Source organism: Typopeltis vanoorti, chromosome 13 (assembly GCF_054136105.1).
Source record: "Typopeltis vanoorti isolate ZY-2024b chromosome 13, IOZ_Tvanoo_1.0, whole genome shotgun sequence".
NCBI classification, from domain to species: domain Eukaryota; kingdom Metazoa; phylum Arthropoda; class Arachnida; order Uropygi; family Thelyphonidae; genus Typopeltis; species Typopeltis vanoorti.
In genome coordinates, this window is record NC_143561.1 from 52,695,435 (window position 1) to 53,848,867 (window position 1,153,433).

Consider the following 1,153,433-nt stretch of genomic DNA (forward strand, 5'->3'; position numbering starts at 1 on the left):
TGCTCCCCACCCTCTGTGCTCCCTGGTTTATAGCAACACCCCAATAAATATCCTGTCTTGGCCACTTCTACCTCACACCATATGCTTTCAAAACCATTTGTGTCACTGTCTTCCAAAGTCTCTACTCTAAGAGGACATAAATTTCCTCTACTCTAAGAGGACATAGATATACATCTGAGAGAGAGAGTTGTACCAAGCAGCTTCAGGAGCCAAATTAAATCCACACAAAACTATAGACTGTGGTGCAAAACAGAAACTGAGATCTCGAAAAAGATCAAAATTAATCCATGCTTCAAACAAATGCTAAGAAAAAGATATAGAAAGAATTGAAATTGTTGACAATTTCAGCTACTTTGGAGCGATAATAACAAAAAAAAAAATAGATGTAAAAAAGAGATCTGCATCAGAAGAAGAAGAAGAATAGTACTAGCTAAGAAAGTGATGACTGATTTAACTAAGATCTGGAAAGACAGGCACATCTCGAAAAAGATCAAAATTAAGCTTGTAGAAACCTTAGTTTTTTCGATCTTCCTCTATGCTTCGGAGTTTTGGACAATGACAAAAAATGACAGAAGAAGAATTGAGGCTTTCAAGCTATGGTGCTGGAGAAGATTGTTAAGAGTGTCTTGGACAGAAAAAATGAACAAACAAAAGTATCCTAGAAGAACTGAATATCCACACAAGACTGATAAACATAATTGACAAGAGAATAGTGCAATAATTTGGACACATATGTAGAAGGTAAGGCAACTGCCTGGCAAAAATAATCATCCAGGGTAAACTGTGTGGGAAAAGAAAAAGAGGAAACCCCCCCAACAGGTGGATTGACCAAATATCAAGAAGCACAGAGGAGAAAGAAATGGTGAAGCATCATCAGGAAAGTCACGGAAAGTCTGATGAGTCCTCAGAGATGAGGAGATCTGAGAGAGAGTTGTACCAAGGAGCTTCAGGAGCCAAATTAAATCCGCACAAAACTATAGACTGTGTTGCAAAACAGAAACTGAGACACATTAATCCATGCTTCAAACAAATGCTAAGAAAATGGGCCACAGTACAAGCCACAGCAGAGTTTATAAGGGGGAGAGTAATAATCATTAATCAAATAGCAGCACGTGTACTCTGGCACACACCAAAAGTGCAAATAAAAAAGTTAGCATTCCCTTTTTAAAGCTTTGATATGGTCACATCTAAATATTATTGTGCACAGGTCTTGCCAACTGGATTTATTTAGGATAAGGAAATGGTTCAGAGGATCAGAGGCAAGTAACCAAGATGGTGATTGGTCTGTGGGATGCTACATTGAGAGTTTGTGGGTTTCAGAAGTTGGTGAATAGGAAGAAAAGAGAGGATGTGATAGAAATGTTACCAAAAGGGTTTTATAGAAATGAAAGGATTCTATAGAATTGATACAGAGGAAAAATTTCATTAGAGGGAGCAGAGCTCAATTTTCAGGGATGGGTAAAAGTGTAGTTATCAAGGGTATAAGTGCTAGATTTTTTGTTGAAGAGTGTCAGATGTGCAGAATGGATTATGAGTACTTTGTTCACTTTGCTAATGCATTCAAGAAAGGTGAGATAGGTGTTGTGTGGATGGACTGGGCTTCCACTGATGAGTCTTTGGACTCCATTGAGATTCACATACAGTAATAATGATAATAATATTGACAATTAATAATGTTAATCATATCAGTAATGATAATAATAATATCAGTAATGATAATAATAATATTATTATATCAACTGGTCTAGATTGGAATAAATTATAACACAAATCATAAGTTATTCAGTAAATCATTAGTAACTGAGTACTCTTCTCTTACTCTACTAAATTGCTAAAAAGTGGTATGATGGCATGTGATTTGCTGTATGTTATAATCTATTGCAGGCATTCACCTGATTATGTTATGTGAATGTACACAATTATCCACTTTGTAATTAAAATATTTATATGAATATAAATTTTGATAATTTAGTTATAGATTACTGTAGATGATAGAGTGATACTTCTGACTGCAATTAATTTTATATTTTATTTAGATTATTCAATTCTATAAAAATGGAAGAGTCGGAAATGTTAGGAAGTAGATTAGTTCAACTAATAATCCAAGCATCAGAAAAAGCAGCTCATATTGCACGTATATGCCGTGCAGAAAAAGAGTTATTTTCTTTGTTGGTAGAGGAAAAAAAGGAAGATGAGAAAAATAAAAGATTTGTGCAGGATTTCAAGACATTAGCTGACGTATTGATACAGGAGACTGTTAAACATGATCTTGAAAAAGAGGTAATGACTTGATTTTGAAAGTTCAATGAATTGTTGCAAAAAGGAAAAATGCATTGTTATAATGAATAGTTGATAAGATATATTATTATTATTATCACTAGGCTTTGGCATCAAAGGGCTCATTGTTTGATAACCTAACTGTCAAATGTAATACTCATTGCTATGACTAAACTCATTTTCCACATTCTTCCCACCTACCATTCTCTAAGCAAAAAAGTTCTACCTCATTACTTTTCTCACACTTTCTATGAACAACCTTCCATGAATGGTCAAACCATGCCTTAAACTCATTCACTACATTCAAGTCAGTACCACTGTCTGAGTAAAAAAACTTGCCCATCACTCCCTTGCTTGCGTTCTCTGTATGCAATTTCCAGCAGTTTCTTGTTCCTGTATTCATCCACTCTATAAAAAAATCTCATCTGCATTAATCTGATACAAATGTCACCAACTCACATGCCTAATGACTTACATGTTCTTTTCTTTCTCCTATCTACTAGTTATTCAGTATGTATACTTGCACATCACTCTCTTGCTTGCTCTCTCCTTATGCAATTTCCAGCAGTTTCTTGTTCCTGTATCCATCCATACTATAAAAAAAATCTCATCCACATTAATCTGATTCAAATGTCACCACCTCATATGCCTAATGACTTACATGTTCTTTCTTCCTCCTATCTACTAGTTATTCAGTCTGTATATTCCAGAAACCTAACACTACCTTAGTCAGTCATCTGTAATAACTGTTTCCAAAATCTCTTTATCTTCTCAAAAACTGAATGTTAAAGCTCTGTACAGTTATTCCAGTTATGGTTTGATTAAAACCTTGTGCATTGTATCTATACTGGAGCTTGAGTTCTCCGTATCAGTGTTCTCATTTATTATTATTATTATTATCTGACCTCCATGGAGTCTGAGACTCATTGTGGAAGGTACACACAATGAGTCTCTGTTGCACACAATGCTCATCCAACCATGCCTTGAACTGATTCAATATGTCTACCACAAAACACTCAGGCAATGCATTCCACTCATCAACCACTCTCCATGCAAAGAACCTTCTCCTCACACACCCTCCTTATGCAATTTCCAGTGATGGCCTCTTGTTCTACCCATCCCTCCCATTCTATGAAAAATCTCTTCCATGTCAACCTGATAACAACTCCTGACTAGCTTATATATCTCAATCATATACCCCCCCCCCCTTCCTCCTATTCACAAGGCTTTGCAACTTACATTCTCTCGATCTGTCCTTGTACTCCACATTCCAAAGACCACAGGCCACCTCCGTGTATTTTCTATGGACCCTTTCCAACACATCCTTGTTACCAGAAAATTTGGCAACCAAATCTGTGCACAATAATCCATATGAGGGCTGATCAAGGCCTTATACAATGCCATCATAACCTCTCTATTACTGCATGTCAGGGGCCTCTGCATCATCGCCATTATCCGATGTGACATCTTCACAACTTCTGCAATGTGGCACCTAAATTTCATATCCTTGTCCACCATCACTCCTAGATCTCTCATCTCATCTACTTCCTTTAAAGTTTTCCTACCAAGTGTATGCTTTGCATCCCATCATTGCTTACCAAATCTCAAACCTTACACTTTGCAACACTGACCTGATAGTTCCACTTACATGCCCATTCATGCAATCTATTCAAGTCCTCCTGTAAGGCCATAAAATCTGCTTGATCCTGCGGATTTTGCATTGCTCTCAATTTTGCATTATTTGCAAACAGTTGCATATCACTAGTTATCACATAAACTCATCATCCCGATGTCATTAACTTACAAATTGAACGAGAATGGTCCCAAAACTGATCCCCCCGCCCTGCAGTACACACACTAGTGACCTTCTTTTGGGATACTGCACCCCCATATACTACTTTCTAATACCTGTCTGACAGCCAGTCACTGATTCAACTCAGAAGTATGTTATCCAATCCCATCTGTTTGATTTATTTAACAGTTTGTCGTGTGGCAGTCTATTAAAAGCTTTTGCAAAATCCAAGTACACCACTGTATATGCATCTCCTCTGTCCAAGGTATTTGACACCTTGTTATAGTACATAAGTAAGTTAGTAAAACATGATCTCCCTCTAACAAATCCATGCGGATAACCACAGAGAATACTGCTGTTATCAACCCATTTCTGTATCCTACTTCTCACCAATGTTTTCAGTACCTTCACTGCATTGATTGATACAGATTGGCCTACAATTTGAATTTTCAGCCTTATCACTACCTTTATGCAGTGTAACAATTTTACCCTCCTTCCACTTCCTAAGGAATCTGTGTTGTTGTAAGACTTATTAAACAGGTATGCCAATTCCCTGAAACATTCCCTTAAGATGTGTGGTGATATGTCATCAAATCCTTTTGCCTTGTTGACATCAAGGTTATCATCATCATCATCATCAAATTCCTGCCATGTACCCTCAAGGGGTGTACAGGATATGATAGTACTACATGAAAAAAATTACATCATTATTAATTTCCTATCTACAATTTTCCTCCAAATCAGTCTGTTACTTGTCAAGACTCCAACATTATCAGATCTTATATTTCTATCGTCTAGAGCACTTTGTATCGTATCAATCCACCTATATCTTGGCCTTCCTCTGGGTCGTTTTGCTGCCACCCTGGCAGAGAACACTTGTTTTGCTAATCTTTCCTCGCCCATTCTATTTAAGTGACCATACCACCTGAGATTAGCTCTGCTAACGCATTCCTGGATGCTGACAATGTCAAGTTCTTTCCTAATATCCTCGTTTTTAATATGATATTGCCATTGTTGCCATCTGTTCACGCCTATAATCTCAGGACTCTCATATCTGTGGTCTCTAGTCTTTGGTCAAGTGTTTTACTTCTGACCCAGCTCTCAGATCCATAAGTTAAAACTGGTTTGAACACTGTCTTGTATACAGCTAATTTAGTGTTCCGACTAATTTCTCTCTTATTCCATATGAATTTATTCAATTGACTTCCCACCATACCAGCTTTGCTGATTCTGTTGTCTATTTCTATATTTAATTTACCATCTTCAGTAAAAATCGTGCCTAAATAGCTGAAATGTTTTACTTGTTCCACAGGTTCTCCATTCACAACACAGTTGACATTTTCAATGATTCTGCCTATTTTCATTGTCTTTGTCTTTTTATTGCTGACCTTCATACCATATCTATTACAACAGCTATTCAATTTAGTCAGAGAATCTTGCAGACTTGTAGCAGATTTATTTAGAAGTATAACATCATCTGCATAAAGCAAAGAGCTGACATTAACATCTCCAATTTTGATATCATGTTTAATACCACTTTCCTTCATAATGTGATCCATATAGATAATGAATAACAGAGGGGATAATGTACATCCTTGTCTCACACCAGATTTAACATTAAACCATCTTCCTGTACTTCCTTCAATTCTGACTGCTGACTTACAACTCAAATAAAGACTAAGTATTGCTTGGTATAATGCCCCATTCACACCATATAACTGCAGCGTATTGAATAGCTTCTCTCTTGGCACCTTGTCATATGCCTTTTCCAGATCGACAAAACTTAAATACAGATCTTTGTTATATTCCCATGCTTTCTCGACTATTTGTCGTAAAGTGAAGATCTGATCCTGACAGCCTCTATTTGGCCTGAATCCAGCTTGTTCTTCACCAAGCTTTTCTTCCACAATTCTTCTCAACCGTTTCTCAAGTATACTTGCATAGATCTTGCCAGGAACACTCAGTAGAGAAATACCTCTGTAATTCTCACATTCAGTTTTATTTCCCTTTTTATATATGGGTACTATGAGAGCTCTACTCCAATCATCGGGAATTCGTCCCTCTGTCCAGGCTTTCTGAACTATGCAGTGCAGCCACTGTAATACTCTTATACCACCATACTTCAGCATTTCTGGTCGAATATCATCTACTCCTGCTGCCTTTCCACATTTCAAGCCTTTGATGGCTTTTTCTACTTCAAGTATGGATATGTATTCCTGACTGCATGCCTGGTCAGTGTTTTTTACCACTGTGCTGTCATCACTGCTTGTTTCATTTAGCAGTTTTTCAAAGTAATTACTCCATACTTCAAGGATATCTTTTTCTCCCGTTTTCATGTCACCTTTATCATCTCTAATTCCTTTTACAGCACTCTTTCCTCCATTCTTAAGTTTCTTCAACAACCTCCAGAATATTTTGCCACCTTCTTGATATTTATTTTCTATATTCTTGCCAAAGTCCTCCCATGACTTTTGTTTAGCTAGTTTTACACAGTGTTTAGCATTCTTGCATTTGTCTCTATATTCTCTAAGAGCCTTGTTGACATCAAGGTTATTTATTTCCTCAAATACCTCCTGCTTACTCACAATTAAGCCATCCCCTCCTATGTCCTCTAAACTTAAGTTCCTCATGATTCCACCCTGATCAGGATGAAACACCCTTATAAATTGATCACTGAATATCTCAACAATGTCTTCTGCAGCAATTACCATTTTCATCCATTAACATCACCTTACTATGATCATTCTTCCTTCTACTTGCCACATATCTAAAAAAACTTGCTCAGGTTTTTCTTCACCTGATTTGCCAATTTCTACTCATACTGCACTTTTGTTTTCCTTACTAAGTGAGTCACTCTCCTGGCATGTTCTTTATACTCTTCCTGTAACTGATTATTACTATTATTCATCTTGTACTGCCTCCAAAGTACTTTCTTCTTCTAGATTTCATGCTTAAGTTCCTCATTCATCCATTTTTCCTTACTAAGTGAGTCACTCTCCTGGCTTGTTCTTTATACTCTTCCTGTAACTGATTATTACTATTATTCATCTTGTACTGCCTCCAAAGTACTTTCTTCTTCTAGATTTCATGCTTAAGTTCCTCATTCATCCATTTTAAGCCTATCTTATTTAGCCTTTTTAGCCTTCAGAATGCATTCACACACATTGATGCTGTTATGTATTTCTTTGTCAGTTTCCATGCAGCATTTATTTCCTTACAACTCAACTCCTCATTTCATGTTATAGCTCTAAGCTATCTCCTAAGCTTGTTATAATTACCAGCCTTATAATTCCACATATATCCTTTCCTCACAAAAGTCTGCATATGGCTAGCTACAACCCAGCTGATCACTTCATGATCACTCTCACCAACTAGAGGAAAGTGCGAAACCACACTCACAATTATCCTCTGATGAAATGATCATATCTAAAACTCTCAATCCTCGCATGCCCCTCCTTTTACATGCTGCCTGAGATAGTTTTCTCAGGTAGCACATAAAGCCTCTATACAGCCATAATTAAAATCGCCCATAATAATAATAATGACCCTTCCTTTTTTCACTAATTCAAGTTGTTTATACATTTCTTTATCACCACCCTTCACATTCCCAGGCCTATAGCAACATCCAACTAAATATGTCTTCCTATTAACCTCCACATTACACCACACTGCCTCATAACGATTGCCAGTATTTCCCTCTTCCATGTCCACCTTATGTGAATACAATTCCCCTGCTATCATCAGTAGCACTCCCCTTCCTGTTCTTTCTATCCTTGTGAAAAATACTGTATCCTTCCATTTCTATTCCCATTAGAATATCATCTTCGTTCAACCATATTTCACTTATTCCAATGATTTTGGGGTGAATATATTTGGGGTCTCAATCAGTGAGACCATTTCATCTCTCTTATTTCTGATACTTCTGGCATTTGTAAACAAACACAGTAATTCATTTTTTGGTCTATAAACAGTCCTATCCAAGCCATTTGTTTGTTGTGACTTCTCTACCACACTTGCCCAATGAGATGTTAATCTCATCTCTACTTTATGCAGATGTTGTTATACTTCTAAATAAAACCAGTACAAGTCTGCAAGATTCCCTGACTAAATTGAATAACTGTTGTAATAAATTTGGTATGAAAATCAGAAATAACAAGACAAAAACAATGAAAATAGTGAGAAACATTGAAAATATCATCTGCATTGTGAATGGAGAACCTATGGAACAAGTAAAACATTTCAGCTACTTAGGCACTATTTTAGTGAAGATGGTAAATTAAATATAGAAATTGATAAAAGAATCAACAAAGCTGGGATGGTAGTAAGTCAACTGAATAAATTTATATGGAATTAGAGAGAAATTAGTCAAAACACTAAATTATCTGTATACAAGACAGCGTTCAAACCAGTTTTAACTTATGAATCTGAGAGCTGGGTTAGAAATAAAACACTTGGCTAAAGACCACAGATATGAGAGTCCTGAGAAAAATTTGAACAGATGGCATCAATAGCAATATCATATTAAAAACTGAGGATATTAGGAAAGAACTTGGCATTGTTAGCATCAAGGAATGTGTTAGCAGAACCAATCTCAGGTGGTATGGTCACTTAAACAGAATGGGAGAGGAAAGATTAACAAAACAAGTGCTCTCTGCCAGGTTGGCAGGTAAAAGACCAGAGAAAGACCAAGATATAGGTGGATTGATACAGTAAAAAAAGTGCCCTAGAAGACAGAAATATGAGATCTGATAATGTTGGAGTCTGGACAGGTAACAGATTGATTTGGAAGAAAATTGTAGATAGGAAGTTAGTAATGATGTATGTTTTTCATGTAGTTCTTTCATATCCTGTACATCCCTTGAGGGTACATGTCAGGAATTTGATGATGATGACATGCCCAACTTTTATCACCACTTACCACATATATGTGCTCAGTTTCAACTTCCCCACCCATATCGCAGTATACTTCATCTTCATACAAACAATCACTGCCACTTTCAACATTCACTCTTCCTATGCTATGTCTTCCTGTCCCCCCCCCTCATTTCCCTGTTCCCCTTACATTCCTGTTCTCTATTCATCTCTCATGCTACTACTGTTTTCAATGCCAAATACTTCTTCCTCTTCAATACCACTCTCCTGATTTTCACTTCATCTTTTGCATGCATTAGACTGTACTTCCACACACACACTGTACTTCCATCCAGCAACACTTTCTCCAGTGCACACTCTCTCTCTCCAAAGCCATTCATATACAATCCATTGCACCTGTATACTTTCAATCATCCCTCAAACACATGCAATATATCCACAAATTGTATTCCCTTCTCACATAACTCCACTAGCAAACCATTCGTGATTTTTAGCTCTCTGTCAGACCTCATCATTGTTATACCTCGGCAACACACTGACAACCTTTCCCATTACACTGTTATCTTTCGCTCTTCTCAATAACCTCCTGATATTTGCCCTCACATGCTCCTTATGTGCACTTAGATCATTTGTCCCCACAATCACCACTAACTCTCTTGCTCATTTCTTCCTCATGTTCAATGCCTGAATTATCCTACTCATTCTCCCTTCTGGATAGCAGACTCTATGGACTCTCTCATTAACTAATCCTCTAACTATGGAATCTCCATATACTGCTATCCTGGAATCCCTTGTCACCTGTGATTCTAAGGATGAGTAGTGCAAAGATTCAATATTGTGAAGTGTAATATTGTAATATCTCTTGTAATTTACTTTCTTTTCTTAAGTTTGGTGATGATTTCACATACTCAGCAGGTGATGTCATTTTGATGGGGTTTATGTACTCTGTGTGTTTCAGCATGCAATGTACCCAGGTGTGCACTTGACTGATGAAGTCTTGATCCACATAGATGTAGTTTGGGCTACACCATCAGCAAAAGCTTCAGCTTTGTCATGGTAAACGATACCACATTTACCATGGATTGGTGAGAGAAGTTTATGGTCTAGCTTTTGGTTCTACTGTTCTATGAGGGTTCTACCATTTGGTCATTTTCCAATGCGTCTGGTCTTCTGTGTTTAAGGACTAAAGTTTTTGTCTCCCACTGTTGATCTCAATACTTTTTTAAGCACATTTTGAACTTCCTTTGTAGCCTTGTTTAGCACTTGTTGGTGTTGGGGCAGGATTCTGTGATATTGGTGCTTGGCTCTGTTCTTTTGTTCTTTCTGTGGATCAGGATTTTAATCACATCTGGAAGTCAGTTGGAGTTTGTGCATGGCACATCTACAGTGGCAGCTGTTAAAGCAGTTATCTGCTTTTCTATGCTCAAAATTGAATAATCGATTTTTTCCTTTCAGTCGATGGCTGGAACTGGGCCAACAGATTCATGTGGAGTAGTTATTTGTTTTGTCCAGTTGACAGTTGGGACTCAGTCTGGGTTATTTTTATGTTGTAAGCCCAGTTGGAGTAAAACTGGGTGGTGGTCAGATATGCGATATTTTATAGTATCGCTATATATGGATATCAGGAAGTCCTGCCACATTGTTGTGTGATAGGACTTCCTGGTATCCTTATACAAATAGGATTTCCACATGTTCCTGGTGGCTTCTATCATTTTGATTTGTAGTTCTGCTGCTACAGACTGTATGATAAGTGTTTAGGTCTTCTGTTATTAGCACTACTTCATTTGTGTCTAGTAATTTCAGTCAAGTCTGCTTCCAGTAACTGTTTGTTTGGATAGTTATATAGAGTATATTTTTAGATGACCCACATTTGCAGTTTGGACCTCCACTCCTGTGATTTTTATGGTAGTAGTGGTAGGATTTACAATTTTGTTGTGTTCTGTATTGAGCTTGACAAATATGACTGTACTCCCCCCCCCCCTGCCTCCCAGCATTCGGTTTGTCATTGCACTATAGAACATAGTTCCTGAGCTTTGGGTTGTCGGCTGGTTGAAGGTGCTTATTGTTTACAAGGATTACCTCAGCTATAGCTGGCCTGGTTGGCCGAGTGGTTAGCGTATTGCTCTCCAACCAAAAGGCAGCGGGTTCGAATCCTGCTGTAGACGTGGATGTTTGTGATTGTCTGTGAAAATACTAGTGGTGGTGGTCAGCAGTAGATGGCAGTGGTGTAGATGAAGATATTTGTAGTTATTGGAGAAAGAGAGTTGTAGAGTAGGTACCCTCCCTTGATGAGTCCTTAGACTCCCTGGAGGTGTTATATGATAATAATAATAATAATAATAGCATGCCGTAAATTCTTGTAGCTCATACATTTTGTTTCCTAGACCATTAGCATTCCAGAACACAATCTGCAGAGAGTTTAGCCTTCTACGCTGGTTAACCATCAACTAGTGCAGTAATGATTGTTTGAGACATATCACAAAATATTGTGATATGTCTCACAACTTGTTTGTGGAGTCCTGGCTGGGATTTGCTTTGTTGAACTGAATTAACATTTGTCCACCGTGTCTGCTATGACTGCATCTTTTGCTGGGTTTTGTTAGACATTGTCACTACCTCTGCATACAAGACACATACTTGGGTGGTTTGCTGTACCATTGGGGGACTATCAGCATTTGCTGTGGGTGCTCATGCAGTTGTTGATGGGGGCTCTTAGGTTTTCTTTTGTTGATTTTTGAGTGGCCAAGTATTGTTTGCACCCTCTGTAATTGGCAAGATGCAGTCCACCACAATTGGCACATTTAGCTGGCATTTTTTGCAGGAAACCATTGTGTGGTTTTGCTCTGCATTTAATACAGTGGAAATTGGTCTTGCAGCAGCATTGCAAGTGGCCAAATTTTTGACAATGGTGGCATTGTCCAATTGATGTGTTCTGTTGTAATGGTGATGCTGGTTTTATAACCAGGTCACAGATGGTTTTTAGGGCATAGATTTCTTGTTACTGTTTGTTAATTTCCACTAGGACAAGAGTCACTGGCCATTTATCTACTCAAACATACAGCATACTTTAATAGGGTTTAAATGGTTTTGGAGGTCTCCTGTGACTTCCTCAGTGGTGATGGATTCTGTAATACCATACAGTACCACTTTGAAGTTTTTTTTTTTTTTTTTCACTTTTTAAAGCAAACATGTGGGATTGAATGTTTTTATCATCTAAAAGTTTAGTGAGTGTGTGATAGTTGGGCTACTGTCTCTGGCTGTATTTGGATCCCCCCCCCCCCCCCGATCAGTGTTCCTGGCTGTCATAAAATTTATTTTATGGTTTTTGAGGGCCATGTCCATTTCTATCCGTTGTTCCTTGGCTTGCAGGATAACATAAGGAACTCTTTCCTTACATTGGTTTGTTTCTGCTTTCATGTGGTTACAATTTCATTTCATGTTGGTTTTTTGTGTTGTTTTTTCCTTCTGACTCCTCAGAATCTGTCTTCTTCCTCAGCTGTTTTTTGGATTAAATATGAGCCTGTGAGTACAGAGTCTGGGACTCTGATGGTCTGTTGTCGATGGTCGGAGTGGTTATTGACTTCAAGCCGAACCTGGAGTCGATTGGGCCATTTGTTTGCAAGAAGTCATAAGAACTTCTAAATTGTGTAAACACCTGCTCAAACTCTAAACTTTCCCTCTGGGGATCACCCATTTAGAGTTCATAGAGCAATCCTAAATTCTAAGTTAAGAGACAAGATAGAAAAAAAAAAGAAGAGAGAAATAGAATAAATCTTGTAACAAGCTGGTATTTACCTCTGGAGAAGCCTGGAACCCAAAGTCACTAAAGATAGGATGAGTCATCATTTATATTGCTGTTCAGGCTTTGTATGCTAGTGAAGTGGATATGAAACTTTTTTTTTTTTTTATTTGGCAAGAATTAATGTTTTGCCGGGTTTTTTACTGCTTGTTTGATTTTTTTGTTGTTGTTTTTGTTGGATTTTTGTATCTTTTTGGTTGAATTTTTATTGCTTTTATATTTTTTTGGAATTGTTTTAAGGAGGATTTAGCACTAGCCAATCAGAAATCCTCTGGATTGGTTATTGTCAAGTTTGGGCCTGTAAACTAACTAATGGTCAGTCTGTGGAACCATTTTACTGCTATATATATTGGAATAAGGAGGATCTGGGCTTTTACAGAGTGATAGGCATGTCATTTCATGTGAGAAGGAAGGGGAGGGACTAAAACTGGAGCCCTTTTTCTACTGGTGAGCAAACATAGCTGTAAACCACTTCAATGTTTGCAGCCATGATTGGTCTTCAGGCTTACACAGTGCCATCAACAGGGTGTAGCATACAGGCAGCCTGCCTCGCGGCGCGGCTTAATAAGGGCACTTGTTCAGCCATATTGCGGTAGGCACCGTCATAACAAGTATGGAAAGAAGTTTTTCCAAGCTTAAAATGATTAAAAATTATTTGTGAATAGCAATGACAAGATTGGTTGGTCTAGCAACTATATCGATAGAGGCAGACATTGCTTATAATTTAAATTTAGAAGAGTTATAAACAGTTTTATTATGCGATGTCCCCATAGAGCAAACATTTATTATTATTATTATTTGACACTTCCAGAGAGTCCAAGGACTCATTGATGGAGGGCATCTGCTCTACAACTCCTCCATCTCCACCATTCAATCACCAACTGATCGCAACTACACCAACACCATCTACTGTCGACCACCACTGGTATTTCCACAGACAATCACAAACATCCATGCCCACAGCAGGATTCGAACCTGCAGGCTTTTGGTGGAGAGCAAATATGCTATCCATTTGGCAACCAGGTGGCCATTTAATTAATGTTATGTAATTGTTTTGCATTAATGTTTCACTTAATAAAAACAAAATAGCAATTGGATATTTTCTTATATTTTTGTCTTATAATCCATCAGAGGTGAAATTTAAAACAAGATTTCTAAAGCATGGCAGCGACAGTGGTGGTGTTTCACCAGGTGATGAATGACATCTACCACCTTGAGCTGAATGGTAGTGGTCCTAAAACAGTCTGCAGTAACCCACTAGTGATGACTTTCCTCTTCTGGAATATTGTTTTCCTCATGCAATTAGGTAAGAGATAAATTTAAATAACAACTTTGTCATTTGGCAATGGCAGTTTGGTATATAAATTTATCTTTTACTTAATGCGTTTGCCACCATATTGTAATATGGAAATAAATGACTAAAACACGATCCCATAGCAAATTTGTGGTGATCCTCATAACACTTAACCCCCTCCCCACCACCACACACACACACACACACACAGAGAGAGAGAGAGAGAGAGAAGAGACTGTGAAAAGTCTTGATTGCTGTTCATATGTCTTCAAAACGTTAGAGCTAAAGAATCTCTGCTTACTCATTTTGGGGCATAAAGATATTAGAAAATTTATTTCATTTATTTAAAGTTGTTATTGCCAAAGCTGTTTAGTCCCCTAATAAGGTTTCCACGTTATCTAACCCTTAGCTTACTGAAGATACATATGTGCAATAAGTTTTTAAATATTTCATGGGTAAGTGCCATAAAAATAATACTACTAATAATAATACATAAATCTAAAAAAGCAACTTTGCAGTAACCTTTTTTATTTTTAGATTTTTGGAATTAGTTCTCGAATTCAAGGTGAAGAAAGCAATCACTTTACAAATGCAGTTGGATATTCTATTGATATAGAAGTACTTAATACAGTGCAAGAGACTGCAATCTTACTACAGAAGGTGCTAGATGGCAATGAAAAAGCTGCATCTCATTTGGCATCTGCTGTTCATTGCATTGTAGATGTGGTTCCTGATGTTTCTGTTATAAAAGATTTCAAGGTTCCAATAAAAGACTGTTGTATTTGGATTGATCCAATAGGTTTGTGTAATTTAAAAGTTTTTTATTTTTTTTATTTTTTGATAAATTCAGTTAATTTAGTATTGATATTATTTCTAGGATTCCATGGAATCAGAAAACTCATTGTAGGTGGAATCATGATTAGTTCTTGATCATTTGATACTTTATCCAAGAAACATGAGCTGTTTCTTGGATATCTTGTAGACAGACATACATGTTGGACATTAATTATATATTTTTTCCCAGTATTACAACACAAAAAAAACAAATCAAATAAAGATATTTGTTAACTGGTTTATATTTTACCTGGTTTAAAACCAGCACTGAACCCTGTGGAATGCTACTTATAACCTTGTTACTCTGTGATATCTATCAAAAAGCCAGTTACCAATCCAATCACTAACCTGACTGATATTCAAACCCATATTCTTAAATACCAACTTGTCATGAGGCACCCTGTCAAATGCCCCTTTCCAAAGTTCAAAAAATTACATCCACTGCTCTTGTTACTCTGTTATAAAAGGCAACCAGATTTCTAAAACAAGAAGGAAACAAATCCATGCTTGCCTACGTTAATAATATTGTCCTCATTTGCCCAATCCTGTATATGAGTTGTTATCAATTTTTCCAAAATCTTAACAACTATAAAAGAAATATAAACTGGTCTGTAGTTTGATACACTCTATTCTACCACTATTATGCAGTGGCACCATTTTACTATCCTTCCACCTCTCAGGAACTTGCTCCATTGCAAAACTTTCATTAGACAGCCAGGTTAATTGTATAGTCAGTTCCTTGGCACATTGCCTTTGAACATAGGGCAAAATCCCATCTGGTCTTTCTGCCTTACTAACATCTAGAGTGTTCAATATTTGCCATAATCTCCTTTATTCACTTCTAATTATTCATCTTTCCCCTATCTCTCTAGGAACATCTAAAGCCTGCTTTACCAGGGTGAAACACCCTAATAAAGTAATTATTAAATAGGTCAACTTTGTTATCTGATTACTGTCTCCAACCAGGAAGGTAATCTGTCCACAATCAGTTTTCTTCTTACTGGTCACATTAGCAAAAGAAAACTCCTTGGTATTCTCCTAGGATTGCAGTGTTAGTCTTCTCTTGTATTCTAATTTTTCTCTCCTTACTATACTAGTTCACCTTCCTAGCCTGAGCCTTATATTTCTCATGCAAATGTTCTCCACCTATCTCTTTATATGTTCCATAATTTCTTCATCTGCAATTCCTGTTTCTTTTCTCTGGTCATCCATTTCACTCTAGACCTTCTTCACTTGTGCTATATAATCTGCCACTGTTATCAGGAGTTTTTTCCTTAACCATTTCCCATGCACTACTGACCTTTCTTTCTTCCTACAAATTCTTTCATCCATTATACTGCTTAAAACTGGTTTCTTAATCTATTATAGTTTTCTATTGTACATGTCTTATAGTTCGACATAAATTCAATAAGGGGCAAGTATGACATCTTAGTCTCAATCAGATCCTCTTATTCTATATCCAAGTCCAAAATTTTTGATCCTTGCGTTCCCTCCAATGCTGCCTAGAAATTTAGTTCTGTTATTACTGTATGCTGCTTTCTCTGCCATCTAAACAAACAAACAAATGCATACAATTCACAATTGAGAATTAAAAGCAGAACACACTTCTGTTTCTATATACACTTGTGACATCTCTTCCTTCTGACAGTCTTTCCTTCACTGTTTATCAGAAAACCGACAAATATTGGCCAATACATACACATAAACTCCTACCACCACCACCACCCAACACAAAAACTACAGGTCATTAATACACTAAAAAACAGGGCTTTGAAGATTTGCTCCAATGAACATGCACTTAGAGATGAACTAAAAGTTATCAGCAATACCTTCCTAAAAAATGGTTACAGCCAAAATACTATCAACAAAATCCTCTACAAGATCTCACTTAAAACCAAAAATAAACTAGACTACAATAAAACTGTAACCATTCCATACATTAAAGGGATATCAGACAAAATAAAGAGAATACTACAGAAATACAACCTTAAAACCACCTTTAAACCTCCTGCAAAATTAAAGAACTTACTCAACTCATCCAAGGATCCACTCTGTCACCTGTAAATCATTGACAGGATATCACCTGTAAATCATTGACGTGCCAGCAAAATTCTCGGACGTGCCACCTCTGGCATGCATGCCATAGGTTCGTCATCTATGTATTACAACAGTTATTCAGTTTAGTCAGGAAATCTTGCATACTTGTACTGGATTGATTTAGAAGTATAACATCTAAATCAATGTATATGCATAAAGTAAAGAGCTGAGATTAACATCTCCAGTTTTGTATCAGGTTTAATATTTGTAATGTGATCCATATAGATAATATAACAGAGTGGATAATGTACATCCTTGTCTAACACCAGATTTAACAGCAAACCATCTACCTGTACTTCCTTCTATTCTAACTGTTGACTTACGACTCAAATAAAGACTAAGTATTGCTTGATATAATGTCCCATTGATACCATATAGCTATAACTTTTTGAATAGCTTTTCTCTTGGCACTTTGTCATATGCCTTTGCAGGTCTATAAAACTTTTATTATTATTATTACTTAAATATAAAGAGCCAATAGGCTTCATTTCGGTGATATAAACTTTATTTAAATTAAGGGGATATTAAATCCCATATTGTTTTAAAACAGAAAAAGAAACTCAAAGATTGGAATCAGAGAGTTTCATGCTGAATATAGTATAATAAACTATAAAAGTATCGGCGATTACTAGCCTGAGCTAATGCAAGTAGTCCTAGTAGTACAAACTCAGGCAACTCGCAGCAAAAGTAGGTAAAGTTCTGATCGCTATTCTTGGTATTTTCCATAATGTAAAAAACACATTTCCTATTTCCTAGCAAATGTATGCTGTTATTACATTATGGTGGGAGGTCACTACCCAGACCGGTTTCAGCCTTTATTAAGGCTTCATCAGTGAGTAGCTTGACCAAAATTAACACCTATTAATTAATTAATACTAATTAATATATAATATATAATTAATTATATTATTATTTATTATTAAAAAAATTATTATATTATATAATTAATATATAATAATTAATTAATATTTAATAAACCTATTAATTAATAGGTATTAATTTTGGTCAAGCTACTCACTGATGAAGCCTCAATAAAGGCTGAAACCGGTCTGGGTAGTGACCTCCCACCATAATGTAATAACAGCATACATTTCCTAGGAAATAGGAAATGTGTTTTTACATTATGGAAAATACCAAGAATAGGGATCAGAACTTTACCCACCTTTGCTGCGAGTTTCCCGAGTTTGTACTATGTACTAGGACTAATTGCATTATCTCACGCTAGTAATCGCCGATACTTTTATAGTTTATTATACCATATTCGGCATGAAACTCTCTGATTCCAATCTTTGAGTTTCTTATTCGGTTTTAAAACAATGTGGGATTTAATATCCCCTTAATTTAAATTATTATTACGTAATACCTCCAGGGAGTCCAAAGACTCATCGAGGGAGGACACCTTCTCTGCAACTCTCCGTCTCCACCAACTGCAACTACCTTCATCATCTACACCAATGCCATCTACTGCCAACCACCATCACTAGTATTTTCACAGACATTCACAAACGTCCATGCCCACAGCGGGATTCGAACCTGTAGCTTTTTGGCTGAAGAGCAGATACACTAACCACTTGGCCAACCAGGCTGGGTGGTTCTTTGTTTTATTCCTTCAGCTCTTTGTTATATTCCACGATTTCTCAACTATTTGTCATAAAGTGAAAATCTGATCCTGACAGACTCTATTTGGCCTGAATCCAGCTTGTTTCTCCACAATCCTTCTCAACTGTTTCTCAAGTATACTTGCATGAATCTTACCAGGAACACTCAGTAGAGAAATACCTCTGTAATTCTCACATTCAGTTTTATTTCCCTTTTAATATATGCATGCCATGAGAGCTCTACTCCAATCATCTGGAATTCGTCCCTCTGTCCAGGCCTTCTGAACTATGCAGTGCAGCCACTGTAAGACTTTTATACCTCCATACTTGAGCATTTCTGGTCGAATATCATCTACTCCTGCTGCCTTTCCACATTTCAGACTTTTGATGGCTTTTTCTACTTCAAGCATGGATATGTATTCCTGACTGCATGCCTGGTCTAGTGTTTTTTTACCACTGTGTTGTCACCACTGCTTGTTTCATTTAGCAATTTTTCGAAGTAATTACTTTATACTTCAAAGATATCTTTTTCTCCAGTTTTTATGTCACCTTTATCATCTCTAATTCCTTTTAATTAAAAGAAACACACATATTAACCACAGTGAAAATTATTTAATTGTAAATAATTTCAATATAGAATTACTAACTCAAAAATTTCCGTCTGATATAGTTGAATTGTTCAAGTTTGTTATTGCATCAGGTTACTTCACCTGGAAAGGTCAAATTTACAAGCAAGAAGAAGGAACAGCAATGGGATCTCCTTTATCACCAAACCTAGCAAACTTGTTTCTAGAACACCTTGAAGAAAAAATATTCACTTTTGAACCCAAACCAAAAATTTGGTTAAGATATGTCGACAACGTATTTGCAGTCTGGGATCATCCCGAACACGAATTACAACTGTTTCTAGATAAAATTAACCTTCTTCATCATCGCATCAACTTTACGTTAGAAAAAGAATCTCCACAGGGTATCTCCTTTTGGATTTACACATCCAAAGAAAAGACGACGGTTCCATCGCCACGTCTGTCTTTTGCAAGCCTACATTCTCAGGTCGCTACATTCACAATTCTTCCGCTCATCATTCATCTCACAAATCTGGCATTATTAAATCACTAGTTTCCAGAGCACACAAATTCTGCTCCTCTGAAGAATCTTTAAACCAGGAATTAGAAGTAATCAAAAATACAGCCATCCAAAATGGATATAATCCGAAAACAACTCAAAAAATCATCAGTCACTTCTCCACACATCAAACCAGACAGGAAGAAGTCCATAGGATTCCCAAACCTTACGTCAAAGGCATCTCCGAAGGTCTTTCTAAAATTATGAAGAAATACAATTTTGCCACCACTTACAAACCTATCAACCAAATTTACAACTTGTTACCTTCTCCTAAGGACAAACTCTCACCTTTGATGTTGCCTGAACGTTTATGAAATTCCATGCTCATGCAAATTGTCTTACTTTGGACAGACAGGTAGGTCTGTTCAGAAATGTATCTCGGAACATCAAGACCACATTTGTCTTTTTAAACCGCAGAAATCTGGCCTCTCTCAACACAGAATTGAAAATCCAAACCATAGAATCCATTGGGAAAAGTCTGAATTTTTACATAGATCTTTATATAAACATGAACATTTATACAAAGAAAGTTCTGAAGCCCTACTACACAGACACAGACCAAACTTAAACCGCAACGAAGTTCTTACTATTCCTAAAGTATGGGAAATTGTCATACAAAATTGTGTTAAATAATTAACTTTTTTTTCTGTAACGTGTTATGCAAGTTTAATGAGATCCATTGTAATCATGTGCCCTAACTGGATGTTATTCCTATTATTGTTTTAAACTACTGTACTGATGATATCCTAAGATACTTAGGACGAAATATTTACAATTAAATAATTTTCACTGTGGTTAATACGTGTGTTTCTTTTAATTATGATCACACCACAGGTTTCATTATTAAAAAAAAAACACTAATTCCTTTTGCAGCACTCTTTCCTCCATTTCTGAGCTTTTTCAACAACCTCCATAATATCTTTCCTCCACAATATCTCTCTATGTTCCTACCAAATTCTTCCCATGACTTTTGTTTAGCTAGTTTTACACAAAGATGTTGGAAGTTTTTTCCACTTGGTTAGACCATAATAAATTTAGCAAAATCCTTTATCCAAGTGTAAGCAAACAAAGTTTGCACCTGAAGTATCTTCAGGACTGAGGCAACTCGTGGTAAAGGTGGACCAAGCTCTCATCACTCCTTGTCTTAGTATCTCCCATAATGCAAAGCACATCTCCTTGCGGACATGTGTAATGTTATGCATTAAGGGAAGGGCTACTACCCAGACCAGTTTTGACCTTAATTGAATGTTCAAGTACGGGTCAAACTCCAAAACTAAGCGTTGTTCCCCTCAGTAACAGGCTCACTCTGCCACTGAGAAGAACTCTCAGAACTGGTTGGCTCTACACCTTGGCAGGCTTACTCCACCACTAAGAGAGTCGCTTATTTGCTCATATCTCATTCAAGGGGTAAAGCAACAACCGTGCCTCAGTTAACTTCACATGCTACAGCATTGCAATTGATTACCCCCTCCCACCCAGGACCTGGGATAGCAACAGCCTAGCCTCAGTTAAAACTTCATGGGCTACAGCATTGCAATTCATCATCCAAGCTTCCAACCGGTTTCGACCTTTATTGAGGTCCCATTAGTGGGAGCCTGACCCGAGGTGGTGATACCAAGGGGGAAGCAATGGAGCAGTCATCTTTACCTATACGAGTTGCCAAAAGATGTCTCACCTTATTATTAAATTACTCTGGATTTAGAGAAAGATATTGGAAGTTTTTTCCCCACTTGGTTAGACTATAATAAATTTAGTTTAATCCTTGATCCAAGTGTAAGCAAACAAAATTCGTACCTGAAGTATCTTCAGGACTGAGGCAACTCGTGGTAAAGATGGATCAAGCTCTCATCACTCCATGTCTTAATATCTCCCATAATGCAAAGCACATCTCCTTGCAGACATGTATAATGCTATGCATTAAGGGAAGGGCCACTATCCAGACCGGTTTCGACTTTTATTGAATGTTCAAGTAAAGTCAAACTCCAAAAACTCAGTGTTGTTCCTCTCAGTAACAGGCTCACCCTGTCACTGAGAAGAACTCTCAGAACCGGTTGGCTCTACACCATGGGAGGCTCACCCCCACCGAGCAGAGCCACTCATTTGCTCATTCTCATCTGAGGGGTAACAGCAATAGCCGTGCCTCAGTTAACTTCATGGGCTACAGCATTGCCATTCATTAACACCCCCCCCCCACACACACACACACCCTGGACCTAGGTGACAGGAATAGCCAAGCCTCAGTTAACTTCACAGGCTACAGCATTGCTATTCATTAACCCTCCTCCCCCAGGACCTGTGCGACAGCAACAGCCGAGCCTCAGTTAAAACTTCATGGGCTACAGCATTGCCATTCCTCACCCAAGCTTGCAACCTGTTTCGACCTTTGTTGAGGCCTCGTCAGTGGGAACCAGACTCAGAGGTGGTGATATCAAGGGGAAAGCAATGGAGAAGTCATCTTTACCTATACGAGTTGCTAAAAGGTGTCTCACCTTCCAAGATGTTGGAAATTTTTTTCTACTTGGTTGGACTATAATAAATTTAGTTTAATCCTTTATCCAAGTGTAAGCAAACAAAGTTTGCACCTGAAATATCTTAAGGACTGAGGCAACTCGTGGAGGTACTAAGACAAGGAGTGCTGAGAGCTTAGTCCACCTTTACCACAAGTTGCCTCAGTCCTGAAGATACTTCAGGCAAAAAACTTTGTTTGCTTACACTTGAATAAAGGATTAAACTAAATTTATTATAGTAACCAAGTGGGAAAAAACTTCCAACATCTTTCTCTAAATCCAGAGTAATTTAATAATAAGGTGAGACACCTTTTGGCAACTCGTATAGGTAAAGATGACTTCTTCCCCCCCCCCTTTGGCAACACTACCTCTGGGTCTGGGTAGTGGCCCTTCCCTTAATGCATGCATTATACATGTCTGCATGGAGATGTGCTTTGCATGATGGGAGATACTAAAACAAGGAGTGATGAGAGCTTGGTCCACCTTTACCATGGCTTCTCTCAGTCCTGAAGATACTTCTGGTGCAAACTTTGTTTGCTTACACTTGGATAAAGGATTAAACTAAATTTATTATAGTTTTAAACAGTGTTTAGCTTTCTTACATTTTTCCTCTGTATTCTCTAAAAGCACAAGCTGATTTATTCACCAGGAACTTTCAGTATGCTTTCTTCTTTTCATTCACTGCCTCTTAAACTTCCTTTGTCCACTATCTATCTATCTATCCCACTGGCTTTAACAGGCCTTTAAGGCCCACAACCTTCCAAGCATGCTTGGATTTCGTAACCGAAATACGAGGATAGAATGGTCACTCCTATGCCTCAAGGTATTCTTGGCTGTATCCGTGTGTGTTCACGGGGCCGGTTTGCCTGCTTGCGGGATGAAAAACGCCAGATAAACTGGCGGGAAAAACCCTACTGCCCGCGCCCAAGACCGGCTAACTTGGCTATGGCTGAGGAAGATCCTTCAGCTCCTCACGTCTCCGACGGGAATCGAACCTAGGACACTCCTTCCCCAGGCATATGGTTGCGAAGCACAAAGCCACTAGGCTAACCGCGCGGACTTTGTCCACTATGGATCACTGATTTTTCTATCCTTGCAGACCAGCTCACCACATGCCTCTCTGGCTGAATCAGTCAATGTTTTCTTCAGGACTTGCCACTGAATCTCCAAGGTTTGGTTCCTGTTCTCAAGCTCCTTCATTTTTTCTTCAATAATGTTTGTGTAGTTTAGTCTACAGTTCACATCTGAGAGCTGCTCAACTTTTATTCACTTTAAAACTTTCTTATATGTGCTTCTTTTCATTATGAAATTTAATTTTATCCTGCTCAAGACTAAATGGTGATCACTTCCAATTTCAAATCCTCTGTATACTCTGGTGTCCTGTACCAGGGGAAAACATCACTATCAACAATAACATAACATAGTCAATGAGACTTTTCTTATGCCTTGTCTCTTCTCTCCATGTGAATTTGTGCACATTTTTATGTTGGAACATGGTGTTAGTTATAACCAGTCCATAACCTGAGCAAACATCTAACACTATTTGCCATTATTATTAGCTTTGCTCTTTACTCCAAATTTTCCCAAAATATTTCTGCATGTCTAGCAATCATTTCCTATTCTGCTATCTACGAGATTGGTTTGAAAAGGTTCTCGTCCACGGCCATAGATGGCAACACTATTGGCAAGATTTTTTCTTTTTTAATTTCGTACATCTGTCATAAGCATCCATGTGAAATTGCAAGTCATTCTATCAAGTAGTTTGTTTAATACAGCTGTCTGAATCAAAAGTTTTGTCTGTATCCCTTGAAATGGATAAAATTGAGTATCGTGCAGTTTTAAAATTCTTCGTAAAAGAAGGTTTAACGCTAAAAAAAATTCATTCGAAGTTCATAAAAGTTTATGGGCACTCTTCTCCTTTGTTTTCAACAGTTAAGAAATGGGCTAACGAGTTTAAATGTGGCCATAGCAGCCTTGAAGATGATCCACATGAAGGACGTCCAAAAAGTGTGACAACACCTGAAATCATTGATCAAGTGCACGATATGGTATTGGATGACCGGCGAGTCAAAGTGCATGAAATTGCTGAGACTATATGCATTTCAAAAAGAACATGTAGTATATATTTTGCATGAAGAATTGCAAATGAAAAAGCTTTGCACAAGATGGGTACCACGCTTGCTCACAGCAGATCAAAAATTCACTTGCATGAAAATCTCTGAGCAGTAGTTGGAGCATTTTATCAAGAATAGAACTGATTTTGTGTGTCAATTTATTACTATGGATGAGACTTGGATTCACCATTACACACCAGAATCCAAACAGCAGTCAAAACAGTGGACAGAAGCTGGTTATTCAGCGCCAAAGAAGACAAAGTCAGTTCCATCAGCAGGAAAGGTTATGGTATCAGTGTTTTGTGATGCTAAAGGCATTTTGTTTATTAATTATCTTGAAATGGGTAAAACAATAACCGAGGTATATTATTCCAATCTTTTAATCAGACTAGACAAAAAAATTTGTGAGAAAAGATCCGGTTTGCAGAAGAAATAAAAAATCATCTTTCATCAGAACAGTACACCTGCCTACAGAGGTATTTTGGCAATGGGAAAATTAAGGGATCTGAACTATGGATTGTTGGAACAACCACCCTGTTCCCCAGATTTGGTTCCCTCTGACTTCTATATATTACCAAAACTAAAACTCTTTCTCGCTGGTCAGCGTTTTTCTTCGAATCAAGAGCTGATTGCAGCTGTAGAGGGATATTTTGCAGATCTTACTGAGAACCACTACAGTAATGGGATACATTTATCCCAGCGATGCTCCAGCGCTAGAGCATCACTGGCATAAATGTATTAGTCTTAATGGAGATTATGTTGAAAAATGTAATTCATTTTCATTGTTAGGCCGAGAACTTTTCATACCACTCTCCTAGATCTCCTACAAGGACTTACTTTTCCTTTTTCGTTGTGTCAGTTACTTTCTCTAAACTCTCAAAAAATTCCTCCACTTCTGTCTTAGTAGAGCTTTCTGATTTTGAACTTTGGTGATATTGAGTTGGGATGTTTCAGAATTTGTTCCAGTAGCTGACTTTTCGCTGTTTGCTCTGGTTTCCTGGTGAAAAAACTGAGGCCTTTTTTTTTAACCAGGCACACCGCAGCTGGTATAAAATTCTGTCATGTTGTATTATTTTACATTGTGGTTTAAGCAAATAAGAATACAATTTGGTTGGCAAAATCCCAAATTGCCAGCCCATTCTCTTTCATTCAGTATCCAAGTAGACATCTAACAGGGTGCACCATGAGAAAGTGAGGGATTGGACATTAGGTCAGAAGCCTTGGTTCCACCCCCCCCCCCCCCCACCCCCCCCCCCCCCCACCCCCCCCCCCCCCCACCCCCCCCCCCCCCCACCCCCCCCCCCCCCCACCCCCCCCCCCCCCCACCCCCCCCCCCCCCCACCCCCCCCCCCCCCCACCCCCCCCCCCCCCCACCCCCCCCCCCCCCCACCCCCCCCCCCCCCCACCCCCCCCCCCCCCCACCCCCCCCCCCCCCCACCCCCCCCCCCCCCCACCCCCCCCCCCCCCCACCCCCCCCCCCCCCCACCCCCCCCCCCCCCCACCCCCCCCCCCCCCCACCCCCCCCCCCCCCCACCCCCCCCCCCCCCCACCCCCCCCCCCCCCCACCCCCCCCCCCCCCCACCCCCCCCCCCCCCCACCCCCCCCCCCCCCCACCCCCCCCCCCCCCCACCCCCCCCCCCCCCCACCCCCCCCCCCCCCCACCCCCCCCCCCCCCCACCCCCCCCCCCCCCCACCCCCCCCCCCCCCCACCCCCCCCCCCCCCCAAACAGAACCTTGTTGTGACTACAGCTATAGGATTTCAACATGTGTGTTTTGTGTCCCTAAATTCTTAATATGAACAAGGAGAAATGTGACCAGCAGGCAGATTAGCAGTACAAAACACAGGCAGAAGGGTAATCACTGTAGTAAGAAAGGCAAAAGCAGAGTATAAAATGAAACTAGCAGTACAGGCCAAAGATAATCCCAAAGAGTTCTTTTGGTATGTTGCAAGTAAAAGGAAGAATGTTTATGGCAGAAGGATATTAATGAATTCGGATGTAGGGAAATAACTGAATCAGGCAAAATAGTACAATTATTAAGTGAACGCTTTGCAAGAGTATATCATCCGAGTGGAGATATTGCAGTAATAAGAGAGGTAAAGGCTTATATGGAAACTGAGGTAAATGAACTGGAGGCGCATAGCATATTACAGAACCTTGTTGTGACTACAGCTATGGGATTAGATATAATACCAGCTTAACTTTTATGAGAAGTGCTAGGGAATTGGCAATGCTTTTGACTTTTGACCTTGCTGTTTAATCTAAGTCTCGGTTCTAGGTTAGTCCTGGGGGGGGGGGGTTAATTCCATTGCATAAAGGAGGCTACAAGATCTAGCCTCCTTTATGCAATGTAGTTGGTCAAGAGCAATATCCAGGAAGAATGGATAGATAGAAATGGGATGCTATATGGGGGGGGGGGGGGCAACATGGTTTTGTGGAGGAAAGGTTGTGCCTCAGTAACTTGCTCATGTTTTATTATATAGTGACAACTGAGTTAGATAAAGGTAATGGGTTTACAGTGATACTGCTGGATTTTGCAAAGATATTTGACAGAACACTGCATAGAATTCTAATTAATAAATTGCAGGACATAGGGATGGATATAATGTTGGTGAAGTGGATAAGAGGGTGATTGATGGAGTGATATCAGAGAATAGTTTATTCATGTTCAGTAGAAGGCCTGTGACTAGTGGTGTGCCACAGGGCTTTGATCTTGGGCTGCTACTATTTAATTTGCACATTAATTATATAGGAAAGGATCTGAGAGGAACTATTCAGTTGCTTGCTGATGATGCAAAATTGGCTAAAACAGTAGTTAATAAAGACAATAAAATTTTGTCAGATGATTTGGATATACTGAAAGTTTGGACAAAAGAGAATGGATATCGGTTTAATGTGGCAAAGTGTAAGAGTATGCATTTTGGGATGAAAAGATTACCAGCTCTGTACCCACATTAAACTGACACCCATTCTCTTTACAGAAATTGGTTGGCAGGCAGAAAAAGAGTTATTTGATTGAGACATACAAATTACTGAAGGGGTTTTTTACAAGATTAATATAGTGGAAATTTTTCAGAACAGGTCTGGTTGGTGGTGGGAGAACTAGGGGGGGGGGTCCCCTCCTTGGAAACTGAGTAAGAATGAAGTTAGTAGGGGTGTCAGGACTAGATTTCTTACTTGGAGAGTGGTGAAGAGTGAAATAGGTTGCCAGAGTCTGTTGTAGGTGCTATGACTGTGAATGAGTTCAAAGCAAAGTATGATAGATACTCCACGAATGTTGGATAGTGCTTGGCATGATGTTTAGGGCCTCCCTCAATGAGTCTAAGAAGGCCATAATAATACCATTGTGTATTCATCTTCCTCATCCAAAGTAGCTGTCACCTTATTGTAATAAGTAAATACATCACTAAAACATGACATCTCTTTAACAAAATGAACAGCAAAGATTTCCTAAACTAGGATCCAATTTCAAATCTGGTTCTCTCTAACTTCTCCGACACTTTAACTGCAAACCTGACACAAAGATTGGCCTACAATTTGATGCTTGAGCTCTGTCATCTCTCTTATGAAGCAGTACAATCTTCCTTTCTTTCAACTCCTTTGGAACTTAATCCAGTGTAAGACTCATATTAAACAAATATGCCAAGGCAGATGTCAACTCCCTGGCACATCCCTACTAAATATGTGACAATATATCATCAAGTCCCACAATCTTATTCATATCAAATTTGCTCAATTCCCCATATACCTCTTGCTCACTCACAGTAAGTCTCCTCCTTATTATCGTCCACTGCTCTCAAACTCTCCATGACGTCACATTCACAAGGATGAAGAACCTTTATGAACTGCTCATTAAACATTTCAACTATATCCTTTGCAGTAGTAGTTGTCCTTATACTATTTTCTGCAGTTTGCTGGCTACATATCAAAAAAACTCTCTAGGTTTTTTTTTTTTTTTTTTTTGGCTTCATTAGCTAACTGCTGCTCATACTGTTCTTTTGCTACTCTTACCAACTGTTCGTGAGAGTGACCTCTGTCACTCTCACGAACTGGAGGGAGATTTGACACCTCATTATAATGACCTCTTCTGATGAGATGATCAATTCAAGACCCTCAGTCCTCGTGTGCCCTCTGTTACATACTGCCTGAGGTAGTTGTCCTTCAAAAACTCAAGAAACTCGTTTTCTTTACTTCCATTTTTTTTATTATTATTTATTTTTTTTTTTTTTGTTGGGCCCATATACGAGAGGTTGGCTGGTCAACCTATAGTACGTTAGTACCATATATGGGTAGTGGGTTGGAAAAGGAGAAACTTGTTGACATTTGATTCAAAAGCCTGTATGGGAAATATGTCAGGGGGAAGACTATTCCACAGTACTGCAGTAGCAGGGATGAAGGAGGAGGAAAGGAAACTTGTTCTTTGGGTTTCAAGGTGTACTCTGAAAGGATGTTGGGTGGCAGCTGTACGTGTTTCAATGGGCTTAGTACAGAGTGGGGGAATTATTGATGCTGTTTCAGATGAATATTTCCCATGGAAATATTTATAGAATATACAAATTGCAGAGACCAAGCGTCTATGTGAAAGTGAGGGGAGCAAGTTGGTGAGAGATGGGTCATTTATCAGTCTATTTGCTCCCTTCTGTATTGAGTCAAGCATTTTGAGGGAGCTTTTAGGAGTCCCACTCCACATGTGAGAGCAGTATTCGATAGCTGGGCGGATTTGTGATTTGTATAATGTTAACAGCTGTTTAGAGGTGAAGTAGCATCTTGAGCGAAAGAGAAAAACCTAGTTTTTTGGAAGCTGAGGATGCAATGGTTGTGATGTGTTTATGCCAGGAGAGTCTTGATGTCAGGGTAATTCTGAGAAGAGAAATCTCATCTTGTCTGGGAATTTGAGTGTTATCAAAAACAATGTTGGGGAAAATGGTTCTATTTTTTTGAGAAATAAGACAGAACTGGGTTTTACTAGTGTTGAAGTTGACGAGGTTATCTGACCCTCATTGGAGGATGGCTTGGAGATCAGAATTAAGGGCAGTGGTGGTTGATGTTCTGTGGGTCGAAGTGAGTTGTGTAGAGTAGGGTTTGTCAAATGAGAGGAAGGAGTGTAATGTACTGTCGTCTGCAAAACTGTGTATTGGGTTAGAGGTCAACTGAAGTAGGTCATTGATATAGAAGGAAGAGGGTCGTGAGAGAACTGAACCTTGTGGGATCCCAGCATTAGTTGGATGGTGAGAGGATAGGGAGCCATCTACCATCGCACATGGTGTTTGTCCAGACAGGAAGCTGGCAATCCATCTGCAGAAGTCCTGAGACAGTCTAAATGATGGGAGTTTGCTTAGTAATCCTTTGTGCAGACCTGGTCAAAGGCTTTAGAGATATCAATTGCAACTACTTGGGATTCGCTGAATTTCTCCATGGCATTTGTCCACCGATGGGCGATGTATGAGAGTAGATCTCCTGTTGATCGGTTTTAACAGAATTCGTACTGGTGGTCGCTTAATAGTTGGGTACCTTCAAGGTAGAGTAGGAGTTGAGAGTTTATGTTTTTCTTCATCGCTTTAGATAGGACTTGAAGTGAGTGAGATAGGGCAGTAGTTAGATGATAGTGATTTATCTCCCTTTTTTAGGAATGGGCTGAATGTGGGCCAGTTTCCAGGCTTTGGGGTATATACCAGTGGAGTAAGAGAGTATGTACAGACGGCATAGGATAGGAGTCAGTTCTGTTGCGCAGACCTTCATTACAATTGGAGGAATGCCATCAGGGCCTGGAGACTTTTTTGTGTCTAATTTAGGCAACAGGTTTATGATATCTTTTGACAAAAGGATACAAGGGGCATTGCATGTTGGGCAGTTGGAATGACTGGAGGGCATTTGCCATTTGTCAGTTATGTATGCATTGGAGGCAAAGTGTGAGGCCAGGAGGTTAGCTTTTTCTGTGGGTGATGTTGCAATTGAGCCATCCAGGTATGATAGAGGTGGGAGTAGTGTAGGGCAAAAGTTACGACCAATTGCCTTCGCAAGAGACCAAAAGGCATGGCTGCCATTTGGACAGGCTGCAAGCTTCCTGCCTTTTTGCCCATTCAAATTCTGTTTTAAAAGCATTGATAATTTTCTTGCATCTGTGGCAAGAAAATTGACATTGAAATTGAAAATGGCATGACAAGATAGCATTTGCTATCTTGTCATCCCAATCTATGTTGCTGTAATTAAAATAACTTAAAATCAATCATAATGATCACCCCTTTTCTATTTGCTTGGCTAATTTGCTTATACTTTTAATGGTTGCTACCTTTTACATTACCAGGTATGTAGCAACATCCAGGATAAGTATTTCATTCTGTTCACCTCTATCTCACACCATACTGTCTCAAAATCACCACCCTATTTCCCCTTTGCATCTCTACTTTGTATGGCCAGAACTCTTTTTTCTAGCATCAATAGCATCCACCTACCTTTTTTATCCTTTCTATCATCACAAGAAATATCATACATTGTGATATTTCTTGTCAGGATGTCATCCTCATCCAACCATATCCGACTTATTCCTGCAATTTTTGGGTGAACAAACTCAATAATTGCACCCATTTCATTTCTCTTGTTTCTAATACTTCTAGCATTTGTGTATAAATATAACGGCTCATTCCTGGATTTATAACAAATTTCACTGATGCCACTTATTAGATGTGATTACTTTACACCCTCCTTGAGCCATTTCTTTTTCTCCTTACCAATCTCAGAACATTCTACAAATCCAGATGTTCTCCCTATACCCTCAACCATCCTATTCCATTCTTATCTACTCACATATTCACTTCCTCTTTGAGTATCAACCTTTCTCACGTTATGTACCCCCCCCTTCATTCTGCCTCGAGTATCCCTGTTTCCTTGTTTGTTTTGCACACTTGTGCTCTCATTTCCTACACTCGTGTTACCCACTTCTCTTTCATAAGCCCCACTGCAATCTCTCCTTCCTTACTATCTTGCTCTTTCACATCACTTCTTATTTGCCCAGATTCATTCTCTGCACTTATTACTCTCCTTTCGAACAGCAGTCTCTCCAAATGACTCGCACCAAAACCATTCAGGTGAAGTCCATCACTCTTATACAGTTCAGTTTATCCTTCAAGCTCATTCCACATATTAACAAACTTCACACATTTTTGCTAACATTCATAATCCTTGCTCATATTCATACCAATTTAAAGTATGGAGCTGAGAGGTGTATTAGAAACAAAACCCACTAACCAAAGATTGAATAATGCTTAGAAAAACCAGAGAAGTGACAAATGATTTCCAAACCATATATTAGAGGAACTAGAATGTTATTAGTACTTCAGATTGGTATGCAGCAATAATGTAAGGCAGCATGATCTTATTAGGATGTGATATATCATATAAACTATATTTTGAAGCATAAATGGTGGGAAATTACTAAGATCTAATTGGATTGATCCAATTAGGTATGGTTTAGAACAGTGCTTCTCAAACTTATGGATGTAAAGGCCCCCTTTGGAAAAATTAAAATATTTCACGGCCCCATCGAAGGAAAAAAAATCATAATACAGACATATATTATTATGATATTTATTGTTATTATATTCAATACAAAACATACACACGTGAATATTGCAAAAATCAAATGCAAATATTACATTTTTAGCATCTTATATATACATTTGACATTGTCTTAAAACATTTCAAATTTGTTTTCATTATTTCATGCTCCCCCCCCCCCCCCCAAACAAAACTAATGACCCCCAAGGGGCTGTGGCCCACAGTTTGGGAAGTGTTGGTTTAGAAGACTGAAAGTAAAAATTGAACGAATAAGAGACTTGATAAATAGCAGACTAATTTGGAGGAAAAACTACAGTTTTTCTTTTGGAATGTACTAAAGAATTGACTTTTCTTTTCTTTTTTACCCCATTCAAGTGAAAATTGATAATGCCTATTAGCAGCAAGTATACTCATATACTTTTTAGTAGAGCAATCCATAAGATGTCATCCCATAAAATCATTGGATATAGCAGGGTTTTTCCTCCCAGAAACTTTGGTTTTCATTTTGCATAAGGTAAATTGGCCAGATGGCACATGCAGTTAACGCATGATATGCTGGTCTCATGGCATTAATACTTCAGCTGTAATTCAGAACACCCAACCTACCAGCCATGAAATAAATATTGAACAGAAATGTGCATTCGTGATATTTTTTCACACCCACCAAATTTTAACCCACTTTTTTATTGCATATTTATGTTTTTGTTAGAGATTTATTTTTGTTTCCAGTTAGTCAGAATGAACACATCTTCAGTTTTCATGTTTTCTCATGTGGCATAACAATATATTATGCAGGTATCACCAAAGTGAAAAAAGAGGTACAATAAAATATTCTATAGTCACATGTGTATGACATTCTCATTAAGTAAGGTACTTGTAGTGTATTGAGATACACATCATGGTTCAACTGTGGAAGATATTATCATTAGTAAGAACTTGCATAACATGCAGGAAGTTGCATAAAAGTAGTTAAACTAAGGGAGGAATTTTTAGTGCATCTTGAAAAGAAATTGCTAAACTGGTTTTGCAGATAGATGTGAAAAAGATACAAACTTTTCAAACAGAAGGCTTGGGCCATATTTTCTGATCCAAAGACGACAAGTTGCACACTCAAATTTAAAGCAAGTTATGGGTGGCTTAGACATTTTAAGAATAGAACTAGGATCACACCAACTATACAGCAATGGGATGCAGCATGGGTAGATACAAATTTGTGAGAAATTTTAGTATTCCAAGGCACTTCGAAAGTGTTCAGCTTCAATGAAAAGTGACTAGTGGTGTGCCACAGGGCTCTGTTCTTGGACCACTGCTTTTCAATTTGTTCATCAATGATACAGGAAAGGATTTGAGAGGAAGTGTTCACTTGTTTGCTGATGATGCAAAGTTGGGTAGAGCAATTGTGAGTGCACAGGATGTCAAAATGTTACAGGATGATTTGGATAGTTTGGAGGACTGGACTAGGAAAAATGGATGTCAATTTAATGTGGCAAAGTGTAAGGTTATGCACTTTGGGGTGAAAAGAATAGCAGCAGTATATCGCATTGGTGGAACCGTACTCTAGGAGATTGTTGAGGCCAGGAATTTGGGAGTGTTGGTGGATAGGGAATTGAAGTTTAGGGGACACATTGCAAAAGTGACTAAATCAGCTCATCAAATCACTTGGTTTCTGAAAAATACTTTAACATGCAGAGACAAACAAGTTGTTGTTCCTCTGTATCGAGCCTTGATAAGACCCCATCTGGACTACTGTGCCCAGTTATGGGCACCAGGGTTTCTTCGTGATGGGGAGGAAGTGGAGAGGATCCAGAGATGAGTGACCAAGATGATAGAAGGTCTGTGGAATGAACCTTATGAGAATAGGTTGAGGATTTGTGGGTTGCAGAGATTGGACGATAGGCGAAGGAGGGGTGATATGATTGAGACATTCAAATTACTTAAGGGTTTCTACAAGATTGATCCAGAAGATATTTTTGAATATATGACTGGTGGTGGGAGGACTAGGGGCCATGCATGGAAGCTGGGCAAGAGCATGGTTGACAAGGGTGTTAGAGCTAGGTTTTTTACTTGGAGAGTGGTGAATGAGTGGAATAAGCTTCCAGAGTCTGTTGTGGGTGCTACGACCATGAATGAGTTCAAGGCAAGGTATGATAGATACTGTGTCAATGTCGAATAGTTGTTCTTGACATGATGTTAGGGCCTCCCTCGATGAGTCTGTCGACTCCTTGGAGTTGCCCGGAACAATAATAATGAAAATGATCTCTTCTGGGAAAAGGATGCCCAAAAGGAACATACATTATGGAGGATGAATGTAAGCTGCCAGGATACTAGGATATTTATTGAAAGATTGTTAAATATTGATATTGTGATCAAATGTCTCATGATACTTTAAAATTAAGCCACTCATTATCTATCATTCCAAAAATCTGGGAGAGTTGAAGAAATTAAGTCTTGACTCCCAGTAATTTTGAAGAGTAGTAATTAAAAGACCTGTTTGACCTGTGAAATCTTTCAAGATTGGTTTTGTGAATTATTTTGTACCAGCAATAAAGTAGTATCTTTAGACTAAGAAATTAATGAAGAAGGCTGTCCTGTTTGTCAATTATGCATCATCTCATAGCTTCAACCTTGAGCATTTCTCATTTCTCAGGAGTCATAAAAGTGAACCTTTTATCCCCAAACACTACCTTATCGATCCAACCAGTGGATCAGCATGTCATCACAAACTTTAAGATGAAGTACCACAAGCTGAGACAAGAACAGTGTTGTGTGTGGCAATTGATGAAGGCAAGCTGGCATTAAGGAATTCTGAAAAAGTTTTAACATCAGGAATTCTATTAGATAACATTGGCAATGTGTGGAAGAATGTGAGCCAGAAATCATTGTCAGTGGCATGAAAAATTTTATGACTACAAATTGTTCCTGATTTTGAAAGGTTCAAACAACAACAAAAAGAAATGGCAGAGTGTAGAGCAAATCTCAGCCTTGAGGTGATCCCAGAAAATATGAAAGAGAAGGAGCTGTCCAGCATCATTCCAGAGACCTCTTTGAAGAAGATGAATTCCTCAACATCGACAAAGAAGTTGTGGTGGGAAGAAGATACAAAAGAATGTACAGAATACAAAATCTGAATGTTGATAAGGTACACAAACTGAAGTCCAGATTATTTTCATATGACCATGAAAATTTCAATTCAGTTCATTTTAATTTAAGTTCAATTTCAATTCTCATTATTGAGCTATATGCATAAATTTGTCACAACTGAAACAGATGAGAGTTGATTCTTTCTTTAAGAAGATGACTCACTCATCTTCGCCTTCATAAGAATGTTAAGAATAATCAGGCAAGCTTTCAAAAATTTTTCCTGTTTGTCACATGCCATTGACGACAAACTTTTCCCATTAAAACTGACTTCTCTTGTAGTGAATTGTCCCTCGCTTGTCTCACCTAAGATACATTGTTCATCATGTTAATGAACTGTGATTCCATAGATGGAGTTGTGTTCAGTTTTAGAACGAGTTACTATAGAAAATATTTTTTCGTTAAAATTTTTGTTGTAAATTTCAAGTTTTCTTTTTTAAATTAAAATGCAATAGATGTTGTGTTTATGTGTTAATTATATTTCATTTTTTGAGTAGGTTTCCAGAAAAATACATTTTTCATTTTTCTTAAGTTTTCAAGATTTTTTATTTATTTAATTAAAAGTGTAATTTACAGTTGCTTATTTAACACCATTTTCTTGACAAAAGAGAGCATGTTGTCTACACATTCTTTATTAGAAAACACCATCTATATATTGTATCATTATAACAGTAACATGGTTATTATTATTATTACCCATGGAGTCAAAAGACTCATCATGAGAGGTACACACTGTTACACACAGAGCCCATCAAACCGTGCTTTAAACTCATTCAATGTATCTGCATTTACCATCAAGCAATGCATTCCACTCTCCATGCAAAGAGCCTGCTCCATATGCTCCTGCTCATACCCTCCTTATACAGCTTTCAGGTAGGATGTCCCCCCCCCCCTTGTTCTACTCCCTTTTCCCCAATTCTATGAAAAATTTCTTCCACATTATCCCAGTAACAACCCTTTACCAACTTAAAATGTCTCAATCATTCCCTTCTCTTCCTCCTATTCATAAGGCTTTGGAGGGAAGTGATGAAGAAATTATAAGCAACTTGGGTTAGTGGACAAAGGAAGGAGTGGGGGGGGGATTATTATTATTATGGTATATTTTAATTATGGCAGCATAGATAGGAATGAAAAGATAGCATTTATGAATAAGGAAAATGAAATAAAGGAGAGGAGTTTTTGGCATTGATTAGCTCAACTTGGCCAAAAGTTATAGGCATTAGTGAGACTTGGTTGACCAAGGATGATATGGTCATAAGAATGGAATGCAAGAAATATGAGTCTTCAGAGAAGACAGAAGAAAAGGATGGGAAGGGGCAGAAGTTTTGCTAATGATAGCAGAGGAATTGAACCAAAAATAGTAGAAGTATATCAGGAGGACAGGGATTCAGAGGGCAGTTCATTTGAGGCTATGTGGTGTGAGATAGAACCAACAGGATGAAATATATAATCGGTTGCTGTTATAATCCAGCGGGTATATGAGAGAATGTAGTTACATGCATTGGTAAATTAGCACGATGAGTGCAAGCTGAGCAATTATTATGGGGGATTTTAATTATGGGGACACAGACTATCAGGAAGAATATTTACAGGAAGTGAAGGAATAGAATTTATATAGCTACACTGCCTCTGCTTGTGGAAAGTTATCATGTAATCTTGATCTGGGTGATTGCCAGACATGTAGAATTACAAAGCAGGTGATTATGACAAGCTGAGGAGTCAGCTTCCAGCAAGTCATGGCATAAGAACTTGGAGGAGTGAAATGGTGGTAGTGCATGGGAAGTGGTCAACAGGGTGTTTGAAGAAAGCAGCATCAGACCATACCCAGAGTCAAAAAGATAAATCAGATAGAAGTTGTGGAGGGAATATAAAAAAAGGCAATCAGCATGCGCATGACCAGTGCAAGATCCTGGCAAGAAGGATGACCTGTGTATGGTAAGGAAGGTCAAAGCTTTCAGGAGAGAAGGCTAGCTGATGAAGCCAAAAGAAATCATAAACAGTTCTTTCACTATGTTGCAGGCAAAAGGAGGAATGGCTATGGAAGGATGACTAAAAAATGCTGATGATGGTGGTGGTGGTGGGGGGGTACCATCTAAGTGGTGGCATTGCAATCAGATGTTACATTGACTGATGGGAGAGATTTACTTAAAATATTGCAGAACCTTAATGCAAACACAGCCATGGGATTAGATGGTGCATCAGCTCATGTATTATAAGAATATGCAAGAGAATTTAAGCCTCAGTACAGGAAAGGTGCCGATGGAGTGGAAAGAGAACAAAATAGTCCCATTGCATAAAGGAGGAGACTCCAAGACAAAGGTAGCAGATTATATGCCAGTCAGCATCCCTGGAGTGGTGGTTAAGGTATTGGAGAAATTGGTAAAAGACAGAATTCAGGACTGAGTGGATAGGAATACATTACATTATAAGGGCCAACATGGTTCTGTGAAGGGTAGGGCTTGCGTTAGTAATTTGCTTGCTCTTTATAATAAAGCGATAATGGAGTTGGATATGAAAAATGACTAATCAGTAATATTGCTAGACTTTACAAATGCATTTGACAAGATTCCACATAGAACTGTGTTACATAAATTGGAGCAAATGAGGAAGGGTATGAATCTGGTGATTTGGATGAGAGTGGTTTATGGTGGAGTTGAGGCCAGGAAAGAAAAGGCACTCGGCCAGTGGTGCCACAGGGCTTAGTACTTGGTTCTCTTTTGTTTAATTTGTATACAATGATATAGGAAATAATTTGACAGGAAATATCCAGTTGTTTGGTGATGATGTTGATGATAAACTTGGGAGGAGCAATGGTAAATGAAGGTGATGCAGAGATCCTGCATTAAAATTTAAATAGACTAGCAGTATGAACAAAGATAAATGGCTGCCAGTGTGCATCTAAGTGTAAGGTAATAAAACTTTGGGAAGAGATCACAATCTGTGCACTGCATCAATGGAACTGAACTGCAGGCAACTGTGAGACCAGGGGCTTAGGGGTGATTGTGGACAGGGAGTTGAAGCTTAGAGGGCATATTGTGAAGATAGCCAACATTGCTAACAAGCAGATATAAAGAGTTATTGCTCCCCTATATAAGGCCACATCTGGACAACTACTGCATGCAAATCTGGACACCTGGATTCTGTGGGAATAAGGAAGTGTGTGTGTGTGGGGGGGAAGTGACAAAGATTGTGACAGGTCTATGGAATGCTCTCTATGAGAATAGATTGACGGTTTATGGGTCTATTCTTTCCATTCAAAAACTAGCTGATAGACGAAAAAGAGGAGACACGATAGAAGCATATAAATTATTAAAGGGATTTTATAGGATTGACACTGATGACTTTTTTCAATATATGGCAGGTAGGGAGAGAGCAAGGAGTCACCTGTGGGAAATTATGTAAGAGTATGGTTAGTGAATATCATCAGTGAATGAGTTTAAGGAAAGGTATTGTGTGAATAATGGATCTCTCATGATGAGTCTTCTGATTCCATGGAAATACCTGTATAATAATAATATTATTAAAATTCTTTCCATTAATTTACTTTTATGTTGCATTTTAATTTTTCAAAACATTTAAAAATTATTTTTTAACAAATAAATTTGTTAATCATCTGGTCGTTAAATTTATTGTTAATAAATATTATGTAAATGTCCTGTTAATAAAATTGTATGACCTAGTGTAATTTTTGAATCTGTAAATAAAAATATTTTGATATTATACTGCTCTGGTTAAAAAAAAAATGGAGTTAAAATTGAAATTAGCAAAATTTCTATGCAGTCAGTAATGCTTACTAAATCTCATAATGTTTTATTATTATTACAAACATCTCCATTGTGTTGAGTTATTGACTTATCATGGAAGTTTGCCTAAAATGTCAACACCTGTTATACTGCATTGCACATTCATTTATAGTCCTTGCACTCACAACACAAGTGTTCGCTACTCTCTCCATACAAAAATCCACCTATCTCTCAAAAAAAACAACAAAATTACATGACAACCACAGTAATAAACTTTATGGAAAGTACAAATATTTCATACTGAAAATAATAGTATACATCAACAGTGTATGGAACCAACAAGCAATTCAAAGAGCATAAATACAAGATACAGCATTCAATTTACCAATTAAAAATGGTTGTCGCATGAAAAAAAATTAATCTTAATAAATAATATTAAAACTATTTTTGATGTTTTCATAAAATGAGAATCTCCCAAATTTTGGGGGAGAGAGAATTATTCCAATTCAGGCTAGGCATTGTAAGAGGGCTTCACATCTTTCTTTGAAAAGGGATTCATATTTAAAACTGCTTCTATGGAGAAGATGAACTTCATCCCATGGGATACTTAGGTTAGTGTCAATAGTATGCTGTGCCAGACCAGACTTTTGAGGTTTCATGTTTCACTGTGATACTGATGTTCATTAATTATTCTTTCCAAGAATGGGGCCTGTCTGTCCAAAGTATGTCAAATTACATTAATAATGATCTGGTAAACACTATATAAAATAGAGGAATGAGTTTGTCTTTTGTAGATGATAACAGATGAGAATTTCTTTTAAATAGTTTTAATATTATTTATTAATATTAATTTCTAGCACACAGCAACCATTTTTAATTGGTAAACTGACTGTTGTTTCCACACAATGATAATGTACTGTTATTTTCAGTACAAAATATTTGCACTTTCATTAAAGTTTATTACTGTAGTTATCATATAATTTTATTGTTTTATAGTTATGCCACAGGTACCTTTAATGATACCATCTCTCTCTCTCTCATACTGTTAATTATTTCACCTTTATGCAGTTTCCAGGGATGGATTTGATCTTTTATTTGTCTGATATCTATCTAATAAACTCTTCTCATTATCCTCCTAAAAAGAGGGAAACTGGCCAAAAAGAACATGCAGATAATGCACATAGTATACTCTTTGTAACTTTAATACTATACTTTGTTCTGTGATTCCAACCAACCAACCAACCTAATCTTCTCAGTAATTTACATGTCTCAATCTTATCCCCCACTTTTTCTGCTGTTTAGTAAATTTACTCTCTCAGTAGTCATCCTTCATAATAATCAAAATCAAACTTTCACAGATTTTGACAAATTATTAATATAATATTCATACTCTGCATGATTTCATCTAATCCAGATGTGATCAAAAAGTTTCTCTTCTCATCCCCATTCCCCAGATAATAGCATTTACCTGCTGTTCCACTCTCTTCTGTTTGAAGTGGTTTCCTGGAAGCTTGGTACAATGAGCCACGTATTCCCCATGGTTAAAAATATTTAACAGAAGCCCTTATTTTAAAATTAGCAGGAAGAGCCTGCAGTTTGTTTGAATTGCAGTATCATCAGATCTTCTTCCTTTCAGTACCAGCTTCAGTTTTTGAAAAAGAAAAATATTGCAGGATGCCAGATCTGGCAATCTAGGTTACAGCTAAACAGTATTATCATTTTTTTTCCTAGAAATTCTAACTTAGGAAAGTGAGCAGGTTTTATATCTTGTCTTAAATTGTTTCGGTATGATGCAGATTAGATCTCTAGCTGATTTGCAATTCACATTTTCTAGGCTACAGTGTCATCTGTTTTACTCACTGATGGACATTGGTAGTGTTTAACATGTGAATTCATTTGCTGAACATTGATATAGTGCAGTCAAATCAACACTTTATCAATGTGTTGGAACTTGGATGAATTTGGAAAACAAATGGATTGCTTCGATTATATTAACTATATCATTTACCCCATCTCCCCCCCAAAATAGTTTTAACATCTCACATGTTTTAGTTTTCTCATTTTAAAACAGAACTTGATTATGGACTGTTCTTTAAAACTTGTCAGGAAAAGTGGAGAGTACAATGGACATAACATAATCAGACTTTACTATTGTATTGCTTCTTGGAAACACAAGTAATGTCATCTTGATGTAAGTCTGGAAACGTTTTGATCAAATCTCCTACTTACTTTAACAGATCTGTACATAACTATGAAAGTGATTAACTAATATCTGTCTGTTAATAGTTTGAAATTCTTCAAATAATTTGAGTACTTTTAACCTGTCATTTCTTACACATTATTCTTTTATTTATTTAGTTATTTTTATTAGAGCCTTAAAATCTACTCTCAGAGTACTTTAGTCACTAATTGATATTGGTAGTGTTCAGCATGTGACATTGCAAAGGCTTTGCAACTTGTGTTGATGAGTGAGTTGAGTTTATTTTCACAAAAATGACAGTATCTTACCATCTGTAATGCATATGTCAATATTTGTACCACTCATTAAAATTATAATTTTATTTCTATAAACTAAGGAGAGGGAAATACATGTATCACAAAAGAATTTTGAAACATTTAATTATATAAAAATAATTAACAGCATGTCTCATTTTGAGCTGTTTCAAAGCATTGAAGCAACATCATTGAAAGAGCTAAGAGAACAATAGGAATTTCAAACACAACTGATTACAATTGCAGGAGTAATGGCATGGATAGTGGATCTCTATTCACCCACAGATCTCTTATTACCACCACCTCCTCCAATATATCCCCTCCAAGTGTATACTCAACATTCCATCTTTCTTTTCTGAATTTCAAAACCTTACAATTTACTACATTGAACTTGAAACCCCATCCACTCAGTCTATTCAACTCCTCTTGTAAAGCCACATCTGCTCTGCTCCTCATAGTTTTTCCCAACTGTGGTTTTAACCTAGTGCTTTCTTCTCTAGATTAAACCACACCATTAGTCACTATGAGATCAACAACATTTAAGAGTACTAAAAAAAAAATATATAAAAAAATTAACTCAATGCAGATAGAAATTACAATTTCCCACTCCTTTGGAATGGAAAATCTATTTATAGCAGAATGTAGATGTGAAAATGTTTAGGGATCCACTTCATAGTTGAATTTCCAGTTTGACCTAAGATTCCATGAATGTGGGATTTGATAAACACCAAGTCCATATAAGAGTCATGTTTCTCTTTAAGCAAGGGAAATAATTTTCACATTTTGTTGATAGGTTTGAAAGTTTGGAATTTCTTGAGAATTTTGATTGCAGACTTATTCCTTATGTGAACAGTTCTACCAACACATTTAGAACCTTTTACACAAGAAATAAAGTCTCCATAATTCACCTTGTTTGACTGGTTGAGTAGAGAAACAATTTATTTTTTTGAGTCACTATGATATTATAGCTATTTAAGGATATTATTTTTACGGGAAACTCCAAGGAGTCCATAGACTTATCGAGGGAGGCCCTAACATCATGTCAAGAACAACTATTCGACATTCACAAGTGTATTTGTTTAACACTTTGATGACGGGTGGCGTCTGTATGTGACAATACTACCATAGGAACTCCCTTCAGTATATATATATATATGTTGCTTCTGCTTCAGGTAGGGGAATTTTCACACGGTTTATATGGCATGTTACGTGCTACTTTTTTGATAGAATTTTATTTGTAAAATTAGTCTTAATGATATCGAAAATCTCAAATACAATTCAAATTGATTTCAAGTTATATATGATTGTAAAGTCGTGCAACCCAGAAATAACATATCTGTTTTAATCAAGTATTTGAAAAATAAAATGGCTACAAATACAGGTTATAATCAGACACTTATAACAAAAGAAGAATAGGAACCTCATTATTATTATTATTACACGACACCTCCAGGGAGTCCAAAGACTCATCGAGGGGAGGGCACCTACTCTATTTCCACCACTCGTTCACCAACTGACCGCAACCACACCAATGCCATCTACCGCCGACCACCACCACTAGTATTTCCACAGACAATCACTAACATCCATGCCGACAGCTTGATTCGAACCTGCAGCCTTTTGGCTGGAGAGCGGATGCACTAACCACTTGGCCAACCAATCTGGCATAACGTGATAAAAATGGCCACCTCCTTGAATGCAAACTCGCACTCTTTTTATCAGATTTGATTCCACTTTTTGAAATACCTGCATGCTGATGTTTTCAATCACTGTTGAAATGTTCATTTTTAGTTCATCCAGTGTGTGAGGATTATTCTGATAAACAGCACCTTTGAGATATTCCCAAAGAAAAAAAATCTGGCGAATTTGGAGACCATAATTCTTTCGAGATGAGACAGTCACTGAAAAATTCTTGCAAAAAATGTATGGTACTATTCAACGTGTCGCACATGACACTACCTTGCTGGAAAACCAACAATGCCGTTTGTTGACTTCAAGGAGTGCCACAAACTATGTGATGATGTCATGGTAGATGGAACTATTTACTGTCGTTTCAAAGAAAATGAGTCCCACTATACTATGATGGCAGGATATCACACAGGAAACTCCAATTTTTTGAGAATGCAAAACATTTTAAATGAAAAACATGTGGATTTTCACATGACCAAATCCTATCATTTTGACTATTCACATACCCACTGAGGTGAAATCAGACCTTGTCACTGAAGAAAACTGTATCAAGTATCTCTATATATTCTTCAACGACTGAGTGTAACCATCTGCAGAAGATTATTCATTTACCTTTATCTGGGTCCTTCAGTTCATGGACTGAGTGCACACAATATGGATGAAGGTGTAACAATTTCACAGTTTTATGAGCCTCAGCACTACCATATGACATTAATGATTGCATGGCAAATTTCCTGAGGTATTTTGTTGGGAACCACCAGTGCTCTACCTCATCCATTTTATCATCAGTCAAAATGGAGGATCTTCTAGGACAAAGATCTTATGAGGGACTGCTGTACCCAGATATTTCTCATGAAATTCCTCAGCAACACATGTTTAAGAATGATTAGCACAATAACTTTCCAAAATGAAAACTTGCTGTTGGGAAAAAGACATTTCACTTCCTCAGTGAACAAAGCTACACTGAGGAAAATCTGTACATGTCATAGTGAACTCGGTGTCTCCAATCTGCCCCCACAACGAGTTATATATTTGTTGCTGGTATAAATTGTCAGAATGTGATGCTCTCAAGTCAATGCAACTGTATCTGGGTGAAATGGCTGTGAGAAGGGAACTGACAGAGTTTGAAAGAGGCATTGTGAATAGGATGCCATGTTCAGACCCATCTGTTCTGCAAGTTGTTGAGAAATTGTACCATACCAGGTCAACAGTCAGTAAAACCATACTGAGATGTAAGTGCAAGTGTTACCTGAAGTAGATGATTCACCTTACATCACCAAAGGGTGCTACAAAGGATAATATGTAAAAAAGTGGCATTCATCAGCCATCATGTTGAATGTGGAGTTCTGGACATCGACTAGAACATGAATCTGCACAAAAACATTCAAAACCGAGGTTATGACATGGTATGACCGCAGTATTCAAGTCCCATGTTACCCAAACCATCATTCAGCATCATCTTCAATGGTGCAAAGAGCATGTACAGTGGGAAGTGGAAGCTTGGAAAACTGTGTTATGGAGCGAATCACACTACACCCTCTACTAAGATGAATGGGTGTAGGTGTGGCAGATGTCCAGTGAACATATCATACTAGAGTGTGTAACCCCGACTATAAAATTTGGAGGCAGTGGTGCGATGGTATGGTCCTGGTTTGGGCTTGGACCTCTGTTTGTGGTGCTACTAACATTGAACTCCGAGAGGTTTCTGAACAATGCAGTACTTTGTGGCGTTTCTATGGAACATACCATTGTCGGCCAAGCGGTTAGCATATCTGCTCTCCAGCCAAAAGGCTGCGGGTTCGAATCCTTCTCTGAGCATGGATGTTTGTGATTGTCTATGAAAATATTGATTGTGGAGACAGTGAGCTGTAGAGTAGGTGCCCTCCCTTGATGAGGCTTTGGACTCCCTGGAGGGATCACATAATTTTCTCTATCAGCAAGACAGTACTCCCCCCCCCACAACCTGACTTGAATCCACAGAGCCCTGATCTCAATCCTATTGAATATCTGTGTTTCAATAGGGGTTTTGAGCAGTGACACCATAGTGTCACTGCTCAAAACCCCTATTGCAACATTTAGGGATGTCTACCCCCAAACTGTCTGGGACCTCATTACATGCTTGCAGGAAGAATGGTCCAAAAATCCCATTGATCACTGTTGTACACTTGTCAAAACTATGCCCTGTAGGATTGCTGCTGTCACTACAGTGAAAGGAGGTCCTACATCTTATCAAGATGGGCACCATGCTGTTTGTTCCTCACACTATGGTGTCCATTGACTTTCCAATCAGTATGCAATTATGTCTGTCTTTGCCACCCTCTAAACTTGCTACTCCTATGCATTGCCTTAATTGCATATTTGGTTACAATGAAGGCTGTACAGTACTTACACATTCCCGAGGCCCTAGAATGCTTGCCTAGAGCAAACATTTTGCTACTGCTTCCCAGGCACCATGCAGGATTCTCGGGCTTCCCACTCTTTATAAGGCTGCAGAAAAAAAAATCAGCTAACACCTTTTTATTCCCGTATAGGGAGTAGGCGAGGCTGTTTAGCCCTATCTAACTTTTGGAGACAGTGGGCAGTTCAATCTCCACTGGCAGCCAATCAGAGATAGCTGGCCCAAGGCTATCACTAATTAAGCGGCACACAGTGAAGAGAGTTGGCTCAACAAGTGCCGCCATCTTGTGGTCCCTTACCCTAACACAATATATTGATGTCTGAAATAATGTGGGTTCTACAGTCGATTTTCTTGAGTTTACGGGATGGAAAAGCCGCTTGCCCGTGCCAGAGATCGACCAACTCGTGAACCGGTCGAAAAAAGGCTTAGGAAAATTTCCTCTAGTCGACGGCTAGATTCGAAACAGTCTTCCTTCGTGCAGTCAAGTGCCGTGGTGTGCAAATGCCACATCCACTGAGCTGCACAAGCTGCCTCATATCAGAAACAAAATAAAATAAAACCGTTTATTAAATAAGAGGTAAAATGAATTCAGAATCAATCTTAAGGAAAAATAAATTACATATATATAATATAATATATAATATAATATATATATATATATATATAACAAGAGCACCAAGGCATGAGCAATAATAATTAAATTCAGTTCATTGATATTTTGCCGACATTCAATCATGTAGAAACTATAGATATACACATGTTTATAAATTTTTGTCATTATGAATGTGTATTTGTCATGGCAAAATGACAAAATTTATTTAATGGTTTGTTAGCATTTTATTATTATTATTATTATTATTGTACGGGCACCTCCATAGAGTTAGAAGATATTGCGGAAGATCTAAACAATCTAACATACCTCTCCTTGAACCCGTTACAAACAAAAGCAAATTCCACTCATTCACAACTCCAAGCAAAAAATCTTCTCCTCACACCCCTACTGACCACGCCTTTATTCAACTTCCAGGGATGACCTCTTATTCTGGCCGCCAGTGACGCACCCAGGGGGGAATGGGACCTGGTCCCCCAAAAGAAAAAGGAAAAAGATGAAACACTAGAAAATTTTCAAAAATCTTTTCCTAATTAAAATTTATTTTTTTATTTATGTTGTGTCGTGTCTTTTTTTTTCTATACTACTTATGAATTAGCGGTCACGTAAGGTGGGAATACCCTATAGCTCTCGGGAATCACGGCCGCTGTGAATGCAAGGCGAACGAAGTAGTGCTCGGGCGGACCGAGCGCTACTTCGTTTGCCCGAGCCGGGCCAGAGAAGAACACGGGCATCATGTATTGGCGATCACTACAGACACTCAATCATAGGTCATATGTAATGTGTATTCTCAAATCGTCTACTCAACCCCCCCCCCAACACACACACAAGATTAAGATTAAATCCTGAGTGTGCCACTGCTGGCCACCTCTAGCCAAGTGCTGACACATTTCCCCTGCATCAATCATATAAAGCCTTTTAAGCAACTTAAATGTTTCTATCATATCCATTTTTTTTCTGCTAATGACCAACTTCTGCAATCCACACACTTTCAACCTATTCCCATAGGGAACATTCCACAGGCCATACACACATTTTAGTCACTCGCATCTGAATCTTCCCCACCACTTCCTCATCCCCGGGAGACCAAACTTGAGCACAGTAATCCAGATGTGCACGTATCAAGGCCATACAAAGAGAAATAACTTCCTATCTCTACTTTTTTGTTTTCTTCAATAGCCAAGTAATTTTAGGGGGGGGCTACCATACCTTAGCAATATGTCCTCTCAACTTTAACTCTCTGTCGACCACCACCGTCATCACTTAATCTCTAGCGTTATCTGTTTACTGGAATACAGTTTTATCAATATGGTACACAGCTTGCTATCTATCCCAATATGCATAACTCTACATTTCCCCACAGTAAACTGATAGCCATTATCTTTTGCCCATACTGACAGCCAGGGTCGGATTAAGACCCATAGAGGCCCTAAGCACTTAAAAGATTTTGGTGGCTCATATATATGTAATTCAAAATATAAACAATAACAAACCATAAAATAAATTTTTATTTTTCAAACTGAAACAAAACTTATAGTAAGATGGAAAATGATGTTTATTTTTGTATACTTCAACTTTATTTAGATTTGAAAAGTTCTCTCCTACTTTTTTAATTGCAAAGTCTTTGATTAGATCCTCAAATCTTATGTAACACATCTGCTTCTATACTTAGTAGAGATAAAGCATTCAACCTGCCTTGTTGCATAGTTGTTCTGATGGATTTTTAATATACTCCAACTGAGAAAATGAACGCTCAGCTGAGCAATTTGTGACCATTAATGTTAAAAATATATGAAAAGCAATGTCTACATTTGGAAAGGCACACTCAATATTGTCTTCTACAATTATTTTATAAAGTTCAGCATGACTGAATCTTGTTTTTACATTTTTTTGTTGCACAGAACTTATGATGCACATATGAGTGAAACTGCTGAAGTTCACTGAGAAATTAGTGTTCAAGTCCTCTGGGTAAGCATCAGTCAGCTTTTGACAACACTGAGAATACCTTTCAATTTCAGTAGATGATGAAGTAGCATTATGTGGCACATCACTTAGAAAAGTAAATCTCTCTGATATTTCTTTGTATATATCTCTCTCCTCTTCTCATGTCAGTTTCAAGTTTGTCAACAATTGTGTAAAAGGTGGTGATACGAAATTTATCTCTGGCATTCAGATATACTTCTGGAGCATCTGTCATTGGGTATCTTCTTTCTGATACGTTTGCGAGTTTGAGCTGCCTTGTAATCAACATCTGGTAGCACTTCCTTTCTAGCTGCTTCATATCTTTCAAAATCATTTTGTGAAGTGCACAATTGGTCAGCTAATGATCCATATAGATCTGCACATGTTTTTAAGATGATATCCTCATTCTGTAGAACTTGGCTTACTCTATGAAAATTTTGTAAAATCTCATCCCAAAAATTCAACATAAAAACGAATTCTAGCTCTTGCATCTTATTTGCAATATTATCTGCTTCTCTTCTAGTATCTCCTTTTTGTGACTAGTCTTCGTCTATACAGTCTAACGCTTCTAAAATTTGAAGGAAAGATTTCAAAATTGCTGCTGTTGCCATAACATGTGCCTCCCATCTGGTATCAGAGAGGGATTTTAAGACATTTTCATTTCCAATACAACCTTTAAGAATTGCCCACCGGCTGGATGAGGCTGAAAAAAAAAAGGTATAGAGCAACCGCACTGTAGAGAAGAAATTAACCGCCTGTTGACAGCAGTAACAGCACTTCGGCCTACCGAATTTAGTGAATGAGCTGCACAGTGCACATATATAGCAAACTTGTTTGTTTCTAAAATTTTTTGCTGCATCCCCTTATAATGCCCATACATGTTAGCAGCGTTGTCATAAGACTGACCGCTACATTTTGAAAAGTTTAGCTGACAAACTTTACGTAAGTACTGCAACACCTGATTTGCCATTTCCTCGCCGGTATGGCTTTTCATTTCCAGAAAGGTTAAAAAGCGTTCAATATGCTGTCCATCTTTTAAGTACCTAAGTACAACACTTAACTGGTCGATATGTGACAGATATGGTATTGAATCAACTGACAAACTAAAATAACCGGAAGATTTTACTTAATCAACAATAAGCACGTGGTGAGCCATCAGTTGAATGAGTTCCTCGCAGGTGGCTTTGGACAGATAAGAAGGATTTCCTTTGCCACAATTTCCGTATTTCGCAATGTGACCTGCTAAAAATGGATCAAACTGACTTATGAACTCATGCAACCTTAAAAAGTTTCCATTTTGCAATGATCCAAATCTTTCTTCTGTTCCTCGAAAAGCCAAGCCACGTTCAGCTAACGTACGCATAACAGCTATGACACGCCTCAGGACATGTTCCCAGTAATCACACTCTTCCTGAATTTGTTTTTCCAACTGCTGTCCCAACCCTACACTTCGTCTGCGCGTTAAGTATGTTAGCATAGAGTCTCGGTGAGTAGTGCTTTTTTCATGTTGATCAATTACAATAGTATTTCGCCAGTCACTGAACCCTTCTCTTGTAACAAAATGTGAGAAATTTTTAGGAGCAAACAGTTTATAAACAAAACAATAAACTGATCCCGTTAATGGCGAATACAATAACCACTCTCTCTTGTATTCCTCACCATTGGTCCCAACAAAAAGTTTCTGCGAACAGTATCTTACTGGTTTGCCACTACTGAAATGTCGGTAAGACTTGTCAAATGGCCCATTATGGTGTTGACAGTCACTGGGTCCACAAGCAGTCCAATAAGCCACGTCATCAGCAGAGAAATCAAGCCACAACCCTGGGTCTTTTGCTATATTTACTTCATTTTTTGTGCAAACTGAATCATTTCACTACCATCACCATGGCCCACTAAACTTTCATTTGCAGCAATTATTTCAACCTCAAAATGTTTTGTAAAGCAACTTGCATTAACATTTGCAGTAGAGATATCAAGGGAATTTACAGACAAAGTGAGGTCAGTAGTGAGACATGTGCTAGATGAACCTGCTTGTGACACCTTGATGATTCCAACATCATATTTTGATTTTGAAGTGATCAAAGTGGTATTTGTGTTCACTTCTGATGACGGAGATTGACTCTGATCAGGAATTGGTATATAATGTTGTGGAACTTATGTGAAGAAATCAGTCAGCTTTGTACTCTTGAAATCTAATTCCAAAGTCCCCTCTTGTTTCTTTTTTGACAGTTTTCGCTTTTGTGCACCACTTAACTGAACACGTTTCATCTTGGTTCCTGTGATCTGTTAAATACAGAAATAAAAAGATTATTTCGTTGAATATTAGGTGGCAATCAACACAGTTACACATATCACAGACAAAGTCATACGAATAATTTAATTTTCGGCTTACATGCTTTAATTAACTCTTATTTTACTGGATTCACACTTCTGCGACAGCTATGCCTTTTACCGGAGGCGCGTTTCTGAGACAACCCGTGATTTGTTTTATATTTGCTTCTGGAGCCTTTTATAAGACATAATTTATTAAAACAATACCTAAAACAGACAGGAAAATAAAAAATAAAATGGTTACGTTGATCATAAAAAATTACCTTATTTGACGCGATGGTAGTGCCAGAAAGCGTCGTGAGCGATAATACGGTGTAAACGAACCGTCATGCACGTGGTTAGAGTTTTATTAGGCCTTCTACACATCATTATTTATTGAAACAAAGTAGGTAACAGTAAGAAAATATAAAAACAATGAAAAATTAATTTAAATTAAATTCGTCATCTAACTAAAGCAGAAATTCTGTGGTTCCCCCTTTCCATGATGCCCTACGCACGTGCTTATTTTGCTTAATGGTTAATCCAGCCCTGCTGACAGTCTATTTAAATCCTGCAAATTCTCTACATCGCCTTGATTAACTATTATTATCTACCTAATTTCGCATTATCAGCAAACAACTGGTTATTTCCTATATCATTTATGTACAAATTAAATATGAGGCCTGTGTAGCTCAGTGGAAGTGGCGCTTGTGTCCTCTGTGCTTGGCCGCTTGAAGTTAGACCTAGGTCCTAGTCTAGTCGCTGACTGGAGGAACTTTTTCTAAGCCTATCTTCGACCTGTTCCCGAGTTAGTCGATCTCTGGCACAGGCAAGCGGGTTTTTCCTCCCGGAAACTCGGGTTTTTTGTCTCGTAAACGCAAGAAAATCGACCGTAGTACCCACATTATTTCAGACAGTGACATATCTTGTTAGGGTTAGGTACCAAGAGATGGCAGCACTTATTTGCCAGCCTCTTCATCGGCGGCTGCTATAATTAGTGATAGACATGGGCCAGCTATCTCTTATTGGCTACCGGTGGAGATCGAAATGCCCACTCAGTCTCCAAAAGCTAGATAGGGTATAAAAAGGCCTCGCCTACTCCCTATTAGGGAATAAAAGGCGTTAGTTGATTTTTTTTTTTTTTTTTACAAATTAAACATAATTGGTCATAATGAACCTTGCAGCACACCACTAGTCACTTGGATTCTGATTCTATATGGAGGAGCAGAATCCAAGCCATTTCCTTTATCCAACTCAGCTGTTACTCTATTATAAAAAGTTAATTACTAAGGCATCACCTACCCTTAACAAAGCCATGTTGTCCATCATACAATATCATATTTTATTCAACCGTTGTTGAATTCTCTTTTTGACCAATTTTTTAAGCACTTTTACTACCACAGCTGTAGTGATTGGTCTATGATTTGCTACTGCAGTCTTAGAACCTCACTTATACGAGGGAATTATTTTGTCCTCTTTCCATTCCCTTGGAGCTCTAGCAGAGATAAGACAAATTAGAGAGGCTAGTCAGAGGTATTGCCAATTCCCTTGGACATTTTCGCAGCTGATATCCCATCTAAACCTACTGCTGTATTTACATTGAGATTCTACAATATACCAAGAACGTCCAATTCCTCCAAATATGTTCCCACATTAGTGTCTGTCACATACTTTAACGCAGTAACCTACCCTTGACAAAGCCATGTTGTCCATCATACAGTCCGCCCATTGTTGAATTTTTTTGACCAATTTTTCCAGTTCTTTTACTACAACAGCTGAGATACTGATTAGTCTATAATTTGCTACTGGTGATATACCCTTGCAGAATGGTCGGTCAGTAACTATTTTATCTGCTTCTGTCACCTCGTGACCATGATCACTCATTAACGTTAATCTTTCATAGTCATTCTTCCTCTTATTTGCCACATAACGAAAGAACTCTTTGGGATTTACTTTAGCCTGCTTGGCTAGTTTCTTTTCGATCTGATTTTGCCTTCCTTGCCATGCTGATCACCTTTGTTCCCTGACCCTCGTACTGTTCATGAGTTTGCTGGTGCAGTGTTTTATGCCATGGCACAGATTTAAGCTTCCTCCTAAGGTTGCCATAATCAACCTTGCACAAAGCTTCTTCATTTGCAATTCTTCATGCAAAATATATCCTACACGTTCTTTTGAAATGCCTATAGTGTCAGCAATTTCACGCACTTTGACTCGCTGGTCATCCAATACCATATCGTGCACTTGATCGATGATTTCAGGTGTTGTCACACTTTTTGGACGTCCTTCATGTGGATCATCTTCAAGGCTGCTATGGTCACATTTAAACTCGGTAGCCCATTTCTTAACTGTTGAAAACAAAGGAGAAGAGTGCCCATAAACTTTTATGAACTTCGAATGAATTTTTTTTACCGTTAAACCTTCTTTTACGAAGAATTTTAAAACTGCACGATACTCAATTTTATCCATTTTAAGGGATACAGACAAAGCTTTTGATTCAGACAGCTGTATTAAAAAAGCTTCTTGATAGAATGACTTGTAATTTCACATGATGCTTATGACAGATGCACCAACTAAGAAAAAAAAATATTACCGATAGTGTTGCCATTTCTGGTTGAGGCCGAGAACTTTTCAGACCACCCACGTACATCAACAAGCAGCTGTATATTTTGTCTTACTGTCCTTGAATCCCACACCAGTCTGCTTCCAATGAACAGAGACCTCCTAACGTTTTTGGCTGCTATTCATGCGTTATCATCAGCAGTACCGTCCCCCCCTCATCGTATCTCCTCTATCTTCTATGAAAATATTAAACGCTTCACATTCTATCCCTGTAACTTCATCATCTGCTGTTAGCCAAGTCTCATTAATGCCTGTAACTGTTGGCGAAGTTGAAGTTGCACTAATCATTGCTAAAAACTCCTGCCTCTTGTTTCTGATACTTTTGGCATTAGTGTATATAAAAACTGCAGCATCTCTTTAAGCCCCACCTATTTTTCCTGAATTTTCTATCCTATTCCGAATCATGAGTGGTCAAGATATTGGAGAATCTAGTGAAGAAAAGGATTCAGAACTGGGTGGACGGCAGTAGAATTCTCTTTAATGGATAGCATGGTTTTACTAAAAGAAGATCGCATTTTACCAATCTGCTTACTTATTATAAGGTGACGAATATATTAGACAAGTGAGATGCATATAGTAGTTTAGATATTTGGATTTTGCAAAGACTTTCGATAGATTACCACATGACAAACTAGTAGTTAAATTGGAACAGATGGGATTGGATAGTAGAATTAGTAGATATAGGACGACACGGCGGATTATGGGAATGATGCTGAGAACACTGACGTGTAGAAGTAAAGATGTGTTGATCCCATTGTACAAGACATTGATCGGGCTAATGTGGATTACTGTGCACAGATTTCATTGACCAGTTTTCAAAAGGATGAGATTTTGGAGAGGGTTCAGAGGCGATTGACGAAGTTATTTTCTGGAATGTGGAATATGAGGACAGATTGAGATTATGCAAATTATAGAGCCTAGTGGATAGAAGAAAGAGGTGAGACATGACCGAAACTCATAAATTGGTAAAGGATAATTGCCAGATTAGCGTAGATGATTTTTCATAGAATATCTGGAGACAGGTGAAGAATGAGAGACCATCCTTGGAAGCAGTATAAAGTGGATGTGAACAAAGGGGGGGGGAGTTTTTTTTCCATGAAGAGTATGGGTGATTGGAATGCATTGCCGGAGAATGTGGTGGGTGCAGCGACAGTGGATGCATTTAAGTCGAGGTACGATGAGCTGTGCATGTGAGAGTGGGATTTCCCATTATTAGTCTTGACTGCATGGAGATCTGTTGATGATGATGATGATAATGAATTGCTTAAGTTTTCCTGAATTTCGCTTCAGCATGCACGGTGAACAAAGCTCTCTCTAGAGACCTAACACCAAAACCATTTAGATGTAGTTCGTCAGCATTATACAAATTCTTTCTGTCAAGCACAGACCACAGATCCACAATTCCTACATCATTTCTTCTACATATTGATTCATTAGCTGTCAACATCCTACTCAATTCGCTTGCATCTTTACCTTCTCGCTCTTCACGTTTGCCTCTTCTAACAACAACTCCTTTACATACTCTGTCATAGAATACTTCTCACCTTTCGAATCATTTGTGCTAGTCCAAGACAATCATTTCCTTCACCTTACGTTTTTGCACCGGGTGACGTGACTAATATCATGAATTTTTGCACCAGGGAATCACGATTTTGTCACACTTTCATTGAGCTTGATATATGCACGCATAATTGAAAATGGAAAATGTCCCCCAACCATTCCAGATGCCCAATATGCAATGCCCACTATATCCTTTTGCCAGAAAAAGATCAGCAAAATACTGTTCAAATTAGACACATAAAAAAAAGTCTCCTGGCCCTGATGGCATTCCTTCAATTGTCCTGAAGGTTTGCACTTACACTGTTTTACTACACTGGTATCTATCCCACAGCCTGGAAATTGGCCTATATTCATCCCATTCCCAAGAAGGGAGACAAGTCACTGCCGCCCCATCTCGCTCACCTCAGTGCTGTCTAAAGTAATGGAAAAAATCATTAATTCTCAACTCCTACACTACCTTGAAGCTACCCATCTAATAAACGACCGCCAGTATGAATTCTGTTGCTGCTGGCCAACAGCAGATCTGCTCACATATGTCACCCATCTCTGGACAAATGCCATGGAGAAGTTTGGCGAATCTCAAGCGGTTGGACTTGATATCAACAAGGCGTTTGACCGGGTCTACAGTAGCATAAGGGCTTACTAAGCAAGCTGCCATCGTTTGGTCTATCTCAAGACCTCTGTAATTGGATTGCCAGCTTTCTGTCTGGATGCACACTACGTGTGATGGTGGGTGGCTCCTTATCTACCCACCATTCAACTAATGCTGGGATTACTCAAGGAACTCTGGCATTAGTTGAATGGTGTCCACTCACCAATTTGCTGAGGAAGACGGTTGGTGAGTTCACTCACCAACCCTCTTCCTACTATATATCAATGACCTATTTCAGCTTACCTCCAACCCAATACACAGTTTTGCAGACGACAGTACATTGCACTCCTGCCTTTCTTTTGATAAGCCTTACTCCACACAACTCATATCAACCACCACTGCCATCAATTCAGACCTCTAAGCCATCCTCCAATGGGAATTCAGATAACCTAGTCAATTTCAATGCAAATAAAACCTCAGTACTGTCTTTTCCCATAAAAAAGAACCATTTTCTTACAAATACTTCATCCCAGTATTAATTTTGACAACACCCAAATTCCCAGAAAATCTGAGATTTCTCTTCTTGGAATTACCTGACACCAAGCCTCTCCTGGCATAAATACTTACCAACCATTGCACCCCAGCTTCTAAAAAAACTAGGATTTCTCTTTTGCTCAAGACGTTATTTCACCCCTGTACAGCTGTTAACCTTATACAAATCACAGATCCACCCAACCATCAGATACTGCTCCCACATATGGGGGTGCGCCCCCCAAATGCTCCCTCAAAATGCTCGACTCAACCCAGAGGAGAGCAATCAGACTTATTAATGACCCATCTCTTACCAACTCACTCCCCCCACTTTTGCACAGACGATTGGTCTCCACAATATGTGTTTTCTACAAATATTTCCATTGAAAATGTTCATCTGAAATATCATCAAAAATTCCCACATTATACTAAGTCGTTGGAACACGTACAGCTGCTGCTGCTCAACATCCCTACACAGTGCACCTTGAAACCCACAGAACAAGTTTCTTCTCCTCCTCCTTCATCCCTGCAACTGCTATAATATGGAACAATCTTCCCATTGATCTGTTCCCTGAGGAATACAATATACAGTCATTCAAATCCAATGTAAACAAGTACCTTCTTTCCCAACCCATTCACGGTACTAATGTACTATAGGTTGATCTTCCAACCTCTCGTGCATGGGCTCAACATAATATATATATATATATATATATATATATATATTTGTCTAACATGTTCTCACTAAAAGAGGGAATGTTTTCTTTCCGAAATATCTCATTCGTCTTATCAATAAACGTGTTATTTTTCCTGTGTTCGCATGTTTATACAGATGTTAAGTATATCAGAAGTTCCTCTGAAATTACATATGGACGTCTCGTTTTCCCTTTCATATTAGGCTTAGCGGCCTGTCACAGCTAAGTAATTTACTTGCTTGAAATTTAATTAATGCTCTCATAAATCAGTTCATTCTATCTGTACGGTATGCTGTAGCAGTCATTTGCATGTGTTCTTTTAGCCGGTTTTCATATTTTGTGGGGGGAGAAAAAAAACGAGTTTTCGAGAGAGGGAAAAAACCCTCTCGTTCTGGTATGGCATTGGCTAGCTCACTTTCAATTGAAAAGCACAATAAAGGTTCTTCGTATCTCCGATGAATATGAACACGTGTTTCCAGCCAAAGGACATAATCGAAAATCGCTGGTTGGCCGAGTGGTTTGCGCATCCGCCCTCTAGCCACGATGCTGCGTACTCGAATCCTGCGATGAGCATGGATATTTGGGATTGTCCTATTAACTCTGTGTGGAAAGGTCATCTGCGACCTTACTCTTCTTCTAGCAGAAGAATAGGTACCGTGAGAGGTACGGGAGTGACTATACAACTCTAACTAATACACTATGCTTCTTTCTGCCACAAAGGGATGTGTGAATTTATAGTTTAATACTCTATGAAAGAATGCCAAATCTTGAATCCCCTGCTTTTGACATTCTGTAATATTCATCTGCTGGCTGCACCACTCCTTAGATTCAAATTCGAATCCATACATTTACTGTTGGCAGTATACTCAATTACACCTACTTGACGAACCTAGCAATTTTCAAGTAGTTTATGCTTCATGATCAACAAAGTGCCTTAAATGCCGATCTCCATACGATTCTTCAATAGGATAATGACAATCTAGTCACTTTCAATATTACCAAAATAATGCACTGTTCTGTCTTTTTTCTCCATATTTTGATATCATGCTCTACTAATACTAGATCTTTTTTGGACTCACGTTACCTCCAGCCTTACTTGGAACAAACACATCTGTACCTTCTTCATTCTAATAAATATTTTTTAAAAAAAGTTTCCTTTCCGCATAATACCACACTTTCCACTTTTCCAGCTGCTAACCGCATGCAAATTCGAAATCTTCAATCCTTGAATATTCTTATTATATTTAGCATGGTAAACCAATATTCTACCCCAAAATTCTTCACATTGTCCAAAAGAGAATAGTTCAGTAATCGATGATGATATCACTCTCACAGATTCATTAACCCGAAAAATTCTGAGTTTTTCCGGGATCGAGATTGTCCTCTTGTGAAACAGATAAACTGGCCAGAAGAACACCCAATTAATAGTCATAACATTGACCTCATAGCCTTAGCTGCTTCAGCCTTAATTCCGAATAGCCTGTAGTTCCAAATACCACAAATACTTAGTGAGTATTTTGGACCTAACTACGTAATGAACGGAAATGTTAGGTATTTGTTTTATCCTAGGAGCACCATGAAAAAAAGTACTGAGAAAGTTTGGGAACCTCTGACTTACAGCTTATTTCACTGAAGTGGCACTCACATCTCTCCCACTTCACTCACACACACACACTTTGCTAGGGGGCACGCCAGTAGTGTCCGGCGCCTGTGTGCAAACCTTTAGTGGGCGCCCCAACACCCCCCCCCCCCCCCAATAAAAAAAAAAACTTTATAAAAACGTTATTTTTAATACTTGTTGCCAATAGAGTGAGTATTTCATTTTGAATTTTATCTCCTAAATAGGAGGGCATATTTTTAAAGTCAGGATCATTAGCTACACGTCGCGTGTGTTCCGATATAAAAGGATTAAACTTTTCTAACATCTCAATGCATTTTAAAAAATTGCCATTGTTGCGATCGTAAAGTTTATTACTTTTACCAAGAAGGGCTAGATTTTGTTTGTCTAAAAACTGTACTACAAAAATTATTATTTTTATAACTTCATACCGATGTTTCCTTTCATTATCTAAAACTGTTTGTTGCAAATGATCAATACAAGTTTTATTTTTTAAGGATGTAATTAATTCTGTCCATTTATTGTAATTGTTCAAATGATTTAAATTTTTCTCATGACGATTCAGGTACATTAGCAAGATGTTGCCTGTATTCTGCTGATAACAGCAGAGTATAGAATAAATTTAAAAAACTGCAGCAGATTTTCTTATATATGTTTAGAGCAAATGCGAGTGTAAACAAGATTAAACAAATTCAAACGCGCGTCACCCTGTAAACAGTAATCTTACGCAAGTTCAAGTATTTAACTTGTTTATGCTAAATTGCTTGTTAGAACTAGGATCAGAATAAAATAAGATTCTAAGGAATGATAATAAGTGATTATAAATAATTTGTTTAAGACAAATCTATGAAATATAATTAAAATTTAAACAAAATGTAATTTATTTTGATATAATTAATGAATAATATTTTTTTAAAGTATTTCCTCCTCTCCTGAAATCTTTGGCGCCTGTGTGAGTCGCACATATTGCCGGCGCGCCCCTAACTTTTGCACTAAGACTATAATAACACGAACAACTGCCCAATCTTCGTTTATAGTTCCCCAACTGAAGTTGATTCTTTCACTCTTCATTCAATGTAAAAAATTCCAATTTTCCAATAAATTCTAATTTCCAATTTTTCAATTCCACCCAATATGCTTTTCTATTTTTGTTGTTAATAAATTTCTTATACCAGTGCACTCATTTCATTTACAAGCTCCATATACTTATTCGAATTAAATACCCAATAATTGCATCTTTCACAACAAAATTCTGATCCCCCCCCCCATTTCTCTCACTTGTCCGTAAACATTCCAGCCTGGTTCTGCTAAACTTTTTTCCAGCAGTTAACTTTTTTTTTTTTTTTGTTATGTAAGTATAATAATAAATAAGACGCCCTTCCCGCCTTTTTATAAAAGAAACCGTAGTAACCTTTTACAAATTCAATAACTCTTTACGCATTCTACTTTTGCGCACAACTGTTGCAGACTACAAGTCCCTAAAGATTTCTTGACAACATTGGGAGCCTAACGAAATATTTAGTTCTTTAGAAGAAACTCTAGAGAAAAGAATCTTTTATTGTGCTCCTGACGTTGCTAAGACTACAGTAAACAACTACTGAACGGCTGCATTCCTGTCATTTCAGTACCATTTGATCGAAATAATTATGAACCTTTGCTTAAACCACGCCTTCATTTTGTTACATACGTCAGTTTAATTGCCAACAGATTTATGTGTGGCTAGTCTATTTCATACTACAGCTCCAGTGATGACTGGTTGCTATAGAAACATTATTGTATGAGACCGACAGATTGCATGCCCAATCGCAGGCTCCGAGATCAGTGCCTTTACCTGTTCTTACTGCGTATAGGATACACCCAGAAGAAAGAAAGAAAATATCCCTTTTTCTATAGTTTAGCGATGGTTTAAGGAGCTATTCTCATGGTAAGTAAAATTCATTTCTGTTTTCATGAATTCATTAAAGTATAGTTGACTTTTGATTATGACAAGAAATAGGTCATTTATTTCAATATAATTTCATTTCTGGAAAAATGTAGAATTAAGATTTTTATAAGAAGCTGCAAGATAAATAAACACATGTTAAACAAGTTTATCGAATATGAAGCTGGACAACTCAATGAAATCAAGCGTATGTCTCGTTGCATTGCAGCTTCTATTGACGTTTCTTACAAAAGACAAAAATAAAGTTGTTAAGATCCAAGAGAGAAAAAAACGAGTTAAACCTATTATTAAAACCTATTATTATTAAAAAAAAAAATAAATAAATAAAAAAAATCAATGCATAATTTGTATTCAAAAATAACTACACTAATGTTACAAGTTTTCTTTAGATGCTATAAGTTTACGCTACGATATTATTTTTATTAATAATGAAAACAATAGTAAAAAATACCAATTCTTTAAATGTTTGTAAAAGAATTCACTTTAAAGACAACTTACATATAAAGCATAAGTTCTTGCATTAAGTGGTGAGTTTTCCGGTCTAAGAAGTTGGAAGGCTTTTTCAACCGTAAAAGAAACACACTGCCCAGAGAGTATATGCTGAATAGGGATATGTAGATTGGCTGCTTTGTATGTTAACAATCGCATGATGAGATTAACCGTCCCATCATGACGCCAGCCTTACTGGTCTAGTGCCTAACGTAATTACTCTCCAACCAACAGGATGTGAATCGTAATCCTAATTATGCGGACACTTGTGAATGTCTTTAGATGGTCTATGAATTTCATCGGTCCGGTGTAACACCACCTTCTCATTTACTGGAGACTGCAGTGGCTTGTAAAAGTTCCATGTTTAGTCTCTAGAGCGGGTTTCTAGATTATGTAAAAAAATAAATAAAATAAAACGAAATGCTAATCTCACCCATGGTACGAATGTACTGTAGGTTTACAATCGTTCAACTTTTCAAAAGTTTTCGTGAAGCCACATTATTTAACTGTGAGCTTAACATGCATGTTAATAGAAAGTGCAGCTTCATGACATCATCCGCAGAACACGTTTTTGATCCACAATTATTATTTTTTTTTGACAAAGTTTATTATCCTCTTCATATATACAAATTATTTACGAATATACAATTGAAGTATTACTATTACATTTTTGTTCACTAGAAATATTCAGTATTTAATGTTAAGTGAATATCTTATTTAAATACATAAATAATAATAACTAACAATGTATTTTCCATTTTTGCATACATATATACATAAATTATATTCATAGTTTCTTTTTGGTATCAGCAGGGAATGCTGAATGGATTCATTTCACTTTTTCATAATGCTATTTTTAAATTGAAAATAATATTAATAACAGTTTTTTATTAATAATAACACTGTATTTTACGTTTTTTCACATACATATTTACAATGATTAATATAATATGCTAAGAGTAATCTCTTTCATTTTGACAATATTGGTTATGGATTAAATTTGTATAAATATATATACAATTTTTTTTCTACATTTTATCTATTACATTTATATTTCAAAATTAACAACAAATAATAATAATAGTAATAATAATAATAATAATATATATATATATATATATATATATATATATATATTTTTTTTTTTTTTTTTTTTTTTTTTTTTTTTTTAATTTTTTTTTTTTACTTTTTTTAAAATGTATTACATTACATACATTTGTTACGATTATTACATATATTTGATTACATATGATACTTACATTACGTACATTTGTTTACATATAATACATACATTACATACTTTGGTTTTCATGTGATACCTACTTAACATGAATTTTGTTACATATTTATGATACATACTTTTTTTTTTTTTTTTTTTTTTGTCTTGGATGAGATGTAATTTCTCAGCTTTCATCCTCGAAGCTTATTTGTAAGCTTATCTGAGGATGACACCAGTTGGTTTCATTTATTGGTTTGTTTGCTGTGTTGGGAAGCTATGAAATCTATGATTGAGAAATTATGATTGAAATATGATTGAGAAAATAATAATAATAATAATAATAATATTATGTGACACCTCAAGGGAGTCCAAAGACTCATTGAGAGAGAGTGTGCTAACAGCATCGAACGATAATCCCTTCCAATTACTAACCGGGCTCAAACTTGCTTAACTTTTTGCCGAGCCATTAGTAGCAGAGGCTCTACCAATCGACCAACAATCCATGGATAAAAATAACGAACTGACGGCTTTCCAAAGCCACAATCTAATCGATGCTCGTCTTGCTTATCATAGTTGACTGTTTTGAAATGTACATAAACAACCTTTCATGCTTTCTTCTTCTTCTTCCTTTTTTCGTTTAAGTTATCATCTCATCAGGGGCGCGCTGTCAATATGTGCGAGGCTCACAGGCGCCAAAGGTTTCCGGCGAGGAGGAAATACTTAAATAATTATATCAAAATAAATTAAATTTTTGTTTAAATTTTAATTATATTTTATAGATTTGTCTTAAACAAATTATTTATAATCACTTATTTGTTATTATTCCTTAAGATCTTATTTTATTCAGATCCTAGTTCTAACAAGTAGTTTAGCAAGTACACGTAAAAACTTGAACTTGCGTGAGTTTACTGTTTACAGGATGATGCGCGTTTGAATTTGTTTAATCTTGTTCGCACTCGCATTTACTCTAAACATATATAAGAAAATCTGCTGCAGTTTTTAACTTTATTCTATATTCTGCTGTTATCAGCAGAATATAGGTAACATCTTACTAATGTACCTGAATCGTCATGAGAAAAATTTAAATCATTTGAACAGTTACAAAAAATGGACAGAATTAATTACATCCTTAAAAAATAAAACTTGTATTGATCATTTGTAACAAACAGTTTTAGATAATGAAAGGAAACCTTGGTATGAAGTTATAAAAAGAATAATTTTTGTAGTACAGTTTTTAGGCAAACAGAATCTAGGCCTTCGTGGTAAAAGTAATAAACTTTATGATCGCAACAATGGCAATTTTTTAAAATGCATTGAGATGTTAGAAAAGTTTAATCCTTTTATATCGGAACGTGTAGCTAATGATCCTGACTTTAAAAATATGCCCTCCTATTTCTTTATTATTATTATTATTATTACTACTACTACGGGCGACTCCAAGGAGTCCTAAGACTCATCGAGGGAGGCCCTAAACATCATGTCCACACAACCATACGACATTCCCACAGTATCTATCATACCTTGCCTTGAACTCATTCACTGTCATAGCACCCCAACAGACTCATGCAGCTTATTCCACTCATAAAAGTAAAGAACCCTGCTCTAACACCCTTACTAACCACACTCCTGCCCAGCTTCCATTGATGTCCCCTAGTCCTCCCACCACCAGTCCTGATCTCAAAAATATCCTCTGAATTAATCCTATAGAAGCCCTTCGGCAACTTGAATGTCTCAATCATACTCCTCTTTTCCGCCTATCAACCAATTTCTGCAACCCACAAATCTTCAACCTGTTCTCATGAGGTTCATTCCATAGACCTGCTATCATCTTGGTCACTCACCTCTGGAGCCTCTCAACCTCCTCTCCATCAAGAAGAAACCTAGATGACGAAATCTAGGCACAGTGGTCGAGATGAGGTCTTATCAAGGCTCGGTACAGAGGAACAATAACTTGCTTTCTCTGCTCCTCAAAGTATTCTTCAGCAACCATGTGATTTCATGAGCTGATTTAGCCACTTTTGCAATGTGCCCCCCCTAAACTTCATCTCCCTATCCACCAACATTCCCAAGTTCCTGGCCTCATCAATCTCCTGGAGTACAGTTCCACCAATGTGGTATACTGCTGCTAATCGTTTCACCCCAAAATGCATAACCTTACATTTTGTCACATTAAATTGACATCCATTCTCATTAGCCCAGACCTCCAATATATCAAAATCATCCTGCAAGATTTTGACATCTTCTGCATTCACTATTACCCTACCCAACTTTGCATCATCAGCAAACAAATGAACCGTTCCTCTTAGATCCTTCCCTATATCGTTAATGAACAAATTAAACAACAGTAGTCCAAGAACAGAACCCTGCGGCACACCACTAATCACAGCCGTCTTTTGGACTCTACTCCTGAATAAACTACTCTCTGATATCTCTCCATCAACCACACACACCCATCCATCTCACCAACCCTTTATCAATTCCCATATGTTGCAGTTTACGGATTAGAATTCCATGTGGAATCCTGTCAAAGGCCTTAGCCAGGTCCAGCAGTATCACTGTAAACCCATTACCCTTATCCAGTTCAGTTGTCACTGTGTTATAAAACTTGAGCAAGTTACTGAGGCATGATCTACCCTTCACAAAGTCATGCTGTTCCCCATGCAGTATCTCATTTTCATCAATCCATTCCTGTATTTTTTCCTTGTCTACTTTCTCCAAAACCTTGACAACGACTCCTGATATGCTGATCGGTCGGTAATTTGCAACGGTAGTCTTGGATCGTCCTTGGATCTTTCTTTCACTACGCGTTATTCCCGCTTCCTATGCAGCGTACGCGTGTTACTTAGATGCGACTTCTTGTTAGTACCACTCCCAACCGACCCGTCGCCTAGTCTGCCGCTGGGGAGATATTTATTTTTGACTGTAGCAGCGTATGTTCACGGGGCCGGTTTGCCTGCTTGCGGGATGAAAAACGCCAGATAAACTGGCTGAAAAAACCCTACTTCCCGCTCCCAAGACCGGATAACTTGGCTATGGCTGAGGAAGATCCTCAAATTCCTCACGTCTTCGATGGGAATCGATCCTAGGACATTCCTTCCCCAGTCATATGATTGCGAAGTGCAAAGCCACTAGGCTAACCGCGCGGACATAAAAATATGTCCTCCTATTTAGGAGATAAAATTCAAAATGAAATACTCACTTTATTGGCATCATATATTAAAAATAACGTTTTTACAAAATGTTTTTTTATTGGGGGGAGGGGTATAAAGGCGCTAACTAAAGTTTTGCACACAGTCGGTGGACACTACTGGGCGTGCCCCTGCATCTCATGACGTTTATGATTATTGTAAATCGTTCCATCTTTTCTTGAGTCTTACCCTTAGTCTTAGGAATTAGTTTCTTTTTATTTTCATTATACTTTCGGGCCCCCCATTTCTTTGTATTCAGTGGATTTAGAGCTGGGTTAGAAATAAAACATTTGATTAAAGACTGAATTGCATAGATATGAAAAGTCCGATGAAAATTAGGAGATGATATCATAAGTGGCAACAACATCATATTAAAAATAAAGATATTAGAAAGGAATGTGACATTATTAACCTATGAAATAACTGATACTGATAGCCATTAGCCAGATATCAGTAATTGGGGTGAAGGTTAGCTGCCCACTGAGTTAGTCGATCTTCAAAGTTAGGACTAAAACTGTCTTGATTATTCCCTTTAGGGAATAAAAGACGGTGATGGATTTATTATTATTTTTATTGTTATTGATGTTTTTACGTGACACAGCCATGGAGTCCAAAGTCTCATCGTAGGAGGTCACTATACTCTACTACATCCAATTCACCGTCTTCACTGCTTAATCCTGCAAAGCCCGCCAACCCTACTAATAGCATTTTTTTTTTTTTTATCTGTCAGCAGTAGAACTGCTCGCAGCGAGTTGCATGCCTTGGGTTACCACAGCAGAGCTGCTGCGAACAAGCCACACATCATCTCTCCCCCCCGTCCTTTTAACACCAAAGAACCTTTTGGACTGGTGTCTTTCACACCGTTACTTGACCGTAGATGAATCACACTTCCAAATGTTTCACTCTGTTCCGGCAGGACTGCATCATTCCAACTGTAAGGTTTAGTGGAAGCTCGGTAATAGTATGGGTGTTTCAGCTGGATGCAGTACCGTTGACAGGGTGTATCATAGAGGCAGCCTGCCTCACGGCGCCACTTAAAAAGGGCGATCGTTTAGTCAAGAGAAAAATGGTCCTCACCAAATTTCATCATATATATACAGGGTGTTCGGGATAAATTTGACATATTTATAATTAATTATATTTTTCCGTAAGTTACATGTATTAACACACACTTCTCTTCATTTAAAAGTTTGGACCCTTCTTCATTCATATACAAGATGTCAGAAAGGATGGATAGCTGGAACCCACCTGAATCATGGAAGAGAATAACTTGTATCATGATGATTCGTGCCCGCCATCAAAATAAGGATATTACGACTGCTGCCCAATGCTCCCTGAATACAGTAAAAACAATCAGGCATGAACTAGAGACTTGCAATGGTGACTACGAGGATGTAGCAAGAAGAAAGATCCCTAGCAGACGATCTGATTGCGTTCGTACAGCAGAATTCCTCGCAAATCTGCAGGAACAGATGTTGAAGAACCCTGGCATTGGAATTCGGGCTTTGTTCGTGGAATTGCTAACTGTAGTCAAGCCCTGGATAACAAGGGTAGCCAATGGTAGGCCGTATGTATGGCAGCAGGATTCGGCCCCTTGCCACACCTCTGGGAAAAGTCAAAAATGGTTGTCTGAAAATTTCTACGACCTCACCAGTCCAAATGTTTGGCCTCCAAACTCCCCAGACCTTAACCCCATGGATTATTTTGTATGGGGCGCAGTTGAAAAAGACACCAATCGCACTTCCAGTAATACAAAAGCCCAGTTAATGGATAAAATTAAAACAGTTTTTGCGGCCCTTCCCAGGGAGACTGTAGCATCAACTTGTTCGAGGTTCCGAAGCAGAATTGAAGCTGTGATCGATGCTAATGGTGGTTATTTTGAGTAAATCTTGTTGATAGTATTGTAATTAACTCTGCCTGTAATGTTTTTTTGTCAATTCATTAAATTTAATAGATACAAAGAAGATTTTCTTTTTCCTTACGAAACTGTCAAATTTATCCCGAACACCCTGTATATATATATATATATGATGAAATTTATATATATATATATATATATATATATATATATATGATGAAGGGGGTCCGCCCCCTGGCGCCTACAACGCCCAACCCCCTGAGTTCCCGACTGGTAGGCCAGTTCTCCTTGAATTCTGATGACTCAAAGGGGGGTATCCCCCCCTTGGCGCATACGGCGCCCAACCCCCCCCCCCCGAGTTCCGGACTGGTAGGCCGGTTCTCCTTGAATTCTGATGACTCGAATTTTGAAGACTCGAAAGGGAGTTCCTCCCCCCCCCCGTGGTGCATACGGCGCCCAACCCCCTCAGTTCCGGACTGGTAGGCCTGTTCTACTTGAATTTTGAAGACTCGACACTCAGAGTAGTCCTGAGTTTCAAACGTTTTAAATAACTTGACAAAAAACGTGACACAAAAACGTTACAAAAAAAGCTAATCATTTTATATTACAGAGTAGATATATGATGAAATTTGGTGATTACCATTTCTCTCTTGTATTATTTTTGAGTGAATTTTTAATTCTTCAAATAAATCTATTGTATCTACATCAGATGTTATAAAATATCTTGTTGCCGTAAAATGGCTAAACGAGCGCCTTTTTTAAGCGGTGCCGTGAGTCAGGCTGCCAACCTGTCAACGGTACTGCATCCAGCTGAAACACCCATACCATCACCGAGCTTCCACTAAATTTGACAGTTGGAGTGATGTAGTCCTGCCGGAATCAGAGTGAAACATTTGATAACCAAAATCTTGTAGAAATTTATCCCAACGTAACCACCGCCCTAAGGATATTGTTAACAATTCATGTTAGCGTAGCAAGTGCGGAAAGAAATTTTTTTCCAAGCTTAAACTGATTAAAAATTATTTGCAAACAGCAATGACCCAAAAAAGATTGGTTGATCTAAAAATTATATCAATAGAGGCGGACATAACTCATAATTTAAATTTAGAAGAGCTTAAAAACAGATTTATTGTGCGATATCCTCATAGAGCAAACATTTAATTAATATTCAGAACACACGCAATTTACAGACAAAAATTACTAGTTGTGGTGGTGTTGGAGGTGGGCGGTAGATGGCGTTGATGGAGATGATTCGTAGTAGAGGTTAGGTGTAGAGACAGTTGTAGGTGTCCTCCCGCGATGAGTCTTTGGACTCCTTGGAGGTATCAGGAATAATAATAATAATAATAATATTATTACGTAATCGTTTTGCATTAATGTTTCTCTTGTAATAAAAGCAAATTAGCAATTGGAGATTTTCTTATATTTTTGTACTGTACTGTATTATGATCCAAATAGGGGGTGATATTTAATTGTTTGCCTCAGGGCACGATCTAATCTGGCGACGCGACGGCCCTGGTTTGATGGGGCATGGTTCATTGGTGAGCATGCCCAACACCATGCCTTCTGATGGATACCTGGACATCGTAGGCAACTTCATGTCTCCAACGCTGTGGAAGTAAATCGTCATTGATCCTTGCATGTTTCAAAATGACAGCGCTCCATGCCACACCACACTGCGTGTCCGAGACTGGCTTTCACAAAACAACGTTGAGGTGTTTGAGCTGGCCTGCTCACAGTCCAGACTTTAACCCCATAACATCTTTCGGACGAATTAGAACGCCGAATTCGCTACAGAGCACAACGGCTGTCATCAATATCATGAATGGGGGGGGGGGGTAGCTTAGCGCGAGGAAATGGAAGAATATTCCTGTTGCGACGTATCAGAAATTGGTTGAAAACATGATCAGAAGGAGTTGCTGTCATTCAGGTAAAAGGTAGTCCCACTCGGTACTAGAAATGTAATTAAAACGCTTTTTTTTTATCCCCAACGTGGTATCCAAATACTTTTGTCAACATAATGTGGTATGTGTGTGTGTGTGTGTGTGTGTGTGTGTGTGTGTGTGTGTGTGTGTGTGTGTGTGTGTGTGTGTGTGTGTGTGTGTGTGTGTGTGTGTGTGTGGAGAGAGAGAGAGAGAGAGAATTTTACTCAAAATCAGATGTTATATCTAACGTAACATGGGCATCATCAGGGAGACAACCTGGTAACTACATTCGAAACATTAATCATAAAAATGAGTTATGAAGCATGTGCCTACTAGATTGTGTCTCGATCGCAGCTAAAGTGATAGGAATATACTATTAGAGTTCAAAGGAACAATTGCACACATAAAAAATTAATTAAAATAAGAATGAGAATAAGAATAAACATTATGTACAATTAATAGGAATCCCTTCTCAAAACTTAAGAGGTTGGCACACAGATAAGGAGCTTAAGGTTCAGACGAAAATTATTATTATTACCTGACTCCTCAAAGGTGTCCAATTTGTTAAAAATTATTAAAATTATCAATTATTATTATTAATCACCAATCCCAACAAACAACTTCCTGGTAGAGATCCCTGTGCTCTGCAGCCTGGTTTTGCTCTTCCTAGGAAGATTTGGTCATCAGTCAACAGGATCAGAACTAACCAGGGCAGATGTGATTACCTACTACATAAATGGGGGCCTGTTAGACCACCCTTATTGTGATTGCTCTCCCGTGGCTCAGACAATTACTCATATTGTGAACGACTGCTCAAGCCGCCAATTTCACGATGGTGGTATACAGGACATCTACAAGGTGACAGATGAGGCCTTGGATTGGCTTTCCAGACTGGGCATAGACCTGTAGTTGTTCTGTATTCCTTTTGCCATAAGAATAAATTAATTAATTAATCACCAGTTAGATTATTAATTAAATTATTAATTAGGAGATTATTGATAATTATCATCAGTGTACATGACTACAAACCGATCGGAAAAGAATTTCAGTACCCTGCCTTAAAGTAACCTCCGAAGAAATAGCATGGCTTTTCCGCAAATCCAATCTAAATCTTCCTTTAAACCAGCTTGGAAACTGTCTTTCTTCTTTCCATCTGTAATGGATACATTATTACTTATCTCTTTATGGGTGTTTATTAGGCACCCTGCCAATGTTATCTTTGCCATTTTGGACCGACTGGCCATTCTGCTTGATTATAATCCAAGAACATCAAGAGTTCTTTGAAACCAGACAAAGATTCTTGTTTCCAGCAGGTTCAAATTGAATGAATCGCCTTTTGTTGAAACATGTGAAACGCTACGAAATCGTAGGAACGTTAATCGCTCTGACTGCGTGCCAATCTCTAAGTTTGGGGAAGCGATTACCATTAATTGTTCATAACTTTTATTATTATTATTATTATTTTAATTCATTTTTTTTATCTAAGCAACTTTTACAATTGATTTACGCAAGCTAGTAGAAACGGGCTTCATGAATAATTCTTATGATTCATGGTTTTCAATGTAGTTATCGGTCTGTCTCCCTGATGATATTCCTGTGACGTTGAGTGCAGGGTCGTCCCGTGCAGTAGCATATTTTGCCGCCCCTTCTCCCTTATTTTTCGTATAGTTTATGCCAATTCTGCCACCCCAAAAAAACTTATCGCCCCGTGCAAATGCACTTCTTGCACCGTCAGTAGAGCCGGCCTGGTTGAGTGAAATATATCGGCGTGTTTGAATAAAATTCTATATATTTTCATGTTTATGCCGTGAAAGTTTATATCAATAAAGAAATTCCAATATTCTTAGTTTATTTTATTTATTTTGCTACATTTTCAGTGCTTAATTCTTTATAGAATTCATCAGGATTAGTTTTGGCAATGCTTTTTCTTCTCCTTTGCTTTGATAATTATTAACTGTCCTCGAATACCATGCAGGCCACTTTTTCACTTTTAATCAACTTTGTATATACATGTTAAAGATACCAAGTAATTTTATAACCTTAGTTTTAATCCTTTTCCCCATGTAAGAAACAGATAAGTTTGCGCTTGAACGTAGTTCAAGTCTCATGGTACTGCAACACCAAGGCAACTCGTGGTAAAGGTGGAGCAAGATCTGATCACTATCCTTGATATTTCCTATAATGTAAAACACATCTCCTAGGAGATGTATGATGTTGTACATTATGGGTGGGGGGTCACTACCTAGACCGGTTTCAACCTTTTTTTGAGGTCTCATCAGTGAGTAGGCTGACCCTGAAATGCAAAGGTTTTAGTAATACGGAGCTTAAAGGATTAAAACCAAGGTTATAAAATTACTTAGTATCTTTAACATATATTATATCCAAGGTAAAAAATTTGTATATACATATATATTATATTCTAATTGTATTCAATGTTGTCTTGTGGATGTTATTTATCAAAATTTTCCAACAATCTCTCAAACTCGTACGTAGCGCAGCTAGAAGAATAACAAGACATTTTGAACCCTTTGCGGGATAAAGACCCGAGTTCAATTCTCATCTTGACGAGAGTCATCCTTATGTGTCTTTTCAATTGAAGGTGAGTTAGATTATCTCATCCGGAGATAACAGGAATTTCCCGACGGAAACTCTGTTTTTTATTTCGCATATAAGGACAAATCGGAAATTGTGAAGGTTCGCTCCTCTCTCTCTCTCTGTTATTATTATTGTTATTATTATTATTATTATTATTATTATTATTAAAGACGTACCTTCGTGGAATCAAAAGATTCATCGCTTGTAGTCTCTACTGTCACATACAAACTTCATCAAACCACAATCAACATTTCCGCACTCATCAGACGCTCACGTGGTGCCTTCCACTTACTAACCACTCTCCATAAAGAAACTTTTCCTCACCCTTTGCACATATTTTTCTTACAATTTTCAGCGATAGTTCTATTATCTCTCTATTCTATGAAAATCTCTTCCACATATTAACTCGGTAAAACTTCTTTCAAACTTGTATGTCACAATCATATATCTTCCCTCCCCCACCCCTTCTTCCTGTTATCGCGAGGCTCAGCAAGTGACATTCCCTCAATCTGTCCACATTCCACAGACTGAAATCTTTTGCAATATATCGTCATCCTCATGAGAACTGGGCGACTAAATCTGTGTAGAGTAATCAATATGAGGCCTAATTATGGCTTTATACAAATAAACTATGACCTCCTTACTTTTCCATGTCAGAGTCCTCCTTATCACTGTCATAATCCGATCTATGATTCTACAAGTTGAACAATGTGACTCCTAAACTTCACTTGCTTGTTCATTATGACTACTCTCAGATTTCTCATATTCCTACCTCTTTCCTACAGATATATGCTTGACTCCTATGGGCATTGTAATAATGCCCATAACTTTTCATTTGCTAACAACTGCATATTTCCTGTTAAACATTCTCAGTATTCTAATACACACATAAAACAATAAGGGCTCCAGTATTTATATTTTATATGTTTATATTTTTATTTTTGTAGTTCCTACGGAGTATCTTATTTAGAAATCTAATTTTAGCAATAAGAAAAGTTATGATCTGTACCTATGTCAAATGATGCCGGAGTTCTTGTATCTATTATTTCTTCAGTCATCTTTTTCTTACTTTATTTTTGTATTTCCACATTCTCCTTGTTATTATGGAATCTGTTGTAGATGTGTTACTTAAAATATTTTTCCGTGTTATTTTATGTTGATATTTATGTTTGATAAAAGACATCATTAAAGTGTTAAATCAGGAACAGTGTCAATTTGAATAAAAATAGTTAAATTTTAATGAATGAATCCGATGTATAGGAAGATTTTAATAGTCACAGTCCTTTACTTGACTGTATATTCGAAACAGATTCATATTTTTAAGTGCCAGCATTAAAATTTATGGCGATTATATTTCAAGAGAGTTAAGGAATATTTTATGCAGGTTGCATCGTCATGTTACTCGAATACGTTTGCCTTGGTCTAGAATAAGTGATTTAAATAAAGTTATCTATGAAGAAAATCACAGCAATCACAATAATTCTGACGTATTTATGTCACTAGGAACAAATGAACCATAACTGTGGTTATTTAAAGGACTGTAGGGAGATGCTGTTGCACATAAGCGCAAAAATATTAACTATACACGTAATAATAATTATAATAATAATAATGTATTGTTATAATGCCCAGATGTGATAGCGGGCAATCCATGATCAGAGCTTTGGAAGTTAACTGGATTCTAAACAGGTTATGCGCAGCACATAATTATGGATTTATTATTTTATGAGGTCAGTTTTGTCAATAAGGATATGGTTTAGTGGCGACGGTATCTACTCAAATACCTTTGGATCCAGGGCCGCATTTACCATAAGGCGAATTAGACGCAAGCTGGAGCCTCACTCTCTATGGGGGAGTCACATTTTAAAACCTTATTCCCCACAAACAACACTATAAAAAACAGCCTAGTTATAGTTGCAAAATAAAATACTTATTTTTCAATATTAAATTCGCAATATAAAAACTAGAGGGCGCTGAAAAATTTTTGCAGCAAAAAAGGGTCAAATATCATAGGGCAGTAAAGAAAATTCCAAGTAACACAGTACACGTAAAGACGAGTGACACTTAAGTCATTCCTCGCTGGAAGCCGAATGTAGAAACTGTGATTCTACATTCAGCTTTGAAATAATGCTGGATTTAATATCCACTTTATTTATATAATTTTTCATCGTCAAACTGAAGCCTTTTGGCTCTTTATTTTTAGTAAATACTTTACGCACCGACCGAGAGTTCGTTTAGGAAAAATACACCTCTCCGACACTTCGCGTTCCTTAGTACTGATCTCGATTATAGTCGTTGTGATCGGACGTATTCCTTTAGACTCTGCCTAGTTGAATTTTATATAAGGTTTTTCGGGAAGCTCGCATTGCACTGGAACTAACACAGTTCGAGACCTACTATCTCCCCCTCTGTATGAAATATGCAGAGGTCTAATAGCCGGCAGGCCCCACCTGCAATGAGGACCAGTGGTGGATGAATGGTATTTTAGGGAGGTAGGTCTCTCCACTGTGTCCAAGTAAGTTCCCGAAACTCCTTTTTTCCTTGTTTTTTAGGATAGTCACCTATAAAAAACTAACTTTTTGCTGGTAGATGCTTACGCTAAGCTGTTTACGGGATTAGCCAGCGGACTCTCAAAGTCTACAGGATCATTCTTAAACTACTCGGGAAACCCGAGAAACTGCTATTTTCTCTTAGGCCAAATTATGGACTCTGCATATGATGAGATCGACTTCAAGCAGCTATTGGCAATCTTCAAACATGTAGGAAGCCTGCTGCAAAGGAAATGGCCAGGAAAAGTAGCAATCCACGAAATAGAAGAGGTTGAATCAGAGGACTGCCAATCCCCCGACCCTCTTTAAGATTCCAGCAAAGAAAATACCACATCAGCTGATATTCACACACTAGAGGATAATGACGACTTTCAGGTAGTCAGTAGGAAGAAGCGAAAGGAGTCTCTAGCTGCAGAACCTGAAATGCTGCCTCAGACCTCAGAGAGAGCAATACCAATGGACACTACAGCACAAACTGAAAGAGTAATAGAGACGGATACAGTAACACAGCCTAAAGAGAGAATTCCATCAGTGATCTTACGATCCAAAGAAAAATGGTCATCATTCACTCAGTTGATGAAAAACAACAGTATCAAATTCAATTCAGCAAAGAACACTGATGAAGGAGTTCGGATTCAGCCTGAAGGTGCATCGGACTACCGTCTGCTCACCAGATATTTAGATGAATTGAAAGTCCCATATCACACTTTTCAGCTTAAAAAATATAAACCTTAGATATAAAGATATAAAGCTTAGAAACCATACCATCTGAAGAAATAGCCAGTGATCTCAAATCGCAAGGATTAACACCAATAAAAATATCACGCATGTACAGAGCGGATAAGCGATCCATGCCTCTGGTCTTGGTGGAGATCAGTAAAGACCAACGAGAGATTTATGACCTTAAGATTGTCTGTAACTTGGTTATCAAGACTGAACCCCTCAGAAGGAAGACATCCGCCGGACAATGCCATCGCTGTCAAAAGTATGGTCATGCGCAGAAGCTTGCAGGGCGGAATACAAATGTGTAAAGTGCGGAAATAATCATCCCTCGCATACATGTGTCAAGCCAAGAACTACTCCTGCTAAGTGTGCCAACTGTGGCAGCCCACATCCAGCTAACTAGAAAGGCTGGTTACTCCACCCATCTAACCTGACAAGAACTAAGGAGGCAGTGGCCCCGTCCACCCAGAAGCGAGTCACACAACTTGAATTGAAAATTAAAGTGCAGGCTATTACACCTGATAAATCGTATGCTTCTGTAGTTTCCTCACGCAACAAATCGGCAGAAACCATACCAAGCAGCCAAAACTCTGCTGCAATGTTTGCTGCCACTTTGGGAGAAATGCTATCAGCTTTTAGCAAATCAAATCCAAACCAGGCTGACACAAACAGATTTCTTAAAAATACCCAAGTCATATTCTCGTTGATGAATGGATAATCCGGCTATCACAATAAATTCTATACAGATCGCATTCTGGAATGCTAATGGACTCAGCAACAACATTCTAGAACTCCAAGAATTTGCTACTCACTATAAAATTGATATCCTGTTAGTTAACGAGACCCATATGCGGCCCTGTGATAATCCCTAACTAAGAAATTACTCTTTGTTAGAAATGATAGACCTAATGCCAGAGGTGGAGGTGCTGCAATCTTTATCAAGAAAAACATCCGTTACAATGACATAAAAAAGATTCCTACACTTAATCTGGAAAAAAACTGGCATAGAAATTTACACCATTAATTCAGGCATCTTAAAAATATATTCCGTTTATAACCCTCCAGGCAGAACTCTGCTATCCTCTGATCTTTCTCAGTTGCTTAACACTACGAAAACAACAATAGTAGCAGGTGATCTAAACTCAAAACATCCCTTATGGAACAGCAGGTGTGCCAATTACAATGGAAAAATCCTTCACAATTTTGCTTAGCTGAGAAATATTATCATCGCAGGCCCGATGTATTAGATATAGCCATATTCAAAAACACATCTCATCAATTCCAGCTGCAAGTAGTTAACAACCTCAGTTCGGACCACAACCCAGTACTTCTAAAACTGGGAGAGGATCCGGAACTTATTCCCAGTCAGTCATTTACTAATTTCATAAAATTCAAGGCTACATGGATTCAGTGCCGATTATCTCCACTTGTGAAGAAATTGACGCAGCAGTCAACAACCTGGAAAGCAAAATTCAAACTAGCTTAACTGCAGCCTCTTCTATTTCCACTCCGGCTCAAGTAAACCTACTTCCAGAAGAAATTCTTGCTCTAATCAGAAACAAAAATAAAATCAGACGTCGCTTTCATAACACGCTATCTCCTCAAGATCGCCAAGAGCTGAACAGAGCATCAAACTTACTTCGCTATGCACTAAAAGATCACAGAAATCAACAATGGGAAAGAAAATTTTGTTCCCTGAAAACTGAAGATAATTCCTTGTGGAAGTTGGCAAAGGCTATCCGTAAGAACCGTTCCAATATCCACTCCATTCACGGAGAAAGAGGTATAGTTTATAGGGACGATGAAAAGGCAGAAGTTCTCTCTGAATCTCTTCAACTTCAGTGCAGTCCTAATTATGCGCATGCGGATTTAGTCTTCATAGAGAAAATTCACCGTCGAGTCCGTACTGCGCTCCAGCAGCCTAACAACCGTAAAAATATCTGTCCCACCTCGCCTAAAGAGGTCTACTCAATCATTAGGAAGCTTAACAACAAAAAAGCCCCTGGCCCAGATGAAATTAACAACAAAACAATCAAGGCCCTTCCGCACAAAGCTGTCATGCATTTGGTACCAATCATAAATGCAATACTCAGACTAAAATATTTTCCAACTCGATGGAAACAAGCAGATATAATCCTCATTCATAAGCCGGGAAAAGCGCCTCAGTTACCGCAAAGTTACAGACCCATCATTCTCTTTTCATGCTTGGGAAAAATTGCAGAAAAAATCATCCTCAATCGACTTCAAGATGTGGTGAACAAAAACGATACAATACCGAAAGAGCAGTTTGGGTTTCGAACCGGGCATAGTACTACACAAAAAGTTCGCAGACTGGTCGAATTCATCACTACTGGATTCAATTGGCGACAACATACAGGAGCTGTTTTTCTGGATGTAGCAAAAGCCTTTGATAAGGTTTGGCACAAAGGCCTCATCTATAAATTATTTATGGCCAACGTTCCGCTTTATCTTATCAAACTTATCGACTCCTTTCTAAAAAACTGGAAATTTCAGGTCAAGTTGAGAGGACTCAAATCCTCTTTGAAAAGAATCACTGCAAGTGTTCCTCAAGGCTCGTTGCTATCTCCGCTGCTTTTTAACATCTTTGTTGCTGACGCCCCTAACACGACATCAACCACCACAGTTTGCTATGCGGATGAAATGGCAATTTTGAGTAGATCTCTCAGGCAGAACTTAGCTACACAGCGCTTGCAAACCGCAGCAACAAACCTAGAAAAATGGCTCAGGAAATGGAGAATAGCTGTGAATGCCAACAAAAGTACTGCCATTCTCTTCACAAGACGGAAGGCATTCCACTACGGAGAAGTCAAACTTTTTAACACAACTATTCCTTGGAAATCCAGCACCAAATATTTAGGTATTGAACTGGACAACCGCCTCAACTTTAATTCTCACATCGATTATGCCTGCAGCAAGGCAAACTCCGCAATTATGCAACTTTAATTGCGCAATTCACCATCTTCTCAACCGAAGAAGCCGTGTCAGCACCGAAAACAAACTACGGATATACAAAACAATCATTAGACCCACATTAACTTATGGATAACCGGCTTGGGATCACACCTCTCCTGGCAACATCAAAAAACTACAGGTCATCCAGAGCAAATGTCTCCGTATGATATTCAATGCTCCGTGGTTTGTCAAGAATGCTCTCCTCCACCGAGATGCTGACATTCCTGATATTCACATGTTTCTCCGTGATACTGCCACTACATATTTCACCAAAGCAGCTAATCATCCCAATCAACTCATTCGAGAGTTATCTAACTACGATGAAAACGATAGGTGGAAACACAAGCGTCCGAAAGCGGCTCTGCTCATCGGTACTCGTGATGAATGGGTGAGCCAGGTACTCGATAAATTCTCATTAATTTAAGCCATTTTTCATAGAGATGAAGGGATTATAATCCAAGGGATTGAGGTCCATCCAGCCACAAATGTTAAGTGTTAAGTGTTCCTTAGTATTGAAGAATTTTACCGTTTATTATTTCTAAGCGACTCTCAGATCACTTTCATTATTATTCCATGCTTTGCGTAATCACATCGTTCGCTTTCCTCAGCGCACTGCGTATTTTGGGTTACGTGTGGCCTTGACACATCCGTAGCGTGTACCTGTAACTTCATCTTATTACAGTATTATAAGAGTGCTTCCTGACAATGCAACTTTTTTAGGGATATCAAGATGGCGGCTTGCGTGTTAGTTTCGTGTATTATTGATGGGGAATTGCAAATTTGATTGATAACGTTTTTTAGTGATTTATGCTTTCGTGACGAATATATGTTCACATTTATTGATCAAGCATTTTGATTACGAAACGTTTTTGTAAGTTACAGGTTAGTAAATACTTTAATTTCAATTTTTAGTTCCATCGGAAACCATCTTCTAAGCCTAATCACAGGGCATACTAAACTATATATCGTACTTCTGGAAAACACCAGATTGTGTCTATGGAATTTGCTATGGCAAAAACCTATAAACCACCTCCTCGAAAACGAGACCATTTTCGAGGAGGTGGTTTATAATGAATTCCTCAGATTAGTAAAACTTCTGAGTGATAGTTGGCCGGGAAAAGTTAAGCTTTTTGACTCATTCCCACCCTCTTCAATCACAGAAGATAACTCGGACGATACAAGTGAGGAGCTCATTACTCAGCTGCAGTCTTCCACAGACTTTGAAGAAGTTCGTGTGCGCAAAAAGCGCAAAACCACTGACACAGAACTTCCCATAGATTTTGGTATGGAAGAGGATACTCCCAGTTCCAATCCTTCGACCGCCACGAAAGAGAGGGTTCCACCGATAGTTCTCCGGGAAAAGAAAACATGGACACAGTTAAGATCCACCATGATAAACTCACAGATACAGTATCTCTCGGCCAAGAACACGGATGATGGTATAAAAAGTCAGCCAGCTACTGTATCAGACTACAGAAAACTAACCAAAGTGTTAGACTCTAGTATTATTCAATACTACACCTTTTCTCTTAGTTCGGAAAAAAATCTGAAAGTAGATTCTTCGGGGTGTCACGGAGGATATAACTATAGATGAAATTGAGGCTGACCTCCACCACCACCAGGACCTGCCACTTGTTAAGATTAGCAGAATGACTACAGTGGACAAATCCCGTATGCTTCTGGTCTTAGTGGAAATCCACAAAGCCTCTAAGAACATCTATGATTTAACATCAGTCTGTGGACTTCAGATCACCCCAGAGCCACTCCGTAAAATGGCAGCTACTGGTCAATGCCATAGATGCCAGAAGTTTGGCCATGCTCAAAGACTCTGCAAGGCAGAGTACAAATGCCTGAAATGTGCTAAGAACCACCCCACTAACACCTGCATAAAGCCGAAAACCACCTCGGCTAAATGTGCTAACTGTGGTGGCCCTCATCCAGCAAACTACAAGGGATGTACTCAGCACCCAAAAAAACAGAGGGATGAGACAGCTAAACCGCCCTCTTCCTCTAGTAAAATAACACCTGTGGCCCCTGCTCCACAACCTGAGACTAGGCAGCAACAGTCGGTGACCTTCAAAGATGGTGGAAGCCAAAGGCAAACAAGACATTATGCTGATGTGGCCTGCACAAACAAACCATCATCAGAACATAATCAGACAACAGCACCTACTAACCTGACAGCTGTTATTACAGCCTCTCTTGCTAACATGCTACAAGATTTCACCCTTCACTAACTTCCACTAAAAGATTCCTACGTGAAATACAGGCCATCTTCACAGCAATCATTAATGAATAAAAACAAACTCATTCCAGCCTCCCTTCAGATCATTGCATGGAATGCAAACGGCCTAAGGAACAAAATTCTGGAGCTACAGGATTTCACCTACAGATACCAACCAGATATTGTACTGATCAGTGAAACACATCTTAGACCCTCAGACAGCCCTAGAATACGAGGTTATGTCATGTACAGAAACGATAGATCCAATTACAGAGATGGTTGAACTGCCATCTTCATTAAAAATTATATTAAGCACCATTCTGTGAACAACCCACCAACCACTCTTGAAATTATAGGCGTAGAAGTTTTCACCAGTTCTGCTGGCAGATTGAAAATCTACTCAGCTTACAATCCACCATTAAAAACTCTACTGCACACTGATCTAAATGCCATTTTAGGAGTTAGAGTACCAATATTTATTTCTGGGGATAGGTTCAAACCATGCTGTTTTGGTTGGACCAACTGATCTCAGTACGTCTGGCACAGCTGACATCCTGGATATAGCTATCCTGCAAGACATTAAACTGCAGTACAGCCTTAAATCACTAAACGAGCTGTCATCAGATAACAACCCAATTCTACTACAACTGGGAGAACAAGAACACCTGTCCCCTTCCTCTCACCCATGCATATCAAATTGCACCTGTCCCACAAATATGCTCAGAAGAAGATTTGGAATCTGCAGTTACTAGCCTCACCCAACAAATTAAGTCCGCTATAAAAGTTGCCGCCTTCTACAAATCTGTCCCCAAGCCTGGTCTTTTGCCCGAGGATATTATGGACGTGATCAGAGAGAAGAACAGAGCTAGGAAGAGATTTCGTAACACTCGCGCACCTCAGGACAAAACAGTTCTTAATAGATTGAACGGGGCAGTGAGAGATGCCCTTAAAACTCATAGAAACCAAGTTTGGGATGAAAAGTTAACCTCCATCTCACCTACTGATCACTCTATCTGGGGATTATTGAGAAGCATCAGAAATAAAAACAGATCCCCCCATATTATCTTTAACCAGGGCCAAGTTCATACAGATGCAGACAAGGCAGAATTCATAGTAAAGAATCTAGAGGAGCAGTGCAAACATGCATATGACAACTTAGATTTCACTCACTTATATAAAATCCACAGACATGTCAGACACGTATTAAAACTCCGAGATACCAGTGCGGACCATATCACATTACCTGCTGAAATATGATAAAAAAAAAAAAATCAGCTAACGCCTTTTTATTCCCGTATACGGGGAGTAGGTGAGGCCATTTAGCCCTATCTAACTTTTGGAGACTGAGTTGGCAGTTCAATCTCCACTGGTACCAATCAGAGATAGATGGCCCAAGGCTATCACTAATTAAGCTGTACTCAGTGAAGAGAGACGGCTCAAATGTGCCGCCATCTCGTGGTCCCTAACCCTAACACAATATATTTAATGTCTGAAATAATGTGGGTTCTACGGTCGATTTTCTTGAGTTTACAGGACGAAAAACCCGTGTTTCCGGGAGGAAAAACCTGCTTGCCCGTGCCAGAGATCGACTAACTCGGGAACCGGTCGAAAAAAGGCTTAGAAAAATTTCCTCTAGTCGCCGACTAGACTCGAAACCAAGTCTTCCTTCGTGCGGCCAAGCGCCGTGGTTGGCAAATGCCACATGATATTATTAAAAACCTAAAGAACAATAAAACTCCTGGACTAGACGGCATCTCAAACAGGGTGATAAAACTATTGCCCTGCAAAGCTGCAGTGCACTTGACTATAATCATTAATGCCATCTTATGGTTTCACTATTTTCCTTCCATCTGGAAACAGGCTGACATAATCCCAATTCATAAACCAAGTAAGGACCTGCACCTCCCCCACAATTATCGTCCAATCAGTCTCATCTCCAATCTGGGTAAGGTTGCGGAGAAGGTCTTCCTCTCTCGACTTCATGCCTCTATAAACGAATTAGACATCATTTCTAAAGTGCAGTTCGGCTTTCGTCAACACCATAGTTCCACCTTACAAATCCACAGAATTGTGGAATACATCACCACCAGCTTTAACTGGCACCAGTGCACAGGAGCTGTTTTTCTAGACCTATCCAAAGCATTTGACAAAATATGGCATTTCGGACTGTTACACAAACTCATCTCAGTCGGTATCTCTCTGAAAATGACACATTTAATCAGATCATATCTTCAAAATAGAAAATTAAAATCAACGATACTACCTCATCTCAGCGCCATATCTTGGCCGGAGTACCACAGGGATCCCTACTGGCTCCATTGCTGTTCTCTATATACATGTCAGATATCCCACACAACCCAATGTCATCCACCATGGCCCTATATGCAGATGACACAGCATTGTTAGCTGTGGTCAGATCTCTCCAACCACACCTCATTACCAGAAAGCTTCAAGAAAACCTTCTAAAGTTGGAGTGTTGGTTCTCTAAATTGAGATTGGAAGTCAATCCCCAAAAAGCTCAGCCATTCTCTTCACAAAAAGGCCAATGCTTCCTGCAGGAGACGTATTGTTGTTCAACACTAAAATTCCCTGGCAGACAGAAACAAAATGCATGGGTATAATGCACAACAAAAAGCTAACTTTCAACCAACACATCAAGTCTATGTGCTCAAAGGCATCTAAAGCCATCGCTCAGATCTATCCACTAATTAATAGAAATAGCAAGCTAAGCAACAGAATCAAATACCAAATGACAATTCGTCCTATAATTACCAATGCCTCTCCAGCCTGGAGCCACACCTCTAATACTAACATTATCAAAATACAACGAGTACAGAACAAGTGTTTGAGAATGACTCTGAATTGCCCATGGTATGTCAGAAACAATCAACTTCATCGAGACACAAATATTCCTTACATCTTCTCTTTCCTACAATCTGTAGCAACTAAGTTCTTTCTAAAGACGTCCATACACACCAATGATCTAGTTCAGCAAGCTGTAGCATACGAGGCAACGGATATATTCAAATATAAAAGACCAAAAGCCATTTTAACTTTCTGTAGCGATGAATAATCTCCATGCCCATCCAGGGCGAGAAAACTGCTCATAAATTCTTCCTTCATTGTAATCACAACAGATAGCGGGGAATATGAAAAACATCTTGCTTCACCCCTAAAGACATAAATGTCAATTGTCAAATTGCTTATTCCTTAATACTGAACGAGAGTTTTTGCTCTCTTAGGTTTCTTCCGAATCTAGTTCACGGTGAGGGAGACTTAGATTTCGGGGGGAGGGGTTTGCCTTGAGAGAGCATTTTGAGTCTTCAGGGGAGACTGTTTTCTAGCGTGGCCCGTGAGGGACCTTGTCGGTGGATGTTTTTTCCTGGAATATGAGCGATTCTGCTCAGTGGTAAGGTGAGCCTGGCATTGAGTGGAACCAACGCTGTGTTGGACGATCTTTCGGTCACTCGTAAGGAGTGGTCTGGGAGATCGCCTGACTTTTAGCGAGTCCCTTTACTTAAACATCGATCTTGTCCTGCTGAGGGAGCTTAAGATTTCAAAAAAGTTTTGCTTTTGGAGAACATTTGAGTCTCTGGGAATTGGCATTTTCCGGCAGGGCCTCTATCGGCGCCGTGGAAGTGGGTTCGTTTCCCTGGAATAGGAGCGGTTCTGCTCAGTATTGGGTGAGCCTTTCACGGGATGGAATGAATGCTGAGTTGGGCGATCTTTCGGTCACTCGTAGGAAGTAGTCTGGGGGATCGTCCTAATTTTTAGAGAGGGCATTACTTAAAAATTGTCCCTGCTGAGGGGACTTAAGGTTTCAGGGGAGTTTTGCCTTGAGAGAGCAACTTGAGTCTGCTGGGAAAGTGTTTTCTGGCCTGGCCCATGTGGGGCCTTGTCAGTGGATTTTTTTCCTGGAATATGAGCAGTTCGGCTCAGTGGTAGGGCGAGCCTGTCTCTCACTGAGTGGAACCACTGCTGAGTAGACGATACTTCAGTCACTCGTACGGAGTAGTCTGGGCAATCGCCTAATTTTTAGATAGGCCTTTACTTATAAATCGGGTCTTGTCCCCGCTGTGGAGGGGGCTTAAGATTTTGGATTTGGGAGAATTTTATCTTGAGAGAGCAATGTGAGTCTCTGTGGACAGGTGTTTTCTGGCAGGTCGGTGGGTGCTTTCCCCTGGAATATGAGCGGTTTGCTCAGTTGTGGGGGTGAGCCTGTCACTGAGTAGAACCAACGCTAAGCTGGACGAACTTTTGGTCACTCGTAGGGAGTAGTCTGGGGGATCGCCTAATATTCTTAAATAGTTGCCTGATCTTTGAGGAGAACCAACCAGTTCGAAACAGCTGTCAGGCCAGTGAAACGTTATCAGAATGGACCAAGAGAAGGCGAATATATGGATCATGTCTTCTATAAAGTCCGCGCTAGGGTAACTCGTAAATGCTGGCGAGTGTATTCCCGTAACTCTCTGGTCAAATTTCGTACGAAACTTTCATAGTTTCTACATTCGGCTTTGAAATAATGCTGGATTTAATATCCATTTGATTTATATAAACTGATAGTAGTCTGGGGTATAGCCATATTCTTAAATAGTTGCCTGATCTCTCAGGAGAACCAACCAGTTCGAAACAGCGGTCAGGCTAGTGAAACCTTATCAAAATGGACTAAGAGAAGGCGAATATACCGTTATTTGGCTAGTACTTGAAATTATATACAAGTGTATATACCTGATTGTTCAAAGTAGTTGTCGCAGTCGGTAAGAATATATTTTTCAATTAATTTATTATTCTTATTTTACTGTTACTTGTTTATTTTAACAAAACCAAGATACTACTGTTTATATTTTTGTATTTTTTTTTAGGCTTTAGCATAATTATTTATTTATATGTTTATTTTGGATTTTATAAATATTTATTTCGCTTTTAATAGTATAATACACAAAGTGATGCTAAGAAAGTTTGAATCCGGAGTTAGTAAAAGAGTACGACTTAGAGAAAAGGAGAAACAGCTTATCGAGCATATTTTAATAAATATGCCTCAGAATGTTGATAAAATCGAAAGTTAAAAATAAAATAAAAAAATACACAGAAAGCAATAGAATATATGTCAGAAATGTAAATGAATCACATTTTTACTGTAAAAAGGCAAATGGAACGAAGGAGAAACGAGGGTTGCTATTTTTTTATTTATTTTCAGAAGCCAGCAAAGCAATTTACCGCTTTTTTTGCAAATTGTTTTCTAAGTCAAATAATAGTTTAATGAAGGGTTTTAATAACTGGAGAAATATAACACAAACCTTATGTGATCATGAGCGTTCTACTGATCATATACGAGCGATGTGCAACATATCGTAAAAGAAAATCAAGTTCTGTAAATAGTCGAATTGCTTCTGAATCGACGAAACAAATACAATCTGAAGAAAATTATTGGAGAGAGAGAGAGAGAGAGAGAGAGAGAGAGAGAGAGAGAGAGAGGGGTTTTAAAAAGAATAATAACTACCATTAAGTTACCGAGCAAACTAGGGCTAGCATTTAGAGGCAGTACAAATGATATATTTTATGACTCTTGCGGAAATTATTTATCGTGTTTACATTATTTAAGTGAATTTGATGATTTTTTTAAAACATCACATGAAAATGTACGCCAGCTGTGGTTCTAGCAGATCAAATTATCTTTCTTACCACACTTGTGATGAATTCATAGCATTAATAGCTAATAAAACAAGAGAAATATTAATATCAGAAAGTAAGGAAGCTGCTAATTTTGCAATAATACTCAATTCTACACCAGACGTTGCTCATAATGACCAACTGGCTATTATATTTAGGTAAGTTACCGCAAATTCTGACATTAGAGAAACATTTATCGGATTTTCCACATCAGTATTACACAACATAATTCCTTATATTTAGAAGAGATAGCATTAAAAAAATTAGAAGAATTATCTTTGGAGATAAAAAATATGCAGAGGACAAAGCTATGATAACGCCGCCAATATGAAAGATGTCTCTACAGGTTTACAAGCTAGGCTGAAAAAAAAAAAAAGTCCCTTTGCACATTATATACCATGCTCTAGTCATTTTTAAATTTAATTGGCAACTGTGCTGCGGAATCTTGTCCGGAAGCAGTGCAATATTTTTATTTTATTCAAAATGTATATAATTACTTTTCATCTTCAACAAGATGATGGGGTATACTTCTTAAACATTTAGAAAAAAAAAAAATCTTTAACATTAAAAGAATAAGTGAAACGAGGTAGTCCGCAATAGCTGACGCTATATTGGCTTTGAAACGTGGATATAAACAAATTAAAGACGCATTACTTGAACTATCCATTCTCCTCATGAAAAACCTATTTCTAAATTAGAGAGCTCATCATTGGCTGAACATTTTGACAAACCAGAAACAGCAATTTTAACAGTTATGTGGGACAAAATTTTACAACGAATAAATGCTACTAGTAAATTTCTACAAGATCCCCTGTGTTAGCTAATAATTTATTACAGTCTCTAGTTGGTTTTATTTTAGATATAAGAAATAGTTTTACCGCTTTAAATGAAGAAGCGAATTTATTAACAGATGAGACAAAATTTAAAGATGAAATGGAAAGTGAAAAAACGAAAAAAAATATGTGACGAGGTTTCACAATCTATCGATGAGATTATATTACGTAGAAAGAAAATTTCATTGTTAATACTTTTAATGTCATTTGCGATAAGCTAATTTTGAAAATTAATGAAAGAACAAAAAGCTATTTAGACATATTAGATATGTTTGACATTTTTTTGAAGAAAGATATAAATCAAGACAAGTACAAGACTGGTATTAAACAAAATTTTACAAACTTATAATATTGATTGATATTGGCTCAGATCTTTCTCAGCCATAGCCAAGTTAGCCGGTCCGCAAGCAGGTAAACCGGCCCCGTGAACACACGCTGCTGCAGTCAAAAATACATCAAAAATACAGCGGCAGGCTCGGCGACAGGCCGGGTTGGGAGTTGTACTAACAAAAAGTCGGATCAAAATGTAACACGCGGACCCTGCATTGGAAGCGGGATAAACGCGTAGAGGAAGAAGAATTGGCTCAGAAAAATTTATCGAAGTTAAGCAATTTTTAATAATGATAAAGGAAGAAAATTCTTCAATTAAAAATATGTACAGATTTATAAATGATGGGTTAAGGTCTACTTTTCCGAACGTAGAAATAATTTTAAAAATATTTTTAACGCAATTTCAGTGTTGAAATGAATAAAAAAATATTTAAGAAGCAATTTGCACCAAAATAAAATAAGTGACCTGTCGTTATTATGCATTGAATCAGATGTAATGGACTCGATTAATTATGATGACATTATAGATATATTTGCTAAACCAAAGCCAGAAAAAAACTTTTAGTTATTCATATTTTTTTTAAATTTAAATTTGAACTGATTTATTTTTACACTTTTTTTTTTAAATGCAAATATATGTATGCGAATGTTGTGTTATTTTTATTTTATTAAAATGAATTATTATGGAATTGTCGACTTTGCGTATGAATTTGATTAACCGAAATAGACTTGTTCTTTTGAGCCTCATAATGATATTGCGCCTAGGGTCTCCAAAAGTATAAATGCGACCCTGGTATTATTATTATTATTATTATTATTATTATTCGTCACACTAGAGGAAATTTTTCTAAGCCTTTTTTCGACCGGTTCCCGAGTTAGTCGATCTCTGGCACGGGCAAGCAGGTTTTTCCTCCCGGAAACTCGGGTTTTTCGTCCTGTAAACTCAAGAAAATCGACCGTAGAACCCACATTATTTCAGACATTAAATATATTGTGTTAGGGTTAGAGACCACGAGATGGCGGCACATTTGAGCCGTCTCTCTTCACTGAGTACCGCTTAATTAGTGATAGCCTTGGGCCATCTATCTCTGATTGGTACCAGTGGAGATTGAACTGCCCACTCAGTCTCCAAAAGTTAGATAGGGCTAAATGGCCTCGCCTACTCCCCGTATACGGGAATAAAAAGGCGTTAGCTGATTTTTTTTTTTTTTTATTCGTCACACCTCCAAGGAGTCCGAAGACTCATCATCGCGGGAGGGCACCTATTATACAACTGTCTCCACCACTATACCGAACCTCTACCAATCATCTCCATCAGCGCCATCTACCGCCCACCACCACAACTAGTATTTTTTGTCTGTAAATTGCGTGTGTTCTGAAGGGCCGATTTGTCTGTACCTCTGTCACTGTCTCCACCTTCACAACACTCTCAGGCAATGCATGCCACTCTCCATGCAAAATCTGCTCCTCATCACCCCCCCTTCCTTATATAGCTTCCACAAAAACATCATCGATATTACTTAAGTATAAAGAGCTAATAAGCTTCATTTCGGCAAATAAAATAATCATCGATATTAATTTGACAACAACCCTTAATAACTTACAATATATGTCTCAGTGTATATGAGTGTATACACTCACTGTATACATGTCTCCTCTTCCTATTCACTACTCCCTACAATTTACATTTCCTCAATCTGTGTCCATATTCAACATTCCAGAAACTAGAAACCGCCTTACTAGTCAATTGTCTCTGCCTTTTCCAGTATCTCCTCATCCTTTTGAAAACCAGGTGATCAAATCTGTGCACAGTAGTCCATGTGCGGCCTAATCAAAGCCTTATATAGTGGAACCAGAACATTCTAACTTCTACACACTAGTGTCCTCCACATTATTTCCATAATCCGTTGTCTTGTCTTCACGATTCTAGCAATGAGTCCCCAAAAATTTAGGCCCTTATCCACAATCACTCACAGATCCCTCATCTCCACCACTTTCTCCAAGATGATGCCACTTATTGTATGCTCTACATTCCATCTTCGCTTCCCAAATTTTAAAACTTTTCGCTTTGCAACATTGAACTGATAATCCCAATGACTTACCCATTTAGTCAGCGTATTCAAGTTTTCTTGCAAAGCCACGACATCGACTTCATTTCTAATTGTTCTCCCCAACTTTGCACCATCTGCATACAACTGAATATCACCATTCAGACCCATCCCGATATCATTAACATAGAAGTTAAACAGCAACGTCACCAAAAGAGACCCTTGGGGTACATTACACATCAATAGTAACTATCCTCTTCTGGAATATCGCTTCTCCATACACAACTTCGCTGTCTGATACCTATCAGACAGCCAATCCCTTATCTAACATACTAACCTACTGTCCAACTCCATGCTTTCCAGTTCAATCACTGATTTGAGGGGAGAGATGCGTCCCTGTTTACCTCTTCTCCAAAGAGGTATATCCAGGCTTCTTCACCCAGACATACCGTCACAGAGTATGTGAGCATCTCACCCCTTCATCCAACTGCTGAAAGTTTATGTAATTTACCGATGTAACTGGGAGATTATGAATTTAATTGAGTTGATAATGAGGATGATCTAGGTATAATGTTGCAAGCAAAACATGAAATATATAATTTGAGAAGGAAATCAAAAACTATCAATGGAATATTATCAGTGATATTATTATAAGTTATTGTAAATCTTGATGAAGCAGAGCAACAGTTTAACTATAAGAAATATTGGTGGGATTGACTTGAAATATTGCTTGAATGAAATTGTTGTTGTTACTTCTCTCGGGATTATCTTTCACCTTATTCGTGAACTTTTCTGTAGTTGTAGGCTGTGAAAATGCTTCTATTTTCCTTCATCATTAAGTGGAGGAAACCACAAGGGACGTTCAAGACATCTCGCGAATATATGGCTGAATAAGACCAAGCAGTTGGTGGGCCATTTCCACACAAATTTATCAGAAATGTCTTGAACCATAGAAGGATCACTGAGTTCAATAAGGAAAATAGTACACTCTGAAAGAGGAGGAGGATATACCGGTAATTCAAAGTAACTTGTATGGAATTTAATTTCCGTACAGAAAATTCTGCCATGGGTCAGTCCTTGTATTTTGATTGCAGATGTACTTAAAATACTTCTATAACAAGAATGTGACAAGAAAGATTACTTTCGAACAAATAATTCATTAAATACTCCATTAAGGGCAATGAAATCTTTATTTTCTCACTTAAATTGATGATCAGTTATTTAGGAATTTCTGTGTATATATACAAAAATATATAAGTTTTATTGATTCATGCAACAATCTAGTGTATTGATGATATTATGGCTTTCTTCTTCTAGTCAACCATACGGCAAGATTTCTAAGGTATAAAAATAACTTTGGCTGCAAATAAACTTGGATGGCCACATTTCAAAGTTTGTATATCCCTACATGTTTACATGGAAAAATTGTGAAACGATGCCGAATTCAGGAAGAAGAGTGCCCTTCCCCCCCCCCCCTCAAGAAGTAGATATTTGAAAGTAACTTGGATGTGCGTTTTGATTTCCATACACAAAATTCGGTTTCTGTTATTTTTGATCAGATATTGTATATCAACAAATAAAGACATTACATTTGTATAAATGCTGTTCGAATTTTAAACTTCTAATATAGCTACAATAGGAATCAAATTTTCAGAAAAGAAAAAAAAAAACGATCTTAAAGGGAGAACACATGAAGTCGATGAGGTAACTTTTACTCCTGGATCCTCTCTGTTTTGATGAAAAGATCTCTTAGTAATGTCAAGAACCATAAGACTTTCTAGACTTACTTTATAGCCATATCTCATATCAAGTAACAGAAACAGGTGCATCTCATGGTTTATTTTCTCGTTCTTTCTTGCACGGTACCACGTGGTGTCTAGTTGAGCAGATCGAAAAGACGCTGAGTAACGCAGTTACCTGTCAAAGTGAAAAGAGCTCGATGAATAATCGTTAACCTTCCGTAATGTATTTTCTTTTTTTTTTTTCATAGGTGAGAATCGAACTTTGCGTGTTAGCTAGCTGCACGTCAAGATGTCTTTCAAGAAGAAGAAGCTCTGCCGGCTCATTTTCTGGAAACCTTCAGCTGATCGAAATTACAACGTGTAATGACGGTGGTTAGCTTGGCTTTGCTGCCCTTATTGACACGGAGTAAGTATATCATCAAGTTACTTATCGATATATCCTAGGTAGAAAGGGGTTGGTGGTCGAGGAAACAAAGGCGATATCTCTCCCTAGTGAATAAAACAGTAATTAATTGTCTCGGCAAAATAATAATTCATTATTAATTTAAATAAAAAATACAAATAGTCAAGTTATGGATATTCAACTTTTGTGGATGAATAAAATGACTTCAGATACTTAGAGGTTAGTATGATATTAGGTAAAGGAGATCTCATTTATGATTCCGTATTACCTTGAGCTTCTCTTGAGGGGAATTAGGAATCGTACGAATATGGATGAAATATTTCATTCAAACTATTTTAACGTCTATTATTAAATGAGAAAAGTGATATTCTTCTGTAACTGCAAGCCATTAAAGAATTGGATGATTCTTTTTATTAGTGGATTGTTCAAAAGTCAGTGTAATGCTTGTAGAATACTATAGAATGAAAACATATTTTGAACCTCTGTGGGCAAAAGAAATTAATATTATAGCTATATTTCATTATAATCCACTTTGTAACTTGTTTATTGAGTTAAATACAATAATTGTTGTGATAACAGAATTGCTAAAAACAGAAAAACACTTAAATTCGCTTTATATAATTTCGCAAAGATTGTATTAATCGAATTAAAGCCAATTGTCAGTCAAAATATCTAATTTGTTATGAAATCTAAAACTTTTTTATAAAAACTAAAATCTCCTTTCGGATTTTTTTTAGTTTTGCAGGGAATGAATGCAGGAGGTATTTTGATATTGGAACGATTTAGGAAAGAGCAGTAGTCATTTTAAATTTATTGATGTTCCAATTTTTCCTCAATTAACAAGTAAGCCTCAAAGACTTACTTGCCACTACGCTAATATTATTAACACCCAAAAGCAATGTGTTTTTCGCGGGCGATTTGAGAAGAATGGCAAAGTAGATTTACGTATGCTAGGCAGAAGAGGATAGCAGAGATGGCAAAGTAAACTGGTCAGAAATGTTTACCCAAAATTGCCCTCGGCCTCACCAGCTTAATATTGTGGTTATCATCATCATTATCGGACTTCCATTAGGATACCAGTCTGTGAGTTTATGCCAACAACATAAACTCACACATTTGTCCAAATTTATATTTTATACTTTTACAGAACATGCAACTGTTACCAAAAGAAAGGATTTTTATCAAAACTACAAGATGTTGTCAAAATTAACGTGACATATATACTAATTTCACATGAAGTGATCTGAATACTTACTAAACAGTCTATGTTGCCGGGGAGGACGATAAAGTGGTTTGTGCAACACCATTGAATGAGTTTATGCATGATGGGCATTACGTGAGTTGCATGGGTCGCACATGAATGTTATTGCTGTTATTTTAAGTAAATAAATAAATCTACTAACGCTTCCCCGGATACGTTATTAAACTAACTGGTAGCCTTGGGCCAGTTATTGTAATGGTGATAATAATTAATGACGTATGTAAGATGAACATCCTAAGGATGAGTCGCGGATTTAAAGTGCTGTAATAATAATACTCTAGCTTAAAGCTTTACCTTATCTCATAATAATAATAATAATAATAATAATAATAATATAAGTAAAGTGGATAACTAGATCCAGCATTATTTCAAAGCCGAATGTAGAAACTATGAAAATTTCGTAAAAATAAGTTGACCAGAGAGCTTGGTCAACATTCATTCAGTATTCAGCAATACATTCTCCGGCATTCACGAGTTGTCTTACGCGGACCACTTAGAAAACATAGCTGCATTTCAATTAGTGCATTTGATAATGTTTTACTGGCCTAATAGCTATTTCGAACTGGTTGGTTCTCCTCAGAGACCAGGAAAAAACCTTAAGGGAGCAAAAACTCTCCTTCAGTACTAAGGAACTTGAAATGTCAGAGAGGTGTATTTCTCGTAAGCGAACGCTCGGTCGGTGCGTAAAAGCATTTACTAAAATAAAGAGCCCAAAGGCGTCAGTTCTGCGATGCAAAATTATATAAGTAAAGTGGATATTAGATCCAGCATTATTTTTGGGTGCTACCTATGTTTTCTAAGTGGTCCGCACTAAGGCAACTCGTGAATGCCGGTGAGGGCATTTCCGTAAGCTCTCTGGTCAATTTTATTTTTATTTTTATTTTTTTTTACGAAACTTTCATAGTTTTTACATTTGGCTTAAAAATAATGCTGGATCTAATATCCACTTTACTTATATAATTTTGCATTGCCGAACTGAAGACTTTTGTTTTTTTATTTTAGCAAATAATAATAATAATAATAATAATAATAATAATAATAATAATAATAATAATAATAATAATAATAATAATCTCCTTAAATTGATACATCAGATTAAACAAATGTGTCACTGAATAGTTTTTAAAGAAAAAAAAACTTCAGTTTATTATATTAACTGAAATTTGAGAAGTAAAATTATGAAATAATTAATCTCTTCAAGAACTAAGAGTTAAAAAGTGATCAATAAATAAATATATACATAAAATAATAATTTTTTTTTTTAATAATAATAACTGAATTAAGGACCGAGCAATCGCTTCAACTAGTGCAGTAGATGAATTCGACACCAGTGTTCGCCTGAATAAATGTCGTGTATTTGAAATAAAGGATTTCAATGCGTAGTTGAACGAGTGTTAGATTCGTTATTGATTACTACTACTATTTGTTCTTTATACTTTTCTACCCTAGCATGCGCATTTTATAGGTAATCATTTTATGGAGGGGGAGATATGCACACATTCCTTGCAAGATCCGTAACTAAAAAATGCAACTATTTCACGACAGGCGATTTTTGTTCCGTATTCCAAACTCGCCTCAGGTGAAAGTTCCATGAAACAAGCAGTTTTTGTTACCGCATTTCTGTTCTAGGAATGAAAACCAAAATTTGACTATGTTTGCATTATTGGTTTCTGTGCAACATAAAAATAAAATTTAAAACATCTGAAATATACTAACGTATATTTTAGATGTACTAACGAATATACTGAGGTATATTTCAGTTTTAAAATTCAGATTTTTTAAAAAATATTATTATTACGCACTATTTTGAAAGTCTCGCATTATGTCTGATTTGTTAACAGTTTTATGGATTAAAAAAACATACCAGGAAAACATAAATGGTCTATGCTGTTTCAAAAATTCATTAACAATTAACAATAGAATAAAATAAAATAAAATATAAATATAAACGGCATAGTAAAGGAAACTAATATAGTGAAGGAAAACTTTCAAACGTTCTCTACACTAGTGTAGTTCAATAAATATATTATTTATTTTTATATTTTGCCTGAACAATAACTTATGCTTTCTGCTGTTTATGTCGGTATATAAGCAGAACTGAATGAATTTCTTTCCTTCTGCTATCTTTACACCATCTTGTCACAATAAAAATAAATATATAAATAAAACATAAATGTCAACTATACCAAAACAGTTTATTATATTACAGAAAAACTCACATTGCACCATTCATTTGGTATAAAATTCTATCGTTGAGGTTTATAGATACGAAGACTTTTTCTCAAAGTTTTTGACTAAAACTATATCGAGGGATGATTTACAAGGACTTAGTGGAATAAACTATAGAGCACTTTCCATTGCTTCTACATCTGCACCCACGGCAGGATTGAACATTTCTAGTATTTTTAGCGGATGCTCCTCCACAACACAACTGAAAGAACGATAGAACGTTATATTTTTTTAGATGGAAAAGACTTGAGTTCGATTCTCGTCCTGATGACCAGATGAATCTTTATGTGGGCTTTGTCAGTAGAAGGTAAGTTAGCCAATCATCTAATATAGAGAGTAGTAAGGTTTTTCTTCTTTCGAATATCTGTCTATAGTTCACTGGGCATCTACAAATGCCGTATGGTCACTCCGATGTTCCATACGGATGTGCCACACCAGGCCTCGCCATGTAGTTTTGTTGTTGTATGCTTTGTATGCTTTTCTGGCGGCCTAAACTCTCTGATGATCAGTCACTCCACACACACACACACACACACACACACACACACACACACACACACACACACGCACGCACGCACGCACGCACGCACGCACGCACGCACGCACGCACACACACACACACACACACACACACACACACACACACACACACACACACACACACACACACACACACACACACACACACACACACACACACACACACACACACACACACACACACACATTCATTTGTCTCATTGATGGCCAACCCTTTCCTCTTTTTCCAGAAACTTTACCTTCTTTCTATGTGTCCAAAATATTTTAACTTTCTTCTGTCAATATTCTTAAGGAATCTGAAAGTTCTACTGATCATTAATTAAATTAAGGGGGATATTAGATCCCACATTGTTTTTAATTTAATTAATGTTTATATCGCCGAAATGAAGCTTGTTGGCTCTTTATATTTAAGTTCTACTGATCTTTTCTAACACCCATTCATTTGTATGCCTTTCAGTATATGATATCCTCAACAGCCTTCTGTAACACCACATCTCAAAAGCAGATATCCGTTTCTTATCTGACTTCTTTAGGCAGTACAGTAACGAGGGTATGAAGCACCTGTGGCAAGTGTCTAACTTGCGACCCCCCCAACCCAAAAATGACAAAAATTTTGAAAAATTTAAATGTAACAAGTTAAATTTTACTAAATGCAAAATACTTACTATTAACCCCATCAAAATGAGTTGCAGTGTGTTGCAGAATTTGTGTGTCTAAAGCTGCGTATTGCCGAAATTTAAAAATACATTATAAAATAACGGACTTTTATATCTATTTTTTTATTTTTATTTTTTACGTTTTGCGCCCCAAACCAAGTTGCGCCCGTGGCGGGCGCCTCTTTCGCCACGCTCTCGTTACGGCACTGTCTTTAGGTTCCAAGTCTCACATCTATAAGATAGATCCATCCTTCCAGATTTTAGACAGGTCTCTGATTGTTTTAGCCATTCCTAACCTTCTTCTGACGTCTTCTTCACATTAATAATGGATCCCAGGTACTCAAACTTGCTGAATTCCTCGATTCGAAAACTTTCGAATCTTCTTTCGAAAACTGGGGTTTTTCACTCTTCATATAGGCAAATTGGATAGAGAACTCATACGATTTACAGACAAAAAATACGATTGATGAGTAGTATATGACATTTTGTTGTGTGTTAATGGTAGTTAGTGCTATTGTATATAAATTAAGGATTAAATAGTGAAGACGGTGGAAAAAATTCAGTTAGTACAAGCAGACGAAACCTATCTGTGCAAAATCTCGTTGTAATGATGAGATGGAGAAAGCAAAATGGACAGCAAAACAATCAATAATAATAATAATAATAAATAATAATAAATAACAACGCTTTCATTTCCGCGCTTATATCCGCCCTTAGGAATAATGGACACCTTCTGTCATTGTCCAGAAAACAAAAGTACATAAAAGAATATAACACAATAAGTTAACCGAGCGCCACTAGTCAACTAAAAGTATTTGAGATTCTTCTTTTGATGGTCGAAGTTCACCGTATACCGAAGTTAGTGGAACTTTGGTATACTGATTAGATTGCGTTCATCTATTATAACCGATAGCCGATATTAATTGTTATCAAATTATGATGTGCCAGTTGATGTATACTGTATCATAATCGTCCGACACAATTAAGATTTTATGACACGTTTTTTTTTGTTGTTTGTTTGTTTTTCTTGAGGAAGTTGAAATGGATCTGATTTATTAATATCATTTAATTCCATTTTCAAAAATAACATTTAGTTGAATTTTTAATTACAACGAAAAGTATATAGATAATAGGTTCCTTTTTTTTTCTTATTTAACTAAAAAATCTCAGTACTTTTCGTGTTGGGAAGAACAATAGCCAAATATTTCGAAAAAATTCCGATTGCATCAGCCCATTTAAGCTATTGGTTTTCTTTCAATTTTTTTCTGCTGCTTTGGATGCAGTCCCTTCTTAAATTATCTCTGGTAACATATTTATCGAGTATTAATGATGATACGTTCTTTTTATATCTTCTTTTTAATATGTTTTGGATAATGAAGTTATCTGTTAATTTACCTCAGAACTCAGCCATTGATTTCTATCTTGCATACTCATTTATTTCTAATCCAATGAAGAGATCCATAATAAGTAAATCTGAACACTTTTGCATTGGATAGGTTAAGGATTCGGTAATTCTAATCCAGAGACCAATCATTTAATTGTTTCAAGCCACTTCAGACCTCCAATAAACAGCTTGATAGTTGCACACAGGTAATTCAAATCACCTATCACCTAAAGATTACAAACATCCATTCCCGCAGTGGAATTCGAACCTACGAACTGCTCTGTCAACTAAGACAGTGTATGTATTGTTCTTCTAAGAAGGACAATACATACACTGTTCTTACCCAATTAATACATCCAAATGAAATCGAAATTTTCTAAGAAGAACCAGTATAACAATCGTAAAGGATTATGAGAATGCAGATGTCATGCAGAAACAGGGATACCCCCCCCTCCTCAAAAAATATGATGCAAAAAAATAACGAAGTCAAAAATTATTAATATCATTCCAGAATCCATATATTCTTCTTTCCCAAACGTTATGTTTTCTGAGTATATTTATTTATAAAATTTATCACTCTACCGTTGACGTGATTCCCTACTAGAAAAGTAGGCTAAAGCATATAACTTTTTTCTTTCTTTGTGTGAGAGAGAAATTACACCAGAGAGTGGAAAGTCTTTTTTTTTATTCCCTCTAAAAAAAATTCCGGGATTTCGTTTTTGAATCGGGTGACCCGTGATCCTTGAGTTTTAAGGCTATTCAAAATACGTATTACTCGATGGAGAAGTTATATAGCAAATTTGAAGATGTTCTTGCATTAAGTAATAAAAACAAAAATAACTATATATATATATATATATATATATATATATATATATATATATATATATATATATATATATATATATATATATATATATATATATATATATATATATATATATATATAATAAACAGAATTTTCGGTCACGAACTTGTATCATAACCATTAAAAGAGAACAGAATAATAATAATAAAAACTAGAAAATCAACTGTTACAATAATTTTTATGTATACTTTTTAAAATGTTATTCTGTTATCTTTTTAATCATGAATATTCGATGAAAATGGTTATGATACAGGTTCGTTGACCGAAAATTCTCTTACATAATATTTAAGAGAAGGGAAAGAACACACGGATGCTCGAATTTATCAGTATCCGATGGACTGTGAGGTTGGATGGTTCCTTATCTTCTCACTATACAACTAATTCCGAGGTTCCACAATGTTCTCTCACAGCATCCATGATTCCTCTACTCTCTACTAAATCCATTGAAACGCCTGCAGTTGCCACAAAACACCCGCCCCCCTTTCACACAGTAGTTCAACTCAAAACTCTCAGTACAAGTTTCACCTCCTTCTCTATATCATTCATTTCTTATGCTTTATTTCTATTCTGGAGCAGTCTCTTCTCTGATGTGTTTACCCAGGAATACAATCCACATATAGTATCTTCAAATCAAAAGTGAACAAGTTTTTCTTTTCCCAACTATATGTCCATCCCTGATCTAACTTACTGTAGATTGATTAACCAAGCTCAAGTGAACAGCATCAACATTAGAATAAATAAATAAAGAAATAAAAAATACGGATCGATAATCCTTTTATTACATTTTCTGACTTCTGCGTAATAGAGCTTTCTCAGTATTTACTACCTCCTTAATATTTAAGTATATCATAGTATATCTTAATATGAATATTCATGAAAGATGACATTCTTGTTGTGATTTACTGATATCTGTTTTCAATTTTAGATGACGGAACTTTGATAACAGAAGCACTAAATATCCAATTAGAGACAATAGCAAAGTAAACAGCAAAAAATAATTTAAAAAACTTGCATTCAAAATGTAATCATGGAATTAGTAAGAGACAAAAGTACTTTCTTAAGAGGAAGTAATTCACTGCAAGAAAAGCAAATTAAAATAATCGTACTTAATAGTTCCTCCAATGAAAATGAAGAGTGCTCATTCTAGTTCTGCGAATTGTTCCACGAGAAGCAGCGCTTGTTCGGAGATTATTCGCATCGAACAGACTTCTGCAAAGGAAGACCAGCGACCTCAGAAACTTGTTCACGAGGTTGCAAACAGATTAAGAGTAAGTAGTTCGCAAACTTTTATGAAAACTTTATAAACTGAAGGCAGATTCTCTCCCCCCCCCATATTTTTTAAAAAAGCGAACTTTATTGTCAACACTGAGTCCAATCAAGCATTTCTGTAATACTGATATTCGTTTTTTATTTGTTTATTATTATTTTTAAATAAAGTAACTAAACTTCAAGACGCTTCTTTCACTTAAACATTAAGACGTTTCAGTATCCCCCCCCCTATAAACAAGTAAAGACAAAATTTGTGCGGTGAAGCCATAATTTGCTCGTGAGAACCGATATTCCCTTGAGATATCTTAACCCTTTCAGCAAGTGTATACAATGATTCTGTTTATGTCTCGAAGGAAACGATCGTGTTCGAAAACGTATTTCCGGTTTGATTGTTTATAAAGATGCAATTTTATCTGCCAATCCGTCTGTCCAAAACATCATGGTTGGTACTTTACTTGAAACGACGTTCCTTCAAACAAGGAATTAAAAAAAAAAAAAAATCTTTTTATTAATCAGAGACAAACAAATCTTTCACGTTACAACTTATATTGCTGTAAGATAATATATCTTACAGCAATATTTTGTTACTAGAATATTTTGTTTCGGATATTACGTGTTTTTTTTTTTTAAATTTTATTTTTATTTTTATTAATAGCATAAGGCAGGCTGCAGGTTGTTCATAAATCCTATTTTTTTATATTGATCTCACACGAGAGGTCACAAACCCAATAACCGAATCGTGCTGTATGTGTGTGGACAGGTGGTTAAGGATAAAGAAGGGATCTATATGAACAAGTGTCTATAAAAGATGGCGTTTATATTCATTTAGGAAATGGTATGGAAAAAAATGGTATGGAAAAAACATTAATACATGGAATGAAGAAAGAAGTAGGGAAACACCAATAAAAGTACTTATAAAAAAAGGCATAACGCAAAAACAGTGTCTATGGAAAAGCGAATGGAGGGAGTCATGAAGGGAGTCGGGGTCACCTATTAGGCGAATTTTCCTCTTCTGCATATAACAATTGAGAATTCTTAGAAAGGATTTGGGTGTACTACCCAAATGTGAGAACAATACTCTAAGGTCTGTGGCCTTTGAGATTTATAAAGTGTCAGAATTTGAGCAGGCAAGAAATAGTGTTTTTAAAAAAGAGTACCATTCGAAAAGGATTACCATGTTTTTCGGAAGCTATGGATGTGGTATATTCATGCGAGGATGAGCTCAATGTGAAAATCAGTCCAAGAAGCAAAAACTGATCTTGAATGGAAATCAGAACATAATCAAAAATAAGAGGAAGTGAAGTAGGATTTTTCTTCTCCATAATAAGACCGGAATGTATTTTGCATTAATCATGAGATTTTTTCACTCCACTTGAGAATGGTGAAGAGATCAGTGTTTAACATATTGGTTATGAAAGATCTTGAAGATTGAATTATTTGGGTTCATGAAGAAGAGGAATGGGAAGCATTGTCATCAGCAAATCATGGATAAGTTAGAGAGAGAAGGTCATTGATTTATAGGAAGAAGAACATGTAGAGAATACAAATCTCTGTGGGATTTCAGCATTGTTAAAGAAACCTGATGCGAGGAAGCCATTCTGCACGACACTCAATGAATGACCAGTCAGGAAAATGGCTCAGGAAGACCATCTTTCTCCTCTCATTAGAACTGTTTTCAGATCTTTAAATAGGGACAAATTGAGCGGTGTTAGTCGTACAGATTGATGCATAATTTGGCCCATTCAAAAGCTAAAAAAACCCTACATATTCTTATTCATTCTTTTATCAATAAATGTCGAGGGGACTGAAAATATTTATTTTTCCATTAATAAAATGCATAGGCCTATATAGCTGAGTGGAAGTGACGCTTGCATCCTTTGCTCTAGACTGCCCAAAGATAGACTTAAGTTCAAGTCTAGTCGCCGAGTTCAGGAACGTTTTGTAAGCCTTTTTTCAACCGGTTTTCGGGTTAGTCGATCTCTGGCAAGGATTTTTTTTATCCCAAAAACTCCGGTTTTTCGTCCCATAAACTCAAGAAAATAGTAGAACCCACATTATTTCAGACAGTAACATGTCCTGTTAGGGTTAGGTATCAAGAGATGGCAGTACTTGGTTGCCTGTCTCTTCATCGATGGCCCCTTACAATTAGTAATAGTCATCTATCTCTGATTGGATACTGGTGGTGATTTAACTGCCCACTCAGGTTTCAAAATCTAGAGAGGGTTAAAAGGCCTCACTTACTCCCTATAAGAGAATAAAAGGCGTTAGCCGATTATTATTATTTAAAATGCATCCAATTAGAACTTATTAAAGTAATAAAAAATTCGTTTTACTTTCGCATGCAATGCATTGTTTATGAATGGATGGGTGCCAAAATTAGATTTCTTAGGACACAAAAAGGTATCTTGAATGGCTACAGTACTAAAACTAAAGGGTTGTATGAATCTGATTCTTGCACTTCAACAAATGTCACTAAATTTTTCCTCGCAATCCTCAATTCAGAAATAAATCATTCGTTGCGATGTTTGAAGTAGCCGAAAACTTAAAAAAATCACATAAATTCAGTATTATATTTCAATAATCATTTCATTTTATTGATAATTAATTAATAATTAAAGACAATATTTAAATTACACTGTAAATAAGTATTAATTAAGTAGAAAAATGGAATTTTACAGAAAAATATGACTAAACTTTTTACATATCATTTTTAAATAAATAACATGATAAATAAATAAAAAACACTTCAAAAGTGTATAATAACAAAAGTAACTGAGTAAGAGGCGACTACCTCAGAGCGATACTTTATGGAAGCTTAAAACTGCCTAATCCACATCCTGTTTATTATCCTGATATTTACTTCATGTAGCCAAATGCCTTACCCAGGTCTTTTCTATAAAAGTACGTTATAACTTCATTATAAATTATAAATTAATTGAGATTTCAACCAGCCAAATCAATTTTCTTTTTAAAAATTAAAAGAATTTGAATTCATTTTTATTCATTTAAATTGAACTGCTCGTAAAGGCTATCATACGACTTCCGTTTGTTTTGAAATCTCTCTCTCTCTCTCTGTCTCTCTATTCTGCACCTAGAAAATTGACTTTAAATTCGCTAAAGGCAATAAAGGCCATATAAAGGTCATTAATACTACGAATGTCAAGTTGCGAGTGATCTCAGCCGATAGTCATTGAATTAGGAACTTTTCTATAAGTTAGGAAATGAGAAAGATTAGTGAATAGAAGTCAAGCTGTTCCAAGAGAGATTTCAAAATCATTGCGTGATTGATACGCGTATGCTATTTCTTCCGATTGCTGTTTAAGGCTAGATTACGAAGTTGCGTGACAGAGGACACTTTCTAAGAAGACATATAATGAGCACTCCAGACGGACACTAAGGATATCAAAACGAACAATTTTCTTCTACAAGCGAACCAATAAAACAACAATGATTGCACCAATTTTCGATCTTGAACACTTATTGTTACAAAATTCATTCGCAAATAGGAATAACTGATATACACACACAAAACATGGACAGACAATACACATATACAGACTTTTATTTCATATTTCGACATCCGGCAGAAATCGGCAATATATTGAAATTTGCTGGTCTTTTTCATTAAAAAAGACCGACAAATTCTATTTTTTTTCTTCCTCTGGCCAATCTCGTGCCCCTCCAATAACCGTAGCACACAGCAAATAATAATCTAGTTTTCTTTCGTTCCTATGAATTTTCGTGTTATTTGCCTTCAGTACTTAAAACGTAATTTCAGAAATGGCAACAGTTATTTTACAGAAATCGATTTGTTTCATACAGTGATTTCTCTTTTTATCTATTTATTTTTTAGTTCATCTACCGATGGATGAATAAGAGAAAAAACATACAGTCAAATGGCAGACCAGATTCATTTCTTGAGAAATTTGCTTTAAGCCAGGAATCCGAAGGTCAAGATGGTAACAGTGATTCTTGTTGCTACAGGTAGAGTTCCTTCGTGTCGTTTAGTTTGCACTTTTTTGTAAAGAAATAAATGCCAGCACTTTCTTTGTTAGCATGAAAAATTTGAAAATTAAACCGATATAAAAAGAAAACTAAAAAAAAAAAAAAATACTGATTTTTTTAAAAAAAAAATTCATAGTGCGAATGTTTTTGGAATAAGAACAACAAATCAAGTATTATAACATAGTTTATTGAGCATAAATTTATTGTGCTTTCTGTCAAGTATCATCTCCAATCAGGAGGTTGGCTATTATGGATCTCCAGCCATTTCTGTCTTGGGTTGATCTCTTGTTCTCATAATTCAAGCCCAGTCAATCCTTTGTTTCTGAACTATGTGTGTCGCTGTCTTCATTCGCTTGCCTTTATTTCTTCCCTCTAATAACCTTTCTGAAGACTTTCATGACTTACAATATGTTATATTTTTGTTTTTTATATGTTCCTTATTAATTCCAGTTTAGTACCCGTCACCTCCGAAACTTAATTTTCTTCTGGATCCATGCAATCGTCAATTCTCTTTTGTACGTCCACATCTCGAATGCATAATTCTAGTTTCCCTTGTTTATTGTACATATTCCTGCTCCAGGGGGGGGGGGGTACACTAAACAAAGCATTTAATCATTCTTAATGTAATTTATTTTTTTTTTTGGCGTTAGTATAATCCTCATTCCGTTAAAAGTTAATTCTACAACTTCTATTCTTCTCCTAATCTCTCTTTTGTATAAGTGTAATGCTTGATTTGTTCTATAATTTGGTTGTCTACTTTGCTTTTTAACTCCGATATATATTTTGCTCTGCTTATATCATAACTTTATTATTTTTTGGAATTTAATGTAATGCCATTTTTTCCCATCTGTATTTATTTACTCTAAATCTTTCAAGTCTCTCTCTCTCTCTCTCCCTCCCTCTCTCTCTCTCTCTCTCTCTCTCTCTCTCTCTCTCTCAGCAATCATAGAGTATCATCTGCATAGAGAAGATGATTTATATTTATTAATATAAAAATGTATGAAAAGTAAAATGAATGTAAATATATACTGTATATAAGTAAAAGTTTTACCGTAGCACTAAATACGGTGCAATGCACTAATAACGTATTTCAAAATAATATATAAGGGAAGTTTATTCATTCATATGTATCATATGTAAGCAGTGGTGAACTATAGAGGGCACGCAGGGGCTCGCGCGACCCCTTTGTTAACTTTTTCTCAAATTTTGGAGCCCCTTGTTCTTGTTTAATAATCTTGTAGAACTAGACAATACCACCGTGGAATGTATACATGCTATTATCTTTAAATTCATATGGATTTTCTATATAAATATAGCTATATTTATATATAGTTATAACTATTTAAAATAACTATATAAACTGATAACTATATAAAAAATAATTTCATTGCATTTTGTTCTGATGGAGCTAGTGTAATGTTAGGAAACAAATCAGGTGTTGCAATCAAACTTCTACAAAAATTTCCCAACGTTATGATTTGGCATTCCGCTCATCGTTTACACTTAGCATTAGATGATTCGATAAAAAACATTAAAGAAATAAATAATTTTGAAATATTTACGGATAAATTATGCTTTTTATCATCAATCACCAAATAATCAACGAGAATTAAATACGATTGCAAAAGCCTTGGTATCGAAATTTTAAAGATCGGCTGTGTGTTTAGACCACGATGGCCAGTTTGCAGTTTACGACGGCTATTGCTGTGTGGAGAAATTACCCAGCTTTATGAAAGCATTTTGCATCGAACGATAAATATAGGGGCTTCTTAAACCGACTTCTCAATTTGGAATTTTTAAAAGATCTAGCATTAATGATTGATATCCTACAGGAATTATCATATCTGGCAGAAGCTCTACAAAGGCGCAATATAAATATTATAAGGGTTAAATTAGACTTTTTTTTTTTTTTTGCTCGTTCTGTTGGGACACTTAAATAAATGCTTATTTAAGTGTCCTAAATAAGTCTCTCCCTCTCTCTCTCTCTCTCTCTCTCTCTCTCTCTCTCTCTCTCTCTCTCTCTCTCTCTCTCTCTCTATATATATATATATATATATATATATATATATAGAGAGAGAGAGAGAGAGAGAGAGAGAGAGAGAGAGAGAGAGAGAGAGAGACTTATGCATTCTTTTCATTCAACCCTACATTAGGTCACAACAACTACATTCAGAAAAAAAATATTCATAATCTCTGTAAAAACTGAAGTTAATTCGACACGATTATAATAAGCATCATTTTTTATTTTATCTTCATACTCTTTACACAGAAAATGACTTTCCGATAAGTGAAATATTATTTTAAAAATGCCCATTCTAGTAATTATAGAATAATTTTACTAATCTTGATTATATTCCAAAATTAATATTTAGGAACATCACCAATCAACTAAGGCTACAAAGCCAGTGGATTATGTACGTTAAGTGGCTGGTTTGCTTGTTTTGGGAGATGAAAAGCTCGTTTTTTTTTTTTTTTTTTTTTTTTTTTTTCATTTCGGCTAACTCACGTTTGGTTGAAAATCCCTTAATGAGGATTGCCCGATTCCTGTGATGAATTCGAACCCATGTCTTTCCAGCCAAACATGATGATACGCAATGAGAGGAGCTGTAAACGTGTAAGGCATTTTGAAGGTATATTTTGGATTAGTGCTAATCCATTTAACGAGAACTGAGTGTGCTAGATCGATAAAAATAAATTGATGAAAGTAAATCTTCTTTTATGTGACATCGGTGCTGTGTAAACTGAGGTCCTTCATCTCGAATCCAGCAAAGTCTGGGGAGCAATAATTTATACAAATTAGAATACAGAAAAAATGTTTGTTGATGTTATTTTGGGTATTAATGCGTTGTTTTTGAATGAACAATTTTATTAAATAAAAACTAGCATGAATTCTTCAATTAGACGACATGCTTGGGTATCGTGGCGCCAAATTGGCCAGTTATGGTACTAAATTATATACCTTTGATTCTAATTATTTTAGAAAATTAAGTGGTAAATTAATATTTTATGCACTCCATCTTGTTTTCTTTTCACAGATGCGTAAGGTTTGTCCTGGATCCCTCCGGCACTGCTCATTATCAATGGCTAGGTGTGATCAGCAGTGCAGTTCTGTATAATATTATTATGATAATAGGACGCAGTGTCTTCTGGGAGCTACAGAATCTTTGTCCTAGAGCATGGTACTTCTTTGACTATTTATGTGATTTCATATATCTGATAGATATTTTGCTCCAGTCACACACAGGTAAGTACAAATTGCTAGTAAAATCGAATTATCATGAAATGATTTGCTTACGTTAAACATGTTCAGTTTTGTATACACATGATTTGTGATTCGTATGTAATCTCATTTGATTTATCCTCAAATGTACAAATTAAAAAATAATAAATAAAATTAGCAGAGACTAATAATGTCTGTCTGTGTTGTTTTTGGCATTTTCTTGTTCACCAAGATTTTAGGAGAGGAAATTCTTAAATGTCAAAAACAACACTGACAGACATCATTAGTCTCTGCTAATTTTATTTATTATTTTTTAATATGAATAAACTAAACCTTATTTTATCTTTCCTCCCCCTCCCCCACCAAATACTTTCGGGCTGTTAGTCTATAGTATCATAGTACAGAAAATTAAAAAGTTTTCTGCTTCAAAGATCAACATTGGAACTTTTTCAAGACGTCAACTCTCTATCGTGATGGTCTCGCTGTAGTATTATGAAACTCATCTACAACCTAGAATAAAATTACAGTAAAATGATAACTTCCAACGATCTGCGAAAGTGGTTCCTCGGTCATTTAATCTCTGGCTGATTCTCTCAGAAAATTTTTCTCATGAAGAGGAAGTGAATAGAATATGATGATAGAAGAAGTTAGGCATGATGCACTGATAATGAATGAATGTAAAGAAAAATATAACAATCATCAGCGTAAATATCATGTTGTAAGCTATGTGTGGTTAGAAGGCTCGGAAAATAATGAGGGCTCTACAAAAAACTCTAATGGCATCCTTCTAAATTCTTGAAATATTGTTATCAGAAGAGTTGAGAAATATGACAGCGACGCTAATCGTCTATGAGCAATGATGAGTCTCCTGCGCAAGAGTTATGTGATTCCATGTAAGTACTCAATTTAATAATAATAATAATAATAATAATAATAATAATAATAATAATAATAATAATAATAATAACAACAGAATTAGGAAATATTGAGACAGCAAATGTATATGTAAATATCGTTGAATTTTTCATGTTGGATTACGCACCAGTGAAAGAGAGACAGCCAGTCATCAAAATAAAATAGCTATAAAAAATCTGCTAACATCTTTTTATTCCCCTATAGGGAGCAGGCGAGGCCATTTTAGCTCTGTCTAACTTTTAGAAACTGAGGGGTAAGTTTCAATCTCCACTGGTAGCCAATCGGAGATAGATAGCCAGAGACTAATTATGAACGACGTCCGGTGAAGAGAGGTGGCTGACAAGTGCCGCCATCTCGTAGTCCCTAATCCTAACATTATATTTATTGTCTGAAATAGTGTAGGTTCTACTGTCGCTTTTCTTGAATTTGCGGGATAAAAAGCCCTAGTTTTGGGAAAGAAAAAAAAAATCGACTGCTTGTGCCAGAGATCGACTAACTCGTCGAAGTTAACCGGTCGAAGAAAGGCTTAGAAAAAGTTTCTTTAGTCGGCGATAGAATCAAACTTACAATATTCTTTCTGCAGGTACCTATCGCGATGGACGCACACACCACTGAGCTACACATATATTTTATTAACAACAAAGCATCTATGTGCAATCTGAATAGGAATAAATATATATACATCTATTTACAATTAAATACATTTTGTACATAGTATGCTCATTTTAATTGGCATTTTTTCTTTGACATTTCTTTATAGTTTTTTTTTTTCACATTGTGTCTATTATCTGTGTTCATACAATCTTTTTTTACATGATAATCTGCTCAGTGCCTTGCGTTTCCTAAAGTCCTTATACTTCATCTGAACATTTTTTTTTCCTCTTCAATGTGTCATGCATTGATATCATTCTATCTTAATCACTCATATTAACATTTAAATTACTATTTCATACATCGTATTTTTCATCTATTTACAATTATATACATGCTATATTCTCATTAGTATTCTCATTCTAATTAGTATTAATTAGTATTCTCATTCTAATTGGCATTTTTCTTTGACATTTCTTTATTGTTTCACATTGTGTATATTATCTGTGTTTATACAGTCTATTTTTTTATTTTTTTTTTGCATGATAATCTGCTCAGTGCTTTCTGTTTCCTATAGTCTTATGCTTCATCTGAGCTTTTGATTTTTTTTTTTTTTTAAATTTAGTGTGTCATACATTCTATCACTCTATCTGAATTATTGTTGTAATTTTATCTTAAGCACTTATATTAACATTTTGATTACTATTTCATAAATCCTATTTGTTTCTATATGTAGTTACATTTAACTGTTTGCTGGTAGTATATTACGTCTTCCTTCTTGGGTTTGTGCTATATTTTTTTTGTCGTGTTAGGAAGCACTTCATGAATAATTTCTTCTCTAATAAACCTGTGTAATGTTTGTTTTTAAAATATAAAGGTTTGGTTCATACATTATGAACTTATCGTAGAACTTTAAGTGCTATTTACATATATCATATTTAAACAAATACATATAATTACTTTACATATCATACATCATTAAAATGTGGTCAAGCTCTTCCATTATATATATTGTCATTGACATTTTTGAAACATAAAACTAAACTACAATCTCCATAATTGACCATTATTATATACAAGGCTACAACCAATTATAGTATAAAGCAATTAATATACAGGTGGTTATACAGCTTAATGAGAAAGTATATTCTATGTGTTTCTTTTGCTTATGTATATTTATTTTATTTCTTCGCGTTCTACAACAAGTTTTGTATGGTTTTGTTTTAAGTTTTGTATTTATGGTGGGTCTTTTATTTCTATGATCTGTAGTTGTTCTTCGAATTCTGAGATGAGACTCATTTGCTGCCATTGGTCTTTGGTTATTTTGTTTCTGTTTATGGTATCTGTGATTGTGTCTTTTAATATGTTGTTTATTTTCCTGAGTATGTCTGGTCCTGTTTCCCTTCCATAAATTTTGTCGCATCGCTATGTCCATATCGAGTACATGGTTGTCATGATGATGATTGCTTTAGTTGTGTTAATGGTACCTTCGTTTAACCAGAATGATGTGTTTTCTGTTATGGGTTCTTTGTGTTTTATGAGTGTTTGAACGGTGTTCCATATTCGGGAGGTGTGTGGGCAATACATCATTAAGTGATAAAGTGTTTCTGGTTGGGGGCAAAACTGACATGTGGCGTGGCCTTGAAGCGGGATCCCTTTCGATGTGCACCATATTTTTGTGGGCAAACAAGCGTGGTGTACTTTGTAGTAGAAGGTTTTTAATTTGGGGCTTATGGGCAGACTGAAAGCTTTTTTAAGTGCGTTTGATAGTCTTAATATGCCTCTTTCAATCTCCCGGTGTTGTGGTAGGGGTATAACTGTGCGCGTGAGTTTGGTGTATGCAGCTTTAGGTCTCATCTTCAAAAATTCGTTTATTCCTATGTATGTATTAATAAAGTTGTAACCTGAGCTACACAGGGATCCTTAGAAAAGCTACAATATTGTTAAATTATCCATATTCTCACTGAAACATTTTTTATTGTGACATAAATCCCACTGACGAAATTTGTAATCTTATTATAGATTATTACTACATGTAGGTGAGTTAAAGCTTAAATAATCCAGAACTTCACTTTATCTACTTTAGCCTCCCATAAGCAAGACCGTTGTCTCGCCCTGGCATTGAAATTTATCTACCACGTATAGAGATGCAAAAACACAAACAAACTGTTTGTTGAAAAGCAGAAGCACTATTGGCTCGGCCAGCCAAAACAGGGCTAAAAATCAATGAATACTTTTTTTTTTTTTTTTTGCTTAAATCTACAATAATATTTCATAAGAGATTTGTTGAGCTGTTGCATATTTTCAGTAATATTTTTTTTTTATCCTTGTTACTGCAAAATAGAAAAGCTATAGTGTAACTTCGCAAATTAAAATAAATCAAAGCAGAATATATACTACTTTAGAAAATAATATGAGTTATGGGGGTACTCCTAGTTACCAAGAACGGCCTCTGGTTGGAAATTTAATAACTTTGATTTCATCCATCTGATGAAGTGATCGTTTTCCACGGCATACGCTTTTGGTTCATGTAAATAAAGTCGTCCTACATTTCCAAAATACTGGATCCCGCACTGACAATAGATGCTATAAATTCCAGAGAAGTATAAAAGATTGTGGCAGTCTTTTATCTGCCTTAACAGGAGGAAACTTTTTTTACATTTTCTAGAAATCTTCCACATGAATGCTACTAACAACTTCAAAATTTAAATATGGAAACCCTATTCGTGATATCCATTGCATCCTTATGTTATAAAATAGTCCTAAGCAGTGATGAGCTATAAGCGGCTCGCCCTTTGTTAAATTTTTCTCAATTTTGCGAGCCCTTCTTGTTTAATAATCTTGTAGAACTAGAAAATACCACCGTGGAATGTGTACATGCTACTTTAAATTCATATGAATTTTCTGATAACTATTTAAAAAATCATTTCATTGCATTTTGTTCTGATGGAGCTAGTGTAATGTTAGGAACTAAATCAGGTATTGCAATCAAACTTCTACAAAAATTTCCCAACGTTATGATTGGGCACTGCACTCATCGTTTTCACTTAGCATTAGACGCTTCGATAAAAAAACATTAAAGAAATAAATCATTTTGAAATATTTATGGATAAATTATGCTTTTTATCATCAATTACCAAAAAAATCAACGAGAATTAAATACGATTGCAAAAGACCTTGGTATCGACATTTTAAAGATCGGCTGTGTGTGTTTGGACCACGATGGGCAGCTTGCAGTTTACTAATGACTCTTATTTTGTGGAGAAATTACTCAGCTTTATGCAAGCATTTTGCATCGAACGATAAATATAAGGGCTTTTTAAACCGACTTCTCAATTTGGAATTTTTAAAAGAGCTAACATTAAAGGAATTTGTTATAACGTTAAAGGATGATTTTTTCCCTATCGAATTTTTTTTTTTTTTTTTTCTCGACGATGCCATTTGTTAAAATTTTCATAGCTCACCACTGGTCCTAAGTAACTAGTTTCCATCATTAGCTGTCACCAAAACCTGTGTCTATTTCCATCGATGAGTTGAGATGCAAGAATGTATGGCACATAACAGCTACCATGCGATTCTAAACCTTAAAAGCCATGTTTTGCCTGAAATAGTGCGAATTCTACAATCAAATGTTGAAATTAAATGCTACATTTTTTTTTTCAAAATTCGATAGGGAGAAAATCATCCTTTAACGTTACAACAAACTCTTTTAATTATAACATGCCAATAATAAAATAATAAAAATTTAAATGTTAATAATTATCATTAAACTGAATTATACATTTTTTAAATCTTTATTTATTTATTTTTCATTCCAGGTTATCTAGATCAAGGACTTCTTGTGCGAGATATGAGGATGCTGCTCAAGAATTATACTCGGTCAATTCATTTCAAACTAGATATTCTGAGTATGCTTCCAACAGATCTTATATATCTTTTCATGGGAACCACGTGCGATCAAAAAGTGCCATGCTCGGTCATAGTGAGAATGAACCGACTGCTTCGTTTCCATCGAATGACCGAATTTTTTCATCGAACAGAAGCAAGAACGAGCCTTCCATATGGTTTCCGAATAGCTAAACTTATATTCTACATCCTAGTAATCATTCATTGGAATGCCTGCTTCTATTTCGCTATGAGTTACGCTATCGGTATGGGAACAGATTCGTGGGTATATAAGAATGTCAGTGATCCCCGATTCTCTACATTTACTCACCAATACATATATAGTTTCTACTGGTCTACTTTAACCCTGACCACTATAGGAGAAGTACCAGTGCCTGAAAGAGACATCGAATACGTTTTTGTTGTTTTTGACTTTTTGATTGGAGTGTTGATTTTTGCTACAATCGTTGGTAACGTAGGTAGTATGATTACCAGCATGAATGCCGAACAAGCAGAATTTCAACACAGAATGGACAGCGTAAAACAGTATTTAGAATTTCGAAAAGTTACCAAGGAATTAGAAATCAGAGTGATCAAATGGTTCGAATACTTGTGGATAAACAAAAAATCACTTGATGAAGATACGGTGACCGCTATGTTGCCCGATAAATTGAAAGCTGAAATTGCTATTCATGTTCATTTAGACACTCTGAGGAGAGTGCAACTGTTTCAGGACTGTGAACCTGGTCTATTGACCCAACTGGTTCTTAAGTTGAAACTACAAGTTTATAGTCCAGGAGACTACATCTGCCGAAAGGGAGATGTCGGAAAGGAAATGTATATTGTAAAAAAGGGCAAATTAAGTGTCGTTGCTGACGATGGAAAGACTGTATTTACCACGCTGAATGAGAGCAGCGTATTTGGAGAACTAAGCATTCTTAACATTTCTGGTATAAAGACAGGAAACCGGAGGACAGCTAATGTTAGAAGTATGGGCTATTCAGATCTTTTCTGCTTATCGAAAGATGATTTATGGCTTGTGCTTGCTGAATATCCAGAAGCTCAAAAGCTACTTATTGAACGTGGACGCCAGATCCTTATAAAAGATGGTCTGTTGGATGAAGAGGCTGTACGGAAAGCAGAAATAGAAATAGAAAACCTAAAAGACAAGTGTGATAGACTTGAAGCAGAATTAGATGGTCTCCAACTTCGATTTTCTCGCCTATTGGCAGATTACACAGCTTCAGAGCAAAAATGTAAACAACGACTCTCTAAATTGGAAAGGAGTGTTTATAACCACGGAACACCAAGAGAACACGTGAAAAAATAGAACAAAGTACCAATAGCATTCACAATATGAGCATAACATAAACAAGTTCATAACATAATTTTTTTGATATTTACTTTATTATTATTTTTTTATCTCTCTGTTTTAAGTAAGACGCGATCTGAGAGGCACGATTTTGTGAAGTATTTCGAAATAATCAATACATGTATATCTGATAGCTTAGGCTGAGAAATAATAAACATCTGTTTCTTCCACTACCTAGAAGAATAAAGTTTTATGAACTTAATTAGGAACTATCGATCAGTGGGAAAGTCTGTTGTCTCAATAATCAAAGAAGATGTACAAAAAATAAGTTAACACCTCTTTAATTCTCCTATAGGGAGTTGGCGAGGCTGTTTCAGTCCTATCTAACTTTTGGAGACCGAATGGGCAGTTCAATCTCCACTGGTAACCAATCAGAAATAACTGGTCAAAGACTATCACCAATTTTAAGCGGCATGCAATGAACAAGTGCTGTCATCTCGTGGTCCATAACACAATATATTATTTTCTGAAACAGCATGGATTTTACCGTCATTCTTGAGTTTATGGGTCAGAAAATTTACATTGTATTCCTAAGTTCGAAGCTCAGTACTTCCCTAATTTTTTTATGCTCCCAAATATTTTAATTCGTCACACCTTGTTTTGAAGAATACTACCACCTCTCTAAGATTTAAATAACATTACGGTTCATACTGGATTTTGAAAATAACTTATAAAAATTAAAAAATTTTTTCCTGATATATGTTGCAAAATTTACCACTGTTAAATAAAGGGAATTAAAAGTAAATGTTTATAAATCATTTTTCCAAAGAAACAAAGGGAATGGTGACATATCTGCAAAAGCGAATAATCTAAAATAAGAATGTTAAAATAACTCAACAGAAACATCTAAGAGAAATTTTTATTTCTTGATCCTTATTTAGCAGCAATAACAATTTCGCTGGTTTTGTCAAGGGTCATAAGAATATTCAGATGAAACTAGAATGTTTTCTAAAACGGTGACATGACTTGAGTATTATCTCATGATTCTGACATGAGATAATACTCAAGAAGTCAATGAGAACAAACAGCTGCAAGAACAATTGCAAACTGATAAGAAACGATAATTGGGAGGATGTAGAGACCTAGAAAGGAATAAGCTGATAGAGATGAAGTTGAAACTTGCAATTACAGTAGTATATGTGTATATAACTGAAGTTAATGCAGGGTATTTTTGCTTTGAGAATTGTTTCTTATTATTCAAAATTAAGTGGATATTGAATACCACATTATTTCTTAGCCGAATAAGAAACTCAAAGATAGGAAATCTAATCTAAGAGTTTTATGCCGAATATAGAAAATTATATAAACATCGGCGAGTCCAAGCGTAAGCCAACACCTGGTAGTGCAATGCTAGGGCTACTCGTTGTAAAGGAGGAGTAAGCTCCGATCACCGTTCTTAGTATTTTTCTTACTTCGCCGAAGTGAAGTCTGTTGGCTCTTATTTCAGTAATTGTTTCTTATTGCTTGCTACTCGTGAGCCATAGCGAAAACTATCTGGAAAAGAAAATGAGAATTACGGAAATAATAATGAGACCATCTCAGAGATTAACATCCCTGAAAAACACCGCATTATTAAGAACTCAAACGGATATTTTGTATATTCTCACTGGGAGTGTTACTTGGAAGTTAGAGAGAAGGAAGCCATTAAGACACCGTGATTACCAGCTTGTCTATGACAAGGTAGACAAGAACGTTTATCACGGTGACTCGTAGTAAACGTTCATTATTTAATTTAAAGTAGATGGTAGTGGTTTGCTTACAGCCAAATCTGTCAATACAGTTGTACATATTTTTCCACGACTCTGATCAGATTCTGAAATTTTGAAAAAAAAAAAAAAAAGAATGAATCAATGCAAACAAATTTGCTCGCTTCATGAAATAATTACCGAAAATTGTGGTGAATTATTAAAAACTAATTTTTGCATCTCATCTAGTAGAGATGTGTAATGCCTAGTTTAAACTATTGTATACTCGTATATTAAAATCATAAAGCTACCATATTTCCGATATATTAATCTGTTTTTCCTCTCTGATTTATACGACGTATATGATGGAGGACATAATTAAGCGATCTTGACTAGTAATTCCACTTTTTCAGGTTAAGACAGCTAACAAAAAGTTTGCGTTCATCTGTGAACCCCAAGAGAAGTATATTTATAAGGATACCATCCAGAACTATTAAATCCATCAGATGAAATAAACTGATAATAATCAGACACTGATTAATTCTTAGTGTAAAAAGTCAACATAAACATTGAAATGAAAAATAATTAGTTTTAGTTAAATTATATTTCACTTTGATCATTTGTCAGTTTTAGCATTCGTTATAAGAGCTGAAAACATATCGAAGATGTTTGAAAAATAATACATTTTTTTTTCGATTTGTTGTGTACTACTGAAATTCAATTTTCAGAGTAGCAATGGATTTTTGATCATCCTCTTTGGCATGTATATAGAAGCAAACGAATTTTACGTTTAGCATCTAGATCCTACGCTCGTTGGCCACTGAAATACAAAACTTCAGCCCTGATGAATAATGGAACTAGCAATAAACGAGGCGGAAAGCAACATAGACTGAAAATAGTGGTTAATCTTATTGAATTTATAAGAGCTGTGATTTAGAAAACTTTGAAATTAGAAAACTGAAATTAGAAAATTTATATGTGGTGCGTCCGAGATTGAATGCACCACTTATCCCATTTGGTTAAGGTATAATAATAAATCAACATAATTGCATGGCATTGGTATCGAAAAGCAGTAGAGTTTTTTCCTCCTGAATATCTAGGTTTATATTCTGATGAACAGTCAAACCGGGAAGAAGAACATTCGCGCGCACGCACGCACGCGCACACACACACACACACACACACGTTGCAATTGGACCATCAGTAATTCAAGGTATACTGTTTCCATGAATCATATACCATAACGACGGCCCAGTTCCTTATTGTGGAAATAATATCTATTAATGAACCTATGTGCATAGTACAGCAGTACGAGTTATCTTCAATGATAACTCGTTATCCTGTACTATGAGTTATCCTGTCACAATCGCCAGGATATCATTTGAATCCTTGATCATGTAATACATTGCTTCCCAAACTTCTGGATGTCAGGGTTACCTTTGGAAAAATTAAAATATTTCATCTAATACTAATCGTAATCTAGACATATATTATTATAATATTTATTGTATTTATATTCAATACAAAACATACACAGCGAATATTGCAAAAATCAAATCCAAATATTACATTTTTAGCATCTTATATACACATTTGACATGGCACATTATCTCATATTTTTATATAGATAGATATATTGTTATTGAACATTTGCAGTACAAGCACATGAAACGTAAAACGATTAGTAATAAAGAAAGAATTAAAAACTTAAAAGAAGTTTAATAGCAATTTAATGTGATGGATGTGTTTCAATACTGCTACACCAATATCAGGTGAAATATTTGTAACTGCAATTCTTAGATTTCAGCTTTATAATGAAACTCATATGAATAAGCATATATTTACTAATATTCATTAAACGCTGAAATACGCAGGAAGCAAAATTTGTGAACCTGCACCAATGTGTGATTTTTTCCCATTAAAATATAAAGATTTTCCCATTAAAATATAAAGAATAACAAAAAAGAAATAATGAATAATAAAAATTAAATACGTTTCTTTTAAGATAAAAAAATCTACTTAGTCTTAAAAGATTTTAAATTTGTTTCCATTATTTCACGCCCCCCCCAACAAAAACTACGGGCCCCAAGGGGGCCACTCCCCACAGTTTGGGAAGCGCTGATGTAATTCATACACAACAGTACCTAATCTCAGTGGCCTACATTTACACTCTAGAGATCAAATAGACTCTTCAGTTTTGTTCAAGTATGAACAAATCATCTAATAGAACAATGCTGTGGGCTTAGTTTGTAATAAGCTCCATCCATCCATCCAAGAGTTAATAATATTTGGATACGTATGCATTTCTTTACACTTAGCCAAAGATGCCTGTGAACAATTGCTATTAAATATTCATAGTATGAGTTTTAAGCAGCTAGTTAACATTTAAATCCACCATTTTCCATCGTCATTTGGACTATTTAGCATAATGCCAAGCATACAGTAGATGTGTTCATTTGTTTGAGACAAGACAGTTGTTTATTATTTGGGATCTAGACCTTTTCATCTAGAAAGGTTTAGATGAGTTGAAGTCTAATTCCTGTAGGAATTCCGCCCACACACACACACACACACACACACACACACACTTGAAATTCGTTTTTTTTTTTAAAAAAATGTCAACCTAAGAACTCACGCAAATGATAAAAATAACACATCAGTAATTTTACCTCAAACCTTTCGTATCATGTAATGCTTGACATGCAGTTTCTCGCTGATGCCATCACACTGAAAATTATAAACTATCATATTAGCTTATTACATAACTCACGTCACTAGCAAAAACAAATTTATTTGTTGATGTGTTGTAAGTATATTCTACAACCAGGGCCGTCGCCAAATTAGATCGCGCGCTGAGGCAAGCAATTAAATATCGCCTCTGATGGATTATAAGACAAAAATATAAGAAAATCTCCAATTGTTATTTTGTTTTTATTACAAGAGAAGCATTAATGCAAAACATTTATATAATATAATAATATTAATTAAATGTTTGCTCTACGGGGATATCGTACAATAAAACTGTTTTTAAGCTCTTCTAAATTTAAATTATGAACTATGTCTGCCTCTATCGATACAGTTGCTAGACCAACCAATCTTTTTTTTGGGTCATTGCTGTTCGCAAATAATTTTTAATCAGTTTAAGTTGGGAAAAACTTCTTCCCGCAATTGCACTTGCTACACTAACAGGAATTGTTAACAATATCCTTACGGTTACGGTGGGATAAATTTCTACTTGCTGTTTGATGTCTATGGTTGAGAAAATGTCATTTAAATACTTGCACGTTTCAGTTAATGATTAAGATATTTAAACTAGGCATGATTAGAGACATGTAACAAATCATCGTTTTTCTCTCAAGCTTTTGTCATCCAGTACAAAGCCTCAATACTGGGTAGTCTCTCGATATGAGAAAATACTCCATAATTATCTACAAGTCAGCAGATAACGTATGGTCAGGCCACATGAAAAAGTCAGTGCCCTTCATTATAATAATGAATTTTTATTATATGAACCAATGATCAAGGTAATATGCAAACATGCATCGCGACACTGGTCATTTGTCGCTAAGAACATGCGCGGCTGTAATATTAATACGCAGCGTAGAATTTGATGATCTATTCGAACTACGTAGAAAAACTTCGAAAAACGCCTTGTTAAATAACATTAGCCGGATTTTAAGAGTGGGGACTTTTGGTAAGATATCCTCAAGCCATCCAAATGTGGATGATTATATGCGACCCGTTGGCGAATGTAATGGTTCATCTTGACCCTTGAAAGTCAACAACAATATCAATTTATTGCAGCAAACGCATGCAGCTGAAGAATGAATTATGTCCATTTCGGAGTGGGAAGAAAGAAGAAGTAACCAACCCTTACTCATTCTCCGTATCATGTTTCTGCTGTCTATTACCATAAATATTTTTTAATTACATTTGCCATTTATAAGGATATTCAATGGATCAAATTCACCAATTTCGTAAGCACTGTTTTAAAAAGAGTTATAGAAAGCAGAATCATATTGGAGAGCTGATTGCCTCAAAATTACTATTATTTTGATAATAAAAATTGTAATATCTCCTGTAAGAATTTTACAGCAAAATCGTTTAACATTACCTTAAGCTATAATATTATAGAGCTGTAATCATCCACTATTCATAAATTTCTTTCATTGCACAAACGATTCGTTTGTACGTATTCGTTTATTAATATTAGAAGATCAAAATATCATTTTACGGTATGAAATAATGAATTTCAGACCTGTTAAATCAGTTATAAATAATAATAATTAAGGCATAAAAAATCAAACCGATATTCCAGAATTCATTTTCTTGCTTCATTTGGTGAAGCAAGGCATTTCTTGGAAATATCTCATGGAGAAATAATAATAATAATAAACTGAGTTGAGATTTTCCCCACTCCCTCTTCAAATCATATATTGATTTGGTTAAAATTCATTAATTTCTTTTATCTATTACATTTTGGTATTACATATTCATAGCACATTCCTAAAATCTTGGCTTTGCAAGCGATGAAACTACGAATTGCTATGAATTGTAGAGCCTAGTAGCGCACTCAGGATCTTTTTTTTTTGGGGGGGGGGAGCGGTTGAGTAGACGATTTGAGAATACACACTACGCATCGCATACGACCTATGACTGAGCATCTGCAATGATCGCTAATTCATAAGTACTATAGAAATAGAAGACACGACACAACATAAATAAAAATAAAAATAATGAATTTTAATTAGGAAAGATTTTAAGGAAAATTTTCTAGTGTATTTTTTTCTTTTTCTTTGGGGGAACACAAATTTATAATTTCAAAATTATTTTTATTTTTCAACATAATCTCCATTAAGACTAATACATTTATTCCAACGATGCTCCAGCGCCATTATCCCATCTCCGTAGTGGTTCTCAGCAGTACAGTAACGAGGATATGAAGCGCCTGTGGCAAGTGTCTAACTTTCCCCCCCAACCCAAAAATGACAAAAATTTTGAAAAATTTAAATGTAACAAGTTAAATTTTACTAAATGCAATATGTTAAATACTTACTATTAACCCCATCAAAATGAGTTGCAGAATTTGTGTGCCTAAAGCGGCGTATTGCCGAAATTTAATAATACAATATAAAATAGCGGACTTTTATATCTGTTTATTTATTTTTATTTTTTATGCACCCCAAACCGAGTTGCGTCCGTGGCGGTCGCCTCTTTCGCCACGCCCTCGTTACGGCACTGGTTCTCAGTAACATCTGAAAAATACTCCTCTACAGCTGCAATCACCTCTTGCAATTTCACATGGATGCTTATGACAGATGTACCAACTTAGAAAAAAAAATCTTGACGATAGCGTTGCCATCTATGGGCGAGGCCGAGAACTTTTCAGACCACCCTCGTATATTTTGCATGTTTTCACTTATTTTAAAATTATTGGATTCAGGTTCACAGTTGCTAAGTCATCATTTGATTCGGTAAATCATTACTAGTTTCAGCGGACTGGATTATAGTGTTATTGGGATGGTTCCTTACCAAATTTTCTATGACAGCACATGGGAACGTGTTGCAAATATTGTGCATAGTCCAGGAATGGATAATTTGTATTTGTGCCATTAGACCATTTTTTCCAATATCGAGACATTCTCACTACAACCTAAATCTCTTAGAAGAGATTTCTTAGTTCTTGGTTAACCCAGTTAAACCAAAAAGCCGAATCATTTCCGAATCAAAGCCGAAGCTTATTTCATTTCCATGGAATTATAGCTGAAATTTAGTTTAACTGGGTTGAACAAGAACGAAGATTTCTTCCGACAAGGAGAGGAAAGATATTAAATTGCTCGGACAAAATAACTGGAATATATATCTCAATGGATAAACGGAAAATTCACTAAAAAGGAAACAAATACATAATAATAATAATAATAATAATAATAATAATAATAATAATAATAATAATAATAATAAATTGAAGGACAAATTATAGAATTTTCTTTCAAAAAATAATTTTGATTTATAGAAATAAAAATAATAAAAAACTATTTCTGAAGAACTATTTATGGAAAAGACTATCTAAAGAGACGAAATTTTAATTATTGACAAGTGACTTATACAGAAAAACATTCTACTTTACAAGTCTAACGTGGCCATTGGAGTGGGGGAAAAAATATTAAAGTTGGGCATTATTTCACATGACCATCCACCAATTCTGCGCACTACGCCATTCATTTTTTACCCCACCCACTAATATTATTTATGTCTGTAAATTGTAAAAAAAATGCATTAAAAAATGACGGACAAATTATAGAATTTTCTTTCGATAAACAATATGGATTTATAAAAATAAAAGAATTAATTAAAATGCGGAACAACTAATTATTGAAAGGATTAATGAGTCTTGACTCCAAGAAGTGTTTGTATAATAATAATAATAATAATAATAATAATAATAATAATAATAATAATAATAATAATAATTTAAATAAAGAAAAAAATATCTACGAGTGTATTGAAGTTTTTGATTGCCTATAAGTGGAATAAAAAACCTGAGATTACGGAAGTAAAACGCCGCTATCCTTATATGAGATCGACTATCTATAACTTTAAATGAAACAACTTATATAAAGATCTCTTTCGTCATGAAGAGAATCGCATCATTTTTTTTTTTTTTTCGAATCGAAGGGCGCAATATCATATTGTTTTACATTAAGTAATTTTTTTTTTTAAAACAGTACAGATATGAGGTGTTGTTTTTTCTGAAAATAGAAGAAAGAGAATTGAACACTTTTTGGTATAATTTTATATTATGACTGTAAATAAATAAATGAATAACAGCGCCACCCCATTTCGATGCCTCCGGAAGCAAGACAAACTTTTATTTATTTTTTCCTTCTGTGTTTATTACTTATGCAACCAGGTTTTTACGGTGTTATACTACATAATTCAACACGTTTATCGTCTTCGACTAGAAAGTTTTTGGTTCTCGGATTTGATCACAAAAGATCGTCAGACATGCTTTTTATTGTAGTGCTCTCATAATACACTGTGTGCTTATTTTTATTTCTGTGAGGACACAAGCCGACTTAAAATCTGCCAACACTCGTGTTGCGGTTGTTACTATTAAAAGATGTGTGGGGCGTTTGCACGGTAATTCTCTGACTGGAGCATTTGAGAGCCGCATGCGATATATTATTCATTGTGAAGATGTAAATTAATTTATTTTGGCATTATTAAAATCTTACTTTAATATTTAATTTCTCAGTTGAAACTATGTTGCCTTTTTCTGCTATTATTATTTACTGTTCTGCCCTATTCTTAGGATATTCAGCTTCGATAATAATATTACGTCCTAGAGGTGTGCCACTATCAAGTAAGAAAGTGATATATATAGTGGTGAAATATTACTTGGAATGAATTATATTTACAGTGGTAAATATAATTCATTTACCACTGTAAATGAATTATATTTAATTGAATTTAAATGAATATAAGTGAATCAAAATATATTCGATTTTTATTATTATTATTATTTAATTTTTAATGATATATACCTAAACACTTGTCGCGAATAAAGTTGTCAGATTTTTGTTGACATGAAACCTAGACAGTAATATGATGTGATTATTAGTTAGTAAAAAAAAGGCTTCACAGAGTTATATTTGCAAATATTTTCTTAATGAATACCAGTTTATGAACTCACAGTAGTTACGGAAAATTATAGTAGGAGGGAAAAAAATGAACTACAAATAATCTGGGAAACAATGCAATAAATCACATTTTAAATCGCATTACACGAACCGAATATTATTAATAATAATAAATTTATTAATGTTTACAGTTTTTTAGTTATATACACAAAATCCCTAAAAGGATTAGAAAAATGAATTCATCGTTATGAGGAAAGTTGTTACATAAATCGTTACTTATTGCTATGTTATACTCGTATTGATACTTAATCTTATCGCATAATATGTGGCGCTGGTTTTCAAACTGTGATTCCGCCCCCCCCCCCCCATGAGCTCGAGCGCACCTTTTTTGAGAGGGGAACAAAAAAGCAATGTTCACTATTATTATTTATGTTCGAGCTCATTTTCCATCTGATTATTTCAATATCATATAGCATTAAAAACAAAACAATTGCAACACTGGTCATTAATATCGTATCGTAAGTTAAATAGCAAGTACTGTTTTACTTTTTTCTGTATTTTTATATATTTGTTTATTTATTTTATTATTGTCATTTTTTGTAGTTGTTGTGTCGTAGCATTACCATCTAATGCCGCAGAGGAGGAATATTTAGAATATTTTGCCCATGAACTACTTTCTATTGGCAGCGGAGAGTTTGTTGCATTTGTAACTTGCTATTTGCAGGTTGCAAATACAAAATTTCCCTTCTCACCCTCTCTCTCTCTCACACACACACACGTTGTTCAGTTTCTGCATTTTGTATCGAGCTGTCGCTTCGTATAGCCTCTGAGAGGAATTTTATCAGGGGGCGCAAAGTTTCTTTTGGGCACCTTACCTTTATTAGTCATTCAATTTTAATGGCTCCCGGACCCACCTTTTAACCCCGGGTTCAGGTAAGATGTAACCTCCGCACCCCCCCCCCCCCCCTTAGAGTTCCTGGCCTGGCCATAACGGATACCGCTTCACACAAAGGGTTTTGATGTTGGATCAGACTATGTCTCTAATTTAGAACAATTTCGATGAGATAGTTTTCAATGTGACCACCCACTTCATATCGTGACTTTCAATAGATGGTGATTGAATTCTTAGATTTTTAGTGAGCATCATATGTGCCTCTTCTCTGTTGAAGTGAATGAAATTGTGGAACCCCTTTGAGAGTCGAGTTATATCTTCTTGTGCTTTTCTATTGCTTTCTGAAGGCTGGTATAGACTACGATCAGCGCCGTCTTCATACAGAGGGTGCTATTTACGTATGAATATAGGCACTGTATGAATGTCATGTAAATATAAACGACGAAGTTGACAAAACGACTTCTTTCCTCAAGCCGCAGCATGTTCTTATTGGTGCACTAAGTTTCCTGTCTACTCTCGGGCACAGCTTTTTTTTCTGATGACGACAAGAACAACAATTATCAATTATAGAACAGTTTATTATCTTTCAAAGAGATTACATATTTATGACGTGTAAAATTTTAAACACTTACTACATAATTACAAATTCAGTGCCAATCGCCCCTAAATTCAAGAAAATATGTAAAATAAAATAAAACGATGTTTTTATGGTTGAGATACATTTTTGCCGCTCTCCAAACTTGCCTTAGTGGATTGAGGCCCGACTGATGAGAATGATGTTATTAACACTCTTATAATTAGTATATCTAATACACCAATATATATTACAATAACATTGATTTTATTATACTATCTCATAAGGCACGTAATTATGCAGTTTAAAAACTGTACAGTGCTATTAAATTTTATGCATTAAAATATACATAATGTATAATGAATACCTTTATCTGGTCTCTTTCGACGAAAGGTGAGTTAGCCGGTCTCATACGAAGGTAGGGTTTTTTCACCCGGTAACTCGGGTTCCCTTTCCCCGGAGAACAGGCAAAAAGGCCCTGTGAACACACGCATCTACATAGGACACACCGGGAGGCATAGGGTTAACCACCTTGGGACCGGTATGGTTTGGAAGGGCTAAGGACAGCTCCGTAACAGGCCACTAGGCCTAATATGTAAAAAGGAAGAAAAAGAAGTAGAATGAATTCGTTTTATAGTAATATCTAATCGATTACAGGCATATGACGTGTTAGGTTCCAGACGACCGTCGTATAACGAATCACTGTTTTTATATATGTTATATAAATCTATTATATTAAATAACTTGTAGATGCATGTAATATAATATAGGTGCATGAGATATAATTAACGGGTATATGAAAGAAGCAATATCGGAATGTATTCCCATGGTCAAGAAGATAAATAAGATAGACGGATGATAGTAGTAGTATTAGGCTGATCTGCGAAAACAGAAAATGTTATGGAGGATTTACAAGGAGAATGGTGATCGGCACACCCACGAGCAGTACAAAGCTCAGACTAGAAAAGTTAGCAGCATAGCAAGGAAGGCTAAATCAGATTGAGTAGACCTTAGCCAAGCAGGTCAAATGAAATTCCAAAGAATTCTTTTATGTGGCAAGTAAAGGGAAGAATGACTTTGGAAGGATAACTTTAATAGGCGCTGATGGTAGCGAGGTGACTGAGTCAGACATAATAGCAATATCACTTTTCAGTATCACCAGTGAATATTTCTGTGTCTTATGTAGCAATAACTGATATGAAAATTGAAGTTAATGAATAAGATGTATATACCTAGAATATTACAAAAGTTAAATGCAAATACTGCTGCAAAACAAAAGTGATGGCTTCTGGCAATTTAAATGAGTTTATAGTATAGTAGAGAGAGAGAGAGAGAGAGAGAGATGAATAGAAATCGTTCAGAATTATGATTTACTCGGGTCCAGAATATGAAATGATCGTAAATGTGAAGATGAAATTAAAAGAAGGATAGTCATGAAGAAAAAAAAAAGAAAAAGCGATGTTCATCGTGACAAAAATTATGAAAGATAGAGATGTCAGTAAGGCCACGAAAGTTAGTCTCAAAGCGATGGTATTTCCGGTAGTGATGTATGGATATGAAAGCTGGATTATTAAGATCCAGCTTTCACATCAATACATTCAAATAAATCAAAACAGATCGATTTTTTTGAATTATGGGTGTGGAGGAGACTATTAAGAATCTCATGGACTGCAAGAATGACCAATTAGGTTTTAGAGAATATAAAGACAGAATGCTCCTAGGAGGGCAATGATCGCTAAACAGAAGTTGATGTACTTTGGACATATTATGCGAGCTGATGAATCAATGGAAAAAGCAGTTATGTTAGGAAAGATTGAGAGAATGAGAAGAGGAAGACCACAAAAAAGTTGGATGGGCAACATAAAAGAACTTACCAAGTTGAACATACAGTTACCGAAAGAAAGGGCAGGAGACCGAGTGGAAGGGAGAGCCTTTGTTCACTTTGATCATCAAGAGTCGAAAACGACTGGATGGCACATAACAACAACACTGCTGTAGGATTGAATAGGATATCAGCTCGGGTGTTGCGTGAATGTGCACAGGAATTGTGAATGCCTCTTACTTGGCTGTTTAACATAAGTCTGAGATCTAAGACTGCCACAGATTTTTTACAGACCAATCACATTTCGGTAGTGATATTACAAGTATTGAAAAAGTTGGTTAAAGACAGAATCCATGGGGTGGATGAGAATATGATACTGTATGGGGGGGGGGCAACATGGTTTTGTTAAAGGTCGGTCTTGCCTTAGTAATTTCTTAACTTTTTATAATAGAGTGACTGATGAGTTAGACAAAGGGAACATCTACACAGTTATACTGCTAGATTCTTCTAAAGCTTTTGACAGGATACCCCATGGAATACTGTTGCACAAATTAGAACAAATGGGGATAGGTATTAAACTGATGATGTTGATGTTCCCTGTCTCCTTATGAGCAGATACCAAAAAATAGAGTCCAGGATGAAACAGGTAACCAGTGATGTGCCATAAGGCTCTGTTCTTGTTATTGTGTAATTTGTACATAAATTATATATAGTAAATGATTCAAAGGGAGATATTCAGTTGTTTGCTGATGGTGCAAAGTTGGATAGTTCATAGTTATGCATTTTGGGGTTAAAAGATTACAAGCTGTGTACCACATTGATGGAACTGTACTTCAAGAGATTGATGAGGCTAGGAACTTTGGAGTGTTAGTGGATAGAGAGCTGAAGTTCAGAGGGCATATTGCCAAGGTGTCCAAGATAGCCCATAGGATTACTTGGTTATTGAAGAACACACTAACATGCAGAGATAATGAAGTTATTTCTCTTTATAAGGCGTTGATACGTCAACGTCTGGATTACTATGTTCAGATCTGGTGGCCTGGATTCTGAGGAAGTGGTAGAAAAGATTCAGAGGCGAGTGAAGTTGGCGATTAGTGTAAGGAATGCTCCCTACATTCATAGATTGAGAGTTTGGTTGATAGGTGGTGAAGAGGAGATATGATATAAACATTTAAGTTACTAAAAGGTTTGTATAAGACTGATGCAAGGGAAATATTTCAGCATTGGGATAGTGGTGGAAGAATAAGAGTTCATCCCAGGAAATTAAGCAAGAATGTGATTAACAAAGGTGTGAGGACTAAATTTTTCGCTTGGAGAGTGGTGAATGAATGGAATACGTTGCCACTGTCAGATATGAATGTTTTGCCTGTTAAGGAGTTCAAGGAGAGGTATGATAACTCGATACCTTCGTATGAAATCGGCTAACTCAGGTTCTGTTGAAAAAGCCCTTATAAAGATTCCTCTCGTTACGACGAGAATCGAACTGAGTTCTTTTCCAATCTAAGGTCCTAATGTAAGGGTCTTGCAATTGAGCTACTTTTCCTACTTTTCTTTGTCTTACATATATAATATTCACGTTTTCTATCTCCATGCAGTTGCATTTTATATTACTTTTACAATTCCAGTTATGTGGGAATATATGGATGAAAATATTGATTTTTTTTTTTTAACTGGTGTATTTCGGAGTTTAAAAATTGTAAATTTTGTTTTTTCAGGATTGAGAGTAAGTTCATTCACATGAAACCAATTTGTCACTAATTTCAGATCTGTGTTGATGGTTTCCATTTCCTTTACAGCATTTGCAGTGAAAATCAATGGATTGTCATCTGCAAAGCTGTTTACTTTACTTGATAAATGTAGGTTACAGAAGTCGTTGATGGAAATTACAAATAATATTGGCCCAGCACAGAATCTTGGGGACACCACAATTTAGCAGAATGATTATTTTAACTTTTGTTAATTTTTACTGTTTGTCATCTAGACGTTAAATAACTTTTAAGCCAGGCGTGAGCATAACCTGTAATTCCTATAATTTCCAGTTTGTTTTAAATAAAATATCATGAGATATTGCGTCAAAAGCTTTCTGGAAGTATAAAAAAACTGCTGAAGTTAGTCTGTGTCGTCTTATAAGTTTGTGAAGTTCAGCATCGCTTTCTCGGTACGTAGTTTATGTCTAAATCCGTACTGGTTCTTGGAGAAGTAGTTTCTTTCTAAAAAAATAATACTAATTATTTCTTTAAAGTACCGTATTTTTCGGACCATAAGACACACCTTTTCACATAGAAAAATCGACTTAAAATTGGGGTGCGTCTTATGGTCCGAAGGTAATATTAAAATATGAATCTTTACACTGTACCGAAGCTGTTAGCGAAGTTCAATTACTGGCGCAATATGTTAATAAGTACGTTAATTAGTAAGTACGCCACTGAAGGTAGGTACCTAAGTTATTATATCTCGCCGCATGTGGGTGAATCACCGATTTAGAGCGTCAATAGTCATTAGTGTGTAAACATATGTGCTTTCGTACGGTTCATTTGAATTATTTTTTATAAGTCGTTAAAATTTTTATCTTAAAATTAGAAAAAATGAGTATAAAACAAAAAAGACTTTCATATGACGTGAGTTATAAATGAAATGTGATAAATTATGCAAAACAATATGGAAACAGAGCAGCAGAAAGACATTTTGGTCCACCACCAACAGAAAAAAATGGTTCGCGAGTGGAGAAAACAAGAGGAACAATTAAAGCTGCTATGCAAACACAAAAAAATTCCTTTCGCACCTAGAAAAATGGCCAGAATTAGAAGTACAAATGAATGGGCAACAAATAATCAAAACATGGGAATATCTGTTTCTACGAAAATGATAATTTTTGAAGCGAAACGATGGGCAACTGCTAATGGAATTTTCGATTTTACCGGATCACCGTCTTGGTGCTTTAGATTTATGAAAAGACACGGGTTATGCATGCGTACAAAAACCACTCTAGCCCAAAAAATGTCGGCTGACTATGAAGCTAAAATTATAGAATTCAATAGATTTGTCATATCAGCGAGAAGGAAATTTAACTTTGAGCTTAATCATATTGCGAACATGGATGAAGTGCCTCTAACTTTTGATGTTCCTTCAAATCGGACAGTAGATTCAAAAGGCACCAAATCAATAGTGATCAAAACAACAGGTTACGAAAAAACTCACTACACTGTAATTTTAGCTTGTTGCGCGGACGGAACAAAACTACTCCCCCCCCCCATGTTAATCTTCAAGAGAAAAACGTTACCGAGAGATGAAATTCCTCGTGGCATTATTATCCACGTTCAAGATAAAGGCTGGATGGACGAAACAGGAATGAAATAATGGATATAAAAGATATCCCCAAAAACGTCCAGGTGTTTAAAAAGCCTGCGATGTTACTGCGGGATCAATTCAGAGCACATAACTGTCATTCCTGGAGGCCTTACAAGTAAATTATAACCCTTGGATGGATCTATTAATAAACCATTCAAAAATTTTATGCGGGAAGAGTGGAACAAAAGGATGGCAAAGCCAAATCACGATGTTACAGCAACAGGACGTATGAAACGGCCAACAATTTCAGAAGTATGTACTTGGGTGAAAAATTCATGGAAAGCTGTGAAAGAAGAGACGATTATAACGTCATTTAAAAAATGCGGGATAAGTAATGCGATGGATAGCACCGAAGATGACAGTTTTTGAAGGGAGTGACAACAATAGTTCAGACGAAAGTAATACGAACGGTGACATTAACGAGACCAGTGACCGAGAGTGAAGAGGAACTGAATATTGCTAATACAAAAGATTGTAACAATAAATAAAAATTAAGTAAGAATTTCTAAATATCTTTATATAAAATATTTGTTTCTAAAAATCGTCTCATAAATTTGGGGTGAATCTTATCGTCCGAAAAATACGGTAATTTATCTTTTTTATAGAAAACTGGGAGAAGGGAGTTCGGCCTATAATTTTTGCGCTTTTTTTTTATGAATTGGTATTACCACAACTTTTTTAAATTCTGTTGGAAACACTCCAGTCATTAGTGATAAATTAAAGATAGTCATCAAAGGATCCAGCAGATATTTCTGACATTCTCGCGCAATGCTGCCTTTAATACCATCGTGACCCGGAGCAGATAATTTTTAAGTCTCATTATAATATTATTGATTTCATTCTCACAATTAGGAAAAACACATGGAACTTTCATGTCTTTTCAGAAGGTAATTTACTGATTGGGTATTAGGATTATTTATAATTTTTTCATTGGCCACTACGAAATAATTATTAAATTTATGTATTATGCGTATTATTATACACATTATCACATCAGATCTCTGTATTATCAGTCCCGATCTCCTGTCGTCATTATAAGTATACCGAGTGGGATGATTTTTATTCCTTATCTTGTTTATTTAAAGTTATTGTTTTCAGTCTTCTGATAACGTTTGCATTGAACGTGTTCATCATCAGCAATGGCTCTAACAGACATTTAAGCGTCCATGCCACGCCAAGTATTCTTTGATTTCGTAACCATAACTCCAAGATAAGGTGGTTAGGCCTTTGTCTATAGGTATTGTCTATAAATTGCGTGTATTCTACTGGCTGGTTTGCTTGATTGGAGGAAAAACCCGAGTTTCCGAAAAGAAAACCCCTCCAATACCGTATGAGACCCGATAACTGACCTTCAGTTGAAGAGCCCTGATTAAAGTTCTTCGAATTCTAGACGGGATTCAAGCCCTTGTCTTTCCAACCAAAGTCTGCGTTTATACCGACTGAACGTATTACGGAAACGAGTATAGGTATTGAAACATTCCACTTTTCCTTCTCCGTCATCCAATTCTTTGTTCTCCAAAGGGTGCAGAATAAGAAGAGAAGAATGACGATAATGCAACTGGCTTTCATTGAAATCTTCATTCATTTCTACATATATAGTGCTATAGATAAGCTTATTTTGAATTGACCCAAAAGCAGGAAATCTGTATCACGATCTTATGATAATCGTATTTGTTTATTAAAGCTAATTAGTCTCTACTCCCCCCCACCACATTTTTTTGCATTTAGATAGTTCTGTTTCACAGAAAAGCTAATCTACTGGCTTATATTCTCACCAATTCTTGCATGTATGATGATAAATGGTGTCCTAGACATTCATTTATCATCAAAAAAAAATCAAAAACACACGCATCATGGTATATGCTTTTGATTTTTTTGGCAGAACAAGATCAGAAGAATTTTTCCAGTTGTACTGAATATTTTGTGTGTCAGAGCAAACTCCTGGTTTCTTCTTTCACTATGTGTTATTCCTGCTTCCTTTGCAGGGTCTGCGTGTTACTTAGATGCAACTTCTTGTTAGTACCACTCCCAACCGACCTGTCGCCTAGTCTGCGGCTGGGAGGATATATATTTTTGACTGTAGCAGCATATGTTCACGGGACCAGTTTGCCTGCTTGTGGGATGAAAAACGCCAGATAAACTGGCCAGTGGCACACTCAGGATTTAATCTTGGAGGGGGCAGAGCGCTCAGGATTTAACCTTTGGGGGGGGGGGAGCCGAGTTGAGTAGACGTTTTGCGAATACACACTATACATCGCATACGACCTATAACTGAGCATCTGCAGTGATCGCTAATTCATAAGTAGCACACAACATAAATAAAAAAATGAATTTTAATTAGGAAAAGATTTTTGGAAATTTTTCTAGTGTTTTTTCCTTTTCTTTGGGGGGTGCCCGGGCCCCTTGGCCCCCCCTCTGGGTGCGCCACTGAAACTGGCAGAAAAAACCCTACTGCCCGCACCCAAGACCAGCTAACTTGGCTATGCCTGAGGAAGATCCTCAAGTTCCTCACGTCTTCGACGGGAATCGAAACTGGGACACTCCTTCCCCCATATGGTTGCGAAGTGCAAAGCCACTAGGCTAACCGCGTAGACAGTAAACTCCTGGTTTAACGTGTCTTTTTTAAGACTTTTATTCCACTTGTATTTATCCTGCTGCTTGGAAATTGCTTTATAACAGTCAACTTAGTACCCGGAAACTTGTCAACTAATAAATAATCATTAGTGTGTCCGCTACTCTTTATCAACAGGGAATCTTCTGGCTTATGCCACCCATCTTTCGATAATTGTCGTGGAAATATATACAGAAATGCAACTTTGCCCTTTAAATCTCTAAGACATTTATCAGGCTACCGGCTTTCTCTTCAACTGCATAACGTGTGACAGTAGACGGATCTCTATTTTTATATTTGAAACCGCACATTGTAGTTCTGGGGTAAAATAAAGGGACAGATAATCCAGGACCTGTTCTTGAGATACATAATTGGTGCATGCTTTTGAAACCGCTTCTGGCCTCCAGTAGGCGTCGGTTTCACACTAGGCTGTGATTTTCCTTTACCAGTTGTAGACATCAATATCCATGAAACAATGAGATTCTAACAAACAGTCCTTTTGTTGAAAAGCGACGACATTATGCACTCAATCAGTTAAGCTGGCTGATAATTTAAAATAGTTCCAATATAACCTGACGCTTTTTATTACTACAGCTTTGAAAGAATGTTATGCAGTGGAGAAAATGTATTGAAAAGGAGGGAGAGACTTCAAACCATCTGTTTTATTCATTTCATTGATTTTTATCTTTTGGATGGGGGAGAAATCAAAATGGAGACTTATGGAACGTACCTAGCAGAATCAGCAATTTTCCTCGCTTTGTTCTAAATGTGTAAGACACATGTGGTGGCTAGTCACTAGCTTATTCACATTTCATCTGCAAACTCACAGAATATTCTTTTTCACTTTTCATTACAGGAGTACCTCTACTTACGAACTTTCACGATATGAACCATTTGCTTTTATGAACACTGCACTGGCTAATAAATTGCAACTCTAAATCGTTTAAGGAACACAAAGCTCTGCAATTAGAACATTTTATGATGTCCAAAGTTCACCAATATAGTACATATATCTTATGAAAAAAATAAATCCAACTTATGAACACATTTCATGGAACGCATTATATTCGTAATGTGTTCCATTACGAAGTGTTGTTTGAACTACCTTCCTTTGTATTTATTTCATAAAGAGTATAATTTACAGGTTTTTGACATTTACAAAATACAAATTTTCAAGTTTCTTTTTTTACATTTTCCTCGTTTATAATGATACCTCTGCACTATGGGTTAAACATTGTTTCGAATGTAGAATTCCATAAAAATTGTGCAAAAAAACATCAACTTCCTTGTATAACATATTATTACCAGGGCTGGAAAAAAGTGATATACTTGAGTACTTATGCAAATATCTGAGCAAGTTTATGGGTATTTGTAATTGACACAATATTATTTGTCTTTCTCTTATATACATAATATAGCATAATTGTATTGTTTGTGATATAAATTAAATTGAAAACATCACTTATTTTTAAGGAAAAGTATTTTATGATCCATCAAAGAATTTTACGTGCTTGGATGGTTCAAGATCAATACCGTTTTATCATGTAAATGACGATTACTGTGACTGCACGGATGGCTCAGATGAACCAGGTAAGTAAATTTAATGTTTTGAATAAATTGTCTGATAACTATCCATATGACTGATAATAAAGGATAGAATTTTTTTTTTTAATTTTTATTTATTTTTTCTAAATTTTATTATTTTTTTCTTTATTATTAATTAATTTTTTTTTTCTGCATGCACAGTTCTAAACCAATACACACAAGTGAGCCCTATTTATAGTTTTGCTTCTTTAACTCAAGTAATGTCCCATTTTACTGAATGTACATATTTGTTGATTGCATGGAAAATTTCTTTGTACATGATTGTGTTTGGCTAATGTGAAGTGGTTGGTCATTACTTTGCAGTTCATCTCCATATTCAGAGAGTACTGTCACTTTTACACAAAGAAGCAAATAAATATTTGCTTTGACTCTTAATACATTAATATGTATTAACTGTTGAGAGCAGGCGGTGGGCCCCTCAGCCCACTCTTTTAAACAGTTGCTGATGTAATGTTTGCTAGAATGGATTTCGGTCTTATGTATTTTAAGAAGTCTCCAAGGCTGTAGTTGGCAGTTTAACGGATTAGTTGGTTGCAGTGGTTGTTGGTGTAATAAACATTTCAGTGGTTTATATCGTATGTTTGATATCTTGGCATCACGACACAATTGTTATTCCTGACGAACCAAGAAGCGTTCAGTGCCATCCTTAGGCATTTATTTTGAATTATTTGTATCTTCTTGATATTCCTTTCAATTCCTATGACGTTGTTTGCTGGTTTGTGGACTGCTATATACTATTGGTAACTATGTGCATGTCATGATGAATTAGTGAAGACCAAACCTGATGTAAAATAATTCCTTGTTTTTTGTTCCACTGTAGAGGGTGTTTCATCATCTCAGCTGATTCTTGAACGCCCTTAAGAAAAATCTATAATTATTATTATTATTACGTGACACCTCCAGGGAGTCCAAAGACTCATCAAGGGAGGGCACCTACTCTACAACTCTTCACCAAATACAAATACACCAATGCCATCTACCACCTATCACCACCACTAGTATTTCCAATGACAGTCACAAACATGCATGCCCATGGCAGGATTCGAACCAGCAGCCTTTTGGCTGGAGAGTGCATACGCTAACCACTCGGCCAACCAGGCTATGCAGAGAATTTTTGTTTGTTCTTTTTGTACTTGATGTTTTGTTTCAGTTGCATGTGCTGCCAGTCTTGATTTGTGTTTTCTATCATGCTCAACGTCCTTGAAGTATTCTTATCGGCATGCCTCGCCTGACCTGCGTGTTTGTCCTATGTACTAAACCACAATGACAGCTGATGTTACACATTTTAAGTGACAGGTGGGAAGGTTTCAGGTGATTAGAGATCTTGTTGATTGGGTTTCTAGAAGGCGATCTTTATGTTTTGTTGCTATTTTATCTGATTAGAGGACACTATTTTATCTTATTGATTGGGTTTCTAGAAGGTGATCTTTACGTTTTGTTGCTATTTTATCTGTGACTGTTTGTATATATGGGAGAATCACTGCTCCCCTAATGTCTTGGTTTTCCTGTTCATTTGATTGTTTTGGAGCTCGACGTAGGATTGATGTTCTATTGTAACTATTCTTTGGTAGAATTGAACTCTTTGGTACTATTGCAACTGTTTGTTCCTCTTATCTATATTATTGCAAAGGGAATGGATGATGCCTATTTTCTGAGCCGGGTGGTGATGGGATTTTTCATGTAGGTAACGCCAATATTTGTTAGCTTCCTATAGACTGAAAAATTGAGTGTGTTCTGTTTGGATACACAATAAATGTATCCAAAACAAGAAGACTTATTTGCCTCTAATTCACCAGTGAATTTAATTTGAGGATGAGGGTTGTTGAGGTACATGACGAAAACTTCTAATTGGATAATACAGCTAGGCCAGAAGATGAAAATATCTTTGCAAAATTTTAGATACTGGAAAGCTATTATTTTCAAACCACTCCATGAATAAATAGGTTTGTTAATAAGGGAGAGAAGGAAAAAACTGATTTCCCTCTCTTAAAGGGTTAAAAGGCATCTGGAGGACGCAATATCAGTTTGTGTACCTAATGTCAGGAGGGTTAATCAGGTAGGAGTTAGATGGATGAGTAGTATCATTAAGCATGAGCGAAAAAAAAAAAAAAAAAAAATTTATGCAGGGTATATAAGGAGAAAGGTGTCCTGTAAACTCACAAACAGTACAAGGGTCAAAGGTGACCAGCATGGTAAGGTAGGTAAAATCAGATTATAAAAAGAAACTAGCCTTACAAATAAGATGAAGAATGACTATGGAAGAATAATCTTAATAAGTACCGATGATGGTGAGGTGAAAGAAGCAGAAAAAATAGTTGAGCTACTGAGTGATCACTTTACATGGGTATATCCTCCAAGTGAGGATATACCCATGAATACTGCTGTGACATACACAACAGGGATTAGCGTGGAAACAGAGGCAGATGAATTGGAGGTTCTAAAGATATTGCAGCATCTCAATGTAAATACAGCCATAGGATTAGTTGAGATCAGCTCGCATTTTACGAGAAGGTGCAAGGGAACTGCCAAAGCCCTTGACTATGCTCTTTAATTTAAGTCTCAGCTGTGGTAGACTTCCAGCAGAGTGGAAAAGAGGACAACAATAATTCCTTTGCATAAGAGAGATTCTAAGAATGCAGTAGCAAGTTATAGCAATCAACATCTCAGGAATGGTGGTAAAAGTACTGGAAAAGCTGGCCAAAAATGGGTGGATATGATACTCTATGAGGGGGAAACATGGCTTAGTAATTTACTAACTTTTTGTAATAGCATGACACCTGAGTTGGATGAAGGAAATGGCTACACAATGATACTGCTGCATTTTGCAAAGGCATTTGGCAGGATAACAGATGGAACTGTAAACTGCAAGAAATGGGGATAGAAATAAAACTGGAAGATGGCTAATTACTGAACTGAAAATGACTGTTGGCTGATTACTATAAAGTAGTATATGGAGGAGCAGAATCCAGTTGAAGGTAGATGACTAGTGGTGTGCTGTAAGATTCTATGCTAGGGCCATTACTATTTAATTTCGATAAACGATAATAGGAAGTAATCTGTAGGGAAATATTCAGTTGTTTCTTGATGATGCAAAATTGGATAGATATGGAGATCACGTAGAATGATTTAAATAGGGTGTCAGTTTAATGCGGAGAAATATAAGTTACGCATTTTGGGATAAAAACATTACAAGCTATGTACCACATTGATGGAACTGTATGCTCCAGGAACTAGATGAAACTAAGAATTTGGAGGTGATACTTGAAATTTAGAAGGCATATTGCTAAAGTTTCCAAGGTAGTTCATATGATTACTTGGCTACTGAAGAACATGCTAACAAGTAGAAACAAAGTTGTTATATATCCTCTTCAAAAGACCTTGATACATCCATATCTGGATTCCTGTACTCAGGTCTGGTCATCTGGGTTTCTTGAGAATTAGGAAGTAGAGAGGATCCAGAGGGGGAGTGACCAAGATGGTGAGTAGTCTGTACAGATTCCAGTGGGGATAGATTGAGGGTTTGCGAGTTGTAGAAGTTGTTTGGGCAAAAAAGAGTCGATATATTACATATTTTAGTTACTAGGATTGATGCAGTTGAAGTGTTTCAGCACTGGCTACAGGGGAAAGAACAGGAGGTCATCCCTGGAAGTTAAGAGTGTAGTAGAGATGTGAGGATTAGATTTTTGCTTGGAGATGAATGAATGGAATAGGTTGTCAGAGAGAGTAGTGAGTGATTTGTCTGTTAATGTGTTCAAGGAGAAGTATGATAAATATTGTATGGACAGTTTGGATCTCCGGTGCTGATCTTTGGACTCCATGCATGGATATGCCTGTACAATAATAATAAATGGGGCATTATATCGGGCAATACATAGTCTATATAGCCAACCTGGTTGACTGAGTGGGTAGCATATCATATCTGCTCTCCAGGCAAAAGACTGAGGATTCGAATCCCACTTTGGGCATGGATGTTTGTCATTGTGTGTGAAAATACTAGTGGTGGGTGGTAGATGGCATTGGTATAGATGATGATTGTAGTTGCAGTTCATTGTAGTTGGTGAATTGAGTGGTGGAGACAGTGAGCTGTAGAGTAGGTGCCCTCCCTCAATGAGTCCTTAGACTCCCTGGAGGTGTCACGTAATAATAATAATATTTGAGTTGAAAGTCAGCATTTAGAATTGAAGTACAGGAAGATGTCTGATGTTAAATCATGTGTGAGATAAAGATGCACATTATTACCACTATTATTTATTATCCATATGGATCACATTATGAATGAAAGTAGTATCAAATTGGATATCAAAATTTGAGATGTTAATCTCAGCTCTTTATTATATGCAGATGATGTACACATACCAACCACTGAATTAGAACTTTTATTTTACGTATAGGCATGTGATTGCCAATACCGATCCTCTTCAGTTCCCTGTGCAGAGTTCAGTGAGATATGGGTCAGGAAAAAGCCTTCAATCGATCAATTACTTAACACAGGAATTTCTGTTTATCCCTAGAAGCATTCTCAGATGACAGCCACCCCGTTCCTGATAGACTATCTTAGGACCACAGTTACACCTCTTAGACAAGAATTTGTGTTATTTTTCCAAAGATTAAAACACCCGGGATATTCCACTTTTTTTTGAGAAATCAATCACCTCTGCTGTTTTCAAAATCGTGGCTCCAGCCAGACACCTACAATAAGCATGTCGTCGAACTCTGAAAGATCCTTTGTGTTTTCCATTGTGATAAATTCTGTTAATGATTACTGACTAGCAGCATTCTTAAATAGTTGCCCAGAACACATAGGATGCACGTGACCAAATATTTTTGACATGGACTGCTGCAATGCCTACATCTATCTGCATAAAGGTTTCTAATTCTGTGGCCAGTATGTGTGTACTTCTAAACTACTAATTTCCTAAAGGAAATTAGTAGTGCAGGCCAAAGATAATCTCAAACAGTTCTTTTGATATGTTGCAAATAAAAGGAAGAATGTTTATGGCAGAATGATTTTAATGAAAACCGATGGTAGGGAGGTAACCGAATCAGTCGAAATAGTAGAATTACTAAGTGAACACATTGCAAGAGTATATCATCCAAGTGGAGATACTGCAATAATGAGAAATGCAAAGGCCAGCCTGACTGGCCGAGTGGTTAGCACAATATTTAGTGTGTCCCCTCTCCAGTCAAGAGGCTGCGGGTTTGAATCCGGCCATGGGCATGGATGTTTGTGATTATCTGTGGAAATACTAGTGGTGGTGGTGGTCGGCAGTAGATGGCATTGGTGTAGTTGCAGTCAGATGGTGGATTGTGAGCTGGAAGCAAAGTTGTAGAGTAGATGCCCTCCCTCGACGAGTCTTTGGACTCCCTGGAAGTGAATTTGAAGAATATGAAAGAACATGTGAAATAATAATAATAATAATAATAATAAATCCAATACAATTCTGCAGGATTATCTGATTACATTGAATAACTGCGGTAATAAATTTGGCATGAAATTCGGCAATTAAAAAAGACAAAGACTCATAAAAATATGTAGAAACATTGATCCTGAATGGAGAGCCTGTAGAACCAGTAAAATATTTCAGCTATTTAGGCACAATATTTAGTGAAGATGACAAATTAAATATTTAAATAGACAGCAGAATTAGTAAAGCTGGTATTGTAGGAAATCATCGGAGTAAATTTATATGGAATAAGAGAGAAATTAATCAGAACACTACACTAGCTTTAAACAAGAATGTTCAGACCAGTTTTATGGATCTGAGAGCTGGGTTAGAAATAAAACACTTGATCAGATACCAGAGACCACAGATATGAGAGTTCTAAGAAAGATAAGGGGAGTGAACAGATGGCATCAATAGCACTATCATAATAAAAACAAAAATATTAGCAAAGAACTTGATGTTGCTAGCATTTAGGAATGTGTTAGCAGAACTAATCTTAGGTGGTTTGGTCACTTAAACAGAATGGGAGAGAAACAGCAACACAAGTGTTTTTTTTTTTAATTACCAGAATGACAGGAAAAAGACCACAAAGGCCTGGGTGGATTGTTACAGTGAGATATGTCTTAGAAGACAGAAATATAAGCTCTGATAATATTGGAGTCTTGACATATAACAGATTAATTTGGAGGAAACTTGTTGATAGGAAGTCAGAAATGATCTAACTTTCTCATGTATCTATCATAATATCCTGTATGCTCCCTGAGGGTACATATTGAAGAATTTGATGATGATGACAAAAAAAAAAAAAAAACCTTAGCCAACTATGGTACTAATTTACTATAGGATTATAGCCATTTATGTTGAGAGTCATAAAAAAAAAAAAAGAAAATTGCTTACACTACACATGCCAAAAAAACTCAATAGTCATTCATGACTTATTTTTCATGGTATTAACAACACCACACACACTTTTATCACAAAGATGTTTTATTAATGCTTATATAAACACGTTTTCTAGACTAGCTTAACTCGACCGCCACATTTACCAAGGACACTAGCGCCACCATGATGATATATCATGATGATAGACATGTGAAGGAGAGTTCATTTGAGGCAGTCTGGTGCGAAATAGTGACCAACGCAACCAAATATACAGTTGGATGCTGCTATAGGCCAGGGAGTACGGGGGGAGATATTGAATTCATGCATCAGCAACTTAGTGCAATGAGTGAAGGCTTAGTGATTATTATGGGGGATTTTAATTATGGTGATATCAATTGGAAGGAGGAAATATCACGTAGCAAAAAGGAAATGGAGTTCATACATCTGCTACGAGATAATTACTTGAAACAGCACGTAACTGAAGGGACACGTGGTGTGAGAGTGTTGGACCTGGTTATTGGTTCAGAGGTTATATGCATAAGTAAGGTGACCTCGTTACCTCCAGTTGGTGAAAGCGATCATGTGGTATTGACTTGGGAGGTTGCAAAATCTGTGGATTTTTCTATTAAGAAGGGGTATGTACGAAACTACAGGTTAGGCAATTATAACAAGCTTCGGAGTGAGCTTGCAGCCATCCCATGGCAGAACATATTGCAAGGGAAAGATGTTAGCAGTGCTTGGGATAAAATCAGCGGGTATCTGAGGAAAGCAATATCAGATTGTGTCCCCATGGTCAGGAGGTCAAACAAGGCAGGCATTAGATGGATGAGCAGTAGTATCAAGCTTGAACTACAAAAAAAGAAAATGTTATGGAGAATTTACAAGGAGAAGGGCGATCAGGACACCCATGAGCAGTACAAGGCTCAAGCTAGGAAGGTTACCAGCATAGTAAGAAAAGCTAAATCAGATTATGAGAAGACCTTAGCCAAAGAGATCAAGGGTAATCCCAAAGAGTTCTTCCGCTATGTGGCAAGTAAGAGGAAGAATGACTTCGGAAGGATAACCTTAGTGGGTGCTGATGGTATTGAGGTGACAAAATCAGATGTAATAGTCGAGTTACTGAGTGATCACTTCTCAAAAGTCTATCACCCAAGTGAGGATATCTCTATACCTATAGCAATACCTAATGTGAGAATTGAAGCTAAAGAATCAGAGGTATTAAATATATTGCGAAACTTAAATGCAAACACTGCGGTAGGCTTAGATGGAATATCAGCTCGGGTGTTGCGTGAATGTGCAAATGAATTGTCAACCCCTCTTACCTGGATATTTAATTTAAGTTTGAACTCTGGTATGGTCCCTAGGGAGTGGAAGTTAGGCAAAGTGGTTCCTTTGCATAAGGGTGGCTCTAAAACTGCAGTATTGAATTACAGACCAATCACCATCTCAGGAGTAGTGGTAAAAGTATTGGAAAAGTTGGTTAAAGACAAAATTCAAGAATGGGTGGATCAGGATATGATACTCTATAGAGGCCAACATGGTTTTGTTAAAGGTAGATCCTGCCTTAGCAATCTATTAACTATCCATAATAGAATAACATCAGAGTTGGACAAAGGAACTGGCTACACAGTGGTACTTCTGGATTTTGCTAAGGCTTTTGACAGGATACCCCATAGAACACTGTTACGCAAATTGGAGCAGATGGGAATGGATATTAAATTGGTGATATGGATAGGAGAATGGCTCAGGGAGAGATACCATAAGGTGGTGTATGGAGGAGCCGAGTCCAGAATGAGGCAGGTGACCAGTGGTGTGCCTCAGGGCTCTGTGCTTGGGCCAATGTTGTTTAATTTGTATATAAATGATATAGGAAACGGCTTAAAGGGAGATATTCAGTTGTTTGCTGATGATGCAAAGTTGTGTAGTGCAATAAAAAATCAAGCTGATGTTGAAAGTTTGCAGGAGGATTTAAATAAGCTGGTAAAATGGGCAAAAGAAAATGGATGTCAGTTCAATGTGGAAAAGTGTAAAGTCTTGCATTTTGGGATTAAAAGATTACCAGCTGTGTACTACATAGATGGAAAGGTACTCCAAGAGATTGATGAGGCTAGGGACTTAGGGGTATTGGTAGATAAGGAGATGAAGTTCAGAGGACACATTGCTAAGGTGTCCAAGATTGCACATAGGATTACTTGGTTGTTGAGGAACACACTGACATCCAGAGATAAAGAGGTTATTATTCCCCTTTATAAAGCATTGATACTTCCACATTTGGATTACTGTGCTCAGGTCTGGTCACCTGGATTCCTTGGAGATGAGGAGGCTGTGGAGAGGGTTCAGAGAAGAGTGACCAAGTTGGTGAGTGATATAAAAAATGCTCCCTACATTGATAGATTGAGAGCTTGTGGATTGCAGAGATTGGTTGATAGGCGAAGAAGAGGGGATATGATAGAAACATTCAAATTACTAAAAGGTTTTTATAGGATTGATGTAGGGGAAATGTTTCAGCTGTGTGATAGTGATGGAAGAACAAGAGGTCATCTCTGGAAATTAAAGAAGAGTGTGGTAAACAAAGGTGTCAGAACAAGGTTTTTTGCCTGGAGGGTGGTGAATGAGTGGAATTCATTGCCTGACTTTGTTGTGAGCTCTTCATCTGTAAATGAATTCAAGAAGAGATATGACAGATATTGTTTTGCTAGTTTGGGTCTCCCGCGATGAGTCTACTGACTCCATGGAGATACCCATAATAATAATAATAATAATAATAATAATAATATTTCGCTGATTTTCAACTCAGCATCATCAGAGCACAACACACTTGTATACGTGACAGTGAGTGAGTGAAACAATATAATTGCAAAAGACAAAAGATCTAAAGTCCTATTTTTGGCGCCCTCTAATGGGAAAAAAAAAAAACAGCTATCCAGGAGTTTTTCTTAGGATAACCGTCTCCCAAATTTTTGGCAAATTAATGCAACCATATTTGTTAAGGTTGGGAGAATAATTTCTCCCTGATAATTTTTGAATTATTTCAATTTACCATGGATGCAGGTTACTTTACATGGGGAGGAAAATTCTACAAACAGATTAATGGTACTGCTATGGGTTCCCCCCCCCCCCCCCCCCGTTAGCAAATTTTTACATGGAACACTTTGAAAACAAAGTACTTACCACAGCTACATACAAGCCACAAGTGTGGTTATGCTATGTAGATGATGTGTTTGCCATCTGGCCCCATGGACAGGACACTTTGGATGCTTTTGTCACCTACCTAAACAGCCAACACCTCAAAATTCACTTCACAGTAAATCACAGTACTATATCAGATGAACCTCTGATATAGGGAATAGAAATGTGGGGCGTTATTTATTGGGAGTTCTATTTTCTTGATATAAGATATGAAGTAATAGCAGCCCCCCCCCCCCCCCACCCCCCCCCCCCCCCACCCCCCCCCCCCCCCACCCCCCCCCCCCCCCACCCCCCCCCCCCCCCACCCCCCCCCCCCCCCACCCCCCCCCCCCCCCACCCCCCCCCCCCCCCACCCCCCCCCCCCCCCACCCCCCCCCCCCCCCACCCCCCCCCCCCCCCACCCCCCCCCCCCCCCACCCCCCCCCCCCCCCACCCCCCCCCCCCCCCACCCCCCCCCCCCCCCACCCCCCCCCCCCCCCACCCCCCCCCCCCCCCACCCCCCCCCCCCCCCACCCCCCCCCCCCCCCACCCCCCCCCCCCCCCACCCCCCCCCCCCCCCACCCCCCCCCCCCCCCACCCCCCCCCCCCCCCACCCCCCCCCCCCCCCACCCCCCCCCCCCCCCACCCCCCCCCCCCCCCACCCCCCCCCCCCCCCACCCCCCCCCCCCCCCACCCCCCCCCCCCCCCACCCCCCCCCCCCCCCACCCCCCCCCCCCCCCACCCCACGCTGACGTCATGTATGTTCGCACCCGGTTGGTATGATTTCGTCAAACTCTCAACTATCACACCTCTTAATAACGAATTTCCGTACAGCACTCGCTCCTTCATTTTATTTACGTTTACGAACATTCTCTTATTTTTTGTATCAGACTAAAACCGTTTATTAGTCGGTATGTTCGGTACACATTTTTGCATACGCTGCAGTTGCCGCTTTGCTTATTGCTCCGCTCACCCACGCGATTTCACTACTTGCATCTGTCTCACCATTTTCATTATCATTTAAATCATCCATTCGTTCTGTATTTCTATCTTCATTTACACTTTCAACGTCGCTCTCACACCTATCTGGTACTACCTCGCAATTTCGTATCACATCACCATTTTCTATATTCTGACTTTCTTTAACGATATCACTCTCTCGCCACCCAAAACACGCTTTAGATCCTCATTCTCCTTACACTTTCTGCACATATTTACTCCACTATCACCATCTAACCAGACTCCAACCGCTCTTTGCAAAGCATACATCTCACAGACAGCACGTTGCATAAACTCTTTTATATCAAAATTCTTAAACGAACATGGCGACCTGGTCACCATTTTTTTTTAATCGGTGCCATGTGGATGCTATCTTATCTTAAAAATAATAATTAAAATAACACAGAAAACACACAGAAACACTAAGATACGAAAAGCAAACAATACTACGTAAAATTCTAGTAAAATTGCCAATGATAACATAAAATACTACTGATCTTTTCAGGAGCTCTCGACAAGCCAACGATCACTGTTGGAGGTGGAGGAAATAAGAGATCTTGGGGTGATAGTGGATAAGGATCTGAAATTTAGGGAACAAATTTCCCCTAAAAAACAAGAAGTAAGGAGATTCTTGTTCCATTGTATAAGATTCTGATTAGGCCACATGGACTACTGTGGAGATTTGGTCACCTGATTTTCAAAAAGGATGAAGAGATGTTGGAAAGGTTCCAGAGATGACTAAGATAGTTTATGATCTCTAGAATGTCAAATATGAGGAAAGGTTGAGAAGATGCAATTTACAGAGTCTAGTGGATAGGAGAAAGATTGGGGGTGATATGATAGAAATCTACAAGTTAGTACGGGGTTGTTATAGGATCAATGTTGAAGAGGTTTTACAGAAAATGATGGAAATCAGGGGAGAACAAGAGGTCATATCTGGAAGCTGTATAAAGAGGGTGTGAGAAGGAGGTTTTTTGGAATGGAGAGTTGTGAATAATTGGAATGCATTGCCCTGAGAGTGTGGTGTCCACAGAGAATTTAAATGTGTTTAAGGCACAGTATGATGAGCTGTGTGTGTGTGTATGACAAAAGGGACCTCCTAGATAAGTCAGTGACTCCATAGGGTCTTAGGATAATAATAATAATAATATTCAACTGGTAGATTCTGAGCAGTTGTCCAAGGGATCGAGTCTTAGGACACTTGGTTGCGACGATGTCCTAGTTTCTGTCATTGTAACCTGATAGACTGTTTGCATATGCATGTACACTAATCCAGGAGATCCTAAGATAGTCTGGATGGCCAAGTCATTCTAGCTCTTTAGCGTTACCCAGGGTGCACCACGTGGAGGCGAGCTAGAGTTGCACCCCATACTAATAATTAACACTAGTTGACTAAAAATACCAAGATACCCCTTTGTAGTAGTAGTAGTGGATATGGCTATATACATTACAGCCATGGCTCATAGAAGTATAAAAGGGACACACAGCCTTGCAATCTTCATAGACACAGATTCAAAATGGATCCTACGAAGAGCTCAGTAGTAATTTTCAATGTGACATTATCATTGGATGCCATGTTTGCAACAATTCAGTTTGGGAAATTTCTGCCCTACTGCAGCATCCACAACAACTGTAAGTGATACAGAAATGCCTAGGAACACCACCACCAACAACAACAGCACAGTTATGACCTAGCAGAAGTGCCAATTGCTGAAGCATGTGGCATGAAAAATTTGCCTGTCCTCATTTGAAAGACTCACCAGCAAGTTCCAAAATGTCTTTGCAAGCAATGCCAACATTACAACGTTCTTCGCAAGCTGAAGAATATGGGTTTCCATGGTCAACACACAAGCCTAACATTAAGCTTTGAATGAAATGGTGTAAAGCTTGCTGCCATTGGACTCCAGAGGAGTGGAAATGCATTCTGGGCCACCTGGTTCCAGTGATGAGAATTTTAATGCTGTGGCCTATTATGACATTCTAGATAATTCTGTGCTTCTAACTTTATGGCAACAGATCAGTGAAGGCATCCCCTTTCCTGTATCAACAGAATACCCCATCCACAAAGTCAGGGTCGTCTGTTCAGGAGTGATTTGATGAGATGATTTCTGAAGAACTTGACTAGTCTACAGAGAGCCCTGATCTCAATCCATCAAACACCTGTAGGATGAACTGGGATGTAGATTATGAGTCAGGATGAATCACTGGGTGAGAGTTAGGATAAAGCAGGCATCCAAATATTTTTATTCAGACAGTGTACAGATTTGTTTGATTTATATTTTATTTTTATTTTTTAAAATTTTAGATTTCACGAATGCTAACTGAATGATGTCCTTTACAGACCAACACTGCATTTCAGAAATTTTTGTGGGTTTTATTGAAAATAAATCAGCACAATGTACTCATTTTTAAAAAATAGCAGGTATTTACATTAATTTGTGTAAGTTATCATAAATTATTATCTAGTAGTACCATACATGGGGTGACCCATAAAACATCTAGAGTGGGTACATCTCTCTAACAGATGCCTTTCCAATAAGATATCCTAAGTGGTCTATGAGATCCTTACAATATACCTTGAACCAAATTATGTTAAACCTGTAATGAAATGATCATAAAATGGTGTGTTTTGAAATTGCATTTTACAAATTTAGTGACAGTTCCACACCTAATTTGTCAATAAATTGGTCCTATTGAAATGACTTTATAAATCTTTATACAGATTCCAATTATCAAATTTCATTAAATTTCATTCAGCAAAAGAAAAATTAAGATCATCATCATCAGTTTTCAAGAATTTAGGCCTAGAGTGGCCTGTTCCGGCCTTAGAGGTCATTGTTGAATCTCTTTAGAGGACATCCTGGTTTTCTTTTCCCTAATGGTTTATAATTTAAAACTTGTTTTGGTAATCTTTCTGTTTTCATTCTTTCAACGTGATCCATCCATTTATGTTTATATATTTTTATTTTTTCTATGATCAAATAATAATTATAAATTCTGAAGATAAGTTACAGAAAGATATTTTAAATTTAAATGAAATAGCAGATTATGGAATGATAATATAAGCCGAAAAATTACTGATTCCTGGTTTTATTCTTTCATAATTTCTTCATTTCTTTTGTGATCGAATAGGATATACTTTGCAGTTTTTCTCATAAAATTCATTTCAGCTGTTATTAATCTTTGTTTGTCTTTTTGTTTTATTGTCCAGATTTCACTTCCATACATATAGGACTAGTAGAGCTAATGTATTGTATACTTTTAGTCTGTTTTTGAACTAGGTTAGGTTTAAGAGTTAAATATTTAAATATTTTATTATTATTATTATTATTATTATTATTATTGTCACACCCTCCATGGAGTTGACAGACTCATCGTGTGAGGTACATTTTGCAATTTTTAGGTTTATATCTTTTTTCATTTTCATATGTAATCTATATCCTAGGTAGTTAAATGAATTCACATCTTCTAAAATCTTATTATCTATTACTATTTTAGTTCTTATTGGATCTTATCCTTTAAAGGCCACTGTTTTTTATTTTTCTGCTGATATTATCATTCCATAATCTGCTATTTCACTTAAATTTAAAATATCTTTCTGTAACTTATCTTCAGAGTTTATAATTATCTGATCATCAGCAAAAAAGGAGAGTATAAATTAAAGATACCAAGAAATTATATTATTATTATTATTATTATTCAGGCCTCCTGGAATCAAGAGACTCATTGTGGGAGGTCCTTCCTAGGAAACACGAAGTCTATTATACCACTCCTTGACTGTTCTTGCTCTCACCACTTTATCAGGCAATGCATTCCACGGTTCCACCACCCTCCACGCAAAGAAACCACTCCTCACCTTCTTGCTCACAGCTTCCTTTCGTAACTTCCAGGGAAGGCCCCTTGTCATTTTTCCTTCCTGCTCCTTCACCAAGTGAAAGAATTCCCCAGTGTCCACCCTGTAACTGCCTTTCAACAGTTTAAAAGCCTCAATCATATCACCTCTCCTTCTTCTCTCTACCAAACTCTGCAGTCCACATTCCCTCAGCCGATCCTCATGACTAACACTGTACAGTCCTGAAACTATCTTTGTTTCCACAGTTAATTTATCCCCTTCAAATCCTGGGGACCAAATTTGAGAACAATAGTCTAAGTGTGGTCTGATCAGGGTCTTATACAACAGAATGATAATTCTTCTGTCTCTGCAGGTCAACTTCCTTCTCAGTATTGCAGCAATCCTCTGGGTTACCTTCACCACCTTTGCAATATGTCCCCCTGAATTTCAGTTTTCTATCAATCATCACCTCCAGATCTCGTGTTCCCTACTTCCTCCAATACAGCTCCTCCAATCGAGTATGCAGCCTCCCATCGATATATCCCAAACTTCAACACTACATTTTGCTGCATTAATATACTTGGTTTAATATATAAAACCATATACTTGGTTTAATCCTTTATCCAAATGTAAGCTAACAAGTTTGCACCTGTTGATTGGATTTTAACAGTATAGATGTGAATACAGATTGATAAGAAAATAATTATTTATTGACTTAATTGCTAATATTTCACTGGTATTCTATCCAGCATCTTCAGAGCACACAAACAAAGTTTGTTACAGTAGCGAGACAACCGCAATCCAGTGTAACAGTGGAACTAGTATGAGTAATTGATTAAATATTTTGTGTTGCAGCACAAAGACTAAAGACAAGAACTTTAGTCTTTGTGCTGCAACACAAAGACTAAAGTCCTAATTAGGCGCCATCTAAGTAGGGAGAAAAAAAAAATGGGAGAGACAAAGCAGGTATTAATTTGGTCTTAGGATGACTTCTCTCAAATCTTTGGTAGATTTATACAGCCATACTTATTGAAGTTTGGGGGTATGTTTCAAGTTATGTGACCCCTGCACACAGGATCAATTGGAAAAAAACAAAAGTGCTGCACAGAAGCTTTTACAAGTCAGAGAGTCAAGGGTATCCAAAGCATGGTCTGCAGACCCGACTTGCCATAGTGAAAGTGCTGGATATATTTTTTGTGTTCACTGAGGCAGATGTCCACAGTTCTTCCTTCGTCCATAGTAGGCTCGATGACATGAACAGGGCACTTCATAGACTCCTGGATGTAATAAAGGAGAGAATCTCTTTTATCACATCCAGGCGCCATCTAAGTAGGGAGAAGAAAAAAAAATAGGAGAGACAAAGGAGGTATTAATTTGGTCTTAGGATGACTTCTTCCAACTCTCTGGTAGATCCATGCATTTATACATCCACAGAATTAGCTGGCATATCAGCCCATGTATTACGAGAATGTGCAAGGGAATTATCAGATCCTCTGACCAAGCTGATTAATTTAAGCCTCAGTACTGTGAAGGTGCCAATGGAGTAGAAATATGGCAAAATAGCTCCATTGCATAAAGGAGGCTCCAAGACAAAAGTAGCAAACTATAGACCAATCACCATCTCAGGAGTAGTGGTTAAGGTATTGAAATTAGTGAAAGACAGAATCTGGACTGGGTGGACAGGAGTATGATACTCTATAAGGAAAACATGGTTTTGTAAAGTAGGTCTTGCCTTAATAATTTGCTTACTTTTTATAATAAATAATAGGTCTTGCCTTAATAATTTGCTTACTTTTTATAATAAATAATAGATCTTGCCTTAATAATTTGCTTACTTTTTATAATAAATTGACAATGGAGTTGGATAAGGGAAATGTCTCTTCAGTGATATTGCTAGGGAAAGAAGAGAAAGGGGATCACCAGTGGAAGTTGTGTAGGAGTGTAGTTAGCAAGGGTGTCAGGACTAGATTTTTTGCTTGGAGGGTGGTGAATGGGTGGAATGGGTTGCCAGAGATGGTTGTGGGTGCTTCATCAGTGAATGAGTTTAAGGAGAAGTATGATAGGTATTGTTTGAATAATGGCTAGTGTGTGAATAGTAGATCTCTAATGATGCGTCTTCTGACTCCATGGAGATACCTGTATAATAATAATAATTTGAGTTTCAGATCTGATATAGCCAATAGCAGAAAAAAGGGAAAATAGTTCCTTTGCATAAAGAAGGTTCCAAGACAGAAGCAGCAAATTATCGATTCATCAGTACCTCAAGACTGGTGATCAAGATATCAGAGAAGTTGGTTAGAGGCAAAATTCAAAAATTGGAGGATAGGTTATGCCTCAGTAATTTAGTCACTTTTTTAATAATAAAGTAACAGCCAAGTTGGATAAGGGGAATAGCTACATGATGTTATTGCTAGATTTCGCAAAAGCATTTGATAGGATACCACATGGAACTCAGTTACATAAATTGGAGCAAATCAATCTTATGAGGAGGATAAGAAGGTGGCTAATGGTAGACATCAATGAGTAGTTTATGGAAAAAGTGTGTGACTAGTGGTGTGCCACAGGGTTCTGTACTCGGCTGCTGTTATTTAACGTGTACATTAATGATATTCAGTTATTTGCTAATGATGTAAAATTGGATAGAACAATAGTTAATAAGCATGATTTAGAGATTTTGTAGGATGATTTATATAGACAAGGAGTGGCCACAACGTGGCTCGCGAGCCGCATGCATCCATGCATTACGCGGCTCTTCACACTCTATCAGGTAAAAATAAACAAAACAAAAAAGGGTATCAAAATGAAAAAGAGAGAGAGAGAGAGATGAGGAAGAGAAAAACAGGGTTAATAAAAATTACTGCAATAAAAAAAGTTTAATTTGAAACATATTAAATGAGGTTTACTTTGAACTTTCTCCTTTCAATTGTATACCATGAGACTGGCATCTGTTCAGTCAGTTTGAGTAGTTTTTTATTATCTGGGTCTAAAGATGAAATTATTTGTGCAATATTCTACAAATTCTCCTTCTGTGTACAGATGTTTTGCCTGTGCAATATTAAGCATAAAATAAAACCAACCTCGGTAGTAACATCAGCCTCTTTAGTAAATATGGATATCGATTTACTCTGACCATGGAGTTCTTTCAAAGTTGAAAGAATTTTGTGAAAGTTGAATTACATGTAACAGCAGAAAGAAAGTGGCAAAGCATTACTCAGACAGGTTGAATCCCTTATGGAACTTTACTGAAGCTTTTTTTTCAGCTGATTTCAGATATGATTGTGCAGGCAAGTAGGTTCTTCCTCCCTCCAAGAAGAAACTTGAACTTTCTTTTAATTACACAACTCAAAAAGTTAGATTGCAAAATCAATGTCTAATTGCCAGAGGGTGAGGTTATAGTCAGACTTGTTATAAGGTAGCAGCATAAAAAGATAAATTTTCAATATTATTTATTAGAGTTTTTACTTTGAATTATGGGAAATCTAAGCTAGATACATGTATAGTCTGTGGGTAATTTGCAGTGGGAAATTTGCACTTAAACATAATATTTCAGCAAGGTTTGTAGTATTCTTTGTGCAGTGTTTAAATAATGGTAGCAGCCACAGCTCAGTTTGCCAATGGCTTATCACCAAGTCTGCTTCCATTTAAGGACTTCATTTTACACAGCATTCTATGGAATTTTGTAGTATATAATGCTTGCAGCATGTATGCATCCCAGCAGTTAGAAATGTGGCAGGTGAGAGATCAGGGAGTGCATGTCTGCAGAAAATGTAGAAATTGGGAAGAACTTTGTGATTTAGAAATTAGCATATTGACTTTGGTAGTGTTACGTCAGAAATGGGTGAATACTGACCGAGAGAGATGAGTCATGTGATCAAGGGTGAGGAGCACGAGCGGAATGTGAATGAAAAAATAAAAGTAGGTAGTGTAGTGGGTTTGAAACATTCTGAAGCTTCTGAAGATGGTGTTAATTGAAAGGATGAATGTTGAGCAAGAGTAGGTAGCTTGCAGAGAGAGACAGGTGTGCTGAAAGAAGAAGTGGAGTGTATCAGGAATGAGAGTTGAGAAGCATGAAAGATGAGATTAGTAACTGGAAACAATGAATGCAAAGCGAATCATAGTAGGACTGAGAGAGAGTTATGGGAATGATGGAAAGGGAGAATACGAGAACCAGTAAAAGAGAAGGAATGAGAAAAAGGTGAGCCAGTGCTGAAATCAAGGATGGAGAGATGACAGGAATATTGATAAGTGAGAGAACAAAGATAGAAAGTTAGAGGAGAGAGAGAGAGGGATGCAGGTAGGTAAGGAAGAAACAGAGGTAAGAGGTGTGATGTATAGAGACTCGATTACTGGTGGTGTACAAGATGGAATGCCAGAGGAGTGTTTGTCTGTCTGGAGAAACGATAAATAGTATGACTATGGTAATTAAGAGAGGTGAAAGGGTGGATGAGATTATTGTGATGGCGAGCACAAATAAGAGGCAGTGTGAATTGGGTGGCAAGCGATCTGAGGTTCATGCTCGAGGTTGTACAGAAGAAGACTGAGAGAGGGAAGATAGAGAGCATGTTGCCCAGGTATGATAATACTGAGCTGCAGAGAGCAGCATCAATAATGAATAGTATAATAGCCAGAATGTGTCAAAAGAGAGGCTTGAAGAGCATTTGAGGACAGAAAGGAACTGTATGTGAGAGAGCTTGCATTTGAACGAGGAACGATGTAAGCATCTGGAGAGAATGTTGTTCTCTGAACAAGTCATTGTGTCATTGTAGGGAAACTAGAATATCAGGGTGGATGGTAGCAGGGGGTGGCCTCTTGTGGGAATAGGTGCTTGGGAGAAGGAGGAATACATCGTGTGATGGTGAATTCAGTGGAGTCTGGAGGGGATAATAATAGGTATAGAAACAGTGACAATGCCTTGATTCGTTATACTAATGCCAAGAGTATCTGGAATAATGGAGATGAATTAGTGGCACTGATAGCATCAGCCAGTCCAAAGATTATTAATATCTCTAAGACATGGTTGATGATAGATGATATATGGACAGGAAAAGAAGTAGCAGGGTATAGAATTTTTTGACTGGATAAGAAGGGCAAAAGCAGCGGTGGAATCAGGGCCCCACATCCTGAAGCAGGCCCGCAGGTCAGGATTTTTGGCAGGCCCCCCCTATCTGTCACTCAGGTTACGGACAACACATTGCTCTACAGGGTTTAGGATCAATTAGTTTAAATGATAACACAAAAGCTTAGCCAAATCATTTTCGATGCACAAAATTGCTAGGGGATTAAGTCATTCTTGGCTATATCTAATATACCTAAGAAATTCCCATTATGAACATCTCCAATCTTCGTGTTCTCTCCTTGAAACGCTAAACCTCTGGATGATAAAAATAACGTTACATCTACAATCCATTGCAGAAGTGCTCTCCACTTATTTGTTTCATATTGAATTTGTAGTTGTAAGTCTTTATCGATTCCATGTCCTTTCAATGACTGCAAAAGGGATTTCCAAGCCAGATGTTGTTTTCTGTGTTCGGCACTATTTTCGTGAAGGGACAACAAACCATACAACTTTTTCCAATGCTTATTTCTAGGTGAAAATCCTTCTTGGGCTAAACTGCTTAAGTTTTTGTTATTAGAGTCGCAAAAAATACGACATGGTAGACAATAAAGATTTTCTTTCGATAATACGCACAATGTTAACCATTCTCTTGGAAAATGTTCTCTCTTGTTCTTTCATCTTTTCTATAGAGCAAAAAATCTTGAAATTTCATATTAAGATCTCTTGGCAATTCCTTATAAATCTTTTGGAATTCTTGAAAGCTGATAGATCGTACTGTCTCTTGCCACATATTGTTTGAGATTACTCTAAGCCAAATACTAGGGTCATCATATTTTATATCAGATTTTTCAACAGGGCCTCAGTTGCAGGCCCTGTTGAAAAATCTTGTACATGGAAAAATACGGTAAGTCATTGCTTATCATAAGATTTTCCATGTACAACTGTATCATATTCTTCCATAGTCACTCCTTGTGCAGATTTTTCACTTGCGACCTTTTCTTCCGTTGCAAGAGGTCCACATGTAACAGTCGCTTGAGTTTCGACTGCTTTATGAGTTTCGATTTGACACTGATATTCTGTTTGGATTTCAATGTCCCAAACATTATCACTATTAAAAACAGTACTGGGAACTATGTCCTTTTCATTTTTAGATTTTAAAAATTTGGTTATGAATTGACGACTTTGTGATGCTTTCGATTCTCTCTCGGATTTAAGTTTCCTCTTCTGAGCTCTGGACTTATGTTGGTACTTTGAATCAGACATTGGGATTTTATTTATTTTAACTAGAACGTCTTTGCTTGCTTGAGAGCAATTTATTTAAATATTTTTAATATCTGGAAATATTAAATATGTATGATCTGGAAAAAAAAAATTGTTTGTTTCATACAAAAAAATCATAACTAATAAAACTTTATATTTTCTTTTACTTACCAACTAGCAAAATTTTAATTCAAATAAGACAAATTCTTCTCAGATAAAGAATTTTGTAGAAAATTTTCAGTTTCTTGAGATCAACTTAGCCAACTAAAACTATCAAATAAAGCTTTCTCTTTTATGAATAAAATAAAATTCTCTCAGCATCCGTAGCATACACACCAGTAGGGTAGTGTGCTGGTAACATCGGGGCAGTGTCGGCGTGCATAGAAAGCGAGACGGGCGAATGAAAAATGAAAACTAAAGTAAATCCTTTCAAATTCAAATGGGAAGTTCAGAAGCGTAATCGTAAGTCTGAAAAGATGGATAATGGGTTGGAAAAGAATGCAAAATCTAATAGTCCCTCTCAGCACATATTCATTCTTATTTTATAAAGTTTCTTTTTGTCTTTTGTTAACATTCTGTTAACTGGCCGACCCAACAAGACGAGCCTCCCCTAATTCCGAGTCCTCAGGCTAGATCCCTGTCAGCGCTACCCTTGTGGGGGGGGCCATGGGTGGAGTACTGCTTGTGATAAGCAATGACTTACCGTATTTTTCCATGTACAAGATACCCCCATGTATAAGACGAACTCTACTTTTTCGAACCCAAAATTAAGAAATCAATATTTTAAACATCTCCACTGTCTAATCATACACTCAGTGGGAGGAGGTCCAAACCGTCTCTCTGAAGCTTTATTTCCATGTTCTTTTGGATAATTGATGACTTTTAACTTGAATTTTGAAGAATATGACAATCATTTTTTATTTTCGGACTAGTGCTCAAAATATTGTTAATGCATTAACTTACCATGCCAACAAGTTGCAGACGTATGAATGCTTTCAGAGTTCTGATTGGTTTATTCAGAATCAGCCGTTAATGACATCAATTGACAGAGTAAACAAAGGTGATTGGTGGAAGCCTGTTCACGGGAACAAGGTACAGGCAGTTTCACCATTGCAACCATGGGTCTCTCGACTGGTTACCCCCCATGTATAACATGACCCCCAATTTTTGGTCTAAAAATTTTAGAAAAAAGTATCATCTTATACACGGAAATATATATGGTATGTCCTGTCATAGTAGAGAATTTGGAGGACAATAGCACTAATGAGGGGGAAGAGCAGGAAATATGCAGACAGTTGAGCTTGGTGAGTGCAAAAAGAATGATTATTATGAGAGATTTTAACTACAGCAGTATAACTTGTGAAGAGGAAACTGCATGTAGTAGTAGTAGTAAGGGAAGGGAATTTCTGGAATTCTTGAGGAACAAATGTCTTAGCAGCATGTAATAAAAGGAACATGAGGTTCAAGAGTTTTAGATTTGGTGATAGCATCAGAAGATCTGATTATAATTGAGATTGCATCTCTTCCCCCAGTGTGAGAGTGACCATATGGTTTTGACTTGGAAGATGAATAAACATGCAGGAGTATCAAAGAGAAAGGAACATATGTGGAATTACAAGGCTGATGATTATAATAGTCTTAGATGTCAGCTTGGGGCAGTTCCATGGATGGAAGAATTGGAAGGGTGAGATATCATCAGTACTTGGGAACTTGTCAAGGAATATTTATTATTCCTTCACAAGTTAGCAGCAGTAGCAAGTTGTATACTGTGAGTGAAGAAGAAAAACACAATTTGGTGTATAATAAATTTAGTTTAATCCTTTATCCAAGTGTGAGCAAACAAAGTTTGCACCTGAAAGTATCTTCAGGACTGGGGTAAGGTGGTACAACACCTTACCCCCAAAGGTGGAGCAAGATACTTGCAAAGGTGGAGCAAGATACCAACACTCCTATCTCAGTATCTCCCATAATGCAAAACACATCTCCTTGCGGATATGTCTAATGTTATGCATTAAGGGAAGGGCCACAACCCAGACTAGTTTCGACCTTTATTGAGGTCTCTTCAGTGGGAGCCAGGCCCAAGTGGAGATACCAGGCAGAAGCATTAGCAGGTCATCTCTACCTATAGGAGTTGCCAAATGGTGTGCCACCCTTTTTTTAATAAATTACTCTGGATTTAGAGAAAGATGTTGAAAGTTTATTTTTCCCTTGGTTAGAGTATAATAAATTTAATTTAATCCTTTATCCAAGTGAAAGGAGTTTCAAGGAGTGCCCCGGTGTTGTACCATCTTACCCCAGTCCTGAAGATACTTTCAGGTGCAAACTTTGTTTGCTCACACTTGGATAAAGGATTAAACTAAATTTATTATACTCTAACCAAGTGAAAAATAAACTTTCAACAATTTGGTGTAAAGTGGATGACAATCAATATCAAATGGGAAATGCAGGTATAAAGAGGTTATGGAAGAGAGATATAAGGAGAGGGGTAGAGAGCAGATGCATGAAGAATATATGACTCAGGCAAGAGAGTGATGAATATGGTAAGGAAGACAAAACTGGATATGGGAAAAGATTGGACCTGAGATACAAAGAAAATCCTAAGGAATTCTTTCGTTATGTGGCCAGTAGGAGGGTTTGTGGAAGAATGGTATTGTTGGATAAGAATAGGAATAGAGTGACTGATGCAAAGGACATTGTGGAGTTCAATGAGCACTTTATTGGGACAACTAATTGTTCAGTGAGCACTTTATTGGGACATTTCATCCTGGAGAAGTAAGTTTTAATACTAGAGGGATAGGGCAGGTACAGGATTTAGAAGTGCAAGAAGAGAGTGTGTTTCAAATACTGAGTACTCTGGATGTCAATAAAGCAATGCGACTGGATGGAATTTTACCACAGGTTTTGAGAGAATGTGTTAAAGAACTGATAGTTACATTGACCTGGCTTTTCAATGCAAGTCTGGATATGGGAAAGGTGCCCAAGAAGTGGAGATAAGGTAAGATAGTGCCATTGGATATGGGTGATAGTAGACTGGAAGTGTCAAACTATAGACCAGTTTGTATTTCATCAGTAGTTAAGATTTTGAAGAAATTAGTGAAGGATCATTTACAGTGTTTGGCAGATGAGATTAATGTTATCTGTGAAGGTCAACATGGATATGTTAAGGGATGCTTTTGTTTTAGTGATATGGTTGCCTTTTATAATAAAGTGACAAGAGTGGTTGATGAAGAAAAGGCATATCCTGTCATTTCTGTTTTTCATTCTTTTATTTATTTTTTTTCTAAAGGTGATAAGCTGTTATTTATGTTACAGTATGGGTATAGATGTTAGGTTAGTGAACTGGATTCAGGATTGGCTATCTGAGCAGTATCAGTGAATTGTGTATGAGGAAGCAGTATCAAGGGAGCAGAAGGTTACAAGCGGGATCCCACAGGGCTCAGTACTAGGACCTGTATTATTTAATCTTTATATCAATGACATTGTCAGTGGATTGCAGGGTTATTAGTAATAGTTCAGATTTGATAGCCCTGCAAGAGAATTTGAATAAGCTAGACAGATGGGCAAATGACTTGAGGGGATGTCGGTTTAATGCAGCAAAATGTAAGGTCTTGAGGTTTGGGACACATCGATGGGATGCTGCATACTCTATTGGAGGAAGTAGGGGAGACAAGAGATCTGGAGTTGATGATTCATAGAAACCTGAAATTTGGGGGACATATTGCAAAGGTGGTGAATGTAACACAGAGGATTGCTGCAATAATGAGAAGGACGCTGACCTGGAGAGATGAGTTGTCATTCCATTGTATAAAGCCCTGATCAGACCACACCCAGACTATTTGTGCTCAAATTTGGTCCTCAGGATTTGAAAAGAGTGCAGAGGCAGATAACAAAGATGATATCAGAACTGTACAGTGTTCGTTATGAGGAGAGGCTGAGGGAATGTTGAGTTTCATAGACAGAAGAAGAAGAAGAAGGGATTATATGATTGAGACTTTGAAACTGTTGAGAGGTAGCCACAGGGTTGACACTTGAGAGTTCTTTCATTTAATGGAACATGGGAAGGAGTGAGGACATGGGGCCATCACTGGAAGTTGTGAGCAAGAAGGTAAGGAATGGTTTCTTTGCATGGAGGTTGGTTGAACCATGGAATGCATTGCCTGATAGAGTGGTCAGAGCCTGAATGGTTAATGAGTACAAGGAATGGTATGATAGACTGTGTTTTCTAGTGTTGACCTCCCATGATGAGTCTTGTGACTCCATGAACTTCCAAATCATAATGATCATAATAATAATAAAAACAAAACAAAAAACCTCCCATAAAGGAATTAGAGGAGTTATTTATTTTTAAATTACCATTTGTAAATGACTGAACTGAATAAACATGTATATAATATACTGCTACTGTACAAATTGTTGTTCATTCATATTTATTCCAAGTTTTCTTTCCTGCTTTTAGATTGTTGTGATGCAAGTGATGAATATGGCAGCACTATGGAATGCCTAAATAACTGCAAGTAAGTAGCAAAACTTGGGATCATTTATGAAAATTAAACTGATATTGACTTCAAAATTTATTACAAGTACTTTCTGATTTATATCGTTTCAAGATAACTTTTGTTAGCAAAGAGGCATCGGTAGTTTTTTTTTTTTTTGATACATTGAATCTCGAACTGAATAACATAAATGCACAAATAAATCCTCTAACATCTTTTCATTTCCTGAAGAGATTAGGCAGCATTCGTGTTTTTTCTAATTTTCTGGAAATCAGTAGACAGACAGTCTACTGATTTCACCATCATTCCTATAGCATATAGGAAAAAATATAAGTGGTGATGCTCATAATACTAATTATCTATTTCTATGCATGGTGTGTTCTATGATTGACTTTTTTAGAATTACTGACTTAAGAATTTTCCCTCCCCTCTCCCCCAGATACTTCTATCATTGCTAAAGATTGACTAATTTGGATATCAGCGCTGAAATGGTCCTTCTTTTGTATACTGGCTTAACATAATGGAAGTTACTGCAGTGCTTCAAAATCTGGTTTGCCACTGAGGACATAAGATTCTTTCATCCTCTTATTGGTTTCAGTGGACTTCACTGGTGAAAGTCAGTAAATGGCTCCCTACTACTGATTGATTAGTTATCATGTTTTCCTTTTTTAATCTCCTGTACTGATTTAATCACTTTTGGAAAAGAAAATAAACTATAAATGTAATGTAAGAATAACTGTAGATTGCATAATACATCCAGCATTGTATCATCTATGAGCTCAGTATGTCATTTAGAAGTGTTGTCGTTAAGACTAAGGTGGTAAAAGTGTTGTTATTAAGGTAATAAAATTATTGTGCACACAACAAGTCCACTATGACTGCTAAAACTATGTAAAAGTTGTACCTGGAGGTGGAAGGGAGAGACTGCTGCAGAGTTGCTACCACCATTTGACATAATTATCACCTCAGAATTGTAAGACTAGGAATGAAATGGACTGAAATTTCCAGTTGACTCCTGTAACAATATTGTGGAATGTGTTATGTAAGTGACAGCAGGCAGCATTACTGTCAGTTACTGGAGTATGCTATTTATGAAAGCCCATTGTACTACTAAAAATCCATTTTCATTAAACTGTGCATGTTTAAAATGGCAAAAAATAAATAAATAAACTTGTTAAGTGAATTCAGATCAGTGAAACATAATTTTTTGATGAGACAAGATTCAGCTTATACAACACAGATGGAATTTGATCAGTGAAACATATACCTGATGAAGCTAAAGATACCAAGCAATTTTATAAAACCTAAGTTTTTAATCCTCTTTCCTAAGTAAGCAAACAGACAAGTAAGTCAAGTTTGTGGCTGCATGTAGTGCAACACTAAGCAACTCATTGTAAAGGTGGAGTAAGCTCTGATCACTTTCCTTAGAATTTTCACCTAATGAAAGCACATTTCCTTGCGGAGATGTATGATGCTATGCATTAAAGTAATGGTCACTACCTAGACCGGTTTCCCTTTGTTTAAGTGTGGGGATACCTTTCCAAAAACTCGTAAAATCCCTCGGATCACCCAATAATGAGTGACCCGCAGGATCAGAAAGTCAGAAACTCAGTTGGCTCTACGCTGGGGCAGGCTCCCCCACCACTGAGCAGAGCTGCTCATTTGCTCATCTGGAAGGGTAACAGCAACTACCGTGCCTCAGTTAACTTCACAGGCTACAGAATTGCCATTCATTACCCCACCACGTAGGCCCTGGGTGACAGCAACAGCCGAGCCTTAGTTAAAACTTCACAGGCTACAGCATTGCCATTCATCATCCAAGCTTCCAACCAGTTTCGACCTTTATTGAGGTCTCGTCAGTGGGAGCCAGACCTAAAAAATGCCAATGGTGAAGTAATACAGAACTTATAAATTTTACCTAAACAAGTTGCCATAAGGTGCTTTGACCTCATTAAATAAAAATCTCAGGATGAGAGTATGATGTAGAAAGTTTTTTTACCTTGGGTATATATTATGTTAAAGATACCAAGCAATTTTATATAAGCTCCTAGCTTATATTTTTAAGCTTTTTTCCCAAGTAAGCAAACAGACAAGTAAAATTCTAAGGAAAGTGATCAGAGCTTACTCCACCTTTATGAGTTGCACTACGTGCAGCTGCAAACTTGACTTACTTGTCTGTTCGCTTACTTGGGAAAAAGGATTAAAAACCCAGCTTATATAAAATTGCTTGGTATCTTTAACATAATATATACCCAAGGTAAAAAAAATTTCTACATCTTACTCTCATCCTGAGATTTTTATTTAATGAGGTCAAAGCACCTTATGGCAACTTGTTTAGGTAAAATTTATAAGCTCTGTATTACTTCACCGTGGCATTTTTTAGGTCTGACTCCCACTGACGAGACCTCAATAAAGGTCGAAACCGGTCTGGGTAGTGACCATTACCTTAATGCATAGCATCATACATCTCCGCAAGGAAATATGCTTTGCATTAGGGGAAAATTCTAAGGAAAGTGATCCGATCTTACTCCACCTTTACAACTAGTTGCCTAGTGTTGCACTACGTGCAGCCACAAACTTGATTACTTCTCTGTTTGCTTACTTGGGAAAAAAAGGATTAAAAACCTAGTTTATATAAAATTGCTTGGTATCTTTAACATAATATATACCCAAGGTAAAAACTTTCTACACCTGATGAAGCTGTTCACCAACACTGTTTTTTTGAAAAATAAAGTTGAATTTCTTGCTTATCAGATGGCTTACTTCCATTAGAAAGTAAGGGATTGATGACACAAGCAATTTACAGACAAAAATTACTAGTAGTGGTGGCAGGCAGTAGATGGCATTGTATGTAGATGATGATAGTAGTAATGGCTTAGTGTAGTTGTTGGATTAAATGGTGGAGACGGAGAGTTGTAGAGTAGTTGCCCTCCTTCGATGAGTCCTTGGACTCCTTGGAGGTGTCATGTAATAATAATTTTTTTTTCTGCAGTCTTTGATTATGAGGATTATGTGTAGATGAGTGAGGAGTATTAATCCCACCTACTTCGAAGCTTGGGTTAGTTTTTATGAAGAGAGTGGGATCAGCCTTAACTATTTATTCATATTTGTAGATTTAGGGACTCAAAAACACACGTGTTGAACAGATTATTTTATTAATTACAAATAAAATAAAACTTGATGTTTCGACCTCTATATCGAGGTCATCATCGGAAGAATACAACTGTATACAGAACCAAGCTACATGCTCATGCTTTCTATATCAGTAAACTAAATCTACGTAGTTAATAAATCTTTTTTCTAGCCTGACCTCTAGTGATAGAAAGGAAAAACATAAATAAATAAAGAAAGAAAGAAAATTATAAAAAAAAAAAAAAAAAATATATATATATATATATATATATATATATTATAAATAGATAAATGCAACTACAATAAACTGTTAGAGTCCTATGTATTAATATTCTGGATAGTTACAAAATGATTTCTTTCAGTTGCTATTGAATGATCTAAACACTTCACCAGGTCACCAGGTTGTCTTCTTGTAGTAAGAATTTTTCTAATGCTAGTTTAGGATGTTATACAGGTTGTAGATGGGTCCTCCACATTCTTGAAATGGTGAGGCCATCATTTTTGTTGAGATTTGGGTTGTGTTTGAGCATTTCACAAGACTCTTTAAATTTTCTCTCAAACCAGGTTTTGGTGTGGTGTAGGGACTTGGTATTTTTCCAGTCAATTCTATGGTATGTTTGGAGTGCATTGTCAGAAAGGCCTGTTTTACCGAAGTGGAGATATTTAATGTGTCGTTTGTGTTCGTCTTGTCTGATTGGGATAGTTCGCCCTGTTTCCCCTATGTATGGTATGTTACATGTGCAGTGTATTTTGTATACCCCTGGGTGTGCTAGGTGTGGAAGAGGATCTTTAGAGGAACCGAGTAGGTGTCTTAGCTTATTTGGGGGTTTAAAGGTGGTTTTAATGTTGTATTTGCGAAGGGTTCTGTCTATTTTTTCAGAAATGCCTCTAACATAAGGAATGGCAATGGCATTCTTGAAATCTTTTTTTGTTCTTACTGGTATCTTTATGGAGGATCTTGTGAATAGTTTTTTTATTTTATCCATTTTTGATAAATGTTTGGTTGATGATTTTGTATTCTTGGTTTAGAGCCTGTTCATTCGAACAAATAGTTAAGGCTCTGTGTTTAAGGGTGCTTATGACACCTAATTTTTGTGTTGGCTGGTGGTAAGAATTTTTGTGTATGTATTGACCTGTGTGTGTAGGTTTGCGGTAAACTGAGAAGGAGAGACAGCCAGAGGGAAGACGTGTGACAAGTGTGTCTAGGAAAGGAAGAGAGTCGTTTTTTCCCATTTCAATGGTGAATTGGATACGTTTGTGTTGTTTGTTTAGGTGGCTAAGGAATGTATTTAGAGCTTCGTGGACGTGGGGCCAAACGGCGAAAATATCGTTGACGTATCTGAGCCAAATTTTGGGCTTTAGACATGCTGTCTCTAGAGCACGTTGCTCAAAGTCTTCCATATAAAAGTTAGCTATTGGGGGAGAAAGTGGTGAGCCCATGGCTGTACCTTCTTTTTGAAGGTAAAAATTGTTTTGCCATACGAAATATCCGGAGCGGAGTACGTGGGCAAAAAGGGCCGTGATGTCATGTGGAAATATGTTCTGTAGTAGCAAGATCGTGTCATTGATTGGGACATTGGTGAAAAGGGAAGTTATGTCAAAGCTGACTAATAAATCTTGGTCGGTGAGTGTAATGTTTTTGATTTTACTGATGAAATGTTGTGTATTTTTTATGTAGGAAGGGGACTGACCTACCAATTCCTTGAGTGTGGCAGCTAATTTTTTTGCTAAGAGATAATTTGGGCTGTCAATTCCTTCAACAATTGGGTGAAGTGGTGTGCCAGGTTTGTGTATTTTTGGCAGGCCATAAATTCTGGGCGCACGGGCATACTGAGGTATTAATTTTTTTGTCGTTTCTTCGGACCATGTGTGGACGGATTTGATTAATTCAGTTGTTTTCTTTTTGTTACGTTTTGTGGTTAACCTTTTGGTAGGTGTTATGGTCCGATATTAACTGGTTCATTTTTTCAATGTATGTCGTACGGTCTAACAGGACGGTGGAATTGCCTTTATCGGCTTTCGTTATTATAATATCCTGGTTATTTTTTAAGGATTTAAGGGCTAGATTTTCGGTTTTGTTTATGTTGGTGTTTAGTTTTTTGTTAGAATTTAGTATACACGATGTTTCCATTCGTATTTTATCAGCCAGAATGGTGGTTGTTTTTGTAGTTGTATTTATCTATTTATAATATATATATATATATATATTTTTTTTTTATAATTTTCTTTCTTTCTTTATTTTTGTTTTTCCTTTCTATCACTAGAGGTCAGGCTAGAAAAAAGATTTATTAACTACGTAGATTTAGTTTACTGATATAGAAAGCATGAGCACGTAGCTTGGTTCTGTATACAGTTGTATTCTTCCGATGATGACCTCAATATAGAGGTCGAAACATCAAGTTTTATTTTATTTGTAATTAATAAAATAATCTGTTCAACATGTGTGTTTTTGAGTCCCTAAATCTACAAATATGAGTGCTGATCACCGTGTAACCCTAAAAGAAAGACTTAACTATTTATGTTGTTGTTACTGTTTATGTATGGGATGTAGGCATTGGATGCTGGTGATTTGTGTATATTAGTGTTAATGGTATATTAACTTTGTTAAGGTTGTTGAGTTGTGTGGGTATCTGATGTGATCTCACAAAAGAACTGTATGAGTTGTTGAAGGTCGTGTTATACAATATGTGTCTCTGTTGTTTCGATAGGTGATGTTGGAGTAATTCCTTATTAATGTTATGTAGCATTTCAGGTTTTTAATGCTCAGGATTCTATGTGTCACCATGTGCTGGTCGGATATTGGTTGCTGCGTATAAGGTGTCTAAATCACTGTTGACACAATTTTCCTATGTAATATTTTTAATTTTGTTAGGTGGCTGTTTGATGTGTTTGCATAGATTGTTATACCATATCTGAATAGGGATTCGCAGATACTGTGATATAGAAGTTTTTTTTATGTTGGATGGAATAATGTCTTTTACTTGGAAGAGTTTTGCTGCAATGATCCAGAGTTTGGTATGTAGGTATTCTATATGTTTTGTCCATTTAAGGTGGCAATTATCTATGTAGAGACCAAGGTATTTTGCATGTGTTAGAGGTTTGATTTTGCGACATTGGCAGGTTTTTTTTTTTGTTAATGTAGCGGCATGTGTGTGACAGTGTATCGATAGTGGTGCGGGGCGCATGATTCTTGGGTTGTGTATTATCAGCATCTGTGTTTTGGTGCCGTTGATTACAATTGCACTTTGGTAGAAGTATGTTGTGATTTCATTTAGGCCTTGTTGTGCTTTGGAGAGAGCCATGTTGATGTCTGTGTGTGTATTGCTAGTAGTGTGGTGTCATCTGCTTACTGAAATATTTGACTTCTTATGGTCATGTTATGAACATCGTTAATGTATATGTTGAATAGAGTGAGTAATAATATGGTGACTTGAGGGACACAGTGTTTTATTTGTATACCCCGGCTGTGACATGTACCTATTTTGGTTACTTGTGTTCTCTTTGAGAGGTAGTTCCTGAACATTGTATGCAGTGTTCCTCTTATACCTATTGAGTATAGTTTGGTGAGTAGTATGTCATGTTCAGGTGTATCGCATGCTTTGGTTAAGTCAAGCAGTATAAGGATGGCGTACTTGTTTTTGTCGAGAGCTTTCTTTATTGCGTTGGCAATGTCTTCTAATAAAGTGATGGTGCTTTTTGTTTTCTGAAAGCCGTATTGGTTTTGTGAGATGATGTTGTACTTCTGTAAATAGTTCTGTAGTCTGGTGTGTGTTATTTTTTCTAGAATTTATTAAATGACTGGTAGGGTAGCTATTGGTCTGTGGTTCTGAGTATCGTTTCTTTTACAATGTTTGTAAATTGGCATAATTATTGCAGTTTTTAGTTGTTGTGGAATAATGCCAGTGTCGAATATTATGTTCACAAGTCTCAAAAGTATTGGATTTATTTGTTCAAAGTGTGTTATAAGGTCTGTGAGTCTTATTTTGTCTACTCCTGGAGTGGTCTTTGGTTTTAGTTGTAAGAGTGCTTCTTTCAGTTCCTGTTTTGTTACGGGTGGAAAATACATAGTTGTTAACTTTGTGTCGGTAGTTTTTTGTTGATCATTGGTAGATTGTCTTTTTTGAGTTGTGCGATATTGTTTGTGAAGGCATGGTTGAATGAGTCTGCTAGTTCCTCTTGGTTTGTGTCCTGACCGAAGCATATAATAATAATAATGGATGTCCTGAAACAAAAGTCACCCATAACTGAAATAAAAAGTTAAGCATGCTACACATCTAATGATTACTAACTAAATGTGCAAGGAATATTATTGCATACCCCCACCCCAACATTTTATCATCTATGTACAAAACAGAATGTATAGCTCCTAGTAAAAGAAGAGACATTAAAAGATTACTTACAGAGAAAAAAAAATCAGAATGCTATTATTGCCTGATCCTAATCCATCCAGATTTTATCACTGCCATGTTAAGCATTACTGGCAATTCCTATGGCATTATTTCCTGCATACAACAGGCAGTTCTTTTTGTTCTAAGAGAAATGCAGGAAATAATGAGTATGGCATCATGAATATTTGGTACATTGTTCACAGACTGATTTCCAACATGCAAGAGAGAGAGAGAGATGTGCTGTGATAATAAAGGCAAACATACCAAAGTGAGTTGGTATGTTTCAACTCTATAGCAACTCAATGAGTTGCCTCAGCTTGCACTACCTAATGGATCAGGTGCTGCACTATCCAGGTATTTGCTTACGCTTGGAATCACCGAACTTTATATAGTTTCTATATTCGACATGAAACTCTTTGAGTTTCTTATTCGGCTAGGATATAATATCCCTTAACTTAAAAAAGGCAAACAGTTATTAAACGAGCTGCTAAGAGGTAAAAAAAAATTGATCATGTAGAATTCTTGTATTTTTATAATTGCACATTACTATTTGTTTAATGTATTTACTTTATAATGTACAGATAAGCCAAATAGCAGCATACAGAAAGTATGCTGCTATTTGGCTTACACAATACTGTTTTACATTTTGTAATTCCTTACAATTACACAAAAGCTAATATTTTCAACATAATTTTCTTTTTTTATTTTATGGAGAAGTTTCACAATAAAAATTTTACTTTCTTTTACAACATGGTATTTCATACACTTCTTTTTTTTTGCATTATGGAATCCTTTCTGTAAAAAAGGGTGTATATATCAGAAATAAAGGGGTAGAGTTTGTTGCATTGGTCAATATGTTGGGACCTCAGATTGTAGGCATAAGTGAGACCAGAATCAGACATGCAAACTGCTATCAAGTGTAAAGGGTACAGTATTTTTAGGAAGGATAGATAAGATAGAAGAGGAGGGGACATGCTGCTAATAATATCAGATGACTTGAATCCAGTTAGTATTGAGACCTATGATTGTAGTACAGTATTTCATGTGGTAGTGAGTTTGAAGCCATCTGGTGTGAGTGTGAGGGGAATCTAACACAATCAAATACATACTAGGGTGTTGTTACAGAGCTGGTGGATTGGTTGCTAGTGATAAAGAAATGCATCACCAAATAGAGAAGATGGATGCAAAAAGAATAATCATAATGGGAGATTTTAATTATCCAAACATCGATTACTCACTTACTTAATCCTCTTCACTCCACCTAGAAGCATAGATCTTCCACCATCATTTCCACCGGACACTGTTTTTTGCCTCTGTTTTTATTTGGTTCCAATTTTTATTAACATTTGTTATTTCTTTCAATATTGTTCTTTTCCATGTTTCTCTTGGCCTTCCCCATCTTCTTCTGCCCTGCAGGTTCCAATCTAGAGCCTCTTTTACTATTATTTTATCCTCTTCCTCAACACATGACCCAACCACCTTCATTTCCTTTCACATATCTGTTGCAACATGGGTTTCTGATTTGGTCTCTACCATAGTTCTTAATTTGATATTTGTTTTGGCCAATATATTCCCAGTATCATTCTTAAACACTTATTTAAGAAGACCTAGACATTATTAACTATCTTATTTTTTTATGTTTAGCATCTATGTTTCTGATCCATACATAAGTATTACTTTTACATTTGAGTTAAATATTCTCATTTTAGTTTTTATAGACAAGTTCTTATTTCTAAGTTGGTCGAAAGTTAAATAAGCCAGCTGGTTCCTTCTATTTATATCTTCAATAGTTCCTCCTTTTATTGATAATATTGAACCAAGGTATATAAACTGTTCTACTTCTTTAAGTGGTATATCTTCTATTATTATGTGTCTATTTTGATTTGCAATTATTTTCATCAACATTGTTTTTCATCAACAGAGGGAACAAGAGGTTCAAGAGTTTTGGGTTTGGTCATAGCATCCGAACAACTGATAATAACTGAGATTACATCTTCCTGTTGGAGAGAGTGACCATGTGGTTTTGACTTGGAAGATGAATAGACATGCAGGAGTATCAAAGAAAAGAGAACATATGTGGAATTATTATTATTATTATTATTATTATTATTATTACAATACAGAGCCAAGAGGCTATTTTTTACCGGCGGCATAAATTAAATTAAGGGGATAATAAATCCCTCATTATTTTAAAGCCGGATACGAAACTCGGAGATCGAAATCTAAGATCTAAGAGTTTCATGCCGAAGAACTATTGGCAAGTCCAAGTGTAAGTCATCACCTGGGTAGTACAATACTAGGGCAACTCGTTGCAAAGGTGGAGCAAGTTCCGTCACATCCTTAATATTTTCTCATAATGTAAAACTAAGCTCCTAGGAGATGTACTACTGTTTTACATTATGAGGAGAGGTCACTACCCAGACCGGTTTCGACCTTTATTGAGGTCTCATCAGTGAGCAGGTAGACGTGGAATACCAAGGTTTAAGTGAATCGAACTTACATATGCCCCTACTAACGAATTGCCAGACCGGTGTACCCATATATTATTATTACTACGATAAACAGCCAAGAGGCTATTTTTTTTTTCTGGCGGCGTAAATTAAGTTAAGGGGATAATAAATCTCTCATTATTTTAAAGCTGGATATGAAACTCGGAGATCGAAATCTAAGATCTAAGAGTTTCATGCCAAAGAACTATCTATCTATCGGCGAGTCCAAGCATAAGTCATCACCTGGGTAGTACATAGGGCAACTCGTTGCAAAGGTGGAGAAAGCTCTGTCACTATTCTTAATATTTTCTAATAATGTACAACGCAGCTCCTAGAAGCTGCGTTGCACATTATGAGAATTATTCATTAGTAGGGGTATATGTAAGGATAATGTACAACGCAGCTCCTAGGAGCTGCGTTTTTACATTATGAGAAAATATTAAGGATAGTGACGGAGCTTGCTCCACCTTTGCAATGAGTTGTCAATGTGTTGTACTACCCAGGTGATGACTTATCCTTGGACTCACCGATAGTTCTTCGGCATGAAACTCTTAGATCTTAGATTTTGATCTCTGAAGTTTCGTATCCGGCTTTAAAATAATGAGGGATTTATTATTTCCTTAACTTTATTATTATTATTATTATTATTATTATTATTACAGGTGACTCCAAGGAGTCCTTAGACTCATCGAGGGAGGCCCTAAACATCATGTCCATCACAACTATTCAACATTCGCACAGTATCTATCATACTTTGCCTTGAACTCATTTACTGTCATAGCACCCACAACAGACTCTGGCAACTTATTCCACTCATTCACCACTCAAAAAAGTAAAAAACCCAGCTCTAACACCCTTACTAACCACACTCTTTACCAGCTTCCATGGATGTCCCCTAGTCCTCCCACCACCAGTCCTGTTCTCAAAAATATCCTCTGAATTAATCCTATAGAAACCCTTCAGCAATTCGAATGTCTCAATCATTTCTCCACTTTTCCGCCTATCAACCAATTTCTGCAACCCACAAATCTTCAACCTGCTTTCATAAGGTTCATTCCATAGACCTGCTATCATCTTGGTCACTCACCTCTGGATTCTCTCAACCTCCACCCCCATCAAGAAGAAACCCTGGTACCCATACCTGGGCACAGTAGTCTAGATGGGGGGTCTTATCAAGGCTCGATACAGAGGAACAATAACCTGTTTGTCTCTGCTTGTTAAAGTATTTTTCAGCAACCAAGTGATTTGATGAGCTGATTTAACCACTTTTGCGATGTGCCCCCCCCTAAACTTCAACTCCCTATCCACCAACACTCCCAAATCCCTGGCCTCATCAATCTCCTGGAGTACAGTTCCACCAATGTGATATACTGCTGCTAATCTTTTCACCCCAAAATGCATAACCTTACATTTTGCCACATTAAATTGACATCCATTCTCCTTAGCTTAGACCTCCAATCTATCCAAATCATCCTGCAAAATTTTGACATCTTCTGCATTCACTATTGCTCTACCCAACTTTGCATCATCAGCGAACAAATGAACCGTTCCTCTCAGTTCCTTCCCTATATCGTTAATGAACAAATTAAACAGCAGTAGTCCAAGAACAGAACCCTGCGACACACCACTTGTCACAGGCCATCTTTTGTACTCTACTCTTGAGTAAACTACTCTCTGGTATCTCTGCATCAACCACTCTCCTATCCATCTCACCAACCCTATATCCATTCCCATATGTTGCAGTTTACGGATTAGAATTCCATGTGGTATCCTAAGGCCTTAGCCAGGTCCAGCAGTATCACTGTAAACCCATTACCCCTATCCAGTTCAGCCGTCACTGTGTTATAAAACCTGAGCAAGTTACTGAGGCATGATCTACCCTTCACAAAACCATGCTGTCCCCCCCCCCCCCCATACAGTATCTCATTTTCATCAGTCCATTCCTGTATTTTTCCCTTGACTACTTTCTCCAAGACCTTGACGACTCCTGATATGCTGATCGGTCGGTAATTTGCAACAGCAGTCTTGGATCCTCCTTTATGCAGTGGAACTATTTTCCCCTCTTTCCACACCCTTTGGGACTAAACCAGATCCGAGACTCAGATTAAACAATATGGTCAAGGGCACTGACAATTCTTTAGCCGCTTCACGTAAGACCCATGCTGGTATAGCATCCAATCCCACAGATGTATTCACATTAAGGTTCTGTAATAGACTATTCACCTCCACTTCATTCACCACAATTCCCATATAAACTATTGGTTCCTTCATTCCTTCAATGTCACCACCTGGATGATATACTCTTGCAAAGTGCTAGCTCAGTAATTCCACTATATCGACTGATTCGGTGACCTCCCTACCATCGGCATTCCTTAAAATCATTCTGCCATGTACAGTTTTTCTTTTACTTGCAGCATATTGAAAAAACTGTATGGGATTCTCTTTAGCTTGCATGGCTGATTTCCTTTCATAATCCACTTTTGCTTTTCTTACTACACTCGTTACCCTTCTGGCCTGCGCTTTATATCGTTCTTGTGCCTGCAGGTCATCTTTCTCCTTAAATTTCTTCCAAAGTTGTTTCTTTCTTTTTTTGCAACTCAAGTTTAATGGTGTTATTCATCCATTTAACCCCTACTTAATTTACTATTCAGACTAGGTATACAGTGAGCCATAACCTCATTCCTTGCAAATGCTCCTTGACCACTTCCCGTGCCCTATCAACATCCAGCCCTTGGAGTTTTGCATGCCATGGCACTGAACCAAGCAATCTCCTAAGCTTGTCATACTTGCCAGCATGGAAATTCCACATGTACCCTGTCTTAAGTGAAAATTTCACACATTTAGCCACCTCCCAGGTCAAGACCCTGTGTGATCACTCTCACCAACATGGTCATATTCATTACAGTCAAATTCTCAGATGCTATTACTAGGTCAAGCACTCTTGAATCCCCTAGTATTTTCCATTACATGCTGTTGGATTCTGAATGAGGAGAACTGGAAATTATTAATACTTCATTCAGAGTCCAACATAATCTGCCATTCCCTAAGCCAAATTTGCTCATCAGACTAATAATCTCTTGTTAATAGTATGCTATTCATATGATTTCTTTCAAGTTATGTTTATTAATATTTATTTGTTCATTTATTATTTTTATATGAAGTACTGTTATAAAAACTATGTGTTAATTATCACTTGTATATTATGAGATTAATATTACTAAAACAGAGATAAAAACTGTAAAATATGTAATCTTTTTATGTTGGTAAAATGTAATGTCAGAACCTTGTATGAAGCAGGTAAGCTAAGAAATGCTATCCAAGAAATGAAAAGACTTGAAATTGGAATTTTAGGAATGAGTGAAGTTAGGTGGCCAGGATCAGGCAAAACTCAAGTCAATGACATGACAATGTATCACTCTGGAAATTGCGAAAACAACCATCAAAACGGAGTTGGAATAATAATAAACAAAGATATCAATAAGTCACTGTTGAGCTTCATCCCTTACTCAGATAGGATGATGTTATTAAAACTGAAAGTACAACCACTAGATGTTAATCTTATACAAGTCTATGCCCCTACTGCTGACAAGAGTGATACAGAGATTAAAGGATTTTATGATCAATTAAAAGAACTAATGAAAAACACAAAAAAGCATGATATTAACATAGTCATGGGTGATTTCAATGCTAAAGTTGGGAAAGGTAGAAGTGGAGATGCAGTTGGTGAACATGGACTGGGCTTCTGCCAGGAAGAGGAGCTAATAATCACAAACACATGGTTTAAGCTACCACCTCGAAGATTGTATACTTGGCGATTACCACAGGATAATAATGGGAATATAGTCAGAAACCAAATTGATTACTTACTAATTAATCAACGATTTCGAAGTTCTATAAAGAGTACAAAAACCTATCCTAGTGCAGATATTGCTTCTGATCTTAACCTACTGGTGGCAGAGTTACAACTTAGACTGAAAGCTATGCTTAAGAAACATCAACAAAAAAGATTTGATTTGGGAAAATTAAAAAACACAGAGATAAGAAGCAAATTGAGTCAAGATCTGAATCAAAAGCTAGCACTTATCAAGAAATGACATCATGAGGGTTGATGAATCGTGGGACAAATTGAAATCTGTCTTCATAGAGAAATGTACCAATACCTTATGTCCTAATAGAGCAGTAAAAAAGAAAGATTGGATGACTGATGAAATTCTTTCTCTCATGGATCAACGCAGATCATATAAAAATCATAATCCAACAAAATATACAGCGGTTCAGAAAATTATTAAACACAAGATCAAAAAAGCAAAAGAAATCTGGATGAATGAAAAATGTAAAGAAATAGAAATTCTGCAGGAAAAACATGACAATTTTAATCTACACAAAAAGATGAAAGAGACCTCAGGTATATATAAGAAAAAACAATTCTGTATCCTTCGAAACAAAAAAGGGAGAAATTATATCCAAAAAGGATGACAAAATACAAGAATGGGTGAAATATATAGAAGAACTCTTTACTGATAACAGACAGAACCCAGAAAATACTTATGAACATATGGAAGGTCCATGCATTCTAAAATCAGAGGTAGAATGTGCATTAACCTCAGCTAAAAATGGTAAAGCCCTAGGACCAGATAGAATACCAGCAGAAATAGTAAAGTTATTAGAAGGTGACAACATTAACATATTAGTAAAGCTATTTAATAAGATCTACGATACAGGCATAATCCCTCAAGACTGGTTACAGTCGACCTTCATCATGCTACCTAAAAAAGTAAATGCGAAAACTTGTAATGACTATAGAATGATCAGCCTAATGAGTCACGTTCTCAAAATGTTTCTGAAAATAATTCAAAAAAGAATATACAGAAAACACCATCAGTGATACCCAATTCGGCTTTAGAAATGGCTTGGGAACAAGAGAGGCCCTTTTCTGTTCTCAGATCTTATTTCAAAAATGTATTGACCAAAACAAGGCAAAATTCATTTGCTTCATCGACTTCGAGAAAGCATTTGACAAAGTCCAACATGCTAAAATGATTGTACTATTAAAAAGAATTGGATTAGATGGTAAAGTTATCAGGATCATTGAAAACTTATATTGGAACCAAAAGGCATCTGTTCAAGTTGATGACATTATTACAGACTCCATTAACATCAAACGAGGAGTAAGGCAAGGATGTGTGCTGTCACCTCTTCTTTTTAACATCTACTCAGAAGCCATATTTCAAAAAGTCTTGGAAGGAAGAAAGGAAGGGATTAGTGTAAATGGTGAAATCATCAGTAACATCCGATATGCTGATGATACAGCTCTTCTGGCTGACAATATTCAGGATCTTCAAAATCTTTTGGAACTAATAAATGCAGAGAGTGAAAAAATGGAATTAAAAATAAATATCACCAAAACTAAATTCATGGTCATAAGTAAGAAACCAATTCTTAATTTAGCACTTTCTTTAAATAGGAAACAAATAGAAAGAGTGGCAAAGTTTAAATATCTCGGATGCTGGTTAAATGAAGATTGCAATCCAGAAATGGAAATAAAAGTTAGAATTGAAATGGCAAGAAAAAATTTTCTCTTGATGAAATCAACACTGTGTAACCGCAGTTTAAACTTAGAGCTTAGAGTACACATGGTTAAATACTATGTATGGTCTGTACTGCTGTACGGTGCAGAAACTTGGACCTCGAAGACAACATCAATAAAAAGACTTGAAGCCTTTGAGATGTGGTTATACAGACGAATGTTAAAAATCCCATGGACAGCAAAAACGTCCAATCAGGAAGTACTGGAACAAATGGGGAAATCACATGAACTTTAAGATACCATAAAAAGAAGGAAAACTGCATATCTTGGTCACCTACTTCGTAATGAAAAATATAAGATACTTCAATTGATTATAAAAGGGAAGATAAATGGAAGAAGAGGACAAGGAAGACGAAGAAAATCTTGGCTGGCAGATATCAGACAGTGGACTGGTATGAACTCTGAGAGACTGCTCAGAATAGCTGAGAATCGCTCAAAATTTGCCAAGGTGGTCGCCGACCTCCGATAGGAGATGGCACTCAAAGAAGAAGAAGAAGTAAAATGTAATGTATCCAAGTAATTCTTCAAAATAAGACTTGTTTAGTTGTTGTGAGAAATTATGTTATTTTTAGCCAGCGCATGCTTTAACGTGAGTTACTGTACAGTATGTAAGAAGCAGTTCGGTATCAACAAAAACCAGTCAGAACCAGATTTTGGCGGGAAAAGAGAGTAGGATGTTATGAGCAAGACATGAAAAAGAAGTAACACAGGAAAGAGGAAAGAGAAATAATCTGTGGTCGAACGGAGTAGAAAGGACTGGGAACCGCTCTGTATTTTGACTTATCTTTCTTTGAGCTCTTATTCTTTTATAAATTCCTATCACCTCGCAGAAGGATAGTGTTGGATGAAAGGATAATAAGAATGAGTAAGAAATATTGAAAGTTAGACAATTACGAGCAAGAAGATAAATTCTCCCAAGTTAACTAATCTGTTACTGAAACCCAGGATCCTATAATATTTGTGTGCTCTCAAAGTGTATGTATTTCAGAACCAAAGAGTGTTTCTAGGATTCTCGATAATGAGGAAGCTATACTGTTTATACCAGTAAGGATATCTTTTTTTTGCCTCGTGTGAAGTAGCAAAGCTTGTTTCTGGAGAACATGATATAGTCATATTGCTGAAATTAACTGTCAAGATTGAATGTGTGATATAGTGAAGCATTTCCTCGTAAACGTAATATATGAAGTATCTCTGGATTAATAGTTCATATTTGAATGTGTGATATAGTGAAGCCTGTTATATGAGAACGCAATGTAAAATTGAGACTGATCTTTCTGAGAACTATTAAGTTAGATTGATAAACTTTAAAGTTGCTAAACGAATGTCTGATGACTCGTGCTTTGTGATTGTTCTGAATAGTTGAACTGAGTCAATATTTAAATGCTTGAACAATAGCTTTGTTTAGAGTGAAGTTGTGTTTGAAATATTGATAATAAGAAGAGTAGAATATATATGCATAAACTCTAATCGTAAATGATATACTCAGCTGAGTAAATTACTAATGTCTTAATGAGAACTTATCCATTCTTAATTGTATTATCCTTACTAGAAATCCTTGTTGTAATGTAAATTTATGTGTTAAAGCATTAAATATTTTTATTTGAGTTGAATCTTGTGTTTGCCTGATTTCTTTCATTGCACCACTCATTAAAATAGTTTGAATCTTAGCAGGAACCCTATATATAATAAAGAGAATTTCGGCCTGAATTAAGTTGATAACTATATGGTGCTAACTGATGGTTGAGTTCACAACGTTGCTTATGCAAATTAGAACATAGAGTGGTGCAGTTAAAAATAAATCTTCTCTGTGTTTGAATGTGAAGTCAGTCAACAGCTGGAATATACAACGAAGTAGAAAGTATGACACAACAATGCTGTCTCAGATAGTTATCCCATAGTACCTGAATAAAATCCAGTTCCTTCCTCACATGTGTCCTCTCCTCCTTCCAATCAATGTTACCATAGTTGAAATTCCCCATAATAATTACCCTCCTTCCACTCATTTCATCAATTTGTCTATGCATACTATCTCCACCATCTATTCCATCACCTGGTCTATAGCAGCACCCAACTGTACATTTTGTTCTGTTAGTCTCAATCTCACACCAAATAGCCTCAAATGAGCTCTTTTCACTATCCTGCAATACAACTTCTATTCTCCTTGGCTGCAGTTTATCAGTTATCATCAGTAACACTCCTTCCCCCATTTTATTCTCTCTCTCTGTTCCTCCTGAACACACTATAACCTACACATTCTATCCCACTAACTATATCATCTTCTGTAGCCATGTTTCACTAATGCCAATAACCTGTGGTCAGGAAGCACCAACCAAGGCCAAAAATTCTTCCTTCTTGTTCCTAATACTCCTGGCATTAGTATACATGAAATGCAGGTCCATTTGTCCCACCCCTATCTTGATGCATTATACTAACTATCCCATTCTGATTTCTTGTCGTTCGTACTGGCTCGGGCACATTATATACATTCTTACACTCAACTGCCTCACTGATGTCTGTATATCCACTTCCTTCTTAATAGTTCTAGTTTCCCTAATTTTGCACATCCACATATAAGGCAGGTGATTATAATAGTATTAGATATCAACTTGGGACAGTTCCATAGAGGGCAGGAATTGGAAGGCTGGGATATCATTAGAGCGTGGGAAACTGTGAAGGAATATTTGTTGGCAGCAATAGTAAGCTGTATTCCATGAGTGAAGAAGAGGACACAATTTGGTACCAATTACATATTTGGTTTAATCCTTTATCCAAGTGTAAGCAAACAAAAGTTGTGCCTGAAATATTTTCACTACAGGGGCAACTCATGGTAAAGGTGGTATAAGTTCTGATCATTGCCTTAGTATTTCATAATGCAAAGCACATATCCTTATGGTTATGTAAAATGCTATGCATTATGGAAAAGATCACTACCCAGACCAGTTTACCTGTATTAAGTGCGGAGGTTACCTCTCCAAAAACTCGTGGGATCCCCTGGATCACCCAACAAATGAGCGACCCAAAGAATCAAAACTTAGCATTGTTCCTCCCGCAGTAACAGACTCACGTTGTCACTGAGAAGAACTCCCAGAGTTTGGCTCCACCCAGTGCAGGCTCATCCCACTACTCAGCAGAATCGCTCATATTTTATCTAAGGGGTAACAGCAACAGCTGTGCCTCAGTTAACTTCATGGGCTGCAGCATTGCCATCCATTACCCCCTCTACCTGGCTAACAGCAACAGCCAAGCCTCAGTTAGAACTTCATTGGCTACAGCATTGCCAACCATCATCCACGCTTCCAAACAGTTTCGACCCTTAGGGGGGGGGTCTCATCAGTAGGAGCCAGACTCAGAGGTGGTGATACTAAGGTGGAAGTAATGCAAAAGTCATATCACCATATACCAGTTGCCAAAAGGTGTCAACACCTTATTATTAAAATTCTCTGGATTAGTGACAGTTGATGTGAGTTTTTTCACTTGGCTATGTTACCAATTACATATTTGGTTTAATCCTTTATCTAAGTGTAAGCAAACAAAGTTTGTGCCTGAAATATTTTCAGGACTGGAGCAACTCGTGGTAAAGGTGGTATAAGTTCTGATCACTTGCCTTAGTATCCCATAATGCAAAGCATATATCCTTATGGGTATGTAAAATGCTATGCATTATGGAAAGGATCACTACCCAGACCGGTTTTGACCTTTATTGAAGTCTTATCAGTGGGAGCTAGACCCAGAGGTGGTGGTGGTGGTAATACTAAGGTGGAAGTAATGTAGAAGTCATATCACCATATACCAGTTGCCAAAAGGTGTCAACACCTGGATGACAAACAATATCAAACAGGAACTGCAGTTGAAAAAGAGGTTATGGAAGAGATATAAGGAGAGGGGTGGAGAGCAGATGAATGAGGAATATAAGACTCAGGCCAAGAGAGTAACTAAAATGGTAAGGAAAGCGAAACTGGAATATGGGAAGAGACTGGCACTAAGATCCAAAGATAATCCTAGGGAATTTTTTAGCTATGTGGCCAGTAGGAGGAGAAATGATTGTGAAAGAATGACTTTGTGGGATAAAAATGGGAATAGAGTGACTGATGCAGAAGATGCAGTGGAGTTGTTCAGTAAACACTTTATGGGAGTATTTCTCCTGGGGAAGTAAATTTTAATACTAGAGGGATAGAGCAGGTTCGAGGTTTAGAGCTGCAAGAGGAGAGTATGTTCCAAATACTGAGTACTCTGGATGTCAGTAAAGCTGTGGGATTGGATGGTTATTTCACCATGGGCTTTGAGAGAATATGCTAAAGAACTGACAGCTCCATTGACCTGGCATTTCAATGAAAGTCTGGCTACAAGAAAGGTGCCCAAGGAATGGAATGAAGGTAAGATAGTGCCATTGCATAAAGGTGGTAGCAGAAAGAAGTGTCTAATTATAGGCCAGTTTGTGTTTCATCAGTAGTTGTAAAGATCTTGGAGAAATTAGTGATTGGGCATTGGGCATATACGGCATTGGGCAGATGCTGTATACATGGTTTATGTTTATATATATGTAATGATATTTGTGAGAGTCAACATGAATTTGTTAAGGAGGCACTCTTGCTTTAGTAATATGATTGCCTTTTATAATAAAGTGACAAGAGCATTTGATGAGGGAAAGGCATATACTGCCATTTTTTTTTTTTTATTTTGCAAAGGCATTTAACAGGGTGCCACATAAGCTGATATTTAAGTTGCAGCACATGGATTTTAGATGTCAGGTTAGTCAGGATTGGCTGTCTGATAGATATCAGAGAGTTGTGTATGGTGGGGCAGTATCAAGGAGGCAGAAGGTTACAAGTGAGGTCCCACAGGGCTCAGTACTGGGACCTGTATTGTTTGATATAAAGGTTAAACAATACAGTACTGGGACCTGTATTGTTTAACCTTTATATCAATGACATTGTCAGTGGATTGCAGGGGGATATTCAGTTGTTTGCAGATGATGCGAAGCTGGGAAGGGTTATTAGTAATAATGCACATGTGGCAGCCCTGCAAGAGGATTTGAATAAATTAGACAGATGGGCGAATGAATGGGGATATCGGTTTAATGCAGCAAAATGTAAAGTCTTGAAGTTTGGGATACATTAATGGAAGGCTGCATACTCGATTGGAGGAGCTGTACTGGAAAAAGTAAGAGAAACAAGAGATCGGGGGGGGGTAATGATTGATAGAAAACTGAAATTCAGGGACTATATTACAAAGGTGGTGAAGGTAACCCAGAGGATTGCTGTAATACTGAGAAGGACACTGACCTGCAGAGATAAAAGAGTTATCATTCCATTGTATAAGATCCTGATCAGACCACATTTAGACTATTGTTCTCAAATTCGATACTCAGCATTTGAAGGGGATAAATTAACTGTGGAAAGGGTACAGAGGCATAAACAAAGTTGGTTTCAGGACTGTATACAATGTTAGTTATGAGGATCGGTCGAGGGAATGTGAACTGCAGAGTTTGGTAGATAGAAGAAGGAGACGTGATATGATTGAGACTTGTAAAGTTACAGGTTGACACTTGGGAGTTCTTTTGCTTGGTGGAACAGCAGGAAGAAGCGACGACAAGGGACCATCCCTGGAAGTTGCAAAGGAAGCTGTGAGCAAGAGGGTAAGGAGTGGTTTCTTTGCATGGAGGGTGGTTGAACCATGGAATGCATTGCCTGATAGAGTGGTAGAGTAAGAACGGTCAATGAGTTCAAGGAGTGGTATGATAGACTTTGTGTTTCCTAGGAAGGAAAGAGTGGATATTAAAATGAGAAGAACAAGAAGGCATTCCTGGAAGTTGTATAAAGATGTGGCGAAGGAGAGTGTGAAGAGATTACATGAAGAGTTGTTGGCAAGTGAAATGCTTTGCCAGAGTGCATTGCGAATGAAGGGAGTATAAAAAATGTTCTAAGTTCAATATGATAGATATGTTGCTGGTTGAGAGGGCCTTCTATGATGAGTGTATTGACTCCATGGAAGTTATTGTAATAATAATATCTTTCAATTTAGTACCCTTAAATAACCAAAAACATAGATTAAATTTACTTTAAATTAAAGATGCCAAGAAATTATGTTCTTGGTTTAATCCTTTATCATGAGTGAAGTAACTTCACGACTGGGCAACTCGTATATAGATACTAATGACTTAACATTACTTGCTTTGATATCCCATAATGCAAAGCACATTCTTTACAAACATGTATAATGCTATGCATTATACATGTACACACAGACTGGTTTTGATTTTTATTGAGGTGAAAAGTAAAGGGGTGCTCATCATAGACCTAGAGTAGTTAGTATAAGGGTGAAAGAGCCTGATAGTATTAGGAGAAAGAAAAGACAGATAGATAGTATAAGAGATAGAGTCAAGGCCTCAGCTGTTTTATATCATTATATAGCCAAAGGCTATCGGTTTTTCTTTTTCACCAATCTCATAGATAAATGACCAAAAGAGTAATTGAAACTAAAGTGCAAAGATGACTGATACCCAGGTGGTTAGCCTTATCTGAGTTAAATGCCTTGAGTTGGCCCTCACTGCCTGGAATTGCTCTCCAGTCATCCCTGCAATTGTCTATAAGACCACATTAAATTAAGAGGATGTAACTATTTAAAAAACCTCTCATTGCAAGAATAGACAAAATTTTATCTACCCCTTGGTGAATATTGCATAATATGGGTGTTCTACACCATCTAGTCAAAAATTTGATATCCCCTAGAATGCTTCTTTCTAAATACAAAAATCATCTGACTGAACAATAAAATTTCCACATTACAATATTATCAAGCATTTGGATGTCATATTGCTGGTTTTTAAATCCATGTTTCTTTCTAACCTTCCATAAATGATATTTTAATTCATTTATTATAAAAATCAAAATTCTCTTCCCATTGCTGACAGATGGTGGGTACTACAAAAAAAATAACCTGTTCTGTTGTAAGTAATGGAATGCCCAACACATTACATAATCTCTTCCAAACACGCAGGGCAAGAGAGCAGCTGTAGAATGCATGTTCTACTGTTTTCAATTGGTAACAGATGTCACAGATTGGATCCCTGAGGTTAAAGTACCACCATTTGATGATATTGACTGGAAGGTGGCCATATGCAACTCTCCAAGCAAGATCTCTCCTGTTAGGTTATCCTTGGAACTTCAATAAGTTATGAAACAAAAGCATTGTTGTCAGTACCCAACTGTGGAAGTTTGCGACAAAAGGGATTAAAGATTTCTTTATACCAAAATTTTACTTTTTTTTTAATGGAATGAATGGCAATGCCATAGTGTTGTAGCATTCTTAGAGTTAAGCACAGAGTGTTGTAGTATTCAAGAACAATCTCAGCTTTTGGACCTTTATAATCATTTACTCCAAACAGGAGAAGATGAAAACCCAGGTAGTACAGGAGAAGGTCTGTACATGTGTGATTGGTTTACAACATTTTATGAATTTTTGAAGCTATATTGCTTAAATAGCAGAATTTTAAGACTGGAAGCCCAAATCCTCCATGCTTCTTCGATAGTTGAAGAAATTCCTTTTTAACTTCTTGGCATCGACTGGACCAAAAAAATTGCACAGGCTTACTATATTATTGCTTTTCTTTAGCTTCTGTGATGTCTGTAATATTTATTATGTACAACTGAGCAGGAAAGATACATATGGTTTTTGAGTACTCTGGCTTTAGAAGAAAAGGAAAGTGGCCCTATTTTCCATTCTTCTAAGGTGTCAAAGTTCTTGTATATAAGTTCTTGAACTGGTAATATTGGATAAGTGGAGAAGAAAATTTCCAAATACAATTAGGGCTTCTCTCTCAGGAGTTAGTCCAAAATGAATGTCTCCAAGATTCCACTTTCCAAGAACTTTTAATTTTGTTTTTGTCTGCATTAGTAGTTAATCCACTAATCTTACTGAATTTTTCCAAAATATCAAGAGAGATATATATGGAATTATTATCCTTCAAAGTGCCCACTACATCATCGGCATATGCTAATACCTTATTTTCCTTCATAACTGAAAGAACTGTTATTCCTTGCACAGCATGTGTATTGTCAACTTCCTGTAAGAAATGTTCAAGAATCAATGCAAAGAGCAATGGACTAAGAGGGCAACCTTGCTTGATTCTTTTTCGAATTTTGACCAGGTCTGACAGGAACCCATTAACTAGGAGGTAAGTGGTTGAATTGGCATAGGCTCTTTTGATAATGGATAGCAGCTTTTTACCTATACCAATTTGCTGGAGTTTGTGGAACAGAAAGGGATACTGGACATTATCAAATTCTTGAGTAAGGTCTACTGATAGCACCGCCATCAACTGCCTTTTCATATTAACTAAGTGGATTAGATCTCACGTAGCAGAAATGGACTAAATTCTACTGCTTGGCCTGGAACTCCATACACCTGTGTTTTTTTAATTATATATCTCATTCCCACTTTGAGCCTGTTATTGATAATGCAGAAAAATATCTTATAGTCAGTATTAGAGAGAGAAATAAGTCTCCAGCTGCTGATTAAGGTGTGATCTCTATTAGGTTTAAGAATGAGGATGGTATGGCTTGCTACAAATTCACTTGGTATGTGTCCTGATGAGAGAAAAGAATTAAATAGTATAACCAGAATGAGAAGAATAAAATCTTGGGCCTCGCAGTAAAGTTCTATCCCGAGACTATCAGGTCCTGGGGATTTTCTTGTCTGGCAATCTTTATAGGCTGTGGTAACTTCAGATACTGTAATGGGTCTGTCAAGCTCATCTTGGATATGAACAGGAAAGCCATTAATGTTTTAAGAGTTATAATTTCCCACAGTACTATTGTCTTCAAACAGATTTTTGTAGTGTTTTTGAAAGGAGTCAAGAATGTCTTGAGTGGTGGACATGTCTTCACCACAAATTTGAGTGATAGTCCTTTCTTCGTGGAATTTAGTGAATTGTCTATTGAAGAATGCAGCTGAAGGGCAATCTGTTGTATTCTTACTTTAAAATTTCTTTCTTCTACTTGTTTCTGCTTTTCCACTTTTATCTCTATGTTAATTACATAAAATATAGAGCCATAGGCTTCATTTCGGTGATGTGAACATTATTTAAATTAAGGGGATATTAAATCCCACATTGTTTTAAAACTGAATAAGAAACTCAAAATCGGAATCAAAGAGTTTCATGCTGAACATAGTAAACTATAAAAGTATCGGCGACTACTAACGTAAGCTAAAGCATGTAGTCCAAGTACGTAGTACAAACTAAAGTAACTCGTAGCAAAGGTGTGTGGAAGTTCTGATCACTATTCTTAGTATTTCCCATAATGTAAAACCCATCTCCTAGGAGATATATGATGTTATACATTATGGTGGGAGGTCACTACCCAGACCGATTTCGATCTTTATTGAGATCTCATTAGTGAGTAGCTAGACCAAATTAATACCAAGGGTATAGCGAAAAGAACTTATATATTTTGCTATACGAGTTGTCAAAAAGATGCACCCATTCAATTACATAAAATATAGAGCCAATAGGCTTCATTTCAGCGATGTAAACATTATTTAAATTAAGTAGATATTAAATCTCACATTGTTTTAAAATCGAATAAGAAACTCAAAGATCGGAATCAAAGAGTTTCATGCTGAATATAGTAAACTATAAAAGTATCTGCTACTACTAGCGTAGGCTAAAGCACATAGTCCAAGTAAGTAGTACAAACTAGGGTAACTTGTAGCAAAGTGTGGAAGTTCTGATCGCTATTCTTAGTATTTCCCATAATGTAAAACCCATTTCCTAGGAGATATATGATGTTATACATTATGGTGGAAGGTCACTACCCAGACCGGTTTCAATCTTTATTGAGATCTCATCAGACCTTTTTTGAGGTCTCTATATTAATGTTTCTAATGATGTTGTTACATTTTATACTATTGTTTTAGTTTGTTATGAACCAGCTTCTTTCTATACAGGTCTTTCAACTTTTTTTCTTTTGAGGAAAGCCTGTTCCTTTCTCTATTCCATCATATTCTGTATTACTGGTTGTTTGAATTTTAATCACATATCCCAATTCCTGGTAACATTATTCCAATTTAAACAAAGGGTCTGGAATTTGGTCTTGAAATTTGGTAGACGTCTCCATGGTCCAGAATTAATCTCTACTTGTTCCCTGCAGTGGAACTTAAGTAGAACTGGATTATGATCTGACATGTTAATGTCAAGATGTTTTATCTGAATTACCCTATTTATAAGGGAAGAAGAGATATAAATTCGATCAAGACAGGTACCAATACTTTGATTCATGTATGTGTAAGCCTGAAGATTACGATTGCGAATCGTCCATATGTCTACTAGTTGAGCATTGTCGAGACATGTTTTTAACTGTGCATCTCCCATTTTTCCACTCCTGGGATGTCCTCCTATTTTGTCTAATGTTGAATTTTCAATACAATTCCAATCTCCAGCTACTATGATGTAGTGGGCACCGTATAAATATGGCTCCAGTTCCTGGAAGAATTTTTTTCTAATTGTTCCATTGGATGGAACATAAACATTTATAAACTTTATTACACATCCACAATATTTCCAGTCTATTTACAAGATTTTCTCTTCTGCATCCCTTTGGATATTACAGAATAACCCAAGGGGGGGGGGGACAACAATAAGAACTCCTACTCCAGCTCTGTTAATTCTTCCAAAGCTTCAATAAGAAAGAACTGGATATCTATCTGTTAAAGTTTTTATATCTTTACATTTGTAGAAGCATGTTTCTTGGGGAAACAAAAACCTATATTATGGTGTAGCATAAGTTTCCATATAGTTTCTTGTTTAATTTGCCTGTGGAATCCTCATACATTCAATGAGGCGATGATATGATTAGTGAAGTGTCACTGGTAAGTCTTTAACTTCTAGATTTTGAATGAACCTGATGGGGTCTTCGATCTGTGAAGGAGGAGCAATTGTGTAGCCTGTTTCTTGTAAACTTTTTTTTTATTATAGTTTTTTTACAGTTGCTTTCCATTATTTCAATTTCATGCCTATTGTTCTTGATTTAGAATCTAGTTATTTTCTTTTCATGTAGATAATAATTGTACTGAGAAACCTTTAAATCAGTAAACTTTATTTATTTTTTCTTTAATTGTATCTCTTAATTTCCTTATATTGCATGAGATTGGTTCTTCATAGTCCATAAACTTTTCTGAGCCTGAAGAATTTTCATTTGACGATCCGCAACCTTTTCCATCTTTACATTTTTTATTGCTCCTTTTTCTTATAGACGTACAGGTATCCCTTGCTTAACGCGGATTTGATTATCGTGGCGAAATTAATTGAGGCAATCCCTTGATATATGCGGTAAGAGTTTTGATTAATGCGCCTTCAAATTTATCATGCTCACGCCACGAGGCTGCTAGCCTTGTGGTCATCCAAATTCTCTTAATGATCTGTGTGAGAATGTGAAAGTTTTATTTTTCCCACCAAATACAACATCATAGTTACAACCCATGGACATGGGAGTCATTGCAACTTTCAAAGCTTATTTTCTTAAAAAGACATTCTCAAAGGCAGTTGAAACAACAACGGGTAAAAATCATGAAAATCATGCCACGAGGCTAGGAAAATCACGCCACGAGGCTGAGTGTCAGCCAGTTACTTCGCTGCTAGCATTAAGAGTGGGTGCATTACAAACTCCAGTTGTTCTGTTGTATGTATTTACAAATTATGTTCTTCATAAATTTTACAGCCCATTGATCATGTCAAAGAATAAGAGCAATCCCACAACCGGATCATTAAGTGAAAAAAAGAAGAGGAAGGTAATTACCTTAGATACAAAACTTGATATAATTAAAAGATTTAAACGTGGTGAAAGTAAAAGTAAGGTTGGATGCGAATTTGGTTTTAACAAGTCTACAATACGGACTATTTTATCCAAAGCTGATGAGCATTGTGAGCAAGGTAAACTGGCATCTATATCTGCAAGTATGCAATGCACACGTAACCAGAATGTTATAATGGTTGAAATGGAAGATCTGTTGATTATTTGGCTGGAAGACTGCAATCAGAAGAGAATTCCAGTTAGTGCCTATAATATCACGCCAAAGCTCTAAGCCTGTTTTCAAGACTTAAAGAAACTAAATATAAAGAAGACAATTCAAAATTTGCATCTAGCTAAGGCTGGCTTGAAAATTTTAAATCTAGAACTGGACTAAAGAATGTGAAAATAATAGGTGAAGCTGCAAGTACAGATGAAGATGCTGCATCCACATTTCCTGCTGAGCTGCAGAAAATTATCAAAGAAAATGATTACGATTACCACCAAATTTTCAATGTAGATGAAACTAGACTCTATTGAAAAAAAATGCCATCTAGAACTTTTATATCAAAAAAAGAAGCAGTGCAGTCTGGCTATAAAGTATCAAAAGATCGCTTAACTGTTATGCTTGGAGGGAATGCTAATGGAGATTTTAAATTGAAGCCGCTGCTTGTCTATCGAACTCAGAACCCAAGGACTTTAAAAGGATGTAACACAAGAACTCTTTACCTGTAATTTGACGGGCGAATCAGAAGGCTTGGGTTAACTAAAGTCTATTCGGTTTAAGTCTTATTTTTGCCCGGCAATTGAAACTTATTGCAAGATAAATAATTTAGCTTTCAAAGCTCTTTTGCTTTTAGACAATGCACCTGGCCATCCAAATTCTCTTAATGATCTGTGTGAGAATGTGAAAGTTTTATGGACATGGGTGTCATTGCAACTTTCAAAGCCTATTTTCTTAAAAAGACATTCTCAAAGGCAGTAGAAACAACAACGAGAGAAAATACGATTACGTTCCACGAATTTTGGACAAAATTTAACATTAAACGCGCAATTGAGAACATTCTCGTGACTCGTGGGAGCAAGTGTCTTCTAGTTGCATGAAAGCTGTTTGGAAAAACCTGCCAGAATGCGCTAATGACTTGGGTTGTTTTCAAAATCCTGTGAACAACGTAGTCAAAGAAATCGTTGCAGTTGTTGAAGACCTCAGTTTTGATGGTGTTGATGCAGATGTTAAAGAATTATTGGATTCAAATTCAAAAGATTTCAGTGACAACGATCTTCTTGAAATCGAACAATGCACATATGAAGACAACGAACAAATGGAATGTGAAGATGAGGTTTCAAATGAAACAACAGTCAAAGAACTGGATGGAATATTTCGCAGTTTAGAATCGCTTAAGCAGCAAGTAATGGATATGAATCCAGATGTTAATCAAAGAATTCTTGTTTGCCGAGGTCTAGAGAGTCATTTTGCTTGTTTCGTAGAATTTATGCCAATAAGAAAAAACTAAAACTGTTCAAATGACTCTTTATAACTTCTTCTGATTAAAAAAAAATTGCAGTAACTAATGTAGGTACAAGTATTTATTAAACATTTACTTTGCATTCATTTTTTATCTTTCCTAAAAGAGTACCATATAAAACAAACTATTAGTACAGTAATCGATCAGGGACGAATTGTACTTTTTACCATTGATTATTAGATTTGATTAATGCGATTTTGATTTACGCGGTAACATCGAGGGATTAATTAACCGCGTTAATCGAGGGATACCTGTAGTTGATTTTTTAATTTTTTTCTCTATCTTCAATTTTTTTTATTAATTCATCTTTCCTTTTTGATGATCTTATCTGCATATTAAGTTCTTTCAGTTGTCTTACTTGTTTTTCTGTTTCTTCTCCAGTTTCTCCTTATAGAACAGTTTCATGTTTTTGCATTTCATCTTGTATCTGTTCAGTTGTTATACTAGGTTCATTACTGATAATTTCAAATGATGTTCCATCCATATTTAACTGGGAAAGTGGCTCCTGCCGTTTTGGGATTTTTGAACTAATTTGTAGCTGATTTCATTGCACACTTTTTGTCATTTTACCAAGTGTAATTTATTTAAAAGCATCAACATTTATCGTCTTTACTAGACTGAATTGAAAGATCTGGGAACTCTTCATTATGTCTATCTGATATATATGTACACATTGTTCTAATTGGCTCTACTGGTGCTCCCACTCTTTCAGCAAAAGTTCTAAAATGACAGGTGTTAATGTGGTGTTTCAGAACTTTTGCATTTCTAACAGGGGTTTGAGACACTAATTAGCGATATGTCCAATTTCCATGCAGTTGAAACATTTAGATTTGGGGCAGTTACCACCCCAAGTGATCATATGAACCACAACACAGGCACTGCCTTTTATACTCCAGGATAGTTTATGATAACTTGGGTTGTACTGCTGTTGACAAAATTTGGTATGGGTGTCGTCATATCCATTGTGAAGGTGACATCACCAGAAAACCAGTTTGGATCTTCATCTGATTAACACTTTTGTATGTTACTAATCTTACTTAATTTCGAGAATGTTTGTATAAGAATTTCATTACTGTTCTTTATATATTCCATTGGAAATCTTTCAATTTTTACCTGGTTCCTGACCATTACAGGAATAACTATGCTGACTTCGAAAGTAAAACACTGTAATGGTTTGTCCCTTGTTTCCACATCTTTTAGCTACAATTAAATATTTATTGAAGTCTCATCAGTGGAAGCCAGATCCAGTAATGATACCATGGTTGAAGTAATGCAGAAGTCATATTTCCAGATACAAGTAGCCAAAAGGTGTCAAAATCTTATTACAGAAATACTCTGGATTAGAGATAGATGTTGAAAGTTTTTCCACTTGGTTATACTATAACTTAAAGATGCCAAGAAATTATATATGTCTGTAAGGGTATGTGCATTGAAAATGGGATACTAAGCAACTGATGTGAAGTCATTAGCCTCTGTATACAAGTAGCCCAGTCGTGAAGTGACTTCACACGCAAACTTTGATACACTTGGATAAAGGGTGAAACTAAGAATATATTTTCTTGGCATCTTTAATTTATAGTATAACCAAGTGGAAAAACTTTCAACAAAATAAATTTACTTTAGAAAATGAGAACAAGATTTGAACAACATGGGACCAAGGAATGATCCCTGTAGTACTGGTGACCTTATATCCTGCAAATTCCTTCTCTCCCTGTAACCCACTTTTTGATATCTGTCACTCATCCATCCTCTTATCCACACTGATAGTTTATAATCCAATCTTACATCCTCCAGCTTATGAAAGAGCCTTCCCTTTCAGAAGTCTTACAAAGTCCACAAGTATTATGGTATCTTCAGAGGAGTAGCCACCTCTTCACACAATATTAGATGGAAAAAAACAAAAGTACTACATAACAGTCATTATAAGTCAGAGGGTTATTTTTGGTATTAGCATTATCTTTAAAACATTCCCCAAATCTCCACAAGTATGGCTGTATCAGTTTACAAAAATTTGGGAGATAGTCATGTTAAGATCAAATTAATACCTATCAAGCTCTCTGTCTGTACCCAACTATAGAAACAATAATGGTGCCTATTAGGAATTGTCTTGTCTATTACAGTTTTTAACTGTTCTGGTTATTAACTAATTGTTGCTGTTTGAGTACTATGACAAACCATTTGTGCTCTGAAAATGTTGGATATAAAACCAACAAAATTTCAGCAAATAAGTAAAAATACATTTTCTTTAGTTTCTTGTGGTGTGAATTTAACCACCATTATGGGTACAGCATTTTTCAGCAGGACAGGAGGGGAAAGCGTGGTGGTGGGGTACTGCTTATGATAAGTGACGACCTATGTCCTCTAAGAGTGGAGGCTTTGGAAGGAAGTGAGACAAATGATTTTGAGAGCATGTGGTGTGAGGTAGAGGTAGGCAAGACAGGATATTTAGTGGGGGTGTTGCTACAGACCCAGGAGCACAGAGGATGGGGACCAGGAGATGTTTAGACAGTTAAGTTTGGCAAGTGCAAGAAGAATGATTGTTATGGGAGATTTTAACTACAGTAGTATAAATTGGAGAGAGGAAGATGCATGTAGCAATAGTAGCAAATGTCTTAGGCAACATGTAATACAGGGAACAAGAGGTTCAAGAGTTTTGGATTTGGTTATAGCATCAGAAGAACTGATAATAACTGAGATGACATCTCTCCCACCAGTTGGAGAGAGTGACCATATGGTTTTGACTTAGAAAATGAATAGACATGCAGGAGTATCAAACAAACAGACAGGAACGTATATGGAATTATAAGGCAGGTGATTATAATAGTCCAAGACGTCAACTTGGGGAAGTTTCATGGAGGGTGGAATTGGAAAGCCGGGATATCATTAGTGCGTGAGAAATTGTGAAAGAATATTTCTTAGCAGCAATGGCAAGTTGTATACCACGAGTGAAGAAGAGAACACAATTTGGAGTAAATTGGATGACAAACAATATTAAACAGGAATTGCATGCAAAAAAGAGGCTATGGAAGAGATATAAGGAGACAGGTGAAGAGAAGATGCATGAAGAATATAAGACACAGGCCAGAAGAGTGATTAGTATGGTAAGGAAGGCGAAACTGGAATATGAGCGGAGATTGGCCCTAAGATCCAAAGAAAATCCTAGGGAATTTTTTAGCTATGTGGCCAGCTATGTAGGATTTTTTAGCTATGTAGGAGGAGAAATGACTGTGGAAGAATGATATTGCGGGATAAAAATGGGAATAGAATGACTGATGCAGAGGACATAGTGGAATTGTTCAATGAACACTTTATTGGAGTATTTCATCCTGGAGGAGTCAGTTTTAATACTAGATTGATAGGGAAGGCTCGAGGTTAAGAGGTACAGGAGTAGAGTGTGTTTCAAATACTGAGTACTCTGGATGTCAGTAAAGCTGTGTGACTGGATGGTATTTCACCACAAGTTTTGAGAGAATGTGCTAAAGAATTGACAGCTCTTTTGACCTGGCTTTTCAATGAAAGTCTGGCTGTGGGAAAGGTACCCATGGAATGGAAGGAAAGTAAGATAGTGCCATTGCATAAGGGTGGTAGCAGACTGGAAGTGTCTAATTATAGGCCAGTTTGCATATCATCAGTAGTTGTTAAGATCTTGGAGAAAGCAATGAGGGACCGTATACAGCACTGGGCAGATGAGGGTGGTGTTATCCGTGAGAGTCAACATGGATTTGTGAAAGGGCGCTCTTGTTTTAGCAATATGCTAGCCTTTTATAATAAAGTTACAAGAACATTAGATGAGGGAAAGGCATATGCTGCAATTTTCTTAGACTTAGCAAAGGCATTTGACAGGGTGTCACATGATAAGCTGATATTTAAGTTGCAGCACATGGGTCTGGATATCAGATTGGTCAACTGGATTCAGGATTGGCTGTCTGATAGGTATCAGAGAGTTGTGTGTGGTGGAGCAGCTTCAAGAAGGCAGACGATTACAAGTGGGGTCCCACAGGGCTCAGTACTAGACCTATATTGTTTAACCTTTATATCAATGACATTGCTAGTGGATTGCAAGGGGATATTCAGTTGTTTGCAGATGATGCAAAGTTGGGAAGGATTATTAGTAATAGTGTAGATGTGGTAGCCCTGCAAGAGGATTTGAATAAGCTAGATAGATGGGGAAATTAATGGGAGGGAGGGTGTCAGTTTAATGCAGCAAAATGTAAGGTCTTGAGGTTTGGGAAACATCGATGGGATGCTGCATACTCTATGGGAGGAGTTATACTGGAGGAAGTAGGGGAGACGAGATCTGGGGTTGATGATTGATAGAAACCTGAAATTTAGGGGAAATATTGCAAACGTGGTGAAGGTAACACAGAGGGTTGCTGCAATTATGAGAAGGACACTGACCTGCAGAGATAAAAGGATTATCATTCCGTTGTATAAGTCTCTGATCAGACCATACTTAGACTATTGTTCTCAGATTTGGTCCCTGGAATTTGAAGGGGATAAATTAACTGTGGAAAGGGTACAAAGACGGATGACAAAGATGGTTTCAGGACTGTACAATTTTGGTTATGAGGATCGGCTGAAGGAATGTAGACTGCTGAGTTTGGTGGATAGAAGAAGGAGAGGTGATGTGATTGAGACTTTTAAACTGTTGAGAGGTGGTTACAGGGTTGACACTGGGGAGTTCTTTTGCTTGGTTGAACAGCAGGAAGGAGTGATGACAAGAGGCCATCCCTGCAAATTACGAAAGGAAACCGTGAGCAAGAGGGCGAGGAGTGGTTTTTTTGCATGGAGGGTGGTTGAACCGTGGAATGCATTGCCTGATGGAGTGGTGAGAGCGAGAACGGTCAACGTGTTTAAGGAGTGGTATGATAGACTTTGTGTTTCTTAGGGTGGGGGGACCTCCCCTTGATGAATTTTGACAGACTTTATGTTCTAAGGAAGGATCTCCCACGATGAGTCTTTTGACTCCATGGAGACCTGAATAATAATAATAATAGTGTGTGTGTGTGTGTGTGTGTGTGTGTGTGTGTGTGTGTGTGTGTGTGTGTGTGTGTGTGTAAAATCATGGTGTCCATTCCCCCTTGTCTAACTCAACTGTAACATTATTATTAAATGTAAGCAAGCTATTCAAACATGACCCTCTCTTAGTAAACTCATGCTGTTCTTTGCAATGTATAGATTTTCTATCATACTCTTTCTGTATACAAATTCTTACCAACTTTTCCAAAATCTTCACCACTATATTTTTACTTTCAATTTTGCTATTTAGGAAACTTGGACAACAAGCACGAGAATCACTTGAACAACAACATGAAGTTTTTCTAAGAGGATATGAAACACGACTAAACTACATAAGTATCGCCAAAGAAATGAAAAATGAGCTGCAGGTAATGACAATGTTTTTCTTTCCGTTATTTTTTATTGGAAGAAGAAAAGGCTAAATTTCCTTTGACTTATAAATAAAAGTGATAAGAAATTAATATTTTTTTGTTCATTTCAATTAAACATCCTATAATGACTACTAAAGCAGCAAACAGCACTGTTATTGTATAAAGTAGTAGCATAAAATTGAATATCATTTAATTTTATGCTACTTCAATTAAATTTTACAAAAGCTCTGATTCGAGAGTACATTTTACTTGAAGCCACTAAAAGTAAATTTTAGCCCCCACCCCCAAAATCTTAATTTAGCATTCTTTTTAATAAAGTAAAAATCAAATCTTGCTGTCAAACAAAATAGGGAGAGCCTCCATAGCTTAGTCAGTATAGACGAAGCCTTTTGGTCGGAAAGACCTAGATTCAATTCCCATCTATGAAGTGAGGAACCTTTATCTGGTCTCTTTTAACAAAAGGTGAGTTAGCCGGTCTCATACAGAGGTGTGTGTGTGGGGGGGTGGTTCACCCAGAAACTAACCCCCTCCCCCCCCGAACAAGTAAACTGGCCCCATGAATACATGGATTACAATCAGGAAAATACTTAGCAAACTGTCCCTCCCAGCCATAGGCCTGATTTGTCAGCTATGCTGGTTCCGTGCCTGGATAAAATAGGGAGAATGAGATGGTGCTGTATCTCCCCTTAAAAAAGGGACTCACAGCCATTGTATCATCATACGAAATAAAATAAATAAATAAAATAAAATAGAAGCAACAGTGAAGCAAACAATACTGAGGGAATAAAGGAATGATATAGCAAAAGTCATTTACACCCGAAGTAACATTACTTAATCCTGTTGGGAATGATAGTTTGAAAATTATTCAGGTTTGACAAAATTACATTAGCAAAATGCAACAGAAGTTTTTACTTAAGCATATGCTGCAAAAACTATGTGGACATCTCATTGTTTCAAAAATCATAATACACTATTGGCAACGGATACATTGCATCATGGTAAACACTTCTGGTATCACAATGCTAGACCCAGAAGAAGGAATATTTTAGCTGACAAGTGGAGGAATTTTTCTAGGCTTTCTTTCAGCTAGTTTCCAAATTAGTCGAATCTTTGTCACAGGCAAACTACCCCAGAAACTTTATTTTTTAATCTCCCTAGTAAACTCAAGTGTAGAATTCACAAAGTTTCAAACAACAGTATAGGTGTTAGAGTGTAGGATCATGAAAGTAGTTATCTGCTTCACTTCCCCTGCACATACACCATATCTCTAAGATCATCGGTACCACTGGGCTAAGCCTCCCTTTGAAAAAGTAAATGAAGTTAGATGATTTTTTTAACACATTGCTAGCCCATCATCATATGGACTTTCCACGAAGTGGTGATGAATGGAAAACAGATATTTTAGACATTTCTTCCCAAAATGGCAATCAGTTTCTTTAGTGAAGTTTCTTGTCTTGATCTCATCTTCAAACAATGCCTAATTCTTCTTAGAGGTCTTCTGTGATAAGGGTTTTTTGCTGGACAGTCTTAACTTTTGCATCCCCCTTTCCTCAGACTATTACTATAGCTCTAATAGCATGGCACTGTACATTATGACTGATTCTGAACATTTCCTACAGAATTACCACAAGACAGGTAATACGTAACCATCTGAAAATGTTTGACATTCATTTTTCTGGAAAATAACAGCTCTTATGCAACATAAACTGATGGAAAGATATGATAATTATTTGAGCATCCTAATTTTTCTTGAAGAATGTGTGCTGATTATAAACCACATGGCACAGCAAGATATAAAGGCAAGGGTCCACTTTAAATGAATGTAGTACTCTAAATGGGGGATGGTTTAACTGAATTTCAGCAAGGTGCTGTCATGTCTACTTAAACCCTGCCCATCAGAGTCAAAGCTGTGATATAATGGTGGCAAAAGGTGGACAACAGTGAACTGAGATTTACAAAACACGATGTGGGTAATGTGAGTATAAGGCAACCACATAACTTCTGCCATATGGCATGCATTCTATTTTCTCTAGTTAGTTCCCAAAGAAGGATTTTCTTTCAACTTAAATGTATTTCATTTAATCTCTTATGGAAATGAACATTATTGATGAAAAGGTCAGTATGATTTCAGCTGACACAAATCACACTGATAAATACACTGCTTGGAAAGAAGTCAACAGACATCATAGAGTGAGGAATAAACAGCCATGGCACCCATCTTAATAAGATGTAGGATCTCCTTTCACTGCGATGACTGCAGCAATCCTATGGGGCATGCTTTCCACAAGCGTATGATAGCAATCAATGATTTTTTTTGGAATTTTGGACCATTCTTCCTGCAGACATGTAATGAGGTCCTGGACTGTTGTGGAGGCAGATATCCCTTGACCTCACTCCAGTTCAATAAGGCTGAAATCATGGTTTTGTGGAGGCTAGTCAAGAGTGGTGAAGTTTATGCCCACAAACCATTCAGTTATAGCAGCAGCTTTATGACACAGTTTATTGTCTTGCTGAAAGAGACAATGATCAGTTCTGTAGAAATGCACAAAGTAGGAAGCATTGCCTAGAATATTCAGATACCTATCTGAGTTCAGTGTTCATAGCACCACAAACAGAGGTCAGAATCCAAACCATAAAAAACAGGACCATACCATAACACTGCCACCTCTGAATTTCATAGTTGGGATATGCACTCTGGTAAGAGATGCTCACCAGGCACCCTCAACACCTACACCTGTCCGTCTGCTTGGTAGAAGGTGTAGCATAATTCGTCATTCCATAACATAGCTTCCTGAGCTTTCACATCCCACTGTACGTGCTCTTTGCACTGACAACAATGCTACATGTAGGTTCGGGTAATGTAGAGATTGCATACTGCAATCTTACCATAGAAACCCACATTGTGAACCCTTGATCTGAATGTTTTTGTGCAATTCATGTTCCAGTCAATGCCCACAACTCTACATACAACATATCAGCTGACAAATGTTGAAGAGGTTTTTCATAAAATGGTGGGAGATGGGGGAGAGAAAAAGAGGTCATCCCTGGAAGCTGTATAAGGGGGTCTTTGGATTATAATAATAATATGTAAAACCATATTATTATTATAATCCAAAGACCTCATGGAGTCACAGACTTATCTAGATCTCTTTTGTCATACACAAATTCTCTGCAGAAACCATACCCTCAGGCAATGCATTCCAATCATTCACAACTCTCCATGCAAAATATGCTTCTTAGTCCCTTATTCACACCCTCCTTTCACAGCTTCCAGGGACGACCTCTTTTTCTCTCCCCCCCCCCCCCAATCTCCCACCATTTTATGAAAAACCTCTTCAACATTAATCCTATAACAACTCATTACCAACTTGTACATCTTTAGCTTCCACCTATCCACTAGACTCTGCAGATTGCATCATTTCAACCTTTCTTCACATTCACCATTCCAGAGATCAGAAACTATTTTGGTCAATTGTTTCTGGACCCTTTCCAACATCTCATCATCCTTTTGAAAACCAGGTGACCGAATCTCTGCACAGTAGCCCATTGTAGCCTTATACAATGAAACCCAGAATCTCCTTACTTCTGCAAGTCGGTGTCTCTGCATCATTACCAGAATTCATTGTGTTGTAATTACAAGTTTGGCAATATGTCTTCTAAATTTTAGATCCTTATCCACCATTACAAGATTTCTTATTTCCTCCACCTCGAACAATATATCCTCACCAAGAGTAAATTCTACATTCCATCTTTGTTTTCCAAATTTTAAAACCTTACATTTAGCAACATTGAACTAGCATCCCTATTCATGAGCCCATTCAAGTCTTTTTGTAAGGCCACAACATCTGCTCTACTCCTCATAGTTTGTCCCAACTTTACATCATCTGCAAACAGCTGTATATCCCCCACTGAAATCTTTCTAGCATAACAGGTTAAACAGCAGTGGCCCTAAAACAGACCTTTGTGGCACACCACTGGTGACTTTCCTCTCCTGGGCTATTGCTCGCCCCCTATTATACTTCATGGCACTCTATTGTCATGTTCGGCGAGTGTGGTGCAGTTGACTTCTGTGCTTCCATCTCAGTATGGTATCACTGATTGTTGACAAACTGGGCCATCCCAGGTCAACAATCAGTGATACCATACTGAAGTCTGCAACATGGTATCCTATCAGAACACCTCTTTCAAACTCTGTCAGTTTCCTTCTCACAGCCATTTCACCCAGACACAATTGCACTGACTTGGGAGCATCATATTCCTCTAATTTATACCGGTTACAAATATGTAACTCGTTACATGGCACGATGCACCTTGCCAATAGGTATGTTCGTTAACTTCTTTCCAAGCAGTGTATATTGCCACGTATTATGTATACTGATATAAATAGATTATATCATTGACTGTGTAATTTCACAAATAATCCATATCATGACTGAAATTTCACTGTTCTTTTAAATCCAACATTAAGCCCAAACACTACACTTACTTATTAGATAATCTGATGCAATTCAGTTTTCAAGGAATTTGTCTCCATGAAAAAACACAAGACAATTAATAGGCAAGATTTTATTTTCTCAAAGGAATATTTATAAATTATCAATACCATATCTCTAAAAATAAAGTATAGTTCAAAGTAAAAAACATTTTTGGTAAAGACTTCTTAACACTTTTAAACACTATGTGAAAAATCTGAGTGTTTTTTTTTTAAATAAAGACTTCATTGCATGACAGAAGACTAAAAAAATATATTAACTTTAAATGTATATTTTGCATGCATTATGTGTGAAGTTTCTCTGTCCCTATCAAAATGATTCTTAATTTTTGAGAATAGGTCAAATTAGATGACTTGAAGAAAAGAGAAGAAGAAACTCAAGCAGTTAAAAGAGACTTGGAAGGTAGGATATGATTTTATCAGAGAATTCAATTAGTTTAAAATTGCCTCGGGATAACTCAAAATAAAAGTACACACACAACAGAAATCCTTCAGTGAGCCTATGTTAACATCTTAAATAAGGAAATGAGCATTGAAAACTATATAAATTCAATATATTAAATGCATCATGACAATAGATTTAAAAAAAAAAATTTGTAATTTGGAATTACCAAACATTTATTCAAATACTGCATTATCTGCAGTGAAAATATCAGTAAAGGTTTTTCATTTAATAAAAATTAAAGTTTCATTTAATCAATTTTGGTTAAATGAAACTTGATAATATATAAATAATTCATAATAGTGGGTAAATGTTTTGTTTATCAGGCCATTCATTATACTATTTAAATCATTAGTGGGACACTGCTCAACTCACCTATATACTTGGTAACATAATACAGAAAAAGATGAGACAGAAATATAACACTGAGCTCACATTTTATTTCCAAAATGACTGACTAAACTTTGCAAGTGAGCAGATGTTCTTAGGTTGGGGTTGTTCATTTGCAAATAGTTTAGCAAAATGTTCAGGTAGGGTTGAGTGGAGTTGCTTTGAGGTTATTGAACTGCATGTGTTCTCCTAGCTAGTGCACATTTTACAGTATGAAAAACATGAGTTCTGAGGAGGAAAAACCCTGTCACTTTCACATAAGGCTAGCTAACTCACCTCAGTGTTAAAATGGCAGGCAGCACAAAAAAGAAAAAAAAATCCTTTAGCAAATCCATGATATCTTTGATGATAGCAAGGATTTGCTAAAGGGAGGTCATGTTTTAGTAATCTACTTATTACAATAAGGAAACAGTTGCGCTGGATGAGGAAGATGGATACAGAGTATACTTAGATTTTGCAAAGGCTTTTGATAGATTGCTGCATGATAAGTTGATAGTCAAACTAGAATGGATAGGATTGGATATTAAACTAGAGCATTGGATTGGAGATTAACTATCTGATAGATGTCAGCAAGTTGTGTGTGTGTGTGGGGGGATTAATATTCCAGTGGGGGATTAATGATATTTGGAAAAATTTGAATGGGCAGATGATGAGCAGCATTGAACTAGCATCTCTAGAGTGGAGATGCTAGTTCAATGTTGTGAAATGTAAGGTTTTAAAATTTGGAAAACAAATATGGAATGTAGAATTTACTCTTGGTGGAGATATAGTACTGGAAGTGGAGAAAATAAGAGATCTTGGTGTGATGGTGGATAAGTATCTAAAATTTAGAGGACACATTGCCAAAATTATAAGGACAGCAATGAATTTTGGCAATAATGTGGAGGACACTGACTTGTAGAAGTAAAGAGATTCTGGTTTTTTCATTGTATAAGGCCTTGACTAGGCCACATATGGACTATTCTGCACAGATTTGGTCACCTGGTTTTCAAAAGGATGAGGAGCTGCTGGAAAGGGTCTCCAGGTTGAATATGAAGAAAGGTTGAGAAGATGCAATTTACACAGTCTAGTGGATAGGAGGAAGAGCAGTGATATGATAGAGATGTACCAGTTGGTAAGGGGTTGTTATAGGATTAATGTTGAAGAGGTTTTTCATAAAATGATGGGAGATCAAGGGGGAACAAGAGGTCATCCCTGGAAGTTGTATAAGAAGAGTGTAAGCAAGGAAGTGAGAAGCAGGGGTTTCTTTGCAAGAGTTGTGAATGATTGGAATGCATTGCTTGAGAGCATGGTGTCTGCAGAGAATTTGAATGTGTTTAAGGAATGGTATGATGAGCTGTGTGTATGACAGAGGGGACCTCCTACATGATTCTTTGACTCTATGGGATTTCAGGATGATAATAATAATAATAATAATAATGAATGAGAAATGCAACTGCAATGCCTAATTTAGTAGTTGAATTTTATCTTTCATTATTTTTTAGGAATAAAGAGAATTGCAGAACAAAAGGAAAATGCCTTATTAACAGAATACAGAAAGCAGCAAAACAGTAAGTGGTATAAATGAATAAGTATTCGTTTCAGCTGTCAATTAGCATCTTTTAAACTTTTTAAAATTAAAGAAATATTTCATAAAACATATTACTTTGTGAAAGTATTAAAATAGAATTAACATCTAAAAAAAAAAGTAAAACTTCCTAGTAGTTGATTACCAGATCACTTGAGAAAATACATGGCCTTTGACGAACTGGATCTTTTTACTAACAAATTATAAATAAGTTTTACTGTCTAACATGGTAGTGTACTGTGGAGGCAGAGCATGTAGGGAAACATGTAGGGATCAGTTTCTCTCTCTCTTTGCAAAATCTTCTTTAAGTTACATGTTCAATGAAAGTTGGTAATATCCCTCAGACTTATTTACTGAAAGGAAGGCAGTGGTACCAGCATATAACAATCAGTGTATCAAAGTCTACTCTGTTATTGGGAAGTGTGAATAATTAGTCATTCTGTTATTTTGAACTTGCATACAGAGAGTGTATTTTTGTGACATGATGTAAGTTTGGAGCTGCAAAGTTGTAAGAACTCTGTTCTGTACTTTATTTCTGCTGGCTGATCGGCTTATTAGTGTACCTGCTTTCCAAACAACAGGCTGCAGGTTTGAATCCTGCTGTGAGCATTGATGAATGTATTGTTGTTAGGTGGGAGATGAATTTCATCTTACTAGAGGCCTGAAGTGGCTTAAAAAACTTCATATTTAGTCTCTAGAGTGGAGTTTCTGGACTATGCAAAAATTCATTAAAGACACACACACACACACACACACACACACACACACACACACACACACACACACACACACACACACACACACACATGTATTTATAAAAGTAGAAAAAAAAATCCTCAGCTCATCCACAGTACAAAATGCACTACTGGTTTGTAAATAATATTTTCTGGGTGGAGCAACATCAAAAATAAATAAATAAAAACTGCAAAACCACTGACTAATATTATTATTAAGTAATTTAAATAACATGCTGATAACTAGAATTATTTATTGCTTTTTTACTGTTGAAAGCTAATGTGATTTATTTTGCACAATATTAACACTTTCAAAAATACCATTTTGAAGTAATGGTTCCATCAATTTTTGTTCTCTTCTTATGCTTTTATTCATTAAATCAGAGCATCCTGGCTGTTCAAATGCACAGCTAACTTTATTCCACTTCATAAAAAAAGCATAATACAAAAGGATGCATGAAAAGTGATAATTTATTTTCACTTTTCTTGTCCATTTTTGTTATTTATCAATTTTTTGTTTATTTAAGAACATACAATATGATGATATTCAGAGTACATTTGGGGTTGGTAATGTAACATATAGCTAAGCCAAACACCTCCTCTCAACAACTTCCAGCAGTGTTGTCCATCGACTGGTAGTTCTGATGAATCAGGTAAATATTGCTTACATAAATACATACTTATTGTTATTATTATTAACATCTGACCTCCACTGACTCAAAGGACTCGTTGTGGGAGTCTTATACTCTTTCATGACAAATGATCATTGAACCGTGTCTTGAACCCATTCACAGTTCTTGCACTCACCACACTTTCAGGCAATGCATTCCACTCAAAAATCACTCTCCATGCAAAGAAACTACATCTCACTCCCCTGCTCACACCTTCATTATAAAGCTTCCATGGATGGCTTCTAGTTCTATTCTTGCCTCCCTCTACTCTATGATATATCTTCTCCACATTAATCTGGTTAATGTGGAGAAGATATATATCATCCCCCCCCACACCAACTTATATGTGGCAATCATATCCCCTCTTCTTCTTCTATTCACAAGGCTCTGTAAATTGCATTCCCTCAATCTCTCCTCATATCTGACATTCCATAGACCTGACACTAACTTAGTTAACCTTCTTTTGACCTTCTCCAATACATCTTCATTCCCCTGAAAACCAATTGACCAAATCTGTGCATAGTAGTCCATATGTGGCCTGATCAAAGCCTTATATAAGGGAACCTCAATCTCCTTGTTTCTGCATGTCAATGTCCTCCTCATTATTGCCACAATCCATTGTAATATTCTTAAAATTTTAGCAATATGACTCCTAAACTTCAAGTCTCTGTCCACCATCGCTTCCAGATTTTTCATGTCTTCTACTTCCTTCAAAATTTCTCCATTAATCGTATACTTGCATTCCAACCTTGCCTACCATATTTCAAGATTGTGCACTTTGCAACATTAATTTGATGACGCCACTCACATAGTATATTCAGATCCTCCTACAAGGCCACAGTGTCTGCTCTACTTCTCATATCCCTTCCCATATTTGCATTGTTGGTGAACAACTGCCCATCTCCAGTTAAGCTATTCCCAATATCATTAACATAAAAGTTAAACAATAATGGTCCCAAACAGATATCATCATATCTGTTTGGGACACTCCTGTGGCACTCCACTAGTGTCCTTCCTCTTCTGAGATACCACTCCTTCATATACAACCTGATGATACCTGTCTGACAACCAATTAGCTATCTAACATACTACTGTTATCTATTCCCATCTGTTTCAATTTAGCTACTAGTCATGTGCAGTCTGTCAAAGGCCTTTGAAAAATCCAAGTACGCCACTGTATATGCATATATACAGTGGTGTACTTATGGCCCCTAGAGGGCTGTAAGTTGTGTAGTGTTTGAAAAAGCTCCAGAAAGATAAGTGCTATTTTGAGTAATAATTGACAATATTTCATGAATTTTAGTGTTGTACAAGTTATTTTTGATGTGCGACTAGGCGATGCTGTGGAAAAAATGAAATGCTGAATATGCGAGTGATGTTAGACATTTACTGTAAACTAATGAAAGTGTGCAAGAGAATAGAATGAAAGGAAAAGGAGTAAAAGGGGTGACGAATAATTCCAGGATAGCAGAATATGGAGATTCCATAGTTAGTGAATTAGTTAATGAGCGAATCCATAAGTTTTGCTATCCAGGAGGGAGAATGAGTAGGATAATTAGGTGTTGGACATGAGAAAGAAACAGGCAAGAGATTTACTGGTGATTGGGGATAAATGATATAAGGGGACATAAGGAGCATGTGGGGATGAATATCTGGAGGTGGTTGAGAAGAGTGAAAGATAACAGTGTAGTAGGAAAGGTTGTCAGTGTATTGCCAATGTATGATAATGATGAGTTGCCAAAATCATGAATGCCAAAAACAGAGAGCCAAAATCATGAATGGTATAATAGCGGAGCTGTGTAAGAAGAAGAGAGTACAATTTGTGGATGTATGGCATGTGTTTGAGGGAAGAATGATGAAATTATACATGTGAGATGGGTTACATTTGAATGGCTTTGGAGTGAGTGCACTGTAGAATGTGTTGCTGGAAGGAAGTACAGTGTGTGTGTGTGTGTGTGTGTGTGTGTGTGTGTGTGTGTGTGTGTGTGTGTGTGTGTGGAAGTACAGAGTATGATGCATGCAAGAAATCAGAAGCAAGAGATGAATTGAAAAATCAGGAGAGTGGAATTGAAAAGACAGAAGTGCTTGTCAGTGGAAACAGTAATGTGAGAGATGATGAGAGAATGGGAATGAAAGAGGAACAGGGAAATGGGTGGTAGCTTGGGTGGATCACAAAACATGGCAGAGGGGAGAGTGGATGTTGAAAGTGGCAGTGAATGTATGAATGAAGACTGAGTATATTGCGATATGAGTGGGGAAGTTGAGACTGAACAGATATATGTGATAAGTGGTGATAAAAGTGATTGGACAGGTGTGGTGGAGAAATCACCACCAACAAGTGGCTTGGGTAGGACTGGTTATTGACCTACAAATGAATTACTGTGTTTGTTTACAAATGCCAGAAATATCAGAAATAAGGGAGATGAAATGGTTTCACTGATTGAATTTATTTGTCCCCAAATCATTGAAATAAGTGAAACATGGCTGAATGAAGATGATATTCTAATGAGAATAGAAATGGAAGTATACAGTATTTTTTGCAAAGATAGAAAGGAAAGGAGGGGAGGGGGGAGTGCTGTTATTTGATAGCAGGAAAATTATGTCCACATAAGGTAAACATGAAAGAGGGAAATAGTAGCAATGGTTATGAGACAGTGTGGTGTCAAGTGTAGGTTGACAGGAAGACATATTTAGTTGGATGACACTATAGGCCCGGAAACGTGGAGGGTGGTGATGAAGATATGTATAAACAACTTGGATTAGTGAACAAAGGATGGGTGATTATTATGGGTGATTTTAATTATGGCAGTATAGACTTTAATGAAGATATAGCATTTGGGAATAAGGAAAATGAATTTATCAAGTTCTTGAGAGATAACTGCAACATGTTAAGGAAGGCATGCGAGGATCGAGAATTTAGATCTGATCATTTCATCAGAGAATGTAATTGTGAGTGGGGTTTTCACACTTTCCTTCAGTTGGTGAGAGTGATCATGAAGTGTTCACCTGGGTTGTGGCTAGCCATATGCAGACTTTTGTGAGGAAAGGATATATGTGGAATTATAAGATTGGTGATTATGACAAGCTTAGGAGACAGCTTGGCGGAAAATAAATGCAGATTGAGAACTGACAAAGAAATACATAACAGCATCAATGTGTAAATACATTCCAAAGGCCAAAGGCTGAATAAGGTAGGTGCAAAATGGATGAATGAGGAGTTTAAGCATGAAATCTGGAAGAAGAAAGTACTTTGGAGGCAGTACAGGATGAATAATGGTAATAATCAGTTACATGAAGAGTAGTATAAAGAACAAGCCAGGAGAGTGACTCAGTTAGTAGGGAAAAAATAAATGCAGTATGAGCAGAAATTGGCAAATCAGGCAAATCCCAGAGTTTTTTTTTTAGATATGTGGCAAGTAGAAGAAAGAATGATCATGCAAGACGATGTTAATGAATGATAATTGTAGAATGGTAACTGCTGCAGAAGACATTATTGAGGTATTCAGTGATCAATTTATAAGGGTGTTTCACCCTGATTAGGGTGGAATCATGAGGAACTTAAGTGTAGAGGATGGCTTAATTGTGAGTGAGCAGGAGGTATTTGAGGAAATAAATAAACTTGATGTCAATAAGACAATAGGATTTGATCACATACTACTACACATCTTAAGAGAATGTTCCAGGGAATTGGCAGTAGCATTAGCATGCCTGTTTAATAAAAGACTTACAATAGCACAGTTCCTAGGAAGTGGAAGGTAGGTTAAATGGTTCCACTGCATGAAGATGATGATAAGGCTGTAGGCCAATCTGTATATCTGGAGTTGTGGTGAAGGCACTGGAGAGATTGGTGAGAGGTGGGATACAGAAATGGGTTGATAACAACAGTAATCTCTGTAATTATCAGCATCGATTTGTTAAGAGGAGATCATGGTTCACTAACTTACTTATGTACTATAATAAGCTGACAAATCCTTGGACAGGGGTTTAACTACACTGTCATGCTTTGATTTTGCAAAAGCTTTTGATAGGCTGCTACATGACAAACTGTTAAATAAATTGAAACAGATGAAATTGGATAACAGACTGCTGAATTGGATCAGTGACTTGCTGTCATGAAGGGGGTTCAGTTTTGGGACCATTGTTGTTTAATTTGTATGTTAATGATATTGGGATGGGTTTAACTAGTGATAATTTTGCATTCATCTGCAAACAGCTGTTTGCAGATGAATGCAAAATTGGGGAGAACAATGCTGAGTCAAGCAGATGTTATGGCCTTACAAGAGGACTTGAATAGATTGCATGAATGGGCAGGTAAGTGGAACTATCAGTTCAATGTTGCAAAGTGTAAGGTTTTGAGATTTGGTAAGCAACAATAGGATGAAAAGTATACACTTGGTGGGGAAACTTTGCACAAGTTGTGAAGATGTCACAACATCAGATAATGGCAATGATGCAGAGGACCCTGACATGCAGAAATAGGTTATGATGCCATTGCATAAGGCCTTGATCAAACCTCATATGGATTATTATGCACAGATTTGGTCGCCTGGCTTTCATGGTGATGAAGATATGTTGGAAAAGGTCTAGAGAAGATTCACAAAGGTTGTCAGTGGTCTTTGGAATGTGGAGTATGAGGACAGATTGAGAGAATGTAAGTTGCAAAGCCTCATGAATAGGAGGAAGGGGAAGGTATGATTGAGAGATATAAGCTAGTCAGGGGTTGTTATCAGGTTGACATGGAAGATATTTTTCATAGAATGGGAGATGGGGGGGGATAGAACAAGAGGCCATTGCTGGAAACTGTATAAGGAGGATGTGAGCAGAGGAATGAGGAGCAGGTTCTTTGCATGGAGGGTGGTTGGTGAATGGAATGCATTGCCTGAGTGTGTTGTGAATATAGACAAATTGAATCAGTTTAAGGCAGTGCTTCCCAAACTTCTGCATGTCAGGGCTCCCTTTTGAAAAATTAAAATATTTCACGCCCCCCACCCCCCCCCTTGGAAAAAAATCATAACATAGATGTATATTATCATAATATTTTTTATATTTATATTCAATACAAAACATACACAGCGAATATTGCAAAAATCAAATGCAAATATTACATTTTTAGCATCTTATATACACATTTGACATAGCACATTATCTCATATTTTTATATAGATAGATATATTGCTATTGTACATTTGCAGTACAAGCACATGAAACGTAAAATGATTAGTAATAAAGAAAGAATTAAAAACTTAAAAGAAGTTTAATAACAATTTAATGTGATGGATGTGTTTCAATATTGCTACACAAAAGTCAATATCAGGTGAAATATTTGAAACTGCAATTCTTAGATTTCTGTTTTGAAATGAAACTTATTTACTAATTTAATGAATATTAGTAAATAACATATATTTACTAATATTTATTAAGCACTGAAATATGCAGGAAGCAAACTTTGTGAACCCGCACCAATGTGTGATTTTTTTCCATTAAAATATAAAAAATAACAAAAAAGAAATAATAAATAATAAAAATTAAATACATTTCTTTTAAGATAAAAAAAAATCAACTTTGTCTTAAAACATTTTAAATTAGTTTTCATTATTTCATGGCCCCCTCAACAAAACGTACGGCCCACAGCTTCGGAAGCGTTGGTTTATGGCACGGTTGGATAAGCATTGTGTGCAATAGTGTGTACCTCCCACAATGAGTCTCATACTCCATGGAGATCAGATGTTAATAATAATAATAATAATAATATTAATATCCTTTATCGAGTGAATTTGTTACTCACATTACTGAGCTCCTAATAACCCAAGTTGACTATTAGAAAAACTACTTCTATTATCGATCCATTTCTGCATCCTGGTCCTCACCAACTTTTTTAATACCGTAAATCCCCATACACACAGAGTGACTTATAATTTGTAGCCTTAGTCTTATATCCCCCACCCATTTGTGAAGTGGAATAATTTTTCCCACCTACTATTCCTTTGGGACTTACTCTGTTGAAAGAGCAAGTCCCAAAGGCCCTCTACTGTGCCATCTTTCAGATTTCATGCTTAATCTCTTCATTCATCCATTTTACTCCTACTTTATTTAGTCTTTTTCCCTTTGAGATATAATCAGATATTGCTGCTTAGTTAAATAGCTATTCATCAATATCTGCGTGTCATCTGTTTCCTTCCCTCTCAACTCCTCTTTCCAAGCTATAGCTCCCAGTTGTCTCTTAACCTTTCCATAATCACCAGCCTCGTAGTTTCACATATATCCCTTCTTTATAGCAGTTCTCATGTGACTGGTTACAACCCAGGATCGCTTCATGGTCATTCTTGCCAACCAGGGGAAGATTAGTCGCTATTCACAATCACTTTCTCTGATGATATAATCAGATCTAAGACTCTTAATCCTCATCTGTCCTCTATTACATATTGCCTAAGAGTTGAAATCATCCATAATGATGATTTCATAGTTGAAATCATCATTATGAGCATCATCTTGCTCACTAAGCCAAGTTGCCTTGAAGGAAATGTCAGTAGGACTAATATTAGAAACTGTTGTTTCCCAAAACTTAGAGACAGACATGCAGTCATTTTTATTTAGATTAGGATAATTGCCATTTCTGTTTTGAGAGACTATACAGAGAATCCTGCTTAGTCTCTCAAAACAGAAATGGTATTTGCATATAATTTATCTTTTGAAAGATAACAACAGCATGATTCCAAATATTTTACCTATCCTATGAAAATATATAATGGCCTTTTGTTTCTTGAAGATGGATTTCAGTAAGTCTGCCAGTTCAAAAGCACAGAATCAAGGCATATATACACCTGAAAAGGAAAGTCCCCCATTTTACATTTTTTTTTTTTGTGAAAAGGAAAGTATAGAGCTTTTTGGTGGAACAGATGAGTAGCATAAAAGGATGGTTTTGAAGTACCTTTGATGTATGACATGACAACTTGATCTTGAAGAGGTACAAAATTTCTGTATGACATGATTTATAAGAGATTGAACTATAGTAATTATCAATTGTTAGTAAGTTTGTCTTCTCTGTTGGGAGGTCCTGTTGATGTAGTTGCTTCAGAAACAGAAATCAAGTGGCATGCATGATTCTCCATGAGTGAGGGTCTTGAATGAACCTAGTTTCTGCTAGTGAGTGAATTCAAGTATGGTATGGATATCTGTGCAAGTCTTTAGATGGGAGATGATTTCTTTTGCCAAGTGTGAGACTATCATCTGATGGTTGGAAGCTTGAAGTGGCAGTTGCTTCAGAAACAGAAATCAAGTGGCATGCATGATTCTCCATGAGTGAGGGTCTTGAATGAACCTAGTTTCTGCTAGTGAGTGAATTCAAGTATGGTATGGATATCTGTGCAAGTCTTTAGATGGGAGATGATTTCTTTTGCCAAGTGTGAGACTATCATCTGATGGTTGGAAGCTTGAAGTGGCTTGAAAGAGTACCATGCTGTTTGATCTCAAGAGCAGGATTCCCGGATATCTCATGATAATAAAATGTATGACAGGTTTATAATGTATAACCAAATGATATTGGGACTCTGGAGTGTTGGTTATGCAGAGGGTTGAGGGAATGAAGATTGCAGAGTTTGGTTGATATGGGTAAAAGAAGAGATATGGTAGAGACCTTCAAGATTTTAAGGGATTTTATTTTAAGGAATTATAAAAAGGGTGGACGGTAAGAATGAGAGGTCATCCCTGGAAGTTGTATAAAGATATGGTGAAGAAGGGTGTGAGGTGTAGATTTTTTAAATAGAGAGTTGTTGGTGAGTGGAATGCATTGTTGGAGTACACCATGAATGCAGGGAGTGTAAATGTAAATGATTTCATGGTTCAATATGATAGACATGTTGCTGGTTGAGTGAACCTCCCACAGTGAGTCTACTGACACTATGAAGGTTACTGCAGTAATAATAATAATAATAATTTCCTGGTTGAAACCTGGAAGTCAGCTGGTGAGATAGTGTATAAGTTGGAGAATTGATGCTCTATCCTCTTAGCCAACCAGTTAGAAAAAAAATTCCTTGTTGAAACCTGAAGTCAGCTAGTGAAACCAAAATTTACTATTTAAGTCAGAAGTTGTAGGCACATAGTTAACTTCATTTTCAAAAAAATACAGGATAACCCCGCTTAATGCGAATTTGATATGTGCAATAATCAATTAGCATTAACACGATTGAGTAATGATATGATACCATTTCCTGCTTTAAGCAAGTGATTAATCAGTTAACCCGATTTTTTTACATTATGCGAAATTTTTTGTTGCCAATCTGCAGCGAGCGGAAAAGCTGGAAATCATTAAGAGACATGAAAGTAGTGCTAGTAATACAATGATGATTGTGCGAGACGTGGGATACAGTGAGTCTACATTTTGGACTATATTAAATAAGAGCAAAGAATACAAAGAACAAGGAAAAGTTGCTACTGTTTCTTTAAGCATTCAGATCACCTGAAATAGGAGCCATTTAATGATTGAGATGGAGTGTCTTCTATCACTCTGGATTGAGGATTATAACCAAAAAAAGAATATCTCTTAGTACAGGGAATATTCAGGCAAAAGCTATCTATATTTTTATCTAATTGAAAGAGACCAAATTTCAAGAGGAATGGGAAAGCTTTACTGTGAGTTTAGAATGGTTTAACCATTTTAAAAATTGAACTGGACTTCATAACGTAAGAATAACTGGGGAATCTACTAGTGCTGATAAAGATTCTGTGGCCAAGTTTCATGAAGAATTGCAAAGCATAATTCAAGAAGGTGATTATGACGATCGGCAAATATTCAACGTTGACGAAATTGGTCTCTTTTGGAAGCATATACCAACAAAAACTTTCCTAGCTAAAACTGAAGCATCTCAACCAGAATACAAAGTATATAAAGATTGTCTTACACTCTTATTAGGAGGCAATGCAGAAGGTGACTCAAGCCTCTGTTAGTTTTTCATTTTGACGAAATCAACACAATTGGAAAAGAACTTGGATTTAATGAACTGGATAATAAAGATATGAGAAACTTGCCCGATTCCCATTCAGAACAGTTTAGCGAGAATGATCTTCGACTAGAAGAACAGGGTGCATGTGAAGAAGAAGAAGATATGGAGTGAGAACAAGAAGAGAGTGTTATGACTAAAAAGCTAACTGCAAAAGAACTTGAGCTGGTTTTCAATCACACTGAATATACTAAGGAAATTTTGTTTGATGGTGATCCTGATACGGAATGAAGCTTCAAAGTCCTTTTTTCGAAAAAAAAAAGTTTGATAGAGACTTGAGGAAGTTTTGTGGCTGGTAAAGGATAATAGTGTTGTTGGAAAAGTCAAAAGCATGTTAGAGAGTAGAGTTAATGTCATAGGAGAGCAAAGATAATGAATAGTAAGATGGTTGAATTGTGTTGAAGGCAAAGGGAGTTCCATTTTTAAATCTGTGGAGTGAATTTGATGGAAAGTTGGAATGGTTTAAAATTGATGGATTGCATTTAATATTTGAATGGGTTTAGTGTTCAAAATTTATAAAGGCTATTTTTTTCTGAGAAGGCACAGTGTCAAGAATTTAATATACTGTAGTAAACGATCAGAATCTATTTGTGAAGCAAGCTAACACAACTACACGGATTGTATGACAGGAGGAAGATGGATATGAGGTTGAAGATGTGGTTGCAGAATACAAAGTGATGGAATGCATAAAGGTTAGGATGAGACAGGTAGGAATGGAAATCAATCAGAGTCAGGATGAGGGAAACAGGAGTGGTCAGACCGGAGAGAAAGAGAGAGAGAGGGGTATGGCAGAGCAGCTAGAATAGAGAATGTTGGTGCTTATTTCAAATATTGGTGCACAGTATTCGAAAAAAGAGCGCTGAGTTTGTTGCATTGATGAGTCAGTATGCCCAAAGATAACTGGAATACGTGAAACTTGCTTGTCTGAGGAATAGTAATAGAAGGATATATAATTTTCTTGAAGGATAGAAATGTGAAAAGAGGAGAGGGAGTGCTGTTAATGATTGCATGAAAGCATGAAGTTCGAACCTCAGTTTGAACTTCAACCTTGGTATCAGTACTATGTCTGGCTCCCACTGATGAGACCTCAATAAAGGTCGAAACTGGTATGGATAGTGACCTTTTCCATGATGCATAGCATTATACATGTCTGTAAGGATATGTGCTTTGCATTATGGATACTAAGGCAAGTGATGTGAAGTCATCAGCTTCTATATATGAGTTGCCCTGTCCTAAAGTTACTTCAGGTACAAACTGTTTGCTTACACTTGGATAAAGGATGAAATTCTTTATCCAAGAACATAATTTCTTGGCATCTTTAATTTATAATCAAGCAAGCTATATGGAAAAGAAAATGCTATAGAGGAGGTACAAGACAGTTGTTGGTGAATGGATTCATGAAGAGTATAGGGTGCAGGCTAGAAAGGTGATGACAAGCATGGTAAAGAAAGAAAAGGTGCAGTATGAAAGGTGATTGGCTGGTTCAGGCCAAGGTTAACTCAATGGAAATTTTCCGCTATATGGCAAGCAAGAGAAAGAATAATTATGGCAGGTTGACACTGGTGAATAGTCATGGCAGCACAGTTGCAAAGGATATAGTGGAATTATTGAATAAGCACTTTATCAGCATATATCACATGAGTGTAAATGATGCAGTGCAACATACAGAAGGAAGGCAAGTATTAGCAGAATTGGAAGGGAAAGAATCAGAGGTGCATCAGGTGTTAGTTGGGTTAGATGTTAATAAGGCTGTGGGAATGGATGATATATCACCATGTATTCTTAAGGAATGTACACAACAGTTGGCTATGGCCTTGACCTAGTTATTTACTGAAAGTCTTGCAGTGGGTAGGGCTCCTAGGAGTGGAAAGAAGACAAAATAATACCACTTCATAAGCATAGTTCTAGGACAGAAGTTTCCAATTATAGACCAGTCTATATAACTACAGTTGTGGTCAAGATGGAAAAGAAAATATTATGGAGAGATTAGTTAGGAATAAAATACAGGATTGGGTTGATGGACATAGCATTCTTTATAATGGTCAGCATGAATTTGTAAAGGGTAGGTCCAGTTTTAGCAATTCACTTGCATTTTATGATATAGTAACAGGTGTCTTAGATAAGGGAGAATCATATACAGTGATATTCTTTGACTTTGCAAAAGCATTTGATAAATTATCACATGATAAGTTGCTGTACAAGCTACAGAGAATGGGAATAGATAATATATTGGTTAGATGGATCAAAGATTGGCTCTCTGAACATACCAGCAAGTTGTGTATGGTGGAGCAGTGTCTCAAAAAAGGTGGATAACTAGTGGGGTGCCCCAGGGTTCTGTTCTTGGGCCCTGCTGTTTAACTTGTTTGTTTGATATATCATGTGGGCTGACTGGGGATCTTCAATTGTTTGCTGATGATGCAAAGTTGGGAAGAATTATAAATAGCACTGCTGATGTTAATTCTCTTCAGGAAGATTTCAATAGACTTTTGACTTGGACAAAGGAGTGGGATTATAGTTTTAATATCACTAAGGGCAAGGTGTTGCATTTTGGAGTGCAGAAACATAAGGATGTGTACTATATCGATGGTGCCATAATGCAGGAAGTGGATGAGATTAGAGATTTGGGAGTGATGGTTGACAGTACACTGAAGTTTAGAGGACATATTGCTAGTGTTGCAAAGGCTGCACATCGTAGTGCTGCTAGGATAAGAAGTTCTCTAACATGTAGCGATAAGGAAATGGTTGTGCCACTGTATAAAGCACTGGTCAGACCACACTCTCACTACTGTGCTCGTATCTGGTCACCTGGTTTTCAGAGTGATGTGGAGACATTGGAGAGGGTCCAGAGGTAAATGGCTAAGACAGTATCAGGACTTTGGACTTTGGCTATGGAGAGAGGTTGAAAAAATGTGGATTGCAGAGTTTGGTAGATAGGAAAAGAGGTGATATGATAGAGACATTTAAGTTAGCAAGAGGATTTTATCGGATTAATCCAGATGAGATAATAAAAAGAGTGGAAGGTGAGAGAGGAAAATTCAGAGGTCATCCCTGGAAGTTATGTAAGAGTGTGGTGAAGAGGAGTGTGAAGAGTAGATTTTTTACATTGAGAAATGTCAGTGAATGGAACTCATTACCAGAATGTGTTGTTAATGCAAGGAGTGTTAAAGATTTGGTATGATAAATATGTTGTCAGTTGAATGACCCTTCCATGATGAGTCTTTCAACTCCATGGAGGATGCAAGAATACTACTACTAATAATTATTATTAAAAAAAGAACAGGAGATAGGTGGGAAGGTGGCTGTTCATTTGAAGCAGTCTGGTGTGAGATCAAGGCAAATAAGACAAAATATAGAGTTGAATGCTGTTATAGGCTAGAGTGTGCCAGTTAGGATCTGGAAGACATGCATCAGCAGATTAGTACAATGAGTGAAAGTCAAGCAATTATGGGGAGGGACTTCAACTATGAGGATATAGATTGCAAGGAAGAATAATCACGTGGTAGGAAAGAAATGAAATTTATACCCCCTTACCGAGAGATAATTACTTGAAATAGCACGTAGAAAGTTTTTTTAACTTGGGTACATTATGCATTAAAGATACCAAGCAATTTTATATAAACTTGGTTTTTAATCCTATTTCCGAAGTGAGCAAACAGACAAGTAAGTCAAGTTTGCACCTGCACGTAGTGCAAGTCTGAGGCAACTCATGGTAGTGCAACTCATAGCAATGGTGGATTAAGCTCTGATCACTTTCCTTAGTATTTTTCCCTTAATGTAAAGCACATCAACTTGCGGAGATGTATGATGTTATGCATTAAAGGCAATGTCACTACCCATACCAGTTTCGACCTTTATTGAGGTCTCGTCAGTGGGAGCCAGACCAGACAAGGCTAAGGTTGAAGTAATGCAGAGCGTATATGAATTTTACCTAAACAAGCTGCCACAAGGTGCTTTGACCTTATCAAATAAAATCTCAGGAGGAGAGATAGATGTAGAAATTTTTTTTTTAACCCTTTGACATATAAATTATTTTTAAAGTTGACTCTAAATTCATTTGAAATTGACGCGAACTTCGTAACGTCTGCGACACATCAAAATCAATTCTGGTGCAATAAACAAAATATGTGTCACAGATGTCTTTGTATGAAATTCATTTGAAACTGACGAGAACTTCGTAACGTCTGCGATACATCAAAATGAATTTTTGGTGCAATAAACAAAAGACGTGTCACAGACGTCTTTGTATGTTAATGGGTTAACTTGTGTATAATATGCACAAGTTAACAAATTAAGTCAAGTTTGTGCCTGCACGTAGTGCAAGACTGAGGCAACTCACTGCTAAAATTGCTTGGTATCTTGAATGCATAATATACCTACCCAAGTTAAAAAAACTTTCTACATCTATCTCTCATCCTGAGATTTTATTTAATAAGGTCAAAGCACCTTGTGACAACTTGTTTAGGTAAAATTCATATAAGCTCTGCATTACTTCAACCTTAGCAGTGTCTGGTCTGGCTCCCACTAACGAGACCTCAATAAAGGTCGAAACCAGTATGGGGTAGTTACCATTGCCTTTAATGCATAGCATCATACATCTCCGCAAGGGGATGTGTTTTACATTAAGTGAAAATACCATGGAAAGTGATCAGATCTTAATCCACCTTTACCACGAAGTGCACTACCATGCGTTGCCTCAGACTTGCACTATGTGCAGGCGCAAACTTGACTTACTCGTCTGTTTGCTCACTTGGGAAATAGGATTAAAAATCAAGTTTATATAAAATTGCTTGGTATCTTGAATGAAATAGCATGTGTTGGAGATAACTTAAGGTGCAAAAGTATTGGACCTGGTCATAGGATCAGAAGAGCTATCCATAACCAACATGTCCATGTTGCCTCCAATAGAAGAGAGTGACCATATAGTTGGAGAGAGAGTGACCATTCAGGCTTGAAGTGGGATATCGTAAAACATAAGGTATATTCTGTCAAGAAGCGGAATATATAGAACCACAAGGCAGGTGATATGATAAGCTTAGCAGGATGCTTGAAACTGTGCCATATAATAAAATCCTGCAAGGGAAGGATTAAGTTAGTACTGCATGAAGATAGCTAAGGGACACCTGTAGGAAGCAATATCAAATTGTATACCCAAGGTCAAAAGGGTCAGTCAGATAGGAGTTAGATGGATGAGTAGTAACATTAAATTATGCATGAGCTGCACAAAAAAAAAAAAATGTTGTGCAGGGTATATAACATTTGGGTTGGTTTATTGGCACAAGGCCAGCAAAAGGTCATACTGTGCCATATCAAAGGTTACAGCAGTACACAAGGTATTAATAAATAGCCATAAAGCGATAAATTAGTAAATATTATATTATGTACAGAAAAGAAAATTATTAATTAAAAATTTAAGTTAAACAATGCAGCCTATACATATGAATAGAGATTATAATCAAATGTGATTGTATAAATTAATTATTTTTAAAAAGTTATAAACTTTTTAACACTCCACTAGAATATGACAAATGGTGAGATGCATGTTACATTTTTCACACATAGATGCTTCATCAGCCTGCACCCTCAGTAAATAAGAATGCGCAAGATAACTGTGACCTGTGCAGAGCCTGGCAAGAACAACTTCCTCCCTTCTGTTTCTAGATTGCTATTAACTAGATTGCTAATGCTTAATTTCAGGTTTAATTTTATGCAGTTTGTTTGTCAGCACTTCCTGCCATGATGACTGCCATTGGGTAAATAGCTTTGAGCTTATAAACTGTCTGTAGTCTGTATATGGAACTGTCAAACAGTACTTCGAAAATGTATGACTTCTAACAGCTGTATTTGCATTCTCACTTCCTGTAATTCCAATATGGCTTGGAATCCAGCAGAGTTGGGTATCAAAATTTAGTCTTCATTTTGTACAACAGCTGTAAAACCTTACAAAGCATTAAATGTGGATTGTACAAGGAGAGGAGATGGGCTGTAAAAAATCCACTTTTTGGTGATGATTTTCTTTAATATGAGTACAAGCTGAATAGTATGCAATTCTACTGTATATTTACTGCAATCAAGTCGATCTGATTGGTTATGGTAATATCAGGAAACACAGCAGGACAGCTAACCGAGGTCTCGGATCTTGAACCATCAGTATAGATGAGCAAGAAATCAGAGTGAATGCTCTGTGTGCATTCAACAATTGTAGGTAGACAGTTGATGGAGTATGAGACTTCTGTGACAAAGCTTGCAGGATGCAGTGCGAACCTGCCATGGAAGAATACTGTTATATATATAGTGTAAGTAATGTTGTCAACATTCATGCCAATAGCTTCCATAATCACTTTAATATGCATACCAAAGGGATGTTATGGCATTCTGACATGTGCAATATCGAGTTGCCCAATGCAGTGAAAAGATACTAGTCCATGTAGTATGCTCTGGAAGGGACTTTATTTTTTCCTTAAGACCCAGTCAGAGGATAAGTCTCAGTAGATCGCAGTATGGCAGCTGCTCTTCTAAACATACATCCACACCAGTACCTAGGTTGTCTGCAGGTGATCTGATGTTTGCATGTCACACCTGAATGGTGCGGTTCAGGAAGCAGCAGCCACATAATCTCAAATGTTGCCTTAATGCTTTACCTTCTAGTGTCCTCATCACCAGAGCAGTCGCATTGTAGATAGCAATGGACTCTGGTGAAAGTATGGTTACAGAAATGCACCAACTATGTAATATGGTATGGAAAGAAGGGAAAATGCCAGAGGAGTGGGTGAAATCAATATTAGTAACATTATACAAGAAAGGAAATAAGCTAGAATGTAAAAATTATAGAACAGTTACCTTGATAAGTCACCTTGGTAAAGTGATGATGATCATATTGACAGAAAGATTGAGAACACAATTGGAAGCATACCTTGCAGATGAGCAAGCAGGATTTAGGAAGGATAGAATTACAATTCAACAGATTTTGACAATGAGATTAATAGCAGAGAAAGCTAGGAGAAAAAACAAAAACATATATACTTGCTTTGTTGATTTTCAGAAAGCATTTGACAGTATTGACCAGAAAGTGACATTAGCAGTTCGAGAACCCTATGGAATTGATAAAAAACTAATAGCTATATTAAAAGATGTTTATCAGAATGCAGTTGCAGCAGTTAGAATAGGTAATGATTTGGAAAAATGGTTTAAAACAAGCAGAGGTACTAGACAGGGAGACCCAATATCACCAAGCATTTTCATCGCACATTTAGAAAGAGCAATGGACAAATTGAAGGAAGTTGCCAAAGGAATATCTGTACACGGAATGAGAATTAACAATCTGAGATTTGCAGATGACATTGCTATTATTGAAGAAGACGAAAGAGAACTACAAAAAACACTGAAACTGTTCAATGAGGAAGGGAAGAGATTTGGACTTGTTATGAACTTGGAAAAACCAAAGACAACGGTATTTGGTGAGAAGAACATTATTATTATTATTATTCAGGCCTCCATGGAGTCAAAAGACTCATCGTGGGAGGTCCTTCCTAAGAAACACAAAGTCTATCATACCATTCCATAAACCCATTGACCGTTCTCGCTCTCACCACTCCATCAGGCAATGCATTCCACAGTTCAACCACCCTCCATGCAAAGAAACCACTCCTCACCATCTTGCTCACAGTTTCCTTTCGTAATTTGCAGGGATGGCCTCTTGTCATCAGTCCTTGCCGCTGATCAACCAAGCAAAAGAACTCCCCAGTGTCAACCCTGTAACCACCTCTCAACAGTTTAAAAGTCTCAATCATATCGCCTCTCCTTCTTCTATCCACCAAACTCTGCAGTCCGCATTCCCTCAGCCGATCCTCATAACCAAAATTGTACAGTCCTGAAACCATCTTTGTCATATGTCTCTGTATCCTTTCCACAGTTAATTTATCCCCTTCAAATCCTGGGGGACCAAATCTGAGACTTATACAACGGAATGATAACCCTTTTATCTCTGCAGGTCAGTGTCCTTCTCATAATTGCAGCAATCCTCTGTGTTACCTTCACCACCTTTGCAATATGTCCCCTAAATTTCAGGTTTCTATCAATCATCAACCCCAGATCTCTCGTCTCCCCTACTTCCTCCAGTATAACTCCTCCCATAGAGTATGCAGCATCCCACCGATGTTTTCCAAACCTCAAGACCTTACATTTTGCTGCATTAAACTGACACCACCCATTCATTTGCCCATCTATCTAATCCTCTTGCAGGGCTACCACATCTGCACTATTACTAATAATCCTTCCCAGCTTTGCATCATCTGCAAACAACTGAATATCCCCTTGCAATCCACTGGCAATGTCATTGATATAAAGGTTAAACAATATAGGTCCTAGTACTGAGCCCGGTGGGACCCTACTTGTAACCCTCTGCCTCCTTGAAACTGCTCCACCACACACAACTCTCTGATACCTATCAGACAGCCAATCCTGAATCCAGTTGACCAATCTGACATCCAGACCAATGTGCTGCAACTTAAATATCAGCTTATCATGTGACACCCTGTCAAATGCCTTTGCTGAGTCTAAGAAAATTGCAGTATATGCCTTTCCCTCATCTAATGTTCTTGTAACTTTATTATCAAAGGCTAGCATATTGCTAAAACAAGAACGCCCTTTCACAAATCCATGTTGACTCTCACAGATAACATTACCCTCATCTGCCCAATGCTGTATACAGTCCCTCACTACTTTCTCCAAGATCTTAACAACTACTGATGACACACAAACTGCCTATAATTAGACACTTCCAGTCTGTTACCACCCTTATGCAATGGCACTATCTTACCTTCTTTCCATTCCCTGGGCACCTTTCCCGCATCCAGACTTTCATTGAAAAGCCAGGTTAAAGGCACTGTCAGTTTCCTAGCACATTCTCTCAAGACTCGTGGTGAAATACCATCCAGTCCCAAAGCTTTACTGAAATTCAGAGTACTCAGTATCTGAAACACACTCTCCTCCTGTACCTCTAAACCTCGAACCTGCCCTATCCCTCTAGCATTGAAACTGACTCCTCTAGGATGAAATACTGCAATAAGGTGTTCATTGATCAATTCCACTATGTCTTCTGCATCAATCACTCTATTCCCATTTTTATCCCACAATATCATTCTTCCACAGTCATTTCTCCTCCTACTGGCCACATAGCTAAAAAATTCCCTAGGATTGTCTTTGGATCTTAGGGCCAATCTCCTCTCATATTCCAGTTTCACTTTCCTTACCACACTAGTCACTCTTCTGGACTGTGTCTTATATTCTTCATGCATCTTCTCTTCACCTGTCTGCTTATATCTCTTCCATAGCCTCTTTTTCGCATGCAATTCCCGTTTAATATTGTTTGTCGTCCACTTTACTCCAAATTGTGTCCTCTTCCTCACTCGTGGTATACAACTTACCATTGCTGCTAACAAATATTCCTTCACGATTTGTCACGCACTAATGATATCCCGGCCTTCCAATTCCTTCCTCTATGAAACTTCCCCAAGTTGACATCTTAGACTATTATAATCACCTGCCTTATAATCCTGCATACGTTGCAGTCACTTTGATACTCCTGCATGTCTATTCATCTTCCAAGTCAAAACCACATGGTCACTCTCTCTCTCTCTCTCTCTCTCTCTCTCTCTCCAAATGGTGGGAGAGATGTCATCTCAGTTATTATGAACTCTTCTGATGCTATAACCAAATCCAAAACTCTTGAACCTTTTGTTCCCTCTGTTACATGTTGGCTAAGACATTTGTCCCTCAAGAATTCTAGAAATTCCATTCCCCTATTGCTACATGCATCTTCCTCTCCCCAATTTATACTGCTGTACTTAAAATCTCCCATAACAATCATTCTTCTTGCACTTACCAAACTTAACTGTCTAAACATCTTCTGGTCCCCATCCTCTGTGCTCCTGGGTCTGTAGCAACACCCCACTAAATATCCTGTCTTGCCCGCCTCTAACTCACACCATATGCTCTCAAAATTATTTGTCTCACTGCCTTCCAAAGCCTGCACTCTTAGAGGACATAAGTCGTCACTTATCATAAGCAGTACCCCACCACCAAGCTTTCCCCTCCTATCCTGCCTAAAAATGCTATATACCCGGTGACTTCTATTCCTCTTATTATATCCTCTTTTGTCAACCACATCTCAGTGATCCCAATAATTTTTGGCCAGGCTGATGCTATCTGCACCACCAATTCCTTTCCTTATTCTGGATACTCCTGGCATTAGTATAAAGCATATAAATCCCATTGTTTCTGTACCCAGCATTATCCCCCTCTAGACTCCACTGGGCTCAGTGTTACCTGATGTTGTCTCCCTTCTCCCAAGTATCCATTCCCACAAGAGGCCATCCCTGCTAGCATCTTCCCTGGGATACACTGACTCGTTCAGAACAGCAATCTCTCCAGATGCCTACGTCCTTCCTCATTCAAATGTAAGCTGTCTCTTGCATACAATTCCTCTCTTTCCTCAAACGCACTCCAAGCATCCACATATACCAGTCCTCTATTGTCACACATTCTAGCTATTATGTCATTCAATATTGCTGCTCTTCTGCTCAGCTCGTCATTATCATACCTAGGCAACATGCACACTATTTTTTCTCTCTCTGTCTTCTTCCGTACAGCCTCAAGCAAAAATCTCCTATCTCTCACTGCCCGACTTACATTACCACTCAAGTCATTTGTTCCTACCATCACAATCATCTCATCCACCCTTTCACCTCTCTTAATTGCCATAGCCGCCCTTTCTATTGTTCCTCCTGGCAAACACTCCTCACGCATCCTATCTTGAACATCACGGATCATTTCGCCATACATTATACCTCTTACTATGAAACAAAAGATACAAGTGGATGGAACCGATATTGAAAATGTAGAACAATTCACATATTTGGGAAGTAAACTGACATATGACTTGGACTATAAAAAAGAAATAAAGATCAGGATTGCAAAGGGAAAAACAAATCTGAAGGCCATGGATAACATCTGGAAAAGTAAAGTGTTCAGTCTGCAAACAAAACTAAGAGTACTGGAAACATCCATCTTCAGCGGTGTACTGTACGGATCTGAAACGTGGGTAATAAATAAAGAATCAAGAAAAAGAATTTTGGCATTTGAAAGAACTTGTTACAGGAAGATTCTAAGAATAGGATGGGTACAGAAAATCACCAATGAAGAACTCTATCAGAAGATACAACCAAAACAGAATCTAATGCATAAGATTATAAAATGGAAGCTGCAATTATTTGGACACATCTGTAGAATGAGTGAGGACCGGAAGATAAAGACATTTATGTTTGGTATTTTGGATGGTTTAAACAGAAGAGGTAGACCATACGGAGAATGGATAGACGATATAAAAGACTGGTGTGGAATGGGTGTACAAAAACTGCGACACTGTGCACTGGACAAAGAAAAGTGGAAGAAGATAGTGAAACAGGCATCAGACATCAACGGGCAGTGAGCCCATGGTTCGTGATGATGATGATGATGTGTACTACATTGATAGAACTGTACTCCAGTAAATAGATGAAGCTAAGGATTTTTTTTTGGGGGGGGTACTTAATGGAGAGTTGTATTTTAGAGGACATACTGCTAAGGTTACCAAAGTAACTCATAAGATTATTTGGCTATTGAACAACACACTGAGAAGTAGAGATAAGGAAGCTGTTATTCCTCTTTATAAGGCCTTGATACGTCCACATCTGGATTACTGTGCTCAGATCTGGTCTTGTGAGTTTCTTGGAGATGAAGAAGTGGTAGAGAGGATTCAGAAGTGAGCAATCAAGATGGAGAGTGGCGTGTGGAATGCTCCCTATGAGGACAGACCGAGAGTTTGTGTGTCGCAGAAGTTGGTTGATAGGCAAAAGAAAAGGGGGGGGGATATGATAGAAACATTTGAGTTACTTACTTAATGGGTTTTAGAGGATTGATACAGGAGAAATATTTCAGCGCTTGGCTATAGGGACAGAAAAAGAAGTCATCTCAGGAAATTTAGTAAGAGTGTGGTTGGTAGGGATGTGAGGACTAGATTTTTCACTTGGAGAGTGGTGACTGAATGAAAGAGTTTGACAGAGTCAGTTTGAGTGTTTTTCCTGTTAATGAGTTCAAGGAGAGGTATGATAAATATTTAGTGGGTAGTTTTGGTCTACCGAGAGGAGTCTCTGGACTCTGTGGAGGTGTCTGTACAATAATAATAATAATAACTGTTATTATACTAATACAATAGAGGACCAAACCCTGTGGTACACCACTAGTAAACCTGTCTTCTCCTACAGCACTGGTTGCTCCAATTTATGCAACAGAATTATATGAATCCTTTCACATGCCTTTGCAAAGTCTAGCAGTATTACTAAATAGCCATTTCCTTTATCCAAACTCCGTTTTGACTTTATTATAAAAAAGTAAGCAAATTACTAAGGCAAGATCTACTCTTTACAAAAACATGTTGCACATTATAAGCTATCATATTCCTGTCACCAGTCTTGAATTTACCAATTCCTCCAATATCTTAACCACAACTCCTAAGATACTGAATGGCCTATAATTTGCTAGTTCTGTCTTGTAGCTTCTTTATGAAGTGGGACTATTTTGCCCTCTTTCCAATCTTCTGGACCTTTTCAGTAAACAGTATGGTCAGAGGAGCTGATAATTCCCTCACTCATTCTTGTAACACATGGGCCATTATGCCATCTAATCCCGTGGCTGTATTTGCACAGGTTATACAAAATCTATCTTAAGTATCTCCATTTGTTTAACCTCTATTCTCCCATCAGTCAGCATCACATCCACCATTGCAGTATCACCACTTAGATGGTACACCCTTGAAAAATGAGCATTCAGTAACTCAACTATTTGGTTTTCTTTCGTTACCTCCCTACCATCAGCACTTTTTAAAATCATCCTTCCATAGTCATTTCTTCTTTTATTTGCAACATAGCAAAAGAACTCTTTAGAATTTCTTTTGGTCTCATGGACTAGATTTCTCTCATAATTATCTTTGGCCTTCCTTCCCTACCATAGAGATTACCCTTCTTCCATGTCTCATGTACTGCTCATGGCATGCTGATCACCTTTTTCTTTATATTCCCTCCACAACTTTTTCCTTGTCTGCAACTCCTGCTTAATGATGTTATTCATCCATCTAACTCTTATCATTTTTAATTATAACTCCTATCTGATTTATCCTTCCAACTCTGGGTATGCATCATGATACTGCTTTATTCTAACATCCCACTGACCATCTCCCATTCACCACCAACATCTCTCCCCTCAAAATTTTTATGCCATGACACTGCTGAAAGCTGACTCTGCACCTTGTCATAATCAGCTGCTGTGTAATTCCACGTATATACCTTCTTAACAGAAAATTCTGTTAAGAAGATATAAAATTCTAGCAATCTCCCATGGCTAATAGACAAAAAAGGGAGAATATGATAGAAACATTTAGGTTACTTAAAGTTATAGGATTGATGCAAGGGAAATGTTTCAGCACTTGGCTAGAGGAGACAGAATAAGAGGTCATCCCTGAAAGTTGAGTAAAGGTGTGGTTAGTAGGAGTGTGAGGACTAGATTTGTTGCTTGGAGAGTTGTGAATGAATTAAATCGGTTGCCAGAATCAGTTGTGAGTGCTTTGTCTGTTAATGGGTTCAAGGAGAGGTATTATAGATTGCGTGGATAGTTTGGGTCTCCTGCGATGGGTTTTGGAAATTATTTGAGTTTCTGGGAGGTTTTACCGCCCAGAAACTCAGATTTTTCATCCCACAAAACAAGCAAATCAACAAACACACACACACACAGTTTACAGCTAGAGCAGGCAATGTAGATAACATTTAACCACCCTATCATAAGGATCAGATTTCTAGAAGCTGATTCACTTGACCAGAATAGGCCAATGAGCCTAACACAAAAAGAGTGAGAATAGGACAAAATATGTAATAGTTATAGAGGCCAAGTTTGCAAATTATTTTTGAACAGCTGCAATGCATTTTGTGGGATGATATCTTCTCTTTCTTCAAGTTTAGGTACAGTTTGCAGTTTGTGCAAAAACCTGACATTCATGATTTTCACAATCAGTGTACGTTTAGTGAGGATATGAAGTTCAAAACTCATTCTTTGTTTTTTGACTGTGATAGGTCCTTTCCAATTTTAGAGAAAGATACATTTTCTTTCATAGAACTAGGCAAAAAAAAAAAAAAATAAATAAATAAATAAAAGCAAAGTGAATATTTCTGGGCTAAGGAGAATGGATGTCAATTTAATGTGACAAAATGTAAGGTTATGCATTTTGGGGTGAAAAGATTAGCAGCAGTATACCACATTGGTGGAACTGTACTCCAGGAAATTGATGAGGCCAGGGACTTGGGAGTGTTGGTGGATAGGGAGATGAAGTTTAGGGGGGGGACATTGCAAAAGTGGATAAATCAGCTCATCAAATCATTTGGTTGTTGAAAAATACTTTGATGAGTAGAGACAAGCAAGTTATTGTACCTCTGTACCAAGCCTTGATAAGATCTCATCTTGACTGCTGTGCCCAGATTTGGTCACCTAGATTTCTTCTTGATGAGGAGGAGGTGGAGAGGATTCAGAGGCGAGTGACCAAGATGATAGCAGGTCTATGGAATGAACCTTATGAGAATAGGTTGAAGATTTGTGGGTTGCAGAAATTGGTTGATAGGCGGAAAAGTGGAGAAATGATTGAGACATTCAAATTGCTGAAGGGTTTCTATAGGATTAATTCAGAGGATATTTTTGAGATCAGGACTGGTGGCAGGAGAACTAGGGGACACCTATGGAAGCTGGGCAAGAGTGTGGTTAGCAAGAGTGTTAGAGCTGGGTTCTTTACTTTTAGAGTAAATGAATGGAAGAAGCTGCTAGAGTTTGTTGTGGGTGCTATGACGGTGAGTGAGTTCAAGGCAAGATATGATAGATACTGTGAGAATGTCGTATAGTTGTGTGGACATGATGTCGAGGGCCTCCCTCGATGAGTCTAAGGACTCCCTGGAGTCGCCTGTAATAATAATAATAATATGGAAAAGAAAACTGATGACATTAAAAATGGACATTTCCTTATTTCTTTATGTAAAAAATACACCGCTTTTATTTATTTTTATCAATCAGGAGCCATACAAAGCCATTTACCATCATAAGTGATTAACCCTTAGAGCATTTAAGTGATTAAAAAACAAGTGTTTTTTTAATTGCTTATCTTAATTTACTACATACATTTTAATTTACTTTGTACTTCAATTTCCTTCATACACTATGATGCAAATTACCAATAGTTAGACAAGTCATGCATTATTTGAAGCAACCAATATTTTCTTTTCTTTTTCTCGGTAGCCATTCGCAAGAGACAACAGGCAGAGAAAACAGAATTACTTGAACAGCAGAAACTGGAAGAAAATGATGCAAAATTAGCATTTTTAGATCTGGATAAGAACAATGATGGAATGTAAGTGATTAAAATTTAAAATAATTGGTTGGTTTCTAGTTTGAAACAGAATACAGTAAATACATATTGGTTATCTTTTCATGGATAATAATTCTTAAAGAAGAAAATATTTGAAAATCTTTGGGTTGGCAGGGAGCCTGCAGGGTGCATGCTGACAAACGTGTATTTTTGGCAGCCAATAAAAAGTTGACCGTACTTACATGGCATGTGGCCCGTATATTGAAATATTTAAATAATGCATTTTATAATATATGAATAATAAATTAAAAATAATTTTATACTTATACTTTATGATATCGCCATGCAACTTGGTGCAAGTCAACCGTATGAGTCATCATTAGTTGTGATAACAAAGGCAACTTCATCCCATGACAACCGAGATTTTGGCACACTTTTGCAGTTTCGTTTCCTGGTCCGTCTTTTAATATAATTCAATAATATCAACTATTATTTTCAGAGGATGTATATTTGTTAAAAATAATTTCAAAAATGGGTTCAAGAAAACATAAAATTGCAGATGAAGGAAGAAGGTTTAATGATGAATGGAACAGCAAGTACTTCTTTATTGAAAATGGGGTTAAGCCTCTTCGTCTTATTTGTCAAAAAAGTGTTGCTGTTATGAAAGAATATAATACCAGACGTTATTACGAGAATTAACATGAAAGCCAATATAAAGATTTGAACTGTGAACTTAGAAAAAATCAAATTAATAAATTATAAGCTTCTTTGACTTCTCAGCAAAACATATTTAAGGAGTAAGTATTCATAACAAATCAGTTGTTCGTGCTAGTTATGTCGTAGCAGAACTGGTTGCGAAAGAAGGAAGGCCTTATACAGAATCAGAATTTATTAAATGATGTTTATTATCTGTAATTGAACAAATATGCTCAGAAAAGAAGAAGTTATTTCAAGATATTAGTTTATCTGCCAGGACTTGTGGCCTGATTATTAAAAATAAAAGTTGAATGTGGCCCACAGGTCTGAAAAGGTTGCCGACCCCTGCTTTTATATATTAAACCAAATGCTGTAAAATATTGACAGCTCTGCCCACTGTGCTACTTTTAAAAGTTTTGATTTTATATAAGAAACAAGTATATATATGTATTTATATTTTTTATACATACATATATACATATTGCTGTGTTGTCAGTTGTGGAAATATATTCTCTGGATAAGCAAGGAAATGATTGCAGACAGTAATAAAAAAAAAAGTGGGTTTCTTAGATATAGCGAATGCCAGTTATTGCTACAATTTAACATACTGTCATTCTTGATATATGTACTATACATGGAATTACTTTTTCTCAATTTTGTCATTAAAATTGTCCAATGGAAACAACAAATTGTTTGGTGATTTCAAATGTGCCACAGTTCATACACTTCCATAAATGAAGTAAGAAATAATATAATCTCTGTTGCTTAACAATAAGATTCAGTAGTATCACTTGATCAAAGATAAGGTTTATTTTTTTGGGATATTTTTGAAGAATTATATGCATTTCACCAAAATTTTATTTAATTACTAATATTGAGACTGAATGCACATTAATTATCAAAGTTATTAGTAGGTTTTGTTCAGAATTTTTTGTATAACAATTAATGAAGGCAAAAATGGCAGTAAGAGTAACCAGATGAGTGGCACAAAAATTGAGTGAAATGAGCAGTGTGGAGTTTACTAATATGGTTCGTTGTCAAGTGTGTAATATGTATGCATAAGTGAATGTGGCAGATGTGTATGTTGAAAGATTAAACAAAAGAAGGAGAGAGTGAGAGTCTTCAGAAAATGTGATATATACTGGACTGAAGTGATTTGAAGGAAAGTCATGAACGAAAGTGAAGAATATCAGACAAAAGGCGAGGCAGTGATGGGGGTAAGAATGAAAATGATAGGCATAAAAGTGAATATAAGAATGTAAGTATGGAGTTTGTGATAGTGAATACAGAAATTTATGAAAAAGGAAAAGAAAAACAGTAAATGTGGAAGAGGAAATGAGCCTGACTGATGGTGCAAGAGCTGGTGTGAATGCAACAATGGAAGAAAGCATGACCTACAGAGAAATAGCAGGAATGATAGTTGGAATGGAAGAATTGGAGAATTAAATGATTAAGATGTGAAATGAGATGAGGCATATATGCAAAATCAAATTAGGTGTATGCTAGATAGGAATGGAAGAGTGTGAAATAATAAAATTAAAGATAGTGGAGGAAAAAAAAGTAGCAAATGACTCACGAGTAGCACTATGTTGAGATTATATTACAAAAAGTGGATTATGAGAAATAAGAGTGTGAGGGAGTTAGTGGTTGTGGTGTTGGAATAAATTATTTAGTTAGGCATAAGGAGAATATGAGGATGGATATAGATTATGGAAGAGAGTGAAAGACAACAGAGTGGTAGGAAGAGTTGTTTGTATGTTGCCTAAGTATGACAACAATGATGAGTAGGGGCAGAGAGCAAAGATCTTAGGAATGTTAGAGGAAATGTTTGAAGAGAAAGGAGTGCAATTTGCAAATGTGTGGTATGAGTTTGAGGGGCGAGTGGAACTGTATAATAGTGATGGACTGCATCTGAATGGTTTTGGAGTGAGTGACATGGAAAGGCTGCTGTTGTAAGTGTAAGTCAGAGAAGATGTAAATGAGCAGGAGAGTGGACTAGATGACCAATGGGATTTTAAAATCCCATTGGTCATCTAGATTACAGATGAGCATGTGAGACACACTGTAAGGAGAATAGATTCTGAGAGCAGTAACAAATGCATGTATGGGAATGGCAAGCATAGGAATGAACAATTTAGAATACATGGGAGGTAGTTGAGTCTGGAGAGTATATGGCACAAAGAGTAAGGGTGAGCAAACAGCTGCATGTGTTGAGAAGCCACAAATGAGGGACAGTAGGAGTAGTACTGGTTTTAGACCAAGAAATAAATTGTTGCTAATTTATGAATGCCTGGAGCATAAGAAGGAGGGAGATGAAATTCTTATGTTGATTGAGTTTAAATGCATGAGCAGAAGATACATATAAGGTAAGTAAACTTGATGAATAAGGCATTACAATTTGACAATATATTACTGTGTATCTCAAAGGAATGTTCTTGGGAATTGATGGCACCCTTGCCACACCTGTTTAACCTGAGTCTTGCAATGGGACGAGTCCCAAAGGAATGGAAGTTGGGAAGAACTATTCCACTTCAAAAAAAAAAAAAAAAAAAAGGTGGGGGGGGTTGTGGGATACTATAGCTACATACTACACATAGGACAATCTGTGTGTCTGGAGTTGTTGTTAAGGTGATAGAGAGGCTGGTGAGGGCTAGGATTCAGAAATGGGTTGATAATACCAGTATGCTTTATGATGGTCAGAATGGGTCTGTTAGGGGGAGGTCATGCTATAGCAATCTGCTTATATATTACAACACGGTGACAATTTTACTGGATGAAGGAGATCCATATAGGGTGGTACAATTAGATATCACTGTATATATGGCTTTTGATAGATTTCCACATGAGAAGCTAGCAGCTAAATTGAAACAGATGAAATTAGATCATATACTAGTGAATTGAATAGCTAATTGGCTGACAGATAGGTACCAGCAGATTGTGTATGGAGGAGTGTTATCCAAGAAGAGGAAAGTCACTGGTGGAGTGCCACAGGGATCTGTTTTGGGACCATTATTGTTTAACTTGTATGTTAATGACATTGGGACAGGCTTAACTGGAGATGGGCAGCTGTTCACCGATGATGCAAATTTGGGAAGGGCTATGAGAAATAGAGCAGATGTTGTAGCCTTGCAGGAGGATCTCATTAGACTAGGTGAATGTGCAAGTGAGTGGAGCTATCAGTTTAGCATTGCAAATTGTAAGGTTCTGAAATTTAGTAAGCAAGGTTGGAATGCACAGTACAGTCAATGGGGAAATTTTGAAGGAAGTGCAAAAGACGAGAGATCTGAGAGTGATGGTAGATCAGGGCTTGACGTTTGTGGGTCACGCTGCTAAATTTTAAGAACATCACAATGGATTATGGCAATAATGAAGAGTACACTGACATGCAGAAGCAAAGAAATTATGGTTCCCTTGTATAAGGTTTTGATCTGGGCATATATGGGCTACTCTGCACAGATATGGTTTCCTGGTTTTCAAGGGAATGAGGATGTAATGGAGATGATCCAGAGAACATTTACTAAGTCAGGGCTATGGAATGTCAGATATGAGAAGAGATTAAGTGAATGCAAGTTAGCCTTGTGAATAGGAGAAAGGGAAGAGATAGGAACGAGACATGTACTCTATGAAAAATTTCTTCTACATTAATCTGGTGAGAGGTTGTTACCAGATTAATGTAGAGGAAATTTTTCATAGAGTACAGGGAGATAGGGGTGGAACAAGAGGCCATCCCTGGAAGGTGTGAGCAATGGAGTGAGAAGCAGGATCTTTGCATGAAGAGTGATCAGTCCTTTGACTCCATGAAGGTCAGCTGTTAATAATTATAATAATCTTTTCAAATTGTTCTACCAATAAAAATATCCCAATTATAGTGTTTTGCATATTTTTATAGTTTTTTTTTTTTCATATAATTTTGCCAATAAAAGTGGAACTATAACAGGATGGGGGACTTTATCAAGCAGCCATGATTAACGTGACAGAAATTGTTCATCTGCTAACCAGATCCCTGGGCTTTTTCTAAACCAACTTTTCCATGAAATATTCTGTAGATGTTAGAACTCCTTTTTAGTAACTTTCACCATATTTTTGTTCATTTTTGTTTTCTATGAAACCTACTTTGCAAACCATTCTTAGTGTTTGTGTCCTTGGCACTAAATTACTGTGGTACCAGATGAGATGACTTCTAATTTCTACCTGCACCTCTCTGTGATCTAATTAGTGTTTATGTTGTTCCAAATCAAAATACTTGCTCCAAATGAATAGCTGAAATATTACTTACTGGAATGATGGCCTTCCCCTCCCCACTCCACACAATCTCTACCCAAGCCTTGTTTCTAAACCATTCTTTTACCAGGGTGATTTTACCATACATGCACATAAGGCTGATCTATGATATCAGTCTGCTTCTCAAACTCATAGCTGATCAAGGAAAATCAGCTTCCACTATGCCAAGATATGCACAGCATGCATCCGCTGATCTTTTGCTAGAAAAACAGAGAAATCCTCAATAATCTAGATCAGAGGTTGGCAACGCAGTGCCCACGGGTGCCATGTCGCCCATAGTGAATTTTTAGTGTACCCTCAGAGAAATTATTGTAAACTGCTTTGGAGCTCGCAGTGGTAATTTTGCAGCATAGATCGCAGTATATCTGAGAAGTACATTCATTACTAGTATGTGCTAAAATGCAAGAAAACATAAAGAAAAAACACTGAAAATATAATACATGATGGTACAAATTAAGTGAATATTGAATCCAACATTATTTCATAGCCGAATATAGAAACTACAAGAGTTTCGTGCCAAATATATAGAAACTAAAAGTTTCAGCAGATGCAAGCATTAGTACCTTATGGGCAACTCGTAGTAAAGGTGGAGCAAGCTTCAGACCTCTTTCCTTAGTATTTTCCATAAATGTAAAGCACATCTTGCAGAGGTCAGCAACCTTTTTAATATGAAGAGCACAATATAAAATTTGAAAATTATGAAGGGTTCATGACACAGGCATTTTTTCTCTCATTTCAGGCTTAGAAATTCTATGATTAGTTGTTTTTAAGAAAAATGAGATTTCAAATTTTAAGATTATTTTATTTACCTCGCTTTTTACAACATATTTTTGTCACATATGAATAAATATAAAATACCATAAAAAAATAAAAATAAAAAATGAATACAAAGTGAATGAATATTCATGTTAACAATTAGCATGTATCTGTCAGATCAGATGCGAGCGCCTTGCTTTATCAATCATAATGGCAAATGTATTTGTTTATTATGCAATAATAGTTGGGTTATTTCTAAAAAAAAAAGTGATATAGAAAAACATTTCAAAACCATTCATGCCAATTGTAATTTTAAGTTTAATTATTTAAATCAGGAGGAGTCGGCAACACAGAGCCCATGAGCATCATGGCACCCCAGTTTTGCACCCTTCATATGAAAAAGGTTGCCAACCACTGATCTAGATAACAAGAAGAAGTCTTCCAGTCCAGACAGTATCCCACCAATTGAACTCATAATCTACACTTCAGAATTAACATTCATTCTATGTTACCTATATAAGCTGTCATACTAATCTGGCACATACCAACAGCATAGATCAGTGTTTCCCAATGTGGGCAATTTGAATATTTTGAGGGGCAATTAGAAAATGATGTTGCATTCGTCACCTCATCACTGATATACTAAAAAAAACTCGCCATTGTTGGCGATAAATTGTCGATGTTGCAACCCTGACTTTCCGAACTGACATCACTAGTACAGCAGTCAACATAAATATAGTATCAAGCAGAACTCTCAGAAAAGCAAAATGATGAGTCTATTACAAATTTATTTAACCTAAAAGGCACAATGGCATGGCTTTCTGATGAGACAGAAACAAAATACTGAAATTCAACTAGTTTTGCAAAAAAATACTGTTGCCCTTCCCGTCGTCATATTTAGTTGAATGTGGCTTTAGTCTGTAAATGACTTGCTACTGAAAAAAATAAATCATCTGGATATCACAAACCATGGGGATTTGAGATTGAAAATGACTAAATTAGTACCTCAAATAAAAACTCTTTGTAGCAGACATCAAGCTCAAGGATAGCATTAACTTTGATTTTATTTTCCTGAGTTCAGTTCGATTTATGTTTTATAATATACAAAGTATAATATAAAATTTATATTCATTGAAGAAAGTCAAATTAAAAACAGTTTTACATATGTTCCTTTTTTATTTAAAGTTCATATTTATATTATACTTTTTTCAGAACTTGGCTGACTATTATGCTAGGGGGGGGGCATCAAAATCTTTGAGGCACGATCCAAAAAACGTTAGGAAACACTGGCATAGATGTAAGGCTATATTCAGCCCATTCCTAAAAGTCAAGCTATCCTCCCAATATCCTCTTGAAGTAATGGATAGTCATCAGCAATCCAACTTTGCTATCTGGTGGTAGTGAAGAAAAAGAATCAATGGAATATGGATTCTACAATTCTTGCTCCACAAGATATCAAGAGTGACATTTCTAGGACATCTGACACATATATCTCTTTATTAAACTACCATCTAATGGTCTTAATGGTCTTTTATTATTAAAAGACCAGAAGATAAATGATAAAATATACAAAGAGCCAACAAGTTTCACTAGCCACTGTCTAGCATTTTCAAGGCTGAACTGGTGTGAAAACAAATGCATTAAGTTATATTTCAAACATACACTTTAGTAACTGTTAGGCCATTACATTTGATCATTCTGTTTGAAGGCGTGCATGTGTTCGAAAGCTTCAGTCAGATTCCGGTACATGACCACGTGTTGTGTAGTTTTTTTGCATATTGTAATTCTGTCGAACTGAGAGAGATGATGAGATTTTTCCATATGTCTTTAAGAATGATACCCTGATTTCTATTTAAATTATTGCCTGTGCGTAGTACCACAGCTGCATGTGGGGGATGTCAATCATAATAGAATCATCACATCTGGTTTAGCTCATCATTTCTCAACATCAAATCACGTTATAGATTGGAAAAACAGTTCTATGCCTTACATCAAGAATGACTACAGATACAGAACTTTAAAAGAAGCAGCTGTGGTACTACGCACAGGCAATAATTTAAATAGAAATCAGGGTATCATTCTTAAAGACATATGGAAAAATCTCATCATCTCTCTCAGTTCGACAGAATTACAATATGCAAAAAACTACACAACACGTGGTCATGTACCGGAATCTGACTGAAGCTTTCGAACACATGCACGCCTTCAAACAGAATGATCAAATGTAACGGCCTAACAGTTACTAAAGTGTATGTTTGAAATATAACTTAATGCATTTGTTTTCACACCAGTTCAGCCTTGAAAATGCTAGACAGTGGCTAGTGAAACTTGCTGGCTCTTTATATATTTTATCATTTATCTTCTGGTCTTTTAATAATAAAAGTTCTTTATTTTAATACATCAGACCAAATATGTACAATTTAAGGTCTTAATGGTCTTCAAGGATTGGATTGCCATATTTCTCTCTGGCCTTTCACTTTATGTTATGGTGGATAGTTTCCTCATCAGAATTTTCTATCAATGCAGGAGTATCAGGCTATGTGCTTTTATATTCTTCTTCATATACATTAATGACCTTTGCCAATTTCAAATGTTATCCATATTTTGGTTGATGACAGTACACTTCATTACTTTTCTTCATTCGACAGACTTGCAGCAATCAAATACTTAAAAGATCCCTTAGTACCTCTCCAATGCAGTCGGAAGAATGATGGTACAGTGCACCCTACAATTGACCTGAGTTCGATTCTCATCATGATGAGAAAAATTTTAAGTTGTTTTATTATTTTTATTTATTTTTTGTCATTTGAAGATGAGTTAGCCAATCTCATATGGAAGTAGCAGAATTTTTCCTCCTAGAAATTTGGATTTTTAGTCAGCAGTAGATAGCACAGTGTGTACATGTGGATAGCATCATATTGAGTAGTGTAGATAGTGGATGTGGTGTAGAGTGCTCTACAATGAACTCCTTGGAGGTGTCATATAACAACAACAACCAATGACTTAAATACGTAAACATTGACATCTTATAGTGATCTTGTTTCTCATCAAAATGAACTCATTCACTCTGCCTTAGTGTCAGTAATCTTTGATTCTCCAATCAAGATCAGACCACACTTCTTTGCATAAACACATCGCATCTAAAGCTTTTTCAGCATCCAAAATATTTGCTATAATAAATTTAGTTTAATCCTTTACCCAAGTGTAGGCAAACAAAGTTTGTGCCTGAAGTAGTTCAGGACTGAGGCAGCTCGTAGCAAAGGTGGACCAAGCTCTCATCACTCCTTGTCCCAGTATCTCCCATAATGCAAAGCACATCTCCTTGCGGACATGTATAATACTATGCATTAAGAGAAGGGCCACTACCCAGACTGGTTTCAACCTGTATTGAGGTCTCGTCAGTGGGAGGCAGACCCAGAAGTGGTGATACTAAGCCAGAAGCAATGGAGAGGTCATATTTACTTATACGAGTTGCCAAAAGGTGTACCACCTTATTATTAATTTATCCTGGATTTAGAGAAAGATGTTGGAAGTTTATTTTCCACTTGGTTAGACTATAATAAATTTAGTTTAATCCTTTACCCGAGTGTAGGCAAACAAAGTTTGCACCTGAAATAGTTCAGGACTGATATAAGTAAATATGACCTCTCCATTGCTTCTGCCTTAGTATGACCACTTCTGAGTCTGCCTCCCACTGACGAGACCTCAATAAAGGTCGAAACTGGCTGGGTAGTGGCCCTTCCCTTAATGCATAGCATTATACATGTCCAAAAGGAGATGTGCTTTGCATTATGGGAGATACTGAGACAAGGAGTGATGAGAGCTTGGTCCACTTTTTCTACGAGTTGCCTCAGTCCTGAACTACTTCAGGCTCAAACTTTGTTTGCCTACACTTGGGTAAAGGATTAAACTAAATTTATTATAGTATAACCAAATGGAAAATAAACTTCCAACAAAATATTTGCTGTTCTCTTCCATTCAAGACACTTCTTCTCAATTGTATAACTCCTAACACTATATAAATCCCAAATTCATCAGCTCTTAGACCCCTATTAAGCCTTCCTACAAAAACTTAATCATATCTATAAACTCCCATGAGAATGCTTGATGCTATTTAGTAGAGGGCAATTACTGAGTAGATCTCTCTCTCTCTCTCTATCTCACACACACACTTTCCAGTCACTTTCTCATAGACACTTGTTTCTACATTGTGTATTTTCTTTTTGATAGTTTCATTGGCACTGCCATGTGGAATTGCTCACCACCATTCTTTAAATTTCTCCTAAATATGTAAAAATATAAGTATCTTCTAGTAAACATCAATACACAGTTTACCTTCAAACTTATTAAAACAACTTCTCATTCTCTTCTTTCATTCTATTTATTTGTATTCTTTGGAATAGCCATCCCACATAGTTTTTTTTTTCAGGGATTATCATTTGCTCACAAATTATTATTATAATTATTATTATTATGGGCTATTCCATAGAGTCCTTAGACTTATCAAGGAAGGCTCTAAACATCATGTCAAGCATCATCCAACATTTACGCAGTAACTATCACACTTTACTTTGATCATTCACAGTCATGACACAACAGACTCCACAACAGGCAACCTATTCTACTCATTCACCACTCTCCAAGCAAAAAATCTAGTCCTTACACCTCTGCTAACTACAACCTTGCTCAGTTTCCAAGGATGGTTCCTAGTTCTCCCACCACCAGACCTGTTCTGAAAAATTTCCTCTGTATTAATCTTGTAAAGTCTTGTTGGATGGACAACATAAAAGAACTCACCAACTTGAACTTACAATTTCTGAAAAAAAGGACAAAAGTCTGAGTGGGATGGAGAGCCTATGTTCACAAGATCGCCATGAGTCGAAAACAACTTGATGCCAGCCTGGCTGGTCGAGTGGTTAGTGTATCCGCTCTCCAGCCACAAGGCTGCAGGTTCGAATCCTGCTGTGGGCATGGATGTTTGTGGAAATACTAGTTGTGGTGGTTGGCGGTAGATGCCGTTGGTGTAGTGCAGTCAGGTTATAATAATAAAAATAATAATAAAAACCCTTCAGTACTTTCTATGTCTCAATCACATCACCCCCCCCCCCCCCTTGTCTGCCTGTCAACCAATTTCTGTAACCCACAAATCTTCAACCTGTCCTCATAAGGTTCATTCCATAGACCTGCTTCCATCTTGGTCACTCACCTCTGGATTCACTCCACCTCCTCCTCCTCATTGCCAAGAAACCTGGGTGACTAGATCTGTGCACATTAGTCAATATCGGATCTACCAAGGCTCTATAAAGAGGTATAATAACCTACTTGTCTCTGCTTGTCAGGGTATTCTTCAGCAACCAAGTAATCCAATGAGATGCTTTAGCAACTTTTGCAATATACTCTCTAAACGTTAACTCCCTTTCCACTACCCCCCCCCCCCCCAAAAAAAAAAATCCTTGGCTGTGTTAATTTCCTGGAGTACAGTTACAGTTCCATCAATGTGGTACACAGCTGGTAATCTTTTTGCCCCCAAATGCATAACCTGATATCCAGGTGGATTGACATCCAGCTGGAATTAAGATTGGTGGCAGAAAAATAAATAAATCAAGATATGCAGATGATACAACCCTCATAACAGAAACTAAGGAAGATCTGGAAAGGTTCATTCTATTAATTAAGAGGGAAAGTAACAAACCCGGGCTTAATATAAATATCAGCATAACAAAAGCAATGGTTTCTGGCAATTTAAATGAATTTATAATAGAGGGAGATAAAATAGAACTTGTTGAAAGTTATGATTTACTGGAGCCCAGAATCAGAAATGATGGTAAATGTGAAGATGACATTAAAAGAAGGATAGTCATGGAAAAAAGAAAAAAAGCTAAGTTGAACCTGACAAATTATGACAAATTATGAAAGATAGAGATGTGAGTAAGGCTACAAAAGTTAGAATTGTCAAGGTAATGTTATTTCTAGTAGTGATGGATGTGAAAGCTGGATTATTAATAAGAAAAACAAAACCGATTGATTCATTTGAATCATGGGCATGGTGGAGACTATTAAGAATCCCACAGACTGCAAGAATGACCAATAAAGACAGAATGCCTCTTGGAGGCGATGTTTGATAAACAGAAGTTGATGTACTTTGGACATATTATGCGAGCTGATGAATCAGTGGAAAATGCAGTCATGTTGGGGAAGATTGAGAGAATGAGAAGAAGAGCAAGACTGCAAAAGAGTTGTATGGACAACATAAAAGAACTCACCAACTTGAACTTACGATTGCTGAAAAAAAGGACAAAAGTCTGAGTGGGATGGAGAGCCTATGTTCACAAGATCGCCATGAGTCGAAAACAACTGGATGGCACATCAACATAAGAAATTGGTCAGACCACATATTTACTATTGTGCTCAGATTTGGTCACCTAGTTTTTTTGTGATGTGGAAACACTAGACAGGGTTCAAAGAAGAATAACCAAAAGTGCTATCAGAATTTGGGAGTGTTGGATATGAAGAGTGTTTGAGAGAATGTGGCTTACAGAGGTTGGTGAATAGGAGGAAAAGATGAGATATGATAGAGACCTCATGCCCTTCTTCACCACATAAGATGTGTTGAAGAAGGACGTGAGGAGTAGATTTTTTACATAGAGAGCTGTTAGTGAGTGAAATGCATTACCTGAATGCTTTGTGAATGTTGGTAGTGTAAATAACTTCAAATCTCATTATGATAGACATGTTGTTGGTTGAGTGGGCCTCCCATGATGAGTCTGTTGACTAAATGGGAGTAACCAAATAATAATAATAAAAATAATAATATTTATCATACTAAATCTTAAAATCCTTAACACTCCTTGCATTAACAACATATTCTGGTATTGTATTCCATTCACTTACAATCCTTCATGTAAAAATTCTACTTCTCATATCTCTCTTCAGCACACTCTTACATAACTTACAGTGATGGCCTCTGGTTCTTTCCTTCTCACCGTCTACTCTTTTTATAATCCCCTCTGGATTAATCCAATAAAATCCTCTCAACTTAAACACCTCTATCATATATCACCTATTTTCCTCCTATCTACCAAACTCTGCAATTCACATTTCTTCAATCTTTTTCCATAGCCAACATTCCACAGTCCTGATATTGTGTTAGTCCCACTTGCAAAGGCTGCACATCGTAGTGCTGCTAGGATAAGAAATACTTTGAGCATAGTAGTGAAAGTGTGGTCTGACCAATGCTTTATACAGTGGCACAAACACTTCCTTATCCCTACATGTTAGAGTATTTCTTATCCTAGCAACACTACGATGTGCAGCCTTTGCAACATTAGCAATATGTCCTCTAAACTTCAGTCTACTCTGAACCATTACCCCCATATCTCTAATCTCATCCACTTCCCAGTATGGCACCATCAATATAGTACACAGTCTTATGTTTCTGCACTCCAAAATGCAACACCTTGCACTTATTGATATTATAACTTTTGTCCAGGTCAAAAGTCTATTGAAATCTTCCTGAAGGGAATTAACATCAGCAGTGCTAATTAAAATTCTTCCCAACTTTGCATCATTAGCAACAACTGAAGATCTCCAGTCAGCCCACATGATATATCAAACAAACAAGTTAAACAGCAGGGCCAAGAACAGAACCCTGGGGTGCTCCCACTGGTTACCCACAATTTTTGAGACACTGCTCTTTCATACACAACTTGCTGGTATTCAGAGAGCCAATCTTTGATCCATCTAACCAATATACTATCTATTCCCATCCTCTGTAGCTTGTACAGCAACTTATCATGTGCCGGCAAAGTTTGGTCGATTGGTAGAGCCTCTGCTACTAATGGCTCAGTTAAGTAAGTTTGAGCACAGTTAGTAGTTGGAAGGGGTCCAATCGTTCAATGCTGTTGGCACACTCTCCCTCGATGAGTCTTTGGACTCCCTGGAGGTGTCAAATAATAATAATCTATCAAATGCTTTTGCAAAGTCAAAATCATAAAATGCAAGTAAATTGCTAAAACAGGACCTACCATTTAGAAATCAATGCTGACCATCATAAAGAATGCTATATCCATCAACCCAATCCTGTATTCTATTCCTAACCAGCCTCTCCAACACTTTGATCACAACCACAGTTATAAAGACTGGTCTCCAATTATAGACTTCTATCCTAGAACCATACTTGTGGAGTGATACTATTTTGCCTTCCTTCCACTCCTTTGGAACCATATCCACTGCAAGACTTTCAGTAAATAACCAGATCAAGGTGATAGCCAACTGTGGTGCACATTCCTTAAGAATATATGGTGATATGTCATCCATGATTTCACTTGCAGATTTCACTATTCATCCATTTCACTGCTGCTCTGTTTACTTGCTTAACTCTTGGTATGTAGTTATACGCTGCTTGCATTAGATACTGCCTTTTGAATTTCCATGCACTGTCAACATCTTTATTGATTAGCTGATCTACCCAATGTACCGATGTTAACTGACTAGAGCTTCCTATAATCACCCGCTTTATACTTCAACATATATCCATTTTTGGCAGTAACCTTTTCTTGTTTCACCACTTTCCGAACAAGTACCTCATGATCACTATCACCAACCAGCAGTAGTGTTAATACCTCTTTAACAACTACATCTTGTGAAGTTGTCACCAAATCCAAAATGTTAAAGCCTCTAGTTGCTTCAGTCACATGCTGCTTACGATATTTATCTCTCAGAATTTCGGCAAATTCGCTCTCCTCATTGCCATACACTATCTCCTCCTTCAGGATCACCTTCTTTTTACATGCCCAGTCAATTTGCCTAAACAGTATCCTCTACATTCACTGGCTTATAACAGCATCCTATTAGATATTGTAGGATATAGCATTTTTCCTACAATATCTAATAGCATCCTATTAGATATTGTAGGAAATAATATTAGATATTATTTCCTGTTAATTTCAACTTCACACCACGCAGATTCAAAATCTGTGCATGTACTATGAACTTCCACACTTGGCAGACACAGTTCCTCTGCAATCATTAACAGTACTTGTCCTCCTCTTTTCACATTCCTATCCTTCCGGAAAATTATATATCCTTCCATTTCTATTCCTAACATTACATCCTCCTCAGACAACCTAGTTTCATTTATTCCAATTATCTTTGGGAATGACTCAATCAATACAATAAACTGAGTTCCCTTGTTTCAAATACTACTTACATTTGTGTATAAACATAATAATCCCTGTATCTTTGAAGCCATTCTACCAGGATCAACATTCTCTATTCTAGCTACTATACCACACCTCTCTTCAGTCTGACCACTCCCGTTTTCCTCATCCTGACTCTGATTTCCATTCCTCCCTGTCTCATCCTCACCTTTATGTATTCCATCACCTTGTGCTATTGCAACACATCTTCAATCACTTAACCATCTTCCTCCTATCATACTATCCATTTAGCTGTGCTATCCTACTTCACAAGTAGACTCTGATCATTTGCTACATTAATTTCTTAATTTTGTACCTTCTCAGAAAACAATAGCCTTTCTTAATATCCAATACCAAACCTATTCAAATGCAATACATCAACACTTTAAACCACTCCAACTTTCCTTCAAATTCACTCCACAGATTTGAAAATGGAAACCCCTTTGCTGCACACAACTCAGTCATCTTGCTATTCATTATCTTTGCTCCCCTTCTTCTCAACTCACTATTGTCATATCTGGGCAACATGCTAACGACTTTTTCAACAACACTATTATACTTTACTTGTCACAACAACTTCCTCAAGTCTCTCTCTACATTATTTTTTTCTCCAATTAAGTCAATTTTGCCCATATGATTATCCTTTGACTCTTTCTTCATAATACTAACATATCTCCTTCTCATTCTCATTGGCCAATCTCCTCTTTAGATGTTTAATATCATCTTCCAGATATTTGATTTCACTTTTCAGTTTCACTAACTTTTGCCTAAACTTCTCTACTATGGTTCTGACTTTTGCTCCTGTTTCTAATCACTCTCACCTATCAACACGATTTTCACATATGTTAATGCTTTCCTTTTTTTGTTTATCCTAACAGTCCACAAAGCTCTCACAGTTTACTGTGCATACATGAAGCAGTTTTCACAATGCATCTACTGGGAAAAATCCAAGACAGAACTTGATCATCATGCTGAAGCTTTCCTTGCCACCGACATACACTTGTTTACAGACTTCAGAAGCAGAAGCAGTAAGAACAAACAAGTAGCAAAATACAACATAAACAAACAAAAATTCCAACAAAAACACTACTGAAGGACCTTTGTATCCAGTCTGAAAAAAAATGCAGCACAATTTACAATAAAAAGCCACACTGTGTTACTTTTTATTAATGTATATGAAATTTAGAATTGGTTTTTCATTTCAGATAAATAACGTTTCCCCCTCAATTCTCCATCTTTCATTTTTCTTTTCATTACTCCATGGAACATTAAAATATAATTGAATTACCCAATCTTTTACTGAAAAAGATCAGTCTTTACTGAATTTTTAATTGCATTTTTTCCCAGTCAACTTGAATGCAGTAAGTGATGGAAAAAAGTTCCATCAATATGTATCTACTATGAAGCTGTAGGAATATAGCTTCTGGCTTCTTGGTGAGACTCTACAAGGTGTGAATTCAAATTGAAAATGTCAGCCAAAAAAAAAATAATATGTCTAATTTTGTAGTGACTGTATTTCAGTTTTTTTATTCAAAATTTTCATATGAAGTTTTACATAATCATAAAGAATATTATTTACTTCTCTCTCTCTCTCTTAAATGGTATTTTAAATGTTGTTTAGTGAGTGCTTGATAATAATAATTGGGTATTTTTATAGCCTAACCCTGAAAGAACTCCAGCTTTTCCCCCAGTTTGACTATGATTATGATGGCAAAGTATCAGAAAGAGAAGCAAAGGTATAAACCTTTTAACACTATTTTGAGATATAAATCCAATAAAAAAATTTCCTAAAATATGTATGCTTAATTCATAGCTTGGTAATAATTACAACTTGTTTGCTGTATGATTTAAACAAAAATCAGACCTTGACAACATTTGATAACATGTACTATCCAGATATCAGTATGAATTTGGGTACTCATAATGCTGCTCAAATTGTAATAACACACAACAATAAGTGGACGTAATTAGACTATTTTAAGCCTAAAGTCCTATGGGGTGTTGGCTAGCTCAACACCAAGCAGAAGGCCTAAGAATTAATTTCCCAAATATTGGGAAGTTTAACACAACCATATTTATTTAGATTAGGTTGATTTTTTAAATTTGCTGCCGATTCTAAAAAGAGTTCTTTCAAGTTTGCATTTTGCTATAATGAAGCATTATAGTTTTTTTTTTTTTTTTCCATTTGATCCTATGGTATCCATATGGCATGGTCAGCAAGACCTGATTTACCACAGTTGTGGCAGCAGATACAGTTCTTGTATCTGCCAAGGCATGGATGTTGGTAGATCTCCAAGTTTAACCATAATATTATTATTATTATTATGTGAAATCTCCAGGACTCATCGAGTGAGGGCACACTATAACTCTCAGTCTCCACTACTCACACACAATGCTACTGTCCACTACTAGTATTTAAATTGTAAATTGTGTGTGTTGTCATGGCGCTGATTTCACTGTACACAGGATGAAAAACCTGAGTTTTTGAGAGGAATAAGAAACTCTGCTACCTCCATATGAGATGGCTGACTCACTTTCAGTTGAAAAAAACCATTTAAAGACTCCTCCTGTCACAACGAGAATTAAACATATGATATGATAAGTTGCAAGAACCAGGAACTCTGTAAAAACAGTTCTGGGGTAGAGGAACTTGTATATTAATGGTACTGAGGAAGGTTTGAATGGGAATATTCAACTCCACTCTACCTTATTTGCAAACAAATGAATATCCCCATTCAAACCTTCTCCAATATCATGAAGAGTAGAGCAGATGTTGTGGCTTTACAAGAGGACTTGAATAAACTGAGTGAACAGGAATGAAAGTGGGACTACAAGCACAAGATTGCAAAGTATAAAGGTTTTAAAATTTGCAAAACAAAGATGGGATGCAGAGTAAACCACTGGTTGGGATATACTGGAGGAAATAAGAGATGAGTGCGTGTGTGTGTGGGGGGGGGGGGGAGCATAGAAGGATCTAAAATTTAAAGGATATATTTTAAATTGTGAGGATAGGACAATTGATTCTGGCAATGATGTGAACACTGACTTGTAGAAGTAAGGAGATTATGGTTCCATTGTGTAAACCTTTATTATTATATTATTATTACTGCATGACACCTCTAAGGATTCATCATGGCAAGACACACTGTTCCATTCCATAGACACAACTCACTGTCTCTTCTACTTAATGTTGATGGTAGTTGTGCAACTACACAACTACCATCAACACACAATGCCATCTACTAATCAACTCCACTATCAAAAGTAATTTTGATAGTGGAGTTGATTAAATTGCATGTATTCTCATAGCCAATTTGCCTTCATTGTGGGATGAAAAACCTGAGTTTCTGGAAGGAAAACCTTGCTGATTCTGTATGAGATTGGCTAATTAACTTTCAATTGAAAAAGTCCATATAATTCCCATCACAATGATTCCTCTCATTATGATGAGAATCAAACTTATCTTTTTCTAAGAAAAGGGTGCAATGTTCCATTGCTCTTCTGATTGCACTACAGAGGCTTTTTAGCCATAGTGACTACTACTGCAATTAGGCCATATATGAACTACAGTGAAAGGGTTCACAAACAATTGGCTAAGATAGTTTCTGGTTTCTGAACTATTGAGTTTGAAGAAAGGTTGAGAAAATTGGACTTTGCAAAGGCATTTGATAGATTAGCACATGACAGATTGGTGTATAAGTGACTGAAGATGGGATTGGATAACAGATTGTTTAGATGGACTGAAGACTGGCTTTCTAAGCGATACAGCAAGATGTTTATGATGGAGCAGTGTCTAAGAAATGGAAGGTGACCAGTGGTGTGTGTGTGTGTGTGTGTGTGTGTGTGTGTGTGTGTCAGGGTTCTGTTCTTGGGCCCTACTGTTTAACTTATTTGTTAATGATATATTATGTGGATTAACTGAGGACCTTCAAGTGTTTGCTGATGATGCAAGGGTAGGTAGAATTATCAGGAGTATTGCTGATGTCGATTCTCTACAGGAAGATTTGAACAGGAAGATTCTAGCTTGGACAAATGAGTGGGGTCGTAGATTTAATATTAATAAATGCAAGGTGTTACACAAGGTGTCTCTAGGGTACAGAGATATAAGGTTAAGTACTGTATTGGCAGAGCCATACTTCAGGAAGTGGATGCGATTTGGGATCTTGGGGATGTAGACAGTGGGCTAAAGTTCCAAGGGCACATTCCAAGTGTTGCAAAGACTGTGCATTGTATTGCTGCTATGATAAAAAGTACATTGACATGTAGGGATGAGGTCAAACCAATGCTTATAATTGGTCCAACCACACACACACACATGGAATGTTGCACTCAAGTTTGGTTGTCTAGTTTTTATTGTGATGTGAAAACACTAAAGAGGGTCCAAAGACAAATGACAAAAGTGATATCAGGACTCTGCAGTGTTGGTTATGCAGAGTCCTGATATCACTGATATCCACAGAGAATGTGGATTATAGAGTTTGATGGACAGGAGGAAAATAGGAGATTATGATAGAGAGTTAGTTAAGGATTCTACCAGATTAATAAAGAAGGAATTAATTTTATAATGCTGGAAGGTTTGTGTAAAGAAGGTTCCCAGTTCAGATAAGTTTTTTTTTTACTAATTATTTGTAAATAAGTTGTGTGTTTATGTGTAACAGTTGTGCACTTGCAGTGTTTGTAATGTGTGGGCTTGTTTGTTTAAGTTTGTTTACAAAATCGTTAAATTTAGCAAACTGATACAACATGGCATTGAAAGTCAAATCACTGCATAGGTATGCATGAAAGACAAAAGTAGACTGCATAGATTTCTCAAAAATAGTACAGTGCTGTGAATGTAATATATATATATGTGGGAAGATGTTATTGATACTTATGTAGAGAGGCTGTTATGGTGTGGGTATGTGGGAAATGCAATATTGTGCATGGCAGTTAAAGATTGTGCGAATGTTCAGGGTGTGTGTGTGGAAATGACAGCACAAAAAAAGTTTGATTAACAATAAAGAGGGTGATAATTTATACAGTGTTAAAAAACAGAGTGAAATTGCTTATAACTTGGGAAATAGTGATGTGAAAAAGCAGAGTTCAGTTAATGGTAAAATGATGAGTGGGAATGATGGTGAACAAGTGTGTGACTGGCGATAAAATAATAACTAATATTTAAGGAATTGACAGCGTATACTGGAAATATAGATTAAATAAACTTTAATATACACTTTCCGATATTTCGGCGAACGTTACGTTGCCATCTTCTTGGGAACTTACTAAAAGGACACGTGCACACAAGTACTAATACAACAAATGAGACTGAGGCTAGGACGCTAGCGTTTTCCTAAAGTCCTGATGGTGCCCCCTGGCGGGCTATATTGGTAGTTCTTGGCCTTTGGGCTGAAGTTCTTTTGATAAAAGTTTCCCAAATTTGGGGCAGTTTCATGCATCCAAATTTGTTGAGGTTTGGCATGTTCCTAAGGGCCGAGGCTGATTCCATGAATAGTCTTTCATACTTGAACTTGCTGCGGTGTATTACTGTGGCTTTCTTCCATCTTATTCTGTGGCGAGTATCCAGAGCGTGGTCTGCAAGCCCAGAGTGGCTGTACTGGTGGAATCGGATGTAATCCTTGTGTTCTGAGATTCTGATATTTGCTGTCCTGCCTGTTTGGCCAAAGTAGGACAGTTTACAGCTGCAAGGGACCTGGTATACACCAGGTAGGTCTAGGGGAAGTGGTTGGTCTTTGGTAGAGCGGATAAGGGATGCCAGTTTTTTATGTGGTCTGTAACAAGTGGTCAAGTCATGTTTTTTTAAGATTTTATTGATTTTTTCTGAGGTGCCTCTGATGTAGGGAATAGTGATGGATTTAGAGTAATCTTTTTTGTGAGGGGGAGGGGGTGGTGGCTTGTGGATGACTGGGTTAAGTATTTTTTGGATTTTTTGGAGGGGGTAGCCGTTGGCTGAGAAAGTGTCACGGATGTGATTTAGTTCAGAGGTTAGGGCTTGATCATTAGAACAGATTATTTTTGCCCTGTTGAATAATGTTTTAATAACTCCATATTGTTGTGAGGGGGGGTGGTGGGATTGTTGGTGGATGTATCTGCCAGTATGGGTGGGTTTTCTATAAACTGAGAAAACCAAGGTTCCATCAGGTTGGCGGGTGACTAGTGTGTCTAGGAAGGGGAGGTTATTGTTTTCCTCTTTTTCCAGGGTGAATTTGATTCTAGGGTGTTGGTTGTTCAAGTGTGTTAGGAAGGAGAGGAGTGAATCCGGGCCATGTGGCCAAATAGCAAAAACATCATCAACATAGCGAAGCCATATGGTAGGTTTTTGTGGGGCTGAGTTTAAGGCTTTCTCCTCAAACATCTCCATGAAAAAGTTGGCCAAGGGTGGGGAAAGTGGTGAACCCATGGCTGTCCCCTCTATCTGTTTGTAGAATTTTTCCTGCCAAACGAAATAGCCTGAGTTCATTGTAAACTGAAATAGGGCTGAGATATCGGGAGGAAATTTAGCTTGGATTAGCTCTAAGGTTTCTTTGAGAGGGACATTCGTGAATAGGGAGGAGACATCAAAACTGACCATTATGTCATTGTGTTGGAGTGTAAGGTTTTCTATACTGGCTTTGAAGTGGGCTGAGTTTTTTATGTGTGATGGTGTATTGCCAGTATAGTGTGAGAGCGCTTTGGCTAAATGCTTGGCTAGTTTGTAAGTGGGGGAATCAATGCCATCCACTATGGGACGTAATGGCACATTTTCTTTGTGTATTTTTGGGAGCCCATATATGCGGGGGGGGTCTAGAGTTATAGGGTTTTAGTCTGTTGGTAATCTCCACAGGCCAAGAAGTAACCTTCTTAAGGAGCCTATGGAGTTTTCTAATTTGTGAGCTGGTGGGATTGTAATCAATGGGGAGGTAAGTGGAGCGATCTAATAATAAAGCCTTGAGCTTACCTGTGTAGTCTTTAAGATTGAGTACCACAGTGGCGTTCCCCTTATCCGCTTTGGTGATCACTATTTTTTTGTTTCTCTTCAATTCTTGTAGTGCCTTGTATTCACTAATGGATATGTTGGATTTTGGAGGTTTTGCTTTATTGAGAACACAGGCTACATCCAATCTAATGTCGTTGGCGATGTGGGTTGGAAGTTGGCGGATCCCGCGTTCAATTTGAATCATTAATTCCTCGGCCGGTAATTTCCTAGGAGCAATGGCGAAGTTGTGACCACGTGACAGAGCGTGGATTGCTTCTGGCTTTAAGGTAGCTGACGATAGGTTAACAACAGTGTTGGTTTGTAGTTTCGACGCCGAGTTCTTTGTTAGTTTATCAAACTTGTTGATATGTCGGCTTCGTACTCGTTCAAATTCTTTTTTAGCTGCCGTACACGAGACGTCATGTAAGACCGACCAAAGCTCGTGATTCAGCGTATGTGAAAGCTCGTTTTCCAGCGTTTTCCATTGGCTCCTTAAGAAGGTTACTTCTTGGCCTGTGGAGATTACCAACAGACTAAAACCCTATAACTCTAGACCCCCCCGCATATATGGGCTCCCAAAAATACACAAAGAAAATGTGCCATTACGTCCCATAGTGGATGGCATTGATTCCCCCACTTACAAACTAGCCAAGCATTTAGCCAAAGCGCTCTCACACTATACTGGCAATACACCATCACACATAAAAAACTCAGCCCACTTCAAAGCCAGTATAGAAAACCTTACACTCCAACACAATGACATAATGGTCAGTTTTGATGTCTCCTCCCTATTCACGAATGTCCCTCTCAAAGAAACCTTAGAGCTAATCCAAGCTAAATTTCCTCCCGATATCTCAGCCCTATTTCAGTTTACAATGAACTCAGGCTATTTCGTTTGGCAGGAAAAATTCTACAAACAGATAGAGGGGACAGCCATGGGTTCACCACTTTCCCCACCCTTGGCCAACTTTTTCATGGAGATGTTTGAGGAGAAAGCCTTAAACTCAGCCCCACAAAAACCTACCATATGGCTTCGCTATGTTGATGATGTTTTTTGCTATTTGGCCACATGGCCCGGATTCACTCCTCTCCTTCCTAACACACTTGAACAACCAACACCCTAGAATCAAATTCACCCTGGAAAAAGAGGAAAACAATAACCTCCCCTTCCTAGACACACTAGTCACCCGCCAACCTGATGGAACCTTGGTTTTCTCAGTTTATAGAAAACCCACCCATACTGGCAGATACATCCACCAACAATCCCACCACCCCCCCCTCACAACAATATGGAGTTATTAAAACATTATTCAACAGGGCAAAAATAATCTGTTCTAATGATCAAGCCCTAACCTCTGAACTAAATCACATCCGTGACACTTTCTCAGCCAACGGCTACCCCCTCCAAAAAATCCAAAAAATACTTAACCCAGTCATCCACAAGCCACCACCCCCTCCCCCTCACAAAAAAGATTACTCTAAATCCATCACTATTCCCTACATCAGAGGCACCTCAGAAAAAATCAATAAAATCTTAAAAAAACATGACTTGACCACTTGTTACAGACCACATAAAAAACTGGCATCCCTTATCCGCTCTACCAAAGACCAACCACTTCCCCTAGACCTACCTGGTGTATACCAGGTCCCTTGCAGCTGTAAACTGTCCTACTTTGGCCAAACAGGCAGGACAGCAAATATCAGAATCTCAGAACACAAGGATTACATCCGATTCCACCAGTACAGCCACTCTGGGCTTGCAGACCACGCTCTGGATACTCGCCACAGAATAAGATGGAAGAAAGCCACAGTAATACACCGCAGCAAGTTCAAGTATGAAAGACTATTCATGGAATCAGCCTCGGCCCTTAGGAACATGCCAAACCTCAACAAATTTGGATGCATGAAACTGCCCCAAATTTGGGAAACTTTTATCAAAAGAACTTCAGCCCAAAGGCCAAGAACTACCAATATAGCCCGCCAGGGGGCACCATCAGGACTTTAGGAAAACGCTAGCGTCCTAGCCTCAGTCTCATTTGTTGTATTAGTACTTGTGTGCACGTGTCCTTTTAGTAAGTTCCCAAGAAGATGGCAACGTAACGTTCGCCGAAATATCGGAAAGTGTATATTAAAGTTTATTTAATCTATATTTCCAGTATACGCTGTCAATTCCTTAAATATTAGTTATTATGTCTAACCAGCGTATAAGCCTCTCAACAAGAATGGCGATAAAATAGCGAGAGTGAATGATAGCAAAAAAAAAAAGGATGCAGGAGTTGAAACCTGAGTTGGTGAAGGTAAGGCCAGATATGAAGCAGATGCAGACTGAAATGAAGAGAATTGTAGATATGTAGGGAAGAGTGAAGAAGATGAAAACAAATGATGTTGGTATGAAAATGTAATGAAAGACCTGTGAGTGGTGTTCTATGGCAGTTTGATTATTAGAGGTATGGTAAACGAGGAGGTGTTTAGGTGATTTAGGCGTTGTATATGGGGACTAAATGAGCAAAGAAGTTGGTAGTGGTAATAGAGACAAATGAGTTGACTAGGAACAAGGAGAATGTAAGACTGGATATCAGGAGGTTGTTAGGAAGGATAAAAGATAATAGTGCAATAGGAAAGGTAGTCCATGTGTTGCTTAGGTATGACAGTGATAAGATGAGGTGGAGAGCAAGAATTATAAATGATATGTTAGCAGAAATGTGTGAAGAGAAAGGAATGCAGTTTGTTAATGTGGGGAATAAGTTTGAAGAAAGAATTAAAACTGTATAAAAGTGATGGACTGCATTTAAATGGTATTGGGGTGAATCATTTGGAGAGACTGCTGCTAGAAGAGAGAGTATTGAGTGAAGCGAATGAATCTAAGCAAGTAAGAAGTGATGTGAAAGAGGAGGAGAGTAAGGAAGGAGAGATTTAACTGGTGGTTATGAATGAAGAAGTGGGTATCATGAGTGTACAGAATGAGAGAACAAGTGTGCAAGACAAACAGGGAAATGGGTAGACTCAAGTTGGACAGGGGAACACAGTATGAGAAAGGTTGATGCTCCAAGAAGATGTGAATGTGTGTAGACAAAAAGGAAGGGGATGACCTGGAATGTAGAGGAAAAACAGTTGCATTTCCAGAGGGTTCTGAGACGAATAAGGAAAAAAGAAACGGCTTGAGGAAAGTGAGAAGTCACATCTAATAAGTTGTATCAGTGAAACTTGTTACAGATCCAGGAATGATCAATTGCCTCAGTATCCCATGATGCACAGCACTATAGTGCTGTGCATCATGGGAAGGGCCACTACCCAGATCGGTTTCGATCTTTGAGGTCTCATCAGTGGGAGCCAGATCCAGAAGTGATACCAAGCTTGAAGTAATGCAGAAGTCATATTTACATATACAAGGTGTGGCTATTAAATAACAAGACACTTGAGGTTCTGGCAAAGCCGAGAGAACGAGTGAGGAAGAAGAGATCTGATCTGTGGAAGAACAACACTTGGATTCTTCATCAGGACAATGCTCCAGCCCACTGTCTGTTAAGCAGTATCTGGCTTTACCTCAAACGGCAGCACTACTAAAGCAGATAACACCTGATGACTTGCAGTACTGCTTCCAACAATGGAAAATTTGTATGCAACGGTGTATAGATAGAGGGGAGTATGTTGAAGGGGATAACAATTAAGTTGTACAATTGTAATAATAAACCACAATTTTTCAACCAGTCTTGTTATTTAATAGCCACACCTCATACAAGTAGCCAAAAGGTGTCATATCATACGATACCATACACATCATTAGCTTCAATATACAAGTAACCCATTTGTGAAGTGACTTCATGCACAAACACTAATTTGCTTACACTTGGATAAAGGATGAAACCAAGAATATAATTTCTTGGTATCTTTAATTTATAGTATAATCAAGTGAAAAAACTTTGAACATTTTTCTCTAATCCAGAGTATTCTAGTAATAAGGTGTGCCACCTTTTGGCTACTTATATAAGGAAATATAACTTCTGCATCTTTAATTTATAGTATAACCAGAATATAAAAGCAAGATCTTATTAGAACACAATATATACATCTAACAATAACACGGTATGCAGCATGGATTTAGATGCAATTTGATTGATATATATAGAGATAAGACTTTGAGATTTAGATGCAATTTAGGAATTGTAGTGAATTCTGAAAAAGAAAATATGTCATTGGATTTTAACGGTAGCTATCGCAGAAAGCAAACTTGTGGAAAACTTTACCAGGTGCATTCGATACGAAGGAGTGGATTTTGATTGAGATTTGCTCAGCAGAAGGTAAGGTTTTTCTATTAATTTTCAGTTTTAGTAATTGACCAACCCCCATCAAAACCTACTAGACGTAATTATGACCGAAATAGACACCGACGCCCTGATAGAAACACTAGACAAAGGTCTGGCTCTAAGCCTACTCAAAAAATTACTAAAAAAATTTGAAGTGGAATGGCCAGGCTACTTGAACCTGTACTCCACAATGAGGGATGATGAGGAAAGCAAGGATACTGCTAATACAGAGGATTTGGTGGTCTCCAATCCCTCCAGGAACAAGGAGAGACCCACCCGCAGAAAAAACGCAAAACACAGACGACAGAACCACCCACAGATGAAGGTATTGAGGAAGACGGACACAACTCTGACCCTCCTGCCTCCACTAAAGAGAAATTGTCTCCAATTATCTTAAGAGAAAATAACAGGTGGACGGAACTAAGGGCTACTATGACTAGTCTACAGATAGCATACACAACAGCAAAGAATTTAGATGATGGCATCAAAATTCAACCCGCCACTATAATGGACTACCGCAGACTCACAAAGGAGCTAGATAATAAAGGTGTACAATACCACACCTTCACCCTCGACTCCGAGAGGAGCCTGAAAGTGGTTCTCCGTGGAGTATCAGAGCACATACATAGAGAAGACATAGCCACTGATCTCTGCTACCAAGACCTACCACCCATCAAGGCCAGCACAATAACCAGAGCAGACAAAAGTCCGATGCCACTCATCTTAGTAGAGATCCACCAGGCATACAAAAACATATATAACCTAACATCAATTTGCAGGCTAAAAATCCCAGAACCACTAAGAAAAAGGACCTCATCAGGACAGTGCCACAGGTGCCAAAAGTATGGTCATGCCCAGAGATTATGTAAAGCTGGATACAAGTGCTTAAAATACGGTGAGAGCCACCCCACAAACACCTGCACCAAGCCAAAATCCACCCCAGCTAAATGTGCAAACTGCAGGGGCCCACATCCAGCAAACTACAAAGGATGTATACAACACACAAAAAACAGACGATCTGCTCCCTCTACTAATCTACAAAAAACCAGTAGCCCCCAGCTCCTCAACCCACCAGAGGTCAACAAAACACGATACAGGACCAACTGCCACAACCAGAAGCCCCGATCGAAGCAAACCTCAAACGGCAGACGAAGACCTACACAGATGTAGTCCGCTCAACAAAGGCCACTCAGGAACAATACCGCCCAAATTTAGCAGCCGTCATCACAAACTCCCTCAAATATGCTGCAAGACTTCAGCAAATCTAACCCCACATCAGACTCCAGAAAAGATTTCTACAAGAAACCCAATCCATCCTAGCAGCTCTCATAAATGCATAAAAACAAAAGCACCCAAGTTTCCCCACAGATCATCGCTTGGAACGCGAACGGACTTAGAAACAAGATTCTGGAACTCCAAGAATTCGCAGTGAGATACAACCCAGACATCATCCTAATAAACTAATCCCACTTAAGACCAGCAGACAACCCCAAAGTTAGAGGATACCTCCTCCACAGAAACGACAGAATAAACTACAGAGGAGGTGGCACTGCCATTTTCATAAAAAGCCACATCGATCACCACTCTGTAACCAGTCCCCTCAACCAGAAATCTAGAGCTCTCAGGAATAGTAGTACTCACTACCTCAGCTGGGAAACTAACACTTTATGCAGCTTACAACCCTCCATCAAAGAATCTACTACATTCAGATCCGGATGCTGTCCTGGGCAATAAAGAGCAAGTCGTCATTGCCGGTGACCTAAATGCGAAACACCCTGCATGGAACAGCAAAACCACCAACAGAAATGGCTACACCCTCTTCAGCTACTCCAGTTCAAATTATGCAGTGGTGGCAGGCCCCACAGAACCAACACATCATAGTATGTATGGCACAGCCGACATATTTGACATTGCTATCCTGCAAAATATTAAGCTACAGTATAGCCTAGACCCTTTAAACGAGCTGACATCCGATCACAATCCAATCCTGCTCCAGCTGGGAAAGCAAGAACAACTGCTGCCTCCCCACCCACTCTATCTCATGGAAAAAACTACCAGAAGTACTGTCGGAACACATTGGACCTGTCCCTCACATCAGATCCATAAAAGAAATTGAAAATGCTGTCAAAAGCCTGACTCAGCAAATCAACACAGTCATAAAGGTTGTCACCTCTACCAAAACCACTCTTAAGCCAAACCGATTACCCGAAGACATCATGGATTTAATTAGGGACAAAAACAAAGCAAGGAAAAGGTACCACAACACCCGTGCACCTCATGATAAAAAGATCCTCAACAAACTGAACAATGAAGTTAGAGAAGCACTTAAAGCTCACAGGAACGAAAAATGAGAAGCCTCTATATCACCCGGCGAACACTCCATCTGGAACATATTAAGAAGCCTCAGAAACAAAAACAAATCTCTTCCCCCACTCAAGTCAGACAGGGGCCTAGTACACATGGATGCAGAAAAAGCTGAAGAGATAGCAAAGCACCTAGAAAAACAGTGTAGCCCTACATACGACAACTTGGACATCAAGCATGTCTATAAAATTCACCTCCCTGTCAGGCATGCACTAAAACTCACCAATTCCTGCAACAACAAACCTGCAAACACCTCACCAGTGGAAATCTATGAAGTTCTAAATAAGCTAAAGAATAAAAAAGCCCCTGGCCCAGATGGCATAACAAACAGAATAATTAAACTGCTGCCCCAAAGAGCTGTCATACATCTCACCACCATAATCCATGCCATGCTCCGATTTAACTATTTCCCCAGCTATTGGAAAGTCGCAGATGTGGTCCCAGTGCATAAACCAGGTAAAGATCCACACCTGCCTGAAAGCTATCGACCCATCAGCCTAATCTCAAACTTAGGCAAAATTGCTGAAAAAATCAACCTCTCCAAACTCCAAGCCTCAGTAAATGAGTTAAATATCCTTCCTAAGGAACAATTTGGCTTTAGACAACATCACAGTACTACTCAACAAATTCATAGGATAATTGAGTACATCACCACCGGCTACAATTGGCACCAACACACTGGAGCAGTTTTCCTCGACACAGCGAAAGCTTTTGATAAGATATGGCACTTCGGATTACTACACAAACTCATCTCAGCAGGCATACCATCAAGAATCGTCCACCTAATTAATCTTACCTCCAGGACAGACACATACAAGTCAAAATAAAGATACAGTTTCCAGTCAGCGACGGATCTCTGCGTGAGTTCCCCAAGGTTCCCTACTGGCAGCAATCTTATTCTTGATATATATGGTGGACATCCTACACAACCCAATGCCAGCCATCTTAGCACTCTATGCGGATGACACAGCAGAACTTGCCAGATCTCTACAACCACATCTCGTCACTAAAAAACTGCAAGAAAACCTACTAAAATTAGAACAATAGTTCTCCAAATGGAGATTACAAGTGAATCCCCAAAAGAGTATAGCGATACTTTTCACCAGAAGATTGGCAACTCCCAAGGGGGGGGACCTTTATCTATTCAACACCAAAATCCCTTGGCAAACAGAAACAAAATATCTTGGGGTAATTCTAGACAAAAGATTAACGTTCAACCCACCCATCAAAGCCTTATGCGCGAAAGCATCTAAAACCATTGCACAACTTTACCCCCTAATAAATAGAAAAAGCAAGCTAAATACCAGAATCAAAGTACTCCTCTACCTGCTGATGATCCGCCCCATAGTGACATATGCATCTCCAGCCTGGAGCCACACATCCAACACCAACATCCTCAGGCTACAGAGAGTGCAAAATAAGTGTTTGTGCATGATCTTGGATGCACCGTGGTTTGTAAGGAACATCCAACTGCATAGAGATACAAACATCCCTTACATCTACTCTTTCCTACTAACTACAGCAGAAAAATTCTTCTCAAAGATCTCTACACATCCCAACGATCTAGTTAAACAGGCAGCAAACTATGACGAAACTGACCTCTTCAAATACAAGAGGCCAAAAGCCATTCTAAATACTAGCAACAATGATTAATCTCCGTGCCCTCCCCCCCCATTCCAACTCATTCACAACTCTCCAACCAAAAAATCTAGTCCCCCACACCCATACTAACCACACCTTTATTCAACTTCCAGTGCTGATTTCTTGTTCTGGTCCCTCTAGCCAAGTACTGAAATATTTCCCTGCATCAATCCTATAAAACCCTTTAAGCAACTTAAATATTTATATCATATACCAGTGCTGATTCCTTGTTCTGGTCCCTCTAGCCAAGTACTGAAATATTTCCCTGCATCAATCCTATAAAACCCTTTAAGCAACTTAAATATTTATATCATATCAACCAACTTCTGCAATCCACACATCTTCAATCTGTCCTCAATGGGAATATTCTACAGACCATTCACCATCTTGGTCACTTGCCTCTGAATCTTCTCCAACGCTTCCTCATCCCAAAGAAACCCAGGAGACCAGACTTGAGCATAGTAATCCAGATGTGGCTGTATCAAGGCCTTAAGTTCGATTCTCATCATGACGGGATGAATCTTTATGTGGACTTTTTCAATCGAAGGTGAGTTAGCCGATCTCATATGGAGGTAACAGGGTTTTATCTCCCAGAAACTTGGGTTTTTCATCCCACATACAGACAAATTGGCCCTTCAGAAACGCACGCAATTTACAGACAGAAAATGTTAGCAGTTGGTGGTAGTGGGCAGTAGATGCCACTGATGTTGATGATTTGTCGTAGAGGTTCAGTGGAAACAGAGAGTTGTACATGTGTAGAGGCTTAAGTGCTGTAAGGACATCATGTTGGAGGGTTAATGGATTTTTAAAAACACTCAGAAAGGATTAAAACAGAATAGGCTAGCCTTTTTAAAAAGATGTTGGATACAAGAGTGATACTCAACTGCATTAAGCTAAAGGTTGGTCGATTGGTAGAGCCTCTGCTACTAATGGCTCAGTTAAGTAAGTTTTAACGCGGTTAGTAGTTGGAAGGGTACCAATCGTTCGATGCTGTTGGCACACTCTCCCTCGATGAGTCTTTGGACTCCCTGGAGGTGTCAAATAATAATAATAATAATTATAATAATAATAATAAAGATCAACTTTCATTCCAAAAAAGCCCTCCGCATATATAGCCGCACCAGCTTTGCACTAATGTGAGACCAAATCGCAGCTACTTGTGCCACCCTCTCCATGACGAACGCCCCCATTGGCTCCTTACAAATCAGAGCTCTCTGTGGTACTTAACCCGGAACTTTGGTCTATTCTCTCTAGCATCTCAGAAGCTTCCACACAGAAAGAATTTCAAAAAATAAAAGAGAAATATATCAAGAAATATAACAACCTCGTGAAAGCCAAACTGCAACTGCAAATTCAACCTCCAGACAGTCGTTAACCTATCTTCTAAAAGGCTCAATGATGATGCTGTCAGTGCCTTAAGCCTCGGCCACAATTTTGCGGGTGCTCCAAAAGAAGTGCGGTGCTTGACATAATGTTTAACATCGAAAGCGGATCTGTCGCTCAGCACTGGAAATAGTAAATAACATCAGGCTTGATGTCACCAACATCCTTGCCCAGTCTTTGCCTCCAAAAAAGTAATTTATCATCTGCCCAATGCACTGCTCTCATGAAATTACGGAAAGAGAAAAGTATCGTCATCACCAGAGTGGATAAGGGTAATGCCACAGTCGTTCTTAATGCTGCAGAATACAATCGGAAAATGGGAATTATTCCCCGAGATCGCTCAACCTATACCCCGATAGAACACGACCTACAAAAACACAAGTTAAAAACTTAAAAAACTTACTAAAAAAGTATCGTCCTGGCCCCCGAATACCGAATATACAGTTTACCAAAAATTTACAAACCCAATTCTCCATTAAGACCTATAGTAGATGCCACTAATGCACCTTGCTACAAACTGTCAAAACAACTGGCCAACTCTCTGAACCCCTCCCCCCCCTTGCTGGATTTTCCACATCCTATGTAAAAAACTCTCTACCCATTTTAAAACCCTCATAAAAAATTTACCCTTCAATAACACAGACATATCAGTAAGCTTTGACATCTCCTCATTGTTTACCAATATCCCCTTAATTGATACCTTAACACTCTTAAAAAACGTTTTTCCTTCTGACATCTTAGATCTCTTTTCCTTTGCCATCAATTCTGGGTATTTTTCTTGGAAGAACAAAATCTACAAGCGGATAGAATGAACCAGCATGGGTTCCCACCTCTCACCCCCCCCCTTGCCAATTTTTATATGGAAGATTTTGAAAAACGAGCCATAGACTCAGCCCCTTTCAAACCTTCTATCTGGCTAAGATATGTTGACAATGTGTTCTCTATTTGGCCTAATGGCCCAGACACACTAGACTCCTTCCTCAGTCACCTCAACAACCTACATCCAAGAATCCAGTTTACGATGGAAAGGGAAAAGAACAACTGTTTACCTTTCCTACACACCTTAGTTACACACCTTCCTAACGGTACACTTTCCTTCACTCTATACAGAAAACCCATGCACACAGGCAGATACATTCACAAACTCTCCCACCACCACCACCCTGCTCACCAATATGGCATTATTAAAACTCTTACCAAGAAAGCCCACAATCTTTGTTCGTGGAACCGCCCTTACTACTGAACTTGACCACATACACAACACTTTCCTCGCCAATGGCTACAGCAATCACAGTATCAAAAAATAATCAGTTCCTCCCCCATTCCCCGGTCTTCTCGTCAGACAGAGTTTAGAAATGCCATCACCATACCCTACATCCATGGCACATCTGAAAAAAATAGCCAAGATTTTAAACAAGTACAACCTACACACAGCATTTAAGCCCCACTGCAAACTTGCTACCCTTATCCGTTCTACAAAAGATCAGCTCCCTCCCCTCTCAGTGCCTGGAGTTTATAAAGTACCCTGTTCCTGTAAGCTGGCATACTTTGGACAGACTAGCAGATCAGCAACCATCTGCCTGGAGGAACACAAGTCATACATCTGCAACCACGACTATGGGCAGTCAGGCCTTGCTGACCATGTCTGGATACAACCCATAGGATCTCATGGAAAAAACCAGCATGCTCCACCATAGCAAATTCAAAAAAGAGAGACTATTCTTAGAATCAGCAGCAGCAGCAACTCTCAGAAATCAACCAAATCTTAATAAATACAGTTGCATTAAGCTTCCTAAGATTTGGGAAACACTTATCACCAGAGGTCCCACCCTACATTCCAGGCCACCTACAACTGCCCTTAGAGTGCGCTCCACCTAATTAGTACGTTAGTGTCATCCACATGGTTAGGCTGAGTATTGTCTGTTATTTGTGTTTATGTTACATTAGTTTTTTTGTAATCCCTGAAGATGTCTCAGTGACTGAGACGAAATATAGGAAGCATTAAATTCTGTTTTAATCTTTTTTGAGTGTTGTAAACAATCCATTAAGCCTCCAACACGAAGAGTTGTACAATAAGTGTCCTTCCGCGATGAGTCTTCGGACTCCTTGGAGGTGTCAAGAGTAGTAGTAGGAATAATAATAAAGAGGAATAACAACTTCTTTATCTCTGCTTGTTAATGTGTTCTTCAATAGCCAAGTAATCTTATGGGCTACCTTAGGAGTATGTCCTGTAAACATGAACTGTCTGTCTACCATCACCCCTAAATCTCTAACTTCATCTATTTCCTGGAGTACAGTGCCATCAATGTGATACATGGCTTGTAATCTATTTTTTTGTAAAATGCATAACTATACATTCTCCACATTAAGCTGACACCCATTATCTTTTGCTCATACTGACTGCCTATTTAAATCGTCCTGTAAGCTCTCCACATCGTCTTGATTAACTATTACTCTACCTAATTTCACATCATTAGTAAACAACAGAATATTTCCTTTCAGGTTATTTGCTATATCATTTATGTGCAAATTAAACAGCAATGGTCCACTGAACCTTGAAGCACAACACTATCACCTGTTTTTTTGCCTCAATTCTCCTCCTCCATATACCACTTTTTGATATCTGTCCAGCAGCCACCCTCTTATCTACTTAATCAGTGTCATGTCCATCCCCCATTTGTTCTAATTTGTATTCATGAGCAATATGAATATAGCATTCATATCGAGCAATATGAAACCAAAACAGTCAGTGATATGGGAAAATTTAGAATTTTTGGTGTATCACAATTTGTATTCTGTTTTCATCCCCACCTACTAAAAATATACAACCAGATATGTCTTTTAATTATTCTTTTAGTATAAATTAAAATTTCATAATAGCCATTTATTATTATCATTATTATTCAGGCCTCCATGGATTCAAAAGACTCATCGTGGGAGGTCCTTCCTAAGAACATAAAGTCTGTCAAGACTCATCGAGGGGAGGTTCCCCCCCCCTAAGAAACACAAAGTCTATCATACCACTCCTTAAACTCATTGACCGTTCTCGCTCTCACCACTCCATCAATCAATGCATTCCATGGTTCAACCACCCTCCATGCAAAGAAACCACTCCTCACCCTCTTGCTCACAGTTTCCTTTCATAACTTCCAGGGATGGCCTCTTGTCATCACTCCTTCCCGCTGTTCAACCAAGCAAAAGAACTCCCCAGTGTCAACCCTGTAACCATCTCTCAACAGTTTAAAAGTCTCAATCATATCACCTTTGATATCATGAGCAATATGAAATGAAACACTTGCTTCACGGATGTCTTTGCACAAACTAACTTACTTCCAATAACCTAACTGCTTAAATTTCCCTGAATTTGCACTTCAGCATGCTCAGTGAACAAAGCTGTCTCTCTAGATACTTAACACCAAAACCATTTAGATGCCATCCATTTATCATTCTTACTTACCAATCTCATAATTTTTTGCATCCTGCTAACCTCCCCCTTTCTCTCCCTCTCTCTCTAAAAGTATCACTTATAAACAATGTAATATTGATATATTTAATGTAAAATTTTAATATTCTGATGATTAACAGAATGCAAATTTTGTTACACAAAAATTCTAATTTTAATTGCTAAAAGAGTAATTAAAAGACATACCTGGTTGTATATTTTTAGAAGATGGGGATGATGAAATATTTGGATCCAAACTTGATTGAGGTAAGAGAATGGTGTTGATAATTACACTTTGCAACACTTTTCCACTCACAGTCTATTGAGATCCTCCATCAAGGACACAACATCAATTCTAATTGTTATAGTTCTTTCTCACTTTGCATCTTCCCAACAGCTGCATATTGTAAGTTAAACAATAATGGTCCCAAAACATATCCTTGTGGCACTCCACTAGTGACTTTCCTTTTCTGACTTCACTCCTCCATACACAACCAGCTGATACTGTTTAATACATGACCTGTGGAAGGATCATCATTTTTTTTTTGTCGGCCTGATTGGCTGAGTGGTTAACATATCAGTTCTCCAGTCAAAAAGCTGCGAGTTCAAATCGCGCTATGGGCATGGATATTTGTGATTGTCTGTGAAAATACTAGTTGTGATGGTGGACAGTAGGTAGCATTGGTGTAGATGATGATGATAGTTGTGGTTGGTTGGTGGTTTTGAGTGGTGGAGATGGAGAATAGTGCCTCCCCCTCAATGAGTCTTTGGAATCCTTGGAGGTGTCATGTAAGAATAATAATATCATCTGTTTCAGTTTAGCTGCTAGCTCCTCATGTGACAGTCTATCAAAGGCTTTTGAAAAATCGAAGTATACCACTGTATACACGTATCTCCTTTATCCAGTGAAATTGTCACCTTGTTATAATACGAAGTAGATTGCTATAGCATAACTTCCCCCTAACAAACACATTCTAACTGTCATAAAGAATAGTGGTATTATCAACCCTTACTTGAATCCCACTCCTCACCAACCTCTCTAATACCTTAACAACTCCAGACAGGCACACAGATTGGCATATAATTTATAGCTGTCTTATCTCCCTCCCCCATTTTTTTTTTAAGTGGAAAAATTTTTCCCACCTCCATTCGTTTGGGACTCACCCTATTGCAAGACTCTCATGTTAAACAGGCGTGCCAAAGGCGCTGTCAATTCCCTAGAGCATTCCTTCAAGACACACAGTGATATATTGCCAAATTTATCACTGTGTGTGCGTGTATTCCTTACGTATCTCGTGCTCAATCAGTTCCTCCACCATACCTGCTACACTCAATTTTCTCAGGAGGATGATATACACTGACAAATTTCTCATTGAATACTTCAAGTATATCTTCTGCATTAGTTACCAATCTGCCAGTATCATCAACTAGCATTCTTTCATAGTCATTTTTCTTCTACTTGCAACATATCGAAAGAACTTCAAGGACTTTTCTTAGCTTTTTTCTTTTTAGTTTGCATTTACATTCATAATAATGATTAAACAGTATAAACAACACCTAGAGTTAAAATACATTTATTAATCTCACCAATATTTTGCTGGTTTTCTATCCAGCATCATTAGAGCACAATGATAACTGTGATAGGCACATAGCACTAAACTAAGTAACTGTAGAAATTATTTAAATTGTAACTGACACCTAATGTCCCTACATGGAACTCTCAAGATGGATAACTATAAAGTTAATTTAGAGAAGTCCAGTTATTATGTCTTAAAATGATAGTCTCCCAGATCTCTGGTAATTAAGGCAATCATACTTGTTGAGGTTGAGAGAGTGCTTCATAATTGATGCTGATTCTAAGAATAGCCTCTCAGACCTGTAATGACTTCTATGTAATATAGATATTTTTCTCAATCTGATTCTATGTGAAGGAGTATCCAGAGCATGGTAGGTCAATCCTGACTTGCCATACAGATGATCTCAATGTAATTTTTGTGTTCTTCAAGGCAGTTGTTAACTGATCTACCTGTCTGTCTAAAGTAGGCTAAACTGCAGGCACAAGGAACTTTATACACTCCAGGATGTTCAAGAGGATGTAGTTGATCATTAGGAGAAGGTAGCTAGCTGAATGACAAATTTGCAAGTGGTATGGAGATCATAATTGCTCACAACTTTGGCTATATATATATATATTTTTTTTTTTTTTTGGTGTACCCTTAACATATGGGATAGGAATGATTTTGCTGTGATCTGTGTTGGGTGCAGAAGGGATTATGGGTACATGTAATATTTTATCTATTTTTTATGGGTTCTAACCATTGGATAAAAATTTGCAAAGGTCCCTGAGCTCAGTTTCAAGGGTTGTGTCATTTGAACAAATAACCTTAACTCAGTGAGTAAGTGTTTTGAGGATGGTAGCGTGATTGTTTATGTACATACTTTCCACTATGAATGGGTTTTATGTAGTTGGAGAAAGATAACAAGCCATTACAAAGTTGGTTTGAAAGTTTTTTCACTTGGTTATACTATAAATATGTACATTTATATTTATACTATATATTATACTTTACATCTCATCTCATCTCATCTTCTTTATACCCTCTTTTACCTTGCGGTGTCGAGGGTCTATTGATCATCGGACCTCAATCCGTTTACAGGCCATAGGATATACCTATGCCCCGGTATATCCTATGGCCTGTAGTGTTAAGTTCTCAAGGCCAGTTTGTCTGCTTTGCGGGATGAAAAACCCCAGAATAAACTGGGGGAAAAACCCTGCTGTCCATGCCCAAGACTGGCTAACTTGGCTATGGCTGAGGAAGATCCTTCAGCTCCTCACGACACCGACGGGAATCGAAACTAGGACACTCCTTCCCCAGGCATATGGTTGCGAAGTGCATAACCACTAGGCTAACCGCACGGACTTATACTTTACATTTATACTATAAATATAAAGGAATGCAGAGAACTGATCAGGGCTTCTAACCTAATGTCCAATCCTCATCTTCTCATGGTGCACCCTGTTAGGTATCTACCTAGATACTGAACAAACAAGGATGGGCTGGCAATTTGGGATTTAGCCGACGAAATTGTATTCTTATTGGCTTAAACCAAAGGGGGTGCTTAAGGGTCAAAGCTGTATAACTGAGAGGAGACCTCCACATAGCCTTTAAAGGAATGCGTAGAACCGACCAGGGCTTCTGACCTAATGTCCAATCCTCACCTTCTCGTGGTGCACCCTGTTGGGTATCTACTTTGATACTGAACGAACGAGGATGGGCTGGCAATTTGGGATTTAGCCGACCAAATTGTATTCTTATTGGTTAAACCAAAATAAAAAATGATGGTACAATATGACAAAATTTCATGCTGGCTGGGGCGTCGCCCGGTTAAACAAGGCCCCCGTTGTTTTCGCCAGGGAACCAGGGCGAACAGCGAAAAGTCAGCTACTGGAACAAATCTGAAAACAAACCCCAACTCAACATCACCAGAGTTAAAGATCGGTACTATCAACATAAGAAGCCTGAATGGCAAAGAAATGGAGCTAGCTGAGGAATTAGATAAGTACCAGATCGACATAATAGGGGTGACTGAAACAAAAAAGACCAAAACTGGTGAGATCTTTCTGAGCAATAAATACAAAATGTTATATTCAGGCAATGACAATCAAGGAAAAGAAGGAGTAGCCATAGTATTCAACACAAAATACGAGGCTAATCTTCTTGAATGGCAGTCAGTCTCAAGTAGAGTAATGTGGGCAAATATGAGAATGGGGAACTGGACAATGAGACTTATTTGTGCCTATGGTCCCACAGAAGGTTCTACTAAGGTAGAAGTGGAGGAATTTTTTGAGGCTTTAGAAAAAGCAACTGACACAATGAAAAAGGAAAAGTTGGTCCTTGTTGGGGATCTAAATAGTAGAGTAGGAAATGATTGTGAGACATACAAAAATATTTTGGGAAAATTTGGAGAAAAGAGCAAAGCTAATAATAATGGCAAATATCTGTTGGATTTCTGCTCAGGACATGGACTGGTTATTACTAACACCATGTTCCAACATAAAAATGTGCACAAATTCACATGGAGAGAAGAGGCTAGGAATAAGAAAAGTCTCATTGACTATGTTATTGTTGATAGTGATGTTTTCTCCCTGGTGCAGGACACCAGAGTGTACAGAGGATTTGAAATTGGAAGTGATCACTATTTAGTCTTGAGCAGGATGAAATTGAATTTCATATTGAAAAGAATAACATGTAAGAAAGTTTTAAAGCGAATAAAAGTTGAGCACCTCTCAGATGTGAACTGTAGACTAAAATACACAAAGATTATTGAAAAGAAAATGAAAGAGTTTGAGAACAGGAATCAAACCTTGGAGATTCAGTGGCAAACTCTGAAGGAAACATTGATTGATTCAGCCAGAGAGGCATGTGGTGAGGTTGTGTGCAAGGATAAAAAAATCAGAACTCCCTGGTGGACACAGGAAGTTAAAGAGGCAGTGAAGGAAAAGAAGAAAGCATATCAAAAGTTCCTGGCAAATAAGTCAGCTTTTACTCTTACAGAATACAGAGACAAATGTAAGAAAGCTAAACAGTGTGTAAAACTAGCTAAACAAAAGTCATGGGAGGACTTTGGCAAGAATATAGAAAATAAATATCAAGAAGGTGGCAAAATATTCTGGAGGTTGTTGAAGAAGCTTAGGAATGGAGGAAAGAGTGCTGTAAAAGGAATTAGAGATGATAAAGGTGAAATGAAAACAGGAGAAAAAGATATCCTTGAAGTATTGAGTAATTACTTTGAAAAACTGCTAAATGAAACAAGCAGTGATGACAGCACAGTGATAAAAAACACTGACCAGGCATGCAGTCAGGAATACATATCCATACTTGAAGTAGAAAAAGCCATCAAAGGCTTGAAATGTGGAAAGGCAGCAGGAGTAGATGATATTCGACCAGAAATGTTGAAGTATGGTGGTATAAGAGTCTTACAGTGGCTGCACTGCATAGTTCAGAAAGCCTGGACAGAGGGACGAATTCCCGATGATTGGAGTAGAGCTCTCATAGTACCCATATATAAAAAGGGAAATAAAACTGAATGTGAGAATTACAGAGGTATTTCCCTACTGAGTGTTCCTGGCAAGATCTATGCAAGTATACTTGAGAAACGGTGGAGAAGAATTGTGGAAGAAAAGCTTGGTGAAGAACAAGCTGGATTCAGGCCAAATAGAGGCTGTCAGGATCAGATCTTCACTTTACGACAAATAGTCGAGAAAGCATGGGAATATAACAAAGATCTGTATTTAAGTTTTGTCGATTTGGAAAAGGCACATGACAAGGTGCCAAGAGAGAAGTTATTCAATACACTGCAGTTATATGGTGTCAATGGGGCATTATATCAAGCAATACTTAGTCTTTATTTGAGTTGTGAGTCAGCAGTTAGAATTGAAGGAAGTACAGGAAGATGGTTTAATGTTAAATCTGGTGTGAGACAAGGATGTACATTATCCCCTCTGTTATTCATTATCTATATGGATCACATTATGAAGGAATGTGGTATTAAACCTGATATCAAAATTGGAGATGTTTAATGTCAGCTCTTTGCTTTATGCGGATGATGTTATACTTCTAAATAAATCCGCTACAAGTCTGCAAGATTCTCTGACTAAATTGAATAGCTGTTGTAATAGCTATGGTATGAAGGTCAGCAATAAAAAGACAAAGACAATGAAAATAGGCAGAATCATCGAAAATGTCAACTGTGTTGTGAATGGAGAACTTGTGGAACAAGTAAAACATTTCAGCTACTTAGGCACAATTTTTACTGAAGATGGTAAACTAAATATAGAAATAGACAACAGAATCAACAAAGCTGGTATCGTGGGAAGTCAATTGAATAAATTCATATGGAATAAGAAAGAAATTAGTCGGAACACTAAATTAGCTGTATACAAGACTGTATTCAAACCAATTTTAACTTATGGATCTGAGAGCTGGGTCAGAAGTAAAACACTTGACCAAAGACTAGAGACCGCAGATATGAGAGTCCTGAGAAAGATTAGAGGCGTGAACAGATGGCATCAATGGCAATATCATATTAAAAATGAGGATATTAGGAAAGAACTTGACATTGTCAGCATCCTGGAATGCATTAGCAGAGCTAATCTCAGATGGTATGGTCACTTAAATAGAATGGGAGAGGAAAGATTAGCAAAACAAGTGTTCTCTGCCAGGTTGGCAGGAAAACGACCCAGAGAAAGACCAAGATATAGGTGGATTGATACGGTACAAAGTGCCTTAGACGATAGAAATATAAGATCTGATAATGTTGGAGTCTTGACAAGTAACAGACTGATTTGGAGGAAAATTGTAGATAGGAAGTTAGTAATGATGTAATTTTTTCATGTAGTACTGTCATATCCTGTACACCCCTTGAGGGTACATGGCAGGAATTTGATGATGATGATGATGATTGGCTTAAACCAAAAAACAAAATGATGGTACATCATGACAGAATTTCATGCCAGCTGGGGGGCGTCGCCTGGTTAAACAAGGCCCCCGTTGTTTTTGCCAGGTAACCAGGGCAAACAGCAAAAAGTCAGCTATTGGAACAAATCCAAAAACACACCCCAACTCAACATCACCAGAGTTCAAGATTGGTACTATCAATATAAGAAGACTGAATGGCAAAGAAATGGAGCTAGCTGAAGAATTAGATAAGTACCAGATCGACATTGACATAAACAAAAAAGGCAAAAACTGGTGAGATCTTTCTGAGCAATAAATACAAAATGTTATATTCAAGCAATGATAATCAAGGAAAAGAAGGAGTAGCCATAGTATTCAACACAAAATACGAGGTTAATCTTCTTGAATGGCAGGCAGTCTCAAGTAGAGTGATGCGGGCAATTATCAGAATGGTGAACTGGACAATGAAACTTATTTGTGCCTATGGTTCCAGAGTAAATTCCTCCACTTCTGTTAATGTAGAAATGGGGGACTTTTTTGAGGCTTTAGAGAACGCAACTGACACAATGGAAAAGGAAAAGTTGGTTCTTGTTGGGGATCTAAATAGCAGAGTAGGAAATGATTGTCAGACAGTGGCACACTCATAGGGAAGGCAAAGGGGTCCTGGCCCCCCAAAGAAAAAGAAAAAACACTAGAAAATTCTCCAAAAATCTTTTTCTAATTAAAATTAATTTTTTAAATTTATGTTGTGTCGTGTCTTCTATTTCTGTACTACTTATGAATTAGCTATCATTGCAGATGCCCAGTCATAAGTCGTATGCGATGTGTAGTCTGTATTCTCAAATCGTCTACTCACCCCCCCCCCTGACGACCACCACCACCAAGATTCAATCCTCAGTGCGCTACTTGTCAGACATACAAAAATGCTTTGGGAAAATTTGGAGAAAAGAGCAAAGCTAATAATAATGGCAAATAACCTGTTAGGTGCCAAGAGAGAAGCTATTCAGTACGTTTCAGTTATATGGTGTCAATGGGGCATTATATCAAGCAATACTTAGTCTTTATTTGAGTTGTAAGTAGTTTAGTAATGGTTATTACAAAAACCATGTTCCAACATAAAAATGTGCATAAATTCACATGGAGAGAAGAGGCAAGGAATAAGAAAAGCCTCATTTATGTTATTGTCAATAGTGATGGTTTCTCCCTGGTACAGGACACCATAGTGTACGGAGGATTTGAAATTGGAAGTGATCATTATTTATTCTTGAGCAGGATAAAACTAAAGTTCATATTGAAAAGAAGAACATATAAGAAAGTTTTAAAGCTAATAAAAGTTGAGCAGCTCTCAGATGTGAACTGTAGACTAAAATACACAAACATTATTGAAGGAAAAATGAAAGAGTTTGAGAACAGGAACCAAACCTTAGAGATTCAGTGGCAAGCCCTGAAGAAAACACTGATTGATTCATAACGAGAGGCATGTGGTGAGGTTGTCTACAAGGATAGAAAAATCAGAACTCCATGGTAAACACAGGAAGTTAAAGAGGCAGTGAAAGAAAAGAAGAAAGCATATCAAAAGTTCCTGGCAAATAAGTCAGATTGTGCTCTTAGAGAATACAGAGACAAATGTAAGAAAGTTAAACACTCTGTAAAACTGGCTAAACACTGTCCTCCCATGACTAAACAAAAGTCATGGGAGGACTTTGTCAGGAACATTGAAAATAAATATCAAGAAGGTGGTAAGATATTCTGGAGGTTGTTGAAGAAGCTTGGAAATGGAGGAAAGAGTGCTGTAAAATGAGTTAGAGATGATAAAGGTTACATGAAAACAGAAGAAAAAGATATCCTTGAAGTATGGAGTAATTACTACGAAAAATTGCTAAATGAAACAAGCAGTGATAGCACGGTGGTAAAAAACACACAACAGGCACATAGTCAGGAATACATATCCATACTTGAAGTAGAAAACGCCATCAAAGACTTGAAATGTGGGAAAGGCTGCAGGAGTAGATGATATTAGACTAGAAATGCTGAAGTATGGTGGTATAAAAGTCTTACAGTGGCTGCACTGCATAGTTCAGAAAGCCTGGACAGAGGGACGAATTCCCGATGATTGGAGTAGAGCTCTAATAGTACCCATTTATAAAAAGGGAAATAAAACTGAATTGTGAGAATTACAGAGGTATTTCCCTACTGAGTGTTCCTGGTAAGCTTTATGCAGGAAGTTTATTTTGCACTTGGTTAGACTATAATAAATTTAGTTTAATCCTTTATCCAAGTGTAAGCAAACAAAGTTTGCGCCTGAAAATATCTTGGCAACTCGTAGCAAAGATGGACAAAGCTCTCATCACTCCTTGTCTTAGTATCTCCCGTAATGCAAAGCACATCTCCTAGCGGACATGTATACTGCTATGCATTAAGGGATAGTGGCCCCTCCTGATGCGGATGTCCACAGTTCTTCCTGTTTGACCATGGTAAGCTTGATGACTATGGTCAAACAGGAAGATAAGCCCTTCCCATTATCTGTACCTTATTTATTAATTAAAAGTTATTACTGTGGACTTACGTGTTATTTAATAATTATACTATACCACAGGTACCTCTAAAAAACATGGAGAACTACAACAAAACAGTCACCATCCCATACATTAAAGGCACATCGAAAAAGATATCTAGAGTTCTCAATAAACATCAACTATGCACTGTATTCAGACTGTGTGTCAAATTAGCAACTCTCATCCGTTCACCCAAGGACAGCATCTCTCCTTTATCACATCCAGGAGTCTACGAAGTACTCAGCTCATGTGATGAAGCTTACTACGGTCAAACAGGAAGTACTGTGGACATTCGCATCAGTGAACATAAAAAATACATCCGGCACTAACGCTATGGCAAGTCGGGCCTAGCAGACCATGCTTTGGATACCACTGCACGCAGGATCAACTGTAAGAAAACAAAAATACTGCAACAGAAGCCTTGAAACATACTCTGAATCTCAACAAATATGGCTGTATAAATTTGCCTAAGATTTGGGAGACAGTCATCTTAAGACATAACTAGTGCCTGCTTTCTCTCTCTCTCTCTCTCGCTCTCTTTTATTTTTTCTTTAACATAGAGGGCACCTAATTAGGACTTTATTATGGATATTATGGGTAGTGGTAATACAACACAGTATTACCACTACCCATAATATCCAGTGGGATAAAGCTATTCTCCTTCATAGATGCAGGTTCAAAAATGAACGCTTCTTTAAAGAAAGTTGTGAAGCTATTTTACACCGACTGAATTTAAATCGAAATGATTCTCTCTCTCTCTCGAAGATCTGGGAGACTTTTATTTTATGTAATCATTAAAAAAACAATTATCTTAAATATTAATTATTTATTAATTTCTTTCATTTCCTAGCTCGCGACAACGATATATTTTAATAGGTGATCCACCGAATGTTCATCACTTGTATTCCATTCCTATCTGTTTGTAACACTGAAGATGTACTATTAATTTTAGTATGAAGTATCTGTACCTTATTTATTAATTAAAAGTTATTACTGTGGACTTACATGTTCTTTAATAATTATACTATGCCACAGGTACCTCTAAAAAAAAAAAAAGACAAAAGATCAGCAATAAGTCAATAAATAATTATTTACTTATCATTCTGTGTTCTAATATATACTGTCAAAATTAATCAACAAATAAATTAATTGATGTGAAATCATCAGCCTCTATATACGAGTAGCCCAGTCGTGAAATGACTGCACATGCAAACTTTGTTTGCTTATGCTTGGATAAAGGATGAAACCAAGAATATCATTTCTTGGCATCTTTAATTTATAGGCAGTTGTGTCACTAGCATATCTAAAAAGGAGAGACTATTGTTACTTTCTTTTTTTGTGGCAAAGCTTATTTTGGGTGTCCTCTCTAAATTGACTTTGTAGTTATCCAACCATGTGGGGACATTAGGTATCAGTTACAATTTAGATTGTTTCTACAATTACTTAGTTTAATGCTGTGTACTTGGCACAGTTATCATTGTGCTCTGATGATGCTGGATAGAAAACCAATGAAATATTGATGAGTTTAATAAATGAATTTTAACTTTTGACATTGTTTATACCATTAAGCATTATTATGAATAATGAATGACACCATCCCTATTCTCACATTCTCATCTGTATTGACATTGGTCTCACTTCACTTTCCTGCCTATTTACATTTTCTCTGACTTCTACTGATACCTTGTTTGCATTACTGACTGCACTTCTTTCCAGCAGTGGCCTATTAAGATGCCTCACTCCAAAACCATTCAGATGCAATTCATCACTATTATACAGTATATTTGTGCCTCAAACTCATACCAAATGTTCAAACTGCACTTGTTTCTCTTCACACATTTCCGCTAACATTCCATTCAGGATCTCTGCTCTCCACTGCAACTCATCACTGTCATATATGGGCAACACACAAACTACTCTTCCTACCACTGTCTTCAATAATCTCCTGATATCCATTTTCACATTCTCCCTATGCATAACCGAATCATTTGTTCCCACCACAACGCTGACCTGGTTGGCCAAGTGGTTAGCCTATCCGCTCAGCCATGAGACTGCAGGTTGAAATCCTGCCAAGGGCATGGATGTCTGTGATTGTCTTATTAACCAATTACCATATGTACTGCTGTGACCTGCGTTCTGGCACAGTATGACCTTTAATGTGCCAGACCTTTAATGTGCTCATATCCGATGCCTCAATCACCCTGTTCATCCTCCCTTCTGGAAAGCAGACCTTCTGCACCCTCTCATCTATCAAACCTAGAGAATCTCCATATAGTGCTATTCTTGAGTCATTTGCTACTTCTTTTTCTTCCCAATCTTTCATCTCATTTCTCATCCTAATCATTTCATTTTTTTTTTAATTCTTGCATTCCAGCAACTGTTTCCACTATTGCTCTCTCAGTCAGGCTTTGTTCTGTTCTGGCAGAACAGAACTACATCAGGTATTGCAGCACCAATCAGGCTCATTTCCAATTCCACATGGTTGCTCTCTTTAGCTTTTTTGAATCATTTCTGCATTACTGTCATATTCTCTGCATTCATGATAATATGAATGCAGAGAATGTGATATCATTCATATTATCACTCTTCTGCCTATCATTCTAAATCTTACATCCATCACCACCTTTCATCTGCTTTTCTTCACTTTCTGTTCATGACTTTCCTTCAAATCACTGCAATCCATTAAAATATCACACCTTTCTGCAGATCTTCACCCTCTCACTTCTTTTGTTTAATCTCTCAACAAACACATTAACTGCATGGATAGGCTTATGTGTTCGTCACACATGTTGCATTGGATTTAAACGGTATTGATGTGAACACAAATTGATAAGAAAATAACTATTTATTAGCTTAAAAGAAGTCACCTTAACCAAAGAAGCCACGAGTGCATTAAGTCGTGGACACAATTTTGCAGTTACTCCTAAAGAAGTTCCAAAAACCAAAATAATGGCTTCTGTTGAACACGGAATATATGACCTGCCTCCAGCAATAGCCAATAATATTAGGTTCGACGTGGCCAATATCCTAATCCATTCTAAGCCTCCCAAAAATAATATCTCACATAAAGGCAAATAATGGCTCTAAAAGAGCTATGCAATAATAATCACATTACAATAACCAAATCAGACAAAGGAAACGCAACCATAGTAATGGATACAACAGAATATAAAAGCAAAATGCACACACTTCTCCAAGACCGGTCAATATATCAAATTATAGATCGCAATCCCACCAACTCGCAAAAGAATAAGGTATGCAAGTTATTGAAAAGTCACTTCCTGGCCAAAAGAAACAGTCAACAAACTCAAACCCTTTCATGTTAAAACATCCAGAATATAGCCAAACTACTAGCCACTTGCACAAACAATTCTCCCTCTTTTGTTAAAAATTCTACACACCTAAAAAGTATTTTAGAAAACTGCACCTTAAATAGTTCAGTTTTGATATCACCTAATGGTGAGTTTTGATATCACCTCATTATTCACTAATGTACCATTGACTGAAACACTTAACTTACTAAATTCACAATTTCATCCTGATATATTTCAGCTATTTAAATTCACAATACAGGCAGGTTATTTTACATGGAAAGGGAATATATACAAACAATTAGATGGGACAGCTATGGGATCCTCCCCTTTCTCCCCCCTTAGCCAACTTCTACATAGACCATCTGGAAAAGCTAGCTATCAACACAGCCACTCTCAAACCTAGTCTCTGGCTATGCTATGTTGATGATGTGTTTGCTATTTGGCCACATGGCCCAGACACATTGAATACATTTCTAGTGCATCCAAATAGCCAGCACCCTAAAATCCACTTTACAATGGAACTAGAAGCCAATGACTGCCTGCCCTTCCTGGACACACTGATCACACGTCTTCCAGAAGGTGCCTTATCATTTTCGATTTATAGAAAACCCACACATAGAGATATTTACACAAACAATCACACCATCACCCTTCTCAACAATATAGTATCTTAAAAACACTAACCCATAGAGCTAGAGCAATCTGTTCCAATGACATTACTCTCACTGCTGAACTTTCTCACCTGCGCCACACCTTCCTAACCAATGGCTATAATCCCCATAAGATAGATAAAATACTAAATGCTACCCAGAAATCCCCCCCCCCCACTATCTACCAAAGAAGATTACAACAAAACTATCACCATCCCATACATTAAAGGCACATCTGAAAAGATATCTAGGGTGCTTAACAAACACCAACTGCACACCGTATTTAAACCTTATGTGAAATTGGCAACTCTCATCCATTCACCTAAGGACAGATTCACTCCTTTATCACATCCAGGAGTCTATGAAGTGTCCTGTTCTTGTCATCGAGCCTACTACAGACAGACAAGAAGAACTGTGGACAGCCTAGTGAACACAAAAAATATATCCGGAACTTTCGCTATGCCAAGTCGGGTCTGGCAGCCATGCTTTGGATACCCCAGCACACAGGATCAATTGGAAAAAAGCAAAAGTACTGCACAGAAGCTTCTACAAGTCAGAGAGGTTCTTCCTGGAATCAAAACAGAAGCTTTAAAACATACTCCAAACCTTAACAAGTATAGCTGTATAAATCTACCAAAGATTTGGGAGACAGTCATCCTAAGACCAAATTAATATTTATTTATTTTAATTTTATTTATTTCAAAACTTTGGACTACTGTTTTTTTTTTTTTTTTTTTTTTTTTTTTTTTTTTTTAACTTAGATGGTGCTGTAGTAAGACTTTAGTCTTGTGTTGCATGCTGCAATTACTTATACTAGCCGCACTATCCTATCCTATCCCAATGGCTTTAACAGGTCTTTAAGGCCCACAACCTTCCAAGCATGCTTGGATTTCGTAACCGAAATACAAGGATAGAATGGTCACTCCTGTGCCTCAAGGTATTCTTGGGTGTATCTTTGTGTGTTCAAGGGGCCGGTTTGCCTGCTTGCGGGATGAAAAACACCAGATAAACTGACGGAAAAAACCCTACTGCCCGCGCCCAAGACCGGCTAACTTGGCTATGGCTGAGGAAGATCCTTCAGCTCCTCACGTCTCCGATGGGAATCGAACCTAGGACACTCCTTCCCCAGGCATATGGTTGTGAAGCGCAAAGCCACTAGGCTAACCACGCGGACCTACTAGCTCCACTGTTACACCAAATTGTGGTTGTCTCGCATTTGTAACAAACTTTGTTTGCGTGCTCTGAAGTTGCTGGATATAATACCAGCAAAATATTAGCTTTTAAGTTAATAAATAGTTATTTTCTTATCAATCTGTGTTTGCATCAATACCGTTCAAATCCAAAACACATTAACCACATTTGCCCATGCATACATATTGCATACTCCTGACAACAAACCATCTTAGTAAAATCCACACTGTCAAACACACACACAATTTTTACACTATGCATGTTGTTGTTCTTATCACTATTTTTGCTTCATTAACTGTAAACTATTGAAGCTGGTTTGTTTGTTCATTTTGGGTGCAGTGGAAGTGGGGGGGGGGGGAGTATTATTATTATTATTAACTCCAGACCACCATGGGGTCTAAAGACTCATTGTAGAAAGCCAACATTGTTACAAACAAAGCCTATCAAACCATGCTTTAAACTCATTCATATGCCTGAGTTAGTGTTGGTACATTTTGTAGATTAATGCATTTTTTATTGTGATGTTTGAATTAAGTAGGTTTTGCTATTAATAAGTAATTATATTTGATTTGAAAAATTTTTCCATTCCTCTGTGGCCTAAAAGAGGTCTTAACAATTTTTGTTTCTATCTATATAATTACATGACTATGGTTTAGTGTATTTTCCCTTTATTAAAATGCTTGTTTTATGAGAGATTTTGATGCATGAGAGCAAAATGCATAATTACATAAAAATGGAATATGTAATTTTGGCTTAAAGTATTTTAAAACCATGTTAGTTCATTCCTATTTGCAATAGTGAATGCAAAGTGATAGGAGAGAAAGAGTGAAAAACTTATGGTCAGCTTTATATGTATATGTGAAATTGAATTTAGTAGCCAATGTGAAGGGGTATTGAATAAGCAAAAGAACAAGATACATTTGACTGCAATTAGAGAAACAGTTGGGTAAATAATATGCCATAGTAAATTTTATTTTGTTTCAGTTTTACCTACAGATGAAAGAAGAAATTACTCGTGAGGAGTTTCTGACAAGTGTATGGAAGATGATAAAACATGCATATACAGGAGAAAAGGTATGCAACTTTTTTCTTCTTCTTCTTCTTCTTTTTTTTTTTTTTGTAATAATAATCCTATCTACTATCCACTAATTGTGAGACATGGTCGGATGAGAATGACATCCTGATAGGAATAGAGATGGAAGTATGATATGTTTTGTGAAGACAGAAAGGGAGTTTGAGTGCTATGAATGATAGAGAAAGAGTTATGTCCATATAAAGTAGAGATGCAAGAAGGAAATAGTGCCAGTGGGTTTGAGGCGGTGTGGTGTGAGATAGAGGTGAATAGAATGAAATACTTAGTTGGATGTTGTTATAAACCTGGTAATGTTGATGGTAGTGATTATGAAATGTATAATCAAATTGACCAAGCAAATAAGAAAAGGGTAATCATTATGGGCGATTTTAATTATAGCAGTTTAGACTCGGATGATGAGATAGCAACTGGAAGTAAAGAAAACAAGTTTCTCGAGTTTTTGAGAGGACACACGAGGATTGAGGGTCTTGGATTTGATCATCTCATCAGAGGGTGTAATTATAAATGAGGTGTCATATCATCCTCCAGTTGGTGAGTGTGGTCATGAAGTGATTACTTGGATGGTTGGCAGCAGTGTGAGGACCTCTGTGAGAAAAGGGTATATGGAACTACAAGGATGGTGATTATGAGGAACTCAGGAGACAGCTTGCAGGTGTAGCATGGAATTAGGAGTTAGCTGGAAAAGAGATCAAAGTAGCTTGGGAGATATTCAAGAACTATCTAGCAGAAGCCATGTCTAAATGTATTCCAAGGGTCACAAGGTTAAATAAGGTAGGTGTGAAATTGATGAATGAAGAGATTAAGCATGCAATACAGAGGAAAAAAAGGCATTATGGAGGCAGCATAAGAGAATTGGTAATAACCAAATCCATGAGGATTACAAAGATGGCAAGGAGGGTAACTTGGTTGGTTAGGGTAGCAAAAGTGAAGTATGAGCAGTTAGCTAATGAAACCAAAAAGAATCCTAGAGAGTTCTTTTGATATGAAGCCAGCAAAAAAAAGAATGATTATGGAAGGATAACACTGATTGGAGAAAATGGTATAAGGACAACTGCTGTGGAAGATATAGTGGAGATACTTAATCAGTAGTTCATAAAGGTCTTTCATTCTTGTGTATGGGACACATAGAGAGATTGAGAGCAGTTGATGATGGGGAGGAGAGACTGCCTGTAAGTGAGCAAGAGATGAATGGGGAGTTGAGCAAACTTGATGTTAATAAAGCTGTGGGACGTGATAATATATCACCATGTATTCTGAAGGAATTTGCTAGGCAGCTGACATCTGCCATGACATATTTGTTTAATATGAGTCTTGCACTGGGTCGAGTTCCAAAGGAGTGGAAGGAGGGCAAGATTGTGCTGTTTCATAAGAGAGGTAGCAGAACTCAAGTATCAAATTATAGGCTGATTTGTGTGTCAGGTGTTGTGGTTATGTTGGAGAAGCTGGTGAGAACTAGGATCCAGAATTGGGTTGACAACAATGGCATCATCTTGGATAGATAGCATGGATTTGCTAAAAGGAGGTCATGTTTTAGTAATCTTCTTACTTATTACAATAAGGTGATGGCTTCCTTACACAGCAGTATACTTAGATTTTGCAACGCCTTTTGATAGATTACCACATGATAAGTTGACAGTAAAACTAGAGCAGATGGGGGTTTGAATATTAGATTAATACATTGGGTCGGGGACTGTCTATCTAATAGTTATCAGCAAGTTATATATGGGGAAGCAATATCCCGGAAGAGCAAAATCATTAGTGGTGTGCCTCAGGGGATCTGTTTTAGGGCCATTGCTGTTTAATATGCTAATGATATTGGCGAAGATTTGGATGGGGATATTCAGTTGTTTGTAGATGATGCAAAGTTGGGATGAATTATGAAGAGTAGAGAAGGTGTTGTGGCCTTACAAGAAGACCTGAATAAATTGAGTAAATGGGCACTAGAATGGGGATGTGAGTTCAAAGTTGGAAAATGTAAGGTTTTAAAATTTGGGAAACAAAATGGGATGTAGAATTTATGCTTGGTGGGAATATATTGTTGGAGGTGGAGGAAATAAAAAATCTTGAGGTGACAGTGGATATGGATCTGAAATTTAGGGGACACATTGCCAAAATTGTGTGGACGACACAAAGAATTCTGGGAATGATGCAGAGGACACTGACTTGTAGATGTAAGGAGATTCTTGTTCCATTGTATAAGGCTTTGATTAAGCCACACATGGACCACTGTGCACAGATTTGGTCACCTGGTTTTCAAAAGGAAGGACGAAGAGATGTTGGAAAGGGTCCAGAGGTGACTGACTAAGGTAGTTTCTGATCTCCTGAATGTCAAATGTAAGGAAAGGTTGAGAAGATGCAATTTACAGAGTTTAGCAGATAGGAGGAAGAGAAATTATATGATAGAGACCTACAAGGTAGTAAGGGGTTGTTATAGGATCAATTTTGGAGAGTTTTACAGCAAACAGTGGGAGATCTGGGAAGAACCAGAGGTCATCCCTGGAAACTGTATAAGGAAGGTGTGAGCAGGGGGAGTAAGAAGCAGGTTTTTTTGCATGTAGAGTTGTGAATAATTGGGATGCATTGCCTGAGGAGAGTGGTGTGTGTGTGTGTGCAGAGAATTTGCATATGCTTAAGGCACGGCTTGATAAGCTGTGTGTGTGTATGATGATAAAAGGACCTCCTAGATCAGTCTTTGACTCCATGGGGGGGGGGGGGTCTTGGGATGATAATAATAATAACAATAAAGTAGTGTTTTCCAAACTTACAGTACTTGCATATCAATTTTAAAATTTCAGCAGCACCAATATCAACATCAGACAAAGCCAATTTGGGAGATGTTATAATAATATTTCATTCAAACACAAATAATTATACAAGTATTTATGAATTTTTTAACATTTGTTTTATAATAAATCACAAACATGTGAATCATTTTTTATAATTATTAAATTATTATTTGACGCCTCCAGGGAGTCCAAGGACTCATCGAGGGAGGGCACCTACTCTACAACTCCGTCTCAACCATTCAGTCACCATCTGACAGCAACTAAACCAATGCCATCTACCACCAACCACCACTGATATTTCCACAGAAAATCACAAACAAACATCCATGCCCACGGTGGGATTCGAACCCACAGCCTTTTGGCTGAAGAGCGGTAACACTATCCACTTGACCAACCAGGCTGGCTGGTTGGCTGAGTGGACTAAATGACTAAATGCATTTTAGTTTAATACAATATACATACGTAGATTATTATTATTAACATTAGACTTCCATGAAATCAGATACTCATTGTGAGAGAGTGCTTTAAACTGATTCAATGTGTCTACATTTACAACACACTCAGGCAAAGCATTCCAATCATGCACAACTCTCCATGTAAAGAACCTTATCTTTACTCCTCTGCTTACACCCTTCCTATACAGTTTCCAGGGGGTGGCCTCTGGTTCTACCTTCTCCTCTCCTATTCTATGAAAAATCTCTTCCATGTCTGCCTGATAAGAACCCCTGACTAACTTATGTCTTAATCATATCCCCCCCCCCACCTATTCATGAGGCTTTGCAATTTACATTCTCTCAATCTGTTCTCATACTCCATATTCCAAACACTACTGACCACCTTTGTGAATCTTCTCTGGATCCTTTTCATCTTCGTCACCATGAAAATCTGGCAACCAAATCTGTGCAGAATGATCCATATGAGGCCTGATCAAGGCCTTATACAGTGGCATCATAATCTGTTTATTATTGCATGTCATGGTCCTCTGCATCATTGCCATTACCTGATGTGACATTTTCACAATTTGTGCAATGTTTCCCCTGAATTTTAGGTCCTTGTCTGCCATCACTCCCCAATATACTTGGTGCTTATTCCACTTACCTACCCATTCGTACAATCAGTTCCATCCTCCTGTAAGGCCATAACATCTGATTGACTCTGAATTGTTTTCCCCCATTTTGCATCATCTGCAAAAAGCTGCATATCACCAGTTAAACCTATCACAATATCATTAATATACAAAGCGAACAACGATGCAGAGGACCCTGACATGCAGAAATAAAGAGGTTATGATGCCATTGTATATAAGGCCTTGATCAACCCTCATATGAATTATTGTGCACAGATTTGGCTGCCTGGCTTTCATGGTGATGAGGATGTGTTGGAACGGGTCCAGAGAAGATGCACAAAGGTCAGTGGTCTTTGTAACATGGAGTATGATGACAGATTGAGTGAACGTAAACTGCAAAACCTTATGAATAGGAGGAAAGGAGGGGGTTATATGATTGAAATGTATAAGCTAGTCAGGGGTTGGTATCAGGTTGAAATGGAAGAGATTTTTCATAGAATTGGAGAGAGGGATAGAACAAGAGGCCATTGCTGGAAACTGTATAAGGAGGACGTGAGCAGAGGAGTGCAGTTGGTGAGTGGAATGCATTACCTGAATGCGTTGTGTGTTGTGAATGTAAACACAATACTGCACCCGATATGCAACTTTCTGATACCCCTATCTGATAGCCTCACTGATCCAACTCAGAAGTCTGTTATCCAATCCATTTCAATTTATTTAACAGCTTGTCATGTGGTAGTCTATGAAAATCTTTTGCAAAATACCACTGTACGAGGTGGAGGGGATGAAAAGTTCTGATAAACACCTAGAATAAAAATTATATTAAAGTAACTGATATAACCATAGGAAAGAACATCTTAAAACTCTTTAGCCCCTCACGTTTCAGCAAATTTTAATAATTTGTTCTTTTTCTTTTAGGATATATATAAGAAAACATGTCAGAGATTTTCAAGAAATTCAAAGACACAGAGGTGAGGGCTGTCATCAAGTTTTTCATGTTGCAAGAAAAAGTCTGCAACTGAGATTCACCAAACTTTGTGTGAGACTTTAGGAGAATGTGTTGCCAGATGGGTGGCCAAATTTAAAACTGGGCATCCTGAAACAACAGATGTCCCCAGGTCAGGAAGAACTTCCACAACGATCACACCTGAAAGCATCGATGCAGTGCATGCCATGATGCCTGATGATAGACAAGTACCAGTCAAAAACATTACAAAGACTAGGGATATCCAGAGAATGAGTCAGAGTCATTATCCACTAACATCTGGACATGCAGACGCTCCCAGCAAAGTGGATCCCTAAATGTTTGAATGTCGACCAAAAGAGAGAGAGAGAGAGAGTGTGATGTCATCTCAAGGGATTTTGGGTTATTTTGAGAAATCAGGTGCAAATTTTTTGGCTCATATTGTGACCATTGATGAAACATAGCTTCAACACTATGACTCACAGACCAAACAAAAGTCAGTGGAGTGGAGACACAAAGATTCTTCATGGCCAAAGAAGTTCTGAATCCAAAAGTCAGCAGGGAAGGTTCTTGCCATTGTCTTTTGGGATATGGATGGTGTAATCCTTACCAAGTACCTCAAAAAGGTGAAACTGTTACAGCAGCAGTTTATTCAACAGGAAACTGAGCAGAGGCATATTGCTTTTACAGGACAATGCACCTGCTCACACAGCACCCAACAGACAATACACAACTTGGGCTTTCGTTGTCTGTCTCACCCATCCTATTTACCAGACCTGACCCCATCTGACTATTTCCTATTCCCAAATTTAAAAAAAAAAACACTTGAAAAAAACACAACTTATCACAGATGATGAAGTCATATCATATCTGCAACTGGGGACTGGTTAGTGCAATAAGGGAAAGACTTTTTTCTCAGAGAATTGCAAATGATGCAGCAGCATTGTAACTAGTGTATAACACTTCATGGGGAATATGTAGAATAATGTGATTATTCTACATATTCAATTCCTTCATGGTGATTATCACAACTTTTCAGCACACCCTCGTATATGCATCTTCCTTGTCCAAGACATTTGTCACCTTGTTATAGAACATAAGTAAGTTAGTAAAACATGATCCTCCTTTAACAAGCCCATGCTAATAATCACAGAGAATACGGATGTTATCAACTCATTTCTGTATCCTACTTGTCACGAATCTCTCTCTCTAGTACCTTTACCACTACTCCAGATATACAGACCAGCCTATAAACTGTAGCCACAGCCTTATCACCACCTTCATGCAGTGGAACAATTTTACCTTCTTTCCATTCCCTTGGAACCTGTGCTGTTGTAAGACTCTTATTAAACAAGCATGCCAATACTACTACCAATTCTCTGGAACATTTCCTTAAGACATTCGGTGATATATCATGAAATCCTATTGCCTTATTATCCAGCTTATTTATTTCCTTGTATACCTCCTGTTTGCTCACAATTGACCATCCTCTTCTATTTTCTTTACACTTGAGTTTTTCACGATTTCACCCTGATGTGGATGAAACACCCTTATGAATTTTTCACTGAATACTCAACAATGTCTTCTTCAGCAGTTAACATTCTACCATTTTCATCCATTAACATTCATAATAATTCTTCCTTCTACTTGGCACATATCTAAAAAATTCTCTCTAGGGTTTTCTTTTCCTTAATTGCTAACTTCTGCTCATACTGCACTTTTGTTGTCTTTCTTTACTAACTGATCACTCTTCTGGCTTGCTTTTTATACTCTTCATGTAACTGAATATAACCCTTATTCATCTTGTATTGTCTCCTAAGTGCCACCTGCTTAATCCCCTTATCCATCCATTTTACACCTACCTTATTCAGCCTTTTGACCTTCGTAATACATTTGTATATTGATGCAGTTATGTATTTCTTTGTCAGTTCCCAAACAGCATTTACTATTTAACTTACTGCTTAACTCCTCAATCCATTCTATAGCTTCAAGATGTCTCCTAAGCTTCTCATAATCACCAGCCTTGTACTTCTTGTATATCCTTTCCTCACAGAAGTCTTTAACATGGCTAGCTACAACCCAGCTGTTCACTTCATGATCACTTTTACCAACTGGAGAAGGTGGTGCAAAACTCCGCTCATAATGATATCCTCTGATGAAATGATCAGATCTAAACTCTCGATCCTTGTTTGTCCTCCTTTACGTACTGCCTGATATAGGTATCTCTCAAGAACTCGAGAAATTCATTTTGCCTTATTCTCAGATACTATCTTTTCATTTGAATCTATACTGCCAAAAATTAAAATTGTCATAATAATCACCCTTCCTTTGTTCACTAACACAAGTTGTTTATACATTTCTTCCTCACCACCCTCCACATCCACTGGCCTATAGCAACATTCAACTAAATATTTCTTCCTGTCAACCTCCACCTCACATCACATTGCCTCATAACCATTGTCACTGTTTTCCTCTTTCGTTGTCTACCTTATGTGGACATATTTTCCCTGTCATCAGCAGTACTCCCCCCCTCCCTTCTTGTCCTTTCTATCCTTGCAAAAAATCTGTATCTTTCCATTTCTGTTCCTGTTAGGATATCATCTTCATTCAACCATGTTTCGCTTATTCCAGTGATTTTGCAGCGAATAAAATCAATCAGTGAAACACTTTCATTCTCCTTATTTCTGATACTCCTGGCATTTGTAAATAAACACAGCAGTTCACTTTTAGGTCTATAACCAATCCTACCCAAGCCAATTGTTGTTAATATTTCCCCACTATGCTTTCCATTGCCCAATCAGCTTTATCACTGCTTACCACACATATATCTGCTCAGTCTCAACTTCCCTACTCACATCCTGATCTATTTCATTTCTGTTGCGATCCTTCACACACATACATACACACACACACATCCATTTACTACTACCAACATCTTTCTTATGTAGTGAAAACTGTGGCATATTCATAACTATAGAATTAGAAGAGGAGAGAATAGGATAAGTGGAAGAGAGGGAATGAGAGAGAGAGAGATATGGGAATGATAAAAGAGGAGAGAATGGAAACAGTAGAAGAGAGAGAATGAGAAGAATGTCAGGGAGCACTAGAATCAGGGATAGAGGGATATCAGGAAGGCAGGTAAGTAGGGGAAACACAGAGAGAAAGTGTTAGAGGAGAGAGTGAGGGCTGCATGTGAGCAATCGAGAAACAGGGTGGTAAGAGGTGTAATGTATGGGGACTCAATGAGCCGTAGTGTGCAAGATAGGATGTGTGAGAAGTGTTTGCCTGGAGGAACGATAGAAGGTATGGCTATGGCAATTAAGAGGGTTGAAAGGGTGATGAGATGATTGTGATGGTAGGAACAAATGACTTGAGAAGTAATGTAAATTGGCCAGCAAGAGATATGAGATTCTTGTTTAAGGTTGTATGAAAGAAGACACAGAGAGGAATGATAGTGTGCGTGTTGCCTAGGAATGATTGTGATGACGAGCTGAGCAGAAGAGCAGAAATATTGAATAATATAATAGCTAGAATGTGTCAGAAAAGAGGATTGGAATTTGTGGATGCTTGGAGGGCATTTGAGGACAGAAACGAATTGTATGCGAGAGACTGCTTGCATTTGAATGAGGAAGGATGTGGAGAGATTGCTGTTCTGAACGAGTCGGTGTGACAATGCAGGGAAACTAGAATGCCCAGGGAGGATGGTAGCAGGGGTGGCCTTTTGTGAGAATTGGTATTGGGAGAAGGGGGGGACGACATCAGGTAACACTGAGCCCAGTGGAGTTTAGAAGGGATAATGTTGGATATAGAAAGTGGCATTTTTATGTTTTTTACTAATGCCAGGAGTATCCGGAATAAAGGAGAGGAATTGGTAGAGCTGATAGCATCAGCTTGGCCAAAGATTATTGGAATCACTGAAATGTGGTTGACAGAAGAAGATATAATAACAGGAATAGAAGTAGCAGGGTACAGCATTTTTCGGCAGGATAGGAAGGAAAAGCGTGGTGGTGGAGTACTGCTTATGATAAGTGACAACTTATATCATCTAAGAGTGGAGGCTTTGGAAGACAGTGACAATACTGATTTTGAAAGCATATGGTGTGAGGTAGAGGTGGGCAAGACAGGACATTTAGTGAGGTGTTGCTACAAACCAAGGAGCACAGAGGGTGGGGGACCAGGATATGTTTAGACAGTTGAGCTTGGCAAGTGCAAGAAAAATGATTGTTATGCGAAATTTTAACTACAGCAGTATATATTGGGGAGAGGAAGATGCATGTAGCAATAAGAGAATGGAATTTCTAGAATTCTTGAGAGACAAATGTCTTAGGCAACATGTAATAGAGGGAACAAGAGGTTCAATAGTTTTGGATTTGGTCATAGCATCAGAAGAGTTGATAATAACTGAGATGACATCTCTCCAACCAGTTGGAGAGAGAGTGACCATGTGGTTTCTTAGAAGATGAATAGATATGCAGGAGTATCAAAGAGACGGGAACATATGTGGAATTATAAGGCAGGTGATTATAATAGTCTTAGACATCAACTTGGGGAAGTTTCATGGAGGGAGGAATTGGAAGGCTGGGATATCATTAGTGCTAGGGAAATTGTGAAGGCATATTTGTTAGCAGCAATAGTAAACTGTATTCCACAAATGAAGAAGAGGACACAATTTGGAATAAAGCAGAATGACATACAATATTAAACAGGAACTGCATGTGAAGAAGAAGCAGCTATGGAAGAGATATAAGGAGACATATGAAGAGCAGATGCATGAAGAATATAAGACACAGGCCAGGAGAGTGACTAGTATGGTAAGGAAGGCGAAATTGGAATATGAGAAGAGATTGGCCCTAAGATTGAAAGAAAATCCTAGGGAATGTTTTAGCTATGTGGCCAGTAGGAGGAAAAATGATTGTGGAAGAATGACATTGTGGGATAAAAATGGGAATAGTGTGACTGATGCAGAGGATATAGTAGAATTGTTCAATGAACACTTTATTGGTGTATTTCATCCTGGAGGAGTAAATTTTAATACTAGAGGGATAGGGCAGGTTTGAGGTTTAGAGGTGCAGGAGGAGTGTGTGTTCCAAATACTGAGTACTCTGCATGTCAGTAAAGCTGTGTGACTGGATGGTATTTCACCATGAGTTTTGAGAGAATGTGCTAAACAATTCACAGCTCCTTTGACTTGTCTTTTCAATGAAAGTCTGGCTATGGGAAAGGTGCCAAGGGAATGGAAGAAAGGTAAGATAGTGCCATTGCATAAGAGCAGTGAATGGAAGAAAGGTAAGATAGCGCCATTGCATAAGAGCAGTAGCAGACTGGAAGTGTGTAATTATAGGCCAGTCTGTGTGTCATCAGTAGTTGTTAAGATCTTGGGGAAATTAGTGAGGAACCATATACAACATTGGGCAGATGAGGGTAATGTTATCTGTGAGAGTCTACATGGATTTGTTAAGGGGCTCTCTTGTTTTAGTAATATGCTAGCCTTTTATAATAAAGTTACAAGAGCAGTAGATGAGGGAAAAGCATATACTGCCATTTTCTTAGACTTAGCGAAGCCATTTGACAGGGTGCAATATGATAAGCTGATATTTAAGTTGCAGTACATGGGTTTGGATGTCAGGTTGGTCAACTTGATTCAGGATTGGTTGTCCGATAGGTATCAGAGAATTGTGTATGGTTGGCAGTTTCATGGAGGCAGGGGGGGGTTACAAGTGGGGTCCAACAGGGCTCAGTATGGGGACCTATATTGTTTAACCTTTATATCAATGACATTGTCAATGGATTGCAGGGGGATATTTAGTTGTTTGCAGATGATGTGAAGCTGGGAAGGGTTATTAGTAATAGTGCAGATGTGGTAGCCCTGCAAGAGGATTTGAATAAGCTAGTCAGATGGACAAATGACTGGGGATATCAGTTTAATGCAGCAAAATGTAAGGTCTTGAGGTTTGGGACACATCGATGGGACGCTGCATACTCTCTTGGAGGAGCTATACTGGAGGAAGTAGGTGAGACAAGAGATCTGGGGTTGATGATTGATAGAAACATGAAATTCAGGGGACATATTGCAAAGGTGGTGAAGGTAACACAGAGGATTGCTGCAATAATGAGGACGCTGACCTGCAGAGATAAAAGAGTTATCATTCCCTTGTATAAGACCCTAATCAGACCACACTTAGACTATTGTTCTCAGATTTGGTTCCCAGGATTTGAAGGGAATAAATTAACTGTGGAAAGGGTACAAAGGCGGATTACAAAGATGGTTTCAGGACTGTACAATGTTAATTATGAGGATCGGCTGAGGGAATGTAGACTGCGGAGTTTGGTGGATAGAATAAGGAGAGGTGATATGATTGAAACTTTTAAACTGTTGAGAGGTGGTTACATGGTTGACACTGGGGAGTTCTTTCGTTTGGTTGAACAGCGGGAAGGAGCGATGACAAGGGGCTATCCCTTTAAGTTACAGAAGGAAATTGTGAGCAAGAGGGTAAGGAGTGGTTTCTTTGCATGGAGAGGGTGGTTGAACCATGGAATGCATTGCCTGATAGAGTGGTGAGAGCGAGAATGGTCAATGAGTTTAAGAAGTGGTATGATAGACTTTGTGTTTCCTAGAAAGGACCTCCCGCGATGAGTCTTTTGACTCCATATAGGCCTGAATAATAATAATAATAGAATTGTATATGCCATAGTTAATAACTTTTTAGTATGTAAATATTTCATCGTATGTATCATAAGACATCATTAGTACATCTATCAAACAACAATAGAATTGAATTCAAAAAACAGTAGCACCCATGCTTAAATTGGAATCCCTCTACATATACATTTATGTGTTCATGGATTAATCCTAATTTACTGTAATTAAAACTAATTAAATTAAAATATAATAGATAAATTTATTAAATACATCTGAGGATAACAATTTCCCAAACTTTTGGGAGAGCGAGACAGTTGTTCTGATTAAGATTAGGTCCATGCAGTAAGGGTGTCCAGTACTTTCTTTATATAAACATTCATGTTTATGTATGGATCTACGTAGCAGCTTAGCGTTTCGCCATTGGATCCTGTGGTTACCATTTTCGATTCCATGTGCAAAGCAAGATTTGTGATTTTTGATAAGCTGGATGTGGTCTTGATGTTCACAGATATGTTTATTTATAGTTCTTCCTGTTTATCTACAGTAAGACAAGTTACATGATTATGTAACTTGTCTTACTGTTGTTCTTCAATATAATGATTATGTAACTTGTCTTCCTATTGTTGTTCAATATAATAAATTTAGTTTAATGTTCAATAATTGTACTGATGATGTCTTATGTTACATAAGATGAAATATTTACAGAATAAAAAAGCTATTAACTGTGGCAAACGTGTGTTTCTATAGTTACTTCCAACATCCAGTCTCCTTATGCTACTCCCCCATTTTTCTGTTCCTCTTTTATTCCCATTCTCTCTTCATCTCTCACACTACTGCTGTTTCCATTTCCAAGCACTTCTGTCTCTTCAACACCACTCTCCTGATCTTACACTTCATATCTTAATTCTGATCATATTTGCTTGCATCACACACTGCACTTCTATTTAGCAACAGTTTTTCCAGAGTGCACTCACTCCAAAATCATAATTTCTTCCCTCAAATACATGCCATACATCCACAAACTGCACTCCCTTCTCCTCATACAGCTCTGTTAGCATACCATTCATGATTTTGGCTCTCCATCTGAACTCATCATTTTCATACCTCGGCAACACATTGACAACCTTTCCTACTATACTGCTACCTTTCACTCTTCTCAATAACCTTCGATATTCATCCTTACAGTCTCCTTATGTTCACTTAAATCATTTATTCCCACAAGTACCACCAATTGTCTTGCTCGTTTCTTCCTCATGTCCAAAGCATGACTTATCTTGCTCATTCTCTCTCCTGGATAGCAGATCTTATGGACTCTCTCATTAACTATTAGTTTCCAGTTTCTAGATTGCAAGGACACTTCCTGTCCTTGCACTTGATGAAATCTAATCCTGTTCAAAATACTTAATATTTCAAATTACACCCATTTCATTCACTTGGAACTACTTCAAGAATTATTCTCATCTTCTAGGAATAAAACCTGGTCCATAAGAAAGAAATAACTTGACAAAATGATTATTGAACAGCTATGCTATGTCATTTGATAAATCATCTGATTTATGCAAATGATAAGGTCCAACAAGATCACGATTCTTTTATAGTCATCCCTACTCCATCTGGCCATATTAAGAACTCTGTAATTTCTTTGGCCTACAGTGCTAGATTGCTGACAACACTAGTTTTCCCTGACTTCACACCAATTCAGAGAACAACCTCTTCAAATGCCTACATCCATAACTATTAAATATAACTCACCTACTATACACCTTGCTTCTATTATCAAATGTATTGCAGATATGCATATATTCCAAATCTCTCTCTCTCTCTCTCTGTCCTTTTACATCTAGCTATGATGTCATTCATTATCAGTGCTTGTCTCCTCAACTCCACTGCTGTGCTGAGATCTTGTCATTATTATTCTCTTACACTCTTCTCTGCACAGCCTCTTACACTGCACTAATTTTTGCTGTCATCTCATTCACTTTTTAACCTCTGACCCTATTTTCAAGGAAAAAAGAGCAGATGGCATATCCATAAAAATGGTCTACCTCAGGAAAGTGTGCTATCTCCCCTCCTCTTCAATATATATACTAATGACCAACCTATAAACCCACGGTCAAGAACCTTCTTATATGCAGATGACCGGGCAATAGCTTATCAAGCAAAATCCTTTGATGACATTGAGAAGGAGACTCACACAAGAGCTAGAAACCCTTACAGTTTACTATAAGGAAAACCAACTGAAACCAAATCCCAGTAAAACCCAAATGTGTCTTTTCCATCTCAATAATAGGGAGGCAAGGAGAGAGTTAAATATAGAATGGAATGGTGTGAAACTGGTCAATTATCCAAATCCAACTTACCTAGGTGTTACACTAGATAGCACCCTAAATTATAAGTGACACATAGAGAAGACAGCAGCTAAAACTCAAACACGTAATAATATTCTGCGTCGATTAACACCATCTTGGTGGGGTGCAAATCCACAAGTACTGCACAACTCTGCACTGGCATTCTGCTTTTTGACAGCTGAGTATGCTAGCCCTGTTTGGGAAAGATCATCACATGTCAAAATTATTGATAAGGTTCTAAGTGACACATAGAGAAGACAGCAGCTAAAACTCAAACACAATAATATTCTGCGTCCATTAACATCATCTCAGTGGGGGTGCAAATCCACAAGTACTGCACACTTCTGCACTGGCACTCTGTTTTTCGACAGCCAAGCATGCTATCCCTGTTTGGGAAAGATCATCACATGTCAAAATTATTGATAAGGATCTTAATGAAACATGTCGGCACATTACCAGCTGCCTTAAGCCTACAAAAATTGACCATCTATACTCACATCAGAAGGACTTCACAGAGTAGATATGAGCGGAAATAACAACTAAATGATGAACGGCATCCTTTGTATGGACATGTTGCAGTACATAAGAGGCTAAGATCAAGGAAAAGTTTTATTCACTCAGTGGAACCGTGGAATAAAGAGATATTGGAAAGGGTCCAGAGATGGCTGGCTAAGTTGGATTGAAACTTACAAGTTGGTAAGGTGTTATTATAGATTAATGCAGTAGAGATTTCATAGACTGGAGGGAGAATGAGAGACAATCCCTAGAAGCTGACTAAGGAGGGTGTGTGAACATGAAAGGTGTGAGATTAGTTTTTTTTTGCATTGAGTATTGTGAGTGATTGAAATGCCTTGCCTGAGAGTGTGGTGACTGCAGAGATGTGGAGTGCATTTAAGGTATGGTATGATGACCTATGTGTGTGATAGTGGGACTTCCCACAATAAGTCTTTTGATTCTATGAAAGTTATATGATGATAATAATAACTGCTGACCCTAAAGAAATTATGAAGTCACCCATGACTTTCTTTAATCAACTGATTTTGTTTCTATAATTTGATATATTCAAAATATATTCATGCTTTTAACTTTTTGATAATTATATATATACTGGGGGGGGGGGGGTTATGCCCCCTGATGCCCAACCCCCTGAGTTCCGGACTGGTAGGCTGGTTCTCCTTGAATTCTGATGGCTCGAAAGGCCCCCCCCCCCACCCCGTGCCTAGGGTAACCCTGAGTGTCGAGTCTTCAAAAGAAAACTCACATTTTCTATGTGAGTTTTGCTTGGTTTTTATAATTCTTTATACAGGGTGGTTCAAAATTCCACCTACAAACTTTGAGGGGAGGTAGAGAACATCAAAATCAACCATATTCACATAGGAAAGCATGATTGGAAATGCCACCAGAAAGTGATAGGTGGAGCTGTTCGCCAGTGCTCCAGGTGAGCAATTGGCGCTTCCTCATTCAAGTTTTTGAAATCGTATGAAGAACATGCGTTGTTTTACGAATGCTGAGATGGCAGACATGCACCTCATTTACGGATTAGCTGACGGTGATGGAGTCAGCTAATCCGTCAGGCCATGTTCTAAGCGAAATCCCACCATGGAAGAGGAGATGTTGCATGCGATGGACAATAATCCAGAGACAAGCACATGTGCTTGTCTTTGGATATCTAGCAGAAGCAACATCTAAATGTATCCCAAAGGTCAGAAGATTAAATAAGGTAGGTGTGAAAAGGATTAATGAAAATTTAAGCATGCAATAAACAAAAAAAGGCATTATGGAGGTAACATAAGAGGAGTGGTAATAATCAATTCCATGAAGAATACAAAGAACACACACACAGGTGACTTGGATGGTAAGGGTAGCAACAGTTCAGTATGAGCAGTTAGCTAATGAAGCCAAAAATAATCCTAGGGGGTTCTTTTGATATGTAGCCAGCAAAAATAAGAATGATTTATGGTAGGATGGCACTGACTGGAGAAAATGGTATAAGGACAAGTGCTGCGGAGGATATAGTTGAGATATTTAATGAGAAATTTATAAAGTCTTTCATTATTGTGAATTTGACATCATGTAGAGTTTGAGAGGAGTGGATGAGGAAAAAGTGAGATTGACTGTGAGTGAGAAAGAGGTGTAAATGGAATTGAGTAAACTTCATGTTAATAATGCTGTGGGACTTGATGATATATTACCAAGCATTTTGAAGAAACATGCCAGGGAAGTGACATTTATCTTGACATAATTATAAAGACTTGACCAACTGGGTCAAGTTCAAAGGAGTAGAAGAAAGGCAAGATTGTACGACTTCATAAAGGAGCTGACAGAATTCAAGCATCAAATTATAGACCAATTGTGTGTCAGTTGTTGTGGTTACGTTGTTGGAGAAGCTGGTGAGAACTAAGATCCAGAATTGGGTCAACAACAATGGTATTATCTTTGATGGACAGCACAGATTTGCTAAAAGGGGGGGGGGGTCATGTTTTAAAAATCTACTTACTTATGGTGACAGCAGCATTGGATTTGGGAGATGGATATACAGTAGTATACTTAGACTTTCCAGAGGCTTTTGATAGATTACATGATAAGTTGATAGCCAAAGTAGAGCTAATGGGGTTGGATATTAGATTGGTGCATTGGATTGGAGTTTGGTTATCTGATAGGTATTAGCAAGTTGTGTATGAGGGAGCAATATCCCAGAAGAGGAAAGTCACTAGTGGTATGCCTCAGGGGTCTGTTTTAGGGCCACTGCTGTTCAACCTGTATGTTAATGATATTTGCAAAGATTTGGATGGGGATATTTAGTTGCTTGCAGATGATGCAAAGCTGGGACGAACTCCGAAGAGTAGAGAAGATGTTGTGGTCTTACAAGAAGACTTGAATAAACTATGTGAATGGGCATGGGAATGCGAGTTCAATGCTGCAAAATGTAAGGTTTTAAAATTTGGGAAACAAAGATGGGATGTAGAATTTATGGTTGGTGGAAATATATTGTTGGAGGTGGAGGAAATAAGAGATCTTGGGGTGATAGTGAATAAGGATCTGAAATTTAGTAGACACATTGACAAAATTGTGAGGACAACACAACAAATTCTGGGAATGATGCAGAGGACAATGATTTATAGAAGTAAGGAGATTCAGGTTCTCTGATTAGGTCACAAAATGGACTACTGTGCACAGATTTGGTCACCTGGTTTTCAAAAGGACAAAAAGATGTTGGAAAGGGCTCAGAGGTGACTGAAGGGAGGGGTGTTATGATAGAGATGTACAAGTTGGTAAGGGATGGATTGATATAGGATCAATGTTGAAGATGTTTTTCATAAAATGGTGGGAGATCAGGGGTCATCGGGGGGGGGGGGGGATCAGAACAAGAGGTCATCCCTGAAAGCTGTATAACAAGGGCGTGAATAAGGGAGTAAGAAGCAGGTGTTTGAATGCAGAATTGTGAATAATTGGAATGCATTGCGCCTGAGAGAGTGGTGTGTGTGTATGCAGAGAATTTGAATGTGCTTAAGGCACGATATGATGATCTGTGTGTATGACAAAAGGGACCTCCTTGATACTCTATGGGGGTCATTGGATAATAATAATAATAATAAATTCAGCTGAATATACTTAGTATTCTATTATTTAATTTAGGAAGTTCCTGGAATCAACAATGAATCTGAAGGAATTGAAGTAACATCATCTTTTAACATTCAACTGCCAAAGGTACTGACTGATATTGTAAAACAGATACTAGAAGTTAATTTCTGTCGTAATTTTATATAATTACATATATGGTATATATAATAACAATGGATTATATATACCATATATGGTATATATAATAGCAATGGATTAATAATATCTTTAACATCCAACAATTCATCATCTTTAACAGTTTAAGTTTATTATTTATATTATTTGTCGATTGCTTACATGATATTATCATTTGTTGTGTACATATTATAACTAGTGTTGCCAATTTAGCTCTTTTGGAACTAGATCTAGCTCTTTTTTTTTTTCCCTAGCTCCAAAAATTTTAATCTAGCACCTAGTTCCAAATCTAGCTCCTTCGGAACTAGTTTCAGCTCTTTTTAGTTGTTTTTATAACTTACTGTTAAAGAAATTGTTTTGAAAGTTTTCCAGATGTTTGCATTTGATAAGGAATTGTATTGTACGTTTGGTGCGAGCATCGTACATGTTTCAAATGCATGATGACGTCAGTCAGTCACGTGGCCCAAACAGCCTACCATTTTGTCACCTTAAAACTACCAACCAGAACACTTTGCACAGTGTTCTGGTTGGTAGTTACGATAGCGAGCGGGAAGTTTTCAAAGACTGATCGTAATTCGTGGCAGTAAAGAGTTGTATACCCTTCTTCAAAAATGACAAAGAGAAAAATAAAGCTTACAAGCAAAAATTTAGGAGGGAGTGGTTGCAAATAGGAATATTTAGAAAGTGGTTGTATGAAGTTCCTGGTGATGCTACAAAAGGCCGCTCTAAGTTTTGCAGATGTGAAACATCTGCAAAACTTTCAGTGGCCTTTTGTAGTGTTAAAGTAAGAAACATCTTGCTGCAGTTCCATATAAGGCTGTTCCTATTACAAATATGCTTGTGAAAAAGTCTGATGAGACTGCGAACTTTGAAGGTAGGTTAGCATTATTTCTTTGTTGTCACTCATCATTCGACAGTTGCAATCATCTAGTAGATCTTTGCAAAAATATTATCGCAGACAGTCAAATTATGCCAACGGTAAAATTGCACCGAACTAAGTGCTCTGCAATTGTAAAGAATATTCTAAGTGAGCATTTTGAAGATCTAATTGTGGACATTGGAGATGAAAATTTCAGCTTGCTAATAGACGAATCGAATGATATCACAGTGAATAAGATTTTAGGAATGGCCATTTATTACAGCAAGAAATTCAACAAAATTATGCATACATTTCTGAGCATGGTGGTTCTAGAAAAGTGTGATATTGTGGCTGCACTGAAAAAAAGAGCTTTTGACCAAGAAACTGGACATTAAAAATCTCATTGCAATTGGTACAGACAATGTCAGTGTTATGGTTGGTGTCAATAATGGCATTTATGAACTACTGAAGGCATATTATTCCCTCCTTAATTTTAATTAGATGTGTATGCCATTCATTACAACTGGCAATGTCTCACACTTGTGCAGAATCTCTCCCAAGAAAATTAGAATTTTTAGTTGCTGAAACGTATAAGTGGTTTTTACATTCTTCTTCAAGACAAGCAGCATACAAAGAGCTATATCAAACTATCAGCGAAAATGATGCTCCTCTGAAAATTATAAGCAATTGTGCAACAGGGTGGCTCTCCATTGAACCTGCAGTAGACAGAATTCTCACCCAGTGGTTGGAATTAAAAACTCACTTCGAAGTCATGAGTGTGACTGAGAAATGTTACAAAGCTCAAATTTTGTGGGAGATGTACAAAGATGAAAGGAATCTGTTGTACCTTTTATTTTTGCATCCTGTTCTAGTTCAAGTTTAGCAAGTTAACAAAATTTTCGAATCTAACAGTGCAGATAAGATGAGATTATTTGAAGATCTTTCTTGTTTGATTCATTCTATTGCTAATATGTTAGTGCTACCATCATCCACAGTCGACCCTCTAGAGTCAGAGATTGATGACTATTTGGATCCCAATCCAAATCTTGGTTATAGATTTGAAAGAAAAATTTCAGAGTTGATGATACAAAAGAAAATAATGCAAAATGATGAGCGAAATCTTAGAAGTAGAGCAAGACAGTTTCTTCTTGGTCTCTTCAAGCAGCTTAAGCAAAGGTTGCCTGAAAACTTGAATATTTTAAGAATGATCTCGTCTTTTTCTGTTGACAATACCCTAAAACATATAAAAGAACCTATTACTTCCACCTTAGAAATAATGATGAAAACAGAAAAAGATGTTGCTGCTGCTGAATACCAGTACAGTACTATCCACTTAAATAAATGGATAAATATAGAAAACATTGAGCTATTCTGGACTGAAGTACGAGAATATAAAGATGCATCTGGAATGAATCCATTTAAAGAAATTGCTCAGTGTGCAATAAATTTATTAATGCTGCCAAATTCTAATGCGGAAATTGAATGAATTTTTAGTTCCATGAATGTAGTTAAAACTAAATTAAGAAACAAGATGGAATTGTCAATGCTGACAGCTATTTTGTCAGTCAAGTATAGCCATAACAACCAGTGCTGTACAGACTATCATTTACCAGCATCTACACTGAGTAATATTGGAACAATTGCCACATATAATAAAGCTGAAAATCTAAGTGAAAACATGGGTGAATTAAGCGCAGAAGACCACATAGAAAATGTATTTAGCCTTATATGCAAGTATCACTTCAACTTGAATAAAGTAAGTAACTTAAAAGTATCAGCTACTACTTTTAAAATTTTAGTTTCAAATTTTTATTTTTAACTCCTTTTTAGCTCTTTCTAGCTCTTTTTTTTAAAAGATTTAGCTGTTTTTAGTAATTTTCATTTGGCAACACTAATTATAATAGGAACAAATGTAGATAGAACCTATCATATCTCTCATTGAATTCACTAATTGATGAAACACCCCACTCCCACTTGTAGCTGCTCCACTTTTTCATTACATTTCATATGAAAAACTTAGATCTCAAACGCTTGCTGACCACAACACTCTTAACCCAGCCTCCAGGAATGACTTATTGTCACTTCTTGATATCTCTTGAACTTTAAGAATTGAAAAAAAAAAAAAAAAATCCCATCTATCTGTATTATAAATCCTCTTACAAAGGTGTATATTCTATCATATCTTATTCCCCTATCTGCTTACCAGATTTTGAAGTTCATAATCCTTCAACCTATCATCATAATCAACATTTCACAGACACAATACCATCTTGGTTACACAGCTCAGATTATTTTTCATCTATTTCCATTGAACCCTGGTGACCATACCTGATCACAGTAAAAAATTAAAGCTTTGTAAAGAGGAAGAATAATTTCTTAGTTCTACAAGTTAAGTGTCTACTTCAACATTGTAGTTATTTGTTATGATGACTTTACCACTTTAGAAATGTGGCCCTTGAATTTCAAATCCTGTCTAATTTTCACTCCTATGCTTTTAGCCTCATCAACTAATTGAATTTCCATCAATACAGGTACACTGTCTCTTAAATCAAAATACAAGGCAACAAACTTAAATCAGAATGCAAGGCAACAACCTTAACCATGCTACTGGCCAGGACGTATATATATATACGTCCACATTACTATGGATGCGAAGTGCATATTAAAAATGTAATACCATTGATATTACATTGAAATTGATGATGAACACGAAGCTTTTGAGGATGCGTATTTGATCTTTAATGGCCGGTAAGGTGGTTAAACCAGAATGCACTTGGCAACAGTGAACTATATGTCATAATAAATTTAGTTTAATCCTTTATCCAAGTGTGAGCAAACAAAGTTGGAGCCTGAAAATATCTTCAGGACTGGGGTAAGGTAGTACAACACCGAGAAACTCGTAGCAAAGGTGGACCAAGCCAACATCACTCCTATCTCAGCATCTCCCATAATGCAAAACATATCTCCTTGTGGATATGTATAATGTTATGCATTAAGGGAAGGGCCACTACCCAGACTAGGTTCGATCTTTATTGAGGTCTCTTCAGTGGAGTCAGGCCCAGAAGTGGAGATATCAGGCAGAAGCAATGGCAAGGCCATCTTTACCTGTAGGAGTTGCCACAAGGTTGCCACCTTTTTATTAAATTACTCTGGATTTAGAGAAAGATGTTGAAATTGCTCAAACAGGAAATCATATAAAATCTTGTAGGAATTACATATCCAAATATTTTCTTATCACCTTTCTCAACCTTGCATCATCATCAGCAAACAATCAGATTTCATCCTTCAGCATTCCACCCACTTTATTAATATACAAGTTGATTAGTAGTAGTAGTAGTAGTGGTGGCTTAAGGATAGTACTACTGGTTATTCATTCTTCTGACTGCTTTTCTATACAGTGCTTTTGTGGTATCTGTTGATAACTACTCTCCTATTTTTCACCTCTGTTTGTTTCAGTTTATTTATATCCCTTTCACAGTGAAATTGTCAGTGAAAGTGTTTCACACATTGCAAAGTCTAGTAATATTTTATGATAAAATTTCAGTAGATTGATCCAAAGATCTATCCTTCACAAAGCAGGTAGTAGATCTTTATAGAGCAGAGCATGGCTTTTGTCAAGGATGGTCTTAGTCTCAGATAGCATGGTTTGGTCTTGACCCATCTGAATATGGACCATAGCTAGCTTCTTCAACATTTTAATTGCCATTCCAGATACTGACTGATCTGTTTTTAGTTGCAGTTATCAAAGCAGTAACCTTGTGCTTTCTTTCACTTCTATAGACCATGATGAGATTCTGTTAAACAAACATGTTTAGGACAATTCTGATTTTCTTGCTGACTTCATACCTATTAAACCAACTGCTGATCCTCCTCTTTTATTCCGGTTGCCCTGTGTTTGCACGATTTGTCTTTAACATATTGCTTTTACAAGAATTACAAACTCAGGCTGTTCAAGAAATATATGAATAGATTCCTTCTTTCTCTTGAACTATATGGCCACACATGGTATGATGTGTTACAGGTTTTACAATCTCTCACATGGAGTTAATGTGAAAAAAATACATTGTGTTATCTCATGCTGTTTTCTTAGAATGACAGGCTAATATCTAATCTTATAGATGTATCTGCATCCAGATTTCATAATATCTTAATCACTTCCAGTTCATTATTATTATACAGGTATCTGCATGGAGTCAGAAGACTTATCATTGGAGATCCATTTATTCACACACTAGCCATCATTCACATACTTATCATGCTTTTCCTTAAACTCGTTCACTGATGAATTACCCAGACTACCTCTGGCAACCCATTTCACCCATTTACCACCCTCCAAGCAAAAAACCTAGTCTTAGGACTTGGTGTGTCTTAACCACACTCTTATACAATTTCCACTGGTAACTCCCTTGTTCTTTCCCTTCTTGTTATGTACTGAAAAAATTCTTCAGTGGCAATACTATAAAAACCCCTTTAATAACTTAAAAGTTTCTATCATGTCTTCTCTTTTTCTTCTATCAGCTAATTTTTGAAGTCTACATACCATCAATCTATTCTAATAGGGAGAATTCCACAGACCTGCCAGAATCTTTGTCACTTGCCTCTGGATCCTTTCCACAACTTCTTCATCACCATGGAATCTGGGAGTCCAGATCTATGTGCAGTAGCCTTACATAGGAGAAAAAAAAAACACTCTGTCACTGCTTGTTAGTGTGTTCTTCCAATAACCACACGACTTGATGTGCTGTTTTGGTTACCTTTGCAGTATGTCCTCTAAACTTCAACTCCCTATCCACAATCACAACTAAGTCCCTGGCCTCGTCAGTTTCCTGCTGTTTAGTTCCATCAATACAGAACACAGCTTCTGATCATTTTCCAAAGTACATTACCTTACACTTGACCACATTAAACTATAATGTGACCAAGTGTAACTATTCTCAAAAAGCCATTATAAACAATTACTTTATAGTCAAGCCATTATAAACCCAAGGAGATATAGACGTTTGTCCAGAGCAGACTTTTACAAATGCTCATGTTCATAGTGGGACTCGAACCAATGTCTCTTGGTTGGAGAGGGAGTGTGCTACCCACTTGGTCAGGCTAGCAATCTTTATCTTCCTCTTAATTAATAGCTTTAATAGAGCATGTGCACTAGACATATTAGAGTAAGTTTCACAGCTTATACATGAAACAAAAATTATATAGAATTTATTCAAACATTCCAATATATTTCTTCCAGCATTATGTGGGCATTGTCAGGAAGATAGATTGTTAATTACATTCAAAAGATGAATCAAAATAATGAGTTATAAATCATGTGTATATTTGCTTGCGTCTCGGACTTATACTACATATTGTCTGAAACATTTCTTCCTCGAGAATTACAGAAATTCCATACCCTAACTACAACATGCTGTTTCCTCATCCCAATTTACATGGGTGGTCTGAAAAGTTATCTGCCTCTAACAATGAAAAAAGAATTTATAATTTCAAAATTATTTTTATTTTTCAACATAATCTCCCTTAAGACTAATACATTTATTCCAGCAATGCTCCAGCACCATTATCCTGTTCCAGTAGTTCTCAGTAAGATCTTCAAAATACCCCTTTACAGCTGCAAACACCTGTTGATTCGAAGAAAAACGCTGACTAGCAAGGAAGATTTTTAGTTTTGGGAAGAGATAGAAGTCAGAGGGAGCCAAATCTGGGGAATAGAGTGGATGTTCCAACAATTCATAGTGCACATCCCTTAATTTTCCCATTGGCAAAACACCTTTGTGGACAGGTGCATTGTCCTGATGAAAGATGATTTTTTTCTTCTGCAAACCGGGTCTTTTCTCATAAATTTTTTCGTCTAGTCTGGTTAAAAAATCGGAATAATATTCTCCAGTTATTGTTTTACCCTTTTCAAGATAATTAATAAACAAAATGTCTTTAGCATCCCCAAACACCAAAGAATACATTGCCTTGTATTCTTTGGTGCTGAACAACTGGCTTCTGTCCAATGTTTTGACTCTGGTGTGTACTGGTGAATCCAAGTTTCATCCATAGTAATAAATCGACACACAAAATCAGTTTTACTCTTGATAAAATGCTCATTTCATTCGCACGAAAATCTCTTTTCAAGAAAAGAGATTTTCATGCGAGTGCGTTTTTGATCAGCACGGTACCTATCTTGCGCAAAGCTGTTTCATTTGCAATTCTTCGTGCAAAATATATTCTACACGTTCTTTCGAAATGCCTATAGTCTCAGCAATTTCACACGATTCGATTCACCGGTCATCCAATACCATATCGTGCACTGGTCAATGATTTCTCGTGTTATTACATTTTTGGGATGTCCTTCACATGGATCACCTTCAAGGCTGGTATGGCCACATTTAAACCCAGCAGACCATTTCTTAATTGTCGAAAACGAAGGAGAAGAGTGCCCATAAACTTTTATGAACTTTGAATGAATTTCTTTTGGCGGTAAACCTTCTTTTACAAAGAATTTTATAACTGCACAATACTCAATTTTATCCACTTCAAGGGATACAGACAACACTTTTGCTTCAGACAGCTGTATAAAACTAACTTTCTACTTGATAGAATGACTTGCAATTTCACATGGATGCTTATGACAGATGTATCCACTTAGAAAAAAAAATCTTGCTGATAGTGTTGCCATTTATGGTCAAGGCTGAGAACTTTTCAGACCACCCACGTATAGTGGTGTAGTTAAAATCTGTTAAGGCAGTTGAGTTTGCATTTAGCAAACTCAACTGCCTTAACATTTACTGCTCTTCAAACTCTATAATCTCTGACCTATAGCAACATTTCACTAAATATCCTGTCCTTCATACCATATATTCACTATATGCCTACCTCACACCATATACTCTCAAAACCATTAGTGCCATTTTCCTCCAAATCCTCTGCTATGATGGGACACAACTCACAACTTATCATAAGCCTCTACCATCACATTTGCATTTCTTATCCTGTCGAAATACATTATACTCTTCTATTTCTATTCCTGTCAGTAAGTCATCTTCCGTCAATCATGTTTCAATGATACCAATAATCTTTGGACTGGCTGAGGCTGTCAATGCCACTAATTCATCTTCTTTATTCCTGATATTCGTGACATTTGGATTAAAGAAACATCATTGCAGAGTCAGTATTTTTATATTTATCATTATTCCCTGAAAAGTTCTTGGCCTTGACCATAGATGGTAACACTATCGGCACGATTTTTTTTCTAAGTTGGTACATCTGTCATAAACATCTATGTGAAATTGCAAGTCATTCTATCAAGTAGTTTGTTTTATATAGCTGTCTGAAGCAAAAGTGCTGTCTGTATCCCTTGAAAATGGATAAAATTGAGTATCGTGCAGGTATAAAATTCTTTGTAAAAGAAGATTTAATCCCAAAAGAAATTCGTTTGAAGTTCATAAAAGTTTACGGGCACTCTTCTCCTTTGTTTTCGACAATTAAGAAATGGGCTGCCAAGTTTAAATGTGGCTGTACTAGCCTTGAAGATGATCCACATGAAGGACATCCAAAAAGTGTAACAACACCAGAAATCATTGATCAAGTGTATGATATGGTATTGGATGACCAGGAAGTCAAAGTGCATGAAATTGCTGAGACTATAGGCATTTCAAAAGAACATGTAGGATATTTTGCATGAAGAATTGCAAACAAAAAAGCTTTGCACAAGATGGATGCCATGCTTGCTCACAGCAGATCAAAAATGTACTTGCATGAAAATCTCTGAACAGTGTTTGGAGCATTTTGAGAGCGTATGGTGTGAGGTAGAGGTAGGCAAGACAGGATATTTAGTAGGGTGCTGCTACAGACCCAGGAGTACAGAGGATGGGGACCAGGAGATGTTTAGACAGCTAAGTTTGGCAAGTGCAAGAAGAATGATTGTTATGGGAGATTTTAACTTCAGTAGTATAAATTGGAGAGAGGAAGATGCATGTAGTAATAGGGGAATGGAATTTCTAGAATTCTTGAGGGACAAATGTCTTAGGCAACATGTAACAGAGGGAACAAGAGGTTCAAAAGTTTTGGATTTGGTTATAGCATCAGAAGAGTTGATAATAACTGAGATGATGTCTCAGTTATTGTTTCTCTGTATATAGTATATATATGCTCCAGAAGATGACCTTGATATGAAGATCTAAATGTCGAATGTGGATTTTGATTTATATTAAACTAATATAAAACAAAAAACTAAAACAAACACAGTAGTTGTCTCCATAATTTTCCAAAATATGTAAGATCTATTAAATTTGAATAAATAATAAATTTCACGATAACCACAGCAATTAACTTTAATGAAATGAAAATACAGATATTTCATACTGAAAATAACAGTACATCATCAGTGTGTGTAGAAACAAGCAATCAAAGGAACCAAATTACAAACTACATACAGAAGTTGGTGGTTTACCAATTAAAAACTGTTGCTGAATGCTAGAAAATAGTATTAATAAGTAATATTATTAAAAATATTATGAAACAACTATTTTTGATGGTTACATAACATAAGAATCTCCCAAACTTTGAGAGAGAGAGAGAGAGAGAGACAATTGTTCTGATTCTGATTTGGCTGATATAAAAGGGCTTCACAACTTTCTTTGAAAAGGCGTTCATATTTAAACCTGCATCTATGGAGAAGACAAGCTTTATCCCACTGGATATTGTGTTTAGTGTCAATACATTGTGCCAGACCAGACTTTTGAGGTTTCATGTATTCAATATAATATTGATGTCCTTTTTTCTACAGAATGGCTTGTTTGTCCACAGTATGTTAGATTACATTCACACAGTATCTGGTAAATGCTAGCTAATGATAGAGGTGTCAGTTTGTCTTTTGTAGATAGCAACAGACGAGAAATTTTATCGATCGGAAAATATGTGGAAATGAGATGATGCTACTTCAAAATTCTGCCAATCGGTTCCGAGATGCCAGGAATATAAGGGATTGGAACCCTGCAGTCTGTTGAAGAATCCTGAGGTATTGAAACATAGGAGTCCATTATCTGCTGGTTTTGATTCAGGTTGTAACCATTAAATTCCATTAACCTTTTGATAGTGAGAAGTTCTTGTTGTAAGCTTGAGGGAGAGGAGCACACCTTATGTGCTCTATTAATTAAGGTGGAGACAGAGGGCTACCCATGGCAGTACTTTCAACTTATCTATAGATCTTGTTTTTCCAGCTGAAATATCCTGAATGTATAACAAATTCAAAAATCTTTGCAATATCAATAGGGTAATTATCATAATAGTAAATTAACAGTGTCAGATAATGGAATGTTGGTAAAGAGGGAAACAGTGTCAAAGCTGACTAACAAATCCGACTCTTTGTATTTGAATATATCCTTGATTTTTTCAAGAAAATGTGTGGAATTCTTGATGAATGATTTGGATTGTCCAGTGTGGGCAGTTAATAAACATGACAGAAATTTAGCAATTCTATAGGTGGGAGAGTCAATACAGTTCACAATGGTTTTTACTGGATAACCTTCTTTATGAATTTTTTGGAGGCCATATAAATGAGGAGTTTTTCCAAAATGAGTGTGCAACTTGTCCACAGTATTTTGATCTCAGCTGACAACTTCATCAAACAGCTTATTTAACTTCATGTTGGAGGCTTAATGGATTTTTTACAACACTCAAAAAAGGATTAAAATAGAATTTAATACTTCCTATATTTCGTCCTAGTCACAAGGACATCTATGAGGATTACAAAAACAACTAATGTAACATGCACACAAATATCATACAATACTAAGCTCAACCACATGGGGTGACACTAAAGTCCTATCTAGGTGGAGCGCTCTCTAAGGGCGGTAGGAGGTGGCCTGGAATGTAAGGTGGGACCTCTGGTGATGAGTGTTTCCCAAATTTTAGGAAGCTTAATGCAACTGTATTAATTAAGGTTTGGTTTCTGAGAGCTGCTGCTGCTTCTAAGAAAAGTCTCTCTTTCTTGAATTTGCTGTGGTGGAGCATGGTGGTTTTCTTCCATGATACCCTGTGGGTGGTGTCCAAAACATGGTCAGCCAAGCCTGAATGACCATAGTTGTGTTTACAGATGTAAGACTTGTATTCCTCCAGGCAGATGGATGCTGATCTGCCTGTCTGTCCAAAGTATGCCAGCTTACAGGAATAGGGTACCTTGTAAACTCCAGGCAGAGAGAGAGGAGAGAGCTGATCTTTCGTAGAACGGATAAGGGTAGCAAGTTTGCAGTGGGGCTTATATGCTGCGTGTAGGTTGTACTTTTTTAGAATCTTGGCTATTTTTTCAGATGTGCCACGGATGTAGGGTATGGTGATGGCATTTTTAAAATCTTGTTGATGAGAAGGATTTTTTTTTTGATACTGTGATTGCTGTAGCCATTGGAGAGGAAAGTGCTGTGTATGTGGTTATGCTCAGTAGTGAGGGCAGTTCCACTGGAACAAAGATTGTGGGCTCTCTCTTGGTAAGAGTTTTAATAATGCCATATTGTTGAGATGGGTGGTGGTGGGAGAATTTGTGAATGTATCTGCCTGTGTGTATGGGTTTTCTGTATACAGTGAAGGCAAGTGTATCATTAGGCAGGCATGTGACTAAGGTGGCTAGGAAGGGTAAACAATTGTTCTTTTCCTTTTCCATAGTAAACTGGATTCTTGGATGTAGGCTATTGAGATGACTGAGGAAGGAGTCTAACATGTCTGGGCCATGAGGCCAAATAGAGAACATATCATCTACATATCTTAGCCAGATAGAAGGTTTGAGTGGGGCTGAGTCTACGGCTCGTTTTTCGAAATCTTCTATAAAGAAATTGGCAAGGGGGGGTGAGAGGGGGGGAACCCATGGCGGTTCCCTCTATCTGCTTGTAGATTTTGTTCTTCCAAGAGAAATACCCAGAGTTAATGGCAAAGGAAAAGAGATCTAAGATGTCAGAAGGAAAAACATTTTCTAAGAGAGATAAGGTGTCAGTTAAGGGAATATTGGTAAACAAAGAGGAGATATCAAAGCTTACCAATATGTCTGCATTATTCAAGATTAAATTTTCTGTGAGGGCTTTAAAGTGGATCAAGTTTTTTATATAGGAAGTGGACTTTCCGGTTGGGGGGGGGGGGGGGTCAGAGAGTTGGCCAGCTGTTTAGACAGTCTGTAGCAAGGTGCATTGGTGGCATCTACTATAGGCCTGAGTGGGGAATTGGGTTTGTGGATTTTTGGTAAACTGTATATTCGGGGGGGGCGGAAAGGTTTAAGTTTTTTCGTGATGTCAGGGGGCCAGGAAGATACTTTTTTAAGTAAGATTTTTAATTTCTTAACGTGTTTTTGTGGGGTCGTGTTATAGCGGGATGTAGGTAGCGCGATCGCGGAGGATAATATTCATTTTACGATTGTATTCACTGGTATTAAGAACGACTGTGGCATTACCCTTATCTGATGATGATACTTTTTTCTTTCCATAGTTTCAGGAGAGCCGTGCGTTGGGCATACGATAAATTACTTTTTGGAGGCAAAGAATGAGCAAGGATGTTGGCTACATCAAGTCTGATGTTGTTGGCTATCTCCGACGGTAAGCGACCGATCGTCCATTTGATGTTAACCATTACATCAAGCACCGGCACTTCCTTTGGAGCGATGGCAAAATTACGGCCGAGGCAAAGAGCGCTGATGGCATCGTCGTTGAGCCTTTTGGAAGAGAGGTTTACTACTGTCTGGAGCAGTTGAATTTGTGGTTTATCTTTAACCAGGTTGTTATATTTCTTGACCTGTTTATTTTTTATTTTTTGAAATTCTCTCTGTGTGGAAGTTTCTGAAATGCCAGAGAGAATCGACCAAAGTTCAGGGTTAAGAACGGTGGAGAGCTCTGAATGTAAGGAGCCAATGGTAGTGTTCGTCACTGAGAGGGTGGCACGAGTAGAGGCAATTTGCTCACATAGTAATGCCAGGCTGGCACGGTTATATATACGGAGTGCTTTTTTGGAATGGAAATTGATTTTCAGTTTAACGCAGTTCAGTATCACTCTTGTATCCCGACATCTTTTTAAAAAGGCCAGCCTATTTAGTTGCCTAGATAGTCGCAGTTTTGACTTACCGTATTGCTTGGATTTGCGTGCTAAATCTTCTCCATGAATGATTAGAATTCATGTGTAGAGGCTTAAGTGCTGTGAGGACATCATGTTGGAGGCGTAATGGATTTTTTACAACACTCAAAATGGATTAAAATAGAATTTAATACTTACTATATTTCGTCCTAGTCACTAGGACATCTACGGGGATTACAAAAACAACTAATGTAACATGCACACAAAGTGCATGTTACATTAGTAACATGCACTTTGTCATAAATTGAATATCAGATGCTTTGCATAGTAGGAACGAACAGGCATCAGAATTAGCGGTAGTGGTGGGCACAAACGACTTGAATAGTGAGACAAAGAATGTGGAAAGGGATTTGAAGAAGTTGTTGCAGGAAGTGAAGGATGATAATGTCATTGGGAAAGTGACTGAGAAGGAGAGCAATGATACTGAATGACAAATGGCTGAATTGTGTCAGGCAGAGTGTGTTCAATTTGTGAATGTATGGAATGAATTCAAATGGAAGTTAGAATGGTTCAAGATGATGGGATGCATTTGAATGGGTTTGGTGTTAGTCGTTTGGAGTGATTGCTGTTTAATTTAATAAGAGTGCACAGGGTTCATATAAAATTAGTACCTCTAAGAGAGAAAGAGAGAAGCAGGTTGGGGAAGAATAGGAATAGGATGGATACAAAGGTGAAGAAGTGATTATAGTAGAGCAAAATGATACAGTACAAAATGGTGGGGATAATAAGAATATAAATGAAAATCAGAGTCAGGATCACATGGTCAGAATGAAGACAATAGTGTATACTAGCAGAGAGAGAGAGTAAAGAGTGATTGTGTGGATGGGATGGCCTCAAAGAGTGGAGAATTATTATGTTTGTATACTAATGTATGGAGCATCAGAAATAAAGGTGCTGAGTTTGCAGCATTGATTGAATCAGTATACCCAAAGATAATTGGCATAAGTGAAACTTAGTTGAATGAGGATAATATACTGTCAGGACATGAAATGGTTGTATATCGAATTTCCCAAAAGGATAGCAAGATGAAGAGAGCAGGTGTGTGTGTGTGTGTGGGTCGGTATTGTTAATGGTAGAGGAATTGTGTTCTTCAAGATCGAAGTGGAAAATAGTAGTATGTGTGAAGATTTTGAAACTGTTTGATGTGAAGTTGAGATCAATAGAATAGTATATCTAATAAGATGCTGTTATAGGCCAGGGAATGTGTAGAGTATTGATTGTGAAATGTTTAGACAAATTAGTTAGGCAAGAAAAAGGAAGATGATCCTAATAGGATATTTTAATTATAGGAATGCGGATTGGAAAGAAGAGATAATGTACAGCGACAAGGAGAGTGAATTTGTAGAGTTTCTGCTGGATAACTGATTAAAGCAGCATGAAGTTTATCAGTGTTAGATTTGGTGATATCCTCACAGGATGTGGTTGTGAATCAGGTGTTAACACTTCTATCTGTTGATGAATGTGATCATGAGGTATGTATTGGTTTGGAGGGTAGTCAAACAGGAAAAAGTTATTATCAAGAAGGTCTATATGTGGAACTATAAGGTGGGTGATTAACAGAAGCTCTGTAGTCAACTAGCATCAATACTTCATAGATTGATGAATTGTGTAGAAAAGATGTTGACAGTGCATTGGAAATGATAAGGCAGTACCTAACATAAGCAATGCATAACTGCATACCAAGAGTTAAGTGAATAAAGAGAGTAGAAATGAGATGAATAAATGGTGAAATCAAGTAAGCAGTGTTCCAAAAGAGGGTATGATGGAAGTACAAGACAGTTTGTAGTGAACAGATGCATGAAGAATATAAAGTGCAGGCCATAAACAGAAAAGTAGAATGTGAGAAGAGATTGGCCAGTCAGGTCAAAGCTAATCCAAGGGAATTTTTCTGCTATGTGACAAACAAGAGTAAAAATAATTATGTTAGTTGTTGATGATGATGAATAGTTATGGTAGCAGAGTAACCATAGCAAATGACATAGTGGAATTACTTAATGAACACTTCATCAGTATACATCGTAATGGTGTGAATGATGCTGTGCAATATGTAGAAGGGAGGCAAGGATTAGGAGAATTAAAGGTGAAAGAATCAGGGGGTGTATCTAGTGTTTCTTGGATTAGATGTTAATAAGGCTGTTGGAATGGATGACATACATCATGTATTTTTAAAGAATGTGCAAAAGAGTTAGTGATGCTTTGGTCCTAGTTATGTAATGAAAGTCTTGCAATGGGGAAAGTTCCTAAGAAGTGGGAAAGTGGAAAGAACGCAAAATAATACCTCTCCACAAGCACTGTTTGAGAACAGAAGTTTCCAGTTATAGACCAGTCTGTATATAATACTATGTTATACTGGCTTTATACTAATGCCAGGAGTATCTGGAATAAAGGAGAGGAATTGGTGGCGCTGATAGCATCAGCATGGCCAAAGATTATTGGAATCACTGAAATGTGGTTGACAGAAGAAGATATAATAACAGGAATAGAAGTAGCAGGGTACAGCATTTTTTGGCAGGATAGGAAAGGAAAGCATGGTGGTGGAGTACTGCTTATGATAAGTGACGACTTATGTCCTCTAAGAGTGGAGGCTTTGGAAGGCACTGACACTAATGATTTTGAAAGCACATGGTGTGAGGTAGAGATAGGCAAGACGGGATATTTAGTGGGGGTGTTGCTACAAACCACGGAGCACAGAGGGTGGGGACCAGGAGATGTTTAGACAGTTGAGCTTGGCAAGTGCAAGAAGAATGATTGTTATGGAATTTAACTACAGCAGTATAAATTGGGGAGAGGAAGATGCATGTAGCAATAAGAGAAAGGAATTTCTAGAATTCTTGAGGGACAAATGTCTTAGGCAACATCTAATAGAGGGAACAAGAGGTTCAAGAGTTTTGGATTTGGGCATAGAATCAGAAGAGTTGATAATAACTGAGATGACATCTCTCCCACCAGTTGGAGAGAGAGTGACCATGTGGTTTTGACTTGGAAGATGAATAGACATGCAGGAGTATCAAAGAGATTGGAACATATGCAGAATTATAAGGCAGGTGATTATAATAGTCTAAGACGTCAACTTGGGAAAGTTTCATGGAGTGAGGAATTGGAAGATCGGATATCATTAGTGCTTGGGAAATTGTGAAGGGATATTTGTTAGCAGCAATAGTAAGCTGTATTCCACGAGTGAAGAAGAGGACACAATTTGGTGTAAAGTGGATGACAAACAATATTAAACAGGAACTGCATGTGAAAAAGAGGCTATGGAAGAGATATAAGGAGACAGGTGAAGAGCAGATGCATGAAAAATATAAGACACAGGCCAGGAGAGTGACTAGTATGGTAAGGAAGGCAAAACTGGAATATGAGAAGAGATTAACCCTAAGATCCAAAGACAATCCTAGGGAATTTTTTAGCTATATGGCCAGTAGGATGAGAAATGATTGTGGAAGCGTAACATTCTGGGATAAAAATGGGAATAGTGTGACTGATGCAGAGGACATAGTAGAATTGTTCAATGAACACTTTATTGGTGTATTTCATCCTGGAGGAGTAAATTTTAATACTAGAGGGATAGGGCAGGTTTGAGGTTTAGAGGTGCAGGAGGAGAGCATGTTTCAAATACTGAGTACTCTGAATGTCAGTAAAGCTGTGTGACTGGATGGTATTTCACCATGAGTTTTGAGAGAATGTGCTAAAAAACTGACAGCTCCTTTGACCTGGCTTTTCAATGAAAGTCTGGCTATGGGAAAGGTGCCCAGGGAATGGAAGGAAAGTAAGATAGTGCCATTGCAAAAGGGTGGTAGCAGACTGGAAGTGTCTAATTATAGGCCAGTTTGTGTGTCATCAGTAGTTGTTAAGATCTTGGAGAAATTAGTTAGGTACTGTATATAACATTGGGCAGATGAGGGTAATGTTATCTGTGAGAGTCATCATGGATTTGTGAAGGGGGCGCTCTTGTTTTAGTAATATGCTAGCCTTTTATAATAAAGTTACAAGAGCAGTAGATGAGGGAAAGGCATATACTGCCATTTTCTTGGATTTAGCAAAGGCATTTGACAGGGTGCCACATGATAAGCTGATATTTAAGTTGCAGCACATGGGTTTGGATTTCAGGTTGGTCAACTGGATTCAGGATTGGCTGTCTGATAGGTATCAGAGAGAGTTGTGTATGGTGGGGCAGTTTCAAGGAGGCAGACGATTACAAGTGAGGTCCCACAGGGCTCAGGACGGGGACCTATATTGTTTAACCTTTATATCAATGACATTGTGAGTGGATTGCAGGGGGGATAGGATATTCAGTTGTTTGTGGATGATGTGAAGCTGAGAAGGGTTATAAGTAATAGTGCAGATGTGGTAGTCCTGCAGGAGGATTTGAATAAGCTAGACAGATGGGCAAATGACAGGGGGGTTTCAGTTTAATGCAGCAAAATGTAAGGTCTTGAGGTTTGGGATACATTGATGAGACGCTGCACTCTATTGGATGAGCTATACTGGAGGAAGTAGAGGGAGACAAGAAATCTCGCATTGATGATTGATAGAAACCTGAAATTCAAGGGACATATTGCAAATGCAGTGAAGGTAAAACTGAGGATTGCTGCAATAATGAGACAGACACTTTTTATCACTGGTAACTCTTTTATCACTGACCTGCAGTGATAAAAGAGTTATCATTCCGTTCTGTAGATCCTGATCAGACCACACTTAGACTATTGTTCTCAGATTTGGCCCCAGGATTTGAAAGGGATAAATTAACTGTGGAAAGGGTACAAATGCAGATAACAAAGATGGTTTCAGAACTGTACAATGTTAGTTATGAGGATCGGCTGAGGGAATGTGTACTGTAGAGTTTGGTGGATAGAAGAAGGAGAGGTGATATGATTGAGACTTTTAAACTGTTGAGAGGTGGTTACAGGATTGACACTGGGGAGTTCTTTCGCTTGGTTGAATAACAGGAAGGAGTGATGACAAGGGGGCCATCCCTAAAGTTATGAAAGGAAACTGTGAGCAAGAGGGTGAGGAGTGGTTTCTTTGCATGGAGGGTGGTTGAACCAGAATGCATTGTTTGATAAGAGTGGTGACAGCGAGAACGGTCAATGGTTTAAGTTTAAGTTTAAGAAATGGTATGATAGACTGTGTTTCCTAGGAGGAACTTTTCATGATAGACTTAAGTTTCCTACGAAGGACCTCCCCGTGATGAGTCTTTTGACTCCTTGGAGGCCTAAATAATAATAATAATAATAATAATAGTAATAATAATATATCTGCAATTGTAATCAGTGTTGGAAAAATTGGTTAGAAAAAGAATACATGATTGGGTTGATCGACCATCTCTATGCTGGTCGGCATGGGTTTGTGAAGAGCAGGTCTTGTTTTAGATAAGGGAGAAGTTCAAGAATATCACTGTATATTTTTCTCCCTTATCCAAAACAAGACCTGCTCTTGTTTTGGATAAGGGAGAAAAATATACAGTGATATTCTTGAACTTTGCAAAAACATTTAATAGATTACCACATGATAAGTTAGTCTACAAGCTGCAAAGGATAGGAATATATGCATATTTGTTATATACATCGGAGATTGGCTCTGTGAACGATACCAGCAAGTTGTGTATCATGGAGCCACGTCACAGAAAAGGAAGGCGACCAATGGCATGCCTCAGGGTTCTGTTCTTAGGCCATATTGCTAATGCAATTCTACACATTAATAATGTGTCCTAGGTACTAAAATCTGCTGACTTTATCACTCCATTAAGGTACACATGTTTCTAAGGAGCTTCTCTGTCTGTATTTCCTTTGAGAGTAATAATCTTTCTCTTGCTAGGATTGAGCTAAAATCCTCTGTTCTTACTGATCTCAATAACTTTGTCAAGGATTTGTCCTAGTTCTTGTCATTACAAAGGAGTACATCAGTATACCTCAGATTATGGATCAGCCTGCCACGTATCCTAATTACTGTCTTAAGCTCACCCAATGCTACAGGCATGATGTCCTCAGCATAGATACAAAATGGGTGAGGAGAAATTAGACATGCTCCAGTTTACAAAAATTCAGACTTGCATAAATTATCTTCACAAAGCTATGGAAAAATTTTGAGTTATAAAAATTTTACTTAACACACATATATTATTCTTTTGTCACCTAACTGCATTCTTTTGCAAGCAGACAACCATGGTGTGCTCCTTCTTCAGTATTACTTTATTACTATTGAACATGGACATACTCTGCATTTGTATTCATACAGTTGAATAATTTTTTGTGTTTGATGTAACCAAGTGAAAAATTTTTCACTTGGTTATACTATAAATTAAAGATACAAAGAAATTGTATTCTTAATTTCCTTAATTTATCCAAGTGTAAGCAAACAAAGTTTGCATGTGAAGTCACTTCATGGCTGGGCTACTTATATAAAAAGGCTAATGACTTCACATAAATTGCCTTAGTATCCAATAATGCAATGCACATATCATTATGGACATGTATAATGCTAGGCATTATGGGAAGGGCCATTACCCAGATTGGTTTCAACATTTATTGAGCCAGACCCAGAAGTGATTAAGGCTGAAGTAATGCAGAAGTCATATTTCCGTATACAACTAGTCAAATGGTGTCACAGCTTATTACTAAAATACTCTGGATTAGAGATAGATGTTGAAAGTTTTTTCACTTGTTTATACTATAAATTAAAGATGCCAAGAAATTGTATTCTTGGGTTCATCCTTTATCCAACTATAAGCAAAGTTTGGACATGAAGTCACTTCACGGCTGGGCTACTTGTATATAGAGGTTGATGACTTCATATCAGATGCATTATGGGAAGGACAAATTCTGCATTATTCCAACCTTGGTATTATTTCTGAGTGTGGCTCCCACCGATGAGACCTCAACAAATGTTGAAATTGTTCTGAGTAGTAGCCCTACCCATAATACATAGTATTACACATGCCCATAAGGATATGTGCATTGCATTATTTTATTATTATTATCATTCAGGCCTCCATGGAGTCACAAGAGTCATCATGGGAGGTCCTTCCTAGGAAACACAAAGTCTATTATACCACTCTTTGAACCATTCTCGCTCTCACCACTCTATCAGGCAATGCATTCAACAGTTCAACCACCCTCCATGCAAAGAAACCACTCCTCATCCTCTTGCTCACAGCTTCCTTTGCAACTTCCAGGGATGGCCGCTTTTCATTGCTCCTTCCTGCTGTTCTACCGAGTGAAAGTCAACCCTGTAACTACCTGTAACTACTCCCCAGTGTCAACCCTGTAACTACCTATCAACAGTTTAAAAGTCTCAATCATATCACCTCTCCTTCTATCTACCAAACTCTGCAGTCCACATTCTCTCAGCTGATCCTCATAACTAACATTGTACAGTCCTGAAACCATCTTTATCCCCTTCAAATCCTGGGGACCAAATTTGAGAACAATAGTCCAAGTGTGGTCTGATCAAGATCTTATACAATGGAATGATAACTCTTATCTCTGCAGGTCAGCATTCTTCTCAGTATTGCTGAAATCCTCTGGGTTACCTTCATCACCTTTGCAATATGTTCCATGAATTTCAGTTTTCTATCAATCATCCCCCCCCCCCAGATCTCTTGTCTCCCCTACTTCCTCCAGTACAGCTCCTCCAATTGAGTATGCAACCTCCCATCGATGTATCCCAAACTTCAAGACTTTACATTTTTCTGCATTATAATAATAGTAATAATAATATATCTGCAATTTTAATTAGTGTTGGTTACACTGATACTCCCATTCATTCGCCCATCTGTCTAGTTTTATTAAAATCCTCTTGACTTCTTCATTACTTCAACCTTCGTATCACTTCTGGATCTGTGCCCTACTGATGAAACCTCAGTAATGGTCAAAACTGGTCTGGGTAGTGGCCTTTCCCATATTGCAAAGCATTATACATGTCCATAAGGATATGTGCACATTTTGGAATACTATGGCAATTGATGTGAAGTTATTAGCCTCTATGTATACAAGCAGCCAAGACATGAAGTGATTTCACATGCAAACTTTGTTTGCTTATACTTGGATAAAGGATGAAACCAATGATCCTTGGCATCTTTAATCCAAAGTGGAAAAAGTGAATCCATAAACATATCAAAATGGAACTAGAGATGAGATTGAAAATTATAAAAAAAATCTGAATGTGGACAAAGCTTAAAAACCATCTTAGTGTCTTGCCATCAACAGTGAATATAACTGGATGCTATCCATCATATAAAGGAACATGTAGAGGGATCTGCCTCTTTAAAGTCAAGAATAAACAACAACAAAAAAAAAACATTCTGGTGCTATTTATGATTGAAAAATTGTTAACTATATGGATGAAAGACCAAATCCACAAGCACATTCTGCTAATCTTAATGAATGAATCAGACAAAGCAAAGAATTTTTTTCAGAGATGTAAAATCAAAATATCCAGATGGTTCTCAGTCTTTTGTGGGAAGTAATGGTCAATTTGTTAGATTTAAGAACTGTGCTGGTTTTCATAATATTAAAGTGTTTCTGGAGACGCTGCTAGCGATACCAATTGTGTATACTTAACCAGTATACACAAGACCAGCAACATAATGGTGTATCAGTAAGTACACCATTATGTTGCTGGTCTTGTGTATACTTTAAAACTAGTAAAGTTTTAAAACTGCCGCTTTAAAACTAGTAAAGTGTATACTTTACTACTTTTTGTTTCCTTTTATTCTTTGAGTTTTTTCAAAATTTTAGATTTCGATTATTTTAGATTTGAAATCCATAGTTCATTCCATTTATGATCTTCATTTACTGTTTATATTTATGTTTCATTTTAATATCTTGTCATCTCTACTTTCTGAAATTCCACTACAAGGTATGTTCTCTTAACTATCCCTGAAATAATCTAAATTTTATATTATATTTAAATTTGCCTTTGGTTTGGAAGGGGGTGGGGGTGGATCCATCACCAAATATGCTTAGTTATTTCCATCATTAACAGAAATAATTTTTAAAAGATGATAATGTGCTACTGTATGCACATACACTGAATTAGTTTTGAATTAGGAACACCAACGCAATAACATGTTGGTCCACCTCGCTGTGCAATCACGGCTCTCAGGTGCCTAGGAACAGATTCTACCAGGTGTTGAACATCTCCCATGTGTAACTTGATCCATGTCTGTTGAAGCAACTCTGTCAATTCATGTTCATTCCATGGAGCAGGGTCAGCAATTCTCACACCTTGTTCTAGCATATCCTGCACATGTTCAATAAGGTTATAGTCAAGGGAGTTTGAGGGACAAGGCAATGTGGCGAATTCGTTGTTGTATTCCACCAACCACTCAGTAGTTGTATGAGCCCAATGACAAGGTGTGTTGTCCTGTTAAAAGATGGCACTGTGGTCAAGTTAGACCTCCTGCAGATATGGATGGAGATGGTTGGCTAACAGGTCCTTGTACTGATCACCATTCAATGTTTGCGAGATGATAATCAATGGACCTAGGGCATGCCAGGAAAAAAGCACCACCTCCACTGGCTTACTGAACCTGAAATATGCAACCAAGGGATAGGCTTCTTGCAGTTTATGACAAATGTGAACCCAAAAATCAGCATGGTGCAGCAGGAAATGGGACTCATCACTCCAGATGACCTTCTTATATCTGTTGAGGGTCCACTGCCAATGTCCTTAGCCTATAAGAAGCACTGTTTGTGATGTATGGTCATCATCATCATCATCATGGGCACCCTTGATAGTCTCTGGCTGGAGAACCCCAGACAAAACAAGGTATGACACATGGTGCGCAAGGTTGAGATACAAGGAGAAAAAAGTGGCAGTCAAGCAGTATGGTGTGAAGTTGAGGTTGATAGAATGAGATATTAGATGAGGTGTTGCTACAACCAGAAAATGTATAGGCAACTTGGCTTAGTGAGCAAGCAAAGGATAATCATTATGGTGATTTCAACTATTGCAATATTGATTGGAATAAAGAAATAGCATCAGGAAATAAGGGACAACAATTTTAGACAGTATGTAATGGAGGGCACACGAGGGTCAAGGGTCCTAGATCTGGTTATATAATCACAGGATGTGTTTGTGAATGGAGTGTCTAATCTTCCCCCAGTTGGAGAGAGTGACCACGAAGTGATTATATGGGTTGCAGCAGTTGCAATGATAACTTCTATAAAGAGAGGATACATGTGTAACTACAAGGCCAGTGATCATGGAAAACTTAGGAGACAACTGGGAGCTATAGCGTGGAAAGAGAAGTTCAGTGGGAAGGATATAGATGCTTTGTGGGCATTGATCAAGAGCTATTTAACAGCAGCAATGTCTGACTGTATCCCAAAAGTGAAAAGGCTAAACAAAGTAGGAGTAAAATGAATGAATGAAGAGATTAAGCATGAAATCTGGAAGAAGGCACTGTAGTGGCAACAAAAGATGAATGTTGGTAATGATCAGTTGCATAACTGATCATCAATGTACAAGGAGCAGGCCAGTAAGTGACAGTTGGTAAGGGCAGCAGAAGTGTAGTATGAGAAGAAATTATTCCATCAACGTAAGAAAACTCCTAGTGAGTTCTTTTGACATGTGGCAAGTAGAAGGAAAAATGACTATGGGAGGATGATGCTGTTGATGACACTGTCACATTGGTGACCAATGCAGAGGATACAGTTGAAATTATTCCGTGACCAATTTATCAATGTATTTCATCCTCATGATGGCAACATCAGGAGAAGTTGGAGTATAGAATGTATGGCAGAGGAGGGACTTATGGTAAATGACCAGGAAATATATGAGAAATAATTAAACTTGATGTTAATAAGGCATTAGGATTTGATAGTATATTGCCACATGACTTGAGGGAATGCCCTATGGAATGAATGGGTGCAATTATTTAACAGGAGTCTTGGGACTGGGTGAATCCCAAAGGAATGGAAGGTGGGAAAAATTATTCCACTTCACAAAGGGAGGGATAAGGCTACAAATTATAGGCCAATCTGCATGTCTGGGGTTCTTATTAAGGTATTAGAGAAGTTGGTGAGGACTAGGATTCAGATTTTTTTTGATAATAGCTGTATTCTTTATAGTCAGCATGGATTTGTTGGGGGGGGGGTCATTTTTCAGCAATCTGATTACATCTTACAAGGTAACAAACTCACTTGATAAAGGAGATGCATATATGGTGGTATAGTTAGATTTTTTCAAAGGACTTTGATAGACTGCAATATGATAAGTTGGTAGCTAAACTGAAACAGATGGGATTAAATAACAGACTAGTAAGTTGTATAGCTGATTGGCTGTCAGACAGGTATCAGCAGGTTGTACATGGAGGGATGGTATCCCAAAAGATGAAGGTCATTAGTGAAGTGCCACATGGATCTATTTTGGGACCATTATTTTTAAACTTTTACGCTAATGACATTGGGACTGACATAACTGGAGATGTGCAGCTGTCCATTCCTGGATGATGCAAAGTTTGAAAGAGCTATGAGAAGCAGAGCAAATGTTGTGGCCTTGCAGGAGAATCTGAATATACTATGTGGGCAAATGATTGGAGGTTTAATATTGCAAAGTGAATGGGCTTGAAATTTGGTAGGCAAGATTGGAATGCAGAGTATACAATTAATGCAGAAATTTTGAAGGTGATGTAGGAGATGAGAGATCTGGGAATGGTGGTGGACAGAGACTTGAAGTTTAGGGGTCACATTGCTGAAATTTAAGAACATCTAACAAATAATTCGGAGGACACTGACATGAAGAGGCACAGAGGTTATGGTTTCCCTATATAAGGCTTCAATCAGGCCACAACTGAAAATTCAATGAGGATGTATTGGAGATGGTAAAGAAAAGGTTTACTAAACTAGTGTCAGGTCTATGGAATGTCAGATATGAGGAGAGATTGAGAGAATGCAAGTTACAGAGCCTTTGAATAGAAGAAGAAGAGGGAGATATGATTAAGACATATAAGTTGGGAGGGATTGTTATCAGATTAATGTAGAAAAGATATTTCATAGAGTAGAGGGTGGCAAGGGCAGGACTAGAGGCCATTCATGGAAGCTTTATAAGGTGGTTGTTAGCAAGGGAGTAAGAAGTAGGTTCTTTGTGTGGAGAGTGACTGATGAGTTCAATGCGTTGTCTGAAAGTGTGGTGAGTGTGGAAACTTCGAGTGGATTCAAGGAACAGGTCGATGAGAGATTTTGGCATGAGAGAGTACAGGCGTCCTACTGTGAGTCCTCTGACTTTGTGAAGGTCAGATAATAATAATAATAATAATAATAATAATACAAAATAACAGCAACAACATCAGAAATGTCTGTTTAACCAATGTTTTTTTTTTAAATTTAATTCCCAAAATGTCTGTTTAATGCAGATGGCATACTCCTTAAAAATTATAATGGCTTAATTATTTATTCCACTGAATATGTTTTTCATTCTCTTACAGAAAGAGTCACCTAAAAAGAAAAAGAAGAAAGCAAAGCTTGAAGGGAAAGAGCTAATGAAGAAGAAGAAACAGGATGTCATAGATGAAAGAATGCTGAAACAAACTGCCAAATGTTTGTATAGCTGATTGAATCATAATCTTATACATATACTCTTACTATTGTTTTTAAATTCTTATTTAAGTTAAAATAACTGAGTCAAAGTGAATGGGATGAAAGGCAGAATGATGTTAGAATAAAGGTAAATAAACTGTAAAATGCTCAGGATATTACCAACTCTTGATGCAAATATAGCCATGGTATATCAGCATGACTATACAATAAAGTGCAAGAGAATTTGACAGTGTCCTGATCAATATCCATCCAATTGTCTAATACGAGTTGAATTTCCTAATTAGGGGTTTCAGGCAATTTAATGCAGCCAGCTTGACACTCCTCTGCTGCAGTCCTTAAGGGCAAGTACAGTATTTTTTCTTTAAGGAAGAAAAAATCCTCCATCTCCATATGAGACTGGTTAACTCACCTTTAATTGAAAAGCTAAGGTTCTTCACATCATAGACAGGATTTGAATACAGGTCTCTACAACCAGAGGATACCATCAAATCCAATAGAGGCATCTCTGACAAAAGTAATTAAATTGATTCTCAGCAGCAGTAGGGTATCAAGGAGGGGAAAGAAGGTAAGATAGTTCCTTTACATAAAGGAGGCTCCAAGACAGATTGCAAATTATACTAGTATCTTAGGAGTTGTGATTAAGGTACTGGAAATATTTGTTAAGGCCAGAAATCAAGAATTTGTGTGGATAGGGATAGAATGGCTTTATGAAGGGTAAATCTCACTTTTACAGCTGAATTAGGTAAAAGAAATGGTAGCAAAGAAACTGCTGGACTATACAAAGACATTTAACAGAATCCTATATGAAAATCTAATTTACTAGGAAACTGGAAGAAATGGGAATGAATATAAAGCTGATGACATGGATAAGGAGGATGACTGATAGACATTAAAGATTAATATACAGTGGAACAAAATCAAGGAGAAGACAAGTGATCAGAGGCATAACACAGCTCCCTGTCACTGTTAGTCCACTGCTTCATTCATGCTGATGTTTATTGGAATAAACATGTGTCTATAGATAATAAATACTAACGAAATTGATTTAGTTCATAATTTATTATTCCAATATTTTTATTATTATTATTATTATTGTTCCGGGAAACTCCAAGGAGTCGACAGACTCATCGAGGGAGGCCCTAACATCATGTCTGGAATAACTATTCAGCATTCACACAGTATCTATCATATCATGTCTTGAACTCATTCACGGTCGTAGCACCCACAACAGACTCTGGAAGCTTATTACACTCATTCACCACTCTCCAAGTAAAAAACCTAGCTCTAACACCCTTGTCAACCATGCTCTTGCCCAGCTTCCATGCATGGCCCCTAGTCCTCCCACCACCAGTCATATTTTCAAAAATATCTTCTGGATCAATCTTATAAAAACCCTTCAGTAATTTGAATGTCTCAATCATATCACCCCTCCTTCGCCTATCGTCCAATTTCTGCAACCCACAAATCCTCAACCTATTCTCATAAGGTTCATTCCACAGACCTGCTATCATCTTGGTCACTCGTCTCTGGACCCTCTCCACTTCCTCCCCATCACGAAGAAACCCTGGTGCCCATAACTGGGCACAGAAGTCCAGATGGGGTCTTATCAAGGCTCGATACAGAGGAACAACAACTTGTTTGTTTCTGCATGTTAAAGTATTTTTCATAAGCCAAGTGATTTGGTGAGCTGTTTTAGTCACTTTTGCAATGTGCCCCCTAAACTTCAACTCCCTATCCACCAGCACTCCCAAATCCCTGGCCTCATCAATCTCCTGGAGTATGTTCCACCAATGCGATATACTGCTGCTGTTCTTTTCACCCCAAAGTGCATAACCTTACACTTTGCCACATTAAACTGACATCCATTTTTCCTAGCCTAGTCCTCCAAACTATCCAAATCATCCTGTAAAATTTTGACATCCTGTGCACTCACAATTGCTCTACCCAACTTTGCATCATCAGCAAACAAGTGAACACTTCCTCTCAAATCCTTTCCAATATCATTGATGAACAAATTGAAAAGCAGTGGTCCAAGAACAGAACCCTGCGGCACTCCACTAGTCACAAGCCGTCTTTTTGACTCCACTCCTGAATAAACCACTCTCTGGTATCTCTCCTTCAACCACCCTCCTATCCATCTTACTAACCCTATATCTATCCCCATCTGCTCCAGTTTACTGATTAGGGTTCCATGTGGTATCCTGTCAAAGGCCTTGGCAAGGTCCAGTAGTATCACTGTAAACCCATTACCCCTATCCAGTTCAGCCGTCACTGTGTTATAAAACGTGAGCAAGTTACTGAGGCATGATCTACCCTTCACAAAACCATGTTGTCCCCCTTACAATATCCCATTTTCATCTATCCAATCCTGTATTCTTTTCTTGACTAATTTCTCTAAGACCTTGACAATGATTCCTGATATGCTAATCGATCAGTAATTTACAACAGCAGTCTTGGAACCACCTTTATGCAGTGGAACTATTTTTCCCTCCTTCCACCCGCTCGGGACTAACCCAGACCCGAGACTCAAATTAAACAAAATGGTCAAGGGTACTGACAATTCTTTAGCTGCTTCTCATACTACACGAGCTGGTATACCATCCAATCCCACAGATGTATTGACATTGAGGTTATGCAATAGACTACTCACCTCCACTTCATTCACCACAATTCCCGTATAATCTACTGGTTTATTCGTTTCTGCAATGTCACCACCTGGATGATATATTCTTGCAAAGTGCTCACTCAGTAACTCAGCTATCTCAACTGATTCAGTTACCTCCCTACCATCGGCATTCTTTAAAATCATTCTGCCATGTACATTTTTCCTTTTACTTGCTACATATCTAAAAAACTGTTTAGGATTTTCTTTAGCCTGCATGGCCAATGTTCTTTCGTAATCCTTTTTTGCTTTTCTTACCACACTCGTCACCCTTCTAGCCTGCGCTTTATACCGTTCATGTGCCTGCCGGTCACCTTTCTCCTTAAATTCCCTCCATAGTTGTTTCTTTTTTTGTAGCTCAAGCTTAATGGTGTTATTCATCCATTTAACTCCTACTTGATTTATTATTCGGACTCCAGGTATACAGTCAGCCATTGCTTCATGCAAACACTTCTTAACTACGTCCCATGCACTATCAACTTCTAGTCCTTGCAGTTGTACATGCCATGGCACTGAGCCAATCAAACTCCTAAGCTTGTCATACTTTCCAGCCCGATAATTCCACATGTACCCTGTCTTAATTGAAAATTCTACACCTTTAGCCACCTCCCAAGTCAAGACCCTATGATCACTCTCACTGATTGGTGGCAATGTGGTCATATTTGTTACAGCCAAATCCTCAGATGTAATTACAGGGTGTTCGGGATAAATTTGACAGTTTCGTAAGGAAAAAGAAAATCTTCTTTGTATCTATTAAATTTAATGAATTGACAAAAAACATTACAGGCAGAGTTAATTACAATACTATCAACAAGATTTACTCAAAATAACCACCATTAGCATCGATCAGAGCTTCAATTCTGCTTCGGAACCTCGAACAAGCTGATGCTACAGTCTCCCTGGGAAGGGCCGCAAAAACTGTTTTAATTTTATCCATTAACTGGGCTTTTGTATTACTGGAAGTGCGATTGGTGTCTTTTTCAACTGCGCCCCATACAAAATAATCCATGGGGTTAAGGTCTGGGGAGTTTGGAGGCCAAACATTTGGACTGGTGAAGTCGTAGAAATTTTCAGACAACCATTTTTGACTTTTCCCAGAGGTGTGGCAAGGGGCCGAATCCTGCTGCCATACATACAGCCTACCATTGGCTACCCTTGTTATCCAGGGCTTGACTACAGTTAGCAACTCCACGAACAAAGCCCGAATTCCAATGCCAGGGTTCTTCAACACCTGTTCCTGCAGATTTGCGAGGAATTCTGCTGTACGAACGCAATCAGATCGTCTGCTAGGGATCTTTCTTCTTGCTACATCCTCGTAGTCACCATTGCAAGTCTCTAGTTCATGCCTGATTGTTTTTACTGTATTCAGGGAGCATTGGGCAGCAGTCGTAATATCCTTATTTTGATGGCGGGCACGAATCATCATGATACAAGTTATTCTCTTCCATGATTCAGGTGGGTTCCAGCTATCCATCCTTTCTGACATCTTGTATATGAATGAAGAAGGGTCCAAACTTTTAAATGAAGAGAAGTGTGTGTTAATACATGTAACTTACGGAAAAATATAATTAATTATAAATATGTCAAATTTATCCCGAACACCCTGTACTAGGTCAAGCACTCTCTGACTCCTAGTATTTTCCATTACATGCTGTCGCAGATAGTTATCCCTTAATAACCGCATAAAATCCAATTCCTTCTTTGGATTTTATGCGGTGTCCCCTCCTCTCTCCAATCAATGCGACCATAGTTGAAATCTCCCATAATAATCACCCTCCTTCCACTCATTTCTTCTATTTGCTTGTGCATACTATCACCATCATCTTTTCCATCACATGGTCTATAGCAGCACCCCAATTGTATACTTAGTTCTGCTAGCCACAATCTCACACCAAATGGCCTCAAATGTGCTCTTTTCCTCTATCCTGCAATTCAACTTCTATTTTCCTTGGCTGTAGCTCATCAGCTATCATCAACAATACTCCTCCCCCCATTTTATTCTCTCTATCATTCCTGAACACACTATACCCATCACATTCAATCCCACTAGCTATATCATCTACAGTCAGCCATGTTTCACTAATACCAATAACCTGTGGTCTGGAAGTGCCATCCATGGCCAAAAACTCTTCCTTCTTGTTCCTAATACTCCTAGTATTATTGTACATGAATTTAAGACCCCCATTAGCCCCAACCCTACCTTGATGCCTTATATTAACTATCCCACTCTGGTTTGTTGTCCTTATTTGCTCTAGCATATTATATTCATTCTTACATTCAACTGCCTCCCTAAGGACTGTATATCTACTCCCTCCCCCCTTTAACAAATCTAGTTTCCCTGAATTTGCACATCCACTACATTCAGCAACACTTTCTCAAGCCTTCTTACACCATAACCATTCAAATGCAAGCCATCCATCTTATATAGATCCTTTCGCCCATCAAACTCACTCCACACGTCCACAAATTCCACACCACTCGTCATACATAACCCACGCATAAAGTCATTCGCAATTATGGCCCTCCTTTTAAACATTTCACTGTCATACCGTGGCAAAAGACTAATCATTCTAACTCTCTCACTCTTTTCTTTTGCTACCTCAAATAATTCATTCAGGTCTTCTATAATTTCCATTTTATCTCCTTTCAAATCATTCGTACCTGCCACAACAATCATTTCTTTCACCCTTTCCTTTTGCTCTCTAATACACTCAGTTACATCCTTTATGGTCGCACCAGGTTGGTATGATTTTGTCAAATCCTCTACTAACACACCTCGTACTAACGAGTCTTCATACAGCATTCTATCCTTCATTTGGTTCATGTTCACATTCATACGCCTATTTTTCCTGTCATACCTTTTATTATTGGTTGGTTCATTCAGTCGACTTTTGTTCATGCACTCTAGCTGCTGTTTTGCCCTTTCTATCGCACCATTCAACAATGCGATCTCACTCAATGCATCTATCTCATCTTTTTTATTCTCTGAGAAACCATTAATACTATCATTCACACTTTCTACATTCACACTCTCATTATTCTCATGTACAACCTTGCCGTTTCTTGTCATATCGCTATTTTCTTCATTCTGAAGTTTGACAAAAATATCACACTCACGATCCGAAATACACTTCAATTCCTCATTCTCCCTACATTTTCTACACACATTCAGTCCTTTATTATCATCTATCCACACTCCAACCGCACTCCGCAAAGTGTACATTTCACAGCTAGTACACTGACTCATTTCTTTTATACTACCGTTCTTTGATAAAGACGGCGAACCATCATTACTGGCCGCCATTTTCCTTCGTACAGGTGCCATAATTATTGCAACGTGTTTTATCAAATAATAAGTTATAACACACCAAAAACACACAAATAGACGCACTAAAATACGCAAGGCAAACAAAACTACGCAATATTAAGTAATTTTATCAACGATAACTGAAAATAATACTTATCTTATCAGGAGCTTGCACGAACACTACACACTACGATATAACCTCGAACCGATCGTCCTTGGTCACCAAGGCATTTTCATGGGTACAAAGAAAAAACACTGAGCATGTGCATGCAGGCACACTGGCAAGAAACTAAACACAGACTGAGTCTTGATGGCTGGATATTGGGTATCCTACAGTCCTCAGTGGACATCCTCTATGAATGTAATGACGGCAACTTGCTGAAGGTCTCCCAGATTTTAGGCAGAATGAAGCAGCCGAATTTTTTACAATTTGCTGTATATTATAATGCTGAGGTCTGTGCAGTTAGCCTAGTGGCTATGCACTTCGCAACCATATGCCTGGGGAAGGAGTGTCCTAGGTTCGATTCCCTTTTGACGATGTGAGGAGTTTAAGGATCTTTCTCAGCCATAACCAAGTTAGCCGGTCTTTGGCATGGACAGCAGGGTTTTTTCCACCAGTTTATCTGTGGTTTTTCATCCTACAAGCAGGCAAACCAGCCCCGTGAATACACATTGTGCAGTCATAGGATTATAGTATGGCAAGGAAGGCAACAAGAAACTACCTTGCTCATAATCATTTCCTTAGTATGGTAGCATATAGCTACCCCCACCAGCCGTATGTTAGAGGGAATAGAATAGAATTAATACTGAGGCAGATTTTAGGAACAGTCTCTCAGATTTATATCTGTGCTTGTATAAGAGGGAGGTTTTCTCCTACTGTGTCCAGTAATTCATGGCATGTTCTGCTACTCTAGAATGGCTGTAGTATAAGTAATGGACATAGTTCCCATGTTTTTCCAGGCTGATATTAAGTGTTCTTCCTGTTTAGTCCAAAGTATGATAGTTAATAGGAGCAAGGATGCAGCACACCCCAGTATGGTCTAGATCAGTGGAAATCAACCTTTTATGCTCCCCCCCCCCCAATGTTTATAATCTTATAAAATTATGAACATTTTACTGGGTAATTAGTGAGATGGTTACACTTTGTTACGCTTGCACAGTTCATCAATGATTGAGGTTATCTTGCTAAGGTAGAATCACAAGTCCTTATCAACATCCAGCCTGTTCCTATATTTATTTTATAAAGCAGTTAAAGATGAAAAACCAGTTTCACATAAACAAGTTGTTGTGAAAGGTAACAAATATTTGACTGGAATATTTTACAAAGTTGGATATTTGTATAAAAACAAGTAATTGAGCTAGCCCAGCTACGTCTGTCGACTCATCCATTTGTATGGCAAACCATGGGCTACATTGAATAGCTTGAATGAGTTGGTCCTTAATATTACAGGCCATATCTTAATTCTCCTGGAAACTGGGTCATTTGACAAAGGAATTGTTCTGACAAGGTTTGCCTCTTTTTGACCAAACATACAAGAAGCTATTTCTTCCGCTGCTGGAAGAATGAGGGACTCGCCTATTGTGTGAGCCTTTCCGGCTTTGGCAGTTTGAAAGCTTACCTTGTAAGATGCTTTAAGTGCACTTTCATTTTCTTCTATACCAGAAAAATTATTATTTATGGTTTTTCTACTATTTTGAACGTCCAAAAGACGTTCAAAATAACTCAAGGGCTTATTTTTTAAATGCTCATGTTTTGTTTCAAAGTTTTGCCATAAAAGAGATGCTTTCATAGAATTTTGTGACAGGACTTCAGAGCATGCAATGCACTGTGGATTTGGTTCTATTAAATTTCCTGTCCATGTAAAGCCAAATAGTAAATATGATTCATGATATTTACGTTTTTTTAATTTTTTTTATCACTTGATTGTTTAACATTTAATGTTCTTTTAGTTACTGCTGAATCAACCTCTTCACTCACATGGGATGATGACATAGTTGTAGATGTAGAAGCATTCGGCTCTGGGTTCACATTACTTTTCTTCTTAATTATCCATTTATCCATGTTTCAATGCACTTTAGAAACACATTCATTTAACTTCACAGTAAATTGAAGATTAAAAATAACTTTAAGCACAGCAAGTGAAATAAATCACAAGAAATACATAGAGCACATTCACTCACTTAGAATGGATGTTTTGACTTGGTGGTCAGCTGTTCAGGTAGGTTCGACTCTCAAGTAGGGAAGAGGAGGGTGGATTGACAAATGTGTATAGACATGAACTACAGCACCATGTTTCATTACTCAGTTCTCAGAAATTAATCAGTATCAGTGTTGCCGACTTAGTGACTTGGTTACTAGATCTAGCGATTTTTGAGCTTTCACAGCATACCCATAAAATTTTTACCAAGTACCCCCAAGTCTCGATGATGAACAGAATCTTCTGGTGAGCAGATAAGGGTAGCCAGTTTTTGGTATGGTTTGAAGAACATAAGAAACATATCTGCTGCCACAACTATGGTTAGTCTGACCCAGATGACTTTTGGATATCTTGCACAGAAACTGCTATGCCTCACCACAACAAATATAAACTTGAAAGGCTTTTCTTGGAGCAGCTGATTTGGTAAAGCAGCCTAATCTTAATAAATATGGTTGTGTCAAACTTTGCAAGATTTGGGAAAGTTTTTTAGGCCTCCTGCCCAACAGTTAAGGCTAGCCAACAGCGCCCACAGATGACCCCCCCCCCCTCTTAGGACTAGGTTTTTAGTCAAATTTTTTTCCACCTATTATTTTGAGTATTTTTGTGTGTGTGCATTCACCATTTTGAGATTGTATCCCTGACTATGTCTCTGTGGACGAGACAAAATATAGGATCCAATAAACTTGTATTTTATTGTTACTCTGTTCTGTATTCATTCCATTATACCTAATAATAAGTGAGCAGAAACAGGGATGATGTGATAGTGATCTATAAACTTTTGAGAGGGCATTATAGGATACTAGTTGACAAAATTTTTCATTACACAGAAGGTGGGGAGAGAACAAGGGGAAGTTAAGTTTGTGTCATTATGGGCCATTACAGGCTGGTGATCATGCAATATGAAGTGTCTCCCAGTCAAGTCATCCCCACCTTCCCATGGTCATGAGAAAGCTGGGATAAGTTGAGCATGCCTGTTTCCACAAACAAGGATCTGGTGAAGCTAGTATTGCCACCTTAAATGCATATCTTTCCTAGTTGTGAGAAAATGCCATCTAGACCTCTAGGTGGTAAATATCTTTCAGCACCTGGTGAAACACTACCACCATACTTTTTTGAGGTGTGTGAAGTGGCTTTTACCATGTTTCACTCCCAGAGTAGAGAGCCTCTGGTTTCTGTGACCCTTTCTTCTCACATACAGTTTGGGTGATGGCCTTGCTGGGCATACTCATTACACCGTTATCATTTTCAATTAGAGAGCCAGTTTCTGCTCCATTTGAGGGTACAGCAGTAAAACGGTTTTCTGCCAGCTGGCTACCAGGCAGTGCACTGGACCAAATCCGATGGTAACGCAAATGTTGGAGACTTCCCGATCAGTTGGCGAATAATCCTACTGCTGCATATTTTGCCACATTATGCTTGGATGAAGACAGGTCAATAGCATGCAAGGAGCACTGTCTGAAGCTACACTTGGACTGGAGTCTGGGTGCTCCCTATGTGTGAGTTATGTACACAAGTCCCTCGCCCTGGTTGCATGCCCTTTTTCTTTGTTTTCTGAATCAAGTATTCTACACATAAAAGTCAATCATAAAAATATTAGTTTTAACTGCAGATACAAAAAATCTCCCATAAAAAATAACAAAAATATTAAAAATATAACAAAAAAAAATTGGAACAAATAATAAAAATACACTCCAACCCACCCAAAATAATATCAAAACTTTTTCCAAAATGAAACACTTCCATATTCATTTCACCAACATTCAAGGCATTAATAGAACATTAGTGACTTACATCACCACTTACAGACAGACATCAAGACGTCTCTTTTTTCCTAACAAAAAGTTTGCATCACACAACCAAGACCACCGTCTGCCTTGACTAACCTAGCTATATCTTACACGATGCATTTCACAAAAAAGGGCAAAACTTGTGCTTTTGTGAAATTTGATATCTCCTGTCAAAGGCTATCCAACTTAGAATCCCTAGTTTTTGATCTGCTCTGTGTTAAGATTTCCTTACCTCAGTTTACAGCCTGAGGATATCAGCCTAATCATCCTTCCTGCATCTCAACAATGATACTGCCTAGAGTAGGGGTCGGCAACTGGTGGCCTGCGGGCCGCATGCAGCCCAAACTTGCATTTTTGGTGGCCCATAAAAGGTTGACCATACTGACATGGCATGTGGCCTGTATGTTGAATTATTTAAATAATACATTTTATAATATGAATAATAAGTTAAATTTTTTTTTTATACTTCGTGATATTGTCATGCAACTTGGTGCGAGTCAGCCACGTGAGTCATCATGAGTGGGGATAACAAACGACTTCATTCGATGACAACCGAGATTTGTCGCACTTTTGCAGTTGCGTTCCCTGGTCCGTCTTTTAATATAATTCAATAACATCAACTATTATTTTCAGATATATAGTTGTTAAAAATAATTTCAAAAATGTGTTCAAGAAAATGTAAAATTACAGGTGAAGGAAGAAGGTTTAATGATGCTATTATGAAAACATAAGCGTTGATGTTATGAAAGAATATAATATCAGATGTCATATTATACAATGTCAGACGAGAATCAACATGAAAGCCAATACAAGGATTTGAACTGTGAACTTTGAAAAAATCAAATTAATAAATTACAAGCTTCTTTGACTGCTCAGCAAAAAACATATTTAAGATGCAAAGTATTCATAATGAATCCGTTGTTCATGCTACGCTTGCGGCACGATTATTAAAAATAAAAGTTGAATGTGGTCCGTGAGTCTGAAAAGGTTGCCGACCCCTGGCCTAGAATATACCAAGCCCTGTGCTCATGAAATCTGTCATACTATGGGCAAACAGGAAGATCAGTCTATAAACATATTTCTGAACATCAAGACCCCATCTGGCTCATCAAACAGCACAAATTGAGCCTGTCACAGAATGAAATTGAAAATGCAAACCATAGGATCCAATGGGAAGAAGTAGAACTACACAGGACTCCCATACATTACATCAAAGGTATCTCTGAACAAGTAGTAAAGATTATAAAAAAATCCCAACTCATTGCAACCTTTAATTAATTAATCTCTGAACAAGTAGTAAAGATTATAAAAAAATCCCAACTCATTGCAACCTTTAAGCCCATTAACCAAATTCATAATATGTTACCCTCTCCAAAAGATTCCTTTCCTTTAGTGTTACATGATGATCAGCATTCATTTTACACAAATTATGGACTCTACTCTCCAAATGTTAAACTCTCAACAATGATGCTGCCTGGAGTATACCAAGCCCTATGCTCATGAAATCTGTCATACTATGGGCAAACAGGAAGATCAGTCCATAAACATATTTCTGAACATCAAGACCACAAATGGCTCATCAAACAACACAAATTGAGCCTGGCACAGAATGAAATTGAAAACACCAACCATAGAATCCAATGGGAAAACAAAGATTTTACATAGTTTTATGTACAGATACAAAAGGCTATTCAAAGAAAGTAGTGAGGCTCTACTTCATAGATCAAATCTTAGTCATAACAACCGCCTTAATATCCCAAAATTCTGGGAAGTTGTTTTACTCAATTGTGTTAAATATTTTGTATCATAATAATTAATTATCACTTCAGCCCAATAGTTTTAACTTAACAAATGCAACTACTTGTACAGAGGGATTCAAATTTAGCACATGTGTAATACTGTTTTATTGTTCAAATTCCTTACAGTTCTCCACTCTTGATAATGTCTTACGATACATAAGACAAAATATTTGTAAAATAAATATAATTTTCTCTGTGGACATGTGCGAATGTTTAATTACCCTTACACTTTGTATTAATTATCCATTTTGATTTGTTACCTGAAGAACTATATTCAGCATTTTTTTTTGTTGTTCATTCTTACATTGAATTGACACATTGATGACTACATACACACATATGCATTCTCACTCCATTCAACAGCACTTTTCCAAGACTCTGAACATGTCTTTTTGTCCATGGAACTCATTCTACACATCCACAACTGCATCATTATTGACACTGACTCATTTGTAATCAAGGCTTTTTTTTCTTGACTCACCTATATCTTACCATTGGAATAGACTCAGTATCTTTACTCTCACTCCTCTCTTTTGCTATTTTCATTAACTCTTTCATATGCTCTCTCATACCATACTTGTCTCCTTTTAAATCATTTGTACCTATCATAACAACTGAAGTCTTTCACTTTATCTTTATGCATTCTAAGAGCTTCACTACCATTACCTGCGATGGTAGTGAAGATGAGTATGCTCTCATCAAGCACTTCTCTTATCAGGCAATCACAATTTTATCATGCCTAGTTCAGCACTCCTTTCTCTTCCTTTGTTTCTTTTTCAACTCTTTCTTTCTTTTTCCTCTCAACTGTATTAGTCATTAGATGTTTCTGCAAACTCTCAAGCTCATGCTTCATTCTCCCATTACAGCTAATTCTTCACATCATCCATTCTATCAATCTTATGCTGGTTTTTTTCTCTTTCTCTGTTTCCTATCTTCCATCTCTCACATTTTCATACTTGTTCACATGCTGCTTCTACCGTTTCATTCAACGTAACCTGTACTTTTGGCATTTTCAATATGCTTCCTGCACACTCTCAGTTTCAAATCAAATTTCACTCACTCTCAGTAAAGAATACATTCTACAAACAACTTGGTTTGGTAACTTTGGAACTGGACAGTAAATGGATGTTGATTAGCAGCTGATCATGATTTTAGAGTGTTGAAATAAAGTGGAGGAATGAATATGTCCAGTTTAGTAGAATATTGTCCTGGAAATACCTACAGAAGAGACATAAGGTAGAAATTGAATATATCTGGGAGTGGTTAGAGTGAATCTGTGAGAGAGAAGCACCAATTAATTTAATTGTCCTCTTCTGGATAGCATCAAGTTATTCAGACATCAAGCTATCACACCTCAAATATGTGAACATTATTCCAAGATCAGGAAATTTGGGATTTATATAGTATTAATATTTGTAGAAGAGTTAAAGAAACTGTTTAACCATATTTATGAAAGTGGATATGTTCCTAACGAGCTCCGGAATTCTATCTTTATAAACATCTCAAAAAAAAAAACAACAAAAAACAGGAGCAGTTTAATGTAAAGATTACAGACCAATAAGTTTAATAAGCCATGTAATAAAATTACTATTAAAAATTATATTGAAAAGAATAAAATCAAAAACAAAAAATGAATTAAAAGCTGTCCAGAGTGGATTTATGAGAAACAGATGAACAAGAGAGGGTATACTAGAAAGGAACCTGGAAATGCAGAAGGATGTTTATCTCTATTTTATAGATCATAATAAAATATATGATAGTGTTCACCTTAAGAAGTTAATAGAAACATTAATATAGAAAAGAACAGACAGGACATAAGGCTGATATCCTACAGATATTGGGACCAAGTTGCAAACATAAACATCAATAATTAAACTGTCAGAAACTTTCCAAATACAAAAAAGTTTTAGATATGTGCTTTCTCCTCTTCTGGTCAATCTCTACAGTGAAGAAACCTTTGAGAGTATGGAAGAAATGGAGTGAGTAAAAATAGGAAGAAGAAATATAAATAATCTTTGTTATCCAGATGATACTATATTGATTGCTGAAAAAGACTTTCAGAAGTAGAACAAATAAATACACATAGTAAAAAATATGGCTCTAAAGTTATGATAGTAAGCAGAGAAAAAAATATACCCAAAAGTTACAAATTAAAGTACACTGGTGTCCAATAAAGACAACACTATTCCTGAAGATTACAACTGAAAATTCAGAAAAATTAGCTCATGGCAATTTGTATATCTGATGAATTCAAGTAGAAAGCAGATACATCTTTAAATTTTTGAAGGGGTTATATGGTAGCACTCAACAGGACAAAAGGCAAAAAGAGGCACTAAGTGAATTGCATTTAAAGAAAGTTCTTTTTGTGAAGGAATAAAATTACAAACTTGGATATCTTGTAATGTCTAAAAGACATCACTAGATGATTTCATGCAGGGAAAGAATTATTGGAAAGTTTGAAAAAGGTCACAGAATTACTGATATTGCCAGAGAGTTTGGAATCTCACATAGCATTGTATCCAGGCTATGGGTAGCATTTCAAACCAATGGAATGTGTTCCAGACGTTTGCTAAGAGAACATCCTCAATCTATCACAGAGCATGAAGATAAATTTTTGGTTATAACAGCAAAATGTAATCAACATCATGGCAGATCAGCTTGTGAGTTGGCTTCATTCAACCACACAAATATCTTGCCAAACTGTGGCAAGACATCTGTGACAATTGGCTTATATGCCCAAAGGCCTGTAGTCTGCATCCCTTTATCCACAGCTCATTAGAGGATGTTTTCTGTTGTGTTATATTTATAAAAATTGGACAGGACACCATTGGACTAATGTGCTCTTTACAGATGAGAGTCATTTTAGTCTTTCCTCTGATTCTAGATGATACTTGATCTGGTGTGAAAGTGATACTGCTTGCTTGCCGTCGCAAGAATGTTCTTGAAAGGAATAGATATGATGGTGATGGTGTCATGGTGTGGGGATGCATTATGCTTAATGGACCACTGAGCTACAAGTGCTGGAAAAAGGGATTATGACTGGTGAACAATATTGCAATGAAGTTTTTCAATGTCATGTTCAATCGTTCTGTGGTGCTGCAGGCAAAGAACTCATCTTTACTGATGATATTGCCACACCACATCATACACAAACAGCAGAGATACTTCTAGAGATAGAGGATATTGATTGAATCGAGTGGCCAGCATGCAGTCCAGATTCTCAATCCCCACTGAAAACATTTGGGATGCAATAGGGAGATGCACTGCTACTCGAAGCTCTCCTCCAGAAAACAAACAAGGCCTTATCCTTGCTCTCAAAGAGGAGTGGGTCAGTTTGCCTCAAGAACTCTTGAGTAACTGTGCTAAGCATGATATGATATTGTGAGAGCTGCATTGCAGTTCAGGGTGGACATATTCCATACTGAAATGTCTCTCCGCATAGTTCTCTTAAACTGTACATTAGTTCCTTAATTGCATCCTTAGAAAATTTGTATCTTTTGCCAAAAACGTGTTGCACTTTAATTTATACAAAATTTATAACACATTTTATGTAATATAATTTAATAGTATGCTGGCGATAAATTTATGTCCACATTTGGCTGTAGTTTGAAAATTTTTTCATATAGAGGTAAAAATATAGTTTGTTCTTAGTTATTGGATACCAGCATAGAAAACCATATTAAAGAAAAAGTGTTACACTTATTTAGGTCAATTAATTACAGAGGATGAAAAATTACCGGCCTGGTTGGCTGACTGGTTAGCATATCCACTCTCCAGCCAAAAGGCTATGGGTTCAAATCCCACCAGTTTTATTTTCTGAAATATTTTTGAAGAATTATATACATTTTGCAGAAAATTTATTTAAATAGTGATATTGAGACCGAATGCATATTAATTATCGAGGTTGTGTGTAGGTTTTGTAGTGAATTTTGAACTTTTGTATAATACATTTAATGAAGACAAAATGGTTTTAAGAATTAGAACAACCAGACACATGGCATGAAAATCAAATGTGGTGAGTGGTATAGATTTTATGAATGTGATGTGTTTGTTGTTGAGAGATTAAACAAAAGAGGTGAGAGGGTGAGGATCTGTAGTAGTGATATATTAAGTGAGAATGATAGCGAGAAGAGTGAGCACGAGAACACGAGTGCAAAGAATGTGATGGTGAATACAGAAATGATTGAAAAAGGAAAAGGGAGCAAAAATGTGGAAGTGTGCCTGACTGACAGTGCAAGAGCTGGCACAACTATGAAAATAAAATGAGGTCTGACTGACAGAGCAATAGTGGAAATTATTGCTGGCGTGCAAGAATTGAAGAATGAAATTATTAATATGAGAAATTAGATGAGGCTTATACAAAATGAAATTACATATATGGTGGATACAAGTGGAAGAGTGCAAAAGAATAAAATGAAATATAGTGGAGAAAAAGAAGTAGCAAATGACTCAAGAGTAGCACTATATGGAGATTCAATTCTAATAGGTGTGGTGAATGAGAGGGTGAACAAGGTCTGCTTTCCAGGAGGAAGGATGAAGAGGGTGATTGAGACAGAGGATATGAGAAGTAAGAGTATGAAGGAGTTAGTGGTTCTGGTTTTAATGAATGATTTGGTATTGGGAGATTTCTTTCACTCTTCTCAATAATCTCCTAGGATGGATACTAGGAGATTATTGAGAAGAGTGAAAGAAATCAGATAGGAAGAGCAGTTTGAGTATTTCCCAGGTATGAAAAGTTAACTGCAGTAAACAGCTGACATCTTGAATGAAATGTTAGCAGAAATTTGTAAAAAGAAAGGAGTGCAGTTGTTTGCGATGTTGGATAATAAAGCCAGGAAAATGAGTGTGAGCAGAAATTAGCCACTTAAGCCAAGAAAAATCCAAGTGAGTTCTTTTGATATGTGGCAAGAAAAAGAAGAAATACTATAATAGGATGATGTCCTCAACTAACATCATTCTACCATAGGATGTTATCATCATCCTATGGAAGAATGATGTTAGTTGATGACAATGACAGATTGGTAAACGAAGCAGACGATGTAGAGCAGTTTATCAAATATTTCATCCTCATGGAGGAGGGACTAATGTTAATGAGCAGGATTTATATGGGGAATTAAGTAAAGTTGATGTTAATAAGGCAGCATGATTGGACAATATATTATCGCAGATCTAGAAGGAATTCTCTAGGCAATTAACTTTTTCTTGCTACATATCAGTCTGTAGTACCTTTAGCACAGTCATTTAACATGACTCTTGCAACAAGGCAAGTCTCAAATATGTAGAAGGTGGGAAAATTTTTTCCACTTAACGAAAGAGGGAGGGAATAAGACTGAGGCTACAAATTATAGGCCAATCCATGTGTCTGTAGTTCCTAAAGTGTTAAAGAGAAGTTGGTGAGGAATAGGATTCACAAATAGGATAATAACACCAGTATTCTTTATGATGGTAAGCATGCATTTTTTAGGAGAAGGTCATCTTTTAGCAACCTGCTTACATATTACATTTGGATTTTTCGAAGGCATTTGATAGACTGCCACATGAAAAGCTGGTGGGTAAATTGAAATAGATGGGATTAATTCATGGATAGCTGATTGGCCATCAGATAGGTATCAGCAGGTTGTGTATGTAGGGGTAGTATCCTAAAGGAGGAAGATCACTAGCAGAGTGCCACAGGAATTTGTTTTGGGCCCAACTAGTATGTTAAAGACATCAGGACTGGCTTAACCCAAGATATGCAACTATTTGCTGATGATGTAAAGTTGGGAAAAACTATGAGAAGTAGAGGAGATGTTCTCACTTTGCTGGAGGATCTCATTAAACTATGTGAGTGGTCAGGTAAGTGGAGCTTCAGTTTAATGTTGAGAAGTGCAAGCATCCCAACCATCCCAACCATGCAAATTTGGTTGGCATGGTTGGGATGCAGAATATACAATTAATGAGGTAATTAATTGAGTTGAGATTCGAGGAGGAGTTCAGATTCGAAGGTATTTGGTGAATGTAGTTGATTCATAACACTGTGGAAAGATAAGTAATTTTTTCAGATTTTTTCTAATAATACTGAGTTAATTTATGTATTTATTTGTTTTCTAAGTGTGCAAGATAGACTGAGTTATTTAGTCATAAGTAATGTGTGTGTCTGTGTGTATTTTGTTATGCATAGTAGAACAATGGTGACAACATCTTTGTTGGCTGAGCTAAATTTACGTAATTTTGTCCATTGTAAAACTTATGAGATGTACTCATTGTGAAAGTTGAAAGATTTGTAGGAGGAGAGCAAAACTGATGAGTGAGTGAGTAAGAAATGTTTTGAGAGTGAATGTGGAGAGAACAAATTACATGATTGGAGAGTAGAGTAGAGTAGAGAGTATTGATAGTAGCCTGGAAAATGTAAATGTCAGGGATAATACTGAAAGTGCAGTGGTGGAAGTTCAAGAGAATGTAAAAGAATAAAGAGATAGTGCACTTCCATGTAATCCTTTACAGGACAAAGCATGAGATTGAAAGGCTGCAGAAACAGTGAGAGATCAGTTGAACTGAGAACAGAAAAAGCAAGAGGTCTGAAGCAAGAATAAAAGCTACAAATAATAAAAGCACTACAAAATTTTGTATCCCTGGTTTGAAAATTAATAATATTAGTAATGCTGTTAGAATGCAGAAAGAGAAGGTGAAAGAATTGATAATTTTGGCTGGAACCAATGACCTGAGAGGCAAGCAATAGTGTATGATGGAGGAAATGAAAGAGTCATTGGAAGAATAGAAAAAAAGAAGAGTGAGAGGGTGAAGTTTGTGGGTCTGCACCATGCTATTGATAGAAGTGAACTGAGAAGGAAGGCAATGATAGTTAACGAATCAATACGTAGGGTGTGCAGAAGGAATAATGTAGAGTTTGTGGACCTATGGCCTGAATTTGATGAACAGAAAGATTTGTACAATGCTGATGGACTGCACTTAAATGGATTCAGAGTTAGGGGATCTAGAGAGAGCTTTGTTCACTGAGTGTGTGTGGAAGCGCAAAGTCAGGAAAGAAATTAGGGTGGATGCAGATGTGTGTGTGTGTGTGTGTGAGAGAGTGAAAGCACCCATTAAGGGAAGGGGAAGGAGTGTAAAAATGAACAAAGGCAACAATATCAAATGGGATAGTAAATTCAGGATGTGAGATGGTATGGGGCCTAAAGGGATGCCACAGTTTCTATATACTTATGCTAGATGCATTAGGAATAATTGGGAGGAATTTTTGGCATTGGTTAGTGCAATCTCGCAAAAAAGTTATAGGCATTAGGAAGATTTGGCTGACAACAAATAAGATAGTTGCAGGGTTAAAATATGATGGATTTAGTATTTTAAAGTTAATATAGTGTGAAGTTGAGGCCATTAGAACAAAATATAAAACTGGTTGCTGCTATAGGCAATGTTGCGGAAGTGATGATATGAAAGGCATTCATCAGCAGATTAATATAATTACTGCAAGTCGAGTAGTTATTGTGGGTGGGGGGGGACTTTAACTTTGGAGGCATAGATTGGAAGGAGGAGAGATCACATGGCAGGAAGGAAATAAAATTTATACACTTACTGAGAGATAATTACTTGAAGCAGAATGTGATTGAGGGGGGACTCAGGTTTTGACAGTGTTGGATCTTGCTATAGGATCAGAAGATCTGTCCATAACGAAGCTGACTACATTGCTTCCAATTGAGGAAAGTGATCATGTGGTCTCTGCTGGGGGGGGTAGCAAAACATGTTAAAATCCCAGTTAAGAAGTGGGTATATGTGTAACTACAAGGAAGGTGATTGTGATACATTTAGGAGGCAGCTTGAAGCAATATCCTGGCATAAAAATCTGCAAGGGAAGGTTGTTCACTGTCCATAGAGGATAGTCAAGGGTATTTGAAGAAGCAATATCACAGTGTATATACCCATTATCAGGAGGGTAAATCAGCTAGTAGTTAGATGGATGAGTAATATCTTTAAGCAAGAGCTGCAAAAAAAAAGATGTTGTGGAGGGTATATAAGAAGATGACCAGTTAACTCATAGACAGTAGAAAAAACAGGCAAGAAAGGTGACCAGCATGGTAAGGAAGGGAAAAATCAGATTATAAGAAGAAATTATTCCAGCACAAAAGGAACTACCAAAGAGTTTTTTTGTTACATAGCAAGTAGGAGGAAGAATGACTATGGAAGGATAACTTTAATCAGTGCAGGTGGTAGAGAGGTAACAGAGGCAGATGAAATTGTTGAGCTACTGAATAACCATTTTGCAAGTGTATATCGTCCATGTGAAGATATTGTTATGAGAGAGGTAAGAGGGACAGATGTGAGAACAGAGGTTCATGAATTGGAGGTATGTAGAATATTGCAGAATCTGAATGCAAATAGAGTTGATGGAATATTGGCTCATGTTTTAAGACAATGTGCAGAGAAACTGGCAATGCCTTTGACTAGGCTGTTCTTTTTAATTTAAGTCTCAGCTTTGTCCTAGTCCCAAGGAGAACAAAATAATTGTTTTGCAAAATGAGGATCTAAGTCTGTAGTAGCAAATTATAGACCAATTAGTATCTCAGGAGTGGTGGTAAAAGTACTGGGAAAGTTGGTCAAAAAGATAATTCAGGAATGGGTGAATAAGAATATGATATTCTATGGAGGCAGTATTGATTTGTAATTGGTCAGTCATGCCTTAGTAATCTACTATCTTTTTATAATAGAGTGACAACTGAGTCACTCTATTATGATAGGGGGTAATCTTTGATTACAAAGCTTGTAATCTTTTTGATGAAATTGATGAAGCCTGTGATTTGCAATTAGTTGTAGATAGTGTGTAAGTTAAGAGGGCATATTGCTAAAGTCACTAGGGTAGCTAACAGGATTACTTGGTTATTGAAGAATGCATTAACAAGCAGAGATAAGGGAGTTATCATTCCTCTTTATAAAGCCTTGATATGACCACATCTGGATTACTATGTTCAGGTCTGGTCACTTGGGTATCTTGGGAATGGGGAAGTGGTGCAGAGGATCTTGAGATGAGTGACCAAGATAGTGCGTGGTCTGTGCAATGCTTCCTCTGAGTATAGATTGAGGGTTTGTGGATTGTGAAAGTCGGTGGTTCATAGGGGAAATATGGGGGATATGATAGAAACATTTAAGTTACTTAAAGGATTATATAGGATTGATGCAGGAGAAATGTAATGTTTCAGCACTTGGCTAGAGGGGAAGAACATAAGGTCATTCCTGGAAGTTGGGTAAGATTATGGTTAGCAAGTGGATGAGGACTAGATTTTTCGCTTAGAGAGTGGTGAATCTGTGATCTTTGAGATCTCCGATCCATTAAGGGACACAGCTGTAGTCACTCTTAAGGGAAACAGGGAGTTAATGTCATGTTTGCAACAAGCACTGTGCTAATTCTATATCAAAATCAAAAGCCAAAAAAAGCAATCTGTATTACTGCATACAAAATGTTTTACAGTGATTATTATTTTTTCGAAACTAAATTCTGTTTGTGTTCATTCGAAAAGGGAAATAAAATCATAGAGCTTCCTTTTAAAAATATATTTTAAAAAATTCATTCTCTTAAACAGCTGTCAACTACTTTTCCTTTCTTTTAGGCTTACACGGTGATCCAAATGCATTTTTGAAAATTATGGAGACAACTACCGTGTTTGAATAAAAACTTTAGTTTAATATAATTAAAATCTACATTCGACATTTTGATCTTTATGTCAAGGTCATCTTCTGGAGCGTACAAATATACACAGGAAACAAGCTATACTACAATCAAACTGGTTCGTTAAAGACACTGACCAACCGCTACCACAATTGTTGGCCTGGTGAAAAAAAAAATAAAAATAAAAAAAAAATAAATAAATAAAATAAAAAAAAATAAAAAAAAAAAATAAAAAAAAAAAAATTATACATCAACGCTAGAGTCCTATTATTAGTGTTGTCTAATATATATATATATATATATATATATATATATATATATATATATATATATATATATATATATATATATATATATATATATTAAGATCATTCCAGCCAGTTGGTATGGAATGGTTTCTAATACTAGTTACGGATTGGTTTATCAGGATTTCGCAGGATTCCTTAAATTTCCTTTCGTACCAGGTTTTTGTGCGGTGTAAGGAGCAGGTACTTTACCAGTTGATTTGTTGTAAGGTGCTGAGTGTGTGGTCTGAGAGGCCTGCTTCACCATAATGGTTATATTTAATGTGTCTAATGTGTTCTTTCTTGCGTATAGGGATTGTCCGTCCTGTTTCACCAATGTACAGTAAGTTACAGGTGCAGCGGATGCAATAGACTCGATGTGCTAATGGGAGGAGAGGATCCTTAGAGGAGCTGAATATGGTTTTAAGTTTAGTGGGTGGTTTAAAGGTGGCATTGAGGTTATAATGTTGTAGGATTCTGTTGATTTTTTCTGATAACCCTTTAATGTATGGGATGGCTATGGTTTTACTGTAATCTAGATTCGTTTTTGTTGTAGTTTTATAGAGTATTTTTTTAACAGTATTTTTGTTATAGCCATTATTTATGAATGTGTCACTAATGATTTTTAGTTCTTGTTTCAGGGCTTGCTGGTTAGAGCAAATAGTTGTGGCTCTGTTTTTAAGGGTGTTAATGACTCCATATTTTTGTGATGGGTGGTGGTATGAATTCGCATGTATGTATTGGCCAGTGTGTGTGGGTTTTCGGTAGACCGTGAAGGATAGACTGCCTGAAGGAAGACGTGTAACTAGTGTGTCTAGGAATGGGAGAGAATTTTGGTTTTCGATTTCGATGGTAAATTGTATGCGTCCGTGTTGTTTGTTCAGGTGGCTGAGGAATGTGTTTAGTGTTTGTTGCCTGTGCGGCCAGATCGTGGACACGTCATCAATGTATCTGAGCCAGACTGTTGGTCATAGCGTGGCGGAATCAAGAGCCCTTTAGTATTTAGGACATGTCCTAAATACTAAAGGACGGAAGATGAAACAGGACGGACAATCCCTATACGCAAGAAAGAACACATTAGACACATTAAATATAACCATTATGGTGAAGCAGGCCTCTCAGACCACACACTCAACACCTTACAACAAATCAACTGGTAAAGTACCTGCTCCTTACACTGCACAAAAACCTGGTACGAAAGGAAATTTAAGGAATCCTGCGAAATCCTGATAAACACCCAAATATCAATAACAAAGATGGCATGAAAATTCCAAGGATCTGGATGGCACACATTCAGCCTACCTAATATGAAAGATCCAGCATAAGTCAGGACTCTAGCCAATCCGTAACTAGTATTAGAAACCATTCCATACCAACTGGCTGGAATGATGTTAATATATATATATATATATTAGACAACACTAATAATAGGACTCTAGCGTTGATGTATAATTTTTTATTTTATTTTATTTTATTTTTTTATTTATTTATTTTTATTTATTTATTTTTTATTTAATTTAATTTTTTTTTCCACCAGAGGTCAGGCCAACAATTGTAGTAGCAGTTGGTCAGTGTCTTTAACGAACCAGTTTGATTGTTTCCTGTGTATATTTGTATGCTCCAGAAGATGACCTTGACATAAAGGTCGAAACGTCGAATGTAGATATTAGTTATATTAAACTAAAGTTTTTATTCAAACACGGTAGTTGTCTCCATAATTTTCAAAAAGCTGTCAACTACCATAAAATGATTGATAAACCAAATTTGATTAGTTTCTCAGTGTTGTATAACCTGTATGATGCAGTTGAATAAAAAATTTGGACTAAGACATGTTTTACATTAACAAGAACTTAGATTAGTTCTGCTCGGTCACCATAATACTGCTGTTCTTCTGATAACTTAGCCTGGCATTAGTAAGGTGGGGTGTCACAGACCCCCAAAGATTTTAAATTGACTATAACATTTTAACAACGTGTGGCAGTGAGTCACGCCTCAGTATAGCTTCCCCTCCCATAACCCACTACTCGACACCATAGATGACAGACTGTTGCCTGCAAGCAAGTTTAGTGTGCAGAGGTGTAAAGTATGCTGGGGTCCCCACCCCATCCCACCTTATTAATGCCGGGTTAATCGTACAAAACCCAGGAAAAATATTGCAAAATTTTTGGATACTTTTAAAGTATCCAAAAAAAGATTTGACATTGCATCTCCATATATGTGAGTATGAATGAAATAATAACAAAAGAAAGTCATTTTTTGTCATACTCAGTGCATATGGGTGTGGCAAATCCAAGGTACCTGATGCTGGACCATGCCTTACTTCATGTAATATACAGGGTGTTCGGGATAAATTTGACAGTTTCGTAAGGAAAAAGAAAATCTTCTTTGTATCTATTAAATTTAATGAATTGACAAAAAAACATTACAGGCAGAGTTAATTACAATACTATCAACAAGATTTACTCAAAATAACCACCATTAGCATCGATCACAAGCTTCAATTCTGCTTCGGAACCTCGAACAAGCTGATGCTACAGTCTCCCTGGGAAGGGCCGCAAAAACTGTTTTAATTTTATCCATTAACTGGGCTTTTGTATTACTGGAAGTGCGATTGGTGTCTTTTTCAACTGCGCCCCATACAAAATAATCCATGGGGTTAAGGTCTGGGGAGTTTGGAGGCCAAACATTTGGACTGGTGAAGTCGTAGAAATTTTCAGACAACCATTTTTGACTTTTCCCAGAGGTGTGGCAAGGGGCCGAATCCTGCTGCCATACATACGGCCTACCATTGGCTACCCTTGTTATCCAGGGCTTGACTACAGTTAGCAACTCCACGAACAAAGCCCGAATTCCAATGCCAGGGTTCTTCAACACCTGTTCCTGCAGATTTGCGAGGAATTCTGCTGTACGAACGCAATCAGATCGTCTGCTAGGGATCTTTCTTCTTGCTACATCCTCGTAGTCACCATTGCAAGTCTCTAGTTCATGCCTGATTGTTTTTACTGTATTCAGGGAGCATTGGGCAGCAGTCGTAATATCCTTATTTTGATGGCGGGCACGAATCATCATGATACAAGTTATTCTCTTCCATGATTCAGGTGGGTTCCAGCTATCCATCCTTTCTGACATCTTGTATATGAATGAAGAAGGGTCCAAACTTTTAAATGAAGAGAAGTGTGTGTTAATACATGTAACTTACGGAAAAATATAATTAATTATAAATATGTCAAATTTATCCCGAACACCCTGTACATCAGTTATATTATTTTTGTAGACTAGTCCTTCCCCTTTTTTCTTTCCTTCTTCCATTTATTCTTGCTCCCCCCCCCCAATGCTATTAGGTATTTGAGGGCTACATTTCATCTTATGCAGTGGGAATCTCCCTAACCTAGTAGGCAGAAGTTCCAAGTTCCAACCCACCTGGCCAATGTGGAATGAATTGGCGGACAAAACTTCCCAGATATTTGGAAAGGGCCTCTGCAACCCTTCCACTGTTTTTCTTGCAGTGACTTCACTCCAAAGTGCTGATATGGCTGTGCCTTATAATACATCTCATGCTGCATCAGTTGTTGTGCAGAATAATCACATTCAGAGCTTAGGCAGAGGATCCTGTTCGAGAAGAATATTACAGTCTCCAACAAAAGTCAATGATTTTGTGAATGAGGAAAGGAATTTCACAGAGGCACATGGAATGTTTCGGGTCTATTCTTGAGATTGCCTGTAAAGAAATGGACAGGTATAAAATTGACATCCTGGGAATTACAGAGACCAGATGGAATGGAGAAGGTCACTTCAAAAGATAGGATGGTAAGCTATTTGTTTACTCAGGAAGTGACTCAAAGCATCATGGGATAGCTGTGATACCGAAGACAACTCGGGCAGGATGCCTTCTTGGGTATAACCCAATTAATGACAGGATACTTTCTATTAGACTTAAGGCTCAGCCTGAATATTATTATTAGTACAGGCAACTCTAAGGAGTCCTTAGACTCATCGAGATAGGCCCTAACATCATGTCAAGAACAATTAACCAACATTCACACAGTATCTATCATACTTCGCCTTGAACTCATTTACAGTCATGGCACTCACACAGGGCCGGTCCGATAGTATCTGATGCCATTAGGCAAAGAAAATTTAGGCGCCCCATACATTGCTCTATATATTTTTTCCCCGAACTATGTAGCAAAATCTGGTGCTCCGAGGCTTATCGTCCCTAAGCGATTGCCTAGGTTCGCCTAATGATAAAACCAGCCCTGCACCCACAACAGACTCTGGAAGCTTATTTCACTCTTTCACCACTCTCCAAGTAAAAAACATAGCTCTAACACCCTTGCTAACCACACTCTTGCCCAGCTTCCATGGATGGCCCCTAGTCCTCCCACCACCAGTCCTGTTCTCAAATATATCTTCTGAATTAATCTTATAGAAACCCTTCAGTATTTTGAATGTCTCAATCATATCATCCCTCTTCTGCCTATCAACCAATTTCTGCAACCCACAAATCTTCAACCTGTTCTCATAAGGTTCATTCCATAGACCTGCTATCATCTTGGTCAATCGTCTCTGGATCCTCTCCACCTCCTCCATTTCAAGAAGAAACCCTGCTGCCCAAATTTGGGCACAGTAGTCTAGGTGGGGTCTTATTAAGGCTCGATACAGAGAAACAATAACCTGTTTGTCTCTGCTTGTTAAAGTATTTTTCAGCAACCAAGTGATTTGATGAGCTGATTTAGCCACTTTTGCGAAATGCTCCCTAAACTTCAACTCCCTATTCACCAACACTCCCAAATCCCTGGCCTTGTCAATCTCCTGGAGTACAGTTCCACCAATGTGGTATACTGCTGCTAACCTTTTCACCCAAAATGCAAAACCTTACATTTTACCACATTAAATTGACATCCATTCTCCTTAGCCCAGTCCTCCAAACCATCCAAATCATCCTGCAAAATTTCGACATCTGTGCATTCACTATTGCTCTACCCAACTTTGCATCATCAGCAAACAAATGAACATTTCCTCTCAGATCCTTTCCTATATCGTTAATGAACAAATTAAACAGTAGTGGTCCAAGAACAGAACCCTGTGGCACACCACTAGTCACAGGCCGTCTTTTGGACTCTACTCCTGAATAAACCACTCTCTGATATCTCTCCATCAACCACCCTCCTATCCATCTCACCAACCCTATATCCATCCCCATATGCTGCAGTTTACTGATTAGAATTTATGTAGTATCCTGTCAAAGGCCTTAACAAGGTCCAGTAGGATCACTGTAAACCCATTATCCTTATCTAGTTCAGCCATCACTGTGTTATAAAACGTGAGCAAGTTAGTGAGGCATGATCTACCCTTCACAAAACCATGCTGTCCCCCATACAGTATCCCATTTTCATCTATCCATTCCTGTATTCTCCTCTTGACTATTTTCTCCAAGACCTTGACAACGATTCCTGATATGCTGATTGGTCGGTAATTTGCAACAGCAGCTTGGAGCCTTCTTTATGCAGTGGAACTATTTTCCCCTCTTTCCACTCCCTTGGGACTAACCTAGACCCGAGACTCAAATTAAACAAAATGGTCAAGGGCACTGACAATTCTTTAGCCGCTTCACATACGACACGAGCTGGTATACCATCCAATCCCACAGATGTATTGACATTGAGGTTTTTGTAATAGACCATTCACCTCCACTTCATTCACCATCATTCCCGTATAAGCTGTTGGTTCCTTCATTCCTGCAATGTCACCAAATGTTTCAATTGTGGTAGTTTATGCACCCCACATGGATAGGCCTGATGAAGAGTAAGGATTCTATGAAAACTTACATACTGTTTTGGACTGCCTACTAAGGAGAGACATACTTTACATCTTAGACCACTTTAATGCAAAAATGGGGAAGAGTATGAGAGTTAGGCCTGAGTGTTGCATACTTGGTCTGAGTGAACGTAACATCCGTGGTGTAAGACTGGTGAAATTTGTTCATGCTAACAGATTAGTTATTACCAATGCTTCCAGAAACACCCACGATGGACGTATACTAGGATATCTAAATACAAAATTAATAACGGAAAAATTCACATAAAAAGATTATTTAATAGTATAATTTTCGCATGTATGTCACAGGCATCTTCAGTACATTTTAAGCTCAAATTAAACAATAACTAATAATTCCAAAAAGTGTCACCTAAGTAGCTAGTGTAAGATAACTAAAAAGGTCAATAAATTTCCTTAAAAAAAAAAAATTATATATACAATAAAAAGTTAGGAAAGATTAGCTGATTTATAAAGTACTATCTCCCATAAAGGGGATAGACGTAAACCATCGGATCTGTTTAAGTTAGGAGAGTGAAGTAAATTTCACTCTCCTAATAATTCGATGCTTTCAGATAAACGAACATTTGTAAATAAAGAAACAACATCTAAACTGATCATGATATCCGAAACGTCCAAATGAAGATCTGAAATTTTATTTTTGAAATCCAAAGTATTTTTTATATAAGTGTCTGTTCTTCTAGTTGAAGAAGTGAGTAAATTTGATAAAACTTTTGAAATTTTGTAAGTGGGACAACCTATACAATCTACAACTGGCCTCAACGGAATGCCTGGTTTATGAACTTTTGGAAGACCATACAATCTTGGTGGATGACCAAAGAAGGTTTTAAGTTTTTTCTTTTGATCTTCATCCCATGTAGATACATTACATATAAGAGAAGTAAGTTTCTTCAATTGACTCCCGGTAGGATCCGATGCATGAGGCCTATAAATTGAATAGTTGCAGAGTAATACAGACATTTTTCTCTCATATTCCTTCCTATCTTGAATAACTACAGCCTTCCCTTTGTCAGCTTTTGTAATAATTAAATTATTGTTATTCTTAAGTGATTTCAATGCTTTAAATTCAGAGTAAGAAAGATTAGGACATGGAGGTTTGGCGTTAAAAAGAATTTTCGCACATTCAGAACTAAACCTTGGCTGTTTTTTGCGATAAGGATTGAATACCTCTGTCTATGTTTTGAAAAAAATCCATCAGGGGCACCTTATTCGGAACAATGCCGAAATCACGTCCTTTTGATAAAAGGATGTGATTCTTACTTAATTATTACAAAAGCTGACAAAGGGAAGGCTGTAGTTATTCAAGATAGGAAGGAATATGAGAGAAAAATGTCTCTATTACTCCGCGACTATTCAACTTATAGGCCTCTTACATCGGATGTAAGAGGCCTATAGCTTAAAATTTACTGAAGATGCCTGTGACACACAGGCAAAAATTATACTATTAAATAATCTTTTTATATGAGTTTTTCCATTATTAATTTTGTATTTATATGTCTGCTCACGGTATTCCATTATTAAAACTTACTAGGATATCTAACATTGATAGGTCAAGGCACAGAGTGATTACATCTTGGCTCTCTAGCAGTGGAAGACAAGCATCTCTGATGTGCATACTTGTCCTGGAGCAGATTGTGGTACAGACCATCAGCTAGTAAGAGCCAAAGTAAGACTAAGACTCCAAAAACTTCCAATGCAGACACATCCCACTAGACTGAATGTTAGAGTAATTCCTAGTGGATTCACAGAAGAAAAATCAACTCGATTGGATGATTTTTTGGAGACCATTGAGGAGAACTCACCTGAAATGCTTTGGGAAGGAGTCAAGGTGACAATACAGAATACATCCAAGAAGTATCTCAGCCCAATAAGAAGACCAAGAGACCGATGGATATCAGATTCAACATGGGAACTAATAAAAAAAAATGCAGCTGGAAAAACAAACAGAAACTTAACACAAGGACTGAAGAATATAAGAGATTACACAGAGAAGTCAGAAGAGCTATCAAGCAGGACAAGGAAAAGTTTTATACTAATAATTTTATTCTAATAATAAAAAAGGCAGGAATGGAGCATTGCTAACAGGAGAATGGAAATCAAAAACAGATGGAAAGAATACTGTGAGGAACAGTACAATAGAGTAGATAAAGAAAATTTGGAGCAGGCTTCTCACCAGTAAAATTCCAATTTGGAACCTCCTCCACTTAAGCATAAGTTGAAAGAGCAGTTAAGTAGTTTAACAGCAGTAAGGCCCCAGGTGCAGATGGAATCCCAGCAGAGTTAATTAAGGACACAGGGGATGGAGGGATAAGAGTGTTTCATAGATTGATGACAAGGATATGGGAGATAGGATCATGACCTAGAGACTGGAAGAAGTCAGTTTTCATACCACTACATAAGAAGGGGGATATGAAGGCTTGCAAGAACTATACAACTATTAGTTTAATATCTCATGCAAGCAAAATTTTATTGAAGATGATGCTAAATAGGATTGAGGTAGAGATGCCAGAAGAACAAGCAGGTTTTAGTAAAGGTAAGAGCACCAGAGATCAGATCTTTGCCTTAGACAGATCATAGAAAAATATAAAGAATTTAGACTCCCTCTGGGAATGTGTTTTTTGGACTACTCCTCAACACACTTCAGATTGATAGCCAACTTGTACAGGGAGCAAGAAGCCATGGTAAGAACAGATGTTGGATTACCTGATTGGCTTCAGGTTGGAAAGGGAGTCAGGCAAGGATGTTTACTTTTTCCTTACTTGTTTATTATACATGCTGAGGACATCATGCGTGAAGCACCAGATGAGCTCAGGACAGTAATTAGGATAGGTGGTAGATTGATCAGTAATCTGAGATATGCTGATGATACTGTACTCCTCTGTAATGACAATGAAGAACTAGGACAAATTCTTGATAAAGTTAACAAGATCAGTAATAATAGAGGACTTCAACTCAAACCTATCAAGACAAAGATTATGGTTCTCAAAGGAAATACAAATAGGGAAGCTCTTGAGAAACAAGTGTATCTTATGGAGAAAGAATTGAGGAAGTCAGCAAGTTTGAGTAAGTGGGATCCATTATTAATGTGAGAAATTGCTGTTCAGAAGACATCAGAAGATTAGAATGGCTAAAACAACAGTCAGAGACTTGTCTAAAATCTGGAAAGATGGATCTATCTCCATGGGAACAAAGTTGAGGATTTTTGGATGTAGTTGCCTTTCCAACAGCAACTTATAGATGTGAGACTTGGAACTTAAGGAAGTCAGATAAGAAAAGGATAGCTGCTTTTGAGATGTGGTGGTGCAGAAGGCTGTTGAGGAAATCATACACTGAAAGGTGTACAAATTAATGGGTGTTAGAAAAAATCAGTAAAACTTTAAAGCTCCTTAAGGATATTGACAGAAGAAACCTAAAATATTTTGGACACATTGAAAGGAATGGCAGAGGACTTCTCAGAACAGTAATAGAAGGTAAAGTTCCTGGAAAAAGAGGAAGAAGTAGACCATCAATGAGATTGATGGATAGTATGTGTGTATGTGTGGAGTGACTGATCTTCAGAGAGTTGAAGCCTCCAGAAAAGCATACAACAGGACTACATGATGAGGCCTGGTGTGGCACATCACCAAGCATTGGTGACCCTATGGCATCTGTGGATGCCCAGTGAATAGATGATGAGTGGTGAATGAATGGAATGGTTGCCTGAATCAGTTGTCAGTGCTTCGTCTGTTAATGGTCTCAAGAAGAGGTACGATAGATATTGTATTGTAGTCTGAATCTCCCATGATGAGTCTGAGATGAAAGATGTGAGTGTGATGGCGGACAGAGAAAGAACATCACTATAGATTATGACAATAATGAGGAGGAGGATATGGTTATGGTGCCCTTGTATAAGGCTTGATTAGGCTATATATACATTGCTCTGTGAAGATTCAGTCACCTCATTTCATGGGAATGAGGACGTATTGGAGAAGGTTCACTAAGTTAGTGTCAGGTCTATGGAATATCAGATATGAGAAGAGATTGAGAAAAATGCTACTTGTGGAGCCTTATGAATAAAAGAAGTAGAGAGGGATATGATTGAAACATAAGTTGGTCAGGGGCTGTTATCAGATCAACGTGCAGCAGGTTTTTCACAGAATACTAGTGATAAGGATAGAACAAGAGGCCTTCCCTGGAAGTTGAATAAGGAAAGTGTGAGCAGCAGAGTGAGAAGAAGGTTGTATACCTGGAGAGTGATTGAGCATTGCCTGAAAGTCAGTGGGGAAACCATGAATGGGTTTAAGGTATGGTTTGATGAACTTTTTGCATGTGAGTATGGACCTCCAATGATGAATCTTTTGACTCTATGGAGATCAGATGTTAATAATAATAATAATTATTATTATAGAATATATTAAGTCAGTGAGCTTTAAACTTTTTAAAGAGATGCCCCCCTTTTTTTTTTTTTATAAAAAATTTTTTGCACCTCCTGTATGTACGTTTCATGAAATAATTTCACCTATAGTTTTCTTAGCATGTATTTTTTTTCTAGTTAAACTAGATGCTTTTAGTATTTTATAGAACACATTTGCAATTCAAACCTAACTAAAAGTAAAATAGCATACAGAGATATTTATTTATTATTATTATTATTATTATGGTATCTCCATGGAGTCAGTAGACTCATCGCAGGAGACCCAAACTAGCAAAACAATATCTGTCATATCTCTTATTGAATTCATTTACAGACGAAGAACTCACAACTAAGTCAGGCAATGAATTCCACTCATTCATCACCCTCCAGGGAAAAAAAATCTTGTTCTCACACCCTTATTAACCACATTCTTCTTTCATTTCCAGGGATGACCTCTTGTTCTTCCATCACTATCACACAGCTGAAACATTTCCCCTGCATCAATCCTATAAAACCTTTCAGTAATTTAAACGTTTCTATCATATCCCCCTCTTATCTGCCTATCAACCAACCTCTGCAATCCACAAGCTCTCAATCTATTAATGTAGGGAGCATTTTCTTACATCACTCACCAACTTAGTCACTCTTCTCTGAACCCTCTCCACAGCCTCCTCATCTCCAAGGAATCCAGGTGACCAGACCTGAGCACAGTAATCCAAATGTGGAAGTACCAATGCTTTATAAAGGGGAATAATAACCTCTTTATCTCTGGATGTCAGTGTGTTCCTCAACAACCAAGGAATCCTATGTGCAATCTTGGACACCTTAGCAATGTGTCCCCTGAACTTCATCTCACTATCTACCAACACCCCTAAGTCCCTAGCCTCATCAATCTCTTGGAGTACTGTTCCATCAATGTAGTACACAGCTGGTAATCTTTTAATCCCAAAATGCATAAATTTACACTTTTCCACATTGAACTGACATCCATTACTTTTTGCCCATTCTACCAGCTTATTTAAATCATCCTGCAAACTTTCAACATCAGCTTGATTTTTTATTGCGCTACCCAACTTTGCATCATCAGTAAACAACTGAATATGTACTCAATGGAATATTGAGTATATGTGGGATTTATGCTCGAAAGAAACAATAATATTTATAATTGCTTTGTGCCCCTCCTCGCAAAAAGGATCTCATGTCCCCTTAGGAGTCATGCCCTACAGTTTGAATAACCACTGAATGAAATAATTCAATCAAAAATTTCCTAAGTTTTAAAAAGTTAATCTAGCAGACCATCATGGAATGCCAGACTCAAGTCTTTATTAAAACTTACAGTTGCTGAAAAAGCAAGGGAGCAAGTTGAAGAAATCAGTTTAATTTTGGAACAGATTGCTGAGGAGATAAGGTAAGGATAAAAGTTTATTATTAAAAATACTATATATGAAATCATTCTAAATGCAGATTATTTTAAAGTAATTGACATCTTCATGAAGTAAAATGGTATAGCTGGATTCTCTTGAATTTTTCAAACAAGCACTCTAGTTATTTGAAATATATTTCAGATAAGTACAAGATAATGACAATATTAATTAGTTATGGTTCTCTATATTGTCATAAAACTCACTGTAGGATTTCCAAAATGTAACAGGCTTCACTGGTCTTTGCAGAATATAATGCAAATACATGCGAGAGAAAATTGATATGCATCATATCAGTTATACAGCAGATTAATATTATTATTCAATATGTATAGCACTAAATTTCTGGGCCAAATATGTTTGTCAATATAGTTGTAATTAAAAAAAAAACATTATTACACCTCAGTAACTTGCTCACGTTTTATAACACAGTGACAGCTGAACTGGATAATGGTAATGGATTTACAGTGATTCTACTGGACCTTGCTAAGGCCTTTGACAGGATACCACATGGAATTCTAATCAGTAAACTGCAGCATATGGGGATGGATATAGGGTTGGTGAGATGGATAGGAGGGTGGTTGATGGAGAGATATCAGAGAGTGGTTTATTCAGGAGTAGAGTCCAAAAGACGGCCTGCGACTAGTGGTGTGCCACAGGGTTCTGTTCTTGGACCACTACTATTCAATTTGTTCATTAATGATATAGGAAAGGATCTGAGAGGAAGTGTTCATTTGTTTGATGATGATGCAAAGTTGGGTAGAGCAATAGTGAGTGCACAGGATGTCAAAATTTTGCAGGATGATGGATAGTTTGGAGGACTGGGCTAAGGAAATTGGATGTCGATTTAATGTGGCAAAGTGTAAGGTTATGCATTTTGGGGTGAAAAGATTAGCAGCAGTATATCACATTGGTGGAACTGTACTCAAGGAGATTGATGAGGCCAGGGATTTGGGAGTGTTGGTAGATAGGGAGTTGAAGTTTAGGGGACACATCGCAAAAGTGGCTAAATCAGCTCATCAAATCACTTGGTTTCTGAAAAATACTTTAACAAGCAGAGACAAACAAGTTATTGTTCCTCTGTATCGAGCCTTGATAAGATTACTTTTAAGATTGACTACTGTGCCCAGATATGGCGGCAGGGTTTCTTCTTGATGGGGAGGAGGTGGAGAGGATCCAGAGGCGATTGACCAAGATGATAGCAGGTCTATGGAATGAACCTTATGAAAACAGGTTGAAGATTTGTGGGTTGCAAAAATTGGTTGATAGATAGGCAGAAAAGGGGTGATATGATTGAGACATTCAAATTACTGAAGGTTTTCTTTAAGATTATTCAGAAGATAATTTTGAGAATAGGACTGGTAGTGGAGGACTAGGGGCCATACATGGAAGCTGGGCAAGAATATGATTAGCAAGGGTGTTAGAGCTAGGTTTTTTACTTGGAGAGTGGTAAATGAGTGGAATAAGCTGCCAGAGTCTGTTGTGGGTGCTACGACTGTGAATGAGTTCAAGGCGAGGTATGATAGATACTGTGTGAATGTCGAATAGTTGTTCTTGACATGATGTTAAGGCCTCCCTCGATGAGTCTGTCGACTCCTTGGAGTTGCCTGAAATAATAATAATTATTATAACAGTATAATGGCAAGGAGAGTGTGCATGCCTGCTGTAGATGGCATATCCAAGAGTCTATCTGCTCTCACTGCATATCTCCATTCTGTCCTTTCTAAACCAATAAGAATGAAACATATATACACTGACAAGTGACAATGATGCTGAAATAAATCTTCCTCAAAAAGTAATTCAACAAAAAAAAAAAAAAAAAAATCCAAGCCAAGCACAATACATAACTGTCAATATCCCTACCCAAAAAAACCCTTACCTTCACGAAATTCACATTACCAACATTCCGTGGCATAAAAAATGGCAACATAAATGATGGAAATCATCACTTGCGGTCATCCGGCCCAGACCTCTTATCTCTCGACAGAAGCTCAAATTGCAGCTGTCTAAATTACATGCCTCATGATTCCTTTTGACAAACAATGCCTTTGTGAGATCAGGCATTGCTTTCTAAAGAATGGAGAATTTAAAATCCTCTACTTTTTTTTTTTTTTTTTTTTTTTTTTTTTTTTTTTGAGAATCCATGGATTTTGACCTCCTAGGATTTTGATTTTGACTAGGATTTTGACCTCCTAGGATAAATAAGCATATGAATCCTAAGATTCATATGCTTATTTACCAGTCTTCAAACACTGAAAACCACTCTGACATCATTATCATCATTTTCCTATCTATGAAGTTCAAGCTTCTGCAAATCAGCTATCCAAATAGTGAAATCATCTTTCTAGGTGACAATATCCACAACTTCAACTAGCTCAAATTTTCCAACAATACTGACTAAGCAGGTCAAGATGCAAAAATTTTTGCTATGAAAAATGACTTGACAGAAATTGTACATATACCTACTTGAATTCCTGATAATCCTCTTCACGCTCCCAATGCTTTTGATCTCATTTGAATCAGTTCTCCTTTGAGATACATCATAGGAGTAACTCAGATCACAATTTTGTGCAAGTCTCCTTTCACAAAGAATGCCTTCTTCCAACCACACTCCCAAGCTTGTGTCCTTTGGAACTATGAAGGTAACAAGTGGAATAGCCTACAGAACTTTTACTGTACTTTACTTTGGTCCAGCTATTGTGTCTGTTCTTCTGACTCAAACTCCTGTGGCAAGTGAGTCAGAAATTATACACACTGGCATGAAGGCCTTCATCCCCCATTCTATCCTAAATATTTGTCAACTTTCCAAGTCCTAGTTCAACAGAAGGTGTACCAAAGCAGTTCAAGAAAAAAAAAAAAAAAAAAATCACAGGCGGCTTGCAACAAGAACCTCAGGTTCACATTCAACCTATGTTAAAGCATGCAGTAAATGAAAAACAACCATCAGCAAATCCACATCTGACTTCAAGAAGGCCAATAGTAGAAACTCGACTTCTATACAAATGGAAGCCATGCCCTCTAGTCCCTTGCAAAGGCTATTGGACACAACTTCTAATTCACTTGTGCTTCTACCCCTCTCTCTCTCTCTCTCATCCAGATTGCACTACTGTACCTAAAGATAAAGCTAACCTCCTGCAGAGGTGACAAAACAAATTGCTTCCTGTGATACCAGAAGCTGAGCACCATATCCTGTGATTTTTTGATAAAATTATACCAGAAAAATACTAAACAACTTGGATACTAAAAAGTCATCAGGTCTTGATGGCATCTCTCTCCCTATCAAACTATACTTAAATGTTGTTATCATGAGTTAACAATCATTTCTGTACTCTTCTATACTTAACTGACACTTATCCCAACGTGTAGAGGACAAGCATATATCCATTCGAAAGAAAGTAAAAGTCTCCCCCCTCCTTCATACTACTGAGAAATGGGCATCAGTTGAATCTCCTCTCCAAAAAAATAATCGAGAAATTCATCAATAGTCCTCTTCTCCACTACCTAGAGACCCACCAGTTAATCAGAAACTACCAATATATCTAATTGCTCTTGACATGTCCAGAGCTTTTGATCATGCTTGGCATTGAGGATAAATGGAATGTATACTCCATCCTACTCATTTGACAAGCCATACAGTTTGTCATCCCAAGCTACCATCTCTGCAACCAGTGTCTTAAATATTGATCTCTTTATTCTTCAATGAATGCCTAAAACACAATCTCTTTTCTTTTACAAAAGAGATTTCAGCTTACCTATCCTTACCCTCAGTAATAATCAGATCACCAGACAGGACTAGATCTAACTGCTTGGACTGATATTTATGTCAATCATCTCCTGGCTTAAACACATCATATCGATAGCATCCTCAGCCTCTGAAAACTAGGTATTCTCTTCTGCTCAAGATGCTTTTTTTCACCACACAGCTACTAATCACATATCCTCCCATCTTAAATACTGTTCACCTGTTGAGGGCAGTGCACCTAAAACTTCCTTAAAATTTTTTTATTTTATGCTATCCAGAGAAGAGCAATTCAGCTCATAGATTATCCCACTCTCACAGATTTACTTCAACTTCTATGTTATAAATGCACTGTTTCAACTTTGTGTCTGTTCTGCAATACTTTCATGATACAACTGGAATTTTCTAAAACAAGAGCACAGCAACACAACACAACATCCCTTTTTAGTACAACTACAAGCATATCAAAATTTGCTTCTCTTCTTTTATTCCATATGTCTCTGTCTTATGGAGAAGCCTTCCTCATGAAGTATTCCGAAACAACTACAACTCTTCATGTTGTAGTTAACTCCTTCTTTCTCAACCCTCAAATGTACTTCACACCCAGCACTGATATTCTGGGTGAGCTAAGTGTGCACCGCACACCTAGCTCAATACTTTGTAGAATAACAATATCGCCGATATTATATTTTTGCATTTATTACTGGCAAAGAGTCTTTAACAGGAATAAATGCAAAACACAATATATTAATGCTTCATGAAGAAAGCACTTTTTGGCACGTAAACATTGCATCACATTCGAGTCAATAGCCCTGGCGTGTTTTCACAAATACAGACACCTCTGAGTGCCCTTTCAAGAGACATACAGCATAGCAGGTCAAATTCTTAGTGTTCCAGTGGTTTTAAACCATCCAGAAAGCGAGGCAAGGTGTATGCTGAGACAATACCATCCAGAAATCAGTGGCTGTGATTGGTTATTGTGTTAACCAATCCAATTGAACATTGTCGTTTGAGTTGCTTTTTTTTTTGTTTTCTGAGTTTCATCTGTTTTGTGTGCTTGAAGTGTGAAATGACATTTTAGGACACTGATATAGACAAGTTTTTAATATATAATTTTCTATATAATAATTTATAACTTTTTGTGTACCAAATTTGTGTCCATATTTACAATGAGAAACAGTGTTGACGATTTACAGAATGTCCCTGTTTCTGACAGAGCTTTTGCAGATTGTATGATTATAGTCGAATGAGGTTGTACTTGTGTATAATAAGTAAGTAAAATTTGTCCTTTCAACCTTTCTTTGGTTAAATCTGGAAAACCCCCCCCCCCCACCCCCCCCCCCCCCCACCCCCCCCCCCCCCCACCCCCCCCCCCCCCCACCCCCCCCCCCCCCCACCCCCCCCCCCCCCCACCCCCCCCCCCCCCCACCCCCCCCCCCCCCCACCCCCCCCCCCCCCCACCCCCCCCCCCCCCCACCCCCCCCCCCCCCCACCCCCCCCCCCCCCCACCCCCCCCCCCCCCCACCCCCCCCCCCCCCCACCCCCCCCCCCCCCCACCCCCCCCCCCCCCCACCCCCCCCCCCCCCCACCCCCCCCCCCCCCCACCCCCCCCCCCCCCCACCCCCCCCCCCCCCCACCCCCCCCCCCCCCCACCCCCCCCCCCCCCCACCCCCCCCCCCCCCCACCCCCCCCCCCCCCCACCCCCCCCCCCCCCCACCCCCCCCCCCCCCCACCCCCCCCCCCCCCCACCCCCCCCCCCCCCCACCCCCCCCCCCCCCCACCCCCCCCCCCCCCCACCCCCCCCCCCCCCCACCCCCCCATCCCGTTATTTTAGATTTAAAATAAATATTTAAACAGGTCCTATTATTTACATCCTGTTTTAAAAAAAAAAAAAAAAAAAAATATATATATATATATATATATATATATATATATATATATATATATATTTACCTGGAATAAAAATAAGGATATATCTAGTAACATAAAAAGAACCTCCATTAATACTGGAGTAAATCATTACTTTAGATAAAATAATATGAGAACTATAGACAAGTCTATGTTTAACCTTTTCTGAACAGGTAAATTGAGATTATATGTTACAGACCAATTAGCCAATAAGGCTAAACAGGTTGACTGAGGCCTCTTTTTACCTCCTACTATCCTACTCTATCTTATATCATACTCCTCTTTTACTGTCTGCTGATCCTCAGCATGCTTTATTCTCCAAAGGCCAATGATGAGAGACATGAACTCCCATTCTACCTCAATAAAGGTCGAAACCGGTCTGGGTAGTGGCCCTTCCCTTAATGCATAACAATAGACATATCCGCAAGGAGATGTGTTTTGCATTATAGGAGATACTAGGATAGGAGTGTTGGTAGCTTGCTCCACCTTTGCAACGAGTTGCCCTGGTGTGTACCACCTTAACCCAGTCCTGAAGATACTTTCAGGCGCAAACTTTGTTTGCTCACACTTGGATAAAGGATTAAACTAAATTTATTACAGTCAAATTGATTTGAATTTTGTAGTGCAGACTGCATAAGCACACGACAACATACACCCAATCTAAATGGACATGCGACACCACTGACTTATAGGTTCTTTTGCCCTCTCATGTGTGGTGGGATCAAAATATAAAAATATGTGTGTGTGTGTGTGTGAGAGAGAGAGAGAGAGTGAGTGAGTGAGTGAGTGAATGAATGACTATAAGGAAAGTAATTGTAATGAACTGAAAACATAGCTTGAAGCAGTACCTTGACATGTGAAATTGCATGGTGAAGATTCATCTGTGTCTGGAAAGTGGTCAGAGGGTGTCTGGAAGAAGTAATATCTGACTTCATCCCTGGTGTTAGGAGAATAAATTGCATGGGATTTAAATGGATGAAATAAAAATTTTAAAGAAAATTAACTGCATAAAAAAAAATGTTGTGGATCTGCTATCAAAAGACAGGCAATTATAGCCTCAGAAGCAGCATAAAAAGCAGGTTAGGAGAGTGACAGTCTTATTTTGTGGAAAACAAAATAAGACTATGTATGATAAAAAGTTATTGGAATGGGCCAAAGAAAATCCAAGAATAAAAGAATAACTATGGAATACCTTTAATGAATGTGGATTGTAAGAAAGTGTCAGATGTACCAGAAACAACTGAGTTATAAAGTAATCACTTTAGTAAGTGTGTGCATTCCAGGTGGATCCATTCATTTTCTGAATATTGATGAGTTAGAGGTAGGTATTGAAGATGCTGCAAGAGCTTGATGCAAACACAACGGTAGAGATAGACAGGATATCAGTACTAGTGCTTCTTTAGCAATGTCCCTAACCTGGTTATTTAACTTGAGTCTAAATATGCATATAATCTCTAATGAGTAGAAGAAGGACAAGATAATTTTATTATACAAGGGTGGAGCTAGGACTGATATAATCAATTACAGACCAATCAGTATTTGGAGAGTCATGAAGGTATTGGTTATAACCTACATCCAGAGGTGAGTAAATGGCACTTAGATCCTCTATAGAGGATATAGCATGCCTTTGTTTCATGTAGGTCCAAAAGTCAAAGTGACAGCAAGGTTGAATAATGAGAATGGACATACCACAATACTATTGAACAAGGCATTTGATAGGATTCTGCATAAGAGGCTTTGTGTAAATGAAAGAGATGAGCGATAAGTATGTAAAATAAGTTGCAGCATAAATTGGACAGTGTCTGAATGAATGACAGGTATCAGAAAGTGATGTATGATTATGTTTGTCTAAGAGAAGAAGAGTAACCAGTGTTGCAACACAGGGTTTAGTGCTTGGATTGCTGCTGCCATTTAACTTATATATTAATGAGACTGGAGACTGTTTGAAAGGTAATAGCCAATTATTGTCTGATGATGCAAAGTTGGAAAGAGTGATAAGGAACAAATCTGATGGAATCCCTGCAGACTGATTTGAGTAGAATGGCTCTATGAGCAAGTGAAATTGAGTATCAGCTCAGTTTTGTTGAGATTTGCATGAGACTGCCCAAAATTTGGGAAGCTTGCATTCTTAGAACATCAGCCCAACAGCCAAGACAACTCATAGCCCACTAGGGGACATCTTTAGAACTCTAAGACCAATGCCAGTTGCTTTCTTCAGCCTCATTTGCTCGTTGTTAGTGCCTCCATGCACATATCGTAGTTCTATGTTCCCAGAAGATGGCAATGTAACATTACCAAAATACTGAAAAGTATTGATTAAAGTTTTTTAATTAATATTTTAGTATACGTTGCCATTTTCTGAAAAATTTAAAGTCATGCATGTGTAACCAATGTATAAGTTTATCTACAAGAAGAAGAAAGAGAGATTCTATGATTGAGACATCAGTTGCTGAGGGGTTTGTATAAGATTAATTCAGAGGAAATTTTACATAGAATGGAAGAAGAAGAGGCCATCCTTAGAAGTTGTATATATGAGCAAGGGGAATGTGGAGCAAGTTTGCAGGGTTTTTTACTTTGAAAGTAGTGAGTGTGTAGCATTCATTTTCCATGAGAGTGTGGTGAGTATAGAAACAGAGGTGTGATTTGATGAGAAGTGTATTTGATAGTGAGAACTACCTATGTTGATTTTTGACTCTTTTGGAGGTCTTGGGTGATAACAATAAAAATCATGGCACATTTTTAGGGCAATATTGATGTTTTAAAAATATTGATACATGAAGAATATAAGGAAGGAATAATTTTGGACATACCTTTGTAGGATGTTCCTGGTTGTCTTCTTCTTTTCTTTCTTTTTTTTTTTTTTTTTTTGAACAGCATCTGGCACATGGCAATAAACATTTATATATTACTGTGGAAGAATGACTGAAAGGAAGGGTGGGGGATGGAAATGTAGAAACAGAAAGATGTGGGAGAATTGCAGATAAGACAAAAAGGTATGTTAATTTAAAACATGGGTTTCAAGGATGGATTGTGAATTCTTTGGGAATAAGGTGAAAGATAGAAATTTTTTGGGGAAAGGAGAAGGATAAATTATGATGAAACAAGATTAGGGATGGGAGTAACAAGATGTGAGCTATTTCATCTGTGTGTCATCTTCGGAGCTCGTGGGAAAAGTAGAGGCAATGTCATGTTGGCTTATTGTTTTGGTCTTGGGTGTATCTGTGTTGTTTTCTATTGGTTGAAGTTGTGACCTTATTTTTATGTTGCAGAGCTTCCACTCTTGGAGATTATATAGGAACATTGAGTGACATAGGGACATAGGCACATCGAGTGACAAAAACTCAATAAACATTTACCGTCCCTATATAATCTCCGAGAGTTGGAAGCTCCACAACATAAAAATTAAGTCACAAGTGCACAGATTTGGTACTTGTAAAGAGGGAAAATGAACTTTCTTATCCTTACCTGCCAAGGTTCATTTCAACATCTCAATTATCCTCTATGCAACATAGAGGATAATTGGCAATTTTTGCTGTGCTACCTTTGAATTTCAAATTCCTGTCCACCATAATGCCAAGATCCCTAGCTTCCTAATCTCATCAGTTTTTTGTGACATAACTCTTCAAATACAGTATACTGTTGGAAATCTCATCACACCAAAGGGCATAACTTTATACTTAATACTGAATCAATAGCCTTTATTGTTTGCCCATATTTCCAGCTTATTCAAATAATTCTGTAACTGCTGGATATCAATAGCATCCCTGATTGCCCTGCCTATCTTTGCATTATCAGCAAACAACAGAACATCTCCTTTTATATCCTTCCTAATTGCCAGTGGGTTAAGATGATCATAAATCTAGCATATTCACACTCACTGTTTTGATGCCTGTCTGTCAACCATCCACTTATCCAAGTCAAGTATTTATATTACATACCCATATTCTCCAGTTTATGCAGCAGCCTTTTTATATGGTATCCTATCAAATGCCTTACAAAATCCAACAATATCATAGTGATGTATTCTCTTTATCCAACTCAGCCATAACATTGTAAAAATATATGAGGAAATTGCTAAAACATAACCTCTCTTTTTAAACCAATGCTGTTCCTTACAGAGTACAGCTTGTCTGTCAACCCATTTCTCTGTCTGAGTACTTATGAAATTCACTAAAATCTTAACCACCACCACTCTAGAGATACTGATAGGTCAGTAGTTAAAGACATCAGTTTTTGCACCACCTTTGTATACTGGAACTATACTGGAACTATCATACATTCTTTCCGTTCCTGTGGCATCTGATCTTAGCTCAGAGTCAAGTTACAGTTATGCAAACGTGTCAAGGAAGTCAGTTAGACTGAATATTCCATATATGCTGATATTCCATCTGTCTCTATCGCTGAATTCTTATCCAGGTTATGCAACAGCAATTCAACCTTATTCTCATGAGCCTGTCTCTTCATCCAATGTAGTAGTAGCACTGTGCACCATGTTACGTACACCTCATTGATATATCTTAATAAAGTGAGCACTCATTAACTGAATAATTTCATCAGCTTCTGACATAAGAGTAGTATCTGTATTCCATAAAGTTATTCTCTCACATTCATTATTTCTTTTTTATGACGTATTGATAAAATTCTTTTGGATTGCCTTTAGGCTGCACAGCAATTTTATTTTGTACTTGTATTTAGCACTTAAGTTAGCAATTTAGGCTGAAATATATGCAATGTTCGTGTGCTTGCTTGATAGTGCAAAGTTGGTTAGAGTGACAAAGATATGTCTGTAAGCGCTTCTGAATGCATTAGTACTTGATCGATGTCACTTCAGTACTGAATACAGCGCTATGCATAGTGGGTTGAAGAAATTGCAGAAAATACATAGATGTGATTTTATTCCAAGATGCTAATTAGGTAGTGATTATAGGGAGCTTGACTACTATGTGCAAATCATGTCCTCAGAAATCTAAGAGGATGAACAAACTGTGGAGAGGGTACAGTCAAGTAACCAAGATGATATTAGGACTGTGGAATGTACGTATATGAAGAGAGAGAGAGATTAACTGAATATGTACTACAAATTCTTTGTTGATAAGCAGGCGACAGTATAAAAGAGTTATACAAACTAACAGAAGGATTTCATAGGATGCCTGGGTCATTATTGTTGTTTTTATTATTATTACGTGACACCCTCAGGGAGTCCAAAGACTCATCAAGGGAGGGCACCTACTCTACAACTTTCCGTCTCCACCACTCAATCTACCAACTACAGCATACTGCATCATCTACACCAGTGTCATCTACTGCCCACCACCACTAGTATTTTCACAGACAATCACAAAATCCATGCCACGGCAGGATTCGAACCTGCAGCCTTTTGGCTGGAGAGCAGATACGCTAACCACTTGGCCAACCAGGCTGGAAAAATGTTCCTCTAATCGGTGACTAGATTTGGACCCAAGTCTTCCTCCATGCAGTCAAGCACCATGAGTGCAAATGTCGCTTCCACTGAGCTATTTTTATTATTATTTTTTTTTTTATGTGAATGAGAAGACTGGGCTAATGGTTAGATTGAGAAGGATCAAAATCAGTGTTCCACAGCTCAAGCATTACACTATTTTTCAAGCCACACTTGGAAAAATGTGGCTTTTCAATCAGGAAGTGGTACACTAGTAGGTGAAAAAACACCTGAGATAGGAGAGGTAAAGAACAAGTAGTCATCCCGTACACACATCAACCACTGAATTATAAACCTTTATGCAGATGTATGTAAACATCACTTACACAGTGTATATGCCACACATCATCACATATTGTAGGCAACTATTTAAGAATGCATCTGGTCAGTAATTGTCAATAGTGTTGATCATAATGGGAAAAACAAAGAATCTTTTGGAGTTCGATAAAGGGCTTATTGAGGATGCCTATCTGGTTGGAAGGCACAATTTTGAAAACAGCAGAGCTGTCTGGTTTCTAAAAAGGTGAGATATCATAGGTGTTTAATCAGTGGAAAAATAACCCACATTGCTTGTCTAAGAGGCGTAACTGTGGTACTAAGGCAATCTGCCAAGAATGAGATTGCCATCATCTGAGAAGGCTTGTATGGACAAACAGAACTTCCTGTGTGAGCCAATTAAGGCTGTTCCTGGCCCATATCTCACCAAATTATGTGCAGAGAATTGAAGAAAATCAATATTGGCAGTCTCATGCCGATATATAAAATAAAAGTTTCTAATTCAGTGGCTGGTAAGCGTAGTTAGCAAGCATGTCGTGACTAGTTTTCTTTGTGAGTAGTGTGAATTGTTGTTGGAAGCGGTGAGTGTGGTGAATAAGTGGAAGGAGCTGTCATTGGAAGTGGTGTATGTGTGTGTGTGCATCATCTGCAAAAGAATTTAAAGATAACTATGATAAGCGGTGTGTGAGGAGGAGATAATGAGTTGTTAAACTTCTGGGAAGTTTGTTCTCATATAATAATAATAATTCAAGAGATAATTTGTAATATTTCTTTACTTCAAGTTGATAACCATGGACACATAAATGGATAAGTAATCTGGGAACACCACTCTAGAGACCAAACATCGAACTTTTCTTTGGCTTTAAAAAGTAGGCTAGTGATCCTACACTAACTACTGAAATTTATCTACTACCTAAAGAGCTTCAGAAACATTCATGTCACAATGAGTAGGATTTGAATCCACACTCCATGGTTAGAGAGCAGAGCTACTATCCACTCATAACAAGGAAAGGACACTCATCCCAGATGCAACAGTTTATAACCATTTTGACTCAATGGACTTTACTGGATGACATATGGTCACTCCGTTCCTCAGTGATGTGCCACACCAGTCCTCACCAGGTGATCCTGTTATATTCTTTTCTAGAGACTTCCACTTTCTGAATACTAATCATTCTAGACATATCATCCATCCCTCTCACTGAGGATCTACCAGTCCTTCTTTTTTTCAGGTTTACCTTCTATTACTGTTTTGAGAAGTCCTTCCATCCTTTTAATGTGTCCAAAGTATTTCAGCTTTCTTCTGTCAATATAAGATGATATTAATTGATGAAAGTTGGAGATTGGTAAGTGCTGCAGAGGACATGGTCATCAGTGAGCATTTAATCAGGGTGTTTCATCCTCAGTGTGAAATCAGAAGCTCAAGTGTAGAGAACAAAATGAGAGGAGAAGAATTAATGGTAATCAAGCAAAAGGTATACGAGGAATTAAGTAAGCTAGATGTCAATAAGGCAATGTTCCAAGGAGTTAGCAGCAGCCTTGGCCTAACTGTTTAACAAGAGACTTGCAACAGCACAAGTCCCAAAGAAGTGGAAGAAAGGCAAAAATTATTCCTTCTTTATTGGCCGATCTGTATATCTGGAGTTGTATTTAAGGTATTGGTGAGGTTGGTGAAAGAAAGGATATAAAAGTGGGTTGATAACAGTGGTATTCTTTGTGCTTGTCAGCCTGCATTTGTTAAAGGGAGGTCATGCTGTACCAACTTCATTATGCACTATAACAAGGTGACAACTATACTGTACATGGGAGATGCATATACAAATTTTGCAAAGGCTTTTGATAGATTGCCACACCACAAGTTGGTCACTAAATTGAAGGAGATGGATTGGAAAAGAAACTAGTGAGATGGATAGGTGACTGGCTATCAATAAGGTATTAGCAAGTTGTTTATGGGGGGGGGGCACTATGTTGAGAGAGGAAAGACACTAGTGGTGTGCGGCAGGGTTTTGTTTTTAACTATTGTTATTTAATTTGTATATTAATGATATCTGGGTAGGTTTAACTGGTCAGCCAAGAATATAATTTCTTGGCATCTTTAATTTATGGTGATACACAACTATTTGCAGATGATGCCAAACTGGGGAGAGTGATGAAGAATCAAGTATATATTATGGCCTTACAGGAAAACTTGGATTATCAGTGGGCAACATGGAACTGTCAATTCAATGTTGCAAAGTGTAAGGATCTGAAATTTAGCAGGCAACAATGGGATGCAAGTATACACTTAGTGGGGAAATGTTAAAGGAAGTTGAGGAGATAAGAGACCTTGGTGGAGGAGGTGGACAAGGATCTGAAGTTCAGAAGTCACATTGTACACAAGATGTGAAGACATCACATCAGATTATGGCAATGATGCAGAGGAACTTGTAACAGTAAAGAGGTTCTGGTTCCATTGTATAGGACCTTGATCAGGTCTCATATGGATTACTATGCACAAATGAGGATATATATTGGAAAGGGTTCAGAGAAGACTGACAAGGTCGTAACTGGCCTTTGGAATGTGGGATATGAGGATAGATTGAGGGAATGCAGTTTACAAAACCATGTGAATAGAAGGAAGAGAGGGGATAGGACTGAGACATTTAAATTGGTAAAGGGTTGTTACCAGGTTAATGTGGAAGAAATTTTTCTTAGAATGGGAGAAGGCAGTAGAAAAATGGGACATCTTACCTGGAAGCTGTATAAGGAGGGGGCGAGTAGGGACATAAGGAGCAGGTTCTTTGTAGAGAGAGTGGTTGGTGAGTGGAATGCATTGCCTGACACTGTAGTGAATGCAGATACACTGAATAAGGATCGAATACATTAAGGCATGGTTTGACGGGTAACAATGTTTGCCTCCCATGATAAGTATTTTGACTCCATGGAGATCTGGTGTTAATAATAATAATATCCTTAAGGAGCCGTAAAGGTTTTGCCAATCCTTTCTAGCACTCATCCATCTGTCTGCCTTTCAGTATATATCTTCAACAGCCCTCTGTAACACCACATTTCAAAATGCAGCTATCCTTTTCCTATCAGACTTCTTTAGGTTCCAAGTCTCACAGGTCACTGTTGGAAAAACAGCTACATCCAGAATCTTCAGCATTGTTCATGTGAAGATAGATCCATCATTCCAGATTTTACACAAGTCTGACTGTAGTTTCAGCCATTCCTTATCTTCTTCTGATGTTTTCTGAACAGCAATTCTTTGCATCAGTGTGATTCCATATACACTCATATTTGCTGACTTCCTCAATTCTTTCTCAATTAAGATATACTTGTTTCATCTTTCCTGTCTATGTTTCCTTTGAGAACCATAATCTTTGTCTTGCTAGGATTGAGTTGAAATCTTCTATTCTTACTGATCTCATTAATTTTGTCAAGGATTTATCCTAGTTCTTTCTTATTATTATAACCATGTACTGCATCATCAGAATACCTCAGATTACTGATCCTTCTTCCACCCATCCTAATTCTTAAGTTCATCCAATGCTACATGCATGATGTCCTCAGCATGTAGCAGGTGAGGTTTATATAGAACAGTAAAAAATCACAAAAAGTAAAAGTATTTCTTGCATTGTATGTATGAAATGATTAATGTACTGTTTGAAGAAACAGCCTTAATAAAAATTAAAAATCAAGAGGTTATTTATTACTTGAAGGGTTTGCATCATTTGAATGTAGCAATAAACATAAACATTTTGAGGAAAATGGATAATTTTCAATTTATATCATACAAAATGACTAGTTACAGTTATGGTGCTCTTTGCACTTATTAATGTCATTTTTATTGTAGCAGTAATTTTCTCTTTTATCATTATTCATTTCGCAACAAGATCCTGAACTTTAGCATTTGGTAAAATGGGAGCAAGAATTTTAAAGAAAGAGGGGCAAGGAATTAAAAATTAATTCATTGATTTATATTGTTTTTTCAAGATGTAATAAATTATTTTTTCTGTATGTTGTTTCCTATTTGTAATTTATATACAGGTACACCACTGACTTTGATGCATTCTTGGTTCCAAAGCCCTGATGGACCAATGGAGGTCAAATTATCATAATTTGTTAATACACCTCTAACCCACTAATCATATCTCCCTTCATTGTTCATTGATGCACTTAAGTGATTAAATGAAAGTACAAATGATACACTACAAATTTATTAATATCAGTGAAAAAGGTTACTAATTAAACAGGTATCAAAAGTGAATTAAATGATTTAATGAAATACATATATTAGTACAAGAAGAAGAAATGATACAGGTTTATCATCAGAGTATAGTATAAATGAAAGCACTTTTATTAACTGCTATACTTGTAGAGAATGTTATATTAGTACTATAACTAAAGTGGCAAAATTTAGAATTTTACTTGGATTTAGAGCTAATAGTTCTGGAAGTTGAAGGCTGTCAGTATTACTACCTGTTTCGTAGCTAACTGATTCATCATAGATCTGTGATGTTGAAGGGGGATATATCTGCAGTATTTTGAAGCCACAGAATTATCAGATGTAGGCCTACTGCTCTGACACACATTCTTCTTGGTTATGTTTTTAAACATATAATCTAAGCAAAGTTGTTTAAATGTGCTGTTGTTGTTTAATGTAATCTGTGTGATTTCTCATAGATTAAATGACAATTCATTAGCCTCTTGTTCCATCACAAATGTCTATTGGTCTAGCATTTTGATTAATTTTAGAGGGCGAGGTTATATTCGGACATGTTACGAGGTAGCAGCAAAAAAAGGATAAGTTTTTGTTATTATTTATTGTAGTTTTTACTTTAAATTATGAGGAATCGAAACTAGATACAATGTATAGTTTGTGGGTAATTTGCAGTTGGAGAATTTGTACGTAAACGTAATATTTCAGTAGAGTTTGTAGTATTCTTTGTGCAGTGTTTAAATAATGGCAGCAGCCACAGCTCAGTTTGCCAATGGCTTATCACCAAGTCCACTCCCATTTAAGGACTGCATTTTACACAGCATTCTATGGAATTTTGTAGTATGCAATGCTCGCAGCATATATGCATCATGGCAGTTAGAAATGTGGCAGGTGATAGATCGGGGAGTACATGTCTGCGGAAAATGTAGAAAATGAGAAGAATTTTGTGATTTCAAAATTAGCATAATGAACCTCAGCAGAGTTTTGTCAGAAATAGGTGAATACCAACCGCGAAAGATGAGTAGCATGATTGAGGGTGAGGAAAACAAGCAGAATGTGAATGAAAAAATAAAAGTAGGAATGTAGCAAGTTTGAAACATCATGAAGTTTTTGAAGATGGTATTAATTGTGAGCAGTGCTTTTTTTTCTGGCGGCACGCAGTACTGGCACCTTTTTTCTTAAGTTTTTTAAAAATTTGTGATTTATTGACATCAAAATGTATTATAAATATTCTGTTAGGTGCTACTGCGTTCACGAATTGAATTTTCAGTTTTGATTACTCATAAGTTGGTACCCTGCTTTCCTGTTTCATAGGTTGGTACATAACTGGAAACAGGAAGTTGTGTTCACTTCCGATTGCTTCCAATATCGGTTTATCAATTCTATATTCACTCTGCAATAGGCAGGTGTTCACATGAGTTTTGAATTAATCTAAGTTAAATCAGTGCAATCATTGTTCAAAATGAGTAAAATAAGTAGTTACTTTATGCCAATGAGAAAAAAAGTAAGGCCAAAGAAGAAGAAATTGTTGAATCTACTTGTGATCTTGTAAAACAGAAAACCAGCACCAAAAATATACTTGGTGAAGAGGATCACGAAACCAAGATGAAGATCCACGTGGTCAAATGGAAGCAGCTTCTGATAATAATTGGCCTGAATGTTGGACATTTTGCAGAAAAATGACTTCTGTGAGAGAAACGAGTGGCTGTATGTCAAGAATAAAATGTTGGGCTGCAAAGCTTGTTGTGATGTCGGAAGTCTTGTTGTCGATAAACACATGGGAACAAAAGTTTCAGCGGAGTGGTCAAATGGTAAAATCAGTCATTTTGGAGAATCTTGCAAACAACAGTTAATGTCATTAAGAAAAAAGATCATAAGGAGAGTGCAGCGCACAAAGCATGCCAACAAATCGAGACGACGAGGGTATATCGGAGGATATGTTAAAAGTGTGGAAGTTGCTGTAATAACATCTTCATGGTGAGTGCCGACACCTTTTTTTCAGTATAAATATACTTTTTTTTCCAGAAAAAAAGCACTGGTGAGGATGAATGTAAAGCAAGATTAAATAGCTTGCAGAGAGAGAGAGAGAGAGAGACAGATGCACTGAAAGAAGAAGTGGAATGTATCAGGAATGATTTGAGAAGCATGAAAGACAAGATTGGTTGACTGGAAAGAATGAATGCAAAGCAAATGAGTGAGAGAGAGAGAGAGAGAGAGAGAGAGAGAGATATGGGAATGATAGAGGGGAGAGAATAGGAGAACCAGTAAAAGAAAGGGAACGAGAGAAAGGTGAGACAGTACTGGAACCAGGGATAGCGAGAGAAGACCAGATGACAGGTAAGTGGGGAAACAAAGAAAGAAAAGTGTTAGAGGAGAGAGATTGAGGGATGCAGGGGAGAGCAGGGAAGAAACAGAGTAGTAAGAGGTGTATGTTGTATGGAGACTCGATGACCCATGGCATACAAGACAGAATGTTAGAGGAGTGTTTGTCTGAAAGAACAATAGATAGTGTGACTATGGCAATTAAGCAGGTGTAAAGGTGGATGAGATCATTATGATGGATGGTGGGCATGAATGACTTGAGAGACAGTGTGAATCAAGTGGCAGGAGATCTGAGGTTCGTGCTTGAGGTTGTATGGAAGAAGAAGACTGAGAGAGGAAAGAGAGTGAGTGTGTTGCACAGGTATGATAATGCAGAGCTGTGAGGAAAATCATCAATAACACAGTCCAACACAATTTTTGCGGACTTTTATATGAGACTTGTTTTTTACTAATTTGGGTGCGCTGATTTCAAATATCAAACACATTTTTCTCTATCACGTCAGGTTTTTCCTCTATGGCATTTTCTTTTTGCTAATTTGTAAGTTTTTGATAGTTTTAAGGAGGCAGTACTATTTAGAGGATCAAAAAAATCGATTTTTTAATATTATTTTCTAAAAGTATGTACTTTTAAAAATCTGTTCCTAACTTTTTATCAAGAAATTCGAAAAATTCCCGAAGATGTAGCCTATTATTCAAAGCGGCCTCAGATCAGAATCGGAGCGCTCACCGCTCTCACTTGTTAGTAAACGAATAAATGCGTAAGAACTTGCAACAGCACATACTGGTGCTTTGAATGAGAGAGAGGCCGATAATTAGATACATAACTACTTAACAATATTCATTCAAAATTACAATGCAAGAATATTTATAAAAAAATAACAATTTTACTTACACATGAGTTTCAGGGAATAAATTTTTGTTTGTAGCAATTTTTGCTGTGTTCTGTTTTGGCAATCCCTTTGAATACTCCAACAGTAGTCGGCCATCATGTGAGAATCCCATCTTCCTTGGCACCGATCTTCCATAGTTTTTAAGTCTTGATGAAATCTTTCGCCTTGTTCATTGCTTACAGTACCTAAATTCTCCGGAAATCTATCAAGATGACTGTATAGGAAATGAAGCTTTATGCTCATGTTGCAACCTAGGCGCTGGAAATTTTCAAGCATTGTTTCCACTAGATCTTTGTAATTGCACGCTTTTTTGTTTCCAAGAAAATTATTCGCAACCATTGTAAATGAAGTCCAGGCCTCTTTCTCAATTTCATTCATAGAGTTGATGAAATTTTGGTCTCTCATTAAAGTTCTAATTTGCGGTCCATCAAATACACCGGCTTTAATTTTTTCATAACTAAGTCATGGAAATTTTTCACATATGTATTGGAAACAGCCACCTTGTAAATCTAAAACTTTAACATACTGCTTCATAAGACCTAGTTTGATGTGTAGAGGTGGAAAAATGATTTTTTCTCTGTCGATTAAAGGTTGATTTATAACATTCTGTTCTCCAACATTTAAGGATATTCTAAGAGGCCAATGTTTCTGACTCCAGTGTTGGTTTCTGCTCGACTATCTCAGAAGCATAGAAAACACGGAAACTTTGTATATCCTCTTTGAAAGCCAAGTAAAAAGTTCACCATTTTAAGATCCACACAGATGATCCAGTTATGGTCTGTATATTTTAATAACTTCAGAACCTTTTTAATGTCCTCATATGTTTCCTTTAAGTGGACTGAATAGCCAATAGGAATTGAGCCATATACATTCCCATTGTGTAGTAAGACACACTCGAGACTTCTGCTTGAACTGTCGATAAATAAACGCCACTCATTTGGATGATATTGTACAACACTCATTTCAGTTAGTAAACCTGACACATTGTTACAGTAAACAAACCCACACTCATGTTTAAAATATTGTACAAGATTACTTTCCCTGCTACGATAAAAGGTTATCTTCGTATCTTGCTCCAGTAAGTTTTTTCATTTAATCTTGAAGCTAACAATTCCGATGATTCCTTTGATAGGCCCAAATCTCTTACTAAGTCATTCAATTCCGCTTGAATAAAACATTGTGATCAGGAACTAGAAATTAAATTTTCATTGTCTAAATTAACACCCGGGTCTTGCTCCTCAAGAACATCTGGCATATCCCGATCATGCTCGTTCTCAAGTAAAGGAAGTCCTTTATAAATTGGCACAGCTATTTCATTGGAATGAGCAACTGGCCGAATTGCTGAGTCGAGATTTGGATACACAATTTTTTCTTATTCTTCTTATTATAACCAGAAGTCTGAACTAAACAAAAATATCAATCATCTACGTGATTTTTCAGTTCACGCCAAATCATTGGAATGCCAAAAGCTAATTTTTGGCGTTTTCCCTTGCTCCACTGTCGTAAATTTTCTACACATGACTTACACACTTTATTTGGAGCCCATGACTTGTCCTGATCTGCAATTTTTACATCAAAGTATGCAAAGTACACTTTCTTAACGAAATCAGTGATATTTGTCCTTTGACTGGGAACAGTAAAGCTGCCACAAATGTAGCAGAAGGAATCTACACTATTGACACAATTTCGAGTAGTAGACATGATGTATTTTCTTCACTGCCGACTAACATGCAATTAACAAGACAAAAAAACCAGAGACTTTATTGAAACATTATAAGTGCTCATTATACTTCCACGGTCGATTAATGATTGACTGATTTCGATCGTTCTTTGTCTGCTATGACGCATATAGCATTCATTTGTTTTAAGCAGTTCTCATCGCCTACTTTTCATCACCTAAATGTATTAGGTCGGTTATCAGCCTCTCTTGCATTCAAAGCGCCAGTACATGCCATTGCAGGTTCTTACGCATTTATTCGTTTACTAACAAGCGAGAGCGGTGAGTGCTACGATTCTGATCTGCGCACTGCTTTGAATAATAGGCTAAATCTTTGGGAATTTTTTGAATTTCTTGATAAAAAGTTAGGAACAGATTTTTAAAAATACATACTTTCAGAAAATAATATTAAAAAATCGATTTTTTTGATCCTCTAAATAGTACTGCCTCCTTAAAACTATCAAAAACTTACAAATTAGCAAAAAGAAAATGCCATAGAGGAAAAACCTGACATGATAGAGAAAAATGGGTTTGATATTTGAAACCAGCGCACCCAAATTAGTAAAAAACAAGTGTCAGATCATAATCAGCAGAAAAACATTTTTTTTTTTGTTAGCCAGTGTAATGAATAGTATAATAGCCAGAGTGTGTTGAAAGAGAGACTTGGATTATGTGGATGCTTGGAGGGCATCTGGAGAGAATGATCTCTGAGACATGGTTGACAGAAAATATGATATACTGAAAGGAATAGAAGTAGCAGGGTGTGTGTTGCATTTTTTGACAGGATAAGAAGGGCAAACATAGTGGTGGAGTACTGCTTATGATAAGTGATGACTTATGTCCTCTTGTGGGGGATTTGGAGGGCAATGAAACTAATGGTTTTAAAAGAACAGGATATTTAGTGGGGTGTTGCTATAAGCCAGGGAGCACAGAGGGTGAAGAGGAGGAAATGTTTAGGTAGTTGAGCTTGGCAAGTACAAAAAGAATGATTGTTATGGGAGATTTTAACTACAGCAGTATAAAGTGGAAGAGGAAACTGGATGTAGTCGTAAGGGAAGGGAATTTCTGGAATTCTTGAGGAACAAATGCCTTACACAACATGTAATAAAAGGAATATGAGGTTCAAGAGTTTTAGATTTGGTGATACCTTCAGATCTGATTATAACTGAGATTGCATCTCTTCTCCTCCCCAGTGTGAGAGTGACCATGTGGTTTTGACATGCAGGAGAATCAAAGAGAAAGGAACATATGTGGAAGTACAAGACAGGTGATTATAATAGTCTTAGATATCAGCTTGGGACAATTCCATAGATGGGAGAATTGGAAGGGTGAGATATCATCAGTGCTTGGGAACTTGTCAAGGAATATTTATTATTCCTTCACAAATTAGCAGCAATAGCAAGTTGTATACTAGGAGTGAAGAAGAAAAACACAATTTGGTGTAAAGTGGATGAAAATCAATATCAAATGGGAACTGGAGGTAAAAAGAGGTTATGGAAGAGATATAAGGAGAGGGGTAGAGAGCAGAGGCATGACGAATATAAGACTCAGGCCAAGAGAGTGACTAGTATGATAAGGAAAGCAAAGCTGGATATGGGAAGAGACTGGACCTGAGATCCAAAGAAAATCCTAAGGAATTCTTTCTTTATGTGGCCAGTAGGAAGAGAAATTATTATTATGCAACACTTTCAGGGAGTCCAAAGACTCATCGAGGGAGGGCATCTACTCTACAACTCTCTGTCTCTACCACAACTACCTTCATCATCTACACCAACACCATCTACTGCCGACCACCACCACCACCACCAGTATTTTCACAAACATCCGTGAAAATCCCGGCGGGATTTGAACCTGCAGCCGTTTGGTTGGAGAGTGGATACCTTAGCCACTCAGCCAACCAAGCCAGCAATGATATTGTTGGATAAAAATAGGAATAGAGTGACTGATGCAAAGGATATAGTGAAGTTGTTCAATGCACTTTATTGGGACATTCCATCCTGTTGAAGTAGGTTTTAATACTAGAGGGATAGGACAGGTAAGGGATTTAGAAGTGCAAGAAGAGAGTGTGTTTCAAATACTGAGTACTCTGGATGTCAATAAAGCAATACAATTGGATGGGATTTCACCACAGGTTTTGAGAGAATGTGCTAAAGAACTGATAGCTCCATTGACCTAGATCTTCAATGCAAGTCTGGCGATGCAAAAGTTGTGCAAAGAGGTAAGATAGTGTCATTGCATAAGGGTGGTAGCAGACTTGAAGTGTCAAACTATAGACCAGATTATATTTCATCAGTAGCTGTTAAGATCTTGGAGAAATTAGAGAGGGATCATTTTCAGCATTAGGCAGATGATAGTAATGCTATGAGAGTGAGCATTGATCTATTAAGGAGATGGGGCTCTTGTTTTAGTAATTTGATTGCATTTTATAATAAAGTGACAAGAGCAGTTGATGAGGGAAAGGTATATTATCCTGCCATTTTTTTTTGGAGTGTACAAAGGCACTTGATGGGTTACCATATGATAAGCTGATATTTAAGTTGCAGCACATGGGTTTAGATGTCAGGTTAGTGAAATGAATTCAGGATTAGTTATCTGATAGATATCGAAGAGTTGTGTATAAGGGAATGGTATCAAGGAAGCAGAAGGTTACAAGTGGGGGTCTCACAGGGCTCAGTACGGGGTCCTGTATTATTTAACCTTTATATCAGTGACATTTTCAGTGGATTGTAGGAGGATTTTCAGTTGTTTGCAGATGATGTGAAGCTGGGAAGGGTTATTAGTAATAGTGCAGATGTGGTAGCACTGCAAGAAGATTTGAATAAACTGGACAAATGGGTAAATGAATGGGATGTCAATTTAATTCAGCTAAATGTAAAGTTTTGAAGTTTGGGATACGTCGATGGAAGTCTGCATACTCTGTTGGAGGAACTGTACTGGAGAAAGTAGGTATGACAAGAGATCTGGGGATGATGATTGATAGAAGCCTGAAATTCAGAGAACATGTTGTAAAGGTGGTGAAGATAACCCAGAGAACTGCTGCAATACCAAGAAGGATGCTGACCTGCAGGGATAAATGAGTTGTCATTCCATTATATAAAGTCCTGATCAGACCACACCTAGACTATTTGCTCAAATTTGGTTCCCAGGATTTGAAGATGATAAATTAACCCTGGAAGGAGAGCAGAGGCAGATAATAAAGATGATATCAGAACTGTATGATGTTAGTTATGAGGATTGGTTGAAGGAATGTGGACTGCAGAGTTTGGTAGACAGAAGGAGAGATATGATTGAGACTTTTAAACTGTTGAGAGGTAGTTACAGGGTTGACACTGGGGAGTGCTTTCATTTGATAATGAGAAAAGGAGCAAGGACAAGCGGGCAATCTCTGGAAGTTACAAAAGGAAGTTGTGAGCAAGAAGGTAAGGAGTGGTTTCTTTGCATGGAGGGTGATTGAACCATGGAATGCAATGCATGATAGAGTGGTAAGAGCAAGAACAGTCAATGGGTTCAAAGAGTGGTATGATAGATTATGTTTTCTAGGGTGGGATTTCCATGATGAGTCTTGTGACTCCTCATGGAAGTGTAACTAGTGTGACTCCCATGGAGGTCTGAATCATCATCATCATAATAATGATTCAACTGTCAATTCAATCAAACCTTGTCAATGGTAAATCTTTTGGTGTACTCAAGCAACTCATGAACAACTTCATTCTCCTTTCATACAAGAAATCCTGTAAGGCCACTACTGATATTTTCATCAGGAAAATGATCAAATGTCAATTGGCTAAAACATATGCCAGCATTCTTTGGTCCTGATGCTTGTACTTTCTTCTATACAGTAGCAACAAATCAAAGTATTTCTTTCTTTCTTGTTAAATTCTTCAATAAGTCTCTCCACTGCTTCATCAGCATTTATAATATCTAAGAAACATTTCATGAAAAGTGAGTGATATTTAGCTCTCAGAGAGCTTAATATTCTTTGGTCTTGGATAAGGGATGGATAGTTTGGTGGTTAATACACTACTGCGTAAAAATATTTCTTACACAGAAGTTCAGCTCTGGGATGAACTGAAGTTGCCTAGAATTTTGCAACTTCTGGTAGACCTACAGGTATGCAGTGCTTGGGGGGGGGGGTTGAACATAATCTTGTGGTAATCTAGCCATGGTCATTTATCTGTATGGTATATTACAAAATAAATTTTAACACTTTTCAAGGCCTAGGCATTTAGGTCAACTGTAAGCAAAATAAACTAAGAATCGCTGCCAGCAACTGCATAAGTAAACAATGAAGTGAATGTGCACAATATGCAATGCTGTCCATAGCATCTCAGTGAATATCAAGTGTGCTTGCATAATTTTATCCAGACTAAAGGAGTTGCTGCACTATCCATTGCTGGAAAGTTGGTGGTGTATCTGTAATAATCATTTTACTCATATGTATGCAGCCAGTAACATGCTATATGTTTTGCATTCTCTAGTATGTGGGATTAATTTTAAAAAATAAAATAAAATAATTAATTTGTCTAAATATGTCATGGCTACCTCAACTGCACTTTAAAGTCTGTAATAATAATATGCTTCAAAGTATTTAGATGTTTCTGTTCAACTTACTGTCTTTTGCTTTATTTTTACCCTAGCCTCAAAGAGCTTCTAAGACCATTATCACTGCCTTTCTGTTGTTTCTCCATTTTGAGTGGGCTTAATTGCTCTGAAATATGACAATATAATATGTAATTAACATTTTTGCAGAAGAATAAACATGTCATTTTGCAAACTGCTACTACCACTACTACTAATAATAAAACTGGGAAACATCTGATAAGCATAAAGAATTCTAAAGCACAGCTTTAAAATTTTTTGAAACCTTATTTCTGAAAATCCTTAGATTAAAGCAAAGCTTTTTTCCTCCCTATTTTTATATAGAGATATTGAATCCACTCAAGATGCTGATTATGGAACAGAAAATGAATTCTTCATTTTAAAGGGACAATGCTTTGACTTCACAGATATGGAATATTCTTATACTTTCTGCCCATTTAATCAAGTGCTTCAGTACCCAAAAGTTGGAGGAACAGAGACTGTATTAGGGTATGTGAATGCATAACATTTATTTTAAAATTTAATTTTCATCCAGAAAATTGGAATATTATCTATAATAAGTAACATAATATGTTTATATGCATTCTTTTAAAGACAAGAATTATATTTATTAACTGTGGAATTCTCTCCCCCCCCCCCCCAGCTGAGTAATACACAGGGAACTTAGCAGATTCAGAGATTTGGTTACAGAAAACTCAACTACATACAGAAATGAAATACCACCACTGGAAGGAGATTGTTTTGGTATTCCAGTGGAGATTGGTTTATTGTTTATTTTTTCCTTTACAGAGACTGAAGTCTTATAAATATGAAAATAAACTTCGGGACAAATTTCAAGTAGAGCTCATGAGCTCTACTTGAAATAGGGCTCATGTGAGCAAATCTCAAAATGGAATGTTGAACAATTAGACTTACTTGAACCTATTTTCCAACAGAAGATTCTATTAAAGAAAAATAGATTTTTTTGAGATCTTAACAGCAGAGAAGATATTAAATAGCAGACATATAGACATGTTTATGGAAAATTTGGAAAAAAATGAAAAAGATAATAATAATGATAAATAGCTGTTGGATGCTTCTTCAGGATATCTAATAGTCAACATAAAAATTTGAAAAAATTCACATGGAAAGAAGACACAAGAATAAGAAAAAACTCTTATTAATTGTGTTATTGTTGACAGTGATATTTTCATACTTGTTCAGGACAAAAGAGTATGCAGGAGATCATATTGAAAAAAAATGTATGAAAGTTTTAAAAGGATGCAGAGTTGGGTAGCTTTCAGAGATACTCAGATATTTCAAGATAAGCTTTCAGAGACATGGCATAAGGACAACTGCTGTACAGGATAAAGTTGAGATATATCATGAGTAGTTCATAAAGGTCTTTCATCCTTGTGAATGTGACATCATGGAGAATTTGAGAGCAGTGGATGATGAGGAGGAGAGAATGACTGTGAGTGAATAAAGAAGTATATGGGGAAGTACATAAGCAAACTTGATATTAATAAGGCTGTGGGCTTTGATAATATATCACCGTGTATTTTGAAGGAATGTGCCATGGAGTTGACATCTGCCTTGACGTATTTGTTTAATATGAGTCTTACATTTGGTCAAGTTCCAAAGGAGTGGAAGGAAGGCAAGATTTTACTGCTTCATAAAGGAGGTCACAGTATGCAGAGGTGATTGGCTGCAGACTCAGGCAACAAATTATAAGCCAATCTGTATGTATGTATGTGTCAGGTGTTGTACTTAAAGTGTTGGAGAAGTTGGCAAGAATCAAGATCCAGAACTGGGACGACAACAATGGTGTTATCTTTGATAGACAGCATGAGTTTGCTAACGGGAGGTCATGTTTTAGTAAAGTGACAGCAGCATTGGATGTGGGAGATGAATACAGTAGTATACTCAGACTTTGCAAAGGCTTTTGATAGATTACTCCATAATAAGTTGATAGTCAAACTAGAGTGGATGGGGGGTTGGATATTAGACTAGTGCACTGAATTGGAGATTGGCTGTCTGATAGGTATCAACAAGTTAGGTATGGAGAAGGGGGGGGGGGGAGCAATATCCCAAAAGAGACAAGGCACTAGTGGTGTGCCTCAGGGATCTGTTTTAGGGCCACTACTGTTTAACCTGAATGTTAATGATATTGGGAAAGATTTGAATGGGATATACAGCTGTTTGCAGATGATGCAAAGTTCAGATGAACTATGAGGATAACAACAGATGTTGTGGCCTTATGAGAAGAACTGAATCGACAGCAAATGAGAGTGGGAATTCCAGTTCAATATTGTGAAATATAAGGTTTGAAATTTGGAAAAAAAAAAAAACGGGATGTAAAATTTATGCTTGGTGGAAAGATATTGTTGGAGGTGGAGAAAATAAGGGATCTTGAGGTCATGATGGATAAGGATCTAAAATTTAGAGGACATATTGCTAAAATTGTGAGAACAACAATAAATTCTGCCAATGATATGGAGGACACCAACCTGTAGAAGTAAGGAGATTTTGGTTCCATTGTATAAGTATCTGATTAGGCTACATATGGACTGATGTGCACAGATTCGGTCACATGGCTTTCAAAAGGATGAAGACATTTAGGAGTGGGGTCCAGAGGCAAATGACCAAAATAGTTTCTGATCTCTGCAATGTTGAATATGAAGAAATGTTCAGATGATCAATTTGCAGACTCTATTGGATATGAGGAAGAGGGATGATATAATACATACAAGTTATTAAGTAGTTGTTATAGGATTGATGTTGAAGAGGTTTTCCCATAAAATGATGGGAGATTGAAGGAGAACAAGAGGTTATCCCTGGAAGCTGTATATCTACTTGCTTATTACAATAAGGTGATGGCTTCATTGAACAGAGGAGAGTAATACACAGTAGTATACCTAGATTTTGCAAAGGCTTTTGATAGATTACTGCATAATAAGTCGACAGTCAAACTTGAGTTGATGGGGTTGGATATTAGATTAGTGCGGTGGATTGCAGACTGGCTATCTGATAGGCATCAGTAAGTTGTGTATGGTGGGAGCAATATCCTGGAAGAGGAAAGTCACTAGTGGTGTGCCTCAGGGGTCCGTTTTAGGGCCATTGCTGTTTAACCTGTAAGTTAATGATATTGGCAAACATTTGGATGGGGATATTCAGTTGTTTGCAGATGATACAAAGTTAGGATGAACTATGTTGTGGCCTTACAAGAAGACTTGAATAAATTGAATGATTGGGCATGGAATGGGGATGCGAGTTCGGTGTTGCAAAATGTAAGGTTTTATAATTTGGGAAACAAAGGTGGGATGTAGAATTTATGCTTGATGGGGATATATTGTTGGAGGTGGAAGAAATAAGAGCTCTTGGGGTGACAGTAAATAAGGATCTAAAATTTAGAGGACACATTGCCAAAGTTGTGAGGACATTGAATTGAATGAATTCTGGGAATGATGCAGAGGACACCAACTTGTAGAAATAAGGAGATTCTTGTTCCATTGTATAAGGCTCTGATTAGGCCACACATGGACTACTGAGGACAGATTTGGTAACCTGGTTTTCAAAAGGATGAAGAAATGTTGGAAAGGGTCCAGAGACATCTGACTAAGTAGTTTATGATCTCTTGAATGTCGAATATGAGGAAAGACTGAGAAGATGTAACTGACTAGTCTAGTGGATAGGAGGAAGAGGGATGATATGATAGAGACCTACAAGTTAGTAAGGGGTTGTTATAGGATGAATGTTGAAGAGGTTTTACAGAAAACAGTGGAAGATCAGGGGAGAACCCCGAGAGGTCATCCCTGGAAGCTGAATGAAGAGGGTGTGAACATGAGAGTGAGAAGCAGATTTTTTGCATACAGAGTTGTGAATGCCTTGTCTGAGAGGGTGGTGTCTGCTGACAATTTGAGTGTGTTTAAGGCAGGGTATGATGAACTGTGTGTATGAGAAATGGACTTCCTAAATGAGTCTTTGACTCCATGGAGGTTTTAGGGTAATAATAATAATAAACAATCATGGCCCTAAAACAGATTCTTGAGGTACATCACTAGGGGTTTCCTCTTCTACGATATTGCTCCCCCATATACAACTTTTTGATAGCTATCAGACATCCATCTCTAATCCAAAGCGCTATTCTAATTTCCAACCTATCCACTCAAGTTTGACTATCAACTTATCATGTGGTAATCTAACAAAAGCTTTTGCAAAGTCCAAATGTAATACTGTGTATCCATCTCCCATGTCCTGAACCAACATGAAGATATAGCTGTCAACAATGACATAGTCAATGAGGCTCTTCTTGTGTGTTTTCTCCATGTGCACATCTTTATCTTTTAACATGGTGTTAGTAATGACTAGTCCACATCCTGAGAACAAATCCAGCAGCACTTACTATTATTGTTAGCCTTGTCATTTTCTCCAAATTTTACCAAAACATTTATATTTGCCTGGTGGGATTCACCTCCTACTCTGCTGTTTAGATTGCCAACAAGTACCACTTTTTCCATTTTCTTTATGTCACCTGCCTGCTCTAGTGATTTGAAAAATTCCTGCACTTCTTCCTTAGAAGAACCTTCTTTTGGACCATAGGCATAAATAACTTTCATTGTCCATGTCCCATTTTGAAGTCTGTTGACATGACGATGCTGAAAACTGCCTTCCAATCAAGAAGTTTATCTTCATGTTTGGTGTTGAATGCTATCACCTCCTTATTTTCCTTGATCATTATTGTCAGAATATAAAAATTATTCAAAAATTATTGACTGTAAATTAGAAATTTTATGCATACACCTGCACACAGTTTAGAGGGAACATTGCTGTGGAGGTAGCACAACTAGAATAATAGCCATAATAAGTTGCATATACAGTATAAAGAGCAAGCCAGTAAGGTAACTCAGCTGATAAAAACCGAAAAAGTGCAATATGAACAGAATTCAGCTAATCAGGTCAAGAAAAATATTATAGAGTTTTTCTGATATGTGGCAAGTAGAAGGAAGAATTATTACAGTAACATGATGTCGATGGATGAAAACAGTAGATTGGTAACTGCTGCATACTTCATGTAATATACATCTGTTATATTATTCTGTAGACTGGTCCCTCCTCTTCTTTCTTTGCTTCTTTCTCCTCTCCTTGCTCCTTCCCTCTGATGCTATTAGAGTATTCGAGGGCTGGGGGGGGTGAGTCTTTCCTATCTTGCTAAGTCATTTCGTCTTATGCAGCCACCGAAGTAGGCAAGCTAGCCTCAATAGGTGCCGGTCCCAAGCCCGGATAAATGGCGAGGGTTGATAGCAGGAAGGGCATCCGGTCGTAAAACTTCAGTGCCAGCTCCAACTATGATATGAGTCAAACAGAAGATGATATAAGGGCTAGGTCGCTCCTTAAGCGATGTGCAGCCACATCGCCCTACAGCTGCGAGAAGTGGACGAGGGCTACTGCATCAAGGGTGGGTGCAGTTAAAGAAGCGAGCCCAGCAGGTGGAGAGGATGTTGCAAGTGGGAACACTGAATGTCGAAAGCATGACTGGAAGGGGAAGAGAGATGGCAAACATGATGAGGAAGAAAGAGGAAGTTGGACATTTTATGTGTGCAGGAGACAAGGTGGAAGGGGGGGGGAAAGGCAAAGGAACTGGGGGATGGATATAAATTGTTTCACTCTGGAGCGAATAACGAGGGAAGAAATGGTGTAGGAATTGTGGTGTGTGGCAGAATGAAGGGCGAAGTACTGGAAGTGGGTAGAAGGAACGACAGGATCATGTGAATGAAATTGGGTCTTGGATAAGAGCGGGTGGTCGTATTATGTGTATATGCCCTGCAAGTTGGTTGTACAGCAGAGGAGAAAGATGAGTTCTGGAATGTGTTAGATGAAGAAATGAGGGAACTGGAAGAAAATGAGATGGTGATTGTTGGAGGAGACTTGAACACACACTTAGGGAGACAGAATAGAGACTGTGAAAGGGTGCATGGTGGCCACGGAGTGGGAATGATGAACCAGGAAGGAGAGAGAGTTGTGGACTTTGCAGTAGCGTTTGATCTGGCAATTGTGAACTCGTTTTTCTACAAGAGGGAAGAACATTTGATAACATTTAAGAGTGGTAACAACAGTTCACAAATTGACTACATTTTGACTAGAAGAAAACATTTTAAGGTTGCGACAAATTGTAAAGTAATTCCAACAGATCAAGTAGCACAGCAACACCGACTGCTGTGCACAGACTTTAAAATAAGATCAAAGATAAGAACCTCTGGATGCCATGGGATGAAGACAATTAAGTGGTTTTTCTTAAAAGAAGAGAGTGTGAGGAATCGTTTTAGGGAGAGGGTGTTAGAGAGGATTTCGGATGGACTGGAAAGTGTACAAGATTGGTGGAAACATAATTCAAAAGTAATCCTGAGGTGCTTGGTGAGACATCTGGAAAGATTAGAGAGCAGAAGGAGGGTTGGTGGTGGAATAATAATGTACAAGTGGCAGTGACAGCTAAGAGGAAGGCAAAGCAGAAGTGGGATGAGTCAAGAGTGGAAGAGGACAGAGAGGTGTACAGAGAGAGAAAGCAAGAAGCCAAGAGAGTTGTGGCACAGGCGAAGGCCATGGTATATCAAGATTTGTATGATCAATTAGAAACAAAGGAAGGAAAGAGAAAAATTTATCAACTAGCGAAATAGAAATAAAGCAGCAAAGGACATCTTACATGTGAGGCAGATCAAAGATGCTGAAGGAGGAGTATTATGGAGGGATGTGGACATAAGAAACAGGTGGAGAATATACTTTGAGGGACTTTTGAATGAGGAATATGCGAAGACTCACAGAGAAGATGGGCAGCCTTCTGAGGGGATGGTGCAGAACATCAGTAGAGTGGAAGTGACGGAGGCCATGAAGAGGATGAGGAACGGAAAATCAGTGGGCCCTGACAGAATTCCAGTGGAGGCATGGAAGGCACTAGGGGAAGAGGGAATTGACCTTCTGTGGAACCTGTTCATGAAAGTTTGCCAACAGGAAAATATACCTGAGGAATGGAGGGAGAGTACTCTTGTCCCCATCTACAAGGGTAAAGGGGATGCACAAGACTGTAAAAATTACAGAGGAATAAAGTTGATGTCCTACACAATGAAAATCCTAGAAAGGGTTCTTGATGGTAGATTGAGAAAGGAGGTGGAGATTGCAAAGGAACAATTTGGCTTCATGCCTGGTAGATCAACAACAGATGCTATCTTTGGGTTACGACAGATGATGGAAAAATATCGAGAGAAACAAAGGGAGCTACATCTGGTATTTATTGATCTGGAGAAAGCATACGACAGAGTGCCAAGGCAAGAAGCCTGGAGGTGTCTGAGGGAGAAGAAGGTTCCAGAGATATATGTCAGGTTGGTGCAGGAAATGTACAGAAATGTGAAGACAAGTGTTCAGACCTGTCTGGGACAGACAGAAAGTTTTCAAGTAACAGTTGGCTTGCATCAAGGGTCAGCATTAAGTCCGTTTCTGTTTAATATTGTGATGGAGGTGATAACAGAGGAGGTGAGAGAAGATGTGGGAACTAAACTGGAAAGATGGAGAAAAGTACTGGAAGAGAGAGGTATGAGACTGAGCAGAAGTAAGACAGAGTATATGTCTTGCACAGTGGGTGGCGGACAGGAGATAGATCTGGAACTGGCAGGAAATGTCATCAGGAAGGTGAGAGACTTTAGATACTTATGTTCAACAGTGGAAGAAGATGGAGGAGCTGAGAAGGAGGTGGGATGCAGGATACAAGCGGGTTGGAGGAACTGGAGGGAGAGAGAGAGATGGCTGGAGTGCTATGTAATAAGAGGGTGCCGATCAATCTGAAAGGCAAAATCTATAGGACAGTAGTGAGGCCAGCTATGACATATGCTATAGAAACTGTGGCCCTGAGGAAAAATAACATCAGCAGGATGGAAGTAGCAGAAATGAGAATGCTTAGGTGGATGTGCAGTGTGACCAGAAAGGATCATCTGAGAAATGACTATGTCAGGGGAACAGTGAAAGTTACGAACTTAGGAGCGAAAATACAGGAGGCAAGGTTGAGATGGTTTGGTCATGTGACGAGGAGGGAGGATGAATATGCGGGAAGAAGGGTCATGCAGATGGATGTGCAAGGAAGGCAGAAGCGTGGGCGGCCAAAGAAGAGATGGAGGGAGCTGGGAGAAGAGGACTTGGGGAAGAACTTGGATGTGGTAACAGCCCAAGACAGAGGTGTGGAGGAGACTCATTATCAACAGTGACCCCACTTAAGTGGGAGAAGCTGCAGAAGAAGAAGAAGAAGGTAACTGCTGCATAGGAGATAAGGTATTCAGTGAACAATTCATTAGGATGTTTCATCCTCACCAGCATGAAATCATAAAAAAATTGTAGGGGGGAATAAGAGAGGGTGCTTACTTAAATACAAGCTCGTAAACTTGAAGCCAATAAGGAAATAGGACTTCATGACATATTATTAATAATAATACAGGCTACTCCATGGAGTCAGGGAGGCCCTAAACATCATGTGAAGCACTATCCAACATTTGCACAGTATCTATCATACTTTGCTTTGAACTCATTCACAGTCATGGCACCCAGAACAGACTCTGGCAATCTATTCCACTCATTCACCATTCTCCAAGCTATAAACCTAGTTCTAACACCTTTGCTAACTACACTCCTATTCAGTTTCCAAGATTTCTGAAAAATTTCCTCTGAATTAATCTTGTAAAAACCCTTCAGTATTTTAATGTCTCAATCATATCATATCACCCCCTTTTCTGTTTGTCTACCAGTTTCTGTAACCCATAAATTTTCAATCTGTTTTCATAAGGTTCATTCTGCAGACTTACTACCATCTTCGCCACTTGCCTCTGGATCCTCTCCCTCATCGCCAAGAAACCCTTGTAACCAGATCTGCATGCAGTAGTCAAGATAGGGTCTGTCAAAGCTCGATAATGTGAAATAATAATCTGCTTGTCTCTGTACATCAAAGTATTCTTCAGTAACTAAGTAATCTGATGAGCTGCTTTAGCCACTTTTGCTATGTGCCCTCTAAACTTTAACTCCCTATCCACTATCACTTACAAATCTCTATTTTTGCCAATTTCTTGGAGTACAGTTCCATCAATGTGATATATACCTGGTAATCTTTTCACCCAAAAATGTATAATCTTACACTTTGCTACATTAAACTGACATCCATTTTCCTTTGTCCGGACTGCAAGTCTATCCAAATAATACCTGCAAAATTTTAACATAATCTGTATTAACTATTGCTCTACCCAACTCTGCATCATTGGAAAACAACTGAATAATTCATCTCAGATCCTTTCCTACATCATTAATGTTCAAATGCAGCATGCCTGTGACTAGTGGCATGCTGCAGAACAGAGCCCTGCAGCACGCCACCTTCTTCTGGATCTCTCCATCAAGCACCCTCTTATTCACTTCACCAACTCTATATCCATCCCCATGTGCTGCAGTATTACTCTAAACCCATTATCTTTATCCAGTTCAGCTGTTGTCACTGTATTATAAAACATGAGCAAGTTAATGAGGGATGAGATACTCCTTCATAAAATCATGTTCCTCCCCCCCCCCCATACAGTATTCCAATTCCATCCATCCATGCCTGTATTTTGTTCTCAACCAACTTCTCCAGTATCTTGACAACTCCTGATATGCTGATCGGTCAATAATTTGTTATATCAGTCTTGGAGCTCCTTTATGTAATGGAATTATTTTACTGTCTTTCCATCCCCTTGGGACTAATCCAGAGCTGAGACTAAGATTAAGCACTGTGGTCAAGAGCACTGACAATTCCCTAGCATCTTCATGTAAAACTTGAACTGGTATACCATCTACTCCCATAGTTGTATTCACAACAAAGTCCTGTAATATGCTATGCACCTCCATTTCATTTACTTCAATTCCCATATAAGTTTTTACCTGTCTTGTCACCACAGTATCTTCACCTGAATGATATATTCTTGTAAAGTGTTCACTTAGTAATTATACTATTTTGATTGATTCAGTTACCTTCCTACTGTCGGCATTTATTAAAATCATTCTGCCATATATAATTATATATTCTTTCTTTTACTTGCATATCGAAAGAACTGTTTGGGATTCTCTTTAGCCTGCATTGCCAACTTCCTTTCATAATCTGTGTTTGCCTTTCTTACTACACTAGTTACCCTTCTGGCCTGTGTCTTGTACTGTTCATGTGCCTGCAGGACACCTTTCTTCTTAAATTCCCTCCACAATTGTTTCTTTTTTTTTGCAGCTCCAGCTTGATGACTATATTCATCCATTTAACTCCCACTTGATTTACTCTCCTGACTATAGGTATGCAGTCTGCCATTACTTTCCTCAAATACTCCTTTACCAGTTCCAGTTACTGCAGTTTCACATATCATGGCACTGATCCAAGCAATCTCCTAAGCTTGTCATACATACTTGCTCTGTAATTTCACATATACCCCCCCCCCCCTCTTAACTGAAAATTCCACACATTTAGCTGCCTCCCAGGTCAAGATCATATGATCACTCTCATGAATTGGCTGCAATTTGGTCATATTAGTTATAGACAAATTTTCAGATGCAATTACTAGATCGAACACTCTCAAACTCCTAGTATATTCCATCGCATGAGGCCTCAGGTAATTATTCCAGTAACTGCACAAATTCCATTTCCTTCCTCCCATGTATCTTCTGCTCCTTCCAATCCATGTTCTCCATAGTTGAAATCCCCACTTCACCCACTGAGCCTATTTGCTGATGCATGCATTTTCCATCCCATGGTCTATAGCATCATCCAACTGTGTATTTTGTTCTGCTGGCCTCTATCTCACACTAGATAGCCTGAAATGTGCTATTTTCACTGGCCTGCAGTTGAACTGTAATTCTCTTTAGTTGCAGTTCATCAGCTATCATCAATAACACTTCTCCGCCCCCCCCCCCACAATTCGTTTCTCTCGATCACCTATGGTGTAAGGGAATGTTTCATAGAGTTGGCGGTAGCCTTGGCATATCCCTATTTAATAAGTGTCTTTCAACAGCACAGGTTCCAAGGAAGTGGAAAGAAGATAATATTGTTCCATTTTATGCAGTCTGTAGCTATTAATTATAGGCCAACTTTATATCAGGAGTTGAGGTTATTGAGAGGTAGGATACAGAAATGAGTTGATAACAGCATATTCTTCATGATGAAAGCAAGTGTTTGTTAAAGGGAAGTCATGTTTAATAAAACTGCATAGGTACTATAATAAGGTGACAAATGCATATATAGTGCTATACTTATTATTACTATTATTACCCCAAGACCTCATGGAGTCAAAGTCTCATCTGGGAGGTCCGTTTATCAGACACATAGCTCATCATACTGTGTCTTAAACAACTCAAACTCCTCAGACACCACACTCTCAAGCAAGGCATTCCAATCATTTACAACTCTGAACAGAAAAAAACCTGCTTCTCACTCCCCTACTCAGACCCTCTTTATACAGTTTCCAGGGATGACCTCTAGTTCTCCCCCGATCTCCCACTATTTTCTGTAGAACCTCTCCAGCATTGATCCTATAACAACCCCTAACTAACTTGTAGGTCTCTACCATATCTCCAATCTTCCTCCTGTCCACCAGACTATGCAAATTAGATCTTCTCAATCTTTCCTCATACTCGACATTCCAGAGGTTAGAAACTACCTTAGTCAGTCACCTTTGGACCCTTTCCAACATCTCTTCGTCCTTCTGAAAACCAGGTGACCACATCTGGGCACAATAGTCCATGTGTGGCCTAATCAAAGCATTATACAATGGAACAAGAATCTCCCTACTTCTACAAGTCAGTGTCCTCCGCATGCATCATTCCCAGAAGCCTTTGTGTTGTCTTTGCAATTTTGGCTATGTGTCCCCTAAATTTCAGATCCTTATCCACTATCAACCCCCAGATCTCTTATTTCTCCAACTTCAACAATATATCCTCTCCAAGCACAAATTCTGCATCCCATATTTGTTTTCCAAATTTTAAAACCTTACATTTTGCAACATTGAACTCACATCCCGATTTCCGTGCCCAATCATTCAATTTATTCAAGTCTTTTTGTAAGGCCACAATATCTTCACTACTCCTCATGGTTTGTCCTAACTTTGCATCATCTGCAAACAACTGAATATCTCCATCCAAATCTTCACCAATATCATTAATATACAAGTTAAACAGTAATGGTCCTAAAACAGACCCCCTGAGACACTCCACTAGTGACTTTCCTTTTCCTGGATATTGCTCCCCCATATACAACTTGTTGATACCTATCAGATAGCCAGTCTCCAATCCAATGCACTAATCTAATATCAAACCCCATTTGCTCTAGTTTGACTGTCAACTTATCATAAGGTAATCTATCAAAAGCCTTTGTGAAATCCAAGTATATTACTGTGTATCCTTCTCCTCTGTCCAAGGAAGCAGTCACTTTATTGTAATATGTAAGTAGATTACTAAAACATGACCTCCCTTTAGCAAATCCATGCTATCCATCAAAGATAATACCACTGTTGTCAACCCAATTCTGGATCCTAGTTCTCACAAGTTTCTCCAACAACTTAACCACAGTATCTTCACTACTCCTCATGGTTTGTCCCAACTTTGCATCATCTGCAAACAACTGGATATCTCCATCCACACAGATAGGCCTATAGTTTGATGCTTGAGTTCGATCACCTCCTTTATGTAGTGGCACAATCTTGCCCTTCCTCCACTCCTTAGGAACTTGATCGAGTGCAAGACTCGTATTAAAAAAATATGTCAAAGCAAGTGTCAACTCCCTGACACATTCCTTCAGAATACGTGGTGATATATTATCAAGTCCCACAGCCTTATTAATATCTAGTTTGCTCAATTCCCCATACACCTCTTGCTCACTTCAGTCTCCCCTCCCCATCATCAGCTGCTCTCAATCTCTCCATGAAGTCACATTCACAAGATTGAAAGACCTTTATGAACTGCTCATTAAGTATCTCCACCACACATTCTGCAGCAGCTGTCTTTATACCATTTTCTTCAATCAATGACATCCTTCCATAATCATTCTTTCTTTTGCTGGCTACATATCGAAAGAACTGCTTAGGATTCTTTTTGGCTTCATTAGCTAACTGCTGTTCATACCTCACTTTAGCTACCTGCAACCAACCAAGTCACCCGCCTTGCCTGGTGTTTGTAAAGTGGAAATAACCATGGAATTGGTTACTTCCACTTCTCTTCTGCTGCCTCCATAATGCCCTTTTTCTCTGTATCACATGCTTAATCTCTTTATTCATACATCTCACGCCTACCTTATTTAACCTTCTCACCCTTGGAATACACATAGACATTGCATCTACTAGATGGTTTTTGAAAATCCCCCAAGCTGCGTTGATCTCTTTTCCAGCTAACTCCTCGTTCCCATGCTACACCTGCAAGCTGTCTCCTGAGCTCTTCATAATCACCCCCCCCCCCCCCCTTGTAGTTCCACATATACCCTTTTCTCACAGAGGTCCTCACACTGCTGGCAACCACCCAGGTAATCACCTCATGGTCACTCTCACCAATTGGTAGGTGATTTGACACTTCATTTACAGGGTGTTCGGGATAAATTTGACATATTTATAATTAATTATATTTTTCCGTAAGTTACATGTATTAACACACACTTCTCTTCATTTAAAAGTTTGGACCCTTCTTCATTCATATACAAGATGTCAGAAAGGATGGATAGCTGGAACCCACCTGAATCATGGAAGAGAATAACTTGTATCATGATGATTCGTACCCGCCATCAAAATAAGGATATTACGACTGCTGCCCAATGCTCCCTGAATACAGTAAAAACAATCAGGCATGAACTAGAGACTTGCAATGGTGACTACGAGGATGTAGCAAGAAGAAAGATCCCTAGCAGACGATCTGATTGCGTTCGTACAGCAGAATTCCTCGCAAATCTGCAGGAACAGGTGTTGAAGAACCCTGGCATTGGAATTCGGGCTTTGTTCGTGGAGTTGCTAACTGTAGTCAAGCCCTGGATAACAAGGGTAGCCAATGGTAGGCCGTATGTATGGCAGCAGGATTCGGCCCCTTGCCACACCTCTGGGAAAAGTCAAAAATGGTTGTCTGAAAATTTCTACGACTTCACCAGTCCAAATGTTTGGCCTCCAAACTCCCCAGACCTTAACCCCATGGATTATTTTGTATGGGGCGCAGTTGAAAAAGACACCAATCGCACTTCCAGTAATACAAAAGCCCAGTTAATGGATAAAATTAAAACAGTTTTTGCGGCCCTTCCCAGGGAGACTGTAGCATCAGCTTGTTCGAGGTTCCGAAGCAGAATTGAAGCTGTGATCGATGCTAATGGTGGTTATTTTGAGTAAATCTTGTTGATAGTATTGTAATTAACTCTGCCTGTAATGTTTTTTTGTCAATTCATTAAATTTAATAGATACAAAGAAGATTTTCTTTTTCCTTACGAAACTGTCAAATTTATCCCGAACACCCTGTATAATTACATTCTCTGATGAGATGACCAAAACCCCCAATCCTCGTGTGCCCTCTGTTACATACTGTCTGAGGTAGTTATCCCTCAAAAACTCAAGAAACTCATTTTCTTTACTTCCAGTTGCTATCTCATCATTCCAGTCTATATTGCCATAATTAAAATCGCCCTTTTCTTATTAGCTTTTTTAATTTGATCATACATTTCATTAATACCACCACTATCCACATTACCTGGTCTATAACAACATCCAACCAAGTATTTGATTCCATTCACCTCTGTCTCACATACTGCCTCAAAACCACTGGCAGTATTTCCCTCTTGCATCTCTATGTTGTACGGACATAACCCTTTCTCTATCATCAATAGCACTCCCCCTTCCTTTTTACCCCTTCTATCCTCACGAAACACATAGTACCCTTCCATCTCTATTCCTGTCAGGATGTCATCCTCTTCCAACCATGTCTCACTTATTCCAACAATCTTTGGGTGAACAGACGCAATTAGTGCAACCATTTCATCTGCCTTTTTTCGTATACTTCTAGCATTTGTATACAATCACAACAGCTCATTTCTGGATCTACAGCTAGTTTCACTGATACCACTCATTCGATGTGATCTCTCCATGCTCGACTGGGCCATTTCCCTTTCTACTTAGAGTTTGCAAAGGCTTTTGTAGATTGCCACAGATGGGATGATATCAGACTAGTGAGCTGGATAAGTGGCTAGCTGTCAGATAGGTATCTGCAAGTTGTGTATGGATGCACAATATTCCAAAAGAGGAAAGTTGCTAGTAATGTGTGACAAGGATGTTTTGGGCCCTTATTATATATCTTGTATATTAGTCCTATTGGATGGGTTTAAATAGAGATCTACAGAGAAGAATGAGGAATAAGCAGATGTTATGGCCTTACAGGACAACTTGAACAGATTGTAAATGTCAGTTAAATGTTGGGATGACTGGATGTAAGGAATGATGGGATGCAAAGCATACACTTGTTGGAGAAATTTTGAAGGAGGGAGAAGGGATGAGAGATCTGGAAATGGTAATGGACAGGAATCTGACATTGAGAGGTCACATTTGCACAAGCTGTTAAGTCGTCATATTGGATTATGGCGATGATACAGAGGACCCTAAAATTAGCATGATGGTGTGTACCTTCCATAATAAGTTTTTTGACTCCATTGAGGTCTGGAGTTAATACTAATAATTAAAAATACCAGTATGAAAAATCAGTATATAAACTTGACCACCAGACAAAGCATTATTTCATCCTCTATCATAGATCTGTGGGATAGTAAAGATTTTTAATTTACATTACAGTGCATGAACAAGATCAACCTTCAAGCCAAAGCTAGCTAAAAAAAAAGCATGATGTGAAGTGTAGGCAAATGAAATTATATGTATAACTTTGAAAACATCAAAACTTTATCACATTTATATGCAGGTAGTCCCTGACATATGTAAGAGTCATGTTCCACAACTTTATATGTATAACTTATAAAATTGTACACTTATAAAATTTGTATTTAGTGTCTTCACCTGGTAATCACCACTTATTATTTACATGTTTAAGGCACATTATGTGGCAGTACATTAATATGTTTTAAAGGTTAGTTAGTTTCTGTAACTTTCTGTCACAGAATTCACACCCAAATACCAAGTAATATAATATAGTATAAATAGATGAGAAAATAGAAACATTTTCAAAAAATGTTTAATTTGGCCATTTGACCTTTCTTATGAAATTGTCAAGAGATCAGAGCATTGGCAGCTTATTTCTTTTCATAAATGGTAATAACAAGCCAATGCATAACTATTCCTCTTTGACTTTTAAGAACAGTGAGGCATTAGGATCTGTGCAAATAGCATATCATATTCCTATCCACCCAGGCCTGAATTTTATCTTTCACCAATTTCTCCAATACTGTAACCACCACTCCTGAGCAGGTTAAGTAAAAATTTTATAATTCATCAGTTTTCTAGTCTTTTCACAATAATTTGCTTAAGGTGAAATTTATGAGAGTTGGGGACTGTATATTTATCAAGTGTAATTGACTATGCAAGTTGGTATTTTATTCACCTATGGTTGGCTTATTGTTAAGTAATACCTCCTGTTCTTATGTAATTTTTCTGAAGAAAATAAAGTTATACATGTCTAATCTTTAGAAGTACCTGTGGCATAATTAAAATTAATAACACATATAAAACCAACAGTAATAACTTTAATGAATTAAAGGTACAAATATTTCAAAAGGGAAAAATGTTTTGTACTTTGTATTCCATTCCTTTAACTGTTTGTTCTACACTGATGATGTACTGTTACTTTCAGTACGAAATATTTGTCTACCAATATTAAATGATATTTTTTTTCTTCACCACAGAAGCTATGTGAATTGAGTATTTGGGAAATGTTGATCGAGTATCCGAGAAAAAACTATTTTAATACCAACTAGTTTCACCAACTAAAGCTGTTGGCATCTTCAGGGTACATTTTCTGTACCCTGAAGATGCCAACAGCTTTAGTTGGTGAAATTAGTTGGCATTAAAATGGTTTTTTCTCAGATACTTGATCAACATTTCCCAATTAATTCACATTTGTCTACCAACTTATGTATAATCTATCGACTTCCTTTGAAAAATCTAAATATACCATGGTATATTTAGTCAGAGGTATAAATCAGGTAGCAATTAGATTAATGAATAGCTTCATTAAGCAGGAAATGCACACAAAGAAAAGGTTCTGGAGGGATTACAAAGGTGATCATCATCATGCCCCATGAGCAGTATAAGGCTCAGACAAGAAGGTTACCGGTATGGTAAGGAAGGCCAAAGCTAATTATGAGAGAAAGCTAGTTGATGAGACCAAAAGAAACCCAAAGGAGTTCTTTTGCCATGTGGCAAGTAAAAGGAGGAATGACTATGGAAGGATGGCTTTAAAAAGTACTGATGGTGAAAGGGGGGGGGATAACAGAACTAAACCAAATAGTTGAATTACTGAGTGAGCATTTTACAATCGAAATGGTGACATTGCAATGCCACATGTAACATTGACTGATAGGAGAATGGAGTTTGAAGAAATGGAGGTGCTTAAAATATTGCAGAACCTCAATACCAACACAGTCATGGGATTAGATGGCATATTAGCCATCTAATAACTGTAAGGAGAATGTGTAAGGAAATTATCAGCTCCTCTGACCAAGTTGTTTAATTTAAGCCTCAGTAGTGGGAAGGTGCGGAGTGGAAAGAGGGCAAAATAGTCCCATTGCGTAAATGAGTCTTCAACATAGAAGCAAATTATAGGCCAATCAACATCTCAGGAGTGGTGGTTAAAGTATTGGAGAAATTGGTAAAAGATAAAATTCAGGCCTGGGTGGACAGGAATATGATACTATATAAGGGACAACGTGGTTTTGCGAAGGGCAGGTCTTGTCTTAGTAATTTTCTTACTTTTATAATCAAGTGACAGTGGAGTTAGATAAAGACAAATGGTTACTAGGTTATATTGCTAGACTTCAAAAATGCATTTGGCAAGGTTCCACATAGAACTCTATTGCATAAATTGGAGCAATTGGTGATTTGGATTAGAGAGTGGATGATGGACAGATATTGAAGAGTGGTTTATGGAGGAGGAGGAGTTCAGTGGTGAACCACACATCTCTGTATTTGGTCTTCTGTTATTTAATTTGTATATCAATGATATAGGAAATGATTGACAAAATATTCAGTTGTTTGCTGACAATGCTAAACTGGGAAGAGCAATGGTAAATGAAGGTGATGCACAGATCCTGCAGGAAGACTTAGACTAGCAATATGGGCAAAGGTAAATGGCTGCCAGTTCCATGTGGTCAAATGTAAGGTGATGCATTTTGGAAAGAGATCAGAAGCTGTGCACTATATTGATGGAACTGAACTGCAGGAAACTGATGAGGCCAAGGACTTGAGTCTGATTGGGGGCAGGGAGGTGAAGTTTAGAGGGCATATTGCAAAGGTAACCAAAACAGCATATTACATCATATTACATGGTTATTGAAGAACACACTAATAAGTGGTGACAGACGAGTTATGTTCTCCTATATACGGCTTTAATAAGGCCACATCTGGACTACTGCACACAGGTATGGACTCCCAAATTCTGTGGGGATGAAGACAATCCAAAGGTGAGTGACAAAGATTGTGGAAGGTCTGTGGAATGCTCCTTATGAGAATAGATTGATGGTCTACAGGCTTCAAAAATTACCTGATAGACGAAAAAGAGGACACATGATAGTTTAAGTTATTAAAGGGGTTTTATAGGATTGACAATAAAGACTTTTTTTAGTACATGGCAAGAAGGGAGAGAACAAGGGGTCATCAGTGGAAGTTGTGTAAGAGTATGGTTAGCAAGGGTGTTTTGCTTGGAGAGTGGTGAATGAGTGCCAGAAGTGGTTGTTGGTGCTTCATCAGTATGATAAGTATTGTGCGAATGATGACTAGTGTGTGTGTGTGTGTGTGTGTGTGTGTGTAAATAAATGGATCTCCTACGATGAGTCTTCTGACTCCAGGAAGATACCTGTATAATACTAATACTACTACTACTAATAATATATGCATCTTCCTTGTCCAAATGTGTTTGTCACTTGTGTTATTACAGTTGTGATTTTTACATCTAACTGATGTATAATGTCTGTTTAGTATACTAATTACACTCTTACCAGGAAGGAATTATTATTATCACAACCTCCATGGAGTCGGCAGACTCATCATGTGAGGTTCATTCAGTTGACAACATAACATATCTGTCATACTGAATATTAAAATCCTTAACACTCCCTGCATTAACAACATATTCCGGTAATATATTCCGTCACTGACAATTCTCCATGCAAAAAATCTACTCCTCACACCTCGATTCATCACACTCTTACATAATTTACAGCAATGACCTCTGGTTCACCTTCAACTCTTTTTATAATCCTCTCTGGAATAATCTGAAAAAATCCCATCACTAACTTAAATGTCTCTATCACATCATCTCTTTATCCTCTTATTCCACTAAATTCTGCAATTCACATTTCTTCAATCTCTCTCTATAGCCACATTCCATAGTCCTGATATTGTCTTAGTCACTCTTCTCTGAATCCTTTTCAATGTTTCCATATCACATTGAAAAACCAGGTGACCATATCTGAGCACAATAGTGAAAGTATGATCTGACTACTTCTTTAGATACATTGGCTCAGCTACCTCCTTATCTCTACATGTCAGTGTACTTCTTATCATAGCAGCACTAATGTGCAATATGCCCTCTAAATTTCAGTCTACTGTCAACCATCACTCCAAACTCGAATATCATCCACTTCCTGCAGTACAGCACCATCAATATAGACACAGCCTTATATTTCTGTACTCCCAAATGTATCATACTGCACTTACTATATTAAAACTACAACCCACTCCTTTGTCCAAATCAAGTCTATTCAAATCTTTCTGAAGAAAATTAACATTAGCAGTGCTACTTATAATTCTCTCCAATTTCACATGATATCATTTATGAACTAGTTGAACAGGAGGAGTCCAAGAACAGAATTCTATCGCACACTACTGGTTATCCTTTTTTTTTTTGAGATACTGTTCCATCATACACAACTTGATATTATCGTTTGGAGATTCATTCACTAATCCATCTACAAATATACTATTTATTCTCATCTTCTGCAGTTTGTACACCAAGTTATCATGTGGTAATCTATTGAATGCTTACCCAAAGTTCAAGAATATCAATGTATACGATTCTCCCTTATCTGACATCCTCATCACGATTATCATAAAATGCAAGTAAATTGCTAAAACAACCTACCCTCCACAAATCCATGGTGAATATCATGAGGAACACTATGTCCATCAACCCAATCTTGTATTTTATTCCTAACCAATCTCTCCAACACCTTGACTACAACAGCAGTTATACTGACTGGTATATAATTGGAAGCTTCTGTCCAAGAACCATGCTTGTGGAGTGGTACTATTTTTTCTTCTTTCCACTCTAGGAACCTTACCCACTGCACAATTTTCATTAACTAACCAGGTCAAGAACATAATTAACTGTTGTGCACATTCCTTAAAAATACATGGTGATATGTCATCCATTCCCACACCCTTATTAATATCTAATAAATCTCTGATTATTTTACTTCCAATACTCCTAATACTTGTCTCCCTTGTACATGTTGCACAGCATCATATTCACCAGTATGATATATGCTGATAAAGTGCTTATTCAATAATTCCACTATATCCTTTGTAATGGTAATTCTGCTGTCATGACTATCCACAAGTGTCAACCTGCCGTAATCATTCTTTTTCTTGCTTGTCATATAGTGTAAGAATTCCATTGAATTAACCTTGGCCTGACAAGCCAATCTTCTCTCATACTGCACTTTTTCTTTCTTTATCATTGTTATTATTATTGTTGCGAGTATCTCCATGGAGTCAGTAGACTCATCGCAGAAGACCCAAACTATCAAAACAATATCTATCATATCTCTTTTTTGAATTCATTTACAGATGAAGAACTCACAACTGAGTCAGGCAATGCATTCCACTCATTCACCACCCTCCAGGTGCAAAAACCTCATTTTCACACCCTTGTTAACCACACTTTTCCTTAATTTCCAGGGATAACCTCTTGTTCTTCCATCACTATCACACAGCAGAAACATTTCTCCTGCATCAATCTTATAAAAACCCTTTAGTAAATCAACCAACCTTATCATGGTGCCAATTGGAACCAACATTCTTGTACCTTCTCCATAGCATTTTCTTTTCCAACACAGCTTGCTTGATTTCACTGTTCATCCATTTCACTCCTACTCTATTTACTAGTTAATACTTGATATGCAGTTATACTTTGCTTGTGTCAGATATTGCCCTATGAATTTCCATGCACTTGATAGTGCATGGAAATTCATAGGGCAATATCTGACATAGGGCATCTTTTTTGCACAGCCCATCTACTCAACATATCGATGCTAGCCGACTATAGAGCTTCGCATAATCACCTGCCTTCTACTTCCACATATATCTGTTTTTGGCAGTAACCTTTTTTTTGTTTCATCACTTCCCAAACAAGTACCTCATGATCAATCTAACCAACTGGTGGCAGTGTCAGTACCTATTCAATAACTACATCTTTTATTATTATTATTATTATTATTCAGGCCTCCATGAAGTCAAAAGACTCATTGTGGGAGTCCTTCCTATGAAACACAAAGTCTATCACGCCACTCCTTGAACTCATTGACCATTCTTGCTCTCACCACTCTATCAGGCAATGCATTCCACGGTTCAACCACCCTCTTGCACACAGCTTCCTTTCGTAACTTCCAGGGAGGCCCTTGTCATCATTCCTTCCCTCTGTTCCACCAAGCGAAAGAACTCTCCTGTGTCAACCATGTAACTATCTCTTAACAGTTTAAAAGTCTCGATGATATCACCTCTCCTTCTATCTAGCAAATTCCACATTCCCTCAGCTGATCCTCATAACTAACATCGTACAGTCCTGAAATCATCTTTGTTATCTGCCTCTGTACCCTTTCCACAGTTAATTTATCTGCTTCAAATCCTGGGGATCAAATGTGAGAACAATACTCTAAGTGCAGTCTGATCAGGGTCTTATACAATGGAACAATAACTCTTTTATCTCTGCAGGTCAGTGTCCTTCTCAGTATTGCAGCAATCCTCTGGATTACCTTCACCATGTTTGATATGTTCCCTGAATTTCAGGTTTGTATCAAACACCATCCTCAGATCTCTTGTCTCTCCCTACTTCCTCCAGTACAGCTCCTCCAAAGTTTTAACCAGATATCATAGGTGATGTGGCTGCTATGTCCAGCTGAATGATTTTGAATGACTTTTTCTGTCTCTTCATTCATTTCAAGTATGTCTTTAAAGGAAGGAGTTTTTGGAACAAGATAAAGTACCACAAAATATGGCTGAGATATTAGTGATTCACAAACTAATTATCAGGAGCAGGTTTCTACATTTGCAGAAGGAGCAGACCAAGAAAATTAGGGTGAAATTTCAGTAAATAAAATTTTTTGGTTCTTGTGGGCTTGATAATTTGTAGCAACAATAATTTGAATTTTTACTGTTTATTTTTAGATTATGGGCAAAATGGACAGGACCCAAAAATAACAGATATTCCAAGATGAAATTTGACAAAGGTGCCAAATGTTCCAACAGTATAGAACGTACCACTGAAGTAAGTATACTTTGTCAGCATTCTCAGAGTAAACAATTCTCACATTCGTAAGCTTAATGCATAATAAAAATACACCATACTTTCATCCAACTACTAAAGATAACTTTAGTTGTTTGGTTTATTTATTTGGTTGGATTCAATTTAACTTGGATGAATGTTAGAAAAATGTTAGACAGTTATATACTTCTGGTTATGACATATTGAAGTGAAACATGGACTTTGACTAAAAAATTGACCCTCAGTAATACCATTCTAGATATAGAAAGTACAATAATTGGGTCAGAGCACTGACAAGGTTGGGAGATTATAACAGTCATTAAAAGATCCAAATGGCAATTGGCAGGTCATATTGCAAGAAGTAACACTCAAAACTGATGGGGAAGTAGATATGCAGACTTTAGAAAGACAGTTGAGTGTATGAATGTGTGTAATATGCCCAAGTGAGTAAGAAAAACGACGAATCAGAGTGGGATAGTTAGTATAAGGCATCAAAATAGGGATGGGATAAATGGGTTTCTGCAATTCATGTATACTAATGCCAGAAGTATTAGGAACAAGAAGGAAGAATTTTTGGCCTTGGTTGGCACTTCCAGGCCACAGGTTATTGGCATTAGCGAAACATGGCTGACAGAGGGTGATATAAACTAGTGGGATTGAATGTGAGGGGTATGGTGTGTTCAGGAGTGATAGGGAGAATAAAATGGGGGGGGGGGCATGTTATTGATGATAGCAGATGAGCTACAGCCAAGGAGAATAGAAGTGGAACTGCAGGATAGAGAAAAGAGCACATTTGAGGCTATTTGGTGTGACATTGAAACTCTCTCTCTATGTTCACTGGGTATCTACAGATGCTCGGTGATGTTACACACCAGGCCTCGCCATGTAGTCCTGTTGTTTGCTTTTCTGGCAGCCTTAACTCTCTGAAGATCAGTCACTCCACACACGCCATCCATCCATCTCATTGATGGTCTACCGTTACCTCTTTTTCCAGGAATTTTACTTTCTATTACTGTTCTGAGAAGTCCTCCTTCCATCCTTTCTATGTGTCCAAAATATTTTAACTTTCTTCTGTCAATATCCTTAAGGAGCCTTAAAGTTCTACTAATCTTTTGTAACACCCATTCATTTGTACGCCTTTCAGTATATGATATCCTCAACAGCCTTCTGTAACACCACATCTAAAAAGCAGATATCCGTTTCTTATCTGACTTCTTTAGGTTCCAAGTCTCGCATCCATGTTGCTGTTGGAAAAACAACTGCATCTAAAATCCTCAACTTTGTTCCCATGGAGATAGATCCATTCTTCCAGATTTTAGACAGGTCTCTTACTGTTGTTTTAGCCATTCCTAACCTTTTTCTGACATCTTCTGAACAGCAATTCTTCACATTAATAATGGATCCCAGGTACTCAAACTTGCTGACTTCCTCAATTCTTTCTCCATTAACCTCCCAACCGGCTGGTGTGGATGAAATATTCAACACTCCCTAGCTTTTTTCATGGATCAAAACTTCGTTGGCATTCTACCTTTTATCATGCCATTAGCTACCTCTGCCGTTAATCTCGTTACGGCTATTCTATAGCCATTAGTGGATTAACTGTTGCTGAGTGACCTTTGTGTCCCTTCCCCCTGTCTTTACGTCTATTGTGTTGCTTAGAATTTCATTTACTGTCCTAAGTTATTTGACCTTTCTTGCCTCTAAAATGATTTATTGTATCTCTTCCCAAAACTTGAAATGAATTTCACATATGCGAAAAAAAAAAATCCTGAAATGACCACTGGTCAGCTTTTGCAATGAATCTATTTAGTGATAGTAAATTTGGTGTATTTTATTCTACAAATCAGTGCACCGGAAGAGTTGCACTAATTGTTCTTTCACTTTACGTATAATAATTAAATAGTTTTTTTTCGAATTTTAGCATTTTCAAATGTTTGCTTTGAAATTATTATGTCAAATATTTATATTTTTAAATAATATTTATTGAAATAAATATGTCCTTTTTCTTTCATTTCTAGCGAAATAGCATTATATGGATCATCACATTTCAGATTTAGAAACGATTTTTTGTTATTCATAAAGACAAAATAAAAAAAATATGTTAAAATACTAAATTACATTACTCGGTTTCCGATCGTTTCTTTTTGGTATCAAAAATTTATATCCAATGATATTTTAGAGTGATTCTTCGCCTTCGTCATTTATTTATTTATTTGTATTATGCATATTACGATAATATCTAGTGCATAACCTCATAGATATGTTGAAAATATAATGTGAAAAATATCATATATGGAATGATTCAAAATTTTTGCTCATTTTGAAGATTTTCTAATGCTTCCCCCCCCTCCTTATTCTCTCCTGGAACTGAATTGCATAACTACTCTAAATTTCTATACAGGTTTGAAAGCTTTTCTAGACAGCATTCAAAATCAATTACTTCATTTTACCATTTTGACAAAAGATATACGGCAATCAGATTGTATCCTGAAGCTTCTAATTCTGTTCTATTTATTTGCAATCTAAAACCAGCTGTTCTAATGTCCGCTGAAATTATGTGAAAGTTTAGAAATAATATGCTATATTTTCACCATGCAAAATTGTTTATATGCATACCACACAAAAGAAAGTTCAGTAGTAGTATTATTGGTGTTTGTTTTTCTTTTAAAAAAATCTAAATATTACTTCTTCTGCTGCTGGAAGCTATTTCTGAAATAATCTACGTCTTATAAATACTTGGTAATTCTACAAATCAGTGCACCGGAAGAGTTGCACTGATTGTTCTTTCACTTTACGTATAATAATTGAATAAATTGTTTTCGAATTTCAGAATTTTCAAATGTTTGCTTTGAAAATATTATGTCAAATATTTATATTTTTAAACAATATTTATTGAAATAAATATGTCCTTTTGCTTTCGTTTCTAGCCAAATAGCATTATATGGATCATCACATTTCAGTTTTAGAAACGATTTTTTGTTATTCATAAAGACAAAATTAAAAAAAAAATTGTTACAATGCTACATTGAATTACTCGGTTTCCGATTGTGTGTCTTTTTGGTATCAAAAATTTATATCCAATGATATTTTAGCAGTGAGTCTTCGCCTTCGTCATTTATTTATTTATTTATTTGTATTATGCATATTACGATAATATCTAGTGCACATCCTCGTAGATATGTTGAAAATATAATGTGAAAAATATCATATACGGAATGATTCAAAATTCTTTTTCATTTTGAAGATTTTCTAATGCTTCCCCCCCCCCCCTCCTTATCTTCTCCTAGAACTCACAGGTTTGAAAGCTTTTCTAGACAGCATTCAAAATCAATTACTTCATTTTACCATTTTGACAAAAAAAAAGATATACGGCAATCAGATTGTATCCTGAAGCTTCTAATTCTGTTCTATTTATGTGCAATCTAAAACCAGCTGTTCTACTGTCCGCTGAAATTATGTGAAATTTTAGAAATAATATGCTATATTTTCACCATGCAAAATTGTTTATATGCATACCACACAAACGAAAGTTCAGTAGTATTATTTGTGTTTGTTTTTCTTTAAAAAAATCTAAATATTACTTCTGCTGCTGGAAGCTATTTCTGAAATAATCTACGTCTTCTAAATACTTGGTAATATCCTCTTAGCTGGAGGAAAAGTTGAAGGCTTATTACTCTCAGTGCTAGTGAGAAGAAAGGGGAGAACACTAAAGTGCCTCAGGCTGTAGTGCAGAATATGTCAAGAATGTCTTGTTTCCTTTTCGATTGTTGATTACCTATATCCTAACAGAAATACTGATATTTCGTTTACATGCTTATACATTATTTATGCCAAAATAATTATGCCTTAATTTATAATGATCAGTTTCACTTTTATTACCAAAAATTAGAAATTAAATCATACAATTATCTTGAAAAAGAGGATTTGAATTATTTTCAAAGAAAAGGTGCATATGCGTTTCATAATCTTCTTTTTTTTTGGAGGTGGGGGGGATATAGATCTAATCAATCTGCGGATATTTCAGATAATTTATTTCATAAATCATTCGCAAGACAGCTGTTACAAACGTAAATCACTTATGGAACATACTCATTCATTTTAGTGTAAAATAGTAGCAAAGGTTCAGTTACTTTAGATATCTAATCTAGAAGAAAATGTTATGTCTGCTGAGATTAGAATCTTACGTGAATAATTTTTCTGACGTGATTTCTCTATTTATTATAATGTAACCAATTTCCAGATTTTTTTTCCTCCTGCAGACTTCATGTTATATGCAGTGATTTCTTCTTTGTACTACAAGAAAAAAAATCAGATAACAGGAGAAAAATATGTAGTATTTTCTTTTCCACTGACTGAATTTACAATGTTCTTTCTTTGTGATTTGAAGAGAAAGTGCAAATGACTTTTTTCTTACTATTTTTGCCATTATAACATCTCATATAATTATAAGAGTGACATTTTACCGTTTTTCTCCCACACGAGAAACAGAAATAAGGTAGTAATAATATTGTTGATTCTGCCAAACTTCATTGTAGCAGAAATTTTTATTACAAAACTTTGTAATATGTATATATATCTCCAAAACAAGAAATTTGGAACCCATATCACATCAATGTTGAGTGTTGGCAAGGTGAAAATGTTCCCGTTATTATTTATATATTTCATTTATTAACTAGGGGGATATGCATAGGGGGATATGCATTGAATGGCATAAGGCTTTCATCGATACTCAAGTCTCTCTCAGGAATGTAGAGTGATCTACATTTTTGACGGATTTTCATCAGAAAATCATAAACTTTGTTGAGGACTGGGCAAGTATGTGTTGCCTGATCGTATTCCTCATTATTCTGAAAATGCAAATACTTCATGATGAGACTGAATTGTTTTTCAGTCATAACATCACGAAACATTGGCGTGTTCAGAATCCAGTCTGTAGACCAATACATTTCGAGAGCGGGCTTTCGAAATGTATTTCGAAATTCGGGTTTTCCACTTTCTTTATTCTGATATTGCATTTGAAGGATGACAGTGATTTTAAATATTAATTTCATCTATATCCGAATATCACATAATTTCCTGATTTATAATAATCAGGAAATATGTATATTGTCTGATTTATAATTTGCTAATTTATAATAATCACCACATAGTTTCAGTATCGAAAAATTAAAGTTATGTGGAACAATTACTAGAGAAAAATAACGAATTAAATAAAAACTACCTATGTTTCATAACAGTTTTCGGGTGTGTGATAGTAATGCAACGGGGGGGGGGGGGTTTAAACTATCAGAGGCGAAATAAAGTTCATTTCTATTGTAAAAATATGGAAATGAAATTTCACATTTGATATACATATTTTGAAATTTGTATTTAAAATTTAAAAATTGGAGAATAAAATATCTGAATTATGCAGAAAATATAAATTTAAATCATAACTGTTAATTTCATTTTGTAATGACCAATTATACAAGGAAACCAAGAAAGTGAAAGTACAGATTACTATACAACATGAAGAAAAAATTTAGTAATATGATTAAAGAATTTCATGTTATTCTCTAAAAGAAATCTGTTAAGTATTATTCGATTTCGAAGGTTTTGTACAAAAATAAAAATAATATAAACTGGAATGTCGGCAGCTGGTTTTCTTTTCTTTTTTTAAAAGAATATTTCAAATAATTATTGTGAATTAATTTCTTCGAGAACAAAGAAAAATATTTTGTCTACTAAGCGATTAGAAAAAAATTAGCGCAAAAAAATAAATAATTAAATTGGTTCTCCAAGGTACGGCAATATTTAAGTGAAGAAATTATGCAAGACCTTTATTTTGTCCAGAAATTAAAATTGTATTGTACAATAAAAAGAGAAAACAAAAATATAAATAATTTCTCTATTTTTAGTCTATCATATATAACTAAAATCCAGTTCACCAGCATGGAACAAGAAAGTCCGTTTCTTGTTATAGGCAACTGAGAGGCAGCTACGAACGGGAGATAATCTGATTAACCGTTCTCTTCAGTGTGAGGATTTATCACACCTTCTAATGGACATGACAGTCAAATTGCACTTCTTATCCAGGTTCTTTAAACAGGTGGGCTGAATCATATCCAGATTTAGTTGGACGTCTATAGACATCCTAGCCGGTAGGGAGGTTAAGATACACTTGTTTCTCAAGAGCTTCTCTGTTTGTTTTTCCTTTGAGAACCATGGTTCTCAAGATCATGGTTTTCCTTTGAGAACCATGATCTTTGTCTTGCTAGAATTGAGTTGAAGTCCTCTGTTATTACTGATCTTGTTAACTTTTTCAAGAATTAGTCCTAGTTCTTCCATGTCATTACAAAGGAGTGTATCATCAGCATACCTCAGATTATTGATCAATCTACCTCCTATCCTACCTGTCCTGAGCTCATCCAATGCTTCACGCATGATGTCCTCTGCATATATACTAAACAAGTGAGGAGAAAGTAAACATCCTTGTCTAACTCCTTTTCCAACTTGAAGCCAGTCAGTCGATCCAACACCTGTTCTTACTGTGGCTTCTTGCTCCTTATACAAGTTGGCCATCAACCTGATAGTGTGTTGAGGAAACCCCATTCTTTTCATTACTTCCCACAGTTTCACATGCTCAACACAGTCAAAAGCTTTAGAGTAGTCTAAGAAACACATTACCAGAGGGAGTCTGAATTCTTTATATTTTTCTATGATCTGTCTAAGGCAAAGGATCTGATCTCTGGTGCTCCTACCTTTCCTAAAACCTGCTTGTTCCTCGGGCATCTCTACCTCAACTTTGGCCTCAATCCTATTTAGCATGATCTTTAATAAAATTTTGCTTGCATGAGATATCAAACTAATAGTTCTATAATTGTTGCATGCCTTCATATCACCTTTCTTGTGTAGTGGTATGAAAACTGACTTCTTCCAGTCTCTAGGCCATGATCCTGTCTCCCATATCTTGTAATCAATCTATGAAACACTCTTATCCCTCCATCCCCTGTGGTCTTAATTAACTCTGCTGGGATTTCATCTGCACCTGGGGCCTTATTGCTGTTGAGCTGCTTAACTGCTCTTTCAACTTCATGCCTAAGTGGAAGAGGTTCCAAATCAAAATTTTCTTGGTGGGAGGACTCCACATTTTCTTTATCCACTCTGCTGTACAGTTACTCACAGTATTCTTTCCATCTGTTTTTGATTTCCAACTCTTCTGTTAGTAATGATCCATTCCTGTCTTTGATGACATTCAATTTAGGCTTAAACTTGTGCTTTAAGTCACGAACTAAATAAAACATCCTTTTATAATTATGCCTTCTCATCTGGAACTCTATTTCTTCACATTTATTAGTATAGAACTTTTCCTTGTCCTGCTTGATGGCTCTTCTGATTTCTCTGTGTAATCTCTTGTATTCTTCGGTCCCTGTATCTCTTTGTTTTTCCAACCGCCTTCTTTTGATTAGTTCCCATGTTGAATCTGATATCCATGGGTCTCTTGGTTTTCTTATTGGGCTGAGATAGGTCTTCGCTGTATCCTGTATTATCATCGTGACTCCTTCCCAAAGCATTTCTGGTGAAATTTCCTCATTGGTCTCCAAAAAATCATCCAGCCGAGTTGATGCTTCTTCTGTGAATCCTCTAGGAATTACTCTAACATCCAATCTAGTGGAATGTGCCTGACCTGGAAGTTTTTGGACTCTTAGTCTTACTTTGGCTCTTACCATTTGATGGTCTGTGCCACAATCTTCTCCAGGACAAGTATGCACATTAGAGATGCTTGTCTTCCACTGCTGGAGAGCCAGGATGTAATCACTCTGGTGCCTTGACCTATCAATGTTACATGTCCAAGTATAGTTCCGTCGTGGATGTTTCTGGAAGCAGGTATTGGTAATAACTAATCTGTTAGCACGGGCAAATTCCAACAGTCTTTCACCATGGGTGTTACGTTCACCCAGACCAAACATGCCACACCCCAGCCTGACTCTCATACTCTTTCCCACTTTTGCATTTAAGTCTCCTAAGATGTACAGCATGTCTCTCCTTGGTAGGCAGTCCAAAGCAGTTTGTAAGTTTTCATAGAATTCTTCACTCTCTTCTTCAGTCCTATCCATGTGGGGTGCATAAACTACCACAATTGATACATTGGTAGGCTGAGCCTTAAGTCTAATGGAGAGTATCCTATCATTAATGGGGTTATAACCAAGAAGGCTTCTTGCCTAAGCTGTCTTCAGTATCACAGCTACCCCATGATGTTTTGGGTTACCACCTGAGTAAATAACTAGCTTCCCATCCTGTCTTTTGAAGTGACTTTCTCCGTTCCATCTGGTCTCTGTAATTCCCAAGATGTCAATTTCATACCTATCCATCTCTTTACAGACAATCTCAAGAGTACCCATCTGTAAACCCCAGACATTCCATGTGCCTATGTAAAATTCCTTTCTAAGATTAATCTTATCCATTCTGTGTTGCTCATTCACAGTATCACTGACTTTTGATGGAGACTGTAATATACTTCTCGAACAAGACCCTCTGCCTAAGATCTTAACGCGGCTCTGATTATTCTGCGCGACAGCCGATGCAGCATGAGATGCGTTATTAGGCACAATCATAGTAGTATTTTGGAGTGAAGTCACTGCAAGAAGAAAGTGGTAGGGTTGCAGAGGCCCTTTCCACATAAGATGAAATAGCAAAATAGGAAAGATTCACCCCAAGCCCTCGAATACTCTAATAGCATCGGGGGGAAGGTAGCAAGAAGAAAAGAAAGAAGGAAAGAAAAAAAGGGGAGTGACCAGTCTACAGATAATATAACAGATGTATATTTCATGAAGTAAGGCATGGTCCAGCATCAGGTACCTTGGGTTTGCCATGCCCGTACTCACTAAAGTGAGCCCTTGAGGACAGATTGAAACTAGCAGAACAAAATATATAGTTGGGTGCTGCTATAGACGAGGTGATGGAATAGATGGTGGAGATAGTATGCATAAGCAAATAGAAGAAATGAGTGGAAGGAGGGTAATTATTATGGGTGATTTCAACTATGGTAACATTGATTGGAAGGAGGAGAGGACATGTGGGAGGAAGGAATTGGATTTTATGCGATTATTAAGGGATAACTATCTGTGACAGCATGTAATAGAAAATACTAGAGGTCAGAGAGTGCTTGACCTAGTAATTGCATCTGAGAATTTGGCTGTAACGAATATGACCACGTCGCCACCAATTAGGGAGAGTGATCATAGGGTCTTAACTTGGGAGGTGGCTAAAGGTGTAGAATTTACAATTAAGACAGGGTACATGTGGAATTATCGTGCTGATAAGTATGACAAGCTTAGGAGTTTGATTGGTTCAGTATCATAGCATGTAAAACTGCAAGGGGTAGACGATAGTGCATGGGAGGCAGTTAGGAAGTGTTTGCATGAGGCAATGGCTGACTGTATACCTAGAGTCCGAATAATAAATCAAGTAGGGGTTAAATGGATGAATAACACCACTAAGCTTGAGCTGCAAAAAAAGAAACAACTATGGAGGGAATTTAAGGAAAAAGGTGACTGGCAGGCACATAAATGGTATAAGGCGCAGGCCAGAAGGGTAATGAGTGTGGTAAGAAAAGAAAAAACGGATTATGAAAAAACTTAGTCATGCAGGCCAAAGAGAATCCCAAACAGTTTTTTTGATATGTTGCAAGTAAAAGAAAAAATGTATATGGCAGAATGATTTTAAAGAATGCCGATGGTAGGGAGGTAACCGAATCAGTTAATATAGTTGAATTACTGAGCTAGCACTTTGCAAGAATATATCATCCAGGTGGTGATATTGCAGGAATGAATGAACCAATGGATTATATGGTAATTGTGGTGAATGAAGTGGAGGTGAGTAGTCTATTACAAAACCTCAATGTCAATACATCTGTGGAATTGGATGGTATACCAGCTTGTGTCGTACGTGAAGCAGCTAAAGAATTGTCAGTGCCCTTGACCATTTTGTTTAATTTGAGTCTCAGGTCTGGGTTAGTCTTGAGGGGGTGGAAAGAGGGGAAAATAGTTCCATTACATAAAGGAGGTTCCAAAGACTGCTGTTGTAAATTACCGACGAATTAGCATATCAGGAATCGTTGTCAAGGTCTTGCAGAAATTAGTCAACAGAAAAATACAACATTGGATAGATGAAAATGGGATACTGTATGGGGGACAATATAGTTTTGTGAAGGGTAGATCATGCCTCAGTAAATTGCTCACATTTTATAACACAATATTGAGAGTTTATTTTTCACTTGGTTAGACTATAATAAGTTTAGTTTAATCCTTTATCCAAGTGTGAGCAAACAAAGTTTGTGTCTGAAAGTATCTTCAGGACTGGGATAAGGTGGTACAACTACCTTTGCAACGAGTTTCCCAGTGTTGTACCACCTTACCCCAGTCCTGAAGATACTTTCAGGCACAAACTTTGTTTGCTCACACTTGGATAAAGGACTAAACTAAACTTTTTATAACGCAGTGACGGCTGAATTGGATAAGGATAATGGGTTTACAGTGATCCTACTGGACCTTGCTAAGGCCTTTGACAAGATACTACATAGAATTCTAATCAGTAAACTGCAGCATATGGGGATGGATATAGGGTTGGTGAGATGGATAGGAGGGTGGTTGATGGAGAGATATCAGAGAGTGGTTTATTCAGGAGTAGAGTCCAAAAGACGGCCTGTGACTAGTGGTGTGCCACAGGGTTCTGTTCTTGGACCACTACTGTTTAATTTGTTCATTAACAATATAGGAAAGGATCTGAGAGGAAATGTTCATTTGTTTGCTGATGATGCAAAGTTGGGTAGAGCAATAGTGAATGCACAGATGTCGAACTTTTGCAGGATGATTTGGATAGTTTGGAGGACTGGGCTAAGGAGAATGGATGTCAATTTAATGTGGGAAAATGTAAGGTTTTGCATTTTGGGTGAAAAGATTAGAAGCAGTATACCACATTGGTGGAACTGTACTCCAGGAAATTGACAAGGCCAGGGATTTGGGAGTGTTGGGTTGAAGTTTAGGGGTCACATTGCAAAAGTGGCTAAATCAGCTCATCAAATCACTTGGTTGCTGAAAAATACTTTAACAAGCAGAGACAAACAAGTTATTGTTCCTCTGTATCGAGCCTTGATAAGATTACTTTTAAGATTAGACTACTGTGCCCAGATATGGGCTACAGGGTTTCTTCTTGATGGGGAGGAGGTGGAGAGGATCCGAGACGAGTGACCAAGATGATAGCAGGTCTATATAACGAACCTTATGAGAACAGGTTGAAGATTTGTGGGTTGCAAAAATTGGTTGATAGGTGGAAAAGGGGTGATATGATTGAGACATTCAAATTACTGAATGGTTTCTATAAGATTAATTCAAAAGATATTTTTGAGAATAGGACTGGTGGTAGGAGGACTAGGGGCCATACATGGAAGCTGGGCAAGGCGAGGTATGATAGATACCGTGTGAATGTCAAATAGTTGTTCTGAAATGATGTTAGGGCCTCTGTCGACTCCTTGGAGTTGCCCGAAATAATAATAATAATAAAAAAAGTGGACCAAGCTTATATCAGAATGTTATCCTAGAGATGAAAAAGAGATACAGGGAGACAAAAAGAGATGGTAGGAGGATGAAATTAAAGAGATGTCAGGAACTCAGTGACATAGAATAGCTCAATTTTGGAATGAATGGAGAACTTTTGGGAAGGCCTTTGTCCAGCAGTGGACAGAAAATGGCTGATGATGATTTAGCCCTTCTGTAAAATAGGTGATTTTTATCTGTCATATTGTGTTTTTACTTAGAATATTGGTGTTTTACAGAATATCAGCTGATTTTCATGGTTTTATAGTGTTTGGTGTTTTTGTAACTTTTTTTTTTTTTGAGATAAGTGCCTCTGTAGCACAGTTGGAAGAACAAGGTACGTTGCACCCTTCAATTGGAGAAGGCCTAAGTTTAATTATTGTTGTGACGGGAGGAATCTTTATATGGATTTTTTCAATCAAAGGTGAGTTAGCTGATCTCATATGGAGGTAGCCGGTTTTTTTCTCCTGGAAACTGAGGTTTTTAATCCTGCATACAGACAAATCATCCCTTCAGAACACACACAATTTACAGACAAAAAATACTAGTGGTAGTGAGCAGTAGATTGCGTTGATGTAAATGATGATGGTAGTAGTGGTTTGGTGTAGTTGGTGGATGGAGTGGTGGAGATGGAGAGTTGTAGAGTAGGTGTCCTCCCTCAATGAGTTTTCAGACTCATTGGAAGCATCATTCAATAATAATAATATTGCATTATCAAACAGTGTCATAAAATGGTGCCAAAAATGTACAAAAATCGTGCAGTAGCAAAACAGAATACTAACAAGAACAGTGCAGTTCTTGTTAATGTTCAATTGTATTAGAAACTTGAGGGTAATGAGAATGAATTAACTTATAAAATTGAAAAATTAAGACATTACTTTTCAGTTTTATAAATCAAGAGGTGTTTAAAAGAACATGGGAAGGACAAGAAAAATTAAGCAGCAAAAAAATGAGTAAACAACAAAGTGCTGAATAAGGTAAGATTCAGGTAGGTAAAGTCAATTATAAAAAGAAGGATATTATTTGATATGGTAATTCCATCAGAAAACATACCATTAATGACAGGGTTATTGCTTTGAGTTTTTCCTGCAGCAAAAATCAAAAATGTATAACAAACACAATTGAAAAGAAAAAAAAGTAAAAGAGATGGAAATTGAAGATATGAATGATTTAACAAGTGATAAGTTCAGTATGAGAGAGAGAATATTATTATTATTATTTGTCACCTCTAGGGAGTCCAAAGACTCATCGAGGGAGAACACCTACTCTACAACTCAGTTTCCACCACTCACAATCCACCAACTGACCACAACTACACCAACGCCATCTACTGCCGACCACTACCATTAGTATTTCCACAGACAATCACAAACATCCATGCCCACAGCGGGATTCGAACCTGCAGCCTTTTGGCTGGAAAGCAGATACGCTAACCACTCGGCCAGCCAGCCTGGCTAGCCATGTGATTAGCGCATCTGCTAATAAGGATTGTTGGAAAAGGTGAGAGTGAAGAGTGAGAAAGTGAAAATCATTAGTATATTACCTAGATATGATAGAATTAAGAAGAAGGGCTATGATGACAAAGAATTCAATGCACAGGCTGAGTAGAAGAAATGGATGCATTTTTGGATGTGTGTGAAGTGAGTTTTTAGGGAAGAATGGAATTGTATAAAAGAGACAGCCTCCATTTGAATGCATTTGGTATCACAAGTATAGAGAAATTATTAACTGGTGAGATACTTAACAAAGAAAGACAGGGAAACTAGATTATGATGGGAGGAATGATGACAAATTGTGCATAAGAGAGACCATATTACACAACTGTGTTAATGATAGGAATGTGCAATATTATGGAAATGATTATAAGGAAAGAACAATTATGTGTTTGTCTGGATCAGCTTTATTAAGCATGTGCAAGGATGTCTGCATAAGTAAGGCATCAGATAAGAATAGAGATCAGAAAGTTGTCTGACTGGGTCATGCAGACTACAGAAGTGAGTATACAAAAAAAAAAGTCATGCATCTGTAAACAAATGTCAGGAGTATCAGAAACAAAGGAGTCAAGTTTATTGCCTTCTAAATATGGTGCCACAGATTTTAGGCATTAGCAAGACTGGCTATCAGAGGCAGATATACTAACTGGTTTCGACTGTAGATAGTACAGTATTTATTTTATTTATTGGAAGAATAGACAGGATAAAAGAGGAGGGAATGTCTTACTAATGATAACGGATGATTCGAGTCCAGTTAGAATAGAAAACTAGGCAATACAACTAACAATTTTCCATGGGGTAGTGAGATTGAAATAAACTGGTGTGTGAGGTGGAGCCTACAAGATCAAACATATTGTGTGTGTGGGGGGGGTTACATGTGTGTGTGTGGGGGGGGTGTTATAGAGCTAATGGAATGGTTGCTGATGATGAAATGCATTACCAAATAAACATGTTTGGTAAGAAATTAGTAATCATTACAGGTGACTATTAATCATCTAAACACTGATTGGGTAACTGTGAAATCTCATGAGAGGAATATAACCAAATTTATTGAGCTGTTGTGAGACAACTTCCTCAAGCAGCATGTGACAGAAGGAACTTGATTTCAAAAAAGTGTTAGATCTGATTATAGTGTCACAGGAGGTTCTAACTGAAGCCACAACTGTTCTGCCTCTGGTTGGTGACAGTGATCATGCTGTTCTGGCTTGGGAAGTGGCTAAGTTAATGGATGGCTCACTCAAGAAGGTTAAATGCATGAAATACAAAGCAGAAAATTATGACCAACTGGAGAGCATACTGGTTGTTAGATGGCAAGGATGTCAGTAGTACATAGAAAGCATTTAAAAAATACTTAAATGATGCAGTATCAAGATGTGTTTCTAGAGTCTGAAGAGTATAGGGTAGGAGTGAAATTAATGTGCAATCTTATTAAGCCTGAGATTCTTAAGAAAAACATGATGTGGAAGAATGTGTGCATAAGGATGATGTCAGTTATGAAAATCACAAGGAGCAGGCCAGAAGAGTTACAACTATTGTATGGAAAGCAAAGTCTGAGTATGTAAAGAAACTGACTCTGCAAGCTAAAGACAACCCAAAAGAATTCAGTTGTTATTGCTTCATATAAAATAAAGAATGTGTGTGTCTGTGAAAGAATGATTCCATTGAATACAGATGGATTGTTCAACTTATAAGTGTTCATTTTGCTAAAGGCTATCTAGTTGGTGTATGCCAAATTGAGCTTGGTGATATCTCTGCAGTGGATGAAGAATTCAGGTGTACGAGGACAGGGATATACTACATCTATTGCACAAATAAAATAAAAATTTGGCAATAGAGGTTGATGGAATATCAGCATGGATGCTCAGCTGAACAAGAAGTGTGTTCAGCTGAACTGGCTTTTAATTTGAGTTTCAGAACAGGGAAGATTCCACAGGAGTGGAAGAATGTATGATCATCCTATTGCACAAGGGTGGTGCAAAGACTGATGTGTCTAATTACTGACCTGTCAGTATCTCTGGAGCAGTGGTGAAGATTTTGGAAAAGTTGGTGAGATCTTGCATGCAGAATGGATTGACAGAGAATCTATACGTTGCAATTAACAGCATGGGTTTAATATGGGAAGGTCATGTTTGAGCAGCTTGCTCACATTTTATGATATTATCACTGTGATACACAAGGGGGAATGGATACATCATGACACTTTTGGACTTTGCTAAGCCTTCTGACAGAATATAGCATAGAAGACCACTGCATAAGCTGAAGAATATGGGATTGGATTATAAAGTAGCATGGAGAAGAGAATGGATGACTGAAAAATATCAAAATGTGAATGGTAGGGGGGGGGGGAAGTGACCAGTGGTGACACACATGGTTCTTGGTCGATTGTTATTCATTCTTTACGTTAATAACAGTGGGAAGGATTTGACAGGTGACATATAGTTATATGCTGATGATGCAAAGATAGGCAGGGTAATCAGGAATGCAAATGACATGCAGTAATTACAGAAATATTGGAATAAGCTGGAATTGTTGGTATGTGAAAATGGATATCATTTCAATGTTAGTAAAATTATGGACTGTGGTGTAATGAGATATCCAGTGTCATATTATATTATTATTTTTATTAAGAGAGACCTCCAGGGAGTCAGGGACTCATTGAGGGAGGCCACAAACTACATGCACCACAGCTATCATACTTATTCTTGAATTCATTCACACTGCTTGCACTCACAACATTCAATAGCAATCCATTCAAATCATGCACCACCCTATGAGAGAAAAATCTAGCTTTAACCCCCTTCTTAGTGGCATTCATTCTCAGCTTCTAAGGATGCCCCTCTTGTACTTTCCCCACCCTCCATTAATTGAAAAATTCCATCAATTGAAATCCTCTATGACCTTTCAGAAGTTTGTAAGTCTCAATTATATCACCCCTTCTTTCTCCTGTTTGCTACTGTCTGCAGCCTACAAATTCTCAGTCTGTCTTCATAATCAGTATTCCACAATCCTGATGTAGCATACTCTCTTTTGCACTCTCTCTCTCTCTCTCTTTCCACAGTATCAGAACAATGGAAACCAGGAGACAAGACCTGCACACAATAGCCCAAGTGAGGTCTTATCAAGGCCTTGTAAAGAGGCAAAACGACATCCTTATCTCTACATGTCAAAGTTTGTTTCAGCATTGCAATTATCTTTTGAGTTGTATTTGCAGTCTTTGGTACTGACTCTTGAACTTCAACTTGCTATCTACTAACAAACAAGATCCCTAGCCTGATCAATTTCTTCTAGCATAATCCCACCAATATAATATGATGTCGGGTATCTAATCACACCAAAGTGCATGACTTTGCATTTACTGACATCTATATTGGTGGGATTATGCTAGAAGAAACTGGTAAGGCTAAGAATCATGGAGTTTTAGTAGATAGGTTGGTTGGTTGTTTTGGATTTATGGCCATAGCAATAAAGCTACATGGCCATAGTAATAAAGCTACATGGCCAGTGTGCTATGTCAGTAAATTGAGTGTTTTTGAGGCCAGTTTGCTTGTTTTGCAGGACGAAAAATTTGAATTTCTCAAAGGAGAAATCTTGCCACTTTTGACTGATTAGTAGCAAACAGCAAGTTGAAATTCCAAGGCCATATGGCAAAGATTGCAAATGCAACTCAAAGGATAACTGTAATGCTGAAACAAACAAACCCTGAGATGTAAATTTAAGTAGATCAATTTTGGTTCTTTACAAGGCCTTGATATGACCTCACTTGGAACTATCAATCTCAGTCTCTCTTCGTAATCAGTATTCCACAATCCTGATGTGGAATACTCTCCTTTGCTTTTTCTCCCCCCCCCCCACAGCATCAGAATCGCAATGGCAGAATCTCATGGCTTACTGAAACAACCTGGGGTTGTGGTGCTGATGTCTTAAGGTCTTTTGCATTAGCCCTCGCATTCTCTGCAGCAGAATACTGCCCCTATCTGGGAAAGAAGTGTGCACACTAACATTATAGACACCTGGCTAAACTTTGCCATGCACATGATTAGTGGGACACTGAGAAGCACCCCCCACTCCCCTTGCTGCCTGTCTTATCTAACATTGCTCCACCAAATATATAGAGAAGACAAGCCTCGATTAAAGTATTTAATAAAGTAACGAGCAACCTGCTCCTGCCCCTGCACCAGACTCTCATAAATCCACCTAGTATTTACCTAAAATCACGAAACCCTTTCTGGTCCATGGACGAACTCTCTTCAGCTGCCTTACTATCAACACCTGACACGTGGAGAAAACAATGGTCCAACAATCTTCCAACAAACGATTTCCTGGTTGAAGATCCCTGTGCTTCGCAGCCTAGTTTTGCCCTTCCTAGGAAGATTTGGTCATCTATCAACAGGATCAGAACTAAGCAGGGCAGATGTGGCCACCTACTACATAAATGGAGACTATCAGACCAACCTTATTGTGACTGTTCCCCTGTGGCCCAGATGATCATTCATATTGTGAATGACAGCCCAAGGCACCAATTTCACAGTGGTGGCCTCCAGGACATCCACGTGGTGACAGATGAGGCCCTGGATTGGCTTTCTGGTCTGGACATTGACCTGTAGCTGCTTTTGCCATAAGAATAAAAAACTTGGAACTATTGTGCAGATCTTGTCTCCCAGTTTCCGTTGTGATGCTGATACAGTGGAGAGAGTGAAAAGGAGAATGTAAAAGACTATATTAGGATTGCAGAATTCAAATTATGAAAACATGAATACAGATTATGAATTTTTGGACTGCAAGCTTACAACCAAATTTCTGAAAGGGTCATACAGGATTATCAGTATATAAAATTTTTCATTTTATGGAGAGAGGATGAGAGGCATCAATGGATTGAGAATGAATGCAGTCAGGGAAGGAATGAGAGCATGATTTTTCTCTCACAGAGTAGTGTGCGATTGGAATGGATTGCCTTTGGGGGTAATGCATGCAGGTAGTGTGAATTCATGACATGACAGCTTGTAAGAGTGATATGCAGCCTCCTTGACAAGTTTCTGACTCCCTGGCAGATTCTCTCTCTTAATAATAATAATAATATTCTTTTTTGTGGCTCATTTAATTTCTGAACTCCTTCATTCATTTCTTTGTGAAATGCAGAATGCTAGATAAAATGGATGATATTCGAACTGAAAAATTCAAAGATGTAGAAGCGAAAGTTATTGATGAGGGAGCGAAAGAAAGTATGAATGAGGAAACGGAAGTAAGGTGCAGCAGAATGAGAGGTAGTGAGACTGTAGGAGTGACAGAGAGTGAAACTGAATTGTGGGAAGGCAAGATTTGATGAAACAGTAATTGAAAATGAAAAATGAAATGAGGAATATGCAGAGTGATATTAGATGGTTAGTGGAAACTAATGAAAGTGTGCAAAAGAATAGAATGAAAGAAAAAAGGGTAAAAGAGGTGATGAGTGATTCCAGGATAGCAATGTATGGAGAACATAAGAGCATGTGAAGGCAAATATCAGGAGGTTGTTGAGAAAGTGAATGTTAACAGTCATGTATTTATTGCCGAAATATGACAATGACGAGTTGAGATGAATAGCCAAAATCATGAACAGTATGATAGCAGAGCTGTGTGAGGAGAAGGGAGTACAGTTTGTGGATGTATGGCATGTGTTTGAGAGAATAATGGAATTATATAGGTGTAATGGGTTACATCTGAATGGCTTTGGAGTGCGTGCACTGCAGAGAGCATTTCTAGATAGAAGTACAGTGTGTGATGCATGCAAGAGATCAGAAGTAAGAGATGAAGTGAAAAATCAGGAGAGTGGTATTGAAGAGACAGAAATGCTTGGTAGTGGAAACAGTAATAGTGTAAGAGATGAACAGAGAATGAGAATGCAAGAAGAACAGGGAAAAGCCTGGTTAGACAGGGAAACATGACACAGGGAGAGTGGATGTTGAAAGTGGCAGTGAATGTGTGTATGAAGATCGAGTATATTTCAATATGGGTGGGGAATTTCAGACTGAGCAGATATATGTGGTAAGTGGCAATAAAGGTGATTCGGCAGGACAGGTGTAGTGGGGGAAATCACAACCAACAAATGGCATAGATAGGACTGGTTATAGACCAAAACTGAACTACTGTGCTTGTCTACAAATGCCAGAATTATCAGAAATAAGGGAGATGAAATGGTTTCACTGACTGAGTTTATGCATCCCAAAATCACTGGAATAAGTGAAACATGGTTGAATAAAGATGATATTCCAATGGGAATAGAAATAGAAGTTTACAGTATTTTTTGCAAGGATAGAAAGGACAAAAAGGAGGGGGGAGTGCTGCTGACGATAGCAGGGGAATTATGTTCACATAAGGTGGACATGAAAGAGGGAAATAGTGGCAATGGTTATGAGGCTGTGTGGAGATCGACAGGTAGACATATTTAGTTAGATGTTACTATAGGACAGGGAATGTGGAGGATAGTGATGAAGAAATGTATAAACAACTTGGATTAGTGAACAAAGGAAAGTAATTATTATAGGTGATTTTAATTATGGCAGTATAGATTGCAATGAAGAGATAGCATTTGGGAATAAGGAAAATGAATTTCTCGAGTTCTTGAGAGATAATTATCTCAAGCAACCTGTAAAGGAGGGCATGTGAGGATTGAGAGTTTTAGATCTGATCATTTCATCAGAGGATGTAATTGTGAGTGGGGTTTCACATTTTCCTGCAGTTAGTGAGAGTGATCATGAAGTGACTGCCTGTGTTGTGGCTGTAGGTGTAAAATTTGTAGCCACAGCCTTATTACTAACTTACTTATGTACTATAACAAGGTGACAAATGTTTTGGACAAGCGAGATGCATATACAGTGGTATACTTAGATTTTGTAAAAGCTTTTGATAGATTGACACATGACAAGCTCTTAATAAATTGAAATGGATTGGATTGGATAACAGACTTCTGAGTAAGATCAGTGACTGGCTGTCAGATAGGTATCAGAAAGTTGTATATGGGGTGCAGTATCCCAAAAGAGGAAGGTCATTAGTTGTGTACTGCAGAGGTCAGTTTTGTGATCACTGTTGTTCAGTTTGTATGTTAATGATAATGGGATGGGTTTAACTGGTGATCTACAGCTATTTGCAGATAATGCAAAATGGGGGAAAAACAATTCAGAGTCAATCAAATGTTATCGCCTTACAGGAAAACTTGAACTGATTGCATGAATGGGCAGGTAAGCAGAACTGTCAGTTCAATGTTTGCAAAGTGTAAGGTTTGAGATTTGGTAAGCAATGACAGAATGCAAAGTATACACTTGATGGGGAAACTTTAAAGGAAGTAGAGGAGACGAGAGATCTAGGAGTGGTGTTGTACCTGGACTTGAAATTCAGAGGCCACATTGCACAAGTTGTGAAGATGTCACATCAGGTAATGATGCAGAGGACCCTGACATGCAGAAATAAAGAGGTTATGATGCCATTGTATAAGGCTTTCATCATGCCTAATATGGATTATTGTGTACAGATTTAGTTGCCAGGTTTTCATGATGAAGATGTGTTGGAAAAGGTCCAGAAAAGATTTACAAAGGTGGTCAGTGGGCTTTGGTATGTGTACAAGGTCAGATTGAGAGAGTGTAAATTGCAAAGCCTCATGAATAGGAGCAGGGGGGGGGGACATCACATAAGCTGGTGAGGGGTTGTTATTGTGTTGACATGGAGGAGTCTTTTCATAGAATGAGGGGGGGGGTAGAACAAGAGGCCATCACTGGAAACTGTATAAGGAGGGTATGAGCAGAGGAGTGAGGAGAAGGCTCTTTACATGGAGAGTGGTTGGTGAGTTGAATGAATTGCCTGAGTGTGTTGTGAATGTGGATTCACTGAATCAGTTTAAGACACGGTTGGATGAGCATTGTTTGCAATAATGTGTACCTCCCACAATGAGTCTCTGTCTCCATGTAGGTCAGATGTTAATAATAATAATATAAAGTGGCTACACTGCATAATTCAGATCTGGACAAAGGTTCATATTCATAATATTAATTATATATATATATATTTTTAAAAATAGCATGAAATGAAATATGAGAATTACAAAGGAATTATTCTACTGAGTGTTCCAGGTAAGATTTTTGCTTGCACATACCTGAAAGGGCTAAAAAACATTACGGAAGAGAAACTTGGAGAAAAACAAGCTGGATTCAGGACAAATAGTGGTTGTTAGGAATTAGATTTTTTCACTTTAAGACAACAATGAGAAATCATGGGAATACAACAAGGATCCGTATATAAGTTTCACAAATATGGAAAAAGCATATAACAAGGAGCCAAAAGATACTATTCATAACACCACAGTTATGAATAGTATCTTTTGGGTTAGTATCAGTTATATAGCGTAGATGGGACATTACATAGCTAGCATAAAACCTGTACTCAAGTTGTAAATCAGCAGTCAGATTTAAAGGATGTGCTGGAGAATAGTTTCATGTAAAATCAAGTTTAAGAGAAAGGTGCAAACTATCTCTACTGTCATTTCATTATCTGTATAGATCAGTGGTCCCCAACCCACAGCCCTTGGTTTCCCAGAAAATTTACCCCAATTTTTTATATATGTTTGACATTGTCAACTTTTAGTAACCCTGTGCAAATAAATGATTGCTATAAGAGTCTGTATTAAATTTCTCTCAAATTCCTCCCAGCTATGGACATAGACTTTTGGTTGCTGATGTCAATTAAAGGAAACAGATGGTGGCATTTCAGTATCAGTTTTCACCCAACTGTTAAGGACATTAGAAGAGGTAAAGAATTGTGAGAAACAATGGATTTTGAGATATGTTGAAATGCGCTGAATAAACCGAGCTTAGGCGTGAATTCATCTGAATTAGTAGTACCCTATTCCCATCACTTTTAGTCAGTAGTTTTTCGAAGTGTTTAAGTTCTTCCTTAGTGCCTTGTGTCTAGGAGTGGATGATTTTTTTTTGTTGTTGTTTTTGTTACTTTTATCAGTTATTATTATTATGATTCAGACCTCCATGGAGTCAAAAGACTCATCATAGGAGGCCCATCCTGGAAAACACAAAATCTGTCACACACCACTCTGTGAACTCATTGACTGTTCATGCTCTCACCACTCTATCAGATCAGGTAATGCATTCCATGGTTCGCCCATCCTCCATGCAAAGAAACCACTCCTCATCCTCTTGCTCACAACTTCCTTTTGTAAGATCCAGGGATGGCCCCTTGTCCTCTCTCCTTCCCTCTGTTCCATTAAGTGAAAGAATTCCTCAGTGTTAACCTTGTAACCACATATCACCTCTCCTTCTTCTACCCATCAAACTCTGTAGTCCACATTCCCCTCAGCCTGTGTTCATAACTAATATTGTACAGTCCTGGTACCATCTTTGTTAACTGCCTTTGCACCCTTTCCAGAGTTAATTTATCCTGTTCAAATCCTGGGGACCAAATTTGAGAACAACAGTCTAAGTGTGGTCTGATCAGGGCTTTATACAATGGAATGACAACATTTTTATCTCTGTAGGTCAGCGTCCTTCTCAGTATTGCAGCAATCCTCTAGGTTACCTTCACCACCTTTACAATATGTTCCCTGAATTTGAGGTTTCTATCAATCATCACCCCCAGATCACTTGCCTCCCCTATTTCTGAAGGATAAAGTGATAAAATGATTATAGACTGTGGGAATTGGTGTTCAATATTTTAAGAGTCCAACCCAAAGTAAGTATTATTCTGCATGTAAATGAGATAGTTCAGTAAATAATAGATGTCTATAATATATCAGGCTCTTTGAAATTCTCAGTCAGTGTGTCACGTAATAATAATAATAATAATAATAATATTGAGCACTACTTGATACATTTATGAACCTAAAGGATTTGCAGCAGCCATATTCTCCATTTATGGTAGCACATATATTTGTATTGCGAATCAACATTTTCATTTTCAAAAATGAAAACAGTCAAATCAAAGTGTAGAACAAGACTTTCAAATGATCATTTGCATAATATTTTAAGATTGCATGTCACAAACCTTGAAGTGGTTTGTGACACACAGTATCAATAAACTTTCTGATAATTTGCAGCCTCAAATATTGCATTCAATGTATGCATAGCTTCTGATAAATAGTGCATTAATTTCATAAGTTTAATTTTATCTTTTGACTGATACAGATATTTTGTTATTCTTGGTTCTGTATATCTTTTGACCATCGTAATCTTTCAATATGTGATATATCCATTTTCCCTAAATTTTACTGTTTAGTAGTACATTTTAAAGTATTTTGTCCTACCTCCAATGTTGACAGTATAATTTGATTAACTCACTCTAAAACAAAAAAAAACGTAACAGATTTTGTCTGCAGCCCACAAAATCTTTCCAGTAGCAAATGCAGCCTCTGGGAGGTGAAAGGTTGAACACTGGTATAGATCATATTATGATAAAAAGTGACATTAAATCTAGTATCAAAATTGGAAATATTATACTCATCTCTACTTTATGCAGATGATGTTATACCCTAAATTTATTCTCTTTAATTTAACTGAATAACTACTGTAATAAACTTGGTATGAACATGAGCAATAAAAAGACAAAAGCTATGTTATTTAGGAGCATTGGAAAAGATCACCTGCATTCCTAATGCAGAACCAGAGAAGTTCAGTTATTTAGCCACAATTTAAAACAGGTAACAGAATAAGCAAAGCTGTTGGTAGGGAGCTAGGTGAATATTGCTGAACTGAAGACTTTGTAGCAAAAAGGGGGCAGCTTCAATTTTATAAACTTTTGTAAATTAAGTAAAAACTATTCAAAAAAAATATTTTAGACTATTACTCAAAACATTTTGCCAACATATAATATACATATGTGAATACACATTTCCTCAGAGTGGCATGAATTTTCAAAATTTGGAGCTATCCCCTTTTTTTCCACCAAATTGCATAAAAATATGCTAATCTAAGGTTAATAATTAAAATTATTATTATTATTATTATTATCATCCGACACCTCCAGGGAGTACAAAGACTCATCGAGGGAGGGCACCTACTCTACAACTCTCTGTCTCCACCACTCAAATCCACCAAATACAACTGCAACTACACCACTACCAGTATTTCCATAGACAATCACAAACATCCATTCTCACAGTGGGATTCGAACCTGCAGCCTTTTAGTTGGAAAGCGGATACGCTAACCACTCAGCCAATAAGGCCAGCAAATAAGTAACACAATGCTGTTACAAAACTATTTATTAGTACACAGTAACCAATAATAACCAACACAGTTTTATAAAAATTAAAATGAAATAATTTACAATAAATCATGAATATTAGTTGCAAAGTTGTAGGGTGCAAGTACCATAATCATAACTCTGCACTGGGTTATAGGAGCTGCCTTGTTCTTACATCAGTGTATTCAGAATTTTTTTTTTAACATATAGTGCAATCTATCACTCAATTTTCAACTAAAAATGGAGATGCCTCCTTTCCGCAGCAATGTCTTCAATTTCTCTTTTAAGAGAAATTAGCTAAAGCACTAAATTATCTGTTTACAAGATGGTATTCAAACCAAATTTTAATATCTGAGAGTAAAATTAAAAAGGGGCGGAATTAGCTGTGTTCTCCTACCAGGATCTTGGCTGACTAGCCATCAGTCATACTTGTAGCATGTTGAGCACAGTTAAGCCTGGGATGGATTTCCATGGTTGGGCTGGCAACCTATGACACGGTCAAAAACCCTGATGGAACTGATATAGATGACAGTGCCAATATTTCGGTGAAGTCTGGAGGGCCATACCCAGGAAGTCTTAGTATCATGCCTCCACATGGAACCCCCCCCCCCGGGAAACATGGTGTCGTAATGAGCCATGGCAAAGTTGATACTAAGCAAAGAGCTGGCAGAAAGCTATAAAGTGCATCTCCCAAGACATTATGTGGCCAGCGTGGGAGATGTTAGGACTGCAATAACATCTGCTGTTTCATCATTGGCGGAAGAATTCATATATCAACAGCAATGTGAAACAACTGGCAAGCAGAAGATTCTGAATACAGATCAATGGCTGAGAGAGTGAGCCAAGTTAGCTGGCTATTGCAGACGTGGAAGAGATCGGGGCCTCACCACGTTACTATCCTCTATCCTATAGTCGACCATGAAGAAACGGAAATATTTTACTATGCTTTGGAAGTTGGAACCTCTGCAACGTCCCAAGCTGTAAATAGTTACAGGGAAGAAGACACTGAAGTGATTAAAACTGAAACTGTGATTAAAACATCATCATAGAGTGCAAGTGCACTCTATGATGATGTCAACTTAAATCCGAAAGGAAGGTTGGTATCTGATATTCCTCATTTGAAAACAAGAAACAGAGTCTTGAAAATTGGAACTTGGAACGTGAGAATATTATATAAACTAGGGAATTTTGACAACCTTATACAGGAAATAAAAAGACTTAAAGTTGGTGTGATGGGAATTAGTGAAACAAGATGGCCTAACATGGGAAAACTAGAGAAAGATGAATTTACATTTGTATATTCTGGTGGAGAGAAGCATGAATATGGAGTGGGTCTCATGATTAAGAAAGACATCTTTAAATGTGTAATGGGACTGTGGCCCATAAATGAAAGAATAATACTTATTAAATTAGCCACAAAGCCTTTTAACATCATAATTATCCAGGTTTATGCCCCTACGATGAATCACAATGATGGAGAAATAGAAGATTTTTATAATAACTTACAAAAATCTATAGAATATGTAAAATCAAATAAGATACTCATAGTGATGGGTGACTTGAATGCAAAGGTTGGAGAAGGGGAAGAAAATCCAGTTGTTAGAAAATTTGGACTAGGCGACAGAAATGAAAGAGGTGAGAGATTGATACAATTCTGCATTCAAAACAACTTGCGCATAATGAATACTTTCTTTCAACATCCAAAGCGCAGACTGTATACTTGGACAAACCCAGATAACTCTATAAGAAACCAAATAGATTTCATAATGATAAATAATAGATACAAAAATAATATAACCAACATAAAAACATACCCTGGTGCTGATATAGTTTCAGACCATAACCCTGTTGTACACTTTAAAAATTAAACAAAAACATTTCTAAAAACAATCATACTGAAAGACTTAACGTCACAGCTCTGAATATACCTGACAACATAATGGCGTTTAACTCAGAAATTAGGAAGAAATTAGATCATGTAGGATATAAAACAGAAGACAATATACTTTGTAACACAGAGGAAACTGAAAACAGGTGGTCAAATTTTAGAAGTGCAATATATAAGATAGCTAACGAGGTTATCCCAAAAATTAAATACAATAAGAAAAAACCCTGGATGACTGAATCAATACTAGAACTTATGAATGAAAGACGAAAAAAGAAAAGTACACAACAGTATAGAATACTCAGTAAAATTATAAAAAATGAATGCAGGAAGGCTAAAGACAAGTGGATAAATGAAAAATGTAAAGAAATAGAGGAATTGGACAAGAAACACAATAGTAAAGAAATGCATAAATCAATCCAAGCCCTGACAAATAAAAAGAAAAATTTCAACCATAATCCTTATATAAAAGATCAAAATGGAAAAATGCTACTAGAGACACAAGATATCATAAAAAGATGGAAAGAATATGGAAAAGAACTGTTTGACTCTGATTGCACAGACATACCAGATATATACAAAATATAGATTATTATTATTATTATTATTATTATTATTATTCAGGCCTCCATGGAGTCAAAAGACTCATTGTGGGAGGTCCTTCCTAAGAACATAAAGTTTGTCAAGACTCATCGAGGGGAGAGCCCCCCCCCCCCCCCAAGAAACACAAAGTCTATCATACCACTCCTTAAACTCATTGACCGTTCTCGCTCTCACCACTCCATCAGGCAATGCATTCCACGGTTCAACCACCCTCCATGCAAAGAAACCATTCCTCACCCTCTTGCTCACAGTTTCCTTTCGTAACTTCCAGGGATGGCCTCTTGTCATCACTCCTTCCCACTGTTCCCTATTGAATTGTTAAAGAAAGTAAATGAAAACACACTTAATGACCTAAAGGTTATTTTTAATAACATCTATGATTCAGGATACATCCCTGATGATCTAAGGAAATCCATCTTTGTCACTATTCCCAAAATTCCAAGAACTTTTGAATGTACAGAATATAGACTAATAAGTTTAACAAGCCATGTTACAAAATTACTACTGAGAATAATCCTAGAAAGAATAAAAGGCACTTTGTCAGTAGAAATAGAAGACACTCAATCAGGTTTTCAAAAAGACAAAGGTACAAGAGAAGGAATCTTCAATTTGTAAACATTATGTGAAAGAAGCCTTGACAACCAGAAAAGCATATATCTTTGTTTTATTGATTACACCAAAGCATTCGATCCAATAGATCACAAGAAACTAATACATATCCAGAATAATGGGTTAAAAGGAAAAGATCTACGTATAATTACAAATATATACTGAAATCAAATGGCCTCAATAAGATATAAAAATACATATTCTGGCAACTTTGAAATCAAAAAAGGAGTAAGGCAAGGATGTGTCTTATCACCCTTACTGTACAATATATATATAGTGAGCAAGTTTTTAAAAATATTTCAGAACTGAAGGGTGTAAAAGTTGGAGGTGGGAACTTCAACAACTTAAGGTATGCAGATGACACAGTTCTTATAGCTGAATCTGAAGATGATCTTCAAAACTTAATCACAGAAATTTACAACAGAAGCTTAGACATGGGACTAATTATTAACCTAAAGAAAACAAAGTGCATGATTATATCAAAAGAACCAATAAATAAGAAACTGAACATAACTGTTAACAAAAAGAAAATTGAACAGGTTCAGTCTTTTATATATTTGGGACAAATGTTTACAGACAGAGGAAATTCCCTTAAAGAAATAAAAAGAAGAATAGAGATAGCAAGAAAAGCCTTTACTGATATGAAAACTGTTCTAACATCCAGAGACATTAATATAGACACAAGAAAAAGATTAATAAAATGCTATATCTGGTCAAGCCTTCTCTACAACAGTGAAACTTGGACTCTAAATAAAGAAGTGGAGAAAAAATTAGATGCTTTCGAAATGCGGACTATCAGAAGAATGTTGAAAATAGCATGGACAGAGAAAATGAAAAACGAAGATGTTTTAAAGAAAGCAAAAATGAAAACAACATTAATGATAATAATTAAAGAGCGAAAACTTAAATATTTTGGACATCTAACCAGACAAGAAGACATTCAGAAATTAATATTAGAAGGGAAATTGGATGGAAAAAGAGGGAGAGGCAGACTCAGGAGAATGTGGTTCAAAGACATTAAGGATTGGACTGGCTTGAATTACCAAAAATGTTCCAGAGCAGCAAAAGAAAGAAAAAGGTTCTGTGACATGGTTGCCAACCTCCTTCTGGGAGATGACACTTGAAGAAAAAGAAGAAAATTAAAAATGAAACAGCCAACTAAAGACCACAGATCTGGGAGTTCTGAGAAAAATTAGTAAGTGAAAAAATAAGTAAATTGATATCAGAATCCTGAGAAAGACTAAGATCTAGTTAGGACTGATGCAGTTAATTGCGTCTTAGAAAACTGAAATGCAAATGATAGCAAGAGAGCATGCAAGAAAGAGAGTGTGACAGATGTCAAGATAGCTTGCAAGAGAGAGTGCCTGCTGGTAATAGGGTGCAAGAAAGAAAGGGTAACTGACAGCAAGATAGTCAATCTGAATGACAGTTAAAAAGTGGTGTTAGATTTGAAAGTGAAGTTGGTGAAGATGAGGCAAAAGATGAAGTGAATTTGGAGTAAAAGAGAAATGAGAATTTGAATAGAAGGGCAAGGAAGGATAGAATGAAAGATGGCTGAGGTGAAGCAGGTAACAAATGATTTGAGAGTGACATTATGATGATTCCATTATTTGAGATGTGCTGAATGAGAATGCACAAGGTTTGTTTTCCAGAAGAGGGCATGAGAGGAATGAGTTGAGTGATTGAGTCATTGGATATTATTATTATTAATTATATATTTAGTTTAATCCTTTATCCAAGTGTAAGCAAACAAAATTTGCACCTGAAGTATCTTCAGGACTGGGCAACTCATGGCAAAGGTGGACAAACTTCTCATTACTTGCTTTAGTATCTTCCATAATGCAAAGCACATCTTCTTGCAGTATAATGCTATGCATTATGGGAAGGGTCACTACCCAGACTGGTTTCAACTTTATTGAGGTCTCTTCAGTGCCCAAGTCCTGGAGATGATGAGCAACAATCAGGAGCAGAATGTTAACAATGCTGTTTGAAGAGAAAGGAAGGTAGTTTCTTGACATGATGGATCAACTAGAAGACCGTTGCTGGAAGGAGAGTAAATGATAGAAGACCAGGGGAAGTTAAAGTGGTACAGAAAAGCAGGTGAGTAGAATAGGAGAGAATTGATGGAAGGAGTACTTATAACTGGAGAGGTGAGTAGTGTGAGTGAGAAGAATGGGAGAAATGGAATGTAAGATGGACAGGTAAACAGTAGGAGTCAGAATAGACAAGAAGACACTGCATAACAAGTGTGGATGCTGGAAGCAGTAGTGAATGTGTATGTTAGCAGAAAACAAAGGAATGGGATAGTCGCCTCAGATGCAAGGGAAGTATTCGAATCTGGAGAAAATTATGAGATAGGAGTGATAGCAAGAAATGGCCAAGGGTAGGAATGCTGGAGTAATATCTGAGAAGTAGTATACATGGACTAGTTATAGATTCAAATGTAAACTATTGTGTTTGTTTTTGAATGTCAAGAGCAGTGGTTCTCAAACTTTCTGAAGTCGGGGCACATTTAAAATCCTACAAATAATTGTAGGTGCACTATATACAAATTTCTGAGAAATATGTTATAATAATTAAGTCAAATATTACAGAAAAAAAATAATGCGATAAAAAAAAATGAAACATACCTTAAGTTTATTCACTCTTGTGTTTATGAGAAACATGAGCCTGATGTGTTCTAGCGATTGCTTCAATGTTTGGACATATATTTGAAAAGCAAACTCTCATTTCCTTGTCAATACATTGAAGAGTTCCTCTCTTTTTACACTTACTTGTGGTGAGGGTAGAAAATCCTAATTCACATAAATATCATAAATATGATGTTGAAAATTGTACTACAATGTTCAAAGCTTTTTTAGATATTGACACATATTCTTCTTTTATAGAAATCCAAAAGGCTTCAAGAGACAATTCCTTATGTTTAATCATCAATCCACGATCAGTGGATATAGCTGCCAGTTCTTCTTCTTCTGTTAATGTTAAACCAAAATCACTTGAAGTTTCCATAAATGGGTTTCTAATCCAATCGTATTGTTCAGTGTTAAGTGATGGAAAATAAGAACTCAATTTTTCTTCTAAACTTGTTAAATGTTCAACTATTATTGGAAGTGTTTCATTTATGCAAGTGTTACTTACCAACGGAAACATTTCCAAATTACCTTCAACAGCTTTTCTTTTCCAAATCTGTAGTTTTCTCTGAAACGCTTTCGTTTTGTCAGTGGATGTGAGAATATTTTCTTCTTTCCCTTGCATGCTAATATTCAAAATATTGAGCTGCTGAAATATATTGGCCAAATACTGTAACCTGGCAATCTAAAATTCGCACCAAAGGAGGTTACAAAAATGTAATTGTTTCATCTCTTCAAAAAACACAAGAAGTTCTTGTTGTAGCTCGTGTACACAGGTAAGTACTTTCCCCCTTGACAGCCACCTCACCTCAGTGTATAAAAGCAGCCGTCTGTGTTGTGAATCCATATCGATACAAAGCTTTTAGAATAAACGCGATTTGACAGGTCTTGTTTTAATAAAGTTTACCATCTGAACAACTTGATCTAAAACTTCTCTTAATTTTTCTCCCAATGTTTTTGCCATCAAGGCCTCCCTATGAAGAAAGCAGTGAGTTACGATAACATTCTCATTTTGTTTTTTTACAAAAGATGTAAGGCCCTTAACACAGCCTACCATGGAAGGGGCTCCATCTGTACAAATGCCTGCACACGACTTCCATGTTAACTGCCATTTATCAAGATAGCTATTCAAAATGTTAAAAACGTCTTCACCTTTTGTAGACACACTTAATTCTTTGCAAAAAAGAAGCTGATTTACTATTTGATCTTCATTAATAAAACGGACGAATGCTAAGAGTTGCACCTTGTTGGTAATGTCTGTTAACTCATCAACTTGCAATGCAAAATTTGAATACTGAAGTTTATTACTGCATACATTTATCTATAATACGCCTGTGGACTGTATCGTTGGACAGAGGAATCTTGCTTATTTTCATTGCTGCTTCATTTCCTAGCATTGTCATGACCACTTTTTTGCATGCAGGCAAAATAAGTGACTCACCTAAAGTATGATCTTTCATATTTTTTGCTATCAGTTCTGAGACTTGATAAGAAGCGATTTGAGCTTTATCAGAAACAGTCATTATACTTTTAAAAGAATTTGCCGCTTTTATTTGCTGTTCAGACAATCTCTTGAAAAAACTTACAGATTTATCTTGTAAATTAGAGTGTATAGTTTTAAAATGTTTACTCAATTTACTAGAAAGCAATGATTCATTTGCCATTTTACATCCACATACTAAACATAGCGGCAAAGGATGATCTTCACTTCCGGTCCAAGTGAAACCAAAGCTTAAATAACTTTCATAATATTTGCAAGTAGGCCGCGATTTTGCTTTCTTACTTGCACTTAACTTTTGCTCACTTCCAGAATCTGATTCTTCAATATCACGCTTCTTTTTGAGAAATTTATCCATTTTATTTGGGTGTATTTATCTGAAAATAAGTAATAATATGCACATAACATCCACTTCCAACATTTTTAAAATAAGTAATATACACAACTGCCTCAAGGGCTCACTTTAGTGAGTACGGGAGTGGCGAACCCGAGGTACCTGATGCTGGACCATACCTTATTTCATGTAATATACATCTGTTATATTATCTATAGGATGGTCCCTACTCTTATTTCTTTCTATCCTTTTCTTCTTTCTTGTTCCTCCCCCCCCCCCCCCCCAATGCTATTAGAGTAATTGAGGGTAAGGGGTGATTCTTTCAATGTTTCTACTTTTTTCATCTCTTCATGAAGAGATGAAAAATAAATGAAAAATAATGAAAAGATGTTAAAGAATATTATGCAAAGAAAGACTAGATTTGCAAGACATCTTCTGAGAGGTTCTTCGGGACACCTGACAAGACCTATATTACAAGGGAAAGTTGAGGGGAAGAGAAGACGTGGAAGACCAACTAGAGAGTGGTTTAATGACATCGTGGAATGGACTGGTTTAAGAATGATGGAAGTGACAGACAGAGAGAAATGGAGAAGAGCTGCTCATCTGCCGCAACCCTCTTGCTAGAGGATGCTACCAGGCGACGATGACGACGAATATACACAACAAGAATAAACCATATTCTTGTTCTCTTTGCAAGAAAAAACCGCTGTTAATTAACATAATGATGTGTTGACAAAAGAGAGTGGTATATCCGTAATGAAAAGGTATAATAGAGTAACTATATTTATTTTTATATCTGGACACATATTTTTCTGGAATACCACAGGGCGCACCCTTTGAGAACCACTGGTCAAGAGTATCAAAAAATAAGGGAAACTGTTGCAGTGATTTAGTATATTCGCTCAAAATCATTGGAATAATGTGAATGGATAAGATCCTGGTGGGAAGAGAGATGGAAGGGTATGATGTTTTTCATGAAGACAGAGGGACAGAAAAGGAAGAAGGGTGTTCTGTTAATAGTAGCAGAGGAGTTTTGCTGATCTAAACTGAGGTGCAAGGGACAAATAGTAGCAGTGGTTTTGAGGCTCTATGGCATGAGGTAAAGGTCAATAGGATGAAATATTTAGCTGGATGTTGCTATAGGCCCAGCAATGTGGAAGGCAGTAAGAAGAAAATGTACAAGCAAATAAGAAAAGTATGATCATTATGGGTAATTTTAATTATGGTAGGGTAGATAAGAATGAAGAAATGGCATCTGTGGAAGAATGAATTTCTCAAGTTTAGAGAGTCAACTACCCTACATAACAGATGCCATGAGCGGTTGAGGATCTTGGATTAAATCATCTCATCAGAGGATACTATTGAAAATAGAGGTGTTGAATCTCCATACAGTTAGTGACCTCATGGTCACTTATTGGATGGAGATTGAGTTGTGTCAAGCCGTATGAGGATTTCTGTGTAGAAAGAACATGTGGAACTAAAAGGCTGGTGATTACACAAAAGCAAGGCATTTAGGCAAAAAACTATTTAGTAGAAGCAATGTTTGAATGTATTCCAAGGGTCAGGAAGTTAAATAAGGTAGGTATGAAATGGAAGAATGAAAAGGTGACTTATGCAATATAGAAGACGGCATTATGGAGGCAGTATAAGATAAGAGCCAGTACTCAGTTGCATGAGGAGTACAAAGAATAGACAAGGAGGGTGAAATAAGATAAGAGTAGCAAAAGTGCAGTATAACAATTAGCTAACTGCTACTGTTTTGTAGGTGGTCAGTAGAAGAATGAATGATGAAGGATGATTATGGTCTGAAGGACGTATATATGTTATACTTTGTAAGATAGATACATCCTTCAGGCTTTACCAAAAACTAGTTATCCTTATCAGCTCACATAAACACCCTATATACTACCTGGACCATCCTGGAGTCTACAGTATCCCTTGCTCCTATGAGCTTAAATATGTCAGACAAACAGTAGAAACTGCCAACATTTGTTGGGAGAACACAGAAAATATGTCCTTTATCTAAAGTACATTCATTTCAGGATGACAGACCTTGCTACGGATATAGATCACCATATCTAATACAAGAAAGCCTGCCTTCTACACAGAAACATAAATTAAAGATGCCAAGAAATTATATTCTTGGTTTCATCCTTTATCTAAGTAACTTCATGACTGGAATAAAGTGAATGGCTTTAAAATGGGCTATTTGTATACAGAGGCTAATGACTTTGCATCAATTGCTTTAGTATCCCATAATGCAATGCACATATCCTTATGGACATATATAATGCTATGCATTATGGGAAGGACCACTACCCAGACCAGTTTCAACCATTATTGAGAACTCATCAGTGGGAGCCAGACCCAGAAGAGTGATACCAAGGTTGAAGTAATGCAGAAGTTAAAAAAATATTATAAATATTCTTTTAACTTCTTATTTATAATTATTAAATTTATAATATAAATGAACTTACTTCATGTGCAAACTTTGTTTGCTTACACTTGGATAAAGGATGAAACCAAGAATATAAAATCTTGGCATCTTTAATTTATAATATAACCAAGTGAAAAAACTTTCAACATCTATCTCTCATCCAGAGTATTTTGGCTACTTGTATATGAAAATATGACTTCTGCATTGCTTTAACTTTTGTATCACTTCTAGGTCTGGCTCCCACAGATGATACCTCAATAAGGGTCAAAACTGCTCTGGGTGGTGGCCCTTCCCATAATGCATAGCATTATCCATGTCTGTAAGGATATGTGCATAAAGGATGAAACCAATAATATAATTTCTTGGCATATTTTATTTGTTTTTTTCATTTGGTTATATTATAAATTAAAGATGCCAAGAAATTATATTATTGATTTCATCCTTTATGCACATATCCTTACAGACATAGATAATGCTATGCATTATGGGAAGGGCCACCACCCAGACCAGTTTCGACCCTTATTGAGGTATCATCAGTGGGAGCCAGATACACTCAATGTATCTCTTTGTCCATGTGAAGATGCCTTGGCAACCAAGGTAAAATACTGGCTGAGTAATCTAATTAGCTAAAAAATTTAGTTAATTGCTAGCTTTTGCATCTGTTTTATTCCATGAAACATCAACATGAATAACCATAGGCATCCATCCCAAATTAGTGATCCTATATGAATTATTCTGCCAACTGAAATTATTATTATTGCTGGGTGCCTCCATGGAGTCCTAATTCTCATTGTGTGAGGCCCAAACTATCAATTCAATATCTATCCTACCTCTCTTTGAAACCATTAACAGACAAAGCATTCACAGCTGACTCAGGCAACCATCATTCATTCACCACTCTCTGTCATAACAACATCTTCACTTGGATGATATACCCTTGCAAAATGATCACTCAATAGTTCAACAATTTCATCTGCTTCTGTTACCTCATTGCCATCTACACTCATTAAAGTTATCCTTCCATAGTCATTCTTCCTCCTACTTGCTACATAACAACAACAACAAAAAAAAACTCTTTGGACTTTGCTTATGCGTGTTCAGTTCATTTCTTCTCATAATCTGATTTTGCCTTCCTTATCATGCTGGTCACCTTTATCTTTATATACCCTCCCCATTATTTTCATTGTTTGCAGCTCATGCTTAATGATACTACTCATCCATCTAACTCCTACCTGATTTAACCTCTTGATATTGCTTCCTCTAGATACCCCTTCACTATCCTCCTTGCACTGTGAACATCCCTCTCTTGCAGATCTTTATGCCATGGTTCTGCTTCAAGCTGCCTCCCAAAGTGTATCAGTCACCTGACTTGCAGGTCCACATATGCAATGTAACAAGTTGCGTGTTTGTAACTTGAGGAATGTGATGCTCCCAAGTCAGTGCAACTGTCTCCAGGTGAAATGGCTGTGAGAAGGGAACAAGCAAAGTTTGAAAGAGACATTGTGATAGGATGCCATGTTGCAGGCCTATCTGTTTGGGAAATGTTTGATAAATTGGGCCATTCCAGGTCAACAATCAGTGATACCATAGTGAGATGGAAGTGTGGGGAGTCAACTGCGTGCTACCCGCAGTGGATGGCTTGCCATACTTACCAAATGTGACTGTAGGGTATTACAGAGGATAATATGTATAAATCGCCATTTGCCAGCCAGAGCTCTTGGGCTTTGATTCAACTGGAACACGAATCAGCACAAAAACAATTAGAACCAAGGCTCACAACATGAGTTTCCATGGTATGATCACAACATGCAATCTCCACATTACCCGAACCAACATGCTGAATCATCTTCAGTGATGCAAAGAGCATGTATAGTGGGATGTGGAAGATTGGAAAGCTCTGTTAACACACTACACCCACAACCAAGTAGATGGACACGTGTGGGTATGGCAGATGCCTGGTGAACATCTCTTACCAGAGTGTGTAACCCCAACTATGAAATTTGGAGACGGTGGTGTGATGGTATGGTTCTGTTTTTCCTGGTTTGGCCTTGAACCTCTGATTGTGGTGCCATGAACATTGAAGTCTGAGAGGTATCTGAAAATTCTGGATAATTCAATGCTTCCTGCTTGTGGCAGTTCTATGCAACTAACCATTGACTCTTTCAGTAAGACAATGCACCATGTCATAAGGCTGCTTGCTATAATTGTATGGTTTGGTGAAATGAATGTCACCACACTTGGCTGGCCTCCACAGAGCCCTGATCTAAGTCCTATTGAACATCTATGGGATTAACTGGAGCATCTGGTGAGGCCAAGGAATATCCATCCCACAATAATCCAGGATCTCAGTACATGCCTACAGGAAGAATGGTCAAAAATTCCCATTGATCACTGTCATATGCTTGTGAAAAGTATGCCCTGCAGGATTGCTGCAGTCATCACAGTGAAAGGAGGTTCTACATTTTATTAAGGTGGGCACCATAGCTGTTTGTTCCTCACACTATGGTGTCCATCGACTTCTTTCCAAGTATTGTATTTGTAATACAGCTCTAGCTTCCAACATTCCATCACAATGGAGAGTAGGCCTAATAATACCAATAACTAAAAGAGGAATCTAAACAACCCAGAAAATTACAGAGGAATCACACTACTTACTACCACACTGAAAATCTATAACAGGATGCATCTAAACTGAAGTAAGCCATATGTAACACCTCTTCTACTCAAAAATCAAGCAAGTTTCTTGAAAAACAGAAGTGCTGTTGAATACATCCACTGCAAGGTTGCTAGAAGGAGCAAGAGATAAAAACCTTCTCTTAAACTTCATAGATTTTTTGGTAGTCTTTATTATTATTATTATTATTATTATTATTTTGACACCTCCAGGGAGTCCAAAGACTCATCGAGGGAGAGTGTGCCGACAGCATCGAACGATTGGTCCCCTTCCAACTACTAACCGCGCTCAAACTTACTTAACTGAGCCATTAGTAGCAGAGGCTCTACCAATCGACCAACCTTCCCCGGCTTCAACAAACAAATCATGTTCAAAATTCTGATTATTATAGAATACCTTTGAAAATAATCAAAGAAACAGCAAAACCATATTAGAATTGTCATGCAAGAGTAATGTTTAATGGAGAAATGATTGACAGCATTCCTATTTCCACTGGAGTTCTTCAGGGAAACTCTTTTGCACCATATATTTTTTATTATTATTCTTTAATAATAATAATACAGGTTACTCCATGGAGCGCTTAGACTCTTTAAGGGAGTTCCTTAACATCATTCCAAACTCTATCGAACATTTGCACAGTATCTATCATACTTTGCTTTGAACTCATTCAGAGTCATTCCACCCACAACACACTCTAGCAACCTATTCCACTCATTCACCACACCCCAAGAAAACATCTAGTTCTAACACCTTTGCTAACTACTTTTGCTCAGTTTCCAAGGATGGCTCCTTGGAAACTGAGCAAAATATTTATGGCTCAATCATATCACCCCTTTTCCATCTGTCTTTGATTCACAGACCTCCTACAATCTTCATCACTCACCTCCAGATCCGATCTGTGCACAGCATTCAAGATTGGCTCTTATCAATGCTCGATAAAGAGGAATAATAACCTGCTTTATCCACTTTTGCTATGTGCCCTTTAAACTTCAACTTCCTGTCCACTAACACTCCCGAACTCTCAAACACTCCCTTTGCCAGCAAAGGTTGGTTGATTGGTAGAGCCTCTGCTACTAATGGCTCATGCAGAAAGTTAAGCAAGTTTGAGCGTGGTTAGTAGTTGGAAGGGATCATCGTTCGATGTTGTTAGCACACTCTACCTCGATGAGTCTTTGGACTCCCTGGAGGTGTCATATAATAATAATAATTTTGCCTTTCCCACTACACTGGTTGTCTTGCATTTACTTGTGCTTTGTACTGCTCATGAACCTGTGATCATGACAAAATGATGAAGGACTTGGACAAGGGACATGAATATACTACAATATTACTAAGATGTAGTGATATATTACTGTGGTTACTACAATATGCAAAATTCTGATTCCCTGTGATAAAGGTACCTCTGAACATATGGTACAACATTCAAACCCATCAACAAACTCTGCAGCCCCTAACATTCTCTCCTTTTCTGCTACCTGGTGTGTATCAAGTTCCATTTTCCTCCAACTTTGGCTATATGGGCTAATGAAACTTCATAAATCTGGTGTAACCATATGGAATTGACACTAACCATGGAATTCATTGAAACAACATAAAATTACTGCACAAAAGCATTTATAAATATGAACAGTTACTTAAGAAAAGTGCCAAGGACTTTTTATATCATCTGAACTCAATTGCAATTATAGTATTGACTGCATATTAAGAGTTTTCAGGGTTAGCATATCCACTCTCCAGCCAAAAGGCTGTGGGGATGGATGTTTGTGATTGTCTGTGAAAATACTATTGGTGGTGGGGCAGTAGATGGCACTGGTGTAGATGATGGTAGTTGGTGGAGTAGTGGAGAGATAGAGCTGTAAAGTAGGTGCTCTCCCTCAATGAGTCTTTGAACTACCTGGAGGTGTCACATAATAATAATACTGTAGCATATGATATGATATGATTTGATATTGTAACGTATGTGTGTAATTATATTTGTACTGAATTACTAGCCCTTTGCAAAGTATTTAACAGAATATCAAATAGAAGACTCATATATAAAAATGGAATTGATAAGGATGAAAAATAGACTGGTGGCATGGAAAAATGAGTGACTGAATGATGGTGTAAGAAAGAGATAGCATGGGGCTAAGAGTATGAGATAATTAGTGATGTACCATTACCTGAGGGTTCTATCGTCAGACCACTCTGAGGATAGGAAAGGGTGATATTCAATTATTTCCCAATTATGCCAAGTTGAGATTTCTGATAAAATGCCACTACAGGGTGATTTGAGGACAGAATATTATGCCTGTCTGCACTGTTTTTCAGATAGTATGCCTGTTTCTAACTCTATATGAATCTAGCTAATTTACCTTTGGCCAAAATAGAGAGATTTAATAATGGTTTCTTGCATCCTAGATAGAATTCAAACCCAAGTGCAAATGTTATGTCACTCTAATGAGTATGCTGTGATAGACTGATGATATGGACTAATGATTAAAGCAAGTGTCAGTTCAACATTAAAGTGAAAGGTTATACATATTGAACAGAGTAGTATAATACTAGTTTCAGACTAATATTATATTTATGGAATTTAATCAAGTGGCTGATGAAGCTAAAACCTTAGAATGATAGTGTGTCTGAGTGTTGAAACTTTGTAGCTACACTGATAAAGTGATTTATGTTAAAGTCAGAATGCATAACTGTTGTAATGGTAAAGAAAATATTAACTTGAAGGAAGGTCATTCTATTTAAGGAATGCCTTGATTAGGGTACATCTGGATTACTGTGTTCAGATATGTTTGTGAACTTTCTTCTCCACTCTTTCATAATCCCTGATGAAAGAGTGGAGAAGAAAGTTCACAAACAGTATATCAGATAATAGCTGTGTGCATCTGCAGAATGTCAATTATGGAGATAGAATGAGAGAATGTAGGCTTCAAAATTAGATGGTTAGATGAGGAGGTGAGGACATGATAGAAACACACAAGATAATAAGGGGATTTTATGTTGCAGATGTGCAAAATTTTTTCCCTTCATTCCTGTAAGATGAGGTGTGTGTGTGTAGTCAAGCAGAGATGCAAGGTCTAGGAGCAGTGTTATAAAATGAACAGTGAAAATTGAACCTACACCTAAGATGAGTCTGCAGATTCTAAGTAAGTGGCTGACCAATAACAATAATCTCTGTGATTGGTCACCTGATGATGGGATAGCAGCCCAGTATCAAATGATCAGAGTATGACTGGTTTGTAGGATTTATAGTACATGTGGTATTGAGTGGCCTATTGTGTCAAATATCTGTATTATATTAGAAGATTAACTCAACAATTCTTGAGTCTAATTAATCTTATTTTTGGGATATAAATCATTTATTGAAAGCCAAGATTTTTCAGCCAAGATAATCCATTGGCCAAAGTGGTTAGCGTATATCCACTCTCCAGCCAAGAGGCTGTGGGTTTTAATCCCGCCTAGGCATGGATGTTTGTAATTGTCTTCCGCCTTCATACATTCATTCATACAAGTGAATCAAACACTCTCTCTCAAGATGGAGTAGGTCACCATGGGAGAAACAGACCCATCTCTCCTGCCATGGTAGAGGCCTTTATCCCAGCAGTGGAGAAAAGTTCCAGGCTGGGGGGGGGGGGGGATTTCAGCTGTGCTGAAAGAATGTAAAGGATATTGCAGAGTGATTACAAATAGTGGGATATATCTTCATGAAACTGCTAAACAAAATGAAGGGCATTTTAAACATTTGTTGTTGTTATTATTATAACAAATCTCCATGGAATCAAAAGACTCATCACAGGAAGTCTTAACTCTTCAGCAAGCACATATCTTCTTTATCTTACCATATAAATACTGTTACTATATAAATATTTTCCAAAAATCTGAGCATAACATCTTTAGCATTTGTCCAGTAAACATTTTTACATTTTTTTTTGTGAAATGTTGACATACAACATAGTTATACGAGGGGAGTCTGGAAAGTTCTGATAAACACCCAGAACAAAAATGATATTAAAGCAACTGATATAATCACAAGAAAGAACTTAAGTTACACTCATAACTCTGCTACTAGTATGTTCTTTCTTGTGGTTAAATCAGTTGCTTTAATATCATTTTTGTTCTAGGTGTTTATCAGAACTTTCCTGACCCCCCCCCCCCACCGTGAGTGACTTCATATGAAGATTCTTCTGATTTCATGACAGCCAGGAATCTTTTTTTTTACATATCAGTTCTTCCCATTAAAGGTTAGAAATCTGTAGAATATTAGCATAACGAGTACATTATGGGTCATATAATTTGGAAATTCAAATGTAGACAATAAATATTTTTCAAACTACTTCAGGCAGTTTGAAATGACAATCATATACAGGGTGGCCCATAAGTCACAAAGGTGTTTAAAGTGTGAATAACTTTTTTGATTATTACTTTTTTTCATTTTATTTTTTACAGGTATTGTAAGGAGCATTTGGGAAATTTATTAGACCCGAGATGTGGTTTCTGCAAGATGGAGCCACTGCTAGAGACACAACGGAACTCATTTTTGTTGAGTGAATAATTTCATGAAGATCTGAAATTAATTGGCTATTGTGTTCTCCAGATCTGATGGTTCCCAACTTCTGCCTATGGGGTTACCTGAAGGAAAGGGTGTATGTGAACAAGCTCCAGACAATCCAAGCTGCCAGATGAAGGAGAACATTCATGCAGAAATTAGGGTGCTGCAGCCAGAAACATTAACAGCTGTCATGGAACATGCTGTAGAAAGGGTCAATCATCGTGAAACTGGAAATAGAAGGCATTTATCTGATGTGGTTTATCATAACTAATAAAAAAAATTTCCAGGTTCTGTGTTTCATTATAACCAAAAAAAAAAAAAAAAGAATAAAATAATTAATAAATAAAAAGTTATTAAATGTTTAAACCCCTTCTTGACTTAGGGGCTGCCCTGCACCACATAAAGTAATGATAATAGTAAGACTGTATTGCATTTTAAATTTTGTCTCTTAAATGTTATTAAAACAAAAAAAATCATAATGTTCACTGCTTTTTTTATTACTTAAAAAGTTGCATTGTATATTTCAGGTCATACAGATCTGTGGAGAAGAAAATAAAGTTTTATCTGTTACTGAACCAAGTCCATGTGATTACAAATTAGAATTCAGCACACCTGCAATGTGTTCAGCTCTTCCTCCAGAGATTCGTGAGACTATGGATGAAATGCAGTTTGATATATAGTACAAAACTTACTGTGTTCAGTGCTACAATATGTTTTCTAACTACTGTTTCTGATTATTTTAATTTAATGGATAATAAATTGATCAAAAACTCATCGAGCTCCATTGTCTACTTTATTGACTTAGTGGATCCAGTCCATAAAACACTATCACAAAAAATATGGTTTTTACAAAAAAAAAAAAAAACAGTTCTCATGGTGATCAACATTGGGGACATTTACATTACTAGTCATAATCATTAATTTTTTTTTTTACTTTTGAATGTTGTTTAATTTGCATAAATAAGTTTATGACATAATGAATTGTTTATACTTATATTTAAGTAAACAAAAACAATAATGGGAAGCTGTACATAAATTATATATATGCATCCTGATATGTTGAGAATGGCTGTGTGATGATATCAAAGAAATAGTAGATATAAAAGGAGAAAGCATCTAAAAAAGGGAGTGAAAAATAACAGTAATGGCCTGAGGACAGATCCACATGGATTAGTTTTTCTTGGATGACTACTACTACTACTTAACTAGCATGCTGATGACATGATAAAATGGAATACATTCAGTTATATGTTAATCATGCAAAGCTACCAGGAAGAGCTACAGAGTAAGCTAAGTTACATCTATTTTAAAGGATTTGAAGACTGAGAGTGTGGCCAAATGAGTAGGGATGAATTTCAATACTGTCAAAGTCAAGTTTTATTTTATTTATTTATTTTTTCTGATCTCCATTGAGTCACAAGACTCATTGTGGGAGGTCAACTCAAAGTCCATCATGCCACTCCTTAAACTCGTGCACTGTCTGCACGTTCACCAACTTCTCAGCAATGCATTCCATGTTCCTACCATTCTCAATGCAAAAAATTTACTTCTTACCAGTTTCTCGGGATGGCCCCCCCCCCATATGAAAACTCTCCTCAATGTTAACATGATAATAACCCTTCAATAACTTAAATAACTTGATCATATTCCCCCCCCCCCCCCTTTTGTCTTCTATCAACCAAACTTGCATTCTGCATACCTTCAGTCTGTCCTCATAATCGACACTGTACAGTCCTGATATCATTTTTGTTATCCATCTCTACACCCTCTCCAAGGTTGTTTCATCCCCTTCAAATCCTGGTGACTATATCAAAGCACAGAAATCCAGACGTGGATTGATCAAAGCTTTATTCAATGGGACCACCACACTTTTATCTCTTATGGTCAATGTTGTTGAAAGTTTTTTCACTTAGTTATAGTTACTTCTTTTGTAACACTGCTTGCTTAATTTCACCGTTCATCCAACTCACTTCTACTCTGTTTATTTGTTTAACTCTTAGTATGCAATTATGCATTGCTTGTGTTATATACTGTCTTATAATTTCCCATGCTCTGTTAACATCTTTTCTACACAATTCATCAAACCAATGTATTGATGCTAGTTGACTATGGAGCTTCTGATAATCACCCACCTTATAGTTCCACATACTGACCTTGATAACTTTTTCCTGTTTAACTACCTTCCAAACCAATACCTCACAATCACTTTCACCAACAGGCGGCAGGGACGCTCCGACCATATGTGCAACGCACACAGGTGCCAGGATAGTAAAGGTGCCAAAGAGGAGGAAATACTTAAAAAAAAAACTTTTTTTTTTAAAGCGATTTTTTTTATTGGGGGGGGGGGTAGGGCCGCCAACTAAAGTTTTGCACACAGCGGCCGGACACTATTGGCACGCCCCCTGACAGGTGGAAGTGTTGATACCTCATTCACAACCACAGCTTGTGAGGATATCACCAAAACTAATACTGATAAACCTCATGTTGCTTCCATCACGTGCTACTTTAGATAGATCCTACAGAAACTCACCAAATTCACTCTCCTTGTTACTATACACTATTTCTTCTTTCCAATCCACATTTCTATAATTAAAATCTCCCATTAGGATCATCTTCCTTTTACTTGCCCAACTAATTTGTCTAAACATTTCACAATCGATACTCTCCACATTTCCTGGCCTATAGCAGCATCCTATTAAATGTAGTATTTTACTGATCTCAACTTCACACCTAACAGTTTTAAAATCTTCACATATACTACTATTTTCCACTTCGATTCTTGAAGGAATCAATTCCTCTGCTACCATTAACAATACTCCCCCCCCCCCATCATCTTCCTATCCTTATGGGAAATTCTATATCTCACCATTTCAAGTCCTGATATATATCATTCTCATTCAACCAAGTTTCACTTATGCCAATTATCTTTGGGCATACTGAATAAATCAGTGCTACAAACTCAGTCCTTTTATTTCTGATACTCAGTACATTAGTATACAAACATAACAATTCTCCACTCTTTGAGGCCATCCCATCAACACAATCACTTTTTATTCTATCTGCTATAGTGAACTTCTCTCTCTCTCTCTCTCTCTTTCCTGAGCATACTTGTTTCCCTGATCCTATCTGATTCTTACCATCCCCACTGTTTTGCACTGTATCACTTTGCTCTGCTATAATCACTTCCTCATCTTTGTATCCATCCTCTTCCCATCCTTCCAACCTGCTTCTCAACCTCTCTCTCTCTCTCTCTCTCTGCCTCTTAGTGGTACTAATTTCATATGAACCCTGGGTATCTTAGTAAATAACAATCGGTTCAAATGACCAACACCAAACCTATTCAAATGCATTCCATTAGGTTTGAACCAATCTAACTTCCCTTTGAATTTATTCCATACATTCACAAATTGAACACTCTCTGCATGACTCAATTCAGCCATATTGTTATTCAGTATCATTGCTCTCCTTCTCAACTCACTACTCTCATATTTGGCAACAAGCTAACGATTTTCCAAATGACACTATTATCCTTCACTTCCTGTAACAACTTCTTCAAATCTCTTTCCACATTCTTTGTCTCACTATTCAAGTCTTTTGTGCCCATGACTATCACTAATTCTGATGCCTGTTCCCTCCTTCTATGCAAAGCATGTGATATTTTTATTATAATTACGGCTATTATAGCCTGTTTTTGTTTAGGAGTGTCCCTTATTTTAAATACATTGGTTATTATTACTCAAAAAAGGGGTATATATATTTTAGGGCATTATGGGTGAGTATAGAAGGCAATTATAGCAGAATAAAAGAGGTGGAAAAATTTTGCGATATTTTGTGATATTGATTTTGAATACTAGGATGTCTTCCAATTTCATGATCCTGCTGAAGGTTGTTTACAACGGGGGGGGGGTTTGACGTGGAAAAATAAATTTGGAAACCCGGGTTTTGTGTTAATAATATATATATAAAATATATATATACTATTGTGTTTAGGGGCGCATATTTTTGGGGGGCACATGTTTAGGGGGGGGAGGGTTTACTTATGGAGAAACTGGGGCAGGGGAGAGCATTAACAAGGTGTGGACCGTTTTGGTCAACTGACCATCATCGGAACATTTTCGGAATGAATATAGGGCTATGTCAAGACTGGAAGTTGAATCTGCCAAATAAGGCATTTGTTGTCGCTAAATGGCCGGAGGTGTGGCTTAATTTGTAAATTCTGGATCGTCCAACATTCGGAAATTAGGTAGGGGCGGTACACATTGATTGAATTTTCATCGCATTTTATGGCAATAGTTTCGGATATTCTAAGCCTTTCATTGTCTTGTTTGTCTATGGTTATGGCCTTGTCAATTTGTGGGATATGTTTCAGTTCAAGGGCGTGAGCTGCAATTTCTGTCTTCCCTGTACTCTGTGTTTTATTTTTCTTTTTGATGTTGCGATGTTTTTTTGTGTTCAGATAATCCGGAATGGGAATATTGCAATCCCTGAAGTGCTCTTGTAGTCTAGTCTATAAAGACCTGATTGTAGAGCCAGTGTAGGTGACGTAACAGTCTTTTTGACAAGGAAATTTGTAGACTACATTGTGGTGTTCGAATATTTCTTTGTGTGTGAGAGATTTATGGGTTTTAGGAGAGTTGCTAATTTTTGGTTTGTGGTGAATACTAGCTTATAGTCCATGTGTTTGAAAATTTATTTGTAGGCTTGGTATGTGTTTTGGATGTATGGCAATTTGATAACCATACATGTAGGGAAGTCTGTTTTGGTTGTATTATTGTTATGACAGGATTTTGACGTACTGTTTGCGTAACTTATTAGATGCGTGGGATATTTGAGATTTTTGAAAACCTGTGTTAAATACTTTAATTCTGTGTTAAGATAATTACTGTTGGTTGAGAATTTGTAAGCATTGATAAATTGATAGGATGACTTTTTTAACGAAATATGGATGATATGAATTGAAATGGAGGTAGTTTCCGATATATGCGGGTTTGTCAGAAGCAATAACAAACATAACAAAATTAGCTATTTTGTTATTGCTTCTGATTAATGTCAGGTTTAAGAAATTGATGGATTTGTTCTGTTCTGTTTCCACATGGTGAATTGTAGTCTGTTGTCTGTTGCTTATCTATTATGATGTATAATCGTTGAGGGATGGTTGTAAGGCGGAGATGTGTGAGGGTTTACCAATGCATAGAATATCGTCTACGTATCTGCCATAAAAGGTGATACCGGGGGGGGGGGGGGGAGTAGAAGTGATTCTATATGTGCCAGGAATAATTCTGCTAGTTGTCCACTGATGTTTTGGCCCATTGGGAGACCGAAAATTTGAACATATAAGGAGTTGTTGAACTTAAAGAAGTTGGTGGATATTGTGAGTTTCATCAAGTTAATGATGTCATTTGGTGTTAATTTTGTGCGTGTGTGTGTGTGTGTGTGTGTGTGTAGTCCTCTGTGAGTAGTGTGTGAACGATGTCTAATGTTCTGGGGACATCCATGGTGTATAATGAAGTTGCATCTAGTGAGGTGAGGATGTCATCTTGGGATGGAGTAGTGTTATTTATTTTCAGGAATAGGTCATCTGTATTTTTGATCATACAGATAGACGTTGTTAGTAGTGGTTTGATGAGTTTGGCAACAAATTTTGATAAAGGAGCTGTGGTGGTGTTCTTGTAGGAGACTATGGGTCGTATTGGATAACCGTCTTTGTGGGTTTTGATCTTCCCAAACATATAGTGGGTGTGAGTAGTGCGGGGGGAAGGGATTGTATGTCTCACTGTGGTTTTATCTATTTTGTTTTGACTTTTTAAGGTGTGTAGGGTGCTGTTGATTTGTTTTATGAGGTCGGGGGTAGGATCATTGTGGATTTTTTGGTAAGTGTGTTGGTCGTTTAAGATGGCCGTTATTTTGTTGTGGTAATCGGTTTTGTTGATGATGACCACAGCATCTCTTTTGTCAGCTTTTGTGATCATGATATCTAGGTTCTTTCTTAAAGATAAAAGGGCTCTTTGTAAGTTGGGAGTAATGTTGGGTTTCACTATTATTTTGCAATTTATAATGTTTATTTTTTGGAATATTGCATCTCTGTTTGGGTCATTTTCAAGTTTTGCTTGGACTTCAATCATGTCTTTTTTCAGTACATATTTAGGGGATATAGCGAAGTTAAGTCCTTTGTTTAGGATGGTGATTTCATCGGGTGTGAGAATGTGGTGTGACAGATTTTTGATGGAGTTGTCATGTATAGGGTCGTGAAGCGGTGGTGTCTGAAGAATTGGGAACAGTATGTATGTGTATTTGGTGCCTGTTAAGGTATACCATTTTTTTTTTGCATGTCGAGCTTCAATTAACAGCACGTAGTCGTTGTGTGTTTGGGTACTTTCAGAGAAAACTGCCCATTTCAAGAAAACTTTTCCCAGAAACTATACCTAATCTGATATTTGTTTTATTGTACAACCTGTAAAACATGTCTTGTGCACTTTATTTTTTACCACACTTTTAATGATTGAGTCACCATATAAAGCAACCCTATCATCTTTAGATACTTGTTTCTTCTTATTAACTTCCTTGTCATTTACATTAGTTATGCTCTTATTTGCATGTTCAATTTCCTCCTCCATACACATAACCTGACCTCATTTTCATTAACTCTTGCCTATGCTTAAGCTTTTCTACATCACTTCTATTATTACCATTTCCATCCATTTTCTGATTATTCCTGGTAACACTGTTCTTATTTTTGGAATGTCCTAGCCTTTTAATCACACTTCTCACATACTATAAAATACATTCCTTTGTATCGTTCAATCTAACGCTCCGTAAATTTTTAACATTTTTGGATGCATACATAAAACAATTGTCACATCTTATCCACTGCAAAAAGTCCAGGGAAAAACTCAATCTCTGAGTTGAGACTTTTCGCACTGCTACCATTTTTATTTCAGGATTTAGGATTTATTTTAAGGTTATAGAAATTTTGAGGGTGGGGAGGGGGGGATTAAAGAATAGCATGCACTTTGCTTGAACTTAGTATAATTAGCAAATTATTTGCAATTAAAGTAGCTATATTTAGGTACCTCTACTGGAGCCTTCCTTGGCAACATGTATGTATGTGTGATTGGTTACCAAAGATGATGTTTTGGTAAGAAAAATAAAAGATATATTGGAAATAATAATGATTATTACTGTCATTATTTGTGCATGACTTCAATGGAGTCGAAAGGTTCACTGCAGGAGATCCACACCTTAAAAATTTCATCAAAATAGGCTTTAAACTCATTCAACATTTGCACACTCACAACACTCTCAGGTAATACATTCCACTCACCAGCCACTCTTCATGTTGTTCTACTCCTATCTTCCTTTATTCTGTGAAAACTCTTCTATGTTCAGCCAGCAACAACCCCTTACCAAACTTATATATTATTATTATTATCCAGGCGTCCATGGAGTCAAAAGACTCATCGTGGGAGGTCGTTCTTGGGAAACACAAAGTTTATCATTCCACTCCTTGAACTCATTGACCGTTCTTGCTATAACCACTCTCTCAGGCAGTGCATTCCATGGTTCAATCACCCATCCATGCAAAGAAACCACTTCTCACCCTCCTGCTCACACCTTCCGTTTGTAACTTCCAGGGATGGCCACTTGTCATCGCTCCTTCCCGCCGTTCCACCAAGTGAAAGAACTCCCCAATGTCTACCCTGAAACTGCCTCTCAACAGTTTAAGTCTCGATCATATCATCTCTCCTTTTTCTATCCACCAAATTCTGCAGTTCACATTCCCTCAGTCGATCCTTGTAACTGACATTGTACAATCCTGAAACTATCTTTGCTAATGGCCCTTGTACCCTTTCCACAGTTAATTTATCCCCTTCAAATCCTGGGGACCAAATTTGAGAACAACAGTCTAAGTGTGGTCTGATCAGGGTCTTATACAACAGAATGATAACTCTTTTATCTCTGCAGGTCAGTGTCCTTCTCAGTAGTGCAGCAATCCTCTGGGTTACATTCACCACCTTTGCAATATGCTCCCTGAATTTCAGTTTTCTATCAATCATCACCCCCAGATCTGTTGTATCTCCTACTTCCTCCAGTATAGCTCCTCCAATTAAGTATACATCCTCCCATCAAGGGATTCCAAACTTCAAGACTTTACATTTTGCTGCATTAAACTGATACCAACTTTCATTTGCCCATCTGTCTAATTTATTCAAAACCTCTTGCAGGACTGTCACATCTGCACTATTACTAACAACCCTTCCCAGCTTCACATCATCTGCAAACAACTGAATATCCCCCTTGCAATCCATTGACATAAAGGTTGAGCAACACAGATCCCAGTACTGAACCCCCACTTGTAACCTTCTGCTTCCTTGATATTGCCCCACCACACACAACTCTCTGATACCTATCAGACAGCCAATCCTGAATCCATTTGACTAACCCGACATTTAAACCCATGTGCTGCAACTTAAATATCAGCTTATCATGTGGCACTCTGTCAAACGCCTTTGCAAAATCCAAAAAAAGGCAGTATATGCCTTTACCTCATCAACTGCTCTTGTCACTTTATTATAATAGGCAATCATATTATTAAAGCAAGAGCATCCCTTAACAAATCCATGTTGATTCTCATAGATAACATTACCCTCATCTGCTCAATGCTGTATGTAGTCCCTAATTTCTCCAAGACCTTAACTACTGATGACACACAAACTGGCCTATAATTAGACCCTTCCAGTCTGCTACAGTCCTTGTGCAGTGGCACTATCTTACCTTCCTTCCATTCCTTGGGTACCTTTCCTGCAGCCAGACTTTTATTGAAGAGCCAGGTCAACGGAGCTGTCAGTTCTTTAGCATATTCTCTCAAAACCTATGGTGAAATACCATCCAGTCCAACGGCTTTACTGGTATCCAGAGTACTCAGCATTTGGAACACACTCTCCTCTTGCACCTCTAAACCCCGAACCTGCCTTATCCCTCTAGTATTAAAACCTTCTCCAGGATGAAATATTCCAATAAAGTGCTCATTGAACAACTCCACTATTTCCTCTGCATCAGTCACTCTATTTCTATTTTTATCCCGCAATGTCATTCTTCCACAATCCTTTCTCTTCCTAGTGGCCACATAGCTAAAAAATTCCCTAGGATTTTCTTTGGATCTTAGTGCCAATCTCTTTTCATATCTAGTTTTGCCTTCCTCACCATACTGGTGAGGAAGGCAAAACTGGATATGAAAAACTCCTGGCCTTCGTTTTATATTCTTTGTGCATCTGCCCTCCACCCCTCTCCTTATATCTCTAACGTAATCTCTTTTTTCAACTGCAGTTCCTGTTTGATAGTTTTTGTCATCCACTTTACACCAAATTGTGCTGCTAACAAATATTCCTTCACAATTTCCCATGCACTAATGATATCCTCGTCTGCCAATTCTGCCCTCCATGGTACTGCCCCTAGTTGATACCTAAGACTATTATAATCATGGTCACTCTCTCCAACTGGTGGGAGAGATGTCATTTCACTTATTATCAGCTCTTCTGATGCTATGACCAAATCCAAAACTCTTGAACCTCTTGTTCCCTCTATTACATGTTGCCTAAGATATTTGTTCTTCAAGAATTCTAGAAATTCCATCCCCTTATTACTACATGCATTTTCCTCTTCCAAGCTTATACTGTTTGTAGTTAAAATCTCCCATAACAATCATTCTTCTTGCACTTGCCAAGCTCAACTGTCTAAACATCTCCTGCTCCCCACCCTCTGTGCTCCCTGGTTTGTAGCAACACCCCCACTAAATATCCTGTCTTGGCCACTTCTACTTCACACCATATGCTTTCAAAACCATTAGTGTTACTGCCTTCCAAAGCCTCCCCTCTTAGAGGACATAAGTCATCACTTATCATAAGCAGTACTCCACTACCACGTTTTCCTTTCCTATCCTGCCAAAAAATGCTGTATCCTGCTACTTCAATTCCTGTTATTATATCATCCTCCATCAACCATGTCTCAGAGATCCCAATAATCTTTGGCTAGGCTGAAGCTATCAGCACCACCAATTCATTTCCTTTATTTTGGATACTCCTGACATTAGTATAAAGCATAAAAATGTCACTGCCTCTATACCTATCATTGTTCCCTCTCGACCCCACTGGACTCAGTATTACCTGATGTCGCCTCCCCCCCCAAGTATGCTTTCCCACAAGAGCCCCCCCCCCCCCAAGCTACCATCCACCCTGGGAATTCTAGTTTCCCTGCATTGAGACACTGACCTATTCAAAAAACAGCAATCACACCAGATGCTTTCGTCCTTCCTCATTCAAATGCAAGCAGTCTCTCGCATTCCTTTCTGTCCTCAAATGCCCTCCAAGCATTGACATATTCCAATTCTCTCTTCTGACACATTCTGGCTATTGTGCTATTCAGTATTACTGAATTCTGCTGCTCAGCTCATCACTAGCATACCTGCGCGCGCGCGCGCGCGCGCACGCACGCACGCACGCACGCACACACACACACACACACACACACACACACACACACACACAGTCTTTCCTCTCTGCGTTTTCTTTTGTGCAACCTCAAGCAAGAGTCTCAGATCTCTCACCACCCGATTTACATTGCCTCTCAAGTCATTCAGGCCCACCATCAATATCATTTAATCCATCCTTTCACCCCTCTTAACTGCCATAGCCACATTTTCTATCTTCCCTCCAGGCAAACAAAATTCTGGTATCCTATCTTGCACACCACAGATCATCGAGTCTCCATACATCACACCTCTTACCACTATTCCTTGATTGCTCACCTGCATCCCTCACTCTCTCTCATCATCATCATCAAATTCCTGCCATGTATCCTCAAGGGGTGTACAGGATATGATAGTACTACATGAAAAATTTACATCATCACTAACTTGCTATCTTCAATTTTCCTCCAAATCAGTCTGTTACTTGTCAAGACCCCAACATTATCAGATCTTATATTTCTATCATCTAAGGCACTTTGTACCGTATCAATCCGCCTATATCTTGGTCTTCCTCTGGGTCGTTTTCCTGCCAACCTGGCGGAGAACGCTTGTTTTGCTAATCTTTCCTCGCCCATTCTGTTTAAGTGACCATATCACCTGAGATTAGCTCTCCTAACACATTCCAGGATGCTGTCAAGTTCTTTCCTAATATCCTCATTTTTAATATGATATTGCCATTGATGCCTCTGTTCATGCCTATAATCTTTCTCAGGACTCTCATATATGCGGTCTCTAGTCTTTGGTCAAGTGTTTTACTTCTGACCCAGCTCTCAGATCCATAAGTTAAAACTAGTTTGAACACTGTCTTGTATACAGCTAATTTAGTGTTCCAACTAATTTCTCTCTTATTCCATATGAATTTATTCAATTGCTTTCCTACCATACCAGCTTTGTTGATTCTGTTTTCTATTTCTATATTTAATTTACCATCTTCACTAAAATCGTGCCTAAGTAGCTGAAATGTTTTACTTGTTCCACAGGTTCTCCATTCAAAACACAGTTGACATTTTCAATGATTCTGCCTATTTTCATTGTCTTTGTCTTTTTATTGCTGACCTTCATACCATATCTATTACAACAGCTATTCAATTTAGTCAGAGAATCTTGCAGGCTTGTAGCAGATTTATTTAGAAGTATAACATTGTCCGCATAAAGCAAAGAGCTGATATTAACATCTCCAATTTTGATTTCATGTTTAATACCACTTTCCTTCATAATGTGATCCATATAGATAATGAATAACAGAGGGGATAATGTACATCCTTGTCTCACACCAGATTTAACATTAAACCATCTTCCTGTACTTCCTTCAATTCTAACTGCTGACTTAGAGCTCAAATAAAGACTAAGTATTGCTTGATATAATGCCCCATTGACACCATATAACTGTAGCATCTTGAATAGATTCTCTCTTGGCACCTTGTCATATGCCTTTTCCAAATCGACAAAACTTAAATACAGATCTTTGTTATATTCCTATGATTTCTCGACAATTTGTCGTAAACTGAAGATCTGATCCTGACAGCCTCTATTTGACCTGAATCCAGCTTGTTCTTCACCAAGCTTTTCTTCCACAATTCTTCTCAACCGTTTCTCAAGTATACTTGCATATATCTTACCAGGAACACTCAGTAGGGATATACCTCTGTAATTCTCACATTCAGTTTTATTTCCCTTTTTATATATAGGTACTATTAGAGTTCTACTCCAATCATCGGGAATTCGTCCCTCTGTCCAGGCTTTCTGAACTATGCAGTGTAGCCACTGTAAGACTTTTATACCACCATACTTAAGCATTTCTGGTTGAATATCATCTACTCCTGCTGCCTTTCCACATTTCAAGCCTTTGATAGCTTTTTCTACTTCAAGTATGGATATGTATTCCTGACTATATGCCTGTTTTGTGTTTTTTACCACTGTGCTATCACTGCTTGTTTAATTTAGCAATTTTTCAAAGTAATTACTCCATACTTCAAGGATATCTCTTTCTCCTGTTTTCATGTCACCTTTATCATCTCTAATTCCTTTTACAGCACTCTTTCCTCCATTTCTGAGCTTCTTCAACAACCTCCAGAATATTTTGCCACCTTCTTGATATTTATTTTCTATGTTCTTGCCAAAGTCCTCCCATGACTTGTGTTTAGCTAATTTTACACAGTGTTTCGCTTTCTTACATCTGTCTCTGTATTCTCTAAGAGCACAAGCTGACTTATTTGCCAGGAACTTTTGATATGCTTTCTTCTTTTCCTTCACTGCCTCTTTTACTTCCTGTGTTCACCATGGAGTTCTGATTTTTCTATCCTTGCAGACAACCTCACCACATGCCTCTCTGGCTGAATCAATCAGGGTTTTCTTCAAGGTTTGCCACTGAATCTCCAAGGTTTGGTTCCTGTTCTCAATCTCCTTCATTTTTTCTTCAATAATCTTTGTGTGTTTTAGTCTACAGTTCACATCTGAGAGCTGCTCAACTTTTATTTGCTTTAAAACTTTCTTACATGTTATTCTTTTCAATAAGAAATTCAATTTTATCCTGCTCAAGACTAAATAGTGATCATTTCCAATTTCAAATCCTCTGCACACTCTGGTGTCCTGCAGCAGGGAGAAAACATTGCTATCAACAATAACATGGTCAATGAGACTTTTCTTATTCCTTGCCTCTTCTCTCCATGTGAATTTGTGCACATTTTTATGTTGGAACATGGTGTTAGTAATAACCAGTCCATGTCCTGAGCAGAAATCCAACAGGTATTTGCCATTATTATTAGCTTTGCTCTTGTCTCCAAATTTTCCCAAAATATTTTTGTATGTCAGACAATCATTTCCTACTCTGCTATTCAGATCCCCAACAAGGACCAACTTTTCCTTTTTCATTGTGTCAGTTGCTTTTTCTAAAGCATCAAAAAATTCCTCCACTTCTACCTTAGTAGAACCTTCTGTGGGACCATAGGCACAAATAAGTCTCATTGTCCAGTTCCCCCATTCTCATATTTGCCCACATCACTCTACTTGAGACTGCCTGCCATTCAAGAAGATTAGCCTTGTATTTAGTGTTGAATACTATGGCTACTCCTTCTTTTCCTTGATTGTCATTGCCTGAATATAACATTTTGTATTTATTGCTCAGAAAGATATCACCAGTTTTTGTCTTTTTTGTTTCAATCACCCCTATTATGTCGATCTGGTACTTGTCTAATTCCTCAGCTAACTCCACTTCTTTGCCATTCAGGCTTCTTATGTTGATAGCACCGATCTTTAACTCTGGTGATGTTGAGTTGTGGTGTGTTTTCAGATTTTCACTCTCTCTCTCTATCTCTCTCTCTCCCCTGTTAAAATAAGAGCAGGAACTATCCAAAACTCCTATTCAATGCAACTGCAAACATACCAAATCTGCTTCTTCTCTTCTATTCTATCTGCTTCTGTCTTCTGAACAGCCTTCCTTATAAAGTATTCCCAAACAACTACAACTTGCAACTCTTCAAGAAAAATGACAATAAACATCTTTCTTATTCCTCTCCCTGCATCCCCGACACACAAACACACATAGTACTGATGTGTTCATGGGTTCTTAGACCTCTTGCGTGTGTGGGATCGATATAAACTATAATATAATATTAAAAAAAAATCATTCATACCTCAGGTAAAGTGGCCACATACCATTAAAATGTGATGTGTTGTTACCCCAGTATTACAGCCTTCAGTAAGAAGGAATATATAAAATGACTGCTTAATCTGGTCATTTTATATATTCCTTCTTACTGAAAAGTCTATCAAGAATTGATTTCATATAATTTGTTTGCAATATTTCCACACCATACTCTGTGCAACTGGTTAATTAATTTTTTTTTTACTTTATTGGCAATCGCTGAAGTCTGTCTCCTCTCCTTCCATAGCAGTCTTTCATGCTACTTATGCTTTCTATTATCCATATTCACTATTCTTAGTGTTTAGGTTTATACATTGATTCTCCAGCATTGTATATATATTTTAAGGAAATTAACAACATATTTGTTAACAAATAAACTTATTTACTTATTATCCTATATTTTGCCAAAGTCAAATCAGCATCATCAGGGAAAAATACACTTGTATTAGACACATGCACACTTCAGTAACAAAAATTAAGAAACCGGAGAGATACAGGATTTAGATCTCCTCCTGAGATTTTTATTTAATAAGGTTAAAACACCTTATGGTAACTTGTTTTGGTAAAATACTTACAAGCTCTGCATTACTAAATCTTGGTATTTCTAGCCTGGCTCCCACTGATGAGACCTCAATAAAGGTCGAAATCGGTCTGGGTAGTGGCCCCTTGCCTTTAATACAAAACATCATACATTCCCTTCTTGGAGATGTGTTTTGGCATTAAGGGTAAATATTAAGATTAGTGATCAGAGCTTGCTCCACCTTTATCACGAGTTGCCTTGGTCTTGCACTACCTGTGGGATCAGCTAGTCTTGCATCAATTGCAGGTGCAAACTTGACATTTTGTCTGTTTGCTCACTTGGGAAAAATGGAGTAAAACCAAGTTTAAAATTGCTTGGTATCTTTAACATAGATACAGGAGACCTCCTACAATTATGCCACCTACTGGCTTTGGTTGGGAGTTCTTGATCATTGGGCTGACTGTCTGCAGATGAGGGTTTCCCATATGAGGAGGAGTGCAGAGGTTAATCCAAAGGTAAATCCAGAGGTTGTAGCTGGTCTTTTGGGGGGGGGGGGCGGATAAGGGCTGCTAGCTTTTTGTGTGGTTTATAGGTGGTCACAAGAGTGTGCTTTTTTTTTAAATCTTGGCTACCTTTTCTGAGATACCACATATATAGGGGATGATTGATAGATTTGATGTAATCTATGTTTGGAAGGGGGGGGGGTGAACGGTGTGTGTGTGTGTGCATGGTGTAAAAATTCTTGTATTTGTGGGAGGTGTAGCCATTGGCCAAATGTGAACTTACCAACTTATTTATGAACCTTACATTCATCTAAAAGAATTCAAATTTATTATAAATAAATATATTCTATATGTGATGCTTCTTTAGCCTTATGGTAACTTCCATATTCACTATATTCTGCCTTGTGCATGCTCTCTCTCTCTCTCTCTTTCAGATCCAACAGCAACTGCTTCAAATGTTCAAGCATATATAGCAAAATTTTTCTCTCTTTCTTAAATCACTAACTTCCATTCAAATTCACTACATGCATCTGTACAATGCACACCATTCATCTCATACAAGTCAACCATCATATCATTCGTTATCTCTACTCATTATTGTCATATCTAGGTAACACATTAACCATTTTTCCATTGTCTGCAGTTTATCTAAAATGAATTTCATTACCCTGTATATTGGAGGTCTGAAAAGGCTAGAAAGGTTCCAAGTTTGTTTTCTAGAGCAGGGTTTCTAGATTGCCTAACCCTCCTTAGTTCATTCATGGTACTAATGTACTATAGGTTTATAACCTTTTGTGAGTAAATTTACATAAAAAAACAACAAAATTAAAAACAAAATAAGATTAATTTCTAATAATGAACCATGTTGAATATTATGCATTAATTCCTTGAGATTTATATAAGTTTATACTAGAAAAAGCATTTGACTTACACCCATGTCACAGTGAGATTCAAACATACAGGCCAGTAGCACAGCAGTAGTTTTTATCAACTCAGGAAGACCAACTGGATTCAGAAATATAGTACTACAAATAAATTTATAAAAAATTAAAACATCAATTAGGTCACATATGTATATATATACAGGGTGTTCGGGATAAATTTGACATATTTATAATTAATTATATTTTTCCGTAAGTTACATGTATTAACACACACTTCTCTTCATTTAAAAGTTTGGACCCTTCTTCATTCATATACAAGATGTCAGAAAGGATGGATAGCTGGAACCCACCTGAATCATGGAAGAGAATAACTTGTATCATGATGATTCGTGCCCGCCATCAAAATAAGGATATTACGACTGCTGCCCAATGCTCCCTGAATACAGTAAAAACAATCAGGCATGAACTAGAGACTTGCAATGGTGACTACGAGGATGTAGCAAGAAGAAAGATCCCTAGCAGACGATCTGATTGCGTTCGTACAGCAGAATTCCTCGCAAATCTGCAGGAACAGGTGTTGAAGAACCCTGGCATTGGAATTCGGGCTTTGTTCGTGGAGTTGCTAACTGTAGTCAAGCCCTGGATAACAAGGGTAGCCAATGGTAGGCCGTATGTATGGCAGCAGGATTCGGCCCCTTGCCACACCTCTGGGAAAAGTCAAAAATGGTTGTCTGAAAATTTCTACGACTTCACCAGTCCAAATGTTTGGCCTCCAAACTCCCCAGACCTTAACCCCATGGATTATTTTGTATGGGGCGCAGTTGAAAAAGACACCAATCGCACTTCCAGTAATACAAAAGCCCAGTTAATGGATAAAATTAAAACAGTTTTTGCGGCCCTTCCCAGGGAGACTGTAGCATCAGCTTGTTCGAGGTTCCGAAGCAGAATTGAAGATGTGATCGATGCTAATGGTGGTTATTTTGAGTAAATCTTGTTGATAGTATTGTAATTAACTCTGCCTGTAATGTTTTTTTGTCAATTCATTAAATTTAATAGATACAAAGAAGATTTTCTTTTTCCTTACGAAACTGTCAAATTTATCCCGAACACCCTGTATATATATATATATATATATACACACACACACACACACACACACATACACACAGAGACAAGCTAAATTACATTTCACACAGTAAGCTGAAGAGACAATGATTTGATCAACAGTTATTTTACTGGCCTGACCTCTAATGAAAATAAAATTACAATAAATAAATGAAGTAAAATAAAATAACTACATCAAAGCTATATTCTATTTAAGACATCAGAGAAACGTTTTTTCATATAAATAGTTTTGTTAGTAAAAATGATGTCCTAATTTAACATAGCAATTGTTATATTAGATTTAAAATCCTGGATTACCTATGGTCCTATTTATAATTATCTCTTAGGGAAAAAGATTAAATGGGTTGAATAGGTGCCTTCCATATTCTTGGGATTTTTAGACCGTCATTATTGTTAAGATTAGGATGGTTGATAAGAATCTTGCAGACCTCCTTAAATTTACGTTCATACCATGTTTTGGGGGGTGCTTAAGGGTCAAAGCTGTATAACTGAGAGGAGACCTCCACATAGCCTTTAAAGGAATGCGGAGAACCGACCATGTTTAGGGGGTGCTTAAGGGTCAAAGCTGTATAACTGAGAGGAGACCTCCACATAGCCTTTAAAGGAATGCGGAGAACCGACCAGGGCTTCTGACCTAATGTCCAATCCTCACCTTCTCGTGGTGCACCCTGTTGGGTATCTACTTTGATACTGAACGAACGAGGATGGGCTGACAATTTGGGATTTAGCCGACCAAATTGTATTCTTATTGGTTAAACCAAAATAAAAAATGATGGTACAACATGACAAAATTTCATGCCGGCTGGGGCGTCGCCTGGTTAAACAAGGCCCCCGTTGTTTTCGCCAGGGAACCAGGGCGAACAGCGAAAAGTCAGCTACTGGAACAAATCTGGAAACAAACCCCAACTCAACATCACCAGAGTTAAAGATCGGTACTATCAACGTAAGAAACTTGAATGGCAAAGAAATGGAGCTAGCTGAGGAATTAGATAAGTACCAGATCGACATAATAGGGGTGACTGAAACAAAAAAGACCAAAACTGGTGAGATCTTTCTGAGCAATAAATACAAAATGTTATATTCAGGCAATGACAATCAAGGAAAAAAAGGAGTAGCCATAGTATTCAACACAAAATACGAGGCTAATCTTCTTGAATGGCAGTCAGTCTCAAGTAGAGTAATGTGGGCAAATATGAGAATGGGGAACTGGACAATGAGACTTATTTGTGCCTATGGTCCCACAGAAGGTTCTACTAAGGTAGAAGTGGAGGAATTTTTTGAGGCTTTAGAAAAAGCAACTGACACAATGAAAAAGGAAAAGTTGGTCCTTGTTGGGGATCTAAATAGTAGAGTAGGAAATGATTGTGAGACATACAAAAATATTTTGGGAAAATTTGGAGAAAAGAGCAAAGCTAATAATAATGGCAAATATCTGTTGGATTTCTGCTCAGGACATGGACTGGTTATTACTAACACCATGTTCCAACATAAAAATGTGCACAAATTCACATGGAGAGAAGAGGCTAGGAATAAGAAAAGTCTCATTGACTATGTTATTGTTGATAGTGATGTTTTCTCCCTGGTGCAGGACACCAGAGTGTACAGAGGATTTGAAATTGGAAGTGATCACTATTTAGTCTTGAGCAGGATAAAATTGAATTTCATATTGAAAAGAATAACATGTAAGAAAGTTTTAAAGCGAATAAAAGTTGAGCAGCTCTCAGATGTGAACTGTAGACTAAAATACAGAAATATTATTGAAAAGAAAATGAAAGAGTTTGAGAACAGGAATCAAACCTTGGAGATTCAGTGGCAAACTCTGAAGGAAACATTGATTGATTCAGCCAGAGAGGCATGTGGTGAGGTTGTGTGCAAGGATAAAAAAATCAGAACTCCCTGGTGGACACAGGAAGTTAAAGAGGCAGTGAAGGAAAAGAAGAAAGCATATCAAAAGTTCCTGGCAAATAAGTCAGCTTTTACTCTTACAGAATACAGAGACAAATGTAAGAAAGCTAAACAGTGTGTAAAACTAGCTAAACAAAAGTCATGGGAGGACTTTGGCAAGAATATAGAAAATAAATATCAAGAAGGTGGCAAAATATTCTGGAGGTTGTTGAAGAAGCTTAGGAATGGAGGAAAGAGTGCTGTAAAAGGAATTAGAGATGATAAAGGTGAAATGAAAACAGGAGAAAAAGATATCCTTGAAGTATGGAGTAATTACTTTGAAAAACTGCTAAATGAAACAAGCAGTGATTACAGCACAGTGATAAAAAACACTGACCAGGCATGCAGTCAGGAATACATATCCATACTTGAAGTAGAAAAAGCCATCAAAGGCTTGAAATGTGGAAAGGCAGCAGGAGTAGATGATATTCGACCAGAAATGCTGAAGTATGGTGGTATAAGAGTCTTACAGTGGCTGCACTGCATAGTTCAGAAAGCCTGGACAGAGGGACGAATTCCCGATGATTGGAGTAGAGCTCTCATAGTACCCATATATAAAAAGGGAAATAAAACTGAATGTGAGAATTACAGAGGTATTTCCCTACTGAGTGTTCCTGGCAAGATCTATGCAACTATACTTGAGAAACGGTTGAGAAGAATTGTGGAAGAAAAGCTTGGTGAAGAACAAGCTGGATTCAGGCCAAATAGAGGCTGTCAGGATCAGATCTTCACTTTACGACAAATAGTCGAGAAAGCATGGGAATATAACAAAGATCTGTATTTAAGTTTTGTCGATTTGGAAAAGGCATATGACAAGGTGCCAAGTGAGAAGCTATTCAATATGCTGCAGTTATATGGTGTCAATGGGGCATTATATCAAGCAATACTTAGTCTTTATTTGAGTTGTGAGTCAGCAGTTAGAATTGAAGGAAGTACAGGAAGATGGTTTAATGTTAAATCTGGTGTGAGACAAGGATGTACATTATCCCCTCTGTTATTCATTATCTATATGGATCACATTATGAAGGAATGTGGTATTAAACCTGATATCAAAATTGGAGATGTTAATGTCAGCTCTTTGCTTTATGCGGATGATGTTATACTTCTAAATAAATCCGCTACAAGTCTGCAAGATTCTCTGACTAAATTGAATAGCTGTTGTAATAGATATGGTATGAAGGTATGAAGGTCAGCAATAAAAAGACAAAGACAATGAAAATAGGCAGAATCGTTGAAAATGTCAACTGTGTTGTGAATGGAGAACCTGTGGAACAAGTAAAACATTTCAGCTACTTAGGCACAATTTTTACTGAAGATGGTAAACTAAATATAGAAATAGACAACAGAATCAGCAAAGCTGGTATCGTGGGAAGTCAATTGAATAAATTCATATGGAATAAGAAAGAAATTAGTCGGAACACTAAATTAGCTGTATACAAGACTGTGTTCAAACCAATTTTAACTTATGGATCTGAGAGCTGGGTCAGAAGTAAAACACTTGACCAAAGACTAGAGACCGCAGATATGAGAGTCCTGAGAAAGATTAGAGGCGTGAACAGATGGCATCAATGGCAATATCATATTAAAAATGAGGATATTAGGAAAGAACTTGACATTGTCAGCATCCAGGAATGCGTTAGCAGAGCTAATCTCAGATGGTATGGTCACTTAAATAGAATGGGCGAGGAAAGATTAACAAAACAAGTGTTCTCTGCCAGGTTGGCAGGAAAACGACCCAGAGGAAGACCAAGATATAGGTGGATTGATACGGTACAAAGTGCCTTCGACGATAGAAATATAAGATCTGATAATGTTGGAGTCTTGACAAGTAACAGACTGATTTGGAGGAAAATTATACTATTACAGATGGAGTACAGGAGCAACAAATAACCATCCTGGGTCCCATTGTTGTCAGCTGTTCAGGAATTTGATGATGATATAGCCTTTCATTAATATAGATATAAGACAAATATTATTTGCATTTCTGAAAAAAGGAAGATGCAACTTCGGTGGGCACATGATCACCAACACTGGACTGCTGATGAATGGAAAAATGTTGCCTGGTCTGACAAGTCCCAGTTTGCAATGTATCACGCTGATGACAGAACCAGAATATGGCAGCAGCAGCAACAACATGAACCCTTCCTACAATGTAGCAACAGCTCAGTCTGGTATCAGGGATGTAAAGGTGTGGGAGAATGTTTTCTTGGTATACATTAGGTCCCCTGATAGCAGCTGAACACTGCCTGAATGCCATAGCTATCATAATATTGTAATTAATCATGTTCAACCATTCATGGCTGCAGTTTACCCACTGTCAAATGGGTGCTTCATTTCAAAGAATCTTCCAGTTTATCAGCTGTCATTGTGACAGCATGGACAAACAACTCAGAGGAGCATTTTAGACACTTAGTTGAATCAATATCACAGAGAATACAGGCCATTCTTAAGGTAAAAGGGGGCTTCCACTTGTTATTGAATGCTGTTCTTTCTAAAGTGGCCACTCAGTGCGCGTGCATGCATGCACGCACACACACACGCACACACACACACACACACACACACACAAAACCCTGATATAATGTGGTAATTAGGTTCCTATAAAATCTAGCACAGTATGAAACCATGTTATATGTGACTAAGAACCAATACAAAAAGGGAGGATCATGTTCCAAAAGTTAACAAAATTACACCATTTGATATTTATATAACTATTGAAATATTAAGTTTTCGATAACTATAAAAATCAAATAATTTTTGTTTAATTGAGTTGTCTAATGGGATCCATTTTTACTGCTTATCATCAATCCAAATACTGAATGCCTTTCCCATTTTCTCAATTACTAGTGCTTGTGAATGAGCTGTCATTAGTAGAAATGGAAGGTCCTGAAGTAACAACAGTCCTAAATTTCTATTCATTTGTCTTTATGGTCTGGATTGTTGCTTCATTTAAATTTTAGACCTTTTTGAAGCATATGATTACCTTTTCTGCTTTTATAAGATAATCCAAAATTTGCATCTTTAATTCTAGAAAAATAAAGTTTCTGTTGAGTGGCACTTTTTTTACTTTCATTAGGCATAAATTAGAGCTAGAATTTACTTCACAACAAAGAAATTATTCCAATATGCAGAAAATTGTATATGATCAATTACAAAGAAATTCTTGAACTGCACACTTCAAATCACGATTTTTAATGGTAAGCAAGAACAAATTCAATAGTACTGAGAAATCCCCATATTTATATGGGAATTTCTCTGGGTTTTTTTTTTTTATGTATAACAGCTGTTGAAAAATTGCATCCAACATATAGCAACTCCCCCTAAAAAAGGTCAAAAAAAACCTGTTAGAAAGAAACTGCACTATATAGTACTGTGGTGTGTAAGGATTGCCTCAATTCTCTCTCTGTTAGAGCAAAACCATTTTGTAGAAATACTGTGTTATACAGGGGTTGCCTGTGTGCATATATGTGTAGAATATACATACAGTGATATTCCAGGATCATGCGAGGCATTTGATAGATTACTACATGATAGGTTGGAGTAAAGCTGGGGAAGATATGAATGCATAACAAATTGGTTAGCTGGATGGAGATCGGCTCTCTGATTGATACCAGCACACTGTTCATTTTTGTTCATGGGATCTGATATTTTCTGATATTCAACTTATTTATAAATATTTTTCATGCAGATTGACATGAGATCTTCAGTTATTTGCTGATGATGAAAAGTTGGGGAGAATTATAAGGAGAATGCTGATATTAATTTCCTGCAGGAAGATTTTGAATAGACCTTTAGCTTCTTGGACAAATGAGTGGGAGTGTAGTTTTAATATTAATAAATGAAGGTATTACACTTTGGAAGGTAAAGATATAAGGCAGTGTATATATAAAATATTATTATTATTACCCCAAGACCTCATGGAGTCAAAGACTCATCTGGGAGGTCCTTTTATCACACACACACAGCTCATCACACTGCAACTTGAACACATTCAAACTTCTTGCAGACACCACACTCTCAGGCAAGGCATTCCAATCATTTACAATTCTGCATGAAAAAACCTGCCTCTCACTCCCTTTCTCACACCCTCTTTATACAGTTTCCAGGGATGACCACTGGTTCTCCCCCTATCTGCCACTATTTTACGTAGAACTTCTCTAGCATTGATCCCATAGCAACCTCCTTACCAACTTGTAGGTCTCCATCATATCTACCCTCTACTTCCTGTCCACCAGACTCTGCAAATTACAACTTCTCAATCTCTCCTCATACTCGACATTCCAGAGGTCAGAAACTACCTTAGTCAGTTACCTTTGGACCCTTTCCAACATCTCTTCATCATTCTGAAAATCAGGTGACCAAATCTGGGCACAATAGTCCATGTGTGGCCTAATTAAAGCCTTATACAACGGAACAAGAATCTCCCTACTTGTACAGGTCAGTGTCCTCCGCATCATTCCCAGAAGTCTTTGTGTTGTCTTCACAATTTTGGCGATGTGTCCCCTAAATTTTAGATCCTTATCCACTATCACCCCCAGATCTCTTATTTCCTCTACCTCCGACAATATATTCTCACCAAGCATAAATTCTGCATCCAATCTTTGTTTTCCAAATTTTAAAACCTTACATTTTGCAACATTGAACTCGCATCCCCATTTCCGTGCCCAATCATTCAATTTATTCAAGTGTTCTTGTAAGGCCACAACATCTTCACTACTCTTCATGGTTTGTCCCAACTTTGCATCATCTGCAAACAACTGAATATCGCCATCCAAATCTTCACCAATATCATTATTATACAAGTTAAACAGTAATGGCCCTAAAACAGACCCCTGAGGCACCCCACTGGTGACTTTCCTTTTTCCTGGATATCGCACCACCATATACAACTTATTGATACCTACCAGATAGCCAGTCTCTAATTCAATGCACTAATCTTATATCCAACTCCATCTGCTCTAGTTTAACTGTCAACTTATGATGAGGTAATCTATCAAAAGCCTTTGCGAAATCTAAGTATATTACTGTGTATCCTTCTCCTCTGTCCAAGGAAGCAGTCACTTTATTGTAATAAGCAAGTAGATTACTAAAACATGATCTCCCTTTAGCAAATCCATGCTGTCCATCAAAGATAATACCATTGTTGTCAGCATGGATTTGCTAAAGGGAGATCATGTTTTAGTAATCTACTTGCTTATTACAATAAGCAAGTAGATTACTTGCTTATTGTAATAAGCAAGTAATCTTCTGGATCTACAGCTAGTTCCACTGATACCACTCACTCGATGTGATCTCTCCATGCTCGACTGGGGCCATTTCCCTTTCAGCTTATTCATTTTAAAACCCTTTTCAATTCCAACTGTTTCCTCTTGATCCCAGGTTATCCGATTTCTTTCCTGTCTACGCATGCTCTCACCTCCTCTCGGAGCATCCACCTTTCTCATGCTGTTTCTGGTACAATCTTGCCCTCCTTCCACTCCTTAGGGACTTGATTGAGTGCAAGACTCGTATTAAAAAAATATGTTAAGACAGGTGTCAACTCCCTGGCACATTCCTTCAGAATAAGTGGTGATATATATTATCAAGTCCCACAGCCTTATTAATATCTAGTTTACTCAACTCCCAATACACCTCTTGCTCACTTACAGTCAGTCTCTCCTCCCCATCATCTACTGCTCTCAATCTCTCAATGAAGTTACATTCACAAGATTGAAAGACCTTTATGAATTTTTCATTAAGTATCTCCACCACACATTCTGCAACAGCTGTCTTTACACCATTTTCTCCAATCAATGCCATCCTTCCATAATCATTCTTTCTTTTGCTGGCTGCATATCGAAAGAACTCCTTAGGATTCTTTTGGGCTTCATTAGCTAACCGCTGTTCATACCTCTCTTTACCAATGAAGTCACCCTCCTTTCATGGTCTTTGTAGACCTCATGGAATTGGTTATTTTCACTTCTCTTATGCTGCCTCCACAATGCCGTCTTTCTCTGTATCGCATGCTTAATCTCTTTATTCATCCATCTAACACCTACCTTATTTAACCTTCTCACCCTTGGAATACACTTAGACATTGCATCTACTAAATAGTTTTTGAAAATCCCCCAAGCTGCATCGATCTCTTTTCCAGCTAGCTCCTCATTCCCATGCTACACACCCAAGCTTTTCTCCTGAGCTCTTCATAATCACCCACCCCCCTTGTAGTTCCACATATACCCTTTTCTCACAGAGGTCCTCACACTGCTGGCAACCACCCAGGTAATCACCTCATGGTCACTCTCACCAATTGGTAGGTGATTTGACATTTCATTTATAATTACATTCTCTGATGAGATGACCAAATCCAAGACCCCCAATCCTCGCATGCCCTCTGTTACATACTGGCTGAGGTAGTTATCCCTCAAAAACTCAAGAAACTCATTTTCTTTACTTCCAGTTGCTATCTCATCATTCTAGTCTATATTGCCATAATTAAAATCTCCCATAATGATCATCCTTTTCTTATTTGCTTGACTAATTTGATTATACATTTCATTATTACCACCATCCACATTACCTGGTCTATAACAACATTCAACCAAGTATTTGATTCCATTCACCTCTATCTCACACCATACTGCCTCAAAATTGATTATACATTTCATTACTGCCACGATCCACATTACCTGGTCTATAACAACATTCAACCAAGTATTTGATTCCATTCACCTCTCTCTCACACCATACTGCCTCAAAACCACTGGCACCATTTCCCTCTTGTATTTCTACTTTGCATGGACATAACTCTTTCTCTATCATTAATAGCACTTCTCCCCCTCCCTTTTTAACCCCCTTCTATCCTCACAAAACACATCATACCCTTCCATCTCTATTCCTGTCAGGATGTCGTCCTCTTCCAACAATGTCTCACTTATTCTGCCAATCTTTGGGTGAACAGACGCAATTAATGCAACCATTTTATCTGCCTTATTTCTTATACTTCTAGCATTTGTATACAAACACAACAACAGCTCATTTCTGGATCTACAGCTAGTTCCACTGATACCACTCACTCGATGTGATCTCTCCATGCTCGACTGGAGCCATTTCCCTTTCTGCTTATTCATTTTAAAACCCTTTTCAATTCCAACTGTTTCCTCTTGATCCCAGGTTATCCGATTTCTTTCCTGTCTACACATGCTCTCACCTCCTCTCGGAGCATCCACCTTTCTCATGCTGTGTACCCCTGTCCACCCTGAGCTTCCCCATTTCCCTGCTCCTCTTGCACACCTATTTTCTCATTTTCTCATTGGTGGAACTATGCTTCTTTCCTTCCTTCTTTTATCAAGGCAATATTAGGACTCTGGAATGTTGGTTATGGGGAAAGGATGTAAATTGCAGAATTTGATATAGGAGGAAAAGAAGTGATAAGTTGAGTTATTAAGGAGATTTCACTGCATTAGTATGGGGATGGGGTGGGAATTATAAAAAGTAATAATTATAAAAAGAGTGTAAGGTGATTGTCTTTCATTCTTCTTTTTCATTCTCATTCTAGGGATAGCTTCTCAGGTGCCACCATAGCACAATTGGAAGAATAATGGTACATTGCACCCTTTGACTGGAAAAGGCCAAAGTTCAATTCTTGTTGTTACGAGAGGAATCTTCATATGGTTTTTTCATTTGAAGGTAAGTTAGCTGATCTCACATGGAGGTAGCAAGGTTTTTTCTCCTGAACAGTGGGTTTTTCATCCCAAATACAAGCAAATTGGCCTTCAGTTTTGTAAAGTTTTTCCCTGTCAGTTTTGTAAAGGTGGGGTGAAGAGAGGCGTGGTGCTGAATGGTAGGATGCTGAAAATGGTAAAGAGTTTAAGGTTCAACATGATAAATATGTTGCTAATCAAGTGAAACTCCTATGATGAGGCTGCTGATGCTATAAACGTTGCTGAAATAATAGTAATATGCACACGGCTAGAAGTGTATTAGTTATTTTTTTTTGGAGAGAATTTAAGTTCTTAACTATTTTATACTAGTATTTTTTGAATGAGAACAACAGGATGTAGGTTATCTTCAAAAAACTATTTGATCTTTTTTTTTTCTAAGATGGCAGAAGGAATTCAACTTAGATTTTTTAGTCATTTTAGAAAAATTAAAATATTACTATTATTATACTGGTATCTCCATGGAGTCAGAAGGCTCATAGCAGAAGATCCACACTAACCTTTATACACACAATACTTATCATACCACTTCTTAAACTCATTCAATGTCAGGACACTCACAACTACTTCTGGCAACTCATTTCATTTGTTCACCACTATTCTGCATACCCTTACTAATCACACTCTGACACAACTTCCAGCAATCTTCACTAGTTCTCCCTCTATTCATTATGTACTGAAAAATTTCTTTATGTCAATCATACAGAATCCCTTTAGTAACTAATATGTTTCTATCATGTTCCCTTTTTTTCTGCATATCAACTAGACTTTGCAACCCAGACACCTTCAATCTATCCTCACAGGAAGTGAGGATAGATTGAAGGTGTCTGGGTTGAAGGTGATAGACTGATAATTTGGTCAGTGTCATGAGTGAGCATAGTGGCAGGTTTGAGCTCTACTAAAAAAAAAAGTGTTTTTAATTAGCATATAGTGTGGTTTTATCATAAATTGTGCTGCATTTTTTTCAGTTTGGATAGAAGTGTCCTTCAGTAGTGTTGCAGTTGCTAATTTTTTGTTTATATATTGTGATTTTCTGCTCATTTATTCATACTACTATTGCTTCTGAAAATGCATAAATAAAAAAACGTACATCGGCAGCACGGAAGGCTTCGGTAGGAGAATCTAGCTCTGCCTTGGATTTTTCGCAGTGGATGCGTTGCGAAATTTGCTGTATGTATGCACCAAAAAATGTGAAAGATTTGTGGACTGTTTGGGTGAATGAGAAAAAAGAAAGCATTAAGGTATGTGAAAAGTGTCTTGATAGATTAGAGAAATTAGAAATGGGGAGTAAGCGTGGGACCATAGTAGAAGAGTTTAGGCAAGAGTTAGCGATAATGAAAAGTGAAATGAAACATCTGGAAGAGGATATTAATCATCTAAAGAAGACATTGGCTGATGAGTATGAGAAAGTTAGTACTATGAAGAAAGAGTCAAAGGATAGTAGCATATGAGGACTCGATCATTAGAGGTGTGATGAATAATAAAGTGCACAAAACATGCTTTCCTGGTGGAACAATGAAGCAAATAACTGATGCATTGCAGAAAAGGAAAGATGCATAATTAGTGGTAGTTGATGGCACAAATTTATTTATTCGTATGGAGGAAACTCCATACGAATTATATGGTTGAGCCCCCTCATGGGGGGTTAAGTATTTATGGCTGTAGATCCGTGTGTGTTCACGGGGGGGCCGGATTGCCTGCTTGCAGGATGAAAAAAGTCAGATAAACTGGTGGAAAATACCCTACGCATCGCGTCCAAGACCGGCTAACTTGGCTATGGCTGAGGAAGATCCTCAAATTCCTCACGTCTTCAAAGGGAATCGAACCTAGAACACTCCTTCCCCAGTCATATGGTTGCGAAGTGCATGGCCACTAGGCTGTGCACTTCGCCATTTGTGCCACACACAAATGGCTAGGTTGTGCCACACACAGCCATTTGTGCCATGTCCGCACAACCGTGCGGACATGGCACAAATGACTTAATTGGAGAAAAAAAGAATGTTGATAAAGACTTCAGTAAGTAAAGAAGAATAGTATTGTTGGAAAAGTCATTGACATGTTGCCCATATATGACAATAGTGAATTGAGAAGGAGAGCAGAGATAATGAATAGTATGATAGCTGAATTATGTGAGGCAATGAATGGTCAATTTGTAAATCTATAGAGTGAATTTGAAGGAAAGTTGGAATAGTTTAAAGTTGATGGATTACATTTGAATGGGTTTGGTGTTGGACATTTAGAAAGGCTATTGTTTTCTGGGAAGGCACAGAGTCAAGAAGCTAATGTAATAAATGATCAGAGTCTACTTGTGAGGCAGGTTAGCACAACTAGACAGATTGTACAACAGGAGGAAGATGGATATGAGGTTGAAGATGTGGTTGCAGAAGAACAAGGTGATGGAATGCATAAAGGTGAGGATGTCAAATGTAGGAATGGAAATCAGAATCAAGATCAGGGAAATGGGAGTGGTCAGGCTGAAGAGAAAGAGAGGTATGGTATAACAGCTAGAATTGAGAATGTTGGCTGGTAGAATGGCCTCAAAGATACAGGGATTATTATGTTTATACACAAATGTAAGGAGTATTCAAAATAAGAGAGCCGAGTTTGTTGCATTGATTGAATCAGTATGCCCAAAAATAATTGTAATAAGTGAAACTTCGTTGTCTGAGGAGGAGGATGTGATATCAAGAATAGAAATAGAAGGATATATAATTTTCCAGAAGGATAGAAATGGGAAAAGAGGAGAGGGATTGCTGTTAATTATTGCAGAGGAATTGTGTCCACGAAGTGTGGAAGTTGAGAGTGCATGCATAGATTTTGAATCTATGCGGTGGGAAATTGAAATAAACAGGCTAGTATATCTGATAGGATGCTGTTATAGGCCAGAGAATACAGAGAATACTGATAGTGAAATGCTTAGGAAAATTAGTTTGGCATGTAAAAATAAGGTGATCCTGATGGTAGACTTTAATTACAATATAGAATGGAAGGAGGAGATAGTGTATGGGAACAAGGAGAATGAGTTGGCTGAGTTTCTGAGATGTGACTAAACCAACTAGAGGCTTTAATGTTTTGAATTTAGTGATAATTTCACAAGATGCAGTTGTTAATGAGTTGTTGACACTGCCGCTGGTTGGTGAGAGTGATCATGAGGTGCTTGTTTGGGAAGTGATGAAACAAGAAAACGTTACTACCAAAAATGAATATAAGTGGAAGTATAAAGCAGGTGATTATAGGAAGCTCTGAAATCAGTTAGCATCAGTATGTTGGGTAAATAAGCTGAGTGGAAAAGATGTTGAAAATGCATGGAAACTCACAAGGCAGTATCCGATGAAAGCAATGTATGACTGCATACCGAAGGTTAAGTGAGTAAATACAGTCGGAGCGAAATAGATGAACAGCGAAATCAAGCAAGCAAGCAAGCTGTGCTGGAAAAGAAAATGTTATGGAGGAGGTACAAGACAGTTGATGGTGATCAGTTCCATGAAGAGTATAAGGTGCAAGCTAGAAAAGTGATGAGCATGGTAAAGAAAGAAAAGGTGCATTATGAGAGGAGATTGGCTGGTCAGGCCAAGGTTAACTCAAGGGGAATTTTTCCTCTACATGGCAATCAAAAGAAAGAATAATAATGGCAGACTAACATTGGCGGGTAGTCATGGCAGCAGACTAACAGCTGCAAAGGATATAGTGAAATTATTGGACGAGCACCTATAAAATATTGGACGAGCACTTTATCAGTGTATATCATATGGGTGTAAATGATGTGGTATATAGAAGGGAAACAAGTATTAGGAGAACTGGAATGAAAGAATCAGAGGTGTATCAGTGTTGGTTGGCTTAGATGTTAATGAGGCTGTAGGAATAGATGACATATCACCACATATTCTTAAGGAATGAAAGTCTTGCTGTGGGTAGGATTCCTAAGGAGTGGAAAGAAGGCAAAATAGTACCACTCCATAAGCATGATTCTAGGATAGAAGTTTCTAATTATAGAGCAGTCTTTATAACTGCAGATGTGGTCAAAGTGTTGGGGAGATTGGTTAGAAAGAGACTACAGGATTGGGATGATGGACATAGCATTCTTTATGATGGTCAGCACTGATTTTTAAACAGTAGGTCCTGTTTTTAGCAATTTACTTGCATTTTATGATAAGGTGACGAGTGTGTTAGATAAAGAAGAATCATATACAGTGATATTCTTAGACTTTGCAATTTGACAGATTACACATGATAAGTTGGTGTACAAGCTGCAAAATATGGAATAGTATATTAGATGGATCAGAGATTGGCTCTCTAAATGATACCAATAGGTTGTGTATGATGGTGCAGCATCTCAAAAAAGAAGGGTAACCAGTGGCATGTCCCATGGTTCTGTTCTTGGGCCCCTGTTGTTTAATTTGTTTGTACACGATATATCATATGGACTAACTGAGGATCTTCAGTTGTTTGCTGATGATGCAAAGTTGGGAAGAATTATTAGTAGAACTGCTGATGTTAATTCCCTTCAGGAAGATTTCAACAGACTTTTGACTTGGACAAAGGAGTAAGGTTGTAGTTTTAATATCAATAAGTGCAAGGTGTTGCATTTTGGAGTGCAGAAACATAAGGATGTGTACTATATCGATGGTGCCATAATGCAGAAAGTGGATGAGATTGGAAATTTGGGAGTGATGGTTGACAGTAGACTGAAGTTTAGAGGACTTGGTTGAACAGCGGGAAGGAGTGATGACAAGAGGCCATCCCTGGAAGTTACAAAAGGAAACTGTGAGCAAGAGGGTGAGGAGTGGTTTCTTTGCGTGGAGGGTGGTTGAACCGTGGAATGCATTGCCTGATGGAGTGGTGAGAGCGAGAACGGTCAATGAGTTTAAGGAGTGGTATGATAGACTTTGTGTTTCTTAGGGGGGGGGGGTCTCCCCTCGATGAGTCTTGACAGACTTTATGTTCTTAGGAAGGACCTCCCACGATGAGTCTTTCGACTCCATGGAGGCCTGAATAATAATAATAATATTGCTAGTGCTGCTATGATAAGAAGTATTCTAGTATATTGGGATAAGGAAGTAGCTGTGCCACTGTATAAAATACTGGTCAGGCCACACTCGTACTATTGTGCTCAAATCTGGTCACCTGGTTTTCAGTGTGATGTGGAGACATTGGAGGGGGCTCAGAGGCAAGTGACTAAGACAATAATCAGGACTTTGGACTACTATATATGGAGAGAGGTTGAAAAAATGTGGACTGCAGAGTTTAGTGATAAGAGGTAAAGAGGTGATATGATAGAGACATTTAAGTTAGTGAGAGGATTTTATTGGGTTAATCCAGATGAGATTATAAAAAGAGTAGAAAGCGAGAGGGGGAAAAACCAGGGGTCATCCTTGGAAGTTACATAAGAGTGTGGTGAAGATGGGCATGAGGAGTAGATTTTTTGCATGGAGAACTGTCAGTGAATGGAATGCATTATCAGAATGTGTTGTTAACACAAAGGAGTGTTAAGGATGTTTTAAGATCTGGTATGATAAATATATTGGCAGTTGAATGAACCTCCCACAATGAGTCTGCCAACTACATGGAGGATGCAATAATAATAATAATAATTTATAGAAACCTATTTAATACAATGACAAGACAGTTCTATCTGTAAGCATATATATCCATAACTGTGAGTATTTTCTGACTCTCTTGAGTGATCAGAGGTTTTATGTATATGTTTATGTGTGTGTGTGTGTATACACACACACACACACACACCGGCCACTGAATTAGAAATATTTATTTAATGCCATGTTCCATATAGGAAAGGGACTACCAATGCTGATCCTCTTCAATTCTCTGCATATAGTTTGGTGAGATATGGATCAGGAACATCCTGCTTTGGTCAAATGCTGCAGTTCTATCTGTAAGCATATATATCCATAACTGTGAGTATTTTCTGACTCTCTTGAGTGATCAGAGGTTTTATGTATATGTTTATGTGTGTGTGTGTGTATACACACACACATCGGCCACTGAATTAGAAATATTTAATGCCATGTTCCATATAGGAAAGGGACTGCCAATGCTGATCCTCTCCAATTCTCTGCATATAGTTTGGTGAGATATGGATCAGGAACATCCTGCTTTGGTCAAATGCTGCACAGGAAGTTCTGTTTGTCATTACAGTCCTTTGATGATAGCAATCTTGTTTCCTGACAGAATGTCTTAGAACAACAGTTACATCTCATAGACAAGCAATGTAGGTTATTTTCCCACTGATTAAACACCTGAGATATCTCAAATTTTGAGAAACAAGTCAGTTCTGCTGTTTTCAAAATTGTGGCTCCAGATGGGCACCTACAATAAGCCCTTTATCGAACTCCGAAAGATCCTAAAAACAAAGGATCTTTCGGAGTTCTTTGTTTTCTTATTCTTATCAACATTATTGACTATTACTAACCAGCAGCTTAATTGTTGTCTAGAACATGTGGTGACATATGTGATCAAGTATTTTGCACATGCACTGTGTGATGCTTACATACATCTACATAAAGGTTTCTAATTCTGTGTGTGTGTGTGTGTGTGTGTGTGTGTGTGTGTGTGTGTGTGTGTGTGTGTGTGTGTGTGTGTGTGTGTGTGTGTGTGTGTTAAAAGGACAAGCTTTAAAAGCTCAAAGAGCAATACAAGCTCATTGAGAAACGGCTTCTGACAAACCATGTCGAAGGCATGGTTTGTCAGGTTTTTTGCCACAATCTGTTGTTTGGAGAGCAGGTACGCTATCTGCTCAACCAATCAGGCTGGAATTTCTGAAAGAAAAGAAAATTCTGGCTAGATGAAATTCCAACCAAAATGCCTCACTATCATTACCCCCCCCCCCCAGGAGCAACAGAGACTATATATGCAATTCAAATATACAGTCATATTATATATATATATATATATATGTATACACACACATACATATACATATTGTAACACCCAAAACACATTAAATTTAATAATAACATGCAATGCAATTTTTAAGATAATGATCTTTAGCAATAGCAAGAAAATGATAAAAATTCTTTCTCTGTAATTGCCCTGTTGTTGATAGCACAGATTTTACTGGTTCTAAGATATACTGTATTCAATAAAGCATACAACATATCTTAGAATTAGTAAGAAATACTGTTTGCTTTATTCCATACAATATGTATGCAGTTTCATATTCTATGAAATGATCATATTCCTTAATAACATAACATAACTTTCTTTATCCAAACATAAATTTATATAACTACACAAATGATTATGTTTTATGATTAAAATATTTAGAATAAGCATATTATTAATTATTATTAACTAGGAATTTCCATGGATGGCCGACACTAACCATTATTTACACAATGCCTATCACTTCCCTTTCACTACACTTTTATACAACCTCCAAGTGGCCCCTTGTTATTTCCCCTCCCATCATATACTGAAAATTTCTTACCCACATATTCTGTAAAATCCCATTAAGTGGAGTTTCTTCCTTTAAGCTTCTTTCAAAATACTTTGAATCTAATGGAACCAACAATCTGTTCGAGTTTGTACTCCATTAACATGGAGTACAAAAAGTATCTTTATTTGGATCTTGTTTGTCTACACCAAATATATTCACAGATGAGTACCCATTTATGTTGCAATTTTCTGCATTTAATGTGGATTTACAGGTAACATCCACAAATTAAGGATCTCTTGAACTGCTTATTTTACTCTGAAGTCTCTTGGGCAAACCTGAACAGTGTGAAGAAAGTGTTGCTGAATGAAAGTACAGTGTGTGATGCATGCAAGAGATAAGAAGAAAGAGATAAAGGGAAAAATCAGGAGAATGGTACAAACCATGTCGAAGGCATGGTTTGTCAGGTTTACCACAAACTGTGTGTATGAAGATGGAGTATATTGCGATGTGGATGGGGAAGTTGAGACTGAGCAGATATATGTGGTAAGTGGTGATAAAAGTGTTGAAAGTTTATTTTTCACTAGGTTAGACTAAGATAAATTTAGTTTAATACTTTATCCCAGTGAGAGCAAACAAAGTTTGTGCCTGAAAATATCTTCAGGACTGAACATAGTGTTGTATGATCTTACCTGGGTAAGTACAACACCAGGCAATGCGTAGCAAAGGTGGAGCAAGCTACCAACACTCCTATCCCAGTATCTCCCATAATGCAAAACACATCTCCTTGTGGATATGTATACTGTTATGCATTAAGGGATTGGCCACTACCCAGACTAGTTTCGACCTTTATTGAGGTCTCTTCAGTGGGAGCCAGGCCCAGAGTTGGAGATACCAGGAAGAAGCAGTAACAAGGTCATCTTTACCTATAGGAGTTGCCAAAAGTTTTGCCACCTTTTTTTTATTAAATTACTCTGGATTTAGATAAAGATGTTGAAAGTTTACTGGGATAAAGGATTAAAACTAAATTCATCTTAGTCTAACCTAGTGAAAAATAAACTTTCAACATCTTTCTCTAAATCCAGAGTAATTGAATAAAAAAAGGTGGCAAACCTTTTGGCAACTCCTATAGGTAAAGATGACCTTGCTACTGCTACTGCTTGCTACTGCTTCTTGCCTAGAGCTGGTATCTCCAACTCTGGGCCTGGCTCCCACTGAAGAGACCTCAATAAAGGTCAAAACTAGTCTGGATAGGGACCAATCCCTTAATGCATAACAATATACATATCCACAAGGAGATGTGTTTTGCATTATGGGAGATACTGGGATAGGAGTGTTGGTAGCTTGCTCCACCTTTGCTACAAGTTGCCTGGTGTTGTACTACTTACCCAGGTAAGATAGTACAACATTATATTCGGTCCTGAAGATATTTTCAGGCGCAAACTTTGTTTGCTCTCACTGGGATAAAGGATTAAACTAAATTTATCTTGGTGATAAAGGTGGTTGGGCAAGTGTGGTGGGGAAATCATAACCAACACATGTCTTGGATAGGACTGGCCATGAACCTAAAAATGTCCATAAAAATAAAAATAAAAATAGAAATAAGGGGGATGAAATGTTTCAGTGATTGAGTTTATTCACCCCAAAATCAATAAATGAAACATGGTTGACTGAAGAAGATATTGTAACCGGAATAGAAATGGAAGAATACAGTATTTTTTCACAAGGATAGAAAGGGCAAGAAGGGAGGGGGAGTGTTGCTGATGATAGCAGGGAAATTAAGTCCAAACAAGGTAGACATGAAAGAGGGAAATAGTGGCAATGATTATGAGGCAGTGTGGTGTAACATGGAGGTTGAGAGGAAGACATATTTAGTTGGATGTTGTTATAGGCCTGGGAATGTGGAGGATGGTGATGAAGAAATGTATAAACAACTTGGATTAGTGAACAAAGGATAATTATTATGGGTGATTTTAATTATGGCGGTATAGATTGGAATGAAGAGATAGCATTTGGGAATAAGGAAAATGAATTTCTCGAGTTTTTGAGAGACAGCTATCTCAGGCAGCATGTAAAGGAGGGCATGTGCGGATCGAAAGTTCTAGATCTAATCATTTCATCAGAGGATGTGATTTTGAGAGAGGTTTCACACTTTCCTCCAGTTGGTGAAAGTGATTATGAAGTAATCACCTGTGTTGAGGTTAGTCATATGCAGACTTATGTGAGGAAAGGATATATGTGGAATTATAAGCTTGGTGATTATGACAAACTTAGAAGACACCTTGGAGCTATAACATGGAATGAAGAATTGGCAGTAAGGAAATAAATGCTACATGGGATCTTACAAAGAAATACATAACAGCATCAATATGTGAATGTATTCTGAAGGCCAAAAGACTGAATAAGGTAGGTGTAAAATGGATGAATGTGGAGCTTAAGCATGAAATCTGGAAAAAGAAAGTACTTTGGAGGAAGTACAAGATGAATAACGGTAATAATCAGTCATGGGAAGAGTAAAAAGAACAAGCCAGTAGAGTGACTCAGTTAGTAACTAAATAAAACAAAAGTAGAGTATGAGCAGAAATTAGCAAATCAGGCAAAGAAAAACCCTAGAGAGTTTTATAGATATGTTGCAAGTAGAAGGCAGAATGTTCATGGTAAGATGAAGTTAATGGATGGCAGAATGTAACTGCTGTAGAAGACATTGTTAAGGTATTCAGTGATCAATTTATAAGCAGCATTCTCTATTGTTATCAGCATGGGTTTGTTACTTATGTAATATAACAAGGTGACATATACCTTGGATAGGGATGATGCATATATAGTGGTGCACTTAGATTTTTGAAGGCTTTTGATAGACTGCCACACAACAAGCTCTTATATAAATTGAAACAGATGGGACTAAATAAGAGACTTCTGAGTTGGATCAAGAAGAATGATTGTTATGGGAGATTTTAACTACCGTAGTATAAATTGGGGAGAGGAAGATGCATGTAGCAATAATGGAATGAAATTTCTAGAATTCTTGAGGGACAAATGTCTTAGGCAACATGTAATACAGGGAACAAGAGGTTCGAGAGTTTTCGATTTTGTTATAGCATCAGAAGAGTTGATAATAACTGAGATGACAACTCTCCCACCAGTTGGAGAGAGTGACCATATGATTTTGACTTAGAAAATGAATAGACATGCAGGAGTATCAAACAGACGGGAACGTATATGAAATTATAAGGCAGGTGATTATAATAGTCTAAGACGTCAATTTGGGGAAGTTTCATGGAGGGAGGAATTGGAATGCCAGGATATCATTAGTGCGTGAGAAATTGTGAAAGAATATTTCTTAGCAGCAATGGCAAGTTGTATACCACGAGTGAAGAAGAGGACACAATTTGGAGTATAGTGGATGACAAACAATATTAAACAGGAATTGCATGTGAAAAAGAGGCTATGGAAGAGATATAAGTAGACAGGTGAAGAGAAGATGCATGAAGAATATAAGACACAGGCCAGAAGAGTGATTAGTATGGTAAGGAAGGTGAAACTGGAATATGAGCGGAGATTGGCCCTAAGATCCAAAGAAAATCCTAGGGAATTTTTTAGATATGTGGCCAGTAGGAGGAGAAATGACTGTGGAAGAATGATATTGCAGGATAAAAATGGGATTAGAATGACTGATGAAGAGGACATAGTGGAATTGTTCAATGAACACTTTATTGGATTATTTCATCCTGGAGGAGTCAGTTTTAATACCAGATTGATAGGGAAGGTTCGAGGTTAAGAGATACAGGAGTAGAGTGTGTTTCAAATACTGAGTACTCTGGATGTCAGTAAAGCTTTGGGACTGGATGATATTTCACCATGAGTTTTGAGAGAATGTGCTAAAGAACTGACAGCTCCTTTGACCTGGCTTTTTAATGCAAGTCTGGCTGCGGGAAAGGTGCCCATGGAATGGAAGGAAAGTAAGATAGTGCCATTGCATAGGGGTGGTAGCAGACTGGAAGTGTCTAATTATAGGGCAGTTTGCATGTCATCAGTAGTTGTTAAGATCTTGGAGAAAGCAATGAGGGACCGTATACAGCACTGGGCAGATGAGGGTGGTGTTATCTGTGAGAGTCAACATGGATTTGTGAAGGGTGCTCTTGTTTTAGCAATATGCTAGCCTTTTATAATAAAGTTACAAGAGCATTAGATGAGCGAAAGGCATATACTGCCATTTTCTTAGACTTAGCGAAAGCATTTGACAGGGTGTCACGTGATAAGCTGATATTTAAGTTGCAGCACATGGATCTGGATGTCAGACTGGTCAACTGGATTCAGGATTGGCTGTTTGATAGGTATCAGAGAATTGTGTATGGTGGGACAGTTTCAAGGAGGCAGAGGGTTACAAGGGGGTTCCCACACGGCTCAGTACTGGGACCTATATTGTTTAACCTTTATATCAATGACATTGTCAGTGGATAGCAAGGGGATAGTCAGTTGTTTGCAGATGATGTAAAGCTGAGAAGGATTATTAGTAATAGTGCAGATGTGGTAGCCCTGAAAGACGATTTGAATAAGCTAGATAGATGGGCAAATGAATGGGGCAGGGGTCGGTTTAATGCAGCAAAATGTAAGGTCTTGAGGTTTGGGAGACATCGATGGGATGCTGCATACACTATGGGAGGAGTTAAACTGGAGGAAGTAGGAGAGACAAGAGATCTGGGTTTGATGATTGATAGAAACCTGAAATTTAGGGGACATATTACAAAGGTAGTGAAGGTAACGCAGAGAATTGCTACAATAATGAGAAGGACACTGACCTGCAGAGATAAAATGGTTATCATTCCATTGTATAAGACCCTGATCAGACCACACTTGGATTATTGTTCTCAGATTTGGTCCCAGGATTTGAAGGGGATAAATTAGCTGTGGAAAGGGTACAAAGGCAGATAACAAAGATGGTGTCAGGGCTGTACAATGTTAGTTATGAGGATCGGCTGAGGGAGTGTGGACTGCTGAGTTTGGTGGATAGAAGAAGGAGAGGTGATATGATTGAGACTTTTAAACTGTTGAGAGGTGGTTACTGGGTTGACACTAGGGAGTTCTTTCGCTTGGTTGAACAGCTGGAAGGAGTGATGACAAGAGGCCATCCCTGGAAGTTATGAAAGGAAACTGTTTGCAAGAGGGTGGTTGAACCATGGAATATGTTGCCTGATGGAGTGGTGAGAGCGAGAACAGTCAATGAGTTCAAGGAGTGGCATGATAGACTCTGTGTTTCTCAGGGGGGGGGTGAACCTCCCCTCGATGAGTCTTGATAGACTTTGTGTTTCTTAGGAAGAACCTCCCACGATGACTCTTTTGACTCCATGGAGGCCTGAATAATAATAATAATAATAATAATAATAATAATAATAATAATAATCAGTGACTGACTCAGATAGGTATCAGAAAGTTGTATATGGGAGGGGGGGCAGTATTCTGAAAGAGAAAGTTCACTAGTGGTGTGCCGCAGGGGTCACTTTTGGGGCCATTGGTATTCAGTTTATATATTAATGATATTGCAATGGGTTTAATCAGTGATATGCAGCTGTTTGCATATGATGCAAAACTGGGGAGAGCAATGCAGAGTCATGTGGATGTCATGGCCTTACAAGAGGACTTGAATAGATTGCATTAATGGGCAGGTAAGTGGAACTATGAGTTCAATGTTGCAAAGTGTAAGGTTTGGTAAGCAACAATGTGATGTAAAGTATACCCTTCGTTGGGAAACTTTAATGGGGGTAGAGGAAATGAAAGATCTAGGATTAATGGTGAACAAGGACCTGAAATTCAGGAGCCACATTGCACAAGTTGTGAAGATGTCACATTGGATAATGGCAATGATGTGGAGGACTCTGATATGTAGAAATAGGGGGGTTATGATACCATTGTATAAGGCCTTGATCAGGCCACATATAGATTGTTTTTTCATGGTGACAATTATATGTTGAAAAGGGTCCAGAGAAGATTTACAAAGATGGTCAGTGGTCTTTGTAATGTGGAGTATCAGGACAGATTGAGAGAATGTAAATTTCAGGATTGAGACATATAAGCTAGTCATGGGTTTTATCATGGTCGACATGGAGATTTTTCACAGAATGGGAGGGGAGCCTAGGACAAGAAGTCATTTCTGGAAACTGTATAAGGAGGTATGAGCAGAGGATTAGGGAGTAGGTTTTGTGCATAGAGTGTGGTTGGTGAGTGAAATGCATTCCCTGAGTGTGTTGTGGGTGTGGATACATTGAATCAGTTTAAGGCACGGTTGGATGTGCATTGTGCGCAATGGTGTGTACCTCCCATGATTAGTTTCTGACTCCATGGAGGTCAAATGTTAATGTAACAATAAACTTATGTTTCAATCATATCCTTTCCTCTTTTATCCATGAAGCATATTTTCGAATTCAGAAAACTTCATTCTGTCTATAAGGAATGGTAACACTTTTTATCCATAACTATCATTGTTTTCAACATCCAAGTAAATCCTTTTTGGCTGTTTAACTCATTTTTGGCAATCTACTTATATATTACAACAAATGCACTGCACAGAGATGTATTTACAGTGGTATATTTAGATTTTGCAAAAGATTTGTTAAAATAATTGTGTGTGTGTGTGTGGAGGGGGGATATAATATATTAATCCAATGATATATTATATCGATGGATTAATATATTATTTGCTATCTCTGATAGGCAGAGTCCTGAAGGAGAAAAATCATTAGTGGTGGGGAGCCACTGCAGTTTAACTTGTATGCTAATGATATTGGGAAAGTTTAAATTGGAATATGCAGTTTGCACATGATACAAAGTTGGAAGAACTCTGAGGAGGCAGAGCAAATATTATCACTTTACAGAAAGAATTGAAGAGACTGCGTGAGTGGAATTACCAGGTCAATGTTGCAAAGTGTAAGGTGTTAAAATTTGTTAAGCAAGGATGAGATGCAAAATAAACAACTAGTGGGAATAGAAGGTGTTGGAGATGAGAGATCTGGGAGGGATGGTGGACAAGGACTTAAAACTTTGAGGACACATTGCTAAAATTGTGGGAATATCATAATGGATTATGATAATGATGTGCAAGTCATTGATATGTTAAAGTAAGCAGCTTATGATTCAGAGGTATAAGACCATATATATATGATTCTCTGATATAAGACCACACTAGGGATTAGCACTCCAAAACCAAGTTTACCAAATCTGCACACAGTTATTGTGTGCAGATTTGGTAAAAAAAAAATAATGAGGCTATATTGGAACAGGTATAGAGATGATTCATCAAGGTAATTTCTGGTCTCTTACGTATGGAGAAAGATCTACTCCTCCTATTCACAAGACTCTGCAAAGTGATATTTGCCAAGTTTCATGAATATGATTGAGACATATAAGTAGGTGAGATGAGTTTATCAGGTAATGGGGGAGGAGATTTTTCATTGAATGCAGGAGCTAGATAAACAGGATATGCGCAGGGGAGTGAAGTGCAATGCAATTTGATGAGCTTTGTGTGTGTGTGTGTGATAGCAGGACTTGCCACAATGAGTCACCTCCATGGAGGACTGACAATAATAATTATAATAATCTACCCTATATATATAAAATTATAAGCCTTTTTATGTCGCATCTGTATGTCATGGTCATGTTTATTGAAATGTTTATAAACTCAGGGGCTACCCTGAGTGTCGAGTCTTCAAAATTTGAGTCAACAGAATTCAAGAAGAACCAGCCTACCAGTCCGGAACACAGGGGATTGGGCAACGTAGGCACTAGGGGGGGGGCATAGCCCCCTCCCCTAGTAATAATAATAATAATAATAACAATACACTATTCTTATATATCTGTTTGTCTATAACTCTCCTCTTTGATCCGCATCACCAGTTTCATATTTTTCAAAATTTGCTTAAAAGATTTTGGTATGGTATCCTGTGAAATATCTTTTTCAAAGTCAAACACTATCATACTGTAAATATTTCATTTATTAAACTTCAACAGAACCCATTTTACCATAGAAAGTGAGAGAAAAAAATCTTCTCTCCATAAAGTATAATATTTTTATTCAACATTTCCTGAATTTCAGTCTTAACTAACTTTACCAAATCTTGAACCATCACATCTAAGATTTTTTTTAAGATAATCCCATAAGGGATGTTCAACTCACAGCACATTGGAATTGTTGATTAAAATTTGTAAAGAAAGGATAAGATGCAAAATAAAAAAGTAATGAGAATATTATTATTATTATTATTCAGGCCTCCATGGAGTCAAGACTCATCGTGGGAGGTCCTTCCTAAGAAACACAAAGTCTATCATACCACTCCTTAAACTCATTGACTGTTCTCGCTCTCACCACTCCATCAGGCAATGCATTCAATGGTTCAACCACCCTCCACGCAAAGAAACCACTCCTCACCCTCTTGCTCACAGTTTCCTTTCATAACTTCAAGGGATGGCCTCTTGTCATCACTCCTTCCTGCTGTTCAACCAAGCGAAAGAACTCCCCAGTGTGTCAACCCTGTAACCACCTCTCAACAGTTTAAAAGTCTCAATCATAACACCTCTCCTTCTTCTATCCACCAAACTCTGCGGGCCACATTCCCTCAGCCGATCCTCATAACTATCCTTGTACAGTCCTGAAACCATCTTTGTCATCCATATTTGTATCCTTTCCACAGTTAATTTATCCCCTTCAAATCCTTGGGACCAAATCTGAGAACAATAGTCCAAGTGTGGTCTGATCAGAGACTTATACAATGGAATGATAACCCTCTTATCTCTGCAGGTCAGTGTCCTTCTCATAATTGCAGCAATCCTCTGTGTTACCTATAGGAAGTACAGGCGATAAGGGATCTGGGAGTAATGGTGGACAAGGACCTAAAATTTGGAGGATACATTGTAAAATTATTGGGGTTATCATAATGGATTATGATAATGATGTGGAGGACACTGTATGAAGGATGAATTGAAGTATATAAGAGTGATGGACTGCATCACTCTTATAATAAGTGGTATTAGTGAAATTTCTTATAGATTCAGGAATGCACTATAATATTTGTATACAAATGCGAAGTATCAAAAATAAGGGAAATGAATTGAAATGGTTGTTCCACTGACTGAGTTCATTCATCCAAAAATTGTTGAAATAAATGAGACTTGGTTGGATGAGGATGACATTCTGACAGGAACAGATATGGAAGAGCGGGGGGGGGGGGGAAGAGCTACTGATGATAGAAAAAAGGTGTTATGCCCACACAAGGTAGAGATACAAGGAGGGGGGAGGAATAATAATAGCAGCAGTTTTGAGGCAGTATAGTGTGAAATAGAGGTGAACAGAATGAAATATTTAATCAGACGTCCCAATAGACCTCATAAAGTGGAAGGTAGTGACTACGAAATGACCACAGGAAATAGGAAAAGGGTAATCGTTATGGGTGATTGTAATTATGGTAATATAGATTGGGAAGATAGCAACCAAAAATTTAAAAAAAAAAATGAATTTCTTGAGTTTTTGAGGGATAACTATCTCAGACAGCATGTAACAGAGGGCATGTGAGAATTGATAGTCTTGGATCTGATCATCTCGTCAGCAGATTCCATTATAAATGAGATGTCAAATCTCCCTTCAGTTGGTGAGAGAGAGAAAGAGAGGGTAAGAGTGGTCACTCTCACCAACTGGAGAGAGTGACAACAAAGTGATTACCTGAGTGGTTCCCAGACATGTGATAAAAGAGTAAATGTGGAACTACATGGCTGGTGATAATGAGAAGTTCAGGAAACAGGTCTGCATCTGAAGCATGGAATGAGGAGTTGAATGGAAATGAGATTAATGCTGCTTGGGTGCTATTTAAGAACTATCCACTAGAAGCAATGTCTAAATGTATTCCAATGGTCAGAAATTTAAATAAGGTAGGCATGATGGATGAATGAAGAGATTAAGCATAAAATACAGTAAAAGATGGCATTATTATTAGTTCCCAAGACCTCATGGAGTCAAAGACTCATCTGGGAGGTCCTTTTATCACACACACATCTCATCATACCGTGTCATAAACACACTCAAACTCCTTGCAGACACTACACTCTCAGGCAAGGCATTCCAATCATTCACAACTATGCACGAAAAAAACCTGCCTCTCACTCCCCTACTCACACCCTCTTTATACAGTTTCCAGGAATGACCTCTGGTTCCCCCCTGATCTCCCACTATTCTCTGTAGAACTTCTCCACCATTGATCTTATAACAACCCCTTACCAACTTGTAGGTCTCTACCATATCTCCAATCTTCCTCCTGTCCACCAGACTATGCAAATTAGATCTTCTCAATCTTTTCTCATGCTCAACATTCCAGAGGTCAGAAATTACCTTAGCTAGTCGCCTTTGGACCCTTTCCAACATCTCTTCATCCTTCTGAAAACCCGGTGACCAAATCTGGGCACAATAGTCCATGTGTGGCCTAATTAAAGCATACAACGGAACAAGTATCTCCCTACTTCTACACGTCTGTGTCCTCCGCATCATTCCCAGAAGTCTTTGTGTTGTCTTCACAATTTTGGCAATGTGTTCCCTAAATTTTAGACCCTTATCCACTATCACCCCCCCAGATCTCTTATTTCCTCTACCTCCAACAATATATTCTCACGAAGCATAAATTCTGCATCCAATCTTTGTTTTCCAAATTTTAAAACTTTACATTTTGCAACATTGAACTCATATCCCCATTTGCTTGCCCAATCAGTCAATTTATTCAAGTCTTCTTGCAAGGCCACAACATCTTCACTACTCTTTATGGTTCGTCCCAACTTTGCATCATCTGCAAACAACTGAATATCTCCATCCAAATCTTCGCCAATATCATTAATATACAAGTTAAATAGTAATGGCCCTAAAACAGACCCCTGAGGCACCCCACTAATGACTTTCATTTTCCCTGGATATCGCACCACCAGACACAACTTGTTGATACCTATCAGATAGCCAGTCTCCAATCCAATGCACTAATCTAATATCCAACCCCATCTGCTCTAGTTTAACTGTCAACTTATCATGAGGTACTCTATCAAAAGCCTTTGCGAAATTCAAGTATATTACTGTGTATCCTTCTCCTCTGTCCAAGGAAGCAGCCACTTTATTGTAATAAGTAAGTAGATTACTAAAACATGACCTCCCTTTAGCAAATCCATGCTGTCCCTCAGAGATTATACCATTGTTGTCAACCCAACTCTGGATCCTAGTTCTCACAAGCTTCTCCAACAACTTAACCACAACACCTGACACAGAGATAGGCCTATAGTTTCATGCTTGAGTTCGATCACCTCCTTTATGAAGTGGCACAATCTTGCCCTCCTTCCACTCTTTAGGGACTTGACCAAGTGCAAGACTCGTATTAAAAAAATATGTCAAGGCAGGTGTCAACCCTATGGCACATTCCTTCAGAATACGCGGTGATATATTACACTGTCCAACAAAAAAAAATTTTTTTCTGCTGATTATGATCTGACACTTGTTTTTTACTAATTTGGGTGCGCTGATTTCAAATATCAAACCCATTTTTCACTATCACGTCAGGTTTTTCCTCTATGGCATTTTCTTTTTTGCTAATTTGTAAGTTTTTGATAATTTTAAGGAGGCAGTACTATTTAGAGGATCAAAAAAATCGATTTTTTAATATTATTTTCTGAAAGTATGTACTTTTAAAAATCTTTTCCTAACTTTTTATCAAGAAATTCGGAAAATTCCTGAAGATATAGCCTATTATTCAAAGCGGTGCACAGATCAGAATCTGAGCGCTCACTGCTCTCGCTTGTTAGTAAACAAATAAATGCGTAAGAACCTGCAACGGCACTTATTGGCGCTTTGAATGTGAGAGAGGCCGATAACCGACCTAATACATTTAGGTGATGAAAACTGCCTAAAACAAATGAATGCTATATGCGTCATAGCAGACAAAGAATGATCGAAATCAGTCAATCGTTAATCGATCTGAAAGTATGATGAGCGCTTATAATGTTTCGATAAAGGCTCTGGTTTTTTTTGTCTTGTTAATTGCATGTTAGTCAGCAGTGAAGAAAATACATCATGTCTACTACTCGAAATTGTGACAATAGTGTAGATTCCTTCTGCTACATTTGTGGCAGCTTTACTGTTCCCAGTCAAAGGACAAATATCACTGATTTCGTTAAGAAAGCGTACTTTGCATACTTTGATGTAAAAATTGCAGATCAAGACAAGTCATGGTCTCCAAATAAAGTGTGTAAGTCATGTGTAGAAAATTTACGATAGTGGAGCAAGGGAAAATGCCAAAAATTAGCTTTTGGCATTCCAATGATTTGGCGTGAACCGAAAAATCACGTAGATGATTGCTATTTTTGTTTAGTTCAGACTTCTGGTTATAATAATAAGAATAAGAAAAAAATTGTGTATCCAAATCTCGACTCAGCAATTCGGCCAGTTGCTCATTCCAATGAAATAGCTGTGCCAATTTATAAAGGACTTCCTTTACTTGAGAACGAGCATGATCGGGATATGCCAGATGTTCTTGAGGAGCAAGACCCGGGTGTTAATTTAGACAATGAAAATTTAATTTCTAGTTCCTGATCACAACGTTTTACTCAAGCGGAATTGAATGACTTAGTAAGAGATTTGGGCCTATCAAAGGAATCATTGGAATTGTTAGCTTCAAGATTAAATGAAAAAACTTACTGGAGCAAGATATGAAGATAACTTTTTATCGTAGCAGGGAAAGTAGTCTTGTACAATATTTTAAACACAAGTGTGGGTTTGTTTACTGTAACAATGTGTCAGGTTTACTAAATGAAATGAGTGTTGTACAGTATCATCCAAATGAGTGGTGTTTATTTATCGACAGTTCAAGCAGAAGTCTCGAGTGTGTCTTACTACACAATGGGAATTTATATGGCTCAATTCCTATTGGCTATTCAGTCCACTTAAAGGAAACATATGAGGACATTAAAAAGGTTCTGAAGTTATTAAAATATACAGACCATAACTGGATCATCTGTGTGGATCTTAAAATGGTGAACTTTTTACTTGGCTTTCAAAGAGGATATACAAAGTTTCCGTGTTTTCTATGCTTCTGAGATAGTCGAGCAGAAACCAACACTGGAGTCAGAAACATTGGCCTCTTAGAATATCCTTAAATGTTGGAGAACAGAATGTTATAAATCAACCTTTAATCGACAGAGAAAAAATCGTTTTTCCACCTCTACACATCAAACTAGGTCTTATGAAGCAGTATGTTAAAGCTTTAGATTTACAAGGTGACTGTTTCCAATACATATGTGAAAAATTTCCACGACTTAGTTATGAAAAAATTAAAGCCGGTGTATTTGATGGACCACAAATTAGAACTTTAATGAGAGACCCAAATTTCATCAACTCTATGAATGAAATTGAGAAAGAGGCCTAGACTTCATTTACGATGGTTGCAAATAATTTTCTTGGAAACAAAAAAGCGTGCAATTACAAAGATCTAGTGGAAACAATGCTTGAAAATTTCCAGTGCCTAGGTTGCAACATGAGCATAAAGTTTCATTTCCTATACAGTCATCTTGATAGATTTCCCAAGAATTTAGGTGCTGTAAGTGATGAACAAGGCAAAAGATTTCATCAAGACTTAAAAACTATGGAAGATCGGTACCAAGGAAGATGAGATTCTCACATGATGGCCAACTACTGTTGGAGTATTCAAAGGGACTGCCAAAACAGAACACACAGCAGAAATTGCTACAAACAAAAATTTATTCACTGAAACTCATGTGTAAGTAAAATTATTATTTTTTTATAAATATTCTTGTAATTTTTAATGAATATTGTTAAGTAGTCAGGTATCTAATTATCGGCCTCTCTTGCATTCAAAGAACCATTACGTGCCGTTACAGGTTCTTACGCATTTATTCGTTTACTAACAAGCGAGAGCGGTGAGCGCTCAGATTCTGATCTGCGCACCGCTTTGAATAATAGGCTATATCTTCGGGAATTTTTCGAATTTCTTGATAAAAAGTTAGGAACAGATTTTTAAAAGTACATACTTTCAGAAAATAATATTAAAAAATCTATTTTTTGTTTTGATCCTCTAAATAGTACTGCCTCCTTAAAACTATCAAAAACTTACAAATTAGCAAAAAGAAAATGCCATAGAGGAAAAACCTGACATGATAGAGAAAAATGGGTTTGATATTTGAAATCAGCGCACCCAAATTAGTAAAAAACAAGTCTCATACAAAAGTCAGCAAAAATTGTGTTGGACTGTGTTATCAAGTCCCACAGTCTTATTTACATCTAGTTTACTCAACTCCCCAAACACCTCTTGCTCACTTACAGTCAGTCTCTCCTCCCCATCATCAACTGCTTTCAATCTCTCCATCAAGTCACATTCACAAGATTGAAAGATCTTTATGAACTGCTCATTAAGTATCTCCACCACACATTCTGCAACAGCTGTCTTTATACCATTTCCTCCAATCAATGTGATCTTTCCATAATCATTCTTTCTTTTGCTGGCTACATATCGAAAGAACTCCCTAGGATTCTTTTTGGCTTCATTAGTTAACTGCTGTTCATACCTCTCTTTAGCTACTCTCACCAACCAAGTCACCCTCCTTGCCTGGTCAGACCTCATGAAATTGGTTACTTCCACTTCTCTTTTGCTGCCTCCACAATGCCCTTTTTCTCTGTATCGCATGCTTAATCTCTTTATTCATCCATCTCACACCTACCTTATTTAACCTTCTAACCCTTGGAATACATTTAGACATTGCATCTACTAAATAGTTTTTGAAAATACCCCAAGCTGCATTGATCTCTTTTCCAGCTAACTCCTCATTACATGCTACACCTGCAAGCTGTCTCCTGAGCTCTTCATAATCACCACCCTTGTAGTTCCACATATACCCTTTTTTCACAGGGGTCCTTGCACTGCTGGCAACCACCCAGGTAATCACCTCATGGTCACTTTCACCAATTGGTGGATGATTTGATACCTCATTTATAATTACATCCTCTGATGAGATGACCAAATCCAAGACCCTTAATCCTCATGTGCCCTCTGTTACATACTGTCTGAGGTAGTTATCCCTCAAAAACTCATTTTCTTTATTTCCAGTTGCTATCCCTTCATTCCAGTCTATATTGCCATAATTAAAATCACCCATAATGATCACCCTTTTCTTATTTGCTTGGCTTATTTGACTATACATTTCACTATCACCACCATCCACATTACCAGGTCTATAACAACATCCCACCAAGTATTTGATTCTATTCACCTCTATCTCACACCATACTGCCTCAAAACCACTGGCCCTATTTCCCTCTTGCATCTCTACCTTTTATGGACATAACTCTTTCTCTATCATCAATAGCACTCCCCCTCCCTTTTTACCCCTTCTATCCTCACGAAACACATCATACCCTTCCATCTCTATTCCTGCCAGGATGTCGTCCTCATCTAACCATGTCTCACTTATTCTGACAATCTTTGGGTGAACAGACGCAATTAGTGCAACCATCTCATCCGCCTTGTTTCTTATACTTCTAGCACTGGTGTACAAACACGACAGCTCATTTCTGGATCTACAGCTTGTTCCACTGATATCACTCACTCGATGTGATCTCTTCATGCTGGACTGGATCCATTTCCCTTTCTGCTTCTTCATTTTAGAACCCTTTTCAATTTCATCTTTTTCCTCTTGATCCCTAGCCATCCCATTTCTTTCCTGCCTACACATGCTCTCACTATGGAGGCAATATAAGATGAGTGGTAATAATCAGTTCCATGAGGAGTACAAAGACAAGACAAGGAGGGTGACTCAGTTGGTAAGGGTGGCAAAAGTGCATGAGCAGCAGTTAGCTAATGAAGAAAAAAACAAAAACGAGGGCATTCTTTTCATTCGTAGATAGCAAAAAAAAAGTGGAATGATTATGGTAGAATGACACTGATTGGAGAAAATGGTATAAACACAACTGCTAATGTTAATGGATGAAAATGGTAGAATGGTAACTGCTACAGAAGACATTGTTGAGGTAATCAGTGATCAATTTATAAGGGTGTTTTATCCTGATCAGGGTGGAATTATGAGGAACTTGAGTGTAAAAGACATAGGAGAGGATGGATTAATTGTGAGTGAACAGGAGGTAATTGAGGAAATAAATAATCTTGATGTCAATAAGGCAATAGGATTTAATGACATATCACCATGCATCTTAAGGGAATGTTCCAGGAAATTGGCATAGCATTGTCTTGCTTGTTTAATAAGTGTCTTATAACAGCACAGGTTCCAAGGGAGTGGAAAGAAGGTAAAATTGTTCCACTGCATAAAGGTGGTGGTGGTGTTAAGGATGTGGCTTCAAAATTATAGGCCAATCTGTATATATGGAGTTGTAGTGAAGATACTAGAGAGAGATTATTGAAAAGTAGATTGCAGAAATGGTTTGATAATAGAAGCATTCACTGTGATTGACATCATAGGTTTGTTAAAGGGAGATCGTGTTTCACTAACTTACTTATGTACTATTTATTTATTTATCGTATGGCTTGTACACATGGTTAAAGGACAATAAGATATCATACACATGAACATAGATAAGATACACATATATGATTAACAAAAAAAAAAAGTCTACATTCATGTACTTATGTACTAAAACAAGATGACATACACCTTTGATAGGGGAGATGCATATACAGTGGTGTACTTAGATTTTGCAAAGACTTTTGGTAGACTGCCACATGACAAGCTCTTATATAAATTGAAACAGATGAGATTGGATAACAAACTTCTGAGGATCAGTGACTGGCTGTCAGATAGGTATCATAAAGTTGTATATTGAAAAATTGAAAGATTGAAAAGATGTAATTTGCAGAGTCTAGTGGAGAGAAGGAAGAGGGGAGATATGATAGAGACCTACAAGTTGGTAAGGGGTTGTTATAGGATCGATGGTGGAGAAGTTCTACAGAGAATAGTGGGAGATCAGGGGAGAACCAGAGGTCATCCCTGGAAACTGTATAAAGAGGGTGTGAGTAGGGGAGTGAGAGGCAGGTTTTTTTCGTGCAGAGTTGTGAATGATTGGAATGCCTTGCCTGAGAATGTGGTGTCTGCAGGGAGTTTGAATGTGTTTATGACCCGGTATGATGAGATGTGTGTGAGATAAAAGGACCTCCTAGATGAGTCTTTGACTCCATGAGGTCTTGTTTAATAATAATAATAATAATAATAATAATAATAATATGGGGGTGCAGTATCCCAAAAGAGAAAGGTCACTAGTGATATGCTGCAGGGGTCAGTTCTGGGGCATTGTTGTTCAATTTGTATGTTAATTATTATTATTATTATTATTATTACATGACACCTTCAGGGAGTCCAAGGACTCATCAGGAGGGCACACACCACGCCATTTTCCTAAATACATCTCTTACTCTCTACTACTACATTCTCCAACTACGACACCACCACCATCAACGCCATCTAATGCCCATAATCACCAACAACAGTATTTTTCTAATTTTATATTTGGTTTTATCCTTTATCTAAGTATAAGCAAACAAAGTTTGTGCCTTAAGTACTTTCAGGACTAGGGAAAATCGTGGTAAAGGTGGTATAAGTTCTCATCACTTGCCTTAGTATCTCCTATAATGCAAAGCACATCTCCTTGCAGACATGTATAATGCTATGCATTAAGGGAAGGGTCACTACCCAGACCGGTTTCCCTGTATTAAGTGCAGGGTTACCTCTCCAAAAACTCATATCTCCCAGATCATCCAATAATGAGTGACCCAAAGGATCCAAAACTCAGCGTTGTTCCCCCCAGTAACAAGCTCACCCTGTCACAGAGATGAACTCTCAACATTTGTCGCTACCCAGTGGCAGGCTCACCCCACCACCGAGCAGAACCGCTCATATTCCATCTGAGTAGCAGCAGTAGCAGACGTGCCTCAGTTAACTTCGTGGGCTATAGCACTGCTATCCATTACTCTCCTTCCCACTACCTGGGTAACAGCAACAGCCAAGCCTCAGTTAGAACTTCATTGGCTACAGCATTGCTATCCATCACCCAAGCTTCCAACTGGTTTCTACCCTTAGGGGGCTTGTCAGTGGGAGCCAGACCCAGAGGTGGCGATACTAAGGTGGAAGTAATGGAAAAGTCATATTTACCTATATGAGTTGCGAAAGGGTGTCACATCCTATTATTAAAATTCTCTGGATTAGAGATAAGTTTATGGAAGCATTTCACTTGGCTATGCTACTAATTATATATTTGGTTTTATCCTTTATCCAAGTGTAAACAAACAAAGTTTGCACCTGAAGTACTTTCAGGACTGGGGCAACTCATGGTAAAGGTGGTATAAGAGAACTTATACCATACAGGTGAGAACTTATAGCACCTTTACCATGAGTTGCCCCAGTGCTGAAAGTACTTCACGTGCAAACTGTGCTTGCTTACACTTGGATAAAGGATGAAACCAAATATATAATTAGTAACATAGCCAAGTGAAAAACTTCTATAAACTTATTTCGAATCCAGAGAATTTTAATAATAGGGAATGACACCCTTTGGCAACTCATATAGGTAAATATGACTTCTCCATTACCTCCAGCTTAGTATCGCCACCTCTGGGTCTGGCTCCCACTGACGAGACCCCCCCCCCCTAAGGGTAGAAAACCAATTGGAAGCTTGGGTGATGGATGGCAATGCTGTAGCCCATGAAGTTAACTGAGGCATGGCTGTTGCTGTTACCCCTCAGAAGAAATATGAACGGTTCTGCTCGGTGGTGGGGGTGAGCCTGCCACTGGGTAGAGCCAAATGCTGAGAGTTCTTCTCAGTGACAGGGTGAGCCTGTTACTGGGGGAACAATGCTGAGTTTTTGATTCTTTGGGTAACTTATTGTTCGGCGATATGGGGATCTGATGAGTTTTTGGAGAGGCAACCCCACACTTAATACAGAGAAACTGATCTGGGTAGTGACCTTCCCTTAATGCATAGCATTATACATGTCTGCAAGGAGATGTGCTTTGCATTATGGGAGATACTAAGGCAAGTGATGAGAACTTATACCGCCTTTACCACAAGTTTCTCCAGTCCTGAAAGTACTTCAGGAGCAAACTTTGTTTGTTTACACTTGGATAAAGGATAAAATTAAATATATAATTAGCAGCATAGCCAAGTGAAAAAAATTCCATAACCAGTATTTTTTGTCTGTAAATTGCATGTGTTCTGAAGGCCGATTTGTCTGTGCACAGGATGAAAAACCCTGCTACAAACATATGTGATCGGTTAACTCACTTTCAACTGAAAGAGCCTATATAAAAATTCCCCTCGTCACGATGAGGATCGAACCCAGGTCTTTTCAATTGAAAGGCGCAATGTTCCAATATTTTTCCAATTGCACTATGGTGGATATGTTAATGATATTGGGATGGGTTTAACTAGTGATAAGCAATGTTGGGATGCAAAATATACACTTGGTAGAGAAACTTTAAAGGAGGTAGAGGAGATGAGAAATCTAGGAGTGATTATTATTATTATTACTACAGGCGACTCCAAGGAGTCCTTAGACTCATCGAGGGAAGCCCTAAACATCATGTCCACACAACTATTTGACATTCTCACAGTATCTATCATACCTTGCCTTGAACTCATTCACTGTCATAGCACCCACAACAGACTCCGGCAGCTTATTCCACTCATTTACCACTCTAAAAGTAAAGAACCCAGCTCTAACACCCTTACTAACCACACTCTTGCCCAGCTTCCATAGATGTCCCCTAGTCCTCCAACCACCAGTCCTGATCTCAAAAATATCCTCTGAATTAATCCTATAAGAAACCCTTCAGCAATTTGAATGTCTCAATCATATCTCCCCTCTTCTGCCTATCAGCCAATTTATGCAACCCACAAATCTTCAACCTGTTCTCATAAAGTTCATTCCATAGACCTGCTATCATCTTGGTCACTCGCCTCTGGATCCTCTCCACCTCCTCCCCATCAAGAAGAAACCTAGGTGACCAAATCTGGGCACAGTAGTCGAGATGAGGTCTTATCAAGGCTACAGAGGAACAATAATGTGCTTATCTCTTGTCAAAGTATTCTTCAGCAACCAAATGATCTGATGAGCTGATTTAGCCACTTTTGCAATGTGCCCCCTAAACTTCATCTCCCTATCCACCAACACTCCCAAGTCCTTGGCCTCATCAATCTCCTGGAGTACAGTTCCACCAATGTTATATGCTGCTGCTAATCTTTTCACCCCAAAATGCATAGCCTTATATTTTGTCACATTAAATTGAAATCCATTCTCCTTAGCCCAGAACTCCAATCTATCCAAATCTTCCTGCAAGATTTTGACATCTTCTGCATTCACTATTGCCCTACCCAACTTCGCATCATCAGCGAACAAATGAACTGTTCCTCTTAGATAAAATATAAAAGATAAATATCACAAAGTAACAAAATGCTTTGGAGCTATTGAAAATAAAAGCTTAGATGTGAAAATAGCACCCTAGATGGAATTAGAAATGATAAAGGTGACATAAAATTTAAAGTTAAGAAAGAATATGTAAAAAATTTTTACCTGTCAAATACAGAAGTATTTGACAGGTACAAAATGAGTACTAAAGCAGTACTCAAATGGTGAAGTGCATAATTTTTATAATAGTTATGTAATGAGAAGGTTGAATTGCAGATGATTAAGGTTGAATTTCAGATGATTGGGATAGTGTTTATTGTATCTGTTTATAAAAAAGGGAAATAAAATCAAAGCTGAGAATTAAAGAGAAAATTTCTTGTTGAGCATTCCTGGTTAAATCTAGGCAAGCAAGCATGAGAAGAGGCTAAGAAAAAATTGTTTACAAGAAATTTAGGAAGGAACAAGCTGGAGTCAAGCCATATATGGATTGTCAAGACTGCATTTTTAATTGAGGGGGTGAAATATCTATTTCACCTCTTATTTATTTATTATTTGTATGAGTGCTTACTTCATAGAGCCAAAAGACTCATCATGAGAAACCCACACTATCCATCAACACAATATTTATCATATATCTCCTTAAATTTATTCACTGTTGGGGGTGCTCGCAACTACATCTGGCAATTCATTCCACCCATTCACCACTCTCCATGTACAGAACCTAGTCCTCAAACCTCGACTCACAATCTTAGATGACTTCCAAGTGTGACCCACTCATTATCCCCTCCTACTCCTCATGTATTGAAAAATTTCTTTTGTGTCAATACTATAGAATCCCTTTAGTAGTAACGTATGAGTTTCTGTTATATCTCCTCTCCTCTGTCTATAGCTAAATCCCCCCAACCCACAAGCCCTCAGTCTGTTCTCATAGGGAACACTGCACAGAATTGTCACAAACCTGGTCACTTGTCTCTGAATTTTCTCTGCCACCACCTTGTTTCCTAGAAATGCACATGACAAAATCTGTGCAGTAGTCAACATGTGGTCAAATCATAGCCTTATATAAGAATGGATAATAACGTCCCTAACTTTACTTGTCAATGTGGTCTTCAACAACCAAGTAATCCTCTGAGCTATTTTACCAACTCTTGCAATCTATCCTCTGAATTTCAAATCTCTATCAACAATCCCCCCCCCCCCAAAGATCCCTAGCCTCATCAATTTCTTGTAATCTAGTACCATCAATATGATAGTTTAATCCTTTTCATCTTGGTTTAATCCTTTATCCAAGTGTAAGCAAACAAGTTTGCACCTGAACTATTTTCACTATTTCTTGGTATCTTTAATTTATAGTATAACCAAGTGGAAAAGCTTCCAACAACTATCTCTAATCCAGAGTATTTTAATAATCAGATGTGACACCTTTTGACAACTCGTATATGAAAATATGACTTTTGCATTACTTCAACCTTGGCATCACCTCTTGGTCTGGCTCCCACTGATGAGACTTCAATAAAAGTTGAAACCGGTCTGGGTGATGCTCCTTTCCATAATGCATAGCATTATAAATATCTGTAATAATATGTGCTTTGCATTATGGGATACTAAGGCAAGTAATGTGAAGTTATAAGCTTCTATATACAAGTTGCCCCAGTCCTGAAAATAGTTCAGGTGCAAACTTGTTTACACTTGGATAAAGGATTAAGCCAAGTATATAATTTCTTGGTATCTTTAGTTTATAGCATAACTAAGTGGAAAACTTCCAACGAAATAGCATAATAAGTAAAGCTAGTATGGTAAGGAGATATTTGAATAAATTAATATGAAATATCAGAGATAGGAGAAAATCTTCGAGGGAAAAAAATCCTCTAAACACAATACTAGCTGATATTTAAAAAGAATATTTCTGAAATGAAATTTTTTTCAATGCAGATATTTCAGAAACATTGAAGAAAAGAGCCAAAACAAAATACTTTCACCTTGACTTAAACAGTAATTTAAAGAAAGGATAATAAACATCCACAGTTGTAAAATATGTCTCAATCATATCTCTGCCCCTCGCCTCCTCCTATTCACGAGGCTCTGCAACTTACATTCTCTCAATCTGTACTCATACCCCAAATTCCAAAGAATACTGACTACCTTTGTGAATTTTCTCTGTACCCTTTCCAACATATCCTCGTCATCATGAAAACCTGGCGACCAAATCTGTGCACAATAATCCATGTGAGGCCTGATCAAGGCCTTATACAATGAATCATAACCTCTCTATTTCTGCATGTCAGGGTTCTCTGCATCATTGCCATTATTCGATGTGATGTCTTCACAACTTGTGCAATGTGGACCCTGAATTTCAGGTCATTGTCCACCTTCAAGTGTTGCTGAATGATGTGAAAATGGATGTGCAGAACTAGGGAAACTAGAACTATCAAGGAGGGAGGGGGGACGTGGATATGTGGACATCGGTGAGACAGTTGAGTGTAAGAATATATATAATGTACCCGAGCCAGTACTAAGGACAAGAAATAAGAATGGAATAGTTAGAATAATGCATCAAGATAGCGGTGGGACAAAGGGACCTCTGCATTTCATGTATACTAATGTCAGGAGTATTAGGAATAAGAAGGAAGAATTTTTGGCCTTGGTTGGCTCTTCTTGGCCACAGGTTATTGGCATTAGTGAAACATGGCTGACAGAAGATGATATAGTTAGTGGGATAGAATGTGTAGGTTATAGTGTGTTTAGGAGGGACAGAGAGAATAAAATAGGGGGAGGAGTGTTATTGATGATAGCTGATGAACTGCAGCCAAGGATAATAGAAGTTGTATTGCAGGATAGTGAAAAGAGCTCATTTGAGGCTATTTGGCGTGAGATTGACACTAGCAGAAGAAAATATACAGTTGGGTGCTGCTATAGACCAGGTGATGGAATAGATGGTGGAGATAGTATGCATAAACAAATTGATGAAATGAGTGGACGGAGGGTAATTATTATGGTGGATTTCAACTATGGTAACATTGACTAGAAGAAGGAGAGGACACATGTGAGGAAGGAACTGGATTTTATTCAGTTACTAAGGGATAACTATCTGAGACAGCATGTAATAGAAAATACTAGGGGTTTGAGAGTGCTTTACCTGGTAATAGCATCTGATAATTTGACTGTAATGAATATGACGTATTGGTGAGAGTGATCATATGGTCTTGACCTAGGAGGTGGCTAAAATGGCGTAGAATTTTCGATTAAGACAGGGTATATTATTATTATTGTTATTTGACACCTCCAGGGAGTCCAAAGACTCATCGAGGAGAGTGTGCCAACAGCATCAAATGATTGATCTCCTTCCAACTGCTAACTGCACTCAAACTTACTTAACTGAGCCATTAGTAGCAGAGGCTCTACCAATCGACCAACCTTTGCCAGCATATGTGGAATTACAGTGCTGGCAAGTATGACAAGCTTAGAAGATTGCTTGGTTCAGTGCCATGGCATGTAAAACTGCAAGGGCTGGATGTCGATAGAGCATGGAAAGTGGTCAAGGAGAATTTGCAGGAGGTTATGGCTGATTGTATACCTAGGGTCCAAATAGTAAAACAAGTAGGGATTAAATCGATGAATAACACCATTAAGCTTGAGCTGCTAAAAAAAAAAACAACTGTGGAGGGAATGTAAAGAGAAAGGTGACCTGCAGGCACACAAACGGTATAAAGTGCAGGCCAGAAGGGTAACGAGTGTGGTAAGAAAAGCAAAAGCGGATTACGAAAGGAAACTAGCTATGCAATCTAAAGAGAATCCCAAACAGTTCTTTCAATATGCTGCAAGCAAAAAAAAAAAAACTGTACACGGCAAAATGATTTTTAGGAATGACTATGGTAAGGAGGTCACTGAATCAGTCGATATAGTGGAATTACTGAGTGAGCACTTTGCAAGAGTATATCATACAGGTGGTGACATTGAAAGAATGAAGGAACCATTAGTTTATATGGGAATTGTGGTGAATGAAGTGGAGGTGAATAGTCTATTACAGAATCTTAATGTGAATACATCTGTGGGATTGGATGGTATACCGGCACAGGTCTTACGTGAAGCGGCTAAAGAATTATCAGTGCCCTTGACCATGTTGTTTAATCTGAGTCTTGGGTATGGTTTAGTCCCGAAGATGTGGAAAGAGGGGAAAATAGTTCCACTGCATAAAGGAGGATCCAAGACTACTGTTGCAAATTACCGACCAATCAGCATATCAGGAGTCGTTGTCAAGGTCTTGGAGAAAGTAGTCAATGGAAAAATACAGGAATGGATTGATGAAAATGAGATACTGTATGGGGGACAGAATGTGCACAGGATGACAGTGAATGAGTTCAAGGCAAGGTATGATAGATACTGTGAGAATACCGAATAGTTGTGTGGACATGATGTTTAGGGCCTCCTTCAATGAGTCTAAGGACTCCCTGGAGTTGCCTGTAATAATAATAATAATAATAACAATATTCTTCTCAAATTCTTCTCTAACTTTCATTTAGCGATGTTTATCACACAACTAACTTAGTTTCCCTACAATTTTCTCATTATTTTCCAAGACCACAAAGAACTCTTTGAGAGAATTTTAGATCTGATTACTTTTCTATTCCTGCCTCTGTTTTGAGAATACCATGAAGTTGCCATTTTTCTATCCTTGAAGAAAACTTCATATATTTCTGTGTCTGAATTAATCGGCATTTTCTTCAAATTTTGACAGCATTGTCTCTAAGGTGGTGGGTCCTTGTTTTCAAACTTTCATTTTTTTTTTTCGCTCTATATGTTAATAACTGTATATTTTAGTCTACACTTCACTTCTAAGAGCCATCTGAAAACTTTCATAAAATTTTTGTTATCAAATGAGATATTCGTTATTATTATTACAACCTTCATGGAGCCAGATTCATAGTGAAATGTCTCACTTGAATAACATATGTCATACTGAACCTTAAACTCCATCATACTCCCAGCATTCACCGCACATTCTGGCAAAGCATTTCATTCACCCACCACTCTCTATGTACAAAATCTGTCTCACATCTTCCAGGATGGCCTCTCATTCTTTTCCCTCTCACCTTACATTCTTTTTATAATTCTCTCTATATTAATCTTGTAAAATCATCTCACTAACATAAAAGTTATCATAGGAAGGACCTCCTGTGATGAGTCTCTTGACTCCATGGAGACCTGAATAATAACAATAATAGTAATAATAATAATAATATTATTATTATCATCATCATCATCATCATCAAGGGCAACTCGAAGGAGTTCCTAGACTCATCGAGGGAGGCCCTAAACATCATGTCAAGAACAACTATTCAACAGCTACACAGTATCTATCATACTTTGCCTTGAACTCATTCACAGTCATGGCACCCACAACAGACTCTGGCAACTTATTCCACTGATTCGCCACTTCCAAGTAAAAAAACCTAGTTCTAACACCTCTTTTCTGATTATCCACCAAATTCTGGGATCCTAATACCGCCTTAGTACTCATCTCTGGACTCTCTCTCTCTCTCAAGCATATCCGCATTACAATAGACACTAGGTGGCCAAATTTGAGCAGAAATATTCCATGTATAGTCTGACTAATGAGTTATACAGAAGTATAACTACCTCCTTATTCCTACTCATCAGTGTACTCGTTATCGTAGCAACGTGCTATGCAGCATTCAAACCACTTGCAATGTGCCTTCAAACTTCAGAATAATCTTTCCCATCACTTCCAGATCATGAATCTCATCCATTTTCTGAAACATACTTCCACCAATACAGTACTTACTGTAATTCTCTACATTTCAAAGTGTTAACCATAAAAACAAAAAAGTCTGTTTAAACCTTCTTAAAGAAAGCCTATATACATGATTATAATTCTGTTAAACTTCTGCAACTGTTCAGAAACTATTCTGCAACATAAAAATATAATAAAATATCCAAACTTTACAATAATACATTTCCTAAACCATCTGTAGACAAAGATAACTCTTATCAGTGATCTGAAAATGAATCATAATGCTTTCATGTAGTGAATTGAGATTTTCAGCTGCAGTTATGGATGTATCATTGATAATTTTAATAGATTTGAATGAACTTTGAAGAAATCGGGATCCTGCAAAAACAAAAGGTAGACTCATTTCAAGTGTCAATAATATTTAACATTATTATTATTATTATTTTTAATCAGTGGTGAGCTTGTGCTCTGTAGTGATGATAACGGGTTAAGGGAAAAAAAACAAGATTCTGATGTTTATAGATATATTAAAGTTGTTTTGAAGAGAAAGCCTCTGTATACTGAATATATAAGCATTCCTCTATTCCAGAATCATACGTTATTCCACTTGAAAAAAAAATGTCCATGAAAAAAGCCACACGAGAATATTAATAATATTATTAAATATATGAAGAGCCAAAGGCTTCAATTCGGTGACTTAAAATTATTTAAATTAAGGGATATTACATCCCATATTGTTTCACAGCCGAATAAGAAACTCAAACAGTTTCATTCCAAATATAGAAACTATATAAAGTTCAGCAAGTCCAAGTGTAAGCAAATACCTGGAAAGTGCAACACATAACCCATTTGGTAGTGCAACACAGGACAACTCATAGTGAGGGTGGAGCAAGCTCCGATCACTGTTCTTGGTATTTTCCCATAATGTGAAAACCCAGCTCCAAGGAGCTGTATTACTGTTCTACATTATGAGAGAAGGTCACTACCCAGACTGGTCTCAACCTTTATTGGGGTCTCATCAGTGAAGCCTTTGGCTCTTCATATATTTAGTAATTTATTAGGACACCTTCTTGGCAATTCTTATAGTAGGGTATGTAAGTTCTGTTCGCTACAAACTTGGTATTATCTAGGTCTAGCTACTCACTGATGAGACCTCAATAAAGGTTGAAACCGGTCTGGGTAGTGACCTTCTCTCATAATGTAGAACAGTAAAATAACTCCTAGGAGCTGGGTTTTCACATTATGGGAAAATACCAAGAACAGTGTTCGGAGCTTGCTCCACCCTCACTATGAGTTGCCCTGTGTTGCACTACCAAATGGGTTATGTGTTGCACTTTCCAGGTATTTGCTTACGCTTGGATTCGCCGAACTTTATATAGTTTCTATATTCGGCATGAAACTCTTTGAGTTTCTTATTCGGCTGTGAAACAATATGGGATGTAATATCCCTTAATTTAAATAATTAATATTATTATTATCCTAAGACCCCATGGAGTTATGGACTCATCTAGGAGGTACTTTTTGTCATGCACACAGCTTGTCATACTGCACCTTAAACAAATTCAGATTCTTTGCAGACACCATGCTCTTAGGAAATGCATTCCAATCATTCACAACTCTCCATGCAAAAAACCTGCTTTTCACTCCCTTGCTCACACCCTTCTTATATAGCTTCTAGGGATGACCTACTGTTCTACTTCCCATCTCCAACTATTTTATGAAAAACTTCTTCAATGTTAATCATATAACCAACCTTGCCAATTTGTGCCAGCCCGATTGGCCGAGTGGTTAGCGTATCCCCAAAAAAAAGGCTGTGGGTTGGAATCCTGCTGTGGTCATAGATGTTTGTGACTGTCCTTCACCTTCATACAACTATTAATATATATATATATATATATATATATATATATATATATATATTATATATATATATATACACACTCTCCCAAGATGGAGTGGGTATCACACACCTCTTCCTCCTATCCACTAGACTCTGCAAATTGCATCATCCCAACCTTTCTTCATATTCAACATTCCAGAAATCAGAAACTATTTTGGTCAATCGTCTCTGGACCACCTCCAATATCTCCTCATCCTTTTGAAATCCATATGACCAAATCTATGCACAGTACTCCATATGTAGCCTAATCAGAGCCTTATACAATGGAACCAGAATCTCTTTACTTCTACAAGTCAGTGTCCCTCACACCATTTCCAGAATCCATTGTGTTGTCCTCCCAATTTTTTCAATGTGTCCTCAAAATTTCAGATCCTTATCTACCATCACACACAGATTTCTTATTTCCTCCATCTCCAATAATATATCCCCACCAATAGTAAATTCTATATTCCATTTTTGTTTTCCAAATTTTAAAATCTGCATTTCAAAACAGTGAACTGGCATCTCAGTGTAGAATAACTTAATCTATTCAAGACTTCCTGTAAAGCCAGAACATATGCTCTACTCCTCATAGATCATTCCAACTTGCATCATCTGCAAACAGCTGTACATCCCCATTCAAATCTTCCCAAATATCATTAACATACAAGTTAAACAGCAATGGTCCTAAAACAGATCCCCTGAGGCACACCACGTGACCTTCCTCTTCTGGGATACTCCCCCCCCCCATACACAACTTATTGATACCTATCAGATAGCCAATCTCCATTTCAATGCACCAGTCTAAAATATCCAACCCCTTCAGCTCTAGTTTGACTATCGACTTATCATGTGGTAATCTACCAAAAGGCCTTTGCAAGGTCTAAGTATACTACTGTGTATCCATCTCTCATATCCAATGATGCTGTCACCTTACTGTAATAAGTAAGCAGATTACTAAAACATGACCTCTCTTTAGCAAATCTATGCTGTCCATCAAAATGATACTATTGTTGTCAACTCAATTCTGGATCCTGATTCTCACATCTTCCCAACACTTTCACCACAACACCTGACATACAGATTGGTCTATAATTTGATGTTTGAATTCTGTCACCTCCTTTATGGAGTGGTACAATCTTGCCTTCCTTCCATTTCTTTGGAACTTTAATCAATGTAAGAATCATATTAAACAAGTACGCCAAGTCAGAGATTAACTCCCTGGCACATTCCTTCAAAATATGCAGTGATATATCATTAAATCCCACAGCCTTATTAATAACAAGTTTGCTTAATTCCCCATACTCCTCTTCCTCACTCACAGTTAGTCTTGCCTTCTCCTCATCCACTGCTCTTAAACTCTCCATGATGTCACATTCACAAGAATGAAAGACCTTTATGAACTGCTCATTAAATATTGCAACTATATCCTCCACAGCAGTTGTCCTTATACCACTTTCTCCAATCAATGCCATTCTACCATATTCATTCTTATTTTTGCTGGGTAAATATCAAAAGAACTCCCTGGATTTTTTTTTTTTTTTTTTTTTGGCTTCATTAGGTTGCTCATACTGAACTTTTGCTATCCTTACCAACTGAGTTCTTTGTATTCCTCATGGAATTTATTACTACCACCCTTCTTTATATGTTGCCTCCATAATGCCTTTTTTCTCTGTATCTCATGCTTAATCTCTTCATTCATCTATATCACACCTAACTTATTTAATCTTCTGAACTTTGGAATACATTTAGACATTTCTTCTACTAGATAGTTCTTGAATGCCACCCAAGCAGCATTGATCCCCTTTCATTGATCACCAAACTCCTCATTCCATGCTACAGCTCCAAGTTGTCTCCTAAGCTTCTCATAATAACCAGCCTTGTAGTTCCACATATTATTATTATTCAGGCCTCCTATCAAGACTCATCGAAGGGAGGCCCCCCCCCCCTAAGAAACACAAAGTCTATCATACCACTCCTTAAACTCATGACCATTCTCGCTTTCACCACTCCATCAGGCAATGCATTCCATGGTTCAACCACCCTCCATGCAAAGAAACCACTCCTTACCCTCTTGCTCACAGTCTCCTTTCGTAACTTCCAGGGATGGCCTCTTGTCATCACTCCTTCCCGCCGTTTAACCAAGGAAAAGAACTCCCCAGTATCAACCCTGTAACCACCTCCCAACAGTTTAAAAGTCTCAATCATATCACTTCTCCTTCTATCCACCAAACTCTGCAGTCCACATTCCCTCAGCCGATCCTCATAACTATCATTGTACAGTCCTGAAACCTTTACACAGCTAATTTATCTCCTTCAAATACTGGGGACCAAATCTGAGAACAATAGTCTAAGTATGGTCTGATCTGGGTCTTATACAACGGTAACTGTTTTATCTCTGCAGGTCAGCATCCTTCTCATTATTGCAGCAATCTTCTGTGTTACCTTCACCACCTACCCTTTCCTCACAGAAACCCCTCACATGGCTGGCAACCACCCAGGTAATCGCTTCATGGTCACTCTCACCAACTGGAGGATCTCTGTCAACTCAATTATAATAACATCCTCTAATGAGATGATCTAATTCAAGATTCTCAATCCTCGTGTGCTTTCTGCTTCATACCGCCTGAGTAGCTGTCCTTCAAAAACACAAGAAACTCAATTTCTTTACTTCCAGTTGCTATCTCATTATCCCAATCTATATTGTTATAATCAAAATCATCCATAATGATTACCCTTTTCTTATTTGCTTGGTTAATTGGATTATACCTTTCATGGTCACTACCATCCATATTACCAAGTGTATAACAACATTTTCCTCTACACAATTTCCAAGAAAAAAAACACTGCTATCTCCATATGAGATTGACTAACTCACTGTCAGTTAAAAAAAGCCCACATAAAGATTCCTCTTGTCACAATGAGAACTGAACATTGGTTTTTTCCAACTGAAAGGCACAATGTTCTACTGTTCTTTTACATGCACCACAGAGTTATGTAGAAGTACTTAAGATGACTATGTCTCAATTAATGCAGATTTATACAGACATACTTGTTAAGGTTAGGAGAATGCTTCACAGCCATTGCTGACTGTAAAAATGGCCTCTCGGAACTATAACAAGTTCTATATAGCACATTAGTTTTCTTTCATCTAATCCTGTGCACAAGGATATCTAAACTGTAGTCTGTCAGTCCTGATTTGCCATAATGTAGTGAATATATTTCTTATATTCTCCATCATGTATGTTAACTAATCTTCCTGTCTGTCCTCAGAAGGCCAATCAAAATCATAGGGCACTTTTTTAGGATAATATGCTAGATGTGCAATATCCCACTAAATATACTGTCTTATCCACTTCTGTCTCCAACCAAATATGTCTACGCATCAGTATCATTTTCTCTTCTGATTCTTTACCCTTAGAGGGCACAACACATTACTTCTCATAAGTAACACACTACTGCCCCAATTATCCTTCATATCTGCTGAAATATGATATATCCTTCAATTTCTGTCTTTGTCAGGACATTACTTGTTGTCAACCACACTTCACTAATATCAATAATCTTTGGATAAACTGAGTCTATCAATGCAACAAACTAATTTTCCTTATTCCTGATACAACTGAGTTAGTGTCACGATTGAACATTGTGGTATATTTGAGCTATTAAGAAGTGTTTTTAAATAGTGTATGGTGTGGCTTTCTTCATATAATTATGTTTCTTTTATTTCATGCTGGATATAAGTGTTCTTCAATAGTGTTTGTTGTTGCAGTTTTGTTTGTTTGTGCTCTTGTTATGTGCTTGTTCCTATTGCTTTCTAAATATGGTGTCCATAAGGAAGCTCTTGTCTGTGGCACACAATGCTTTGGCATGAAGATAGAGTCCTGGATTTTTCTCAGTGGATGCATTTATGTATGCATTGAAAATGTGAAAGATTTGTGGATTGTTGGGGTGAATGAAAAGAAGGAAAGTATTAATATATGTGAAGTGTAATGATAGGTTGTGTGTGTATTTTGAAATGGGAGCTAGCATCACTGGTAGTAAACCGAAATTGTGTGTACATGTTATTAATGACAACAATGGGCTGATGGCAGTGGCATAGCTAGAGGGGGGGGGGGGGGGAAGAGGGGGCAATCTGGCCCAGGCGGCACTTTGAACTTTTACAGTTAATTCTAAAATACAGTCGCGAGAACTCAGTTCCAAATATTGTAATACTGCTGCGAATTTTTCTCACGATTGTTGTAAGTGTTGCTAGTTGTGAGGGGAGTTTTTCTAAATAAAATTGATTAAGAATAACCAACATTACTATGAAATAGACGTCACCAATGTCATCGATGATTTTACTAAAAGAAAAGCAAGAAATATAACATTTTAGAATGTTGAAATTAAAGTTTTACTTCAGAAATAAACATAGCATTTTAATTTATTTCCCTATACGTCGTTTTGACTTTTTGTAGTATTTTTGGTGTGTATTGAGAGGGATGGCAAAAGCTCTAGCTACACCACTGGCTGATGGGTTAGAATGATGACAAATTGAAGAGCTGACACAAGAGTTAATGAAAATGAAAGGTGAAATGAAGCATCTGGAAGATGAGATTAAACATCTAAAGAAGAGGATGAGTAATGTGAATGAGAAGCAGAAAGTTAATATCATGAAGAATGAGTCAGAGAATAAGTATTATGATTAGGATATAAGGATTATGTTATGAAAAAAGCCAAAAGCATATAGCATTATATGGGGACTCAGTCATTAGAGGTGTGATGAATAACTAAGTATGCAAAACATGCTTACCTAGTGGAACACTACAATAAATAACTAATGCCTTGTAGAAAAGGAAAGAGTAGGCATCAGAATTAGTGATAGTTGAGAACACAATGGTGAAAAAGGGAATGTGAACAGGAATTTAAGGAAGTTCTTACAGGAGGTAAAGGATAATAATGTTGTTAGGAAAGTGGTTGGCATGTTGCCTAGGTATGATAATAGCAAGTTGAGATGGAGAGCATAGATAATGTTCTCCTTCTCAGCAGCAGGATGGCCAAGTACTGTGAGGCAATGGGCGTTCTGTTTGTAAATCTATAGAAAATTGTTTAAGGTTGATGAATTGCATTTAAAGGGGCTTGGTGTGACATTTAGAGAAGTTATTGTTCAATGAACATTTTATTTGAGTATTTCATCCTAGAGGAGTCAGTTTTAATGCTAGAGGGTTAGGGCAGGTTCGAGGTTTAGAGGTAAAGGAGGAGAGTGTGTTTCAGATACTGAGTACTCTGGATGTCAGTAAAGCTTTGGGACTGGATGGTATTTCACCATGAGTTTTGAGAGAATGTGCTAGGGAACTGACAGTGCCTTTAACCTGGCTTTTCAATGAAAGTCTGGCTGCGGGAAAGGTGCCCAGGGAATGGAAGGAAGGTAAGATAGTGCCATTGCATAAGGGTGGTGACAGACTGGAAGTGTCTAATTATAGGCCAATTTGTGTGTCATCAGTAGTTGTTAAGATCTTGGAGAAAGTAGTGAGGGACCTTATAGAGTATTGGGCAGATGAGGGTAATGTTATCTGTGAGAGTCAACATGGATTTGTGAAAGGGCGCTCTTGTTTTAGCAATATGCTGGCCTTTTATAATAAAGTTACAAGAACATTAGATGAGGGAAAGGCATATACTGCAATTTTCTTAGACTTAGCGAAAGCATTTGATAGGGTGTCACGTGATAAGCTGATATTTAAGTTGCAGCACATGGGTCAGGATGTCAGATTGGTCAACTGGATTCAGGATTGGCTGTCTGATAGGTATCAGAGAGTTGTGTATGGGTGGAGCAGTTTCAAGGAGGCAGAGGGTTACAAATGGGGTCCCACAGGGCTCAGTACTAGGACCTATATTGTTTAACCTTTATATCAATGACATTGCTAGTGGATTGCAAGGGGATATTCAGTTGTTTGCAGATGATGCAAAGTTGGGAAGGATTATTAGTAATAGTGCAGATGTGGTAGTCCTGCAAGAGGATTTAAATAAGCTAGATTGATTGGCAAATAAATGGGGGTATCAGTTAATGCAGCAAAATGTAAGGGCTTGAGGTTTGGGAAACATCGATCGGATGCTGCATACTCTATGGGAGGAGTTATACTGGAGGAAGTAGGGGAGACAAGAGATCTGGGGTTGATGATTGATAAAAACCTGAAATTTAGGGGACATATTGCAAAGGTGGTGAAGGTAACAGAGAGGATTGCTGCAATTATGAGAAGGACACTGACCTGCAGAGATAAAAGGGTTATCATTCCGTTGTATAAGTCTCTAATCAGACCACATTTAGACTATTGTTCTCAGATTTGGTCCCCAGAATTTAAAGGGGATAAATTAACTGTGGAAAGGGTACAAAGACGGATGACAAAGATGGTTTCAGGACTGCACAATTTTGGTTATGAGGATAGGCTGAGGGAATGTGGACTGCAGAGTTTGGTGGATAGAAGGAGAGGTGATATGATTGAGACTTTTAAACTGTTGAGAGGTGGTTACAGGGTTGACACTGGGGAGTTCTTTCGCTTGGTTGAACAGCAGGAAGGAGTGATGACAAGAGGCCATCCCTGGAAGTTACGAAAGGAAACTGTGAGCAAGAGGGTGAGGAGTGGTTTCTTTGCATGGAGGGTGGTTGAACCGTGGAATGCACTGCCTGATGGAGTAGTGAGAGTGAGAACAGTCAATGAGTTTAAGGAGTGGTATGATAGACTTTCTGTTTCTTAGGAAGGACCTCCCACGATGAGTCTTTTGACTCCATGGAGGCCTGAATAATAACAATAATAATAACAATAATAATTATTATTATTATTATTATTTGCTGAGAAGCCAAAGAATCAAGATGCTAGTGTAGCTAATGAAACTAATGTGAAGCAGTACATTAACAGTTTTAATGTAGGAGGTTAAAAATGTGATTGCGGCAGGACAGGACAACGGAATACATAAAAATAAGGATGAGATAGATGTGAATGGCAGTCAGAGTTAGGATCGAGGAAAAAGTAGTGGTTAGGCTGAAGAAAGAGGTATGGTATAGTCTTTAGAGCCTAAAAGACAGGGAGACTGTTATGTTTGTATACAAATGTAAGGAGTATTAGAAATAAGGGAGCTGAGTTTATAGCATTGACCGAGTTAGTACACAAAGATAATTGGTGTAAGTGAAAATTGTTGTCTGAGGATGATGTCGTGTTGGAAATAGAAATGGGAAGGTAGAGTAATTAATGATTACACTGTCCACAAAGAGTGGAAAGTGAAAATGATAGTACAGTGAAGATTTTGAATCCATGTGGTGTGAAGTTGAAATTAACAGACTAGTATATCTAATAGGATGTTGTTATAGGCCAAAGAATGCAGAGAATACTGACTGTGAAATATTTATGCAAACTGAATGGATATGTAAAAAGAAGGTGATCCTAATGGGAGACTTTAATTGAAGTAATGTGGAGTTGAAGGAGAAGATGGTTTATGAGAACAAGAAGAGTGAATTGGTTAAATTTCTTATGAATAAATATCTTAAGCAGCATGTGACAGAAGCTGCTAGAGGTTTTAGTGTTGAATTTGGTGATATCTTCACAAGTTGTGGTTGTTATTGAGATAATTAACACTGTCACCAGTGGGCAAGAGTGATCATGAGGTACTTGTTGGGGAAGTGGTGAAACAAAAAAAGGTTACTCCTAAGAAAGGATATATGTGGAATTATAAGGTAGGTGATTATGGTAAGCTCTGTAGTCAAATAGCATCGATACACTGGGTAGATGAGATGTACAGAAAAATGTTGACAGTGCACGAGAATTCATAAGATGCTAGCTGATACAAGCAAAGTGTAACTCCATACCAAGAGCTAAACAAATAAATAGTGTAGGAATGAAATGGATGAACAGTGAAATCAAACAAGCTGCAATGGAAAAGAAAATGTTATTGAGGTAGGTTGTTTGATTGAATTAGGGTTTATCAGCAGAAGGACAGCAAAGATCATACTGCACCACAGCACAGGTTATACTGGTACACATCAGATACATGAGGAGCATAAATTGCAGACTAGGAAGGTGACGAGTATGGTAAAGAAAGAAATGGTGCAGTATGAGGGGAAATTTGCTAGTCAGGTGAAGGATAATTCAACAGAATTCTTTCACTATATGAAAAGCAAGAGGAAAAATAATTATGGCAGGTTGACACTGGTGGATAGTTATGGTAGTAGAGTAACCATAGCAAATGATATAGTGGAATTATTTAATGAACACTTCATCAATGTATATATCATACTAGCATGAATGATGATGTGCAACATGTATAAGGGAGGCTGCTTGGGTTAGATGTTAATAAAGTTGTGAGAATTATTATTATTATTATTATTACAGTAACCTTCATGGAATCAACATCTAATCCCATCTTCTGCAGTTTATACACCACAAATTTAGCAGACACACATTTCATTCGCAAATCTTCTGTTAAAATTTGCTGGCATGAACTCCATGACAAATTCATCTCTTCAGAAACTTGCTTAATGGTCTTTTGATGATCTTCACTAATTACCTGCCAAACCTTTTTGATGATTTCATCATTTCTGATTTTCGAAGGTCAGCCAGATTGTGGTTGGTCTTCAACTAACATGTCCCACTTTTGAAATGGGAAAACCACTCGTAGATGACTTGCGTTGTCCTGAAAGGCTTGCCGAAGCATAACAACAGTTTCAGTTTTGCCCAAAAGAAAAAAAAAAATTAGCATGCACTCTCCGTTCCTTGTGGTCAACCATCACGAAATTGCGAAACTTCCTTGTAAGCACTAACAAAAAAAAAGCCAGAACAACGACTTGTCAGACTAGTGTGGAAAACTGCACACTCAAGATGCCAAATGGCATCATCCATAACTAGAAAATGCGTGCACGGCAAGTTCAGATTCTGGTTATTTTTGGATATCCACTTATATGGTGATGTTTTTGGACTAAGCAAAAGTGTTTGATAGATTACCTTCTGGAAATGGATAGATGGATCAAAGATTGGCTCACTGAATGATACCAGAAAGTTGTGTATGATGAACCAATGTTTCAAAAAAAATGATATATAGAGGTTAAACCAGTGGTGTGTGCTCACAGTTCTTGGACCCAACTTGTTTGTAAATGATATTTCATATGGATTGACTGAGGATCTTCAGTTGTCTGCTAATGAATACTAATTTGAGGAGAATTATAAAGAGCCCTACTAATGTTCATTCCCTTCAGGAAGATTTAAATAGACATTTAGCTGGAGAAATGAGTGGGGGTTGTAATTTTAACATTAATAAGTGCAAAATGTTGCATTTTGGAGTGTAGAGATATAAGGCTGCATACTATATTGATGGAACTGTTGACCAACGTGCAGGTATCTCAAGCAAAAATATTGAATAGGATAGTCAATTCAGGACATAAAGGTATTTGGGGAGGCCTAAAGGGATGCTGCAGTTTCTATATACTAATGTCAGAAGTATCAGAAACAAGAGGGACAAGGTTTTAGCATTGGTTAGTAGAACCCCTGCCAAAAGTTGCAGGCATTAGCAAGACTTGCCAACAGCAAATAATGTAGATACATGGATAGAATGTGATGAATTCAGTATTTTCAGGGAGAATAGAGTAGAAAGGAGGGGGGGGGGCTGCAGATGGCAGTTCTTTTGGGTCAATATGGTGTGAGATTGAGGCCAATAGGACAAAATACAAAATTGGTTGCTGCTATAGGTGAGGGTTTGCTAAGGTTGATGTGGGAAAACATGCACCAGCAGATTAGTACAATGAGTGGAAGTTGAGTAATTATTAGGGGGGGGGGACTTGAACTTCAGAGACATAGATTGGAGGGAGGAAACAAAATTTATACCCTTAAGAGATAATTACTTGAAGCAGAATGTGGAGGAGAGGATGAGAATGTTGGATCTTCTTATAGAAACAGAAGACCAGTCCATAACTAAGTTGGTTAAATTGCCTCCAATTGGAGAACGTGATTATGTGATCTTGACTTGAAAGGAAGTAAAACGTGGAAATTTCAGTTAAAAAGGGGTATATGTAGAACTGCAAAGCAAGTAATTATGATGCACTTAGGAGGCAGCTTGAAGCAGTACCGTGGCATGGAAGAATAACTTCAATGAGCAAAATAGTAGAAAGGTAACACAGGCAGACAAAATTGTTAAGCTAGTGAGTGACCATTTTGCAAGGGTATATCATCCAAGTGAAGATATTATAATAACAGAGATTAAAGGAACTGATATGAGAACAGAGGTTGATGTCTTAGAACAATGCAGAATCTGAATGCAAATACAACTGTGAGGTTGGATGGGATATTGGCTGGCATTTAATAAGAATGTGCAGCCTTTGATTATGTAGTTTAATTTAAGTCTCAGCTCTGGAAAAGTCCCAAGAGAGTGGAAGGAGGGCAAAATAATTCCTTTGCATAAGAATCTAAGTCTTCAATAGAAAATTATAGACCTATTAGTATCTCAGGAGTGGTAGTAAAAGTACTGGAAAAGTTGGTCAAAAAGGGAATTCAGAAATGAGTGGATAAGAATATGATACTCTATGAAGAGCAGCACGGCTTTGTGAAGGGTGGGTCATGCCTTAGTAATCTACTAACTGTTTTAATAGTAACAAATGAGTTGGCTAATGGGAGTGACTAGATGATGATACTGTCAGATTTTGCAAAGCCGTTTGAACTCTGTTACACAAACTACAACAAATGGGGTTGGATGGGAAACTGGAAATATGGATAAAAGGATGGCTGATGGACAGAAAAAAGTATTACCAAAAAGTATTATATGGAGGAGTAGAATCCAGGGAAAGACAGGTGACTAGTGGAGGGCCACAGGGAACCCTACTAGGCAGATGCAGTGGTGTGCTTGGACCACAGCTGTTTAATTTGTACATAAATGATGTTAGAAATTATTTGAAAGGAGATTCAGTTATTTGCTGATGATGCAAAGTTAGGTAGGTAATAGTTAATCAAGATGATATAGAGAGCTTGCAGAATGATTTAAACAGGCTGACAATACTGGCAAAACATAATGGATGTCAATTTAATATGGAAAAGTGTAAAGTTATGGTCTGATCACAAAATTACATCTGTGTATCACATTGAGGAAACTCTACTGTGGGAAATTGATTAATTATTATTATTATTTAGGCCTCGAAGGAGTCAAAAGACTCAACGTGGGAGGTTCTTCCTAGGAAACACAAAGTCTATCATACCACTCTTTAAACTCATTGACCGTTCTTGCTCTCACCACTCTATCAGGCAATCCATTCCAGGTTCAACAACCCTCCATGCAAAGAAACCACTCCTCATCCTCTTGCTCACAGTTTCCTTTTGTAACTTCCAGGGATGGTCCTCTTGTCATCACTCCTTCCCTCTGTTCAACCAAGCGAAAGAATTAAGCCAGGGATTTGGGGGGGTAGTAGTAGATAGCAAGCTGAAGTTTAGAGAGCATATTGCAAATGTAGCCAGGGTAGCTCACAGAATTACTTTGTTATTGAAAAACATGCTACAAAACAGAAATAAGGGAGTTATCATTCCTCTTTATACAGCCTTGATGTAACAAAATCTAGATTACTGTGCTCAGGTCTGATCACCTGGGTTTCTTGAGGATGAGGAAGTGGTGGAGAGAATCCAGAAGTGAGTGACCACAATGGAGAGTAGTCTGTGGAATGCCTCCTATGAGAATAGATTGAGGGTTTTTACATTACAAAAGTTAGTTATTTATTATTTATTTAATATATGGGGGAAAAATACAAGAAATTAATGAGCAAAACTATATACAGATTGAGAGTTCAGTTAACCAATCAATGGTGCTATCTGGGAGTGAATATGAGTTCTTGAGGCCTCCAGGGAAGAAGTATGTGAGACATCATCAGTGATATGATGCATAGTCTGCACAGCACTACACACATAAAAGGATGACTGTGAAATTCCCACAGATGTAATAAGTGGGCACAGCTACTTTGTCTGGTCCTAAAGCTGTTTAGCTGTCTTCAGAGCTGTCATGGTAGATTGGATCCTGGAAGGTTGACAGTTAGATCTGTAATCAAATACTTGTTTGTAGTTTGTTCCAGTGTCTACTCCACCAGTCCTGGGGACCAGGATTCTTGTATTCTTTATTACTTTGACTTCTGAAGCATGGAGGAGTGATGTAGGAAAGAACAGGTAACCATGGTTGAAGCACTCACCACTGAGTTTTGAAATGCCTCTGCAAGCAACACTGCCCCACAACTGTTCATTGGGAGCTGAAGAACATAGGTTTCCAGGGCTGCGCAGCTGCACACAAGCCTAATGCCAGCAAGGGTCAAGCCTAATGCCAGCCAAGTGTCAGGTGAAGTAGTGTAAAGTTAACCACTTGGACTCTGGAGTAGTGAAAATGCATTCTCTGGAGTGATGAATCATGCTTCACCATCTGGCAGTCTGATGGACGAGTCTCAGGTTTAGGGAATGCCAAGAGGACACTACTGCCCAAGATGTGTTGTACCAACTGTAAAGTTTAAGGGAGGAAGAATTGTGGTCTGAGGCTATTTTTCATGGCTATGCCCTATATTCCCAACGATAGGGAATCTTAATGCTGCAGTCTATAATGACATTCTAGAAAATTCTGCATTTCCAACTTTATGGCAACAGCTCATTGAAGGCCCTTTTCTATATCAACACAACAATGCTTCCATCCACAAAGTAATGTCTCTACAGGAATGGTTTGATGAGATGGGTGTTGAAGTTCTTGAATGATCTGCAGAGAACCTTGACCTCAACTCTTTCAATTCATCCCACAGATGGTTGATAGAGTTGAGGTCAAGGTTCTCTGCATATCATTCAAGAACTTCATTCTGGAAGAATGGAAGGGAATTAGTGCAGTAATGTGCTAACATCTATGGAAAGCCTTTCCAGAAGTTTGAAGGCAGGCTACATGATAATTATAGTAGAATTACAGAATTCAGTCATGCTCTGAATTCTCTTTCATATAGATGGTTCCCTCTGTTCTACAACTGTGTTGCACAGGAGTCACTATAATGTCTGAGAAACTATTTTTAGAATCATCATCAGCTATGGAACATTTAATATGATAATTATAGTAGAAACAAACGTAAAACATAAAAATTGCAAAATATTTAAAAATAACAGGTGTAATTAACTCTATATTTAAACCAAACCTAGTTCAAAAACAAACCAGGCTAAAAGTATACAATACATTAGCCTTACCGGTCTTAATGTATGGAAGCAAAATCTGGACAATAAAACAAAAAGACAAAGATTAACAACAGCAGAAATGAAGTTTATGAGAAAAACTGCCAAGTATACCCTATTTGATCACAAAAGAAACGAAGATATTATGAAAGAATTAAACCAAGAACCAGTAATAGAAAAAATTAAAAAATATAAACATAAATGGATGGAACACGTTCAAAGAATGAAAACAGAAAGATTACCAAAACAAGCCTTAAAGTACAAGCCATTAGGAAAAAGAAAACCAGGACGTCCTCTTAAACGATTCAACGAAGACTTCTAAGGCCGGAACAGGCCATGCTAGGCCTAAATCCTTGATACGTATGAAGATGATGATTATAGCAGAAAAGGGTGAAACAACTCCATATTAATGTTTTTCATAGTGGAGTAAGAGTTGGGATGAGCAGACATCCAGATATTTTTGATCAGATAGTGTAACTGTCTCCAAGATCTTAGGCAAATTAATGCAGGTATACTTATTGAGGTTAGGGAAGTATTCCATAGCTGATGATGATTCTAAAAATAGTCTCTCAGACATATAGTGACCCCTGTGCAACACAGTTGTAGAACAGAGGGCACCATCTATATGAAGGAGTATTCAGAGCATGACTGAAAGTTATAACTTGCCATATAGATGGTCACAATTGTATTTTTCATGTTTTTCAAGGTGGACGTTAACAGATCTGCTGGTCTGTCCAAAGTAGTTGCAGGCCTAAAGAATCTTATATACTCCAAGGCATGAGGATGAGACATCCTTCAGAGAATGGATAAGTTTGCTAGCTGGATCTGTGGTTGGATTTTAGATGAGATATAGAGAATTGGGAGCTCACCCTAGATGGTACTGTGAAAAAATGTTAGTTCCTTTTCAGTTTGAATTTGTGTTTTGAAGATGCTGGTTGAAGTACAGTGAAATATTAGTAAATTCAATAAATTATTTATTTTGTTCATCTGGTGTTGTTTATACCATAAAGTACTATTATGTATACAAGTGTGGTGAAGCAAAGAATGAGGAAGAGATTTTTACATGGAGAATAGCAAGCAAATCGAATGCATTACCAGTGTGTGTGTGTATTGTAAATGACAGGCGTGAATGAGTTTAGATTCAATATGATAGACAGAATGTATTGCTGGTTGAGTGGGACTTCTTATGATGAATGATTCCATTGAAAATTGTTGTTATTAATATGATAATTAAAAATGCAAACCTGTGCAACAATTGGCTGCCAATCTTTTTTGTAACACTTTTTATAGTGAAAGGTGACGAAAAAATTCTTATGGAACAGGTGATATAAGAGGATAACATAATTTTTCTTAGAATAACTTATTTGATATGATTCAATATGACACTGTCATAAACTTTTGGTAAATAAAGTCCATCATTACTATTTGAATTGGGTCAATATAATATTCTGAGTTTTTGTTAAATAAACAAGTTCCTTCAGTCGTCTTCATAGTACAGCTGAAGGAACAAATGGATAATGTGCTCTTCGAATAAAAAAAATACCTGAATTTGATGTTTATTATAATGAAAGAAATCTTTATATGGACTTTTTCAATGGAAAGTGAGTTAGCCAATCTCATACACAGCAAGATTTTTTCCCTCTTGAAACTTCAGTTTTTTCATTCTGCATACAAGAACACATGTAATTAACAGACAAAAATGTTATTTAGTGAAAGGTGATGTGTGCAGATTATTATTATTATTATTATTATTCGTGGCACCTCCAAGGAGTTCGAAGACTCATCGTGGGAGGACACCTGAATTAAGTGGTGTAGAGTGCTCTTCCATGATGAGTTCTTGAGATATCATAATAATAAATATTCATATTTTCAAATCTTTTCTCTTACCACCCAGCTTATATATTAACTCATGTCAGAAAATTCCCCCCCCCCCACCCCCCCCCCCCCCCACCCCCCCCCCCCCCCACCCCCCCCCCCCCCCACCCCCCCCCCCCCCCACCCCCCCCCCCCCCCACCCCCCCCCCCCCCCACCCCCCCCCCCCCCCACCCCCCCCCCCCCCCACCCCCCCCCCCCCCCACCCCCCCCCCCCCCCACCCCCCCCCCCCCCCACCCCCCCCCCCCCCCACCCCCCCCCCCCCCCACCCCCCCCCCCCCCCACCCCCCCCCCCCCCCACCCCCCCCCCCCCCCACCCCCCCCCCCCCCCACCCCCCCCCCCCCCCACCCCCCCCCCCCCCCACCCCCCCCCCCCCCCACCCCCCCCCCCCCCCACCCCCCCCCCCCCCCACCCCCCCCCCCCCCCACCCCCCCCCCCCCCCACCCCCCCCCCCCCCCACCCCCCCCCCCCCCCACCCCCCCCCCCCCCCACCCCCCCCCCCCCCCACCCCCCCCCCCCCCCACCCCCCCCCCCCCCCACCCCCCCATCATATTTCTTGTTACAAAAACTGGTTCCATGATTTTAAATGATAACAATTTTAATAATCCTAAAATTTAAAAAAATGCAAAATTAATAATTAATTAAAATTGGGACTAATCACTTTTAATTAGGATAATTTGTGTAAATACCAAATCTATGTTATGCAAAAAAATAACGGATATGCATAGATATAAAAATAACAGATATAACAATGATACCTAACATTGTATTAATACAAGAAAGAAGAATTGGGGGAAGGGGAGGGTCATTTTATATGACTGACATAAGCTTAAAACCTAAAAATAGCCTAAAATTTAGGCCTCATCTTATATGCTGACATATACGATATTTAATGCTTTATCCTCAAATGGAAAGGATTCATTGTTTTATATAATTGTCATTAGATCTATGTGGTTGATGACTTTAGGTGATGAAAGTCATCAACCACTTAGATCTAATGACTCTGCATATCAGTGTGTTATTCAAAATGTCAATTAGATCTAAGTGGTTGATGACTCTGCAAAAAATGCCAATTAGATCTAAGTGGTTGATGATGCTGCATATCAGTGTGTTATTCAAAATGTCAGTTAGATCTAAGTGGTTGATGACTTTAGGAGATGAAAGTCATCAACCACTTAGATCTAATTGACATTTCATCCAACCAGAAAAAGTAACCTCCTGATGAATTACCATCAGGTTCAGTTCAGTGCTACGTACTAGTGGGTAGTCTGTTTATTTCTATACTCTCAAATGAAAATGTTTCTGAGACTACAGTATATTAAGCCATTGAAGATGTCATCTAGACTGTGTGTAATGAAGGATGGAAGATGGAAACTGAAGCTTCTACTATGAAGATGACAATAACTCTTCCCTAGGTGTTGTTTCACTGGGTGATGAAAGTAATCAATCATCTAGAGATCTAGGTGAAAATTTTTCTAACTAGAAGTATGCTTTTATCAATATACAAATCTACACCACATACTGTTCATTGTTATTATTATTATTATTACTTGGGGAGCTGCATGGAATTCAAAGGCAGTTTGCAGGGTATGGTAATGACTGTTTACAGAATATCTATCATACTTCTCACTAATTCAGTTATTGACAAAACACTTGAAATGATTCTGGCAAACTATTGCATCATCACTCTCCAAGCAAAAAATCTAGTTTTCACACCATTGTTTACCATACTCTGATACAATTTAAAGGGGGGGGGTATCCCTTGTTCTCTCCTTTCTTGCCACGTACTGAAACTTTTTTGTGCATCAATCCAGTAAAATACCTTTAATAACTTACATGTTTCTATCATATCTGCTTTTTTCTCTCCATCACCTAAACTTTGTCATCCACAGACCTACACTCTATACTCATAAGAGCATTCCATAGATCTACAAGGAACCCAGGCAATTAGATCAGACATTCTACATCTTGTTGCCAGATCAAAATATCAGATATAGCTATTTAAGGTATTTATAAAAAGAAAGATAATAGCATCCTTATCTCTGCATATTAGTATGTTATTCAAAATCCAGGTAATCTAATGTGCTATTCTGGCCATGTTTCCAATATCACATCTGAAATTCAGTTCTCTCAAACATCTCCAAATCTGTTGAGAGGCTTATACGCTGGTTAAACATGATAACTAATATTTAAGGAATTGACAGCATATACTAGAAATATAGATTAAATAAACTTTAATATATACTTTCCGATATTTCGGCGAACGTCACGTTGCCATCTTCTTGGGAACTTACTACAAAGACACGTGCACACAAGTACTAATAACAGCAAATGAGACTGAAGCTAGGAAGCTAGCGTTTTCCTAAAGTCCTGATGGTGCCCCCTGGCGGGCTATATTGGTAGTTCTTGGCCTTTGGGCTGAAGTTCTGATAAAAGTTTCCCAAATTTGGGGCAGTTTCATGCATCCAAATTTGTTGAGGTTTGGCATGTTTCTAAGGGCCGAGGCTGATTCCATGAATAGTCTTTCATACTTGAACTTGCTGCGGTGTATTACTGTGGCTTTCTTCCATCTTATTCTGTGGCGAGTATCCAGAGCGTGGTCTGCAAGCCCAGAGTGGCTGTACTGGTGAAATCGGATGTAATCCTTGTGTTCTGAGATTCTGATATTTGCTGTCCTGCCTGTTTGGCCAAAGTAGGACAGTTTACAGCTGCAAGGGACCTGGTATACACCAGGTAGGTCTAGGGGAAGTGGTTGGTCTTTGGTGGAGCGGATAACGGATGCCAGTTTTCTATGTGGTCTGTAACAAGTGGTCAAGTCATGTTTTTTTAAGATTTTATTGATTTTTTCCGAGGTGCCTCTGATGTAGGGAATAGTGATGGATTTAGAGTAATCTTTTTTGTGAAGGGGAGGGGGGTGGTGGGTTGTGGATAACTGGGTTAAGTATTTTTTGGATTTTTTGGAGGGGGTAGCCGTTGGCTGAGAAAGTGTCACGGATGTGATTTAGTTCAGTGGTTAGGGCTTGATCATTAGAACAGATTATTTTTGCCCTGTTGAATAATGTTTTAATAACTCCATATTGTTGTGAGGGGGGGGTGGGATTGTTGGTGAATGTATCTGCCTGTATGGGTGGGTTTTCTATAAACTGAGAAAACCAAGGTTCCATCAGGTTGGCGGGTGACTAGTGTGTCTAGGAAGGGGAGGTTATTGTTTTCCTCTTTTTCCAGGGTGAATTTGATTCTAGGGTGTTGGTTGTTCAAGTGTGTTAGGAAGGAGAGGAGTGAATCCGGGCCATGTGGCCAAATAGCGAAAACATCATCAACGTAGCGAAGCCATATGGTAGATTTTTGTGGGGCTGAGTTTAAGGCTTTCTCTTCAAACATCTGCATGAAGAAGTTGGCCAAGGTTGGGGAAAGTGGTGAACCCATGGCTGTCCCCTCTATCTGTTTGTAGAATTTTTCCTGCCAAACGAAATAGCCTGAGTTCATTGTAAACTGAAATAGGGCTGCGATATCGGGAGGAAATTTAGCTTGGATTAGCTCTAAGGTTTCTATAAGGGGGACATTCGTGAATAGGGAGGAGACATCAAAACTGACCATTATGTCATTATGTTGGAGTGTAAGGTTTTCTGTACTGGCTTTGAAGTGGGCTGAGTTTTTTATGTGTGATGGTGTATTGCCAGTATAGTGTGAGAGCGCTTTGGCTAAATGCTTGGCTAGTTTGTAAGTGGGGGAATCAATGCCATCCACTATGGGACGTAATGGCACATTTTCTTTGTGTATTTTTGGGAGCCCATATATGCGGGGGAGGTCTAGAGTTATATGGTTTCAGTCTGTTGGTAATCTCCACAGGCCAAGAAGTGACCTTCTTAAGGAGGCTATGGAGTTTTCTAATTTGTGAGTTGGTGGGATTGTAATCAATGGGGAGGTAAGTGGAACGATCTAATAATTAGATCGCTTATTAGATCGTTCCACTTACCTCCCCAATGATTACAATCCCACCAACTCACAAATTAGAAAACTCCATAGCCTCCTTAAGAAGGTCACTTCTTGGCCTGTGGAGATTACCAACAGACTGAAACCATATAACTCTAGACCTCCCCCGCATATATGGGCTCCCAAAAATACACAAAGAAAATGTGCCATTACGTCCCATAGTGGATGGCATTGATTCCCCCACTTACAAACTAGCCAAGCATTTAGCCAAAGCGCTCTCACACTATACTGGCAATACACCATCACACATAAAAAACTCAGCCCACTTCAAAGCCAGTACAGAAAACCTTACACTCCAACATAATGACATAATGGTCAGTTTTGATGTCTCCTCCCTATTCACGAATGTCCCCCTTATAGAAACCTTAGAGCTAATCCAAGCTAAATTTCCTCCCGATATCGCAGCCCTATTTCAGTTTACAATGAACTCAGGCTATTTCGTTTGGCAGGAAAAATTCTACAAACAGATAGAGGGGACAGCCATGGGTTCACCACTTTCCCCAACCTTGGCCAACTTCTTCATGCAGATGTTTGAAGAGAAAGCCTTAAACTCAGCCCCACAAAAATCTACCATATGGCTTCGCTACGTTGATGATGTTTTCGCTATTTGGCCACATGGCCCGGATTCACTCCTCTCCTTCCTAACACACTTGAACAACCAACACCCTAGAATCAAATTCACCCTGGAAAAAGAGGAAAACAATAACCTCCCCTTCCTAGACACACTAGTCACCCGCCAACCTGATGGAACCTTGGTTTTCTCAGTTTATAGAAAACCCACCCATACAGGCAGATACATTCACCAACAATCCCACCCCCCCCTCACAACAATATGGAGTTATTAAAACATTATTCAACAGGGCAAAAATAATCTGTTCTAATGATCAAGCCCTAACCACTGAACTAAATCACATCCGTGACACTTTCTCAGCCAACGGCTACCCCCTCCAAAAAATCCAAAAAATACTTAACCCAGTTATCCACAACCCACCACCCCCCTCCCCTTCACAAAAAAGATTACTCTAAATCCATCACTATTCCCTACATCAGAGGCACCTCGGAAAAAATCAATAAAATCTTAAAAAAACATGACTTGACCACTTGTTACAGACCACATAGAAAACTGGCATCCGTTATCCGCTCCACCAAAGACCAACCACTTCCCCTAGACCTACCTGGTGTATACCAGGTCCCTTGCAGCTGTAAACTGTCCTACTTTGGCCAAACAGGCAGGACAGCAAATATCAGAATCTCAGAACACAAGGATTACATCCGATTTCACCAGTACAGCCACTCTGGGCTTGCAGACCACGCTCTGGATACTCGCCACAGAATAAGATGGAAGAAAGCCATAGTAATACACCGCAGCAAGTTCAAGTATGAAAGACTATTCATGGAATCAGCCTCGGCCCTTAGAAACATGCCAAACCTCAACAAATTTGGATGCATGAAACTGCCCCAAATTTGGGAAACTTTTATCAGAAGAACTTCAGCCCAAAGGCCAAGAACTACCAATATAGCCCGCCAGGGGGCACCATCAGGACTTTAGAAAAACGCTAGCTTCCTAGCTTCAGTCTCATTTGCTGTTATTAGTACTTGTGTGCACGTGTCTTTGTAGTAAGTTCCCAAGAAGATGGCAACGAGACGTTCGCCGAAATATCGGAAAGTATATATTAAAGTTTATTTAATCTATATTTCTAGTATATGCTGTCAATTCCTTAAATATTAGTTATCAACTCCAAATCTGTAGCCTCACCAGTTTCCTGCAGTATAGTTTCATCAGTGTCCTTATCTCAGCTTATCAGCATGATCTTCAACAACTAGGTAATCTGATGTGCTATTCTAGCCAATTTTGCAATATGCCCTCTAAACTTCAATTTCCTCAGTCATCCCCCCCCCTCATCTCTCATTAATGTCCTCATTTGGTGCAGTTTTGTAAATGTAGTACAAAACTTGAATTCTTTTAATCCCAAAGTGGATAACCTTACACTTTATTATTATTATTACATCACACCTTCAGGGAGTCCAAAGATTCATCGAGGTAGGGCATCTACTCTACAATTCCTCATCTCACAACTCCACCAAACTTCATCATCTAACACCAACGCCATCTACCACCGACTACCACCACTAGTATTTTGTAATTGATTTCACGGTATGATATGAACACAGATGGATGAGAAAAATAACTATTTATTAACTTAAAAGCTAATATTTCGCTGGTATTATATCCAGCATCTTCAGAGCACACAACACAAAGTTTGTTACAAATGCAAGACAACCACAATCTGGTATAACAGTGGGGCTAGTATAGGTAATTGCAGCATGCAACACAAGACTAAAGTCCTAATATGGCACCATCTAGGTAAAAAAAAAAAAAAAGTTCATAGTTTTGAAATAGTAGTCCAAATGATAGTCTTAGAAAGTTCGAAAAAAATAAATAAATAAAAGTAATAAATATTAATTTGGTCTTAGGATGACTGTCTCCCAAATCTTTGGTAGATTTATACATTTATACAGGCATACTTGTTAAGGTTTGGAGTATGTTTTAAGGCTTCTGTTGATTCTAGGAACAACCTCTCCGACTCCTCTCCTGGAATCAACAGAAGCCTTAAAACATACTCCAAACCTTAACAAGTATGGCTGTATAAATCTACCAAAGATTTGGGAGACAGTCATTCTAAAACCAAATTAATATTTATTACTTTTATTTTTTTATTTTATTTTATTTTATATTTTTTTCAAACTTTCTAAGACTATCATTTGGACTATTATTTCAAAACTTTGAACTTTTTTTTTTTTATTTTTAACCTAGATGGTGCCATATTAGGACTTTAGTCTTGTGTTCCATGCTGCAATTACTTATACTAGCCCCACTGTTACACTGGATTGTGGTTGTCTTGCATGTGTAACAAACTTTGTGTTGTGTGCCAATCAACCATGAAAAAAAAAAAAAAATCCTCAACCCCTTCTTACACTCCATTTATACAGTTTCCAGTGATAGTCTCTAATTCTATCTCTGTATCTCTCCATTCTATGAAAAATCTCTTCTTCCAAAGTAATTAATCTACTATCAACTCCTTACCAATTTATGTCTCACTCATATCCCTCCCACTTTTATCTAAGAAGATTTGCAAAGTGCATTTCCTCATTCGTTCTTCACATCCAACATTCCAGAGACCAGAAATTGCTTTAGCCAATCATCTCTGAAGCATTCCCAACACACACACACAAACCTCTGAGAAGTAAGTAATTAATCAATTCTGCACATTAACCTGTATACAGTGAGACCAAAGTCTTATAGAAGTGAACCATAATCTCCTTACAAGTCAACTGGCATCTGTATTCTCACCACAGTCTGATGTGTTATTCTCACCACAGTCCTGGTAATCTATACCTATATTTCAGGTCCTTGTTCACTATCAGCCTCAATTCAATTTTATTCTTCACCTCCTGCAAGATATACCCAGCAACTACTAACTTTATTGCCTTCTTACTTTCCAAATTTCCAAACAATGCGTTCTGTAAAATTAAAGAGATAATTCCACTTGCTTTTCCACTCACATATTCTACTGAAATCCTCTTTTAAAGTTAGACCATCTGCTCTACTCTTCATAATACTCCTTAGCTTTAAATCATATATAATCATTTGCATATCCTTATTTAAACCTCTCTTGGTATCTTCTTAAACTTGTAGAATATTTCTTCACTGGGCTACAGAGTAAATTATAATGTTTTCCTTCGTGGTTACAAGCTGATCAGCATTCATTATTAAAATTTATGGAAAAATAATTTTTTCTATAAATATGCTGGCAAAAGTTGGTCAATTGGTAGAGCCTCTGCTATTAATGGTGCACGAAAAAAGTTAAGCAAGTTTGAGCACAGTTAGTAGTTGAAAGGGGTTCAATCGTTCGATGCTGTTGGCACACTCTCCCTTGATGAGTCTTTGGACTCCCTGGTGGTGTCACATAATAATAATAGTGTTATAGTAAAACTTCAGTTTAATTATAAACTAAAATAATCACTGAACATTTCGACCTTCACATCAAGGTCATCATCTGGAGTATATATACACATATATACAAAGTAACAAGCTATATTGCAATATATATCACCACACTTGACTGTCCTGCAAACAGTGCTATAACATGGTAGTTGTGTCCATAATTTTTAATAATACATTATAATATACGCTGTTTGGAAAGAAGACAACAGACATTTTATATACTCTTGGAAAGAAGACAACAGACATTTCATATACTCGTATATGAAAATATGACTTCTGCATTACTTGAACTTTGGTATCACCTCAGAGTCTGGCTCCTACTGGTGAGACCTCAATAAAGGTCAAAACCGGTCTGGGTAGTAACCCTTCCCATAATGCATAGCATTATACATGTCTGCAAGGAGATGTGCTTTGCATTATGGGATACTAAGGCAAGTGATGTGAAGTCATACCACCTTTACCACAAGTTGCCCCAGTCCTGAAAATACTTCAGGCACAAACTTTGTTTGCTTACACTAGGATAAAGGATTAAACCAAGTATATAATTTCTTGGTATCTTTAATTTATAATATAACCAAGTTGAGAAACTTTCAACAACAATGCTTCCTACTTTATGACGTTTCTATGGAACTGACTACTGTCTCTTTCAGCATGACAATGCACTGTGTCATAAGGCCGCTGCATTTGTGTAGTTTGTGGACATAAATGTCACCACACTTAACTGTCCTGCAAAGAGCTCCGATCTCACCCTATTGAACATCTGTGGGATGAAACAGAGCATCTGGTGAGGTCAAGACCTAATTACATGCCTAGAAAAATGGTCCAAAATTCCCATTGATTGCTATCGTATACTTGTGGAAAGTGTTCCACAGGATTGCTACAGTCATTGCAGCAAAAGGAGGTCCTAAATCTTAAGGTGGGTGCCATGGCTGTTTGTTCCTCACACTATGATGTCCATTGACTTCTTTCCAAGCAGTGTACAAGAAATTGTATTCTCATTTTAATCCTTTATTATCGAAACATAATCAAAGGATGTGCATGGGAAGTATTTTCATGATTAGGCTGCTCGTATATATAGACTGCAAACTTCACATCATCAATTGCATTAGTATCCCATAATGCATAGCCCATTTCTTTTTGGGCATGTATATTTCTATGCATTACAGGATCATTCCTTTCTGATGTGCATATTGCTGTGTATGGATACTAGGAGAAATGAATTTAAATTAATGCAGAAGTCACATATTTTCATATACCCAACTGAACTGCCTGTATCTAACTTACTGAAGGGTTTTTTTTTCTTTCAAAAACTGGAGTTTTTCATCCCACATAGCAGACTAGTTAGGAGAACACATGCAATTTACAGACAAAAAAATACTATTCAATGTGGACAGTAGATGAAACTGTGTATAGATGATGGTAATGGCACTGTGTGTAGAAAGCGAATTAAGTAGTGGAGACTGCGAGTTGTATGTAGTAGAGTAGAGTAGAATGCCACCTCTCAATTTGTAGGTGGCATAATAATAATAATACTATACAAGTAGTAAAATAGCATACCATATTATCCAAATACTCTGGATCACAGATAACTGTAGAAAGCTTTTTCACTTGATTACAAAGTAAATTATAACAGAGAAAAAATTTTTGTTTTAATCCTTTACTCAAGCATAAAAAATTAAAACAATAAAGTCTGTGTGCATGTGTGAAGTATATTTACAACTAGGCTACTTGTACAGGTGGAAAATCAGTAAGTTACAAACACAAGCAGAACAAATGAATTGGAAGTGAATGGTTTTCAGTATGCATTACTGGGTTGTAGCACAGTCTAGAATGATGAAAGTATATATGTAGTAAATATGCATGCACATTTTGTAGCTGTTTTTCAGCCGTTTCAAATGGGAATGGTGCTCGAGGAATGTACAACTGTTGCACAACGTGCTGTTGTGCATTTCTTGTGGGCAAAGGATTTCCTGCAAAGTACATTCGTAAAGTATAATAAATTTAGTTTAATCCTTTTTCCAAGTGTGAGCAAACAAAGTTTGCGCCTGAAAGTATCTTCAGGACTGGGTTAAGGTGGTACACACCAGGGCAACTAATTGCAAAGGTGGAGCAAGCTGCCAACACTCCTATCTCGGTATCTCCTATAATGCAAAACACATCTCCTTGCGGATATGTCTAATGTTATGCATTAAGGGAAGGGCCACTACCCAGACTAGTTTCGACCTTTATTGAGGTCTCTTCAGTGGGAGCCAGGCCCAAGTGGAGATATCAGGCAGAAGCATTAGCAGGTCATCTCTACCTATAGGAATTGCCAATTGGTGTGCCACCCTTTTTTAATAATTTACTCTGGATTTAGAGAAAGATGTTGAAAGTTTATTTTTCACTTGGTTAGAGTATAATAAATTTAGTTTAATCCTTTTTCCAAGTGTGAGCAAACAAAGTTTGCGCCTGAAAGTATCTTCAGGACTGGGTTAAGATTAAACTAAATTTATTATACTCTAACCAAGTGAAAAATAAACTTTCAACATTCGTAAAGAGCTAGACATTTGTCAAATGGTTAGTGTATCTGCTCTCCAACCAACAGGCTGGATGCGGGTTCAAATCCCACTATGGACATGGATGTTTGTGATCGTCTTTAGGAAAAAGATGAATTTCGTTGCCCAGTGCAAGACAACCACACTGCTTATTGGAGGTCTGAAGTGGCTTGAAAAAAGATCTATGTTTGATCTCTAGAGCAGAGTTTCTGAACTTTGTAAAAAAAAAATACAATATGTGGCAACTTGGTTAGGAAAAATTTATAAGCTCTGCATTAATTCAACCTTGGCATTTTTTGGGTCTGGCTCCCACTGACGAGACCTCAATAAAGGTCAAAACCAGTCTAGGTTTCGCCCTTTACTAGGTAGTGGCCCTTGCCTCTAATGCATAGCATCATATATCTCCGTAAGAGGATGTGCTTTGCATTAGGGGGAAATACTAAGGAAAGTGACTGGAGCTTACTCCACCTTTACAACGAGTTGCCTCAGACTTGAACTATGTTCAGGCGCAAACTTGACTTACTTGTCTGTTTGCTTACTTGGGAAAAAGGATTAAAACCTAGCTTATAAAATTGTTTGGTATCTTTTACATATATATATATATATATATAACCCATAAAAAAAAAAATCCTTAATCAATAAGGTGAGCAGAGTTTGTCATCAACAGCAGTTCACAACTAGGTCCAGAAATTTTTGTAGGAACACTATACACTTCATGATGAAGACTGATCTGATTGCCCTGTTGAAACTACAACAGAAGCCACTGTAAGATGGTTGGAAATGATGATTCAAGATGACAAACAGATAATGATAAGACAGCATAGCAGGGGCAACAAGCTGTTCTCATGATATCAAAAGAGTGTGTACAGAAACAGACCTCAGCACAAAAATGAACTGAATGAGTCTGTTCTTGCAACATCTCTTCTGCATGCAGATGAAAGAGATGTTAAACAGGATGTTTTGATTCATGAACTGTGGGTTCACCACTCCCAACCAGAGTCAAAGCATGCTTCAATGTGGTGGATATATTTCGATTCACCAGCAAGCAATAGAGTTCATTTTCAAAAGCATGGTGAAAAATGTGAATGCCACATCACACTGTGAAATTTTATTGAGGCTTCAGGATACCCAGGGTACTGCTAATAGAACATGTGCACCAGACATATTAAAGTAAGTTTCAAGGCATACACATGTAACAAAAATTATATAGAATTTATTCAAAAACTCCAGTATATATTCCATCCAATGTTTTCATCAATGTGTGGAGTTGGCTGAGACAACAGACAAAAGAATTTTGTTCCTGGTGCTTAAAAAATTGATAAAGTGATGGGACAAGTGTAAAAACATTGAAAGGGATTATATAAAGAAATAAATGCTTTACTGAGGTTTGTATTTCAGTGGTTTCACTTTTATAACCATTTGTAACTTAGTAACATTCTCACGTATATAGAGGCTGTTGACTTTGCATCAATTGTGATAGTATTAAATGTATAGCATACTTTCTTTCTGACATATATAGTGTTATGCATTACTTATGTGACCTCACCACTAGTGAGGTCACATAAGTGTGAGCAATACCTAGGAACACCGAGGTCAACTCAAGGCGAAGAAGAGGGGATATGATATAAACATTCATTTTTGGAAATTATGGAGACAACTACCATGTTTGAATAAAAACTTTAGTTTAATATTACTAAAATTTTACAATTCGACGTTTAGACCTTTATGTCAAGGTCATCTTCTGGAGCGTACAAATATACACAAGAAACAAGCTATACTACAATCATACTGGTTCGTTAAAGACACTGACTAACCGCTACCACAATTGTTGGCCTGACCTCTGGTGAAAAAAATAAAAATAAAAAAATAAAAAATAATAATAATAATAAATAAATAAATAAATAAATAATTTAAAAAAAATTTTTAAAAAAATTATACATCAACGCTAGAGTCCTATTATTTGTGTTGTCTACTATATACATATATTAACATCATTCCAGCCAATTGGAGTGGAATGGTTTCTAATACTAGCGGATTGGCTAGAGTCCTGACTTATGTTGAATCTTTTATATTAGGTTGGCTGAATGTGTGCCATCCAGATCCTTGGAATTTTCATACCATCTTTATTGTTGATATTTGGGTGGTTTATCAGGATTTCGCAGGATTCTTTAAATTTTCTTTCGTACCATGTTTTTGTGCGGTGTAAGGAGCAGGTGCTTTTCCAGTTGATTTGGTGTAAGATGTTAAGTGCATGGTCTGAGAGGCCTGCTTCACCATAATAGTTATATTTAATGTGTCTAATGTGTTCTTTCTTGTGTATAGGGATTGTCCGTCCTGTTTCACCAATGTACGGTAAGTTACAGGTGCAGCGGATGCAATAGACTCCAGGATGTGCTAATGGGAGGAGAGGATCCTTAGAGGAGCTGAATATGGTTTTAAGTTTAGTGGGTGGTTTAAAGGTGGCAGTGAGGTTATAATGTTGTAGGATTCTGTTGATTTTTTCTGATACCCTTTTAATGTATGGAATGGCTATGGCTTTACTGTAATCTAGATTCGTTTTTGTTGTGGTTTTATAGAGTATTTTATTGACAGTATTTTTGTTATAGCCATTGTTTATGAATGTGTCACTAATGATTTTTTTCACATTCATAAACAATGGCTATAACAAAAATACTGTCAATAAAATACTCTATAAAACCACAACAAAAACGAATCTAGATTACAGTAAAGCCATAGCCATTCCATACATTAAAGGGTTATCAGAAAAAATCAACAGAATCCTACAACATTATAACCTCAATGCCACCTTTAAACCACCCACTAAACTTAAAACCATATTCAGCTCCTCTAAGGATCCTCTCCTCCCATTAGCACATCCTGGAGTCTATTGCATCCGCTGCACCTGTAACTTACCGTACATTGGTGAAACAGGACGGACAATCCCTATACACAAGAAAGAACACATTAGACACATTAAATATAACTATTATGGTGAAGCAGGCCTCTCAGACCATGCACTTAACATCTTACACCAAATCAACTGGAAAAGCACCTGCTCCTTACACCGCACAAAAACATGGTACGAAAGAAAATTTAAAGAATCCTGCGAAATCCTGATAAACCACCCAAATATCAACAATAAAGATGGTATGAAAATTCCAAGGATCTGGATGGCACACATTCAGCCAACCTAATATGAAAGATTCAACATAAGTCAGGACTCTAGCCAATCCGCTAGTATTAGAAACCATTCCACTCCAACTGGCTGGAATGATGTTAATATATGTATATAGTAGACAACACAAATAATAGGACTCTAGCGTTGATGTATAATTTATTTTTATTTTTATTTTTTTTATTTATTTATTTTATTTTTATTTTTTTAATTTAATTTTATTTATTTATTTTATTTTTTATTTATTTATTTTTTTTTTTTTAAATGAGTTTCTCAAGTTTTTGAGGAACAACTACCTCAAGCAGTATGTAACAGAGAGCACACAAAGATTGAGGATCAAGGATTTGATAATCTCATCAGAGGATGATATTATAAATGAAGTGTCAAATCACCCTGTGGTTGATGAGAGTGACCAAGAAGTGATTGCCTGGGTGGTAGCAAGCAGCATGAGGGCTTTTGTGAAGAAAGGGTATATGTGGAACTAAAAGGTTGGTAATTATGATAAGTTAAGGAGAGAGCTTAGAGGAGGTGGTATGAAATGAGGAGCTGGATGGAAAGGAGATTAATGATGTTAGGTGGCATTCAAGAATATCTAGGCTAAATAAGGTGGTGAAATGCATGAATGAAAAGGCATGCAATATAGAGGAAAAAGGCATTATGGAGACAACATAAGATGAGTGGTAATAATCAATTTGACAAGGATTACAAAGAACAGGCAAGGAGGGTGACTCGGTTGATAAGGGTAGCAAAAGTGTTGTATGAGGAGTGGTTAGCTAATGAAGCCAAAAAAATCCTAGAGAGTATAAAAAGGAATGATTATGAAAGGATGACATAAATTGGAGAAAATGGTATAAGAACAATTGCTGCAGAGGTTATAGTGGAGATACTTAATGAGCAGTTCATAAAAGTTCATAAAAAGCATTCACTCACCAACCACCCTCCATGCAAAGAATCTGCTTCTCACTCCTTTGCTCACACCCTCCTTATACAGTTTCCAGCAATGGCCTCTTGTTCTACTCCCTTCTCCCATTCTATGAAAAATCTCTTCCATGTCTACTTGATAACAACTCCTGACCAGTTTATATGTCTCAATCATATCCCCCCCCCTCTTCCTCCTATTCACGAGGCTCTGCAACTTACATTCTCTCAATCTGTCCTCATACTCCACATTCCAAAGCCCACTGACTACCTTTGTGAATCTTCTCTGTACACTTTCCAACATATCCTCGCCACCATGAAAACCTGGCAACCAAATCTGTGCACAATAATCCATGAGGCTTTATACAATGGAATCATAACCTCTCTGTTTCTGCATGTCAGGGTTCTCTGCATCATTGCCATTATTCAATGTGATGTCTTCACAACTTGTGCAATGTGGCCCCTGAATTTCAAGTCCTTGTCCACCATTACTCCTAGATCTCTCATCTCCTTTATTTCTGTTAAAGTAGATGATGATGATGAGGAGGAGAGAGAGACTGACTGTAAGTGAGCAAGAGGTATATGGAGAATTTAGCAAACTTGATGTTAATAAGGTTGTGGGACTTGATGATGTATCACCATGTATTTTGAAGGGAATTTGCAAGGGAGTTGAAATCTGCCTTGACATATTTGTTTAACATAAGTCTTACTTTGGATCAAGTTCCAAAGTAGTAGAAGGAAGGCAAGATTATGCTACTTCATAAGGGAGGTGAGAGAACTCAAGCATCAAATTATTGGGCTATCTGTGTGTCAGTTGTTGTGGTTAAAGTATTGAAAAGGTTGGTGAGAACTAGGATCTAGAATTGAATTGATAACAGTAGTGTTATCTTCGATGGACAGCATGGACTTGCTAAAATGAGGTCATGTTTTAGTAATCTACTTTTTACAATAAGGTGATGACTTCATTGGACAAAGGACATGGATACACAGTAGTATACTTAGACTTTGCAAAGGCTTCTGATAGATTACTGCATGACAAGTTGATAGTCAAACTAAAGGAGATGGGATTGGATATTAGACTACTGCATCGGATTGGAGTTGGCTATCTGATAGGTATGAGCAAGTTGTGTATGGGGGGGAACAATATCCCAGAAGAGGAAAGTCACTAGTTGTATGCCTCAGTGGTCTGTTTTAGGGCCATTGATGTTTAACCTGTAAGTTAATGATATTGGGGAAGATTTGGATGGGAATATTCAGTTGTTTGCGGATGATGCAAAGTTGGGATGGACTATGAAGAGCAGAGCAGATGTTCTGGACTTACGAGTAAAATGTGAGGTTTTAAAATTTGGTAAACAAACATGGGATGCAGAATTCACATTTGGTGGGGATATATTGTTGGAGGCAGAGGAAATAAGAGAACTTGGGCTGATGGTAAATGAGGATCTAAAATTTTGAGGACACACTGCCAGACTATGAGGACAACACAATTAATTCTGGGAACTGGCAGTAACATTGGCATGCCTGCTTAATAAGAGTTTGCAACAGCACAGGTTCCAAGGGAGTGGAAGGAGGGTAAAATTGTTCCACTGCATAAAGGCGGTGATAAGGCTGTAGCTTCAAATTATAGGCCAGTTGTATATCTGGAGTTGTGGTGAAGGTTTTGGAGAGATTGGTGAGAAGTAGGATACAGAAATCAGTTGATAACACCAGTATTCTCCATGGTAATCAGCACGGGTTTGTTAAGAGATCATGTTTCACTAACTTATTTGTGTGTACTATAACAGGGTGACAAATACCTTGGACAAGGGAGATGCACATAAAGTGGTGTACTTAGATTTTGCAAAGGCTTTTGATAGACTGCCACATGACAAGCTCTTAAATAAATTGAAACAGATGGGATTAGATAATAGACTTCTGTGTTCGATCAGTGACTGGCTGTCAGATAGGTACCAGATATGGGGATGCAGTATCTCGAAAGTCACCAGGGGTGTGCCGCAGGGGGTCAGTTTTGGGGCCATTGTTGTTCAATTTGTATGTTAATGATATTGGAAGTTTAATGTTGAAAGTTTATTTTTCTCTTGGTTAGAGTATAAATTTATTAACTAAATATATTTAAGTTTAACTTAATATATTTAAGTATAAATTTATAACTAAATATAATAAATTTAGTTTAATCCTTTATCCAAGTGAAAGGAGTTTCAAGGAGTTCCCTGGTGTTGTACCACCTTACCCCAGTCCTGAAGATACTTTCAGGTGCAAACTTTGTTTGCTCACACTTAGATAAAGGATTAAACTAAATTTATTATACTCTAACCAAGTAAAAAATAAACTTTCAACATATTTCTCTAAATCCAGAGTAATTTATTAAAAAAAGGGTGGCACACCATTTGGCAACTCCTATAGGTAGAGATGACCTGCTAATGCTTCTGCCTGGTATCTCCACTTGGGCTTGGCTTCCACTGAAGAGACCTCAATAAAGGTCGAAACTAGTCTGGGTTGTGGCCCTTCCCTTAATGCATAACATTAGACATATCCGCAAGGAGATGTGTTTTGCATTATGGGAGATACTGAGATAGGAGTGTTGGTAGCTTGCTCCACCTATGCAAGGAGTGCCCTGGTGTTGTACCACCTTACCCCAGTCCTGAAGATATTTTCAGGCGCAAACTTTGTTTGCTCACACTTGGATAAAGGATTAAACTAAACTTATTATAATGATATTGGGTTGGATTTAACTAGTGATATCCAGCTGTTTGTGGATGATGCAAAACTGGGTAGAGCAATGCACAGTCAGTCTGATGTTAATGCTTTACAAGAGAACTTGAATAGATTGCATGAATGAACAGGTAAGTGGAAATGTCAGTTCAATGTTGCCAAGTGTAAGGTTTTGAGATTTGGTAAGCAACAATGGGATGCAAAGTATACACTTGGTGGGGAAACTTTAACAGAAGTAGAGGAGATGAGAGATATAGGAGTGATTGTGGATGAGGACCTGAAATTCAGGGGCCACATTGCACAAGTTGTGAAGACATCACATCAAATAATGGCAATGATGCAGAGAACCCTAACATGCAGAAATAGAGAGGTCATGATTCATTGTATAAGGCCTTGATCAAGCCTCATATGGATTATTGTGCACAGATTTGGTCGCCAGGTTTTCATGATGACGAGGATATGTTGGAAAGGGTACAGAGAAAATTCACAAAGGTAGTCAGTATTCTTTGGAATGTGGAGTATGAGTACAGATTGAGAGAATGTAAGTTGCAGAGCCTCATGAATAGGAGGAAGAGGGGGGGGGGGATATGATTGAGCCATATAAGCTGGTCAGGGGTTTTATCAGGTAGACATGGAAGAGATTTTTCATAGAATGAGAGAAGGGAGTAGAACAAGAGGCCATTGCTGGAAACTGTATAAGGAGGGTGTGAGCAAAGGAGATGCAAGTTCTTTGCATGGAGGGTGGTTGGTGAGTGGAATGCATTTCCAGAGTGTGTTGTGGATGTGGACACATTGAATCAGTTTAAGACGCGGTTGGGTGAGCATTGTATGTAGTAGTGAGTACCTCCCATGATGAGTCTCTGACTCCATGGAGATCAAATGTTAATAATAATAATGACTTATAGAAGGAGATTCTGGTTCCATTGTAAGGCTTTGATTAGGCCACACATGAACTACTGTGCACTCTTTTCCAAGAGGACAAAGAGATGTTTTGAAAAATTCCAGAGGCGATTGATTAAGGTAGTTTCTGATCTCTGGAATGTTGAATATGAAGAAAGGTTGAAAAGACGAAATTTACAGAATTTAGTGGATGGGAGGAAGAGGGGTGATATGACAGAGACGTACAGATTGGTAAGAGGTTGCTGTAGGATTAGCATTGAAGTGGTTTTTCATAAAATGGTAATAGATCAGGAAGAACAAGTGGTCATCCCTGAAGGTGTATAAGGAGGGTGTAAGCAAGGGGAAGTGTGGCCTGAAAGTGTGGTGTCTGCAGAGAAATTGAATGTACTTAGGGCAAGGTATGATGAACTGTGTATATGACAACGGGACCTCCTAAATGAGTCTTGGACTCCATGAGACCTTAGGTTAATAATACTAATTTTACTTTATGCAGATAATGTTATACTTCTAAATAAATCTTTAGTAAAAGTTTGCAGGAGTTCCTAACTAAATAACTGCTATAATAAATTTGATGTGAAAATTAGCAATAAAAAGGCTAAGAAAACAGGCAGTAACATTGAAAACATCGACTACATCCTGAATAGAGACCCTAGAGAAGAAGTAAAACATTTCTGCTATTTAGGCAGTTTTTAGTGAAGATGGTAAATTAAATATGAAAATAGATAACAGAATTATTATTATGCAGGACCTCCAGGGTGTCACAAGAGGCCTATCAAACAACAAAATCTAATCTCTATCGTACCACTCAAACTCATTTACATTTGTGCTTCACTATCCTATCAGGCAATGCATTCCACCAATCAACTGAATAAATTTATATGAAATAAGAGAGAAATTAATCAAAACAACTAACTGTATTCAAAAGATTGTAGTCAAACCAAATTTAATTTATGAGTCTGAGAAATAAAACACTTGATCAAAGACTGGACTCTACAGATATGAGAGTTCTGTAAAAGATTAGAACACTGAACAAATAGCGTCAATGACAGACTCACATTTAAAACAACGATATCAGGAAAGAACTTGACATCGTTAGCATTCGGGAATGTGTAAGCAGAACTAATCTCAGGTGGTATAGTCCCTGCACACACAGTACGGTGAGATAAGGGTCAGGTACAGCCTTCATTAAATGCTTTGGTTAATTGCTGCATACAGGAAGTTCTGTTTGTCCATACAGGTCTTCTCAGTTGATGGTGATCTTGTTCCTGAAAGGATAGCAAAACAAATATTTTTTGCTAGAATGGCAGGAAAAAGATCAAGAGGAAGATCTAGGGTGAATTGATAAAGTAAGAAGTGCCTTAGAAAACCGAAGTACACATACCGTTCATTGAATTAGAAACTTTAATTTTAAGCATAGGCACATAACTACCAATACCAATCTTCAATTTCTTGCCCATAGTTCAGTGAGATAAGGGTCAGAACATCCTTCATTAAAGGTGCCAGCCTAGTTGGCCGAGGTTTTTTTCATGCAGAGTTGTGAATGATTGGAATGCCTTGCCTGAGAGTGTGGTGTCTGCAGAAACTTTGAGTGTGTTTAAAGCATGGTATGATGAGCTGTGCGTATGATAAAAGGATCTCCAAGATGAGTCTTTGACTCCATGGGGTCTTGGGTAATAATAATAATAGTTAGTGAATCTGCTCTCCAGACAAGAGGCTACAGGTTCGAATCCCATCAAGGGCATGGATGTTTGTGATTGTCTTACTAACCTTTTACCATATTTTCTGCTATGACCTGTGTCCTGGGGTAGTATGACCTTGGATGTCTTTGTGCCATAAAAATCAAATAAGAAAAAAAAATTCATTAAATGCTTCGGTTAATTGCTGCATACAGGAAGTTCTGTTTGTCTATAAATCCTTCTTAGAGAATATCGATTTCATTTCTGACAGACTGTCTTAGTACCACAGTCACGCCCCTTAAACAAGCAATTTGGGTTATTTTTCCACTGATTAAGCACTTCAGATATCTCACCTTTTGAGAAACCAGCCAACTCTGCTGTTTTCAAAATTGTGGCTCCTGCCAGATGGGCATCCACAATAAGCCCTTTATTGAACTCTGAAAGATCCCTAGTTTTTCCCATTGTAATCAACACTGTTGATGGTTACTGACCAGTAGCATATGATTGCCTAAAACACATAGTGATGCGCGTGATCAAGTATTTTGCAAATACACTGTGTAAGTAATGTTTACATACATCTGCACAAAGGTTTCTAATTCAGTGGCTGGTATGTGTACAAGATCTGACAGTATTAGAGTCTTGATAAATAACAGATTAATTTGGAAGAAAACTCCAATAGGAAATTAGTAATGATGTAACCTTTCATGCACAATAATCTGCACACTTCTTGAGGGTATATATCGCGATTTGATGATAATAAAGGAAATACATTCTTCTTTACATTACACAACCAAAAGGATGTATAATGGGATACTAACAAAATTAACATGAAGTCAATAGACTCAATATACAATGTCTAATCATGAAGATACTGCATAGGCAAACTTTGTCACCTTACACTTGGGTAAACGATTAAAAAAATATAATTTCTTGTTAACAATAAAAATGTAATTTATCTTGTTTAACATACGAATTAAACAGCTGTGTCATCCCAAAACAGATTCCCAAGGCAATTAATCACTAGTTACCTTCCTTTTCCAGGATATTTCTTCATTATAGACAATTTGCTAATACCTATCAGATAGTCATTTACATAACGAATTCATTTGTATGTAACCCTATCTATTCCAATTTAATTGCCAACTGATCAGATAACTTAACAAAGGGTTTATCAAAATATACCACTGTATATGCATTTATCCAATGCATTAATCACCTTGTAATAATACATATATAGTTGCTAAATTTTACATGATCTTTCTTTAACATCATGGAGAATGCAACTGTTATGAACCCAATTCTGGCTCCTAGCTTTCACCTAACAAATGGTATCTTAACTAAAATACCAAAGACATTGTTTACCTTAAAATTTGAAGAAGCCTCTGTCTTATTCACCTCCTTTATGCAATGGAACAATCTTGCCCTGTTTTTACTCCTTTAGAATTTGTCCCATTACAAGACTTTATGTTAAGCAAGTGCTGTCATATCTTCCTATAATTTTGAATTCCTTGAATATTTCTTTGAAATATGTGGTGGTATGTAATAAAGTTCAACTGCCTTATTACTATCAAGTTTACGCAATTCACTTATCCTATATAGTACCTGCATGTACATATCAGCTTGTTGTTCACTGTTGGCTGATGATGGCAATTTGACTTTCCCAAAATACTGGAAGTATTACAAGTTTTTTCTAATTAATACAAAACAGATGTTAATTTTGTTTTCTTTTAAGCAATATCATTACAGATAACCTATGTATAAGCCTTACCACTAGAACTGTACAGTACCAAAAGATAGGAAGCTGAAATTGGCTTGGAAGAAAGTTGAGCTGCAGAAAATGAAACATAAACATCATGGTCAGAGCAAATCATAAAGAGGAGAGTTAACATCCATAATGCAGTCCATCACTCTTATACAATTTCTGTAATGTTTACAAAATGCACTCCTTTTTTTTCTCTCTCTCTCTCTCTATATATATAGTTTGAAGACCTGAACGAAATTGAGATACTCAATGGTGAAAAAATCAAGGCAATGGAATTCGAAGATAGCTACAAATATTTGGGAATTTTAGAAGCAACAGAAATTCTGCACAATAAGATCAAAGAAAAAACTAGAGTAGAATATATAAGGTGGCTAAGAAAACTCCTTATGTCAATGCTTAACGCTGGAAATTTGATAAAAGTAATTAACACCTAGGCCATACCTGTTCTGAGATATTCATAAGGAATTGTTGAATGGACCCAACTAGAGTTGGAGAATTTAGACTGAAAAATTCAAAAATTAATTACAATGCACCATGTCCTCAATCCTTGCAGTGACTAATAGGAGTTGGTAATTTCTGCAGCACAACAACAGGCCATTAAAACCAATGTTATGAAGACAAAAATACAAAAAATTCAAGAAGACAGTAAATGCAGATTGTGCAAAGAGAAGTAAGAAACGGTAGACCAAGCAAAATCATACAAACTGATTACTGTAAAAGGCATGATAATGTAGCTAAGATAATTCACTGACATTTATGTAAAAAGTATGGGTTTAAAGTATCTAAGACTATTGGAAGAATAAAGTTGATCAAAAGGTGATTGAGAATGAAAATGCTAAAATAATTTGGGATTTCAAAATCCAGACTGACAAAAGCTTGGAATGCAATACACTCGATATAACAGTGGTTGAAAAAGGTGAAAACAAGGCTGTTCAGTTTATCGAAAAATTGATGAAAAAGAAAATTACAAAATTACAAAGTATCGCAAGTTGCAAGTCGAAGTTGAATGAATTTGGCAAAAGAAAATGAAAGTTGTTCCCATAATAATAAGTGCCATCCCCAAAACACTGAAAAAACATTTAGACGTATTCAAGTTAGATGGATTAAAAAGTGGGCAGTTGCAAAAGGCTGCTTTGTATGGCACAGCATTCATATTCAGAAGGGATTTCCACAATTCATAGGCCGTTGGGTAGGGCTCAAATTAGTGGAATATAACCAGTCTTTTATTTATGGCTGAAAAAGCAAATCAAGCTTGGATGAATATTATATATACTGCTCAAAACAATTAGGGGATATTTTGGTTTTCTTGTAATTATAAAGTTTTAAAAATAATTTACAAATGTAACACAATTTGTAATAAATATCAATTATTAAAATAATATCTCATCAATTACACCCTATCCATAAGTAAGAAATATTTATTCACGTATAAAGTACCCAATAGTTATTATAATTATTTGAAGAAATTTATAATTATCCAACAGAAACTAAAATATCCCCTGTTTTGAGCAGTGTGTGTATGTATGTATGTATATATATATATATCCCTGCTCTAATAGCACTTTTTGTCAAGCTGCTTCATGCCTTCAATAAACAGGGTGATTGTCTCACAATGGGTGACGAAAATCTTCTACAACCTAAAGACATTCACAAACATCCATGCCCAGAGTGAGATTCAAACACATACCTTTCTGATTAGAGAGTATGTATGGTTACTTGGGTGACCAGGCCAACAACCATACCTCTCATATTCGGTCTCAATCATCCCTGATCATCCTCTTTCCTGGAAGACAAACCTGTGTACCTTCTCATCCACCACACTTCTAACAATGGAATCACCAAAGAGTGCCACCTGACTCACTGATATTTCTCCTTGTTTATCTTTTATTTGATTCATCTTCACCCTTCTGTTTGTATTATCAATCGTCATTTCATTTTGCATATGTCTTATCTCTTACCTTGCCTTCACCAACTTAAGTTGTGCACTTTTGCTACATACAGACCCTCTTATTCTGCCATTTATACTCTCTTTCTCACAATGTTCATGCTATCACACTGTCAGTCATGCTCTTTTATGTACTTGCAATCATGATCTCTCACTGACCCTTCTGCCTGCTACTAGCAATAAGCTTATGCTCCACACTTCGTTCCACTCATAGTCTAAACATTGTTTATTCTATATTCTCTACTTCATTTGAAGAACCCTGAAGTCCATTAGAATATTACACTTTCTTCAATGCCACGAAGTGTGATCACTTTAACGTACAAACTACAAATGGGCAAGGACAACTATTTCATTTCAATGAGTATATGAGATAAAACTTAGCTCCAATTTATTATTATTACACTTACCACTTAGCATGAGACCTCTCCTTTTCCAAGAAGATTTCTTGTTCTCTCCCTGGCTGCTATACACCAAAAAATCTCTTCTATATCTCTACTATAAAATCACCATACTAACTTGTATGTTTTTATCATATCTTCTCTCCACCATCTATTTCAAAACTTCAAAGCCTAAATTTTCTCATTCTGTTCTTGTATATCACATTAAAAATCTGGAACATTATCTTGGTTACCTGCTCTTTCCTGAGTGGGACTATCATGTGCACATTTAAAGTTATGATTTGGTTATACATATTACTGTGATAGTTTAATGAGTTTTTGACAATACATATTGATTTGTGAAAGGGCGCTCTTGTTTTAGCAATATGCTAGCCTTTTATAATAAAGTTACAAGAACATTAGATGAGGGAAAGGCATATACTGCAATTTCTTAGACTTAGCAAAGGCATTTGACAGGGTGCCACATGATAAGCTGATATTTAAGTTGCAACACATGGGTCTGGATGTCAGATTGGTCAACTGGATTCAGGATTGGCTGTCTGATAGGTATCAGAGAGTTGTGTATGGTGGAGCAGTTTCAAGGAGACAGAAGGTTACAAGTGGGGTCCCACAGGGCTCAGTACTAGGACCTATATTGTTTAACCTTTATATCAATGACATTGCCAGTGGATTGCAAGGGGATATTCAGTTGTTTGCAGATGATGCGAAGCTGGGAAGGATTATTAGTAATAGTGCAGATGTGGTAGCCCTGCAAGAGGATTTAAATAAGCTAGATAGATGGGCAAATGAATGGGGGGAGGGTCAGTTTAATGCAGCAAAATGTAAGGTCTTGAGGTTTGGGAAACATCGATCGGATGCTGCATACTCTATGGGAAGAGTTATACTGGAGGAAGTTGGGGAGACAAGAGATCTGGGGTTGATGATTGATAGAAACCTGAAGTTTAGGGAACATATTGCAAAGGTGGTGAAGGTAACACAGAGGATTGCTGCAATTATGAGAAGGACACTGACCTGCAGAGATAAAAGGGTTATCATTCCATTGTATAATTCTCTGATCAGACCACACTTGGACTATTGTTCTCAGATTTGGTCCCAAGGATTTGAAGGGGATAAATTAACTGTGGAAAAAATACAAAGACGGATGACAAAGATGGTCTCAGGACTGTACAAGGATAGTTATGAGAATCGGCTGAGGGAATGTGGACTGCAGAGTTTGGCGAATAGAAGGAGGAGAGGTGATATGATTGAGACTTTTAAACTGTTGAGAGGTGGTTACAAGGTTGACACCGGGGAGTTCTTTCACTTGGTTGAACAGCGGGAAGGAGTGATGACAAGAGGCCATCTCTGGAAGTTACGAAAGGAAACTGTGAGCAAGAGGGTGAGGAGTGGTTTCTTTGCATGAAGGGTGATTGAGCCATGGAATGCATTGCCTGATAGAGTGGTGAGGGCGGGAATGGTCAATGAGTTTAAGGAGTGGTATGATAGACTTTGTGTTTCTTAGGGGGGAACCTCCCCTCGATGAGTCTTGACAGACTTTATGTTCTTAGGAAGGACCTGGACCTCCCACGATGAGTCTTTTGACTCCATGGAGGCCTGAATAATAATAATAATATAAAAGAAGGAAATACTTTATTAACTAGCTTGCCTCAGCTATCAAGGTATTCTCACGGTTAGAGTACTCAAAATGCAATCCAAAAACACACAATGTAGAATTAAATAAGAGTGCAAAATATTTAAAGGTTCAAGCCAACTCTGTGTCAATTGAGAGGGGGCGTAACATGCATAGTGTTGGAAAAGTACTCCAGAAAAGATAAGTGTATTTTGAGTAATAATCAGCAATATTTCTTGAATTTTAGTGTTATACTATTTATTTTTGAGAGTGAAGTGTGTCTACATGCTTTTTATTTACTAAACAGAACACAATGGCAGTACTCATGAGGTCAACCATGTGGGTGTCGACTGGTGAGACTAGGCGAGCGGTGCAAAAATCAAGTAGCATTAATGAAATAGACTTTCCAAAATTGGTTCGATGTCATGAGTGTAAGATGTATGCATGGTGAAGTGTAAGGGACGTATCTGTGGGGAGAATGGATGGGAGACAAGCAGAGGTATGGATTTGTGGGATGTGTGATATATTATTAGACCACAAGGCAATAAATGTGAACCTGATTGAAAAGATAAAAGATGGCATAAATGAAAGAAATTGAGAGGAAACAGAAGCTAATGAAACTGAGGGGAGTAAAAGAATGCAAGAATGCAGAAGCAAAAGTTAGTGAAAGCAAGAATGTAGAAGTGAAAGTTAGCAAAAGCAAGAATGTAGAAAAGAGAGAGAGAGAGAGAGAGAGAGTAAAAGAGTTAAACAAAAGAATAGCATGAATGATGTAAAGAATGAAGAGTTGCTGCAATGAGGGTGATAGCTCAGTTGCACAGAGTGATACACAGGACAGAGTGGGAGCTGGAGTGAATACAAAAATGTCTGGTGAGTGGATCATCTGATAATAGAAATAAAGGAGTGCGAGATAAGAAAAATGAGGGCTTGATCAAGAGAGAAAGAAAAATCAAGAAGTGAGTGTTGTACAGTGATTCACTCATAAAAGGTGTGATTGATGAGAGTTTGACAAAATCATGCTTTCCTGGTGCAAAAATTAATGATGTTAGCAAGGTTATTAAGAGCACAAAAAGGTAAGGTGAAAAAAATGATCATAGTGACTGGAATGAATGAATGATTAAAAGGAGAAAATTATGGTATGAGAGGACATGAAAGAATTATTGGAAGTAGCAAAAGAAAAGAGTGAGCACATTAAGATAGTGAGTCTATTGCCACAGTATGACAAAGTAAAGCTGAGAATGAGGGCTAAAATAGCGAATGACTCAATGCGCAGGTTATGCAGAAGGAGTGGTGTGGAGTTGGTGGATGCATGGAGTGAGTTTGATGGGCAAAAGAACTTATTAAAGAAGGATGGTTTGCATCTGAATGGATTTGGTGTTCAAAGACTGGAAAAAGTGTTGTTAAATGAAATGAAAGTGCATGTGCAGAATCAGGGAAACTAGAACTTTTAGGGGGGGGGTATAAGCTGTTGGGTGTATATGCAGATATCAGTGAGGCAGTTGAGTGTAAGAACGTGTATAATATGCCTAAGTTATAGTACCACTGGTAACATACCAGAATAGGATAGTTAGTATAAAGCATCAGGATAGCAGTGAGCTTAAGGGGCTTTTGCACTTTATGTACACTAATTTCAGAAGCATTTGGTACAAGCAGCAGGAATTTATGGCATTGGTTGGCTCATCCTGGACAAAGATTATAGGCATTAGTGAGACATGGCTAACAGAAGATGATATAGTTAGTGGGATAGAATGTGAAGGGGTATAGTGTGTTCATGGAGGATAGAAAGAAAAGAGCAGAGAAGAAGTGTTATTGATGATAGCCGATGAATTTAAACAAAAGAGAATAGAAGTTCAACTGCAGGCCAGTGAAAATAGCACATTTGAGGTTATCTGGTATGAGATTGAGGCCAGTAGAACAATATATATATACAGTTGGATGCTGCCACAGACCAGGGTATGGAAAAGACGGAGACAGTACGCATCAGCAAATAGACTCAATGAGTGGAGAACAGGTAATTATTATGGGAGATTTCATCTTTTTCATTTCATTTTCATCAACTACAGAAGCATAACTTTGGAAGGAGGAGAGGACACATGAGAGGAAGGAAATGGATTTTATGCAGTTACTAAGGGAAAATTACCTGAAACGGCATGTAATGGAATATACTAGGGGGTTCATGAGTGCTCAATCTAGTAATTGCATCTGAGAATTTGTCTATAATGAATATGACCACATTGCCACCAACTGGTGAGAGTGGGAGGTGGCCAGATGTGTGGAATTTTCAGTTAAGATGGGGTATATGTGGAATTACATGGCTGGTAAGTATGACAAGCTTAGGAGATTGCTTGGATCAGTGCCATGGCATGTAAACTGTAAAGGCAGGATGTTGATAGTGCATGGGAAGTGGGAAAGGAGTGTTTGAGGAAGGTAATGGCAGACTGCATACCTAGTCAGGAGAGCAAATCAAGTGGAAGTTAAATGGATGAATATCATCATCAAGCTGGAACTGCAAAAAAGAAACAATTGCAGAGGAAATTTAAGGAGAAAGGTGACCTGCAGGCACATGAACGGTACAAGGTACAGGCCAGAAGGGTAACTAGTGTGGTAAGAAAGGCAAAAGCAGATTACGAAAGGAAGTTAGCAATGCAGGCTAAAGAGAATCCCAAACAGTTCTTTCTATATGCTGCAAATAAAAGAAAGAATGTATATGGCAGAATGATTTTAAGGAATGCTGATGGAAGGGAAGTAACCGAATCAGTCATAATAGTAGAATTACTAAGTGAACACTTTGCAAGAGTATATCATCCAAGTGGTGATATTGCAGGAATGAGAGCACTAAAGACATATGGGAACTCAGGTAAATGAAATGGAGATGCATAGCATATTACAGAACCTTAATGTGAATAGAGCTGTGGGATTGGATGGTACACCACCTCGAGTTTTACGTGAAAGGGTGAGGGAATGTCAGAGCCCTTCACCATATTGTTTAATCTAAGTCCCAGCTGTGGGTTAGTCCCAAGGGAATGAAAAAAGAGGAAAGAGTTCCATTGCATAAAGGAAGCTCACTGATGTGGCAAATTACTGACCAATCAGCATATCATGAGTTATCAAAGCATTGGAGAAGTTGGTCAAGAGGCAAAAAAGGAATGCATTGGTAATTATGTTCTTATAACTACAATCTGTCTTCATATTCTAAATTCCGTACGTATTTCATTTTCTTTTGTATTTTAAGACATAATTCATTGAATAGTATGTTGCACACATATTCATGTTCATTCTTCTTGTAGAGAGGCTTATATACTGGTTAAACATAATAACTAATAATTAAGGAATTGACAGCGTATACCTGAAATATAAATTAAATAAACTTTAATATATACTTTCCGATATTTGTAAACGTCACATTACCATCTTCTTGGGAACTTAATACAAAGACGTGCACACAAGTACTACAAAACAGCAAATGAGAACTGAAGCTAGGAAGCTAACGTTTTCCTAAAGTCCTGATGGTGCCTCTGGCGGGCTATATTGGTAGTTCTTGGCCTTTGGGCTGAAGTTCTGATAAATGTTTCCCAAATTTGGGGCAGTCTCATGCATCACTGGATGTAGCCTGTGTTCTCACAAAAGCAAAACCTCCAAAATCCAACATATCCATTAGTGAATACAAGTCACTACAAGAATTGAAGAAAAACAAAGAAATAGTGATCACCAAAGTGGATAAGGGGAACGCCACTGTGGTACTCAATCTTAATGACTACACAGGTAAGCTCAAGGCTTTACTATTAGATTGATCCAATCCACTTACCTCCCTATTGAATACAATCCCACCAACTCTCAAATCAGAAAACTCCATAGGCTCCTTAAGAAGGTCACTTCTTGGCCTGTGGAGATTACCAACAGACTGAAACCATATAACTCTAGACCCCCCCGCATATATGGGCTCCCAAAAATACATAAAGAAAATGTGCCATTACGTCCCATAGTGGATGGCATTGATTCCCCCACTTAGAAACTAGCCAAACATTTAGCCAAAGCGCTCTCACACTATACTGGCAACATGCCATCACACATAAAAAAACTCAGCCCACTTCAAAGCCAGTATAGAAAACCTTACACTCCAACATAATGACATAATGGTCAGTTTTGACGTCTCCTCCTTATTTACAAAGGTCTCCCTCAAAGAAACCTTAGAGCTAATCCAAGCTAAATTTCCTCCCGATATCTCAGCCCTATTTCAGTTTACAATGAACTCAGGCTATTTCGTTTGGCAGGAAAAATTCTATAAACAGATAGAGGGGACAGTCATGGGTTCACCACTTTCCCCACCCTTGGCCAACTTCTTTATGGAGACTTTTGAAGAGAAAGCCTTAAACTCAGCTCCACAAAAACCTACCATATGGCTTCGCTATGTTGATGATGTGTTCGCTATTTGGCCACATGGCCTGGATTCACTCCTCTCCTTCCTAACACATTTAAACAACCAACACCCTAGAAAAAGAGGAAAACAATAACCTCCCCTTCCTAGACACACTAGTCACCCACCAACCTGATGGAAACCTTGGTTTTCTCAGTTTACAGGAAACCCACCCATACAGGCAAGATACATTCACCAACAATCCCATCACTCCCCCCCTCACAACAATATGGAGTTATTAAGACACTATTCAACAGGGCAAAAATAATCTGTTCAAATGATCAAGCCCTAACCACTGAACTAAATCACATCCGTGACACTTTCTCAGCCAATGGCTACCTCCCCCAAAAGAATCCAAAAAATACTTAAACCAGTTATCCAAAAAAGATTACACTAAATCCATCACCATTCCCTACGTCTGAGGCACCTCGGAAAAAAATTAACAAAATCTTAAAAAAACATGACGTGACCACTTGTTACAGACCACACAAAAAATTGGCATCCCTTATCCATTCTACTAAAGACCAACCACTTCCACTAGACCTACCTGGTGTATACCATGTCCCTTGCAGCTGTAAATTGTCCTACTTTGGCCAAACAGGCAGGACAGCAAATATCAGAATCTCAGAACACAAGGATTACATCCGATTTCACCAGTATAGCCACTCTGGGCTTGCAGACCATGCTCTGGATACTCGCACAGAATAAGATGGAAGAAAGCCACAGTAATACACTACAGCAAGTTCAAATAGGAAAGACTATTCATGGAATCAGCCTCAGCCCTTAGGAACATGCCAAACCCTCAACAAATTTGGATGCATGAGACTGCCCCAAATTTGGGAAACATTTATCAGAAGAAATTCAGCCCAAAGGCCAAGAACTACCAATATAGCCTGCCAGGGGGTACCATCAGGACTTTAGGAAAACGTTAGCTTCCTAGCTTCGGTTCTCATTTGCTGTTATGTAGTACTTGTGTGCACGTGTCTTTGTATTAAGTTCCCAAGAAGATGGCAACGTGACGTTTGCTGAAATATCGTAAAGTATATATTAAAGTTTATTTAATTTATATTTCAAGTATACGGTGTCAATTCCTTAATTATTAGTTATCATATTCATGTTCAACAAGTTCAGAGCAAAATAAATTACTTTAGGTATACAAAACAGTCAAAGTTTCTAGTTGATATCACATTTATTATTATTCACTTCCTAGATGCCGCTCTTTCCTTAATTTTTAGGCTTTTTTCTATAGATCCCACACTTCACTACTCTGATTCTTTTATCTTTTCTTTTTTTTTTTAAAACAATGTTCACGCTTAAGTAGATGCAGACATGACAGATCTGACTACATCCAGATTTGGTTAGGTTGGACAAATGAAGTAATCAGCCAGGATGGGAAAGGGGTTGAATCACTGCTGGTCCTTGATTTATAGAAACAGGTTGCAATTTATGAAATGTCATAGATTCAGCAATTTCACATTACAAAAAAGAAGTAACATCATTTTGGGTGGTAATATCTAATTTTGAGGTCGTTATACTTTAATTATATTAAATTTAAGAATTCATTCTTTGTTTATTCCCTTATTAGTTATTCAAAAAGTATAATGAATATTGTTTATTTATAAAAATTTGTTCATAATATTTGCTGGCTGGTTGGTTGATTGTTTTGTTAACAAGCATTGTTCTACTAGTGCAAATGCTATTCAAATTGAGAATGCTGTATATACATCAAATGGAATTAGTTACCAAAAAAGTGAATCTCCAGTCTAGATATGACAATGAAAATCTATAAGCAGTAAAAACAGCTACTGTATTCTGCATGAAAAACAAGCAGCAAATATAATTTTCAGAAAACTTTATGATTCACAAAAATGTGAAACACTTCAGCTGGGAACATGTGCTTCATAAAAATGAAATTAATGCAGTATATACATGCTAAGTTGAAAGTCAGACTAGCAGTTGGAAATTATTGGTATAAATATGAAGTCACTGATTTCAGTTAAAGCCTGTTAAGTGGAATCAGACTACAGGATGGAAGCTGTGTGTATGTATGTGAGTCAGGGTAATGGAGACTACAAAATGACATAGTATTACAGGCAGCACTGGGTCACGAGGGTGGTCAGAAAAGTTCTCAGCCTAACAATGAAAAAATAAATTTATAATTTCAAAATTATTTTTATTCATCAATATAATCTCTTTTAAGACTAATACATTTATTTCAACGATGGTCCAGCACCATTATCCCATCGCTGTAGTGGTTCAGTAAGATCTGCAAAATACCCCTTTACAGCTGCAATCACTTCTTATTCGAAGAAAAATGCTGACCAGCGAGGAAGAGTTTTAGTTTTGAGAAGAGATAGAAGTCAGAGGGAGACAAATCTGGGGAATAGGGTGGATGTTCCAACAATTCATAGTGCAGATCCCTTAATTTTCCCATTGCCATCTGTGAGCTGGTGCATTGTCCTGATGCAAGGTGATTTTTTCCTTCTGCAAACCAGGTCTTTTTCACAAATTTTTTCATCTAGTCTGGTTAAAAGATTGGAATAATATTCCCCGGTTATTGTTTTACCCTTTTCAAGATAATAAACAAAATGCCTTTAGCATCCCAAAACACGGATGCCATGACCGTGTTTTGGGATGATGGAATCGACTTTGTCTTCTTTGGCAACTGGCTTCTGTCCACTGTTTGGATTCTGGTGTGCAATGGTGAATGTGTACTGTAACAATAAATTGATACAACACTCTAAGCGCTGTTCAGAGATTTTCGTGCGAGTGCATTTTTGATCTGTTGTGAGCAAGCATGGAACCCATCTTGTGCAAAGCTTTTTCATTTGCAATTCTTCATGCAAAATATATCCTACACATTCTTTTGAAATGCCTATAGTCTCAGCAATTTCAAGCACTTTGACTCACTGGTCATCCAATGCCATATTGTGCACTTGATCAATAATTTCTGGTGTCATGACACTTTTTGGACGTCCTTCATGTGGATCATCTTCAAGGCTGGTACGCCATGTTTAAACTCAGCAGCCCATTTCTTACTTGTCGAAAATGAAGGAGAAGAGTGTCCATAAACTTTTATGAACTTCGAATGAATTTCTTTTGGAGTTAAGCCTTCTTTTACAAAGAATTTTATAACTGCATGATACTCAATTTTATCCATTTCAAGGGATACAGAAAATGCTTTTGATTCAGACTGCATATTTTATACAGCTGTATAAAACAAACTATTTGATAGAATGACTTGCAATTTCACATGGATGCTTATGACAGATGTATCAACTTAGAAAAAAAAAAATTTTGCCAATAGTGTTGCCATCTATGGTCAAGATATGTTCCTGAGAACGTCTTTAGGTCGAATTTGTATGTAACTTGGATCCCTGATGAACAGCCCACATACAGTAATAATAATAATAATATTATAATGGCTCATATGTGGCAGTAATAATACTGTAATAATAATTGCTGCGAGGAACTTTATCTGGTCTCTTTCGACGAAAGGTGAGTTTAGCTGGTCTCATATGGAGGTAGGGGGTTTTTTCACCCAGAAACGCGTTTTTCGTTCTCAGGAACAGGCAAACCGACCCACGTGAACACATGCATCTACAGACATAGGACACACCAGGAGGGATAAGGCTAACCACCTTATTCTTGAGTATATGTTTGCAAGAATAAAAAACCTCGACACCATAAAATACCCCTGTACTGTAAGAATAAGTTTCAGAAACTATTGTGCTCTTTCTTTTAATTCAAACAAACAGAACATAAGCAAACTCACACAAAAAGTTTAGATAGGAGATAGGAGAAATTTCAAAAATGAATATTAAAGGTTAGGACAAAAGTGATGCTGTGCATAAGCAACTGTATAAAAATGAGACTAGCCACTAGCATAAAGATGGTGCGCCAACAAACTGTTCATGCCATGTGGGTTTGTTTACATGCACAGAAGAAACTAGTTCCCAAATTACAAATTTAATTATTTAATTATCCTTATGGGGAGCCTTGGGAGCCCATTTGTAAGTACAGAATGGCATAAGTCGGTTCATCAGTAACATGGGGACCGCCTGTACTGTCCATACATCAAAGCAAACACAGATGGCTCACAAAATGGGGACTGTACCTACCAAGGCTCCACTGATGTGCAAACTTTTTTTTTTTTTTTTTGGTAAAATGAAATATTGTAGCATGTTTCTTGACCAATTATTTAATACAAACATGATTTGAGAAACAATTGCCAGTTATGGTTTATTTATTTCAACCGGTTCTTTGGGCATCATTATCCTCCATGTCCAAGGTATGTTAGAAAAAACAGGAAAACAGCCAGAATCGTAAAGAAATACAACCTCAGCACAGCTTTCAAGCCCCACTTTAAACTACTACCTTTATTCATTCCATGAAAGATCAGCTGCCTACTCTCTTAGTTCATTGTGTACATAGTTCCCTGTTCCTGCAAGTTGTGCTACTATGGACAGACAGGAAGATCAGCCATCTTCTGCATAGAAAAACATAAAAGATGAATCGCAAATGACTATAGTCAATTGGGCTCTTGCAGATCATGCTTTGGATATAGTTCATAAAATTAGGTGGAAAAAGACCACCATGCTCCACTGCAGCAAATTTAGAGGAGAAAGACTGTTTTTAAAATTGGCAGCCACTCTCAAAATCAGCTTAACTTGAATAAATGTGGTTGCATAAAATTTCCCAAAATATGAAAAAGACTACTACTGTGAGATCCCAGTTTACATTCGAGGCCTCTAGCTAGAGTCCATAAAAGGGAGGGGGGGGGGTTCCACCTCGTTTGGACTCACGTCTTTTATCCACATGTGTGAGTTACATCTCATATTGTACTACCATGAAATGTCTCTGTTACTGATACAAAAGATTGGAAAAATTAAATAGTAAGTATTTTGAATACTTTCTCAGTGGGTTTTTTTCACTCCATTATGCCTCTCCAACAAGGCTGATGGCATGACTTTGTGAATGGTAAGTCTTGCCTCAATAAATAGCTCACTTTCTATAATAAACTACCAGCTGAGTTGGATAAAGGGAATTAGTGACCATGATACTCCTGAACTTTGCAAAGGCATATGAGAGTAGATGATTTATCTTTTCAGTTGTTTCTGATTCTTGGTGACTTTGTAGGCATTGCCCAAGTGTTCCTGGTGAGATTTTTACAGGGTAGTTCACCACTGCTTCCCCCCCCCCCCCCAATTTCATCTGGGCTCAGGACTGGCAAATGGCTGGGACATATTCAATTCATGACTATAATAAATTTAGTTTAATCCTTTATCCAAGTATGTGCAAACAAAGTTTGCGCCTGAAAGTATCTTCAGGACTGGGGTAAAGTGGTACAACACCGGGTGACTCCTTGCAAAGGTGGAGCAGGCTACCAACACTCCTATCTCAGTATCTCCCATAATGCAAAACACATCTCCTTGCGGATATGTATAATGTTATGCATTAAGGGTAGGGCCACTACCCAGACTAGTTTTGACCTTTATTGAGGTCAAAATTGATCTCAATAAAGGTCAATTTTGATAGCTTGCTCCACCTTTTGCAAGGAGTTGCCCGATGTTGTACCACTTTACCCCAGTCCTGAAGATACTTTCAGGCACAAACTTTGTTGCACATACTTGGATAAAGGATTAAACTAAATTTATTATAGTCTAACCAAGTGAAAAAATAAACCTTCAACATCAATTCATGACTGTAATCCACGTGTGTTCATGGGACCAGTGTGCCTGTTCTGGGGGGACGAAAAACCCATGTTTCTGGCTGAAAAAACCTCATACCTCCGTATGAGACTGGCTAACTCACCTTTCATCAAAAGAGACTAGATAGTTCCTTATGTCACTGAGGAGAATCGAACCTAGGTCTTTCTGACCAAAAGGCTGTCTATACTGATTGAGCAATGGAGGCTCCATATGAGAGTATACCACTTAGAAATCTTTTACATAAACTGGAGCAAATAAGGATGACATAGAGAGATAAAGAGTAGTAATATGAATCAGCAGAATTCAGGAAATTACTCCAATGGTGTGCAACAGGGCTTTGTACTTGGGGCAGATGACATTTGATTTGTAATTAATGATAATGGCAATGACCTGAGAAAAAATATCAAGTTGTCTGCTGAGGAGGCAAAACTGGGAAAGGCAAGAGTTAATGTGGGTGATACTGAGATTCTGCTGGATGATTAAATATAGACAGCATGGTCCAAGGATAATGGTTGCATGTTTCATAAGGCAAAGTGTAAGGTTATGCATTTTAGAATGCAAAGAATACAAGCTGTATATGACATTATCAAAATTGAACTGCAGGAAATTGAAGAGATTTTGGGGAGAGATATGGTGAACAAGGATTTGAAGTTTTGAGGAGATACTGTAAAAGGAGGAGACAAAATAGCCTTCTTTTGCAGTACACAGTGCATATATTTGGTCACCTGTGTTTCTTGGGGATAAAGAAGTGTTTGAGATCTACCAACAATTGATTAAAATAAGCTGGCAGAATGATCCCTATGATCAGACTGAACATGAGTGGGTTGCAAAGTTTAGTTGATAACCAAAAAAAGATGGTTATGAAAGAAACGAGTTACTAAAGGGGTTTTATAGGACTGATACAGAAGAAATTTTTCAATGCATGAAGAAAGGGTAAATATGGAAAACTGACATTTGTTGCTGGAGATGGGACATGGGTCAAACCTGATAAAGATGTGGTGAAAGTGTTCTATGAAAATTTCATTAGTATTTGATGGGGTGGGGGTGGAAGTAAGTAGTGTTGAATAACAGAGGGAAGGAGGAGAGAAGATGACAACTCAAGAATGGGAAATGTTTGGAATATTAAGTAACCTTGATGCTAAGAAGGGTGTGGGAATGAACGGGATATCACCACATACATATTATAGAAATATGCAAAAGAACTGGAAATGTCCTTGACTTGATTATTTAACAGGAGTCCAGCAAAGAAACAGTCTCAGAAGAGTAGAAAGAAGGAAAAATAATGCTGCTGCATAAGAGAGAATACAAATCAGTAGAGTCCAACTATAGGCTAGTATGTATATATCAGGTGTAATGGTGAAGGTGCTAGAGACAGAATTATAGACAGAATACAAACCTCACACAAGAATGAAAATCTTTCAAGAGGGCAGCACAGGTTTGTTAAGGGGAAGTCTTTCTTTAGTACTTTGGTTACATTCTATAATAGGGTGACTAGTGTACTCAACAGAGAAAGTGATTATACAGTGATTTATCTGAATTTTGCTAAAGCATTTGATATATGGTACCACATAGTAAACTACTATTGCAATTGAGCAGGATGAGGATGGATGATCATTTGGTAGCTGGAGTACGAGGGAAGTTGACTAAGAGAAGCTAATGAATTGTATATGGGGGTCAGTGTCCCAAAAAAGAAAGGTCACAAGTGGGGTACGACAGGGTTCTAGTCTGGGACTACTATTGTTTAATTTATATATATCAGCAATATACTTTAGGGTGGGAGAGGAGATATTTAGTTGTTTGCAGATGATGCATTGCCCAGAGAAGATGGAAAGAGGTTTATCATATTTAAGGATCTTTGTTCCAGGAGATGGAGTAAGCAAGGAATCTTGAGATTTTGGGATAGAGAACTGAATTTTGGGGGACATGTTGTGATAGTTATAAGAGTTACCCAGAAAATTGCTATCATAATATTGCTAGTGTCATGAGGAGAGGTGGCAGTGTATTTAAATGGTGTTTTTTTTTCTTAATTATATTGTGTACATTTTATAATAGTGCTTTTGTGTGATAGTCAGACTCTGGATATAATCACTGTTCTGTGGTATTATGAATCTAAAAGTGTTCACTTTGGTTATTATTTTGATTAACATAGAAGTGCTAGTTAACGTTACAAAAATGGCAGCAGTAAAGAAGAGTATGTCAGCAATGTGGAAAGTTTCAACTCAGAGATAGAGTTTTTCCATTGACTTTTTGTAGTGAGGATGTGGTAATTGTAACACATGTAGTACCCAAAAATGTTAACAATTTATGGAGTGTTAAACTAAATGAGAAGAAGGAATGTATCACACTAATATATATTCCTTCTTCTCATTTAGTTTAACACTCCATAAATTGTTAACATTTTTGGGTACATAATAATCAGAAATAATCAGAGAACCAGGAATAATTAGAAATTGGATGGAAGTGCTTGTGACAATTATAATAGAAGTGATGTAGAAGAGCTTAAGCAAGAGTTAATAAAATTAAAGAGTCAGGTTAACTTATGGAGGAAGAAACTGATGTTTAAAGAAGAGATTAACTGATGTATATGAGGGGAGGATAATAGGAAGAAGCAAGTATCTAAAGTTGATAGGATGGCTTTTACATGATGATTCAATCATTAAAGGTGTGGTAAATAATAAGATACATAAGATATGTTTTCCAGATGGTATGATGAAATGACTATCAGATATTGCATAGAAAGAAGAAACGGCATCACAATTAGTGATAGTGGTAAGCACAAATGACTTGGATAGTGAGACAAAGAATGTAGAAAGGAATCTGAAGAAGTTGTTGCAGGAGGTGAAGGATAATACTGATATTGCAAAAGTGGTTAGTTTGTTGACTAGATATGATACAGTGAACTAAGTAGAGAAATGTTACTGAATGGCAAGATGGCTAAATTATGTCAGGCAATGAGTGCTCAATTTCTGAATGTATGGAGTAAAGGTGAGATCAAAGAGAAAGGGAAGTTAGAATGGTTCAAAGCTAATGGAATGCATTTGAATAGGTGTGATATTGGACATTTGGAGTGATTGATGTTTACTAAGAGTGCACAGGTTTCATATGAAATTAGTATTGCTAAGTCAGAAAGAGAGAGAGAGGTTGAGAAATAGGTTCTAGAAAGATAAGATGATGGATACAAAAGGTGAGGAAGTGATTTGGAAGGGCAGAGTGATGCAGTCCGAAAAGGTAAGGACAAGGATATGAATGAAAATCAGAGCCAGAATCAGGGAACTGGGGGGGGATGGTGAGATCAAAGAGAAAGTTGTACTATAACAGAGAGAGTATAGTGACAGTGTTGGTGGGATAGCCTAAAAGAGTGGGAAATTGTTTTGTTTGTATACTAATGTAAGGAGTATCAGAAATAAAGGGGCTGAGTTTGTAGCACTAATCAAGTCAGTTTTCCAAAAGATAATGGGTATAAGTGAAACTTCAAAAGAAAGATTCCATTGCAACCACATGTTTATTAAGATAAATAAAAATAAACAAGTCCGACAAGTTTCATATGTTGTTTGACTTGCATCTTCAGGGGTTAAAGGTAACTAAAAGTTTAAACACAAGAAATGAGAAATTACTCAAAATAGTCCACTCTATGATGTTATAGCAGTCTAACTGTTCATTAAATTAAAAAATCCGAGTCAAACTTAGCATGCACAGGTTCTGAATTCGGTTTTAATTTAATGAATAGTTAGATGGCCATAACATCATAGAATGGGCTATTTTGAGTAATTTCTTGTGTTTAAACTTTTAGTTAACTTTAACCCCTGAAGATGCAAGTCAAACGACATACGAAACTTGTCGGGTTTGTTTATTTTTATTTATCTTAATGAACATGTGGTCGCAATACCAGAATCTTTCTTTTGAACTGCTAAACCACAGAAACCTATGCCTACAATAAGTGAAACTTGTCAGGACTAGAAATCATAGAATACAGAATTTTATGTATGTTGTTATAGACCAGGGGATGTGGAGGACACTGATTGTGAAATATTTAGACAGATTAGTTGAGCAAGTAAAAGGAAGATGATCCTAATGGGAGATTTTAGTTATAGGAATGTGGATTGGAAATAAGAGATGGTGTATGGTAACAAGGAAAGTGAATTTCTCGAGTTTTTGTGGGACAACTATCTTAAGCTGCATGTGATGGAAACATCACATTCTTGGTTGTTGGATTTGGTGATATCCTCACGGAATGTGGTTATGAAAGAGGTACACGGCCATCTGTTGGTGAGAGTGATCATGAGATATTGGTTTGGAAAGTAGTTAAACAGGAAAAGGTTGTTGGCAAGGTATAATGTGGAACTATAAGTTGGGTGATCATGAGAAGCTCCCAACTCAACTAGCATCAATACACAGGGTTGATGAGTTGGGCAGAAAAGATGTTGATAGCACAGAGAAATAATAAGGTAATTTGAGTAGGAGTGAGGTGAATGAACAGTGAAATCAAGCAAGCAGTGTTGCAAAGGAAATTATGGGGGAGATACAAGACAGTTTGTAGTGAACAGATGCATGACAGAAAAGGGATGAGCTTGGTTAAAAAAAGAAAAAGCAGAATATGAGAAATTGGTTAATCAGGTCACCACTAACCCAAAAGAATTTTTCTGCTATGCAGCAAGCAAGAGGAAAAATAATTATGACAGATGGACACTGGTGGATAGTTATGGTAGCAGATATAGAGGAATTATTTAATGAACACTTCATCGGTGTATATCACACTGGTGTGAATGATACTGTTCAACATGTAGAGTTAGTTTTCGTATGATGATACAACGCCTTTGAGTGCCTTTTATGGGAGGATACAGCACCATCTCAATCCCCAATAATTTTATCCAGGTTCGGGACTGGCATAGCTGACAAATCAGGCCTATGCTGAGTCTTAAGTATTCCTGACTCTAACCCATGTGTGTTCATGGTTTCTACATGCCTCCCTTCTACATGTACAACATGTAGAAGGGAGGCATATCAGAGGTATATCAAGTGTTGGTTGAGTTAAATGGCTGTGAGAATGGATGACATATCGCTATGTATTTTTAAAGAATGTGCAAAACAGTTAGCCATGCCCTTGACCTGGTTATTTAATGAGTTTTGCACAGTGGGGAAAGATGTAAGGAGTGGAAAGAAGGCAAAATAGTACTTCTCCACAAACATGATTCTAGGACATAAGTATCCAATTATAGACAGGTTGGCATACCTGTAGTTGGGGTCAAAGTGTTGGAGAAATTAATTAAGAAGAGAACACAGGATTGGTATGGACATAAGATTATCTATGGATAAGGGAGATTTGTATACAGTGATTTTCCTAGACTTTGCAAAGACATTTGATAGATTACCCCATGCCAGATTGGTGTATAAGCTGCAGAAAATGGGATTAGATAACAGATTGGTAGGATGGACTGAAGACTGGGCTTTCTGAAAGATACCAGCAAGTTGTGTATGATGGAGTAGTGTCTCAGAAAAGGAAGGTGACCAGTGGCATCCCTCAAGGTTCTGTTCTTGGGTCATTATTGTTTAACTTATTTGTTAATATTTTATGTGGATTGACTGGGATCTTCAAATGTTTCTGATGGAAAGTTAGGTAGAATTAGCAGGATTGCTGATTTTAATTCTCTACAGGAAGATTTGAATGGACTTTTAGCTTGGACAGATGAGTGGGGATATAGTTTTAATATTAATTAATACAAGATGTTACACTTTGGGATCGAGAGATATAAGGCTACATACTGTATTGGTGGAGCTATACTTCAAGAAGTGGATGAGATTTGGGATCTTGGAGTGATGGTAGACAGCAGACTAAAGATCTGAGGGCACACTGCAAGTGGTGCAAAGGCTGCACATCGTATTGCTGCTATGATAAAGAGTACATTGATACATAGGGATAAGGAGGTGGTGTTGCTATATAAGGCATTGGTCTGACCACACTTGGACTATTGTGCTCAAATTTCGTTGCCTAGTTTGCATTGTGATGTGGAAAGAATAGTGATTGTCCAAAGATGAATGAATGAACAAAGTGATATTGTGACTCTGAAGTGTTGGTTATCCAGAGCAGTTGAGGGAATGTGGATTACAGAGTTTGGTGGAAGGAGGAAAAAGAGGGAAGGTATGATAGAGACCTTTGAGTTAATTAAGGGATTCTACCAGATTAGTAGAGAAGGAATTATAAAAAGAGTGGCCGTTAAGATGGGAAGAGTGAGAAGCCATCACTGGAAATTGTATAAACGGAAGTTGTATTTGCCGGCCTAGTTGGCTGAGTGGTTGGCGTATTCGCTCTCCAGCCAAAAGGCTGCGGGTTCGAATCCCGCCGTGGGCATGGATGTTTGTGATTGTCTGTGAAAATACTAGTGGTGGCAGTCAGCGGTATTATTATTATTATTATTATTAGAAATAATAATAATAATAATAAACATGAAGTAAAGAAGGCCGTGAGGAATAGATTTTTTACATGGAGAGTTGTTGGTGAGAGAAATGCATTGCTGGAGTGCATTGTGAATGCAAGGAATGTAAATAACTTCAAAGTTCAATACGATAAACATGTTGCTGTTTGAGTGGGCCTCTCACAATGAGTCTATTGAATCCATGGTGGCAAACCTGCATGGAGTCTGGGGCCCCTTGTGAAAGAGTGATCTCCCACGATGGGTCCAGATTCTATGGAGGTTTGGAAGTAATGTTAGTAATATTAATGCATGACAAAAAGGGGGACAAGTTACACCTGATAGTTGTATGAGTGAGTAGCATGGATATGATGACTAAATAGTTTTTTGCTTGGAGAGTAATGAATAACTAGAACTGGCACTTTTGAGTGCTCTGTAAGTGATTAATTTTAAAGAGAGGTATGATTATGTGATTGGTTAGGTGAGCCTCTCACAATGAGATTTTGACTTCATATGAATGGCTGTATAATAATAATAATATAAGCCAATAATCGCACAGGAGGAGGAGGGAGAGATAATGCAATTGTGCTGAAAGTTTTAGGTCCAAACAAGTACAGTCTTCTCATGGTGAGATATGGATGTCATACAAAGCATGGCAGTAGGTACAACATCTATTGATATAAAACATCCAAAAACTGCATAAAATGTAGATCTCCACTCCCAAAGAGAAATCAAAATTCTGGTTTCAAACATAGCTTATTATTCCTAGTTAAATCATCACATAGGAATAAATTACTATGGGAACCAAGATCCTTATCATAGATGTGGAAAAATTTTAGCAAACCTCCAAAACAATGGAGGGGATAATAGATATTACCACCAACAACAGAAAACAAACTTTGATAAATAACCAAAACTACTACTGTACTGAACTGTATTACAAATGGTGGTCATGGAGAATATAATAATAATATATGATGATTAATTAAAATACTTTGAACTGATAAACATGAACATTTCCTATTTAAGGTAATTATTACCAAATTTGGTGATGCAGTGAACATTCAAAGGTGTCACCTTCAAATGTGCAGACCTAATACACATAACATTACTTCATTAACTATTTCATATCCTTCTGATTTATGCATGTCTGAGCTTAAACACCAGTGGTGCATATTTTCACAATCACATAAAAAATCTTTAAAATCAAACATATAAGATGGCAACCTTGTTTAAGATAGACTAGTTGAAAAACAGGCAAACCTTAGAAGGTATAAATGATAGTGATGCTAGGCAATATTTAATATTTGCAATCACAAGTAACTTTTTTTTTCTTTTTAAGTGAAAATGTATTTAGAGAATTTAACACTAGGATTACTATGTGAGCAACACAGCTGCAAGATTTTCATCTTCCCATATGAAAAATAGATATCTGAAGTAGTTCAAAGCAAGTTTCTCAGATTATATCTAATACTTAGCCTACCACAGGACTAATGGGCTATAAACGTCAATGAACTGTCATATAGAATGTAGAAACTAGTGATATGCGAGGTATGAATAGTGATATTTGAGAGGTAGTACCAGATAGCTGTGAGAGTGGCGTTGAAAGTGAGAATGAAGGTAAACATACAAAACGAATGAACGAATTAATGGATAATAAAAATGACGAGGCAGATGCACTAAGTGAGATCGCACAGTTATGTGGAGCGATACACAGGGCAAATCGGCAACTTGAGCATTGGAAAAAATGTTTACCAAGCGTACCAACTAATAAACAGCAAAAGTATGATAAGAAAAATAAGAGTATGCCAGTGAGTGTAAACAAAATGAAAGAGCGAGTGTTGTACGGAGAATCGTTAGTAAGAGGTGTGATAGATGAGAGTTTAACAAAATTGTACCAACCTAGTGCAAACGTTAAGGATGTAAGCGAGTCAATTAGAATGCAAAAGAAGAAGGTGAAAGAATTGATAGTGGTAGCAGGAACAAATGATTTGAAAGGAGACAAAATGGCTATGAGAGAGGATCTGAAGGAATTGCTTGAGGTAGCAAAAGAGAAGAGTGAGAGAATTAGGATGGTGAGTCTGTTGCTACGGTATGACAGTGAAGAGTATAGGAGGAGGGCCAAAATTGCTAATGACTTTATGCACGGATTATGCAGGAGGAGTGGTGTGGAATTTGTGGATGTGTGGAGTGAGTTCGATTGACGAAAGGATTTATACAATATGGATGGTTTACATTGGAATGGATTTGGTGTACAAAGACTTGAAAAGGTGTTGTTGAATGAAGTGGAAGTGGATGTGCAGAATCGGGGAAACTAGAGTTATTAAGGGGGAGGGGAAGTAGATATGTAGACTTTTAGGGAGACAGTTGAGTGTAAGAATGTGTGTAATATGCCCGAGCGAGTACAAAGGACAACAAATCAGAATGGGATAGTTAGTATAAGGCATCAAAATAGGAATGTGACAAATGGGCTTCTGAAATTCATGTATACTAAAGTTAGAAGTATTAGGAACAAGAAGGAAGAATTTTTGGCCTTGGGTGGCACTTCCCGGCGACAGATTATTGGTATCAGTGAAACATGGCTGACAGAAGATGATATAGCTAGTGGGATTGAATGTGAGGGGTATAGTGTTTTCAGGAGTGACAAGGAGAATAAAATGAGGGGAGGAGTGTTACTGATGATAGTTGATGAGCTACAGCCAAGGAGAATAGAAGTGGAACTGCAGGATAGAGAAAAGAGCACATTTGAGACTATTTGGTGTGAGATTGAGATTGGCAGAACAGAATTGAGACTAGCTGCTATAGACCAGGTGATGGAATAGATGATGGAGATAGTATGCATAAGCAAATAGAAGCAATGAGTGGAAAGAGGGTAATTATCATGGGGGATTTCAACTATGGTAACATTGACTGGAAGAAGGAGAGGACACATGGGAGAAAGGAATTGGATTTTATGCAGTTATTAAGGAATAACTATCTGCGACAGCATGTAATGAAAAATACTAGGGATCAGAGCGTGCTTGACGTAGTAATTGCATATGAGAATTTGGCTGTAACGAATATGACCACGTTGCCACCAATTGGTGAGAGTAATCATAGGGTCATGACTTGGGAGGTGGCTAAATGTGTGGAATTTACAATTAAGACAGAGTACATGTGGAATTATCGGGTTGGTAAGTATAACAAGCTTAGGAGTTTGATTGGTTCAGTGCCATGGCATGTAAAACTGCAAGGGCTGGATGTTGACAGTGCATGGGAGGCGGTTAACGTGTTTGCATGAAGCAATGGCTGACTGTATACCTAGAGTCCGAATAATAAATCAAGTAGGGATTAAATTGATGAATAATGCCATTAAGCTTGAGCTGCAAAAAAAAGAAACAACTATGGAGGGAATTTAAGGAGAAAGGTGACAGCAGGCACATGAATGGTATAAAGCGCAGGCCAGAAGGGTAACGAGTGTGGTAAGAAAAGCAAAAGCGGATTATGAACGAACATTAGCGATGCAGGCTAAAGAGAATCCTAAACAGTTTTTTCGATATGTGGCAAATAATAAAAATATGTATATGGCAGAATGATTTTAAAGAATGCCGATGGTAGGGAAGTAACCGAATCAGTTGATATAGTGGAATTGCTGAGCGAGCACTTTGCAAGAGTATATCATCCAGGTGGTGACATCGCAGGAATGAATGAACCAATAGCTGAAACGGGAATTGTGGTGAATGAAGTGGAGGTGAATAGTCTATTACAAAACCTCAATGTCAATACATCTGTGGGATTGGATGGTATACCAGCTCATGTCGTACATGAAGCAGCTAAAGAATTGTTAGTGCCCTTGACCATTTTGTTTAATTTGAGTCTCAGGCCTAGGTTAGTCCTGAGGGAGTGGAAAGAGTGGAAAATAGTTCCACTGCATAAAGGAGGTTCCAAGACGTCTGTTGTAAATTACCGACCGATCAGCATATCAGGAATCGTTGTCAAGGTCTTGGAGAAATTAGTCAAGAGAAAAATACAGGATTGGATAGAAGAAAATGTCATACTGTATGGGGGACAGCATGGCTTTGTGAAGAGTAGATCATGCCTCAGTAACTTGCTCACGTTTTATAACACAGTGACGGCTGGATAAGGGTAATGGGTTTACAGTGATTCTACTGGACCTTGCTAAGGCCTTTGACAGGATACCACATGGAATTCTAATCAGTAAACTGCAACATATGGGGATGGATATAGGGTTGGTGAGATGGATAGGAGGGTGGTTGATGGAGAGATATCAGAGTGGTTTATTCAGGAGTAGATTCCAAAAGACGGCTTGTGACTAGTGGTGTGCCGCAGGGTTCTGTTCTTGGACCACTACTTTTCAATTTATTCATTAACGATATAGGAAAGGATCTGAGAGGAAGTGTTCATTTGTTTGCTGATGATACAAAGCTGGGTAGAGCAATAGTGAATGCACAGGATGTCAAAATTTTGCAAGATGATTTGGATAGTTTGGAGGACTGGGCTAAGGAGAATGGATGTCAATTTAATATGGCAAAGTGTAAGCTTATGCATTTTGGGGTGAAAAGGTTAGCAGCAGTATATCACATTGGTGGAACCATACTCTAGGAGATTGACGAGGCCAGGGATTTGGGAGTGTTGGTGGATAGGGAGTTGATGTTTAGGGGGCACATTGCAAAAGTGGCTAAATCAGCTCATCAAATCACTTGGTTGCTGAAAAATACTTTAACAAGCAGAGACAAATAGGTTATTGTTTCTCTGTATCAAGCCTTGATAAGACCCCATCTAGACTGCTGTGCCCAGATATGGTTGCCAGGGTTTCTTCTTGATGGGGAGGAGGTGGAGAGGATCCAGAGACCAGTGCCCAAGATGATAACAGGTCTATGGAATGAACCGTATGAGAACAGGTTGAAGATTTGTGGGTTGCAGAAATCGATTGATATGATTGAGACATTCAAATTACTGAAGGGTTTCTATAAGATTATTTCAGAAGATATTTTTGAGAATAGGACTGGTGGTGGGAGGACTAGGGGGCCATACATGGAAGCTGGGCAAGAGTGTGGTTAGCAAGGGTGTCAGAGCTAGGTTTTTTACTTGGAGAGTGGTGAATGAGTGGAATAAGCTGCCAGAGTCTGTTGTGGGTGCCATGACTGTGAATGAGTTCAAGGCAGGGTATGATAGATACTGTGTGAATGTCGAATAGTGGTTCTTGACATGATGTCAGGGCCTCCCTCAATGAGTATGTTGACACCTTGGAGTTGCCTGTAATAATAATAATACCTAATGCATATAACAATTTGCATATAAGGTTTCCTCCCTGTAAACTGGTTCCCAGTAAATTGGTTTCAACTCTGAAGCAATTTTTTTTTTTTTTTTTTTTTTTTTTTTTGCAGTTAATAGCATTATATCAACATTTATAAACAAAAAATTATACAGAATATGCACTCCCCCCCCCCCAAAAAAAAGAGTAAAACTAACTTAAATACTATGAAAAGTTTCTGCTGCTAAATCAACTACTCCCTCTTCACACAATCTTTTCAGCATAATGAAAAGCCAAAACACTAGTTTCCTGTTTGGTTTATAACCCTTGTTTTCTATTATAGCACTATCCACATTTATCTTATCAAAACGATTGTTAGTTTAGTTAAAGATTGATAATTTAGACAAAACTTATTATTTTTGTTACGTGGCTCCCACCAGTGCCGGATTAAGACCCATAGAGGCCCTAAGCACTTAAAAGATTTTGGTGCCCCATATATATGTAATTCAAAATATAAACAATAATAAACCATAAAATAAATCTTTATTTTTCAAAATGAAACAAAACTTATAGTAAGATGAAAAATAATGTTTATTTTTATATACTTCAGCTTTATTTTGATTTGAAAAGTTTTCTCGTACTTTTTTTAATTGCAAAGTCTTTGATCAGATCTTCAAAATTAATCTTACGTAACACATCTGCTTCTATACTTAGTAGAGATAAGGCATTCAACCTGCCCTGTTGCATAGTTGTTCTGGTGGGATTTTTAATATTCTTCAACTGAGAAAATGAACGCTCAGCTGAGCAATTTGTGACCATCAATGTTAAAAATATATGAAAGGCAATGTCTATATTTGGAAAGGTACACTCAATATTGTCTTCTACAATTATTTTATAAAGTAAGTAAAGTGCAACAAATTTTGTTTTTACATTTTTTGTTGCACTTTACTTATGGTGCACATATTGAGTGAAACTGCTGAAGCTCAGCTGAGAAATTAGTGTTCAAGTCCTCTGGGTAAGCATCAATCAGCTTTTGACAACACTGATAATACCTTTCAATTTCAGTAGATGATGAAATCACTGAAGTAGCATTATGTGGCACATCACGTAGAAAAGAAAATCTCTCTGATATTTCTTTGTATATCTCTCCTCTTCTTCTCATCTCAGTTTCAAGTTTGTCAACAATTGTGTAAAAGGTGGTGATACGAAATTTATCTCTGGCATTCAGATATACTTATCTCCATCATTGAGTACCTTCTTTCTGATACGTTTGCGAGTTTGAGCAGCCTTGTAATCAACATCTGTAGCACTTCCTCTGTAGCTGCTTCATATCTTTATATAATAATAAATGGAAGAATCATTAATAATTAAGATATGTGGATGATGTAGTGGTGATGGCAGAAAGTGAAAATGGATTACAACAAATTGTTCAAAGAATTGAAAACTCTTGTAAAGAGTACCAACTAAGGATTAACACAAAGAAGACCAAGATGATGATAACAGGCAGAAAAATAGGAGATAATGTAAAGATAAGATGTGGAGGAAAGATTTTAGAAGAAGTGAAAAGATTTCATTTAGGTAACTGGATCTCAGAGAAAGGAACTTCAGAGTTGGACATTAGAAATAAAATAGGCAAAGCTAAATTGGCATTTATGGAAATGAAAAGAATTTTAATAAACAAGAATATTAAAATAGGTGTTAGAATTGGAATAGTTAAAGCAACAGTTTGGAGTATTGCAAGGAAGTGAGTCATGGACACCCAGAAAGAGAGAATATGGAAAGAATTAATGTTGACAATGTGATGTTATAGAAAGATGGAAAAGATTAGCTATACAGAGAGAATATCAAATCAAGAAGTTTTAAGAAGAGTTGGGATGGAAAGAACACTGCTCAAGAATATTATGCAAAGAAAGACCAGATTTGCAGGATATTTTCTGAGAGATTCTTTGGGACACCTGACAAGAACTATATTACAAGGGAAAGTTGAGGGGAAGAGAAGAAGTGGAAGACCAACTAGAGAGTGGTTCAATGACATCATGGAATGGACTGGTTTAAGAATGACAGAGAGAAATTGGAGAAGAGCTGCTCATCTGCTTTAACCTCTTGCTAGAGGATGCTACCAGACGACAACCATGTATATCTGAAGTTATGGTGAAGGTACCGAAGAGATCGGTGAGAGGAAGGATACAGAAATAGGTTCATAACAGCAGAGAATACAGCATGGGTTTGTTAAGGGGAGATCATGTTTCACTAACTTACTTATGTACTATAACAAGATGACAAATAACTTGGACAGAGGAGATGCATATACAGTGGTGTATTTGAATTTTGCAAAGGCTTTTGATAGACTGCCACACCACAAGCTCTTAAATAAATTGAAACAGATGGGATTGGATAACAAACTTCTGAGTTGGATCAGTGACTGGCTGTCAGATAGGTATCAGAAAGTTGTATACTGGGGTGTGGTATCCAGAAAGAAAAAAGTCACTAGTGTTGTGCTGCAGGGGTCACTTTTGGAGCCATTGGTATTCAATTTATATATTAATGATAATGGGATGGGTTTAACCAGTGATATGCAGCTGTTTTCAGATGCTGCAAACTGGAGAGAGCAATGCAGAGTCAAGCAGTTGTTATGGCCTTACAAGAGGAACTGAATAGAAGGCATAAATGGCCAGGTAAGTGGAACTAACAGTTCAATGTTGCAAAGTGTGAGGTTTTTGAGATTTGGTAAGCAACAATGGGATGCAAAGTATACACTGGATGGGGAAACTTTAATAACAGAATATATGATTAATAATTATTGACAGTTATGTTGAAGAAGAATAGTTATAAAATATCCAAGTAAAACAGCCTTTAATAAGAGAAGTAGAGGAGATGAGAGATCTAGGATCAATGGTAGACAAGGACCTGAAATTCAGGGGGCCACATTGCACAAGTTGTGAAGACGTCACATTGGATAATGACAATGATGCAGAGGACTCTCACATGCAGAAACAGAGAGCTTATGATACCACTGCATAAGGATTTGATCAGGCCTCACATGGATTATTGTGTACAGATTTGGTTATCTGGTTTTCATGGTAATGAGGATATGTTGGAAAGTGTCCAGAGAAGATTCATAAAGATGGTCAGTGGTCTTTGGAATGTGGAGTATGAGGACAGTTGAGAGAAGTAAGTTGCAGAGCCTCTTGAATAGGAGGAAGGGGGAGGGGGGGATGTGATTGAGACATATAAGCTAGTCAAGGGTTGTTATTAGGTTGACATGGAAGATATTTTTCATAGAATGGGAGAGGGGGGGGGATAGAACAAGAGCCCATCGCTGGAAACTATATAAGGAGGGTGTGTGAGCAGAGGAATGAGAAGTAGGTTCTTTGCATGGAGAGTAGAATGCATTGCCTGAGTGTGTTGTGAATGTAAACACATTGAAACAGTTTAAAGCATGGTTGGATGAGCACTGTATGCAATAGTGTGTACCTCCCACAATGAGTCTCCGACTCCATGGAGGTCAGATGTTAATAATAACAATAATAATATCCAGGACTTTCTAAGCTGATGATTTCCTTCACAATCACAAAAGCAGCAGAACTTTCTCCATTCATTATTAAAAAAAATTATGGAAACAACTACTGTGTTATAGTAAAACTTAAGTATAATGTGAAGCAAAATAATCACTTGCCATTTCAATCTTCATATCAAGGTCTAGAATATACACACATATATACAAATAAACAAGTTATGTTATAATCTACAGAGTTTGATAAAATCACACTAATTTTGGTCAACCATTAACACTACTGGCCTGATCTCTGGTGGAAGGGAAAAACCTTACTACACAACACCAGAGAGTCCTGTTATTTGTTACAAATCATTAGGAGATATATTAAGCTAGAGAGCAATGTGATCTCATTGCTCGTTAATTACTCACAGATAAATCAGAACAAAATAGTACAAATGGTGACCAATAAGGGCTACTAAAATTATTGCTTAATCCTAAATACGGGTTTGCTGAAGAAATGAAAAGAACCTATGAGGGTTGAATATGTGCATTCCAAATTCTTAGGATTTTTATGGCACCATTATTGTTTAGATTATGATGGTTAATCAAAATTTCACAGGCTTTCTTGAATTTGAGAGGTCAGGCCAGTAGTGTTAAAGGCTGACCAAATTAGTGTGATGACTTTGGCATACTCTGTAGATCGCACAGTAGTTTGTTTCTTTGTATATATATATATATGTGTGTACACTACAGATTATGACCATAATATGAAGGTCAAAATGTGGAGTGATTATTTTGGTTGATATTAAACTGAAGTTTTACTATAACACAGTAGTTTCCGTAATTTTTTAACTGCAGTAGCTGTGTAACTATGAAAGAATGAAAGGAAAGAGAACTCTCTGCACCCCCCCCACAAAAAAATCTGGAACAAAAAACTTCACTGCCATTCTATAATTCAGAAAAAATTTCACATTCTAAATCTAAAAAAGGTATAACATATGGACCTTCTTCAAGACATAACAAAAGTTAGCTACTCTTGTTGGGAGAAACAGAAACCGTGTCTATTACACTACAGCTATTTGTAGTAACCAGTTCTATTGGATACAGATTACGGTATCCAATGGAACAAAACATCCCTCTTACATAGAAGCAGATATAAATCTGAGAGAATATTTCTAGAATCCACTACAGCATTACAACATCTACCAAATCTTAACAAATTCAGGTGCCTCACTTTACAAAAAATCTGAGAGATAATCATCTTGAGACCCTCAAAACTCCATCACCACCCATAGAGGCTGCCAGTTAGGAATGTCAACTCCCACCTTTTACACTAAGTCTGTGTTTGCTTTTTTTTTAGCTAGTGTCTACGTGCATGTGCTTAATGCACTTCTTTGTGCTCATGAAGATGCCTTGGTGACCAAAGCAAAATACTAGCATAATAATTTATTAGATAAATAAATTTAGTCAGTAATCATTATTTCTAGATGTGTATTTTCCCCACTAAACATCAATATGAATATAACTATACCTAGAACCAGAAAAAGGAGACTTCTGTCATGGACTCTCTTGTAGCTCAGTCAGTTTGGCGATGCCCTTTGGTTGGAAAGACCTGTATTCGAATTCTGTCTAGGACACAAAGAACCTTTATCAGGGCTTTGCAACTGAGAGTGAGTTAGCCAGTCTCATATGGCAATGGAAGGTTTTTTCTCCCAGAAACCCAGGTTTTTCATCCCACAAAACGGGTAAACCAGCCAGAATAACACTTGTAACCGACAACCATAATACACCATACAGATAGGATTAACAGTCCTATCAGAGCCAAGTTACTTGGCCACAGCAGACTACTGAGCTTAATATGCAAGGGAAAATGAAAATGAGATGTGTCTAACATGAACTATTGACCTGCTACTTTCACCTTGTTGCTGTCTAAAGTAATGGAGATGATTATGACACTCACCTTCTTCAACATCTGGAGTAAATCTTACCAGTGACCACTAATATGGATTCCACCAATCAAGATAAGCAAGATCTTCTCATCATTGACATTTCCAAGGCATGATCTGCCATTGAAAGCTTCTCAGCCAATTGCTATCTTAAATTCTACCTTCTGCCCTTTGAAACTGGGTGACCATTCTCCCTCAGGTGTTGTTAAACCATCATGACAAGATCTGCCCTATACCTTATGTAACTAAATTGCTAGTTTTCTCTTGAGTTTAGTGGGGGGGGGGGGGAGACTTCAAAAGAGGAAGATGAAATGGAGGAGAATGAGATGTTGGTCGATAAATTTGGAGCTAAACTGTGCGTGAATGTTGATCAGTAGCTGCCAGTGTTCACACATCTTTAAAGTGGAGGAAAGGTTTTGGCCAGTTCAAGTATTATCGTTTAGAAAGAAAAAGAATATCAGGCTTTTTGGAGGCTATGGACAAAATGTGTTTGTGGTAGGATATGCTTGATTTGAAAGTGAACTCAAAACTGATCTTGGACAATCATTGGAATTTTATCAAAAGTGAGAGAGAGTGAAGCATGGCTTTTCTTCTGAGGAAATAAGGCAGGATTGTGTTTTGGTAGTATTAAAATTCATTAGAATATCTTCATCCCTCCTAAGAATGGCAAAGAGATTGGCATTTAAGGCATTGGATTGTGTTCACTCATCTTTAAAATCATTCTGTACATCAACATCACTGATGTACAGAAGGAAAAGTGCAGATGAAAGCAGAGAGCATGGAATACACTAGCTAGCATTGATGGAAAAATCACTATGGATGAAATCCTCTCTCCCATTTTTAGGAACAGGCAGGATGAAAGCCTGCTTCTACACTGTTGAGTAGATATCAAATGAGTATAACAGCTTGTAAAAGTGACATGGGCTAGGGATTAATCCAATGACTAAGCAGAGAGAAGCTGGCAATCCACTCAAAAGGGACAAGAGGGAGAACATGTGATGATAATTTTGTAAGACGATTATAATGAAGATGCAATCCAATGCCTTGGAAATATCAAGGGCAACCATGTGAGTTCCCTCAAGCTTTTACATGGCTTTTGTCCAAAGGTGGATAATGTTAGCAAAGTAAATCTGTAGAATAAGTGATGGAACCCATACTGGTAGTTACTGATTGATTAATGGGTCTCCAAGTAGTGAAGTAGTTGGCTGTTAATGAATTGTTCCATTGTTTTAAAGAATACTGAAGTGAGAGCAATAGTTAGAGGATTAACGTTCATCTCCCATTTTTAGGAACAGACAGGATGAAAGCTTGCTTCCACACTGTTGAATAGATATCAAACGAGTATAACAGCTTGTTATACTCGTTTGATATCTATTCAACTAAAAAAAAATCCTTTAATTATTGACATGGGATAGGGATTAATTCTGGAACACAGGCTTTTAGCACAACTAGAGGGACACCATCTGGAACACGACTTATTAGTATCGTGGGTATTAAGTATTTTTTATGTCCTGGTAAAAGATCAGAGGAGGCATAATATGAATATTAGGAGGAGATTTGCTTAGTTCTCGAAACAAGAATTGGAAGAAAAGAGACAGAAACATAGAGAATCTTCTCTCACTGTTTTGATGATAGCACTTTTCACACCTCCTACTCAGGAAAAAAATTGGAGGTCTCAAATGCTCAAGACTCTACAACATTGATACATTTGAGACACTACAACAAGTGATCTAAATGCTCATCTCCATATCTTTCTATGAGGTGATGACAACCTAGTCACCTGCAATGCTTCCAAAACACAATTTTGTATTTTTTCAGACAAAAAAAAAAAAAAAAATCCTTTAATTATTCTCCCCTTAATGGTCATAAACACTCAGCTTCAGAATCAAAACTTGCTCTCTCTTCTTTAAGCATTTACCCCTAGCATTTTCAAGCCTAAATACATCACTTCAATAGCATTCTTGGTTTCCAAGAAATTTGGTATCATTTTGCACTCAAGATGTCTTCATTTGTTCAGCTACTAACTCTGTACAAATTCCAAAACTGCCCAACCTTGGAATACTGCTATCGTATTTGGCATGGTATACTAGAACCCTCTCTAAAAAAAATTTTCTTAATGCTATTGAAAACAGGGCAGATTAGTAAATTGACAATCACATGGTCAGCAGAAAATGTTTTTTTCTGCAGCATTAAGTGTGATGTTCAGCAAAACCAGCATCTATAATTCTCCTCATGCTGAATGTACAATAACATGGGCAACAGCTGTAATTCCATGTTTAAATTTCCACAGCTATTGCTGTTATTAATGTCAAAGTTTCCGGAATATAAAATTATGTATAACTGGAATGTAAACAAATAATTTATTAGCTTAAATTAATTATTTACAGCCAACGTTTTGCTAGCTTAAGGTAGCATTATCAGACGCAATTTAACACTACCCAATCAATGAAGACAAACTAAAATGACCAGGATAACAAGGACAGTTAAGTGCATGGAGGGCGAGTGGTACTGTTCATAGTGATTCCTGTTGTTAATGCTACTGGGTAGATAAGGCAGTGCACTAAAATCTGTTTAAAATCAATGCAACAGAACAGATCATACCATCTGTTCTGTTGCATTTAACCAGGTTATGTAGAACTTGTGCCAATTCTAGGAACAGTCTCTCCCTCTACTTTAAACCAGGATTTGTAAAGTAGCCTGGCTTTTTTCCATCTTATGAAGTGGTCTTTCTCTATGGCAGGTTGAGATAGTTTGCTTTTCAGTTCTCCATTCCAGATGTTTTTTTTGTGTTCTTTTCTCCTGATTAAAGTAGTTTGCCATGTCTGTCTGAAATATTGAGTTTGACACTGGCAGGGAATGCTGCAGACACCAGGGAAGGAGAGGGTCTAAGCAATCCTTGATTTGGCTTAGGAAGGTAGAAATTTTGTTTAGAGGCTTGTATACAGTTCTGATTGTGTGTTGTTCAAAAGGGAGCCCAGTTTATCTGTGGTGACTTTGATGTATAGTAAAGATATAATGTATTGTATTGTTTTTTTATATTTTCTTTAGCCGGGGGGGGGGGGGAGATTTGTTGTTCTTTTTAAGATGTTTGGTCAGAGTTTTTTTTATTGTATCCATTTTGTTAGGATGATGCGAGTAGAGCCTCTTGCTCCCGGTGCAGTGCTTGTCCTGAGGATGAAATTCGCTCTGCCCTAGAGCCTAATGTTTTGAAAATTCCAAGCTTCTGAAGTGGCACGTAGGTATCTTCCTGCATGTGTGAGCATATGTAAAATGAACACCTGAAGGAGCCATCTGCTTGCCTTGTAACTAGAGTATCCAAGAAGACAAAAGTTCCTTCTTTTTCTTCTTCTTCGAAACTAATTCAAGGATAGATATTATTGAGGAAATGTACAAAGTTAGACAGAGCCTATGGGCCATGTGACCAAATGGCAAAGATATCATCTATATCGCCTTAGTAATTTACTAACTTTTTATAAGAGATTCTGCTGGATTTTGCAAAGGGATTTTACAGAATACCACATGGAAATCTGTTACACAAATTAGAACAAATGGGGGATAGATATGACACTAGTTAAGTGGATAAAAGGGTGGCGCTGGACAGATATCAAAAAGTAGTATATGAAGGGGCAGAATTAAGGTGAAAACAGGTAACTAGTGGTGTGCCACAAGGTTCAGTGTTGGGACCACTACTTTTTAATTTTAATATAAATGATACAAGAAATAACCTGAAAGGAAATATTCAGTTGTTTGCTGATGATGAAAAATTAGGCAGAGTAATAATTAATCAAGGCTATGTGGAGAGCTTGCAGTACAATTTAAATAGGCTGTTAAATGGGTGTCAGTTTAATGTGGAGAAATGTAAAGTTATGGATTTTGGAATAAGTAGATTACAAGATGTGTGCCACATTGATGGAACTGTACTCCAGGAAATAGATGAAGCTAGAGTACAGTTCCATCAATGAAGAACTGAAGATTTGAGGACATGTTGCCAGTTTGCTAAAGTAGTAGCTCATAAGATTACTTGGCTACTGAAGAACACACTAACAAGTAGAGATAAGGCAGTTGTGATTCCACATCTGCATTACTGTGCTCAGGTCTGGTTTCCTGGGTTTCTTGGTGATGAGGAAGCAGAGGAGAAGATTCAGAGGACAGCAACCAAAATGGTGAGTGACCTGTGGAATGTTCCCTATGAAGATAGATTGAGGGCATGTGGATTGCAGAAACTGGTTGATAGGAGAAAGAGGGGATATGCTATAAACATTTAAGTTACTTAAAGGGTTTTATAGGATTGTTGCAGAGCAAAAGTTTCAGCACTTGGCTAGAGAGGCCAGAACAAGAGTTCATCCCTGGAAGTTGAATAAAGATGTTGTTAGTAGGAGTGCGAGTACTAAATTTTGTGCCTGGAGAGTTGTGAATGAATAGAATGGGTTGCCAGAATCAGATGTGAGCACTTTGTCTGTTAATGGGTTTAAGGAGAGATACAATAGATTGTGTGGATAGTTCAGGTCCCATACCATACCTCAACCATAATTTGAGCTTGAGGGAGGCAGAATTAAGTGCCAAAGATTCAAATGATTCCATGTATAAGTTAGCAGTGGTGGGTGAAATTGGGGAGCTAATTGCTATACCTTCAATTTGTTTAAAAGAGCTGGTTGTTCCAGCTAAAATATCCTAATTTCAGGCAGTGCTTAAAGAGTATGCCAATATCAGAGAAATAAATTTTGGACAAGAGAAATAGTGTATCATCTACTGGAACTTAACTATGTAAAAAGGGATGACACATCAGAGCTCACTAAGCGATTGTTCTCTTGTAATTGAAGATTCTGTATAGTGCCTTTAAAGCATATGGAGTTCTTTTTATGTAAGACTTTTTATGTCTTGCTGATGTGTTTGTTGAGTTCGGATGCCCAGTGTTTTGCTAGTCTATAGGAAGGACAATTTATGGCGTCCATGATGGGGCAAAACAGGGTTCCAGTTTTATGAATGTTAGGCAGCCTGTATAGTGATGGCGTATGCAGGTAAAAAATTTTTACCTGCATACACCATGTTTGCAGGTAAAATCACAGTTTCAGTATGCTAACATGTTTGTAATGCTTTCTAGCTGACTTATAGTTTAGTTTTTAATTGATACTGTAGGATTTTTTTTACTATACCATATATCAAAGGCACAACAGATAAACTGGGCTCCCTCTTGAACAACACACAATCAGAACTGTATACAAGCCTCTAAACAAAATTTCTACCTTCCTAAGCCAAATCAAGGATTGCTTAGACCCTCTCCTTCCCTGGTGTCTGCAGCATTCCCTGCCAGTGTCAAACTCAATATTTCAGACAGACATGGCAAACTACTTTAATCAGGAAAAAAGAATGCAAAAAATACATCTGGAATGGAGAACTGAAAAGCAAACTATCTCAACCTGCCATAGAGAAAGACCACTTCATAAGATGGAAAAAAGCCAGGCTACTTTACAAATCCTGGTTTAAAGTGGAGGGAGAGACTGTTCCTAGAAGTGGCACAAGTTCTACATAATCTGGTTAAATGCAATAAAACAGATGGTATGATTTTAAACAGATTTTGGTGAACTGTCTTATCTACCCAGTAGCATTAACAACAGGAATCACCATGAAGAGTGCCACTCGCCCTCTATGAACATAACTGTCCTTGTTACCCAGGTTCATTTTAGTTTGTCTTTACTGAATTGTGTTGAATTGCCTCTGATAATGCTAGCAAAATGTTGATGTAAATAATTAATTTAAGCTAGTAAATTTTACATTCCAGTTCTAAATAGTTCATGTTAAGGAAGCTTCGACATGAATGAGCAACCACTGCTCAATATCCATTTACAGTCGAACTATTAATCTATCAAACCTGCTTCTTCTATTCATTTTTCATTACATCTATCCCCATGAAGTATTCTCTGAAGACTACAATCATCATATTTAAAGAAAGAAAAGCAACAGACTACACTTTTCCTTGACTCGCAATTTGCTATAAGTTCTGCAGCCTCTCATGTTAGAAGTGATATATACATATAAAAAAAAAATAATAATAATAAAAATAAATAAAAACTGATTATTTTAATATACATAAAGTTCAGAAAATAAAGGAACACACACAGACATATATGTTTGTGTAGGTTTGTGTAAGGCAGAAATTGGAATAAGAATGTAACAATTATTTTCATTAAAAAAACACGATATTATATATATATATTTATTTTACATGGCTCCTACACAAGTGGCCTCAATGCCTATAGCAAATAAATGCCAAGTATGGACTAAGGGTCAAGAGCAATGTAATCTGTTGATATTCTTTGTAAAGGGCTGAAGATTGTAATTCATGGGAAATACTTCACGAGGTTGACAGAATAAAAGATGACTGGGATTAACAGGTTCAGTGAGTCAACAATTCAAATGTAAAAAGATGATGGGCAGCTGTTTCTGGTGCTCCTGTAGATTTAGCAGAAATGGGGGATACAATAAACTCTAAACGTGTGGACAGACTTATGTGTTCGTCGAACATGTTGTTTATTATTTTAACGGTATAATAGAACACAGAAACTAAGTAAATAATTAATTTATTAACTTGATGCTGATATTTCGCTGGTATTATAACCAGCATCTTCAGAGCACAAAAACACTGTTTGTCACAATACGCGAGACTAAAACAACATGGTGTACATTAACAAAATTGTAGCAGCAACACAAAGACTAGAGTCCTGATTTTGGCGCCCTCTATCTGAAAAAAAAAAAAAAAAAAAAAAAAAAAAAAAAAAAAAAAACGCTATCATATATTGCTAGAGTCCTAGAAAAGTGCTAGTTTTTCCTTAATATGACTGTCTCCCAGATCTTCGGCAAGTTAATACAGCCATATTTGTTGAGATTTGGGGTGTGTTTTAGGGCTTCTGTCGCCTCTAAGAACAATCTCTCTGATTTATATGGGTTTCTGTGTAGTACTTTTGTGTTTTTCCAGTTGATCCTGTGTGCAGGGGTATCCAGAGCATGGTCTGCTAGGCCCGACTTCCCATAATGATATTTCCGGACGTATCGTTTATGTTCGCTGATGCGGATATTCACAGTTCTTCCTGTTTGACCGTAGTAGGCTTGATTGCATGAGCAGGGTACTTGGTAGACTCCTGGATGTGATAAAGGAGGAATGCTGTCCTTGGGTGAGCGGATGAGGGTGGCTAATTTGCTACATGGTCTGAATGTAGTGCGTAGTTTATGTTTAATGAGAATTCTTGAGATCTTTTCGGATGTGCCTTTGATGTAAGGGATGGTGACTGTTTTGTTGTAGTTCTCTGTGGTGGATGGTGGGAGGGGTTTCTTAGGAGTGTTTAGTATTTTGTTTATTTTTTGTGGATTGTAGCCGTTGGCCAAGAAGGTGTGGCGTAAGTGAGTCAGTTCAGCAGTAAGAGCCTTGTCATTTGAACAGATTGCTCTCGCTCTATGGGTTAGCGTTTTTAAAATGCCATATTGTTGAGAAGGATGATGGTGTGATTGTTTGTGTAAGTATCTGCCTGTATGTGTGGGTTTTCTGAAAACTGAAAATGATAAGGAACCATCTGGGAGACGTGTAATGAGTGTATCCAGGAAGGGCAGACAGTTGTTGGCTTCCGGTTCCATAGTAAAGTGGATTTTTGGGTGTTGGCTATTTAAATGTGCTAGGAATGTTTTCAATGTCTCAGGGCCATGTGGCCAAATGGCAAGCACATCATCAACATAGCGTAGCCAAAGTGTTGGTTTGAGAGTGGCTGTATTCATTGCTTTAAGACTCACTTACGCCACACCTTCTTGGCCAACGGCTACAATCCACAAAAAATAAACAAAATACTAAACACTCCTAAGAAACCCCTCCCACCATCCACCACAGAGAACTACAACAAAACAGTCACCATCCCTTACATCAAAGGCACATCCGAAAAGATCTCAAGAATTCTGATTAAACATAAACTACGCACTACATTCAGACCATGTAGCAAATTAGCCACCCTCATCTGCTCACCCAAGGACAGCATTCCTCCTTTATCACATCCAGGAGTCTACCAAGTACCCTGCTCATGCAATCAAGCCTACTATGGTCAAACAGGAAGAACTGTGAATATCCGCATCAGCGAACATAAACGATACGTCCGGAAATATCATTATGGGAAGTCGGGCCTAGCAGACCATGCTCTGGATACCCCTGCACACAGGATCAACTGGAAAAACACAAAAGTACTACACAGAAACCCATATAAATCAGAGAGATTGTTCTTAGAGGCGACAGAAGCCCTAAAACACACCCCAAATCTCAACAAATATGGCTGTATTAACTTGCCGAAGATCTGGGAGACAGTCATATTAAGGAAAAACTAGCACTTTTCTAGGACTCTAGCAATATATGATAGCGTTTTTTTTTTTTTTTTTTTTTTCAGATAGAGGGCGCCAAAATCAGGACTCTAGTCTTTGTGTTGCTGCTACAATTTTGTTAATGTACACCATGTTGTTTTAGTCTCGCGTATTGTGACAAACAGTGTTTTTGTGCTCTGAAGATGCTGGTTATAATACCAGCGAAATATCAGCATCAAGTTAATAAATTAATTATTTACTTAGTTTCTGTGTTCTATTATACCGTTAAAATAATAAACAACAATAAACTCTAGTTCTGCTAAACCGCACCAATGGAAATATCTGTAGAAGAGACAATATAGAAACTATCTATGAAATAGAGGCTGAAAAAAGGGGATCATCAATCAACTGAACTGCATCAAGAATTTTTATTAGATGAACTATTCAAATGTGAGAGCATTATTCTAAGGTTAGGTAGATTTGAGATATGTACACAGGAAGAAACTGGACAGAAAAAGAAGTAATGTCTTGAACAAAAAAAGGCTGCCAAGTTTTTTGGAAGCTGAAGATGCTAAAGTGATGCAATTATGCCTGGAAACACTAGGATTAAGAGTCAGTCTGAGAAGAGAAATCTAGTCTTGACTGTTATATTAAACATTAGCAAAAGTACGATATTTTTTGTGAGGAAACAGGCAAAACTGTGTTTTGGGAAGATTGAAGGTGAACCAAGTTGTTAATGCCTTATTGCAAGAATGATGTGTTTAGGGCACTCATTGTAGATGATCTTGAAGCATGAGATATTTGAGCACTACACATGAGCAGAATGAGTGCTATCATCAGAAAAACTGTGAACAGGCTTTGAGGTCAATGACAGCAGATCGTTTATATATATATAAGGAAGGGGGGGTGAAATAACAGAGCTGTCAGGAACCGTTCACCTGCATTAATAGGTTGAGAGAGAACCTTCCACCATTACATACAGTGAATAACCTGAGAGAAAACTGGTTACTGAAGGAGAAGGAATGCAGACCGTAAGATGGGAATTTGCTGAGAAACCCTTGCCAGGAGATATGCTGTGGATCTCGATTGGAAAAATTCATATCAGTGGTCACTGATTAGTTGACAGTTCTTCAGATGGGGAAGATGACTAATTAATGACCACCAATATGGATTTCATCAATCAAGGCCTACATCACCCGCAAAAGGATGATGAGCAGGTGATGACTTTCTCCATTACTCTGGACAACACTGAGGTGAGAGCAATAAGTAAACAGTTTGGATGGTAGCCAATTATCACTTCTTTTTTTTTTTGGAACTGCTGTATATGAGTTTGCTACAATACTACAGGGGGATGATGTACTCATAAACAAATCCAGCACAAATCTTACAAATTTATTAAGATCAGACTTAAAAAACCAGCCTAATCTTAATAAATATGGTTGCATTCGACTCCCCAAAATCTGCATGTTCCTATTCCTCCCATCTAACATCTAAGGCTAAGCCAACAGCACCCATAGAGGATTCCCCTCATAAAGCTAAAGTCCATGTATCTTTACAAGGCCTTGGTTTGATAACACCTGGATTACTGTGTGCGGATTTGATCTTCTTGGTTCAGAGACCAGCTGAGTATAAGAGTGTATAGATGATAAAGAACGCATGTTAGTTCAAGAGTACATCTCTTGAGCACAACTGGTGGGATTCCATCAGGATCAGAAGCCTTTTATGGTTTTTCAAGATTTTTCTGATGTCTTTCTGGCAGACAGCATGCAATGCAGTTATCAGATAAAGAAAGAGGTGATTTGCATTTATTTTTGTAGCAGTTGGATGAGAAGAATGATGCCAGGAAGTCAGTCTTATCTGTAGGTGATCTTGAAATGCTACCATTTGCGTGATAAAGAGGAGGAAGCACAGATGAATAAAAGTTACACTCCTTTCTGAGGAACCACAAAGCACGGCTGCTATTGGCCCAGGAATCCCTATTGCCACTTCTATTAAAATTGGACTTAGTCCTTTTAATGATGGTTTGCAAGTATAACATGCACCAGTGTGGGCTGTGAATAAAGTTGAAGCTTATAAGGGTCTTAAGCCACTTATAAGCTGTTTTCTTTTCTTGAACACCCTGACACATATTCCAGAAAACCATGGCTTAGATATGGGGTAAGATTTTGAAACAGAATTAGCAATGAAACCTCCATTCCAACATGGATAATTGCTATAATAAGATCACAAGTATCTGAATCTGAAAATTTGAAATAATAGTCTAATGATGGAAAAGGAGTAAAAGTCATGGAGATCTTCCCAGTTGGGCACTTTAGTGCCAAACTACATGAAGTTGAAGCCTGAGGGAAGGCCATCCTACAAAAAATGAAACTTCAATGAGATTGTGATCTGAATTACCAAGAGGAGCAGTCATCTCAACAGTACACCTAGAAGGAGAACTGGCTAAGAAAAGATCAAAGGTGTTGGATGAGTGGAGAGGATTAGAGATTTTGAATGTGAGATGAATGATTTATTTTTAAATCATTACGAACAGTAAATACCTTTACTTCTCTTTCAGCTTGGTCAGTGGAATTTGAAAAGGATGTGGATTAGAACTGGATATTAAAATCACCAAGAATTGTATGAATTAGGATTATATGAAATCAAGCATAATGGATAAGTTAGAGTGAGAATGATTTACAGAACTGGGAAAATGGTAGAGAAAATGGGACTGGAAATCTTAAGCTATAGAATGTCAAACAGGAGAGAATAAAGATTAGACATCATCTAGCAAGGAATACTGGATTGCACACCTGTATGATTCCTTCTATCAGAAGTAGCCTTCTGATAGAAGGAATCATACAGGGTATAGTTTGGTTAGTTAAGAATTAAGATAGGCTGTGGTTGTTATGGCATTGCTTTGGGGTTTCAGTCAAAAACAAGAGATCAGAATGAATGAGATCAGTCTGGATGCCTGCAGGTGATGATGCACATCAATGGCATAGAAGGCAAAGTTTCAGGCATCATAAGGAACCTTATACACGACTCCAGGTTGTGTAAGATGATATAGCTGATTTTCCAGAGAACAGATGAAGGATGCAAGCTGGATCTGTAATTTGAAAGTGGTATGAAGATTATATTTATGAAGAACTTTAGTTATTTTTATAGGTGTAACCAATATATAGGGGATGAGAATAGTTTTGTTGTGATGTTGAGTGTCAAGTTTGAATGAGGTAAGGAAGTGGGGGGAGGGGTCCATGCAGTATTTTATCTATATAGAGCTTATGACCAGTGGCTAAAAAAAATGCAAAATATCTATGTTTAGTAGCAGGGCTGGGTCAGTTGAACAAATAGCTCCAGGCTCTGTGTTTAAGTGTTTTGACAATGTCAAACTGTTGGGATGGATAGATGGTGATGATACCTGCTTATATAAGTACCTTCCACTGTGTGTATTTGTAGGTTTCCACAAACAGAAAAAGAAAATTAACAATTTAGTAGTTGTGTAACTAGTGTGTGTTTAAGAAAGGAAGACAACTGTTCATTTCTTTTTCATATAGTGAAATATATTTTAAGATGTTTGGCTGTTTAAATATGCTAAAATGTATCTAGTATGTCTAGGCCATGAGACCAACTAGCAATTACATCTATATAACATAACCAAACTGATGGTTTTTTGTGTAGTGGTGTTAGTTGAAATTCCATACAGAAACTGGTGAAAGGGGGACAAAGGGAAGAACCCATTGCAGTCCTAACTAGCTGTTTGTATATTTTTCCTTTCCATAAAAAATAATTTGATTATATCGTGAATTTGAAGAATTCAAATATGTCAGAAAGGAAACATGGCTTAATAAGGTCAAGGATGCATTCTGTCACTGCTTGTCTCTGAGAAATAATAAAACAATATTAAAATTTATCATGGTCTGAATTTTTTAGGTTGGATTTTATTTAATTAAACTCATTGATTATTATTATTACGGGCAACTCTAACGAGTCCTTACTCATCTAGGGAGGCCCTAAATGTGTCATCATGTCAAGAATTATCCAACGTTTGTGCAGTATCTATCATACTTTGTTTTGAACTCATTCACAGTAATAGCATCCACAACAGACTCTGGCAACCCATTCCACTAATTCGCTACTCTCCAAGCAAAAAACCTAGCTAATTACATTCTTACACAGTTTCTATCGATGGTCCCTAGTTCTCCCACCAACAAACCTGTTCTGAAAAATTTCCTCTGAATTAATCTTGTAAAAACCCCCTCAATAATTTGTATGTCTCAATCATATCACCCCCTTTTCTACCTATCAACCAGTTTCTGAAACCCACAAATCTTCAACCTGTTCTTGTAAGGTTCATTTCATAGACCTGCTACCATCTTGATCACTACCCTCTGGATCCCCCCCATCACCAAGAAACCCTGGCACCGAAATCTGTGCGAAGTAGTCAAGATGGGTTCTTATCAAGGCTCAATAAAGAGGAAAAATAATCTGCTTGTCTCTGCTCGAAAAAGTATTTTTTAATAATCAATAACCAAGATCTGATAAGCTGCTTTAGCCATTTGTGTTATGTACTGCCTAAATTTTAACTCCCTATCCACCAACACTCCAGAGTCTCTGGCTTTGTCAATTTCCTGGAGTACAGTTCCACCAATGTGATAAACAGCTGGTAATCTTTTCACCCCAAAATGTATAACCTTACACTTTGCCATATTAAACTGACATCCATTCTCCTCTGTCCAGTTTGCCAATCTATCCAAATCATCCAGCAAAATTCTGACATCATCTGTATTAACTATTGCTCTACCCAACTTTGCATCATCGACAAATAACTGAACAGTTTTGCTCAGATCCTTTCCTAATATCATTAATGAACAAATTAAACAGTAGAGGTCCAAGAACAGAACCCTGCAGCACGCCACTAGTCACAGGCCTTCTTTTGGACTCTAATCCTAAATAAACTACTCTCTAATATCTCTTGATCAACCACTCTCCTATCTATCTCACTAACTCTATATGCATCCCCATGTGCTGCAGTTTACTGATCAGGTTATGCATTTTGGGGTGAAAAGATTGGAGGCAGTTTACTGCATTGGTGGAACCCTGCTCCAGGAAATTGATGAGGCACGAGATTTAGGAGTGTTGGTGGATAGGGAATTGAAATTTAGGGGACACATTGCAAAAGTGACCAAAACAGCTCATCAAATCACTTGGTTGCTGAAGAATACGTTGACAAGCAGAGACAAGCAGGTTATTGTTCCTCTCTATCGAGCCTTGATAAGACCCCATCTAGACTACTGTGCTCAGATTTGGTCACCTAGGTTTCTTCTTGATGGGGAGGATGTGGAGAGGATCCAGAGGCGAGTGACCAAGATGATAGCAGGTCTGTGGAATGAACCGTATGAGAACGGGTTGAGGATTTGTGGGTTGCAAAAATTGGTTGATAGGCAGAGGAGGGGAGATATGATTGAGACATTCAAATTACTGAAGGGTTTCTATAAAATTAATTCAGAAGATATTTTTGAGAACAGGGCTGGTTGTGGGAGGACTAGGGGACATCCATGGAAACTGGTGGTTAGTAAAGGTGTTAGAGCTGGGTTCTTTACTTTTAGAGTAGTGAATGAGTGGAATGCGCTCCCTGAGTCTGTAGTGGATGCTGTGACAGTGAATGAGTTTAAGGCGAGGTATGATAGATACTGTATGAATGTCAGATAGTTGTGATGAATATGATTTGGGGCCTCCCTCGATGAGTCTAATGACTCCCTGGAGTTGCCCGTAATAATAGTAATAATAATAGTAATAATAAAACAAATTATCTTATGTAAGAAGCACAGTCAACATTGTTGGTTGTGGTCATCATTATGTGTTCAGTGCTAGACAAGTACATGTTTGAGAAATCGTGACCAGGATTGAATGGTCAATCTATGACTAATCTTCCACAGCAGATAACATTCATTTGGATGAGGTCAGCATTCTGATAAAATCCAAACCTCTCAACAACAATAATCAAAGAAGAAAAGAGTAATACAACTGAGCAATCTTCTAAAATGCTCATGTACTTACCATGTTAGAAATCAGATCCTACCAAATCTCAAAAGGAGGGGAGAAATATTTAGGAAAATATTTAGATCTTGGCCCCAAAAAACTAAATGTTACCTTGCTAAACCACCCAGGATATATGGGTTCCCCAAAATTCACAATCTCAATGCCCTTCCCCCAGTTTCTTTAACCCTAACTACAAAATTGTCTAACAGCCTAGCAAAATAATTCCTTGTCCCACAGACAACTCTTCATCCTAAAGTAAAAATTCTATTTGGTTTAAAACTTCAATAAAAAAATTAACTTTAAAACTTTAATGTAAAAATCCAGACAGCATGACTGGCTTTGACATTACTTCAATATTTACCAATGTACCAATGACAGAACTGATAGCCTTATTAAGATACCCCAAATATATGAACTGCTCATAATCATCAGACATACAGATTATTTTTCATGGACAGAAAAAATATAAGAACTACTAGCTGGAACTGCAAAGCTCCCCCACCCTTTCACACAAGTGTGCACGCGCACACTTCTATATCACTATTATTATAATTACAATAAACTTCAAGGGGTCAGCAGACCCAATGGGAGACCTACTTAAATAGCAGGATGTCTATCATTGAAGTGTAAATGATTTCATTGAACCATGAAATCATTTACACTTTCCCCATTACAATACATTTTAGTAATGAGTTCTACTCACTGTACCACACTCAATATAAAAAACCTACTCTTCACATTCTTCTTCACACAACTTCCAGGGATGGAATCTAGTTATTCCCCTCTCATCTTCCACACTTTTTTTTATAATCCCTTCACTACCTTGAATGATTCTATCATATCATATCTTTTCCTCATATCCACCAAACTTAGCAATCTACATTCCCTAAGTCACTCTGCATATTATCATTCCTGAGTTCTGATATTACTTTGGTAATTTGTCTCTGGAATCTCTCTCTCATGTTCACACATCACAATGAAAACTAGGTGACCAAACTGAAGCACAATAGTTCATGTGAGGTCTGACCAATGAATTATACAGAGGCACCGCTACTTCCATATCCCTACTTGTCAACGAACTTCATATAATATGCAGTCTTTGCAACAGTTGCAATGAAAAAAAAAAAAAACCTTTAGCCCACTGTCTCTGCATTCTAAATTGGTATACCTGGCATATATTAATATTAAAATGACAACCACACTCATTTGTCCATCCAAAACTCTATTCTCTATTCAAGGAAGCAAGCAATTGAAGATACCCAGTAAATCAACATGAAATAACAAATAATATATAAACAGCAGTGGCTCAGATTCCATTGGCATGTCCTTTTCTGCACACAGAACCTTGACACATTCCACTGCTATGTCTCAAGGTTCTGTGCTCAGAAAAGGACATACCAATGGAATCTGAGCAGCCACTGCTCCATAATACATAACTTAGTAGTATTGTTCAGAAAGCCATTCTCAAATCCAACTAACCAATTTGTTATCCACTTCATTGTCTGCAGCTTATACATCAACTTACATGGCAATTTATCAAATGCCTTTGCAAAGTCCAAGAATATCAACTGTATATGACTCTCCCTTATCTAAATACACTTGTTACCTTATAAAATGCAAGTGAATTGCTAAAACAAGTCATTCCCTTAGAAATCCATGCTAACCATCACAAAGAACGCAATATTGTATTCTATTCCTAACTCCAATACCCTGACTACAACTGCAGTTATACATCCTGGTCTATAATTAAAAACTTCTTCCTAGAACCATGCTTGTGGAGTACTATTTTGCCTTCTTTCCACTTCTTAGGAACCTTGCCCACCGCAAGGCTTTCCTTAAATAACTAGGTCAAGAGCATAGCTAACTCTTTCGCACATGCTTTAAAAATGTGTAGGTGATATAGCATCCAATCCGACACCCTTATTAATATTTAACCCAATCGACACATGATTCTTTTATCTCTGATTTCACTAATATCTGTCTCCCTTACATATACACTGCGTAGCATGACTTACACCTTTATGATATACACAAATAAGTGCTTGTTAAATAACTCCATAATCTTCCATGGTCACCTTGGCTATAACTATTCACCAGTGTCATCCTTCCATAATTATTCTTCCTCTCTTGACATATAAAAAACAATTCACCCGAGTTATGTTTGGCTTGCCTAGCCAATCTTCTCTCTCATAATGCGTTTTTTCTTTCTTAACAGTACTTGTCACCTTTTTAGCCAGCACTTTATATTTCTCATTCATGTGTCAGATTATAGACAACTTCATGTACCTCATCCATAACATCATCTTTTCCAACACTACCTGCTTGATTTCACTGTTCATTGCTTTCTCTCCTACTCTATTCTATTCATTTGCTTAACTCTTGGTATACATTTGCACATTGCTTGTATTGAATACTGCCAAATTAATGAAATGTATAAATGTCAGATAAGGGAAGCAAATTGTAAGGAAAGAAAAAAATGCAGAATGAGCAATGATTAGCCAATCAGGCCAAGTAAGTCCTAAAAAGTTCTTTCCATATGCAGTCTGTTTTGCCAACTAATGGGAGAATTCAATAACTACTATGGAGGAGAAGCAGTATTTAATGAATAATTTATCAATGCATTTCCTTAAGATGCAAAGTGATATGAATTATTCATTAATGAATAATTCATATCACTTTGCATCTTAAGGAAATGCATTGATTCTGTGTGATGGCTGCAGGAGGGTTAGAGGCATATGAACCATTTTATCTAATTTATACGGGTTGTAGCCATTAGCTACATCCTCTGTAGCTCAGTCAGTATAGACAAAACCCTTTGAAAGGAAAGACCTGGGTGTGATTCCCGTCCATGATGTGAGGAACTGTTATCTGGTCTCTTTCGACTAAAAGTGAGTTAGCCGGTCTCATACAGAGAGAGTTTTTTTTCACCTGGAACTCTGGTTTTTCACCCCCCCCCCCCCAGAACAGGCAAACCGGCCTCAGTGAACACACGTAGATTTACAGCCATGAATACATACAACAATATGTGGAAGAGATAGGATCGTCACCAAATGTCGTAATGCCCGTAGTTACCCTCGAGTCAAATCATAGTAGTCAACCTCCTAGACAGGAGATGGCACTTGAATGGGATGGGAACCATTGGCTAAAAAGGTGCTGCAAACATTCCTAAGCTCTGTTTCAAGGGCTGTGTGATTGAACAAATAACTTTAGATTGGTGACTAAGTGTTTTCAAGATGCTATACTGTTGGAATCAGTGATGGAGTGATCACTTATATAAATATCTTCTTGTATACGTGGGCTTTCTGTAAATGGAAAAGGATAATGAACCATTAGGAAATCACATTACCAGTGTATCTAGAAAGGTGAGATAATTGTTACTTTCTATTGCGAAGTTTATTTTAGGATGTTAGCTGTTAAGATGTGCTAAAAATATTATTATTATTATTAGACACCTCCAGGGAGTCCAAAGACTCATCGAGGGAGAGTGTGCCAACAGCATCGAACGATTGGTTCCCTTCCAACTACTAAATGCGCTCAAACTTACTTAACTGAGCCATTAGTAGCAGAGGCTCTACCAATCGACCAGCCTTTGCCTTAAAAATATATACAATGTATCTGGGCCAAGATAGCAAACACATCAACGTAGTTAGTCACACCACTGATTTAGCTGCATTGAGTGCTTGGTTTGGAAAATGTTCCATGTAGAAGTTGGGTAGATGGGGTGGAGAGGAAGAGAATCCACTGCAGTCCCATCTAGGTGTTTGTATATTTTTCCTTTACATAAAAAATAACCAAAATAAATGATGAATTTGAATAATTCAATTATGTCAGAGGGAATATATTTAATGAGGTCAAGGCTCTGCAAAAGGTACATTAGTGAACAGTGAAGTAATGTCAATGCTGGGCATGATGTCAGAATCTGTCAAGGTTAAATTTTTTATTAATGTTTCAAAGTGCAGATAATTTTTAATAAAAGAGATAGTCGCTTGTGAAGGGGGGGGGGGGAATGATTTAGATGATGTTCGGCAAGTATGTAGGTGGGGCTGTCTATGCTGTCAAATAAATGAAGATGATTATCAGGTTTGTGAATTTTGGGTATCCCAATATATCCTAGGTGGTTTAAAATGATAAAGTTTTAAAAAGTTACATCGTGATCCCCCAAAAAAAGTAAATATATGATCTCCATGCCACTTTCAAACCATTCAATTCAACCAGACACCCTAATTCATTCTATTAAATATCAACTTTGTCCTCTTGCACATCCTGGAGAGGAAGAGGATGACATCCTGACAGGAAGAGAGATGGAAGGGTATGATGTGTTTCGTGCGGACAGAGGGAGTAAAAAGGGAGGGGGGAGTGCTATTGATGATAGAGAAAGAGTTATGTCCATATAAAGTGGAGATGCAAGAGGGAAATAGTGCCAGTGGTTTTTGAGGAAATATGGTGTGAGATAGAGGTGAATGGAATCAAATACTTGGTGGGATGTTGTTATAGACCAGGCAATGTGGATGGTGGTGATAATGAAATGTACAATCAAATTAGCCAAGTAAATAAGAAAAGGGTGATCATTATGGGTGATTTTAATTATGGCAATATAGACTGGAATGATGAGATAGCCACTAGAAGTAAACTGAGTTTCTTGAGTTTTTGAGGGATAACTACCTCAAACAGTATGTAACAGAGGGGACAGGAGGATTGAGGGTGTTGGATTTGGTCATCTCATCAGCGGATATAATTATAAATGAGGTGTCAAATCATCCACCAATTGGTGAGGGTGACCTTCAGGTGATTACCTGGTTGGTTGCCAGCAGTGCAAGGACCTCTGTGAGAAAAGGGTATAAGTGGAACTACAAGGGGGGGGGTGATTATGAAGAGCTCAGGATACAGCTTGAGGGTGTAGCATGGAATGAGGAGTTAGCTGGAAAAGAGATCAATGCAGCTTGGGGGATTTTCAAAAACTGTTTAGTAGATGCAATGTCTAAATGTATTCCAAGGGTGAAAAGGTTAAATAAGGTGGGTGGGAGATGGATGAATAAAGAGATTAAACATGCGATACAGAGAAAAAGGGCATTGTGGAGGCAGCATAAGAGAAGTGGAAATAACCAATTCCATGAGGTCTACAAAGACCAAGCATGCAGGGTGACTTAGTTGGTGAGGGTAGCTAAAGAGAGGTACGAACAGCAGTTGGCTAATGAAGCCAAAAAGAATCCTAAGAAATTCTTTCCATATGTAGACAGCAAAAGAAAGAATAATTATGGAAGACTGATATTGATTGGAGAAAATGGTATAAAGACAGTTGTTGCAGAATGTGTGGTGGAGATACTTAATGAGCAGTTCATAAAAATCTTTCAATCTTGTGAATGTGACTTCATGGAGGGATTGAGAGCAGTTGATGATGGGGAGGAGAGACTGACTGTAGGTGAGCAAGAAGTGTATGGGGAGTTGAGTAACCTAGATGTTAATAAGGCTGTGGGACTTGATAATATATCACCACGTATTCTGAAAGAATGTGCCAGGGAATTGATGTCTGCCTTGACATATTTTTTTAACTTGCACTCGGTCAAGTCCCTAAGGAGTAGAAAGAGGGCATGATTGTGCCACTTCATAAAGGAGGTGATCGACCTCGAGCATCAAACTATAGGCCTATCTGTGTGTGTGTCAGGTGTTGTGGTTAAGTTGTTGGAGAAGCTTGTGAGAACTAGGATCCAGAGTTGGGTTGATAACAATGGTATTATCTTTGAACAGCATGGATTTGCTAAAGGGAGCTCATGTTTTAGTAATCTACTTACTTATCACAATAAAGTGCCTGCTTCCTTGGATAGAGGAAAAGGATACACAGTGATATACTTGGATTTCGCAAAGGTTTTTGATAGAGTACCTAATGATAAGTTGACAGTCAAACTAGAGCAGATGGAGGTTGGATATTAGATTGGTGCATTGGATTGGAGACTGGCTATCTGATAGGTACAAACAAGTTGTATATGGGGGGGGGGGATATCCAGGAAAAGGAAAGTCACTAGTGGAGTGCCTCAGCGGTCTGTTTTAGGTCCATTGCTGTTTAACTTGTATATTAATGATATAGGTGAAGATTTGGATGGAGATATTCAGTTGTTTGCAGATGATGCAAAGTTGGGACGAACCATGAAATGTAGTGAAGATGTTGTGGCCTTACAGGAAGACTTGAATAGATTGAGTGATTGGGCACAGAAATGGTGAGTTCAATGTTGCAAAATGAAAGGTTGTAAAATTTGGAAAACAAAGATGGGATGCAGAATTTATGCTTGGTGAGAATATATTGTTGGAAGTAGAGGAAATAAGAGATCTGGGGGTGATAGTGGATAAGGATCTAAAATTTAGGGGACACATTGCCAAAATTGTGAAGACAACACAAAGGCTTCTGGGAATGATGCGGAGGACACTGACGTGTAGAAGTAGGGAGATTCTTGTTCCATTGTATAAGGCTTTGATTAGGCCACACATGGACAATTGTGCCCAGATTTGGTCACCGGGTTTTTTAGAAGGATGAAGAGATGTTGGAAAGGGCCAAAAGGCAACTGACTAAGGTATTTTCTGACCTCTGGAATGTCGAGTATGAGGAAAGATTGAGAAGATGTAATTTGCAGTCTGGTGGACAAGAGGAAGAGGGGAGATATGATAGAGACCTAGAAGTTGGTAAGGGGTTACTATAGGATCAATGCTGGAGAAGTTTTACAGAGAACAGTGGGAGATCAGGGGAGAACCAGAGGTCATCCCTGGAAACTGTATAAAGAGGGTGTGAGTAGGGGAGTGAGCGGTAAGTTTTTTTCGTGCAGAGTTGTGAATGATTGGAATGCCTTGCCTGAGAATGTGGTGTCTGCAAAGAGTTTGAATGTGTTTAAAACATGGTATGATGAGCTGTGTGTGTGATAAAAGGACCTCCCAGATGAGTCTTTGACTTCATGAGGTCTTGGGGTGGTGGTAATAATAATAATAATAAGTGAACAGTGACGTAATGTCAATGCTGAGCATGATGTCAGAATCTGTCTCAACAGAAATCTGAGGGATGATGATTGATAGAAAACTGAAATTCAGGGAGAATATTGCAAAGGTGGTGAAGGTAACACAGAGGATTGCTGCAATTATGAGAAGGACACTGACCTGCAGAGATAAAAGGGTTATCATTCCGTTGTATAAGTCTCTAATCAGACCACACTTGGATTATTGTTCTCAAATTTGGTCCCCAGGATTTGAAAGGGATAAATTAACTGTGGAAAGGGTACAGAGGTGGATAACAAAGATGGTTTCAGGACTGTACAATGTCAGTTATGAGGATTGGCTGAGGGAATGTGGACTGCAGAGTTTAGTGGATAGAAGAAGTAGTGATATGATCGAGACTTTTAAATTGTTGAGAGGCAGTTACAGAGTGAACATCAGGGAGTTCTTTTGCTTGGTGGAACAGTGGGAATGAGCGATGACAAGGGGCCATCCCTGGAAGTTACGAAAGGAAGCTGTGAGCAAGAGGGTGAGGAGTGGAGGGTGGTTGAACCATGGAATGTACTGTCTGAGAGAGTGGTGAGAGCAAGAACAGTCAATGAGTTCAAGGAGTGGTATGACAGAAATTGTGTTTCCTAAGGAAACACTCAGTCTCTTAACTCCATGGAGGCCTGAATAATAATAAAGTTTCTATCTGAAGTTTAAACTACTTTAGACAGACTGGGAGATCAGTGAATATCTGTCTTGAACATAAAAATTACATCTGTGATTACCTGTGCGACAAATTGGGACTTGCAGACCATGCTCTACATACTCATTCATATAGGATTAAATGGAAGACGACATCGGTAAAACACAGAAGTTGCTATAGGTCCGAGAGACCATTTTTAGTCAAAACTGACTATAAAGCACTCTCCTAACCTGAACAAGTAAGGCTGCATTAATTTGCCAAAGATGTTAGGAAACAGTCATTTTGAGACCAAATAGCCATGTTAGGACATTAATTCTAATTCAGTTAAAATCTGAATTGTTTCTAATGATTTAGTTGGGTGACTGAGGCTTGTCACAATTATAATTTGTGCTCTGAAGTTGCTGAGCAGAAAACCAGTAAAATATTACTAAGTTCATTAAATTAATTTATTTTTTTCTCTTTTGGTGTTGTCTGTACAGGAAATCTTTGCTTAATGTGATTAATCCATCAATTAATAATTTCTAAGCTAAATCATGTTAAGCAAATACAACAAACAATAGGAATAATTATAATTCATCCATCAGTTAGCATAAATTTGAAAAAAAATTACAGTATAAGGTATATTAGAAGATAAAATCATCTAAGTTAATAAAAATCAATTGCTTAAATTTTTATTTAATGTCTAAACATTTGATTGAGCTAATTTTTTACAAAAAAAAAAAAAAATTAAGTATAGATGTTTGAACCGTGCTTGACGTTTTCATCTTGTCATGCAATTTACGTTAGCTGGCGATCACTTTATCAAGATTTCGGCAAACTTTGAAGCTTCATTCCATATTAGAATGAGCATCAAATAAAATTTCTTTAACATACTCAATGTGATTGAAAACTAGCTCAAGTTCTATTCCAGTTAAATTCTTAGTTGTAACATTCTCTTCTTGTTCGCACTGCTTATCTTCTTCTTCTTCTTCTTCATATGTATGCTGTTCTTCTAATTGAAGGAGATCATTCTTACTTAAATGTTCTGAATGGGAATCGAGTTTCTCATATCTTCATTATCCAGTTCATTAAATCCGAGTTCTTTTCCAGTTGTGCTGATTTCTTCAATAATGTTAGATCTTGGATTTTGCGCATGATAAATTAACATAGGCTTGAGTTTAGAGTCGTTTTCTGCATTGCTTCCTAATAAAAGTTTAAGACAATCTTTAGATACTTTGTATCCTGGTTGAGATTCTTCAGTTTTACCTAGGAAAGTTGTTGTTCGCATACACTTTCAAAAGAGACCAATTTCGTTGAAGTTGAATATTTGCCGATTGTCATAATCACCCTCCTGAATTATCCTTGGTAATTCTTCAGGAAACTTGGCAACAGAATCTTTATCAGCACTAGCAGATTTCACCAGTTATTCTTACATTATGCAGTCCAGTTTGATATTTAAAACAGTCAAACCATCCTAAACTCACAGTAAAGCTTTCACATTCCTCTTGAAATTTAGTCTCTTTCAATGATTTAAAAATATTGAGAGCTTTTTCTTGAATATTCCCTGTACTAAGAGGTATTCTTTTCTGGTTATAATCCTCAATGGAGAATGATAGAAGACGCTCCATCTTGATCATTAAATGGCTTCTATTTCAGGCGATCTGCATGCTTAAAGAAGCAGTAATAACTTTTCCTTGTTCTTTGTATTCTTTGCTCTTATTTAATATAGTCCAAACTGTAGACTCACTGTATCTGAGGTCTCGCACAATCATTGTATTGCTAATGCCACTTTCATGTCTATTAATGACCTCCAGCTTTTCTGCTTGCTACAGATTGGCGACAAAAAATTTCGCATAATGTAAAATTTTGCATTAACTGATTAATCACTCACTTTAAGCAGGAAACAGCATCATTTCACTTAATTGCATTAACTGATTATCGTGCATATCGAATTTGCATTAAGTGAGGTTCTGTACTGTGAAGTGCTATTATTAATAATCAGCATCTAAGCCTTTCTATACATATATATGTATGGCTTAGTGTGCAGAGATTTGGTCACCATACTGCAAGGTGATGAAAATACGCTGGAAAGGGTCCAGAGAAGAGCAATTAACATGATTGTATTACTAAAATTAATTAAAATCTGATGTCAGGCTTCTGAAACATCGAGTATATGGCCAGACTGAGGGAATGGCAAGTAAAATGATTTTACTAACAGTCATATGGTAGGGAAGGGTTATTCAGGTGGCCTCACAACCAACAATAAAAAACATCATCTATAAAAAGATTTACAAACCACTTAGTCTATCCATTTAGTCAACTAGGCTGGCATATAATAATATTATGAATGTAGAAATGACTGTCCCCATGTTTTTATTCTATAAAATATGTAATTAACAAAGGTGATATGATATTCAAAATCTTATAAATGATCCTAAAGTCAGTTCTAGACTATAAAACTATTAAGTGACCGATGGATAAGGAAAACCCAGTTTATTTTTCATTTGAATAATTTGCTGAATATAAAATGTGTGTGCATATATATATGTGCATACACAAGTAACATTTCATTTATTATCCAAAGGGTCAAATTTAATTTATTATCTAAGAACTAGGAACTCTGATGTAGCTGAGCCACAGACCTCCACTAAGCAGAGTGGATTAGATTGCATAATGAAATTCCTTTACTATCTAAAGACATTCACAAAAATCCGGGGCACAATGAAACAAGAACCTATAGTCAGTTGATTGGAGATTGTGCGAATCTCTCTCTCTCTCTCAACAATTGTCTACCACTTGAGCCTGATCGGAAATTTCTGAGAGTTTGAAAATTATGAATTCAGTATAATAAATTTTTAAATTTGCCAACACATTACACTGATATTTAAAGTTTTGCAATCTCTGACATGCAAGGTTGATATATATATATATATATATATATATATATATATATAATTTACTTTCAGGAGTCCATTTTGGTGAATTATGGAGACTACTGCCATGTTAGAAATAATTTCCTGATGTTTTAACCTTCATATTAAGGTCCTCATCTGGAGGCAACTTAATATGATGTTTCTATCATATTCCCTCTTTTTCTGCAATCACTGTGGACTGTTCCCTCATAGGGAACAGTCCACAGGCCACTCACCATCTTAGTCACTTGCCTCCAAGCCCTCTCCACTGCTTCCTCATCCCCCAAGGGATCAGACTTGAGCACAGTAATCCAGATGCAGACATATAAAGAATAATAACAATATGTCCTCTAAACTTAAACAGTCTATACCAACACCCCTGAATCTCTAGCTTCATTCATTTCCTGGAGCGCAGTGCAATCCATATGATACACAGCATGTAATATATTTATCCCAAAATGCATAACTTCACATTTCTTTACATTACACAGCATGTGTATATCACACACACATGCTGTGTATCCATGTGATACACAGCATGTAATATATTTATCCCAAAATTCATAACTTGACATTTCTCCACATTATCTTTTGCCAATACTGACAGAGTCTATTTAAATTATCCTGCAAGTTCTCTGCATAGCCTTGATTAACTATTACTCTATCATAACTTGACATTTCTCCACATTATCTTTTGCCAATACTGACAGAGTCTATTTAAATTATCCTGCAAGCTCTCTGCATAGCCTTGATTAACTATTACTCTATCATAACTTGACATTTCTCCACATTATCTTTTGCCAATACTGACAGAGTCTATTTAAATTATCCTGCAAGCTCTCTGCATAGCCTTGATTAACTATTACTCTATCTAATTTTGCATCATCAGCAAACAACTGAATATTTCCTTTCAAGTTATTTTCTATATCATTTATGTGCAAATTAAACAGCAATGGTCCCAGCACTGAACCTTGAGGCACACCACCAGTCACCTGTTTTTGCCTCGATTCTGCCCCTTCATATACCACTTTTTGATATCTGTCCAGCTGCCACCCTTATCCACTTAAATAGTGTCATATCTGCTTTGTTCTAATTTGTAACAAAGTTCGATGCGGTATTTTGTCAAATGCCTTTGCAAAATCATCGTGCAGCCATTTCCTGTATCCAACTCAGCTGTTACTATTATAAAGTTAGTAAATTACTAAGGCATGACCGACCCTTCATAAATCCATGTTGATGTTCATACAGTATCATATTTTTATCCAACCATTCTTGAATCCTCTTTTTTATCAATATTTCTAGTACGTTTAATACCATGCCTGAGATACTGATTGGTCTATAATTTGCTACTGCAGTCTTAGAACCCCCCATATGCAAAGGAATTATTTTGTCCACTTGTTCTACCTGAGACTTAAAGATCCTAGTCAAAAGCATTGCCAGTTTCCTTGCACATTCTCGTAAAATCCTAGCAGATATCCCATCTAATCCCACAGCATTTACATCGAGATTCTGTAATAACTTAAGAACCTCCAATTCATTCACCTCTGTTCCCACATTAGTGTCTGTCACATAGGTTAAGCTGTATCCTTACTGATATACTCTTGCAAAGTGGTCACTCAGTAACTCTTTTATCCGCTTCCGTCTCCTCATGACCATCATCACTCATTATATATAGGATAAATTAATATTAATACTTTTAATACAGCAAAATTGATGGAGTAATCAATTTAACATAAGTGTTTGTTATATTAAAGCTAAGATCTTAGATTTTCATGTCAGGGCACAGAGGTCTGACATACGTCAGTTTATTTAGAGGCCGAAGTTAACCCTGTGAGAATGCCCACTCCTCAGCAGAGTGCCAGCAGCATCGAACGATTGATCTCCTTCCACCTACTAACCATGCTCAGACTTGCTTAATTTTTTGCATGCATCATCAGTAGCAGAGACTCTACAAATCGACCAACCTATGCTGGCAAGATCCTAGATTACTACAGGCTTAATTATAATTAATTCTTAGACCAAAAGTGTATATGTGGATAGCATATGTGCCATCCATATTCTTGGGATTTTTAGACCCTGATTATTGTTGAGATTAGGGTGGTTGATAAGAACTTCACAAACTCTTTAAATTTATGATCATGCCACATCTTGGTGTGATGTAAAGAACAGGTACCTTTCCAATCAGTCTATGTAGAGTGTTCAACAATGATCAGAAAAGCCAGATATACCACAGTTAGTAAATTTAATATGCCATTTATGTTCTTTTTTTTTTGGATAGGGATTATGAGTCCTGTTTCAACTATATAGGATAAGTTACAGGTGCAATGAATACAGTATACTCCAGGGTGGGCCAGTGGAGGAAATGGATCCTTCGATGAGTTGAATAAGTCATTAATTTTGCAGAAGATTTAAAGATGACATTAAGGTTGTATTTCTGTAGTATTCTGTTTATCTGATATCCCTTTAATGTATTGAATGGATACAGTTTTATTGCAGTCTAGTTTAAGTGGAGTCGTGTGAAGAATTTTGTTAATAGTATTTTTGTTTGCAGCCATTTTTCAGGAAGGTATTGCTGATAAATTTTAATTCATGTTTAAGTGCTTGCTCTCTGAAGCAAATCTTTAAAGCCCTGTTTTTTAGTATGCCAATGACACCTAGTTTTTGTGTTGGATGGTGGTAAAAGTTTATGTTCATATATACTGGCTAGTATGGTGTAGGCTTATAGTAAATAGTGAAGGAAAGAATGCTGGAAGGAAGATGCATGACAAGTGTATCTAGAAAAGGAAGTGTGTTCTGACTTTCAATTACATTTTTTTTCTCTTTTTTTATATCTGATTCGCACACGAAAAATCACAAGACCTATAGCATATTAGTGCCATGTGTAGGCAAGAGGGAATAGAAGAAAGGAGAAATCTGTTCACATTTTGCTTGAACAGTTAAGGGTTGTAATCTTTGGGAAGGCAGAGTGGAGTGAACTGTTCCAAAGGACAGAAGTGGATAGGATGAAGAAGGAGGCATTTGAAGTTGGCTCATCGAGTTTAAAGATGGACTGCAAAAGGGTGTTGGTTAGCAGTGGCTCTTGTTTTAATGATTTTAGAGAAGAGGGTGGAATAATAGTGGCGAATTCAGAGAGCACTGTCCATGAAAGTATCTGTAGAAGCGACACAAGGCAGAAACTGAACATCTGTGAGAGAAGGATTGCAGTGGGTTTGTGAGAGAGAGTTCATTAATTAGCCAGGTTGCCCTCTTCTAGATAGAATCAAGCATTCTTAGAGAGGATTTTTGGTGCACCACCCCAAATATGGAAGCAAACTTGGGGTGGTGCACCAAATCCATGGCTGAATGGATTTGGGCCTTTAGCAGCTGTGAAGGTGCAAAGTAGCGTCTTGTGTGAAAAAAGTATACACCACCAAGTTTTTTGGTGGTTGCAGAAGCTATAGTTAAAATATGATTGTGTCAGGAAAGATCGGAGGTGCAGGTCAGTCTGAATAGAGAAATCTGATCATGTTTGGATATCTCAGTATTACTGAAGATAAGAGGAAGGGATGTGAGCTCTTTCTTGTGAGAGATCAGACAGGATTGAGTTTTGGTGCCATTGAAATTTAGGTTTTCCTTTGGCCAACTGGGATATAGTTAGGAGATCTGAGTTAAGGTTACTGATCATGGTGGGTCTTGAGGCTTCTAATACTTGACCACTACAAGGTTTGTCGAATAAAGAGGAATGGAGTGTACTCTCATCGGAAAAGCTAAGGATAGGATTGAAAGTCTAAAAGAGCAGGTCATTCATATACAAGAGGAAGAGAGAGAGAGAGGGGGGGTGAAAGAACAGAACCATGGGGTACTCCATTTGGGGGGGGGGATCTGAGGAGGTTAGACTGTCCACCATGACACGAGCGACCAGTGAGAAAGTTGGCTGCTCAGGGGCACAATTTATTAACACTATAGGTGGGATACAATCAGGACCAGATGCCTTGTTTGTGCTTAGATTATTGAGGATTCTTTGGATTTCTTTTTATCAAAAGACTATGGATGACATGAAGGGAGCCATTCTTGGTAGTATATGGAGGGAACTTTGCCTAGGTCATCAATGCAGGAATTTGAAGAGATGAGAAATTCCAATAAGTTGGCCTTGTCATTAGGTGAGGTAACTACAGTACCATCCAGATGTGAGAGTGGTGGAAACCTGGGTGATCAGAAATTGCACCCAGTGGCCTTGGCAAGGGACCAGAAGGAGTGCAAGAGGTAAGTTTGCAACATTTGGCCCTTTCAAAGTCTGACTTGGACTTGGTGATGATTCTTTTAGAATGGCTGCGAGTTGCAGTGTAGGCAGCTGGAGTTTTGGTCTTGAGCCATTCGTGGTAAGCAGAGGTTTTTTCTTTTACAGCATTAGCAAACGTTTTTTTTGAAAACTAAGGATTGGATGATGGCTAAGAATTTGAAGTGGAGTAAGGAAGGAAAGCCTTCATTCTTGTGAGGATGATGAGTTCTATTATTCGGTCTGAGTAAGTATTTGGATTGGAAGAACTGAAGCAGTAGTCAGACCATGGGAAGGAGGAATAGAATTCACAAAGGTCCTCTAGTTGGTACTCTTATATTTCCAAAGGACATGAGACAGGGTGAAGGCTGTTCTGTGGCAAAAGGGATTTGTATGAGGTTGCAGTCTGAGTTACCAAGAGGAGAACTGACAACAACAACAACAGTATACCTGGAAGGGGAGTTTGTTTGGAAGAGGTCAAGTGTATTGGCAAATTGGACAGGGTTGTCAGGTATTCTGGTAGGAAGATTGGTGGTCTGAGATAGGTCATTGCTGTTGATGAACACTTCAGCATCCCATCCTGCTTGGCTGGTGAAACTGAAGGGGGAGGGTCAATGTGAGGTGTGCACAGTAAAGTCTCGCAGAAGGATGACCTCCATATTGGAGTATTTTGACTGCAGAAAGTCAAGCTTTAGAGAGGGATAGTTGAAGAGGTTGGAGTGGTTGACAGAGTTTGAAGAGTAATACAGATAGCATATGAAAAGGGCAGGGTGATTTCGTAGGAAAATTTTGAATCAAAGCAGATCAAACAGTAGGGATTCAAGGATGTGCAGTCTTTGGTATGGTATATCGGTTCTGATGAATGCAAAAGTGTCACCATTATGGCTATAATAGGAATAGTAATTCTGATTTAGATGACTGTAGGTGGTGGTGCACATAATTTATATTACTGTTTAGACCATGGATGTTGGTGAAGTGGATGCTGAAATTTTTTTTGTTTGTGTGTGTGTGGGGGGGGGGAATTAATGTTGATGGGTTGTTTGATTGGATTTTTCACGTTTTTTGTGGGTGGATTTTTTTATGACTTTTTTTAAACTATTTTTTGTGAAAGGTATGCATATGTGTTGTTTGATTAGGTGACTGAGGAAAGTGTCTAATGTCTGGTGGCCATGGGACAGACAACAAAAACATCAATGTATCTAAGCAAGACTTTGGGTTTTAATGTCAATGAATCTAGAGCATGTTGCTCAAAAACTTCCATAGAAAAGTTAGCTGGGAGGATAATAGTGTGCACATGGCTATGCCTTCTTTTTGCAGGTAAACAGCATTTTGCACACAAATTGCCTGAATGTAGTATATGGGCAAAGAGTGTCATGATATTGGCCAGGAATTTGTCCTATATAAGAAGAATTGTATTAATGATTGGGACATTTGTGTGGCAAAATACTTTTTTTTTATCTCTAAAAAAGAAGACACAGCCATGGGATCATCATCACCACCATCCCTGCCTCATTGCTAACTTTTATATGGAAGCTTTTGAGCAATGTGCTCTAGATTCATTTACTTTAAAACTCAAAGTCTCATTCAGATACGTTAATGATGTTTTTGTTATCTGGTCCCATGGCCACCTCACTTTCCTCCAACACCTAAACAAACAAACAAAAAAAACACAAACAGTGCAGAATTGAAAGTCAGAACACACTTCTTTTTCTAAATACATTTGTCACACATCTTCCTTCTGGCATTTTTTCCTTCACCATTTACTATAAGCTTACACATACACACTAATATATATATACACACAAATTCTTACCACCACCCAACACAAAAATTAGGTGTCATTAACACACTAAAAAAAAACAGGGCTTTAAAGATCTGCTCCAGAGAGCAAGCACTTAAACATGAATCAAAATTTATTAGCAATACCTTAATAATAACTGTACCATCATTCTATATTTTGGAATATAATAATAGATAGAAAGATAGAAATATAAGATCTGATAATGTTGGAGTCTTGACAAGTAACAGACTGATTTGGAGGAAAATTGTAGATAGGAAATTAATAATGATGTAATTTTTTTCATGTAGTACTATCATATCCTGTACACCCCTTGAGGGTACATGGCAGGAATTTGATGATGATGATGATGATAATAATAACTGAGAATATGGATGGCACATATCTACCCATATAACCTTTTGGTGTAAGAGTTAATTATAATTAGGAGTGTAGTAATGTAGGATCTTAGCTTTACTATAGAAAACACTTAAGTTAAATTATTGATTTGGTCACCAATTTTGCTGTATTAAATATATTTATATGAATTTGTTCTCTGATGTTATAAATAGGATATAGCTTTGATGTTGTTGTTTGTTTGTTTTTCCACTGATGTATTTTTTTGGTTAGGCCAGTAGAATAATGGTTGATCAAATGATTGATCACTTTGGCATACTGTTTGAAATGTAATATAGCTTGCCTTTGTATGTGTGTGTGTATTATATATATATATATATACTATCAGATGTACTGTTAGAAAGCTCTGTGATTTTGTTGATTTATTAAGTGTTTTCTTGGATTTAATTGTGTATTTTTAGTATATTATAGCAGTTTTTTTAGTGTAATTATTATACTACAGCATTTCATAACATAATTGCAGAAATATTATTAGTTTTTAATAATCTTAGGAATGGCACCAAAAACTCGTTGTAACAAGGCAGTGTCTAAAGCTCAAGTTCTTACAACTGAGGAGAGCATTTTTCCTGATGAACAAAAAGTACTGCTGCAGTGATGATGATAATTTATCTGAGGATAAGCTGACATCACAACTATCTCGATTAAAAGAAATCATTAGAAAATCGATCAGAGAATTGGAAAAGCATTTGACTAAACTTAGACAAGATAAGAAAAAGGATCAGAACAAGAACAGGCAGGAAAGTACTGAAGATGGTAATCATAATATTAATAACAAGGCAAGTCAGTAAAAATCTAAGAAAAAAGAGGTGATATGTTATGGTCACTCTTAAAATTTGGGCTTGCCGAGGGAGTCACCACTACTAGTTTCCTGGGGACAAAAATTAATATGGCAAATGTAATTGAAAAGCAAAAAAGAAAAGTAAAAGAGATGATGGTTCTGGTAGGTACTAATACTTTAAGTAGTGACAAATATAGCATGAGAGAAGATATGAAAGGTCTGTTGGAAGAAGTGAAAAAGATATGTGAGAGAGTAAAAATTGTAGGTTTACTACTCGGATATGATAGTACCGAGTTAAGGAGGCGGGTGATGATAACAAATTACTTCATCTGCAGGTTGTGTAGAAGAAGTGAATGCAAGTTTTTAGATGTGTGGAGTGAGTTTGATGGCAGAAAAGACTTGTATAAGAAGGATGGTCTGCACTTGAATTCATTTGGCATCAGGAGCCTGGAAATACTTCTTGGTATGAGACAATACAGAGAGTCAGGGAAACTAGATCATCAAGGGAGGAATATGATAAATGTGTGTGAAAGTTCAGTTATGGTATGCAAACATGATAAAGATATTAATGTCTTCAAAACATGGTTATGTATATGGCAAAGGGATGGAAAAATATACTTTGGGTTTGGACCTTTTAAGTATGTCTGGGGAGGGAAAAGAGAAACTTTTAGAACAAGACCAAATAGATTACATATCTACATATCTAATTATAAAAATAAGCTAGGTAGTAATTTATGTCTATACACAAATACCAGGAGAATTAGAAACAAAGGGGTTGAGTTCGTTGCTTTATTGAAAATGATGTGGTCTAATATTGTTGACATTAGTGAAAGCTGGCTATCAGAATCAGGTATGGTAAGTGGGATTGAGTGTAATGGGTATACTATTTTTAGAAATGATAGGAGAGCAGGAGTACTACTACTAATGATGTTAGATGACTTAAGTCCAGTTAGGGTAGAAACACAAGAAAACAATGATGGTAACAATGTCCCATGTAGCAGCGAGTTTGAGTCTATCTGGTGTGAAGTGGAGGTTAAGAGAATGAAATATATGGTGGGGTGTTGTTATAGGCCTGGTGGCTCAGTTGCAGGGGACAAAGAAATGCATTGCCAATTTAACCTTATGGGTACCAAATGAATGATCATTATGGGTGACTTTAATTTTCCAAACATTGATTGGGTAGAAGAGAAATCTCATGATAAGAAAGAAAAGGAATTTGTTGAATTGTCATGAGACAACTTTCTCAAACAGCATGTGAAAGAAGGAATTCGAGGTCAAAGAGTGTTGGGTTTGCTCATATCATCAGGTGGGGGCCTCTGTTAAGATAATGGCTATTTTACTACCAATTGGTGATAGTGATCATGCTGTGTTTTCTTGGGATGTATCTAATTGTATTGATTCTCCAATAAAAACAGGTTACATGGTGAACTACAAAGCTGGAAACTATGATCAACTTAGGAGAATACTATCTTTGGTTCCATGGTATCAGTTACTGAATGGAAAAAATGTCAGCAATGCATGGGAATCTTAGGTTAGGAGTGAAATGTATGTGCAACCTTATTAAGCAAGAGATCTACAAGAATATGATGATGATGTGGAAAGAAAATTGTGAGAATAACAGTGAGAGAAGTTATGAAATATATAAAGCTCAAGCCAGAAACGTAATGAGCATTGTTTGGAAAGCTAAATCAGAGTATGAAAGGAAATTGGCCATGCAAGCTAAAAGCAATCCAAAAGAATTTCATCGTTATGCCACAAGCAAAAGAAAGAATGAATGTAAAAGAATATCTTTATTGAATTCACATGGTACTTGAGTGTCGGAAGCTAACGAGATTGTTCAGTTAATGAATACTCACTTTGCTAAGATATATCAACCAGGTGTATGGAACATGGTGCACAGTGCTACTGCTACATTGGATGAAAGGTTAAAGGTTTATGAAAATGAGGCTGAAGAGCTGTTGCCTAACCTGGATAATGATTTGCCTACAGGGACAGATGGAATATCAGCCCATTTGCTAAAGGAATGTTCAGCCAAATTAGCCAGGCCTTTCACATTTGTATAACTTGAGTCTCAGCTCAGGAATGATATGATAGATCCAGTGTACAAGGATGGTGCAAAAACTGATGTGTCTAAATACTGACCCCATCAGTATCTCTGGTGTGGAAGTGAAGATTTTAGAGAATTTGGTAAGAACTTGCATACAGAAATGCAACATGGGTTTACTAAAGGAAGGTCATGCTTTAGCAATTTGCTTATACTTTATAACAATGTTATGGCCGAGTTGGATAAAGGGAATGGATACACTATGATAATGTTGGATTTTTCTAAGGCATTTGATAGCATACCACACGAAAGGCTGTTGCATAACCTGGAGAATATGGGATTGGAATATAAACTCTTGACTTGGATCAGGGGATTGACAGATAGATATCAAAAAGTGGTATAGAGTGGGTGTGAATCTGCCAGATTTAAGGTGACCAGTGGTGTACCTCAGGGTTCAGTCTTTGGTCCATTATTGTTCAATCCATATATTAATGACATCAGGTGGGGTCTAACATCAGATGTGCAAATGTTTGCCGATAATGCAAAGATAGGCAAGGCAATCAGGAATGCTGCTGATAGTTAGCACTTACAAAATGATTTGAATAGACTGAAAATCTGGGCAAAAGAAAATGGCTATCAGTTGAATGTTAGTAAATGTAAAGTTATGCATTTTGGCATGATTAAAGTTCCAGCAGCATATTATATTAGGGGGGGTTATGCTACAAGAAACTGAGAAGGCAAGGGATCTTGGCACATTGATGGAGGGAATTTGAAGTTCAAAGGTCACATAGCAAAAGTTGCAAATACAACTCAGAGGAAAACTGAGATGGTGAAGTAAACCTTGACATGTAAGGATAAGGAAGTCATTTTGCCACTTTATAAGGCCTTGATAAGATTGCACTTGGATATTGTGCACAGATTTAGTCTTCTGGGTTCTAAGGCAATAAAGAAACTGTGGAAAGGATGCAAAGAATAATTACAAAGATTACATTGGGATTTAGATTATGAGGATAGATTGCGAGTAGACTGCAGACTCTGATTAACAGGAGAAAGAGGAGTGATATGATAGAGGTCTATAAACTTTTGAATGAGTGTTATTGGATATCATCTGATGAAATTTTTTGTTATATGGGAGGTGGGAGAGAACACGGGGTGGGGAGGGCATCCATGGAAGTTAAATTTATTTGCAGTCAAGAAAGGGGTAAGAGCTATGTTTTCTCCCAGAGAACAGTGAATAAGTGGAATAGTTTGCCTTTAGGGGTAGTCAGTGCATCTAGTGTAAATGAATTTAAGAGAAAGTATGACAGCTGGTTTGGGTGATTTATAGCCTCCCTCGATGAGTTCTTGACTCCCTGGAGATCTCAAATAATAATAATATATGTATACTCCAGATGATGACTTAATATGAAGTTTGAAATGTCGGGAAATTAATTATTCCTAACACAGTTGTAGTCTCCATAATTTACCGAAATGAATGCTGATCACTATATAACACTGAAGGAAAGGATACTTTCAGGTGTATACTGATATTGTTTAATACCATTATTTATATAATTATAATTTATATTCAAATGTATACTAATATGGTTCAAATATTTTTATAGTGCAGAAAAAAATAAAATAAAAAGATTTGATTTTCTTAATGGCAAAAAGTCGAAAAACTATATGTAGACTAAGCATAACTTTTCTGAAAATAAAATAATAATAAAAAAGAACTTTATAATTGTTGTAACAAATAACAAATAGAGTTTTATTATATATATATATATTTTTTTCTTTTTTGAGAAAATGTAGATCCTATATAACTAACCAAATAAAAACATGAGCTGAATCTGGGAGGATGAGTCTCATAATCAATAGCATGAGAATCAATTACTTATTATGATAACACAAGGTATCGAGAAGATAAAATCCAGCAATAATTCACTATGACATGCCAGTCATCCTTGCTGTCCATATGTTGTAACAGCTGGCAATTTCTTGAAATAAGAAATTGCAACAATGTGGAAGAGACTGATGAGTGAAAACTAATATGCATAAAGTTATAGGATATCTAATAATATTATATCTTATGCATTCAGCTTATGTATTGCAATACATAAGCTGAATGCATAAGAGAGTAAGTTTTTTCAGTTGATGGTAACGATAGCATTCTAGGAAAGCAGGAAGTTCAGGAATCAGTACCTCAACTCAGTTCCTTGATGGTGAATATGGTGGAAGTCTATAATTGTAAGTCATCTTCATGTGAATAAGGCTATAAGACTGGATGGAATTTCACCATGTATTGTGAAAGAATGTGTTAAGGAACTGACATTTCTATTGACTTTGCTCTTTAATGAGAATTTTGGTTCCTGAATGATTCCTAATGAGTGGAAAGAGGGCAAAATTGTTCCATCGCATAAAGGTAATAGTAAAATAGATGTTTCAAATTATAGATTTGCATTTCTGGAGTAGTTGTTATAAGTTTTGGAGAGATTGGTTATGAATATAACAAGATTGGGTAGATAAGGAAAAGAGGTCAACATGAGTTTCATTCAAGTCTTGTTTCAATAATCTGGTTATATTTTATAATAAGATGACTGTAATTCTGGATGTGGATGATTCACATATGGTGATATTTTTGAGTTTTGTAAAGGCCATTTTCCATAACTGGTGTACAAGTTATGACAAATGGGATTGGATAATCAGTTGGCTGATAAGATAAGAAACTGGCTCTTTCTAATAGATATCAAATAGTTGTGTATAGAAGAGCTATATCTCTGAGGAGGAGAATTAACAGTGGAGTCTCACAAGGTTCTGTCCTAGGACCACTGCTGTTTAATTTGTTAATGATATTGTGAGTAGTTTGCCAACTGATATTCTGTTTTATTGTGTATTATGCAAAGTTGGGAAAAAATTATTAGGAATGATGCTGATGTACTAGTGCTTCAGACTGATTCGAATAGATTGGCTATGTGGGCAAAGTGGGGATATCAATTCAACACCAGTAAATGTAAAGTTATGCACTCTGCAACTCAGAGTGCATGCAATGCTCTGTATCTATTAGAGGTATTTTATTACAGGAGATGGAGGAAGAGAGGAATCTTAGAATATTAGTAGATAGAGAATTGAAGTTCAAAGGGCATATTGCAAAAGTGATAAAAACAGCACAAAGAAATGTCACTAAACCAAGAACACTGATAAGTGAGATAAGAATGTGATCATTCCACTGTATAAGGATTTGATTAGCCCACATCTGGACTGCTGTGCACAGATTTGGTCACCTGTGTTTCTAGATGAGAAGAAAGCTCTGGAAAAAGTTCAGAGGCACACAAAAGCAGTATCAGGTTTGTGGAAAATTAACTATGAAGACAAGTTGAGTGAATGTAATTTGTAGAGTCTGTGTGGTGGAGAAGAGGATGATTGAGACAAACTATTAAGAGAAGCTTTTATCAGATGGATATCCAGGATATTTTAAAGAGTTGAAGGAGGAAAGGGGATAGAGACAAGAGGTCATTCTTGGATATTGTATAAAGGTGTGGTGCATAAGAGTGATGCATGACTTTTTTTTTGCATGGAGAATGGTTTGTAAGTAGAATGCTTTGCTGAAATGATGAGGTGGTGAGTGCAAAAACACTGAATCAGTTTAAAATGAAGTATGATAGATATCTCTATTAACATCTTATTATTACTTCCCTCGATGAGTCATTGACTCCAGGAGGTGTTTGTATAATAATAATAATAATAAAATCAATAAAACTACTGATTAAAAATAAATGGAATATGACACTTCAAAGAAAATTAACAGTTCACACATGAAAGAAAAACTTTTAATGAATAAACTTTATTTATGACATGTATACATTTACATGGTTTCACTTCACATTACCGTTTGAAATTATGGACATTTTTTTAGAGAACTGGACATCACCAAAACAGGTTGGCACTGTATCTTTATTTGAAGAAGCAGTTCAATATGGTCAATTCTTTCCTATTTTCCAAAATCTTCATATTTCATCCCTTAATGACATGTGGTTGAGTTTCACTCAAAATTATTATATTCAATACTAAAATCAGACATCTCCTTTTAAAATGTTACATGTAAAATATTATGTTATGTACTGTACATGTAAAACATGAAATGCATGTATGAGACTGCAAATCTATGTGCAACTTGAAGAAACTAGAGAAATCCACATAATCCAAAATATACAGTTCCTAACTGTATATTTTGGAACCAGTAATCTGGGGTTGCAGTAACTGAATTGTATTTCCTGATCATGAGAATGAATAAAGAATCTTAAACTTCAACAATATTAACTGATGTCATTTATGCCTTACAGCTTTCCAAGAAATCTAATTTTTGGAGTAGTTATTAAAACAACTAAATGACTAATATTTCTTCATCAACATTCATGTATAACTATATGAATTTTTTGTTACAGCTTCTGCAGCATACCAATAAAAATATATTTCAAGTCTTGATATGGCATTAGTTAACATAACCAGATTCTGTGTTCTTCTGGGTAAGTACATATTAATGATATTTTGCAAAACTGTAGTAGGAGAGAGATGACCAAACAGACTTAAGTTTTTTTTTTTTTTTTAATCAACTATTGTCATTAACCATAAATGTGTTTCAGCAGTTTTCCATAATGAAATATACATCATTTCCACTTTTTCCTATAAATGAACATTTTTATTTACTGTTCTGTTTTCAGTTAACAATGCTATTAACAGAAAACATAGAATTTGACTTCTTTAGTAAACAGGAGGACAGAAGGAGCTGAAACAGATTATGCATTAAGCATTTTACTGAATGCAAAAGATGAGGCTTCAGTAAAGAATTGCATTGGATTGTTGGAAAGTTGATCTCTCATCCCCAAATTCTAATATAAGCAGAACAAAAAGCACTATGATATTAAAAAAAAAAAAAAACAATAGCATCATTGTGCTTATGACAATAGAATACAAGTGATGGGACTGCTCTATACACAATAGATTATTATATTATAAAAAAAACTCAACGAAATTAATAGATGCATCATGAGAGATCTCACTCAGTGAGCAACACATCTATCAACTGAACCTTAAACTTTTTCACACTTCTGTATTCAGATCACATGCTAGTAATGTACTCACCCATTACTCCTCATGTAAAAAATATATACTTTTCACCACACTTTTACCCAGATTTCTAGAATGCCCTATCATTCTTTCCTCTCAACTTCTACTTTACAAGGGTGTGATGAAAAGTTGCGACACATTATTCTACATATTCCCCATACACTTGTTACAATGCTGCTTCATCATTTGCAATCTTCTGAGAAAAAAGTCTTTCCCTTGTTACACAAACCAGTCCTCAGCTACACATGACTTAATCTGTGATAAATTTTGTTCATTTCAAGTGTTTGATTAAATTTAGGAATAGGAAATAGTCAGATGGAGCCAGGTCTGGCGAACAGGATGGGTAAGGCAGACATTGGAAGCCCAAGTTGGTCATTGTCTGTTAGGTTTCACGAGCAGTGTGAGCGTGTGTGTGTGTGTGGTCATGCAAAAGCAACATGCCTTTGCTCAGTTTCCTGCGCCTTTTTCCTTCAGTACCTCCTTCAATTTGTTCAGAGCTGTTGAATAAACTGCTGCTGTAACAGTTTCACCTTTTCTTAGATACTTGGCAAAGATTACACTATCCATATTCCAAAAGACAATGGCAAGAACCATCCGTGCTGACTTCTGGGTTCAGAACTTCTTTGGAACTTCGATGCTCCATCAACAGTCACAATACGAGCCAAAAAATTTGCACCTGATTTCTCAAAATAACTCAAAATCCCTTGAGATGACAGCACACATTCGCTCTTTTGGTTGGCATTCAAATATTCAGAGACTCACTTCGCTGAGCTTCTGCATGTCCAGATGTTGGTGGATAATGACCCAATTACTCCTTCCCTGGATATCCCCAGAGTTTTTGCAATGTTTTTGGCTGTTATTCATCTATCATCAAGGATCATGGTATGCACTGCATTGATATTTTCAGGTGTAATCACCGTGGAAGGTCTTCCTGACCTTTGACATCTGTTGTCTCAGGATGCCCAGTTTTAAACTTGGCCATCCATCTGGCAACTGTTGATATGTTGGTGGCCCAGTCCCCCTAAAGTCTCACACGAAGTTTGGTGAATCTCAGTTGCAGACTTTCTTGCATCATGAAAAACTTAATGATGTCCTGTCACCTCTATGTCTTTGAATTTCTTCAAAACCTCTGACATTTCTTCTTATATATCCTAAAAGAAAAAGAAGAGATTATTACAATTTGATGAAACATGGGGGTTAAAGTGTTTTAAGATATGTTCTTTCTTGTGGTTATATCCGTTCATTAATATCATTTTTGTTCTAAGTGCTTATTAGAACTTTTCAGTCCCCCCCTCCCCTCATATGTATATAATCCCTTCTGTATTAATCCTGTAAAATCCCTTTTCAAACTGAAGTCCCTATCATATCACCTATTTTCTGCCTATCCATTAAACTCTGTCCTTTATATTTCCCAAACCTCATAACCATCTAGTCCTGATACTATCTTAGTCACTCATTTCTTTTGTTATCCTCTCCCAAGTTTCCTCATCACAATGGAAACTAGCTGATCATATTTGCAGTACAGTCCATATATATAGTCTAGTTTCAATGGAACATGCAACATAACAATTGAGAGTAAAACACATTAGATGCAGTATATAACTTTACTGAAATTTAGCAAAGAAATACTTCATAAATTAAAGATGCCAAGAAATGATATTCTTGGTTTAATCCTTTATCCAAGTGTAAGCAAACAATGTTTGCACATGAAATATCTTCACGACTGGTATAATAGAGGCTAATGACTTCACATCAATTGCCTTAGTATCCCATAATGCAAAGAACACATCTTTTCAGATGTGTATAATGCTATGCATTATGGGAGGGGTCACTACCCAGATCAGTTTTAATCTTTATTGAAGTATTTTTAAGTGCAGGGATACCTTTCAAATAACTCCAAGTATCTACAAGATCACTCGAGATCTCAGTGAGCAACCCTAAAGGATCACTACTAAACTCATTACTCCTGACTACAGGACAGGAAACTCAGCGGTGGTTCCATCTAGTGAAAGGCAAAAACCTGTCGATGAGTAGAATTTCTCTACTTCCCAGGAAGTAAGCAAACCCAATGATCAGTATTAATAAATGTCATCAGTGGGAGCTGGATGCAGAAAGCAAGGTTGAAGTAATGCAGAAGTCATATATTTCACATATATGAGTAGTCAAAAGGTATCACACATTATTATTAAAATACTCTGGATTAGATGTTGAAAGTTTTTTCACTTGTTTAAACTATAAATTAAAGATGCAAAGAAATTATATTCTTGGTTTAATCCTTTATCCAAGTGTAAGCAAACTTCAACCTTGGTATCTCTTCTGGGTCAGGCTCCCACTGATGAGACCTCAATAAAGGTCAAAACTGGTCTGAGTAGATGGCCTCCCATAATGCATAGCATTATACACACATAAAGATGCTTTGCACTATGGGATACTAAGGCAACAGATGTGAAATCATTAGCGTGTATATACAAGTAGCCCAAGTTGTGAAGATATTTCAAGTGCAAATATTGTTTGATCACACTTGGATAAAGGATTAAACCAAGAATATAATTTCTTGGCATGTTTAATTTATAGTTTAACCAAGTGAAAAACTTTCATTGTCAAAAATATTTCATGCTAGTGATGAATTATTATGTATGGTACAAAATATTTGTTTGCTCATTTTCAAGAATGTTATATACTGTGTCTAAGATGTTTCACTCTTCATGTATGGTCTAGCCAATACATTATACATGGCACATCATCTCTACTTCACAGTGTGTTTTATCATAGAAGCAATTTGCTACATATTTATTCCAGCACTTGAAGTGTGCACTCTGAACTTCAGGCCTCTAGCAACTATCGCCTCCACATTTCTGAAATATACCTACTTCTAAAAGCACAGTTCTACTAATGCAGCACACAATCTTATACTTCTGCATTCTAAAGCGAAACACCTACCTTGCATTTAATGGCCCTGTTTGGCCAAGTGATTAGCATATCTACTCTCCAACTAAAAGGCTGTGAGTTCAAATCCCACAGTGGATATACATGTTCTATGTTTAGGTGATAGACGAATTTCACTGCCTCATGTGTGACTAATGTTCTGCTTATCGAAAGCTTGAAAAAGTTGGTCTCTATAGCAAAGTTTCCAGATTATCTAATCCTCAGCTCACCCACACTGACTAATACTACTTTACTATAAACTAACAGCCTTTGGCGAGTTGGATTCACATAAAAAATTATTAATATTAAAACTGCAGAACAAGTCTATATTGTGTATCAAAATGCATACAGGAGATTGGTTCATGTCCAGCATGGAAAACATATTTAAATGCAAATGAACACCTTGGCAGCTATGATAACAAGGAGAGAAGAGCTAAAAATCTAGGCATTCAGGTTTACCACAGATTTATGTGAGTCATAACATTCTTAAAGTCTGTCTACCTCTGTGCTTATCTGCATATGGCCCAGTGGTGTAGCTAGAGCTTTTGCCACTCTGGGCGGTCCCTGAGCTTGCCACCCCTCTCAATACTACAAAAAGTCAAATCAACGTATAGGGAAATAAATTAAAACATTGTTTATTTTTGAATTAACATTCTAAAATGCTATTTTTCTTCAAGCAAAATCGTCAATGACATTGTCGAAGTCTATTTCATAGTAAAGTAGGTAATTCTTAATCAATTTTATTTAGAAAAATTCCTCTCACAACTAGCAACACTTACAGAGGTTGTGAGGAAAATTCACAGTAGTATTACAATAGTTGGAACTTAGTTCTCGAGACTGTATTTTAGAATTAATTGCAAAAGTTCCAAAAATGTTCAAAGTGCCACCCAAGGCAGACCGCCCTCCCTCTAGCTACACCTCTGACATGGCCCTAACTAAGCATTATGTAAACACCTTGCTAGAAATCTCTAACCACATCTTGACAAGACTTCATCTTAATTATAGGATTATCAATTATCAATTTATAGGATTATTTTTTATTGCAAATCCCACCCATGAAAGGTTATAAACCTATATTACATTAGTAGCATGAAAGGAAAAGGGTTAGATTATTCAGAAACCCTGTTCTTGAGACCAAAATGGCTATGCTTTCTTTCAAGGGCATAAGGTGGTTGGCATTCATTGTGTAGGATTTATGGAGACAAAAACATGTTAGAGCAATTACTTTACTTATAATTAAGCAATTAACACTTGATGTTGTGACCTCTATATTAAGGTCATTATCAAGAAGGAATATATGCTTTACATGTATGTATGTATGCATGTTTACATTTTGTTCATAGGTATGTTTCCCTGATGATGACCTTGATATAGAGGTTGAAACATTGAGTGTTATTTACTTACCATTGCCGGTGTATAAGACGCACTTTTTTTCCTATGAAAATATGTCTGAAAAACAGGATGCGTCTTATACGCTGATACTCAGTTTTTTATTGTTTTCATTTCTGGAAATATTCTCTGTTCCGAGTTACGCAATTTCTTTCTTGCTTCCTCGTGGTGTGTGAGAGCATTCCAGTTACGTAGAGTTCAGTGGATGCGCATGTGCTTTTATTGACGATCACAGCTGTGTTTCTGTTCATTTAAACTTTCCAATTATTGTCGTGGTTGTTGTGAACAGTGATAAATTTCAGCCGTTAAATTTTCTCTCAATTTCTTGACAAATTATGGCTGAAAAACATCGGCATTGCTAGAGTATTGCATACAAGCTACGTGTGATTGCATATGCTAAAGAACGTGGAAACAGGGCTGCAGAGAGGCATTTCGGTCCATCCCCAACTGAGAAAATGATAAGAACTTGGCAGAATCAGGAAGAGGATCTAAAAAATCATTTTTTCCTAAACAATTTGTACAAAAAAGGGGGTGAGTCTTATACGCCGGCAAATATGGTAATTATAAATAAAGCAATTGCTCCAACATGTGCATTTCTGTCCCCACAAATCCTACATAATGAACAAAACTGCTATAGGTTAGATAACCTAGAAATTGTAAAAACCAAACATGGGACCTTCGAATACTTCAAATCTACAAATAAGCACATACTGCTGGTCATGTCATATCAGGTGATGAAATTCACCTATCCTAAAAATATTCACAGCAGGATTCAAGCCTAACAGCTTACTGGATGGGAAGAAGACTTCCTATCCTGCTTACCAGACTAGCTGTTACAAGATTGCCAGAAGATTGCCAACAACAGAGTGTTGCTGTGTCTAGCAGTATAATATATTTGACAAAAAATAATTGATTTAATCCTTCACTTCAGATATAACTAAACAAAGTTTGCATGTGAAGTATCTACACAATTAGTCTAGTATATAGAGGATGTTGACTTCACATCAATTGCCACATTATCCAATAATGCAAACATATTAGGTTTCATCAGTGGGAATTAGATTTAGTACCTTTCTTGATCTTAAGTCAATGTGTAATAAATGTTTTGAAAATGAATACGGAGAGAAGAAATTACGTGATAGTAGAGTAGAAAGCAATAATACAAGACCGAAAAAAGTAAATATCAGTGATAATACTGAAAGTACAATGGCAAAAGTTCTGAAGAACATAGAAAACCTGAATAACGAAATTGCATGCTTGCATATAGTCCTCATAGATAGACGTCATATATTTTCCATATACAATAGGTAAAAACGGTCAAAGCCATCTCTAATCCAACATATTTTAATAATATGGTGATACACTATTTTATTACTTGTGTATAGAACATATATGACTTCTGCATTGATTTAACCTTAGTATTTTTCTGGCTCTAGCATTCACTGATGATACCTCAATACAGGTCGAAACCAGTTCTGGGTAGTGACCTCATGAAGATTTTGCATTATGGAATACTGAGGTTAATAGCCTCAATATACAAGTCATGAAGATACCTCACGGGCAAACTTTGTTTGCTTGATACCTAGGAAAAGGATTAAAAAAAATGAATATAATTTCTTGTCATGTATAATACACTTTGTAACCAAATGAAAAAAACTGTCTCACATCTGAAAAAAAAAATGCTTCTGCTACTGTGATAAATCCACTGTTAAGGATTCCACACAGTAAAATCCATACTAGTATCCATATAGGAATCCAAAAATTCAGAAATTTTGGAAAGGTATGCTCTGTTCACGGGGGGGGGGGGGGGGGGGGCACCTCTTCTTTACCCGATAGCTAACTTTATATGGAGCAAAACTAGTGAGAGTGTGTGTAATAAATGCTTTGAAAATGAATATGGAGAGAAGAAATTATATGATAGTAGAGTAGAAAGCAATGATACAAGACCAAAAAATATAAATATCAGTGATAATAATGAAAGTATGGTGGTGGATGTTCTGGAGAACACAGAAAACCTGAATAATGAAATTGGATGCTTGCATGTAGTCCTCACAGGACAAAGCATGAGATTGAAAGGCTGCAGAAATGGCCAGAGATCAGTCAAACTGAAAACAGAAAAAAAAAAAAGGTCTGGAGCCAAAAAGATAATTGTAAGAATAAACGGTGATTCTATGATAAGAGGAGTTCTTCATGAAAGCATTACAAAATCTTGTTTCCCTGGTGCGAAAATTAATAATATAGTAATGCTGTCAGAATGCAGAAAGAAGAGGTGAAAGAATTCATTGCTTTGTCTGGAACCGATGACCTAAGAGGAAAGAAATATTGTATGAGGGAGGATGTGAAAGCGTTAATGGAAACTGTGAAAAAGATGAGGTTGTACTAACAAATCAAAAGTTATAGCCATTAATGAGAACTGGCTAATAGCAGATGACATAATTACAGGGATAGAATGTGACTACTAATGATAGCAGATGAATCGTGGCCAGCAAGATGAGGAGCAGACAGCATTCTTTTGAGTCAAGCTGGTGTAAGACTGAGGCTAATAGGACAAAATATAAAACTGCTATAGGCCAGGGATGATATGGAAGATATGACTCAGCAGATTAGTAAAGTGAGTGCAAGTTGAGTAATTATGGAAAACTTCGGAGAACATAGATTACAAGAAAGATCACATGGAAGGAAAGATATGGAATTTATACACTTACTGAAAGATAAATTGAAGCAGAATGTAATGGAGGGGATCCATTACATTCTGAAAGTGCTGGATCTTGTTATAGGGTTGGAAGACCTGTCCAAACTAAGGTAATTACATTGCCTCCAATTGGGGGAAATTATCATGTAGTCTTGACTTGGAGGTAGCAAAACGTGAAATTCCAGTTAAGAAGGGAGTATATGCGGAATTATTATTATTATTATTATTATTCCTGATACCTCCAAGGAGTCCGAAGACTCATCGCGGGAGGACATCTTCAACTGTCTCTACACCTTACCTCTACTACGAATCAACGCCATCTACCGCCCACCTCCAACACCACCACAACTAGTAATTTTTGTCTGTAAATTGCGTGTGTTCTGAAGGGCCGATTGTATGTATGCCGGATGAAAAACCCGAGTTTCCGGGAGAAAAAACCCTGCTACCTCCGTATGAGATCGGCTAACTCACCATCGATTGAAATCGACCAGATAAAGATTCCTCCCATCGCGACGAGAATCGAACTTAGGCCTATTCCAATCGAAGGGCGCAATGTACCGTCGTTCTTCCAATTGCGCTACGGAGGCACTTAAACCAAAGTTTATCATCATAACAACTATTAAAATCACTGATCATATAAATAAACACTTGGCAACCGCCATCATTCACCAGCGCCACCTCCAAAAAAAAAAAATTATGAAGCAGTCATACCAACGTCAGGAATCAGGTAGGAGTTAGATTGATGAGCAGTATCAATCTAAGCATGAGCTGCAAAAAAAAAATAAAATAAAATGTTGTGGGGGTATATATAAGGAGAAAGGTGAGCAGATAACCAAGTGAAGATATTGTTATGACAAATGTGAAAACAGAGGTTTATGAATTAGACGTACTTAGGATATTGCAGAATCTGAATGCAAATACAGATGTGGGAATGGATAGAATATCGGCTTGCATTTTAAGAGAATGTGCAAGGGAACTAGCGATGCCTTTGACTAGGCTGTTTAATTTAAGCTGAAGTTTAGAGGGGCACATTGTTAAAGTTGCTAGGATAGTGCATAGGATTACTTGGTTATTGAAAAACACACTAACAGAGATAAGGGAGTTATCATTCCTCTTTATAAAGCTTGATATGGCCACATCTAGATTACTATGCTCAGGTCTAGTCACCTAGGTTTCTTGGAAATGAAAAAGTGGTGAAGATTCAGAGGCAAGCGACCAAGATGGCGAGTGGTCTATGGAATACTCCCTATAAGGATGGATTGAGGGTTTGTAGATTGCAAAAGTTGGTTGATAGGTGAAAAAAGGAAGATATGATAGAAACATTTAAGTTAATTAAAGGATTTTATAAGACTGATGCAAAGGAAATGTTTCAGCACTTTTTGGCTGGAGGAAACAGAACAAGAGGTCATTCTGAAAGTTAGGTAAGAGTATGGTTAGCAAGATCATAAAGACTAGATTTTTTGCTTGGAGAGTGATGAATGAATGGAATGGGTTGTCTGAGTCTGTTGCAAATGATTTGTCTGCTAATGGTTTCAAGGTGAGGTACGATAGATACTGTGTTGATAGTTTGGGTCTCCCACAACGAGTCTTAGGACTCCATGTAGGTGTTTTTGCAATAATAATAATAATAATAATAATAATAATAATGAGACATACACTAAGTGAAACATCATTCAAACCCATGATATGGATGACCTCTTAATTATCTGAGAACACATTAACCTGGGCTTTTAGGATTGTCACTTTTGCACTTACTGCTAAATTTGATTAAGAAGGATCGATTTCATTTCTAGACACTTTAATTTTAAAAAAATGTGGGAAAGACTTGTTTTCAATGCTCCTAACAGTTGCAACTAGCTATAAAGATATCCCCTTGGCAATTAGTCAATTTGGAGAAATGGGGACACAGTAAAAACATTCAAGATATTCAAAGTAATATTTTACTGAGAATGGCCATAACAGGAAATATCTGAATAAAATAATACTTGAATATATCAGTCCCACTGCAAATGCAAAATTGCAGAAATTTTGGAAGCAATTACTCTGCAATTAGCAGGTATACTGCATTGATGAATATTGTAAAAATCTTAAGGACATATGATATTCAGGTTACATTCAGCCTTATCAAACAAATAAAAATACACTAAGTTCTCAAAAGTTACATCCAGGAAGAAAACAACTAGGTAAACATATGAGATTAGATCCCAATACTAAATTCAATGATTTGTACAATTTTGATAGGAAAAGAGAATACAAGGTAGACATCCATATAAAAAAAAAGAGACTAAACAAGACTTTCCATATATATCATCAAACCAGTATTATAATCATGCCCTACTATTGCAATGTTGATGAATATTATAGGATATTAAATCAGAAATTTATATTTAGACATGCACTTTAGATATTTTGTATGAGAACAAGTATAGTTTACATCAAAATATCTCAATAAAATATTATTATAGATAAAAAATCATTATTATTATGACAGTAATTACACAAATAATAACAGCCAACCATATTTTACTTTCATTTACTATTTCTGTACTCATCAAGCTCTTCGGCAACACATCTACCACTCTCCAAGCAAAAAATTTGTCTTATCTTTCCTATCCTGTTTTCGCCACATCTGAATAATGATTCAGTATTAATACATCATTCCCACTATATCAATTTATACACCCCATTCTATATCATTCTTTTCTTCCCCTTATTCACCAAGCAGTCAGATGCATTCCTTTGTCTTTAAAGTCAGTAAACAGACTCTTTTACTCTTCTCTGGACTGTTTCCAAATTCTCTTTGTTGCTTGTCTCAAGTGAGAGAGTCTGTTCACAGTAGCGAAAATTTAAAACCTCTTTATTTCATGTCACTATCCTCAATCTCCTTGACACTGCCATAATTTGTTGTAGTTGATCACCTTCCATCAGATTCCTATCTATCTGCAACACTGTAATGGGAAAAATCTTACAATTTGCAACATTGATATTGCAGCCTAGTCATCTGTCTTACAGAGGTAGTCTATACTGAAGAGCTACAACATTGGCTTTATTCCTCATTCTCTTCCAGACCTTTTCATCATTTGCCAATATCTATTTAAGCAAATGAAAGAAATAATGCTTGACTGCCACTCAGCTAGTAAATGCTACTGCTTATTGAAGATTGTAGTTTTGAATACTATGTAAAGGATGATGTTTGAATACTATGTAAAGGATGATGTTTGTAACCTGCTCTAGATAAGCTAAATGACATCCCAAATTACAAAGGCTTGTCTTTTAATTAATAAAAAATAATAATGATTAAAACAATAACTGATGCAGCTAGACTTAATAGCTATCAAGATGTAGGACTGAAATAAAGAATGTAGCTCAAGGGAAAAAAAAAATGGAAATCATTAATACTGATCTTTTCAAATCAAAAATCAAATCAATATTTGATATACTCATGTCAAATGGCTGATTTGACATTGTTAGGTATGCACTGATAAACAATAATGCCCTCTACCAGACAAACAATAATAAAACTGGAATAGTTAAGCATACACACATATATAGTTAAGTACAGAGTTAACTATAATCAACCAATATAACATATGAAAATTAAAAGTAATTCTGATTAAAACTAATTTTGAGCAGCATTATTAATTGCAAAGCTGAAAAACAAGTTGCAATAGAGCTAAATCTGGTTCAGGAAGATGGGGGGGGGGGGAAGGAATCCTCAAAGGACACAGCGAATATGTCGGTCCACTGCACACAATTTTCATTCATACTTTCCTATCAATATATATATAAATTTTTTTTTTTTTTTCAAACTGATTTATCATTTGGAAGAAATCAATCCATCTAAATCATGGTCTTCATCTGGTCTTTTTTCTATCAGTCTTATTTCAAACAATTATTGTGCAAATTTTAATTTTTCACCTTAATCTCGCTTTTTTTAATGACCACACTGCTTTAGATTATAACTTCTTATATGTTCTTGAATATTAACCCTTAAAGGCTGTTGTAGGATCCTGTTTAAGCAGAGCTAATCAGCCTGATAGTGGCTGGAAATTCCAGATGCTTTTCACTGCTTTACTGTCGAGTGTAAATCCCACTTCTTCTGTGTGTTTTTCATCACCAGAGCAGAGGAATAACTTCTTATATGTTCTTGAATAGTGACTGTTGTAGGATCCAGTTTAATTTAATTACACAAGAAAAAACAATAACTTTCAAAAAATTATTTTTAATCCTTTGTCTATCATCAAGTTAAACAATACATTTTACAATACAGCAGAATAAGATTAAATAAAGATGCCAAGAAATTATATTTTTCTTTAATTCAGTGTGAGCATGAAGTATCTTCACAGCTAGGCTACTGCTAATGCCATGGGAAAGGTGCATTGTGCCATGTAACAAGTGGTGTTTTTGTAGCTGGTATAAATTGGAGGAATATGATACTCCCAAGTGCCTTCCACATGGCCTCTGCCCTCTGGCTTGGCAAAGAGGGCCTGCTGGGAGAGCCTCTCTTGTGGCATTCTGACCAAGTGCCCATACCATCGTAATTGTGATCTCTCTCAACACAGAGAAGCAGCTGTTGATATTGAGGGTTTCCCGTGGAATCTTTCCTGTTCTAAGACTCAAATTATATAGCCTGGTCAAAGGAACAGCCAGTTCAGCTGAACATTCTTTTAGCAGCCGTGCTAATATCTTGGCAGCCCCCTATTGCTTAATTCTTATTCAGTTTGTGCACTAACTCTAGTATCTCCTCGTACACCTGAGTTTCTTCTTCCAGTGCAACAGTAACATTGAGCTCTATGGTGCATAAGAACCTACTCCTCAATCCCTCCTTATACAGTTTCCAGGGATGGCCTCATGTTTTACCTCCCACCCTCCCATTTTCTATGAAAATATCTTTCATTTCCAGCAAAGGTTGTTGATTGGTAGAGCCTCTGCTACTAATGGCTTAGCAAAAAGTTAAGCAAGTTTGAGTGTGGTTAGTAGTTGGAAGGGCACAATCGTTTGATGCTGTCGGCACACTCTCCCTCGATGAGTCTTTGGACTCCCTGGAGGTGTCACACAATAATAATAATGTGAACCTGATAACAAATTTTGACTAGCTTATATGTATCAATCATATCCACACTCTCATTCTCCTCCCATTCACAAGGCTTTTGCAATTTATATTCTCTCAATCTGTCCTCACATTCCAAAGTCCACTGACCACCTTTATGTATCTTCTCTGGACCCTTTTTAACATATCCTTGTTGCTATTAAAACCACTGAACAAATCTGTGCACAATAATCCATATGAGGCCTGCTCAAGGCCTTATACAATGCGACCATAACCTCTTTATTTCTGCATCTCAGGGTGCTCCGCATTATTGTTATTATCCAACGTGACGTCTTCAAAACTTGTGCAATGTGACCCTTGAATTTCAGGTCCTTGTCAACCACTCCCATATTTCTCATATCCTCTACCTCCTTTAAAGTTTCCCCACCAAGTGTATATTTTGCTTCCCATTGTTTCTTACCAAATTTCAAAACCTTACACTTGGCAACAATGAACTGGCAGTTCCACTTACCTGCCCATTTATGCAATCTATTCAAGTCCTATTGCAAGGTCATAACATCTGCTTGACTCTGCATTGCTCTCCCCAATTTTGCATCATCTGCAAATATCACCAGTTAAACCCATCCCAATATCATTAACAGAAATTGAACAACAATGGTACCAAGTGACTTTCCTCTTTGGGGATGCTGCATCCCCATATACAACTTCCTGATACCTATCTGACAGCCAGTCACTGACCCAACTCAGAAGTCTATTATCCAATCCCATCTGTTTTAATTTATTTAATGGCTTGTTATGTGGTAGTCTATCAAAAGCTTTTGCAAAATCTAAGTATACCACTATCTGTGTAGCTCAGTGGATGTGGCGTTTGCCAACCACGGCGCTTGGCTGCACGAAGGAAGACTTGGTTTCGAGTCTAGTCGGCGACTAGAGGAAATTTTTCTAAGCCTTTTTTCGACCGGTTCCCGAGTTAGTCGATCTCTGGCACGGGCAAGCAGGTTTTTCCTCCCGGAAACTCGGGTTTTTCGTCCTGTAAACTCAAGAAAATCGACCATAGAACCCACATTATTTCAGACATTAAATATATTGTGTTAGGGTTAGGGACCACGAGATGGTGGCACATTTGAGCCGTCTCTCTTCACCAAGTACCGCTTAATTAGTGATAGCCTTGGGCCATCTATCTCTGATTGGTACCAGTGGAGATTGAACTGCCCACTCAGTCTCCAAAAGTTAGATAGGGCTAATGGCCTTGCCTACTCCCCGTATACGGGAATAAAAAGGCGTCAGCTGATTTTTTTTTTTTTTTTTTAAAGTATACCACTATATATGCATCTCGCTTGTCCAAGACATTTGTCAGCTTGTTATAGCACATAAGTTAATACAACATTATCTTCCTTTAAACCCATGATGATAACCACAGAGAATACTGCTGTTATCAACCCATTTCTGTGTCCTACTTCTTACCAGTCTCTCTAGTACCTTCAACACAAATCCAGATATACAGATTGGCCTATAATTTGTAGCCACAGCCTTATTACCACATTTATGCAATGGAACAATTTTAATTTCTTTCCATTCCATTTGAACCTATGCTGTTGTAGGACTCTTAATAAACAGGAATGTTCTAATTCCGTGGAACATTCCCTTAAGACATTCAGTGATATGTCACAAAATCCTTTTGCATTATTGACATCAAGCTTATTTATTTTCTCATATACCTCCTGCTTACAATTAAGCCACCCTCTCCTATGTCCTCTGCACTTGAGTTTTTCATGATTTCACCCTGATAAGGATGAAACACCCTTATGAATTATTCACTGAATACCTCAACGTTGTCTGCAGCAGTTACGATTCTACCACTTTAATCCATTAACATAATCTTCTATAATCATTCTCCCTTCTACTTGTCACATATCTAAACAAAACTGTTTTTTTTTTCACTTGATTTGCCATTTCTACACATACTGCACTTTTGTTGTCCTTACTGAGTCACTCTCCTGGCTTGTTCTTTATACTCTTCGTGTAATGATTATTATCATTATTCATTTTGTACTGCCTCTAATGTGCCTTCTTCTAAATTTCATGCTTAAGTCTCTCATTCATTCATTTTACACCTACTGTATTCAGGCTTTTGACCTTCAGAAAACATTCACACATTGATGCTGTTATGTATTTCTTTGTCAGTTCACAAGCAGCATTTATTTCCTTACTGCTCAACTCCACATTCCATGCTACAGCTCCAAGCTGTCTCCTAAGCTAGTTATAATCACCAGCCTTATATTTCCGCATATATCCTTTCCTCACAAAAGTCTGCATACGGATATCCACAACCTAGGTGATCACTTTGTCATAACTCTCACCCACTGGAGGAAAGTGCAAAATCTGACTCACAGTTGACATCCTCTGATAAAATGATCAGATCTAAAACTTTTGATCCTTGCATGCCCTCCTTTACATGCTGCTTGAGAAAGTTGTCTCTCAAGAACTTCATTTTCCTTATTCCCAAATGCTATCTCTTCATCCCAATCTATACTAATCATATTTAAAATTTCAACAACCTTCCTTTGTTCATTAACTCAAGTTGTTTCTACATTTCTTCAACACCCACCTTCCACATTCCCTGGCCTATAGATAGCAACATCCAACTAAATGTCCTTCCTGTCAAACCTCCACCTCATATTCTCATAATGACTGCCACTATTTCCCTCTTTAATGTCTACCCTGTATGTGGACATAATTCTTCTGCTATCATCAACAATAGCACCCCCCCCCCCATTTGTGCTTTCTATCCTCACAAAAAAAACACTATACTCTTCCATTTCTATTCCCATTAGAATATCATCTTCATTCAAACCATCTTTCACTTATTCCAATGATTTTTGGAGCGAATAAACTCAATCAGTGAAACCATTTCATCTACCTTATTTCTGATACTCCTGGCATTTGTAAATAAACACAACAGTTTCACTTTTAGGGTCTATAACCAGTCCTACCCAATCCACTTGTTGGTTGTGATTTCCCTTGCCCCAATCACTTTTTTCAATTGCCCACTACTCACCTGCTACTCAGTACTTTCCTAAACCCATATCCCTGTCCACCAGGAGCCCCCCCCCCCCCTGCCACATACACACTTCCCTGTTCCTCTTGCATTCCCATTCTCTCACACTACTACTGTTTCCATTGCCAAATACTTCTATCTCTTCAACACCACTCCTCCTAATCTTACACTTCATCTCTTACTTCTGATCATTTGCTTTGCCCTCACACACTGCACTCCCATCTAGCACCAGGTTCTCCAGTCCACTCACTCCAAAAAAATTCATTACATCTGTATAATTCCATTCTTCCTTCAAATATGTGCAATACAATCCACAAACTCAACTCCCTTTTCCTCACACAGGTCCTGCTAGCATACCATTCATAATTCTGGCTCTCCATGTCAAACTCATCATGGTCATACCTTGGCAATACAACTGACAACCTTTTTCCATTATGCTGCTATCTTTCACTCTTCTCAATAACATCCTGATATTCATCCTTACGTGTCCACTTAAATCATTTGTCCCACACAACCGCCACCAATTTCTCTTGCTCATTTCCTACTCATATTCAAAGCATGAATTATCTTGCTCATTCTCACTCCTGGAGAGCAGGACCCTTACAGACTCTCATTAACCAATCCTCTAACAATGGAATCTCCAGGACACTGCTATTGTTGAATCATTCGTCACTTCATTTACCCTTTTTTTCTTTCATTCTATTCTTTTGCATATTTTTCATTTGTTTCCACTAAAAGTCTAATATCACTCTGCATATTCATCATTTCTTCATTTTGAATAACTGTTTCAACCAAATCTTGCATTCCGGACAATTTCCACTCTCTGTCACTCCCATAGTCTTACTATCTCCCATTCTGCCACACCTTACATCTGCTTCCTCATTTATATTTCCTTACCCTTATCACTTACTTTCGCTTCTACATTCTTGTATTCTTTTACTCCATCAGTCCTTATTAGCTTTCGTTCAATTTCTTTGATTTACACTATGTTTCATTTCTTTAGTCTGTTTCGTATTTGTTAACTCGTAAGTCTAAATAAAAACATTGCAACTTCCTACAAATCCATACTTTCATCTCCTGTTCAGTCTCTCCACAAATACATCTCTCGCATTTTGGCATGCATATACATACATATTACACTCACAACATTGAACTATTTTTGAAAAGTCTACATTGTTAATGGCACTTGATTTTCGCAGCACTCACCTAGTTGCATTGGTTGTGATGCACAAATGGCTGACCTTGTGAGTACTGTCATTATGTTTCTGTTCTGTTCAAAAGGAGGCAAGATTCAAAATCTCAGTTAATAAAGTCAGTAACAATTTTCTCCAAGTCCAAAAATCATGCAGATACACTAATTTATCAAAAAGAAACAATACTATACTAAAATTCAAGGTATTATCAGTAATTATTACGGAAAATAGCACTTATCTTTTCCGGAGCGCTTTTTCTAACACTACACATGTTGCAGCCTTCTAGGGGACTGAATAAGACTTAGGATTCAGGTTTACAGGATAGTGTACATCTAGGCATTTGGTTAAAAAGGCTAAACCTAGGATCCAGGATTGGGGTTGGCAACAGAAGGATTTTCTACAATGGGTCAGCAGAAATTTCTCAACCACAGGTCATGTTTTTGGCAAGTTACTTATGCGAGAGAGAGAGATACATAAAGAACAGTGTATCTCAGTTTTTCAAAGATCCATGAAATTAAGACTGCACATGACAAGTTGCTATGCAAATTGGGTTAAAAATTGATTGAATATCAGTGAAAAGAATCAACTGTAATAACAATCTGTGTATAAAGAGGGGGAATGATATTCCAGAAGTTTCTCACCCCCAAAAAGAAGGCCCTTTAATTCATTAATTTTGCAAAGTTTGGAGAATGCTAGTAAACTGTCAATTTAGTATAGGTGAGTTGGCTAAGCATTTATTATTATTATTTATTATTATTATAAATAATAATAATAAATTACTAAGGTAGTTTATCTACTAAGGTAGACTGGACTAAGGTAGTTTTCTGGCCTCTGGAATGTCGAGCATGAGGAAAGATTGAAAAGATGTAATTTGCAGGAGTCTAGTGGAGAGAAGGAAAGAGGGGAGATATGATAGAGACCTACAAGTTGGTAAGGGGTTGTTATAGGATCAATGGTGGAGAAGTTCTACAGAGAATAGTGGGGAGATCAGGGGAGAACCAGAGGTCATCCCTGGAAACTGTATAAAAGAGGGTGTGAGTAGGGGAGTGAGAGGGCAGGTTTTTTTCGTGCAGAGTTGTGAGTGATTGGAATGCCTTGCCTGAGAGTGTGGGTGTCCTGCAAGGAGTTTGAATGTGTTTAAGACACGGGTATGATGAGATGTGTGTTGAGATAAAAGGACCTCCTAGATGAGTCTTTCACTCCATGAAGTCTTGTTTAATAATAATAATAATAAAATGCAATCTTCTCTAGGGAGTCCAAAAATTCAGTGTAGGATTATCCTGCAAAGTGGAAAGATGTTTTCTATGAGAGCTTGAGTAGGCCACCTATTAAAAACTGTTTTGTGAATCATTGGAGAAAAGTTTTTTGTAGTGCACATGAAATACATTTTTAAGATGTTTTGGCTGTTATCAGATATCAGATTTTCTTTATCACTTTCTCCTCTTGTGATTCCATCTTTGACTGCTGTAAATGGTAGAATGTTGGCAGTGTCTAAAAGCAGTCTCCATTTGTCTTCTATTTTCTGTAGCGATTTCCCCTAATGATGCCTCCAGTAGCTTTGGCATGTAAATGAACCAGCACAGTTCTCCATACAGTTTTACACAGGTTTTTGCCTTTATCTGTGGGCCTTTTCCTTTTTATACTTGCCGAACTGCTGTTTAATTTAAAGGTAAAATAAGGTTTCCCCAATCGCACCTGGAATCCACATTGTACATAATGTGGAGGGAACATTAAAACTTTCTTTTATGTTTCAATGTCATTTGAAAGATCTAACTGTTGAGGTAGTCTGAGATCTGCTCCCTTCCTCACTAAAAGTCAAATGCTTGGATTTTTGAGTCTCACACTGTTGTAAAAATAATCATAATTTAAAATTATGAATATTTTTAGAAATTGTTTATGTTAGTACATTATTAGTTTTGGTTTCATAATATGTATTGTCAGCACTTGCGGCGTGCACGTCATTGATGTTATTTTGTCAAAATGAAATGTGAAGCATTTAAAAAAAAATTATGTACTTACTGGATTTGGATAGTTGTTACTTTCAGAAATTTTATTGTGGTTTAAAATTATTAAGTGCTATGTTTTGTAAAGACATTCTCGTAATGCTAACGGAGATGACACGTCAGCCATTATACATAACTTCTTGCTTGCCACTTTCATGGAGTGCACATGCTTGCCAAGGAATTGATGGGCAATTGACAGCTAACAGAGAGAGTGTTCAGTATCGAGGTAACGGAAACAACAAGGATGCGTTCGGTATCGAAGTACCGGCGGAAAAACAAGAGAACTAATGGAAGATTAAGAACACAGGCTGGCAAAATTTTGTTCTTAGGAAATTAAGTTTTTATGTGACAGTCGGGGGGCATATTAATAGAAGATTCCAAAAAAGGAATGGTAGAATTGTGAGCCTTTAAAGTGGAGGAGTTAAGACTGTAAATAAGTACTGGTAAATAAAAGAAAATATTGTGATTGACATTCTATAGGAACGTTCGAGGAAATGCTGATTGAAAATTTCATCTGTTTTAAAAACGCTGGATCTGTTATTTCTACTGGAAAAGGAGATGGAATTTAGTAACTTAGATAAAGCAGTAGAAGAAACTTTTTTTGCTGATACCAAAATTGAAATGCATGAGGTAAGAGTACCTATATTTCAGTGAATTCAGAATATCTTACTTCAGAGTCATGAGGAATAATGTGTGCTACGTAAGGGTGATGAGAAAGAATTTGATGGAAAAAGAAGAAGAGAATCTTATATCTTCAAAAAAAAGGCCTTAACAAGGAAACAGACTATAAACATTTTGTTATTGTGTAAACAAGGTGTTTAGTCTAGTAGACATATGTTAAATAAACCATAAATATAATGAGTCAGAGAATGGATAATATCTAAAGTGTAAGTTTATTTTAAAAGACCTTGGATCCAGTTAATTCTGTAGTTAGTTGTGTAATTTTATTTGAAGTGTATATATTGTTTTTGTTTTATTAAACGTGTATATTTTGTATTCGGTCTTGAGTCAGTGATTTTTCGGATTCTGAAAGAAATAGTAAAAAGTCATTGCACCAATTGGAATTGAACCCTTGTGCATATAAATAAAAATGCTCGGAAATAGAAATTTGTTATAGAGAAAATCTCATAACAAATGGGGGATTGATAATAAATAAATTAATAAATAATCCCCCCTCTTTATAACAAATGGTAACAGAGATCAAATATCTTTATAACACTGTTATATAAACTGTGGATCTCTTATTTGTTCTTTTGAATTCTGTCCCAAATCAACTTTTCCAGTGACTTAACCATCACATAAACTGATCAGTCTATAATTTTCCACCTACATAATCTTGCCCTCTTTCCCCTCCCTTTGGGTACTGCAAGTGCTAAGATAAACAGCCTGGTTAGCAGCATTATTTCTCCTGCATTTTATCAAACACTTTAGGGTTAATATCCCATGGCTATATATTCATAATGAGATTTCTTAATATTCTAAACACCTATATTTCATCTACTTCTATTTTCACATTAGTCACTGCATTAACTCCAACTGGATGTCAACCCTTGCAAAGTTAGGGCTCAGTAATTCAATTATTTCTTCATTTTCTGTCACTTTACCATCTGCATTCATTAAAGCCATCCTACCATAATCCAACTTACTAAAATGTAAGTTTTTCCGATGTAGCGAAAGAACTCTGTAGAATTTCCTTTAACTTACTCATCTAATTTGTTTACTTATTTATTTTTAATATCAATCAGAATCTACTGACATTTTTCTTAAAAAGCTGAAGACTGTCGTTATCAGGGATCATTTCACGAAGAAAGTTGTTCAGAGAACAGCTAGATGGAATAAAATAAGAAAAGATGCAAATTCAGTAAGTTTGCAAATGGACTATTAAAAGATGTTGGTATTTCTTCTTGTAAACTGATTTTGCCTCCAATACTATGCTAGCCACCCTTCTAGCCAGTGCATTGTATTGCTCATGAGTTTTCTGATTTCACACACACACACACACACACACAATATTTTTTTTATGTTCCCTCCACATTTTTTACACTGGTTCCTGGTTAGTGTTAGTTATCCATTATCCTCCACCCCACCTTACTCCGATGAGTATACAGTCAAATACTGTACTTTTTTCAAACACCTGTTCACCATTTTCCATGCAACCTATCTATATATGTAGCACAAATATACTTACTGTTATGCATGATGGAATGAGTGAAGTGAGTAATATTCACTAAATATAAGAAAAGAAACTATAAATTAGCTTTAACAACTAAGGAAGCACTGTGAGCGTTCAAAAAAAAAAAAGTTCAGTGTTCCTGTTTACAGATAAACACTTGAATGACATGCTAACATATTTTTAAATCAAATTCTAAAAGCTAAGATGTAAATCAAGAAGAAAGGTTTTCTTCATTTTAATGTCTAACAGCAATATATATATATATATAGTCTCAAAACTGTTATATTACATTAAGCACAAAATAAAATAAAATTGTAAAACAGTAATTATTACAAATTTCAAAATTTAAGAAACTTAAAGTTTAAAATCAGAAATAATTACAAAAAGAAATAACCCTACTGTCTCTCTTTTTTAAACCTCATATCTAATAGCTTTACACCTCATACCTTGGTTCCTATTATGAAATCAGCAATAGTGTGATACATACAAGCAGAAATTTGTAAATTCATGAATTGCTGCATTATATTGTTTTTTTGGTCAAGTCTTAAAAACTATTTTAATAAATCAATTGAAATGTAACATACTGTATTATATATAATATGTTACATTTCAACTGATTTGTAATATATGTAAGCGATTTCTGCAATCATTTACATAAATGAAGATATCGAAATATAAAATTATTTTATTTGAAAAGATAAAATCTTTTCTTATTCCACAAAGACACCCAACACTACATCAAAGAGTTATGTTCTTAATACTTGAAATTATTAACATAAGAAGGATGCAATCATTCTTTATGATTTCATTAATCTTGCCAGGAGTTTAATGCAATTTCTCATCTTAAGTTAGTACTGCTATTTCCAGAAATCATAACTATACCAAGGAAAGCAAATCATATTAGTAATTTGAAGTGTATTGTATGATGCTGGACAAATCTTCCATAATTTCAGACAATACGGATTCTTATCATCACAGACTTTTAATAAAGATATCCCACAGATGTTATTATACATTCAAACACAAGGACAATCAGCAGATATGCAAGCCATTCGTTCCTTTGAATGATTTGATAATTTTATCGTCAGGGCAGAATGATGATATAGAACATTATTTTATCGACTGAGTTGAACAACATGCTTATCACCAGCAATAAAGCATATCAAGTTTTCTATTTATCATTCCCAATAGTAAATATATGGGCAGCTGATTGTTATTTAGCCACAATAGAAATTAGTTCTTTACAAATCTACTTTATTCTAAAATAAGCAAAACAGGAATGAAAAAAAAAAAAATCTTTTTTTTTTTAATTAAAACCTCTGCTTTAAGTGCAAATGCTGTGTAAATAATATTTTTTTACTTTTCTGATGAATGACTGCAAACTGCTTCAATGTCTGTGATTCAAGAAATTAAAATTAAGTACTATTTCATATTTTCATTTATTATTATTATTCATGACACCTCCAAGGAGTCCGAAGACTCATCACAGGAGGACACCTATTGTACAACTCTCCATCTCCACCACTACACTTATCCTCTACTACCAATCATCTACATCAATGCAATCTACTGCCCACCATCACTAGTATTTTTATGTCTGTAAATTACGTGTGTGTTTCGGTTTGTTAAATCCTATCCTATCCCAATGGCTTTAACAGGTCTTTAAGGCCCACAACCTACCAAGCATGCTTGGATTTCGTAACTGAAATACAAGGATAGAATGGTCACCCCCCCCTATGCCTTGAAGTATTCCTGGCTGTATCCCTGTGTTCACAGTTTGTTAAAGGAAGGTCATATTTTACTAATTTACTTATGTACTGCAATAAGGTGCATTGGACAAGGGAGAAGCATATTGGTATACTTAGCTTTTGCAAAAAGCTTTTGACAGATTGCCAAATGATAAGTTGGTAACTAAAGTGGAATGAATGGAATCACATATTAGATTAGTTAGTTGGAGAAGTAAGTAGCTGTCATATAGGTATCAAGCAAGTTGTGTATTGGGGAATAATATCCCGAAAGAAACATGTCACTAGTGGCAAGCTATGGGGATCTGTTTTTAAGCTATCACTGTTTAACTTACATATTAATGATAGGACATATCTTCAGTTAAATCTATGTGCCAGCTACTCCCAGGTTGTCATTTCCATCTACCTTGGTTCTGTGAACAAGCTTTCGCCCTAAAGTATTCTCCAAGACTACAACCCTCCATCTGTTTAAGATGGATATGATCAAATTATTTTGCTGTTGACCCCAGCCCACATAGCATTTATTTGCAGCCTCTCATGTGTGAAAGGGATATTAAAAAATAAATTATTTGATATAGTAAAGCATAGCAGTTTTCCTCATTTGATTTTGTCCAGGATATCCAAGGTGCAGTTTGCTTAACAGATCTGACTGACCATAATTATAATGGCTGATATATTTCTTCTGTTCTTTCAAGACAAATGTTGGCATTCTTGTAGACAGGCTTATACGTTGGTTATGCATTTCTAAATCACTTAGGGAATTGAACAATGTAGATTCGAATATAAATTAAATTATACTTTAATAAATATTTCCGATATTTCGGCAATCACGTTGCCATTTTCAAAAGGAACTTACGAAAAGGCACGTGGACGCAGGCACTACAACACAGTAACTGAGAATGAAGATATGAAGCTATCGTTCTCCTAGAAGTCCTGATGGTGCCCTCTAGCAGTAGATGTAGATGTTCTTGGCCGCTGGGCTGAAGGTCTGCTGATGTATGCCTCCCAAATTTGGGGCAGTCGCATACAACCAAATTTGTTGAGGTTTGGAGAGTTTCTTAGGGCTGAGGCTGATTCCATAAATAGTCTTTCGAATTTGTATTTGCTACGGTGTATTACTGTAGCTTTCTTCCACCGTATTCTGTGGCGTGTATCCAGAGCATGGTCTGCAAGACCAGAATGGCTGTATTTGTGAAACCAGATGTAGTCCTTGTGTTCAGAAATTCTGATATTCGCTGTCCTGCCTGTTTGGCCAAAGTACGACAGTTTATAACTGCAAGGGACCTGGTATACACCAGGTAGGTCTAGGGGAAGTGGTTGGTCTTTGGTGGAGCGGATAAGGGATGCCAATTTTCTGTAAGGCCTGTAACAGGAAGTGAGGTCATGTTTTTTTAAAATTTTGGTAATTTTTTCCGAGGTGCTTCGGATGTAGGGAATGGTGATGGATTTTGAGTAATCTTTGTTGTGGAGGGATGGGCTGTAGTTTGTAGGTTTTAATATTTTTTTGGATTTTTTTGTGGGGGGGGGGGGGGGAGTAGCCATTGGCTGAGAAAGTGTTGAGGATGCGATTTAGTTCAGTGTTTAGGGCCATGTCGTTAGAACAGATTAGTTTAGCCCTGTTGTATAGTGTTTTCACCACTCCATATTGTTGTGAGGGGGGGGGGGGATTGTTTGGTGAATGTATCTGCCTGTATGGGCGGGTTTTCTATAAACTGAGAAAACCAAGGTTCCATCAGGCAGGCGGGTGACTAGTGTGTCTAGGAAAGGGAGGCTGTTGTTTTTCTCTTTTTCCAGGGTGACTTGATTCTGGCATGTTGGTTGTTTAAGTGTGTAAGGAAAGAGAGGAGTGTTTCAGAGCCATGTGGTCAAATAGCAAACACATCATCAACGTAGCGAAGTCATATAGTTGGTTTTTTGTGGGGCAGAGGCTAAGGCTTTTTCAATAGAGGGGACAGCCAAGACCCATGGCTGTGCCCTCTATTTGTTTGTAGAATTTTCCCTGCCAAAACGTTTACATTTTGTTCGCGAACATTGTTCGCTAAAGAGGGGGGGGGGGTCCAACAAGGCGATGTAATCTCCTCAAATCTATTTACAAGCACTTTTAGAATATATTCTGAGAAAAAAAATTAGACCCAAATGGAGGAATAAGCATAGATGGTGAAAAACTACAAATCCTTATGTTTGCCAATGATCTAGTACTAAAATCTCAAAACCTGAACGACCTAGAAGAAATGGGTGAAGAAATATACACAAACAGCAGTGAGATAGGCTTGGAAATGAATCTAGAAAAAAAACAAAATGGATTAAAAACATCTACACAAGTGACAGTCACCTATGTATTAATAACATCCCTATAGAACAAGTTAACTCTTACAATAACTTAGGGCAAACAATAAAAATGAATAATGATTTATCTGAAGAACTAGTAAAAAAAGAAAGCCACATGGTTATCATTCAACAGACTAAAAGACACACTTACTGATCCAAATCTTGACATCCCTGCAAAGACAAAACTATTTAATAGTGACATTCTTCCATCACTCACATACGGATCAGAAATATGGAACACAACAAGAAAAGAAGAGACTCTCAGGATAACTCAGCATGCAACAGAACATAGGATGTGTAACATCAGTAAAATGGAACATATTAGAAATGCAGAACTAAGAAAGGGAGATCAGGTGTAAAAGACATGGTAACTACAGTATACGAAAACAAGATAAGATGGGGCAGGCCACATTGCCAGACACAGGGATAACAGATGGACATATAGAATACTCAATTGGCAACCAAGAATAAAGAGAAAACCAGGAAGACCACCTACAAGATGGGAAGACCCATTAGTGAAATCTATGGGTATAACATGGAAGAGAGAGGCCCAAGATCATTCGAGGCATCTTTGTGACCTACACTCATGGAGAAATCCCAAATGAAACACAGGTTCATTAAGGTAATCAAGGTAATTTTAACAATGAAATAAGTTATTGTTTTCATATTATTATTATTAACATGTGACACCCAAGGAATTCAACAACTCGAGGGAGGGGACATACTCTACAACTCTCTGTCTCCACCATTCAATCCACCAACTACAGCGAATTGCATCATAAACACCATCTACAGCCCACCACTAGTATTTTCACAAACAATCACAAACATCCATGCCACAGTGGCTTCGAACCACAGCCTTTTGACTGGAGAGAGAGAGGATACACTAACCACTCGGCCAACCAGGCCAGCTAATATAAGAAATTAAAAATTTTGCAGAGCTTACCATACAAAATTAATACTGAAATGTAACAAAAAATCTAAAAATTTATATACCTTTTTTTGTTGTTTCTTTCAAAACACTGCTCAATTTAACATACTAGTGCTTTTTCGTTCAAGTACATGAAAAGTACTCGATAATAAAAAACAAAATGATTACGTTACAAATCCCTAAAAAAAGCAATGATTCTGAATCACCACCTCCTGTAGTGATATACACATTATATTCAAATGACATATGGGATATAATGTAATATATTAAGGAAACTGTAAGCATGAACTAATGCATATTACATTAGCAAAAGCAGTACCCTTCAAGTAAATACAGGCTTGCACAGTGCAATATTATAAAACTAGTTACAATAAGTAGTTTCATAATTTGTAGCAAAGAAGTGTAATGAGTGTTGCAGACAATGTATCAGTGGAAGTCAAAAACAATATGAATAAGCAGGAGAGTGAACTAAGTGAGACCGACGTGATTCTGAATAGAGAAGAGAATGTGAGAACAGGAATGCAAATTGGACAGGGAAATGGATGGGCCAGGGAGGTGAGTGAGGCATGGTATAATGAGAATGGATTCTGAAAGTGATAATGAATGTACGTACGTGCATTGTCTGCATAAAAATGGAATAGCCAGGAATACGTGGATTTAGTCTGGGAGACTCTGTGGGACAGAAGATGAGCAGACAGGAGCAGGTGAGAAGTTGCAGATGGAAGACAGCATGAGGAGGACTGGTTAAAGACCAAGAAATGAATTGTTATGTTTATTTATGAATGCTAGAAGTATAAGATAATAAGGGAGATGAAATTGTTGCATTGATCAAGTTTATGTGCCCAAAAATAGTTGTAATAAGTGAAACATGGTTGGACGAGAATGGCATCTTGATGGGAATAGAAAATGGAGGGATTGATATTTTTCATGAAGATAGAAAAAGCCAGAAGAGAGGGCAGTGCTTCTGATGATTGCAGACAAATTATGTCAGCACAAGGTGATTTCAACTATGGTAATACTCACTGGAATGAATATCTTGAGTTCTTAAGGGACAACAATCTTAGGCAATATGTAATGGAGGGTGGCTGAGGATTAGGGGTCTTAGATCTGGTTATATCATCAGAGGATGTGATTGTAAACGGAGTGTCTAATCTTCCCCCTGTTGGCAAGAGTTACCACGAAGTAATCAACTGGGTTGCAGCAACCAATCACAAGAGAATTTCTATAAAGAAGGGATATATGTGGAACTACAGGGCTGATGCTTATGGAATGCTTAGGAAACAACTGGGAGCTATAGCATGGAAATAGGAGTTGAGTGGCAAGGATATAGATGCTGTGTGGACATTGATCAAGAGCTATTTAATAGTCATAATGTCTGAGTATATCCCAAAGGATTAGGGGTCTTAGATCTGGTTATATCATCAGAGGATGTGATTGTAAACGGAGTGTCTAATCTTCCCCCTGTTGGCAAGAGTTACCACGAAGTAATCAACTGGGTTGCAGCAACCAATCACAAGAGAATTTCTATAAAGAAGGGATATATGTGGAACTACAGGGCTGATGCTTATGGAATGCTTAGGAAAACAACTGGGAGCTATAGCATGGAAATAGGAGTTGAGTGGCAAGGATATAGATGCTGTGTGGACATTGATCAAGAGCTATTTAATAGTCATAATGTCTGAGTATATCCCAAAGGTGAAAAGACTAAATAAGGTAGGAGTAAAATGGATGAATAAAGAAAGCAAGCATGAAATCTGGAAAATGGCACTGTGGTGGGAACACAAGATCAATGTTGTTAACAATCAGTTGCATGAAGAGTACAGAAAGCAGGCCAGAAAGGTAGCTGTTGGTAAAGGCAGCAAAAGTGCAGTATAAGAAGGAGTTGGCCAATCAAACTAAGAAAAATCCTAGTGTGTTCTTTCGATATGTGGTAAGTAGAAGGAAAAATTACTATGGGAAGATGATGTTAGTTGATGACACTGGCAGATTGGTAACCAATACGGAGAATATAGTTGAATTATTCAATGACAGTTTATCAGTGTATTTCATCCTCATAATGGCAACATCAAGAAAAGCTGAAGAGTAGAGGGTATAGCAGAGGGAGGGACAGATGGTGAACAAGCAGGAAGTATATGAGTAATTAAGTAAACTTGATATTAACAATAATAAATTTAGTTTAATCCTTTATCCAAGTGTGAGTAAACAAAGTTTGCGCCTGAAAGTATCTTCAGGACTGGGGGTAAGGTAGTACAACACGGGCAACTCGTTGCAAAGATGGACCAAGCTAACATCACTCCTATCTCGGTATCTCCCATAATGCAAAAACACATCTCCTTGCGAATATGTATAATGTTATGCATTAAGGGAAGGGCCACTACCTTATAAGGACTGGCTTAAAGGGACGAAGCAAGAATGCTTTTCAATCTTCCCCGTTATCTGTAAAGGACAGTGTAGGGATAAGGTGTTATTGAGCTATTAAAGCTCTGATCATGGCAGGAGGGTAACAGCAATAGACTAGTTTCGACCTTTATTGAGGTCTCTTCAGTGGGAGCCAGGCCCAGATGTGGAGATACCAGGCAGAAGCAATAGTGAGGTCATCCCTACCTATAGGAGTTGCCAAAAGGTGTGCCACCTTTTTATTAAATTACTCTGGATTTAGAGAAAGATGTTGAAAGTTTATTTTTCACTTGGTTAGACTATAATAAATTTAGTTTAATCCTTTATCCAAGTGTGAGCAAACAAAGTTTGCACCTGAAAGTATCTTCAGGACTGGGGTAAGGTAGTACAACACCGGACAACTCGTTGCAATTATTAAGAAGTTAATAATTGCAAAGTTAATAATAACAAGTATTAACGTTTGATATTAACAAGGCAATAAGATTTGACAGCTTATCACCACGTCTTGAGGGAGTGCCTTGTAGAATTAATGGCACATCTGGCACAACTATTTGACATGAGTCCTACAACAAGGTTAATCACAAACGAATGTATGGTAGAGAAAATTGTTCCACTTTACAAATGAGAGCAGGGGGTGGGGTGGGTGATTTAGACTAAAGCTACAAATTATAGACCAATCTATGTGTCTCAAGTTGTTGTTGTTGCAGTATTAGAGAAGTTGGTGAAGACTAGAATTCAGAAGTTCGTTGATAATCGCAGTGTTCTTTATGTTGGTCAGCATGGGGTTTGTTTTTTTGGGGGGGGAGGACGTCATGTTTCAGCAGTCTGTTTATATATTATAACAAGGTAACAAAATTCACTTGATAAAGGAGATGCATAATACGGGCGTAGTTGAATTTTTCAAAGGCCTTTGATAGACTGCCATATGACAAGCTATTAGAAATAGAAACATGACATGCTAGTAGTAGACTGAAATATGATTAGATAGGAGATCAGTAAGTTGGATAGCTGATTGGCTGTCAGATAGGTATCAGCAGGTTGTATATATAGGAGTGGTTATCCCAAAAGAGGAAGGTCACTAGTGAAGTGCCACAGGGATCTGTTTTGGAACCATTATTGTTTAACTTGTATGTTAATGACATTGGCATCAGCTTAATGTGCAACTGTTTAAGGAGGATGCAACTGAAATGTGCAACTGTTTAAGGAGGATGAAAAGTTGGGAAGGACTATGAGAAGTAGAGCAGACATTGTGGTCTTGCAGGAGTATTTGAATTAACAATGTTTTTATTATTATCTCATGGTATTATTACACTAAATCATAGAGGTAAAATTCATGTATTTTAAAAAGCACCTTTTCCAGGTTGTTATAAAGTTCACATTTAGAAATATTCATACATGTTAGTAAATGCAGTGGTGATGCTTCCTCAATGTTACAGATTTTGCAGATGGGGAGGACTTTTATGCCATTGCAACACTTGATCTTGTGTGGCTGGTCTTGAGGCAAGAGCCATGGTAGTGGCACAGTGATTAAACTTGGAGTTGATGGTACCTGCTGAATAACAGAATTGAGTCATATCCTGGAGAATCATTCTTTTTACGTCTTCTTTTTGAGGTAGTTTTAAAAAAATCCAAAATCTGTGGTATCACTTGATATTGCAGCCATTTTTGCTACTTCATCTGCAGTTTCATTTCCCTTTAATCCCACATGAATCCATTGAAAAATTATTTTGGAATCCTTATGTAGTTTAAGTTTTTTGATATGTCTCTAATTATTTCTTGGTGGCTAATGTACCAGTTCGTAATAGCTTGAAAGGCTTCTAAGGAATCTGTGAAAAATATAAATTCCTTTGAATTTTGTTTATCCAAATGCTGCAGTGCTGTGTTAATGGCTATTAATTCTGCATGGTATGAGTTGCATCCTATACTGTTGGTTGTTTTTAGTTCTATATTTTGAGAGCCATAGATGAGTACTCCATTCCAAGAATGCAGTTGAATTTTTAGAGCCATCTATGTAGATCTTTACTGAATCAGTTCCATATGTCATTATTTTTGAAAGAGCTAATGATCTCAAAATTTCAGGTTTTTCTAAGCTTTTTTCCTCGTGTTTCCCTATTTCAAAATTAACTATATTTTCACTGTCTTGATTTGGAGGAAATGCTGAGTAGTTGGCTATTTTATTTGGAGAGTCAAAGGGAATTTTATTTTCCATGATTTTATGCATTGTCAATTTTTTTTTTCTTTTTTGTTTGCCACTTTTCAAAAGTTCGTTTGTTCTATGATATGCAAGGTTGGCTCTTTTTTCTACAAATTTAGTAAGATTTTCTTGCCACCTAATATTCAAAGGAACAATGTTGGATTCAAATTCTATTTTTCTAGGAGTTGTATTCCTTAGTCCATGTATGATTCTAGTTGCATTTTTCTGAATTTTTGTAAGCTTGTCTAAACTGGGTTTGTGATGTTTGCATCCAGATGGGTGAAGCATATTCCATTATGGGTCAGATAATAGAAGTGTGTGTGTGTGGCTTTTAAGGTTTTAGCATCAGCTTCCCACTCTTTACCAGATACTTTTCATGATATATAATCTTCTTTTTGCTCTGACTGCAACATTGTTGATATGTTTAAAGCTTGATGATGGATCCAGAGTAACTCCAAGGTATTTAGGGTTTCATTAAATGCTAAACAATCAGCTAATTTTCATTAATTAGCTGATTGTTTAGCTTAATATTTGATCTCCACTTTCTGAGGTGATTATTAATGGTAAATACACAAATTTCTCATTTAGTAAGATTAATTTTGATTTTTCGGTTTTGACAGTATGTAGGTAAAGTTTTAATGTCTTTGTTTAAGTGATCTTCAGTTGTTTCTAAGTTATGAGTTGAGAATTTAACCAAATTGTCAGCAAACGTATCAACTCTCTACTTAACTCAGTTAATTCAAGATAACTTCCAGATCAAACCTACCAAACCCACCATTGCAGCTTCTATAGATTTTAGCAATGCTTTTGACAGGGTGTGAAAGCAGAAACTCTTTTCCAAGCTTTGTCATATTGGAATAGAGGATCTAAACTGGATTTATTACTTTCTAAGAAATAGAACAATTTGAGTCAGAATAAATAATACTTCCTCCAAGAAAATGAAAGTCAGACAGGGACTCCCTCAAGGCAGTATTTTGGGCCCAATTCTTTTCTCCATCTACTTAAATGACTTAGATAAAAATATAAATAAAGAAACAAAGATAGACGGATAAAAGTGGACTCAAAATACTGCCTTGAGGGAGTCCCTGTCTGAATTTCACTTTCTTGGAAGAAGTATTATTTATTCTGACTAGAACTGTTCTATTCCTTAGAAAATCAAATCCAGCTCAGAGCTTTTCCTTCTATTCCAATATGAAAAAGCTTGGAAAAGAGTTTCTGCCTCCCTGTTAGAGGCATTGCTAAAAATCTATAGAACCTGCAATGGTGAATTTGGTAGGCTTGATCTGGAAGTTATCTTAAATATTCTGGGCTAAGTAGAAAAGTTGATCAGTTGTTGAGTAATTTCTTCTAAAGGCGGCCTGAAAATGTGGTAGGATATTATTTTTGTTTAGATAGTGGTTCAAACATTGGAGTATCATTTTTTCCATCAATTTGCCAGGAATTGAAGTCAGTGAAATTGGCCATAACTTCCTGGTTGGTCTTGAAATTTGTTAGGCTTTAAAATTGGTATAATTGATGGAAAAAATGATACATCCCATATTGTTTCATAGCCGAATAAGAAACTCGAAGAGTTTCATGCTGAATATAGTAAATATATAAAGTTCGGTGAGTCCAAGCATAAGCAAATACCTGGATAGTGTTACAACTGACCCTTTAGGAAGTGCAACACTGAGGCAACTCATGGTAAGGGTGGAGCAAACTCCGATCACTATTCTTGATATTTCCCCATAATGTGAAACCCAGCTCCTAGGAGCTGTATTACTGTTCTACATTATGAGTGAGAGAAGGTCACTTCTCTCAATATGAGAGAGACAATACTGGGGTATATGTAAGTTCTGTTTGCTACAAACTTGGTATTTCTAGGTCTACCTACTCACTGATGAGACCTCAATAAAGGTTGAAACCGATCTGGGTAATGACCTTCTCTCACTCATAATGTAGAACAGTAATACAGCTCCTAGGAGCTGGGTTTCACATTATGGGGAAATATCAAGAATAGTGATCGGAGCCTGATCCACCCTTATCATGAGTTGCCTCAGTGTTGCACTCCCTAAAGGGTCAGTTGTAACACTATCCAGGTATTTGCTTACGCTTGGACTCGTCGAACTTTATATATTTACTATATTTGGCATGAAACTCTGAGTTTCTTATTCGGCTATGAAACAATATGGGATGTAATATCCCTTAACTTAAATTGGTATAATTATGATTGTTTTCCAGTCTTTTGGAGCTTTTCCTTATTTTAGGCTATTGCTGAACAAGTGAAGAAGCCAATCTAGGGCTAAGGGAGGAGATGCTTGATCATAATTCCATGTATGTTATCCAGTCTACATAATTTATTTATATCCGATCTCTCTCTCTCTCTCCCTCCAAGGCATCTCTCAATTTAGAGATTGTAAATGGATCCCAAAATAATATTCTGGAAATGAAAGGCCAAGGTATTTGCTACCTACTTGTCTCCAATTTTGATATTTCCAACTGGGTTTTTTAGCATGTTAGTCTCACTTGCCTTTGGTGAGTCTCTTTGTAGAATAGCAGTCAATTTCCAAAGTTTGGTATGTTTGGATTTAAGTTGGGGCAGAATTCCTGCCACTTACTTCTTTGTAGTACATTTTTGTTTAATTTCAGCATTTGTCTTATTGTACTCAATCCTGATTTCTAGACAGCTTCCAATTTTCAAGATACTAAATAATTCATTTCTTTTAGTTATTTTGCTGGCAAGCTCATGGTGAGCCTTTGTATAGTTTGAGAAGACTTTTCTCCTGTAGCACTTTGGGATACTTTTCTTTCCTGCATTTAGGATAGTATTCTTCCAAGTTATGTAGTCTTTGTCTAGGTCATCATGGTGTGTGTGTGTGATCTTTTAGCATTTTGTTTACTTCATCCTCGTAATTCTCCCAATTTGCCTTTTGGAAGTTCCAATGATATTTTTTTTGGGGTGGGTCTGGTCATTTTTGGGTTCAGGTTAGTTAATATTGGGGTATGGTCACTTCCTACTGGTTTCAGAAGAGACCAGATAGCTTTGTTATGAAGATCTGGAGAGACAGCAGTAATATCCAGGGAGTCTTTTGTAACATAAGAATCACTCAGGTTTTCTCCTCTTGAGTTTATTTCCTCAGAACCCCATAACAGGTGTTTGCTATTCATGTCTCCTAAGATAATGGAATTTTCTTCAATGAGATGGGATATGCTGGAAAGATTTTGTCTGGGTTTGTTAGGAGGATGATAACAATTGAATATGTTTAATGGCTTTTTACTTGGTTCCAGTATTTGGATTCCTTGTATTTCAGTTCCTTCTGCTACTGTCTAGTTCAACAACTTCATAGGACAAATTTTGCACTAGCGTCAGAAGCCCTCCTCCATTCTGGTCAGTCAGCCTATCTTGTCATATGATATCATAGTTTTTAATGTTTAGTCTGCTGGTTTGTCGAAGCTTGGTTTCCTGGATGCAAATAATACACTATGTGAGTGGGAAAATGAGTGAAGCTATCAGTTTAATGTGGCAACGTGCAAGGTCTTCAAATTTGGTAGGCAAGGCTATGATGCAGAGTATACAATTAATGAAACAATTTTGAAGAAGGTGGAGGTCATTAGAAATCTGGGAGTGATGGTGGACAGTGGCAAAGTTTAGGTGTCACGTTTCTAAAATTGTAAGAATGTCATAATGCTGACCTGGTTGGCCAAGTGGTTAGCATATCCGCTCTCCAGCCAAAAGGCTGCGGGTTTGAATCCAGCCAAGGGCATGGATGTTTGTGATTGTCTGTGAAATAGTAGTGGGCAGTAGATGGCGTTGGTGTAGACGATGACAGTAGTTGCAGTTCGTTGTGGTTGATGGATTGAGTGGTGGTGACATAGAGTTGTAGAGTTGGTGCCCTCCTTTGATGAGTCTTTGGACTCCCTGGAGGAGTCACGTAGTAATAATAATAATAGATTATGACAATAATGAACATGCAGAAGCAAAGATATTATGGTTTCCTTGTATAAGGCTTTGATCAGGCGTGGCCTACTCTGCACAGATTTGGTCACCTGGTTTTCAGAGAGATGATGTATTGGAAAATGTCCTGAGAAGGTTTACTAAGTTAGTGTCAGGTCTGAGGAATGTCAGATACAAGGAGAGATTGAGGGAATGTAATTTATAGCCTTGTGAACAGAAGAGAAGATATGATTGAGACATATAAGCTAGGGAGGGGTTGTTACCAGATTAATGTGGAGTAAATATTTCCCAGAGTAGAGAGAGGCAAGGGTAGAACTAGAGGCCATCCACAGAAGCTGTATAAGGAGGTTGTGAGCGGGGGGGGGAGTGAGAAGCAGGTTCATTGCAAGGAGAGTGATTGGCAAGTGGAATGCATTGCCTGAAAGTGTGATGAGTGCAGAAACTATAAATGGGTTATAGGCACAGTTCAGTGAACTTCCAGCATGAGAGAGTATAGACCTCTTCGCAATGAGTCCTTTGACTCCATGGGGATCAGATGTTAATAACTAATGATTTTAAATACATCTTACAAAAATTAAATATGTGGATTTTGATGGTCACAACTATCTGAAATCATTTATACAGAACATCATATTAAAATGACAAGCAGTTGCTCATAAAATAATTATATATAGGAAAAGATCTGACAAACCTGAACTTATACTAAGGAAATAACATATGATTTTAAAATGAATAAAAATAAAATTATATTATACTTCACAACAAATTTATTTTTGTTTGCATCCAGATTTTATCAAAGTATAAGAAAACAAAAGTGTGAGCATGAAATATCGTCAAGACTATCTGTATCCATCTTCAAGCTACTTGTACATATAGACAGAGAGGATGACAATATCAAACTGCTCTTTGTACCTGTTGTTGAAAGTTTTTTTACTTGGTTATACTATAAATTAAATATACCAAGAAATTATATACTTGGTTTAATCCTTTATCCAAGTGTAAGCAAACAAAGTTTGCACCTGAAGTATTTTGAGGACTGGGGCAACTCGTGGTAAAGGTGGTATGATTTCAACATTACTTGCCTTAGTATCCCATAATGCAAAGCACATCTCCTTGCAAACATGTATAATGCTCTAATCCAGAGTATTTTAATAATAAGGTGTGACACCTTTTGGCAACTCATATATGAAAATATGACTTCTGCATTACTTCAACCTGGTATCACCTCTGGATCTGGTTTCCACTGATGAGACCTCAATAAAGGTTGAAACCAGTCTGGGTAGTGACCCTTCCCATAATGCATAGCATTATACATGTCCGCAAAGAGATGTGTTTTGCATTATGGGATACTAAGGCAAGTGATGTGAAGTCATACCACCTTTACCAAGAGTTGCCCCAGTCCTGAATATACTTCAGGTACAAACTTTGTTTGCTTACACTTGAATAAAGGATTAAATCAAGTACATAATTTCTTGGCATCTTTAATTTATGCTCTTTGTACCACACATATCAGAGCAGGGGTTCACTCTGCAGACAAGTTTCAACTTTTACTAAACAACTATTTGGAGATAGCAGATAATTCTCATATACAAATAGTAAAATTTTTGTCATGTTGTACCATCATTTTTTATTTTGGTTTAACCAATAGGAATACAATTTGGTCGGCTAAATCCCAAATTGCCAGCCCATCCTCGTTCGTTCAGTATCAAAGTAGATACCCAACAGGGTGCACCACGAGAAGGTGAGGATTGGACATTAGGTCAGAAGCCCTGGTCGGTTCTCCGCATTCCTTTAAAGGCTATGTGGAGGTCTCCTCTCAGTTATACAGCTTTGACCCTCTAGTAATGACCCCCTAGTAATGATGTAATTTTTTCATGTAGTACTGTCATATCCTGTACACCCCTTGAGGGTACATGGCAGGAATTTGATGATGATGATGATGATGATGAAATAGTAAAATGTGTGCCATCATACTATTACATTACTCTGGATTACTGATAGTTGTAACTGTAACAAATTTTTTCACTGGGTTATAAAATATATACCTTACATAAATTGTATCGTGGTTTTCATCCAATTTTAATGAGAGCATAGGCAAGCAAAAATTTGTTTGAAAAAACATGTTTAAAGCTGTTTAAAAAAAAAGTGTAAATTATGCAAAGAAAATAAGGCAATACATTCTGAATGCATTTAGAATGAGGCTGAAATTTAGTTGCAACTTTTCTCTAATAACTTGCCCATGGCGAGCAGATTTCTGAAGCACTGCTTCAGAGGGAATGCATGAAGTTTTACATTATGATGACAGTCACTTTAGAATGAATGACTCTCACTAATGTATAACACCATGCACGTCCTGAGAAGAGAAAATGCTGTGCATTACAGAATGCAAAATGAAACAAGTGATGAAAAATGCTCTTTATATAAAAGCCAGCTTAGTAATGAAGTCACCTGAAATAAAAAAAACTTTTGGTTGCTTACTTAAGTAAAACTTATGTATGGATGAAAACAAGACCATACTAACTTCAAGTATAATATACTTTCTAACTCAACAAAAACTTCAGAATTAAAATTACTTTAATGAATGAGTACATTAGTGGCTTATATATATATATATATATATATATATATATATATATAATATCAACCACACACACACAAAAGCAGTTGCAAAATCTAACACAAGAATGCTGAAAAAAGTGGATAAGAAACTTACTGACGTGTTCTTGAACTCCAGAAGGTTGTAATCTTTGGAGAAAATGGTGCATGGACAGAACATAGGAAGTCAAAATGCAAAATAAAGGAGAAGGGAGTTCTTTTGGAAAGTATAAAGTTAAACTGTGTAGAGATTGGATGTTGACTGACAACTATTTGTGTTTTCATACACAAACAGTTGTCAGAGGAAAGTAAAGAAGTGATAGTGGATTTTTAAGGAGTTTTTGATAGTGTGCATCAAAAACTCCTTAAAAATGATTGATGACAGCATCAATGATTTTTAAGGAGTTTTTGATGCACAACCCCAAATGTGAGAACAGTATTCTAAGGTTGTTGCAAATCTGGAATTTATATAGTCTTAGGAATTGAATAGGAAAGAAATATAGGAATGGAAGAAAACTTCAAGTTTTTTTGTTTTTTTTTATAATATACTGAGGATGCTATGGATCTGTTTGTGCCAAGAGATATTAAAGATGTCAGTCCAAGAAGAGAAACTGATCTTGATGGAGATCTGTATTATCAGAGGTGAAGTAAAATATGAGATTTTTCTCAAGAGAAATAAGACAACATTTGATAGTTTCGAAATTCATATAGTTGTCGTGCTGTTCTGAAAAATGGCAAGGAGACCAGATTTAAAGCAATGGTTATGAAAAATTTTGAATCTTTAGAATGATTGACTACAAGGTTCATTAAATGAAAAGTAAGAAAGTAAAGCTATTGATAAGACTGGAAGTCACTGAAAGAAGTAATTAATGTATTTATAAGTGAAAGAAAAAAAGTGGATAATGGTGGGAAATCTGAAAGAAGAAAGCATCTGTCATGACGTGTAGTGAATGACTAGAGAGAAAATTATTCATCCAATTGCAGAGGAGGGGAGGAAAAGACATAAGAAGGTAACATAGTAAGTAAGCCTCTGCATCACATCTGATCAAATGCCCTAGAAACTTCAAGAGTAATATTTCCAAGACATTTGGAATATACAATTCTCTAAATTGTTTTTGGCTTGTATCCAAAGGTGGATATGGCCGGTTAGAAGGCCTGCTGTGGAGCAATAGTGACAGAATCCATACTGATAATAACTAATTAACTAGTGGGCTTCAAGGTAATGAAAAAATTTGGAAATGAATTTTTCCATTGTTTTTGGAAGGAATGAGGAGGTAGAAGGACAATGGGATGGTAGTCTTTTACTTCCACTTTTTCTATGTAATTTTAGGTGTAATTTTTTTTTTTTTTTTTTTTTTGATGGACTGAATATAACCTGAGTTCCATGCTGCTGAGCAGATGCCAAGTGAATGCGATAGCACGTACAACTTGCTACAAACTCAAAGTGTAGCAAGAAAATTTTGAGCAACAGCAGATCAGAAAAGTGAAGGTATCAGGAAAGTGTAGTTTGAGAATTGAAGTGGATAGTCTAATAGCTTGAATTTCTGTGTTAAAAAAGACAGGTAAGAAGTGGTAAACACTGTTACAAATATTCATACAATTTTTTTTTTTTTTAATGATTTTTAGTATGTTTCTGGTATTTTTGAATTTTTGTGTCATAGTTACTTTTATCACATCATTCACAGCTGGTAACATTAATTATAGAACAATGGCATGCAGTGTAGAGAAGAAAGATTCATGAACATGTGTCCCACATAAGGTGAACCAATTTTCATGTTTATATGTGACCTTGACAGTGCCCCCATTAATGCCACAATGCTTGGACTTTCTCCACATATAATTGGCAGAGTATGTAGCAGGATTATTTACCAGATGATAACAGAGTATCCTAATGCATTACCATCAGGTTCAGACAGTCCTGTGTACTTCCTTTACTGTTGTGCCACTAAATTGAGAATGAAAGTGAAAGACAACTCTGACTGCAGGTGGTATGTTTTGCTAGATGCAGAAGAGGCTGCTCTTCTGAGTGTACATTTTGCTAAAAGCTAGAACCTGGTGTATGCAGCACAGAGCATGATGCTAACCTCTAAACTGGTTGAAGAAACTCAGGTGCATGAGGAGGAGGTGATACTAGAGATGTTGCATAAACAAAATAAGAATTTAGCAATAGTGGCTGATGGTATATCAGCACAAATGCTAAAGGAGTGTTTAGCTGAATTGGCTGCCTTTGACCCATCTATATAATTTGAGTCTCAGCACAGGGGTGAAAAAATTTCATAGGGGTGGAAAGAATGTATGATAATCCCATTGCACAAGGGGTGGTGCAAAGACTGATGTGTCTAACTATTTACATATCAGTATCTCTAGAGTGATAGTGAAGATTTTAAAAAAGTTGATAAGAGACCACATACATAAATGGCTTAAAAGAGAATCTATATTTTACAATGAACAACATGGGTTTACTAAAGAAAGGTCATATTTGAGTAACTTTCTCACATCTCATAATAATGTTATAGCTGAATTAGACAAGAGAAATGGATACATCATGATGCTTTTTAACTTTGCTAAAGCTTTTGACATGATACAGCAAAGAAAGCAGTTGCATAAGTTGGAGGATATGAAATTAAATTAAAACTATTAGTTTAGATAAAATGGCTGACAGATAGATATCAAAAAGTAAAAGGAGGGATGGGAAATCTGAGATTTGACATTGTTTGCCAGCTCTAATAGTTCTAATCCAGTTGTTGACAGTGAAGAAAACAATTGATTCAGCTAGAAAGGAATGTCATAAAACTGTTTGCAAGGATAGAAAAATCATAACTTTGTGGTGGACACAAGTTAAACAGGAAAACATACCAAAAGTTGAAAGCAAGTAAATCAACATATGTTCTAAGAGAATACAGAGAAAAATATAAGAAATCAAAGTAACATATAAAAGTAGCTACATAAAAGAATATAGAATATCAGGAGTGAGAAAATTTTCTGGAACTACTCAAAAAGCTTAGAAATCAAGAAAAGAGTACTATAAAGAAATAACAGAGAATAAAGATGACATGAAACCTGAAGATATTCTAGATATCTGGATTAATTACTTAATTGTTAAATGAAATAAGATGTGACAGAATGATGGAAGAAAACATTCATGAGGAATGCAATCACAGAATATACATGAATAATGAAGGTTCAAAAAAATTATCAAAATTAGCAATGTAGAAAAGCAGATGGAGTAGATAATAATCAATTAGAAACATTGAAATATTGAGATATGAACATTTTACAATGGCTGCATGGCATAATTCAAATCATCTGGAATTTGATCTTCTGGTTAGAAGTTCAAATTATGGAAAATTAAAGCATAGTTCTAATAGTACCCATTGATATAGAATGAAATAAAATTGAATGTGAGAATTATAGAGGAATTTCCTACTGAGTATTCCAAGTAAGATTTATGCAAGCATACTTGAGAAGAGGCTAAGAAAAACTGTGGAAGAGAAGTTCTGAGAAGAACAAATTGGATTCAGGTCAAATAAAGGTTATCAGGACCTGATTTTAACTTTAAGACAAACAGTCGAGAATTCATGGGAGTATAACAGGGATCTGCATTTAATTCGTTTGTAGATCTGGAAAAAGAAATGGTGTCAAAGACAGGTGTTCACAAACTGCTACAATTGTGATATAAATGGGAGCAACACTTAGTCCATATTTAAGTTGTAAATCAGCCTTTAGAATTGAAGGCAGTCAAGCAAGAAGTTTTGATGTAAAATCAGGTGTAAAACAAAAGTGCACACTATCTCCACTGTTATTCATCCACACAGATTACATAATGAAGTGGCATTATACAAGAAATATTTCATAACATAACTTGGGGTTATTTTGCTCTTTACCTCAATCCATCATTGGTATTTATTTGTTACAGGCCTTGTAGTCACTGAATGGGAGTAATATAAAAAATTAGAATTTCATGCCTTCTACAAATATGTCTATGAGTACAACATTGTTACAAGTTAGCAACTTTTCAGCAAATGAGGAAAGCGGTTTTTTTTTTTTTTTTTTAATTCCATATAACTTGGAGAGCTGAAGCATCTTGAAAAAAAAAAAAAAAAAAAAAGAACCATGTTTGGCATCTAAAGCATGCTTTCTGGATTATCTAACCCTCAGTTAACCCACATTAGTAATGAGTTTGCAACCTTTTATGGATGGGATTCGCATAAACATAAAATAGGTGTATTTACCATTTTCTAATTTGGTATTAAAATCTCTACTAAATGATGTTAAATTACATAAGTTTTGATCTTGATTAACGATACCATATTTAGTAGCAACATTTTTTAAAAAAACAATTCGTGTTACAGGCCAGCTCTATGCTTAGGCATAGAGCTGGTCCTGTGTAACAAGAGGCACCAGCCTAGGGACGTAATGGCTTTGGTGCACCAACATCATAAAAGAAAGTAATAGTATTAAAGAGGACCAGAGAGCCAAAGCGTTGGTGGTACGAGCAGTGTCCCCAAAATGCACTGTTTTGGCAATAACTGTAAACTGCTTTTAACAATAAAGAATTTTATGATGCCTGTGTTGATAAAATTGGCCTAGGGACACCACAAACTAATCTAGGGGGTGCCACATACCCTCGAGCCAGCACTGATGTTACATGTAATAATAAATTACATGTAACATTACAATTACCCTAATCACACACATATATTTTTTTGTCTGTTTTTGAAAATCGTCAAGCTTATTTTGGATAATTGAAATGTTTCATTTTCCATGACCAGGAAAATATGATAACACACAATTCCCAGCTAAGTAACCTGTATAAAGCACCTCCATTGTAATGTACAAAAGTAGGCTGATCTTAATAAACTTATACCCTTTGAATTTTCATTATAATGTATGCATTTTTATCCTTGTCACAGTGAATGAACACATGTGAAATGTGAAATGAGAGAAATAAGGAGGCATGTAGAACTTTAAGGAAAACTGTTTCCAGAAAGTTGGACATCAGAATAAGATAATTTTATTTTTCTTATGGTCTGAACACCTATAAAAATCTTGTTACAACAGAAGGTTCTTCTCCTCCTACTTCAGAATATGATTATATGCTTATTTTTAATGTACAAAGTGTAAAAACTAAAATTTGTATACATGTTTTCAAATGTGTATGGAAACTAACTAAATTGTTTTTCCATGATGTATTTTTAAATATCACAAAGCAATGTAGGAAATCAAGCTGTACCATATGTTGTTTCTATAACTAAAACTTAGACAATGAATTAAAGTCCCAAGCCAGAACTAAAGATAACACTAGGTATAGACATTTAATGAGAAAATTTTCCAACATTCAGAGAGGAGTACAATATATAGCAGACTTTAAGAGTTTCAATGAATTTAAAAGGCTAAACATGAATAAATGTGAAATGAGAGAAATAAGGAGGCATGTAGAACTTGAAGAAAAACTGTTTCCAAAAACTTGGACATCAGAATAGGATAATTTTATTTTTCTTATGGTCTCAAAACTTGTTACAACAGTAGACATTCTCCTCCTCCTACTTCAGAGTTCAAAAATAAAATCAATATACCCTGAATGGTTCCAACATGATTACCCTCAGCAGCATCTCTCTTCACTAATATTCTTTGTAATGAAACTATTCCTCTACTACTGCAAAATTGATTTCCTTTTGGCATCAAAGTAATCAACTCTGATGACCACTCACAGAATTATACCTGGAAAATAAATTTCATAAAAAAAAGTGCTTCCATGAAATTTATCATCTTCCTTCTGCTAACCAACTTTTCTATAAAACCACCAGAACTCCAAATTCTTATCTTCTTACCTTACTTCTGTTGTGTTAACAGCATATTTGTCAGGACCTCACAGAAGTGAGATCTTCAGCTCTCCTAACCTAGATAAAGAAACAACATTCTCACACTGTTGTTGTGTCATTGTTTATGATTAAGTGAAAGCCACTAAGTAACTGCCATGAAAAGGGGTCAATCACATTAATAAATAAATAAATACTGATATTTCAACCCAGTTTCTTGATCGTTTTCAAGGTGAATCTATAAGGAAAAGCAACTAAGGGTGTTTGCAGCTTCGTGATCGAAATAACTCGTAATAATAATTTTATTCACAACAGCAGCATATCACAATCCATTTTTAATAGAATTAAATCAACATGCTCCACCAGTATGTAATGATTAGCTTCATTACAATCAAAAATCTGTATATCATATTAGCACAAATTCATTAATATAAAAAACTTAAACATAGCAGAGCACAAAATATAAATAAACAAGCGTTAACTTAGGTAATAAACTTTTATGAAACATCCTTTTTAACTTCCATTTATTAACCATACTACTAGTGTTATTCATGCAGATGACTGCTGATGATCTTATTGTAACTTTCTTCACAGTGTATATCTATAATATTGTTGTAATATGGATTAAGGCTTCTGAACTTCAGCTGAATCATTCCTTCATTTCTACTATAATGATGCAAATCACTTCTGCCACTAGTTGTTTACACTCTCTTTCAAAGTTGTTAATGCAAAGAATTTTTTTCTACTAGTTCACATGATGCTTTTCTCTCATAACATGTTAAGCTTTGCCCAAATTACTCTTTTGTATTCCAAATCTTTCACATATATTCACTGACATTTCTCCTATTCTGTATTTTGTTTTTTTATATGCTCCCACACATGGAAGGTTTTGGTTTTCATAAATCTACAATACACATTTTTATTAATTTTTTTGTATTTTTTATAATTTATTTTTTACATAGTTCACAACCCTGCTCTAGAGACCAAACATGGAACTTTTTCAAGTCACTTCAGGATTCCAATAAGCAAAGTTATGGTCTCATGCCAGGCCATGAAATTCATCTCCCTACCTAAAGACAATCACAAACATCAATGCCTCCAAGGTGGGATTCAAACCCACAGCCTCTTGGTTGGAGAGCTAAACCACTTGGCCAGCCAGGCATGACCTATAGCTCATCACACAATAAGTGGTAGATCTTAAAAAGCTAGGTTTCCTCATTAGCCAGGTTCCAGAAATACACTCGCCAGAAGCAAGTAAACAGAGACAGGGGGTAAGTGAATTTTTGGCCTCATTCTAAATGCATTCAAAATATATTATTATTTTTTTTTTTTTGCATAATTTACTTTTTTTGTCTTAAAAAAAAGTATAAATTATCAAGTTATTTGATCACAGGTAGCTGCCAATGAATTCATTAGAGAAGTTTTATTTCCAGAGAGTGGGAAATAAAATTTCTGGATCTAAAATCCTAAATTCGAACACTACAGTATCCTCTTTTAAAGAACAGCAAACTGAAAGAATTGCAATTTTTATTGCTGGTTTTCTTTAAAAGTCATAACATAAGCATATTGTCACTTTCCTCTTGCCTTTTATCTCCTTTACAGTACACAACTTTATTTTTCTTTCTATATGAAAGACTTGTTTTTTTTTTGTAATAATTAAAAGCTCAACCTTCTGTACCCCCCCCCACACACACCAACAGTTGTTTTGTCATTATTGTCATAATATAACAATTGATAATTTTTAAGCATTTTCATTTCTATATGAAAGACTTCATAAATATTCACTTTCGAGTTCCCAAATATCTCCTCATTTCCCTCAACAATATATAGGATTATTTTCACTCCACACATGCTCCACTACACAACATACTTCCGGCTTTTGTTTCAATCACGAATCAATAAAAATGAGCTGCTATTACACGTTATACTTATTGCGTTTGCTTGAAAACAGTAAATCTTGCACACTTAAACTGTGAGAAAATATGTAAGTTTTTCATATCATATATGCATTTAAATGAAATTGCAGTTATTTCCAAATAAAATACCATTTCTAATCAAATCAATGCATTCATTTAGTTGAATATTAAACTTACAAGTATATACATAAGCATGACATATGTGATCAATTATTTTAAAAAATAACTGTACTTTTCTCACAGTATAATTTCATTAAAAATAAACCAGTAATTATAAACAAATTTAATTGGTTATAAACCAATTAAATACTGTAGTAGATCTATACATCTTATTTTTTCAACACCTTTACCCCTTAAGTAGGTGCACTTTAATATAGTATTGTCCTAAGCTTATTTTCACAGTTCAAACATGAATAAGCTTAGTGTCATCAAATATGCTAAAACTGTGTACATAATGCAGATTCTTTTAATACTATTACTTAAAAAATCCAATTATCTCATAAAGACAAGTCAAAGATCAGATTATGTAACTGAGTACACTGTAAAAAGCTGTCACCTACTTTGTTTTCGTGTCTTCCCTGTGAAATTATTGTTTCTGGTTCATTTATATAACCACACCCTTCATTATGAACAATAAATGAAAGAAAACACAAGCTGATGACTTGTGATGAGCTGTGTTGTGGCATACATTTTAAATCCACCTTAAAGGAAAGCGTATTCCTGCATAATTAAGTCTAATGCATATCGAGAATTAAAGAATGTATTACTTTGTTTTGTCAACATAACATTTAGGTTTTTCATTATATATATAGATGATCTCTCTCTCTCTCTCTCTCTCTCTATATATATATATATTAATTTTAATATAAACTGACTAAAAATCCGAGAATTATAACAAACTGAGATTTATTTGAAAATGCAACATGTTTCGTCGAGATTGACTTCATCAGGCGTTAAGAACATAGAAAGCTATTAAAAGACACCGAAAAAAACATTGAGACACTCTAAAACTATACAATTATAAAGCTATAATATACGACTAAATTACAGTTATTATGAACTTGAGCTACAGTCCGTGTTAAAGTTCTATTGTTGTACACTTGTGCGTGTGTGGAACCATGTGATCTCCAGTATCTGATACTAGGGCTGAAAGAGTCAAGCATATTATAGCTGAGATTATTGTTCATATGAAGAGGGTCCAAGGTGATTTCTTTTGACTCGACAATGCAGCGTTCTACCTCATCGTGGCAAATGTGTAGGTTTGATGTTGTTGTCCAATTTACTTCATGTTGGCGGCTTTTGTTGTTCGTGTTTATTGAAAACAGGGCATGGCCTGATAGGGCAGTAGCTCTGGTTCTCTTGTAAACAATGTCTCTCTGGTGTTCCTCGAGACGTAGGAGGATAGATTTCTCCGTTTGGCAATAGTAAGGTTTTCCGCACTCACATGTGACTTTGTATACACCTGGGAATTGTAGAAGGTTATGAGACTGTTTGTAGTTCAGTGGGAGCCACTTGGGCCTGGCTCCCACTGAAGAGACCACAATAAAGGTCGAAACTAGTCTGGGTAATGGCCCTTCCTTTAATGCATAACATTATACATATCTGCAAGGAGATGTGTTTTGCATTATGGGAGATACTGAGATAGGAGTGATGGTAGCTTGCTCCACCTTTGCAAGGAGTTGCCCGGTGTTGTACCACTTTACCCCAGTCCTGAAGATACTTTCAGGTGCAAACTTTGTTTGCACACACCTGGATAAAGGATTAAAATTAAATTTATTATAGTCTGACCAAGTGAAAAATAAACTTTCAACATGTAAACATCACTGTTTGAGTCTTTGAATAAGTGGACAGACAACACTTACACAAATTTTGGAAGTCACCAACTTACAAGCAAATATAAGATGTATACAGAAATGCTGATTTCCACTGATAACATTGCTCAATAATACTTTGGCAAACACTGATGTACTAATTCCAATCAAAGTTGCTATAAATGAAACAAAAACTTCTGCATATAACCTTACACCCTATCTAGATCAAACAAGAGGCAGCATCATGGCATTTCATCAAGGAAAAGTACAGCATGAAAGAAACTCCAATTTTGGAAATCACAACTGACGATAGACACAGCCTCAAATACATGATAAACATACCCATCCCCCTCCCCCAACTGGAAAAGCTACTTAGCTTCATAAACTAGAAACCTGGTTAAGCAGCAACAGCAACCATGCAGCAGATCAGTTCATCCTAATAGGAGAAAGTGATAAATACCCTCAAACTACTAACACATATCTTGATATGTGTTAGTAGTTTGTACAACATAAATTATACTAATTATTCCTGGCATTTATGAGTATAAGGCAACTTCTAAATGCCAAGGAGTATATTCCCGTAAACTCTCTAGTCAACTTAGAATATTACGAAACTTTCATAGTTTCTACTTTCGACTTTGAAATAATGCTGGATCTAATATCCACTTTGCTTATATAATTTTGCATCGCCGAACTTAAGTCTTTTGGCTCTTTATTTTAGTAATTACCATAATAAACTTCCCAACAAGAGAAGTAATACTTATGGATTTGCTAACATAATCATGCATAGATCAATATCAACATACAGGTTATTAACACAAACGCTTCAATAATTAACACCAAATTACCTATCGCTACCATAATGCTGCTTCATTCTACTATGCCACCACCTCTTTCCCAACACACTAAAATTCTACAAGACAAACTCAACCCCCACTATCATAGTATAGAGCATTGGTGACAATTATATTCTCATCATCATCATCAAATTCCTGACATGTACCCTCAAGGGGTATACAGGATATGATAGTACTACATGAAAAATTTACATCATTACTAACTTCCTATCTACAATTTTCCTCCAAATCAGTCTGTTACTTGTTAAGACTCCAACATTATCAGATCTTATATTTCTATCGTCTAAGGCACTTTGTACCGTATCAATCCACCTATATCATGGTCTTCCTCTGGGCCGTTTTCCTGCCAACCTGGCAGAGAATACTTGTTTTGCTAATCTTTCCTTGCCCATTCTGTTTAAGTGACCATAACGCATTCCTGGATGGTGGCAATGTAAAGTTCTTTCCTAATAGTTTTTAATATGATATTGCCATTGATGCCATCTGTTCACGCCTCTAATCTTTCTCAGGACTCTCATATCTGCGGTCTGTAGTCTTTGGTCAAGTGTTTTATTTCTGACCCAGCTCTCAGATCCATAGGTTAAAACTGGTTTGAACACTGGCTTTTATACTATATACTAATTTTATACTAATTTAGTGTTCCGACTAATTTCTCTCTTATTCCATATGAATTTATTCAATTGACTGCCTACCATACCAGCTTTGTTGATTCTGTTGCCTATTTCCATATTTAATTTACCATCTTCAGTAAAAATCGTGACTAAGTAGCTGAAATGTTTTAATTGTTCAACAGGTTCCCGTTCACAACACAGTTGACATTTTCAACAATTCTACCTATTTTCATCGTCTTTGTCTTTTTAATGCTGACCTTCATACCATATCTATTACAACAGTTATTCAATTTAGTCAGGGAATCTTGCAAACTTGTAGCAGATTTATTTAGAAGTATAACATCATCCGCATAAAGCAAAGAGCTGACATTAACATCTCCAATTCTGATATCACGTTTAATACCACTTTCCTTCATAATGTGATCCATATAGATAATGAATAACAGAGGGGATAATGTACATCCTTGTCTCACACCAGATTTAACATTAAACCATCGTCCTGTACTTCCTTCAATTCTAACTGCTGACTTACAACTCAAATAAAGACTAAGTATTGCTTGATATAATGCCCCATTGACACCATATAACTGTAGCGTATTGAATAGCTTCTCTCTTGGCACCTTGTCATATGCCTTTTCCAGATCGACAAAACTTAAATACAGATCTTTGTTATATTCCCATGCTTACTCAACTATTTGTCGAAAAGTGAAGATCTGATCCTGACAGCCTCTATTTGGCATGAATCCGGCTTATTCTTCACCAAGCTTTTCTTCCACAATTCTTCTCAACCGTTTCTCAAGTATGCTTGCATAGATCTTGTCAGGAACACTCAGTATGGAAATACCTCTGTAATTCTCACATCAAGTTTTATTTCCCTTTTTATATATGGGTACTATTAGAGCTCTACTCCAATCATCGGGAATTTGTTCTTCTGTCCAGGCTTTCTGAACTACGCAGTGCAGCCACTGTAAGACTTTTATACCACCATACTTAAGCATTTCTGGTCGAATATAATCTATTCCTGCTGCCTTTCCATATTTCAAGCCTTTGATGGCTTTTTCTACTTCAAGTATGGATATGTATTTCTGACCGTGTGCCTGTTGAGTGTTTTTTACCACTATACTATCACTGCTTGTTTCATTTAGCAATTTTTCGAAGTAATTACTCCATACTTCAAGGATATCTTTTTCTCCTGTTTTCATGTCACTTTTATCATCTCTAACTCCTTTTACAGCACACTTTCCTCCATTTCTAAGCTTCTTCAACAACCTGCAGAATATCTTACCACCTTCTTTATATTTATTTTCTATGTTCTTGCCAAAGTCCTCCCATGACTTGTTTAGCTAGTTTTACACAGTGTTCTTACATTTGTCTCTGTATTCTCTAAGCGCACGAGCTGACTTATTTGCCAGGAACTTTTGATATGATTTCTTCTTTTCCTTCACTGCCTCTTTAACTTCCTGTGTCCATCATGGAGTTCTGATTTTTCTATTCTTGCAGACAACCCCACCACATGCCTCTCTGGCTGAATCAATCAGGGTTTTCTTCAAGGCTTGCCACTGAATCTCCAAGGTTTGGTTCCTGTTCTCAAACTCTTTCATTTTTTCTTCAATAATCTTTGTGTATTTTAGTCTACAGTTCACATCTGAGAGCTGCTCAACTTTTATTCGCTTGAAAACTTTCTTACATGTTATTCCTTTCAATATGAAATTCAATTTTATCCTGCTAAGACTAAATAGTGATCGCTTCCAATTTCAAATCCTCTGTACACTCTGGTGTCCTGCACCAGGGAGAAAACATCACTATCAACAATAACATAAAATGAGACTTTTCTTATTCCTTGCCTCTTCTCTCCATGTGAATTTGTGCACATTTTTATCTTGGAACATGGTGTTAGTAATAACCAGTCCATGTCCTGAGCAGAAATCCAACAGGTATTTGCCATTATTATTAGCTTTGCTCTTTTCTCCAAATTTTCCCAAAACATTTTTGTATGTCTCACAATCACTTCCTACTCTGCTATTTAGATCCCCAACAAGGACCAACTTTTCATTTTTCATTGTGTCAGTTACGTTTTCTAAAGCATAAAAAAATTCCTCCACTTCTACCTTAGTAGCCCCTTCTGTGGGATCATAGGCACAAATAAGTCTCATTGTCCAATTCCCCATTCTGATATTTGCCCACATCACTCTATTTGAAATTGCCTGCCATTCAAGAAGATTTTGCCTCATATTTATTGTTGAATACTATTGCTATTCGTTCTTTTCCTTGATTGTCATTGCCTGAATATAACATTTTGCATTTATTGCTCAGAAAGATCTCACCAGTTTTTGTTTTTTTTGTTTCAGTCACCCCTATTATGTCGATCTGGTACTTATCTAATTCAGCTAGCTCCATTTCTTTGCTATTTAGGCTTCTTATGTTGATAGTACAGATCTTCAACTCTGGTGATGTTGAGTTGGGATGTGCTTTCAGATTTGTTCCAGTAGGTGACTTTTTGCTGTTCGCCCTGGTTCCCTGGCAAAAACAACAGGGGCCTTGTTTAACTGTGTGACGCCCCAGCCAGTATGAGATTTTGTCATGTTGTACCATCATTTTCTATATTGGTTTAAGCCAATAAGAATACAATTTGGTTGGCTAAATCCCAAATTGCCAGCCCATCCTCTTCGTTCAGTATCCAGGTAGATACCCAACAGGGTGCACCAAGAGAAGGTGAGGATTGGACATAGGTCAGAAGCCCTGGTCGGTTCTCTGCATTCCTTTAAAGGCTATGTGGAGGTCTCCTCTCAGTTATACAGCTTTGACCCTTAAGCACCCCAAATATTATATTCCAATTATATTCTATGAACCTCTATTTATCATTAGAAAAATTACACAGAAGAATTGTTTCTTCTGTGTAATATGCTTGTTCTGAGGTCTAATATATACTAGCCAATAAGTGAACACCCTTATGGAAATACTAAAAAAATCCTGAGCATTACAAATTTTACTATTTCTAAGAAATTACTGCAGTAACCCTTATCATAACAACACAGAACAGATATATATATCACATAACACAACCAACCACAATTCTTTACAAACTAGACACAACTCATACAGAGTAGATGTGAGACAGCATCTCATATGTACACTAATCAACAGCCTGCCACAAAATTTAAAAAAAAAAAAAAAATTACATAAAACTAACAGTGAATGCTGTATCAATAGTTAGTAGAGCAGATAACATCCAAATACACTATATAAATTACAGAAGCAACACCACCATCTAAAAAAAAAAAAAATACCAAACAAAAATATCAATGCTAATCCCACTCTTCATAAAAGCTTACCCTGGCTTCGAAGTCAGTGGAATTACATCACCTCAACATGCCTTCAATCTCCTTATCCTTATTATTGTTATGTTTACTTATCCAAATAATGAATGCACTTAGCACTATGTAATGAATCTTTGAACTGATCTGAAATTGCAATGCTTGAATTGTGTATATCTTGTGTGATAACATTTTTGTAAAATAAATAAATAAATAATCAAAACATTATTTATTATGTAAACTGCAATGTGTAGTAATATTCACCTTGTGTAACTATGAAATACAACTGTAAATTATTACTATGATTATTATTAATAACAAAATACTGCCAGCTTGGTTGGCCAAGAGATTAAGGCATCTGCTCTCCAACCAATAGGCTATGGGGTCAAATCCTGCTGGATATTTGTGATTTAAGCGGGAGATGAATTTCATCGCCTAGTGTAGAGAATACCACCAAGCTTATTGGAGGTCTGAAGTGAGTTAAAAATTTCCATGGTTGGTCTCTACAGCAGGGTTTCTGGACTATGTAAAAAAATAAATAAAAATATCGAAAATATAAAATTAATAAAAAAAATATATATATATATATATATATATATATATAGAAAAAAAATTCTTAGGCCACATAAAAAAATAAATAAAAAGAAACATGAATTATATTCTTATATCAGTTGTATTAATTCCAAATTATATAACATGTTAATTAAAATCTGACTGAACCTCTTGTAAGAAAATGTAGTAGTCATTTAAATTTTACAGTATAAGTATATAATTTATTTGAGAGATGGTATACACTATTTAAAAAAATTACTATTATTATATCACACCTTCAAGGAGTCCAAGAACTTGTCACAGGAAGGCGTTCTATTCTACACAGTAAACGTCTGTAGTGTTTTAATAATTTAGTAGTTTGGATAGAAGGTTTATAATTTTCTTTTAAAAACCTGTCAAAAAAATCACTTCTTGTCTCAGTCCTAAAAGTTGAACTAAAATCTGATGGTGATTTTCTCCAATATACAGAGTAACATATTCTATGAGGGATTAGTGAAAAGTAAGATAACACGTTTTTTTTTTTTCTTAATAATGTTGAAAGGAAATGAGATAAAACATGGTGGAGAGATAAACCTGATAATAATGTTCAAAAATACTGCATTATAGTGTGGTGCTACTATTACCTCACAGTCAATCTCAGTTGCAAAATGGCAGCTACGATGAGTGTGGTCCAAAACAGGCGTTCGTGAAGGTATTAATTTTTTTTTTTTTTTTTGCAAGCCAAAGGGGCTTCCTCAAGTGACATTCACCATGAACTGGTAGCTGTGTATGGCAAAAAGGTGATCTCAAAGAAACAGGTGTGTTTTTGGTGTAATAAATTTAAAACGGGCCATAGTGACATTGAAGATCGACATCGGACCAGCAGGCCCTCATCAAACAAGACAGAAAACAACGTTTTGTGCACACAGAGCATTGTTCTTGACCAGCAAGTGAAAGTGCACGAAATTGAACAAGTGGTGAACTTGAGTAAGTCCACTATTTATGAAATTGTTCACATGTCCTTCACTTTCAAAAGGTGTGGTCCTGCTGGGTTCCCTGACAATTGCCAGAAGAGCACAAGCCAACATGCATGGGGATGTGTCTGGAAAATCTGTTGCAATACAGCAACAAAGGCAAGGATTTTCTTGCTCACCTAGTCACAGGAGACAAAACATTGGTTCATCACTTTACCCTAGAGAGTAAACCCACAACCTCCTGTGTGCAAAAAATTCAAAACAGTTCCCACTGTCTGAAAAGTCGTGGCCAGTGTTCTAAGATCACAAAGCGCTCTGTTGGTGAACTTCTTGCCAAAAGGAAGAACAATCAATGCAGAGTTTTACTGTGTAATGTTGAACAAAGTGAAATCCAACATTCGAAGCAAACAGCAGGACTCCTGACAAGCAGTGTGATTTTGGTGCACGACAACACTACTCCACACACCACTTGTGAGTGGTTGTGGTGTAATTGTTGGGAAACTCTGCAACATCACCCCGACAGTCCAGACTTAGCACTTTCATTTGTTAGGTCCTCTCAAGAACCACCTTTCCAGACGACATTTCATTGCAGATGATGAAGTTCATCAGGTAGTGCGATGTTAGTTACTGGGTGTGGGCATAGACTTCTTCAGTACTGGTATTGATAAATTGATTTATCATTGGGATAAGTGCATCAATAAATTTAGAGACTGTGTGGAGAAGTAGTGCATGTTCACTTATTTCTTGGTGTATAATTTAAACTTCCTATTATTAAACATCCGCGAGAAAGAAAAAAAACTGTGTTATCTTACTTTTTTGGAAACCCCTTGTTCAATACTTCTAACCAGGATAGATTGATAGGGATATTGAAAGAAAACATGAAACAATCTGATTTCTAATAGCAGAGAAGTCTACCAGACCATGCCATTAATAACTTTATATATGAATAAATTATTTAGAATAAAATGAAAACAGTACACAGAAGTCAAACCGACTGCTCGGGAAGTTAGGTAAGGTCCCTTTCCAACTATTTTGATAAAACAAATATATACTTATTTCCAAGTTTTTTTGGGAAACATTTTAATTCTTTTATATAAATCCTAAAGATTTATATAAAATTAAAAGTATGGATTAAAATAAAATTAAAGATTTTTATAAAAAATTAAATGTTTCTTCTCAAGAAACATTTAATTTAGAAAATGTATTTACGAGGGACGTCCAGAAGTAAGTTCTGATGGGCTATCAGAGAAATAAAACCATACTTACAAAAAAAAAATTTATTGGAAATTAAAGTAGACATCTTTCACTACTTTTCTACATAATTTCTGCCATTGTTCAGGCACGTATCATAACAGGGCACCAAAAGTTACCATAACGGAGCATCAAGAGTTGTATATCTTCATCATAGAAGGTTGCCACCTGTGATGCAAACCACGTATTCACAGCTTCTTTGACCTCGTCATTGTCTTGAAACTGCCAGTCACCAAGGAAAGATTTCAGATGTTTGAACAGGTGAAAGTCGCTTGGCACGAGGTCAGGACTTTATGGGGGGATGATGGAACTGTTCTCAGCCAAAGGTGGTGAGAAGTTGTTGCATTACACCAGCTGCGTGTTTGCGCGCGTTATCATGAATCAAAACAATGCCCCTGGTAAGCATGCCATGTCGTTTATTCTGGATTGCACAACGCAGTTTCTTAAGGGTTTGGCAGTACATACTCGCATTGATTGTGGAGCTTTGACCCAAGAAGCCTACCAGCAAAATTCCTTGCTTGTCCCAAAACACAGTGCACATGATTCTGAGTGGAAACCGTTGTCTTCAATTTCGTCTTGACTGGTGATGAGGTGTGCCTCCACTCCATGGACTGTTGTTTGGATTCAAGGGTATGTGCGACACCCAAGTCTCGACCCTGGTGACAAGTCTGCTCAGGAAAGCATCACCATCCTCGTGGTAGCGTGTCAAGAATTCCAATGCACTGCCCAGCCGATTCACTTTGTGTTGTTCTGTAAGCATCTTCGGTGCTTACAGAACCCAACGTGCACACAATTTCTGATAATTCAGTTTATCCGACACAATTTCATGAAGACACAAATGTGAAACTTCTGAAAATTGCAGCGAGTGACGTCATAGTGAATACCCTATTCTGTCAAATCTTCTCTTCAACTGAGCACACTAGATCATCAGTCACTAAAGATGGTCGCCCGATCCGTTCATCATCGTTCACACCTGTCATTCCTTCACTAAAAAGTCTTATCCATCTTCATACCATTGAATCACTCATTGTATGTTCTCCATAAACCTCAATAATTTGCCGATGAATTTCAGCTGCTTTAACATTCCTCGCATTCAAGAAACAACTGACCTAATTTCACAAGAGGCGGGTGATTCGATTTTCATAGACATTACAAACACACACCAAGAAGCTTACACACTGCGAGAATGTCTAAAAATGGCACCAATGGCTTGCTAACGAATCAACAAACTCAGCACCATTGCAATCGCAGCGCTGCAGTGAAAATATTTAAAGTGGAACTTACTTTTTGGACGTCCCTAGTACATTTTTTTCTCTATGTTTTATGTGCAACCTTTTCTAAATGATGGAAATTCATCATCATCATCAAATTCCTTACATGTACCCTCAAGGGGTGTACAGGATATGATAATACTACATGAAAAATTTACATCATTACTAACTTCCTAGCTACAATTTTCCTCCAAATCAGTCTGTTACTTGTCAAGACTCCAACATTATCAGACCTTATATTTCTATCGTCTAAGGCATTTTGTACTGTATCTACACATATGTACTATATGTGTGTTTTAGTCTACAGTTCACATCTGAGAGCTGCTCAACTTTTATTCGCTTTAAAACTTTCTTACATGTTCTTCTTTTCAACATGAAATTCAATTTTATCCTGCTCAAGACTAAATAGTGATCACTTCCAATTTCAAATCCTCTGTACACTCTGGTGTCCTGCACCAGGGAGAAAACATCACTATCAACAATAACATAGTCAATGAAACTTTTCTTATTCCTTGTTCTTCGCTCCATGTGAATTTGTGCACATTTTTATGTTGGAACATGGTGTTAGTGATAACCAGTCCATGTCCTAAGCAGAAATCCAACAGGTATTTCTGTCCTCCTTAAATACCTGTTGATAATATCTTAGATCTAGCTTAGATCCACAGTAATTTAATTAATGATTTTACAGTCAACTCTCACTAAAACAAACTATCACTTGTGACTTCGATACAGTTAAATTCAACCGTAGTTATAATTTATAGAATCACTATATCTAATGGCATGTTGCTTTTGCCTCATTACAACTGAACTGTGCAAGATATTTCATTTAGGTTAAAGGACAGGTAGGAATACCAGAAAGTAATTTTAATCAAATGTAGAATTAATTTCAGGTTAATTTACTTTATAAAGAGAAAATGCATGAACTCTACAGTAATTACCTGGCAGTCATCTGAGATGTGTGTCAAATGATTACATAAAGACTCAATAAACATAAGCAGATAAGTGCAATATATTATAACTAGCAGAAACAGCTATGAATGAGCTAACATAACTGCTAAGGTTACACCATACTTGAATAAAACCAAGCATGGAGAATTGAAAATGTGTTCTCCGGAATACTAATGATTTGGTTTTGAATGGAATTAGGCCTATTAATTTTGTGTATTCTCTAGCTGGTTATTCGGGTTTGCAGGGGTTGGTTATTGGCTATTTAGAGTTATGGCTGAAGCAACCAAGGCTATGAGGCCAGATTCCATGTGCCTGTCTGTTAACTGCATATGTACTCTGGATAATTTTGCAAGAGTAAAAACCTGAAAAACTTTTCCACCTCCACACGAAACATACTAGTTAACTCACTGTCATGAGGACAAATATGATGTTGCCCTCATGATTGCAACAGAGAAGCATTCCAGCATAATGAGTCCAGATTCTTTTCCTTAAATGGTGGAATAGGTCTAGCTCTATCTTGTAGAATTACACATAGTGATAATGAAAAAATGTTTTGCTTGGCATGGGTTCAGAAGGATAGCATTTGTAGAATGAAATACCAAAATCATCATCAAATTCTTGATATATATATATATATATATATATAACCTCAGGGAGTGCACAGCATATTATGATAGTACTATGCAAAAAAAAGTTACATCATTACTAACTGATCAACAATTTCCCTCCAAATTAATCTATTATCTGGTCAAAACTTCAACATTATCAGATCTTATATTTCTGTTTTCAAGCACGCTTTTTACCGTATCAATCCACCTACATCTTGGTATTCCTCTAAATCTTTTTCCTACCAGTGTGGCAAAGAACAATTGTTTGCTAATCTTTCCTCTCACATTCTCTTTAAGTGGTTGTAACACTTGAGATTAGCTCTGCTAAGACATCCATGAATGCTAACAATGTTAAGTTCTTTCCTAATATCCTCATTTTTAATATGATACTGCCACTTCTACCTCTGTTCACTCCCTTAATCTTTCTAAGAACTCTCATATTTGTGGTCTCTAGTCTTTGATGAAGTGTTTTATTTCTAACCCAGCACTAAGATCCATAAGTTAAAATTGGTTTGAACACTTCCTTGTATACAGCTAATTTGGTATTTTGACTGATTTCTTTCTTATTCCATATATATTTATTCCGTTCACTTCCCATCACACCAGCTTTGCTAATTCTGTTATTTATTTCCATATTTAATTTCTATATCACTGAAAATTATGCCTAGGCAGCTGAAATGTTTTATTTGTTCTACAGGTTCTACGTTCAGGATCAGTTGATGTTTTAAGTTTTTCTGCCCATTTTCAATAGTTCTTTGTTTTTCTATTGCTGATTTGCATACCAAATTTATTACAAGTTATTCAATTTTAGTCAAGGAATCTTGCAGACTTGTACTGGATTTATTTAGATGAATAACATCATCTGCATGAAGTAAAGAACTAAGATTAACAGCACTAATTTTGATATCAGGTTTCTACAAAGCTTCTAACTAGGATAAATTGACAGGACTACTGAAAGAAAACATGAGGATTCCTCCACGAAAACATGAAACAATCTGCAGAGAAGTCTACCAGACCTCTTTCCAAATCAAAACTTAAATACAAATACTTGTTATATTCCCAAGATTTCTCAACTATTTGTCTTAAAGTGAAAATCTGATCCTGATAACCTCTATTTAGCCTGAATGTAGCTTATTCTTATGAAGCTTCCCTTCCATAATTTTTCATAGCTGTTTCTCATTACAGGGAGAAACAGCAATTCTCACATTCCCTGTAATTCTCACATTCAGTTTTATTTCCATTTTTTATAGATGGTACTATGAGAGATTTACTTCAATCTGGAGTTAGACTTTCTGACCAGGTCTTCTGAATTATGCAGTGCAGCCACAGTAAAACTGTTATACCTCCATGTTTGAGCATTTCTGGATGAATGTCATCTACTCCTGCTGCCTTTCCACATTTCAAGTTTTAAATGGCTTTTTTCTATTTCAAGTATGGATACATGTTTCTGATTGCATTCCTTTTGAGTGTTTTCTAACCTGTACCAAAACCATAATGGCATAATTAACACTGCACAGCCACACTAATATTCTAGTGAAGGACTAACGTCTATTTTATCATGTATCCTGCTTTCACTAAGTGAGGAAGAATATTAGAATTTTATGAGGCTATGTGTGCATATGTGAAACAAATAGATACCTAGATAAATTTTTATCTACGCACTTCATTAGCGCTTGTTAGAGAAAGGATACAACACAAATAGATACCATTAAGATTTAGAACCTAAATTAGATTTAGAAATCTAAATCTAATAGTATATCTCAAATTTTAAACAGTCTAATGCGAATATTAGCAAAATTATTTCATTGAGCTGTCATAAAATGAGTGCTAGATCCATATGCAGCAATTTTTATATTTGCATTACTATTCTAAAGTTTTTGTTAAGGTAGTGTGCATTCTACTGATAAATCTGAAAAAATAACGTGTAAAGTATATTGATTTCACATTATAAATTTTAAATCAATATGCAGAATAACATAACAAAATTCTATACCGTACCTTTTTAGCTTCACCATCTTCAATGCTTTTTTTCTCAAAATAAATATAATAATTATTTAATGAATGAATATAATATTCCACTCAACAGAAAATAATTTATGGTTTTAATAGTTAACATTCAGTGTGTAATGTAACCTGTTAAAAGATACAATTTACAAATCTAAATGCTAAATATGGAAGAGTGATGACATGTTTTGTTGTGTTTAATGAAATATTTGTCCTTAAAAATAACAATATAAATGTTTTATTAATTTTCTTTTTACAATACTTTGTACAAACTGTTCTGCATTATTTGTCAAAATGACAATGAAGTTTTTAACTGTAATGCTTACAGCTAACGAAAGCACCCACACATATAAAAGTATTTCATGAATATTTTGCTGTTATACCTTTATTATCTCCCTGAATAGGTGCTTTATCACTTTCTCTTCCTGTGTTGCTTCCTGATCCCCCAGACCAATTTTCTGATGTTACAGGACCTCGTGAAACAACAGAATTTGGGGCTCGAGTACGCCCACTTACAGATCCAGCAACTCCTCCAAAGCTACCAACTGAATCTGGTAACTGTGGTCCAGCAGAAGCAGGATTTAAAACACGTACTGCTGCTGCTGCTTCTTGTTCTAGTCTCTGTTGTCTACGTCTCCTTTTAGACCACATTTCATGACAATCTTGCCAATGTGGAAGGCTGAAAGAAAATAAAAGTTCGTAAAAATAAAATAAAATAATAATAAATAGTACATTCATACTGTTATGCTTTTTTTTTATAAAACCTGTATAAATAACTCATAAAATGTCTAATGCTAAGATCATAAATAGTAATACATTTTCCTTATTGACAAAGATTATTTATGATAATTATAAGCATAGCATTTTGTTTTTTTCTTTAGCTACACATCATTTAAACATATTAGGTCCAATAATCTATCATGACTAAATAATTTGACATTATGCAAACCTAATTACCGTTAGGATACTTAAGCCTAGCTACATACCATAACATATTTGCTAAAGCATATATATTCCTTGGTCAGTTTGCCTGTGAGGGAAAACCATGCCACCTCTGTATGAGACCAGCCAGCTCAAATTCAAATGAAAAGGCTAAAAGATTCCTTGCATCCTAGGTGGAATTTAAACCCGGATCTTTCCAAACATTAGTCATTATCAACACTGACTGACATATAGAGGCTTTTTTTAAAAAATAACATTAACTATTTAATCCATTTAAGGGATGAAAGAAGAAAGGAAATCAAAATTATGATTTGATACACAAAGGATATATGTGCATAGTTTTGGAATCCAACAGCATAAAGACACCAGCTATAAAAAGTTGATAAACTGTAGTCACAATTATGTCCATAGATTACATACATTCAAAATATAATTTCAGATGTCATTCAAAACATAGGAACAGCAGAGAGAAAGAAAAGCAATACAATAAAAGTCCTTGTTAATTAATATGAGAGGCGAGAACCCAAGGACATGGTAGGAAATATCATAATAATTAAAAAAATTAAAACAAATCAAATAAAACAAAGAGGGCTTTATGTATGAATTTAAAAAATACATTATTTAAATTAAAGGGATATTAAATCCCACATTGTTTTAAAACCGAATAAGAAACTCAGAGATTGAAATCAGAGAGTTTCATGCCAAATATAGTAAACTATACAAGCCTATTTGGCTCTTTATATTTAAGTAAAAAATACAGTTTTATGAATGGATAATTTATAAATGAAATTTTTATGTCCTGAAAACATCAAGGAGAGAAAACAATGATATCAGGATAACAGTCTAAAGTAAATGAAAAAGGAATAAACTCAGAAGCTGATTATAAAGAGGTTGGCTAATAATTTTACATTTATATTTCTCCTTATAATAAGTTTAAAAGAAAAGAATTATAGATTTTTCATTTGCTTCATTAACATGTTAGCATTTTAATAATAAATAATAACAAGTTGATTTGTCATCACTACAATCTATGGTGTAATCACACACTGTAATACTGCTCTACCTACAACTTCACGACAATTTTCCCAGTGTTCTATCGCAAGTCAAACGATATTCAGGATTATTAGTAATGACCAGTAATGGGGAAAAGCTTCCTTAGTGTCCTTATCCAAATCATATTTCTCAACTTCTACACTGTTTTATTCCCAAATAACAAGGAGAAATCAGCCAACAAAATTTGGGTGACGACAAAACCTAATTGATGACAATATCAGAAATATGCAGACCTATGATGTTTATAAAAAATATATATATTATACACAGTGGTTCTGTTTCCTTCACATGAATTGCATAATAGAAGTTTATGTTGATAGCACTACTACAGCATTTTTTTCTGTGCCAACATCACTGCATAACAGATGAGAATCCAGGTTAGAATGCCAAGATTATAAAAACTATACCATGGTCAGAAGGTCATTACAGAAGTCAAGATTTTGGTCACATGATAAAAAGACTCATTTCTTAAAGTATTCTAGCCTGCTGATTGCAGATATGGACTTAAATTACTGTGTCTATAAATTATTATAAAAAATAACCATTGTATGCTAAATGTTGAAAGACTAGAAGACAGAACATGAGGACTGCAGCAATGTGGGATAGCCATCAGCAGCATTTGCTTTTCCATAAATTTGCAAGATGGAGAATGAACAATGCTGCTACTATGTGAGCTGGACAGACAATATTTTTGTTATATACATGGACAGTTTAAAGAAAAATCACAATAGCAACTTATAACAGTGGTGGTAACTCAAGTCTAATGCTCATATTTTGGAGTCCAAGGTAAAATTCAGGCACTGCATGTATGGTGCATAATGTGCTATGTAAGCCTGAATGAATGGATGAAAAAAAATAAGAAGAGCATACTGTTTGCCATTAATGTGATCTAGAATAAATCAACAAACCGATTTACAGAAAAGTGGCACCTCGCATTTCGCCCCCTGTAGATAACGAGTAGGTTACAAAAATATAAATACAGTCAAGTCTCAATAACTCAAATTTTTATTGAAGTCCCAACCCCTTTAGTGGATATTCAATGTTAAACTCTCGATTACTCGAACTGAACTTCCGATAACTCTAACTTTTCCGAACAAATTTTCAAAATTAGATTCATGTACAAATTGTCACGTAGCTTTTAAACTAATTTCTCCCCTTTTGTATGTCTTCAAGGTTCTCTTTCCATTGTGAAAGGATTAACTGGAACTGTTAATCCTTTCACAATGGAAAGAATACATATTCAACAACGAGGGCGATAGTCACGTGGTTAGTGACGGACATTGGGGAGAGGGAACAGTGACTAATCTTATAGGAGTCTTTTCAGTAACAAGTGAATCTTGTTCTGATTTGTCTAAATTCAAACAATAAAAGTTCCTGCATCTCGCTCTCCTCACATTTCCTGGTGCAGTGGACAGCGCACGTTTGCTATTTCTGCCGCCTCATTATCGGCGGTGCATTGCGTGAACAAGCTGAGCGTTGCAGGCAGTGCAATATCTGCATATTATTTTGGCATCTTGATTGATTAATCCTGTGTGCACAATGGCAAAAGGCGTTTCGTCAATAACAGGGAAAAGAAAATTGGTAGATGATGACAACCACATTTACGTGTTTTCAAAGAACTGTAGATGAACAACATGGAATCTGGGTTTGTGAAAAATGTTCCACCTATAAAGGGCATGTTTAGACAGAGGGTTTGGAAGGCCCAATTGTGAAAGTCGTAACTAAACATAACCATGCAGCTCAAGCTGCAAGGTGGGAAGCAATGCAATTAATTGGTCAAATACGGCAACATGCAACAACCATGAATGAACAGCCACAGCAAATTGTTGCATCAGTAATTGCAGAGACTCATGCCAATGTCACAGGATTACTTCCTAAAAAGGATTCACTTAAACAAACCATTTGTCATGTTCGATGCAACAATGGTACTCCTGCTTTACCTTGATAATTCCACAAAATTATCAAGAAATTATTATCGATGACAATGTACAACAATTTTTGATGTATGATTTTCAGAACGAACTGCTCCCAGGTCGCATGCTTATTTTTTCCACTAGTAACAATCTTCAGTTATTGGCACATAGCCAGGAGTGGTTTTCTGATGGAACTTTTAGCACAATACCCATGCATTTCCAGCAGGTTTATACAATTCATGTGGTTCAATTCAATGCAGTTATTCCAGTGGTCTACGTGCTTCTGCCAAACAAAACTCGTGCCACATACGTCAAATTACTTCAAGTTAAAAATCTACAACCGGGTCTCCAACCCTAGTGACTTATGACAGATTTCGAACAAAGTACCATGCAAGCCTTTTGCACAGATGTTTATTGCTTAATACATAAATCCAAAACTTAGTAGAAGGAGAAAATTTTGTTTGCAAATTTCCATTTGAAACAAAATTTTCTCCTTCTACTAAGTTTTGGATTAGCACACAAAGAAGCAATGAATAACATGACTGGCAAAATAAGCATCCTTCTGAGGTATTTCAGTACATCTTATAGGATGTTTTCATGTGGAACCAATCTTTTAGACTCAAAAATTTAGCAGTAATGTCATTATCAAAAATGTTAATCAGTTGAGAAATAAGTTTTGTTTCATGTGTAAACTCTAATTTATATATATCTTAATCATTGCAGACTCACCCTAAGTGCTTAATATGTAGTCTTATTTGTATGATTATCCTCCATGTTCTTTGAAAACATGGTATGTTCACATTAAACATATTAGTTTCTTAACCAATTATAATAATACTGTTTGATCTGCATTTGCACAATTTTTGTTCTGCTTCTTTAGGATTAAGTTTATAAAAAAAAACTTAAAACCAGGTTCAATATACAGAGCCTTAACTACTCATTCAAAAGGCAACATAGTCACAACAACCTCAAGTGATGACTGTGTTTATCTTTGGTTAATATGAAGACTAACAACAATTACTGTTCATATTAATGGGTTAACATCCCATACTGCATTTCATATCTTACTTCTAAATCAAACTGCTTTATCAGAGTAGCTCATATGTAGCTAAACACTGGATCTTGGTTCTTTTTATAGTGAGTGGGTAAACAAATCATTTTCAACTAAGTTCGAAGAGAGTTAAGATAAATGAGATCTAAAGATGAGAGACAGAAAGAAAGATGAGACTGAAGAAGTGTTTGTGAACTGAAAGGAGAATAGCAATTTGAGACATATGTAAGAGATAATGAGGGAAATGGATGCAGATATAGTATAAGAAGAGCAGACACCAGAAGCAGTAGTGAATGCATGTGAAGATTAATATAAATAGCAGTGACTGGGTGGCTTGAGATGAATGGGAATCTATGCTCTTGGGAAAACAGTGCAGAAGGGGGGGGGGGTTAAATAGTAGATGACTAATAAGAATAAGCTGGACTTAAGTTATAGACTCAAAAATGAAACACCGCATGTGTTTACCAATATCTGGAGTAGGAGAAATAAGATGAAAGAATTCGTAGTACTGATTGAGACACTTTGCCCAAAAAGTGTTGGTAAAATTGAAAGAATGTTGGATGAGGAAAGTAAAGAGCAATAAGTAAACAATGTTACTTATTGCTCTTTGTCATCAGTAAACAATGTTACTGATGACAAGTACATTTCTTATATGATAAAATGAACATTTTCATTATGACACTTCAATCATCTATCATAATTGCTATAAAGGCCAACCAGGTTCATCTCCTATTGAAACACTATTTCTGATCTCAGACTTCAGTATTAACTCAATTCAAAGAAAATTTAATTAATCATTGTCTATTATAGCTGAAGTAAATGATTACTCCACATGTGTGTGTGTGTGTGTGTGTGTGTGTGTGTGTGTGTGTGTGTGTGTGTGTGTGTGTGTGTATACATATATATATTAGGGTTACCAAGTAATTTTATAAGCTTGGTTATTTAACTCCTAATCCCAAGTATGCAAACAATTAAGTTTGCGCCTGAAACAGTTCAAGTCTAAAGATGGTACAACACCAGGGCAACTCATTGTAAAGGTAAGTAAAGCTCTGAGCTACTCACCGAGGAGACCTCAAAAAAGGTTGAAACCGGTCTGGGTAGTGACCCCCACCCATAATGTATTGCAGTATACATCTTTTAGTGAGATGTGGTTTACATTATGGAAAAATACTAAGAATAATGATCAGAGCTTTACCCACCTTTACAATGAGTTGCCCTGATGTTGTACCATCTTTAGACTTGAACTATGTTTCAGGCGCAAATTTAATTGTTTGCATACTTGGGATTAGGAGTTAAATAACCAAGCTTATAAAATTACTTGGTAACCATAATATGCGGTATCCCCAAGTTAAAAAATTTATTACATATATATATGTTAAAGATACCAAGTTATTTTAAATATTAAAAAAAAATAATAATAATAATAATAATAAAAAAAAAATAAATAACTTGGTATCTTTAGCATATATTATGCCCAAGAATGGAATCGAGAGAAATCATCTTCAATCCTGTTCATCTAAATAACAACTTAAGCTACAACCTCCCAGATAGTCATTCAGCTGTAATCATGTACTGGCGTTCACGTGATGCAACAAGCACGCACTCTCCCAACAATGCAACAAATGAAAGAACAGCTTCAAATACAACTACAACGTTTTCATGCTAATTATGTATAAAGACTGTCTATGTTGTTCATAGTCTTTTAACCCTCAATGTTTAGTGTTTTTTCTTTTATAATGTCACCTGAAGAAGGCTGTTACAGGCCGAAACTAGTAGTGTGTTTATATTAAAACCTTTTTAATTAAATCTCGGTTCTAGTCATTCAATTTTTTCATAAAACAATATATATATATATATTAGGGTTACCAAGTAATTTTATAAACTTGGTTATTTTACTCCTAATCCCAAGTAAGCAAACAGTTAAGTTTGCACCTGAACGTAGTTCAAGTCTAAAGGTGGTGCAACACCAGGGCAACTCATTGTAAAGGTGAGTAAAGCTGTGATCACTATTCTTAGTATTTTCCATTATGTAAAGCACATCACACTAAGAGATGTATACTGCAATACATTATGGGTGGGGTCATATATATAAATGTTATATATATATATATAACATTTAATAAATTAAATATGATTTACAGTTATTATACACGTGACAACAGTTATTATATATGTGACTATAGCAAGAACAGCTATAGTCATGCTGCACCAGTACACAATGGAATAAATAATTGGACTATATAAGTCTAAAAATATGTATATAAAAACAAATGAAACATATCTTAGCAGTATAAAATGTATAGAAATACAAATGTAAAAGATTTCTAGAAAACAGATGTAAAAAAGTATAAAAAATGCAGAAAAATGCAAATTCATAAAATAAGTTCAATTAATAAAACTAACATGTACTAATTTATATAAGATGGTAAACACTGATACGCTGTAAAAATTTAAAAACCAAGGTAATGCTTGATGAAGTTAATAAAATCTGCCTGAGCGTATAGGACAGATTATGAATTATGAAAATGTTTAAAATAATGCCTGCGCTTATTGGTGAACAACTTCCTCCAACTGTAATTTTAGAAACTTAGAATTTTAAAAGTATCATAGGCATCAACACAAGATTACAAAAAGACAATTCAACAATAACAGATAATTCTAAATAGCATCACCTGAGAAGCTAATGTAAGCTAACCTAAAAGGTCAATCATTTTGTAACTTATTAAAAACTAAATAAATAAATAAAAGTACACACACACACACACACGCTCTTGATATATATCAGGGGCATATATTCAGGTAGTGCTAGGTGTGGTGCACACCCATGAAATAGCAATATCACCGATATATTTTTGCATTTATTCCTGTTAAAGACTCCCCCTAAGTTTCATGTGATTCCTAAAATTAAACACTATATACTAATGCTTCATGAAGAAGGCACTTTTTGACATGTAAACATTGAATCACATTCATGTTAACAGCCAGAGTGTGTGTGGTCACAAATACATACACCTTTGAGTCCTTCGAATACATACAGATGACACAGTGGGTCAAATTCTTAGTTCCAATGGCTTTAAACCAGCCAAAAGGCAAGGCAGAGTGTGCACTGATACAATAGTACCCTAAATCAGTGGCTATGATTGGTTATTGTGTCAACCAATCCAGCTGAACATTGTCATTTTGTCATGAGTTGCTGTTTTTGTTTTCTCAGTTTCATCTGTTTTTGCATGCATGAAGTGTGAATTGATGTGTTTAGGACACCGATATAGACAAGTTTTTAATATATAATTTTCTATAAATAATTCATAACTTTTTTTGCCCATATTTACGATGAGAAACAGTGTTGACAATCTACTGTAAAATCTCTCATAATAAGTAACTTATCATGATCATTTTTGCGTTCTTCTAAGGAAATTGCACTTAAAGAAATGTCAATTTTGTCTGTAATAAACTTGTATTTGTAATAACTTAACCATGGGCCTTTGTTAAAATAGTGTGGCACATGACGTTATTATGTAATGCTGCTAACTCATGTCCATATATGGCAATTTCAAAAGATACGCAAAGTATGACATCATTATGGTCAATATCAATGCGTGACCATATATGGAAGTTTCAAAAGACATGCACATGTGTATAATGAAAATCTGGGCATTTATAAGCTGAATCGGCAAGAAGGATTTTGTCTTAAGTTTCTCAATCTTCTCTCACCTGGGTGCACTGCCATGTGAGGTCCATTGTTGGTAATTGAAAGAAGCGTCATAGGTTTCTCAATCTTCTCTTACCTGGGTCTGACGCCATGTGAGGTCCATTGTCGATAATTGAAAGGGAAGCACCGTAAGTCTTAGGTTTCTCAATCTTCTCTTACCTGGGTCTATTGCCATGTGAGGTCCATTGTCAGTAATCGAAAGAGAAGAATCACAAGTCTTGGGTTTCTCAACTTTCTCTTACCTGGATCCAACACCATGAGAAGTATTCTGTCAATTGTCAGAACATCTTGCTAGGAAAGAACTACACATTGCTGTCATGTTAAGAGTCCTAGAATAATCAATGATTCAAACAAAGAAGAAATTTGGTAGTAGGTCAAAAATGAGCCAGCAGAAGGAAAGAAAGACAAAAAGGAAATATAAAAGGAAATATCACATATTTCCGAGCAAGAATGTACATCAAGCGCGTGTCTGCTTATGGGAACAATAAGATTGTGTAAGTTAATATTGAAATAAGCTCACTCAAGGTATCTTAATTTCAACTGTATACAATTAATTATTGTAAGAGCAAGAAGAGTATTGTACTAGATAATGCAAATTGAAGGTATGTTCTATTTTCAGTTGCGTATGTATGACTAGCAGGATATTCTAGATTGTGATTTAACTTTAAAGGAAGAAACATAGAACTAAGCCTGAATCAGGAAGAATTGAAATTAACAAAGACTTGTAATGCTATTGTGTGTGTGTGTGTGTGTGTGTGTGTGTGTGTGTGTGTGTGTGTGTGTGTGTGTGTGTGTGTGTGTGTGTGTTCACATCTTAAGGTTTGTGAACAACACATTGGACTGATTCTGTCAGTGCACTATCCCAAAAACAAGCTAGATTAATTAAAGGTAAAAATTAACATAAGTGGGGAATGTTAACAATATCTGCTTTGTCTTTAATTTAAAAATCTTATAATCTCACACTCAATACCTAGTCTAACTGACACAGTCATAAAACAAATAAATTTGTTATCCTTTAGAGCATAAGAAGATAAGATCTAGTAGAAATAAATAAATACAGCAGTTGACCTACGACAGTTAATGAAGCTAAGTAAATAACAAAAAAAGACAAAGTAGAGTTGAGAACTACTGAAATAACAGATTAACATTAACAGATTGGACAGTTCATGAAGCTAAGTAAATAACAAAAAAAGACAAAGTAGAGTTGAGAACTACTGAAATAACAGAAATTATAACAAATGGTGGAGCCAGCCAGGAATATAACACTACTCAATGCTCTGTTTTCTGCCAGAGCTTTCGTGGATTGTATGACTATGATTGCCGAAGGAGGGTGGAACTTGTGTATAAATAAGTAAGTAAAATAAGTTATTTCAGCCTTTCTTTGATTCAATGCAGAAAAAATAATTCCCAAGTGATTACTTCTGATTTGTGCATATTATATGGCTGTATTTAAAAACATATCAAACTTCAAATTATCCATGTCTCACTCTAGTATTTGCCAATGATAATCTAATCTCACCACGAAGTACAAACCCTTTGCTATTCTCACATAAACTGTTCATTTGGCCTTTATGCTTTCCATATTTAAAATTATATTAATTGATAAATTAAAGTATTCAAAGTTATCCTACAATTAATTGCATTGGACCAATTAAGATGAATGCTGATGCACTATGCACTCTTAATTCATACACATAAATAAAATTGCAATTGTACGGTCAAATTGATATGACACATAAACAAAATAAAGTTATGAAAGATCAGCAGATTTAATTCTATGAGGAAATGACTTTTACGAAGGACTCGTCTTGTTCCAATAAACTCTTTTAATGTTGATCGCATGTTCCACATGTGCAGACTGTTCAGGCTTGTGGTATTTAATATAAGCCATGTGTTCTTCTAGCCTATCGGTTCCCAACCGGTGGTACGCACCCCTGGGGATACATGCTGGGCCGTTCAGGGGGTACACGAAAAATAATCTGTAATGGCGGAAAAAGGGATTTAAGACTGTATCTTGTATCTTTTGAGGTGCTGAACAAAAGTGTCAGTATTTAAAAACTGCTATTTTAAAAACAAGGGATACAATTTATAGAAACGGGTTTAAAAGGGGTACACAAGTGGAAAAAGGTTGGGAACCACTGTTCTAGACAATTAAAAACAGACCTTCCTGTTTGTCTAAAATATGATAACCAACAAGGGCAAGGTATCTGGTAGACATCTGGACCATACAACCAAACTGATCCTACCTGTAGTCAACTAAACGGGCTTAACCCATTTATGCCGCATGTTCCATTATTGGAACGGTAGTCACGTGGGAGTTATTTATATCCTACTGCTCAAGGTCATCAATGAGGTCTGATTTTTCACATCTGGCTGCTTCCTAAGGGTAGATGTTATCACGTACTGCACAGAGTTAGTCACTGCTACAGATACTGAGGTGCAGGGATGTTGTCAAAAAGTGATCTGATTTTCGAAAAAGGTTTTTGAAGAACCATCCAGACAGGTAAATACAACTTCAGTGCATTACACCCTATACTTGTAATTTTTGTTTCTATTACTTCTCTACTAGTTATGCTATTGTGCTGTAAAAAAAATACAGAAGTTGCTATTCTTGTATTAGTTACAGGTTTGACATTTTCAGTGTTCCATTTTTGGAAAACTAGGCAAAACCAGTACCACTAGGACTAATATATCTTTTCCCTTGTCTTTTTAGTTGAAACCATTTTAAAAGTCTCAAGATGCCCCGAACTCTATGTTTACATGAAATAACTGACCTCTGTTGCCATCTGTTAGAAACAGATGACAGCATAGAAGCAAGTGCCATAGCGATACAACCACCCGAAAATGCTAACGCATTTTTTTTATACATTGTGTACTAGTAAAATGGCTATTTCTGATGAGGACTCAGGAGATGAAGAAGGTGGAACAATAAATAATCTGCCAGGTTCTTTGCTATGAGCACCTGCTTATCTTATTCAAGATGGCTCTGATGCTGAGTCTGTCCCAGATGATCCCTCACACATACCTAAAGATGACTTTCCCATTGATGAAGTTGCATCTACCTCTACTGCACAGCAACCTCCTCTATCAAAGAGAAAGAAACTTATAAAAATTGTACACAAATGGAAAAAAGCTGACCTAAATACACAGCCCATACCAAACGATTTCTTCACTGAAATGAGAACTCCCAGAGAAATTCTGGAACTTTTTCTTCATAACGAAGTCGTTGAACTCATTGTCACGTACTCCAACTTATACACTGCAAGTAAGGGTGTAAATCTTTGCTTGACTAACTCCGAATTCAAATGTTTTCTGGGAATTATTTTTCTGAGTGGTTACATCTCAGTTCCTAGACGATGTATGTTCTGGGCAAAGAACAGATGCACATAATGTACTCGTTAGTGCTGCCATGAGACGTGACCGCTTTGAAACTATATTTTCTCATTTGCATGTTGCTGACAATGCAACTTTGGACCCAATGGACAAGTTTTCCAAGTTGCAACCTCTCATAAGCAAACTAAATGAGAGAATGTATGAAATTTGTTCCAAATGAAACATGTTTCAGCTTTGATGAATCCATGGTTCCTTACTTTGGTCGTCATGGGGTGCAAACAATTTATTCGGGGAAAGCCTCTTCGATTCAGCTATAAGTTTTGGTGTGGTGCAACACATCTAGGCTACATTTGTTGGTTTCAGCCGTATCAGGGTAAAAACTCAAATACTAAACATGAGAAATATGGTGTCAGTGGATCAGTTGTCCTTCAGTTTAGTGAGCACACCCCTGAACAATACCATTTTGTATTCTACAACTTTTTTCACCAGTACTTGCCTTCTTGATAAGCTCAGTTCAATGAGACATCAGGTACAGTGAGAAAAGATTGCATTGACAAAGCTCCATTGGAATCTACATTTGTTGATTTGAAATCTAAAGAAAAAAGAAAGAGGCACATTCAATTATCGAACTGATGGCAAGGGCAATATTGTATGCAAATGGCATGATAACAGTGTTGTCACTGTTGCATCATCTGGTGCTGGTATCAATCCTTTGTGTCTTGTCAATCATTATTCCCAGAAACAGAAAAAGAAGATCCAAGTTTAGCAGCCAAATATGATCAAGTGTATAACCAGTTCATGGGAGGTATAGACAGAGCTGATGAAAACATTGATAAGTATCATGGATCAATCCGTGGAAAAAAAATGGTATTCAAGCCCTCTTTTGTTTTGTTTTGAATTGGTCTTACAAAATGTTTGGCAAGTGCATAAAGCATATGATGAGAAGTCAATGGATCTTCTAGAGTTTCGTCAACATGTGGCATGCCATTATCTAGAGACCTATGGTCATCCTACAGAACCTGGCTGAAAAGGAAGACCTTCTTAGAAGAGTAACATTGACTAATGTTATGATGGCATGAAACATGTGACAGTTAAGCCAGGAAAATAAACACATTGTGCTGAATGTCATAAGAACACCATTTTTCAATGTGAAAAATGTGATGTTGCCTTACATGTGAAGTGTTCAGTTGAATATCACACTCAATAGCAGGTATCACCACCTTCTGAGACAAGAAACAGGATTTTATACATTGTGTACAATATAGCAATGTTTTTGCCTAGTGTTCCATTTTTGAAATGCCACATAACTCAAAAATGTAATAAATATTTTTTTTCCCTTCAAATTCTTGTTTCTTGAATTTTTCTAGATAACATATATGAATTTCATGCACAAATTCAAAAAATCTCCAGCATAAATGGGTTAATACTCTTATCAATAATGTTTCTATTTGAAACAAAGATCAAAAGAAAAAGCTTAAACTCTTCTATGGTTGTCCACCTAGGTTGTATGATCTTCCCAACGTTCATAAACCAGGTTCTCAATTAAGACCAGTCGTAGACTGTATAGGATGTCCCATTTATAAGATTTTTAAATTTTTATCTAATTTACTTGCTACTTTGACTAGTAGAACTGCTACTTATATAAAAAATAGTTTGGATTTTAAAAATAAAATTTCTGATCTTCATCTGGACACTTCAGATATTATGATTAGTTTGGATGTTGTATCCTTGTTTACTAATGTTCCTTTATCTGACACCACTGAATTACTACAAGAAGAATTTCCTTCAGGTATTTGATTTTGCAATACATTCTGGTGATTTCTCCTTTAAAAAAAAATATAACAACAAATCGAAGGAACAGCAACGAGAATCCTATTTCTCCTACTTTTGCTAATTTCTTCGTAGAACCACTTTGAACAACATATTTTTAATAACATTTCACCTAGACCTACACAGTGGGAGAGATTATATGGATGACATTCTTGCAATTTGGAATGGCTCTTTCTCTAAGTTACAGCAGTTTCTTTCTAAATTAAATGCTCTTCATCCCAAGATCCAATTCACCTTAGAAGAAGTAAATAACTAATTAGCCTTTTTAATCTTCTAATTCTTTGTCAACCAGATGGCAGTCTACATTTTTCAATTTTTCAGAAGAAGAGTTATACAGGCCATTATATCCATGCTGAATCTCATCACTATCCTAGTAAAATGGCTAGAACTATTAAGACTTTTACATCGTGCTTGTTCTTTATGTTCTTCAGACAAATTTTTACAGAAAGCATTAAGACAATAATTCTACCTTTTTGTCTAATGGCTTTAAGAATTTTTTTCATCAAAAAAGCTTTTAGCAGTTATGGCATCTCTACCAGTTGGTGCATGGCATTACTGAATGAATAGCGAAAGTTTTAAAAGCACTGAATATTTTTGTTGCCTTTCAGAAAAATCTCTGCCTTTCTCTCTTCTAAAGACAAGCTTTCACATCTCAATTATTCAGACATCTGCCAGACTCCTTGCTCTTGTGGGTTATTTTATTTTGGACAAAGAGGAAAATCTGTTTTTATTTGACTGGAAGAACACATCTTATATTAAATACCACAAGCCTGAACAGTCTGGACCTGCAAAGCATGCTGTCAACACTAAACAAAGTTCACTGGAACAAGACAAGAGTTCTTCATAAAAGTCATATCGTTTCCTTTATTAAATTAAATGGCTTTTATAAAGAAATGTGTGAAACTTGACTTCACTGTCCTAACTTAAACAGACCCAATTGTCTACATTTATTCCCTTTGTGGGAGATAGGAAAGATTAGCAGATTTAAAAAATACTAACTTTATTTTGTCTATATATATATATATATATATATATATGAGGGGGGGGTTCTGATAAACACCTAGAAAAAAAAAAAAAACTGTCTTCTTATATGTCCTAAAAGAAAAAGAACAAATTATTACAATTTAAAGGATTTTAAGATATGTTCTTTCTTGTGGTTATATCAGTTGCTTTAATATCATTTTTGTTCTAAGAGTTGTTCTTGAACTTTCCAGACTCTCCCCTCTCATATACATTTTAATAAGTTAGGAAATTGACCCCTTTTAGTCATCTTACATTAGCTTCTCAGGTGGTACTTTTTAGAACTGTCTGTTATTGTTTAATTGCCTTTTTTGTGATCTTGTACTGATGATGCATATATTTGGGCAAAAAGTCTAAGTTAATAAAGTTTTTTACATGAGTTTTCCTTTGTTTTTATAATTCTTTTAATTATGCCAACTCATGGTAATCTATTATTGAAACAAAAATGTTAATGATACTGAAAGATGCTTAAGCAGGAAATATGCAGCTATTTGCAGATAATGTAAAAGGGAAGTGCTATGAGGAAAAAAATGCATCTGTCTGCCACAATGACTCAATTATGGCAGACAGATGAGTGAGATGCGAGTGTGAGGTTTTGAAATTTAGAAGGTAACATCTGGATGGTATATTTAACTGAGGTCAGGGAACATTATGAACATAGTGGAGATGGCAGTGGTCCGGTATGGGGATTATTCTCATGGACATCATTGGGTCCTCTCATTCTGACTGAAAAACCTTAACCATTAATTCTTACTTGAGGAATATTTCAGACCAGGTGCTGTCCTACATGGGGACAATGTGTCACAGTGGATCAGGAATCTTCCAGCAAGACATAAGACTCTTACTCCCACTGTCACAAGGCATAAACTGGAGCCTCACTTGGTCACTTAATTCTCCTGATCTAAATCCCATCAAACATTTGCAGGATCCAGATCATGTAGAATGCAACATCTTTTTTGTTTCTCTTTTTGGCAATCTTTCAGAATCTTTCAAATGGGTGTTCTCCAGCAAGTCTTCTGTTTTTTCAGGATGAAAAACCCAAGTTTACAGTAGTTTACAACTCCCCCCACCCCTTCTCTCTGTATAAGATCAGCTAACTGGCCTTCAGATGAAAAGCCCTTATAAAGATCCTCACACCCTAGATTTGAACATTTCTTTCCAGTTAAAACACAAACATCTTAAACTATGTAAGAGATAATGGACCGAAAGGATATGAATTTTAGGAGCCATTCTGAGAATAATGGGAATGACAAAAGGACAAATATGTGTAAAAATAAAGAGAGAAATAAAGACATTATAATTCCAATATACAAAGCCTGGATCAGGCTGAAGCATTTGGCTTAATGCATTCAAACTTGGTCACATAGTTCTCAAGGAGATGATTGTGGAATGTATACAGAAAAAAGTAAAAAAAGGATACAATTAATACATGTAACAAAGTGAGGATTCTGTAGCAGATTAATGCAGAATTTTTTTTTTATACAGTTCAAGGAAACCAAGGCAAGAACAAGAGGCCGTCACTGAAAGTTGCATAAGGAGGAATATATCAAAGAGCCAATAGGCAGCATTTTTTCTTGGAGGGGAGAAAATGGAATGTTCTAACTGAGAATGTGTGAAGTGAGAAAAAAATAAAGTTTAAGGCATGGTTTGACATATGCTGTGTTTGTTAGTGAGGAGTCTTTTGAATCCTGGAGGATGAATGTTGATAATAATAATAAATACTTACTCTGGTGGAGCCATTTGTTCTGGGTGTATATCTTTCAACCACTGACACTTTAATGCATTTTCTGCTGTTATCCGTTTTTCAGGATCTAGTTCTAACATCTGATCCAACAAGTCTAAGGCTGGTCCTGGAAGGCTAATAATAAAAATTTATTTTTAAGTTTCAGTAATCTTCTCACCCAAAACAATGACGTAGAAAAAAATTAAAATTATGGTAAAACCACAAATGAAAAATAAAAAGCTAGGATTCATACATGAAACTATAATAGAAACTATCATAAATGTCTAGAATATCTTATTTAAAAATATCAGATTGTATTACAATTTTTAAAATGAGTAAGAATGTTTTTATTTAAAAAAATAAAGGAAAAGTTTTAGTTTTATTATATATATGTGTAAACATTTCACTAAATATATGGCCTGTCCAAACCTATTTAATTATTATATTTGATATATTTGATATATATATATATATATATATATATATACGTAATAAATTTTTTACCTTGGGGATATCGTATATTAGGATAACCAAGTTATTTTATAAACTTGGTTATTTTAACTTCTAATTCCAAGTATGCAAAACATGAGTTGCCCTGGTGTTCTATCATCTTTAGACTTGAACTTTGTTTCAGGCGCAAACTTAATTGTTTGCATACTTGGGATTAGGAGTTAAAATAACCAAGTTTATAAAATAACTTGGTTATCCTAATATATATAGACTCACCTCAATTTTAGTTTGGTTTAGTTTCTTTAACTAGAAAAATTTGTGAGAAGAAAACACTGGACTTTCCAACAAGGTTTCCTACCATTAAAAAACTGGAGTTTTGTTTACAACAAGCAATAATTCTGCTTTCATTTTCACTGCCAAGTTGTTTTGCTGTGTGAGTCAGTAGTGCACTGGTGCACTACTTCTGAATAGGAGTCTGATATAATTCTATGTTTAAATTTCTGTAGCTATTGCTGTTATTCATGTTGAAGTTTCTAGAATATAAAACTATGTAGACACTGGAATGTAAACAAATAATTTACCAGCATAAATTAATTCTTTACAGCCAATATTTTGCTAGTTTAAGCTGGCATTATCAGAGGTAATTTTATACTAATGCCACTATTTCTCTCCACTCACATGACTGTCCTTGTTATCCAGATAATTTTAGTTTGTATTCACTAATTATGTAGTGTTAAAACTGCCTCTGATAATGTTAGCTTAAGCTAGTAAACATCTGCTGTAAATAATTAATTTAAACTAGTAAATTATTTGTTTACATCATTCCAGTATCTACATAGTTTTATGTTCCAGAAACTTTGACATGAATAACAGAAGTTTCATATAGTGAGAGAGAAAAAAAGAACAGCTTTTAATTAGAACAGAATACATTCTGGAATGTTGGAAGTCTTGTGAGAAATATGCAACCTAGTTGGCCGAGTGGTTAGCGTATCCACTCTTCAGCCAAAAGGTTGCTGGTTCGAATCCCACTGTGGGCATGGATGTTTGTGATTGTGAAAATACTAGTTGTGGTAGTGGGAAATAGATGGCATTGGTGTAGATGATGTGGTTCGCTGTAGTTGGTGGTGGAGGAGAATGAGAGTTGTAGAATAGATGCCCTCCCTCGATGAGTCTTTGGACTCCTTGGAGGTGTCACATAATAATAACCTTCTTATCATATTTGTGTAGGGTTCTCCCTTTCCTCAATCATCACTTAGGAGGACTGGTTGAGCCCACCTAATGAGGGATTAAGTATTTATTACTGTAAATTCATGTGTGTTCATGGGCCGGTTGGCCTGTTTCTGAGGGATGAAAAACCTGAGTTGCCAGGTGGAAAAATCCTCTACCTCTGTATGAGACTGGCTAACTCACCTTTAGTAGATAGAAACCAGATAAAGGTTCCTCATGTCATGGATGGTAATCGAACCCAGGTCTTTCCAAAAGGGAGTAGATGATACCGAATGAGCTACAGAGGCTCTATAATAATAATAATAATAATAATAATAATAATATAGAGTAAAGGAAAGGAATGTTTTTTTTTTACGTTAAAAATGTGGGAAAGAACATCAGGAAGAAACAAACAGTTTTCCTAAACTCAACAGATGAAAGTTCTTTCAAAGGAAGCTAAGTTGAAATGTAGATAAAACTGCTAAGAAGGATTATACGTTTTTTTCCTGAACTAATAGACAGTTCCTTTTAGATATACTAAGCAGCAAAAATTTTGTCCGTTTAAATGTTTTAAAAATAGAAGAGATGAACCTTTCTTATGCTCAAGAAAAATGAAGGAGTTTTTAGAAGTAAAAAAGCAACTTTAAAATTATCTTTGTGTCATATTTCCAAGGAAACCGAAGAGGAACTAATATATGGTAAATGAGATATGAAGAAAAAACAGATATGATTAATTATTTAGATTTAACCTGTTCTCATCATATACTGACCTTGATGAAAAAAGATAGGAAGAATTTTTTGTGTAGTGTTTATGTTTATCATGTCTGATATGAAGTGTATGGCCCATTCTCTTCAGATTATAAGTTTTATTTTATAAGACTTGTATATAGTGTGCATGTGGGGCACAGTGTCTGTTTAAACATTTTACATGTACACACACTATTACACACATGAAATACATAATTTACAGTGATATTAGTTGTAAATAAAGAATTGTAACAACAGTTCAGATGTGAAATTTGCTCCTTGATCTGAAAGTAAGGCTTGAGGAGCTCCATATCTGCAAACAATCATATTCAAGAACTTTCTTGCAATAGTCTGCAATTTGATCTCTCATTGAGACTGCTTCAGGAAATCTAGTTAGCATATCTATAGCTACTAGATTATACTTACTGCCTTTTTTTTTTTAATTGGAAATGGACCTACTACATCAATTGCAACAGCATGAAAAGGTCTCGTTGGAATTGGAAATAGTTGTAGTGGAGCTTTTCCTGCGAAAGGGGGATCTTAATTAGCACTTACGGCATGATTTAACATATGTGAGTATATCACTCTTCATACCTTTCCAGATGTAATGATCCTTTATTCTTTCCCAAGTTCTAGAAAATCCCTGGTGTCCTGCACAATCAGAATCATTGCAAGTGTACATAATCCAAGGAATCATTTGAATTGGTGCCAATATTTTCACTCTCAACCTTCCTTCTTCCATTTTTCTAGATAAGAGTAATCCCATCTTTATCTAAATATAAGTTTTCCAGGTTTCAAAATGTATCCAATTGAGTTTTACCCCTCAATACTGCTTTATAAATAGTTTTGAGTACAGGATCATCTTTCTGAGCTTGAATAATCCTATCCTTTTTCCAAATCTGTGAACTAGGTTCCTTATTCATCTTGATTCAAATGGTTATCCCTGGATGATTTATCATCATCATCATCATCAGATCCTAGAGATCTTGATTGGTAATCAGCTACTATATTTCTTTTTCCTGAATATAAGCCACATCAATATTATATTCCTGCAGTTCCAGTGCCCACCTAATTATATGTTGATTTTTAGCCTTAACAGTACTTAGGAATGACAGAGACTGGTGATAAGATCTTATTTTAATAGGCTGTCCTAACAACAAGTATCTAATCTTTAAAGGTACCTGTGGCATAACTATAAATAATAAATTACATGATAACTACAGTAATTAACTTGAATGAAATAAAGGTGCAAATATTTCATACTGAAATTAACAGCACATCATCAGTGTAGACAACAAATAGTTCAAAGGAATGGAATACAAAGTACATAACAGCCGGTGGATTACCATTACCAGAGAAAAAGTTTCCTTTACTACTTTATAAACACTGTATCAAAGTAGAATGATTCATTAAAGCCACTTTACAGTTTCCAATATATCAATATCACCGACGTCCTTGAGACAGAAGGCAAAACGTTTTATTTAGCGTTTCTTCGAATGTTGAAATAAAACGTTTACTTAATCTCCTTTTATTTGCTATTCACTTGTTCACAGTCTCATCAATTCAGTCAAAGGATTTTCACCTTGTTACAATTCCCTTTTTGGAATCCACTATTAACATATATTCCAACTGTCAAGTTTTCTTAAAAATTTCCTAAGCACAAATTTTTCTGTTTGTTGTTCTCAAATTTTCATTCTCTCTCTACTTGTTTTCCCTGTTCCCTGGATACTGAATGCTCTCTCTTTCAGCTGTCAATCACCCATCAAACTCCTCGTCAAGTATGCACACTCCATGTAAATGACAAGCAGGAAGTTATGTATAATGGCTGACATGTTGTCTTCATTAGCATAACGAGATTGTCTTTACACAACAAATATCTCAACACTTAACAATTTTAAATTAAAGTAAAAAAAAAAAAAAAAAAATTGAAAGTAACACAACTACCAGAATCTAGTAAGAACATCAATTTCAAATGGTTTACAAAATTTTGACAATAATAATATCAATAACGGACACATTGCAAGTGCTGATATACGTATTACAAAACCAAAACTAATAATATACTAACATAGAGAAATAACTATAAAGAGATTCATAATTATAAATTATGATTATTTTTACAATGGGATACTATGGCAATTGATGTGAAGTCATTAGCCTCTATACACAATTAGCCCAGTCGTGAAGTGACTTCACATGCAAACTTTGATTGCTTACACTTGAATAAAGGATAAAACCAAGAATATAATTTCTTGGAATCTTTAATTTATAATAATGTATAATACATAATTTCTGAATGTGAAATAAAAAGACAAATACCACACATTAATTCTGAAATACACTGCCTACCTAGTTATTCTTGATCATTGGTGTTTTTGCTGTTAACTGTAATGCTTCTGCTTATTACTGTAATCAGAGTGTACTATACTGTGTTGGCAAATGGGAATGAGCTCTTCCTTGAATGTAAAAGAACCTTAATTGCTTGTATGGAAAATTTGAAAATAAAATTATGCTAGAACCAATCAAAATATAAAACCAAATTAAATACTCTAGCCAAACAACACAGAAACTATCATAAATGAATGAAAGGCAAAATAAAATTTGTTAAAAAATAAAATAAAAATAAATCATCTAATGCCTTTTCATGACAACAAGGGTACAGAATGGCAAGTCTTGCAATGATTAGTATATCCAAAGCAATGGCAGACAGGCATAATAATACCAGTCTTTAAGAAGGGAGACCAAAAGGATTGCAGTAACTATCGTGGCATCTCTCTGCTCAGCCTGCATGGGAAAGTGTATGCTAAGTGCTTGGAAAGACAGTGCAGGAGCATAGTTGAGTCAAAGTTCCAGGAAGAACAATGTGGCTTTCGTTCTGGTAGAAGCACAACTGACCAAATCTTCACTTTAAGGCCAAGAATAATGTCTACACATGTTTTGTGGACTTGGAGAAGGCATATAACCGGGTTCCTCGGGATAAGCTTTGGCAAGTAGTACAGGAGTATGGAGTGGATGGTCAACTATTAGCTGCCATCAAGTCCCTGTATGAATGCCCAGAGTTTTGTGTCAGGGTAAACAGCACAAAGTCTGAACCTTCCACAGTCTCCATTGGCCTCCATCAAGGGTGTGTTCTGTCACCCCTCCTTTTCATAATATTTATAGACTGGATTGATAGGCACAGCCGAGGCAATAAGTGTGTCAGAATTGGAAAATGTAGCATTGGACATCTGCTTTTTGCAGATGACCTAGTTCTGCTTAGCTCTTCCACAGATGACCTCCAGCGGACCCTGGATAGGTTTGTAGCTGTTTGTGCAGATGCCGGAATGAAGATCAGTGTGGCCAAAACTGAAACATTTGTGGTCTCAAGACAACCATCCCAGTGCACTCTAAATGTAAGTGGGGTCCCAATGAGGCAGGTGGAGAAGTTTAAATACCTTGGGTCCATATTCACGAATGATGGAAAATGGGACGTAGAGCTAGATACTCGAATTGGCTTAGCAAGCTCAATATTGCAGGAGCTTGGCCGTTCAGTAGTATTGAAACGGGAGTTAAGCCAGAAGGCAAAGCTAGCTGTCTTCGATACAGTCTATGTCCCCATCCTCACCTATGGTCATGAGAGCTGGGTAATGACCGAAAGAATGCGGACACGAATCCAAGCGGCTGAAATGAGGTTCCTTCGAGGGGTTGCGGGGCTGACAAAACTCGACAGAGTCAGAAGCTCTGCAATTCGGGAAACCCTCAATACTCAACCGCTGCTTCTCCGTGTTGAGAGATCATAGTTACGTTGGTACGAGCACCTGGTCAGAATGCCACAAGAGAGGCTCCCTCAGCAGGCCCTCTTTGCCAAGCCAGAGGATGGGAGGCCACGTGGAAGGCCAAGGACTTGCTGGACAGATTATATCCAAAACCTTGGGTGGACACGTTTGGGAATCCCACCAGAACACCTGAGCTTGGTGGCAGAGGATCGTGACCATTGGAAGTCCCTCTTGCAGCTGTTGCCCCAATTAGGAAGAGTGGGCCTTGAAGATGTATGTATGTATATGTATGCCTTTTCATGACAACAAGGGTACAGAATGGCAAGTCTTACAATGATTAGTATATCACGCTTCAGCTGATTTGAATCTGATTATGGGCATAGGTGTTTTGTGCATGTCTTTAAGAAGATAGATAAATTGTATCACCTGGTATGAGAATACTGCCACTGCTTACTGGAAGCCCAAAATGGCTTGAAGGAGTTTCATGTCTGGTCTCTAAAGCCAGGTTTTTGATAAATCATAATAGACAAGGAATTATATGCTTGTTTTAATCATTTACCCAACTGTAAGCAAACAATATTCGCAGATGAAATATCTTCACAATCCGTCTACTCGCCTTCAGACCGTTAACTTCTTATCAGTTGCTTCAGTATTATAATAATACAAACCGTACTTCCTTTTGGATGAGTATATTGCTATACATTATAGGAAGAATCACTACTGGCCACTTTTGACCTTTACTGAAGTCTCATCAGAGGCAGCTAGACTAGGAAGATACCAAAATTAAATCAATGTAGAAGTTATATATTTTTAGATATGCAAAGAGAAGAATAACTGGTGAGACCTTTTAGAGCCAGAAATGAGCTAGTATATATGTTTACAAATGCCATAAGTATTCAGAACAAGGAGAATGAAATTGTGGTGCTGATAGAATTCATTTGGCCAAAAATTGTTGGAATAAGTCAGACATGGTTGGAGATGAGGATAACATCCTAATAGGAATACAGATGAAGGGGTTTTTTTTTTTTTTTTTTTTTTTTTTTTTTTTTTTTTTTTTAATTAAGGGAAAAAAGGGAGGAAGAGTACTACCCAAGCAAAGTGGATATGCAAGGAACAAATAGTGGAAGTTGTTTTAAAGCAGTATGGTGTAAGAATGAAATATTTAGAATGAAATAGAAGTGAATAGAATGAAATATTTAGCTGGGAGTTGTATAAAACTCGATGTAGCTTAGAAATACCAAAGCACTTTACATTGATTTTTACAGTGGTCAAGTCTCATGAAACTGTTACAAAAATAATATGTTTTATGCTAAATATTACTGTAAATAACCCTATGGGAATTGATTGTATTTACTGTTTTAACTAAAGTTTCTAGAATGTCAAAAACAAAGGCAATGCTTTGCCATCGGAACTTTGTATAATAGCTATGTATAAGAGCACAAGAAAGTTGTTTACGAGCTCTCCGCATGAACACCTTCAAAGTTAGTATCAAAGAGATCCACTAATTTCAGAGAAGTTTCTGCTGCCCGAGAAGACAAGGAAAAAAGAGTGCACGGAGATGAAAGAACGGGCCGGCCTTAACAAAAAGATCAAGGAAAACTTCCGATTTCTTTGGGGTTTACAACCCTCGGTGCAAGGTCCCAAGAAGGCAAAAATAAAAGGGGACTCAGCCGAACATCGTGGGGGGGGAGAGTCCAGGTTCAGTTGCTGACAGAGGAGAGCCGAGATCCAGTTGCTGAGAGCGAGCAGAGGCGAAGCGCTGTTACCGAAGAGAGCCAGAGGCAGTCGGCAGAGAACCGGAAGCAGTTGGACCCAGAGGAACAGACTTTACGGCGAACCCACGCCAGAGTAAAAATTGGGAGAACAGCTGATGCCAAGTGCCAGTCGGATGTCCTAGTGCTGCAGGAAGTCAACCGAAGCCAAAAGCCACAGAACGATCTTCAAGACTGAATGCTGAAACTTCTTGCCTGAGCTTTTGAGTACTGGGAAGATTGCGCTCCAAGACCTGCTGATATTCTGATGAAACGTAATAAGAAATATCTATAAGAGAGTCCTCTGATTTGTTGTTAACTGGAATGTAAATTGTAAGACAACTTGCCATGGCTAGCTAATCTCTTTATGAGTAAATTAGTCTAGGCAATGATTTTTTTAAGCAGAGAAGTAACAGAATAATTACATTGTGTAGTCATTTAATATTTGAAAAGGGAAAGTTTGTTTCTTTATACCAAAAGTATCAGGATAGGTAGAGAGAGAGAGAGAGAGAGTAACCTCCCTATCGCTTATTTAATGTACTTTTTTTTATTGTAAATAAATGTGTTTTAATTATATGTCAATAGAGTGCCGCCTGATTGTTGATTTTACAATGCACTGTTCCTAAAAAAAAACGTGAACTTAAGAGCGGGAAACCAAGTAAGATAGCCGAAGCGTACAGTTAAGTGCAAATAGACCATGACTGTTAGTGTAAAGTTTTACTGAAGGAATTTGTGTTAGAGAGAGAGAAAAATCAACCGGCCGTATTACTGAGTTTTATGCCAATTAAAAGATACTGGTGGCACAGTCTTATCAAATAAATTTTCTAGTATCTATAGACATAAAACTCGTAGTGCGAAAGGTAGATAAACATACTACGCAATAGAATAAGTAAGAGAGGTTAAGAAAGCAAAAGCGCACACTGCTATAAAGAATAAAGAAGATATTATAAAATAGGCAAATAACACTAAATAGATTACAGTTGACCTAAACTAGGTAATGGTAATGTGAAAGGGCATAGAGAAAGAAATGTATAGGCAAATTCGGCTGGCTAATAAAAAAGGGTGATCATTATGGGTGGCTTTAATTATGGTAATATAAACTGGAATAAAGAAGCAGCATGTGGGGGCAAAGAGAATGAATTTCATGAGTGTTCTTGAAGGACAACTACCTTAGGCAGTACATAACAGAGGGTACATGGGGATCAAGAGTCTCGATCCTTGATCAAGGATGTTGGATTTGATTATCTCACAAGAGGATGTAAATGAAATGCCAAATCTTCCTCCAGTTGATCAAAGTGATCACCAACTAATGGTGGCCAGCTATATGAGGACTTCTGTGAAAAAGGGACATATGTGGAACTATAAAGCTGGTGATTATGACAAACATAGGAGATGGCTTGCAGCAATATCATGGAATGAATAATTCAATGAAAAGGAGAACAATGCTGCTTGGACCCTGCTCAGGAACCATCTATCAGAGATTAAATAATAAAGTAACACGTAAAAATTACAGTGAAATCTTTAATTAGTAAAAAGACAGATATTTCGTACTAAAAATAATAGTACATCTTCAGTGTCTGTAACAGTAATAGGAATGGAATACAGGCAAACATTCGGTGGATCACCTATTAAAATACAATTGTTACCGTGTGCTAGGAAATAATAGAAAATAACAAATTTAATCTATTAAGATAAATGGTTTTTTTACATAAGATAAATGTCTCCCAGATCTTTGAGAGAGACATACAGTCATTTCTATTTAAATTCAGTCAGTGTAAGATAGTTTCACAACTTTCTTTGAATAAGCGTTCATATTTGAATCTGCATCTATGGAGAACCGCTTTATCCCACTGGACACTATGAGTAGAGTCAATACTGCGCTGCGCCAGACCATACTTCAGAGGTTTGTTATAATCAATATAATACTGATGTTCTTTTATTCTTTTTTCCAAAGAACGGCCAGTTTGTCCAAAATAAGAGACATCGCATTTGCAAGGTATTTGGTAAACGCCAGCCAAAAGATAGAGAAGACAGTTTATCCTTTGTAGAAGGTAATAAAGAAGAAATTATGTTGATAGGAATATATGTTGGAATCAGTTGATACTTTTTCAGAATTCTACCTATAGGTTCTGAGATTCCTGGAATGTACGGAATAGGAACTCTGCAGACTATTGAAAAAACTGTAGGTGTTGGAACATAAGAGTCAAGTATCTGTTGGATTTGATTGGAGTTGTAATCATTTGATTCCATTAACTTTTTAATGATGGAAAGTTCTTGTTGTAAGATTATTGGGGAAGAGCAAACTTTATGTGCTGTATGAATCAGAGATTTAAGAATGCCAAATTTTTGAGACATGTGGTGCGCAGACTTTTTTGTGAATGTATCTGCCAGAAAAAGTGGGTTTTTGAAAGATGCTTGTAGATAAGGTACCAGAAGACGTTCTAGTAAGGAGGATGTCCAAAATGGTAAAGTACCAGAGTTTTCTTTTTCCATAGTGAATTGGATGCGTGAGCGAAGGTTATTTATCTGTTGTAGAAAAGTGGAAAGTTCATCTTCAGTGTGTGACCAAACAGCAAAAACATTATCGACGTAATGGTACCAAAGAGATGGTTGAGGATGAATGGATGAGAACATAGTATCTTTGAATTGTTTCAAATAGTAGTTTGCCAAAGGTGGAGACAGAGGGCTAACCATGGCAGTACCTTCAATTTGTTTGTAGATTTTGTTTTTTCAACTGAAATAACCTGAGTGGATGACATATTTGAATATCCTTGCGATATCTGGAGGGTAATCTTCATATAATGAATTGACTGTGTCGGTTAATAGGTTGGTGAACAGAGAAATTATGTCAAAACTGACTAATATTTCAGAATCTGTAATTTTTATATCCTTGATTTTTTCAAGAAAATCTGTTGAGTTTTTTATATAGGATCTGGAATGACCAGTGAGAGCACTTAAGGAACGTGATAATACTTTTACAATCCGATAAGTTGGAGAGTCAATGCAATTTACGATAGGTCATACAGGACAGCCTTCTTTATGGATTTTTGGGAGTCCATAAAGACGAGGAGTTCTTCCAAAGTAGGTGCGTATTTTATCCCCGTAGTTTGGATCCAAACTTATAACCTCATCAAGTAATTTATTTAGCTTTTTAATTTGTGAATTAGTAGGATTACGTGTGATCTCTCTTGGTAGGTCATGGTGTCTTCTAATAGTCAGTCTTATTCATAATTACAATAGCTTTTCCTTTATCGGCCTTAGAAATGGATATTGTATCTTTTCTTAAAGAAGTTAGACCTTTAATTTCAGCATTTCATAAATTGCATGGAGGTAATTTGCTTTTGAATAACGAAATCGCAACTTCAAAACGTAGTTTGTTGGCATCTTCGCTAGGAAGTCCTGACAAATTGCGTTCTATATTATGTAAGAAATCAAGATAAGGAATGCGTGAAGGAATAATAGCAAAATCAAGGCCCTTTGCTAAAGCACTGGTTTCAGCGGTGGACAATGGACGATCGGAAATGTTTACAATCCATTTATTTGTAGACGTACTGTCAGAGGCAAGGTTTTTCTTTTGCTTGTTATATAAAGAGTTGTATTTTTGCATAAGTTTTGATAAGCAAAGAACAATATCCAATAATTCTTCATTAAGAACAACTAAATGTCTTCTTCGAGAACTGATATAGAATTGATATTAGAAGCTAATTATTTTTTGGCAGTACGAAGTTGATTACGAATTAAGGAAAAACTTACACGTATATAAATAGAGTGGGCTCCAGGAGACCGAATTGTTTCTTTAAATCTAGCAAAAGTGGGAATAACTTTAGTATCATGGCACTTTTTGAGGAAGGCAATCCGTGCTCGAAGCTTACTTTGTAGAACCGATAAATTTCCTAATTTTCCTGTTAGTTTAGTACTCTTCCCCGTGAAGGATGATGATTCTGATTTTTAGTGGAACCTGTGGCATAGTAATTAAATAATAAAGTAACACATAAAAACCACAGTGAAATCTTTAATTAGTAAAAAGACAGATATTTCGTACTAAAAATAATAGTATATATTCAGTGTCTGTAACAGTAATAGAATACAGGCAAAAGATTTCACTGTGGTTTTTACGTGTTATTTATTATTTAATTACTATGCCACAGGTTCCACTAAAAAATCTATCAGAGATGTCTGAATGCATTCAAGAGTCAAGGGGTCATATAAGTTAGGTGTCAAACAAATGAATGAGGAAGAAGGAAAGAAAAGGCAATATGGAAGTGGAACAAGGTGAATGGTAATAGTCAGCGAATGTGGAGCATAAAGAGCAGGGGAGAAAGGTGACTAGCTTAGAGGGGTGGCCAAGTGCAGTATGAACAGCAGTTAGCTACAAGTTAGCCAAAATTATACGAAGAGAGAATTATCTTCTTAATTTCTAGCTTCCTAATGTAGTGTTCCCTAAAAACTATAACCCTAAAGGTTGTACTTAGTGAAAAATAAGAACACATAAGTATCTTCTATAGCTGTTAGCTCATGTTGCCAGAATGCTTTGAAAATAAGAAATGGTTTTGGTTGTGTGAACTCTTATTGCAGATGTTCATTACAATAACCCCCCCCCCTAGGGACCAAAGAAATAGTTTGTTATAGTGCAAGGCTTGCCATAGTGAGTTTAAGGGAAAAGAGATTGATTCCAAATTAACCAGATTTTGTCTGATTTTTTTACTAGAGCTGAAATTAATAATTGCATCAGAACCACTGAAGAACGGTTCAGAGATCAGAATTAGGGATTGTTAAAGTGGATATTCTAGAAGTTTTGAATGGATTTGATGCCGGTATCTAAAGGTTTTTGACTTTGTTTGTTTTACATATTAGAAGTAATTTACTCACCTGCATATATGAGGAACATCCAGAAAGTAAGGTCCAATGAACTGTCAGAGAAACAAAAATATACTTACAAAAAAAAAAAAAAAAAAAACTTTTTGGAAATTAAAGTAGACATATTTCACTACTTTTCTACATAATTTCTGCCATTATTCAGGCACATCATAACAGGGCGCCAATAGTTGTATACCTTCGTCGTAGAAGGTTGTGACTTGTGAAGTAAACTATGTATTGACTGCTTCTTTGACCTCATCATCGTCTTGAAACTGCAAGCCACCAAGGAAAGATTTCAGATGTTTTAACAGGTGAGAGTCGCTTGGCACGAGGTCAGGACTATATTGGAGGATGATGGAATTGTTCCAAGCCGAAGGTGGCAAGAAGTTGTTGTGTTATGCCGGCCGTGTGTGAGGTTTATGGAGAACATTGCATGTTCTCCATAAACCTCAATAATTTGCCAATGAATTTCAGCTGCTTTAACATTCCTCGCATTCAGGAAATGGATAAGTGACCTAATTTCACATGTGGTGGGCGATTCGATTTTTCTCAGACATTACAAACACACACACCAAGAAGCGTACGCATTATGAGAATGTCTGAAAATGGCACCAAAGTCTTGCTAAGGAATCAACAAACTCAGCACACATGTGCACTATTGTGATCACATGCCTGCAGTGAAAATATTTAAAAATGGAACTTACTTTCTGGACGTCCCTCATGGATTCAGCAAACCTTGGAAGATGAAAAAGTTGCATTAATTTTACAACAGGCAGGAATTAACTGAGCCATCTTAACAATGTATGAGGAATTAAATCCTATTGATGTATTTAGCTGTTGTTGTTGGTATTTTTTTTTGTTTGTTTTTAAGTTAAAGCTTACCTATAAATATTACATTTTTTACAAATATGTCATATGAAAAATAGTATACCTCCAATCATCTTCTACTAAAAAGATGACAGAAGAAATTAATCGACCATTGTTACCATACCAAAGTTTTAGTATTACACTGTTGAATTTTTCTATTATGTATGTATGTATGTATGATATTCTGTTCAAACATAAGCAAAAAATTTATGCTACCAAATTAACTTTCATGCAAATTATCTGTATCTGTGTAGATGTTCCTATTCTGAAACAGACTTCTAAACTGTACACACAGCATATTTCTAAAAAATGCAACTATGGTAAGTTTTTAATTTAAAAACCTACATGCATTAACAGGATTAAATTCCTCAAGCAATGTAAAGAAGCCAAAATTTGTATCAGTTGTAAAGTGAAAAAAATTTTGTTTATCCAAGATCCATTGGATCTGAATGCAGGCTGGTAGATTGCTTCTAATACGTTACCTGAATGAAGTCAAAAGATTCTTTTTAGATACTGACATCAAATCCATTTTAAGACATTATACACAAAATTTCCCAAGAAATTTCCAAAAAGGATATGTAATAGTATCTAGATCACACTCAAATAAAAATATGAACTACTGATTAACTATCTCGAGACTCCATCTTCCACCTGCACTACTAACAAATGCATATTAGTAATCTTTCTGGCTGACACTTACTCATAAGGAAGTACTAGCATTAAAGTATAAATATTAAGTATAAAAAGTATAAGTATTGAAAAAAAACCTAACATACTTCTTTTACTCTACAGACAAAGAACTGTATGCTATTCTTCCAACATATATCTAAGAAGATTTGCTTTGAAGCTATTCAAGTGCTTTTTAAAGCAAGAGCACTATCTCCTAACATAACCTTTCCTGAACTAAATTCCTCAAGTCATTAAAAAATAACCACTTATCGCCACCAAGGAAAAGACAAGACAGTGGTATGACAAGATAAGAAAGAACATAACAGAGAGCTTTTCTAAATAGTATGTAACTATTCCACTTTTCATCTCCTCTTGTCCAATCCTATAGGAAGCCAAATTAACTAAATCATAAATACTGTCTCTAGCTGGAATGAAAATAGTTAATACTTGTCATGAATATTTCCCTTATGTTATATGGTCTTCCCAAGATCCACAAACCGGTATTCCCTTAAAATCAATTGTTGAATGCAATGGTCGTACAACTTATAAACTTTTTCCAAATATCTGTTGATCTCGCTTTCTACTTTCAAAGGAAAGGCAGCCTCTCAAAAAGATCACCAATTTTTCTTTCAAATTCTGTGCTCTTCAACTATGCCTACTTGATATAATGATCAGTTTGGATGTAGTTTCCTTGTATGGCTGACTCACATTATGACGAACCACCTCACTATAACAAACTATTGAAAAGTCCCAACCACAATATCATAGGTACAATGCTAAAAGAAATTCATTATGGCAAACTATTCACTACAACAAACTGTACATATTGTTCCTATGAGATTGTTGCAGAGAGAGTCGACTGTGTATATACATATATATATAAATACCGTACCTTCTAAAGGATACAATTAATTTATTTAGATAAGATGGTCCAACCTTTTGACTTTGTCCTTCATTTGGGATATTTTACTTTTTAAGATAAGTCATATCAGCAAACAGAGGGAACTGCTGTGGGAAGTCTCCTCTTTCCAACCTCCAGCAATTATTTAGTTGAGCATTATGAATGGTATTGCCCCGGCAACATTCTTCCCAAACCTACTGTGCATTACAGATATGTTGATGATATCTTCACAATCTGGAATGGATTCTTCATCCAAGTTAAAAAAACTGCTTCTAAGATTAATGCAACCTATCCCTGAACATACACTTAACATCACAAATGAAAGAAAATAGTCAACAACCCCCTCCCATTTTTTTTAAAGATCTACTGATTTTTTTCAACCAGATGGAAGTCATCAATTCTTTCCAACACGGTTAGCCTAGTGGCTTTGCGCTTCGCAACCATATGCCTGGGGAAGGAGTGTCCTAGGTTCAATTCCCGTCAACGACATGAGGAGCTTAAGGATCTTCCTCAGCCATAGCCAAGTTAGCCAGTCTTGGGTGTGGACAGCAGGGTTTTTCCACCAGTTTTCTGGTGTTTTTCATCCCGCAAGCAGACAAACCGGTCCGAGAATACACACGGATTACAGTCAGGAATACTAACCCAGCCATAGGTCTGATTTGTCAGACCTATGCCGGTTCCGGAGCCCGGATAAAATTTGGTGGAACTAGATGGTACTGTGAACTCCCGTAAAAAAGGGGAACACAGTATCATCACACAGAATTTATTTATTTTTATCATTTCTTCCCACTGTAGAAGAAAACAAAAAAGCTGTACCCATGGACAGTCCCATCATCACCCTTCTCAAAAAAAAAAAAAAAAAGCTACTGAAAACTTTATTTAATCAGTGTCCACACCCCTTGTTCTATGGATTATTACTCCAATTATTATACAGTCAAACTTTGTTGTAATAAGCATGAAAATAAGGAGATCAAGTCTGTAATGAGAAAAAAGCCATAAGGATTTTAATTTACACATTCACATACAATTGCTCACTTTTATAACACACACACTCCATATATATATACTGTATTAATTCTGGTAACTTTGCAAACATATCTTAATCATTTGGGATAGTTCTTGGAATAGACAAAAAAGAAAGTAGCGACTTGGCTTTTATGATCACCTACATTGGATTTTCAGGCCAGTTTAAAATGCAATCTTGTCATTAGGGACCACTCCTCACTACCTAATACTCCAGTGTTTAGCTACATGGAAGGAGAACTGGTCAAAAGGAGATCCAGAGTAGATGGAAATATAAGAGGGCTATCAGGGATTTGAGAGGGTAGATGTACAATTTGTGTCAGGTCATTACTTATGACAAAGACTTCTGCTTCACTTCCTGCTTGGTCGGTGGTGTTGGAGTAGGGGAGTAAGTTGAACCTGTGGGTGTTGAGATCAGCCAAGAAGATGATAAAATCTCACTATATTGATAGCTGGACTGAAGGTAGTTGAGTGTCATGGAAATGAATGCAAAGAGATCTAAGTGGTTATCAGTATTTGGAGACACATTAAATGCTAAAAATTAAAGTTACTAAGTGAGGAGAGGAAATGGTAAGCCAGAGAAGGTCCAAGCAGAAAGATTCTAAATTAGCTATTCTCTGGCAGGCGATGATAGATTTTACAAAAGCACAGGTGGCACCCATGTGGTGAAAAGAATTGTGAAGTGCATAATTTCAGCAGTGAAGTGAACAGTACTAGATGTAACTGTGATCTGGGTTCTGTCAGGAATAAGACATCTGGTCTAGAAGATAGCAAGTGATGGTGTATGTCATTTATGTTTGTGCTAATGCCACGAACCAGATTGATATAATAGGGGTGACTGAAGGATTCTAAATTAGCTATTCTCTGGCAGACGATAGATTTTTACAAAGGCACAGGTGGCACCGGTGTGGTGAAAAGAATTGTGAAATGCATAATTTCGGCAGTGGTGCGAACAGTACTAGATGTAACCGTGATCTAGGTTCTGTCAGGAATAAGACATCTGGTCTAGAAGATAGCAAGTGATGGTGTATGTCATTTATGTTTGTGCTAATGCCACGAACCAGATTGACATAATAGGGATGACTGAAACAAAAAAGAAATAATTGGCGAGATCTTTCTAAGCAATAAATACAAAATGTTATATTCAGGCAATAACAATCAGTGGAAAGATTAGCTATAGTATTCAACACTAAAAACAAGGCTAATCTTCCTAGATTTAATTGTAATGTCCAAAAATTGCAAATCCATTCCTTTCATTACAATTAAAGGAATGGATTTTACTTTTAAGCAATTTTGAATTATACTAAACTGTATAATTTTATCGATAATAAACAATATTTTTTCATGTTTAATTTTTTTTTTTTTTTTTAAATTTTTTCCGTAATTTTGATATTTTATCCAAACATGTATACATTGTACCTACAGTATGTATGTATATTTCGAAAGTTGCAGCACCCAAATGATTTCAAGCCACGAACTGCCACTGGTTATACTTCTAAATAAGTCTGCAAGATTTATTTTTTTGGACATAATTGTAATGTCCAAAAATTGCAAATCCATTCCTTTCATTACAATTAAAGGAATGGATTTTACTTTTAAGCAATTTTGAATTATACTAAACTGTATAATTTTATCATGTTTAATTTTTTTTTTTTTTTTTTAAATTTTTTCCGTAATTTTGATATTTTATCCAAACATGTATACATTGTACCTACAGTATGTATGTATATTTCGAAAGTTGCAGCACCCCCATGATTTCAAGCCACGAACTGCCACTGGTTATACTTCTAAATAAGTCTGCAAGATTCCTTGACTAAATTGAATAGCTGTTGTAATAGATATGGTATGAAGGTCAGCAATAACAAGACAAAGATAATGAAAATAGGCAGAAGTATTGAAAATATCAACTGCATCATGAATGGAGAACCTATAGAACAAGTAAAACATTTCGGCTACTTAGTGAAGATGGTAAATTAAATATGGAAATCAACAACAGAATCAACAAAGATGGTATGGTAGGAAGTCAACTGAATAAATTTATATGGAATAAGAGAAAATTAGTCAAACACTAAATTAGCTGTATACAAGACAGTGTTCAAAACAATCTTAAAGGAACCACAGATATGAGAGTCCCGAGAGAGATTAGAGGCATGAACAGATGGTATCAGTGGCAATATCATAATATGATATTGACACTGATGTACATTAGAAATGAGGATATTAGGAAAGAACTTGACATTGTCAGTATCCAGGAATGGTCACTTAAACAGAATGGGATGAGGAAAGATTAGCAAAACAAGTGTTCTCTGCCAGGTGGGCAAGAAAACGATCCAGAGAAAGACCAAGATACAGGTGGATTGATATGGTAAAAAGTTCCTTAGAAGATAGAAATATAAAATCTAATAATGTTGGAGTCTTGACAGGTAACAGACTGATTTAGAGGAAAATTATAGATAGGAAGTTAGTAATGATGTCAATTTTTCCTGTAGTACTATCATATTCTGTTCACCCCTTGAGGGTACATGGCAGGAATTTGATGATGCTGATATAAGAAAGCTAAACACAGTATAAAACTAGCTAAACAAGTCATGGGAGGATTTTGGTAAGAACATAGAAAATAAATATCAGGAAGGTGGCAAAATATTTTGAAAGCCGTCGAAAAAGTTCAATTTTTGACTTTTTTAACGTTGCGGAAAAAAATTGAGGAAAGTGTGCTGTAAAAGGAATTAAAGATGATAAAGGGGACATGAAAATTGGAGAAAAAGAAATCCTTGATGTGTGGAGTAATTACTTTGAAAAATTGCTAACTGAAACAAGCAGTGACAGCACAGTGGTAAAAAACACTCCACAGGCATGCAATCAGGAATACATAACAATATTTGAAGCAGAAAAAGCTACCAAAAGCCTGAAATGTGGAAAAGCAGCAGGAGTAGATGATATCTGACCAGAAATGCTCAAGTATGGAGGTATAAAAGTACTGCAGTGGCTGCACTGCATAGTTCAGAAGGCCTGGACAGAGGGACAAATTCCCAATGATTGGAGTAGAGCTCTAATAGTACCCATATATAAAAAGGGAAATAAAACTTGATGCGAGAATTACAGAGATATTTCCATGCTGAGTGTTCCTGGTAAGATTTATACAAGTATACTTGAGAAACAGTTGAGATGGATTTTGGAAGGAAATGGTGAAGAACAAGCTGGATTCAGGCCAAATAGAGGGTATCAGGATCAGATTTTCACTTTACGACAAATAGTTGAAAATCATGGGAATATAACGAAGATCTGTATTTAAGTTCTGTAGACCTGCAAACGGCATATGCCAAGAGAAAAGCTGTTCAAAACGCTACAGTTATATGTGTCAATGCAGCATTATATTAAGCAATACTTAGTCTTTATATTTGAGTTGGAAGTCAGCAGTTAGAATTAGAAGTACAGGAAAATGGTTTGATATTAAATCTGGTGTTAGACAAGGATGTACCATTATCCTCTCTGTTATTCCTTTATATAGATCACGTTATGAAGGAAAGCAGTATTAAGCCTAATATCAAAATTGGAGATGTTAATCTCAGCTCTTTACTTTATGCAGGTGATGTTATACTTTTAAATAAATCAGTACAAGTCTGCAAAATTCCCTGACAAAATTGAATAAATGTTGTAATAAAGTTGGTATGAAAATCAGTAATAACAAGACAATGAAAATAGGCAGAAACATTGAAAATATTAACTGCATCGTGAATGGAAAACTTACAGAGCAAGTAAAACATTTCAGCTACTTAGGCTCAATTTTTAGAAGACAGTAAATTAAATATGGAAACAGACAACAGAATCAACAAAGCTGGTATAGTAGACAGTCAACTGAATAAATTTATATTATTATTATTATTATTATTATTCGTGACACCTCCAAGGAGTCCGAAGACTCATCACGGGAGGACACCTGCTATACAACACTCCGTCTCCACTACTACACTGAACCTCTACTACCAATCACCTACATCAACTCCATCTAGTGCCCACAACCACCACCACAGCTAGTATCTTTGTCTGTAAATTGTGTGTCTTCTAAAGGGCCGATTTGTATGCAGGGTGAAAAACCCGAGTTTCTGGGAGGAAAAACCCTGCTTATATGGAATAAGAGAGAAATTAGCCAAAACGCTAAATTAGCTGTATACAAGTCAGTGTTCAAACCAATTTTAACTTATGGATCTGAAAGCTGGGTTAGAAGCAAAACACTTGACCAAAAACTAGAGACTGCAGATATGAGTCCTGAGAAAGATTAGGGGGCATGAACAAATGGCAATATGATTTTAAAAATGAGGATATTAGGAAAGGTCTTGACATTGTTAGCATCCAGGAATGTGTTAGACAATTATCTAATTTCAGGTGGTATGGTCACTTAAGCAGAATGGAAGAGGAAAGATTAGCAAAACAAGGGTTCTGCCAGGTTGGCAGGAAAAAGACCCCGAGGAAGACCAAAATATAGGTGGATTGATACAGTAAAAAGTGCTTAGAAGACAGAAATATAAGATCTGATGATGATGTTGGAGTCTTGACAGATAACAGATTGATTTGGAGGAAAATTGTTCATAGGAAGTTAGTAATATGAGCTTTGCATTAGTATTTTCATAATATCCTGTACAACCCTGAAGGAACATGTTAGAAATTTGATGATGTTAGTAAAGTAATGTGAAAGCAAGTTTTTGGTGAATAGACCCTGGTGTGGTTTGCATGTAATGGCTGGGTTTGTTAGATTTTTTTTTTTTTTTTTGATGAGATTAGTTTATGAGGAAGATTCGCTTTTGTCACCATGTCATTGTTATTGATTGTGAGAGTTTTCATAAATTTGATTAGATAGAAGGATATAGTGGGGATGTGTAGTGTGATGTGGCTTCAGCAGCCCTTACATACCACTAAGACTCCCTCTCCAGGAACAACCTGGCAAAGTGTGTGGCAGTATGATTATGCACCAGTTGATGAGGATGACTCCAGACTCGTTACTGACAGATTTGAGCCGTGCACTAACTGGATGCCTTAGAGAGTGGCTTTACAGAAAGCTGTGAAGTCTTATTAAATCATCCTAATTGGAATAGGTCAGGTGGCTTACATTGGTGTGCCATGTGTAAAATAGTACTTCTCCTATATGCTCATTTTTTTCCTTAACTGACACTTGTAACTTTACTAAAGCTAGTGTCATACTGTTAAAATTTTTTGGCATTTATTGTATGCTATTCTGTTCCATTTTTTTATACTGAAGATTCCTATGAAAAATGGTCAAAAAATTTTATGCCAATAAATAATTAATTTTCATGCAAGTTATCTGTATTATTTAAGCAGCATCTATATTGATTTATGCTCTTATTTTGAAACTGGCATGTGAGGCAAGGCACTGACAGCACTCACTTGAGATAAGCTCATTTGTGGACTTGAGTTTTCTAGCAGTAATCATTGCATTAACTATAGCAATTAAAACTTACTTTTATAATCACTTCTGTTTCATTCTGTAAAAAAAAACACTTGTCTCAAAGATGCAGAGTATTCAAAGCAATATTTTAACAAAACAACCTACAATTTTAAAATTCAGGACTCAGATTTTTACTGGAAAAATACCTTCAAGTTATCTAATGTGACCATTGTATTTCAAATTAATTCACTATTAAGTACACAATATTATATTTCAAGAAAACATGATTCAAAAAAAGAGGGGTAAATTGACACTATGAGAATGGATTACATAAAAATAAACAAAGCAGGCTATGTACATAAAAAGATAAATAAGAAGTAATTAATATTTATGACTCTACTTACAAAGAAAATTCTTCTCGAAGTCGGCGTCGATACTGTTTCTTTGGCTTAAAAGAATGCCAATGTGGTAACTGTATTACTTTAGGCCATACAGCTGGACACGGAATACCACAATAGCGACTTATTATTTCTAACTGAGCCATTTCTTGATTGGCTTGGAATATAGGTTTCTTTGTGAACAATTCACCAAGTATGCATCTATAAAATTTAAGAAACACATAGACAACATACATTTGGGTAAATTAAATCATGAGTCATGAAAATATGCTGCTCAATAATAAACTTTAATAAAAAGTACAAATATTTCATACAGAAAATAACAGTAAATCATCAGTGTGTGGAAACAAAGCAAATCAAAGAACAGGAATACAAGATACATACAACAATCGGTTTATCAGTTAAAAACGGTTGTTGCCATATGCTAGAAATTAATATTACAAATAATATAGCAGTAAAACTATTTTTGATATTTAGATAAGATGAGAATCCTCCCAAATGTTTAAGAGAGAGAAAATTGTTCTGATTCAGGTGAAGCTTCTTTGAAATTCTACAAACTGGTTCAGACATATCAGAAACATAAGGGATAGAACTCTCTAGTCTCTCAAAAATATCCTCAGATGATGGAACTTAGGAGCCAATTATCTATCGGATTGGATGAGGGTTTTAACCACTTAATTCCATTAAAGCTCAGATAATGAGAAGTTCTTGTTATAGGCCTGAGGGAGTGGAGCACACCTTATTCACTTTATTAATTAATGACTTAACATCAATTTTTTGGCAGGTGTTATGAGCAGACTTTTGATGACTGTATCTTCTATTAAAGGTAGCCTTCTGATAAACACTGGCTGACAAAGTACCAGAGGATGTCCAAAAATGGTAAACTACCAAAATTTTTTTTTTCCACAGTGAAATGAATGCATGGGTGAAGGCTATTGATTCAATGTAGGAAAGTGGTAAGTTCATTTTCAGAATGAAGCTATAAAGCAAAAATGTTATCAACATAATGCTATGACCTTTGTTGAGAATGAATGGATGAAAAGAGGGTATCATCCAGATAGTGCTCATTGGTGAAGTTGTTAGCTGGGATCAAAATACTTTATATAAGTTACACACTCAGTTTGGAAAAGCTCCTCATTTATATGGTCTACCAAAAATTCATAAAGAAGGTTGTCCAGCAAGACCAATTGTGACCCTCCCACATATAGAATTGATAAATTTCTTTCACATTTATTAACTGCCCATATTGGACAATCCAGATTATTCATCAAGAATTCCACACATTTTCTTGAAAAAAAATCCAGGACTTCTAAATACTAGAGTGAGATGTTTTAGTCAGTTTTGACGCCGTTTCTCTATTAACCAACATTCCATTATCTGGCAGCATTATTAAATTACTATATAATGATTTCTCTCCTGATGTAAACATTTTTGAATTTGTAATATAATCAGGATATTTCAGTTAGAAAAACAAGATATATAAACAGATTGAAGACACAGTCATGGGTAGTCCGCTGTCTCTTGGCAAGCTAATTTTTGAACCATCTGGATGATACCTTGTTTCATCCATTCATCTCCAACTTTCTCTTTGGTTTTGTTATGTCGATGATGTTTTTACTGATTGGCCTCATTCTGAAAATGAACTTACCACTTTCCTACAATGGATCAACAGCCTTTATCCAAGCATTCAATTCACCATGGAAAAAGAAAATGCTGATAGTTCACCATTCTTGGACATCTTTCTTTCTTGCAAAGACTCCAGTACTTTTGTCAACCAGTGTTTATCAGAAACCTGCCTTCACTGGCAGATACATTGATCAAAATGTCTGCTCATCATACCTCCCATTGTTGTTGTCAAGTCATTAATTAATAGATCACATAATGTATGTTCTACTCTCTCAGGCTATTCTTTTCTCAATAAACTTCTCACTATCAAAACTTTAATGGAATTAAATGGCTAAAACCCTTATCCAATCCAACAGACTCCTGTGTTCTAACGCCTAGGGATTCTTTGACAGACCACAGAGTTCCCGATCCCTTATATTTCTTGTATCTCTGAACCTATTTGTAAAATTTTGAAGTTTCACCTTAATCCCACATATTCTCCTATCAACAAAATTTCTCACTTGTTAACATTTAAAAAACAAACTGTCACCTCTATCTTTTACTAGTGTTTACCAGATCCCTTGTGAATGTAATTTGACATACATACATACTTTGGGCAGACAGGCCGGTCTATGGAAAAAAGAATTAATGAACATCAATACTACATTGAATACCTGAAACCCCAAAAGTCTGGTCTGGCAGAACAAAAACCAACACATACTGATACCAAAGTAGCTTCATCCTACAGTATCCAGTGGATTAAGCTTGTCTTCTCCATAGAAGTTGTTTTAAATACAAACAACTCTTTTACATCACCCTAACTGGAATTAGGATGACTATCTCTCTCTCTCTCTCTCTCTCCAAAAAGTTTGGGAGATTCTCATCTTATGTAAATATCAAAAAGAATTTTAATATTATCTATTTTGTAACATTCATTTCTAGCATGCAGAACCATTTTTAATTGCTAAACCAATTGTTACATGTATACTGTATTCCTATTCTTTGATTGTTGTTTCCACACACACACACAGATGATGTAATATTATTTTCAGCATAAAATATTTGTACTTTAAAGTTTATTACTATGGTTATTGTGTAATTTCTATGGTTCAATGGGTTAACCATTAGCTCAAGTTGACTGTATTTAAAAAAAAAGAAAGCCTTTCCCATAATTTTTGTAAATATTACATAAACTTTTTTTACCATAACAAAAAGGTCAATGTTTGTAATTTGCATTATTAGATAGATCCGTGTTAACAAAATGTTTATTCAGTATCATTTTTTATTGTAAGTCATTGGAAGTGACTTGCATGAAAAGGATGAATTCCACAAGAGATGTAAAACCTACGCAACACTTCTGGATACTGATCACCCGTCAAACACAATCTCCTCAGGAATTAATACAGCAGCAACAAACAAACAGATGGAAAATATACTAGCCAAACATTGCTCTAAAGTAAGCAAACTCCAATACAACAAACAAGACAAGGTGCAGGAAAATTGCAAAACATCTGCTAATACAATCCAGAACCTATCCTTCTAAAGACATCTTTACTCAGGACCTCACAATGACAGAAATAGAAACAGCAATTAGTCAAATTCACCCTGACAAATCAACTGGAATTGATCTTATTTTCAGACATATGATTAAAAACATGGAAGAAATAACCAAAAACTTCCTGGAAGACAGATAAACTGCCAAAAATCTGGAAAACATCAGTCATTATACCCTTACTAAAACTTAACAAAAACCTTAGTGAATGTAAAAGCTACCGACTAATAGCTTTGATTGGTACTCTCTGTAAACTAAATGGAAGAATAATACATACGAGACTTATGAACTGGCTCTTAGAAATTAATTCTACCAAACTGTTTACAGGTCTTAACAGAGTACAAAAGATCAACTATTTTATCTTTGCCAAATAATCATTGGTGGCTTTCGAAAAAAACCACCAAAGAAGACAACAGAAATTTCTTGGATCTTACAACTGCTTCTGTCGCGTTTAGAGACAAAAGTCAATAAAAATTGCATACGATACTGGGATAAGGGAGAACGCATTAATTTGGATTTCATGAAAGGAAGAAAAATTAAAGTAAAAGTTAATGGAATTTATTCCAACATGCATTGAACTTGGGCTGGAGTCCCACAAAGTTCTGTTTTAAGCCCACTCCTATTTCTCATCTATATTACTATTATTACTATTATTATGGGCAACTCCAGGGAGTCATTAGACTCATCGAGGGAGGCCCCAAATCATATTCATCACAACTATTTGACATTCATACAGTATCTATCATACCTCGCCTTAAACTCATTCACTGTCACAGCATCCACTACAGACTCAGGGAGCGCATTCCACTCATTCACTACTCTAAAAGTAAAGAACCCAGCTCTAACACCTTTACTAACCACACTTTTGCCCAGTTTCCATGGATGAATACGTGAGGATGAATATGAACAATATTCATCCTCACGTAGCAAATGACACAAAAATAGCATGCTATGCAGATGATATAGCAATCTGGCACACAAGCAGTAATCCTCAACAACCTGAAAAAGTCCTAAATAATTCAATAAAAGGCTTAGATGGGCAAAGAAACATAAATTACAGCTAAACCCGGAAAAAACAAAATTGAGTATCTTCTCCACTGATAGAAAAAATAGACACAATTACAATCCCCAAATCAAAATATGTATATAATACCAAAATAGGAAATGCAGTTTCAAAAATACTTAAGCCTAACTCTAGATACTGAACTAGAGTTAGGATTTATGACCCATATCATAAATATATCCGATAAAGCTCTTAAAAAGCTTAATATCATCAAAAGGCTTTGTGGAACAAAGTGTAGTAAAAAAACCGAAGACACTCAAAACTACATATACAGCGCTCATACGACCAACTATGGAATATGCCTTAACAATCTGGGCTCCAGCTTCTACTAGCTCAAAAGAAAAGCTTGACGGAGTACAATCAAGATCAGCAAAATTATTATAGGTGCAGTCTCGTTCACAAATAATTTAAAAGCTCAACAAGAGTGTGGGCTTCATATACTAGGATAGAAGAAAACTCTCCACAATTAAATTCATTAACAGAATCAGGAGCCAACAACAGGATCACATTTCAACTCTGGAATTTCGATTCCTGGACATGAAAATCTAGACCAAAGAGATCATCCACTTTACAATATGATCATGAAATTAGAAAACAGATTGACTTAGAGTACCTGTCGATTGAAATAAGCAAAGAGCCATTCTTTTCCACTATACTATCAAAAAACACAATGATTAACTTAAATCTTCTAGAACTTTGTTCAAAAAACGATTCACAGCATGAAACTAAAAGGACTTGACACTATACATCACTTAAATAATCTAAACCATGCCACTGCCTAAACTGAAGGATCATCTGATGAAGTATTTAACCAAGGTAGATCAGGGGTTTTTCTAACCCTACTTGGAGGTGAGGAAATGCAAATCAAAACTACAGCTGGCAAAATAGCTTCAAACTTCACTTGTGAGTTAACTGCCATACAAACAGCTCTCAAGTTCTATCTCTCTAATCCAGTAATAGACACAATAGACAGAATAACAAACAACACAAATGCATACAGTTCATGATTGAGATTGAAAAACAGAACACACTTCCGTTTCTAGATACACTTGTCACAACGTCTTCCTTCTGGCAGTCTTTCTTTCACTGTTTACTGAAAACAGACACATACTGGCCAATATATACACAAACTCCTACCAACACAAAAACTAGGTGTCATTAATACTCTAAAAAACTGGGCTTTGAAGATCTGCTCCAATAAACAAGCACTGAAAGACGAATTTAAAGTTATCAGCAACTTTTCTAAAAAATGGTTACAGCCAAAACACTATTAACAAAATTCTCTACAAAATCTCAATAAAAAACAAAGATAAACCAGACTACAATAAAACTATAAGCATTCCTTACAATAAAGGGACATCAGATAAAATATACAGAATACTACAGAAATACAACCTCGACACCATCTTTAAACCTCCTGCAAAATTAAAAAGCTTACTCAACTCATCCAAAGACCCACTCCCTCTGCTGGCCCACCTGGAGTATACTATATTTATTGCACCTGTAATCTACCATATATATAGGGGAAACAGGATGGACAATTCCTATTAGACAAGAGGAACATAAATGACACATTAAATATAATAACTATGGTGAAGCTGGCCTTTCTGATCATGCCCTGAACACTTTACATAGAATTTAAATACCAGTTGTTTACATCGCACCAAAACCTGGTATGTATGAATGTAAATTTAAGCAAGTCTGCGAGACTCTTATCAACCACCCCAATCTGAACAATAATGATGGTCTAAAAATCCCAAGCATATGGAAGGCACATATTCTACCCATGGAACCTTTCTCTCTAAGAGTTAAGTATAAACAGGACTGTAGCTATCCAGAATCTTAAATTTAATATAACAAATGTCATCTTAAAAATAGGACATCATTGTTACTGTAAGAAATCTATCTACATGAAAAAATGTTTCTCTTATGTTATCTTAAATAGAATTTAGCTTTGATGTAGTTTCTAAATAATTAATTAATTTTTAATTTTATCTGTAATTTTTTTTTTTCACTAGAGGTCATGCCAGTAGAATAACTGCCAATCAAATAATTGTTTCTTTAGCATACTGTGTGAAATGTAACTCAGCTTGTCCTTGTATATACTCCAGATGATGACCTTACTATGAAGGTCAAAACATCGGGAAATTATAAATGAAGGAACCATCTACAGTGATTCAAAATCTGCACTTCAGGCATTACAAAATAGAAAAACAAAACTCACAGGAAATTCATGAATAACTAACAACTTTAAATTTGAAGAATAAGAACTGTACACTGCAATGGATACCAGCCCATGTAAATATTGAAGGTAATGAGAGAGCAGACAGACTAGCCAAAGAAGCAAGATACTTCAAAAATTACACCCACTATCACTAATTGATACTAAATCTGTTGCAAAAATAAGATTTGTAAAACAAACTATTAAGAAGAAGAATGAAATCAGTAAAATTAATGAAAATAGAGAAATAACCACAATTATCACCAGACTAAGGATGGAACATTTTAAAGGCATGAAAATTCATCCGGATGGTACTAGAAGCTATGAAATATGCTAGAACTGTCCAGGAGTTGAACTAACACCTGCCCATCTCTTCTTGTCTAGCAATTGCCACTGCTCTACAGAAAATTGACAATGATGCTGTAGGAAAAGCTCTACTCCATCAAAGTTCAAGAGATTGCCAAAGCAGTTCTATGGGCCCATGGTCATATCTAGAAGCTCTTCAATGGATTCGACGACAACAACATGTAAAACCTATTGTACACAGTAAGTGTGCTGCCAAAAAGAAAGGAACCTGTTGATGTCTTGTTCTTTATTATTTATTTATATATATATGTTTTTCTGAACATCTAGAGGTTGTAGCACTTGGATTAATTACGTGCACACTTCTCAAACATAACTATTAAATGATAATATTTGTGAAATTGCATGGATCTTACATTTTTTTTTTAATTTCTTATATTTATCAGGTATATAAATTTCAATAATATTACATAAGATAAATAACCTACTTAATAAAATCTTCTTGCTTTAAGCTTTAGCTTATTGGATCTACAAATATTGCAATGCAGATGTCTATCCTTCCACCAACTGAACTTTTTTGTAATTAGCTTTTAATCTCTTGCTAGTTTAATTATTCTGTTTTGGATCCATCTTCTTTTTATTTATCCATTTGTTACATGGTTTTAATTAACATTCTTCATAAATCTTTCATTTTTTATTATTATAACTAAACAGAAAAATACTAGAACAAGTAATAAAATTTAAATACCAAAGAATTTATCTAACTATGAATGAAAATATAACACAACAAAGTAACAGAGCAATCTCTGAAGGTGTATAAAATGTCAAGACCTTCAAATTCGACCATATGGAAAATAAAAAAATAAAAATAATATAAATCAGCAATCTGAACCAATACTGCTTTCTACATGTGAAATAAGAATAGAAATTACAAAGATAAACACTACATGCAAAATGAAAACACTAAGAAAAATAATTAATAAAACAAAGCTAATTTGATAGAAAACTTATTAAAATACATTTCAAAATTCAATCACTTTTATGGCACTTGCAACACAGTTACAATTATTAGAAAAATGCATTCACAAAATAAAATTATTAATTCTTGTAAATCATCATCAAATTCCTGACATGTACCCTCAAGGGGGGGTGTACAGGATATGGTAGTACTACATGAAAAATTTTCATCATTACTAACTTCCTATCTACAATTTTCCTCCAAATCAGTCAGTCACTTGTCAAGACTCCAATATTATCATTATCAGATCTTATATTTCTATCATCTAAGGCACATGGTACTGTATCAATCCACCTATATCTTGGTCTTCTTCTGGGTCATTTTCCTGCCAACCTGGCAGAGAACACTACTTTTGCTAATCTTTCCTCACCCACTCTGTTTAAGTGACCATACCACCTGAGATTAGCTCTGCTAATGCATTCCTGGATGCCGACAATGTCAAGTTCTTTCCTAATATCCTCGTTTTTAATATGATATTGCCATTGATGCCATCTGTTTGCACCTCTAATCTTTCTCAGGACACTCATATCTGCAGGTTCTAGTCTTTGGTCAAGTGTTTCACTTCTGATCCAGCTCTCAGATCCATAAGTTAAAACTGGTTTGAACACTGTCTTGTATACAGCTAATTTAGTGTTCCGACTAATTTCTCTCTTATTCCATATGAATTTATTCAATTGACTTTCTACCATACCAGCTTTATTGATTCTGTTGTCTATTTCCATATTTAATTTACCATCTTCACTAAAAATCGTGCTTAAGTAGCTGAAATGTTTTACTTGTTCCACAGGTTCCCCGTTCACAAAACAGTTGACATTTTCAACAATTCTACCTATATTCATTGTCTTTGTCTTTTTAATGCTCACCTTCATACCATATCTATTACAACAGTTATTCAATTTAATCAGAGATGCTTGCAAACTTGTAGCGGATTTATTCAGAAGTATAACATCGTCTGCATAAAGCAAAGAGCTGACATTAACATTTCTAATTCTGATATCATGTTTAATACCACTTTCCTTCATAATCTGATCCATATAGATAATGAATAACAGAGGGGATAATGTACATCCTTGTCTCGCACCAGATTTAATATTAAACCATCTTCCTGTACTTCCTTCAATTCTAACTGCTGACTTACACCTCAAATACAGACTAAGTATTGCTTGATATAATGCCCCATTGACACCATAAAACTGTAGCGTATTGAATAGCTTCTCTCTTGGCACCTTGTCATATGCCTTTTCCAGATCGACAAAACTTAAATACAGATCTTTGTTATATTCCCATGCTTACTCAACTATTTGTCGAAAAGTGAAGATCTGATCCTGACAGCCTCTATTTGGCATGAATCCAGCTTATTCTTCACCAAGCTTTTCTTCCACAATTCTTCTCAACCGTTTCTCAAGTATGCTTGCATAGATCTTGTCAGGAACACTCAGTATGGAAATAACTCTGTAATTCTCACATCAAGTTTTATTTCCCTTTTTATATATGGGTACTATTAGAGCTCTACTCCAATCATTGGGAATTCGTCCCTCTGTCCAGGCTTTCTGAACTATGCAGTGCAGCCACTGTAAGACTTTTATACCACCATACTTCAGCATTTCTACTCTAATATCATCTACTCCTGCTGCCTTCCACATTTCAAGCCTTTGATGGCTTTTTCTACTTCAAGTATGGATATGTATTCCTGACTATATGCCTGTTGTGTGTTTTTTACCACTGTGCTATCACTGCTTGTTTCATTTAGCAATTTTTCGTAGTAATTACTCCATATTTCAAGGATATCTTTTTCTCCTGTTTTCATGTAACCTTTATCATCTCTAACTTCTTTCACAGCACTCTTTCCTCCATTTCTAAGCTTCTTCAACAACCTCCAGAATATCTGACCACCTTCTTCATATTTATTTTCTATGTTCTTGCCAAAGTCCTCCCATGACTTCTGTTTAGCTAGTTTTACATGGTGTTTAGCATTCTTACATTTGTCTCTGTATTCTCTAAGAGCATAAGCTGACTTATTTGCCATGAACTTTTGATATGCTTTCTTCTTTTCCTTCACTGCCTCTTTAACTTCCTGTGTCCACCATGGAGTTCTGATTTTTCTATTCTTGCAGACAACCCCACCACATGCCTCTCTGGCTGAATCAATCAGGGTTTTCTTCAAGGCTTGCCACTGAATCTCCAAGGTTTGGTTTCTGTTCTCAAACTCTTTCATTTTTTCTTCAATAATCTTTGTATATTTTAGTCTACAGTTCACATCTGAGAGCTGCTCAACTTTTATTCGCTTTAAAACTTTCTTACATGTTATTCTTTTCAATATGAAATTCAATTTTATCCTGCTCAAGACTAAATAGTGATCGCTTCCAATTTCAAATCCTCTGTACACTCGGATGTCATGCACCAGGGAGAAAACATCACTATCAACAAACATAGTCAATGAGACCTTTCTTATTCCTTGCCTCTTCTCTCCATGTGAATTTGTGCACATTTTTATGTTGGAACATGGTGTGAGTAATAATCAGTCACATGACCTGAGCAGAATTCCAAAAGGTATTTGCCATTATTATTGGATTTGCTCTTTTCTCCAAATTTTCCCAAAATATTTTTGTATGCGTGACAATCATTTCCTACTCTGCTATTTAGATCCCCAACAAGGACCAACTTTTCCTTTTTCATTGTGTCAGTTGCTTTTTCTAAAGCATCAAAAAATTCCTCCACTTCTACCTTAGTAGAATCTTCTGTGGGACCATAGGCACAAATAAGTCTCATTGTCCAATTCCCCATTCTGATATTTTCAAGAAGATTAGCCTCGTATTTAGTGTTGAATACTATGGCTACTCCTCCTTTTCCTTGATTGTCATTGCCTGAATATAACATTTTGTATTTATTGCTCAGAAAGATCTCACCAGTTTTTGTCTTTTTTGTTTCAGTCACCCCTATTATGTCTTTGCTAGCTCCATTTCTTTGCCATTCAGCCTTCTTATGTTGATAATACCGATCTTTAACTCTGGTGATGTTGAGTTGGGGTGTGCTTTCAGATTTGTTCCAGTAGCTGATTTTTTGCTGTTCGCCCTGGTTCCCTGGCGAAAACAACGGGGGGGGGGGGGGGGTCTTGTTTAACTGGGCAATGCCCCAGCCAGCATGAAATTTTGTCATGTTGTACCATCATTTTCTATATTGGTTTAAGCCAATAAGAATACAATTTGGTCAACTAAATCCCAAATTGTCAGCCCATCCTTGTTCGTTCAGTATCCAGGTAGATACCTAACAGGGTGCACCACGAGAAGGTGAGGATTGGACTTAAAGGTTATGTGGAGGTCTCCTCTCAGTTATACAGCTTTGACCCTTAAGCACCCCATTCTTGTAAATAGGTGTTTCTAATAAACATTACAAAATGGGAATACCTTTGCAAAAAACAATACTCTAAATATTGCTAGCATATATGTGAAGACATTGAATTTATAGGACTCTTTAAAGTTAGAAGCAGAATTGTGTGTGTGTGTGTGTGTGTGTGTGTGTGTGTGAGCGAGATAATCAAGCAAAAACCAATCAAAGAATGGCCTTTAAATCCATGCAAAAGATGACCTTTTGCTTGGATGCCGAGCAAAAGATCCATTAAATAAGATCTAAAACTTTTTATAAGTTTTAGCAAAACATTTTAACATGGTCTTTACAACAAAATTTCCCAAGATTTTAAAAGTGATATGAATCAATCTCTCATGTATGTTTCATAAAAATTGTCATATTGGCATTCACTAAAATTCAATAAAAATTTTGTTAAAGCAATAAATAAGGTTTATTAATTTGAGGAACAGGCTTCCAAGATGATTAAATCAAAGAAGGCATTTTGTTCAGTCCTGAAATCACAAAAACGAATAAAGATGATTGCAAGAGAATACTGATAATTTCTCAGAAAATGAAAAGTAGTCTGAAAAAGTATACTGATAAAGTTATCAATAGAAATGGAATCTGGTGGTGCTGATAGCTTACTGCTGGACTTTAACCAGAGATGCTACAGACGTCTATAAATGCCAAGCAAAACATCCATTAAAATTAAATCTGTAAACTTTCATAAAAAATTTAATCCTTTTGGATTTCACCTCACTAGTTTTATGCTAGCGAGGGGAATCAAGCACCTCCTAATACTTGTTTTTAATTACCTTGTCAAAAGGATCAAATGTAATATTTGCACAAAACATTAGATTTTTCCTTCCTGTAATGTAAAGTATGCACATCATTTGAATTGCAACAGATTAAAAGACATATTTCGGTGATTACACCACATTTTTTTATTATTATTCAGTTCTATAAAACACTGAAATAATAGTTCCCGACAAGTTTCATAAATCGTAGGATTTACATCTTCAGGGGTAAATAGTATAACTTAAAGTTTAAACAAGAGAATTAATAAATACAAATCATAACCGTCTGGCTATTCATAAAACTCAAATAACAGAATGCAGATATATAACGTTATTTACGTTGAACAATACTGGACGATGTCACGTGTGCTTGTTCTCGTTCATACAGTCCGAGCTCAGATTGAGGTAGATTTTTTATTAGAGCTGACCACACTTGATGGAGAATTAAACCTTGATTTTTATTGCATTGGGTTGGGTTTTTTAGCATATTAGCAGCTTCTTTAAATTTTCTTATATAACCGTTGTTTTCTATGTATGACATCGGCGTTTTTTGCCAGAGTATATCGTGTCCAGTGGAAGTGGTATGGAAAGCAAGACCCGTTTTTTGTTCTCTTTTGTATTGTACGGCTTTTTGGTGTTCAGCCATGCGTATTTCTCCAGATCTTCCTGTCTGTCCTACGTAGCAAATCCCGAAAGAGCAACGGATTTTGTAGACTCCTGGTTTTTTAAGAGGATGATGAGGTGGTTTTGGTGGATGTAGGAAGGAAGGCTACTTTTATGTTGTGTTTGTTCATTAATTTGGCTAGCTTGTCTGTAACAGTTTTGATATAAGGAAGCGAGATTGCGTTTTTGTAATCCTGTTTTATTGTGTTGGTAGTTGGAGGCATTTTAAGGATTCTCTTGATGGTTTTTGTTTCATATCCATTCTGTTGGAGGATTTGTGTTAAGTATTTTAGTTCTTCATTACATTTTTCTTGTGTGCTGGAGATATTGTATGCTCTGTCTCGAAGAGTTTTAATTAAGCTTATTTTTTGTGAAGGATGGTGGTGTGAGGTTGCATTTAGAAATCTTCCAGTGTTTGTAGGCTTCCTATATACTGAGAAGGAGAGTTTACTTTCTTCACTAACTTCTAATAGAATATCCAGAAAAGGAAGTTTTTTATTTTTTTCTTGTTCTAAAGTGAATTTTATGGTGTTGTGCAAATTGTTGAGATAATCTTTGAAATTGATAAGTTCATCTGTTGTTCCACTGAATATGATGAAAATATCGTCCACATAGCGTAGCCATATTTTTGGTTTTTTATGGTAATTCTTAAGAGCATTGTTTTCAAATTTTTCCATAAATAGGTTTGCTAATACCGGTGATAATGATGAACCCATGGCCAGCCCTTCTTTTTGCTCCCAGAGTCTATCTTTATAGGTGAAAAAAGTATTGTTTATACAATGTTTAAAAAGATTCAAGATGTCCGGAGGGAAGAGGTCTTCTAGGAGATTCAAAATTTCTTGTCTCGGGACGTTTGTAAACAAGCTGATAATGTCGAGACTTGCTAAGATGTCTGTTGGACCAATATGTATATCTTTCACTTTTTCTATGAAATGTTTACTATTTTTTATGAAGGAAGATGTTTCTCCTATATGTTGTGAGATCATGTTGGTGAGGTATTTCGCCAAGTTGGAAGTCGGTGAATCTCTTCCATCTACTATTGGTCTTAACGGTATATCTGTCTTGTGGATCTTTGGAACACCATATATTCTTGGTATCAAAGGATGTTTTGATTGCAAGCATTTTTTAAGTTCTTCCGTCCAGAGAGGCACTTTTTTTATTAATCGTTTGTTTTTTTGTGTGTAGGCCAAGTCGGGTCTCTGTCTATGGGTTTGTAGGTGTTGGTATCTTCCAGGAGACTTTTCATTTTGTTATCATATTCTGTAGCATTTAAAACGACAGTTGCATTGCCTTTATCCGCTTTTATTATGACAATATTTTTATCATCCTTTAAATTTTTAAGGCAAACGTATTCATTGTGAGGTAGGTTCCTACAAGGTAATCTGCTTTTTAATAGTAAAGCTGTACTTTCTAAACGGATAAGATCTGCTGTGTTGTCTGGTAGATTTCTAATTCCTTTTTCTATTTGTGCTATGATATCAATTTTTGGAAGGAAACGTGGGGTTAAGGCAAGTTAAAACCCTTGAGTAAAAGATTATTCTCCTCTTTTTTTTTTTTTTTTTTTTGTCGGGAACTATTATTTCAGTGTTTTATAGAACTGAGTAATAATAAAAAAATGTATCCGAAATATATCTTTTGAACCAATTAGCCACAGAAGTTTATGCCTGCAATTGCAACAGATTAGTTATAGCTGTTGAGGTGTCAAACTTTTTTTTGGGCATGAAGGTGTCAAATTACAAATGAGAAGCAATTGGTAACATTGTAATTTATATCTAAAATTGGGGGGACAGATAATAACTTGTACAAATACAGAAAAATTGCATATTATTGGATTCACTAAAACATTTTATTAAAATATATCAAATATTAACTCTAGAGTAACAACTCACTACTGCTACTTTGTTATATCGAATACCTATATCAATTATTAGATGGTTTGAACTGTATGATTTTTTCTTTTTCTTAAATTTAAACGCTTTTTCTAATCATGTGAAATCCTAGTTCCAGTGTTTTCTTCACTTTCAAACACAGGAAAAAATATGCCCACAACGCATTATGCCAATGCAAAAGAAATGAGATCTAAAATAGAAGAAACAAAAAATTTGGTGGCTAACTGGTACACATGCACTAAGGTCTTTCTTTGATAGTTTTATTAAAATACAGCTGACTCTCTCACTATAGCAAACTCATAGGGACCATAGGAATGTTTATTATAACGAATACTTTGCTACAGTGAATTTCTTTTCAACATTGAACTGTATGCTGCTTTAATAGAAACTTGCCAATAGGTTTCAATAAGTTTTTTCTACAGAAGTTTTTACTACAATGAGAATCAACTATATTTTTAAACCAATTTCTGATACTTCATGAAAGGTAGATTTGGCACATTTTTAGGGTGTATTCTCAAACATCTGATCAACAGTAACAGATCGCACCAAAATTTATGGCAAATAACTGCACTGGACATAAATCTGCAAGAGAAGCATTATACAACAGTAAGATTTTTAATCTGATAAAATATGACTTTACCCGCAACTCCAAACATCAATGGCAGGTCCATATCTCTCTTCCCCAAGTAGTAACTCTGGTGGACGATACCAAAGTGTAATTACTTTGTTAGTATAAGGTCTTGTTTTATCTTCTGAACTGTATAATCGGGCTAATCCAAAATCTGCCAACTTGATCTGACCCCTAGATTAAATAAATATATATATATATACACACATACATACATCATAATACTAATGACATAAAAATTACATATTTATTAATTTTCATATATTACTTTTCAATACTCAATTATTAATCAAATTGAGAGAGAGAGAGAAAGCTGCATTCAAAATTAATATTTATTGGTGATCACATATCACTTGAAATCATTTTGAAATTATTTTCCGTTGGGGGTGATAGATGATTTACACCACCTAGTGAGACCCACTACTCTACTTACTAGAGGTATGAAATGGCTTAAAAAAGCATTTTGGTCTTTAAAGTAGCTCTCAAATTATCCATTTTGATAAGCCTATGATTATCAATCCTAAAATTTAATAAATAGTTAAAATAATTTTAGATAATGAAATAATTATTATTATACTGTAACTCTTCCTATACTACATCATACCAGAAGGTGGTCTCCCTCAGTCTAGACATGGGGAGTTCTATGCGGTGCTAGGCAAATTAAAATTTTTGTAAATAGCCAGCAAAAAACTGTACTCTTAAAGAGCCACAGGAAAAATTATATACTTAAATTATATAGTGTTAATGAATCATATGAAGAAACCAAACATATATGAATGAAAAATTATTTCTCTCCATATTATTTCATAAACATCCAAATATCTGAAAGGCACTTGATGAAAATCAATTTAAAAAATTGGACCACACAATATAAAAAATAATAAAATTAAATAACAACATACAATTTAAAATCAAGCTTATGGCAGAATTGGTGATCACACAGATCTACAGCCAAAAAAATACTTCTCCATGTACTGACTGCAGACAGTTTGTGGGATTGCAGAGTCTTGCACTCGGTGTATGCTAGCCTGCAATGTTTGTGTTTAAAAATCGGACTTCAGAAGGGTCAAATGAAAACCTGCTGGTTTCTGGCTGGCAAGTCTTCTGGTAACTTGTTAAGGCTATTGAGTGAACTTCTGCCCCTTTAATGCTTACATCTCTTTCTCAGGCATGCACATCTAAATAGCACCGTGGTAATATTACCCAATGACAGGACTGACCATTTGGCACTGGCCTTCTCCTCCAACTCTTATACCAATAACCAAGGAAAACCACTTTCTATTATATCACAAACAGCTCAAAAAGCCACATCTGATCTTACCCATCTTATATTGCTTATACAAGCCGTTATATTTGTCTAACATCTATACAAAAGAAATACAATAATCCTACATGAAGCCCATTTCTGAAAAGGGAGAGAACAGTCATCCATCAGACTAATTTCTAACAATATCTTCACCATAACTCCCTTGCAAACAGTGGAGAATATCAATAAAGAGCCAGCTTATGTTCAACCTCAGCCCATCAATTAATCTGTGATCACTGTATAAATTCTGCCACTCATGCTCCACAGCAGATTTCTTTCAAACTTAATCTATCCCTGGACAAAAGACATAAAAAAGGTATGGAAAAATTCATGTATTTCTGAAAGATCTGGAATAGACATCACCTTACCAAGTAGGTACCTGGTAAGGTAAAGCTGCCATCAATATATTCAAGTGAGTGAAAATGAAAGATATAATATTGGTGGGTTGAGCATCCATGCAGTACAAGAAAAAGTCTGCTTATGCTGACAAAAATGGAAAAATTCATGTATTTCTGAACAGATCTGCCATAGACGTCACCTTACCAAGTAGGTACCTTCTGATTCCAAACATAATCAAACAGTAAAACTACCATCAACATTCCTTAATTTTTTTAAACCAAGTTCCTTAATTTTTTTCAAAGTTGACTAAACAAAAATTTAGCCAGGCAGTACATTGGAGAATCAATACAATCAGCTATTAGGAATAAAGAAAATGTTTTCTGTGTGCGCTTTGAAAAGCCATAAGTTCATAGAGCTCTGGATGATGAATATGTAAGAGGAATGCACTTTGCTAATAACTTGTTTACTCAATGGGTTTTTTAATGGCAATCTGCTATCTGTAATATAATGATTATAGTGTAAGTGGATCTATCCGTAAACAAAGTAGTGAGTTCCAGTTTTGTGTTCATCAATACCATGATATTACCTTCGTATGATCTCATTATAACAACATCATTGTTAAGATAATTGAGAACTAAGATAATTCTGCAAAGTGCAGTCTCTTAGATGAGTTTAATAACATAAAAACCATCAATGGATACTTATAATCTAATGGAGACATATAACCTAACACCAACAGATCTCGGATAATTATCAACCCTCAATGAGTTATTAGCAAAATGCATTCCTCTTACAGAGAGCATGGTGTTTGACATTCTGAGAAGTAAACATATGCTCACTACAGCTTTTAGATAAAATGAATTATATCTACATACTGCGTCAAGTTCACTATTAAATGAGAACCAAACAATTATGTTTATATCCACTTAATAACACACATGCCTGGTGCCATTCAATTTTCAATCTAAGGAAGCTTACATTTACAGGTGAGAACATCCAACTGTCCTGTGTCTCATTCATCACAGAATATAGGCAGTATCAAAACACTAATGACCCAAGCTCACTCTTTCCATTCTGCAAAGTGCAATCTCTTAGATGAGTTTAATAACATAAAAATCATCATGAGTGCCAATGGATACATATAACCTAACACCAACATATCTCAGATAATTATCAAGCCTCAATTAGACCTTGATCAGATGTTAAGAGTTACTATACAAGTGTGGTCTGAAAAGTACTCGGCCAAACAATGAAAAAATGAATTTATCATTTCAAATCTCATCCATAGTAATAAATTGATGCACAAAATCAGTTTTATTCTTGTTAAACTGCATAGTGGTGTCCTGTCCTGAATTAACCCTTTTTTCCCTACAAGTACAGTGCCATGTTGACTCGCCAGTCATCCAATACCATATCATGCACTTGATCAATGATTTCTGGTGTTATTACACTTTTTGGATGTCCTTCGCATGGATCATCTTCAAGGCTGGTACAGATATGTTTAAACTCAGCAGCCCATTTCTTAATTGTCGAAAACAAAGGAGATGAGTGCCCATAAACTTTTATGACCTTAGAATGAGTTTCTTTTGGCGTTAAACCTTCTTTTACAAAGAATTTTACAACCACACGATACTCAATTTTATCCATTTCAAGAGATACGGACAACACTTTTACTTCAGACAGCTGTATAAAACAAACTACTTGATAGAATGACTTGCAATTTCACATGGATACTTATGACAGATGTACCAACTTTGAAAAAAAAAAATAAAAATCTTGCCGATAGTGTTGCCATCTATGGTCGAGGCCAAGAACTTTTCAGATCACCTTCGTACATTATCTTGGAGGAGCATTAGAGTAGAATGCACAAGTTCTTCAGAAATACAATCTACATACTACCTTCAAGAGTGTCATCCTTTCTCCCTACTACTACCAAGAATAGCTTATCTCCCAATCTAGATGCCTTGCTCCTGTTTCCTGCCTATTTTTTGACCAATCAACTGAAGTTAAAATTAAAGAACACGAGAATTACATCAAATATCTTTTACATCCTATGCCATCAACAGTAGACATAGAATTCAATGGAACCAAATGAAGACACTTCACATTCCAAATATTAACTATTCAGACTGTAATACTGATTACCATAATTTGACACTATTTCTAAAGTTTTTATATATAATCTTTTTGCATTAGATGTTGGCCAATGTTCATTGGTTCTTTTAAATTCTAATTGTGTCTTGCACACAGAGTTGTGACCATGACTTAAGCTATAAACACAAAGTGTGAAGTGTGTTTAACCGTTTAAATGTTTTACCATTCCTTAGTGCACTGTCTCTGAAGATGTTCTTGTAACAAGTGGTAAAAAAAAATGAAAAAATATAAGTGATGTGTTAAACCATTATTCATATTTTATTATGTTTGACATACCTTTTAAATATAAACCCCCAAATAAGAGAGCTGCAAAACCTACAGCACAACAATGGAGTGGGGTGGGGGAGCATGTGTTTAAGGAGAAAGAAGGAGCCTACTGACATGTTCTTTCAAATAACTGAAGAGTGTAATCATTAGTAAAAACTAAGTGGGGAGAAGACTGTTAAAAAACAGATAGATGGAATGAAAAAGGAAGACTAGAAGTTGGTTTCATATACTTGAAGCCAGACAATAAATGAATATTGACCAGCTTGTGATTGTTTACAGGTATAAAGGAATGTGACAGCTAAGAGTTAAGAGGAATGGTGCTCATAAAAATATCTATAAAGGAGGCACAAGGTAGACACAGTATGTCTGTAAGAAAGTGACAGGAATGAACATGTGAGAGAATGATCATCAATTAGCCTTCTGGATATTATTAAGTAATTTTAGGAAGGATTTGGTGTTACACCTGAAATGTGAGAACAATATTCTAAGAATTTGGGAAATCTGGGATTTATGCAGTATTACGAGTATAGGCTTAAAAATAACTATTTTTTTTAAGTAACCAATCTTATGCTTAACATATTAAATTTTGAATAACTGAAGAGTGTAATCATTAGTAAAAACTAGTGGGGAAAAGACTGTTAAAAAACAGATAAAAAGAAGTAAATTGCTTAAAAGTAGTAAATTTTTTCATATTAAGTAGCAAAGCAGAACTGCATAGCTCTGACAATTTTATTAGACAAAATTACTAGAAATAGTTGCTTGTATGTGGGTCAAGGATTAAAACAAGAATATGACTATGTTAAATATAATATACTTTTTAACCCATCAGTAAAACTTTCTACAATTTAATACGTCATTTGATGCATTGTATCCATTTTTCCTGTAGGAAGTGTCTGATGGTTTTTCTTTCAGTGATGGATACCCCTGTCCTAATTATTTTGACAAGTGGGTTTTCAATGAGTGGGATTACTTTAGGAGTTATATTAGGAGTAACACCATAATAGGTGGGACAACTGATACACCCAAAGAGAAGCATTCATAATCATAAAGTTCTGGTATGCTGAAATTATTGGATAGCAGGATAGACATACAGGATTTGTGTAGCGTTTGATATTTTTTTTAATTGCTACTACAAGCACAAGTGTGCCTTTCATGACAGTTGTTGTGGTTGCTAGCTTCCTCTTTGCATCTCAATATGAGACATTTTGCTCAGTTTTTATCTTTTGTATTTCTTTATCATCCTTCCGCTTTTGGCATGCATGGGAATAGGTTGATTGGTCTCCCTCTTAATTGACACATTTAGGTTTCTTTGATGAATAAGTTTTATTATCATGCTCTTTACTAACACTACAGTGGGAACATATGGTAAAGCCACAACAGACAGTTTGGACATGTCCAAAACTGCCTATCATGGCATTTTGCAACATTTCTTGACATTTAAAGCACTTAGTGGATTATGGATGTAGAGCATAACAGGACAGTAGGGGGAGGGGATCCTGCTTTTACTAAAGTTAGAAATTTGAGTATGTTAAAAGCAAGAATGATATTCCTATCAGAATCAGACAACTATCTCTATGGATAAGGGTGCATCTTATACCTGCACTCATTGATTAAGCTCTGAACATATCTCTTGTCTAGACTCTAGAACAGCGGTTCCCAACCCTATGCCTGCGGGCACCATGGCACCCGTCGACCAATTTGTGTGTGCCTGCCGCTGTTCAACCATGTGCCGTATAGTTTGAAATAATCACGCAACAATTCATGGCATGCTATATGACGCATGCGTTAATGACACATGATGAGTATTAAACGCATACAATGTAAAGTAGACGCGCATTCGAAATTGTTCATTTCAGTTTAAGACCTGGAATATCATCATATTCTCCTAATTATGAAGCACTGGCCAATGAAATGCAATGCCAAAGATCACACTAACTTACATTATTTAAATTTTTATATGATGTAAACTTTTAAGTAATAAAACATTTGATTATAATGTAAACTTTGTATGTATTCATTTAACAAAAGAATTCAAAAAATTTGCTTGAAAAAATAGATGGTGCCCGTCGCCCTATCAGTATTTTAGAATGTGCTCTAGGAAACAAAAAGGTTGGAAACCCCCTGCTCTAGAACATGAAAGAGATCCCATTCTGATATAACTCTAGGATAGCTGAGCATTTTTGAGTGTTACTGTAACTGATAAGCTTCCCACTGATGCATCCAGTAGTTTTCTGAGTTTCTTGAGATTTGTAGAATCTCCCAAAAAGTCAATTTTCTAACTGTTTTGAGAGATCCAGTCAAACTGTCTAAAATCTTTTGAATAATGAAAGGTGACATTTTACTTATTGGCTTTTCACCTGTTGCACAGATGAAGAGAAATACAGGTATATTTATATGTGTGTTAAATATCTTCTATTTTTTTTTCTGTTATAAAATGATATATCTACAATATTCTGTACTTAGTTGGGCCTTATGAAGGCTCCTGGAAAGTCTGAGTGATTAAGGATTCATGATCAAAAGGATTTCTTCTGACTCAACACCAAAGATTCTCAACCCATCACAGAGCAACACATGAATGCCCACTTTCCAACAAGTAATAAATGCACTTGGAAATGGAACACCCATGTTATCATAGTCACTATACCAGCACTGAAGTAAGCCTCAGGCCCTATTCACTGACAAGGGGGTAGGATACTTACTGCTGACCACCCTTGCAAGCAAGACCAATCACCATTCTGATCCTGGCCAGACCATCCAAGACTGCCCATATTGCTGAAGCAGGGGTCAAAGTAATGCAAGACTACCAGGATCCTATTTTTGGGTGTCCACACGTTGCACAGCATGGCAGCAAGGAATTGGGTCTAGAATCCAAATCCCTGCTGCTGTGAAAAGATAAAAAACTCACAAGTCAAGTTAAGAATATGGGAAGAAAAAAATACGAAAAAAAAGGAAAAATAAAAACATCAAGTACCATCACTGGGAGGGTCCCTCAAACACGAACAGGTGTTCCACATAGAGGGATCAGAAGATGACAATTCAGTTGACTGATGACCACTCACTCTCTCACACTCTTCAGCTAATGTCTCACAAATGGTCAGTTTCAGAATGGTGTCTCTCTTCTACAGATATTTCCACAGGCACTGTTCAGAATGACTAGCATCCATCATGCCATTTCATCTAAACCCACAATAACACGAGCAACAACTACTCAACATCCGTTTACAGTTGAATTGCTGACTCAACGAACCTACTACTCCCATTTATCTATCATTCCATCTATCAATTACGTGGGACAGCCTTCCCCATGAAGTATTCTCTAAACCTTACAATTTCCAGCTCTTCAAGAACAATATTAACAAATTACTTTGCTCTTGACAGCATTTATTTACATTTATTTGCATTGCCCTTGAGGACTCTCATGGGTGAGAATGACAAAACAATAAAATAATTATAATAAAATAAACTGGGTTGCATAATTCTTCTGGAAATTCAGCATTTTTAAATTCTCACAAACAGTTGTCAAGACATCTTAATTTTTTTAACAATTCTGATCATTTGAACTTGTAAAATTACAATTTTTGGCTTTATTTATTAAGTAGACACTTCATTGTGCATAATGTGTAGGTTAATAGTTGTGCATTATGGAAAATTATGGAGACAACTATCATGTTAAAGAAAAACTTTACTTTAATATAAACGAAAATGAACACTCAATGTTTAGAACTTCATATCAAGGTCATCATCTGGAGCATACATATATACAGAGAAAAACAAGCTGTACTGCAATCTACATGGCTTGCTAAAGTTACTGACCAACCATTACAACAATTATTGACCTGACCTCTGGTGGGGAAAAAAAAACTTTACTACATCAAAGCTAGAATCCTATTATTATCTATTAGGTTACAAAATTAAATTGGGCTGGAGAGCAACATGTTTATATATATATAATATATATATATATATATATAAACTGTGATTATATATATAAATTTCAACCAATTGGTATGGAACAGTTTCCAATAAAAGCTGAAAATTGCTTAAAGTCCTAAAGTATGCTAGATACTAAGTAGGCTGAATATGTGGCCATCCAAATTCTTGGAATTTTTATGCCACCAATATTGTTGAGATTAGGGTAGTTAATCAGAATTTCACAGGCTAATTTTAAATTTTCTTTCATACCAGGTTTTTGTATGATAAGAGCAGGTAATATTCCAATCTATTTGGTGTAGGGTGTTGAGGGCATAATCTGAGAGGCCTGCTTCACCAAAATTGTTATATTTAATGTGTCTTTTGTGTACTTTTTATGTATAGACACATTAAATATAACAATTTTGGTGAAGCAGGCCTCTCAGATCACGCTCTCAACACCTTACACCAAATTGATTGGAAAAGTACCTGCTCTTATCATACAAAAACCTGGTATGAAAGAAAATTTAAAGAAGCCTGTGAAATTCTGATTAACCACCCTAATCTCAACAATAATGGTGGATAAAAATTCCAAGAATTTGGATGGCACATATTCAGACTACTTAATATGTAGTATACTTTAGGACTATAAGCAATTTTCAGCTTTCATTGGAAAGCATTCCATACTGTTGGATCGAAATTTCTTCTCCTTTGTGTTTACTAGCTGTTGGTTGACTCTTCATCCAAACATAAAGAAAATTTTTTTTATACTGCACCACTCTATGTTCATGCATGAGCAACGTTGAGGAATCAACCATCAACCAATCTATATTATTACTAACTTAATTTTAGGCCTTTATTATATAAGGTTCCCGCTAAGATTCGAAATATCATAATGAGCGGTGCAATGAAAGAAATCAGGCAAACACTAGATTGAACTTAAATAAAAACATTTAATGCGGTGTCACATAAATTTACATCAAAGCAAAGATTTCTAGTAAGGAAAATATAGTTAAACAATAATTAAGTTTTCATTGAGATACAAGCAAACTACTCAGCTGAGTATAATAATTATGATTAGAACTCATGCATACAGATTCTATTCTTATTATCAAGGATTCCTATCACAACTCCACTCTGATCAAAGAGTTATTATTCAATATAGTTTAAATATCAACTCAGTTTAACTATTCAGAACAGTTATAAAATATAAACCATCAGACATTCATTTGAAGATTTCAAAGTTCTATCAACCTAGCAGAATAGTTCACAGAAATTTCAGTTTCCAATATTACATTAAGTTTTCTTACAACAGGCTTCTCTATATCACACTTTTAGTCTTGAACCATTAATCCAAATGGTACAATATTTGGCATGTCAAGAGGGAAATGTCTCACCACATCACATTCGATCTTGAATAGTTAAATACAGCAACAAGGATTAAATTATGTTCGCCAGATATAAGTTTGCTACTTCACACTAGGCATAGAAAAGATAATCTTACCGGCATAAGCAGTATAGCTACTTCACATCGAGAATCCTATGAACACACCTAAATTCTTGTTGACTTTCACTTTGAGACTTCACAAACTTAAAGTAATCTTCTGTTTCCGTAACTGATTAATAGACTCGGGAGAATATATCCTTTTGCACTGGTTCAATTTAACTTCCAATTTCTTTCTTTTCTTATTCTCCCTTGTCTTGCATTATTCCACTGCAAGGGGATAGGAAATTATAATAGAATTAAAACTCCGAAAAAGGTAAGTCAAAGCGCAAAGCAATTCCCAGTCCTTCCTATTCCGTCACGCCACGTCAATCGGCCACCTCCCTTCTTGCTTCCTGCTTTTCCGCTTCTCTATATTCCTTCTCCCTTTCTCGTTGTGTCCCTGGCTCTTATTTCTTCTCTCTTACTAGTCAAGCTCGCGTTTCTTTTCCAGCCAAAATCTGGTTCTTCATGAGCTAAAAATATATTTAGCTCATATCGAACTGGCCTTGTGCATAGTATACAGCAACTCATGCTAAGGCACGTGCTAGGAAAAATTTGCATATAATTTCTCACAACAGCCAATCAAGTGTTATCTTAAGGAATTTCCTGAATACATTAAAATTGCACATATTACAGTTTTTAACATTATATTAAAGAAATTAAATTCACAAAATAAATGACATTTTAATACACAGCTTTTCATAACTGTAATTTATCCCAAAAATATATAAATAAATAAGTATTAATTAACATAACTTGAAAGAAATTACAAAAATAGCATATTACAAGCATGAGCCTATTAGTTTAAAAAAAACAAATTTTGCTCAGGGAATGGTAGATTATGTTAGATTCTAAATGAGGTATTAATAAATTCCAATTCTGTTCATTCAGAATCCAACAATACCAATTAGTTGAAATTTATATGTATTATCACAGTTTTTTACATTTATACATATATATATAAACATGTTGCTCTCCAGCCAAATTTAATTTTGTAACCTAATAGATAATAATAGGACTCTAGCTTTGATGTAGTAAAGGGTTTTTTTTTTTTTTTTCACCAGAGGTCAGGCCAATAATTGTTGTAAGTTAGTCAGTAACTTTAGCAAACATGTAGATTGTAGTGCACCTTATTTCTCTGTATATCTGTGTATGCTCCAGATGATGACCTTGATATGAAGTTCGAAACATCGAGTATTCATTTTGGTTTATATTAAACTAAAGTTTTCCTCTAACATGGTAGTTGTCTCCATAATTTTCCATGATGTATTCTGATCGCAATGTAAGCATGAAAGAAAGAATTAATAGCTGTGCCTTTGAGAGGAGTTAACATTGCAATCGCATTGCAGAAATTATGATTTAAACATTTAAAGGTATATGCTATGTTTTTAGAAGTTTTTAAACTGTTTAAAATGTTGAATTATAAGATCAAAAAACATTACATTATTATTTAGAAGAGAAATGAAATCAATTATTCTAGTATGCTGTATAAAAGTGATATAAAATAACTGTACTTTTATCAGAATCACACACACACACACACACACACACACACACACACACACACACACACACACACACACACACACACACACACACACACACACACACACAGAGAGAGAATTGAAATTGCAGAAGACTGATCTCTTCATCCATTTCGCATGAGGTGACTGTGTATTCAACGCTCTGAAAAAAATTCAACTTATTTCAAACTTAATAGCATAGTCAACTTAACAATCCATGTTTTTAATTCACAACTAAGTCAAAACATATTATACATCATTTCCTCCACATTGTTAATTATCATTTAATCATCATTACTTCACTTTAGATATTAGTATAACAAAATTTGAACTTAAGTAATCAGGAGAGAAGTTCATATAAACACAACTATACAGTACTTTGTGAATGGTAGGGGAGAATGCAATGGATTTTAACTTGATCTATATAGTTATAATATATTATACCTATATATTAACTTTGCAAACAAAATGTTAAGGAAATATGAAGCCTAATAACGTATATCTGTAATTAGGCTGATTGCAAAGAAATTGTCATTAATGAAATCAGTCAGTCTGAAAAGAAACTGCATAATAAAGAGAAAGAAAAACATACTTGTTATTCATAAGTATATTTGAACACTTGATATCGCGGTGAAGAAAATTTTTATGATGACAATAACTCAGTCCATCAAGAAGCTGTTTCATGAATGATGCAATATGCTGTTCTGTAAAATCAACCAATTCTGACTCCAGTAAGCCCATAAGATCATGATCCATATATTCAAACACTAAGTAAAAGGCACCTAAAAGACAATACAAACAAATGGAAAAATATATTTATATAAACATTTATATAACTAAGAAACAATATTTAAAACTGTATTGTATGTGGTCAACAGCAATCAATATGCAAAGACAATTTTTACACACACACACACACACACACACACACACACACACACACACACACACACACAAAATTCTACTTTTAAAACCAAATTAAATAATATAAACTGTTTGTTTCTTCTGAAACATGATAGCATGAAAAGGTTAGTGAACTAAAATTTCATTAAAAAGCAACAGGGTTTATATATTTCAATGTCAACATTAGTAATATACTGTTAGTTGATATGATATGTGAAGAAGAAAAAACAGAAAAAGAAAGAAAGCTGCTCTATTATCACAATGGCATCATGATAGTAATTACACTGAAACAGAAAATACAACAACAATAAAAAAAAAAATAACACTGATTTCCAAACATGAAAAACACGGAAAACAGGTCGATCTTTCTACAGATTGGATTCAACTTGTTGATATACAGTTGAATGGTAATATAAGATCCTGAAAGGTTGCTGTAAGATAACTGCATCCAACATGATTCAGGATAACATTTATAACAGGTAAGACAGCTGTTGTTGAGATAATTGTGGGTCTGTTTGGCGTGTGGATATTATCTTTGTTTTTCCTGTCCGACCAACAGGATAACATTTATGACAAGTAAAACAATTTGCTGTTAAGATAATCTGTTTGGGGACAGGAAGCAGAAGAATTCCTTGTTTTGTCTCTAGAGCTTGATATCTTAAATAAAAAACCAAAAAGAAAACAAAGACGAGGTAAATGCAAAAAATAGTTATTAATAAATAACATCAGAAATAATCAGATTATTATTATACATGCTCTACCAGGGAGTCCAAGGACTTCTCTTTGAACACATTCACCATTCAAAACATTTGCTGCCATGAAAGGAATTTGAATCTCACATGCTTCATGGCCATCTGCTTTCTAGTTGTACTCTCTAAGCCATAGTCGGGGACATTCCAGTTTCAGAGGATGATCCGTGAGCTCTGCTGCACCAGCAATTAGCTGTGATATCTCACTTGTATCTCTCTTCTTATCTGTCTATTCCTTTGAAGACCACAATTTATTCTCAATAGCTGGTCTGTGTGAAATTACACAGACCAGCTATTATTTTCATTATCCACCTCTGGATCGTTTGCAACTGTCTTTCCATATCTTTGACAGGTGACCATATCTGTGTACAGCAATCCAGATGTGGTCTTATCAAAGCCTTGTAAAGGAGTGAATAACTGCCTTTTTTCCTTAAAGTTTGGGGCCACATAGCTAACATAGAAGATAAGAGTACTGTTTGAATTATATACTTAACAGACATGCAGCTAATGAGTCCTTGAATTCCAATGACGTCCTATTTGTAGCTTCAGAAGTAAAAAGATTGCTTATTGATCAAAATGACAAATGTAATAAGCATTAGTAGAGTCCATAATATTTAATATACACTAATTTTACATTTATCTGTTCAAATAACCAAGACTTCTCAAAAATGCACTAAATCATACATTAAATTATCTATACCTGCAGTTAAAAGACAAATCAATTTCCCAATGCAACCAAACAATTCAGAAATTGCTGCAATACATTCCCAACCTTCATGATATCACAGCACAAAATTTGCAACCTCAAATGGTGTACAGGAATAAATAAGATACGAAAATAAAATGAAACTCAATGAAAGTTAACAGTATTTTATGCATGGTCAAATATAGTAAGCTATGTAAGTTCTCTGTTAAAATAAGTCAATATAAAATCCACATAAAATCAACTGATCAAGGTAATTTTAGGTGGGAGATGAATTTCATCATCCACCACCCTGCTTACTGGAGGCCTGAAGCTGTTTGAAAATGTTCCACACTTCGTAGATAGAGCAGGATTTCCAGACTAGGTAAAAAATTAATAAAAAATAAATCAAAATAGAGGGGAAAAATCCTTAGTCCAGCCATGGGAACCACATAAAAGTAATTCTTTCTCTTACCAAGAAAATCATCATTTCCAATTTGCATGTAGTATGCATAGTCTTAGAAAGAACATTATAATAATGCAATCAACTTATTCTCCATACCAGGAAATCCCAACTTGAATCCCACACTACTTCTGTGTGCTGAGTGCATTCTTTTTACTTCATCTGTAAACATTAATTCCTGATGAACAGTCAACTTTCACTATAGCACACTTGCCGGGAACACAGATAAGCAGTTTGTTAAAGTGAGTAGTTTGCTATGGCAAAATAATTTGTTATATTTTCGAAGAGTAGCAATTTGTTGTCTTTGGGAATACTTTATAGGGAAGGCTTTTCCACAGAACTGAGAAGGATGGAATAAAAGATGACTGGGAATAGCAGGTTTGGTGAGTCAGCAGTTCAAATGTGAAAGGATGTTGGACAGTTGTTGCTCCTCTTCCTGTAAATTTAGAAGGAAATAGGAGACATGATGCTGGTTCTGATGAAAAGCATCACAGATATATCTGTAAAGGATGCACAATGTGAAAACTAACCATCTATGATGCAGTGGCTGCAGAGTGGCTATGAGAGAGGATTTTTCAACCAACCAAACCACTCTCTTCTGAACAGCATCAAGAATTTTTAAAGAGGTCTTAGGTGCACCACTTCAAATATGGGAGTAGTATTCCAAGGTTGGGTGGATTTGAGATTTGTATTTGATTTTTAAATTCTGAATTAGATTTTTTTTTTTTAATTCAGTTTATTTATCATGTTATTCTTATGCATGTTATTATTTTTATTAAACACTTCAGGACTTGCAAGTGATTTTTTTTAATGAAAAACATGCCTGCTTACTGTTGTTTATACTTATGATTTTATTTAGTACAGTAAACTCTTGATTTAACGGACTATTAGGGGCTAAGGGTTTCCATAAAATTGAAAGTCCATTAAATCATGAATCTTAGGAATAGTATTGAAAATAAAATACTTTCAGTAGTAGTATTAATATATTTTAATGAGAACATTTTTATGTAAATACCATTTTACTGAGGATTGGGCTTGAAAAAAGCATCAAGTTTCAGTTGCTTTTCACTTTTATACTGTTTCTTAATAATTAACGATCAAAATTGATGAAAATGTTTATAACAAGCAATCACCTCTGTATCTGAAGATGCAACTATGAATGAAATGATGTTGTTCATGTGTACTCTAACATGTACCGTTGTAGCATAGAGGCAGCCTGCCTCACGGCCCTGCTAAATAAGAGCGCTTGTCCAGGCTTATTGTAGGTGTCGTATTACAGCAACAAGATATTTTACAAATATATGCCGTTTAGTTTATGTGTATATCATATTTTAATAATAAAATAAATTGTAGTCATACATACTAAAACTAAACATTTTAGAACCCACTTATTAGATCAGTGTTTTTCAAAGTGTGGTATGCATACCCCTAAATCCAAGTATTCTTTCCAGGCACTACAATTAAAAGTCCAAGTCTATATGGAGAACATCAGACTGGACCACTACAGCTCTACCATTAAAAGTTACTGTGATAATGCACTCATGTATAAAGCATCCTAAAAGTATCTAAAAGAGATTGAACTACATGAACGCTCACCTATCCAATTAGAAAAGGGTATATAACATGACTCTTCGCTCCATATCGTGCCCCTCCACTGCACTCTATGAACAAATCACGATGGTCATTGGAGCCTGTTTATAATAGTGCAATCTGTGATATTGCCATGGATAATGTTTGGTTTGAATGCAGCTCATATATTATATGAATTGTGATTTCAACTCTTTACACAGTGGCCTACTATTAACATAAATCACTGTGTAGATTTCCATATTATCATTCCTAATTGCCCTTCCATCTCTAGATAGTATCCTAGTCAAATGTGTTTCTTTGACTGTGATGACAACTTAACGATGATGACCATTAGTTGACAATGGTCGTTACAGTTGACTGTGGATGATGCAGTCTTTTACCAATGTCATGAACAGATAAATTACTGATATAGCATCAGTACAAGCTGTGTGTTGGGGGGGACAAAGAATATTCTCATCAGTATGTCTCAAATCTAAAATTTCTAATATGTTGTCCTATAATCAATTTAAAATGAACAGAATTACACTATTACACTTAATGATAAACACTAGTTACATATATACATTTTTTTTAAAGTTCATACTAACCTTTATCCTTCCTGAAATCAAGGGCATCCTGCTTATCTGTGACAATCTCTTTTAAATTTACAATACTTGGATGATTAAGCTGCCGTAGTATCTTTATTTCTCTAACTGCTGTGATAGGAAATCCTTCTTTTTCATTTTCAAGTCTGACTTTTTTGAGTGCTACCAGTTCACCTACAATTGGATATAAAAACATGAATTCTGCAATTGACATAATGTGGCAAATCAAAAAGTATCAGCTTTTTGTTATCAATAATATGCACTAAAAAAAAAAAAATTCATATTTTCCCTCAAATACTGCACAACACAAGTGCTAGAACAGTTGTGCATTTCTCTTGCTGCATATCAACAGATTCTTTCAACCAGAAATTTTGGATGTCTAATATACACAGTTGTGGAGGTCTGAACCAGAACATTACATAATGAACTAAACAGTCAGCTTCCATAGAAGGGTTGCTGCATTACTAGTTAAACATTACACTGAATAATGGTCAGGTTCAGCATGGATGGACAGTAATACACCAGTATAAAGGTGTATGTAAATGACAAATCATAATTGTTTAGATATTGAAGAGATTACTATTTAACAAAATAGATCACACCATCAGTCATGTTCATTTGGTAATGATGGTAATGCCTTTTAGCTAGAACAAACTGGATTTTAATCTTGCCTAGGATGCAAAAAACCACCTTTGCATCCTAGACAAGAGATGGAAGCAGGAGGGCCATCCCATGTGGAAACAAGCAAACCAGTCAAAAGAACACATGCAATTTACAGACTGCATTCCCTGACCTCGCAGCCTTAATTGCTTAAGCCTTACTGCCAATCAAAACCAAATGCATCAATTATTTGTAAGTGGTACTTCTGGTTTAAACTTGGACCTCTTATCATAGTGTCAAAAAAAAAAAAAAAAAAAAAAAAATATTACATTATACAGACATCTGAACAATTGTATTACTTACACTTCAGTTCTTTTATGGAAAAGGTTCAGTTTGTATACATCATAATGCAGTGTGTCATGCAAAGTGATGATATGGTTTGAGATAATATATGTGTAATGGTTAGAGTGACCAGAAGGTCTCAGAAAAAGAATGAAAAGACTAACAGAGGAAGTGACTGCTATTATGGCAGAGGAATGGACCAAAATATCTGTCTATCACTTATCAACATTCAGTGAAAAATATGCCAAGGATAGTAGTATCTGGAACAGTGAGATAGATGATATAATAATTAAACCGATTAATGTTTTTTGAAAGTTTTTTTTTTCCACTTGCTTATAAGTTAAATTAAGGTACCAAGAAATTATATGCTTGCAAACTTTCTTTGCTTACACTTTGATAAAGGATAAAACAATATAATTTCTTGGCATCTTTAATTTAACTAAACTAACAGTTATTATTTCCAATATTTCACAAAAATCAAATTAGCATCACTAGGAAATACAAATAATATACACGTATGCATGTACTGCAATATGCAAAAATGAAGTAGACACACAGTGTCTACTTTAAGAATTCTAATGAATTCTTAGCTATTTGGTTGAAGGTTGGAAAATGAATGTTTCCCAAATGACAAACTATTTAAAACATTCATATTTGTTGAGGTCAGGATAATTTATTAGGGCAGAGGTAGATTCAAGGAACAGTGTTTCCTATTTGTATTTGCTTTTCTTAAAGTAAGGTGGCCTTTTTTTTTATACCATGGATCCTATAGCAGTTATCCAAGGCATGGTCTACAAGTCTACCATAGTAGTAGTAATAAATGCAGTCTTGGTGATGGCCACACCTCACCTCATCACACAACACTCTGCCCATTTAAAGTCCAGTATAGAAAACCTCATCTTCTACAGCACGGTTTCCAAACTTCTTGCTAAAGTGGAGTCCTAAAGCAAGCAAAATTTTTTTTTTTTTTTTTTTGTGGAGCCCTCACAACAAAATCTTTAAAATAAACATGGGGAAAAAAAAAAAGGAAGAAATTAATAAACACTAACCACTTTACAAATTTAGTGCTCTGTAAAATTAAAAAATTTAAGTTTATTTTAATGACCATAGTGTAGTTGTTTTGAACTGCAGAGTTTTTCAAAGTCTGGTATGATGGATGTAATTTGTAGCATCATATCATCGATTCATTAATTTTAAAAAAAAAATAATAATTATAATAAGTGAATGTTTGTAAACAAGATTCATGCCTTGCAGAAGTCCAACCCCAAAGAGCTGCAAAAAAAAGCTGCAATAACAAAGACAAAAAGTGCAGGAAAATTGCAAAACATCTGCTAACACAATCCAGAACCTATTCTGGATTGTGTTAGCAGTAAACTTCTGAAGGCATCTTTACTCAGGACCTCACAATGATAGAATAAGAAACAGCAATTAGTCAAATTGACCCTGACAAATCACTCGGTATAGATCTTATCTTTGGACATATGATTAAAAACATTGGAGTAAAAGCCAAAAGCCAACTTCTGAAGATAATAACACTTTCTGGAATACAGGCAAACTGCCATAAATCTGGAAAACATTAGTCATTATACCCTTACTAAAACCTAACAAAAACCTTAGTGACTGTAAAAGCTACAGACCAATAGCTTTGACTGGTACTCTCTGTAAACTAAATGAAAGAATAATACATACTAGACTTATGAATTGGCTCTTAGAAAATAATTCTACCAAACTGCGTGCATATGATACTGAAATAAGGGGGAATGCATTAATTTGGATTTCAGATTTCATGAAAGGAAGAAAAATTGAAGAATTAATGGAACTTCTTCCAACATACATCGAACTTGGGCTGGAGTCCCATAAGGTTCTGTTTTAAGCCCACTCCTATTTCTCATCTATATGAACAATATTCATCCTCATATAGCAAATGACACAAAAATAGCATGCTATGCGGATAATATAGCAATCTGGCACACAAGCAGTAATCCTCAACAACCTGAAAAAGTCCTAAATAATTCAATAAAAGGCTTAGATGGGCAAAGAAACATAAATTACAGCTAAACCCGGAAAAAACAAAATTGAGTATCTTCTCCACTGATAGAAAAAATAGACACAATTACAATCCCCAAATCAAAATATGTATATAATACCAAAATAGGAAATGCAGTTTCAAAAATACTTAAGCCTAACTCTAGATACTGAACTAGAGTTAGGATTTATGACCCATATCATAATTACATCCGATAAAGCTCTTAAAAAGCTTAATATCATCAAAAGGCTTTGTGGAACAAAGTGAGGTGCAAAACCGAAGACACTCAAAAACTACATGTACAGCACTCATACAACCCACTATGGAATATGCCTTAAATCCGGACTCCAGCTTCCACTAGCTCAAAAGAAAAGCTTGACAGAGTACAATCAAGAGCAGCAAAAATTATTATAGGTGTAGTCTCATCCACAAATAATTTAAAAGCTCAACAAGAGTGTGGGTTTCACATACTTGAAGACAGAAGAAAACTCTCCACGGTTAAGTTCATTAACAGAATCAGGAGCCAACAAAAGCTCAACAAGAGTGTGGGTTTCACATACTTGAAGACAGAAGAAAACTCTCCACGGTTAAGTTCATTAACAGAATCAGGAGCCAACAACAGGATCACATCTCACTCAGGACTTTCGATGCCTCAACCAGTAAATTTAGACTAAAGAGATCATCTACTTTATAATTTGATCATGAAATTAGAAAACAGGTAGACTTAGAGCACCTGTCCACTGAAATAAGCAGAGAGCCATTCTTTTCCACTAAACTACCAAAAAACACAATAGTTAACTTAAATCTACTAGAACCATGTTCAAAAAAGGATTCGCAGATAAATAAAAGAAAAGGACTTGACACTATACACCACTTAAATAATCTAAACCATGTCATTGCCTACACTGATGGATCATCTGATGAAGCACTCAACCAAGGAGGAGCAGGGGTTTTTATAACTCTACCTGGAGGTGAGGAAATGCAAATCAAAACTACAGCTGGCAAAATAGCTTCAAACTTCACTTGTAAATTAACAGCCATACAAGCAGCTCTCAAGTTCTAGCTCTCTAATCCAGTAATAAATAGTACAGAAAGAATAACCATCTACAGCGACTCAAAATCTGCACTCGAAGCATTAAAAAATGGAAAAACAAAACTCACACAGGAAATTCATGAACAACTAAGAACTTTAAATTTGAAAAATAAGAACTGTACACTGCAATGGATACCAGCTCATGTAAATATTGAAGGCAATGAGAGAGTAGACAGACTAGCCAAAGAAGCAAAGATGCTTACCTCAAAAATCATATCCACTATCACTAACTGATGCAAACTCTGTCACAAAAATAAGACTGGTAAAACAAACTAAGAAGATGAATGAAATCTGCGAAATAAATGAAAATAGAGAAATAACCACAATAATCACCAGACTAAGGATGGAACACTTCAAAGGCATGAAAATTCACGCCTTTAAAGGCCACGGTACTAGAAGTTATGAAACATGCAAGAACTGTCCAGGGATCGAACTAACACTTGCCCATATCTGCTCTTGTCCAACAATTGCCACTGCACTAAAGAAAATCGACAATAACCTTACAGAAAAGCTATACTCCATCAAAGTTCAAGAGATTGCCAACGCAGTTCTACAGGCCCACGATCATATCCTGAAGCTCTTCATTGGACTCGACGAGCCTTAGTGATTCTCAACGCCCACTCTGGGAAACCCTGTTCTACAGCACTGACTTAATGATCAGTGTTGACTTGACTGAATATGATTCCCACTAGTACATTACCATTATATGGGATGATTAAGGATTTTAAATTTTTATCAATTTCCTTCTTTTTTGTACTTCTGTTTTTTATATTTTTTTCCAATTCTGGATATCCTAATAGAGACCAAGGAACTTTTGCAAGCTACTTCAGTCCTGCAATAAGCAGGGTGGTGGCTCACATTGGGTGATGAAATTCATCTCCTTCCTAAAGATAATCATAAACATCCATGGCCCATGACAAGATTAAAATCTACAACCGGTTTGATGGAGAGTGGATACACTAACAACTCAAACAACCAGGCCAGCAAATGCTCTTCAATGTTCTATTTAAAGTCATTTTTGACTTAATCAAAACTGAATAGTATAGCAACCAGCACAGTGATTTCCCCCACCACCACCACCACTAATTTCATGGAAGCTTCAAAGAGAATGCCTTAAATTCTGCCCTGCACAAACCTACCATTTGGCTATGTGAAGATGATGTGTTTTCCATTTGGCCACATGGGTTAGACATATTAAACACCTTCCAATCCCACTGAACAACTAACATCCAAGGATATTTCATGTTAGAGCAAAATGCAACAACAGATGTTAACCAGTGGATCCATGGGGTTCACCAAACACAGGTGAACAATTTACCAACAGCCACACCACCACCCTTCCCAAAAATGCATCTCATAAAAATACTGGTCAACAGGACAAAACTTATTTGCTTTGATAACAAGGTACTAACTTTATGAGCTTCACCACATGCACATCTTTTCAGACAAATGACTAAAAAGATGCATATGTGGTTAAGTTAGTGCCATTTTATTAAGCTTTGTGACTTATGGTTAAGTTCATAAGCTCAAAAACAAAACTGATACCTCAAATCCATATCCATTCCCTCATTCCAAACAACATTACAACAAATCAATCTCCATTCCATATATCTATGGCACTTATGGAAAGATCACTCAGATCATTAAAAAATAAATAAAAATACAATCTGACCTCCTTCAAACTACAAAAAAATTTACATCCTCTCTTAAGACCAGCTACAATCTCTAGGTCTACCAGGCATCTACCAAGCACTTTGCAGTCGCATCCTACTCTACTAGAACCAAACAGGCAGGATAGTCAATATAAGAATCACAGAACACTAGGAATACATAAGTGTGATGTTGGTAATTCTGTCTGTTGTTAGATGATTCAGTATTCAAAAAAAAAAAAATTTACTTCACTAAAACAAATACAAAATATTATTTCCTGAATCTATCTCTGTCCTAATAAACTATTCTGACCTTAACAAATATAGATGCATTAAACAGCCTCTCACTTTGGAAATTCAATCAAGCCAACCTGTGGGTGGGCATTTAGGACTGTTGGCCTTCCTTTGTGTCTCACTTGCTACAGTGCTTGCATGCATTATTTCAGTGTACTCTTCCCTGATGATACCAATGTAACATACTGGAAATAATAATTAAATCAGTTTTCGACATTATATTATATACATTGTGATTTCCTTAATGAATTAAGATGTAAGTCAGTTGGCTGTTGCTTACATGTGGAGTTAGTATGAAGTATTAAAGCAATACTTTATTACTGTGAGGGGGGGAAAAAAAAGTTGTTCAAGATACTTTAAATAAAAGCATCCTCAGAGAAGATAAAGAAATGAACATAAATGGCATACTTATGGTATCACCAACAATCAGGCGACCACCACCCTTCCCAACAATATCTTCTTCTCCCTTCTATGTATTAGGCCTACTGGCCTATTACAGAGCTATCCTCAGCCCTTCTAAGTTGTACCTATCCCAAGAATAAGGTAACTAGCCCTATGCCTCCTGGTATATTCTATGGCTATAGCTGCATATGTTCACAGGGCCAGTTTGCCTGCTTGCAGGAGGGAAAAATCCCAGATAAACTGGGGGAAAAAACCTGCTGTCCACGCCCAAGACCAGCTAACTTGACTATGGCTGAGAAAGATCCTTAAGCTCCTCATGTCGGTGACGGGAACTGAACTCAAGACACTCCTTTCCCAGGCATATGGTTGCAAAACGCATAGCCACTAGGCTAACCACACGAACTGGATAGGATAGTACATACAATGTGCTTCATAAAAATCCTGGTTAACAGGATCAAACTTATTTGCTTTGATAACAAGGCACTAACTTTATGAGCTTCACCACATACACATCTTTTTAGACAAATGACGAAAAAGATGTACATGTGGTTAAGTTAGTGCCATAGCTTTGTGCCTTATGGTTAAGCTCATAAGCTCAAAAACAAAATTGATACTTCAAATCTACACATCCGTTCCCTTATTTCAAACAACACTACAATAAATCAATCTTCATCCCACATATCTGTGACACTTAGATCATTAAGTGTTAGATCGTTAAAAAATAAAAATACAATCTGACATCATCAGACTGAACTGAAAGAATTAACTATTTCTGATTTAGGACTGCTGTTGATATAGGACTATTAAGATAATCATGGACAGATATTACACAGTCACATAAGGGAAAGAAAAAAGAAGAAAAAAAGAGGAAAGCAGTGGTGTAAAATATGTTTTAACATAAAACTATCATTCATGAGCAATAAATCTATGATTTAACTGTAAAACTGCTTTGTTGAAGAAGTTGCAGAAGGAAAATTAGTAATTCAGACACTATTTATTTGATTTTGAACATGCTCTTGTTTTGAATTGTAAATATGTTTTTTTTTTATTTCATGAAGTATCTAAAAGAAAACTAGTTAGTTCATTAAATTGTTATAAATATCTGGGTTTTTTTTTCATAAGTATCTAAAAGAAAACTGGATGTCACTTTTTATCTTATGAAGAATCAGTAATGTTAGAACAACAGTCAGGAAAACTGACCTGACTTACTGTATATACTCTCCAACAGGAGAGTGTACACACTAAACTAAGTTCAAATCATACCATGGACATGAATGTTTTGTGAATACAAATAGGTAATTGATGAGTTTCATCTACCAGGGTAAAACTACCACCAAACAACATGTTTGATCTCCAGAGTGGGGATTTATGGAGTATCTAATTCCTTAGTCCATCCACAGTGCTAATGCTAACACACTACAGGCTATCAGCTTTTCATTGATAGGATTCACAGAAAAGTTGAAAAACTATTTCTCAACAATTTCTTAATATTACTGTTTGGCATTGTACTTGGTAAGTAATGCTACAGAAAAACTAATCTAAATCATTTACAAATATTTTGTGACATAACAGTATTACAGCATTCCATATCTCATTAAAATTGACATGAGCCTTTCGATGTCAGCTGCAAAAAATTGGACATGACTTTAGTAAAATGAGTTGCTTCACCTTATCAAACTGTGAAAGCAATATAACAGTCACAGTCATTAAAACTATTTCAGAATATTAATGTAAAGAGAGTGCCAATGAATAACATTCAGATTTAAAAAAACACCAAAGCTAAGGGACTAAAGAAGAGAGTAGAATCATTAACATTCACTAAATTGCTTTACTGATACTTCACTAAAGTGCTTTATTGAGCACATCTTTATTGCAAAAGATTTATTGAGCTATCAGAACTAATTTCAACTATCTGTCAGATCTTTGTGACTAACTTAAGAAAAATCTATATTAAATCAAGTGCATCATCAATTTCCTGGTATGTAGTCCTAAGGGGTGTTCAGATTAACATTACACGATTAAGTTTACATTATTATTAATCTCCTATCAACAATTTTCCTCCAAATCAGTCTATTATTTGTGAGAACTCCAATATTGTTATATCTAACATTTCATGCTTCTAAGGCACTTCTGACTGAATCAATCCAACTAGATCTTAGCCTTCCTCTGGGTCTCTTTCCTGCCATATTGACATCAAACACCTGTTTTGCTAAACTTAGATTATTATGTTGGAGGTTTAATGGATTTTTTACAACACTCAAAAAGAATTAAATTAGAATTTAATACTTCCTATATTTCGTCCTAGTCACTAGGACATCTACGGGGATTACAAAAACAATTAATGTAACATGCACACAAAAACTTACAATACTAAGCCCAACCACGCGGATGACACTAAAGTCCTATCTAGGTGGAGCGCCCTCTAAGGGCGGTAGTAGGTGGCCTGGAATGTAAGGTGAGACATCGCGTGATGAGTGTTTCCCAAATCTTCGGAAGCTTAATGCAACCGTATTTGTTAAGATTTGGTTGGTTTCTGAGAGCTGCTGCTGCTGCTTCTAAGAAAAGTCTCTCTTTCTTGAATTTGCTGTGGTGGAGCATGGTGGTTTTCTTCCATGATACTCTGTGGGTGGTGTCCAAAACATGGTCAGCCAAGCCTGAATGGCCATAGTTGTGTTTAACGATGTGCGACTTGTGTTCCTCCAGGTGGATAGATGCTGATCTGCTGTCTCTCCAAAGTATGCAAGCTTACAGGAACAGGGTACTTTGTAAACTCCAGGCAGAGAGAGAGGAGGGAGCTGATCTTTCGTAGAACGGATAAGGGTAGCAAGTTTGCGATAGGGCTTATATGCTGTGTGTAGGTTATACTTTTTTAGTATCTTGGCTATTTTTTCCGAAGTGCCTCGGATGTAGGGTATGGTGATGGCATTTTTAAATTCTTGTTGACGAGAGGGACGGGGAATGGGGGAGGAATTGATTATTTTTTTGATACTGTGTTCGCTGTAGCCATTGGAGAGGAAAGTTCTGTGTATGTGGTTAAGCTCAGTAGCGAGGGCGGTTCCACTGGAACAAAGATTGTGGGCTCTCTTGGTAAGGGTTTTAATGATGCCATATTGTTGTGAGGGGTGGTGGTGGGAGAGTTTGTGAATGTATCTGCCTGTGTGTGTGGGTTTTCTGTATACAGTCAAGGCAAGTGTATCATTAGGCAGGCACGTGACTAAGGTGTCTAGGAAGGGTAAACAATTGTTCTTTTCCTTTTCCATAGTAAACTGGATTCTTGGATGTAGGCTATTGAGATGACCGAGGAAGGAGTCTAACGTGTCTGGGCCATGAGGCCAAATGGAAAACACATCATCTACATATCTTAGCCAGATAGAAGGTTTGAGTGGGGCTGAGTCTATGGCTCGTTTTTCGAAATCTTCCATATAGAAATTGGCAAGGGGGGGTGAGAGAGGGGAACCCATGGCTGTTCCTTCTATCTGCTTGTAGATTTTGTTATTCCAAGAGAAATACCCAGAGTTGATGCCAAAGGAAAAGAGATCTAAGATGTCAGAGGGGAAAACGTTTTCTAAGAGAGATAAAGTGTCAGTTAAGGGAATATTGGTAAACAAAGAGGAGATATCAAAGCTTACTAATATGTCCGTATTGTTCAAGGTTAAATTTTCTGTGAGGGCTTTAAAGTGGGTCGGGTTTTTTTATATACGAAGCTGAATTTCCGGTGAGGGAGGACAGAGAGTTGGCCAGCTGTTTAGACAGTCTGTAACAAGGTGCATTGGTGGCATCTACTATAGGTCTGAGTGGGGGATTGGGTTTGTGGATTTTTGGTAAACCGTATATTCGGGGGGGATGGGAGTGGAAAGGTTTAAGTTTTTTCGTGACGTCAGGGGGCCAGGAGGTTACTTTTTTAAGTAAGATTTTTAATTTCTTAACTTGTGTTTTTGTGGGGTCGTGTTCTAGCGGGATGTAGGTAGCACGATCACGGAGGATAATGTTCATTTTACGATTGTATTCGCTGGTATTAAGAACAACTGTGGCATTAACCTTATTAGCTCTGGTGATGACGATACTTTTTTCTTTGCATAGTTTCTGGAGAGCCATGCGTTGGGCATAAGATAAGTTACTTTTTGGAGGCGAAGAGTGAGCGAGGATGTTGGCTACGTCAAGTCTGATGTTGTTGGCTACCTCCGACGGTAAGCGACCAATCCCCCGTTCGACGTTAACCATTACATCGAGCAGAGGCACTTCTTTCGGGGCGACGGCAAAATTACGGCCGAGGCCAAGGGCACTGACGGCATCCTTGTTGAGCCTTTTGGAAGAGAGGTTTATTACTGTTTGGAACGGTTGAATTTGTGGTTGTGGTTTGTCTTTAAACAGGTTGCTGTATTTCTTGATGTGTTTGTTTTTTATTTTTTGAAATTCTCTCTGTGCGGAAGTTTCCGAAATGTCAGAGAGAATCGACCAAAGTTCAGGGTTAAGAACGGTGGAGAGCTCTGAATGTAAGGAGCCAATGGCGGCGTTCGTCACTGCGAGGGCGGCACGAGTAGAGGCGATTTGCTCGTGTAGTAATGCTAGGCTGGCACATTTATATATACAGAGTGCTTTTTTGGAATGGAAACTGGTCTTCATTTTAACACATTTCGGTATCACTCTTGTATCCCAACATCTTTTTAAAAAAATAAAGAAATATAGGAAGTATTCTTTTTAAAGTTCTTTTTAAAAAAATTCTTTTTAAAGAAATATAGGAAGTATTAAATTCTAATTTAATTCTTTTTGAGTGTTGTAAAAAATCCATTAAACCTCCAACATAATGTCCTCACAGCACTTAAGCCTCTACACAAGAATTCTAATCATCCATGGAGAAGATTTAGCACGTAAATCCAAGCAATATGGTAAGTCAAAACTACGACTATCTAGACAACTAAATAGGCTGGCCTTTTTAAAAAGATGTCGGGATACAAGAGTGATACCGAAATGTGTTAAAATGAAGACCAATTTCCATTCCAAAAAAGCACTCCGTATATATAAACGTGCCAGCCTAGCATTACTACGCGAGCAAATCGCCTCTACTCGTGCCGCCCTCGCAGTGACGAATGCCGCCATTGGCTCCTTACATTCGGAGCTCTCCACCGTTCTTAACCCTGAACTTTGGTCGATTCTCTCTGACATTTCGGAAACTTCCGCACAGAGAGAATTTCAAAAAATAAAAAACAAACACGTCAAGAAATACAGCAACCTGGTTAAAGACAAACCACAACCACAAATTCAACCGCTCCAAACAGTAATAAACCTCTCTTCCAAAAGGCTCAACAAGGATGCCGTCAGCGCCCTTGGCCTCGGCCGTAATTTTGCCGTCGCCCCGAAAGAAGTGCCGGTGCTTGATGTAATGGTTAACGTCGAACGGGGGATCGGTCGCTTACCGTTGGAGGTAGCCAACAACATCAGACTCGACGTAGCCAACATCCTCGCTCACTCTTCGCCTCCAAAAAGTAACTTATCTTATGCCCAACGCATGGCTCTCCAGAAACTATGCAAAGAAAAAAAGTATTGTCATCACCAGAGCGGATAAGGGTAATGCCACAGTTGTTCTTAATACCAGCGAATACAATCGTAAAATGAACATTATCCTCCGCGATCGCGCTACCTGCATCGCGCTAGAACACGACCCCACAAAAACACAAGTTAAGAAATTAAAAATCTTACTTAAAAAAGTAACCTCCTAGCCCCCTAAAGTCACGAAAAAACTTAAACCTTTCCGCTCCCATCTCCCCCCCCCCCCCCCCCGAATATATGGTTTACCAAAAATCCACAAACCCAATTCCCCACTCAGACCTATAGTAGATGCCACCAATGCACCTTGTTACAGACTGTCTAAACAGCTGGCCAACTCTCTGTCCCCCCTCACCGGAAATTCAGCTTCCTATATAAAAAACTCGACCCACTTTAAAGCCCTCACAGAAAATTTAACCTTGAACAATACAGACATTAGTAAGCTTTGATATCTCCTCTTTGTTTACCAATATACCCTTAACTGACACTTTATCTCTCTTAGAAAACGTTTTCTCCTCTGACATCTTAGATCTCTTTTCCTTTGGCATCAACTCTGGGTATTTCTCTTGGAATAACAAAATCTACAAGCAGATAGAAGGAACAGCCATGGGTTCCCCCCTCTCACCCCCCCTTGCCAATTTCTATATGGAAGATTTCGAGAAACGAGCCATAGACTCAGCCCCACTCAAACCTTCTATCTGGCTAAGATATGTAGATGATGTGTTCTCCATTTGGCCTCATGGCCCAGACACGTTAGACTCCTTCCTCGGTCATCTCAATAGCCTACATCCAAGAATCCAGTTTACTATGGAAAAGGAAAAGAACAATTGTTTACCCTTTCTAGACACCTTAGTCACGCGCCTGCCTAATGATACACTTGCCTTGACTGTATACAGAAAACCCACACACACAGGCAGATACATTCACAAACCCTCCCACCACCACCACCTCTCACAACAATATGGCATCATTAAAACCCTTACCAAGAGAGCCCACAATCTTTGTTCCAGTGGAACCGCCCTCGCTACTGAGCTTAACCACATACACAGAACTTTCCTCTCCAATGGCTACAGCGAACACAGTATCAAAAAAATAATCAATTCCTCCCCCATTCCTCGTCCCTCTCGTCAACAAGAATTTAAAAATGCCATCACCATACCCTACATCCGAGGCACTTCGGAAAAAATAGCCAAGATACTAAAAAAATATAACCTACACACAGCATATAAGCCCTACCGCAAACTTGCTACCCTTATCCGTTCTACGAAAGATCAGCTCCCTCCTCTCTCTCTGCCTGGAGTTTACAAAATACCCTGTTCCTGTAAGCTTGCGTAATTTGGACAGACAGGCAGATCAGCATCCATCCGCCTGGAGGAACACAAATCGTACATCGTTAAACACAACTATGGCCATTCAGGCTTGGCTGACCATGTTTTGGACACCACCCACAGAGTATCATGGAAGAAAACCACCATGCTCCACCACAGCAAATTCAAGAAAGAGAGACTTTTCTTAGAAGCAGCAGCAGCAGCTCTCAGAAACCAACCAAATCTTAACAAATACGGTTGCATTAAGCTTCCGAAGATTTGGGAAACACTCATCACCAGAGGTCCCACCTTACATTCCAGGCCACCTTAGAGGGCGCTCCACCTAGATAGGACTTTAGTGTCCCCCACGTGGTTGGGCTTAGTATTGTAAGTTTTTGTGTGCATGTTACATTAATTGTTTTTGTAATCCCCGTAGATGTCCTAGTGACTAGGACGAAATATAGGAAGTATTAAATTCTAATTTAATTCTTTTTGAGTGTTGTAAAAAATCCGTTAAACCTCCAACATAATGTCCTCACAGCACTTAAGCCTCTACACAAGTAAACTTAGATTAACTCTGCTGACACATTCTTGAATGCTAATAATATCAAGTTCCTTTCTATCTTCATTTTTAATATGATTCTGCCATTGATGCCATCAGTGAATTCCCCTTATTTTTCTCAGATATCTCATATCTGCAATCTCTAGTCTTTGATCAAGTGCTTAAATTCTAACCCAATTCTCAGATCCATAACTAAAAACTAATTTGAAAACTGTCTTGTATACTGCTGATTTAATGTTTATTTCTCTCTTATTCCATATAAATTTATTCAGTTGGCTACCCACCATACCAGCTTTGATAGTCTCAAGAACATTTTGCCACCTTCCTGATATTTATTTTCCATACTCTTATCAGTCTTCCTACGACTTTTGTTTAGCTACTTTTACACATAGCTTAGGTCTCTTAGATTTTTCTCTGTACTCTTTTAGGACACATGTCAAATTTATTTGCCAGAAACTTTTGGTATGCTTTCTTCTTTTCCAGGGATGCTTCTTTAACTTCCTGTGTACCTCATGGGGGGTTCCTTATTTTTTCTATTATTGCAGACAACTTCACCACCTAATTCCCTAGCTGAATCAATCAGTCTTCTTCAATGTTTACCACTGAGACTCCAAGGTTTGGTTCTCATTTTCAATTTGTTTCTATTTTTCTTCAATAATGTTTATATAGTCAGGTCTACAATTTACCTGTAAAAGTTGCTATCTTACATACCATTGTTTTCAATGTGATATCCATTTTTATCCTGCTTAGTGCTAAGCAATGGTCACTTCCAATTTCAAATCCTCTGTACACTCTTGTAACCTGAACCGGCCTTATGATATCACTATTAACAATGACGTAGTCAATGAGGCTTTTTTTCTTTCTTGTGTCTTCTCTCCACGTATACTTGTGCACATCTTTATGTTGAAACATGGTGTTAGTAATGACTAGTCCATGTCCTGGACTAGTCATTACTAACAAACTTATTCATTAAAGTCATTACTAACTGGACTTAAAACTGCTTTCCAAAACTTGGAAAGCAGTTTTAAGTCCAGTAAATATAATCATTATTAACTTTGCCCTTTCTCCAAATATTTCCAAAATGTTCCAATATGCCTGGTAAGATTAATTTCCTACTCTGCTGTTCAAGTCTCCAACAAGGACCACTTTTTCCATTTTATTTATGTAAGTCGCCTGTTCTAATGACTCAAAATTTAGAAGAGCCTTCTGTGAAACCATAGGCACAAATAAGTTTCATTGCCCATTTCTCCAATTTGAAGTTTGCCACATAACTCTACTTAAAACTGCTTTCCAATCAAGAAGTTTATCTTCTGATTGGTATCGAATGCTATTGCTACTATGGTTGGACAAGTGCTTAGAGTATCTGCTCTCCAACCAAGAGGTTGCGAGTTCAAAATCTGCCAAGGGCATGGATGTTTGTGATTGTCCTACTCACTGTTTACCATATTTACTGCTGTAACTTGTGTCCTAGAACAGTATGACCATTGATGTCTTTGCACAATAAAAATCAAATCAAAGCTATCACTACTCCTTCTTTTCCTTGATCATTGTTGCCTGAAAATAACATCCTATACTTATTATTTAGTAAGATCTCACCTGTTTTTGTCTTCTTTGTTTCAGTAAAGCCAATTACGTCCATGTGGTACTTTTCCAGTTCTTCTGCAAGTTCAATTTCCTTTCCATTAACATTCCTTATATTGATGGTTCTTATCTTCAGTTCTTCTGATGTCGGGTTTATTCTTCTTCTTTTTAATGTTGAGTTGGAGCTTGTTCCAGTAGCTGACTTTTCACTGTTCGCCCTGGTTCCCTGAGAAAAATAGCAGGGACTTGTTTAACTAGGCGATGTCCCAGCCGGCATGAAATCTGCCAACTGGGACATATGCATTTGTGGTTAAAGCCAATAGGGAGCACAATTTGGTTGGCTAAGTCTCAAATTGCCAGCCCATCCTTGTTTGTTCAGTACCCAGTAGATACCTACTAACAGGGCATACCACGTGAAGGCGAGGATTGGACATTAGGTCAGAATCCCCAGTCAGTTCTCTGCATCCCTGAAAGGCAATGTGGAGGTCTCCTCCCAGTTATTTGGCTTTGACCTCTGAGAAACCCCTAAAAATCCCTAAAGAAGATGAAAAAGAATTTTCATGCTCATAACATAACAACTCATAACAACTTATGCAAGTATAACCAGTCATTAAAATATTAATCCCAAGAAATATTTAGAAAAATAACTTCTTGGGATTAATAGAACAATTTTAAGATGACTCAATCACATATAGTCAATCACATTACTAGTAGTAAAAGCACCCTGCACAAAAAATGAAATTAATTAAACTAACTAAAGATTTAGAAATTAACAACTAGTAATTAACAACAACCTCATATATATGCAGTCTCAAAAATAATTTAAAATCTCAAGAGGGAAGTCAGTTTTTTTGAACATCTTACAACATTATTAAACATGTTTTATGAAAAAATTTCCACTTTCAACAGCAGAATAGTGAACAAAGTTCCAGTAGAATCATAAAGAATATGTGAAAACATGATTTGGTTCCTAAGTGGCAGAAGGTATACTGAAGAAAGAATAAAGGAAAAAGGAGGGAGCCTCTCTGCTTTTATAACAGTACATTATATGAAGATTTGGTATCTGTAAGGTGAGAAACACAAATTTTGTGTATATAAATATGGAAAATGCAAAGAGAAAGGATGTGTTCTATCATTACAGTGCTAGCTGAAACTAGATTCCAATTTAGTAAGCTAGGAGACCCGAGCAACTATAAACTTTTTGTGAACTTGAATTGTAATGATTTCCTTTATAATAGTTGCGATTAATTCCGAAACTTTTAAACTGATGCTGTAAAGCCAGCTACTGAGGTTTTTTTCAATTAATTTAGAACATCAATTGTTCCATGCTGATTGGCATGGATCAATTTTGATAAAAGGCATTAACTTACAAATAATATGATGTCTATTCCCATATTTTAATATCATCTTTTCATCCACAAAAAAAATGTGTGGCATTATACTTTTAGATGGAAAAAATTTGTGATCAATGTTTTAGCAAAATACTTTGCAACATTCCATTTGCATTACTTGTATTACTGAGACAAATCAGGAGAGGACTTCGGTAAGAAATGGAGGAAAGAGTACTGCAAAAGGAATCAAAGACAATAAAGGTGATAAGAAAAATGAAGGATAAGGATATCCTAGATGTCTGGGGTAATTTACTTTGAAAGACTGTTAAATGAAACAAGCAGTGACAGAACTGTAGCAGAAACCACTGTAAAACTGAAAAGCACAATGATAATGTTTAAAAAGAGAAATCTGTTCATATCCATAGATTTCAGTAATATTGTGACCTATTATGTTGGTCATTACCACCAAATGGCTCTAACACTCCCTCCCCCATTTTAGAAGCAAGTCATTAAAATAGTGTTTTCACTGTAATGTAGTAAGAAGACTGATAGTAGACTATTCAAAGCACCAGATTGGTTAAATAGAGCTAATGATATTAAAATATATGTTTAAACCTTAAAAAAGTTCATATCCATAAATTTAAAAAAACCATAAGAAGAACTGAAGACAGGAACCATTGACATAAGAAGTACTGATGGAAAGGAAACTGAACTTGCAGAAGAACTGGAAAATTACTACATGGACATAACTTGTATTACTGAGACAAATCAGGAGAGGACTTCGGTAAGAAATGGAGGAAAGAGTACTGTAAAAGGAATCAAAGACAATAAAGGTGATAAGAAAACTGAAGGATAAGGATATCCTAGATGTCTGGGGTAATTACTCTGAAAGACTGTTAAATGAAACAAGCAGTGACAGAACTGTAGCAGAAAATTTTCGAGAGAAACGCAAACAGGAGTACATATCAATACTTGAGGTAGAAAAAGCCATCAAAAACTTGAAATGTGGAAAGGCAGCAGGAGTAGATGATATTTAATCAGAAATGCTCAAAAACGGAGGTATAGAAGTTTTGAAGTGGCCACACTGCATATTTCAGAGGGCCTTTGGATAGAAGGTCAAATTTCAGATGATTGGAGTAGAGCTCTCATAATCCCCATATATAAAAAATGAGAATAAAGCTGATGATGAGAATTACAGAGGAATTCTAAGTGTCCTGGTTAAGATTTATACAAGCATACTCGAGAAGATGCAAAAAAAACTGTGGAAGAGAAACTGGATACATTCAGAATAATCATCCCTCTCCTTATTTATTCATACAATTCCAGGCTTATATGGCATCCTATTATATATTTCATCCTATCTACTTTCATTTCATAATTTGAACTCAGAATTACTACTACTATTTCCCTCTATGCTCCCACCATGGTTAGACACAATTCCTATGCTATCAACATCACCCCCTTCTATTCTTCGTACTTCATGGAAAAGATGGCATCCCTTCATGTTCTATTCCCATCGGTATATCATCCTCATTCAATCAAATTTCACTTATACCAATGATTTCTGGGTGTAATGTCTCAATCAGTGGCACAAATTCTTGACACTTCTGGCATTTAAACTGACTGAACCATTTACCATGACTTTACCAGACTGACACCTCTCCTTTGTACACTGCCAATGTTGTATGTATGTATGCACACATACACATTGAGAATACAAGAATTCATGGTGAATTCAAAAGTATCTTAAAGATGAACAATATGTTGCACTCATTGTGATTACTGCTCAGTCAGCATGAAAAAAACAGCTATCCTTCTGTAAACTGTTTTTTACACCAGCCAAATTGAAGACTTAAGTTCAAATCTCAAGAAAACTGAGTTCCTTGCATCTGAACTTGTACAGATGGCCTAAATCTTTCTGGCTTTGATTCTTTAGGATATACATCATAAATAAATATATATATAATATTATTATTATTATTATTATTATTATTATTATTATTATTAAGAGAGACCTCCAGGGAGTTGGGAACTCACTGAGGGAGGCCACAAACTACATGCACCAGCTATCATACTTATTCTTGAATTCATTCACAACATTCACAATAGCAATCCATTCCAATCATGCACCACCCTATGAGAGAAAAATCTAGCCCTCAGTCCCTTCTTAGTGGCATTCATTCTCAGGTTCTAAGGATGCCTTCTTGTCCTTTTCCCACCATCCATAAATTGAAATCTTGTATGACCCTTTCAGAAGTTTGTAAGTCTCAATCATATCACCCCTCTTTCTCCTGTTTGCTAGTGTCTGCAGTCTTCAAATTCTCAGTCTGTCTTCATAATCAGATTCCACAATCCTAATATCATTTTTAACACTCTCCTTTGCACTCTCTCCAATATATCAGAATCACAATGGAAACCAGACCTGTGCATAATAGTCCAAGTGAGGTCTTATCGAGGCCTTGTAAAGAGGAAAATAACATCCTTATTTTTACATGTGAACATTCGTTTCAGCATTGCAATTATCTTTTATGTTTTATTTGCAATCTTTGCTACATGGGCTCATGAACTTCCTATCTACTAACACTTCAAGATCCCTAGCCTCAGTTTCTTCAAGCATAATCCTACCAATATAATACGACATTAGTATCTAATCACGATGAAGTGAATGACTTTACATTTACCGACATTGAATTCATATATATTTTTCCATGCCTACAATTGCAGCCTATTCGAATTATTCTGCAAGTACTGCACATCAGCAGCATTCCTGATTACCCTACCTATCTTTGCATCATCAGCAAACAAATCGCTTGTCAAATACTTTCCAATATCATTAATGTATTATTATTATTATAGGCAGCTCCAAGGAGTCCTTAGACTCATCAAGGGAGGCCCAACATCATGTCAAGAACAATTATTCAACATTCACACAGTATCTATCATACCTCTCCTTGAACTCATTTACAGTCATGGCACCCACAACAGACTCTGGCAGCTTATTCAAATCATTTACCACTCTCCAAGCAAAAAACCTAGCTCTAACACCCTTGCTAGCCACACTCTTACCAAGCTTCCATGAATGGTCCCGAGTCCTCCCACTACCAGTCCTATTCTCAAAAATATCTTCTGAATTAATCTTATAGAAGCCCTTCAGTAATTTGAATGTCTCAATCATATCACCCCTTTTCTGCCTATCAACCAATTTCTGCAACCCACAAATCTTCAACCTGTTCTCATAAGGTTAATTCCATAGTCCTGCTATTATCTTGGTCACTCGTCTCTGGATCCTCTCCACCTCCTCCCCATCGAGAAGAAACCCTGGCACCCATATCTGGGCACAATAGCCTAGATGGGGTCTTATCAAGGCTCGATACAGAGGAACAATAACCTGTTTGTCTCTGCTCGTTAAAGTGTTTATTCAGCAACCAAATGATTTGATGAGCTGATTTTGCCACTTTTGCGATGTGTCCCCTAAACTTCAACTCCCTATCCACCAACACTCCCAAATCCCTGGCCTCGTCAATCTCCTAGAGTACAATTCCACCAATGTGATATACTGCTGCTAATCTTTTCACCCCAAAATGCAAAACCTTACATTTTTCCACATTAAATTGACATCCATTCTCCTTATCCCAGGCCTCCAAACTATCCAAATCATCCTGCAAAATTTTGACATCATGAGCATTCACTATTGCTCTAGCTAACTTTGCAACATCCGCAAACAGATGCACAGTTCCTCTCAGATCCTTTCCTATATCGTTAATGAAATTAAACAGTAGCGGTCCAAGAACAGAACCGTGCAGCACATCGCTAGTCATGGGCTGTCTTTTGGACTCTACTCCTGAATAAACCACTCTCTGATATCTCTCTATCAACCACCCTCCTATCCATCTCACCAACCCTATATCCATTCTCATATGCTGCAGTTTACCTATTAGAATTCCATGTGGTATCCTATCAAAGGCTTTAGCAAGGTCCAGTAGAATCACTGTAAATCCGTTACCCTTATCCAGTTCAGCCATCACTGTGTTATAGAACGTGAGCAAGTTACTGAGGTATGATCTACCCTTCACACAACCATGCTGTCCCCCATAGAGTATCCCATTTTCATCTATCCAATCTTATATTTTCCTCTTGACTATTTTGTCCAAGACCTAGACAACAATTCCTGATATGCTGATCGGCCGGTAATTTTCAACAACAGTCTTGGAACCTCATTTATGCAGCGGAACTATTTTCCCCTCTTTCCACCCCCCTTGGGACTAACCCAGACCCGAACTCAAATTAAACAAAATGGTCAAAGGCACTGACAATTCTTTAGCCGCTTCTCGTATGACACGAGCTGGTATGCCATCCAATCCCACAGATGAATTGACATTGAGGTTTTGTAATAGACTATTCACCTCCACTTCATTAACCACAATTCCTGTGTAAGCTGTTTGTTCTTCCATTTCTGCAATGTCACCACATGGATGATATACTCTTGCAAAGTGCTCACTCAGTAATTCTACTATATCAACTGATTCGGTTACCTCCCTACCATCGGCATTCTTTAAAATCAATCTACCATATACATTTTTTCTTTTACTTGCAACATATCGAAAAAAACTGTTTGGGATTCTCTTTAGCCTGCATGGCTAATGTTCTTTCATAATCCACTTTTGCTTTTCTTACCACACTTGTTACCCTTCTGGTGTGAGCTTTATACCGTTCATGTGCCTGCCGGTCACCTTTCTCCTTAAATTCTCTCTACGGTTGTTTCTTTTTTTTCAGCTCTAGCTTAATGGTGTTATTCATCCATTTAATCCCTACTTGATTTATTATTCGGACTCTAGGTATACAGTCAACCATTGCTTCCTGCAAAAACTTCTTAACTGCCTCCCATGCACTATCAACATCCAGCCCTTGCAGTTTTACATGCCATGGAACTGAACCAATCAAACTCGTATGTTTATCATGCTTACCAGCCTGATAATTCCACATATACCCTGTCTTAATTGTAAATTCCACACCTTTAGTCACCTCCCAAGTCAAAACCCTATGATCACTCTCACGAATTGGTGGCAATGTGGTCACATTCGTTACAGCCAAATCCTCAGCAATTACTAGGTCAAGCACTCTCTGACCCCTAGTATTTTCTATTACATGCTGTCACAGATAGTTATCCCTTAATATCCGCATAAAACCCAATTCCTTCGTCCCGTGTGTCCTCTCCTTCCTCCAATCAATGCTACCATAGTTGAAATCTCCCATAATAATTACCCTCCTTCCACTCATTTCTTCTATTTGCTTATGCATACTATCTCCAGCATCTTTTTCATCACCTGGTCTATAGCAGCACCCAATTGTATATTTTGTTCTGCTAGCCTCAATCTCACACCAAATGGCCTCAAATGTGCTCTTTTCTCTATCCTGCAATTCAACTTTTATTCTCCTTGGCTGCAGCTCATCAGCTATCATCAACAATACTCCTGCCCCCATTTTATTCTTCCTGTTATTCCTGAACACCCTATACCCATCACATTCAATCCCACTAGCTATATCATCTTTAGTCAGCTATGTTTCACTAATGCCAATAACTGTGGTCTGAAAGTGCCAACCAAGGCCAAAAATTCTTCCTTCTTGTTCCTAATACTCCTAGCATTAGTGTACATCAATTGCAGACTCCCATTAGTCCCATCCCTACCTTGATGCCTTATACTAACTATCCCAATCTGATTTGTTTGTCCTTATTCGCTCGGGCATATTATACTCATTCATACACTCAACTGCCTCCCGAAGGTCTGCATATCTACTCCCCCCCCCCTCCCTTAATAAATCTAGTTTTCCTGATTCTGCACATCTGCTTCATTCAACAACACTTTTTCAAGTCTCCTTATACCAAATCCATTCAAACGCAAACCATCTATCTTATATAGATCCTTTTGCCCATCGAACTCACTCCACGCATCCACAAATTCCACACCACTCATTATCCCACGCATAAAGTCATTTGCAAATATGGCCCTCCTTCTAAACTCTTCACTGTCATACTGTGGCAAAGGACTAATCATCCTAATTCTCTCACTCTTTTCTTTTACTACCTCAAACAATTCATTCAGGTCCTCTATCATTTCCATTTTATCTCCTTTCAAATCATTTGTACCTGCCACCACAATCATTTCTTTCACTCTTTGCTTTTGCTCTCTAATAGACTCACTTACGTTCTTAATGGTCGCACCAGGTTGGTACGATTTTGTCAAATTCTCTACTATCACACTTCGTACTAACAAATCTCCATACAGCACTCACTCCTTCATTTTGTTTACATTCACAATCATACTCTTATTTTTTTTTTCTATCATACTTTTTATTATTGGCTGGTATACTCGGTAGACATTTGTGCATATGCTTTGCTCTATGTATCGCTCCGCTCAACAATGCGATCTCACTCATTACATCTATCTCATTTTTTTTTATTATCTGTTAAACCATTAATTTGCTCTGTATTAATACCTTGATTCACGCCCTCACAGTTCTCTGGTACAACCTCGCAATTTCTTATCATATCGCTATTTTCTACATTCTGAAATTTGACAAAAATATCACACTCAAGACCTGAAGTACACTTTAATTCCTCATTTTCCTTACATTTTCTATACACATTCACTCCATTATCATCATCTAACCATACTCCAACCGCTCTCCGCAAAGTGTACATTTCACATATAGTACACTGAATAATCTCCTTTATATTACAGTTATTGAACAAAGATGGTGAACCATTATTACTAGCCACCATTTTCCTTCTTACCGGATCCATGTGCACGCTTCTATCGTATTTTATCAAATTAATAATTGAAACACCAAAAACACACAAATAGGCACACTAAGATACGAAAAGCAAACAAAACTACATAATATTCAAGCAAAATTGTCAATGATAACTTAAAATAACACTTATCTTATCAGGAACGCTCAACAAACACTACAGACCAGGAGTCCCTCTAGAGGCAATCCACCAGTATAGATTGAATAACAGTGGACCAAAAGCACTGCACCGCTGGTTACCTTAAATCTTGCAGGCTCCCATCTCCCCCCTGCCCCCATATATCACTTTTTTATATCTGTCAGTCAGCCATCCTCTTATCCATGCTAATATTCTATAATCCAAATTGCATAAATTCTCCAATTTATGCAACAGTCTACCATGCTGTATGTACTCTGTCAAAAGCCTTAGCAAAATCCAAAGGTATCATGGTGTATCCATTCCCCTTGTCAATGTGAGCAAGTTGCTAAAACATGACCTTCTCTTATATATATACCAACACCTAACTTATAACTAAGCTCTTATGATGAACACTTCAACATCATCAATGAGTTTTAAAAACTAGATGCCAGTTTTTGCTCTGGGGGGGGGGGATGCAACAACTTTTATGCATTGTTTGCTTTTATCACTATACTTGAAGTCCTTATTACTTGTGATTTCATCTGAGAGTAATTGTAACTATAATGTTATGTAAATTTTTTATGCAAATTCCACCCACAAAATGTTCTCAATCTATCATACTTCAGTACTGTGGGTGAACTAAGGCATGAGAAAATTAAACCCTGCTCTAGAAACTGCTCTAGTAATAAATATTAAAAATGAGAATTTTAAAAACTGCTGTATATGAGTTTATATAGCTACTCTTTGAAAGCTACTTAACTGATTATTTTTAAAACTCCCATACATATGTTTTTGTAATATATATTAGGTTTTTTTTACTACTCAAAGCCAAATGCTGGGTCATAACAAGACCAAAGTCATGTTTATTCCTTTGGCCAGCTGCCTATTTGCAGGATGAAAAACCTGCTGCCTCCCTAGGAGGGGCAAATTGAGAATACAAGTTTTCTCAATGTGTAATTTGAGATTTAAGAATGCCATTCTTACTGTTCTTATTTTGACTCTTTGATGGCACTTGAAAGATCAAAATATTAGCAGTTAATGCAAGGTTTCCATAAAATAATGCTGGTATTTTAAATGCAAACATGTGTATTGAAAAAAAAAATATATATATATATATATATGATAAAGCAGTAACAAATACTGTGAATGACAGAAATGTTAAGTTTTTATTTGGAGAGGAATAAGTTCAGTATAATGTCTATGTGTAACATGGCATACCAACACCTAACTTATAACTAAGCTCTTATGATGAATACTTCAACATTTCTAGAGTGATTAGCTACAATTTTTTCTAAGTTTGTTTTTTAACTCTTGTAATGAAATAAATTTTGTAAGGATGTAAGGGAACTAGAAGGTGATGAGGAAATTGGTCCTTTTCTATGCAACTACAATTGCTGCCAGCACTTCTCAACTGATTATGACATTGTTTGATATATATTTACCATCAGGTGCATTAGTCTGATTTGCTTAATTTCAGGATTAACATGTGCAGTTTGTTTGTCAGTCCTTCCTGCCATTGGCTAATTCATTGCAGATGAATCACAAATGCTGAGTTTTTGTCAGAATTGCTACTACACTTGATCAAAATGGAATGTGCACACAAGCAAAAATCTCTTCAAGTAAATGAACATCTTGGCAACTTGATTTCCTGAAACAACATGAATTAATGTTGCAGTGATGTCAGATGTCCCTCACACTAGAAAACAAAACAGAATGTGCAACATGCTTGTAAACAACAAGAAAAACATAATATAGCAGAAATGGAAAATTGATTAAAATTTACCACACCTCTTATGGGGCCTTTAGACCTAATGAAAATGTACAAAATCAAAAAGGGGGAGGGGAATAAAAAAGAGATTTACTATAATTACTATACAAAATAATCAGCCAGTTTGAAATTTAAAAAGGCACTTTTCTAAATATTAAGAATTAAATAATCTTACCTGTATCACAGTCCTCAGCTTTGTAAACTTGGCCATATGTACCTTCACCAATTTGGCATATTATATTAAAAACTTCCACACATCGTTCTCCCCAGTTAGGAGATCTGCTGCAATCTGCAGATGATTTGCTAACAATTCTTAATATGTTAAAGAGAGAAAGATAAACATTACCATTATATGATATTAAACATCAAAATCATGTTTAAAATATTTCATACATCTGAAATTATATATTATGTTTAAATAAGTCCAGATAAAATAAAATGTTATATGATCTTTCAATTTGAGCACACATTTGTTTCAGCTTGACAAGTTGTGATATCTCTACAACTGAGTGGCTTTGCCAGCACCACTTGCTTAGGAAATAAATGTGGATTCAAATATCATCTGTGACAAAAAAGAATTTTTTCATGAGCCTTTAAGTCAATCTTAGATAGCAGACTGTTCTTAATTGATCTTCCTATTCATAAAAAACTTCAATTTATAAAAGTCAATTAATTTAGTTTTAATATGCTATGAAGTGAAATTTAAATTCTGTCTTTTCAGGATTTAAAGATTCTTTTTAAATGTTTTTATGAAAAGTAATTTTAAACATTATACCAGAGGTGAATTCCAAAATCCAAACCAACTGTCACTTCAGGGAAAGGTAGAGAGAAGACTTATCATATTGCAAATTATAGTAGAAAATAGGTTTAATTGAAATGCATAGGGAGTGAGGATATATTGAACTAAATAAAAGTATTTTGATGACATAGGCATAAGAAATTTGTAATCATATGTTTCTCTAAATGCATATGCATGCTGTGAGCAGAATGAAAAATCAGCATCTACCTACAGCAACTCTGTGTATAGTGTAAATTATATACACAATGTAAATGATTTTACCATAATGCACATGAAATAAGGGAGTGAAAAAAAGAAAAGGCATTTCTTCATATTTGAAATTTGAAAAAAAGCATTCAACACAGTAGCAAAACAGATATTTCATACTGAAAATAACAGTACATCATCAGTGTAATAAGCAAGCAATTTAGGTGAGACAAATATAAGATAAAGAAAACAATCATTAGGTGAGAAATTTAGGTGAGACAATTTAGGTGAGACAAATATAAGATAAAGAAAACAATCATTATTAAACAAGAAACAGCAAGTGCCATGAGCTAGAATGGTGATGTCAAATTAATGATTAATTATTTTTGATATATGCCCAAAAATGAGAATCTTCCAAACTCTTGAGATCAAGAGGCAATTGTGATGATTGAAATTCAGACAGTGTAACAAAACGTCTAATCTTTCCTTACTCTCTTTTAAAGAGACATTTAGATTTAAAACTGCTTCTTGAATTTCACAGGTATCAATCCAGCAGATACTGTTCAGTTTAAATATGGTGTGCAGTGCCAGATTTATGAGATTTAAGGTATCAAATGTAGTACTGATGTTCATGAATTCTTTTTCTTTCCACTGACTGGGTCTGCCAAAACATGCTAAATTACAAACAGAATGCAAATTTGTTCATTAACGATATAGGAAAGGATCTGAGAGGAACTGTTCATTTGTTTGCTGATGATGCAAAGTTGGGTAGAGCAATAGTGAATGCATATGATGTCAAAATTTTGCAGGATGATTTGGATAGATTGGAGGACTGGGCTAAGTAGAATGGATGTCAATTTAATGTGGAAAAGTGTAAGGTTATGCATTTTGGGGTGAAAAGATTAGCAGCAGTATACCACATTGGTGGAACTGTACTCCAGGAGATTGATGAGGCCAGGGATTTGGGAGTGTTGGTGGATAGGGAGTTGAAGTTTAGGGGACACATTGCAAAAGTGGCTAAATCAGCTCATCAAATCACTTGGTTACTGAAGAATACTTTGACAAGCAAGTTATTGTTCCTCTGTATCGAGCCTTGATAAGACCCCATCTAGATATGGGTGCCAGGTTTCTTCTTGATGGGAAGGAGTTGGAGAGGATCCAGAGGCGAGTGACCAAGATGATAGCAGGTCTATGGAATGAACCTTATGAGAACAGGTTGAAGATTTGTGGGTTGCAGAAATTGGTTGACAGGTGGAAAAGGGGGTGATATGATTGAGACATTCAAATTACTGAAGGGTTTCTATAAGATTAAGAGGATATTTTTCAGAACAGGACTGGTGGTGGGAGGATTATGGGCCATCCATGGAAACTGGGCAAGAGTGTGGTTAGCAAGGGTGTTAGAACTAGTTTTTTTTACGTGGAGAGTGGTGAATGAGTGGAATAAGTTGCCAAAGTCTGTTGTGGGTGCCATGATTGTGAATGAGTTCAAGGCAAATATAATAGATATAATAGAATATAATAGATACTGTGTGGATATTGAATAGTTGTTCTAGACATGATGTTTAGGGACTCCTTGGAGTTGCCCGTGATAATAATAATAAAAAATGTAATAACCTTCTGTGGATCGGGGTAACATAAAAAAAAAACGTGATTTCTCAACTATTTGACACTTAAAGTGAAAAGTGAAAATCTGATAATGACAAGAAATAGATTTTGCTTGAACCCAGTTTGTTCTTCACAAAGCTTCCTCTCCACAATTTTTCTTCACTTTTTCTCAAGTATACTTGCATAAATCTTACCAGGTACACTCAGTAGAAAAATTCCTCTGTAATTCTCAAATTAAGTCTTATTTCCCTTTTTTTTTATAGATGGGTACTATGAGTTCTACTCCAATTATCTGGAATTCATCCCTCTGCCTAGGTCTTCTAAATTATGCAGTGTAACCACTCTAAAATGTCTCCAGAATTTCATATCCGGCTGACTTTCTACATTTCAGGTTTTTGATGTCTTTTTCTATCTCAAGTATTGATATACTAGAATGTAAGCAGTAATCTCATCCTGTAAAGAATATCTTAGAGCACATATCTTATTTAAAGAAAAACTTCCGCAGTTGAGCGAGATGATAGTAAACATCAGTTAAAACTGCACGTTGTTACTTTTTATCTTTATAGTTTAAAAAATATCTTTTTCTGTCAATATATGCATCCAATTTTGCGTTTGTCTGGTAAAATGTGCATATGTGCACGAATGAAATATGTCCAATTTAAAACTGCACTAAAATGAATCGACAATAAGTATGAATTAGAAATACAAAAATTTTCAATAATTTATGTGCTTCAATATATATATATATATTATTGATTGCATTCCCACTGAGTGTTTTCTACCACAGTGCTTGTTTCGTTTCGCAATCTTTCAAAGTAATCACTCCAGACATTGAAATTATCAGATTCCTTTAACAGCACTCTTTTCTCCATTTCTGAACTTTCTCAATAACTTCCAGAATATTTTGCCACATTGCTGATATTTATTTTCTACATTTTTACTAGTCTTCCCATGACTTTTGTTTAGCTAGTTTCACATAGTGGTTTGCTTTCTTAGATTTTCTCTCCCTACACCACACACGCATGCACACACACACAGTCAGGTCTCTTTTTAATGCTGTAGATAAGTTCCACAGAAAACCGCATATAAAATATCGCACAAAAAAAGCCTAACTTACGTTGAAAAATTAGGGATATGTTCCATAATTTTCTAAAACCGCATAAAACCGAAGCAATGAATTAAAATAAACTTAAAATCGCATAAAAAAAAGTTTATGAAAATTCAGGAAAATAAGAATGCCTAAGTTTGTTTTAAAGCTTTATTCATTTAATTTTATTGAAAAGTAACAATTTTTTTTTTTTACAATTTTTTGTCAATCGAATTATTGTCGCTATTAGACAATATTCGGCAACGTTTGAAAACTGGCAAAATCACTTTCATCACCAGAAGAGATGGTCAGCGCATCAGATCTGTATGGTAAAGGCAATGGTTCTTCACAAACAGAATTAGCTTCACCTTCATTCTGTGCCGAATTTTTTCTTCTGATAATGTAATCAGTGATTAAACTTTGCGATGATGATTTCACTAATTTTTTATACAGCTTGCGATATCAAGACATACAGTTCTTCAGCTCACGTTGGAGTTTAAAGGCTCATTCAGAATTTGTGTCATTAACAAGAAAATGATTTTCCAATTTATTGCACAGTTCAAGACCTTCTCAAATTATATTTGCAGTGAGGGGGACAGGTTTTTCTTCCACTTCACTATCGTTTTCTGGATCTTCGACGATATCTAAAGTTAATCGATGTCCAATAATATCGTCACTTAAGGCATTATCCACAAGCAATTCGTCTACATCGTTCTGGCTAAATGTATCAAAACCTTCTCCACCAATTTGATGTGCCCAAGTAATGATTTCAGCTGATAATGTAGATGTTTGCAACACATCCAGGCCAAGATGCTTTCCAGGAAGCATTTAAAGTTTGTGGTCTTATTTCAGCGATAGCAGATGCAACATGATGTAAGCAGTCCAAAATAGAAAATTTTTTCCAAACGTCGGTTACTGTTAATGATTCATTTTCTAGTTTATCCAATATAAATTGAAAAGTGTGCTTAACGTAATATTTTTTAAAATAGACCTACAGATTTAAATTTTAATATGAATAAGAGACAAGGGACTTTGTTTAATTTTGGTGTTAAGAAATCTCTTATTGAAGGTGTTTGTGGCAAAACGGATAGCGATTCATCCACTTCCAGCCTACAAAGCGATCTCCAGGATGTACAAAAGGAGGGGAAAACTATCAACACACAGGAGAAAAAGTCTGCATTCATTTGTAAGTACTTATAATAATATTATAAATTTTTGGGTGATCCGAATGGGATATGTCAATGAAAATCAGCACAAATTAATTTAATGATGTTTATGTTTAATTGATATTTAATTATTTATGAATTAATAATTAATGATCCATTAATTAATAATAAAAAATTAGCTAAATTAACAATTAATACATTACAAAATAACCAAGGTGTTCCATGAAAATTTCAGGATTTGTGAAGTGTTTCATCGTAGAAAAAGTTTGGGAAACGCTGGATTACCCTATTACTGGAATGGATTCTCCTTCTGTTGATATGCGCAGAAGTGTCAAAAGGTCTCGTATCTTGAAGTTATGCACTGCATAACTTCAAATCCGCATAAAAAGAGACCTAGTGTGTGTGTGTGTGTGTGTGTGTGTGTGTGTGTGTGTGTATTTTTTCAGAGCACAAGTTGACTTGCCTTTCGCCCCATCAAAAAAATCTCTGCCTTCCTCACTTCTCCAAAGGACAAGCTTCCACATCTCAATTATCCAGGTGTCTACCAGATTCCTTGCTCCTGTGGATTATCTTATTTCGGACAAACAGGAAGATCTGCTTTTATTCGGCAAGAAGAACACAAGTCTTATATTCAATTACCTTGAACCTGAACAGTCTGCACTTGCAGAGCATGCCATCAATAGAGTTCAATAGTTCAAAAGTCTGTCCCTCGTGGAATGGCTTTATAAAGAAACATGAGAAACTCTACTTCACTCTCCTAACTTAAACAGATCCAATGGTCTACATCACCTCTGTGGAAGATAGTACTTTTTAAATCAGCTAATCTTTCTTAACTTTTTTAAACTATATATATATATATATTATTTTATTTTTTTATTTGTTCTTTTTGTTAATAAGTTAGGAAATTTAATGACCTTTTTTAGTCATCTTACATTAGCTACTTAGATGGTGCCTTTTTGAATTGTCAGTTATTGTTCTATTAGCTTTGTACTGAAGATGCATTTGATACTCAGGCAAAAATTATACTAATAAATAATATTTTATGTGAGTTAATTCTGGTATTATAATTTATTTAAATATGCCTATGCCTACTCATGGTATTTCCTTATTGAGATAGAAGATGAATACTTGTGTGGAGGATGGACAGGCATAAATAGGGGAAGCAGTAGAGGAGTGGCATTGCAGCTGCATTAATTTGCTATGCTCCCCTAATCAGGGGACTTTACCCATTCTAATGGGCATATGAGTTGAAGATGAATGAGAGGACTGGTTATAATGACTACTGACATTCTTTTTTATTTTCCTAGTTTTATAAAAATGCTACTTTCTCCAAATATGGGTGGGTGAGATCTGATCTTTCCAGAAAGAGAAACTCACATTTATTTATATAATAGCTGTTGTATGCTTCAATTAGCCTATGGCACATTACAGAAATAAAGTATACAGTTAAAAAAAAAAAATAAGAAAAAAAGTATACAGTTAAAACATACTTTTTTCTCTCATTCATAACAAATATTAACAGCATAATTATCACAAATTATTTGCTTTCTTTTGTATTTCAATAATACAGACATGTAATGACCTATCCATATATATACTTTAAATGCTTCTAAGTGTTATACAGGGTTTGACAAATATGCTCGTCCACGGTGAGAAGATTTTGCCAGCCCACGAGTAACTGCAGACTAGACAATATTTTTTTTATAAAATAAAAAATAATTTTCTAAACAAATTTTTTAACTTTAAGAAAACACAAAAGAATATGCATAATATAAAGTGCCATTCCAGTAACAAAAATTAATGTAACAAGAGATAAGCAAAGCTTTTATTATGTGAACAAATTATATTTTCCAAAAAAGCAATGTTTTTTTTTTTTTTACTGTTCTTCCTATTCTTATTATTCAATTAGAATGGTTTTCACACAATTAAATATTCTACAAGCAACAAAATTGCACCACTAAACACTTCACAATTAATGGGGAGGATCCTAGGTGAGTGGATACATTTTTTCTGTGGTGAGTATGATTTTGCATAATATGTCGAGTCCTTGTTATATCAGGTAACCAAAAAAAAAAAAAAAAAAAAAATTTGTGAGGGTTTCAGTAGAGTTTGCTGCAATGACTTGTTTTATTTTGCAGTGGTTTGCAGAGTGCGATTTTTTATGTGCATCATAAGACACAGATATGTGTCGGTCAATCGGTGTGCTCTAACTTGGTGTGTACATTTATTTCTGTGATTTTGAACCCTTTTAAAATGTCAGCTGAACCTGGTGTAATTTGGGCTTCTCTGCTTTACTAATTTAAACTCAGTTTGAAGGCTTCAGAAGCACAAGGTATGTGTGACAAAAAAAAAAATGCAGTAGTAGAAAATACTGCATAGAAATAGTTTAAAAAAAATTGTTTCTGGTGATGAATCATCTGAGGATGCACCACGTTCAGGAAGATCCTCCATTATTGATAATGAAGAAATAAGTGCCGCTGTTGAAAATAATTCAAGATTAACATGTCAAGAACTTTTATAAATGTTTAATGTGAATGGTGAAACAATTTTTTTATCGTTGCATCAATTGGGAGCTGAGAAAATAGGTTCACATGCATTATCAGACAACAATAAACTTCAAAGGCTATCAATTTGTTCTTCTCTTCTTCCACATCATAAAAACAAACCCTTTTTGGATTACTTGCCCACTTGTGATGAAAAATGCAGGAAATGAACTTATCATTGGTAGTCACCAAATGATCCAGTACTGCACACTTCAAAGGCACAGCTTCATCACCAGAAGACTATGCTTTGTGTGTGGTGGACTGGAACCGATATTGTCCACTACAAGTTTCTCATTGTAGGCCAAACAATTATGGCCGAGATCTACTCGAGCATGTGAAGGATATGTTACTTCAGAAACAGCAGGGACTAGTTAATTGAAAGAAAGTGCTATTCAGGACAATGCAAAACTTACCACTGAGAAGATTTGTGCTTTAGGATGGGAGATACTCCCTCTTACTCCATATTCTCCTGACATTTCTCCAAGCGATTATCACCTTTTTTGATGCTAGACAATCACAAGCGAAATAGACTTCCACAATAAAACAGAGATTGAAGCAGAGGTTGCTAGGTTTATTACTTCTAAAGAAGACAAAATGTTTTACAAAAGCAGAATTTACAAACTTGTATCTCACTGGGAAAGAGTCGTAGATTGTGCATGTGCTTAATTTAATGAATAAAACATTTTATTAAAATTTCTGCAGTTGTTTAATTTTTATTATGAAAAACCAGATGAACTTTTTTGGTTACCTGATATATACATTTGGGGTGTGGGTGTGTGACACTGACAACTCTTAAATGATTAATCAAACTAATGTTCTACATATTTATCACAAAATCAACTAATTCCAATATTAATTTATTATATAGTTATCTCTAACTAAATTTATTAAAACAAGTAGTGTGTGATATAAAATCCCCATCTAAAATTTAAAACAGAAATACCTTTAAAAATTTAGCAATTGTTTACAATAGTGGTTTTCAATGGTACATGAATAAATGGATGGTTGAATTTTTTAAATTTATGAAATTATGAAAAATGAAATATTAAAAATTCCACCCCTCAAAAAATAAATAATTACATACACATTTTAACTATCTTTTTTTTCAATCTAGCAGGAATTGACAAATCCTGTGTTGATTTTCAAAACCAGATATAAAGAAATACTTGCTACTTCTATTCACCATAAAACTATCTTAACAAGCCACTACATAAAGCAAGATTCAACACATCATCCATCTCACAAAATAGGCATCTTCAAATCTTTGCTCAACAAAAGCATGTATTATCTGCCCCAATTCCCAAGCTCTCCTACATGAGCTGAGCACAATCCAACACATCTTACTACAGAATGGTTTCATCTCAAGAAAGATTAAATGCATCTTACCAGCCTATCACCAAAAACCCTGAACCTGCAGAGTGAGTCCTTATCCTATATATCACAGGCACCTATCTCTAAGACAACTGCTAACATTCTAAAAAGATATACTTCAGTTCCTACTTTGTTCCTTATCAACAAAATCTCCTCTTGGTTACCATCCACAATAAACAGCTCCCTCCCTGGTGTTTACCAAGTTCTATGTGAGTGTCTCTACTTGTACTTTGGACAAACAGGATTATAAGAACAAAAAATTATAAGAACACCGAGCTTATATTAACAATAATAAACCTGAAAAATCTGGTGTCGTTCAGCATAGAGTGGACACTGACCGCTATATCCTATGGTCCAATACTCACCTTTTGCATCAGTGAGGTTAAGGTTTGAGCAGTTATTTAAAGGATGTTATTTACACTGCCCAAATTTAAATTGGAATGACTGTCTCTCTACTGTCAAGATTTGGGAGAGTCTCATCCTCCTAAATGGCAACCAATAGTGTTTTTCCCTGTCCAATTTTAATTTTTTTTTAAATTTAATATAATGCTGTGTCATTTCATTATTTAATTAAATTTTATTTTTATTTCAAATCACTTAATTTTAAATTTGGGCCTTAATTGTAATCTTATTTTATTGTAACCACCCATTAGGTGGCATCCGACATGTGGTTTGGCTCTGTAAATAGGATTGACATTCTTTGTTGTAGCTTCATCTTGTGATTATGTTGATGCACTGATGACGATGATTAGTTAGTTTCTGGTGGAAATATTTGGAGTGATAAAATTACTATAGTCTTGTAAATATGTGTGTCTAATAAACAATGTTTTATGGTTAATTTTGTATTGTACATATTTTAATAAGCGTACTGAAATTTTTCAATTTTGGATTTGGTGGTGTAAGTATAAAAAAAGGTGGAGAACTGCTGATGATTCTGTATGTTATTATAACTGATGATCATAGTCAACAGTTGTGAAATTAAAAAAAAAAAAAAAATTAACTTAGTAACAAGTGTAATTACAAATTTACTTGGCTTTTGTATTTAACATCCTATATTTATACATCCAACTATTTATTAAATTTTATTATTTTTCTCATCGCCATCCATTATAATGGATAATGTATTAACCTTTATGATGACAACTTATAATGCATACTATATTTACTTTTCTACCTTCTGTTTCCCATGCACTTTCCTACAGTAAGATATGCTAATGTTGGCAACACCCTTCAAAGGCATGCCAAATATACTGTTGGGGGACTCATGCCATCCCTTCCCCATTTGAAGGTACAGTAGTAAAAACTGTTCTGCATGCAGACCATTAGGTAGTGCACTGAACTGAACCTAACAATAATGAATCCAGAGGCTTCCCGATAGCTAGTGATAAATTCTGCTGCCACTTCCTCTACCAGTTTGTTCCTTGAGGGAGTCCAAGTATGTTGGTATACTGGGGGGGGGGAAAGCATCAAGGCCAAATGTAGTCATATGTTCCCTCTGTGTGGGAAATATATTTTTGAACCTTTCACATCCCACTGCATGCTCTCACAAACAATGTGGGACACAAAAAATTCCCCACAATTCCAAAAAAAATTAATAATCCTCACAAAAATGCAGCCTCAAAAGCAATATAAATGCTGTGCACTACCACCACCTACAGTCATTAAAACCAGATTTATCATTTTGTAATGGTACTTCAGCTGCCAAATTTTGAACTACTACTATCCACCTCAACTGCCTAAATTGCACCTTGCATAATTCCTTCTGTTTAAAGCACCTGTGCATTCAGCAGAACAGAATCAGCATACATGTCAGAGAATGCAAAACCTTGAACCCCTTCCCCTTTGATATAGCCAAAATATCCAAATGAGATCATCTTCCTCATAGGACTTCAATGTCCACAACTCAAAATAACTTCCCTTCTCCAGTTCCATTAATCGAGAAGGGAGGGATGCTGAGTTAGTTGCTAATGGTGAATGACCTAACACAGTCCATCTTACTACTAGAAATATCAGAGAATCCCCACATTCTGCCAACACCTGACTTATAATGAGCTCCCCTTCCAAATACAGCATGAATGTCACAGTTATTCCTCTTGGTAACTCACACCACAACCTGATCCAAGTTTCCTGCACTTCAAAAACAACCTACACCCAGCCATATTCCTGCATCCTTTGGTCATTACTAAGGTCAAATGAGATGACCTCTGCCTTCTAGTCCTGCTTGAAGGTTTAACTACTTGAATGGTTTAACTACTGCTTCAATTCTCCTGATCCAAACACTGATCAGATTGAATAATAACAGAATTATAACTGAAATCAAAGCTCTCATCCCTTACTCTACTCAAAATTTCCAACCACTATTGAAGACTTGGTTCTCCAACAAGTATTCTAAAGCAGCCTTTGAAAAAATTCACATCATGAATGGCTTGAAGAATAAAGCTTCAACACACTACTGAAAAAAAAAAAAAAAAATCTCATTTTGAAACGAGCAATAGGCTTGCCTTCTGTTCTAATGGTAGAACAGGAGGTAAGCCTATCAGGCACAACTTTTATGCATCAACTGACATCCAGGAAATGTCAGTTATGTGTTCTCCAGCTGGGCCACCTTTATCCCAAGTTTGTAGGAGAAAAATACCCTGACTAACTAACTTTCAATTGAAAAACCAGTATATCTAGATATAATTGATATTTTCCACTCTTTCCAACAAAAAAATATGTGTTTACATTACGGTGCTGTTAGAACTGATGCTGGACATTGAATGGAATGATTAAACATCAATTTAATGCTTCCAATATTTCAAGACATCTTCAGAGATACAATTTATATTGTATACTTGAAGATATCTCTGTGACAGAGACCAACTATTAGAAGCGTACAGCTATTGTTTAATTCACTCCTTGCTATTTCATTCTATTAAACATCCAACAAAGCAAATGTCATGACATCTTATAAATACAGTGTCATTTTCTTTTGCCAGAAAGATAGAAGAAACCTGAATAGTCTGGGATACCAACAGGCAATCTTCCAGTTCATATGATATTCTCTTCCTTTTACAATCTTCTCCAACTGTGTGCTCAGAATTAACTCTCATCACATACTGTCTCTTCAATCTTGCATACTCATTCAATATCTAACATATGGTATTGAAACAATATTCAACCAATTCCAAAAAAGAAGGTAAATTATTCCATGGTCTTCATTTCAATTATTTTGAAAATAAGGTCATAATAACATTTCTGCTATGGATTGAGATTTACCAATCTCAATCCATAGCAGATTTTGTAACCAACATTTATTATCATGAAAAATGTTTGGAGGAAATTATGTGAATGCACTAAAAATTTTCAAGTCATTTGATCAAGTTTAGCAGAGAGGCCAACTCGGTAAACTATCATAGCCCGCTACTCTCTTTAACTGGGTGATGAGTTTGAAATATGGTCACCCACTACTGTGCAAGTTATTGATGGCCATGGTAAAAATACTCCTCTTTAGATTTCATCAGCAATGCTAAAATTCCCAAGGATTCTGTACCCTGAACTCTTCCACCTATGCAGAAATTACCTCTCTCTCACTTATCTCAAATCTTATCCATAGTTGGCTGATGATCTGCAAACCATATACACATTCCAAGCTTTGAGAAATTCTATTACAGTGCCTTTCAACATTAACCACCTTGCCATTCTACAGCACAATAAAGACAACTTTGTCAAATTTAATGTCACTGAAATACAATTTTTTTGTCTTTATTGTCAAAAGGAAGATCTCACATCACTCTTAAGTCTGATAATAACTAGATGTCCAAACAAAAGTTCCTTTCTTGGAGAAACGCATTCAATACACTACTTGACCTAAAAACAACAACTCTCGTATGAATAATGTAGTAATTGAGAGAATTAAAAATTCTCTCAAATTTTAATTTTAAAAAGTTTAATATTCTCGCATCGTTCAATGCTACTTTGTTGTACATTAATGTTGACATTCCCAAAAGAGTAGGCATTATCCTCAATTTAGTACAAAATGATTTAAACCTATCTTTGTGTACAAAACTAACACCTTCAGATATCCTAAATTTAATAAAATTAAGTCTCAGCTAATTATTTTACACTATCAATTGAAAATAATTTCTATACACAAATATTTGAGCTCCCAAAGGGCCCAAAATATTGGCAGTCAATTTGCTGACTTATTTCTGGTCCATTTGGAGTCGAATTTATTACTCCCAATACTTAATCTTGACATTTCTTTTTACAAATGTTATGTTGGCGATGTCTTGTGTGTTGGGGACAAGCAAAACATTTTAGATTTACTAACATCCCTCAATAACTTCAGTGATAGATTGCATTTCATTATACAGCATGAAGGAAAAAAAATTTAATAAATTTCTTAAACCAAACACTTACTACATCAGTAAGCATTATTCATATGAGAATCCATCATAAGCCCAACAATATTGTAGGAAACTACCTACACTTTGATTTCTACCATCCCTACACCATTAAAAAATCAGTAGCACTCACTCAATTTATAAACACACATAAGTATACGATGTTCACGATGATTTAAACCGAGAAATTACCCATCTAAAGTTTCAATTTTCTTGAATCATGCCTACCCCAACAATTAATTAACTGTGTTAATTCAACTTCTAAAATAAAGCTGCTGACCCTTGGGAGAAAATAAATATTTTGTATATTAAAATTTCCATATATATTGGGTTGGCAAATAAGTTCTTTGGGTTTTTCAGAGTGGAATGAAACACATTTTATTTAATATATATAATACATACCATCCCCATATAAGCTGCATATTTTTTTATGGGCCTCCGCAGCTCGTTTGCCTTTTTTGAAATAAAAAAGCAAAATATGCCAGTAATAGACGTTATTTCCTTCCATTTCTAAAAATATGTTATACACATGCAACTGAAGTAGGCCGAACGAAAATTCACTGAAAGGTTATGTGAAATGTCTTTCAACTGCACAATAGCGTTGTGCGGTAGCACAACAATACCGACAGGCGAAGCGGCGTAAACTTGTACTAAGCATAAACCGAACGAACTTATTTGCCAACCCAAAACATATTTCACAAGATGTACAAAATATTTTTTGTATTTTTACAAAATATACATAAAGCTTTATTCTACAGTGATCCACATTCTGATCCAAGGGAGCTAAAATAAAAATAAAGATTTGCTTATCTCTTATATCAAAGATTACAAAAGAAGCTATATGAATCGTCTTCCTCTTCTTCCTACCATGGATTTTAGGCCAGGTGGTCTGTTACGGTATCATGCCATCTCTTTCTTGGTCTTCCGATTCTTCTTTTACCACTTATTTTATATCTGTATAATATTTTTGGTAGTCTGCTGTTGTCCATTTAATTTAAATGATCTATCCAGTTTTGCTTATACTGTCATCATCATCAAATTCCTGATATATATATACCCTCAAGGGGTAGACAGGATATGATAGTACGTGAAAAATTTACATCATTACTAACTTCCGATCTACAATTTTCCTCCAAATCAGTCTGTTACCTGTCAAGACTCCAATATTATCAGGTCTTCTATTTCTGTCTTCTCAGGCACTTTTTACTGTATCGATCCACCTATATCTTGGTCTTCTTCTGGATCTTTTTCCTGCAAACCTGGCAGAGAACACTGCTTTGCAAATCTTTCAGTCTCCCATTCTGTTTAACTGACCATACCACCTGAGATTAGCTCTGCTAATGCATTCTTGGATAGTGACAATCTCAAGTTCTTTCCAAATATCTTCATTTTTAATATGATACTGCCACTGATGCCATCTAATATTTCTCAGGAATCTCATATCTGCGGTCTCTAGTCTTTGGTCAAGTGTTTTACTTCTAACCCAGCTCTCAGATCCATAAGTTAAAATTGGTTTGAACACAGACTTGTATACAGCTAATTTAGCATTTTGGCTAATTTCTCTCTTATTCCATATAAATTTATTCAGTTGACTTCCTACCATACCAGCTTGGTTGATTCTGTTGTCTATTTCCATATTTAATTTACCATTTTCACTAAAAATTATGTCTAAGTAGCTGAAATGTTTTACTTGTTTTATAGATTCTCCATTCACAATGCAGTTGATATTTTCAAAGTTTCGGCCCATTTTCATTGTCTTTGTCTTTTTAATGTTCACCTTCATGCCATATCTATTACAAAAGTTATTCAATTTAGTCATGGAATCTAGAAGACTTATGGTGGATTTATTTTTAGAAGTATAACATCATCTGCATAAAGCAAAGAGCTGAGATTAACATCTTCCATTTTGATATCAAGTTTAATACCACTTTCCTTCATAATGTGATCCATATAGATAATGAATCACAGAGGGGATAATGTACATCCTTGTCTGACACCAGATTTAACATTAAACCACTTTCCTGTACTTCCTTCAATTCTAACTACTCACTTACAACTCAAATAAACACTTTGCTCGATATAATGCCCCATTGACACCATATAACTCCAGCGTTTTGAATAGTTTCTCTCTTGGGACCTTGTCATATGCCTTTTCCAGATCTACAGTATAAAACTTAAAGACAGATCTTTGTTATATTCCTATGCTTTCTCAACTATCTGTCGTAAAGTAAAAACCTAATCCTGACAGCCTCTTTTGGAAGGAAACCAGCTTGATCTTCACCAAGCTTCCCTTCCACAATCCTTCTCAACCGTTTCTTAAGTATACTTGCATATATCTTACCAGGAGCACTCAGTAACGAAATACCTCTGTAATTCTCACATTCAGCTTTATTTCCCTTCATATACATATATATGGGTACCATGAGAGTTCTACTCCAATCATCTGGAATTTGTCCCTCGGTCCAGGCCTTCCGAACTATGTAATGCAGCCACTGTAAGACTTTCATACCTCCATACTTGAGCATTTCTGGTCGAATATCATCTACTCCTGATGCCTTTCCACATTTCAGGCATTTGATGGCTTTTTCTACTTCAAGAATGGATATGTATTCCTGACTGCATGCCTGGTCAATGTTTTTTTTACCTCTGTGCTGTCATCACTGCTTGTTTCATTTAGCAATTTTTCAAAGCAATTACTCCATATTTCAAGTATATCTTTTTCTTCTGCTTTCATGTCACCTTTATCATCTCTAATTCCTTTTACAGCACTCTTTCCTCCATTTCTGAGCTTCTTAAACATCCTCCAGAATATTTAGCCACCTTCTTGATATTTATTTTCTATATTCTTGACAAAGTCCTCCCATGACTTTTGTTTAGCTAGTTTCACACAGTGTTTAGCTTCCTTACATTTGTCTCTGTATTCTCTAAGAACACAAGCTCACTTATTTGCCAGGAAGTTTTGATATGCATTCTTCTTTTCCTTCACTGCCTCTTTAACTTCCTGTGTCCACCATGCAGTTCTGATTTTTCTATCCTTGCAGACAGCCTCCCAACATACCTCTCTGGCTGAATCAAATCAGCATTTTCTTCAGGGCTTGCCACTGAATCTCCAAGGTTTGGTTTTCTCAAACTCTTTCATTTTTTTTTGAATAATATTTGTGTATTTTAGTCTACAGTTTACATCTGAGAGCTGTTCAATTTTTATTTGCTTTAAAACTTTCTTACATGTTCTTCTTTTCAATACAAAATTCAATTTTATCCTGCTCAAGACTAAATGGTGATCACTTTCAAATACTCTGTATAATTTGATCCTGCACAGGGAGAAAACATCACTATCAACAATAACATAGTCAATGAGACTTTTCTTATTCCTTGCCTCTTCTCTCCATGTGAATTTGTGCACATTTTTATGTTGGAACATGGTGTTAGTAATAACCAGTCCATGTCCTGAACAGAAATCCAACAAATATTAGCTTTTCTCTTTTCTCCAAATTTTTCCAAAATATTTTTGTATGCCTCACAATCATTTCCTACTCTGATATTTATATCCCCAACAAGGACCAACTTTTCCTTTTTCATTGTGTCAGTTGCTTTTTCTAAAGCCTCAAAAAATTCCTCCACTTCTACCTTAGTAGAACCTTCTCTGGGACCACAGGCACAAATAAGTCTCATTGTCCAGTTCCCCATTCTCATATTTGTACTTGAGACTGACTGCCATTCAAGAAAATTAGCCTCGTATTTTGTGTTGATTACTATGGCTACTCCTTCTTTTCCTATTGTCATTGCCTGAATATAACATTTTGTATTTATTGCTCAGAAAGATCTCACCAGTTTTTGTCTTTTTTGTTTCAGTCACCCCTATTATGTCAATCTGGTACTTATCTAATTCCTCAGCTAGCTCCATTTCTTTGCCATTCAGGCTTCTTATGTTGACAGTACCAATATTGAACTCTGGTGATGATGAGTTGGGGTGTGTTTTAAGATTTGTTCCAGTAGCTGACTTTTCGCTGTTTGTCCTGGTTCCCTGGTGAAAACAACGGGGGCCTTGTTCAACCGGGCAACGCCCTAGCCGGCATGAAATTCTGTCATGTTGTAACATCATTTGAAATTTTGGTTTAAGCCAATAAGAATACAATTTGGTCGGCTAAATCCCAAATTGCTGGCCCATCCTTGTCCGTTCAGTATCCAGGTAGATACCTAACAAGGTGCACCACGAGAAGGTGAAGATTGCACATTAGGTCAGAAGCCCTGGTCGGTTCTCCACATACCCTTAGAGGCTGTGTGGAGGTCGCCTGTCAGTTATATAACTTTGACCCTTAAGCATTTCCTCTTTTCCTTGCTCATTGTGTCAGGTTGCTTTCTCTAAAGCCTCAAAAAATTTCTCCACTTCTACATTTAGTAGAACCTTCTGTGGGACCATAGGCACAAATAAGTCTCATTGTCCAGTTTCCCACTTCTATTTTCCATTCCCAGTTTCCTATTCTTGTACTGTCTAATGTAGTAATTAATTGGTTTTATATTCAGGGATTGTAGAATTTCTTCATTTGTTTTATGGTCCCAGTTGGTAAATCCAGCTGCTTTTCTGAGAAATTTCATTTCTGCTGTTTGAATTTGTTTTTCATCTTTCCTTTTTATTGTCCATGTTTTGCTTCCATATAGTAGTTGGTTTTGACAAGACATTATATAGTCTGATTCTAGTGTGTTTTGTACTAGGGATGGCTTAAATATATATTCAAGTCATATATAAATATAATTATTTAATATGAATCTTATATTCAGAAATATAAATAGTTGGAGGTTGTTGTCCTTAGGATGTGGGGGGGAGCATGGGGGAGACTTCTAAAGAGCAAGTAGGAGGGAAAGGATAAGTTGATTTGATAAAAAAAATTAGAGAAGAGGAATGAAAGTGGCCAGTTAAAAAGAATAGTGTCCATCAAAATATCTATATGACAATAAAAAGGAAAGATGAAAAACAAATACACCTTTTATATAAACAGAACAATTATGGCATATGCTTTTGATGATTTAAAAGTTTAAATAACCATGTATAGGTATAAAAGTTTAAGTGATCATATATAGATATGATTGTCTATCTGTGCTGTATTTTTATCAATTTAAAAGTAACTGAACTCTTTTGACAGCATCGAGCATTCTCTGACATAAAGTATCACTTCTTACTGAAGGAATCATGCAGAACACATAGTTCAAGTAGTTTTGAATGGTAGTTTTTGATGCTACAAGCTGAAATAAATGCTGTGAGAATAACAAGCCTAATTTAGATACATATAAGTAGTAATAGATTTTTAGTTGAGAAGTTCTTTTTAAAGGTCTACTGGACTTAATTTTTTTTTTAAATTATGTTTTCTTTTTGGTATTGTTTTTGTGGATTTCCTTTGGAAGAGCCTTAGCAATATAGTGCTCCTATAAAAATATAGGGGTTTCCAACCTCTGTGTCTTAATATATTAAAAAAAGTTTAAGTAACTTTTGTTGCAGCAAAGAGAATGTTTGTTAATTCCTTGCAAATGTGAAAAATTTTCATAACTTTACTGGACAAGGCTTTACTACAAAAAATCTCAACTATTTCATACAATGCTAATCAAAGTGATCCTTGTTACTGAGTCAAGTAAGTAATTTTAAGCACAAGCATGATTATATACTAGAATCACATTTTAAAGTTCTGTGTAATAATGTACAATATCATTTCATTATTTTGGATTATATCAAACCGCAATAAATAAAAAGCAACTCACGTGGGGCGTCTTGATGACTGCGTTAGACAAGAACGAGATGGGGGAGATGGCGATCTATCCTTTTCTGGTTCTGGAGACATGATGTCTTCTTTTTTCATTCCAGGAGGCATTGGAAATCCTGTAATTATACTTTTCCGAGGTGGTGTGGAATGTAACACTTCGGGTGCATTTGAATCCCTATCTTCTTCTTCTTCCTCATCATCGTCTTCCTCTTCCTCTTCATCCTCCTCTTCATCAAAAAGGTCCTCAGAACTAACATTTGGAGGAAGAGGTAACGGTGGCAGTGTAGGAAGAGGTGGTGGTGGTGGTGGTGGTTTTTCCTCTGGAGGAGGAGGAGGTAGTGGAGGTGGGGGTGGGGCAGTTTCCTTGACTTCTACAGCTGTTTCTTTGCTAGCATCACATTTTACTTCAATCACAGTACTAGGAATACCAAGATCTTCTTTAACAGTTTTTTCCACAGAAGGCACTGAAACTTCAACAGAGGATACCTGTTTTACTACAGTACTATCAACGGACACCGCACCATTTTCCTGTCCAAGGTCAGCAGCCTTTTTTTCTTTTGCAGGTAATAAAGTTTCACTGTTTTTGAGTCGCTTTGATTTCCTACTCTTACCTAATTCTTTACCTAAACTAGTTGCAAACATTAGATCTGATAAACTTGGACTTCTTTTTCTCCTGGAAGGTTTATGATATGGAGACCTTGTTCGAGATCTTGATCTAGAGTTTGTATGTCTTCGGGAGCGATGGGTCCGAGCTTTCCGGCGACCTGGGCTGCGACTACGTAATTTATGAATTCGACTATTTCTACAGAAAATATATAATAGACATATATATATATATATATATATATATAATAACAGATATTAAGAAAAATATTGCATTAAATGACTGCTTTTATTACAAAGAAATTCTTAAGAAGAATTTGTCCTTTAACAATTGTAATTTCAAATATTACATTCTAAAACATGAAACATAAACAACAGTAAAAACACAATCTATATCTGAGGTGTTGTTATTATTATTATTACTTGACACCTGCAGGGAGTCCCAGACTGGGAGGGCACCTACTCTACAACTCTCCATCTCTGCCACTCATTCCAACAGCTATAGCGAACCGCATCATCTACACCAGTGTTTCTCAACCTGTGGTCTGCAGCGATGGAACAGGTGGTCTGCAGGCAGACTTAAATTAATTAAATAAATATATATTTTTCATCATCCAAACGAATTAAAATTGAATAAGTAAGTAAAAATTATTGAAATCAAATGAAGACTTAACAACAAATAGCATCAGAATGTTCAAAGGAGGAAGCAATAAAACTGTATTATTATTCACTTCACCCCTCTTTTATTACTTGTCATTCTGGCACTACAATAATTTGTATCAGCAGAATGACGAATAATAAGAGGGGTGAAGTGAACAACAATATAATTTTATTGCTTCCGCTTTCCCTTGCTGTTTGTCAGATTTGAAGTGAACATCGTGTTATCCACATTTCAATCAATTGCTTGTTGTTTATTGATTTTTATTACGGAAGGTTTTTACTCCTTCAACCAAGGCTCAGTATATCTTCAGAAGTGCTAAGTGATACTTGGGCACTTAGAACTAAGTGATACTTGGACAAAGTGTATCGTGAGTTAACCATAGTATTTATATATTTTTCAGAAATGTTTTTAATAATGGAAAAGTGGCTTAGAACTAGGACTTTGAAAAGAAGAGCAAATGAAACAGGTGATGCTAAGCCTAATTGTGATACACATGTTGTAACGGCGAGTAAATTCAAAGATAAAAATACAGTTGGAAATATAGGAGTTCATATTTGGAATTAAGGTTTACTTGGTGTGGAGATGAAAGTGAACATAAACCTCAATGTGTTTTGTGTTATGAAGTGTTGTCGAGCGAGTGCATGAAACCTGCGAAACTCCGATGACATTTAGAAACCAAACGTGATGTGAAAAATAAGTCAATTGAATTTTTTCAGCAACGCTTAGGGACATTAAATCATGGGAAAGATATATTTTCGTCCATGGGTTCCATTAATAGCAAGGAACTGGAAGCATCCTATCTCTTAAGTTTGCATAGCGAAAACAGGGAGACCTCATTCTATCGGAGAAAATTTGCTACTTCCAGCTATAAAAGATGTGGTAAAAACTGTTTGCAACAAGTTACTAAAAGATGTTGATTTGACTCCTCTTTCAATGACACTGTAGTCACAGAATTAATGATACGGCAGGTGACGTAGAATCTCAGTTAATCGAAAGAGTTAAGAAGATCCCTTATTATGCGTTACAAATAGACGAGACTACTGATGCCCAGTTAATATGCTGTGTAAGATATGTGCATGATCACAACATTCATGATGATATTCTGTTTTGTAGAACTTTGCCATTCCGAACAACTGGATCTCAATAATTACATAATACACAAAAGGATCCAGTGGGAAAAATGTATAGGCTTCAGTTCGGATGGAGCTCTCACCCTTACAGGCAGGCAGGCATAGTGGGGTTGTTTCTATGGTCAAGGAATTAGCTCAAGATATGAATTGGGTACATTGTTTCATATATAGGGAGGTGTTAGCCTCTCCAAAGGAATGCCACCAGAATTTAAAACTGCTATACAACGCTGTAAAGCTAGTTAATTTTATTGAGGCTCGACCGTTAAATAACAGATTATTTTCAGTACTCTTCGATGAAATGGGCAGTGAATAAAACTTTTGCTTCATTCTGGAATTCGCTGGATTTCCAGGGGAAAAGTACTAACAAGGTTATTTCAATTAAGGCACGAAGTTTTATTATTTGTAAATGAACGTAATTCTGATTTTGCATTACTCCTTGTTGACGAAGCATGGTTATCAACACTGTCCTATTTTTAAGACATTTTTTTGAAATTAAATGAACTAAATCTCTCCCTTCAGGGAAATTCTTTAAGTGTTCTTGATACCTATGACAAAATAAAGGCATTCGAGAAAAAACTGTTTTTATGGATTAATTATGTAAAAGATATACAATTTGCACCTTTTCTAACATTAGAATCCTTTTTTAGTGAAAAATGATCTTTTTGTTGATTCTGAGTTTCTTGAAAGAGTTTGTGACCATCTCAAAATTCTGAAACAGAATTTTGAAACCTATTTTCCGAATAACTTTTATAAGAAATTTCTGTGGGTTAGCGATCCATTTCAGGCTCATAGTGACAGTGGTCTTAAAATACCATTCTGTGATCTTGGTTTGGCTGGCTCGATTCTGTATCTCGGCTTCAGTGAAAAGCGAGTTTCCCAAATTATCTGAAGCAGCATTGAAAATTGTCATGCAGTTTTCTACAACCTATCTTTGTGAGAAAGGATTTTCATCGCTCCTTCAAATAAAAACAAAAATACACAAATCGTCTTAGTGTGTGTGTGTGCCGATCTTCAACTGAAGTTGACCAATATTGAGCCAGATATCCAGCAACTCTGCAAGGGCCGATGGCTCAACCATCTCATTAAAAGTAAGTAGTAACATAATTATATCATATTATTTATTTGTTTAATAAAAATTCAAACTTTGTTCAATAATGATACGATTTTAATCGTTTACTTGCAATTTAATTAATTACGTTTCCATATGTATTCAAAACATGCTTTTAGATTTATTATGTTATAAATGGCACAGTTTTTCCGAAATGTTGGTAATTCCTACATAGGTTTTTAAAAAAATTACAAAACATCAGAATAACGTACAGGGAAATAAATTTAAAACCCTATGTTTATTTTTGAAGTAAAACTTTAATTCCAAATTCTAAAATGTCATTTTTCTTGCTTTTCTGTTTGCAAAATCATCGATGACATTGGCCAAGTCTATTTCATCACTCAGTTGCTGTTTTATAGACAGTATGGCAAGATTTCTTAAACACCAAAAAAAAGTGCCGCTCGGCAGATCGCTCTCCCCCCCAATATCAAATTCCTTGTAATTGCAATTTGTTCTACTATAGACAAACAGGCTGGTCCATCACAAAATGCATTTCCGAACACCAATCCTACATCAAACTCAAAACACTCAAATCTGGCCTTTTTGGACATGGAATTAACAACACTAGCCACAGGATTCTCTCGAATGAAGCTAAATTACTACATAAATACAATCAGAAATTTGAAGATCTTTTCAAAGAAAGTGCTGAAGTCCTTCATTGTCCAAACCTCAACATCAGTGATGGATGATTATCTATGCCCAAAATTTCAGAAAGTCATCAATAACTCTCTTAATTTTTTATTATTTATTATTTTTTTTAATGTATTCACATGTAAACACACACCTATACCAGATCCCAATAGTATCGTATTAACCTGGCACTCTTGTGACTGCATGTGATGCATTTTGCAGGAAATGTATCTTACACTGTTGTTTTTTCTGTGTTAAGGCTGATATGCTGGGAGGATATCATGTTGGAGGTTTAATGGAGTATTAACAACACTAAGAAAAATCCACCACAATTATTTTGAACTTTCCGACAGAAAATAGAAAATCACTAAAAGAACACATCAAATTAGCAGAAGAATGCAATTTCGATTCCAAAAATATCATCAGGTGCCATTATTTTGGACTTAAAAATAAAAGAAAGGATGGAACGAACTTTCCACGTCTTGTAAAAGTGACTTGCGACATCTAAATTAATAATAGTGATCAACAATGCATACATGCTCGACTTGACCTAACATTTGCCCACAGAGAATAGTCATCATCTTCAAAAACAACCAGAAGAAAACACCATAATGGAGAAAACAATTGGATCATAGACTACAAACAAGCTAAGTTAGTGCAAAAAAATCGAGTGACGACATTAGTAGCCGCCATGGAGACCAGTATGCAGGCACTGCATTGGAAATGTGCAAGACCATTATGCCTCACAGAGCCATTCTGACAAGGTTCCGATGATGGTCAGACAACGACCGAAACGGTTCACACCCCGTTAACCCCTGTCCCAGTTTTCACATAAGGATACCATTCCCCTTCGTTCCCCCCCACCACAAAAAATGCGACCCTAAACATAATAATATATATATTATTAATAGTAACCTGGGTTTCCAAACTTATTTCCCACGTCAAAACACACCCTCAATGTTCCTTCTTCCCCCCCCCCCTTTTCCCCCGTTTATAAACAACCTACAGCAGGATTTTGGAATTGGAAGGCATCATAGAACCAAAAACAAGGTATGTACAAAATTTTTCTACCTCCTTTATTCTGCCATAATTGCCTTCTATACTCACCCATAATGCCCTAAAAAATATATATACCCCTTTTTGAGTAATGTTAGCCAATGTATTAAAATAAGGGACACTTCTAAACAAAAACAGGCTATAATAGCCGTAGTTATATTAATTTCCGAAGTGATTGTTTTTTTACGTGCATATTATATGCTGTATTTCAAAATCATATCAAAATTCAAATTCTCCGTGTCTCACTCTAGTATTTGCCAATGATAATCTAATCTCAGGACGGAGAGCAAACCCTTTGTGATTCTCACATAAACGATGCACATGAAGCGCAGCTATTATTCATTTGATCTTTATGTTTTCCATATTTAAAATTATATTAATTAATAAAGGGGTGCTTAGGAGTCAAAGCTGTATAACTGAGAGGAGACCTCCACATAGCCTTTAAAGGAATGTGGAGAACCGACCAGGGCTTCTGACCTAATGTCCAATCCTCATCTTCTCGTGGTGCACCATGTTGGGTATCTACTTGGATACTGAACGAACGAGGATGGGCTGGCAATGTGGGATTTAGCCGACCAAATTGTATTCTTATTGGTTAAACCAAAAAAAAAAAAAAAAAAAATGATGGTACAACATGACAAAATTTCATGCTGGCTGGGTCGTCGCCCGGTTAAACAAGGCCCCCGTTGTTTTTGCCAGGGAACCAGGGCGAACAGCGAAAAGTCAGCTACTGGAACAAATCTAAATCTAAAAACAAACCCCAACCCAACATCACCAGAGTTAAAGTTCGGTACTATCAACGTAAGAAGCCCGAATGGCAAAGAAATGGAGCTAGCTGAGGAATTAGATAAGTACCAGATTGACATAATAGGGGTGACTGAAACGAAAAAGACAAAAACTGGTGAGATCTTTCTGAGCAATAAATACAAAATGTTATATTCAGGCAATGACAATCAAGGAAAAGAAGGAGTAGCCATAGTATTCAACACAAAATACGAGGCTAATCTTCTTGAATGGCAGTCAGTCTCAAGTAGAGTAATGTGGGCAAATATGAGAATGGGGAACTGGACAATGAGACTTATTTGTGCCTATGGTCCCACAGAAGGTTCTACTAAGGTAGAAGTGGAGGAATTTTTTGATGCTTTAGAAAAAGCAACTGACACAATGAAAAATGAAAAGTTGATCCTTGTTGGGGATCTAAATAGCAGAGTAGGAAATGATTGTGAGACATACAAAAATATTTTGGGAAAATTTGGAGAAAAGAGCAAAGCTAATAATAATGGCAAATATCTGTTGAATTTCTGCTCAGGACATGGACTGGTTATTACTAACACCATGTTCCAACATAAAAATGTGCACAAATTCACATGGAGAGAAGAGGCAAAGAATAAGAAAAGTCTTATTGAACTATGTTATTGTCGATAATGATGTTTTCTACCTGGTGCAGGACACCAGAGTATACAGAGGATTTGAAATTGGAAGCGATCACTATTTAGTCTTGAGCAGGATAAAATTGAATTTTGTATTGAAGGAAGTTAAAGAGGCAGTGAAGGAAAAGAAGAAAGCATATCAAAAGTTCCTGGCAAATAAGTCAGCTTGTGCTCTTAGAGAATATAGAGACAAATGCAAGAATGCTAAACACTGTGTAAAACTAGCTAAACAAAAGTCATGGGAGGACTTTGGCAAAAATATAGAAAATAAATATCAAGAAGGTGGCAAAATATTCTGGAGGTTGTTGAAGAAGCTTAGGAATGGAGGAAAGAGTGCTGTAAAAGGAGTTAGAGATGATAAAGGTGACATGAAAACAGGAGAAAAAGATATCCTTGAAGTATGGAGTAATTACTTTGAAAAACTGCTAAATGAAGCAAGCAGTGACAACAGCACAGTGTAAAAAACACTGACCAGGCATGCAGGCAGGAATACATATCCATACTTGAAGTAGAAAAAGCCATCAAAGGCTTGAAATGTGGAAATGCAGCTGGAGTAGATGATATTCGACCAGAAATGCTGAAGTATGGTGGTATAATAGTCTTACAGTGGCTGCACTGCATAGTTCAGAAAGCCTGGACAGAGGGACAAATTTCCGATGATTGGAGTAGAGCTCTCATAGTACCCATATATAAAAAGGGAAATAAAACTGAATATGAGAATTACAGAGGTATTTCTGTACTGAGTGTTCCTGGCAAAATCTATGCAAGTATACTTGAGAAACGGTTGAGAAGAATTGTGGAAGAGAAGCTTGGTGAAGAACAAGCTGGATTCAGGCCAAACAGGGGCTGTCAGGATCAGATTTTCACTTTACGACAAATAGTCGAGAAAGCATGGGAATATAACAAAGATCTGTATTTAAGTTTTGTCGATCTGGAAAAGGCATATGACAAGGTGCCAAGAGAGAGAGAAGCAATTCAATACGCTACAGTTATATGGTGTCAATGAGGGATTATATCAAGCAATACTTAGTCTGTATTTGAGGTGTAAGTCAGCAGTTAGAATTGAAGGAAGTACAGGAAGGTGGTTTAATGTTAAATCTGGTGTGAGACAAGGCTGTACATTATCCCCTCTGTTATTCCTCTGTTAATGGAGGCATATGACAAGGTGCCAAGAGAGAGAGAAGCAATTCAATACGCTACAGTTATATGGTGTCAATGAGGGATTATATCTAGCAATACTTAGTCTGTATTTGAGGTGTAAGTCAGCAGTTAGAATTGAAGGAAGTACAGGAAGGTGGTTTAATGTTAAATCTGGTGTGAGACAAGGCTGTACATTATCCCCTCTGTTATTCATTATCTATATGGATCACATTATGAAGGAAAGTGGTATTAAACATGATATCAAAATTGGAGATGTTAATGTCAGCACTTTGCTTTATGCGGATGATGTTATACTTCTAAATAAATCCGCTACAAGTCTGCAAGATTCTCTGACTAAATTGAATAGCTGTTGTAATAGATATGGTATGAAGGTCAACATTAAAAAGACAGAGACAATGAAAATAGGCAGAAGCATTGAAAATATCAACTGCAATGTGAATGGAGAACCTATAAAACAAGTAAAACATTTCAGCTACTTAGGCACGATTTTTAGTGAAAATGGTAAATTAAATATGGAAATAGACAACAGAATCAACAAAGCTTTTATGGTAGGAAGTCAACTGAATAAATTTATATGGAATAAGAGAGAAATAGCCAAAAAACACTAAATTAGCTGTATACAAGACAGTGTTCAAACCAGTTTTAACTTATGGATCTGAGAGCGGAGTCAGAAGTAAAACACTTGACCAAAGACTAGAGACCGCAGATATGAGGGTCTTGACAAAGATTAGAGGCGTGAACAGATGGCATCAATGGCAATATCATATTAAAAACGAGGATATTAGGAAAGAACTTGACATTGTCTGCATTCAGGAATGCGTTAGCAGAGCTAATCTCAGGTGGTATGGTCAATTAAACAGAAATCAACGAGGAAAGATTAGCAAAACAAGTGTTCTCTGCCAGGTTGGCAGGAAAACGACCCAGAGGAAGACCAAGATATAGGTGGATTGATACGGTACAAAGTGCCTTAGATGATAGAAATATAAGATCTGATAATGTTGGAGTCTTGACAAGTAATAGACTGATTTGGAGGAAAATTGTAGATCGGAAGTTAGTAATGATGTAAATTTTTCATGTAGTACTATCATATCCTGTACACCCCTTGAGGGTACATGTCAGGAATTTGATGATGTTTTTTTTTTTTTTTCCCCCCAGTTATATTTTAATTTACTTCTATAACACGTTACTGCACGCATATTGAAATTCCATTGTAATCATGCGTCCCATATGTTGTTACTAGTATTGTTTGAATTACTGTACTGAGGATGTCCCAAGATACTTGGGGTGAAATATTTACGTATTGAAACTTATCACTGTGGTTAGTACGTGTGTTTTTTAGTGATAAAGTATTCAATGTTATCCTACAATTAATTGCACTGGACCGATTAAGATGAGTACTGATGCACTATGCACTGTTAAAACTTCAAACTTTCATACATCAATAAAAATGCAAGAGGTTGCCCTATTGCCATTTTTTTTGCATACTCAATCACACTACACTTAAATTTGTATAACTATGTCTGTACTTCGTAGAATCCATGGGCTATAAAAAAAATAAATAAATAAATATAGTAACGTATTGATTAACTAGTTTAAATGCGTGACCGTTAACGACCATGCAACTATTCAAACCGATCACACATTACTGAAAATTGTGTGATCGGTTTGATCACACAATTTTCAGTAATGAGTTGGAAAATAAAAAATAATTTTGAAATTATGAATTCATTTTTTCATTGGCAGGCCGAGAACTTTTCAGACCACCCTCGTAGATTGAGCTATCTTCTATAACAGCACATAGGATCAGAAGAGTCAACAAACCCTAAATAAAGTTTATGTCCTCCTGATGCGTAATAAAGAACAGCAGAATCCTTTTTCAACTGTCTAGTAGTCTTGTTATTTATTTAAAGTTGTTTAATTTATGTTAGTTACATTTAAATTTACAGTATTTAAGTATGTTTAATGAGTATTTAAGGATCCTGCTGATCCAAATATTTACCTTGCCAATGTGGCCCAATATTTCAAACAGATCATAACACTGATCATAATTCAGGTGAAAAAAGCTAGCTTTTGTTGAATAAATTGGGGTGAGAGGAGCATACTCTCACTAAAGGAGTGCAGACCAAAAAAAAAGTAGTGGTAATAGCAATGAATGTAATTTGGAACAAGTTAGAAAAGAGTAAGAAAATGTGAAAAGTAAGATTTGGAGTTTGAAAAAGAGATTGCTTGATGTGAATGAGAGGGAGAAGCGGAACAGCAAATGAGCTAAATAACTGACGCTTTGCATGGAAGGAAAAGGAGAAGCATAGAATTAGTTGAAGTTGTGGGCATAATTGACCAAATGGCTTGGGTGATGATAAAAAGAATTATGAAAGGAAACTGTTGCAACACATGAAGGATGATAGTGTAGTTAGGAAAATTATTAGTATATTCTCCAGGTATGGCAAGAGAGTCGAGAAGAGCAGAAATAATGATAACTGAACTTAGGGTGCAATTTCTTAAACAACATTGTAATGTTTAAAAGAAATTGCTCACTGAATGAATGGTATTGGACATTTGGAGCAACTGCAAAAATAAAAGAGAGTAATTATGGCAAGGCTTGGGTCGTTCTGAATTACAGCAGAAGCAACTAAGGCTATAGTATTATATCAGTATAATACACTATACCTATACACTATATTATATCAGTTAATTGTATTTTTCAGACCAGGTTGTCTATTTCGATGAATGAAAAATCTGGCTAACTCACCTTCACCTGAAAAGTCATTATAAAAGTTCTTCACATTCTTATAGAAAGGCAGAATGATGGAATGACTAAAGGGAGGCAAGATGAGATGAGAATGATCAAAATGGAGATGTTTCAGAGCATGTAGCAACTTTGCATGCCTGGTTGACAGAGTGGTTAGTGTACCCACTCTCCAAACAACAGGGTGCGGGTTCACACCCACTGTGGGCAAGGATGTTTGTGAATGTCAGGTGGAAGCTGAATTTCATAACCTGATGAAAGAATACAGCTCTCCTCACTGGAGGACTAAAGTGACTTGAAAATGTTCAATGTTTGGTCTTCACAACAGAATTTTTGGAATATACAAAAAATAAAAGCATTAAAAATAAAAACTTAAAATTAAAAATAAATGAAATTAAACAGTAAAAAAAAACTCTTAGTCAAATTAACTTATTAAATGTACTATAGGTTTACAACCTTTGGTGGGGGGGGGGGGAGTCACATAAAAAGCAAGGAGGAGAGAGTCACCAAAATAAGATGGTCAGATGGTCTTGAAGAGTAGCAATCTGGAGAAGTGTGATAATCAGAAGGAAAGGTTGGCAAGATGGTGTGGATGAGATAGTACAGGGAAATTATGACATGAACATGATTTACAGACTTCATTGGACTGTTATATACTGAATTAGCTTTGCATTAGAAACACCCACCTAATAACGCATTGATGCACCTCTCTGTGCAATCACAGCTCATAGATGCCTAGGAGCAGATTCCACAAGGTGCTGAACATCCTCTATGTGTAACTTAATCCATGTCCACTGCAGCAACTCTGTCAGTTCACATTCATTATGTGGAGGAGGAACAGCAGTTTTCACAAAACATTCCAGCATATTCCAAACATGTTCAATTGGGTTACAGCCAGGGGAGTTTGGGGGCCAAGGCAATTCGTTGTCGTGTTCCTCCAACCACTCAATAGTTGTATGAGCCCAATGACAAGGTGCACTGTCCTGTCGAAAGATGGCATTGTGGTCAGGGTAGACCTGCAGATATGGATGGAGATGGTCAGCTGACAGGTCCCTGTAGCATTCACCATTCAATGTTTGTGGGTTGATAACCAATGGACCTGGGCATGCCAAGAAAAAGCTCCCCAGACCATACCACCACCTCCACCGGCCTGTTGAACCCCAAAACCAAGGGAGATAGGACTTCATGTTGTTTATGCCAAATGTGAACTCAGCCAAGAGCATAGTGCAGCAGGATCACACCAGACAACCTTCTTCCATCTATCAAGGATCCATTTCCAATGTTTTGTGGCCTATGTGAGGCATTGTTTGCGATGCCTGGCTGTCATCATGGATACCCTTGCTGGTCTCTAGCTGTAGAACCCCAGGTGAAATGGTGAAATAAGATATGGTACATGATGCATATGGAAATGGATCAAACTGCCCTGCTGTTGTATTGGTGGTTGAACTGTGTGACCGTTGCATGCTGTTGCTGAGATACCAGTCGTGACATCTGATGCTCACCTCCAGAATCAACCACATGCGGTTGACCAATGCCAGCCCTTTTGCTGGATGTCTGTTCATGGTTAATCCAGTCCTGGTACACCCTTGATACAGTAATATGAAAGCAACCAACAAGTGCAGCAGCTTCCGAAATACTGGCACCTGCCCTCCAGCCCTCAACTATCTGCCTCCAGTCAAATTGGCTTGTGTCGCCATGTTTCCCCATTAGTGGCAAACGTTTACTGATTACATACATAGGATAAGTGTGCCCATTTATAGTAGCTGCACATGAGGTTGATATCACATGATACTTCATTATCACACTGAATATGTAAATCGGGGAAGGAGGTCCTAATGCAAAGCTAACTCAGTGTATTTGTACACTAATGGAATGAGTATCAGATATAAGATTGCTGAATTTATGGCAATAATTGACTTAGTATTCCCAAAGGAAAACTAAGTCAATTATTGATACTCTCAATAATTGACTTAGCATGTATACTCTCAAACATTTACTGCAAATGTTTGAGAGTATACATGCTGAAAGATTTACTTGAATTAAACTTACACCATTAACAAAGTTATATTTACATATTAAATGTAAATATCACATATGTAAATGTATATAATTACAAAGTGAATTTACATATTAAATATAATATGTTAAATTTACATACTGAATGCACACATTTAACATGAGCACATCTCTGCTTGGCTCTACAGATGTCACAACAATAAGTGATTTCTTCCTACAATCTGTAATTGGTAAATCAAATCAATCAAGTAAATAACAGTTAGTCTAAATTTTTATTTTACCAAAATTAGCTGGCATCAGTGGAACATAAAAAATTATTAGCTCCCCACAGAAAAATAAAATGTAATGGGAATCCATAAATCCACTTGCACAGGTGCAGCAAATACCCTAATGATCATGCAGCTTCTCATTGAAAAACGGATTACTTAGTGGCATTAACGGGACATCGCATTGCAAAAGTCTGTTGGCAAAATGCTGAATGAAGTTATCACAATTTCTGTAGTGTCCAGGTAATAATTCTACAATTTTTTCAGAAAAAATAACAGATTGAAAATCTTGTTTACAAACATTACACAAAACTTCTGATTTTAATAACTAAGTGATTTCAAAATATTCAATTATCACTCAGTTTTCAGAACCCAAGACCCTCATATGTCAATTAATCATTCCTAGCAAAAGAATACCTTGCTTCACAAAATGGTATCAACAAAATCCTCATTATCCTCTAACTTCTTCATAACTTCATATAAAATATAACAGCTTAACTAGGAAGAGCAAAACTGTTAAGCACTCACTTTAGTAAGGTGTGTACATCCAAGGCAGATCTATTAGCAATTTGGGTGCCATGATGGAACTTATTAAAGGATGGTTGTGAACCAATTAGAAGTAAACAATGAAAGAAAGACTGCCAGAAGGAAAATATGTGATAAGTATATTGAGAGATGGAAGTGCACTGACTTTTTTTTTCCCCCCACAAGCTAGAGGTTAGGCCAGTAGAATAATTGTCGACCAAATTAGAGTTACTCTGGCATACTGTTTGAATTGTAATGTAGCTAAATGAGTATTTGGGCTTAGGTGCTATATTGCATTCATGTTGCACTTTGATGGAATAACTTGAGCAAAAAGAGAAATAATTAAACAACAAGTTTAATCAATTTTAATATTTCGTCTCAGTCATCATCAAGAATACAATGTTAAAATTATAATAACACACACACACAGAAACATGCAAGAAACAATAAGTGGAAGAAATAAGATGGAATAAACTGAGACTAAAGCCCTATGAAGATTGTCTTCTATGGGTGCTATTGCACCCATAGAGGGCACCCTCGTTGGGCTGGAAGTCTAAGAATTAAAAGTTTCCCAAATTTTGGAAAGTTTAATACAACCATATTTATTAAGCTTAGGCTCATTTTGTAAGTCTGCTGCAGGTTCTAAAAATTCTTTCAAGTTTGTATTTTTAATTTGTATTTGCTACAATAGAGCATGGTGGTTTTCTTACATCTGATTCTATGTAAGATATCCAAAGTCATGGTCTTTTAGACCTGACTGACCACAATTGTGGCACCCACAATCTAAGGCTAACTAACAGAATTCATAAAAGGCACCTCTCGCAGGACTTTAGTATCTATTTATTCTATCTTCTTCTACTTATTGTTTCTTGTGTGTGTGTTATTACAATTTTAACTTTGTATTCCTGATAATGTCTCTGTGATTGAGATGAAATATTGGAAGATATTAAACTTGTTGTGTAATTATTTCTCTTTGTGCTATAAGTTATTCCATTCAAGTGTAACATGAATGTAATGTAATGTAGCTTGTCTGTACATACATATGTGTATAATCCAGATGATGATATTAATATTAATATGAAGAAATGTTGGGAAATTTTATTATTCTTAACATGGTGGTAGTGTAGTCAACATAATATTATTATTATTACCCAAGATCCCATGGAGTCAAAGACTCATCTAGGAGGTCCTTTTATCAAACACACAGCTCATCATACCATGCTTTAAACACACTCAAATTCTCTGCAGACACCACACTCTCACAGGCAAGGCATTCCAATCATTCGCAACTCTGCATGAAAAAAAACCTGCTTCTCACTCCCCTGCTCACACCCTCCTTATACATCTTCCAGGGATGAACTCTGGTTCTCTCCTGATCTCCCAGCATTTGCTATAGAACCTCTCAGCATTGATCCTATAAAAATCCCTTAATAACTTGTAGGTCTCTATCATATCTCCCTCTCCTCCTGTCCACCAGACTCTACAGGTTGCATCTTCTCAATCTTTCCTCATACTCGACATTCCAGAGGTTAGAAACTACCTTAGTCAGTCACCCCTGGACCCTCTCCAACATCTCTTCATCCTTCTGAAAACCAGGTGACCAAATCTGGGCACAATACTCCATGTGTGTCCCCTAAATTTCAGATCCTTATCCACTATCACCCCCCAGATCTCTTATTTCCTCTACCTCTGACAATATATCCTCACCAAGGATAAATTCTGCATCCCATTTTTGTTTTCCAAATTTTAAAACCTTACATTTTGCAACAACGAACTCACATCTCCATTCCCAATCACTCAATTTATTCAAGTCTTCTTGTAAGGCCACAACCTCTTCTCTAATCTTCATGGTTCGTCCCAACTTTGCATCATCTGTAAACAATTGAATATCTCCATCCAAATCTTCACCAATATCATTAATATACAAGTTAAACAGCAATGGCCCTAAAACAGACCCCTGAGGCAAGCCACTAATAACTTTCCTTTTCCTGGATATCGTTCCCCCATAATACCTATCAGATAGCCAGTCTCCAATCCCATATCCAACCCCATCCACTCCAGTTTGACTATCAACTTATCATGTGGTAATCTATCAAAAGCCTTTGCAAAATCTAAGTATATTACTGTGTACCCTTCTCCTCAGTCCATGGAAGCAGTCACCTTATTGTAATACATAAGTAGATTACTAAAACATGACATCCCTTTAGCAAATCCATGCTGTCCATCAAAGATAATACCATTGTTGTCAACCCAATTCTGGATCCTAGTTCTCACAAGCTTCTCCAACAACTTAACTACAACACTTGACACACAGATAGGCCTATAGCTTGATTGAATTCGATCACCTCCTTTATGAAGTGGCACAATCTTGCCTTCCTTCCACTCCTTAGGAACTTGACCGAGTGCAAGACTCGTATTAAAAAAATATGTCAAGGCCAGCGGCAACTCCCTGGCATATTCCTTCAGAATATGTGGTAATATATTATCAAGTCCCACAGCCTTATTTACATCTAGTTTGCTCAACTCCCCATACACCTCTTGCTCACTTAGTCAGTCTCTCTTCCCCATCATCAACCGCTCTCAATCTCTCCATGAAGTTTATCATAATGAACTGAAGAGGATAATTAGGATCTACAAAGAGAAATGGGTAAATCTTTTATCTTGTATAGAGGACAGCATGGCTTTGTTAAAGGTAAATGTTAGTTTAGTATTTCAAATTCTGCCAAGGCATGTGCCAGGATTCCACAGGTGGTTGGTTATACAAACTCGATGGATGAGTATGCAAAACAGGCTTGTAAACACATGGATAGCAGTGACCAGTGATGTACCAAAGGGTACTTGAACATTGTCATCTAATGCTATCTAATGATATAATAGCTAGTCAATGTAGTAATAGATAATTATTTCTGATTATGCAAAGTTAGAATGGGGTGATAAAGGACATTTCCAACAGAGAATCCTTGAAGGTAGATCTTAGCAAATCGTTTCCATAGCCAAATGATAAGGAAAATTAGTTCAAGCTTAGAAATGGCAAGGGTATGCATTCTGGACTAAGGAAACTACATGTAGTGTATTATCATCATTAATTTCCTGATATGTACCCTCAAGAGGAGTTCAGGCTACTATGACAGCATTCCATGATTAAGTTTACATTATTATTAATCTCTTCATCACCAACTTTCCCAAAATTAGTCTATTACTTATCAGCACTTGAATACTATCACATCTAACATTTCATTCTTCTAAGGCACTTCTGACTGAATCAATCCACATAGAGCTTAGTTCACTGCCATCTTGTCATCAAACACCTGCTTTGCTAACCTTTCCTATCTCTCTCTCTCTCTTTCATTCTGTTAAGTGACCATATCATCTTAGATTAGAGCTGCTCTCACATTCTTGAATGTTAGCATCGAGTTCCTTTTTAATATCTTCATTTTTAATACAATTCTGCCACTGATATGACATATGTTCACTTCTCTAATTTTTCACAAAATACTCATATCTGTAGTATCTAGTCTTTGATCAAGTACTTTATTTCTAACCCACTTCTCAGATTCATAACTTATATAACTCACCATACCAGCTTTGCTTTTTCTGCTGTCTATTTCCAAATGTAATTTCCCATCACTAAAAACTGTACCAAAAAAAAAAAAAAAAGCTGAAATATTTTAGCTGTTCTATAGGTACTCCATTAAGAAAACATATTTCTATGTTCCTGCCTCTTTAAATAGTTTTGGTGTTTTTTTTTTTTTTTTTTTTTTTTCCCATGCTGATTTTCATGCCAAATTTGCTACAAGTATTAGGCAATTTAGTTAGAAAATGCTGAAGATTTGCACTGGATGAAGGCAGGAGTACATCATCTGCATAAAGAAAAGAGCTAAGTTATATAACTCAGATTCTAATATCAGGTTTGATGTCACTTTCTTTCAAAATGCAATGCATACAGATTGGAAATAATGTGCATCCTTGTTTTGCCCCTGATTTAACATCAAACTATCTTCCTGTATTCCCTTGAATTCCAACTGCTGACTTACAACTTAAATATAAACTATCTACTGCTTTGTATAAAGTTCCATTTACTCCATATAATTGTAGTCTTGAAAAGCTTTTCTCTAGACACCTTGTCATTATGCCTTTTCCAGAACTACAAAACTTAATTACAGATTCTCATCATATTTTCATGATTTCTGTTTGCCATCATCATCAAATTACTGATATGTACCCTCAGAGGATAATTATGATAGTATTCCATTAAAAAATTACACCATTACTAACTTCCAATTAACAATTTTTCTCTCCAAATTAATTTGTTATCTGTCAAGATACCAATATTATCAGATCTTATATTTCTGTTTTTTAAGGTGCTTTTTACTACATAACTCCATTTACATCTTAGTCTTCCTCTAGGTCTTTTTCCTACCAACCTGGTGAAGAACATTGTTTTGCTAATCTTTCCTCTCCCATTCTGTTTACGTGACCATACCACCTGAGATTAGATGTATAACACATTACAGAATGCTAACAATGACAGTTCTTTCCTAATACAGGTAGGTATTCAAAAATCTGGCAACCTCCGGACCTGAAGGGTGCCGGATTTTTTAAAATGCCAGATTTCGGATAGTTATATATGCTGTATATTTTTAACAGAAAATGACTACCTGTACAGTCCTTTAAAGAAAGAAAATTAAACACTAAATGAAAAGCTTATGAAATTTTAATGTTCACCAACTAAATATAACGGTTCTACTTTTAGTTCAACTGAATAAAATAGTTCCTCAGAATTTTAATTAATAAAATGTTGATGGTGGTGACATTTTTAATATCATACACTGTTGAAGAGCCAATGTCATATGTTTCACAAATGGTTCGCATAGACACGCCACTATCAAGTTTTTTTTAGCACTTCCACTCTCTCTGCGATCGACAACACACAATGTTTACGTTTTATGCCACCTCTTTTCTTTGCTGAATCCATAATGGGGCTATACAGCAGCAAATAAATGATAAAATGAGAAGGAATAAGCAGGTTATCGCAATGCTTATCGACTGCAGCGTCATCAAAACATAAACAGTGGCACGCACGCCAACGCAGTAAATTTGAAAATGCGCGCTCAGAAATCCATGCTGGAGATCTCAAGGAACCGGATTATCAATGGCTGGATTTTTGAATGCCTACCTGTACCCTCATTTTTAAACTGATACTGCAATTGATGCAATCTATTTGCTCCACTAATCTTTCCAAGAACTCTCATATCAGAAGTCTCCAGTCTTTGATCAAGTGTTTTATTTCTAACCCAGCTCTCAGATCCATAAGTTAAAATTGGTTTGAGCACTGACTTGTATATGGCTAATTTAGTGTTCTGACTAATTTCTTCCTTATTCATATAAATCAATTCAACTGACTTCCTACCATACCAGCTTACTAACTCTGTTGTCTATTTCCATATTTAATTGACCATCTTCAGTAAAAATTGTGCCTAAGTTACTGAAATGTTTCACTTGTTCTACAGATTCACCACTCAGGATACAGTTGATGTTTTCCAATGTTTCTGCCTATTTTCATTGTCTTTTTATGGCTAATTTTCACACCAAATTTATTACAACAGTTATTCAATTTAGTCAGGGAATCTTGCAGACTTGTACTAGATTTATTCAGAAGTATAACATCATCTGCATAAAGTAAAGAGCTAAGATTAACATCACCAGTTTTGATATCAGATTTAATACCACTTTCCTTCATGATATGATCCATATAGATAATGAATAACAGTGGACATAATGCACCCCCTTGTTGCAGACCTGAATTTACCTCAAAACATCCTCCTGTACCTCCTTCAATTCTAATTGCTGACTTATAGCTTAACCCCCCCCCCAACCAGGACATATATATACATACATATATATATATATATATATATATATATATATGTATGTATGTATTGAGATAAATCTGGTTATGATTCTGTAACACCTATTGAATAACATGGATAAAAAGTGCAAGTTGGTCTCACTATTTCATCCACCTCAACTGGTAGAGAGGTTAAATAGAAATTATGTATTTTTTTAATATAATATTCCATTCACACCACATAATTGAAGAGCTTTCCACTTGCCACCTTGTCGTATGCCTTTTCCAGATCAACAAAACTCAAATACAAATCATTGTTATACTCCCAAAATTTCTCAACTATTTGTCTTAAGTGAAAATTTGATCCTGACAACTTCTATTTGGCCTGAATCCAGCTTCTTCTTCACTAAGCTTCCCTAACACAATTTTTCTTAGCTGTTCAAGTATACTTACATAAATCTTACCAGGAACTCAGTAGGGAAATACTTCTATAATTCTCACATTGAGTTTTATTTCCCTTTTTATACTTGGGCATTATGAGAACTCTGCTCCAATCATCTGGAATTTGATCCTATGACCAGGCCTTCTGAATTATGCAATGCAGACAATGTAAAATTTTTATACCACAATATTTGAGCAATTCTGGTCAAATTTTGACCAGAACTGCTCAAATATTAGCTGCCTTTCCACATTTCAGGTTTCTAATAACTTTTTTTTTCCTACTTCAAGTATGGATATGTATTCCTGATTGCATTCCTGTTGGGAATTTTCTACCACCGTGTTGACACTGCTTGTTTCACTTAACAGTCTTTCAAAGTGATTATTTCTAACATCTAGAATATCTTTATCTTCAGGTCACCTTTATCATCTCTGTTTCTTTTTACAGTACTTTTTTCTCTATTCCTAAGCTCTTTCAACAGCCTCCAGAATATTTTGCCACCCTGATATTTATTTTGTATGTTCTTACCAGTCTTCCCATGACTTTTGTTTAGCTAGTTTCACACAGTTCTTCACTTTCTTACATTTTTCTCTGTATTCCCTTAAGAGCACAAGCTAACTTACTTGCTAGTAACTTTCAATATGATTTCTTCTTTTCCTTCAATGCCTCTTTAACTTCCTACATCCACCGTGGAGTTCTGATTTTTCTATCCTTACAGTCAATCTCAAGACTTACCTCTTTGGTTGAATCAATCAATTTTATTCAGCATTTGCCATTGAATCTCCAAGGTTTGGTTCTTGTTTTCAAATTCTTTCATTTTTTCTTCAATGATGTTTGTGTATTTGAGTCTATAGTTCATCTCTGAAAGCTGCTCAACCTTGATTCATTTTAAAAACTTTCTTACACACTCTGCTTTTCAATATGAAATTCAATTTTGTCCTGCTCAAAACTAAATAATACAAAACTTAAACTCAACTATGAGTTTAAGTTTTAAGAAATTCCTATGTAATTCTCACATTCAGCTTTATTTCTTTTTTATAGATGCAAACTATGAAAGCTCTATTCCAAACATCTGGAATTCGGCCTTCTGACCTCTGAATTATGCAGTGTAGCCACTACAAAACTTTTGTACCTCCATATTTGAGCAATTCTGGTTGAGTATCATCTACTCCAGATGCATTTCCACATTTCAAGTTTTTGAAGTTTTTGATGGCTTTTTGTACCTCAAGTATTGATACACACTCCTGTTTGCATTCCTCTTAAAAATTTTCTACTGCTTCTCTTTTTCAGTCCAGTCATCTAAGATTTCCTTATATTTAGTTTTCATGTCGCATTTCTCATCTTTCATTCCTTTTCCAGTACACTTTCCTCCATTTCTAAGCTTTTTGAATAGCCTCCAGAACATTTTGAAATCTTCCTGATATTTATCTTCTATATTCTTTCTGAAGTCTTCCTATGACTTTTGTTTAACTGCTTTTACAGATTTTTCTCTGTATCCTTTTAGGGCATTTGCTCACTTATTTGCCAGGAATTTTTCATATGCTTTCTTCTCTTTAATTCTTGTGTCCATCATGGTGTTCTTATTTTTCTATCTTTGTAAACAACTTCACTACATACCTCCACAGCTTAATCAATCAAAGTTTTCTTCAGAGTGTGCCACCAAGACTCCAAGTTTCGGTTCCTGATTTCGAATTGTTTCATTCTTTCTTCAATAATGTTTGTGTAGTTGATTCTACAGTTGACCTGTAAGAGTTGCTCAACTTTAACTCTTTTTAAAACTTTTTTTACATACTGTTTCTTTTCAATTGATATTCGTTTTTATCTTACTTAAAACTAAATGACGATCACTTCCCATTTCAAATACTTACACTCTTGTATCCTGCACCAGCATGAAGATATCACTAGCCTCATGGACTAATAATGTAATCAATGAGGCTTTTCATTTTTCTTGTGTCTTTTCTCCAAGTGAACTCATGCACATCTTTGTAAGTCCATATTCTGAGCAGAAATCCAGCCAATCCTTACCATTATTCATTAGTCTTGTCTTTTTCCCCAAATTTTCACAGAACATTTCTGCATGCTTGGTGGGATTCACTTCTCACTCTGCTGTTTAAATATCCAACAAGTACCACTTTTTCCATCTTTGTTATGCCACTGCCCACTCTAATGACTCAAAAAACTCCACTTCTTCCTCACGACAACTGAAAAGATCGCGCAAGCAAGCAATGGGTAACTAAGGAGATATTTGGCCTATACAATTGTGAATATGAAACTGAGAGCATGTTGCCTTCAAAGCTTGAGAAATAGATGGAAGAGTCAAGGATAAGAGAAACACATAAGTTAGCAAGGGAATAATTTTACAGTATAGACAGTGCGATTTTACAGTTCTTGTTCCTGCACATTAGCCTACTATAGACAGGCTGAAAAATCGGTTACATCTACATATCTACCTTCAGAAAAAACAGCCAGAACTTTAAAGAAATATAATCTCTATACTGCTTTCAAATGTCATTTGAAGATGGCTTCCCTTCTCCACTCTCCTAAGGATCCACTTCCCCCCCTTTCTGTTCCAGGTGTTTACAAGTTTCCTTGTTTTTTACAACTTATCATATTATGATCAAACTAGGAGATCTGCCTAGTTAAATACAAATATATACACACACACACACACACACACACACACACACACACACATCATCTGCCACAGCTATGGTCAGTCAGGTCTAGCAGACCACACTTTAGATTCTTACCTTGCAAGAATCAGATGGAAGAAAAGTATCATGCTCCATCACAAAATATGAACTTGAGACTCTTTTTTAGAATCAGTAGCGGATTTTTAAAAAACCAGCCTAATCTTAATAAATATGGTAATGTTACATTTCCCAAGATTTGGGAAACTTTAATTCTTTAATAAATTAAATTTAATTAAAATTAAACTTAATTGGGCCTACCACCCAACAATTAAGACTAGCCAACTGCACCCATAGAAGGTGCCCCTCATAAGACTTTATTCTTTATATAGTCTAATTTTGTTTCTTCCACTTATTGTTTTTTGTGTGTTAATACAATTTCAGCATTATTTCTGAATATGTCTCGATGACAGAGGAGATACTGAAATGATTAAACTTGCTGTTTAATTCTCTGTGTTGTAGTTATTCTATTAAATTGTATCATGAGTATTATATCTACCTTCAAGTACATTAAAACTACATCTGCGATCATCTGTATGACAAGTCAACATGGGCAGACCATGCTTTGGATATGCCTCCACAGAATTAAATGGAAGATTACAGCTGTCTCTCTCAGACAGAATTACAGTCTGAGAGAGACTATTTCTGGAATAGTATCAGCTATGAAACACTCTCCCTAACCTCAGGTTTGGCCACATTAATTGCAAAGGATTTGGGAGAGGGTCCTAAGACCACAACTAGCCTAACTCTTCCGAATTAACTATGTTTTTATCTGGCCTCTAGAAGTCACCTTGATAGGACATCAGTTCCTTTTTTGATAGGACATCAGTTCCTTTTTTGATAGGACATCAGTTCCTGGTTAGAAATCTAGTGAAATATCCATTGTGCTATTAATACCATATAGAGCTTATGAATTATCACCAACAACTATGCTTATCTGCACAAATATCTAGAAAATCATCTCTGAACATGTCACAGATTATGTGTCACTAGACTCATGAAACCTCAAGACAGAACATGCTTTCTTTTTTGTAGCTATGTTGCAATTGTATTATTATTATTTTGGTAACCTCCATGGAGTCCGTACTCATTATGGGAGGCTCACTCAACCAGCATGATGTCTATCATAATGAACTTTGAAGTTATTTAAACTCCCTACATTCACTGCAGCAAAGCATGCCACTCACCAACAACTCTCCACATAAAAAAATCTACTCCTCACACCCTTCTTCACCACATCTTTATACAACTTCCAGGGATGGCCTCTCATTCTTTCCATCTTAACATTTTTTTATAATCCCTGCAATATTAATGTGGTAAATGCCTTAACTTGAAGATCTCTATCATAATCCATATTCCCTCAAACATTCTTCATAACAAACACTCCTGGATCCTGATATCACTTTGGTCATTCATCTTTGGATCATCTCTACTGTTTCCACATCACAATGAAAAACTAGGCAACCAAATTTGAGCACAATAGTTCATGTGTGGTCAAACCAATGCCTTTTATAGAGGAACCACCACCACCCAACATGTTAATGTACTTTTTATAATATCAGCAACACAATCTGCAGTCTCTGCAACACTTGCAATGTGCCTACTTTAGTCCACTATCTACAATTACCCCAAGATCTCGAATCTCATCCACTTCCTGAAGTACAGCTCCACCAATACAACATATAGTCTTATTATATATATATGTACCCCAAAGTGTAACACTTAGCATTTATTAATATTAAAACTACAATACCATTTATCTGTCCAAGTTAAAAGTCTATTCAAATCTTCCTAGAGAGAATTAACATCAGCAATACTTCTGATAATTCTACCTAACTTTACATCATACATCATTTGAAGATCTCCAGTCAATCCACATGAAACAGCATTAACAAATAAGTTAAACAGTACAGGCCCAAGAACAGAATCCTAAGGCATGCCACTATTCACCTTCACTTGCCAACATCTTTCAGAAGACCAATCTTCAATCCATCTATTATCTAATCCCATTTTCTGCAGCTTATACACCAATTTGTCATGGGGTAATTATCAAATGCCTTAGCAACAACATGGTATCATTTATGATGGCCAGTGATGGGGTTATATTAAAGCTAGCAAACACATTAGAAAACTGAACACTTGTTCACCTTAACTAATTTCAGTTCTGTTAGTCTTTTTGTAAGTTTTGTAATAAGTGTTTCAAAGTAAAAACGTCATTTTTTAATAACCTTTTGTGTATATTTATAAACACACACTTGCATACTATTTTAAATCAAGAATTTGGGGCAGTGGTGTTTTCTTATATGTTTGAAAGTAAAGTAAATTGCTACAATAGCAAAAGCTATCTGAACCTAAAGAAAAATAATCATCACATACTTACAGATAAAGCAAAAAAAAAAAAAAAGCACATACTACTTCTATTTGTATGATTTCAGGTTTTATTGCTTTTCCAACTTTGTAATATTTTGTTGTTAAACAACTATTTTATTACAAATGTGTTTTTAAGAAAAAAAAAAAATGCTTCTGCAAAGAGTTGATAAACAGTCAAGAGTACTTGGTGTATTCATCTGAAACAAGTAGCCATTTCATCTAGGTTCGTAAGAACACACTGCAACATCCAATTCAAATATGAACTCACTAACTCTTTTTTTTTTTTTTTTTGAGAGGTAAGATGGAAGGAAAAAATTGATTCCTATGAATATATCTGAAACTAAAATCATTATTTCAGATTTATATATTAATATAAAAATAAAAGATATTCAGACTATTAAAATAAATTATAAGACAGAGAAACAATATACAAATATTCAAATTAACTTATAGAAACCAAAATTAAGGCCAGATAAAACTATTGAAAATACACTTTAACACAAATACAAGAAAATACACAAATCAAATTAACTTATAGAAACTCAAAGTTAGACTTTTCACCATTTACTAAGTCAAGATTACAGCAGTTAATATCTTTAATTTATAATAATTTTTTTTTTAAAAAAAGGCAAATTAAGTTTGAGTGTGGTTAATAGTTGGAAGGGGATCAATCGTTCGATGCTGTTGGCACACTCTCCCTCGATGAGTCTTTGTACTCCCTGGAAGTGTCACATAAGATTAATAATAATATTCATAGCATTATCAAGTAAGCTTTATTAAACATTTATATATCGAGCAGTTATGTAAATAACATCTGCAGGGCATACCATGGACCAAATTTTATCAACATCAGTGATGAGTAAGTTGCAATGTTCTAATTATTAGAGAGAATTACCCATACATCTATTGAAAAGTATATACACTTTAAGAAATAAATTAAATGTTTTCTTGGTTATGTCAATTCAAGAAGGAAAAAAAAAGCAATCCATGGCACAATTTATACAACTAACTTTATGTGGAACAGTATTTTATAAAAAAAAAAGTACACAGCCAATGAATTGAAAAGATCTAACAGTTTTTGTGGAATATAGTGTCATTTGTCTTTTTAAATACTTGGATGTACAGCTTCTGCACTGATGATGATAAATAAAAGATACCGAATTTATATTTTAAATCTTTATACCTTTTTAAAGTATAGGAAGGACAAGTGTACTATGAGGCACCAAGATGGAAGGAAAAATAGTAATAATAAGTTCTGTATATATGATATGATCCTGTAAGAGATCAAAATGTAAATAAACATAAATCATTGCAGAATAATAATTTGGGGAAAACTAAATGTGTATATATAGATAAAATGGATCACATTTCACAGAAAGGAAAATCACAAATACATGTATACAAAATAATCATTAGTTTTCTAAAAGAACCTATACCTTGTTAGTGGGCTCCGGCTTCGGCTTTTACTTTTGGACCACGAATACACATTCCTGGAATAAGGACTTGGACTTCGTGAAACATTACGCCTTACTTTAAGTTGCTTCATTTGCCAGAACTGAGGACTAGGTGATGAAGGAGTTCTAACTATTCGATAAGCTTCTGGTGCCTCTGGAGATGATGATGATACATGCTTTTTTTGTCTCTCATGATCTCGGTCCTTTTCCTTACCATGTTCCCTCTCATGAAGGTTATCATCATAGGAATGCAAATGGGAATGAACACCTCTGTCAGAGTCTTTTTCTCTCTTTTCCCTTTTTCGTGAGTGTCCACTTCCATATTCCTTAGAATTTCTCTCAGGCTCCCTAGTCTTCTCTTTACGTTCTCTTGAAGAATATTTTATTTTATCATTATATACACGGCTGTGCTTATGTAACTTAGATGATGAAGGTGATGAGTCTCGTTTACCTCGTCGTTTCCTTCTCTCTGAACTTCTTTCGTCCCTGTTCACTGGTTCAGGTGTTTTCCTTCGGTAAGGAGAGCTTTCTTGCGAAGCTTCAGGTTGATCAAAACAAGAAGAATTAGAACTAACATCGTCATATTCCACGAGTGGTTTAACTAATACGGGGGATTTTTCTTTTTCGGGTTGTTTCGGATATTTCTTTTTATGAGCTTTATGAGCAGATTTTTTATGCTTACGTGAACTTACTTGTAAATGACGCTTACTTCTTCCGTGAATACCTGCCCTACTGCTATCTGGTGTTTTATCTTTTGCACTACTACTAGTTGTCGAACGGCTTCGATGTTCTTCAGAACTAGGCATTGTTTCAATCATTAACTCCTCATTCTACGGTTACACTACACCACACCACACCACATTAGAAATAAAGAGATAAAGCACATTTACACAAAAACTCTTACTACAGGCCATTACTGTCGAATACAAATTACTTCACTTACCACGAAGATCCGCCATTTTGAGCATTTTGCAGATTTCGTTAAGCCTAAAAGTCTCCGATGCATTCAACGTAATGACATCGCAGAGAATTGCTGTTCATGAAAGAAATCGCATGATTCATTTTTATATAACGTAATTCTCATCTATTTCAGAAGTTAAACTGCAAATCATTTCGAACTTCTTCTTAAATTATCTTAGGTTAAAACTGTTGGGAAATTTCAGTTATGAACGACGTTCAGGTATATATTACATATATATATATATCTCTATTTTCATATTTTATTTCCACATGTAATTATTTGAGTCGAATTCCTAATTTTATGAGTTCAAGCTTTCAGTTTTTATATCAAAAACTTGAATAGTTTTAAAGCAGTACGCTTTGTACAAAACTAGCTCCGTCTAAACACCAACAAAACAAAAACAACGACGAAACGTAGTACTCTTTCTAAGAGAGAGAGAGAAAATCTGACGAGTCTATACAATCAAGAGCGACAACAGCGACACATCTGTAGCCGAAGTCTACAAAGCAAATAACATTGAGTGTGTACCTCAACGAGTAAATCATTCTCATTTAGATACATTACGTCGGTTTCGTAAAAAAAAAGATATTCTTTCGCTTTAGTTTTGCTTAACATAAAAATATTTCTATTAAATATATACGAATACATACTAATACACAATCGAAAAATAAGCAATAAGAGTTCAGAGGCTTAAAATATTGTAAATACAATGAAATGAAAGAATTTAAAAAATATATATAGAATTTTATTTAAAAAAAAAAAAATTACAGACATTACGGATTACATATATTGGCCTCAAAACTTAGTTGCTTCGGCCATAATAAATATAAAAAATACATCCATTTGCAACTGGATAGTCACTTTCTTCTTTATATCAGTTTAGCATGACAAAAAATATTTCTGCTAAATATATACTACAGCAGGATCTCTAAACAGACAAGAAGCATTCCAGGATAAAAATATTGCAAACGCATTATTAATTTAAAGGATTAAAAACAATTAGTGTTTTATAAAAAAAAATAAGGAGCCATGCAAACAATATACTAATTACAAAATATAATGTCAAATTCTAAAGTCTCAAGAAATTAATGCATTTCTTTATGCGCTCCATAGACTCTAATTTGTGTGCGAAATGTGCATGTGTGTCGTTTGTTCTGATATCTCGAGACTTAAGAATTGTAAATTATGGTTTAAAATTGCATATGCAGCTCATGATTTCTGACTCAGGAATCCCAGGGAAAGGGAGGTTTGTGACCGTCTTTAAGCGATTAATGACTAGCACCATCCAATAAAACTACACACTGCTGATTGAAGCTGTAAAATAACTTGTAAAAGTATACCATATACTTTGATCAGAGCATGATACTATTTGAGAAAAAGAAATCTACTCCACCAGCTGGAAGATCACCAAATAACCGGTAACTTAATTCCAAATGAGCATCATGATGGATTCTCTAATTGGCAATCCATAGCGGTTCTGCTTACCAACATCACTCATCTTAAACTCAAACTGTGGAAATTCATGCAAACGTAAGTGTTTGCTCAAGCCATTTGCAGAGAATATTTGATCTGTTCTGGTAAGAGGCTTTCAAACCAAATTATATAGTAGCAAATAAATTAATATAAACACTTTCATTTTAAAGAAAAATTTTAATTTCACAGTAAAATAAGTGCAAAAATTAAGCTCCAACTTTACCTAAAAATGTATATGTGCTCCTCTGATCCCAATAAATTCATTAATTCGCTTAGGCGTGGAATCTACCAACGTAGAACGCATTTTTATTTCTTATTTCTGCATCTAAAAAACATACTTTTATAATGGATTAGATTAAGTTATACTTTGTATCACAATTTAATTTTCCAAGTCCCTTTTTCACTATAGCCCACAAACTTTTTATTGGGTTAATGTCAAGCGTGCTACTTGGCCACTGAAGCAATTGGATGTTGTGATTTTTTGAAGACCTCTTTCACTTTGTTGAAGTGTAGTATGGAGCGAGATCCTGTTAGAAGATGAATTTTTTGGATCTGTGGGACCAATCTTTTCTCCAATAGTTTGATGTATTGGTCACTTTTCATCCTACCATTAACAGAAACAAGTGATCTTGTCCCGTCATGTGTAAAACAACCCCAGAACATCTTTTTAGCTGGGTGTTTAGGAGCTTTAAAGGTGAGGAGGTGAAGTCTTCTCAGCCGCTGATTTACGAAGATAGGGTACTCGTTCTCCTTGGACAAAGAAATGGCTCTCATCTGAGAATATGACCTTCTTTCACTTGTCAAGAATCCAATCTTTGTAAACTTTTGCTGGTTGGAGGCTCTTTATCTGCATAGCATTTGTCAACAGTTGTTTCTCCAGTCCTTCCTGATTCAACAATTTTCTATGGTAGCAGGTCAGGTCAGAAACATTAATCCTACTAGTTGCCAAGTCTTTAAGTCTACAGCAAACAATCTTGGATTCATTTTGCTCTTTCTAACTAGTAAACGATCTTGATTAAGTGCAGTTTTTTTGCCCATATTTTCCTTTTCTGTCAGGAGAAAAGGTACCTGTCACCTAAACCCCTTAAAAGTGCATTAATATTACTCAATCCATCACCACACTCATTGGCAATTTGTCTTTGAGTCAAGGATGTGTTTTGAGAATGAGTACATATTTTTGAACACTTTCTTGGAATGTATTCATTTTATAGCTACATAAAATGAATAAAGCACTACTAATGTCAAACTGTTTACACTATTAAAAACTCACACCACTATTAATAAATATCGTAGAGACTTAACACATCAGAACATCAAAATCGAAAACGTTAAACCGAAATCAAAATCAAACTTATTGTGAATTGAAACAAAAACCAAACAAATACCCGAACACTTGAGGAAATTTCTGCTTATTCAGATTAATTTGTTCGCTGCTGTAACGTTTTCTGATCTACTATCCACCCTTTGAAACTAGATTTCCTCCATAGCCTGTATTTACCGACAATGCCCTCTAGTTGAGGGCATTATCGGTAAAAAAAAAGACCTGTGCTCAAATCCTGTCTGAATCTTTGAAGGGCTTCTCAAGTGAAAGTGAGTTGACCAATTTCACACCTAGTGAAAACTCAGGTTTTCATCCCTCAAAACAGGCAAAGCAAGCAAAATAATAATCGTAATTTACAGACATTGCATTCTGGCCTCACAGTCTTAGTTGCTTCTGCTAAATCTAAAACAACCACTCCATTGCAACTGGATTGTCAGTTGCCTATATGATTGATCAATCTGTGTCATGGTGAAGCCTTTTTTTTCCCTAACTTCTCCTTCAACTCCTAGGGCTATACACGTTCATCCACACGCTTTTCCTTGCTAATTAATGATCTTCTTTTGCTAACATCAATGCTATTTACTTTATACCGTTCTTGTTTTTCACTGGACAAACATTGCATGGTCAAATATCCCAAACAACATGAGCATCCATAAAAAATGCCTTAACCGCTGATCTCTTATCATACTTCAGTAACATGAGTAGCACATCATCGACTTGAATGCTACCAAAGCACGGTGTTTGATTTCACATAATGAAGACCACACTTTTGTAATCCTTAATCAGATCTCCACCAAAATTAGATTTCTCTTCTTACACATCTAGCTTTTTCTGTCTATCCTGCCTCCATAGCCGCCTTTGCTTTAATAAGAAATAAAATAAAATAAAAAGTGCTATTTTCTGCTGCAGACAAAGATCAGAAAAGTACACTTCACTTTTCAAAAGTATGCAATTTATTTACTTATTCTAAAGATATATATATCGCCTATATTAGAATCCAGTTCGCATATTCGGAGTGGCGCACTATAATCCTCCCTAAAATGCTAAACTCTCTCCATAAGAGGGAAGCCGGTTAAATAATCGCACATCTGTCAATACATTTAGGAGCTAAGGGAATTTCATACACAGTGTGAGATTGCCAACATGCTTGTTGGATGCCTGCACTAACTTAAATAAAAAATTTCACGATTTTCAGGAAGAGGATTTCTGGATTATGTAACTCTAATCTTACTAACGGTACTAATCCTAATGTACTATAATAAGTTAGTAACGTTTCTTGACACACATTAAAAAAAAAAAAATTCCAGTCACTTTCTCAAGTACGTTCTGTTCTGCCTTGCCTTTTCTTTTATCTATCGTTCTTCCAATTGCGCCTCTGTAGCGCAATTGGAAGAATGACGGTACATTGCGCCCTTCGATTGGAATAGGCCTAAGTTCGATTCTCGTCGCGACGGGAGGAATCTTTATCTGGTCGATTTCAATCGAAGGCGAGTTAGCCGATCTCATACGGAGGTAGCAGGGTTTTTTCTCCCGGAAACTCGGGTTTTTCATCCCGCATACATACAAATCGGCCCTTCAGAACACACGCAATTTACAGACAAAAATTACTAGTTGTGGTGGTGTTGGAGGTGGGCGGTAGATGGCGTTGATGGAGATGATTCGTAGTAGAGGTTAGGTGTAGAGACAGTTGTAGGTGTCCTCCCGCGATGAGTCTTCGGACTCCTTGGAGGTATCAGGAATAATAATAATAATAATAATAATAATAATCTATGTTTTTCATGAGCGATGTTCCAATGGATAGCCATTTCTGCGCTTTTCCATAAGCCTGTAACGCAACCACGAGCAACTGGTGGTCAGTTTTCGCAAAATTACTAAATTAATTTCTCATTCTCCTCTTTCTAACATTAACTCTCTGCTTTGGAATTTTGGAACAGTTTTCTGTAAGCACTCTATAATCTCTAGTTATTCAAAAACAAAAATAACAAAAAAAAAATTCAAAAAAGATTTTTTACTTGTCTTAGTTACTTATTCATACATCGCTCTGTTGTGTTAAATGCTTGAAACTTCTCATATGTGAGGTTGATAAAAAGCAAATCTTTTATTGGTGAGAACATCTTTTTTCTTAATTTTTTAAAAATAAAATAACCTTTTTCTTTTCTTTTTTTTTAAATTTTATATCCTCATCTATCATTTAAATGATTTTTTTTCTTAAAAATTACCCGAATTAATGGCCTTTAGTTGTCTGAAAGTTTATTAATACTGTACAGTATTATTACTGTATGTTCCTAAACATTTTGAGAATATATGCTGATTTGAATATGCCATTAGTAAATGGTTGTCATTTTAAAGATTCTCAGAATTTTCAGTCATGGTTGATATTCAACTGATATGGAGCAGTGTAATATATCCTTTTGTTCTCTTAATTTTACTATGACTCTTTCTTTTTGCGGGATTACGATCTTATCGACATCACATTCCATGTATTTCAGCTTCTGTACAAAGATCTATAATTACTTATTCACTTTACTCCTCATCTTGTATAATTTTCCGATGCCTCTCATTTATTATTACTGTTATTACGGTAATATTACTGAATACATATCGTTATTTAATGTAGGCAATTTTTATGGAATCCTTGTTTTCCTGTTCTAGTAAATAGTTATTTTTCATTTTTCTTTAGTAGGAAAATTTTGGAATTCTAACTGTTCATCCGTTTCTTTCTCGTACATGAATTACACGTGTTTTGCATTAATTGTTATCAGATTGTGTGTGTGTGTGTGGGGGGGGATTTTACTTGTCTTTCCGTGATGTATGATTTACAACGAAGAGGCAATTTACAACGAATATAAATTTATCCATCTCGTTATGAGATCAACTGTTTTTATAAACAGTTGTTTGCAAAAACCGTTTGCCAATTTCGTCTACTTGAATGCGCTTGAAGTAAGATATCTCAAGTTTTGCGGTTCAGCAGTGTCAACTATGATTCAGGGGAATATGATGTATGAAGATGGATTTGGTTTTGCTACACAGTTTCAACTTCTCGGTCTACAAAAGTTAGTACGGCTAAATCGGCCTCGTCTGTTCCCTATAAAGGAATAAAAGGCGTAAGATAATTTTTTGTTTGTTTGTTTCAAGAGCGTAGACTAAGGCAAGTTATGCCGCAGATAGTCGATATTTTTAATTTGTTCGATTGGTTCTGAAAACTTTCAAGTATCCATTGGCTGTTCTTGTATTATTACATTATAACAATATATGTCATGATTTTTTGGTTTATTATTATTATTTTTTTTTTTTTATTAAAAATGGTGGGTATTGAAATATACTATTTTGTAATTTTAGAAAATAGTAATTAATTTTTTGATCATTTAATGCCCAAAGCTAGGAAAATATCTTCAGGGAGGCGTTGAGAAGTTTATGGAACCGAAAAGGACTTCTAAGACAAATTCTATCCTCACTACTGTGAATCACCTTGTTAGTAAATATCCACCGAGATACTGAAGGAACGAGGATGAGCAAACAATTTGCGACACAGCTAGTCACACTGTATTGTTCCTTGGTTTAAACTACACACACACATATGAATATGGTAGTATAGTATAATCAAATGGCGTAACAAGATAAAATATGAGGCTTACTGTACTCGTCAAGAAACCTCTGTGAACAGAGAAACGTTAGTTACTTGGATAAACTCGAACACAAAATAGTGAAAGATGCGATTGCCTTTCGTTGCTGTTTTTTTAACTGAAAGAAGCAGCAATAAAAATTAGATGGAGATAGCAGAGAAATTAATTAAAATGCCATGGACATATCATTGCTGTTTTCAGCAAAACGTATCAGCTAAATAATATCGTTGAGAGCAAAAGAAGAAGAGAAGAGATACTTCAAAATTTAATATAAGGTGATGCATTCAAGCAGCACAGGAAAATAGAGGAGTAGCTATCGTATTCTATTCTATCTATTATTATTATATCTATTATCTATCGTATTCTATCTATGGATTATAGCGAATGTAGAATGATAGAATGTAGTGTTTTATGGCAAAAGGTTTTTGAAAAATTCGTATTATTCGTCATCATCATCATTATCATTATCATCAATTTCCTGAGAGCCTGTGTAGCTCAGTGGATGTGGCGTTTGCACACCACCCGCTAGGCCGCACGAAGGAAGTCTTGGTTTCGAGTCTAGTCGGCGACTAGAGGAAATTTTTCTAAGCCTTTTTTCGACCGGTTCCCGAGTTAGTCGATCTCTGGCACGGGCAAGCAGGTTTTTCCTCCCGGAAACTCGGGTTTTTCGTCCTGTAAACTCAACAAAATCGACCATAGAACCCACATTATTTCAGACATTAAATATATTGTGTTAAGGTTAGAGACCACGAGATGGCGGCACATTTGAGCCGTCTCTCTTCACTGCGTACCGCTTAATTAGTGATAGCCTTGGGCCATCTGTCTCTGATTGGGTACCAGTGGAGATTGAACTGCCCACTCAGTCTCCAAAAGTTAGATAGGGCTAAATGGCCTCGCCTACTCCCATATATACGGGAATAAAAAGGCGTTAGCTGATTTTTTTTTTTTTTCAATTTCCTGATATGTACCCCCAAAGGGTATTCAGGTTACTATGACAGCACTGGATGATTAAGTTTACATTATTATTAATCTCCTGCCCACAATTTTTCCTCCAAAGTAGTCTATTACTTGTAAGCACTCTGATATCGTCATATCTAATATTTCGTCCTTTTAATGCAGTTCTCATTTAATTAATCCAACTAGACTTTGGTCTTCCTCTGGGTTTCTATTCCTTCCTCAGCCATTTTATAAGATTGTCGGTCCTATTATGTAACTCTCTTGTGGGGTCCCTATTAAGTTCAGAGTAAGTATGTATCTGCCTCTAAAAATTCAAGAATTTTATGGCAGTAAAGGCAAATATTAGAGGCAGATACTTACTCACTCTGAACTTAATACGGGCCCCACAAGAGATTTACATAATAGCACCAACAATCTTCTAAAATCAACTTCTGAATTACCAAGGGATATCCGCCTTTCGCTCAGATCCGTTCATCCTCTTATCCCACGGTTGTACGGCCTTCCTAAAATTCACAAAATAAATACTCCCTTAAGACCCATAGTTGAAGTTATCGACTCGCCCACATACAATTTATCTAAATATCTCGCCTCTTCCTTAAAACACCTCACAGGTAAATCCTCTTCTTACATCAAGAATTCAGCTAACTTTATTTCTAAGATCAAACCCTCAAACTGAACAAACCAGATATGATAGCAAGCTTCAACCTTGTTTCGCTCTTTACCAATGTGCCAACCCAGGTGGTTCTCATTATTCTCAAGAACAAATTATCAAAGAAGTTATTCGCTTTACTTAGTCATTGTGTCAACTCAGGCTTCTTCAGATTCGAAGACAAGATCTACAAACAAAACACCTGACTAGCAATGGGTAATCAGCTTTCCCCGGTGCTAGCAAACATATTTCTCGAAGACTTGGAAGAAAAAGCAATTTGTTCGGTCACGCTGAAACCTAAAATATGGCTCCGTTATATTGACGATGTGTTTTTTATATGAGAACACGGCCCATATAACCTCAAAGTTTTCTTAGATCATTTAAATAACTTTCATCACAACATTAAATTCACCTCTGAGCTAGAAGTTAACAATTGTCTTACTTTTTAGACATAAAGCTAACCAGAAATACTCATAATATTAAAATTTCAATCTTCAGGAAACCAACACATACAGATAGATACCTGGTGAGATCCTTATTGCAAGGTTTCTCTCCAAAAATTATTGAGAAACTTTTCTTTCACCGTCGTTAACAAACCAATGAAGATTCTACTACCCCCAGAGCTTACATCTCCTTATCTTACATCAGTTCCTTTTCTCCCCAAACTTGCAAGAATTTTAAAAAATTTCAACATCGAAACGTGCTTCTCTACTTTATCAAAACTCCGATCTATCCTTAGTCTGCCTAAAGAAAAACATCACTATCTTCAGTTTCCAGGAGTATACAGAATTATTTGTAGTTGTTGTAAACCTTAATACGGACAAACTGATAAATCAATCTGTCTCCAGCTTGAAGGGCACAAAAGCGACATCTCTTATAATAGAATCCGGGCCAGAGCCCTCTTCAGCCATGTCTTGCTCTCTGTAAACTCTGATGAAGGCCGCCAACACCAAAAGACTGGAATCTAACTTCTAATATTCACAAATGGTACGATGAACTTGAAAGACGTATCTCGGAGTCAAAAGAAATCGTTGTCGAATCTACCCACATGAACAGCAACCTTAGCTACATTTTACCAGATTCTCATAGCTCTGCTATTCAGTACTGGCGTTTTCGCGAGATCACACGCACGCATAAAAAAGAGGACTCCAATTCAAACTTAACTACAGTTTTCGAAAGCTCTCATGTTGTATGTAATGTTTCTGTTGGTCTTTTTGTATATACCTTTGAGCTTTGACTGAATGTTATTATTCAATTTATATCTGCCTTTAATGTAATAATCTGTTTGTCTTCGGCTCCGCCAGTGCCAAAATTTCCCCTATCTGCGATTTTTTGTACTAAATCTTTTTTTTTTTTTTTTTTTTTTGCGGAAATAATCTCCCCATTCAAAAGTCTCAATATAAAATTTGGTCTGATTCTATTTATTGGTTTTAGCTACAGAAACCTTCAAATAGGGGAAAGTTATTTTATGGCCACCCTGAAAAAAAATATATATATATTTATTTATTTATATAATTTATACTTTTTTTACTTTTTTCTTTCTTACTTTTTTTTACTTTATACTTTTTATACTTTATATATACATTCCTGATTGTTTTTACTGTATTCAGGGAGCATTGGGCAGCAGTCGTAATATCCTTATTTTGATGGCGGGCACGAATCATCATGATACAAGTTATTCTCTTCCATGATTCAGGTGGGTTCCAGCTATCCATCCTTTCTGACATCTTGTATATGAATGAAGAAGGGTCCAAACTTTTAAATGAAGAGAAGTGTGTGTTAATACATGTAACTTACGGAAAAATATAATTAATTATAAATATGTCAAATTTATCCCGAACACCCTGTATATATACAGCAATGCTTTTTTTTTTCTGGCGTAACATACATACTGGAACAGCGTTCTGGCACCTATTTTTTTACAGTTTTTTTCAATTTTTCAAAAAATAGTAGAGCCTGTGTAGATCAGTAGAAGTGGCGTTTGCACTCTACGGCGCTTGACCGCACGACGAAAGGCGTTCGAATCTAGTCGCCGACTAGACGAACGTTTTCTAAGCTTTTTCTAGACCGGTTCCAGAGTTAGTCGATCTCTAGCACGGGATACCGGAACTTAATGGAAGTGAAATGGGTCATATTATTCATTCAACAAATGCATGTATTAATATTGTGAATCATGTAAGTGAAGAAATGAGAAAAATTGTGCTTAAAGAAATCGTTCATTCCAAAAATGTAATTTCATTGATAATTGATGAATCAACAACAATAAGCAATAAAACCACTCTCATAGTGTATATTCGATTCTGTATTGACGGTGTTGGAATTAATTCATCGATAAATTTATTTTTGGACTTGATCGAACTTGAAAACGTAATGGCAAAAAGTGTATTTGATTCCTTACTCCAATGTCTTAACTATTATGGGATGACAGAAGATTATTGAATGTCTTTTCTTAAAAAAGTAGGTGTAAAAGTGGAGTGAAAAAATTGCTGTCAGAAAAATTTCCTTCTATTATAGTTTGGAAATGTACTAATCACAGAGTAGAATTGTCAGTAAATGATGCTGTAAAGAAATTTCAGGAATCAATAGATTCAAATCTATTGACCTACTGTAGGAGATGTCACCTCTATGTTCCTCAAGACGTAGTGAAATAGATTTATCTGTCTGATCAAAATAAGGTCGACCACAATCGCAATAAAAGACAATAGTACGATTGTCTTTTATACTCGATCTGTTGATGTAATTTTATCATGTCCCTGTCATTTTTTGTATAATTCTTTGCCTGTGATACCTGAAGAAGTTAAATCATTCAACGAAACTAGTTGTATCTTAATATTAAACCTTGTTTTTTTTTTCATTCTCGGTATATAGTCATTTAACTAATTTTATATATATATATATTTTTTTTTTAAATGAAACGATTTAATGACAAAAAGATTTAATGACTAAGTCACATGATCTGGGCGGCCAATTCTGATCGACAAAACGGGAAATTACACGACCTGGAAATGACTCATGCAGTAATTGAATTGTTTCTCGGGTTGTATGGCATGTGGCACCGTCTTGTTGAAACTACATGTCGTCTACATCTATATTTTGCAATTTAGGCAAAAAAAAACTGGTTTTGGCACAAAAAAGGCAATAACAGTTAATTTAGGCACAAAAAAGGCAATAACAGTTAATTTAGGCACAAAAAAAAAGGCAATAACAGTTAATGGTCCTCGCTATCGCGAGCACCATTAACTGTTATTGCCTTACAAGCCGCATTTTCGAAGAAGAATGGACCGATGATGCCTCCAGCCCAAAATCCGCACCAAACACGTTGTGGATGCATTTGTTTCTCAACAATCACTCGTGGATTTTCTGAACCCCAAATGCGACAATTTTGTCAATTAACGAAGCCATCAAGATGAAAATAAGCCTCATCTCTGAAGATGATTTTGTTCGAAAAATAAGCATCCACTTCTTGATGTTCAATAATCCATTCAACGACATCTCTTCACTGTGTGTGGTCAGTAGGCTTCAGTTCTTGAGTCAATTAATCTTTGTAAGCATAAAGATGCAAATTTTTTGTCAGAATACGCTGTAGAGAGCTTCTCGTAATGCCCAATTCAAGACCACGGTGCCGAATTGATGTTCCTGGACTCTCAGCAACACTCTCTCACGAACTGCTTCGATGTGTTCTGTTGAACGACTTGTTGAAGGACGGCCAGAGTGTATAAGATCACTGATTGATCAAGTTTCCTTGAATTTTTTAATTAATCTTTTCACAGTTGATGAAGTTAAATCACTATTCCGACCATATTTTGTACGAAAATTGCCAACTGTAGCTGCCGTAACTTCATTATTTTTAAAATATTGCTCAACAATGATAATGCGTTGTTCTTTCGTGTAGCGCTCCATTTTAAATAACCCTGAACTGTCAGTTGTCACGCTGTCTTTTTTTTTCTCGTTGGTAACACTTTACCGCAAAAATGGCGCTAAATTTAAATCTTGCATGAATTTTGGGACACCCTGTATATATAAATGTGTGTGTGTGTGGGGGGGGATCTTGAGGAAGCACTTTTTATGGTAGAGTAGGAGTAATAATAACAATCTGTTGATTCTTTAAATATTTATAAATATTCATGGAGAATTTTGCAATAAGGGAATAAGAGCATATACTCGTAATATAAATTACTGACTAGCATTTAGAGATGTGCAATAATATTCACAATGTGATGCAATCGCATATTGATATTTTTAATGGAAATAGTCGAATGAACACAGGCATTAAATATGTTAGCAAAAGTACGTTGTAATTTACAGCACAAAAACTCTATATAGTAGTATTAATATTGCTTTAATTTGCTATTACAGGATTCTGAACTAAAAAAATGCTATTTCTTTGTTGATATTTTTTAATAAAAAGCACCAAGAAAACCCTTAGTCCCCCCCCACCAAAAAAATAATAAAATAAAATAAAACTGACACTGGCAGGCAAGAGCATTACAAACCATAGGAGAAAGTAAATCATTCTTTCTCTTGACCACAGACTTGTGTTCGAGGTGATATAAAATGCGATATGTTCATAAGAAAGATAAGTTCTTTGTGATTTTTTGGAAGGTGTGGCATCAGATAGAGATCATATCAGTGAAAGGTATGGTAAGGATATCAACATATTACCACTTCTGACAAGAAAATGCATATGCTCATACCGCAAACACTGGTACTACGAACCACTGATAAGGTACAAAACAACTCTTACCTGCAGCTCTCGAAAGCTAATGTGACCTTTTGAAGCCAGACAGATCAATAACTTTCATGAAAAATAACTCAGCTTATTGTTTCGCGAGTCTTAACGATTATATAACGGACATAAAGAATTGGAAACGAACCGAGTTAGATTCTCGCCATGAAGAGAAGAACAAGGAAGAGAGGAAGGTGAGTTAGTTGATTTCATACGGAGATAGCAGGGTTCTTTCTCCCGTAAACTCGGGTTTTTCATTCCCTCATACAGACAAATCGACCCTTCAGAACACACGCAATTTACAAACAAAAACTACTAGTTGTGGTAGTGGTGGTGGACGGTAGATGGCGTTGAAGGAAATGATTGGTAGTAGAGCTTCGGTGTAGTGGTGGAGATAGTTGTATAGTAGGTGTCCTCCCCCAATGAGTCTTCGGACTACTTGGAGGTGTCACGAATAATAATAATAATAATAATAATAATAATAATAATAATAATAATAATAATAATAATAATAATTTATATGTGCTTTTTAAACTAAAGGTGTGTTAGCCAACTAATACGTAAGTGTGAAGATTTTTCTTCCCGAAACTCGAATTTTTCTTTCCATACAGGCAAACCGGACATGAAAACACACCCAATTTGCATAAAACAAAAAAAAAAAAAAAACTATTGTTTAGGGTGGGCGGTAGATGGAGTTGTATGCTGATGGAGGATTAATTTGGAGAGATGGTATGTTACATGTAGCAGAGTAGTGTGCCCTTCCAAGAAGAATCCTTGGACTACATGGAGGTTTTACGTAAAAACAATAATAATATCATATTTTATATGAACTCAAACTGGACCCGAAGTTTAGCTTATTGATAACTGCCACTGTAATTATGAAACTTATCTACGTAAAATTAATTTTTGATGCTCAATGTTTTGGACAGGGAGAGTAATTTACCCGCATTTTGGGCGATTTCTTTCTTTCTTTCTTGGGAATTTTTAATTTTTACTTAATAAATAAAAGATGCTAGCTAATTTTATTTTTAATTTTTTTTTTATATTTTTGTTATAGTAGGCCTGTTTAGCTCAGTGAAAGTGGTGCTTGCATCCAATGCGCTTGGTGGCTCGAAGTTAGACTTACGTCTAGTCGCCGACTGGAGGAACTTTTTCTAAGCCTTTCTTCGACTGGTTTCCCGAATTAGTCGATCTCTGGCACAGGCAAGTGGGTTTTCCTCAAGAAAACTCGGATTTTTTATCCCGTAAACTCAAGAAAATTGACCGTAGTATCCAAATTATTTCAAGTTTTTAGGTTTTGATTAAGTAAGGTAATCAAACAAAGTTGAGACAAAGTAGTGATCGGCAATTTTGATGTTAATTACTGATGATGTATATCTGTGGATGGGAAGCCGTATGTTGCTATGATCAATGCATGATTGTGTTAATGAATTGTTGAGTATTTCTTCTCTTGTTGATGAGTTAATGGTAGGGTTTATGTTGTACTGACTTAGTATGTCAAGGTATGTGTTAGTGGTTGAAGAAGTGTGGTCAAGTATATTTATATTAATGTCTCATATTAAGATCAGCCCATGTGTTGTACGGAGTTTGATGCCGCATATCTATGCTTCTAACTCATAAAGAAAGCTGAGTGGATTATTATCTGGCGGTCTGTATATTATATTTATTGTGTATTTGATACTACGTTTGTGCTATGTGTGATTTCCAAAATTAGTGTTTCCACATGTTCGAAATGAGTTTGTTTTTCAGCCACATGGTATTTTTCTTTGATAAATGCCACGATGCCTCCTACTCTTTTGTTTGGTCTACATAAGTTGTAAGTTTGGTAATTATTAATGTTGTATGCATTGATTTCTGTGTCGTTTATTCCAACTTCGGTCAATATTAGCGCATCTATGTTTGTCATTGTGTAGTCGAGCAGTGTTATCAGTGTAAGTCAGTGTTTTTTTATATACTTCTTATGTTTGTGTGTACGATAGTGAAGTCGGAATTGGTGGAAATGTTTTCTGACCATTTCTTCAAAGAGTCAAAGACCTTGAAGTTTATATTGTCTGAATGGATATTACTATTACCATTACTATTACTATTATTACAGGCAACTCCAGGGAGTCATTAGACTCATCGAGGGAGGCCCCAAATCATATTCATCACAACAATTCAACATTCATATAGTATCTATCATACCTCGTCTTAAACTCATTCACTGTCACAGCATCCACCACAGAATCAGGGAGCGCATTCCACTCATTCACTACTCTAAAAGTAAAGAACCCAGCCCTAACACCTTTACTAACCACACTTTTGCCCAGTTTCCATGGATGTCCCCTAGTCCTCCCACAACCAGCCCTGTTCTCAAAAATATCTTCTGAATTAATTTTATAGAAACCCTTCAGTAATTTGAATGTCTCAATCATATCTCCCCTCCTCTATCTATCAACCAATTTCTGCAACCCACAAATCCACAACCTGTTGTCATAAGGGTCATTCCACAGACCTGCTATCATCTTGGTCACTCGCCTCTGGATACTCTCAACCTCCACCTCCCCATCAAGAAGAAACCTAGGTGACAAAATCTGGGCACAGTGGTCAAGATGGGGTCTTCTCAAGGCTCAATACAGAAAATACAGAGGAACAATAACCTGATTGTCTCTGCTTGTCAACGTATTCTTCAGCAACCAAGTGATTTGATGAGCTGATTTGGCTAGTTTTGCAATGTGTCCCCTAAATTTCAATTCCTTATCCACCAACTCTCGTAAATCTCGTGCCTCTTCAATTTCCTGGAGCACAATAAACTGCCGCCAATCTTTTCACCCCAAAATGCATAACCTTACATTTTGCCACATTAAATTGATATCCATTCTCCTTAGCCCAGACCTCCAATCTATCCAAATCATCCTGCAAAATTTTGACGTCATCAGCATTCACTATTGCCCTACCCAACTTCGCATCATCCGCAAACAAATGAACTGTTCCTCTCAGATCCTTTCCTATATCATTTATGAACAAATTAAACAGCAGTGGTCCAAGAACAGATCCTTGTGGCACACCACTAGTCACAGGCCGTCTTGTGGACTCTACTCCTGAGTAAACCACTCTCTGATATCTCTCCGTCAACCACCCTCCTATCCATCTCACCAACCCTATGTCCATCCCGATATGCTGCAATTTACTGATTAGAATTCCATGTGGTGGAATTCTAATCAGTAAATTCACAAAACCTTCACAAAACCATGCTGTCCCCGATAGAGTATCCCATTTTCTTCTATCCAATCTTGTATTTTCCTCTTGACTATTTTCTCTAAGACCTTGATAATGATTCCTGTTATGCTGATAGGCCGGTAATTTTCAACAGCAGCCTTGGAACCACCTTTGTCCAGCAGAACTATTTTCCCCTCTTTCCACCCCCCTTGGGACTGACCCAGACCCGAGGCTCAAATTAAACAAAATGGTCAAGGGCACTGACAATTCTTTAGCTGCTTCACGTACGACACGAGCTGGTATACCATCCAATCCCACAGATGTATTGACATTGAGGTTCTGTAATAGACTAGTTACCTCAACTTCATTCATCACAATTCCAGTATAAGCTGTTGGTTCTTCCATTCCTTCAAAGTCACCACCTGGATGATATACTCTTGCAAAGTGCTCGCTCAGTAATTCCACAATATCGACTAATTCGGTTACCTCCCTACCCTGAGCATTTTTTAAGATCATTCTACCATGAGCATTTTTCCTTTTACTTGCAACATATTGAAAAAACTGTTTGGGATTCTCTTTAGCCTGCATGGCCAATTTTCTTTCGTAATCGACTTTTGCTTTTCTTACCACCCTTGTTACCATCGTGGCCTGAGCTTTATACTGTTCCTGCGCCTGATGGTCACCTTTCTCCTTAAATTCCCTCCACAATTGTTTCTTTTTTTGCAGCTCAAGCTTAATAGTGTTAATCATCCATTTAACCCCTACTTGATTTATTATTCGGATTCTTGGTATACAGTCAACCATTGCCTTCTGCAAAGAGTTCTTAACCACCTCCCATGCACTATCAACATCCAGGCCTTGCAGTTTTATATGCCATGGCACTGAGCCAAGCACACACAACTAAGCTTGTCATAATTACCAGCCCGGTAATTCCACATGTACCCTGTCTTAATTGTAAATTCGACTCCTTTAGCCACCTCCCAAATCATGACCTTATGGTCACTCTCACCAATTGGTAGCAACATGGTCATGTTCGTTACAGCCACATTCTCAGTTGCAATTACAAGGTCCAGCACTCTCTTCCCCCTGGTATTTTCCACTACATGTTGCCGTAGATAGTTTTCCCTTAATAACCGCATAAAATCCAATTCCTTCCTCCCATGTGCCCTCTCCTCTTTCCAGTCAATGTTACCATAATTAAAATCACCCACAATAATTACCCTCCTTCCATTCATTTCTTCTATTTGCCTATGCATACTATCCCCACCATCTATTCCATCACCTGGTCTATAGCAGCACCCAATTGTATATTTTGTTCTGCTAGATTCTATCTCACACCAAACAGACTCAAATGTGCTTTTTCCCCCATCCTGCAGTTCAACTTCTATACTCCTTGGCTGAAGCTCATCAGCTATCATCAATAACACTCCTCCCCCATTTTTATTCACCCTGTCACTCCTGAACACGCTATACGCGTCGCATTCAATCCCACTAGCGTTATCATCTTCTGTCAGCCATGCTTCACTAATACCAACAACTTGTGGCCTGGAAGTGCTGACCATGGCCAAAAACTCTTCCTTCTTGTTCCTCATACTCCTGGCATTAGTGTACATGAATTGCAGAAGCCCATTTGTCCTATCCCTACTTTGATGCCTTATACTAACTGTCCCATTCTGATTTGTTGTCCTTCGTATCGCTCGGGCATAATATACTCATTGATACACTCAACTGCCTCCCTAAAGTCTGCATATATACTCCCCCCCTCTTAATAAATGTAGTTTCCCAGAGTCTGTACATCCACTTCCACATCATTCATCAACACTTTTTCAAGTCTCCGTACACCAACTCCATTCAAATGTAACCCATCCATCTTATATAAATCCTTTCGATCATCGAACTCATTCCACACATCCACAAATTCCACACCACTCTCCATGCATAACCCATGCATAAAGTCATTGGCAATTACGACCCTCCTTCTAAACACTTCGCTGTCATACCGCGGTAAGATACTCACCATCCTAACTCTCTCACTCTTCTCTTTTGCTACCTCAAATAATTCCCTCACATCCTCTATAATTTCCATTTTGTCCTCTTTCAAATCATTTGTTCCTGCCACGATTATCATCTCTTTCACCCTCTGTTTTTGCAGTCGAATAGATTCGCTAACGTCCTTTATGTTCGCACCCGGCTGGTACGACTTCGTTAAACTCTCAACTATTATACCTCTTAATAGCGAATCTCCATACAGCACTCGCTCCTTCATTTTATTGATGTTTACGAACATTCTATTATTTGCCCTCACAGACTTTCGCCGGTTATTTATCGGTACGTTCAGCACACATTTTTCAATACGCTCCAGTTGCCTTTTAGCTCTGTGTATCGCACCGTTCAAACGGGCAATTTCACTCTCACCATTTTCATTATCAATCAAATCATCCGTTCTTTCTGTATTTCTACCTTCATTTACACTTTCAACGACGCGCTCACACCTATCTGGCACTACCACGCAATTCTCTAGCACACCGCCATTTTCTACATTTTGACTATCGTTAACGATATCACTCTCACCACACGAGACACGCTTGAAATCCACATTCTCTTTACACTTTCTGCACATATTAACTCCACTATCACTTTCTAACCAGACTCCCACCGCTCTTCGCAAGGCATACATCTCAGAGACAGCACATTGCATAAATTCGTTTATATCAAAACTCTTAAACAAACATGGCGACCTGGCCGCCATTTTTTTCTTTATCGGTGCCATATGTACGCTATCTTATCTTAAAATTAATAATTAAAATAACAGAAAACACGCAAAAATTGCACAGACACACCAAGAAACAAAAAACAAACAATACTACTTAAAATTCTAGTAAAATTTCTAATGTTATCACAAAATACCACTAATCTTTTCAGGAGCTCTCGACAAGCCGACGATCTAATCAGTGCGACACCAAGCCAAATGTGTTCTCCTATATTTGAGATCTCTATTATATAGTTTTTATGTGATTTCTAATCTTGTTCTTAAGGATGTGAAGAGTTAGTGTTTTATATTGGTAGGCTGTGTAGGTCGGATTCTCTTGCAATTATATAAATTCGAATGTTTTCATTCTTTTTCATAAATATCTGTGAATCCTTAGTCCACGGGAACTTGTAGTTTTTCTCTGTTTTTGTCTTTCTAGCTTGGTATAAAAGATTTTTCAGATATGTCCAGTGTTCAGTTATATAGAATGGTGTTGGGAGTTTCTTTTCAGTTAGGATCGCTGTTGTCGGCCTGGTTTTCTTGCTCGTTGGAAGAATGGAGTCTCTCAGACTTATGCTGGTAAAACTAGCAATGATTGGTGCTGGTCTCTCTTTGTTTTGTTTGTGGGGGCCTCGGCTAATAGGTTTAGATTGGAGAGACTGAAGGTTAATAGCTGAATTATATATGAACCTGACTGCCATAATAAAGACAAAAGTAGGAAATGTGTGATTGGTACAGGTGTAAGACAGGAATGCTGCCTGTCACCGACGCTCTTCAATATATTTGCAGAAGAAATGATAAAAGAAGCATTTGATGAAGAGAAAAGAGGAATCATTATTGGAGGAAGAACAATACAAAATATTAGATTTGCAGATGATCAAGCAATATTAGCTAATACCGAAGATGAACTACAGCACCTAATGCAAAAATTTGAAAATATATGCAAGAAATATGGTATGAAAATTAATGCAAAGAAAACAAAAGTTATGAGAGTCTCCAGGAAACCGGGAAGTGTCAAGGTGATAATAAATAGAGAAAGTGTAGAGCAAGTGAGATAATACAAATACCTTGGTAGTATAATATAAGAAAATAGAAAATGTAACATGGAAATAAAAGAAAGAATTAACAAAGGAAAATATGCATTTTATAGCAAGAAAAATTTGTTTATTAATAAAACGAATAAAAATTTAAAGCAAACATATTAAGTGTTATATTTGGAGTATGACCTTATATGGGTCAGAAACATGGACAATTGGGAAGAAAGAAGATAAAATGTTGAAGGCATTTGAAATGTGGTTATGGAGAAGAATGGAGAAAATAAAATGGACTGAAAAAATCACCAATGAAGAAGTATTACAAAGAGTTGAAGAAGAAAGGAATTTACTAAAGACCATAAGAAAAAGAAAGCATAACTAGATAGGACATGTATTAAGAGGAGCCTACTGTAAAGAATGATAGTAATAAAAATTGAAGGAAAGCGAGCATGAGAAAGGAAGAGACTAATGATGCTTGATGATATAATGGGCACAAGAGGATATCAAGAAATGAAGGAGGAGTAAACAAGAGACAGAGGAAATTGGAGGAAGGGAATCTTCTGAGATATATTATTGGACCTGTCAAGAGACAACACTAATGATGATGAAACTACTCTTGTTGTTGTTGGTAACGAAGTAGGTAACTGTATATTATTCTTGGCGTAAAATGCACGATCCTTGGATATTTTATAGTTGGTATTTTTGTTCCAGTTTTGTTTCTTATAACTGAATTGTTGTGGAATTATGTCGTTTCTTCGTTTCAGGTTTTGTTATGCTTTGAACAGGCAATGTTGATATCTGTATGGATTATATTACCCCCCCCCCCCCCACCCCCCCCCCCCCCCACCCCCCCCCCCCCCCACCCCCCCCCCCCCCCACCCCCCCCCCCCCCCACCCCCCCCCCCCCCCACCCCCCCCCCCCCCCACCCCCCCCCCCCCCCACCCCCCCCCCCCCCCACCCCCCCCCCCCCCCACCCCCCCCCCCCCCCACCCCCCCCCCCCCCCACCCCCCCCCCCCCCCACCCCCCCCCCCCCCCACCCCCCCCCCCCCCCACCCCCCCCCCCCCCCACCCCCCCCCCCCCCCACCCCCCCCCCCCCCCACCCCCCCCCCCCCCCACCCCCCCCCCCCCCCACCCCCCCCCCCCCCCACCCCCCCCCCCCCCCACCCCCCCCCCCCCCCACCCCCCCCCCCCCCCACCCCCCCCCCCCCCCACCCCCCCCCCCCCCCACCCCCCCCCCCCCCCACCCCCCCCCCCCCCCACCCCCCCCCCCCCCCACCCCCCCCCCCCCCCACCCCCCCCCCCCCCCACCCCCAAAGCGGAAGAGGTTGGGGATCTTGGGTAGTGGCGGTGGATAGAAAATTGAAATTCAGGGGACATATTGCATAGCTGGTGAAGATAGCTCAGAGGATGACGACAGATGTTGATCCTGGTTTTTCCCCTTTCAGTCGTTTCCGACCATAGGTGATTTTGTAGCATTGCCCACAAAGTATTCCTGGTGAGATTTTTAGGTAGTTCACCATTGCTTTCCCCAACCATCCAATTTTACCCGGGCTCAGGACCAGATATAGCTGGGACGTATTCATGACTGTAATCCATGTGTGTTCACAGGACCGGTTGCCTGTTCTGGCGGACGAAAAACCCGAGTTTCCGGGTGAAAAAAAACCCTGCCTCTGTATGAGACTGGCTAACTCACGTTTAGTCGAAAGAGACATAAAGGTTCCTCACGTCACTGACGGGAATCGAACCCAGCTGTTTCCAACCAAAGGGTTTCGTCTATACTGACTGGGCTATGGAGGCTCTAGATGTTCATCAGCAAAGGTAAATGGTAGTGGTTCCATTATGTAAAGCCCTGATTAGATCACATGTGGACTAGTGCTCAGATCTGGTCACTGGAATTTGGAGGGAATGAAGCGACAGAATATGTTGTACATGCTGAAAGTGTGAATGAATGAATTTAAAATAATTATGAAAATATGTTACAAGCAGAGTAAACGTTTCATAGTCACTCTTCTGTTTAATGCAGTGATGTTATATTTGATATGAGAACTTCTTCCTCGATGAGTCTTTTGACCCCAGAAGAATTGTACAACAACAATAACAACAATATCGATTTTCACAGATTTAAAAGTTTCCTGGTTAGCCTTGATCAAGGCTAACCAGGAAACCGCTGGACTACAAAGATGATTGATTAGTAAGTGCTAAAAGCAAGAAGAATGTTATGTCCAAGATATCCAATCTCTGACTCTGTCTACATCGGCAGTTGCGATAACCTTAAACCTTTTCGTAGAATTCTGAACAGTTTATCATTACCTGAACTCCATAAAAAGAAATCTTGGAGTGTTATACCAAGAAATCAGTAACATTGAACGATCTCACTCATCAGCTTATAAGTTGATAAGAAGCAGCATCTTAGTTGAGAACAGTGCAATCAAGTTAATATTATTAATACGAGTCATGGTTAATTCGGAATTAATGACTGTTATTTAGACAAAAAATGAACGAATAAAATAAAACTCTTGCATGAAATTTCTGTGGTAATTTGTGGAGGGAGAAGTTGACAGCTTGCCAGAGAGAAAGCTTTCACCTTCAAAATAAGGATCAAATTTCTACTTCCATGGCATTCCAAGGAGGTCATCATTGGGTTATCAAAACTGGAGAGTCTCTTTAAGACGTCAATCACGTATAAGGAATTTTTAATATCTTTTCAGTAAAAATTCGTGTGAATACTAATTTAAACTTTAATACTAATTTTATCTCTTAACGTAACGGATCTTAACGACACTCTTCATTCTATTTCTACGTAAAGGTTGGTTTATGAGTATTTCTTTTGTGCTTTTTTCGTGCTATTTTTTATTCATTAAACAAAAAGTACTTTTCTTGAAAATATCCTAACGATCATACTTATATTTTTTAAATGCAATTGTTTTGCTACGTGGGCAGGAAATGAATAAAAAAATGTTCACAATCGATTAATTTGAATTGTGTAAAAAGGAAATGAAAGGTCTATTTTTCTTATATATTTAAAACTCAGTGATGAATGGTTTGGTTTTTACATAACTTAGTAAATAAACATTTATTTAATTTTTACAGAGGCGTTCCATTTCCTGGCTTGCGTATACTTACCCTTAGTCATAGTTTATATGATTTTACATGAATTTAATGTAAGTACCTACAAGTAGCTGTACATATAATTAGATGTTGTTTACCGCACAGCTTATCCGAACGAAAGAAATAAATTTATTTATATCAACTGAGCCTAACAGGAGAACTTTTGAATTTAAGTTAGCTTGTCTCAATATGCTGGTGGAAGGGATATTTTTCCTCCCAGAAATCCAGGTTTTCAACCCATAAATGGCGCGCACGCACGCACGCACGCACGCACACACACCACACACACACAGATTACTATAAACGTTCTGGTCTAGTTGACTGAATGGACCGAACTCTTAGTCCAACCACGGTATTAATATGCTATAGATTATCGACCTATTGTGGGTGGAATTGACATTAAAACAGGGGAAACACCCTATAATGTCACATATTCTGTAGACACTGTGCAATATGCAAGTAGTAGTGATAATAATAATACAAGGAAATGAATTTTTCTGTTCTCGATAAATTTTGCAAGAAATTTTGTAGTCCTGTGGAAATACACCAAGTGGCCCCTTTCCTAATAAATGGGCCACTTGGTTTATTTCCACAAGACACTTCCATTTAGAAAACGAGGAAGTGTTTCTAACAAAGTGACTACTTCGGGCAGCCTATTGCAATAGTGCTGTTGTTGTAGGCTACCCAAAGAAATGTCCTTATTGTTTTTTTTTTTTTTGGCCGGTTTTAGTTAGTTGATCATTGGCACGAACAGGCAGGATTTTTTCTTTCCTGTAACTTTTGTTTTTAACCCTGCATCTCAAAAATCGACTATATATCTATTACAGGTTTAGGCCATGAGATGAGGGCATTTGTCTGCCGTAATCTCTCTTTCGAAAAACCTCGCGTCATTGAGAATTGGACTCAATGAATCAAGGCTTCTCTCAAAGAAGTATGCAAATAGATGACAGCCAGACTCCACCCTTCAGCAATCATTGATAAACTAAAAGGCAGTAGCGGATTTACGAGAGGATGCTGAAATGTTGTGATAAACACCTAGAACATGGTTCTACCTCAATTTCTTCATGGTGATATCAACTTTTCAGCACACCCTCGTATTTATTTCTCTTTATTTTTATGATAGGTATTTTCAAATGATTAGTTTCTTAATTAGGTAAGAGCCAAACATACCACTCTTGATATTGTGCCTTTTAGTTTAGTATATATATAAATGCCGATATGTAACAGCTACTTTTAGCTAAATATCTTGATTTTGGAAACTGTCTCGAACGAATGGTCTTTTAGGTATGATATTTTCTGTATGTCTTTCTTCCACACAAGTAGTAGGGTAAGCGCTTTTGACAAGATCAAGATAAGATAAGGAATCATGATGTGATTGGTTGTTCAGATGATGACATCATTGTGTGATGTCATGAGTTTGGAATGTTTGGAATTTTCTGGGGACCATCTGTGTGTCGTCACATTGCTTGTTTTGTTCGTGTATGGAATTGTGGGTGATGGTTGGAGATAAGGATTCGTGTCGTGATTGGTGGGGCACTTTGAACAAGATCAAGATAAGTTAAGGAATCGTGTTGTGGATGTGTGTTGTTATCAGATGAAGATTAGTGATGTTATTTGTTAGTTGTAAATAAGTGACGTTATTGCTTTGAATGGAAAAAGGAAGATATATTAGTGGATAAGGATTCGTGGCATGATTGGTGGGACACTTTAAACCAAACAGGGGTAGGGTGAATGGGGAAAGCGTCCGTGTCGTGGATGTGTGTTATGAGTTGTAGATAAGGAATCGTGACATTATGTGTTTGAAAATTTCTGGGGAACACATTTCTGTAACATAACGTGATGTTTTGGTTTGCCTATGGAATTGTGGGCGATGTTTTTGATATAAGATATCTTGGAATTTTCCCAGGGTGACACACATCCATCATTGTCTTCAAGTTTTGTGTGTGGTTGCCTATAGATGGAAGTACTAATTTTAAATAATATGGGAATTCATAGAGTAGAGTAGAGTCTAAATAGCGGCAGCATTTAGGCTTTTCTGAATAATTTAATTATATACTGGTATCCCTCAAACACAGACTTTTTGTTTCTCATATACATAACTCATCCGAATATTTGGATTTGTCTACATTAAGATCTTAAACTTCATTACTTTTGCTAATTAAAGTTATCTTTTTCTACAAAATATTTTGACTATTGGTATTTTTAGTTTACAGTCAAGAGAAAAACCAAACAGTATTTAAAAAATAAATTAAAATAAACGGTGACTTAAATTGATAACTTTTGTATGTAGTCTAGAAATTCTAATGATAATTTATATTACTTAGTCTTTCCAGAATGCAGACATCTTGGAACTATCAAGGTTTTCTGACTATTCCAAATTGTTGATTTTTAACATATATTCACAGCACAAAACACAAAAACGCAAGATCCAAAATGCACTAGACTCTTTTTTCTTATAGGTTAATATGTGCTTCGTTTCTTTCCTTCACTCATGGTGGCACTATGTCATTTCCCTTAGCCAATTTGTTGTCCCTACCTGTGAACTTTTCTGACTGTGGGGCTAGGAATTCTCCTGGTCTTACTCGAGAGTTTGATAATACTTCCCACACGACAATCCAAACTATTTAAAATTATTTTAGAAAATTGTCTAATGCTACCTATTGACAATGTTTGAGTTATCTGTAAACATTTCATTCACATACTCAAACCCTGAACTGATAATACCATGCAAAACATCAAAGGGAGGATGTGAATCATGAAAAAAGGTAAAGTATTATCAGTTCAGGGTTTGAGTATATGAATGAAATGTTTACAGATAACTCAAACATTGTCAATAGGAAGCATTAGACAATTTTCTAAAATAATTAATGACAGGATATCCGTTTCCCTAGTTTTTTTAAACCAATACATATAATTCTAATTAATAAATAAATTGTGTGAATTTCTTTTCCCCATACACTGTAGATTTTCAAATGTGTTATCTTAAACTGTGTCATTTCCCTTTGCTTTTTAGTTGAGCCTACTTGTGAACTTTTCTGACTGAGGCATTTGCACTGATGTTCATTTATCTTGAAGATGTCTGACTCATTTCTGCTCATTTGGTTTTTGCTCTCTTTCAGACACTATGAAAACATTAGTATAGACATTTGTAAATCGTTAATCACTTCCTTTCACAGATGTATTGCGCTATTTTTTCTCAAAGGCAAAAACAAATCATTCTTGGCTGTTGAACTATGGTTTTTACAGTAGATGCAACAATTTTCCATTAACTCAACATGTCTTTTCCTGACTAATATCTGCCAGTGACCAACATATTCGCATCTCTAGAAGCATAGAGATGCGATTTTCTTTTACAATAATTAAACAGAATTGCATTAAGGTATAATGTTATTAATTTATGTATCAATTTGTAATCAGAATAACTGAGTAAAGTTCCACTGTGGAAAACGGAACAACAGCATACATCTTTGTTCATTAAGTTACAAATGCATATTTTATATTGTCAACTATATAATCACCAAATGCTAGCAGTCGCACTTTAATTCCAAAGCTTTGAACTTACTAATATAACTGAAATTTATTTCTTTTTCTTTCGTTAGCATTAGTAAGTTAAGTAATGAAAAGGAGACAAACAAGGTTTTTTTCTCATTCCTAACTTAACAAAAATTAAGACATTAAACTTAACACGTGTCTGAAAGCAGGGTTACCATATTTCTTAAAAACAATATGCAACAATGTCAACCATCAAAAAAAAAAAGAAAGAAAGAAAGAAAAATAAAATGTTTACCTTCAAATAAATATTTATGATCACAGCAAGCAAGAAATTCATCAGCTTCTCAAAGTTTTGAAATTCATACCCATATATACCAAATACCAAATGATGAATTGTTTTCATCATTTGGTATCATTTAAATGAAGAATGGGTGTGGCTATTAAGTATGTTAATGTTTATTGATTTTTCTCTTCCAATGGAATGGCGAGTATTATTTGATATTTGCATGCTGATTCACTTGTTATCTGCATGCTACGATACCTTTTTATTTTCGACATCAAACTTTTTAAGAGTTTAGTAACTTCATGGGTTAAAATAACTAATGTCTCTCTGTAAATAACCAAATAAGTCGTATTGTTAGAATTTGATACGACTGTTTTTCTAGTCTGGTGAAGGTATCTACAGATGTAGTAATGAAATTGTCACTTTTTAGTTTCATTTGTACTTTATTCACAAAACTAAAATTCGGATATTTGCTTTGGTCTGTTTTTAGTTCCTCCAACACTAGAATGTATGAGTGGTAATGCTGTAAAATAAGTCCCGAATCGCACTCAAGTCACTTGATTTTATCTGCACACTACAATACCTTTTTTGATACAGCAATATTTTTAAAAGTTTTAGTAACGTGTTGGGTTAAAATTAATGGCTCTCTGTAAAATAACCAAATTCCAACAGTCATACTTTAAGTATGACTGTTTTCTCTAGTCTGTTGGAGGTATCTACAGATATAATAACAAAATTATTACTTTTCAGGTGAAATATTCCCCACTAAATTCTGACTATTAATTTAATACCTGATTCCTTTTGCTTCCAAGAGTTGACACAGTTTCTTGAAATATTTGAGGGCTTGCATGAACAAATAAGCACTTTAATTCACTGAGTGGATTTTCAAAAAAAAAGTTTCTGGTTAATTTGTGGCATGAAATTTCACAAGGGAAAAAATGATCTTACTTAAATTTGTATAACACATCAACAACACACAATTTGTTCATTTAAATTTACACATTTTATTTGAGTGAAATATTACTTACAAATGTATTTACTGAATCTAACATACAGAAAATAAATAAAGTGAAAATTACAATCTATTTTTTATTCCTTAATCTTATTGTTAAATTTGGGCTCTTGTTCAAAGGTTCTTCCCATGCTTGCGGAATTGTCATCATGTGGTTTGTGACAATATGACTTTCGTCTGAAAGTTTATTTTCATTTTATGATCGTTGGGAATTTGTTACTGTATGGCACCACAAATAAATAGTTATTTATTTATTATTATTATTTCACTGATTATTAGCTCTGATCTTATATTTTATTTTAACTTTCTGTTACAAAATTCTAAACAATTAGAACTTTTCATAAAGAAACTTTCATAGAATTTTGTGGCTCACTCATTATTTTTACTTTACCGGACACAAAACACCACAACACAATACAGCAGCTGCAGTGGATGAACGATTGCCTTAAGTCCAAAGTCACTTGACTATGGTTTTTTTATAGTACTGTTTACCCTTACCATGCCATATCTTGACAGTTCCTTCAAAAATGTACCTTTCACACAGATGACTCAGTGACACCTTTTCTGATGCTGCTGGATGTACTACTGATGTGTTTTTATCTTACTTTGTGTGGGGAAAGGTAAATTTGTATTTGTGTTATCTGGAGAGTACAAACCTTTTTCTATACCAAACTTTTTTAAGAGTTTAATCGTGTTTTTTGGGTTAAATTATCTGCTGTCTCTGTAAATCCACCAAATTCTAACAGGTCGGATTTTCGAGTATGTGAATAAAATGTTTACGGATATCTCAAGCAATGTCAAATAGGTAGCATTAGACAATTTTCTAAAATAATTAGTTAATTATAGGATACCAGTTTCCTCACTTGTTTTTTTTCCCCACATTCATGGCATTAATTTCACAGTAGTGATTTTTTTACAATAATTAAACAGAATTGCATTAAGGTATAAAGTTATGGATTTAAATATCAAATTCTAAACTGAATAACTGGGTAAAAATTTCGGTTTTTACTCAGTTAATGATAGTAATCGGTTTCCATCCTTTTAGAACTATGTGAAGGGTTTTGTCTCATGCTATTTTCCTTAACAAAGAAAATTTCAAAGACTTGTGGTTCATTCATTATTTTACTTTACTGGACACAAAACACCACAACACAATATGATAGCTGCACTGGATGAACGAATTGCAGTAACTGAAAAGTCACTCGACTCGTTTTTCTTTATAGTACTGTTTGTCTGACCCTTACCCTGATTGTTCCTTCAAAAATGAAACTTTTGCACAGATGACTTACAGACATGTTTTCACATGCTGGTGGATTTGATGCTGATGTGAGTTTATCTTACTTTGTGACGTCAAGGGGCAAAATTTATCTCTGTGGCTCAAATTCTTCCAAGGGGAGATGAGCTCGCTGGCCATTTGTAGATATCTTTTAGCGATGTCACCTCAAACTGATAACCAATGAGATGAGCGAGCTACCCATTTGTGGCTGTCTGAAATTGTTAAGACGAAAAAAAAAGCATTACATGATGGAAGTGAAAGGGTAGTCGGGAGGTTGACAGTGGTCTTCCCTGCAAGGCTCCCCCCACCCTCCCTCTCCGCTCATCCATGGGGAGATGAGTGAGCTAACTGTTTGCCAATATCTTTTAGTGGTCACCTCCAACTGATAGTGATAACTTCGGAGGAAAAAAAAATGCAGGTGGTGGTGGTGAAAGGTGAGTGTTTTTTTTCCTCCAAAGTTATCAGTATCAGTTGGAGGTGACATCACTAAAAGATATCTGCAAACGAGGAGCTCGCTCATCTCCGCTAGCCTGAGCAAACATCTTCTGGAGGAGAGGTGGATGAGGGGTTAGAGGATGGGGTGGGGGAGCATTGCAGCGAAGACCACTGTCACCCACTCACTACCCTTTCACCTCCAGCACCTGCATTTTTTTCTCCGAACTTATCACTATCAGTTGGAGGTGACATCACTAAAAGATATTGGCAAACAGTGAGCTCACATCTGCCCATGGATGAGTGGAGGAGAGGGAGGGTGGGGGGAGGTGTAAGGTGGAGAGCCTTGAAGGGAAGACCACTGTCAACTTCTCAACTACCCTTTCACTTCCACCATGTAATGCTTTTTTTTCCATCCCAATAATTTCGGACATCTGCAAATGAGCTCACTCATCTCATTGGTTATCAGTTTGAGGTGACATCACTAAAAGATTTCCACAAATGGCGAGCTTTCTCATCTCCCCTTGGATGAATTCAAGCCACAGACATAAATTTTGCCCCATGATGTCACAAAGTAAGATAAACCCACATCAACATGAAATCCACCAGCATGCAAAAACATGTCTGTGAGTCATCTATGCAAAAGTTTCATTTTTGAAGGAACGATCAGGGTAAGGGTCAGACAAACAGTACTATAAGGAAAAACAAACAAGTCGAGTGCCTTTTCAGTTACTGCAATTCGTTCATCCAGTGCAGCTATCATATTGTGTTGTGGTGTTTTGTGTCCAGTAAAGTAAAATAATGAGTGAACCACAAAAATCTTTGAAATTTTCTTTCTTCAGGAAAATAGCATGATACAAAACTCTTCACATAGCTCTAAAAGGATGGAAACTGATTATTATTTTAGAAGACATGTACAATGTGATGTATTTATCCAGGACCACTTGGGAAAAGTTATGCAGGAAGTGGTCTGATATCCTCGGCTACTGCAAAAGAAGAGTTGACTATGAAATGGATCTTGGTGACTGTTATATTCTGAAATGCCAAGATGGGGAATTAATGGTCGATGATACAGGAGCTGGTGGATGTAAGGTTTTCTCTCTTAGTTGTGAAGAAGCTGAGAGATTTTCACCAAAAATGTACAACATCGATAATCCTTTACTATTTTTGGAAACTGAATTACCAGCAATTCGTATCATGGGGAAAGTTATTGCTAATCATCTAAATTCATCAATGGCAAAATTAGACCTTGAAGATTTTATTCAATTCAATAAAGATTATTTTGGGATTTTACGAACATTTTACAAAAACTGCTTGTGTATATCTGGTGACAAAAGAATACACAGAAAGCTTAACTAGGCATGGTATCATTTCAAGACTGACGCAATATCAAATGTATGGAGCTGTACTTACTATGGTATCTGCCAAAAACTTTTGCATGACCAACTATTTTGATGTAATGTAACCAAGGAACAGTGAGTAACCAAAATTTTCTTTATTTGAACTTTGAAAACTGTTAAAGAGTGTAAACTAAATATTGTGAAATATTTTTAGGCAATTACTAGTTTCGAATTTTTTTTGTAAATAATAATATTTCAGCAAAATAAAATATGCATTTATAAAACTGAAATGAACAAAGATGTGTGTTGTTCTTCTATTTTCCACAGTGAAATTTTTACCCAGTTATTCAGTTTAGAATTTGATATTTAAATCCATAACTTTATACCTTAATGCAATTCTGTTTAATTATTGTAAAAAAATCACTACTGTGAAATTAATGCCAGGAATGTGGGGAAAACAAGTGAGGAAACTGATATCCTGTAATTAATTAATTATTTTAGAAAATTGTCTAATGCTACATATTTGACATTGCTTGATTATTTGTAAACATTTTGATCACATACTCGAAAATCCAACATGTTAGAATTTCGTGGATTTACAGAGACAGCAGATAATTTAACCCAAAAAAACATGATTAAACTCTTAAAAAAGTTTGGTATAGAAAAAGGTTTGTACTCTCCAGATAACACAAGTACAAATTTACCTTTCCCCACACAAAGTAAGATAAAACACATCAACAGTATATCCAGCAGCATGCGAAAACATGTCGTTGAGTCATCTGCACGAAAGGTTCATTTTTGAAGGAACAGTCAGGTAGGGCATGGTAAGGGTAAACAGTACTATAAGAGAAAACCATAGCATCAAGTGACTTTGGACTTGAGGCAATTGTTCCTCCACTGCAGCTGCTGTATTGTGTTGTGGTGTTTTGTGTCTGGTGAAGTAAAAATAATGGGTGAGTCAGAAATTTCTTTGAAAGTTTCTTTATGAAAAGTTCTAATTGTTTTGAATTTTGTAAGAGAAAGTTAACATAAAATATAAGATCAGAGCTAATAATCAGTGAAATAATAATAATAATAAATAACTATTTATTTGTGGTGCCATACAGTAACAAATTCCCAACGGTCACAAAATGAAAATAAACTCTTAGATGAGAGTCACATTATCAAAAACCACATGATGACAATTCCACAAGCATGGGAAGAACCTTTGAACAAGAGCCCAAATTAACAATAAGATTAAGGAACAAAAAATAGATTGTATTTTTCACTTTATTTATTTTCTGTATGTTAGATTCAGTAAATACATTTGTAAATAATATTTCACTCAAATAAAATGTGTAAATTTAAATGAACAAATTGTGTGTTGTTGATGTGTTAAATGATCTTACAAAATGATCTTACAAATTTAAGTAAGATCATTTTTTCCCTTGTGAAATTTCATGCCACAAATTAACCAGAAACTTTTTTTTTTGAAAATCCACTCAGTGAATTAAAGGTCTTATTTGTTCATGCAAGCCCTCAAATATTTCAAGAAACTGTGTCAACTCTTGGAAGCAAAAGGATCAGATATTAAATTAATAGCCAGAATTTTAGTAGGGAATATTTCACCTGAAAAGTGACAATTTTGTTATTATATTTGTAGATACCTCCAAGAGACTTGAGAAAACTGATACTTAAAGTACGACTGTTGGAATTTGGTTATTTTACAGAGAGGCATTTGATATTTTAAACCAACACATTACTAAAACTCTTAATATATTGCTGTAGAAAAAAAGGTATCGTAGTGTGCAGATAAAATCAAGTGACTTGAGTGCGATTCGAGACTTATTTCACAGCATTACCACCCATACATTCTAGTGTTGGGGGAATTAAAAACAGAGACCAAAGCAAATAACCGAATTGTAGTTTTGTGAATAAAATACAAATGAACTAAAAAGTGACAATTTCATTACTACATCTGTAGATACCTTCACCAGACTAGAAAAACAGTCGTATCAAATTCTAACAATACGACTGTTATAATTTGGTTATTTACAGAGAGACATTAGTTATTTTAACCCATGAAGTTACTAAACTCTTAAAAAGTTTGTTGTAGAAAATAAAAAGGTATCGCAGAATGCAGATAACAAGTCAATCAGCATGCAAATATCAAATAATACTCGCCATTCCATTGGAAGAGAAAAATCAATAAACATTAACATACTTAATAGCCACACCCATTCTTCATTTAAATGATACCAAATGATGAAAACAATTCATCATTTGGTATTTGGTATATATGGGTATGAATTTCAAAACTTTGAGAAGCTGATGAATTTCTTGCTTGCTGTGATCATAAATATTTATTTGAAGGTAAACATTTTATTTTTCTTTCTTTCTTTCTTTTATTTTTGATGGTTGACATTGTTCCATATTGTGTTTAAGAAATATGGTAACCCTGCTTTCAGACACGTGTTAAGTTTAATGTCTTAATTTTTGTTTAGTTAGGAATGAGAAAAAAACCTTGTTTGTCTCCTTTTCGTTACTAAACTAAGGAAGTTCAGAGCTTTGGAATTAATGTGCGCCTGCTAGCATTTGGTGATTTTATATTTGAGCAATATAAAATATAAAATATGCATTTGTAACTTAATGAACAAAGATGTGTACTTTTGTTGTGTTTTCCACAGTGAAACTTTACTCAGTTATTCTGATTACAAATTGATATATAAATTCATAACATTATACCTTAATGCAATTCTGTTTAATTCACACAGATCCTTTAGAAACCTGATTTGAAGACACATCTAGGAATTCTGAATAATTTGTTGCATTTAATCTCCTAAAATCTACATGAATTAATAATCTTTATTATAATGGAACCGTCAGTTTTAAAATGGAACAATCAGTTAAAAAATCTGTGTTTCTGTAACCGTTTTTAAACTGATTATTGACTGAGTTATTTGACGCGAACTCATCTTAACATTCTATAACAAAACCTCTTACATCCGTTAAGACCTTTCGCTTGAAGATTTAATCAATAACAGACGGAGATTCAAAAGATAATAATTGTTAAATCAATGACAAAAATGTATCTGAGATTTAAGTAATTTTTTCAAGATCCAGAGAAATTCTTAAGCCCGTAGTCCGATTCTGGTTATATCTGGCATCAATTCTTGTGGTCGCCTAAAGATGCTGTTCAACTTTTTAATTTACAGCTTTTATTTTATATATTAGCAACGGCTTTTTCAACTTGACTCCATTAATTTTACATATAAACAAACAAACGAAAATATTGTGCCCGTACTCCGAGTATACACGGAGAACATGAAAACAAAATGCTGTTTATTTTTAGTTAAGCAGTGTTCCGTTAAATTGTTAGAAAAGGAATTACTGCGATGATCATTCGTAATGAAATGTCAGTGAGAATTGTCATCATATTTCTTCAGATTTCCTCACTGATGCTGGAATGATCTATGCTGGGCTCTCATTCCCACTCTCCCACCTATGCAGGAGACCCTCAAATCCTATCCATAGTTTTGCTGATTATAGTTAACAAATTCTTTTGACAAACCTGTCTGACTTGCACCTCTGTCCTTTCATGAACTAAAATCACATCCCTACTCTCTTCACTCCACATATAAACTTATTGTCCTTTCCGTTCAGTAGACTATTTCTGACCTGCACATCCACTCATCATCATCATCAGCAGCAGCAGCGGCTCTAACAGGTTCTTAAGCGCTCACGACCTTCCATGGATTTCGTAACCATAACTATGATAAGGTGGTTAGCCCTATGCCTATAGGTATTCTTTGTCTGTAAATTACGTGTGTTGTACTACCAGGTATGCTCGGTTGCGAGAAGAAAAATCTGAGTACGAGACCGACTAATAGTTGGTCTCATACTCTGGCTTTTCAACTCACTTTTAGTTGAAAAGCCTGACAAAATTTTGTTATGTCTGAGACAGGATTCGAACCATGTCTTTCCAACCAAAGGACTTTGTCTATACCGACTGAGCCACGGAGGGGCTCTCTGTGTGGCTACTGACTCTGCACAAATCCCCGGTCATCTCAACTTTAGAATAAGCTCCTCATATTTGGAAAGACAGTCCAGTTAATGGATGAATCTCATAGAGTAGCTCCAGGTCATTTTTTCACACAGATTCTTTTTTTCCTGTGCCTCCCCCCCATTCTAGTTTCATTAGCACTGTTCTTCTGAAAAAATGTTCCATTTTTCCTCCACTTTTGCTGATAATCAACATTCACAGTCTAGCTTCAAAAAACCTACATTTACAAGTCAGTAGGCATTGTGCCTACTGACTTCCAGCGTTGTAATCGGTGTTGTGCCTATGCACAACGCTGATGTATTTTAGCAGCTTCTCCTGTGAGGTGTGTGATTCACGCATAAACGTGCACACCATATGCACGATTTTCAAATCCTCATAAAAAAATATATATTTTTTATTTTACAAAAAGATTTCTTTCTCAAGATCAACTCCCCTGTAAAGGTAGGATCCAGATTACCGCAATTTTCGGAGTCAATCTGAAGCTTCTGTCTTTATTTTTTAAGGCTAATATTATGTCTACTACAGACACACTTGTTTATTATAGGTAGAAGAGCAGTCCTCGAGGATATATAATGTTCTTGCTGAGCAGTATGGAGCATATTTAGCACAACAGATATGGTCGAAAACAAGAAAATCACGAAAACGTTTCCAGCATCAAAGCCTTTTAAGTGTTTACATTTTTCTTAGCTGAAATTTTACATTTGTGGGACAACTGCGATTATATTTTCTAGTAAAGACAAAGCAGTTTGGTATTTTTGAATTGGAAGTAAATAAATAAATAAATGGAATATTTACAATGTTGTCGTATTGTAAGGTTCAGTTCTAGCATTAACATGGCAAGATTACTTATAACCAAGCTTAAGCACGTTGACAACTTGAATCCCTATGCAAACAGGATGGCTTTCTTTTCCATGAAATAAATATTTACTGATCTGTTGATACAATCAACGTGAATACAAAGAAAGAGAAACTTGGAATTAATATGTGATGAGAATTGAAATTTCCCATGCCCGTAAAAGATAATTAACTGTTTTCAACGGAGACATTGCTAATCTCCTTCATCTCTTCGATCCAAGAACGGGTTGAAATTCTTGATTAGGGGGTAACAGACATTTTCAATGCAACTGGCTTGTCATTTCTCTGCTGCATTTCCAAGGACTGATGTATTATGTGTGCAGATATGTGTGTTCACTGGGTCAGTTTACCTATTTTGAGGAATGAAAAATCCAACTGCGATCTTAGTACGAGACCGACTAACTCTCCTTTACTCGAAAAGCCCTCATAAAGGTTCTTTGCGTCTCAACGGTAGTGGAACCTAGGTTTTTCCAACCAAAGGGCATCGTCTCTCCCGAATAACCTATGGAGGCGCTCGACGTTACTTACTAAGCAATTCGTCTTTATCTACAACTGTTCCCATAGAAACTATCAGGTCAGGTGGATCAAATCTCTTCATTTTTTCCCCCCTAGCTTGCCTTTCCACCTTTTCCGTGATCTTCCTCTTGGCCTTTCCTCCTCAAATTTCATTTCATGCACTGTTCTTCGTATTTTATAAATTCATTCTCATTAGATGTCCAAACCACTTCAAGCAAGGGTTCACAAGCATTTGTTCAACACTTTCTATTCCTAAACCATTTCTTATTCTATCTTTCCTTGTTTTTTTGCCAACATTGGCCTTATAAAATTTCACTTCAATTGCTTGTACTCTATTTACGTCTATTTTGTTGTTCAAAATTACCCAAAAAGTAACTTCTGTTAATCAAAAGCTTGCACTTCAGTGGAACCTCACTGTCCCAAAGCAAATTATTTACACTGTTAAAAAAAAGGGGGGGGGGTTGGACCAGTGAAATCCTCCTCATTATCTCCTGGTCTAAACTTCCATCATTAGAAAGTATACTTCCCAGATATTTGAAGTTTTCACTCCTCCTCCTCAAATCTTACTCATTGAGTCTAACGCTATTAACGTTTACATTTCCTCTGGGATTTGAAACCATGCTCCCACTCTTCCTGCTATTAATACATAACTCATTGTTCTGTGTCACACTGTTCTATTTGTTCAGTTTCTTTTGTAGCTTAAAGTCATAAACAATTGAAATCTAAGACTGTGAAAAAGGCCACTCAATTATAGTAGGGATTTTATTTATTAATTATTTTTTTTTTAATCAGTGTCGATCGTAGGAAAAATTTCGCATCCGTAAAAGTGATTTTTGCCTGGCTTTAGTGAGGACGATCGTAAACATTGCGTATAAGGAAGTACTTCCAGTAATTTCATTTTCCATGCATTGCACCCGGAAATAGCTGTACGTAGAGCTAGCTGCGTTGTATTAAAATAAATTTCAGTAAGTAAATTTTCATTTCTGCCCTTGTGATTTGTTGACTGTTACGGAGAAGCCATCCATATCAGAAATTGTTATCATTTTAATAGAAATGGAAGAATAGTGTCAGACACAGTTGGATCTGCAATGTCGCTCTTTACTCGTTTACGTCGGCAACGTTACTCGTTTTCCGCTAGCATTTCCGTTGATCACTTCCAAATCCAGGCATTTTTCCTGCTTTTCGGCAGCATAACGACAACGTGACAAGTATCAATTTGACATTTTGCAAATCCAATAATGTCAAGCACGGCATTCTCTGAAGAGGTTTTTTTACCATGGTAATCTCCTTCTATATGATTGCTGTCTCCTCTCTCATAATTAGCAGTAGTTAATTTTCTTTCTTTCTTTTGCTTCTATTATCGCTGGCGATACAGAAATGATTTAGTTTTACAGCTACAATTTCCCGTAATGGCCGATTTGGGCTCTTATGGGAATATTGAATCTAGCTTCGTATGATTTTTGGATAACTTCTAGAAACTTTAACATTTTGTGCAAGTTTTAGTGAAATCTGCAACATTTCGACTTTCATTTAAAACAAAAAAAAACAAGCAAAATCTGTCAAGTAGGCTACTGGGAATAGATTGACTAAATCTCAAAAGCACGTATTAAATATACAGATATAGATCTCTCGAGCTATGAAATGCACCGTGTGAGAGCGGTGTGTCGGTCTCGTCTTCATACGAGACCGGCTCACTCACCTTTAGTTGAAAAACCCTGATAAAGGTTCCCCTCCTAAACACGATTCGAATCCTGGTCTTTCCAACCAAAGCGCAACCTCGATACCGACTGAATTAGAATAGAGGCAGTAATTGTAAGGAGCAGTTCTTCCCTTGCAAAATTTGGAATAATAGTTTGTTTTTCAGACGGGAAAAACTTAGGAATGGAAAACTAGGATAGAACGTAAGGGGAAAATGTTCTGCATCATTAATTGATTTATCTAAACCGAAATATAGATTTCTTATATAGATCGTAATTCTTTCATCTGAAATAAATAAATAAAATTAGCCAAGTACAAAGAAACTAAAATGTTGGCTGCTGTTTAAACGTGACTATATAGATCGTAATTCTTTCATCTGAAATAAATAAATAAAATTAGCCAAGTACTAAGAAACTAAAATGTTGGCTGCTGTTTAAACGTGACTATTTGACCGACCTTACTGTTTAAATTTGACTAGAATCTGAACTAGGTCTCCACGCTATAAAAACAATTTAATATTAGAATCTACTTTTAAAATTAAAATATTTCATTGCATCACATGAAATGTACACCATTCTGTATCATACTGATAGACTTTAAACTTATACGATGTGCATGGCAAAGTACTGGCCACGCTTTCATGTTATTGTCAATTAGTGCAGATTCAGATTTGCGAAATAGCAAATACTCCAACTGTATTACTTAATGAGATTTTGGTAGTAAAGAGGTTAATGAAAACAATAGAAACAGACGGAAGTTTGTGAACTATTTTTGTGTAAAAGTAGAGCTCATAATAGAAACATGGTTTTAAAATACTGAAAATGAAATTCATCATCCTGTACTATTAATTAATTTATTTGCAATTTCCCTAAAGTTAGCAAACTTTCGGTAGGAAGTAACTTAAAAAAAAATAATAAACGCGAATTAAATTCTAACACCTCTTTAGAATTTAATTTTTGTGAAATAAAGTACACATTTTATTTTTTAATGTAATTTATTAGCTTTCACTTTCAGGAATATAAAATACAGTCGGTTTGTGGGAATTAAAATATGATACAGACTTGTGATTGCAAATTCTGTAATCTTCGCTGGCAAACTGCATCTATAGAGATACCGCTTCTCGTTGTAGATAAGGTTCATAGGAGGTCGAACTTCTTTTTTAGAAACTCGACAAAGGCCTGCGAATTAGGATATCAGACAAATCAGCGTTGAAGTCGTCATTTAGAATCACTGGTATTTGATAATTTGCAGAAGAACGAAGTGAATGAAATCCATAGCTTATAATATATTCAATCGATTGGTTTGGAAAAATGTATATGACCGTGTTGAGAACAGTTTGTCCGTTAGGCAAGATATTCAGCAGCAGCAGCACAAATCTCTCCCAACAGCGTAACGCCTTTCAGGCCGGTGAGAGACAAAAGACAGGAATGGACAAGTCCGTTCCTGTCGTTTGTCTGTAAATAATATCGATATGGGGAATAATCCCGTGTGTGTCATTGTCCTTTGTTTGTGTACTGCAAGGGTCTTCAACCTTTCAGACAGTGCGGGCCGCATTAAAAATTTCAATGAAGCCCGCGGGCCACTAAGCTATACTGCGGTATTTAAGAATTGTAAGATGCTTTCCAGATTCACAAGGAACGCTGTGCATTTGATACTTTACATAAAATCCTATAAAAATAAACAAACTCAGCTTTAAGAGCATAGGCAGGAGTCGGGTTCATGATAAGTAAATACAATCAATACTTGACAAAAGATAATTTAATGAAGAAAACATTCATTTTTTACAATGTCAATGGGCAACTTGGCAATGTTTTTCCTTGACCAGCTTGTCGATGTTGACAGCAATGTTGGAAGTCGCTATACACAGAGTATTATCGAGATGTTGGTCCGTAATCTGAGTTCTTGTCTTGGACTTCACATGTTTCATTCTGGAGAAGAACTCCAGAACTCATGACTGTTGGTTACGAAAATCACTAAATCTCTCTTCGAACTCACTCCGCAACACGGCAAATTTTGTAGCGTATTCATCAAGAGACGAACAGTTGGACTCTGTTCCAACTGTTCGTCTGGAGATGTCGGTCACAAAGGCAAAGTCTGTCATCCACTTCGGATCGTTAAATTCCACAATCGGATTCCCTTTGGTTTGCATGAACTGCTGCAGTTCATGCTTTCGCTCCTTAAGTCAAAGACTTTTAAGAACCTTCCCTCTGCTCAACCAACGCACATCACTATAATAATCCACATCGCCGTAATCCGCTTCGCACTCTTGGAATTGACGATGAATCTCTTGCCCTAATAATGTTGACGACAGTCACAATAACTTTCATGACATTCTCCAATCCAATAGTTTTCGCGCACAAATTCTGGTGGATTAAACAGTGGTAATGGACGAAATCTTTTCCTTCTAGTTCCGGTTCTTTCCGTAGCAGCGCAACAAATCCTTCGTTCTTTCCCACCATAGTAGGGGCACCATCAGTTACCACTCCCTCGAGGTTGGTTAAGCTGAGGTCGAAACGCTGGTCAAAACGAGCGTTTTCTTGTCGGCTTCAAGAATATCAGTGCCTTTCGTCGTTCCCTTCATAGGTACGAGCGCTAGCAGTTCTTCTGTCACATTGAATTGTTGATCAATGCCACGGACAAAGATAGCTTGTGCTGTATCCTTCACATCTGTGCTCTCATCTAAAGCAAGTGAATATGACGTAAATTTGGACGACCGTTTTTTTAAAGTTCCTTCAATGTCATTGGCAAGTTCTTCGAGACATCGTGCTAGTTACCCCCAGACAAACTCGGTTTTTTTAAACACTTCCTTATTATTTGGGGCACAGAATATCCCCAGCAACGATGAGACACTCTTTCACAAACTCGCCGTCCAAGAAGGCTTTTGATTTTTTAACAATTTTTTCAGCTATTACATAACTTACTTTGACGCACGCTTCGCTCTCTTCCCTCTGCCTTTTAAACATACCCTGCTGGCATTTTAAATCAATTTGGAGACGGTTCACTTTGTCCACACGAAGCCGCCCTTGAAGGTGATCGAAATTGGATATATGCTTTGTCTCATAGTGTCGTTTTATATTGTATTCTTTTGATACTGACACTGACTCACGACAAATTAAACACACTGGCTTATCGTCGATCGGCACAAAAAAGTACAAATTGGTCCTTTTCATTAAAAACCCGACAAGAATCATTTGATTTACGCTTTTTACTCATAGACGCCATAGTGATGAAAGGTGAACCCAAAAAATGATCCAAAATGGATCATTGGCCGTGAAACGGTTATTATCCATTGAATATGTCTCACACTAACGAAAAACGTCTGGCAATATAAAACCACAATAGGCTATGGCTGACACGACGAACCTGCGTACGCTTAGACACGCATATCACACTGTTCACGACTAACTGACTGACTGTGGATGAGATCCTCTTGTATTTATATGAAAATAATGAAGTTTCGGGAACCTTCGAGATGTATTTGGAAGCACTAGACAGCGCACTCGAACGAACTACTGCTTCAGCAATCTACCTGCGACGTTAGTACTAGTACTTAAGTACCGCTTGGCGCTGGTAGATGGCTGAAGAAGCATGTCTATTTAATATTTATTTTTATAGGATTTTATGTAAAGTATCAAATGCACAGCGTTCCTTGTGAATCTGGAAAGCATCTTACAATTCTAAATATACTGCAGTATAACTTAGTGGTCCGCGGGCTTCATTGAAATTATTTTTTATTTAATTGCGTTTTAATGTTAAATAGTTATTTTTTCAAAATGGCCGGCTGGCCACACGTGGCCCGCGGGCCATGCGTTGAAGACCCCTGGTGTACTGCATCTTCGGCTCGTTAACAATCCACTTCACTTGCATGACTACCAAAGTTGGGTACTACCGCGCGTTATTTAGCCAAGTTTCAGATACCATTAATATCTGTTCAGTGCTGAGTAACTGCGTCCGTGAGATCTTTGGAATTAGCTGGAAGACTTTTAAAATTTGGCAATTAAGAGAAAGAATAGACAAGTCTTTTCTTTCTTTGACAAACACGAGTCTTTTACGGTTCTCAGTGGATTACTGGATAACATTTCAAACTCCTTTTGGAGAGACGCCGTCGACTACGCATTTCCCCAGTAGGTGGTGAAAAGTGTTATCATCAGTAGGAGAAACGATGTCTTGTCCATTTATATCAGTTATTCTGGACAAGGTAACATAAATCAATGATTGCGCTTGGTTCTTTTCATATTCGTACACAACTATATCGAAAGTTCCTCCTTGAGATTTAGGAATGGTTATGGAGAAAGCTGGAATTAGGGGAAAGAGATTTCGTTTAGCTGACATCGTTTTATTGTTATTCAAAAACACTTTATTCCATCAATCGGATGTCGCATGGCCAATTGGAATAAGAGCAACATCGATGTTATGCGATCTGGCGTACTGGGAGCCTCATTTCCTGGCTAGGGAGCCGACTCGCGGAGCATTTGGAAATTTGATCCCAAGTCGTTCAGTGTTGGATGCCTATTCTTCAAATTCAATGCTTTCCAGTTGATGCAATGCTCCATTCGCCAATCCATCAGAAACGTCTGTATTTGTGGTGATGGGACATTTGCCAACAACCAAGAGAAGTTCATACGATAGACACAGGTGTCTAAAACACATTTTGTATAGCTTTTGTCTTACCCGATGATTGTCTTGAGCAACTTCAGTCATCTGACGAATTAAGCACCCAGAATTTATAGCAATTTACAGAATAATTGTGAAATCATACTTTTGGGGCAAAGTCTGTCAGCTTATTCTTTAGTCACGAAATGCGATTCAATCAGTTCTCTTTTCGAATTATCCTCGGGCGATTAGAGACAATTTAACGAGTCTCGTTAAAGCAGTACCAGACAAAGACTAATATAACCTGTCGCTTGCCCCGGCTGTCACCTACTGGCAATGCCGTAGACTAATATAACCTGTCGCTATCACCTACTGGCAATGACGTAGTCACCTCCATCACCTGATTTTGCAACATACATGCTGCGAGTTTACCAGTGTCAAAAATTAAGGGTGCGCATAAAGATGTTTCACACAGAACATTGTTCGCGTGTGTGTATATTCTCTTTATGTTCCCTTCTTAACTTCTCTGAATGGTGGCATTGTTTATCTGGGTTGTGTGTGTTGGGGGAGGGGGAGACAATAGTTAGAGATAAGGAATTGTCTCCATTCATTGCTTGGGCAGCACACAGAACAGACTGATGTAATATACAGGGTGTTCGGGATAAATTTGACAGTTTCGTAAGGAAAAAGAAAATCTTCTTTGTATCTATTAAATTTAATGAATTGACAAAAAACATTACAGGCAGAGTTAATTACAATACTATCAACAAGATTTACTCAAAATAACCACCATTAGCATCGATCACAGCTTCAATTCTGCTTCGGAACCTCGAACAAGCTGATGCTACAGTCTCCCTGGGAAGGGCCGCAAAAACTGTTTTAATTTTATCCATTAACTGGGCTTTTGTATTACTGGAAGTGCGATTGGTGTCTTTTTCAACTGCGCCCCATACAAAATAATCCATGGGGTTAAGGTCTGGGGAGTTTGGAGGCCAAACATTTGGACTGGTGAAGTCGTAGAAATTTTCAGACAACCATTTTTGACTTTTCCCAGAGGTGTGGCAAGGGGCCGAATCCTGCTGCCATACATACGGCCTACCATTGCCTACCCTTGTTATCCAGGGCTTGACTACAGTTAGCAACTCCACGAACAAAGCCCGAATTCCAATGCCAGGGTTCTTCAACACCTGTTCCTGCAGATTTGCGAGGAATTCTGCTGTACGAACGCAATCAGATCGTCTGCTAGGGATCTTTCTTCTTGCTACATCCTCGTAGTCACCATTGCAAGTCTCTAGTTCATGCCTGATTGTTTTTACTGTATTCAGGGAGCATTGGGCAGCAGTCGTAATATCCTTATTTTGATGGCGGGCACGAATCATCATGATACAAGTTATTCTCTTCCATGATTCAGGTGGGTTCCAGCTATCCATCCTTTCTGACATCTTGTATGTGAATGAAGAAGGGTCCAAACTTTTAAATGAAGAGAAGTGTGTGTTAATACATGTAACTTACGGAAAAATATAATTAATTATAAATATGTCAAATTTATCCCGAACACCCTGTAGTGCTTTTCTCGTTCAGATCTTCTGGCTCTGCACTAATGCAACAGTTATACAGTTAACTAGCTGGAACACCCTCTTGATTTTTTAACATGTAGAGTAATTTCTTTTCTTTCTTTTTTTTTTTTTTTTTTGCTACAGATTTCTTTTCTTTCTTTTTTTTTTTTTTTTTTTGCTACAGAGTAATTTCAACGTATCCAAACAAAAGATTCAGAAAAATCTTGCACATATTAAACGTTTTACTAAAAGGGATTATGGAAATAACGTTAGAACGATGCAGTAAAAAAAAATTAAATTAAATTAAAATTTAAAAATAAAAATAAATAAAAATCATATGTATTACTTAATCTACAAAAACTAGAGACACCAGAATGAGCAAAATTACGAAGCATGTTTCGTTTCTGGAAGCTTGAAATCAAAGCAGAGCACGTAAATATAGTTTTAGTGTTGCCTCATTCATACACAGATAGTAAAGTAACATTTTCTGATGCAAAGCCAACCGACCCCTACCTGGTTGCTCTCTGTTGGTGTAGTTTATGTGTGGGTGTAGTAATATTTTGATATTCATTCGGGAAACACTATCTGTGACGTCAATAAACTGCAGTATATTATGCAACGCTTCAAGCCACAGGACTGTGGACTGAGTAGTTGCTTCCTTTAGAAGCCATTTAATAGCAATAAATATTTTATCCTAGTCTGATACAATATCCGAATTTCGGAATCTACTCAATCTTCGATGCAGTTTAATATCTAGATCCTTCTGCGAATTAAGGGGGGGGGTTGCTGATTTTAGGTGTAGGCTACACTTGTTTAAGACCTCATGCATAGAAGCAGATTCTACAACCGTGAATAAGTTGGTGATGATATTAACCTCATTAGCATTACCATTCTGACAGCACTGCCTGAGGCCTTATCTCAAGGGACTCTCAGTTACCACTACTGAGACATCTGTCAGCCTTCTTATTACCGTTTAGTAGTTTGCAATTTTCTTCACTCAGAAGAAAGTTTGCAGCACATCTGGTAATCAGAGTAAATAACTGCTCTAGAGAATCCTTCGATGTCACCACTGTTCTTCTGAGACATCTCACACCAAGATAATTCCGTGCTGAAACAAAGCAGTAATCAGAAGCCGATACCGGTGGAGACTGCTACACAGGTTCCGATCAGTGCAGTATGGCTAGAGCGACAGTTATATACGGCCTTCTTCACCCTACCGTTCCAGGGAATCATTTCTTCAGTAAAAAGGCACGCCAGAGTTAAAGATCGACATACTTAAACAATTTTTAGGCTTATAGAAAGTTTTTTACCTTGGGTATATACTATGTTAAAGATACCAAGTTTGCACCTGAACATAGTTCAAGTCTGAGGCAACTCGTGGTAAAGGTGAAGTTAGCTCCGGTAAGTTCTGACTAAGGAAAGTGATCGGAGCTTACTCCACTTTTACCACGAGTTGTCTCAGACTGAACTATGTTCAGGCGCAAACTTGACTCACTTCTCTGTTTGCTTACTTGGGAAAAAGGATTAAAACCTAGCTTATAAAATTCCTTGGTATCTTTAACAATTTTTAGGCTTATTTTATTTTATTTTTTATTATGTATATCCGCGTATTGTTTGCAATGTAAGAGGAACTACAAAATCCGTCCAGTGAGCTTTGTATAAGGCAGAATGTTTAAACACACAAAAATAATAAGAATATTGTATGAGAAAACAAATCTAAATTTAAATAATAGAAAGCAACCTGTATTACGATATACCAAGAGCTTAGACGAAAACATTTTTTTAGATGTCTGTTTTTCTGTGTCCTTGATCCTGATAAAATGTTTAAAAAGTAAAAAATTGTTTAACAAGTCCTAAAAAATCATTCAGAGACCTGTTAAACGGAATTAAATCACAGTTTTAAATATACTTAATAACAAATAAGAAGAATATGAAGGCTTCATTGAATTCGGTAACAGCAAACAAATATGTTCTTTCTTTTTTAGTACAAGAAGTTCGCAAACATATTTTTGCAGGAAATGTGAGTGATGAAATGGCCTCTAAACAGGCAGTCTGTTTACTGAGCATTCTCGGGAGTCACGTGACAAAATTCTGAATGAATAAAAATAGAGAGCCAGGTTCAGTTTCGGCTTTAAAAGAAAAGCTCTCCTTCGGAATGCAAGGCAAGATAAGATAACTGCATGCCTTTGTGGGATTTTATTTTGTGAGCATGCTATCTTGTAAAAATCAGTATATATAAGTTTAAATGTAATAAAAAATACGCCTTTAATTTAAACATCTTGATTAGCTACCTACAAGATGTTAAGTATGTTATGGTATCTTTGGCTAGTCCCTTCTGATTGAAGAGCGAAAAACTTGCTTCTGTATATATATTTTTCCATTATATTTCTCTCTTATATTTGTCAAACAGCCTTCCCTGTCAGTCATCATTCCCCCCCCCCACACACACACACCTCCCCAAATTAAAGGTTATATCCGGTTTTCCGTTTTCATCCTATACAGATGGTGCAAGCAATTTAAATATTTTTTAAATCTTCTAAGGCTTCTCTTTTCTGTAGAACGTCGTATAATCTTTAGGAAACCCCCCACCCCACCACACACACACACCTCACAGTTTGGAAATCATTTGGAAAACACCATCGTGACCTCCTTCCCCTCTGCATCTGGATCACTATTTGTAGAATGATGGTTAGCCAATTGATTTGTTAATATTAAAGGTAAATAATACTTTTATGTCAGCCTTCTAAACGCTCGCGCGCACACACACACACACCTATGAAAAAAATTATCGACAGATGCAATATTGAGCTTAATTTCGCAGTCAGTATATTTTATCTTGTGATTTTATGTTTCAGAGGCTTTTATTTAATATTTACGTAAATACTTCCTTATTTTCCCTTGTATCTTGACTGAATAAATATGTATTTATTATTTACGAAAATTAATGTTTTCGTTGATTTTTTATACAAAAATCAGGTTTAAGCTATTCACTTCTCGTTGTTGCTCAACAAGCCGGATACTAATTCATTCATAAGGTTTACGGCCACTCAATGCCCCTAGCAAACAACTAAGCGAGTATCCCTTAAGTTAAATGCCATCTCGTATGAACTCTGATATAAGCAAACATAGATGGAGTAGATAAAAGTGGCCATTCCTTGTTAAGTTTTAGCAGTAGACTAAAAAGATTCGGAAACGGCTAAAATGAACGGTGTTAAATTTAATTAGATTAGGTATTTTTGAATGAAAGTACAATTAAATAATTGAATTCGGCATTTTCATTCAAAGATGAAAATGAAATCAAAATTGAATGCAGAAACCAGAAAGTAAAAGAAAAGTTAACATCAGTTTTTTCCTAAGAAATTACTAATTAGAATGTTATTAATAATAAATACAAAAGGCATTTAAACGAAACATCAAAGTGTGGCGGAGAAAGTCAAATAAGCCTATGTCGTAGTCGTGGATCTAGAATTCGGTTAGTGTTTTTTTTTTTTGTGACGCTGGTGTTTGAGGCTGCGTAGTTCTACTGCGTAATATCATTTTTAATTACAAGGGAATCTTCAACGTTGTCGTGCGAAAACCTCATCTCAAATTTCGTCAGTTATACAGTATGCCAACTAACACTTCCGTGCAAAATTTTAGCAGCGATTATCAGTTAAAAGTATGTGAAAAAAAAGTGCAATTTTTAGAATTTTCAAGTACACTTCCGGATGCCTGCTCATCCTATCTCTTATTCTAATAAGAAAGTCATTAATAATGAAGTTGGTCCACCCTTTGCTGCTATAGCAGCCTTCAATCTTTTGGGAAGGCTTTCCACTAGATTTTGGCACATTGCTTCGGTAATTCCCTTAATTTTTCCAGAAGAGCATTAGTGAGGTCGCTCACTGATGTCGGACGATTCAGTCTGGTTCGCAATTGGCGTTCCAGTTCATCCCACAGGTGTTAGATGGGGTTGAGTTCAGGACTCTGTTCACTCCAGTCTAGTTCTTTAACATCCACCATCAGACCATTCCTGCACAGACACAGTGGCGCACTCAGGATTTAATCTTGGAGGAGGCCGAGCACTCAAGATTTAATCCTTGGGGGAGGGGGGGGGGATCTGACTGAGCATCTGCAGTGATCGCCAATACATGATACCCGTGATCTCTAGCGCTCGAGCACCATTTCGTTCACCTTGCATTCACAACGGCCAGGATTCCAGAGAGCTATAGGGTATTCCCACCTTATGTGACTGCTAATTCATAAGCAGCATAGAAATAGAAGACACGACACAACATCAATTTAAAAAAAAAATGAAATTTAATTAGGGAAAGATTTTTAGGAATTTTTCTAGTGTTTTTCCCTTTTTCTTCTGGAGGGGAATCAGGGCCCCTTGTCCCCCTCCCTGGGTGCACCAATGCACAGACAAATTGGGAAATTATCGTGTTGATACAGGAAAGGACCTTCACCGAACTGTTTTTATAAATTTGGAAGCACAGAATTGTCTAGAATGTCATTATATGCTTGAGCGTTAAAATTCTCCACTGGAATTCAGGCAGGTAGCATTCTCCTGGCATGCGCCAAATTCGTCCATGGTGATAACAATGGTGATGCAGGATTCATCACTGGAGTTATCATTTCCATTGCTCCGGAGTCCAATGGCAGCGAACTTGACACCATTCCATCTGACACTTGGCATTGTCCTTGCTAAGTTAGGACTGTGTGCGGCTGTGCAACCACGAAAAATCTATATTTTCTTCAGACCAAGTTGTGGTTCTGGCATTATTTGAGGCATTTAGAAACTCAGTAGCAAGGGCTTCAACCAAGTACAGATAATTTTTGGCGGCAATCTCTTCAGCACTCGGAGTTCAGCTCTGTGATTTTGTGATTTCCACTTCACAATAATATCACTTACAGTTGATTGAGGCAGTTGCAGCAGAACAGAAATTTCCCGAATTGAGTTGTTGCAAAGGTGGCATTCTGTGCTAATGCCACATCATAAATCACTGACTAAGCTCTTCAGTATTTTATGGTTAATGTTTGTCTATGACGATTGCAAGACCGTGTGCTTCCTTTTATATCTGTATTGAGCCATGGTTATTATGTGTATCAGATCTCTATGGAGCCAAAAGGCTCATTATGGAATATTCTGTAATTTGGGTGGGGGGGGGCAGTGCCAAGGCGGCCCTGGCCCCCCCAAAAAGAAAAAGGAAAAAAACACTAGAAACATCTTTTCCTAATTAAACTTCATTTTTTTAAAAAAAATTTATGTTGTGTCTTCTATTTCTATGCAACTTATGAATTAGTGGTCACATAAGGTGGGAATATCCTATAGCACTAGGGAATCCTGGTCACTGTGAACGCAAGGCGAATGAGGTAGTGCTTGGGCACTACTTCATTTGCTGAGCCGGGCCAGAGGAGATCACGGTATCATGTATTGGCGATCACTGCAGATGCTCAGTCATAGCTCATATGCAATGCATAGTGTGTATTCTCAACCCCCTCCCCCAAGATTAAATCTTGAGTGCTTGCCCCCCCCCCTCCAAGATTAAATCCTGAGTGCACCACTGGGTGGGTGGGTGGGGGGATTTGTATGGCTTGAACAGAGATAAGCACAAGGACTTTCGACTGACAGTGTATCCAGCCTACTTGTGTTCAAAAATCCTGTCACAAAGTCTTCTTCTGTGAAATTCCCAATTGTTTATATAACAATCGGTGAATGATTTCATCCATGATAAACACAGTATAAAAACTACACTTATTATTATTATTATTACTGTACCATCCATGGAATCAGCAGGCTCATCGTGGGAACTTTACTCAACTGACAGCATATTTATTTATTGTACCGAACATTAAAATCCTTAACACTCCTTGCATTAACAACACATTCTGGTAATGCATTCCGTTCACTGACATTTCTCCATGTAAAAAATCTACTCCTTACACCTTTCTTCACCACACACATAACTTCCAGGGATGACAAATGGTTTTTCCCCCTCGCCTTCTACTCTTTTTATAATTTCATTTATTTGGATTAATCTGATAAAATCCTCTCAACTAACTTAAATGTCTCTATATGTTACCTCTTTTCCTCCTATCAACCAGACTCTGCAATCCACATTTTTTTAACCTCTCTCTCTCTCTCTCTCCATAGCCAGTAGTCAAAGTCCTGATATTGTCTTAGTCACTCATCTGTGAACCCTCTCCGATGTCTCCACATCACACTGAAAACCAGGTGACCAGATTTGAGCACAATAGTCCAAGTGGTCTGCAGTAGCACACTCAGGATTTAATCTTGAGGGGGGGGGGGGGGGGGGCAAGTTGAGAATACACACTATGCATCGCATATGGCCTATGACTGAGCATCTGCAATGATCGCTAATTCATAAGTAGCATAGAAACAGAAGACACAACATAAATAAAAAAATGAATTTTAATTAGGAAAAGATTTTTGGAAATTTTTGTTTTTTTTTCCTTTTTCTTTCTTTTTTTTTGGGGGGGGGAAGGAAGGGTCCCCCTCTGGGTGCACCACTGGTGGTCTGACCACTGCTTTATACAGTGGCACAACCACTTCCTTATCCCTATATGTTAGAGTACTTTTTATCATAGCAGCACTACGACATACAAGCTTTGCAACACTACCAATATGTCCTCTAAATATCAGTCTACTGTCGACCATCACACCCAAATCTCTAATCTCATCCACTTCTTGCAGTATCCATCAATACAGTACCCAGTCTTATATTTCTGCACTCCAAAATGCAACACCTTGCACTTATTGATTGTACACCATTGATATTAAAACTAGAACCCCACTCCTTTGTCAAAGTAAAAAGCCTAATCTTCCTGAAGGGAATTAACATCAGCAGTGCTACTTATAATTCTTCCCAACTTTACATCATCAGCAAACAACTGAAGATTTCCACTCAGTCCACATGATATATTGTTTACAAACAAGTTAAACAGCAGGGCCCAAGAACAGAATCTTGGGGAAACGGCACTTCCCCCCCCTCTTCCTCTCATTTTTGAGACACTGCTCCATCATACACAACCTGCTAGTATCGTTCAAAGAGCCACTCTCTCTGATCCATCTAAATATACTATCTATTTCCATTCTCTGCAGCTTGTACATCAACTTCTCATGTGGTGTATAATCTATCAAATGCTTTTGCAAAGTCCAAGAATATCACTGTATATGATTCTCCTCATGATAGGATAACACACTTGTTACCCTATCATCAAATGTAAGTAAATTGCTAAACGACTTACCCTTTACATCCGTGCTGACTATCATAAAGAAATCTATGTCCATCAACCCAATCCTGTATTCTATTCATAACAAATCTCTCCAACACTTTGGTCACAACCTCAGTTATACATACTGGTAAACTGGAAACTTCTGTCCTAGAACCATGCTTGCTGAGTGGTACTAGTTTGTCTTCTTACGACACCTTAGGAATCCTACCCACTGCAAAACTTTCATTAAATAACCAGGTCAAGGGCATAGCCAACTGTGGTGCACATTCCTTAAGAATATCTAACCCAACCAATTCCTGATACACCTTTGATTCTTTCACTTCTAATTCTCCTAATACTTGCCTCCCTTCTATATATATTGAACCATATTATTTACACCAGTATGATATATGCTGATAAAGTGCTCATTCAATAATTCCACTATATCCTTTGCAACTTATTCTACTGCCATGACTCTCCACCAGTGACAACCTGCCATAATTATTCTTTCTTTCTTTCTCTTGCTTGCTATATAGCAGAAAATTTCCCTTGAGTTAACCTTGGCCTGACCAGCCAATCTCCTCTCATACTGCACCTTTTCTTTTTTTACCATGCTCATCACCTTTCTAGCCTGCACTTTATACTCTTCATGGATCTGATCACCACCAACTGTCTTGTACTGCCTCCATAGCATTTTCTTTTCCAGCACAGCTTTCTTGATTTCACTTCCATTTCACTCCTACTCTATTTACTCGCTTAACCCTTGGCATGCAGTTATACATTGCTTTTGTCAGATACTGCCCTGTGAGTTTCCATGCATTGTCAACATATTTTCTGTTCATGCATTGTCTTCGTCTACCCAATGAACTGATGCTAACTAACTATAGAGCTTCCTATAATCGCCTGTTTTATATTTCCACATATATCAATTTTTGGCAGTACCTTTTCTTGTTTCATCACTTCTCAAACAAGCACCTCATGATCACTCCCTCTCTCACCAACTGATGGAAGAGACATCTCATTAACAATTACACCTTGTGATGTTAACACCAAATTCAAAACATTAAAGCCTCTAGTCGCTTTGGTTACATGCTGCTTAAGATATTTATCTCCAGAAATTCAACAAACTCACTCTCCTTGTTCCCTTACACTATCTCCTCCTTCCATTCTATATTCCTATAATTAAAGTTTCCCATCAGAATCACCTTTTTCCATGCCCAACTAATTTGCCTACATTTTACAATCAGTATTTTCTGCATTCCCTGGCCTATAACAGCATTCCATCAGATATACTAACCTGTTTATTTCAACTTCACACCACACAGATTCAAAATCTGTGCATGCACCATTGCCACACCCAGGGAGGGGGCCAAGGGGCCCTGACCCCCTCCGAAAGAAAAAGGAAAAAACACTAGAAAAATTTCTAAAAATCTTTCCCTAATTAAAATTCATTTTTTTTTAAAAATTTATGTTGTGTCGTGTCTTCTATTTCTATGCTACTTATGAATTAGCGATAACATAAGGTGGGAATACCCTATAGCACTCAGGAATCCTGGCCACTGTGAACGCAAGGCGAACGAGGTAGTGCTCCGGCACTACTTCGTTTGCTTGAGCAGGGCCAGAGGAGATCATGGGTATCATGTATTGGCAATCACTGCAGATGCTCAGTCATAGCTCGTATACAATGCATAGTGTGTATTCTCAAATCATCTGCTCAAGTCCCCCCCCCCTCCCTAAGTCTTGAGTTCTCGCCCTCTCCCCCAAGATTAAATCTCGAGTGCTCGGCCCCCCTCCAAGATTAAATCCTAAGTGCACCACTGGCATGCACTATCAACTTCCACACTTTGTGGACACAATTGCTCTGCAATCATTAACAGCACTCTTTCCCCCCTCCTCTTTTCACATTTCTATCCTTCTATTTCTATTCCCAACATCACATCCTCCTCAGATAACCAAGTTTCACTTATTCCAATTATCTTTGGGCATACTGACACAATCAATGCAACAAACTCAGCTCTCTTGTTTTGAATACTCTTTACATTTGTGTACAAACATAATCCCTGTGTCCTTGAGGCCATTCTACCAGTACCAACATTTCCTATTCTAGCTGCTATACCACACCTCTCTCCCTCTCTCTTTGGTCAGACCACTCCCATTTCCTTGATCCTGACTGATTTTCATGAATACCTGTCTCATCCTCACTTTTATGCATTCCATCACCTTGTGCTGCTGCTGCAACCTCATCTTCAACCTCATATCCATCTTCCTCCTGTCCTACAATCTGTTTAGTTGTGCTATCTTGCTTAACGAGTAGACTCTGATCATTTACTACATTAACTTCTTGACTCTGTGCCTTCTCAGAAAACAATATCCTTTCTAAAAGCCTAACAACAAACCTATTCAAATGCAGTCCATCAACTTTCCTTCAAATTCACTCCACAGATTTACAAATTGAACCCTCTTTGCCTCAACACAACTCAGCCATCTTACTATTCATTATGGTAACAGCGCAGATTGCTTTTATTTGAAACCTAACACACTTGACATTTTGGCCAATGAATACGTAAACTGTACACTGTGATCAACCTGACAAGAAAGAATATAGTGTATATTCTTTCTTCACTGTATGAGGAAACTTGTGGAGGACATACTAGAGCTGCTGCACAAACTGAATAAGAATTCTGCACTAGGAACCGATGGGATATCAGCACGGATGCTAAAAGAGTGTTCAGCTAAACTGGCTGCTCCCTTGACCAGGCTATATAATTTGAGTTTCAGAACAGGGAAGATTCCACAGGAGTGGAATGTATGGTAATCCCATTGCACAAGGGTGGTACAAAGACTGATGTATCCAACTATCGACCAATCAGTATCTCAGGAGTGGTAGTGACGATTTTGGAAAAGTTGGTTAGGGATCACTTTCAGAAATGGGTAGAATCTCTACTTTACAATGAACAGCATAGGCTTACTAAGGGAAGGTCATGTTTTAGCAACTTACTCACATTCTATAATAATGTTACCACTGAGTTAGACAAGGGGAAATGGATACACCATGATACTTTTGGATTTTGCTAGGGACAGAATACAAAATGGAAGACTGTTGCATAAATTGGAGAATACGTGATTGGATTATAAACTATTGGCATGGATTTGCCAGCCTGGTTGGCCGAGTGGTTAGCGTATCCGCTCTCCAGCCAAAAGGATGCGGGTTCGAATCCCTCTGTGGGCATGGATGTTTGTAATTGTCTGCGGAAATGCTAGTGGTGGTGGACGGTAGATGGCGTTGGTGTAGTTGCGGTTAGAATGAACTGTAGAGTAGACAGAGTTGTAGAGTAGGTGCCCTCCCTCGATGAGTCTTTGGACTCCCTGGAGGCATTATGTAATATATAATAATAATAATAATAATAATAATAATAATAATAATAATAATAAGAGGATGGCTGACTGGTATGAATCCAAGATTCAAGGCAACTAGTGGTGTGCCTAAAGGATCAGTCCTTGGTCCATTGTTATTCAATCTATAAATGAATGACATTGGGAAGGATTTGACATATGACATACAGCTATTTGCTGACGATGCAAAGATAGATAGGATAATCAGGAGTGCTGCTGATAGTACTTGTAGAATGATTTGAATAGGCTGGAACAAAACTATTGCTAACTTCTTGATGTTTGTTGTATACACAGCTCACAAAGTTTTGAAAACGGATGTGTGTGCTAAAATGCATCTTATCATTTTGTGGGAGAAACCCACATGGAGGAAGCAGACTCAGTTCGAGTTCTAATCTATTCCTTATAGCACAGGGCTGAAGAAATTATGCAAAATTCTACTCACCATCTAAAAAATTTACTCACCCAAGACTCCCATTTTTTAACGATATGACCCAGTATGTCATTAGAAATTCCAGAAAATGATTAATAGTGTTGTCCTGTGGTAGAAGAGGATTATTTCATTTTATTTTTTATTATATAAAAATATTTTATTTTGTGCATCTGCAGCTACTCGCCAACTAGCAAAATCTACTTGCCACGGATGAGTGAATGAATGTGTTTGTCGAGCCCTACTTAAATTATTGTAATAAGTATAGATGGTTCTTTGTCTCATCTCTTTCCTTGCTGTTATATTTGCCTTCAAGATGCAAAGAGCATTTGGTTTGCAAATTCTGCAGCCAAATGTAAGCCTCAATGCACCACACTGTGGCAAAACCGATAAATTAAATTCTTAAGTTTTTTTTCCCTTGATACACTTATCCTATAATAAATATCAAGTCATTAATTTTATCAGTTTATAAAATTCATATATAAAATATCAACTTGTAAATACAGTTAGTTAGACCAACAAAAAGCACGGAAATACCAGGCACTGAATTTTACGATAGTAAAAATTCAATGGCTGGACAGATAAACAATTTTGATGTCTTTTAAATGGGACAGCTGAGCGATGAATCTCCAGTTTCGTTGTTAATCAGTTCATTCACTTCTGATTTATAATTTTCTATTACTACTACCACCATCACTATCTTTAGGATTCTGAATAAGTATTTATTTAAATAATTCCACTTGCATTGACAGTAATTACCTGACTACCATCTCTCTCTCTCTCTCTCTCTCTCTCATCTGAAATCAACTTCTTATATATCATGCTTCTCTTTTTGGCTGCATAAAGTTAGAATTATTATGTTTTTTTTTTTGGTTGTCTAATTTGCTAACTTTCCTACACCGTGCTTTCTCTTTACCACATATACTTTGTAGTGCTTTATACCTGTGTTTCTCAAAGTTTATTGGCCACAGCCAACTAAGTTTCATACTCTCTCTCCCTTTACCTGACAGGTCATATTTTATCATGAGGTGGGCCTTTGTATGCCACTCCTAAGTGCAAAATTGTGGGATAGTTGGTATAAACATACACAACCTTAATATTTTTCAGTGGCAAATTAAGTTGAATGAAAATTAGGATAACATTTTTCAGCATACAGTGGCAACACTTTATATACTACTATATGCTTGCATGTTGAGATATACTGTATAGCAAAATACTGTACATATTATTATACTGAAATTAAATGAATTATGTAAAATAACTTTTTAATTAATAGGATTTTTAACATACTGTATTCTAAACTGTATCTGAAAATTTACAATTAAGACACCAGGAAAACCATATAGCTCACTAGTGGGCCATGGACCACATTTTGAGAAATTTTCTGCTTTATACTCCCATGCATTATTGTTACCTCTTACTTTATATACATCTTCCATAATATTTTTTCTCTACAATTAAACATTCCCACGTGTGCCACAGTAGAAAATAATATTTATTTTACAAATATTTCATCTTATATATATCATAAGACATCATCGAGAGCAAAGAACAATGGTAAGGAATTTGAACAATAGAGTATTGCCAAATTTGAATCCCTCTGTACAAGTAGTTGTGTGTTTGTTAAGTTAAAACTATTGGGTTGAAATTGTAATAAATTAATTATTATAATACAATCTATTTAACACATTTGAGTATAATAATTTCCTTAAATGCCTTACCATCCCAAAATTTTGGGATGGTAAGGCAGTCATTATGATTATGGTTTGGTCTATGAAGTAGAGCTTCAGTACTTTCTTTGAATAGCCTTTCATATTTGTAACATAGATCTGTGATTCTTTGTGTTTTGCCATTGGATCTTATGGTTTGCATTTTCAATTCCATGCTGTGCCAAGCTCGATTTCCTGATGTGCTGGATGTGGTCTTAATGTTCAGAAATACATTTATAGACTGATCTTCCTGTTTGCCATTAGTATGATAGATTGCATGAATATGGGACTTGAACTGTTTGTTTGTATACTTTAGGTAGCATTATTGTTGAGAGTTTGTCTTTTGGAGAGAGTAACAGATTATGAATTTGGTTAATGGGTTTGAAGGTAGTGATAAGTTGGTATTTCTTTTTATAATCTTTGCTACTCATTCAGAGATATCTTTGATGTAAGGTATGGGAGTCATGTGGAGTTCTTCTCTTGGATTAGATGTTGTCTTGGGGTGGTGTTAATTATTTTTTTGTGTTGTTCTTGGTTGAATCCATTTAATAGAAGTATTTGTTTGATGGTTTCCAATTCTGATTTGAGCACCCCTTCACAATAGCAAATCCTGTGTGCTCTGGTCACTAAGGGTTTTATGATGCCATATTTCTGAGATGAGTGGTGTGCTGATGTCTGGTGAATATAGCATCATGTAAAGGTCAGTTTTCACTAGATGGAAGTAGAAAGCAATCCATCTGAGTTCTGCTGAAAACAATAGACATTCTAACTCCAGCTCCAGCATCAGCACTGTTCCCACCTATCACCAATATCTTTAAGTAAATAAAAGGAGTCAAATGTAAACAAAGCTTACTATGAATTAGCATTTTAAAAGAAATAAATTGTTGCTTTGTTCAAATAAAAAAATGGAATGAGGGGAATGCTACTGCATAAAGGATGCTCTTTATCCTTTTATAAATTCTAAATACCGTATAAGTTTTAAATTTTGAAAACAAGGCTCAAAATATTCGTTCTGACTTTATGTATTACTTTTCAGATTCTATTTTGCATAGCAGTGAAGGATTTAGACTGAACAAGTGATTTCTCTATGCATAATGATTTTTAATAAAATCATTGTATCAAAGGTAAAATTTTTAGAACACTATACTACTGTACTATATTTCATATTTTCCAACCTACTTTCTAAAGGATAGGCTACAGTATTGATGATAAAATGAATATTTTCATTTTGAATATTAATTATTGCTATTGTTCATTAATGAGCCTCCCTAGATTCTGTGTGTACAGGCTTGCTTAATAAATATGGCTGCATTAAGCTTCCTAAGATTTGGGAAACACTTATCATCAGAGATCCCACCTTACATTCCAGGCCACCTACAACTGCCCTTAGAGGGCGCTCCACCTAGATAGGATTTTAGAGTCACCCATGTGGTTGGGCTTAGTATTGTGTGGTATTTATGTATATGTTACTTAGTTTTTTTGTAATCCCTGAAGATGTCTCGGTGACTGAGACGAAATATAGGAAGTATTAAATTCTGTTTTAATCCTTTCTGAGTTGCATACAATCCATTAAACCTCCAATATGAAAGCCTCCCTAGATGTATTAGTAATGACCTTTGGCAGGAAAGACGTGGGTTTGAAGACTGTCTAAGATGCGAAGAGCCTTTATAAAGACTTTTCAAATGAAAGTGGGGGTCATGCAGTTTCATGAAGGCAGCAGAAATTTTTCCTCCTAGAAGCTCAGATTTTTCATTATAAAAGAACACAAAGTTAACATGATACACTGGCCACATAGTCTTAGTTGCTTCAGCCATAATTCAAAATAGCAGACCAAAAATACTTTCATGAAATCATAGGACTCACCTTGATTACCATGTACACTGTCTAACTTAGATAATGTTTTTCATGCTTTTCCTTAAAATTGTTCAATGACTTTGCACTCACCATGAGAAACATCCAGTCCTCACACCTACTCAACTTCCAAATATGACTACTTACTCTTTTAAATTTGGAAAAAAAAAAAAAAATCTTTCTTGCATATTTTTATTAATTTATTTTTAAGGATAATTCTACTCCTGGAAGGTTGTAAAACATATACAGTGGCACTGTGAGTGGGAAAAAATCATACTCTCTAAAAGGAGTAAGATTTCTCCCAGACCATGTAAATCATACTTGCTAAAGAGCTTTTAAGAGGAGTCGACTTAGAGCAGTATAATAGCATAAGAATCTGGAGGAGAGTTAGCAGTGCATGGGAAATGGTCAAGGAGTATTAAAGAAAGCATTATCAGACTGCACACCTGGAGTTAGGATGATAAATCAGGTACTAGGTAGATGGATAAATAGATCATTAGGCAGGAGTTGCGAAAAAAGTTGTGCAGAGAATATAAAGAAAAAGGTTATCATGAAATCATCAAGCTCATGAGCGGTTCCAAGTACTGGCAAGAAGATGACCTGTTTTTTTTTTTTTTTTTAAATCTGATCCACGAGCCTCTGTAGCTCAGTCAGTATAGACAAAGCCCTTTGGTTGAAAAGACTTGGATTTAACTCCTGTCCACAACACGAGGAACCTTTATCTGATATCGTTCAACTAAAGATGAGTTAGCCGGTCTCATATGGAAGTAGATGATTTTTTTCACCCAGAAACTCAGTTTTTTGTCCCTCAGAACAAGCAAACTGACTCTGTACACACACATCTACAGACATAAGACACTCCTGAAGTAAGGAGCAACCAGCCTATTCTGTCGGAATTCGATTTCGAATGCCTACATGGCAAAGTGTGGGTCTATGTGTATGAGCATAAATCAACAACAATCTGATCCACACACATGAAAGGCCACAAGATCTATAGCACATTAGTGCCATGTATGGGCAAGAAGAATAGAAGAGAGAAGTCTGTTCACATTTTGTTTGAATAGCTGAGGGTTGTAATCTTTGGGGAAGGCAGAGTGGGGAAGACTGTTCCAAAGGACAGAAGTAGATGGAATGAAAGAGGAGGCAGTGAAGTTGGTTCAGTTCAGTGAGTTTCAAGATGGACCGTAAAAGGGTGTTGGTTAGCAGTGGCTCTTGTTTTAATAATTTTGGAGGAGAATGGAGGAATAATTGGAATAATAGCAGCCAATTCAGTAGAGCACTATTCATGAAAGTATCTGTAGAAGAAGTAGAAACTGAACGTCTGTGAGAAAGGAATTAAAGTGGGTTAGAGAGAGAGAGAGAGAGGGATCATTAGCCAGATTGCCCTCTTCTGGATAGAATCGAGCAATCTTAGAGAGGATTTTAGTGCACCACCCCAAATATGGCAGCAATATTCCATGGGTGCGTTTAGGCTTTGCATAGAGGTGGCAGCTATGAAGGCATGAAGTAGCATCTTGTGCAAAAAAGAACACCAAGTTTTTTGGTGGCTGCAGAAGCTGTAGTTGAAATATGGTTGTGCCAGGAAAGATTGGAGGTGCAGGTCAGTCCAAGAAGAGAAATCTGGTTGTGTTTGGATATCTCAGTTTTACTGAAGGTAAGGGAGAGGAATGTGAGCTCTTTCTTGCAAGAGATCAGACAGAACTGAGTTTTGGTGGCATTGAAGTTTACAAGGTTGTCCTTGCCTCACTGGGAAATAGCTAGGAGATCTGAGTTCAGGTCCCTGGTTGTGGTAGATCTTGAGGATTCTAATACTTGAGCACTACAAACTTTGTCGAATGAAAAGGAGGAATGGCGTGTACTTGTCATCGGCAAAGCTATGGATAAGATTGGAAGTGTGTGAGAGTAGGTCATTTATATACAAGAGGAAGAGCGTGGGTAAAAGAACAGAACCCTGGGGTACTCCGGCATTAGTGAGGAAATCTGAGGTAATCTTGATCAGTGAAATTGGAGAAAAAGAGCCAATACGAGTTGTGGACATTGAAGTTCCCAAGAAGAATGATCTCACTGTTGAGGTACTTAAAGGTCGTCGCCATATTAGATTGCGCCCTGAGGCAAACAATCAAATATCTTCCCTGCTGGATTATAAGACAAAAATATAAGAAAATCTCCAATTGCTATTTTGTTTTTATTACAGGAGAAACATTAATGCAAAACAATTATATAATAATATTAATTAAATGTTTGCTCTACGGTGATATCACACAATAAAACTGTTTATAAGCTCTCTTCGAAATTTAAATTATAAGTTATGTCCACTTCTATTGATCTAGTTGCTAGACCAAACAATCTTTTTTATTTTGAAGCAGAATTAAAGAAAACAAACAGTGTAATATACACACGTGTTTCAGACTAAATATTTGGATAGACAGACTATAAGAGTTTATAAAATTCACATCGTATGATACTTTATGGTTTGTTTCCTTAAGTAGCTAATAAGTGGGTTCTAAAATGTTTAGTTTTAGTATGTATGACTAAATTTTTTTTATTATTAAAATATAATAAGCACATATTTAAATGTCAATGGGAAATGGCACCTTTTTTATTTGGTAAACTAAACACCGTATATTTGTAAAATATCTTGTTTCCGTAATACGGTGTCGACGGCGCCTACTGCAATATGGCTGAACAAGAGCCCTCATTAAGCAGTGCGGTGAGGCAGGCTGCCTCTCTGCTACACCCTGTCGATGGTACTGGATACTTAGACTGCAGAAAGTCGAGCTTTAGAGAGAGAAAGTTGAAGAGGTCAGAGTGGTTGATGGAGTTTGGAGAGTGTTAGAAGGAGCATATGAAAAGGGCAGGTTGATTTGGGAGAAAAAAGTTTGAGTCAAAGCAGATGAAACAGTGGGGGATTCAAAGATTTACAGTCTCTGGCATGGTATATGTCGGTTCTGTCGAATGTACAAGTGAAACCCTTGTGGCAGAAAGAGCTATGAAATGTGTAGTTTGGGCAGTTGAGTTGTACAGTGGCTGTTGATATTGCCAGTTGAGGTTCTGAAAGGAATAATATTTCTGGTTTAGGTGAATGTAGGTGGTGGTGGTGCACATTGTTTATATTGCTGTTTAAGTCTACAGGTGTTGGTGAAGTGGATGCGAAAAAAAATTTTTTTTTTGTGTTGGTGGGTTGTTTGGTTAGATTTCTGTCTTTTATGATTGTTTTGGTTGGATTTTTGATGTTTTTATGTTTGTTTGTTTTTAACTATTGTGTGGGAGAATTTTTAAGATCTGCAGTAGAAACGCATTTCTTTCAGTTGTGGTTTATTGTGTTTCTGAAGAAGAGATAAAAAGGTAGTGGGGCATGAGAAGTGACAGGCTTGCAAACATACCACCCACACAGAGGGGAGTCAGTCTCCTATCCAAATGTGGCCTTGACAGTTCTCTCCTGCAGCCACAGTATTTGGTCTCCTTCCAGTCAGGAACTGGCAAAATACATAGTTGCAGGATTTGTCACTAGCTGATTGGGAAGCCTCCAGGTTTGTTACTACCTGGTTCGGTCCCATGTACTAACCAGTGGCTGGCCTGTGGAACTGTTTTACTGCTGTACCCTTGAATTGAGGTGGGTCCAGGCCCCCTACAGTGAAATTGGTATGTCATTGAGGATATCACTCTCTCACTGCAAGTGGGAAGAGTAGAGGGGACAGAAACCGGAACCCTTGCTCTAGCGACCAAACATGGCTGCAGCCGCTTCGAGTCTCTAATAAGCAAGATGGTGGTATTTCACTGGGTGATGAAAGACATTTACCACCTAGAGGTCTAGTTGGCATTTCCTCCAACTAGGGAAGATGTACATTTGTGGTGGCAATGTTTGCCAGAGCCCCATTTGTGGAAACAGGTTATACCACAGGAAGGTGGGGATAACTTGACTGTAAGAGGCTATATATTGCACATCGACAGCCCTTTAGTAGATGAACTGAAGGGGGTTACAATATTACAGAACCTTAATGTGAACACAGCTATGGGATTAAATGTACAAAGTTTTTTCACTTGGGTATAATTTAAATTAAACTTGCAAAGAAATTATATTCTTGTTTAATCCTTTAGCCAAGTGTAAGCAAAGTTTGTCCATGAGGTATATTAATGAATATGCTACTTGTATAAAGAGGCTAATGACAGCCTCTATACTAAAGCAATCAATGTAAAGTCATTAATCTCTATATACTAGTAGCCTAGTCATGAAAGCAGCTAGCCTTTGCATACAAACTTTGTTTGCTTACACTTGCCTAAGGATTAAACAGAAATATAATTTCTTGCCAAGTTTAATTTAAGTGGTATTTGATGGCATATCAGCCCATTTATTAAAAGAATATTCAAGGGAACTGGCACCCCTGCTCATCAAGCTATTTAAGTATCAGCTCTGAGAAGGTGGCAAGGGATTAGAAAGAGAGCAAAATAGTTCCAGTGCATAAAGGAGGCTTCAATACAGAAGTACCAAATTATAGGTCAATCAGTATCTGATTGACCTATAATTTGGTAGCAGTTAAGATATTGGAGTATGTTAATAAAAGAAAGAATTCAAGACTGGGTGGACAGGAATACGATACTTTACAGGGTTGAAAAAGTGAAGGGTGGAAAAAGGGAATGGCTACTCATCAATACTGCTGGACTTTGTGAAGAAATTTGACAGGATTCCAAATGGAACTCTGTTGCAAAAATTGAAACAAATGTGAATGGTATGAAGATGATGATTTGGATACGAAGATTGGACAGATATCAAAGAGTGGTTTATGAGGAGAGTCGAGTCTGGGAGAAGCTGGGTGACTGGTGGTGTACTACAGAGTACTTCTCTTCAATTTAATTTGTACACCATTGAATCAGTGATATATGAAATGATTTACAGGGAAATATTTAGTTGTTTGCTGATGAAGCAAAACTAGGAAGAGTGATAGTGAAGATGATGTAGAGATCCCTGCAGGATGACTTGAATTGACAGACAATATAGGCAAAGGTAAATGACTATCAGTTTAACTGGCGATATGTAAGGTTAGGGATGAAGGTAAGCAATTGCAAGCTATGTAACTCTGGGAAGCTGATGGAACTGAACAGTAAGAAATTTGTGAGGCCAGGAATTTGAGGATGATTGTGGGCAGGGATTTGAAGTTTAGAATGCATATTGTGAAGGTGAGCAAAACAACACATCAGATTATGTGGTTGTTGAAGAACTGGTAAGTAGAGATAAGGAGGTTATTATTTCCCTTTATAAGACCACATCTGGAGACTACTCTGTGTAGATCTGCCAGAGGTGATTTAGAGTATTTTGTTAGTGAATGAGTTCAAGTTGAGAATGATACATATTGTGTGAACAATGGTTAGAGCGAGTCTTTGACTCTATAGAGATGCTTGAGAAATAATAATAATAATCTCTTCCATACTAGATTATTACTAAACCTGGTGAAACTCCTCTAAATTAAAAAAGTCTGTAGCATATGTCCTCTTCTTTGCCTTTCCACCAAGCTCTGCAGAATTCATTTCATTAACCTTTCCTCATATCAGTCTTGATAATCTCTGGTTCCTTCTCTATAGCATCTTATCAGAAACTAAGTGACAAAATGTGCACGAATACAAGTGTTTTTTGCCTGTATCTCTAAAAAAATTCCCAATGGACCAGATTATTTTTGTCACAGTATTCATAAAAGCTTTGGAAAAGATCTTAAAAAACTCATCCGGTGTGAAGGTATTTGGTTTTGCTATCACATTGTTCTAAATGTCATAAAAATTCTCAAATCAGCATCATTTTAGATTTCACATTGAGAAAGTGTCATATTAGGAGATGGAGGAGGGTGGTTGAGCACTGCAACCTGTTTGTTAGCCAGAAGCATCATGTTGACTGCTTATGTGTAGGTGCATTTGTCATACAGGAGACAAATGTACCAGACTATTTCAAATCTGGCTGCACTGATTCCTTATCTATTTCTTCACATTTAACTCATTTGCTAGCATTCTCAGTAATTTGCTAGTGAATTCTACGTATTTTCAACCAGTTGAGGATGCAAATCATTTTCAGTCATCAACTTTGAGGATGTCTACTACATTCTCCCTGTTCACTTTAAAATACTTAAAGTATTGAAATGTTTTGAGACAAAGCTTAATTCTCATAATCTATTTCATAGTCTCTCATGCATTTCAGTGAGATTTCTACTTGCTTTACCCAAAACTTTATAAGTGATATTTGTTCCATTCTTTGGTTACTGATAGAGATGATATATATGATTTACAAACCTTCTATACAAAAAAAAAGCACTTAAGATCAACTGGTTTGGGTTGGCAGGACTGCCAGTCACATTTCACTTCTCTAGAACCTTCTCTGGATTAGTACTTGCATTAGATCCCCTTTCCCCCTATTGTTTTCTCCAGGGCTGGCAGAAGCGGGCACCGCCGCTGGGGCATGGTTCATAAGTTCATTTTTAAGACACAAAATTCTTAGAATGATCAAGATTAAAATAAATAAGGCCTGGTACACCGAATAAAAATTTTAAAAAATTGTATATTGCTGCCTCTTTGATCAGCCAGCTGTTTCAATTTTGCAGCAAGAGCAGGCTAAATGCTTGCCTGCAGAATGTTGTGTCTACTGCAGTCTATCTAAAGTGAAACGGTGAACGGTTTTTATGTGCAGAAACGAATTTTCGTACAAAACATTTGTTGCTAGTTAACCAGTCATATGGTACGCATCTCAGTAGGCTACTGACAGTAGTGAAGTCGGACTATTATTTCGTCTCTGTGTTGTGTTGTGTAATAATTTCTTGTGGGTATAAAATAGAAATGGAATCTTCTTATTGTGCTATCTTCTATCGAAGGTCAGCGACCATCTTGGCGAACAAACTGCGCTTTTGTGCTAATCTGAGCAGTTGTGCACTGCTCTTTCCTGTCCACGTCTTGATGTTGTCAAACCATGATATTCTTTTTCTTCCTCTAGTTCCTTTTCCATCAATTCTTCCTATCAAAATAGTTTGTAGAAGTTGGTATTTGCTGTTTCTCATGATGTGGCCAAGATATGTTTTTCGTTTCTTGATTATTTGTACAAGATGTTTAGCTTTGCCAATGGATTTTAAGACATCTTCATTGGTAATTTTTTCTGTCCATGATATCTTTAGCATTCTTCTGTATAGCCACATCTCAAAGGCTTCGATTTTCTTGATGGTTGTCGCCTTCAATGTCCATGTTTCAACTCCATAGAGCAGAATAGACCACACGTAGCATTTCAGCATTCGGCATCTGACTTCCATGTTTAGGTCTTTATTGCAGAATAGTGTTCTCATTTTTATGAAGGACTGCCGTGCAACTTCAGTCCTTGTCTTTATATCTATTTCTGGATCTCACTGTTCATTAAGCCAGCAACCAAGATATTTATATCTTGACACTTGATCAATATTTTTCCCATTGAGTGTCAGTTTCATTGATGAGGCTGGATGTTTGCTGATGATCATGTATTTTGTCTTGTTGATGTTTATATTTATTCCCATTCTTTGGCTTTCTATGTATACTCTGTCAATGAGTTTTTGGAGATCCATAATATTATCTGCAATTAGCACGGTGTCATCTGCATATCAAAAGTTGTTAACAATCTTTCCATTTATTGTGATTCCCTCTGAACATTCTGCCAATGCTTTTTTAAAAATTACCTCTGCATATATGTTGAACAGGAGTGGTGAGAGCACACATCCTTGTCTCACTCCTCTTTTGATGTTCACTGGTGGTAATGTTGTCTAATTGAACGGTAGCTGACTGATTCCAATACAGATTTGTTATTAGTCTTATGTCTTGTTCGTCTAGCCTTATTTGTTGAAGGACTTCTATTAAGTTAGTGTGTCTGACTTTGTCGAATGCTTTTTCAAAATCTATGAAACACATAAAGACAGATTTCTGTTTTTCTATGCATTTTTGTATCAATATTTGGGTACAGAAAAGGGCCTCTCTAGTACCAAAACCATTCCGAAAGCTGAATTGTGTTTCACTTAGAGTTTCTTCACTTTTTCTATAAATACGATTCTGAATTACTTTCAAAAATATTTTTAATGTTTGGCTCATTAGACTAATAAGTCGGAAGTCACCACAGGAATTCGCTTTGGGTTTCTTTGGGACAGTGATAAATGTAGATTTGAGCCAATCTGATGGAAATTCATCACTTTCATATATTTTATTAAATGGTTTTTCAAGAAGTTTGATGTTATCTGGTTCTATTAATTTTAAAAATTCTGTTTGCACACCATCTGGTCCACTGGCTTTTCCTGTTTTACTTGTTCGTATAGCATTCTCTATTTCGCATTTCATGATTGCTGGTCCTTGAATGTTATCTTTTATATTTATAGGCTTCTGTCTAGTATCATTGAAAAGTTCTGTTACATATTTTATCCAAATCTGTGCTTTATTCTCTTCTTCTAGAACTATTTTTCCATTTTCGTCTCTTAGAGACACTATTTGCTTTTTCCTCAGTTTTCCAGAAATTTCGTTGATTTTCTTATACAGATTGAAATTATCATGTTTCTTCTGAAGCAGTTCAATTTCAGTACATAAATTTTTCATCCAATTTTCCTTGGCTTCTTTTATTTTTTTCTTGATGATGTTATGTGTTTCTGTGTACCTGGCAAGGTCTTTGTTTTTGTACATTCTTCTTGTATCAGTAAGAGAAAGAATCTCATCTGTCATCCATTCCTGTTGTTTTATATTATTCACATAACCTACTTCTTCAATACTTGTTGTTACGATGGCATTCTTTAAGCTATTCCAAAGAGATTCCACACTTTTATTTTCTTCTATGTTTATCTGTTGTAATCGCAGGTTAAGCTGTGTCTTGCCACTTTTATTTATGTTCGGGTCTTTCAGTTTTTCTACATCAATTTTCTTTTTCTTCTTTTGTGATTTTTTAGCTGATTTTAATCTAAGACGTACTTCTGCAACTATGGGATTGTGGTCTGATGAGATATCTGCTCCAGGATAAGTCTTTGCACTCTTTATACTACTGTGGAATCTTTTATTTATCAGTATATAATCAATTTGATTTCTGACAATGTTATGTTGGTTATCTTGAGGCGATTTTCAAGTGTACAGTCTTCTGGGTGGAAGTTTAAACCACCCAGAAGACTGTACACTTGTATTTGCTATTGTTAGATCTTCTTCCTGACAGAACTGGACTAGGCGATCTCCTCTGTCGTTTCTGGTGCCTAAGCCATGTTTGCCAACAATTTCTCCATCACTATGCTTATATCATGTTTCTTTGTTAGGTTTTTAATCTCTTTTAGGTGTTCATAAAACTCTTCAACATCTTCACTTTTGTCAGCTGTGAGTGCATAAGCTTGGATGATATTTATGTTAATGGGGTTTCCCTTAAGTTGTAACAGCATTATCCTTTCAGAAAATGGAATCCAATTTATTACTGATTTATTGATTTCTTCATCTACTATTACAGCTACACCATGCCGATGTTTGTTCTCATCATTCCCAGAGTAATACATTGTCGTATTATCTTGTTGACACTTTCCAGATCCTGGCCATCTTGTCTCGCAAATTCCCAAAATCCGGATGCCCAGCCTCTTCATTTCTCTTGTGGCATTTCTTAATTTGCCAGCTTCATACAGAGTTCTGACAGTCCAAGTTGCAATTTTAAAAGTGGACACCATTTTGAGCCCGGAGATTCTTCGCACCCCTGTCACATTTAAGGGAGGCCGGGAACTTGGAGCCAATTGTAAGGGTTTGCTCGCCATGGTGGTTGTTCTGGAGATAAGGTAGAGCAGTAGTTTCTCCGTTTGCTTTCTGCTCTGCAGTATTACAGATGTACACAATATAATCATATTGCCATCTGCAAATCTCTGATCACAAGCTTTTCTGTCATCATTTGGCTTCAACCTTGGGTCAGTACTGACAATGCTGCTTCCCAATTTCAGGGGCAGTGACCCCAGCAGGTACTTATTTAATGGCGGCACTACTCGCCATGTCACCAAGTTGTCATTGGGCTTTGTGAGATTTTAAGTGGAACAGAGTTGCCAATTCTGCTCCCCCCACGCCCTGATAGCTCAGTCGCTGTTGGTCCAAGGCTGCTTATTCGCCAGATTGCTCTGCTTATATTGCAGCTAGCCTCCATATCTGAAGGCTGTTCCCCGATCCGCCACCTGGGGACACACCCGGTAGTAGTCAGCTCTGCCCCGGGGAAATGGAATGAAATATTTTAAAAAAAGTTATCCGGTGCACAAAATCGTAAGCTTTGTGCTGCGAAAGAAGCAGATATTAAGAAACAAACTGGGGCTCTTAATAAATTTGTTAAAATATTAAAATATTCTGATGCAGATTGTAACCAACTCGATACATCAGAAATCAGAGTTGAAGAACCGTGCACATCATCCAGTTTGCATGAAAGTACTATTGCAACTATTGAACAAGATAACAAGACGCATGATTTAAGTGAAAAACAGTTAGGAGAAGATTTAGTTGTAGTTGACCACGAAACTAACACATTGTTGGTCTCTGTAAATTTAGAAGATCCAGGTGAATGGGAAAATATTGATGAAAAATTACGAGTTGTTTTAATTGAAATAGGGCCTGTTCAAAAGAAAAATATAATATATCCCAGAGATACATATGGTCATAAATTTGGCGACACATATAATAGAAAAAATGGAAAATGGTGAGCTCGTGCCAAGAACATGACTCATTTATTCCGAAACTTTAAATTCTGTTTTTTACTTTTGTTGCAAACTTTTCGCACCTACCGAATCAAGTAGTCTTGTAGAAGATTATAACAATTGGACAAATGTATATTGAACAACTTTGCATAGACATGAGACTAGTTTAACTCACATGAAAAATTTCTTAAAATGGAAGGAACTTGATAAAAATTTAAAAAAAAAAACTACTATTGATTGCCAGATTCAAAGCATGTATGAAATGGAAAAGAAACATTGGACGAGTGTTTTAGAATGCTTGATTGAAATTATAAAATTCCTTGGTAGCCAAAATTTAGCTTTTCGCAGATCATCTGATAAATTATATGAAAGGAATAACAGCAATTTTTTAAAATTAGTCGAACTGTTTGCGGAGTTTGATCCTGTTATGGAAAATCATGTTGAAAGGGCCCTACAATGAAACAATAGAGTACACTATTTGAGTAAAGACAGTCAAAATGAAATATTGGAAACTTTAAGTAACGCAATCAGGGATACAATTTTATTATCAATTCGAAAATCTAAATATTATTCCATAATTTTAGACTGCACACCTGATGCAAGTAAAACAGAACAAATGACCATTATTATTCGCTTTTTTTTCTGTGACAATGGAATTGTCAAGATCAGGGAAAACGTTTTAGGTTTTGCAAATATATCAGATTCCACAGGACGTGGTTTATGTGCAACAATAATGGAACAACTGGAACATTCCCATTGAAGACATGCAAAGTCAAGGGTATGACAATGGTGCAAATATGAAAGGGAAAAAATATGGGCTCCAAAATTTCCTATTGAACAAAAATCCTCAAGCTTTTTACGTGCCATTTGCTGCTCATACTCTAAATTTAATCATTAACAATGCAGCCAAAGTGAATGCAGATACAATTAGTTTCTTTGCAATTATTCAAGATATATACCATTTCTTTTCATTCTCTTACAAACATTGGGCACTCCTTTTAAAGTTTGTAAAAAATTTAACATTGAAACAGCCATCAAAAACGCGATGGGAAAGTAAAATTAATGCAATCCGCCCTTTACGATATCAGTTAGGAGAAATTTACGATGCACTTTTTGAAATTTTAAATAATGAAAATTTTAATAAAGAAACTCAGTATGAAGCACAAAGATAATGTGCTAAAATAAAGGACTACAAATTTATTTACTCTCGTATAACTTGGCATGATTTACTTAACAGAATAAACCTGTGAGTAAAATGCTTCAAGACAAAAATATGAACATTACACTTGCTTTACAATCTGTCGAAAATTTAGGAATATTCTTACAAGAGTATCGATCAGATACAAATTTTAAAGAAGTTTTAAAAGAGGTGGATGGAGAACAATAATTTAAAACTGGGACAGAAGTTCGACGACGAAAGAAGACACGACAATTTGACTACGAGCATCAGCGAGCGGTGAACGTTTCTTTTCCAAGTTGAAATTGATTAAAACCTACTTAAGAGCAAGTATGTCACATAAAAGGCTTGTTAGTTTGGAGTTAATAGCTATTGAAAATGATATATGTGCAGAATTAGACATTAAGACCATTATTTCTAATTTTGTGAATATCAAATCAAAAACCCTGAAATTTTAATTTAAAAAATTTCAAGTATATTTATGCAATTTAATTATTTATGTTATTCTTTAAAGATATTATTTTTTGAATACTTATAGTAAATGTTCTAATTATTTCTGAATTCTTTTCTTATTTTCCCATCTATCTTGAGTTTCTTTTATTTTCCTAAAAGATAGTTCCACTTATAAAAATTATTAAAATTTTTTTACAAGTTACTAAGAATTTACTAATTTGTAAAATGAAAGAATTTTTTAAACTTTAGTTCAAATAAATTTTAACTTGAATTAAAATTCATTTTAATTTTGTTAGCGATTTGGGTCGGTGAGAAGGCCCGAATATAATCCCTGTATCATTATATTCAACGATTAAAGTGAATTGGCTTTGTCAAAGTTTGCATTAACTTTTAAGAATTTTTTGAATATTCGGGTTTTTAACGACTATCCTGCCTGGTCAACACCCCCGGTTCGTTACATTTAGCAAACCAACGTGTGACTGTTCTGTCAAAATTTATTTAAGAAATTTCAAATAATTTAAATTTTTATTCTCGTGAAAGAATCACACACGCCCGGATCATTACAGGGGCGCTTAGATAGAAATTGCATGCGGGTGCCAAAGACCCTAGTGCCGGTTCTGTGTGTATATATATATATATATATATATAAGGGATATAAAGATATATATACATATACAGTCAGGTTTCTTTTTATGCGGTAGATACGTTCCACAGAAAACCGTATATAAAAAATCGCACAAAAAAGGCGTAACTTATGTTGAAAAATCAGGGATATGTTCCATAATTTTCTAAAACTGCATAAAACCGAAGCAGTGAATTAAAATAAACCTAAAATCGCATAAAAAAAGTTTATGAAAATTCAGGAAAATAAGAATGCCTAAGTTGGTTTTATGGCTTTATTCCTTTAATTTTATTGAAAAGTAAAAATTTTTTTTTTTTTAACATTTTGTCATCAGATTTATCATCACTATTAGACAATATTCAGCAACATTTGCGAGCTGGTGCAAAATCACTTTCATCACTAGAAGAGATAGCGCATCAGATCTGTATGGTAAAGGCAATGGTTCTTCACAAACAGAATTAGCTTCACCCTCGTTCTGTGCTGATTTTTTTCTTCTGACAATGTAATCAGTGATTAAACTTTGTGTTGATGATTTCACTAATTTTTTATACAGCTTGCAATATCCAGACATACAGTTCTTCAGCTCATATTGGAATTTAAAGGCTTGTTCAGAATTTGTGTCATTAACAAGAAAATGATTTTCCAATTTATTGCACAGTTCAAGACCTTCTCGAATTATATTTGCAGTGAGGGGGACAGGTTTTTCTTCTGCTTCACTATCGTTTTCTGAATCTTCAACAATATCTAAAATTAATCGATATCTAATAATATCATAGTCACTTAATCCATTATCCACAAGCAATTCGTCTACATCGTTCTAGCTAAATGTATCAAAACCTTCTCCAATTTCATGTGCCAATGTAATGATTTCAGCTGTTAATGTAGATGTTTGCATTCATTTTTCATTTTTTTCATTTTCATGTGATCAAATCATTGTTTCTCTAGCTTACGGTTTGAAATGTAACGTAGCTTGATGTATGCTCCAGATGATGATCTTTGATATGAAGATCGAAATGTCGGGATAATAAAAAGAGTTATTTTAACACAGTTGTAGAATCCATAATTTCAAAAACGAATGCTGATCACCGTGTAACTAAAAGAAAGGGTAGATGTTTGCATGGTTGCACCGTTTGAAATACACACATTCTTTCGGGGAGGGGGGGGGTGCATAATGCATTGTGGGAAGGGTCACTACTCAGAGCCAAAAGTATTCTGGATTGAAAACAGTGGAGATTTTTCATACCACAGAACAACAAACAAGAGGCCATCTCCAAAAGTTGCAAAAAAAATGTAGTGAGTAAGGAAAAAAATAATAATTTTTTGTGTGGAGAGTGGAAGCATGGAAGGCTTGAGAGGATAGTGAAAGTGCATGCAGTAAATTTGCTTACGAATTGGTATGATAGACTTTGTGTTGTCTAAGGTGGACCTCTCATAATGAATCTTATGACTCCAAAGTCTGGAATAATAATAATAAATAAAGTATTAATTATCTCCAACAAATATTTCATAGAACAATTCCACAGTTAAATTTATTGTGAAATTCAAAGAAATAATTATTTTAGGAAGCAGTTTCAAACATTTTGCTGTTAATGAAATGCAATAAGAAATTTAGATTATTCATGTAAACCTGATTCTACTCTTATTTTCAAATACTATTTTATTTTTTGTAATATTTATTTTTCTTTCCAGCACTGAATTATTTAATATCAAAGACCAATACATGCAGATATGATAAGTGTTACTCAAATACTGAGTGAGGGGCCTCATCTGCAGCTCCTAAAAGAAGACCAGCTACCACCAGAATTAAGAGAAATAGCTATCATCACTGGTTATAGACCACCAGATAGTTCTATTAAGCAGTGCTTATTGAGTTGTTTTGCTGCTACAAATGAAACACTCAATGTTTGGACTCATCTTCTTCCCACTTTATATTTTATATGGCTGTTAGAAGTGCTATGGGAAACACAAGTTATTACCTCTGATCCCTATACATGGCCATTTGCAGCATTTATGATCACAATATGCCTATACCCAATGATAAGTGCTTTAGCTCACACTTTTTACATCATGTCAAACATGGCACGTCATTTCTGGTTTTTTATGGATTATGGTGGACTAAGTTTTTATAGTTTTGGAGCTGGAATTCTTTATAAAGCATATATTTTTCCAAAAGAATTTTATGGCACTCAGTTGGACCATATTTATTTACATGTGTGTGCTTTAAATTCCGTACTCAGTATAATTTGTGCATGTTCCTCCCGCTTTATGGACAGTCTTGTATTAATCAAGTTTTTTCGTCTTGGTGCATTTGCTTTCCCTTTTATATGGGATAGCATACCTTTAGTATACCGAGTAATGTACAGCAATGACATAGACATTGTTGCATCAAACCACTACATTCGCCACTTTATGTTTTCCTTTCTAATTGGATTTTTATATGCTTCTCACCTTCCAGAACGACTTGCTCCAGGTAAATTTGATATAGTAGGGCACAGCCATCAGCTTTTACATATATGTGGCATTCTAGCTAGCCGTGAACAAATGAATGGTGCACTGCATGATATGAAAACAAGATATGCATTTATTACAGAACATAATTATGTTTTATCATCATTCTGGTCAGTGTATATGTTTGCTTGGATTTTCTTTGCTAATGTTGTTATAATTTTCCTTTTTGGTTTATATGCTTGGAAATTTGAAAGTAAAAATGATAAAGGCAAACCAGGTAAGCATGCTTGCATATTTTCGCATATAGAGGATTGAGAAAGATTGTGTATCTAGTAGTACAATAGCTTAGAAAAATGAGGGAGGAAATACAGATTGTTAACATTTCAATAACAATTTTTCTAAGCAGTCATCACTCATAGGATTAATATCAAATTTGATTGAAGATTCTTTGCATTCCTACACTATTATTTCACTGATGTTAAATCACTGACAAACAACTCAGGATAACTGAGGATAGTTATGCATCATGTACATAAAATAATCATGTAAATAAAATCTTTTTATGTGTATAAATTGGACACTGTTATAAACTATAAATATTTAGTATTGTAGAGCTTAATAATTAAGATGAGTTTTGATGGTAATATGTTTGAATTTCCTTTATCAAATATATCTGTTATGAAAAATATTGTGTATGCGCTTTTATAAATACAATATATAAAATGTACATAACATTATTATTATGCATTAAAATGTTTTTCTAATAAAAGTTCATTTCGGTTTTCTTCCATATTATTCTTATGCTCAAATTAAAATATATTTATTGAACTTATTTGATATTAAGTTTTGTAAATATATGTAATGTAATTCTGTAAATATATTTTAATAGAAGCACAGTCAGGAGAAAAAGGAGAAGGATAATTAAGATATGCAATAATTCCTTAAATCCTTAAAAGTGTTAAAAATTTATATTATTATTTCCTAATATCAGAAAATTTAGGCAATAAAATATTAGAAAAAGTCTCTATATCAAGCATCTACTTCTCTCCACCCTACCTAGTATACTAGCTGTGCTTTTGTTATGTAACAGATTATGATAAAAACATTTATCAACTATTATATCATTTTCAAAAATAAAAAATTACTATTAAGGAGAATAATAATATGAATATTGTAATATTATAGTTTCTGACTATTATTATTCACTGCAATTATTATTCTGTATTATTTATCAGAATGTGTATATTTCTGCATTCATATATTCTTAGATTAAGTCAATATAGAGTATACTGATATAATAAAACTGGTTTATGTTTCATTTCTTTAAGCTGGATATGTATAGCACATTATTTCTCTGTAAGGTGATTTCGTAATCCTTTGCTAGATTATAACATGAAAAGTTGGTAAATAAATTGGAACAGATGGATTAAATAATATATTAGTGAGGAGATTGGCAATGACTGATAAGTATTGCTGGTTGTGTGTTTGGGGGAGCCAGTATCCTAGAAGAAGAAGAAGAAAGTCACCAGTGGTGTGCCACAGGGATCCGTTTAACTTGGCCGTTGCTGTTAACATGTATGTTAGTGATACTGGGAAAGGTTTAAATGAGGATTTGCAGTTGTTTGCAGATGCTATGGCTTTACAGGATTTGAAGAGATCGTGTGAATGAGAAAATGAGTGGAATTACTAGTTCAGTGTTGTACTAGCAACTACACTCATTTTGAAAGCTGGAAAGCAAAGTGGGGATATCTTTCAGGAAGTGTAATAGATAAGAGGTCTTGGGATGAATGGCTAAGGACCTGAAATTTAGGGGAGGGACACATTGCTACAATTGTGAAGACATCTTAACAAATCATGGCAACGATGCAGAGGACAATGACATGTTGATAAGGAAACTATGATTTCTCTATATAGGGCTTTGATTCAGGCTGCATATAGATAACAGCATGCAGATTTGGTCACATAGTTTTCAAGGAAATTAGTATATATTAGAAAGGGACAAAAGATGATCGACTAAGGCAGCTTCTGGTCTCTGGAATTTTAGGATATGAAGAAAGATTGATGAAATGCATTATGAGTGCAAGTATATGACAGCTACTTCTTCTGATAGCAAATAAATCAGCAGAACAGTGTGACATGTATGTATCACATGGTTGATGTCATTCATATGAATGCATTATGGAAATAAGAAAACCCAATGAAGATTAAAACACATCAAATTAAAAAAAAACATAAATAAAATAATAAAAATAAATAAAATGACAACAAAACATAAAACAATAAATGATACAAAACACATGCTAACACTATAATAAAATTAATAAAACAGACAGTGATGTTAAACAATAATACAATCAAGATGTTGAAAGTTTATTTATCACTAGGTTTGACTATAATGAATTTTGTTTAATCCTTTATCCCAGTGAGAGCAAACAAAGTTTGCGCCTGAAAATATCTTCAGGACTAAATATAGTGTTGTACTATCTTACCGAGGTAAGTAGTGCAGCACCAAGGCAACTCGTGGCAAAGGTGGAGCAAGCTACCAACTCATAGGTGGAGCAAGCTACCCATAGGTAAAGATGACTTGCTACTGCTTCTGCCTGGTATCTCCAGCTCTGGGCCTGGCTCCCACCGAAGAGACCTCAATAAAGGTCGAAACTAGTCTGGGTAGATGGCCAATCCCTTAATGCATAACAGTATACATATCCACAAGGAAATGTGTTTTGCATTATGGGAGATACTGGGTTAGGAGTGTTGGTAGCTTGCTCCACCTTTGCCACGAGTTGCCTTGGTGCTGCACTACTTACCTCGGTAAGATAGTACAACACTATATTTAGTCCTGAAGATATTTTCAGGCGCAAACTCACTGGGATAAAGGATTAAACAAAATTCATTATAATAATACAATCAATAATAACACAAAATCAAACATATAGAAGCAAATATTAGCCATAACATACCCACTTATAAACTGAAGAAATAAAAACTAATAAACTTCATGATATTTATTTTGTACCAAGACAAAATGTTGAGAGAAGCCAGAGTGGAAACATCAGCAGAAACAGCAAAGAAAAAGGCAAACTTTCAAGAGAAGAAATACCAGCGACTTCAATATAAAGAAGAAGAAATGAGCACCAACAAGTGATATCACCAGTGCTATCAACAATAACAACAATGGCAACAAGTGCAAAAAATACAAAATAGAATAGAATAACTGTTTTGAGTTATGTAGATATTAAAAATGATAAGTTTCTCAAAGTGTTATCTACATTTATCACCAGAAGTTACAAAAGAAAAATAAAACTATAAACATACCAAATTAAAAATAATGGATATAAAATACTATATATTTAAAAATAACACAAAAACATATATAATAAAATATGACCACTGACACTGTTGCCAAGAACAAACAATACACTACGATTTCTTGTTTTATAAGCTATTGCTGCTTCATAGAATTTCAGTACTTCAAAAGCTTCTAAGATAGAGAAATAAACTTGATGAACGTGTTTGATAGCCCTTGTAAGCTAACTTGACTTTTAAAAAGTCAGCAAAATCAACATATCATCCCTTCAGGAAAAAATACAATCCCAAGAAAGCAATCCCAAAAAGCCAATACCAGAAGAGCAGGAGCCAAGCATTGACAGTACTCTACCACATATGACTTGTGGCACATCAGTGAAATCAAAATATTGCCTTTCTAGCAACATAAACCCTCCCCCCCCCCACACACACACAAACCAATAGCATTGAGCTAATACAACACACACAACCAAACAACTTTGTCCTGCAGCCTTCAAAAGTTAATCTGACCTTTAAAAGTTGGATTGACATACAACAACTTTATAGATTAAAACACACATATCACAACTACAAATGTCAAAAACAGTACCAAGAATTAAGGGGGGGGGGGTAATAGTAACACCACCACATTCATGCTCAAAATTCACTCAGCCATTACCATTACTAGTGAATCAAATCACATGATGTTTACATATTTTATGTGGTTTGTTTGCATGTTGGCTATTTGAGATGAGTAACTTCAGCGAACTAATACTGCAACTTGTCGAACCTCAAGGATAAGAGGAGGAGCTGGAAGTATGATTGGGACATATAAGTTGGTAAGGGCTGGTTACTAGATTAACATGGATGGGATTTTTCAAAGAATGGCATGGCACTGGAGACAGGAGCAGAACAAAAGCCATCCCAGATGCTATAAAGAAAGGATAAGCAGGAAGTGAGCAGTTTTTTTTTTTTTTTTTTTTTTTTTTTTTTTTTTTTTTTTTTTTGTGCATGTGTGCATGCAGAGTGTAGAATGCATTGCTTTTGAATATGGAAACACTACTGAATGAGTTTAAGCAAAGCTTGATGAGCTTTATGCGTGACAGACTTTCTATACAGAGGTCTGATGATGACAGTAATACTGCTAATAATAAAGAAAGCTTAGTGCTCTTGTGAACATCAGTTTTTATTATTCCGGGCAACTCCAAAGAGTCGACAGACTCATTGAGAGAGGCCCTAACATCATGTCAAGAACAACTATTCGACATTCACACAAGTATCTATTATACCTCGCCTTGAACTCATTCCCAGTCGTAGCACCCACAACAGACTCTGGCAGCTTATTCCACTCATTCACCACTCTCCAAGTAAAAAACCTAACTCTAACACCCCTGCTAACCACATTCTTGCATAGCTTCCATGTATGGCCCCTAGTCCTCCCACCACCAGTCCTATTCTCAAAAATATCTTCTGGATTAATCTTATAGAAACCCTTCAGTAATTTGAATGACTCAATCATATCACCCCTTTTTCACCTATCGACCAATTTTTGCAACCCACAAATCTTCAACCTATTCTCATAAGGTTCATTCCACAGACCTGCTATCATCTTGGTCACTCGTCTCTGGATCTTCTCCACCTCCTCCCCATCAAGAAGAAACCCTGGCACCCATATCTGGGCACAGTAGTCTAGATGGGGTCTTATCAAGGCTCGATACAGAGGAACAATTACTTGTTTGTCTCTGCTTGTTAAAGTATTTTTCAGAAGCCAAGTAATTTGGTGAGCTGATTTAGCCATTTTTGCAATGTGCACCCTAAACTTCAATTGCCTATCCACCAACAGTCCCAAATCCCTGGCCTCATCAATCACCTGTAGTACGGTTCCACCAATATGATATACTGCTGCTATTCTTTTCACCCCAAAATCCATAACCTTACACTTTGCCACATTAAACTGACATCCATTTTCCCTAGCCCAGTCATCCAAACTATCCAAATCATCCTGTAAAATTTTGACATCCTGTGCACTCACAATTGCTCTACCCAACTTTGCATCATCAGCAAACCAGTGAACACTTCCTCTCAGATCCTTTCCTATATCATTGATGAACAAATTGAAAAGTAGTGGTCAAAGAACAGAACCCTGCAGCACACCACTAGTCACAACATTTCTTTTGGACTCAACTCCTGAATAAACCACTCTCTGGTATCTCTCCATCAACCACCCTCCTATCCATCTCACCAACCCTATATCCATCCCCATCTGCTCCAGTTTGCTGATTAGAGTTCCATGTGGTATCCTGTCAAAGGCCTTGACAAGGTCCAGTAGAATCACTGTAAACCATTACCCTTATCCAGTTCAGCTGTCACTGTGTTATAAAACGTGAGCAAGTTACTGAGGCATAATCTACCCTTCAGAAAACCATGTTGTTCCCCATACAATATCCCATTTTCATTTATCCAATCCTGTATTCTTTTCTTGACTAATTTCTCCAAGACCTTGACAATGATTCCTGATATGCTAATTGGTTAGTAATTTACAACATCCATCTCACCAACACTATATCCATCCCCATCTGCTGCAGTTTGCTGATTAGAGTTCCATGTGGTATCCTGTCAAAGGCCTTGGCAAGGTCCAGTAGAATCACTGTAAACCATTACCCTTATCCAGTTCAGCTGTCACTGTGTTATAAAACGTGAGCAAGTTACTGAGGCATGATCTACCCTTCACAAAACCATGTTGTTCCCCATACAATATCCCATTTTCATTTATCCAATCCTGTATTCTTTTTTTGACTAATTTCTCCAAGATCTTGACAACGATTCCTGATATGCTAATCGGTCGGTAATTTACAACAGCAGTCTTGGAACCTCCTTTATGCAATGGAACTATTTTCCCCACTTTCCACCCCCTCGGGACTAACCCAGACCCGAGACTCAAATTAAACAAAATGGTCAAGGGTACCGACAATTCTTTAGCTGCTTCACATACGACATGACCTGGTATACCATCCAACCCCACAGATGTATTGACATTGAGGTTATGCAATAGACTACTCACCTCCACTTCATTCACCACAATTCTCATATAATCTATTGGTTCATTCATTTCTGCAATGTCACCTCCTGGATGATATATTCTTGCAATGCTCACTCAGTAACTCAACTATATCAACTGATTCAGTTACTTCCCTCCCATTGGCATTCTTTAAAATCTTTCTGCCATATACATTTTTTCTTTTACTTGCAATATATCGAAAAAACTGTTTAGGATTCTCTTTAGCCTGCATGGCCAATGTTCTTTCATAATCCTTTTTTGTTTTTCTTACCACACTCGTTACCCTTCTGGCCTGCACTTTATACCGTTCATATGCCTGCCAGTCACCTTTCTCCTTAAATTCCCTCCATAGTTGTTTCTTTTTATGCAGCTCAATCTGAATGGTGTTATTCATCTATTTAACCCCTACTTGATTTATTATATGGACTCTAGGTATACAGTCAGTCATTGCTTCATGCAAACACTTCTTAACTGCCTTCCATGTACTATCAACTTCTAGCCCTTGCAGTTGTACATGCCATGGCACTGAACCAATCAAACTCCTAAGCTTGTCATACTTACCAGCCCGATAATTCCACATGTACCCTGTCTTAATTGTAAATCCACACCTTTAGCCACCTCCCAAGTCAAGACCCTATGATCACTTTCACCAGTTGGTGGCAATGTGGTCATATTTGTTACAGCCAAATCCTCAGATGCAATTACTAGGTCAAACACTCTCTGACCCCTAGTATTTTGCATTACATGCTGTCGCAGATAGTTATCCCTTAATAATCGCATAAAATCCAATTCCTTCCTCCCGTGTGTCCTCTCCTCACTCCAATCAATGCGACCATAGTTGAAATCTCCCATAATAATTACCCTCCTTCCACTCATTTCTTCTTGTGCATACTATCTCCACCATCTTTTCCATCACCTGGTCTATAGCAGCACCCAATTGTATATTTTGTTCTGCTAGCCACAATCTCACACCAAATGGCCTCAAATGTGGTCTTTTCTCTATCCTGCAATTCAACTTCTATTCTCTTTGGCTGCTACTACTGCAGCTATCATCAACAATACCCCCCCCCCCCCATTTTATTCTCCCTGTCATTCCTGAACACACTATACCCATCACATTCAATCCCACTAGTTATATCATCTACAGTCAGCCATGTTTCACTAATGCCAATAACCTGTGGTCTGGAAGTGCCAATCATGGCCAAAAATTCTTCCTTCTTGTTCCTAATACTCCTAGCATTAGTGAACATGAATCTCAGACCCCCCCCATTAGCCCCATACCTACCTTGATACCTTATACTAACTATCCCATTCTGATTTGTTGTCCTTATTTGCTCGGGCATATTATACTCATTTATACAATCAACTGCCTCCCTAAGGTCTGCATATCTACCCTTAATAAATCTAGTTTCCCTGAATTTGCACATCCACCACATTCAGCAACACTTTCTCAAGTCTTCTTACACCGTAACCATTCAAATGCAAGCATCCATCTTATATAGATCCTTTCACCCATCGAACTCACTCCACACGTCCACAAATTCCACACCACTCATCATACATAACCCATGCATAAAGTCATTTACAATTATGGCCCTCCTTTTAAACACTTTACTGTCATACCGTGGCAAAAGACTAATCATCCTAACTCTCTCGCTCTTTTCTTTTGCTACCTCAAACAATTCATTCAGGTCCTCTATCATTTCTAATTTATCTCCTTTCAAATCATTTGTACCTGCCACAACAATCATCTAATAGACTCAGTTACATCCTTGATGGTCGCACCAAGTTGGTACGATTTTGTCAAATCCTCTACTAATACACCTCGTACTAATGATTCTCCATACAGCACTCTCCTTCATATTGTTTACGTTCACACTCATACTCTTATTTTTCCTATCATACTTTTTATTACTGGCTGGTACACCCAGTAGACTTTTGTTCATACACTCTAGCTGCCGCTTTGCTCTTCGTATCGCTCCACTCAACAACGCGATCTCACTCATTGCATCTATCTCATATTTTTTATTTTCTATTAAACCATTAATTTGCTCTGTATTAATACTATCATTCACACTTTCTACATTCACGCCCTCATAGTTCTCTACCTCGCCATTTCTTGTCATATCACTATTTTCTTCATTCTGAAGTTTGACAAAAATATCACACTCACGACCTGAAATACACTTTAATTCCTCATTTTCCTTACATTTTCTATACACATATTCACTCTTTTATTATCATCTAACCATACTCCAACCGCACTCCGCAAAGTGTACATTTCGCAGATAGTACACTGAACTTTATATTACAGTTATTGAATAAAGATGGCGAACCATTATTACTAGCCGCCATTTTCCTTCTTATGGGAGCCATACTCACTTCTATCGTATTTTATCAAATTAATAATTGAAATACCAAAATCACACAAACAGACACATTAAGATACGCAAAGCAAACAAAACTAGTAATATTCAAGTAAATTTCTCAATGATAACTTAAAATAACACTCATCTTATCAGGAGCTCTCAACAAACCCCAACAAAAAAAAGTTTTAGGCTAAACCCTTATTTTATATTGTGTAAAGAGAAATACAGGGTGATCAGAAAATAATCCTTGTTTAAGTCCTTGTGGAGGGTGACATCCAGTGATCCAAATGCAGCAAAACTTTGTAGGAATACATTGTGTGTCACATGGAAGTGATATCTGAGGGGGGGGGGGGGGTAGTTCAAAAATCCACCAACAGGGGCACTTGTAAACACCAAATGCATGGAATTTACATATCATGCAACTCAGCAATTGCAAGGAGGGTTTAAAATTATGAACAGTGGATATTTCCCTTCATTCAGGTTGTTAATATTGTCCACAGTGATGCCACTAGCCTGGCCCCAACATGCTTTGCTTGTGAAGCTGTACTACCTAAACAATTGTAATGCTATTGCTGCACTCCACAAATTTCATTGATGAGGTCCATCAACAACACTCGATGAATGATTAGTTATTTTGAAGAAACAGGATTATTGGGAGACCTAACCTTACACACAGAGAAAAATTACTACATCGGTACATTCTACAGCAACCCTTGGTGGTGAATTTTGGAACTTTTTTTTTTATCTCAGATATTGCTTTCATATGACATACAATGTATTCCTGCAAAGTTTATTTATGTGAGTTACAAAGTTTAGTTGATAGGTGGAAAAGTGGGGATCATGAGAGATTTTTTGCATGGAGAGTAGTGAGTGGAATTCATTGACAGTGAATGAATTTAAAGAGAGGTATGATAAGATTTATGTGTATGATGGTTGATTTGGGTCTCCCACGATGAGTCTCCATACTCCATGGATATGCCATAAATAATAATATTTCACCATTTGGATCACTGGGTGACACTCCATAGGGTCTTAAATTGATACTTTAATTTTGATCACACTGTATATTTATCTAATTATGATTTCATTATCCACAGCTCAACTGGCAGAGTCATTTGAGCAACCCTTGGATGGGCAGCATAAGAAACATCACATGGTGCCTAATCTGAATCACTGAATATACAGTGATTCAGACTAGTACAACAACTGTAGCCAGTAGAATAGAGCTTGAGAGGAAAAATTCGAATAGAGAGGGTTCCTCATATGAAAAGGCCTAATATTTTACTGTCTGCAGGAAGGAAGGAATCAATTTCAGGTTTTATTCAATTTCAGTCTGCATGTCGACTTTTCTTCATCAAAAATTTTGTTCAAAAGATTTTATTTATTATTAACATCAGACCTCCATGAAGTCAAAAGACTCATCACAAGAGGTACACATGGAGAACATCAAACCATGCTTTAAACTCATTCAGTGTGTTCACATTCACCACACTGTCAGGCAATGCATACCGCTCACCAACCACTCCATGCAAATAACCTCATGCCCTTTATCACACACACCTTATACAGTTTCTAGAGATGATCTCTTGTTCTTCCCCCCATTCCACGAAACGTTTCTTCCACGTTAACCCAGTAACAATTCCTTACCCACTTAAATGTCTCAATCAGGCCCAGCTGGTGGCGTGTGCAATATACACAGGCGCTGCAGAAGAAAAGGCGCCTAAAAGATGTCAAAAAATATAAGATAAGAGTTTAAACGAACGACGAATGGTACATATAATTATGAATGTACGTCGTCTTCCATTAGGGCCCCTTCAGATCTTCCCAGAAACGAACAAATAAATTCTGAAATTGTACCCTGGACCCAGTTAATCACTGTATTTTTTATTAAAATTTAATTATATACCTAATTAAATTTACCTAAAATAGTTCTTCTTTATTTTTTGATGTATCATAAATCAACTTATGATTAATTGTTGAGTTCTGTGTAAGGGCTGTATCCTAATTTTAATCGGATCAGATGCATGTGGTCTGGCCCTAAAAGTCGGCTTACTACTAATAACTCATTCTTCTCGATGAAAAATTAAAGAAAATAGTACACCAGAAATGGTTTTGAAGTGGATTTATAACAACAACCTTGAAGAACTCTTTGCAAATTCACTGATTGCATTGAGAATACTATTGACTTTGCCCGTTTCAGTTGCTAAGGGAGAGAGAACATTTTCTAAATTACAATTATTATTATTATTATTATTATTATTATTATTATTCAGGCCTCCAAGGAGTCAAAAGACTCATCGAGGGAGGTCCTTCCTAAGACATAAAGTCTGTCAAGACTCATCGAGGGGAGGTCCCCCCCCTGAGAAACACAAAGTCTATCATACCACTCTTTAAACTCACTGACCGTTCTCGCTCCCACCACTCCATCAGGCAATGCATTCCACGGCTCAACCACCCTCCACACAAAGAAACCACTCCTTACCCTCTTGCTCACAGTTTCCTTTTGTAACTTCCAGGGATGGCCTCTTGTCATCACTCCTTCCTGCTGTTCAACCAAGCGAAAGAACTCCCCAGTGTCAACCCTGTAAGCACCTCTCAACAGTTTAAAAGTCTCAATCATATCACCTCTCCTTCTTCTATCCACCAAACTCTGCAGTCCACATTCTCTCAGCCGATCCTCATAACTATCCTTGTACAGTCCTGAAACCATTATTGTCATCCGTCTTTGTATCCTTTCCACAGTTAATTTATCCCCTTCAAATCCTGGGGACCAAATCTGAGAACAATAGTCCAAGTGTGGTCTGATCAGAGACTTATACAACGGAATGATAACCCTCTTATCTCTGCAGGTCAGTGTCCTTCTCATAATAGCAGCAATCCTCTATGTTACCTTCACTACCTTTGCAATATGTCCCCTAAACTTCAGGTTTCTATCAATCATCAACCCCAGATCTCTTGTCTCCCCTACTTCTTCCAGTATAACTCCTCCCATAGAGTATGCAGCATCCCATCGATGTTTCCCAAACCTCAAGACCTTACATTTTGCTGCATTAAACTGACACCCCCATTCATATGCCCATCTATCTAGCTTATTTAAATCCTCTTGCAGGGCTACCACATCTGCACTATTACTAATAATCCTTCCCAGCTTCGCATCATCCGCAAACAACTGAATATCCCCTGCAATCCACTGGCTATGTCATTGATATAAAGGTTAAACAATATAGGTCCTAGTACTGAGCCCTGTGGGACCCCACTTGTAGCCCTCTGCCTCCTGGAAACTGCTCCACCATACACAACTCTCTGATACCTATCAGATAGCCAATCCTGAATCCAGTTGACCAATCTGACATCCAGACCCATGTGCTGCAACTTAAATATCAGCTTATCATGTGGCACCCTGTCAAATGCCTTTGCCAAGTCTAAGAAAATTGCAGTATATGCCTTTCCCTCATCTAATGTTCTTGTAACTTTATTATAAAAGGCTAGCATATTGCTAAAACAAGAGCGTCCTTTCACAAATCCATGTTGATTCTCACAGATAACATTACCCTCATCTGCCCAATGCTGTATACGGTCCCTCACTACTTTCTCCAAGATCTTAACAACTACTGATGACACACAGACTGGCCTATAATTAGACACTTCCAGTCTGTTACCACCCTTATGCAATGGCACTATCTTACCTTCCTTCCATTCCCTGGGCACCTTTGCCAAAGCCAGACTTTCATTGAAAAGCCACGTTAAAGGTACTGTCAATTCCCTAGCACATTCTCTCAAAACTCGTGGTGAAATACCATCCAGTCCCACAGCTTTACTGACATCCAGAGTACTCAGTATCTGAAACACACTCTCCTCCTGTACCTCCAGACCTCAAACCAGTCCTATCCCTCTAGCATTAAAACTGACTCCTCTAGGATGAAATACTCCAATAAAGTGTTCATTGAACAATTCCACTATGTCCTCTGCATCAGTCACTCTATTCCCATTTTTATCCCACAATATCATTCTTCCACAGTCATTTCTCCTCCTACTGGCCACATAGCTAAAAAATTCCCTAGGATTTTCTTTGGATTTTAGGGCTAATCTCCTCTCATATTCCAGTTTTGCTTTCCTTACCACACTAGTCACTCTTCTGGCCTGTGTCTTATATTCCTCATGCATCTCTTCACCTGTCTCCTTATATCTCTTCCATAGCCTCTTTTTTGCATGCAGTTCCTGTTTAATATTGTTTGTCATCCACTTTATTCGAAATTGCGTCCTCTTCTTCACTCGTGGTATACAACTTACCATTGCTGATAACAAATATTCTTCCACAATTTCCCACGCACTGGTGATATCCCTGCCTTCCAATTCCTCCCTCCATGAAACTTCCCAAACTTGACGTCTAAGGCTATTATAATCACCTGCCTTATAATTCCACATAAGTTCCCGTCTCTTTGATACTCCTGCATGTCTATTCATTTTCCAAGTCAACACCATATGGTCACTCTCTCCAACTGGTGGGAGAGACGTCAACTCAGTTATTATCAACTCTTCTGATGCTATAACCAAATCCAAAACTTTTGAACCTCTTGTTCCCTCTGTTACATGTTGTCTAAGACATTTGTCTCTCAAGAATTCTAGAAATTCCATTCCCCTATTGCTACATGCATCTTCCTCTCTCCAATTTATACTACTGAAGTTAAAATCTCCCATAACAATCATTCTTCTTGCACTTGCCAAACTTAGCTGTCTAAACATCTCCTGGTCCCCATCCTCTGTGCTCCTGGGTCTGTAGCAACACCCCACTAAATATCCTGTCTTGCCTACCTCTACCTCACACCATACACTCTCAAAATCATTTGTCTCACTTCCTTCCAAATTCTCCACTCTTAGAGGACATAGGTCATCACTTATCATAAGCAGTACCCCACCACCACGCTTTCCCCTCCTATCCTGACGAAAAATGCTATATCCAGCGACTTCTATTCCTGTTGTTATATCCACTTCTGTCAACCACGTCTCAGTGATCGCAATAATTTTTGGCCAGGCTGATGCTATCTGCGCCACCAATTCCTCTCCCTTATTCCGGATACTCCTGGCATTAGTATAAAGCATATAAATGCCATTGTTTCTATACTCAGCATTATCCCTTCTAGACTCCACTGGGCTCAGTGTTTCCTGACATTGTCTCCCTTCTCCCAAGTATCCATTCCCACAAGAGGCCACCCCTGTTATCATCCTCCCTGAGACACACTGACTCGTTCAGAACAGCAATCTCTCCAGATGCCTACGTCCTTCCTCATTCAAATGTAAACGGTCTCTCGCATACAACTCCTCTCTTTCCTCAAACGCACTCCAAGCATCCACATATACCAGTCCTCTCTTGTCACACTTGCTCGCTATTATGCCATTCAATATCACCGCTCTTCTGCTCAGCTCATCATTATCATACCTAGGCAGCACGCACACTATTTTTCCTCTCTCTGTCTTCTTCCGTACAGTCTCAAGCAAAAATCTCATATCTCTCGCTGCCCGACTTACATTACCACTCAAGTCATTCGTTCTTACCATCACAATCATCTCATCCACCCTTTCACCTCTCTTAATTGCCATAGCCACCGTTTCTGTTCCTCCTAGCAAACACTCCTCACGCATCCTATCTTGAACACCACGGATCATTGAGTCGCCATACATTATACCTCTTACCATTCCCTCGCTCCTATTGTTTCCATTCTCTCCTCTTCTTTCATTTCCACACCTCTCTCTTCTACTGTTTCCATTCTCTCCTCTTCTAGCACTCCCATACATCTCTCTCATTCCCTCTCTCCTACTGTTTCCATTTTCTCCACTTCTAGCACTTCCATATCCCTCTCTCATTCTGTCTCTCCTACTACTGTTTCCATCCGCTCGTCTTCTAGCATTCCCATACCTCTCTCTCATTCCATCTCTCCTACCGTTTCCATTCTCTCCTCTTCTAGCACTTCCATATCTCTCTCTCTCATTCCGTCTCTCCTACTGTTTCCAACCTCTCGTCTGCTAGCATTCCCATACCTCTCTCTGATTCCCTCTCTTCTACTGTTTCCATTCTCTCCTCTTCTAGCACCCCCATACCTCTCACTCATACTCCCTAAATTCTCTCTCTCTCCTACTCTGATTCGCCTTGCATTTATCTCTTCCATTCTCCTAATCTTATCTTTTATACTTCTGCTCTCATTCACAAGACATTCCACCTCCTCTTTCAACTCATCTATCTCCCTCTGCAGGTCAGTCACTCTTCATCTAAATTCACTCTCCCAAACAAAACCATCTCCTAAACTTCCACAGTCACTCACACCTTCCACACTATCAACTATTATTTTCTCATTCTCTCCTATCATACTACTTGTCTTCCTACATTCATTCCCGTTCCTGGAGCAACAAAGTTGGATATCGATATATCTAATGTACTTATTTCCTCCAACTGCCTGCATTTTGCGCACATACGCTCTCCACTCTCTTTAACAAGCCACATATGTAATTCCCGAGACGCATACATGACGCAAGTACTGCATGCCACAAAGTCCCTTATGATATTGCTAATAATTGAGTTCTTAAATGGCGGAGGACTTGGTGTTACGCCACTTGCGACTGCTGCTGAATCCACCATCATTCCTTACTGCTGAGTAGCGTAATCTTTAATAATTATTCAATTAATAAATAAGAGGAAAATAAAGTACAAACATCAGAACATTTAAGTACTAAATATAATTAAATAAAATGAAATATAACTAAATACAGTAACTTAGCTTCGTTTTGTCTTCCACCGTTATGCGTTCGATTCCAACGGTACCAAAATATATTATATCGCGACAGCAACTAACTTCCAAAAAACAACCACTGAAGTACACTCGTATTCAGAGAAACAATTTAGCACTCAAAAATGTAGAAAAACGGGGAAAAAAGCGGACTATTCACCGATTAAAAATCCTTGGAATTTTAATCGGTGAATAAATTAATAAAGAATTATCTACGATCAAGCATGAGTCAAGAAAAACTAAATGGTTTGGCACTAATTTCAATAGAAAATAATATTGCTCAGTCTATCAGCACTGATGTACTACGACAGAATTTCGCTAAAACGAAAGCCAGACGAGTCCCTTTTAACAAAATTAATGTAAAGAATATTTGAATAAATCTCTTAACTTTATATTACTATTTTATATTATTTTGAAAATTTATATAACTTGAAAAAATTTGTATAAGCAGGACTAATCCATAGGTAACATTATACTGTAAAGAGTTTTCATTTCCTGTTTGTTTTATTCACACTTTATTCAAAAAATACTTTTTTGGAAAGGCGCTGAACATTAATCACACACACAAGAAAAATGCAATGTGCCGGTCCTGGTCTCAATCATATCCCTTCTCTCCCTCCCATTCACCAGGTTTTGCAAACTGCACTGCATTTCCTCAATCTGTCTTCATATTCTATATTCCAAAGACCAGTTACCTTTTAATCAGTCTTCTCTAGACCCTTTCTAATATATCCTCATCACAATAAAAACCAAGGGACCAAATTTGTGCACAGTTATTCATATGAGGCTTGATCGAAGCCTAATACAATGGAACATAACCTTTTTATTTCCATATATTAAGGTCCTCCACATCACAGCCATAATCTGATGTGACCTCTGAACTTGAGGTCCTCGTCCACCACAACTCCAACATCTTATCTCCTGAAACTCCATCAAAATTTCCCCACCATTTGTATACTTCATATCTCATTGTTGCCTATCAAATTTCAGAATCTTACACTTTACAACATTAAATTGACAATTCCACTAATTTGTCACTCATACAGTCTATTCACATCTTTTTTGATTCCTCATCGTTCCCATCAGTTTTGCGTATGACAAGAATCAGTTTTGCATAATCTGCAAACAGTTCTATATATCCAGTTAAACCTATCCAATTTTATTAATAAACAAGTTAACAATGGCTCCAAAATAGATCCCTGCAGTACCACTAGTGACTTCCTCTTCTGGAATACCTTATCCCATACACAACTTGCTGATACCTATCTGATAGCTAGTCGCCTATCCACCTCATTAATGTAGCATTCAATCCTGTCTGCTCCAATTTAGTAACCAACTTGTAGTGTGGTAATCTATCAAAAGCCTTTGCAAAATCTAAGTATACCACTGTATATGCATCCCCCTTGTCCAATATATTCATCACCTTGTTATAGATTGGTAAAACTTGATCTCTCTTTAACAACTTCATGCTGACAATCAGAGAGAATTATTATTATTATTATTGTTTATTATTAACATCTGACCTCCATGGAGTCACAAATTCCAACTGTAGTTTAAACTGATTCGACGTGTCTACATTCACAACACACTCAGGCAATGCATTCCACTCACCAATCTCTCCAGCACCTTAATTATAACTCCAGATATACAGATTGACCTATAATTTGTAGCCTTAGCCATTTATCACCGCCTTTGTGAAGTGAAACAATTTTACTTCCTTCCAATCTTTTCAGACTTGTGCTGTTTCAAGAACTCTTGTTAAACAAGTCAAGGCTGTGCTAACTCTCTGGAACATTCTCTTATGACACGCAGTGATATGTCATCAAATCCTATTGCTCGTCATCAGTGGCACACCCAGAGTGGGGACCAAGGGGGCCCTGGCCCCTCCCCCAAAGAAAAAGGAAAAAAAAACACTAGAAAATTTTCCAAAAATCTTTCCTAATTAAAATTCATTTTTTTAAATTTATGTTGTGCCATGTCTTCTATTTCTATACTACTTATGAATTAGCAATTGTCGCAGATGCATAGTGTGTATTCTCAAATCATCTACTCGACTCATCCCCCCCCAATCCCCAAGATTAAATCTTGAGTGCTCTGGACTCTTGCTTGCTCATCAGTAAGTATTCTCCTATTTCCTCTGCACTTGAACTTCTCCTGATTTCACTGGGATGAAACATCCTGATAAACTGCTCATCAAATATCTTAACTACATCCTCCAGCAGTTACCAATCTACCACTTTCCTCCATCATATATCTTGGACTGATTTGTTAATTTCTGCTCATACTGCACTTTTGCTTTTCTTACCGACTGGGTCACCTTTCTGGCCTGCTCTTTATACTCTTCGTGAAACTGATTATTACCATTATTCATCTTGCACTGCCTCCATAATGCCCTCTTCTTCTTCTTCTTCTTCCAGATGTCATGCTTAATTCCTTCCTTCATTCATTCATTCATTTGGCACCTACTTTATTCAGCCTTTTGACCTTCGGAATACATTCGCACATTGATACCGTTATGTATTTCTTTGTCAGTACCCAATCAGCATTTATTTTCCTTACCACTCAACTGTTCATTCAATACTATAGCTCCAAGTTGTCTCCTAAGCTTTTCATAATCATCAATCTTGTAATTCCACATATTTTCTTTCCTCACAAATTTTACATGCTAGACACAGCCCAGGTGATCACTTCATGATCACTCTCACCAACTGGAGGGAAATGTACCACCCCACTCGCAGTCTCTGATGAAATTATCAGATCATAAAACTCTTAATCGTTATGTGCCCTCCTTTACATACTGCCTAAGATAGTTATCTCTCAAGAACTCGAGGTATTCATTTTCCTTATTCACAAATGCTATCATTTCATTTCAATCTATATTTTCATAATTAAGATCACTTGTAATGATCACCCTTCCCTTGTTCACTAACCCAACTTACTTATAAATTTCTTCATCACCACCCTCCACATTCCTTGGCCTATTTATAGACAAAAATTTTTCTTTGTGATAGTAAGTAGTTCTTACTATCACATCTTCATCCAGAATGTAAATAAGCTGTCACTATTAAAAGTAAAACTTAAACATTAATTTGCAGTTTTCATCATAACTTTTTTATCAACGTATTGGTCTAAATGGTTTGACTATATAAACAGGCTTTAGTAAATTAAATTTGATTAGAACAGGACAGTTAATTTTTCTCCAATATCCTGATGCTTTTCAGTGTACATGTGTATAAGAGAATTAGTCAGTTTGAGGGAGAATGAAAAATCAGAGTTTCTGGAAGAAAAAACTAATTGTTTCTGTCTAAGACTGATTCACTTAGCTCTGCATGAAAAAGGACAAGCCAAGTTCTTCCCATCCCAAATAGATACGAATCTCTTCCAGGCAAGTGATGCATTGACAACAGCCATGGAGATGTTTCAAAAGAAGGGTTCCTGAATTATCTAACTCTGCCTACTCACAGTACTAATTGTATGATAGGTTTACAACTACTGATGGGTGGGATTCACATAAAAACACAATTAACAGAATAAGAGAAACAATTATATGAAAATCTATACATTATATCTCTTTCAGTAATATATTTGTATTTTAGTACTTATCTATACAGTTATCTGAGAACAAGAAGTACTTGAAGAAATGAAGCTAACTCAAACTAATATTTTTTTTTTTTAGATATATTGACTAAATGGAAAACGTTTGTCAATGAATAAAGTTTGTCTACATACTAACTTGTGAAAGTTACATCAAGCATTTATATCCCTTGTATAAAATAGTTATCATTATTTATTATTATTAGTTTCATATTTATTTTATGTGATATAAGGGTAGGCAGCAAATAAAAGGACCTAGTATGCCAATAAATACTCTGTGATAAAGACTGCTATTATTCAAATAGCCATCTTATAACAAGTTTATTTATTAAGGTGAAGCTTTTTTTTAAGACCAAAGGAGTTTTAAATGCTGTTTTAGTTATTTATAAACCTTTTAATCCAAAATGCATATTCTAATTGCAGGCTTAATATACATATTTCCAATGATGTATTATTATAAATATGTATAACATAATAATGTATTATAAAATAAACTCTCAGGACTTTGATTTTATGTTAATCCTAACTTTATAAAGGATAGAATAAATATTACGATGCCTAAAATTGTTGCCAAGATATGAACAGTATATTGCTGTTAAAATTGCCATTAAATAAAAATTTATCAACCACTAATGAATTGTCTTTTGTAAATAAAAAGTATAAATACTGAATGTAGTTAGTCATTAAGATAATACGCCTAAATTATAAACATCATTTCTGGAAATCTGTGTATTAATTTTTTTTTCATATTGTTAATCAATATGCAAGAAGAATATTTTTGTATAATTTAGTCGGTGCTTTTACATTGTTAACCAATGAATAAAGGTCATACTGTTAGCTTTGTTTATTGTTCATAAATTATAGCTTCAACAGCAGAACCTTGCCATTCCAGTTTGGTACCAACCCAAAGGCTGGAGCTCATTACAACTGTTAAAAAAAGTATGAACATGTTAAAGATAAATTTCTCTTTGAGAGTTTATCTTTAATCTGCACATAACTGTAATAAATTCTCATTAAAAAAAATAATAAATCAATGTTACATATACAGTAGCATTACAGTGTACAGTGGTACACAGTGTGTAATAAATATATTATTCAAGATGAACTAAAATATTTTTAGTTAATGTTAAACAGTACTTGAATCACATAAATGGTTCATGTTTTGATTCAAGGGTACGTTTACCACCAGCCATTATAAATATTTAGGAAAAACACCAAAAACAAGAAAATAAGCACGACACTATTATGTTCACAGCAAAAGACATGCAGGAACTAGAACAATGCAGCATGTGGGACTGAGTGCCAACTTGCGCATACTATTTACAGTAAGCACTGTCCATAAATATTGTGTATCTTAGGAATTTCTTATGTAAGTGGGATTTATGTATCTCAGGGTCTATCTGTATATGACTTAATCAAGTTTCACTTCTCTCAACTAAAAACCGGCTGTGGGCACAGTGACAGGGCACAACATTAAATTGACAGCCATTATCTTTGTCCACACTACCAATCTGTTTAAATCACCCTGAAATGTCCACATCACTTGCAAAACTGCAGAGTGCAACTATTGCACTCCCCAGTTTTGCATTATCACCAAACAACTGAATAGTCCTGCCTTCCCCTTAAATCATTCCATTATTAATATACAAATTGAACAGTCACCTTTTTGGTTTTTTAAATCTATTATTGATTCTAAAAAAAGTCAAGTTTGTATTTGTTGTGGTAGAGCATAGTAGTTTTCTTCCATTTGATTCTGTGCAAGGTATCCAAGGCATGGTCAGCTAGATCTGACTGACCATACTTGTGGCAGAAGATGTATTTCTTATTAAGAAAACAAAAGAACAAAAAAACTTAATAAATATGGTTGTATTCAACTTCCAAAGATTTGGGAAACTTTAATTCTTGGTCCTCCCACCCAGACTGCCCAATAGCATCCATAGAGGACACTTCTCATAAGGCTTTAGCCTTTCAGTCTAGTTTTACCACTTATTTTGTGATTTTTGCAATTTTAATACTGTTTCCCTAATGATGTCTTGGTGAATGAGAATTATATTATTATTATGTGACACCTCCAGGGAGTCCAAAAACTCATCGAGGGAGAGTGTGCCAACAGCATCGAACGATTGATCTCCTTCCAACCTAACTGTACTCAAACTTGCTTAACTTTTGCGAGCCATTAGTAGCAGAGGCTCTACCAATTGACCAACCTTTGCTGGCTGGATATATAGGATCAATTAAACTTGTAATTATTTATGTCTGTGGTCTTCATTTCATTAAACCTTATGAGAAATTGAACAAAATGACTCTAGGGTAGAACCTTGAGGCTTTCCACTAGTTATCCATTCTCCTAGATTCCACTGCAACATATACTACTCTCTGGTGTCTGTCAGTCATCCCCCCCCCCCAATCCATACCACCAGTTTCATGTCCATTCCCACTTGGTCCAACTTATGCAATAATTTTCCATGCAGTATTCTATCAAATGCCTTTGCAAAGTCCAGCAATACCAATGCCACAGCCAATTTCCCTTATCTATTCTGCTGTCATTCTGTTACAAAATGTAAGTAAGGCTTTTATTTCTATCTACCCATTTTCCCGAAGTTGCTACTTCTGTCTTGGAGCAACCTTTATGTAATGGAACTATCTTACTCTGTTTCTATTTAAAAAAAAAAAAAAAAATCAATATCTACATTCTTGTAGTATTGTTATTACGTGACACCACCAAGGAGTCATCGCGGGAGGGCACTCGACTCCGCTACACACACATCTCAACTTCTCTACTACTTACCTGGACGCAGGTATATTCCGCAATATTTTTTTTACTGTATCTTTAAACCTGTGTTTATAATCTAAAAATCCCATATCGTTTAAAGAATTTTATTTATTTATTTATTATTTTTTTTTTAGCATTTTACCACTCTAGATCTGCTCCACGCACTGGCGTTGCTAGAGCTTTTGCTGCCCCTCTCAATACACACCAAAAATACTACAAAAAGTGAAAACGACGTATAGGATAAGGTTCAAAGTGTCGCTACACCACTGGCTCCACGCCTCCAGAGTTTATTGTTTAAGCATCATTCCAAAGTTAATACCTGAATCCATCTTCACCTGTCTGCTCGAATGAATTTAATTATTAAAAAACGCTTTATTGCCATAATTGAAAAAAAAAATGCTCTTCATCTCTCAGAAGGAATTCAACTGAATATTAAAAAAATATTGCCCTAATTGAAAGAAAGATATAAAACTTATTGCAAAAAAAAGGTGATTTCTTCCCCCCGCCTCTTTTTAATATGTAAAGAGGAAGCACCTTTCCTGTATCTTCGAGGGTTCTAACTGTAACATTCACCAACTCTCACGAGATGCGAGATAAAATAGTAGTCACATCAACTTCTTGGCTTCCTCTCACGTGTCTAGTAGGATGTTTGGCAAAAAGCCAAAACAACGCTCTCGTGATTTGTTGGTCAAGGCTGTTTAAAAACTTTTTTTTTAACACACCTACATTGTGACTGTTTTCTAACAGGAAAGGAATGCAATATCATCCTAAATATTAAGATAATGTATATTAATTATTTGTATAACTTAATTTTAACTACAGACTCTAATTTCAATAATGCACAGTTTTCATCCGGTTTATACCAATAAACCCATTAACACACGAAAAAAAAAAAACTACGAGGACAACAACAACAAAAAAAAGTTGGTGCTTTAACAAGAGAAGCCGCTGTACAGGCGAAATGTGATCATTCGGATTCTGGGGTAATAAAAAAAAAAAGAAAGCAATAAGAGATAAACACATGCGATTTAAATATAAGTAAACGTTAACTTCTTAAATCAACATAAAATATTGTGCATAAATAACTAGTTATTCGTGGAAAATAGGTCAATTACATTACTACTGTATATAAAAATAACGTGCCAAAATAATAATAGCATCTATGCTGCGTTCGTTGTACGTAGGTTGGCGTACTAAGGTTACGCCAACTTATTAAGAAGCTTCCCTAATCCCAATTGCAAAGCTAACTTTCCCTTTGATAGTTGCCTGAGTCAGTTAACTATGGCGTTCTTTGGTTGGGAATATATATTGTCGGTAATCGGGTTTTCCTTAACACAAAGCAGGCAAACATATCTACTGACACGATACACACTCGCCCTGGAGATGCAGCAGAAGAATGGCAAGCAGGCCGCATAATAACAATAATAATAAATAAATAAAAATAATAATTGTCGGTTTTTACCGCATGTTTCTTGTTTACTTTTACTAATTTTGCTTTGTTTATTATCATATCCACAATTCTAGCACTGAACATAATATTCATTTAGATTTAGAATATACGAGTAGTTCCCTTATATTATATAAAGATAAGCCGAAATTTGTTGAAACGTTTTTTGTCTTACCAGCTTACGGGCTCTTACCGGCTTACGAGTCCAGAACGCGGGGGGGGGGGGTTGAGCGCCGTATGCCCCAGGGGGGATCCCCTAGTGTGTGTGTGTGTGTGTGATACAGAACCTGGAGTTTTTTTTAATTTTTTTTAATAATCAAAGTTATTCACATTTTAAAAAGTGTGTGTGTGTGTGTGTGTATATATATATATATATATATATATATATATATCTTCATTATTATTATTATTACGTGACACCTCCAAGGACATATCGCGGGAGGGTACTCCACTCTCCTCTGCTGCACACATCTCTTCGTCTCCCCACCTACAAATGACACTGTTACCATCAACGCCACCTACCACCCATTACCACCAACAGTATTTTTTGTGTGTTCTCAGGGCCTATTTGTCTGATGAAAAACCTGAGTTTCCAGGAGGGGAAAAACCCTGCTAACTTTATAAGTATCAAGTGCATTTGTTTTTAGTTTTGATGATCTGATAACTCACTTGGTGCTCTAATGGTAATTTTTTAACTGTTTCCTTTCAAGTACAATCCAGGTTCTTCGTTCAAAATTTTTGTGTGGCATTTATACCAGGGTGGTCTGAAAAGTTCTCGGCCTAACAATGAAAAAACGAATTTATAATTTCAAAATTATTTTCATTTTCCAACATAATCTCCCTTAAGACTAATACATTTATTCCAGCAATGCTTGTGCCCCATTATCCCGTCCCTGTAGTGGTTCTTGCAAAATATCCATCTACAGCTGCAATCACCTCTTGATTCCAAAAAATAAAAATAAAATGCTGATCAGCGACGAAGAGTTTTAGTTTGGGGAGGAGATAGAAGTCAGAGGGAGCTAAATCTTGGGAATAGGGTGGATGTTCCAACAATTCATAGTGCAGATCCTTAATTTTCCCATTGCCAAAACACTTTTGTGGGCAGGTGTTCTGATGAAAGATTTTTTTCTTCTGCAAACAGGGTCTTTTCTCACGATTTGTTTCGTCTAGTCTGGTTAAAAGATCGGAATAACATTCCCCGGTTGTTTTACCTTTTCAAGATAATAAACAAAATGCCTTTAGCATTCCAAAACACCGATGCCATGACCCTTCCTGCTGATGGAACCGACTTTGTCTTCTTTGGCGCTGAACAGCCGGCTTCTGTCCACTGTTTTGACTGCTGTTTGGAAAATGGTGAATCCAAGTCTCATCCATAGTAATAAATCGACGCACAAAATCAGTTTTACTCTTGTTAAAACGCTCCAAGCACTGTTCAGATTTTCATGCGAGAGATTTTAAACTTTTTGGACGTCCTTCACGGCTAGTACGGCCACGTTTAAACTCGGCAGCACATTTCGTAATTGTCGAAAACGAAGGAGAAAAGTGCCCATAAACTTCGAATGAATTTCTTTTGCGTTAAACCTTCTTTTACAAAGAATTTTATAACCTCACAATTTTATCCATTTCAAGGGATACAGGCAATTTCACATGGATGCTTATGACAGTTGCACCAACAAAAAAATCTCTTGGCGATAGTGTTGCCATCTATGGTCGCGGCCGAGAACAATTCAGACCACTCTCATATAGCAGCTTTCAGTGTAATGTATTCCAAAGAGACAATTACTCTATTGGTAAAAAATAAAAAAAGTAACATCATTAGATACATCCTTAACAGGTGTTATACTGCTGCAGGACCGTGGATAGATATTTCCATGCAATAAATATGAACATCCTTCGAAACTTTTTAGAATGCTCAAAACGCAGAACATCGCGTTACTTCCGTGGTTTTGTAACATATTGCTGCTCCAATGCAATTAATAAATATCAATATAAAATGTAATATAATCGCCTTTCTGATGAAATTACTGTAAATGTACTGTATTGCATTATTACAAACTGCATTATGGTGAAGCCCGCACGGTTTATAACCGCGTTAAATATATGCTTGAAAAAAGTTAACGGACATCCTCATGGGCAAGGTGCATCCTGCAATGTGACGAATCAAGTATTTGTAGCCGCTATAAATTGGAGGAATATGATGAATCCAAGTCCGGGTGAAATGGCTGCAAGAAGGGAACTGACTGAGTTTGAAAGAAGCATTATGATACCATACTGATATGGAAGCGCAGGGAATCAACTGCAAATGCTCCCCGTAGTGGTGCATGACCTACCACACTCACAGAACGTGATTGTACGAAGGATAATATTTAAAAACCGTCATTCGTTGGCCAGCACATTGAATGAATGCGAAGTTCCGAGCCTCGACTGGAACACGAATCTACACAAAATCATTCGGAACCAAGGCTCACAAATTGGTTTTGGTTTCCATGGTAGTACGGCAATATACAAGTCCTTGCATTTCCCGAGCTAACATGAAGTGTCATCTTCAGTGGTGCAGAGCGTACACAGTGGAACGTAGAAGCTTGGAAAGCTGTGTTAATGAGTGACAAATCACCTACATCCTCTACCAAGCAGATGGACGGGTCTGGATGTGGCCTGGTGAATGTCTCTTACCAGAGTGTGTAATCCCAGCTATGAAATTCAAAGGAGGCGGTATGATGGTATTGACCACTGTTTGTTGTGCACGAAAATTGAACTTTGAGAAGTATCTGAACATTCTGGACAATGCAATGCTTCCTACTTTATATTTCTACGGACCTTTGACCTTTTTTTTTTTTTTTTCAGGAAGACAAGGCACCGTGTCATAAGGCCTGCTGCTATAACTACGTGGTTTGTGGACATGAACGTCACTACACTTGACTGGCCTCCACTGAGCCCTGATCTCAACCCTACCGAACATCTGTGCGATGAACTAGAGCGTCGGGTGAGGTCAAGGGATGTCCGCTCCATAACAGTCGAGGACTTCATTACATGCCTACAGGAAGAATGGTCCAAAATTCCAATCGATCGCTATCGTACGGTTGTGGAAAGTATGCCCAGTAGGACTGCTGCGCAGCGAAAGGAGGTTCTACATCTTATTGAGGTGGGCGCCATGGCTGTTTGTTGCTCACACTATGGTGCCCGTTAACTTTTTTCCAAGCAGTATATATATTTAAATGGAGTGCGATAAAAAAAAGAGTACCATTAACTAAAGCAGAGTATAATTAAATAAATGCAAATTAAACATACCGATTAAAATTTATTTATAAATGTCAATTATTCGCGACCGTTTTCTTTTATTTTTATTTTTTAAATCAAAGAAATAAATTATTGTAAATTTTTTAGACTTGGCTACGGACTCATCACGTCTCGAAACACCGAGTCTTCCTCAACTTATAATAATATCAAAATTAAAATCTAGATTACTACCTGTAAACTATCTTATTTGTTAGGAATTCCGAATATTTCTGAGCTGTTTAAAATTTCGCCATTTATTCATTTTAACATTCCGAAGTTCTGGATGTTGTTGAATATGCAGTTCATATTTGGAAATGCAATTTGTCTGCCAGCCAAATGTTATTAAATAAGAAATACAGGCGTCTGTTTGGCTTACTTTTAGCTCAGCTCTACTTGCATCAAGAAATATTTTTCCTTGGAATTGCAATATTTGCTTGACCCGGGGATGTAATTAAATTTTAATTTTCGTAGTTATTGCTGAAGCAGCTATTATTTGTAGCGCATAAATCATATTTCATGACAAACTTAATATGCCCATCGTCTTCAATGAATGCTCACCCTGCAGACATCTGAACATTAACATAAAAAGGAAGAGTAAAAATATGACGATAACCATATCGTATTTTAAAGATGGAAATAACGACACTTTACTGTGATGGGTGTGGAATATCAGTAAATTATATTAATTAATAAACGAAGACATGCTAAAAATCGCAATGAAACTTTAAAACTCCTTCCCGTCCTGGTATCTACCACTTTCCTTCCGATAACAACTAAAGTCTATCACTCCCCCCCCCCTCCATCAACGTGTCGACAGCCCACAAAAGCTAACTAAATTATTAGGTTATTTCATAGCACTTCATTTCAAATCATTCTGACTTAATTTGTTACTTAAAACGTCCAATTTTAAATCAAAATTGAGGTGGCGCCACATATATCAGTTGAGTACTTGACTAGAATCGCACCATCTTGCGTTAACCCATGCAAAGAGTCGTACCTAATTATGGTAAGCATGCACTGTTGCGAAACGCACCCGAAGTGTTTATGGTACTAGAAAATACGGCATAAATTAAGAGAAACACTGCAAATGTCCATTATGATAGGAAATCTCTGCGAACTAGTACTATAAATAGTTATTACATGCAGGCATTTTGCAGTGAAACCTCTTATAATGTTATCATAATAGTGCAAAACTTTTAGCGGATATAAATTCTGTAGTCATTATATCATTTCTGTTGAGTTGTGAAACGTACCGGCAGCGTAAGTAGTATAATAAAGCAAACCACACTAGTTCAGTTGATAAAACAGATATGAAGGGCATAGTTACCCTGGCCTATATTCGTGCATTCTATCGCAGGAAGCGATGAGATCACTCACGTGACTTGTCTTGGCTCTGAAAACAGTTTCTGCATGAACGCGTTTGATGACGTCAGTCCCTTTTGTTCGACTATGCACATACTTCGTTTGGGAATGTTTGATTAAGCAAAGTGTCTGTTCTACGCGTGTGGGTGGGATTGTGGGCGACATAATACAGTGAGTGGTTAAGCGAAATTGTTAAGGTAAACGCTAATTTTTATTTTCACAGATTACCGAGATTCGCACTGGTATGATTACGTCATAAATTCAAAAAATAAAGTTGAACTGTACTGCAATTCTGAAAGCTGATTGTAGGTGTTGGCTTCCAACGGCTAGTATTCTGTAGGCTCACTCATACCCGTGTTGCACACTTAATAAATTATAAATAAATCAAGATACTGCTATATCATCAGCTTTCGAAATTCCATATCACTGAGCAACATATCGAAAGGTAGGAATTCGAGTACATTAAATAATCTTGCAATTTTAGCTCACTTTATCAGGTCTGAACGTCAAGGTCAGAAGAAACAAATCATCCGAATAATGGCGTGATTTTCTAAGGAGAGGAGCAATACGCAAGAATTGATTTCATTTTTTTTTTTCAAAACGATTTCACACGAGTAATTATAAATTATACTGAGCATTGTGTGTCGGTTAAAGGTTGGGAAGAAAGAAATGTTCATGATATTTCTTCTGAATAACACCAGGTTATAATATAATCTCCTGATTTTCTTTCTCAAGAGCAGGAAATAAGATCGGGAATACTAAAGCAGAGAATAAAAATCTCAAATATAAGAAACTCCTGTTAGGCGAGTTTGTAGTCGTGATCGGCAATAGATCCAAACAATTTCTAGGAAGGGGAGAGGATATTCAGATATTGGGAGGGCAGAAGACGGCTGGAAATATTTATTAAATTTATTGTTTTAGTATTAAAATTTTATTATTATTTTTTTTTTTAATATCACTCGCACTCAGTAGCTGTAAGGCCTATAAGCAAATAAATGTCACGTGTGGCATAGGGTCAAGTAATTGGTTGTAGTCTGGAGAGAATATTCAGGAAAGGCTGTTCCAGCAAACTGAGGTAGATGCAATGAAAGACAACTGGGAGTAGCTGGTTGTGTGAGACAGCAGTTTAACTGTAAAAGAAATGGACAGACAGCTGTTGCTCGTGTTACTGTAGTTTAGCAGAGACGAGGAGGGAGGTAGTATATGGATGCTAGTTCTAGTGAACAGTGCCCATGGAAATATCTGTAGAAAAGGTACAATGCGAGAACTGACGGCATTTGAGAGAGAGAGTCGTCAGTAAACGAACTACTCTTTTCTGAAGAGCATTAAAAATTTTTTAGAGAGGTTTTAGGTACACCGTTCCAAATGTGAGAGAAAATATTCCTAGGTTGGGCAGATTTGGAATTTGTACAGAGTAAGTAACTGGATAGATGAAAGTAACATCTTGAACGAATGAGGATGCCAAGTTTTATGAATGCTCAGGATTGCTAGAGAAGTGATGTGATTATGCCAGAAAAGGCTAGGTGTAAGAGTCGGTCCAAGAAGAGAGACATGATTTTGACTTAAAAGTGAGCATTGTGAAGGGGAGAAGAACTAGGGTTATTTTTTGTGATTAAAACAGACAAAAACTTGTAAGTTAAGGAGATAAAAATCCCTTATTGTTTTTTCAGCCAGTAAGCGAAACTAAGATCGTGGTGTGGCACTACCAAGTGGTCACTTACGCTTGGATACGCTGACAGTTCGTCGGCATGAAACGTTAGATCGTAGTGTTCGATCTTAGTTTCGCTTACTGGCTGAAAAAACAATAAGGGATTTTTATCTCCTTAACTTATATCAACCTCGCCAGAAAAATATAGCCGTTTGGCTTTTCATCGTAGACAAAAACTTGTATTTTGGAATCACTGAAAGTGACTAGTGAAAAGACGGTGTGGAGATCATTGTTTAGGACACTTATTGCAGATGACTTAAGATGTTTGAGCACTAAAAGGCTTGTTGCATGAGTAGAATGAACAAGTGATATCATCAATAAAAACTGCGAATAAGGTCAGTTAGAGCAACCGTTTAAGAAGGTAGGTGAAATGACAGAGCTCTGAGGAACACATGCATCAATTATAAAGGGGAAGGCAGACCATAAAATGACAAAAAAGCCCTCGATTCCAGACCTCATATGCTTTGGAAATGTCAAGTGCAAGCACAGGTTTCTCCAAGGTACGTGTCCAGAGGTGGGGGGTGTAAGCTAGGAGATCTGCGGATCTTGATGGGAGAAAATCATTTTGGTGGTCAATGATTTAGTGGACAGTTCTCCGGGTATTGTCGAAGAAGTCGACAATTGATGAACACTCTTCATTATTTTAGGCAATGCTGTTGTGAGCAGTAGGCCGATGCCAAGGAAGCCTCAGACTGTGAGTCCAGTATATTTATCTTAGCTTAGAGCAGTGTGTAGCTAGAGCTTTTGCCACCCCTCTCAATACACATCAAAAATACTACAAAAAGTCAAAACGACGTATAGGGAAATAAATTAAAACACTATGTTTATTTTTGAAGTAAAACTTTAATTTCAACATTCTAAAATGTTATTTTTCTTGCTTTTCTGTTAGCAAAATCGTCGATGACATTGGCGAAGTCTATTTCATAGTAATGTAGGTAATTCTTAATCAATTTTATTTAGAAAAACTCCTCTCACAACTAACAACACTTACAGCATTTGTAAGGAAAATTCGCAGTAGTATTACAATATTTGGAAATGAGTTCTCGAGACTATTTTAGAATTAACTGCAAAAGTCCAAAAAGGTTCAAAGTGCCGCCCGGGGCGGACTGCCCCTCCCCAGCTACGCCTCTGGGAGGAGGATCTAGAATCTAAAATTGAGAATCTACTACGTCTAACACCTAACTTTCCAATCTGATCTGTGTGTATCTTTCTTCCAAACGCACCGTGAGATGTCAAAATAGTAAACGATGTATAGGGTAGGATGGGGAACTCAGGATCGTGAGGAACTAGCTCAGAAACACTTCTAATGATCTATGATTTCAGTGTACTTGAAAATAGGTGCAGCCTATATTTACTATTTTAATCGTGCAGGTCTGGGGGGATCTTTTAAAAAGCAGTACTGCAAATAGTCCAATTATGACACTGAAATTAACTGATATTTTTAGTGAAAAAAAAAAGAAAAATGGCAGTCAGTTTTCCACTATTTTTATAATGTTCATATTTATAACTACAATCGGTAGTTGTAGATACAAACGCCACTTCAAAATAATGTTCCTATCTTTATGCAGTTAAATAGTGAATTTTGTAAACTCTTGGGATTTTCACTGAGAACGGATTAAAGAGTCCCTTTAATCCTGGGGATACCACGGTTTTAAATACGGGTGGAGAGGGCTAGCCCGCAATTTCCCTAGTACCACGAAGTATTCTTTCCATCCCCGTCATCTAGAGATAGACCAAATCAATGCCCACGATCGAAGGACTGCACTGATCCCCTGTATAGTGAGTAACTGGTTCGTACGACTGCAATACTGATATAAATTTTTAAGATGTTCTATGGGGTTGGCAGGGAATCGGAGGTTCAAATGAAAACAGCATTGGATTATCAAATAGCGTTATTCTCAAGCTGGAAGATCGAGTTATAAATGTGCATAATTTTTTAAGTTCTCTTCATCTGCAATATACACAACTGAATACGTCGCAGTCAGGCGAGACTAAGTCGTCTCGCATGACTGCTTTTAGACATCCTGTTGTAAGCTCCTGCGACTGCAAGAATACTCGTATGCTATTTTACGTCTTACATACTTTTTATGCAAGTGTTGCATACTTTGATTTTATAACTATCGTCCTTCAGAAGAATGGTTATCCCCAATCTTTGCACCATGGCTAACCCTGTGTTTTTAACTTTCCAGGCATTCATTTTAATTATGTCAACAGTCGTGATGGCGTAAGAAATGCCGCAAAATTTCTTCATAATTGTTAAAATAACTAATGATCAAAAAAGAAAAAAATACTGCGAAGTTATTCTGCGGAACCTAACACCGCACCAGTATTATTCACGAGGTTGATTTCCCCCTTTAACCTCATCCTTGATAATGTTACGTTAGCTACTTGAATGTGGGTGGGGATGGCTTCTTTCGTGATAAGGTCATAGCAATGATAAAATGACGCTCGCAGTGTATATTAGTATTCCAAATACTTTCCCTCGAACAATACGCGACATCTACCGTTCAAGACGAAACTGATTTGAACACAGTTGTAAATCACAGATTCTTAAACATTTTTATTTATTTATTTATTTATTTTTAATCTACGACTTCTTTTCTTACGACGAAATTATTAGCGATCCCTGGCAGTACTGGTTAAGTTAATATATATATAATTTTTTTTTTTAACACTCCATTGTCAGTTTTTGTGCAGTTTTAAATAAAACGAGAGATAGAAATAATGAACATATTTATTGCAAAAAAAAAAAAAATGCACACAGTTATATTTAATATAATTAATGTATAGTTTACAAACTTTACAGATAAGAATAATTAGAAAACGCAGAGTGAAAGGTTGTAGCGTATAATCATTCAATAGTTCCATAATAAATATTTAATTTACTTACCTTTATCAATGTTTGCTACGACCCTAAGAATGTTTTTCATGGAGGGAGAGGGTTGTGACTCGCTGTTGTAAACGACGGAATGGAATAACACTGAAGTTTCTGTTCGTGTGTAATCGGATTTCTGGCTGGAATACTTGGTTATTCAGTGCGGCTTTATCACGTGGAATCTTTAAAACACATCACATATGTTAAAAATTAAGCAAAGTACTGCAAATTTAGAAACGACAACATTGCTAACAAGGTAGCATTTTTTTGTCTTCTTCAACAAGGCCTGTGGTGTCTTTGGACAGCCTAGCATAGTGCTAGACTGTCCAAAGAAAGCCGTTCTCAGTTCGAATATAGTCGCCGACTAGAGGAACTTTAACCCTTTCTTCAACCGGTTCTCGAGTTAGTTAATCTATGTTTATGTTGCCTAAGTCCGATTCTCGTCGTGACGGTAGGAATCTTGATACGAATTTTTTTAAATTGAAGATGAGTTAGCAGATCTCATTCGGAGATAGCAGGGTTTTTTCCTACCGGAAACTCGGGTTTTTCATCCTGCATACAGACAGATCGGCCTTTAGAACACCCAATTTACAGACAAAAATACTAGTGGTGGTGGGCAGTAGATGATGATGGTAGTAGTGGTTGGTGTAGTTAGTGAATTAAGTGGTACCCTCCCTCGATCAGTCTTTGGACTCCTTGGAGGTGTCACGAAATAGTAAATAGTCTTGGGCAAGCTATCTCTGATTGGCTACCCGTGGAGACTGAACCCCCTCCCCTCAGTCTCCAAAAGTTAGAGCTTAAACAGCTTCGCATACTCCCTATAGGGGGAATAAAAGGCGTTAGCGGATTTGTTTTAATCTTCACCTCATTCTCCCTTAGGACAAGCATTTATGCCTGCAGATCTGTTTCATTCACGGGAACAGTTTGCTTGTTCCGAGGGACGAAAAAACCTCTACCTCTGTATAAGGCCGGATAAACTCTCCATTCGACTGAACTGAAGGGTCCTCGTCACAGACGGGATTCGAACCAGGGTTTTTTCAACCAAAGGGCTCGTCTATACCAACTGAGGCCTTTATTAGGCCTCCGTAGCTCAGTTCTAAAGAGTAGCTAATTATCAAGGATGTAAATGCTATGGAGGCATTTGCATTCTCATTAATTAAAACAATAACGTCAGCCAACAGCCACTTTGAAATTACAGTCAACCTCTCCCCCAATACTTCATATACAGTATATATATAACCTGATGTGAAACACCTGAACTTCAGTTCTGATATATATATATATATATATATATATATATATATTTTTTTTTTTAAAACACTACTTAAACAGATAGTACATTATAGTATAGTGGCAAAAATATTATATCGATTTAAATCAATGTTATCATAAACTTATATATATATATATAATATAAGAATAATGCAATAAAAATAAATGAAAATTTAAAAAAATATCAATGCAATTCGTTTTTTTTTTTTTTTTTTTTTTTTTTTTTTTTTTTAACTAACTTCATTTTGGCATCTATCAGTCCTTGCAAATGGAAAATGGAAAAGGTGAGAAACCTATACCACATTTTAGGATGTATATGTAAAGGTTAGAGAAACAGGAAACCTATTTTAGAGATCACACATGGTGCTTTTTCAAGCTACTTCACGCAATCTAAACAGGAGAGTAGTCACAGCCTTACTTATCACCTACATACTTTCGAACATACATCGTATCTGTACTACAGTTACGATATGAACCCGTGGCTGTAAGTTTGAGACAGGAAATGCTTCGACACGCAAATAACCTCGACATTTTAATGACCGTATTAAAAACGCAATCGGAGCTTATGCAATCTCATAGCGTCTCCATATTATAATTAACCTCTAGAAATAGAAAAATTTCCTTCTTACTCCGTGCTCAAAACTGAATCTACCCACAAAAGATTGCATTGTAAATTTATAGCACATTTAGTAGTGTGGTGGGGTAAGGTTAGATGATCCAGAAACCCTGCGCTAGAGACTAAACATGGGAATCTTTTGCGTCACTACTGTGGTAGTCTACCGGGAGATCAAAATCATCTTCCACGTAAACACCTCAACGATCTTTCAAAGATTCACATGTCCCAACTGGCATTGGTCCCATTTTGGTCAATAATATCAATTACATATTCGCGAGGTTACGTAGGCACATGGTAATATACAACCAGTGACGGCTCGTGGCTTGAAATCGTGGGGGTGCTGCAACTTTTTCGAAATATACATACACACGGTAAGTACAGTGTATACCTGTTTGGTTAAAATAAAATTATGGTAAAAATTAAAAAAAAAATAAACATGAAAAATATTGTTTATTATCGATTAAATTATACAGTTTGGTATAATTCAAAATTACTTAAAAATAAAATCCAGTCCTTTAATTGTAATTAAAGGAATGGATTTACAATTAAATCATTTAATTATAATGTCCAAATATTTTAAAGAGACGGAGTAAACACGATAAACACTATTACTGGCGCAAACTGCATATAAACGGTTGGTCGATTGGTAGAGCCTCTGCTACTAATGGCTCAGTTAAGTAAGTTTGAGCGCGGTTAGTAGTTGGAAGGGTTGCAATCGTTCGATGCTGTTGGCACACTCTCCCTCGATGAGTCTTTGGACTCCCTGGAGTCCAAAGACTCATCGAGGGAGAGTGTGCCACAGTTTATTATTATTATTAGACACCTCCCTGGAGGTGTCTAATAATAATAATAAACAACAGTGGAACTGCGCGACGGACAGTGCCGCATTACGCTAATAGCTCGCAACTCACTATGACGTGCATATGCTAGCGCGCGTAGCAATATGACACTATGGTAAACACAGTGCTGCTAGCGTCCTCCTAAGTGCTACAAGATGGATTTTTATTATTTTTTTATATAAAATAAGAGAATTGTATAGGATTGTTGTGATAAAATTAAATATTACAAGCAAATATAAATAAATTAATAAATATATTTATATATCGAGAAAACTTGGGGTGCTGCAGTTCCGCAGTGCCTATGCACGAGCCGCCCCTGTGTACAACTTATAGGTGTAATGGTTAAAATAAAATATACGTAATGTACAACAGCTAGATCGACAGAAGAAAGACCTTTGATTCTAGTCATTAACTAGAGATTTTTTTTGTCTTTTTTTTTTTTGACCAATTTCACGAGTTGGTCGCTCTTATAGCACATGCAAGTAGTTTTAATTTTCAGAAATTCTATTTTTACAACCCGAAGCTCAAAAAAGACGACCGTGGAATATGCGATTTCGCACCCTAATATTCAAGATTGCACTAATCTTCTGTCAATGACAAACAGAGTTGTTGCCTCAAACGATTTCTTAAAAGTCGGGGCAGGTCCTACTCCTTTTGAAGAATAATAAGGCAGAAGTTTTATTATTTTGACTTGTCTTCTCACTGGTACTGCCATATTTCCAATGCATACGCGTATAACTTCGGTTATGAATTACTAGATTTTGGATCCAACTTTATATTAACATCGCGCTCCATAATTGAGATGCAGAGCTCAGTAAATAAATTAACAATATTTACGAACTGTAGTTGCCATGTATGTTTTTTTTATTGCATTAAACAAAAATATCGCATATTTCGGTGTCACTCTTAACCGAACTTGAAAACACTTAACCCAAATAGAGAAGACAAGAAATAAAACCAGTGCAAGTAACATTCCCATTTTCAACAGGAAAAGTGTATACAAAGTGGCGCCACTTTGTATACACTTTAACTACTGAGTAAGCAAGGCGAGAAGAATATACGAGATGTAGGCAGTCCTCGTTCAAAAGCCGACAATCATGCAGTTTTCGAACTCTGTCATATATTTTTTTTCCACCACAATTTGCATAATGTATATATTAGGAATCATGAGAAGTGCGCTTCCTGATAATGCGTAATGTCTGTGCAAGTTTTCTAGAGAATCCTAACTGCAGACTAAGAAACAAAATAATAGAAATATCTTTAAGTAGCAGTAGCAAACATATCCGAAATGGTGCAGAAGTTATCTGGCACCTGGGACTAAAAATAATTTGGTATCTTTTTAAACTGAAGTATTACAATTCGGCGCTTTTTTTTATATTTTCCCCCAAATCCACTCTATACACTTTTTGATAGACTTCGTATAATTAATAATAGGCTCTGTGTCATAATTCTCTGAGTAGCTCAAAAGTGTCTTTCGATATGAACAACTACAATCAAATTGAAAGTACTTGTTTTCTGTATAATTAATTAATGCTACTGTTATTTCAAAGAATAGCTAACGCCTATCTACCTGTCGCTTTCTAGTTACATTCCCCAACACGCGTTAAGTATCATAATTTTGTTCTGGAAAACTACAAAAATCTGCTAAACTTTTGTTTTAATCAGACCATTTACACGGACACAAAAATGATAAAATGTGTCAAAATGATATACTGCAAATTAGAGAAATCTTTAAGAAGTCCCAGTCAGATGCTTCTTGTCCTGAAGAAGCCAGACGTACTTAAGCTGGCGAAACTTGTCGACGATTGTATATATTTATAAGGAACTATGGTCCACTAACAAATCCAAAAGAAAATTTCTCATACTTAGTGTAAAGGGACCAAATATTAACAGGTACAAAAAATAAGGTTAATAACTTGTAACAAGAAATGACTTTTTTTTCAGTTGAATTTCTTACAGTGTTGGCAGTCTCCTTGCTCTAACATGTCATTATACATATTGTTCAGCCATATTGATAAAATATATCGAATAATTTTTTTTTTTCTTATTCATGTTATTTATATTGAAATAATATTTGGATACCAAATATTATTTCAATAGACACTTGGCATCCATTTATTTATTGACGTGTAAACAATTCATGGCCAACATACGGTGGTTAACAGCATTTAGGACATAGTTCATGAATTTTGGAACAATGCCATCCAGACTAGCTGCTCTCCCAGTTATTTTCAGAGCATCAACAACCTTACCAATATCATTCCTTCCCCCTACTACAGAGAAAAGGGACCTGTAGAGTAAAGTTACCGAGAACAATGATTTGTCCTTCATGAAGACATCTCTCAGTTACTCAGAGGATACAATTTAGACGATCTTCCCCGGAAAACTGCTATGTAAATATTGCATGAAGCCTTTGATATTTATATTAGCCTAAAAACTTTATTGGCAGGAACATACTTCTGACTTACGTCACTATTTCCGATCCAATTATCAGACTAAAGGGATTCTACTTTCTAAGCCTATGGTCTGCACTTACCGGATCAGGACTAGACACGAACTTACTCGCCATAATGTAGCATGACTCTCCATGCGTATCGCAAGTTAGCACACACTTCATATACAAAAATGCTATTACGAAACCCAAGGTTTTATGATCGTCTGCATTGTTATGAGGTCTTTAGTATTCAGATACGTGGTTCTTCAACAAGCGTTACGCCGTTAAATGTTGTCGTATATATAAATAAAATATTTTTATCACATCATCAGAGCGAACGTACAGCAAATGGAAAGCTACATGAACAAAAACGAACATTATTTACAAGAAAAATGTTATTTACGATATTAGATACAAAACATAATGTCATAAAACCAATGACAGAAAATATAAAGAATAATATGATAACACACGATTATTTGTAATAAGAGTGAAATTTAAAATCAGACTATGAAACCAGAGAAACAGAATAAAATTTTATTTCTGAAAACGAAAATTTTGTAATTACGACTCAACAGCACCAAGCGAAAAAAAACTGGTATTTGGTAACATATATTTATATTAGGATAAGATTGATGAAAGCAGTTGAAACAGCTGTTCCGCGCGTTTAATAACGCTAGCATAATAAAAACCAGGAAGTGTCGAAAGGAATGCAGAGGACGAAAAAGTCAGATTGCTTAAAGGAAATAAGAGCTATTACGAAGGGGGGGGGGGGAATAAGAGATAAGCTTTATAAAACAAGTTTGCGTAGAGCCATGTTATATCTAATCATTTAGAGACAACTAAAATAAAATAATTATTCTGATTTTCCGAAGCACAATTTTATTTTTGAATGATAGAGCTGTCAAATGATTATTGGTTAATCAAAATAAAATTTTAATTATCACTTTTTAATTTGTATGGCGAATAAAGAAAAAATATGTTTTGTTGCTTTGCTCAATAATTACAGTACTAATTATTATTAGTACTTTAATAATAATTCTTTACATATTGAAGAGAACCCCCTCATTTATTCTTCTCGCCAGTTATTTTCCTTTATATCAAATAGAAATGGGTATATATACAACAGTTGCCCCAATATTCTGCTAAATCTAATAACTTATTAAAATAAAATCTGAAATCAATCTAGATCGATGGTGGTCAGATCAACTAATCCAAGACTTAAAGCCAAAATGTTAACGTTTGTTTTCTTTCTTTTTAATTATGAACTTTAATGTACCCCCCTCCTTTGCTACTACAAGACATATTTGTAGTGCCAAGTACTGTACGTTTTTTTGTAAGGAAGGGTAGTCAATTTTCGTGTATGTATTGGAGAAAGGGTTGAAAATACACATTTACATAGGCTTAATTTTATTATTATTATAATATACGGTGCCTCCATGGAGTCAAAAGACTCATCTCTTGACAATAACCATGTAACTAATGATAGCAAACAAGACCATAATATAAATTCGAATCCACTTAAGGTGGAAAACTGGGAGCGCAGATAGAAGAACATGTTAAAATGCCTTCCACGAACTTTTGATTCGCAAGCGCTTATTTAGAGTCGCTCCATCAGTACGCATAACTAAATTGTATATTCCTAATTTAATGAAGTTTTGTATTTTTAATTAAGCTTGATGGCATCTATTTATTTAAATCGGAGTTTTTTTTGTATAAAAACAAAACCAAAAAAAAAAAACGATACAAAATTATACGCTATGAATAGAAACTTTAGGTTCAACTGCTGCGATAACGAATGATTACAACCCCACACCTCCCATGAGTTTCACACCATTGATCGACATAAAAATGTCAGTCAACTACAGGAGTGCGGCAAGGGTATTTGGAGCAGCCCGGGTGCAACCTTTTATCTGCCACCCTTAAAAAATAACTAAAAGAAATTGCATGTAACATTTACTACAATAAATAAAATATCAATGTTGCCGCCCGTGTGTGGTGCACCCTCGGGTTGGCGTGGACCTAGTAAACTAAATGAATCAAGTGGAATATCACTTGAAATTTTCTGCAAAATCTTAGATACTACAGAGGTGGGTGTCTGCTTTCTGTCCAGAGAGCTTAGTTGTATTATTAAAAACTTCTGACCAAATCTAGAATATTGTTGTTTTTCGCGTCGCTGAACTTTTGTGAGAAATATAGTCCCATCGAACTAAAACAATAGGCTTAAATAAAATTTTCTCCTTACTACTTCTACAGGTCTTATCGTTGAAATGAATCAACCAAATTTCGGCTTAAAAGGATCAAAACGAAGAGGATTCTAAGGGATCGCAGGACCTCAACAACACTTATTTACAACTAACAAATTACGTCACCTATCTTCATCTGAACACAACACACACATGACACGATTCCTTATCTTATCTTGATGGAAATCTAAACGATGTAGTCAACTATATTTTCTGGTTATTTACAGAAATATTGTTCTGTGTGAGCGTTTGTGTTGTGCTGTGGATATAAAATGCAACTATTTTGGAATATCTTTTTTGGAATATTTGCATTTAGAAGACCCATTCTGGAAAGACTAAGTAATTTAAATTATCATTAGAATTTCTAGAAAGAATTCCCATAATCTTTAGAATATGAATATAGAATAAAATATGTATGAGCTATGGAAAAAAAAAAGTGTTGGAATATTCGCATTTTGAAGAGCCATTCTGGAAAGACTAAGTAATTTAAATTATCATTAGAATTTCTAGAAAGAATTCCCAGTCTTTAGAATATGAATATAGAATATAATATGTATGAGCTGTGGAAAAAAAAAGTGCCTTTGAGGGACACCAGCATATAATTAAATTATTCAGAAAACCCTAATCACTGCTGCCATCACGACTCTACTCTAAGAATTCCCACCTTTAACAGGAAAGAAATACCCCAAACTGCACTGGAAAATTAGTACTGCCATCTATAGACATCCAAAGGCAAAACTTGACGATAATTACGGATGTGTATCACCCTGGGAAAATTCCAAGATATCTTATCTCAAAAACATCGCCCACAATTCCGTAGGCAAACCAAAACACCATGTGATATCACAGAGAGACATATGTTCCCCAGAAATTTCCAAACACATAACGTCACGATTGCTTCTCTCTAAATATCACCCACAATGCTCAAAGCGAACCCAACACACCACATGATGTCCTTGACAGAAGGGGGTCCAAGCAAAATTCCAAACATTCCAAAATTTATCTTATCACTATCCATCACCCATAATGCCATACGCAAAGTATTTACTTATCTACAACTAATAACAATACATATCCAAGACACTGACGTCGCTCCCCCCATTCACCCCACCCCTATTTTGTTCTTAGTATCCCACCAATCATGACACGAATCCTTATCCACTAATATATCTTCCTTTCCATTCAAAACAATAACGTCACTTATTTACAACTAACAAATTACGTCACTTATCTACATCTCATAAGAACACACAACCACGTCACGATTCCTTATCTTATCTTGATCTGGTCAGAAGTGCTCCACCAATCACGACACGAATCCTTATCTCTGCCATTACCCATAATTCCATATGCGAACCAAAACACAAGAACTGACGTCACTGACACATATGCCCACAGGGAAATTCCAAACATTCCAAACTCATGACGTCATGCACACGACGTCAATCGCAATAACCAATCATGTCACGATTCCTTATCTTATCTTGATCTGGTTCAAAGCACTTACTATACTACTGATCTCCACTGGAAGCATCTTGCAACTGATGTACATGAATAAGCTAAAGCCTTTTATTCCTTTATAGGGAGTAGGCGAAGGTATTTTAGCCCTATCTAATTTTGGAGACCAAATGGGCAGTTCAGTGGTAGCTGGGTAACGCTCAATACCACTTATTTTAAATAAGAAAATAATAATACCACTTATTTTAAGTGGCATCCAGTTTTAATTGAATTTAAGTGAATACAAATTCTGCATTTTGTGGTTTCTTAAGCCTAAAATGTTTTTATATATTTACTAAAATAAAGAGCCAAAAAGGCTTCAATTTGGCAATGCAAAACTATATAAATCAAGTGGACATTAAATCTAGCATTATTGCAAAGCCAAATGCAGAAACTATGAAAGTTTTGTACGAAATTTGACCAGAGAGCTTCCAGGAATACATGAAATAATGCTGGATTTAATATCCACTTGATTTATATAGTTATATTATTGTCTGAAATGATGTGGGTTCTATGGGTGGCTTTCTTGAGTTTATGGGAAGAAAATTCATCTCCAAGAAGAAAAACTTAATAGTTGAAAAACTTCCTCTACTCAGCAACTGTAACTGAACTCAGGTCCGTCTTTGACCAGTTTAGCACTCATTGCAAACACCACTTTCGCTGAGCTATGCCTCATAATCAATTTATCTTTACAAATTCACTTTCTATGAGAAAGTGAATTTGTAAAGAATTTGAATTTGACCTTTGTGCTGTTTTTTTTGAGTATTTTCATGGGTGCTATTCCAAACTGGCCTCCATGATTAATTTTTTTAAAAAAATGAGTAGCTGATGCACAAACATATACATTTCAACTTTAAACTTTTGCATTCCAAAGAGAAGGCAAATGGAATTAGCCTGCTCTTTGGAATGGCCTTTCTCATTTTTTTCAACTCAAGCTTTTCAAGAATGCATTAAGTGAATTCTTTCTTTTCCTTAACCATATCCCCTACATATACATGTGATTGTGGCATTATAGCTTCTGTGACCTCACGTATAACACCCACCCACACACACAGACAGACAGACAGGAGTTGTCCACAACCAACAGGTGATCCATATTTTTTGTTGTTAGTGTAAGAACGAGATGACTATGTTAAATTAAAGATTCCAAGAAATTATATTCTTGGTTTCATCCTTACCCAAGTGCCAGCAAAGTTTGTACGTGAAGTAACTTCACAACTGGGTTACTTGCATATAGAGGTAAATAACTTTGCCTCAATTGCCTTAGTATCCCATAATGCAATGCACATATCCTTATGGACATGTACGTGGGCTGTTCAATAAGTAATAAGACTAATTTTACTGTGGCGAAACCACTCATCACAACATTAATTTCTGTGGAATAAAGATATGTTGCTGTCTGTATTAACAAAAGAGGTTGACAGATGGCGTATATGGGCTGATGTGCCAGAGTGTCATGTGACTAAACGCAAGCTTGTTTCGGCACGACCTGTCTTCGAAATAGAAGTGTCCTTGGAACAGCGTTATGCGATTAAATTTTGTGTGCATTTGCAAGAATTGGCATCGGACACTTTTAATGTGATACGCAAAGCATTCCACAATGAAGCAATGTCGAGGGTAAGTGTTTTTCACTGGCATAAAACTTTTAAGAAAGAAGGCAAAATGTGGAAGATCTTGAACGTGAGGGAAGACCTTCAACGTCCATCACAGAGACAATGATCAACACAGCAGTGATTATCATCAAGCACGTCAAAGGAAGCATCCATTGCTGAAGAATGGCTTCTTATTGCACCACGATAATGCAAGGCCACATATTGCTGGTTGCGTAGTGGACGTTTTGCAGAAGAACAACACAGATATCCTACCACACCCTCCATACAGTCCTGATCTTGCACCGTGCAATTTCTGACTGTTTTCTCAGCTCAAGAAACCACTAAGAGGCCGCCATTTCGAAAGCAACAAAGCATGTGTAAAAGCTGCGGAGGCAGTTTTGAAAGAACTCTCAAAAAACGGACTTTCACGTGTTTAAGAAGTGGATGCAACGTTGGGACAAATGCATCGCGTCTCACGGTAGTTACTTCGAAAAAGACCATGTAAATGATGACGATTAAAAGGTAATGTTTTCTGTATAAATATAGTCATTACTTATTGAACAGCCTACGTATAATGCTATGAATTATGCGAAGGGCCACTACCCAGACCAGTTCGACCTTTATTGAGGTTTCATCAGTGCCAGATCCAAAAGTGATAGCAAGGATGAAGTAATGCAGAAATCATATTTCCATATATAAGAAGCCAAAAGGTGTCAATACCTTATTACTAAAATATTCTGGCTTAGATATAGATATTGCAATTGGAAGTTTTTTCCACTTGGTTATACTATAAATTAGATGCCAAGAAATTATATTCTTGGTTTCATCTTTTATCCAAGTGTAAGCAAACAACATCTATGAGGAATACGCAACCATGGCAACCACCTTAATAACATGTAGGCCTCCTTTTGCTGTGATGACTGCAGGAATTCCACAGGGAATAATTTCCACAAGCACTCTGACAAGAGATGTTCACCCGTCCATCTGTTTGGTAGAGTGTAGTGCGATTCATTGCTCCATAACACAGCTTTCCAAGCTTTCACATCCCACTGTACATGCTCTTTGCATCACTGATGATTGTATTGCATGTTGGTTCGGGTAATGTGGGACTTGCATGTTGTAGCCCTACCATGGAAACCCATATTGTGAGCCTTGGTTTTGAATGTTTTTGTGCAAATTATGTTTGTTCCAGTCAATGCCTGGAACTGCATATTTTGTGTTGTCTGAGGAATGATGGTTTTTACATATTATCCTTCATAGCACTCTATGGTCATGTTCGATGAGTGTGGTAGGTTGTCCATTGTAAGTAGCACATGCAGTTGACTCCTTGCACTTCCATCATAGTATGGTAGCACTGATGTTTGACCTTAGATGGCCCAATTTGTCAACAATTTGCTGAACAGATAGGCCTACAACATGGCATCCTATCACAATGCCTCTTTCAAACTGTTCATTCCCTTCTTGCAGCCATTTTACCAGGACACAGTCGCACTTACTTGGGAGCATCATATTCCTCCCATTATACTGGCTACAAACACGTGACTCATTACATGGTATGATGCACCTTGTCCATGGGAGTGTCCACTGACTTCTTTCCAAGCAGAGAGTGTGTGTGTGTGTGTAATACAGTTAATTCTCTTTTTACATGGCTTTTTTTTTTATATGATTTCAAAATAACACGGTTTAGAAAACAAAAGCAATTCATTTTTACACTGTATATTTTAAATTAACATGGTTCAAATGGTGCTTATTTTTAAAATTTTCTGTTTGAATTCAGTTCTGTTAAAAAGGGTATTTCCATTATAATTATCATTACCTAGTACAGTACATATGTATTTAAACCTCAATTTCAGGACCCCCTCCTTCAATGTTTTAAATATCAGGGATTACTCTATGTTACAGAATGTTGACAAATGCCAAGTAGAAATTATACAGCAGAATCACAAAAAAGTATGGGTGGCTTTAAAGCAGCTAAGAATTGTGTGACTATTATTTTGCAGCAATGCTTCAGGAGATTGTATATTAAAACCATTATTCATTAATTGATCCCCAAGACCACGGCAATGAAAGGTGTGGATTTTAACACATTACCAGTGCACTGGAAGGTGAATCAAAAAGGTTGGGTTACAAAAGAAATTTTTAATGAGTGGTTCCATCAATGTTTTGTTCCAGAAGTTAAACGCTATTTGATGGAAAAAAATCTGGACTTTAAAGTTTTATTGATTATAGACAATGTGCATGTTCATCCTGTTTTAGAACACTCGAATGTGGAATTTTGGTTTCTGCTACCTAATACAACCACTAGACCAGGGTGTGGTCACCACCTTCAGAACTTACTATATAAGTTTTGAACATTCCAATACATTTTGGATAAACTAGATAAGGATAATTTACTGACATTATTAGAACAACTTCAAGTTAAAGATGATAATTTTCTGTGTAGTTATGCAGAGCTCACCCTCCTCCCCTCCAAATGTATGAACATCCAGCTGGTGTGTTAAGTTTGTTAATAGACATTTGTTTTGATAATTATATCCTGTTACTGGACACATTTTAAATGGAAGTCTTTATCTAGAAACATTTCTTATTGCTGTTTGAGTGATAAGCAGTAGGATTCAAACACTTATATTTCTAATGTTATTATAACGTGATCTATCTTCTACAACATCTGAGGCTCAATGGCCTATCATGATCAAACTTAGCTTCATATAAATCTGACGAATGCCATGATACGAAAGTTAATCCAATCTACATATACAGTAATGTCTGTCAATTATGTGTTCTCTGGACAATTGGTATGTTTTGAAGGAAGATGGAAAATAGCTTTCAGAGAAAAAAAAAATCTGCGACCACTATATAAGACTATCCAGCTAACTTGCCTTCAGTTCACTGAAGCTATTAAATGAACACTGATGCTATTAAATGAACTATAATATACTAGTACTTGATATTAAAATCACTAAGAATATTTTATACATCTGCCTACAATCAGCCATTTGTTCACATAACAGATAAAATTAAAAACTCTACACGAGTATAGCTGATCTTACAGTATAACTTGATTATTATAAACTACTGTCAGAAATGTGTGCCAACAGAAGAAAAGAGACAATCCTAAAGAGCTCTTATTGGTCAGTAGTACTTACTGTAATGCTATCATAATATTGTATAACATAGTAATAATGCTATAAGGGGCAAAATTATGCATTATTATATACAAATGCAGAAAGAAAAAATTCATACATAAATTTATCAGTGTTATTTCAATCTCTCAAGAAATGCAAAATTTCACTGAAAGTGCTTAGTATGCAAGAGATAAATATAGTTGTTTTAATAATACTTTGAAACTTCAGCAACAAACATAAGGTCAGAATTAGATATGTGTAAAGTAGGAAAAAATTAGCTTGAGGTTAATTTCTTCATTATTGACTCACAGTCAATAAAACAAAAGTTTCATTTTTTTAAAAATAATTTAATACATCACAAAAGTTGTCTTTTAGGTTATAATCATAAAACTGTTTCCCATGTCTACAAGAAATACAAAGCTGTTTATTCATTAAACTCAATAGCCTGTCAGAGCCAATTTCTTGGATTCATAGTACCTAATCAATACTACAATGAGAACAGGTTCTAAGTTTTTTTGTTCTCCCAAGGGGAAAAAACCTCTCTCTTCTCTTTTGTTGACTATATATAGTTTTTTTGTATATTGATGGAATGCTGACCTTGTAAATCTGCTGTCCTGCACATATTCTTGCTTTGTTGGTACTTAGAGCTGGCTTAACTTACACTAAGGTAGTTATTCCTGTTTACAAAGTCTGTTAATTGTGTTCTTCTGCCTGGTGTATCTGTCTTTCAGGATGAAAAAAAAAAAACTTAGTTTTTGGGAGGAATATTTATATGTTTTTTTTTTTCCCAATTGAAGGTGAGTTAGCCGATCTCATATGGGTTTTTCTCCCAGAAACTCAGGTTTTTCATCCTGCATACAGACAAAAAATACTAGTGGTGGTGGTAGGCAGTAGATGGAGACAGAGAGTTGTAGAGTAAGTGCCCTTCTTCGATGAGTCTTTTGGATTCCTTGGAGGTGTCATGAAATAATAATAATAATATGAGACTGGCTAACTCACTTTCAAATGAAAAGTTCTTATAAAGATTCTTTGCACCCTAGACAAGAGTTATACTTGTCTTTTCAACCAAAGGACATTGTCATTAAACAGTAAGCTAACGAAGTGGTTAAAATTTATATGGATTAAATTATATATGCTTTCTATTAGTAATTTATATAGTTTTGGAATAATAATAAATAAATCATCCCAATTAATTTATTTTGCTAAAGGAATGTGTTGTATAAAAGAATTCAGAGAATTTACTCCGGGTTTAATAATTTTTCGGCAATGAACACTTTGAGTTCAGTTGACAGTTACCCCTAATATCTAAAAATATAAAACACGAAAAAAAAATAATGCATAAATAACAACCTTATCTGTGCAGTCTGGAAAGATGGTGTCTTCAAAAACATTCACTTTATGAAATAAGCAGTTTTGATCAATGTAATTTATTGTCCTAGACTTCTATGGAGTGCATTCATTTAAAAGGTATTCTGAAATAAACCATATGAAAATAAAGAAAACGACTGTTTGTTTTGCTAGCTTCATATATGGTACACTTCAGGAAAAAAAAAATAGAAATATATTTCTTGTATTGGTAATGATGATGATGATATAAATAAGAGAAAATTAACAACATTCAAACCACAGTAACAGAACCTAAGTTTAGGTAATTAAAAAAAAATATCTGCAACTATGCCATTTCATATTCTAAATTACATGGTTGATTAGTATAATAACAAGAGAGGACGAATGGTTTAATATGTGTTATTAGTTTTGTTGCACTACATAGAGGAAAGCATAAAATGACAGAAAAGGAAAGAATGACTGATTGGGAGAGCAGGGGAGAAGAATTATTTAGTGGCACAAGACAGGGGTATCAGGAGGAAACAGACCTTATTCTTATGCAGTACTTATCACTTTTCTTTTTAATGTTACTCCCAACCACTAAAATTTATTTTTAAACCTCTAATACATTTTGTACTGTGGGTGCGCTAAGGATTATATTTTTCTATTTATATCAATTTTTCTATTTTGTTTTGTATTTTTAATTAATTTTTTTTTTTTTTTCACATAGTCTGGAAACCCTACTCTAGTGTCCAAATATGGAATGTTTTTTTTTTTCAAGCCCCTTCAGACCTCTGATAAGCAGATGAATAGATGTAGACTGTTCAAGTAATAGTCCTCAAATTCCTTCAGGTTTTTTTGGTTCTCAATTAAATGATAAAAATGTTGTTGACATACGTACCACCAGACATTCAGAAGTTAGAAGTTACTGATTGCAGAGATTTGTTGCCAGATTATTAGTTTTGTTATGTGGAGGTCACACTGCATCAGTATCCAACAATTGATGCATGTTAGAGTCACTGAGTAGGTCATTTCTTTTTGATAAATACACACTAGTTTCCATAGCTAATGCATAGTGAGCTGCCTTTTGTCAGGCCTTGCTTTCCACACCACAAGTGAAGATCATCACGTTCTTAGTAATAAAGCAAGATGACCTGTACTGTTTACAACACTTACGTCACAAGGTTAGAGGTTTCTGATATGTTATGGACCTCACCTGTATACCCAGTGGAAAAGAAAAAGGATTTCTGTGAAACCAAATGCAGTCCTTTCTTGAGGTTGCTTAGAATCAATGTTAGATAATTGGAAAGAGACCTTCAAAACTGGAAGAAAACATAAATTAAAGATGCTAAGAAATTATATTCTTGGTTTAATCCTTTATCCATGTAAGCAAACAAAGTTTGCATGTGAAGTAACTTCACAACTGAGCAACTCGTATATAGAGGTAATAACTTCGCATCACTTGCCTTAGTATCCCATAAAACAAAGTACATATCCTTACACACGTCAGTGGTTAAATTCTAAACGAATAATCTCCGGGGTCCTTAAAGTAAGGATCATAAATGCGAGGCTATTGCTAGATAACTGTCATTACAAACTTGTTTTGTATTATCATTGTCATCCGAGCTATTTTTCCATTTAACAAAGGTACCAATGTACTTATCCATAGTTGAAATAGTAGGCCTACATAAACACAAAAATATTATATGATTTCTTTGTGCTTCTCACAATCATGAGCTCTGATAAACAACTGCTAATCTGCTGTTGGTTACTGATTGTTGCTGACAGTGTTGCTAACTAGAAAATACAAAATATCACTACGAGTCTGTCAAAATTCCAAAATATTACACTGCAATAACGTTTGCTTGTCAATTGCTGCAAGATAATGTATTACAGGAAGCTCCAAACCTCCCTGTCCCTTTCATCATGCATTTGTCATCAGGTGACTGTTGATACTGACTTTATATGCACATTCAAAACTGTAAACAATTGTTGGATAATAACACAATAATGTAGACTTAATTACTGTAAAGGGAGAAAAGTCACAAAACAGAAAAATGTTCCAGGTTCAGGCCCCAGCTGAATTTAATCACTGAGACATGTATAATGCTATGCATTATACATGTCTAATTTGACTATTTGTATATTTCCATATACAAATAGCTAAAAAAAAAATTTTTAGTAATAAGGTGTCACACTTTATTACTAAAATACTCTGGATAGAGACAGGTGTTGAAAGTTTTCCCACTTGGTTATAATATAAGTTAAAGATGACAAGAGATGATATTCTTGGTTTAATCCTTTATCCAAGTGTAAGCAAACAAAGTTTGCCTGCGAAGTAATTTCACGACTGGGCAACTCATATATAGAAGCTAATGACTTCATCACTTGCCTTAGTATCCTATAATGCAAAGAACATATCATGAAATTACATCTTGCACAAAGATGTAACTTTGCTTGCTTGTATAGAAGTATATAGCTTGTATATACTTTGCATGCAAGTATAAACTTGGATAAAGGATTAAACTAATATAATTTCTTGGCATCTTTAACTTATAGCATAACCAAGTGGAAAAACTTTCAACATCTATCTCTAATTCAGGGTATTTAAGTAATAAGGTGGTACATCTTTTGGCCACTTATATATGAAAATATGACTTGTGCATTACTTCAAACTTGGCATCACTTGATCTGCAACAAAGAAGACATCCTGCTCTCTGGTCAAAAGATCCCATGGCATTCAGAGACCAAATATCTTGGAGTATTGATGGATAAGAAACTCCTTTTCAACAAACACATCAATCTCGTTTGTTCCAAATCTTCCAAAGTCATAGCTCAGCTCTACCCATTGATCAACCGCAAGAGCAAATTGAACCTACATAATAAATTGCTTCTTTACCGGATGGTAATACGTCCAGTCATCACCTACGCCTCACCAGCATGGAGTCACACTTCAAGATCAAACATTTCAAAATTGCAGAGAATCCAAAATAAATGCCTTAGGATGATCCTGGATGCACCGTGGTTCGTCAGAAATTCACAGATTCACCGAGAAACCGGCATTCCATACATCTCCTCCCTTCTTCGTGATCTTGCAGAAAAATTCTTCGTGAAGTCAAGTTCACATTCAAACCCACTAATCGTGCAAGCTGTCAATTACAATGAGACTGATTACTACAAACACAAAAGACCGAAGGCTATTCTTCTCTCAACTGATCATAGCTAACACTACTGCCCTCAGAGGGCGAGCTTAATTGCTCACAAATCTCCCATTCCCAAATAACTCTCATTACAGATAAAGGGGAATATGAAAAGCACTTGTGCTTCACCCATCCTGTCAGTAACGTCAATGGTCAATGGACTTGGCATCACTTGATCACCAATGAAAAGCGCATTTCGAATGGGGTAGAAAGCGATGATGTCTGACGTGTAAGATTTTGATAGTTGATATAAAATGTGATTCAAGGAATTTGACTAGTAAATTTACTATTAGTAAATAGTTTTACTACTATAATCAATCGGTTTATTTTTAAAGAGGTCCAAAGAATCAGCTAAGTAGGTAAGTCAACAAATTTCAAAACAAGGGCGATACGCTAAGCCTACTGCCATTGTTTTACTGCTTCATTAGAAACTGTCTATTATTATTATTGTGGAAAGGGAAAGTCATGTCCTGCTCTACAGAACAAGACTTGGGTCTAACCATGGATGCACCGTACGAAGAACTTAATTTTAAACAGCTTCTGGCAATATTTAAACACGTAGGAAATCTGCTTCACACAAAATGGCCAGGAAAGGTTGTAGTTCATGAAACAAAAGAAGTTGATACAGATGACTCTCAACTCTTAGAACTTCTTCAAGACAGCGCTAGCGAAATAGCAATAACTGCTGAGGATAATCCTCTTACTGAACACACCAATTATCAGGAGGTTTGCGCTCGCAAAAAAAAACAACAACGCAAAACTGCTGCCTCTAAACCACCAAATGTGGATGAAATGGAAGAAGATGGTTCTGTCCCAGACTCTCCTACCTTCTCAAGGGAAAAGATACCCCCCAATTATTCTGCGTGAAAAGAATAAATAGATGTCCCTAAGGACTATGATGTACAACTTACAGATCTCATACAGCCAAGCAAAAAATGTCACAGACGGTATTAAAATCCAACCCAGGACAGTGATGGATTATCGACGGTTAACCTCTGAATTGAATACCAGAGGTATTCAGTACCACACTTTTTCACTGGGATCAGAAAAAACCTTAAGGTAGTGATTAGAGATGTATCTGAAGATGTTTTCACAGAAGAAATCACTGCAGATCTACACCAGAAAGATTTACCACCCGTAAAGGTCAGCAGAATGACGAGGAGAGACAGGACTCCAATGCCACTGTTGTTAGTAGAGATCAGTCAAACCTACAAGCACATATATGATCTGACATCCATCTGTGGACTGAATATCACTATAGAACCATTAAGAAAAAGGGCTTCAACAGGGCAATGCCATAGATGTCAGAAGTTTGGTCACGCCCAGAAAATGTGTAAGGCTGAATTTAAATGCTTAAAATGTGGGGTCAGCCACCCAACAAATACATGCTCTAAGCCAAAATCCACCCTGGCTAAATGTGCCAACTGTGGCGGTCCTAAATGTGCCAACTGTGTCAGGCTGATGTATTGGACATAGCCATATTGCAGCACATCAGACTCCAATACAATTTAATGATGATTAATGATCTGTCATCAGACCATAACCCAATACGATTAAAATTGGGAAACCTTGAAAAATTAACACCCCCCCCCTCACTCATTCATTCCTTGGGAAAGGCTCTCCAAGGTACTTCCAAAATATATTGGTCCTGTTCCCATCATTAAATCAAAAGAGGAAATTGAAATAGCTGTTAAAAATTTAACAGAACAGATTAAAGCAGCCTGTGCAGCAGTTACTACCCTTGCAACTACCCACAAGTCCAACCACTTGCCAGAAGATATTATGAATCTGATTAGAGAAACAAATAAGGTAAGAAAAAGATATCACAACACCAGGGTGCCTCAAGACAAACGGATCTTGAACAGTGAGAGATGACCTTGCAGCCCATAGAACTCGACTCTGGGAAGAAAAACTAACCTTCATCTCTACTGATAATCACTCCATATGGAATCTCATCTGAAAGATTAAAAACAGAAATAAACCTCTTCCCCCCCCCAAACAGATTCAGGTCTCATCCACACGGATGCTGATAAAGCTGAAGCAATGGCAAATCATCTTGAAAAACAATGTAAACCTGCATACGATCACCTTGATTTTAACCATATATACAAGATCCACCGTAATGTCAGATATTCACTCAATTCTGCTCTCACATATTCCACTCAAATTGCACCCATCTCACCTGCTGAAATATATGCTATTATTAAGAAGTTCAAGAACAAAAAGGCTCCTGGACCCGATGGTATCTCTAACAAAGTAATAAAGCTTCTACCACGTAGAGCTATTGTCCATCTGATAAATATAATTAATTCCATCCTTCACTGCGAACATTTCCCTTCCTACTGGAAACTAGTGGACATACCGATCGATAAACCTGGAAAAGATCCCAGATTGCCTCATCCAAGATCCCAGAATCATCTCTAATCTCGGCAAAATTGCTGAGAAGATAATTCTTACCAGACTTCAAGATTCAGTACTCCGATTAAATATCATTCCTGAGGAGCAGTTTGGCTTCCGACAGTCGCATAGCACCATGCAGAAAATACACGGATTGGTGGAACACATCATCATGGGTTTTAACCGGTGTCAATGCACTGGGGCTGTTTTCCTTGACATAGCCAGTGCATTTGACAAGGTTTTGCATTATGGTTTGCTATATAAACTGATATCATCTGGTGTACCAATTGGAATCATTCATCTTATAAAGGCATACCTCTACGATAGGCGCATGCAAGTCAGGATGTGTGGCGTAGTCTCGACACAAAAATGCATCTTGGCTGGAGTTCCACAAGGGTCCTTACTAGCACTAATCCTATTCTCCTTATACTTGTATGATATACCACACAACCCATTATCTTCAGCCCTACATCGTCAGCCCTATACGCTGACGATACAGCGATATTAGCCAGATCTTTAAAGCCTCACCTAGCCATCAAGAAACTGCAAGAAAACCTACTGCTAATCGAACAATATTTTTCCGAATGGCGACTCCAAGTGAATCCCCTTAAGAGCGTAGCCACCCTATTCTCCAGAAGATCACTGCTTCTTAAAGAAGATATTCTCCTTTTCAACACTAAAATTCCATGGAAAAATGAGATGAAATATCTTGGTGTAATACTGTGACTTTCAGCTCCCATATCAAGACTCTCTGTGCAAACACATCAAAATCTATAGCCCAGCTCTATCTGCTAATTAACAGAAACAGTAAGCTGAGCACCAGAATCAAACTTCTCATATACAAACTGATGGTTTGTGCAATACTCACCTATGCTTCACCAGCCTGGAGTCATACTTCAAATTCTAATATTCTCAAATTACAATGTATCCAGAATAAATGTCTCAGATTGATCCTGGGCGCCCCATGGTTCATCCGAACTGTCGAGCTACATCGGAACACAAATGTCCCCTATATTTACACTTTCATGCAGACTATAGCAATCAAATTCTTCTCAAAACCATCTGTGCACCCTAACAAACTGATCCAACTGGCTGCAGATTATGACACAATGGATTATTTCAAGCATAAAAGACCTAAAGCCATCCTAAACTTCAACACTGAGGACTAATCTCCTAGCAATCAGGGCGAGCAATTAGCTCATAAACTTTCTCCACTCACAGTTTCTTTCAAGATAGCTGAGAATATGAAAAGCTTTTGCTTCACCCCTTATGTCAGTAAAGTTGATAGTTGGCATCACTTCTGGGTTTGGTTCCTGCTGATGAGAGTTGAAATAAAAGTTGAAACTGGTCTGGGTATTGACCCTTCCCATAATACATAGTATTATACATGTCTGTAAGGATATGAGCTTTGCATTATGGAATACTAAGGCAAGTGATGTGAAGTCATTAGACTCTATGAGTTGTCCGGTCGTGAAATTACTTCACGTGCAAGCTTTGTTTGCTTACATTTGGATAAAGGATTAAAACAAGAATATAATTTCTTAGCATCTTTAACTTATAGTATAACCAAGTGGAAAAACTTTCAACCATGGAAGAATATAGAAGGGATGAGGAAAACTGACCACATTTTTGCTGAATTTCCAATCTTCATCTTTTTGTAGTGCACCTGTTAGAAGTATCTATCTATCTACCTCAGTGGTTCTCCATGGTGTTCCGCAAACTGGTTAGAGATGTTCTGCCAATGAAAGATGTCACATGACAGAGCTCTGAGTGTAATTGGCTACTCTGATCATAACATCTGAGGACTGCCATGCGCAATGACTTCTAAATCAATAGAATATCGTTTATAGGTCATCTGTTTGAGGAGGGGTTGAGAGGAGCATCTCTTATGCAGTAATGTGTGTTTGGTGTGTTGTGTAACATCATAACAGCCCACAATCCATTTTTAATGTGTATTGTCTATTATTATTGTTCCGGGCAACTCAAAGGAGTCGACAGACTCATCGAGGGAGGCCCTATCATCATGTCAAGAACAACTATTCGACATTCACACAGTATCTATCATACCTTGCCTTGAACTCATTCACAGTCATAGCACCCACAACAGACTCTGGCAGCTTATTCCACTCATTCACTACTCTCCAAGTAAAAAACCTACCTCTAACACCCTTGCCAACCACGCTCTTGCCCAGCTTCCATTCATGGCCCTTAGTCCTCCCACCACCAGTCATATTTTCAAAAAATCTTCTGGATCAATCTTATAGAAACACTTCAGTAATTTAAATGTCTCAATCACATCACCTCTCCTTCGCCAATCGACCAATTTCTGCAACCCACAAATCTTCAACCTATTCTCATAAGGTTCATTCCACAGACCTGCTATCATCTTGGTCACTCGTCTCTGGATCCTCTCCACTTCCTCCCCATCACAAAGAAACCCTGGTGCCCATAACTGGGGACAGTAGTCCAGATGGGGGTCTTATCAAGGCTCAATACAGAGGAACAACAACTTGTTTGTCTCTGCATGTTCAAGTATTTTTCAGAAGCCAAGTGATTTGGTGAGCTGTTTTAGTCACTTTTGCAATGTGCCCCCTAAACTTCAATTCCCTATCCACTAACACTCCCAAATCCCTGGCCTCATCAATCTCCTGGAGTACGGTTCCACCAATGTGATATACTGCTGCTATTCTTTTCACCCCAAAGTGCATATCCTTACAATTTGTCACATTAAATTGACATCCATTTTTCCTAGCCCAGTCCTCCAAACTATCCAAATCATCCTGTAAAATTTTGACATCCTGTGCACTCATAATTGCTCTACCCAACTTTGCATCATCAGCAAACAAGTGAACACTTCCTCTCAAATTCTTTCCTATATCATTGATGAACAAATTGAAAAGCAGTGGTCCAAGAACAGAGCCCTGTAGCACTCCATTAGTCACAAGCCGTCTTTTAGACTCCACTCCTGAATAAACCACTCTCTGGTATCTCTCCTTCAACCACCCTCCTATCCATCTCACCAACCCTATATCTATTCTGCTCCAGTTTACTGATTAGGGTTCTGTGTGGTATCCTATCAAAAGCCTTGGCAAGGTCCAGTAGTATTACCGTAAACCCATTACCCCTATCCAGTTGAGCCGTCACTGTGTTATAAAACGTGAGCAAGTTACTGAGGCATGATCTACCCTTCACAAAACCATGTTGTCCCCCATACAATATCCCATTTTCATCTATCTAATCCTGTATTCTTTTCTTGACTAATTTCTCTAAGACCTTGACAATGATTCCTGATATGCTAATCGGTCGGTAATTTACAACAGCAGTCTTGGAACCTCCTTTATGCAGTGGAACTATTTTCCCCTCTTTCCATCCCCTCAGGACTAACCCAGACCTGAGACTCAAATTAAACAAAATGGTCAAGGGTACTGACAATTCTTTAGCTGCTTCTCGTACAACATGAGCTGGTATACCATCCAATCCCACAGATGTATTGACATTGAGGTTATGCAATAGACTACTCACCTCCACTTCATTCACCACAATTCCCGTATAATCTACTGGTACATTCGTTTCTGCAATGTCACCACCTGGATGATATATTCTTGCAAAGTGCTCACTCAGTAACTCAACTATATCAACTGATTCAGTTACCTCCCTACCATCGGCATTCTTTAAAATCATTCTGCCATGTACATTTTTCCTTTTACTTGCTACATATCTAAAAAACTGTTTAGGATTCTCTTTAGCCTGCATGGGCAATGTTCTTTCGTAATCCTTTTTTGCTTTTCTTACCACACTCGTTACCCTTCCGGCCTGCGCTTTATACCATTCATGTGCCTGCCGGTCACCTTTCTCCTTAAATTCCCTCCACAGTTGTTTCTTTTTTTGCAGCTCAATCTTAATTCATCCATTTAACCCCTAGTTGATTTATTATATGGACTCTAGGTATACAGTCAGCCATTGTTTCATGCAAACACTTCTTAACTACCTCCCATGCACTATCGACTTCTAGTCCTTGCAGTTGTACGTGCCATGGCACTGAACCAATCAAACTCTTAAACTTGTCATACTTTCCAGCCTGATAATTGCACATGTACCCTGTCTTAATTGAAAATTCTACTCCTTTAGCCACCTCCCACGTCAAGACCCTATGATCACTCTCACCAATTGGTTGCAACGTCGTCATATTTGTTACAGCCAAATCCTCAGATGTAATTACTAGGTCAAGCACTCTCTGACCCCTAGTATTTTCCATTACATGCTGTCGCAGATCCCTTAATAACCGCATAAAATCCAGTTCCTTCCTCCCGTGTGTCCTCTCCTCACTCCAATCAATGCGACCATAGTTGAAATCTCCCATAATAATCACCCTCCTTCCACTCATTTCTTCTATTTGCTTGTGCATACTGTCACCACCATCTTTTCCATCACCTGGTCTATAGCAGCACCCAATTGTATATTTAGTTTTGCTAGCCACAATCTCACACCAAATGGCCTCAAATGTGCTCTTTTCTCTATCCTGCAATTCAACTTCTATTCTCCTTGGTTGCAGCTCATCAGCTATCATCAACAATACTCCCCCCCCCCCCATTTTATTCTCTCTGTCATTCCTGAACACACTATACCTATCACATTCAATCCCACTAGCTATATCATCTACAGTCAGCCATGTTTCACTAATACCAATAACCTGTGGTCTGGAAGTGCCAACCATGGCCAAAAACTCTTCCTTCTTGTTCCTAATACTCCTGGCATTAGTGTACATGAATTTAAGACCCCCATTAGCCCAACCCTATCTTGATGCCTTATATTAACTATCCCACTCTGATTTGTTGTCCTTATTTGCTCGGGCATATTATATTCATTCTTACATTCAATGCCTCCCTAAGGACTGTATATCTACTCCCCCCCCTTAATAAATCTAGTTTCCCTGAATTTGCACATCCACCACATTCAGCAACACTTTCTCAAGTCTTCTTACACCGTAACCATTCAAATGCAAGCCATCTTATATAGATCCTTTCGCCCATCGAACTCGCTCCACACGTCCACAAATTCCACATCACTCGTCATACATAACCCACGCATAAAGTCTTTCGCAATTATGGCCCTACTTTTAAACATTTCACTGTCATACCGTGGCAAAAGACTAATCATTCTAACTCTCTCACTCTTTTCTTTTGCTACCTCAAACAATTCATTCAGGTCTTCTATCATTTCCATTTTGTCTCCTTTCAAATCATTCGTACCTTCCACAACAATCATTTCTTTCACCCTTTCCTTTTGCTCTCTAATAGACTCAGTTACATCCTTTATGGTCGCACTAGGTTGGTACGATTTTGTCAAATCCTCTACTATCACACTTCGTACTAACGAGTCTCCATACACCACTCTATTCTTCATTTTGTTCATGTTCACACTCATATGTCTATTTTTCCTGTCATACTTTTTATTATTGGCTGGTTCATTCGGTCGACTTTTGCTCATAGGCTCTAGCTGCTGTTTTGCCCTTTGTATCACACCATTCAACAACGCGATCTCACTCATTGCATTATCTCATCTTTTTTATTCTCAGTAAAACCAATAATACTATCATTCACACTTTCTACATTCGCACTCTCACAATTCTCTGGTACAACCTCGCCTTTCTTGTCATATCCCTATTTTCTTCATTCTGAAGTTTGACAAAAATATCACACTCATGATCCGAAATACTCTTCAATTTCTCATTCTCCCTACATTTTCTACATACATTCACTCCTTTATTATCATCTAACCACCCTCCGACCGCACTCCACAAAGCGTACAGTTTGCAGCTACTACACTGAATCATCTCTTTTATACTACTGTTCTTTGATGGCGAACCATCATTACTAGCCGCCATTTTCCTTCGTACTGGAGCCATACTTATTTGCAACATATTTTATCAAATTATAACACACCAAAAACACACAAAAAGATGCACTAAGAGACGCAAGGCAAACAAAACTACGCAATATTAAATAAATTTATCAACGATAACTGAAAATAATACTTATCTTATCCGGAGCTTTCACGAACACTACACACTACGAATCCCTCTAGCGGCGACAGCCCCAATAAAATATGTTATAAAGACACACAAAATACTCTAAAAACATGAAAATCGTTCTAATATACCATAAAACCAATTTTCTAAGGAAAAACACACACAAAAACAGCAAAAATCACCAATTTTACATGAGTACTAAATTACACCGACCACTCACCATATAACCTCGAACCCCAAGCATCATAATATCGCACGGTCCATTTTTAATGTGTATTTTGTTTGTGGGTTGTCTAACATCATAGTAGCCCAGAATGGATAAATTTATTATTAAACAAGAACATGATTCTGAGGCGAATATTAATGATGGGGCAAGTGCAACTGGAAATAGTAGTAATGACATTGCTGCAAATATGTCTCATACAGAAGACAGAATTATACGTAGTATAATAAGAAAAATTAATAGATAATATTTGGATGAATATTTAAGTTGCAGTTTTACATGGACCAGTGAGGAAAATGTCCTATTCCCCAGTGTCTTATATGTGGGGGGGGAGGACTAGCCAACAGGGCAATGGTTCCTGCTAAGTTGAAATGCCACTTTATTATAAAGCATGCCAATCTTGCTTCATAAACTAAAGATTATTTCAAGAGATTGTTGGACATGCAAGTTAAACAAGTAAAATATTTTGAAAAAATTGTTAAAATTTCCGATAAGGCACAACTTGCATCACATAAGGTAGCTGAATTAATTGCTGTAAAATTAAAACCACATACTATAGCAGAGTCTCTTATTTTACCAGCATGTTGTGAAATAGTAAACATTATGTTTGGCGACAGAGAAAATTCCTCATTCAAAAATAAAATTAAAGATATGTCAGATGATATTGAGAAGTCAGTTACCAAAAAACTTTCCAAACATTTTGCTTTACAAATTGCCTAGTCCATTGACATTAGCGGTATAACTCATATACTAGGATTCATTCGCTTCATTAATGAAAACGAAATAGTGAATCAATTTCTTTGCTGCAGAGAATTTACCAAACATACAACAGAACAAGATATTTTTAACTATATTACGTCGCATTTGGAAATTTTTTAAATTTCATGGGAGCTGTGTGTAGGAATTTGTACGGATGGTGCTCCATCAATGCCATTTTAAAAAAATTTACATATCTATGGTAAAAAGTAAAGTAAAAAGCTTTGCTTTTGCACACTGAAATAAGATGGTTATTCATGGGTAAAGTGCTATTCTGAATTTTAGAACTTAAGAATGATTATTGGCCTTTTTTCAAAATGAAGCTACAGATGCTTTTGTAAAATGTTTTCAAAATGATATTTGATTCAAAAATCATATTTAGCTGATATTTTTAATTACTTATATTTAAGCATTAATACAAGTATCCAAAGGAAAAATGAAAATATTTTGACATCCACTGACAAATTGTCAGCTTTTCAGAAAAAAGTATTTCTTTGGAAAAACTGCATATCAGAAAAAAATACAGTAGATATGTTTCCTTTGCTCCATAATAAAAATGTTGAGGGAATTATTTCTGTTATAATAGAACATTTAACAATACTGGAAGAAAAGATTTCAAGTTACTTTCCTTCCTTAAATACACACAATTATGACTGGATACGAAATCTATCTGGCACAGTTAATACATTGAGTTGTGAATTTTTGTTACAAGAAGAAGAACAATTAGTTCCTTGTCAATGGATCATACTCTAAAAATGAAGTTCTCTGAAATAACTCTTGAGGAATTTTTGATTTTTGTCCAAGCCAAATACCCAGCTCTTCCTCTACAAGGGCACTGAAAATTTTGTTAGTTTTCAACATCATATTTGTGTGAGCTTGGTTTTTTAATATTAACCAATATAAAAATTAAAAAACGTGAAAGACTTACTAATATAGACAAAGAGATGAGGGAAGCTATATCACATATTAAAAACCTGATATTGCTGAAATCTGCAAAAGCCGACAAGCTCAATTATCGCATTAAAATAAGTTTCATTTTATAAAAGGCAAGTCGATGAATATTTTTATTGTTAGTTTTATGACCCTAATGCTTTTGGTGTTCCTCAATTTTTCTTATAATCAAAAGTGTTCCATGACTTCGAAAGGGTTAAGAACCACTGATCTACTTGGATACAGAACAGAATGAGGATGGGGGATAAGCAATTTGAATTTTAGCCATCATTCAAACTATATGCTGCACTGGCTTAAAAGACAATGATGGTACAATGCAATGAAATGTTATGCTGGCTAAGGTGTTTTCTGGTTAAACATGCCCATCCCCCCCCCCTTCCCCATGTTTCTGTCAGGGAATTTAGATGAATAATGAAAAGTCAAACTATTGGAATAAACTCCAACAACATCACAAAAATTCAAATACCACTTTGACATAACTGGTATTATCAAAACAAAGAAGACAAAAGCAGGTAAGCTTCATCTAAATAACATATAAAATGTTATATTCAGGCAATAATGATCAGAGAAAGGAAGGAACAGCTAAACACGAACACAAAGATAATAGATAATCTTGAATGTCACAATTTCAAGCAGAGTTATATGGACAAACATTAAGATGAGGAAATGGACAATGAGACTTATCTGTGCCTAGCCTATGGTCCCAGAAGGGTCTACTAAGGAGAAAAAAAATAAAGCATTTTTTTTTTTAGTTATTAGAGAAGGCATCTGACATAAAGAAAACAGAAAAGCTGGTCCTTGTTGGAGATAGCAAGGTAGGAAATGAATCCCAGACATACAAAAATGTTTTGGGAAAATTTGAGGAAAAGAGTCAAGCTAATAATCATAATGGAAAGTACCTGCTGGATTTCTTTCAGAACATAAATGCAGTCATCACTAACACCATTTTCCAACATAACAATGTAAACAAATTCACAGAGACAAGATACAACTCACTGACTATGTTGGCAATAGCAATATCTTCACACTACTTCAGAACAAGAGTATGTTAGGGATTTGAAATAGAAAGTGATCACCATTTAGTTTTGAGCAGTAATATTGAATAGTATTTTGAAGAAAAGTGCATTAGAAAATTTTAAAAAGAATCAAAGTTGAGCAGCTTTCATAGGTGAGCTGTAGACTCAAATATATAAATATTATTCAAGAAAAGAGTTAGAAAACAAGAATTCAGAATTACACTGAGTCTCCAAACTTTGGAGACTCAGTAATTCTGAAAAAAAAACACTGATTGATTCAGCCAGAGAGAGAGAGAGGGGCCATGTGGAGAAGTTGCCTGCAAAGATAGACAAATTAGAACTCCATGATGGTCTTAAGACATTAAGAGGCAGTTGCAAAAGAAAACATATCAAACTTTTCTAACAAATATGCCAGCATAAGCACTGAGAGAATACAGAGAAAAATGTAAAAAAAAGTGGAGTAATGTTTAAAAGTACCAAAAAATGTCATGAGAACACTTTGGTAATGAATATAGAAGATGAATATTAGGAAGGTAGCAAAGTTCTGGAGGCTACTAAAAAAAAAGCTTAAAAATGGAGGAAAGGATACTGTAAAGGGAGATGATAAAGGTGACATGAAAACTGAAGATAAAAATATTTTAGATATCTGAAATAATTACTTTGAAAAACTGCTAAATGAAACAAGAGGTCACAAAACAGGTAGAAAATAGTCAAGAGGGATGCAACAAGAAGTACATTGAAGGTAGAATATTTGAAGGTAGAAAATGCCATCCAAAATCTGAAACATACAAAGGCAGCTGGAGTAGATGATATTCGATGGTCAAATATGGAAGTATAGATTTAGTGACTACAATGTAAATTTCAGATGATCAAATTCCCAATGATTGCAGTAGCATTCTTACAGTACCCATCTATAAAAAGAGAAATAAAACAATGCAAGGATTAAAAGAATTTCCCTATTGAGTGTTCCACAGGTAAAATTTTTTCTCAAGTATGCAAGCATACTTGAGAAAAGGCTCAGTAAATTCTGGAAGAGAAACTTTGAGAACAAGAAGCTGGGTTCAGGACAAATAGAAGTTGTAACAATCAGAATTTTACTTTGAGACCAATAATCGAGAAATAATGGGAATATAACATGGATCTGTATTTAAGTTTTGTAGATCTGGAAAAAGGATATGACAAGGTGTCAAGAGAACTACTGTTCAAGACACATACACAAGATGTAAATATGATATATAGTATAGGAAGATTGTTCCATGTAAAATCAGATGTATGCACACTATCGCCATTTTATTTATCATCTATATGAATCATATTATGAAGGAAAGTGGCCTAAATCTCAACTTTTTACTTTATGCAAATAATATTACACTCTTAAATAAATTCAATAAATGCTTGGATTCCTTAACTAAACTGAATCACTGCTGTAACAAATTTGGTATGAAAATCAGCAATAAAAAGAAAAACTATGAAAATAAACAGAAAGGAACATTGAAAACATCAACTGCTTCCTGAATGGGGTTGTACAGCTATTTAGTCACAATTTTTAATGATGATAGTAACTTAAATAAAAAACACTAGAGCAGGTATATATAAGACAATGTTCAAATCAATGTTACCTTTTGGATCTGAAATACAACTGATCAGCAAACTATAGATCACTGAAAGAATCGCATTAAAAATGATCATTTAGAAAGGAACTTCACACATTCAGGAATGTCTAAGCAGAGCTCTCAAGGAGGTATGGACACTTAAACAGAATATGGAAGAAAAAAAGTTAGAAATATGGGTGTTTGATGTCAGGAAGAAGGGCAATAAGAAGACCAAGAGACCCATGGATATCAGATTCAACATGAGATCTAATCGAAAGAAGGCAACTGGAAAAACAGAGACACAGGGACTGAAGAATATAAGATTACATAAAGTCAGAAGAGCCATGAGGTTGGACAAAGAAAAATTTTATATTAATAAATGCGAGTTCCAGATGAGGAGGCACAATTATAAAAGGATGTTTTGTTTAGTTCGTGACCTGAAGCACAAGTTTAAGCCCAAATTGAATGTCATCAAAGACAGGAATGGAGAAGAACTGGAAATCAAAAACAGATGGAAAGAATACTGTGAGGAACTATACAACAGAGAGGAAAAAGAAAATTTGGAGAAGCCCTCTCACCAGGAAAATTTCGATTTGGAACCTCCTCTACTTAGACATGAGGTTGAAAGAGCAGTTAAACAGCTTAATAGCAATAAAATCCAGGTGCAGATGGAGAGATAAGGGTGTTTCATAGATTGATTACAAGCAATGGTGAGCTATGGAAATTTTAACATAGGGCTCGCATCGTCGAGAAAAAAAAAAGCCGTATTTCACACAAAAACTTTTATTAATACAGCTTGTATACAAATCCAATCAAAAAAGTATGAAAAGACAATCAACCTCTAAAGGCTATCATTTTTAAACAAATATTTCATGATCTAAACATGAAATATTTGCACACAATCAACTGTTTTAATTTATCTTACATAAGAAAAACATTTTTAACTATTAAAATATAATAAGAATGAAATCTTTTATAAAACATTTGATTAGCTACTGGTTTTACCATACGACTGGTTACCAGAAGGGAGAAGGGTAAAGATAGTGCATGCACTTATTTTATTTTCAAACTTAGGCGCATTTGTTATAGAGGATTTGAAACAATAATTCCAAATAATCTATACGCTGCCGAATAGACTAATTTTTGTTAGGTTACCGTATGAGTTTGTTGCTTAATATGTTTAAAAAAAAAAATTTTTTTTTTTTGAAAAAAATAAAAAAGTAAACAAGAATAACAAGTGGCTCACAAATTTGAGAAAAATTAACAAAGGGCTCGTGTGAGCCCCTGCGAGCCCGTTATAGCTCACTACTGATTACAAGGATATGGGAAGCAGGATCATGGTCTAGAGACCGGAAGAAGTGGATTTTCATACTACATAAGAAGACAGATTGAAGGACTGCAAGAACTATAGAACTATTAGTTTAATATCTCATTCAAGCAAGATTTCATTAAAGATAATTCTAAATAGGATTGAGGCAGAGATGCCTAAGGAATATGCTGGTTTTAGGAAAGGTAAGGGTACCAGAGATCAGGTCCTTTGCCCTAAACAGATCATAGAAAAGTATAAAGAATTTTGATTCCCTATGGTAATGTGTTTCATAGACTACTTTAAAGCTTAAATGTGTTCAGCATGTGAAACTATGAGAAATAATGAGAAGCATGGGTTTTCCTCAACACATTATCAGGCTTATAGTTAACTTATGGTAAGAACAGGTGTTGAATTAAATGTCAGGTTGGAAAGGGGGTTAGGCAAGGATGTCTACTCTATTCTTGAGAGACACTTGTGACATTAAATTAAGAATTATAAACACGTTAACAGAAGAATATTTTAATGTTTGCCAAATATTTCAGTCTGAAACTAACAGACTATCCTTATAAAAATTGTTCCTATCAAGCCACTGAGGATAGTCTGTTAGTTTCAGACTGAAATATTTGGTAAATATTAAAATATTCTTGTGTTAACATGTTTATAATTCTTAAGAATTCTACTTTCTCCTCACTTGTTTAGTATCTATGCTAAGGACATCATGTGTGTGTGTGTATGTAGCATTGGATGGGCTCAAGACAGAAATCTATGCTGATGATACAGTACTCCTCTTCTGTAATGACAAGGAAGAACTAGGACAAATTCTTGTTAAAGTTAATAAGATCAGTAAGAACAGAGGATTTCAGCTCAATCCTAGCAAGACAAAAGATTATGGTTTTCAAAGGAAATACAGATAAGGAAGCTCCTGAGAAATAAGTATACCTTAATGGAGAAAGAATTGAGGAAATCAATGAGTTCAACTACCTGGGATTCATTATTAATGTGAAAAATTGTTGCCAGAAGATTAGGAATAGTTAAAACAGTGAGAGATTTATCTAAAATCTGGAAGGATGGATCTATCTCCATGAGAACAAAGTTGAGGATTTTGGATGCAGCTGTCTTTCCAACAGTGACTTATGGATGTGACACTTGGAACCTAAAGAAGTCTGATAGGAAAAGGATGGCTGCTTTTGAGATGTGGTGTTATAGAATGAAAGGCAGACAAATGGATGGGTACCAGCAAGTTGACACACTTTGGGCACACTGAAAGGATGGAAGGAGGAATTCTCAGAACAGTAATAGAAGGTAAAGTTCCTGGAAAAGGTAGAAGGGGTAAACTGTCAGTGAGATGGATGGAGGTGTGTCTGGAGTGATTGACCTTCAGAGAGTTGAAGCCTCCAGAAAAGCATACAACAAGACACATGGCAAAGACTGGTATGGCACATGACCGAGCATCTGAGTGACCATAATGCATCAGTTGATGTCCAATGAACAGATGGATGGATGTCAGGAAAGATACCCAGAGGAAGATCAACAGCTAGTTGGATTGGTGCAGTTAAAAGTACTTCAGAAGACAAATATAAAATCGGACAATATTGTAGTTGTGACAGATAGACTAATTTGGAGACAAAACTATTGATAGAAAATAATAATGTAAACTTTTCACATAGTACTGTATTAGTATCCAGCACACTCCTTGACATCAGGAATTTGATGGTGAAGATAGCTTTCTCTCATTAAACAACTGAATTCTGCAGAGTTGGAATATGATTGTATACATGAATATGTTTCATGTACACCATATTAATAATACCACATGCAAGCAAAATAGCATAGCACATGTGCAAATATTTTTTTAGTTATTTGTTACCATGGTTTGAATGTTTTTAGTTTTCTCTGATTACATGTTTTCTTGCTTTGGTGACTTCTGTAGGTAGTGAGCATATCAAAAAATTTATGTCTGTTATAAATAACATATGAAGACTGTTGAAATTTAAGTTTTCATCTCTACTAGTTTCATGTGCATACACTTCTTTCGAAAGGTGAAATAATAAACTAAACTGATATTATATTAACTAGGTTTGCAACATGCGAACTAACAGTGTCAGTAATACAGAATGTCTTAATCAGAATAATAATATTGGATATGCAATTCCCATTGTATTACAATGACTAGCAATGTGATGCACAGAATATCTGAGAACAGTTTGTAAGGTTTTTTGATGAAAGATTACCAAACCCGATGAATCATAAATTGTTTCTTTTTATATTAATTAGTTTTTTTTTATTTTTATTTTAACATTTCTGATTCTTTGAATGCTCAGACAAAGAAACTGTAATCATTAGGCCATTTTTGTATTCATTTGTACATTTCTGTACTTAATTTTATTATTATTTTTTCTGTTGTATGTGCTGCCAGTCCTGACTTTTTTTTTTTTTTTTTTTTTTTTTTTGTGATAGTATGGTGGGACATTTGCATGGATTTGCACTGGTTTTCTAGACTAAATAGCTCAGTTTATTCTATGAAGTGAGATACATGTCAGAACATACCAAAAGATAGAGAGAGAGAGAGAAAATAAAAGAAGAAGCATAAATCAGAATTTAGTGGAATATACACCAAAGAAAAATCCACTGATGTGGCAAAGGAGAAATGGTTTACAATAATGACTAAATTTCATCATCAGAACATTCATATAACCATCAGAAGTGTTAAAAAATATTAATTAGTGTAACAAGGAATAAGTCCAACATTAGGTCTGGTTCATCTTTCATCACAAACTGGTGCAAGTAGATATCAGACATTCTAAGCATCATAATATAATGCGAATTGTGTGTCCAACATTGTTTGTGTGTTTCAAATATTCTGTATTAGTGATACTATTAACTTGCTTGTTGCAAAACCAACGTTAATATCAATTTAGTTTATTTCATCCTCCTGAATTTCACTTATGTATGCCATACATGAATCAAATAGACAATTACAACTTCTCCATTTTGTATTTATATAAGACAAACTTTCATTGTCAGTCTGAAGAAACATATTATAAGGAATGCAAAATTCAATACAAAAGGAGAGTAAATGGTAATTTTTTCCTTTTCACATGGCTTATCTGGAATAACTTCCTGATGTAATTCACTATTTGTTTTACTAAACTGCACTGTCATGATGTAATTTGCAAGGGACCCCACTGATTATGTACTACTCACATTCATACAAACAGAAAACGCTTCTTCTGCATGTTATACCATGAAAATGTAAGTTTAATACAGCAGGAATACTGCATTGCACTAATTAAACCACATGTTCCTCAACTGAAATACAAACCTGTAAAAATAATCTTTCAAGACTGCTGAAGTCAAATGGGATAAAACAACTTGTAGTCTCACAAATAACAAGGGCATTTCCAATACTGATAAAAAAAAATGCACAGTTATGATGATGGTAGAGTGACATTTTGAATGTTTCAAGAGTCTTTCTGACTCTTGAGACCGTAAAAGTGCAGCGTTACTGATGCTACTTTAATAAGTGAAAAATGTCACCCTACCATCATCATCATAACTGTGCATTTTTTTTATCATGCTAACATGCTAAAATGACTACAGAAAGCATATCCTTCTTTTTTTGTTAGAAATCAAAGAAAAATTTACTTATTTACTTGTTACATATTTACTTTAAGTTAAAAACAACATACATACATATCAAAGTGTATAATTTCTCATTCGTGGTTGATTTTTTTTACTTATCCATTCCATCTTCTCTTTCATTTTTGAAGGTACAATGACTTTCTGTCCATTCATGTATTGCACCAGTGCTTCTGGAATTGAAATGCTACCATCTGAATTTTGATAGTTTTCAAAAATGGCCAGCAACATCCTAGGTACAGCACAAGCAGTACCATTCACTGTATGCACATGCTTAGTATTCACATAGTCTCTAACAGGATGATATTTGATATTAAGCCTTCTGCTTTGATAATCAGTACAATTAGTAGCACTAGAAATTTCTCCATAAGATTCTCTAAGTGGCATCCATGCCTCAATGTCAAATTTTCGATATGATGAACAGCCTAGTTCTGACAAAGGCATATCTAAAATTTTAAAATGTAAACCAAGTTCACCAAATAAAGTTTTCTGAATTTCAACAAATTGTTTTAACAACAGCTCACTTTCATTTCCAGTTTCATTAGCTGTCACACCAAACATTTCCACTTTTGTAAACTGATGCACCCTAATAAAAACAATTAAGAATATTCAGAATATGAAAATTAGTTTTAATAAATAAAAATTGTTAATAATACCAAAAACTGACACCTAAAAATAGTTAAAAAAACTTAAATATCATATTTTAAGTACTGTATTTTTCTCTGTTCAGCATATCTAGCATTAAATATTTTTGAAATTTATTCAATGCTTGGAATGAATAGAAAATATTTTTCATCCCATCCCATATTTTGTTACATTAGGTCTAATCACCTGTTGTGACCAATAACTTGGCTTCTTATAAATCTAATTTGGATAAATGCGACTAGTTTGTTCTATCTTATACAATCTACTACGACTATGTAAGATAAATCACCTTTCCTAAGACCAGTTTACTACATGCCTTCTGTGGTCTTTTGCCACAAAGTGATGATATCAAAAATTTGCAGCAAAAGAATGGGGGTCAGGTTGTTTGGAATTATGGCTGAAGTGACTAAGGCTAGAAGGCCTATATATTATGCTTGTTAATTTCATTGTTTGTCTATAGCTGGTTTGCTTGTATTTTCAAGATGAACAAAAGAATGGGAAAGAATCCCACATTATGAAATTAGTCACAGGCCAACAGTAAATGCAAGGGAAGTTATTATTTTTATTTTTTTGAAGCACAAAGAGCACACTACTGTTATCACAAATGTTTCTCTAGCAAGAAGAGCTATTAGCAACATGAAGAAATTGCACTTTATTTGTATTAAGTATTATCTTTTGTAAATTACCGTATTTCAAACAAGCACACAGGTCCCATTTTTTATACTATGCAACATGAGTAATATTAGTGCTGTTCCACCGACTGATTCCTCAAGAGCATGCACTAAGCTGAGCCCAGTATACTTACTCTTTGCTAGCAATGTCCCAGGAGGCGATATGAATCGTGGAATGTTGCAGCAATGCTAAGTTCACAATTTGTTGAAAAATTTGGTGAATATTCTTTGTACACATTGGTCTAGTCCGTGCATATTCCATACTCAACTCAGATAACTATGAGAGTCATAGAAAAACAGATTATATATGGGTAAACAAAAGAAGCTTCCTGAAACATTCATATTCACTTCACACACTTGAAAATTTTCAATTCAACTTTCAGTGGATTTCGATGCTCACAACTCCAACTGGTTTCCTTTTTTTCCCCATCTGCAGTAATTCAGAAGAAAAAGATGCTGAGCTGCTTACTATAATAATAATAATAAAAAAAAAAAAAAGGCTAACATGCACTCACTACACATACCTACCAGATACCATAAAATTCTTATCAACTTGATAACTTTCCCAAACAATGTATTAAGTATAAACTGCTGATCTTATTCATTTTCTTGCAATTAAAATCACAACCACTCTCAATTACATTGGGATATTGCTCATAAGTATGGACACAGGATGCTCTTTTTAAACTTCCTTTCTTCATTTTCTTTACTTTGGTTATATTAATTTTTAATCTTCTGGTTCAAACATTTGCAATGCTTCATTGAAACGATTTGTGTATGTATAGAAACCTTTATTCCCTATTCCAATTTAAATTCTCATCTACTGTATAAGTTTTTGATGCTTTAAAAAATGTTTAGACTATCCACCATAATAATCAAGCCATTCTGTAAATAGCTTTCAATGAAATGTTTAGCTGTCTCTGAAAAAAACACACTAATCAATATGAACTAATTTTTTAAAGGCCAAAATAGTCATGTTTTCTGTTTCCTTGTTAAGATTTCTTGATTCCAGTTTGTTTCTAGCACATTATTATCACAGAGAAAGACACTGTTAGCTTTGCTTTTTACATCATAAGATCAAAAGAACTGTGACTAATTTACATATCAAAAAAAAATTCCTGGGCAAAATGGTACATTTCTGATTCTTCCAAGATTACCCACCCTTGTTTTGTGTTGACTTTTCCATTGACATTTATTGCTATCTATTTGAAAATTAGCCGATATTCAATCTGTTCCCAAGAAATGTGATATCTTTACCATTTAATTAAAATCTTACTGCCTCCACTTTCTAAAATAATGAAGTCCATTGAAAATTATTAATGAATATACACTGCTTGGAAAGAAATCAACAGACATCCCTATGTGCAAGGAATACTGGAGGAATGCGATGCTTCCAAGTTGCAATTGTGTCTAGGTGAAATAGCTGGGAGAAGAGGACTGATGGAGTTTGAAAGTGTTGTGATAGGATGCCATGTTGCAAGCCTATCTGTTTGCAAAATTGTTGACAAATTGGGCCATAACAGTCAACAATCAGTGATATCATTATGTTGAAATATATATATTGGCTGTGGGTTTGAATCTCGCTGTGGGCATGGATGTTTGTGTTGTCTGTGGAAATACTAGTGGCGGTGGTTGGCGTTGGTGTAGTTGCGGTCAGTTGGTGGATTGAGACAGAGTTGTAGAGCAGGTGCCCTCCCTCGATGAGTCTTTGGACTAGCTGGAGGTGTCAAATAATAATAATATTGATCTTTAATTGACCATGATTTATAAACATCTAATACCAACAAGTCGCTGATGGGGCTGTCCAGCTTCTTCAGGGCTTATAACAGTAAGAGCAAAAACTCAAAAGGGCTAGTATAGAGAAAATGGAGTAACGCTATCATAAACATTAAAACAGAATTTGTAACATTATACGCAGGGAGCGTGTTGTGTTAGTCACTGTTATTAGAGCACGTACTGTACTTTTGAGCGAAATTAAATTAAGGTTTTCCATATGTCAGCTATTATCATTCCCTGGTTTCTGTTAAGATTTTCTCCAGAACGGAAGACTACAATGGCTTCTTTGAAATTTCTACAATGGAAATCTTCTTCTAGGTAAGGTATGGAGCTGCTATCCCAATCAATGGTATGGTTAGTAATCGCAAAATGATGGGCTAGACCTGAGTTGTCTGTTCTGTTATTAACATCTCCTATATCAGATTTTGAGGCTTCTCGACGTCTGTCCTATATAGTTTAGACCACAAGCACATTGGATGTTGTACACTCCAGCATGTTTGAAAAAAGGATTAATATCTTTTTGCAATCTTAAAACGTGACGGACAGTCTTGACCGGTTTGAATGTAACTCTGATGTTGAAAGGTTTAAAAAGTTTTGTGATCTTCTAGGACACTGTACCTGCATAAGGAATAACTAAGGAAGAACTGTATTGAGTGATGGTAGGTTGTTGTTGTTGTGGGGGGATTTCTATGAAGAATCTTGTTGATTAGATTCTTTGGATAGCCATTTTTTATTAATGTCTCTGATATATGAGTAATTTCATCATAGTTATTTTTCTTCTGAGATGATGTTTGTAGCTCTATTTTTGAGCATATATATTATGCTGAGCTTCTGGGAAATATGGTGAGTTGACTTCAAAGGAAGGTAGCGTCCAATGTGTGTTGGTTTGTGGTAGACTGTTAGTTTGATATATATCCATCTGCTAGTTTCTTGATTAGGGTGTCCAAAAATGGTAGTTGATTATCTTTTTCCAGTTCCAAAGTGAATTGTATTTTTTGATGAAAAGAATTAATTTTGGTTAAAAAGTCCAAAAGAGCTGTTTTTGTGACCCTCCAAATTATGAAGACATCGTCTACATACCTGCACCACACTAAAGGTTTTGGGTCTAATTTTGAGAGGATGCCTGTTTCTAGCTTTTCCATGAACAGATCTGCACAGGGCAAATCTGTTCATGGAAAAAAATCATTTCATTCCATTTGAAATAATTAGATTTAAGGTAGTAACAAAAAAGGTAAGCCATATCTTCAGGGAAGAGATTGTAAAGGATACTGATAACTTCTTCTACTGGGATGTTGGTAAATAAAGATATCACATCCAAGCTAGCGAGAATGTCTATCTTTAAGATCGAGATGTTTTTTAATTTTTCAATAAAGTGCTTTGAATTCTTAATGTAAGTGTCCAATTTTCTGATATGTCCTTTTAGGAGGCTGGAGAGGTGTTTGGACAATAAATATGTGGGAGCATTTCTTCTGTCAACGATCGGGCATACTTTTGTGGACTTTCGTGGCTTCATACCATTGTGGTGTCAATGGGTGCAGTGACTTCAGATTCCATTGTAAGTCTGTGGACCAACTAGTCATGTTCCATAATAAGCTGTTAGTATCCTTGTGGTTTTTCCATGTTGGGTCCGACTCTAATATGTGATACGTTGATGGGTCTGATAGTAATTCTGTAATCTTGGCTATGTAGTCCTTAGTGTTTAAAACTATGTAAGGACTATGTAGTCTTTAGTGACTGTGGCATTACCTTTGTCTGCTTTTAAGATAGTTATTTGTTAATCTTTTTTCAAGTTTGAGAGAGCTCTTTTTTCTTGGGGTGTTATGTTTAGGTTAAGTGGCTTTGAAGTTGAAAGGATAAAGCACTTTTTAATCTCAGATCATTTGCCATTGTTTCTGGAAAGAATGAGAGTGCTATCTCTATGTTACTGATGATGTCAACCTTAGGAATATGATCTGGGGCGATGGCGAAATTGAATCCTATCTTAAGTATTTCAGTTTCTGGTTGTGTTAATATGTGGTCCGAAAGGTTAAAAATCACTTTTTCATCAGGGAGGCTCGGTCTGGAGTTGTAATACTTTTTCATATAGTGTGTTGAATTTTTTGATTTGAGTTTTTTTACTAATTAGAAAAGCTTTGTTGAAACTGTTGTAAATCATCTTATCTAGAAGTGTCCATAAGTTGATCTCTATGTTATTAGAAAAAACTTCAAAAAGTCGGAAGCACGAAAAGTCTATTCTGTTAAGTTCAACTCTTACGGGTTGTATTCTTTCATGTAGTAGGGCCAGGGAGGCCTTAGTATATATTCTTTTCACTCTTCTTGAGTGGAATTGTTCTTTGAATGTTAAAAACTTGGGAATAGTGTTAAAGTTTCTGCATCTTTTTAAGAAAGTTAGATGGTTTAGAAGTCTAGCTTTTTTACATTTGAGTTTCTCAAAATAATACCTTTTGCTTCATATCATCATCGAGTCTGTTCATTGCTTAGATTATATTTGGTCATTCAAACATATAATTAAATTGAAATATATATTGATCTTTAATTGACCATGATTTATAAACAAGTTTCGCCGACGGAGCTGTCCGTCGGCGAAACTTGTTGGTATTAGATGTTTATAAATCATGGTCAATTAAAGATCAATATATATTTCAATTTAATTATATGATTGAATGACCAAATATAATCTAAACAATCAGTGATATCCTTATTGAGATGGAAGCACAGAGAGTAAATCGAAAGTGCTACCTGCAGTGGATGACTCACCATGCTCACATGACCATAGGGTACTATGAAGAATAACATGTAAAACTGCCATTCACCTACCTACATGTTGGATGTGGCATTTCAGGCATCAACTGGAATATGAATCTACACAAAATCATTCAGAACCAAGGCTCACAACATGGATCTTCCATGATAGGACCACAATATGCAAGCCTCACATTACCTGAACCAACATACAGTGTTGGTTCAGGTAATGTCCACTGTCTTGTCTTCAGAGGTGCAAAGAGCATGCACAGTGGGATGTGGAAGATTGGAAATTTGTGTTATGGAGCAATGAATCACATTACATCCAATCTACCGATTAGATGAACGGGTGGGGTGGATGCCCAATGAATATCTCTTATCAGCATGTGTAACCCCAACTATGAAATTTGGAGGTAGCAGTATGATGGTATAGTCCTGGTTTTCCTGATTTGGCCTTGGATCTCTGTTTGTGGAACCACTGACACTGAACTCTGAGAGGTATCTGAACATTCTGGACAATGCAATACTTCCTACTTTGTGGTGTTTATACAAAACTGACCATTGTCTTTTTCAGCAAGACTGTGTCATAAGGCTGCTGCTGTAATTGCATGGTTTGTAAACACTGACATCACCACACCTGACTGGCCTCCACTGAGCGCCGATCTCAAACACTACTGAAAATCTGTGGGATGAACTGGAGCATCGGGTAAGATCAAAGGATGTTCGCTTTACAATAGTCCAGGGTCTCATTACATGCTTACATGAAAAATGGTCCAAAATTCCCATTGATCGCTATTGTATGCTTGTGGAAAGTATGCCCTACAGGATTGCTGCAGCAAAACAATACGGGACTTCTCATCTTATTAAGGTGAGCACCATGTCTGTTGACTTCTTTCCAAGCAGTGTAGATGGTAATTCCAATTAACCCCTGCTAATCTACTTGGAAAACTTCTCAGCTGATATATATATATGATCATATATATCAGCTGAGATATATATTTAGATCTCCTGCTGTTAATTCACGGTGGATTTTCTTCCCTTCTCCCCCCCCCCCCTTTGAACAAATGGCATGGGAAAAGCTTGCAAGAACTAGTTGGTCACTCTTATATCCAAAACATCTTTGATGAGATTTTGCATAGTCTTTGAATAAAAGTCCTACCATATGGTTTTCTTTTGTTATTTATTTTTTTAATTCAGTTTTCACTTCTCTTTCTAGCTGCACGTTATGTGTGATGCAGACAGAATCCATATCCTGAAAGTTTACATTGAATGTTTTTTCCCCTTTCCTTTTAAAAAATAGAAAGCAGTGCATTAGTGATTGCTATACAGATGTAATGACATCTGTATAGCAATGTATTTTGTTCCATCTAATGTGTTATAGGATATTCCAAAGTGTGGTCTGCTATGTGGACTTGCACAATGGCAGCAAATGTATTTCTTATGTTCTCCAAAGCAGATATTAAAAAATCTTTTTTATCTTAGTCTATCCATAACACTTAGATATCTGGGAACTTCTTCTAGAGACTAAACAGTGCAGAACTCCAAAAAGCAGAGTGATGGGCCCATAGTGAGCATTGAAAATTATCCACTACCTTAAGACATTCCCAATGACCTGGTGGGTTTTGAATAACTAATTGTTTTTCATAATTTTCATCAATGATATTAATGATGGAATTAAAAGATTAATGTCAAATTTTTGGATGACAAAACAGAGTAATTATCAATAAGATTAAGGATTATTTTCTTGGTCTCAAGAACGGCAATTAACATATAGTAGTTAAAAATGTATAGTCTTTCACCTAGGTAGCAAAAAAATCTCAGGATAACCTATTCTTTGGGTAAAGATGAGCTCAAAGATAGAAATAATGGTGTAGTCTAATATGACAATTTCCAAAAAAATGTTTTAAGGACAGCCAAGACTGAAAACAAGATTTTGTTCATTAAATTGCAGAAAATCTGTAGAAACAAAGATGTAATTATTCTCCCATATAAAACAATAGTTAGACCTCAGACCTACCATATTCAAGTTTATATTCTCTATGTTAAAAAACATGGTAGAGAAGATACAATGGAGAATAACTTGACAAATAAAGAGGGATTTATTCAAAGTTTGTTAAATCTATTAAAGCAGTGTTTCTCAAACTTCAGATATCCGCGTACCCCTTCTTAAATTTTTATTATTACCAAGTACTCCCTAATTAATTAATTAAAGAATAAATTCATTAATTAATTTAAAATAAATAAATTAATTAAAAATGAATACATTAATTAAAAATATTAATTAAAATTAAATATCTATTTTATTTGAATTTATATGTTCATGTAAACAAAAATTATGATTTATTTTTAAATTTTGGTTCTCTAGAGATGTCAGACGACACACTCTTATCAATTTTATTTGATCCAGATGCAATATCAACATTTTCTTGTTGCTTACAGCTACTTGTATTTGCTATATTGCTCTCTCTTTTTTTTTTTTTTTTTTGGGGGGGGGGGTTATAAATCCAATCTTTAACCAATGATCCATATGTAAGAATTTGAAAGCCAAAAAAAAAATACCGTATTTACTCGATTATAAATAACTTTTTTCCCAAAATTAAAGCTAAAAAATCATGTTGCGAGATATGTGCTGGAATTTTCGGAAACTAAAGTTTTCAGAAAAAAACTGGAAATGGTGCGACTTACCAAGAAGCTCCTACTCACTATCACTACTTTTGGCATCGAGAACAGTTTCTTTGTGTGCATCATCAAAGTCATCTACCCAAATAGCGTCATCTTCTTTCCCATTATTTCAAGCAAAAATTACCAGTAATTTACAAGACTTGAGATACGTAGAGCAGCAAAGAACTGCATATGATTGGTGTGGTATTAACAAAAGATCGCACGAACCAAAGACAAATTAGCATTTTCAACAGTTGAATTTAAATGTCAATTCCCTTCAACCGAATTCCATAATATCTGAAACACATTCACTATATATTTCTTAGTTTTAACACGTTAACGACAGGGGTGGTGTCAAGCAAAACCATATGTTCCACCGGCAATATGGTTTTGCTTGGTCTATACATCAGTTTCTGTTGGAGAGGGGATGTGATTCATTAGTTAGTGCCATTTTATCCTGGTTGTCTCTAGTTGCACTGTTTGTTGAAAAATATAATGACTCCTTTAATTATGCATAGCCGAAAATTGCCACATACCCCTTAACGACCTTTTGCATACCCCGGGGGGTACGCATACCACACTTTGAGAAACACTGTATTAAAGGACTGAACAAGTTAAATTATGGGAATATTTTTTATAGTCTCATAGGAACTGTAAACTAGGGGACATAATTTTAGATGAATAAAGGGTCCATAAATGTTAGATTTAAGAAAATTCTATTTTAGTGAAGAAGTAGTCATCCATTGGAATAATTCCTATTTTCGTTTTCATTTCTATTTTTGCACTATCTAATGTTGGATAAAAAGAAATTTACATCTGTTGGGTTGGAGTCAGTCTTAAAACGACTCTTCCCTCTTTCTCCCAAATTTTTGGTAATATAGCCAGTAGTCATGCTTGTTGGGGTTTGGGGAGCGCTTCACTGCTCATTCCAAAAGCAGTCTCTGACATGTAATGACATCTGTATAGCAATGTATTTTGTTCCATCTAATGTGTTATAGGATATTCCAAAGTGTGGTCTGCTATTCCTGACTTGCACAATGGCAGCAAATGTATTTATGTTTTCCGAAGCGGATATTAACAAATCTTTTTTAGTGAAATCTTGCCTGTCTATAGCAGGTAAAGTTACAGGCACCAGGTACTTCACTTTTGGTAGAGAATGTAGTTTGGTGGTATAGATTTCTCTTCTTTGAGATAGGTTTTATATGAACTAATTTACAAGAAGCAAGATAGATCACATGGCATAGGGAGAGGTTGCTCTAGGACAGCATTTCTGAAACTATAGTCCAGATTATGAGTTACCTAGGCACAAAGCAAGTTTTGCAATTCTTGGTCCATTTAAAATCAGATTCTGAATGATTGATTATGCTTTGTTACATGCTAATGAACTTTAATATATAAAAAGGATGGTGGTGATTTTGGATCAGCAGTTTTTTTTTTTTTTTCTTTAAATGAAGTTTCTTTAAGTTGGAATATTTTGAAATATTTGCTGGAGAACCAAGATTTGAATATATGGCAAGAATTCAAAGTGGAATGGAGGAATGGAAGTATATACCAGTAAGAAAATGACTTCTACTATGATTCAGAGATCTGCAAGCAACAGTTCAAAAAAGGAAAAGAGTATAAGTTGCTTCTAATTCCATTTTGCACTTATATGGCTGACTCTGACTATAGAGAACTTGTAGGGACCACAGAATAATTGGTTATAGTGGATAGTCTACTACAGTGAATTTTCTTTAAAATAGCATTGTGTCTATAGGGTTTCTGACATGACTTTTCTATAGTTTGTTATGGGATGGTAATGACAGTGTTTGCTGCAGTGAGATTCAATTGTAATAACAAACAACATACAACTCAGAATGGCTGCTGTGGTAGAACTGCTACATGTAAGCAGAAATTTATTTTAGGCTGTGAATGAGAATTCTCTTGGGAAAAGGCGACATTCACAATATAGATGGAAGCATTATTAGTGAGGAAGAACTCAGAGTTATTAGCAAAGTGAATAGAAATATCATGAATGATTACATGAATACATGTAACATTTGCATAAAGTTATTGTTGATAGCATATGCTTCAGCATCTTTATATTAGCAGAGAATTAATGGATACATGGAGTTTCACCATTAGGGCAGATGTATAAGAGATTATTATTAATCATATGAATATTTTAATAGCAGTGACTCACAACATCAAAAGAACAAAAAATATATTAAATTGCTGATATTTCATTGAATGGAAGGCTGCTTCAGAATCTGCATACCTATCCCCCCCCCCTCCTTTCCCAATACAATAACTAACCATTTCAAACCAGCATCTGGGTAATACAAAAAAACACTTGTTTTTTGTACTCTTTAACTTATGTTGCTCTTGTGGTAGAGTCAATATTGTTAAAAAGTTAATATTAATAATTGTCAACATTTAAATCTTTCTATGCATTTGAATTAAGAGAACTTCATACAGCAAATGAACACAAATTGGGAAAGAAATTTTAAGCAAGAGAAGATTAAAAAGGAAAGCCTCCTTTAAAATATGCATTCTTTGACGTGAAATAACAATCAGAGTAGGCACATGCGCAAAAAAGAATCATGGAAAAAAGTTTGCAAGAAGCTGAAAATTGGCTTTCAATCAGGAAGAGAAGACGTTATTTTGGAGTCTGAAGATGGAAATGAACTCTTTTTTTTTTTTTTTTTACACAGAAATTTAGATAATATATATATTAGTGAAATCAATTTGCAGTTTTAGAAGAATTTATTTATTTCCTGGGCATGAAGAGCAAGGAGGTGAACTTTTTTTATTTTTTGAATGTGGCTGAATGAACATAAGGAAAATAACAGTGTGGTATTTTCCCGTGGTTCTTTTCAAGCGTGGTCATAGCACTGTCTGTGTACATCATTACACAGATTCCTTTCAGAGACACTTAGATGAGAACAGCAAGACATTCTGGCTAACTCAGGATTTTTCATCACATAATTAGACAAACTAACTTGAGAACATAACATTATGAACCAAAATAAAAACAGCAGACTATATCTTCAACAGGTGGCTTGAATGCATAGTTCAAATCTAAAGAATATGAAATCCAGTTCAATACAGGAAATCTGATCTAGAGGTGGTGGGGGGGGGGAGTGAGAAACCTGACATAGGAAGGTGTGTAATCAGGGATGATTAAGAGAATGCTTCACAATCTTGCATGCCTTTTCCCATATAATAATCAACTAATTATCAATAAGATTAAGATGAAAAGCCAAACGGCTATTTTTCTGGAGTCTTCAATTAATATTAAAATTAATATTACATTCAATTAAAATGTAATATTACATCTTCTAGGAGCTGTGTTTTTACATTATGAGTAAATATCGAGGATAGTGAGGGAGCTTGCTCCACCTTTGCTTCGAGTTGCCTTGGTGTTGTACTACCAAGTGGTCACTTACGCTTGGATTCGCTGATAGTTCTTCGGCATGAAACTCTTAGATAGTAGTTTTTGATCTTAGAGTTTCGCTTACTGGCTGTAAAACAACAAGGGATTTTTATCCCCTTAATTTTAACAATAAGATTATAAACCAGCTGTCCAAACCTAATGCATTACTTTCAGGTTTGGTCTAATTTATTATTCAGATATCAGTTACAGAATCACTTTATTAGTACATTGTGGACGGACAATTAATGAGCTTCCCCAGGATGCTAGTTATAACCTTGAAGGGCATCACTCACACTTCATGGGAACAGCACAAAGAGAAAGAGATAGATGGGAATGAGATAAAAGTAAAAGACAGTAGGATGGAATTAGATAAGGCAGATAAGACTAAGAAACCAGTGTATAATGTCTATTAATTGTGTACTTTTGGCAGTTTTCCTGTTTTATTATCATCATCCAACATCAGTCAAACTTACTGTGGGAAGTCCCATTGTCATGCATGTATAGATCATCATACTGCCTTAAAGGCATTTACTATCTCTGGATGCTCAGTCAATGCATTCCAGTCACCCATCACTCTCACCACTCTCCATGCAAAAACTATCCCCCCCACACACACACATGCCTTTATAAAGCTTTCAGGGATGGCCTCTTGTTTTGCCCTGTATCCTGCTAATCTATGATAAAAAAAAAATCTCTCCTATATTAATCTGGTAGTTAACTCCTTACCAACATAATATTGATGTGATTTGTTTTTCATAACTTAGCAGGAGATAAGGCAAAACAAGAGTCCATCTCTGAAATCTGTATGAGGAGGATATATGCATGGGAGGGGATATTACAAAGAATCACATCCCCATCCTACCATTCATCAGATCCTCAAATTGCATTTCCTTAATCTTTCTTCATGCTACATTCTAGAGACCAGAAACCATCTTAGTCAATGATCTCTAGATCCTTTCCAACATTCCTCCATCTTTTTGAAAACCATAAGTACCAAATCTGTGCACAGTAATCAATGCAGCCTGATCAAATACATGTCAGTGTATTTGATTAGGCTTCAAATACTGACATGCTCTACATGTCAGTGTCTTCCACATCATTGCCATAATCCATAATCTTCACAATTCAGCGATGTGTCCCCTAAATTTTAGGTCCTTATTCAGCATCACTCCCTCCCCCAGATCCCTTATTTCTTCTATTTCATAATATCCCCCATCAATTCTATACTCTGCATCCCACCTTTGCTACCCAAATTTTAAAACCTTATACTTTGCTGTTAACCTCACTTGCAGGGCTACAAAATCTGCTCTACTCCTCATAATTCTTTCCAACTTTGCATTATCTGGAAAAAAACTACATATCACCATTAAAGCCTTTCCCAACATCATTAACAGACAAGTTAAACAGCAATGGCACCAAAACGGGAGGAAAGTCACTAGTGGTGAAAGGGGACACTGCTCTTCCTCTTAGGGGATACTGCTCCTCCATACACAATTTAGAGATTTTAGACAGCCAATAGAGTATGGTAATCTGTTATCCAATCCTATTCCTTCCAATTTAATTACTAGATTGTCATATGGCAATCTATCAAAGGCCTTTGTAAAATCTAAATATACCACTGTGTAAGCATCTCCCACAAGCTCTGCATGATGCTACATTCATAAGGATGAAATACCTTTATAAACAGCTCATTTAATATCTCTCTATCTTCTGCAGTAGTTATCTTACTTGGGGAGAAAAACAGCCACTTCATATGAGACTAGATAACTCAACTTCAGTTGAAAACCCCTTACAAAGGTCCCTCACATCCTGAATAGAATTCAAAGTCAGGATGTTTGAACCAAATGGGAAATGTTGAAATCTTCCTTCAATTGTATACAGAGGCATTAGAAAAAAACTTAGGACCCTTGCTATGCAGACCAAATATAATTTTACTCCATAAACAGCTTTCCAAAAGAGAAAAGTGCTGGTATGTCCCAGAGCAATGAAAATTATCTGCCATACAGTGTAAATGAACCTTAAACCTTAAAAAACCTCATAGTGTAAAAAATCTTATGTAAAAACCTGCACAGTATAAATGAACCTTAAAAAAAAAAAACAGTGTAAAAAAACCCCTTAAACCCAATATAAACTTTTCAGATATAAAGTATTGCTGACAACATAACATAAGAAGCCAACTCTTTTAAATCTGAAAAGTTTATATTGGGTTTAAGGTTTAAAAAAAAATGTATATCAGTTACTTCAGATTTGTTTATTTTCACTTCTGGAAAGAGGTGGAGGAGGGGGGGGGGACCATATCAGATATGGTGATGGTAAAAGAATTCTCTGAATGAGTTTGTATAGACCTGAAGTTTATGACTTGTCATTTTTTAAAACTTTATTTTTAAAATGCATTTATTGTCACAGTTTTTTATAACTGTGGAAATAGGTATTATGCATACATTTCCTTGTATAACAATCATCATCTCCTGATATTTACTCTCAAGATGCATAAGATTGCATTATTAATAGATTCGTATGAACAGTTTTCTTCAAAATTAATCTCCTATTTTTCAGGTCTTCAACAGTGCCAGATCTTACATTCTGGTTTCCAAAAGCACTAATAAATACATCACTCTAAAAGATCTTTATCTTCTTCTGAGTCTTTCACCTGCTATTTTGAAATCAAACACTTGTTTTCTCAACCTATCCTCTTACATTTTGATTAAGTGACTCTACCATGACTATGTTTTTAGAGAAGTTCTGTTAAAATTTTTTTTAATGTTATCATGTTCCTTCATTACATAATAGCTTCATTTTTAATTATGATTCTGTCAGTAATGCCACTGATTCACCCCCCTCACACACACCAATTTTTTCAGAACACTCTATATCTATATTCTAGTTCAATCAACTGTTTCTTTTTCTAATGCAACTTTTATACCCATAAGTTAAAACTGACATGGATGCACTGATAATTTACTTTACTGGCTAATTTCTCTCTCATTTCATATAAAGTTTTTCAGCTGGCAGCCTACCACACCAACTTAGATTATTCTGTTATCTATTTCCAAATTTAATTTATGAAATTTGCAGCTATTCAATTTAAAGAGTCCTGAAGACTGGCACTTGATACATTTAGAAATATATAATCATTTGCATGTTATCCATATAGTTTAAGAATAACAGTACAGAAAGCATTCATGATAATCCACTTTTATTCATCATGAACAAAAAAAATGCATTACACTTTGATTTTGCAAAATCCAACCATTGACTTACACATTAAGTATAGGCTATATATTGCTCAGTATAACTGTGGCATTTTGAACAGCGTTTCTCTTGGCACTCTGACACCTTTAATTGATCTACACTTAAAGATATACCCGTCTTTTATTTCATGATTTCTCAATTAACTGTCCTGAAGTAAAAATCCAAGTCTTAATAGCTCACGTTTGTCCCAAATACAGGTTCTTAACCAAGTTTCTCTTCAATAATTCTTCTTCACCTCTTCCAAGTATATGAGTCCATAAATTTTACTGTGAACTCAAAAGGAGAAATTCCTCTATAATGCTCACATTGCTTTATTTTCCATTTTAGAGAAGGATACTCTTATATTGTGTGTGGTCGTATAATTCAGCGCTCGTGTAAAATTAGTGATCTTTATGTTTTATTGTGTTTTTCCTCAGATAATTAGAGTATTATAGTGTATTAGTGTAGATTTTTGTGTTTTTAGAATATTTAGTATCTTTATAACATTTTTTCTTTTTTTTTCTAGGGGGATACTAAACTCCTACCAGGCACGTTCCCTTGGGTGGCATATGAAGGAAGCTCCAATGAGTTGCTCCGAATAAAGAATAAAGAGCCGTGGAACAAAGGGTGTGGCAGAGGAATAGCAAGCTGGCCATACTAAAATGACAAAAACCTCCATGGATTACTGGGAATACATCTCATACTACTGCATACAGGGTAGCCACTGCACTACATAGTGTTGGTGAGAAATCTTCTATGTAGTCAGCAAAATGTGATAAATATATAGCTACTATAAATATCAGATCTCTATACAAAGCAGGAAAACTTCAAATTCTACAAGAAAATCTGAAAAGGATAAAGTGGAATATTGTAGGAATCTCAGAAACCCACTGGACAGAAGAAGGATGCCTAAACATGCCAGAGGGAAAATTATTCTATTCAGGAAGAAGAGACAATGTACATAGAGAAGGAGTTGCAATTCTAATAAAACAAAATCTTACTGCAAGTATAACAGATATGAAGCCTATCTCATCCAAAATAATAGGAACAAAAAGGTTATTCAGATTTACGAACAAGACGCAACTCATAATGAAAATCGAACTATTCTACAATGATCTCCAAAATGAAATGGATAACATTAACTCCAGAGACATCTTATTCATAATTAGAGATTTCAACACTACGATCAGAACTTTCAGAGAAGAGCTAAAAGATGTAATGGAGAAATCTGGAATTGGAACCGAAAATGAAAGGGGAGAAACTATAGTCAATTTCTGAAAAGAAAACAACCTTGTCATCTCAAATACAATGTTTTACCTTAGACCTAGTTTTAAATACACCTAGACCTCACCAGATAGAGAAATATGAAATTGTGTAATTATATCCTAATTAGAAATAAATGGAAAACCTCAATCAAAAATGTAAGAACACTCAAAAGCCTAGAGCTAGATACAGACCATGAACTCCTCTCTGCAACAATACAGATAAAATTCAAAGTCAACTATAAAAGAAATAGGATTGTGAAACTCCACACAGAAAAGTTAAAAAAGTAACCAAGTAAGATTAGACTACATTAGAAAAATTGAAGAAGCCGGCAAAGGTTGGTCGATTGGTAGAGCCTCTGCTACTAATGGCTCAGTTAAATAAGTTTGAGCGCGGTTAGTAGTTGGATGGGGACGAATCGTTCGATGCTGTTGGCACACTCTCCCTCGATGAGTCTTTGGACTCCCTGGAGGTGTCAAATAATAATAATAATAATAAAATAATAATAATAAATAGGACTCAAACAGATGAAACTGAAAATCTTTGGAAAACAGGAAAAGAAATATTAACTTGCCAAGGTAAACTTTAGGAATTTATAAGAGACTCAATCATAAATGGATAACATATGAAATTTTAGAAAATTGTGAAGAAAGAGAAAACTAAAAACAAAAATAAACAGACATACCTCAGAAGAAAACAAGAAGAAATACAAACAACTCAAAAATGCTTTATCAGTTTCAAAAATGAAACTGATAAACTCTGCAGAGAGGCTAAACAAAAAAGCAGAAAAATGCAATGAGGAATATAAACATCATAACTCAAAAATATTACATAATACAATTAAAGAAATTACAAAAACCTTTTTCACCACTACCTCTAACAATGATCAACCATCAGGGTGAAGAAACAGGAAATCCAAAATGCAAGAAAAGCAATATGGATGGAACACTACCAAGAACCCTTCAAGAATAAAAGCAATAACTGCCTAATAACAAGGCCCCATTGGAATGCACTAAAATCTGACAAAGCATCAGGAATAGACCAAATTCCAGAATTACTGGAAATTCCAGCAATTCTGGAATTTCTCCTATCCAGAACCTCTGGAAAGGAGGAATGCAAACAACTTTAAAATTCCTTACCACACTTTTCAACAAAATCATTAAATCAGGAGAAATACCAGAAGATTGGAGAACAGGAATTATCATACCAATTTACAAGAAAAGTGATAAGAAAAATTGTATAAATTACAGACCAATTACATAACTCAGCCATGCTTACAAAATATTTACAAGAGTATTACAGAACAGAATAAAGAGCACATATGAGATCATTTTTAGTGAAGAACAGGCAGGCTTCAGAAAGAATCATTCCAGATTGGATCAGATCTTCATAATACAAAGACTGGCAGAATTATACTGGGAACATACGTGGGTGGTCTGAAAAGTTCTTGGCCTCAACCATAGATGGCAACACTATTGGCACGATTTTTTTTTTCTAAGTTGGTACATCTCTCATAAGCATCCATGTGAAATTGCAAGTCATACTATTAAGTAGTTTGTTTTATACAGCTGTCTGAAACAAAAGTGTTATCTGTATCCCTTGGAATGGATAAAATTGAGTATCGTGCAGTTATAAAATTCTTTGTAAAAGAAGGTTTGATGCCATAAGAAATTCATTCGAAGTTCATAAAAGTTTATGGGCAACTCTTCTCCTTCATTTTCGACAATTAAGAAATGGACTGTCGAGTTTAAACGTGGCCGTACCAGTCTTGACGATGATCTACATGAAGGACATCCAAAAAGTGTAACAACACCAGAAATCATTGATCAAGTGCACGATATGGTATTGGATGACTGGCGAGTCAAAGTGCGTGAAATTACTGAGACTATAGGTGTTTCAAAAGAATGTGTAGGATATATTTTGAATGAAGAATTGCAAATGAAAAAGCTTTGTGCAAGATACGTGCCATGCTTGCTCAAAGCAGATCAAAAACGCACTCACATAAAAATCTCTGAACAGTGCTTGGAGCGTTTTAACAAGAATAAAACTGATTTTGTGCATCGATTTATTACTGTGGATGAGATCTGGATTCACCATTACACACCAGAATCCAAACAACAGTCAAAACAGTGGACAGAAGCCAGTTGTTCAGTGCCAAAGAAGGCAAAGTCAGTTCTATCAGCAGGAAAGGTCATGGCATCGGTGTTTTGGGATGCTAAAGGCATTTTGTTTATTAATTATCTTGAAAAGGGTAAAAGAATAATCGGGGAATATTATTGCAATCTTTTAACTAGACTAGACAAAAAATTCATGAGAAAAGACCTGGTTTGCAGAAGGAAAAAATCATCTTTCATCAGGACAATGCACATGCCCACAAAGGTGTTTTGGCAATGGGAAAATTAAGGGATCTGCACTATGAATTGTTGGAACATCCACCCTATTCCCCAGATTTGGCTCCCTGTGACTTTTATCTCTTCCCAAAACTAACTCTTCCTCACTGGCAATCATTTTTTTTTTCAAATCAAGAGGAGATTGCAGCTGTAGAGGGGTGTTTTTCAGATCTTACTGGGGACCGGATAATGGCAATTGAGCCTATTGCTGGAATAAATGTATTAGTCTTAAGGGAGATTATGTTGAAAAATAAAAATAATTTTGAAATTATAAGTTCATTTTTTCATTGTTAGACCAAGAACTTTTCAGACCACTCACATAACAAAAATATCTATTACTTTTTTATAGATTTTAAACAGGCACTCAACTCAATAAATAGAGTAACTTTATTAAGAATATTAAAACAGAAACAAATCGATGAAGGTAACCTAGACTTCTTAGAAAAGCATTATAGCATCACAGAAGCAATAATTAAATTTAATAGTATAACAACAGATAAAATAACCATCAGTAAAGGAGTAGCCCAAGGATGTCCCATCTTCCTGTACCTTTTTAACATCTACCTAGAGGATATGGTTAACCAAGCCTTGGAAGGAGAAAAAGGTGTCAACAACCTTAATAACATAAAATATGCAGATGACATCGTAATGATAGCAGACACAAAAGAAAAAACGGTGAACCTAATAACCAAACTAAACAATATGGCCTAAAGAATACAGCATGACCATAAATACGGACAAAAAAAAATTCTTGGTAATTGTAAAAAATGAAGAAAAAGTACACTTCTCCTTGAATGGATCAACAACTGAAAAGGTAAAACAATTCAATTATTAATAACACCCATTGTGCTACATGTTCAGAAACTTTGACACTCAAGAAGACAGAGATATGAAATCTGGAGACTTTTGAAACAAAATGCCTCAGAAAAATAAATAAAACAAAATGAACAGAAAAGAAAAGAAATGAAACCCTAAGATAAGACCTAAACTATACAGATTCATTAATAGAAAAGATCAAAAGAAGACAACTTCACTGGTTTGAACTTGTCAAGAGAAGGCCACCAAAAAGGTGCCTCACAAAAAAAAATAATAAATAAATAAAGGAAAACCAAGGAAAACTAAATGGATAACATCAATAAAGGTTAACTCTAGCCATGCAAAAACAGAGACTCCTGGAGGATGTTGTGGAAACACAGAAGACTCAACCCATTCCCGATGGAAGAGGACAGTAAGTAAGTATACAATATTTTTATTGTGATATTGTTGGCATGTCACCAACGTGATGAACAATGGTGGCAAGGACCACATTGTCCGGCGATTTGAATTTGCGGTATATTATTCAATGCAGTGCATTTTGAGATAAATAGATTACAAGCCATGTATCACATCGATGGCAATGTGTTCTAGGAAGTAGACGAAGCTAGAGATTTAGAGTTTAGAGGACATATTGCTAAGGTAGCCCATAATATTATTTGGCTATTGATGAACACATTAACAAGTAGAGATAAGAAAGTTATTCCTCTTTATAAGGCCTTGATATGCCTACAACTGGACTACTGTGCTCAAGTCTGGTCACCTGGGTTTCATGGGGATGAGGAAGTGGTGAATAGGATACAGAGGCGAGTGACCAAGATGGTGAGTGGCCTGTGGAAGAATGTTCGTTATGAGGATAGATTGAAGGTGTGTGGATTGCAGAAGTTGGTTGATAGGAGAAAAAGAGTAGATAAGACAGCAACATTTAAGTTGCTTAAAGGGTTTTAGGATAGATGCAGGGGAAATGTTTCAGCACTTGACTAGAGGGACCAGAACAAGGGGTCATCCCTGGAAGTTGAATAAATGTGTGGTTAGTAGGGATGTGAGGACTAGATTTTTTGCTTGGAGAGTTGTGAATGAGTGGAATGGTTTGCCAGAGAGTGCTTTGTCTGTTAAAGGAGAGGTATGATAGATTGGGTCTCCTGTGATGAGTCTTCAGACTCCATGGAAATGCCAGTATAATAATAATACTATGAGACCCCTTCTCCAATAATCCAAAATGACCCAAATTATGCAGTATAGCCATTTTTTATACTTCCATATTTGATCTTTTCTGGGTGATTATTATCAATCCGAAATTGTCTCTCCACATTTCAGAATAGCTTTGTCTGCTTCCAATGGTGAAATGTACTCATTAATACATTCCTCCTGGATATTTTCTAACATTGTTCTGTTTCTGCTTATCTCAGTTAATAAATGTCAAAATGCTTTTGAACATTACTTGTCTACTGCAAGAAGTATTTCCAAACAATTACAACCTACAACTCTTAAAAAAAAATCATCTTCAACATCACACACGAGATCAGTACATATATATCAGGGGCAAATATTCCTAGTGTGCTAGGTGTGCAGTGCTCATCCACGAAATATCAGTATCACCGATATATTTTTGCATTTATTCCCGTTAAAGACTCAACCAATTGTTTGCAAACTTTGTATGATTCCTAAAATTACACACAATATACTAATGCTTCATTGCCCTCTTCACGAGGATAATGAAGCTTTAGTGCTTCATGAAGAGGGCACTTTTTGATGTGTAAATATTGCATCACATTCGCGTTAATAGCCCGGGTGTGCTTTCAAAATGCATACACCCTTGCGCCCTTTGAGAATATGAAAAGAGGGTGCTGCGGGTCAAATTCTTAGCATTGTAGTATTTTTAAACCGCTGAGAAGGCGGTTAGCTAGGTGAGCTAAAATTTTGAGCTCACTCAGCGTCTGTGATTGGTTATTGTCAACCAATCCAAATGAACATTGTCACTCGTCATGAGTTGAGCGCTTTTCATATCTGATGTATATTACAAACAGTTTTTATGCATGTTTTCTGGAACTAAAAATTTGAAAGTGGATGTTAGGAGAAAAATGCTAATTGTTTTTTCTTTTGCCTGTGCAGTATAGCATCTGTTGAGGTTGAAAAATTTCTAAACGGTATATAGAGACATTTTTATTCTAGTCTTCGGAAACAACAGATAATAAAAAATATGTAATATTTTTTATTATCTGTTGTTTCCAAAAAAATATGAATATTCTGTGTATTATAAGATGTTGTAGATCTACAACAAAATACCACCATATGTGAGATTGATAAGACAGAAGATCCTCTGATACTAAAAAAAAAAAAAAAAATCAGGATTCCTGAAAGTGTGGATAATTCCGATAATGATCAGATGTTAAGTATACTGAGTCTAAGTAATGATAACTAATATTTAAGGAATTGAAAGCGTATACTAGGAATATAAATTAAATAAACTTTAATATATACTTTCCGATATTTCGGCAAACGTCACGTTGCCATCTTCTTGGTAACTTGATACAAAGACACGTGCACACAAGTTCTGTGTAACAGCAAATGAGAACTGAAGCTAGGAAGCTAACGTTTTCCTAAAGTCCTGATGGTGCCCCCTGGTGGGCTATATTGGTGGTTCTTGGCCTTTGGGCTGAAGCTCTGATAAATGTTTCCCAAATTTGGGGCAGTCTCATGCATCCAAATTTGTTGAGGTTTGTAATGTTCCTAAGGGCTGAGGCTGATTCCATGAATAGTCTTTCATACTTGAACTTGCTGTGGTGTATGACTGTGGCTTTCTTCCATCTTATTCTGTGGCGAGTATCCAGAGCATGGTCTGCAAGCCCACGTAAATTGTCTTACTTTGGCCAAACAGGCAGGACAGCAAATATCAGAATCTCAGAACACAAGGATTACATCCAATTTCACCAGTACAGCCACTCTGGGCTTGCAGACCACGCTCTGGATACTCGCCACAGAATAAGATGGAAGAAAGCCACAGTCATACACCGCAGCAAGTTCAAGTATGAAAGACTATTCACGGAATCAGCCTCAGCACTTAGGAACATGCCAAACCTCAACAAATTTGGATGCATGAGACTGCCCCAAATTTGGGAAACATTTATCAGAACTTCAGCCCAAAGGCCAAGAACCACCAATATAGCCCACCAGGGGGCACCATCAGGACTTTAGGAAAATGTTAGCTTCCTAGCTTCAGTTCTCATTTGCTGTTACGTAGTACTTGTGTGCACGTGTCTTTGTATTAAGTTCCCAAGAAGATGGCAACGTGACGTTTTTTTTTTTGCCGAAATATCGGAAAGTATATATTAAAGTTTATTTAATTTATATTCCTAGTATACGCTGTCAATTCCTTAAATATTAGTTATCATGTATAACCAGCGTATAAGCCTCTCAACAAGAATAATGATCATCCATGGAGATTCCTTCGCACGCAAGGCCCGCCATTACAGCAAACTGAAGCTTAAGTTATCCAGGCAACTTAACCGTCTGGCATTCCTAAAACGCTGCCGGGATAATCAAGTTATCCCAAACTGTGTAAAATTTAAACACTGCTTCGTCTCACAGAAAGCTCTCCGTATCTACAACCGGGCAAGCCAGGCTTTACTTCAGGAGCAAATTACCGCTACACGCGGTTCCCTGGCCGACATAAACAGAGCTATTTTAGCGCTAGAGAACGAGCTTTCACATACGCTTAATCACGAGCTTTGGTCAGTCCTACATGACGTCTTGTGTACGGCAGTTAATAAAGAATTTGAACGAATATGGAGCCGACATATCAACGAGTTTGATAAATTAATAAAGAACTCGCCGTCCAAACCTAAACTACAAACCAACACTGTAGTTAACCTTTCTTCAGTTAGCTTGAAGCCTGAAGCACTCAACGCTCTGTCACGTGGTCATAACTTCACCATTGCTCCTAAGAAATTACCGGCCAAGGAATTAATGATCCAAATTGAACGCGGAATTCACCAACTTCCAAGCCACATCACCAACGATATTCGATTGGATGTAGCCTGTGTTCTCAAAAAAGCAAAACCTCCAAAATCCAACATATCTATTAGTGAATACAAGTCACTACAAGAATTGAAGAGAAACAAAGAAATAGTGATCACCAAAGCAGATAAGGGGAATGCCACTGTGGTACCCAACCTTAATGACTACACAGGTAAGCTCAAGGCTTTGCTATTAGATCGATCCACTTACCTCCCCATTAATTACAATCCCACCAACTCACAAATTAAAAAACTCCATAGGCTCCTTAAGAAGGTTACTTCTTTGCCTGTGGAGGTTACCAACAGACTAAAACCCTATAACTCTAGACGCCCCCCGCCCCCGCATATATGGGCTCCCAAAAATACATAAAGAAAATGTGCCATTACGTCCCATAATGGATGGCATTGATTCCCCCACTTACAAACTAGCCAAGCATTTAGCCAAAGCGCTCTCATACTATACTGGCAACACACCATCACACATAAAAAACTCAGCCCACTTCAAAGCCAGTATAGAAAACCTCACACTGCAACATAATGGTCAGTTTTGATGTCTCCTCCCTATTCACGAATGTATACCCCCTCAAAGAAACCCTAGAACTAATCCAAGCTAAATTTCCTCCCGATATCTCAGCCCTATTTCAGTTTACAATGAACTCAGGCTATTTCATTTGGCAGGAAAAATTCTACAAACAGATAGAGGGGTCAGCTATGGGTTCACCACTTTCCCCACCCTTGGCCAACTTCTTTATGGAGACTTTTGAAGAGAAAGCCTTAAATTCAGCCCCACAAAAACCTACCATATGGCTTCGCTACGTTGATGATGTGTTTGCTATTTGGCCACATGGCCCGGATTCATTCCTCTCCTTCCTAACACACTTAAACAACCAACGCCCTAGAATCAAGTTCACCCTGGAAAAAGAGGAAAACTATAACCTCCCATTCCTAGACACACTAGTCACTCGCCAACCTGATGGAACCTTGGTTTTCTCAGTTTATAGAAAACCCACCCATACAGGCAGATACATTCACCAACAATCCCATCACCCCCCCCCCCCCCTCACAACAATATGGAGTTATTAAGACACTATTCAACAGGCCAAAAATAATCTGTTCAAATGAACAAGCCCTAACCACTGAACTAAATCACATCCGTGACACTTTCTCAGCCAATGGCTACCCCCCCCCCCCAAAAAAAATCCAGAAAATACTTAACCCAGTTATCCACAACCCACCACCCCCTCCCCTTCACAAAAAAGATTACTCTAAATCCATCACCATTCCCTACATCCGAGGCACCTTGGAAAAAATCAACAAAATCTTAAGAAAACATGACTTAACCACTTGTTACAGACCACATAGAAAATTGGCATTCCTTATCCGCTCCACTAAAGACCAACCACTTCCCCTAGACCTACCTGATGTATACCAGGTCCCTTGCAGCTGTAAATTGTCTTACTAGGAAAAAACCCTACTGTCCACGCCCAAGACTGGCTAACTTGACTATGGCTGAGGAAGATCCTTCAACTCCTCACGTCTCCGACAGGAATCGAACCTAGGACACTCCTTCCCCAGGCATATGGTTGCAAAGCGCACAGCTAGGATAACCGTGTGGACGCGTAGAGTGATATGGATACATTTTATAATGGGGAAATTGTGATTTATTTATACCTATGGTTTCACTAATCATACCAGTAGTAAATAAGTTGAATTGTTTGAGTCATTAAAGAGATCACTTGATATATGATATAAAGGAAATCTAGTTCTTCTTAAAGACCTGGACTGCAGAATAGGAAATGAATTGCAAATCTGGAAATGTTCTGAAAAAAATTTGGTCAAAGGAGGAGCATGGACTGTTCATCACCAAGTAAGTGTACATAAATTTGCATGGGGAGAATGGACACACACACACACACACAAAAAAAAAGAAGAACAAGAACAAGAAAGTGCTTATTGATTATTAATGATGACATCTTCAGACAGGTTCAGGAGAGGAGAAAGTGGCCACCATTAAGTTGAGGGAAAATAAAAATGAGTGTTACATTACAAAGGAAAATACATGCAAAAAAGATATTTTATAAAAGAATCAGGCAAACAGTTTTCAAGTATGATATGAATGTTGATATGAATATTGTTGATATGAATACTGTTGATATGAATATACTGATATTATTTAGGGGGGAAGTGAAAATATTAAGAAGGAAGAATCAACCTCTAAAGGTTGATTCTTCCTTCTTAATATTTCAAGTGGCAAAACAAAAAGAAAACACTGATTTATGATTGGAAAGCATGCAGTGAAATTGTCTTAGAGGACTGAAAAAAATGAGAAATTATGGTGGATTGAAGAAGTTAAAATGATAGTCATGAAATAGAAGAAACTGTATAGAAAGTTCCTGTCAAGTAAGGCAGTATGTGCATTTAGAGAATGTACACTAAAATGTTAAGAAAATTATGTAGCTAAACAAAATCATATGAAGAACATATGACAAAATATGAATGCATCGTAATGGTCAGGCTGTTGGGGGGGGGGGGAGAGAAGAAATGTAGCAGAAAGCACTACAAAAGGAATTATAGACGATAAATGAAAAGATACTCTGAATATCTGTAGTACCTTTTTTAATATATGTATATATATATATATATATCAGTGGTGTCACGTGCCCATTTCGGTTGGGTGTGCTGCAAAATTTCACATCAATTTTACCATATGCATGGCCATGCGTCAACAGAAAATTTTCCTGGGGGGGGGGGGGGGGGGGCATCTTGGAGACAAATAATTATATCAGTAAATTTTTATAATTATTGAGTTAAGTAAATAATTACATCAATAAACGTCTTTTAGCTTTTTCTTTTTGAGGTAATTATTTGTCGATGTAAACTAATAATACATTATTTTCATTTTGCATCGATTTTAATGATCTTCAATTCTTGGGGGATGGGGGGAAGGGTATTCAGAACTAATAGTTTTTAGTACAATTTCATATATAAAAAAATTGACCGGCATATTTTATTAAATATCAACTAATTAATTAATCCTAAATTAAATGATTCAGTTTTAATAAAAAATTGACCAGCATATTTTACTAAAAATCAACTAATTAATTAATCCTAAATTAAATTATTTCAGTTTAAAAGCAAAAAAAATTCATAAAACTAACAAGTAAAATAATATTAAATTACATACACTTACTTTTTAAAAATGTATTTTTCTGTTTAAATTTGTCTCACTATAAATTTACAATTCACATTTCACTCAGTGACTCACTAGACAATGAGGGCAAACTAACCTGTCACTGTTCACAAATCAGAAAAAGTCTAAACATGATAAGTGAGTTTATGATAGCATAATTAAAAAAAAAAAAAAAAAACTTGTGAAGAGAGAAAGAAAATATTGCAGGAATAAATATGGTTTAATGGAGCAGCAAATTATCTTGTAAAATTTGTTGCACATATTATGTGTATTTCTCTGGTTTGTGTATATTTTGCTCTGTTTTCCAAGAATTTTATTTTGTTTACTTAGACTCATTATTCTTGTTGAGAGGCTTATACGCTGGTTATACATGATAACTAATATTTAAGGAATTGACAGCGTATACCAGGAATATAAATTAAATAAACTTTAATATATACTTTCCGATATTTCGGCAAACGCCACGTTGCCATCTTCTTGGGAACTTAATACAAAGACACGTGCACACAAGTACTACGTAACAGCAAATGAGAACTGAAACTAGGAAGCTAACGTTTTCCTAAAGTCCTGATGGTTCCCCCTGGTGGGCTATACTGGTGGTTCTTGGCCTTTGGGCTGAAGTTCTGATAAATGTTTCCCAAATTTGGGGCAGTCTCATGCATCCAAATTTGTTGAGGTTTGGCATGTTCCTAAGGGCTGAGGCTGATTCCATGAATAGTCTTTCATACTTGAACTGCTGTGGTGTATGACTGTGGCTTTCTTCCATCTTATTCTGTGGCGAGTATCCAGAGCATGGTCTGCAAGCCCAGAGTGGCTGTACTGGTGAAATCGGATGTAATCCTTGTGTTCTGAGATTCTGATATTTGCTGTCCTGCCTGTTACGTGGACAGTAGGGATTTTCATTCCGCAAAGGCAAAGCAGGCAAACTGGCCTTGAGAACTCAACACTACGGACATAGGATATACTGGGGCATAGGGCTGACCACCTTATCCTGTAAACGGTTTGAGATCTGATGATTAATAAACTCTCGACACCACAAGATAAAAGAGGGTAAAAGGAAGATGAGATATCACTCTACTCAAAATTGCTTACAATCAAGACTAACCACAGAATTTATCTTCATTTGAATATTGTAGCTTCTTCCTTTCTCTAATCACTACTACCTGAATAAATCACTTTTTCATCTGTTATTATTTAGCAGTATCATGACTCTTCGTTTTCTTCATCTTGTTAATACCAGTTATGATGACAATCACATTTCTGTAATTCCTCTGAGAGAGGAATTACAAGGAAAGACAGAGAGAGAGAGCTCATCTTGCCTACAGACCTGAATGTTGTCAAAGATATGGCTGTGAGAATACGGTTCTTTTTTGTGGGAAATAAGACAGAACTGTTTTGCAGGTGTGAAATTGACAGTCATCTCAGCCCCACTGAAGAATGGGGCAGAGATAACCTTGCCAAGTGTTTTATGGAAAGGTGGTGCCATTCTGGCGAAAAATAAAGTAATCTATTATTATACTTATTTTCATAATGTAATGCATAAAAGTATTGTGCCATTTCCTCCCCACATTTAAAGTGAGATTCTCAAGATGCCTGAGTACCGTACCAACTCTAAAGTACAAGAACTTCTTTCTAATGAAAATATTTTGTTTCCAAGTATTTTTAACTATGTATAAAAATTACAGAAGTAAAACACTCACTAGCAGTAGTGTCTTTGTAAACCTATTCTTTTTAACAAGTAAAAATAAATAAATACATAATCTAAAAAATAATAGTCCAATGCCTCAGTTAATTGAAAATATATATATTTGATAACAAAATAATGTATAAAAAATTCATATAATGATGTATGTTGCCTTTGTAATGCTAGTCAGCAAATGGATGGATTACATGACTTAGCAAATATCAAGTGAGCAGATATGTGCAGTATTTTGAATCTTGGTTTAATTCCAGAATATATGAAGAACAAATAAATTATCTATTAATCTTATGAATGAAGCTTATTTTAAATTGCCTATTATCAATATTGTGTATAATAAATTCATTAGAACATTTTACAGAAAAAGCCCCACCTGAAGACTCATAATCACCACTATAGAAACAATTATCCTATCCTATCCTTCTCGTCCGTCCTAGGACTGGTTGAGTCCCCTCCTAATGAGGGGCTACAGGCGTATTAATGCAGCCAGCTTGCCACTCCTCTGCTGCATCCCCTAAGGGCGATATTCACGACTGCAATGCATGTGTGTTCACGGGACCGGTTTGCCTGCTCGTGGGATGAAAAACCCCCAGATAAACTTGGGGGGGGGGGAAACCCTGCTGTCCATGTGCACAAGACCAGCTAACTTGGCTATGGCTGAGGAAGATCCTTGAGCTCCTCACGTCGTTGACGGGAATCGAACCTAGGACACTCCTTCCCCAGGCATATGGTTGCGAAGCGCATAGCCACTAGGCTAACCGTGCAGACATATAAACAATTAATGTGGCCAATATGAGTTCTCTACAGTGAGAATCAACTGTAAGAAATTTGAAAGAAGCTTTATTCAAGACAATGATTAATTTATTTATATCATTCTTTCATTTGTTCAATTTAGTGTTCATATTTGTAGGACATAGTACTTCACTAGTTAACTAAATGTGCAAATGTTAGTGAAGATTTAATACTGTCTTCATATAGCAATTTAGTGTTTTTGATCAACTGAACTAAAGTATCCAAATGAAGTCCAAACAAGTAAGATGAAATAAGTATCACTCACCCAAGTCCAGATAACTGCAAAATTCACCTTATGTACTAAATAAGATGCTTCCTAAATCTGAATGCAGTTATTCATCACCAAGGTCTCAACAATGTAGTCATTAAATACCTTGAATACTGTAGTTAACAAAACATGACAATTCTGTTAATATTCACTTACCTATATATTCCCTTTTCCTTTTGGACTGTGGATAGTTCTCTACGAAAACAACGGCTAACTGCTGTTACCAACTGGGGTAAGTCTTTCAAGGGTGTGCAACTGTTTATAAAATATCCTGCCAGTGCCATCTCAGCAGTGCCAGATAAACAATATTCATCTCCTCCCAAATTAACTTTATATATCTGAAATGCAAAATTTTTTAAGAAACAAAAGTATCTATTTAGTCATTTTTACTTGTGAGATCATTATAAATATTTATATTTTGAAATAAATAAGTTTATATGCAGTATATTAACTACTGCACGAAGTTCTCTTCAGTAGTTTTGTGTTGCTATTATGCATTATACATGCTGTTCTTTCTGTAATGTTTATGGAAAGGATGGCGTATATTAGATTATTTAATGATTTTTTCTGAGCCATTATCTTGTTAATAATTAAAAATATCCTCAGCATATACACATTTATAACATATAACACAATATTACACAATGCAAAGTGAAGATATAATTCTAGGTACAGCATGATGCACAGAAACATTTATACCTGTGAATAATTGTAGTCTTCACAATGAATCCTATGATCCTTAAAGAGCACATGCACAGTAGGTTGGCTGAGTACGCTTTGCCAGCAGTTGGCTTAGTGGATAACATACTTGTGCTACCAACAGGCACTAGATTTAAATCCTACCATGAAAGTGGGTGTTTTTAATGCCTTTTAGTGAGAGATGAATTTCATTATATTGCTTTCTATCCACTAAGCTCTACAGTCCACATGCCCTCAGTCTGTTCTCATAATCAACATCATACAGTCCTGATATTATTTTTGTTACCTGTCTCTGCACCCTCTCTAAAGTTACTTCAAATCCCAGTGACCAGATTTGAGCACAGAAATCCAGATATGGTCTGATCAAAGCTTTATATATGGGATCAGTACACTTTAATCTCTCGTGGTCAATGTTCTCAACAATGATTTCTGAGATGCCTTCGCAACGTTTGCAATATGTCCCCAGAACTTTAAATCTCTATCTACAATCATTCCTTGCTTCCCCACTTCTTCCAATATAACCACCAAGTGAGTATGAAGCATCCTTCTGTGGATCCCAAATTTTAAAGCTTTACATTTAGTAGCATCAAACTGATATCCCCATGCTTTTGCTGACTTTTCCAGCTTATTTGAATCCTCTTGAAGAGCCAAAACATCAACACTTTTATTAATAGCCCTCCTAAGCTTAACATCATCTGCAAACAACTGAACATCTCCCTGTAGTCCTGTGACAATATCATTAATATAAAGATTGAAGAGTAATGGTCGCAGGACTGAACCCTGTGGAATTCCACTTGTAACCTTAATACTTCCTGATACTGCTTCCCAATATACAACTCTCTGATATCTATCAGAGAGCCAATCACCAATCCAATCCACTAACCTGATATCCAAACCCACACAATGAAACTTAAAAATCAATTTGTCATATGGCACCCTGTCAAATGCATTGGAAAAATCCAAACAAATGACAATGTATGCCTTACTTTCATCCACTGCTCTTGTTACTTTAATGTAAAAAGTAACAAGAGCAAACAGGCATAAAGTTTGATACCTCCATTCTACCACCACAGTTATGCAATGGTGTGCAACCTTACCTTTCTTCCATTCTCTAGGAACTTGCTCCACTGTAAAACTTTCATTCAATGGGGAGAGCGAGGGGCAAGTATGCCATCTCAGTTGCAATCAGATCCTCTGATGCTATGACCAAATTCAGAACCTGTGTTCCCTTCACCACATGGTGCCTAAGACAGTTGTTCCTCAAGAAATCCAAAATTCAGTTCCCTTATTACTGCATGCTGTCTCCTCTGACCAGTTTATATCACTATAGTTGAAGTCCCCCTCCCACACACATATTATGATTGCTTGCTTGGCACTTGCAATCTAGAGTCTCCATCTATAGTCCCTGGTCTGTGGCAACATTCCACTAAATATCTTCTCCTATAAACATTCATCTAACACCATATACTCTCAAAGCCATTAGTGTTATTTCCACTGAAACTCTCTACTCTTAGAACAACACACAATTCATCTCCATCCAGCCGGCCTGGCTGGCCGAGTGGTTAGCATATGCTGTGGGTTCGAATCCCACCATGGGCATGGATGTTTGTGAGTGGCTGTGGAAATACTAGTGGTGGTGGTCTGCAGTAGATGGCATTGGTGTAGTTGCAGTCAGTTGGTGGATTGAGTAGTGGAGACAGAGTAGTAGAGCAGGTGTCCTCCCTCGATGAGTACTTGGACTCCCTGGAGGTGTCAAACAATAATAATAATAATCTATTATCATGAGTAACAGTCCATCACCACGTTTACCTTCCCTATCTTGCCAAAATATGCTATACCCTTCGATTTCTATCACTGTTAGAACATCCTCCATGGTTAACCAAATTTCACTAATACCAACAACCTTTGGGGAGACCAAGTCAATGCCACAAACTCATTCCCTTTATTTCTAATGCTCATATCCCATAATGCTCATTTGTATACAGAAAAACCAGTGTACTGCTAGACTTCTTATAGTCATTATTACTTCCCTCATACTTCACCTGGCTATGTAATATAGTGTACATCCCCTCATTTCTCAAGCCACTATCCCCACATGAGACCATCCCTGCAACATGCCACCTGTGCAATTCTAGTATCCCTGTCGCAACATACTTGCCCAGAAAACAACAGTCTCTCCAAATGGCTGCTCCCTTCTGCAATCCATCTCTTGCATACAGCTCCCTTCTATCCTCAAACATACTCCATGCATTCACATATTCCAGATCTCTTTTCTTGCACATTCTTGTAATCATCTCATTCATCATCATACCAGAACAACAAGGTCACTGTCTTTCCTCGGACACATTTCTGCAACACTAGGTCTAACATCAACCTCAAATCTCGTGCTACACGATTCATGCTACCTCTGAGGTCATTTGTCACAACCAATACTATCACACCTCTCTTCACTGCCACACTATCATGGCAAGCACTCCTCTGGCACTCTACTCTGCACACCCTGATGATTTGGGATGTGCAGAGTAGAGCGGCATGACATTCTGAATAGATTCACTCATCCTTCTCTCACTGGCATCCCTGATTCTAACAGTTTGCAATCTCCCTCTCCTTTCTCTCCCTTTTTATTCCTTACTTCCTCTCGTCTTTCTGCAATTTCCTCTCTTCCACTGTCTCTCCTATTCTCTCACCCTTTTCTCTGGCCAAGCATTCCTCTTCCTTCGCTGTGCAACTGCAAACAGACCAAACCTGCTTCTCCTCTTCCTTTTTATTTCATCTAATTCTGTCTTCTGGAAGAGCCTTCCACAAGAAGTAATCCCAAACTACAAGCTGCAACTATTAAAAAAAAGTCAATAAGTTTTTATCTCAGTCCTCGCCTGCATCCCACTCACACACATAAGTTTGATACCTGTCATAAAGCCTCCATTATTTAACCGGATGATCTTCTCCTTTTGGTATGAAAATCACGATAAAAAGATAAAGACTGAATGGAGAACCTATAGAATAAGCAAAATGTTTAAGCTATTTATGCACAATTTTTAGTGAAGATGGTAAATTAAATAATGAAATAGACAGCAGAATTAGCAAAGCTGGTATGGTAGGAAATCAACTGAATAAATTTATACTGAATAAGAGGAAGTGGTTAAAACACTAAACTAACTGTATACAAGAGAGTGTTCAAATTAATTTTAACTTATGGATCTGAGAGCTGGATTAGAAATAAAACTCTAGATCAAAGACTGGAGACCACTGATATGAGTGTTATGAAAAAGATAAGGGGACTGAACAAATTACATCATTGGCAGTATCATATTAAAAAGAGGATATTAGGAAAGAACTTGGCATTGTTAGCATTCAGGAATGTGTTAGCAGAGCTAATCTCTGATAAGATGGACACTTAAACAGAACGGGAGAGGAAAGATTAGCCAAACAAGTGTTCTTTGCCAGGATGACAGGAAAAAAGACTCAAAGGAAGACCAAGATGTAGGTGGATTAATACAGTAAAAAGTTTCTTAGAAGACAGAAATATAAGATCTGATAATATTGGAATTGACAGATAACAGGCTAATCTGGAGGAAAATTGTGATAGGAACTTTTCATGTAGTACTATCATAAGATCCTGTAAACCCCCCGATGGTATATGTCAGGAATTTGATGATGACAATGTATACTAAATATTAATTATAACTTTCATTAATACATCCGATATTTTGGCAATGTTACATTGCCATCATCAATGATCACAGAAAACAATGATATGTGCACACAGGCACAAACATTAGATAAATGAGGGTGAAGAAAGGCAACCAAAGTACAGTCTAGAGTCCTAAATGGGGACCCCTAATGGGCTAAATTGGGTGGTCTTGGTTGTTGGGCTGAAAATTTGAGGATATGTATTTCCCAAATTAAGAGCAGTTTCACATACCCAAATTTGTTGAGGTTTGGAAAGTTTCTGAGATAGATTCCAGAAATAACCTCTCATATTTGTATTTGCTGTGGTGCAATACAGTGGCCTTCTTCCAGCATATCCTGTGGTGGTGTCCAGAGAATGGTCAGCAAGTCCAGAGTGGCTGTAATGGTAGAACATGAAGTAGCCTATTTGTTCAAGAAATTTGATATTGGCTGACCTGCCTGTTTGGCCATAGTAGGACAGTTTGCAACTGCAAGGAATCTGGTAGGTCTAAGGAACATGGCTAGTCTTTGGTGGAACAGATAAGGGACTAATTTTTTGTGTGATCTGTAAGTGATTATAAGGTTTTTTGGATGTGTCCCGGATATATGGAATGCTTTTGATGTCTCCTCTCTGTTCACTAATGTCCAACTCAAAGACACCTTAGACCTTATCCAAGCTATATTTCCTCCTGACACCTCAGATATGTTGCAGTTCATAATGAAGTCTGGCTATTTCATTTAGCAAGCAAAATTCCAAAAACAGAGGGGGGACAGCCATTGGTTCTCCACCACTAGCCAACTTTTTCATGGAGACTTTTGAAGCAAAGCCTTAAACTCTGCCTTAGTATCATCACCTCTGGGTCTGGCTCCCACTGATGAGACCTCAATAAAGATCGAAACTGGTCTGAGTAGTGACCCTTCCCTTAATGCATAGCATTATACATGTTTGCAAGATGTGCTTTTCGTTATGGGATACTAAGGCAAGTGATGAGAACTTATACCACCTTTGCCACAAGTTGCCCCAGTCCTGAAAATACTTCAGGTGCAAACTTTGTATGCTTACAATTGGATAAAGGACTAAACCAAATATATAATTGGTAGCATAGCCAAGTGAAAAAACTTCCATCAGACGTATTAATTAAAGTTATTATAATTAATATTTAGTATATGTTGTAATTTCCTGAAAAATAATAGTTATTAATACTATGACAATACTATCATGGTATCTTGTTACCCCCTCCTCTGAAGGTACATAGAAATTTGATGATGATGATAATGTTGCTACTCGTCTATTCAACTCCTGCTCCATTTATTCTCCAAATCCTGGATATGTTGTATGATACTTATTATTATTATGGGCAACTCCAAGGAGTCGATAGACTCATCAAGGGAGGACCTAACGTCATGTCAAGAACAACTATTCGACATTCAGACAGTATCTATCATACCTCGCCTTGAACTCATTCACAGTCATAGCACCCACAACAGACTCTGGCTGCTTATTCCACTCATTCACCACCTTCCAAGTAAAAAACTTAGCTCTAACACCCTTGATAACCACACTCTTGCCCAGCTTCCATTTATGGCCCCTAGTCCTGCCACCACCAGTCCTATTCTAAAAAATATCTTCCGAATTAATCTTAATTAATTCAGAAGATACTGAAGAAACCCTTCAGCAATTTGAATGTCTCAATCATATCACCCCTTTTCCACCTATCAACCAATTTCTCCAACCCACAAATCTTCAACCCGTTCTCATAAAGGTTCATTCCATAGATCTGCTATCATCTTGGTCAATCGTCTCTGGATCCTCTCCACCTCCTCCCCATCAAGAAGAAACCCTGGCGCCCATATCTGGGCACAGTAGTCTAGATGGGGTCTTATCAGGGCTCGATACAGAGGAACAATAACCTGTTTGTCTCTGCTTGTTAAAGTATTTTTCAGCAACCAAGTGATTTGATGAGCTGATTTAGCCACTTTTGCGATGTGCCACCTAAACTTCAACTACCTATCCATCAACACTCCCGAATCCCTGGCCTCGTCTGTCTCCTGGAGTAAAGTTCCACCAATGTGATATACTGCTGCTAATCTTTTCACCCCAAAATGCATAACCTTACACTTTGTCACATTAAATTGACATCCATTCTCCTTAGCCCAGTCCTCCAAACTATCCAAATCATCCTGCAAAATTTTGACATCCTGTGCACTCACTATTGCTCTACCCAACTTTGCATCATCAGCAAACAAATGGACATTTCCTCTCAGATCCTTTCCTATATCGTTAATGAACAAATTGAACAGTAGTGGTCCAATAACAGAACCCTGTGGCACACCACTAGTCACTGGCCGTCTATTGGACTCTACTCCCGAATAAACCACTCTCTGATATCTCTCCATCAACCACCCTCCTATCCATCTCACCAAACCTATATCCATCCCCCATATGCTGCAGTTTACTGATTAGAATTCCATGTGGTATCCTGTCAAAGGCCTTAGCAAGGTCCAGTAGGATCACTGTAAACCCATTACCCTTATCCAGTTCAGCCGTCACTGTGTAATAAAACGTGAGCAAGTTACTGAGGGCATGATCTACCCTTCACAAAACCATGCTGTCCCCCATACAATATCCCATTTTCATCTATCCAATCCTGTATTCTTTTCTTGACTAATTTCTCTAAGACCTTGACAATGATTCCTGATATGCTGATTGGTCGGAAATTTACAACAGCAGTCTTGGAACCTCCTTTATGCAGTGGAACTATTTTCCCCTCTTTCCACTACCTCGGGACTAACCCAGACCTGAGACTCAAATTAAACAAAACGGTCAAGGGCACTGACAATTCTTTAGCCGCTTCATGTACGACACGAGCTGGTATACCATCCAATATCATGAATGTATTGACATTGAGGTTTTGTAATAGACTATTCACCTCCACTTCATTCACCACAATTCCCGTATAAGCTATTGGTTCATTCATTCCTGCAATGTCACCACCTGGATGATATACTCTTGCAACGTGCTCGCTCAATAATTCCACTATATCAACTGATTCGGTTACCTCCCTACAATCGGCATTCTTTAAAATCATTCTGCCATATACATTTTTTCTTTTACTTGTAACATATCGAAAAAACTGTTTGGGATTCTCTTTAGCCTGCATGGCTAATGTTCTTTCACAATTCACTTTTGCTTTTTCTTACCACACTCGTTACCCTTCTGGCCTGAGCTTCATACCGTTCATGTGCCTGCCAGTCACCTTTCTCCTTAAATTCCCTCCATAGTTGTTTCTTTTTTTGCAGCTCAAGCTTAATGGTGTTATTCATCCATTTAACCCCTACTCCATTTATTATTTTGACTCTAGGTATACAGTCAGCCATTGCTTCATGCAAACACTTCTTAACTGCCTCCCATGCACTATCAACATCCAGTCCTTGCAGTTTTACATGCCATGGCACTGAACCAATCAAACTCCTAGATTTGTCATACTTACCAGCCCAATAATTTCACATGTACCCTATCTTAATTGTAAATTCCACACCTTTAGCCACCTCCCAAGTCAAGACCCTATGATCATTCGTTATAGCAAATTCTCAGATGTAATTACTAGGTCGAGCACTCTCTGACCCCTAGTATTTTCCATTACATGCTGTCATAGATAGTTATCCTTTAATAACCACATAAAATACAATTCCTTCCTCCCATGTGTCCTCTCCTCCTTCCAATCAATGTTACCATAGTTGAAATCTCCCATAATAATTATCCTCCTCCTTCCACTCATTTCTTCTATTTGCTTATGTATACTATCTGCACCATCTATTCTAACACCTGGTCTATAGCAGCAACCAACTGTATATTTTGTTCTGCTAGTCTCAATCTCACACCAAATAGCCTCAAATGTGCTCTGTTCTCTATCCTGCAGTTCCACTTCTATTCTCCTTGGTTGCAACTCATCAGCTACATAAATAACACTTCTCCCCCCCATTTTATTCTCGCTGTCACTCATGAACACACCATACTGCTCACATTCAATCCCACTAGCTATATCATCTTCTGTCAGCCATGTTTCACTAATGCCAATAACCTATGGCCTGGAAGTGCTAACCAAGGCCAAAAATTCTTCCTTCTTGTTCCTAATACTTCTGGCATTAGTATACATGAATTTCAGAAGCCCATTTGTCCCATCCCTATTTTGATGCCTTATACTAACTCTCCAATTCTGATTTGTTGTCCTTCGTACTCGCTCGGGCATATTGCACACATTCATACACCCTACTATCTCCCTAAAGTCTGCATATCTACTTCCCCTACCTCCCCTTAGTAACTCTAGTTTCCCTGATTCTGCACATCCACTTCCACTTCATTCAACAACACCTTTTCAAGTCTCCGTACACCATCCATCTTATATAAATCCTTTCGCCCATTGAACTCACTCTACACATCCACAAATTCCACACCACTCCTCCTGCATAGTCCGCGCATAAAGTCATTTGCAATTTTGGCCCTCCTTTTATACTCTTCACTGTCATTCTCTCACCCTTCTCTTTTGCTACCTCAAGTAATTCCTTCAAATTCTCTCTCATAGCCATTTTGTCTCCTTTCAAATCATTCGTTCCTGCTACTACTATCAATTCTTTCAACCTCTGCTTTTGCATTCTAATTGACTCGCTTACATCCTTAACATCCACACCAGGTTGGTACGATTTTGTCAAACTCTCATTTATCACACCTCTTACTAAAGAATCTCCGTACAGCACTCGCAAATGTTTTCCTTAAATAATGCTTTCCTTAAATACTCATTTGCCATTTTTCATGTACTACTAATCTTCTGTTGCAGTTTCTTATTCAATGGCACTGCTTTAAGCTACCTTCTAAGTATGTCATAATCATCAGCTTTGTAAATTTAAATATAAACCTTCTAAACTGAAAATTCCATGCTCTTAGCTATTTTCCAGGTCATGGCTGTATGATTACACTGATCACAGAGATTGCAGAGAATGGAACTTCAGTCCCTGCTATTATGCTGTTTTAATTATCTCTCAGTAGATGCATAAATTGTATTCTCTTCTTCCCATATGCTTTTTCCTCCTCACAATCTATATTGTCATAATTGAAGTTCCCATAATGATTACTTGGCCTGTGCTCACTGAGCTTTCCCTATGCACATAATCCACATCTACTTGGTATCTCTTTTGGCTCCAGCTTCCACTGATGAGATCTCAATAAAGGTCAAACCAGTCTGGATAGTGACTTTTCCCATAATACATAACATTATGCATGTTATGTATTATGCGCCTCCATAGCGCAATTGGAAGAACGACGGTACATTGCGCCCTTCGATTGGAATAGGCCCAAGTTCGATTCTCGTCGCGACGGGAGGAATCTTTATCTGGTCGATTTCAATCGAAGGTGAGTTAGCCGATCTCATACGGAGGTAGCAGGGTTTTTTCTCCCGGAAACTCGGGTTTTTCATCCCGCATACATACAAATCGGCCCTTCAGAACACACGCAATTTACAGACAAAAATTACTAGTTGTGGTGGTATTGGAGGTGGGCAGTAGATGGCGTTGATGGAGATGTTTCGTAGTAGAGGTTAGGTGTAGAGACAGTTGTAGGTGTCCTCCCGCGATGAGTCTTCGGACTCCTTGGAGGTATCAGGAATAATAATAATAATAATAATAATAATGTCTGAAAGTGAGCTTTGCATTATGGGATACTAAGGGAGCTGATGTGAGCTCATCAGCCTCTACATAGAAGCCTAGTAGTGAAGATTCTCCATTGCAAACTTCATATGCTTAAACATGAATAAAGGATTAAACAAGAGTATAATTTCTTGGCAAAGTATAAATTATCACCAAATAAAAAACTTTCTACAAGAATACAGTATTCTTTACATTGCATTCCTGTAACAATATTTTTCTTCAACCAAGTTTCATTCATGCCTATAATTTTTGGCTGAGTCAAGATAGCCAATGCCAGAAATTCCCACTTCCTTATTCCCGATGCTTTCAGCATTAGTGTATAATGTTGGAATATTTCCATGAACCCACAGGTACCCTTGCATCTTTTAATGAGTATCCCTTCAGCAGTTTTGATCCTCATTTCTTTATAACATCAAGTACCTTTACAACAGTATAGTTATTTACCTGGTAGATGATTATTAAATAACTTAAGGAATTCACAACGTATACTGGAATATAAATTAAAATAAATTTTAACATATACTTCCTGTATTTCAGCAATGTCACGTTGCCATCTTCATCGGAACATAAGATTAAGACACGTGCATGCAGTCACTAAAAATGGCAAATGATGTAGAGGCAAGGAAACTACTGTTTTTCCTAAAGTCCTGATGGTGACCCCTAATGGGCTATATTAGGTATTCTTGGCAGTTGGGCTGAAGTTGTCAAGATGTACGTCTCCCAAATTTGGGGCAGTCTCATGCATCCAAATTTGTTGAGGTTTGGCATGTTTCTTAGGGCTGATTCTGATTCCATGAATAGTCTTTCAAATTTATACTTGCTGCGGTGTATTATTATGGCTTTCTTCCACCGTATTCTGTGGTGTATATCCAGAGCATGGTCTGCAAGCCCAGAGTGGCTGTAATGGTGAAACCAGATGTAGTCCTTGTGTTCAGAAATTCTGATATTCGCTGTTCTGCAAATTTCTGAACACAAGGACTACATTCAGTTTCACCATTACAGTCACTCTGGGCTTGCAGAGTATATGCAAGCCCAGGTTAGGGTATATGCTTCCCATAAATTCAAGTAATAATCAAAATAAAAAATAAATTTATGGCTGAGAAATATTTTTTCCCCCTCCAAATTTGTGGATTCTAGGCATTGCCTTAGTTGCTTAGTGGGCTACAACAGCCCTGATTATGAGACTGGTCAGCTCACTTTCAGCTGAAAAGTCATCACAAAGGTTTCTGACATCTAATATGAAATTCAAACCTGGATCTTTTAGATGTATTTGTACTTAATGGACATAAAGAACTGTCTTTAGAAGAAGGCATGCAAGACATACTATCTTTAATCTGTAGATCACAGCTTATATAAAGACAAACATAGGAATTTGCACAAGAAAATCACATGTGATGCACTTTGTGGAAGCAACAGCAATCCTGCCTTGGCATCAAAGCAATATCTTGAACATAAATGTGGATATTTTCAAATTTTGATGGAAAAGTTATTTTTTGGACTGTTCTTGATTTACTAGCATATCTAATAAGTGCTAGTTGAATTTTTACAATTTTTGCAATGAGTAGGAAAAAGATTTTTCAGTTTCTGGTAAAAATTTGCCAATTTCATATCTCTATATTTAAGTATTTCAACCTTTTCCGCATTGATATCTTTTTTTTTTATACCCCATTGTCCTGGCTGAATATTTTCCACCAGTTTTGTTTCTGGTTATCTCATTTAATACTTTTTTGAAGTAATTACTCCAGATATCTAGAAGAAATATCCCTTCAGTAGCACCAAAGGACATTTATTTTTCTACTTCTAAGCTTTTTCTTCAGTTCTAAAATGAAATGTTTTAAAGCTGAAAAAAAAAAAAGCTTAGAAGCTTATCTTTTAACATGACTTTTTGCTTAGATATTATTTCTGTACATTTTTTCCATAATGTGTAAGGACGCATGCAAATTTACTTATCATGAACTTCTTATCTGCTTTCTACTTTTCCTATTCTATCCCTTTAACACTTTAGTCCACAATGGAGTCATCATTTTTTTTCCCTTGCAACTTCATTATATATATTGCCTTAGCTGTGTCTATCACTATTTTCTTCATATATTGCCATTGTCTCTAAGGTGTGGTTCCTGTTTTCACTTTTTCCCCCCAATGGGATCGGTATATTTGATTCTTTAGTTTTCAATATGTTCAACTTTATTTTTAAACTTCCTTACATACGTTTTTTTTTTTTCAGTATGGCATGAATTTGAAAAGGATACAAAAAACCTTCATAAGGACTCTTTGATTGAAAGCGAGTTAACTCGTCTCATATAGTGGCAGGGTGTTTTCTTTCAGAAAATTCGGTTTTTCATCCAACAAAACAGGCAAACCAGTCATAAACGCGCGCACACAATTTTTTGACAATACACTTGTCCCCCACCTTCTCAAATAAATAAATAAAATTCGTGCAAAGAATCCAGTGTAGTCATAATAAATAAAACCTATGATGATACCTGTGAACGTTCGCCATCCGTTCTCATCCCACAGCCCTCAATAACTGAAGCAGGTAAAATATCTGGAACAGACATTAGAGTAAATCCTCTCGCAATAAGTCTCTGAATACTGAATTTGACCAATGCCTCTTCTAGTTCGGCTAAACTTGCTTTCAGATAATAACTTCGATCCTCTGCAATTTGTCCCATAAACTTCGTGCGAAATAAACTTTTGCTTAACTTTTCAAAGCTTAATGGAATGAAATCGAAGTTTCTTTTATTGCCAATCACTTCTACAGTAAGGGGTTCGTGCGTTTTATATTTTAGGATATCAGGATGCGCTCTGTTCGGTATCAAAGAAGCTTCACGTAGAAATCTACCTTCCAATTTTTGAATATCTTCCTTTGTAGCACCCATATTTTGCTTTAAAGAACGTAATTCAGAATTTAACTTTAAGACATTCTTGATATTTCCAGTTTCTTCACGAGCGGCAATATTCATAGATATTTCATGTTCATTAGCAGGATTACAAAGGTATTGGAAATCAAGTTCAGGAGGTGGAAGTGCAACAGTCGAAGTAGCAACATTCCTAATTTTATATTGCAAACGTTTGTGAAGCAGCACACAGGAGGAATAGTTTAAATGCCTCGAATACTTTAAAAGTATCATCCTGTAATACAGCAACACATAACATTACAAAGGGCACTTAATCATATAACACCATTTTGGTAACTTTATTTCTTAAATCGCTATATCCAATAATACACTTTTATTTAAAAAGAAACTTAAAATGTTACTTTAAAATCTTTCAATATGCGATAACAAAAACACACAACAGCAACAAGCATCACACACGTCTGCAAACATAAGTTATGACTAGTGCGCCATCTTTGAATATAAAAATCAGTTATCAGTTAAAATATAGAATATAAATAAATAAATACTAAAAAAATCAGCTTTTATGATAAATAAATACATAAAATAAAAATAATAAATGAATAATAAAATATAACAAAAAAAAGCTGGATTTTGTGCATTTATCTTTGAAGCTAGTATTATATACTTTTGTACAGTTTTGTACAACTGTTGGTGGTGGTGGTCGTCAGCAGTAGATGGTACTTGAAGGCAGTAGCTCACTCAGGATTTAATCTTGGGGAAGGGGGGGGGGACGAGTTGAGTAGACGATTTGAGAATACACACTACGCATCGCATACGACTTTTTACTGAGCATCTGCAATGGTCGCTAATTCACAAGTAGTATAGAAATAGAAGACACGACACAAAATAAATAAAAAAAAATGAATTTTAATTAGGAAAAGATTTTTGGAATATTTTCTAGTATTTTTTTCTCTTTTTCTTTGGGGGAAGGGGGCCCTTCCCCCCTCTCTGGGTGCGACACTACTTGAAGGAACAAGTACAGGAAGCGGAGAGTGGGTACTGGAGTAGTGTGTCCTCCCGCGATTAGCCCTTAGATGTGTCACGTGATAATAATGATAATAAAAAAAATCAGCTAACGCCTTTTTATTCCCGTATACGGGGAGTAGGCGAGGCCATTTAGCCCTATCTAACTTATTATTATTATTATCATTATCAATAATGATGATAATAATAATAATAATAATAATAATAATAATAATCCCACGATGAATAAAAACAGGCGAGTCCATGAATGTTGACTTCTTTGCAGAAGTTGAAGAAGGTGCATATAAAACAGACAAGACTAATATCAGTATATTACTTTAATCATTAAAAGTAATATGCTAGTCTTTTATGATAAAGTTATTAGAAGAGGGAAAGGCATATGCTGACATTTTCCTAGACTTAGCAAAAGCATTTGACAGGGTGCCACATGATAAGCTGATATTTAAGTTGCAGCACATGGTATGGATGTCAGATTGGTCAACTGGATTCAGGATTGGCTGTCCAATAGGTATCAGAGAGCTGCGTATGGTGGAGCAATATCAAAGAGGCAGAAGGTTACAAGTGGGGTTTCACAGGGCTCAGTACTGGGACCTATATTGTTTAACCTTTATATCATTTGTATTCAGTTGTTTGCGGATGATGAGAAGCTGGGAAGGGTTATTAGTAATAGTGCAAATGTGGTAGCCCTGCAAGAAGATTTGAATTAGCTAGATAGATAGGCAATGAATGGGGGTTTCAGTTTAATGCAGCAAAATGTAAGCTCTTGAGGTTTGGGACACATCGATGGGATGCTGCATACTCTATTGGAGGAGTTAAAGTGGAGGAAGTTAAACTGGAGATCAACCCCAGATCTCTTGTCTCCCCATTGATGATTGATAGAAACCTGAAATTTAGGGGACATATTGCAAAGGTAGTGAAGGTAACACAGAGGATTGCTGCAATAATGAGAAGGACACTGATCTACAGAGATAAAATGATTATCATTCCATTACATAAGACTCTGATCAGATCATACTTAGACTATTGTTCTCAAATTTGGTTCCCCAGGATTTGAAGGGGATAAATTAACTGTGGAAAGGATATAGAGGCGGATAACAAAGGTGGTTTCAGGACTGTACAATGTTAGTTATGAGGATTGGCTGAGGGAATATGGACTGCAGAGTTTGGTAGATAGAATTAGGTGGGGGTGATATGATTGAGACTTTTAAACTGTTGAGAGGTAGTTAACAGGGCTGACACTGGGGAGTTCTTTCGCTTGGTAGAACATCGGGAAGGAGCGATGACAAGGGGCCATCCCTGGAAGTTACGAACGGAAACTGTGAGAAAGAGGGTGAGCAGTGGTTTTTCTGCATGGAGGGTGGTTGAACCATGGAATGCATCGCCTGATAGAGTGGTGAGAGCGAGAACGGTCAATGCGTTTAAGGAGTGGTGATAGACTTTGTGTTTCCTAGGAGGGACCTCCCTCGATGAGTCTTGATAGACCTCCCACAATGAGTCTTTTGACTCCATGGAAGCCTGAATAATAATAATAATAATAATAATAATAATAATAATAATAATAATAATAATAATAATAATAATAATATACTGGTATTTTCATTTTCTTCTTTACATCATAGGAGAGCCTCCATAGTTAAGTGGGTAACAAAAATGCCCCTTTGGTTAGAATCCTATCTACGATGAAAGAATACTTACAAGAGTTTTCCAACTGAAATTGATTAGCGTCTCATATAAAGATGGCAGGATCCTTCAAGAAAGTCGGGCTTTTTATCTGTACAGCAGGCAAACCGCTCAGAAGAACACGTGCACTTCATAGATATAATTGCATTCCCTCATAACCTTAGATATTTCAGCAGTCGCAGCAATCCATTGTAGCAGTGCCAAGGGAATGCTTTTCGTCATTTAAGCACAATGGACTAGGCATTTCAGAAATAATTTCAAAGAAGAGATCTATAAATGTTATCACAAGTTTATATGGGCAAAAGGGAGTCTTTGGTATGCATCCTTGATTACTTATTTTTACTTCCCTAACTGTCATTACATTAATAATAGAACACGTATAGATCTCAGTAATAAGTTTAATTAAATAAAAGATACAAGTATTTCGTACTGAAAGTAACAGTACATCCTCAGTGTAGAACAAACAGTTAAAAGGAATGGATTACAAAGTACAGAGCAGTCGGTGGATCACCAAATAAAATTGTTGCCGCGTGCCAGAAGATTAATTACTAAATTATTATTAAATAATTCTTTAAAGATAATAATTTCATTGATAGTTGCATAAAATAAGAGTCTCCAAAACTTTTGGGAGAGAGAAGCAGTCATTTGGATTTAAATTCGGCCGATGTAAGAGGGCTTCGCAACTTTCTTTAAAAAGGCATTCATATTTATACCTGCATCTGTGGAGAAGACAAGCTGCTTTATCCCACTGAATATTATGATTAGTGTGAATGCTATGTTGTGCTAGACCAGACTTATGAGGTTTCATGTATGCGATATAATATTGATGTTCCTTCATTCTTTCATTCATAACATTCCTAATATTACCCAATTTCGTTCCTTCATTCATAACATCAATATTATATCGAATACATGAAACCTCATAAGTCTGGTCTAGCACAACATAGCATTGACACTAATCATATTATTCAGTGGGATAAATATGAACGCCTTTTTAAAGAAAGTTACGAAGCCCTCTTGCATCGGCCAAATTTAAATCGAAATGACTGTCTCTCTCTCTCTCTCTCTCCCAAAAGTATTGGAGACTCTTATTTTATGCAACCGTCAATGAAATTATTATATTTAAAGAATTATTTAATAATAATTTAGTAATTAATCTTCTGTCACGCGGCAACAATTTTATTTGGTGATCCACCGACTGTTCTGTACTTTGTATTCCATTCCTTTTAACTGTTTGTTATACACTGAGGATGTACTATTATTTTCAGTACAAAATATTTGTACCTTTATTTAATTAAAGTTATTACTATGGTCTATACGTGTTCTATTATTAATTTACTATGCCACAGGTACCTCTTAAGGTCAGCTTACATGTCAAATTCTCACCTCTGCTTCCAACTCTCAGCTAGCTTCCTGAAGGTTCATAGGGAGACAGTCTCTACTATTAACTGTCAGTAATATCTGAGTCAAAGGCTCTTAATGTATTCATAGGAGAGAGAGAGAGAGAGAGAGAGAGAGAGAGAGAGAGAGAGAGATTGGTAGTAGACAATTGCTGCCATGTTGTGGCATCCTACCAGGTATATACTGTTACCTGAAATGATTATTTGGGAACGATTTATTTTACTTTGAAAATTTGGGACTTGATCCATGATCAAGTCCCAAATTTTCAAAGTAAAATAAATCGTATTTTCCTTGCAAAAAAAAAAAAAAACCTGCATAATTGGGGAAGCCGAAATTTAAAAAGAGAAATATCCCCTTCTTGGCAAATAGAAACGAATACATAATAGCCTTTCTTCTGGAGATGTACCATTTCCAAAGGGTTACACGAGCACATTAATTTATATTATTATTATTATTATTATATTATTATGTTTGAAGTATACGTTGGTAAACTACGAAAGAAAGAACAAAGGAAGTCGCCATATTAGAAATTACAAGATCGTCAAACAAGAAATATGAAGTGCTACAAATGCCATGAAGACTTAACGGGGGAAGAAACTATATAACATGCACATGACCGCAACTTGGCAACAAGGATCTGAAAGGACGGTATACATTGCGCCCCTTCGACTGGAATAGGCCTAAGTTCGATTGGTTTCGTGACGGGTCTTTATGTGGACTTTTTCAATCGAAGGCCAGTTAGCCGATCTCATAAGGTGTTAGCAGGGTTTTCTTCTCCCGGAAACTCGGGTTTTTCATCCCGTATACAGACAAATCGGCCTTTCAGAACACACGCAATTTATAGACAAAAAATACTAGTTGTAGTGGGTAGTAGATGGCGTTGATGGAGATGATTGGTAGAGGTTCGGTGGAGACAGTTGTAATAGGTGTCCTCCCGCGATGAGTCTTCGGACTCCTTGGAGGTGTCACGAATAATAATAATAATAATAATAATAATAATAATAATAATAATAATAATAATAATAATAATAATAATAATAATAATGCAGGAACTGCCAGAGAAACATGCATTTTCTATGTTCCGAATTGTCCGAGGCAACTTGGCAGCAAAAATCAAACACGAAGCGTGACGAGTGGAAATGCCCATATTGTAGCGACAACAAAGGAATGTCGCCTTCAACTGCATGCGGGAAACAGACAACGCAGAACACAACCGCTGGCAGGCCTGGATGGCCGAGTGGGCAGCATATCCGCTCTCCAGCCAAAAGGCTGCGGGTTCGAATCCCGCCTTGGGTATGGATGTTTGTGATTGTCTGTGGAAATACCAGTGCTGGTCGGCGGTAGATGGCGTTAGCATAGTTGCAGTCAGTTGGTGATTGAGTGTTAGAGACGAAGTTGTAAAGCTGGTGCCCACCCCTGATGAGTCTTTGGACTCCCTGGAGGTGTCAAATAATAATAATAATAATAATCAAGAGCAGAGGGAATGAAAAACAAAGAAAACAACAACGGAAACGCAAGGGAGCTAACATTAAATGCAATTTCTTGAAAATAGATTAAAAAACCTAAAAGACTGTTTAATTGATTTTGTAGGAGAACTATTTCAGAAACATACCATAGAGATTACCGAAAAATTCAACCAATATGAGGAATTTATTAAATTTAATAATAACTCGGTAGAAGATGTATTACAGACCGTTAGAGAAATTAAAAACTGCGTTAAAGAGCTAACGGAAAGATAGCATAAAAGAGACAACGTAACTACGACAAGAACTAAACTCTTTAAAGCAACAGCACGAACTCTTAAACCAGTGAGTATTGATTGTCGCCGCAGTCGCGACCTAGTGTGTGCTTGTTGATTATGATCTCGAAAAAATGATATTATAGCTATGTTAATGTGAAAATAGATATTATACGCGAGTTTTGATCTCTCCTGTAGCGTCAGCAGCCTGCTCGTTCAGCAGAGAAGGTAAGACTTTTTTCGGTAACGCAATTTTTCCGGTAGCGGTCAGAGGGACAAGGCAGGTCTTTCCCACTACATTAATTCTTTCGCCTTGACATGGATTTGCCTTTTGACGATCTCAGTTTTAAAGAACTATTGGCTCTTTTCTTACATTTAGGCAACATACTAAACACAAAGTGGCCCGATAAAATCGGAAAACACGAGGTTCTTGAATTGGAGACAGAGGACCTCCAGCCCTCTGAACTTTCTCCCTCTTCACATGACAACGCAAGCTAGCCAGCAACAACAACTGAAGACATCCCCAATTCAAACTCCAGTCTCTTTCAGGAGGTCAGAAGGAAGATGAGAAAGAAAAAGTCCCCCGCAGCAAATCCTGAAATAATACCCCAGCCCTTGGAAAGTACAGCTCCAATGGACACAACAGCACGACCTGTTGAAGAAAGAGCGACGGACTCATGGGCACAGCCCAAAGAGAGGATTCTTCCAGTTATTCTAAGATCGAAAGAAAAATGGTCATCAATCGCGGAGACAGTGAAGAACAGCAACATCAAATTTATATCAACTAAGAACGCAGATGACGGAATTCGAATTCAACCAGAAGGGGCGTTGGACTACCGCCGGATCACCAGACTTATGGACGAACCGAATGTCCCATATCACACATTTCAACTCAAGAGTGAAAAAAACTTAAAAGTAGTCATCAGAGGTCTGGCAGAAACCGTTACATCTGATGAAATAGCTACTGACCTCAGATCACAAGGCCTTGAACCAGTTAAGATCTCGTGCAGACAAGCACTCCATGCCTCTGGTCTTAGTGGAGATCAGTAAAGACGTCAGAGAAATTTACGAACTTAAGATAGTCTGCAGCTTAGTCATCAACACCGAACCACTCAGAAGAAAGGCATGCGCCGGTCAATGTCATCGCTGCCAAAAATTTGGGCATGCACAAAAGCTATGTAAAGCAGATTACAAGTGTGTAAAGTGCGGTGACAGTCATCCCTCGCACACTTGCACAAAACCACGGTCTACACCAGATAAATGCGCGAATTGTGGTGGCCCACATCCAGCCAACTATAAGGGCTGCTCAATTCACCCTTCTAACCTACAGAAGACAAGAGCGGCGTTAGCCCCGCCCACTCAGAATCAAGCCATGAAACCTGTGCCAGATTTCACAGCGCTGGTGTTACAGCCGATTACAGCCTTAAACTTTCGCTTGTATTTCTCCGCGAATTTTACCAGGAGCCTAAGCTGCTTATAACCAGAACTCTGCACTGATTCTTGCTGCCTCACTAGGGGAGATGTTAACAGCCTTTAGCAAAATGAACTCCAGCCAAGCCGACACCAACAAATTCCTCACGAATACCCAAGTCATCTCCATGATCAACAAGTGACATATCGTTGCTGATACCCCAGATATTTTCTCGTTGCTCCGTAACATTACCACTACTTATTCACTTAAGCTGCTTTTCATCCCAAGCAACTCATTCAAGAGTTTTCTAAGCGCCCGAAAGCTTCTCTGCTTTTCGGTTCAGGCGCTTCCGCACTGCCCTGAATAGGGTGAGTCTGGTGCGCATTAATCTTTAACACACATCTATTTCCTAACGATGAAGGGATAATAATCCATGGGATTGAGGTCCATCAAGCCACAGAAGTTACAAGTTTTCAAAAAATATTTTTTCAAGAATTGTGACTACTAAGCTTTAAAAATAACAGTACTTACTGATAAATAAACGCTTAGTAAAGTTTTTCAATTTTCCGCAGCATTATGGAGAGTAAGTACTGAGCAGCAAGTAGCTCAGGTTTCGGGCATTTCTGCTACTACGAATTCTCGGGAAGCGTTCTCACAAAACTGCAGTCAGCCAGGGAAAAAAGAAAATGTGCATCACAATGTTTAATTCCGGTGGAGCTAAAACCTTATCAAACCAGTTATGTCGCAATCCTAACAAATGCAGACAGAAGAATAACCAGAATTCTAAAACCTGAGGAGGAAACGTCATGTTCCGTATTATAACACGCATCGTTAAACATCGGAATTTAATTTGGTTGCTCGGAATTTAAGAAATTATGTTTATTAATTACACCCTCATGTAAAAAAATTGAAATTTCCTCGTTATCTTTTTTAACCGGTATATTTTAAAAAGGACAATTTAAAGAATTAAGCCAAGTGACTAAAAGAATTTGTTTCCTGATGTAAATGTACTCGTTTTTTCACAGCTGTTGGCTGTGAAATCATTTCTTTTAAACAGATTACGTGGAAATAATAATTGCTAGTAATTAAATATGAACCTCCTTAGCTCGGGCGATATAGACGAAGCCCTTTGGTCGGAAAGACCTGGGTTCGACTCCCATTCCAAGACGTGAGGAACCTTTATCTAGTCTCTTTCGACTGAAGGTGAGTTAGGTCTCATACGGAGGTAGGGGTTTTTTTCACCCTAAAACTCGGGTTACACCCGAGTTTTAGGGTGAAAAAACTTTTGTCTCCAGAACAGGCATACCGGACCCGTGAACACACGCATCTACATATATAGGACATACGGGAAGTCATAGGACCAACCATCTTACCCTCGAGGCGGTCGCTGTTTCGAATCGTAATAGGCCATGCTTAATACGAACGTAATTGGCCCCTAGGGCTTAATATACATGAGGAGGAGGAGGAATAATTAAATATATATACGTGACTAAGGGAAAGAAATATTAAATATCCAGATTACTATTTTTTAATGATTTATAGCATTATAACTCCATACAAAATCCTTAACTTTATTACAGATAAATTGCTACTTATCAAACTCAGTTCCGTGGCTACGAAGTCATTTATAATTCGTGAAATTTATAATTTCACGACAAGTGAAAGACTAAGTAATAAATAACGCATTGTCTTTTTAATTCCATTAAATCTATCTGTGAATTCTGAACTTCTTTGCGTGATGAACCGAGTCCTTAACTCTCCATCCCTTTATTGATTGTGGGTGAGAGGTTTAGTGTAGGTGTTTTATCAGCAGTTTGTGAGCATTCTGTGTAGTTCCAACTTTCTTTTGCGATGAAGGATTTCGGTCTTCTATGTCTGATGTCTAGTAGTCAGCTGCCTGTCGAATTAGCTGATTTGAGTGATTGTATGTGACTGTGAAGAATTTTTCTGTAATGCTTATCATGTCGGTCTTTATATCACAGGTTAGCTTCTCGGTATAATTGGAGGTTTCGGATGAACCAGGGAGCATTTAGCGCCATTCTTTGTCATTTGTTCTGGATTGGTTGTAATCTTTGGATGTTTCTTTTAGTTGTGTGTCTCCAGGCTGATGAGACATAGATTACTTGAGGTCTTATCAGTGCCCCCCCCACCCCCCCCCCCCCCCACCCCCCCCCCCCCCCACCCCCCCCCCCCCCCACCCCCCCCCCCCCCCACCCCCCCCCCCCCCCACCCCCCCCCCCCCCCACCCCCCCCCCCCCCCACCCCCCCCCCCCCCCACCCCCCCCCCCCCCCACCCCCCCCCCCCCCCACCCCCCCCCCCCCCCACCCCCCCCCCCCCCCACCCCCCCCCCCCCCCACCCCCCCCCCCCCCCACCCCCCCCCCCCCCCACCCCCCCCCCCCCCCACCCCCCCCCCCCCCCACCCCCCCCCCCCCCCACCCCCCCCCCCCCCCACCCCCCCCCCCCCCCACCCCCCCCCCCCCCCACCCCCCCCCCCCCCCACCCCCCCCCCCCCCCACCCCCCCCCCCCCCCACCCCCCCCCCCCCCCACCCCCCCCCCCCCCCACCCCCCCCCCCCCCCACCCCCCCCCCCCCCCACCCCCCCCCCCCCCCACCCCCCCCCCCCCCCACCCCCCCCCCCAAATATATTGTCAAGTCCTACTATTTTATTAATATCGGGTTTATTTAATTACTTATATACCATCCACGCACTCACTATCAGTACACCTTCACCATACCCTCTACACTCCAGTTTCATATGATGTCACCTTCAAGAGAATGGAATAAACTCATAAACTGTCATTGAATACTTCACCTACGCTGCTTAGAAAGAAGTTAACGGATACCCCCCATGGGCAAGATGCATCGTACAACGTATCGAGACACGTGTTTCTGGCAGGTGTAAATTGGAGGAATATGAAGCTCCCAAATCATTGCAATTATGTCCGGGTGAAATCGCTGCGAGAAGAGAACTGACAGAGTTTGATAGAGGCGTTGTGATAGGATACCATGTTCAAAGCTCATCTGTTCAGTAAACAATGGACAAATTGGGCCATCCCAGGTCAACCAACAGTGATACCATACTGAGATGAAAGCGCTGGGAGTCAACTTCAAGTGCTACCAGAAGTGAACCTCCCGCTACAATCACCGAACGTGACCGTAAGGGACTACGAAGGATAATATGTAAAAGCCGCCATTCGTCGGCCGACATGTTGAATGTGGAGTTCCGGACATCGACTGAAAAACGAATCTGCACAAACACATTCATGACTGAGACTAACAACATGGATTTCCATGGTAAAACCGCAACATCAAGCCCCACATTACCCAAATCAACATGCAGCATTGTCTTCAGTTGTGCAAAGAGCATGTACAGTGGGAAATGGAAGATTGGAAAGCTATGTTATGGCAAGACGAATCACGCTACACCATCTACTGAGCAGATGAATGGGTGTGGCAGATTCCCAGTGAACGTCTCTTACCAGATTGCATTATGTTCCTGTTTTTTTTCCTGGTTGGGCCTCGAGCCTCTGTGGTGCCACGAACATTCTGGACGATGCAATCCTTCCTACTTTATGGGGTTTCTACGGAACTGACCATTGTCATAAGACTGCTGCTGTAACTGCGTAGTTTGTGGTCATAAATATCACCACACTTGACCTCTACATAGCCCTAATTTGAACCCTATTGAACATCTGTGGGATTAATTGGGGCGTCGGATGAGGTCAAGGGGCGTCGTCCACAAAACAGTCCAGCACCGCATTACATACATACAGGAAGAATGGTCAAAATTCCCATTGATCGGTATCGTGCGTTTGTGGAAAGTACTACCAGTAAGATTTCTGCAGTCAGTGCAATGAAAGGAAGTCCTAGATCTTCTTAAGGTAGATCATGGCTGTTTGATCCTCACCCTGTGGTGTCCTTTTACTTCTTTCCAAACAGTGTATATCCTCTACGTCAGTTACCAATCTGCCAGTGTTATTAACTAATATCATCCTCCCATAGTAATTCTTTCTTTCTTTCTAACTTTCCATAGCAAAAGAACTCAGGATTTTCTTAGCTTGAATGGCTTTTTTTGTGTAGAAAAAGCATGCCACCTTTCTGGCCTGCTCTTTGTACTCCTGATTACTTGCAATATTCGTTTTGTATTGCCTCTACAATACCCTTTTTCATATTTCACGCTTAATATTTTCATTTATCCATTTCACATCTGCCTTATTTAGCCTTTGCACTTTTGCAATGCACTCACAGATTGCTGCTGCTAAATAACTCTTGATCAATGCCTGAGCAGATCTCTCTCCTTTCCTCTCAACTTCTCTTTCCATGCTATAGCTCCCTGTTGTCTCATAAGCTTTTAATAATCACCAGCCTTGTAGTTCCACATATATCACTTCTTCACAGAAGTTCTTGTAAGACTCGCTACAGCCCAGGTGATTACTTCATGGTCACTCTCACCAACCAGGAGAAGATTAGACATTCTATTCATAATCACATCCTCTGCTGTATAACATAATCTAAAACTCTTAACTCTTTTGTGCTCTCCATTACATATTGCTGAATTCGAGAAATTCAGTTTGCATATAAACTCACAATATCCCTTCGTTTCAATCAATATTGCCATAATTGAAACCACACATAATGATCACCTACGTTTGCTCACTAAGCCAAGTTGCCTATACATTTCTTTGTCTTTACCCTCTCCAGCCTATTGAGGGATGAATGGAAATAGAGTGATGGACTGTTTCAGAGTGGTTTTATTATTATTATTATTATTATTATTATTATTATTATTATTATTATTATTATTATTATTATTATTATTATTATTACACCGAACAATATCGCTTTAAAAGCTGAATACAAAAGAAAACGGAATCTCCTAACAACCCAGATTCGAACGGCAAAAAGAAACTATTACAGCAACAAATTAACAACAGCACAGAATGACATAAAGGAAACCTGGCACCTGATTAATGAAATGCTGGACAATATACACAGAACCACTGCCACAGAAACAATAAAACACAGCTTTGCCTGCGACCCCAAATCCCTTAAACAGTTGGCAAACAACTTTAATCAGCACTTCGTGAACTCTGTCCAAAAGCTACAAGAAACAACCTTTCCTCACACATACGAACATTCTCCACTACGTCCACGAGCAACCCAGTCAATGTGGTTCTCCACAGTAACAAAAGAAGAACTATCACTGGCAATTCAACAAATTAATCCTAACAAAGGACCGGGGATAGACGGAATCAGACCAAAAGACATCAAGAAACACTCAACCGACCTACTTCCAGTTATACAAAAACTGTTAAATAAAATCTTCGAAACGAGACACATACCTGAAACACTGAAGACTGCACTAATCACACCCATACACAAACAGGGAAAAAGAAACATAATAAGTAATTACAGACCTATCGCCACGCTGCCTGTAATCAACCAAATCATGGAGCGCATTGTACATCAGAAACTCTCCACATACGTTGAAAAATTTCAAATCATACCCAAAACACAATATGGCTTTCAAAAAAATAAAGGAACAGCAACACTCCTGGAAGATTTCACAGATCTAATAAACGCTGCATTGGATAAAAACAGAATAACATTAGTGGTATTCATTGACCTAACAAAAGCATTTGACACACTAACACATAAAACCTTGTTAACGAAACTTACCCATATCGGAATTGGAGGTCGTCTACTCCAGTGGTTTAAAGCATACACGAAAAACAGAAAGCACATCACACGTATAGGATCAGCACACAGCAAAGAGGTACATGTAACCTCTGGAGTACCGCAAGGAGCTGTCCTATCTCCCATTCTATTTAACATATACACACACGACATAAGCCAACTCCCCTAAAAAGTAAAATCTTCCAGTATTCAGACGACACTGCCATAGTATCCATTCACAACACTGCAAAAATCGCTTACAAAAATATGCAACACGACATCAATCAAATCACTAACTGGTTAACCGAAAACGGCATATATATAAACCCTGGAAAAACAAAGCTAATGATATTCAAAAACCCCCAAACCCTGCCCATAGAAACTAAATATCTCACTATCAAACATTCATCGTCCTATACACAAAGTGCAGAACCTAAAATCACAACCATCACACAGGTGAAAACAACACGCTACCTTGGACTTCACTTCGATGCAGATCAAAGTTGGAATAGCCATACAAACTACCTACATACCAAGCTTAGGATAATAGCAAGCAAACTATACAGATTAAAAGACATTGCCCCAACCCACATAAAAATACTAATCTATAAAGCATTATGTGAAAACATTTTAAGATATGCAATCACATCATATGCATTCTGCGCAGACTACAGACTTAACAGGCTACAATGGTTGCAAGATAAAATGATAAAACTGATATTCTGGGCTGGGAACAACCCACTCTTATGCAGGAAGCATGGACAAAACACAAAATATTTAAGGTGAAACACTTATGCCACTACACAGTCATGTTAAAACACTACTACAGCCCAACATATAGAGTAACCAGAACAACATATCAAATAACAAGACCACAGTCAACAAACTACATAACATATAAGTACAACAATCACCACGGCAAAGCCACTCGAAACTTCTACGTACCTGACATGATAAACAAACTGCCGTTCGACAACAGAAACCTAGGAACATAGAGAGAGCTGAAACAGGCACTATATAAATATTATAGCGAGAATGAAAATTAGAGCAATTCCTGTTTCTCTCTCCCCCACCACACATGCACACACATACAAACCTATGACAACCCCCCCTCAAAAACTATCACTACAAGAACACAAAGAAACAAACACACCATGTCTAAATCCAACCCTATTTGCACAAAAAAAAAAAAAAAGTTAAACTGTAATAGCAGTCAAAGTCTTTCAAACACGTACCAACAAACAGTAAAATCAACACCTGGCTTGTGACCACCATAGGAAAACAACCATGAAACCACCACCCTCTGTCATCTATTATCTTCCTCAAATAAGCTCTGCTAAGCTTCGAGGAAGAAAATTACTAATTTGCAAGTATCTGTTATACACACTTGTAATGCGTTATAAATATTATATACATATAATTACTACAGCAACTATGTATGCAATTCATCTGAGACATAAAAAAAAAAAAAAATTCTGTATAATCCTTATTGTAAATACTGTAAATATTATTATTGTATGTAACTTATACTGAGACATAGTAAAATGTAAAAAAAAAAAATTATTATTATTATTATTGAATTGTGTGTGTATGCTGCATTACTGCATTGTATCGTGAATTGTGTGCACATTGGTGCCAATCCATATTTAGCTAGTTTAAAAAAATGTATATTCATATTTATAAAATGTACTCTGCATTTTGTATATCGAATTTTCGTACTGTACAGAAAAGATAATATGTTTTTTATTGTGTGTGTGCAGATACTCTGTGTGATAGTAAACCTTATCATTTTCATTGTAAAAACAAATAAGTCGTTTATAAAAAAAAAAAATAAAAAAAATTATTATTATTATTATTATTATTATTATATTCTAAATTCAAAAATTCTGTATAAACCTTATTGTAAATATTGTAAATATAGTTATTGTATGTAATTTATATTGAGACATAATAAAATGTTTAAAAAATATATATTATTATTATTATTATTATTATTATTATTATTATTCCTGACACCTCCAAGAAGTCCGAAGACTCATCGCGGGAGGACACCTACAACTGTCCCAACCACTACTTTGGGAGTGAATTATCTGGAAAGGCTCCTGCTGGAAGGAAATGTGATGATTAATGATAGCAAGATATCAGTGGAAATCAGAGATGATGCAATTGAGCTGGAGAATGCAGGTGAGACGATATGATTGTGAATGAAGATGAGAATGTGAGAACAGGAATGAAAGTTCGACAGGAAAATGGGATGGACCAGGGAGACACACTGTAAGCAGACTGGATTCTGAAAGCGGTACTGAATGCATGTTTAGGGATGGTCTGCAGAGGAAAATAGATCAACCCGGAATACATCGGAGTATTTGAGTCTGAGGAATATATGAGACAAAGGGTATGGATGAGCGGATAGGAGAAAGTGTGAGAAGTCATAGTAAGGAACAGAATTCAACCAATGCCACGTTGCATATTCCATTCTGATCCTCTTCTTTCTAATCCATTCGTTAATGAATTTAACTGCTATTCTTCTAGTTATTCTTATAAGTTTATTAATAAAATAATAATAAATTAATATAAATCACATACATTAATAAATAAACTAATCAACTTTTAACCTAATTAATATTTATTATTTTTTATTTATTGTTTTTTTGGTTTATTATTAATGAACTAATAATAAATTAATATAAATCACTTATTTATATCATTAAACAAATTATATAAATTGGTGTACTATTAATTTAATATTTATTCATTCAATCAATTATGTATTATATATTATTTATCAGTCGTTAATTGCCTAGTTATTACTTTATTAATAAATTATTTTAGTTTTCATTTAGCTCCAATTTTCATCTTATTGATAAATTTACAGTTACCATATTTTTGATTTCTGTGTTAGTATTTGCATATTTAAACTTCTGCATATCAATTGGAATTTAAAATAATTTCCTTTGGAGACCTTTTTTTTAATTCCATTTAATTCTGTTTATTAAATTCTATTATTGTTTATCATGTTATGTTAAAGAAAGGCTAAAGACCCACTTCATCTGACCCCTTTACGAATAGGAATTTTCTGCATATTTATATTGTAATATTTTATCGAATGTTCATCTTTTGTGTATCTTTAATCTTTTCGATAATTTGCTGTGGTAAATATTTTTATGTTAGTGCTTTTAAGACATGCTTCAATCTGATTCCGTAGAATGCCTTTGCAAAGTCAATGAGACACATTATTATTATGATTATTATTATATGGGCACCTCCATGGTGTCTGTATACTCATCGCGGAAGGTCAACTAATATCAATATCCGTCATATTTTGCTTTGTGCTCCATAAAAGCCATATTCCTACGTTTAAAGTAATTTATCGGTGTTTCTCTTTATTAGTCTCATTTTTAATTTGTTATCCCTTAATGCTCTTCATATTTGGCTATATTAGTCGTCTTTTAAATGTGTATCCACTAAATCTACTAAGACCTCTTATTTTGAAGACTAATGAGCAGCAAGTGATTTTAATTGGCATTCGGGAAGGAGAGTAAGGCAAACCGCTGCTGCTGCCATTTCGGGGTTCCTAACCGTAACCCTATATATTATTATCTAAAATAGTGTGAGTTCTGCAGTCAATTTTCATTTCAAGGATGAAAAAACCTGTTTCTGGGTTTTTATTTTTGCATTTTTCTGAACGGATTAAAAATAAAGCATATTTTACCAGTAATTAAGTTCTGTTACTTGATAAAAATCAATTCTGGACCACGAGATGGCGGCTCATCAAGTGCCGCCATCTCGTGGTCCCTAACACAATATTTTTAATGTCTGAAAATAGTGGTGGTCTACGGTCGATTTTCTTGAGTTTACGAGACAAAAAATCCGAGCTTCGGGAGAAAAAACCCGCTTGCCATGCCGGAGATCGAAAAAAGGCTTAGAAAAAATTCCTCTAGTCGACGACTAGACCTGAACTTAAGTCTATCTGCGGGGAGTGGAAGCACCACTGAGCTACACAGGCAGCAAACATATTTTCATCCTCATTGTGTGAAATGGATGTGTCGTGTATGCATCAAATTCTGCTTCAGGCGTGCGATCCTGAAACAAAACGAATATCATCAACATGGAAAACGCAGTTATACCTCAATGAGAAGCCGAAATCAAGTGCGGTTAAATGTCAATGCAATGCAAGCAACAAGCAATGTTGATTCCTTTTTTTTCGTTGGTTTCTTTGATGCATATGCTTTCTTTGCTTGCTTTTTTTTTTTTTTTCCCCGGTCGGTTTCTTTGAGGCATGTGCTTTTTTTATCGCTTTTTCTGGTGCATTGTAAATGCGAATATATTTATAAAGTATAAAACTTACTAAAATTGACACGCATTCTCTCCATATGTTATATGTGCATATTTCAAGCCAGGCGGTTTCCTCACTACCTGTCGTTTTTTGATTTGTGTGTGTGTGGGGGGGGGGGGGTCTCTAAGATTCTGACCCTCTTATATTTGATCTCCTGGTATTCCATATCTTAATTTTCTCCTCAGTGTTGGCATAGAATTTTGATTGTCATTATTAAAAATAAATTTATCTACTTAGATTTTATTTTAACATTCATTTTATACCTAGTCGAGGTGGGCAGATTTTTTTCTTTTCTATTTTTTTTTCCCTCGGAAAACTAAGGTTTTTCTCCGTTAAACAGACAAAACATAGTCCGAATGATGTATGTAGCACACGAATGTGTCATGGGCATCGTTGACAAGGTGCTAGTCCAAGCAGTTCCAATAGCTATTCGCCCAAGGAAAATGTAGAACATTTTTTTGTTTTTAATCTTATGTCAATTTATTTAATACTAAAACTTCTGGTAATGCAAAAGTCAATAAATTTTTGATTTATTCATTAATTTATTTATAATATATTCAATAAGGGCTGAATAGACTTCTCAAAATAAACTGCACTTACTTAAAAAAAGAAGAAAAAAAGAAAAAGAAGAAGAAAGCACTGCTCTGCTATTAGGTTAAAGACCTCGACTTCTATTTCCGCATCTATCGCGTTCATTCGGTTAGAGTAATACCAAATATTTTATTGAAACAACTTCAGTTTTAATACCTTAATGAACTATCAGAGTATCTGACAGTTCAACAAGCAATCAAAAAAAGCAACAAACGTTTATAAATTTCATAAATAAAGAAAATGTTCTACGTATTCGAAAATCCTCAATTTTCTTTCATAACAATATCCCATGATTCTCTGTTGCCACATCAGCAGCCATTATGTGTCAGAGAGTTGTGCCGGTTAAAGTTTATGTTGTGTAAAGCCCTTGTATTTTCCATGAGTACCGTTTTACATATTATGTTTCAGTGAATTTGTGTTGGTTCATATTACCATGATTTAACATTTTCTATAACTGACGTCTCATTTTTATTAAAGTTAAGCAGCTGAGTCAAATAAAAATGGTTGATTTAACAGGAACTGGACCAGAGGGACCCATTGAACACGGCTTCAGTAACTGGGTATTCATATTACCAGCTGTTGTAGTTATTGGCTTGATAAGTGAGTATTTTTCATAACCTCTATAGGAAAAGCTTAAAAGAATATCATAGCTATATTTTTATATCTTACGAGCATATATTTTAAGGGATTTTACTAGTGGAAGATACTGTTGTGAGTTTCCACGGTAACAAATGTCAATGACATTTGGCAGATGGTTATGACGTCTTATTAAATTGGACTTCATTTTTTTTTTTTTTTATCAGGCGTTTTCTAATTTCTAGCTCTTAATAAATAATAATAGAATACAAACACACAAGGCTGTTCCTTAAATTATAATAATTTAAGGAGTGGACTGAATTAAATGTTAAACTGCACACTGCAGTTCATTTTTTATCTTACTCTCAAGAAAATATCTTTTTTATTTATATATATATATATATATTCCGTAAAAAAACTAATGTATATGTTACCAAGATTTTGGAGAAATTAAATATCTTATATTACTATTTGGCAAGGTTTCAGTGACTACAGCACATTGCTGCTTTAATAACTAATTAATTAGCAATTACAGATATTTTCAATATGAATTATATTGCATAATCATTGTAGCTAAAGAGTAAATAATTTAAATGAGCTGGATATATATTCTGATATTCAGAATATATTAAATGTCAGAATAATTTAACATGCATTATTAGAATTCTTTTAGTTATGAAACTAATTTTAATTTCTCATTGAATCGACCAGCCCAACTTCAGTTGAAGGCGATTTAGCCAATATCATGTGAAGGCAGCAGTTTTTTTTTTTTTTTTTTTTTTTTTTTTTTTTTTTTTTTTTTTTAAATCCTGGAAACTCAGGTTTTTCATACTGCATACTGGCTATTTTGCCAAGAAAACAAATAATTTGCAGACAAAAAATGTTATTGGTAGTGGTAGGCAGTAAATGGCATTGTGTGTTGATAGTGTCCATGTGTGTGTAGCTGGAGGATTAAGCAGGGGATATGGTGAAGAGTGCATAGTAGTGTACCTCCCCCCCCCACACACACACAATGAGTCCCTGGAGGTATTACTTAATAATAGTAATAACTTGCTTTACTTGAATGCCTCTATAAAAAACTATATATAGTATACTGCAATTGACTTAAGGCCAATACTAGCGCTGTGCATTAAATGTATACTAAGTATTCCATTTCTTTCCCCCATTACCATTAATGTTCATATGGGTGGAAATTATATTGACTATGTGTTGTTTGGTAAAGAAGTCATTTTTGAGTAATGCCAATACTGTTTCCCAACATAACCAGCAGAGAAGACCTGTAATACCAAAATAAAGAGATGACTTCTATTTTTGTTTTTTATACCAAACACTGAAGAACTATGCAATAAACTTGCCCGTTAATGATATGCAGATGCTGCTACAAATGATAATTGCAGATTAAGTATGCAATTATCATTTGTAGCTGCACCTGCATATATGATAATTGCAGATTAAGTATGACAGAGAGAAGTAGTCAGCCATATTCATTATTCTTGACTGCTATTGTTTTATTTTATATATTCAGATACTAAAGGTTGTACAACATAGATTATACTATCCCATTGATAGGTGGCAGGATCATGAGTAATGTTTTTGTTTATAAAACTTTTTTGTTCCAGTTTGAATTTTTATTAACCTAAAGCTTCAGTCTCCATAGCCCTGTTAATATGACAGGTTCTATTTAGTTGGAAAAAAAATTGGTTTGAATCATTTCACCTGCTCCTGTTTAAAAACAGGAATTATCTACTATGTTGAATGAAAGGATATTAACAGACCATTATTCTTTTATAGCCAAATATTTTGAAACTTAAAACATTTCAAAATTGGCCAGAGAACTTATATAACGTTTAGCATCAGAGTTGCCCAAGTATTGTCCTACTTAAGACATGAACTTTGCCCATGAACCTACATGTTTGCTTTTTTTTTAATTAATTAATTTGCAGTAATGAAATTCGTGTTAAATTGTTTCTTCTCATCAGAAACTTTAAGAGGAAAGGAATCCTTTTTCAATACTGTACAGTCTCATCTCAAAGTCGTATTTTGCATAAGGATATGCAATATGTAACTTGCTATGGTAATGAAAAATGAAAGGAACATCCTTGCCCTCTTGAGTTTTCTGCCTAGTCTCTAATGAGAATCAACAGGTTGAAACAACTATTCACTGTACTATCAAGCTAGTGAAACAGTAATCAAAAATACTAATAAACGGCAAACATATGGACTCTTGTGCAGAGTTTGTGTCTTTTAAGTAGTGTGATACAAAGGCAAGTTGAATTCCAAAGATTGCATTCTCATAAGTCATCATCAGTTTTGAACACCTTACATTTCGAAATATTTGGCTATGAAAGAATAATGGATTATTATTATTATTACATGACACCTCCAGGGCGTCCTAAGACTCATCGAGGGAGGGCACCTACTTTACATCTCTCCGTCTCCGCCATCATCTACACCAGCGCTATCTACTGCCTACCACCACCACTAGTATTTTTACAGATAATCATAAACATCCACGTGATGCGAACCCACAGCCTTTTGGCTGGAGAGTAGATATTAATTAACCACCCAGCCAACCAGGCCAGCATTGTTAATAGCTTTCATTCATGATGCCTGATTTGAAGCCTTCTAGACTCTTCTGCTGCAATAGTTATTAGCAAATTTTTATTTTATTATTATTTTTTTTTTTTTTTTTTTCGAGCCCCACTCGCAAAAGATTAAACTTGCAGTATTGTAAGTGGACTACAAATTTCTTATATTTTATTCACTGTATTTTTTTTTTTATATGTAATCCAGAAATCCCCCACTCTAGAGATCAAAATGAACTTCTACAATTCATAGTGAAGAATTTATGGAGCACAACACACATTAAACAATTTCTGCAGTCCTTTCGTATTGAGATTTTCTTCTGTCTGGGGTTGTTCTGGTTGCTATATGGGTTCTCCACATTCTTGGAATAATTAATCCATCATTTTTGTTCAGATTTGGAGAATGTGGAGGACCCATATAGCAACCAGAACAACCCCAGACAGAAGAAAATCTCAATACAAAAGGACTGTAGAAATTGTTTAATGTAGTTCCATGTTTTTTTTCCCTCACCAGAGGTCAGGCTAGGATAAATGATTAACAAACATTCAGATTCATTTTACTTTTGTATAGTGCAATAGCATGTAGCTTGTATATTGTACATGTGTATGTTTCCTGATGATGACCTCAACACAACATTGAAACGTCAATTGTTACTTGCTTAATGTTAAGTAAAGTAATTATTCTAACACGTGTGTTGTGTCTCTATGAATGCTGACCACCTTCTAACCTTAATAGAAAGAATGAACTTTTACAAGCCACTGAAGTTTTCCAGTATGCTAGGCAGTAATTTCACACCAAGTAATGAAATTCATGTCTAACCTTGTCCCATGGAAAGGTTCAGAGAAACTTGTGCTGTCAACCTTGACATTTCCAAAGACTTCGACCGTGTGTAGCATCATGGCCTGCTCAACAAATTGATCCTTTGGTCTCCCTGCCACCCTCTATAATTGAGTAGCCAGTTTTCTCTTTAGTCATTCTCTGTGAGTTATAATAGATGGCTCCCTTTTTTCGAGTTTCACCATAAATGCAAGAGTGCCTCAAGGCTCTGACCTATCACTATTCTCTGTCCCTTTTTCATAAATGACCTACTCGCAGTCATCACTAATCCTATCTATGGCTTTGCTGATGATAGTACTCTCTACTCATTTGACAAACCTTGCAGCACTCTGACATTCCAGGCTACAAGATCATCCACAACCAGTGCCTTAAACATCGATCTACATACTATCCTTCAATGGGGCAAGGACAACCTTGTCATGTTCAATGCCATCAAAACACAGTCTTGTCTTTTCTCTCGCAAGAGATTTCAGTACACTCACCCTTATCCTCAGTAACACACAGATTACCAGACAAGATCATATCTCTAATGTTTAATGACCAGGGGCGGCTCGTGCATAGACACTGCGGAACTGCAGCACCCCCAGTTTTTCTCGATATATAAATATATTTATTATTTTATTTATATTTGCTTGTAATATTTAATTTTATCATCAACAATCCTATAGAATATAATAAATTTAGTTTAATCCTTTATCCAAGTGTGAGCAAACCAAGTTTGTGCCTGAAAGTATCTTCAGGACTGGGGGTAAGGTAGTACAACACCGGGAAACTCGTTGCAAAGGTGGAGCAAGCTAACATCACTCCTATCTCAGTATCTCCCATAATGCAAAACACATCTCCTTGCGGATATGTATAATGTTATGCATTAAGGGAATATCCTTTGCAACGAGTTTCCCGGTGTTGTACTACCTTACCCCAGTCCTGAAGATACTTTCAGGCACAAACTTTGTTTGCTCACACTTGGATAATTGGATAAAGGATTAAACTAAATTTATTATAGTCTAACCAAGTGAAAAATAAACTTTCAAAATCCTATAGAATTCTCTTATTTTGTATAAAAAATAATAAATATCCATCTTGTAGCACTTAGGAGGGCAAAGGACACTACCAGCACTGTGTTTACCACAGTGTCATATTGCTATGTGCGCAACCATATGAATGTCATAGTGAGATGCGAACTGCATCTCACTATTAGTGTAATGCGGCAGTAGTAGAGTGTTTGTAGTGCTTATCGTGTTTACTCCATCTCTTTAAATATTTGGACGTTACAATTAAAGACATAACATTTGTTATAGTTTTTATTTTAGAACATTATTGGGATTATGATAATGGATTTTATTTTTAAGTAATTTTGAATTATACTGAACTGTATAATTTTGTCGATAATAAACAATATTTTTTCATGTTTAATTTTTTTTTAAATTTTTACCATTATTTTGATATTTTATCCAAACACGTATACACTGTACTTACAGTGTGTATGTATATTTGCACCCCCATGATATCAAGCCACGAGCCACCACTGTTAATGACTAATGTTTACCTTCAGTCTCTCCTGGCATAAACACAACACATCAGTAGCTTCCTCAGCATCCAAGAAATTAGGCATTCTTTTTTGTTCAATGAGATATTTTACACCTAATCAACTCTTAACTATATACAAATCCCAAATCCTCACATGACTAGAATACGTTTCACATGTTTGGGATGGTGCACCTAAAACTTTCATTAAAATCCTTGATGCTGTCCAGAGATGAGCATTTGGGCTCATTGATGATCCCTTCCTTAAAGATTCACTTCAACCTCTATCTCACAGATGCAGTGTTCCTGCACTGTGTCTGTTCTACAGGTACTTCCACAGTGACTGCTCCAGTGAACTGACAACCATCATTCCTCCATTTTCTGTTGTACCTGTTAATACAAGAATGGCAGCTGCCCATCATCCCTTTCATGTGTGCAACTGCAAACACACTGAACCTACTTCACCTCTTCCACTTTTATTCCATCCACCTTTGTCCTCTGGAACAGTCTCCCAAACAAATACAATTTGCAGTTCTTCAAAATTTGCCAGCAAAGGTTGGTCGATTGGTAGAGCCTCTGCTACTAACAGCTCGCAAAAAAGTTAAGCACGTTTGAGTATGGTTACTAGTTGGAAGGGAATCAATCGTTCAATGCTGTTGGCACACTCTCCCTCGATGAGCCTTTGGACTCCCTGGAGGTGTCACATAATCATGAATATAACATCAATAAACTTCTAGCTCAGTCCTCATTTGCACCTCACACTGAGCACTGATATCCTTATAGGTCTCTCTTGGCCTTTCATGTATGGGATCAATATTAAAAAAAGAAACTGAGGACAGTCATGAACATCCAATATGTGCATAGCAGGATTCAAACCTGCAATGTGTTACTTGGAGACTATATATCAGTGGTGTTCAACCTTTTTACTACGTGAGCTACTTTTCTATAAAAAATTATTCGCCGATCTACTCTCTTATATAGATCACATTCCCCCAACCTGATATCTGATTATGCACAAATAAACAACTAAAAAAAAATACACAACTCTCTCTAGCGACGTCTCGAACCGAGAAGCTCCTTTCTGGAAGCGGGAAACTCCTCTCTCAAGCAACGTGGATCTGGGCAGTCTCTCTGATGACAACTCTGGATCGGGAATCAATTCTGGAACCGGGACCCCTTCTGCTTGCTTCAGTCCCTTTTTATTAGGCCTCCTCTGAGACCTTGCATGAAGTTTGGCAACCCTCAAAGAATCGGTATGAGTCTTTCATCTTAAGTTTCAAGTTCGGCACGCCTTTTGTTCTTCTCTGCTTTCTTTTGATTGTAAGTTGCCAACCATCAGAAGGTTGTTTGAACTCTTTCTGACTGACTTCAGAGATGTTTACACTTAGAGCCTGCAAGCCTTTCTCATACATACAAGTTTCAATAACAATCTTTCTAATGCTCACCATGTACAGCTTTGGCAACAAAAACATTGCCTTTGTTTTTAACACTCTAACATATTCTTATTAAAGCAGTATATACAGTTAGCTTCAAAAGAGTTATTTACAAAAACATCTAATACAAACTATACCGAGACAAACAAAGTTTATTTTTTTACAATATTCACATGAGACTTAACCTAAATAAAAAATCGATGTAACGTGCTTTGGAATATTTAATATTTAAGCTACAATTGAGTTTTGACACTTTGCTTATAATCGTATTCACTCAGCTCACTGTTTGACTTCTACTGATCCAAATTAACTCATTTACCTGGACTTATAAGAAAATTACTGATTTGACAATTTTAATGAAAAATAAATAAACAATAGCAATACACTTAAAGTGAATTAAAAATAATACAAAATAATGATAAATAAAATATTATGTTTTCAGTTTTAATTAAATTTGTAAGTAAGGAGGAATGCACAAGAGAGCGACCAAAAATTGCTCCGCGATCGATGGGTTGAACACCCCTGCTATATATGCTAACCACTTGGTCAACCATGCTGATAAATTGATTTTTTTTTTTGATTTATTTGTAGAAAGTTTTTTCACTTGGTTATAAATTAAATTAAAAATACCAAGAAATTGTATTTTTGTTTAATTCTTTATCCAAGTGTAAGTAAATAAAGTTTGCACATGATGTTTCTTCACAACTAGGCTACTTGTATATATAGAGGCTAATAACTTCATGTTAGTTGTCATATCCCATAATGCAAATCACATATCCTTTCAAGTGTGTATTATACTATGTATTATGAGAAGAGCTAGTTCCCAAACCGGTTTTGACCTTTATTGAGGTACTGTTAAAGCACAAGGAGGGGGGGGGGGAAACCTCTCCAAAAACTGAGTGATCTACAAGATCACTCTAAATATCGCTAAGTGACCCAAAAGATAAATGGTCGGCGAATTTACTGCTCCTGTAAAGTTGGTTGTGAGTTGGAAATTTTTTTCCCCACTTGGTTAGACTATAATAAATTTAGTTTAATTCTTTATCCAGGTGTAAGCAAACAAAGTTTGCACCTGAAGTATCTTCAGGACTGAAGCAACTCATGTGCTTTGCGTTATGGGAGATACTAAGACAAGTAGTGATGAGAGCTTGGTCCACCTTTATCATGAGTTGCCTCAGTCCTGAAGATACTTCGGGCATAAACTTTGCTTAAACTTGGATAAAGGATTAAACTAAATTTATTATAGTCTAACCTAGTAGAGAAAAAAAAACTTCCAACATCTTTCTCTAAATCCAGAGTAATTTAATAATAAGGTGAGACACCTTTTGGCAACTCGTATAGGTAAATATGACTTTTCCATTGCTTCCACCTTGGTATCACCACCTTTGGGCCTGGCTCCCACTGACAAGACCAATAAACTGAGGCATGGCTGTTGCTGTTACCCCTCAGATGACATATGAGCAAATGAGCGGCTCTGCTCAGTGGGGTGAGCCTGCCACAGGGTAGAGCCAATGCTGAGAGTTCTTCTCAGTGGCAGGGTGAGCCTTTTACTGAGGGAACAACGCTGAGTTTTTTGGAGTTTGACCTGTACTTGAACATTCAATAAATGTAAAAACCAGTCTGGGTAGTGGCCCTTCCCTTAATGCATAGCATTATACATGTCCACAAGGAGATATGCTTTGCATTATGGAAGATACTAAACAAGTAGTGATGAGAGCTTGGTCCACCTTTATCACGAGTTGCCTCAATCCTGAAGATACTTCAGGCACAAACTTTGTTTGTTTACACTTGGATAAAGGATTAAACTAAATTTATTATGGTGATTGTCAGTAATATTGGTGATTGGTTTTTGTCTGTTTTTATTGTGTTTTCTCTTAGAAAATTAGGTAGTAATTTTGTAGTATACTAGTGTAAATTTTAGTTTTTTTATAGTGTATTTAGTATTTTATCACATATTTTTATTAAGATATTTCAATATTTAGTACACGTTTAAAATGGCGCAAAAAAGGGCAAGAAATGTAATGCTAAAAAAGCACCGCAGGCAAGAACAGGAAGTTTAGTCCTGCTAACGAGGTTATTGTATACGTAGAGGAGGTTAATGGAAATCAGTTAACTGACAAAATAGCAAAGTCGAAGCAGTTCATCAGAGAGACGACGTGGGAATTTCAAAACATTGAGAAGCGTTTAAATGAGCATAGGGAGAAAAAGAAAAATGAACGAGAAAATAAGAAACAACAAAGCAAGGAAACAGGTAAGTCAGAAAATAACAGAAATCAGGTAAGTGACGTTGTTAGTAAAAATAAAGAAGTTATTTGGTATGGTGACTCTATAATAAAACATGCTATAGATGAGCAAGTAATAACATCGAGTTTTCCTGGAGCGAAAATTAAAAATATAACGCAAGCAATTCAAAAACAGAAAAGAAAAGTAAATGAAATCGTAGTTGTTGTAGGTACGAACAATTTAACTGGCAATAAGTTCAGTATGAGAGAGGACATGAAAGGGTTGGTGGAAGAGGTGAGAGTGAATAGTAAGAAAGTGAAAATCATTAGTATTTTACCTTGCTGTGATAAAAATGAATTAAGAAGAAGGGCTATGATGGCAAATGATTCGATGCATAGGCTATGTAGAAGGAATGGATGCGAGTTTTGGAATGTGTGAAGTGAGCTTGAGGGAAGATTGGATTTGTATAATAGGAACAGCCTACACCTGAATGCATTTAGTATCAGGAGTCTAGAAAAACTAATAACTATATGTATGAGACTTAACACAGAGAGTCAGGGAAACTAAATTATAAAGGGAGGAATGGTGTGAATGCAAGTGTAAGAGCGACAATGTTATGTAACTGTGTTAATGATGCAAATGGGCTTTGTCATGAAAATGTTGACGAGGAGAGAATGATTTCGGGTTTGTATCGTCCAGTTTGGACCCATCAGATGTGTCCAAAGATGTCTACATGTGTAAGGTATTAGAGAATAGAGATATGCAAGTTGTTCAACTGTGTCAGGCAGACTGCAGACAAGACAATACAAAAGAACAAACAGGTAGATTATTATGTCTGTACACGAATGCTTGGAGTATCAGAAACAAAGGGATAGAGTTTGTTGCCTTAGTCAGTATGTCGCGACCTCAGATTGTAGGTATTATTCAGACCTGGCTATCAGAATCAGACCTACTAACTGGTATCAAGTGTCAAGGATACGGTATTTTTAGGAAGGATAGAGAGGATAGGAGAGGAAGGTGTGTGCTGCTAATGATATCGGATGACTTGAATCCAATATTGTAATACTACTAACAATATTTCATGTGGCACTGAGTTTGAAGCCATCTGGTGTGAGGTGGAATCTAAAAGATCAATTACATAGTGGGGTGTTGTTACAGACCTAGTGGATCGGTTGCTAGTGATGAAGAAAGGCTTCACCAAATAGAAAAGATGAGCATGAAAAAAGTAATCATAATTGGAGATTTTAATTATCCAAATATTGATTGGGTAGCAATAGAATCTTATGAGAAGAATGAAAATGCATTTATTGAGCTGTTGCAGGACAACTTTCTCAAGCAGCATATGACAGAAGGAACTCGAGTGCAAAGAGCATTAGAATTGATTATAGTGTCAGAGGATGTTTCAGTTAAAGATGTAACTATTCTGGCTCCAGTTGATGACAGTGATCATGTGGTACTCACTTAGGAAGTGACTAAGTTTATGAATGTGCCATTCAGAAAAGGTTACATGCTGAACTACAAAGCAGGAAATTATGACCAACTGAGGAGTATACTGAGTTCAGTGGAATGGGATCAGTTGTTGGATGGAAAGAATATCAACAGTGCATGGGAAGCATTTAAACAATACTTAAATGATGTGATATCAGAATGTGTCCCAAGAGTTCGAAGAATAGAGTAGGAGTCAAATGATTCATAAGAAAAGGATGATGTGGAAGGAATACTGTGTGAATAAGGATGAAGTGGGACGTTATGAACGTTATAAGCAGCAGGCCAGAATAGTCGCAAGTGTTGTACGGAAAGCAAAGTCTGAACATGAAAAGAAACTGGCTCGGCGTGTAAAGACAATCCACAAGAATTCTATCAATATCTGCAAGTAAAAGAAAGAATGAATATGAAAGAATAACTGTTATAAATCAAGATGATGTTAAGGTTGCAGATGCAGAAGAGGTTTTTCAGTTAATGAGTGCCCATTTTGTTAAAAGCTATCAACCTGGTAAATGCAACATTGAGCTCACTGTTATCTTCACTAGATGAAGAAACACGTGTGTGAGGCTGAGGTTTTACACCTGTTGCACAAACTGAATAAGACTTCAGCAATAGGAATCGATGGAATATCAGCATGTAAGCTAAAAGAGTGTTCAGCTGAACTGGCCATTTCTTTGACCAGGCTGTTTAATATGAGTCTCAGAACAGGGAAGATTCCGTAGGAATGGAAGGAATGTATGGTAATTCCTTTGTGCAAGGGTGGTGCCAAGACCAATGTATCCAACTATCGACCAATTAGTATCTCAGGAGTGGTGGTGAAGCTTTTGTAAAAATTGGTTAGGACTTGCATTCAAAAATGGGTGGACAGTGAATCTCTACTTTGCAATGAACAACATGGGTTTACTAAGGGATGGTCATGTTTTAGCAACTTGCTCACTTTCTGTAATAATGTTGCTGTTGAACTAGATAAGGGGAATGGATACACCATGATACTTTTGGATTTTTGACAGAATACAGCATGGTAGACTGTTGCATAAATTGGCGAAAATGGGTTTGGGTTATACAATATTAGCATGGATAAGAGGATGGCTGACTGACAGATATCAAAAGGTATATGGGGGGTATCGGAGTCGCAAGGTTTAAGGTCACAAGTGATGTTCCACAAGGATCAGTGCTTGGTCCACTGTTATTCAATCTATACACATTAATGATATTGGGAAGGATTTGACAAGCAAAAACATACAGCTATTTGCTAATGATGCAAAGATAGGTAGGGTAATCAGGAATGCTGCTGATATGCAGTACTTGCAAAATGATTTGAATAGGCTGGAACTATGGGCATGGAAAAATGGGTGTCAGTTCACTGTCATTCACTTCGGTATGATTAGATATCCAGTGTCGTATTATATTGGTGGGATTAGGCTAGAAGAAACTGATGAGGCTAGGAATCTTGGAGTGTTAATAGATAGGAAGTTGAAGTTTAGGAGCCATGTGGCAAAGATTGCAAATACAACCTCAAAAGATAATTGTAATGCTGAAACGAACCCACACATGTAAAGATGTGGATGTTATTTTGCCTCTTTACAAGGCCTTTATAAGACCTCACTTGGACTATGGTGCTCAGGTCTGGTCTCCTGGTTTCCATTGTGATTCTGATATATTGGAGAGAGAGAGTACAAAGGAGAGTATTAAAAATGATATCAGAATTGTGGAATACTGATTATTCATGTGAAGAAACAGGACAGATTGATAATTTGTAGACGCAGATACTAGCAAATAGTAGAAAGAGGGGTGATATGATTGACTTACAAACTTCTGAAAGGGTCATACAGGATTTCAATTGATGGAATTTTTCAATTTCTGGAGGCTGGGGAAAGAACAAGAGGACAAGCTGAGAATGAAGGCTGCCAAGAAGGATGTGATGACTAGATTTTTCTCTCTGAGGGTGGTGTGATTGGAATGGATTGCCTTTGGATGTTGTGAGTGCAAGCAGTGTGAATGAATTTAAGAATAAGTATGATAGCTGGTGTGTGTAATATGTGACCTTCCTCGATGAGTCTCTGACTCCCTGGAGGTCTCTCTTAATAATAAATGTTACCAACATGAAAATAATGATGGCAGGTTCAAAGGAACAAAATAAGATAGATAAAATAGTGATTAGAGATAAGAACATTGAACAAGTTAAATCATTCATATATCTTGGAGAAAAGGTCAGAATGTAATTCATTCTCTGTTCAAGAAGACAGAGATGCAAGTTGAAAATATGAAGTAGAACTGCTATGGCAAAAGAAGTATTAAAGAAAAAAGAGATCATTTACTACAAGTAAAATAAGTAAAGATATACAGTAAAGATTTATAAAAACAGTTGCTTTGAGTATATTCTTATGTGGTTGTGAGAATTGGGCTGTAACAGCAGAAGACTGGAAAAGAATTGAAGCATTTGAAATGTACTATTTGGAGAGTATTGCTAGGAGTAAATGAGAAGGAAAGGAAAACCAGTGAAGTTCTGCCTTGAAACAAAAGAATATTGAAAAATACAATCATGGAAAAAATAAATAAATTTGTGGGACATGTAAGGAGATATAACAAATGGATTATAAATGCATTTAAAGGAAAGATACCAGGAAGAAGAAGAAACAGATGACTGAAATATACATTCTTAGACAAAGTGTTTAGATTAATCAGAAGAGGTTATGAATACTAAAGAGAAAAGCCAAAAATAGGATGAACTAATACAGGGAAATCTCCATAGCGACAGAAACTGTTGCTGTGTCCCTTAGAACCATTGTGATGATTCAAAATAATGAATGAGATTTTGATTGTCAGTCCTACTTTGGTACTTATGTGAAAGTGCTTCTTTCTTTAATAATAAAAAAAAAGGGGGGGGGGGAAGCCTTATTTTTGCAGTATCACCAAAGTCAGTCAGTTAACAATCAAAATTCCATTTGTATTTTTTTTTAAATGGATTTCTCCTCAATTTAGCTGAAAATATTCATCAAATACATACAGACATTCATGTCTAAGGTCAGTAAGGGTGACCAAGTTCCTGTTATTCTTAACATCTTACATTTAAAAAAATGAGGCTATGTGCATTGGATACTAGCATTTACAAACAATTTAATTATGATTTTACTAATAGAATAAAGAATAAAATCAGACATTTCTTAAACTTGGTTATTACTTGACCAGATGAAATTGAACTAATTCCATGACTGCAAAATTTACAGTCTAACAAAAATGTATAAAGATAATTGTGCACCTCAGCATAGACAAACCAAGAGGTGGTTTGGGCTACATGGGAAATTGAAGAATGGTTAATAATTACATTTTCATTTTTGCTTTTTACATTGAAAATTTAGCAAAAATAAATAAATTGGCATATCAAAAAAATAGGCAATAAAATAGCAGTAATTTTACATAAAATTGACTAACAATTGTGTCATTGACCAACAAGATGAGCTTAGTTGGCCAGGTAATAAGTATCACAATGGTAGACAATTTTCACTGCTAATGTGAGATGACATCTTACTTACTGGAGCCCGGAGAGAGTGGCTTGACAAAGCACAGTGTTTGGTCTCCTGAGCAGTATTCCTGAATTATCTAATCCTTAGCTCATCCTGGTTATCATGCTTATGGGAAATGGGAAGTGACTTGAAAAAAGTACCTTTGTTTTTCTCTAGATTTGGGCTACAGATTATGTAACCCTCAACCCAGTTACTAACATATTAGAAGATTGACAGCTTTTTTATGAGTTGGATTCATACCATACAAACAAAGACAATTATTTTTATTATTATTATTGCATGGCACCTCCAAAGAGTCGGAAGACATTGCAAGAAACTTAAACTATCCACACAGTATCTATTATACTTTTCCTTGAGCTCATTAACAAAGCACTCATCACTGATTCTTGCAACCCGTTCCACCCATTCACCACTCTCCAAGCAAAAAATATAGTCCTCACTTCTTTGCTAACCACATTCTTATGTAGTTTCTAAGGTGACATTCTATTCTGTTCCCCTTTTGCCAAATGCTGAAATATTTCCTTTGCATCAATCCTGTAAAACCCTTAAATGTTTGTGATATCCTATCTTTTCCACCTATCAGCCAACTTTTATCATCCTTAATCTGTCATCATAAGGTGCATTCCAGACCATTCACCATTTTGGTCACTCCTCTGGATTTTCTTCACCACTTCCTCATCCCCAACAAACCCAGGTGAGCATAATAATCTAGATGTGGATTATTGTGCTTTTTTTATAACAGGCAGAGATAAGTTATTGATCATCTTTATAAGGCATGGAAAGAGGATCAATAACTTATCTCTGCCTGTTAGTATATTCTTTAATAACCGAGCAATACTATGAGATAACTTGGCCACTTTAGCAATATGCCCTCTGAATTTCAACTCTCTGTTTACTTTCCCCTGTGGATGGGGGAAGGGGGTAAATCAATTTCCTGAGTATAGTTCCATCATTGTGATACATAGCAAGTAATCTGTTATCCCAAAATACCTAACTTTACACTTTTCCACATTAAACTGTGAACCATTAACGATTTCTCAGACTGTCAGCCTGGGAATTTTGATAGTGGACACTACCAAATTTGCATTAACAAGAAACAATTGAATATTTCTTTCCAATCATTTCCTATATCATTTATGTGCAAATTAAATATTAATGATCCAAGCACAGAGCCTTCATACTGCTAGTCACCTATTTTCTCCTGGATTCTACTCCTCCATATACTATTTTTTGTTATCTGTCCATCAACCACCTTCATATCTGTATCATCAGTTTTATATCCATTCTCATTTGTTCCAATTTTCATAACAGAGTTCCATGTGGTATCCTGTCAAATGCTTTGCAAAATTCAGTAGACATTATGTAACTATTCCCTTTGTTGGACTCAGCCATCACTGTATTATAGAAAGTTGGTCAATTACTAAGATTTGAGTTAATCCTTCAAAAAGGCATGCTGTCCTCCATAGAGTAGCATATTTTTATCTGCCCATTTCTGAATTCTCTCTTTAACCAACTTTTTGAATACTTTTACCACCACCCCCAAGATACATATCAATCTATCATTTTATACCTCATTTATGCAAGGAACAGAGCTGAGACAAGTTAAATAGCCTAGTCAGAGGCATTACCAATTTCTTTGCACATGCTCATGATATGTAAGCTGATATCCCATCTAATCGCACAGCCACGTTATTCAGAGATTCTGTGATATTCTAAGTACACTGGTGTCCAAAACCTAAGGATGAACATATTTCTGAAGATTTCAACCACAAATTCAGACGTGGCAATTTGTATAACTGACGATTTTGAGTAGAAAGCTGGTACACATTCAAATTTTCAAACTGTGTACAAAGAAGTCAGGTAGTAGTAGTGCTCATCAGGATAAAAGGCAAAAGGCTCTCCTAAGTGAATTATATTTGAAGAAAGCTATTTTTGTGAAGGAATAAAATTGCAAACTTGGATGTCTTATAACATCTCAAAAACATCATCTAGACCAGAGGTCAGCAACCTTTTCACTAAAAAGGACACCCTGAATGGTTGGCTTATGATAAAGGGCACTTTATCTTAATTTTGCTGGAGGGGAAGTTGTAAGCATAAAGTATATTCAATACATATTTATTTTAAATGAATTTATTAGTACAAAATTCTACTTTCAAACTTAAGTATGTACTTCAAAAAAAAAAAAAAAAAAAAAACATTAATATGATACTTTGCATTTCAGATATTCAGCTACCTTATTATAATCTGGCACGTAACTGGAATTTCCGGTTCTTAGGCAGTGGTGTAAATGAGAATCGTTGAGCTGTGATCAATGCTTGGATTTCAAATACTCATCATCATCATCAAATTCCTGCCATGTACCCTCAAGGGGTGTACAGGATATGACAGTACTACATGAAAAAATTACATCATTACTAACTTCCTATCTACAATTTTCCTCCAAATCAGTCTGTTACTTGTCAAGACTCCAACATTATCAGATCTTATATTTCTATTGTCTAAGGCACTTTGTACCGTATCAATCCACCTATATCTTGGTCTTCCTCTGGATCGTTTTCCTGCCAACCTGGCAGAGAACACTTGTTTTGCTAATCTTTCCTCTCCCATTCTATTTAAGTGACCATACCATCTGAGATTAGCTCTGCTAACGCATTCCTGGATGCTGACAATGTCAAGTTCTTTCCTAATATCCTCATTTTTAATATGATATTGCCATTGATGCCATCTGTTCACGCCTCTAATCTTTCTCAGGACTCTCATATCTGCGGTCTCTAGTCTTTGGTCAAGTGTTTTACTTCTGACCCAGCTCTCAGATCCATAAGTTAAAATTGGTTTGAACACAGTCTTGTATACAGCTAATTTAGTGTTCCGACTAATTTCTTTCTTATTCCATATGAATTTATTCAATTGACTTCCCACGATACCAGCTTTGCTGATTCTGTTGTCTATTTCTATATTTAGTTTACCATCTTCAGTAAAAATTGTGCCTAAGTAGCTGAAATGTTTTACTTGTTCCACAGGTTCTCCATTCACAACACAATTGACATTTTCAATGATTCTGCCTATTTTCATTGTCTTTGTCTTTTTATTGCTGACCTTCATACCATATCTATTACAACAGCTATTCAATTTAGTCAGAGAATCTTGCAGACTTGTAGCGGATTTATTTAGAAGTATAACATCATCCGCATAAAGCAAAGAGCTGACATTAACATCTCCAATTTTGATATCAGGTTTAATACCACATTCCTTCATAATGTGATCCATATAGATAATGAATAACAGAGGGGATAATGTACATCCTTGTCTCACACCAGATTTAACATTAAACCATCTTCCTGTACTACCTTCAATTCTAACTGCTGACTCACAACTCAAATAAAGACTAAGTATTGCTTGATATAATGCCCCATTGACACCATATAACTGCAGCGTATTGAATAGCTTCTCTCTTGGCACCTTGTCATATGCCTTTTCCAAATCGACAAAACTTAAATACAGATCTTTGTTATATTCCCATGCTTTCTCGACTATTTGTCGTAAAGTGAAGATCTGATCCTGACAGCCTCTATTTGGCCTGAATCCAGCTTGTTCTTCACCAAGCTTTTCTTCCACAATTCTTCTCAACCGTTTCTCAAGTATACTTGCATAGATCTTGCCAGGAACACTCAGTAGGGAAATACCTCTGTAATTCTCACATTCAGTTTTATTTCCCTTTTTATATATGGGTACTATGAGAGCTCTACTCCAATCATCGGGAATTCGTCCCTCTGTCCAGGCTTTCTGAACTATGCAGTGCAGCCACTGTAAGACTCTTATACCACCATACTTCAGCATTTCTGGTCGAATATCATCTACTCCTGCTGCCTTTCCACATTTCAAGCCTTTGATGGCTTTTTCTACTTCAAGTATGGATATGTATTCCTGACTGCATGCCTGGTCAGTGTTTTTTATCACTGTGCTGTCATCACTGCTTGTTTCATTTAGCAGTTTTTCAAAGTAATTACTCCATACTTCAAGGATATCTTTTTCTCCGGTTTTCATTTCACCTTTATCATCTCTAATTCCTTTTACAGCACTCTTTCCTCCATTCCTAAGCTTCTTCAACAACCTCCAGAACATTTTGCCACCTTCTTGATATTTATTTTCTATATTCTTGCCAAAGTCCTCCCATGACTTTTGTTTAGCTAGTTTTACACACTGTTTAGCTTTCTTACATTTGTCTCTGTATTCTGTAAGAGTAAAAGCTGACTTATTTGCCAGGAACTTTTGATATGCTTTCAAATACTTCATATTTGAAAAAAGAGATTCACATGAATATGTCAAAACACAGTAAGAATATATTATAAGAGCACATTTTCTTAATAAGGGCTAGCTATTTTTATCAGCTAAATTCCAGAATGTTTCAACATTCTGATGATGTGATCTTAACATTATATCATTTTTTTGCATTTAGAATTTCTAATTCCAAGTCTTCCACATTACTAATTGAAACAAGCTGCTATGGAATGTGTTCCAGACATTTGCTAAGAGGTTGCCCTCGCTCTACCATGGAGCATGAAGACAGATTTTTGGTTTTAACAGCAAAATGTAATTAACGTACCCAGTGCTATGCCATGGGTAGGAGGCGCCCTTGTGAAAACTTTTTTCAGGGCCCCCATAAAATAAGTTTCCATGAAAAATTTTACTTTGTTAAAAGTACAAGACAATTTATATGCATACATAAAAATAAATTTTATGTAACAATAGTAGAACATTGTAATCACTGAAATTCATTAATAAGGAATTTTTAATAATAAAAATTTTCAAAAATGTTAATTCCTTAATATATAAATACAACAGAATATATATATATATATATATATATATATATATAAACAATAATTACTTTTATGTTAAAGATACCAAGAAATTTTATAAGCTAGGTGCTTTAATCCTTTTTCCCAAGTAAGCAAAGAGACAAGTAGACAAGTAAGTCAAGTTTGGGGGCTGCACATAGTAACTTGACTTACTTGTCTGTTTGCTTACTTGGGAAAAAGGATTAAAAAACCTAGCTTATAAAATTGCTTGGTATCTTTAACATAATATACACCCATAATATAATATAAAAAGAAATATTACATAATAAAGATAATTTGGAGATATGCTTTTATCTATATAACAATTAGTATAAATATAGATTTATTTTACATATTTTTCAAAAATGTAAAATAAATCTTGCTTTAGCTGTGACAAAATTTTGATAAATGATAAATTATTTATCCATCTTGCTTTAGCTGTGACAAAATTTTTAATATAAATAATTTATCATCAATGAGAGGAGTGAAATTGCTTATTTCTGTGTCTACTATATTGCTCTCTTTGTTTATAAATCCAGTCTTTAACCAACGATCCATACTTAACAATTTGAAAGCTAAACAAATTACCGTATTTTCTCGACTATAACTCGCACTTTTTAAATCGTGCTGCAAGATAGATATATGCAGGGATTTTCGGAAACTAAAGTTTTCAGAAAAAAAACTGAAAATGGGTATGCCTTACCAAGAAGCTTCTATTCTCCATAACTTCTTCTGTCCTGGAGAGCGGTTTCCTTGTGTGCAATCAAAGTTATCTGCATAAATAAAGACATCTTATTTCCCATTATATCAAGCAAAAATTACCAGTAATTTAAGACTTGAGATACATAATGAACAATCCTTGACAATTTACTAATGAGAAGTGAAAGATGTGTGCGATTGTGGGCCAGTAGAGAAAAATCACATATGATTGGTGCGTATTAACAAAAGATTGCACAACCCAAACAAAACAAGCTGACATAAATTGAAATGCTAATTCTCTTAAACCGATTTCCATAATATCATAACACGTTCATGATGGGGGTAGTGTCAAGCAAAACCATATGTTCACCTGCAACATGTGGTTTGCTTGAGTGTATATAGCAGTTTCTGTTGGAGGAAAGATGTGATGCATTAGTTAGTGTTTATATTCCCAGTTGTCTGTAATTGCACTATTTGTTGAGAAATATATTACACAGTCTGCAAATGATATCTGTGAACCTTATCCAGTGACATGATAAAACTAATTGGTTTTCGTGTTTCTGCAGTATAATGGCTGTTGGGGATGGCGTATTGTTTACTGCAGGGAGCGAGTTATCGCTACAGTGTGAATTTTGGGGTGATAATCCTGCTCGCAATTTGAGTAGGAGAATTCATGCATAATATAATTTAATATATATACTGTGTATATATAGACTATAAAAGCTTATGAAATTCACATCGTATGATACTTTATGGGCTGTTTCCTTAAGTATCTAATAAGTGGGTTCTAAAATGTTTAGTTTTAGTATGTATGACTATAATTTTTTTATTAATAAAATATAATAAGCACATATTTAACTGTCAGTGGGAAATGCCGCTTTTTTATTTGGTAAACTAAACGCTGTATTTTTGTAAAATATCTTGTTGCCGTAATACGGCTGAACGAACACTCTTATTAAGCAGTGCCGTGAGGCAGGCTGCCTCTATGCTGCATCCTGTCGACAGTACTGGGCAAAGCACAGCGTAAGAATGAATTCACGGTCTGTCTTAAACTAACAATTTCCACTAAAAATATAATAAACAATCAAGAATATTTATAAAATTTTCACTGAGTTGATGCTTACTCTGTGAAATAAAATCTGTGGTAATATTGATGGTGTTTCACTTCAAACAAATTATAATAAAACTGGTGATGTATCAAGTTAAAAATATTTATTAAGAATTCATAATAATTTGACTGATTTAAAATTTCATTTTTATTGCATTAACTATAATTTGTAATTGTGTAATTTATATAGTACGATATAATTCAAGAATAAGAAAATTTATATATATATTTTTATTATTTCCCATGGTGAAATGTCACACCTATCTTCAAGCTCCCTTGTGCAGTGCACAACCGCACGGTGCTGCCCTGGACGTACCATGATAAGTCGGCTCCATTCGAGCACAGGAACGTGGATATCTCAACAAACTGTAGCAAGACATCTGCGACAAGTAGGCCAATACACCCAAAAGCCTGTGGTCTGTGTTCCTTTATCCACAGCTCATCGTAGAACACATTTTCAGTGGTTTTCTCCATAAAAATTGGACAAGACACCAGTGGGCTAATGTACTCTTTACAGATGAAAGTTGCTTTAGTCTTTCATCTGATTCTAGATACCACTTGATCTAATGTGAAAGTGATACTGCTTACCATCATGAGAATGCTCTTGAAAGGGATAGATACTGCAATGCTGGTTTTATGGTGCAGGGAGATATTATGCTTAATGGACTCACCAAGCTACAAGTGCTGGAAAAGGGACTATGATTGGTGAACGATATTGCAACAAAGTTCTTCAACATCATGTTTGATTGTTTTGTGGTGCTGTAGGGGAAGAATTCATTTTTATGGATGACAGTGTCAATCCACTTCATACATGAGCAGTGGAGATACTTGTGGAGACCAAGAACATTAACTGAATTGTGAGTGGCCAGTGTGCTCCCCAGATCTCAGTCCCATAGAATATGTTTGGGATGCAATAGGGAGATGCATTAAAAGAGGAGTAGGCCAGTTGGTAATAAATATGTCCACATTTGGCTGTCATGAAAAATTTTTTCATATATAGGTGAAAATGTAGTTTGTCCTTAGCTTTTGGACACCAGTATATTTTCAATACATCCTCTCTTCTCATGTTCCTGTCACTGCAGTATCACTTGGTTTATACTCAATAACTCTGCTATTGTGTCTGCTTCCTTCATCTTACTATCATCATCAGCACTCATTAAAGTTATCCTTCCATTTTCATTCTCCCTTTTATTTGTCACATAGTGAAAAAAACTGTTTGGGATTTTCTTTGGCATACTTGGCTTTGTTCTCAATTTGTATTTGTTCTCATGATCTGATTTTACTTTCTTTAACCATGTCAGTCATCTTTCTCATGAAATTGCTAATCACCTTTCTTCTCATATACCCTCGGCTATATATATATATATATATATATATATATTTTTTTTTTTTTTTTTTTCCAGTTTTGCTTAATGATACTAATCCATGTAATTCCTAACCGAATTATCCTCCTGACCTTGGGTATATAATCTGATATTGCCTTCAGATACCCCTTGACATAAGAAGTTCATGGGAGGTATCCCATGAGCTTCTTATGCCATGACAAGCTGCCTTCTAAGCTTATCATAATTTCCTGTCCTGTAGTTCCACATAAACTCTTTTACTGAAAATTCCATGTTCTACAACCTGCCGAGTCCATCCAGTACGCATACTATTGATTGACCAACCTCTCATAGATGGTTCTTCCATTAAAAAAAAAAAAATCAAGACTGCATGAATCACTCTGTCCATTTGGGGGCAGTGTGCCCACTGGATTATGGACAGATCTTATGCCCAGATTCTACACTCTCATACCCTGAGTTCCCTCCATCACATGTTTCATGTAATTATCTCTTAGTAGGTATAAATTCCATTTACTACCTGTCCAGTGATCTTGCCTCCTTTCAGTCTGTCTCTATAGTTTGTCCATCCATAATAATTACTCAACTTGCAGTCATTGCACTAATTTTCTGACATATATTCCATACCATTTCTGATCTCGTACTGTCTTTGGCAATTCATCTGATGTCATCGGCAGTACTCCTCCCATAATCCTCTGTTGTCTACCCTCTCTGAAAATACTGTATCCTTCAATTCACTCCGTTTTGTCACTTGAGAGACTAGAATCCACATTTTTTTGGTCATTCTCACACTTACTTGCCTCATGAGTGCCTGCAAACACACACACACAAATTTCCTGACCTTGCACTTCCACACTCAATGAACGAAGCTTTTTTTCTAGACACCTAACTTCAAATTCATTTTAGTGCAGTTTATCAGCATTATATAAGTCCTTTCATCTCTCAGATTCAGTCTATAGATCTATGAACTCCATTCCATTCCTTTTGCAAAATCTGCACATTGATTCATTTGTGATCATTACACTCCTCCTCAGCTTTCCTCTATCATAGTATGTCAGTAGGCTTATGATCTTCACCCTCTTGTTCTTCTTTTTTCACTTCTTCTAGTAACTCTCATATCGTCTCTCATATTTTTCACCTTACTTGTTTTGCCTTCTGACAGATTCAGTAATATTAATTTTTGCACCAGAGAAAAAAGATTGTCACACTTCTCATTAAGTACTCCTGTTATTATAGAATCACCATAAAAAAATAAATAAAAATAAAAAAATTCTTACCACTTTCATCTTGCATAGTCATGCATTTTTGTTTCTTACCTTGCTCCCTTTTTTTCCTCATCTCAGCTCCACCAATCTTACATTTCACTTTGTGCTTTGTCCTGTGAAGGACTTCACATAAGTACGCTATTTCTTTCATGATGTCCACTTCATTCTCTTGGTCTTCAACATTATGCAGGTTGACACTAACATTTGCTGGACTTGTTAATATTCTCTACTTTACTATCATGTGTTTTGCTCTTTGCATACAACTGATATGAGGGAAGTGTTTTGGGAGCAAGTTTCAGTTGTACGGAAAGAGTGTTGCTTTCCTTCCACAAATCTTTCTGCTTTCACAATAAATACATCTCACACATACTGTACTAAACAAAATCTTGCATGTTCAACTCACCCAGCAATGATTTGTTGATCGCCATGTATAGGTGTCATACTGACAGTATCTTCTTTAATACAAATATGCAAATTTTTCTTAAATCTAAACAACTCAATCTGCAACTTATTTAAAAAAAAATCTACAACAAATTAATGTTATTAAACTTAGAAAAAATTACTTAGCTTTTGATAAAATTCTACACATGCATGCTTTCTCAATTTAGCCTTGAACCAGAGCTCAGTGAATATTGTTGCTATTATTTCCTAAGCTCTGTTATGAAATTCTTAGGATAGAATAGGAGTGTAAAAATTGTTAAATTATAGATTAAAAAAATTATAAAATTTTATATGCAAAATTTCTTTTTTTTTATTAACTACTTGGTTTTCATTTTTAGGTTTCTTTGCCTATAAGCTTGTTAATAGTTTACGTGAAAAAAACAGAAGGCGGGAAGAAAAAAAGAGGCTAAAGCAACAGAAGAAAGATGGAAAGAAAAAGTAGAAGAATATCCTCTTGAACCTTCTAATTAACATTGTAGCTATATGAGTGAAGACGTAAAGGAAAGGTGCTGATGGAGTGTAATCTCCTGTGTACAATTGTATAGATTACTGGTGCTAGATGTCAAACTGCACAAAGTTTGCTATCTCCTCATTGAAAACCTGAAGTTTTCTTAAAATTTTATGGTGTAGATTGATTGCTGATGATAACAAATTCCGTTTTACCGTTTATAAATTTAGAATTTTGTTATTTTAAGTCTTCATGTACATTCCAATAAGAGCAGATTTTGTTGTTAATGAAGTTTTCACTTAGAATTCATTGTCTTCTTCCTAAACTTAAGTCATTCCATTTATGAATTCAGAACTTTGAGGGTTGTATGTTGAAGTATAAAGCACACATATATTAAATATTTATTAAATGTTTATCTCAAATAAAATTTTTGTTACTTAGTTTATATCATATTTTATCTCGCTACATTTAGTGCTGTATTTTTTTTTAAAAAAAGTCACCTTTGAAGTGAATGACATATATAGGATTAATTCAAATTTGAAAGTCCATTCTACACTGTACAGAATGAAATGATTCCTAACACCAAACAATAGATATTCTGTTTAATATATTGACCATGCAAATTTATTCTTTTATTAAAAAATTCTACATCATGTTCCATGCAAAAAAAATTCTGTTAAAATTTCTTTTACAGGTAACTAACTGAAACCAGATCATCTCACAACCAAATGTTTTGACATAATCTTGAAACGAAATATTTGTCAAGAAATTAAATAGAACTCCATTGTGTGTTTGAGAATAATCATTTAATGTTTACAAATCTTTAAATAATTTTCACTGTTGGATTGAATCTAGTAATTGATCAGTTCTTGTTCTTGTTCTCCTTCACTTCATGCCCAAGTGTTCCTTTCTACATTTAACTTAAAATTATTAAATGTTATATTTTTGTAGTATACAGTTGCTATGCTGGTTGGCTGAGAGTAGGTAGTATCCATCTTTGCTCTCCCACCTTCAAGGCTTGATTTTAAATCCCACTCCAACACAAATGATTTTGAATATCTTTAGGCGGAAGATAATTTTCATTTTTGTTGCCCAGTATGAGACTACCACCCTGCTTATTTCGAGTTACTTGAAGCTACTGGGGAAGGGGGGTGGGTAGCATTTTGTCTCAAGCAGGGTTCCCAGATTATCTTTCCTCCATGCACTGCAGAAGATAGTTTTCATTATCCAATATGAGGCTACCATCCTGCTTATTTGGAAGCTTCAAGCAACTTTAAAAAAAAAAGTAAAGTTATGTGGTGTCCAGAATAGGGTTCCAAGGTTATCTTGCTCACCCATAGTACTAATGTACTATAGGTTTACGACAGATAAAAGATGAATTGTGGGTGAGATTCACATTAAAAAAAAGTATATAATTAGTAAATTATTTCACACCATTAATCATCATCATCATCATCAAATTCCTGCCATGTACCCTCAAGGGGTGTACAGGATATGATAGTACTATATGAAAAATTTACATCATTACTAACTTCCTATCTACAATTTTCCTCCAAATGAGTCTGTTACTTGTCAAGACTCCAACATTATCAGATTTTATATTTCTATCGTCTAAGGCACTTTGTACCGTATCAATCCACCTATATCTTGGTCTTCCTCTGGGTCGTTTTCCTGCCAACCTGGCAGAGAACACTTGTTTTGCTAATCTTTCCTCTCCCATTCTATTTAAGTGACCATACCATCTGAGATTAGCTCTGCTAACGCATTCCTGGATGCTGACAATGTCAAGTTCTTTCCTAATATCCTCATTTTTAATATGATATTGCCATTGATGCCATCTGTTCACGCCTCTAATCTTTCTCAAGACTCATATCTGCGGTCTCTAGTCTTTGGTCAAGTGTTTTACTTCTGACCCAGCTCTCATATCCATAAGTTAAATTGGTTTGAACACAGTCTTGTATACAGCTAATTTAGTGTTCCGACTAATTTCTTTCTTATTCCATATGAATTTATTCAATTGACTTCCCACGATACCAGCTTTGCTGATTCTGTTGTCTATTTCTATATTTAGTTTACCATCTTCAGTAAAAATTGTGCCTAAGTAGCTGAAATGTTTTACTTGTTCCACAGGTTCTCCATTCACAACACAGTTGACATTTTCAATGATTCTGCCTATTTTCATTGTCTTTGTCTTTTTATTGCTGACCTTCATACCATATCTATTACAACAGCTATTCAATTTAGTCAGAGAATCTTGCAGACTTGTAGCGGATTTATTTAGAAGTATAACATCATCCGCATAAAGCAAAGAGCTGACATTAACATCTCCAATTTTGATATCAGGTTTAATACCACATTCCTTCATAATGTGATCCATATAGATAATGAATAACAGAGGGGATAATGTACATCCTTGTCTCACACCAGATTTAACATTAAACCATCTTCCTGTACTTCCTTCAATTCTAACTGCTGACTCACAACTCAAATAAAGACTAAGTATTGCTTGATATAATGCCCCATCGACACCATATAACTGCAGCGTATTGAATAGCTTCTCTCTTGGCACCTTGTCATATGCCTTTTCCAAATCGACAAAACTTAAATACAGATCTTTGTTATATTCCCATGCTTTCTCGACTATTTGTCGTAAAGTGAAGATCTGATCCTGACAGCCTCTATTTGGCCTGAATCCAGCTTGTTCTTCACCAAGCTTTTCTTCCACAATTCTTCTCAACCGTTTCTCAAGTATACTTGCATAGATCTTGCCAGGAACACTCAGTAGGGAAATACCTCTGTAATTCTCACATTCAGTTTTATTTCCCTTTTTATATATGGGTACTATGAGAGCTCTACTCCAATCATCGGGAATTCGTCCCTCTGTCCAGGCTTTCTGAACTATGCAGTGCAACCACTGTAAGACTCTTATACCACCATACTTGAGCATTTCTGGTCGAATATCATCTACTCCTGCTGCCTTTCCACATTTCAAGCCTTTGATGGCTTTTTCTACTTCAAGTATGGATATGTATTCCTGACTGCATGCCTGGTCAGTGTTTTTTATCACTGTGCTGTCATCACTGCTTGTTTCATTTAGCAGTTTTTCAAAGTAATTACTCCATACTTCAAGGATATCTTTTTCTCCTGTTTTCATTTCACCTTTATCATCTCTAATTCCTTTTACAGCACTCTTTCCTCCATTCCTAAGCTTCTTCAACAACCTCCAGAATATTTTGCCACCTTCTTGATATTTATTTTCTATATTCTTGCCAAAGTCCTCCCATGACTTTTGTTTAGCTAGTTTTACACACTGTTTAGCTTTCTTACATTTGTCTCTGTATTCTGTAAGAGTAAAAGCTGACTTATTTGCCAGGAACTTTTGATATGCTTTCTTCTTTTCCTTCACTGCCTCTTTAACTTCCTGTGTCCACCAGGGAGTTCTGATTTTTTTATCTTTGCACACAACCTCACCACATGCCTCTCTGGCAGAATCAATCAATGTTTCCTTCAGAGTTTGCCACTGAATCTCCAAGGTTTGATTCCTGTTCTCAAACTCTTTCATTTTCTTTTCAATAATATTTCTGTATTTTAGTCTACAGTTTACATCTGAGAGCTGCTCAACTTTTATTCGCTTTAAAACTTTCTTACATGTTATTCTTTTCAATATGAAATTCAATTTTATCCTGCTCAAGACTAAATAGTGATCACTTCCAATTTCAAATCCTCTGTACACTCTGGTGTCCTGCACCAGGGAGAAAACATCACTATCAACAATAACATAGTCAATGAGACTTTTCTTATTCCTAGCCTCTTCTCTCCATGTGAATTTGTGCACATTTTTATGTTGGAACATGGTGTTAGTAATAACCAGTCCATGTCCTGAGCAGAAATCCAACAGATATTTGCCATTATTATTAGCTTTGCTCTTTTCTCCAAATTTTCCCAAAATATTTTTGTATGTCTCACAATCATTTCCTACTCTACTATTTAGATCCCCAACAAGGACCAACTTTTCCTTTTTCATTGTGTCAGTTGCTTTTTCTAAAGCCTCAAAAAATTCCTCCACTTCTACTTTAGTAGAACCTTCTGTGGGACCATAGGCACAAATAAGTCTCATTGTCCAGTTCCCCATTCTCATATTTGCCCACATTACTCTACTTGAGACTGACTGCCATTCAAGAAGATTAGCCTCTTATTTTGTGTTGAATACTATGGCTACTCCTTCTTTTCCTTGATTGTTATTGCCTGAATATAACATTTTGTATTTATTGCTCAGAAAGATCTCACCAGTTTTGGTCTTTTTTGTTTCAGTCACCCCTATTATGTCGATCTGGTACTTATCTAATTCCTCAGCTAGCTCCATTTCTTTGCCATTCAGGCTTCTTACGTTGATAGTACCGATCTTTAACTCTGGTGATGTTGAATTGGGGTTTGTTTTCAGATTTGTTCCAGTAGCTGACTTTTCGCTGTTCGCCCTGGTTCCCTGGCGAAAACAACGGGGGCCTTGTTTAACCGGGCGACGCCCCAGCCGGCATGAAATTTTGTCATGTTGTACCATCATTTTTTATTTTGGTTTAACCAATAAGAATACAATTTGGTCGGCTAAATCCCAAATTGCCAGCCCATCCTCGTTCGTTCAGTATCAAAGTAGATACCCAACAGGGTGCACCACGAGAAGGTGAGGATTGGACATTAGGTCAGAAGCCCTGGTCGGTTCTCCGCATTCCTTTAAAGGCTATGTGGAGGTCTCCTCTCAGTTATACAGCTTTGACCCTTAAGCACACCATTAATAAAGTTAGTAATTTTATGCCATTGAGCTAAAGCATCTTTACAACAGTTATTTGTCCTATTTAAATTCAGAGTAATCCTGTTTTGACAAACGAGGATGGTTGTCGGTGGTGTACAATTTTGAGATATTTATTATTTTTAAATTTAATTTTTTTAAAAATTACTATGTAATTTTGTATTATTATGTGTCACTTGAGTACATAATAACATGGCTTCACCCTTAACTTAATAGACAGTTTTACATTACTGAAACACAGATTAATTACCATTAATTAACTAAATAAATTAACTACTGAAAACTTTCAGCCAAAACCCCATAATCTTAGTATCATTCTAAAGGTTATTTGCTATAGCAGATCTTCCATTATAATAAACTGTTTGGTCTATATGAGTTTTTGATATTGCAAGTTGAATGTATATATATAAAAATAAATAAATAAAAATTTTAAAATTGAAGCACTCTTGCTAGCTAACAAAGATGGGCCATGTTCTGTTTAGTAAATACATCTCTTAAATAATATCCTTTCTCTGAAAGAACCAAATTTTCATCATTGAAAAGAGCAACATTCGAACTCTAACTTGATGTTAGAAAAAACATTTAATATTCTAAATTTTCTGAAAAAAAAAAAATCATCATGCTCCTAAAATGCTTACAGTAGAAAAGAAAAAGCTAAGTTATTTATGGCAATGAAACAGACCCTTTGTAATGACTAGGCTTAAAAGTTAAATTTAATAGGATTTTAATTGAAGGATATTAATTAACCAGTGGTGTATCACATGCCCATTTTGGTTGGGTGTGCTGTCGTGTGGCTTATGCATCTACAAAATTTGCATTGCATTTTTATTGATGTATGAAAGTTTTAAGAGTGCATGGCACATCAGTATGCATATTAATTGTCCCAGTTCAATTATTTGTAGGATAACTTTGAATACTGTAATTTATTATTAATTTATCAATTAATATAATTTTAAATATGAAAAGCATAAAGGTTAAAGGAACAACAGCCATGCTTCACTCACACCATTTATGTGAGAAGCACAAAGGGTTTATGCTTCGTGCTGAGATTAGATTAGATTATCATTGGCAAATACTGGATTGTGAAGTTATTTCACATGCAAACTTTGTTTGCTTACACTTGGATAATGGAGAAGCCAAGAATATAATTTCTCAGCATCTTTAATTTATAATATAATCAAGTGGAAAAACTTTCAACATCTATCTCTAATCTAGAGTATTTTAGTAATAAGGTGTTACACCTTTTGACTACTTTTGTATATGGAAATATACAAAATGTACACCTTTTGTATATGGAAATGTGACTTCTGCATTACTTCAACTTTTGTATCACTACTGGGTGTGGCTCCCACCGATGTGGTTTTGTGTGGATGCTGGAAAATTCACTGAAGTGGATGATGCCTTTGCCCAAGATATGAGAAGTTCTGCTTAGTGTGAGTGGGCCCTGCCAATGGGCAGAGCCACCGCTAAGGGTTCTGCTTGGTGACATGGTGGGCCTTAGTAATGAGTTAAACGATCCTTTGGGTTCCTCATTGTTGGGTGATATGAGGAATTGCATGAGTTTTTGGAGAGGTATCTGTACACTTAAACATACCTCAATAAAAGTCAAAACTGGTTTGAGTAGTGGCCTTTCCCATAATGCATAGCATTATACATTTCCACGAGGATGTGTGCATTGCATTATGGGATAATAAGGCAATTGATGTGAAGTTATTATCCTCTATATATACAAGTAGCCCAATTGTGAAGTTATTTCATGCACAAACTTTGTTTGCTTACATTTAGATATAGGATGAAACCAAGAATATAATTTCTTGGCATCTTTAATTTATAACATAACCAAGTGGAAAAACTTTCAGTATCAATAAGGTTCTTCTTTCCTGCCATGTGCATGTAAATCTTTGCAACTCCTGCAATGCCTTTTCTGAATTTATAGCAGCTTTATTAAATCACAGACCTCTTTGAAACCACCTCAAAGAGTACTTTGTGCCACCATACTTGAATGAAAACTTAATATAGTAGCAGGGCCAATTTATTTTTAAGTAGGCTTGACAGAAGACATTTTTTATTTTGGAATTATATAATGGAATGCACAAAAGAAAGATTGTTCACATCTGACTGCAATCTCTGTAATTAGGATTACTGGGGAGAAAGAGATCTGTTGATCCCTTTTTTCCCCTACTAACTTCTGTCTGTAAATGTTAAGTGAAACAAGTATGATTCATTTGATTGTTTTTTTCTCATCAACAATTTTCTCCTTTGTGCACTTTTTTTACCATTCACCACGTCATGTCTTTTGATTAATTCTTTCTTCTTTCTTTTTATTGATCTTTCACACTAAGAATCATCGAATGAGTTTTCTACTGCACCCTGTAAGTTAATAACCTTTGTTGTAATTCTAAATTAAACCTAAGTTTTGACAGAGTAATTTGAAAGTTTTTCTACTTTTATTATTTAGCTAAACAAAGCAAAAAAGCTTGTTATTCATAATTTCTTGTTTTTCTTGTCAAAATGCCACAAAAAAAAAAAAAAATCAGCCTTCAAAACAGTCGTTTTGGATGGTGAGAAAAAGCAGTATTTCTCATTCTTATATAGTTACTGTTCTATATTTCCTGTAATTCAGTAGGTGTCAGAAGCCAAAGAATGACAGGACATGTACCCTCAACTAGAAAGAAAACCTTAGTTTGATTCTCATCTTTATAAGGGGGCAAACTTTATATGGCTTTTCACTTGAGGGTAAGTTACACAATCTTATACAGGAGTTCCTGGAAAATCAGGTTTTTATGCCTCACAAAAAAAAACAAAACAAAACAGAGAACACACTCAGCAGACAAAATACTAATTAGGTTGGTAGATAGTTTATGGCAGACAGCAGATTGTGTAGCATAGAATGGTCTCCATGGCAAGTCCTGAAACTCCATGGAGGTGTCATGTAATAATACCAGTCAGAATGATGATAGTCCTGTGCACAGTGTTGAAAATTTCTTCACTTGGTTATACTATAAATTAAAGATGCCAAGGAATTATATTCTTGCTTTCATCCTTTATCCAAGTGTAAGCAAACAAAGTTTGCACGTGAAGTCACTTCACGATAGTATATAGAGGCTAATGACTTCACATTGATTGTCTTATTATTCCATACTGCAGTGTGCATATCCTTACAGACATATATAATGCTAACCAAGGGTAAAAACTTTCAACATCTATCTCTAATCCAGAGTATTTTAGTAATAAGATGTGACGTTTTGCCTACTTGTGTATGGAAATATGACTTCTACATTAATTCAACCTTGGTATCACCTCTAAGTCTGGCTCCCACTGATGAGACCTCGATAAAGGTCGAAACCGGTCTGAGTAGTGGCCCTTCCCATAATGAATAGTATTATATTATATATAGATGCCCAAGAATATAATTTCTTGGCATCTTTAATTTATCCTGTGCACAGTGTTACATATCAACATATTTGTTTGTCTATGAGAATTCCTTTCCCTCTGTTAGATTTCCAGTTATTTTCAGCCCAGCCTCTTTTCTCTATTATGGCAGTTTCATTGTTACATATAACTGTGTAACATTGATGCATATAACTGTATTTAAAAGTTGTTTATCTGCTTGCTAGTGGGTTACACCATACACTGAAAATGTTCAGTCCTTATACTTGCATGGAAAATGCCATTTCCATGACTGCAATCTCTGTAGAGATTAAATGACTTTTGCATGAAGTAACAAAGTTCTAAACACTTAGCTGACTTATCATTAGTTTGCTCATATATAAATTGCAGGATTTTTCTTCCAACAAAACAGATCTGGCCAGAAAACGCAATTAACAGGCAGTGACCTCGTTTCTTTTGGCTATATATATATAGCATTGTATTTAATCTAAGATAGTATGCATTTAATCACAGCCATTGGCATTAATCAGGTTGTGATTAAATACATACTATCTTAGCGGGTTATTCTGGCATAAATACACTTAAGTATTTGTTGAGCAATACTGGCACGTAATAGATGAGTGGATAATAATTTCACTTTTTATTTGCTACCAGTCCTTTCAATGTTGAATGCTTTTTAATTTTTAATATTAGCTAACTGAAAAATACAAATCTAAGGTAGAAATTTTTCATTCAAACCATCATCATGATTATTAACAGCATTAAAAAAAAAAAAAAAAAAAAAAACAAGTAGCACTGGTGTCTATTTCAACCTACAGACAGCTTTTCCCCATGAATTTGACAATTTAACTATTTAAAAATTGAATTAAAATAACAAATTTAAATCATTGAGTTAGGAAAAGTTCTAATAAAAACAAAGTCTTCTCAATAATAATACTAGACATACTTATGGAAATCAACAAATAAAAAAAAATGTATGACTTTGTTTAAGAGCAGAAATACATTTGCAAAATATTTGTCTATACCACAATGAGACAGTATTGATTTCTTTGCAAGTGTAAGGAACAAACAGCCATTGTGCTCACTTAATAAGACATAGGACCTCCTTTTGCAGTGATGACTGCAGCAATCCTGCATACTTTCCACAAGTACAAGGGATATCCAGAAAGTAAGTTCAGATGGGCTGTCAGAGAAACAAAAATATACTTACAAAAAAAAAAAATTATTGGAAATTAAAGTAGATATCTTTCACTACTTTTCTACATAATTTCCGCCATTGTTCAGGCACTTATCATAACGGGACACCAAAAGTTGTATACCTTCATTGTAGAAGGTTGCCACCTGTGATACAAACCATCTATTGACTGCCTCTTTGACCTCGTCACCGTCTTGAAACTGCTGGCCACCAAAGAGAGATTTCAGATGTTTGAACAGGTGAAAGTCGCTTGGCACGAGGTCAGTACTATATGGAGGATGATGGAATTATTTCCAGCCGAAGGTGGCGAGAGGTTGTTTTACGCTAGCCGTGTGTTCTCCATAAATCTCAATAATTTGCCGATGAATTCCAGCTGCTTTAATGTTCCTCGCATTAAAAACAAACGATTAACTGACCTAATTTCACATGCGGCAGGTGATTTGATTTTCTTAGACATAAACACACCAAGAAGCGTATGCACTGCGAGAATGTTTGAAAAATGGCACTAATGCCTTGCTAACAAATCAACAAACTCAGCACACGTGCGCACCATTGCAATCGCAGCTCTGCAGTGAAAATATTTAAAAATGGAACTTACTTTCTGGACGTCCCTCGTATATGATAGTGAACAATGGGAATTTTAGACCATTCTTCCTGTAGGCATGTAATGAGATTTGGACTATTGTGAGTCGGACATCTCTTGACCTCACCTGATGCTCCACTTCATCCCACATGTTCAATAGGGTTGAGATGAGGGAGGCCAGTCAAGTGTTGTCCACAAACCATGCAGCAACAGCAGCCTTATGACATGGTGCATTGTCTTGATGAAAGAGACAATGGTCATTTCCTTTAAAATGTCACGAAGTGGGAAGCATTGCAATGATACTTCTCAAAGTTCAATATTCATTGCACAATGTAAGTCTGAAGCCAACCCACGAAAAACAAGACCATGTCATCACACTGCCACCTCAAATTTCATAGTTGGGGTTATGCATTCTGATAAGAGATGTTCACTGGTCATCTGCTGAGTAGAGGGTGTAGCATGATTCCACTCCATAACACAATTTTCAAGCTTCCACATCTCACTGTACACACTCTTTGCACTACTGAAGACTACACTGCATGTTGGTTCAGGTAATGTGGGGGCTTGCATATTGCAGTTCCACCATTGTGAGCCTCAGTTCCAAATGTTATTGTGTAGATTTGTTTTCAGTCAATGCTGGCGAATGTCAGTGTATACATATCCTTCATAGCACCCTATGGTCATGTTCTGTGAGTATGGTGGATTGTCTACTTCAGGTAGCACTCGCAGTATAGTATCACTGTTTGTTGACCTAATGGCCCAATTTGTCAACAATTTACTGAACAGATAGGCCTGCAACATTATATCCTATCACAATGCCTCTTTCAAACTCTGTCAGTTCTCTTGCAGTCATTTCATGCAGATGCAGTTGCACTGACTTGGGAGCATCATGTTTCTCCAATTTATACTGGCTATAAACACTTGACTTGTTACATGGCATGATGCACCTTGTCTATTGGGGAGAGGTGTCTGTTGACCTCTTTCCAAGCAGTATATATATATATGTTAACATCTTTGGTCTCGAGTTTTTTTCTGTCTTTAGAAGACCAAAATTCAATACAAAAAGTGGAAATATATTTTTTGTGTTATTTCATGGTTGTTTCTACAACGATGGTTTATTGGATAGGCTGGAACACAACTAGAATACAGTGAACATAGCAGTTTTTAAATTGAAGTTGAGGTAACCAGTCTCACATCGCAAATGATTTTTTTCTTCCTAATTATTCAGTTAATGATTAAGTTAAAAGCTTTTCAAAACACTACAATTTTATTATTATTATTATTATTCGTGACACCTCCAAGTAAGGCCGCGCCCGTGTGCAAAATTGTTTTCAGCACCCCTGTGAAATATTTTTGCGAAAAATTTTACTTTTTTAAAAGTACAAAACAGTTTGTACGCATACATAAAAATAAATTTTATTTAACAGTAGTAGAACATTGTAATCACTGAAATTCAATGATAAGAAATTTTTAATAATAAAAATTTTCAAAAATATTCATTCCTTAATATATAAATATAAGAGAATATATATATATATAAAACAAAAATTACATTTATTTTAATATAAAAAGAAATATTACATAACAAAGATAATTTGAATATATGCTTTTAACTATATAACAATTAGTATAAATGTAGATTTATTTTACATATTTATCCGTCTTGCTTTAGCCGCCACAAAATTTTTAATAATATCTTTAATGTCTAATGAATCCATATTATTTTCAATTGATATAATTGATAAATCCTTTAGATCAGGGGTTCTCAAACTTTTTAAATTTTGTACCACATAAATAAGAATCAAAAAATATATGTACCACCATAAAAGCATTTCCTGATAAAAATCAATACAATTTAAATATTTTGTGTAAAAATGGTACCACCAAAAATAACGTAATTTACCATTAGTGGTACATGTACCACAGTTTGAGAAACGATGTTTTAGATGCTCTCCAGACATTGTTGACCTCAAATAATTTTTTATTAGTTTCAGTTTTAAAAACTTCTTTCCCCTGATGCTACGGATATTGATAATGTTAAATAAATACTCATCACAATCGCAGTATTCGGAAACGTGGCGGTTAATTTATTTTCGTATATATATATATATAATTTAAAACATCCTGAGGAGCCGACTCTTTTTTAATAAAACATTGCAAAGTTTTTAATTCCTCAAATAAAGTCTTATCATCAATATCGCGATTGTCGGAATCTTGATTGTCGCTCAGTTTTAAGTGCAAATCTTTACAATGGTTCATTAAATTTTCATCGCTCCAGTCTTTTAATTTGCTAATGTCTCTTATAACTTTCAAGTCCTCGCTATGTTGTTTTAAGAGTATGAATCTTTCCGTGACTGAAGTTATTGTCGTGTCTAAAAGAAAAAATTTATTTAAAAATTTTGTTTAGGATTATGCTTCGTAACCAAACATTTTTGTTTTTGTTCTTTTGCGAATGTCTGGAAAAATAGGATCAATATTAAGATCGTTTGCTACTTCTTTTGCAGTTATAATAATATTTTCAAAATATTAATCAAAATCTGTTCGGCGAGTATTTAATTCTTATATAACATAATAAAGATTTTCTGTAATTTTTCCTATATCAAATGTCGGATTCTACATTATTTTGCTTGCAACATTTACGAGACTTAATATTTCGTATCAAACATGAACAGAGCAAATAAATTTAAACGAATAAATCTTCGAAATTAAGTTGTCTGCCTGAACTCTAGAATCGATATCTAGTTTCATCTTCCGTAATATCAAAAAGAGCCTTGTAAATTTCCTTGATATTATTTTTAAGTGGCTTTATTGGTTCTACTCTACTTTCCCACCTAGTAGCAGAAAGTGGTTTCAAATTTAAAACACGAATGTTTTTTTAATATAGCTCAACGCTTCACAAATATTGAAAAATAATTATGTAATTCCTGTATTACCCCCCAAAAATTTACAGTTTCACAGGATATCTTAACTGCATCATTAACTACCAAATTTAATGAATAAGCACACGAAATTAAAAAAAAAGCCCTTGAATTTATTTCAAGGATTTTTTTCTGCAGCCCATTATGTTTGCCTCGCATATTTGAACCGTTATCATAAGCTTGGCCGCGTAAATCCGAAATGTTAACATTCAATAATTTTAAAAAAATTTTTATAAATTGAAATAGTCCTTGCCCAGTGGTATCTTCTACAGATTGAAAACCCAAAAAATGTTCATGAATTTCTGCTATATTTGTATCTTTATTTTGATTAACAAATCTAATAACAATAGATAATTGTTCTGTGTGGCTTATATATTCGGAGTAGTGTCAAGAATTAATGAATAATATTTCGCCTCTTTAACCATTTCTAAAATGTTTTGTTTTATAGCTTCAAAAATTATACAGATGATTTCATTTTGTATTTTATCACCAAAATAATGAGCAATGTTCCTTTTTTGTAATGTTTGGATGTGATGCAAGCGTTCTGCTATTATCGAATCAAATTTAGCGACAGTTTCTACTAACTTTAAAAAAATGTCGTTATCATTTTCAAAAAGTTTTTGTGAAGAACCTCTAAAAGCTATACACTGTCTTGATAAATATTGTATTATGTAGATTAACTGTTCTATAACAGATTGCCAATATTTTTTCTCAGTTTCGTATAGTCTTTGTTGTGTGCAATCAATAAAGCGTTTCTTAATCAATGATATTTTAAGTTCGCTGTATTTTGAACAGTTTTTAATGTGCGCGGAACTTGTCTCGTGTATTTTTAGTACATGACTCAAATGTTGCCAATCGTTATAACCGTATTCATTAGTAAGTTGGGAATTTTGTCTACCAAATATTTTGCAATAATAACAGAAAACCGAATTTCATGATTCTGAATAAACTAAATAATAATAATAAATAAAAATATATTTCATTGTAAATGTCTTGTTTTATTTGAATTTAGATGTACATTTAAACAAAAAAATATGATTTATTTTTAATAGAACAAAATTTATAAAGATACTATACATTTTTACTTAATATAAATAATTTATCATCAATGATAGGAGTGAAATTGTTCATTTCTATATTGCTCTCTTTTGTGCGTTTTATAAATCCAGTCTTTAACCAATGATCCATACTTAACAATTTGAAAGCTAAAAACATTGCCGTATTTACTCGACTATAACTTTTTCCCAAAAATTAAAGCTAAAAAATCGTGCTGCGAGATATATGTGGGGATTTTCGGAAACTAAAGTTTTCAGGGGGGAGGGGGGGGAAATGAAAATGGGTATGACTTACCAAGAAGCTTCTATTCTCCATCACTTCTGTCCTCAAGAGCGGTTTCCTTGTGTGCAATCAAAGTTATCTACCCAAATAGTCATCTTCTTTCCCATTATATCAAGCAAAAATTACCAGTAATTTAGGACTTGAGATACGTAGTGAACAATCCTTGACAAATTACTAATGAGAAGTGAAAGATGTGCGCAGTTGTAGGCCAGTATAATAGAGAAAAATCCACTATTAAGAAGTGCATATGATTGGTGCGGTATTAACAAAAGATCGTGCTACCCAAACAAAACAAGCTGACAATTGAATTGAAATGCTAATTCTCTTAAACTGATTTCCATAATATCTGAAATGCATTCACTATATTTCTTAGTTTTAACATATATATATATATATATATATATATATATATTATATATATATTATAAAAGTTTATGAAATTCACATCGTATGATACTTTATGGGTTGTTTCTTTAAGTATCTAATAAGTGGGTTCTAAAATGTTTAGTTTTAGTATGTATGACTATAATTTTTTTATTAATAAAATATAATAAGTACATATTTAACTGTCAATGGGAAATGGCGCCTTTTTTATTTGGTAAACTAAATGCTGTATTTTTGTAAAATATCTTGTTGCCATAATACGGCTGAACGAGAGCCCTTATTAAGCAGCGCCGTGAGGCAGGCTGCCTCTATGCTACATCCTGTCGACTGTACTGGGGAAAGCACAGCGTAAGAATGAATTCACGGTCTGTCTTAAACTAACAATTTCCACTAAAAATATAAACAATCGAGAATATTTATAAAATTTTTGCTGAGTCGATGCTTACTTTGTGAAATAAAATCTGGTAATATTGATAACGTTTCACTTCAAATGATATAATTCAAGAATAAGAAAAAAAATTTTTTTTAATTATTTCCCATGGTGAAATGGCGCCCCTATCTTCAAGCGCCCTTGTGCAGCACACAATCTGCATAACTGCACGGCTCGGCCCTGCCTCAAAGGAGTCCAAAGACTAATCGTGGGAGGACACCTATTGTAAAACTTTCCATCTTCACCACTACACCGAACCTATACTACCAATTATCATCATCAGCGCCATCTACTGGCCACTACCACCACCATATTTGTTGCTAATATTTGTTTGCCTGTAAATTGCGTGTGTTCTGAAGGGCCGATTAGTCTGCATGCGGGATGAAAAACCCGAATTTCCGGGAGAAAAAACCCTGCTACCTCCGTATGAGATTGGCTAACTCACTTTCGATTGAAACTTCCATATAAAGATTCCTCCCGTCGTGACGAGAATCGAACTTATGCCTTTTCCAATCGAAGGGCGCAACGTACTGTCGTTCTTCCAATTGCGCTATGGATGCGCTTATGGGGTAAAAAGTCAGCAGTTAGAATTGAAGGAAATGTAGGGAGGTGGTTTGATGTAAAATCAGGGGTAAGACAAAGATGCACTATCTCCACTCATTTTTCTATAGATCACATTCTAAAAAAGTGGCATTGTGCCTGGTATTAGAATCAGAGATATCAAACTTAGCTCTTAGATTTTATGCAGATGATGGATTCTCCAACTAAATTGCATAACAGCTGTAAAAAGAATTGTGAAAATCAGCAATAAAATGATCAAAACTATTAAAATAGGCAGAACATTGAAGACTTCAGCTGCATTCTCTATGGGGAACCTGCATAGAACAAACAATATAATTCAGCTACTTAGTGACACAATTCAGTGTCACTATGTAACTCCAATGAAAAAAAAGATTGAAATCATGCAAAATAATTAAAAAATAGTTGGATATTCACTGATCATTTCTAGACTGAAACAGAAGGTAGCATTCTGGTTCACTTTCAGGATCACAGAAGTCTCTCTCCACCCTGACAAGATAGCATTTCATGCATCATAGGAGAGGGCATTCAAACAGTATTGGCTATATAGTCAGGTTTTCAATGCAATGGCACCTAGTACCAGAGACTTCAGTACTGATTCTGTTATGTGTGAATTGATGCACAAGTATATTCACGGAGAATCATGAGAATGGCATGTTGCCCCATAAGGAAATCTGATGTTTTGATTGTGCAGTTCGAATTTTCTGTGGTATCTCTTGGTGCTGGATATTGCTATACAGTCTTCTCTTATCCTTGTATTATGTGTGCCATGAGAAAATATGGTTTTAGCACCTAAAGGTATATAGAGCCTGGAGGAATTTTGACTATAAATATTGTGTCTTTGATATTAGACTTGCAGTTCTAATAAACCTATAGTTTGAATACCAGAATATCACATAATCCTAAATATTCTTCCAACGCTGGACTATTTGTTAACCAGCTCTCCTTTTCCAGTACAGTATAGAAGTCTGGACCTTATTCAAACCTCTTTTCCTACAGATAAATTTCCCAGCTAATATTAGCCTCATAATTCAGTGGTGTGTTGTTGGGACCGGCTCGTGCGTGCCAGTTGTTAAAATTTTTCAAATTTAGCGAGCCGGTTATTAAAATTCTTTATGAAAGGATAGATGATGAATGGTGGTATGTACTTTTTCTCGTAAATATTTTGAAATTGTATAATAAACACTTACATATATTGTTATTATTATTATTATTATTATTATTATTATTATTATTATTATTATCAAAAATAAATGCATAAAGGAGAATTCACAAAACACAAACTCAATTTATGAACGGGAATTTGGAAACGATTTTATTTACTAAACAATGCTTGTATTCATTAAAACACAAACACGTTATCAAAACTCCCGAACTGGGTATTTGAATAAACAATAATGCCTTATTTTTCGGCGAATTTCCAAGAACTTGCAACATTAAGTTCTTGGAAATGTAACATTGTGCACTATCGATAAATACAAAAATTCGTCGCGACGGCTACAGTCTCTTGTCATTTGATCGACTATGGGTGGTAATATTAGTGTTACATTTTTTTTTTTTTTTTTGTTCAGGATTTCATTTGATAATAGGTAAGTTGAAGGTAATACAGGAAAATTTTCTTTAATATATGTTTTTATTTCGGTTTATTCCTTTTTTTTTTAATAATTAAAATAATTTTAATCAGGGTTAGAGTTTTGCGGACGAAAAAGCTGATAACCGTTAGTTGAAAAAATGAAATAGAACGAAGCTTCTTAACCATTAAAAGGACAAAATTTGAAGAAGCAGAAACAAAGACATCTGAAGATACAATAGAACTTTGTAAAGAATCAAATTTTTCATAAAGCGAGCCGGTTGTTAAAAATTGACCAACACACCACTGCTTCATATCCTATTGCATATAGCATCGCCATAGGATATGAGGCTTGTAAAGGCCAAATGATTGTAAGGGCCAAATGCAATAAGCTTGCCTCCTGTTGATCCCTCAATAAGTTGTTGGGCATAACTTCTACTTTTTCTTATTCCACTTCTTTCCCACAGCCTGAGGATACTGTGGGAACCTCACCCAACCAAGGCAAATCATCCCTGCAATACCACAAATTGCTCACTGCATGCCATCTATGAACATTCAACAGAAGAAATATCACAAAACATCCTCATTAATCTTGATACTAATAACCAGGGTGTGTTGGTAAATATTTACCAACACACCCTGGTTCAACCTTTCTGAAAACTACAATCTCAAGTATAAACGAATTTCATTAGTAAACATACAGTTAACTTTGGCTGGGAGTATTGTATCTTTAATCATACTTAATCACTTTACTTTAATCATAATTAAGTGAATGTTTGTTGAAAGATAACATTCTTGTAAAACAGCTAATGGAGATAATCCCTACAGGCTGCCACGTAAGAAAGCACAAAGAATGTCAAAATAAGTGTGCCCAAGCTGTATTTTCCATACCATATATAAGCATATTGCCCTAATGCTACTAGCCATTGTGGATTGAGATACATTCTACTCTACAGTTTATTAGTCGGTTTAACCCACTCGCAGAATTCTTGAAAATTTAACAGTCAGCTCGAGGAGACCAGGTGCAGACACCACTGTTAATAACTTTCCTGATATAGGTGACATTGTTCCAGTTGTGCTCAAAACTTATACTCCACAATTAACATCCTTACTGTATTGTCCATATAAGCTGTTCTATTTACTATCATCAATCCAACAGGAAGCAAACCTTTATCCAGACTGCCATTACAAAGGGGAAATAATAAAGTCAGCCATCATTGTCCCATTACTCTCACCTTAGTACTCAAACTGATGATGAAGATCGTCAACAACTAACTTCACTACATGGTGATTCATCCATTAATTAGTGATCATCAATATGGATTATTCTGTCTTTCTTATTCTACAAATGACCTTTCTAACCTTAACATACAGGTCATAGATATGTAGTCACTCTTGACTCTTGACTCACTCAAAGCTTTTGAGTGAGTCTGATATTGAAGCCTTCTCAACAAGCCACCATCTTATGGTCTCCCTCCTACCCTTTGCGATTGCATTACCAGCTTCCTTTCTGGTCATTGAATGCCATTGTGACATTCAATGCCTACTTATCTGGACATATGTTTATGTCCAGATAAGTAGGCTGACTTTCACATCCAACTTATCTGGACATAAACATATTATATCCATAGCCTCCTCAGTCTTTAAAAAAAAAGTGGTATTCTTTTTCATCCAAAACACTACTTCTCTTTTGCTCAACTCCTAACGCTTTATAAATCTTAAATCCAAACAACCTTAGATTATTGTATTAGAATTAGTATTACTTCCAAGACTCCACAGAGCCTGAAAACTCATTACAGGAGGCCAAACACTCACATACAACAATAATTAATCATACCTTGCCTTGAATACATTCAATGTTGGAGCACACATCACCAACCATGGCGCATTCCACTAATTAACTACCACCTAAGCAAAATTTTTTTCACTTACTCACATGACCTTTGTACAATTTCCAGGGATGATCTCTCATTCTACCATCGTCCATTATCCTATACAATAATTCCCCTGTAGCTATTTGATAGGCTCCTCTCCCTAATTATACGTTCGCAATCATATCACTTCTCCTGCTTATATCTTCCTAGATCTGAAGACTACTTTCTGTCAATATGTCTTCATACTCAATATTGCAGAGTCCTGAGACAGTCTTAGTTATTCATCACGTAAGGAAGGAGACTGGGGAAAGAAAAACAAACATAGCAAACACATATTTTACTTTATGGATGGATTTCCGGGAATCCTAACATCATTTTCAGATGATTAATCATTCTGAATTATTTATATCTTATTTTATTTTTTTAATAGTGGCAACGGTGATTTGCATTGTGACCACAAATGATCTGGACGGTTAAAAATTAAAAAGTAAATAAAAAATAAATGACTCTGCTAGGGTACCAAAATTTTTGCAATTCTTCTTACAATGATGTAAGTTTCAATTCTGTACCCCGTTTATTTAGCATTTTATAAATAAAATTTTAAAACCGTTCATATTATTCGTTCACACTGATATATAACCAAGCCTCAACATGCCTTCATAAATGAACAAAAGCAGAATTTATATTAGATTATAAAAGTGTATGTACTTCTTGGGATTGTAGATGATTTAATTTCTGACTCTTTGAGCAAATAAGTTTTAAAAATCATCTGCTTCACAAAACGAATTTTCAGTCTTATTCATTCAGAGTAGCAAATTAGTACGTATGGTCAACAAAGGATGGCGCCATCAGTCAAATCATTTTGTAAAATAAATACTGTAATAATATAAAAACAAATCAGCTAACGTCTTTTATTCCCTTATAGTATCAGGGGAGGGGGGGGGAGTTTAGCCTTATCTAACCTTATATTCTCTATAATAAATATTAATAATATAATAATAAATAGACTGTAAAAATAAACGATGATATGTAATAATACTGAATATTTTGAAATATAACATGCAAGATGTATTATAACAATAATTTTCTAATATAAATATATAAACACTATAAAACAGATAATGTTAAAAATTTCCATTAAGAATTTCTAGATCATTTCCGAAATTAAATCTGAACCATCTCTCAGAGCAACATCATTTTTTTCGAAATCTTGAAAGTTTTCATTGTACTTATCAGTCAGAGTATCATATGTGCTACTTTTGCAATGGGTTCTTATTTTACACCACATAAACCTCGTTATTTTAAAACAGTGAAAAATTCTCGAAAACTGGTTCCCTTAAAACAAATAAATAAAATAGATCATATAACTCGTTTTTATTCCCCTAGAGGGCGATGAAGGCACTGTAACCGATCCTCCTCTCATCATTACCGCGATTCGATGTACTGCTATAGTCGACTAGATGGAAGGTAATACAGTACTTCTAATTCGTATTTATTTGTATGTGCTTACATACAAATTATTTATTTATGTGCTCAGATGTATTAACGGTTGATTTTTGCTCAGTTGCGATATTAAAATCCCAGTTTCTTTCGAGAGACAATCCTACTTGATTGCTGCAAAGGTCCGACTAAACTTAATTTCAATGTTAATAAAAACTTACTGTTTCAAAATATTTGATAACACTGTCTTTTAAATTAAGTTGTTTATCAATGTTTTGTTTTATTAACTTAATCTTCATAAAGTAAATATTTGTCTGAAACCTCTTTATTTAGTTAACTGAGATTGCTGTTTACTCGTTGGTAACCATATTAATTAAAATATATTTACGAGACTTAGAAAAGAAATACATAAAAAAAAAAAAAAGTAAAAGAGCTGCGCTTTCAGTGCAGAGAGATTTATTTTCATGTATAGTTAAATTATAAGGTAGCATTTTATATTTTTCCCTCTTTTTTTTTAATTTATGTATTCGTTCTGCATTATAATACATTTTAATTAATCTAAACTGTCAGTAAACAATGTTAATTTCAGTTGTTAAATAGCGTATTATTTTTACGTTCAGCGCTAGCATAAAGTGAAGTGGGGAGGGATTGTATTTTCCTGGCAGGTGTAAGCAATAACCTTTCTCTAATTAATTCATTTATCTCATAGCGTCCACTTTTTTTGTGTTAAATTTTACGCATTCGTTCTGACAGCAAAACAACTAGGAAAATAACTGCTACTCTTTTGGCTTTGTTGGATTCTTGTCTAAGACATGAAGAACATTTATGCATGCTATAAATTTATAAAAAAATAAAAAAAAATTAAGAAATTAAAAAAGTAATATGTACCGTTATTGTTCATAGCCAAATAACAAAACGAATGTTAGCTTTTGAAGCCTTAAAGTTGCAAAAGTGTAAAATTTTCATAAGATTTATGAAATTCTCTGGAGATTCAATATTGAAATACTTTTCGAAACAATAATGGATATGCATTATCCTTTCGCATACTAGTTTATATCAGAATGAAGCCTTTTAAGCCATTTCTTCAATATTTCTAAATGCTTTTCAGATGAAATTATTTCAGTGGAATATGACGGGAATAAAATTTTTACTCCCTTCAAACAGGAAACTAGAAAAATAGAACACAGTGTTACAAACTGGCTTTATAGCCGTAATTGCTTTCAATAATTAGTCAAGACAATTACAATTCCTACACTTCGTTTTACTGTTATTAGAACTTGCATCAGCCAGTAACCTTTTTTAAAAAAAACACTCAGGAACAGTTACACTGATTGTCAAAAACGTTAATCACATTTTTTGCTATCTGAGTCAGTATTCACTGCAAGTGACGAAAGATCTATCTCCGCCTTTGTTCTGACTTTAAACTTTTATTTTTAATTTAAAAAAAATAAAAAATTTACTTCACTTTTCTGAAAAAAAACTTTCCTTAAGATATTTGCACAATTTGTGATTGTTCAAAATCCTGGTTTAATCGCCAACTGGATTTCAAGTAGAGTCCAAAATTGTCCAATAGGCTGTGTGTACGTTTTGTTGTGTTTTTCCCTCAATAATATTAGATATATTAAGTGGCTATTAGCATACCTAGCATTATTTTAAGTAAAACACCATAACGACATTATTCGGGATTTTATTTCTTTCCAAACAAGTGTTGTACGTGTGTCGAAACAGGTATTTAAAGTATACGGTTCCTTTTAACCTGATAACAATCAACACTTTGCATCTTTCGATCATTAGTGGCAGACAAGTGGCGCCATCTACAACACAAGTGCATTAATGTAATCAAGTACAATTGATTTTGAATTACCTGTCGAGTTTCTTTTTCTCCTCTTTTTTGTTTTTTCTCGTGTTATTTCTTTCTGTCTGTAGTTGCAAATTGCGGGTGGGGTAAGTAGCTCAAGGTCTGTTTTCAGGCAGTCTACGTTTCCAGAGCGAGATGTAGTTTAACTGCCGTAGCCGGTAGGAGTTTCGTAGGTGTTGGCCCATGGACAGTTCCGCCTTTACAAACAACGCAAATCACAGTTTGGAGTTCGTTTTCTTACAGTCACATCTGTGATTCGACTCTCGATTTAATCTCCGTTATTGTTTTTCTAACGACATAATCTCACTTCCGCGTTATTTTTCACATACGAATCACTCATGTATGATTTCCTACAAAAAATACTAAAAACAAACGAATCAAATATTCCAAAACCCTTTCGTTTAAAGATTATTCTTTTTAAAATGCCTTCGGGTATACTTGTCTTCTTCCGATAGGACACCGTGTACATCAGGAACAAGTTTTCTGAGGTTTACATATAAGGAAATTTATTCATCAGTGCATGGTACAAACAATGCCATCTTAAAAAGGCAAGAAAAGTACGTGGCTTGGATACTTACACAGTCGGAACACATACATGGGTGGAGACCACGTGTAGAATGGAAAGAAAAAAGAATTTTGAGATGGTGGGGGAAGGAAGGTAGTTGGATATTTATCCATGTATCTCTTCTCCATTTGTCACGCATCAGGTGGTTGCAGTTTTCTGATTCGATAAGCAAACCTGAATCAGGAGAAAAACCATCATAAAAGAGAAAGTTACAATTCAACCAATTCTGTTCGCTTATAACAAGACTTTAAAGAGGTGCGTTTCCTGGTTTAGTTTCGGCGACTCTAGATACACTTAAGAAAGTTGGATTTAAAGTAATCTCTCTCTCTCTCTCTGTTACTGTTGCCGATGAATATTGTATTAGGTGGGTGAATCCTAGTGGATCTGTGCCCGTATATTAATTTGTTTTGGAATTATGGCCGAAGTAGCTAAGCCTATGAGGACGTGCTGTATAGCTATAAATTGCGTGTGTTCTTCTGTCCGGTTTGACTGTTTTGAGGGATAAAAAATCTAGTTTCCAGGAGAAAAGTCCTTCCGCCACAGTATGAGAGTACTAAGTTACTTTTAGTTGAATAGCCCTGAAAACGTCCTTCCCATCCTAGGCGGTATTGGAACCTTGGTTTTTCCAAGCAAAGGGCATCGTCGATATCAACTGATTTCGTCATGTGTCGGTTGAAAAAGAGAGTTAGAATTATTCAGGGTTAACTTCGGGGAAGTTGAATTCATAATAGGAATATATCTGATCTCTCTCTCTCTCTCTGTGTGTGTGTGTGTGTTCTCATTCTCATTAGCTAGTTTTATTTGGCAAAGGGGAAAACCCGAGTTTTTTTCCGGGGGGGGGGCTGAGCATGCGAACTATTTTAGCCTTCCAAAAATGTGGTTAAGGTAATCCGGTTTCTTGTCCGTAACAGACCGTTGGACTCGATATGGGGACATTTAAAGAAGAAAGGTGAGATTGGATCGGGTTGCTTGCAGTATTTTGAAGAGGCGAGATGCTTTCTCAGTTCTTTACTGCAACCCTCAAAATTAGCCCCATTGGCTTTTGGAGGAGTGTACGCCATTAGTATACATTTTAAGGGCTATTCCAATTTACGTGATTGGAGTTATTGAGAGAACTATCGACAGCCTGTGTCTGTTTTGTGGGAGGCAAAACCTGTTCGTGTCTGAGACTTGCCAACTCAGTTGAAATTCAAAAGACAAAAAATATCAGTCGCATCTTCGATGAGATTCAAACCCACTTTTTTTTTCCAGCCGACAGAAAGATGTGGGTGTTACTTTTCCATTAGTCCACATGAGGGCGCAAAAGGCGTAATTGTTGAATTAAAAGAGGTAAAATGACGTAACGCTTGCAAAATGAATATATTATTTTCCTAATATCATTAGTTAATTGGTCTGTCTTCCAATTAAACTAATGAACTAATTATTATCAATATTATACTGCGTATTATTGTGATGAAGAGAAGTTCGAAATATTTTTTATGTGAAAAATAAAAAAAAAGCTAAATCGATCTCAATAACTTTCAAATAGATTTATCTATCTTCAAAACCATTGTTTGAAAAATAGGCTTAAAAAAACAACATAATTTATGAATAAAAAGAATGTAAAGTTCATAATTAACTACGAAGCTAATTTTCTAGCTTTATAGCGCTTAACAAAACTTGCATCTAGAAGAATCAAAACGATAAATAGTAGCGAATTATATACAATCATATCTTTCTTGCAATCTTAATTAGATGGACGAATTTTTTAATATATTCTTTATATACTCTTTTGGGCAAAGCTATGAAAGATAATCATTTGAGGCTACCTTAAGATTTTAATAAACTTTCTTACATTTTTTTCACACTTACTAGATGAACTGGTCCGTGTTGCAAGTTGTCATATACACCACAGTTTTAACTGGATAACTGGTTCTTATAAAGTGATTTTTATGACAACACAATTTGCTCTTGACCGATGCACAGGTTGGAGCGGCTAATCTTGTGTGTTTATTGTTGACCTGTGTTGTGCTTCTTCTTTATCTTCGCTGTTATCGGAAGTCAAAGGTCACATTGTTTTATCCTTTTTTTTTTTCGTGTTAATGTTAATATCTTAACGAGGAAAGGCTTATTGAGCTTTTCTTCGTTAAAAAATGACAGAAAAAAAATCATTGTACTAGAAAGTTGAAAAGCAAACGGAAAACACACCGAAAATATCTTCCTGTTTTTCTTGGAAGTGGAAAGTGTAAGAAACCAGTTTTACGACCGTCGTTGGAGGCTTTGCAAATAATCATAAGGAAGTGTTGAAGATTGGAAATTCACGTTATCAGGAATTGCACATTTACGTAACAGATATATTTGGGTTTACGTTAAAATAATAAAAGAGAGGAAAACCAAAGAAAAATGTGCCTCGAGCGATGCAAACCTATCATTGGTCTGTTGTTCCGTGCCAAATTCAAGTGTATGTGCGGCGGGTAATCCCCAAAATTTATATTATCAAATTAAATATAAAATAAAATATATAAAATGATGTTTGACTCACTTATTCGATTTTTCATTTGATCATTCGAACCTTCTACTGATGATCCTTCGAACTTAAATCATACTTATTGCCAAGATATTAGACCCATGCTAGAATGCATTATGAAGTAACAAAGCACACGGGCACTTGAAACCTGTTTTTTTTTATTAATATTTATTTAAATATAATATAAGGATTTTCAATTAAAATAGCATTAAAAATAAAATGAAAAATTTCAAGTATAAATAAAATTTTTAAATGAAATTTTAAAAAAAAATTTAAAACTTACTTTTTTTTATAATTCAAACGTTCTACAATTCAAAAGTTTATAATTTCAAAAAATTAAAGTTTATATTTTAAGCTATTTTAAAGTTAAAAAGTACGTATTTCTAAAATTTTAAAAACATTAAAAATTACTTCCAGGATGGCAAACTATGGCCAATTGAATCAAACTAAAAATTCCTGTTTGCTACAAGGGGAAAAAAGGCAAACAGGTTTCGTATCCATTACTCACTCCGCTTGAACCTGTTTGAAGTATTTTTATCTTTCAATGCGATGAAAAGAAGCTCTACTAATATGTGTGATTTCGAAGCATCTTTTTTTTTTTTTTTTTTTTTTTTTTTTTTTTGTCAGAGATTCTTCGTCACTTGGGAACTTCCAAAATTCATCATATCAACAGTCAACACCAGCTAATGTTTCGTAACTTGAAAATGTGTGTGAAATTTTTATATTATTTATTTATATATATTTTTTTATTACAGGATCTCATTTGTTATCTCTATTAGGCAAATTGGATATTTTTTGAAATTTTAAAAATACGTTTGCAGGTTGCCCGGATGTTAATCTATTTCAGATGAGAGCGATTAGGTTACATTGGTGTATCTAGTTGATGTTTCATTGTGGTTTTGAGTCTTGAAAATCTGGTCGCCTAATTTATTATGTACACCACTGGTTTTGCTTCACCGACATCTGAAGTTTAGAAGTAAGAGGTCAAAGAAACATCTGGATTTGTCCCGTTGAGATCTGCAGGGAAGAAATGTGACTGGTAAATTTATGGATTGAACTAAGAATGCTAAAATTAAAAAAAATAAATAAATAAAACATCTGATGAGACGAAATTTAGACGAAGAATTTTGAAGCATTTTTTTAAATTCTTATAAGACTGTTGTCTATCCTTGATCATTAATTTTAATGTTTTAATTTTTATAAAAAAATAATAATATGATTAACTATTTTAACTTTTGATTATTTTCATAATTATCGTTAATTTGTTTTCCAATCCCAAATGCGGGAAGATGCGGCAATATTTTGAACATTGACTAAAATCAAAATACCAAAAATAACCACGAACGTGTAGTTTAATTTTTCAATAATTGGCAGTAATGATAGGCGAAACAGCAAAAACTATAAACTTTTTCTTCTTCTATCCCCCCCCCTTTTTTTTATCATTCTATACGCACAATAGGTTGCCAAACCTTTTAGCATATAATTATGTGCGGAAAACTTGTGGTTATGTTTTTAGATCAGCTGGACACTGAAATATTTGAAATCTATTGCTCATTTAGTACTTGAGTGGGCTAAGGTAAAAGACCAAACATGGAATTATTCACTTAAGGCCTCCAGTAAGTGTTTTTTTTTTGGGGGGGGGGGGGCAGACGGACTTGGGATTTTCAATCTGCCAAATAGGCATACAAACCGGACATAATACTACACTGGCGTTCATAGCTCTTGTTGCTTTTGAATAACAACAACGAACATGTAAAACGTCAACTGTATTTTTTAAAAATATAAAAAATAAATACATACAAATTTCGGTTTGCAGTTGTTTGTTCAACTCCAATCTGCGTTTCAAATATTCACACCCGTGTTCATATACGATTTCGGAATTAGAATACCTTCAGGAATTAATTAATTAGAGCAATACCCAAGAAGGTCAGAAAAAAAAAAACCAAAGAACTATCGAAGATTGAAAATTGAAGTCGATTAGCAGTAAAGAGTACAGAGAACACCGAAATGAAAACACAATCGAATATTACAGAAAATGAATGACTGGTTATTTAAATAATGTAAAAGCAACAAGCCTGAAGCCATCATATTATGTTTCAAGCGATTTTCTTTTTCCCAAGCAAGTTTTATTTGTTTGGCAGAAAATAAAACCCGACTTTATTTTCTGTTGGAGAAATGGCCCCATTTGTATGAGACGGCAGTTCACATACAAAAGTTGAACATTCTTCATAAATATCGCTTAATACGCAGAAGTCAAACCCGGATCTTTTCAACAAAATATACGTTGCTTCCAATTATGTCATGTAGGCGTGGAAAATAAATGAGTCAGAGAGTCGCAGCAAACAGCATTTCAAAAGATTAACTGCGCTGAGTGTTTATTAGATGTAAACCATCTTTCATGGATCCTCCCCATTTTCTTTTGGTTATTTTTATCAGCATTCTGCTCCGGGTTATATAAGATAAACAGATTCCGAAGAACTATGTGTGTGGTTCATCGTGATACTGAGCCAAAAGTGCGACGTATCAGCACGCCAATTTATTGATTAATTATTGGATAAAAGGAATAAATAATTATATAATTTCTTAGAAAGAATAATTTACTTCGTAATCAAGTGAAAAAAGTTTCTATCACTTTCTCTGGTCCAGATTATGTTAATAGTATGTTCATACATTTTTTAACTACTTTTATATAGGAAATATATGATGCATTAATCTAAATGTTTTGTATATAATATAATATATAGGAATGAGAATCAATAATATAATATATAATATATAGGAATGAGAATCAATCGACCGTGAGATGCGGCGATTGATTTTATGAGATACCCATGAAGGGTAACGGATGGCAATGCTGAACCAATGAAGTTTAACTGAGGTTTGGCTGTTGCTGTTATCCTGGATGATGAGTTCGCTCTCTTAGGTTTTGCCCTAAGGGAGCAATTGAGTCTCCGGGGAAAGTGTTCTCCGGCACGGCCCGCTGAGGGGTACTTGCCGGTGAATTATTTTCCTCGGAATATGAGCGGTTCTGCTCGGTGGTCGAGTTTCACTGAGTAGAACCAACGCGGAGAGATTTGGACGGTCTTTCGCCCACGAATGAGTGGCCTAGAGATCGTCCGATATTTTTGAGATATCACCTTTACTTAAACATGCGGTGATCGATTCATTCAATCCAATACCCTTGGAGGGTAATGGATGGCAATGCTGTAGCCAATGAGGTTCTAACTGAGGCACGACTATTGCTGTTACCCTCCTGCCATGATCAGAGCTTCAATTGCTCGATAACACCTTACCATACACTGTCCTCTACAGATAGCGGGGAAGATGAAAAGCATTCTTGCTTCGCCCCTTTAAGTCAGTCCTTATAAGGATATAAGGATTTTGTGTATATATATATATATATATATATATATATATATATATGTGTGTATATAGGGTTGAGGAAGGGGGAATCAATCGACCGTGAGATGCGGTGATTGATTCATTCAATCCAATATCCTTGGAGGGCAATGCTGTAGCCAATGAAGTTCTAACTGAGGCTCGGCTATTGCTGTTACCCTCCTGCCATGATCAGAGCTTTAATAGCTCAATAACACCTTATCCCTACACTGTCCTCTACAGATAACGGGGAAGATGAAAAGCATTCTTGCTTCGCCCCTTTAAGCCTGTCCTTATAAGGACTATGAGGATAAGGGCTTGCGAGGGGGGGGGGTAACAGATGGCAATGAAGTTTAACTGAGGCTCGGCTGTTGCTATTACCCTCTGGGACGCAGAGATTCGAGAGTTTTGAGTTCGTTCTCTTAAGGTTTTGCCTTAAGGGAGCAATTTTGAGTCTCCGGGGAAAGTGTTCCCTGGCACGGCTCACTGATGGGAATGCTTTTCTTCGGAATATGAGCGGTTCTGCTCGGTGGTGGTGGTGGTGTGTGGGTGGAAGGCCAACGCTGAGATGGACGGCCCGCGATTCAGGGGCCTAGGGATCGTCCTAATTTTTAGAGACGGCTTTACCTTTAAATATGGCAATGCTGTAGCCAATGAAATTCTAACTGAGGTTCGGCTGTTTCTATTACCCCATGGGGCGCAGAGATTCGAGAGTTTGAGTTCGTTCTCTTAAGGTTTTTGCCTTAAGGGAGCAATTTGAGTCTCCGGGGAAAGTGTTTTCCGGCACAGCCCGGTGAGGGGGCTTTGTCGGTGAATGCTTTTCTACGGAATATGAGCGGTTCTGCTCGGTGGTGGTGGGGGGAGGGAGCCTGTCACTGAGTAGGACGGTCTTTAGAGTTGCCTTTACTTAAATATCGGCAATGCTGTAGCCAATGAAGTTTTAACTGAGGCTCAGCTGTTACTCCCTGGGACATTTAGTTTTGCTCCCGGTGATGGGGAGTTTGCCTGAGAGAGCATTTTGAGTCTCCTGGGAGAGTGTCTCTGGCATGGCCCGGTGAGGGGCTTTGTCAGTGGATGCTTTTCCCTGGAATATGAGCGGTTCTGCTCGGTGGTGGGGAGAGCCTGTCACTGAGTGGAACCAACGCTGAGTTGGACAGTCTTTCGGCCACTGTGGAGTGGTCTATGGATCGCCCTAATTTTGAGAGTTGGCTTTACTTAAACATCGCCAATGAAGTTTTAACTGAGGCTTGGCTTTTGCCATTACCAGAGCTTAAAGCCCAATAACACCCCCCGATCCATACATTGTCTTTTACAGATAACGGGGAATATGAAAAGCATTCTTGCTTCACCCATCGAGCCAAAAAAAATTCGTGTTTAGGGGTCTGGCTTACATTTGAAGAGTTTATAGTGTTTTTGATTGCTTGTCTATTGCGTCAGTATCCATTATACTTTTGCATTATGGGATACTGAGGCATTGATGTTGAAGTCAACAGCGTCTATTACAAGTAATGTAGAAAATTGAAAAAAGTCCTTTATATGCGATTTGTTTGCTTACAGTTTATTATTATATAATTTAATATAATAATAAATTTTTTGAGCCTTCTCAATGAACACTCCAGGGTGAAGCAAAGCAGGCTGATTCTTTTAATTCAGCGTGTGTGTGGTGTAAGTAGATAGAGGAACTTTCTCCTTAGCGTGTTATTTCTAAAAGAAAGAAAGATACTAAAATAAAAGCACTTACACCCAATGCAAGCGCAGATCTTTCTGTAGGACTCGCGACCAGCACGCCAGAGACCGGATAGGGGGTAAAAAAATGCGAAAACACGCAATCCAAAAAAAAATAAAACACGCCCAGATAAGTGGGAAACTCAGAAAATAAAGCGAGATTAACTGTACCATGTCCAATGCGACACACTCAAATTAGCAATACCTGCCTGCCTTCCAGGGAACAGATAAAATAAACACACTTACGGTAATAGCTGCAGCTAGGTGGAGGCGAAACGCCATCCCTCAAGCACCAGAGACACGAGTACCCAAAATTCGACTAACTGTTGCGATTGGTGGCTAATGGTCGACAATGAAATAGGTCAGAATGGTACTAACCTTAAAATATGGCGACAAAGATTAGATAATAAACAAAGTCAAGGTTGAACGAAGCTAATGAGAGTTCCACTGCTCAGTTATCTCAAGAAAAATTCAAGGAATATTGAAATTTCGCTAACTCAGACCTAGCAATTGTCGAGAAGTATCTCCATTGGAAATAAGTACTTTAAGGAATCCCTAGGCTTGCCAACAATCCAGGAACAGTATAGATCCCCAGGATTTTAATTCCAGCTCCATTTTTCTGTTTTAAAACTATTCCATTTACCAGAACTTTGCTGCACAAAATTTGAGATCAATTCGCATCTTCATGGAGGACTCAAGTCGCTCTGGGAGTTACCAACTGCTGTGAATGTGTCATTGGAAAGAAGATCAAGCACTTCTGATTTACATCAAGATAAACAAATATCGAAATTAACAAATAGACAGGTGTTTTAGCAATCCAAGGCAAGTGCTGAAGTTAAGCAAAATATCTAGTTGTTAGTTATTATGAAGGCTGAATGATTTGTAGATTGCAAATGCTTTAACGTAGGCGTAGTAGGAAAGTATTCTGAAACGTGAAGAAATTTAATCCGACAAAAGAGGTCAGCACTGTTAGCATTATTTATTTGTACAGGTCGAGATACTATGTCACGTGTTTGTGCCACTCTCCGTAGTCATTAGGACTTTCTCTTTCAACTTCTTTTTTTTTTTCTTAAAAAATAAATATCTCTAATGGAATTGATAAAATAAATCTACAGACTTTTTTTGTTTTTTGGTAAGACTTCATATATTCTTCTGGGAAAAAGAATATATATATGAAGAAAATGAGAAGTAGGTCCTTGCTTACCTATCTTTTCAAATTAAGGAAGTTTCTTTGTGTATTAAAGGAAGAAATATAGTTGCTAAATCATCCAAGACAATTACCCTTTTTTGTTTTAAATCTTTACTGGCCTGTCTTCATCCATTTTACACCACATAAAATAAGAATAAGGAAACATCGATTTTCTTTTACTTATATTACTTTAAACGAAATTAAAAAAAAAAATTTCACTCTCTACCCATTTACAATTACAATTTTTCACAATCCACACATAAAAACGTTGTTGAGTGGACCCAACTCAATTGGTATAAACATTACTATCCGTGGTCATCATATCTGATATTACATCTAATAAAAAGAGAATTTTCAGATATTCTAATATCTCACTAGATGGCAGAAATGAGGTTAAATTTATGAAAGAAAATTGTAAAATACTGTGTATCATAGTGCTCAGGATATATACATAACCTGAGCACCTCACGATTAAATACTGGTCAAATCAATGCTAATAATAGATTATTATTATTATTATTATTATTATTAAGAGAGACCTTCAGGGAGTCAGAAACTCATGGAGGGAGGTCACATATTAAACACACACACACATACACACCAGCTATCATACTTATTCTTGAATTCATTCCCCCTACTTGCACTCACCACGTCCAATGGCAATCCATTCCAATCACGCACCACCCTCTGAGAGAAAAATCTAACATCACCCCCTTCTTAGCGGTATTCATTCTCAGCTTCCAGGGATACCCTCTTGTCCTTCCCCCCCACCCTCCATAAATTGAAAAATTCCATGAATTGAAATCCTGTTTGACCCTTTCAGAAGTTTGTACGTCTCAATCATATTTCCCTCTTCCTCCTGTTTGCTAGTGTCTGCAGTCTACAAATTCTCAATCTGTCTTCATAATCAGTATTCCACAATCCTGATATCACCACAATCCTGACCCTCTCCTTTGTACTCTCTCCAATATATCAGAACCACAACGGAGACCAGACCCGCGCACAATAGTCCAAGTGAGGTCTTATCAAGGCCTTGTAAAGAGGCAAAATAACATCCTTATCTTTACAATATTTTGGAAATAAATATTAACAAAAAACTAATAATGAATTCTCGACTGGGTTGTATTTTACACACACATACACTCACTCACACGACTAACTTCATGCTACACTCACTTTTAGTCTAGATCTTTGACTAAAAAGACGAGTTCGAATCCCTTCTATTTAGCCGATCTCATATGGAGTCTACAGGAATTTTTTCTTCACAAAAACAAACTGATCGGAAAACATACGCAACTGACTGACATAATTAAACTCGCCTCGTGGCCTGAGCTTCTTCAGTATAATGTAAAAACAATAACCGGAATCCACACCTACTTTCTGATCCATATAAATTTTGTATTTTTCAAAGTTCTGATCAACATTGCATTGTTGGGTGATTGATCTTTCATTTTCCTTTCGTTTCAGAGAATACAATGACCAGTTTTATATTCTGTTCTTCCTAAACTGTGGCAAAACAAGAACCACTGATATGCTCGAGTAAGCTTCTATTGCGTTCCTTTTTGTCATGTGCAATAAATCATTCTCATTGCGATACGGACTAGTCGTCTATCCGAGCAAGTGACTTAGTTCTCACAGCTGGATAATTAGCCTTTCTATCCCATGCAGAGGTAGATAAATATCTACCAGGTGTTACACAAAGAAAATAGTTGTTGATACAAATACCTTAGCTGAATTAATTGAAAAAAAAAACTCACAGATTCGACGTCTCGCAATGGTACAAATGAATACAGGAGCGCCATACTGTCCTCGGGTGCAATCATCTACCTTGAGACCAATCGGCTAGCCTGAAGTCAGTGGTGTAGTTCTCGCCATGGGAACTCTAGCGCCTTAATGGTTTCATCAGTTGACTACAAAAACTTTAGTAACGTTATAACCTTAATTATTTGACCCTGATAATTAAAACATATCGTTGAATGACCAGCATGTTCCGTTTACGCATGACCAAACAAGACCTGGCTACTGATACAAAGGCAATAGAGAACAATTTAAACAATTGAAGGAAATATAGTAGGAGTTGATTAAAATAATAGTTTGATTGTGTGAAAAAAAAAAGTGTATTTTTTATGGGTTAAGTGGCTGTTCTATTAAAATTCAGCAATTGGCGCTGTTGGTGATGATTGGGTTTTTAAATCTGCACTAAGCCTTGAAGTTGCTATTGCGAACAACTCACTGAAAACATCAGACATTGCCGCGCATTTTATATAAATAATAATAATTTTAAAACCGATTTAACTAAACTGCTACAGAGGTTTTACAATAATAAGTACTCTTCTCGTTAATAGCTATCATTTAGCTAATACTTTATTCCAATTTGAAATACTTGTTCTTTTAGGAAAATAAGGTATTATTTACTTGACGCATATCGTTTGCCAATGTAAATACTATTACTAAAAATAATAATCAAACTAATTGTTCAGAGAAATAAAAAGACGTATAAATAAATTGAAAATTCTTTACAAAATACAAGATGAAAAGTTTGTAAACGGGGATTACTGTCGTTAATATATATATAAATAAAATATTAACGACAAGTTTCGCTAAGTATCTGGTAGCTTCATCAAGGTTACAGGAAAATAATACATAAATTAACAAAGAGAATTGACTGATCGTAGATGATTGATGTAGCTTCTTTCCATTTGTATTCATTTTTGATTTTTCCTGTAACCTTGATGAGGTATTTATTTATATATTAACGACAACAAACACAATGTAGTTCATAAAAAATGCGAAGAACGAAATTTATTATTATTAATAATAGTAATAGTATCAGCCTTCCACTAGGAAACACAAATTCAGCTAGGATGGGAAACAACAGCATGAAGAATGTACTAAGACGAAACGATCAATGAGCTGATTTTAATTAAAAAATTAAAAAAAAATGCAGATTTTAATTAAACGTAAAGCTATTATGTTTAATGAGGAATCTTATAGTTAACTCTTACTTATGCCGAACTGGTTTAGCATGGTTCCGGTCAGTTGGTTTAATCACGTGACCATGACAAGACCTGTTGGCTTGACTAATAATATTACTTCTCACTGATGTCTGCGCTGTATATTTTCATTTTTTAAACGTTTTCCAAAGCAAATTGAACAAAGAAAAAAAATTAACCTCTTCACACGTATTTGTTAATATATTTAAACGATGCTTAAAGGTCTGATATATCCATCTTTAGATATGACAATATTAACTTATATTCTATGTATTCTATAATAAAGTAATTAAGGTAAGGTGTCTGGAGCATCATTGCAAGGTCTGATGCTTTTCAGTCACAATACAACTTTCATTACTAAGCTAATGAGCATGCGTAGTACGAGGCTGGTTTTTGAACTGTGTTGGTACAATGGAAAGAATATGATGTCAAATGCAACTTCGGTATTGATACAGCTGGTATAACTTTATATCTAAAATGTATTATGATTATAATTATTTCTAACATAATTAAATAGAACTAACAATATATTTCGACAAAAATATTGGCTATTTCTCTATAGAGCCTGGTTACGTAACCCTTAGCCTATCTGTGACACTAATAGGCTGTAGGTTTGCATCCATTGTGAGCGGGATTATCCTGAAATATCCAGCCCATCCATGAATACGATTAATCTTCTTTTTTTTTTTTTCACTGTTTTCAACTCTCTCTCGACATCGTTTCAAGACTGTAGGCGACCAAATGCGGTATCTACAGTTCAGATGGGTCTCCCAAACCTAATTTCTTCATCGCTACAATTATATTCCCGTTAAAAACCAACAAATAACAAATAGGATGCGACCCAAACATGGTTTAGCTGTCACAGTAAGGTGACAAATCACAGTGGCATTGTTGTCGGCTGTGAATGACTACAAAGTAAGGGTCGCCATAATTGCTAACACAATTCTCAACTTAAGTAATCTTAACTCTTTTACATTGTCACGTTCTAGGACACTTGGGTTTTGCTATTGTTAAACATTCTAAGGCAGAAATTGGTTCTTAAGCAGCGTTTGTATTGTAATCTTATCTTCCAAGACGTAGCCTTGTAAAGATTAGAAGCTGTTCCAAATACAAGATTTACGTGAACCTCACGACGACATCTCCTTACAATAGCAAAGTCAATCTTTATAGAATGACTTCTTTATCCATTTCATTTATTAAATCGAATGGGTTGTTTTGTAAGTTGTCCTTATTTTCTTACATTGTTTTCGTGTATTTAATCGTGAAGATATCCTTAGGATAAATGAATTAGTAAAGGTTTTTGTGCATAGTGTCTTATGTCAGTTAAAAAAACTTAAAAAAATCTTTGAACTGACATAAGTTACTACTTATGTCAGTTCAAAGTCATTTCTTTTTATTTTAAGGGAATTAATTTTCTGCCATTTTTTGATTAAAGCCATTCTACCGTGTCTTTATCCTTTACCAAAATTCTTTGGATTGAATAATTTCTAGTTCGATTATTGATTGTCTCCAGTAGCCCAACAGACACATTACTCTATTAATGGCGACCACCATCTTTCAACTCCACTAAGCCAACTACACGGAACGTTTCGGAAAATAAGGCTATCTATATGGGATAATGTCAATTTGTCTTCATTGTCTCATTCATTACATTCTCCATAGATGATCAGAAGAAGCCAGTTTTTTTGGAAAAAAGCCATTAGTACCACAATAGTTATCATTGGATAGAACAGAAAAAAATTGACTTTTTTTTTATTGATTAATAAGAAAGATCCTTCTCCCCCGCTGTGAACATGATAAATTCGGTGTAAGAAGTGATTCTTCTCAAGATAACAGATGATCACTTACTAAAGTGTAAAATGTCAAACCTCAGTTTGACATAATATAAGATATTAACATGGAGTAATATATATATATATATATATATATATATATATATATATATATACTGTACTCCCTCAGATGCGAGACCCCTTAGACACTTCTGCGTATGTCAGAAGAAGTAGAATCCATTCCGACATTAGGGTAATCAATGCGTTTCGTGGGATGAGTTAACTCATCCCACGAAACGCATTGATTTATCGGAAAATCAGCTTTTCTTTTATGAACATTGTAGTTTTTAAAGTGGGAACTATTTTGCTTATACAACAGTTGGAAATCTTACGTATAAAGCACGTGATTCGCGTTTAGGTGACCAATTCGTACATCCTTTATTTCTTTCTCCCCTTTAGCATGAATTGACTATTCTTGGCAATCTGCCAGCCCCGGTTATATGAATTGCGGGTGTACATTATCTACTCTATAATATAAAATGATAAGCCTTTTTCTGAAACGTTTTTGTCAAGTTATTTGAAACGTTTTGAAACTCAGGGGCTACCCTGAGTGTCGAGTCATCGGAATTCAAGGAGAATCGGCCTACCAGTCCGGAACACGGGGGTTGGGTGCCGTTGGCGTCAGAGCCCCCTAGTATATATATATATATATAAAGCCCATAAAGTCAAATACAGAAATATATAAAGCCCATAAAGTCGAATACAGAAATATATAAAGCCCATAAAGTCGAATACAGAAATATATAAAGCCCATAAAGTCAAATACAGAAAGACACAGAGAGCAAAAGAGTTTTAGCATTTGCTAAGCAGCTAAACAATTCTATATGAGAAAGCTTCATAAGTGAACTCTTGCTAGGTGCATTATTCAATTAGTAAAATGTAGAGCCAAAATATCCTATTTGGGAAAATAAATTAATTATTATAATAGAGGATATTAAAGATCCGTCCATGTTTTTTAGCCAATTTTAAGTACTAATAAAAGGTGAACATATGTGCTCCAGGGCTTAGCTTGTGTCTTTTAAGTAGGTAGAACCAAGCTAGCTTCGTTCCGAAGTTTATGCTCTCATAAGATTTCTGTAGTAAATTTCGGAGTTTTTAAGTTTCTTTCTATATTTGACTATAAAATATGGATGGATTTATAATATCCTTCGATAATAACAGACAATCGCATCGTGAATTTAAATAAATAAATAAATACATGACAAAAGTCTTGAAACCCTTTTTTTTAACAAAACTAAATATTAATATACAATTCTTTGACATCCGCTGTTTATTTATATATTATTTATATTTATATTTATATCTGGGAGGCAGGCCGACGACCTCTTCTTCCGTCCTTGGTAATAAGAACTCTTCCAGGACTCCATTGTTTGTCTCGCTGAAGCGTATCTCAATGCACCTGTCATATAGTTGCCCTAGTTAGTAACATCCTCTCCATTGACATCGTATCTGTGAGGCCTACTAACCAATTCTGTGAAGTGTGCCCATAATCTAGGGGGGGTCCAGCAGAGCTGAGGACATCCAAGTAAGTTGTTACGCTTCGTATAGTCCGATAACCATCCTCTATTACCCAGATATAATGCATAAGCTGTCATGCACGTGCTACCAGACTGGACCCACTATTCACTGTGCGCATCATTTAAAGCCGACGCGCATCGAGATCGCTTGAAGGGGAAAAATTTCGACAGTCCTTTAAATCCCAAGCCAAAGGCGACAATGGGAATTTGTGGAGGTCACTATTTGTTGGAAGATGTGGCAATATTTCCGTCTTTAAGTTATCCTATGTGGTCTCACTTGCATGCCTTAGTGATTAGCAGGTTTTAGGTTACAGGGTCTTCAGTGTACCAAAAATCCGTATAATATTAGCACATACTTTAAGAAATTGTAGTTTCTTATGGTATGTTGTTCTAATTTGGATTAGATTTAAGGCAGCATAAAAGTTTCTTTGATTATCTTGGTGTGTAACAATATGTAGATTTTAAAATCCAGGAAGAAGCCAATCGGCAAGGAACTAAAAATAAAACATGGTTGTTGATTGCTATAACCACTTATCATTTTACAATGATATTCAAAGGGGTTAAGTAAAGCAGTGGGATTCGCAATATCTGTTTTTTTCATTCCAGGTCAGTGCTGACAACTGTGGACTGACTGACCTAGTGTCGCTTTGACCTGATGACTTCAACTTATTTCGGTTGATCAGGTAGTTCCCTGCCTGCTGGGCGCGGCTCATCGAACTGGTAAATCCTTCCAAGTTCAAACTGATTACCTTTTTCTAACCGTTATTTGAATTGATTACAAATTTGCTTTGACTTTAATAGTTGTAGATGAGCAACTTCTGTTTTTTATATGTGACAATATATATTAAAAATAAAGGTGCGTGTAATTTTCTTCCGTTTATTTTTAAATTACTGATCGTTGCAATAAATTCAAGCAGTATATAATTATATTTTAATATAGTTAGTCTTTAGTATTTAATTAATTAAATTTCAAGAATTTTTTTTATTAAAAATTAAGTCTAAGTTCGTTTTTATTCTCAAATTTCGTAGTAAAAAATATCTATCTCAAATTCATAATAATAAGATAATTTTTCCCCATTCCTAATCTATAATGTTTCAAATGCAAATAACTACAGAATATTCAAATATACAGTAGAATAATCTCTTTCATAGGTATCACCTTAATTAATAATTTATATTAATATAGAAATAAAATCCCTTCGCTGCTAAACCAAAGAAACAAAGAATTTAGTATAATAAAGAGCCTAAAAAAAAGAATGGATATTTAATATCCTTTTATATATTATTTTTTAGAGAGGAGTTTGGTGCACCACCCCAAATATGGGTGCAATATTCCCATCCCCCCCCCCTTACCTTTATCTGAAGGTAAGGGGAGAGGCAAGCTCTTTCTTGCGAGAGATCAGACAGAACTGAGTTTTAGTAGCATTGAAGTTCACAAAGTTGTCGTTGCCCCACTGGGATATAGCTAGGCGATCTGATTTCAGGTCCCTGGTAGTGGTAGATCTTGAGGAGTCTAATGAAAAGGAGGAATGCAGTGTATTGTCTTCAGCATAGCTGTGGATAGGATTGGAAGTCTGTGAGAGCAGGTCGTTTATATACAAGAGGAAGAGAGTGGGTGAAGCCTGGGGTACTTCTGCATTGGCAGGAAAATCTAAGGAGAGGAAACTGTCTATCATGGCACATAGTGAGCATCTAGTCAGAAAGTTGACGATCCAGTTGCAGAGTGGGGAAGACAGACCATAGGATGGCAGTTTGGTGAGGAGGCCACTGTGCCAAACCCGATCAAATGTCTTTGCAATGTCGAGGGCAACTACGTGAGTTTCTCCGTGTCTTGAGTCCATAGGTGGGTGGTCAAAAGAAGTTCAGCTGTAGACCGCGAGTGGCGGAATGCATACTGCTGGCCATTGATTAGATGGTTCAAGAGTTGGTTGTTGATGACCTTCTCCATAATTTTTGAGAGGACAGAAGTGAGATCAATTGGACAGTAGTTCGTTGGTTGACTTTTATCACCTTTCTTTGGGATGGGCTTGATGTGGACCTGTTTCCATGTTGTTGGGTAGATGCAAGTTGAATACGATAGATTTAAGGAAACAGTATAGGTGTTAATTCTAGAGCACAATTTTTAACACAACAGGTGGTATACCATCAGGGCCTGATGCCTTGTCTGTGTTCAGGTTTTTACGGATTCTTCGAATTTCTTTTTGTCTGAAGACTATGGTAGACGAATATTCTTTGTGGAGTGGAGGGAACTTTGCCCAGGTTATCAATGCAGAAATTGGAAAAGAAGAGTCATGTAAGTAAATGGCCTTGTTTTTTGGTAAAGTGACTACAGTGCCATCGGAATGCGAGGGTGGTGGAAACCTGCGTGGGCAAAAGTTGCACCCAGTGGTCTTGGAAGGGACCAGAAGGAGCGACTGCCATTTGGGCATGAGACGAGGTTGCAGCATGTGGCTCTTTCAAAGTCTGACTTGAACTTAGTGATGATTATTTTCAAACTGTTGCAGGCTACAGTATAGGTAGACAGGGCAGCTGGAGTTTTGGTCTTGAGCCAATTGTGGTAAGCAGAGTTTCTTCTTTTTTTTTCTTTTTTTTTTTTACAGCATTCGCACACTTTTTTGAGAACCAAGGCTTGGATGGTGGCCGAGAGTTTGGACTGGAATAGGAGATAAAAGCCTTCATTCATGTGAGGATGATTTCTGTTATTTGGTCTGAGCAGGTGTTTGGAGCAGAAGAGCTGAAGTAATAGTAGGACCATGAAAAGGAGGAATAGAAGTCGCGGAGGTCCTCACAGTCAGCACCTTTGTAGTGCCTACGGACACGAGACTGTGAACTGGTGGATGAAGGTTGTTCTGCAGCGAAAGAGACTTGTATGAGGTTGTGGTCCGAGTTTCCAAGAGGAGAACCGACAACCACAGCATACCTGTAAGGGAAGCTTTTTAGGAAGAGGTCAAGTATGTTGACAAATTGGAGGGAATTGTCATGTATTCTGATAGAGAGTTTGATGATGATCTGAGATAGGGCATTGCTGAAGGCAAACACCTCAGCATCCCTGTCTGCTTGATCGTTGAAAGTCAAGAAAGCGAGTCAATGTGAGTTGCGGACAATGAAGTCCGCAAGAAGTATGAACTCACTATTGGTGTATTTCGACAGCAGAAAATCAAGCTTTAGAGAGAGAGAGAGAGAGAAAGTTGAAGAGGGCAGAGTAGTTGACGGAGTTTGGCGAGTGTTAGAGCATATGAAAAGGGCAGGTTGATTTGGTAGAGAAAGAGTATTACTTATTAGCAACTAAATGTTTCTATAAGACTATTACACTTTTTTTATATAATCTTTGTCAAGTAGCTTTATTTTATCCTCCTACATGTTTCGCCAATCTTTTTCTATTGGCATCCTCAGGGAATACAAACTACTAAGCTAAAATGAAGGTTACAGACTAGGTTATAACTGATGGTTCTAATTCATACAAAAAATTGGTATTGTGCGTGTCTCGTTAACGTGATTTATTCGTTATGGCTCATGACGTAATTGTTATGAAAGTTCATTTCTTTGATGTTTAATGATCTGATAAAAGTTTTCCAAATTTCTGGTAAAATTAGACCTTGATTCTTGTTTAGGTTTTCAGTTTTACGGGCGACTGTAGCTGCTTCTTTAAAGGTTCTTGAATGATAGTTATCTTCTATGTATGGCATAAGGCTCTTATCCCACTCAATGTGATGGTTAGTAGAGGCAAAGTGGCATGAAAGGCCTGAAATGTCTTGTCTGTTATTTCTATGTTTATTCATCGTAGTTCTTTAATTTTTTTTTAAGAAAATGGAAGCTTGGAATTAAAAATAATTTAAGACTTTGCTTAATTTTTATTGTTCTTTTCTTTGTTATTAAATTAAAGGAATTTTGGGGTGCTTTGGTATGTTTCAGATCTTTTAAGTAATTTTTTTTTCTCTTTAAGTATGTTGAAAGTTTGAAGCAGATATTGTTTTAATTAAAAATCGGTTCCATATTAGAGGCATGAAATATTGATTGAAGCAGCTTAGTTAAAACGAAAGAACCATTCTAAATGGATAATATGAAATTAAGACTTTGACTCAATCTTTTCAAAAAAAAAAAAAAATGATACTGAAAGAAGAAAATAAAGAAAGAATTAGGCGATTGAATTCGAACCATCTTCCGGAATAATTCCTAGTCGGAAATAACTTCTTGTGAAAAAAAAAAAAAATGTATATCAAAAAATATTCCGTAATATTTTGCTATCTCTTTTTCACTATAATCACTCCCTGGTTAAAACGACCTGGGTTGATTCAAATCCCGTCCAGGAGACAAAGAACTAACCCTCGGTCTCATATGGAGGTGCCAGTAGGACTTTAGGAACGAATTCTCTTCTTCGGTCAACATTTTTAGATGGTAAATAAATTACATCGTCCGCTGGTAAATCCAGCGGACGATGTAATTTTTTATTGAAGGTCTTGTTTATTGAAGGTCTAATGTTCTATGTTTAGTCTCTAGAGCAGGGTTCCCTTGTTTTCCAACCCATAGCCTGGCCAAGATACTAATGGACAACAGGTTAACAACCTTGCGTGTGTTAAAAAAAAAAAAAAAAAATTACCACTGACAAAGACAAAACTTAAATTGGCTTCATAGCCCACTATGGTATGGAAACTGAGAATAATATAGTCGGGTCATTTTATTCCTACTAATGCCTGGGAAATGCAAAAGGAATGACCACATCTGTTCCCCCTCCTTCTAAGACTTTCGTTTCATTATATGGAAGCATATGGACTTTGCGTGCGTGTGTCTAGCATTCGATTCTATTTCATCACGCTCACTGGACATTATCATTCCCCCCCCCCACCCAACACGGGATGCACAAGTCTCGCTCACTTAGGCAAAGCAGGTGGGCGCACATCGGAGGGGAAAACATCGCTTGATTTTCTCTCCGAATGCCTACAGGGTGAATTAGATAGCTGAGGGGTTTTTGGACCCACGAGCTTTATTAGCAGTGACCGTCTGCTCTGTATCTTGAATGGAAGGGAAGGACGTTGCATCCAAACACGCTTCGTTGGCTCAACACATGTAATTTTTAGATAGAAAACTTGAAATAAGGCATGCCGGCCAGTTTTGCATGGCTGTTATTCAAAAGACAATAATATTTCATCAATATTATTTCAAAAATAATCTCTCGAAAGAATATATACACGTAAGTTCTCTAAAATAAAAATAAAAAAATTCGTGTAATTTTAAAGATTTTAATTCCAGTATTTATTGTCTATTTATAGCTACAACGTTTGAAATATCTTTCTAATAATAGCTCACTAGTTATTTGCATAATCATTTGTAGTCTCTTTCCCTAATGATGATCTTTGCTACAGCTCTTTGTATATTTTCATACAATCGTTTCTATGGAAACGACTCTCGTGTCTACTAATGGAAATTTCCTCTCTATATTTAGGAATTCAACTCAGGCCTTCCTCTGCTAGCGGTTCTTCCCGAAAACACAAATAGATCATCTTGAAAGACGATATTCTATATATAGTAGGAAATACGGGTTTTCGTTTTATGTACGATAATCATAGTCAACAATGAATATCTTAATATACCTTAATTGGTATTGTTTTGTTCGTTAAAGCAACAGACTGTCTCTTAAAATAATAATAATAATGAGCACATTATTAGTTGAAAACAGCGAAAATAGAATATATATACTGGATTAATATAAATGTATCTTGTAGACCGAACTGCATCTGAATCTTGTTAAAAATTCAGTTCCACATCACAGACACTCAAACTTTGTCAACTAGCGCCCCCTTGTGGAGCTTTTACATTCACTATTCCTACTCTTTTAATAATTATTAAAAAATTATTAATTTTTCACTTATTTAAATTAAATCGAATCTACCCTTTAAAATCTTTAATTTAAATAGAATGAAAGAAGCGATATCTTCGTGATTGGTACATGAGCATATAATTATTATATCTATGGTATAAAAAAAGTTTTATGTTTAGTGTAACGGCCTATTCGTTGCGTATAAATAATTTCATTTATTATTATATTAATATAAAATTATAATTACAATACCTTAAAATTATTATTATTATTATTATTAAGTCTGGTAGTGAATTAAAGTGAAATCTCAGGCCTCAAATTTAGCTGTTTTTATGGGAAAAAAAAAAAAACAAACAAGATTGTTTTGAAAAAATCAATTCACTGGTGACAAATCAGCCGACAAAAATTTCTAAGCATGTTATGAACAGGTGTACAAAATTTCATAAAAAACAAAATAATGAAGAACGCTTGTCGATACACACACACTGCTTCTGGTGTCAAAGAGCAAATCTCGCTGTACCTCGGCAGTTAAATTTATAATTAAATTAATATTTTAATTTATATAAAGTGCGTGGGGTCAACAGAAGAAAAGAATACCGTTTTTTAAGATAATAATTTCCACAGCCACAAAGAGTCATAATATAAAGAAAGTAATATAAGTATAATATATTACAACCAGCCGTTTTTTTTTTTTTTTTTTTTTTTTTTCCCTTCAATTTTAGCAAAAACTTCTTTTCGATTTTAGTAAAAAATCTTCACACTTGAAATAAGTAAACTCTTGCTCCATTTGCCGTTGGACTAGTAAATATTCAGATGAAAGTTACTTCGTCTCTGCTATACCATTTCCTAAAGCAATTTTAGTATATGCAAATTGGAATACGAAACTGCTATATAAAGGAAGCATGAACTCTACGAATGTGGGGTTATATAAGGATCAAATTAATAATATGGTATGATTAGTGATCATTATCATTTTATTGTTCTATTTCTTGTGCGATTTATGATTATCCTTAAGCAGTTTCTTAACTCTAAAATGTTCTGAAACAGATAAAGATCTTTACGTCACGAAATGCTTTATCTCTTAGTCACGACATTTACGAAAATGAAGATTAACTTCGTGTTGTGTCCACAAGAGGTTATGGATTTGACTGAAATATGTAGTACGTATGATGTCAGTTATGTTTATCTACTTACTTTCGGTTCAAACTTTATGTTACGCTTGAAACCACTGGATGACAAAGAAGACTCGACATCTTTAATGTATTTCGCTTCCTTGTGTTTTCGAACTACAATACTTGTTATATAACGTTTTAGCTTTAATATCCTATATATAATATTATTACATTTCTTCTTGTAATCGAACTTTAAATGATATTCATTTTACAGCACTAGGCTTAGATATTTCAATATTTTAAAAGTGATTTATAATACGAAATTCTTTTCCTTGTCTACACTTTAAAGTTTTCGAATTTTTGCTAAGTTTACGCGTACATAAGTAATATTTATTTGAGTTTCTTTATAATTTCTTGTGTTTACATAAAAACGCACGAAATCACTATCTGCAAATCTTTTTTTTTGTGGGGGACAGTTTTCTCCCCCTCCCCCAAGGTATGGTATTCTGTTCTCGTAATACTTTTAGTAGAACTGACTTCATCTATAAGCGCCAAGAACCTGTTTCATCTCTATGCATTACTCTAATATACGACCACCATGTTTCACGAGAATATTCATATTGTTATAAATGCTGTTATCGTTATTTATGATGAGGCTTTTTGAACCTTGTTCCAAAATGCAAGTTATCTCTTGAACCCCAGCCTCATCGGATTCTTCTTTTGAAATGTTGGAGAAGGAAGACTGGGAATATATATATTTAAGCATATCATTCTTCCTTTATCGTATATAATAACTGTTCGTTGCATCTATTTTGTAAGCATTTCTTCAAAACTAAAATAATTCTTAGAGAAAATATTGTATTAATTCAATATTTTAGAACAAATATCATTACGTAACAAACTCAATAAATAATTTATGAGTTCAAAGTCTCTCATTATTAGCCTTTTGAGCATAAAGTGGCGCTGAGATTTAGCAGAGAGAGAGAGAGAAAAAGATAAAAGAATTAAGTGTTAGAGGAGAAAAAGAGGCCTCAGTTGACCAGTTTTAGAAGTATCCGGTGGGCACTTCTAAAACGGTCGTTGACTTTTCACTTTTTAAAAGAAAAATCCCAAAAAGGAAAAATATACTAAATACTTAACAAGAGTAAACAGATAAAAAGAATATTAAAAGTACTATAAAACCAGTCACGAAGTGTAAAAGTCTGTAGAACATATCAAAGGGATAGAAAAAATAACAATAAAAACAAGTGAACAAAATGGGAAACCTGGCTCGGGGGGATCTCGCCCTGAAAAGGGCTGGGACCACTTCGCTGTTGGCTTTCGCAGCCCGGGTTTATTCAGACCAACTCACTACATTGGAATAAAAAGAAGTTAGACTAGGAAGAAAAATAGAATCTGAGCTCTAAAGGTTATAGAGACAGTGATGTTACAGATGTATGCACACTTTAATTCCCCGTTGTGTGATTTGGCATATGGTCGGTGGCCTACACCATCTCCTTAGGAACCGTTCTTGGCCCAAAAGGTACCTTTCCTGATCCAGATACCGAGGAATATATGCAGGGAAACAGCTCCTAATTCGATAGATTCGGGCTTCCTCAATGCCAAGCTTTAATGATATTGACGAGAAAAATGAGCTGTTTTTTGTTACCGGTGGGGGGAACTACAATAGTACCACCTCAGAGAACGTAGACACTGGGATCGTAAGCACTTCAGCCAGCCTTCTCCAAATGAACTGCACTGATAGAAAAGGTGGCATACATCGCAAAAGGGGTGACAAGGTCGGGGATGTTATTGTGATTTTATTAGTTTCATCGAGAGTCTACCGTAAGCGATTCTCCATGTCAAATCCCGATGAAAAGGTTGTCCCAAGCTGTTTTTGATATTCATAAAGAACATCTCTTCATTCGTACCCAGATCAGGCGTATCACAACCAAAAACATCAAAAACATTCCAGTACAGCTGCTTTGGGCTAAGCTGAAGCACCCGAATCCCATCTGTTACAAATCTTTTCAGAATTTTACATATTGTATAGTACTCGTACCACTCTGGTACTATCTCTGCACATGGTCCAGCGTGGCCAGTGATCCCGAAACAGGGTAGGAAATATCCAATGAAGTTTAAATTAAGGGGATATTAAATCCCCTTAATTGTTTTAAACCCCCATTGTTTTAAATTGTTTTAATTGTTTTAAACCCCCATTGTTTTAAAACCGAATAAGAAACTCAAAGATTGGAATCAGAGAGTTTCATGCCAAATATAGTATAATAAACTATAAAGTATCGGCGATTACTAGTGCTACGTACTAGGACTACTTGCATTAGCTTACGCTAGTAGTCGCCGATACTTTTATAGTTTACTATATTCGGCATGAAACTCTCTGATTCCAATCTTTGAGTTTCTTATTCGGTTTTAAAATAATGTGGGATTTAATATCCCTTAATTTAAATAATGTTTATATCGAAATGAAGCCTATTGATCTTTATATTTAAGTATCCAATGAAGTATTTAATTAGATTGCCAGATGTGTGATTTGATGCCAATACTTTCCGTATCGTTTGAAAAGCAGTGAAACAGCAATATTTGAGGATCGGCAGGACAAACCCTCTTTTCGTGGGGGAGTGGGGAGGAACCCAGCGTACGTCGTGTTTCCTGTGGCTCCAGAAGAAGTTGATGAGCTGTCTGTAAATAATTTTATCTTGTGTGTCGGTGATATTTGTTAAATTGATTGTGTGTAGTAGCAGCATTGGTATTACGATTGTTTTGATGACTGTTGCTCTTCCGTTGAAAGATAAGTGATTTGATTTAAAGGGAATGAGTTTATCACGACAGGAATCGAGTAGTTTTTGTGTTGGCATAAATAACATAGGGATTGCGAAGGAAGGAAATTCCTAATATTAGAAATTTTTCGTCTTCCCCGTTATTTGTATTTGTACAGGACAGTGTAGGGATAAGGTGTTATTGAGCAATTAAAGCTCTGATCGTGGCAGGACTGTAACAGCAATAGCCGAGCCTCGGTTAGAACTTCAAAGATATTAATCACCGTATCTCACGGTAAATTGCGCCCTCGATCTGTTACACCGTTTCTTCTTTTTTAATTTTTTTTATTGCAAATACATATAATATATAAATGGGTGTTTTTGATTGTTTCTCAAAATAGAAGTATTATTTTAGAAAAGCCTATAAGTTAAGTAAAGTTTATAAATTTATTTTATGATAATTAAAAAAGTATATAACAGATTATTTTTAAAAATATTTATCACATTTACTGATAAATTTATTTGTAATTGCAGTATATGGAAATAATCATGTTAGTGGCACATCGTTTTATAAGTTTTGAAGCAATGTTAGAAACCTTATTGTGAACACAATTTTTAAAAAACACTTTATTTATACGTTGATAGTGTATTGATGAGTGAGGAATCAATCATTGATAGTATGAGTGCCATTTTATGAAATGATATGGAAGCAATATTCAATATTCGGACGGATTTGGGATTTGAATATTTGGAATTAAAGTAACGCCTTGAGCGAAAAAGACAACCTGATTTTTTCGAGCAGAGAAGGCAATATTTTTGTGTGAAAATATATTTAATAATATAATAAAATGTCTATTATGTCTATTTTATTATTATTGCAATATAAAAAGTATGAACGAACCTATTATTCTGTTTCTATAATGTCCTAGTCATTTTTCCTACTAATAAACTCTGAGTCACAAGTTGTGTTATTTTTGTGAAAATATGGCTTTTCATATTAACCAATCAGAGACTGTTTCTGATTGGTTGACATAAAAAATGGGAATATTGCTATCGTTTCGTATTTGCTGCTTTTTTATTACTATTTTTTTTTCTTTGTTATTTACTTTTGTTTTCAAAAAAAAAATTAATACAAAAGACAAACATGAAAGAAGAAAAAGTTTTAAAGAAATCTGAATAAATAGCTTTTTTTAATATTGTATTGCATAAATTAATAATTGTCCAAATTTTTAAAAAACATAGCTAACAGAACTAAAATCCTAAATTGAAAGCTATGTTGAATAATACATTTCGATTTCAAATAAAAAGCGACAGCTAATTTTAAAGGCAGAATAAATAATTCCCGATGTAGTGGATGTTGTAAATCTTTCCAGATGTTTCCAAACATTACAGTCATCTAAAACCTCTTGCATAAAACATTAGTTGTATATCGGGGAGTGACTTATTACTAACTCGAATAGCCACAAGAAATGCAACTGACTGGAATAAATTTTGATTATCGCACGTTTTGCAGTCCACAGATGTATTTACGTATTATTTATTTACAAGCACAGCGGTTGGTTTCTTGTGTAAACACCGTTGACGGTACACAAAATAACGAATGTGAAACTTGGCCCAAAAAACTTCCAAGGCTCATGTTCACTGAATCTAACGATATTTTGTTATTTGCATGGTTCAGCTGTCTCTCCTTTCGTAGAAATGCAAGGTAATCTAATAAGAAGGACGTATTTTATTTACTTATTTTGTACTATGAAGTACATACTAAATACGCTGACAAATAAAAGCGTACATTTCTTATCCAAAATGGGTGATTGTAATAAATTAGCAATGAAATAGCCTGTGCATACCAAATAGACTATTACATCTTGCAGTCGTCAAGAGCTTTTGTTTTGATATTTCCCTTAATGGGGGCTATTTGTTAGTCAAATAACCTTTGGAAGTATCTGTAGAACAGATACAGTGCTGAAACATCGTGCATGTGAAATAAAGGTTGAAGTGAGTTTGTAAAAGGAGGGAGCATTTATGAGCCGAACTACTCTACTCTGAACAACATCGAGAATTTTTACGAATGTTTTAGGTGGATCGCCCCAAACATCTGAGCCGTATTCTGTAACTTGGTGGATTTGAGATGTGTGGAGTTGCAGCTGGGTGGTGAAAATTCGAGGAAGAGAATGCCTAGTTTTTTTAGATGCTGAGGAAGCGCTTGGGGTGATGTGTTCATTCAGGAGAGGCTGGGGATAAATGTTGGTCCAAGTAGAGAGAAAGATCTGATCCTGTCTGGTGATTTGTCTTAAAATTCTGAGGGTAACAGTAGGTGAGCTGAGATCCCTTTTGCAAGAGAAAAGAAAGGACTGCGTTTGGGGGTTGGGGGGGGCATTGAAAGTGACCTTGTCCTATCTCAATTGAAGGATGGTATGTGGATCAATATTTAAGACATTGGTTGGTTGAAGCTTGGGATGTCTGAACACTGCATTGTTTTGTAAAATGCGTATGAAGAAGAGCGAGTACTATCATCAGTGAAGCCATGAATAGGATTAGTGGTGATTGAAAGTGGAAAATTTATTTACAGCGGAAAGAGAGTAGATTATAGAACAGAGTCCTGAGGCATTCCTGCCTTGATGGCGAAGTTCAAAGAGCAGTGAACAACCATGAAGAAAGATAGCTACCCAATTGCAAAGGGTAGGCATTTGCTTAGCAGCCCTCGATGCCAGACCGTATCAAAAGCTTTGGAAATGTGGAGAGCGACAGCACACATTTCTCTGAATCCTTTTAGTGTCCAGCCGTGGGTAAGATCGGTCATGAACGTTGAATGGTGGAATCCATAGTGGTGGTGGCTGATTAACTGACGGGCTTCTGGGGAAGTTGATTATTAATTACTTTCTCCTTATTTTAAAGATGATTAATGATGGCGATTGATAGTTTGATGGTAGAATTCTATTTTTTTTTTTTTTTTTTGGAATAGGCCGGATATGATTGCTTCTACGTTGGGATAAGTACCAGCTAAGTATAAAAGTTATTGAAGAATATAGCACAGACATTAGCTCTAGAGCACAGTGTTTGAGCACAACTGGAGAGATGTTTCAGTACAATTGAAGTGCAGTTTGACCAGAAAACTTCTAAGTGTCCAAGTTATTAATATTCTTCTGATATCTCTTTGCTGAAAATCCACGGGAGGATTTTGATATGGCTCAGATTCTGGTACAGCAGAGGTGATTTGCCTTGGTCATCTATGCACGAGCTGGAGGAAAAGAGTGATGCCACGAAGTTAGCTTTACCTTTCGGTGCTGTAACAGTAGTTCCATCTGGATGGGAGAGGGAGGGGAGGTAAAAGCGCAGGTGAGTAAAAGTTGCTCCGATGGCATTAGCAAGAGACCAGAAAGCACTGCTTCCATTTCGAAAGGAGGAAATTTTCTGATGTTAGCCTTTATGTAGTTAGACTTCGATCTGCTGATGACTCTTTTGCATTTACTGTGTGCTTCAGCATAGGCTGAGTATGAAACTGGGATTGTTGCTGCAAGACACTTTCTCTCGAACGAGGACTTGGAAATATTTTGGGAAGAATGAGGAATTAAGGCTTTCATGATGTGTGTTTTCTTGGTGACCGTCTCAAATTTTCCAATAACCGTGAACTTTTTTTTAACCAGTTTTCCATCCAACTACACCACAAAGGTGACTCACTTCCGGGCAACTCGAATCACAATCGTGTGCAAGTCTCCTCTCGCACAAAACACCCTCCAACCATTCCTAATCTCATGCCCTTTGGTACTACAAATACGCCAAGTTCTACAAATTCTGGGATGACCTCCAGAATTTCTATTCTTTCTTTTCATGGTCTGACTATTGATTCTGCTTCTTTGACCCCAAACACATACTCCGAGCTAGTCAGAGAAACTATACTCAGAGTATGGGGGGGGGGGGGTCAAAGGAGCAGAATCAATAGTCAGACCATTGTGGGAATCCGTCCTTCTAGAAATTAACGACACACAAGTCTACCTCCAAAACCAAAGGATTGAATATACAACAATATGACATAAACCTCGGGACTTTAAAAGCATTTTTAACTGAAAATAGGGACGAATTAGTTAACAATTCAGCAGCTTACGCCAAAGAAATTTGTGATGATCTGGGAAATGATGGCAGGTGTAGAATCACGAGATGCTGAATTGTCATACGAAACTGAGTTGAGGAGAGTAATGTTTTTTCACTGGACAGAGTGATCCAAGAAATCACCACGTCATTTCAACAGCTTCATGTTCTTGCTGAAAAATGTGCTTTCCTTACTCCATCGAATCTTTTGAATGATAAATACGAATGTCAACTAAATCATGATCACGATGACATTAATAAGGAAACAAAACAGAGACGTGGAAGGACGGTCCCCTTGAACTTTTGCAGTTTACTCTAAAATACATTTTCGAGAACTCCGTTCCAAATATTGTAATACTACTGCGAATTTTCCTCACAATTGCTGTAAGTGTTGCAAGTTGTGAGAGAAGTTTTTCTAAATAAAATTTGATTAAGAATTACCTAAGATCTACAATGAGTACCTTGCGTTTAAGAAATCTTGCCATACTGTCTATAGAACAGTAACTGAGTGATGAAACAGACTTCGACAATGTCATCGACGATTTTGCTAACAGAAAAGCAAGAATGTTGGAATTAAAGTTTTACTTCAAAAATAAACATAGTGTTTTAATTTATTTCCCTATACGTCGTTTTGACTTTTTGTAGTATTTTTGGTGTATATTGAGAAGGGCGGCAAAAGCTCTAGCTACGCCACTGCTCTAAGTATATAATAAATTTAGTTTAATCCTTTATCCAAGTGTAAGCAAACAAAGTTTGCGCCTGAAAGTATCTTCAGGACTGAGGCAACTCGTGGTAAAGGTGGACCAAGCTCTCATCACTACTTGTTTAGTATCTACCATAATGCAAAGCGCATCTCCTTGTGGACATGTATAATGCTATGCATTAAGGGAAGGGCCACTACCCAGACCGGCTTAGACCTTTATTGAATTCAAGTACAGGTCAAACTCCAAAAACTGCCAATCCTGAAAATACTAAACAAAGTTTGTGCCTGAAGTATTTTCTTGGATAAAGGATTAAACTAAATTTATTATAGTCTAACCAAGTGGAAAAAAATTCCAACATCTTTCTCTAAATCCAGAGTAATTTATTAATAAGGGGTGAGACACCTTTTGGCAACTCGTATAGGTAAATATGACTTCTCCATTGCTTCCACCTTGGTATCACCACCTTTGGGTCTGGCTCCCACTGACGAGACCTCAATCAAGGTCGAAATTGGTCTGGGTAGTGGCCCTTCCCCTAATGCACAGCATTATATATAATACATGTCTACAAGGAGATGTGCTTTGCATTATGATATTAAGACAAGGAGTGATGAGAGCTTAGTCCACCTTTACCACGAGTTGCCTCAGTCCCGAAGATACTTGAGGCGCAAACTTGGATAAAGGATTAAACCAAATTTATTATAGTTTAACCAAGTGGAAAAAAACTTCCAACATCTTCTAAGTATGTTTGGCATGCTCATGAAGAGTAACATTCACACTGCATGAATACCAGGGGGGGGGCTTTTCCTGGAACTCTTTCTCTGCAATCAAACATAACATTCACTATTTCAGGCGTACAATAAGTCGACCGGTGGTATTTTAACGGGCTATGAAGATCATCTACCACCTAGTGGCTCTAATTTGCATCGCCTCCCACTAGAAAACTATCATTTGCAGTGGGAATACTCTCTGGGTTCACCAGAGTCCTTTTGTAGAAAAGGTCACTAAACAGGAAGGTGCTGTATATTGCGTATTGCCGGGCCTATTAAAAGCTTATTGATGGTGGTTGCTGTTACGGATAGAAAGTTAATAATAAACTTTCAAAGTTATTACAAGTAACAAAATTTTCCTTTTCAGGAATTAATAAAATATCTATACAAAAGAATTAAAGGTGTCTTAGATCAATATAATAATCTTTCAATGAAATCAGAATAAAATTGACTTATCTTAATTAATTTAGAATGTTAATAGGAAGGATTTAAAGGTGTATGATTTATTTTAAGAATATTCAAAAATATTTTAAGTAATATAATATCTGCATTATTATTACTAAGATATGTAAAATACATTATACAAAAAATAAGTGCAATATATATATATATATATATATATATATATATATATATATATATATATTTATATATAAACTAAATTTCTCTTCGCGAACTGTTAAAATAGGAATTAGAAACTTCCTGGTGTCATCATCAACACCTCTCCAGCCACGTTGTTATTATTCAGGACGATAAAGTAATTCTAAAGAAACTTATAATCATTATAAACGGACGGAAGTAACAGAAATCCTTTGTTTTATATCGGTCATAAAATGCATTGTCTTTTATTTTGGAGAGCAGAAAATGGGAGAGATTGCATCCATATTAAAGTAGCATCAATTGCAGAGAAACTGGGCTGAAAGAAACCAAACATTGAAGCATAAGTAGGACAAACATAATTCATGGTGCAATTGTTGGGATGATAACAGAAGATTTTGTTAGCAATCCAGCCGTTAAAATGAATGTAACTTAGGCTTAACCAAGAAAAAAAAACTGACATGCAGTCATTGTCAGCTTATTAAGGATGTTCCATATGGACCAATAATAATTACCATCTGTAAGAATCAAGTAAGTTATAAAGAATGCGCATATGCCGAGACATAAAAGCATTGAAGTATGAATCTTGTGCCAATATCACGTTCGATGTGAACTACTTTTTTGTCAATAGACTGTCATTATGTGAGCGTCACTGATCTGTGTACCTGGGGAGAGACAATGATCAACAGCAAATAAAGAAGAGATCGCAATCTTAAGAACATAAAACCGAAAAAAAAATACTAACCCTTAGCCTACTGAGCAATATAAAGTTCGCCGAGATTTTTGGAATCTTGAAGTCCAACATCATTTGGACTTTACTGCAATTTCTAAAGAGAAAAAAAAATCATCGAGGAAAAATGTTCCTTGAATGAAAAAAAAAATATATATATATATATATATATACATATATATGTTAAAGATACCAAGCTATTTTAAACCTGGTTTTACTACATGAGTTGCCTTGGCCTTGCACTACCTGTAGGGTCAGCTAGACTTGCATTACGTGCAGGCGCAAACTTGACTTATTTGTCTGTTTGCTTACTTGGGATATGGAGTAAAATCAGGTTTAAAATAGCTTGGTATCTTTAACATTTATTATACCCAAGGTAAAATACTTTCTACATATATATATATATATATTTTTTTTTTTTTTTTGAAATCAAAGAACATATGATGGAGGCACAATTATTATTATTATTACAGAAACCTCCATGGAGTCAAAGACTCATCGTGGGAGGTCCACTGTTATACACACAGTTTATCATACTGTGCCTTAAATATATTCACTGTCTCTGCACACACCACACTCTCGGGCAAAGCATTCCAATCACTCACCACTCTCCATGCAAAAAACCTGCTCCTCACTCCCTTGCTCACACCCTCCTTATACAGCTTCCAGGAATGACCTCTTGTTCTCCTGCTATCCTCACCTATTCTGTGCAAAACCTCCCCGACGTTAATCTGGTAATAACCACTCAACAGCTTATATGTCTCAATCATATCCCCCCTCCTCCTTCTATCCACCAATTTCTGCAAATTGCATTTTGTCAATCTGTCTTCATACTCTACATTCCAGAGACCAGAAACCACCTTAGTCAATCGCCTCTGAACTTTTTCCAACGCAATTTCATCTTTTTGAAAACCAGGTGACCAGATCTGTGCACAGTAATCCATATGTGGCCTGATCAAAGCCTTATACAAAGGAACCATAACATCCTTACTTCTACAAGTCAATGTCCTCCGCATCATTCCCATTATCCGCTGTGTTGTCTTCACTATTTTAGCAACATGTCCCCGAAATTTTAGGTCCTTGTCTACAATCACTCCCAGATCTCTCATTTCCTCTACCTCTTCCAAGATATTCGCACCGATTGTGTACTTTACATCCCATCTCTGCTTCCCAAATTTCAAAACCTTACACTTTGAGACATTGAATTGACATCTTATTTACCCATTCAGACAGTGTATTCAAGTCCTCTTGCAAAGCTACAGCATCCACACTACTCCTGATAGCTCTGCCCAACTTTGCATCATCTGCAAACAACTGCACATCACCATTCAGACCTCTCCCGATATCATTTACATACAAATTAAACAGCAATGGACCCAAAACAGACTCTTGAGGTACACCACTAGTAACTTTCCTCTTCTGCGATATCGCTCCTCCATAGACAACTCGCTGATACCTATCAGACAACCAATCTCCAATCCAGTGAACCAATATACTGTTCAGCCCCATCCGTTCCAATTTAATTACCAGCTTGTCATGTGGCAATTTATCAAACGCCTTTGCAAAATCTAAATATACCACTGTATATGCAATACCCTTATCCAACGCATTTGTCACTTTATTATAAAAAGTAAGCAGGTTGCTAAAGCATGATTTTCCTTTAGTAAATCCATGCTGGCCACCAAAGAGTAGTTTTCTGTTGTCAACCCAATTCTGAACTTTATTCCTAACTAACTTCTCTAATACCTTGACCACAACTCCAGACATACAGACTGGTCTATAATTCAAAGCCTTACTCTTATCACTTCCCTTATGAATTGGAACAATTTTACCTTCTTTCCACTCTTTTGGAACTTGACCCAGTGAGAGACTCATGTTGGAAAGATATACAAAAGCTGTTGTTAACTCTCTGGCACATTCCCTCAAGACACGTGGTGAAATAGCATCAAGTCCCACAGCCTTATTTACATCAAGTCTATTCAATTCCTCATATACCTCCTGTTCACTTACTAACAGTTCCTCCTCCTCCTCTTCTCCCACAACTTTCAAGTTCTGCATGATGTCACATTCGCAAGAGTGAAATACCTTTAGAAATTGCTCATTAAATATCTCAACTATATCCTCCGCAGCGGTTATCATTCCTCCGTTTTCACCAATCAATCCCATTCTACCATAATCATTCTTTCTTCTACTGGCGACATATCGAAAAAACTCCTTAGGATTTTTTTTGGCTGCTTTAGCTAACTGCTGCTCATACTGCATTTTTGCTACCCTTATCAAGCTAGTCACCTTCCTCGCCTGCTCTTTGTACTTCTCATGCAATTGGTTGTTATATATACTCATTTTGTGTTTCTTCCATAATACCTTCTTCTTCCATATTGCATACCTTATCTCTTGATTCATCCATTTTACACCCACTCTGTTTACCCTCTTGACCCTCGGAATACACTCTGATATTGCCTCCACCAAATAGTCCTTGAGTATGGCCCAAGCAGTATTGATATCCTTTCCATCCAGTTCTTCTTTCCAATTTATTATCGCAATATATTTTGAAAAGTTGTTTTAAGTAAAATAATATTTAATTTTTGTAATATTAGTTTTTTTATATAAAATATGAAATAAAGTTAAATAACAAATGCGACTTTATAAAAATATTTTAATTTTTTTTTCAATATTTCAATAAAATAAGAAGTTTAAAACCTACATCTTTTTCTTATTTTGTTATGCCTTTTTAAGTAAATGTTAAGCTGCACAAGGTAAATGTTGAAGTGGACCACCATACCCTTGGAGGGTAATGGATGGCAATGCTGTAGCCAATGAAGTTCTAACTGAGGCTCGGCTATTGCTGTTACCCTCCTGCCATGATCAGAGCTTTAATAATAGCTCATAACACCTTATCCCTACACTGTCCTCTACAGATAACGGGGAAGATGAAAAGCATTCTTGCTTCGCCCCTTTCAGCCAGTCCTTATAAGGACAAGGGCTTTAAGCCAGTCCTTATAAGGATAAGGACTGGCTTAAAGCCCTTGTGCAGCTTAAAATGTTAAGCTGCACAAGGGCTACATTGGCAGGAGTCTGGAACAGGACATGGTGATTAGAAAAAGTCCTTTTTAGGACTTCCAGGGTAACAAATGGCAATGCTGTAGCCAATGAAATTTTAACTGAGGCTCGGGTAATGCCGTTAACCAGCCATGCCTAGAGCTTTTTAGCTCAATAACACTCCATCCACACAGATTTTCTTCATTCAGATGACGGGATAAAGAGTCACGGACTCAGTCCATCGCCCAGTTCTTATAAGAACTATAAGAAGGGCTACATTTTTTAAGAATTTGCGGATATATGAAGGCAAGTAATTATGTTCTTGAAATTTAAGTAACCATATAAAAATATGATGTAATTACTATTATAAAAAGTGTGCTATAAACTTTTCTTGAATAACAAATATTCTTATGTATTAAGCAAATTTGAAATTTTAAAACTGAAATTACCAAAAGATAATGAAAATAGAATTACAGACCCGTGTACAAAAATGAATTATCTTCAAGCTGTGAAGAAGTAGTGGTGGTGTCATGTTTGTAAAATCTTGTAATTATTGGCCACTTCAACAAATATTTTCTAATGTTGATTGAACAAAATGCACTTCATGCATGCAGAGCAAATAATTGCACTGTACCATGTCAGACACTGACTTTACTTTTAGAAGTGATTGAGAAATATTTATTGTTAAGTTTTTCAACATTTGTTATTTTATTCATATAATTTACTTCAATTTTTTTTATCTTAAGATGATTATTTTTATTTTCAATCTGAATTATAATTGAAAATATTTTTTTCTCTCTTCATGCTATTTTTGTTCTGATTTTTTTTGGAAGGCGTTGAATTCCTTCCTATTTTTTTTCACGCTAAGCAGAAGAAATAATAGAAAATAAATATTTTTTATTTGTGCAAAAAAAAAAAAATCATAATGTTCGAATTGGCAGACGAATAGCTACTCCACGCAGGTGCAGTACATCTGCTAATACGATAGAACGTTGTTATTAAGTCAAATCTATGGATGAGATTTGTGTGCTGGTTTTCTTGTAATCGATAGCGTATGTATTTAAAGAAATAATTTTAAAATACATGCTTCCTTTGACTAATGCGAATCCAACAACCACCTATAATCTAAAATGTTAATTTGCCAACTGAACATTTTATGACCAAATTATGAAATTTATTTATTTGTATAGTTAAAATAAGACAAAATTTCGAAAACAGTGATTTAACTTATTCTTTTATAATTGCTCTGCAGGAAGATATTTAAATTCTGCACTTTTGCAGCATATTTTTTATTCACTAAAGATATAATATTTTTAGGAAAAATTATCAAGCAAATCTGAAAAACTTCCTTACGATGCAGAACTTGAAAAATTGCACTATCCACTTGTCTTCCGCCTCTTTCCTCTAAATTATCGTACGATAAAGATTCGGTAAAGACGCTCAGTTGTGCAGTGTTTCGCATCGCATGTCTTTTGCCATATTTTCATGGCATTCCCTCATTACGGCAATCAGCCTCATAATTCCCGTCTTCAAGAGTGCGGTAGCAACAACAGGGGTGCACTCACACAGAAATTACCACAAAACTTGAGGTATTTTCCCGGTTCTTCTTACACTTCAATAACCATCATCATTGGCCCCACCCACTGATTATTCTTGAACAGAAACAGTTGGCATTTCCGTATAGATAGAACTTTTTTTTTTTTTCACGGTTGCCAAAAATTCCAAAACACATGCGGAAGTTTTAAAATACGAATGGCACTGCTCCAGATACTTCAACAAGTAAGATATTTGAATTTTTCTATCGTCTGCTTTCTCGTCTTATTCATGCCTGAATCAAACGCAGACGATACATTAGAATTGCATAGAATATTGCTGGCCTCATTTCAGATAAGTTAACACGATCATTGACCTTTTATACTACGGACTCGGAACATTAATATAATCAAGAATATACTCTGGTGGTAGAAATTGGTATTACATGTATACACACACATGTGTATGTAGGTTACGCATACAGAGATGCATAGCAGTTTGCTTTGGTAATTTGAAGAAAAATAAATATATTTAAAGTAGGGTCGTCGTTTTGGGGATTAGGGGAAGGGTTAAATACTTGCGAAATAAACATTTAGTAGGTTCAAACAGCGATGTAGTTACATCATATTAATACTATCTTGTGTATACATCGGAACTTTTGCGGCAATAGTGCTGTCGTTGGCGGCAATGCAATTATAAAGTTGCAAATTATTACCAGACCATGATTACTTCTCTATGTCTTTAAGAATTTTTTTTTTCGGTTCTGTGCTTAATTCAAAATAGATTTATATGTTTAATAAACATAAATATATTCGGTAGTAATAATTATTTTAAAACTTCAAAATAAAAATTCTCTTTGAAAAAAAAACAAAATTCTGATTATCTTTTTATATTTTGAAACTCGTGAAATAAGTAAAGAATTAATAAGAGAGTATTTCATTCTTTAACTGCATCTTTATTATTATTATTATTATTTTGCATCATAAAGGTATTTCTTGATATTTGAGGGCAGCATTTGCGATATCACTGTACATACATACACATATACCTATATACTAATTTTGAGTAATATCATAAAAATTATTTTGATATCTATATTACATTATTTTTTGATATTAAGAGCCGCAGTCTGGTCATATCAGACTTCAAAATCATACCAAGAAGGAAGATTGAGTTAAAATTTCAAGTAGATATTTCTTATCTAATTGCTTTGCTCCATTTTCAACAAATATAAGCTGATTTGTTATAATTATTTAAACAAACGAAAATTCAAAACCAGACCATTTTTAACATCATTTCCGAGATACTAAATATACCAGAAATATTTCGATTCGTCTAGGGTTTGTTAAATTATTTCCTTATATTGAAATCCCAAACAAAACCACACACGGCGGTTTCCTGTATTAGAGTTATAACTGCATTTCAAATCTATCCGAAAGTTTACGTGGAAAGTAAAAGTGAAATATAGAAATAAACTACAGGATAAGAAAAGGTTCACTTATTCAATAGTGTTGTTCTAGGATAGTAATGTGGGGATACGAGAACTAAATTTCAAGTGAAAATAATAATTGCTCTATATATATATATAGCAATTTGTAGTATTAACTCGGTACTGGGATATGTTCATATTTATTTATACTGACTATAACCGAGACTAGAATAACAATTAAATTTATTCAAAACGCAACATGTTTCATCGGATTGTCTGACTTCTTCAGGCGTGGGAACATAGAAAGCAAGTAAACACTATAAGAAACATCGTATCACTATAAAACGACTATTACAAAATCAGTTAGCTTTGAACTGTAGCTACAGTCCGTGTTGAAGTTCTATTGTTAACACGTTCATTGCCAATCACGCGATATCGCGTGGACGTCGCTAACTAAATAAAAAAAAAAATTGGCCACCACACGAAATTCCAATTTTCAGCTTGGCAATGAAAGTGTTAAGTAGCTGCGTGCGTCTGATTTCACGCGTGTGCCAATATCGGATAGCAGAGCTGAAAGAGTCCGGTAGATTATAGCTGAGGTTATTATTTATGTGATGAGGGGTCCATAACAATTTCCTTAGACTCGACTATGCGTCGCTCCACCTCGTCACGGCATATATGAAGGTTTGAGGTTGTTGTCCAGTTTATCTCATGTTGACGGCCTTCATCATTTGTATTTTAAGCAAATACAAACAAGCTCACAACCATCTACAATTACCAGGAGTGTACAAAATCACGTGTGACTGCGGGAAGCAATACTATGCCCAAACTGAAAAATCCATCCTCCTACGTCTAGAAGAACACCAGAGAGACATTGCCTACAAAAGAACTAGAGCAAGTGCCCTGTCCAGCCATGTACTGTTTTCAGTAAACACAAATGATGAAGGCCGTCAACATGAGATAAACTGGACAACAACCTCAAACCTTCATATATGCCGTGACGAGGTGGAGCGACGCATAGTCGAGTCTAAGGAAATTGTTATGGACCCCCTCATCACATAAATAATAACCTCAGCTATAATCTACCGGACTCTTTCAGCTCTGCTATCCGATATTGGCACACGCGTGAAATCAGACGCACGCAGCTACTTAACAATAGAACTTCAACACGGACTGTAGACTACAGTTCAAAGCTAACTGATTTTATAATAGTCGTTTTATAGTGATACGATGTTTCTTATAGTGTTTACTTGCTTTCTATGTTCCCACGCCTGAAGAAGTCGGACAATCCGATGAAACATGTTGCGTTTTGAATAAATTTAATTTAATATATATATACAGCAATCCCTCGATTAAATTTAATAAATTTAATCGAGGGATTGCTGTATATATATATATATATATATATATATATATACAGCAATCCCTCGATTAATGTGCCTAATGCGTTCTTTAAAACAGGCGCATTAATCGAAAACGCACTAATCGAATATAATAACCTATGGGAAAAAGTATAATTCGTTCCTCAAATTTGTTTTTTGAACCTTAATTTTTTTATAGAAGAATTAGTGTATGGTCTCATGGCCTAGTTAAAAAAAATGAAAACCATGAAGCTGAAAGACAATAAAACATATTCACAATATAAATTTTATTATTCTACTTCTTAACAAAGAATTGAGCTAACGTAGTTTGGCGGGCATTCTGTTTCTTTTTTTTTCATACAACCGACGGTATGGCCCCCTATTGCCTCTTCTACTCTTCTGCAAATTTTACTGCTTCTCTCTCTTCATCAGGGTCAGCTTCAAGGCATTGCTGCTTAAAAACTTCGATTGTACGAAAAATAATTTCAAATTGTTTCTGTGAAATCTGTTTTGGCTAACTATCAGTGGTTAAATTTTCTTCATATTCTTCGGGATCTTCCCGCTGTGCATCTAAATTTAGCAGGTCGGAATCGCTCAATTCATCAGAATAAGATTTAATTAACTCTTGTACGTTATCATTGAAGAGGAGAAAGAAATGAAGGACGTACGAATTGGTCGCGAACACGCGAAATCAAGTGTTTTATAGATAAAATTTCCCAACTGTTATACAAGCAAAATAGTTACCACCTTAAAAACTACAATGATCATAAAAGAGAAGTTAATTTTCTGACGTATAATAATAAACAACTCATCCCAGAAGACGGATTGATGATCCTATTATCGGAATGGGTTCTCCTTTTTGACATGCGCAGAAGTGTCGAAGGGTCTCGAATCTGTGGGCGTACTATAACAGACGACATAAATTTTGACGGTAGAAATTTGGAACATAGTATACATAGTGTACATGGAAGTAGTGTAGTATTAAAAATAACTTTGTAAAATGTTTTAAATCGGTAACTAAATTATTTCATTCTGGTGAGTGATGTTTTAAAATAGTTAGCCATAAAAATCTATAGATCGAAAATTTTTTAAATCTGTAACATTTATTTTTAAGATGTATATAGGCACACTAATCGAATTTTAGAGGCGCACTAATCGAATTTGGGTATCGAAAAAAAATGACGCACTAATCGAGAGATACTTTAATTTTTTGAAAAAAAAATTTATAAATGTTAAGGAAGGTGTCTTGTTTCTGATCGCTATATAAGTAGATTTTATTTTATTATGATTAAATTATGTATTTATTACTAGATAAATATAATTTGTTTTATATTATGAAATTAAGATCCGGTAGCGTTACACAGTTTTCTTCCTTTCTTTTGTTAGCAACCCCACTAATGACTATCAAAAGAAAAAAATATACTCTTGCTTTGAAAAGGACTTTGAGCAGACCAGAAACAGCTTGTTCATCAAAACTGTCGACAAAAATATGCTACAAATGCCACGTGAATCATCCTCCAGTTCGAAGAAATACTCAAGCTAAGAGAGCATAGCTCAATTTTGTTTGAACTGCATCCTACGCTAACCCAGGCATCTGATTGACAGATAAGACGAACGTGGACCATTATAATGAACTAGAGGAGAGAATGTTTGTAATTATTAGTCAATCATGCAGAGAAAGAAGCTGGGAAAATTTACCTCAGACACTTGACTGTTACTTCTATATTTTGTAGATTCTCACACGCGTTCTCGAGAGTACCATTTGTGATAATATTTTTTTAACTTCAAACAATTGAACAGTGTCACCTAGTTTTTGCGAGGCCTTTTTCGTATCCGGTCAATATAATTACGGCGTTAATTAGGGGAAAAAATTTTTTAAAAAAAATATACATATATGTATATATATTGGTTATATATATATATATATATATATATATATATATATATATAATATTGATTCAATATTTTTATTTAAGTGTATTTCATTCATTTACTATTCAAATATATGATTTTTATGAAAACTGAATATACTGTACAACTAAGCTAAATTTCAGGGAAAAGAAAAACAAAAAGAAGAACAAAACTTGCTTCCGTGGGAAAAAAAAAAAATCTAAGTAAACCATAAAAATACTTTAAACTTTTTCTGATGTCAGAAACAAGTGATGCGAAGAGCCTAAGTAGCATTCTCCGAAAGAAATAATTTCAGCGAACCCGTGTAGAAGATATAAACATTTTTGTCTTATTTATTACTGTGATATACACTCAACCCCTATGACGGATCTTTCAGAGGTGACTGACTTAAATTCTTGAAATGGCGTCGTTAACTATTTGTAGTGTACAGTTGTAGACAGACAGCATACTTCAACAACTACAAGACACAATAATCCATTAGCACAATACCCAGAAGAAAAAAGCCGTCAGGGTGTACTCCAATCAGCAGCGCATTTCTCTTGTAAATTGACATGTGCGCATATTTACGACTCCATGTTAAACAGAATGGCATCGCTAGTGGGTTGTTATTACTAGACGACATTCTTCCATGGTAATAATCGGTGTCTACCGGAAATAGAAGCGTCTGACGACACATTTTTACTTATTTCCTCCCTTTAGAATTCTTTTCACCTGTGCAGTATGACAGACAGTGAAAACTAAACCAGGCCATCAGTCGATAAATACTTCCCTTGTGAGAGGATGTTCGGATTATTTATGCTGCTTGCTATCTTCGAAGAAACAGTTGTAAAGGATAAAAATAAAGATTTTATGTCTAAAGAGCTGTTATCTATTTCGGATGAAAGCAGTTCTTTGTAGGCGTGAAATGTAAACATTTCCTACTTAAATTTCTCTCCTAAATCTTTTTTTTTTTTTTTGTACTTTTAAGTTTATTAAAACGTTTATTATTTTATATTACTTTAATATTTAGATGCCTGAATAAGTAACTTTAATTACACAAATTTACAAAGAAAAAAGCATTTATTAAATCTTCCAACACCTTTTATTGTTTATTATCATTATAATATACGTTAATAATATATATTATCATTGGCGTGGAATTCCCAAACTGGATTCCAAAAGAGATAATGGACCTGATTAGGGCCAAAAATAAAGCCAGAAAGCGATATCACAACACCAGAGCCCCGCAGGACAAAACAACCTGAACAGACAGATTCGAGAAGCCCTCAAGATGCACAGGAATTCCAAATGGGAATCCAAACTCAGGGAAATCAACCCAGAATATAACTTCATGTGGAAGTTTGTAAAATCTCTTCGTACCAAAAGATAACCACTTCCCCCTTTGAAGACCAATCTTGGAATTGCACACTCAGATGAAGAAAAAGTAGAAGCCCTAATTGACAATCTGGAAAATCAATGCAGCCCATCTTACGTAAACTTAAATATCAATCTTATTTACAAAGTTCATCGTAAAGTTAGAAATGCAATAAGACAGCCTAAGGATGATTCAGAAACCATCACCTCCCACATCTCCAATAGAAATAATAAATATTATTTCCCATCTGAAGAATAAAAAGGCTGACCGCATTACCAATAGAATAATAAAGCTACTCCCACGGAAAGCCATAATTCATCGAGTTAATATTACCAATTCCATTTTAAGATTCCAGTACTTTCCCACAGATTGGAAAATCGCGGACGTTATACCTCTGAAAAATCCTGGTAATAACCCACAACTTCCCCAAAGCTACAGGCCAATCAGTCTTCTTTCCTGTCTTGGCAAAGTAATAGAAAAGGTTATTTTATCAAGACTACAATCAGCAGTGGACAAACAGAAAATAATCCCAAATGAGCAATTTGGGTTTCGCAAAGCTCACAACACAGTACAACAAACCGACTTGTTGTACTGTGTTGTGACAACAAACCGACTAACGACCAAATATCTTGGGGTATTAATGGATAAGAAACTCCTTTTTAACAAGCTCAATCTCATTGGCTCCAATTCTTCCAAAGTAATAGCACAGCTCAACCCATTGATCAACCGCAAGAGCAAATTGAACCTACATAATAAATTGCTTCTTTACTGGATGGTAATACGTCCAGTCATTACCTACGCCTCACCAGCATGGAGTCACACTTCAAGATCAAACATTTCGAAATTACAGAGAATCCAAAACAAATGCCTTAGGATGATCCTGGATGCACCGTGGTTCATCAGAAATTCACAGATTCACCAAGAAACCGGCATTCCTTACATTTCCTCCTTTCTAGGTAATCTTGCAGAAAAATTCTTCATGAAGTCAAGTTCACATTCAAACCCACACAACTGCCCTCAGAGGGCGAGCTTAACTGCTCACAAATCTCCCATTCCCAAACAACTCTCATTACAGATAAAGGGGAATATGAAAAGCACTGGTGCTTCACCCATCCTGTCAGTAATGTTAATGGTAAAAAATTAGCATGGAATATAATGAGATCTATTCTGTATTCTATATATTTCACGAAAAAAAGAGAAAGATTACCGATTCCTCTTTTCTGGATACAATCGAGCATTCTTAGGAAGGTTTTGGGCAAAGAATCCTCAGATGAAAGATCAATATTCTAACATCCAGCGGATTTGAGATTGATAAAGTGTTAGATATTGTATAGGAGTAGCGTTTTGAACGAAAAATAATGCTAGTTTTATGGAATATGAGGAGGTGATGGGTGCCAGGATAGGCTAGATGAGAAAGTCAACTCAAGAAAAGTTAACCGATTTTGACTAGCAATCGAATATTATTAAAAGTTAAGGGCGCGGGTTGCATGGCGGATTGAAAATAACCTGAGGCACGAATTTTACATAATTCTTAGGAGTTAAGTTTAAAAAATCATATTTTTTATTATTGGTAAGATACGAATGGTTTCATTTTTTTCTCAATACACACATAATGGTTCTTTATTAATCGTTCGTAATTAATATAAACTTAAATTCGAGTTTGTCAACAAGCGAAACATTTAAATAAATAAATACTGTATATATATATATATATATATATATATATATATATATATATATATATATATATATATATATATATATTTATTTATTTATTTATTAGGTATATAGTTTCTGGGAAAATTCCCATGCTACTCCTCTTAAACACTTATTATAATTACGGCTATTATAGCCTGCTTTTGTTTAGCCAATGTATTTAAAATAAGGGACACTCCTAAACAAAAACAGACTATAATAGCCGTAATTATAATAATATATATTTATTTAATATATTTTAATATATAACATGTTATTGAACAGCTAATACTCAGTTAATATATGTAACCACAATGCAACGCGAACTATTATTCCTGATACAATGCACGAGAAGACCGTCTATAACAGACATGCGCCACTTCTCTAATGACGTAGTTAACAACTTTTAATTGTAGCCTCGAGCCAAACTCCTCAATGTAAATATACTGGTATTTTTGAGCAAAAAAGATTCGTATGGATTAATACCAAAGGCTTTTTTTTCGATAAACCTATGCGTGTTTATTGTTGGTATAGTTTATTAATGCAAGATAAATAAATAAATATTGCATGTTTTTAATGAGATCCTTGAGAATTTGTCTCTCAAAAAAATGTCAATTTTCGGGAAATGAGAAAAATATTTTATAGATCGTATCTATTATTCATGACCAGAATCTTATTTTAGAAAAGATTACTTGAAGGCACATGGGAATAACTCTTATAAAAGTCGGCAGAGGAAATATTCTTGATTTTCATATTCTGTTCTGCATTTCTGAAGTTCACCTAAGCTTTATATGCAAATACGATCAGCTCATTTTATATCAGTTTGCATTCGCGATGAGTTTATGCACGAGAACAATTTAAATGAAGATGAACTCAGGATCGAATACGATATCAGAAATCAAGTCAAAAATATGTATGCGTTTTTGGTTTTATTTTCTCATTGATTGCCTAGATACGTATAAAGTTTTTGTTATTTTTTCCCTCGAGGTCTTGATAAAATGGTGTTTATCCAATGACTCGCAGTGGACGGTCTTGAGGGAATCCGAGAAAGATAGCAGGATATTTTTATTTTAATTTTAAGAATTACTGCGAGCTTAACGTTCTGTTTCCATGAATTCTTGTTATTTCATATTGGAAATGTAATAGGGAAGGGAGATTGGTACTTTATATGACATATTTGCATGGACAAAATAAATAAAATAAAATAAAACTTAATCAGTTAATTTAACTTCATTTAAATAAATAAAATTGTTTGAAGAGTATGCAGCAAGTTAATAAATTCTTTATTATTATTATTATTATTATTATGTGACACCTATATAGTTTTAGAACTCATCGCGAGAAAGCCGCTGCAACTCACCATCCGCATTACTTAATGTAGATGGTAGGTTGCGTAGTGTACAAGCCATGTACATAACCACGTTACGCTGTCTACCGCTAATAATATATTTTATCTGTTATTTGCGTTTTAATAATACTATTTATTAATTGCGTTTATTCTCTGGTCGATTTGTGTGAGGAATTAAAAACCCGAGTTTCGGAGAGGAAAAACACTGCTTGCTCCAAATGAGTTCATCTGACTCAGGGATCGGCAACCTTTTCAGACTCGCGGGCCACATTTAACTTTTATTTTTAATAATCGGGCCGCAAGCGTTTAATTAAGAGAAAATAGCGAGTGAAAAAAATACTTAAGTTATCAATTTTTATTATATCAATCGTAAAAAATACAGAAATATTTAAAGTACGCGATTACGGGATAAAATACGACATTCCCGTAATGATATTATATTCTTTCATAACAAATAAGACAAAAGGGCTTACCCCCCATTTTCAATAAAGAAGTACTTGCTGTTTCATTTATCATTAAACCTTCCCCCCACTCATGATGACTCGCACGGCGATATCACGAAGTTTAAGTATAAAATTATTTTTAATTTATTATTCATATTATAAAATGTATTTAAACAATTCAACATACGGGCCACATGCCATGTAAGTATGGGCAACTTTTTATTGGCCCCCAAAAATGCACTTTTGGGCCTCGTGCAGGTCGCCGGTTGCCGACCCCTGGTCTAACTCATCTCCAACTGAAGAAGTTGAAGATGAGTTTAAAAATTCTTCTGGTTATGACGAAAATCGAACTCAGGTGTTTTTTGCGTTCGACTTCAAGATTACTGAAAAAAAAAGCTTAAGTTCTTGTTTTAAGAACTTTAGCTAATAACCTATACAGCTATTTCATCTATAATAAATCGAGGACGGATGTTATTGTCTTTTCTCCCGTCGTCTGAGGTTCCAGTGATTTCATAATTCTGGCCGCTAGCTATGTTGATTCTATGAGTGAACGTATTGTCTGTATGAGTGGCTTTTATGATCATGGATATTTTTTCTGTCTCCTGTAGACAAGCATCTCCAGAAAGGAGTGTGGGCGTTAGTCTTTTTAAGCTCTAAGTTAAACTGAATTTTCTGCTTATGCCTGCTCAGAAATTTACAGGAGTGAAGATGTCTATAATTTACCCAAATTTGATGAAATGTTTTAAGAACTAAGTTGACCGAAGGAAGACATTCAGAACGTGATCATTCTATAATTTTTTGCTTATTAATGAGAATGCCACTCACGAAAGTTTATAAACATATATTACATTAGTAAAATTCGGAAATGCTCTGCAGATCAAACATAACACATTTTCACCACTGAAGACCTCCAATTAGCTTGATGGCCAACAGAAATCTTATATCACCAAAATTCCAATTCAAATCCTATATTAACATTGTTTCTTCTTTCTCCTCGACTTTCTGTCCATCCAAGAACAATTTTCTTCCATGGGATCACTTTAAAAAAGTTCTTCCGACTTTTATTTTTAACAACGATAAATATCAAAATGATATTTGGGTAGCTATTGTGCACTCTCTTGTTCCAAACATCAACAGCTTGTTCATAAAATAGTAAGAAAATCTTTACGACAATCCGATTGCTGTTCCATTACATCACTTCAAAATTTTCTAACGTATCTAAGGAATATTGTGTTATCTTTTAGAATAACATCTCGAGATCACCAAATCAAGTTCAAATCAAAAACATGCCATTATATCTTATTTTATGGCCGATATAAATTTAGCTTATATATTTTAATTCATTAATATGAAAGAATTCGCCATCTTTATTAGAGAATGCATTGTAACTCATGCATTATACCACTGGATTAAAATATAAAACAACGCCCTCATAAAAATGAATATGTAAGTATTAAAAACGAGACTTTAACGATATATTTGAAAAAAATACTACTGGAGGTTCGCAACTAGAGTATGGTTAACTACTGTGCTCTGAGTACATAATAATAGACTCGACAAAGGATTTAGACTTATCAACCGGTAGCTTCTGATATTTTTCAAGTCCTTGGAGGAGTCTGAAGAAGACAACTTCTTATCCTAAAGAAACAAACGTCATATACATTTGTTCCAAGTTTCTGTTAATTGTCCTGAAGAGGCAATGCAGGCTAACCCTTAAACACTAGGAAACATATACCAATAACTGCCTTCCGATGTGTAGCAATGCCACTGGGAGCCACAGTCCTTCCCTAAATTCTGAATCCGATTAATGAAATTAAAAAAAAAAAAAAGGGTATTGTTTTATTCACCATTGAGGACTACAGCAAGAAAAGTTTTCCAGCCAGCAAAAACCTACTCAATAAACTCAGTTAACTTCACCTTCAGTCATAGCCACAAACGGAAGAGGAAAATCAATTATTTGTGCATATAGCCTTCTTGAAGGACACCAAAACACATCTATTGTTATCAAGCTCTTTACACGAACATGGAGGTCACTGGATCCTAATAAAAATGAAAAAAAAAAAAAAACATCTCCACCTCTTTCCAAACCTTTCTTCTCAATCCTACAAACAAAACAAATGAGACACTCAAACTAAACCAGGCCGACAGTTGATAAATATCTTTTATCGTGACAGGATGTCGGGATTATCTGTGCTAATTGAACGTCTTCGAGATGAGTAGTGGAAAGAAGAATGATAAAGACATGTTTAAAGAAAGGGTTCTTTTTCTGTTAGAGATGAAAGTTGTAATTAAAAAAAATAAAAATCAGAAACAGTTCATCGCTAATAAGACTAACCCCGATATGTGAAAGGACGCGGCATCGACATGAGGCTGTTTTCTTATCTGTATGACAATAATAATAATAATAAAAACATAAAGAATTCGATTTTATTAAAACTAATGATCAAAGAGCCATTTAAAATGTTTATCAATCGTTTTCCGAAACTGATCGGTACCTTCTAAAATAATTAATTTAAAAAGAAGTCAATGTCATAATAGTTTTGGTTTTTAAAAGACAACTAAATTCGTCTTTTCATATTTAACGATGATGTCTCTCAATGTGTCATTGTCGCGAATGGTAACGTACATTGCTGATTGCCAACTGAAATTAACATAAAACGAAGTACTATCCTATCAAATCTGAAATTTAATTACATTCACAACCAGTACAACTTATTATAACCATAAGATAAGCTGTGTTTATTTTCGACTACGTTCAGTTTTATTCTTTTCGCTTACTCATCCTGAGCCAACGAAATATGTTCAATAGTTTGGAATAATTTGGAATTTTTTTTTATACCTTTCTAAATGAGAAATGTTTTGTGAAACTACTTTTATGGCTTAGTATAAACATATAAAAATTGCCAAATAAAGAAAGAACACCTGAATTGAACATTGTGCATAGTCACTGTTATTTTTCACACAGAGTAGGTGCCAACGCTATGTGAAAAATATCAATTGCGAAGTTATTAAAATCATGGAATTGTCATTCTTTGTGAATCGATTATTACATTCATTGGTATAAATATAATACAGAATAAACTTAACTGATGTAATTGTTATTTGATTTGGAATAAATTTTACCTTTCTAACTTAATAATTTATAACCAGCAGGCATTATTCCGACATTTTGTCGAATCTCCATCGAAACTTTTACTATATTATGCTAAATATAAGTACTAAATAACAATGAATATGTTTGGTGGGTGATGGAATCTGCTTGCAATGAGAGAACCCACCGAGCTGAGCAGGGCCTTAACTTCAACAGCCTTCTTGAAGGACACAGAAACACATATATTGTTATCAACTTCATTCCACTGCGCCCCCGGAAGGGCGATTCCTTTTCTACAGTCTTGTACTTAAAGTAATGAGTCAGCAAGGGTGGAGTGTATGCAATGTAAAAATAAAAATAAAAAATAAATTCGAAGTTGGGTAATTTCATTAATTTGTGAAGTTTATCTTGGTCACTTGTGGGCTAAAAAAAAAAAAAGCGCTGTCAGTGATCGCCAAAGAATAAAATGCACGAATAATCACTGATCTGTCTCCAACTGAAGATTTCAAGGCTTCAATAAGGGGTGCGACTTATTGAAGTGTGGAGAAGTCTACTTGATAGGATACTGACTAGAAGAAAGAGAGAGAAATTTCGAATTAATAACTCCAAATCTGAAATCGTATGTATACTTGGACTATTCCGTATCACCGATCTCCACTTACCTAGAAAAGCTCTCAGAAAAATTCTTAGTGCTCCTACACCGGATTTGAGCCCAGATTTGTTTCCAAAAGGCAACAGAGTGAGCTCAATGGCTTTCTGGTGACATATTGCTAACTAATAATAGAAAGCCTCCATTTACTATCTACGATGTGTAGTATCAAAGCCGAGTTATTATTAGGAAAGCAATGCAGACTAAAACAAAAAATGATGTACAGGAAATATTATGTTGTTCTCTTCATGAGATCCGAGGGTTAACAACAATAAGAAATTAATGAATTACATATTTCTATAAAAGTCCTGAGCAGAGTTCAATCCTGATCCTAATCCTGTGGCTTCCTCTCTTTGAAAGGGTTGCGAATGATTATTAAGGAGATAATTACGAAGCGATAATTAAAAACCTCCACCTCCGTATGAGCCCGGTTAACTCTTCTTTAGTCGAAAAAGGCCAGATAAAGGTTCCTCACGTCATGGACGGAATCGAACCCAAGTCTTTTCGACCAAAGGGCTTCATCTATACCGATTGGGCTACGGAGGCTCAGAGAGAGACACTGACTATAACAAACTACGAGTTTACTGCTGTGAGAGTCGATAATATTCAGTGGCGGTCAATACGCCTTGGCCTCAGTGATAGCATTGTTTTTCATCCCACAACACGGATAAATCGGCCAGAAAAACGCGCAGTTAACAGATAATACACTGACCTCATCGTCTTTGTTACTTGGGCTGTAATTCCAAACAGCTTAACCCAACTTCAGTGATTCCTTTGTTCACTTAGAGTAAAAAAAAAAAAAAAGTTCCGCCAACTTGCTAATAAGATCACTACTTAAGCGAAACAGTCTTATTATAATCTGTTATACAAAAAGGCAATTTTTTTTTTTAAGGGGATATGAATACCGAAGGTAGCGCCACTCTTGTATTACAGACAACTGTACTAAATATTACATATGATAGTTGCTACCTTACTTAAAAGAATAAGTTCTCTTCCAAGATACTAGGTTAAAACTCCAGTCAAAAACAGCGGACTCATCCATTGCTAGTCGACATATTAAACTTACCTCGTCTTCTAGAACCAGCCCTGATAATATCTTTTCCATCTAAATAAACATGTCTGCTTTTTCTTGCCTTCAGCTGTGTGTCAAACGGTAGAGTTGAAGGTAAGTTCAGCCGCTTTTTGACATTTAAAAAAAAAAACTTGTGACATGTTTTTTTTTTTTTTTCTGTCGTCAATGATAGAAACAATAAGACGATTAGCAGGGTGCATATTACGCAACTTTTACAAGCTGCTTGGAAATGTAATTACAGATACGATAGCACTTGGATTTCAGAGGCGTGATGACAAATTATTGATTACTTTAATTAATTTGTATCTATATTCAAATGCTTTGTTGATTACCATATCCCCACCGGTTTCCTAAATTAAAAAAAAAAAAAAAAACTCCTTTTTACATCGAAGGTTGAAAGGTAGGTTACGGATTTATGGGCATGGATGTTTGCGATTGTTTTCATGTGGGGATTAAATTTACCCCCCCCCCCCTTTATTAGACGCCTGAAGTGTCCTGAAACAAAAAAGTTTTCCATGTTTGGTCTCTAGAGCAGGGTTCTGGATTATTTGAAATAAATGAAAAAAAAATTAAAAATGACAAAAAAAAATATATTCTACTGATATTTTATGGTCTTCATATCATTGTCATAATATTTGTATACGCACATTAATATTTCCTATCAAAGACTATTTCGTTTTTCATCACTTATTGAATTATTATTTATATTTTTTAAGATGATTGGTATGAATACTGATATAATTTCGTTATAATGTGATGATACGAAACACTTGAAAATGTATTCCAGTGATGGTCAACAAGCCGATCGCGATCTACCGGTCGGTCGCGTTAGACATTAAAGCCAATTTAATGATAGAAAAGAATAATGAAGACATTGTTGAATATCTCTAATCCGTTTCAAGCCGACTTGAATACGTAATATATTGCAGAAAATATCGCTGTAATTTTTCACATGGACGAATTATTAGTTGAAAATGAAATGAGTACACTACGATGCGATTCCTTCCTAAAACAACCAAAAAGCATATCAAACATACTTTGGGAAATATATTTGTAAAGAAATGCACCAAAAATTACGAAACCAGCGAACACATCGGTTTTTGTATACCTGTGTGAATCGGTCTTTTCATATTTGACAAAAAAATTATTTGATAAGCTAATTGTCATGGAAATATATGTTAAAAATATATATATATTTCCAACAACAAAAAAAATATCTTTACATTTTTTTAAAAAATTCCGTACTGTTAGTAGCAAATATGATCCAACATATATTACAATGCGAAATAAATAATTATAAATAAAATGATATGTCATTTTAGATAACGACGTGCGCGCCATATAGTTAAAGCGGGTGTGCTGTGAACTAATGCATAGCTGAATGTAGTGCAATTACCGCTCTGCCTGATTCTGGAATTGAAATTCTTTTAATAAACATTATTAATCAGTCAATACAAATTGGCTGATTAATATTCAGCAGTGCAAAGATTCACAGTTCATGTACTTCCAAAATACTTCAGCTGAGACTATTCCATGGAATTCAGTTGTGCGCATGCTTGCATTTTAGCCTAACCATTCTGTTGTTTCCAAAACAAATGGCCGAAGACGCTAACGCAAGAAAGTATGATAGCGTGTTGAACCATATTTGATGCAAATGGTAATATGAAGAGGTGAAGCGTGAGCTTTTATTTTGTTTTGTTTTGTTTAAAGCCTGCATGGCGCAGTAGTTTCGTCAAGCATGGTGGTAGAAGAGAAATACTGACAAAGATAAACATATATTTTTAATTAGGTGTCGTTTTACCATTGGCTTGTATCCCAGCAATTATTGTCTCTTCAGTTTTCCCTGTTAGCATGTGAAACCAAGTCATAGTCATACTCTGTTCTCGGTCAAGTAACTGCGATGCCCAATTGGATCATTTTGGTGAGTCCCCTCACCAAATGATCAAATAGATAATTAATTAAGGTAATTATTCTACGCTACTTAAAGAATATTAAGAAATAAATAAAATATCTGCTGAAGGCCTGTGTAGCTTAGTAGAAGTAGTGTTTGCATTCACTACGTTAGACTGCCTCATGATAGACTTAAGTTCAAGTCTAGTAGTTGACTGGAGGAACTTTTTCTAAGCCTTTCTTCAATTGGTTCCCGAGGGAGTCGATCTGTTTAGCTTATTTGTTTATTTTATTATATTTACTGGTTATACTTTTATAAATAATGAAACTAATTGGGGAAAAAAAAATTTTTTCTTGCGTTTTGTTAAGCAGAATATCCAAAAATTTTATCGAATTCTAAACTTAATGCTTCAGGACCCGATTGAACCCAATTAGTGCAATCGGCTTAAGGCTGATCCCTATAGATTACATTCCCTCAATCCAAGAGTGTCATGAAATTTATGGACTAGTCCTGGCAACTTAAACTCTTCTGTCACAGAACTACGCGTGCCAAATCTGACAAAAAAAGTTTCATGAGAAATTAATTTGGTATTCATAGATCGGGATAAAGACTTGTAGAGACTTGTTAATGTATATTATTCGTTTATATATATTAACAATATTGAAATCAAACTCTGGAAGTTTGATTTCAATAGAGACAACGAACTTATTTAGAATTATTAGTTAATTTTTTCCACGATTCAAAACTTGTGACAAATCGTTATTTACAGCGATACGAAGAGTATGAACGATAATCACGTGATCAATTTCCAGCTTTATTATACACTGATAGATCGATTTCTTAAAATTTCCAAAAAAAAAAAAAAAAAAAAAACTGATTGCTGGACTCTGGATAAAGGATGGCCTTTGTCATTTGACCAAGTGTCTGCAGGCATCAACCACGAAGTGTATATTACAGATAAAATACGACAACGCTAAAGTCTGGTAACCATGGCATTGTCGTGTATGAAGGACAGTTTTATCCAATCTGGCACTTACAAGTATCCTTTTTTTTATCGGTGGCTGTTGAAAAAAGAGATGAAGTGAATCATAGTTGCTCCGGTACCATAAGAAAAAAATCAAGAACTCCAAAAGTTTTCCGCAAGGATATTTACGAAGTCTCCCAAATATATTTACCAGTTTATTAAAATGTCTCAAAGCTATCCTAACTATATGGGATGATCGCATGACAAAAACCGTACTTTGCCTAAAATTAATAGGGGATCGTATTGAAATATTGTTTGTAAATTAATATCAAGCCCTTATATTCTTTTGTTGTTGGTTTTTTTCCTCTTGAAGTGGTATATGCAATCGTTGTTTATGAAAAGCCGACAGTATAGAAAATCTTCTCCAAAACGACTCAGTCATGGTATTGCGTGTAATATTAAATATCCCCAAAACTTACCAATATTCTTCAATGGCCAGAAATTCTCTTCCTCTCCCCCCCCTTAAAAAACCCGTTTTAGTATAGGACTGGAAAAAGACCCAAAAATATCAGAGGTTGTGGAAAACTCATTCCGAACAACCATATGGATATCCTCAAGGAACAAGACCGTCATAAATTAAGACGTGTAGTTTAGAATTACTGAGGTGAAACAGGTTGAGTCTCGGTAATTACAGATCACCCATAAGTAGGTTTCAATCCTGGTTAAATTCAAACTGCTGTCAAACTTTAATAGTTATCAGGAAAAGCAATGAAAGAAACCGGTACTCATACAAAAATTATGTTATTGTTTGATGTGACTGATAATAATAATTTTAAAGGTTTTGCATAACTATTTAGCGCAAGAGTGGTGACGTATCACTCATATGATCCAACACAAGCTAACATTGAAGTTCCCTACGGGTGCAATCTGCACTTCCCAAAACTAATTTGTGCACGCGGTACTTCCTGAACTTACTAACAGCATCTAGTTCTTTATTTGTTTACACGGAATGCAAACAAACAAAAAGAAATCATTTATTTTCAGTAAAAGACACTTCCTGGTTGTTATAGGATCGCCAAGTATTTAAAAACCATTTCTAATTTTGTTTCAGCTGTTTCGCACACATTGTTAACAGATTCCCATCGCTACTAAAAACTGCGACCTTGCTTAGGTAGCGATGATGAAGCCTAACACAGTGGCCTACTTTGCATCCATGTCGTACACTGTATACCTAAAGATTTTCATATATGTAACCCTGAATACGTCCGATTTTTCCTCATCATTTTGACAGTTATAATCGCGCTGTTTGGTTTGGAAACAACGTTATGTGTATGTCCTTCAAGACTGTGTATCCAAACAGCATTATAATAGACTAAGAAAAAGATACGACCTTTAATCATTACGATGGTATTTTGGAACAAGTTGTCTGTCACTATTTGTGGCAAGGACTTGAATGAGATTATAAACCATTTTCAAATGTTCCGCTTGTCTGATGAATACAAGCATGGAAAGGACTAAGTAATGTAATCCACTGCACTTGTGATAAGGAGCGGGGGGGGGGGGGGGAGAAGAGACATTGTATTTTTATTTCACAATGTGTTATAAAACATCCGCTATATGCATTTAGCATATCAATTCTCTTTGCTTGTATTTCCAGTTTTCCTTTTTAAGAGCAGTTTTATTACGTTATTTACAGATACGTACTGGATTATTTAACATTTTCCATAAATACCGACTTGTACTGATATAAAAAATATCCAGTCAGCTTGCTATTCTTATTCGGTCATTACCTTTAGTCAAGTACTTATCAAATATGTTAAAAATATGTTTTCAAGTGTTTGGAAACGTATTTTGAACGCTAAGGCTGATAAGCAAAAGATCTGTGAGGCTATTTATATACAAGATAGATAATTAGTGCACAAAAGAAATATGAAATAGCCTTTCGATTGTTGTAGGAGGCAGCTATATACGCGACCATTTAGGGAATGACTACGAGCAAGGTGGTTTCCCGTTGCCATACTATATACTATGACTGTATCCTGTGTGTTCACGGGCAGGTTTGTCTGCTTGCGGGATGAAAAACCTGATAAATTGAAGAAAAAACCCTGCTGTCCACGCCCAAGACCTGCTAACTTGGTTATGGCTGAGAAAGGATCCTTAAACTCCTCACGTCGTCGACGGGAATCGAACCTAGGACACTCCTTCCCCAGGCATATGGTTGCGAAGCGCATAGCCACTAGGCTAACCGTGTGGACCCCCCTACAAGTGATAAATTAAACTAAATTGAAAATTATGTGAAATAAACTGGAAAAAAAATTAATCAATCTTTTTCAATCCATTACATTTAAAGCAAACGGAATTTGTCTTAACAATTACCAATATTAACATTCTCTTACTAGTACAAGTGGATGCATAAAACATTTGCTGGAGTGTTTTAATTAAGGGATGCCGAATTTGTGTCCATTGATACAAATGCACTTCATAAACACTTGTTTACTCCTCTACATCCTTCTAAAGAAGGGCAACCTGTCAGTCGGAAGATATGCCTGTCTAATTTCTGTGCATATTTTTCGCTAAGGCATCCAAGGTCGGCCAATAATGGTTTCCTTATACGAATGTCGTTACTATTAACCCAGCGACAACATGACCCGAACTACATTACTCCATATTTTAAGACTCATCGTGTGCGACGGCCGTGAATCCTTCACTCAATCGTAGCGAAAACACACCGGAACCACTGTAAAAATGTAATGAAGCGACGCAAACACAATTTCGGTACAAATTTGTAACGATTTTGGAAACGTAATGATTATACACAGAAAGGAAAATACTTTGGGATTCATTAAATTAGGAACCATTGACCGTACGCCACTCAATTGCCTTTAACAGAGAGCAGTTATATACGGTTAGCGGATTCTTTGAGCTCAAACGTTTTATATGATGCTTTGTAACTAATTTCTGGAACATTCTAGCATTCGCTGATCACGTGACTGAAGAAATCGCTTGTGCAGAGTCCGTGAATAATTTCCAAAAATAATAACAACTAACGAACATTGAATTAGGTTATTAGCGCTATCGTCTGCCATTATAATTGTCTGATTCTATAATGATCTGATTTTTTTACTCGAAAACAAGTTTGTTTAGTTTTTTTGTACTCGTTTGGTCTCATTTCGACAATAATGTATGGTCATCGATGTACTGCAATTTCGTGAGTTAGATCTTCATTATATCACAAATATAACATAATTTTATTCCTTAATAAAGAAAAAAAAAAACTCGGAAGGGATATATTACCCGCATTTTTTTTTTTTTTTTTTTTTTTTTTTTTTTTTTTTTTTTTTGGTGTATGACAATTGTTCGTTACGGAAGAAATCTTTTGTTAACGTGAAGAAGGTGACTCCTAGAATCAGGACAATATCATAGCTGTGCTTTCCCTATGGAGATGCGCCGACATTGAATAAATGAATTAAAAAAAAAAAGGGAGAAAATTGAATTGATTTTTCCAGTATGAATAAAATTGAGCTTAATTTGGTGTGCAGTAATCCGATGCTTTCCGACATGCCCATTGTGCGTTGTTTGTCAACACGAAAAAGCCATTCTTTTGTTGTCAGGTTACTTTTCTTTTCGAATTACCAGATCATATAGGTCGTCAATGACTATACCGATGATACAGGTTCACATGCAGAAATATTCTAGCCTCCACTACAGCTCGAATTAGCAACTGAGTAGTCCGAAGCCGGAAGATTGGTTTGCGAAACTTGAGAGAGAAAACAGGAAGAGTTAACAACTAAATCAAATGCCTACAAATTTTTACTTCTACTTACAGTTTTTTACTTCGAAAAAACGATATATGAAATTTCCATGGATAAATCTGTTACATTAATTTTTATATTAATATATAATAAATATTTAAAATATTATATACTGTATAATCAATATTATAATTATTATAGTATTATTATTATTAATTCAAGTATTATTAGAAAAATATCTCTTATTATTATTATTACATCATTTTTATATATATTTCATAAATTATACTGAGCTTAAAAGAGACCAGGAACAGTAAGAATCTAAATTTGTGCCGATTTTACTTCTAAATATTTCTTGTTAAAATATACCGTAGCTATTTTTTGTCGATCTATATATTATACATATATATTTTAATCCTGTGGTTTCCTCTCTTTGAGAGGGTTTCAGCTGATTAGTAGGGAGATATGACGGAAGGTGGTTTCCCGTTGCCTTCCTTGCCGTAAGTATTTAGGAACTGTAGTCGTGTGTGTTCACGAGACCGGTTTGCTTGTTTTGGAAGATGAAAAACCCAAGTTACCGGGAAAAAAACCCGCCACCTCCGTATGAGACCGGCTAACTCACCTTTAGTTGAAAGACGTCAGTTAAAGAGACCTCACGTCATGGACAAGAATCGAACCCAGGTTTTTCTTTTTATATATATATATATATATATATATATATATATATATGATGTCTCAAGGACATCATCTGGATGATTTCACACGGAGAAGAATTATTGGGAAGCTTGAAGAAGGCCGCAGAATTACTGATATTGCCAGAGAATTTGGAATCTCTCATAGCGTTCTGTATCCAGGCTCTGGGCAGCGTTTCAAACCAATGGAATGTGTTCCAGACGTTTGATCTCCCTCGCTCTACCACGGAGCATGAAGACAAATTTTTGGTCATAACAGCAAAATGTAATGGACGCACCACGGCAGGTAAGCTTGCAAGTCGACTCCATTCAAGTACAGATACGCAGATATCTCGACAAATTGTGGCAAAAGACGTCTGCGACAAGTAGGCCTATATGCCCGTAGACCTATAGTCTACGTCCCTTTATCCGGAGCTCATTGTAGAGCAAGTTTTCAGTGTTGTATCCATAAAAATTGGACAAGACACCAATGGAAGAGTCGTTTTCGCCTTTCCTCCGATTCTAGACGACACTTGATCTGGCATGAAAGTGGTACTGTTTACTATCGAGAGAATATTCTTGAAAGGGGATAGATATGGCGGTGCTAGGGTCATGCTGTGGGGAGACATTATGTTTAGTGGACGCACCGAGCTACAAAGTGCTGGGAAAAGGGACTGTGAGTGGTAAACGATATTGCAAACGAAGTTCTTCGACGTCACGTTCGATTATTCTGCGGTGCTATAGGCGAAGAATTCATTTTTATGGATGACAGTGCCACAGCACATCGTACAGGAACAGTGAAGATACTTCTGGAAACCGAGGATATTAATCGAATCGAATCGCCAGCACGCTCCCTAGATCTTAGTCCCATAGAACACGTTTGGGATGCAATAGGGAGACGCATTGCTGCTCGAAATACCCCTCCAAAAAACAAACAAGGCCTTATCTTTGATCTGAAGGAGGAGGAGGAGACGAGTTTGCCTCAATCACTTTTGAATCATTAGGTACAATGGTACGACTTTGTGTGAGCTGCATCGAGCCCCGGACGGACATATTCCATACTGAAATCTCTCCGCATAGTTTTCTCTAAGCCCTGTGCATAATTCTTTAACTACGTCCTTAGGAAATTTGTAACTTTTGCCAAAAACGGATTGCAATTTGATTTGTATGAAATTTATAACACATTTTTGTTCATATAATTTATTAGTATGCTGACAATAAATTCATGTCCATATCTGGCTGTAGTCAATAAATTTTTTTTCATATCCCCGGTAAAAATGTAGTTCGTTATTACTATGTTTTACCGGCCACATAAGTTAATTGAAAGGGATTTTGGTAAAGCCCGTTTTATTTTAGAGCCGGGTATGAAACTCGGATCGAAATCCATCGAGTTTCGTACCCGGCTATAAAATAAAACGGGCTTTACCAAAATCCCTTTCAATTAACTTATGCAGCCGGTAAAACATAGCAATAACAATTTGGTAATAACAATATATGAGTACACCATTTTGGCAATTCGATAGTAGAAGTATGTAAGTTCGGTTCACTTAATACCTTGGTATTGGACGAAGAATCAATCCATTACCCTTGAAGGATAATGCATGGCAATGCTGTAGCCAATGAAGTTCTAACTGAGGCTCGGCTATTGCTATTACCCTCCTGCCATGATCAGAGCTTTAATAGCTCATAACACCTTATCCCTACACCGTCCTCTACAGATAACGGGGAATATGAAAAGCATTCTTGCTTCGCCCCTTTAAGCCAGTCCTTATAAGGACTATAAGGACCTTGGTATTGAGGTCCCCGTGTGGTTGCCGGGATAAGAATAGCATCAATGTAGCTAATGCATGTCGTACGAGGCGACTAAAATTGGTACCCTTCGAGGGTAATGGATGGCAATGCTGTAGCCAATGAAGTTCTAACTGAGGTTCGGCTATTGCTGTTACCTTCCTGCCATGATCAGAGCTTTATAGCTCAATAACACCTTATCCTTACACTGTCCTCTACAGACAACGGGGAATATGAAAAGCAATATTGCTTCGCCCCTTTAAGCCAGTCCTTATAAGGACCTTGGTATTGAATCTTGGTAGATTCAATACCCTTGGAGGGTAATGGATGGCAATGCTGTAGCCAATGAAGTTCTAACTGAGGCTCAGCTATTGCTGTTACCCTCCTGCCATGATCAGAGCTTTAATAGCTCAATAACACCTTATCCCTACACTGTCCTCTACAGATAACGGGGAAGATGAAAAGCATTCTTGCTTCGCCCCTTTAAGCCAGTCCTTATAAGGACCTTGGTATTGGGTATCAATCGACCGTGAGATGCCGTGATTGATTCATTCAATCCAATACTCTTGGAGGGTAATAGATGGCAATGCTGTAGCCAATGAAGTTCCAACTGAGGCTCGGCTATTGCTTTTACTCTCCTGCCATGATCAGAGCTTTAATTTAATAGCTCAATAACACCTTATCCCTACACTGTCATCTGCAGATAACGGGGAAGATGAAAAGCATTCTTGCTTCGCCCCTTTAAGCCAGTCCTTATATAAGGACTATAAGGAATCTTGGTATTCCAGGTCTACCTACTCACTGATGAGACCTCAAAAAAGATTGAAACCGGTCTGGGTAGTGCTTTAGCCAATGAAGTTTAACAGAGGCTCGGCTATTGCTACCATGAGTTCGCTCTCTTGAGGTTTTTGCCTTAAGGGAGCAATTTGAGTCTCCGGGGAAAGTGTTTTCCGGTGAGGGGCTTTGTCGGTGAATGCTTTTCTCTGGAATATGAGTGGTTCTGCTCGGTGGTGGGTGGGAGGCCATGACTGAGTGGAGCCAACGTTGAGATGGACGGTCTTTCGCCCACTACTGAGTGGCCAAGGGATCGTCCGAATTTTTTAGAGACGGCTTTACTTATTTTTAAAGTTGAAACCGGTCTGGGTAGCGACCTCTTGTCATAATGTAAAACAGTATACATATCTTAGGAGCTGTGTTTTACATTATGAGAGAATATTAAGGTTAGTGATGGAGCTTGCTCCACCTTTGCATGGATTTGCCCTGGTGTTGTACTGCCCAAGGGATTATTTACTCTTGGGCTCGCCGGTAGTTTTTTCGGCATGAAACTCTAGGACTTCGATGGATTTCGATGCGAGTTTCGTACCCTGCTATAAAATAAAACGGGATTTACCATTCCCCTTTCAATTAATGTAGTTCGTTCTTAGCTTTTGGACACCAGTGTATAAAATATATTCAAATTAAATTATTACATTAAAAAAAAATTCCACTTCCAGACATTAAAATTTTCAAGTATTACGATTTATTTTTAGACTTTTTATGTTTTTGTAATTCAATATTAATTGATACCAATTGGCCAACTGAAAAGAGCCAAATATAAGTTACCTGTTCCTGGAAATATAAATATATTATGTTATTTACTTTTTCAAGGCACTGCAAATGAAGGCAACTAGCCGAAAGTTATGCGTAGGAGAAATGAAAGACAATTGAAATGACCCAAGGCAAAAAAAAAGATGATTGATTTTTGTGTGATTCGAAACACTGAATAATGACAAGCTAAGTGCGTCTTAAGAAGCAAAGGATGCTATTAATAAAGAAATAATGGACGACAATTAATAACTCCCTCTTATGTTATTAGGAAAGGCAAAAAAAGTTATGGTTCAGATCGATAAGATACAGAATAGCACTGAATAATCTTACTTATTATGTAATTTAGGATTATCATTGTAATCTCTTTTTTTTTTCTTCAATTTGTCTAAAATATAAACCTTACACTTGAACAATAGCAAGCTTCCATAATTTGTTGGCATGTTTTGAATGGTGAAAATATATTGCCGAGCTCTACTCCAGGCGAAAAATAGACGATTTAAATCGATGCAGGAAATTTACATTCATTAACCTAATTTGTGTTTTTTAATCAGCTAACATAAACTCCGACTTCCGTATCGCACCGAGTTTTGCACTAATGTTTGGCGTTCATTAAGCATGTTATTGAGGTCACCAGGAGTCGCCAAAGTCGTTCAGGTGATTAAGAGAAGTCATTATTTTGTAAGAAAAGGTTAATTTATTGTAAACTTAAATTCCTTTTTAGCTGGTAATGATACTAGAGTACTCCTGTGAATTTTAAAGACGGTATTAAATTTTGTGTGTGTGTGTGTGTGTGTGTGTGTGTGTGTGTGTGTGTGTGTGTGTGTGTGTGTGTGTGTGTGTGTGTGTGTGTGTTGCAGTCTTAATAGTTGCATTGCAAACTTGTATACACAGCAGTTGCCATGGGAATGTGTTCTTTACGTTTAGTTCATGACGGGGTCACACTCCTCCCCATCTCTCTCTCTCTCTCTCTCTGGTTACTTTATTTTATTACTTCTTAATACTATTATGTAGTATCTAATAAAGATTATTTCTCAAAATCAGAAATAATTATTCCGTAGTTTAATTCTGCACTTAAAACTTCATCGAATTTGCAATGATTTAGGCTTTCTTAACCCTAACTTTTAGACACCATTGCATAACCATTCTCCAACGACTTTAGCCATCAATGATAGCCGAGACCATAGCTATCAATTTCAAACTCATCGACGAGGAAAATATGTCTACCAACTTCCGATATATTATTGTCTGAAACACTGACTTCTACAGTTTTTTTTTTTTTTTTTTAGTTGCAGGATTAAAAACTCCATTTTATGGGACCTAGAAAAGTTCTTTTTCTAGCCCCCCCCCCCTCTGACAAAACAGTGGCAAATCAATCTAACTAACTAAAAAAAAAAACATAAAATTATCCAGAGAATCGTGGCTGGTTAGTCTATTCATAGTCCTAGTTTTGTTCTAAGTTTTCTTCGTCTTAGACTGTGGAGTGAATTGAAACTTATAGACCCACATGGTGTTCTACCGACGTCACGTAATACGTAGATCCTGACACGATCCACTTTCCACTTCAAGTTCTAATCACAGTCTTCCTAAGATTAAAGCCGTGACCCAAATTCGTTGCAGGATAACGTTAGCGATTGTAATCCAGGTGGTTTTGTAAAACTGTCAACTGACCTTTTCTTAAACGTATATTTTGAACCATTTTGATCTAACGTCGCTCTTTAATTATTAACATTTATTTCTTTTCTAAAATCCAAGAACTGCATGTTGGTGTTTCCGTATACAGTACTTTCACCTGCATTTGTATGCCGAAGGTGCAGCTGTTTAGATGCCTTTTTGGCAATCTCCATCGAATTTATCTCGATTTTCATATATTAATAAACATTAGTCTTACAACACGTAATTAATTTTTATTGACTAATTTACGTATTTCTATAAAAAAGGCACTCTAAATAAGGCATGTTTTAATTAAATGCAGGCAGTTAAAAATGAATAAATTAAATTTCTTTTTCTTCGTTATGACCAAGTAAAAAGATAAGATATACATGAGATCAGTCAATAGTACAGTAAAACTGTTGTACTTGGGTTGATATCTGTTTGAATGTTTTAATTTCTATGGAGATACAAAAAGAAGGGGGGGGATACCTAAATTCAGGTCACAAATGTATCTGCGAATTAAGTATCAATGAATAAAGATACACTTAGTTGGCAAATACTGGACCAAACAACTTCCGGCAGATTCCAACCACTACGAAGTGGTCTATTAATGTTTCGAGGGTCAGGATGAGGTAGTGCCCTCCAAGAATCGTCAACAAGGTCATCATGCATATTTCCTAAGGGTTGGTCATAGCTAACGGGACTTGTAGCTATCCGTGAAGTTTCTCCTTGATACTATTTAAAAAAAAAAAAATGGAGTGAGAGGTAGGTTGAAGTAAGGGATATTATTTTTGGAGGTGGAAGGCTATTTGCTAAGCGATCGTCTTATAAAGTAACGCATCGCTTCGACCCGGAATTGTGCTTTTGAATATCTTACTTGCAGTGCAGGAGGTATCGGAACTTAATCTTGCTGTGTATGTGTGTGCGCGCAGAGCAGGGTTGCAGAACCTGTTTCACCTCGGGCTTGTAGAGCGTAACAAGCTCTTCAAGTCCCCAATAAGGTAAGCTAGAAATCACGTGGTTTCAAGTCAGTCACCTGAAATGGGTAGGCGACGGGAGGACAGGTGTTGATGTCAGAGACGCCTGTGGCAGCCACTAAGAAACTGTGTTTCCGCCCGTTGAATTTTTGTCCCCCCCTCTCACCACATGCATCTCGAGCTCGTAGATAGAGGATGCAACACTCCGTCTCGAGTCTGACACAGAGGAGGATACGAACAATCCGCTTGTGGTGAACTGTATTACGGAACCACTTACTAGACGGGGGATACTCGCCGAGAATTTCTTAAAACGCACATACTCTCCTGCGTTCCTCAGTCTGATTTTATTATTGTAAACTATCCCATAGGAGGGATGTAAATCCCCAAAGCTTGTCCCTACCTAATGTGTAAATACTGTGTATATATGGATACAGTGGCAGCTGTTGGACAATGAGGGGTCTCCAGCCAGTATCTTGTTCTTCGGTGGCTCAATGGCCACCCTATCGATCTCTTCTACTCACTGGATTATTGCTTGGAATTTTCTTCTTATACTCAGGTGAGTTCTCCATAGAATAGTGCGATCTAATAAGAGATATTTCAAAGTGTTTTTTTTTTTAGTTAATTATCTGACCACAGAACACAATATAAACCTTTGATTGGTAGTGGCCTGCTAATATCATTTACCATTTTGACATTTCATCAATTTTTTTTTTTTTTTTGATACTAGAAAACTTAAAAAAACAAGAACTTGTTTATAGGAACCTGTTTCTTTGAATGCATAGATAATGAAACCACCTTGTAACTCGTTTCCAATCAGTTTATATTTTCTATTAATTTTTTTGCTGTTATCCAATTCAAAATACATGAATCTAATCTGATTATTTCCATACGAACCAGTTTCAACTTTATGCAAATTAAACAAGTCTTAGGACTAATAATCAGGGCGTTTATCTAACGCCTACGATATTACGTTTCTCTAATTTTAAAATTACTTTTCAAATTTTCATGCTAATGCATTGGTATCATTTCATTGATGTGTTAGAACGCATAAGTCTTTTTTTTTATTTTTATTTTATTTTTAAATTTATAATGACGTGCCTTCTTTACGGCTAAAGCAATACTTTCTTCACTACTGTATGCGATAAGCGAAAGGGTCTTCGGAAAATGAAAACTGCTCAACCGAAGATATTCAAGTCATCATTCGAAGTCGTTCAGGCAATAGAAAATTATTCTTTAGTAGTTTTTTTTATTGCAGAGAACACCTGTAGGTTCGAGGATAGCAACCTGCATTTTGTTGTTGTCCTCGACGGAGTTCTTATTCCACCCACGAGTCGAGATCCGCAAGGTCAAGTGATTCCGTGTCCTCTTGCTTCACGATAAGATTCTGACCTGACGTGTTGTGGTGAAAGTTCTCACGTTGATACTTTCCTGTTTATGAACTATAAAATGTTAATCATTGTTATTATTGCTTTAAAAAAATAATTATTGACATATATTTATTATTGCTTTTTACGTCTTATTAAATGATTATAAAAACAGTATTCTACGACTACAGATTTTGGTAGTTTTGAGTAAATAAAAAAAAAGTATTAGATCTTGCATAAGCAAAGCAGGTTAAATTATTAATTTGCGGTTGTTGAAATATAATTCTAATTAAAACTTTGCTTATGTTCTACGAATGTGCATGTATATCTATCTATTCGTTATAATCAGATTCATTGCAAAAATAAAGAATTTGTTTAACGCTTGCAATTAATTCATGTTAATTTGTAATTTTTGCTTATTTTTTTCGTAAATTAAATGTTTATAATGAATAAAATGTTATTGTTATATCGGTGTAATTTTTTTTTCAAAATAATAGAAAATAAAACCTGCATATTTAATCTATAACCAGCCTTCTAAAACTAGTTAAAACCTCTACAGATGTTTATTTAATTACGTAAATTTTGACCATTTTCTTTTATTTACGCATTATGTTATTTATCTTGTAGATATTTTGTTAATCCTCCACTTCGACACATATGTAGAGATCTAACTACCTATTTCACAACCACAAACATGGCTTTACAATAGAAAATATTTCATTAGTTCTTCCTTATTCTGTAATCCAACTAGATATCCATAGATGTAACGGTCGTTTGGCAACATGCCAGTTCAGTTGAAACAGACGAAATTACGTGAAGCGAAATAAAACTAACAACGGAAGTTTTCTACAAAAGCGCCACACAACGTGCAATTAAATATAAAACCACTAATTAAAATAAAAGCTGGCATTATTAAACTGCCGCCAAACTTAAGGAAAGAATGACATATGTTAACTTGAAGCTAATTTAAAGAATATTTAATGACATCTTTGAATGGTATTTTGTTTGTAAAAGGAACGCTTTAATGTGTAGACTCTAATTAGAATAAATGCAGAGAAAAGTCTTCATGCGATAAATTATTGTTTCGTAATTTAACTTCATAGTAATTAGTTGTGACTAGAACAACATGTTTCCTTAATGCCAACATATTCACACCATAAGTAAGCTTCAATTGCTTATTAAATTAAGTCACATAGTTTTAACAAACATGCCATCTATCTTCATTAGCAAACTTTTTTCTATTTTTCAAAAATAACCGTGCGCTTAGAGATTACCTTAATGAAACTGAAATGAAATATGTTAATTCGAAGTACTATAATAATCGGAAATTTTGAAGGGCAATGTTTTCATTATTTTTAAAATCGCTTCAGTTTGTTTCTGGCGTAACGACTGAAACGCATTTCTAGCGGGGAGGGTGGTTACAAAAATTAAAATTACCGGAGATATTTTAGAAATTATTTCTCTTGATTAACTCATTGAATACGCTAGCGATTGAACATATTTACGTCTTTTGGCCGATTTAAGGGTATGAAGTCTCACAGTTAATTGGTAGGCGATGCTCGTCATCATCTAGTGGGAGATCAACATCCTGCTTATAGGCCAGAAGAATCCTGAAAAATTACCATGTTTGGTCCGTAGAGTAGAGTGGAGCTCTTGGATTATCTAACCTTTAGCTGCACCCCCTCCCCTTGCTATTAAAGGATAAAATTAAAGTACATAGGGTTATGGTGAAGTTCGTGAATGAGATTCCCATAAAAAAAAAAAAAATAAATAAATAAATAAAACAACTTCGTTCGAATGTTTGTTTGTGAACGTGTAACTGGTATCTGATACGCTTTCATAAATGTATATATATATAATGAAATTTTAGCAAGTTTACGTAAACTTCACATAACATGCCTAAATAAATATAAATAATAATGCACTAATGCGAATGTGTTAAAAAAATAATTATTGAGCTTATGAAAGTTACCTTTCTATATTGCAATTAAAAATGGAACGTTCTAAAAGGACTGGGAGATGGACTGAGTCCTTGACTTTATCCCTTCATCTGAATGAAGAAAATCTGTGTGGATGGGGTGTTATTGAGCTAAAAGCTCTAGTCATGGCATTAGCCGAACCTCAGTTAAAACCATTGGCTACAACAGGGTTTCCCAAACTTTTTCTGCTACGGAACACTTCACAAATCCTGAAATTTTCACGACATCTTGGTTATTTTGTAATGTATTAATTAATAATTTATTTAGCTGATTTTTATTATTAATTAATAATTAATTAAATATCAATTGAACATCATTAAATTAATTTGTGCTGATTTTTATTGACATATCCCATTCTGATCACCAAAAATTTATAATATTATAAATACTTACGAGTGGATGCAGACTTTTTCTCCTGTGTGCTGGTAGTTTCCCCTCCTTTTGTACATCCTGGAGATCTTTGTAGGCTTGAGGTGGATGAATCACTATTTGTTCCGTGACAAACACCTTCAATAAGAGATTTATTAACACCAAAATTAAACAAAGTGCCTTGTCTCTTATTCATATTAGAATTTATATCTGTATTCCTATTACTTTTAAAAAAATCGCGGCACTCCGGTTTCAGAACAAGCACTTACACACTGCAATATGAACTTGAGAAGAAAGTATTCAGTATTAATAGATTTTAGAACCGGATGCAGACTGCCTTGATCTTCAATTTCAGTGGAAAAATTTTCTTTATATTTCCTTGCTGATTGGTCACTAACATTTGCAACAGATGTTATTTCTTTCAGTTTTGAGAACAGAAGATACGCTGCCCATTGTTGTAATCGGCTTGCAGGCAATTTTTTTGTTCGGTCATAAACATCGGTATTCTCTTTCCCGATTGTTGAAAGATTTCGATGTGTAGAAATAAACGATAATTCATCAATATTTCATTTTTAAAAATATGCTGCTTAGTCACTGACATTTGCTATACAGATGTCATTTCCTTCAGTTTTGATAACAGAGGATACGCCGCCCATTGTTATAATCCGCTCGCAGGCAGTTTTTACGAATGGTCAAAAACAGCGGTATACCCTTTCCCCAAATGTTGAAAGGTTTCGATGTGTGAAAATTAACGATACACAGATGTTATTAGGCGTTCTGGGTCTGAGCTTTTCGACATATTCACATCAGAATATTTCCACTATAAAATATTTATTAATGAAAAATGCTTAGAAAACTAAAATGACAAATTCCAGGAGAACTTTTCGCGGAACACTTATTCACCTTCCGCGGATCACAGTTTGGGAAAACCCTGGGCTACAGCATTGTCATCCGTTACTCTGGAAGTCCTAAAAAGGACTTTGTTACCTACCGACCTCAATGGCTCATTGAAGATGGAACGTCCTTATGCTTATAAGGACTGGCTTAAGGGGGGAAAGCAAGAATGCTTTTCATCTTCCTCGTTATCTGTAGAGGACAGTGTAGGGATAAGGTGTTTTTGAGCAATTAAAGCTCTGATCATGGCAGGAGGGTAACAGCAATAGCCGAGCCTCAGTTAGAACTTCATTGGCTACAGCATTGCTATCCATTACCCTCCAAGGGTATTGGATTGAAAATCAATCACCGACTATGTAAGTAAAGGTGAAATCTCAAAAATACGGACGATCTCTAGGCCACTCCATAGTGGGCGAAAGACCGTCCTAATCTCAGCGTTGGTTCCACTCAGTGACGGGCTCCCCGACCACTGAGCAGAACCGCTCATATTCCGAGGAAAATAATTCACCGGCAAGTACCCCTCAGCGGGCCGTGCCGGAGAACACTTTCCCCGGAGACTCAAAGTGCTCCCTTAGGGCAAAACCTAAGAGAGCGAACTCATTAACCCAGGATAACAGCAACAGCCAAACCTCAGTTAAACTTCATTGGTTCAGCATTGCCATCCGTTACCCTATATGGGCATCTCATATAAAATCAACCACCGCATCTCACGGTCGATTGATTCCCTAAAAATCATTATTCAAGGTAGTCCTTATAAGGACTGGCTTAAAGGGGCGAAGCAAGAATGCTTTTCATATTCCCCGTTATCTGTAGTGGACAGTGTAGGGATAAGGTTATTGAACTATTATTAAATTAAAGCTCTGATCATGGCAGGAGGGTAACAGCAATTGCTGAGCCTCAGTTAGAGCTTCATTACCTACAGCATTGCTATCCATTACCCTCCAAGGGTATTGGATTGAATGAATCAATCACCGTATGTGTAAGTAAAGGTGATATCAAAAATATCGGATATCGGACGATCTCTAGGCCACTCATTCGTGGGCGAAAGACCGTCCAAATCTCAGCGTTGGTTCTACTCAGTGAAACTCGAGTACCGAGCAGAACCGCTCATATTCCGAGGAAAATAATTCACCGGCAAGTACCCCTCAGCGGGCCGTGCCGGAGAACACTTTCCCCGGAGACTCAAAGTGCTCCCTTAAGGCAAAAACCTTAAGAGAGCGAACTCAAAAATTCATCGCCCAAGGGGATAAGAGCAACAGCCGAACCTCAGTTAAACTTCATTGGTACAGCTTTGCGTTGCTATCCATCACCCCCAAGGGCATTAATGAACCAATCGACTATGTAAGTAAAGGTTCAATCTCAAAAATATGGACGATCTCTAGGCCACTCATTCGTGGGCGAAAGACCGTCCAAATCTAAGCGTTGGTTCTACTCAGTGAAACTCGATTACCGAGCAGAACCGCTCAAATTCCGAGGAAAATAATTCACCGACAAAGCCCCTCAGCGGGCCGTGCCGGAGAACATCTTCCCCGGAGACTCAAAGTGCTCCCTTAAGGCAAAAACCTTAAGAGAGCGAACTCAAAAACTCATCGCCCAAGGGGATAAGAGCAACAGCCGAACCTCAGTTGAACTTCATTGGTACAGCTTTGCGTTGCTATCCATCACCCCCAAGGGCATTAATGAACCAATCGACCGCATCTCACGGTCGATTGATTCTTTTTCAAGACGGAACGTTTTCTTCATTGGCAATACTAAATATAAACTATATTAAAAAATAAAAGGTGTATTGTATTTTCATACCAATTTTTTTTAAATTTAAAATTTAGAAATTATTTCAATTAATATTTGTATATTATTTTATTATATAGGAGAAGTATTTTTATTTTCAACTTTTTTTTACTTATATAGTGTTGGATTATTATGCTAAGGCTTATATGGTGTTGGATTATTATTGCTCATTAGCTGTAGCATAATGTCCAATAAAACAATGCTGATATAAAAAGATAAATTATTTTCCCTATTTTAAAATATCTGTTATTTTTGTGAGTTCCGCTCACGAAAGTTTGTAAACCTCTAAATACTATGGGCAGTCTGAGAATTTATATTTTAATTGGTATATATGTCTTGTATTTTTACTTTTTTATTTTTTTTTGCTCTAGACACCAATCGAACTTTTTCTTTTACAAGCTACCTCGCTGCATGAAATTTATGTTTAAAAGTGTTAATCCTAATAAAGAAATTTTATCCAATATGTTTACAACAAAACCAATTTAATAAGTATTGTTTATTTTCAGTTTATGATCGTCTTCTTTTGTACATGTCTCAGTTATTATGGATGTACTGATTCTTGTTCTGTTAATGTAACCTGTGTGTGTGTGTGAGAGAGAGAGAGAGGTACTTATTGAGAAAGCTTGCTAAAATTATTCCTCTATGTCGAATATAATAAACTATTCAACATTCTTTGTATTAAAGTAATTGTTAATTAAATAATTTATGTAAATAAATAACTTGTTCGTAATTTATTTGGAAGCATCTGAAATGTGTTGCTGTTGTTGTTATTATTATTATACGTAAGGCGTTCGAACGATTTTTTTTTTTTAATTTCTTTCATAATTCACTCCAGGCGTTCGCAGCGCCCTCTGAATGAATTAATCTCGACTAACTGAAAGAAGGTTAGTTTAGGTTCATATATTCTTCGCACAGAAATGTGTATCCTGATGGGGGATATCTCTGAACCTAAATAAAGAAAAGTAAACTAGGACATAGCCTACAGCAGTCTCACATTCCTCCCCTTGGAAGAACCTACTTATTACTTTAACATCACTAATTGTTTCCCATGAATTTATTGATATACCTTGCAGCAAACTTGTTTGAATGTCGTTTTATGGCGAGGTAAAGGAATAAGGAAGTTAGTTGCTTTTGTGGAATTCTCAGTCCAAACGATAGTTTCATTGGGTATTGCCATACTGATGAAATATACTTGCTGTATTTCCCAATGGGTTTTGTTCGTTCAGGATCAATGTGGAGGCAAATAAAGTTATGAGTAGGTTATGTCTTTAACTGTTACCACTTTTAAAGTTGTTTCGCCTATCTTCGAGCTCATCAGAAGGCGAAAAATCTCGCCGAATACTTTAGTAGTTGTGTATAGCTCAAGGTGAACAAGTAGTAGGTACAAATTTATGAACGGCAAGATATTTTAGATTTTAAAAAATGTGAAAGATGGAAAGCAAAAATTAGCATTTTTTTTTAAATATATGTATTATACCTAGACTTGTGGATTCTTGTATATAGACTTCTAAAATCTGTATAATATATTTTATACATTACGATATTCAGAAGAATCTGACTTTTAATGATCGAAATGCAATCATTTATTAATTGCTGCGATACATATTTTTATATTGTAATATAAAAAATCTTACGAAATATTCAAATAAATATAGAAAAAGTGTTCTCTTAAAACTAGTTTATAAATTAGTTTTATTATCAGAATATCTTTGTTAGATCATCATTATTTGCTACTGTGCCCTTAATGAGATTCTTTCCTACTTAAACATTTAATTTTAAATTGAAAATTAAATTTGTCTATAAAATCTAATATAAAATTATATAATAAGTGAAATTTATTTTTAAAAGTTTGATAAAATATTTTTTCTAAAATTATGAAAAAACTTTATAAATACCCCTTTTCTTTATGAACATAACTCATACTTTAGATGAACACAAGGTGTGTTGAGTGAGTGTGAATTTTTTTTTTTTTTTTCCATATATTTCGTGGCTATGCAAAAGCTTTAAATTTGTCTGTGTTGATACGTGTGAAGACTTACATTATCCAAAATAAAAGGGTGGGGAATGCGAAATTTGTTTTTGGCAAAGTCGTACCGAAAGATTCCAAAAATAGACATCACCATAAAGACAAGTTGCACTGAAAATACCCTTAAAATTTTAGGGAAACATTACATCGCATTCCTTTGCTTTTCCAAGAACCGTCACCCGCTGACCTTTTCCATGATGTAGGAGCTTGGTCTGCAGAAACCTGTTCTCCGACCTACTTAGAGCAGCCAACGTTTTCTAAACTCCGAGGACACTGGCGACCTGTAAGTAGGGCACTTAGACAGAACGAGCACTCATTTCCTGGACTGTGGCCACCCTTTTCGTAACCTGCTTTGTCCCTCGAAGCATACAACGTCATGAATAGCAACTCACTAATTCCTATTTAAGATGCACTTTCACTAACAGTTTTGTAATCGTCTCAACAGTCCCAAATGAATGCTATAATTGCGTCTTGAGCTATCTCTAATGTTTTTTCGATAGTATCCACTGCTCGCTTATTAATGTTGGTCATCCTGCAAAGGGGGGGGGGGGGTCTGTCTCGTAGCGGCTGATCATTTTATGAATCTGTAGCCCATTTCTTAACCTGAATTTCATCTTGAAGTAATAATGATTCAGAAACTTTTTTTTGTTATTGTTGTTTTATTTAGTTCATTATTATACCGCCTGGGGGATGTAGAGCTTTAGGACATATAATATAACCTAACATAATATAACATTTCAAACATTAGAGAGCTCATGATTCAATCTTCCTGTCCGGAATCATATTAAAATAATTACTTTAGCTCATTCTTTAACAAACGCAATGAAATACTGTATAATGAAGAGGTAAAAAAATAAAATACCTTTCTTAGAACCCACATGGTGTTTCTGGTTTTTGCTTGTTTCCCGTCTAATATAACCCCAATAGATGATAATGAAGTTAAAATTTTAAATGTTGTAATGTATGTAAATTACTTTAAATTCTAATATAAACCATTTTAAAAATAATACAAAAATATGTTAAAATATCTATAAAAATGTTCCGACACCATTTTGAAATCTATAAGCAAAAAACTGAATGATTAATATTTCGGGAGTATCAGATGAAATTCAAGTAGGTGTCTTGGGCTTGAGATTATTCATTTACATTTATATTCATTTATTTATTCAGATCATTTGAGAGTTTTCGACTGTCTGGTTTTCCCAGCTCCTCTGGGAAAAAGAGAGATGGTGGCAAATGTTTATCTACAAGATATATTCAAGCAAAATTGAAAATTTCAAATTCACTGTGACTGTCTACCTGTACAAGAGGCCAAATGGAAGAATGAGTAACCAATGGTGCATGACATGATGTAATCGAACAATAGATACTGTACTTTTCCACTCCTGTTATGTAGCTCATGAGAGTATAGGAAAGTGACAGCTTTCCAGAGATGTAATAATAAACTTGCTCTCCCTCCCCATCATCTCGCCAACAGGTCAAATAAATCAAAGTTAGTTATTTCGTTTGAATTTCATGTACGGAAGACTAGTAATATAATGCTTTCCGTGCATCAAATTTTGCGTTTTCTATGCATTCGCCAATGTTTCTTAAAAACGAAAATTTCTGGGTAAAGTATAACTCAGCGGTTCGCATGGATTTTTGAATTTTGGACCAAAGCTGAATATCAAAATATGAGAGATTTTCAAGGTAAATTTTATGTAAAAAAAAAAAAAAAAAAAAACGTATTTTAATAAAGAATAAAACATGTTATCGACTAAGACAGGTGTGATGGCACACTTTAGTCTAATTCCGTAGCAATTAGACGAAATCCATGTATGATGCTATTTTTAAAGTTTAACTTTAAAATAAACCAGAAAGTCTCGTTTGGTTTGGTATAAATTAACAGTCGAGACCAGTCTGTTAATGGTGTATGTTATTTTCTTCAGTTTGCCGATTTTCTGAGGTTGGGGACTCTTCCACCTCCACAAGAGATTTGCCATCTAATTTGATGAAGGTTCCTTTAGTTCCTAAACGGGATTTGAATCCAAATCTTTCCTACAAAATTGCAAATATCGAAACTTCCTATGGGAGTACCTCGCAAGGGATAAATTTATAAAAGAAAATGTAATACAAATCCTTGACAAAAGATCAGTCGATAGGAGCCAATTGAAATGTTAGTTATTTAGAGCAGTAGCTTAAAAATATATATTTGATTCCCTGAAATGAGGTTTCTGGTCTCTGACTCTCCCATGGTATTGTTGAAAAATAATGCCATGGATGCTAAGCTAAGTACGGCTATCACACTTGTACAATAATAATCATCGTGATTATTACTATACAACCTGCTCATATTCGAGCCCACATAGTATACGTTCATTGCTACATGTGTACTATATATGCTTGTCCGGCTTGCGAGGTTCTGTTCAATATGTTTCCCGTAACGTTACATTTGATGTGACGGAACATCCACATCATCCTTAATTGGCGGAGAAAGCAAGAGAGAGTGTTGATTGGGCAGTTGCTCTCGCCCGTTCGTCATAAAATGGAAAGTCATGACGCATTTTATGGGCTAGATTAGGAAGCGTCTGAGCCATAGTTCATACCATGATAACATACAGGCTGAAGCCTGTTTAGGGCGTGTTATTAATAGCCTCAAAGGTAGCACAATAAATCCCCTTTTCTTTCTTTATTCAGAAATTTCTATATTTTATGGTTTCAGAAAATAGTCATTTCACTGTAATTGTACCTATGCAATCGGTCCGAATAGTGTTCACATAAAAAAAAGTGTGGTTTTCACACAAAATAAAAATAATCAAGATTGAAACAAATTCATCTTTATTATTACTGCGATAAGACAATGATTTCATTCAAATAGCCTTGTGAGTATTAATTTATTTCAGAAAAACAATTAGACATAATTACAATATGCATGCATTTTTTTTATTAAAAAAATAAACGAAAAATACTCAACTATTATTAAGTATTTTTTGTAAGGCCTTATTAACCTATCAAACAGACAAACAAATTTCTATTTATTTGTTAGATATCAGTAAGATAATGCATGCGTGGGTAATCCTTTATATTTTTCTTGTCGAAAAAAATAAAACATTATAATCGTTTTTGGAATCAAATTCTGAAACCTGTTAAGAATATTTATTTATTTGAAACGATAAAAAAAAAATTTTTTTCGTGTTTCCGCTAGAAGCAAGGATGCTTCTAGCGGAAATAAGTTACAATTTTATTAACATTAACATTTCTGGCTAGATGGGTGAAGCAAAATTGCTTTTCATATTCCCCTTTGTCTTGTAATGGTAGGACTTTAAATGGAATGTTTGTGAGCTTTATGCTCGCCCATTGAGGGCTTATTTCATTCAGTTTGTTATTTAATTATAAACTTGTAGATTTATAAATGGTGTTGGAATTATTTAAAAACATTAATAAAATAATAAAAGCTTTTTAAAATATTTTATTTTCTTTAAAACATTTAATTAAATGAATATAATCGTTTTATATTTATATTATAATAAAATTCTGAGTCCAGATGCGTATATTTATAAATTACTGGATATAGAGATAAGTAAAATTTTACTGAATCTATACAGCGCTATGCATTTTTGATTTCCATAATTTATTACGTACTCCATTATGGAATATGATTTTATTTTAAAATGATATATCTAAAAATTACTTTTATTTCCATCCCTCGAAACTAATTTTTTATTTCTTTATATGAAATTTCCGTTTCCTAAGCAAGCTAATGATTTTTCCTTATTTAAATTTACGGAAGTTAGATCTTAGAAATGAGAAAACAAACTAAACAAAGCATTTAAAAAAAAAAAATCCCTTTCTTGACAATGCCTGAGGAGTGGAATTTAGTGATTCATTGTTACCATCAATTGCAGAAATGGTAAAAGTACCAGCATGCACAGGACAATACGAATTAAATTATGTTCATAACAAAAGGCAAGTGAAGGTTAAAAGGCTTGCAAACAACAAACGAACTACCATTGAAACTGCACAAAAAGATATTTCATTCTCTCTCTCTCTCTGTCTTTTTTTTCCGCCAGCGATCAACTTCTAGAGGTTAGGCTACAGAGGGCTGACTTTGTTACACCTGTTCATTTACTGTGTCATAGAAAAAGTTCTTTTTTTCACTTGACTGGCATGTTGTGAACTAGTTTAAACAAAGGATTACATCTCAATAAAGGGTTGCCTCCCTATCGCCTGTGTTCTAAGACACTTGGCTGACAGCTGGGAGACATGAAGAGATTCAGATGGTGACACGGTTCAATGTAAGAAACGAATAATCTTCGTGTCATTTATCTTAAGATAGGGTTCGTTGTGTTAAATAGCAAAGCAAATGGCCTAGGAATGTGTTCAATAGACCTACGCTTTTAATGTGCTTATGTAAATAGTCTGGGTGGAAAGAAAATGCGATAGTCATGAATATGTAACCTACTCATTGACCTAGCTTTGACCTCGGGTAACCTTTTCTGTTCGCAAGAAAGTTCTATGTGTAACACCGTATTCACTTCGGAGAATAGTTAAGGCTTATTTACATACCTTACAAGTCGAAGTGAAAGAAACTTATCTCGATTTCTTCGGCGCAAAAATAGATATTTGTGAAATTACACCATCCTACACCTAATATAAAATTATTACGTGTGGTTTCATAATTTTAGAAACATCTTTAAACTATTAGTAACTATAAGGTAACTAAGTTGACACGTTCGCGTGACAATGTCAGCATGTATTGCGAATCTTTAGTCCGTGTCATGAACACGCGTTGCATGAGCACGAGTTATATGATTGTTGGCGTACTGTAGTTCGGTCTTACTGATCAATTGATTAAATTTTTCCAAGTCTCATTCAATATGGCACCTTGACTTCTGTTTAGGTTGCTGCCTGTTCGTAGGACTACTGTTGCTTCTATGAATAATCGGTGTCTGAAATCATCGTCTATGTAAGGCATAGAACTATTTTCCCAGTCTACAGAATGGTTAGAAGTTGAAAAGTGATGCGCTAAACCGGAGGTGATCGTCCTGTTATGATTGACATCTCCAACATGTTCTTTCTGTCTGATTTCAAGGCTTCTGGAAGTTTGTCCAATGTAGCAGAGGCCACACGTACATGGAATATTATACACACTTGGATAAAATGGAACACTATCCTTAGGATATCTTAACACCTGTCTAATGCTAGTAGTTGGTATAAATACAACTCTGATGTTATGAGCTTTTAACAATCTCGCTATATTGGTGGAAACCGAACCCATAAAGGGGATGACGACCGTTGAAACCTGCTGGGAGACTGTTTCTTGTTGTCGGTGGTTATCTTTATACAGTAATTTATTGATAAGAAATGTAAACGTAGGGTGCGCGACGTAATTTCTGTCTCAAACAACTGATCAAACGAAAATATCCTTGTAAGAATATAGCTTGAAAATTTCCATGGAATTCAGCAATTGTAATTATTAGACTTATAAAAAAAAAAGTGCTGTGATCATAGATATATTGCGTCAGATTTTCCAATTTAAATTCTTCAGACCTATTAATTAGATCTATAACATTTATGGGGAGGGGGGGGGTTGTGACTCTCATCGAAACGTTTGCAAACCTATAATGCATTTGTACCATGGATGGAATAAGGTGTTTTATTTATTTTATCAATTTTAAAGTTTTTTGTATTTTTATTTATTTTTACATAACGCGAAAATCATATCTTGGGAATCGAAAATAAAACTTTTGTTTAAACCATTTTAGGCTTTTAATAAGAGGAATGATATTCCCACACCAAGATATTAAATCTATCGCCCTTTTATTATAGTATAAATGCATAATATAGTTTCTTTTTTTTTTTGACTTATTCACTTTTCGTGGATCAAGAATCCAATACCCTTGGAGGGTAATGGATGGCAATGCTGTAGCCAATGAAGTTCTAACTGAGGCTCGGCTATTGCTGTTACCCTCCTGCCATGATCAGAGCTTTAACAGCTCAATAACACCTTATTCCTACACTGTCCTCTACAGATAACTGGGAAGATGAAAAGCATTCTTTCTTCGCCCCTTTAAGCCAGTCCTTATAAGGACTATAAGGATAGTTTTTTTTTGAGTTTGTAACTTTTTTTTAGAAAAATGTAGTTTTTCCTAGGGAAGGGAAGTTTAAACGTAAGAATAAAAAAGTACCTACTCGTAAAATAGGAAAAATAAGATAATTTTATATTCGAATCATTTATGACATTAGAAAAATTTTCTGTGCTTAAACACACACACACACACATTCATAATGAAAATATATTCACGAACTTTTTTTTTTTCTTTCTGGAGCTTGCACGCGAAAACAGAGACAGGAATACAATGGAGAAATGTCATCTATTATGATTTTACCATTTTTAATTTTTATCAATGAATCCTGCCAAACAAAGATTATAAACAAATTTTTTAAGTGTAAAATTCAAACAAAAAGTCCATAATCAACAGTTTTTACACGTTTTAAATATTTTTTAAAGATTTTAAAGGTGTGTCAAGACACCATATTTTACATTTTTTTATCTGAAAATAAATATCAAAAATGCTTTGAAGGTTTTGTCATAGTAATGTTTCTCATGTTCGGTATAATCTTTTCAACGTCACAAAATTTCTTTTCTTTTTTTTTTTTTAAATTCTTAAAAATATGGCATCATTTTAAGAATGATTCATTACATGGTGATGTCATTTCTTAAAAAAAATAATAAGAAGAATATCAGATATTCCTTAGCTATCAAGGAATTACAGATTAATTCTAATAGTTTCATATGTTGTTAATATTTTGAATTTCGAAGAAAAAAAAAACAACAGTGATAGGTGAACATAATTTTGAAAAGGCTAGACGAAATGAAGCGAAGGAAGCATTTCAGAATTTCAGGCTAATAGAGTTAATGAATAAGGTTTATTATCTATCTATATACACGCAAGTTATTGTTATTGGAGATAAATATTGATATCGGAGTTCAATGATGAAGTTTAAAGAAAAAAATTCAAAAAATATTAATAACAGAATAATTGAATTTAAAAAATAAGATTTCATTTTACATTTAATATTCAAATATTTTAAATAAATTTGAATAAAAACTAAACTTTCTAACACCCTGTAAGAAAACAAATAATTTAATTATTAAAATATGCTAGGAATGCCTCAAAGATGACGACGGAGGCGAGGGAAAGATAAGTCGTTTTTAGGACTTCCAGGGTAGCAAATGGCAATGCTGTAGCCAATGAAGTTTTAACTGAGGCTCGGCTATTGCCGTTACCCAGCCATGACTAGAGCTTTTAGCTCAATAACACCCTATCCACACAGATTTTCTTCATTCAGATGACGGGATAAAGAGTCAAGGACTCAGTCCATCGCCCAGTTCTTTTAAGAACTTAAGAAGATGACGACCTTTAATGCCCTTGGAGGGTAAAGGATGGCAATGCTGTACCAATGAAGTTTAACTGAGGTTCGGCTGTTGCTGTTACCCCCCCCCCCCCTGGGGCGCTGAGATTCGAGAGTTTTGAGTTCGCTCTCTTAAGGGAGCAATTTGAGTCTCCGGGGGAAAGTGTTCTCCGGCACGGCCCGCTGAGGGATTTTGTCGGTGAATGCTTTTCTTCGGAATATGAGCAGTTCTGCTCGGTGGTGGCATGTGGGTGGAAGACCAACGCTGAGATGGACGGTCTTTCGCCTACGATTGAGTGGCCTAGGGATCGTCCGAATTTTTAGAGACGGCTTTACCTTTAAATATGCCAATGCTGTAACCAATGAAGTTCTAACTGAGAATCGGTTATTGCTGTTACCCTCCTGCCATGATCAGAGCTTTAATAGCTCAATAACATCTCTTATCCCTACACTGTCCTCTACGGATAACGGGGAAGATGAAAAGCATTCTTGCTTCGCCCCTTTTAGTCAGTCCCCGTTATCCTTTGAGGACTCAAAGATGACATTTCAGTCTTTGTTTTAATCTCCAGAGCATTTCAGAATTCATTTGTGTCATTTTGCATAGCAGTTGACTACTACTTTCAGCAATGAAATTCATAAAGGCGTGGACCAACAGGAACTTTCTTAGTACTACATTAGCGCCATCAATAATAGACGAGTTCTTTAATAGCATTGAATATTTCGAAACAGCGGGAGGTCAAATTCAATTTTCCTCCTGTCACAGTAAGGAAAGGAACGAGAAAATTTATTGCAAATCATCCCTTACACTAACGCAACCCACAAAACGGTTTCACTCAAGTCAAAGCTGTCATAAGTTAAAATCGTAAACACGTGCAAGGATTGGCGAGTTCTATTCAGGCCACCTTTCCTCTAAATAAGAAGTACGTGCTGCTTTTGAACAAGGAATGTAATGTGGATGGTTAAAATATCTTTTAGCAAACTACCAGAAGTGATTAAAATACCAAATAACTGAGATTTGTGTCTACATAAAGACACGATATTTACCAGTGGCTAAGATTCTTCAAAAAGAGGTTGCTAAAGAAAAACCTGTTAATCATTTATAAGCCATACTTGTCTCGCACCAAGAATTAGGTCTTTTAAAAAGCCTACTACTTCTAGTCATGAAAGATATTAAAATATGTGGACAAACAGGAAACGATCAGGGTTGGGAAGTAAAAAATAAATATTCATTTCACGCGGAGGAAATGGAGTGGATATAATGATCTTAAAACATTGCTCGGCACCATACGAAATACCACTTGACGAATGGTTTTTAGACGAGCTGTCATTTGAGTACTAATTGGATTAAGGCAGTTAAGGAGAAGAGATTAATCATTTGGAGTCTCTTGAACAATGGCCACCTAAGTATTGAAGTCGTCCACTTCCAATATAATGTATACAATAGAGCTATCGGCAATTGAAGATGCAAAAGAAAACGGTTGGGTTACTTAATATTCTGATTTCGTGTATGCAATCTCTCTTGCGGTCAACCACAATATCAGTTTGATTGTGTAATACTTCCTTCTACCACACCCAAGATTCATTTTCTTCTTGCTTTCCTTATCCGAGTTCCAAAATAGACGTGTTATCAAGTCGAAATAAGTAATCTGTACATACCGTATATTAATCATTAATTTATAATATAAATATATATCAAAATTATATATATAAATAATCTGTAAACAGTATATATACATTATAAAGATAACCTTAAGTCCTTAAAAGGACTGGCTTCAAGGAGCGAAGCAAGAATGCTTTTCATATTTCTCGTTATCTGTAGAGGACAGTGTTGGAATAAGGTTATTGAGCTATTAAAGCTCTGATCATGGCAGGAGGGTAACAGCAATAGCCGAGCCTCAGTTAGAACTTCATTGGCTACAGCATTGCCATCCATTACCCTCCAAGGGTTTTAATCACCACCAAGATAACTTTTTAGTCCTTAAAAGGACTGGTTTAAAGGGGCGAAGCAAGAATGCTTTTCATCTTCCCCGTTATCTGTAGAGGACGGTGTAGGGATAAGATGTTATTGAGCTATTAAAGCTCTGATCATGGCAGGAGGTTCAGCATGTTCAGTGGTCCTCGTGCTAATCCAGAAAAAAAAGAAAAATAGAAAATTCAACTCGGATAATCTTCCGTGTATGGTTTAATGCCATCGAGGATATTTTAACAGTACTAAGAATGCCCTTCTTTCCGAGCCCTCTGCTAAATATACAAAACATACTAAATTTCTGTGTCAAGTAACACTTTACATGTCGAGTTATTTATACTTTTTCTGTAAAGCAACAGAAATCAAAACGATCACAGTACTCATGTTTCTCCACACTATAACAAACGTAACGGACTCGCAGAAAAAGACGCTTTATAAGTAGTTAAGTTATAATAGTGTAGCCACTGGAAACACACGACATGCAAAGGTTTGTCCATCTTTCATCCATGCGAAGGTGAGGAGGAATTGTTCTTCCATTATTAAAAGATTCCTATTTTACTAACATGGTTTGAACCATACTGAAAGCAATGACTTCATATCAAGTATTTTATTTAAATACTTCCTGCCCTGTGTCAGGATCATTTGTGGTGTTGGTATGTGTGCGAAGCTGGTGAAAGAGTGGTAGTGTTCTAGATTGCAACACAGTAAGGTTTCTTTCTTTTCTTTTTTTTTTTTTTTATAGCAGAACAGGTCAAGGTGTTTCAACTGACCTCAAAACAGGTGTATTTGAAATTGACTTTTGTCAAAAGCAGATATAAAGGTGTTTTTCGCAGACATTAAAAATAGTTGGGGGCCACTTCCTAGTGAAATTGATAAAGTCACAATTATCGCTCTGGACAGTGCGACCCATTTAGTGATGTATGCTACTGCACTTAAATGGTGGAACCCTTCTTCTGCCGCTGTCCACTAGTACAGAGCAGCTGGAGTTTCCTAGATGAAGTACCAAGGATCCCAATGCCATGGTCCTATTACAGATTCCTGCTATCGGGGGGGAAAAAAACAACTAAAAATGGATAATCTTCCTCATAAACATATTATAGTGTGTGATATCTGGAGAAGTGCCTAAAAACATAGAAAAGAACATATGCTATGGAATTAAGAACTATAGTCCAAGAAAAATATTTCATCTCTTAAGATTTTTTTTTTTTTACCGTATTATTCATTTTCATTGCATTCGATATAAATACTTTCATCGTTTTTTTTTTTTTTTTTTTTTTTTTTAAGAGGTACAAGGGGATTAGCCGGAATAAACCAGGGCAGCAAAGGTCAACAGTGAGGGATGGTTCCCCAGCTTTCAGGACCAAATAACCTGGAACAAGTTCTCATTCATTTAGTTTCCTTTATTTCTCTGGATTCCTAAATTTATAACCTTTTACTATATTTTATTTATCCTAGTTTACACGCTTTTTTTTCCTGTATTTATATTGTACACATTTTAATGTACTTTATTAAGATAAATAGTTTTTTTTTCGTCCTTATAAGGACTGGCTTAAAGGGGCGAAGCAAGAATGCTTTTCATCTTCCCCGTTATCTGTAGAGGACAGTGTAGGGATAAGGTGGTATTGAGCTATTAAAGCTCTGATCATGGCAATAGGGTAACAGCAATAGCCGAGCCTCAGTTAGAACTTCATTGACTACAGCATTGCCATCCATTACTCTACAAGGATATTGGATTGAATTAACCAATCACCGCATCTCACGGTCGATTGACTGATCCAAGCCCGTCATTATTCCTGTTCCCAAGATAAATAGTTTCTTAATTACTTTCATAATTATACCCTGAGTAAGATAAAATAAAAGAGGTGTTTTAAAATTTATAAAAAAAAATCTCTATAAATACGATTATGTAATCTTATTCATAGAAGTAAATCATAACACTTTACTTTTTATTTGAGAATATAAACGTTTAATTATTTTATCTTTTGTATAAGAGTATATTAACTTTAATATTCTTTCAGTATGGACTTTCAATTTCGTGTCAAATGGAAATCCGCCATTTTGAAATATTTTCGAAACACTTGAGTGATTTGAAGCAAACGCCTTTCATAGCTCACTGAAAACATCAAACTAAATACCAAAATTGTGCTGAATTGATAGTTCTATGGTCCAATTGTAAAGAATACGGGACCTGTCTCTACTCCACCCTTCTTTATTAATGCTGTTCACAACCATCTCTAACAACTTAATGTGCCTTTATTATCATGCATTTAACATATCTGCTAGGTTAATAAGAATTTCGCTTGGTTGTACTAGCTATTTTCTGTTTAACCGGTAATTGCCAATAAGAAATAAATCCTTGGTAAATATAAGTCTAAAACATTTTTCAGTGATTATATGTTAGATTTTAGATGTGTGATTGTATCATTTTAGTCTGTACCAATCAGTCCTGAAAAACTATTGACTATAATTGCTTTAAATTATAGATAAAACGAAGAGTATAATTAGGGATTATACTGTACGGTTTACCTTTGTTAACTGTGTCATAAAATGGGTCAGTGACGTCATATCTTCTCTTGAGTACTCAGATTTAGATACTTTGAGTGATGGGACATTAGTTAAGATTGAAAATGCAGTTCGGGTATCTAAAAATGCTCGTTTATTATTATTTATTTATTTTTTTAAAGAGAAAATTACACATTTTACAGTATTGGCGTTTTTTTTCGCCAATACTGTAAAATATTTATCAAAAATTGATAAATATTTCTAAACAACTTTCTAAAGTAATCTATTTAATATAATTTTATAAATAAAATTTTACTAAATAATGTAATTAACGAAAAAAAAAGTAAAAAAAATTCTAAGAAATCCGTGAAATTTGTTAACTCGTTTTTTTAAATAAAAAGTGCTCTAACTATTAAAGCTGATTATATAAATAACATTTAACTATCCCCGTGTGGTTGCTGGGATAAGAATAGCACCAATATAGCTAATGCATGTCGTACGAGGCGACTAAAATTGGTACCCAGGGAGGGTAATGGATGGCAATGCTGTAGCCAATGAAGTTCTAACTGAGGCTCAGCTCTTCCTGTTACCCTCTTGCCATGATCAGAGCTTTATAGCCCAATAACACCTTATCCCTACACTGTCCTCTACAGATAACGGGGAAGATGAAAAGCATTCTTACTTCGCTCCTTTAAGCCAGTCCTTATAAGGATAATAATTGAACAGGAGGATGGAAGCCATAATCCGCCGTAAGATACGGTGATTAATACCCAGGCAGGGTAATGGATAGCAATGCTGTAGCCAATGAAGTTCTAACTGAGGCTCGGCTATTGCTGTTACCTTACCCTCCTGCCATGATCAGAGCTTTAATAGCTCAATAACACCTTATCCTTACACTGTCATCTACAGATAACGGGGAAGATGAAAAGCTTTCCTGCTTCACCCCTTTAAGCCAGTCCTTATAAGAACATTTAACTACGTGTTACTAGGAACGACATTCTCATCTAGTCACGTGATGTAAAATGTACATTATTCAGCAGTGAAAACGTTAATGGATATCTATTTATTACTAAAAGCGAGATTGCTTATTTTTGGAACATGATTGAAATCAATAATTTCGGTCTTGTAATGTGATTTTAGTAAATAAACCATCGAGGTTTTTTGTGGATACGCGATTTGAAAACGCCATTCATTTTATCACACAAAATGAAGATAACATATACATTTATATAGCTCTTAATGCCACTAAGAATTTATATTTGCCAGGATAAAATCTTTAATGAGGTAAACAAATGTGAGCAATTATTTTCGTATAAGAAACCTCTACGACTTCAAAATATGAATTTGAATATAAATTTCTAAAGAAGGAACACATAAAAGTTTTAGAAACTGTATGCAAAGCAGTACAGTCGACGCGTGCATAATTGATTCCGAGAAAAACTCGAATAGCGTTATATCTCCTCGTGTTTGCAAAATAGGAGATGTTTACTTTCCAATGCTTTGGCTATTCATGGCTTGCTTTGATCTTATAAGGAAATAAGTGAGTTATTGAGGGTTGCGGAGCTCCAAATTTGGTGGAGTTAAGACGATGATGATGCCTCGTAATAGCATATGTTTTGGAAAATAATCACATCAAAGGAAGCTGTTGAAAACTAATGTACAAAGCTGGTAATATTATAATAGGCGAGCAAGTTCGATCGGCATAAGTCAAGGCGAACTATTAATTGTAGAAATATCTTAGGTTAAATTGTGAACAAGTTAACATGTTTTTAATTGTCGATGCAGAATTATACTTGAAAATATCTTTAGGAATATACAATGAGCAGTGGCAATTATGAACTTGTACGAAGCAACTAATGATGATACACTCAACCATGTAAATGAGTAATTTCATTTTATTAGCATTTACCCTGCTAATATATGCATAGTGGTACAGTGCTCATTTTTACTATGATTCTCAACTTTTTTTCTGATTATATATCTTCGGTTCAAGTGAATCTATAATTTTCATGAATCACTTATATATTAATACAAAGTATTAATTGAAATAATAAAGAATTTAAAAGAAATCGCAAGCATGCGCATTAAAATGTATCGTTTCTTATTTAAAATGCTTTTCAATGAAAAAACAAGTTAAAATTATAAAATAATTCAGAGGTAATATATTTTTCTATAAATCCATTTAAAAAATTATTCATACACCTTTTTTTGTTCTAAATACAGATTACTTAATAATAGTTATTATTAATGTTGAAAATTTGCGGTTAACAAATCACTCTTGGAGGGTAATCGATGGCATTGCTTTAGCCAATGAAGTTCTAACTGAGGCTCGGCTATTGCTGTTATCCTCCTGCCATGATCAGAGCTTTAATTGCTCAATAACACCTTATCCCTACACTGTCCCTACAGATAACGGGGAAGATGAAAAGCATTCTTGCTTCGCCCCTTTAAGCCAGTCCTTATATATATAAGGACTATAAGGATAAGTTGAAAATTTGCGAGAGGAGTATGAAGTGGGTCTCTGAAAGTCCTTTTTAGATCTTCCAGGGTAACAATTAGCAATGCTGAACCAAGGAAGTTAACTGAGGTTCGGCTGTTGCTGTTATCCTGGGTGAGGAGTTTTTGAGTTTGCTTCCTTAGGGTTTTTGCCTTAAGGGAGCACTTTGAGTCTCCAGGGAAGGTGTTCTCCGGCACGGCCCGCTGAGGGGTTCTTGTCGGTGAATTATTTTCCTCGGAATTTGAGCGGTTCTGCTCAGTGGTCGGGGAGCCCGTCACTGAGTGGAACCAACGCTGAGATATGGACGGTCTTTCGCCCACTATGGAATGGCCTAGAGATCGTCCGATTTTTTGAGATTTTACCCTTTACTTACTAACCAGAACTTCCAGGGTAACAAATGGCAATGCTGTAGCCAATGAAGTTTTAACTGAGGCTCGGCTATTGCCGTTACCCAGCCATGACTAGAGCTTTTTAGCTCAATAACACTCCATCCACAGAGATTCTCTTCATTCAGATGACGGGATAAAGAGTCAAGGACTCAGTCCATCGCCCAGTTCTTTTAAGAACTTGAAAATTTGCAGTAATCAGGACTCGTTTTTAAATGTGAAAATGACAGTATTCTTCAGGAGATTATATAAATAATAAAGTTCTAGGTAAAAGACCAAGAATAAGTTGAATAGAAACCACTAATCAAGATAGGAACATTGTATTGAAACGTCTAAACTGGAGAAGTAAGGTTTGGGGCAGACAGGTCTGGAGCGTTGGAGGCAACTAATCCAGGAAGCCCGATTCTATTTTGGGTTGTTAAGTCATAGGAGCCTCCGTAGCTCAGTCAATATAAATGAAGCCGTTTGATCCGTCAGTGACGTGAGGAACCTTTACCTGGTCTCATTTGACTAAAAGTGAGTTAGCCGGTCTCATACGGAGGCAGGAGGTTTTTTCACCCGGAAACTTGGGTTTTGCGTCCCCCAGAACAGGCAAACAGGCCCAATGAATACACATGGACTACAGTCATTAATACGCATGCCGGTCCCGAGCTAGGATAAAATTTGAGGATCTAGGAAATCAATGGTAACCTACCCTGTAAAAAAATCGCACCAGGAATGCTTTGTGGGCAATGCCTGCAAAGACGCCTGCGGTCGCTAAACAACTGAAATGGAAAAAACCAGTAGTAGTAGTAGTAAGTCATAGGAAGAAGAAGAAACATAGTTTACTTGGTATAGGATATCTGCAGTCTAATACAGGCGATTAGAAGTAGTAAGGAATTGCAATTAATTTTGAGCAATAAAAATGACCATCGTATTGAGTTTTGACAAATATCTGGAAAATGGTGGCTAAGAAGAAAGAACTCAGTTTGGTTTTTGTGGTTCTGGAGGACGTTTATGATACGGTTCTAAAGAAGAGAATGTGGCCGGCACTAAATGAGCAGATGTAGATGAAGAAATGGAACAGGCTAAGTCGTAGACTTGGTGTACCCATAGCAGAACAGGTCATACATTCTCTCTTCTTTTTGCTGACAATTAGATGATCCTTGTACAGACAAGGATGATGTGGATATCCCCCGCCATAAGAAAATTGTTGTATATATATAAACAGTGGTGTCTGAAAGTTAATTATGTTAGAAACCAAGCTAGTAAGTGGAGGCGATAGTGCAAGATATAGCGAGTTGCAAGTAAAACCCATAAAATCAGTGGAGCCCAGATATCTGTCTGAAATGCTATGTCCACTTCATCATCCAATGTGAAGTAGATAATACAGCATCTTAGTAGACTAAGAGCCAAAAGAAACAAGTAGAAATCGTGGAAATGGATTACTTCAGATTAAGTAGGAGAGCCACCAGTATGGATCGTTTGAGGAATGCAGAGATGGAAGATGAAGAGCCAGTCAAGGAGAGGATATAGGCACTTGCCTTAAAATGATACGGATACGTCTAGAGAATAACCATAGCCACTGAAAATTATTATTCTGCTTCCCTGGAGGAAAAAAGGAAGATCAAAAGCTACCTGGTGAGAGACCATTGTGTGAACTATGGAGAAAGAGACTTACAGGATGAGGATTGGAAAAATCATCGAGAATGGAATGTAAGAGGCAGCTGCTGACAAGTGGAAATGTCTGTACAAATTAAAGCAAGCATTCAAGACAAAAAATATGTTGATTATAAGAAGAATCAGCCGAGCAATTTAATCCGCGAACTACTCAAGGATAAAAGGAAAGTGTTTGAAAACAAGAACTAATTCCAGAAGACTGGATGATGATGATAAACTCTGAGGAAAGCATTGGATGATTCAACTAGAGGTGTGTGTGGTGAAGTTATTCGCCAGGATAGAAAAATCAGAACTCTGTGGTAGATAGACTCAGGAAGTAAAGAGGCAATCCAAGAAAAGAAAAAGCACATAGAAAATTTCTGTTCTGAGATAATACAGAAAAAAATGTAAAAAAGCTAAGCTAATCTATGAGAGAGAGAAAAGAAGATAATAAAATGTTCTGTAAGCTATTGAAAATATAATATATATAAAGCAAAGGTAATAAAATTGGATATGAAGAATACTTCGAAATAGAACAAAGAAACTGTGGAATTCAGGTCCAAACAGGGGGTTGTTACGATCAGATTTTGCACTGAAGGCAAACAGTTGAAAAATCATGGTCTTTCAAGTTTTGTAGTTTCATATAAGACAGACGACAGAGCGCCAAGAAAAAATAAACTGTTCAAATTATTAGTTCAAATGTATTTTTTAAGTTTATATTTGCAACTAATTTTCACGTAATTAGTTGATTAGACATTTATAAGCTTTAGAATGTAGATTAAAAAAAAATAAGTCTGCGTATTTTTAAGTAAGCTTACGAAAAATCTTCTGGTTGGGAAACATTAGTTTAGACCAACTGCACAAGACAGGTGTATATACAACAAAATGTGCTTAGCTGTCATATTATCTTGATTTAGGTCACCAACGAGTCATTTTTCTTTGAAAGACATGCATCGAGTCGGGTCCAGTTCAGCTTCCACGACCACTCTCAATTTTTAACGACTTCCTTTTACTTTCTTTATTATTTCATCATTGGAGCCACGGAAGTCTCATAGGCATTATAATCCTAGAATAACTTAAAAGAAGGATGAAGAATCATGGGTTTCTTATGGTCGAATGATTCTAAAGAACACTTAAAAATATAGAAATAAGTACAATTGGTTGGTTTTGTACATGAAACAACTCAAGGAAGAAAATTCGCGTAATAAAAATATTTTGGCATATTTACCGAAATGCATTACGTTAAATGAAACGTATTTCCTTTAGTTGTTTTCTTTTTCTTTAGCACAAGGATGAGCAATTATTTTTGGAAAGGAGGTCATCATCATGTTCTTTGAAAACATTTCTTCATATCTTCTATTTATACATTCAGGAAATTAAGTACAGTATGGCAAATATCAAAATAGTAAATAATTATAACAATTATAATAATCTACAAATGATTCAGCATCATTTTGTTTAACTAGCCTAGAGGTCCAAGAACTGCAGATAAAATACGCCATTGGAGTTCTTTTAAAATTCATTGTTTGGTTATATTTCGACAAAAAAAATCGATAATATTCTTTCAGTATGAGTAATCTTGTCTGTCACACATTTAAAATTAAAACACTAACCTTTCACTATATAATTGTTTATACATATTAAGTTTGGGTGTAGGAATAAAACAAGAATATAATTTATTGTTATATAATATATAAAGTCCTAAAAAGAACTGGAAGACGGACTGAGTCCTTGACTCTTTATCCCTTTATCTGAATGAAGAAACTCTTTATGGATGGGCTGTTATTGAGCTAAAAGCTCTAGTCATGGCTGGGGAAGGTAATAGCCGAGCGCAGTTTACAGCATTGCCATTCGTTACCCTGGAACTGAACTGAGTCCTTGATTCTTTATCCCGTCATCTGAATGAAGCAAATCGGTGTGGATGGGATGTTATTGAGCTAAAAGTTCTAGTCATGGCTGTGTAGCGGCAATAGCTGAGCCTCGGTTAAAACTTCATTGTCTACAGGCATTGGCATCCTTTACCCTGTAAGTCCTAAAAAGGACTGAATCAAGTCTATTTTTTTGTTAGATATGTGATCACCAATACAAGTATAGTCTCATATAAAATTTCCGTATTCATATTAAAGAAACAAAATGGTGTATTTTCACTTTTTGATTAAGTTTTGGTTTTCAAAGAAACTTGTTAATATTTTGATTAAGAATTTACTTTGTATTTATATTTAAAAAGGTTATCTTGATGAATTTTATCTTATTATATGGGTATGTTAAGCATATATATTTTGAAGAGGAATAATATCATTGTAAACAACTGTATTTGATTTTGTCCAAAGATTGTAAATAACCTTGGAAAAACAAATAAATAGAAATTTGTCATTTTCAACGTATTCAGTTTAAATTATCCGTAGTTATCAAAGTTCCTTCTTGGAATGAAATAAAATGAAAAGAATCGAAATATTCAAATAATGTATTCTGCAAATGCAGAGAGTGATACGAAGTGGTTTTAGTACCTTCTTTTGTTAATTGCGAATAAAAATAATAAAAAATAATTATCACTATCGTTAATATAAATGTATGCATAGAAGTCTGTACCAGGTTGGAATGTGTTGTAGTTAACGATAATGTTAGGGCGTGTCCGAGAGAATAGACAAGTTTCTCTCTTAGGAAGAAAGGCAGGATAGAAAGTAAACCAGCAGAAACAGGGGAGGGGGAAACAGTTTCCCTCCGTACCGCCCTTTTTGAAAACTAGTTGAGGAAGTTAAGGTCGCAATCAACTTCCCAAAGAATAATAATAATAATACTCAACCAAGCTCTATGCGTCTTCTACACTAGTCTTAATTCTCACACTTTCATTTCTCTTTCCTTATTTCCCACGTGCGGTCTCCCACACACACGCACAAGCGGAAGTTTAATTCTGTTCCATCAGTGATAAGAACTTTCTCATCGAATGACAGACGTCATTAAGAAGAAAAAGGTTACCTGTCTTGAAAAGTGGTTGGAGAACTTTGATAGCCTTTCTCCTGTTAGTTTGGTTGCTATTTGAGGACTTGATTCATTGATCCGTGGCATCGTTATTTGTATGACAACGGACTAAAATGACGCTACTCTGATGACATTGGACACTTTTCTATTTGTAGGATTCTTTTGAAGAAAGAGACTAGGAGTGAGCGAAGAAAAGAAAGAAGTTACAAAAAAAGTAATTGTTTGAGGGATCGTATATATATCTATTATTTGTGTTGATACACCGGCATACATTCGTTCACTATAAACCGAAGCTTCTATTGACGTTTTCTTACATTAAACACACACACTTACATCAGAAATTAGGATTTGTTTTTATCTAATAACATTGTTTTTAGTTAAATCATGATTTAAAGATGTCCAAGGTAAAAGTGAAATGTTTAAAATCTCACCCTCATCAGCATACATTGAAGATTTGCAGGAAATGATACAACGAATGGTTGCTCTAGCATAACAAGCGAAGTGAGTTTCAAATAATTGAAGCCCCCAAGTCATTAAAGAAAGTCTTCAGGGAAAATACATTAATGGAACTTCCTAGTTGGGATCAGATAAACAAAATTAGGGAGTTGCACTGCGAAATATTTCAAACAGTAATATCCAGGAACAACGGAAGTAATAGATGGATGTACCAATAATAATAATAATGCCTCTATTAATTAATATTATACCTTTTTATATTTACGTGTATACACTTAATTAAAATAAAATCCATTTAAATAAATGTTTTTTCGATATTAGCAATCATCTTACTAGAAATACTGTACATAAAATCAAGAGTATTAATACTAGGAAAAGTACATGGTGTACGTTTGCCATAGTATTGCTATCTAGAAATAAGTACTAAAACATAGCACTATACTTCAGACGTACATAAAGTATCAGCCTTTCTTTGGCCTTTAGAGAGTAATTCCAGGATACCAAGAAGGTGAGTTGTGGTCAGGATTCGGCATTCATTACGTATTGAGTAACAGTATAAGCGTATATCATATTATTATGATCAAAAGATCACTCAAAGAGGCAGTAGAATTATTTCCTATTCAAACAAAATTAAAAATATTGCTTTAGTGCTTGTTACTTTTAGCTAATGGGATATGGTCTTGTGCGCGACCACTCCTACGTGTTTACTGGAGGCTGGCAGTTTGGAAGTGTTCATATTTGGTTTTTCTGGAGCCAGGTTAATGGATTTTTCCCTAGGATTCCCATAAAATAATAAATTCCTTAGATTAACTAAAGATTAATTGAATTGAAAAGAATGAAGTATAGCGATTGAGATTTTTCTCATTGAAGGGATTTTGGAAGCGTGGCCTTTTAGTCTTTTTTTTTTTTCCCCCTTTTTTTTTTTTGTCATCACTTTTGGAGGAATGGTAGCTTTTTAACTAATAGATTTGTAACTGCAAGCTTTAAATATTTTTAATATTTATATGTATTAAAATATATTTATATATATTATAATATTTTAAAATATATT

General features: G+C 36.5%; 7 protein-coding genes across 10 annotated transcripts; 5 read left to right on the forward strand and 2 right to left on the reverse strand.

Moving 5' to 3' along the window:
• Positions 1-2,043: 2,043 nt before the first annotated feature.
• Positions 2,044-78,875, forward strand: Ipp (inositol polyphosphate 1-phosphatase). The gene is made up of 3 exons (XM_090402602.1): positions 2,044-2,280; positions 14,572-14,833; positions 78,442-78,875. The coding sequence occupies exons 1-3, from the start codon at positions 2,056-2,058 to the stop codon at positions 78,873-78,875; spliced, it is 921 nt and encodes a 306-aa protein (XP_090258728.1). The 5' UTR covers positions 2,044-2,055.
• Positions 78,876-98,596: 19,721 nt separating this feature from the next.
• Positions 98,597-112,684, forward strand: LOC150100154 (cyclic nucleotide-gated cation channel subunit A-like). The gene is made up of 4 exons (XM_090402603.1): positions 98,597-98,737; positions 102,592-102,722; positions 105,779-105,987; positions 111,288-112,684. Exons 1-4 carry the CDS (start codon positions 98,597-98,599, stop codon positions 112,682-112,684), a joined length of 1,878 nt encoding a protein of 625 aa, XP_090258729.1.
• A 45,324-nt stretch (positions 112,685-158,008) lies between these two features.
• Positions 158,009-441,841, forward strand: LOC150100155 (glucosidase 2 subunit beta-like). Of its 3 annotated transcripts, XR_016549237.1 has the most exons (14): positions 158,009-158,061; positions 192,215-192,332; positions 197,167-197,230; positions 199,144-199,209; positions 224,991-225,102; positions 241,648-241,726; positions 275,229-275,318; positions 292,778-292,849; positions 318,280-318,391; positions 351,650-351,719; positions 377,167-377,331; positions 399,480-399,579; positions 422,157-422,350; positions 441,595-441,693. XR_016549237.1 is itself a non-coding variant. In XM_090402550.1 (13 exons), the coding sequence occupies exons 1-13, from the start codon at positions 158,039-158,041 to the stop codon at positions 441,745-441,747; spliced, it is 1,224 nt and encodes a 407-aa protein (XP_090258676.1). In that variant the 5' UTR covers positions 158,009-158,038; the 3' UTR covers positions 441,748-441,841. The 3 variants fall into 3 exon arrangements, 2 of the variants coding, with proteins under 2 accessions (XP_090258676.1, XP_090258677.1); XM_090402550.1 differs by lacking the exon at positions 422,157-422,350 and having other exon boundaries at positions 441,595-441,841; XM_090402551.1 differs by lacking the exons at positions 292,778-292,849; positions 422,157-422,350 and having other exon boundaries at positions 441,595-441,841.
• Cdk12 (Cyclin-dependent kinase 12) lies at positions 224,990-810,571 on the reverse strand. Of its 2 annotated transcripts, XM_090402548.1 has the most exons (12): positions 809,157-810,571; positions 783,040-783,843; positions 764,322-764,458; positions 738,723-738,893; positions 734,341-734,530; positions 722,777-722,938; positions 707,687-707,881; positions 685,659-685,790; positions 669,465-669,760; positions 457,187-457,280; positions 376,855-376,951; positions 224,990-225,043 (listed from the first exon to the last, which is right to left on the reverse strand). In XM_090402548.1, exons 1-10 carry the CDS (start codon positions 809,990-809,992, stop codon positions 457,267-457,269), a joined length of 2,937 nt encoding a protein of 978 aa, XP_090258674.1. In that variant the 5' UTR covers positions 809,993-810,571; the 3' UTR covers positions 224,990-225,043; positions 376,855-376,951; positions 457,187-457,266. The 2 variants fall into 2 exon arrangements, with proteins under 2 accessions (XP_090258674.1, XP_090258673.1); XM_090402547.1 differs by lacking the exons at positions 224,990-225,043; positions 376,855-376,951; positions 457,187-457,280 and having other exon boundaries at positions 669,304-669,760.
• A 57,254-nt stretch (positions 810,572-867,825) lies between these two features.
• On the forward strand, positions 867,826-884,802 carry LOC150100157 (membrane progestin receptor gamma-like). The gene is made up of 2 exons (XM_090402513.1): positions 867,826-867,939; positions 883,275-884,802. Exon 2 carries the CDS (start codon positions 883,314-883,316, stop codon positions 884,346-884,348), a length of 1,035 nt encoding a protein of 344 aa, XP_090258639.1. The 5' UTR covers positions 867,826-867,939; positions 883,275-883,313; the 3' UTR covers positions 884,349-884,802.
• Positions 884,803-952,601: 67,799 nt separating this feature from the next.
• On the reverse strand, positions 952,602-995,559 carry SerRS-m (Seryl-tRNA synthetase, mitochondrial). Its single transcript, XM_090402578.1, has 3 exons — positions 994,741-995,559; positions 982,346-982,527; positions 952,602-953,203 (listed from the first exon to the last, which is right to left on the reverse strand). The coding sequence occupies exons 1-3, from the start codon at positions 995,386-995,388 to the stop codon at positions 952,675-952,677; spliced, it is 1,359 nt and encodes a 452-aa protein (XP_090258704.1). The 5' UTR covers positions 995,389-995,559; the 3' UTR covers positions 952,602-952,674.
• Positions 995,560-1,013,119: 17,560 nt separating this feature from the next.
• LOC150100159 (uncharacterized) lies at positions 1,013,120-1,037,743 on the forward strand. The gene is made up of 2 exons (XM_090402957.1): positions 1,013,120-1,013,576; positions 1,037,194-1,037,743. Exons 1-2 carry the CDS (start codon positions 1,013,477-1,013,479, stop codon positions 1,037,295-1,037,297), a joined length of 204 nt encoding a protein of 67 aa, XP_090259083.1. The 5' UTR covers positions 1,013,120-1,013,476; the 3' UTR covers positions 1,037,298-1,037,743.
• Positions 1,037,744-1,153,433: the final 115,690 nt, after the last annotated feature.

Excerpts from the sequence above, each read along its gene's own strand:
- Ipp (XM_090402602.1), top strand. The coding sequence starts at position 2,056 with ATGGAAGAGTCGGAAATGTTAGGAAGTAGATTAGTTCAACTAATAATC. Across the intron at positions 2,281-14,571 it reads AACATGATCTTGAAAAAGAG|ATTTTTGGAATTAGTTCTCG; the intron begins GTAATGACTTGA and ends TTTTATTTTTAG. Across the intron at positions 14,834-78,441 it reads TATTTGGATTGATCCAATAG|AAGATAACTCGGACGATACA; the intron begins GTTTGTGTAATT and ends CTTCAATCACAG.
- LOC150100154 (XM_090402603.1), top strand. The coding sequence starts at position 98,597 with ATGAAGAGTGCTCATTCTAGTTCTGCGAATTGTTCCACGAGAAGCAGC. Across the intron at positions 98,738-102,591 it reads AGGTTGCAAACAGATTAAGA|TTCATCTACCGATGGATGAA; the intron begins GTAAGTAGTTCG and ends TTTATTTTTTAG. Across the intron at positions 102,723-105,778 it reads AGTGATTCTTGTTGCTACAG|ATGCGTAAGGTTTGTCCTGG; the intron begins GTAGAGTTCCTT and ends TTCTTTTCACAG.
- LOC150100155 (XM_090402550.1), top strand. The coding sequence starts at position 158,039 with ATGGAATGCCTAAATAACTGCAA. Across the intron at positions 199,210-224,990 it reads ATACAGAAAGCAGCAAAACA|CCATTCGCAAGAGACAACAG; the intron begins GTAAGTGGTATA and ends TTTTCTCGGTAG. Across the intron at positions 377,332-399,479 it reads GGAACAGAGACTGTATTAGG|ATTATGGGCAAAATGGACAG; the intron begins GTATGTGAATGC and ends GTTTATTTTTAG.
- Cdk12 (XM_090402547.1), bottom strand. The coding sequence starts at position 809,992 with ATGATTGAAACAATGCCTAGTTCTGAAGAACATCGAAGCCGTTCGACA. Across the intron at positions 764,459-783,039 it reads CAGTCATCAAGACGCCCCAC|AATTGTTAGCAAATCATCTG; the intron begins GTGAGTTGCTTT and ends TAACATATTAAG. Across the intron at positions 707,882-722,776 it reads ATTGATGTTTGGAGTTGCGG|ATGCATACTTGGTGAATTGT; the intron begins GTAAAGTCATAT and ends TAAATTTTATAG.
- LOC150100157 (XM_090402513.1), top strand. The coding sequence starts at position 883,314 with ATGATAAGTGTTACTCAAATACTGAGTGAGGGGCCTCATCTGCAGCTC.
- SerRS-m (XM_090402578.1), bottom strand. The coding sequence starts at position 995,388 with ATGATACTTTTAAAGTATTCGAGGCATTTAAACTATTCCTCCTGTGTG. Across the intron at positions 982,528-994,740 it reads CGGATGGCGAACGTTCACAG|ATATATAAAGTTAATTTGGG; the intron begins GTATCATCATAG and ends TTTGCATTTCAG. Across the intron at positions 953,204-982,345 it reads AAGGAAAAGGGAATATATAG|GGTGCATCAGTTTACAAAAG; the intron begins GTAAGTGAATAT and ends TGTTTTTATTAG.
- LOC150100159 (XM_090402957.1), top strand. The coding sequence starts at position 1,013,477 with ATGGTTGATTTAACAGGAACTGGACCAGAGGGACCCATTGAACACGGC. Across the intron at positions 1,013,577-1,037,193 it reads TGTAGTTATTGGCTTGATAA|GTTTCTTTGCCTATAAGCTT; the intron begins GTGAGTATTTTT and ends TTTCATTTTTAG.